The following is a 1,153,433-nucleotide window of genomic DNA, read 5'->3' as shown; positions in this document are numbered from 1 at the left end:
GGCTCTCTGCTCAGCAGGGATACTGCTTCCCCCTCTCTCTCTGCCTGCCTCTCTGCCTACTTGTGATCTCTGTCTGTCAAATAAATAAATAAAATCTTTTAAAAATAAGTTAAAAGAATACATCTTTATCTGCTTTGAAATCAGATGTCATGAAGTGAAAATTAAAACAATACTCTTTGGCACCAGAATTTTCCTTATTCCATTCTGTTATAAGCCCTTTGGTGTCAAAGATGAGAGCTTTAAGCTGGTGTATCATCAGTAACCCAATCAACCACCAAAGATGATTAAGCTTCTTTAACTTTGTTTTTGTATTCTAGTTCTTTGTTTGATTTGGTTTGGTATTCCCCTGGGAGGGAGGGAGAGAAGAGGAGGCTCAGGATAAAAGAAGGATAAGTGAGCAACCGGATAAGGAGCAGCCAAGGGACATTTTTAGAAAGAGGACCTCTGACGTTCAATTTGTTTGCATTGCTGTGCTATAGATACTTCTTCTATTAACCCCTTCACATCTTCTCCCATTCAAAAAAACAAAACCATTCATCTGTTGAAGGGCATGTGAATTGGGGAAAATTGGAGGGGGAGGTGAACCATGAGATACTGTGAACTCTGAGAAATAAACTCAGGGTTTTGGAGGAGAGGGGGATGGGTGTTAGGCGAGCCTGGTGGTGGTTAAGGAGAGCATGTATTGCATGGAGCACTGGGTGTGGTGCATAAATAATGAATCTTGGAACACTGAAAAACTTAAATTAAATTCAAATTAATTAATTAATGACTAATTAATTAATTTGAAAAAACCTTCTTACTTAGGGATGCCTTTGTGTAAGTGCCAAGTAGAATAGAACCTGATCAAGAGAGTTAGTGAGGTATCTAGGTCAATGGTATTGGGAACAGAGACAGCTCTTCTGAAAACAGGCCCCAAAGCAGAAATGATCATAAATACATAAGGACTCTGGGAATTTTCACAAATTTGTGTTCCATGGAGAATGGAAGTCAATTAGCTATGTATAATTAATTTTTGCTGAGCTCAATAGCTCTAATAGTTATGTGTGTGAATTGTTTACAATTTTTTTTAAGATTTATTTATTTATTTATTTGACAGAGAGAGAGAGATCACAAGTAGGCAGAGAGGCAGGCAGAGAAAGAGGAGGAAGCAGGCCCCCTGCTGAGCAGAGAGCCTGATGCGGGACTCGATCCCAGGACCCTGGGATCATGACCTGAGCTAAAGGCAGTGGCTTAACCCACTGAGCCACCCAGGCGCCCTGTTTACAATTTTTTATATACAAGATTATATTATCTGAAATAGAAATAGTTTTATTTCCTTACTTGAAATTTCAATGTCTTTTATTTCTTTCTCTTGCCTAACTGCCCTGGCTAGATCCCACAGTACAATGATGAAGGAGATCCTTATCTTGTTCCTCATCTCAGAAAGCAGTCAGTCTTTCACCATTAAGTATAATATTAGTCTGTCACCATTAAGTATAATATTATAACATATTATAATAATATGTTACCAGGCTGAGGAAATTTCCCTCTGTTCCTGATATGTTGAGTATTTTTATCATGAAAGGGTTTTGGATTGATAAATGCTGTTTCTGCTTCTAATGAGATAAGCTATGGGATTTGTCCTCTATTCTCTTACTATGGTGTACTACTTTGATTTTTCTTTATTGAACTGGCCTTGCTTTTCTGGAATAAATCTCACTCAGCCATGATATACTATCCCTTTTAAATGTGCTGGATATGGTTTGCTAGTAATTTCCTGAAGATTTTTCATCCATATTCAGAAGAGATACTGGTCTGTGGTTTTCTTTTCTTATGTCTTTGTTTTGTTTTGTTATCATACTAATTCTGGCCTCATAAAATGAGAAGTGAGTGAGAAGTGTTCTCTTCTAATTTTCTGAAAGAGTTTCTGAATGACTGATATGAATTCTTCCGAAATGTGTGGTAGAATTTGTCAGTGAACTATCTGGGCTTAGGTTTTTCTTTGTAGCAAGTCTTTTTTTTTTTTTTTTTAACTAATTTAGTCTCTTTACTTTTTGTAAGCCCATTTAGATTTCCATTTTTTTATTTTAGTAGTTCAAGTCTTTCTAGGAATTTTTCTAGTTATCTAATGTGTTGACATAGAAATCACTTATAATCCCTTTTATTTCTCTAAGGTAAGTAATAATGTCCCTGACTTTATTCCTAAATTTGGTAATTTGAGTTTTCATTCCATTTTTCTTGGTCAATTTAGCTAAAGGTTTTTCAATTCTGTTCATGTCTAGACTTAATTTTATACAGAATTCAAGGTGTTGGGATTTCCTGGGTATATTTGGGTTCTACTGGAAACTCATGAAATCCTTATCCTTGAACACTCTCCAGAGTTATACTCTCTTCTATTTCCTCTCCATGGCATTCAGATAGCACTAAAACCGACCCTATAAGACTATTTTACATAAGCTCATCTATACAAGTTTAAATAAACTTGGCTAGAGTTGAAGATAAATATGTGTCAACTGATCTCTTTTAGAAACATTAGACAGAAGGTTGAAAGGAGACATATAGTATCATCAATAAATGTAAGTGAGCAACACAAATCAGCTTTTATTAAAGTCATTTTTCCTCAGTTAACTAACATTAACTATCTCCAAATTGAATGATCCAAATACTAAACTTTCAGAACCTGAAACCTGGAAATTCCCATATTTTCTAGTAGAAAGAGAGGTTGATGCACAGTAGGTCTTATGCAACTGCCTCACCGGTGTGGCCTCCTGAAGTCACACCTATGCAAGGCAGAGGCAGCCCAATTTTAGGGTATAATAAATATGTGACAAGAGCTGGACTTAAGTCCTACCATCCATGGTGACTCAGACAAGGACTAAATAATGATACCAATGGAGCTTCTTTCACAACTACTTGTCCTTAAAATTCACAGCCATGCTCATGCATATGTATACATACACACCCACCTACACACATACACAAACATCTGAAATAATCCCAAAATAGAGAGTGAAAGAAAGAGATGTGAGCAGAATTCAAATATTAATGCACAGCTTCATATGAGGTGAGCCTGAAATGAGGCACAACTAATGACACCAGTTTGGTCCAGAAAATAAGGAGCTTCTACTGCAGCCACTCACATTCTCTGCAGTCTTTCCCTCACATCTGAGCTCATCTTATCCATCAAAGTTGACAATAAGAACACGGAAAAGCAAGATAGTACTATGCATCTACACAGACTAGCTATGACCCTATAAGGAAAGAAGAAAAAATATAGAAGAGCAATGAACACTTTTTTATGCAATGAAGGATTGAAATTTTTTCAGTTAATTGTAGATGAAGCATCTATCAACTTGACTATCAAACAGTAACAAGAAAAGCAAAAAGCTTAAAGAAAATAGTAATAGTGCCTGGATAAGGGCAACATGACCTTGCTAGATGTTACCATCAGCATAGTAGAGGGCTCCTCCTCACTTAGCAGAAATGAATGAGTGAGCAAAGGATAACTGATCAAAAAGATGGGTCTTAACAGAGCTCCATATGCCTGAGTTTCTACAGATTTGTGGAAAAATAATTCAGAGAATTTGTCACTAGAACACACACACTGTGTGTGTGTGTGTGTGTGTTGGCTCTGACATTAAAAACAATAACAAAGAAAGAAGAGAATAAAAACTGAAGCCATTGTCCTGTATTCAATTTTTCTCAGTATAGATGTTAATGGACACACACAATAACTACACAATCTAGCTGGAAATATATGAAGAAGTTAAAATTATCTTCCTGTTATGAGACATGCTAACATTACAAAAATCTCCCAGATACATAACATCTATATTTTCATAGCACTATTTTCCAATGGCTACCATACTGTATGATCACCTTTATTGATATTTTTTTAGAAGAGACAAGTAAAATTAGCCATGGGAGTCTCTAAACTGCTTTTTTATTAGAAGTATACTCCACTGGGAGACAACATGGCAGGGAAGTAGGAGGAGGCGCCATTTCAACCTGTCCCCTAAAGTGAGCTGATTACCTACCAAAGAACTCTGATCACCCATGAAATGAGCCTGAGATTAGAATTATACACTTCTGGATCTCTACGGGGGCAGAAGATGACAGTGGGCAGGTAAAGCAGAGTGGGAACATCGGACTGATATTGGAAGATAAATAAAAGGGGGAGGGAGCCACCAGAAGCGACACCTTGGAAAGTAATACCTCAATACAAGAGTGCCCTGTGACTTGGAACCAGCATTAACTTGGATTCTGGTTGAAAGCACTCAGAGCAAAGGATTGTGGGGGCAAATTGTGAGAATCAGGCGGTTAGGGACAGGGGCTTAAGTCCGCTGACCCAGGACACCCACCACTGGCGCTGAGCCAGAGAGAGAGTGGGAAAGAAGCCAGGTCTTGGTCCCTGAATCGCCAGCCTGCCTGAGAGCATCTAGGTGGTGGCTCCCATGAAGGTAAAGTAGCCTCACCAGCCCGCAGAACCACAGCCTTTTGCACTCTCCACAAGACCAGAGTCTGAGTCATGCCCCACACCCTCCCCTGAGAGAAGTGCATGCAGGCGCCAGCCTGCACTCTCTCGGACCCTGGAGAGTCTAAGCACTCTCAGCCCAGGCCAGCATGAAAATCTCAGTGCACTTATCATTGCTTGGGACCTCTCTGGTGGTCTGGAGCTGCTCAAATAGCTGTGGCTATTATGGTTCCTATGACCCCAGGAGTTCCTATGACCCCAGAGACCCTGACTGGTAACGTACTCTGTCAGGGGTAGAGGGGGAATTTATGTGCTCTGGAGCACCCAGAGGGGAACAGACTGAGGCTTCTCTCTGAGAAGGAGGTCTGGGAGCTGTTTGCTTTCCTTTAAACCTCCAAAAACCATCAAAAGCCACCAAGGGGAGAGAAAACAAGTGAACAAACAAACCTCCAGAGAACAAAAGCCTGAAAAAAACAGTTTCCTCAGAGCCCACCCCCTTGATGGGGGCAGGAGGACTTAACCCTAGCAAGACTCCCTGAAAACCCATGCAGCAGGCCCCTCCCCCAGAAAGCCAACCAAAAAAAAAAAAAAGACAAGAGGACAACCACCACTACTTCATAGATACAACTTTTATTTTTAATTTGTTCCCACTATTCCTGTTCTTTTCATTTTTTATACATAACTTTTTAACCTATTTACCATTACAGTGAGATGTCCAGTACATCAAATTCCATAATAACCTTTTAACCTGAACTTTTTGATACATAATACCTGTGTTTTTCTTTTGCTTTTCTATTTTTTAACTTTAGTTTAGTTTAGTTTATTCTTTTTTTTTAAAATATTCATATAGAGATAAGCTTCAAGGTAATCCCCTTTCCCCAATCAATGCTACCCCCATAGGTAAACCAGTTTTTAATCCCCCTTTATCTTAGGAAAGTTGAATTCTTTAACAAAGATATCAAGATACATCCAGGAAGAATCAAAATAACCTTCCTTACCCACTCTGAGAATTTATAACCACTCTCCCATCTTTCTCTTCTGCCAGTGTTTCTGTGTATTTGTTTTTGTGCTGGTAGTACATAAATGTTATACTTGGGGTTCTTTTTGATGAGGTTCTTTTTTTTTTTTTTTTGCTTTTATTTATTTATTGTCATCTACTTTTGTTGGTCTTTTTGTTTGTCTGTTTTTGTTTGTATACTTCATAAATCTTACCTTAGGGCCCATTTGGGCTGGGTCTTCTCTTTTATTTTATCTTTTTTTTTTTCCTGTCTCTCTCTCTCTTTCTTTTTTTTCTTTTTTCTTTCTTTTGGGTGGGGACCCTTGATTGCTCAGAAGTGTTCCAGGGTGTACTTTGCCTGCACCATTGTCAATACATTCAGCTACACATCTGTTCAGCCATCTCTCACCAAAATGACTAGGAGGAGGAATGCCCAATCAAAGAAAAATTCAGAGATTGGGCCTTCCACATCAGAACTATTGGGTATGGACATAGACAGTGTTTCGGAAAGGTAATTCAGGCTAACAATTATCCAGGCAATATCTAGGTTGGAGAAAGCCATGGATGACAAAATGGAATTGATGAGGGCAGAAGTGAAAGCCACCAGGGATGATGTTCACAATGTTCTCAATGAGTTCCAATCTAATCTAAATTCTCTAAAATCTGGGGTAACTGAGGCAGAAGATAGAATTAGTGATCTTCAGGACAAACAGATAGAGGGAAAGGATCAAGAGGAAGCCTGGAACAAACAGCTTAGAAGCCACAAAAACAGAATTAGGTAAATAAATGACACCATGAAACATTCCAACATCAGAATTATTGGAATCCCTGAAGGGGGGGAGAAAGAAAGAAGACTAGAAGATATAGTTTAACGTATTCTCCATGAAAATTTTCCCAATCTCGCAAATGGAACCAGCGTTCATGTACTAGAGGCAGAAAGGTCTTCCCCCAAGATCATAGAGTCTAGAAAGACCTCAAGACACCTGATAGTGAAAATGATGAATCATAATTGTAGACAGGAGCTCTTGAAACAGCTAGGGCAAAGAAATTCCTTATGTACAGAGGAAAGCCCATCAGAATAGCATCAGACCTGTCCACAGAAACCCAGTAAGCCAGAAAATGCTGGCAAGACATATTCAGACCACTAAATGAGAAAAACATGCAGCCAAGAATATTTTATGGAGCAAGACTGACATTCAAAATGGATGGAGAGATAAGGAGCTTCCAAGACCAGCAAGGTTTAAAACAGTATGCGACCACCAAGCTGACACTGCAGGAAATGTTAAGGGGGTTTCTATAAAAGAGGAAAAATCCCAAGAATATCATCAAACAGAAATATATGGAGACAATCTATAAAAACAAAGACTTCACAGGTAACATGATATCAATAAAAACGTATCTCTCAGTAATCACTCAATGTGAATGGCCTAAATGCACCCATAAAATGAAACAGGGTTGCAGATTGGATAAAATGACAGGATCCATCCATATGTTGTCTACAAGAGACCCATTTGGAACCTAAGGATACATCCAGACTGAAAGTGAAGGGATGGAGAACCATCTTTCATGTCAATGGGCTTAAAAAGAAGGCTGGGGTAGGGATCCTCATATCAGATTAATTAGATTTTAAACTAAAGAGATAGAGATAAAGAGTTAAGAGCTAAAGAGAAATAAAGAGTTAAGAGATAAAGCGCTAAAGAGTTAAACTAAAGAGTTAGAGATAAAAAAAGGATATTACATCTTTCTTAAAGGGACTATCCACCAAGAAGATCTAACAATTGTAAATATTTATGTCCCTAATATGGAAGCAGCCAATTACATAAGAAAACTGTTAATCAAGATAAAGAGTCATATTGATATGAATACATTAATAGTAGGAGATCTTAACATGCTACTCTCGGTGATAGGCAGATCATCCAAGCAGAAAATCAATAAAGAAACAAGAGCATTAAATGACACACTGGACCAGATGGACCTCATAGGTATATACAGAAGACCCCACCCTAAAACAACAGAATACACATTCTTCTCGAGTGCACATGGAAGCTTCTCCAGAATAGACCACATACTAGGTCACAAATCAGGGCTGAACTGATACCAAAAGACTGAGATTATTCTCTGCATATTCTCAGATCACAATGCTTTGAAACTGGAACTCAACCACAAGGAAAAGTTTGGAAGGAATTCAAACACCTGGAAGCTAAAGACCACCCTGCTTAATAATGATTGGATCGGGCGCCTGGGTGGCTCAGTGGGTTAAGCCGCTGCCTTCGGCTCAGGTCATGATCTCAGGGTCCTGGGATCGAGTCCCGCATTGGGCTCTCTGCTCAGTGGGGAGCCTGCTTCCTTCTCTCTCTCTGCCTTCCTCTCTGCCTACTTGTGATCTCTCTCTGTCGAATAAATAAATAAAATCTTTAAAAAAAAAAAAAAAGAATGATTGGATCAACCTGGAAATAAAAGAACTTAGATAGTTCATGGAAACCGATGAGAATGAAGACACATAGGTCCAAAACCTATGGGATACAGCAAAGGCGGTCCTAAGGGGGAAATACATAGCCATACAAGCCTTCCTCAAAAAAAGTGAAAAATCCAGAATTCACCAGCTGTCTCTACACCTTAAGGAACTGGAGAGTCAATAACAAATTAAGCCAACCTCACACACAAGAAAAGAAATAATCAATATTAAAGCACAGATCAGTGAGATAGAAACTAGAGATACAGTAGAATGCATCAATGAAACTAGAGCTGCTTTTTTTTTTTAAAGAATCAATAAGATTGATAAACCATTGGCCAAACTAATCCAAAAGAAAAGAGAGAGGCCCAAATTAATACAATTATGAATTCAAAGGGAGAGATCACAACTAACACCAAGGAAATAGAAACAATCATCAGAAATTGTTATCAACAGTTATGTGCCAATAAGCTAAGCAACCTAGATGAAATGAATGCATGCCTGGAAAACTATAAACTTCCAAAATTGAACCAGGAAGAAACTGACAACCTGAATAGACTGATATCTAGTAATGAGTTTGAAGCAGTGTTCAAAAACCTCCCAAAAGGGGCACCTGGGTGGCTCAGTGGGTTAAGCCGCTGCCTTCGGCTCGGGTCATGATCTCAGGTCATGATCGAGTCCCACATCGGGCTCTCTGCAGAGCAGGGAGCCTGCTTCCCTCTCTCTCTCTCTCTCTGCCTGCCTCTCTGCCTACTTGTGATCTATCTCTGTCAAATGAATAAATAAAATCTTTAAAAAAAAAAAAACTCCCAAAAAACAAGAGCCCTGGACCTGACGGATTCCCTGGAGAATTCTACCTAACTTTCAAAGAATAAATGACACCTATTCTTCTGAAGCTGTTTCAAAAAATTGAAGCAGAAGGAAAACTTCCAGACTCTTTTTATGAAACCAGCATTACCCTGCTCCCCAAACCAGGCAAACTCCATCAAAATGGAGAATTTCAGAGCAATATCACTGATGAATATGGATGCCAAGATTCCAAACACGACCCTAGAAAACAGGATCCAACAGCACATTCAAAATATTATCCACCATGACCAGGTGGGATTCATCCCTGGGTTGCAAGGATGGTTCAACATTCGCAAATCAATCAATGTGATAGAACAAATCAATAAGAGAAGAGAGAAGAACCACATGGTCCTCTCAATTAATGAAGAAAAAGCATTTGACAAAATCCAGCATCCATTCCTTATTAAAACCCTTCAAAGTATAGGAATAGAGGGAACGTTCCTCAACTTCATAAAATCTATCTATGAAAAACCTACAGCAAATATCATCCTCAGTGGGAAAAAGCTAACAGCCTTGCTGTTGAGATCAGGAAAACAACAAGGATGCCCACTCTCACCACAATTGTTCAACATAGTATTAGAAGTCCTAGCAACAGGGGGGAGGAGTCAAGATGGTGGAGAAGTAGCAGGCTGAGACTACTTCAGCTAGCAGGAGATCAGCTAGATAGCTTATCTAAAGATTGCAAACACCTGAAAATCCATCGGCAGATCTAAAAGAAGAAGAACAGCAATTCTGGAAACAGAAAAACAACCACTTTCTGAAAGGTAGGACTGGCGGAGAAGTGAATCCAAAGCGACGGGAAGATAGACCCTGGGGGGAGGGGCCGGCTCCCGGCAAGCGGCAGAGCAACGGAGCACAAAATCAGGACTTTTAAAAGTCTGTTCTGCTGAGGGACATCGCTCCAGAGGCTAAATCAGGGCGAAGCCCACGGGGGCAGCGTGGCCTCAGGTCCCACAGGGTCACAGAAGGATTGGGGGTGTCTGAGTGTCGCAGAGCTTGCAGGAATTAGAATGGGAAAGCCGGCTACAGAGACACAGACGACAGTAAGCTCACAGCTTGGGGTTACCTTGAACCAGCCACAGGCTCGGTGAGCTCGGAGCACTGCCGGAGGTCAGGCAGACGGGACTTACTGGGTGCTGTTCTCTGAGGGCGCACTGAGGAGTGAGGCCCCGGGCTCTCGGCTCCTCCGGGCCAGAGACCAGGAGGCCGCCATTTGTATTCCCGTCCTCTGGAACTCTATGGAAAGCGCTCAGGGAACAAAAGCTCCTGAAAGCAAACCCGAGCGGATTACGCAGCCCGGCCCCTGGTAAGGGCGGTACAATTCCGCCTGGGGCAAAGACGCTTGAGAATCACTACACCAGGCCCCTCCCCCAGAAGATCAACAAGAAATCCAGCCAGGACTAAGTTCACCTACCAAGGAGTGCGGTTTCAATACCAAGGAGAGCAGCAGAATTCCAGAGGAGGAGAAAGCAAAGCACAGAACTCGTGGCTTTTTCCCTGTGATTTTTTATGCTTGCAGTTAATTTAATTTTTTTCTTTTTCATTTTTTTTCTCTCCTTCTGCTAGAATTTTTTTTAACTTTTACCCTTTTCTTTTTTAACGTTTTTTAAATAGTTTATCTAATATACTTTTTATTCTTTTTTATACTTTCCTTTATTCGTTTTCTTTTTTTAATTCTTTCCTTTCTATTTTTTTTTTCTTTCTTTCTTTTTGAACCTCTTTTATCCCAATTCTTCCCCCGCACAATTTGGGATCTCTTCTGATTTGGTTAAAGCATATTTTCCTGGGGTTGTTGCCACGCTTTTAGTATTTTACTTGCTCCTTCATATACTCTTATATGGAAAAAATGACAGGGCGGAAAAATTCACCACAAAAAAAAGAACAAGAGGCAGTACCGAAGGCTAGGGACCTAACCAATACAGACATTGGTAATATGTCAGATCTAGAGTTCAGAATGACAATTCTCAAGGTTCTAGCTGGGCTTGAAAAAGGCATGGAAGATATTAGAGAAACCCTCTCAGGACATATAAACGCCCTTTCTGGAGAAATAAAAGAACTAAAATCTAACCAAGTTGAAATAAAAAAAGCTATTAATGAGGTGCAATCAAAAATAGAGGCTCTCACTGCTAGGATAAATGAGGCAGAAGAAAGAATTAGCGATACAGAACACCAAATGACAGAGAATAAAGAAGCTGAGCAAAGGAGGGACAAACAGTTACTGGACCACGAGGGGAGAATTCGAGAGATAAGTGACACCATAAGATGAAACAACATTAGAATAATTGGGATTCCAGAAGAAGAAGAAAGAGATAGGGGAGCAGAAGGTATACTGGAGAGAATTATTGGGGAGAATTTCCCCAATATGGCAAAGGGAAGGAGCATCAAAATTCAGGAGGTTCAGAGAATGTCCCTCAAAATCAATAAGAATAGGCCCACACACTGTCACCTAATAGTAAAATTTACAAGACTTAGTGACAAAGAGAAAATCATGAAAGCAGCCCAGGAAAAGAAGTCTGTAACATACAATGGTAAAAATATTAGATTGGCAGCTGACTTATCCACAGAGACCTGGCAGGCCAGAAAGAGCTGGCATGATATTTTCAGAGCACTAAAAGAGAAAAACATGCAGCCAAGAATACTATATCCAGCTAGGCTATCATTGAAAATAGAAGGAGAGATTAAAAGCTTCCAGGACAAACAACAACTGAAAGAATTTGCAAACACCAAACCAGCTCTACAGGAAATATTGAAAGGGGTCCTCTAAGCAAAGAGAGAGCCTACAAGTGGTAGATCAGAAAGGAACAGAGACCATATACAGTAACAGTCACCTTACCGGCAATACTAAATTCATATCTAAATTCATATCTCTATGAATGGCACTAAATTCATATCTCTCAATAGTTACCCTGAATGTTAATGGGCTCAATGCACCAATCAAAAGACACAGGGTATCAGAATGGATAAAAAACAAAACCCATCTATATGTTGCCTACAAAAAACTCATTTTAAGCCCGAAGACACCTCCAGATTTAAAGTGAGGGGGTGGAAAAGAATTTACCATGCTAATGGACATCAGAAGAAAGCAGGAGTGGCAATCCTTATATCATATCAATTAGATTTTAAGCCAAAGACTATAATAAGAGATGAGGAAGGACACTATATCATACACAAAGGGTCTGCCCAACAAGAATATCTAACAATTTTAAATATCTATGCCCCCAACGTGGGAGCAGCCAACTATATAAACCAATTAATAACAAAATCAAAGAAACACATCAGCAATAATACAATAATAGTAGGGGACATTAACACTCCCCTCACTGAAACGGACGGATCATCCAAGCAAAAGATCAACAAGGATATAAAGGCCTTAAACGACACACTGGACGAGATGGACATCACAGATATATTCAGAACATTTCATCCCAAAGCAACAGAATACACATTCTTCTCTAGTGCACATGGAACATTCTCCAGAATAGATCACATCCTCGGTCCTATATCAGGACTCAGCCGGTATCAAAAGATTGGGATCATTTCCTGCATATTTTCAGACCACAATGCTCTGAAGCTAGAACTCAACCACAAGAGGAAGTTTGGAAAGAAACGAAATACATGGAAACTAAACAGCATCCTTCTAAAGAATGAATTGGTCAACCGGGAAATTAAAGAAGAATTGAAAAAAATCATGGAAACAAATGATAATGAAAATACAACGGTTCAAAATCTGTGGGACACAACAAAGGCAGTCCTGAGAGGAAAATATATAGCAGTACAAGCCTTTCTCAAGAAACAAGAAAGGTCTCAGGTACACAACCTAATCCTACACCTAAAGGAGCTGGAGAAAGAACAAGAAAGAAACCCTAAGCCCAGCAGGAGAAGAGAAATCATAAAGATCAGAGAAGAAATCAATGAAATAGATACCAAAAAAACCATAGAGCAAATCAACGAAACTAGGAGCTGGTTCCTTGAAAGAATTAATAAAATTGATAAACCCCTGACCACACTTATCAAAAAGAAAAGAGAAAGGACCCAAATAAATAAAATCATGAATGAAAGAGGAGAGATCACAACTAACACCAAAGAAATACAAACTATTATAAAAACATACTATGAGCAACTCTACACCAACAAAGTTGACAATCTGGAAGAAATGGATGCATTCCTAGAAAGATAACTTACCACAACTGAACCAGGAAGAAATAGAAAGCCTGAACAGACCCATAACCAGTAAGGAGATTGAAACAGTCATTAAAAATCTCCAAACAAACAAAAGCCCAGGGCCAGATGGCTTCCTGGGGGAATTCTACCAAACATTTAAAGAAGAACAAATACCTATTCTCCTGAAACTGTTCCAAAAAATAGAAATGGAAGGAAAACTTCCAAACTCATTTTATGAGGCCAGCATCACTTTGTTCCCAAAACCAGACAAGGATCCCATTAAAAAGAGAGCTATAGACCAATATCCTTGAGGAACACAGATGCAAAAATTCTCACCAAAATACTAGCCAATAGGATTCAACAGTACATTAAAAAGATTATTCACCACGACCAAGTGGGATTTATTCCAGGGCTGCAAGGTTGGTTCAACATCCGCAAATCAGTCAATGTGATACAACACATCAATAAAAGAAAGAACAAGAACCATATGATACTCTCAATAGATGCTGAAAAAGCATTTGACAAAGTACAGCATCCCTTCCTGATCAAAAGTCTTCAAAGTATAAGGATAGAGGGCACATATCTCAATATCATCAAAGCCATCTATGAAAAACCCACCGCAAATATCATTCTCAATGGAGAAAAACTGAAAGCTTTTCCGCTAAGGTCAGGAACACGGCAGGGATGTCCATTATCACCACTGCTATTCAACATAGTACTAGAGGTCCTAGCCTCAGCAATCAGACAACAAAAGGAAATTAAAGGCATCCAAATCGGCAAAGAAGAAGTCAAATTATCACTCTTCGCAGATGATATGATACTATATGTGGAAAACCCAAAAGACTCCACTCCAAAACTGCTAGAACTTGTACAGGAATTCAGTAAAGTGTCAGGATATAAAATCAATGCACAGAAATCAGTTGCATTTCTCTACACCAACAACAAGACAGAAGAAAGATAAATTAAGAGTCAATCCCATTTACAATTGCACCCAAAATCATAAGATACCTAGGAATAAACCTAACCAAAGAGGCTAAGAATCTATACTCAGAAAACTATAAAGTACTCATGAAAGAAATTGAGGAAGACACAAAGAAATGGAAAAATGTTCCATGCTCCTGATTGGAAGAATAAATATTGTGAAAATGTCTATGCTACCTAAAGCAATCTACACATTTAATGCAATTCCTATCAAAGTACCGTCCATCTTTTCCAAAGAAATGGAACAAATAATTCTAAAATTTATATGGAACCAGAAAAGACCTCGAATAGCCAAAGGAATATTGAAAAAGAAAGCCAATGTTGGTGGCATCACAATTCCGGACTTCAAGCTCTATTACAAAGCTGTCATCATCAAGACAGCATGGTACAGGCAAAAAAACAGACTCATAAATCAATGGAACAGAATAGAGAGCCCAGAAATAGACCCTCAACTCTATGGTCAACTAATCTTTGACAAAGCAGGAAAGAATGTCCGGTGGAAAAAAGACAGCCTCTTCAATAAATGGTGTTGGAAAAATTGGACAGCCACATGCAGAAAAATGAAATTGGACCACTTCCTTACACCACACACAAAAATAGACAAAATGGATGAAGGACCTCAATGTGCGAAAGGAATCCATCAAAATCCTTGAGGAGAACACAGGCAGCAACCTCTTTGACCTCAGCCGCAGCAACATCTTCCTAGGAACATCGCCAAAGGCAAGGGAAGCAAGGGCAAAAGTGAACTATTGGGATTTCATCAAGATCAAAAGCTTTTGCACAGCAAAGGAAACAGTTAACAAAATCAAAAGACAACTGACAGAATGGGAGAAGATATTTGTAAATGACATATCAGATAAAGGACTAGTGTCCAAAATCTATAAAGAACTTAGCAAACTCAACACCCAAAGAACAAATAATCCAATCAAGAAATGGGCAGAGGACATGAACAGACATTTCTGCAAAGAAGACATCCAAATGGCCAGCAGACACATGAAAAAGTGCTGCATATCACTCAGCATCAGGGAAATACAAATCAAAACCACAATGAGATATCACCTCACACCAGTCAGAATGGCTAAAATCAACAAGTCAGGAAATGACAGATGCTGACGAGGATGCATAGAAAGGGGAACCCTCCTACACTGTTGGTGGGAATGCAAGCTGGTGCAACCACTCTGGAAAACAGCATGGAGGTTCCTCAAAATGCTGAAAATAGAACTGCCCTATGATCCAGCAATTGCACTACTGGGTATTTACCCTAAAGATACAAACGTAGTGATCCGAAGGGCCACGTGCACCCGAATGTTTATAGCAGCAATGTCCACAAAAGCCAAACTATGGAAAGAACCTAGATGTCCATCAACAGATGAATGGATCAAGAAGATGTGGTATATATACATAATGGAATACTATGCAGCCATCAAAAGAAATGAAATCTTGCCATTTGCGACAACGTGGATGGAACTAGAGCGTATCATGCTTAGCGAAATAAGTCAAGCAGAGAAAGACAACTATCATATGATCTCCCTGATATGAGGAAGTGGGGATGCAACATGGGGGCTTAAGTGGGTAGGAGAAGAATCAATGAAACAAGATGGGATTGGGAGGGAGACAAACCATAAGTGACTCTTAATCTCACAAAACATACTGAGGGTTGCTGGGGGGAGGGGGGTTGGGAAAGGGGGGTGGGGTTATGGACATTGGGGGGGTTGTTTTGGTGAGTGCTGTGGGGTGATTCACGGACCTGTACCCCTGGGGATAAAAATATACGTTTATAAAAAATTAAAAATTAAAAAAAATGAAGTCCTAGCAACAGCAGACAACAAAGAGAAATAAAAGGTATCCAAATTGGCAATGAAGAAGTCAAACTCTCTCTCTTCGCAGATGATATGATACTTTATATGGGAAACCCAAAAGACTCCACCCCCAAACTACTAGAACTCACAGCAATTCAGTAATGTGGCAGGATACAAAGTCAATGTACATAAATCAATTGCTTTCTTATACACTAACAATGAAAACACAGAAATGGAAATTAGAGAATCTGTTCCATTTACTATAGCACAAAGAACCATAAGATACCTGGGAATAAACCTAACAAAAGAGGTAAATGATCTATACTCAAGTAACTACAGAACACTCATGAAAGAAATTGAAGAAGACACAAAGAGATGGAAGACCATTCCATGCTCTTGGTAAAATCTCTCTACAGCCTAGAGCAATCTATACTTTTAATGCCATTCAAAATTCCACTGGTATTTTTCAAAGAGCTGGAGAAAATAATCCAAAAATTTGTATGGAATCAGAAGAGACCCCGAATCGCTAAGGAAATGTTGAAAAAGAAAAACAAAACTGGCGTCATCACGTTGCCTGATTTCAAGCTTTACTACAAAGCTGTGATCACCAAGACAGCATGGTACTGGCATAAAAACAGACACATAGACCAGTGGAACAGAGTAGAGAGCCCAGATATGGACCCTAAACTCTATGGTCAAATAATCATCAACAAAGCAGGAAAAAATATACAGTGGAAAAAAGACAGTCTCTTCAATAAATGGTGCTGGGAGAATTGAGCAGCTATATGTAGAAGAATGAAGCTCGACCATTCTCTTACACCATACACAAAGATAAACTCGAAATGGATAAAAGACCTCAATGTGAGACAGGAATCCATCAGAATCCTAGAGGAGAACATAGGCAATAATCTCTTTGATATCAGCCACAGCAACTTCTTTCAAGATATGTCTCCAAAGGCAAAGGAAACAAAAGTCAAAATAAACTTTTGGGACTTCATCAAGATCAAAAGCTTCTGCACAGCAAAGGAAACAGTCAAGAAAACAAAGAAGCAACCCACGGAATGGGAGAAGATATTTGCAAATGACAGTACAGACAAAAGGCTGACATCCAGGATCTATAAAGAACTTCTCAAACTCAACCCACACAAAACAAATAATCATGTCAAAAAATGGGCAGAAGAGGGCGCCTGGGTGGCTCAGTGGGTTGGGCCGCTGCTTTCGGCTCAGGTCATGATCTCAGAGTCCTGGGATCGAGTCCCGCATCGGGCTCTCAGCAGGGAGCCTGCTTCCCTCTCTCTCTCTCTCTCTGCCTGCCTCTCTATCTACTTGTGATTTCTCCCTGTCAAATAAATAAATAAAATCTTTAAAAAAAAATATTAAAAAAAAAATGGGCAGAAGACATGAACAGACACTTCTCCAATTAAGACATACCAGACACATTAAAAAATGTTCATCATCACTAGCCATCAGGGAGATTCAAATTAAAACCACATTGAGATATCACCTTACACCAGTTAGAATGGCCAAAATTAGCAAGACAGGAAACAACATGTGTTGGAGAGGATGTGGAGAAAGGGGAACCCTCTTACACTGTTGGTGGGAATGCATGTTGGTGCAGCCAATTCGGAGAACAGTGTGGAGATTCCTCAAGAAATTAAAAATAGAACTTCCCTATGACGCTGCAATTGCACTCCTGGGTATTTACCCCAAAGATACAGATGTAGTAAAAAGAAGGGCCATCTGTACCCCAATGTTCATATCAGCAATGGCCACAGTCACCAAACTGTGGAAAGAACCAAGATGCCCTTCAACGGACGAATGGATAAGAAAGATGTAGTCCATATACACTATGGAGTATTATGCCTCCATCAGAAAGGATGAATACCCAACTTTTGTAGCAACATGGACTGGACTGGAAGAGATTATGCTGAGTGAAATAAGTCAAGCAGAGAGAGTCAATTATCATATGGTTTCACTTATTTGTGGAGCATAATAAATAACATAGAGGACATGGGGAAATGGAGTGGAGAAGGGAGCTGTGGGAAATTGGAGGGGGAGATGAACCGTGAGAGACTATGGACTCTGAAAAACAATCTGAGGGTTTTGAAGGGGTGGGGGGTGGGAAGTTGGGCCAGTCTGGTGGTGGGTATTGTGGAGGGCACATATTGCATGGAGCACTGGGTGTGGTGCATAAACAATGAATTCTAGTACATTGAAAAGTAATTTAAAAAATAAAAAATTTTTAAAAACAACAACAACAACAAAGTTGTTTAAAAAACAACAACAAAAAAATTATACTTGACCTATTGAGGGGAAAAAAAAAGACCTGAAGTCCCAAATACCTGATTTTAAGAGCATTAGACCAGTGGTTCTCAAATCAATTGATCCCAGTTCCTCATTGCTTCAGGGAAAAAAATGTTCACAAGGAACTAGGGGAAAAGCTCCAAGCTGCTCTACTCCCATCCCGATTCCAGTGCAATCCAAGATACTGTTGTCTCATTTTTTTACTAGGTTTCCCAACTAATGATATATTCAAAAACAATTGGCTGAGATCATGGTCTATCATTACTCTACAATAACAAAATAACAAATTTATAAGTTGTATTATTTCACTGATGGTTCTCTACATGGTATTCTAACACACACAGTATTTTAACACAAAGTCACCAGGAAATCCTTAGTGACTGTGCTCAGTATTCTCCAGCTGTCCCTCCAGATTCCCTCTCAAACTCTCCACCCTACTTCCCACCCTAGGAGGCTGAATGCCTTTATTATGTGGGCATGGACCACCTCAGCAAGGACTTTGTCACCACACATTACATGAGCAGCCCCACTCTAGACATTTTGGTGGGCTCAGCGAGGCTGAACCCTGCCCTAGCAGGGGAGCCAAGGGCACAAAATGTGGCTGCACCCTGAGGTTCTGGATTCTGAGAGGAACGCAGTGCTTTTGAGGTCTCTCTGTCAACTTCTGGCTGGTAACCATTCCCTCTCAATTGCTCCAGCCCTGTCTGCACCTGCCTGGACTTCTACACAAGCTCTGAGCCTTCCCAGACTTGGTAATCAGCATCTCCCTGCCTGCACCTGCTTGGACTACTACACAAGCTCTGAGGCTTCCCAGACTTGGTAATCAGCGTCTTCATTCAGTCCTCTTTGAATTATCCTCATTCAAGTGTGCCTTGGATTCTAACTGATAGGGCAACTTTCATACTTCATATCCAGGTCAAATTTGGCAGTCTCTTAAGCGTTTGCACACACATGACCTGACTTAATCCTCCAAAGAACCTAAGAGATTACAGTCTTGGTTAAAGTGAACAAGTATTGTTAGCCCAACAGACTCTACAGCATAGGATTAGCTGAGCAGGGAGAGGCACATGTGGCAAAGTGAGAAAAAACAGAGCAAAGGCTGAGCTTAAATATGCCTGCCTAAGTCTCTAGGACCTCACACCAACCTGTCCATGGCCAACAACTTAGAAACAGTCTCTGAGACCCTGAAATCGATGACTCTTCTACTTTCCTTAATCTCCCCCTTTGCAGAGGAGTCTATACCTGAAGTTCTTGCAATTCTAGAAAATCAATTGGTAGCTTCAGGTCAGTGGTAGAAGCTTTGAAAATTTTATTTTTTAGATTTTATTTATTTGAGAGAAAGAGAGAGAGCATGAGTGGGAGGGTGGAGACAAAGGGAGAAGGAGAGAGAGAAACAGTCTACCCACTGAGTAGGAGCCCGATGTGGGACTCCATACCAGGACCCTGAGATCATGATCTGAGCTGAAAGCAAACACAACCAACTGAGCCACCCAGAGGACTCGTTTTGAAAAGTTCGTTAAAACAGTTTATTTCTGCTCTGTTTTTCTCTCTTAATGATGCCCGTATTCATATAGGAGTTTTTCCCCATTGTTTTTATCTTTAACATAGCAGTACTATCATTTTTTTTTCCTTTAAGGTAGTTGAAGTTTCTTCCTCAAATTACATTAAAGGTAGGTTCATCTCATAATGTTATTGGAAAGGAGTCATCAACTACTTCTCTTCAATTTGCCCTAACATTTAAGAGGCAGTTTTGTGAGACCATCACCCAAGTTTGCCCATAGCACTCCAATATGAGCTGCATTAGTGACAGGAGCTCTGCTGCATCCTGGCACTCAGAGACTTAAGGCACTCTGAGCCAAAGGATAAGGGAACAATGAGAAGAAAAAAAAAACTGTTGACAATTCCTAAGCCCTCAACTCTGTGTAAACCCTTTCTCATTTTTTTAATTATTTATTTCCATATTTATTGAGTGGATGATAAATAAATGGAGCAAAACATAAAAAATTGGTGGATCTGAGTAAAGTACATAATAAAAGTTCCTTTTTTATTCTTGTCATTTTTCTGGAAGTTTTAATTATATCAAAATTATTACACAAAAATAAATATATCAAATAATCCCACACAAACGTTATTTTAAGACCTTGGGAAACTAGAAAAATGGAATACAAGATCTATCAGTATCTTTGAAGGTCATTCTGAGCCAGCTTAAAGATCTCCAGGCCTTCTTGCTGTATCCAGAAGTGCAAAATAAGTCAAGCAGAGAGTCAACTATCATATGGTTTCACTTACTTGTGAACCATAAGGAATAACATCCTAAGCATGGAGGATATTAGGAGAAGGAAAGGAAAAGTGAATTGGGGGAAATTGGAGGGGGAGATAAACCATGAGAGACTGCAAACTCTGAGAAACAAACTGAGGGTTTTGGAGGGGAGAAGGGTCGGGGATGGGTGAGCGTAGGGGTGGGTATTGAGGTGGGCACTTATCGCATGGAGCACTGGTTGTAATACATAAACAATGAATCTTGGCACACTGAAAAATAAAATTTAAAAAAAACTAATGCAAATTTATACATGATTAAAAAAAGGTTTTTTAAAAAGTGAACAATCGGGGCGCCTGGGTGGCTCAGTGGGTTAAGCCACTGCCTTCGGCTCAGGTCATGATCTCAGGGTCCTGGGATGGAGTCCCGCATCAGGCTCTCTGCTCAGCAGGGGGCCTGCTTCCTCCTCTCTCTCTACCTGCCTCTCTGCCTACTTGTGATCTCTCTCTGTCAAATAAATAAATAAAATCTTAAAAAAATAAATAAATAAAAAATTAAAATAAATAAAAAATTAAAAAGTGAACAATCGTAAAAGGAAATTTGGAAGGAACTCAAATACTTGGAAGCTAAAGAACATCCTACTAAAGAATGAATGGGTCAACCAGGAAATTAGAGATTTTTTTAAATTTATTTTTTATTTATTTTAGCACAACAGTATTCATTATTTTTTCACCACACCCAGTACTCCATGCAACCCATGCCCTCTATAATACCCACCACCTGGTACCCCAACCTCCCACCCTCGGCCACTTCAAACCCCTCAGATTGTTTTTCAGAGTCCATAGTCTCATGGTTTACCTCCCTTCCAATTTCCCCAACTCCCTTCTCCTCTCTAACTCCCCATGTCCTCCATGCTATTTGTTATGCTCCACAAATAAGTGAAACTATAGGATAATTGACTCTCTCTGCTTGACTTATTTCACTCAGCATCATCTCTTCCAGTCCCATCCATGTTGCTACAAAAGTTGGGTATTCATCCTTTCTGATGGAGGCATAATACTCCATAGTGTATATGAACCACATCTTCCTTATGCATTCGTCCATTGAAGGGCATCTTGGTTCTTTGCACAGCTTGGCGACCATGGCCATTGCTGCTATAAACATTGGGGTACAGATGGCCCTTCTTTTCACTACATCTGTATCTTTGGGGTAAATACCCAGGAGTGCAGGGTCATAGGGAAGTTCTATTTTTAATTTCTTGAGGAATCTCCACACTGTTCTCCAAAGAGGTTGCACCAACTTGCATTCCCACCAACGGTGTAAGAGGGTTCCCCTTTTCCACATCTCCTCCGAACACATGTTGTTTCCTGTCTTAATTTTGGCCATTCTAACTGGTGTAAGGTGATATCTCAATGTGGTTTTAATTTGAATCTCCCTGATGGCTAGTGATGATGAACATTTTTTAATGTGTCTGATAGTCATTTGTATATCTTCACTGGAGAAGTGTCTGTTCATATATTCTGCCCATTTTTTGATATGATTGTCTGTTTTGTGTGTGTTGAGTTTGAGGAATTCATTATAGATCCTGGATATCAACCTTTTGTCTGTACTGTCATATGCAAATATCTTCTCCCATTCCGTGGGTTGCCTCTTGGTTTTCTTGACTGTTTTCTTTGCTGTGCAGAAGCTTTTGATCTTGATGAAGTCCCAAAAGTTTATGTTGACTTTTGTTTCCTTTGCCTTTGGAGACATATCTTGAAAGAAGTTGCTGTGGCTGATATCAAAGAGATTATTGCCTATGTTCTCCTCTAGGATTCTGATGGATTCCTGTCTCACATTGAGGTCTTTTATCCATTTCGAGTTTATCTTTGTGTATGGTGTAAGAGAATGGTCGAGCTTCATTCTTCTACATATAGCTGCTCAATTCTCCCAGCACCATTTATTGAAGAGACTGTCTTTTTTCCACTGTATATTTTTTCCTGCTTTGTTGATGATTATTTGACCATAGAGTTTAGGGTCCATATCTGGGCTCTCTACTCTGTTCCACTGGTCTATGTGTCTGTTTTTATGCCAGTACCATGCTGTCTTGGTGATCACAGCTTTGTAGTAAAGCTTGAAATCAGGTAACGTGATACCCCCAGTTTTATTTTTGTTTTTCAACATTTCCTTAGCGATTCAGGGTCTCTTCGGAGATAATACAAATTTTTGGATTATTTGCTCCAGCTCTTTGAAGAATACCGGTGGAACTTTGATCAGAATGGCATTAAAAGTATAGATTGCTCTAGGCAGTATAGACATTTTAACAATGTTTATTCTTCTGATCCAAGAGCATGGAATGGTCTTCCATCTTTTTGTGTCTTCTTCAGTTTCTTTCATAAGTGTTCTGTAGTTCCTCAAGTACACATCCTTTACCTCTTTGGTTAGGTTTATTCCCAGGTATCTTATGGTTCTTGGTGCTATAGTAAATGGAATCAATTCTCTAATTTCCCTTTCTGTATTTTCATTGTTACTGTATGAGAAGGCCACTGATTTCTGTACATTGACTTTGTATCCTGCCACGTTGCTGAATTGCAGTATGAGTTCTAGTAGTTTGAGGGTGGAGTCTTTTGGGTTTCCATAATCATGTCATCTGCGAAGAGAGAGTTTGACTTCTTCATTGTCAATTTGGATACTTTTTATTTCCCTTTGTTGTCTGATTGCTGTTGCTAAAACTTCTAATACTATGTTGAACAAGAGTGGTGAGAGTGGGCATCCTTGTCGTGTTCCTGATCTCAACGGGAAGGATGCAAGCTTTTTCCCATTGAGGATGATATTTGCTGTGGGTCTTATAGATAGATTTGATGAAGTTCAGGAATGTTCCCTCTATCCCTATACTTTGAAGCATTTTAATCAGGAACGGATGCTGGATTTTGTCAAATGCTTTTTCTGCATCGATTGAGAGGACCATGTGGTTCTTCTGTCTTCTCTTATTAATTTGTTCTATCACATTGATTGATTTGCGAATGTTGAGCCATCCTTGTAGACCAGGGATGAATCCCACCTGGTCATGGTGGATAATCTTTTTAATGTGCTGTTGGATCCTATTTGCTAGGATCTTGTTGAGAATCTTAGCATCCATATTCCAACAATTTTAAATATCTATGCCCCCGATATGGGAGCAGCCAACTACATAAGAAAACTGTTAATGAAGATAAAGAATCATATTGATATGAATACATTAATAGTAGGAGATCTTAACACACCTCTCTCAGAAATAGACAGATCATCGAAGCAGAAAATCAATAAAGAAACAAGAGCATTGAATGACACACTGGACCAGATGGACCTCATAGATATATACAGAACATTCCACCCTAAAACAACAGAATACTCATTCTTCTCAAGTGCACATGGAACCTTTTCAAGAATAGACCACATACTGGGTCACAAATCAGGACTCAACCGATAACAAAAGACTGAGATTTTTCCCTGCATATTCTCAGATCACAGTGCTTTGAAACTGGAGCTCAATCACAAGGAAAAGTTCCAAAGGAACTCAAACACCTGGAAGCTAAAGACCACCTTGCTTAAGAATGCTTGGATCAACCAGGAGATCAAAGAAGAACTGAAACAATTCATGGAAACCAATGAGAATGAAGACACTTCGGTCCAAAACATATGGGATACAGCAAAGGGGGAAATACATAGCCATACAGGCCTCCTTCAAAATAACTGGAAAATCCAGAACACAGCAGCTGTCTCTACACCTTAAAGAACAGGAGAATCAACAACAAATCAAACCAACTCTACAAATAAGAAGGGAAATTATCAAGATTAGAGCTGAGATCAATGAGGTAGAAACCAGAGATACAGTAGAACGTATCAATGAAACTAGAAGCTGGTTTTTTTAAAGAATCAATAAGATCGATAAACCATTGGCCACACTAATCCAAAAGACAAGAGAGAAAGCCCAAATTCATAAAATTATGAATGAAAAGGGAGAGATCACAATGAACACCAAGGAAGTAGAAACAATCATTATAAGTTATTATCAACAGTTATATGCCAATAAGCTAAGCAACCTAGATGAAATGGACACATTCCTGGAAAACTATAAACTCCCAAAATTGAACCAGGAAGAAATTGACAACTTAAATAGTGATCCAAAACCTCCCAAAAAACAAGAGCCCAGGACCTGACGGATTCCCTGGGGAATTCTACCAAACTTTCAAAGAAGAAATAACACCTATACTCCTGAAGCTGTTTCAAAAAATTGAAGCAGAAGGAAAACTTCCAGACTCCTTCTATGAAGCCAGCATTACCCTGATCCCCAAGCCAGGCAAAGATCCTACCAAAACGGATAATTTCAGACCAATATCACTGATGAATAGAGAAGATTTTTTTTTTAATTTATGGAAACAAATGAAAATGAAAACACAGCTATTCAAAACCTTTGGGATTCAGCAAAGGCAGCCAGGCCTAAGAGGGAAGTACATAGCAATACAAATATTTCTCAAAAAAATTAGAAAAGTCTCAAATACACAAGTTATACTTACATCTAAAGAAGCTGACCTAAATTTCCTTTTGTGATTGAGTTCAAGTTTGAAAGCATTGTGGTCTGAAAATATGGAGGAAATAAACCCAATATTTTGGTATCAGTTGAGACCTGATTTGTGACTCAGTATGTGATCTAGTCTGGAGACTATTCCATGTGCACTCAAGAAGAATGTGTATTCTGTTGCTTTAGGGTGGAATGTTCTGAATATATCTATGAAATCTATCTGGTCCGGTATGTCACTCAAAGCCCTTGTTTCCTTGTTGATTTTCTGCTTAGATGATCTGTCCATTGCTGTGAGCGGTGCGTTGAAGTCCCCTAGTATTATTATCAATGTGCTTCTTTAATTTGGTTATTAATTGGTTTATATATTTGGCTACTCCCACATTAGGAGCATAAATATTTATAATTATAGATCTTCTTGTTGCATAAGCCTTTCAAGTATGGTACAATGTCCCTCTTCATCCATTACTACAGTCTTTGATTTAACATCAATTTTGTCTAATATTGGGATTGCTACCAGCATTCTTTTGAGGTCCATTAGCCTGATAAATTGTTCTCCACCCCCTCACTTTCAATCTGGAGGTGACTTTAGGTCTAAAATGAGTCCCTTGTAGACAGCATATGGATGGGTCTTGTTTTTTTTTTATCTAATCTGATACCCTGTGTCTTCTGACTGGAGCATTTAGTCTATTTACATTCAGAGTAAGTATTAAAAGATATGAATTTAATGCCAGTGTATTGCCTGTAAGGCCCCAGTTTCTGTAGATTATCTGTTTCTTTTGGGTTTTCTCTTCACTTATGGGATCCCCTTTAATATTTCTTATAGGCTTAGTTTAGTGGTCATATTCTCTTAGTTTCTGCTTTTCCTGGTGCTCTTTAATTCTCCTTCCATTCTGTATGACAGCCTTGCTGGATAAATTATTCTTGGGTGCATGCTTTTCTCATTTACTATTCTGAATATATTATGCCAACCTTTCTGGAATGCCAGGTCTCTGTGGATACTTTTGCTGTCAGTCTAATGTCCCTATCTCTGTAGGTTAAGAATCTCTTGTCTCAAAGAAAGAGAAATCAAGGAGTCAATCCCATTTACAATTGCACCCAAAATGAACATATCTAGAAATAAACCCAACCAAAGAGGCAAAGGATCTGTACTCAGATGACTACAGAATACTCATGAAGGAAATTGAGGAACACAAAGACATGGAAAAACATCTCATGCTTATGGATTTGGAAGAATAAATATTGTTAAAATGTCTATGCTACCCAGAGCATTCTACACATTCAGTGCAAGCCCTATCAAAATATCATGGGCATTTTCCACAGAGCTCGAACAAATAATCTTAAAATCTGTATGGAATTAGAAAGGATCCTGAATAGCCTAAGGAATGTTGAAATAGAAAATGCTGATGGCATCACAATTCCGGACTATAAGTTATATTTCAAGGCTGTCGTCATTGAAAGAGTATGGTACTGGTGCAAAAACAGACACCTAGATCAATGGAACAGAATAGAGAACCCAGAAATGGGCCCACTACTCTATGGTCAATTAATAAATTGGCAAAGCAGGAAAGAATATCTAGTGGAAAAAAGACAGTGTCTTCAACAGACGGTGTTGGAAAAATTAGTCAGACACATGCAGAAAAATGAAACTTGGCCACTTTTTTCCACCATACACAAAAATGGACTCAAATGGATGAAAGACCTAAATGTGAGAGAGGGATCATTGAAATCCTAGAGGAGAATACAGGCAACAACTTCTGTGACCTTGGTCACAGCAAATTTTACTAGACACATCTCCAAAGGCAAGGGAAACAAAGGCAAAAATGAACTATTAGGACTTCATCAAGATAAAAAGCTTTTGCACAGCAAAGGAGACAGTTGACAAAACCAAAAGGGAACCCACAGAATGGAATAAAGTATTTGCAAATGACATATTAGGTAAAGAGCTAGTATCCAGAATCTATAAAGAACTTACCCAAATCAACACCCAAAGAACACAAAATCCAATCAAGAAATGGGCAGAATACATTAATAGACATTTCTCCAAAGAAGACATACAAATGGCCAACATATGAAAAACTGTCCCACATCACTTGACTTCAGGGAAATACAAATCAAAACTACAAGCAAATACAACTTCACACCAGTCACAATGGCCAAAATGAACAAGTCAGGAAATGATATAGATGTTGGTGAAGATGCACAAAAGGGGGAACCCTCCTACACTGTTGGTGGGAATGCAAACTGGTACAGCCATTCTGGAAAACAGTTAAAAAAAAGTTGAAAGTTGAAAATAGAACTACCCCACAACTCAGCAATCGCACTATTATCTTACCCCAAAGATACAAATGTAGTGATCTGAAGGCATACATACACCCCAATGTGTATAGCAGCAATGTTCACAATAGTCAAACTATGGAAAGAGACCAGATGTCCATCAACAGATGAATGGATAAAGAAGATGTAAAAAAAAAAAATGTGGTATATTCATACAATAGACTATTACACAGCCATCAAAAAAAGAAATATTGCCATTTGCAATGACATGGATGGAACTAGAGGGTATTATACTAAGCAAAATAAGTGAATCAGAGAAAGACAATTATATGATTTCACTGATATGTGGAATTTAAGAAGCAAAACAGAGGACCATAGGGGAAGAGGAAAAAATAAAACAAGAAAAAAGCAGAGAGGGAGACAAACCATAATAAATTTTCTTAAATTTAATTTTAGTTTTTCAGTGTTCCAAAATTCATTGTTTATGTGAATAAGAAAAAAACTGAGGGTTTCTCCCTTCCAGGGAGCAGTGTGGAAGGATGGGGTAACTGGGTGATGGGCATTGAGGAGGCCAGGTGATGTAATGAGCACTTAATATTATATACACTGAATAAAATGCATGCCTGTACATCTGAAACAATAATACATTATATGTTAATTCATTGAATATTTTTTAAATGTTTAAAAAAGAATAAACTCAAGTATAAACTATTTTTCTAATTTCTGCAATAAATTGTTTCTCTTAAATTATTACTTTAAAAAATAAAAGTTGGGTGCCTAGGTGGCTTGGATGGTTAAGCATCTAGATTTGGCTCAGGTCATGATCCCACAGTCCTGGGATTGTGTCCTGCATCTGGCTCCCTGCTCCTTAGAGAGTCTGCTTCTCTTTCTGCCTCTGCTTCTCTCTCTCTCTCTGTCTCTCAAGAATAAATAGATACAATATTTTTTCAAGTTTTTCTTGGATGACAAATGGAATTAAATTTGTTGGACATTTAGGTCTTTTCCAAAGAAGATAAAGTGCCAAGTCATTGATTACTGAACATGAGTTTGTGCTTTTGACTTCTTACAGCAAAGAAAATAAGAATATTTAAATCTGTTAGTAAGCATGATTTGTGCTTAACTGATTCATAAATTGGCATCTAAAGAATTCTGTTATAACTATTCACAATTGATTAATAACTGACTAGAGGTTAATAACTAACGGTGCTTCTAAGAGTACAGAATTCTGCTAACTGTAAAACTGATGGAAATAAAGGAAGCAACTCTGTATGTAGGAAAGTAGAAGATATGTAAGAAAGATTTAAGGAATGGGAGTACATTTTGTTGAAAGTAAAAGGAGATAATTTTGTCCTAAATGAGATGGTTGTTTGGGACAAAACCTGAATGCAAAGGAGAGTTGTAGAAGGTTTGTGAGGGGAAATCATTCAGGAACCCAGTGAAAACCTGGCCATGTTTCTTAACTGACTTACTGAGGTGCTAACTCAATACACTCGCCTAGACCCAGCCTCTCTGGCAGGGGCGACTGTTTTAGCTACCCACTTTATTTTCAGTCAGCAGCTGACATTCAGAAAAAATTAAAGAAAGTGTAGGAGGGCCCTCAAACTCCCATTTCTATCTGGTGAAAATGGCATTTAAAGTCTTTAACTCCCAAGAGGAGGCAGCAGAGCTTAAGCACCAAGCCAGACTCCCAACAGAAGGTCCAACTGCAGACCCAAGCCCTGGTAGCAGCCCTGAGGCCAGCAGGTTCTGGGGGTCAACAGAAGGGAGCACCTAACTGCGTCCCTCTGGGGGCCTGTTTCAAGTGTGGAGGCAAGGGACTCTGGGCCCATCAATGCCCCAATCCAAAAGCGCCTACTAGGCCGTGCCCTCAATGCCGCATGATGGGCCACTGGAAATCGGACTGCCCCAGCCTCAGGGGATTCCTGGCACCTCCACGTGGGGGAGACCCTGAGACGGTAAATCCTGACTTCCAACTTCTAGGATTGAAGGATGACTGATGGAGCCCTGACTCAGACATCCCTCTCACCCATGCCGAGCCCAGGGTCATGCTCCAGGTAGCGGGTAAGTCCATTTACTTTCTGTTGGAGACAGGGGCTACCTATTCTGTCCTGCCTTCCTACTTGGGTCCTACTCGTCCCTCCCCAGTTGCAGTTACGGGAACTGATGGTACTTCCTCCACTCCAAAGGCCACCCCGCCCCGTAGGTGCAGCCTGGATGGGTTCCCCTTCTCACACTCCTTCCTCATCATCTCTTCCTGCCCTGTTCCCCTACTAGGCAGGGACATCCTCCACAAACTTCAGGCCACCTCCCTCTTCAGGTCTCTCTCCTTCTCCCTCAACTTCTGCTCACCTCATCCTTCCTCTACTCCCCTCTGACTCGTCCTCTATCCCCAACTGCCCCCCCTCCGTGGACCTGCAGGTATGGGACATTTCCAGATCTATAGGATCTATAGTAGCAACCCACCAGTGAAGACTTAAACCCATCATCGACTGCATGCCTCAGCAGGGTCTCCTTATCCCCATTAACCCTCCAAGCAACTAGATGTCACCGCCCAGGGAGGGCAGCCCTGCCTCAGGGCCCTAGCGGCAGCCACTTCTCTGACAAAGGAGGGCCTCAAACTTACCTTGGGACAGCCCATCATGGTCTTCTCCTCCCATCGACTGATGGACTTAGTCAGCCACAAATCCTTGGCACAGCTCACTCCTTCCCCTCTCCAACTCTACCACCTGCAGTTCATAGAAAACCCCCAGACACTCTCTGTCTCCCCTTGCCTAAATCCCTCCACTCTCTTGCCGACATCTTCATCTCTCCCTACTCCTTCCCATTCCTGCTCTCAACTCCTGGAGGAACTCTCTCCCTCCCATCCAGGACTTTTGGACCAGCTGCTGCCTGACCCCGATCGCACTCTGTTCGTGGATGGGAGCTCCCTCATAGCGCCAGATGGACAACCATACGTGACCTATGTAGTGGTTACGCTGGACGCTGTCATAGAAGTGGTCCCCCTTCCCATTGGGACTACTTCTCAAAGGCATAACTTGTGGCTCTCACCAGGGCCCTTCACTTATCTGAGGGACAATGGGCCACTATTTATACTGACTCCAAATATGCTTTCCTTATTACTCACACTCACACTGTCCTCTGGCAAGAAAGGGGATTTCTCAAGACCAAGGGAACCCCCATAGTCAATGGGCCTCTTATTGCCAAACTCCTTGAGGCTCTCAATTACCCTACTGAGGTGGCTATTGTCCACTGACATGGCCATCATGCCTCCAAGGGCCCCATCTCTTTGGGGAACAACAAGGCTGACTCTATTGCCCGACAGATGGCCTAAACTCCTCTCCAGCTCCTCTCTTCTTTCTCAGCACTCCCCACAGTCCCTCATACACTGATGAGGAGACTCAAGCCCTCAAAACATTAGGTGGCAGGGCTGTGTTTCTTCCCCTTGTTATTGGGGTCTCCTTGGCGTCTTCCCTAGTGGCCCTAGCTCACTCCATAGATGCTACCCGAGATTTATCTGAACAGCTCCAAACAGCCATGGAGGCCTCAGGCGAGTCTTTGGCATCCCTACAACAACAGGTTACCTCAGTGGCCCAGGTAGCCCTACAGAACTGATGAGCCTGGACCTGCTCACCGCAGGTTTATTCCTCAATGAATAATGCTGCTATTATATCAACAAATCCAGTATTGTTGAAACCAATATCAGTGCTCTGGCAAAAATCCACCACTCCCTTCGTGGCCAGCATCACCCTGAAATAAACCCCTCTCAATGGTGGCTCTCTCCCTTACCAACCCGGCTCCTTCCAATCCTAAATCCCCTTATTCTCCTCTGTCTGTTAGCACTAATCTTCCCCTGTGTTCTTCGCTTCATTCAGGATCACATCCATGAGGTTTCCAGGGTCACTGTCGACCAACTCCTGCATCCCCATACCTGCCTACCCACATCCAAAGGACCCTATAATGATGCCCCTTGCAAGCAGAAAGTAGCCAGATCTGAATCGCCGCCCCTATTACACCAGAAAGGTCAGAATGTTGGGTCGGCAGCTCCAGGAGGAGCAATAGAAATGACCTCCGGCCTGCCATCTTCCAGCCTCCCCCCTTGACTTTTCCGCCAAAAGGATGTATGCCCAGGTCATGTCTCCATAGGTAACCTGATACTTATGCAGGAAACAGAAGTATCAGGACACCCCTCCCCATACCCTCTGATCACCAAATACCCTATCATATATGGATATGAGCCCATGCCCTACCTTGGCCCCATAAGACCCCCCCCCCACCCCCGCCAGCTCCCTCCCAGTGCAACTTCCCCCACTCCTCTTCCTGGAGTTGAGGAATCCCGCCTGAGGATACCCACCTCCTCCCAGCGCAAATTTCCTGGCTCCCCTTCTCCTGAGCCCCGAAACTTCACTGGAGAGTGCCTTTAATAAATCTTGCCTTGTGCCTACCTCACCTGCTGTTGTGTTTATTTTGCCTATAAACCCTTACATGGGCGAGGAAGGTTATTTTGATTCTTCCTGGGTTTACCTTGATATCTTTGTTAAAGGACTCAAATTTCCAGAGATAAAAGGAGAGTAAAACTGGTTTATATAGAGAGGTAGTATTGATTAGGGAAAGAGGATTACCTTGAAGCTTATATCTATATGTATACCAAAAAATAGAAAAGAAGAAGAAAAACACAGGTGTATGTATGAAAAAAGTTCAAGTTAAAAGGTTGTTATGGAATATGTTGTATTAAACCTCTAGTTGTAATGGTAAGTAAGTTTAAAAAATTAAAAAGAACAAGAATAGTGAGAATGAATTAAAAATAAAAGTTGTATCTATGAAATACACAGGTTTTAGGGCAATGCCAGTAGCTTAATATATTGTTTTCCCCTGATAAAGGGGTTTTACAGTTTTATGGGGATCCTGTGGTGGTTGTCCTCTCCTTCTTTTGGCTGACTTTCTGGGATAGGGGACTGCCTTGTTGTTTTTCAGTCAGTGTTGTTTGGGTTGAGTCCTCCTGCTCCCTATCAAGGGACTGCACTTTATGGAAACCTGTTTTTCAGGCTTTTGTCCTCTGGAGGTATTTTTTCTTTGGCGGCTTTTTGGAGGTTTAGTGGAAAGCAAACAGCCACCAGACCTCTGCCTCAGAGAGAAGCCTCAGTCTGCCCCACTCTGGTTGGTCCAGAACACACAGACTCCCCCTCTGCAAATCCGCTGAGCCATGTGACCTCCCACAGTCAGTGTACATCCCCAGCCACTGTCTCAAGGGTCACCCAAAGTGCCTGCTTGTTTCTGCACCCCCATGCCACTAAAACAGCAAGTGAGATTGATCCAGGGAGCCTGCTTCCAGTGGCTGCCTTTGCCGGGACTGTTATCTAGGTAGGTCCTTCAAGTCTGGGCAGGAGTGTCCCGACTCTTGGCCAGCCCTAGAGACCTCCAGCTAGTGCCTACATGGAGCACTCTTAGGCACAGGTGGGGAGTGCAGATCAGACCCCATCGCACAGTGAGCACAGAGTGCAAAAGGCTCTGGTTCTAGAGAGCACCCACCAGACTCCCTCATGCAAGGGTGAGAGTACATCCCTGCTGAGCGATGGTGCTGATGAAGTTTTAGAATATAGGTGAGGTTTGGTGAGGTGAGGTCCAGGGCTGATGACCAAGAAAGAATTTTTGAGACATGTTTGGTACAAAATGGTGGTTTACTAAAGCACAGGGACAGGACCCATGGGCAGGAAGAGCTGCTGCCCCAGGTTGTGAGGGTGGGGGAAGTAAGGAAAAGGGAGGTTTCAATAGAATTTTCATATGCTAAAGAGGACCTACAGGATACCGGATATCAGAGGCCATGCCATTGCCAAAGTCGTTTTGCCCTTTTTAGCAAGCTATTAAGATAGTTGGGAGATTCCTAAAGAATGTCACATATGGGGGTGCCTGGGTGGCTCAGTGCCTTCAGCTCAGGTCATGATCCCAGGGTCCTGGGATCAAGCCCCACATCAGGCTCTCTGCTCAGCAGGGAGCCTGCTTCCTTCTCTCTCTCCCTGCCTGCCTCTTTGACTAGTTGCAATCTCTATCAAATAAATAAATAAAATCTTTAAAAAAAAAAAAAAAGAATGTCACCTATGTCCCACCCAGAATTGGGAGGGGGGTTGCAAGGTGTCAGCCTTTTGCTTTGTCCTCAGCCAGCCTCCTGTTCCCTCATCAGTGCAAGCCACACAGCCCTGGGAACTCCGAGACCAGGAACTGGAGGCTCTGCCACCACACTCTCTCTGGCACAGGTGGTCGTAGGTGGTGGCTGACCTGGGTCAGTAGGCTTAGGCCCGTGCTCATGATTCCACCAGTTGCCCTTTAAGATCTTTTGTTTGCTCTTTTTGAGTGCTTTTAACTAGACTCCAAGTTAAGGCTGTCCCTAATCACAGGGCACTTTCATATTGGGGTATTACTTTCCAATGGGTTACTTTTGGTGGTTCCCGCCCCCTTCTGTTCATCCTCTGATATCAGCCCGATCTTTCCCAGTATGTTGTACCTCTTCACTGAGGTCTTCTGCCCCCACAGAGATCCAGAAGTGTGTAATTCTACATCTCAGGCTTGTTTCATGGGTGTTCAGAGTGTTCTGGTAGATAATTAGCTCACTTTAGGGTACCGGTTGAAACAGCGTCTCCTACTCCTCTGCCATCTTGCATCTCCCTCTCAGTTAAAGCATTTTTAATTTCAACCTGATTAGAATTTATTTCTGCACACTAGAGATTCTCTATTGTCTTTGATGCTTTTATCAAGCCCAGCTTGTAACTTTATAATCATTCCTGAATTCCAGCTCCAACATTTTACTTATATCCATATCAATTAGATCTGTGGCAGAGAGTATTACCTTTCATACTTTCTTTTGATTTGAATTCCTCCTTCTAGTCATTTTGCCCTGAGAAGAATGGATGAACAAGAGAGCAAAATCAAAAATATCAGCCATGACCCAAAGGAAATACACACTAGACAAATCCAAAGAGGTCAGAAATCAAAAAAGAAAGGAATAAGAAAAAAGGGGTGAGGAGAGAGAATATAATTTCCCAGGTGATCAAGACAGGATGATCCACTTGGTCCTGGGTGTATTTTGGTCTGTTTGTTAGAAGACACTAAATCCCCAAATTATAAAGAATGCAGAAGTCATATGTATGTGTGTGTATAAAATTAAATACAGTGAAAGGAAGCCAAAAATGAAGAATATATCTATAAAATGTAAAGGTAGAAAAATGAAAGTTAAACAAAGACTTAAAAATAAGGAGTCAATAAAATGTCTCTATGGCCTAGAGCAATCTATACTTTCAATGCCATACCAATCAAAATGAGAAACTAGTTGAAAAGGGGGAAAAAAAGGAAAAAAGTAAAGGAAAATTTTAAACTGAAAGAAAACTGAATCAGGAGGAAGAATTTAGATTTCTATATACTATTTTCCCCTAGTGCTGGAGTTCTGCAGTTCTGTGTGTTTGTAAACTTGGTGTTCACCCTGACTTTCAGCTAATCTTCTAGGGGAGGGGACTGCTGCACTGATTCTCAGGTGTCTTTGCCTGGGGCAGAGCTGCCAGGGGGGTGGAATCAGTGTAAATTTCTTCTGGTTGCTGTATGTGGCTTTTGTTCCCTGGAGGCTTCTTTGGGCCTCTTTAGAGGATTAAAATGGCCACAACCTGATTTCCAGCCCCAGAGCTGAAAGATCAGGGTCCCCTCTCTTCAGTAAACTCTTGGGGATAAGCAGTCTTCACTTCGTGTATCAAACTCTGCATTCTCTTGCGGTGCATGCCAGCACCAATCCTCCCAGGAAAAGACATAGGGTTGCCACTTTTTCTGTCCCTTGTAGGGCCCCCCAACAGATAGCTGTCACTGGACCCAGCTGTGGTTTATCATTTATGGCAAAATGAGCTGAGAGCCTCCTCTTGGGCCTGCTGACCCTAACAGTTTCTGTACCCTAATGCTTGGGAATTCTATCAACTCGGGCACCCTCATTCTTTCTGTGACTCTGGGGATCCTGAGACCCATTGTCCCACCTAGGATTCTTCCCCACTTCACCACCAGAGCACCTTTCAGGCAGGGATGACTCTCACTGGAGCATATTTGAAAAGGTTTGGATTTTGCACCCTGGGGTTATATCACTCTCCCATAGTAGGCTTATGGAGGCTCCCTCCCCAATATATCCCCTCAGATTTTCTCTGCACCTCCCTACCTTGCAAAAAGTGGTCTCTTTTCTTCTTGTAGAATTCCAGCAATTATTTTCTTACATCTCAGGTTGAATTTGTAGGTGTTCAGAGTGATTTGATAGTTACCTAGCTAAATTAAGGAACCAGATGAAATGAGGTCCCCTAGTCTTCCACCACCTTGCCTCCTTCCCTAGAACCTCATTGTGGTTTTTATTTATATTTCCCTGATGAGTGTTGCTGAGCATCTTTTCATGTATCTGTTAACAATCTGAATGACTTCTTTGGAAAAGTATGTATTCATGTCTTTGGCCCACTTCTTAACTGGATTATTTGTTTTTTTGGGTGTTCACTTTGTTAAGTTCTTTATAGATTTTGGAGACTAACCCTTTATCAGATGTCATTTTTTTTTTCTCCCATTCCACAGGCTGCCTTTTAGTTCTGTTGATTGTTTCCTTCACTATTCAGAAGCTTTTTATCTTGATGGAGTCCCAGTAATTCACTTTTGCTTTTGTTTGCCTTACCTCCAGAGATGTGTCTAATAAGACCTTGCTGTAGCTGAGATCAGAGGTTGCTGCCTGTGTTCTCCTCTCATATTTTCATGGTTTCTTGTCTCACATATAGGTCTTTCACCTGTTTTGAATTTATTTTCATGTAGAGAGTAGAAAAGTGGTCTAATTTCATTTTTTCTGCATTTTGCTGTCCAGTTTTCCCAGCACCATTTGTTGAAGAGACTTTTTTTTTCCATTGGATATTCTTTCCTGCCTAGTCAAAGATTGGTTGATTTCATAGAGTTGAGGGTTCATTTCTGGGTTTTCTATTCTGTTCCATTGTTCTATGTGTTTTTGTGCAGTAAAATACTGTCTTGATGACTACCACTTTGAATTATAGCTTAAAGTCCAGAATTGTGATGCCTCCAACTTGGCTTTTCTTTTTCAAGATTGCTTTGGCTATTCAGGCTCTTTTGTGGTTCCACACAAATTTTAGGATTGTTTATTCTAGCTCTGTGAAAAACGCTTGTGGTATTTTGATAAGGTTTGCATTAAATGTGGAGATTGCTTTGGGTAGCATAGACATTTTAACAATGTTGGTCCTTCCTATACATGAGCATGGAATGTTTTTCTATTACTTTGTGTCCACTTCAATTTCTTTCTTCGGTGTTTTATAGTTTTCAGAGTTCATATCTTTTACCTCTTTGGTTAGGCTTTATTCCTAGGTATCTTATTGTTCTTGGTGCAATTGCAAATGAGACTAATTCCTTGATTTCTTTTTCTGCTGCTTCATTATTGGTGTATAGAAATGCAACAGATTTCTGTATGTTGACTTTATATCCTATGACTTTGCTGAATCCATGTATTAGTTAAAGCAAATTTTTGGTGGAGTCTTTTGGGTTTTCTACATAGAACATCAACATCAACAGAGAATATCTATAAATGTGAAAGTTTGACTCTTTTCTTGATGATGTGAATGTCTTTTATTTCTTTTTGTTGTCTGATTGCTGAGGCCAGGACTTCTGTACTATGTTAAATAGTAATGGTGAGGGTGAACATCCTTCTCTTGTTTCTGACCATAAGGAAAGGTTCTCAGTTTTTCCCCATTGAGGATGACATTAGCTGTAGGCCTTTCGTATGTGGCCTTTATGATGTTGAGGTGTGTTTCCTTTATCCCTACTTTGCTGAGGGTTTTTTATCAAGAATGGATGTAGGCAGGACTTGAATCATATTAAATTTGTTGTTTTGTGACCCAAAATATAGCTTAGCTTAATCAATGTTCCATGTGCAAAATGTATCTTCTGTATTGGGTGGAGTATTCTATAAATGTCAATTAGGTCAAGTTGATTGAAAGTATTGTTTGAGACCTTTACATCCTTATTTCCTGTCTTCTTATCCTATCCAATTATTGAGAGAGTTGCTGAAGTTGTTGACTATATTTGTGGATTTTTCTATTTCCCCTTGAATCTATAAGTTCTCTTTAAGATTTTGTTTATTTATGAAAGATAGAGAGAGTAGGGGGAGCAATATATGGAGAGGGACAAGCAGACTCCACACTGAGCCACTGAGCAAGAAGTCCCATGTGAGACTCAATCTCAGGACCCTTAAATCATGACCTGAGCCAAAAGCAAGAGTCAGATGCTTAACTGACTGAGCCACTCAGGCACCCTGAAATTCTATCAGGTTTTGCATCACTTTTGAAATTATTTTATTTGGTAAATAAATGATTAAAGTCATTATGTCCCTATGATGAGTTGATAATTTATCATTATTAAATGACTCTTTATCCTTCATAATATATTCTTTCCTGTGAAATCAATTTTGCCTGATAATATAGCTACTCCAGATTTCTTTTCATTAGAGTTTTCATAGTGTATTTTTTTTTCTTTCTTTTTCTTTTAACCTATTTGGTTCTTTTTATTAAAATTAGAATTCTTATAGTCAGCATATGTTTGGGTCTCATTTTTTTAATATAATCTGATAACTTCTGCCTTTTAATTGAGGTGTGTAGAGCATTTACATTTAATTGATATGGGTGAAATAATTAGTATCATTGAATATAAATCTAAGATCTTACTCTTTGCATTTTTTTTTTTTTGTCCAATTTTTTTCTCTTTCCCCCTTTTCCTCTTTTCTGCCATTTTTTGGATTTGGTAATTTTTTTTATTCCATTTCTTATCTTTTGGCTTATTAGTTGCAACTCTTTGGCATGTTATTTTAGTAGTTGCCTTAAGATATCCAGTATACAGGGGTGCCTGGGTGGCTCAGTGGGTTAAGCCGCTGCCTTCAACTCAGGTCATGATCTCAGGGTCCTGGGATTGAGTCCCGCATCGGGCTCTCTGCTCAGCAGGGAGCCTGCTTCCCTCTCTCTCTGCCTGCCTCTCCATCTACTTGTGATTTCTCTCTGTCAAATAAATAAATAAAATCTTTTAAAAAAAAATAAATAAATAAAAATAAAAAAATTTTAAAAAAGATATCTAGTATACATATTTATCACAATCTACCTTCAAGTGATATTACATCACTTTTCATGTAAGAACATTATAACAGTATAATCTTATTTCTCTCCTCCAAGACTTTGTGCTATTGTCATACATTTTACTTTGACATATATTACTAACCCTACAAGAAGACATCAACATTATTATTGCTTTATACAGACTATCTTTTTAAGATATAAATAAGAAATGTATATGTATATATATAATTTTTAGTGTTCTTCATTCCTTTGTATAGATCCATATTTCTTCTGGTATAATTTTCCATCTGCTTTAACAATTTCCTTTTATAGTTCTAATACTGCAGGTCTTCTGGTGGTTAATTCTTTCAACTTCAATATGTTTGAAAATGTTCTTATATCACCTATGTTTTCCAAAAATATTTTCAGTAGGCAAAGAATTCTAGGTTTGTTTCCCATTCTAGTACTTTGAAGCTGTTCCTCTGCTCTGTTGTAGCTTGCATAACTACAGTACAAGAACTAAGAAATACTCTGTCATCATTACCATCGTTCTTTTATAATGATGCACCTTTTTCCTGCTGATTTTAAGGTATCTGTATCACCGTTTTTAAGCAGCTGATTAGACTTAAGGTTGTTTATTCATGTTTCTTGTGCTTGAAGCTTATTTACATTTTTGAATGTGTGGGTTTATAGTAGTCATCAAATTTGGAAAATATTCAGTCATTATTTCTTCCCACACACCCTGACTCTTGAGAGAGTCCTTTCTTTCCCCTCCAGTCTTTTTCCTCCTTGGTTTCTTTTTGAATGCTTTCTATTGTCTTTAAATTCACTACTCTCTTATTCTGTAATCTGTTATTAACTCTACTTGGTTAGAATTAATTCCTATTAGTTACTAATCCTGTCAATCTTATTTTTCACCTCAGACATTACAGTCTTTATTTCTAAAACTTCAGTTTGGGGCTTTTGTATCTTTCATGTTCAGTCTTTCCTCTACATTCTTAAAAATATCAAATACAGTCATAACTAGTTTAATATTCTTTGCTCATTTTATCATCTGTTTGCTATTTTGGGGTCAGTTTTGATTAATTGATGATTTTTTTTCTCTTCATTATAGGTCTTATTTTTCTACTTTGAGCATTGGGTGACTTTCCAATTTTAGTATATGTGCTGTCGAAGCGAGCACAGCATTGGATGACTTTTGACTAGATGCCAGACAATGTGATTGTTGAGTGGTAGGCATTTTTGTATTCCTATAATTTGTGCTTTGTTACAGGACACAGTTAATTTTTTTTTTAAGATTTTATTTATTTGACAGAGAGAGTGAGCACAAGCAGAAGGAGCAGCAGGTGAGGGAGAAGGAGAAACAGGCTCACTGAGCACGAAGCCTGATGCAGGGCTTGATCCTAGGACTCCCGGATCATAACCTGAGCTTAACAACTGAGCCACCCAGGTGCCCCACAGTTTAATTTCTTAAAAACAATTTGATCCCTTTAGGTCTTGCTTTTAAATTTCCTTGTTAGGACCACCGTAGCATTTAGCCTAGGGTTAATTTACCTTCACTGAGGCAAACCCATCCTGAGTATTCTACCTAGTATCTTGTGAAATATGAAGTATTCAGCTTTGCTTATGGGAACAGTCACTGTTCCAAGTCCCCCGATTGTTTCCTCTAATCCTTTCAAATGGTTCTCTTTCCTTGGCCTCAGGTGCTTTTCTCTCACACACAGGCTGATCTGTACTGAGCGAAATAACAAATGGAAACCCTCTGTAAATCTTTGTTTTGCTCCCTTCTATCCAGTACTCTGATCTGCAAAATTTAGCCACCTCAGGTTCCCCAAGTTCCCAGCTCTGTCTCCTCAAATCAGGGAGACTGCTAGGTTCTATGTGGCTTTCCCCACGCACCCCCTGTATCTTAGGAAACTTTCTCCAGGTGGTTAACTAGGGAATTAGAGGACTCCATTTGTGTCCATTCAGTGCTTCACACTGCCTTATATATTTTGTTGAATTCTTGTTTTTTTGTTTTTGTTTTTTTTAAGGAGGGAGAGTAAATATGGTCCCTTTTTATCCATCTTTTTATAAACAGGAATGTGTATCCTTATGTTTTAGCTGTACATCATGTTAGCTATCATGTACTTAGGTATTTTGTTTCCAATCTGACAGTATTTGTTTTTATTAGAATATCCTACCATTTACATTTAACATAATTACAGATATATTTATATCTGGATCTACCATCTTACCAAGCTCCTGTATTACCTATTCTATATTCATTTCCCCTTCCTTCTCGCCTTCTTTTCGATTATTTAAGGAAGGGAGAATACAAGATGCAGCTGGCAGCTCTCAGATGAGGCACACTCTGGGTAATGAGAATCACCTTAGCTGATATTATGCCCCCTTTCGGAGGCAGTCCACATGAAATGGTTGGTTGATGCAAGAATATAAGGACCTAGTCCCCTCACCTTGTTCCCATGGGATTGGCTGGGGCTTTTGCTGTGACTCTCAGCTCAACATTGTGGTGCAGTGGCCCTGCCAGTTAGGCTATACAACTCAAGAAACTCTATGCTATTAGAAGTATTTGTGGGGGAAAAAATACCCGTGGTATTTGCAACAAGTCTTTACAGGAGAATCACATTATACTGCTGGTTCCAAAGCAAAGCCCCACCTTCTATGGCAGATACTTATGTCTTTTGAAAAACAGCTGTTGGTGTACTACTGGCCCTGAGAGATAGAGTGCCTGATCACAGCCAAACAGATATCCATGCAGCCAAAACCACCTTTGATGTTCTGGCTCTGTCAGACTCACCAACTCAAGAGGCCAGGCAAATCCATCAGCAATCCACTGTAAAACAAAATGGTACAAAGGGATCAGGCATAAGTATGGCCACAGGGAACTTGTGAGCTTCATGTGCAAGTGACCTGAACATCATGTCATCATTGTTGCATCTATGCCTCTTCTTCAGCTCATACCTGTAGCTACATTGGGGCCAAGGGGATATTTTAGACCAGCTTACAAAGGAGAAATAATGACAAGCCTAGTTTCCATGTTGGTCAGTTTTGTAAATGAGTACAAAGCCAAAAAGGGACTGCTGCCACACCACAGTCCTACTTATGGCAGTCCTGAAAAGTAGCAGTGAGTGACATCTTCCTTATGACATCCTTGGGCGCCACATCTCACCATCTACTTTGTGAGGCAGGAGGAAGCCTAAAGTCAGAACACACATGGACTCATAGGAGGTGACAAAATGCTCAGCTGGCTGAGAAAGAGTATGGTGGGAAAACAATTGGGAAGTCAGAGGCATGTGGATGCATGTGTAGAGTGGGTACAAAGTGTGAAGATCACTGGATCAGAGGTTAATGTCCACCAGAGAACAAAAGAGATAGCAAACACCAAACTGGACAGAATGACTTAGCCAATTGGCAACATCTGGCCTCTCCTCACCATCTCAGGGCTGACACAATGACACAATGAAGAGAATATCAATGACGGCAGGGGTGGAGGTAACCAAGACCAGTCTGTCAACTGCTACTGCTGAGTGTCCAACATGCCAATGACAGCCCAACACAACACCATCCTGAGACAATCAACCAGTTTGGGTGAAGTTGAGTCTATTGTACCCTTTCAATCCTGGAGAAGGATGATTTAATCTTGCCTTTAATAGACATATTCTGGGGATGGGTTTGCCTTTCCTGCCACAGAGTCTCATGCTCTGATCCCAGGGGTAGCCTGGAACATGACTGTCAGTACAGGGATATAAAGGCCCACTCCTCTTGCCCCAAATTAGGACAACTCTGAACGGCCATCCCAGGTCCAGAGCACCCTCACTGGAATGGCTGAGGCCTTTGTTGTGGCTGCATCACAGCTCACATCCTCCCTCTGCTAAGACTGCTTTAATCCCTTAGGTATTGGTTCCAACAACAGTTCTCAATAAACTTCCTGCACAAAAGTCTCCATCTGAGTGTACATCCCAGAGAACATGCTTGCAGCAGAGGACAAGGCTAGAGACAAAAAGACCAACCCAAGCCAAAATGTATTGATTGCCCTCTTATTATACACTGTCCATTGCTGATCCAATCCAGGACTAATGGGCACAATCTAGCATTAGGTTCTCAATAACAACACTGTTAATTCTGATTTTTGAGTTTCCAAAAAGGGATCCAGTGTTTGCAGCCTTGACAGTTCACCTAGTACCTGGGCTTCTGAATTAGAAAACTGGGATTTCAAGAGAGAATAAGCAGATTATTATTGAACTGGCAGATACATTAAAATCAAAAAGAGTTGGGGTGCCTGGATGGCTTGGTGGGTTAAAGCCTCTGCCTTCGCCTCAGGCCATGATCTCAGGGTCCTGGGATCGAGCCCCGCATAGGGCTCTCTGCTCTGCAGGGAGCCTGCTTCCCTTCCTCTCTCTCTGCCTGCCTCTCTGCCTACTTGTGATCTCTGTCTGTCAAATGAATAAATCCATAAAAAAAAATGCCTTTAAAAAAAAATCAAAATGAGTCACATTTGTAGCTGAAGTCTGCAATATAATTTGCATTAAATAAATTCATACAATAAAATATACCCTGTGTGGAATTTCTAAAAATAGCTTGAACATGATAGGCAAGTATGAGAATATTGGCCTTCTGATTCAGAAAAATGAACTCTCTAGAGAAGAGCTTAATAAACCAGGTTAAAGCTATAATATAATTTCTGCAGTTAGGTCTTCAGTGAATCCTGAGAAAATTTAAATATTGATCTGTAATACAAAACTACCAATTCTGATTGGTCAAGGAGAAATAGAAATTTAGCTACTATGCCCTCTTCTTCTCTCTTCTCTTGTTTTTAATTCTCTCAGAGGTATTTTTTCCTGCCCCCAAAGTCAGGAATTGCCAAAAATAAAAACAAACCCTTGGAGTCATAGGCCCCTGACACAAGAGGATGACTCTAACATGTCTTCCTTAAATTTCTACAGATACCATATTTATAAACTTCATATTAATCTGTATCTCTATTCACCTCATCAAATGAATGAGGTATCTGGCAGTTAGATTTACTGTAATTTTCTTTTTATCACACTTGATTAAATGATTTTTGTATATTTTTTAAAAATCCTATATATATAAGGACCATAGACAAGTCCTTTATTGAAACATAATTAAGTAATGTGCCAAAAGGGATAAAATAATAATTTGGGGGCCTAGAGAAAATGGTTCAAATTCAATTCTAGAAATACTAGAAGTTCAGTCAGAGAGTAGATAAGAGCCCTAGTGGCATTTAATTTTCTCAATCAATATCTAACAATAACAAACAGCTTTCGTTTCCCTCCAGAACTCTTTAGTACATTTTTTTTTAAAGATTTTTATTTATTTATTTGACAGAGAGAGATCGCAAGTAGACAGAGAGGCAGGCAGAGAGAGAGAGGAAAGGAAGCAGGCTCCCCGCCGAGCAGAGAGCCCGACGCGGGACTCGATCCCAGGACCCCGAGATCATGACCCAAGCCGAAGGCAGTGGCTTAACCCACTGAGCCACCCAGGCGCCCCTCTTTGGTACATTCGTGATGAACAAATCAAGAGATCAGTTATTTTTAAAACTGCCAGGATCAACTGATAAAATACCATCAATAGTTTCTTCAGAACACAGTTGCCACACGCATTAGCAGTTTTTCAGTAAAAGGAGTATTTCAGTAAAAGGGATGAGGCACCTTTTCCCCAATTCCCACAGCTGGGCTGGCTCCATCACCTCAGATCTTCTGCCTGTAAACTCAAAGGAGACAGGAAGCAAGTCATAGTAACCTATGTTGTTTAGAGCCAGGGAGGAAAAGAAAGGGCTTCAGAAGTATCTAGGTTTTACTTATGTGTTTCCAGCATGCTATAAAAAGTAAATCAGAAGAGTCAAAAAGGAAAAACATCTAAATGCTCTGAGGACATGAATTTGGCTTCTAAAATGCAGGACATTTTGTTTTCTTTTGCACATATTTACTTCATCCAATCTAGACTCCCTTGCCTGGATGCAGCACTCAACGCTGCGGCTGCCCTCTTTTCTATTGTTATATAATGACATATAATTGCAATAAAACACATCCACACATTTTTACATCTACAAAGTGCCTGACACTAAACAATTCTGGTCTGGTCTTTGCAAAATTTCAGCTTTTATTTAGCTAAGCCAAAAGAAAAACAAATAAACAAATGTCCTATTTCTCTTAGGAAACTGCCTACTAGTAAAACTCTTCTGGTCAAATATATAAATTTTTGTTCCCAGGGGGTCAAGATAACACAAGTGCCTACTAAATAGCTGAAAAAGCTCTTCTGGAAAGTAATACATGAAAATGGGTTATGTCAACCTCCTTCTCTCTGAGCCTTGCATCAGCCCTGTGCATTTTCCCAAGTGGCTGTCCTGCTGAGCCTGCTTATTCTCAAGTCGGTCTAGTCATTTTCAGCCATTACTTTTGCCAACAGAAGAAACAGAAAGAGGATTTTTGAAGTTATTTATCCTCAGCACTGCCAAGTCATTCTTCACTCAGAGTAATAGTCTTTTTCTTGGAATTGCCCAGGTTGTTAACCATAAATAATGGAATGTTATAAAGCACTACCTTATTAATATTTTCTTTATTTAGCTTGATATTTTAGCTTGCCACTTCCCAATTCCAGAATCCAATCAGCTCCAGGTTAAGCAATAATCTCATACTTTTTCTCTGCATCCTGCCAACCAAAAAGATTAGTTCTTATTTGGGGCTTCTGACTTGGACCAATTGGTGACATGGACTTGAGAAGTGTGTGGAAGATCTCTTATCCCTGACAACTGCCTCAGACTGTGCCAACTTGACTGGCTTATTGCCTAGGAATTGCCAGGATGGACAAAAATGCAGATATGCCCCACTCTGTGACTTAGAATATTCACTCCATTCATATAAAAATTAAAATACACAAAAAAAAGATCATGTCTCTATCAATGCTTAATTTATCTGCAAATCTCCAGCCCATACCAGTCATCAATTGCACTTATATTACAAAAATCCAGGCAAATGCTGTCTTAAAATTATTGGGTTTTGTATTTATATCCTACTGTAATAAATATTTGATTTTTTTCTCCTTCAATCTTTAAAAAAAAAAAATGTAGGGCAATTTTAGGTAGAGAGAATACCCATGTACTCCCTTCTCCCCACTGCACACACTTTCCCTTACTAGCATCTTGCATTAGTGTGGAACATTTGATGAACCAATACTGACACATTAACTAAAGTCTTTAGTTTACATTAGGGTTCACTCTTTGTATTGCATATTCTATGGGTTTTGACAAATAAATAATGCATGTATTCATCATTATATTATCATACTGCCCTAAAAATGTTCTGTGCTCCATCCCCCACTACATTCCTACTACTCCCCAAACTCCTGGCAACCGCTAAATCTTTTTACTGTTAGCTTTTTCCAGATGTCTTATAGTTGGGATCATAAGGTATGTAGGCTTTTCAAACTGACTTCCTTAACAATGTATACTTAAGGTTCCTCCATGTCTTTTTATGGCTTGATATCTCATTTCTTCCACTACTGAAAAAGCATCTATCTCTTCCTCCTCCTCCTCCATCATCATTACCATTGCTGTATGCCAAGCATTATTCTAAGTGCCTTGTACATGTTAACTTAACCCTTTCAAAAACCTTGTTAAGTCCTAGTAATATCCCCATTTTACAGATAAAAGAGGAAATATTTTACAGAGGAAACAGGACAGAGAGCCCAAGCCTGCAAAGCTAATAAACGGTGTGACAGGATTTAAACTCAGGTAGTCTGGTTCTAGGTTCATTCCCATAACCACTATAATATACTGTGTCATGTCATATTTTCCAGAGTCATGTCATACTTTCCAGAGCCTAATCTTTTTTAATTAATAGAGCTATACTGAATATGGGGTGCTCTTTATTATTTCTCAGGAAGAGTAACTCTTCCTGAGATTAGATTCCTGTAGATTAGTTCTTACATCTCTCTTCACTTTTATTTGAGTAACTCTGTAATGAGTGACTCATTACCCACATTCAGTAATATCAGTATGCATAAGTGTAATTTGGTGACAGTAACTAGACTCATCATTTAATCTTCAATTCACATTCAATTCTCCTTTTTTACAGTATTTCTATAATAACTTCGGGTATCTTAGCCAAAATCATATTTTCCAACATCAATTGTAAAAAGTAGGATATCAATTTTACAAGATTATGAAAATTCCAGACTGAGTAACACTGGGCCCACTTACAGTCATGCTGTTGTGAGAGGTCCTTGGTTAAATACTACTTCAATCTCAACATCATGCCCTCCGGGAAACACAGCAACCTGATAAGCAACTCTAGCTGGAAAACTACTCTCGAAATACTGATAGTATTTCTGCATTCTGACTGCAAAACATAATGGAAGAGCAATTGAGCAAGAAAAAGAAATGAAAGACATCCACATTGGAAAAGAGTAAAATTATCTCTATTTGCATATGATTTTATGTAGAGAAAACCCTAAATAATAAATAAGTTCAAGATTGAAGACATAAGACTCTCAACAAAGTGGATATAGAGAGAGTATCTCAACATAATAAAAGCCATACGTGATACACCCACAGCTAACAAGATACTAAATGGTGAAAAGCTGAAAGATTTTGCTCTAAGATTAGGAACAAGACAAAGATGTCCACTTTTACCAGTTTTGTTCAACATATTACTGGAAGTCCTAGCCACAACAATCAGACAACAAAAAGAAATAAAAGGTATTCAGATTAGTAAGGAAAAAATAAAACTGTCACTATCTGCAGATGATATGATACTATGTATAGAAAACTTTAAAAATGCCACCAAAACACTATTAGGACTCATCAATGATTTCGTAAAATTGCAGGATACAAAATTAATATACAGAAATCTGTTGCTTTTCTGTATAATAATAAACTAACAGCAGCGAGGGAAATTCAGAAACAACCCCATTTACAACTGCATTTTAAAAAAAATAGGAATAAATTTGGCCAAGGAGGTAAAAGACTTGTATACTGAAAACTGTAAGACATTCATGAAAGAAACTAAAGACAACATAAATCAATGGAAAGATATTCTATGCTTATAGATAGAAAGAATTATTATTTAAAATGTCCGTATTGATCAAAGCAATCTAGAGATTTAATGTAATCCCTATCAAAATACCAAAGGTATTTTTCACAGAATTAAAACAAATAATCCTAAAATTTGTATAGAACCACAACAGAACAAAACAACAACAACAAAGAAACTCCCAATAACCAAAGCAATCTTGAGAAAAAAAGAACAAAGCTGGTGGCTTCACAGTCCCAGATTTCAAACTATACTACAAAACTATAATAATAATCAAATCAGTATGGTACTGGCCTAGAAACAGATAAACAAAACAGAATAGAAACCTCAGAAATAAACTCATGCTTATATAGTCAATTAATCTACAACAAAGGAGGTAAGCATATGCAATGGAGAAGGGACAGTCTCTTCAATAAACGGTGCTGTGAAAACTGGAGGGCTATATTCAAAAGAATCAAATTGAAATACTTTCTTACATTACACATGAAAATAAATTCAAAATGGATTAAAGACCTAAATATAAGACTCAAAACTATAAAACTCCCTAAAAGAAAACAGGCAGTAAATTCTTGAACACTGGTCTTAGCAACATTTTTTAACTCTCTCTCAGGCAAGGGCAATCAAAGCTAAAACAACTGAGACTATAAAAAGGTTTTTTTGCACAGCAAAGGAAACTATCAAGAAAACAAAAAGGCAACCTACTTAATAGGAAAAGATATTTACAAATGATATATCCAATAATGGTTTACTATTCAAAATATGTAAGTAACTCCTACAACTCAACCCCCAAAACAAATAATTCAATTAAAAATGGGCAAAGGTTCTGAATAGAGATTTTTGCCAAGACATTAGAGGCCAACAGACACATGAAAAGGAGCTCAACATCAGGGAAATAGAAATCAAAACCACAATGAGACATCACTTCACACCTGTTAAAATGGCTATCATTAAGAAAAAAGAAGTGGTAAGAACATGGAAAAAAGGCAACCCTTATGCCCTGTTGGTGAGAAGGTAAATTGGTGCAGCAACCACTATGGAACAGTATGGTGGTTCCTCAAAAAATTAAAAATAAAACAACCTGGGGCACCTGGTTAAGTGTCAGTCGGTTAAGTGTCTGATTCTTGATTTCAGCTCAGGGTCAGTATCTCAAGGTTGTGAGATCAAGGCCTGCATTGGGCTCTGTACAGCATGGAGGCTTGCTTAAGATTCTCTCTTTTCCTCTCTCTCTGTCCCTCCTCCCAAGCTTGCACACTTGCATTCTCTTAGCACACATACACACACACACACACACACACACACAAAGAACAATCCTATGACTCAGTAATCACTCTACTGGGTATTTACTCAAAAATAATAAAAACACTAAATGCAAGCAGATATATGCATGTGTGTCAGCTATATTCAAATTTAAAAAAGATATACGCACATCTATGTTTATTGCAACATTATTTACAATTATCAACATATGGAAGCACCCTAAGTGTCCACTGATAGATGAATAAATTAAAGAAGACATGGCATATATACAATGGAATATTACTCAGACATAAAAAAAAAAAAAAAAGAATGAAATCTTGCTATTCACAAAGATGCACTTTGAGGGTATTAATGCTAAGTGAAATAAGTCATAAAGAAAAAGACAAATACATGATTTCATGTTATGTGCAATCTAAAAAACAAAAAAACAACAGGAACAGACACACAAATACAGAGAACAAACTAGTGGTTGCCAGAAAGTGAAGAGTGGGAGGGCTGGGTGATACATATTAAGAGGATTAAGAGGTACAAAGATCCAGTTACAAATAAATAAGTTCTGTAGATGAAAAGTACAGTACAGGGGATATAGGCAGTAATATTGTAATAACTTTGCATGATAACAGATGGTAACTAAACTTAACTATGGTGAGCATTTTGTTACTATATCATACACCTGTAACTAATATAATACTGTATGTCAACTATACTTAAATTAAAACTAATTGAAATATAATTTTTTAAAAGATTTTATTTATTTACTTGACAGAGATCACAAGTAGGCAGAGAGGCAGGCAGAGAGAGGGGGAAGCAGGCTTCCGTTGAGCAGAGAGCCCAATGCAGGGTTCAATCCCAGGACCCCAAGATCATGAGCCGAAGGTAGAGGCTTTAACCCACTGAGCCACCCAGGTACCCCTATAAATCTACTTTAATGGATTAAAGATTTGAATATATTATTTGATACCACAAAATCCCTAAAAGAAAACATAGGTGGTAATCTGTTCAACATTAGTGTTGGCAATCAGTTTTTGTATTTCACTCCAAAAGGTAAGACAACAAAAGCAAAAATAAACAAAACTACAAAAAAGCTTCTGTACAGCAAAGGAACTCATCAACAAAATGAAAAAGCAACCTATGGAATAGGAGAAAATATTTGCAAACATGTATCTGGTAAGAGGTTAACATCCTAAATACATAAACAACTCATACAATTCAACACCAAAAATAATAATAAAAACATCCAGTTAAAAATGAGCAGAGGATCTGAATAGAAATTTTTCAAAGACATACAGATGGCCAACCGACACATGAAAAGATGCTCAATATCACTTAATCATCAGAAAAATGTAAATCTTTAAAATATTTCAATATAAATGATCCCAGTTTCAAAAATCCAGTACCAAGAATTATATTTAACTGGATAAAAAGATGCATGGGCGCAGAAGCTTTAATCTCAAGAGGCCTCCCTATAAGCACCCCTTCCCACATACACAAAATGCTAAATAAAAATTTCTCTAACTTAAAGTAAAATATCCCCTAATGTGATCCCCTAATATAATTTTAGAGAAACTTTTGGGTTTTATTAATATTCAGAATCACTAAAGACACGCATTGAAGATCTGAAATTACAACAAAGTACTCCAGAATAATCACAACTCAGGCAACATAGAATGTTGATATCCATACTGCTGTCTTTATTCCAAGTGCTTCATTTTCATACCCTACCCCAGAATCACTTCCTTTGTACAATAATAAACATCCTTTGTTCTAAGCACATATCTAACAAATAAGGAAGCAAAGATCAATGTTTGGGAGAGAGGAATTAAACTTCAGTTAATGCTAACTCATTTCATCATATGACTTGATAAGCCTGCTGTGGCTGACAGTGCTGGTCATTACTTGGGAAAACTGTAATTTCTCTTCAGGGACCCTAGAGCAGAGGAAAAAATATTGCAAACACATGATCAATATATAAAAATTAGTTGCAGCAATTAATCTGAAAATGAAATTAAGAGAACAATTCCATTTCAGTAGCATCAAAAATAGCAACATACATAGGTATAAACTTAAAATAAGAAGTGCAAGACTTGTATACTACAAAGAAAGACAACTATGAAACATTGTTGAAAGAAATCAAAGATGATGTAAATAAATAAAGGCATCCCATGTTCATGGGTTGGAAGGTTTAATATTGTTAAAATGGAAATACTTCCCAAAGCAATCTACAGATTCAATACATTCTCTATCAAAATTTCAACTTTCCTTGTTTCCCACAATAATGAACAAGCTGGTGTTAAAAGTCATATGGAACTGCAAAGACTCAAAATAGCCCAATCTTGAAAAGAACAAAATTGGAGGACTCACAATCCTTGATTTCAAAACCTACTGCAAAGTTACAGTAATCAAGACAGTGAGGTATTGGCATTAAGGCTAGACTTACAGATTGATGGAATAGAATTGGAAGTCCAGAAATAAACCCATACATACATGGTAAACTGATTTTTGACAAGGGTTCTAAGACCATTCAACAAATGGTGCCAAGATAACTGGATATCACCATACATAAGAATGAATTTGGATCCCTCCCTCACACTATATTAAAAAACAAACCCAAACCAAACAAAAACCTAAATGTGAAAGCTAAAAATATAAAATTTGTAGAAGAAAACATAGATGTAATTCTTTGTTACTGTATCAGGAACAATAAATGATAAATGACTAGATAGATTGATTGATCAATAGACACAGGTAGAGATAGATTTATTGTTAAGGAACTAGTTCAAGCAACTCTGGGGGCTGGCCAGTCTGAAATGCATAAGGTAGACTGGCAGGCTGGCAATACAGGCAGGACTTGATGCAGAATTTATTCTCCTCCTGGAAACCTTAGTTGTTTTTCTTACAGCCTTCAACTGACTATAAGAGGTCTACTCCCATTAGCGAGGGTGGTCCCCTTTACTTAGCCAATTGTAGATGTTGCCTGTATCTGATCTGTGTCTACATCTATAAAGTATCTTAAGAAGAAGATCCAGATCAGCGACTGATTAAATAACTGGTTACTATAGCTTAGCCAAGTTGACACATAAAACTAACCATCATAATGACCTTGGACTAGGCAATGATTTCTTAGATGCATCAAAGTACAAGCAGCCAAAGGGAAAAAAAAAAAAAGAAAAATTGGACTGCATAAAAATTAAAATTTTTGTGCACCAAAGAGCAGTGTCAAGAGAGTGAAAAGACAATACAAAGAATGGATTGCAAACCGTCTATCTGGTAAGGATCTAGTATCCAAAATAAACAAGAACTCTTACACCTCAACAATAAAACAAAGAACCTAATTCTAACAAGGGGCATTAGACTTGAATAGACATTTCTCTAAAGAAAATTTACACATCTTGTAAAAAAAAAAATGCTCAACATCATTAGTGATTAATAAAAATCACACTGAATTACCACTTTATATCCATTAGGATTGCCTGAACCAAAAACAAATAAGCATTGTCAAGGATGTGGAGAAATTAGAACTCCCCTCACACACTGCTGGTAGGGTTGTAAAATGACATAGCCACTTTAGAAAATATCCAGAAGTTCCTCAAAAGGATTAAAGAGCTACCATGACTTGACAATTCTACTCCTACGTATCTACCCAAGAGAAATGAAAACATTTGTCCATGCAAAAACTTGTACACAAATGTTTATAATACCATGAGAGCCAAAAAATGGAAATAGCTCAAATGTCCATCATTCTGGAAATGTACCAGAATTAGGTAGTGGCGATAGTTACACAATCTTGAGGATACATTTAAAAACACTGAATTATACACTCCTAAATGTCAAATTATATGATATGTAATTTAGATCTCAATTTTAAAAAGAAATAGAGGGACGCCTGGGTGGCTCAGTTGGTTAAGCAGCTGCCTTCGGCTCAGGTCATGATCCCAGCGTCCTAGGATCGAGTCCCACATCGGGCTCCTTGCTCGGCAGGGAGCCAGCTTTTCCCTCTGCCTCTGCCTGCCATTCTGTCTGCCTGTGCTCGCTCTCCTTCCCTCTCTCTGACAAATAAATAAAATCTTTAAAAAAAAAAATAAAAATAAAAAGAAATAGAAATGAAAAGCTCAGGATATGTAGATATGACATCACTCCCAGCTATCCTGCCCTCAGGCCTAGCACTGTCAGAGCTGGAATGGAGTGGGCCTAGTGAAGTAGCAAAAGAACACTAGAGCATTGTGCAACATAGCTTCAACTCCAGGCAGCACCCTCATTGGATACATGAATCAATCATGTTTAGGAGAGAGGACGTGATCAGGTTGTCAGTCAGCACACTCTAATAGCGACCACCATTGGGCAGTGTTCCATACCATGTTAACTCAAGGGTAAACTGGCTTTATCAGTAAGTCCAATTTCCACATGTCCAATGTTGGTCCAACCTCTACATAGTTACTTGGGAGATCCAGGTCAAATGTCTGTATTTTAGGTGGGCCAGTGAAGTGTGTGCCAATACCTGTGTTGGATAAATACATCAATATAACTACACCAACAATACCATTCAATTTGTAATTTATGGCATAAGAAGGCAAACTATCATAAATATCAATTAATGGTCACATTACCATGAAAAGAGCAAGTGGAAAGGGTAGAAGTGGAGCTGGGTTTCAGAAGCAACAGGAACCAGAAACGAATACCACACCATCCTATCTTTCCATCTCTTATGTCTATCTCTGAAGGTCAACCTGTCCTCTGACTGGCTTTACTCTCACAGTGAGAATGGCACATTACCTCCTCTCCCTCATCCCACACACACCTTCCCCCAGAAGGAAAATAAACAGTGTTCACTACTCAGATGAAAGGAAAGAGGTGTACAATCGTTGTCTACCACACTGCCTTTCAAAATTTGTTTCAAGTTATACATAGTTCATTAAAACTTTAATCCAGGCTACAACATAAAAATTTAGAAAGTAAGCTGATGACAAAGTTCTGGAAGTCATCATAGGGTTTTTATTTGCACTTTTACTCTTTGCCTAGAGACAACAATTCAGAAAACTAGTATATCGATAACAACACACAAAATTTTTAGTGATGAAAATATTTTTTAACATGAAAATGGCTCATGATGTCACTACTGCTCCCCATCTTTGCTTCTAGCAAGATGCACCTTCAACATTGCTGACTCTTGACAAGTAGCCGACTTTTCTCTCGTCCAGAGAACACATCTGAACTCAGTGGTAATCATATTTAGAGCCATCATTATTACATGGGTAATGTTTCCCAAAAGAAATGGTCTCAAAATTAGAGAACAGCCATATTCACCCACAGCTGCTACCAGGGAGGCTGCAGATAAAATAGCAATACAACCTTAGAAATGTCTGTAGCGCTTAGAATGTTTTAAGAGTCATCCTACCTAGCCTCACATTATGTGAAGTTCAGAACTAGAAAGGAATTAAAATAAATATCATCCAATAGACAACACTGCAGATAAACTTTAAATCACATAATAAACTACTAAACCAACAAATATCTATTACATAATTATTTGTAACTATTATGTATCAATTTGCCCTGGTCAATTAAAAATGCTTGAGAAGAGTTTAAAAAACAACAACGAACCTTGGAAAACTGAAAAATAAAATTTAAAAAAATTAAAATAAAAAAAAGTTTAAAAAACCCTCAACAGTTCTAGTAGTTAACTGAAGAGACTCCTCTTTTCACTTATTTTCCTCTTCCACTGCAAGCTGCCATTTCTGTGACCTCATGCAGCACAGTTTGCTTCTTACTACCCTGACCTTTTCACTTGATGGTTATGCTAACACCAAAAGGGTGAGCCTGGCCATGCTGGTGGGCAGCACACACTCTATGCTAGTGAGGACTGCATTTACATCATAGTAAGCCACTCTGTTGCTCATTCCAGGAAAATAATGCCTCTACCTGTAAGCTATTCCTTTACATACGTATAGTTTGGGAGAAGTAGTATGAGATGAACATTTTAATTGAGGTAAGATTTGAACTTGGCCATAACAGGATACTTGAAAGAAACCCGTTTTTGCAAAAGTGAATGGCCATGTGTCTGGAACGGGGGTGAGGAGCTTCCCAGGCTTGGTAAAAGAACTAGTATTAACAGGGGATGAAGGTCTGGATTCTGTAAGGCAGCATTCAGAAGTGCCCATCCAGCAACAGAAAGGAGTAGGTTTGCAAATAAATTCAAGACCAGAGCAATGTGGGCATATACCAATGGCGTGTCCACAGAGATCAGAGGTGCAGTGAGGGGATGGGGGGGCTGGAGGCATAGAAACATCATTGTCTGCACAGGAAATGCCAAGGGCAGCAGTCACAGTAAAGCTAATTTATATAGAGCCTAGATAGGAACATTTGGAAAGAGAATTAACCTTCATAATATAGCAATATCAAATTTAGTTATGTGGGGTAGAATCACCCCTACCTCCCTACATACACACAGAAACACATGATTTGACAGTCAGATCTCAAGTATGAGGCTGGTGAAGAACACCCGAGCAATTAACGAGAGCCAGAAATGTGAGCAAGAAGGAAGAATTTGGAAAGACAATCAGCACACACAAGGGCTCCTCAGTGTTAACTTCCGTTGCTCCTCCTCTGTATAGAGTAAGAGAATGAGCTTACTTAACCAAAACATGATTTACTCAATAGTGTCTGATATATGCTAGATACTCTTTCATTACTTTTCCCCAAAATACTGTTTATTAGACCCTTTGGTAGTGAAAGTGTGGTCCACCAACCAGGGGACATCACTGGGAATTTAATAAATACTGACCATACAGCCTATCCCAGATGTACTAAATTAAAATATTCATTTTAACTACCCCCCACTCAAATGCCATTAAAATCTGAGATTATACCATGAAATTAAATCCTTCCAGACTGCAGTCTATATATATATATATATATATATATATATATATATATATTTGCACTATATGCAAATAAAACTATGATTCTGTGTGCCCTGACAGGACCAGCAAGGCTCAACACATGGTAGAGTATTCAATACTGCTTAGAGCACACACTGTAAATGACTGGAAAAAAAAAATCAACGACTTGGCACTTAAGGCATTTCAGAATTTGTCTACTCCAATGTCCTTTTCATGGGTCAGGAAATTACTCCAGAGAATATGTGGACTATCTAAAGTCTAAGTTATTCTTCTATAATAATATAACCCTTTAATAATTCTCAGGTTACCAAATACCAGGATGAGCAAATCAATATATAGGTGTGGTTTATATTCTCTTTAAAAGATATGCTATCAATCATAGTATGTGTAACTGTTCAAGAACCTTAGAAATTCAGTCCCAAGTAGATAGATGTTCCTTATGAATGTCTCCCAAAGGCCAACACTCCATCTCTCTTGGCATTTGTCACTAAACGAATTTCCTATTTGCTCATCTCTAAGCCCCAGTAGATTGTAACCATGAAATGCTGTGTGACACCACCCTGTGATACTCACCAATGTTTATACATGCCTGGTGGACTGCACAAACCTAATACACTTTTGTTGAATTAATGAGTTAATATAACCAGATAAAATCAATTAACCAAAATCAGCCAACTCTTAGGGGTAAGTACAGTATTAAAAGCCAGTCTTTTAACATCTGGCAGGGAATTAGGGGCAAGTATTACTAACTTAATCCACATTTTAACTTTGACTAGGTAAAAACAAACATTTACTGAGGTCTTAACCTATCCAGGAATTATGTTATATATAACTTCAGGAGGGCAAGGATGAGCAAGGAGAAAGCCCTACTCTTGAGATTTCCTTGGAGGCACCACATATTGACATTTACTACAAGCAGACTTTTTTGCGGGCTCAACAACTGAGGTGACTTCGATGTGATTATTCAAGAGTGAAGATTATTAGTGGAAGAGGCAAATTTGAAATGTCACTTTATGTAGGTTGCATATATGAAATTTTCTATTGGAATGTAGTAGGGCCTTCAGCCCAAGTTACACAAGCTTTCTTTTGCACTGTTAGTAAGTTTACCTCTTTCCAATGGAATTCATTGTAAAAACCTGCTGCTGATGCCAAAACAATTGTGCCCATCCAGAAGTGAATCCACCTGGCCCACCATACCCAGGAGCAGGATGGGGGAAGGGATCCTCTGGCCAATGTTGGGGGTGCCAAGCATGACAGGACTAACATCCAGAAGCCCATCTGTTTACCTTCAACCATGACCAGAAATTCAATTCATCCAGAATGCACAAGTAGCTTAATAAAGCTTACTAAACCTCGTAACACTTCTTGAAAAATCAGCCCACACTTTCCACAACAGAGACTTAATGCAAGTGCATATTTTAACATAACGTAAGATTTAATGCTTAGATTAGTAACATTTTTAAATGCTACCACTTACTGATCATTCTGTATCAGACTGTAATTAAAACATGCATATTACTTTACGAAACCCAACTCTGGGTAAACATCGACTTTACAGAAGAAAGTGAAGATTACAGAGGCTAACTGGCCCAAAATCATAGGACATATGCCAAAAGAGTACTCACCCCAGGACTTGCACTAGCTTCCTCTCTACTGCTCTTTTTCATTTATCAATATTACTATCCTGTTCACCTTAGAACCTTATTGCTATCAGGCACTTACTTAGGCTCTATCAGTAAGGAGTGCCCCCTCCTCTGCCATCATGATCATCCATTCAATAACCAAGAGGTGACCATAATTTGTATTTATGTATAAACCCCATATTATCATCTATATTCATGTACTAATAAGTGGCACTTCACAAAGATTTAACACAGGGAGGTCTTGAATACAAGTATCCCAATGTGTTTGGTAAAGAGAACTCAGCAAAGTTTTCATGACATAAAAAGTTACCTCAGGGGCACCTGGGTGGCTCAGTGGGTTAAAGCCTCTGCCTTGGGCTCAGGTCATGATCCCAGGGTCCTGGGATCGATTCCCGCATCGGGCTCTCTGCTCCACGGGGAGCCTGCTTTCTCCTCTCTCTCTGCCTGCCTCTCTGCCTACTTGTGATCTCTGTCAAATAAATAAATAAAATCTTTTAAAAAAAAAAGTTACTTCATTTCTGGTAGTCATGATTCCAACAAATAAATTCTAACATTTCTTTGTAGCCAAATACATTTGTTTTCAAAATCTTAATAATCTTAGGTATCTCAAATAAGAAAACATCCAATTTTTTATTTTTAGTTTCAAAAAAATATACTTTGGAAGTATGTTATTTAAAATTCAAATAATACAATTATTAAGATACATGTATAAATAACTTTACAACCTTATGATGATGATCATGACCACCAGAGTTGGCTGCTTGGACATCAACTCTCAAAGGTTAAAAATCAAAAACATCAACATGAGTCCAAGCAAGACAACAGAGATAGGTTGAGAAAACAATCTACAACGAGAGTGGTAAAGTAGTCAGGAAAGAACAGGATTATAAACATTAATAGAGGTGATTAACAAAGGTCACATGGTAGGAAGGAGTCAGAGGATACCAACTGATTCAAGTTGGTGAAATAATCTCCCAAGAGTATCCTTCAAATTCATGGTCAGTGCTGATGTCAAAGGAAGAAGATGAAAGGGATCAGATCCCGGATGATGGGGAGAAGAAAACTGAACATGCCTAAAGGAGTCACAAGGAAAAATCCACTCAACAGGACAGAAGAGAACTGGTCACAAGAAGAACAGAGGTGACCATGGGCTGATGGAAAGGGAGATTTACGAGAGAATGATGGCACGACAGTTCAAACAAAGAGGGAGGGGAATTTTTAACTGCAGTTTATATTCTAAAACAATGAATATATTCAGCACACATTACCACTGAGCTTGGGGATCATACCATTTAGCTTGAAGACATCGAGTAAAATGCATTATCCTAGAAACTAGTATTACACAATATGTTAACTTACCTGAGTTTAAGTAAATTTTAAAAAGGGGAAAAAATGTTACCCTAAATTAAAATGTGATCAGTACACCAAGTTACCATTCATCACCAATTGTAAATAATTTTTACTCCTATATAGGACCACAATGACAGTAAAGTGGGTATCACTGTTAATTCTTCATAATCAAGGGTTTAAGAAAATTGTGGTCTCTAAAGTGGAACCAAAGACTTGGGAGTTGGGGCACGTGGGTGGCTGTCATTAAGCCTATGCCTTCAGCTCAGGTCATGATCCCAGGATCCTGGCATGAAGACCCACATCGGGCCCCCTGCTCTGCAGAAAGCCTGCTTCTCCCTCTCCCACTCCCCCTGCTTCTGTCCCCTCTCTCTGTGTCTCTTTCTGTCAAATAAATAAATAAAATCTTAAAAAAATAATAAAATAAAAAGACTCAGGAGTTCTTTGCAAGAATGGTCTCTGGTCAATAGAAAAGAACATTAGTGGAATTAATAAAGAATTGTATTTACAACAAACAAAGGTCAGATAACATAAAAACATTTCTGAAGCAGTAGGGCAAAAGGAAAAAGGTAAAAAACTCTGAGATCCAGCAGCACACCATAGTCTAGACATGGCAAAAAAAAAAGGGAGGGGGGAGCCAAATAGAGACAACACTAATATTTATAAGCAGATTAAATAAAACATCCTCAATTCTAAATTATTTTCCATTTTAATTACTCTATAGTTGAATGTACTTTATAATTTTATAAAGGCCCAAGAGCATAAGTTTATACAACATTTACATTAGTACAGTTTTATGCATTAAACGTTTTAACAAAAATAATTCAAAACAATACTGAGTCCACAAGTACGATTTTTCTCCTTAAAGTCCATACATCACTCAAGATTAAGAAATCTAGGCATTTAGATATTTTACTTTTCTTGTATACTCAATTATTTTCTCTTGAGTACTGCAATTATTGAAGAAAAATGTATCACCCACTTTAAATTTGTCTCACCCAATTTAAATTATCTGGATATCAAAAAATTATAGCAATAGAAAGATAATTTATGATAATAAGCTGGACATCTGACAATCATTACTTGGCCAATGTGGCTTGAAAAGGAGTATAACAATATTACATTTCTTTGTCAGTTATCAACTGTGAAGAAAATCTACCTTTTTCCCTGTCAAAGGCTGCTAAACTATAATTCATCCCACCATTATAATAATAATGCATTTACAATTACCATGTTTGTTGACTGGAAAAGGAGTCATCTTCAGACCCCCAAAAATGACATTAATTATCAAAACAAGTTTTACTACATTTTAATATGAAATTATCCTGTTAAAACTCACATTATATTGCAAATTTTCCAGATTACTTTGTTATCTGTTTTCTTTTTAAGCAATTATACTATATGAAGAATATAAAATCAATTGTTAACAGCACTTCTTTATAATCTTTGAACAAAATTTTTTTTCCATTATCCAATTACTGCACCGGACAAACTGAAGTCTTTACTTTCAACTCAGTAACTATTTGCTTCTTTACTGACTACAGGTTTCTCATTACTATTGGATTCTTAGTGCCAACTATTAGTCCTCCTTTGGGGGTAAAATACTAACTCCATTTTTGTGCAATTTCTTGGCTGCAAAAACTTCCAGATAAACATCTGCTCATAACTGAATAAGGACAAGACAAAAGAATTCCCATAAGTCTACACTGAGCAGCCAATGGATCACTGTACAAATCTTACATGGTATTTGGTCAGTTACTCATTTTAGGATGAATGATTCCTGGAACCTTTTAAGTTAAGAAAATGAGATCTATCTGACTTTGTTGATTTCCTAATGAACTTGCCAAAAAAACTCTTAAAGACTACATGGGAAATGAGATGAAGCCAACCCTTAGGAACTTTTTTTTGGTGAGAATATCCAACTAAGGATGTAAACACCATGGCAACCTCCTCATTTCTACTGTTTGTTTTTTGTTTTGTTTTTTTTTTAATCATGTACTCACTCCATGAGTTCCCAAAACTCCCTTATTCCACAAAGTGATGGCTTTGACATCATTTTCTATATCACCAAATACCTTCAAATTTTTCTCTCAGGAAATGCATATGGCATATCTTTTATTTTCAATTTCCCACTATATTTTAAAAGAAAATTTTCAGTGTGAACTATGGTTAAGATTTCCATCCACTCATAATATAACTTCTATAAGGCATAAAAGATACTTTATTTCCATACATTTCCCACTTTTTAGTAAACACAGTAATGGATGGGAATTAACTGCCAATGCTCATATCAATTCTGTAGTACAGTGCATCCATTCCTTTTTATGATGTTCCTATTTTATATACAAAATACACATACCTTCCAAAATTGTGAGAAATGGAATCATTTTGTGAAAATAACAAAAAACAAATCAAGTTGATACTGGAAAATTACACTGATACTTAGCAGAGGGGTAAACCCAGTGCCTTTTAGATCCTTCCCAGCAATAAACAATACTATGATTCTACACATAGGTCTAAAAAAATACTTCTAAAATGAAATCAGGGAAAAAATTCCTTAAACACCTATCAAACCCCATATACTAGACTTTATTATATGTACTTACATTCTTTAAACTGTATGTAAAAACACAGTAATGTGCTCATTAAAAGGGTTAACATAGTTTTGACCAGACTGTAATTCCATGATGCACCTACCAAAACTATCCAAAGCCATACACACCGAATCTATTAAGGATCATGTACTAATATTTTCCAGTTGTATCCTCTAAATTTTCAAAACAATATTAATTTCACATGTATTTATCAATAAAATTACACATAGTGGGAAATATTTAAATCAATGAATTGGCATTAAGTAATCCAGATTAATAAACCAGCTGTAAGTAAAACTAATGTATTCTCCAAGCACTTACTCAAACTGAAGTGTGATAAATTCTTTTAAAAGGATAATTTGAAATTACAAATTTCTTCTACAGCACTACCCTTACAAATGTTAATGTTCCGTAATTCTGAAATTAACACTTAACCCATAAACAAATGCCATCACTTCAAAATATTAGAAAAAAATGTTAAAACCAGCAATTCTGAAAAAGTAACTAAAACCATTAAAGCATAACATTGACCTAATAGGACAAGAATTTCATTTTTGTAATCTTTATTAAATTTACTGATCATCCCCTAGGGTCGCAACTGCTAGTCTTTTAAACAAATTTCAAAGGCAATTTTACAGTTCATTTAATACCATACACTCCTATAACCCTACCCACTTTAGAAAACAAAGGAAAGATTGCTTCAAAATGTGGTCTTAGAAATGTTACTAGAATTAAGAGCAGCTCTATATTAGCTCTTTCTATAATCAACCAGTGTGTTTTAAGATTGCCATGTATATCTTGATTGTTACATGCAAAATGGATTCTGCTTTGGAAACTAATTAGCATGCAGATTTCTGCAGAGATCCACAGTCCCAAAAACAAAACAGAGGAAATAAACACCTCAGCTAACTCAGACAACATATACTTGGGGGGAGAACCCTTCACAATAGTGGATATGGGAAAAGGAAAGAGAATAAGTGATCAAGGTACCCAGATTCTCAGCCTACCAATATAATTTAACATTCAAATGGTTATTAGCTACACTGTATGACAAGACACATTTCCAAAGTGGAAAAGAAGCTGTTAAACTAATTTACACTACCAGTAATGGTTTTACATATGAAGTCACTGTAAATCAAGTTCAACAATTCAAAATTTTTAAGAAGTATGCCAAGATAATAATTCATTTCAAACCACTTTAATAAATTACACATGCACTAATTTGTGGGTATATCATTTCTATGTGTCATCTGAAAGCATTTTAGACATCTCTGATAATTAAAAATAGCCATGTTGAAATTAGTAAGTTTAGACAAACTGTCACTAACTTTCATGTATTATTAACCAAGGAAAAGTAGCTCAGAGCTCTAACTGTGAATGACTTGATAAAAACATGTCAGGGAATCTTTAAGAAATTTGTCCTTGATACCTGACCACCACTCTATTTTCTTCAGGGAATTTGTAAGAAAAAAACATTTTTAACAAAGTAGTATACCCAGTGCTTTGAAATGAAAAACAGTGACTTAAAGCCTTGAGTCATTTTGGTAAAGGGAAAACATAAATGAGCTTTCAATTAAGAATTTCTATTTGTCAAAGTGGAGGTTAAGAGTAATTGGATAAAATTAATCCCAACCAGAAGCATTGGGGGAAGAAATGTCACAGAAAATTATAGAAAAAAGAAGTTTCAAAGAGAATGGAATGTGTATTTGGATAATTTGCAATTTATAATTCTGTAAGAACTTCTAGAATCCAAACATTTTTAAATAGTATTTCTGGCCAACTAAAATTTAAAATATAGTACCTGCAATTCCTCTTTCTCCAAAAATGAAATTAAACTAATTAGGTAATTTGTTCTCTCAAACACTCTGCAAATTCTAATTCACAAGAAGTATACAAAATAGGATAATAAAGGTGTTTATAGATGAATAGCTACAATAATTTCAATTTTTGCTACCTTAGCAAGGTACTATACATATACCACATCAATATAATAGAAATGGCACGGTTTCTGAGGACATGTTCCACATTTTATTTACATTTTAAGACTAACTTTAATCTCAAAATCACATACCCATACACCTATTTCCTTTTTGTTGATTTCACTTAAATGCATGGTTTGTCAAAGACTGTAAACAAATATTTACCATGTCTGTTACATGTAACACACAGGAACGGCTTTTAACAGAAATTCATCGACCTCCCCCACAACACTTTTTATTATAAATACAGGTATCAAAACAATCCTGACATTTTTTTGATACTACTAGTAGTCAGCACCCACACGGCTTCAAAAATTAACACAATTTGTGACAATATTCATTGTACCTGCTACTTTAGACAATTTCAACTGAAGCTCTTTCACTAAGATGGACAAAGCATGCCATTTCTGTTTTTCCTCTTGAAATTTGTTTTTACTTTTCAGAAACACACATGCTTCCACAGCGTCTGATTCTTCTCTCCATGCTTTCATCTTGTAAACCTGAATTCTATTTTGAGTACTCCAGGTTTATGCTTAAATGATAGTGCCTTAACAAGAGAAAAAAAAAATTGTGCTGCGTTTTTCCTCCTGTAACCGGAAAACATAATGGTGTACATATATTAAATATATTCTTACAAATGTCCAGGTCATGTTTACCAGCTGGAATTCTTTTACTTAATGTGTGGGTATTTTGCATTGTGATATTTAATCAAGACATTAACATGAGTAGAAGGTTGTTGATTTAAGACAAGTTTGAGATCCACTAAAATTAATTGTTGTATGTTTGTCCTTCTGGTGGCTGTGGAAGCTTCATATTTTCTTTGGACATCATTAGACGTCTTAGCTCTTGAAGTACAACTTTAATGCTATATGAATTTTGCCATTTTGCTAACACTGGTATGCTCCGTGCATCCACCTAAAATGGGGAGAAAAGAGCAGAATTAACTACAAAGTTTAAAGTACTATGACACCAACTTATTAAACCTACCTTAATGAAAAGAAGTGATTTTAAAATTCATAGCTTGGCTCTACTTTCACAAAAGAGAACATTATGAAACTACAGGTTCATATCATACTTACTGTCGGGGTCGCGCCCCTAAGAAGGCCCGGGCTATGCAGCCCGAGCAGCACGGACAGTCTGAAAAACATCCGCCCTGGCCACACGTGACGTCATGCTCGTCACGTGAACATCTCTGTGATTGGCTGTTATGCCACCACTGCCTACAAGCCCCAGATACCTCCTGTTCACGTGAACACCTCTGTGATTGGCTGTTATGCCCTATATAAGGCAAGGGAACTTCCCCGCAGGGGAAGGAGAAAGAAAGGGAAGAGAAAGATCCACCAGAGAATAAACAAGAGCTTGTGCATTGACCTGTGTGTTGGTGTTGCGTCATCTCTGCAGGCAGGGAGAGCGCGACAACTTAGGAACAATAGTGCTTCTGTAACAGGTTATTTCCTAAAAATGTGTGTCGTGTGTGTGTGCTTTTCTGTATCTTACAATAAACATGTAGTTAATTTTGGACATCAGAAATAAGCAAACATTACATTAAATAACTACATATTTGCCATATATGTAATATATGTAAAATATATAAACATATTTGCCAATTGCTTCTTTTTTTTTTTTTTAAGATTTTTTATTTATTTATTTGACAGAGAGAGACCACAAGTAGGCAGAGAGGCAGGCAGAGAGAGAGGAGGAGGCAGGCTCCCCGCAGAGCAGAGAGCCCGATATGGGGCTCGATCCCAGGACCCTGAGATCATGCCCCGAGCTGAAGGCAGAGGCTTTAACCCACTGAGCCACCTAGGCGCCCTGCCAATTGCTTCTTGATGAAATAAGATCTAAAGGTTCCTCTCTATCTCCAAGGCCCACTACCCAGAACCTGGGCAATTATCTTAAATAGGATTTAGGAAAAAGCTGAGAACCTAATTTCTGATTTTGGATTTTTCTTACCAGTGTTTTCTTTGCACAATACTAAACTAACCTTCCATTGTAAAAGACTGACAGAACGGACTACAGCTCCTTCAAAGCCTTATTCCCATATAACTGACACCACTGGACCTGTCCGGCAGTTCCCAGAAAAATCCCACCCACAGGGTTTTTCTTTTTCTGACCTCAAAATTCACACACTGAGTACCACCTATTCCTCTGCCCACCCACATCCACACCTACCCCAGGCATTTGTCAAAAATAATCAGTGTCAATTGTTTTAACATCTCTGCTACCTGGGGAAACAATACGAACAGGAAGGTGATCAAAATATTTCAGAGGAAAAACTGGGAAATGAGATGTCCATAGGGGCTTTGAAAAGTTCCAACATATCGCTGGGAGTCCTTAAGAGCACATATGTACAGGGCTGTTCACAGGCTTACAAAAGACTTGATAAATACCCATCTGTGGCTGATCTGCAGTAACGCATAAAAAAGATTCCAACCAAGTGGGATTTATCCCAGAACTGCAGGTTTGGCTCAGGATTTTAAAAGCCAGCCAATATAATACACCGTATTAACAGAGAACAAAAACCATAATTATTTCAATTAGCAAAAAAAGGTATCTGATAAAAATCCAACTTTTCATGATAAAAAAAACACTTAAGAAACCAGGAACAGAAGGAACTTCCTCAGCCTGAAAAGGGGGATCTATAAAAACCTACAGCTAACATCATACTTAATCATCACTACTACTCAACATGGTACTAGAGGTTCCAGCCAGGCAATCAGGCAAGAAAATGAAATAATAAGAGGCATCAGACTACCAAGAATGAACAGATCAATCTGTTTGCAGGTGAAATGATCTTGTATATAGAAAATCCTAAGGTATCCATTAAAGAAACTAGCAGAGCTAATAAAGATAAGTTGCAGGATATAGAATTGATTTATAAAAACCATGTCTATATACTTGCAATAAGCACCCTGGAAATAAAATTAAGAAAACAATGCCATTTACAAATGGGAAAGAATAAAATGCACAGATATAAATTTAACAAAAGAAGTATAGGACTGCTATAAAAAAAACTATAAAATACTGTTGAAAACGTAGACCTAAATAAATGGAAAGACTTCCCCTTATACATGGATCAGAAGACCTATACTGCTAGGATGTCAATACTCCCTCAAAGTGGTCTACAAATCTAATAAAGACCCTATCAAAATTTCAACTTCCTGGCACTTTTTATGTTTTTGTAGAAATGAACAAGGTTATCCTAAAATTCATATGAAAACAAGGAACCCAGAATAGCCCAAACATTGTAAAGAAAAAAAAAAAAGGTAACAAATTTTTTCCAATTTTAAAACTTACTACAAAGGTACAGTAATCAAGAAGGATGGTTCTTACATAAGGAATGACACTGGACCAATGGACTACAAATGAGAGCAGAAAAGTAAATCCATGCATATATGGACAACTAATCTACTGACAAAGGTGTCAGAAAAACACACAAAGAATAGTCTCTTTAATAAATGGTATTGGGATAACTAGATATCCACAAGCAAAGGAATGAAGTTGAACCATTAACTCACATCATATATGAAGATTAACTCCAAATGGATCATAGATCTAAATTAAGAGCTTAAGCTATTAAAAAAAAGAAAACTTTAAGAAAACAGGAGTAAATCTTCATGACATGGCATTTGGCAATGTTTTCCTAAGTATCTAATGCCTAACAGGCATACAACAAAAGAAAAAGCAGATAAACTGGCTACATCAAAACTTAAATTTTTCATTGCAAACCATACCCTTAAGAAAGCAGAGGCAACTCAAAGAATGGAAAAAAAAAATACTTGCAAATCATATTATTTGATAACGGGCTCCTGTTCTGTATATAAATAACTCTTACAACTCAATTAATAAAAAGCCAAGAATCTCTCAATATACACCGCTGGAAAGAATGCAAAATGTAATGTTCACTTTGAAAAACAGTCTGACTACACCTCAAGAAGTTAAACATATAGTCAGTCATCATATGACCCAGCAATTCTATTCCTAGGTATATACCCAAGAGAAATGAAAAGATTTACCCATTTAACCTTGTACACAAATTCACAGTAGCAACGTTCATGATAGCCAAAAGAAGAAAAACCCAAACATCTGTCAGGTGATGAATTGATAAATAAAATGTTATATATCCTTATAATGGAATTATTATTATTCAACAATAAAAAGCAATAAAGTACTGATATATGCTACAACACAGATGAACTTTGAAAATATTGTGTTCAGGGGGGCGCCTGGGTGACTCAGTGGGTTAAAGCCTCTGCCTTTGGCTCAGGTCATGATTCCAGGGTCCTGGGATCAAACCCCACATCAGGCTCGCTGCTCAGCGGGAAGCCTGCTTCCTCCTCTCTCTCTCTGCCTGCCTCTCTGCCTACTTGTGATCTCTGTCTGTCAAATAAATAAACAAATCTTTAAAAAAAAAAAAAAAAAGAAAGAAAGAAAGAAAGAAAATATTATGTTCGGTTAAAGGAGCTAGTCACAAAAAAATATTATTCCATTTATATGAAAGTCCAGAATAGGCAAATCTATAAAAACTGAAAGATTAAACGTTGTTTAGGGTATGGGAAGGCAGGACAGAAAGTGACAACTAAACTAATGGACATGGGGTCTCCTCTGAGAGGAACAAAAATGTTCTAAAAACTTAGATTGTGGTAATGCGTCCACAACCCTGTGAATACTAAAAAACACTGAATTATATGCACTGACTGAATTTTATGGTATGCAAATTATATCACAATAAACTGCCTAAAACAGAAAAGAGAATTTTTAAATAATTCTCTTGCAAGTAACTGAAACAATAATATTATAATATTAAGATGTATTTTTTTTTTATTTTTTAAAGATTTTATTTATTTGACAGAGATCACAAGTAGGCAGAGAGGCAGGCAGAGAAAGGGGGAAGCAGGCTTCCCACTGAGCAGAGAGCCCAAGGCAGGGCTCAATCCCAGGACCCCAGGATCATGACCTGAGCCAAAGGCAGAGGTTTTAACCCACTGAGCCACCCAGGCACCCCAATGTTAAGATGTATTTAAAGTGATTACTCTAATGCTTTAACTTACTGAGTAGCAAGCCCCTTAGCCTATTTTAAGTAGACTCCGTTAGCAAACAGGAGTTTACAAGTAAAGAAAATACCAAGCTCTTTCCAAAGCAGAAACCAACACTTACAGCTGTAAAGTTACGTGACGTTAAATAAACAAGAAGACTGCAAATCCTGTAAAATACCAACAGAATACACCAAAAAAAAAAGTGGGGGGCTGGGGGATGAAGAAGAGAGAAGAGGGGGAAAAGAGCATGGGAAAATATTATGTCAGAACAAATCTGCATCTTACCATTCTATAATATACAATAACCTCTAAAACTTGATACCTCGTAACATAAAGAACTACAATTTATGCTTTATAGTGCTAAACGCCCCAAGGAATAATTCTGCCTTACTGTATAAAATAGATACACACCAAAATTACTAAAGCAACACCCATAATTCATCAGGTACTTAAATAACCTCAAAATATATAATATAAAATTATGCCAGCTTATCACCAATGGTCAATGTGAGATTATGGCTATTTATTTCCTAGTTATGAAAGTAATACTTTAAATTCTTAAATTCAAGAGAAAAACTGATGTCCAGTGTATTCACCCTATCTCTACTCTCTACACTCTAATAATTAAAATCCGTATTATTCTGTTTCCAGATTGCCGACATGAAATGTTGGTGAGATGTACGATCACAGGGTACTGTTACACACAGCTAAGAGGACAGACATGGATACAGCCCTATGGAGAGTAAGATGGCAGTATTATATCAAGTTGAAGTCAAGCCCCACACCTCAGCAGACATTCCACTTCTGGGTGTATGTCCTAGAACAGTGCTACTCTAAGCATGTTTCATGGAATGACACTAGGCCTTGAACTAATTTTTTGCTGGTGTACCTCAAGATAAACACTGAAATTGAGAGTAAGTGTTTCAAGAGTTCTATGATAATTTGACAGAGAAATTTTTATTTAAAAAATCCAAGCTTGTATTTTATCTTTTTGAATTTTATTTTCTTAGTATTTTTTATTGTATCTTACAAAAGTACTGATCTATAACATACTGGAACCAACAAACCAAGGAACCAACAACCAAGTCTTGAGAAACACTGCCCTAGAGTAAAAGAATACATGTACAAGAACGTCCACAGTAGCAATCTTTTCAGGGAAAACTGAAAATAGCCTAAATGTCCAGCAGGTGACAGAGTATTAAAAAGAACAATCTAATTTAAATGACTCAACATGAATGAAGCTCAAAAATCACTAACAAAAGTGATACAAAACAGAAGTATACACACACATGCATAGTAAAAACAAAACAATCATGTTCAGAAATGATAAACATGAAATTCAAGATAAGACTACCTCTGAGGAAAGTGGAAGGGGAAACTTGGGAAAGGAACACAGACTTAACTATTTATAATATAGTCTCTCTTAAAAAAAAAAAAAAGAAAGAAAGAAAGAAACGAGCTATTACAGATAAGACCAACAAGCTAAAATCTGACAAGGGAAAATGGAAGATATTGGCTATATCATTTTCTGAAACTTGTCTATATGTTAAAAATATTTCTTTTAAAAAAACTCCAATGGGGTGCCTGGGTGGCTCAGTGGGTTAAGCCGCTATGGCCTTCGACTCAGGTCATGATCCCAGGTCCTGGGATCAAGTCCCACATCGGGCTCTCTGCTCGGCAGGGAGCCTGCTTCTTCCTCTCTCTCTTTCAGCCTGCCTCTCTGCCTACTTGTGATCTCTGTCAAATAAATAAATAAAATCTTTAAAAAATAATAATAATAAATAAATAAATAAATAAATAAATGAATAAAATCGCCAAAAATGAGGATGCCTGGATGGCTTAGTCGGTTAAGCATTTGCCTTCTGCTCAGGTCATAATCCTGGGCTCTTAGGATGGAGTCCCAGCATTGGGCTCCCTTCTTGGCAGAGAGTCTGCTTCTCCTGTCTCTGTCACTCCCTCTTTGTTGTGCACGCCCTCTCTGACTCTCAAATAAATAAATAAATAATCTTTTTAAACAAGGCACCAAAAATGAAAACCAAGAGAAAAGTGGTAATAAATTTATAGTAACTGCTATTATCAGAATAAAAGATTATCAGAGAAAAGATTTTCAGAGTAAAAAAAGGGACAGAATTCAGACTGGAGAATCAGGAAGGACTTGTCTAAGAGAGTGACATTTACACTGAGAAATGAAGCATCTGTAAGTATTCGCCAGAGTGGATATGTCCAGACTGGAAGAAAAGACAGTACAACAATCCTAAGGCAAAATAAAAGGTATGTGAGACAGTGTGTACCCTGTGAGTACCAATAAGCCATAGCAAAAGGCATGCACAATGTGGCTGAAATCATTCATGGGTATTACAGCACAGAAGTGATATGACACAATTTGTATTTTAGAAAGATCCTCTGGCTCCTTGCTCTGAAAAGACTGGAGGAAGTAAGAAAGCAAAATCAGAGATTATTTCAAGACACGAGATGATGGTCAACGTTCATTTAGTGGCAATGTAAACAGAAAAATAAGACTTGACTCAAAGTTACATTTCCAACAAAGACTTACAGGACTTAACAGTAGACAGGAAAGGGAAGAAAAATAGAGAAAGAGACAAAAATGTCAAAAAGTAGATAAGACACCCATGAGATCAGATAAACTCATCAGAGGTGTTCCTGAAATTTAATCCTGAACTTCCTAGTTCCTACAACAATGCAGAGCCCACCATTAATTACTTAATTTACAGTCTATAATATGAAAACAAACCAGCAGTTGAGAAGAACAGCTACTCCTGGTAGAGAAATTTTTCTCTAACAAAAACAGAAATATTTTTGTTAAATTTCTTCCTCATAAAGGTAATACTATGTGTCACAAAAGAATTCCCTAAACAGTATTGTTTCTGTAAATTCAAAATGTTTTATAATCCTACTTCTATAATATCTCTTATCACCAGACATAGAAATAGTTAGGTATGCACATTATAATTTCCAGAATAACTACTGAAAGAACAGAAACAGAATTTAAAAGTTGAGAACCATTTCAAAAGTAGACAAGAAACAAAAACCACACAGGAAATCAGAAACCACAAAATAAGATAACTTATTAAACCAAATATATTAATATGTTGTATATTAAATAAACTAAATGTTCCCAGTAAATTGCAAAGATTGACAGACTGACAGGAAGGACTCTCAGAACCCAGCTTCTAATTGGCATGTACCAGATAGGGAGGTTCAGAAGTGACCCAGGAGGCCCACAGCTGAGATTTCCAATGACCCATCTACCTTCTTCCTATCAGGGTCATGCTTTCATCCAATACACCCAGCAGAGAGACACCAGCCATTCTGGGTCCTAGCTGTGGGCCTGCATATTTGACTGAGGTTAGAAGCTAGACAGCTAGCTCTATGTCCAGGGCTCAACTTGTAGCCAGAGGGAATTACAAATGTGGAGAAGATGAAATATGGAATATACCCTATCGTGCTGAAATAGAATTGAAGGTACTGGTATAAACATGGCTTTTTCGGGGTTTTTTGTTGCTGTTGTTTCATTTATTTGTCAGAGAGAGAGAGAGAGTACATGTGCCTGTAAGCAGTGGGGAGGAGGCAGAGGAAGAGGGAGAAACAGATTCCCCACCACCAAGCAAGAAGTCTGATGTGAGACTCAATCCCAAGACCCTGGGACCTGAGCTGAAGGCAGACGCTTAACTGACTGAACTACCCAAGTGTCCCATAAACTCGGTTTTTAACAGATGATATATTAAGGTACGCATATAGGTAGATAAGAAGAAAAGGAGGAGGAAGGATAGGTAGACACATGTGATACACTGGGTAAAATTTAAAAAAAAAAATGAGTATAAAAGAAAATTTTTAAGATGTTAATTACCATTGGTGAGGAAAAGGAATACAGAGATGGGATGAGGAGGAGTACACAAGAAATTAAGGATGTTGGTAACATTCTATTTCCTAAGATGGATAATGTTCATTTTACTATTATGTTGTTGTTGTTACACTACCTAACATGTATTTTACATGTGAGTATGCCCTCAACATGGTATCTCAAGAGCCTGGATTTAAAAGTCTTAACATGAGGGACACTTAAGTGGCTCAGTAGGTTAAGAGTCTGCCTTCAGCTCAAACCATGATCCCAAGAGTCCTGGGATTGAGTTCCACATGCATGGGGCTTCCTATTCAGGGGGGAATTTGTTTTTCCCTCTCCCTCTGCCCCTGCCCCTGCTTGTGCTCTCTTGCGCTCTGTCAAATAAATAAATAACTTATTTTTTTAAAAAGTCTTAACATGAACCTTAACAACTTACTCATACTGAAATTCAGCCTTCCCTGTGTGAATCTGGTCAAGCATGTCATTTTGATTTGCTTTCAACATACAACAATGTCCAACCTGTTTGTTCTAATACAAACATACCTTCCCTCAAAGAAAAGCCTCCTCTTTAAGAATATTCATCCTTTTAAACTCACCAAATGTACCTTAACCTTAAAGAAAACAACATTCAAAGAGAAATAATGGTCATCTTTTCACCAAATAAGGATTCAACTAAAATATGACTACTAAAGCAATTAATAAAACCCTAAGAAAACTGTTGTCAACATCTATCTAGGCTGGTACATACAAGTTTTTTAAGGATAGGTTGACTTATACAAGAAAAACAACATAAGATTAATTTCTTTTAAACTTCCAGCTAAACAAAGTCCTTTTTAAATTTTAACTTTCTCCTGACTATATATTATTCATTATATAGGAATAAAATGACTATTTTAACTTACCATTCCACTGGAATTATTAATTCCATTCATATTAATTTTGGTTACAAATCTAACTGATGGAGGAGCTTCTGGGTATTTAGGTCCACATTCTACTTTCAGGCTATATATTCTGTTTTCATAATTTGTCTGGAAGGCAAAAAATAATAATAATAATAATAATATTCAATTACTAATTAAAGAAGAAAAGTATAGTATGAATATATCTGACATTACTTTATGATCAAGAATTTACTTTTCCACATTCAAATTTATTTGACTTTTATGGTCAAAAAAATGGAGCAAGCATACTTAAAATCAAGATTTTATAATATCAAAATTATTCTATAAAGTTAAATCAAGAGACAGAAGTTGCTTTTTGTAGCACAAACAATGCCTATAACAAATTAAAATGAAAAAAAAATTCAGACTTTAATTAAAAAAAAGTTTATATTGTACGGGGAGGGACTACTGACTTGTGTCACACATAGATACAGGTTCCCATTTGTCCAGAACAATTCTATCTATTCCCATTGTCCCAGTATTAATTATTAACAACACTTATTCACTCTCAAAAGGGACTGGCTGGACAATAATTTACACGGTTACTCCACTTACAGAGCAATCAGAAACTTCTAGCCAAAGGGAAAACAGCATATTATACCATCTTACTGTAATAAAACATAATTATTTCATGCATTATATTTCTATTACTTCATTAACTTTGAGGTTCATTAAATTCCATTTTCAGAGATACAACAGCAAAATTTATGTCTCTGTATCATTTTAAAATAGTTTCTTAATCAAGAAGTTGAACATCACTATATTATTAAACAACTATTTTAAAGCTACCAAACTAAAATCCTTGCAGATTATTTGGGCTTATTTTCATGCTATAATTAACTCTTTATCCTTATGGCTTTCGCTCACTTGGTTAACTTATTAATGTACAATCAATAATAGTAAAGTAAAAATAAATGAAAGTGACAAATTTAATACCTGTTGGTTCCTGCATAAACCTGGAAAAAAAAATTAAGCTAACCATCTATAGATTTCACTTACCCAAACTGATCCACAGCTTCCTTTCCCTTAAGTAAGAGCTATTCCCAAGTGGAGGTCAGATCTGGGATATTAAACTACTGTAATTTAAAATTTAAAATGTATGCAACAATCTTGTACATATAATTATTAAATATTCTGACACTTTAGAAAGAAACACCTATATAAAAGTCATCCCAGTTTAACAGCACACATCCATTAACAACATGCCCAGTGCTTTGGATATGTATTGAAAGACTAAAATCAGGGAGACCTCAAGGAAATCATCCAGTCTGTGGTTCTCCAATCTGGATATACATTAGCCTCTCTATAAAACTTGCATTAAAAAATAATAGCCCCCAAGAAATTCTACAATGTTAGAAATACTCACTGTATGTGGAAACAACCAGACTCACACTCTGCTGGGAGTAGAGGATGGTATAACCATTTTGGAAACAATCTGGAGATTGTATGGAGAAAGTAGTGTATACATACCCTATGATGTAGCAATTCCATTCCTAAGCATTTTACCCACCCCACCAAAATGGAAACAAACATTGTTCACAAAAGACTTTTAAAAGAATGCTCATAGCAGTTTTATTTCTAATAAGCACAAAGTAGATAAAATCCAAATACCATGAACACAACTGATAAATACTGTATATATCCATAGAGTAAAATACTACACAATAATAAAAAGAAACAATATGGAACAAACAGGTGAATCTCTAAGATACTAAGTCAAAAGAAGCAGACCAGTAAATACAAACTACATGATTCCACTTACACAAAGTTCTATAACCTGCAAATCTGCTCCAAGGTGCAGGAAGTAGTGCCTGGGGTGGAGGTGGGAAGAGGCAGAGGTAATTGAAATGCTCTGTATCTGGAGTATAGGCAACAGGTATATTTTTGGAAATTCATGGTAAGATTTGTGCATTTCATTATATGTAAATTAGACCTCAACTTTTTTTTTTTTTTTTTTAAGTTAAAAAAACTAAGCCTTTTGGTCTAATTCAATGCTTAGAGTAAACATTGTCTTAGCTTTGGACACCATGGGCTAATTTTATAACTTCTAAATTTTAAAAAACAGGCCTATCCTTCTGTTATCTAATAAAATAGTAAAATAAAGTAAAAAAGGAACTAATATTTACTAACTATATACTATAGTCAGACACCTTCCTGTTGTCTAAGTAAGCCATTTAATTCTCCAACTGCTCTAAACATGGCACCTTCTAAAGAGAAAACAACTAAAATGAGCATCAACCCCTGCAGATTTTATTAAAAGGCAACTGAACAAGTGTACAAGCACTCACCCCACCGGGTCCCACATGCCTTAGTGAGAGAGATTAAGTGGAGAGAGGGTGGGTGATGCAGGGCAGAACTCACTGGCTGGCTAGAAAGACGCTGTGCCTTTATGAGGCGCTCCCCTCTTGCCTGTTAGTGAGAAGAGGCTCCAAGATCCCCACCCCCAGAAAGGGAAAAGCCCAATGAACAGAAGTCTAGCATGGCCACCGGCAGCACTGTGTCTACATGACCTTTTCAAGCAAGCCAGATCTCCTTCCCCAAGCAGAGCAACCTTCACTATGCACTGGCACAGCCTGGACACAAGAGCTTCCTGCAGTTTAGTGACACCAGGAAAGACACCTAGTCCAGGGAGTCCTGCTGGTGACCCCAAAAGTGTGAGATCAAGTGGGAGTTGCTCTTCCATATTTGCTTATGTTATGGGACAGCCCACAGAATCACTGAGGAACTCATACACAAGCTCCAAAACATTCCTAACGTTTAAAGTTCTCTGGAGGTAGTGCCTGGAGAAAAACTAAATCTAAATAATTTCAAATTTATATTCTACCAAGTTCAGACTGTCAAATCTTCAAACTATTCATTAAGAATGCTGATAAATTACTTTTTTTTAAACCAAACATGGTAATCATGTTCATAGGCAATAAAATCATGGTTTTCATTACAAATACCAAGTTATAAAATAAATCAAGAACCTTAACCATCAGTACTACATTTCCTTCCTCAAATATCTCACGAAAAAAATCAAAGCAGTAGAAGGAAGTCAGAGTTTGTTAGGTTAGTATTGTGCTCAAATTTTGCAAAGGAATACCAGAAAATATAAGACATACATTAATTCACTCACTAAAGTTAACACTGTTGATTACCTGGATCCATTTTTCTTTTGTAATAATCAAGAGGAAATCTAAACCCTACCCAACAGCAAAACAGTTGAAATGCTCCCATAAGGTAGGCATTAGTATATAAAACCAAAGACTAAAACAAACAAACAAACAAAAAAACCCTTCAAATTAGTGTTCTTTCCAGCAAGTCAAAACATTACACAATACATATTACATATTTCAAAGACTCACTGCCAAGAGTGTAGTAAATGGGACCTTTGAGTAAGGAATGCAATGTACAAAATATTTCCCAGTCTGAAGATTTTCAGTAAAAATAAAACTTTAAAACCTTGAGAAAGGTCTAAGAATAAAACACATTGGGCCTGCTGCCAACAAAAGAAAATATACAAAAATCAGAGACTTTTCTATATACTGTATGAAGAAATTAATACCTATAGCATTTACAAGGCAAGTCAAATGTCAAAAGGGCAAACAGCAGTGTGCACTAAATACAAACCAATTTAGAAACCCTTGGTTACACACACAGCAGATTAGTAACATATTACGTCAAAATATACTGTTTGCTCTTCCCAAATACCCCTCCATTTCCTCACCTTTTCTCCTCTCTATCTGGAATGTTCTCCAGCCCCATCACCACCTTCTGAAATCCTACCAGTCAGTCCTTTAAGGCTCATTCCAAAGGCAACTTCCTCCACTGTTCAGCCTTCCTCAATTATTCCAGCTAGAAGAAACATATTCTGAAGTCCGTAGTGAACTTTCTCTGCCATAGTTAGAATCTGTCATTTGTATTTATTTTTTCTCCTCCACTAAACTGCAAACACCTTGAGGGAAATGACCATATCAATCTTTTCCCCCCAGTCCTCCATAAAATCAAGCATTATATCCTATACACAGAAAGCATCAATAAATGTATACAAATAAATTAAAAGGGAGGAATTATTTCAGTTAGAAGTGATAATTATTTTAATATCAATTTAAAATAAAATTCTTACTCTAAAATGACAGTAAGTAATAAAAAATATATATAATTTATAGCACTGACCCTTGGTGGCCCAATAATCATGCCTGTCCACCTTGTAAGTGTCATATCTTCATCATCTTCAAGGCCCCAGCTAACCGTACCATCGCCTACTCCTTTTTGTCCTTCTTCAAGTTCTTCCAACAAGCGAAAATTACGAGGAACTTTAACTCCTATACAAAAAGAATGTCAATGTAAATGTAAAAAGCCCATAATTAAAACAGCTGCATATATTCAAATTAAACTTTTTCCAAATTAATCTTTAAAACCAAATTCCCTTGAAGCATTCTGCCCCAGAAAATGCTCAATTTAAAAACTAGTCAAAATGAAAACACTAGGGCGCCTGGGTGGCTCAGTGAGTTAGGCCACTGCCTTCGGCTCAGGTCATGGTCTCAGAGTCCTGGGATCGAGTCCCACATCGGGCTCCCTGCTCAGCAGAGAGTCTGCTTCCCTCTCTCTCTCTCTCTGCCTGCCTCTTCATCTACTTGTGATTTCTCTCTGTCAAATAAATAAATAAATAAAATCTTTAAAAAAAAAATGAAAACACTAAAGAGAAAGCACTGTACCAAATATTAACTGTAATACAGATCATGTATATAAATTCCTAATTAATGTTATCCTGATATAAATCAATCCTAAGGAAATCACTATAAAATAAGTATTTTCCCATAACTGAGATTTCTGTCCCAAGCCTAGAACACTGCATCAAATAAATGGGCAAAGACGAGAACGTTCATAAAAGCTCAAATCCATTAACATACACTCTCTAATACTTTTTAAAGAATGGAATTATGTTCCTACTTTAAAAATGGCACTAAAAGTACTATTTTCTTCTAGAACCCTGAAGCAGCACCACCCACATTCCCCAGTCAGTCTCCTTTACTATTCTCGCCCCAAACAATAGGGTCTTACCTCTCCCATGTCAGAATGCCACTTAATCATCACTTGGAGAGTTCCTCCAAATGAGAATAACTCTCCTCATGAATGTAACAGTTTCTTGGGACCCACCCTTCACCTCTGGGCCCAACCCAGCAAATTATTCATGATCCACTAGTCCTTCTCACACCTCCCATTCTTAAGACCTTCTCACCCCTACTCTATTTTTAAAATCTTAACACAGATGTCTTCCCCTCTGCCTAGAATTCCCTAGCATTTCAAGTTTTCTCTTTCATTCTCAGTAAACCTGGTCTTTGCCATCACTGTGAACTCCAATCCCTAGAATCCAACCATGGTTCTTCTAACTGACCACACCTTTCCTAAAATTATTGGCCTGGCCTCTCCAAAGGATAGATCTTGTGGTCTCGCATGTTCTCAACAACATCAAGATTGAAACATCCCCCAGTCCCACCACATAAGTCTTGAAAAAATTAGGTAAATGTCCCCAGAAGCCTCTCTCTCTGGTTCTGGAGATTGCACATATATTCTTGTGTACTCCCTCTCATGGATGCATACACACAAAACGATGAAGCAGAAAAAAGTGACATCTATTTTTTTTTAGAGACATCTCTTCTAAAGCTGTCAATTTGTGTAACCTCTCTCTTGGTAAAACCAAAACATCTTTCACTTATTAATTCATACTAATCCTTCCGGACATACAATGAAAAAGCAATAAATATTATAACTTAAGAGAACACTAGCCATAGAATACTAGCACAGTCCTGTGCCTTATTTAAAAAAAAAAAAAGCTTGAAAATCTTGGGCCACAAAAATATGGAGCTGTCATAAATCACAAGAAACAAGAAGTCATTATTACAACTATTATGATTATCAATAACCACTTGTTTAGCATACACTGTATGCTACTTTAAGCAAAATTAAATCATCCCATTTAATCCTAAAAGCACCCATTTTACCATTGTAGGAACTGGGATATAAAGAAGTTAAATGACCTACCCAAAGTCATACAAGCTATAAGAGACAGATCCTCAATTTCTAGACCAAAGCCACTTTTAACCACCAAGCTGCACAGCAGTATAAACTACACAGGCAGCATATCCTGGCACAGATACAAGAATCAGACTGCCAAAGTCCAGTTCTGCTAACCACTTGATATGTGACCCCAGCCCTATTTTCTCATCTATAAAAGTGAGGTAACAGTAGTTCCTACCCACAGAATCACTGTGAAAACTAAACAAGGCAATCCATCTTAAACTCAATGTTGACTATGATGATCATTTCAGTTATGTTTTTAGAGAGAATTACATAAAACTTTAATTAACCTCCATCGAAGCTATGTGAGAAGAAAAGCTCTTTGTACAACCCTGTGGGGTGGACCCTAGAAATATTATCCTAAGCTGTAAGTTTCTATTCACCTACCATTGCTACTTTCCTGTAACTATAGTCATTATTTCCACAATATATTGCTACTGAGTTTTTAAAATAATCCTAAATGAACCTGATTACCCTTGCCCTTATGAAGTCATTCCCCAAGAATTACTATAAATTTGTATTATAATAAATTGTTACAAATGTTTCCTCCTAGTTATAAACAATTCAATCAAGTGACCTTGATGAGCATCCAAAATAACAAGGCAAACAAAGTAAAATTAATGTTTCTCTTTACATAAGTGCCATAAAAATGCTAAACCTAGTTACTGCTAAACTTTTCACCCTTTCTTTATATAGCTTTCTGGGAAAATAGTTCTAAAACTGATAGCTCTATTACTGACAATACTAACATTTAAAAAGCTGTAACAGCTTAGACTATTTTACTTTTAAAGTGTAAGACAAACAAAAACCAAAAAACACTGAGCCTTATTTTCAAATTCAGGACTAGAGCAATGGCTTTATTTCACCAAACCACCAATGTCTATGAAGGAAAAAACAAAGCCACAAGATGGGCATATTACTCCATGAAAACTGAAATATTAAACAGCTACCTTCTAGATCTCTTGCCATTTAGGAGTCTTTTTCTACAGTTCTACTTGTCTTTTTCCTGTATATCTGTGTGTGTTGTTTTGTTAACAGTTTTAAATATTTTACCTCCTTAGTCTGGGTTCAGTTAATAAATAACCCATAAATCTATCCTTTTCTAGCTGAAACTTTTAAAATGCTGTCAATATTTGGTCCAGGAGAACACCAGAGATCATCCAGTCCAAAACCAAACACTTTAGAGGAAAGAAAATTATCACCAGAAATGTTAGGTGATTATCCTAAAGTCACTTAACTATGTTTTTGTTGACAAACCAAGACCAAAACCCATCTCCAGGCTTCCTCCACTAATCAATCTAGTCTCTCCTTCATCACAATGAACCTGCACTTCTGAGCCATAACACCAAAAACTACACAGACAATGCAAACAACCTAGGAAACATGCTTCCAGCTTTAAATCTGAAGGATATCAAATCCCAAATCATTTGCCTTTAATTCCCATGATACCAAAAATAAAAGCACAAATTTTTACCTTTTTCAAATTACAGCAAAAATAGTGTAAGACCTTGAATAGTAATAAATCTATCAATATGTCCACACAAACATATGAGAAATGGTAACAAAGCACATATACCAGTTTGCAACTAATCATCTAAATTAAGGAAGTTCTAAAGTAACACTAAAAAAAAGATAAGCGATATTATAGTTTTAGAGAGGGCAGTGTGGATTCCAGTTCCAGCAGCTGATGGTAAACAGTCTAAGATATACAAAAGTCCCCAAAATTCAAGGAATAATTATGGTTACTATTTTAATATACTTCTCTTCAGATTATTCTCCATATACAAAATATGGTTTCCATGTTTTTTGCCAAAATGAGAACATGACTCATAGTTCTGTAACTTCCCTTTCCCCCTACTTATGAACATCTTTCTGTGACAGACATTATCAAATGCCATTTTAAAATGCTTGCTTGAGGGGCAGGGGTTGGGAGACTGGACCAGAGTAATGACCACCTACTCAAAAATTAAAGGAGAACACCTGTAGGAATGGAATAAATCTTTTCTGTGTTATGTGCTTTTCAACCATCCTTTAGCTGATCTTCAAGAACACTCAAGTTGGCAATGGGTCCCCTCCCCTGACCCCACTACCCAGAGTACCCAGAGGTTAAGGAAGAGAGTATCTGGGGCATGCGTGTCCCTCCCCTATCACACTACCTAAAGTATCAGTATATGAGGTTAAGGAAGAGAGTAGCTGGGGCATGAGTGCTGTGGGAAGCAACCAGGTTGTTTACCTGTCCCCCTGCAGAGTTCTGACATGTGGGTTGCAACAAGCCTGAGCAGATACACTGTTAAGATAGAATTCATGAAGAGTCCCCACCTGTGCCGTTAGTTCTCTGGTCCTGCCCCATTGTGGGAGTTCTGAGTTCTCCTCAAACCCCAACAAGCTGATCTGATTAAAAATAACATACTTAATGAGCACCTCCTATGAGACAAACATTTGCTAAAAACTTTACAGGAGGAATTACTTCACTAAATCTCACCTTGTAAACTGATATAATATCACCATTTCACTAGATAAGAAAATTAAAGCTTAAATTATTAAGTTGAATCTTAGAAAATGAAAGTGCCGCTATTTAGGCATCTTTTTAACCAACAGAAAGAGTAATCTCATAAAATTCAATCTAATTACATGGAGAGTGACTGAATCAGGGTTGAATCTCTTAGCCATTAATTCTCCAATGAGACCTCATGGAACCCACTAGTCCCAGATGGAACTCTTTTCCCTAGCCACTACTAACTTGTCGAAAGTCCCTGCAAATCTGATGGGGATGAGACACATCTTGATCAACTGTGGAAGAAACTCTGACAAAATACATACAATTCTGAATTCCCTTAAAAGAAATTTTTCTATATGTCACACACTGGGTATACTCAAAACAGTCCTATCCAAGAAAAAGAAACACAGCATTTTATATTTTTCAAATCACTTTTTCATACAGCCATTTATTTGTATATAAAAGAAATCTTTTGGGCTATAATGGACAGCTATATCCACATTTACAAAGACCAAAACATGAAGTAACTTATTTAAGACCATGGTAAACTAACAACTGAGTCAAATCTAATATTCAAATTTCCCAACACGGTTACAACACTCTATCACTATATACTGTATTTCAAAATCCAGAAAATTTTATTCATTTTTACTTTTTTAAGTAAGCTCTATGCCCAATGTGGGGCTTGAACTCATCATCCCAATATCAAGAATCACATGCTCCACCAACTGAGCCATCCAGGCATCCCAAAATTCAAAAATTTTTTTAAAAGTAGGGAGATTATAGGGGTACCTGGGTGGCTCAATGGGTTAAGCCTCTGCCTTCGGCTCAGGTCATGATCTCAGGATCCTGGGATCAAGCCCCACATCAGGCTCTCTGCTCAGCGGGGAGCCTGCTTCCCCCTCTCTCTCTCTGCCTGCCTCTCTGCCTACTTGTGATCTTTCTCTCTGTTAAATATATAAAATCTTAAAAAAAAACAGAAAAAGTAGGGAGATTATAGATCCGAGGGGCAAGATGGCAGAGAAGTAGAAGACCCTATTTCAACTGGTCCCCTAAAGTAAGCTAAGTATCCACCAGAACACTCTGAACACCCATGAAATCAGCCCGAGATATAAGATTATACACTTCTGGATCTCTACGAAGGCAAAAGACATCAGTGGAGAGGGAGCCACCCTAAGAGACCCCCTAGAAAGTAATACACCAATACGAAAGTGCCCTGTGACTGGGGACCAGGATTAACTGGGAGTCTAGTTAAAAGCACTCAAAAAGAGCAAAAGACCTTAAGGGCAACTGGTGGAATCAGGCAATCATGGGCACGGGCCTAACCCACGGTCCCAGGACAGTCACCACAAGAGACCACCCATGCCAGACAGAGTTCAGCAGGGCCCCCCCAGTCCATGGTCCCTGAGCCTGCAACTTTCAGCTGCTTGTACCACCACAGGGGCTGGGCATACATCCACCTGTGCCTGAGAGAACACAGTGCAAACTCCAGTTGGGGTTCTTCTGCCCACAGCCTTCTGCAACCTTTTAGGCAGTGGAGTCTGGGCACACCCAGCATGAGCCTTGACTCCAGACAGTAGTTCCAGCAAAGGCACCCACGGACCAGTATCACTTGCAGTTTTAGTTGCACAGGGGTGCAGAGACAAGCAGGGGCCTTGGGTGACCACTGGAATGGTGGCTGGGGGTGCATAATGCCTGTGGGAGGTTGTGGTTTTCAGTGGAGATTGCAAAGGGAGTCTGTGTGTTCTGGACCACCCAGAGGGCAACAGTCTGAGGCTTCTCTCTGAGGCAGAGGTCTGGGAGCAGACAGATTCTTTGCTCTGACCCTCTGAAAAGACACAAAAAACCCACCAAAGAACAAAAACCCCCAGAAAACAAAAGCCTGAAAATCCAGTTTCCACAGAGCCCAGCCCGTTGAGACTCAACCCAAGCAAGATGATGGAAAACAACACGGGAGCCCCCCCCACCCCAGAAGACAAGCCAAAAGAACAAGAGGACAACCACCACAGGGTCCCCATAAAACTGTAAAACCCCAACATGAGGGAGAAAACAATATATTAAGCTCCCAGTATTTGTTCCCAAACCTGTATATTTCATATATAAAACTTTTTTTTAACTCGTTCTCACGATTCTTGTTTTTTTTTAATTTTTTTAACCTACTTAACATTACAACTAGAGGTTTAATACAATATTTCCATAATAGCTTTTTAACTTGAACTTTTTTTTTTAAGATTTTATTTATTTACTTGACAAACAAACATCCCAAGCAGGCAGAGAGGCAAGCAGAGGAGTGGGGGGAAGCAGGAACCCCACCAAGCAGAAAGCCCAATACGGAGCTCAATCCCAGGACCCTGAAACCATGACCTGAGTGAAGGCAGAGCCTTAACCCACTGAGCAATCCATGTGCCCCTAACTTGAACTTTTTTCATACATATAATTGTATTTCTTTTTGTCTTTTTTTAATATAATACAGATATAAGCTTCAAAATAATCCTTTTTCCTATTCGATGCTACCCATATATATAAATCAGTTTCAATCTCCCTTAATCTCTGGAAAGTTGAGTCCTTTAACAAGGATAACAAGAAACACCCAGGAAAAACAAAATAACCTTCCTCGCCCACATCGAGATTTATAACCACACTCCCATTTTATTCCCCTGTCAGTGTTTCTGTGTATTTGACTCTGTTCTGGGTTATATTAATCTTATTCTTGGAGTTCATTTTGGTTGGGATTTTCTTTTTTTTCTTGTCCTTTACTTTGTCGGTCTTGTTTGTTCTTGTTTATGTACCTTATACATCTTACTTTAGGGGCTCTTTCTGGCTGTGTTTTTTTTTTTCTTCTCTCTCTCTCTCTTTATTACTGGTGGGGACTTCCGATTACTCCAAAACTTTCCAGGGTGTACCCTGCCTCGATTGTGGCTGATATATTCAGCTATACATTCCCTCAACAACTTCTCACCAAAATGACGAGGAGGAGGAACACCCAACAGAGGAAAAAATCAGAGACTGTGCCCTCCCCATTAGAACTATTGGATATGGACATAAACAGTATGTTGGAAAGGGAATTCAAGATAATAATTATCCAGGCAATGGCTAGGTTGGAGAAGACCATTAGTGACAACACAGAATCTCTAAGGGTGGAAGTAAGAGCCAATATGGCAGAAGTTAAAATGCTATCAATGAGATCCAATCTAATCTAAATACTCTAACAGCTGGGTTAACTGAGGCAGAAGACAGAATCAGTGATCTAAAAGACAAGCTGATAGAAAAGAAAGATCAGGAGCCCTGAAACAAACAGCTTAGAAGCCATGAAAACAGAATTAGGGAAATAAATGATGCCATGAAACATTCCAACATCAGAATTATTGGGATCCCTGAGGGAGTGGAGAAAGAAAGAAGAATAGAAGATACAGCTGAATAAATTCTGGATGAAAATTTCCCCAATCTGGGGAATGGAACAAGTTTCGTGACCTAGAAGCAGAAAGGATACCCCGCCAAGATCAATGATCTAGAAAGAAATCCAGACACTTAACTGTGAAATTCACGTATCATAATTTCAGACAGGAGGTCTTAAGGACAGCTAGGGGGAAGAGATCCCTTACATACAGAGGAAGGACCAACAGAATAACGTCAGATCTTCCAAAGAAATCTGACAAGCCAGAAAGGGCTGGCAAGACATTCAGGGCACTAAGTGAGAAGAACATGCAGCCAAGAATACCTTATCCAGCAAGGCTGACATTCAAAATGGATGGAGAGATAAAGAGCTTCCAATAATCGCAAAATTTAAAAAGATATGTGACCACACAGCTGGCACTACAAGAAATGTTAAGGGGTGTTCTATAAAAGAAGAAAGATCCCAAGTGCCATAAAACAGAAATTTACAGAGACAATCATAGAAACAAGGATTACACAGACAACATGATATCAATAAAAACTTATATTTCAATAATTACTCTCAACATGAACGGCCTAAATGCTCCCATAAAACAGCATTGGGTGGCAGACTAGTTAAAATGACAGGACCCGGCCATATGCTGTCTATAACAGACACATTTGGAACCTAAAGATATATCCAGACTGAAAGTGGAGGGATGGAGAACCATCTTTCATGCCAATGGGCCTCAAAAGAAAGCTGCGATAGCAATTCTCATATCAGATAAATTAGATTTTAAGCTTAAGACTGTAGTCAGAGATACAGAAGGATACTATATCATTCTTAAAGTGTCTATCCACCAAGAGTATCTAACAATTGTAAATATTTATGCCCCCAATATGGGAGCAGACAACTATATAAGCCAACCATTAATCAAAATAAAGAGTCATGGGGTGCCTGGGTGGCTCAGTGGGTTAAAGCCTCTGCGCAGGGTTCTGGGATCAAGCCCTGCATCAGGGAGCCTGCTTCTTCCTCTCTCTCTGCCTGCTTCTCTGCCTACTTGTGATCTTTGTCTGTCAAATAAATAAATAAAACCTTATAAACAAAATAGTCATATTGATATGAATACATTAATTGTAGGAGATCTTAACATAGCACTCTCAGTAACATATCATCCAAGCAGAAAGTCAATAAAGAAACAAAAGCACTGAATGACATATTGAACCAGATGAACCTCTTAGATATATAAAGAACATTCTACCCTAAAAAAACAGAATACTCATTCTTCTTGAGCTCACTTTCCCCAGAACAGACCGTATATACTGGGTCACAAAGCAGGAATTAACAGATACCGAAAGACTGAGATTATTCCCTGCATATTCTCAGACCACAATGCTTTGAAACTGAACCACAAGAACTGAATCACAAGAAAAAGTTTGGAAGGAATTCAAACACTTGGAAGCTAAAGACCACCCTGCTCAAGAATGTTTGGATCAACCAGGAAATCAAAGAACAACTTAAAACAATTCATATAAGCCAAGGAGAATGAAGACACATCAGTCCAAAACCTATAGGATACAGCAAAGGTGGTTCTAAGGGGGAAATTCATAGTCATCCAAGGCTCCCTCAAAAAAAACTGAAAAATCCCAAATACATCAGCTCTCTTTAAACCCTAAAGAACTGAGAATCAAAAAACAAATTAAGCCAACCCCACACACAAGAAGGGAAATAATCAAGATCAAAGCAGAGATCAATGAGATAGGACCTAAAGAAACAGCAGAACATATCAAAAAAAACTAGAAGCAGATTCTTTCAAAGAATCAATGAGATCAATAAACCACTGGCCAAGCTAATCCAAAAGAAAAGAGACAGGACCCAAATTACTAAAATTATGAATGAAAAGGGAGCAATCACGATTAACACCAAGGAAATAGAAAAAATCATCAGAAATAACTATCAACAGTTATATGCCAATAAGTTAAGCAATCTAGATGAAATGGATGCATTCCCAGAAATCTATAAACTTCCAAAACTGAATCAGGAAGAAACTGACAACCTGAACAGACCAATTGAAGCAGTGATCAAAAACCCCCCAAAAAAACAAGAGTCAGGACCTGACGGATTCTCTGGAGAATTCTACCTAACATTCAAAAAGGAAATAATACCTACTCTCCTGAAGCTGTTTCAAAAAATAGAGAAGGAAAACTTCCAGACTCTTTCTATGAAGCCAGCATTCCCCTGATCCCGAAACCAGGCAAAGACCCCACATGAAAAAGGAGAATTTCAGACCAATATCCCTGATGAATATGGATGCCAAGATTCTCACCAAGATCCTAGCTAATAGGATCCAAAAGTACATTAAAAAGATTACCCACCGGGTGCCTGGGTGGCTCAGTGGGTTGGGCCGCTGCCTTCGGCTCAGGTCATGATCCCGGGGTCCTGGGATCGAGTCCCGCATTGGGCTCTCTGCTCAGCAGGGAGCCTGCTTCCCTCTCTCTCTCTCTCTGCCTGCCTCTCTGTCTACGTGTAATCTCTGTCTGTCAAATAAACAAATAAAATCTTTAAAAAAAAAAAAAAAGATTACCCACCATGACCAGGTAGTTGTTTTCCCTGAGATGCAAGGGTGGTTCAACATCCACAAATCAATCAACGTGATAGAACAAATCAATAAGAGAACCACATGGTCCTCTCAATGCAGAAAAAGCAGGTGACAAAATACAGCATCCATTCCTGATTAAAACAATTCAAAGTATAAGGACAGAGGGAACATTCCTCAACTTCATAAAATCTATGAAAAACCCACAGAAGTTATCATTTTCAATGACGAAAAACTGACAGCCTTCCCACTGATATCAGGAACATGACAAGGATGCCTACTGTTGTTCAACATAGTACTAGAAGTCCTAGCAACAGCAATCAGAAAACAAAAGAAATAAAAGGTATTCAAATTGGCAAAGAAGAAGTCAAACTCTCTCTCTTCACAGATGACATACTTTATATGAAAAATCCAAAAAACTCCACTCCCAAACTACTAGAACTCACAGAGCAATTCAGTAATGTGGCAGGATACAGCATCAGTATACAGAAATTGGCTGCTTTCTTATACACTAAAAATGAAAATAAAGAAAGGGAAAAGAGAGAATCGATTCCATTTACTATACCTACCTGGGAATAAACTTAACCAAAGAGTTTAAAGGATGTATACTCTAGGAACTACAGAATACTCATGAAAGAAACTGAAGACACAAAAAGATGGAAAAGCATTCCATGCTCATGGATCAAAGAATAAACACTGTTAAAATGCCTTTACTGTGCAGAGCAATCTATACTTTCAATGCCATCCTGATCATAATTTCTATCAGCATTACGCAAAGAGCTGGAACAAACAATCCTAAAATTTTTATGGAACCAGAAGAGACCACAAATTGCTAAGGAAATGCTGAAAAAGAAAAACAAAACTGGAAGCACCACATTGCCTGATTTCAAGCTTTACTACAAAGCTGTGATCACCAAGACAGCATGGTACTGGCACAAAAACAGACATACAGAACAATGGAACCAAGTAGAGAGTCCAAATATGTACCTTCCACTCTATGGTCAAATAATCTTCAACAAAGCAAGAATAAAATATCTAGTGGAAAACAGTCCCTTCAATAAATGGTGCTGGGAAAAGAGGACAGCTGTGTGTAGAAGAATGAAAGTCAACCATTCTCTTACACCATACACCAAGATAAACTTGAAATGGATAAAGACCTCAACGTGATGCAGGAATCTATCAAAATGCTAGAGGAGAAATAGACCGTAACCTCTTCAACCTCAGCCACAGAAACTTCTTCCAAGATATGTCTCCAAAGGCAAAGGAAACAAAAGCAAAAAAGAACTTTTAGGACTTCATCAAGATCAAAAACTTGTGCTCAGTCAAGAAAGCAGTCAACAAAGAAAGAGGCAACCCACAAAATGGGAGAGGATATTCGCAAATGACACTACAAAGGGCTGATACCCAAGATCTATAAAGTACTCCTCAAACTCAACACACAATACAGATAATCGCATCCAAAAATGGGCAGAAGACATGAACAGACACTTCTCCAAAGAAGACATATAAATGACTAAAAGACACAGGAAAAAATGTTCATCACCATTACCCATCAGGGAGATTCAAATCAAAACCACATTGAGATACCACCTTACACCAGTTAGAAGGGCCAAAATTAGCAAGACAGGAAACAACATGTGTTGGAGGGGATGTGGAGAAACCCTCCAACACATGTTGGAGGGAACCCTCTTACACTGTTGGTGGGAATGCAAGTTGGTGCAGCCACTTTGGAGAACAGTGTGGAGATTCCTCAAAAAATTAAAAATAGAGCTTCCCTATGACCCTGCCATTGCACCACTAGATATTTACCCCAAAGATACAGATGTAGTGAAAAGAAGGGTATCTGTACCCCAATGTTTATAGCAGCAATGGTCACGGTTGCCAAACTGAGGAAAGAACCAAGATGCCCTTCAACGGACGAATGGATAAAGAAGATATGGTCCATATATACAATGGAATATTATGCCTCCATAAGAAAGGATGATTACCCAAATTTTGTAGCAACATGGATATGACTGAAGAAGATTATGCTGAGTGAAATAAGTCAAGCAGAGAGCCAACTGTCATATAGTTTCACTTACTTGTGAAGCATAAGGAATAACACAGAGAACATAGGGAGATGGAGAGGAGAAGTGAGTTGGGGGAAATCAGAGGGGGAGATGAACCATGAGAGACTGTAGACTCTGAGAAACAAACTGAGGCTTTTATAGGGGATGGGAGTGGGCGGGTTACATGAGCCTGATGGTGGGTACTAAGGAGGACATGTATAGCATGGAGCACTGGGTCTGGTGCATAAAAAATGAATCTTGGAACACACACAAAAAAGGTAAAATAAAATTTTAATAAAATAAAAAAGCAGGGAGATTACAGAATGTATACAACTTAAAATACGTATTTTCTAAAAATCACTCACTGTTGTAATTTGTCATATAAACAAATACCGTAAAGAATTTCTGTAATTTGGGGCACCTGGGTGGCTCAGTGGGTTAAGCCTCTGCCTTCGGCTCAGGTCATGATCTCAGGGTCTTGAGATCAAGCCCCACATCAGGCTCTCTGCTCAGCAGGGAGCCTGCTTCCCCCTCTCTCTGCTTGCCTCTCTGCCTGCTTGTCATTTCTCTTTCTCAATCAAATATATTAATAAAATATATATTAAAAAAAAGAATTTCTGTAATCTGTCATGTGAAAAAGTACTGTAAAGAAAGCATTAAAATTGAAGTCCAAGAATTTCTGGTTTATGGTGCTTAAAATCATATATTAGTAAAAAGATTTATAAAACTTTTCTGCTAATACTCCGTAATTTTTCAGTAAGACAAATATTTGATTTTAACATTATTATCTTCCTTAATGGAACAAATAACATCACGAAAACATAACGCAGAAGGACACACATAAGGCAGGAAAGGAACAGGTGACCTCTATTTTGTCATCCATTCACTACTGTATTAATTCACACCTACATTCAAAAATCATTTGAGTACTACTAGATTCAATTACTACGTAGACTAGGAAGTTGAGACTAGGAGGACTAAAACCCTGCTTTCAAGAACTTTATAGTCTATGAGAGAAAGACAGAGAAACAACATAATACAATGTGAAAAACTATCTGGGAGCATTTAGAAAGGACAACTTACCCCAAAAGGGGGACAAGGAAAGTCTCCTAAAGGAAGAACTCTCCAGATTCACCATAAAGATGAACAGTGGGTGAAAATACGTAAGATGTCAGCAGAAAAAAACTATAAAACATAAACAAAAAAACATCAAAAACCTGGAAAAAAAAAAAAAAAGCAATGTGCTACATGACAAACTTATTCCAAAGATTAAGTTCTCAAATTACTCTAAAGACTCTTCCAATTTAAGCTGAAATTCTAACAGCCTTGCCCTTGGAACCTGACAAAATAGTTCTAACATTCTTCTAGCAAATCTGAAAGGCAAGACTCTGGAGAAAATTTTTAAAGAAAAAGAAACAGAGGAAATAGTTTTTCCTAGATATTAAGATTTCCTCATCAACCAAAGAATGTGAATGTGACAAAGGTAATCTGAAACTAACGGCGGAGGTGGCCCCCAAACAGATACATGCTAAGAAAGAAAACATCAAATAAAGCCTAAATCCAGCAAGAGAAGACTGAAACAGAAATCAATGATATAGAAATTAAAAAAAAAAAGCAACAGTAAAACAAATTAACAAAACTAAAAGGTATTTCTTTGAAAAAATTAACAAGATTGATAAACCCCAGCCAGACCTACCAAAATGAGAAAGTACCCCTGAAACAAATAATGTATTATATATTAATAATAAAATTTTTAAAAAATAAACAAAAATAAAGAAAACGGACCCAAATCAGTAAAATCATAAATGAAAGAAAGATCACAACCAACACCAAAGAAATAAAATTGTAAAAACATCATGAGCAACTATATGCCAACAAATTAGGTAATATGGAAGAAATGGATACATCCCTAGAAACATATAAACTAACAAAACTGAAACAGGAAGGAAGAGAAAACCTGAACAGACACATAACCAGCAAAGAAATTGAAGCAATAATCCCAAATCTCCCAACAAACCAGAGTCCAGTCCAGATCGCTTCCCAGGGAATTCTACCAAGCATTTAAAGAAGACCTAATACCTATTCTTCCAAAACTGTCCAAATAAATTGAAATGTGAGGAAAACTTACAAACTCATTGTATGAAGTCATCACTACCTTGATCCTAAAACCAGACAAGACCCTCCCCAAAAGGAGAATTACAGACCAATACCCTAATAAACATGGGATGTAAAAATTCTCACCAAGATACTAGTGAATAGGGGGCACCTGGGTGGCTCAGTGTGTTAAACCTCTGCCTTTTGGGCTGCCTGGGTGGCTCAGTGGGTTAAGCCTCTGCCTTCAGCTTAGGTCATGATCTCAGGTCCTGGGATCGAGTCCCATATCGGGCTCTCTGCTAGGAAGGGAGCCTACTTCCTCCTCCCTCTCTCTCGCTTGCTCTCTCTCTCTCTCTTTCTCAAAAAAACAAAAACAAAAACCCTCTGCCTTTGGCTCAGGTCATGATCTTAGGGTCCTAGAACTGAGCCCTGATGGGGTTCTCTGCTCAGCAGGGTACCTGCTTCCTCCTCTCTCTCCCTCTGCCTACTTGTGATCTCTGTAAATAAATAAATAAATAATATCTTTAAAAATTTAAAAAAAAAAAAAGAAGAAGAAGAAGAAGAATCACTTTAAAAAAAAAAGATACTAGTAAATAGGATCCAACAGTATACCAAAAGGATTATTCACCACCACCACCAGAAGCAGGATTTATTCCTGGGCCGCAGGGGTGGTTCAACATCTGCAAATCAATGTGATACACTACATTTTAAGAGAAAAGATAAGAACCATTTAATCCTCTCAATGGATGCAGAAAAAGCTTTTGACAAAATATAGCATCTTTTTTTTTAAGATTTTATTTATCTTTTTGTCAGATAGAGAGATGGCACAAGCAGGGGAAGGGGCAGGCAGAGGGCAAAGCAGGCATCCTGCTGAGCAAGGAGCCTGATGTGGGACTGGATCCGAGGAACCTGGCATCATGATCTGAGCCGAAGGCAACCACTTAACCAGCTGAGCCACCCAGGAGTCGCTACAGCATCCTTTCTTGATACCAAAAAAAAAAAAAACCCAAAAACAAAAAACAAAAAAACACTCCATAATGTAGGAATAGAGGGAACATACCTAAACATCACAAAGGCCATACAAAAGATCCACAGAGACTATCATACTCAATAGGAAAAAACTGAGAGTTTTCCCCCTAAGGTCAGGAATATGACACAGAACATCGACTCTCATCACTGTTATTCAAAACAGTACTAGAAGTCCTAGCCTCAGCAATCAGTCAACAAAAAAAAAATAAAAGGCATCCAAATCAGCAAAAAGGAAGTCAAACTTTCACTCTTCATAGATACTCTACATAAAAAACCCAAAAAACTCCACCAAGAAATTGCTAGACTGAAACAGGAGTTCATCAAAGTCACAGGATATAAAATCAACATAAGAAGTCAGCTGCATTTCTATGCACTAGCAAAGAAGCAGCAGAAAGAGAAATCAACAAATCAATCCTGTTTACAATTGCACTAAGAAGGAACTGATACCTAGGAATAAACCTAACCAGAGAGGTACCCTAAGCACTACACAACACTTACGAAAGAAACTGAGGAAGACAAAAAGAAATCCAAAAACGTTTGTGCTCATGGACTGAAAGAACAAACAATGTTTAAAAAGTCTATTCTACCCAAAGCAATCTACATATTCAATGAAATCTCTAACAAAATACCATCAGCATTTTTCACAGACTGGAACATAATCAATCCTAAAATGTGTACGGAACCAGAAAAGTCATCAAATAGACAAAGAACTGCTGAAAATCAAAGATGAAGGTAAAACAATTCACAGACTTCAAACTGTATTACAAAACTGTAATCATCAAAACAGTATGGAACTCACACACAAAAAAACACAAACACACTGCTCAATGGAACAGAATAAAGAACCCAGAAATGGACACCTTAATTCTATCATCAACTACCCTTGAACAAAGCAGAAATGACTATCCAATGGAAAATGAAAAGTCTCTTTAACAAATGGTGGGAAAACTGGACAGACACATGCAGAAGAATGAGATTTGACCACGTTCTTTCTTTTTTTTTTTTAATTTTTAAAGATTTTATTTTTTATTTCACAGACAGAAATCTCAAGTAGGCAGAGAGGCAGGCACAGAGAGAGGGGGAGGCAGGCTCCCTGCCGAGCAGAGAGAGCCTGATGCGGGGCTCAATCCCAGGACCCTGGGATCATGACCCAAGCCGAAAGCAGAGGCTTTAACCCACTGAGCCACCCAGGCGCCCCTTGACCACTTTCTTAAACCATACACAAAAATAAACTCAAATACGATGAAAAACCTAAATGTGAGACAGGCATCCACCCAAGTCCTAGAAGAGAACAATAGGCAGAAACCTCTGTGACCTTGGCCACAGCAATGTATTGCTAGACACAACTTCAAAGGCAAAAGAAACAAAAGCAAAAATGAACTATCAAGACTTGATGAAGATAAAAATCTTTTGCACAGCAAAGGGAGCAGTTGACAAAACTAAAAGGCATCCTATGGAATGGAAGAAGTATTTGCAAATGCCATCAGATAAAGGGCTAGTATCCAAAATCTATAAAAAACTTATCAAACTCAGCACCCAAAGAACAAATAATCCAATCAAGACATGGACAGAAGACACCAGACATTTCCAAAGAAGACACACAAATGGCCAACATGAAAAGATGTTCAACATCACTCATCATTAGGGAAATACAAACCAAAACCACAATTAACTGTCACCTCACACCTGTCAGAATGGCTAAAATGAACAACTCATGAAACAACAAATGTTGGCAAGGATGCAAAGAAAGTGGAACACTCTTATACTGTTGGTGGGAATGCGAGCTGATGCACCCACTGGAGAACAGCATGGAGGCTCCTCAAAAATTTAAAAATGGAACATCCTTAAGACCCAACAATTTAATTACTAGGTATTCATCTATCTAAAGGATACAAACACAGTGATTCAAAGGGGCACATGCACCCTACTGTGTATAGCAGGAATGCCCACAAAAGCCAAACTATGGAAAGGGCCCAGATATCCATTAACAGATGAACATAAAGAAAATGTGGTGTGTATATACATATTCAATGGGATAATAGCCATCAAAAAGAATGGAATTGTGCAATTTGTAATGACTAAAAGGAACCAGAGGGTATTATGCTAAGTGGAATCAATCAGAGAAAGACAATTAATTATATGATTTCATGTATGGTATTTAAGAAACAAAACAGGAATATCAAGGAAGGGAAGGAAAAATAAAACAAAAATAGTCAAGCAAACCATAAGAGACACTTAACTATAGGGAACAAACTGAGGTTTGCCAGAGTGGAAAAAGAGTGGAGGAATAGGGTTACCAAGTGATGGGCATTAAGGAGGGCACTTGAAGTAATGAGGACTGGATGTTTCATGCAACTGATGAATTTTAAATTCTACCCCTAAAACTAATAATACAGTATATGTTAACTAAATTGAATTTAAGTTAAAAATATTAAATAAATAAATAAAACACATTAGTGGGAAATTTGGCAGAACACGAATAGGCCTATATCTTAGAAGTTCTATATCAATGCTCATTCCCTGATCTTGAAAATTACATTGTTGTAACGTAAGAGGATGCCTGGTTTTCAGTAAACACAAAGCAACGTATTTATGAGTGAAGAGGTCTATGTCTGTCACTTATTTTCAAACAGTTGAGGAAAAAAATTGTGTCTGTGGGAAGAGAAGGGGAAAGAGAGCACATAAAAACATTAAAATATTAACATTTGATGAATCTGGGTGAAGGTACATGGGAATTGTTTGTACTGTTTCTGTAACATATCTGTAAATCTGAAATTAAGCCAAAAGAAAAAACTAGAAAACAATGTACTTTTCAGTTAATGGTGTTAGGATATTTTATCTATATGGAAAAATTAAACCCCTATCTTACAAATAATAAAAATCAATTCTAAGCAAATAAATGCTAATTATGAAGAGCAAAATATTAACTTTAAGAAAACATAAGGTATCTTTATGACCTTGAGATATAAGAAAGGATTTTTTTTTTTAAGATTTTATTTATTTATTTATTTGACAGAGAGCGATGTCACAAGTAGGCAGAGAGGCAGACAGAGAGGTGGGGAAGCAGGCTCCCCTCTAAGCAGAGAGCCCACTACGGCCTCCATCCCAGGACCATGGACCGCGAGATCATGACCTGAGCCGAAGGTGGAGGTTTAACTCATTGAGCCACCCAGGCAACTAAGAAAGGATTTCTTAAAACAAAACAAAGAAAGCAAAACCAAAGGACTGATAAACCTGACCAAAAAAAAAAAAAAAAAAAAAAGACAAGAAAAAAATGTCCAGAGAAAGACTAAAGATGAGCCACAGACTGAAAGACGATTCAAGTAACCGGTAAAATGTTAGCATCTAAAATTCAGAGACAAGAAAAAAAACAATTAAAAATAGAAACTCCACAGAACAGTACTAGATTTGAGGAAGATATAGAGAAGAGCTCATATACTGTTGACATGAGAATAAACTAGTACAACTAAATTGGTGGCCAAACTGGTAATATTTAGAAAGATCAAAGGATAGGACTGAAAAAACTCATTTGAGTGCTCAGAGGAAGACAGGAATAAGAATGCTCACTAAGCAATACCCCTAACAGTAAAAATTTAGAAACAGGGGTGACTGGGTGGCTCTGTGTGTTAAGCCTCTGCCTTCAGCTCAGGTCATGATCCCAGCATCCCGGGATTGAGCCCCACATTGGGCTCTCTGCTCAGCAGGGAGCCTGCTTCCCCCTGTCCCCCCTGCTTACCTCTCTGCCTACTTGTGATTTCTCTGTCAAATAAATAAATAAAATTGCTTAAAAAAAAAAAAAAAAACAGAACAAAACTCAGAAACAACCTAAGACTAAGAAGATACAATCAACAACACAAGACTGTTACAATTAGAATAAAAATATTAGAGCTCCAAGTACCAATCCATGCCAAAATTTTTTAAGCACACTATTTAATGAGTAGTTCCAGTTTTGCCAGTTGAAAAGTTCTGGAGATTGCTGCAAACATGAATATAATTAACCTTACTCAACTGTATAGTTAAGATGATAATTGTTACATTGTATACATTTTGCCACAATTAAAAAGAAACCCCTCAAAAGCCATATATAAACGGATCTTTATACTGTTCCTGAGTACATATATATGGTAGCAAAAGTATAAGTATAAAGACATTTGTGCAATACACTCCAAAATTAGGATAGCAGTAATCTCTGGACAAAGAAGAAGAGGCCTAGGTACTGACAAATTTTTTTTGGAAGGGTACTGACAAATTTTATTTCTTCGATCAACCTGAAGCAATAATAATTTACTAGAATTTGAGAGAGCTGTGAGTGGATATATGTGTATTCACACATTTTTCTGCTGTTTAAAATTTTTCTTTTTAAAAGGAGGAACATCACACACAAAAAAATGAAAAATAAAAAAGAAAATAATAAAGTAGAAAGAGAGAATGGTAGGCAATGTTTGGGGAAGTAGTTGAGAATGAATGAGCAAAGAGCCAGATATGACCTGGAAGGCAGGGTTCAACACATAAAGGACAGGTACACTTGCAAACTCAGACTTTACCTGCAGCAAGAGGTGCAGGCAAGTGCAAGGCTGGGAAATAAGCATGAACACCACAGATAAAAAGAGGAGGAAAGCAGCAACACTGATGATGAAAGACCAAGAAATCTGAAGTGCCTCAACTAGAAAAACTGGGTTCATTTTATTATAATTCTGTAATTTTATTTACTTCCAATTAACCAAAATCAAAAATCAACTACAAGCTAGGAACTATGTGAGGCCAATGGGATCTAGCACTGACAGCCACAGTCCCAGATCTCTTGCAGCTTACAGTTTAACAGCAAGACACAGAAATCAGATTATGAGAAGTTCTTTAAGAAAGAACACCACAAAATTTTCATTAACATTTTGCTCTACCAGGATCTAGCCAAACGACTCTGAGCAAAGAGTGTTTTCTTTTACACTTTGCATTATTTCGGTGTGAAACGTGGAACTAAACTACATCAGTGATGTACAACTTTTTGTCCATCCCAACAAATCTCAGTGAGCAACACGTAAAAGCTTACTACAGGAAGAATTCACCAAACAGGGGAGAAAGAAGAGACAACATGAAGAAGAAATCTTCTTGCCTTTTCTCTGCCCTCATCTCCATTCTCTGGTTCAGAATCCTTGCTGACCCACATTATTTCCAAATTTGGGATTCTTTTTTTTTTTTAAGAGTTTTTTTTGTTTTGTTTACTCATTTGAGAAAGATACAGAGACAAAGCACAAGCAGAGGGAGAAGCAGAGAGAGAAGGAGAAACAGACTCCCTGCTGAGCGGGGAGCCAGACATGGGGCTTGATCCCAGGACCTGGGGATCATGACCTGAGCCGAAGGCAGACACTCAACCACCTGAGCCACCCAGGTGCCCCAAATTTGGGATTCTTAAACTCCATGAAACCAAGCTATCGAGACTAATTTTAAAACAAAACAACCTACCTGTATGATTCCTGAAACACCTTTAAATCAAAGATCAAATGCAGTTTCAGTGTTATGCAATTTATATCATTTTGCTTACTAAAAATTCATGTTTATCTATTAACTTTGCAATCAAAATAGTTGAGAATCACTGTAAAAATTAAAGGTAGCCAGAAATTCTTTGCTATTCGCCCCACTGAGAGGTATAGTCTAATTTTCCTCCCCATTTAACCTTCCTTTAGTTCATCTAGAGCACTGTTTCAGAATATCAGACATGATTCTATCCCAAGTTAAAAAAAAAAAAGCAAAAAAGAATTACTAAACATAAGGTATAAAATTTTCAACTTGATTTCAATACCTTTAAATTTTAAAGCCTCCTAATATCAATAACCAGTTCCTTGAACAAAAAGGAAATGGCCACACACATTTATAACTATATATATATATATATATAAATGTTACCCATTTATTTTATATATATATATATAAAATAAATGGGTAACACATATTTCATAGATGTGAAATACAAATGATAAAACAAGAAAATAAACGAAACAAAAAAATTTTTTTAAAAAGGCAAACTAAAGCCATCCATCAAAAAATAAAATTTAAGGGGCGCCTGGGTGGCTCAGTGGGTTAAAGCCTCTGCCTTCGGCTCAGGTCATGATCTCAGGTCCTGGGATCGAGCCCCGCATCAGGCTCTCTGCTTAGCAGGGAGCCTGCTTCCTCCTCTCTCTCTGCCTGCCTCTCTGCCCGCTTATGATCTCTCTCTCTGTGTCAAATAAATAAATAAAATCTTTTTAAAAAAAATAATAAATAATAAATAAATAAATAAATAAATTTAAAATATGCTAAACACGATGCTGGTGTAACTATGGGAAAAGTATATTTATACATAATTACACACCACTAGAAATCAATTCCACCTTGCTTAAGAGGTAACTTGACAAAATATAGTAATTTTTATTCATATGCTTTGACTTAAAATTCTATATGAAATTTGCCCTCAGAACAAAACATAAAGAGTAGTCTGTAGGCTGCCTCCAAAGCTAGCTATGAACAATTCTTCTCCCTCAGGACAACCCCCACTCCCCAACAAGGGATGGAGGCTATTTCCTCTCCACTTGAATCTGGGATGGCTTAGCCATTTATTTTGATATATGGTATAGTATGTTGGTGCAGTTGTGGGAACAGCATTCTCAGAGGCCAGATGGCTTCTCTTCTTTTTAGCTCTCTTGGTAGTCAACCACCAATTGAGACACTACCAGGATGTAAAGAAGTCACAAAGGCCAGAGAATGGCCAATCCTAACTGAATCAAGATACCTGGGCAAGAGGCGCAGTCCATCATCACGTGATACCAGCAGAACGACCAAATTAATGAGAAATCATGACAAAGAACGAATCAGTTTGAAGCCATTGAGGTTATTTTTGCTTTTTTGTTTTATAAAGATTTTATTTATTTATTTGACAGACAAAGATCACAAGTAGGCAGAGAGGCAGGCAGAGAGAGGCGGAAGCAGGTTCCCTGCTGAGCAGAGAGTCCCATGCGGAGCTCGATCCCAGGACCCTGGGATCATGACCTGAGCCGAAGGCAGAGGCTTTAACCCACTGAGTCACCCAGGCACCCCAAAGCCATTGAGTTTTGCAGTGACTAGGGACACCTGGGTGTCTCAATCAGTTAAGGGGCTGCCTTCAGCTCAGGCCATGATCCCAGGGACCTGGGATTGAGTCCCACATGGGGCTCCTTGCTCAGGGGGGAGCCGGCTTCTCCCTTGCCTGCCCCTCCCCCTGCTTGTGCTTACTTTCTCCCTCCCTATGTCAAATAAATAAATAAAGTCTTAAAAAAAAAAAAAAAAGGCAGTGATTCACTATATAGCCAGAGATAAGTAAAGGTAAGAAAAGCAGGTGAAAATGAAAACTCTGGAGAAAAATGTTTAGCAGTACAAAAACTTAAAGGACAACTGCCATACATTCAGGTAACTATGTCATATATTTAAAACATTAGGGGCACCTGGCTGGCTCAAGAGGTCATGATTTTTGGCTTTGACTCAGGTCATGATCTCCAGGTCCTGAGATCAGGCCCTGCATCAGGCCCCTGCTTGGTGGGGAGTCTGCTTCTCTCTCTCTCTGCCCCTCCTCCCTGTTCATTCTCTCTCTAAAGTAAATAAATAAAATATTTTTTAAAATGTTTTTTAAAAAACATGAAATAATTTTAAAATACGTGAATTAGGGGAGCCTGGGTGGCTCAGTCAGTTAAGCATCTGACTCTTGATTTTGGATCAGGGTCATGATCTCAGGGTCATGACATCCTGCGCTGCATTGGACTCTCCCTTTCCCTTTCCCCACCTCTTTAAAAAAAAAAAATTAAATTAAATTAAATACAAGATTGTATCCAACAGCTAACATCATCCTTAATGGGGGAAAACTGAGCTTTTCCCCTAAGGTCAGGAACAAGGCAAGAATGTCCACTCTCACCACTGTTATTTAACATAGCACTGGAAGTTCCAGCCACAGCAATCAGTCTACAAAAAGAAATACAAGACAATCAGATAAAGAAATTAAGGAAGGTATAGGTAAGGAAGAAGCAAAACTTTCACTATTTGCGGATGACATGATACTCTATATAGAAAACCTGAAAGCAAGTCCACCAAAACACTGCTAGAACTGATAAATTCAGTAAAGTCGCAGGATACAAAAGCAATGTACAGAAATCTGTTGCATCTCTATACACCAGTAATGAAGAAAGAGAAATTAAGAAAACAATCTTATTTCCAACTGTATCCAAAACAGTAAGATGTCTAAGAATAAACCTAACCAAAGACTCATAATCTGAAAACTGATGAAAGAAATTGTAGAAGACACTAAGAAATGGAAAAACATTCCACGCTCATAGACTGGAAGAACAAATACTGTTAATTTGTCTATAACACCCAAAGCAATCTACACATTTAATGCAATCCCTATTAAAATACCAACAACAATTTCCACAGAATTAGAACAAACAACTCTAAAATTTGTATGGAATAATAAAAGATCCCAAATAACCAAAGGAATCTTCAAAGAGAAAAATAAAACTAGAGGTATCACAATTACATGCCTCAAGTTATACTGCAAAGCTGCAGGGATCAAAACAGTATGGTACTGGCACAAAAAGAAACAGATTAATGAAACAGAACGAAAACCCCAGAAAAAAACCTACAACTACATGGTTAATTCATCTTTGACAAAGTGGGAAAGAGTATCCAGTGAGAAATAGTCTCTTCAACAAACGGTACTGGAAAAACTAGACAGTAACACGCAAAAGAAAGAAACTGGACCACTTACTCAGATCCTACAAAAAATTCAAAATGGATTAAAGACCTAAATGTGTAAACTGCAAACATAAAAATGCTAAGAGAACAAAACAGTAACTTCTTTCACATCAGCCATATGAACTTTTTCCTAAATATGTCTCCTGAGGCAAAGGAAATAACAAAAACAAACTGAGACTAAATCAAAGTAAAAAGTTTCTGCATATGAAGGAAACAATCAACAAAACTAAAAGGTAACGTATGGAATGGGAGAAGATATATCCAAATAACATTATCTGATAAAGGATTAGCATCCAAAATATATAAAGAACCCCAAAAAACAAATAATCCAATTAGGCAGAAGGCATGAACACACAGACATACAGATGGCCAACAAAGATGCTCAACATTACTTCCCATCAGGGAAATGCAAATCAGAAGTACAATGAGGTATCACCTTGCACCTGTCAAAATAGCTAAAATCAACAAAAGAAACAACAGGTGTTGATGAGCATGTGGAGGGAAAAAAAAAAAAAAAACCCACTTGCACTCCTGGTGAGAATGAAAACTGGTGCAGCCACTGTAGAAAACAGTATGAAGGTTCCCCCAAAACTGAAAAACAGAACTCCTCTATGATCCAGCAATCACACTCCTGGTTATTTACCCAAATAATACAGAAACACTAATCCAAAGGCATACAAGCACCTCTATATTTACAGTATCTCTATTTATAGTAGCTACAATATGGAAGCATCTAAAGCGTCCCTAGATTGATGAATGGCTAAAGAAAATGGTGTGTGTGTGTGTGTGTGTGTGTGTGAGAGAGAGAGAGAGAAAGAGAAAGAGAGAGATAATAAATATTATTTAGCCATAAAAAAAGGAAGGAAATCTTCCCAGTTGCAATGACATGAATGGTCCTAGAAAGTATAATGCTAAGCAAAGCAAGTCAATCAGAGAGAGACAAATACCATGATTTCACATCTATATGTAACAAGAAACAAACAAGCAAAAGGGAAATAAAAGAAACAGAATTAAGAACTTATAGAGTCTTGGGGCGCCTGGGTGGCTCAGTGGGTTAAGCCGCTGCCTTTGGCTTAGGTCATGATCTCAGGATCCTGGGACCGGGTCCCGCATCGGGCTCTCTGCTCAGCAGGGAGCCTGCTTCCTCCTCTCTCTCTCTCTGCCTGCCTCTCTGCCTACTTGTGATCTCTGTAAAATAAATAAATAAAATCTTAAAAAAAAAAGAACTTATAGAGTCTTGGAGAGAACTGATGATTCCCAAAGGGGAGTGGGTAGGAGGACGGGTTAAATATGTAATGAGGTTTAAGAAGTGCACTTTGATCAGCATCAGGGATGTATGAAGTGTTGAATCACTATACTGTACACATGAAACTAATACAACACTACAAGTTTACTAACTGGAATTAAAATCAATACTTAAAAAATAATAAAGTACATGAATTACACTAACAGTGTATAAATGAAAAAACAAGCCTAATAAAAAACACATACACGGGACGCCTGGGTGGCTCAGTTGGTTAAGCAGCTGCCTTCGGCTCAGGTCATGATCCCAGCGTCTTGGGATCGAGTCCCACATCGGGCTCCTTGCTCCGCAGGGAGCCTGCTTCTCCCTCTGCCTCTGCCTGCCATTCTGTCTGCCTGTGCTTGCTCTCTCTCTCTCTCTCTCTGATAAATAAAATCTTTAAAAAAAAAAAAAAAACACATACACTATGGTTTTATTTATCATAAGCTTTCAAATGTTCATCAATATATACCCAAAGATAACCCACAAATAATGTTTTAAATTCACTAGGTCTTTTTACCTTACATGTTAACAGCAGAATATTTTAGGAAAATAAATGAGTTCATTTTGTGTCACCACTTTACCGCCCTCTATTTTGGGTTATTTGCACTTACTCTCTTCCACACCCCATCAGTGGAATTCCTAACTGAGTAGGTCTATCATCCTATTAACTCTGACCACTCATTCTTCAAAGAAATAAATCTGACTGAATCATTAATCCTCATTCAAAGTTCTTCACTCAGAAAAAACCCCATTCCACAATTTTAACTGAACCTATAATCCCACTAGCTTTTACAAAACCAGCAATTACACTCCCACTATAAATACTATCATCAAAAATGTCAAGAACACAGGATTATTGACATCAAGGAATATGATTTACATTACAAAAACTTTAGAATGGAATTATGTCCATCAGAGAATATGAACTGGTAATACAAACAATGACTTAATATTGAAAGTTAAGTCACAGAAAAACATCAGAATATTCTTTTGCTGAAATGAAGCTTTATCATGTACAGCAATTTTAACTTTTCTCTCTAAAGTAAGCATTTTAAGAAATTATGTAAGATTAAAAATTATTTCAATTTTTTTTAAGTTTTTTTTTTTTACTTTATTTATTTGACAGAGAGAGCGAGAGAGAGAGCATGGGGGAAGAGGAAAGGGAGATGGAGAAGCAGGCCCTCTCCACTGAGCAGGGAGCCCAACATGGGGTTCAATCCCAGTACCTGGGATCATGACCTGAGCTGAAGGCTAAGGCAGACAGACACTCAACCGACTGAGCCACCCAGGCACCCCTAAAATATACTTAAGTTTATAATAATTGCTTAATATTCAATTAAGAAAAGACAATACACATTAATATGCTTGTAGAACCCTATAACTTAAAATCTGGTATATGGGTTGCCTGGTGGCTCTGCTGCTCCCCCTGCTTGTGCTCTGTCAAATAAATAAAATCATAAAATAAATAAATTATAAACAAATAAAATCTGATATGTATTCAGCTCACTGAAATGCTTTGTAATAGACTTCAAATTTTTTTTTCATCTAAATCTAAGACAGCATAAACTATGATGGACTATTTTTTTAAGATTCTATTTATTTGTGAGAGAAAGAGACAAAGCACATGGGCATACACAAGCACACAATCAGTAGAAGCAGCAGGCAGAGGGAGAAGCAGGCTCCTTACCAACCAAGGAGTCCAATGTGTGACTTGATCCCAGGACCCTGGGATCATGACTTGAGCCAAAAAGAGATGCTTACCTGACTGACCCATCCAGGTGTCCCTATGAGGGACTATTATTAAGAAATTAAAAAAAAAAAAAATTAAACACCACCAATTGAACTATACAACATATACCCATTTTAGACATTCAAATGTGTCTTAGAACTAATGAAATATGGGGTGCCTGAGTGGCTCAGTCAGTTGGGTATCTGCCTTCAGCTCAGGTTGTAATCTTGGGGTCCTGGGATCAAGCCCCATGTCAGGCTCCCTCCTCAGCTGGGAGTCTGCTTTTCCCTCTCCCTCTGCCCCTCCACTCTGCTCATGATCTGTTGTGCACAAAAGCACTCTCTCAAATAAAACCTTAAAAAAAAGAACTGTTGAAACATGGTAAATAAAAACATCTGAAAAAAAAAATTCAAATCAAATATTGTTCATCTGAAGGAAAAGCCTCTGGAATACAGGTTTTGTAAAGTATCTCAATTCTGTTTTGGGAGATGCATTATGCACAGAATATTAATTATGCTACTGGATTTCAAGGTTACAACCAAAACCACTCTGCCCCTAGACACTCCCCAAAAATTCTGCAACTATATGAATACAGTTAATCTGCTGTATACTAACTCAGCCAGATAAGGAGAAAATAATGTGTTTATTTAATGAATGCACCTGAACATAAAATTTTTAGTACTATTTTACTTCAGAAAAGTGAACTAAAAAGCAATTTGTGAGTAAAACATTAATTTATAAAGAAGGAAAACTAGATTTCATTTAAACCATTTGTTTTCTAATTATTACACCACTTAAACAGAAAGCACTGTAAGAAAATGATGGCAATACATAATTGGTATATCAGATGCTTACCTTCAATCTTCCTCTCAACACTTACAAACCAGTCCTGTAGAAGGTGCTGCTAATTCTGAATACCAACACAGAATCCTTTCCCCAAGATTTTACACTCAGATGTCAATGATGACAACCACATAAGCAGATAATTCAACATTCAAACACAACGCAGTAAGCTGTTGAAGACTGCTCAGATACACAATAAATATCTCAGTGTGATAGGGAAACAAAGGGAGAATACAGAAGTTGCTATTTTCCAGGAAAGCAGCTAACAATATTTATTCCAGAACTAGAAAAAGACCTGGGGAAGTCCCTTAGAATAAACTAAGAAGTGGAGGAAAGTTAGGTAAGCTGCAATATACTGAGGTTCCTTTCTAGGATGAATTTCTAAGTTAAATTAAAAATGGCATACACTCTGGAAGATATGAGGTCTTCTGACAGAGACCATTTAAATGAATATAACTGCTCTCCTATGAGCCCAATTAGCTTGCAATCAGAAAACCATATTAAGCAAAATAAGGAAATATCCCTCTAAATTGCCACTTACAAGGTAAGCACTTGAGAAAATTAAAACCTTTACAACTTAAGTGTTACTTCTCAGAAAATAACCACTTAAACCAATATAGCTTAGTAAGCCACAACTGATAAATTAGGTTACAGGTGATACTAACATAGATAACAGAGTAAGCCAACTTATGCAGTTTATATTCTTCAAGAATATAAACAATTTGTTTATATTGTTTATACCACAATATTTAACTGAAAAATCTGCATCATAATTACAGTATTACAAATCTCAAACTGCTGAGAGTATTATCTGGCTATTTAGCTTTTTTTTTTTTTTTTTTTTTTTTTTTTTTTTAAAGATTTTATTTATTCATTTGACAGAGAGAGATCACAAGTAGGCAGAAAGGCAGGCAGAGAGAGAGAGAGAGAGGAGGAAGCAGGCTCCCTGCTGAGCAGAGAGCCTGATGCGGGACTCGATCCCAGGACCCTGAGATCATGACCTGAGCCGAAGGCAGCGGCTCAACCCACTGAGCCACCCAGGCGCCCCGGCTATTTAGCTTTTTTAATGGGAAGTTTAAACCTTATACCTAGCAAGAGGAAGCTTGGACTCCTACAGCCCTCTACCATATGATAAAGATATAAAATAATCATAGCCAAATCATCAATTAGAAGTTACATTATGTATCATTTCTCCCCCTTTTGGCTAAAATCAACTGTAGAGTTTACATATGTCAACCTGACATTTTCAAAACAAAGAATCAGCCTGACAATGAAATGCATACCAAAAGCCATACTGTGCATCTTAATAATGTGGAAAGGATAACTGGACTTAATCAAAATTTAAAACTTTGGGTTTTAAAAGATACCATCAAAAAAGTGAAACAGATAACCTACAAAATTGTAGAAAATACTTACAAACTATACATATATAAAGAACTTATATCACTATATAAAGAACTCTTACAACTCAACAAGATAAAGATAGCCTAATTTAAAAATAAGAATCTGAAGAGACATTTCTCCAAAGACAATATGGAAATGACCAATATGCACGTAAAATGCTCAACATCATTAGTCACCAGGGAAATGCAAACCAAAACCACAATGAAGTATCACATTACACATACCAGAATGGCTACAGTCAAAAAGTCAGGCAGTTTATGTGACATGTGGAGAAATCAGGACTCTAAAACTACTGGTGAGAATATAAAATGGTCTCCCATTGGAAAACAGTCTGAAAGTTTCTCAAACAATTAAAAATAGAATTACCGGGGAGGAGCAAGATGATGGAATAAGAGACCTAAATTTCGTGTGGTACCAGGAATTCAGCTAATTACCAAACCATTCTGAACACCTACAAACTCAACAGGAAATCAAAGAAAACAGCAGCAATTCTATGAACAGAAAAGCGACCACTTTCTGGAAAGTAGGACATGTGGAGAAGTGAAACCAAGGTGGTATTTGGGAAGACAGAATGTGGCAGGAGAGGGTCCCTTCATCTCCGGCTACAGGCAAGTGATAGAGAAACCAAGCACAAAATCAGAACTTTTAGAAGTCTGTTCTGCTTAGGGATGTTACTCCTGTGGCTAAGCAGGGGGTGGAACCCTCACTGGGACAGTGTGGCCACAGGACTCTCAGGATCACAGAAAGACTAGGGGTGCCAAAGTGTGGCAGAGCTCCCAGGTATCAGAGCAGGGAAGCCAGCTACAAAGACTGAGTCAAGGAAGGGGCCCTCAGCTAGGGGTTGCCATAAACACTGAACCGCGGCACAGCTGGACCACTACTCCTCAAGAGGGGATCCAACAAGCAGTAGATCAGGGAAACTCCGTTCCTCCCCCAGGGAAGAACAGCACCTGAGCACAAAGAGGAATCTGCTGGGTATGTAAACCCCAAACAGGTCATGTGCCAGAGACAGAAATGCTCAGTCACAGGCCAGGTAAGCAAGGAGTGCAGCTGGAGACCAGGGAGACAAGAGTAATTGACTATTTTTCTGTGAGGGCACACCGAGGGGTGGGGCCCCAAGTTCTCGGCTCTTCTGGGGCTAGAGATTGGGAGTCCACCATGTTCATTCTCAAACACGAAAGCTATACAGAAAGCTTTCAGGAAAAAAAGCTACTGAGAGCAAACCCTAGCAAGGGCAGTGCAATTCCACCTCAGGCAAGGACATTTGAGAATCACTGCAACAGGCCCTTCCCTCAGAAGATCAGCAAGAACAACCAACTAAGACCAAGTTTACTGATCAATGAGAACCACAGAATACCAGGGCTGGGAGAATACAGCACATAGAATTCATAGCTTCTTCCCCATGATTCCTTAGTCTTTCAAAGTTAATTTTTTAAATTTTCTTTATCTTTTTCTATATTTCTTTAGAAATATTCTTCTTTCCAAGCAACATCTTATCAATTACTTTTTTAAAAAAATCTTCAATTTCATTTTACAGTCATATTCTATCCCTTTGTTGTATTTCGCCTTATTTTTTGTATATACATAAGCTTTTCTTTCTTCAAAATTTGGGATGCAGTTACTTCTAACAGACCAAAACATACCCCAAATCTATAGTATGGCTTTGTTTTAGTCTCCAGCATAGTCACATTCTCTCCTTTTTCTGTTTTCTGTTGTTGTCGTCGTTTTTGTTTCTGTTTTTATATTTTTCTTTATTTTCTCAACCAACTTATCTTACTAATTCCCTTTTTAAAATGTTTTTTAGTTTTTGTCTCTACAGCCATATTCCATCTTACTTGCCCTTATTTTTACATATATATGTTTACCTTTCCTTAAAATTTTGGAAAGCAGTTTCATCTAACAGACCAAAATACACCCAAAATCTAGTGTATGGCTATGTTTTATTCATCACTCTGATCATATTCTTTTTTTTCCCCCCTTCCTTTTCCCCCCAGGTTTCAGATCTCTTCTGATTTGTTTAGAGTGTATTTTTCTAAGGTCGTTGTTACCTTTTAGCATTTTGTTCTCTCATTCATGTATTCTTTTCTGGACAAAATGACAAAACGGAAAAACTCACCTCAAAAAAAAAAAAAAAGGAACAAGAGGCAGTATCGACAGCCATGGACCTATAATACACAGTAAGATGTCGGAACTAGAGTTTAGAATGATGATTATAAAGACAGGGACTTGGAACAAAGCATAGAAGATACTAGAGAATAGAAAATACTAGCACAGGAGATACCAGAGAATCCCCTTCTGGAGAAATAGAAGAACTAAAATCTAACAGGTCAAAATCAGGCAAAAGTCAAAATCAGGTGCAATAAAAAAAATGGAGGCTCTAACTGCTAGAATAAATGAGGAAGAAATGAGAATTAGTGATATAAAAGACCAAATGATGGAGAATAAAAAAGCTGACCAAAACAGAGATAAAAAAAACTACTGGATTGTGAGGGAAGACTTTGAGAGATAAGTGATACCAAAAGATAAAACAGTATTAGAATAATTAGAATCCCAGAAGAAAAAGAAAGTGAGGTGCAGAAGGTATACCAGAGCAAATTATAGCAGAGAACTTCCCTGATTTGGGGAAGGAAACAGGCATTAAATCCAGGGGGCACAGAACCCCCCCTCAAAATCAATAAAAATGGGTCAACACCCCATCATCTAATAGTAAAACTTACAAGTCTCAGAGACAAAGAGAAAATCCTGAAAGCAGCACAGGACAAGAGGTCCATAACATACAACTGTAGAAACATTATATTGGCAGCAGACCTATCCAGAGAGACCTGGCAGGCCAGAAAGGGCTGGCATGATGTATACAGAGCTCTAAATGGGAAAAATATGCATCCAAGAATAGTATATCCAGGTAGGCTGTCACTGAAAAAGGAAGGAGAAATAAAAAGCTTCCAGGACAAACAAAAACTTAAAGAATTTGTGAACACCAAACCAGCCATACAGGAAATATTGAAAAAGTCCTCTAAGCAAAGAGAGAGCCTAAAAGTAACACAGACCAGAAAGGAATACAGAAAATATACAGTAATAGTCATCTTACAGGCAATACAATGACACTAAATTCACATCTTTCAACGGTTACCCTGAATGTTAATAGGCTAAATACTCCAATCAAAAGACACAGGGTATTAGATTGGATTTAAAAAGCCAAGACCCATCGATATACTGTCTGCAAGAGACTCATTTTAGACCCATAGACACCTACAAATTTAAAGTAAGGAGGTGGAAAACCATTTACATGCTAATGGACATCAAAAGAAAGCTGGTGTGGCAATCCTTACACCAGACAAATCAGATTTTAAGCCAAAGACAATAATAAGAGATGAAGAAGGAAACTGTATCATACATAAAGGGTCTATCCAAGATCTAACAATTTTAAATAAAAATTTTAAATATCTATGCTGCTAACATGGGAGCAATCAATTATAAGCCAATTAATAACAAAATCAAACACATAGATAATAATACAACAGTAGGAGGGGACTTTAACACCCCTTCACTTAAACGGACAAATCATCCAAGCAAAAGATCAACAAGGAAATAAAGGCTTTAAATGACACACTGGGCAAGATGGACTTCACAGATATATTCAGAACATTCCAACCCAAAGCAACAAACTACATATTCTTCTCTAGTGCACATGGACAGATCATCTAAGCAAAATTACAACAAGGAAATAAAGGCTTTAAATGATACACTGGACCAGATGGAATCACAGATATATTCAGAACATTCCATCCCAAAGCAATAGAATACACACTCTTCTCTAATGCACATGGAACATTTTCCAGAATAGAACATATCCTGGGTCACAAATCAGGTCTCAACCAAGTACCAAAAGACTGGGATCATTCCCTGCATATTTTCAGACCCCAATGCTTTGAAACTAGAACTCAATCACAAGAGGAAAGTTGGAAAGAACTCAAATCCATGGAAGCTAAAGAATGAACGGGTCAACCAGGAAATTAAAGAATTTTTTTAAAAAATCATGGAAAAAAATGAAATAAAAGCACAATAGTTCAAAATCGTTGGGATGCAATGAAGGTGGTCCTGAGAGGAAAGCAGGTAGCAATACCAGCCATTCTCAAGAATGTTCTCAAACACACAACCGAACCCTACACCTAAAGGAGCTGGAGAAAGAACAACAAACAAAACCTAAACCCAGCAGGAAAAGAGAAATTACAATACAGATTAGAACAGAAATCAATGAAATAGTAACCAAAAGAACAGGAGAACAGACCCACAAAACTAGGACCTGGTTCTTTGAAAGAATCAATAAGAATGAAAAAACCCTGACCAGATGTATCAAAAAGGAAAGAGGAAAGACCCAAATAAAATCACAAATGAAAGAGGAGAGATCACAACCAACACCAAAGAAATACAAACGATTATGAGAAGATATTATAAGTAACTATATGCCAGCAAATTAGACAATCTGGAAGAAACGGATGCATTTCTAGAGACATATAAACTACCAAAACTGAAAAAGGAAGAAATAGAAAACCTGAAAAAACCCATAACCAGTAAGGAAATTGAAGGAGTCATCAAAAATCTCCCAACAAGCATGAGCCCAGGGCCATATGGCTTCCTAGGGGAATTCTACCAAAGATTTAAAGAATACTTATTCTCCCAAAATTGTTCCAAAAAAATAGAAATGGAAGGAAAACTTCCAAACTCATTTTATTAAGCCAGCATTACCTTGATCCCAAGACCAGACAAAGACCCCATCAAAAAGGAGAATTGCAGACCAATATGCCTTGATGAACATGGATGCAAAAATTCTCATCAAAATCTAGCCAATAGGATCCAACAGTACATTAAAAGGATTATTCACCACCACCAAATGGGATTTATTCCTGGGCTGCAAGGTTGGTTCAATGTCCACAAATCAATCAATGTTATACAACATGTTAATAAAAGAAAGAACAAGGTGTACCTGGGTGGCTCAGTGGGTTAAAGACTCTGCCTTTAGCTCAGGTCATGATCCCAGGGTCCTGGGAACGAGTCCCACATCAGTCCCACATGGGCCTCTCTGCTTGGCAGTAAGCCTGCTTCCCCCTCTCTCTCTCTCTGCCTGCCTCCCTGCCTACTTATGATCTCTCACTCTGTCAAATAAGTAAATTAAAAAAAAAAAAAAAAAAAAAAGGGACGCCTGTGTGGCTCAGTTGGTTGAGCAGCTGCCTTCGGCTCAGGTCATGATCCCAGCATCCTGGGATCGAGTCCCACATCGGGCTCCTTGCTCAGCGGGGAGCCTGCTTCTCCCTCTGCCTCTGCCTGCCATTCTGTCTGCCTGTGCTCGCTCTCTCCCCCTCTCTCTCTGATAAATAAATAAAATCTTTAAAAAAAAAAAAAAGGAAAGAACAAAAGCCACATGATACTCTCAACAGATGTAGAAAAAGCATTTCAAAAGCGCAGCATCCTTTCTTGATTAAAATTCTTCACAGTGTAGAGCATATCTCAATATGATAATAAGCCATATAAGAAAAACCTACAGCAAATTGTCATTCTCAATGGAGAAAAACAGAGCTTTCCCCTAAGGTCTAGAACACAGCAGGGCTGTCCACTATCATCATGCTATTTAACATAGTACTGGAAGTCCTAGCCTCAGCAATCAGACAACAAAAAGAATCAAAGGGCATCCAAATCACCATAAAAGTCAAACTCATTCTTGGCAGATGATATGATATTTTATGAGGAAACCCAAAGCACTCCACCCGAAAACTGCCAGAACTCATACAGGAACTCAGTAGTGTCAGGATACAAAAAATATCAATGCACAAAAATCAGCTGCATTTCTATACACCAACAACAAGACAGAGAAATTAAGGAGTCAATCCCATTTACAACTGCACCCAAAACCATAAAATACCTAGGAATAAATCTAACCAAAGAGGTGAAGAATCTGTACTCAAAAAACTATGGAATACTCAAATTCAAATACTGAATAAGACAAAGAAATAGAAAAGCATTCATGCTCATAGATTGGAAGAACAAATACTGTGAAAATGTCTGTGCTACCTAGAGCAACCTACATATTTAATGCAATCCCCATTAAAATACCATCAACTCTTTTCAATGAAATGGAACCAAAAAATCCTGAAACTTGTATGGAACCAGTAAAGACCCTGAGTAGCCAGAGGAATGCTGAAAAAGAAAACCAAAATTTGTGGCATCACAATTCTGGACTTCAAGCTCTATTACAAAGCTGTAATCATCAAGAAAATATGGTACACATAGATCAATGGAACAGAACAAACCCTCAACTCCATGGTCAACTGAACTTCAACAAAGCAGGAAAGAACATCTAGTGAAAAGAAAACAATACCTTCAACAAATGCTGTTGAGAAAATTGGATCGTCACATGCAGAAAAATGAAACTGGACCATTTCCTTATACCACACATAAAAACACTCCAAATGAATGAAAGACCTAAATGTGGGACAGTAATCCATCAAAATCCTAGAGGGGAACACAGGCAGCAACATCTTTGATCTGGGCCACAGCAACTTCTTCCTAGAAACACTGCCGAAGGCAAGGGAAGCAAGGGCAAAAATGAACTACTGGGACTTCATCAAGATAAAAAGCTTTTGCACAGCAAAGTAAAGAGTCAGCAAAACCAAAAGAAAACAGACAGAATAGGAGAAGATATCTGCAAATGACCTATCAGATAAAGGGTTAGTATCCAAAATCTCTAAAGAATTTATCCAACTCAACACCCAAAGAATGAAGAATCCAAACAAGAAATGGGCAGAAGGCATAACCAGACACCTCTGCAGAGAAGACATCCAAATGGCCAACACATGAAAAAGTGCCCAACATCACTCGGCATCAGGGAAAACAAATCAAAACCACAGTGAGATACCACTTCACACCTGTGAGAATGGCTAAAATTAACAAGTCAGGAAACAACAGATGTTGGTGAGGATGTGAAGAAAGGGGAACCCTCTTACACTGTTGGTGGGAATGCAAGCTGGTGCAGCCACTCTGGAAAACAGTATGGAGGTTCCTCAAAAAGTTGAAAATAGAGCTACCCTACAACCCAGCAACTGCACTACTGGGTATTCACCCTAAAGATACAAATGTATTGATCTGAAAGGCACGTGCACCTGAATGTTTATAGCAGCAATGCCCACAATAGCCAAACTATAGAAAGAGCCTAGATGTCCATCAACAGATGAATCGACAAAGAAGATGCAGGGTGTGTGTGTGTGTGTATACATACATACATACACACACATATGTATATGTATGTATATATATCCACATCCATGCAAATGGATGTGGATAGAACTAGAGGGTATTATACTAAGTGAAATATATATATATGTGTGTGTGTGTGTATATGTATATATGTATGTGTGTGTATATCTCAACTCATCAGGTTATGCTTCCTAATTCTGATAGAGATGAGTATCTGTAAACGTCCTAGCACTCCCAATAACCTCCCCTCCCATCCCATCCCCAAAATAAGCTCAAGAGAAAAATGCCAGGTATTATAAGAATCATCAAGGAAAACAATTACTGCGTATTTGCCTGCAATACCAAATCCGTGCAGGCATGCGCGCGTGTGCACACACACACACACACACACAAAATGTGTAAATGTTAACAAGATTTAGCTATTAATATCAACTGTCTTAATTTTTTTGTTATTCTTTCAACATAATCATTTACACCTTAGTTTTAATTACTTATAACGCTATTGCACTCATCGAAGTGTCTTGTCTTGATCCTTAATGGCATTTATTTAGGAAATCACAGTTAAGTTTCTACAAAATAAAAGCAAACAAAAAGTTTATAGAATATAGTGTAATAAAGTAGTAGTATCAAAGAACTTGAAAGCAAGAAACTAGCTCTGGACTCAACATCTAGCTAAATAATTTTGTAAAAGTCATTTCATATCTAGATTAACACTGCTTATCTGTAAAATGAACTTGGCCCAGAGTCTAGAAAATCCACAACATCCTTTCCATTAGAACTACTATTTCAAAAAAACATATGTAAAGTAGGCCTTAAGGATTTCTCTCCTGTGGTCTGAAACTGTGCTGAGCTCTAACTCAAACTAAATATAACATGTGCTCTTACAAAAATCAGCGAGACTTTGTAAATAAGAGTTAAGTCACTCACAAACACCACTCCTGAAGTTCCTTCAAATTTTTATTTTTTTATATACTTTATATATTATATATAAAATACATTGTTATATCATATATTTTCATATATATTTATAATTATCAAATATTATTTGAAGGTAATAATGTTACCTCAAAGACTTACTCTTTAATAAAGTCAACTACATTTGAAACATTCTTTTGAACACTGAATTTTATTCCATTTATTCTAGTCTACAAGCCTCATATATCCACTTCGAAGTTTTGTGTCAAGCAGCTCCCTATATAATTGTCAAGTAAATGTCTCCACTAAGGATAATCTTTGCTCTCCATAGTTTCCATTTGCATAACCTTCAGTTAGCATCATTTAAGTAACACACCAGTTCCCCAACAACATGGGTAAAGCTTCAGTTAGCAGTCTCCTGTGGGTGACTGCATTAAGTACAAACTTTGCTGCTAGCTCCCTAGTCCACAAATCACTATGTAAATAATAGAGGAGCATCCTAACCAGAGGCCAATCACTTCACATCTTTCAAAATCTGTTGGTGCACAGACTGCACATCTGTTAGTTACATATAGACAGCAATGCTTATAATAGTGTTGCCTCCCTGTCTGCCAGGGGTAAACTCATGTGACATTCTCATTTTTTTAAAGACTTTATTTACTTGAGAGAGAGACAGTATGAGAAGAGACAGCACAAGTTGCAGGGGGGCACCAGAAGAGAAGCAGAGTCCCCACCAAGCAGGGAACCAGATGCAGGGCTCAATCCTCGGACCCTGAGATCATGACCTGAGCAGAAGACAGACACTTAACCCACTGAGCCACCCAGGCACCCAAACCCATGAGACACTCTATAAAAACGGCCAAAAAAGGAAATTAGCCAACAAAGATCAAAGTACAACAAAGAAATGAAAACTGAAAGAGCAGCAAGAACAAAAACTGGTAACAATGAAGTGAAATGTGAATCAGATGAAAATAGTTGAGAAGAAATACTCGACCATAAAGTGTAGACTGTAGACAGACTGTAGATGAACAGCCATACAAACTTTGTGAATGAGAGCTTATGGATGTATATGAGAGAAGTAATTTAAGAAAAGGATGACAATGTTCCAGAGGAAGTAAAACACTTCACAATCAACAAAGTCACAGATTACTTCCTAACATAAAAAGCACAAAGGATAAAATACTGAAAATGATTCCACCTTAGAAGTAGGACAATTCATCAAAGCACTGAAAAGATGCTTGCCCCACATTATATTAGAAAACAGAAGTACTATTCAAACTACTCCTAACAAGTATTTTTAAAAAAATAAAACACTCTAATTCTTGATGTTTCATGTTTAGAGTACTAAACAAATATTAGCTTTGTAATTTTTTTTTCATTTCCCTATATACTTGTAACCACAGGAAGAGTTTTTAATGTCTGAACAAACATTTTCAAAAGTCACAGAATAATAATTTTTCTTACTTAATAAAATTGTTTTGGGGGCACCTGGGTGGCTTGGTCAGTTAAGCATCTTACTTTGGCTCAGGTCATGATCTCAAGGTATTGGGATCAAGCCTCATCAGGTTCTGTGCTCAGCAGGGAGTCTGTTTGTCCCTCTTCCTCTCCCAAAGCCCCCTGCCAACTCATGCTCTCTCAGTCTCTGTCTCAAAAAACTAAACAAGCAAACAAAATCTTAAAAAGAAAAAAAAAAGTGCTTTGAACAGTTTCAGTTTGAATGGTCATTTTTACCATTCTGTAGGTACTATGCAAAGGGATGTCTGCCTGTATAATAAGGTTGTATCATTTAATCATATTGTCAAGAGCAAGCATGTATCAAGAGTATGCAGGTTCTTAATGGACAAAGAAAAATATCAGGCCAGTTAGTATAAGTCTCAAGAGAAAAATGCACTTACTAGACTACTACAATTCGGTTCCATTGTTTAGTTCCCAGATTGTAGGTTGTAATTTACATATGCAGATCTCTTCTGTTCCAATCCCCAGATTCTGCCCATATGTCTTCATCTTAAAGATGGGGAAAATCATGTTGTCCAACCTTTTCATAGAAAGGATGGGGAAAGCAAGGCTTAAGAGACTCAGTGGCATGCCTATTATGCCTCAGTAATCTATCAGGGGCGAGGAAGGAAATTAAAACAATACTAATCTAGTTCTCGTTCCTGTATAACACAATGCTGCCCACTTCTGAAAAGGGCAATTAAGTTTTATCTTGGTTTTGTTTTTCAACCATATGGCTTACACAGACCCACTATCAAAGAAAAAAAAGACTCCATTTTTTCCTGAACCTCTCATTAAAGATATTTTACAATCATCAGCATTCAGACTACAACAGTGTAACACTACTGTAACTTAAGTGATAAGAAATTTTTAAATGTTTCATATTACAATGTATCCTAGATGGGATCCTGAGACAGAAAATGTACATTAGTTACTCTAATGTACAATCTTCTATGTACTATCTTCACAACTTCCCTGTAAAACTACAATTCTAGGGCACCTGGGGGGCTCAGTGCTTTAAAGCCTCTGCCTTTGGCTCAGGTCATTATCTCTGGGTCCTGGGATTAAGCCCTGCATCTGGGCTCTCTGCTCAGCAGGGAGCTTGCTTTCCCCCCTCTCTCTCTGTTGTGATCTCTCTCTCTCTGTCAAATAAATAAATAAAATCTTTTAAAAAAAAAAAAAACTAGAACTATTCTAAAATTTAAAAAAAAAAATTTAAGATTTTATTTATTTGAGAGAATAAGAGAGAAGAGAGAACATTACAGGAGGGAGGGTCAGAGGGAGAAGCAGACTCCCTGCTGAACAGGGAACCCCATGCAGGACTAGATCCTGGGACTCCAGGATCATGACCTGAGCCAAAGACAGTTGCTTAACCAAATGAGCCACCCAGGTGCCCCCCCAAAAAATTTTTTGGAATATTTTTTTTGCACAAATTTTTTTATCTATGTCTTTTCTTAGTGCTAGGATATAATTAAGTTTTTTAATCAAAGATACTAAATGTACTAATAAATTACTATTCCTTGAAGTAGTTTTTCTTAAGCTATGTCCTATGAAATCCTCTTGAACCCCAGAAGTAACTATGCCTCTTGGAAAAGGGGAACCCAGGCAGTGGGTCTCCACCATAGCCCCATTTCCATTCATAAGAAGAATCTTAACAGTCTGAAACAAAGATTCTGCTAGAATGAAAAGTGTGGAAGTCACTCTTAAGCATAAAAGGAAGTAAGATTCATGATTTGAGGAATATTCACAAATTTGAGGGAAATTCACAAATTCACAGTTCCTCATAACAGAAAGAACATTAGACTGAGAACAAAAAACCCCGAATTATAATCTCGAGTCTATCACTATGTATAATCTTGTATTTCTTTAGGCCTCAGTCTTCTCATCTGCAAAGCAAGAGAACCAATAGTTCCCATTCTAATCAGAATTTTTTCTCCCCAATTTTCTTCTAATAAGAGGAAGGGTAAAAGTATATGACTTAGATAACGCACATTAAAATATACTGCCTTAGAAAAGATCAAAAAGTATTTGTCAGGTGTCTCTTCTTTTTGGCCTACCAAATAACTAATTTTATCCAAGATTATTTTGTCTATGTACATTTCTAAATGATTCTCTTTTTTCAAAGTTTATTTATTTCTTTTTTTTAGTAATCTCTACACCCAAAATGGGACTTGAACCCAAGACTACGAAATCAAGAGTTCCATGCTCAGACTGAGCCAGCCAGGCACCCCCAAACATGTACATTATTACATCCATCTAGCTCATCTCACTTTAAATTTCCAGTTACATCACATTTATTTCACAAATATATACTGACTATTTCCCTTTCATGCCACCAAGAAGCAAATACAAAAATATAGCTAACAGGAAGTTTAATTTAAAAAGCCCAGGGATGCCTGGGTGGCTCAGTGGGTTAAAGCCTCTGCCTTCAGCTCAGGTCATGATCTCAGGGTCTTCGGATCAAGTCCCGCATTGGGCTCTTTGCTCAGCGGGGAGCCTGCTTCCTCCTTTCTCTCTCTCTCTCTGCCTGCCTCTCTGCCTACTTGTGATCTCTGTCAAGTAAATAAATAAAATCTTAAAAAAAAAAAAAAAAGAAAGAAAAGAAAAGCCCAAAGCTGCACTCCTATCCCTCTCAAGTCAATACTGTCAATACTGTAAGGCACATAAAATAAATAGAATAGTGAAATTTACCAGGGCAAGTTTTTAGCAATAGTTTCAAAATGAATTTCAGTGGTTTAAGAAAACCCAAATGCCTAAATTACATCCTTATTAATTATGCTAAGTCTTCAAATTTCATAAATCTAAGAACAGTGAAAATGTAACATTGTGATGAAGTATAAACTAGAAAACATAGGCATTCGATGTATAAGGAAATGTGCCAATAATCAGCAACATCTTTATAATTTATATTATAAAATGTCTAAAAGTGACTTAAAAAAACCTAAAAGTGGTTAACAAAAAATATCTGCCATTAATGTCATCTAATATTTGGTCTTTCCAAAATATCTCCACACTTTCTTATAGGTATAAAGTTAGGGGGAAAAAATCATGTTTAAATAAACAATGCAATCCGCAAAGTGAAAACTATCAAATTAAAATGCACCATTTTATTATTAAATTTTCAAGAACCCATAGGTACTAAACACAATGCTTAAAAAGATATGACCCATTCACAAGCGCACTGGATTTCGAACAGTTTTAACAGTAAAATCTCATTTTTTAAATAATCCTTTACTAGTTCGCTCTGACCTCAAGTATTTTCCCAACGCTAAAACTGTTAAGGATCCCATCACCTATGACATCTGTAAATAAAGATGAGCCTTAAAAGACACATTCATTAAAATGTATGTTGAATGTATTCTGAGGTATTACAAGTTACAGTAACATACAATGCAACCATTCTTTAGCACAATATAGGTTTAAAAATTCGTTCTATTATGCAATGACGGCGTAAAAAACTAAATCACACTGTTCTATAACCTGGTTTCAATAATGACTAAGAAAAATGAAAGAGCAAAAGCGTATGTTTAAGTAGTCAAACTTAACATTTTCATTTTTAACATTTTTTAAAATGGTCATGCTTTGAAAATTTCAGCGTTAATATTTAATTTCAAAGTCTGTGCTCACTGGAAACCAAGCACTGTACACCGTACAAGAGAACAGCTTAACAGCCTATCTAAAACACCACTTCAATTAGCTTTTCCTTGCTCCATGCTTTTAACTTGCACTAGTTTTGTATTTAAATGAATAAAAAGACAACACGAATTCAGTCAGGTAAGAATAGTCATCATTTTTCCTCTATTACAAAGAGCAACAGTCTTCTTCGTGCTCTTCTCCTCCACCCCTTTAAAGGCAAGTCCAAGAGAGCGTAATCCCCACACTACCCAGGATGCCCCTTACCCCGAAACCCTTCCGTGCCTGAGTTTGACACCGCCCACCGTGGGCCTCCTCTCCTCCCTCCCACACCGTCTTCCGCTCCGCAATCGGACCCGCACCAGCCAGACCCAGCTAGTGCGCCCGCGCCGGAGCCACCCCGCCCCCAGCCCGCGGGCGCGCGGACGACGCGCAAGCACAACCCGCCGCCCCCGACGGCCGCCCCGGGCCCTCAGCGCCGGCGCCCTGCTCGCCTGGACCCTCCCCGCTCCCGGGCTTCGCTCCACTGGGAGCCAGGTGTCCGAGAAGGCGCACTCCGGATTCTCCCATAAAGTCAGGACTCGGCCGCCAGAAGCAGGCAGAGGGGCAAAGCCGGGCTGGAGTGGGAATGCAGGCAGCCCAACCCGGGAACAGACCTGTGGAGACCGCCATCTTCTCCTGCAGCCCGACGCAGCCGCCTGCACGCACAGCGACGTCAGCGCCACTTCCGGGAGCGCGCTGCCCCGCCCCTCGTCCTCCGCTTCCCGGAGTGCGTCAAGTGGGCTCCGCCCTTGGAGGCCTTCTTTCAGGTCACTTAGCCCAAGGGTATGCTGGAGCTCAGGACTGTGTGGGTGGCTTTTTAAGATTCCTCTCCTGATTCAAAGTAAAAATTAAAAGAAAAAGTTTATTGGGACATCTTTTGAGTCAGTTATCATAATGTAGAACAAAAAGAGAGAATATTTTTAAAATGCATGTGCAATGGAAGGGAGGGGAATTTAATTTTTTTTTTTTTTTAATTTTTAGAAGAGGCGTATGCAGTATGGCAATCTCGTGTATTATGAACTCGTGCCTGAGGATGTGCTGTAAGGGAGACAGCGCAGGTTTGCACAACCTTAATCTGTTCAACAATACACATAAAGAAATCTCATTAAGAATGTTTTGTAGTGATTAAATATGGAAATATTTTTATATATTGAATTAAGAGAAGTATATTGTTAGAAGTCATAGCAAAATAGGGCATTGACAATTTTATGTTGAAAAATGATTCAGAGAAGTTAGAAAATGCAGAAAACCTCTTTAGAATTAAATGAATTTATTGCATTCATATTTTGCTTTTGAGGTATGCATGATAGTGAAACACTAAAATCTATGTCTAAGTAGGAAAGCTCTTTCAGAAACATCTAATATAAAATTTGTAAGTAATTAGGAAGTATGTTCAAAAAGCAAAGATTTTACATCCTTATTATTCACTATAGCAACACAGTAGAAACATTACCATTAATATTATGGAACTATCATGGCTCTCAATACCATCCTTGCAAATACAATTAGTAATATTTGATACTACCATCCCCATTTTATAAGAAATGAAAATAAACCCCAAAGAGGTTAAATTACTTTGCTAAGAGCGTGAATCTACCAATAGTTGCAACAGAGCTAGTGTTCAGATAAAATTCTGAATCCCAAGTCAATTCTCACTTCATTTCTGGTTGCCCTTACAATGCTGGGCCTGGTAGTAAATGCTGATGCTGCTGTAGTAGTACTCAGAGTCTGAAGTCTTTCATTCGTTCTTTTTTTCTTTCTTTCTTTCTTTCTTTCTTTCTCTCTTTTTTTAAGAGTTATTTGACAGAGAATGAGAGAGCACAAGCAAGGGGAGTGGCAGAGGGAGAGGAAGAAGCAGCGCTGAGCAGGGACCCTGATGTGGGGCTCAATCCCAGGACCCTGATATCATGACCCCAGCAGAAGGCAGCCGTTTAACTGATTAAGCCACCAAGGCACCCCTACCCCATCTCTTAACCTGTGTCTGAAGTTTTGGGAAAAGAAAGGCTCTATTCTTAATTTCTGAATGTGCAGCACCAGTTGCTTTTTCTTTCTCGTCAGTCCCAGCTCTGTCTCATAACATCAAGTGATGCTACTCAGCATTCTTTTAATGTTTGTTTCACTCTCTGTAGTAGGCAAACCTCTAAGATGGCTCCCAGTGATACCCTCTTGGTGTCCATGCCCTTGTTTTTATAATTCCCTTGCCTTTTATGGGGGCTGAGTTTACTAACTAGCTTTCAGTGAATAAAGTAAGACAACAGTGCTGGGATATCACTTTTGAGATTATGTTTTAGAAAGATTAGATTCCATCTATAACACTCTCTCTTGCTCTCTCGCTTCCCCCAAGGATCACCAACTGCCATATGGAGAGCTACCCCAGAGTGAAGCCCAGCTTGCAAGGAACTGATACCCGCTTCTGGCCAACAGCCGTGGAAGTAAGGCCCTCAGTTCAATAGCCATGAAGAACTGAATCCTGTCAACAAGCACTGCTGTTTGAGCTTGAAAGCATATCCTGCCCTAGTTAAGTCTGAAGATGACACTGCAGTTCTGCCCAACACCTAATTGCCATGCTGCTAGGACCCAGCTAAGGCATGCCCAGATTCCTGACCCACAGAAAATAAAATAAATGAGATGATATGTTGGCTGTTTTAAGCCACTAAGTTTGGGGATAATTTGTTATGAAGCAATAAGAAACTAATACATTCTCCCTGCTTACTGTTATTCTTTGTTAACTATTCTTGCAAACATTGTTTGAGTAACCATTATCATACATTTTTTACGAATGTCCACTTATATTTGGATGTTGATGAACTTCTGCTGACATATACCTACCATTGTATTAGGTTAGACTGATGGATAATGGCATTTAATAGATTAAATCCTATCCTCCCCACAACAGAATCAAAATTAACTAGCAAAACATTGACCAAATTCAATTCTACTTTACCAACTGTAGACATTTTCTCAAGAAATGCTTTAATCTTAATGCTGCTAATAAACACATGAGCCTACAAGCAGCTCTCTCCCCCGTCAAGCCTTAAAAGGAGACCACAGATCCTGAACTGACATATAGATTAAAGCCCTGCAGAGAACCCAGTTGACCCATGCCCCGGACTCCTGACTCACAGATGCTGTCAAAACATAAATGGAAGTTGTTTAAGCTACCAAGATGGTGATAATTGCAGACAAGTTCTGTCCACATCTGACTTTTTAACTGGCTAACAAGCCAGTTAACTTGTTGACTCAGGAAATTGTAAAGCCTCAAAAATCAATGCAGTCATAGATTTTATCACAAATGGGAAGCTCAGTACCTGTAATTGAAACACTATTATGTACATATACACTTATAAAACCTCATTATTCATTCTGAGAATATTTCTGTCTTCTCAGAATTTTATTTTATTGGGGCACCTGGGTGGCTCAGTGGGTTAAAGTTTCTGCCTTCGGCTCAGGTCATGGTCTTAGGATCTGAATCTGGGATCGAGCCCCGCATTGGGCTCTCTGCTCAGCAGGGAACCTGCTTCCTCCTCTCTCTCTGCCTGCCTCGCTGCCTACTTGTAATCTCTGTCTATCAAATAAATAAATAAAAACCTTTAAAAATTTTTAAAAGAAAAAGAATTTTATTTTTATTTTCATTTTATATTTTTATTTATTTATTTATTAAGATTTTATTTATTTATTTGAGAGCGAGACAGTGAGAAAGAGCATGAGAGGGGAGAAAGTCAGAGGGAGAAGCAGACTCTCCAAGGAGCAGGGAGCCTGATATGGGACTCCATCCCAGGACCCTGGGATCATGACCTGAGCCAAAGGCAGTCGCTTAACCAACTGAGCCACCCAGGTGCCCTTATTTTTTATTTTTAAAGATTTTATTTATTCATTGGACAGAGAGAGAGCACAAGCAGGCAGAGGCAGATGGAGAAGCAGGCTTCCTGCTGAGCAGGGAACCCAACGTGGGCTCGATCCCAGGACCCCGGGATCATGACCTGAGCTGAAGGCAGATGCTTAACCACCTGAGCCACGCAGGCATGGTCTTCTCAGAATTGTAATGCTGCCTCTTCTGTGTTGCCCTTTTATGTAGCTGGGTGCTTTATTTCCTCTTGTTTGGAACAAATTTCAGTCTTTTAAAGTCTTTACTCCAAAGTTTACCTTTTTCCACTATTGTTATATTTTTCCCTGCTTAAAAGTCTTCCAATATTGAAATGCTGCCCAATAATGGAATCTGATGGTTAATTCCCAGTGCTCATCCTACTTGATCTGCAAGCAGATGGTAGCATAATTGACCATTAAGTTATCTGAGAACAATGTCTTCACTTGACTTCAAACTCACCACACTTTCCTGGTATTTTAAGGGTAACTGGGGTTCATTTTAATCAGATATGGTAAGACACATAGAGAAGTGACTATCATGAAGAAAGAAATTTGTTATACTCACAGTTCCCTAGAAAAAGTAGGCATGAACATCTCTGCTGTGGTCCTGACCTTAGGGGAAAAGTTCTCAGTTTTTCCCCATTTTCAGTCAAGAAATGGGCAGAAGACATGACTAGACATTTCTCCAAAGAAGACATACAAATGGCCAATAGACACATGAAAATATTGGTCCACATCACTTGGCATCAGGAAAACACAAATCAAGATATGACCTCACACTGCTCAGAATGGCTAAAATTAATAACTCAGGAAACAATAGATGTTGCCAAGGATGTGGACAAAAGGAAACCCTCTTACACTATTGGTGGGAATGCAAACTGGTGCAGCCACTCTGGAAAACAGTTTGGAGGTTCCTCAAAAAGTTAAAAAAGTAGAGCTGCCCTACAACCCAGCAATTGCTCTTAGGCATTTATCCAAAAGATACAAACATAGTGATTTAAAAGGGCATATACACCCCACTGCATATAACAGCAATGTCCACAATAGCTGAACTATGTAAAGGGCCCAGAAGTCCATCAACAGATCAATGGATAAAGAAGCTATGGTATATAATGGAATAGTACTCAGTCATCAAATCTCACAATTTGTAACAACCTGGACGGAACTAGAAGTTATCATGCTAAGTGAAATAAGTCAGGGAGGCACCTGGATAGCTCCATCAGTTAAGTATCTGCCTTTGGCTCAGGTCATAATCCAGGATCCTGGGATTGAGCCCTGCATTGGGTTCCCTGCTTGGCAGGGAGCCTGCTTCTGCCCCTTCCCACTGTTCATGTCCTCTCTCTCTCTCTCAAAGACATAAAATCTTTTTTTTAAAAAAAGAAATAAGGAAGTCAGAGAAAGTCAAATACTATATGATTTCACTCCTATGTGGAATTTTTTAAAGATTTTACTCAAAAAAATTTTATTTATTCATTAAATTTCAAAAAAAAAATTATTCATATTCATTTATTCATTAAGTCACACATCAGACTCTCTGCTCAGTGAGGAGTCTGCTTCTCCCGCTCCCTCTGACTTTCCACCTTGCTCTTGCTCTCTCTCTCTCTCAAATAAATAAAATCTTAAAAAAACAAAAAACAAAAAAACAGGGAGACAAACCGTAAGAGACTCTTAACTATAGGAAACAAACAGAAGTTTCTGGAAGAGAGGTGGGGGGGATGAGGTAACTGGGTGATGGACATTAAGGAGGGCTCTTGAAGTAATGAGAACGGGTGTTGTAGGCAACCGATGAAACACTGAATTCTATCCCTGAAACTAATAATATAGTATATGTTAATTAAATTGAACTTAAATAAAAAGTTAAAAAACAGAAGTAGGCATGTTATATCATGTTGGACCATATGGGGAAGCACCAATCAGTCAGGAGACAGAGGGGGTAACAAAGAAATGTTGGCAAGAATCTTTATTGTGGATTCCACAAGAGAGAATGGACAAAACAAGATAAGCAGGCTTAGAACTGATAAATTTAAGTAATTTCACTGGGCTGTGGAACATAGGGAATGTCCTTAGTTTGTTATCTTACTCCGGAGTGTTTAAGGCAGGGAATAGTGACCCAGAATGTGAAAAATCTAATAAAGGAGGTGATGGGGATGTAAACTCTATTGTTTGGCTTGCTTTTGAAAGGCACAATCCCAGGAGAGTTATTTACCATTTTTAGGAATTAAGCAACCTTGAAGAGGGCCATCCCTCAAGGGCCAGGAAGGCCAAAGGATATCAAAGCATGAAAAAACAAAATAAAAAGACATGGTTAATGCTTCTTGTCTTCCTCCTACATCACTGGCTATTCCTTCCAAGGCTCCTTTTCTGATTTCTCTTTTTCTCTTAAGAATCAGAACACTGAGGGCTAGCTATCAGTCCTTGGAAGTTTTTTCTCTCTCCATAGGCACTTAGTGACCACATCTAGACTCATGGTGTCTATACACTTTGCCTCCAAAAATGGTCCTTCATTTCTCCTTCTCTCACATCATGCATTCAATCCATCTGGAAGTTCTGCTGGCCCTATCTTCTAAATATATCTGACAAATAGCTTATTCTTACCATGTTATCCAGAGTGATCATTTTAAAGCACAAATCAAATTAAATTATTCCTCTGCTCAAAAGTCTCCACTGATTCCCAAAATATGTGGAGATTGAATAACACACTTCCAAATAACACAGATCAAAGAAATAATCTCAAGAGAAATTTATATTTTTAAATAAATGAACATGAAAACACAATGTATCAAAATTTCTGGGATACAGTAAAAGCGGTGCTTAGGGAGAAATGTGTAGCATTGAATTCATGTATTAGAAAGGAGGAAAAGAACTAAAGTCAGCCCTCTAAGTTCCCATCTTAGGAAGCTAGAAAAAGAAGAGCAAATTAAATCCAAAGAAAGAGAAGGTGGGGTGCCTGGGTGGCTCAGTGGGTTAAAGCCTCTGCCTTCAGCTCAGGTCATGATCTCAGGGTCCTAGGATCAAGCCCCGCATCAGGCTCTCTGCTCAGCAGGAGCCTGCTCCCCCTCTCTCTCTCTGCCTGCCTCTCTGCCTACTTGTGATCTCTCTCTCTCTGTTAAATAAAATCTTTAAAAAAAAAAAAGAAAAGAAAAGAAAGCAGAAGGAAAGAAACAATAAAAATTAGAGTAGAAACCAATGAAACCGAAAATAAGAAATCAATAGACAAAATCAACAAAACCAAAAACTGTGTTCTTTGAAAAGATCAGTAAAATTAATAAGCCTCTAGACAGACTAATTAATAAAAAAGAGAGAGAGAATGCAAATTACTAAATTGGAAGCGAAAGATGGGACATTACTACAAATCCTATGTACATTAAATGTACAATAAAAAAATATATATGTAGGTGCACGTTGGTGGCTCAGTGGATTAAATCCTCTGCCTTCAGCTCAGGTCATGATCCCAGGGTCCTGGGATCAAGCCCCACATTGGGCTCTCTTCTCAGCAGGGAGCCTGCTTCCCCCTCTCTCTCTGCCTGCCTCTCTGCCTACTTGTGATCTCTGTCTGTCAAATAAATAAATAAAATCTTAAAAAAAAATCCAGAATATATTTATGTATATAAATATACACAAATACATACATACATACATACTATGGGGCGTCTGGGTGGCTCAGTCAGTTAAGCATTTGACTCTTGATTTCAGTTCAGGTCATAATCTCAGAGTCATGAGACTCTGGATGTGGAACCTGCATAAGATTCTTTCTCTTATTTATGTAAGAATGGGATTTTTTTTTGCTTATTTTTTTTAAACAAAAATATTATTTATTTTAACTTTTTTTTAATTAACTTACAATGTATTATTAGCCCCAGGGGTACAGGTCTGTGAATTGCCAGGTTTACACACCTCACAGCACTCACCATAGCACATACCTTCCCCAATGTCCATAACCCCACCACCCCCTCTCCACCCTCCTTCCCCCAGCAACCCTTGGTTTGTTTTGTGAGATTAAGAGTCTCTTATGGTTTGTCTAAACAACAATTTTCTTTCAGATATTTCTAACTACTTTGTAACTGCATTACTTAACCTGGTGATAAAAGCAGTTATTAGAAGTCTACCTTCTCAAAAAAAAAAAAAAATTTCTCTCTCTCTCTCTCTCTCAAAACAAAACAAAATGAAAAACACTATGAGCTACTCTGTGCCACAAATTCAACAACCTAGATAAAATGGACCAATTCCTTGAAAGACACAATCTACCAAAACTCACAGAAGAAGAAATGGTATAAATAGGTCTATATCTGTATTCTAAAACAGAAAGCACCAGGCCCAGATGGGTTCAATAATAAGTTCTATCAAACATTTAAAAAAGGAATTACACCAATTCTCTATAATCTCTTTCAGAAGGAATACTGTTTACTTCATTATGTTCAACGTCACACTAGTAACAAAACCAGACAAAGACATTACAAGAGAACAAAACTATAAACCAATGTCTCTTTAACATGAATGCAAAAATCCTCAACAAAATATTGGCAAATAAAATCCAACTGTATATATGTAAGTGTATATAATTACAGCAACCACGTGGGATTTAGCCCAGGGACCCAAAACTATTTCAACATTCAAAAGTTATTTAATGTAATCAATCACACAAACAGATTAAAAAGAAAAGCATATGATCATACCAATAGATGCAGAAAAAAATATTTAATAAAATTCAACAATTCATGATTAAAACCCCAAGTAAAATAGGAATAGAAAAAAAAAATTCCTTGATCTGATAAAGAATATCTATTTTAAAAAAAGTTGACAACCAACTATAAGATTTTCCACTAAGATCAAGAACAGGATGAAGATCCCTTCTTCATCACTCCTCTTCAACATTTCACCGGAGAAGCAAGAAAGAAACTGTTTGCCAATGACATGATTATCTATGTAGAAAATCTGAAAAAAAATTAACAACAACAAAAAAAAATCTGACACTAGCAAGGTTGCAGGATAAAAGATTAATGTACAGAAGTCAATCACTTTCCTAAATATCTGCAATGGTCAAGTAAATACTGTTTACATAAGCATCCTAAAAATTAAATTCTTAGGTACAAATCTGACAAACTGTGTATAAGATTGATATGAGTAGGGACAACTGGAAGGTGCAGTTGGTTAAGCATCTGCCTTCAGCTCAGGTAAAGATCCCAGGGTCCTGAGTTCAAGTCCCACATCAGGGGAAATTTTTTTTAAAACTTCCAGAATATTAGAATGTAAGTTGTTTTGTTCAAGATTTTGTCCTTAAACTTGTGAGGTCTGTATTAACTCTGGGTAGTTAGTGTTGGAATCTGACACACAGTTGGTGTCAGAATTGGTGTTTGAACACTCATAGACTATGTAAAAAATGTAATAATACTTGGGGCACCTGGGTGGCTCGCTCAGTAAAGTGACTCTTAATTTCATCTCAAGGTCCTGGGATCAAATCCTGCCTTGTGTTCCATGCACAGTGGGGATTCTGCTTGAGAATTTTCTCTCCATCTTCTTGGACCCCTCCTCTCTCACTCTCTCTTAAATAAATAAAAAAATAAATATGGTTTTTTGTTTAAAAAAGGTAACAATACTTTTTATATAGCCACAGCCACTTGTCAAAAGACAAAGCATGTTAGTGTTGCTCATGCCTTGGTGTTTTCAGCTCTATGGTAGATCTTTAGTGATCTTTGATGGAAGTTGGAGTCATCTCCAACAGCATAATAACCATATACGAAGAACACTGCAACATGACATTACTTTGCAATATGATGTTGCAAAGGTAGTACTGTAAGAAAGATCTTTCGGTGTGTCAGAAGTACAAGAAATGGTATTCCAAAATTTCACATAGGTATTTGTCACCATCAATATATCTAGATCCTTGAAGCCTTTTTGTAAGTTTGGCTGCATTTAAAAGTCAACTTATGTATTAATAAAATGACTCAGTAATGGCAAGACTAACTACATCACCAAAGAAAAGCTTAGTGTATATCATATCGTATATCCAGTTAAATTATTTCCTTTGTTTTTGAATGGGTAATACAATCCCAGTGTTCATAAATGAACTATAAGAAACTACAGGAAAAAGTCTTACTTCCATCTATGTACTATCTGCCCCATCAACTCCCCAAATAACTGTTTTTATATAGTCTTCCAGAGTTTTTTTATGCATCCTGGAGAATTAGAATATGGATTTTTACTCTTCCCTGATGTTTTTTATACACAAGAAGGATAACTAAATACACTATTTTAGACCTGGCTTTTTCTTCTTAGCAATATTTCTTAGAGATCTTTCCATATAAGTACATTGAGAGGCTATCTCATTTTTTATAGTATTCCCTTGTATGGATATATATAATTTATTTAATAATTTCCTACTAATGTGTATTTGGGTTGTTTCTATTTTGTAGAATTATAAGCAATACACAATAACCTTATATATAAATCATTTCACATGTCTGAAAGTATTTAGACTGAGAATTATTTTGTGCAAACATTCACAGTGATACATTATATCAAATTAGATATGCAAGTCTTGACAACTACTATTTCCTTCAGATCCCAGAACAAGCAGAAAGTAAAAATTTTAAGGAGGGAGAAAGTGAGATTCTGAGAAGTTAAGGTGTCTTCTCAGATTGTCCAGCAGTGCTAGAGCCCAATCACTACTTCTTGATTCCAATGTCTGAGCTTGCTGGTATGCAAGACTTTTTCCATTTGTCTCCCATTACTCAGAAATCCATCCAGTCAAGCCTGGAAGCCTCATCAAGTCTAGTGATGCAAGGATTAGGTTTTCAGAACCTAATTAGACAAGAAATCTTGGCAATAACTTCATGTTCCAAAGTTTGCATTCTATTCTTTTCTTTATTTTTTTGTTTTGTTTTGTTTCGCACAATTTTAAAAATTTTATTTTTTTAAGTGTTCCAAAATTCATTGTTTACACACCACACCCAGTGCTCCATGCAATACATGCACTCCATTATACCCACCATGAGGCTCACCCAACAACCCACGTACCTCCCCTCCAAATCCCTCAGTTTGTTTCTCAGAGTCCACAGTCTCTCATGGTTTGTCTCCCCCTGCGATTTCCCCCAACTCACTGCTACCAATGTCCTCTGTGTTATTCCTTATGTTCCACAAGTAAGTGAAACCATATGATAATTGACTCTCTCTGTTTGACTTATTTCACTCAGCATAATCTTGTCCAATCACATCCATGTTGTTACAAAATTTAGGTATTCATCTTTCCTGATGGAGGCACAATTCTCCATCGTATACATGGACTGTATCTTCTTTATCCATTCATCCATTGAAGGGTATCTTGGTTCTTTCCACAGTTTGCTGATAGTGGCCATTGCTGCTATGAACATTAGGGTACAGATGGCCCTTCTTTTCACTACATCTGTATCTTTGTGGTAAATACCCAGGAGTGCAATCACAGGGTCATGGGTAGCTCTATTTTTACTTTCTTAAGGAATCTCCACACTGTTTTCCAAAGTGGCTGCACCAACTTGCATTCCCACCAACAGTTTAAGAGGGTTCCCCTTTCCCCACAGCCTCTCCAACACTTGTTGTTTCCTGTCCTGTCAATTTTGGCCATTATAACTGATGTAAGGTATTATCTCAATGTGGTTTTGATTTGAATCTTCCTGATGGCTAATGATGATGAACCTTTTTTCATGTGTCTGTTAGCCATTTGTATGTCTTCATTGGGGAAGTGTCTGTTCACTACTTCTGCCCATTTTTTGAGGTGATTATCTGTTTTTTGAGTGTTGAGTTTGAGGAGTTCTTTATAGATCTTGGATATCAGCCTTTTGTCTGTACTGTCATTTGCGAATATCTTCTCCCATTCTGTCATAGACTCCTTGTTTTGTTGACTGTTTCCTTTGCTGTGCAGAAGCTTTTGATCTTGATGAAGCCCCAAAAGTTCATTTTCACTTTTGTTCCTTTCCCTTTGGAGACATATCTTGAAAGAAGTTGCTGTGGCCAATGTCGAAGAGGTCACTACCTAGGTTCTCCTCTAGGATTTTGATAGATTCCTGCCTCACATTGAGGTCTTTTATCCATTTCAAGTTTATCATTGTATATGGTATAAGGGAAAGGTCGAGTTTCATTCTTCTACACATAGCTCTCCTGTTTTCCCAGCACCATTTATTGAAGGGACTGTTTTTTTCCACTGTATATTTTCTCCTGTTTTGTTGAGGATTATTTGCCCATAGAGTTGAGGATCCATATCTGGGCTCTCTACTCTATTCCACTGGTCTATGTGTCTGTTTTTGTGCCAGTACCATGCTGTCTTGGTGATCACAGCTTTGTAGTAAAGCTTGAACTCAGGGAATGGGATGCCCCCAGCTTTGTTTTTCTTGTTCAACATTTCCTTAGCAATTCGGGTTCTCTTCTGCTTCCATACAAATTTTAGGATTGTTTGTTCCAGCTCCTTGAACAATTGCTGGTGGAATTTTGATTGGGATGGCATTGAAAGTATAGATTGCTCTGCATGGTACAAACATTTTAACAATGTTTATTCTTTGATCCATGAGCATGGAATGCTTTTCCATCTTTTTGTGTCTTCTTCAGTTTCTTTTATGAGTATTCTGTAGTTCCTTGAGTAGATCCTTCACCTCTTTGGTTAGGTTGATTCCCAGGTATCTCATGGTTCTTGGTGCTATAGTAAATGGAATCGATTCTCTAATTTCCCTTTCTGTATTTTCATTGTTAGTGTATAAGAAAGCCACTGATTTCTGTACATTGATTTTGTATCCTGCCACATTACTGAATTGCTGTATGAGTTCTAGAAATTTGGGGGTGGAATCTTTGGGTTTTCCAAATAAAGTATCACGACATCTGCAAAGAGAGAGAGTTTGATTTCTTCTTTGCCAATTTGAATTGTCGGAGGTAGGCCCCTGGCCAGGGCGGCCTCTGCCATTAAAAGATGGCACCTGGCTAGTTGCCAGGTTAGGATTGCCTCGTGAGACTAAGTGGAACGCCCAAAGAGGAAGTAAACAGCATTGGTTGCTAGCGAAGTTGTTCGTTTAAGTGCACAGCCTGATTCACTCCCTCCTGTACTCTGCTCGCTGATTGGTCATGTAAACGTATATAAGTGTGTAGACTTGTGGAAATAAAGAGAGAGAAGATACATCTGAACTGGGGCTTCTTGTCATCCTTGCGGGTCGAGGGCGATATTGAATACCTTTTATTTCTTTTTGTTGTCTGATTGCTGTTGCTAGGACTTCTAGTACTATGTTGAACAACAGTGGTGAGAGAGGACATCCTTGTCGTGTGCCTGATCTCAACGGGAAGGCTGTCAGTTTTTCCTCATTGAGCATGATATTCTATGGTTTTTTTTTTGTAGATAGATTTTATGAAGTTGAGGAATGTTCCCTCTGTCCCTATACTTTGAAGAGTTTTAATCAGGAATGGATGCTGTATCTTGTCAAATGCTTTTTTGCATCAATTGCATCAATTGCATCCTCTCTTATTGATTTGTTCTATCACATTAATTGATTTGAGAATGTTGAACCACCCTTGCAACCCTCTGACAAATCCCACCTGGTCATGGTGGATAATCATTTAGGATCCATAGTGTTGGATCCTATTAGCTACGATCTTGTTGAGAATCTTAGCATCCATATTCATCAGGGATATTGGTCTGAAATTCTCCTTTTTGGTGGGGCCTTTGGCTAGTTTGGGGATCAGGGTAATGCTGGCTTCATAGAAAGAGTCTGGAAGTTTTCCTTCTGTTTTCTATTGTTTGAAACAGCTTCAGGAGAATATGTATTATTCCTTCTTTGAATGTTTGGTAGAATTCTCCAAGGAATATGGCAGGTCCTGGGTTCTTGTTTTTTTTAATCACTGCTTCAATCTCGTTAGTGGACATTGGTCTATTCAGATTTTCAATTGCTTCCTGATTCAGTTTTGGAAGTTTATAGATTTCCAGGAATGCATCCATTTTGTCTAGGTTGCTTAACTTATTGGCATAAAACTGTTGATAATAATTTCTGATGGTTCTTTCTATTTCTTTGGTGTTGTGATTGCTCCCCTTTCATTCATAATTTTATTCATTTGGGTTCTCTCTCTTTTCTTTTGGATTAGTAAGGCCAAAGTTTTATCAATCTTATTGATTCTTTCAAAAAACTAGCTTCTAGTTTCATTGATGTGTTCTACTGTATCTCTAGTTTCTATCTCATTGATCTCTGCTCTAATCTTGATTATTTCCCTTCTTGTGTGTGGGATTGGCTTAATTCGTTGTTGATTCTCCAGTTCTTTAAGGTGTAAAGAGAGCTGGTATATTCTTGATTTTTTAATTTTTCTGAGGAAGGCTTGGATGGCTAAAGATTCCCCCCTTAGGACTGCCTTTGCCATCCCACAGGTTTTGGATAGAACTGCCTTCATTCTCATTGGTTTCCATAAATTTTTTAAGTTGTTCTTTGATTTCCTGGTTGATCCAAACATTCTAATGCAGGGTGGTCTATAGCTTCCGAGTGTTTGAATTCTGTCTAAACTTTTCCTTGTGGTTGGGTTCCAGGTTCAAAGCATTGTGGTCTGAGAATATGCAGGGAATAGTCTCAATCTTTTGGTATTGGTTGAGCCCTGATTTGTGACCCAGTATGTGGTCTGTTATGGAGAAAGTTCCATGTGCGCTTGAGAAGAATGAGTATTCTATTGTTTTAGGGTGGAATGTTTTGTATCTATCTATGAGGTCTACCTGGGCCAATATGTCATTTAGCACTCTTGTTTCTTTATTGATTTTTTTTTTGCTTGGATGATCTATTACTGAGAGTGAAGTGTTAAGATCCCCTACTATTAATTTATTCATATCAATATGACTCTTTGTCTTGACTAACAGTTGTCTTATGAAGTTGGCTGCTCCTGTATTGGGGGCATAAATATTTACAATTGTTAGATCTTTTTGGTGGATAGGCCCTTTAAGAATGATGTAGTGTTCTTCCGTATCTCTGACTACAGTCTTCAGCTTAAAATATAACTTATCTGATATGAGAATTGCTATGCCAGCTTTCTTTTGAGGCCCATTGGCATGAAAGAATGTTCTCCATTAGGACACCTGGGTGACTGAGTTGGTTAAGCATCTGCCTTTAGCTCGGGATCCAGTCCTGCATCAGGCTCCCCCTCTGCTGCTCCACCTGCTTGTGCTCTCTCTCTCTCTGACAAATAAATAAATAAATAAATAAATTTAAAAAGACGGTTCTCCATCCCTTCACTTTCAGTCTGGATGTATCTTTATGTTTGAAAGGGTCTCTTGTACACAACATATGGATGGGTCTGTCATTTAATTTAATCTGCAACTTTGTGCCATTTTATGGGAGCATTTAGGCCATTCACGTTGAGAGTGATTATTGAAAGATATGTTTTTATTGACATCATGTTGCCTGCTAGGTCCTGGTTTCTATAAATTGTCTCTGTAAATTTCTGTTCTATGACACTCTTGGGTTCTTCTCTTATAGAACACCCCTTAATATTTCTTATAGTGCCGGCTTGGTGGTCACATACTCTTTTAAACCTTGTGAGTCTTGGTAGCTCTTTATCTCTCCATGCATTTTGAATGTCAGCTTTGCTGGATAAAGTATTCTTGGCTGCATGCTCATTTCATTGAATGCCCTGAATATGTCTTGCCAGCCATTTCTGGCTTGCCAGGTTTCTGTGGACAGGTCTGAAGTTATTTTGATGGACCTTCCTGTGCATGTAAGGAATCTCTTCCCTCTAGCTGCTCTCAAAAGTTCTCATCTAATATTATGATTCATCAGTCTTAAAAAGTGCCTCAAGGTCTTTCTAGATTCCTTGATCTTGGGGGGGTGTTCCTTCTACCTCTAGGACATGAACGCTGGTTCCATTCCGAAGATTGGGAAATTTTTCATGGTGAATTTGTTCAACTATATCTTCTAGTCTTCTTTCTTTCTCCTCCCCATCAAGGATCCCAATAATTCTGATGTTGGAACATTTCATGCATCATTTATTTCCCTAATTCTGTTTTCATGGTTTCTAAGCTGTTTCTTCCAGGTCTCCTCCTGATCCTTTTTCTCTATCAGTTTTTCCTCTAGATCACTAGTTCTGTCTTCTGCTATGGTTGCCTTAGCTGTTAGAGTATTTAGATTACACTGGATCTCATTGATAGCACTTTAAACTTCTTCCTAGGCAGCTTTCATTTCTGCCCTAATGGATTACTTGTTGTCACTAATGGTTTTCTCCAACCTAGCCATTGTCTGGATAATTGTTATCCAGAATTCCCTTTCTGACATACTGTTTATGTCCATATCCAATAATTCTGATGAAGAGGGCACAGTCTCTGAATTTTTCCTCTGTTGGGTGTTTCTCCTCCTAGTCATTTTGTGAGAGGTGGTTGAGGGGATGTGTAGCTGAATATATCAACCACGATCCAGGCAAGGTGGATCCAGGTTCCACCCTGGAACACTTCTGAGCAACCTGAAGTCACCACCAAAAATAAAGAAAAAAGAAAAAAGGAGAGAAGGAAAGAGAGAGACAGAAAAAAAAAAAGAGGACCCAGCCATAATGAGCCCCAAAGGTCAGATTTATAATGTATACAACCAAAAAAGGACAAACAAAAAGGCCGACAAAAGTAAATGACAAGGAAAAAAAAAAAGAACCAACCAAAATGAACCTGAAGGATAAGATTTATATAATACTAGAACAAAAACAAATACACAGAAACATTGACAGACGAAAAAGATGGGAGGGTGGTTATAAATCCTCGATGTGAACGAGGAAGGTTATTTGATTCTTCCTGGGTTTACCTCGATATCTTTGTTAAAGGACTCAAATTTCAAGAGATAAAGAGAGAGTGAAACTAGTTTATATATAGGGGTAGTATTGATTAGGAAAAGAGGATTACTTGAAGCTTATATCTATATGTATACCAAAAAATAGAAAAAAGGAAGAAAAACACAGGTGTATGTATGAAAAAAGTTCAAGTTAAAAGGTTATTATGGAATATGTTTATAAAACCTCTAGTTGTAATGGTTAAGTAGGTTTAAAAAATTAAAAAGAACAAGAATAGTGAGAATGAATTAAAAATAAAAGTTGGGGGCACCTGGGTGGCTCAGTGGGTTAAAGCCTCTGCCTTCAGCTCAGGTCATGATCCCAGGGTCCTGGAATCAAGCCCCGCATTGGGCTCTCTGCTCAGCGGGGAGCCTGCTTCCCTTCCTTTCTCTCTGCCTGCCTTTCTCTACTTGTGATCTCTGTCTGTCAATAAATACATAAAATCTTTAAAAAATAAATAAGTAAATAAATAATAAAAATAAAAATAAAAGTTGCATCTATGAAATATACAGGTTTTAGGGCAATACCGGGAGCTTCATATATTGTTTTCCCCTGATATTGGAGTTTTACAGTTTTATGGGGACACTGTGGTGGTTGTCCTCTTGTTCTTTTTTTTTTTTTTAAAGATTTTATTTATTTATTTGACAGAGAGAAATCACAAGTAGGCAAAGAGGCAGGCAGAGAGAGAGAGAGGGAAGCAGGCTCCCTGCTGAGCAGAGAGCCCGATGCGGGACTCGATCCCAGGACCCGGGACTCGATCCCAGGACCCTGAGATCATGGCCTGAGCCAAAGGCAGCGGCTTAACCACTGAGCCACCCAGGCGCCCCTGTCCTCTTGTTCTTTTGGCTGGCTTTCTGGGGTAGAGACCTGCCTTGTTGTTTTTCAGTCAGTCTTGCTTTGGCTGAGTCCTCCTGCTCCCTATTAAGGGGCTGGACTCTGTGGAAACCGGTTTTTCAGGCTTTTGTTCTCTGGAGGTTTTTCTTTCTTTGGCAGCTTTTTGTGGCTTTTTGGAGGTTTAGTGGAAAGCAAACTGCCCCCAGACCTCTGCCTCAGACAGTAGCCTCAGTCTGCCCCACTTTGGATGGTTCAGAACCCACAGACTCCCCTTCTACAAACTGCTGAGCCATGTGACCTCCCACAGGCAAAGCACATCCCAATCCACTGTCTCAGGGGTTGCCCGAAGTGCCTGCTTGTCTTTGCACCCCTATGCTACTAAAACTGTGAGTGATACTGGTCCAGGGAGCTTGCTTCCAGTGGCTGCCTTTACGGAGAATGCTGTCTGGGGTCCAGAACTCTGGTTGCCCCCACAAGAGATCAACTGAGTTCCTTTAGGCAGCAACTGGGAGAGTCCAGGCCCTCGACTGATCCTAGAGACCACCAAATAGCACCCACATGGAGTTTGTGGGGACTGGGTCAGACTCCAATCACCCAGTGCGCAAAAGTTCTAGGGACCGCAGACTAGTGCTGTCACCAGACTTGCTCATGTGGGGGCAGAATATGCCCAGCCAAGCCGTGATGCAAGCCGCTCAACCCCAGGGCATTCTTCCATACTCTCTCTGGCATAGGTAGTCGCTGGCCATGGCCATCCTGGGTCCATGGCTTGGGTCCATGGCTTAGGCCCATCACTGTGACCACCCGATTCCACCAGTTGCTTCTTAAGATCCTTGGCTCTTTTTGAGTGCTTTTAACCAGACTCCAAGTTAATGCTGGTCCCCAATCACAGGGCACTTTCATATTGGGGTATTATTTTCTAATGGGTCATTTCTGGTGGCTCCCTGCCCCTTCTGTTTATCCTCTGATATCAGTCTAATTGTTCCCAGCATGCTTCACCTCTCCACTGATGTCTTCTGCCTCCATAGATATCCAGAAGTGTATAATCTTACATCTCAGGCTGATTTCATGGGTGTTCAGAGTGTTCTGGTAGATAATTAGTTCACTTTAAGGGTTGAAACAGGGTCTCCTACTTCTCTGTCATCTTGCCCCTTCTCCATTCTATTCTTTTCAAATGCTCTCTTCCACAAAATTTTATTTCCTCTCTATTCTCAAACATTCTGTTAAGCTGTTTGCCTTGTAGGAAGAACACTGGGGAGCAAGTGTGGAAAAGTAATGTGTTTGGCTATATATTCTTTGGTATTGTTTGAAATTTTAAGCCAGACATTAGCTTGTTCTTTTAAAAAAATAATGTTATTAAAGATTTTATTTATTTATCAGAGAGAGAGAAAGAAAAGAGAGACACCATCCAAGCAGGTGGAGAGACAGGCAGAGGGAGAAGAAGCCTCTCTTTGAGCAAGGAATCCAATGCAGGGCTCAATCCCAGGGCCCTGGGATCATGACCTGACCAAAGGCAGACACTTAACCAACTGAGCCACACAGGTATCCCCTAAAATAATTTTAATTGGCAAATAAAACTGCTTCAAAAATCTTTTTTTTAGGGCGCCTGGGTGGCTCAGTGGGTTAAGCGGCTGCCTTCGGCTCAGATCATGATCTCAGGGTCCTGGGATCGAGTCCCGCATTGGGCTCTCTGCTCAGCAGGGAGCCTGCTTCCTCCTCTCTCTCTCTGCCTGCCTCTCTGCCTACATGCAATCTCTCTCTGTCAAATAAATAAATAAAATCTTTAAAAAAAAATCTTTTTTTTAAATCACCCATGGTCTCTTCCAAACTTCTTTCCACTATTTATCATGTGTATACATGATGCTTGTTTGTTATTCAGTTACGTACAAAAAATCCTTTTTGAATCCTCCATTTTGGCCCCCAAGTTTTTTTATTTCAAAAGTAGCCATATAAAAGGGAAACGTTTTGATGTTAACTTAAAAGGCAAATTACATAACATAATAAAAATTTTTTTAAAAACGCAAATTACAGAGTTTCAGTACATAGTATGAACATAAATGTTTTAGAACATTCAAACATACCTTAAGGAAATGCAGAAATACATTTAAAAGTGGTTTTGTTTTTGTTTTGTGTTTTCTGTTTTCTGTTTGTTTGTTTGTTTTTGAGTAGGGTCCACTCCCAATGTAGGGCTTGAATCACGACCCTGAGATCAGGAGTGGCATGCTCTACTGACCGAGCCAGCCAGGAACCCTCAGATGTTTTTTTCAAGGAGATTATTTTTTATTAGTATAACTTGAGTAATTTTTTATCCCTTTTTCCTTTACCATATCATACAAATTTCATATAGTATAGATATATATTAATTTCCTAGAGCTGCCATAACAAATCACCACAAACTTGGTGGCTTAACAACAGAAATGTTATTCCCCCACCCCCATTCCTGTTCTGGATTCTAGAAGTCCAAAATCAAGGTGCCTGCAAGGTGGATTCCTTTTTAAGGTTCTGAGAGAGAATCTGTTCTATGCTTCTCTCTTAACCTTGTGGTCACTAGAAGTTCTTGGCATACAGAAACATCACTCCAATTTCTGCCTCTGTCATCTAATGGTATTCTCTCTTTGTATCTCTGTGTCCAACTTTCTTCTTACTGATGAGGGAGCAGGAGGCTGGCTGAAAACAAAGCAAAAGCTGGCACCTTACACCCCCTCTCCATCCACTCCCCTTCGGTAATATGTGTAGCATTCCTCAGGCACCCCTGACTGCCATAAATGATAAACAAACAGTTAACTTGCAGAGATCACAATCCTGCAAGACAGGAGTCTCCCTTGGTTTACAAATGTCCTAGAGATCTACTAACAAAGAAGTTACCTTATCATCAATAGCACAATTTCCAGAGACAAATAACTCAGTTCCTCAAGCCCTAATGTCTCTCCTCCCCACCATAAACAAAACTGAAGGAGGCTGAGGTAGAAGGAAATGTAAATATGGCCACAAGGGCACGGCCTCCATAGACCTCCGGTATTCCCCCCCTCACCACCTTGTAAGCCCTTTTTTAGCATATGAAAACTCCTTTGAAACCATCCTTCCCCTCACCTTCCCCCAACGGCAAGGTATATAACCTGCCATCCCTCACAACCCCGTGCAGCAGCTCTTCCTGACCACGGGTCCTGTCCCTGAGCTTTAATAAACCACCATTTTGCACCAAAGATGTTTCAAGAATTTTTTCTTGGTCATCGGCTCTGGACCTCAGTCCACAGAACCTCACCTAGGCTCTAGAACTTCATCATAATAAGAGCATTAATGCTTGATTAAGGACCCATTCTAGCCCAATATAACTGCATATTAGATTACCTCTCCAAAAACTATCCCAAATAAGGTCACATGCACCAATACCAGAGGTTAGAACTTGGACATACCCTTTTAAGGGACACAAACCAACCCACAGTGGCATGTATTCATTATTTTATAACATTTGTGTATTTTTCTTTTATTTTTTTTAAAGATTTTATTTATTTATTTGACAGAGATCACAAGTAGAGAGAGAGGAGAAGGCAGGCTCCCCGCTGAGCAGAGAGCCCGATGCGGGGCTTGATCCCAGAACCCCAGAATCATGACCTGAGCCGAAGGCAGAGGCTTTAACCTACTGAGCCACCCAGGCGCCCCTGTGTATCTTTCTTTTAAAAAAAGGTTTATTTTACTTATTTTGGAGAGAGAGAGCACATGAGCAGGGGAAGGGGCAAAGGGAGAGAGAGAATCTCAAGCCGACTCCCCACTGAGCGTGGAGCCCAACACAGGGTTTGATCCATCTCAGGGCCCTGAGATCATGACCTAAGCTGAGTTGAATGCTTAACTGAATGAGCCACCTAACCATCCTTTCAGACCTTTCTTTTAAGAAGTTAATTTTACAAAGAATAAAAATAAATAAAGTTGTATAAAAAATATATCTGGAAGGATGCATAAAAATATGGTAACATTGCTCAGCAACTAGGGAGGGAGCTGGAAGGAAAAAGTAGGAGAAACAGTTTCCATTGGCATTATTTTATATCCTTAGTGTGTTGCACTATGTACACACATTTCCCTCTTCAAAAATAATGTTTAAATATTTTTAAAAGGTGATCTGAATAAAGAGGAAAAGTAAAATTACCTATAATTCTGCTAGCCAAAGACCACCATGCTATTGATGAAGTCCCAGAACCTAAGTCAGGTTCGGTGGGGTGAGGTTCGGAGCTGATGACTAAAGAAAGAATTCTTAAGACATCTTTGGTGCAAAATGGTGGTTTATTAAAGCACGGGGACAGGACCCATGGGCAGGAAGAGCGGCTGCCCCGGGTTGTTAGGAGTGGTTGGTTATATACACAGGAGTTGGGTAGGTGAGGACAAAGGGGTGTTCAGAAGGGCTATTGGGGCAAAGAATACTATCAGGATATTGAAGGCTTAGTTGCTATCAAGTAAAGACAATTGGAAGTCTGGTGGAATGTTACATTCCTGCTATCAAGCATCCTTGTTAATGAGATTTAGGTTTAGAAGAAATTTAACTTTATTTACTTTTCCTTCTACCTCCACCTCCTTCGGTTTTTTATGGAGGGGAGGGTGACATTAGGCTTGAGAAACTGAGTTCTGTGTCTTTGGAAATTGGGCTATTGATAAGGTAACTTCTTTGTTGTAATCTCAAGGACATTTGCAAACCAAGGGAGACTCCTGTCTTGTAGGATTGTGATCTCAGCAAGTTAACTATTTATCATTTTATGGCAGCCAGGGGTGCCTGAGGAATGCTACACCTATGGAGGGGAGCGGATGAAAGGGGGGGTGCAAGGCGGAGCTTTTGCTTTGTCCTCAGCCAGCCTCCTGCTCCCTCATCACTATCATTTTTAGATTTATCCTTCCTGTATTTTTTTCTGTATGTGCAGTTTCTACAAATAGAAAATCATACTGTACATTTTAGTTTTTAATTTATTTTTTAAAGATTTTATTTATTTATTTGACAGAAAGAAATCACAAGTAGGCAGAGAGGCAGGCAGAGAGAGAGAGAGGGGAAGGGAAGCAGGCCCCCTGCTGAGCAGAGAGCCCGATGCGGGACTCGATCCCAGGACCCTGAGATCATGACCTGAGCCGAAGGCAGTGGCTTAACCCACTGAGCCACCCAGGTGCCCCAGTTTTTAATTTTAAGATGTATAATTTTTATTATGTGAAAATAAGTGTATTTGGGAGATCCTGTTCTTGAAGTGATGGTAGTGAAGAGTGATTACTTATCTTACTCTGTACCAGTGCTCTTACTCTGTACCAGTACTTTTATACCTCATCTCAGATAAATTTTCTGATCTGCCCATGGGCTAGGTGGGTACTGGCAGTGGATATTTTTTCTCCTTCAAGCATCCATCTCCCTTCTGGTCACAGCACCCTGCTTTTCCTTTGGAGAAAACCCTCTGCCCCACTCAGTCTGATTTATAGGCAAGAACAGTGCCCACTCCATCAAGATGTAGGTGGACAAGGGACTGAAACTGGGGCAGCTACATATTCCATCCACCAGCAGTGCATGGGTGCAGAAGGCTCTTCTGCAGAAGGAAGTCTGTCTTTTAGGTTGATGAGCTCTGCAGTAGCCACCCAGCCCCACGCCCAGAGAACCTACCTGAGCAGAAGGAACCACAGAAAGGAGGGCTGAGCAATGGAGACAGAAGTCAGCCACATCAGTAGGCCTCTACACCTGGCCAAAACTGAAATCCATATGCCCATAAACATTCTAGTTAAGCAAATTATATATTTTCTTTTTCTCTTAAGCCAATTGTGCTAGGTTTTTTTCCTTTTCCAACTAACTAATATAGTAGCATCTCTCTATTCAACACATGAAGCAACTGGGACATGGAGGGGTAAAGTAATGTGCCCAAAGTCACACAGCTTTAAGGTAATAGCCAGACTTGAACCTGGGCCTGTCTGCCTGAAGGCCAATGTTTAAAGCAATAGACTATATTACAAAAAAGCATACCTACTAGTGTCTCTGTTAATAAGATACAAATAAGTCTTATTGCTCTCTAAAAAAGCAATTTAAATGGGTATAAATGAGCAGATATTCTGACTTGTTCTGTACAGGTGACCTCATTTAGACACATTGTCCCAGAGCAAATCAATCAATAAGAATACTTCTTCCTCCTGAAAATGCAGTAGTACAAGTACACTTTCTAGATAAATGATCAAAACTAGAACACTACATACTTCATAAAATTAAACAGAAGTTTTACAATATAGAGAGTGTTTCCTAGGTTTTATCAGCACCAAAGAAGGGAAGAATGGAACTTTACTTAATAATGAAATTGAAGGGGCACCTGGGTGGTTCAGTGGGTTAAAGCCTCTGCCTTCGGCTCAGGTCATGATCCCAGGGTCCTGGGATCGAGCCCCACATTGGGCTCTCTGCTCAGCGGGGAGCCTGCTTCCTCCTCTGTCTCTGCCTGCTTCTCTGCCCACTTGTGATCTCTGTCTATCAAATAAATTAAAAAATCTTTAAAAAAATAATGAAATTGAAGTGGTGTTTTGAAGCCCAGTGAAGAAAGAGCAATAATGAGTGGATGAACCCTTTCCTTGAGGTAACTGGAAGTTACTATCAATCATTACTCAGTTTATCATGGAGCTATTCACCATACTCCTCTAACAAAATACAGGGGCTTCCAAGAAAACTTAAAACTAGATGACTGAAAGGAGCAGCAGAAGTCAACACTTCTTATAAAAATAATTTCATGTGCATATGAAAACTGGATGTGATGGGGGAAGGGATGAAGGGCATCAGACTATGTCATCCCAAAGCATGATATTTGGGCAGAAGAATTATTTTGAGTTGAAGGCATTTGGGAATGAACATACACAGAAAGAGTTCTCTGCCCTCTCCTGACCTGCCTGAAAGCAGGATAGAGATTTCACTTTTTGTAGGTGTTTCCCTCCTCTGAACTTGAAAAGGAACTCTTGTCACTGGAGAGAGTCAACCCTGACATAAGTCTGTATAAACAAACATTATTAAAATCACCCCCATTTTCCATTAGTTTCCCCCACATATTTCCTGGCCACCCCACCCCACAATTCACCATCTTTTGTAAGCCAAAACCCTCTTTCCTTAATTAAAAATGGTATATCCTGTGTCTAACCACTTATTTGATGTTGTTGTTGTTGTTGTTATTTTTTTTCCCTATGCCTTCTATGGGCATAAATGTTAAACACATGTGCCATTGCTCTTGTTTATCTGTCTTTTGTTAGATGAATTCATAGTCCCCTGCTCAAAAACTTAAGAGGGAGAGGAAAAGTTTTTCTTCCCTGACAGGGTTTTATTAGAGAATCCTTTCTGATCCTTGTTCACACTGGGAGAGTTCTTTGCTGTTATTTGTCTTCTTTGGACCAATTACCTATTGTCTCACTAATCCTTCTGTAATCAAGTGCAGACAAGGACACAATGGAAGTCAATGCAATAAATTTTTAAATTACCAGGTAAAGAGCTACCCTACAACTCAGCAATTGCACTACTGGGTATTAACCCCAAAGATACAAATGTAGTGATGCAAAGGGGCATGAGCACCCCAATGTTTATAGCAGCAATGTCCACAATAATCAAACAATGGAAAAAGCCTAGATGTCCATCAACAGGTGAATGGATAAAGATGTGATACACATATATATATATATATATATAGAGAGAGAGAGAGAGAGAGATAATGGAATATTACACAACCATCAAAATTGAAATCTTGCCATTTGCAATGATGCTGATGGAACTACAAGCTACTATGCTAAGTGAAGTCAATCAGAGAAAGAATTATCATATGATCTCAGAGAAAGAATTATCATATGATCTCACTGATATAAGGAATTTGAGAAACAAGAGAAAAGATCACAGGGGAAGAGGGGGGAATAAAACAAGATGAAACCAGAGAGAGAGACAAACCATAAGAGACTCTCAATCTCAGGAAACAAACTGAGGGTTATTGGATGGAAGGGATGGGGTGGCTGGGTGATGGATATTGGGGAGTATATGTGTTGTGGTGAGTACTGTGAGTTGTGTAAGACTGATGAATCATATACCTGTACCCCTGAAACAAATAATATAATATATTATATGTTAATAAAAATAATAATAATAAAGGAAAAAATAGCCAGGTAAGTCTCAAAAAAGCAAGAAAAAGAGGAGGGACATATTATTTGTCCATAAAAAGGGATAAAGTACTGATACATACAAGTGGAAAAACCTTGAAAACGTTATGCTAAATGAAAGAAGACTGACACAAAAGGTCATATATTAGATGACTCCATTTATATAAAATATACATAGAGACAGGAATTTATAGGGACAGAAAGCAGATTAGTGGTTTCCAGGTGTTAGAGGTGGGGGGATAGGATGTGGCTGCTTAATGGGCATGAGACTTCTTTTGGGGGCAATAAAAATGTTTTGAAACTGGACTGAGGTAGTGATTGCACAACATTGTGAATGTACTAAATGCTACTAAATTGCTCACTTTAAAGTAGTTAATTCTATCTTATGGGAATTTCACCTCAATGAATTAAAGAAAGGGGGAGCAGTGATTGAAACTAAAAATTACTCACTGGTTCCCTCCAAGAACAGGTCTTTCTGACATTATTTCTGCTTCTCTTTACATAAACCCCTACACTTCCCACTGCTCTGGAAACTGCATCTCTTCCTCTGGGGCTCCAGTCTTTGAGCCCTTGCTTGGTCCTGCCACTCAGGCTTCTGTCAGGTACCAGTGGAGTCACTCTGAACTAGTCTACCCAAGAATGAGGAGGATCAGCGGTGCTTGATTCCAACTCTGTCTTTCCTTTGGAGATAACTGTGTTTGAGATCCTTCAGAGAAAGATGTGTTTAGGCACTCAGAAAGAAAACACCCCTTATCAAAGCAAACTATGGGTTTTTCTGGCACAGCATAATCTAATCTCTTATTAAAAAAGGACATTCATTCTGTTGACATGTCATTGACCAGGCAATTTTCCAAACAGAAATTCTCAAGACACTTTTGTGAAAGAGCATTTACTTCTTTTCCTGGGTCTGATTTAAATCATAAAAGCTACCCTAGCTATAAATGTTTCATTTTAACAGTTAAGTTGATTCTGTTCATGCCAAATGTCTCTGCTAATTGCATGTGGGAAGAGTGAAAAAATGGGACTTTTTTTTTTTTTCCAATTTTACTCTACCATACCCATAATACATGAAGTTACGAAATCCTTTCAATATATATGTGCACCTTCTAACCACCTTGTTATGTGGTTGGAACAAGTATCTATTCCAATTTGACAAATGAGACCACTGAAGTTTGGAGAAATTAAGTGTTCCAGCTGGAACAGGAATCCAAGCCCTCTGACCTCTAATCCATTGGTTTTATGAGGCTTAAAGGCTGAGAAGGAAACGGTATACATTTTTAAGTATAAATGATAATTGCTACCCCCAAATCAAGCACTTCCTCTGTGTCAGGCACATTTACTTAAATATGTACATGTGGTTTTTTCATTTAGTTTTTACAACTATATACATTGACATAATTATTACCACTTTTCTAAATTTAAAACTCAGAGAAATTAAATAATTTGCCCAAGATCACATAGTAGTGGCAAACCAGAGCATAAACATAGGTTATCTGATTCTAAGGCTTAAGTTTTAAACCTCTGCATATGAAGTCTATAAATAGTGGTTTGGTTTAGGTGGAGGAAGAATTTAAAAACTACATCGAACTATTTTTTCCTTTACTTTCTCTGCATATAATTTGTAAGAAGGCTGGAGAGATTGTAACCAACTGCTTCTTTAACATCTGCTTTTGGTTGACTGAAGAAACAATTAAGTCCTAAACTTCCATTTTCCTGTTTTAATTTTTCTAGTTAAAATTGCCTCATTAAGGGACACCTAAGTGGTTTAGTTAGTTAGGTATCTGACTCCTGATTTCAGCTCAGGTCATGATCTCATGGTCATGAGATCAAGCCCCATGCTAGGCTGTGCACTCAGCAGAGAGTCTGCTTGAAGATTTTCTCCCTCTGCCCTCTTCCCCCATACATGCACATGCATGCTGCATCTCTCTTTCTCAAATAAATAAATAAATATTTTTAAAAAGATTGCCTCATTAAAAGGAAAGAATGAATAGAAGAGAAACAGGTGGCGTAAATCTGTGGTGTTACTTTGGCATTGCTTGTATTAGTACAAAATTATAGGAAAGGAAAAACTTTCCTCTCTCTTCTTGGGCTAATTTGTGGCCCTGTAATTGATTAAATGGACAAAATACAGAGGGGAATAAATACAGAGGGAGAAAAAAAAAATATCTAATTAAACAAGACAATGACTAATGGTTTGGTCAATCATGACTGTGCAATGAAACCTCCATAACAATTCAACCCTCCATAAAAATTCACAACAATGTGAATGTATGCATGTGGAGATTGGGAACAGTGGTACCTGGCGAAGGCATGCAAGCTCTGTGCCCTTTCCCCATACCTCACCTTATGTATCTTTTCATCTGGTTGCTGATTTATATCCTTTATTATATCCTTTAATAAGCTGGTGAGATGCCTAAATTATAACCATAACCGCTATTTCTGCTTCTGTACCTTCACTTGCTAACCCAGGAGGAGATGGAAAATTACCAGCAAACTTTCTATAGGCACTCTGTAACCACACAATCCCCGCCCAGAATCTAACCTAGCAGAGTGGCCACTCCCGGACCCACTCCCGGCTCTGGGCCAAGAGATAACAGCGATCTGGCGCCAGAGAAACCCCCACCCAGAATTGGGTGTGACAAAGTGACTGCCCCCGGACCCCCCACCCAGCTTTGGGTACGGGAGATAATAACCATCTGGCACCCCGTGGCTTGACAGGGAGACCCCGGCCAATCCTTAAGGGGCAGGTACCCTAGCAGCGCCAACTAAGCAGTTTGAAGAATGACAGCTCTTTGATCTAACCAATAATCTATTCTCAGCCTTTTCCCTCTCAGTAGCACGCCAGTCATATTATAGAGTTGCTGTTTGATTTTCCCGTGGTATGTAGTGATTTGTTACGATGTGCTATGATGTATGCTAAGTCCCTGCCTCCCCAAAATAGAGTATAAAAAGTGTGTGATCTTGAGCTCAGGACCTCTTAGCGTCACCGGCAATGAGTGTGCGGAGGTCCCGGTTCGAACTCGTAATAAACAACCCTTGCTGTTTGGCTTTGACTCTGGAGTCTGGTGGTCGTCTTTGGGGGGTCTCAGAATTTGGGCACAATACTGATAAACATAATTACTTCCCTAAGTTCTGTGAGTTATTCTAGCAAATTAAAAAAAAAACCTAAGGAGGGGACGCCTGGGTGGCTCAGTTGGTTAAGCAGCTACCCTCCGCTCAGGTCATGATCCCAGCGTTCTGGGATCGAGTCCCACCTCGGGCTCCTTGCTCGGCGACGGGGAGCCTGCTTCTCCCTCTGCCTCTACCTGCCTCTCTGTCTGCCTGTGCTCGCTCTCTCTCCCTCTCTCTGACAAATAAAAAAAGAAAAGAAAAAAAAAACCTAAGGAGGAGGTCATTAGAATTTTCAATCTGTAGCTAGTTGGTCAAAAACACAGGTAACACCTAGGGTTTCAAACTGACCTCTGAAGTTGGGAATGGGGGCAGAATTAAGGACTGAGCCCTTAGTCTGTGGAATCTAATACTATCTCTGGGTCAATAGTGTCAGAACTGAGTTGAATTCTTGAACATCCTACTGGTGTCTAAGACTTGCTTCATGTTTTATGTGTGGGGAAACCATCACCTACATGTTGGAATTGGATCTAGGAACCTTAAAAGAAGGACATTATTTTAAATGAATCAAGCCCATCTTAAATGGATGAATACTTATAACTCCACATATATGAGATACCTAGAATATCAAATTCATAGAGACAGAAAGTAAAATGGTGACTATAGGAAATGACATATAAGAGGGGAGTTATTGATTAAAGGGTACAGAGTTTCAGTTATGTAAGATGAAAAGACTTTCAGAGATGAATGGTGGTGATGGTTGTACAACAATGTGAATGTACTCAATGCCATGAAATGCATACTTAAAAATGGCTAAAATGTGTATTTTATCCGAACTTTTTTTCTGTTGTGTGAAAATTGTCATTGATTTTTTTTCTTTTATTTATTTTCAGCATAACAGTATTCATTGTTTTTGCACCACACCCAGTGCTCCAAGCAATCCGTGCCCTCTCTAATACCCACCACCTGGTTACCCCAACCTCCCAGCCCCCGCCACTTCAAACCCCTCAGTTGTTTTTCAGAGTCCATAGTCTTTCATGATTCACCTCCCCTTCCAATTTCCCTCAACTCCCTTCTCCTCTCTAACTCCCCATGTCCTCCATGCTATTTGTTATACACCAAAATAATATCCCAACTTTTTTAAAATGATGTTATTTATTTATTTGACACACAGAGAGATAGAGAGAGGGAGCACAAGCAGGGGAAGCAGTAGGCAGGCAGGCAGAGGGAGAGGGAGAAGCAGGCTCCCAGCCGAACAAGGAGACCAAGGCGGGGCTTGATATCAGAACCCCAGGGTCATAACCTGAGCTGAAGGCAACCACTTAATGACTGAGCTGCCCAGGTGCCCCTTACCCCAAATTTTTAAAAAGCAAAGCACAGAAGAGTATATAATATGCTATTGTGACAGTTAATTTTATATGCCAACTTGGAAGGTAGGATAAAGCAGATCTGGATAAAGCAGATTGTTCCTATATTGTGGATGGGGCTCATCCAATTAGCCGAAGGTCCAAATAGAAATATAACTGGCCTCACTAACCAGAAGGAAATTCTCCAGAAGGTAGGCTTTAGACTTCATCTGCAGCATAGATTTCCTGTGTTTCCAAGCTGCCAGGCCACAAGGAAGATTTTGAATTTCCCAACCTCTATCATCATATGGCAAATTCCTTATTATATATACATATATGGTGATAAAGAGAGAGAACCCTAACAGAGCTACTATTTATGTCTTAAGAAAAGAAAAATTCAATTGCACCAAAAATAATAAAATATCTAGAAATAAACGTAACCAAGGTTGTGAAAGATCTGTACTGTGAAAACTATAGAACATTTATTAAAGAAATTGAAGAAGACACAAAGAAATGGAAAAATTTTCAATGATCATAAATTGGAAGAACAAATATGTTAAAATATCTATGCTACCCAGAGCAATCTACACATTCAATACCATCGACATTCTTCACAGAGCTTAAACATATAATCTTAAAATTTGTATAGAACCAGAAAAGACCCTGAATTGCCAGAGGAATGTTCAAAAAGAAAACCAAACTGGATGACACTAGATTTCTGGACTTCAAACTATATTACAAAGCTGCAATAATTAAGATAGTATGGTACTGGCACAAAAATAGACACATAGATCAATGGAACAGAATAGAGACCCCAGAAATGGACCCATAACTCTATGGTCAACTAATCTTCAACAAAGCAGGAAAGAACATCTAATGGAACAAAAAACAATACCTTCAACAAATGCTGTTGGGAAAACTAGACAGCCACATGCAGAAGACCACTTTCTTGCTCCATACCACAAAAATAGATTCAAAATGGATGAAAGACCTAAATATGAGATAGGAATCCATCAAAATCCTAGAGGAGAACACCAGGCAGCAACCCCTGTGACCTTGGCCACAGAAAATGATTATTGCTAGACATATCTACAAAAGCAAGGGAAACAAAGGCAAATATGAACTATTTGGATTTCATCAAGATAAAAAGCTTTTGCATAGTAAAGGAAACAGTCAACAAAACCAAAAGACAACTGACAAAATGGGAGAAGATATTTGTAAATGTCTTAGGAGATAAATGGCTAACATCTAAAATCTATAAAGAACTTATCAAACTCAACACCACAAAAAACCAAAAACTCCAGTGAAGAAATGGGCAGAGAACAGGAACAGACATTTCTCCAAGGCAGACATCCAAATGGCCAACAGACACATGAAAAAATGCTCAGCATCAGGGAAATACAAATCAAAACCACAATGAGATATCACCTCACACCAGTCAGAATGGCTAAAATTAATAAATCAGCAAACAACAAATGTTGGTGAGGATGTGGAGAAAAGGAAACTCTCTTATACTGTTGGTAGGAATGTAAGGTGCAGCCACTGGAAAACAGTATAAAGGTTCCTGAAAAAGTTGAAAATAGAGCTACCTACAACCCAGTAGTTTCACTACTAGGTATTTACCCAAAGGACACAAACATAGTGATTTGAAGGGGCACATGCACCCCAATGTTTCTAGCAGCAATATCCACAATAGCCAAACTATGGGAAGAGCGCAGATGGAGCAGAAGGTATTATGCTAAGTGAAATAAGTCAATCAGAAAAAATTAGCATATGATCTCACTCATGTGGAATTTAAGAAACAAAATGGGGCTGTAAGGATAGGGAGGGAAAAATAAAATAAGATGAAATCAGAGAAGGAGACAAACCATAGGAGATTCTTAACAATGGGAAACAAACTGAGGGTTGCTGGAGGGGACGAGGTGGGGAGATGTGGTAACTGGTTGATGGGTATTAAGGAAGGCATGAGATATAATGAGCACTGGGTGTTATATGCAACTGATAAATAACCGAACTCTACATCTGAAATTAATAATACATTACATGTTAATTAATTGAATTCAAATAAAATAAGATAAAAAATAAAATAAAATAAAATAAAATAAATTCAGAATGGAAAAAAGGCCCAAGTGTAACACTGAAAACCATCAAAATCCTAGAAGAGTACACAGGCAGTCACTTCTTTGACATCAGCCATAGCAACATTTCTCTAAATATGTCTCCTAAGAATAAAAAAAAAAAAGCAAAAATAAAGTATTAGAACTACAACAAAATTAAAAGCTCTGCCCAGCAAAGGAAACAATCAACAAAACAAAAAGATAATCTATAAATGCGAGAAGATATTTGCAAATGATATATCCAATGACACATTAGTATCCAAAATATATAAAGAACTGATACAACTCAACAGCCAAAAAACAAATAATCCAATTTAAAAATGGGCAGAAGACATGAACAGACATTTCTCCAAAGAAGACAAACAGATGATCAACAGTCACATGTAAAGATGTCCAACATCACTAATTATCAAGGAAACACAAATTAAAACTACAATGAGATATCTTCACCTGTCAGAATGGCTAAAATAAAAAACAATAAGCAAGTATTGACAAGGATATGGAGAAAAATGAATACTCATGCACTGTTGGTAGGAATGCAAACTGATGAAGTCATTATGGAAAATAGTATAGAGGTTCCTCAAAAAATTAAAGATAGAATTATCATATGAACCAATAATTTCATTACTGGACATTTACCCAAAGAATATGAAAAGCTATATGCACCCCTATGTTTATTGTAGCACTATTTACAATAGCCAGATTATGGAAGCAGCCCAGGTGTCCACTGATGGATGGGTAAAGCTATGTGTGTGTGTGCGTGTGTGTGCGTGTGTGTGTGTGTGTGTGTGTGTATCTCATTATATGATTCTATATGAACGTTACTCAGCCATAAAGAAGAATGAAATCTTGTCATTTCCAACAGCATGGATGGATTCAGACAGTATAATGTTAAATGAAATAAGTCGGTCAGGGAAAGACAAATACCATATGATTTTACTCACTGTGAAATTTAAGGCACAAAACAAATGAAGGATAACTTTACTGAATATAAAAATCTTGATGGATAGGGCTTTTTTTTTTTCTCTGAGCCCTTCAACTATATTGTCTCACATCTTCTAAGGTTTCTGAGGAGAAATTAGCTGATATTCTAATTGAGCATCCTTTTTTTAAATGATTTTTTTAAGATTTTACTTACTTGACAGAGATCACAAGTAGGCAGAGAGGCAGGCAGAGAGAGAGGGAGAAGCAGGCTCCCTGCCGAGCAGAGAGCCCAATGTAGGGCTTGATCCCAGGACCCCAAGATCATGACCTGAGCTGAAGGCAGAGGCTTAATCCACTGAGCCACCCAGGTGCCCCTAACTGAGCATCCTTTTATGTGACAGTTGCTTTCAAGATTTTTTCTCTATGTCTTTTGACAGTTTTTCAAAAACTGTTTATGTATTGGTGTTGTTTTCTTGAAGTTCATCCTATTTGGAGTTCATTAAACTTTTTGGATTTGTATATTCACATTTTTCATCAAATTTGGAAAGTTTTTTGCCCGTTATATTTTCACAGGACGGTAAACTGAAGTGACACATCATTGGTTTTGTAAACACACAACTTCTGGGAAACTGGAGCTGACTTTTCACAGGACAGCAAACCAAATGCCCATTATATTTTAAAATATTTTTTGCTCCCCCTTTTCACTCTCTTCTCCTTCTAGGAGTCTCATAATGTATATGTTTGATAGTGTTTGTATTAGTCAACTTTAGCTGTTATAGAAAAATACCATAGACTGGGTAGCTTAAACAACAGAAATATATCTTCTTAAAGTTTTGGAGACTAGAAGTCCCAGATCAAGGTTCAGCAGAGTCAGTTTCTGGTGAGAGTTCTCTTCCTGGCTTACAGAATGGCACCTTCTTGCTAAGCCCTTGTACTGCCTTTCCTTGGTACATGAACATGGACACAGAAACAGAGCAAGCTCTCAGTTGTCTCTCCTCATAAGATCACTAATCCTATCAGATCATCACCTCACCCTTATGATTTCATTTAACCTTAATTACTTCTGATACCAAATACAGCTACCTTCTGGGTTAGGGCTTCAACATATGAACAGTAGTGACTGTGTATATTGGGGGGGGGGGACTATCCTTGAAAAATGAGAGAGAAGTTGAGACATTTTATTTTTCTTTAAGATTTTATTTACTTGCCAGAGAGAGAAAGAACATGAGAGAGAGCACAAACAGAGAGAGCAGCAGGCAGGGGGAGAAGCAGGCTCCCTGCTGAGCAAGGAGCCCCATGTGGGACTCAATCCTAGGGTCCTGGGATCATGACCTGAGCTGACAGCAGACACTTAACTGACTGAGCCACCAAGGCATCCCAAGACGCTTTCAAATACACAAGAGCTGAGAGACTATTACTACTAGACCTGCCATATAAGAAATGTTAAAGGCAGACACTGTCTGGGTGGTGCAGTCAGTTAAGTATCTGACTTTGGATTTCAGCCCAGGTCATGATCTCAGGGTGATGAGATCTAGTCCATCATCAAGTTCCATGCTGATGTGGAAACTGCTTAAGATTCTCTCCTCCTGGGGCACCTGGGTGGCTCAGTGGGTTAAAGTCTCTGACTTCGGCTCAGGTCATGGTCTCAGGGTCCTGGGATCAAGCCCCACATCGGGTTCCCTGCTCAACAAGGAGCCTGCTTCCTCCTCTCTCCCTCTGCCTGTCTCTCTGCCTACTTGTGATCTCTGTCTTTCAAATAAATAAATAAAAGCTCTAAAAATAAATAAATAAATAAATAAAAGATTGCTTGATTGTTTGACTGATTGATTGATTTAAGAGAGAGAAAGAGAGAAACTGGAAGGGAGGGGCAGTGGGAAAGGGAGAGAAAGAAGTTCCACCAGACTCCCTACTGAGTGAGGAGCCCAATGCAGGGCTTGATCTCATGACCCTGAGATCGACCTGAGCCAAAATCTAATTGAAGTCTTAACCAAATGAGCCACCCAGGCAGCCCAGTCATTTCTACTTTTTTTTTTTTTTTAAGATTTTATTTATTTATTTGACAGAGATCACAAGTAGGTAGAGGAAGGGAGAGAGAGAGGAGGAAGCAGGCTCCCTGCTGAGCAGAGAGCCCAATGTGGGGCTCGATCCCAGGACCCTGGGATCATGACCCGAGCCGAAGGTAGAGGGTTTAACCCACTGAACCACCCAGGCACCCCAGTCATTTCTACTTTTAATTTAAAGTGAGAGATGTATGATTCTTTCTTTCACTGGAACACTTAGAAGTCACTATAGGGTTATTAATTAGCCTAATTTGAATATTTTTGTGCCTCAGGGACTAGGGATGCCTGAGAAGAGGGAGAGAGTAGAGGAACAGCTCTACTTGGTAGAGCAGTCAGAATATACTCTTTTACTGATTAAGTTCACCATCTTATATGGGAGCAGTTCATGGTGCCCCAAAACAATTATAATAATTACATCAAGAGATCATAGATTATGGGGTACTTGGCTGGCTCAGTCAGAAGAGCATGTGATTCTTGATCTGGGCGTCATGATTTTGAGCTCTATGTTGAGCATATAGATTACTATAAAAATCAAATTAAAAAAAAATGATCACTGGGGTGCCTGGGTTTCTCAGTCAGTTGAGCATCTGCCTTTGGCTCAGATCATGATCCCAGAGTCCTGGGATTGAGCCCCAGCATTGTCCTCTCTGCTCAGTGGGGAGTCTGTTTCTCCCTCTCTCTGTGCCTCTCTCCCCAGCTCGTACTCTCTCTCTCAAATAAATAAATAAAATCTTTAAAAAATCACTGATCACAAATTATTCTGAAAGTACAGTAATAATAAAAAAGTTTGAAATATTGCAATAATTACTAGAATGTGACATAGAGTCACATTGAAGTGAGCAAATGTCATTGTAAAAATGATGCTGATAGACTTGTTCAACACAGGGTGATACAAAACTTCAATTTGTAAAAAACACAATATCTGCAAGGCAAAGCACATTAAAGCAAGGTATGCCTATAGATGGTTCTACAGTAATAGTAGAAGCCTTCAATCTTCCACTTTTGATAGTGATCAATAAGGCAGATCAGTAATAAAATAGATTGAACAATACTGTATATGAATCAGACTTAACATAGAACACTCCACTCAGCAACAATATGATGCATATTTTTTGTAAGTTCAAATGGGACAATTTCCAGAATAGACCATTTTTTAGACCCCAAAATAATTAAAGTAATTTAAAAAGACTAGAATCATAAAAAGCATTTTTTCTGATCACAATAAAATGAAATGTGAAATTATTAACAGAAGGAAAAACTGGAAAATTCATAAATGTGTAGAAATTAAACAACACACTCCTAAATAACCGACTTGTCAAAAGAGAAATCATAAGAAAAATTAGAAAACTTCCACTGTAGGGGTGCTTGGGTGCCTCAGTGGGTTAAAACCTCTGCCTTTGGCTCAGGTCTGATCCTGGGTTCCTGGGATCGAGCCCTGCATTGGGCTCTCTGCTCAGCAGGAGGCCTGCTTCCTTCTCTCTCTCTCTGCCTGCCTCTCTGCCTACTTGTGATCTCTGTCAGTCAAATAAATAAATAAAATCCTTAAAAAAAAAAAAAGGAAAAAAGAAAACTTCCTCTGTAAGAAAAATGAAAAAACAAAACAAAACAAAACCAAAAACCATATAGGGGCACCTGGGTGGCTCAGTGGATTAAGCCTCTGCCTTTGGCTTGGGTCATGATCTCAGGATCCTAGGATTGAGCCCTGCATCAGGCTCTCTGCCTGCTTCCTTCTCTCTCTCTGCCTGCCTCTCTGCCTACTTGTGATTTCTCTCTGTCAAATAAATGAATAAAATCTTAAAAAAATATATAAAAACCTATGGGATGCAGTGAAAGTAGTGGAAAGAGGGAAATTTATAGCTGTATACACATACATTAAAAGGAGAAGGAACTCAAATTAATAACCTAACTTTACAGCTTAATGAATGAGGAAAAAAAGCAAACTAAACTCAAAGTGTTTAGAAGCAAATAAATAAATAAATAAATAAAGATTAGAATGGAAAAAGAATAAAACTGAGAATAGAAAAACAGTAAAGAAAATCAATGAAATCAAAAGTTGGTTCTTGAAGAAGGAACAAAATTGCCAAACATTTAGCTAGATTGACTATGAAAAAAGAAGACTCAAAATACTAAGATCAGAAGTGAAAATGGGGATATTACTAATGATCTCACAGAAATAAAAAGGATATGAGAATGCTATGAACAATGGTGCACTAACAAACTGATAAAATGGACAAATTCCTAAAAACACACAATCTACTGAAACTGAACCATGAAAAAATAAAAATGTGAATACTCATATCACTAACAATTATTCAGTAACAAAAAATCTCCTGAGAAATACCATGGGCCAGATTGCTTCATTGTTAAATTCCATCAAACATTTATTTATTTTTATTTTTTACTTTTTAAAGATTTTATTTATTTGTCAGAGAGAGAGAACACAAGCAGGGGGAGCGGCAGACAGAGAGAGAAGCAAACTCCCAGCTGAGTAAGAAACCCAATGTGGGACTCAATCCCAGGACCCTGGGATCATGACCTGGGCTGAAGGCAGACGCTTAACCAGCTGAGCTACCCAAGTGTCCCTACCAAACATTTAAAGAAGAGTTAGTACAAATCATTTTCAAAATCTTCCCAAAAATCGAAGGCAAAGGAATACCTACTAATTCTTTCTATGAGGTCAACATTACCCTGATATCAAATCCACACAAAGATACTACATGAAGGGAAAACTATAGACCAATATTCCTTATGAATATTGATGTAAAAATTCTGAACAAAATAGCAAACTAAAACCAGCAGCATATTAGAAGCATTATACACTATGATTAAGTGAAATTTACTCCAGAAATTCAAAGTTTGTTCAACATAGAAAAATCAGTCAATATAATATACCACATTAATAGAATGAGGGGGAAAAACTCAAACGGTTATCTCAATTCATGCAGAAAAAGCATTTAACAAAACGATGTCCTTTCATGATAAAAACACTCAACAAACTGGGAATTGAATGAAACTTCCTAATGATGATCAAATCTGTACATGAAAAATGCCCAGCTGATATCATTCTCAGTGGTGAAAGCCTGGGAGCTTTTGCTGTAAGATCTGCAACAAGATAAGGATGTTCATTTTGCCATTTCTATTCAATACAGTACTGGACATTTTAGAACAATTAGGCAAGAAAAAAGAAATAAAGATCATCCAAGTTGGAAAGGAGGAAGAAAAATTATCTATGTTCACAGATGACATGATGTAGAAAATCCTAAAGATTCCAAAAAATAAACTTTTGGAATTAGGAAACTAATTCAGCAAGGTAGCAGGATACAAAGTCAATACATGAAAGTCAGTTGCATTTCTATACACTAACAGTGAATAACCTGTAAAGGAAATTAAGAAAACTATTTTATTTACCAACCATATAAAATCACTTAGGAAAAAGTCTTGTATACTGAAAAGCGTAAAACATTGCTGAAAGAAATTAAAGATGTCAAAAAGGTAGAAAGACACCCCATGTTCATGGATTGAAAGACTTAACATTTTTAAGATTAGCATACTACTGAAATTGCTGCAGGTCAGCAGACAGGAGAGTTGCTTGTGATGCAAGGGGAAGTCAGGACAGACAGGGGTCTGTGTTGTCTTCTTGAGGACTGAAGAGAAGCTGATGCTCTTTATCATAGGGCTGTGCTCACACCTGCTCCTGAAGGAGGGGTTTTTCTCTTGCTGACCTGGGAAGGAACACAAAATGCAAACAGAATGGTTGGTTTTTTGTCGCTCTCGCCAGCAAGAACGACACGGAGACACGCGTGGAGGCAAACTTCTTTAATGGCTTCTTTTTATCTTCTTCCCCCTCTGGCGCAGCACAGCACGCAGCTCCCGCCGTCCCGCTCGGGTGCCGCCGCCGCCGCCGCCGCCGCTGGCCGCGCGCCGCCCCTCGGCGCCCGCCGCCATGGTCCGGGCTGCCGCCCCCTCCGGCCCCCGCGGCGCCGCGAGGCCTGGCTCCCGGCGGCCCGCCCCGGCGGGCCCGCCCCTCTACAAGTACATTCAAGCATATATACACCGGCAGCTTAGCCCGCCTAGCCAATCACCGCAGTGCTCATGCACCTCCCGCGTGACTGGACCTAAATGAACAGCCAATCACATTCAGTCCCTTACAGCTCTTATAGTGGGCCTCCTGTACTGGCTCCCGACAGTTTTTTTCCTGCACATTTCTCATCTCTTACAAATCTCTCCTGTTGTCATCCCAACCATGACTATGCAGGAAAAGGAATTCCACAAAACATAGTTCCAGCTTAACCAAGTTTAACAAAACCACCACAGATACAGAATATTTATAACTCAAGAATGAATAAAGAATCTATTTTGTTGACAAATCTTCAAGATTATGTTCTAACTCTTATCAGAAATTTCATATTCTATCTGTTGTGTACTTAAGAAATTCAATGTAGGGCGCCTGGGTGGCTCAGTGGGTTAAGCCGCTGCCTTCGGCTCAGGTCATGATCTCAGGGTCCTGGGATCGAGTCCCGCATCGGGCTCTCTGCTCAGCAGGGAGCCTGCTTCCCTTCCTCTCTCCCTGCTTGCCTCTCTGCCTACTTGTGATCTCTCTCTGTCAAATAAATAAATAAATAAATAAATAAGAAATTCAATGTATACAGATATGGAAACTCATTAAATGGTTTACACTGAACTCCTTTGTTCCCATTCAAATATAATCTTATGCTTGAAGCAATGTTATCAGGATTTATGAAGTATGCTCTAATTTTATTTTTTCAGTATTCCAAAATTCATTGTTTTTGCACCACACCCATGCAATACGTGCCTTTCTTAATACCCATCAATAGGCTCACCTCTCTCCCCACTCACCTCCCCTCCAAAATCCTCAGTCTGTTTCTCATATATTCTAAATTATTTCCAAACTCATAAGTGATTTTGATAGTACTAGTTTATATGCAGATAAATCTATTTATTTTATTTTTTAAAAAGATTTTATTTGACAGAGAGAGAGACAGCAAGAACAGAAACACAAGCAGTGGGAGTGGGAGAGGGAGAAGCAGGCTTCGTGCCAAGCAGGGAGCCCAGTGTGGTGGTCCATCCCAGGACCTTGGGGTCATGACCTGAGTTGAAGTCAGCCGCTCAATTACCAAGCCACCCAGGCACTCCAATCTAATTATTTTAGATATATCTGTACATACAATAAATTCGGTTTCTGTTTTCTTTTTCACCTTGATCTAAAGTAGAATATTTGTTTATTTTTACACATTTATTTATTTGAGAGAGAGAGAGTGAGTGAGAGAGAGAGTGAGCAAGGGGAGGAGTAGAGGAAGAGGAGTAGAGGAAGAGAATCTCAAGCAGACTTCCCACTAACTCTGGAGCCTAGCATAGGGTTCCATCTCACAATCCCGAGATCATGACCTGAGCCTAAATCAAGAGTCAGATGTTTAACTGACTGAGCCCCCAGATGCCCCAGAATATTTGTTTTACACAATATTTATGGAAGTAAATGTGTCCTTTGATGGTTGAAATAGGTGTTCCAATTGGTTTTCCCTGCTGTTACCATTTATAATAAACTCAAAAAATTTTAATGCTGTTGGTTTCAGGCTTGAAATAGAACAGGAAAAAATGTAAAGGACTTTGAAATGGACTAAGAATCATACTGGACATGTATAATGGAAAATTAGATGTTGTCTGAGTTACCTGATCTTGTAGGTTCTCTCCTTCTTTTGTTGTCTTTGAGTTATTTTAGAACTCTATAAGTTGTAGAAAGCTGATAGGAGTACCAATGATTCTTGTCCATAGAAATATAAATTGTGTTCAGTGCACTGGAATTGATTATTCCCTGTGTGTAGTCTCATTTTAATTCATTTTGTAATTAATGCCAGTACGTCTATAATTTTTATTTGAACTAGTTCTAATTTCTTACTGATTTGCTAATTAATTTATGAATTAAAACCTTTAACATATATCCTTTTTATATCTGTCTCAATTTCTCAATCATATTCTTTTTTTTTAAAATCACCTTTTACAAATGACAGAATGGGAGAAGATATTTGCAAACAACATATCAGATAAAGGGCTAGTACCCCAAATCTATAAAGAAGTTATCAAACTCAACACCCAAAAAACAAATAATCCAATCAAGAAATGGGCAGAACTTGCACTCCCGCCAACAGTGTAAGAGGGTTCCCCTTTCTCCACATCCCCTCCAACACATGTTGTTTCCTGTCTTGTTAATTTTGGCCATTCTAACTGGTGTAAGGTGATATCGCAATGTGATTTTAATTTGAATCTCCCTGAGGGCTAGTGATGATGAACATTTTTTCATGTGTCTGGTGTTGGTGAGAATGCAAGTTGGTGCAGCCTCTTTGGAGAAGAGTATGGAGATTCCTCAAGAAATTAAAAATAGAACTTCCCTATGACCCTGCAATTTCACTCCTGGGTATTTACCCCAAAGATAGAGATGTCGTGAAAAGAAGGGCCATCTGTACTGCAATGTTTATAGCAGCAATGGCCACGGTTGCCAAACTATGGAAAGAACCAAGATGCCCTTCAATGGACAAATGGATATGGAAAATATGGTCCATATACACTATGGAGTATTATGCCTCCATCAGAAAGGATGAATACCCAACTTTTGTAGCAACATGGGCGAGACTGGAAGAGATTATGCTGAGTGAAATAAGTCAAGCAGAGAGAGTCAATTATCATTTCACTTAACAAATAGCATGGAGGACATGGGGAGTTAGAGAGGAAAAGGGAGTTGGGGGAAATTGGAAGCGGAGGTGAATCATGAGAGACTTTGGACTCTTAAAAACAATCTGAGGGGTTTGAAGTGGCGGGGGTGGGAGGATGGGGTACCAGGTGGTGGGTATTATAGAGGGCACGGATTGCATGGAGCACTGGGTGTGGTGAAAAAATAATGAATACTGTTATGCTGAAAATAAATAAATTAAAAAAAAAAGAAATGGGCAGAAGACATGAACAGACATTTCTACAAAGAAGACATCCAGATGGCCAACAGACACATGAAAAAGTGCTGCACATCACTTGGCATCTGGGAAATACAAATCAAAAGCACATGAGATACCACCTCACACCAGTCAGAATGGCTAAAATTAACAAGTCAGGAAATGATAGATGCTGGCGAGGATGTGGAGAAAGGGGAACCCTCCTACAATGTTGGTGGAAATGCAAGCTGGTGAAACCACTCTGGAAAACAGCATGGAGGTTCCTCAAAAAGTTGAAAATAGAGCCACCCTATGACCTAGCAATTGCACTACTGGGTATTTACCCTAAAGATACAAAAGTAGGTATCCGAAGGGATACGTGTACCCGAATGTTTATAGCAGCAATATCCACAAGAGCCAAACTATGGAATGATCCTAGATGTCCATCAACAGATGAATGGATAAAGAAGAGGTGGTGTATATATTTATACAATGGAATACTATGCAGCCATCAAAAGAAATGAAATCTTGCCACTTGCCATGATGTGGATGGAACTAGAGGATATGATATCATGCTTAGTCAAATAAGTCAATCAGAGAAAGACAATTATCATATTATCTCCCTGATATGAGGAAGTTGAAAGGCAACATGGGGGGTAGGAAAAGAATAAATGAAACAAGATGGGATCGGGAGGGAGACAAATCATGAGACTCTTAATCTCACAAAACAAACTGAGGGTTGCCGGGGGGAGGAGGGTCAGGAGAGGGTGGTGGGATTATGGACATTGGGGAAGGTATGTGCTATAAAATGTGTAAACCTGGCGATTCACAGACCTTTACCCCTGGGGCTAATAATACATTATATGGTAATAAAAAAAAAAAATCACCTTTTAACAATAGATTTCTTTATATTCCTTATGCTGAATTTCAGTAAGAGCTCATGGAACCATATGTGACTTCTGGTTGTATTTATGTATTTATTCTAATTTTGTTGAGGACTCAGGCCCTGCGTTGGGCCCTGGGAAGAAAATATGAAAACCACAGCAGCAGGTAAGCATAGCACTGCAACATAAAGCAAAGGTCATGGGTACCAGGGTGACTCAATCAGTTAAGCATCTAGCTTTGGCTCAGGTTGTGATTCCAGGTTCTCGAGATTGAGTCCCACATCAGGCTCCTTGCTTAGCTGGGAGTCTGCTTCTCTCTCTCCTCCTACCTCTGCCTCTCCCTTCCCACCCATGCTCTCTCTCAAAAATTAATAAGTAAATAAGATCCTTTAAAAAAATTTTGAGTTCGCTTCGGCAACACATATACTAAAAAAAAATTAAGCAAAGGTCATGATAGAAGGAGGTGCAGGGTGAGTGAGCTCCTAGAGAGGATCCCAAAGGCATCTTGGCCTTGTAGAAGTCTTATAGAAGGGCTAGAGTTGGCTAGAGAAGAGGAGGAAAGGCATTTTGTGCAGAAGCACAGAGTAATGTGGAACATGGAATGTCCGGGGAACTGCCACATGTCCAGAGGTGAGCACAAGGCACTACAGGAAGGCATGTTAGTTCATTTGGTGGCTGTAAGGAAATAAAACAACAGTGATTGTGTGGCTTACACCCAACAGAAATTTATTTGTCACAGTTCTGAAGGCTGAGAAGTCCAGAATCATGGCTCTGGCAGATTTGGTGTCTGGTGAAGGCCCTCCTCAGGGTTGCAGATGGCCAACTGTGTCCTCATGTGGCAGGTCTCTTTTATATGGGCATTTAATCCATTCACGAGGGCTCCATTATCACCTCCCAAATGCCCACCTACCTTGGGTGCTACATTTTTAACACGGGAATTTGAGGAGGTTATAAACACACCAACCACAACAGCTGAAGAACTGGATGAGGACCTCGGGCATCCCAGGCAATTCAGATTTTATTAACAAGTTTGTGGGAATTGTTGAAGGACTGTAAGTGAACAAGTCACATAAACAGAAAGAGGTTTCTGCAGGCCAGGCATGACACCCTTTCCTCAGAGGTGGGGGAAGGAGTGTGCAGCTGATCAGAAAGCCCTGAAGTGCTGCCTTGATGCCTCCTCTCTCTCAGACTGCTAAAGCTGCCACTTCTGCCTTCCAGAGCAGTCTCGCAATTCAGAGACACACAGCTCTGCTTCTAAATGGCAGTACAGTTGGACAAAGTGGGAAAAAATTCTCTTTTGCTCCTTCTTGACATATATTTCATTTTAAGTTTATCTGAGGGCCTTCATATCTAGTTATAACATTATTATGTAGAGGATATAAGATATAAAAATGAAATATTATTTTCTTATGTATTTTTCTGAAGTAGGTTCCATACACAAAGTAGGGCTTGAACTCACAACCCTGAGGTCAAGAGTTGCACCTTCTAGTAAACTGAACCAGCCAGAAACCCCTGAAATATTATTATTTTAATCAAACATACTCATCAACACCATGGATTAGTCTTTCCCAGGTGGTTCAAGTTCTATTTTTTTTTTCTTCGTAAGAGCTACTAATTAAGCAACAGAATAGTTTACCTTGACATTAATCTTTTTCTAAGGGAATCATTAATATGTAGAATCAGTTTGAAAGTTACCTGAAACTCTATGTTCATATCCTATTTCACAAAACTGTCTCTTTGTCCATGAGAACTAGAGTATATACATTAAATAGTTATTTGGGGCGCCTGGGTGGCTCAGTACATGAAAACTCTACAAACTTGAAATCAGATATTGAGAATAAATCACCGAATTGTTTAACATACTTGAAAATTTGCTCTCTTGGCATTTTTTCTATTGACACCTCACTAACTTACAAACTCAAAGTAAAATTCACTTTGATAGTGGTTTGATGTGTAACCCTTTAGAAATTTTTGGCATTTTGACAGCAAACGTCAATGTTAAACTCCAGGCATAAATGATTTTACAGTTTTAGGTTGTGACAAAGCCACTGAGAGAATTAATTTAAGGCACAATTGTTATAAATGTTTGTAGATGTTCACTAAATAAGTAAACATGTATGCAGTATATCTGGTTCTAAAGCTTTTTTCCCTATGATTTTCTTAATTTTTATTTCTTTGTCTGCCTTTATTGTATCCTTCTTTTAATGTCCAAGAGTCTCACAAGAATAGTCATTAAATGTTATTCTTCAGTCAAATATTGCTTTGCTATAATAGTGCCAAAAATTGTGAGGAAGGGGAGCATTTTGTCAATTAAATAGTTATTTGGGGTGCCTGGGTGGCTCAGTACGTTAAAGCCTCTGCCTTCAGCTGAGATTATGATCCCAGGGTCCTGGGATCGAGCCTCGCAGCGGGCTCTCTGCTCAGCAGGGAGCCTTCTTCCCCCGCTCTCTCTGCCTATCTCTCTGCCTTCTTGTGATCTCTGTCTGTCAAATAAATAAGTAAAATCTTTTAAAAAAATAGTTATTTAATTCTCTAGAGATTTTAGCCCTTTTCAAAGTTCCATGATTCAGGGGAAAGACACTTTAAAATACAGACTTTCTGAGCTTAAGTTTGATCATCTTGTCTCTCAAATGTTCAGAATGTCTCTGATTACACAGAAGTAAACCATGATGTTAAGAAAATCTTTTATTGTAACCCTGTTTTAGACAATGACAGATGCTATATGCAATTTTCAAACTGATTTAAAATTTTTCAAATCAACTGTTATTTTACAATTTCCCAACTAAGGAAAGACTGTTTTCCTTTTTTCATTTTTTAAGACTGTGTATTCCAAGTTCACAGTACTGAAAGAAATCAGATGGCACACTTTCCTTTTGAAATACCATCAAAAAGCAGGGAGACCCAGGCTATGAGAAATAATAGGGTATCTGAGTAGGGAGGATGAAACTGAGACTTGAATTTTACGAGCAACAAATTTCTTCTAGTTAGACATTTCAATTTAAAGGCTGATGCTATTTTATTGGGGCAAAGCAGAGGGCCCATCTAGTTTAATTTGCTCTCAGGTGGTAATACAAGTGCTACCTAAGTGCTACTATTTCTTAGCCCTTTTTAGAAATCAGCCTACTTTTGTAATCATTGTGAGGAGATGGCAAAGAAGAAAAAGTGGGGTACAATCAGCCCTTCCACTGCAGTGAGAGGAGAGACAACACTTGAGGCTTGCAGAGATAGGAGGGAAAGTGAGGAGTTAAAATGCAGGAAGAAACTGGGGAGGAGGAAGGGCTCTGAGGATCCAAGAGAAGTGTCATGGAGTGGGTGGGGGAGGGGTGGGCAGCACTGATCTGTACCCAGGGGTTTGCTGAGAATGACTTGCCACAGTGTGCAAGCTCACACTTCAGGATCACGCAGAGGAAAGGGCTCAGAGGGAGGAGCCTGACGTTTTGAAGAGTCTGGTTTCCTTGCTCTCAAGTTATAAATAGTTCTGTTTTATAAAATATCTTTGAATTACACTTATGGATGCAAAATAATTGTATTCATATATATGAATGGGTATACTAGGTAAAAGTATGTACATGTGAGTGTAAATATAGGAATGCGTTTTTTTTAAATTTCATTTATTTATTTATTTTTTAAGATTTTATTTATTTATTTGACAGAGAGAGAAATCACAAGTAGGCAGAGAGGCAGGCAGAGAGAGAAGGGGAAGCAGGCTCGCTGCTGAGCAGAGAGCCCGATGCGGGTCTCAATCCCAGGAGCCTGGGATCATGACCAAAGCTGGAGGCAGAGGCTTTAACCCACTGAGCCACCCAGGCGCCCCTATAGGAATGTTTTTAAATTAAAATCCAAATACACAATATTTTCATGTAACTCTTAGACCCCAGAATATGTGTAGGACTCCCCTTTACCTTTGCAGTTTTTAGTTTTAGGGTAGGGGTTGTTTTGGGTTTTTTTGCCCTTATATTTTTGTAATACTTTTGTAAAAATAAAAATGGATCTGTTAAAGTTCCACAGGTAATAAGAGAGAAATACTATAGTTTAACTTTTTTTCAAAGGGCAAATTTTGTGAGCCTTTAATTAATATGTGGAAATAAATGAAGGCTCCCCATATGAGAAAAGCAAGGACTACTTGTTCAGAGCTCGGTATATACATGGGAGTCAGCCACTGTCACTTTCAACACTTTTTTTTTGTCAGAGACTCAAAGGCAGGCAAAAGAATGGGCAAGTTTTATACTGGAAAAGAGTTTTATACAGGTCCACCTGTACCATGATAGTTGGTGAGGGAAAACTGTAGTGGGGCTGTGATTGGTTAGGAGAGCATATTTGACTTTCTCTTATTGATCCTCAGTTGGAAGGAGAGACAAATATTAGAGAAGTCAGAAATTCTTAAGTCCTGGCCGTTTTGGACTGTTATAGGAGTTATTGTTTAGCTTCCTGGATTGTCAATAGACATAGCAGTCTGACATTCTGAAAGTCTTAGAACACTCTGGCTTCCTGAGCTGTTTATTATAGATCAAGGGTTGCTTTCCTGCAAGGGTTGCCGCAGGTCGTGGGTCAAAGTTCTATTTTTATTTAGAGTTTACTGTTGCCCCTTTGTATATTCAGTATCCCAAATAATATTAAAATATTGGTATATTCTGTTGCATAAATGTACACATTTAAAAATTTTTATTCTGGGGGAGTCTGTGTGTTTCAGTTGGTTGAGTGTTTGCCTTCAGCTTGGGTCATGATCTCAGGGTTCTGGGATCAAGTCCCACATTGGGCTTCCTGCCCAATGGGGAGCCTGCTTCTCTGTCTCCCTCTCCTTCTCTTCCCTGCTCTCATTTTCCCTCTCTCTTTTTCTCTTTCTCTTGCCCTGTCTCTCAAATAAATAAAATCTTTTTTAAAATTAAAAAAAGTTTACTCTGAAAATGCAGGTATCACCATTAGAATATGCCAATATACAAAGCTCAAAGGATTTTTTTTAAATTTCTGCATATATGTGATATCATACAGTATTTTTCTCTGTTTCACTCAACATGATGTCTTTAAGGTCCATCCATGTAGTTGCAAATGGCAGGATATCTTTATTTTTATGGCTAAATAACATTACATTGTATGAATATCAGATATCTTCTTCATCTATACATGTGTTGATAGACACGCAGTTTGTTTCCATGTCTTGGCTATCATAAATTATGCTGCTGTGAACATGGGACCCATGAGATCTCATAAACTGCTGAATTAGCCATGGGGTCCCCAAAGCAGAGAGAAGTTAGATCCAATAGTGTATTAATTAAGAGCGATTAGGAGGGAGGAGTCCAAGATGGTGAAGGAGTAGAAACCCTTAGTTCTGTTTGGTCCCAGGAATTTAACTAGATAGCTATTAAATCATTCTGAATACCTGCAAACTCGACTGGACTATAATAACAGGTGGAGAAGGACACTATATCATAATTAAAGGGTCTCATCAACAAGAAGTTCTAAAAATTGTAAATATTTATGTCCCTAAAATATGAGCAGCTGATTATACAAACCAATTAATAATAAAATTACAGAAACAGGTCGATAATAATACAATAATACTAGGGGACTTTAACATGCCACTCACTGCAGTGGACAGATCACCTAAGCAGAAGATCAATACAGAAACAAGGGCTTTGAATGACACCCTGGACCAGATGGACTTCGCAGATATATTCAGAACATTCCATCCCAAAGCAACAGAATACACATTCTTCTCCAGTGCACATGGAACATTCTCCAGAATAGATCACATCCTGGGTCACAAATCAGGTCCTAACCAGTACCAAAAGATTGGGATCCTTGCCTGCATACTTTCAGAGCACAAAGCTTTGAAACTGGAACTCGGGGCACCTGGATGGCTCAGTGGGTTAAGCCTCTGCCTTCAGCTCAGGTCATGATGTCAGGGTCCTGGAATCAAGGCCTGCATCAGGCTCTCTGCTCAGCAGGGAACCTGCTTCCCCCCAACCCCCACCTGCCTCTCTGCCTACTTATGATATCTCTCTGTCAAATAAATAAATAAAATCTTAAAAAAAAAAAAAAGAAAGAAAGAAACTGGAACTCAATCACATCAGGAAATATGGAAAGAACTCAAATCCATGGATGCTAAAGAGCATCCTACTAAGGAATCAATGGAACCAGGAAATTATTATTATTATTTTTTTAAGATTTGGTGCCCCGGAACCAGGAAATTAAAGAAGAATTTTGAAAAAATTTAAGAGAACAAATGAAAATGAAAATACAACTGTACAAAATTTTTTGGATGCAACAAAGGCACTCCAAAGAAGGAAGTATATAGCAATAAAAGCCTTTCTCAAGAAACAAGAAAGGTCTCAAATATACAAGCTAACCCTACACCTAAAGGAGCTGGAGATAGAACAGCAAATAAAGCCTATCCCAGCAGGCGAAGAGAAATTATAAAGATTAGAACAGAAATCAATGAAATGGAAACCAAAAGAACTGTAGAGCAGATCAACAAAACTAGGAGCTGGTTTTTGAAAGAATTAATAAGATTGATAAGCCCCTGGCCAGACTTACAAAAGATAAAAGAGAAAGAACCCAAATGAATAAAATCATGAAAAAGGAAAGAACAGAATCAACACCGAAGACCTACAAAGAATTGTAAGAACATATTATGAGCAACTATATGCCAAAAAATTGGGCAATCTGGAAGAAATGGATGCATCCTAGAGACGTACAAACTACCAAAACTGAAACAGGAAGAAATAGAAAACCTGAAAAAAACATTACCAGCAAGGAAATTGAAGCAGTAATCAAAAAATCTGCCAACAGACACGAGTCCAGGGCCAGATGGCTTCCCAGGGCAATTCCACCAAACATTTAAAGAAGAACTAATACCTATTCTAAAGCTCTTTCAAAAAAAGAAATGGAAGAGAAACTTCCAAACTTGTTCTATGAGGCTAGCATTACTTTGATCCCAAAACCAGACAAGGACCCCACAAAAAAGGAGAATGACAGACCAATATCCCTGTTGAACATGGATGCCAAAATTCTCACCAAGATCCTAGCCAATAGGATCCAACAGTACATTAAAGGGATTATTCATCAGGACCAAGGATTTAATCTTGGAAGGCAAGGTTGGTTCAGCATTTGCAAATCAATTAACATGATAGAGCACATTAATAAAAGAAAAGACAAAGACCATATGATCCTCTCAATTGATGCATAAAAAGCATTTGACAAAGTACAGCATCCTTTCTTGATTAAAACTCTCCACACTCTGTAGGGATAGAGGGACTATACCTCAGTATCATAAGAGCCATATACAAAAAGCCCACTGTGAGTATCATTCTCAACAGGGAAAACCGAGTGCTTTTCCCCTAAGGTCAGGAAAAGGACAAGGATGTCCACTCTTTCCACTGTTGATCAGCATATTACTAGAAATCCTATAGTACTAGCAAAATTCCATATTACTAGCAATCAGACAACAAAAAGAAATAAAAGTCTCCAAATTGGCAAAGAAGAAATCAAGCTCTCACTTTTTGCTGATGATATGATACTCTATGTGGGAAACCCAAGGACTCCACCCCAAAATTGCTAGAACTCATACAGGAGTTCAGTAAAGTGGCAGGATATAAAATCAATGCACAAAAACCAGTTACATTTCTATACACTAACAATGCGACAGAAGAAAGAGAAACACAGGAATCAATCCCATTCAAAATTGCATAAAAACCACAAGACATCCAGGAATAAACCTAACCAAAGAGGCAAAGGACCTATAGTCTGAAAACTATAGAACACTCATGAAAGAGATTGAGGAAGACACAAAAATGAAAAAAGTTCCATCATCATGGATTGTAAGATGAAATATTATTAAAATGTCTATGCTACCTAGAGCAATCTATACATTCAACCCAAGCCCTATCAAAATGACATCAACTTTTTTCGTAAAGTTGAAGTAAATAATCCCCAAATTTGTATGGAACCACAAAAGACCCCAAATAGCCAACAGAATGTTGAAAAAAGAAAAACAAAGCTGGTGGCACCATGGACTTCAAGCTCTATTGCAAAGCTGTAATCATCAAGACAGTATGGTACTGGCACAAAAACAGACACATAGATCAATGGAACAGAACAGAGAGGCTCCAAATTGACCATAAGCTCTGTCATCAACTAATTTTTGACAAAGCAGGAAAGAACATCTAATGGAAAAAAGTCTCTCCAACACATGGTGTTGGGAAATTTGGAGAGCCACATGCAAAAGAATTAAACTGGACCATTTATTTGCACCATACATAAAAATAGACTCAAAATGGATGAAAGACCTCAATGTGAGACAAGAATCCATCAAAATCCTTGAGGAAAAGACAGGCAGCAACTCTTGTGACCTCAGCCAAAACACCTTCTTGCTAGACATGTCTCCAAAGGCAAGTGAAATAACTATTGGCACTTCATCAAGATAAAAATCTTTTGCAAAGCTAAGGAAGTAATCAACAAAACTAAAAGACAACTGACAGAATGGAAGAAGATATTTGTCTCATCAGATTAAGGGCTAGTATCCAAGATCTATAAAGAACTTATCAAACTCAACATCCAAAGAACAAATAATCAAATTAAGAAATGGGAAGAAAACATGAACAGACATTTCTCCAAAGAAGACATACAAATGACCAATAGACATATGAAAACATACTTCACATCACTCAGCATCAGGGAAATACAAATCAAAACCACAATGAGATACCACCTCTCTCCAGTCAGAATGGCTAAAATTAACAAGTCAGGAAATGACAGATGTTGGCGAGGATATGGAAAATGGGGAACCATCTCACATTGTTGGTGGGAATGCAAGATGTTGTGACCACTCTGGAGGAAAGTATAGAGGTTCCTGAAAAAGTTGAAATAGATCTATCCTACAACCCAACAATTGCACCACTGGTTATTTACCTCAAAGATACAAACGTAGTGATCCAAAGGGGCACCTGGACCCCAGTGTTTATAGCAACAACAGCCATTCTATGGAAAAAGCCCAGATGTCCATCAGCAGATGAATAAATAAAGATGTGGCATATATATGTAATGGAATACCACTCAGCTATCAAAAAAAATGTTATCTTGCCATTTGCAATAACATGGATGGAACTAGAGGGTATTATGCTAAGTGAAATAAGTCACTCAGAGAAAGATCATCATACGATCTCACTCATATAAGGAATTTAAGAAATAAAACAAGATCATAGAGGAAGGGAGGGGAAAAGAAAGTAAGATGAAATCAAGAGAGGGAGACAAACCATAAGAGACTGTTAATCATAGGAAACAAACTGAGGGTTGCTGGAGCGTAATGGGGTAACTGGGTGATGGACATCAAGTTGGGCAGGTGATGTGATGAGCGTTGGGTATTACATATGACTTATGATGAATCACTGAACTCTACCTCTGAAACTAATAATACATTATATGTTAACTAATTTAAATTAAAAAACAAATTTAAAAAATTATGAATGATTAGGAGTTTTAATTTTATTTTAATTAGAATAAGTAATCTTTGAATGATTTTAGGAAATGAGATAATGCCAATTTGTATGGCATTGCCAGTTCATGGCACTGTGATTTGTTTTAGAAAGATCAATTCCAGGGAAACCTGGGTGGTTCAGTTGGCTGTGTTTGCCTTAGGCTCATTCATGATCTCAGGGTCCTGGGATGGAGCCTGGTGTTGGGCTTTCTGCTCAATGGGGGATCTGCTTCTCTCTCTCTCTGTGCTCCCTCAAATAAAATCTCTAAAAAAGTTTAAAAAAATAAAAAGATCAATTCCAGTATTAAAGGGTAAAGGATAATTGGGATCATATGTGCAGCTTATTCACAAAATTTGATGAGAAATAATATTTACATAGTCCAGATTATCTCCCCATAAGATACTTAAATTTAGTAGGGCAAAAAAAAAAAAAAAAAAAAAAAGTATATTACAATGAAGAAACCTGGCAAACACCACCTTACTCAAGGGATTGAGGTTAGTTAACCTGTCAGTAAAGTGTCAGGCTTATTGACTGTCTTGATACGATATACTGATCACAGCATGACTTCAGTTGTTCCTACTGAAATGGATACCCAGAATCTAATCATAGAGACATCAGACAAACCCAAATTGAAGGATATTTTAACAAGAACTGGACTGTACTCTTCCAAAATGTCAAAGTCATGAAGAGAAATAACTCAGGAATGTTCCAGATTGAAGGAGACTAGACATGAAAATGAAATTCAACTTGTGATGCTGCCATAGAAACAGAGATTTTTTTACTTTTACTATGAAAAAAATGAGGCAATTGATGAAATTTCAACATCTGTTTATTAGGTAACACTTCGTTTTTAAAATTATGTTATGAAATTGTTCTGTTGTTAGACAAGGCAATGTCTTTGTCTTTAGGATATACATGGTTTTTAGCAAGTTTTTAGAAGTAAAGGGCATTCCATTTCTCTCAAATGATTAAAAAAACATTTACAGAGAATGACAAAAGCAGATTTAAGAAAGTGTTAACACGAAAGTAATTTGAGTAAAGGATATATGGGAATTATTTTCACTATTCTTATAACTTCTGTGTAACTTTTTTTTTTTTAAAGATTTTATTTATTGGGGCGCCTGGGTGGCTCAGTGGGTTAAGCCGCTGCCTTCGGCTCAGGTCATGATCTCAGAGTCCTAGGATCGAGTCCCGCATCGGGCTCTCTGCTCAGCGGAGAGCCTGCTTCCCTCTCTCTGCCTGCCTCTCCATCTACTTGTGATTTCTCTCTGTCAAATAAATAAATAAAATCTTTAAAAAAAAAAAAGATTTTATTTATTTATTTGACAGAGAGAAGGAACACAGGGGGAGCAGGAGTGGGAGAAGCAGGCTCCCCGCTGAGCAGGGAGGCTGATGTGGGACACAATCCCAGGATCCCGGGATCATGACCTGAGCTGAAGGCACATGTTTAATGACTGAATCACCCAGTGCCCCTCCAACTTTTGATTTTAGGTCAGGTCATGATCTCAGGTTTGTGGGATTGAGACAAACCTGATATAATTTTTATATCCTTACTCACCATTCATATGAGGCAATTCTCTTTACAAAAGGTTAACACACATCTATTGCCACATTGGGCTCCCTGCTCAGCATGGGCTCCCTGCTCAGCGTGGAGTCTGCTTAGGATGTCCTCTTTCCCTTTCCCTCTGCCCCTCCCTATAGTCACACTCTCTCTCTAAAAAAAAAAATCTTAAGAACAAAGTTTAAAAAACTGTAGAGGTATTTCAAGTTACCTTAGATTTAATAACAGCACTCTCTTAAATATGCCCTGACCTGTTTGCTAAGTTATTAAATTCTTGTTTCTTTATCTTTGCTAAATTTTGACTTCCTTGAATGGAATTGATTATATTTATGATGGATATTGGAAGGAGAATAGCACGTATATTTGTGTAAATCAAATAAAGCCATTCTAACTAGCAAGTTTCTTTATCTCTCAGGGTCAAAATCAGAGAAAAAAATTCAAGAATGTATTATACTGTATTTTTTGGAAAAATATATTCATAGGAATTAAGCTCAAACTGTATTGTCCTAGTAAGAAAAAAACCACATTCTCCTTACTCTGTTCATACTAACAGTATTGAGCATTTACTGTACCTGTGTCCTAAGCACTGTATGAAGCCATGAGCCAGGATGTGAGCCTGGCAGTCTGCACCTGTACCCTCTTAAACCACCTGATACAAATAGGGGGATGATCTTCAGACCAAGGTAGTAGCTCTCGACCTTTCTTATCCCATCCTCCTGAGCAGTATGAGATGTTGCAGCTGAATCAAGAGGCACACCTCTCCCGGAGCATCTGTCAGAATTCAGAAGGCAGAGCTCTAATTTAACACGTCCTCTCTTATTCTTCCATTCCACATCCTGAAATTTCACTGATAATTTTTATATCCTTACTCTCCATTCATAGGAGGCAATTCTCTTTACAAAACGTTAACACACATTGCCAGGCACTGCACTGAGGTTATCATCATCCCTGTTTTCAGAGACCTACTGACCACTGGGTAAGTTATAGATGTGAACAAAAATTTACTAAAATGAAGTTAAATTCACTTTGATGGAACCACCCAGCAACAGGATAGTCTCATTATTTTTGTTCAACTAAAATCCCCTATACATACACTTCATTTGCATTGTATAAAAATCCCATGTTCATATTGAATTAAAAGGTTTAGAAAAAAATTATTAATGTATGAACTTTAGGGAGAAAAATCTTAGGTCAACAACTATTTGAGTCTACATTATTTCCCAAGCAATTTCAGGTACTATCAGTACATATTCAAGTTCAAACACGGCTTCCAATAGCCTGGCCATTACTACAGATTGGGTAAGAGAAAGAACCTGTCTTTATTTTCTATATAAATTTTAACAACTCTACATAAGTGTATAATCAGCACTCGAATTTTATGAACCTTGATTTCCAGCTATCTAGTACCTAATGGCAGCAATGGTGTTTATTAATTAGTTTATATTTGTACAAGGAACCAATTTTTCTGTGACCTTATTCAGTATGTGATTTAGGGAAAAAGTCAAGAGAGCTCATTCTCAGTGTAGGAAGGTTTCTAATTACTTTCAGGTAACTTTGCCTCACAAAACCCTACACATTTAATTTTTATAATGAAATGTGTGCTATTTACAGCTTGTCAGTGGCAAGTTCAAGTATAGCCTAAGATCCAGTTATTTCTGAGTAACTCAAGAGATGTAAGTAAAACTTACTTCTAGTCTGAATAACATGTGGTCATAAGAACACAGCTCAACAGATTCAAACTTCTCTCCTCAGTAGAACACTTATGAAGAATGTATCATGTAATAGGCACCAAGGAAACATCTCTATGTGGTTTTGGAAATGTAAGCAATGTGTCCAAAAGCAATGAACAGTTAAAAACCCACGTTATAGCCAGAACATGGCATAAAGTTAAATTTTTAGTCAGAAGACTTCTTTTATTTTTGAAGTTTATTTTTGAAGTTTTTTTTTGTTTGTTTTTGTTTTTTTTTTAGATTTATTTATTTGACAGAGAGCACAAGTAGGCAGAGGCAGGCAGAGAGGGGGAAGCAGGTTCCCTCCTGAGCAGAGAGCCTGATGTGGTGCTCGATCCCAGGATCCTGAGATCATGACCTGAGCCAAAGGCAGAGGCTTTAACCCACTGAGCCACCCAGGCGCCCCTGGAAGACTTATTATTTTTTTTTTTTTAAAGATTTTATTTATTTATTTGACAGACAGAGATCAGAAATAGGCAGAGAGGCAGAGAGAGAGAGGAGGAAGCAGGCACCCTAAGGAGCAGAGAGCCAGATGCCGGGCTCGATCCCAGGACCCTGGGATCATGACCTGAGCCGAAGGCAGAGGCTTTTAACCCACTGAACCACCCAGGCGCCCCTGGAAGGCTTCTTTTAATTCCACTTTCATCTCTTACTTTGGGTCTTCAGGCAAAAGATGAGACTTCTTGCTTCCTTCATCTATAAAAGGGAAAGACTGAACCTACAGAGTGGCTGACAATTACATATAAAATGGTGTCCAACACAGTGAGTTCACTGAGTAAAGTTCACTAGTAAAGTCACTTGATAAGCAGTTGGCCTGGATCCTTTGGTGAAATCCCAACCAATTACTGCCTCCTTCAAAATACAAGGCATTTTGCAAACCTGCCAAGAACAGCATAGTTAAGAATGATGACTGACAAAAAAAAAAGGGTCTGATGAAAATTTGGCTCTAAGGGCACCTGGATGGCTCAGTGAGTTAAGTGTCCAACTCTTGGTTTCAGCTCAGATCATGATCTTGGGGTCATGGGATTGAGCCCTGTAATAGGTTCTGTGTTGAGTGTGGAGTCTGCTTGAGATTCTTTGCCTCTCCCTCTACCCTTCCCTCTTGATCACATATGCTCTAAAATAAGATCTTAAAAAAAAAAAAAACCTCTAAATATAATTCCAATGTTAACATTTTAATGCTATTTAACCTTAGTTCTATCATTTCCTATGGATACTGGATTATTGAATGTTGATCCTAAATTATTAAAAAAAAAAGGGCTAGCATACAATTACCCTCAATGTTTCAGGGATTATTTATTATAATCCTAGTTCTGTATAAAATTCTAGCCTATGGTGGTTTTATAAGAATAAAACCTGCTATGGGGCACCTGGGTGGCTCAGTTGGTTAAATGTCCACCTTTGGCTCAGGTCATAATCACATGGTCCTGGGACTGGATCAGTCCTGCATTGGGCTCCTTGCTCAGCAGGAAGCTTACTTCTCCCTCTGCCTGCCACTCCCCCTGCCTTGCTTTCTCTGATAAATAAATAACATCTTAAACAGAACAAAACAGAACAAAAAAGGATAATGCCTGCTAGGATAAAAGTAAATTGGAACCTATATTATAGTGAATTTCTTTTGTGCATTCTAAAGTACTTATTACCATCATGAATTTCCATGAGTATAACATTTATTAAAGTTATTTTTCTTAATGAAAAATAAAACCAGATAACCAAGTATTACTTAATCAATCATTTATTTAGGAAAAAGTTTACATATTAGGATAAAGTAGAAGTTAACCTAAACCTTAATCATTTACAACCACCCATTTTTTTCATCTTATGGGAGCCATGAGAATAAGCCTCTAGAAGGAATTACACTTGAGAGTTTTAAGAGGGAGAAAGCTCTGGTCCTTCATTACCTCATACTGAATGATATGCCCTGGCTAAGTTTTATCTCATATTACAAAAACTTCAAGCATATGGATGATTGCCTTTAGAAAGTTCAGCACAAAACCATGACCCGTGACTCAGACTGCCATCTCCAAAAAAGACTGACATCCTAACATATACATACATACATATATATGGAAATACACATTAAAAACCCTGGTGCTAAAATAATGGCACTTAAAAAAAATAACCTCAACTGTAAATTGGCACAGTATTTTCACTAAGGATGTTAAATAAGTGAAAACACCCACTTCACTGAACCCAGGTTAGAAGATTTTTATGGAGCCAAATAATGACTTTAAGAATCTATTTCCACAGATAGCAACAGTGGCAGCTCATTGGCCTCTATGCTGCACACATAGGCACACAAGTACAACACCTTAGAGCTTCAGAGCAAGCGGACAGTTTTGCCAGTTACTGTTAAGAAGTCATCATCAGCCAAGGCACGCAGGGCTTCTTCAAACATATCTTTGGTAATAGCCTTTGGGGAAGAGATGAAAACAATTATTTTACACATTAAGTACTCCCTTACCTGTTAGATACGCTGATTTCAATGTAAAGAGCTACCAGTCTCTTTCCTTTTTGGTAGCTGTATACACGTCTTAGGTTCTAACCAGGAGGGTAACCATTTCATGCAGAGGGCCTGAAGACAAATAGATAGGCTTGCTATCTACCCTTATGGTCTGTAGAAATATTCAACTCTGCCCCTGTAGTGCTAATCCAGCTGTAGAAAATATGCAAATGAAAGCAGGCAAATGGCTGACTTGGACCCTGGAGTTCTTTTCACTGGGTAACCCAACTTTATTTACAAAAGGGAACCTGATCATTTCATCATTACCTTGTGATGCATGGCTAATATGCAGGGTTAACACTATTTATCATGGGAAAAAACTGCAAACATCCTAAATGTTCAGCAATCGGTTTAGTAAATGATGGGATAGGCACTCAAAGGGATCTTACCCAATCATTATAAATAATGTTATTCAGCCTATTCACAACACAGATGATGTTGACAGCATATTTTAAATTAAAAAACAAAGAAAAAGCAAGTTATAAAACAGTGTAACTCTAACTATGTTCATATTTCAGAAAGACCACATGTGTACATATACACAAAAACTATTAATAGAACAAAATTTTGTGGTTATTTCTTGATGATGAATTTGTGGGGGACTTTACCTTTTTTTAATCCAGACCTATATTTAATACTTAAATGAAAGAAAAAGATTTTAAAAAACCTCAAAAATGGCGATTCACAGACATGTACCCCTGGGGATAAAAATACATTGTATGTTTATAAAAAAATTTAAAAAACCCCCACAAAAACCTTAATAGAAGTACTAAGGTAAAAAAGAAAATTTCTATTAAGCAAAAAACTCTTATAAACACTTACTATGTCAGACTGTCCCCGGATATCTTCAAAGAGTTGCTGATATTTTAGAGCTGGTGTTTTGCCCTTAGATAAAATAAGTTTTTTCAATGCTTCAGCTAACTCTTCTTTCCGTTTACGAGAGGTGGCACTCATTCCTGATTTAAATGAAAAAAAGAAAGAAAGAAATTAATGAAAATATTTCTGCTACAGGGAAGTGAAGTATTTCAAATTTCCATTAATATTTCTTTAGTAGTGTTGCCACGAAAAAGATTAGGGGACAGTGGCTGAATGCTAAAATATATTCAAAATTTTGAGTTCTGAATTCTGTTTCCAATTTTCTATAAGCCAGTAACTGCTAGTTTCCACTGAAACACAGTCCATGTAATCTATATAGCAAGCAGTCAGTGCTCATTAAGAAATGAATTATTTAAAGTGGACTAACAGAGGTACCTAGACAGCAGAAAAGCTCTGTGAAATTAGATACAACACTGTATGTGCATGCATGTGTCTAAGCATATTTTTCTCAGCTTTTAACAGGATTCTCAAAGAGGCCCTGATCTGAAAAAGGTTAAAAAGTCCGTCATTTCAAATAACTTAATTGTTAGCTCAACTATGAAATACAAATTACTTACATGTTGTGTGTGTGTGCATATGTGCGTGCATGCGTGTGTGTGTGTGTGTATAAATTTCATGTGCTCTTATGTTCAATGCAAACAGACCTGTAGTTAGAATAGATATGTCCACAATGCCAGTCCGGGGGTCAGTGGCAGACTGCTTTAGAGCTTCCCGATGGAGGCGTTTTGCTTCTTCAACATCAACTCCTTCAACTTTACTTGAGAATCGTACTTTAGCGTGGGCTTCTGCTAATCGAATTAATGATTCCAGCTGTCGAGGGTACGCAGAAACCATTCCTCGGCTGCTACCAATCTTCCTCATATCTACATAAGCCTAGTGTAGGCAGGAAAAAAAACAAAAACAAAAACAAAAACTAAAACCAAAACTCCTTGTAACAATACTTTAGTTTTGTGGCTGAACTTTGAACAGTTAGGATTCTGTTAAATAAACTAACGGCGGCCAGGTGCAGTACTGAGGGGAATCAGAAGTCAGATCTAGCCCTGGGCCTTAAAGCTCATCATGAAGGTGGTATCTGATGTGGCTATGAAGAGTGAAGAATCGGGGTGGGCTAGGAGGTGTGTGAGGCTGGCATTCAGGGGACATGGTGTGTTGGGGTAAAGGGCAGGTCACAATTACAGCAGAGGACCAATCAGGGTGCCTGTCTGAAAAAGGTGCTCAGGCACCAACTCTGGTTTACACCTATGCTGAGGGTTTATTTAATGACTGAGGCATGCAAAGATTACTGAAATAATGTTACAAATCTGAGTTGTAGTAAACTCACATATATAACATCACTTTTAATTTAGTTTTATTTTGTTCCAAGATTCATTGTTTATGCACCACACCCAATGCGCTCTATGCAATACATGCCTTCTTTAATACCCACACCAGGCTCACCCAACCCCCTCCCACCACCCCTCCAAAATCTTCAGTTTGTTACTCAGAGTCCACAGTCTCTCATGGTTTGTCTCCTCCTCTGACATCCCCCAACTCACTTCTCTCCAACTCCCAATGTCCTCCGTGAACATCATTTTTTGTTGAGCAACCCTCAAGTATATGATACAAATGGAAAATTATACATCACCTATAACTTTCTTTGAGTATTTTCAGGGGCTTAGTTAGGATATAAAGCCCACTAAGCACCAGGAACCTTTTTAATATAGTGTTTGAATAACTGAATGTGTGATTATGCACTGCTGTCCAAGGGAAAGGCTACAGAAAAGTGAACATCAGGTACTCAAAATTCCTTTTACTTTTTAGAAACAAGCAAATGGAAGCTCAGAGAAATTACATGACTTCTTCAGAGTTACAAAGTTACTAAGTAGCATAACTTCTACTTCGACTCATGTATTCTGAGCTTAAACTTATTGTGTTTACAAACATTTAATTATAAAAAGCTTGTACGACATATATAAAAGAATCTTTTCCCTTTTCTACCTTTAGAAAAGTCAATTTTGCAACATAGGAGAAAAAAGTAGTTATACAAAATAATACGTCATTAACAAAACTACTTTTTAATGGAGATAGTCAGCTAGTGACATTAACGTTATTGGCTACAGGCTCAATAAAAACATTTCTCAGGATTTAAACATGGACATGTGTTACCTCAATGAGAGCCTGGCTGGCTTCTTGGCTCAGACGAGGCATGACCATGCTGTGGGCGTAAGCAATGTAGTCCTTTAGCACTGCCATGTCCATGAACTCCTCTTCCACTTGCTCCTCACTCTGGTAGTATAAAGCGACAAGGTGGTGGGCCAGACGCCTATCATAGGCTTCGTCCTGAGGATCCAGCATGAGGAATATCAAATCAAACCTGAAAAAATATTGTAAAAACATTGTTTTCCTGCTTGGGACACCAATATACCCACATATGTAACTTAAAAATTGCTCCTGTGGCTCCTGGGTGGCTCAGGTGGTTAAGCCTCTGACTCTTGGTTTCGGCGCAGGTCATGATCTCATGGGTCCTGAGATTGAGCACTGCATCAGGTCCGTGCTCAGTGGGAAGCCAGCTGGAGATTCTCCCTCTCTCTCTCTGCTACCCCCTTGCCCCCCTCCCCCGTACACTCTCTCTCAAAATAAATAAATCTTAAAAAAAAAATTTGCTTCTGAGCCACCTAGGCATGATCAGTGAATGTATGTGTAGTCAGAGCTGCCAAGGAAGAATTAAGAGTCTGCTCTCCAGGGGTGCCTGGCTGGCTCAGTCATCAGGCATCTGCCTTTGACTTAGGTCATGATCCTCGGGTCCTGGGATCGAGCCCCCCATCAGTCTCCCTGTTCTGCGGGAAGCCTGCTTTTCCTTCTCCCGCTCCCCTTGCTCGTGTTCCCTCTTTGTGGTCTCTCTTAAAAAAAAAAAATGATAATTTTGAAGATTGTAAGATTTAAAGGAAAAAGCATTCAACTGTTTTGGGAAAAAAAACAAAAAACAGAACAGAACTCTGGAACAAAGTTGAATAATTAAAATCTAAAATCTGGGGCGCCTGGGTGGCTCAGTGGGTTAAAGCCTCTGCCTTCAGCTCAGGTCAGATCCCAGGGCCCTGGGATGGAGCCCCACATTGGGCTCTCTGCTCAGCAGGGAGCCTGCTTCCCTTCCTCTCTCTCTGCCTGCCTCTCTGCCTACTTATGATCTCTGCCTGTTAAATAAATAAATAGAATCTTAAAAAAAATACATAAAATCTAAAATCCATTTATGAAATACTATAAATAACTACTATAATAAGGTAAAATACTATTTATAAAATACTATTACAACCCATTAATGAAATCAGTATTTGTAGCAGTGGCATTGAGAAAAACTGGATTATAATTCTACTTTAACAAATTTAATTTTTCAGAACCTTATCTGTCATGTGAAGCTTTTCTCTGTACTTGATGATATTCTTTAGCGACTTTAAGGCAGAGATGAGCAGCAAGTGATGGGCTTCTGAAAAGGATGTCAAGGTGAAATGTCCTAACAGCTTCAAAGAATGAATAAATGTTAAGGTGCTACCTGATAGCTGAGTAGAGAAACACAGTCCTTGCCATGAAAACCTGACCACCCCTATTAGAAAATTTTGCTTTAGAGTGAAGAGCTTATGATGCTAGTAGTGGTTGAATTTTATTATTTCCCTTTATCTCACCCTGAAAATTCTACAAATGAGCAAAGTAAGCATCTTCTTTATGTTCTCATACCTTGATAATAAAGTGTGAGGTAGCTGGATATTTTCAATGGTCGTTTTTTTAGGATTCCATTGAGACTCAATAGGATTTGCTGCTGCCAGGATAGAGGTGCGAGCATTGAGCTGACAAATAATCCCAGCCTACCAGAGAAAACAGTGCAGTTAGAAACTTCACCCTGATGCTGGCAGGAACCACGTGAGCTATCTTCACCTGGAGTGCACTTTGCCGTACATCCACCGTCACCAAGAGTCACACACATCACCTTGTGTGTGTGATGATACCAACAGATTTATCTGGGACAATGCCATCCTCAGATTCATGCCAACAATCATATTCTAGACAAATGTATGCTGTAACTACATTCTTCTCAGAAACTAAACCCCTGCATAACATTTAGGACAAACTCAAGTTCTAGGAATACCACATATTAGTGGGTTACTATAGCAAAAAAGATGAAAGAGGAAATACTCAAAGATATTTAGCTGAAACCTAATAGGAAAAGTAGTCATGAGTTTCCCAAAGTTAGAACCAAGGTGAATATGGGTGCTAGATTTCTAAGTGTACCCATGTTGACACATGGAGAACGGGCCTCTCACCTTTGCAATTGAAAGAGTCTGCTGTTCCATGACTTCATGAAGTACTGATCTTGTACTTTCATTCATCTTGTCAAATTCATCAATACAGCAGATACCATTGTCACTCAGAACAAGGGCACCAGTCTGCAAGACAAGCTGCCTCGTCTCAGGGTCTTTCATCACGTATGCAGTGAGGCCTACTGCACTGGAGCCTTTCCCAGATGTGTACTGGCCCCTGGGGACTAGATTGTACACATACTGCAGCAGCTGGGACTTGCTGGTCCCAGGATCACCACACAACAGGATGTTGATCTCAGCACGAAATTTGCCTCTTCCTGTGTGACTAAAATCCTTTCTTGTTCCACCAAAGAGCTGAAGCAAGATTCCCTAAACAAAAATGTTTAAACATTCACTGACTACAGAGCAATTGATCTAGTTTAAATGTTAGAGGTATTTTCTTATCCTGTGAATAAAAAATTATAATTAAATTAAGGCAATGTATAAAGAGGAAAGTGCTTTAAATGAACTAACCAATTTATATAGACTCACATACCAGTGTGCCAGAATGGTGGCTATGTAAATCTCTATTCTGATCCCATCTAGCTTTTGTTATTCTTTAGAAACATTTAATTTCAATGTAGATATGAGGAAATGGACAATGACCAATTCTTTTCAACCAATAACCAAGTCAGATGGTAAGCACCTTGCTCTGTGGAACACCCAACAGTTCTTATTCTTTAGGGATGGGGTGGGGGTGGTAGTGATAGAAGGGGCACATATTCGTGCCTTTTGATCTCAAAGAACTATAAATCCTGATCAAAGTTAAAAGTCCACTGTTACCTTCTTTATATCTTCATGTTCATAAATACTCGGAGCCAAGGCTGAAGCAAGTCTCTCATAAATGTCTGGCTTTCTAGAAAGTTCCTTGAGCAATTCCACCCGTTTCTCTGAAAAAAGTTTCTGCTCTGCTTCTTCATCAAAGCCATGCAGGCGTTTTGCATCAGTTTTCCGATAGTGAATGACATCAATGTGGGTTTTGTAGACAGACTTCACATTACTTACTCTTGAATTGACTCGGATAGGAACAGCTCGATAGATACCTGAGGGCACAATCAAGAGATATGCTTTTACCTTCCCCTAAATGGCACATAAACTAGCAGACAGCAGGCAGCACCTAAGAGACCTGAGGGCTGGCAGTGGAGGTGAGTTTTGAGCATACTGCCTTCATGACCTTCCTAGAGTCAAGGATTCGCCTATACTGCAAAGCTCCCTGGTGAAAATGGCAAGGCAAGTTGGAAAAAACACAGGTTTTATTTATTTATTTGTTTGTTTATCAGAGAGAGAGAGGGAGAGAGACCGAGCACAGGCAGACAGAATGGCAGGCAGAGGCAGAGGGAGAAGCAGGCTCCCCGCCGAGCAAGGAGCCCGATATGGGACTCGATCCCAGGACGCTGGGATCATGACCTGAGCCGAAGGCAGCCGTTTAACCAACTGAGCCACCCAGGTGTCCCAAAACACAGGTTTTTTAAAAAAGCAGACCTAAAAACGTGTTCATCTATAACCATCCATTAGCTCTATGATCTTGGGCACCTGAGTACAACCATACTGCATATAATCACTCTGAGATTTAAATGAAATTACTTTGCTTTCAGCATAATGCTGGCTTACAGCTGTGTTCAATAAACAGTATTTTGAAACAGTTTTTTCATTTCTTTTAAGCTGAATGTACAGAATCTGCTTAGTAATTATTTGACTAGAACAAAGTACTAAAATCCTGTACCAAAAATTTGGAAAGGAAATACTAAAAAGCTCTTTTAAAAACTACTCAAATAAGTAAATAAAATCTTTAAAAAGATTACTCAAAAGTTATTTCACAGACTAGACTGTCTATAGAGTCAGAGGTAAAGATACAGTAAAAGAAATATTACTACATGTTATTAATAACAAGAAGTGTTTCTAGGTGAATGGGCATGCCCTAGCACACTTCCTAAAGAATATAATTTAAGAACATTAGAAGAAATAAATGAGTAATCAGCCCTCAACCATACCAACTCATTTGTTTTTCAAAAAGAAGTTTCCCAAACTGACATCTGTGATGTTTATCTTTTTTTGACTTTCAATCCAGAAGGCTTGGACTCTGGGATAATCCAATTTCTTGCAGCTTTCTGAGGAGCAACTATCTGCTCTATCACAGGCTTCTTAGCAACACATCATAGATCACCAATCCTTTTATTTAATAGGTCAATGTAATTCTTTTTTAAAACATTAAAAACCAGTTCATATGTAGCATTCTGAGAGTACACAACCTCCTTTATGGTAAGCTGAATTAGGGACAGATAACTGTTTAAAGTGTCTACTTATTTTTACTGGTGCTTGCAATGATTCTTCATCACAGAACAACTTCAATATTTATTTTACATCTATATGGTGCTTTCCACAGCTCCCCTCCCCAAACACATTCATCTGTATAATCACATTAATTCTACTTGGCAGTTGAGGATATTAAAATAGATTAAATACTTTATCAAAGGTTTCAGACCAATATAGGGTGGCAGAACAAGGATTGCACAACTTTCACTAATGACACATTCTTTCATATTGTTAATGAACTACAAGTGCTTTTATAACTTAAGGTTGTTATAGGCAACCGTTGGGCTACACCTACTGTGGAGACACAGGATGAGAAGTCTTAACTCACAGAACACAACTAATGGGTTACATTAAGAGCTGCAGCCACTCCCTGGATTCAGTCCCCACCTTGACCTCAGTGAACTCTGCCTGCTATTCACAGCACCTTTGAGAAACCAGGTGCTTATCCTACTCTGAAGCATCAAGAGAAAGACTGGCATATTCACGTGGTAGAGTAGAATAAGCACTTTCTTGGCCAGGAGAGAAGGAGAAACCTTGCGTCACAGATTACCACATAACCTCAGCTACAGTGATCTGAAAGTCTCTGAATCTCTACTTCCTATAAAAATACCACAATGTGAGGCACCTGGATGGCTCAGTCAGTTAAGTGTCTGCCTTCGGAACAGGTCACGATCCCAGCATCCTGGGATCAAGCTCAACATCCGGCTCCTTGCTCAGTGGGAAGCCTGTTTCTCCCTCTCCCACTCCCTCTGCCTATGTTCCCTCTCTGGCTGTATCTCTGTCAAACAAATAAATAAAATCTTAAAAAAAAAACCCACAAACCACAACGTAACTCTGCAAGGTACTCTGACCCATTTCCTCTCTATAATAAGTAAATGTTAACCCTAGCTGTACATTTGGGAAGTGGCAAATTATTTAAAATTCCAGGTTGGTGAGTGCTGCTTCCTGAAGCTGCTGGTAGAACTCCAATCTTACCAATACTAGCCTTGTCTGAGCTGTTTTCTCCAGATACCAGTGCTATCAGGTCAAAATACACTTATAGCTCTGGAACACTGAAACAGTAAAGAGCAAGCAACAGCAGACAACACATTGAAAGGTTCCACCCTGCTAAGTAAAAAGTGAATAAAGCATTATAGGCAGGACCGGGCTTCAGGCCAATGAATTCATGACCAAGCGAAAGGACTGACTAAAAAGCATAAAAAAACCCCAAACAAATAAAAAAAACCCCAAGGCATACTTATCTCATTAATATAATCTACATTCTAACCTGTAACATTCACTCTGTCTCCAGGCTGAACCTTGTCAACAAGATCATTGTGAGCAAAAAGGATGACAGTGTGAGGCGTCTGCCCTGCAGGCATATCTTCAGGAGACTCTTGGAGTTTGATCTGAAAGAACAGAGGAAACAGATAACTCAGGAAATGACAAGCACAATTTAGACAAAACTGCCCATCTTTGTACCACTTACAGATAACTATTTTTGATGTTACCACATTTCTACTTTATAAAAAGATTTCACTTATTTATTTTAGAGAGAGCGCACATGTGCATGTGTGTACACCCAAATGGGGGAGGTCTGAAGGAGAGGGAGAGAAAGCAGACTCCCAGCTGAGCACATAGGAGCACCTGACACCCTGAGCCAAGATCAAGAGTCTCACACTCAAGCGACTGAGCCCTACCACATTTATTTTTAAAACACCATTCTCGGGGCATCTGGATGGTTCAAATGGTTTTAGTATCTGCCTTTGGCTCAGGTCATGATCCAGGGCCCTGGGAAGAGCCCCACATCAGGATCCCTGCTCGGTGGGGAGCCTGCTTCTCCTTCTGTCTCCCCTCAGTTGTGTTCATGTTCTCTCTGAAATAAATAAAATCGTAAAAAAATACCATTCTTTGTTTTTATCTCCAGATAGCCAACATTTTTTTTTAAACCTTTAATGTGACATAAACATACATTTGTAAGGATTATTGTTTACATACAAATTCCCCTATTTGGGAGACAGCCGTAATTTGTGAGACTGTTTTTCACCATTTCAAGGATGTAGTGAACATTTCTTTGCATACACGTTTGTCTAAATTTCTAATTATGTTTTTAGCAATTACTTCTCATAGATTTCCAAGGTGGAGAAGTACACACTTTTCAGATTCCTGGTTAAGTACTTTGGTGCATCTCTCCTATTCACTGTGTGCATCTCATAAACACTTGGCCTGGTTACTCACACAGCAGTATTGGCTGAGCACTTGGCCTGGTTCTAGGTGCTGGGGACTCCACAGTGAATGAAGTCTTCCCTTGGAGTGGAGTGAGGACAAATAATGCACAAACATACAAGTGAGCATATAACATTTGGCAGTGACACACGTAATAAAAGGAAAAAAGAGTAAGGAGCATGAGCAGTGGGGGTGGAGGAGATGCTTTTCACAAGGCAAGGTTAGGGAAGGCTTTTCTCAGATCAAGCAACCTCTAGGCAAAGATTTAAGGATATTAGGGAGGAAGCCGTGTGTTCTGTAGGTTAAGAACAACAAGTGTCAATGGTCCTGAGGCAAACCTGTGCTTGGTTGAGAAGCTTGGTTGTTTCATAAGGAAATGGTTGAGACACTGACAGTGAGGTCTGTGGGTATGAAGGTGTGTTGTGGTGTTATCGGGTCATGGAGTTTGGAAACTACTCTAGGATAGTTTTATTTCAAGCCAGTTTGGGAGTCTCTGAAGCATCCTAAGAAAGAATATTACACTAAAAACGACCTGGGAGCACGCTTCCATATTTGTATCATAGGTCTCAGCACCATGCTGGCATGAGTTGAGGTACATTTGCTCCAATTATTGGTAGCAATATTAGATGAAAATTTCTATCTATAATTAATTTTCAATTCTTTGGTTAGTAAAAACATTCAACACTTCTTCACATTTGCTAGTATTTTTCTTATTGACTCCCCATAAAGGAAATTAGCTTTGTAGTATTTTGACCATATTCTATTTAAATTTTAGAAAGTTGTTTTAACATTACAGCAAAATTCAAAAAACTTAACAGTCCTTGTCCCTGTGCCTACTTTAACACCATTACAATCACAGCAAATAAACAATTTTTACTTTTCCCACTTATTCCTATGTTGTTTTGATAACTTCATCTTAATATTTTCATTATTAAAGGGGTGACTGGGTGGCTCAGTCAGTTAAGCATCTGACTCTTGGTTTTGGCTTTTGTCATGATCCCACAGTTGTAAGACTGAGCCCTGTGTGGGGCTCTGCACTCAGTGTGGAGTTGCTTCATTCTTTTTCCCTCTCCCTCCCCCTGTTCTCCATCCTATGGGCACACTCCCTCTCTCTCTCTAGAATAAAATCTTAAAAAAAAAAAAAAAATCATTAAAGACACAAAAACCAAACTTGCTTTACAATAAAATTTGAGAAAGACTTCAGAAAAATTGTCAACTCATTCTGTATCAATGGGAACAGCTGAAAAATGACAAAATTTAACTAATGTTTACTGATATAATTTTCAAAATATTTTATTTTTAAGTATTCTCCACACCTAACGTGGGGTTCAAACTTACAACTCTGAGATCAAGAGTCGCCTGCTGTACCAACTGAGCCAGCCAGGCACCCCAATTTTTACTGATCTTAGATGTTTCATATACTTTTATCTGACATACTAAATTTTTTAAAATAAGCTTAAGTATTTCCTATAGAAACATCTCAAATTAAATTTTTTAAAAAGATTTTAGGGCACCTGGGTGTCTCAGTTGTTTAAGCATCTGCCTTCGGCTCAGGTCATGAGCCCAGGGTCCTGGGATGGAATCACATGAGGCTTCTCTTTCTCTTTCTCCCTCTGCCCTCCCCTCTGCTCATGTGTACTCTCTCTCTCTCAAATGAATAAAACCTTAAAAAAAAAAAAGGGAACATTTATTTTGGGGTGGGGGGAAAGCAGGAGGGAAGTAAGGGATAGAGGTAGTGGGAGAAAAAAAGCCTAAAGACTCCACACTGAACACAGAGCTGGATGTGGGGCTTGATCCCTCAACCTTGCTGAAAGCAGATGCTTACAAACTGTGCCATCCAGATACCCCTCAAATTAAGTTTATTAAGTCAAAAAGTGGAATAGTGAGGAAAAAAATAGTGAAAGAATGTGTTTTCTTATTTAAACTTTAAAAAAAAAAAGGTATTTATTTATTTGACAGACATAGATCACAAGTAAGCAGAGAGACAGGCAGAGACATGCAGAGACAGGGGGGGAAGCAGGCTCCCTATTGAGCAGAGAACCTGATATGGGGCTCGATTCCAGGACCCTGAGATCATGACCTGAGCCAAAGGCAGAGGCTTTAACCCACTGAGCCGCCAAGGCACCCCAGAATGTGTTTTTCTTATTAGAAAGTATTTTAGGCCATGAGAACGTGGTATATAATCATGACCTGGTGCTCACTGGCAATAAAAAAGGAAAAGCCCCATCCCAAACCTGAAGCCCTAAGCACCAATATGCCAATGGGGATGCCTCCCAAGGCACCCAAGAAGGCACATACCATCTGTTTGTCAGAGAACACAGAGCGGTTGTGGATCAGTGCCATGCTGTGAGTGGTGTGGCAGCGCTCACAAACAGAGGGCTCAGCAATGCGGCCACGGTCAATCTCTACCCGGGCTGTGTGGGCACACACTTGGCACTGGAAGAAGGCCTCTTGCATCTCTGGAATCAGCTGGGATGTCCTGATTACCATGCCACTGATGGCAATGAGCTGGTCGATGTCTGTAAGGAGTTGGGGAGAGAGGTCAGCTTATCCATCAGCCACTGCCTGCAGCCCAGAAAGTAGTGGTCTCTTCCTTGAGCTATATTCCTGCCAGGGCAGGTCTAGGTGTGCCGTTGAGCCCAGGAGAATCTTACTGGGGATGGCTGTGGTCACAGGGAGGTGCTATGGTCAGGGAATGCATGTTTCATTGGGTATCCTCAGGTCTGGCCTGGGATGCCCTTCCTGTGTTGTCTTCCTTCTTCTCAACTCTGCTGGCCCTCTGGCCTTCTGCCCGAAGGCCCACTGTCCAATAGGCATCCACCATCTTTCTGCTTATCTACCTCCTGTTCCCCTCCACCTTCTGGGTTTGCATTAGAAGCTTTACACTTCTGCCTCCTTTGCCGCATGGCCTTCTTCCTCACACACTGTATTATGCTGAAGTCCTGATGCTCAGTGTATGTGAAATGCATTGGCTCCAGAGCCAGATGATCTGGACAGAGTACCTGTGTGACCCTGGGGACACCTTAGCCTCTCTGTGCCCTTCTACACAAGACAGTAATGGCATCTGCCTTACATTTGTTAAAGATTAAGAGCCTGCATACATCAAGCCTTATAAGAACAGTACTTAGCAGAAATAAGCACTATACAACTTAGACAATCATTACTATTTATATAAGAAAGACTTGGTACAGAATATTTTTCACTTTTGCACCTGGTTCCTCTACAGTTTGGACCATCCCTGACAAGAAAACTTTTACCCAATTCATTCCCACTGTTAGTTCCAAACGAGTTACACTGTTATTCATAGTCAACAAAACATGGTCTGTAGTTAGCCACAACTGGCCTTGCAGATTGCCACAGCCTTTCAGTACTTATTGCTGCCTCACAAGTTCTTTCCCACTTGGTCTTGTCCTCCCTTCTACTTACTTAAAAATCTTCCTTCCCTCCCTCCCCACCAATCCTTATTCTACTTTAAAAAGTAACCTTTGTGGGTGCCCGGGTGGCTCATAGGGTTAAAGCCTCTGCCTTCTGCTCAGGTCATGATCCCAGGGGCGAGCTCTCTGCTCAGAGTGGGGAGCCTGCTCCCTCCCTTCTCTCTCTGCCTGCCGTGGTCTGCCTACTTGTGATCTTTGTCAAATAAATAAATAAAATCTTAAAAAAATAAAAAATAAAAAGTAACATCTATAGTAAGTTACAGAAATCAATACAAAAACTTTTGTTGGGGCACCTGGGTGGCTCAGTGGGTTAGAGCCTCTGCCTTCAGCTCAGGTCATGATCCTAGGGTCCTGGGATCGAGCCCCGCATCAGGCTCTCTGCTCAACAGGGAGCCTGCTTCCTCCTCTCTCTCTACCTGTCTCTCTGCCTACTTGTGATCGCTGTCAAATAAATAAATAAAATCTTAAAAAAAAAAAAGTTTAAAACTTTTGAAATTAGTTGGGTATTTGGCAATCCCTCTTCATCTGAAATTATGATAATCTCCAGTCTTAGCCTTCATGTACCAATGCTCTGCCCCTGAAAAATGAACTGCAGCACTCTCAGTTTCCTACATCCTTCAGTGTCTCCACTGAATACCCTATCACAAAGTAGGGTAAGGAACCAATTTCATAAGAACATATGTATCCTTTAATCAACAGTGAACTCCAACATTTGTTCCTTTGTTAGCTGTTGTATTTTCTTATACTGACATTTGTGTCCTTTGCGCATTCACCTATAGGACTGTTTATAAATTCTCAGCAGTTTTTATATCTTAATCTTCATACATGGCAAATACCATGTTTGTCTTATATTTTCACTCCTATGGCCACTGTCCAGCTTAGGACCCTGCTGCTCCATACTAGAGCTACTATTAAAAAGTCTCTGAACTGAACTTTAACACACCTTATACCTGGCACACTACACTCACCATGAGATCCTCAAGAGTGGTAAAATCTTTCTCACTTTCTTCTGAAAAAGTATCAATTGCTCCCTACTGACTTTGGAATAAAAATCTGTATTAAATTGGAATTCAAAGCTCTTCAGGACCGACTTTCCAGTCCTAACACAAACACTACCTCTCTTACTTCTGGCCTCAGCCAGCACTTACTATCTGCATATAGCTCTGCTTTGCTTCTGCCTACAGAAGCCCAGAGTGAATTCCCTCGTGTCTGCTTTCCAAATCCTTACTGTAACTAAAATTTCTCTTTCACCATGAACTCGTCCCCCCTCCTTGGGCTAAGACATCCCTTGCACTGCTCTATTGGCCTATGTTTTTTTTTTTTTTATTTACTTTTCCAGCTAGATTTTTTTTTTTTTACAAGACTTATTTAATCATTTGAGGGGAGGAGGAATCCTCAAGTAGACTCCCTGCTGAGTGCGGACTTGAGATCATGACTTAAGCCACAATCAAGAGTTGGATGCTCAACCCATGGAGCCATCCAGGTACCCCACAAACCAGATTCCTATAAGCTCCAAAGCAGGGATCATATTTTGTATTTGTTTTCTGCAGTGATTTTGAAAATATGCCTACTTAGTAACTGAAAAACTATTACATTTGGGCAAGTTCACCTTAAGATAAAGAACTGTCAAGAGTTATAACATATATATTTTTTAAAAGATTTTATTTATTTATTTGATGGAGATCACAAGTAGGCTGAGAAGCAGGCAGAGAGAGAGGAAGGGAAGCAGGCTCCCTGCTGAGCAGAGAGCCTGATGCATCCCAGGATCCTGAGATCACAACCTAAGCTGAAGGCAGAGGATTTAATCCCCTGAGCCACCCAGGTGCCCTGAGAGTTACAACATCTTTTATGTAATTTCAGTTAAGTTAAAAGAAGGCAGGGTTGGTTCAAAGGCATATAGGGTAAATCAATCTGCCATATATTTAGTCAATTTATAATCTATTACCACCACTATCACATATACAATTCTTTTAAAATTCCTTGATGAAATAAGATTTTATTTTTATGTATTTTCCTGCTATTAAAAAATATTACCTTCTGGATTCAGGTTTCTCATATTCTTCGTCTTTAATGCATTGAATGGTCTTACTTGAATCTGATGTTCCAAAATTGAATCAGGGTAACGGTCAAAGAAGATTTCATTGACAGCCATGTCAAAGGTTGGGATAACTTCCTATAAAAATGAATTTAAAGAAGCCAAGCTGTGTTTATATTGCCACCTTAGAATTAAATACCAGAAATAAGGGATTTCATATTAGTGAAGTATAAAAAGAAATACATCTGGCATAAATCTTAAGTATCACTTGTATATAATCACAAACATATTGTTTAAAGACTTTAGGTACATTGAGACTGAGCTCTCTCACCCCTGCATATTTTCATAATGGTTAGGTGTGATCATATATATGAATACTTCACAATGTACTGACATATCTTGGGCTTTTAATTAGTAATGAAAAGCTTTTGATCTCATACTTTTATGTTAGTGAACTTGACCAAGGTGATACAGCTAAAGATCAAGATACAAAACCAAGTCTGCTTGCCTCCAAAGCCTACAACTAGAATAAATATAGCTGATACTTCAATAATAAAATTTGACCTAAAGCTTAAAAGAAAAAGGTTATAGGGCGCCTGGGTGGCTTAGCTGGTTAAGCGCCCCGACTCTTGATTTTGGCTCAGGGCATAATCTTGGGGTTGTGAGATCGAGCTCTGTGTCAGGTTCTGCACTGGGTCTGGAGCTTGCTAAAGATTCTTTCTCCCTCTTCCTCTACCCCTCCCACCCCCCCAAAAACAAACAAACAAACAAAAAACAATTAAAAAAGAAAAGGATTACAACAAGGTTAACATAATCAGCTATGGATGGCACAAAGTGTAATGTGCTTATTTATAAAATATTTTTGCTTAAGGGATGCCTGAGTGGCACCGTTGAGTGTCTGACTCTGCATTTCAGCTCAGGTCATGATCTCGGATCATGAGAACCAGCCCCAACTGGGGCCCTGCACTGAGCCTGGAGTCTGCTTCAGACTATCTATCCCTCTCCCTCTGCCAACCACCCCCTGCCACCTCCTATGTGTGTGTACTTTCTCTAAAATAAATAACTCTTAAAAAATTTTTTTTTCACTTAAGATAGTTTACTTCATCCAACCGAAGTAGCTATCAATTTTAAGATTCATCATTACTTTAAATACTATTAAGAAAGAACCTGCCAATTAGACTATGGCCTGTGACTATTTTGGAAATATGAAAGTATGAGAAAATGTTCATCTTAAAGGAGAAGAGTATGATTTTCTTAAGTTTTTGTGCTCTGGAGGCATTTTCTTTCTGTTACCCAGGAAATTCTGCTATTCAAAAACCCTCTAGGTGTTCTGGATGTTTACTATAATTCGGTAAGGTCAAAATCAAAATCTTACCTGTGGGTAGCAGATGAGCTGTCTGTATAGATTTTTGTCAAATGATTTTATGTGTTCGCAGTTTACATTTAAAAATGGCTCCCCGATGACATTAATCTAGAAGAGAAAACAAACAAGTTATGTTCTGCTAATTGTCTTAAAATGCATTAATTTGATTTTATAAGACCATTTGATTACCTCCCCAAGTCGTTGCATGTACAGAGGTTCAGTAATATCTATGCCAATATTTTCTTCTTCTTTAGCCAGAGGGTCAATAAAACGTTGAAGGAATCTCTTGATGTTGAGAGAAAAAGAGTAAGTCTGATGCATTTAGGAATAACTACTCAAATGCAAAAAATCATGAGAATGTTCCTATTTGGAGACAGATATAAATGGTATTTTTTTCTTTTTAAAAAAATCAACAATTCTAAGCCACCTAAAAACCTACCCAAGTGCTATAGCTACTTAGATACTGTTTATAAATCTTTCTCCCAGCATTTTCAGAACCCTAAAGTATTAACATACAGCTTACCTGAAAATTTTCTTTGCATGTTGACACATTTACGTCTGTTCCCCAAATCACAAGTTTTTGTCCCAGAGACTGCTCACTTGCCACTATATCTTCTGTTGCTGGCTATACAGAAAAATATGATAGAACGAGTTAATGGGGAATTACCCATTTTATGTTCCCCAAATGCTGCTAACAGAAGACCTACTGTATACTCACCACATCAGACTGCAAATCCACCTGCAGGCCCTTCCGTGCAGACCCCAGGTCAGGCCTCTGCCTCACAGGTGTGCCTCTAGCACCACTCCTTGGGGTTCCCTCCACCCGAGAGCTGGGAGTGCCATATGTCAGTGGTGAACTAACATCAAAGTCCACGGGAATTGCTATAAAAACAAAATATGAAAATCTACAATAAAATTCTGATAGCCTATCAAATCCTAAACTACAGCATGTTGACTTAAGTCATCTAAGAACAAGAGCAAATATTCCTTGAAACCTGTGGCAGTTAAGTTAACCTGCGGCAATTAAGTTAAGAGGGCTATTAAAGCTTCTAGTAAAAACCCACCAAATTTTTTCTTCTCTGTTCACTAAGTCTTAACATGTATCTATCTCCGTATTGGTGGTGAGCATACTAGCTCGTGTAGGGTTACATCAACTACCCATTAACAAACCAGCAAATATGAGCAGCTAAAGCATCCCTATATCAACCACAGTAGAACTTAGATCCTGCCAAAATCATACCTGAGGAATGTATCTGAGCAGGGCTGGAAAATAACGTATCCTGCGCGGCAGGGCTCTGCAGGTCAGCTCCAGGTGAGGTCGGCATGGGCTGTAACTCTCCTGTAGAGGTAGAATCTTCGCCCCTACGTCTCTGATATGGTGACGACCTGGCATCTTCACTTCGAGCTTGTGACATACAAAACAGAAAAGACGGCCATCAACTCTCCTGTTTGGTCTTCTGGGAATTCCATCAAGTCTCTTGGGAACAAATACAAACCAAACAAAACGGAGACAGATAGGCACGGACACTTTTAAAGATTAGAAAACAGGTTGGAAAAGGAGGAAACGAGGGCCTAGCACTTACTGCCTCTCCCTCTCTTTCTCACACACACACACAAATACACACATACACACACACACACACACACACACACACACAAGAATAGGCAAAGCCGTCCGCATATCTTATTCCACCTGGGCCTTAAAGACTGCTCTCAGAGCTAGAAACCAGGCTCGGCCAGGTTTCTCTGTGGTGGCGGGAAAAAGCCAGAAGAGGGGATGGAGGATAATGAGGCGGGCTTGACTCACGGGAAGGGACTTACGCGTCTGCGCAGGTGTGACCCGCCCGCGCCGACTGCCGCGGCGGCTCGGGGTAGACGACGGGGACGACATGGTGCTGGTGGAACCTGCGCGAGAAAAGGGCAGGTTCCACCCGCCTCCGCCCCCAGCTTCCCCCATCCCACTGCACAGATACCCTCGCTGGGGTCCTCATCCCGCCACCCCGGCCCGCACGCTCCTACCCGGGAAATCCGCTCCGCGCCGACGCCCGCAAGGAACCCGGACGCACCCGGTGGATAGCTCTCCTCTACACAGCAAGAGTGGAGCAAGGTTTCGCGCCAGCTGCCCGTCGTCAACGCCCTCGGCGGTGCCCCACCAATCACAGCAGCGCTCTGGCATGGCTCCGCCTCCGGGAGGCGCCACTGCGAGCCAACAGGGGGTACTGAAAGGCCTCCTCCAGCGCCCCACGGAAAGCAGACTCTAGCCTTGCTCGGTGCCCCCCTCCGTTTAGGTGGTCTGGCCCCCTGCTAGACCTCGTTTTCGCGGGAAACCTGGGGAGGACGGTCGGATTAAGTTCACAGACAGGGTGACTACGCAGTGTTGTTGGCTAAGGAGAAAATTCTTTATCCCTTAAGCATCTTCATTGCTAAAGACATTACACATGCACTTCTCACTCTTTATTAAGGAACAACTATGTAGATTTTGACGCAAGCCTCTAGATTGTCTTTTTTGTTTTCTGTCTCCGGTATTTAGTCAACTCTAATTCATCAACCACCCTCCCCATCTATTTCCGGAGGTTAAACTGCTAGATTCCTGTTTCTAAGCTTCCATGTATGCATGCCCAGTGTATTGTATGTATGTAACACACTCATTGTCCTGCCACTATCTTAACTGACATCTAAAGGGCTTTTCCTACATTGAAGACCCCTCCTTTCAGGGCCTCCCCGAAGTTTCCCGCCACTGCGAGCACCGCCCCTGCCCTGAGAACCCCGCCCCCTGAGAACCCGCGAGCCCCGCCTCCGAGCCCCACGGCATTTCGGGACCCGGACGGGGTGTGCTCACGCGCAGTGCTGGGTTTGGCCGTCATGGCTGACTCCGCGTCAGACGTGCGGGGCTCCCTACTGCAGCTACAGGGGTCTTTGTCTGTCGGGGACCGCTGCAGTGCGGCGACGGCCAGTTATCAGCTGATCCGGGGCCTGGGACAGGAGTGCGTGCTGAGCTCCGGCCCCGCGGTGCTGGGTGGGTACTGTCCCCGACGCGCTTGGAGGGTACCAATGCGCGTGCGCGTTTGGGGTTTCCGTGTTATGCTGGGGCCTAAGAGCCTAGGGTTTTCTCCTAGCGGGTTTATCGAACAGTGTTTTGAAAAAGAACAGTCGTTTGATTCTGGATTGTCGGAATTTCCGTGGTTGTGTATAAAAAGTGGTTTGTCATGCTACATGTTTTCTTAGCAGAGTAAAGATGCTTTAAAAGTAATGTTGGCGAAAAATTTGGCAATTTGGCAATCATTGCTATGCAAAGGAGGCAGAGGGAAAAGGAAAGTATTTTCTTTCACCTTTTTAGAAAGCGCCTAAATCCTCCAGTACCTTTTCCCGATTCTTAAACGTTTGCTGTTCCTACTTCTGAGAAGCATTGCAGAAATGTAACTTACAGCCCTGCAGTTCTTTTAACTTTTTTTAAGCAGTCCCTGAATGAGAATCTTTCGCTACTTTGTAGTAAAAGTGCCTCTTTTCAGCACTTTTAAAATATATCATTGCATGAAAACTTCTAGTGCTGTCTAGTATCTATATATATTGTCAAGGATATATTACTAATGGGGAAATAAATTAAAAAAAAACTAACATGTAAATGCCTTCTGGTCTCAAGGTTGTTTTGTTTTGTTTTTAGAGAGGGTGAGGGGCAGAGAAAGAGAATATCTCAAGTAGATTCCCTGCTGAGCTTGGAGCCCCAGTTCTGGTTCCATCTCACAGACCATAAAATCATGACCTCAGACAAAATTGAGTCCCATGCTTAACCGAGTGAGCGACCGAAGCGCCATTAGTCTCAGAGTTTCTAAGTTAGAATTCCTTTTTTGTTCCTTTAGTTAACTCGTTTATAAAGTAGCTCCAAGTTTATTCTGAATGTTTAGTATATGTTTTCCTAGGTGGAAGATTATAGAGGAATGTATTAGTTTTCTATTGCTGCAGTAACAAATACCACAAAGCGTAGTAGTTTAAAACAACATAGATTTAATAATCTTGCAATTCTGTAGTGAGAAGCCCAACAGGGGTCTCACCAAACTACAACCAAGGCTTCTGGCAGGTCACTTCACTTTCTAAAGGATCTCATGTAGAATCCATTTCCTTTTTCATTCAGGTTGGCAGAATTCTGTTCTTTGCAAATTATAGGACTAAAGTCCCTTTTCCTTCCTGATGTTCCCTGCCTGTAGGAGCCACCCACATTTCTTGAGTCATGACCCCTGTCTTCAAAGCCAGCAGCTATGAGTCTAGTAACTCCTATGCTTGAAATCTCTCTTCTCTCCTGTTCTCTTTACATTTTTCTTACTCTCTCCTCCACTGGTAAGGGCCCATGTGATTATATTGGACCCATGTATAATCCAGGATAATCCCCCCTTTTTCTTTCTTTCTTTTTTTTTTTTTTTTAAGATTTTATTTATTTATTTGCCAGACAGAGATCACAAGGAGGCAGAGAGGCAGGCGGAGAGAGAGGAGGAAGCAGGCTCCCCGCTGAGCAGAGAGCCCAATGCGGATGCAGGGCTCCATCCTAGGATCCTGGGATCATGACCTGAGCTGAAGGCAGAAGCTTTAAACCACTGAGCCACCCAGGCACCCCTGTCCCCCCCCCGCCTTTTTCTTAATCAACTGATTAGTAACCTTAATTCCATTTGCAGCCTTAATGTCCTTTTTCCATGTAAAGTTAGTGTATTTACAGGTATGATATTGGGATTTGGGCTCAGGTATCTTTGGGGCCATTATTCTGCCTGCGTCATCCCAGTGGAATATCATCTATAGTTTCCTGTTTTCCTTGTTTAAATGCAGAAGCCTTAAGTTAGTGTTTTATTGCTTAAAAGGCTGAATTGAGAAACATGCAGCCCATTTAGGGTGGGTTTATGGAGTGCTTCTTAGTAGCTCTCTAACTTTTTTTTTTTTTTTTGTCCAGCATTACAGACTTCCTTAATTTTTTCCAAAGATTTTGGTTTGCTTGTGTTTGTTCAGAAGTCACTTAGCATTGATGAAGTAAGTTGAAGATTTCGTTTTCCTTTTCTTGTACACTCCTTTATGTTGGAGTGACTCTTCTTGCCCATATTTACTGTGTTTATTTCTTTTGTTACAGTTTCGTGATTGTAGAGAAGAAGTCTTAAAATTTTTATGTATTTTCTTAGAAAAAATTGGCCAGAAGATCACACCTTATTCTCTAGAAATTAAGGTAAGGAGAAAAAAACGTATCTCATTATATACCGACATTGATTTTAACTTATGCTGTAACTTAAACTTGGGTTTATATTTTATTTCTCCTTTCTCATCAAGGAGTTTTATTTATTTGTGCTTGATTGTGGGCTAATAATGAAGTAGGTTGTTCTTTTCAGATTTAATAAAGTAAGGCCCTTGTCAAAAGCTACTTTGATAACTTTTTGCACATAGGATAAATAATGTCTTTTGTAAAAAGTCATAATAACTTGGGTTTTTTGAATTGTGGGGAAGTTTCAAAATACTAATAAACAATGTTAAAGAATTCTGCAGAATAAGATTCTTATTTCATGTCCTTCCTATGTGCCCTTTGGCAGCAGTTGGAAGTTTGCCTTTCTTGTGCCTCCTGTTCTCTTTCCATTTGTCTTCCCCAGGTGTCCTCATAATTTACTGTGGAACTAGTAATAATAATTTAAGTAGTTCTTTCTCAGACTTGTTTTGCTTTCAACAAGTGGCATAAATTAAGTTGTTTTTATTGGCCCCAAATTACTTGTAGTTCTTGGATACTAAGATTTGATGAAGAAGTATATATTCACTCTGGGGTAATTTATAAGAAGTTATTTTATTGATTACAATTAGCCTTAATGTATGATGTAATAATCATCCATCTTTTTTTAATAGATTTTAATTTTATCTTCTATTGATTTCTAGCCTTTCTGGTTTGGAATCCTAACACAGTTGAACGTTGAGCAACAGGGGGTTAGAGGCATTGACCTGCTGCATGCAGTTGAAAATCCATGTATTTGACTTGTGACTGCCCAGAAAGTTAACTGTCCGTAGCCTACTACTGACTGGAAGCTTTACTGATAAACATAAATAGTTGATTAGCATATGTCTTGTCTGTTCTGTGCATTATGGATTTTATTTTTATAGTTGGGTCAGCTAGAGAAGAAAATGTTATTCAGGAAATCATAGGAGAAAATATATTTACAGTACCTTACTGTATCGAAAAAAATCTGGGTATACGTGGATATAAGTAGACTTGTACAGTTCCAGCCTGTGCTGTTTAAGAGTCAACTATATTTTTAAAAATTGCTTCAACAGTAGGAGTAACCAGCATTTGTAGAGCGCTTCATATTTTACAAAGTTTTTTCATGATACAGTTTCTTTCTTAATTTTACTAAACCTCTTTGAGGTAGGTATTTTTAATCTTGCTAAGCTTAAAAATAAGACTTAGAGTGTATATGGACCACATCTTCCTTATCCATTCGTCCGTTGAAGGGCATCTTGGTTCTTTCCACAGTTTGGCGACCGTGGCCATTGCTGCTATAGACATAGGGGTACAGAGGGCCCTTCTTTTCACTACATCTGTATCTTTGGGGTAAATACCCAGTAGTGCAATTGCAGGGTCATAGGGAAGCTCTATTTTTTTTTTTTTAAAGATTTTATTTATTTACTTGAGAGAGAGACAGTGAGAGAGAGCATGAACGAGGAGAAGGTCAGAGAGAGAAGCAGACTCCCCATGGAGCTGGGAGTCCGATGCGGGACTCGATCCCCTGAGCCGAAGGCAGTCATCCAACCAACTGAGCCACCCAGGCATCCCGGGAAGCTCTATTTTTAATTTCTTGAGGAATCGCCACACTATTCTCCAAAGTGGCTGCACCAACTTGTATTCCCACCAACAGTGTAAGAGGGTTCCCCTTTCTCCACATCCCCTCCAACACATGTTGTTTCCTGTCTTGTTAATTTTGGCCATTCTAACTGGTGTAATGTGATATCTCAATGTGGTTTTAATTTGAATCTCCCTGATGACTAGTGATGATGAACATTTTTTCATGTGTGTGATAGCCATTTGTATGTCTTCACGGGAGAAGTGTCTGTTCATATCTTCTGCCCATTTTTTTTTTTAAAAGATATTTTATTTATTTATTTGATAGGCAGAGATTACAAGTAGGCAGAGAGGCAGGCAGAGAGAGAGGAGGAAGCAGGCTCTCCGCTGAGCAGAGAGCCCGATGTGGGGCTCGATCCCAGGAGCCTGGGATCATGACCCGAGCCGAAGGCAGAGGCCTTAACCCACTGAGCCACCCAGGCGCCCCAATTCTGCCCATTTTTTGATATGATCTCTTTTTGTGTGTTGAGTTTGAGAAGTTCTTTATAGATCCTGGATATCAACCTTTTGTCTGTACTGTCATTTGCAAATATCTTCTCCCATTCCGTGGGTCGCCTCTTTGTTTTCTTGACTATTTCCTTTGCTGTGCAGAAGCTTTTGATTTTGATGAAGTCCCAAAAGTTTATTTTCGCTTTTGTTTCCTTTGCCTTTGGAGACCTATCTTGAAAGAAGTTGCTGTGGCTGATATCAAAAAGATTACTGCCTATGTTCTCCTCTAGGATTCTGATGGATTCCTGTCTTTTATCCATTTTGAGTTTATCTTTGTGTACGGTGTAAGAGAATGGTCGAGTTTCATTCTTCTACATATAGCTGTCCAGTTTTCCCATTTATTGAAGACTGTCTTTTTTCCACTGTATATTTTTTCCTGTTTTGTCGAAGATTATTTGACCGTAGAGTTGAGGATCCATATCTGGGCTCTCTACTCTGTTCCACTGGTCTGTGTGTCTGTTTTTATGCCAGTACCATGCTATGTTCTCCTCTAGGATTCTGATGGATTCCTGTCTTTTATCCATTTTGAGTTTATCTTTGTGTACGGTGTAAGAGAATGGTCGAGTTTCATTCCTCTAAATATAGCTGTCCAGTTTTCCCAGCACCATTTATTGAAGAGACTGTCTTTTTTCCACTGTATATTTTTTCCTGTTTTGTCGAAGATTATTTGACCATAGAGTTGAGGGTCCATATCTGGGCTCTCTACTCTGTTCCACTGGTCTGTGTGTCTGTTTTTATGCCAGTACCATGCTGTCTTGGCGATCACAGCTTTGTAGTAAAGCTTGAAATCAGGTAACATGATGCCTCCAGTTTTATTTTTGTTTTTCAACATTTCCTTAGCGATTCGGGGTCTCTTCTGGTTCCATACAAATTTCTGGATTATTTGCTCCATGTATTTGAAAAATACCGGTGGAATTTTGATCGGAATGACATTAAAAGTATAGGTTGCTCTAGGCAGTATAGACATTTTAACAATGTTTATTCTTCTGATCCAAGAGCATGGAATGGTCTTCCATCTCTTTGTGTCTTCTTCAGTTTCTTTCATGAGTGTTCTGTAGTTCCTCGAGTACATGTCCTTTACCTCTTTGGTTAGGTTTATTCCCAAGTATCTTACAGTTCTTGGTGCTATAGTAAATGGAATTGATTCTCTAATTTCCCTTTCTGTGTTTTCATTGTTAGTGTATAAGAAGGCCACTGATTTCTGTACATTGACTTTGTATCCTGCCACGTTACTGAGTTGCTGTATGAGTTCTAGTAGTTTGGGGGTGGAGTCTTTTGGGTTTTCCATATAAAGAATCATGTCATCTGTGAAGAGAGAGAGTTTGACTTCTTCACTGCCAATTTGGATACCTTTTATTTCTCTTTGTTGTCTGATTGCTGTTGCTAGGACTTCTAATACTATATTGAACAAGAGTGGTGAGAGTGGGCGTCCTTGTCGTGTTCCTTATCTCAACGGGAAGGCTGCAAACCTTTTCCCATTGAGGATGATATTTGCTGTGGGTCTTTCATAGATAGATTTTTGTGAAGGTGAGGAATGTTCCCTCTATCCCTATACTTTGAAGCGTTTTAATCAGGAATGGATGCTGGATTTTGTCAAATGCTTTTTCTGCATCGATTGAGAGGAGGGGACTGGAAGAGATTATGCTGAGTGAAATAAGTCAAGCAGAGAGAGCCAATTATCATATGGTTTCACTTATTTGTGGAGCATAACAAATAGCATGGAGGACAAGGGGATTTAGAGAGGAGAAGGGAGTTGGGGGAAATTGGAAGGGGAGGTGAACCATGAGAGACTATGGACTCTGAAAAATAATCTGAGGGTTTTGAAGGTGCGGGGGGTAGGAGATTGGGGGAACCTGGTAGTGGGTATTAGAGAGGGCATGAATTGCATGGAACACTGTGTGTGGTGCAAAAATAATGAATACCGTTATGCTGCAAATAAATAAATAAACAAACAAACAAATAAATAAATAAAAAAAGACAGAAGTTAAGAAACTTCACCCAAAACTTGGAGCCAAGTGGCCTCTTTCTAGACTGAGCTATTCTGTGGAGTCCCAACCATTCTTCTTTGAATTGCTTTAGTTACCTTTTTAAATTTTTTCATGCTTGCTTTCTTGATATATGGCAACAAGTGCTATGGAAAGTATGCAAGGAGGCATAACTGTTTTGTTTTTAATCCTGCTCGGTGTCTCTTTACTTTGTGTTTTGTGATTATTATTGATATTATTATCGTAACATACTACATAAATATCTTCAGTAATTTTTAATCTGTGTTTATATACTCTAATATTATATTTTTCTTTTTAAATTTTTAAAAAATTTTAATTTATTTTTTAAATTTCTTTTCAGTGTTCCAGAATTCAGTGTTTATGCACCACACCCAGTGTTCCATGCAATATGTGCCTTTCATAATACCGACTATCAGGCTCACCCAGCCTCCTACCCCACCCCCCAAAACCCTCAGATTGTTTTTCAGAGTCTACAGTCTTAATATTATACTTTTAACAGCTGAATACTAAATTGTAGTAGGTTATATATAGGTATTGCTCCTCTCAGAGATGGATTTTTAGCTCTTGTGAAGAACTAAGATGTTACTGATGATTTTGGTATCTCTCCTTTTAAAACCTAGAATACTTGTACCATTGTTTACACAAAGGATAAAGCTGCTAAATGTAAAATCCCAGCCCTAGATCTTCTTATTAAGGTAATTTTATTATTTCTACGTACATGTATTTCTAATTAAGCATATAACTTAAAAAGCAGAAAATTAAGAGTTTTAAGTTATGTTTTGAGTGAGAGATGTTGGGAGGCTAAGCTTTAGTCACTCTGATATACAGACAAGATTTTCTGATCATCACCTGTTAATACCATGGTCTTTTGCTCTCAGTCTATTCTGGGTAGCAGAGGAAGGATTTTGAGTTGTGAGGGGAATTAAGAGGAACAATCATTACCCTGACTCTTAAAAACTAAGGCTTCTAAGAGTTGCCAAGATCCACATCATTGTGGCTTTGAGTTCTTTCGTAAACCATTCCATGAAAATGGGCCTGTCTGTATGTTGTGTTTAAGTGCTTCTTGGGTGTTCACGCTCACCTGTTTTATCTTTCAGATGCATCTCTTTTATTGCATCTTTATTTTAGAATTCATTTAGGTTTGTTATTCCTTAAGTGCCTCGGAGAGAATGGTTCTAGTCATATTATTGGTTTCTTGGGAAGGTAAACTTAAGTCTACAGCCACTTTCCTTTGGTATCACCTGTCTTCTACTACCTGCCTCAGCCTCCACCTCCCAAATAATCAGGCTAGATAGGAGTGACAAGAGGCCAAGGAAATCTCTTAGAGACACATGATTCTGGAGCTTTGTTGTATAGAAACAGTGCAGAAGAGGAAGCCTTGTCATTCTTTTCTTGTTTAGACAATGCTAGTTTGTATTATTTTAGTTACTTCGGATTTTAAGAAGTTCTAGACTCATGGATGAATTTAGAATTGGAGAGTTATTTAGCAAATTCTATGGAGAACTCGCATCGAAAACAAAAGTACAGGATACAGGTGAGATGCATTCAAATGTTATTTTTAAATATTTTAACAAATTGACTTTCAAAAATTAGTGTAAAACTTAATGTTTTTCTCTACTAAAGCATTTATATGTTTTACAGATGAATCCTTTTTGCTGAAAACAAACCCAAATGGAAATAGATAAAAACATGTGAATACTTCTGCAAGTTTAATCTTTATGAAATGATTTATTTTATTTTATTTTAAGTAGGCTTCACACCCAGTGTGAATCCATGACCCTGAGATTAAGAGTTGCTGGCTTTACTGACTGAGCCAGCCAGGTGCCCCATGAATTGATTTCTTTAAGTAGAAAGCTCACAAAAGAAAAGAAAAGAAAACTCACAACACATATCAAATGTTACTTAGTTTATGATAGTAGATTGGCATAAAATTTATCAGGAAAGATTCTGGTATATAAAACTAGATATTTTCTATGTCTTACTATGAAATTCCTTTTGAACTAAATATTCTCTAATTTTGTTCATACGTTTTTGTTTATTTAAATGTAATTTTTGGTCTTATCTAAAATTTATTTTTCAGTTTTGGAAAAAATATATGAGCTTCTGGGAGTATTAGGTGAAGTTCATCCTAGTGAAATGATAAATAATTCAGAAAAACTGTTCCGGGCTTTTCTGGGTGAACTTAAGATCCAGGTATGGCAAATTGTATGCTCCTGTGCTCCCAAAGATTTGCTTGTGTTTTTTGCCTTTAACGAGAGCTTCTTTAAAACTCTCTCTCTCTCTCTCTCTCTTTTTTTTTTTTTAAAGATGACATCAGCAATAAGAGAGCCCAAACTGCCTGTTCTGGCAGGGTGTCTGAAGGGCTTATCTTCACTCATGTGTAACTTCACCAAATCCATGGAAGAAGGTATTGTTTGACTTCAGTTGATTTTCTTCTTAGTTCAAAAACTGTAATTCTAGGGACGCCTGCCTGGGTGGCTTAGTGGGTTAAAGCCTCTGCTTTCGGCTCAAGTCGTGGTCCTAGAGTCCTAGCATGACCGGGAATTGACATTGGTAAATCTACCAACCTTATCCACATTTCACTAGTTTTATGTGCACACCTTTGCCTATATTTCATTCAATGCAGTTTTATCATGTACAGATTTGTGTATGAATGACCATAGTCAAGATACTGAACAGACCATCACCATAAGCCCTCCAGCTATCCTTTAATAGCCGCAGCCACCTTTCTTCCCCACCCATCCACCCCAGATCACTTCTTTTTTTTTTTTTTTTTTTTTTTTTTTTAAAGATTTTATTTATTTATTTGACAGAGAGAAATCACAAGTAGACGGAGAGGCAGGTAGAGAGAGAGGAAGGGAACTTCTTTTTGACTTGTGAGTGTGCTGCTAGAAAGTGCAAATATCTGTTGGAGTTCCTGCTTTTGTATTTTGAGGGATATACCCAGAAGTGGAGTCATTGGGTTATATGCTAATTCTGTGTTTAAATTTTTGCCATGTTGTTTTCCAGAGCAGCTAACAACAATTTTATATTCTCACCAACAATGTGTAAGGATTCCAGTTACTCCATATTCTTGCCAGTACTTGATATTTTCTTGTTTTTGATAATAGCCATCATAATGGGTGTGAAGTCGTATATCATTGTGGTTTTCATTTCATTTTCCTTATGACTAGTGATGTTGAGTGGCTTTTCATGTGCTTATTGGCTATTTACATATTTTCTTTGGAGAAATGTAATTTAAGTTCTTTGCCCAATTTTTTAATGGGATCATTTGACTTTGTTTTGAATTGTAGGAGTTCTTTAGGTATTCAGATATCAATTCCTTACCAAATAAATGATGTGTGTTTTCTCTCATTTTATAGGTTGCCTTTATGTCCTTTGATGTGTAAAGGTTTTTTATTTTGATGAAGTCTATTTATCTATTTTTTCTTTTGTTGCCTGTGTTTTTGTCATGTCCATGAAATCATTGCCAAATCACTTTTGAATTGTTTATGTGCCTATGTAAAAACTTACTTGGGGTGTATATTTGAGTTTGTTCTATTTCTCAAGGTCTCTATTCTGTTCCATTGGTCTATGTATATATCCCTCTGCCAACAGCACACTATCTTTTTGACTATAATTAAACAATAAGCATTAATATCGAGTAAAGCCCTCCCATTTTATTCTTTTTCAAAAGAACTGCCTTTTTTTTTTTTTTTAAGATTTTATTCATTTATTTGTCAGAAAGAGAGCACGCACAAGCAGGGGGAGCGGCAGGCAGAAGGAGAAGCAGACTCCTAAGTAAGGAGCCTGATGTGGAACTCAGTCCCAGGACTCTGGGATCATGTCCTTAGCCAAAGGCAGACACTTCACTGACTGAACCACCCAGGTGTCCCCAAAAGAACTGCTGTTGAAATAATTTATTTACTTATTTTTAAAAAATATTTATTTATTTGGTAGAGAGAGCAAGAGAGAGGGAGCACATCCGGTGGGGGCAGGGGGGAAAGGAGAGGCAGAGGGAGAAGTGGACCACCCCTTGAGCAGGGAGCCTGACTGGGGCTCAATCCCAGGACCCCAGGATCATGACCTGAGCCAAAGGCAGAGGCTTTACTGACTGAGCCACCTAGGTGCCCCATGAAATCATTCAAGTGCTGTCGTTTTCCATGTATATTTTAGAATAAGTTTGTATCTACAAAACACTTTCCTTGAATTTTGATAGTCCGTGCATTACACCTGTATATTAATCAGGAGAGAACCGACATCTTTGCTATGCTAAATTATCCAATCCATAAACACAGTTTATCTCCATTTATTTAGGTTTATTTAGGTTGATTTATTTGTTCTTTGATTTCTTCCATCAACATTTTGTAATTCTTAGGATACAGATTCTTGTCTATGAATTTTAAAGTTTGTTTAATATGCTTTTCTTTATAGTTATAATGTTTCCTTGTAATATCTCAAAATTAAAGTTTTAGAGGATAGTCGAGCTAGGATGGCATTGTATGCATTATGAAATTCATTTCTTTTTAAAAAGCAATGAAAGCTTTTAACCCTAAAATATTCTTTAAATGGCGAAAAATTCTCTATTTGCTATTTCTTACCATTTCTATGCAAGTAATTACCAAGTTTTTCTACTTCCTGTGTGTTTGCTTTAGTTAAATTGAAACTTATGAAATACCAATATCCAGTATTTTTATATTCCAACATCCATGGATTTTTTTTTTTTTTTAAAGATTTTATATATTTATTTGACAGAGATCACAAGTAGGCAGGGAGGCAGGCAGAGAGAGAGAGGTAGGCTCCCGCCGAGCAGAGAGCCTGATGCAAGGCCGGTCCCAGGACTCTGGGATCATGACCTGAGCTGAAGGCAGAGTCTACAACCCACTGAGCCACCCAGGTGCCCATCCAATGATTTTTGACCTACAAACACAGCAATTGCATGTTTCAACCTAATATTTTTACTCATCCCTCTGTTGCTTACCAAGGATGTTATAGTAGCTCTATGTGATTTCTCATCTCTTGCTTTCTCTCTCATCTGTCCCGTATTCTGTTACCAGCTTCCCATTTCTTCAGGTTCTTGCTCACAGAACACCCATTTGAAACTTTAATGATTTCTCTGAGATCACTTTCTCTGGCTTCTGTGTTCTGTTACAGCACTTCCTACGATGTATTTTTAATTTAGCAGGTTTTATGTTTATTTCTGTCACTTGCACCTGCTGGCAGGTGATGTTGTTGATTTGTCTTTGTATTTCCGTTTGGTATTAATTGATACTCAGTGAACATGTATAGCCTAAGAAAAATACCTGCACTTTTTGCTCATTTACCCTTGTTAAAGACTATTCTAGAATAGTTGCAAGGCAAATTCCAGTAATAGCTCTCTAAGATGGGTAATAATATCTATGTTTCTAGATTAGGAAACTAGAACTAAGACATTACTTGCCCAAAGTCACAAAACTGATGTGGTAGCAGAGTAATGGCTCCTAGTGATGTCCTCATTCTAATCCCCTGAAGCTTGTGGAAAAGGAACACAGCTCTGCTGACACCCCCGCCTTTTTTTTTAACATATAGTGTATTATTTGTTTCAGGGGTACGGATCCATGATTCATCAGTCTTACACAATTCACAGCACTCACCATAGCACATATCCTCCCCAATGTCCCATCACCCAGCCTATCCCTCCCACTGCTCTCCACTCCAGCAACCCTTAGGTTGCTGAGATTAACAGTGTCTTATGGTTTGTCTCCCTCTCTGATTTCATCCCATTTCATTTTTTCCCCTTCTTCCCCTATGATCCTTTCTGAAATTCCACGTATCGGTGAGATCATATGATAATTGACACCCTGATTTTACCTCAGTGAGACCCATTTCAGATTTCTCATCTCCAGAACTTGATAGTAACAAATTTTTTCTTTTAAGCCACCCACTTTGTGATAGTTACAACAGCAGTAGTAAATTATATAACCAAAAATTGGTAAAACTTTTTGATAGTTTTTCTGTCATCCCATAATCCTGTGACATTGAGCACTAAAAACTAATACTAATGTTTTCATTCATACAGTATGTGTTTCTTAGGTGCCCTCTATCTAAAGAATGATGAATTAGGTGTTAGATTCATTGATCAGAATCGTCAGATTCCTACCGTCATGAACTCAGTTTAGTAGAGGAAACACAATAAATAGATGAACAAGGTATTACAGATTTCAGGGTTCAGTGATGCAAACAGGTTGGGTACATTGAAAGGAATATCAGAGTGTGGAGAGGTAGAGGATGTATGTAGCCTCCTAGTTCTTTGTGAGGAGGCAACAAGAACCTAAGAAGGCCTGCAGGATGGCAAGGAGACAGCTGGGAAAGAGCTCAGAAGAGCATGCTAGTTAAAGGGACCATTAAGTACCCAAGGCCTCAAACCTAGCCAGCACACAGTGGTCAGAAGGGTTCAAGAGAACTGGCGTGTCTAGAGCACAGTGGCACACAGAGTGCCTAGGGAGAGATTGCGCAGGATATGGGGTCAGTGTGTGAGGGGATTCCAAGCTGGAATTTTATTCCAGAAACTGTATTTTTTCTCTAATGAATAGGTTTGGGCTAGTTGATGTTCTGCAGAGGTCTACCTGACTGCTATTGGATGTAAGATTTGTTTTGGTATAGGATTGAGAAACTTTGCTCTTGAGTGTGGTCCAGTGGTATTTAAGTTGGGTGGGGCAGGTTTCAGGCAAAACCTGGCTTTTGTTTTGGACATGTTTAGCCATAGATTCTGTAGAATATCTCAGCTTAGATGTTAGGGGTACAGTTGTATATGTGAGACTGGGTCTTGCAGGAGAAATTAGACTTTAAGATACAAGTTTGGAAGTTTTCAGCATAGAGGTAATATGTGAAACTGTGAGTGTGAGCAAGTTTAGCTGGGGAGCAGGTGCAGAGAGATGGGCAAGGATGTAATGTGCTTTGCTCTGGGTAGAGTCTCAGTGCAAAGCCACCAGAGTGGCCCCAACTGTAGTGTAGGTCCGCGAAGGTTCATTTGAGTGTTAGAAGATAAGCTGGACAGAGCAGATTAAGGGTTTAGTAGGGCAAAGACAAGGTGGAATGGAAGGGAGGAAGTAGAGGCTATCTTAGAAAACCCTTTAGAGAAATCTTAACAGAGGAGACCAAAGACATGTATAGCTGAAGGGAGACAAGGTGATAAGAGAGGGTTTTTAGAAGTAAATACCAGAATCTGTACACTTACGTTCCTAGCAATATTATCTATAATAGTTAGAAGGGAGTAATAACCTAAGTGTCCATCAGCAGTTGAATGGATAAACAAGTTAGTATATCATTCAGCAGAATATTACTCAGCCTTAAAAAAGGAAGGAAACACTGTCCTATGCTACAACATGTGGATTAGAGGACATTATGCTACGTGTGGCAAGGTATAAATACTGAATGAGGTACCAGGAACAGGGAAGTTTATAGGTTCAGAAAGTAGAATCAAGGTTGCCAGGGGCTAGGGGTCAGGGGAATTAATGTTTAATGGGTACAGCCTTTCTGTAGGAAATGATAAAAATATTTTGGGTAGAGAGAATGGTGGTGAGTACACAACAATGTATATGTATTTAACCCCACCGAACTGTACACTTATACATGGTTAACATGGTAAATACTGTTATATATTTTACCACAATAAAAAAGTAAATACAAGAGCATGCTCCTCGAGATGGTCAACTAGAAAGCAGAGATGGACATAGCAGACAGTGGGAGGCAGGGCCTGGCAAAGGTCACGGAGGCAGTGTCCATTCCCACTACTGAGAGCTCAGGCCCTTGCATTCCTGCACCTCACTGTGTTCACCTGAGTCCACCCATTCTAAACCAGCTGTGTGCTGGCAAGTACCTCATGCAAGTACCTAGATACACCTGTATCTACATGGTCACTTTCTATTAGTATTAGAATGACCTTTTTAAAAAATTTGTTCCATCTTTTTAGGCCCAGCTCAATGCTGCCGTTGTCTTTAAAGCCTGTCTGAATACTAATACCCAAAAGAAATCTCTTCTTATATTAGATACAAGGAGTTTTAAGTTATCTCTTTTATGGCATTATTCTACAGACATGCTGACCTCTGACCCCTTTTCCCTCTATCTTCTTTCCCAGTTGGGCTCAGTTTTTAAATATATCAGTCCTTTAGATTAAAGTAAACAATTCTTGAGCCTCTGCTGTTTGCAAGTCACTGTTAACAAGGGTAGAGAAGTTAGTGATGAGTAAAGCTTTTAATTTCTGGACAGCTGCAGTGAATACTGGTGGGAGACAGTTAAATAATTGTGATGTCTGTAGGTCAGGATAAGAGTCTTGGGATATACTTGGATAGTGGTTTTATCTTTAGGTGACAAGTTCACTAAGGTCAAAGATCATATTTTATTCATGTTTGTAATTTGGTATACTATGTGCTAAATAAAAGCCTGGCAGCGTAAGGATAATGATCATGTGCTTGGCCTTATATAATCCTCCATACAATTCTCAAAGAGGCTATATAGTGTCTCTTTTTGTAAATAAGAAAATTGAAGCCCTGAGAGATTACCTAATAGAACTTGTAAGTGATGAGGTGGAATTGAAACTCATGTCCTTGTTACACATTCTCTTCTTACTTAACTATGGTAATAACTGCAGCAGTCATAGCTTGCAACTCATCAGCTGAAATGAATGATAGAAGATGTGATTCCTGCATTTGAGCTGTATGAAATAAAGCTGTTTGTTGTAAAGCATTTGTGAGGTTTGTCAGATGATACTGTTGGGATTTGTAGTGAAGGCTTCTTTTTGTTTTTTTTCCAGATCCCCAGACTTCAAGGGAGATTTTTTATTTTGCATTAAAGGCAATTCGTCCCCAGGTGGGATTAATATTACTCTAATTCTTTCATTGCTGAGACTTGAAATTGTTGAACATTGATGGTAATTTTTTTTTTTAAATAGATTGATCTGAAGAGATATGCGGTACCCTTAGGTAAGATTGTATATTTAACAAGATGGAATATTTCAGATTTTTAAATTAATGTCTTGAGTAAACTTTTGCTTAAACTGTGAGTGAGCCTATGCATGATATTGTCTCTGATGTTTCATGTACAGTTACTTACAGGGAGGCTCTTGGAGACTTTGTTTTTAGAGTGCAAACTGGTTAGATGGTCACACTTAGAATACATGATTTTAAAAAAATTACTTTAGAGCATCTTTTATGGGATCCAGAGTGTTTGATGCTGACTTTATCTAAATAAACCCTGATCCTACTCTTGAACTTTGTTTTGGGGGACATTGGCCTATCGATTTAATTATTAATAATCGTGCCTCAGATAAACCTCATTGGCTACGATACTACCACTGTGCAAAGCTTGGCCTATTGATTCAAATGAAGATTGGTGGTGTTAGAACTCTGATCAAGATCCCTAAGTTATTATAGTATAATGATAGTGGATCTTCCTGAACAGTTTTAGTTTTTATATATACTTAAAGCTTTCTTAGTTTTTTATTTTGCTTTCTGTTGTTCTATTTTAAATATCATGGTTTTTGCAATTTCAGCTGGCTTATGCTTATTTACCCTGCATGCATCTCAGTTTAGCACCTGCCTTCTGGACAACTACGTTTCTTTATTTGAAGTATTGTCAAAATGGTGTAGCCATACAAATGTAGAATTGAAAAAAGCTGCACATTCAGCTCTGGAATCTTTTCTGAAACAGGTATTCAACTTCGATTTAAAAGTTTTTTTTCCATGCAAAAAATTAAATTTCAGTTTTGTGCCTGCACATTTGAAAAATGAATAGAGGTTGATCTATTAGCTTCTGTATTATTTAAATTATAAAAGGCTTGATTATTAATCAGCCACATGGGTGGCATCAGGACTGAAAGAAAGGTAGGAAGATACCAGATCTGATCATAGACACAGAGCCAAGCCTGAGGGAGTCTAACGGGCATGAAATATGGCAATGATGAGGTAGAAGGAAGGAAGACTGGGGAGTCAGGGATTTTGGAGCCAGGTGCAGCCACGTGGAGGTGAGGAAACATCTCCTGAGAGGTGAGGGCCCGCTGTCATATTAAGATGTTTGTGTTCCACCTTACTTCAAGAAAAAGAAGAATCCATTTGCCCTTGTGTATTTTCCATCTAGTTAGGATGTGATTGTAGAATTAAGAATGCTAGAAGGAATGTACTTGTGGGTCTGAGCATTCAAAGGTATCTAGAAATACCTGCTGTTTAGGCCAGGTGTTACGGAGTTAGGCTGGTTGAGTTGTTTCTGTTGGAAAACTCTTAAAGATTCACCAAAAGTTTGTGGTAGTTAAATGGAGTTAAATTTACAAACTATTCCATGAAGACTATCTGAACTGTAGCACAGACAGTATCCCGTTGCAGGGGTATACACAGAATGTTTATAGACATTTGGGTTGTTTCCATCTTGGGGCTATTTTAATTAAAATAGTTAAGAACATTGTGATGGAGTGTGTGTGTGGACATATGCTTTTACTTCTCTTGGGTAAAAGCCTAGAAGTGTAATTACTGGGTCATATGATAGATATATATTAAACTATAAGAAGAAACTGCTGAACTCTTTTCAAGCTTGTTGCACCAGTTTAATTCCCACTAGCATTGCATGGGGGTTTCTCTCAGCCCATATCTTCATCAACACAAGGTATTGTTGGTCTTTTTAATTTTATCTCTCTCATGGGTATATGATGTTACCTTACTGTGGTTATAATTTGAATTTCCATGGTGACTGTTGATAATGATCTCTTTTCCTGTATTTAGTAGCCTTATATTTTGTGAGGTATTCATTCAGATACTTTGCTTATTTTAAAATTAGGTTGTATGTCTTTTTATAAATGAGTTGTGAGGGTTCTTTACATCATTGGGATACAAGTCTTTTTCTAAAAATATTGCAAATAATTTCTCTTCTATGGCATCTTTGAAAAATCAGATATTTTCTTAGCAGGATCTTTGAAAGAGCAGATGTTTTAAAGTTTAAGTCCAGTTTACCAGTTTTCCAACCTGTTTTCTTTTCCATGTCCTAAGAAATTTTTGCCTATCTTATGGTTATAGAGATTTTCTTCTAGTTTTCTTCAAGAAGTCTTAGAGTTAACAGTTTTATAGTCTGTAGTCCATTTTGAATTGGTTTTTGTGTACAGTATAAAGTAAGGGTTGGAAGTTGATTTTTCCCTCCTAATTTTAGCTGTGAGCATCATTTGTCGAAGAGACTCTTCTTTCCCCAGGGACTTACCTCTGTATCTTTTTCAAAAAAGCAATTGATAGGTTTATTTGGTGGGACTCTCTATTTTGTTCCATTCATCTGTCCTTACATCAGTACCTCACTGTCTTGGGTATTCTAGCTTTATGTTAAGTGTTGAAATTAAGTGGTGGGTGTCTTCCAGCTTCTTTCTTTTCCAATATTATTTTGACTATTGTATGTAAATTTAAAAAAATTTTTTCTGAGGGAAAGAAATTTTTCATAGATTTCTATAAAGTTCTTATAAACATTATAGGATAGCAGCATAGAATTCAAAAAAATGCGGAAGGGTACAAAGAAGACTTAAAATCTTCTGAAATCCTACCATTAAGGAAAAAAAAAAGACTCACCATTTTTGTAGCATTGCTCCTAGACCGCCCCCTCTCTTTCTCTGTTCCTTACTCTCCTTTTTCTCTCCCACCTTACCTCCTTTCATTTCATTTCTTCTCAAGGAACATTCATGATTTCCGTGACTTTATGATTTTTCCATTGTGTTGGATATGTTTTCCTGATAGTGCATTGAGAGCTGCACGATTAATTTGTAATGGCAGTATAACTGATAAAATTATATTTAAGTCATATTTGTCCTCTGCTGTTGGATAATTCTTTCCAACTTTTTGCTACTATATGCAGAGAACAATTTGATAATGTATAAAAAGAATGTTTGCTGAAAATATAATAATCAAAATTAGAAACAATTTATCAATTATAAACATTATAGTATATTCATAAAGTGAAAAACTATTCTTTGATTAAGTAAGTTGGTGGTGTTTCCTAACATCTTGAGGAACATGTTCCTGATACACTTGTGAAGAAGGAGATTTTGAGGCAGTATGTATGATACCCCATTCTTCTAAAATAAATGGGGTTTCATGCAGGCTTAGGGTGTGTATATTGGGAGGTTGACTGTGAAAGGTAGATACCTTTTTTCTGCCTTTGATAATTATCTAGATTCTTTCCTTACTTGTCTTTGTGGACAGTCTTTATGCTGAAATTAGGAATGATTTTTTGAACGTTTATATTAGTTCTTAAATTTAGGTTATTGTCACAGTATGGTAGATGGAGATCAACTTGCTTCTCAGAGTACTTTTTTCCCTTGCCTCACTTCATTCAAGCTTTACAATTTGTAGCTTACTTTTTTGAAAGATGAGATGCTTGTGTTTCTTTCTGATTGTAAGTCCTGAGCTCTGTTTTGTATGTTGCTCTACTGAGACATTGAGTCTTTTAATTCTAAACTCGCTAGCCACTGGGACTACACAACTCTAAGTATGCTTTCTGTTGTTCATCGGGGAGCCTAAATTCAAAACCTGGTTTTTGTGCCTGTCTTCCTGCATTGGAATGGTCTCTTTCAGTGCCTTTCTCTAGGAAAAATACATCACATGTAATAAGGAGAGTGTCTTTTCTCAACTTGATGCAGACTAAGTAAATTGAAATGTAATTCTTTATCAATAAAAGTGATTGTATAGAATTATGACAACGCATTGATAATATCTAATTAAATAATTCTAGCCTTTTTACATTTTAATAGATTCCTTTGTTTTGCTATTAAATATTTCTAAAAAGTAAATATTATGCAATTGCAGATTTCTTTTATGGTGGCAAAAGATGCGGAAATGCATAAGAGTAAGCTACAGTACTTTATGGAGCAATTCTATGGAATCATCAGGAACATGGATTCAAACAGCAAAGATTTATCCATTGCAATTCGTGGATATGGACTTTTTGCAGGAGTATGGCTCATTGATTTATTCTTTTTAGTTTCATTTTGAGTGTTTAAAGGAATATAATTTATTACATTTTTGAATAGCATCTCACACTTGTGACAATATTGTTGTTACTTGCTTTATTGTTAACTTGTTTATTCAATCCCAGCTATGTACTAGGATTCTGTATACATATTATCTCAAATTTTCATAACTCACCTATAGGCTTTTAGGACTATTGTTCCAGTTTACAAATGAGGAAACTGAGACAGAGAGAAATTAGGTAACTGTCAAAGGACACTCAGTTAATAATTGACAGAGCCAAGATATAAATTCAAGCCTGAAGACTTGAAACACCATGTTTTTTCTACTGTGCTATGCTATCCTTTATTTATGAAGTAAAATTATAGTTAGTTGGTATCACTCAGTGTTTTAGAAAGATGTTCTTATGACAGAAGTGTATTTAAGAATATCGATGGGGTGCCTGGGTGGCTCAGTCAGTTGAGTGTCTGACCCTTGATTTCCGCTTAGGTCATGATCTCAGCGTTGTGAGATGGAACCCCATGTTAGGCTCTGTGTGTGGAACCTGCCCAAGCTTCTCTTTCTCCCTCTCCCCCCTTCTCTGTCACTCCTCATCCTCTCTAAAAAACCAAAATAAGCATAAAAAAGAATATTGATAGTAACTATAGTTCTTTCCCTCTTAGTGGATCACTGCGACTTCTACCTTACAGAATAAATTACTTGCTACCTCTCTACAAGAGCTACCTGTCAGTGTCTACTCCCTTTTTCCAGGGAGGAGAGTCCCTGTTCCCAGCTTTCTACTCTCACTACTGATTCCATTTCTGATCATTTCTTCATTTGCTTCCAAATAATCCTTCCTCCTCTTGCTCTTTTTAATCTTCATCTTCATTTGTCTCTGTTGGCTCCTTTGATTATATATAGGGCAAAAGAACCAGTATGTGAGAAGGCTCAAAGGTAAAAGAGAACATGGAATTTTCAACTTTATACACTGTAGTCTCAACAACTTCAGCTAGTTCACTGTAGTTAGAGTATGTTCACAGTGTAGCTGGAGCATGATAGACAAAAAGGGAGAGGACTCTAAAAAGATTAACTAGTCAAATCCTCAGGGAAGCTAGATGAGATTAAAGGTCCAAAGAAGCCTTTGAAAAATCTGAAGCTGGTAATAGCATTATCAGATTTGTGAGTTACAAAGATTGCTTTGGATGTAGTGTGTAGCATAGTGTAGTAGCATATTCTAGCTTTGAGTTCTCAGGTTCCCCCTCTAGGTGACCAGCCTCATGGAGCATAGACTGCATCTCATTTGTCTTTGATAGCTACCATTTAAGCAATATCTAGAATAGTCGTCCATCAATATATTTTTTTGTATATAAATGCATATTTAGAATATAATTACAGATTATTTTTAAAAGCATTTTTATGAAATGTATTTTATAACTTTCATCTCCATTAAAAAGCTTAATTATTCAGCTTATAATCACATGACTTAACATGACACCTTGAATGCCATTATTTTGACGTTGATAACATTGATAAAGACCTTTGTTTACCTTTCTGAAAGCCTTGCAAGGTTGTAAATGCAAAAGATGTTGACTTCATGTACGTAGAGCTCATTCAGCGCTGCAAGCAGCTGTTCCTCACCCAGATAGACACTGTTGATGACCACGTTTACCACATGCCAAGTTTCCTCCAGTCTATTGCAAGTGTCTTGCTTTACCTTGATACAGTAAGTGAAATAACTCATTAAACCAAGCACGGTTTTAACTATTTAATCTCAGTTCTTTAGATTATTTCATGGAGTCGTATGAATTGTATGTATTTGGTACAGGCACCACTGTGATCAATGTGACATTTTTAATTAGTACTTTGTGTTAATAGAACTATTGTCAGGAAACTTGACTTCTTGTTATTCAAAGCAGGAAAAGTTATTTGTTAATCTGTTTTATCTTTAAGAGATTAAGATTACTGCTTGGGATAGAATTTCACCTTAAGTATCATTCAGACAGCTTTACTCTAATTTTTTTAGGCAGTCACAGTAAGTGTTCAGCTTATTTGTAGATCAGATTTAAGCCAGGTTTTTTATTTATCTAATATTTGTCCACTTGAGTTGTAATTACTTTGGATATTTGTGTTATTCATATATTTTTTATTCCCTCCTCTAACTTGTAGTTTGCTCTCCATTTCTGATAGGTTCCTGAGGTGTATACTCCAGTTCTGGAACATCTCATGGTGGTACAGATAGACAGTTTCCCACAGTATAGTCCAAAAATGCAGTCAGTGTGTTGTAAAGCCATAGTGAAAGTCTTCCTAGCCTTAGGGGGAAAAGGACCAGTTCTTTGGAATTGCATCAGTACCGTGGGTAAGTTTGCAACTCACCCTTGTTTTTATGATGATGAAAGAAATACTTAATATGTTGTTTGATATAGATACCTTTCATATCTTTTGATGGCTCTTGGAAAACTCATGTTTTGGTGGATCAAAACCTCCTTTTTCCATCTGTTTTTTTCTTCCTTTTGCTTCTGAATCTTAATAGTCCAAAATTTTAAACTAAAGATAATAACAAACTTAAAGGAAAAAAAAAATTAAGAGGTATAGTTACATTCAGTGAAATAATGGTTTACTTTTTGTTGTTTCCTTTATTTTTGTTTTCATTTTCTTTTTTCAGTGCATCAGGGTTTAATCAGAATATGTTCTAAGCCAGTGATCCTTCAAAAGGTAAACTCTGAATCTAATGTTTTGGTATTTAGTCTTTTGTCACTGGAAGTTAGAAGTGATACTGGGGTTTTTAGTCCATGAATATACAAAAATGTTCTTTTAGTTATTAGCCATCCCTCACATTTTGAGAAATGTAGAACATAATGCCAGGTAAATAAACTTCTCTTAAGTTGTGGAACATCCTTAAATGTAACTTTATTATTATTTATACATTTTTATAAGAAGGGAATGTTTTCTGTCTTGAAACTCTGAGGCAAAATGCTTAGGTGTGTCATGGAAGGCATATCTTAGTTTACTTGAAGTTATAGGAACTAGGATGAGGTGGAAGATTGACCTGAGCAGGAAAGTGAGATAAATGACTCATAACACATTCCTTGGGTATTGCTGTGAAATATTTGTTCTTGCATCACTATTTTAGTCCCTATTAGAAAAAATATGATTTCTTCTTCAGCTTGCTAATTATCCTTTCATGCTATACTATCTTCCTCAAATTACAGTCTCCTACTAGTGGGGTTTTAGCTTAGAAGACTCTGAATATCTGAACTTTCTGGCAGCTGTGCTTGTTTTGTGAATCCACTAGTAAATATTGCCATGTTGTCTTCCTGCCTAGGGTGTTGAGTCTGAATCTGAAGACTGTCGTGCATCAGGGGAAGTTAGAACTGGCAAGTGGAAAATGCCCACATATAAAGACTATTTGGATCTTTTTAGAAGTCTCCTGAGTTGTGATCAGATGATGGTAAAAGTGACTATTTTAAAGTAGCTCTAATTAGTCTCTCTAGTTTTACTCTTAAACCTTTTTTTTTTTTTTAAGATTTTACTTATTTATTTGACAGACAGAGATCAAAAGTAGGCAGAGAGGCAGGCAGAGAGAGAGAGAGAGAGAGAGAGAGGAGGAAGCAGGCTCCCTGCTGAGCAGAGAGCCGGATGTGGGACTCGATCCCAGGACCCTTGGGATCATGACCTGAGCTGAAGGCAGAGGCTTTAACCCACTGAGCCACCCAGGCATCCACTCTTAAACCTTTCTTATTTTAGAATTAAATTTTACTAACTTTTCCATTGTTTTTTAAAAAGTAATTTGAGTAATAAAAAACTAAAATGGTATAAGTTAAGAGCAAAACCATAGAACTCATGTAAACCTAGTAATTGCCTTAGCTGAGTCCTCATTTCATCCGTGAGTAACCAGTGTAGTATGTTTGATGCTAAGTTATTCTTCCTAAGAGATCCAGCCTCTTAGGTAACAAAAGTATAACAGTATTGTCACCATGGAAGAACTACTCTCTTTTTATATATTAAAGATGAAGATTAAAAAGAGCTAAATCTCACTGATTCAGTAGCTGTGAGGAAGATTGGTGCACAGTTATTTACATTATTTGTGATTAGAATAATGCCTCCTGCTTAATGCTTCTGGTAGATGTTTCTCTGATGTCAACTTTAAGTCTGGTTCTGCCTAGGAAAAACAATTTTTGTCCATAAATGATTTCTATCCTGTGAAAAATCTTAGAAGTTTTTAGTTGTTTTCGTATTGAGGTAAAATAGTATAGTAGTGTTAATAATTTTACCTACTATATTTCTTATGTGTGACATCAGATATTCTTATATTTTGAGGCCAACTTCCATAGAAATTTGACTGAGTAAAGGCAGATTAATTGGCCTATATTTTTGAAATAGAATACTTTCACTTTTATAGAAGTGATAAATTATACATTTAAAATCCATTCTGGGTATAGGTGTATATTTATTCACGTGCATGTATGTTTACATGTGTATATATCTGTGCATGCATGCAAATTTATGTGTGTATATATATATAAATGTATATGCATATGTATTTCTACAAACATAAGTACATAATATATGTGTGTGTATAGTATATAACTGTGTTTGTACACACACACACACACACACACACACACATTAAGTGAGATAAACGTTTTGACAAGGTTTGACCTAAATCTCATTTGCTACCCTCTACTTAGTAAGTATCTGTTACATGCCTGGGTAGGTCATATCTGACTGAAATGATTTTGTCCTAATTTAGCAAAGTGTCTACATTTTGTAGCTTGAAAACTTCCAGGTGAATCTTCTGTAGTTACTAAATATGCATATACACATATGCATTGTAATGCTTATACTGATACTTTTTTGCATAAAATTTTGAAGTCTATTATTTTTCTTTAAAGGATTCTCTTTTAGCGGATGAAGCATTTTTCTTTGTGAATTCCTCCCTTCAAAATCTGAATCGTTTGCTATACGATGAATTTGTCAAATCAGTTTTGAAGATTATTGAGAAATTGGATCTTACACTAGAGAAACAGAATGCTGGGGGACACGAGGTTAGAAGTTTTTGTTAATAATAATTTTGCATCATTTTTATACCAGCTTCTCTTTGTATGAAAGCATCCAGGGGAAAATGCCACATTTGTAGAGTAGTGGCATTCATGTGTGTCATTGATACTTTGCTATTTGAATAGCAAAGTGTGTAGAAAATTTTATCCCTAGATTTGGTCAAAAAGTAATTCATATGTTTAATATTTTAAAACCACTTATTTTTTAAAAAGTTATTTACTAGACTTGTTACTCATTTCTTAGCAATGGTAAAGAGTCAGATCTTTATGTAAAGGTGACTTTTTGCAGTAGGATAGGGAAACCTAGGATTCCTCTTGTTTATAGCTAAGGAAACTCCAAAGCCTGGGTGCAGAGTAGTAAATGTATTCTTGAGATAGAATATAGGCAATAGGCAGGAAAGGAAGAGTACATCTTCTTTTTTTTTCTGTACCCAGATTTCTTGGCATGGATGGAAGGTAAGTCATGGTCTAAGGCTGCCAGCTAGAAGCTGCTCTGCTCTTATCTGAGGACAAGTTTTAGTAAAACACTGTGGTAATGACAGTAGTGTTGAAGGGCTTGAGTTCTAGTGGAAAACGTCTAATTTGCTTTTTAGCTCCGTAATTTTTTTTCTTAGATTAGATTATGCTTGTTAGTACGTGTGTACTTCCACTGCAATACTGTGAAGTTAGACAAGAGATCATGGGGTGGATATGCAGAGGATAAATAAAGGAAGCAGTAAAAGGCCGTTTTTCACATTGAATGTATTGCATTTGTTTTGTTCTATTTTTTTATGCTGGTTAATGGGAACACCAGTGTGTCTTATATTGCTTTTTATGCTTTGTGTATGTCTAAAATAATTTCATTGAAAAACTTGCTGAAAGGGGCTTCTTGGAACTGTGTCAGCCAACAAACCTGCTTCTTAGAACACACGTCTTTGTCACTTTCTTTGTCTTCAGTGGCTTTTCTTGCACTTCTTTCTCTTCTTCTTTTCTGCTCTCTTCTGTTTTCTGACCTTTTTACATCATCTCCAGCATGTCAGTGATCACTTCTGTGAGCATTTCCCAAGTAAGCCTATACTCCTCCTTACCTTCCTTTATAGCTTCCAGTTTGGATTTCTCTCTTTCTTTCTTTTTTAAGATTTGTTTGTTTATTTGAGAAAGAGAAAATGGACGTGTACATGCAAGTTGGAAGGGGCTGAGGGAGAGAATCTCTAAGCAGACTCAGCTGAGCACAGAACCCAACCCAGGACTTGGTCCAGGACCCTGAGATCATGACCTGAGCTGAAATCAAGAGTCAGCTGTTTAACAGACTGAGCCACCCAGGTGCTCCCCAGTCTGTATTTCTCACTGCTTGTTTAACATATCCACCTGAGTTTCATAACACAAGTGCAGTATGTGCATAGTAACTTACTGATACTTAACACTGTCAGTTTTTTCTGTTTCTCAGCTTGAAACCTCCAAGTCATTCCTGATACTTTCTGTGTTCTAAATTTTTACCTCTGTCAAAGCATCAGTGCTTCAAGAAGTTATAGCCACCCCCTTTATATTTTTGTATTTGTACCATTCTTCTATCATTTCACTTTGTTACTTCCTATGTGTCCTTTTCTTTAATGTTTTCCGCAAGCTCTGTCAGCTTTCTTAAATTTTATTTGTTGTCATTTTAATTGAGGACCCATCTATACCTTTCTCACTTTGATACAATGTTTGTTTGGGTAAATCTCCTTTTAAGGATGAAAATGAAGCTACTGGTGTTTGGGTGATCCCGACCTCAGATCCAGCGGCTAACTTCCATCCTGCTAAACCCAAAGATTTTTCAGCTTTCATTAACCTGGTGGAATTTTGCAGGTATTTTTAAAAATTTTAATTATTTAAGGGTGGGAATCACCCTTCTGGCTACAGGATAGGAAAACCACTTATGTAGATGTATGAAATGAAATACTAAAAGAATTAAACTCTAACTTTGCTTATATGAACCATTAAAATATATTTAAACATTCCAGCTTAGAGTTACCATTGTTTTTCTCTTTGCAAGATGCTAAGGTAGGGGAAAAAAAGGAATATGAAAATGTTTATGTAATGGAATCATACACCTTTTTGATTATATCCCTTATAATTTTGAAGCTGAATAAAAATATATGACAAAAATTCTACATTAAGCTTTTAATTTGTTTTTACAGAGAGATTCTTCCTGAGAAACATGTAGAATTTTTTGAGCCATGGATACATTCATTTGCATATGAATTAATTTTGCAGTCTACACGGTTGCCTCTCATCAGTGGTTTTTACAAATTGCTCTCTGTTGCTATGAGAAATGCCAAGAAAATAAAATATTTTAAGGTAAGTGGTTTTTTTTTGGGAACATTGAATATTCTTGTGTTTTTTTAGGTTGCATGAGTGTGTATAAAGGCATTATAAAAGATTATAGTGTATTGCAGTTTTAAAAATCTCTATTTTACATACTTTTAAAAACTGATAGCATGAGTGGCAATTGAATGTCACTGTTAAAAAAGTTAATTAATAGCATTTTCTGTTCTGATTTACAAGCACCTGGCTAATAAGGTTAGATTAATAGCGGTTCTCAAAGTGTGGTTGTAGGACCAGTATCAGCATTACTTGGGAAATCTGTGCCTTTTCCAAATTTACCTAATCAGAAACTCTGGGGGCAAGGCTGAGCAATCTGTGCTAACAAACCACCCAGGTCCTCTGGTGACTAGTGACATTTGAGGATAGCTAAATTCGTATACCTGAGACCATAGTCAATTATGAGGGGTCCAGCTGGTTAGTTAGAAGATGAATAGTTCTCTTGGGTCATAGGTGTATGTGTTGGAAGACAGGGAAGGGGTAATAGATTAAGCTAGGCCTCTGGCTTTTGACCAGCTATTCATTTTCCATTTTATGCCTTGTTTCTCTCTGACCTCTGCCTTAAGTGTTATTGGGAACAATTTTTTTCCCTGTCAGCAGAAGACCTTTGCAAAGTGAAAATGAATTCACCCCTTAGAAGTAAGACTGGGAACTGCTAGATTAGGACATACAAATCCATAATTATTGTTCACTTTACTGATTTACTGCTTTATTCAATAGGGAGTTGGTCTGAAGAGTCAGACACAGTCTCCTGAGGATCCAGAAAAATATTCTTGCTTTGCTTTACTTGCAAAATTTGGTAAAGAGGTAACTTTTAAATGATATATGCAGTATTATCATGTGCTATTTAAAAAGGGAAGTATATTGATAAAAAAAATCTTAGTGATCATAAATTGTCTAATTACTTAAAAATTGGTTTGCTTAATCCAGATTGGGATTAAGAGATTAAGAAACACTAATAGAGGAAATCACTGTGTTTCAAAAGTCCCTGAGTTTTCATGATACAGCTTGAGTGATGTCAACTTGAAACTAATGGATTCTTTAGCTCTCTTATAATAAGAACTAAGTACTTCAACAAATGAACTTTTCCTGGAGATCACCTCAATTTGTAAACTAGGCTGTGTCATATAAAAGCTGCATGATCACTTTTTGTATTGGAGAATAGGGTAAATATTTTTTAATGATTTTTCAAATTATAGGCTCCAGGTACATAGAACTTTATTACTCTTCTTTCTTATTAAGGTATCGATTAAAATGAAGCAATACAAAGATGAACTTTTGGCCTCCTGTTTGACCTTTATTCTGTCCCTGCCACATGACATCATTGAACTTGATATTAGAGCCTACGTTCCTGCATTACAGGTAGATGCGTTGTCTTCAGCAAATCCATTTTCTTCACATAATGTTATGTTTTCCAGAAAACATAGTATTAAGGTCTTGCCACTGCAGTCATGGTTGGTGCTTACCCATAAAACACCTCTGGTTCTGCCACTTAGTAGCTTTGGGGTTTAGGATACTTGGCTTGGCCTCTAAAAGCTTCCCTTATAGGTGGACATGAGGATTAAACCTGTGTATTAAAAGTCTGCAGTATAACACCAACTACATAGACTGGTGGTGCTTGTTTTCCCAAGCATGACCTGGAATGCACCTACTCACCTCCAGCATTATCTGTCAGTAGAAGCGTTTATTCATTAGAAACCAAAACTAATTGGTGTTTTTTTCTATAAATGTTAAATTCTCTGCATTTCAGTTTTTTACCTTGTTTGTATTAATATATAGATGGCTTTTAAACTGGGCCTGAGCTATACCCCATTGGCAGAAGTAGCCCTGAATGCCCTAGAAGAATGGTCACTTTACATCTGCAAACATGTAATTCAGCCCCATTATACAGACATTTTACCCAGCCTTGATGGATATCTGAAAACTTCAGCCTTATCAGGTAAGGTTTAGAAGAATTGTGATGTGTATCTTAAATAAAATGGTAATGTAATAATTTTAATAGGACTATTTGTATTTTTGTAACTTCTGAAATTTGAACATATCTAAAATATGTTTGATTGATATTTTTGTTATCTTCCCAATAGCCAATATAATTGGGACATAAATAACACTGGAACATATAATTGAGGTATTAAACCTGTTTTTCATTTTACTCACTTACATCCTACCAAGATTTATAAAATCTTCAAGGGCAAGAACTCTATCTCTAGTATCTTGAACTCCTAATAAATCCTAATACACTGCCTTGCAATAAATAAATAAATTGTTAAATGGGAATTAAAACTATAAAAATTCAATACTAATTTTACATTTTGTTGAGTTTTACTGGTTTTCCAAATATAATTGATGAATCACTAATGTTAGCCAGTTTTGAAGAATTATCATAGTAGAAATAGGTTTGGGAAAAGATTAAAAAGAATCTTTTAATTTTACCCATTCTCTGTTTTTCCCTGTCTTCTAATTATCTAGAATACACATTTATGAATAGATAAATCCTTTCCTTAAAACAATCACAGTATCTTATTAATTTAAAGGAACAAAGAAAAATACTAATTAGAGTTTAGGAGGACAGATTTACTTGAACCAGAATGAAGATGGACATTGTTATTAGATGGAGCAAAAAGAAAGATTCAGATAGGAGAAAGACACTGAAATATTGCTAAGAATTTAAATATTACTGCCATGAAAAATTAAGTGAATTAAGTGAAAAATTAGGTTAATTTGTAAAACTATGTAAATCTTTGTTTTTTTTTTCAAAGATTTTGTTTATTTATTTGACAGACAGCGATCACAAGTAGGCAGAGAGGCAGGCAGAGAGAGAGGGGGGAAGCAAGCTCCCCGCTGAGCAGAGAGCCCAAGGACCCTGGGACCATGACTTGAGCCAAAGGCAGAGGCTTTAACCCACTGAGCCACCCAGGCACCCCTATGTAAATCATTTTTTTTGTTCAGCTTAAGTTTTGGTTTGGAAACATTGGGTGGAAGTTCTGTGACACATTTTATTCATTGAGTCTGGCTTTTATGACACCCTTAATGCATATTCAGAGTTTAAGAAAAGTCACAGTTTTGAGAGATTTTCTGTAAATGCTAGAAATAACAAGTATTATTTAGAGACAAATATATATATAAGCTAATTAATGTTTATAGCTTACTTAGGCTTTTAAAATTAACATTATGTAAGGATTGCTGCTATTTGAGTAAATCACTAAAAAAAACATGAACTTAGTTTATTTTTTTGGAAGATTTTATTTATTTATTTGACAGAGAGAGAGAGAGACAGCAAGAGAGGGGATATAAGCATGGGTAGTGAGAGAGGGAGAAGCAGGCCTCCCACCAAGCAGGGATCCTGATGCACGGCTAGATCCTAGGACCCCAGGATCACAACCCAAGCTGAAGGCAGACACCTAACGACTAAGCCACCCAGGTGCCCCTACCTACATGGACTTAATTTTTAAAAAATGATTCTGTCTAGTAACAAATGGTACTTTTTGCTTTCGGGAATTTAGTTCTGTCAGTTAGCTCATTGAAAAAATTTATGTTTCTTTTGGGGTCCTTGGGTGACTCAGTCAGTTAGATATCTGACCTCAGCTCAGGTCATGATCTCAAGGTCCTAGAATCAAGCTCTGTGTCAGGCTTCCTGCTCAGCAGGGAGTCTGCTTCTGCTTCTTCCTCTCTTGTCTGCCTCTCCCCGGACTCATGCTCTGTCTCTCGAATAAATAAATAAATAAAATCTTTAAGAGAAAAGGTAAAGATTTATGTTTCCTTTAAATTAATAAGGGACGATACTGTGATTCCTTTAAGCAAATGATTTACTCATAATATGTGTATTCTAGATTATTAGAAGATGGGAAAAACAGAGAGTGGGTAAAATCAAATAAAAGAAAATCCATAATCTTAAAGACAACTACTCTTTTTTTTTTTTTAAGATTTTATTTATTTGAAAGAGAGAATAAGAGGGGAGAATGTCAGAGGGAGAAGCAGACTCCATGGAGCTGGGAACCCAATGTGGGACTCAATCCCAGGACTCCAGAATCATGACCTGAGCTGAAGGCAGTTGGTTAACTAACTGAGCCATTCAGGTGGCCCCACAACTACTCTTTTTAGTAATGTTTTATTTGAAATGATCAAAGTTTCAGGATAGTTGCATTAATAGTGAAAGGAACTCCTGTATACTCTTTACACAGATTCCACAAGTAAGATTTTGTTCCTTGTGCTTTATTGTTACATGTACTCTCCTTGTATTACAAGATAACACATGCGTGTGTATTTATACATGACTTTTATTTTTCCTGAACCCCTTATGATCTCGGGAACCATGGATATTTATGCCTAAATGTTGCAATGTGTATTTCTTTCTCTCTTTCTTTTTTTTTTTTTTTTTTTTTTTAGATTTCATTTATTTTAGAGAGACAGGGCTTGAACAGGGGGAGGAGCAGAAAGAGAGGGACAAGCAGACTGTGCGCTGTGTGTGGAGCCTGATGTAGGGCTCAACCCTGTGACCCTGAGATCACGACCCAAGCTGAAACCAGGAGTCAGTCACTTAACTGACTGAGCCACTCAGGTGCCCCACAATATGTATTTCTTAAGAATGAGGACATTATTTTACATAACCTTGGTATCATTATCAAAATCAAGAAAAATAACATGGGTACATTATTCTTTTCTAATCTATAGTCCATATGTAGATTTCTTAGTTGTCCCATTAATTTCTTTTATAGCTGTATTTTTCCTGGTCCAGATTTCAGTCTGGGATCATGTTTCATTTAATAGTCATAGTGCCTTAGCTTCGTTGAATGTGGGTATCTCTTCACCCTTTCTTAGCTCTCATAATGTTGACATTTTTTGAAGATTATAGGCCATGTATTTTCAGTGTAGGCTTGTCTGATGTCTCATAATAGGATTCAGTTGTGCTGTTTTGATGAAACACCCAGAACGGATGCTGTGGACTCCTCACAGCATCATGATAGTAATTGGTGCCATTACCAGTCATGTTCATTTTGACCTTTTGCTTAGTGAGTTTTTGCTTCATATTTTCCTGACTATAAATTGACTGCTTTCACTTGGTGGGAGTTAAACTCTTCCTCTTCTCTTCCTAAAGTGATTCAGTCCTAAGACCTTCTGGTGGTGCAGAGGAAGTTAGGTGTTAGCATTGCAGTAGTGCTCCCCAGGAACATGAGGACAGCCCTGAGGGGCAGCCTGGCATGGGTGTTAGAGCTGGAGCAGGGTGGGGGGCACCCACATGTTGGGACAGCCTTATAAGGCATGGGGGTTAAAGCAGGATGGGGAATGTGACATATGGGGGATTGATCAAATAAATAGATTAAGGTTAATGGAAACTGGGTTTCCCTTTGTTAGAGAGGGGAGTTACAAATAGAGAAAACTAAAGTGAACCCTGTGGTATTGGATAGGAAGTGGACGTATCTGTGAGATACATCCAGTGGATGTATCTGTGAGAATGAGTCATTCTCCTTCCTTCCCTCTCCCTCTCTTTTTCTCTCTTTCTTTGTCTTTTTCTCACATGAACACACATACATACATATATGGTTAAGTAAAGGTAGAAATAGAGATGAAAGTGTGTGTGTGTGTGTAAGTGTGTAAAATACATGCATATATTTCCGATCAGTCCACTTAAAGGACCTGCCTTGGAGTAGTGATACCTTAATAGTAATGAGCAAACCTATTGCCCAGACTGTAGCTTCTAAATGTCACCGTACAATAAAAGAAACTAGTACTCTTTGGAGAGATGATTGGCTCCAGCTTGGGACCAGGAATATACAAGATAGACCTAGAATATTGTATTTTCTGAGACATCAGGAAATTAAGAAAGTGTTCAAAGAATGATGGAGAAAAGTTGCAGGCCAAACTAGGGATAATTTGAGTCAGCAAAAGAAGATAATCATAGGGAAGGATCAAGACAGTAGAAGAATTCTGAGTGTACTTCCTCCCACGGACATACCAAGCTACAATCACATATAGAGCACCTCTCTCTGAGAATGACCTGGGACTAACAAAACAGGTCTTTTATAGCTAAAGGTAAAGAAAAAGTCACATTGAGACAGGAAGGGCAGACATGAAGACTGGCCAAGACACTTATCCCCAGTGCAAAGACCCACAAACAGGAGGGCGGTTCTCCCCGAGGAGCAAAGGGTTCAAGGCCTATATTGGGCACCTCTTTCCTGGGAACATGTACCAGGAAGATGAACCCCATGATACATGGTTTTCAAAACCACTGAGACAATTCTGGAAGAGTTGAAAGGCTATGGAAAACCAAGACTGCACTCTTAAAGGGCCTATATATAGACTCACTCACTCTGAGACTGAGCACAGAGGAAGCAGTTTGAAAAACACCTAGGCCATATGTGAAGGAGAGTAACTAGCTGATTTTAGAGTGTGTGCTGGAGGGGCAGGGCTATGTAGGAACTTTCTCTGGGAATGGAAGTGTTGATGGATGCCAGCTCTTACAACTCTGTCTTGCTGGCACCATTCACCCTGTCCTGATGTTCCTTTGTGAACCAGCCCTATGCAACCTGCCCACTTTGGAAGGCACCCCTCCAAAATGGCTCCCACCCCACTGTACTGGCAGATGACTTTGGCCCAGACCAGTGCTGCTCAACCCCAAGAGGCTCCAACCCCATCACATCCTGTAGGCAGCCTCAGCCAGGACTGCTTCCCCACCATCAACTCCCGCCTTGCAGGGGCAGCCCCACCACCAGTGTGCCCAGAACAGTCATAGCCAGCCCTCACAGACAGCAGATTGGATGATATAAAAGAATGGATCAGTGTAGACAGGGTGGTGGCAAGACAGGTAGGTGGAAATTACTACAGGGTGGTAAGGACAGGGTGTTGGAAATTACTCAAATGAAACAGGAAAAGAAAAATGAATTTTTAAAAATAAGAATAAGGGTTCTTTGGGGCAACATCAAGCATACTAACAGGAGTCCAGAAGAAATAGACAATGGGACAGAAATTTTACTTGAGTAAGTAATGGCTGAAAACTTTCCTAACCTTCGGGAGGAAACAGACATCCAGGTCCAAGAAACACAGAGAGATCCAAACAAGCGGAACCCAAAGAAGTCCATAGCAAGCCACATAATTAAAAAGGCAAAAAACAAATAACAATACAATCCTAAAAGCAGCAAGAGAAAAGCAACTAATTATATAGAAAGAAACCCCAGTTTATGAACTGATTATTCAGCTAAAACTTTGCAGGCCAGAAGAGAGGAGCATGATTTTTTTTAAATAATGAAAAGAAAAAACAAAAAACAACTACAATCAAGAATATTCTTCCCAGTGAGGTTATCATCCAGAATTAAAGGAGAAAGAGGTTTCTCAGACAAAAACCGAAGCAGAGTTTATCACTATAAAACAGGCCTTACAAGAAACATTAAAGGGACTTCTTTAAGTTGAAAAGCAAGGGTATTAATTAGTAACAAGAAAATATGTAAAAGTACAAATCTCACTAGTAAAGGTAAATACATAGTGAAAGTAGTGGATTAATCACTTGTAAAGCTAATATGAAGGTTAGAAAACAAAAGTAGTAAAAACAAAAAAACATTAGGGGTAGTAAAAATGTGCTACTTTTAGAATTTGTTATATCAGTGACCATCTTTTTTTTTTTTTAAGATTTTATTTATTTGAGAGGTAGAGACAGAGCATGAGTAGGGGTGGGGGCAGAGGAAAAGGTAGAAGCAGAGTTCCCACTGACCTGGGAACCTGATGTGGGATTCAGTCCAAGGACCCTGAGATGATGGCATGAGCCAGAGGCAGACGCTTAATCGACTGAGCTACCTAGGCTCCCCTAATGATGTCAGTTTAAAGTGGACTGCTGTATACAAAGGATGTTAGGAACCTCATGGTAACCACAATTCAAAAACCTATAATAGGTACACAAATAATAAAGAGAAAGGAACCCAAATGCAACAGTAAAGTCATCATATCACAAGGGAGGAAAATAAGAGGAAGGGATGAGAACTATAACACCAGAGAACAATGAACAAAATGGCAATAAGTACATACCTATCAATAATTACTTTAAGTGTAAATGTACTAATGCTCCAGTCAAAAGACAGAGAGTGAATGAAGTAAAAAAACCAAACTAAATAAGTCCCATCAATGTGCTGCTTGTAATGACTCACTTCAGACCAAAAGACAAAAAGACATACAGACTGAAAGTGAAGGGATGGAAAGATCCTCTATGCAACTGGAAATGAAGAGAAAAGAAAAGCCAGGGTAGTAGTACTTCTGTTGGACAAAATAGACCTTTCTTTTTTTTTTTTAAGATTTTTATTTATTTATTTGACAGCTCACAAGTAGGCAGAGAGGCAGGCAGAAAGAGGAGGAAGCAGGCTCCCCGCTGAGCAGAGAGACCGATGCAGGGCTCAATCCTCAGACCATGACCTGAGCTGAAGGCAGAGGCCTTAACCCACTGAGCCACCAAGGCGCCCCTAAAAGCTTTTCCTTTAAGATCAGCAACGAGATAAGAATGTGAATGTCAGCTTGCATCACTTTAATTCAGTGTGTCCTCGCCATGGTAATCAGACCAAAAAAATAAAAGGCATCTAGACTGGTAAGAAAGAAGTAAAACATGTAAAACTAATGATTTGCAGGGGACATTATACTATATATAGAAAACCCTGAAGACACCACTAAAAAACTTACCTATTAATTCGGAAATTTGCGGGATACAGAATTAATATACAGAAATCTTTTGCACTTCTGTATAATAACTGTCAGAGGAATTAGGAAAATTCTATTAACAATTGCATCAAAAAGAATAAAATAACCTAGGAATAACCAAGGAGGTGAAAGACCTGTACTCTGAAACTATAATATTATAATGTTAAAGGAAGAAATTGAAGATGGTACAAATAAATGGAAATATAAATTCTGCTCATGGTTTGGAAGAATTAATATTGTTAAAATGTCTGTACTATTCAAATCAATTTACAGATTCAGTGCAGTCTCTATCAAAATACCACTAGCATTTTTCACAGAATAGAACAAATAATCCCAAAATTTGTATGAACCACAGAAGACCTTACATAGCCAAAGACATCTTGAGAAAGAAGTATAAAGCTGGAGATATCACACTCCCAGATTTCAAATGATACTACAAAGCTTAGTAATCAAAAAGTATTTTACTGGCACAAACACATACATAGATCAGTGGAATAGAATGGAGAGCCCAGAAATAAACCCACTTGTGTGGTCGATTAATCTACACTAGGAAGGTAAGAATATGCAATGGGGAAAGGACAGTCTCTTCAACAAATGGTGCTGAGAAAACTAGAGAGTTGCATGTGAAAGAATGAGACCGGAACATAGACAAAAATAATCTCAAAATGGATTAGAGACCTAAAATAAGAGCTGAATTCATAAAATGCCTAAAATGTAGGAAGTAAACTGTTGGACGTTAAGCTGTATTATCTTCTGTCTCCTCAAGCAAGGACAACAAAAGCAAACATAAGCCCAACCCTAAAACAGCAGTTCTGTCTTCTCAAACTAATACTAAGCACTGCTAACATCTTAGATGTTACACCTGTTAGCATGAGGAAAAGTCAGTAGGTCCTTAAAATTGGCTTTCACTTTTAATGTAACTATTGCTGGTTCCAACTCACATAAGCAAAGATCTGTGGGAGTCCTACTAAGTTCCAATTGTGAAAAGCAGTCCACACACCAAAAAGCTTCAGTTTGTGAGAAAATTACTCTCCTAACTTGAGAACCAAACCACACCCAAAATTCTATTTCTTTTTCTCCCCCCTAATATTTTATTTATTTATTTAGACAGACAGACAGACAGACAACCAGCCAGAGAGGGAATATACAAGCAGGGGCAGTGAGAGAGGGAGAAACATGCTTCCTGCTGAGCAGGGAGCCCCACATGGGGCTCTACCCCAGGACGCTGGGATCATGACCTGAGCGGAAGGCAGATGTTTAACAACTGAACCATCCAGGTGCCCCCCAAAATTGTATTTCTGCAGTATTGCTGCTACTGTAGCTTTAACAGCTCATTGAATGTAAATTATTATAAATTTTTTACCAAGAAAACTTGTAGTGAATAATAGAGAATTGTTTATTGTTTTCCATACTCAGACTTTCTCGGGACTCTCAGAGCTTGCGAGCACATGAAACCATTTTCTGCAGCCACATCCATCCTTCTACAACTCCAGGTGGCAACATACACACATTCATTAACATGATCCCAAGGTCCTGCCGAGTTATATTCTTTTTCTTTTTCTTTTTCTTTCTTTCTTTCTTTTTTTTTTTTCTCTTTTTGGGGCTCTGCTATCACAGGGCTTTTTAAAATTAACATATATTATTTGCTTCAGGAATACAGGTCTGTGAATCATCAGCCTTACACAATTCACAGCACTCACCATAGCACATACCCTCCCCAATGTCCATACCAAAGTCACCCTATCCCTCCCTCACCCATCCAGCAACCCTCAGTTTATTGCCTGATATTGAGAGTCTCTTATGGTTTGTGTCCCTCCCTGGTCCCATCTTGTTTCATTTATTTTCCTTCCCTACCGCCCGAAATCCCCTGCTCTGCCTCTCAAATTCCCATAATCAGAAAGATCATATGATGGTTATCTTTTCTGATTGACTAATTTCACTTATCCTAATACCCTCCAGTTCCATCCATGTGGTCGTAAATGGTAGGTATTCAGTCTTTCTGATGACTGAGTAATATTTCATTTATGTATGAACCATATCTTTATCCATTCATCCATTGAAGGACATCTTGATTCCTTCCACACTTTGGCTATTATGGAAATCACTGCTGTGAGCATTGGGGTGCAGGTACCCTTTCTTTTCACTGCATAAGTATCTTTGGGGGTAATTACCCAGTAGTGCAATTGCTGGGTCATAGGATAGCTCTATTTTTAACCTCAGGAACTTCCATACTGTTTTCCAGAGTGGTTGTACCAGCTTGCAGTCCCACCAACAGTGTAAGAGGGTTCTGCTTTCTCCACATCCTCACCTACATTTGTTGTTCCCTGTCTTAATTTGTCATTCTAACTGGTCTAAGGTGGTGTCTCATTATGGTTTTGATTTGTATTTCCCTGATGCTGAGTGATGGGGAGCATTTTTTCATGTGTCTGTTGGCCATTAGTATGTCTTCTTTAGAGAAGTGTCTGTTCATGTCTTCTGCCCATTTCTTGACTGGATTATGTGGGGGTTTTTTGGTGTTGGGTTTTACAAGTTCTTTATAGACCTTGATTACCATCCCTTTATCTATTATGTAATTTGCAAATATCTTCTTCCATTTCGTAGGTTGCCTTTTCATTTTGTTGACTGTTTCCTTTGCCATGGAGAAGTTCTTTATCCTAATCAAGTCCAGATAATTTATTTTTGCTTTTGTTTCCCTTGGCTTTAGAGACATGTCTTGCAAGAAGTTTCTGTGGTGAGGTCAAAGAGGTTACTGCCTTTGTTCTCCTCTAGGATTTTGGTAGATTTCTGTCTCACATTTAGGTCTTTCAGCCATTTTGGGTTTATTTTTGTGTATGGTGTAAGAGAATGGTCCGGTTTCATTCTTCTGCGTGTGACTGTCCAATTTTCCCAGCAGCATTTACTGAAGAGACTTTCCTTTGTATATTCTTTCCTGCTTTGTTGAAGACTAGTGGACCATAGAGTTGAGGGACCATTTCTGGGTTCTCTGTTCTGTTCCATTGAACTGTGTGCCTGTTTTTGTGCCAGTACCATGCTGTCTTGATGATCTCAGCTTTGTAATTTAGCTGGAAGGCAGTCATTGTTATGGCCCCCAGCTTTGGTTTTCTTTTTCAAGAATCCCCTGGTGATTCGAGATATTTTCTAGTTGCATACAAATTTTAGGATTATATGTTCCAGCTCTGTGAAAATGTTCTTGGTATTTTGACAGGGGTTGCATTGAGCGTGTAGATTGCCCTGGTGGCAGACATTGAACAGTGTTTATTCTTCCAGTCCATGATCATGGAATGTTTTTCCGTCTCTTTGTGTCTTCCTCAATTTCTTTCATAGGTGTTCTGTAGTTTCTAAAGTACAGATTCTTTACCTTTTTGGTTAGGTTTATTCCTAGGTATCTTACGGTTTTTGATGCTGTTGTAAATTGAATTGATTCCTTAATTTCTCTTTCTTCAGTCAGGTTGTTAGTATATAGAAATGCAACTGATTTCTGTGCATTGATTTTTGTATCCTGCCATGTTGCTGGATTGCTGTATGAGTTCAAGCAATTTTGGAGTGAAATCTTTTGGTTTTTCCACATAAAGTTTCATGTTGCTAGTGAAGAGAGAGACACTGACTTCTTTGCCAATTTGGATGCCTTTTATTTCTTGTTGTTGGATTGCTGAGGTTAGGACTTCTAGTACTATGTTGAATAGCAGTGTTGAGAGTAGACATCCCTGCCATGTTCTGACCTTAAAGGAAAAGCTCTGAGTTTTTCCCCATTGAGAGTGATATTTACTCTGGACTTTGCATGGATGGCTTTTATGATATGGAGGTGTGTTCCTTTATCCGTATACTTCGAAGAGTTTTAATCAGGGAAGAATGCTCTATTTTGCTGAATGCTTTCTCTGCATCTTTTGAAGATTATATGGTCCTTGTCTTTTCTTTTATTAATGTGTTCTGTCATGTTGATTAATTTGTAAATGTTGAACCACTCTTGCATCCCAGGAATAAATCCCAGCTGGTCGTGATGAATAATCTTTTCAAGGTACCATTGGTACCTGTTGGCTAGGATCTTGGTGAGTATTTTGGCATCCATGTTCATCAGAGATATTGGTCTGTAATTCTCCTTTTTGATGAGGTCTTTGGTGCACGCTTTGGCAGCACATATACTAAAATTTGATGGGGTTTTTGTCTGGTTTTGGGATCAGGGTAATGCTGGAATCACAGAATGAGTTTGGAAGTTTCCTTCCATTACTTTTTTTGAAACAGCTTCAGAAGAGTACTTACTAGGTGGTCTTTAAATGTTTGAGAAAATTCCCCTGGGAAGCCATCTGGCACTGGACTTTGATTTGTTGGGAGGTTTTTGATTACTGTTTCAATTTCCTTACTGGCATTGGTCTGTTCAGATTGTCTATTTCTTCCTGTTACAGTCTTAGTAGTTTGTAAGTTTCCAGGAATGGATTCATTTTTTCCAGATTGCTGAATTGGTTTGCATATAGTTGCTGGTAATTTCTAACAGTTGCCTATGTTTCCTTGGTATTAGTTGACCTCTCCCCTTTCATTCATGATTTTATTAATTTGGTTCCTTTCTTTTGGGTAGTCTGGCCAGAATTAATCTTATTAATTCTTTCAAAGAACCAGCTTCTACATTCATTGATCAGTTTTACTATTCTTATGGTTTCTGTTTCATTGATTTCTGCTCTAATATTTATTATTTTTCTTTCCCTGCTTGGTGTAGGCTTTAATTGCTGTTCTTTTTCCAGGTCCTTTAAGTATAGGGTTAGCTTGTGTTTGGGAGATTTTTATAATTTTTGTAAGAAGCTTGGATGGCCATGTATTTCTGTCTTAGGACCATCTTTGCTGTATCCCATAGGTTTTAAACCAGTGTGTTTTCATTATTATTAGTTTCAGTGAATTATCTGAGTTCTTGTTTAATTTCCTGGTTTACCCATTCATTCTTTCAGCAGGGTGCTCTTTAACCTCCAAGTGTTTTGAGTTCCTTCTAAATTTCTTCTTGTGATTGATGTCCAGTTTCAAAGTATTGTGGTCTGAAAATATGTGTGGAATAATCTCAGTCTTTTGGTATTGGTTTAGTCCTGATTTGTGACCCAGTATGTGATCTATTCTGGAGAAAGTTCCATGGGCACTGAAGAAGAAGAGCATTCTGTTGATTTAGGATGGAATGTTCTATATGAATCTGAGAAGTCCATCTGGTCCAAAGTGTCATTCAAAGCCCTTGTTTCTTCGTTGTTCTTCTGTATAGATGATCTGTCCATTGAGTGAGTGGGGTATTGAAGTCCCCTATTCTTACTGTATTATTATCAATGTGTATGTTTATTTTGGTTATTAATTGGTTTATATAATTGGCTGCTCCCACACTGGGGGCATAGGTATTTATAATTGTTAGATCTTCTTGTTGGATAGGCCCTTTAAGTATGACTTAGTGTCCCTCTATATTTTTGGTTAAAAATCTAGTTTATTTAATACAAGGATTGCTATACCAGCTGTCTTTTGAAGTCCAGTAGTATGGCAAATGTTTCTCCAACCCCTCACTTTCAGTCTGGAGGTGACTTTAGGTCCCTTGTAGACAGCATATGGATGGTTCTTACTTTTTTATACAATCTGATACCCTGTGTCTTTTGTTTGGAGCATTTAGCCCATTTACATTCAGAATAACTATTGAAAGATATGAATTTAGTGACCTTGTGTTGCCTGCCTATTACAGAAAAAGTCCCTGTTTCTGTAGACTGTCTCTGTTACTTTCTGGTCTGTGTTACTCTTGGGCTCTCTCTTTGCTTACAGAATCCCCCTTAATAGTTCTTGTAGGCCTGCCTTGGTGGTCACACGTTCTCTCAGTTTCTGTCTGTCCTGGAAACTCTCTATCTCTCTTTCAGTTCTGAATGACAGCCTTGCTGGATAAAGTATTCTTGCCTGCATGTTCTTCTCATTTAGTACTCTGAATATATCTTTCCAGCCCCTTCTGACTTGCCAGGTTTCTGTGGATAAGTCTGATGTCACTCTAATGTTCCTCCCTCTAAACATAAGGAACCTCCTCTTCCTAGCTGTTCTCAGGGTAGCTTTTTTTTCCTCTGTGATTTGGAAGCTTAACTATTATATTTCGGGGTGTTGATCTGTTTTTATTGATTTGGGGAGTGGTCCTCTCTGCTTCTTGTACGTGAATGCTTGTTTCTTTTCCAGTTTTGGGACGTTCTCAGCCATGACTTGCTCAAATGTTCCTTCTAGCCCTCTCTTTCTCAGTGCCCTCTTGGTACCAATAATTCTGACATTGGTTTGTTTCAAGGCATCATTAAATTCTCAAAGGCCTTCTTTATGGGCTATTAATTGTCTTTCTCTCTTTTCCTCACCTTTCTTCCTTTGCATCAATCTGTGCTCTAGATCACTTATTCTCTCCTCTGATTCATTGACCCTAGCAATTAGAGCATCCAACTTAGACTCCATCTCATTCATAGCATTTTTAAGTTCAGCCTAATTAGATCTCATTTCCACCCTTAGAGATTCTGTATTGTTATTTATGTTTTTTTTTCAATCCTAGCTGTTAACTTTATTATTGCTATACTGAATTCCATCTCTGACATCTTACTTCTATTCATATTGATTAGCTCTGTGGCAGAGAGCAGTCTCTGGTTCTTTCCTTGTTGTGAATTCCTCCTTCTAGTCATTCTGTCCAGGATGAGTGAGTAAATGAATAGAGTCCAAAATATCAACCATGACCCAAGCAAAATGCACCCTAAGAAAAAAATCCAAAATTGTATGCCACGGCAGAAAAGAGAACAAAACCAAAATGAATCTAAATGATAAAAAAGGGTGGGGAAGGGCACCTGCATGGCTCAGATGGTTAAGCATCTGCCCTTGACTCAGGTTATGATCCCAGAGTCCTGGGATCCAGTCCCTCAGTTAGGAGCCTGAGTCTCCTTCTGCTTCGTTCTCTCTCTGTCTCTGTCTCTCATGAATAAATAAATAAAATTGCAAAATTAAAAAAAAATGGGGAAGAGAAACTCTAATCTCATAGGGTGGACAAAGCAGGTGCTTCACTTGTTCCTAATTGAAATTTGGTCTGTGGTTTCAAAGGCACTACATACATCCCAAAATTGCAAAGAAAGCAAAACTATATATATATACACATATAGATATATGTGTGTATACACACACACACACACACACACGTAAAATTGAATAGAGTAAAAGAAGGACTAGAATGAAGCATATATATATGTAGATGTGGCAAAATAAAAGTTAAAAAGTAACTTAAAAGTCTAAGTTAGCAAAATAAGAATTTAGTTGAAATAGCAAAATGCTTAAAAAAAAAAAAAGAAAGATAATTTTGACTGAAGGACAAACAAGTCGTGAAGAAACACCTGGAGCTCAATTTACTATTTTCTACTGGCACTAGAGTTTTACAGTCTTGTGGGATCCATAAGCTTGTCATTCACCTGTACTTCCAGTCTGTCTTCTTGGGGGAGGAGCCTGCTGCGCTCATTCTCAGGTTTCTTTGCCTGGCAGTGTTGGCCCATCCCTTATCAGGAGGATGGGCTCAATGTAAGCTGGTTGTCTTTGTGGCTTCTGTTCCCTGGCAGTTTTCCATGCCTCTTGAGAGGGCCAGAACAAAAATGGCCATACCTGGATCTCCAGCCCAGAGTCGCAAGATCGCAGTCCTCCCTCTTCAATAAACCCCCTAGGTCAAATCATTTCCACTTAAGTGGGCACCAAAGTCTGTAGACTCCCATAGTTCACCCCCACTGCAACTCTCCCAGGGAGCATTCCAAGGACCTGAGAGCCTCTGGGCTTCGTTTCTTTGCAACTGTGAGTGGTTGTGGGCTCGTGCGTACGCCCTGCTCTGCTGCTCTCAAGTCACTGTTGGGTGCCGCCTTATTGTCCTATCCAGGGCCACTGTTACCCTCCGAGCTATTGCCTAGTCATGGGCGCAGTCGTTTCATCCCTCTCGGGAATCATAAATGGCCTGCATTTTTTTTAGTCCCTTTCAGGTTCTCAGTCAAAGAGTTATCTCCCTGCTGGCCTTGCTTGCATTTTATGGCAACCAGAGATGAGAGTCTCTCCTGGGCTTGCTGACCATAACCAATTTCCCAGCTCAACTTCTTGGACTATCGGTTAAGGCATGCTGGTTCTTTCGGTGTCTTCTGGGATCCTGAGACTACAGTGACCCACCCAGAATTCTGTCCTTTTCATTCCCTGAGCCCCTTTTAGAAAGGGATGTCTCTCACTGGAGCAGATTTCTAAGGGTTCCAGTTTTGCACCCCAGTGTTGTATCATTTTCTAGTAGTCAGCTTATAGAGTCTCCCTCCCCCCTTCTGTTTATCTTCCAATATTTCCCTGCGGAATCCCTGTGGATTCACAACTCCGCACCTTAACCTAGCAAAAAGCAGTTGTTTTTCTGCTTGTAGAGTTCCAGATACATATATTTCCTTATATCTTAGGCTGAATTCGTGGGTGTTCAGAATGGGTTGATATATATCCAGCTAAATTTGGGGGACCAGATGAAATAAGGTCCTCTACTCTCCCGCCATCTTAAGAATACCCATTTTAAATTTAAACCAAAATTATTAAACTTGTCTCATTTATCAAAGTTGTGCCTTAATCATGTAATGTCATTAACTAAATATTTCTGAATTAGTTTTCCTAGGTTTTTTTCTTTTTTTAAGTATGGACATTTAAAACATTATGGTGAATGCTGAAAACATTATGGTGAATGCTGAAAATATTTACAGGAACATTCATTTTACATTTTACCTGTATAAGGCACAACAGGGCTCTTTGAAGAGACTTTATAATCTAATCTATTAATACCTTCCAAATACAGGAGAATATTATGCATTAGGGAGAAGTAAAGGCCTTTGTCAGTTCAGGCATATATTTACACCAGCAGATACAGAGCATATTGCTTCAGTTCTGCAATTTGAATCATAGCTCAAGAGGCACAAGAGTGAGACAAAACACTGACCAGTTCAGATATCAAAGAGCTGTTTTTCCCAGGGTATGAAATTCTAAACTAATTTGAGCTCAAAGAAAAAAAAGGAAAAAAAATTGAAACAAAGAAAAATCCAGATCCTCTCTTCATCTCTATCCCATCAGTGAGTAGATCTCTAATATCTACACACAAAAGGTCAAGTGGTAAGTGGACAAATTCTTAGTTATGTTATTGGGCATAAGCAAACTGAAAGCACAGCATTAGAGAGAGGAGAATGAGACAAACAGAAAGCAGGAGTAAGCTTCTATTATCATTTGGGATTCATTCTTGGAGCCAAGAAGAGACATGCTGGGATTAAACCATCCACGAGGTGTCTTCCAGCAAAGCAGCTTTACCTGGCTGTCATCCAATCTGCTGGGCATCTCCAGAACTAATGAAAAATATCTTTATAGCTTTAAAATTGTAACTCTGCACTGATATAATGTACACATGTGTCCAAGATTTTATTTAACTCAATAGTAATAAAGGAACTAGTAAAATGTTAAACTGGCTTCTATAACCTGAATCTAAATAATGAGAAAACATTAGATAAATCCAAATAGAGGTACAATATACAACATTCCTGGCATATAATTTTTTAAGTGTTCAAATCATGAAATTCAAGGGAAGACCGAAGAACTCTTTCAGTTTAAAGGATACTAATAAGACAGGGCAACTAAATATGACATGTGGCTCTGAACTAAAGACATTATTAGGATCAATGCCGGAACATGGGTGGAGCTGAGGATTGTGGGTTACGTCCCAAGACAAGTATTCAGATTTAGATAGTTGGGGCGTGGCTGTCACGCAGGAGAATGTCATTACAGGACTAAAATATTGAGGGGTGATGGGATATCAGGTTGGTTATTTACTCTTAAGTGGTTCAGGAAAGAAATTTTGTACCGTACTTTAAAATTTTTTTAAGTTTATTATTGCTCCTCATTGGCCCTTATTGAATTTCCACCATAATAGTTTTATTGTCCCCTGATTATCCTTCCTAGTATTTGTTAATGCTATGATGGTGGCAAAATAGTGATTTTTCAACTCTATCATTCCTGTATACTGGCATGCTACTGTAAGAAGTAACTTTTCTCACCTATTTTTATTAGTAGGGACTTGTGGATTCTTATTTTTCCAGTGAATCTAATCTTTTATTATTATTATTAATTTTGAAGCTCAGATTGTTCCAGATTTGGCTTCCATACAAAGAATGGGGGCTGGCTGCTTTTGTTTAAGCAGCTCCTTACTTCTAGAACCACAAAATGATTCAGGCTCCCCATATAAATACAGGTCTGCCCAATCTCTGGAGTTAGTCACTTCTCCAAGGAACCATGTTTCTTTTAGTAGACAAAGATATTTAAACCAGGACAACCACTATAATTTTTTTCTGTTGTAGAAACAATATTTTAACCATAATTAAAATTAGGATTTTAATGCATCTATTTAGCAGTATTCTGTATTCTCCATAGTATTCATCAAAAAAATGAGTGAATGCTGTTTACAACTAATTTTGTTTACTATTGATAGATGAGACCAAGAACAACTGGGAAGTATCAGCACTTTCTCGGGCTGCCCAGAAAGGATTTAATAAAGTTATAATAAAGCATCTGAAAAAGACAAAGAACATTTCATCAGTAAGAAATCCCTTGTATTTTCATTACCTTAATGCAGAGAATAGATTCTAATTCTTATGAAAAGTAAAAATGTTCATTTAAAATGTTAATTCTTATATGTAAATTATAGTATAGAAATAATTTCAGTATATTTTTAGCCATAAGAATAAGAAATACTCATTCATTGGTTTATTGTCTTGATCTTGTTTTCATATTTTCTTCACCTTCAGATGTGGTAATAAAAAGTAATGTGGATAATAAAAAGTAATATGCTTGATATTATGGATATATAAGAGTGATTCATTTACATATTAGATCTTAAATATATCATTTTATCCAGTTTAATTCATGTCAGCTTTTGTGGTTTTTTTGTGATGATTTCTTGAGATCAGGTTTTTTTGAGATGTGGCATATAATAGGAAAAAACGAATAAAGAGAGAAAACAGTATAGAGAAAATAAGTATTTTAGGTATGAAATGAAAATGAAAATTTGAAAAACTTTTAATGTCTTGACTGATAATGCAAGCTCTAGGGTAAATTCTTTCCACTGCATAATCTTTGATAGCTTTTGATTGAGAGACTGCATGGAACTGGGAATAGCTGTATAAAATATTTAAATTATTTTAACACATATAAATAAGGCAAGATAAAATTACGTGAGCATATCTCAAGTTTTGCAAATTAAATTTCTTTACAGATACACAATCCCTTATTCTGTAGGAGAGTGGTTCTTGAAGTGAGGACCTCAGTGGGTTCCAGGGTACAAGGCCAAAACTATTTTTACTCAGTGACATTTGCACTGTGGTGTAATGGATAGGTAACACTGTCGGTTCCTTAGCACTTCATTAAATCTTGACCCTTGAACTCATGCCTTTTTAATGTTCTGTGATGAAACAGGAAGTATGCATAAAGCAGTCAATGGAATAGTGCAGTGTGACAGTTGTCTTTAGGGAAAAGTACTTTTTTTTTTTTTTTTAAAGATTTTATTTATTTATTTGTCAGAGTGAGCACAGGCAGACAGAGTGGCAGGCAGAGGCAGATGGAGAAGCAGGCTCCCGCTGGGCAAGGAGCCAGATGTGGGACTCGATCCCAAGACACTGGGATCATGACCTGAGCTGAAGGCAGTGGCTTAACCAACTGAGCCACCCAGGGGTCCCAGGGAAAAGCGACTTTTTTGGTGCTTTGAGCTGTGAGCTCAAGTAGTCACTTACTTCATGAACACAGTTTTTACTTGAAAGAACAACTAACAAGACAAACTATGGCTATTCAGTATTTGGCAGAGATTTTTATCTAAAATAAATAGAGTGAGCCTGTCACTTCAGCGAAAACATTTGAGATTGTTTCCAATGATAAAATTCAAGCTTTTTAAACAAAAATTAAATTTTGGAAAACTTGAAACCATCACCATGAGCTTGACAGCTTCTCAGTACTTAAGATTTTTCTGAAGAGATTGGTGATATTAACAAATGTGATTTCTATTTTGCATATGTACTGAAATGTGTCAGCATTTGGAAGATTTGCATCACTGGAATAAACCAGTATTTTCAGATGACTCATATATTATGTTACCAAATCATGCATGGGTAAAAAAAATCTACTCAAAGTGTAACAAAGACCAGTGGATCTTAATGTAATAGACTATAAAAAAAATTCATTGTTAAGGTTTCAGACCTTACCACTCGTTAGTTTTAGAATAACCCCAGTTATTTAAGAAGACTATTAAAATATTCTCCCTCTCCCCTCTTCCATGTTTGGCCCTAACATCACCATATTTGTTTTCTAGTGAGCCAGACAGAAAAGAGATAGGCACAAATGTGAAACAGTGTCACTTTCCTGGGTTTTTTTGTTTTTTTTTAAAGATTTTATTTATTTATCAGAGAGAGAGGGGGGGGAGAGTGCGAGCACAGACAGAATGGCAGGCAGAGGCAGAGGGAGAAGCAGGCTCCCCGCCGAGCAAGGAGCCTGATGTGGGACTCGATTCCAGGACGCCGGGATCATGACCTGAGCCGAAGGCAGCTGCTTAACCAACTGAGCCACCCAGGCGTCCCTTTCCTGGGGGTTTTTAAATTTTATTTGAAAAATATAGGTACTTGTCCTAAAAATATGTCCTTTGTTAACAGTGTAATGGGTTTCATATTTTTAAATATAATAATAATAAACAATGTCAAGGTTTTAATCTCTAATATGACAAATACTAATAAATATGACCCCCTACAAATGAAAGTTCTTTGGGGATCCTCAGTATTTCTTAAGAGTGTAAACGGTCCTGCTGAAACTTTGAAACTGCTGGCTTTGTACATAGATATCTGACTGCAAAATAGGAAAATATGTGCTTCTTTCCATGAATTTGCAATAATATTAACAGTAGTATGTAGGATATAATGGGCCATTGAGAGACATTAATAACAGTGTCGTAAAATAGTTTATTTTTTCCTCTCATAATTCCCTTAATTTTTATCTCTGTTATCATCACATATATATCATTGTTCAAATTTGCAGAATGAAACACGATCCTTAGAAGAAATAAGGATTAGAGTAGTACAAATGCTTGGCTTTCTAGGAGGACAAATAAACAAAAATCTCCTAACAGGTAAACTTTGCTTTAAAATAAATTTGCCTCTGTTTGGGTATATTCTGGTATTTGCTCTTATATGTGATTTATATGTTTATATTTATATTTATATTTATATATTTTCAAATAAGATTACAAAGAATAGTATTCTGCCTAATGGAATGCTTTGACTATACCCATGCAGTCTGGATAATTCCCTACTAGTTGGGAAAATGTTCTAGCCTGATTTGTTAATAAGCACATTTTCTATTTTGAAACAGTATCTAAGTTGACACTTTTTAAAAGATTTTATTTATTTATTTGACAGACAGAGATCACAAGTAGGTAGAGAGGCAGGCAGAGAGAGAGAGGAGGAAGCAGGCTCCCCGCTGAGCAGAGAGCCCGATGTGGGGCTTAATTCTAGGACCCTAAGATCATGACCTGAGCTGAAGGCAGAGGCTTAACCCACTGAGCCACCCAGGCACCCCTAAGTTGACACTTCTTAAAAAATATTAGATGTGTCGGGAATTCAAAGTTCATCTTTTTTAAATATGATATTGTTATAGTATTTGGATATTTTTAGTGTTTTTGATTGGAATCAACATTTTAGATTAGTAAAAAATCATCTGTATTTTTAGTTTTTAAATTTCATATTAGATATACTCGTGACTTTTGGCTATTTAGGAAGTTAGAACCTATATAGGGAAAATATGTTTTCCAAAGGGGAGATTTTTAGTAAAAATACTGTTTATTTATCATGTTTCCACATAACACCTAAAATAATTCTTACTGAAAATGGAAATCAAGCATTCTAGACTGTTAAACGTGTTTAAAAATAATTTTACTTTAAATTGAAGTTAGAAATAGTTTGTCAGTGATTTCTAATGTTGTACTTACATGCCTGAGGTAAAAGGAAAAATAAATGACATACTTAAAACACTCTGCTTTTACTAATGAATTGTAGAGCAATTGGTATTAGAAAGATTTTGAATGAAAACATGCTCTTCCTGATTTTCTTTTTTTAACAGTTGCATCCTCAGATGAAATGATGAAGAAATGTGTGACATGGGACAGAGAAAAAAGACTCAGTTTTGCAGTACCATTTATAGAAATGAAGCCTGTCATTTATCTGGATGTGTTCTTGCCTCGGGTCACAGAACTAGCTCTTTCAGCTAGTAACAGACAAACTAAAGTACTTTTATTTTTCATTACATGTGATTTAGAATCTATGCTTATTAAGACCTGAATCTGTTAGGAAATAGATAATTTATTTTAGCAATCCAATATCATTAATTTTATATTTTCAATAATATGGTAATTAAATAATAATTCAGTTATTAGAAGTAGCAGTCACTGATAAAAAGGAAATATCTAATAGATAATAATGTGGCAAAACATTAATATATCATAAGACTGTTCATAATAGAAAATACAGTACAAAGGGCATTTAAAAGTGATTTCCAATCTGTGCATCATTATTTCCTTAACCTGGGAGAAACAAATAGTCACAAGTTTTTATGAAATTCATTTGTAAATTTCCAAGGTGCTTTAAAAATATATTTACTCAAAGTGATGGTTGAAAATGTGTTAACAAATGAGGCAAAGTTCTGTAGTTATGGCTGCAATGAAATATATTTCATTAAATGTACTACTATCAATTTGTCTAAATCTTTTAAGTTTCAATTTTTACCTCTTGGATACAGACTAAAGTGCACAGAGTGTTAATTTTACATAAGAAGTGCTACTTCCAGTTGATTAATATTTATATAAATTTATATAATTTGTATCTGTGAAAACTGAAAGTTTTTCTTTTTTAAAAGGCTAAATTGAGTAACATTTCAAAATATTCTTCCCTTGTAAACTTGGAAACTTAAACTCTGTTAAACTCCTGGCTTATTTTAGGTTGCGGCTTGTGAGCTTCTACACAGCATGGTTATGTTTATGTTGGGAAAAGCCACTCAGATGCCTGAAGGTGGTCAGGGTTTCCCACCCATGTACCAGCTCTACAAGCGAACTTTTCCTGTGCTACTTCGACTTGCATGTGATGTAGATCAGGTAAGTGAAAGATTTTGCTTCTGACACAGTTGCAAAACTTAAAAAAAAAAGTTGGGTCTAGTTCAGTGATCATCAGAGCTTGCTACAGGTTGGAATACTGTGGGGATCTTAAATACTGCTGCTTGGCTGGTACCCCTTCTGACTGATTTAATTCCTCAGGGATTTGACCTAGGGTTTGGGACTTTTAAAAGTTCTCCTGGCAATTTTTAATGTGCCACAGTTTGGGAATGAATCACTGATCTAGTTCACAGTTACTGATAGGATAGGCATCTTAAGCTGAATTGGCAGTCTCCCCTGATAGAAGGACTTGCAGGCTCAGGAAGTAAAGAAGAGATAAGTAACCATGTACAAGATTGGAAATGTTGACAAATGGGCTATTCCTGATGAATTTGTGGCAAATTCTTCATTGCTTCAATGAAGCAGAAAAAAGTAGAATTCTCAGTTTATTTGATGTAGCTAGGTTATCTCTGCTATTAGGGTGCACACACAAAAAAAGAAACACATAAAAGGAAATGAAAAATTCATTTGAAAATAGAGATGGAAAATAAAATCCAGCAAAATACTAAGATGTGCTGTGATTAAATAGGATTTTTATTTAAAACTGGAAATTTACCACAGAATAAGATTTCAGAAGCAGTGATTCTCTCCATAGAAGCCTAAGAGGTATTTGTCCTATTTAACTAGGTATAGTTTAATGTTATCTTTAATATGTTAGAGAATGTCTCCTGAATGCTAGAGCCAAATCATCATCAGGCATGAAACACTAATGCTGCCTTGTGCCTGGGCCAGGACAGAAGCCCAAGGTGAAAAGTGAGTTGGCCTATTGAGGGGCTCCTCCAGTAACTAACCAGAGCAGTTACAGTATGGAGTGGTTGCTTAGTATTACTTTGTGTGTACTGAGTTAATTATTTTTTTAAAAGATTTTATTTGTTTGTTTGACAGAGAAAAAGAGACCACAAGTAGGCAGAGAGGCATGCAGAGGGTTGGGGAAGCAGGCTCCCTGCTGAGCAGAGAGCCCGATACAGGGCTCAATCCCAGGACCCTGGGACCATGACCTGAGCCAAAGGTAGAGGCTTAACCCACTGAGACACCCAGGCACCCCTATTTAATTAATTATTTGGAGTGGTTAGTATTTGGACCTCTCACAGGGCTGTGAGTTCCCTGCAGACAAGGACAATAGAAAGGAAGGAAAAGAGATTATTATTTTAAGTATAATTTTTTAATTAAACCTGGAAAGCCCAAAACTACCAACCACTAAACTTGGGAAATTAAGAAAGAAGAAATCTGATGAATTACAAAATTTTCATATATGAGTATTCTCATAAATACAAGAATACGTACGTAAATATTTTTTTCTTTCTTTTAGAGAGTGGGGAGGGATAGAAGGAGAGGAAAAGAGAGAATCTTAAGCAGGGTCCATCCCCTGCAAGGAGCCTGATGCTGGGCTTCAGTAATAACACTGAGACCAGGACCAGAGCCTAATTCAAGAGTCAGACACTCAACTAACCAAGCCACCCAGGCATCCCAGCATTCTCCTATATCTTTAATATTAGTATTGACCAATTGGAAAATATGTCTACAGCATCTCATTCATAGCAGCATCAAATACATATACAAAATGTCTATAGATAAATTTCAATATACCAGGCAGTGTATATTTTATGAATATAAAATGAGCATGCTTTGTACTTGAGATAGAAGAATCAATATTGAAAAAAATGTCAGCTTTTCCCTAATCATTCAGTAAGTTTGGTATCATTCCAGCAGAAAGCCCAGAACTAATTCATTTTAACCCAAAAAGTAATCTGAAAGAATAATTGCTTGAGCCTAACCAAGAAACTTTGAAAAGATAGAGTACTAAAGGAAGCCTTTCCTTAGCAGATGTTAAAATGAAGCCATGTTAATTATAACAGGTTGAACTAGGTACAGATAGATCAGTAGGATGATCTCAGAGCTGCCAAGTGGTACCATGTGTATACATAAAAATTGTATATATGGTAGAAGAGGCTTTCTTTTATTTTCTTTTTTTTTTAAGATTTTTGTTTATTTATTTTGACAGAGAAAGATCACAAATAGGCAGGCGGGGGGTGGGGGAAGCAGGCCCTGCTGAGCAGAGAGTGGGCTCAATCCTAGAACCCTGAGATATGACCTGAGCCCAAGGCAGAGGCTTAACCCTCTGAACCAACCACACACCCCTGGAAGAGGCTTTCTAAGTTAGAAATGGATCATTTAGTAAATCATACTAGGCCAGTTGGCCAACATGAGAAATTAGAGAAGGAAAAACAAACTATAACTATATTACAGAAAAATGTAATGAGTTAGAGTATGTCTGTCTGTGTGTATCTTTGAATTGGAATGGTCTTTTTCATTGATACAATATTTTACTTAACATACAAACACATGAAGCCAAGTGAATCTCCATCTCCTCACCCCTTTCCCAGTCTTATTCCCCTGGAAAAGCCACTTTCTCCTCTGCTGAAAGGTTGGTGAATGCCAGATCTTTGTAAAAATGTGTTTTTCGAAATGTGCATATGTTTTATTTATTAAAAGGATCATAGCATTCAAAAATTTTTACGTACAAAATGTGATTTCTGCTACTTAGATGGATTTTGTTATCATTACATAATAGACATCCTTCCATGTCTTTCCTAAAGTCTGCCTAGAAAGGGAGATTTTCCTCCAAAATATAGAAGGCAGACATTTAGAAGGAGACATACCAGTGTCTTGACAGTTTTGATTTTATAAGTATTTAAAATACTAAATGGCACAAAACCTACAATTTTTATATATACAATTTTATATATTATATATATGTATATATAATATATAAAATGTAGGGAAATTTTTTGTAACATTCCACTGAAGATAAAAAGAACTTTTTATTTATTTATTTGTTTGTTTGTTTGTTTATTTAACAGAGATCGCAAGTAGGCAGAGAGAGAGAAAGGGAAGCAGGCTTCCTGCTGAGCAAAGAGCCCGATGCTGGGCTTCATCCCAGGACCCTGGGATCACGACCTGAGCTGAAGGCAGAGACTTAATCCACTGAGCCATCCAGGCACCCCAATAAAAGAACGTTTAACAGGCAAGTGGATAAAGAAAACAAATAGTTGGGGTGCCTTGGTGGTTCAGTGGGTTAAAGCCTCTGCCTTCGGCTCAGGTCATGGTCCCAGGGTCCTGGGATCAAGCCCCACATCGGGCTCTCTGCTCTGCAGGGAACCTGCCTCCTCCTCTCTCTCTCTCTCTCTCTCTGCCTACCTGTGATCTCTATCAAACAAATAAATAAAAAAATCTAAAAATAAAAAAAAGCAAATAGTTTATAAATGAAGAGATATATATGGCCAATGAAAGATATTTTTAAATATTTAATCTTTTTAGTAAACAAGGAAATTCAGATGAAAATGATATTATTTACACTTTATTGTTAAATATTTTATCTTATTTTATTACAGTTTTTTAAAAGATTTTATATATTTACTTGACAGAGAGAGAGCACAAGCAGGGGGAGCAGCAGAGGGAGAGGGAGAAGCAGCCTCTCCGCTGACCAGGGAGCCTGATGTGGGGCTGGATCCCAGGACCCTGGGATCATGACCTAAGGCGAAGGCAGATGCTTAACTGGCTGAGCCACATGGGCACACCTGTTGTCAACAATTTTTAAAAAATTGATAGTGTTTAGTGTTGCCAAGCATGTAGGGAAAGGACCTTGGGAGTTGTGTTGGTGGGAATATGAATGGGCACAGGCTCTTTGTGAGCAGGACAAAAGGCTGGGTCACCTGCAGCTCTGGTCCAGTACTTTCATTTCCAGAGATGTGCTCAGAGCAGTGTATGTGACTTTTCAGTAATTTATCCCTGATAGTCAAAAATTCCTTTTTTTTTTTTACTTTTATTTTATTTTTTCAGTGATCCAAGATTCATTGTTTATGTACCACACCCAGTACTCCATGCAATACATGCCCTCCTTAATACCCACCACCAAGCTCACTCATCCCCCTACTCACCTCCCCTCCCCTCTAAAACCCTGAATTTGTTTCTCAGAGTCCACAGTCTCTCATGTTTCCTCTCCCTCTCCGATTTCCCCTAATTCACTATCCTTTCCTTCTCCTAATGACCTCCATGTTATTCCTTATGTTCAACAAGTAAGTGAAATCGTATGATAATTGACTTCCTCTCCTTGACTTCTTTCACCTAGCATTATACTCTGGTTTCTCTTCAGATCGCATTAATCTTTCACCTTTTACCTGCATTCCTAATAATAGGATTGGGGCAACTGGATCATGGTATATCTATATATGAGATATACCAGGCAGTTAATAAAATATTGATACAGCTTATGTATTTATATGAAAATATTCAAAAGTAGGAGGAAAAGTGTTTACGAAAATGTGTATTTATTTTTACACATGCGTATATGTATATTTAAATGTGTGTAAATAAAACATTTTGAAAGTTACAGTGATTTTGAATGTTCACAATGGTTACCTTTGGGATGTAGGACTGCAGATGGATAGTTTTTTACATTTTCTATAATTTCTGTAAGGTGTGTATATATATATGTATACATTTGTGTGTATGCTTGTGTGTTATATGTATATAATTTACGTACAGTGGATAAGAGAGTATAATTCTTTTGGGAAAAAAAAGTGATGCTTTAAGACCAGGTTAGACTTCCACACTGAAAGGTAAGAATTTTTACTTTGATTAATCTTAAGGTTAGAAAGATACACTCTTTTCAGGGAAAATATCCAAGGGCAAGAGGACTGTGTTGTTTAGTCTGAGTCATTTTACATGGTTTTGACATGATGTACATACCAAAGTGCTTCATTCTTGAGCTCGGTATCAGTGGGGAGATAAAACTCCCCTGGATTTCTTGGTGTTACTATAGGAGCCTTAGCCTTGTGAGACACAGAAATGTTTAAGATACAAAGTTTGCCTTCATTTCTGTCATAAACATTTTACCTTTCATATAAAATGAGGAATAGATGTATAATCAATTTTTTTAGGTAATTGCTGTGATCCAAAAGGATAAGACTTCTTTTATCTCCCCATGAGATCGCATGGTCACACCAGACTAGGCCAGTAGGTTGAGTTCCCAAGGTTCCAGGAATATAAGTACTATCTCCCTGGGTATTTCCTTTCATAGGAGAGGAGTCCAGGCCTGGCAGACATCTAGAATTGTAAAAGCCAGAGACCCACAAGGCTTTCTGCTCCTGGTGAAACTTTATTTACATTCTAGAAGGTTGGAGTGAGAACCCAAGATCTTTTCCATCCTAGCTCCAAGTAGTAAAGATTTTACTCCCCCCCCCCCTTTTTTTTTTGGCAGCATGAGAGAGTTGTCTTTGTTCTGTGTCTCTTCTTCTGTGATATGGGTTTTAAAGTTTGTGTACATGGGGTGTTGATCTGGCTTTGGTTTTGTCATCAAATGGGTGTGAATCATGCTATAGGGAACCACATGGTCATTATATGCCTTTATCTTTTTTATTTTTTGAGAGAGGGAGAGAGAACAGGGTAGGGGGAATGGCGCAGAAGGAGAGTGAGAGAGAGAATCTCAAGCAGGCTTCATGCTAGGCATGACTCAGGGCTCAGTCTCGCGAACCTGAGATCATGACCTCAGCTGATACCAAGAGTCAGATGCTTAATGGATTGAGCCACCCAGGCACCCTGGTCACTGTTTGCTTTTTAGCTGAATAATGATAATGTCTCTGATCCTGAATACCTCATATGCATGTTTAGTATCAAATTAATGAAACAAATAATTTTAAAAAAAACAATATCTGCTTCCATGTTAGAAGAACAATAAGTTTTCAATATGTGTATTTTTCTCTGCTGGACTCTTAGGAGGAAGAGCTAGAAAGAACATGTTCATCATTGAATTTTAACTAGGAAAGGAAACTAATGAAACCATTGTAGTATTATCACTTAATTTTTCCTGTTATTTAAACAGAACTCTTTCCAATATTAGGTTACTTTAACATAAAGAAAATAAACTCTAATGGTATTGTTCTTCAGGTGACAAGGCAACTATACGAGCCCCTAGTTATGCAGCTGATTCACTGGTTCACAAGCAATAAGAAATTTGAAAGTCAGGATACTGTCGCCTTACTAGAAACGATATTGGTGAGTAATGGTTGATTCTTTTCTTATTATTCGCATCAGCTAGTTATGTTTGATTTATATTTAGAACTTTAAAAAGCATTACCTGTCAAGATATCTTTTGTTTTAGAGAATTTGTGAAATGACATTTTAACTGACAGGATGCCATAGTTATTTATTGAAGTGCTGCTTTTAAATATCTGCAAGCAGTGTGCACATTTTTTTAAAAAATTTATTTATTTGAGAGAGGGAGAGCACAAATGGGGGAAGGGGCAGAGGAGAGAATCCTCAAGCAGACTCCTTGCTGAGTGCAAAGCCTGACATGGGGCTCAATCCCAGGACCCATGAGATCATGACCTGAGCCAAAACCAAGAGTTAGATGCTCAGCCAACTAAGCCACCCAGGTGCCCCTGCACAGTTTTGTTGTCGTTATTGTTATTTTGTCCTCTTTTTTGGGAAAGTGGTTATAAATTGACAAAATTTATCTACATGAAGGCTGTGTGTGTGTGTGTGTGTGTGTGTAGAGTAGGAGTGAATAAGAATGTGCTTGGACTTTGCTTCAGTTACAGTATCCTCTTTAAAAAAAATAACCCATAGTAGAGTAATTAAGAGTAAAAAGAATTTTTTGAGCTTATTCAATTTTCTCTTGCATTCAGATTTGACAACTAAAGAGCCCTAGAAAGAGTATCTATGTCTGAACTAGAGGGTATTGTGCTGAGCAAAATATGTCAATCAGAGGAAGACAATTATCATATGATCTCTCTGATAATGAGGAATTTGAGAGGCCAGGTGGAGGCGTTCTGGGGGGAAGGGAGGGAGAAATGAAACAAGGTGGGTGGGACTAGGGAGGGAGACAAGCCAGAAGAGACTCTTAGTCTCAGGAAACATACTGAGGATTGCTGGATAGGGGGCTGGAATAGGGTGGCTGGATTACAGACATTGGGGAGGGTTTGTGCTACGGTGAGTGCTGTGAATTGTGTAAGACTGAGGATTCACAGACCGGGGCAAATAATACATTATATGTTTAAAAAAAAAAAAGTATTCATTTCTGTAGAACTACCCTGGGACTATAGAGTTAGAATCCTGAGACTGTAGATGTAGAATCATTAAGATTTGATCACTCATTCATTGAGGACAGAAGCAGGGAAGTCACCTAAAGCCTTAGTGTCTTTTGACACTGATTTTATTGTAATTGTCTGAGTTTTTGCAAATGAGTTTACGTTTGATTCCTTTAAATGTCATCTTTGATTTTACCTGTTTTTTTCCTGTAATTTGGTTTTGTCATATATTGACTTTGAAATCAGAAGCTCCAGTTAAATGCATAGCAACTTTGTCCAAAAAGACATCTTTTAATTCCATGTTATTGTAAACTGATTCCAATTTGAATGTGTGTGTCACTTTCTGTGAACTCTGAGAGGAGCCAGAGGAAATAGGAAATTTGACACTGGGCATCTGTACAGAGGAAATAAAGGCAGAAGGTGTTTGGTGTGTTTGTGAGGATTTCACCTGTTGTGTTTTGCTTGCATGGGAGCTTATTGAGAGGCGGGCTGGGGAGACATGCCAGGCAGAGCAGCAGAACATTGCATGTAGGACAACTACAATGCTGCAGGTTGTCCAAGACAGTCCTAATTATACTGGTTGTGTGTGTAATGATAATAGCACACTTTTCACTCTCAGAGTTACACTAGTTGGATGCCATGTTGTGGGCAGTGGGAGTTACTGAACATTTTAAATTAGGATGGTGACATGGTATCTATGGTTTAATTCCCTGCAGTGTTTACCAATAAGTCCTGCCTGTAATACATTTAATTAAATTTAACTTATGGTTTATTTGCCTTCAGATGGATTTATTCTAATGTTTCTATTTTAGCTGTTTTTGTTCCCTCTTGATCCTTGGAGGGAGCTTAAGGAAGGGTTTCAGAAAGAAATCAGATAAGATCATGATAATGTAAAGTGAGATAGCTGAGGAAAGGAACGGTAAAGGAGGAAATAGGAAGTTGGTATAGTGCTGGAGTGAAAGCATGTCTGTTACGTTTCTCAGTAGGAATTGCTAATCCCCTAATGTCAGCACATGCATTATTTACCATTGTTCTGAGAAGCAATAAATATTACCTCTTTACATTTCTACAGTTAATTGCTTCTTGAATTCTAATTAGCACTATAATCAAAGATTTTGCATGTAGTGAATAACTGGGGATGTTAGGTAGAAGAACTCCCTTATTTCAGTGTTCAGTATAGTTTTTCAAGTTAAAACTTTCCTATACAGATCTAAGAGGGAATTATGCCTAGAAAGAAAAAAAAGACATTCAAATTTCCTTGTTTGAATGTTTTTTTCAGGTATTTAAAGATGGCGCCTTTAGGAGACAGCTTTTATAGAAACTGATATTTTCAGAACCACATTTCCATATGATTTTACTTTATATAGCATTACAGTTTTCTTGGAACCTAGAAGGATCTTTTTTCTTTAACTTCAACTGAGCATCCCAAATTCTCTTATGAGGTAAAATCATCAACAGAAACTTTTAGGAGGGGCGCCTGTGTGGCTCAGTGGGTTAAGCCTCTGCTTTTGGCTCAGGTCATGATCTCAGGGTCCTGGGATCAAGCCCTGCATCAGACTCTCTGCTCAGCAGGGAGCCTGTTTCCCCCTCCCCCTCTGCCGGCCTCTTACCTGCTTGTGATCTCTAGCTCTCTCTGTCAAATAGATAAATAAAATCTTAAAAAAAAAAAAGAAAGAAAGAAAGAAACTTTTAGGATGTAGCCATTGCATTTCTTCAGGGAAAGGAGAGACTATTTTGTTGCTACATAATTAAAATATTCTCTCTTTTTTGCATGGGTTTTTCAGTTTCTTATTTTTTTGTTTTGTTTTGTTTTAAAGATATTTATTTATTTATGTGTTTATTTATTTGACAGAGAGGGAGAGAGGGAGCAAGCACAAATAGGAGGAGTGGCAGGCAGGGGAGAAGCAAGCTCCCCACTGAGCAAGGAACCCAATGTGGGGCTTGATTCCAGGACCCTGGGATCATAACCCAAGCTGAAAGCAGCTGCTCAACCTACTGAGCCACCTAGGTGCCCTGTTTCCTAGTTTTCTTTTTTTCTTTTTTTTTTTTAGTTTTTTCATTATGTCAAAAGGGCATAGTTATTAGAGTTTAGATTCTAAACAATCTGATTGGTTTTACTAGTACTTTTTTTTTATTGAATAATGCTCTAAATTAATTTTCACAATATGCTATAGTTATACTCAGAGAAGACCAGGGTACTCAGTTGTCATCTTATGTTTCATTTTAGGATGGAATTGTAGACCCTGTTGACAGTACTTTAAGAGATTTTTGTGGTCGGTGTATTCGCGAATTCCTCAAGTGGTCCATTAAGCAGACAACACCACAGCAGCAGGAAAAAAGTCCAGTAAATACCAAATCGCTTTTCAAACGACTGTACAGCTTTGCACTTCACCCCAATGCTTTCAAGAGGCTAGGGGCATCACTTGCCTTTAATAATATCTATAGAGATTTCAGGTAAGTAAGCCATATGACAGGAAAGAATATAAAATAAGTTATTGAAATTTTTAGTAGTAATTGTGAAAAGTGACTGCTCTTTATGTATCTGTATTCCTATATCAGGTATATAATTAACTATTATGTGTCAGATGCTGTTCTGGGGATTAAAAAATGAGTTAACATGCAGTTCACATTCAGGAAGCTCAGAAACTACTGAGAAATGCATACAAACTAATACCATAGCAGTCTTAAAAATGCAACAGAAGACATAATTTTGGATTACAGAGGAGGTGGATCTAATCCATCTTGAGTAGGTTAAAGAAATCTTCCTGTAGCATTTATTCTTAGATGAAGCTTAAAAGATTAATCAGCCAAAGTATTTCAGATCAAAGGGTTAAGGTACTAATAAAAAATAGGATGTTATATAAGGAGATGAAGACATTTTTCTTGACTGTGGAGTTGGAAGTTTGGAAGGGAGCATAGTGAGACTGGACAGGAGCCTTTGTAGAGGTTACTTCTAGTGATAACAAGTCCCTGGAGTTTTGGGAGAAGAAAGCTGCATGCTTAAATTTCCTCCTAAAATCCATCTGCCTATAGCTGTATGGAGAATAGATCTGAGTGATAGAAGACAGGTTGAGGAAATCAGTGAAGGAGCTGTTTCAGAAGTAAAAAAAAAAAAATCATTAGTCCCTAACCTAAGGTTGTAGTAGTGTTCATTCATTTATTGTTACTTATTAAGAATACTATGTGATAGGCTCTGTGCCAAATCCTGGTGATAAAAAGATATAGCCATTCATGAAGGTTGCATATTTAAAAAGATAATAATTAATTACATAGGTAATTGTAAAACTTATTACTGAAATCAGTTTTTTTAAGTATTAGTAGATGATTACAAGTAATTTTATAATGAAGAACCTGACTTTGTTTGGTCCAGATAGTTTTTCTCTGGAAATGGCTGTTACGATAAAGTTGAGGAAAGCAATTATAAAAATAAGATAGGTGATAGAGAAAAAGAGAGAGGTGATGGATGGATGGATAGGAAACTGTGTATTTGTGTGTGTATACATGTGCACATTTATGTGAAAGTTGACTAGAGTTTGAAACTAGTATGTTTTTTTAAGCTTTTTAAACTGTGAAACAATGTACAGAGGAGTGTTTAAAACATATGTATGAATCTGTCATTATTTCAGATGACACAGTATTATATGTACAAAACCCTAGAGACTTCACCAAAAAACTATTAGAACTAGTTCAATAAAGTTGTAGGACACAAAATCAATATAAACAAATCTATTGTATTTCTATACTTCTAACCAATTATCAGGACATTAAATTAAAAAAACAATCCCATTTATAATTGCATCAAAAAGAAAAAAATACCTAGGAATAAATTTAACCAGGGAGGTGAAAAATCCATACATTAAAAACCACAAGACATTGTTGAAAGCAACTGAAGAAGACACAAATCAGTGGAAAGATATACCATGCTCATGGATTGGAAGGATTTATATTGTTAAAATGCCAATCCTCCCCAAAGCCATGAACACATTCAGTGCAATTCCTATCAAAATTTTAATGACATTTTTCACAGAAACCAAACAATCCTAAAATTTGTGAAACTAAAAATACATCAAAAAGCCAAAGCAATCTTGAGAATGAAGAACAAAGTTGGAGTCATCATGCTCCCCAGTTTTAAACTATACTACGAATGCTGTAGTAATCAAAACAGCATGGTATTGGCATAAAACAGGTCAGTGGAACAAAATAGAGAGCCTAGAAATAAACCTCTGCAAACATGGCCAATTAATTTTTGACCCTGGGGCCAAGAATAAACAGTAGGAAAAGGACAATCTCTTTACTACCTGTTGATGTTAGAAAAACTGGACAGCCACATGCAAAAGAATGAAACTAGACTAGTATCTTGTACCATACACAAATTAACTCAAAATGAATTAAAGATTTGAATATAAGACCCGAAACTATAAAATTCCTGGAAGAAAACATAGGTGGTAAGGTGTTTGACATCAGTTTTGGCAATGATGTTTTGGTTCTAACTCCAAAAGCAAAGGCAGCAAAAGCAAAAATAAGTTATCTGGGACTGTGTCAACTAAAGGCTCCTGCATGGCATAGGAAACCATCAATAAAATGAAAAGGTGACAAAAGATGATCAGTATCACTAGTCATCAGGGAAATGCAAATCAAAACCACAGTGAGATATAACCTCATGCCTGTTAGAATGGCTACTATGAAAAAGATAAGAAATATTGAATGTTGGCAGGGATGTAGAAAAAGGGGAATCCTTGTGTACTGCTGATAGGAATGTACTGCTGATAAATTGCCACAGCTAGTATGGAAAATATGGAGGTTTCTCACTAATTTAAAATAAAAGTACCATATGATCAAGCAATTCCACTTTTAGGTATTTATCCAAAAGAAGTGAAACATTCAGAAAGATACATGTACCCCTATGATTATTGCAGCATTATTTAAAATCGCCAAGATATGGAAAGTGTACATCAGTGGATGAATGGATAAAGGAAATGTGGTATATGTATACAATGCAGTATTACTCAGCCATAAAAAAAAGAATGAAATCATGCCATTATGAAAAAAATAGATGGACCTTGACGGCATTGTGTTAGGTAAAATAAGTCAAAGAAAGACAAATACCTATGGTCTTATTTGTGAAATCTTAAAAAAATAAATAAATAAAAAGGTAAATTCATAGATAGAATAGATTGGTGGTTGCCAGAGGCTGGGAAGAGGGATAGGCAAAATGGGTCAAAAGGTACAAATTTCCAGTTATGAAATAAATAATTGTAGGGTTGTACAGACATGCCTCATTTTATTGTGCTTTTTTTTTTTAAGATTGGGTTGGGGGCAGAGGGAGAAGCAGACTTCCCACTGAGCAAGGAGCCTGATGTGGGACTTGATCGAAGGCCTCGATCCCAGGATTCTGGGATCATGACTTGAGCTGAAGGCAGATGCTTAACTGACTGAGCCACCCAGGCGCCCCTTAATTGTGCCTGTCTTTATTGCTCTTCACCGATACTGCATTTTTTACTTACTGACTTTGAGTAGGTCTGTTGGCACTACTTTTGAAACATTTACTCACTTTGTATCTCTAAGTCATGTTTTGATAATTCTTACATTATTTCAAACTTTTTCATTATTCCTGTATCTGGCATAGTGATCTCTGATGGTGATCTTTTTTTTTTTAAGATTTTATTTATTTGACAGAGAGACACAGTGAGAGAGGGATCACAAGCAGCAGGAGTGGGAGAGGGAGAGGTAGGCTTCCTGCTGAGTAGGGAGCCCAATGCATGGCTCAGTTCCAGAACCCTGGAATCATGACCTGAGCCGAAGGTAGATGCTTAACAGCTGAGCCACCCAGGACCCCCTCTGATGCTGATCTTTGATGTTAACTATTGTAATTGTTTTGGGGTGCCATGATCCGCTCCCATATAAGACAGTGAACTTAATTGATAAATGTTGTTTGTGTTTGAGTGTCCACCGACTGGCTCTTCACCTGTCTCCCTCTCCTCCGGCTCCTGAGACACACCAATGTTGAAATTAGGCCAACTAATAACCCTACAATGGCCTCTAAGTGTTACAGTGAAAGGAAGAGTTACACATCTCTCAGTTTAAATCAAAAGCTAGAAATGATTAAGTTAGTGCAGAAGGCATATCAAAGGCCAAGATAGGACAAAAGCTAGGCCTCTTAAGTAAGACAAGTAGTGAATGCCAAGGAGAAGTTCTTGAAGGAAATTAAATCTGACACTCCAGTGAACACATGGATGAAAAGGAAGTGAGACAGACTCATTGCTGATATGAAGAAAATTGTAGTGGTCTGGATAAAAGATCAGACCACCCATAAAACTCCCTTAAGCCAAAGCCTAATCCAGAGCAAGGCCCTAACTCTCTTCCCCTTTAGGCAGTGAGAGAGGTAAGGAAGGTGCAGAAGAAAGTCCCAGGCTAGCAGAGGATCCATGAGGTTTAAGGAAAGAAACCGTCTTCATAACATTAAAGTACAAGATAAAGCAGCAAGTGCTGATGTAGAAGCTGTAACAAGTTATCTAGAAGATCTAGCTAAGATAATTAATGAAGGTGCCTACACTAAGCAACAGATTTTCAGTGTAGGTGACACAGCCTTCTACTGGAAGAATAATCCATCTAGTGCTTTCATAGCTAGAGAGAAGTCAGTGCCTTGCTTCAGAGATTCAAAGGACAGTCTGACTCTCCTGTTAGAGGCTAATGTAGCTGGTGACTAAGTTAGAGCCAGTGCTGATTTACCATTCTGAAAATCCTACAGCCCTTCAGAATTGTGCTGAATTTACTCTGCCTGTACTCTAAATGGAACAGCAAAGCCTGGATGATAGCACATCTGTTTACAACCTAGTTTATTGAATATTTTAAGCCCACTGTTGAGAACTACTGCTTAGAAACCAAGATTCCTTTCAAAATATTACTGCTTGGTGACAATGCATCTGGTCACCCAAAAGCTCTGATGGAGAGATTCCATAAGATGATTTGTTTTCATGCCTCCTAACACAATATCCATTCTGCAGTTAATGGGTCAAAGAGTAATTTTGACTTTCGGGTCTCCTTATTTAAGTCATACATTTCATAAGGCTATAAATAGAGAGTGATTCCTCTGATGAATCTAGGCAAAGTAAATTGAAAACCTGGAAAGGATTCACCATTCTAAACACCATTAAGAAAGTTCATGATTCATGGGAGGAGGTCAAAACATCAACATTTACAGCGGTTTGGAAGAAGTTGATTCTAACCTCATGGATGACTTTTGAGGGGTTTCAGACTTCGGTGGAGGGAGTAACTGTAGATGTGGTGAAAAGAGCAAGAGAGCCAGAATCAGAAGTGAAGCCTGAAGGCGTGACTGAATTAATGCAATCTCATGACAAAACTTCAGTGGATGAGTTGCTTCTTGTAGATGAGCAAAGAAAGTGGTTTCTTGAGATGGAGTCTACTTATGGTGAAGATTCTGTGATGTTGAAACGACAATAAAGGATTTAGAATACTGTATAAACTTAGTTGGTAAAATAGTGGTGGGGTTTGAGAGGATTGATTTCAGTTTTGAAAGAGATTCTGTTGTGGGTGAAATGCTACCAAATAGCATCACATGCTATGGAGAAATAGGATCTGAAAGGAAGAGTTGATCTATGCAGCAAACTTCTCCGTTGTCTTATTTGAAGAAATTGTCACAGCCACCCAGCCTTGAGAAGCCACCAACCTAATCATTCAATACCAGCCAGCAATATCAAAGCAAAACGCTCTACCAGCAAAATGATTATGACTTGCTGCAAGCTCAGAAGATGGTTAGTATTTTTTAGCAGTGAAGTATTTTTAATTAAGGTATATACATTTTGTAGACATAATACTGTTGTGCACTTAATATACAGTGTAATGTAAACATAACTTTTATATGCCCTGGGGAACCAAAAAATTCACTTCACTCCCCTTGTTGAGGTAATTGCTTTATTTTGGTCACCTGGAACCAAACTTGATATATCTCTGAGGTGTGCCTATAAGGTACACATGTACCTATAAGGTACGCCTATAAGTATGGTGACCATAGTTAATAATACTCTATTACGTATTTAAAAGTTGCTAGGACAGTTGATTTTAAATGTTCATATCACAAGGAAAAAAATTTTGTAACTGTATTGTACTCAACGTTAATTAGACTTACTGTGGTGATCAGATTATAATGTATACAAATACAGAGTTGTTATGTGTACTCCTGGAATTAATATAATATATGTCAAGTATGCCTCAGGTTTAAAAAAAAAAAACACTGTGCAGTTTATTTAATAGTAAAAAAAGTTTTCGTATACTCACTACCTATGTTAAATAATGGAGTATTTTCAGTATTTCAGACCTTCCTCTTCTCTGAACTAATCATTTTTCCTTTATGTTACTTATTCCTTTGTTTGTCTTTTTTGTTTCCCTTTGTATGTTTATACCTTAAGTGACATACTTTGGATTTTGGAAAGCAGTAAATGTCAGTGTTTTCATGGTTAGGTGGAGTTTCCTGAGAGGATACTGAGACTGGTATCAGCTTCCATGAAAGCTTACAGGAGCCCATTCCAAAGAATTAGAGTGACAAGGTTCATGTTAATTTGGGGAAACAGAGGACTCCAGAATGGTGTGAAATAGACCACACTGACATCTGGGAGAAATATTGTCTAAGAGTGTGGACTGCCCGTTAACTTCTGAATCTCAGTTCCCATTGGTCCACCTCCATGTGTCAGGAGCATGTCAAAGCAAAATTCTCTTGTGGTATAAATGAGCACTGTCAGCTGATCCAGGTTGAACATGGACAGGAGAAGAACTTTAAGTACCTGATCATAGTAGGCCAGGTTAAGAGAGGAATTTGGGACATCTTCTGTATAAGTTGAAAAATCCATACTGTGGTGTTTTGGCAGAGACCACTGTTAACAAGCCTCTTTCTTGGGTGCTTACTCAACCTGTCATGTCTGGGTCTCCTTGCCTCTCCTCTTGGTTGTCCCCTGTACTTCTTCCCTGTGTTTGATAATTTGTTTCCTTTTCGTCTCGTGTCTTCCTTTTTGGATACTGTTGATTTATTGGATCAACAATAAATCTTTTGGGATTTTGGGAAAAGGGGCAGGAGAGATCAATTTTTTGAGATCTTGCATGTTAAATAATATAAAACAAGATTTGTTGTTTCCTTTCTGCATGCTAACGAACTGTTTTGTACACCTTGGAAGAACAGTTCTAGGGCATCATTTTGTTATGTCATTTCTCTACTTAACCTTCTTTAGTTGGTGTTAATAACGTAAGCTAAAAACCGTTATACTCAGCCTGGCCTTTCAAGACCCCTTTCCCCAACTTTTGCAGTCTCATCACAAACTGCTCTTCTAAATGAACCTTTTCTTCTAGCTTTGCCAGTTTGCTCTCTGTCTCCTGTGTTTTTTTTTAATCTTGCCTCCATGTCTTTGTCTCTACCACACATTTATCAGTAATGTCCTTTATTTTTAGTGTCAGATCATGTGACACTAGGGGAGAGGTGGAGCTTGTGGAACTCTGACAGGCCCTGCCCCTCCTAGGATTCAAACTTAAAAAAAGAAACTAGGACCGTGTTTAATTAATGAATTAATTGATTGATTAGGACAAACTAATTCTTGTTCTATGTGCTCTCCGTCCTGAGCACGTCACTCCAGTTCTGTTTGTTCCAGGAATGCGCTCCTTCCCAGTGGGGCATGCAGTGACCCAGCACTTCATCACACAAGTAGAACTTCCAAATTGTACTTTTCTGTGATCTCCTCTGAGACTTAGTGCCTCGTCCTGTCATTTTATACTTAATCATTTAGTGTCCAGTGTTACTAAAGAGCAGATTTTTGAGGGAAAGGTCTGCCCTCTGCCCTTCACCCATCCATGGTCCACAGACACTGTTAATTGAATTATTTACTTTCATTTGCCTGAGGTGCTTGTAAAAGGCTTCATGTTTACTATTGATGACTTTTGGATAACGTGAGAGCACTTGAAATTCTTTTATTTTGAAAGAATGTGGATGTGGTATGAGACCTTCTTTTCTATTAATTTTAATGAGGTGTGTAGAAGTGTGATTAGAACAGTGGTTCTGAGGTTATGTGCTGTGAGTAGTTCTACAGATGGAAGGGTCCTTGTGTGCAGAGAAAAAGCCAGTGTTGCCTCTTTTATTTTATGTAGTTTTTGGTCTGCTCTTGAGGAAATTTTCTTCTTCACAGAAGTATTTTAGGTTGTTTTATGTTTCAAAACATTTGAGCCATTTTTTTAAAAACAAATTTATGTATTCTTTGATAACATTACTTTTTTCCCTTATCACTCCTGCTTTCTAGGTGAGGTTCAGTATTCTTTATTTTACAGGGAAGAAGAGTCTCTGGTAGAACAGTTTGTGTTTGAAGCTTTGGTTACATATCTGGAAAGTCTGGCCTTAGCACATGCAGATGAGAAATCTTTAGGTAGGTCTTATCTGAGCTATTTGTTTGCACACCAATTCTGTTTGTCTGACAAATCTCTAAGAGCTTTTCTACTCAGAGGTTAAGCCTCAAATAGGTCTCTCATAAAGTAGCGTTTTTTCTCCCATCTCCCATTTAGCGTGGTAAGTGTGAAGGGGAGATATTCCCCACTGGTGCCTCTTTAATGCCCACCTCCTCTGAAGGCCCACAGATTTTCCAGGGTGTGCCCTTGGTGGCCACTGAGCTTGACCCCTGGCTTGTCAGAGATCCTGTCCAGGACAGGTGGGACATTTTTATTGTGCAGCTCCAATGAAACCAGCCAGTTTCATCGATGATGTGAAATGTGAGAATGTACAATTGTACCATGTAAAGAAAGCTGGGTGCAGTAACCACTGAGATGTGCCAATGTCTCACTGATGCGAGCTTGAAACGTGGAAAATAGATCTCATTACAAGATTGTGATAAAGCTGTTTCGACCATAATTAAGAAATAATACAAAATAATAAGTCAGAAATAGACTTAAAGTAGCCAAGAGAGTAATAAATTGTTGTCTTTACAGTTACATTCTGTCCAGCAGGTATTATGAACATCCTGGAATTTCTGGGCTGAAAGTCTTCTTAGACATCTTACCCAGAGAATATAAGTGACTGATCTAGGTCACATAGTTATGCGTAGCAGAACTGTTTTCACTTATCTAGAATCTATTTTGTTTATTTTTTCAAAAGACAAGTTGAGCTTTATTATCCTTCATGGTAGCCTACAATGGGTAAAAATGCTTAAAATTTAGCTCTTGTCATCAAAGAGTTTAAAATTGCTTTATCTTGACAGCTTATATAGATGAATTTTTTCAACAAGTGAAACTTAACTCCTAAAAGTCACTGCCACATATTCAAAGCATAGAAAGAGCTTATTCTTGGTTACAGAACTCAAGTTCTCTAAGGCTCCTTTCCTAAATAACCCGGGATGTCTGTGGATGGTTTTACTAATTTACTTTGGTTCTTCTACAATAGCTGTATTATAAGCTATAATATGGCTTAACTTACATAAGAAGAAGGGGAGGTCAGGGAACTTATGCCCCTTTACTATAGCCTTAAATTAAGATAAATAGGATGGGCCTGGTCTGTGAGTTTCGTGATGCCTGTAGAATCTCTTCCACCTCAAATCCCTTATGTGAGGCTGTACTTTGGCTAGCTGGGGGCTGGTGGAGCAGTTTCTCATTAGGTGCAGTATTGCTGTGAGTGTGTTTGTGCATGTGCACTCTACTATCCTGCAATCTTAAATGTAGGTTTTGTTTTTGTTTTGGGACAATGTACATTATTTATAAAATTTGTATTCTGAGAGATGAAACAATATTAACTCTATTGTAAAATTACCTTTTTAGTTAAAAAACTAGGTCAATAAACTTATAATGCCATTTTATTAATAGTAATCAGCTATATGTCTCCTTTTGGAAATATATTTTTATACTTGAGAACAGGTACGCTTCAACAATGTTGTGATGCCATTGATCACCTAAGGCGTATCATTGAAAAGAAGCATGTATCTTTAAACAAAGTAAAAAAGCGACGTAGGCCACGGTAGGTGATATTGCTTGCTTTTTTTTCCTTCCCCAACAAAACTAATTCTCAGTAGTAAAAGAGAATTTGAAAGGAATGTGTGGCAGCATAAAAAATTAATTTTCTAAACAAGGAAAGCATGGAAATAGGGCTTTTCTAGGACACAAAAAAACTTTGTATTTGAAAATGCTTAGTTTAAGGTATAAATTTATAACAGACATTTATTTTATCTGCACTAATTTTGAATATGAATTTGATGTGGAATTATTTGACTAGAGAATGCATGAACTATTATGGAGTAAATTTGAAATATAAAAACTGAAATATTGAAATAGTAGCATTTTGACAGTCATGGGATTACAGAATTATGAAATGAAGCTACCCAAAGCCAAGGCTGGCTTACTAACCAGTGGTTTCCAGTCTTCACTGTTAATTCCATTCTAGCAAGGTCTCATTCTCCAAAAGGATGGGGTGTGCCATGCATCAACCCTTCCAGATCTGTGCAGGATGTCTGGGGAATCTGGTTGCTGCTACTACTCTGCAGAAGCATTGGCACATATAAATTGGATATTAATATAATATTTTTTCTGGTTTTTTTTTTTCCAAATTGCTTCCTTCAGATCCTGTTGTTAACTTTTGACCTCTCTAGATCACTAGTTCTCAAACTGAAACATGCATCTGAATTACCTGGAGGTCTTGTTAAAACACAGGTTCCTGGTTTCTGCCCCCAGAATCTTCCTAGTAGGTCTGGGGTGGGGCCAAGAATTTGCACTTTTTGCCAAGTTTACAGATAATATTGATGGAGCTGGATCAGGGACCACAGTTTGAGAAACATTGCTTTAGATTTCAAATCCCCCTCTGTTTTATGGTACATTGAAAAGGAAACATGAAAATATTGGTACTGTTGATTTAAGAAATGTTTTTTAACTTTTCCCTCAAGATAAAAAAAAAAATGAAGGTAAGCAGCATTTAGGACCTACTAGTGATGATAATATACTAAAAGTAAATTGAATGCCTTTTGATGAAGTTTCTACATGTATTAGTTTGACAAATTTGAATTTATGGTTTCTAGATTCTTGGGTCAGCCAAATGCTAAATGTTGGGCATTTATTAAATACAGTATGTTATCTCTATTTAGAGGATTTCCACCTGCAGCATCATTGTGTTTACTGGATGTGGTCCAATGGCTGTTAGCCCACTGTGGGAGGCCCCAAACAGAATGTCGACATAAATCTATAGAACTCTTTTATAAATTTGTTCCTTTATTGCCAGGTATTGTGATCTTTATGTCCTATAAATTATGGGTTTTGCTTTTACTAGTAGTAAAAGAGATGTGTATTTATTTAAAGTGTAACTTTATTGAGATGAATGTAACAAATAATATGTTCCTAATAAAAAAATAAGATGTTCAATAATCATTATAGATCAGTTGTATGACAAAGGATAAACTATGGGGTGTACATTTCTCGAAGATTTATAGAAGGCAAGAATAAAATTCTATTTTGATGTCAAACAATACAGAGGAAGCAAATTTAGGATTTTTCAGTTTTTTTTTTTTTTGTTTTACTACCTTTTTGCTTTTTTATCTCATTTAAAGGAAATGAAGAAGGGTTGGATAACCAGTGCAGTTGTTAACATGATATTCAGTAAATAGTTAGTAAAATAATGCAGTTGTTTTATTTCACCATGTGATTAATAAGAAATCGCTAAACTGCTAAATCTGAATAATTTCAGATTTTTGTGATATTAAGGGAAATCAATGAACCTATGCTCTTTAGTAACTATTGCACTAAGCAATTACACTATTCTTATTCTTATTCATTACACTATTCTTATAGACTTGAAATAATTACTGAAAATTTTAGTATAGGAATAAATGTTCTATATTCTCCACTAAGTCCAGACCAAGATTTGGTAGTGTAGGTGTGGGGAAACTTGCCTCAGGACAGACTGAGGCCCTGTCTTCCCCCTGTGGAATGCACGTTGCAAGAGTCCGGAACCAAGATGGTGCTATGGTGTCTGGATAAGAAAGGTTATGGTACACTACAGAACATGAGGAAGAGCCATTTCTTTTTAGAAAATAGGGTGGAGTACCACTTTGGGGCTTTTTTCTCATAGAAGAAGAGGTAATAATTATTTGGTATAGTTCTAAAACTTAGAAGATTCTATATTGTGTTATGTTATGGAATGTGTTATGATGTTATATGCTATAGATTTATATAGCATATATTGCAATTGTATTAGAAATATTTATCTATATTTGTCTACTATGATTTTATATATATATTGGTATTGTATATTTGGATTTTTAATGTAGAGTATTATGTAAAAAACACCACTAGTATTTTATATTTGCTTATTGCTTTTAGTTAATAAAGTTAGTCTTACACGTTGTCATTCTTACAACATGCTTATAAAGTCCATGAAGGTTGGATAGGGTGGAAGCATGCGGCATGTTTTCCTTATTGTTAAATGAAACTGGCCCAGATATTATATGGGTGGAACTACTAGTTGGCAGACGTTACCTCCCTCCCAGTTGGATCTCTGACTCTCCTGCAGCACATGCAATTTCTAGTGATGTCAGGTTGACTGACCCAGACATTTCTATTGTTCTTCTCAGTTGCCTACAGTAGAGACCTCGAATATTTTCAATGAGATAAGTAGAGCTCTGCTTCTCAGAATTTCTGTTACACAAAGGATGCCAAGTAGTAGGTGCACCTAGCCCTGCTGCCAAAATATACTTTGTATAAAAGGAATGAACATTTCTTCACTATGCTCCTCTCTGCCCTCCAATGTTGCATCCACCTTTCTCTCTGCTATCTTTTCCGCCAGTGGTTTCTTTTTTTTTTTTCCTAGGATTTTTATTTTAATTCCAGTTAGTTAACATAGAGTGTCATATTAGTTTCAGGTATCCAATATAGTAATGCAATACTTCTGTATATTATCTTTTGGTCATCATGTCAAGTACACTCCTAATCCCCACCACCAGTTTAACTGATCCTTCCAACCCCACTCCTGTCTGGTAACCATCAGTTTGTTCTTCATAGTTAAGAGTCTGTTCCTTAGTTTGCCTCTTTTTGCCCCCATATGTTTGTTTGTTTTGTTGTTTAAGATTTTATTTATTTGAGAGAGAGCATAAGCAGGGTAGAGGTAGAGGGAGAAGCAGACCCCACTGAGCAGGGAGCCCAACGGACTCAATCCTAGGACCCAAGGATCTTGATCTGAGCTAAAGGCAAACATTTAAACGGATGGAGCTACCTAGGCTCCTCTGTTTTTTTGTTTGTTTCTTAAATTCCACCTATAAGTGAAATTATATGGTGTTTGTCTTTTTCTGACTTACTTGCCTAGCATAATACTCTCTAGCTCTATCTATGTAATTGTAAATGGCAAGATTTCACTCTTTTTTATGTCTGAGTAATATTTATACCATATCTTCCTTATCCACCCATCAGTTGATGGACACGTGAGCTGCTTCTATGTCTTGGTTGTAAACAGTGCTGCCCTCAGTGGTTTGTGTTTGTGTGTTATTTATTTTTTCTTTAAGAAGGGGTGGGAGCGGTGGAGGAAGAGAGAATTTTCAATAGGTTTTACACCCAGTGTGGAACCCAACACAGGGAGTCTTTCGATCCCACAACCCTGAGATGACCTGTGCCAAAATCAAGAGTCAGACATTTATCCTACTGAGCCACAAAGGGGCCCACCCACGGTGGTTTTTAAGGGACAATGTTATGTGTCTCTTTAGATCAGAAGTCCTGTGTCCTGTATGCACACTGTTGTTGGGGGTGCTAGGCAACACCCAGATCAGTGGACCATAATGACAGGTACAGACATTTCCCTAGGACATGTGTCAAGGGCTTCGGACTGCTGAGACTCATGTTGGACAGAAAGCCATGGTGACAGCAGCCATCGTTCAGAGGAGGAGAGTGAGAAGGAGGCAGGGATTTGGGACAGTTCCCTGCAATCCAGATGTGATTTCCCAGGTCTGTTTCTTGGTCCCCATGTTCCCTTTTATCATCTTCTTTCTCTACACCTGTCTCTCTGTCCTTTTTTCTCTTCTAGGACTCAGCTAACATTCACGATAGAACTTAAATAATATTTTTATTCTTTATTTTCTTTTTCAATATTTAGTGAAAATAATGGATGTTTAATAGTGCTCTCTAAAGCAAACTGGAAAAGATGATATTAAATCTTTCACTTATATAGTGCTGATAGGTGTATTTTAACACAGTAGGAAAACTATTTCTTCTTTTTACTACATCAGAAATACATTAGTGTTTTGCATTCTTCTCTAACTGCTTTAGAATCAGGATGATTTGACTTTTTGAGAGTCCCTGAGTTCAGAGCATACAAAATACAATTCAGTGTTTCTCCTTTAGAAAATGATTAATACCTAAGGGAAAAATATCTTTTAAAAAGCAGATTATCCCTTATTCAGAAATGGTGCTGCTCTGGTAGGTACTTTATATGGGACTCTTATGGAAACTATATGTGACATACTGTGATATTACCAGTCTTGTTCTGGTCTGATTATGTTTGTTAACATATCAGACTTTTAATTCTTGTTTTTTTTTTTTTTACTATTGGGGGATGCTATTTCTAAGACTAGATTAATTTTAATTATGTGAAAGTTATTTATATGTGTTTTAATCTTGTTTCTTTTTTAAGGCAACACATCCCCTTCTTTATGGCTGAAGGATATTCTCAAGAACAAAGATACTTCCTTTCTCATAAACATATTTGAGGGGGGAGGAGGAGATTGTGATCGGCTGTCAGGCATTCTTGCTCAGCCTACTCTCTTCCATCTGCAAGGGCCGTTCAGCCTGAGAGCTGTGTTGCAGTGGATGGACATGCTTCTGGCGGCTTTGGAATGCTACAACACATTCATTGAAGAGAAAACCCTTGAGGCATCTGAGGTCCTAGGTAGGTAAAACCTACACATTACTGTGGTCCAGTTCCACCTGGAGTCATTCTGGGCAGTCATTTGCCCAGTCATTCTGGGCAAAAGAGCAGTGTTTGACTAGACTGGCACCACTGTCTCAGAATCACAGAAACAAAGGTGATAGCAAGGAGAATTAATTTAGTCCTTGCATTCTTGAAGCTCATAGTGAGGGCAGGGTTCTGGTATATATGACAGCACTGAGGCCACAGAAACCAGCCGAAAGTCTATACTTTTGTACCCTGTTTACAGGTTCTTTTTTTTTTTTTTAAGATTTTATTTATTTATCAGAGAGAGAGGAGGGGAGAGAGCGAGCACAGGCAGACAGAATGGCAGGCAGAGGCAGAGGGAGAAGCAGTGTTTACAGGTTCTTGATGACCCTTTTATCAAATAACCTTTTGAGGTTTTCATTTGCATATAACACATTAAAAGAGTTCTTCCTGAGTGCCTGGCTGGCCCAGTTTGATAGAGCATGCAACTCTTTTTTTTTTTTTTTAGAGAGAGAGTGTGCAAGCAGCGTGGGGAAGGGTAGAAAAACAGAGAGGAAAGGAGAGAGAGAGAAAGGCAGAGAGGCAGAGGGAGAGAAAGAATCTTAAGTAGGCTCCACACTCAATGTGGAGCTGGATGCAGGGCTTGATCTCATGACCCTGAGATCATGACCTGAGCCAAATGAAATCAAGGGTCAGAGCTTAACCAACTGTCACCCAGGCATCCGGAGCATATAATTCTTGATCTCAGGGTTGTAATTTCAAACCCCACATTGGGCACAGAGATTACTTTAAAAAAAAAAAAAAAAAAAATCTTAAAAAAAAAGTTTTTGGGGCAGTTAGGTGGTGCAGTAAGTTAACAGCTGACTCTTGGTCTTATCTTGGGTCTGATCTTAGGGTTATGAGATTGAGCCCCATGTTGGGTTCCATGCTCCATGCTGCATCTGCTTCACATTCTCTGCCCCTCCTGCTCATGCTCTCTCTCTCTCTCCCTCTCTCAAATAAACAAATAGATCCTTTAAAAAAAGTTTATGAAATAAATGAATTCTTCCTGACATGAGGATCTGTTCTGTGATTTTAGTCCATGGTTTTTGAGTAGTATGTCTCTATTTTTCTGTTCCTTAATGTTTTTACTGTAGTATGATGACAGTGTTGCTTATAGAGGATAGAATGCAGGGTGGGGTATTTTGTGTGCTCCTTAATCCATGCTTAGAAGAAGGAGATGGCAGACTTCATCCTTCTAGTGACTTAAATGGGACCTCGGAAGTTGGATATGACTCCTGGAAAGTGTGTCTCTCCTAGAAGAGTATCTGGAGCAGACCATAGCTGAGAGACAAGTTGCTCTAGGCTTCCGAGGTTGTCTAAGCAGGCTGTTTTAGTCTTCAAGGGTTTCACCTAAATCCTGTCTCATGGGCTGGATATTCAACTTCCCTGTTAGATATGTTCTATCATTTAGATGGTTTTCAATGTAGTCAGAGAATCCATTCTGGTGGCTGACTAAAGAAACTACCAGTCTCTAATTCTATCAGAGTGAAGTCTGTATTTCAGGAATTTGGGAGAAAGAACCAGGCTATCTTGTTGTCCTTCTAGCTTGAAGAAGTTGGAGCCAGACATAGTGGGGAGTGTATAATGTATGTGCGTACACACATTCTGGGGTTCAGGAAAACAGATTTTATGCTTTCAAGATCTGACTCTCTGGCATGGGATTCTGCATGATTCTAGTTTGGGATTTTAAAGGATAGGTCAGATAAGTTCTGAAACTTAACAGCAGAGTGCTGTTCGTTCACTTGCAAACCGTACCTTAAATTTGTCGTTTTATGAGATCTCATATATCATTTTTGAAAATTTCAACAAGAAAAAAGCATAGGAAATATGTAAAACCGTCTCCCCTAATTGCATTACCTAGTGAAAAACACTAAGTGTAGCATATACTTTTCTTAACTTTTTCTGTGCATGTAATATTTTAATTTTTATTTTATAATAGTGCAGTTATTGCATGCTTTACTGTAATTTGCTTTTTAAAAAGAAACTTAACTTTTAAACAGAAACTTAACATATTGGATGTCTTTTTATGTCAGTAAATGTACCTTAAGCTAATTTAAATGGTCACATATTACTAAATTAAGCAAAGATGTCACAATTAAGCAGTCTTCAACCTTTTCATTAACCTTGTGAGGAGTGGGGGACATTAAAAACAATGTACTTTCTATTCCTCATTGCTCTCAGTTATAATTTCTGGTATATCATAAATGTGGGCATTTTAACATAAAACTGTTAGCATTACTTTAAAAATGTATGAAGGGGAGAGTCAAGGTGGTGGAGAATTAGCAGGCTGAAACGACATCAGGTAGCAGGAGATCAGCAGATAGCTTATCAAACCATTGTGAACACCTACAAATCCAACAGGAGATCAAAGAGAAGAAGAGTAGCAATTCTAGAAACAGAAAATCGACCACTTTCTGAAAGGTAGGGCCTGTGGAGAAGTGAATCCAAAGTGACAGGAAGATAGACTGCGGTGGGGAAGGGCCAGCTCCCGGCAAGCAGCAGAGCAACGGAGCACAGAATCAGAACTTTTAAAAGTCTGCACCACTGAGGGACATCGCTTCAGAGACTATTCCGGGGTGAAACCCACCCGGGGACAGCGTGGTCTCAGTCCTGCAGGGTCACAGAAGGATTGGAGGTATCTGAGTGTTGCAGAGCTCACAGGTATTAAAGGAGGGAAGCTAGCTACAAAGATAGAGCCGAGAAGTGAGCTCTCAACTCGGGGTTACCTTAAATTGTGATCTGTGGCAGAGGCCACTGCTCTGTGAGATCGGGAGACACCCCTGGAAGAGCGCAGGGATCTGTGGGGTTTGGAGACTCAGGTGGGGCTGTGTGCCAGAGACAGAGACACTTGGTCACAGGCTGGATGAGCTTGTAGCGCAGCTGGAGGCCAGGGAGACAGGAGTGATGGAAGGCTTTACTCTGAGGGCGCACTGAGGTAGGGCCCCAAGCTCTCAGCTCCTCTGGGCTGGAGACCAGGAGGCCGCCATTTTCATTCCCATCCTCCGGAACTCTACAGAAAGCGCTCAGGGAACAAAAGCTCCCGAAAGCCAACCAGAGTGGATTACGTAGCCTGGCCCCTAGTAAGGGCGGTACAATTCTGCCTCAGGCAAAGGCACTTGAGAATCACTACTAGTCCTTCCCCAAGAGGATCCACAAGAAATCCAGCCACAACCAAGTTCACTTACCAAGGAGAATAGCGGTATTCCAGAGGAGGAGAAAGCAAAGCATGGAAATCATGGCTTTCGCCCCATGATTCTTTAGTCTTGCAAAGTTAATTAATTTTTTGTAATTTTATTTTTTTCTTCTATTTTTTTAACTTTTACCCTCTCAACATTTTTTAACTAGTTTATCTTAACAATACCTTCAGAAAAATCTTTTTTAAAGCTTTGTTATACTCATATTTTATCCTTCATTGTATCTAACTTTTTTTTTTTTTTGAGATTTTATTTATTTATTTGACAGAGATCACAGAGAGCCAGGCAGAGAGAGAGGAGGAAGCGGGCTCCCTGCTATGCAGAGAGCCCAAGGCGGGGCTTGATCCCAGAACCCTGGGATCACAACCTGAGCTGCAGGCAGAGGCTTTAACCCACTGAGCCACACAGGCGCCCCAGTATCTAACTTTATTTTTTGTATACATATAGTGTTTTTTCTTCTAAAAAAATTTGGGATACAACTTCTTCTAATAGAACAATAGCACAGGGCTTTGTTCTAATCTCCAGCCTGAGCAAATTCTCTCCACTTTCTTTTTGTTTATTCTCCCAACCAACTTATCAACACCTTTTTTATTTTTATTTTTTTTAAAGATTTTATTTATTTATTTGACAGACAGAGATCACAAGTAGGTAGAGAGGCAGGCAGAGAGAGAGAGAGGAAGAAGTAGGCTCCCTGCTGAGCAGAGAGCCCGATGTGGGACTCGATCCCAGGACCCTGAGATCATGACCTGAGCTGAAGGCAGAGGCTTAACCCACTGAGCCACCCAGGCGCCCTATCAACACCTTTTTTAGAAATTTTTTTCTTAATTTTTATCTTTGTAGTCATATTCCATCCCTTCGTCGTGTTTACTCTTATATATGTTTTTCATTCTTTGAATTCTGGAGAGGTTGTTTCTTATAAGAGACCAAAATACTCCCAAAATTAAGTGGGTGGACCTGTTCTATTCACCAGTTGAATACATATATTTTTTTCTTTTTTATATTTTTTCTTTATTTTTTTTTAATTTTTAAATATTTTTTCTGAACTTCTTTTTACCCCTTTTCTTTCCCCGATGATTTGGGGTCTCTTCTGATTTGGTTAAAGTACATTTTACTGGGGTCTTTGGCACCCTTTTAGTATTTTATTCGCTCCTTCATATATTCTTATCAGGATAAAATGATAAAGCAGAAAAACTCACCACACACAAAAAAGATCAAGAGGCACTACTGAAGACCAGGGACCTAATCAGTACGGATATTGGTAATATAGATATATAGATAAAGATCTGTAGTTCAGAATGATAATTCTCAAGGTGCTAGCGGGACTCGAAAAAGGCATGGAAGATAGTAGAGAAATGCTGTCTGGAGAAATAAAAGAACTAAAATCTAACCAAGTTGAAATCAAAAAAGCTATTAATGAAGTACAATAAAAAAATGGAGGCTCTTACTGCTAGGATAAATGAGGCAGAAGAAAGAATTAGCGATATAGAAGACCAAGTGACAGAGAATAAAGAAGCTGAGCAAAAGAGAGACAAACAACTACTGGACCACAAGGGGAGAATTTGAGAGATAAGTGATACCATAAGATGAAACAACATTAGAATAATTGGGATTCCAGAAGAAGAAGAAAGAGAGAGAGGAGCAGAAGGTATATTGGAGAGAATTTCCCCAATATGGCAAAGGGAACAAGCATCAAAATCCAGGAGGCACAGAGAACCCCCTCAAAATCAATAATAGGTCCACACCCAATCATCTAATAGTAAAACTTACAAGTCTTAGTGACAAAGAGAAAATCCTAAAAGCAGCCTGGGACAAGAAGTCTGTAACATACAATGGTAAAAATATTAGATTGGCAACAGACCTATCTACAGAGCCTGGCAGGCCAGAAAGAACTGGCATGATATATTCAGCGTACTAAATGAGAAAAACATGCAGCCAAGAATACTATATCCAGCTAGGCTATCATTGAAAATAGAAGGAGAGATAAAAAGCTTCCAGGACAAACAAAAACTAAGAGAATTTGTAAACACCAAACCAGCTCTACAGGAACCATTGAAAGGGGTCCTCTAAGCAAAGAGAGACCCTAAAAGTAGTAGATCAGAAAGGAACAGAGTCAATATATAGTAACAGTCACCTTACAGGCAATACAATGGCACTTAATTCATATCTCTCAATAGTTACCCTGAATGTAAATGGGCTAAGTGCCCCAATCAAAAGACAGAGGGTATCAGAATGGATAAAAAACCAAAACCCATCAATATGCTGTCTACAAGAAACTCATTTTAGACCCAAAGACACCTCCAGATTCAAAGTGAGAGGGTGGAAAACAATTTACCATGCTAATAGACGTCAAAAGAAAGCCGGGGTTGTAGTCCTTATATCACGTCAATTAGATTTTAAGCCAAAGACTATAATAAGAGATGAGGTGGACACTGTATCATGCTCAAAGGGTCAGTCCAACAAGAAGATCTAACAATTGTAGATATCTATGCCCCTAACATGGAAGCAGCCAGCTACATAAACCACTTAGTAACAAAATCAAAGAAACATATCAATAACAATACAATAATAGTAGGGGACTTTAACACTCCCCTCGCTAAAATGGACAGATCATTCAAGCAAAAGATCAGCAAGGAAATAAAGGCCTTAAATGATACACTGGACCAGATGGACATCACAGATATATTCAGAACATTCCATCCCAAAGCAACAGAATACACATTCTTCTCTAGTGCACATGGAACATTCTCCGGAATAGATCATATTCTGGGTCCTAAATCAGGTCTCAACCAGTATCAAAAGATTGGGATCATTCTCTGCATATTTTCAGACCACAGTGCTCTGAAGCTAGAACTCAATCACAAGAGGAAATTTGGAAAAAATCCAAATACATGGAGACTAAACAGCATCCTTCTAAAGAATGAATGGGTTAACCAGAAAATTAAAACGAATTGAAAAAATCATATAAAAACAATTGAAAATGAAAACATAACAGATCAAAATCTGTGGGACACAGCAAAGGCAGTCCTAAGAGGAAAATATGTAGCAGTATAAGCCTTTCTCAAGAAACAAGAAAGGTCTCAAATACACAGCCCAACACTACACTTAATGGAGCAGGAGAAAGAACAACAAAGAAAGCCTAAACCCTGCAGGAGAAGAGAAATAATAAAGATCAGAGCAGAAATCAATGAAATAGAAACAAACAAACAAAAAAACCCCAATAGAACAAATCAACGAAACTAGGAGCTGGTTCTTTGAAAGAATTAATAAGATTGATAAACCCCTGGCCACACTTATCAAAAAGAGAAAGGACCCAAATAAATAAAATCATGAAAGAACACGGAGAGATCACAACCAACACCAAAGAAATACAAATAATTATAAGAACATATTATGAGCAACTATATGCCAGCAAATTTGACAATCTGGAAGAAATAGATGCATTCCTAGAGAACTATAAACTACCACAACTGAACCAGGAAGAAATAGAACACCGGAACAGACCCATAACCAGTAAGGAAATTAAAGCTGTCATCAAAAATCTCCCCCAAAACAAGAGCCCAGGGCCAGGCAGCTTCCCAGGGGAATTCTACCAAACATTTAAAGAAGAATTAATTCCTATTCTACTGAAACTATTCCAAAAAATAGAAATGGAAGGAAAACTTCCAAACTCATTTCATGAGGCAAGCATTACCTTGATCCCAAAACCAGACAAGGATCCCAACAAAAAAGAGAATTACAGACCTATATTCTCAATAAACATAATGCAAACATTCTCACCAAAATACTAGCCAATAGGATTCAACAGTACATTTAAAGGATTATTCACCATGGCCACATGGGATTTATTCCAGGTTCAACATCCGCAAATCAATTCATGTAATACAATACATTAATAAAAGAAAGAACAAGAACCATATGATACTCACAGTAGATGCTGAAAAAGCATTTGACAAAGTACAGCATTCTTTCCCAATCAAGACTCTTCAAAGTGTAGGGATAGAGGGCAAATACCTAAATATCATCAAAGCCGTCAATGAAAAACCCACAGCAAATATCATTCTCAATGGAGAAAAACTGAGAGCTTTTCTGCTAAGGTCAGGAACACGGCAGGGATGTCCATTATCACCACTGCTATTCAACACAGTACTAGAAGTCCTAGCCTCAGCAATCAGACAATAAAAAGAAATTAAAGACATCCAAATTGTCAGAGAAGTCAAACTCTCACTCTTTGCAGATGATATGATACTATATGTGGAAAACCCAAAAGACTCCAGTACAAATCTGCTAGAACTTGTACAGGAATTCAGAAAAGTCTCAGGACATAAAATCAGTGCACAGAAATCAGTGGCATTTCTTTACACCAACAACAAGACAGAAGAAAGAGAAATTAAGGAGTCAATCCCATTTACAGTTGCACCCCAAACCATAATATACCTAGGAATAAACCTAACGAAAGAGGCAAAGAATCTATACTCAGAAAATTTAAAGTACTTATGAAAATTTAAAATTGAGGAAGACACAAAGAAATGGAAAAATGTCCCATGCTCATGGATTGAATGAGCAAACATTGTGAAAATGTCTAGGCTACCTAAAGCAATCTACACATTTAATGCAATCCCTATCAAAATCCCATCTGTTTTTTTCAAAGATATGGAACAAATCGTCCTAAAATTTGTGTGGAACCAGGAAAGACCTCGAATAGCCAGAGGAATGTTGAAAAAGAAAGCCAAAGTTGATGGCGTCACAATTCCAGACTTCAAGCTCTATTACAAAGCTGTCATCATCAAGACAGTATGGCAATTGCACAAAAATGGACACATAGATCAATGGAAAAGAACAGAAAGCCCAGAAAAAGACCCTCAACTCTATGGTCAACTAATCTTCGACAAAGCAGGAAAGAATGTCCGATGGAAAAAAGACAGTCTCTTCAACAAATGGTGTTGGGAAAATTGGACAGCCACATGCAGAAGAATGAAACTGGACCATTTCCTGACACCACGCATGAAAACAGACTCAAAATGGATGAAGGACCTCAATGTGAGAAAGGAATCCATCCAAATCCTTGAGGAGAACACAGGCAGCAACTTCTTTGACCTCAACCACAGCCACTTCCTCTTAGGAACATTGCCAAAGGCAAGGGAAGCAAGGGCAAAAATGAACTATTGGGACTTCATCAAGATCAAAAGCTTTTGCACAGCAAAGGAAACAGTAAACGAAACCAAAAGACAACTGATAGAATGGGAGAAGATATTTGCAAACGACATATCAGATAAAGGGCTAGTATCCAAGATCTATAAAGGACTTACCAAACTCAACACCCAAAGAACAAATAATCCAATCAGAAATGGGCAGAAGACATGAAAAAACATTTCTGCAAAGAAGACATCCGGATGGCCAACAGACACATGAAAACGTGCTCCACATCGCTCGGCATCAGGGAAATACAAATCAAAAACACAATGAGAGACTACCTCACACCAGGCAGAATGGCTAAAATGAACAAGTTAGGAAACAATAGATGCTGGCAAGGGTGTGGAGAAAGGGGAACCCCCCTACATGTTGGTGGGAATGCAAGCTGGTGCAGCCACTCAGGAAAACAGCATGGAGGTTCCTCAAATGAAAATAGAGCTACGCTACAACCCAGTAGTTGCACTACTGGGTATTTACCCTAAAGATATAAATGTAGTGATCCGAAGGGGCATGTGCATCCGAATGTTTATAGCAGCAATGTCTACAATAGCCAAACTATGGAAAGAACCTAGATGTCCACCAACAGATGAATGGATAAAGAAGAAGTGGTGTGTGTGTGTGTGTGTGTGTGTGTGTGTGTGTGTGTATACACACACACTATGGAATACTATGCAGCCATCAAAAGAAATGAAATCTTGCCATTTGTGACGATGTGGGTCGAACTAGAGGGTATTATGCTTAGTGAAATTAGTCAATCAGAAAGACAACTATCAAATGATCTCCCTGATATAAGGAAGTAGAGATGCAATGTGGGGGGCTTGGGAGGTAGGAAAAGAATAAATGAAACAAGATGGGATCGGGAGAGAGACAAACCATAAGACTCTTAATCTCACAAAACAAAGGTAGGGTTCCTGGGGGTGGGGGGTGGAGGGAGAGAGTGGTGGGGTCTTGGACATCGGGTAGGGTATGTGATATGGTGAGAGAAGTAAAGTGTGTAACCCTGGCGATTCACAGACCTGTACTCCTGGGGCTAATATAATAATACATTATATGTTAATTTAAAATATATTTATATTTAATGGAGCCTAAATACTGTAGAGGTTTGTTTTTTGTATTTTTTTTTTAAATTTTGTTTTGTTTTGTTTTTTACTGTAGAGGTTTTTTATTTAACATCATCAGGTTTAACAGTTTCTTTAACAGTTTCTGGAAATTTTGCAAGTTCCTGAATTATTCTCACCATTCCATACCCCTGACATTTTCTTATCCTAAGTATTTTGTTTTTATGCTTATCTTTTTACTCATAATTCTATGTCTTTGTAACAAAATGGTCTATATGTCACAGGTTTCTTCTGTGTTGTATTATTATTGCATTTGTTATTAGGGCACTTTATGTTTGTTACCACTATAAGATAAACATAATAAAAATTTTGTTGAATAATTATTACACATAAAATTTAAAATTATAGGGTTAGAATTCTATTTTTGTTTTGTATAGATGTTACTAAAAAATAACTTGTTCACATAAACAAGTGTCATATTTGAATAATGCTAAAATGCTCCTTGTTTTTCCACATTTAGCATATCTGTAATTGGAATGTGTCTTATAGCCTCTGCTCTGCTGAATTCAAGGGTATTTGGTGTTTGAAAATGAAATTCTTAATATTTTTTTTATCATTTCTTTGACTATATAGTGATCTGTCATCAACATTATTTTTAATGATATGTCAAGTTGGCATTTTGATGAACTTAAATTTTATGGAAACAGAATTAGAAACCCTCAGATTTATAAAAGAATTTCTTTTGGGGGGCGCCTGTGTGGCTCAGTGCATTGAGTCTCTTGCCTTTGGCTCGGGTCGTGGTCTCAGGGTCCTGGGATCGAGCCCCACATCTGGCTCTTTGCTCAGTGGGGAGCCTGCTTCCCCCTCTCTCGCCTGCCTCTCTGCCTGCTTGTGATTTCTCTCTCTCAGTCAAATAAATTAATAAAATATGTATTTTTAAAAAAAGAATTTCTTTTTGTTTTTGAAAAAAAGATTTTTTTAAAAGATTTTTATTTATTTGAGGGAGAGAGCATGAGCTGGAGGAGGAGCAGAGGGAGAGGGAGAAGCAGATTCCTTGCTGTGCAGGGAGCCTGTTGTAGGGCTTGATCCCAGGACTCTGAGAACATGACCTAAGCTGAAGGCAGACGTTTAACCGACTGAACTACCAAGCACCTCTATAAAAGCATTTCTTAGTCATTACCTTTACTCTTTCAACATGTATACCACTTCCTAAGATTGTCCCTTTGTTTGGGAGGTCTTTACCCTCTGGTACACAACTGCGGTAAGACTGAGGAAAGAAGTTTGCTTTGTCTCTCTTTCATAAGCAAGACAGGTAATCATGAGAGAAGTAGGGATGGGGGCACGGGAGAACCAGCACCTTCATGTTTTTAGACATGTGAGTTTTATGAAAAAGTCCTTTTGGGAGTTAATGCAGTTGTTTCCATAAAAAGACCACTGCCAAAATTTTTCTTTGGCCTCTTTGAAGGACATTTCTGTTGTTTCTGTTTCTTCATTATTAAAAAAAATGCTAAAGTGAACATCCATATAAACAACATCTTTGTAATTCTGCCATTATTTCATTCAGATAAAATTTCAGTGCTGGATCAAAGTATATGAGCTTTTTTAACATTTGATAGAAATTGGTATGCATACTTTTTAAACCTTTTCTGTTTGAATTTTTACTAAAAGTATATTATGCCTATACTGAAGGAATTTTACATTTATCATAGTGGAGTTAGAAGGAAGCATATGTTAATAATTCAGTATAATTTTTTTTAGGTACTGAAACACAGTCTTCACTTTGGAAAGCAATGGCTTTCTTTTTAGAAAACATTGCTATGCATGATATTACGGCAGCAGAAAAGTGCTTTGGCACTGGGACAACAGGTCACAGACCTAGCCCACAAGAGGAGGAAAGATATAATTATAGCAAATGCACAATTGTGGTACGGATTATGGAATTTACCACAGTGCTGCTCAGCACCTCCCCAGAAGGCTGGAAGGTAGGTCACTCCTGGTGCTCTGTTAGTTTGGAATCAGTATTTGGCACTGGAAAAATATTTTCCAACACCTATTAAAAGTGGTTTTGGCTTTCTTAGAAATTTCCATTGCTGTAGGAGTTCTCTGTTCTTGAAAGTAATAAAATTTTTCATATATTTTCAAATTCTTATTGTGTGAATTAAATGCAAAATAGTTTTTCTAAATGTTTTATTGTATATCACATTTTATGATACAATTGATCAAACATTTGCCTTAGGAAACATGCATTACTTGTAAATGTATCTGTCAGGCTTATTATATAAACAAAGTCTAGTCAGTCTTTCCATTTAATACATACTAAGTATCTACTGTGTGCCAGGCCCTATCTGCAGATACAACATCTCTCTAAACCAGGGGCCACAAAACCATGGTCCACAGGCCAAATCCCACCTGCTGCCTGCTTTTGTAAAGTTTTCATTGGAACTCATCCAACCCCATTTGTCCATGTATTGTCTGTGGCTGCTTTCACATTATAATGGCAATTAGTTTAGCAGTTGCAGCAGAGACCATAGGACCCAAAAAGCCTAAAATATTTATTTTCTAACCCTTTACAGAGGAAGTTTCCAACCCCAGCCCTAGCCAGGCAAAAATTCCCGGCTTCATGGACCTTACACTACTGAAAATCTAAGTGCTGACTAATAGATGTTCGTTTGTTCTTTCTTTCTTTCTTTTTTTTTTTTCTCCAAATCATCTTTTACAGCTCCTTGAGAAGGATTTATGTAATAACAAAAACTTTATGAAACTATTGGTGAAAACCCTATGTGAGCCCTCGAGCATAGGTTTCAATATTGGTGATGTCCTAGTTATGAATCATCTTCCCGATGTTTGTGTGAAGCTAATAAAAGCACTAAAGAAGTCCCCATACAAAGACACCCTGGAGATGCACCTTAAGGAAAAAATAACAGCACGGAGGTGGGCATTCAGATCATGCTTGGGATCAGTATTGTGTTGGGATTTAAGATTATAACATACTCTGGCAGTTGTATGTGTTTCTGCTATAGCCTCATTTCCTAAAGGATCTCATCATTTGTTTGAAAATCCTCTATTTAACACATGCTTTCCCTGTACCTGAAGGTAAGCAAGCCTCAGATGTGGCTTAGCCCCATGTTTATTTCCATGGCTGGATAAGTTCATGGGCCCCATGTTCATTGTTAACCCATGTTTGCTTTCCAAGGTCATTTAATGAATTTAAGTGTCAATTAGTCAATGAACACATTTATAACAGAACATGCATAATTTTTCATTGTATCCTGCTAGTTTAGTGAGATCAACACTCATCTTGTTTATTTTTGTTTTTTTTTCCCATGGCAGCATTGAGGAGCTCTGTGCTGTTGACCTATATGGCCCTGATGCTTATGTGGACAGGGCCAAGCTGGTGTCTGTTGTGTCAGCTTGTAAACAACTTCACAGAGCTGGTTTTTTGCATGTTGTATTACCATCTCAGGTAACCACAGCCAATTTGTTTTTCACTTTTCCCTTAGCTTTATTAAGCTAATTAGTCTATATATATACATATATATGTATATATGTATATGTTTTAAACATCCTGTATGTATGAAATGTGCTGAAATGGGTATTAAAGAATTACTTGTGCTAGACATGTGTTAACTTAGAATATAAATATAAAAATTTATAAATATAAAATGAAGGACATTTATATTTCCAACAGTCTTTTGAAGAACTTTAGGGATGAACTGGTATTGTGCCTCTGTGGCTAAGCAATATAAATGAAAAAATATAGCATAGAAAGCAAAGTTGAGTGAACATTTTCCTGACAATTAGAATGTAATCAGTGTTAATGAACATGGATTTTTTTTTTTTTTAATTCATGAAAGGTAAAATTTTGTGTTTCTATAAAATATCTTACTGCTGGATGTTTCATTGTTCACTTTATTTTAGTCCGCAGATCAGCATCATTCTGTTGGCACAAAACTTCTTTCCCTGGTTTATAAAAGCATTGCACCTGGAGATGAGCGAGAGTATTTTCCTTCACTAGACCCCAGTTGTAAGCGATTAGCCAATGGACTTCTGGAGTTGGCCTTTGCTTTTGGAGGACTGGTAGGAGCAGCAGCTACATGCTATGCTATTCTAATGATGTAAATATATAGCTCACTTGCAGTGTGCTTCTAAAAATAAGAATTTAGCTGGAAGTCTAAATTTAGTAATTTGGGTAAGTCCTTGATCTGACTTCCTTTCTAAAAGATTTGCTTTAATAAAAGAAATAGGACAGTATTCTTAAGTTGGGGTTTTGTCTAGCGTACTTTGTTTCCAAAAAGACTTTATAAGGCAGAGAACATTTTGCAAATATAAAGTTAAACTGTGTTGACACAGTGGCTTCCTCTTCCCATGTCTTTTGTGATCCTCAGAAGGCTGATTTGGGAGCACTCCTGGAGGATAATTTCAGAGGCACCGCAAAAAGATACCTTCATGGATTATTGACTGTCCAGAGCTGGCCTCAAATAGTCTCTGCTATAGCTGAGATCTGTTAGCCAGTCCTTTGTGTTCATTCCTTCCACCTGTCTTCTGCTGCAGCAGAAAGCTCTTCTTTGCACATTTGTTCACTTAATGTAAACAAATTACATATTTAAATGGCTTAAAAATGCCCTTACTACCTTCTCCCCTCAAAGCAACTATAATAAGATTTTCTGGAAATTTGGGAGAAACATGAGTCAAGAAAGATTTCTTTCCTAAAATGACACCTAGAAAATGCAAGTTCATTGAAATGTATACAATTCAAACCTGAACCCAGGCCTTCAAGTACCAGGTTCTCTTAGACATTACTGTGTGATTTTTCACTTCCAAAGTTAGCAGCTTCCCAGTAATCTTTCTATAACAGGTAAAATATGTACATATGTCATTGTACCTTTCCTTGCTTTTTTAGTGTGAACACCTTGTGAATCTTCTCCTGGACACAGCAATGTTATCTATGCCAGCCTCAGGAGTGTCCCAGAGAAACATGGTCAGCTTTTCTCATGGAGAGTATTTTTATAGCTTGTTCTCAGAGGCAATCAACACTGAATTATTGAAAAATCTAGATTTTGTTGTATTGGAGCTCATGAAATCATCTGTGGATAATCCCAAAATGGTAATGAAATTTTTATTTTTTATTTTTACTTTTTTTACTTAAAGTAAGAACTACGATCAAACTCCATTCATTGGGCCAGAGATCCTTGTATTAGCAAAAGACTTGCCCCCCATCTAGCACACTATCTACGCTTGTGAGTTCATTGTGAAATTTTTACTTAAGTGAAGTATATTTTCTTATATAATGACTATAAAAAGATTGCCATATTCTTCAGAAATGTCTGAACAAAACAATCTCTTTTCCCGGAAGGTTTAATGCTCTTGCCAATGTTTCAAAACAAAATCAAAGGAAAGAAAACCCAACTTTTAATGAATGTTTAATAATGTTATTAACATTGAAACATGGATTATTTTTTTTTAATCTCTCACTCCCCCAGAATCTCTAGGCCAAATATTAGAAGGCACAGGTATGTGGTATAAATTTCTGTGAAGAAGTGGTGTTGGGGCTCAGAAACTTGTCGTGAGGCCTGAGCCCACCTTTGTTTTGCACCAGCCGCCAGCTGGTTTTGTGCACTCCGTGTGCTTTCTGTAGTCGTGGTCCTTTCACAGGTTAGTACAGAGAGTCATTATTTCCTGCGTGCTATAGCCCACTTTGCCCCCTCACATTGAACCTTGGAGTATTTAATTTATAGTTGAGTTTGGTTTGCTAAACTGATAAAATTTTGGAATTTAACTGAATCTGTAGACAGGAGCTGGGAACTATTAGGAATGACCATTTTAAGGGAGAATGTATAATTTCTTTCTGCGTTAAGCTTTTATTCCAAACAGTGCTTGTTGTAGGGGAGTATCTTGTGGCAGGTTGTACTAGGAATTTGTATTTAAAGTTAGAAATGAACTTTTAGTAGATCCATGACACCAAGGGAATAGGACAGTATGATTTCTGAAGCTGTTCAGACTTCTGATTAAGGTAATGGATAAAAGTCATACATATTTACCTCTGCTTTCTCCTTAGTTCCCTCTAAAGTGACAGAAATGGGTCTTTTTGTTTTGTTTTTAAAATACAATGTCAAAACGACGCATTAAAGGAGGAAAGACAAGAGTGAAAATAAGATGGACAGCATTTTGAAAGCTAGAAACCAAAAAGAGAAGTTGTAACAGACTTCAGAGTCCAAGAAAACTGCAGTGTAACATAGTGGTGGGGTGATGGGCAACTGATTTGTGCTGCAGAACCCAGCCTTTCTGGGATTTGGTGATGGAGTCCTGGGCCTCTAGAATACTGGGCGCAGGATGCAAAGCAGAGGCTGAAAAGGGGAGGACTGTGTGAATGTTAGATGTCCCCTGCCAGGTCTCCTGGCCTTGCCTTGTCGTCGAGGGACTGTTCCTACTGCACTTTAGGACACTGTGGGCAGCCAAGTGTCTGGAAGGGATAAGTATCTCTGCACTGGGGCACTCTAGGCAGAGTTAAGTGTAGGATACATTTTTTTTTTTAATTGAAAGACCTGTAGTCAATATTAAACTCATGTTCTGTATATAACACCAGTATTTCTTTGAGCAATGACATAAAGTTTGAAATACTTTATATCAGATAAAAAAATCTTAGTATTCCACAAATGGGAAATGTTTTGTACTTTGAGCTCTCGAGTTTAATATCAGTTCTCCCACTCTTCTGACCTTAGTCTCTCACTAGTGTTTTTGAGCAGCAAAGATGTTTCTTGTGTGAGCTGTATTTTTTTATTTTGCACATTTTTCTGTTGGGGTGAAACTTCTTACTAATTTTTAAGAGTTTTTTTATATTAAGGATAGTAGACATTTGTCATGTATGCAGAAAGTACTTTATCCTATTGGCTATTTGTTTTTCAGTCTCACTTGGAGTATTTATTCAATACATAAGTATTTATTATAATTAAATTTATTAATCTTCTTTTCTATCATTCCTCTCGTTCATGTTGTACTTAGAATGGCCTTCTCCACGCCAGTATTATCTTTAAAATCTGCCCATCTTTTCTTCTGTTACTTTTTTTCTTTTTTTAAGATTTTATTTATTTATTTGAGAGGGAGACAGTGAGAGAGAGCATGAGCGAGGAGAAGGTCAGAGAGAGAAGCAGATTCCCCATGGAGCTGGGAGCCCCATGCGGGACTCGGTCCTGGGACTCCAGGATCCTGAACTGAGCTGACGGCAGTCGTCCAACCAACTGAGCCACCCAGGCGTCCCTCTTCTGTTACTTTTATAGGTTCTTTTTTTAACAAACATAAATAATGCAAAAAGCACACTTCCATATTCTTGAAAGTAAAATTTAGAATCGTTTTGTCAGGTTCATCACGATCCTTTCCACAATATAGTAAGGATTTTAAGTGATAATACACCATGTATAGAGTAAATTTAAACCAAAGTGACCTTTTAAAAACATACGCCTATTTTTTCTAAGCTACGTATCTCCATTTATTCAAACCTTTATTCATAATCTCAAATCTTTTTTGTCATACTGTTATGTAGAATGCTATCATTTTATTCATCTAGTTACTGCACATTTATTTTTTTTTTCCCAGCACCATTTATTTTATTTTATTTTATTTTTAAATTTTTTATTTTTTATAAACATATATTTTTATCCCCAGGGGTACAGGTCTGTGAATCACCAGGTTTACACACTTCACAGCACTCACCAAAGCACATACCCTCCCCAATATCCATAATCCCACCCCCCTTCTCCCAAACCCCCTCCCCCCAGCAACCCTCAGTTTGTTTTGTGAGATTAAGAGTCACTTATGGTTTGTCTCCCTCCCAATCCCATCTTGTTTCATTTATTCTTCTCCTACCCACTTAAGCCCCCATGTTGCATCACCACTTCCTCATATCAGGGAGATCATATGATAGTTGTCTTTCTCTGCTTGACTTATTTCGCTAAGCATGATACGCTCTAGTTTCATCCATGTTGTCGCAAATGGCAAGATTTCATTTCTTTTGATGGCTGCATAGTATTCCATTGTGTATATATATCACATCTTCTTGATCCATTCATCTGTTGATGGACATCTAGGTTCTTTCCATAGTTTGGCTATTGTGGACATTGCTGCTATAAACATTCGGGTGCACGTGGCCCTTCGGATCACTACGTTTGTATCTTTAGGGTAAATACCCAGTAGTGCAATTTCTGGGTCATAGGACAGTTCTATTTTCAACATTTTGAGGAACCTCCATGCAGTTTTCCAGAGTGGCTGCACCAGCTTGCATTCCCACCAACAGTGTAGGAGGGTTCCCCTTTCTCCGCATCCTCGCCAGCATCTGTCATTTCCTGACTTGTTGATTTTAGCCATTCTGACTGGTGTGAGGTGATATCTCATTGTGGTTTTGATTTGTATTTCCCTGATGCGGAGTGATATGGAGCACTTTTTCATGTGTCTGTTGGCCATCTGGATGTCTTCTTTGCAGAAATGTCTGTTCATGTCCTCTGCCCATTTCTTGATTGGATTATTTGTTCTTTGGGTGTTGAGTTTGCTAAGTTCTTATAGATTCTGGACGCTAGCCCGTTATCTGATATGTCGTTTGCAAATATCTTCTCCCATTCTGTCAGTTGTCTTTTGATTTTGTTAACTGTTTCCTTTGCTGTGCAAAAGCTTTTGATCTTGATGAAATCCCAATAGTTCATTTTTGCCCTTGTTTCCCTTGCTTTTGGCTTTGTTCCTAAGAAGATGTTGCTGCGGCTGAGGTCGAAGAGGTTGCTGCCTGTGTTCTCCTCAAGGATTTTGATGGATTCCTTTCGCACATTGAGGTCCTTCATCCATTTTGAGTCTATTTTTGTGTGTGGTGTAAGGAAATGGTCCAATTTCATTTTTCTGCATGTGGCTGTCCAATTTTCCCAGCACCATTTATTGAAAAGGCTGTCTTTTTGCCATTGGACATTCTTTCCTGCTTATTCGAAGATTAGTTGACTGTAGAGTTGAGGGTCTATTTCTGGGCTCTCTATTCTGTTCCACTGATCTATGTGTCTGTTTTTGTGCCAGTACCATGCTGTCTTGATGATGACAGCTTTGTAATAGAGCTTGAAGTCTGGAATTCTGATGCTACCAACGTTGGCTTTCTTTTTCAATATCCCTTTGGCTATTCGAGGTCTTTTCTGGTTCCATATAAATTTTAGAATTATTTGTTCCATTTAGTTGAAAAAGATGGATGGTACTTTGATAGGAATTGCATTAAATGTGTAGATTGCTTTAGGTAGCATAGACATTTTCACAATATTTATTCTTCCAATCCAGGAGCATGGAACATTTTTCCATTTCTTTGTGTCTTCCTCAATTTCTTTCATGAGTACTTTATAGTTTTCTGAGTATAGATTCTGTGCCTCTTTGGTTAGGTTTATTCCTAGGTATCTTATGGTTTTTGGTGCAATTGTAAATGGGATTGACTCCTTAATTTCTCTTTCTTCTGCCTTGCTGTTGGTGTAGAGAAATGCAACTGATTTCTGAGCATTGATTTTATAACCTGACACTTTACTGAATTCCTGTATAAGTTCTAGCAGTTTTGGAGTGGAGTCTTTTGGGTTTTCCACATATAGTATCATATCATCTGCGAAGAGTGATAATTTGACTTCTTCTTTGCCGATTTGGATGCCTTTAATTTCCTTTTGTTGTCTGATTGCTGAGGCTAGGACCTCTAGTACTATGTTGAATAGCAGTGGTGATAACGGACATCCCTGCCGTGTTCCTGACTTTAGCGGAAAAGCTTTCAGTTTTTCTCCATTGAGAATGATATTTGCGGTGGGTTTTTCATAGATGGCTTTGATGATATTGAGGTATGTGCCCTCTATCCCTACACTTTGAAGAGTTTTGATCAGGAAGGGATGCTGTACTTTGTCAAATGCTTTTTCAGCATCAATGAGAGTATCATATGGTTCTTGTTCTTTCTTTTATTGATGTGTTGTATCACATTGACTGATTTGCGGATGTTGAACCAACCTTGGAGCCCTGGAATAAATCCCACTTGGTCGTGGTGAATAATCCTTTTAATGTACTGTTGAATCCTATTGGCTAGTATTTTGTTGAGAATTTTCGCATCTGTGTTCATCAAGGATATTGGTCTATAGCTCTCTTTTTTGATGGGATCCTTGTCTGGCTTTGGGATCAAGGTGATGCTGGCCTCATAAAATGAGTTTGGAAGTTTTCCTTCCATTTCAATTTTTTGGAACAGTTTCAGGAGAATAGGAGTTAGTTCTTCTTTAAATGTTTGGTAGAATTCCCCCGGGAAGCCGCCCAGCCCTGGGCTTTTGTTTGTTTGGAGATTTTTAATGACTGTTTCAATCCCCTTACTGGTTATGGGTCTGTTCAGGCTTTCTATTTCTTCCTGGTTCAGTTGTGGTAGTTTATATGTTTCTAGGAATGCATCCATTTCTTCCAGATTGTCAAATTTATTGGCATAGAGTTGCTCATAGTATGTTCTTATAATAGTTTGTATTTCTTGGGTGTTAGTTGTGATCTCTCCTCTTTCATTCATGATTTTATTTATTTGGGTCCTTTCTCTTTTCTTTTTGATAAGTCGGGCCAGGGGTTTATCAATTTTATTAATTCTTTCAAAGAACCAGCTCCTAGTTTCGTTGATTTGTTCTATTGTCTTTTTCGTTCCTATTTCATTGATTTCTGCTCTGATCTTTATGATTTCTCTTCTCCTGCTGGGCTTAGGGTTTCTTTCTTGTTCTTTCTCTAGTTCCTTTAGGTGTAGGGTTAGGTTGTGTACCTGAGACCTTTCTTGTTCCTTGAGAAAGTCTTGAACCGCTTTATATTTTCCTCTCAGGACTGCCTTTGTTGTATCCCACAGATTTTGAACCATTGTATTTTCATTATCATTTGTTTCCATGATTTTTTTCAATTCTTCTTTAATTTCCCGGTTGACCCATTCATTCCTTAGAAGGATGCTGTTTAGTCTCCATGTATTTGGGTTCTTTTCAAACTTCCTTTTGTGGTTGAGTTCTAGCTTCAGAGCATTGTGGTCTGAATATATGCAGGGAATGATCCCAGTCTTTTGATACTGGTTGAGTCCTGATTTAGGACCAAGGATGTGATCTATTCTGGAGAATGTTCCATGTGTACTAGAGAAGAATGTGTATTCTGTTGCTTTGGGATGAAATGTTCTGAATATATCTGTGATGTCCATCTGGTCCAGTGTGTCGTTTAAGGCCTTTATTTCCTTGCTGATCTTTTGCTTGGATGATCTGTCCATTTCAGCGAGGGGAGTGTTAAAGTCCCCCACTATTATTGTATAATTGTATATGTGTTTCTTTGATTTTGTTATTAATTGGTTTATATAGTTGGCTGCTCCCACGTTAGGGGCATAGATATTTAAAATTGTTAGATCTTCTTGTTGGACAGACCCTTTGAGTATGATATAGTGTCCTTCCTCATCTCTTATTATAGTCTTTGGCTTAAAATCTAATTGATATGATATAAGGATTGCCACTCCTGCTTTCTTCTGATGTCCATTAGCATGGTAAATTCATTTCCACCCCCTCCCTTTAAATCTGGAGGTGTCTTCGGGCTTAAAATGAGTTTCTTGGAGGCAACATATAGATGGGTTTTGTTTTTTTATCCATTCTGATACCCTGTGTCTTTTGACAGGGGCATTTAGCCCATTAACATTCAGGGTAACTATATGAATTTAGTGCCATTGTATTGCCTGTAAGGTGACTGTTACTGTATATGGTCTCTGTTCCTTTCTGATCTACCACTTGTAGGCTCTCTCTTTGCTTAGAGGACCCCTTTCAATATTTCCTGTAGAGCTGGTTTGGTGTTTGCAAATTCTTTCAGTTTTTGTTTGTCCTGGAAGCTTTTAATCTCTCCTTCTATTTTCAATGATAGCCTAGCTGGATATAGTATTCTTGGCTGCATGTTTTTCTCTTTTAGTGCTCTGAAAATATCATGCCAGCTGTTTCTGGCCTGCCAGGTCTCTGTGGATAAGTCAGCTGCCAATCTAATATTTTTACCATTGTATGTTACAGACTTCTTTTCCCGGGCTGCTTTCAGGATTTTCTCTTTGTCACTGAGACTTGTAAATTTTACTATTAGGTGACGGGGTGTGGGCCTATTCTTAATGATTTTGAGGGGCGTTCTCTGAACCTCCTGAATTTTGATGCTTGTTCCCTTTTCCATATTGGGGAAATTCTCCCCAATAATTCTCTCCAGTATATGTTCTGCTCCCCTCTCTCTTTCTTCTTCTTATGGAATCCCAATTATTCTAATGTTGTTTTGTCTTATGGTGTCACTTATCTCTCAAATCCTCCCTTCGTGGTCCAGTAGCTGTTTGTCCCTCTTTTGCTCAGTTTCTTTATTCTCTGTCATTTGGTCTTCTATAGCACTAATTCTTTCTTCTGCCTCATTTATCCTAGCAGTGAGAGCCTCCGTTTTTGATTGCACCTCATTAATAGCTTTTTTGATTTCAACTTGGTTAGATTTTAGTTCTTTTATTTCTCCAGAAAGGGCTTTTATATCTCTCGAGAGGGTTTCTCTAATATCTTCCATGCCTTTTTCGAGCCCGGCTAGAACCTTGAGAATTGTCATTCTAAACTCTAGATCTGACATATTACCAATGTCTGTATTAATTAGGTCCCTAGCCTTTGTAATGCCTCTTGTTCTTTTTTTTGCGTTGAATTTTTCCTTCTTGTCATTTTGTCCAGATAAGAGTATATGAAGGAGCAAGTAAAATACTAAAAGGGTGGCAACAACCCCAGGAAAATATGCTTTAACCAAATTAGAAGAGATCCCAAATCGTGAGGGGGCAGAAAGGGGATAAAAAGAGGTTCAAAAAGAAGAAAGAAAAAAAAAAGAAAAGAATTTTAAAAAAAAGAAAAATAAGAAAAATATAAAAAAGAAAAATATATATTTTAGATAAACTGGTTAAAAAAACATTAAAAAAGAAAAAGGTAAAAGTTAAAAAAAATATTTTACCAGAAGGCGAGAAAAAAAACAAAAAATGAAAAAGAAAAAAATTAAATTAACTGCAAGACTAAAAAAAATCACAGGGAAAAAGCCATGAGTTCCATGCTTTGCTTTTTCCTCCTCTGGAATTCTCCTGCTCTCCTTGGTATTGAAACCTCACTCCTTGGTAGGTGAACTTGGTCTTGGCTGGATTTCTTGTTGATCTTCTGGGGGAGGGGCCTGTTGTAGTGATTCTCAAGTGTCTTTGCCCCAGGCGGAATTGCACCGCCCTTAGCAGGGGCCAGGGTGAGTAATTCGCTCGGATTTGCTTTCAGGAGCTTTTGTTCCCTGAGCCCTTTCCGTAGAGTTCCAGAGGACGGGAATACAAATGGCGGCCTCCTGGTCTCCGGCCCGGAGGAGCCGAGAGCCCAGGACCCCACTCCTCAGTGCACCCTCAGAGAACAGCGCCCAGTTACTCCTGTCTGCCTGACCTCCGGCCGCGCTCCGAGCTCACCGAGCCTGCGACCGGTTCAAGGTAACACCGAGCTGCGAGCTCACTGTCGGCTCTGTCTTTGTAGCCGGCTTTCCCGTTCCAATACCTGCAAGCTCTGCGACACTCAGACACCCCCGATCCTTCTGTGACCCTGCAGGACCTGAGGCCACGCTGACCCTCCGTGGGCTTCGCCCCAGTTTAGCCTCTGGAGCGATGTCCCTCAGCGGAACAGACTTTTAAAAGTCCCGATTTTGTGCGCCGTTGCTCCGCCGCTTGCCGGGAGCTGGCCCCTCCCCCCGGGGTCTATCTTCCTGTCGCTTTGGATTCACGTCTCCGCCGCTCCTACCTTTCAGAAAGTGGTTGTTTTTCTGTTTCCAGAATTGCTGTTCTTCTTCTCTTCAATCTGCCGATGGATTTTCAGGTATTTGTAATGTTTAGATAAGCTATCTAGCTGATCTCCGGCTAGCTGAAGTAGTCTCAGCCTGCTACTTCTCCGCCATCTTGACTCCTCCTAGTTATTGCACATTTCTTCAGAACATTTCTAGATACGGATGCTATTGAGTTGTACATGTAAATGGAATACTTTCCCCTTTATATTTTCTTTTTCTTTCTTTCTTTTTCTTTTTTTAAAAAGATTTTATCTATTTATTTATTTGACAGAGATCACAAGTAGGCAGAGAGGCAGGCAGAGGCAGGGGGGAAAGCAGGCTTCCCGCCAAGCAGAGAACCGGATGCGAGGCTCCATCCCAGGACCCCAGGATCATGACCTGAGCAAAGGCACAGGCTTTAAACCACTGAGCCACCCAGGCGCCCCTATTTTCTTTCTTTTCTTTTTTTTTTTTTTTTTAAGTTTTATTTGAGAGAGAGAGAAAACAAGTGGGAAGAGCCAAAAGGGGTTGGAGAAAGAGAGAAAGACTGGCTCAGCATGGCTGAGCATGGAGCTTGACACAGGGCTCAGTCTCATGAACCTGAGATCATGACCTGAGATGAAATCAAGAGTCAGACACTTAAATGACCGAGCCACCCAGGCTCCCCCACTTTATATTTTCTTTACAAGGATGTGGTATATCAGAAAACTACTGATTTTGTTTATTTTATAACCATTCAGATGAATGAGTATTCTTCTTTTTCTTTTTTCCACGTTTATGGAGATATAATTGGCATACAACATTTTATAAGGTTTAGGTGTACAACATGCTGATTTGATTTAATCAAATTTGATAATCATGCAGAATGATTCCTGTGGTGAGTTTAGTGTTCATCACCTTGTACAGATAAAATTTTTTCCACGCAATGAGAACTTTTAAGCACGTCAACACTTTTCAGATATATGATACATAACTTTAGTCACTGTGCTATATATTATATCTCCAGAACTTAATTATCTTACAACAGGAGTTTGTACCTTTGACCACTGTTATTCATATTGCCCAACTTCCCAACTCCTGCCTCTAGCAACCACCAGTCTGTTCTCTATGAGTTTGGTTTTTTAGAGTCTGTGTATAAATGATACCCAGTATTTATCTTTCTCTGTAGGACCCATTTCACTTAGCATAATGTTGTCAGGATCAAATCTGTGTTGTGACAATTGGCAGAATATTCTTTATAATGGCTAAATAATATTTCATTGTATTTGTATATAACCACATCTTCTTTATTCATTCATCTGTTGATGGACACTTAGATTGTTTCCATGTCTTTGACTATTATACGTAATGTTGCAATGAACATGGGGGTGCAGATATATTTTTTAGATAGTGATCTCCTTCTCTTCATATTAAAACCCTGAAATGGAATTGCCAAACCATATAGTACTTCTGATTTTAATTTTTGGGAGGACTGCCGCACTGTATTTCATAGTGGTTGCAACAGCTTGCATTCCCATCAACAGTGCATAAGAGTTCCCTTTTCTTCACATCCTTTGTCTTTTGGGTGCTGGTTGTTCTTACAGGTATGAGAGAATATCTCACTATGGTTTTGATCTGCATTTTCTTGGTGATTAGTGATGTCGAACACCTTTTCATTTACCTTGTGACTGTCTTCTTTGGAAAAATGTCTATTTAGTTCTACTGCCCATTTTTAAATTAGATAGTTTGATTTTTTTTTTTTTTGCTATTGAGTTGTATGAGTCCTTCATATATTTTGAATATTAACCCCTTATCACATACGTGATTTATAGATATTTTCTGCCATTTTATAGCTTGCCTTTTCATTTTTTGGTGATTTCTTTTTTTTTTTTTTAATTTAATTTCTTTTCAGTGAAACAGAGTTCATTGTTTATGCACCACACGCAGTGCTCCATGCAATACATGCCCTCCATAATACCCACCACCTGGCTCAGCCAACCTCCCACCCCTCGCCCCTTCAAAACCCTCAGATTATTTTTCAGAGTCCATAGTCTCTCAGGGTTCATCTCCCCCTCCAGTTTTCCCCAACTCCCTTCTCTTCTCCATTTCCCCAAGTCCTCCATGTTATTTCTTATGCTCCACAAATAAGTGAAACCATATGATAATAGACTCTCTCTGCTTGACTAGTTTCACTCAGCATAATCTCTTTCAGTCCCATCCATGTTGCTACAAAAGTTGGGTATTCATCCTTTCTGATGGAGGCATAATACTCCATAGTGTATATGGATCACAGCTTCCTTATCCATTCGTCTGTTGAAGGGCATCTTGGTTCTTTCCACAGTTTGGTGGCTGTGGCCATTGATTTCTTTTGCTGTACAGAAGCTTTTTAGTTTGATGCAGTTCTCCTTATCTATTACTACTGTTGCCTTTGCTTTTGGTGTAAAATCAAAAAAAAAAAATCATTGCTAAGGCCAATGGTCAAGTAGCTTATCCTTAAGGAATTTTATGGCTTCAGGTTTTAAGTTCAAGCCTTTAATAGATTTTGAGTTGATTTCCATGTATGGTTTGAAATAGGTGTTAAGTTTCATTCTTTAGCATGTAGCTATACAGTTTTCCCAATACCATTTATTGAAGAGACTATCTTTTCTCCATTGTATATTCTTGCCTTCTTTTTCTTCATCATTGTGTATTCTTGGCTCTTTGCATGTGTTTATTTCTGTATTCTCCATTCTGTTCCACTGATCTATGTGTCTGTTTTTATCCCAGTACTGCATTGTTTTGATTACCTTGACATAATATAGCATGAAATCAGGAAGCATAATGCCTCCAGCTTTGTTGTTCTCTCCAAGACTGCTTTGGTTATTCAGGGTCTTTTGTGGTTCCATACAAATTTTAGGATTGCTTATTCTGTTTCAGTGAAAAATGCCATTGGAATTTTGATAGGGATTGTATTGAATCTGTAGACTGCTTTGGATAATACTAACATGTTAGCAATATTAATAATTCTATTCCTTGAGCTCAGAATACCCTTCCATTTATTTGTATCCTCAATTTTTTTCATCAGCATCTTCTAGTTTTCATCATTAGAGGTTTATAATCTCCTTCGTTAAATTTATTCCTAGGTGTTTTATTCTTTTTGGTGCAATTATAAATGGGATTATTTTCTTAATTTCACTTTCTGATAGTTGGTTATTAGTATATAGAAATGCAGTGGATTTTTATGAATTGATTTTGTGTCCCGCAGCTTTATTGAATTTATTGGTTAGTTTTAATAGTTTTTTTTTGGTGGTCTTCAGGGTTTCCTATATTTAATATTGTGCCTTCTGCAGATGGACAGTGTTACTTCTTCCCTTCTGTTTTTTATGCTTTTTTTTTCTTCTCTGATTGCTATGACTAGGATTTCCCGTACAATGGTGAATAAAAGTGCTAAGACTAGACATCCTTTTCTTGTTCCTGATTGTAAGGAAAAAGCTCTCCGTTTCTCACTATCAAGTATGATGTCAGCTGTGCTTTTGTCATATGTGGCTTTTATTATGTTGAAGTATGTTGCCTATGCACCCAATTTGTTAAGTTTTTATCATGAGTGATTGTTGAATTTTATCAGATATTTTTTCTGCATCTATTAAGATGACCCTATGATTTTTATCATTTATTTTGTTAATGTGGTATATCATGCTAATTGATTTGCAGATGTTGAACCATCCTGGCATCCCTACAAAAAACCCCACTTGATCATGGTATATGATCCTTTTAGCATATTGTTGAATTTGATTTGCTGATATTTGTTGAGGAGTTTTGCATCTATGTTCATCAGGGATATTTTCCTGTAATTTTCTTTTCTTGTAGTTTCTTTGTCTGGTTTTGGTATCAGGGAAATGCTGGCCTCATGGAATGAGTATGGAAGTATCCACTTGTCTTCTAGTTTTTTTAGAAGAATTTGAGTATTGGTCTTAGTTCTTCCTTAAATGTTTGGTAGGATTCACCAGTGAAGCCATCGGGTCCTGGACTTCTGTTTGTTGAGAGGTTTTTGATTACTGGTTCAACCTCCTTACTATTAATTAGTCTGTTCAGATTATTTCTTTGAGATTCAATCCTGGTAAGTTGCATGTTTCTAGGAATTTATCCGTTTTGTCCTAGGTTGTCCAATTTTTGATGAATAATTGTTCATAATGGTCTTTATGATCCTCTGTTTATCTTTGGTGTGGGAATACCTTTTTGAAACAAGGAAGTTAAGTGAAAACCTCCCTGAATTCTGAACTTTGAGGCTCTTAGCTCTCTTCCCACAGTTTGGCTCCCAGAATATGGTCGGTTAGGTATATACCCTCAGGCAGGATATAGGAATATTTTGACAAGTCTAAAAGAAAATAAAGATTAAGTGTCATCATTGCCCCACCAACCTAAACTGATGCATATTGCCAGTGAGCCTTGGCCACTGCATGGTACTTATAGTCAGTTTCTTGGTATGTGCCAATAGCCAGGGAGCACCAGGCATCAAGAAATGGATTCTAAAAGGGTTAGGCAGGTAAAAAGCCATTTGACACAGAGACTATTCAATTAGATGGAAATGTAAAGAGAAAAGATCCTCAGAGAGATGAGAGAAAACAGCTTGTTGGCAAAATAAGAATTGCTACTGAAAAGAACACTAAAAGAAAGGAACATTTGGGAATTAAGCATAAGCATCAGAAATTGAAAATGAAATGGTTTTGGAAGATAAAATTTAGGAGCTCTCACAGAGAATAAAGTAAAAAGGCAAAACAGAAAGTAGTAGAGAAAACATGATGAAACTTGGGATCCATTGATAGGTTCCATCACCAGGACCTCTTTCCCAGGGGAAAGACAGACCTCAAAACAATGTCCCAGAAATGAAGGCCTGGAGCTTCCAGATGGAAAAGAGACACTGAATATCCAGCACAGTGTATGAAAGCAGCCTCACGTGGAACAGATTTCTTGAAAATTCATAACACAGGGGCTTCACCATAAGAAAAGATTCTAAAAAGTTTCTGCAAGAGACAGCGTGATTACATTTAAGGATCAAGAAATCAGATGCCATTTGTCTTTGGAACTGTAGAGTGGACACTAGAAGACTATACACCAAATTCCTTCACATTTCAGCAAAGAAGATTCCAACCGGGAGTTCTGAATCTGGCCAGACTATCAGTCATGGGTGAGAGATGAAGGCAGGTGTTTCAGTTGTGCCAGATCTAAAGGAATCTTATCTCCTGTGCACTCTCATCAGTCAGCCAAGAAAGAGGAAGATGTTGGATCTGGGAAGTTGGCTCAAACAGAGAGAAGGGGACCAGTCTCCTGGAGGGTGCTGAAGTGACACCCAGAGGGCAGAGATCAAAGACATTCTAGAGTGGGAGCTATGTTGCCACTGAAGTGGAGCTGATAGATTTCCTGATGGGTTTAGATGTCTTAAGGTGATTTCATTAATTAAATAAGGAGTGTGTGATGGCAAATAATGATAAGCACATTGAAAACAACAAAGAAAGCAGGCAAGTTAATATTTCAGGGAGATCAGAATGTTGTGTAAAATGATTGCATTGTCATAATGATAAGAATATTGAATATTAATCTAACCAAAATTAGGATGTCAACTATTGGAAAGGTGGTGGAACAGGAAATATGTGTGTTCAAGCATGTGTGTATGCTTCTGTGCATATGTTACAGAGGAGAGTTAATTCTTTCTCTCATCGAGAATGCTCCCAACTAAGAAAGAAGCAATAGGATGAACATGATTTCATAGAGGAGACCACACCTTGTGCTTTTGTGGGAAAATTTACGTAATAAGTTGTTCTTCTCAAATTTGAGGAGTTATGAAATAAATAGCTATTACAGAAATAGCATCTTTATTTTCCAAGAATAACTTTGATCTGAAAGTAGATTTTGTTACTGTATCTACCAGTCTTACTATTGAGAATTTTTCTTCAAGTACCACACACTTATTTATTTCAGGTGAGCACCGTTTTGAATGGTATGTTAGATCAGAGCTTTAGGGATCGAGCCAGCCAGAAATACCAAGGACAGAAACTTGCAAGTACAATTTTGCACAACTGGAAGAAGTGGGACTCCTGGTGGGCCAAAGATTCTACTCCTGAAAGTAAAACAGCAGTGCTGACCTTACTGGCCAAAATTTTGCAGGTATCTTGGGAAACCTTAAAAAAGAAGTTGTTTTAGACTCTGTAAGTTTTATCTTTAAAAATATGATGGAGATTTCTTAAGAAGTTCATTGGTTTGATAAGTAAAAAATATTTTCAGTGGACATTTCCTGTGATTATCTTACATTTTATACTTTTCCCATTATTATCAATTATACTCATTATCCCTTCCCGTACTTTACCTTGTTAGTGTCTTTACATGCATTGTCTTACCAGATAGACTTAAAATATTTCAGAACAAGAATTGTTAAAATACTGTTGAAGCCGAGGAACAAATTTGTAGATTATTTCTGAAATTAAAAAACTTGGAAAATTTGTTAATGGAAATTAAAGGGTTAATATAGAAATGTATCATGTTTTATTTCACCTCCTTTAGATTGATTCATCTGTATCCTTTAATACAAATCACAGTGCATTCCCTGAAGTCTTTACAACATATTCTAGTCTACTTGCTGATTCAAAGTTGGGTTTACATTTAAAGGTAAGTGATGCACAAGATTTTTTTTTCATATTACATTCTCCATTATTTTCCCATTTTATAATTTTACATGTTTGTGATGTTTTGTTTTTTATTATGGAAAATTTCAAATATATTCAAAAGTAGAGAAAAACTCCTGTGTACCTGTCACTCAGCCTCAATAGCCATCTATCTGTGGGCATGTCTTTTTCAACTATGCAGCCACTCCTACCCTTTAAGGAGACCTCTGGCATCATGTTATTTGATCTATGCATTCTTTTTTGTCTCTCCAAATGATAAATATAATCACAATGAGTTTCCCATACTTAGAAGAATTAATATTTGTTTTTTCACATGTGTAGTTCAAATTGGCTTTTTTGAGAATTGATGTATTAGTGAATGACAGAATTTAAACCAATACTCCATCATTTTTCTATTAATAAACATCTTGTTAATTTTTAATATCTTGGTAACTTCTAGAGTCAAGAACTTAATATTATAATTTTAAAGTCCTATAATAGTTAGATTTTATGCTCTAATAAAATGTGGCCTTAATGAAAGATGTCTTTTTAGTAGACCATAAGGATATTTCTTTGGAATTTTCTGTTTTGTGGTTAATCACATTTCTCATTCCTCTGTATGAGGGAGCCAGGGAACTTTTTGCCATGCAAGGGAGATAGGAAATATCTCCTAGTTCTTTTAGCTCGTTATAAAGTTATGAATTAGTTCTGTGAGAAATATTTATAAATTATCCCATAGTTTATTCAGTATGCTCTTTCCACACCAAACTTATCCAGTGTATCTCTATTAGAGTCTATATTTGTAGAAGAAATCACACAGCATCATCATACAGTGTCTTATTTAATTACACATGTATAGCCCTGAGTTGGCCCACTGGCCTCTAGAGTAGAAGCCAAGATAGAGTATTGTGTTCAGATTGGTTTTCAGTGTAATCTAGAAGGTATTCTAAAGTCATTCATTGAGTTTACACATTGCTTTATTTGAAAAGCTTTAAGAAAGCAGTAATTTTATTTATTCTGTAGGATACGTAAGCCCTGACTAGTACAATTTCATATGTCTGCATTGCTCCCACAGGGTCAGGCTGTAATTCTTCTTCCATTCTTCACCAGTCTTACTGGAGACAGTCTTGAGGACCTTAAGCATGTTCTTGAAAATCTTATTGTTTCTAATTTCCCTATGAAGTCTGAAGAATTTCCCCCGGGAACTCTGCGGTACAATAATTATGTAGACTGCATGAAAAAGGTTAGTTTTTAGTGTACCAAGTGAAATTAAAAGATTGTTTTTCTGTTACATTTCTTGATGAAAAGAAGTAAGTGAAATATACAGATTCAGAGATATATTGTGACTTTAAGAATTCAGTTCAATTCATTTTGAAAGCTGGGTAGCTGTGGAGGTAGATGCGTATCTAAATCCTTTGGAATTCATTTGCTCCCATTTTAAATTAAAATCTTTTATACAGAAAAATCTTGTAAAATATTCTATGAATAATATATAAATTTTGAAAATTAATGCCAAAAAGAGCTAAGAAATAGAATAAAGTAGTGGTTATTTGAGAAATACCTAGTGATTATCACCTATATTATTTAATATACAGACGAAGGTATCTAAAATATCAGTGGCTTAAACAAGGTGATAGATTGTTTCTTCTCTACAATACTAGATTGTTATTATTTATAACAACTACATACAGGTTTTCCCTGCTATCCAAAAAGTGGAACATTTCTGTGAGAACATTTAAAGCCAAAATGGCATAAAGCAAAGAAGCAATTACCATTAATTTGTACAGGAATTTTTTGAGCATTCCCAGACCCAAAAAATGTCTTCTCTTAGGCCCTTTTGATACCAAAGGACACATCTTGCTAACAGGTGCACAGGATGATTGAGATAAAACAAGATGTTCACAGACAACAGTTCAAAGCTATGACACCTTGATGCTGAGATCTGCGTGTAGTTTCAGGGGAAAGAGCTTGGTGGTTCCACTCTCAGTGCTCAGGGTACATGCTCCCTCTAGCTTGCCAGTCACCTTTCTTGAATGGTGCATTCCTGCAATCAGCAGGTCATTGATGGGGTGACATCATCATGCAGGTGCCATCTAAGTATCCTGTTCCTAAGCAGTCTGTTACCTGATGGTTATAGCATCCACAAAGATTCTACGTAGATCTTCGGTACTTTCTCTTAATGTAAATGTGCTAAAGTAAACATAAGTACAGTCACTGAACATTTGAAGGAAGCTTCCAATCTAAAAATAAGTAAATCAACATGAAAAAGGAACTCAGAGGTAACTGAGTCAATGAAGGGAGATGGGAGATGAGAATATTAAAGAAACTGTAACAGTAGCTTCAGAGATGAGAGGACGTATTGTGTCCATGAAGTAGAACAAATAACTTCTTTTGGAAATTAAATATATAAAAGCAAAATTTTTAAAAAATTCACAAAACAGAAGGTAAAATTGAGGATATTTTCTAGAAGGTAGAACAGACAGACAGTGAGATGGAAAATGGGAGAGTAGAGAACTTTAGATGAACAGCCTAGAACAGCGGCTGTGCAATGAAGATGGTGTGGAAAAGACGTGTCCAAAATAAAAAAGCCCCTAGAGTACCTGGAATGGTGAGGACAAAGACCTCAGTGAAAGTGCATCGTCATGGAATTACAGAACCTGGAATCAGATCTTTCAGAAGATCCTGACTGCTGTAAGAAGGCAAAACATTTGCAAAACCTTAAAAGAATCAAAACTCAAGAATCAAAAAATCAAAAGAATCAAAAAATCAAAAATTTAGCAAACATTATTATATGCCAGGCATTCATTGTAGCTGCAGAGATTGCAAAAGTGTTAGCATTTGTTACTTCTCTGTGAAAAATAGTTTTAATTTTCTATTTTGTTATTAGTACTTTTAAGAACAAAACAAAGATAAAGACCCATGAAAATTTTTTTTTTTTTTGTAGTTTCTAGATGCATTGGAATTATCTCAAAGTCCTGTATTGTTGCAGTTGATGACAGAAATTCTTTGTCGGGAACAGCAACATGTTATGGAAGAATTATTTCAATCTACTTTCAAAGAGATTGCCAGAAAGTAAGTCATTCTATTCTAGTCTGGGACCCGAGACACCGTATACTTTTTATTTCTGTGGGAAATTATCTTCTCTTTTCCAAAAAGTTCAGTGCCAAATGTCGTCAATTCTCACGACTCAATTTTATTTTGTTTTTCTTAATGGAGAAAACTTGTGAAAGTTTCAAACATACTCAAAGCTAGGGTAAGACTGAAACTGAACATCCAGGTCTAACATGCATGAGGATTTTCCAGCCTCATCAACTCGGTTTTAGCTTCATTTCTTTTGAGCTGTAGTTACTGTAATAAAGCAGATCCCTGATGCCATGTCATTTTACCGCTAATTACTTCTTTTTATTTGTTAATTTTAGTTCATTAGCATGCAATGCAGTAATGATTTCTGCAGTAGAATTCAGTGATTCATGACTTACATACAACACCCAGTGCTCATCACAAGTACCCTCTTTAATAACCATCACCCATCAAGCCCATCCCCCACATTCTCCATCAACCCTCAGTTTGCTCTCTATTGTTTTTTTTTTTTTTTTAAGATTTTATTTATTTATTTATTTGTTAGAGAGAGGGAGCGAGCACAAGCAGGCAGAGGCAGAGAGATAAGCAGGCTGATCTGAGCAAGGAGCTCAGTGTGAGACTCGATTCCAGAACCCTTGATCATGACCTGGGCCAAAGGCAGCAGCTTAACTGACTGAGCCATCCAGTCATCCCTGTTTGCTCTCTGTTGTCTCTTATGATGTGTTTCCCTCTCTCTTTTTTTTCTTTTTTGTCTTCCCATATGTGATCTGTCTTGGGGGGTGTAGGGGGAAGAGGGAAGGTGTGGGAGAGGGGCACAGGCAGACATGAGGAGAATCTTAAATAGGTCCCGTGTCCAGTACAGAGCCCCACACAGGCTCAGTCTCACAACCCAGAGATCATGATCTGAGCCGAAATCAGGAGTTGGATGCTTAACTGGCTGAGCCACCCAGGCACCCTGGTTCATCTGCTTTCTTTCTTAAATTCCATGTATTAGTGAGTTCATATGGTATTTGTCTTTCTTTGACTGACTTATTTCACTTAGCATAATACACTCTCACTCCATCCACATCATTGCAAATGACAAGATTTCTTTTTTCTTTAAATGGCCAATTAATATTCCATTGTATATATATATACCCCATCTTCTTTATCTATTCGTCTGTTGATGGACATTTGGGCTCTCTCCATAGTTTGACTGTTGTTGTTAATGCTGCTATAAGCATCAGCATGTATGTACTTCTTTGAATCTATATTTTTTATTCTTTGATTAAATACCTAGTAGTGCAGTTGCTGGATTGTAGGGTAGTTATATTTTTCACTTTTTGGAGGAACCTTGATACTGTATTCCAGAATGGCTGTACCAGGTTGCATTTCGACAAATAGTGCTGGAGGGTTCCCCTTTCTTCATATCCTCACCTGTGCCTGCTCTTTCTTGTGTTGTTAATTTTAACCGTTCTGACAGGTGTGAGGTGGTATCTCATCATGGTTTTGATTTGTGTTTCCCTGATGCTCACCTCTAAGTACTGCTGTATGTATATCTAAAAATACAGTGTTTTTCTTTGGTTATTATAGTACCAGTATCAGTGGAGCAAAATTATCAGTAATTTCATTTTCAGATGTCTGAAGCATTTGTAATTGTAAGTGCTTCAGACTGTTGGAGTCTTTTAATTCTGGCCCAAATGAGGTTCTTAAATGGCATTTCACTATTGTATCTCTTAAGTCTGTCTTCATCTAGAACAGTCCCCCATCCCCTAACTATTCTTTTGTTGTTAAAGAAACCTGAACACTTGGCCTGCATAATGTGTTACATCCTCAGTTTACCTGATTTTTTTTCCTGTTCTTTTTGTTTAACTTGCTCCTCCAGCCCCAGTTTCCTGTAAGTGGAAAGTTAAGCCTAAAAGTTTAGTTAGATTCAGGTTTAAGTAATCTTTGGCAAGATTACTTAGTAGTGGTCTTTATATTTCATGTTCATGGCATTTCGGAGTACATAATGTCTAGTAATCTAATTTTCATGTTTAGCCATGTATGACACAGCCTTTTGCTAATGTTCTAGCATCCACTTATCATTGTTGCCGCAAGTCATTGATTTTATCAGGAGTTGCCAATGGTCATTTAAAAAATCCCTTTTTTAGGGGCACCTGGGTGGCTCAGTCGGTTAAGTGTCTGCCTTTGGGTCATGATCTTGGGGTCCTGGGATCAAGCCCTGCATCAGTTCCCTGCTCAGCAGGGAGTCTGCCTCTCTCACTCCCTCTGCCCCTCCCCCAACTCATGTCCTCGCTCTCTGTCTCTGTCTCTCTCAAATAAATAAAATCTTTAAAAAAGTATTTTTGAGGGGCACCTGGGTGGCTCAGTGGGTTAAGCCACTGCCTTCGGCTTGGGTCGTGATCTCAGGGTCCTGGGATCGAGTCCCACATCAGGCTCTCTGCTCAGCAGGGAGCCTGCTTCCCTCCCCTCTCTCTGCCTGACTCTCTGACTACTTGTGATCTCTGTCTGTCAAATAAATAAATAAAAAATCTTTAAAAAAAAAAAAAAGTATTTTTGAAAATTAAAAATTCTTTTATATCTTTGACATTTAAGAGCTAGAATTCTATTGTAATGAACTTGCCTTTATCACTCAAGCTGTTCAGTTACCCAAATATAGTTTTAGTATTTTAGGACATTACAGTGGAAAAAAGGGAACAAATTTTATTATTAATTTATTATTATTTTTTTAATTTTAAAAGATTTATTTTTTTATTTTTAAAGATTTTAAAAATTTATTTATTAGAGAGAAAGAAGGAGAACATGAGTGGGGGGAAGAGCAGAGGGAGAGGGAAAGAGAGAGAGAGAATCTTGAGCAAACTTGATGCTGAGCCTGGAGCCCAGCATAGCACTCAGTCTCACAACCTTGAGATCATAACCTGAGCTGAAATCAAGAGTTGGACATTAGCTGACTGAGACACCAGGTATTATTAATTTATTAATTACTAACTTTTATTATTTTTTAATTTTTAAAGTAAGGGCTTAATGTCATGGATACTTAATGTGACCACTGAGTTTTATATTGATATGTAAATATCCATGTTAATTTATCTTACCTAACATATCATAAAATTCACCTATTTTAAGCATGATATTTAATAATTTTTCATAACTTTACCAAATAGTACAATCATCACCATAGAGTAATTTCATCCTCTCAGTAAGATCCTATGTTAACTACCATTCCCATTCCCAGCCCCAGGCAATCACCAATCTACTTTCAGTCTTTATAAATTTGCTTTTTCTGAACATGTCATATAAATGGAATCATACAACATGGGATCTCTTAGGTCTGCCTTCTTTTTTCAGCAAGGTTTGGAGGTTCATTCATGATAGCATGAATCAGCAGTACATTTTTATTGACATCTTTAAAAAATCATAATTAACCAACAACTATAGAACGTCCTACACAACAGGGCAATACACATTCTCTTTGAGCACATATAGAAGCCATAAAACAAGTCTTAAATTTAAATTTAAAATGATTGAAATCTTACAAAGTATATTCTCCAACCACAATGAAGTTAAATTAGGAATCAATAACAGAAGAAAACTTGAGGAATTCAAAAACATTTCTAAATAACCAACTACTTAATATATTTCTAAGTAGCCCTTAGGTCAGAGAAGAAATTAAAAGGGAAATCATGTAGCATTTTGATCGGAATAAAGTATATCCAAATGTATGAGATGCAGCTAAAGCAGTGCTTACTTAGGAATATGTATCTTTTAATACCTATATGAGGAAAAAAAGGGAATATCCTCAATCAATAAATATAAGCCTGTGCCTTAAAACCAAGAAGAAGAAAACTAAACTGAAAGCACACAGGAGGAAGGGAATAATAAAGATTGGAGTGAAAAGTAATGAAATCGAAATTAGAAAAATGGTGGAGAAAAATCAATGAAACCAAAACTGGTTCTTTGAAAAGGCAGACAAAATTGATAGACTGTTAGCTGGACAAACTAGGACGAAAAGAAGGTACAGTTCATGAAAATTAGGAATAAAAGAGGGAACATTACTTCTGACCTCTCAGAAATTAAAAAGATAATGGGAAAATATTAGAATGACATCATGTCAACAAATTCAGCAACTTAACTAAAGTGGACAGATTCCTAAAAAGTCACAAATTACCAAAACTGACTCAAGAAGAAATAGAAAATCTGAGTATATGGGGTTTTTTTGTTTGTTTGTTTTTTTAATTTTTTTAAAAAAAATTATTTGACAGAGAAAGCGAGAGAGGGAACACAAGCAGAGGGAGCAGGAGAGGGAGAAGCAGGCTTCCGCTGAGCAGGGAGCCAAATGCAGGGCTTGATCTCAGGGCGCTGGGATCATGACCCGACCCAAAGGCAGACGCTTAACAACTGAGCCACCCAGGTGCCCTGAGTATACCTTTAATAAGTAAATAAATAGAAATGTTCATTTAAAAATCTTCTTACATGGGAAAGCCCATATCCAGATAGCTTCCCTGGCAAATTTTCATCAACTATTTAAAGAAGAAATAAGGGAGACACTTCATGAAGTGGAAAATAGGGGAGAAGGAAATGAATACTTCCCAACTTCTCCTTTGACGCTAGTCTCATACAGATAACAAAGCCAGACAGAAACATTGCAAGAAACCTATAGACCAATATCCTTCAAGAATATAGAAATTTTTTTTTAATATTTTATTTATTTGTCATAGAGAGCATGTGCACATAAGCAGGCAGAGTGGCAGACAAAAACAGAGAGAGAAGTAGGCTCCCCACTGAGCAAGGGTCCCAATGTGGGACTTGATCCCAGGACCCTGGGATCATGACCTGAGCCGAAGGCAGCCATTTAACCGACTGAGCCACCCAGGTGTTCCAAAATTTTTCAAAAGTATGTTAAAACACCAAATGCAGCAACTTATATATATTCTACACTATAACCAATTGGGATTTGCCCTAGGAATGCAAAATTAGTTGAGCATCTAAGAATCAAATAATATTATATACTATATTAAAAGACTAAAGGATGAAACCACATTATCATTTCAGTAGGTACAGATAAATTTTCGACAAGATCCAATATCCATGATAAAAAGGACAAAAGGTCATCCATGAAAAACCAACAGCCAACAAAATATTTAATAGTAGAAGACTGAGTGCTTTCCTCCTAAGTTTGGGAACAAGGCAAGAGCATCTGCCCTTTTCAATTCAGTGTGATACTGGAGGTTCTAACCAGTGCAGTCAGGCAAGAGAAAGAAATAAAAGGCAACCAAATTGGGAAAAAAGGAGCAAACTCTTTTTCTTTTCCTTCTCTCTCTCTCTTTTTTTTTTTTTTTTTTTGATAGCATATGTACATGTGGTTGGAGTGGTATGGTATAGAGGAAGAGGGAGAGAAGCCCAAGTAGACTCCAAGCTGTGTGCAGACCCTGAGTTGGGGCTCAATCCCATGATCCTGAGACCATTACCTAGCCGAATCAAGAATTAGAAGTTCAACTGACTGAGCCATCCAGGTGCCCCCAAACTGTCTTTATTCACACATAGCATGAGATAGAAAATCCTAACGATCTGCAGAAAGCTATTAGAACTAATAAACAATTTTATAAAATTTGTAGGCTCTAGGATCAATGTTAAAAAATCAATTGTTTTTCTATTTATGAGCAGAAAACATTCAAAACTATAATTAGGAATTACACTCATAATAGCACCAAAAAGAACAAAGTACTTAAGAATAAATTTAACAAAAGAAGTGTAAGACTTGTACACTAAAGATTACAGTAACCCATTGCTGAACAATATAAAAAAATTAAAGATTTAAATAAATGGAGAGACATTCTATGTTCATGACTTTGAAGATTCAATATTGTTAACATGGCCTTAAGTTGATATGTAAATTTAATACAGTCCCTCTCAAAATTCCAGCAGGACTTTTTTGTATGTGTGCAGTTTAAAATTGTGGTCATTTTAATTGTAACTTACCTAGAATATACTCTAGGATAAACAGTGAAAGTTTATGTTCTGAAATCACTTGGTAAAATGTTTTTCAATATGTGGTTATTAAGCCAATTAGTTAGGTATGCTTATTTTAGTTAATATTCAGATTTTAGAAATTTTTTTATGTTTTTAAAATATTTACATGATTTGGAAGCCATAATTGTGTAATGAGCTGCATTTGAGAGTCTTGCTTTTGTCCATGTCCCCTCTCTTACTCCTCTTCACCCCCTTTTTTTCCACATCATATCTTCTACAGATCACTCCCTGTCAATACATAAAGATCTTCCTCAATCATTTTTTATTTAAAATAACTGGGTAATTATTTGTTGTACAGAATTAGCATAGTATTTTGAAGCAGACCCATGCTGATAGACTTTTGGGTTCAATCTTTTGTTAAAAATAATAACACAGTGAATAGCCAAATGTATATGTCTTTTTTTTTTTTTTTTTTTTGGCCAGTGTATCTTTAGAGTGGATTCCTGAACATAATTTAAAGGTAAATGCATGTTTTATTTTGCCAGCTTTCACAGCATCCCTTCTTTGGGGGCTATAATTATTTGCATTTTCCGGCATATGGGTGTGTATTTCATCACAGTCTTGCCAATAGAGTATATTGTCAAACATTTGGATTTTTTCCAATTTTATAGGTGAGAGAGAATTTCTCAGTGTTGCTATAATTTATATTTCTCTCATTATGAATGAAATAGAGCATATATTCATCTATTTCAAGCTCACTTGCATTCATGTTCAATAAACTATCTGCTGGACTTTTTTTTTTTTTAAGGTTTTATTTATTTATTTATTTATTTGTCAGATCGGGGTAGAGCAAAGCAGGGGAGAAGTAGGCCCCACACTGAGCAGGGAATCATGACCTGAGCTGAAGGCAGATACTTAACCAAGTGAGCCACCCAGGTGTCTCTGCTGACCCATTTTTGTAATCAGATTTGAATTTTTTTCTTTTCTTCCTCCTTTTAGCTTACTCTAGAAGAGTTTTAGGTCTATGCATCTCTGCTGTGCTCATTATCAGGAAGCTCCTCAAAAGGATTTAAATCTAAGATAGTGCCCAAATAAATATTACAGAAGCCCATGTAGCATCTAGTAGTGTCCTGAGCCTGATTGAATTACTTCTAAATCAAACATTTGCCCTGGTTCGTGTTTGAATACTCTGTATCAGGATTTTAATGATCATTTAGTCTTAACCTCGTATTTTTGTAGGTGAGGAAACTAATTCTGTATTCTTGGTTTATAGACAAAAGTCTTACAGAGATTGTTCAAATATCTTATATTCCAGATGAGAATATAAAGGGCCAGATGAATATATCTCTGTATAGGAAATGGGGATTGCAATTTATTACTAAAAAGAGACTAGCATTTTTCTTTTTCCTTTTTTTAAGCTACAGTTTGTTAATTACCATAAAATACATCATTAGTTTTTGATGCATTGTTCCAAGATTCATTGTTTATGTGCAACACCCAGTGCTCCATGCAATACGTACCTTCCTTAATACCCACTGGAATTTTTAAATTATACCTCCTGAGTTTCAAATTCTGAAACTGTGATTGTCTTCAGGCCTGAGACTCTCCCAAAGCCTTACAGATGTTTTCTTAAAAAAAATCAGATTTGAAAGTAAATGAAAACAGTTCCTCTTAATGCCTAAGTTTGGCATGAAGATTTCTGGGGATGAGTACAATAATATGGTTCATGTACAAATGCTGCTTGTATTTCATGGTTTTTATATATAATACTTTTTTTTTCATTATTTATTTATTTTTTATAAACATATAATATATTTTTATCCCGGGGTACAGGTCTGTGAATTGCCAGGTTTACATACCTCACAGAACTCACCATAGCACATACCTTCCCCAATGTCCATAACCCCATCCCCCTTCTCCCAACCCCCACTCCCCCAGAAACCTTCAGTTTGTTTTGTGAGATTAAGAGTCTTTGATGGCTTGTCTCCCTCCCAATCCCATCTTGTTTCATTGATTCTTCTCCTATCCCCTTAATCCCCCACGTTGCATTTATATTTTAGATTTAAAGTCATTGGTGGTTGTTTTGTTATGTGGGTAGACACTTGTAAAATATTAGTTCAAAGCAGGGATGTTCATATAATTTTCTTTCTTTCTTAGGAGTTCATGTGTCACACAATTAGCCCTTTTGGAAAGGGTATACAGAATGTTCAAGAGGGATGACCTGCTTTCAAATGTTACTCGCCAAGCATTTGTAGATCGCTCTCTCCTCACCCTGTTGTGGCATTGTAGCCTGAATGCTTTGAGAGAATTCTTTAGCAAAATTGTGGTGGATGCCATTGATGTGTTGAGGTCGAGATTTACAAAGGTATAGTACATCTATTATTAAGTTTAATATTAGTAAGAATTGACAGATCTTCTTGAACAGTGTCCTTAAAAATTACAGTGTGTTCACTCAGAGGATCTTTATTGCTCAACGAGCATTACCTCAACAGTTTGATAACAATCTGTAGTTACAAGGGATCTGCATTAGTTTCCTCTGTAATAAACTACCACCAGTGTAGCTTAGAGCATCAGAAATTTATTCTCTCATAGTTCTGCAGGCCAGAAATTAGTATCCTTGGGTTTAAATCAAGGTGTTGTGAGGCTCCAAAGGCTCTAGGGGCAAATCCATTCTTTGCCTCTTCCAGCTTTTGGTGGCTACCAGCATTCCTTAGCTTGTGGCCTGATCACACTTCTTTTTGCTTCTGTGGTCACATTGCCTTGTGTCTAATCACTTTTATAAATATATAATTGCATTTAGGACCCATTTGGGTAATCCACCCATCTCAGGATCGTTTACTTGATTTTATCTGTAGAATCCTATTTATCATATGAGGTAACAGTCATGGTTCTTGTGATTAGAATGTGGGTATTTGTAAGGAGATATTATTCATTTGAATATAGTCTGCCTGCACCGAATGTTCCCACTTGCCAAATACATTTATCCCATCTCAACATCCCCCAAAGTCTAAATGTATTACCTTACCTCATCAACTTTTAAGTCCAAAGTTGTATCTGCATATCATCAACTCTGAATCCTAACTTTCATCATTTAAATTGTAATGAATCAGATGTGGATGTGATCCATCTTGGGGCAAAGTTCTTTCCATCTGTGGAAACATGAAACTAGAAAACAAGTAATTTGTTTCCAGAAGACAGTGGTTTGACAGGTGGGGTGACTGTTATATTCATTCCTGTTCCAAAAAGGAGAAAGTGAAGTAAGAAAGAGGTTAGTGTTCCATAACACTTTCAAGGTCCAGGGAGGCAAATTCTGTTAGGTTTTGAGACCCAGGAATAATGCTTTGTGGCTTTATGTTCTCCCCTCTGGATCAAAGCCTTCATTCTTGTAGTCATTCTGCTTTTTTCTTGAAGAGTAGTATATATTGGCAGCTGAGTAGTTTTATCAGTCTGTTTCTTACCTGTAGAATTCAAAGAGTACAAGAGCCCTTTTTTTCCCCCCTCATTTCTTTTTGTCTTTATCCCATTCAATCCAAGCTGGTGGTATTTCTTCTGATATGATGTTTTCAAAAAAAAGATAGCTCTCCTTTGTGTGTCTTGGAGGTTTTCTCTATTAGACAAGAGAGTCCTCCACTAATCTTTGGTGGATAATTGCGTCTCTGTTCCTGGTTCTGCTGAAATGGTTGAGGGCATCCATGAATCCCATGCTTAATTTCTTCAGCACTAGCTCAAGATTGTCCAGCCGTACACCCTTGTTCTTCTCTCCAGACCCACTTTTCTAACAGTGAATCCGCTCTAATATTAGCATCTTTTACCATCTGGGTAAACTGAGAATTTCTCAAATCATCACGTTCTTTTTCCTTAGCAGTTCTTAATTCCATTTATCTCTTACACCTCACACTGTATTATAAGCAGCAAAGAAGAAAGCAGGCAAACACCTTCAACAAATTTACTTGGAAATTTTCTCAGCTAAATGTATAAATGCATGGCTTACAATTTCTGCTGTGTTTGTAACTATAGAACATTATTCAGCTAAGTTTTCTGCCACTGTATAACAAGGATCCTCTTTACTCCAGTTTCCAAAAATGTGTTATTTATTTCCTTTTGAGACCTCACCAGAAACTACTTTAATATCCAGTTTCTACCAAAAATGTATCTATGATTGAGAAGTTCTGTAAGACAGTTTTAGCTTTTTCTGCTGTGCTTTTCATTTCCTTCTGAGCCCTCACCAGCAATGCCTTCAGTGTTGGTATTTCTCCAGCAATCTCTCCTGGCAGTTGGCTTTTTCTGTCATGCATGGCAAATTTCTTTTAGCCTCTACCTATCATCCATTTGTTAGAGCAGATCAACTCTTGATACCAGAATGTGTATTAGTTTCCTTAATCTTAAGTAACAAATTATCATAAGCTTGGTGACTTAGAACAACAGAAATTTATTCTTTCCCAGTTTTGGAGCCCAGAAGTCCAAAATTAGTTTCTCTGAGCTGAATTTATGGTGTTGTTATGGCAGTGCTTACCCCAGTGGCCCTGAGTCCACTGCTTACCACCCTCCAGCTTCTGATGGCTACTGGCATTCTCAGTATGTGACTGCATCATTCTGGCCTCTAATTCTGTCATCACATTGCCTTTTCCCTCTCTATTTCCTTTTACAAGATTACATGTGGTTTTATTTACAGCCCACAGGAACAATCTAGAATTATCTCCCTATCTCAAGATCCTTAATCACATTTGCAAAGTCCTTTTTTTGAGAGAATTCTTTAGCAAAATTATGGTGGATGCCATTGATGTGTTGAAGTCTAGATTTACAAAGGTAAATGAGATTGCATTCACAGGTTCTAGGGATTAGGATGTGTATATCTTTAGAAAATACTGTAAATAGTTGAAAATTTTGTTGTTGTTGTTGTTGTTGTTGTTGTTTCAGTCTTCCAAGATTCCAAAATTTTGTTTTTTTAATGCATTGAAGTTTCACCTGCTATTTTCTTATCTTTGATAAGATTTTGTGCAAAAGCCCTATACTCATGTCCTGAGTTTACTATTTGGACATTGTGCAATACTTCCTGCCACACTTAATATAACACATAAATATTTGAACCTATGTTCCTGACTTTGGGTGGTCTCCTATTGAAGTGATTCAATATTTGTGTTAAAATTAGTATCTATGTAAAGAGCATTGAGTATTAAATATATTTAATTGAATATTTAATAAATTCAATAAACTATTTTTCATGTTTTATAGGACCAAAAATAATCATCTTTTACCTTTCCTTAGCTAAATGAATCTATCTTTGATACTCAAATCACTAAGAAGATGGGCTATTATAAAATGCTAGAAGTCATGTATTCTCGTCTTTCAAAAGATGATGTTCACTCAAAAGAATCTAAAATTAACCAAGTTTTCTACGGCTCATGTGTTACAGAAGGAAATGAACTTACAAAGACACTTATTAAGTAAGATTTTAGTTAACTTTGTTATTTGATTTATATTTGATTCATTGTATTTGATTCATTTTTTGATGCATATATTTTTATGCTTGTATATAATGTGAATAAGTGGTTAAGTTTGTTTAAAAATGGGTTTTTAGGGCGCCTGGGTGGCTCAGTGGGTTAAGCTGCTGCCTTCAGCTCAGGTCATGATCTCAGAGTCCTGGGATCGAGTCCCGCATCGGGCTCTCTGCTGAGCAGAGAGCCTGCTTCCCTCTCTCTCTCTCTGCCTGCCTCTCCATCTACTTGTGATTTCTCTCTGTCAAATAAATAAATAAAATCTTTAAAAAAAAAATAAAATAAAATAAAAAAAAAATAAAAATGGGTTTTTAGGGGCACCTGGGTGGCTCAGTGCGTTGAAGCCTCTGCCTTTGGCTCAGGTCATGATCCCAGGGTCCTGGGATCGAGCCCTGCATTGGGCTCTCTGCTAGGCGGGGAGCCTGCTTCCTCCTCTCTCTCTGCCTGCTTCTCTGCCTACTTGTGATCTCTGTCTCTCGAATAAAGAAATAAAATCTTTATTTAAAACTATGGGTTTTTATAGTTCTTGTTTTTTTATAGTTCTTGCTTTTTTTCTAATACAAACTACTAACATAGACTTTAATGTAGCAGGTTATTGGGTAGCATGTTTTAACCTAAACTCATCTTTTGTAAGGAGTGAAACTTTTTTCTGTCTTACTGGTTTTTTTTCCCACCATTTTACCCTCCTTAATAGCTTGATACATTTTTAATGGTATAATTTACAATATGAAGGTATTTTATTTTTCCTGACTGCAATTTGAAATGAAAGGAACGGCAGTATGTTCAAACAGGTATTCTATAAAATACAAAGTAATCAAATACATTTTCTCTAAAACTGGCCTTCTAATGAAGTTCCCTCTCAGTGAATATTGAACACAGACATTGCCATGTCTCATTTTGCGTATCCCAAACAAGCTTATCCTTACTTTCCTCTTACCCTAATTCTTACTTTATCTCTTCTGGGAATGACATCACCATCCATTCATTTGCACTAATGAGAGTCCTGTTTTACTTTTCTTCTTCATCTCTCAAGTCTCCTTACACACCCTGTCAGTCACCGAATCTGGTGGGTTTTATCTCCTCAGCCTTCCCAACCCTGGGACCCTTCTTTCATCCTCCTTCCTTCATTCAATGTAGTGGCTGGTGTTCTTTGGTGAACCACTGAAGTGAATCTCCTTCATAGTTATTCTCCCGCTCCTGGGCTTGTCGCTCTCAGTTTTTCCATACTGCTGCCAGTATGATAGTACCTCTGCAGTATGAGCCTGATAGTTTCATTCTCCTACCTAAAACACTTCAAAAGAACATGTTCAGTATCAGGGACCAGCAAAATTTTTCTTTAAAGGGCCTGCCTGCTAGTAACTGTTTTCAGCTTTGCAGTCTGTATGGTCTCTTGCAACTACAACACTGTCCTGGGAAAGCAGACATAAACAATATGTAAATGAATGGGCATGGCTATGTTCTGACAGAACTGTTTTCAAAAGTAGTTGGTCACCTGGGCACTGTTTGGAGACCCCATCCTGCAGAATGAAGTCTGAGCTCCTTAGCATGGCAGGCAAGTTCTAGGAACGCACCCTCTCCCCCTTTTGCTCATTGCCAGCCACCCACCTTATCTTCCAAACACACTTAATGTAAGTGACACTCCTCTCTGTTCATAATCCTCATATATGTTTTCCCTTTGACTAACTTAGAATTCAAAATACAGTTCCAGTATTTTCTCTGAAAACCTATGTTAGCTCCTTCACCTGGGTTACTGTCCATCCTCCTTGCTTCCACCTCTTATTGTGCTGGTTGCTGTTGCTATGCTTACCACAGTGTGGTGAGATCCCTGGACACTGCCTTTGCCTTGTGATGGGCATAGGTTCAATGACTTGCTTGTCTTTCTAGTACCTGGTACTATACTATACACAAACATGGTACTATACTATTCAGAAAAGGCTGAACTGAATTGAGATACTATTGTCTGGCATTTGGGGGCTTGAGCAATGATTTCCCTGTTATATGAATTAATTTTTAACCTGGATCTACTCTGCAGATTGTGCTATGATGCATTTACAGAGAACATGGCGGGTGAGAATCAGTTGCTGGAGAGGAGAAGACTTTACCACTGTGCTGCGTACAACTGTGCCATTTCTGTTATCTGCTGTGTCTTCACTGAATTAAAATTTTACCAAGGTTTTCTCTTTAGTGAAAAACCTGAAAAGGTAGACTTCTGAAATTTTCACTGTTGCTGTAGGATTTCATGTTAGATTATATAAATTAAAATTATATAATAATTTGCACATTCTTATAATATTAAAGATGTAGTTCTTGAAGTTCTGAGTGTGTGGGTGTGTATATAAGTAGCATCAGCAGTAAGGCTCTCCACTATTCAGATATGTTTATATGACTCTTTGGATTTACAGAACTTGCTTATTTTGGAAAATCTGATTGACCTGAAGCGCTGCTATACATTTCCTATAGAAGTTGAGGTGAGTGAAAATTTTTAATGGTGTTCCTGAGTTTAAAAAGCTTACCAATTACTTACAGAAAAAAATATATATATATGTTGAACATGTTAATCTCAATATCTAAGTTTGCTTTGAACTATAAAATCTGGCAGTTTAATGTAGTTTAACCTGAGGTCCAATCTCAGGCAATTGTAAAAAAAAAAGGTCATAACTTGATTTTTCCTTTTCTTAACTAGTAAAAGATAGAAAATGGCAATAAAAGGAGCTGTTATGACATATCCCAGAAGTTGTTTGCTTAGTAAATTCCTCTGGTCAGTGAAATCGAGACCCCTCCAGATACAGAATTATGATGCTGTGGCCCTGCTTGGGTGATTTGGCAGGATAACGGGGTGCTGTGATTAGAAATGATGGGAATAATTGGAAAACTTGCTGTGGTAAATGTGACAAGCTTGATTTTAGTCAAGCTAAGTTTGACATGCCAGCCTCAGAGATTGGTGGGAGTTTGTAGGTAGAAGTGCCAGAGCTTGTACACCATGGTCTAGGTCAGGAGCTGTCACTCATGTTAGTATGCATGGCTGCTGACCTCACTATGTCTGAGTGGTTCATGAGTTCATGTAAATGATTGCTTCCTGCCTTTTGCCCTTTGGGAACAAGACTAGGAACTTTTTTCAAGGTATATGTTCAAAGAGCAACAGCAAAAATATGCGCTCACTTGCTGTATGTTACTTCTGAACTTTACAATAGCACTGTAAGGTCTATGATATACCATAACTGTATATGTGAGGAAACTGAGGCTTATAGATCAAGTACAGACTATTGGTAATCTGGGCATGTGGCTGTCAGAGCTTAGCCCGCACTGGGTCCCAGAGCACAGAGGGGAGGCAGATGCCTCAGTGAGGTTCTCTGTGGGAAAAGCATTTCTTAAGGGTACTCACCTGTCTTTGTTTATGAATATTTTTTGGTGATTTGAAATTTGATAAAAGTCTTGTTTAAAGATTAATTTATTTTTTGCCAAATTGCTACTAAAATTGAAAGTGTGTGATCATGATTCTAAAAAGTTTTAAGTTGTGTGTTTGTTTTGCCTAATAGGTTCCTATGGAAAGAAAGAAAAAATACATTGATATTAGGAAAGAAGCCAGGGAAGCCACAAATGGGGATTCAGGTAGGATGTTTTCAAAATGATGAGAAAGTTTCTAATTTGTTATGTAACAAGTGGCATTTGTTATGTAAATAAAAATATTTTAAATATCCAAAAACATTGAAATTGAGTTTGAAAAGGTTTTAAGTTACAAATAGAATTGTATTTTTTTTTTAAGATTTTATTTATTTATTTTGAGAGAGAGACAGTGAGAGAGAACATGAACGAGGAGAAGGTCAGAGAGAGAAGCAGACTCCCCATGGAGCTGGGAGCCCGATGCGGGACTCGATCCCGGGACTCCAGGATCATGACCTGAGCCGAAGGCAGTCGTCCAACCAACTGAGCCACCCAGGCGCCCCTAGAATTGTATTTTTTAAAAAATTCAATTAGCTAAAATTTAACTACATAGAAAGATCTCAGAATGACCAAAGAAGGCTGAGAAATCGTATGCTTTTTTAAAAAGTACAAGATCAGTTCATAGTCATTCATTGGCATATGGATTATGTTTGTATTTTATTTAAATATATTCAGAAACCTATGTTAAAATGTAAGTCCCTTCCTGCCACTCCTGTGCTCCAAACCTCGCATCAGCTCCCACATCCCTGAGGATAGAGCTACCTAAGGCCCTTGATCTGCGGACTGCCTCCCTGCCACTCTCCTTGCTTACTCTGCTCTAGCAGCACTGTTCCCCTGCCTATGCTTATAGGCATCAGGCTCACTTTGGCCACAGTGCATTTGCTGGTGATGTTTCCTGAGTCTAGAATAATCTTAGTCCCAGATACCAGTGTTTTGTTTAATACTAACCTTTGAAGGAAGTTCTCCCTGGCTTTGCTATTTAAAATAAACACGCTCTTGGTCTACATGCTCCTTGTTTTAGTATTTTGCTTAATTTTTCTTCATAGCTTTTTTTCCCTTAAGGATAAAATTTGAACAGTTTTATAAATTTCTTATATATGTGGATTATTTGTTTTTTAGTAGTTTTTTAGTAGTATCTTATGTGCAAGGTGTATCCCATCAAAATTTTAAATGCAAGGAGATTCTATTACTGTCTGTGTAATATATTTTCTGTCTGTGACAGTAGAGGATAATTGCTCAATAATGACAAAATTAAAGGTCTTTCCCCATTTTTTTTTTTTTGGTTTATTAATCTGGATAATCTGTGAGAATCATAGGATAGATAAAAGCCTTAGTAACAATGCCTTTTAATTTTAGTATCATTTGAGCTTACAGAAATACATTTTTTTAACAGTTTGAATAAATGTATTTTTTCCTTTATATTTCAGGAGGTCCTCATTATCTATCTTCCTTGTCATATTTGGCAGACAGCAGCCTGAGTGAGGAAATGAGTCAATTTGATTTCTCAACTGGAGTTCAAAGCTATTCATACAGTTCCCAAGACCCTAAATCTACCCCTGGTCATTTTCTGAGACGGGTGATCACATTTTGAATATTAAAAAATACGTTGGCGTTTGTAAAGAAAGGGGAGCTTCATTGTTAGGGGAAGCCAGTTCTCTGTGGGTAGTCTGGCAATAGCCTTTGGAGAATTTTCCAGGATCTAAGGCCCAGCCTTCCATCCTGTAAGCAATTGGATTTCATCAGTAGGATGAAAGGAGGAAAGAAGGCTCTCTCCCAAGGGCTGATTCACATTAGCCAGTCTCTGTGAAATTAGTGTTTCAAATCAGAACTGCATTTAAGAGTCTCCAGTGAGAAAGGTAACTCTCAGTTACCTCAGTTATCTTAGAGACTCAGGGGCCATACTGATGTGACTGTTGCATTGTCCTCTGAAGAAAATGAGGAAGTTCCTCAAATATTTGATGTTACAAACTGAGATAATTGAATGAATCTGTGTTCTCAAATGATAGCTTAACCCCACGAACTGAGATAGGAAACATCTACATAGACGCATATCTCTGCATTTTCAGAGGCACACACGTGTGTAAAACCATGAGCTCCACAGATATATCTGATTCCCTTCCAGGTTTCATTCAAGTTTTTCCCTTTCTGGTTCCTTTGACATGCACTGAGTCACCTCTTCTTTCCCTCAACCCCTCTGCTATCCTCTAAACACTGAGTGGGGCTTGATCTGTGCTGGGAAAGAATCCAGATAAATTGTTCCACTCTGTGTGTGTACAGTTTACTATACATGTTTGTAAAACTTCAGTTCATTATTACACTTAAAAAAATGATTACCTTTGCTATAATTTCTAAGAATTTTAGGATCAACAATGGTTTAAAAGTTTTATTCTTTTACAGATTAAAATTTTAAGGCAAATTAAGGATTTTACAAAGTTTTTCAGAGAAAAACTCATTTTTAGTTTACTAAGAAAAAAATAGGTAAAAATTTATCTTATAGTTGTGTTTCAGTAGCTCCACTTTCTGCATAATGTGGCAACTAAGAATCATGGAAACTGTTGTTCTCAAGGTGTTCAGAGTTCTGGGGCCTCCCAAGACACAAACATTTGGAAAAGATCTTAGTGTCTGTACAAAGCAGCATGTGTCCACATGGATGCTATGAACTATGTATGACCCCAGAGGGAGTGAGCATGTATATAGAGATCAGAGGGAAAATATGTATCTAGAATGTAAGGAAGACATAAGGTCCTAGGTTTGTTTTTTGTTTTTTGTTTTTTTAAGTTGTTTAATAAGAAAACTCAACAGATGTATTTGATATTATTATCAATTTGTCATTGTTACCTAAGGGTGTGTTTTATGATATTGCCTCAAAAGTCAGAATATCATATACACTAAAATTTTAGCAATGTACTCTGCATCATTAGATTCTTCCCTTTTCCTAGGAGCGTAAAGACCCCCTGGTCCAAGATGCTGTCCTAGAGTTAGAGATGGATGAACTCAATCAGCATGAATGTATGGCAACCATGACAACCCTGATTAAGCACATGCACAGAAATCAGATACTACTTAAAGAAGAGGTTTGTTTCTGCTAATCTTGAATTTAATACTGTTTATTGGTATCGTAGAACAAACAATATCTAATGCCAAATTCTATATCTAATAAACATTTTTTTGTTTCTCATGTCATCTCATATTATCAAAATGTGAAGTTTCTTCTGCTTTTTAAGGTAATCTTGATGTATCATTTCAGGGGTCAGTGCCAAGAAATCTTCCTCCATGGATGAAATTTCTTCACGACAAACTAGGAAATCCATCGATATCATTAAATATCCGTCTCTTCTTAGCCAAGCTTGTTATTAATACGGAAGAAGTGAGTAATTTATTATTTACTTAAAAATTCTTTGCAATTAGTAGGATGCTGGAGGAATAAACATATATTTTTATCCCCAGGGGTACAGGTCTGTGAATCACCAGGTTTACACACTTCACAGCACTCACCAAAGCACATACCCTCCCCAATGTCCATAATCCCACACCCCTTCTCCCAACCCCTCTCCCCCCAGCAACCCTCAGTTTGTTTTGTGAGATTAAAAGTCACTTATGGTTTGTCTCCCTCCCAGTCCCATCTTGTTTCATTTATTCTTCTCCTACCCCCTTAACCCCCCATGTTGCATCTCCACTTCCTCATATCAGGGAGATCATATAATAGTTGTCTTTCTCTCATTGACTTATTTCGCTAAGCATGATACCCTCTAGTTCCATCCATGTTGTCACAGATGGCAAGATTTCATTTCTTTAGATGGCAAGATTTCATTTCTTTAGATGGCTGCATGGTATTCCATTGTGTATATATACCACATCTTCTTGATCCCTTCATCTGTTGATGGACATCTAGGTTCTTTCCATAGTTTGGCTATTGTAGACATTGCTGCTATAAACATTCAGGTGCATGTGCCCCTTTGGATCACTACGGTTGTATCTTTAGGGTAAATACCCAGTAGTGCAATTGCTGGGTCATAAGGTAGCTCTATTTTCAACTTTTTGAGGAATCTCCATTCTGTTTTCCAGAGTGGTTCCCACCAACAATGTAGGAGGGATCCCCTCTCTCGGAATCCTCGCCAGCATCTGTCATTTCCTGACTTGTTCATTTTAGCCATTCTGACTGGTGTGAGGTGGTCTCTCATTGTGGTTTTGATTTTTATTTCCCTGATGCCGAGTGATATGGAACACTTTTTCATGTGTCTGTTGGCCATCTGGATGTCTTCTTTGCAGAAATGTCTGTTCATGTCTTCTGCCCATTTCTTGATTGGATTATTTGTTCTTTGGGTGTTGAGTTTGCTAAGTTCTTTATAGATTTTGGACGCTAGCCCGTTATCTGATATGTCGTTTGCAAATATCTTCTCCCATTCTGTCAGTTGTCTTTTGGTTTTGTTAACTGTTTCCTTTGCTGTGCAAAAGCTTTTGATCTTGATAAAATCCCAATAGTTCATTTTTGCCCTCGCTTCCCTTACCTTTGGCGTTGTTCCTAGGAAGACGTGGCTGCGGCTGAGGTCGAAGAGGTTGCTGCCTGTGTTCTCCTCAAGGATTTGGATGGATTCCTTTCTCACATTGAGGTCCTTCATCCACTTTGAGTCTATTTTCTTGTGTGGTGTAAGGAAACGGTCCAATTTCATTTTTCTGCATGTGGCTGTCCAATTTTCCCAAGACCATTTATTGAAGAGGCTGTCTTTTATCCATTGGACATTCTGTCCTGCTTTGTTGAAGCTTAGTTGACCATAGACTTGAGGGTCTTCTGGGCTCTCTATTCTGTTCCATTGATCTATGTGTCTGTTTTTGTGCCAGTACCATGCTGTCTTGATGATGACAGCTTTGAAATAGAACTTGAAGTCTGGAATTGTGATGCCACCAACTTTTGCTTTCTTTTTCAATATTCCTTTGGCTATTCGAGGTCTTTTCTAGTTCCCTATAAATTATAGGATTATTTGTTCCATTTCATTGCAGAAAATGGATGGTACTTTGATTGGAATTGCATTAAATGTATAGATTGCTTTAGGTAGCATAGACATTTTCACAATATTTATTCTTCCAATCCAGGAGCATGGAACATTTTTCCATTTCTTCGTGTCTTCCTCAGTTTCTTTCATGAGTACTTTATAGTTTTCTGAGTATAGATTCTGTGCCTCTTTGGTTAGGTTTATTCCTAGGTATCTTATAGTTTTGGGTGCAATTGTAAATGGGATTGACTCCTTGATTTGTTTCTTTTGTCTTGTTGTTGGTGTAGAGAAATGCAACTGATTTCTGTGCATTGATTTTATATCCTGACACTTTACTGAATTCCTGTACAAGTTCTAGCAGTTTTGGAGTGGAGTCTTTTGGGTTTTCCACATATAGTATCATATCATCTGCGAAGAGTGATAGTTTGACTTCTTCTTTGCCGATTTGGATGCCCTTAATTTCCTTTTGTTGTCTTGATTGCTGAGGCTAGGACTTCTAGTACGATGTTGAATAGCAGTGGTGATAATGGACATCCCTGCCGTGTTCCTGACCTTAGCGGAAAAGCTTTCAGTTTTTCTCCATTGAGAATGATATTTGCAGTGGGTTTTTCATAGATGGCTTTGATGATATTGAGGTATGTGCTCTCTATCCCTGCACTTTGAAGAGTTTTAATCAGGAAGGGATGCTGTACTTTGTCAAATGCATTTTCCACATCTATTGGGATTATCATATGGTTCTTGTTCTTTCTTTTATTAATGTGCTGTATCACATTAATTGATTTGCGGATGTTGAACCAACCTTGGAGCCCTGGAATAAAGCCCACTTGGTTGTGGTGCATAATCCTTTTAATATACTGTTGAATCCTATTGGCTAATATTTTGGTGAGAATTTTCGCATCTGTGTTCATCAAAGATATTGGTCTGTAGTTCTCTTTTTTGGTGGGATCCTTGTCTGGTTTTGGACAAGGATCCCACCAAAAAAGAGAACTACAGACCAATAACCTTGATGAACACCTTGATGCTGGCCTCATAAAATGAGTTTGGAAGTTTTCCTTCCATTTCTATTTTTTGGAACAGATTCAGGAGAATAGGAATTAGTTCCTCTTTAAATGTTTGGTAGAATTCCCCCGGGAAGCCATCTGGCCCAGGGCTTTTGTTTGTTTGGAAATTTTTGATGACTGTTTCAATCTCCTTACTGGTTATGGGTCTGTTCAGGCTTTCTATTTCTTCCTGGTTCAGTTGTGGTAGTTTATATGTCTCTAGGAATGCATCCATTTCTTCCAGATTGTCAAATTTGTTGGTGTAGAGTTGCTCATAGTATGTTCTCATAATTATCTGTATGTCTTTGGTGTTAGTTGTGATCTCTACCCTTTCATTTATGATTTTATTTATTTGGGTCCTTTCTCTTTTATTTTTGATAATTCTGGCCAGGGGTTTATCAATATTATTAATTCTTTCAAAGAACCAGCTCCTATTTTCATTGATTTCTATTGTTTTTTGGTTTCTATTTTATTGATTTCTGCTCTGATCTAAATGATTTCTCCTGCTGGGTTTAGGGTTTCTTTGGTGTTCTTTCTCCAGCTTCTTTAGGTGTAGGGTTAGGTTGTGTACTTGAGACCTTTCTTGTTTCTTGAGAAAGGATTGAACCGCTTTATATTTTCCTCTCAGGACTGCCTTTGTTGTGTCCCACAGATTTTGAAGTGTTTTGTTTTCATTATCATTTGTTTCCATGAATTTTTTCAATTCTTCTTGAATTTCCTGGTTGACCCATTCATTCTTTAGGAGGATGCTGTTTAGTCTCCATGTATTTGGGTTCTTTCCACATTTCCTCTTGTGATTGCCTTCTAGCTTCAGAGCATTGTGGTCTGAAAATATTCAGGGAATGATCCCAATCTTTTGATACCGGTTGAGGCCTGATTTAGGACCAAGGATGTGATCTATTCTGGAGAATGTTCCATGTGCACTAGAGAAGAATGTGTATTCTGCTGCTTTGGGATGAAATGTTCTGAATATATCTGTGATGTCCATCTCGTCCAGTGTGTCATTTAAGGCCTTTATTTCCTTGTTGATCTTTTGCTTGAATGATCTGTCCATTTCAGTGAGGGGAGTGTTAAAGTCCCCTACTATTATTGTATTATTGTTGATGTGTTTCTTTGATTTTGTTATTAATTGGTTTATATAGTTAGCTGCTCCCACGTTAGGGGCATAGATATTTAAAATTGTTAGATCTTCTTGTTGGACAGACCCTTTGAGTATGATATAGTGTCCTTCCTCATCTCTTATTATAGTCTTTGGCTTAAAATCTAATTGATCTGATGTAAGAATTGCCACTCCTGCTTTTTTCTGATGTCCATTAGCATGGTAAATTCATTTCCACCCCCTCACTTTAAATCTGGAACTGTCTTCGGGTTTAAAATGAGTTTCTTGTAGGCAACATATAGATGGGTTTTGTTTTTTTATCCATTCTGATACCCTGTGTCTTTTGATTGGGGCATTTAGCCCATTAACATTCAAGGTAACTATTGAAAAGTATGAATTTAGTGCCATTGTTTTGCCTGTAAAGTGACTGTTACTGTATTTTGTCTCTGTTCCTTTCTGATCTACTTTAGGCTCTCTCTTTGCTTAGAGGACCCCTTTCAATATTTTCTGTAGAGCTGGTTTGGTGTTTGCAAATTCTTTCAGTTGTTGTTTGTCCTGGAAGCTTTTAATCTCTCCTTCTATTTTCAATGATAGCCTAGCTGGATATAGTATTCTTGGCTGCATGTTTTTCTCGTTTAGTGCTCTGAAAATATCATGCCAGCTCTTTCTGGCCTGCCAGGTCTCTGTGGATAAGTCTGCTGCCAATCTATTATTTTTGCCATTGTATGTTATACACTTCTTTTTCCAAGCTGCTTTCAGGATTTTCTCTTTGTCACTAAGATTTGTAAGTTTTACTATTAGATGACAGGGTGTGGGTCAATTCTTACTGATTTTGAGGGGGGTTCTCTGCACCTCCTGGATTTTGATGCCTATTCCCTTTGCCATATTGGGGAAATTCTCCAATAATTCTCTCCAATATACCTTCTGCTCCCCTCTCTCTTCTTCTGGAATTCCAATTATTCTAAAGTTGTTTCATCTTATGGTGTCACTTATCTCTCGAATTCTCCCCTCGTGGTCCAGTAGCTGTTTATCCCTCTTTTGCTCAGCTTCTTTATTCTCTGTCATTTGGTCTTCTATATCACTAATTCTTTCTTATACCTCATTTTCCCTAGCAGTGAGAGCCTCCATTTTTTATTGCACCTCATTAATAGCTTTTTTGATTTCAACTTGGTTAGATTTTAGTTCTTTTATTTCTCCAGAAAGAGTTTTTATATCTCCCAAGAGGGTTTCCCTAATATCTTCCATGCCTTTTTCGAGCCTGGCTAGAACCTTGAGAATCGTTGTTCCATACTCTAGATCTAACATATTAACAATGTCTGTATTGATTAGGTCCCTCGCCTTAGGTACTGCCTCTTGTTCTTTTTTTTGAGGTGAATTTTTCTGCCTTGTCATTTTGTCTAGATAAGAGTATACGAAGGAGAAAATAAAATACTAAAAGGGTGGCAACAACCCCAGGGAAATATGCTTTAACCAAATCAGAAGAGATCCCAAATGGTGAGCGGGGAGAAAGGGGGTAAAAAGAGGTTCAGAAAGAAGAAAAAAAAAAATGAAAAGAATTTAAAAAAGAAAACGAATAAAGAAAAAATATTTAAAAGAAATAAATAAATATATTAGGTAAACTAGTCAAAAAAGTGAAAAAAGAAAAGGGTAAAAAAATTTAGCAGAAGAAGAGGAAAAAAAATTGAAAAACAAGAAAAAATTAAACTGCCAGACTAAAGAATCATGGGGAGAATGCCAAGAGTTCCATTCTTTGCCTTCTCTTCCTCTCGAATTCCGTGCTCTCCCTGGTATTGAAACTGCACTCTTTGGTAGTTGAACTTGGTCCTGACTGGATTTCTTGTTTATCTCTGGGGGAGGGGCCTGTTGTAGTGATTCGCAAGTGTCTTTGCCCCAGGAGGAATTGCACCGCCCTTACCAGGGGCCGGGCTCAGTAATCCTCTTGGTTTTGCTTTTGGGAGCTTTTGTCCCCTGAGCGCTTTCTGTAGAGTTCCAGAGGATGGGAATGAAAATGGCGGCCTCCCGATCTCCGGTCTGGAGGAGCCAAGAGCCCAGGGCCCGACTTAGTGCGCCCTCAGAGAATAGTGCCCAATTACTCCTGTCCGCCTGGCCTCCGGCGGCACTCCTAGCTCACCGAGGCTGTGACCGGTTCAAGGTAACCCCGAGCTGAGAGTTCACTCCTCGGCTCTGTCTCTGTAGCCAGCTTCCCTGTTCTAATACCTGTAAGCTCTGCGACGCTCAGACTCCCCCAGTCCTTCTGTGACCCTGCGGGACCTGAGGCCACGCTGACCTTGCATTGGCCTCACCCCGGTTAGCCTCTGGAGCGATGTCTCTCAGAGGAACAGACTTTTAAAAGTCTTGATTTTGTGCTCCGTTGCTCCGCCGCTTGCCGGGAGCTGGCCCCTCGCCCCGCGGTCTATCTTCCCCTCGCTTTGGATTCACTTCTCTGCCAGTCCTACCTTTCAGAAAGTGGTTGATTTTCTGTTTCTAGAATTGCTGTTCTTCTTCTTTTCGATCTGCCATTGGATTTGTATGTGTTGCAATCTTTAGATAAGCTATCTAGCTGATCTCCTGCTAGCTGAAGTAGTCTCAGCCTGCTACTTCTCTGCCATCTTGACTCCTCAACCTCTTTATATTTTTATTCATTAGTCTTTTGGTGTTCCTTTTTGTTGTTTTCTTATTTTTCCAAACCTTTTCTTACTCTTTTAAATTTAAATTTAAATTTTTTTCTACATATATTCTTTATATATATATTATTTTCTTTAATTGTATTTCATTTTATAATTAAAATATTATCTTTCTTTCTTCCTTCCTTCCTTTCTTTCTATTTCTTTTGGATCAAGTTTCTTTTAACAAGACGAAAACACAGCCAGGATCTACTTTTATGTTTTGTTTAGTTTGTTTTTTGTATTTTCTGTTGTCTTTATTACTGTTGTTTTTCCTCCTTCTTTTTTTTTTTTTTTTTTTTTTTTTTTTTTTCTGGACAAAATAAGACAGAGAAATTCACCACCAAAGAAAGAACAGAAGGTAGTACTCACTGCCAGGAATTTAATCAATATGGATATAACCAAAATGTCTGAACTATAATTTAAAACAATGATTTAAAGATACTAGCTGGGCTTGAAGTAAGTATTAAAGACACTATATAATCTTTTATTATAGAGATAAAAGAACTTAAATCTAGTCAGGTCAAAATTAAAAATGCTGTAACCAAGATGCATTTCCAAATGGAGGCTAAAAAGCAAAGATGGTTAAAGCAGAAGAGTGAATCAGTGATACAGAATATAAAACGATAGAAGGTAAGGAAACTGAAAAGAGGGAATGAAACCTTTTGATAAAGAAGGTAGTCTGAGGAAGCTCAGTGATTCCATAAAGCAAAATAATACCCGTTTTATAGGAGTCCCAGAAGATGAGTGGGAAAAGGGGGCAGAAGATATTTTTTTTTAATTTTTTATTTTTTTATAAACATATATTTTTATCCCCAGGGGTACAGGTCTGTGAATCACCAGGTTTACACACTTCACAGCACTCACCAAAGCACATACCCTCCCCAATGTCCATAATCCCACTCCCTACCCCTAAACCCCCTACCCCCAGCAACCCTCAGTTTGTTTTGTGAGATTAAGAGTCACTTATGGTTTGTCTCCCTCCCAATTCCATCTTGTTTCATTGATTCTTGGGCAGAAGATATTTTTGAATGACTTACACCTGAGGACTTTCCTACTCTGGAGTAGGAAATAGGCCTTCTAGCACAGAGAACTCCCCCTTAAAATTAACAAAAATAGGTCAACATCCTAACATATTATACTGACATTTACAAATTACAAAGAGAAAGAGAAAATTGGGCATCTGGGTGCCTCAGTCTGTTAAGTGTCTACCTTCGACTCAGATTATGATCCCAGGGTCCTGGGCTTGGGCCCTGAGCAGGGAGTCTGCTTCTCCATCTCCCTCTGCCTCTCCCTCCACTGGTTCTTGCTACTGCTCATTTGCTTGCTCTGTCTTTCTCAAATAAATAAATAAAACCTTAAGGTTTAAGGACCAGCTTGGGACAAGAGGTCCTTAACCTACAAGTGTGGAGGTATAAGGCTGGTAACAGACCAGCCCACAGAAACCCGGTAGGCCAAGAAGCACTGCCATGATATATTCAGTGTGCTAAATGTGAAAAATATGCAGCATGCTAGATGAAAAATAAAAATGGGAAAAATGAAATACACTCATAGTTAGGAAAGACCTAACTATGAGTCAGTTATCCATCAAAATGCTGGAGGAAAACACAGACAGCAGCTGCTTTGGCCTTGACCGCAGCACCATGGACAGCCATATGCAGTCAAGAATACTTTATCCTGCAACCCTATCATTCAGAATAGAAGGAGAGATAAAGACCTTCCATGACAAACAGAAACTAAAGGAATTTGTGAACACTATACCAGCTCTGAAAGAAATATTAAAGGGGATTCTTTGAGTGAAGAGACAGCCCAGAAGTGACAAATATCAGAAAGGAACAGAGTCAGTGTATAGGAATGTGACTTTATGGTAATACAGTGGCTCTGAATTCATATCTTTCAAGAATTATTCTGAATGTAAATGGACTAAATGCTCTAATTAAAAGACATAGGTTATCAGAATGGATAAGAAAAACAAGACCCATTGATATGCTGTCTACTGGAGACTCATTTTTAGATCCAAAGACACCCATAGATTGAAAGTGAGGGGGTAAAGCACCATTTATCATGCCAGTAGACATCAAAAAGAAACTGAAGTAGCCATCCTTATATCAGGCAAACTAGATTTTAAACCAAAGATTAATAGGAAATAAAGAATACTATCTCATAATAAAAGGGTCTTTCCAACAGGAAGATCTAACAATTATAAATATTTATGCCCCTAACTTGGAAGTAGCCAATATATAAAACAATAACAAAATTAAGGAAACTCTGTAATAGTACAATAATAGTGGGAGACTGATAACAATGAACAGATTATCTAAGCAGAAGACCAACAAGGAAACAAAGGCTTTGAATGACATACTGGACCAGGTGGACATAACATATATCCAGAGCATTTCATTCTAAAGAAACAGAATACACATTCTTCTTGAGTGTACATGGAACATTCTCCATAATAGGTTACACACTATCACAAATCAGGTCTCAACTGCTACAAAAAGATTTGAGATAATAACATGCATATTTTTAGGCCACAATTCCATAAAACTTGCAGTGAACCACAAGAAAAACATCAGAAGGACCACAAATACAGAGAGGTTAAAGAACATCTTACTAAAGAATGAATGGGCCAACTAGGAAATCAAAGAAGACTGTAAAAACATACAAGGAAGAAAAATGAAAATGGAACACAACAGTTAACTTCTGGGATGCTGCCAAGGCGGTCCTAAAAAAGAAATATGTAGCAATACAGGTGTTCCTCATGAAACAAGAAAGGTCGCAAATGCACAACCTAAACTTACACCTAAAGAAACTGGGAAAATTACAGCAAATAAAGCCTAGATCCAGCAGAAGAGGAGAAATAATAAAGATTAGAGCAGAAATCAATGATCTAGAAAAACAAAAAACACCAGTAGAACAGATGAATGAAACTAGGAGCTGATTGAAAGAATTAATTAGACCAATAAAACCCTAGCCAGAGCTTACCAAAAAGAAGAGAGAAGACTCAAATCAGTAAAATCATGAATGAAAGGGGAGAGATCATGATCAACACCAGTGAGATGCCTAGGAGTAAGCCTAACCAAAGAGATAAAGAATCTGTACTCTAAAAACTACAGAACACTCACAAAACAAATTGAGGCAGACACAAAGAAATGGGACAACATTCCATGTTCATGGATAGGAAGAACAAATGTTTTTAAAATGTCAGTGCTATCCAGAGCAATCTATACATTCAGTACAATCTCTACTAAAATACATTCTTGCATTTTTCACAGAGCTGGAACAATCCTAAATTTTGTATGGAACCACAGAACACCCCCACAGGCCAAAGGAATGTTGAAAAGTAAAGCTGGAGGCATCACAATTCCAAACTTCAAGCTGTATTACAGAGCTGTAACCATCAAGACATTATGGTACAGGCACAAAAAAAAAAACAGACCCATATATCAGTTAAACAGAACAGAGAACCTAGAAATGGACACTCAACCCTATGGTCAGCTACTCTTTGACAAAGTAGGAAAGAGTACTTGAAGAAAAAAGGATTGTCTCAGCAATGGTTTGGGAAAATTGAGCAGCCACATGCAGAAGAATTAAACTGGACCAATTTCTTATACCATTCACAAAAATAAAGTCAAATGGATGAAAGACCTAACTATGTGTCAATTATCCATCAAAATGCTGGAGGAAAACACAGGCAGCAACCTCTTTGGCCTTGGCCACAGCACCTTTTTGCTAAACACATCTCCAAAGGCCAGGGAAACAAAAACAAAAATCAACTATTGGGACTTCAAGATAAAAAGCTTTGTACAGCAAAGTAAACAGTCAGCAATGAAAGGCACTTACCAAATGCGAGAAGATATTCACAGAAAATAGATAAAGGGCTAATACCCAAAATCTGTAAAGAACTTTCAATCTAAACACCCCCAAAACAAAATGTCCAATCAAGGAATGAGCAGAAGACATGAACAGACATTTCTCCAAAGAACATGTACAAATGGCCAACAGATACGTGAAAAAAAAAATGCAACAACAGATGTTACCTAGGATGCCTAGCAAGAACCCTCTTACACTGTCGATGAGAATGCAAACTGGTGTAGACAGTTTTCTCAAAAAGTTAAAAATAGAACTACCCTATGACTGAGGAATTGCACTAGTAGGTATTTATCTAAAGGACACAAGTAACATAGTATATACTACCTAAATTGAGTTTAAATAAGATATTTTAAAACAGTTATTTGCAATTATGTGTATCTACTGAAAAGAAAATCCATAATAAAGAAACAGAGCATGACTTTTTTTCTCTAATAAATAAGCCAACCATATTTATTTGTTCAACATCATTCTATCATTTTTAAACTGAAAATTAAAATTTATTGAAATAGAAATGATCTTTATATAAATTACATGTATTTGTAAGTTTCTTTTTTTAATCTTTTTTTAATTTAAATTCAATTAGCCAAGGTATACTACATCATTACTTTTTGATTTAATGTTCAGTGATTCATTAGTTGAATATAATAACACCCAGTGCTTATCATATCACGTGCCTTCTTTAATTCCCATCACCCAGTTACCGCATCCCCACACCTACCTCTCTTTCCACAAACCTCAGTTTGTTTCCCAGAGTCAGGAGTCTCTCATTGTTTGTCTCCCTCTCTGATATCTTCCTGTTAAGTTTTCCCTCTCTTCTACTATTGTCCTCTGCACTCTTACTTTTGTTCCACATATGAGTGAAACAATATGATAATTGTGTTTCTCTGATTCACTTATTTCACTTAGCATAATCCCCTCTGGTTCCATCCATGTCAATGCAAATGGTGGGTATTCATCCTTTCTCATGGTTGAGTAATATTTCATTGTATATATGAACCACATCTTCTTTATCCATTCATCTGTTGAAGGACATCTCAGCTCTTTCCACAGTTTGTCTGTTGTGGACAATGATGCTATGAACATTGGGGTGCATATGCCCCTTATTTTCATTACATTTGATTCTTTGGAGTAAATACCCAGTAATGCAATTGCTGGGGCATAAGGCAGCTCTATTTTTAAAATCTTGAGGAATCTTTCATACTTTTTTTCCATAGTGGCTGTACCAGCTTGCATTCCCATGGACAATGTAACAGGGTTCCCCTTTATCCACATCGTCACCAACATTTGTTGTCTCCTATCTTGTTAATCTTAGCTATTCTGACTCGTATAAGGTGGCATCTAATTGTGATTTTGATTTGTATTTTCCTGATGCTGAGTGATGTGGAACATTTTTTCATGTGTCTGTTTATATGTGGCCATATGGCCATTTGTATGTCTTCTTTGGAGAAGTGTCTGTTTATGTCTTCTGCCCCTTTTTTTGACTGGGTTGTTTTTGGGGCATTGAGTTTGATAAGTTCTTTAAAGATCTCGGATACCAGCCCTTTAAGTGTAATGTCATTTGCGAATACCTTCTCCCATTCCATAGATTGCCTTTTAGTTTTGTTGATTGTTTCCTTTGCTGTGTAAAAGCTTTTTATCTTGTTGAAGTCCCCACAGTACATTTTTGCATTTGTTTCCCTTGATTTTAGAGATGTTTCTTGCTAAAAGTTGCTTTGTTCAAGGTCGGAGAACTTGCTGCCTGTGTTCTCCTTTAGAATTTTGATGGATTCCGGTTCCACATTTAGATCTTTCACCCATTTTGAGTTTATCTTTGTGTATAGTATAAGAAAATGGTCCAGTTTCATTCTTCTGCATTTGGCTGTCCAATTTTGTCAGTACCATTTATTGAAGAGACTGACCTTTTCCATTGAGTATTCTTTTCCGCTTTGTTGAAGACTAGTTGACAACAGTATTGAGGATCCATTTCTGGGCTCTGTGTTCTGTTCCATTGATCTGTGTGTGTTTTTATGCCAGTACCATGCTGTCTTAATGATCACAGTTTTATAATATAGCTCAAAGTCCAGAATTTTGATGCATCTAACTTTGATTTTCAACATTTTCCTGGAGATTTGGGGTCCTTCTAGTTCCATATAAATTTTTGGATTGTTTGTCCCAGCTCTGTGAAAAATGCCAATGGTATTTTGATAGGGATTGCATTGAATGTGTAGATTGTTCTGGGTAGCAGATCTTTTAACAGTGTTTATTCTTCCAATCCATGAGCATGGAATGTTTTTCCATCTCTTTGTGTCTTGCTCTGTTTCTTTCATAAGTGCTTTGTAGTCTCTAGAATATAGATCTTTCACCTCGTTTGTTAGTTTATTCCTTTGAGTATCTAATGATTTTTGGTACAATTGTGATTAGGATCAGTTCTTTAATTTCTCTTTCTTCATTCACATTTGTTAATGTGTAGAAATGCAACTGATTGCTGTGCATTGATTTTTGTATCCTGCCATGTTGCTGAATTGCTGTACAGGTTCTGGCAGTTTGGGGGTATTAGGTTTGGGGTAGAGTCTGTTGGATTTTCCACATAAATTGTCATGTCACGGGTGAAGAGAGAGAGTCTTTCTTCTTTGCCAGTTTGAATGCCTTTTATTTCTTTTTGTTGTCTGACTGCTGAGGCTAGGACTTCCAGTATTATGTTGAAAGATAGTAGTGAGTGGGCATCCCTGCCACGTTCCTAACCTTAAGGGAAAAGTTCTCAGTTTTTCCCCATTGAGAATGATTTTCGCTGTGGGCTTTTCACAGATGGCTTTTATGATATGGAGGTATGTTCCCTCTATCTGTATACTTTGAACAGTTTTAATCAGGAAAGGATGCTCTGTTTTGTTGAATGCTTTCTCTGTATCAATTGAGAGGATTATATGGTCCTTGTCTTTTTTTTCATTAATGTGCTCTATCATGTTGATTGATTTGCAAATGTTGAACCACCCTTACATCCCCGGAATAAATCCCAGCTGGTTGTGATGAATAATCCTTTTAAGGTACTATTGGATCCTACTGGCTAGGATCCCGGTGAGTATTTTGGCATCCATGTTCATCAGGGATATTGGTCTGTAATTCTTCTTTTTGATGGGGTCTTTGTCTGGTTTTGGGATCAGGGTAATGCTGGCTTCAAAGAATGAGTTTGGAAGTTTTCCTTCCATTTTGTTTTTTGAAATGGCTTTGGAAGAATACATATTAGGTGGTCTTTAAATGTTTGAGAAAATTCCCCTGGGAAGCCATCTGGCACTGGACTTTTGTTTGTTGGGAGGTTTTTGATTACTGCTTCAATTTCCTTTCTGTTCAGTCTGGTCTGTTCATTGTCTGTTTCTTCCTGTTTCAGTCTTAGTAGTTTTTAAGTTTCTGGAAATGCATCCATTTCTTCCAGATTGCTGAATTGGTTTGCATATAGTTGCTGGTAGTAATTTATAACAATTGTCTGTGTTTCCTTGGTATTAGTCACTCTCTCCCCTTTGACTCATGATTTTACTAATTGGGGTCCCTATTCCGTCTTTTGGGTAAAGTCTGGCCAGAGGTGTACCAATCTTATTAATTCATTCAGAGAACCAGCTTCTTGTTTTGTTGATCTGTTCTGCTTTTTTTTTGGATTTCTGTTTCATTGATTTTTTGCTCTAATATTTAATATTTCTCTTGCCCTGCTTGGTGTAGGCTTTAGTTGCTGTTCTTTCTCCAGGTCTTTAAATGTAGGGTTAGCTTGTGTTTTGGGGATTCAATTTTTGAGAGTGGCTTGGATGGCTTTGTACTTCTCTCTTAGGACCACCTTTGCTGTATCCCATAGGTTTTCAAACCAATGTGTTTTCATTATCATTAGTTTCAATTAATTATCTGAGTACCTCTTTAATTTCCTGGGTGACCCATTCATTCTTTTAGCAGGATGCTCTTTAACTTTCAAGTGTTTGTGTTCCTTCTAAATTTCTTCTTGTGATTGAGGTCCAGTTTCAAAACATTATGCATGGAATAATCTCAGTTTTTTGGTATCAGCTGGGATCTTATTTGTGACCCAGCATGTGATCTATTCTGGAGGAAGTTCTTTGTGTATTCGAGAAGAATTAGTATTCTGTCGTTTTAGGATGGAATGTTCTGTATCTATCTGTGAAGTCCATCCGGTCCAGGGTGTCATTCAAAGCTCTCCTTTCTTTTTTGATCATCTGCTTAGATAATCTCTCCACTGCTGTGAGTGGAGTATCAAAGTCCCCTACTAGTAATGTATTATTATCAATGTGTGTGTTTACTTTGGTTATTAATTGGTTTATATAATTGTCTGCTTACACATTGGGGATTTAGATATTTGCAATTGTTAGATCTTCTTGTTGGATAGGTCCTTTAAATATGAAACAATGTCCCTCCAAATCTCATACTGCATTCTTTGGTTTAAAATCTAATTTGCTTGATATGAGGAGTGCTACCCCAGCTCTCCTTTGAGGTACATTAGCATGGTAAATAGTTCTCCATCTCTTCACTTTTAATCTGAAGGTATCTTTAGGTTCAAAATGAGTCTCTTGTAGAAAGCATGTGGATGGCCCTGCTTTTTTATTCAATCTGATACTCTATGTCTTTTTACTGGAGAATTTAGCCCATGTACATTTAGAGTAATTGTTGAAAAATATGAATTTACTGACATTGTATTGCCTATAAATCCCCTGTTTCTGTAGATTGTCTCTATTACTTTCTGGTCTATGTTACTCTTGGGTGCTCTCTTTGCTTACAGAATCCCCCTTAATAGTTCTTGGGGTCAGTTCTTAGTTTCTGTTTGTCCTGGAAACTCCCTATCTCTCTTTCAGTTGTGAATGGTAGCTTTGCTGGATAAAGTATTCTTGGCTGCATGTTCTTCTCATTAGTACCCTGAAAATATCTTGCCAGCCCTTTCTGACTTGCCAGGTTTCTGTGGATAGGTCTGATGTTATTCTCATGTTCCTCTCTCCATATATAAAAAAATCTCTGCCTCCTGCTGCTTTCAGGAATGCTTCTTTTTTTCTGATTTGCAAGCTTTGCTATTGTATTTTGGGGGTATTGATCTATTTTTATTGCTTTTGGAAGGGGTCCTTTCTGCCTCTTGCATGTGAATGTTTGTTTCCTTCCCCAGTTTAGGGAAGTTCTCAGGCATGATTTACTCAAATATATCTTCAAGCCTCTTCTCATTCTCCATTTCCCCTCCCACCCTGGATCCCAGTGATCTGATACTGGTTCTTTTCAGTGTATTAGTAAATTCTTTAAGTCTCTCTTCATGTGTAATGAGTTATTTTCCTCTCTTTTCTTTAATTTCCTTTCAGCCTGTCTTCTATATCACTTATTCTCACTTCTGCCTCATTGACCCAAGCTGTTAAGAGTATCCAGTTTCGACTACATCTTATTCATAGCATTTTTAAGTTCAGCCTGATTGATCTCATTTCCACCCTTAGAGATTCTATATTGTCACTTATACTTCTTTCAAGCCTAGCTGTTAATTTTATAACTGCTATCCTGAATTCTGTCTCTGACGTCTTACTTATATCCATATTGATTAGCTCTGTTGCAGTGAATACTGCCTCTTATTCTTTTTTTGGTGAGTTCTTCCTTCTGATCATTTGCCCATAAAATCATGGATGGACAAATCAAAAGAATCCAAAATATCAACCACAACCCAAGCCAGATGCACCCTGGAGCTCAATATACAATTATCCCCTGGCATTGGAATTTTACAGTCTGTGGGATATGTAGGATTGTTGTCTACCTGTTCTTCTAGTCCGTCTTCTGGAGGAGAGTCCTGATACTCTGTTTCTCAGTTATCCCTGCCTCGGCAGAGTTGTCCTTCTCCCTGTCAGGGGGATGGGGTCAGTGCAACTGGTCTTCTGTGTGGCTTTTTTCCCCTGGAGGCTTTCCACATCTCTTCAGAGGATCAGAGCAAAAATGGCTATGCCCAAACCTCTGGCACAGAGCAGAAAGATTGCAGTCTTGTCTTCCTTTATAAACCTTATGGAACAAACAGTCTCCACTTCTGTATGCGCCCAAAACTGTAGCCTCGCATGGTACACACCCACTGCAATTCTCTCAGAGGTAGTTCCAGGGGCCTAGGAGTGCTACTTCTCTTTGTGACTCTAAAACCGCAAGCAGCCAGGGGTTTGCACATGCACTTGAAGCTTCTGGATCATGTCTTGGTGCTGCCCTAATATCCTGTCTGGGCCACTACTGTCCTGTGAGCTTTTGTCCAGTTATAGGCACAGGCTCCAGTCCTTTTCAGGCTGCTCAGGACAAGAGCAATTACCAACTGGTCCAGCTCACAGTTGATGGCAACCTAAACTGAGAGTCCCCTACTGGGTTCACTGACCATAACCTGCTTCCTTGCTCCACTGCTTCGGCACTCTACCAGTTCAGATCCCTGCTTTCACTCTGTGACTCCTCAGATCCTGAGGCAACAATGCCTCACCTAGAATTCTGCCTTTTCATTTCCGGAGCCCCTTTTAGAGAGGGATGTCATTGCCTAGAGCAGATTTCTGAGGGTTCCGATTTTGCACTCTGGTGTTCTATCACTTTCCAGGAACCAACTTATGGAGCCTCCCTCCCCTTTCTGTTTTTTTTCTAATCTCTTCCCACAGATTGATGACTCTGCACTTCCTACCTTGCAAAAAGCATTTACTTTTCTGCTTGTGAAGATCCAGATATATATTCTTATATCTCAGGCAGATTTTGTGGGTGTTCAAAATGGTTTGATAGATACCTAGCTAAATTCAGGGGACCAGCACTCCTTTGCCATCTTGCCTCCTTCGTATGTTAGCAAGTTTCTTAATGGCTTTCATTCAAATTGGTTTTAGTAGCCTCCCCCCCAAAAAAGTTGAAAATATTCCTGATAATGGTATTTAAAAAATAGTTAACTCTTTTAGATAGATGCTAAGTTTATTACTTAGTTTATGTATAGCACCACATCAGAGTAGAGTCTCTTCCATCAGTGGCCATTAAGGTAGATTTTTCAGAGAGCCCTTGAGTGATGTGTAAAATGCAGTTGGAATTTATATTCTGTGTAGAAGGAACACTGTGGGTAGAGACGGCCTCTGAGAGAGCCAGCCATGTCTGTACTGATTGCACAGACCATGGGTACATGGCCTAGAGAAGGATCAGTGGCATGGCCGCATATCCTAGGGCAGGTGAGCTAGGCCACATCATCAGGATCCATATAGAACGTGTGGCTCATTTTTTGAGCAGTAGGGAGCCACTGATGGGTGCTAAGTAGAATGACATGATCCAGTTTATAGAAAGTCCTCAAGGCAGCATGGCAAATATGGGACTGCAGCAGGGCCTGTGTTCCTCAGGGTCACACTTGATTTCTAGCTCCTAGGGCTGCTGTACCAAGAGTACCACAAACTGGGCAGCTCAAATAACTGAAAGTTACTGTCTCGTGATTCTGCAAGCCAGAAGTTTGATTTCAAGATATTGGTGGGGATAATTCCTTTTGAGGACTCTGAGAGAGAATCTGTTCCAGGCCTCTCTCCCAGGTTACGGTTGCCACAGGCATTTTTCAGCACATGGGTAGTATTTTTCTTTTTTTTTTTTTTAAGATTTTATTTATTTATTCAACATTGAGAGGGGGAACACAAACGGGCAGAGGGAGAAGAAGAAGCAGGCTCCCCGCTGAGCAGGGAGCCCGATGTGGGGCTCAATCTTATTTTATTTGTCTTTCCATCTTATTTTATTTGCCTTTCCTTTACTCTATGTTCTTCTGTTTTGTTTCTTAAATTTCACATGTAAGTGAGATCATATGGTATTTGTCTTTCTCTGAATGACATGTTTGCTTAGGATAATATCCTCTAGTTCCATAGTTCCATTTATGCCATTGCAAATGCAAGATTTCATTATTTTTGATGGTTGAATAATATTCCATTGTATGTATATATACACACACCCCACATTTTCTTCACCCATTTATCTAGAGAGTCCATTGTCTTATAGAAAGAAAGATTAGAACTTGTGTTAACATTTATTATTAAAATTAAAATTTTATTTTCCTTATTAATTTTTTTAAGTTTTTATTTAACTTCCATTAGATTAAATACAGTGTATTGGGAGTTTCAGGTACAGAATTTAGTGGTTCAGTGCTTATATAGAACATCCAGTGCTCATCACAAGTATACTTAATTCCCATCAGCTATTTAACCCGTCCCTCTACCCACCACCCCTCTGGTAACCATCAGTTTGCTCTCTGTGGTTAAGGATGTGTTTCTTGGTTTTCCTCCCTTTTTTCCCCCTACTATATTCATTTGTTTTATGTCTTAAATCACGTATATGATTTCATTTCTGTATGGATAAATCATATGATGTTTGTCTTTCTCTGTCTTAGCATAATACTCTCAAGCTCTATCCATGCCATTGCAAATGGCAAGTTTTCATTCTTTTCTGTATCTAAGTAATATTGCTTTGTGTGTATGTATTTATACATACACATATACTCGTACATATATGTATGTACACACACACACACACACACACACCACAACTTCTTTATCCATTCATCAGTTGATGGGCACGTGGGATGTTTCCATAATTTGACTGTTGTTGATAATGCTGCTATAAACATTGGGATGCAGGTATCCCTTCAAATCTGTATTTTTGTGTCCTTTGGGTAAATACCTAGTAGTGCAATTGCTGGATTGTAAGGTCATTTTATTTTCTACTTTTTGAGGAACCTCCATACTGTTCTCCAAGGTGGCTGCACCAGTTTGCATTCTCACCAACACTGTCAGAGGGTTGTTTCCCCTTTCTCTGGATCCTTGCCAACATCTGTTGTTTCCTAAGTTGTTAATTTTAACATTTCTGACAGGTATGAGTTGGTATCTCATTGTGGTTTTGATTTGTATATCCCTGATGATGAGTGATGTTGAGCATCTTTTCTTGTGTCTGTTCACCATCTGGATGTCCTCTTTGGAAAAGTGTCTATTCGTGTCTTCTGCACATTGTTTTTAAAGATTTTATTTATTTATTTGACAGAGATCACAAGTAGGCAAAGAGGCAGGCAGGCGAAGCAGGCTCCCCACTGAGCAGAGAGCCCGATGCGAGGCTGAATCCCAGGACCCTGGGATCATGACCTGAGCTGAAGGCAGAGGCTTTAACCCACTGAGCCACCCAGGGGCCCCACTTCAGCACATTTTTAAATTGGATTATTTCGGGGGTGTTTTTATAAGTTCTTTTTATATTTTGGATACCAGCTCTTTATTAGATGTGCCATTTGCAAATATCTTCTCCCATCCCATAGGTTGCCTTTTAGTTTCTGGATTGTTTGCCACTATGCAGAAGCTTCTTACCTTGACAGAGCCCCAGTAGTTCATTTTTGCTTTTACTTCCCTGCCTCAGGAGACATTCCTAGTAAGAACTTGCTTTGGTCAATGTAATGGATATTAATTGTCTGTGTTCTCCTCTAGGATTTTAGGTTTCCTGTCTCATTTAGGTCTTCCATCCATTTCAAATTTATTTATTTATTTATTTATTTATTTGCTTTAAAGATTTTATTTATTTATTTGTCAGAAAGAGAGAGAGAGAAAGCACATAAGCAGGCAGAGAGGCAGGCAGAGGTGGAGAGAGAGGCAGGCTCCCCGCTGAGCAAGGAGCCCAATGCAGGACTCGATTCCAGGTCCCCGGGACCATGACCCAAGCCGAAGGCAGCGGCCCAACCCACTGAGCCACACAGGTGTCCCTCAAATTTATTTTTGTGTATGGTGTAAGAATGTCTGATTTTCCCAACATTATCTGTTGAACAGACGTTCTTTCTCCCACTGAATATTATTGCCTGCTTTGTCAAAGATTAGTTGACTATGGACTTGATAGTCCCTTTCTGGGTTTTCTATTCTGTTCCATTGATATATGTGTCTGTTTTTATGCCTGTACCTAACTGTCTTGATGACTGCAGCTTTGTCATGTAGATTGAACTCTGGAATTATATAGCCTCCAGCTTTGCTTTTCTTTTTCAACATTCCTTTGACTATTTGGGATCAATTCCATAGAAATTTTAGGATTGTTTATTGTAGTTCTGTGAATATTGCTGGTGGTATTTGGATAGGGATTGCATTGAATGTATAGATTTCTCTGGGTAGAATTGAAATTTTTAAAATATTTGTTCTTCGTATCTGTGAGCATGGAATGTTTTTCCATTTCTTTGTGTCATCTTCAATTTCTTTTGTAAGTGTTTTGTAGTTTTCAGAATAGAGATCCTTGGGATGCCTGGGTGGCTCAGTCAGTTAAGCGGCTTCCTTCAGCTGAGGTCATGATCCCAGTATCCTGGGATTGAGTCCCACATCGGGCTCCTTGCTTGGCAGGGGAGCCTGCTTCTCCCTCTGCCTCTGCCTGCCTCTCTGCCTGCCTGCGCACGTGCTCTCTCTCTCTCTCTGACAAATAAAAATAAAACCCTTTAAAAAATTGTATTTAAAAAAAAAAAAACAGAACAGAAATCCTTTACCTTTTTGGTTAGGGTTATTTCTAGATATCTTAAGGTTTTTGACGCAATTGTAAATGGATCAATTCCTTGATTTCTCTCTCTGCTGCTTCATTATTGGTATATAGAAATGCAACAGATTTCTGTATGTTGATTTTGTATTCTGTGGCTTTGTTGAATTTGTGTATCAGTTATAGCAAATTTTTGGTGGAGTCTTTCAGGTTTTCTATAAAGTATTGTGTAATCTGCAAATAATGAAAGTTTGACTTCTTCCTTGCTAGTGTGGATCACTTTTATTCATTTTTGTTGTCTGATTGCTGTGGCTAGGACTTCCAGTAGAGTATTAAATAACAGTGGTAAGAGTGGACATCCCTGTCTTGTTCCCAACCATAGATGAAAAGTTCTGTTTTCCCCACTGAGGATGATCTTAGTTGTGGGTTTTTCATAGATTTCCTTTATGATGTTGAGGTATGTATCTTCTAAACCTACTTTGTTAAGGGTTTTTATCATGAAGGGATGTTGTACTTTACAAATGCTTTTTCTGCACGTATTGAAAGGATTTTCTTTTATTATTGTGGTATGTCACATTGATTGACTTGAGAATATTGAACCACCCTGCAGTCCAGAAATATATCCCACTTGATCATGGTGAATGATTCTTATAAAGTGCTATTGAATTCATCTTTCTGGTATTTGACTGAGAATTTTAACATCCATGTTCATTAGGTATTTGGCCTGTAGTGCTCTTTTTAAAGGGTCTTTGGTTTTGGTTAAAATTTCAACTTTAATTTATTGGTTATACAGATCTTCCTTAACTTATGATGAGGTTATATCCCAATAAACCCATCATAAGTTGAAACTATTGTAAGTTGAAAATGCATGTAGTACACTTATTTGCCAAATATCATAGCTTAACTTCACCTACCTTAAAAGTGCTTAGAGCACTTATGTCAGCCTATAGTTGGGCAAAATCATACACAAAGCCTATTTTATAATGAAGTGCTGAATATCTCAGGTAATTTAATGAATGCCGTACTGAAAGTGAAAACCAGAACAGATGTATGAGTGTAGTTTAGTTTTAAGTATGTCATTTGTTCACCCTTGTGATAGCATAGCTGACTGGGAGCTGCGGGTGCTGCTTGCCCCTGTGCAGCTTCTTGGAAATATCATCCCATACATTACAAGCTCAGGAAAAGATTCAAATTCAAAATACAGTTTCTACTGAAAGCTTGCTTTCACAGCATCATAAAGTCCAAAAATCCTAAGGTGAACTATCATAACGCAGGAACTGTCTGCAATTTAATAATAAAGTTTGTATTTGTAAATTATAAATAACGCATAGATGTACATGAAGAGCATTCGGACTTTTTTTGTTTATGGGGTTCTTAAACAAAAAAAGATTTGAGAGCACACAGATTTAAGTTGTGAGAGAATCCCTGAGGAAGCATATTTAGTAAAAAAACAAAGCAGCAAAGATTAAGAAGATAGGTAGCTTGAATTATGGTTTAGTCTGTTCTTTTGCATCAAAGTAACTTTCTCTTGAAATTTCTAAAATAAACTAAATGGAATTTAGTGTATAGATACATTTTATTTAGATTTCAAAGATCTTGGGCAAATGAAGTCTGTAACACAGTGACTTCTATAAGAAGAAATGAAAAAAAAATTAGCTACATGCACCTAATTTTTGTGTTCTTATTTTCCATATATCCTATGCATTTGCATAAAATAACAGTAGAATTCTCTGGAGCTGCATATTATTCAGATGGAACAAGATAGATATAGAATACTTTCATTTTGATTTCTAAGAGGGTAGGGATATCATGTTTTCAACAAAGAAAAGATCAGTAATCCATTTCCCTATAATTGTGGTTTCAGGGTCCCAGGAGAAGAGAATTCAACAGAGAATCTGATCTGATTGAGCAGATTCTGCTGGAATTTCATCTGTTACAGATTTAGGTCAAGTCATAATAAATTTAGCTGTTGGAGGATATATTCTTTTTTATTTTAAGATTTTTATTTATTTTAGGCAGAGATACAGAGATGGAGCATGAGCGGGGACTGGGGGGAAGGGAGAGGGAGAAAGAGAATCTTAAGCATACTTCATGCTGAGCACAGAGCCTGACATAGGGCTCTAACCCAGGACCCTGAGATCATGACCTGAACTGAAATTAAGAGTCCTATGCTTGGGGCACCTTGGTGGCTCAGTGGATTAAGCCTCTGCCTTCAGCTCAGGTTATAATCTCGGGATCCTGAGATCAAGCCCCACATCAGGCTCTCTGCTCAGCAGGGAGCCTGCTTCCCCCCCCATCTCTCTGCCTGCCTCTCTGCCTGCTTGTGGTCTCTCTCTCTCTCTGTCAAATAAATAAATAAAATCTTAAAAAAAAAAAAAAAAGAGTCCTAAGCTTAACTAAGCCATCTAGGTACCCCTGGAAGATATTTTGGTTATTCAAACAATTTTTTGATATTTTTGATATCAAATTTTGATATTGATATCAGATACCAAATATTGATATTTGACTTTTAAATTCTCTTATAGGTCTTTCGCCCTTATGCAAAGTACTGGCTAAGTCCCTTGCTGCAGCTGGTGGTTTCTGAAAATAATGGAGGCAGAGGAATTCACTATATGGTGGTTGAGATTGTGGTTACTGTTCTTTCGTGGACAGGATTAGCTACTCCTGTGGTAAGAATGGCTATATCTTTTATGTAGTACTATCAGTCTCTTGTCGATATCATAAATGGAATATGTGACAAATAATATAAACTTCTCTTAATGATAAAAGTTATTTTTAGCATTAATTGTCATATTGTTGTGGTGCTGCTCTACTAAATAGCTTCATTGTGCTTTAGTTCTGTTTTCTTTTGTGTCTACTTTTAATAATTCCTCTGACTTTGCTTTTATTTTTAAGCTATCAAATGTTTGTTTTGTTTGTTGCTTTTCTCAGAGCTTGGAAACTAGATAACTGATTTATTAAAAAATAAGTGTGAAATAAATATCAATAAGCCCTGAATATGGGGTCCTGAAAAATTCTGCTAAAACTAACATCCCTGGATTTTTTGGCATTTGTTTTGCCACCTTACTTTCTTCCCTAGTATTATCTCTGGCCCAGTAATGGTTGAGATTGCCCCAAAAAAATGGGTACCGGGTGAATGATGCTGTGTCATACTGAAGCACTCTTGTGACTTCCCCCAGTACAGATTCTTGTGTGCTAGAGCTTTGCCCATCACTTAAAAACTTTAGTACAAAAGGTTTCATGTAGTAGTATCCTGGGAACATTCCTTAGTAAACATAATATATGGATATAGAGTTTTTTACATGTGTCTATATCTGATTGTGCCTGTCTTAGTTCACAGTAAACCAAATTTAGATTTCTTAGCTTTATGTTTTGGGGGCTTGTTTTTTTTTTTTAAGATTTTATTTATTTATTTGACAGAGAGATCACAAGTAGGCAGAGAGGCAGGCAGTGAGAGAGGGGGAAGCAGGCTCCCTGCTGAGCAGAGAGCCCGCCGATGTGGGGCTCGATCACAGGACCCTGGGATCATGACCTGAGCTGAAGGCAGAGAGGCTTTAACCCACTGAGCCACCCAGGCACCCGATTTCTTAGCTTTAATGTGATAAAATAATCTGTACTCTGCTAATAACATGAAAAAATTGTTAGATTGTATATAGTTTAACTTAGGAGCCACTGGGAAAGATTGAGTTAAATGTCAGGTGCTTGTCTGAGCTTGAAAGAGCTGAACCGCTAGGTGTCACAATAGCTGCATAAAGCAATAGTGAGTCAAAGTGAAAATCAAGTGAAACCTTTGATCATTTATTGTGGTAGTACAAGCAAGTCAGGAAGTGTTGACTCCCCCTGTCTGTTTCCCCCATGGAACATTGCAACATGCATCTGATCAAGGTCAGGTGGATTAGTACAGATCTGAGTGTCATCTTACTGTTGAGGGGGCCCTGAATTAAAGGCTCAGAAGGTTTATGGGATCCTGGAGTTGAGAAGAAGGTGAGAGGGAAGGGATGGGAGTAGAAAAGCACTGGAGACTGAATCAGAGAGGGGAAAAATGTTTTCAGAGTTGCCCTTCCTCCCTATAAGAAGGTCTCAGTAGAAACCCCTAAAGAAGATTAAAAGGCTAAGGAATGAAGGTGCCTAGGCTAGGAATGCATAGATATGACACAGCATCACCACTCTGGAGGGTATGGGTCCTGGATGGCTAGGGGTCTAACTGTAGCTACCCTTGGAGACTGCAGAGCACTGGCTGTGTTCCTGTGTTCCATGAGGGCAGGTTGCCCATGAGGCCTGCCAGGTAAAGCCTTTTATACTGCCTGTGGTTGGAACTGAAAAATCACTCACAGGTTTTTCATTAGAAGCCAGAAGCCTCAGTAGACTGGTGGATTTCTTTTATAAATGGACTTTTGGATTAAAAAAATGCTTTTCCCAGCGTTCCATGCTCATGGATTGGAAAAACAAACATTGTTAAAATGTCTATACTACCCAAAGCAGTCTCCACATTTAATGCAATCCCTATTGCATTAAGCAGTGCACAGTCCTAAAATTTGTATGGAACCACAAAAGACCCTGAATAGCCAAAGTAGTTCTGAAAAAGAAAAACAAAACTGGAGGCATCACAGTCCTGGACTTTAAGCTCTTTTACAAATCTTTAATCATCAAAATCTAAATGCATGATATGCATTTAGATCAATGCAATAGAATAAAGAACTCCAAAATGGATCCACAGCTATACAGTCAACTAATCTTCGATAAAGCAGGAAAGAATATACAATAGAAAAAAGGACGGGTGCCTGGGTGGCTCAGTGGGCTAAGCCTCTGCCTTTGGCTCAGGTCATGATCTCAGCGTCCTGGGATCGAGCCCTGCTTTGGGCTCTCTGCTCAGCAGGGAGCCTGCTTCCGCCTTTCTCTCTCTGCCTGCCTCTCTGCCTACTTATAATCCCTCTCTCACTGTCAAATAAATAAATAAAATCTTTAAAAAAAAAAAAAAAGGGCAGTACGCCTGGGTGGTTCAGTTGGTTGGACAACTGCCTTTGGCTCAGTTGGAGTCCCAGGATCGAGTCCCGCATCAGTCTCCCAGCTCCATGGGGAGTCTGCTTTTCCCTCAGACCTTCTCCTCGCTCATGCTCTCTCTCACTGTCTCTCTCTCAAATAAATAAATAAAATCTTTAAAAAAAAAAAAGGCAATCTCTTCAACAAATGGTGTTGGGAAAAGTGGACAGCTACGTGCAGAAGAATGAAACTGGACCACATTCTAACACCATACACAAAAATAAATTAAAAAATGGATGAAGGACCTTAATGTGAGACAGGAAACCATCAAAATCCTAGAGGAAAACATAGACAGCAACCTCTTTCACCTCACCTATAGCAGCCTCTTACTAGATACATCACCACAGGCAAGGGAAGGAAAGCAAGAATGAATTATTGGGAACTCATTAAGATAAAAAGCTCTGCACAGTGGAAGGAAATGATCAACAAAATTAAAAGGCAGCGTGTGGAATCGGGAGAAGATCTTTCTAAACAGCGTATCTATTAAAAGACTAATAGCCAAAATCTACAAAACTCAATGCCAAAAAAACAAATAACCCAGTTAAGAAATGGGCATATAAGACATGAATAAACACTTTTCCAAAGAAGACATCCAGATGGCCAACAGACACATGAAAAGATGCTCAACATCACTCATCATCAGGGAAATACAAATCAAAACCACAATGAGATACCACTGCACACCAGTCAGAGTGGCTAAAATTAACAACTCAGGAAAAAACAGATGTTGCAAGGATGTGGAGAAAAGGGAACCAACCCTCTTACAGTGTTGATGGGAACGCAAACTAGTGCAGCCACCCTGAGAACAGTATGGAGTTTCCTCAAAAAGTTGAAAATAGAACTACCCTACAATCCAGCAATTGCAGTATTAGGTATTTACCCAAAGGATACAAAAATACAGATTTGAAGGGATACGTGCACTCTGATGTTCATAGCAGCATTATCAGTAGTATCCAAACTATGGAGAAAGCCCAAATGTTCATCAGCTGATGAATGGATTAAGATACATACATATCAAAAAGAATAAAAACTTGCCATTCACAACAATGTGGATGGAGCTAGAGTGTATTATGCTAAATGAAATAAGTTAGTCAGAGATAGATAAATACCAAGAATTCACATGTGGAATTTAAAAAACAAAACCGATTAACATATGCAAAGGGGGAAGAGAAAGAAGGAGAGAGGGAAGCAAGCCATAAGAGACTCTAATTAAGGAGGAGAAACTGAAGGTTGGCGGAGAGAGGTAGATGGAGTATGGGCTAGATGGGTGATGGGTATTAAGGTGGGCACTTTTATAATGAGCACTGGATGTTTTCTTAAGTGATTAATCACTAAATTCTACTCAAGAAACCAATATTGCACTGTATGTTCACTGCCTGAAATTTAAATGGAAAAAAAAATGCTTTTGCTAAGTGAAGTCAGTCAGAGAAAGACAATTATCAGATGGTTTCATTCATACGTGGAACATAACGAATAGTGAGGAGGACCACAGGGGAAGGGAAGGAAAACTGAATGGGAAGAAATCAGAGAGGGAGACAAACCATGAAGAGGACTCTGGACTTCAGAAAACAAACTGAATGTTACAGAAGGGAGGAGGGTGAGGAAATGGGGTAGCAGGGTGTTGAGTATTAAGGAGGGCGTGTGTGGTGATGAGCAGTGGATGTTATACACAGCTAATGAATTGTTGAACACTACATCAAAAACCAATGATGTATCATATGTTAGCTAATTGAACATAATAAAAAATAATTAAAAAGATTTTTTTAAAGTGCTTTTCTAGAATGGAATGCTATATATTAATATAGTTTCTCTATCTTTTTAGGGTGTCCCTAAAGATGAAGTGTTGGCAAATCGATTGCTTCATTTCCTAATGGAACATGTTTTTCATCAAAAAAGAGCTGTGTTTAGACATAACCTTGAAATTATAAAAACCCTTGTTGAATGCTGGAAGGATTGTTTATCTGTCCCTTACAGGTATATATTTACTAGATATTACAATATCATTTATACATCTTTAAAATATAGCTAGTGAAATTTAATTACTTGAAATGATAGAAAAAGAAAAATAATTTGAAATCCCATCATTTGTAAGAATGTAATATTGCTACTAATAAGATTACAACCTCTGAAGTTTACTAGAAGCATCTCTGTGCAGAAAGATTCCTCCAGGTGGGCCCTGCTCCATCTCCCAGCTCACCTCTGGCTTTTCTAGCACACTGGGCATGTGGGATACCCTCTGCCTTTCACTCTCCCAGCCCAGGGATAGACTGTAAGACTTTTCTTTGATTCCTTTTAGCACAGCCTGAGGCAAGCTAAAACTTTTAAGGTTTCAGTATCAACTAAGGGAGAATTGGGGCAAATAATTAGATCATAAGAAATAGAGACCTATCTGTGATACACAGCTAGAATAACCTGAATGCATACAAAGAGGGTATTAGCAAGAAGGGTGTTAGATGTGGGGAAAGACAAAGTATTTCTTACCATGAAAATTACGCATAGAAAATTTCAAATCTTTTTGCTGCTTATTTACTATATGATAACCTATACATATTCTTTATGCTTATGTTTCAGGTTAATATTTGAGAAGTTTTCCAATAAAGATCCCAATTCTAAAGACAATTCAGTAGGAATTCAATTATTAGGCATTGTAATAGCCAATAATTTGCCTCCATATGACCCAAAATGTGGCATAGAGAGCATAAAGTGAGTATCGAGGAGTTTTGGCTTTGCTTCTTTTTCATGTTAAAGTGTAGATGAATTGGACTGACAGACTGGAGTGTGGTCTAATTTTGATAAACGTAAGGACCTAGACCCATGTTAAAAATATTTCTACTGAGGGGCACTTGGGTGGCTCAGTGGGTTAAAGCCTCTGCCTTCCGCTCAGGTCATGATCCCGGCGTCCTGGGATCGAGTTCTGCGTCGGGCTCTCTGCTCAGCAGGGGGCCTGCTTCTCTCTCTCTTTCTGTCTCTCTCTGTCTGCCTCTCTGCCTACTTGTGATCTCTGTCAAATAAAAAAATAAAATCTTTAAAAAATAATAATAAAAAAAAAAAAATAAAGCCTCTGCCTTCAGCTCGGGTCATGATCCAGAGTCCTGGGATCGAGCCCCGCATCGGGCTCTCTGCTCAGCAGGGAGTCTGCTTGTCCCTTTCTCTCTGCCTGCCTCTCTGTGTACTTGTGATCTCTGTCAAATAAATAAATAAAATCTTTAAAAAAAAATATTTCTACTGAAATTTAAGTAGTTGGGGTTAGAGGTCATTTGGGAGAAATTGTGAATGGGACTATGAAAGGGAGAAGAGTGAATGGGGAAAGTTAAGTTTTTCAAAATTAGTGTAATTTTTTTCAAAGTGTGTTGTAGCAAATAGGAAATGTTAGGTATTTTCTTTCTTATTTTCCATACTCCTATTTTTAGCATTTGCCCTGAAAGCAACACAAACTCTGTGGGACCATTTGACTGGATCATGACCTGAAAGGGATGCCTGGATGTTGTGCTGCCCTGTCTCTGTGCTGCCTGTTGCTGTACTTCTGCTGTAGCTGCAGTCTCTACTCCCTCTCTTAGAGCTTTGATCCCCCCAGATGACAACCGAACTGGAGGATAACATGATGTGGCCTCTGGAGTTCTGGGGGCACGGCACTGGTGCTCACTCTCCTCACTTTATTGTCCTCTTCTCATAGCAGATGGATTTCAAGAGTGTCAGTAAATCATGATATTGGATAGTAGCTTTCTTTTTACTACATTTTTTATAGCATCCAGCATTGTGTTTTGCTTTGACTGCAGCAGGTCCTCTGTGATTGAACTGCGGACTTTAATGTGCCTTCCAGGTCATGATGTCAGAGCCTTAAGTATATCTTCATGTATGTTTTCACACAAATAATTTCAATCATGTTTTAATGTGGTATGAGGACCAAAGTTACTATATTTTTATGTCAACCGAATGTATTATGATGCATATTTATTTTCTGTATTTGTAACAGATACTTTCAAGCTTTGGTCAATAATATGTCCTTTGTAAAATATAAAGAGGTGTATGCGGCAGCAGCAGAAGTTCTAGGACTTATTCTTCAATATATTACCAAGAAAGAAAATGTGAGTATGTTACACAATTTTAAATAAATACTTCTTTTCCAGTTTTCCAGTAACACTTGTTAATTACATCCTCTATAATAAACCAAAGTGGACATCCATTAATATTTTACTCTTTCCTACTGTATACGGTGCGCAGGGTTTTTTTTTTTTTTTTTTCAGATTTTATTTATTTATTTGTCAGAGAGAGCATGCACAATCAGTGAACAGCAGACAGAGGGAGAAGCAGGTAAGCAAGGAGCTGGCTGCAGGACTCGGTTCCAGGATCCTGGGATGAGGATATGAGCCCAAGGCAGACATTTAAATGACTGAGCGAACCACACATCCCCAGCACTTAGTATTTTTTTAAAGAGGACATAGGATTTTTTTTAAACACTTGGAAACTTGGTAAACATTTAAAGATTGGTAGCTTTTTATTTTGAAAGTCAGAATATGAGTACTTAACCAGCTTTCATTCCTCTGAAGGTAGTGTCAGAATTTCCTTTTGGAGAAAATTACTCTGTTAGATACTTGCCATGGTTAGTTAGGGCTAAGTTAACTAGTAAAACCCCTTACTTCCATTTTGGGACATAATATGGCTGTCCGACAGGACAGGGTACCTCAGGGAGCTTTCTCAGTCTTGTGTGCCCTGCCCACTTACAGGATTGTGAGAATAACCTAATTGATTCTTTTAGCGCAATATACATTCAGAGTACTGTAGTTCTCAAAAGAATGTGATTATTATAAATGTATGTAAAGTTCATGGGTCAGTGCATGGAAATTGCATGTTCTAACTTAACTTGAAAACAGCATAGTGGAATCATGCTTACTGCTACATCCCATGATGCTTACTGTCTTCCCATGGTTAGTAAGTGAGTTGCTGTGTGTTTTGAAGCCTCCAAAACCACTGTTACTCATTGTGATAAGCTGCTCTTGCCAGGTCTCATTGCAGTGTGTCCAGGATGACACAGTTGATCATTCCTCCTGATTCCCTTTGTCTCTGATCTGGGACACACTTTTAGCTCTCTTCCTACTTCCCTGGCAGTTTCCTCTCTCTTCCTTAGCTCCATATTTCCTGCCACCTCTCTAGCTCTGATATTGGTCCTCTTTTCCTCCCTGCTTCCCTGTCAACCATCCAGCCTGTGTTTTTGAAAACTGCCTATATGTTCATGATTCTTAACTTTGTACCTCCAGTTCCTATCCTCTCCTGAAGGAAAAGATGGAGAGTGGAAAGTGGGCTACTTTCACTCTCTGGCTGGATGAGGAGAGGTTTAGGGAAGTCGGAGGTCCTGAGGGCACCCAGGGTAACCCAACACAGTGTATTGCACCCCTGCCCATTTTGCTAGTCAGGCATTTATTTTGTTTAGAAGAAAATTAAGGGAAATAGACCCGTTTAGGGAGATCAGTCTTCACTTATAATTTATTTTAGGGATTACCAGCTATTTTTGTAAAATAAAATTTTAAAATTCAGAACAACCTTATTATTATTACATGATTCTAATATATAGAATCTATAGAATCTATAGTTTCTAATATATACAGTATAAGTTTACATAATATGCTAAGTTTTCAGTTTAGATGGAGCAAATTATAGCAGATCCCAGGTTTAATCTCTCTTCAATTAAAATCCAAGTTAGAATGATAAACACTTTTGTTGTACATGGTTCTTTTCTGAATATAAAATGGTACTGATTGAGTGTAGAAATTAGAAAACCAGTGAAATATTAAGAAGTCAGTGGTAGTCACTCATATTCTAACTACTGAATTGCTTTTGGCACTTGAGGTGTAGTCTCTAATCATCAGTATGTGTGAGCATGCACTTGACTTCTCTTGTTCTCCCATATTGTATTCTTTTATAATTCTGGTTATGCACATTGGGTACTTACTAGCTGGCTCTGGGCTTATGGGGCGCAGCCAGGAACAGGGCAGGCCAAACCCCTCCCTGTCTCAGGAAGCTAGCATTTGGTGAGGGGAGACCGACAATACACAATCAAATCTATCATGGTAGATAGTAGTATGTGATGAAGAAAGAACAGGATATAGGGAGATTGATAGTGATGGAGTTGGTTGTTTAGATAAAGTTGCATGAAAATTATGGTTTATGTGAATATTTGACCAGAGATGTGAACACTGGTATCATAAAGTCTGCTTACACGGGATTTAGTCACTGATTTCAGTTCAGCTTCTCAAATGACTTGTTAGCAGTATTTCAGGTGTCAGAAGGAAGCACTAATCTTTATCAACCTACCGTCTGACAGGTGCTAGACACCTCCAGTGGTAGCAGCACAAAGCAGGCGTGTCTATGGCCTAGCTCACCCAAACTTGTAGCCCCAGAACCTCTTGTACCCAGTGGTTATGCAAACCTGTGCATGCTCTTGGCACTATACCCTGTGAACACCTTTACCTTGTAGGTGATAGCATTGAACACCTTCCTTGGGTTCACTTAACTATTCAAATCCGTAACCAACATAAGTTTCCACCTTTGTGAATTTGAAAAAAACTTAATTTTTCAGGTATTGAAGGAGTTGGTGTATGAACTGATCATAAAGCAGTTGAAGCAACATCAGAATACGATGGAGGACAAATTTATTGTGTGCTTGAACAAAGCCGTGAAGAACTTTCCTCCTCTTGCCGATAGGTAAGATGTCAGTTGTGGTGAATGTCCTATTGCAGGAGAGGATCTGCAACTGTCCTGTCACTCATTGGCCATGTCCACTGGTTAGGTTTATGAACACCGTGTTCTTCCTGCTGCCAAAGTTTCACGGCGTAATGAAGACCCTCTGTCTGGAGGTGGTGTTGTGTCGTGCGGAGGAAATAACAGATCTCTATTTACAGTTGAAGAGCAAGGATTTCATTCAAGTCATGAAACACAGGTAAGTGTGAGGCTAGCCCTATATTCTCAGAGGCAGATGGCTCATAAATTTTTGATTTGTTCAGCTATCTCCTTCAACTCAGAAAGAACTCGTAGGCTTTCATTAAATATGTATTTGTTAAATTTTAATCAGAATAAAAGGTTGTGGCGCCTGACCCTCCTGCCTCTGCTAGCCTGGCACTTTGGGGAAGCCACATCTCAAGCATTTTCTAAGGCTCTTCTCAGATTTAAAATGCATGGTTTTGAATTCTGTACCCATTTTGCCAACTAGGAGGCTTTCATTATTTGTTAAAATTGTTCATTTATTTTCACATTATACTATTAAAATGAATATTAAAAGATGCTTTTGATCACTTACAATATTTCTGTTTCTCTGTACTCTCTTCTAGTCTTGTCTGTATACATATTTTTTTACATAGGGATAAATTATTGATAAATGCCAATAACAAAGAGTATATGTTGTTGTGTTGTAGTATCCTTCATTAGAAACTTACTCAGTGCCTGCTGTGTATAAAGCATTAAACTGGGTGCTCTAAGGAAGAAAAGATACATAAAACAGGTGTGCACCTTATCTGGGGCCCAGACTAACCTTAACTTGCTTCTGACCTGCCAGGTGGCCTAGCACTTGAAATCATTTTTTCAAAATGTGAAATCCTTTTTATTCAGTTTATTTTATTTGACATTTTGGGTTTTTTTTTAAATGAACTTTTATTTTGGAATAACTATATTTATAGAGTATTTGAAAAATAATACACAAAGTTCCCACATAACTCTTCATCCAGTTTTTCCATGTCACATAATCATCGTACATTTGTCAAAACTAAGGAATTAACTTCTGTACATTAATGTTAACTAAATTAGACTTTATTTGACTTTTACCAGTTTTCCCACTAATGTTCCTTTTTCTGTTCTAGGATCCAATCCAGGATATGGATTAATGAATTAATTTAGTTATTTTTAATACTCTAGCTCATGGTAATTTTTTTAGATATAATTTTTATGTTCCCATTGTAATAAATTTTGAAATACAGAACAGCACAAAGAAAAATGTTACCTGTCATATCTGAAAGTATAATTTTTTAAATTAGTGTGTTTTAAAAAAAAAAAACTCTCTTGTTACAGAGATGATGAAAGACAGAAAGTGTGTTTGGACATAATTTATACAATGATGGCAAAATTGAAACCTGTAGAACTCCGAGAACTTCTGAATCCTGTTGTAGAATTCATTTCTCATCCTTCTCCAGTATGCAGGGAACAAATGTATAACATTCTAATGTGGGTTCATGACAATTACCGGTAAGGTTTACATTAATTTTTTTTTTTTGGACGGGATGTCTGTGGAGGGTCAGAGAAAAAGGGAGAGCAAGAGTCTTTTTTTTTTTTTTAAGATTTTATTTATTTATTTGACAGAGAGATCACAAGCAGGCAGAGAGGCAGGCAGAGAGAGAGGAGGAAGCAGGCTCCCTTCCTAGCAGAGAGCCCGACTCGGGGCTCGATCCCAGGACCCCGAGATCACGACCTGAGCCGAAGGCAGCGGCTTAACCCACTGAGCCACCCAGGCGCCCCGGGAGAGCAAGAGTCTTAAGCAGATGCCACACCTAGCATGGAGCCCGACATGGGGTTCACTGTCACGATCCTGAGATCATGACCTGAGCCAAAATCAAGAGTTTGACACTTTACTGATTGAGCTACCCAGGCATCCCACTACATTAACATTTTATATTACTAATTCTTAAGGGGGCATTTGGGTGCTTATAGCAATCTGAAACAGATTATAATAATAAAATATTTTTAAACATATAATTAAAATAATTAAAACAAGTTTATTTTAGTATATTGACATGTATCCTTTTTTTTTTAACTCCTTTTATGTACCTGTGGGAATTCAGAGTGTGCAATTACTGGTTGAGTCAATAGTGTAATTTGTTTTTATAGTTATCCCTCTAAAATTTGACAGAATTAAGGAAGTGAACTCTGGGATGCCTTTATCCTACAGGAGTTCCATCACCCCACTTCTTGTAGGGTGTGAGCCTGTCCTAGGACCTCTTAGCATTCACAGGGAGCCTCTGCAGCCCTGCTCCCATTACCCACCCCCTCTGCCCTGTGTACCTGAGTCCTATCACATTGCAGGTAGGGTGGTGACAGGCACTTGGATAGGCTTGCAGAGGCCCTAAAGGAGGGTGTCAGGGTACATACACATGAAGGTAAGTTCTGCTGTGATTTGGGAAGTTAAAGTACCACAGGAAAGGCCAGTTTTGTTTTGTTTAAGATTTTATTTATTTATTTGAGAGAGAGAGAGCATGAGAAGGGGAAGGGTCAGAGGGAGAAGTAGACCCCTGCTGAGCAGGGAGCCAGATGCAAGACTCAATCCCAGGACTCCAGGATCATGACCTGAGTCAAAGGCAGTTGCTTCACCAGCTGAGCCACCCAGGTGCCCAGAAAGGCCAGATTATTTAACTTTCATTCTGGATGGTGTTATTGGGATTGAACAAAAGTGATGGAAGACAATGTTAATGTTTTGTCATTTTTTTTTTTTCTCAGAGATCCAGAAAGTCAAGCAGATGATGAGTCTCGGGAAGTATTTAAGTTGGCAAAAGATGTATTGATTCAAGGGCTGATCGATGAGAATGCTGGGCTTCAGTATGTGCTCCTCCTGGAATACTTGGGCCAGGACAAATAAATTTAGGGATATTTCTTTCTAGATTGACACTGAGTATTTTTCAGCAGTTTTAGAATTATGTTTATAATATTAGCATTTTCTTTGCTTTCTCCATTCATAGTGTTCAGTAAAAAGGTATTTTAATATTAAGACTTAAAAATCCTGACAAGTTATTTTAAATATAAATAAAACTCTTTAAAAAGTGGTATGAATAAATCTTTCTCTGCTCATGCAGTGAATCAGTGTCTTAAAATGAAAAGATCTATAATGATGATTATGTTTCTCATTTAACTCAAATAGTTGAAATCACACTATACATATTAATATTAAGTGAAATGTTTGAAACTTTAGAAATAGGAGAAAACTATAATATTAATTATATAGGGAAATAAAACATGATTACTATTTTCGGTCGGGTTTGGCCAGCAAAGCCTGATATGGTGAATGAAAGGATTATTCCCAACACCTTAGTAGGAGAAAGGAGGGCCAGATGCTCTAGTGGTGAAAGGCCTTGAGCCAAGCTTTGTCTCTTCTTTTATTGTGAGTTTAATTAATACACCATGTGCAAGGCAAGGAGCCTGTGAAGTACGTGACCACTACAGGTGCCTGTATTTTTAAACCCCACTCCCTGGATGAGACCCATGAGCGGAAGTAAGAATCTGCCTGCATTCAGCCAAGAAACTTCAGACGAGACCCAGCATCTAGGCACTCCTCTTTTGCTTTTCAATTAGGCTCATCCAGGGAGGTTTATACAAGTCAGGTTTTATCCATCCAAACACTATGAATCCCCACAGTTTTCCTCTAAAATGCCTACCCTATTAGTTTTATGAGTGTTTTATCAAGTATTAATTATATAAGAAGGGGTATAAGCTTTTTGTATGGTTCTATATTTCAATTTTCCATTCTAAATTTTATTTGGATTTCAAAAGCATTCATAAATTGTAAAACCCAACCTGTTTTTGTTTTTTTTTTAAGTAAGGGGAAGGGCAGAGGAAGAGAGAGAGAATGACACTATGTGGAGGCCAGTGTGGGCTTTGATCTCATAACCCCGAGATCATAACCTGCAATCAAGAGTCAGACTCTTCATCAACTGAGTCACCCAGGTGCCCTAAGACTAACCTGGTTTTTAAGTAGTTCAAGTTGTGAATAGTTTATGGCAATAATTTTTGGAGTGAATTGTTTTAGCAAGGCAGTGAAGGAATACATATAATTTCTTAAGGTGTTTTCTCAATTTCCAGATAGTTAATATTATATACTCATAATTGAAGATTCCCCAGGCAGTAGAGATGAGAAAAAAATCATCCAGTTTTGGGGCACCTGGGTGGCTCAGTGGGTTAATTCTCTGCCTTCGGTGCAGGTCATGGTCTCAGGGTCCTGGAATCGAGCCCCACATCGGGCTCTGCTCAGCAGAGGCCTGCTTCTGCTTCTCCCTCCCGCCACCCCCCCACCAGCCTCTCTGCCTGCCTTTGATCTCTCTCTGTGTCAAATAAATAAATAAAATCTTAAAAGAAAAAAAGATCCTTAAAAAAAAAATCTTCCAGTTTTTCACCTCACCTCTTGTTAAATATGCTAAGGTTTTGGAATATTCCCTTCCTTCAATGCATATTATTGCTCATAACTCAGATTAAACTCCTTATACAATTTTGAATGTGGTTTTCCTCTATGTTAAGTTTTATAGTGATGACAGACTGCCTTCTCCACATGACACAATGTGTAGGACTTTCTTTCTTATTTGCCAATATCTGAGAAATATGCTTCTTTCCTCTCTGCTTTTCAGATTAATTATTCGAAATTTCTGGAGCCATGAGACTAGATTACCTTCAAATATCTTGGACCGACTGTTGGCACTAAATTCCTTATATTCTCCAAAGATAGAAATGCACTTTTTAAGTTTAGCAACAGATTTTCTGCTTGAAATGACCAGCATGAGCCCAGATTATCCAAACCCTGTGTTTGAGCATCCTCTGTCAGAATGCGAATTTCAGGTGAAGTACTTATCTCTGTAATAATAAATTTTATAAGCTTTTCCTGTCTTTTTGTCAACATTTGCTAAGAGTTAACCTGGCTTTTATTGAGATATTAATGATGTATGACATTAGTTTCAGGTATACAACATAATGATTTGATATTTGTTTGTATTGTGAGATGATTACCACAGTAAGCCTAGTTAACATCCATCACCACATAGTGACAAATATTTTTTCCTTGTGATGAGAATTTTTAACATCTATTCTCTTAGCAACTTTCAAATATATAATACAGTATTATTAACTGTAGTTACCATGCTATGCATTTTACCTCCATGACTTACTTATTTTTTAACTGGAAGTTTATACCTTTTGACCCCTTCACCCATGTTCCCTCCTCCTGCCACCCCTCCTCCCTGTCCTCTGTCTCTGGCAGTCACCAGTTTGTTCTCTGTATCTTTTTCAGTTCAATTTGTTTTGTTTTGGTGTTGTTAGATTCCACATGTAAGTGAGATCATGTGGTATTTGCCTTTCTCTGTCTAACATATTTCACTTAACATAATGCCCTCAAGGTCCATCCATGTTATCAAAGATGGCAAATTTCCTTCTTTTTTATGATTCAATAATATTCCATTGCATATGTGTGTACACACACACACATCACATCTTCTTTATCCATTCTTCCATTGATAGACACTGAAGTCGCTTCCATTTCTTGGTTATTATGAAAATTGCCGCAGTAAACATAGAGGTGCATATTTCTTTTTGAGTTAGTGTTTTGTTTCTTTTGGATAAATACCCAGAATTAAAATAGCTAGATCATATTTTATTTCTAATTTTAATATTTTGAGGACCTCTGTACTGTTTTCCTTAGTGTTTGCATCAATTTATATTCTCACCAATAGTGCTTGAGGGTTTCCTCTTCTCCACATCCTTGCCAACAGTTGTCATTTCTTGTCTTTTTGATGAGAGCCACCTGACACATGTGAGGTGATGTCTCATTGTGATTTCGTTTTGTGTTTCTCTGATGATTAGTTGTACTGGGCTTCTTATTTTACTTGGATTACACGTTCCTTTCTGAAACACATTTGTTTTAGCCTCATATGCTCACACTCTCTTGACATGCTCACACTTGTTCCCCTTTCAGCCTCCACTTAGATTTTCCTTTCTCCATAATGCCATCCTCCTCCCCATCCATTTGGTAGACACTGAGTTTGCCTCTTCTCCTGGCAGCCTTAACAACCTGTGATGATTTACATTTTTACACATGTGCTCACTTCATATCTGCTAGCCTGGCTAGCTTAGCCTGACTGTTTTGCTTGCGCTTCTCCTTAGTGTTGAGCACATAGTGGGACTTTGGAAGGAGCTGAGCCCTTCAGCTTGTTAGTGTTGTGGTGCCACCACTAGGTGTGGCATTAAGCCATTTAATGCAGAATGTGAAGGAGGAGAAATACAGTTTTTCCTCCCCCAATACTAATCACTATTTCTAGATGACAAATATTTAGTTAAAATGTTTAAATTTGGAAAGTTTCTTCAGCTGTTTTCCATAGAGATACATGAAATTATGTATTTACTGATAGTAGCAATGAATTTTAATAAAAATATTTCAGTGTTGCTAAAGAAGGACCATTATTTCATTTGGAACTCTCTTACATGTAGGAATATACCATTGATTCTGACTGGCGTTTCCGAAGTACTATTTTCACTCCAATGTTTATTGAGACTCAGGCCTCCCAAAGTGCTCTGCAGGCCCGGACCCAGGAGGGATCCCTCCCATTTCAAGGGGTGATGGCTAGGCAGATACGGGCCACCCAACAACAGTATGACTTCACACCTACACAAACTGCAGGTAACTATCACACCTGAACACCTGCCTGCTCTGCACAAGGCAATATGATCTGTGGAAGTGGCTTCCACTACAAGAACATTGACTGTAAGAGAAGTGAAACAATAATAGAAAAAAGTGGTAAGAACCACAGAAAAGATAGGTCAGTCAAAGGAGAAAAGCATTGGGATTCCAAGAGTCATCAAATTCTTTGAGTTGGAACAGGGAAGGTAGGGGAAGGATGTTGGGGACCTGGTGTTTAAAGGATATGGAGTTTCTGTTTAAGATGATTGAATATGCTCTGGAGATGAATTGTGGTGATGATTACCCAACAGTGTGACACCATAGTTCTGTACACTTTACATGATTAAAATAGTTAATTTGGTGTTCTCTAAATTTTAACACAGTAAAAAACAAAAATAAAAAAGGACTGTTCTTGACTAGAAAAAAACAAAAGTAACAGTACATGTATGTTTTGGTTTGGTTTCACATTTTAAACCCCTTATCTCAAAAGCCAAGTTCTGAAGAGCTAAATCAAAATCATTTACTGCGTTTATAGTTTATTAAACTTCTCTTTCCTGAATTGTTCAGAGAAGTACAAGTTATAGAGTAAAATACCTAAATTATTTCATATAAACATTTCAGATGTTTTTCCTTTATGTAAATTTTTTCATGTTTCATTGTTTCTAGAAGTAGAAATGATTTGAATAATTACCATGAATATTTTATGACATTATATTAGAAGTCATGAATCTGGAATGAATGAATGAATGAATCTGGAGATACCTGGTGTCATTACTATAATGATCACAGTGGCTTGAAGGAGCAGATGTGGTGTTCCCTGCTTCACAAATGAGGACACAGGCTCAAACACCTGAGCTGCCTCTGATCACTCACTAGTAACCTAGCAGTAAACTGCCTATTGTCTTTCTGCTGTGATGTGGCTGTCTCCCTGGAGGAGTTGTCCCCAGTGACAATGGCAGGGGATTACGTGGAGGCCCCAGGTGCCACAGAATAATGCATCACTTGTCACACACAGTGTGTCTGGCAGTTGGCAGTGCTCCACCAGGTGCAGTGGTGGGGTGGGGTGGTCTTGGCAGGGTTGGGCAGTGTTAAGCATGCTGTGACATGCTCTGGTCGTGCCTGTTTGTAGATGGCAGAAGCTCCTTTAATTGGCTGACTGGGAGCAGTATTGACCCACTGATGGATTATACAGTCTCCTCATCATTGGATTCCTCATCTTCCTCCTTGCTGTTTGCCCACAAGAGGAGTGAAAAGTTCCAGAGAGCACCCTTGAAGTCAGTGGGACCTGATTTTGGGAAAAAAAGGCTGGGCCTTCCAGGAGATGAGGTGGATAACAAAACAAAAGGTAAAGTAAGCTTGCTGAAATGTACTTAAAATACGTTAATGCAGAGACTTAGATAAAGAAAAGTGCATTTCTGACTGCATTCACATTTCCATGTAACCTTATAAGTCCATTAAAATTTTTTTTAATTTTTTATTTTTTTATTAACATATAATGTATTATTAGCCCCAGGGGTGCAGGTCTGTGAATCGTCAGATGTACACACTTCACAGCACTCACCATAGCACACACCTTCCCCAATGTCCATAACCCAACCACCCTCTGTCCCCACCCCCCAGCAACCCTCCCTTTGTTTTGTGAGATTAAGAATCTCTTATGGTTTGTCTCCCTTCTGATCCCATCTTGTTTCCTTTTTTTCTTCCCTACCCCCCAAGCCCCTCACCTTGCTTCTCACATCAGGGAGATCCATATGATAATTGTCTTTCTCTGATTGACTTATTTCGCTAAGCATAATATCCTCTAGTTCCATCCACGTCGTCGCAAATGGCAAGATTTCATTTCTTTTGATAAGCCCATTAAAATTTAATTTGGATGCTCCAGGATGGCTCAGCATATAACTCTTATTCTTGGGGTCATGTGTTTGAGCCCCATGTTGGGGGTAGCACTTACTTAAAAATATAAAATTTAATTCAATAAATATTCAGTACTTACCATGTTGAAAGCCTAGTTTCAGGTGTTCCAGAAAAGCATTGATTAAATTGGACTCATTCCATTCATTTAGTAACTTTCTGAGCATCAGGGCTTGGTAAAGGCAATAGGTCGGTGATCTTGAAGGTGAAGCAGAATTAGTAAGTCTCAGAGAGAGAAAATGAGAGAGTGCCAGGAAGGACGTGGGGAAAAGGCCAACTTTGGGACTAGCCTCTGGAGGCTAGGGGTGTGGGAAGGGGGAGGGTAAACAAAGAATGAGGCAGGGAATATGGAGTGGATTTGGGAAGTGGAGGGGACCCAGATCAGCTTAAGATTGTTTAAGGACTTCACAGACCTATACCCCTGGGGCAAATAATATATTATATGTTAATAAAAATAATTAATTTTAAAAAGAGATTGTTTAAGGACTGGTAGGCCTTGTAACGGTCTAGCCTATGGGACACACCCACAGGGAGTAAAGAGCAGACAGCTGGGGATGTGAGCCTGGTACTTTAGGAGGCAACCAGGACTTTCTGCAGTGTTCCCTGGATGACCTACTGGGGGATCTGCATGGAGCAGCATCTGAGCCTGAGGAGGCCCTGGTGGCAAAGGCAACAGGCACCTCTGATCCCACCACATATCCAGTGTCCTGGTGGGGAAGATGAGGGGAGATGTGTCACGGAAGCTGCAGGGAAGTGCAGGCAGAGCTCAAAGACCATTGCTGGCTGAAAGGGTGTAACTCAGCTTTTTATGAGAATGGCAACTCTGGAAGTGAGTGAAAGCCCAGAGGAAGAAAATGGAGAAAGTAAAGGTCCTAACAGAACCTTGGAGAAATGCCAACCATTTGAATTTAGATATAAAGAAATAAAATTAAGAGCAAGAATAAATTTCTTTTACTCATTTGTTTTTTATTAAGTTTTTTAATTCCAGTATAGTTAATGTACAGTGTTATATGAGTTTCAGATGTACAATAATATAGTGATTCAGCAGTTTTATACATCATTACTCAATGCTCATCATGATAAGTGTACCCTTAATGTGCTTCACCTACCTCACTCATCCCCCAACCCAACTCCCCTCAGATATAATTTATTTTATTTTATTTTTAAGTAATCTCTATACCCAATGTGGGGCTCAAACTCACAACCCTGAGATCAGGAGTTGCACACTGTGCTGACTGAACCAGCCAGGTGCCCCTGATATGCTTTATTTTAAATGAGTAAGGGTAAATTCCTTTAGGAACTAAACACATACATGAAATACTTTCCTCATTTCCAACCACTCTTTTTCACATTTATGTCACAAATCTGTGGCCATACATAATTCTGTGAATTTTATGTAGATGACGTAAACTAGCTTTCTTTTGCTCACCATTCTAGGTTTCTGCTCTGTCTGTTCTGCCCCCTGCTTGGTTGCCTCCCACCAGTCTTTCTTTTATATCCTCTTCCTCTGCTGTTTCTCTGCCAGACTGTCATCTGGCCAAAGTGCATGGTTCTCTGTCCTTCTGTAACTGACAATGAAAACTCTGAAGTTAAAATGCAGTCCCAGAATGACTGTTACTTTCCCATGGCTCATTAAGTGTCTTGCTGACCTCAAACCCATGGCACATAATTCTCCCACAGGATTATTGTTGAGATGGGCATTTGGGGCAGCCTGCAGTCCAGTTAATGCATGATGATTGCCCATGACCCACTCTACTGAAAGGGGAGGAGGCTCAGAAAACAAAGGGGCATGGCTGAGGATCGCAGCATAGTACACAACTCAAACTGTTGGACAGTTTTTCCCAGTTGAGCAGTCTTCATTGACTTTGTATAGAAATTAAGGAGGATAAGAGGTAAAACCCAACTTTTAAACCCTTTTCCTTAAAAGTTTTATATATGAATTTGAAAAAACTCATAGAACTGAGGCAAAATGAATACTGTTAGCTATCCATTTTAATTTGGTTAATATATTTGAATCTCCCCTTGTAGATATAAAATATTTCCCACACTGTCTGTCTTCTTTGTGGGTTATGTATTTTCTTGCCTAAAGAGGAATATTGGGAAGTTCATAATTTATGGTGAATTAATCCTTACTGTGATATTATCATTGGCATTTAAAAATGAAATTGTAACCTAATTAAAATATCACTTTTCAACTATTTTAATTCTTCATTACAGTTTCCTATAGTCATTTGTTATTAGGGTAATACATGCAAGTAGTTTGAAGAGTCAAATACTTTGCCAAAGCTTTCTAGAAGAAATAGTAACCCTCCATATCCATTCCCCAGATTCCAGACGCAACCACTGACACCCTTCTTTTTTTTTTTTTTTTTTTTAATTTTTTATTTTTTATAAACATATATTTTTATCCCCAGGGGTACAGGTCTGTGAATCACCAGGTTTACACACTTCACAGCACTCACCAAATCACATACCCTCCCCAATGTCCATAATCCCACCCCCTTCTCCCAAACCCCCTCCCCCCGGCAACCCTCAGTTTGTTTTGTGAGATTAAGAGTCACTTATGGTTTGTCTCCCTCCCAATCCCATCTTGTTTCATTTATTCTTCTACCCACTTAAGCCTCCATGTTGCATCACCACTTCCTCATATCAGGGAGATCATATGATAGTTGTCTTTCTCGGCTTGACTTATTTCGCTAAGCATGATACGCTCTAGTTCCATCCATGTTGTTGCAAATGGCAAGATTTCATTTCTTTTGATGGCTGCATAGTATTCCATTGTGTATATATACCACATCTTCTTGATCCATTCATCTGTTGATGGACATCTAGGTTCTTTCCATAGTTTGGCTATTGTGGACATTGCTGCTATAAACATTCGGGTGCATGTGTCCCTTTGGATCACTACATTTGTATCTTTAGGGTAAATACCCAATAGTGCAATTGCTGGGTCATAGGGCAGTTCTATTTTCAACATTTTGAGGAACCTCCATGCTGTTTTCCAGAGTGGCTGCACCAGCTTGCATTCCCACCAACAGTGTAGGAGGGTTCCCCTTTCTCCGCATCCTCGCCAGCATCTGTCATTTCCTGACTTGTTGATTTTAGCCATTCTGACTGGTGTGAGGTGATATCTCATTGTGGTTTTGATTTGTATTTCCCTGATGCCGAGTGTTATGGAGCACTTTTTCATGTGTCTGTTCGCCATCTGGATGTCTTCTTTGCAGAAATGTCTGTTCATGTCTTCTGCCCATTTCTTGATTGGATTATTTGTTCTTTGGGTGTTGAGTTTGCTAAGTTCTTTATAGATTCTGGACACTAGTCCTTTATCTGATATGTCGTTTGCAAATATCTTCTCCCATTCTGTCAGTTGTCTTTTGATTTTGTTAACTGTTTCCTTTGCTGTGCAAAAGCTTTTGATCTTGATGAAATCCCAGTAGTTCATTTTTGCCCTTGCTTCCCTTGCCTTTTGCGTTGTTCCTAGGAAGATGTTGCAGCGGCAGAGGTCGGAGAGGTTGCTGCCCGTGTTCTCCTCAAGGATTTTGATGGATTCCTTTCGTACATTGAGGTCCTTCATCCATTTTGAGTCTATTTTTGTGTGTGGTGTAAGGAAATGGTCCAATTTCATTTTTCTGCATGTGGCTGTCCAATTTTCCCAGCACCATTTATTGAAAAGGCTGTCTTTTTTCCATTGGACATTCTTTCCTGCTTTGTCGAAGATTAGTTGACCATAGATTTGAGGGTCTATTTCTGGGCTCTCTATTCTGTTCCATTGATCTATGTGTCTGTTTTTGTGCCAGTACCATGCTGTCTTGATGATGACAGCTTTGTAATAGAGCTTGAAGTCCGGAATTGTGATGCCACCAACGTTGGCTTTCTTTTTCAATATCCCTTTGGCTATTCAAGGTCTTTTCTGGTTCCATATAAATTTTAGAATTATTTGTTCCATTTCTTTGAAAAAGATGGATGGTACTTTGATAGGAATTGCATTAAATGTGTAGATTGCTTTAGGTAGCATAGACATTTTCACAATATTTATTCTTCCAATCCAGGAGCATGGAACATTTTTCCATTTCTTTGTGTCTTCCTCAATTTCTTTCATGAGTACTTTATAGTTTTCTGAGTATAGATTCTGTGTCTCTTTGGTTAGGTTTATTCCTAGGTATCTTATGGTTTTGGATGCAATTGTAAATGGGATTGACTCCTTAATATCTCTTTCTTCTGTCTTGCTGTTGGTGTAGAGAAATGCAACTGATTTCTGTGCATTGATTTTATATCCTGACACTTTACTGAATTCCTGTATAAGTTCTAGCAGTTTTGGAATGGAGTCTTTTGGGTTTTCCACATATAGTATCATATCATCTGCGAAGAGTGATAATTTGACTTCTTCTTTGCCGATTTGGATGCCTTTAATTTCCTTTTGTTGTCTGATTGCTGAGGCTAGGACCTCTAGTACGATGTTGAGTAGCAGTGGTGATAATGGACATCCCTGCCGTGTTCCTGACCTTAGCGGAAAAGCTTTCAGTTTTTCTCCATTGAGAATGATATTTGCGGTGGGTTTTTCATAGATGGCTTTGATGATATTGAGGTATGTGCCCTCTATCCCTACACTTTGAAGAGTTTTGATCAGGAAGGGATGTTGTACTTTGTCAAATGCTTTTTCAGCATCTATTGAGAGTATCATATGGTTCTTGTTCTTTCTTTTATTGATGTGTTGTATCACATTGACTGATTTGCGGATGTTGAACCAACCTTGCAGCCCTGGAATAAATCCCACTTGGTCGTGGTGAATAATCTTTTTAATGTACTGTTGAATCCTATTGGCCAGTATTTTGTTGAGTATTTTCGCATCTGTGTTCATCAAGGATATCGGTCTATAGCTCTCTTTTTTGGTGGGATCCTTGTCTGGTTTTGGGATCAAGGTGATGCTGGCCTCATAAAATGAGTTTGGAAGTTTTCCTTCCATTTCTATTTTTTGGAACAGTTTCAGGAGAATAGGAATTAGTTCTTCTTTAAATGTTTGGTAGAATTCCCCTGGGAAGCCATCCGGCCCTGGGCTTTTGTTTGTTTGGAGATTTTTAATGACTGTTTCAATCTCCTTACTGGTTATGGGTCTGTTCAGGCTTTCTATTTCTTCCTGGTTCAGTTGTGGTAGTTTATATGTTTCTAGGAATGCATCCATTTCTTCCAGATTGTCAAATTTATTGCCGTAGAGTTGCTCATAGTATGTTCTTATAATAGTTTGTATTTCTTTGGTGTTAGTTGTGATCTCTCCTCTTTCATTCATGATTTTATTTATTTGGGTCCTTTCTCTTTTCTTTTTGATAAGTCGGGCCAGGGGTTTATCAATTTTATTAATTCTTTCAAAGAACCAGCTCCTAGTTTCGTTGATTTGTTCTATTGTTTTTTTGGTTTCTATTTCATTGATTTCTGCTCTGATCTTTATGATTTCTCTTCTCCTGCTGGGCTTAGGGTTTCTTTCTTGTTCTTTCTCCAGCTCCTTTAGGTGTAGGGTTAGGTTGAGTACCTGAGACCTTTCTTGTTTCTTGAGAAAGGCTTGTACCGCTATATATTTTCCTCTCAGGACTGCCTTTGTTGTGTCCCACAGATTTTGAACCGTTGTATTTTCATTATCATTTGTTTCCATGATTTTTTTCAATTCTTCTTTAATTTCCCGGTTGACCCATTCATTCTTTAGAAGGATACTGTTTAGTCCCCATGTATTTGGGTTCTTTCCAAACTTCCTTTTGTGTTTGAGTTCTAGCTTTAGAGCATTGTGGTCTGAAAATATGCAGGGAATGATCCCAATCTTTTGATACCGGTTGAGTCCTGATTTAGGACCGAGGATGTGATCTATTCTGGAGAATGTTCCATGTGCACTAGAGAAGAATGTGTATTCTGTTGCTTTGGGATGAAATATTCTGAATATATCTGTGATGTCCATCTGGTCCAGTGTGTCATTTAAGGCCTTTATGTCCTTGCTGATCTTTTGCTTGGATGACCTGTCCATTTCAGTGAGGGGAGTGTTAAAGTCCCCTACTATTATTGTATTATTGTTGATGTGTTTCTTTGATTTTGTTATTAATTGGTTTATATAGTTGGCTGCTCCCACATTGGGGGCATAGATATTTAAAATTGTTAAATCTTCTTGTTGGACAGACCCTTTGAGTATGATATAGTGTCCTTCCTCATCTCTTATTATAGTCTTTGGCTTAAAATCTAATTGATCTGATATAAGGATTGCCACTCCTGCTTTCTTCTGATGTCCATTAGCATGGTAAATTCTTTTCCACCCCCTCACTTTAAATCTGGAGGTGTCTTCATGCTTAAAATGTGTTTCTTGGAGGCAACATATAGATGGGTTTTGTTTTTTTATCCATTCTGATACCCTGTGTCTTTTGACAGGGGCATTTAGCCCATTCACATTCAGGGTAACTATTGAGAGATATGAATTTAGTGCCATTGTATTGCCTGTACGGTGACTGTTACTGTATATGGTCTCTGTTCCTTTCTGATCTACCACTTGTAGGCTCTCTCTTTGCTTAGAGGACCCCTTTCAATATTTCCTGTAGAGCTGGTTTGGTATTTGCAAATTCTTTCAGTTGTTGTTTGTCCTGGAAGCTTTTAATCTCTTCTTCTATTTTCAATGATAGCCTAGCTGGATATAGTATTCTTGGCTGCATGTTTTTCTCGTTTAGTGCTCTGAAAATATCATGCCAGCTCTTTCTGGCCTGCCAGGTTTCTGTGGATAAGTCAGCTGCCAATCTAATATTTTTACCATTGTATGTTACAGACTTCTTTTCCCGGGCTGCTTTCAGGATTTTCTCTTTGTCATTGAGACTTGTAAATTTTACTATTAGGTGACGGGGTGTGGGCCTATTCTTATTGATTTTGAGGGGCATTCTCTGAACCTCCTGAATTTTGATGCTCCTTCCCTTTGCCATATTGGGGAAATTCTCCCCAGTAATTCTCTCCAGTATACCTTCTGCTCCCCTCTCACTTTCTTCTTCTTCTGGAATCCCAATTATTCTAATGTTGTTTCGTCTTATGGTGTCACTTATCTCTCGAATTCTCCCCTCGTGGTCCAGTATCTGTTTGTCCCTCTTTTGCTCAGCTTCTTTCTTCTCTGTCATTTGGTCTTCTATATCACTAATTCTTTCTTCTGCCTCATTTATCCTAGCAGTTAGAGCCTCCATTTTTGATTGCACCTCATTAATAGCTTTTTTGATTTCACCTTGGTTAGATTTTAGTTCTTTTATTTCTCCAGAAAGGGCTTTTATATCTCTCGAGAGGGTTTCTCTAATATCTTCCATGCCTTTTTCGAGCCCGGCTAGAACCTTGAGAATTGTCATTCTGAACTCTAGATCTGACATATTACCGATGTCTGTATTGATTAGGTCCCTAGCCTTCGGTACTGCCTCTTGTTCTTTTTTTTGTGTTGAATTTTTACGTCTTGTCATTTTGTCCAGATAAGAGTAAATGAAGGGGCAAGTAAAATACTAAAAGGGTGGCAACAACCCCAGGAAAATATGCTTTAACCAAATTAGAAGAGATCCAAAATCGTGAGTGGGGAGAAAGGGGATAAAAAGAGGTTCAAAAAGGAAGAAAGAAAAAAAAAAAACAAAAAGAAAAAAAAAAGAAAGAAAAGAATTTTTAAAAAAAGAAAACACCTAAGAAAAATGTAAAAAAATATATATATATTAGATAAACTAGTAAAAAATCGTTAAAAAAGAAAAAGGTAACAGTTAAAAAAAAATTTTACCCGAAGGCGAGAAAAAAAAAAAATGAAAAAGAAAAAATTAAATTAACTGCAAGACTAAAAAAAATCACAGGAAAAAAGCCATGAGTTCCGTGCTTGGCTTTCTCCTCCTCTGGAATTCTGCTGCTCTCCTTGGTATTGAAACCGCACTCCTTGGTACGTGAACTTGGTCTCGGCTGGATTTCTTGTTGATCTTCTGGGGGAGGGGCCTGTTGTAGCGATTCTCAAGTGTCTTTGCCCCAGGCGGAATTACACCGCCCTTACCCGGGGCCGGGGTGAGTAATCTGCTTGGGTTTGCTTTCAGGAGCTTTTGTTCCCTGAGCGCTTTCCGTAGAGTTCCAGAGGACGGGAATACAAATGGCGGCCTCCTGGTCTCCGGCCCGGAGGAGCCGAGAGCCCAGGGCCCCACTCCTCAGTGCGCCCTCAGAGAACAGCGCCCAGTTACTCCCGTCTGCCTGACCTCCGGCCGCGCTCCGAGCTCACCGAGCCTGCGACTGGTTCAAGGTAACACGGAGCTGCGAGCTTACTGTCAGCTCTGTCTCTGTAGCCGGCTTTCCCGTTCCAATACCCGCAAGCTCTGTGACACTCAGACACCCCCGATCCTTCTGTGACCCTGCGGGACCTGAGGCCACGCTGACCCCGCGTGGGCTTCGCCCCGGTTTAGCCTCTGGAGCGATATCCCTCAGCGGAACAGACTTTTAAAAGTCCTGATTTTGTGCGCGGTTGCTCCGCCGCTTGCCGGGAGCCGGCCCCTCCCCCCGGGGTCTATCTTCCCGTCGCTTTGGATTCACTTCTCCGCCGGTCCTACCTTTCAGAAAGTGGTTGTTTTTCTGTTTCCAGAATTGCTGTTCTTCTTCTCTTCGATCTGCCGATGGATTTTCAGGTGTTTGCAATCCTTAGATAAGCTATCTAGCTGATCTCCGGCTAGCTGAAGCAGTCTCAGCTTGCTACTTCTCCGCCATCTTGACTCCTCCCCCACTTATACCCTTCTGTACCTCCAGTATTGCTACACTACCTTTTTTTTTCTTTCAATATTTGTTATTCTCTTTTGCTTGCGTTATGGACATTGAGGATCTGGCTCCTTCTTGTCCCTCACACACACTCGCAATGAATTCTTCCTGTGTAGTTTCCTCTTATTTTGACTGCATAAATATTATATCTGTTCAAAGTATAGTGCTACTATGATTATTTTGTATTTCTTGTATAATAATTTTTTCTGGGCATTAATAATTATTTTGGTTTAGATTTCTGCATATTATTACTTGATTTCCTTTGAGCTGTACCATTGTCTTTTACTGTGTCCCAGTACATAAATGTTTTATCTTAAATGAAATCTCTCCTGGAGCTTTTGAGCCACGCTGTTCCAGGCTACTGCTCTTGGGGTGTCTGCTCAGCTGTGGTTCAGAGACCACCTCTTCGTCCTGAGGGTCTTTTCACCTCTCTTGGATCTGATTCTTCTTTGGCTTGTTCCATCTTTCTGATGAAGCACTTCTTCATGTAGCTTCCTGAGAAAGGGAGTCAGAAGCCCTAAGCTGTTTTTGATGCTTTGATGGCAGTCACACCTGCTGGGTATTTTAGCTATAGAATTTTGAGTGTGAACTCATCAGGGTTCCCTAGTACCCAAGGTTGGGTTGGGAAACCTACTGGCATTCATTTTATTGACTCTTTGTTAAGAATTGGTTCTTTGTTAAGAATTGGCAGAACATCTTAGGATCCTTTCTTTTAAATAAATTTTAGGAAATTTCACAAAAAGGTCCTTTGAAGCATGCAGGTCTGTTAGTCCATTTTTCTGGGCATAGGAGGGCCCTTTCAGACTGCTAATGCATTTTCCAGTTTTGCAGTATTTTTTCTTGGATGATTTTGTTGATGATTTCCTTGTATCAGTTTTCTTTTTGGAATACAGACTTTATCAGCTCTTATAATTTTCTTGTTTTTCATCCTTTTTCCTTTGTATTCTGGGAAATCACTTTAACCTATCTTCTAACCTTTACTTTTAAGTTATATTTTTGGTTTCTATGAACTTTTTATGTTCTCTGAATGCCCTTCCAGTGTTTGATCCACTGTTGGAATTTCTGCTTTTGTCTTTTTAATAAATGATAATATTTTGAAAATTTTTTCCCCTGGAAGGACTGCTTTCAACAGTTGCTCTTTCCTTATTTTTTTCATTTCTGTCTTTCATGTTTGAAGCTTTCCTCAAAATGTCTGGTGACTTGGCTTTTCACTTATATTCCCAGATGAGTAAAAGGCATTTGGAATAACTACAGGCTGGCAGGCCAGGGTACCAGTACTCTAGAGGCCAAGCACGACCAGGCAGCTCCAGGTTCCAAAAGCCCTTGTGATCACTCATGGTGTAGTTGCTGTGCTTGCAGCCATGTCAGCCCTGTGCACCCATGGGCCCTATGTCCTCTCCCAGGCTCGGCACCTGCAGCACTAGGGACAGTGCTTCCTAACCACATCTCCTGCTGCAGCCTCACTTTCCTCCCTTCCCATGGACATGCCTGCTGCTGCCAGGTCCTGCCCCTTCAAGGTCTTGTCAGCCGTCCTTGTTTGTTTCTGTTCTCTGTATGGTGGCCCTGGGGTTGGGCTGGGTTGGTTACAGCTTTCTGTTCTCTAGTTTCCAAAACTGGTTAGTGGTCTTCTGTCCTGTTCTCTGTTCTTCACAGACTCATGTCATTGCAACAAAACAGAACAGCTAGATGGAAGTAAGGAAATAATTATACTTTCTATTTCAGGCAATTCTAGAAAGGAGGTGAAGTCAACTGCAAATGTCAAATTGACCATCTGTAACAAACCTTTATATTCTTCAGGTATAGACAATCGGACAGAAATATTAAGATTATGCAGGCGATTTATAAAGGACCAAGAAAAGCTCAGTTTGATTTATGCCAGAAAAGGTATTGCTGAACAAAAACGAGAGAAGGTTTGTATCTATTTTGAGAATTTGAGTGGTCAGAAATATTTTTTTTATATCAACGGATATATACTAAGGAAATAAGATTCTTGTCAGATATTTATTGCATGACAAAATTACAAAACCAGCAGTATATGAGTTAAAGTTACTTATGAACCAAAGATAATTCCTCTGACTAATGTAGATGTAAAATACAGTGGTGACTCACTAATGAGGTCATGGGAATCTTGGAATGGGGCATGTGTGTGTAGTCCCTTGAATCTGAGGTTTGTTGTGGCTCATGGGCACTACCAGGACCTCATCCCTGCCCCTTATCTCAGACTCTCACTGCAGCTTGGCTTTGTTCTTCTCTGTGTACAGCTTGGCTTTCTCCATGTGGTAGAGACACAGCCTCCAATAATTCCTGAATTATCTTACAACTTTAGCTGCTGGGAAGGATTAGCCATAATCTTGCCCCACTTTGGGTCTGGGGCCACTGTGGAACCACATTACAACCAGCTGTTCTCTGGGGTACCTGGATGAAGAGGGAATGGTGAGCCCAGAGGAAAGGATGAGCAGGCCAGATGGATGGTCCTGGGTTATCTGCCAAAAGCAGTGACCTAGTACGGCATGAATTAAACATTTCTCAAAATGTGGAAATAATGGAAGAATTTGTTCAGCAACAGCTTCGGTATTACTTAAAAACCAGTAATTATGACAAAATTTTCAAGAAAGACAAGACTGTATGTTAAAAAAAAAACAACTGAGTTTATTTTAATTCAGTTTAAATCTTCAGTCACTTAATTAACTTGCAAATCTGAGTATGAAGAAATTGAATGGTTCCACTATATCTTCTGTGGAAAGAAAATGGACATTTCATCTCTCTTATCTGTGTAAGAACAGCTATTCTCCTGAAGGCAAGGGTCCAAAATCAGTGCCTCAAAGTCCTCCCATGCTTCTTCTCACTGGCCCCACCACACATGGAGAGCGTTCTTCTTTGCCCACTCAGAAGTAGCCATGAGCTACTAATTAAGCCTGAAACCTAACTAGGTGTGCCTGAAGGAAATAAAAAGCAGAATATGAACAGAAGGAAAAGATAAAACCAGGATTGCTGGATAGAAATCAGAGTGGGATAGTTTGGTTTGATACAAATAAAGTCCTTTAATAAATGTAGAATGGCCTGCTGTGTGAGGCCATACATTCCCTCTGACACAGGTGTTCTCATCTGAAGCGGCTGACCTCTCAGTAAGAATGGCATCAGAAGTCCATGCGCTTTATTTATTGGGAGCATTGTGCTCAGTGGCAGGCACTGCGCTCAATGCTAATGGTATAGAGGTGAATATGATATAAACATTCATGGAGCTACAACCCAGTGTGTACAACAGAACCAAAAAAATGAATGAGTTAAGATTATAGTGTGCAGTTGGAGATTAACCAAGTTATGCCCATGTGGGGAAGACTGTTAAAGTGAGAAAGCAAGCTTCTTTGAAAATGATATCTGAGGTGGGAACCAAATGATGAGAGAAAAACTGTGAAAAGACACTCTAGGCAGAGATGAACAGGTCCCACAGCCCTGTGTGGTGGAGAGTCGGGGTGACTCAAAAGCATGTGCAAGGCCAGCGTGGTGAGCAGGGTCAGGAAGAGCTGGGCTGTGGTGATATCACTGGGCCTGTTAGCCAAGGGTTTTTTAAGAGGAATTAAGGGGAAGAAATGAAATATGGCTTTAAAAAATTCTAATTCAAGTTCTCTGAGTTTACAAATATTCACATTATTTTGTGATAAATGTTTAATCATACTGCTCATTTGATAGTAATTTTTATTTTGGATTTATTGTCTACCATAGACTGGTAAAGTGTAGGGACCAAACCATTTTGGGTAAAATTTATCATCAAATTCACCTTTATGTTAAAGATAAGTACTGACTGATCGTTTCATAGTTCATGTACTACAATTTTTTTCAATAGGAATTCTAATCTTCTTTCTTGGTTCTAATGATTATAGGAGATAAAGAGTGAGTTAAAAATGAAGCACGATGCCCAAGTCATTTTATACAGGAGTTACCGTCAAGGAGACCTTCCTGACATTCAGATTAAATACAGTAGCCTGATCACCCCCTTGCAAGCTGTGGCTCAGGTTGGTCCTTGAATGCTTTATTTTTCTATTGACTGATAAAAACTATTTATCAGTTCCGGGGGCTACCGTATGCTACACTGAGGTGTTGTGGCATACCACTGTGTGTGTGTGTGGCATAATGCTAGATGCTGAAATATGCTATATATTGTGTGAATTTTCCAAAACTTATATTGCTTATAATAATGTTATATCTGCATAGTCTTTGTTACTCTTTTTTAAGCTTTTTATTTAATCTAAATAAATATAGATTAACAGGAATTTGCAAAAATAGTACATAGTCCCATATACTCTTTATCTGGCGTTCCCCACTGGTAGTATCTTATTTAACCATTTATGTTGATCTAGAAATTGACATTGGAACAACAGTGTTACCTGGACTGGACATAACCATTTTTTCCCTCATGTGTGTGTGTGTGTGTGTGAGAGAGAGAGATTGATTCTGTGCAATTGTAGCATATGTACTGATTTATGTAACTACTATCACAGAAGAGCCCTTGAGTGTTATAGAGTGCTTTCACATTTCTTTCATTAGATTCTCCCAGTAATTTCGTGACATAAAGGCAGTTTTTTAGACACATTACAGATGAAGAACTGAAGGTTAGCAAAGAATGGATAATTTGGTTCAAACTTTGTATTCTTGCTGGGTGTGAAACTAAGACAACCCCCCCTTTGTTTTGATTCCTGGCCTAGTGTTTTTCTTCACCCCCATTATTTCCCAGTTTTTCTAGTGCTTTGCACATAATATTCACATCACTGCCTCAGAAATGATGCTGCCGCCTACTCTCCTAGGCATGGTTTGCATCTTCCCATGTTGGATAGGTATGTGGTGTGTACTAATGATAGCAGGTTACAAGCCTGATACTGCTGAGACCCATGTCCCAAGTCAGATCATCTCTTTGGTGCTTGGAAAATATTGAGATGGTGAATATTGTTTTGAAAAAACGTGACTACATTTTTTTCTGTTCTTTGAAAAGGAATATGTGTCCTTATATTTCTCAAATTCCAAATACTTTATTCAACAAGTGCTATATATGGAGCAGTTCCATCTGGATGCCAGGGACTGCTCTAAGCACTGAGGTGCAGCTGTGAACAGAACAGACAAGGCCTTCTCTGCTGTCCAGGGGCTCCTCTTCAACATGAGTGTTGCACGCTAGAGAACTGAAGAGGAGCCTGTAAACTAGTCATTACAGCACATGTCCAGTGACAACATTCTGTTGCTCTGAAAACATTCTTTAGCTTAAGCACCATTGTATCATAATAGAAGAAGCATTTGGAACTCCCTGGGAAGTGAGGGAATTTGTGCATAAGACTCAAGATTTGGGTTCTAGATATGGGAACCTGTCTGCTGCAAGTTAAGTGAAAAAAGTTATTGAACAGATACCGTATGAGAGAGTGTGTGTTGTAGTAAAAGAACAACCCATGGCAGTGACTATCTTCATGTAGTATAATTGGGTTATTTTCTTTTTTGCTAATTTATATTTTCTGAAATTTTTTATAGCAACCATATAACTTTTATAAAGCAAATAAATTACAAAATAAAGAACAAATCAAGAACTTTTTATTCAGACACAGTTTTTACCAAGCAAAATAGTGTTCAGATCTTATTAATTCATGCATTCATGCCTTCCTTTAAAATATACAGACACTGCATGCTAGGGACTGTTCTTAGTACTGGTGTCACAGGCACCAGTTCTTGTAGTCATGGAGTGTGAGGGTTAAAACCATGAAAGATCAGGTAGCATTCTGTTAGAGTTGAATACACCAAACATTAAAAGCACAAAAATGGTTACTGATGGTTTTAACAGTTTAAATGGTCGTATTGATGGGACTTTGAAATTTTAAATTGGCATTTTATTTAAGCTTATCAGCTATCTTTAGCTTTATGATGATACTAATGTAAAGATAGTACTTAAAAATCTCATTTAATCTTTCTTGAAGATCTTATCAATTACTGCAGTGGTCACTTGATGTGCTTTAACTTGGCTAATCCTTACCACAGCCCTGAGATGTGTTCTGTTATCCCTGCTTTAAAGATGAAATATCTGAAGGTCCAGACTCACCCATGAGTTAAACTCTGTGGCTACATATGTGATTAAGCCAGCTTACATTATTTCTGGGTCCAAAATCCATGATACCACAAGTATATTTGGTTAAATTTCAAACACTAGCCATGTCAATGCCTGTTAAAACTTTCTAAACAGAATTGAGATGTAAATTAGATATGTTTGCAGAAATTTGTGTTTTCAAATAAAGCTCTGATAGTATTAGTGAATTGTAGCATTTTTACTTCAGATCCTAACTTGTCTTTGTTTTGGGTATTTTACAGAGAGACCCAATAATTGCAAAAGAGCTCTTTGGCAGCTTGTTTTCTGGAATTATAAAAGAGATGGATAAATACAAGACCAAGTCTGAGAAAAACAACATTACTCAAAAGTTGCTACAGGACTTTAATCATTTTCTTAACAGCACTTTCTCTTTCTTTCCACCTTTTGTCTCTTGTATCCAGGTAAGAGTCTATACATACTTCATAAATATGCATTATCTACTTTCCCATCAAAAGACTGTGTCATAATAACTTAATTTGTTTCACAAACTGAAGCACAAGGTGTTTGAGTATATATACTCTGTATGGTTGGTTACCTCTTCCCAGAAGGGTTGTTGTGATTTGATTGTATTTTTTTTTTAAACAAGCATATAGGAATGTCTGACCCTTGGTTTCAGCTCAGGTCATGATCTCAGGGTCCTAGGATCAAGCCCCACTCAGTGGGGAGTCTGCTTGAGAATTCCGTCTCCCCCTCCCCTAACTTGTACCTGCTCTCTTTTTCTCTCTCTCTCTCTAAAATAAATGGATGAGTCTTTATTAAAAAAACAATAACAACAAAAACAAGAAACCCAAAAACCCCAAATTTATATTTGACTGAATAATTAGAAATCAGCCTTGGTATAAAAATGTTCTGATTTTGGGTGCCTGGGTGGCTGAGTGGGTTAAAGCCTCTGCCTTTGACTCAGGTCATGATCCCAGGGTCCTGAGATCGAGCCCTGCATCTGGCTCTCTGCTCAGCAGGGAGCCTTCTTCCCCCTCTCTCTGCCTGCTTCTCTGTCTACTTGTGATCTCTTTTTCTCTGTCAAATAAATAAATAAAATCTTTTTTAAAAAATGTTCTGATCAATAAGTCAATCCCTTCAGTAATTTGGTTAAGTCCTGCATGTTGTTAGTTGTTTTTGCTTATATACTGTTTCACCAGATTATTTCCTGCCTCCTGATTGCCTTCAACAGATTTTGATTCAGCATATTCCTGACTTTGTAAGTGGTGGGGATGGTGAGTGATGCAAAGAGGCACAAATCTCTACTTTCCTGGAATTACAATGGACAACAAACAATAAACAGAAGAATATAGAAGATAGCATGAAGTAGTCTTAAGTGTCACAGAACTTGAGTAGTACAGAAACACCAGTGTAATGTAGAGTAGTAATGAAGCAGGGAGAGAGACATCCTCTTGAACAGAGTGATACCACAGGGTGGTACCATGATAGATATTTAGATGGAGTGGTCAGAGAAGGCCTTCTAAGGCAGTACAGTTTGAGCATATATAGACATAGTTTCAGTTACTACTTAAAACGTGCTTTCTGGAAGGTTACATTTTCATGTAAGAAAGGTTTCCTTTGCCATTTAAAACATGGATCATTACAAAGGCCCTAGTAAACTGTTTCAGTTCATTTTAATATTTTTAAATTTTTTTATTTAAATTAGATTTAATTAACATATAGGGTATTGTTAATTTCAGAGGTAGGATTTAGTGATTCATCAGTTGCATATAACACCCATGCTCATCCCATCAAGTGCTCTCCTTAATGCCTATCAACCGGTTACCCCATCCATCCCACCCACCTCTCCTCCAGCAACCCTCAGTTTATTTCCTATAGAAATAGGTTTGTTTTCCTCTTTGTTTTCATGTTATTTTTATTTTTCCTTCCCTTTCCCATGTTCTTCTGTTTTTATATTTATTAAATTCCACATATGAGTGAAATCATATATGACCTTATTTTGCTAAAGTTCCATCCATGTCATTGCAAATGGTAAGATTTCATTCTTTTTGATGCCTGAGTACTATTCCATTGTATATCCATTCATCTGTCTATAGACATCTGGCTCCTTCAATATTCTGGCTATTGTGGACATTGCTGCTATAAACATTGAGATGTAGGTGCCCCTTCAAATCACTGTTTGTATCCTTTGGATAGTGCTATTAATTGCTGGGTTATAGTGTGGCTCTATTTCTAAATTCTCAAGAAACCTCCCTGCTGTTTTCCAGAGTGACTGTGCCAGTTTGCATTCTAACCAATAGTGTAAGAGGGTTCCTATTCCTCAGCATCCTCACCAACATCTGTGTTTCCTGAGTTGTTCATTTTGGCCACTCTGACAGGTGTGATGTTGAATCACATTGTAGTTTTGATTTTTATTTCCCTGATGCCAAGTGACATGCATTTTCTCATGGGTCTGTTGGCCATTTGTATGTCTTCTTTGGAAAAGTGTCTGTTCATGTCTTCTGCCCATTTCTTCACTGGAGTTTTTGGTTTTTTGGGTGTTGAGTTTGGTTAAGTTTTTTTTTTTTTTTTTAAAGATTTTATTTATTAATTTGACAGAGAGAAATCACAAGTAGATGGAGAGGCAGCCAGAGAGAGAGAGAGGGAAGCAGGCTCTCTGCTGAGCAGAGAGCCCGATGCGGGACTCGATCCCAGAACTCTGAGATCATGACCTGAGCCGAAGGCAGCGGCTTAACCCACTGAGCCACCCAGGCGCCCTCAGTTAAGTTTTTTATAGGTTTTGGATACTGACCCTTTATCTGATAAGACATTTCCATATATCTTCTTCCATTCTGTAGCTTACCTTAGTTTTGTTGACTGTATCCTTCACTGTGTTAAAGTTTTCTATCTTGATGAAGTCCCAGTATGTCATTTTTGCTTTTGTTTCGCTTGCCTTTGAAGACATGTCTAGTAAGAAGTTGCTGCAGCTGAGGTCAAAAAGTTACTGCTTGTGTTCTCCTCTAGGATTTTCATGGATTCTTGTCTCACATTTAGGTCTTTCATCCATTTGAGTCTACTCTTGTGTATAGTGTAAGAAAGTGGTCCAGTTTCATCCTTCTGCATGTTGCTGTCCAATTCTCCCAACACCATTTGTTGAAGGCATTATCATTTTTCCATTGAATAGTCTTTCCTGCTTTGTTGAAGATTAGTTCACCATAGAGTTGAGATTCCATTTCTGGGTTCTCTATTTTATTCCATTGGTCTATGTGTCTTGTTTTTATACCAGTACCATACTGTCTTGATGATGACAATTTTGTACTGTAGCTTGAAATCTGGAATTGTGATGCCTCCAGCTTTGCTTTTCTTTTTCAACATTGCCTTGGCTATTCAGGATTAAATTTTAGGATTGTTTGTTCCAGTTCTGTGAAAAAAGTTGATGATATTTTGATAGGGATTGCATTAATGTGTAGATTGCTTTGGGTAGCGTAGATATTTTAACAATGTTTGTTCTTCCTATTCATGAACATGGAGCATTTTTCCATATCTTTGTGTCTTCATCAATTTCGTTCATGAGTATTCTATAGTTTTCAGAATACAGATCCTTTGCCTCTTTGGTTAGGTTTATTCCTAGGTATCTTATGGTTTTTGGTACAATTGTAAATGGGATTGATTCCCTGATTTCTATTTCTTTTTCATCCTTGTTAGTGTCTAGAAATGCAACTGGCTTCTGGGCATTGATTTAATATCCTGGGACTTTGCTGAATTTCTGTATCAGTTATAGCATTTTTTTTGGTAGAATCGTCTGGGTTTTCTACAGAGTATCATGTCATCTGCAAAGACTGAAAGTTTGACTTCTTCTTTGCTGATTTGATGCTCTTTATTTCTTTTTGTTGTCTGATTGCTGTAGCCAGGACTTCAGTACTATGTTGAACAATTGTAGTGAGAGCGGACATCCCTGTCGTGTTCCTGACCTTAAGGAAAAGCTCTCAGTTTTTTCCCCACTGAGGATGATATTTACTGTGGATCTTTTGTATATTATGTATATGTATGTATATGTATATCTTTTATGATATTAAGATATGTTTCCTCTCTAGCTACATGGCAGAGAGTTTTTATGAAGAAAGGATGCTGTATTTTGTTAAATGCTTTCTCTGCATCAATTGAAGGATCATATGGTTTTTGTCCCTTTTTTTGTTGATGAAGTATATCACCTTAATTGATTTGTGGATGTTGAACCACCCCTGCAGCTCAGGAATAAATCCCACTTGGTTGTGGTGAATAATCCTTTTGATGTATTGTAGGATCCTATTAGCTAGTATCAGGGAGAATTTTTGCATCCATGTTCATCAGGGATATTGTTCTGTAATTCTCCTTTTCAGTGGGGTCTTTGTCTGGTTTTGGGATCAAGGTAATGCTGGCCTCATATAATGAGTTTGGAAGTTTTTCTTCCATTTTGTTTTTTGGAACAACTTCAGAAAAGGTGTTAATTTCTTAAATGTTTGGTAGAATTCCACTGGGAGGCCATCTGGCCCTGGACTCCTGTTGTTGGGAAGTTTGGGATTACTGATTCAATTTCTTTGCTGGTTATGGGTCTGTTCAGGTTTTCTATGTCTTCCTATTTCAGTTTTAGGAGTTTATATGTTTCTAGGAATGCATCCATTTCTTCCAGATTGCCTAATTTCTTGGTATATAATTCCTCGTGATATTCTCTTATAATTGCTTGTATTTATTCAGTGTTGTGATCTCTTATCTTTCATTCATGATTTTATTGATTTGGGTCCTTTCTCTATTCTTTTTGATAAGTTGGGCTAGGGGTTTTTCAATCTTACTAATTCGTTCAAAGAACTAGCTCCTAGTTTTGTTGATCTGTTCTGTTTTTTGTTTTTTTTGTTTTCTTAATTTCTATATCATGCATTTCTGCTCTAATTTGTATTATTTCTCTTCTGCTGGATCTAGGTTTTATTTGTTGTTCTTTACCCAGCTCCTTTAGGTGTAAGGTTAGGATATATATTTGAGACCTTTCTTGCTTCTTGATACTTCCCTCCTAGGAAGGCCTTTGCTGCATCTAAAGATTCTGAACTGTTATATTTTTATTTTCATATGCTTCCATATATTTTTAAAAATTCTATTTGGGGCACCTGGGTGGCTCAGTGGGTTAAGCCTCTGCCTTCGGTTCAGGTCATGATCTCAGGGTCCTGGGATCGAGCCCCACATCAGGCTCTCTGCTTGGTGGGGAGCCTGAGATAGAGGCTCTCTATCTGTCTGCCTCTCTGCCTACTTCTGCCTACTTCTGATTTCTCTGTCTGTCAAATAAATAAATAAATAATCTTTTAAAAAATAATAATAAAATAAAATAAAAATTCTTCTTTAATTTCCTGGTTCACCCATTCATTCTTTAGATGGATGCTGGTTAACCTCCATGTACTTTTTTGTTCAATCTTGGTTTTTTTTGTACTGGTTGGAACCTGATTTGTGACCAAGTATGTCATCTATTCTGGAGGGGATATTCCATGTGCACTCAAGAAGAATATGTATTCTGTTGCTTTAGAATGAGATGCTCTGAATGTGTCTGTGAAGTCCATCTGGTCCAGTGTGTCACTCAAAGCCTTTGTTTCCTGTTTATCTTCTGTTTGACGATCTGTCCATTGGTTTGAGTGAGGTGTTAAAGCTCCCTACTGTTATTGTATTATTATCAATGAGTTTCTTTAATTTTGTTATTAATTGGTTTATATATTTGGATGCTTCCAAGTCAGGGGTAGAAATATCTACAATTATTAGACCTTCTTGTTGAATAGATTCTTTTTATTATGAAGTTGTGTCCTTGTTTACCTCTTTGGTTTAGAAACTAGTTTGTCTCCTATAAGGATGGCTACTCCAGCTTTCTTTTCATGTCTGTTAAGATGATAAATGGTTCCCGTCCCCTCACCTGTCACTCTCAATCTGGAGGTGTTTGGGGATCTAAAATGAGTCTCAGCATATTGATGGATTTTGTTTTGTTATCTAATCTGATACTCTGTGTCTTTTAATTGGAGTATTTAGTCCATTTACATTCAGAATAATTCTTGAAGGAGATGACTTTAGTGCCATATATTACTTGTAAAGTCAGCGTTTGTATAAATTGTCTCTGTTTCGAGGTGCCTGGGTGGCTCAGTGGGTTAAAGCCTCTGCCTTCAGCTCAGGTCATGATCCCAGGGTCCTGGGATCGAGCCCCGCATCAGGCTCTCTGCTCAGCAGGGAGCCTGCTTCTCCCTCTCTCTCTGCCTGCCTCTCTGCCTGCTTGTGATCTCTGTTTAATAAAAGAATAAGATCTTTAAAAAAAATTGTCTCTGTTCCTTTCTGATCTTTTTTTATTTTTGAGCTCTCTCTTCCCTCAAAGGATCCCCTTTAATATTTCTTGCAGGGCTGTTTTAGTATTCATAAATTCTTTCAGTTTTTGTTTGATCTGGAAACTCTATCTCTCCTTCTATTCTGAATGACAGCCTTGCAGGATAAAATACTCTTGGCTGCATTTTTTTTTCCCATTTAGCATGTTAATTATGTCATGGCAGTCCTTTCTGGCCTGCCAGCTCTCTGTGGACAGGTCTGTTGCCGGCCTTATGTATCTACCCTTATCAGTTAAGGACCTTTTGTCCTGAGATGCTTTCAGGATTTTCTCTTTATCAGTGAAGTTTGTAAGCTTTACTATCTTATGTTGGAGTGTTGACCTATTTTTATTGATTTTGTGGGGGATTTTCAGTGCCTCCTGGACTTGAATGCTTTTTCTTCCCCAGATTAGGGAAGGTCTGTTCTATAATTTGTTCAAAGAAACCTTCTTCTTCCCCTCTCTCTTTACCTTCTGGACCTCTATTACTCAAATATATTTTGCTTTATGGTATCACTGATTTTTTGAAGTCTCCCTTGGTAATCCAGTAGTAGTTTTTGTCTCTTTTTCTCAGCTTCCCTTCTGCTTTGTTTATCCTAGCCTCCATGTTTGACTGCATCTCAGTATAGCATTTTTAATTTTGGCCTGATTAGATCTTAGTTCTTTTATTTCTACAGTAAGGGAGTCTGTAGTGGCTTCTCTGCGTTTTTCAAGCCCAGCGTGTATCTTTATAATTGTTTTGATTTCTAGTTCCAATATGTTACTTGTATCCATATCGATTAAATGCCTACCAGAGAATAGTACCGCCTGTTCTTTCTTTTGCACTCATTTTCTCCATCTAGTCATTGTTTTCAGAAAAGTAAGGAGGAAAGAATAAAACAAAACAGCAGAAACAGTAGTAATAACCACCACAACAAAAACCTCAGGAAGTTGCTTCTGATATATGCTGTGTACATTCTGCTATTGTGTTTTGGCTGCTCTTTCCCACTGGTACTTCCTCTGTAGCATTCCTTCTTGCTTGCAATGGAGTGTTTTGACCCTTAAGTACGTATGGTTTGATTTGTCTGTCAAGTTAAGTTTGTAAAGGAAAAAAAAGAGAAGAAAAAAAAGACAAAACAAAAACAAAGCCTGACCTAAAACAAGAGAAAGGAAAACAGAACAAAAATGGATACAAACAGACAAACTGTAAGCATGATTCTAGAAAGTAAGAAACAAGGAAGGAAAGAAGAGTAGGGAAAGAAGAAAAGAGAGAAAAAAGTAGCCAGGCTCAAAAAATAAGAGAAGGAAACAATCAAACCAACAACTGAACAAAAGATTATCAGCCTGATACAAAAAAAAGGAAGAAAAAGGAAAAAAAAGAGAGAGAGAAAGGGGGAAAAAATAGATGATTAAAGGATGAAGAATAAAAAATAAGAAACAGAAAAATGAAAAAAGCATTAGAAATTAAGAAAAGGGGAATCATGAACAGACATGAACAGACATTTCTGCAAAGAAGACATCCAGATGGCGAACAGACACATGAAAAAGTGCTCCATATCACTCGGCATCAGGGAAATACAAATCAAAACCACAATGAGATATCACCTCACACCAGTCAGAATGGCTAAAATCAACAAGTCAGGAAATGACAGATGCTGGCGAGGATGCGGAGAAAGGGGAACCCTCCTACACTGTTGGTGGGAATGCAAGCTGGTGCAGCCACTCTGGAAAACAGCATGGAGGTTCCTCAAAATGTTGAAAATAGAACTGCCCTATGACCCAGCAATTGCACTATTGGGTATTTACCCTAAAGATACAAATGTAGTGATCCAAAGGGACACATGCACCCGAATGTTTATAGCAGCAATGTCCACAATAGCCAAACTATGGAAAGAACCTAGATGTCCATCAACAGATGAATGGATCAAGAAGATGTGGTATATATACACAATGGAATACTATGCAGCCATCAAAAGAAATGAAATCTTGCCATTTGCAACAACATGGATGGAACTAGAGCGTATCATGCTTAGCGAAATAAGTCAAGCAGAGAAAGACAACTATCATATGATCTCCCTGATATGAGGAAGTGGTGATGCAACATGGAGGCTTAAGTGGGTAGAAGAATAAATGAAACAAGATGGGATTGGGAGGGAGACAAACCATAAGTGACTCTTAATCTCACAAAACAAACTGAGGGTTGCCGGGGGGAGGGGGTTTGGGAGAAGGGGGTGGGATTATGGACATTGGGGAGGGTATGTGATTTGGTGAGTGCTGTGAAGTGTGTAAACCTGGTGATTCACAGACCTGTACCCCTGGGGATAAAAATATATGTTTATAAAAAATAAAAAATTTAAAAAAAAAAAAGAAAAGGGGAATCAAAAACAAAAAAGAAACAAGCTTTGTCCTGTTTCCACTGGAATGTGATGTTCTGGTACTTTCTTTAATCAGTGGACTTGGTAGATTGTGGACTTGTGTTTGTCTTCTTTGGAGAGGTTTGCTGGACTGGTTCACAAGGTGACTTGCTTTTATAAAAATGCCCCTGCTAGGTGCTGGGGTGCAAGATGTAGTGTAGGAGACTCCAGAGTCCACTGGAGGTGTTGTGTTTCTCTTTGAAGTCCTTCTGTGCTGGTGGTGGGAGGGAAGTAGGAGGGATGGTGGAGGATGTGGAAAATGGTATCACCCAGCCCTCCTTTCTCCGGGGAGTGGAACTCCCAGCCACTGTTCAGGAGCCCTCTGAGAAGAGCAAACAGTCTCCTGTGTCCTGTGGTTTCATCAGTTCCCTGCCCTAACCTGTCTGTGCCTAGACTATTGGCACACCCAGAGCCACAGATCTGTATTTTATCTCTGGCTGGTGGTTGATATTCAAAACTCCCAAGTTTTAAAGGGCATAATAAGGTGTAGGCCCACTCCCAAACCAAGAGGAGAGGCTTGGGTTGTGTCAAGCCCCATACTATCCGGAAAAACCATAGCTCAGTACATGTGCAGAGCCTACAATTTATTGTAATGCTCAGTGAAAAGCTGGAACCAGGTTATTGGCAGTATACACTCAACTCTGTCCCCTACTCCCCTCTGTTCCAGAAAAGCCTTTGCAGAGACTTGAATCTATTGTGGCAGATAGCAAAAACTATGACCAGGCTAATTGCATGTGCTCCAGTCTCTGCTTTCTGCTTAGTTCAGCCACAGAAAAGCAGCCACTCAGCGCACACAGGTTTAAGTCTGTTGTGGCTCACAGCAAAATGTTACTAAGAGGCTTTCTGCCCTCTGTACACACCTGTGACTCTGCTGATGAGCACCAATCAATGTTTCCAGCTGGCCTTTGGTCCTTTGAGAGGCAAAATATGCTCTTCCAAATGATCTCTGGAATGGGTGTGATCTCACCCTATTCAACCTAAGGGATCTCCTCACTTTGGCTTATTGTGTGGTTCTTACCCACTGGGCTCTTTCCCACAGTCTTCTTCTTCCTGGCTTGGCTCTGAGAAACAGATTCTGTCCCCTTCAGGGCCTTGTGGCTTTCCTCTCCACCAGTTCAGGGCTCTGAACTTTATATCTGCCCCCCTACTCTTGCTCCAACTGTGCAGATTGTTTCCTTAATCCTCTGATTGTCCCAAAACACTTAAATATTGATCAAGCTGTATTTGAAGGACATGGCAAGTTCAGGATCCCCCTACTACTCTACCATCTTAACTCCATCCCCCAAAGCCCATTTTTGTAATTTTGTAACTAGTAACCTCCCTGGAGTAATTTAAAGTATATATTCTTTAATATTATTTATCAGTAGCTTTGGTTTGCAAACTAATTGGGTAATAATTCCCTACTATGAAATACTAGGTTTTCCTGTTTTATTCTTTCCTATGTAGCATGAAGCTATTAATACAGTTTCTTTTTATATATTCTATTTTTATTGGTTTAAATATAAGTAGAGTTCCTTCATTGTTTTTTTCTTGGCTACACTAAAGATAAAATTTGAGAAATTGTATTGAATTAGCCAGTATTTCAAAGTAAGTTTCTCTTTACATTGTATTCCTAAGTAATTTTTTAAATTCTGAATTCCTAGCTTTGTCCCCAAATTTATTTTAAAAAGCTAGTTTTTTCCATTGCTGTTTAAGAGTCATTAACTATCATTAAGTAAATACATGATTTTTACTCATTCTAGAGCTTGTATTCGGCATTGCCTACGGAAAAAGCAGTATGCATGCAAGTCAGTGCCTGCAGTTGGCAGCATTTGCTATTATGATTTTCTGTTTGTGGTTCATACCTGAAAGTATGATTGTTTTCCTCTTTTTATGCCATCTTAGTACATTTACATGGCATTCACATGAGTTCTTATTCTAGCAAGCACTCTGTTGAGATGCCATTGCCTAGCCATGACATCCCAGAATGAGTTTCTTGTCTGCTGTATATCCTGTATTTGTCAGAGTATCCTAACTATATACATTAAACTGGAAGAAAAACCCATTTGGCCGTTTTTCCATGACACAGTCAGTGACTAGCAAACGGATAATTGATTTGGTGTCCTACATATATGCTATTCACTGCTTGTTTGATCTTTATAAAAATTTTGATTTTCCATATGGTTTCACTTATTTGTGGAGCATAACAAATAACATGGAGGACATGGGGAAATGGAGAGGAGAAGGGAGTTGAGGGAAATTGGAAGGGGGAGGTGAACCATGAGAGACTGTGGACTCTGAAAAACAACCTGAGGGGTTTGAAGGGCCAGAGGGTAGGAGGTTGGGGGAGCCAGGTGGTGGGTATTAAGGAGGGCACATATTGCATGGAGCACTGGGAATGGTGCAAAAACAATGAATACTGTTACGCTGAAAAGAAATTAAAAAAAAAATTTTTTTTAATTTTCTTTTACAGAGCACTTATTGATATTGTATGTGTGAATCTCTATTTAAGAACTATGGAATATATGAAATGAAGAAATGTTTCTTGCCTTCACCTAATACAGTGAGATAAGGGTCCAAACAAAGAATACTGTTATTCCAGTAGATTGTCATCATTTTGAAAATTAGGCTTCATTACTTTATTCTGTTTTGGAATTTATAAAAAGTGAAATCAGCTGAAGATTTTTTGCTTAGCACATCATTTTTATAGAGTAAAATGATACTGTCAACAAGATTATATAGAATAGTCGATCCTGAAAATAGACTTACAGAACTCATTCAAATTATAAGAATACATTTACATATAAAGGAATGATACACCAGTAATAGTTGTTTACTTATTTAAAACTTTCACAAAAGACTTCTGTTGGCAAGTGGGAATAAATCTTACGCTATATGCCATCAGGGACAGCACTGTTGATTACAATGTCTGGAACACAGAGGGCATTTGGTAAATACAGAATGAGTTGATTCCTTGAAAATTAAAAGTATACTTATTTTAAAGATTTTATTTGTTTATTTGAGAGGAAGCAAGTGAGCATGTGTGCACATGTGTGACCTTGCATTAGCAGGGAGAGGGAAAGGGAGATGGAGAATCTCTTAAGCAGACTCTGCTGAGCATGGATTCTGATGTGGGACTTGATCTCATAACCCTGAGATCATGACCTGAGTTGAAACCAACAGTCAGATGCTCAACTGACTGAGCCACCCAAGAGCCCCCCAAATATATGTATTTTAAAATAGTCTTATATAATTCGATAGAGAGGTTATATAATCTCTCTAAATTAGAATGATGTTATCTCAAAATCTGACACTTTAGCTGAGACACTTTGCTGTGTTATTGACTGAAACAGAATTTTACCACTAGTTCCTTCTAATAGTGACGTTTTTGTTTGCTAGCTTGAAGAATCTATATTCTTTCACGTCCCCTGATGTAGAACTTAAGTTGGCTTGATCAGACATAGCAAGTGGCCCGTGTATGGCACAGCTGCAAGGAAAGTGTGTTTGTGGCTTAGCGGGGACTATCTTTTCCACATATCTGCATGTATGTGCATGCACAGACATATACACAAGAACTATGTGCACACATTCAGGTTTGTTTTAATGAAAATACTATCATCCTTTTTATAATATTCTGATTTGTAGCATATTTTTATTGGTGTATATAGGATGCTCAAATTGAGAGTTACAAAATAAAGGTCATATAAAAATCCCTGAAATCCTCTAATTCAATATTATTGTGAATAAGTTAGCCCCTGGTTGAAAGGAGATGAGAAAAACGATGTTAAATAGTATAACAGAGATAATTATACCTATTCCTTGGTAATTGGGTATGAAAGCTGTGTGTTTCAGCTGTTTTTCTCACCAGTTCAGGCTAAATATTCCTGGGAACTACAATTGTTGTTTGGATATATAATTTATATATACAAAATTTTTTATGTTTTGCTATTGGTTTTCTTGCTTTAAATTAACCTCTGAATTGGAAGTGTAAAAATAAAAGATCATTTCCTCCTTTAAGCAAGCTGAATGTTAAGGAAATTTTGTTAATAGAATTACACAGAGAAATTTTTATTTATGTCAAAATGTTCTTTTATATTTAGTAACATGACTTACTTGTGAAGATACAGTCAAAGTACCACAGGCAAAATAGCTGCATATGTTTGTGGTTTCACAGGAAATCAGTTGCCAACACACAGACTTGCTGAGCCTCGACCCAGCTTCTGTCAGTGCTGGCTGCCTGGCCAGTCTACAGCAGTCTGTGGGTGTCCGCCTTCTCGAGGAGGCCCTGCTCCACCCGATGCCTCAAGAACCACCTGCCAAGAGGTTTCGGGGGAGGACTCACCTCTCTCCTGATGTCGTCAGATGGATGGAACTTGCTAAGTAAGCTCTGTGATCCAGACTGTTGGGAGAACAGTGAATTTGACTGAAGTAATAAGGAAAAACTTCTCATGCTCATGAAAAATGAGCAAATAAAGTTGATTGTAACACTTCTGTGAAGTTTTTTTGAAAAACTTCTCTGGCAAAGTACCATTCCTTAAGTCAAGAGTAGTTGTCCCAACAAGGAATGTCTTTCCTCAGGAAAGAGAACATCAATGAAACTTGTTCTTTCAGTATACAGTCTTTTTGGACTGAGGGTGTTATTTATCAAGTTTAGTTTCCTGTAAAGTGTGGCCATAACTTAGAGTTTTATATGTTTTTACTGCTTCACTAAACTGAATAGAGGATAATCCATTATTTTTAGCAGGACTCAAACTTTTAGAAACAATTTAATCCAATTACTTTGTTTATTTGGAAAAAAAACAAATTCCGTTTTGTCATCATGCCCTTTTGCATTATGTCTGATCTTTTTCCTTACTTGTGGTTTTATCATAAGAAAGCCAGTGCCTAATTCTGAGAAGGATGTTAGATTGAAATTAAATTTGAACTTCTGTTTTATAGTGCTGATTTTTAGATCTTCAGGTTCTAGGAAAAAGAGTAAAGGTAAGGGTGGGGAATCCTTGTACTATTTACTGTTTTATAGTCATTTTTATCTTTCTCTCTTGAATACTGTGTGTTAGTAAGACATTGTGTCATGTGCTAAGAAGAATTAGACATGTCTCCCCAGCTCACAAAACTAGCAACCAGTAGGAAATGTATGTACTTACATGCATAACTAATCATACCTCAAATGGAAAGCGTTGCGGTCTCTTGAGAGGCAGGTAAATACCAGGGCAGTTCAGAGGGTACATCTTGGCTAATACTGATTCTACTTAGTAACCATTTTTATTCCGTTGTTTCACACGTGCAAGTGAACAGTCACTAGCACTTTGTATATTTAATATTTTCAGGGAATGAGAAACTCATCTAATGTGTATTTATTGGGTAAATGTAATACACAACTTTTAAGATCCTAAACTTTAAACATTTGCTTCTTACTTTATTTAAATACTTCCTCATACTTTTGGGGCTCTTTGGCGGCTCATTCAGTTGAACATCCAACTCTTGGTTTTTGCTCAGGCCATGATCTCAGTGTCATGAGACAGAGCTCTGCTTCGGGCTCCACACTCAGTGGGGACTCTGCTTGGGATTCTTTCTCTCCCTCTACCCCTCCCCGTGCTTGAGCTCTCTCTACTCTCTTTCCCTCTAAAATAAATAAATCTGCAAAAGAAATACTTCCTCATACTTTTGTATATATAATATTTTGCATTCCTTTCAAACAGAGTACTAAGAACATAATTTTGCCTGTTCATGACATGTCACGGTCATCATTTTGACTATGTTAAAGTGTGTATTATCCTGGGAACATGGGGACAGTGCAAGGTGGATATGAGACTGATCTCTTTTCTGAGTTACTGGAAAATGTTTGTAGTTTCACCTCCTTTTAGGCTCTTAGACTGTAAGCTGTTAAGATACCTCCCCATCTCCTCACTTCTGCCTCTGGTTTGTTACCCATAACCCTCTACAAACAGAGGAAAGAGAAGGCCATATCTACTAGATTTTTATCTAAATTTGGAATCCTGGGGCTCCTGAGTAGCTCAGTCAGCTAAGCATCTGCCTTCAGCTCAGGTCATGATCCCAGGGTCCTGGGATCTCAGGCTCCCTGCTCAGCTTTGGAATCTGTTTCTCCCTCTTCCTCTACACCTCCTGCCTCCTCTTGCTTTCCCTCTCTCTCACTTTCTCTCCAATAAATAAAATCTTTAAATAAATAAATAAATAAGTGAATGAATAAATAAATTTGGAACACTTGGGCTCTGACAGAGTCCTTAAGGCTTTTTATTTATTTATTTGTTTGTTTGTTTTTTATTTATTTATTTTTTGATGTAAGAAGTACATGAGATTTCATACTGAGAAAGGACCAAACTGCAGGAAAGCCAAAGAGGAAGCTGTCCTCGCTTGGCTGGCCAGGTGATTGTAGCTTCGGGAAGAGATGACATTTGTGTTGAGACCTAAAAGATGGGGGGAAAATTCCAGGGAAAGAGAACAAGCTTATTAACACTTACTTGAGAATATCTTGGTGGGGAAGCTTCGTTGATGGGGTGAAGAAGATTTTTGTTAATGTGAAGCAAGGAATGAGTGCTCTAGCAAATAGGCTGTAAGAAAATTACTTGTCAGTAGAATCGAGATGACCCATAGCATGTGGATTAAAACATGGTCTTATTAGGATCAGGATTAATTTTTACTCACTCTGGATTCTTGACTATGTTCCAAATTTTAGGTATAGACAGGATTTCAAATTAGTCACCCAGTGATATGTGTGATGTTACTGTAATGGATTAACACAGAATGGTCTTATTATGGTGAGGCAATTTATCCATTGTAAATTTTAGGATATTTTCATAATTCACTCTAAAGGTACTTTAGAATAATCTTTGTGTCCTGTATGACTAAAGTAGTAAAACCTGATGGTAACTAAACAATGTCTAAGATTTTATATTTTTATAAAACAAAAATAACATATATCCTTTTTGGCTAACATAATGTGGTCGCTTAATTTAGTATCATTTCATTAGAACAAACACTTAAAAAATATTGGCATATTCATTGATTTGGACTTTCTGTTTGTTTCTTTAGACTATATAGGTCAATTGGAGAATATGATGTCCTCCGCAGTATTTTTAGCAGTGAGATAGGAACAAAGCAAGTCACTCAGAGTGCTATATTAGCAGAAGCAAGAAGTGATTATTCTGAAGCTGTTAAACAGTATAATGAGGTAAAATTTATCTCTAGCAAATATGTCAGTTGCTTAAACACTTTTGTTATCTGAATGGAAAAACTGCTAGCTTTAGAATTCAGAGTTTCATAATGTTTCAACTTTATTCCTTAGTTTTTACAGAAAGGTTAATGGCAGGAAATAGTTTCATAATAACCAAATGTGAAATAATTATTGCTTTATCTCTTATTCTCTTTAACATCACTGAATAGAAGAGAGAGCATTTCCTATCAAATATTATAAAACTATGAGATGCTATTTCAATATGTGTTGTTATTACATAATTCTATTTGGGTAGATCATTTTCCTTCAGTAAATAAAAACCTTATGAAGAGGTAGGTAAGAATTGGTTTTGAGAAGATGACTGTAAGTTCAATCTTGTACATTTTGCGTTTGGAGTTGCCAATGGCTATCCAGTTATAGATGCCTAGCAAGTAGTTGAAATTCAGAGTCTGTGATCTAGGAGATGGTTGAATGAGCAATACAGAATAAAGTCATCTACAATTTTCAGTAAATGTCTTATTTTCTAATTTTCAATCTAAGAATTCTTTAAGTGGTAAATAAACCACAGTATTGATTTAAATAAAATTTTAGGTCATTCAGAGTCTTTAGTTAACTGGCTTCTTTCATAAGTTTCTCAGAGAGATAGTTTCCTCTTGGTTTTTATGTTTATTTGTTCCCATAAGGTTTGTTTTGGTTTATTCCATTCAGTATTACTGTTTTCCCTTTTCTCTCCCTTTGCCATAAATCTGAAAATGATTGTCCTTAACATGAATGTTAACACTACCTATAATACAGATGCTTTCATTTACATTCTTACCAACTTTGTAAAATAAATTTATGAACTTTTCTTCATGAGGCTCTCAATAAACAAGAGTGGGTGGATGGTGAGCCTACGGAACCTGAGAAGGATTTTTGGGAGCTTGCATCCCTCGACTGTTATAACCAGCTTGCTGAGTGGAAATCATTGGCATACTGTTCTATAGTCAGCATTGATAATGAAAGCCCTCCAGATCTAAATAAAATGTGGAGTGAACCATTTTATCAGGTGGGTAGAATTTTTTTTTTATTTATTTATACATTTAGAGATTCATTTATTCATTTTAGCACAAGCAGAAGAGACAGAGGGAGAAAGAGAGAGAATCTCAAGCAGACTCTACAGTGCCTGGAGCCCAACTCAGGACTTGATCACATGACCCTGAGACCATGACCTGAGCTAAAACCAAGAGTCAGATGCTTAACTGACTGCACCACTCAGGTACCCCCGATAGAATTTTTTTTCAGGTCACTGAGATAAATATTTTAGATGGTAAGCTGTTTTCTAATTAAGTTGCTTAAAACTTTAAAAAAACAAAGTAGTAGTTGTAAAGTATTAGGATATTTGTATAGCCTGACGCCCCGCATGAACTCCATAATATTGTTAAATCTCTTATTACTTTTGACTAACCCTTTCCAAATAAATGGGATCCATTTAAAAATAAATACTAACGTCCGTGCATTACTCCATGGAAGAATATTTCATGGTGTCTCTGCCCTGAGTCACAGGCTACGTATGGGGTAGCCCTCACCCCTGAAGTGGGACAGTTTCCCTCTCATGGGATCACCCAGACTCTTGGAGGGAAGCAGCTCACCTGGTCCCCATAATACAGCTGACTTGCCTGTGCTTGTAGATTACTCACTTGTATGTAACACCCAATGATCTTTCAGCTAAAAGTGGCTCCCATTTTCTATAAAACATGTTCCCGTGTATTTTGTGGTTACAAAATGAATAATTTTAAGTGAATGTGTTTTAAAAATTATAGTTTTAGGTTTGAAGCATCACATTAGCTCTAAGTTTTGACCTGAAAAGTTATACCAAAGTATGTTATAAAATAATTAAGCATACTCATATTGGCTTTCTAAAGTTACAAGTAGAGTCTTCTGCTCCTTAGGAGACCTATCTACCTTACATGATCCGCAGCAAGCTGAAGTTACTGCTTCATGGGGAGGCTGACCAGTCCCTGCTGACGTTTATTGATGAAGCTGTGAACAAAGAGCTTCAGAAGGCTCTTATAGAGCTGCACTATAGTCAAGAATTGAGCCTTCTTTACATCTTACAAGATGATGTTGACAGAGCCAAATATTATATTGAAAATTGCATTCAGAATTTTATGCAGGTAATGCAGTTGCACCAGTCTGAAACGTACCCTTTCTTTGATACTTTTAATCGTCAGTAAACTCATGAATTAAAAAAAAAAAAAAAAATCAAGTGGAAATTTTCTTTTACTATTTGATTCCACCCATTTCCTTCTTTTCTGTTCTTCCAGTTTCTTCTACACTCTGTCCTTTGTCTTAATGCATTTTTAGTCTCTTTTTTTTTTTCTGTTTTAAAAAGTTTGATTTTTTTCATTTTTCCTTACGTTTTTATCTTTCTGACACTGTTAAAGAACACTTGAGGGGTAGACTTTTCATCTAGATTGGCTGAATGGAAGTTGGTTGCTTTATGACGAACATGAATTTTCCCTGTTCATTTTTTACCATTTTGCCTTCTTTCCTGTTTGCTTTTATAAGAATGTTCTGATGTTTGTTCTTAAAGTCAGTGTCTTTATAGAGCCTATTAACATTTATTATTGGCTTATATTGATCATAGAGGCATAACCATTCATTGTCTTTATTTTGTATTTTGTTTATTTTTTAAGTAGGCTTCATGCCCAGTTTGGAGCCAGTGTGGGGCTTGAACTCAGGGAGATCAAGATCTGAGTCAAGATCAAGAGTTGGTTACTCAACCAGCTGAGCCACCCAGGCACCCCAAATTTTGAATTTGTTTAGTACATTCATGGGGTAGTTTATCAAAGAAGGAATTGGCTTCTGCGATTGCCAGTTTTATACTATAGGACATTGTGATTTTTAAGAACTGGTGATGAATAGAGGCAACAATGCCTAATTGTGTTGATTTTATTGACTTCTTTGAAACAAAATGTAATTAAAACCTAAATTATTTTTAAAAACTTAAACCATTTGTGAATTGCTTCTGTGAGCTAACTATTAACTATTCTGAGACACATTCTGTAATTGATGCAGGGTAGTTGGTATATTTTATATTATAGAGAACTGTATTAAAGTTTAAAGTAGTAAATTTATTTATAAGCAATGTTAAATATCTTTTTTCTAGAATTACTCAAGTATTGATGTCCTCTTACACAGAAGTAGACTCACCAAATTGCAATCTGTACAAACTATAATAGAAATTCAGGAGTTCATCAGTTTTATAAGCAAACAAGGTAATTTTTTTAATCTACCATTTTTTTCTTTTATAATTATAGAAACATTTTGGTATGATTTTACTTAGTGGAAGTACATGTTTCTTAACATATGGGTAAGAAAATACCTTGAGTTCATTCTACAAATACATATTTTGACATCACTGAAGTAAATGTTTAAAATAGTCAAGCACTATTCTAGATACTGAAGATGCAAAGCCAAATAAAATGTATTGCCTAGCTTGACAAAGCTTTCAAAAGAGTGGGGTAATCCCTACACAATGTGATTCCTACTGAGGCAGAGGAAAGTCCCATATCAAATATGGTAACAGAATCTGCCCTGGACTGAAGGGTGCGGGAGGCTCCTGGAGGAAGGGCATGAGTTGAGTGTGTAAAAGGCAGGGGGGCTCACAGAAAGTCTGTCTTACAGAAAGCCTGCAGTGTCCCAGATAGGCTGAAAGTTCAGTGACTGGGTGCCACATGCCCTGGCCTGAGGGGAGATAAAACTGCTGGCAGCAGTGTGCAGACCCTAAAGGTCTTTCTGCTGCCAGCAAGTGGATTTTATCCTGGCACCTATGGGAGGCCACCCAGAGTCAAAGGGAAAGAGTACATCTTTGCATCAGATATACATCTTAGTTATAAGTTGGAATTTCAGCTTGTATGTTGAATAACTAAAAAATAAAAATGAAAGGCACTATCAGTACAATAAAAATTGGTATTCATATATATCTACAACTGATCATACTCTAAATTTGGAGAATTCTTTTCCAAGTACATATTGTTAATGACATAATTAATGATTATTCATTAAGTGTTTTCTACTTTCTGGGACTTAATCTCTTTTTCTATATTACATAGTTTTTATGACAGCCTTAGAAGATTTATGTTTTTTTCTTCTCATTTTATAGAAACAGGTTAAATAACTTGCCTAATGTAATATGTAGAAAGATACTGATCTTGAACCCAGCACTGTCGATTTAAGCTTGTGTTCTTAACCACTGCTTTCCCACCAACAGAAAGAAAAACTAAAGCTTTAAAAACATTAGTAATGTGAAATTTAAATTTTCTGAGAGTTATCATGAATCTCTTAAGGCCAGATTGCTTTGTTTATTAATTATTATTAATCGTGTAACCTTGTGCACATACCAGGGTTTGGGGCAGTATTCTGTCATTCAACACAGTGATGTCTCCAGCTTAAGTGGTGAATTCTCACATAAATGGCATAAACCAAAACTATAAGTAGTCCTGTGCTGATTCAGATCAGATTTTGCTAACAAGCAAATTGGCTGCAACCCTATGAAAACTTTTCAGGTTTCAGTGCTTTTTAGATTTTGGAATTGTGGATGAAGGACTGTGAACCTATGCTAAATTTGAAAAACTGTATATGTTCATCTTTCCATTCTTACTCTATGTCCTTAAGAAATTGAGTTTTGATTGTGAATATGTATTAAGTTTACTGTGGTAACTTTTCATTCCTGTTGTGAAAGACAAAACAAAAATTTTTAATTTGGTCAAGAAATTTGAATTACCTTTCTATTCACTAGTGGAAGCCCTACTTTTTAAATTGGTCTTGTCATTGAGCTGTGGGTATAGTCATCTTCTATTATTTTTAGGTAATTTATCATCTCAAGCTCCCCTTAAGAGACTTCTAAATACCTGGATAAACAGATACCCAGATACTAAAATGGACCCAATGAACATCTGGGATGACATTATCACAAATCGGTAAGGAGTGATCCTTTTCATCTGAATGTGGATTTTTTTCTGAAATTGCCAGAAAGGTTTTTCTCCAAAACTGGCTTAGGAAAATGGGGGCTTTGAGTCTAGTGTAGATAGCTGACATCTTGCTGATTTTTCATATAAGTTCTTCGTTCTTAGAATACTCTCCATGTCAGCAGTGTGTCCTTTGTCCTACTTGTTCCCTGTGAGGGGACTGCAACCCACTAACACTGAATTTGTCATGTGCTGGGAAGTTTGTTATGAACATTCTTCTGGCAGTCAGAGAAGGCAGGGGAGCAGTGGGGGCAGTGGTCCATCTGCTTCTGTCTCAGGGCTGAATGTTAGCTACTGAAATGGCAGCAAAGAAAACACTGCTTAGAGATTTTTTTATTATTCTATTATTATAAGTTGGGTTTTTGACACTCCTGCCTCCCACCTCCTGACTCTGTTACATAACTGTATGTATCACTTTACCAGGCCTGAGATGATTTTCATATGCTCAGTTTTTCTTTGCCCTGTGACAACCCTGGATAATTTATGAGGCAGATACTAACCATATATTTCAGAGACAAGGCACCAAAATCATAGAGGTTGTGAACTATTTTATGCAAATATACACAGTAAGTCAGACTCGGGGATTGTGATCCTATGTGTAATGTTCTTGCCATTATATTCCTTTTTTTAAAGAGATTTGTTTATTTATGTGTATATTAGAAAAAAAGCACAATTTGGAGGAGCAAACGGAGAGGGAGAAAGAGAATCTGAAGCAGACTCAAACAGAGCTCAGAGCCCAATGTAGGGCTTAATCTGATGACCCTGAGATCACAACCTGAACTGAAACCAAGAGTCTGATACCTAACTGACTTACCACCCAGGCACCCCTTGCCATTATAGCCCATTTCCTCTGCTGCTACAGTGTTTTTTGTGGGGTTATTTGGTTCGTTTGGTTTTTTTTTAACTTTTTATTTTTTGTAACTTTTTTTTTTTACTATTTATTTTGAGAGAAGTTCTTCTCTATAGAAAAGTTGTAAGAAAAGTAGAACTCACCTCTCTTTTACTCACATTCACTGTTTTTAAACATTTTTAAATGATGCCACATTAGCTTTTTTTCTCCCCACACATATGTGATTATGTTTTGAACCATTTGAATTTAAGTTGCATATATATGTCTCTTTATCTCTTCATCAGTGTACATTTTCTAAGGAAAAGAGTATTCTCTTATATAACCTCAGTACAATAATAACTTCACTGTTTTCATTTTTAATCTACAGCCCCAATTTCAGTTTTGTCAATAGTACCATTAATGTTCTTCAAAGCATTTTACCCCTCCTGAGACAGAATCCAGTCCAGAATCTCATACTTTATTTAATCAAAATGTCTTTCTGACCTCTTAATCTGGAACATTTCCTCAGCCATCTTTCATGACATTAACACTTTAGAAGAATGTTCATCAATTTGGGTTTGTCTGTATCTTCTTACAGTTATATTCAGGTGATACATCCCTAGTTATAATATTACTTAACTAAAGTATTATTCTCAGGGTATCACATCTGGAAGCACAGAGTGTCCATATGCTTTTTACTGGAGATAATTTTTATTGCCTGGTTAAAATACTATCTGGTTTCTTCCATGGAAAGATGGTCAACATCACTCATCATCAGGGAAGTACAAATCAAAACTATAATAAGATATCTCCCTATACCTGTCAGAATGGCTAAAGTCAAAGTACAAGAAGTAATAGGTGTTGGCAAGGATATGGAGAAAGGGGAACCCTCTTGCATTGTTGGTGGAAATGCAAACTGGTGCAGCCACTGTGGAAAACAGTAAGAAGGCTCCTCAAAAAATTAAAAATAGAAGTACTATGTAGTCCAGCAATTGCACTAATAGATATTTACTCAAAGGACACAAAATACTAACTTACATGTACCCAATGTTTATAGCAGCATTATCTACAATATCCAAAGTATGGAAACAGCCCAAGTGTCCATCCACTGACAAATGGATGAAGAAGATATAGTGTGTGTGTGTGTGTGTGTGTGTATACATATATATATATATATATATATATATATATATATATGTATATATATATATCAATGGAATATTACTCAGCCATAAAAAACAAACAACAAAATCTTGACATTTGCAATAACATGGATAGAGCTAGGGGGTATTATACTAAGCAAAATAAGTCATTCAGAGAAAGACAAATACCATATTTATTTCACTTGCATGTGAAATTTAAAAAACAAATAAGTGAAGGGAAATAGAAGCAAACCAAGAAACAAACTCAGCTATAGAGAATAAGATGGTGGTTGCCAGAGGTAGGGGAAGTGTTAAATAGGTGATGGGCATGAAGGAGTATACTTGTGATGAGCACTGAGTATTATATGTAAGTGTTGAATCACTGTATTATACACGTCTAATGTAACACTGTATGTTAACCAACCAAAATTAAAATTAAAACTTAAATACATACATACAAGGGAAAATAAAAAAGCAGGACTCAGAAACAATATTATCTAGTCTCTCCAGTGTATGATGCTTGGGATTTTTTGTTGTTTTAATGCCTAGATTTTTTTCCTGTGCAACTAATAAACAGTGTAAGAGATGCTTTAAAACATGCATATATCCTGCTTCTCCTAAAACTTAGCCCTTTTTATTTTGTATCTGTGAACGACTTTTAGCCAAAACCAGGCTCGACAATGATAGTTGCAAGGTGATGATTTTCTAATTCTACCAGTGATGGATTCCAGTTTTATTTAATGGAATATAATCCATAACTGTTCTTATTTATATCATGTTCAAATTGTCTCAGATTTGGCCAGCAGGAGCCCCTTCAAACTGATATCACAGGCACATCTTGCAAAATTATTCCATATTTTTTCTAGAGCTGTTATAGTTTTAGTTCTTACATTTAGGTCTGTGATCCAAAGATAATATTTGTTCTTGGTATGAAGTGGGTAGATGGTATGATGCTCATATGGCTATCTAGTTCTCTCGTCCCATTGTTCAAAAGTCTTTTCATAATTGAATTGCCTCAGCACCTTTTTTGAAAATCAGTGACCATCTGTGTGTGGGTCTGTTTTTGAATGTTCTATTCTATTACTTGTTTATATATACATTTTTTTCATATGTCATGTTGTCTTCATTACTGTTGTTTTATGTCTTGAATCATATAGGGTGAGTACTCCAGCTTTGTTTTTCTTTATGAAAATTCCTTTGTCTGTTTTAGTTTATTTATATTTATATATACATTTTAGAAACTGCTTGTGAGTTTCTACCAAAACAAAAGCACTGACAGTTTGGATTTTGTTGACTCGAGTTTGGGAATTGCCATCTTAACTATATAATATAGAGTTCTCTAATTCATGAATATATGTCTTTCTAATTAGCTTTATTTAGGTTTCTTTAAAAAAATATTTTTTATTTTATGTGTATTCTTAATCCCCTTAATCTATTCACCCATGCTCCACCCACCTCCACTCTGGCAACCACCAGTATGTTCTCTGTATTTACGAGTCTCTTTTTTCTCATTGTTTGTTCATTTGTTTTGTTTCTTAAATTCTACATTTGAAGGAAATCATATGGTATTTGTCTTTCTCTGACTTAACTCACTTAGCATTATACTCTCTAGGTGCATCCATTTTGTTGGAAATGGCAAGATTCCATTCTTTTTTATGACTGAGTAATATTCCATTATATACATACCACATCTTCTGTATCCATTCATCTATCAGTGGACACTTAGATTGCTTCCATACCTTGGCTATTATTGTAAATAATGCTGCAATAAACATAGGGTTGCAGATATCTTTTCAAATTAGCATTTTCATTTTCTTCAGATACCCAGCAGTAATTTTTTGAGGAGCGCCCCCCCCATACTGTTTTCCATAGTGGCTGCATCAATTTACATTCCTACCAACAGTGCACATGGGTTTCTTTTTCTCCATATCCTCCAACACTTGTTATTTCTTGCATTTTTTATTTTGGTCAGTGTGACAGGTATAAGGTAGTACCCCATTTCGGTTTTGACTTGCATTTCCCTAAAGATGAGCAACGTTGATCATCTTTTCATGTGTCTGTTGGCCATCTATATATCTTCTTTGGAAAAATGTCTATTCAGGTCCTCTGACCAGATTATTTGCTTTTTTTAGTGTTGAGTTGTATAAGTTCTTTAATATTTTAGATATTAGCTCCTTATCAGATATATCATTTGCAAACATATTCTTCTATTCGGTAGGTTGCCTTTCTGTTTTGTCAGTGGTTCCCTTCACTATACAGAAGTTTTTTATTTTGGCATAGTCCCAATAATTTATTTTTGGTTTTGTTGCCCTTGCCAGAGGAGACATCTGGAAAATTGTTTCTGTGGCTAATGTTGAAGATATTACTACCTATGTTTTCTTCTAGGAGTTTTATGGTTTTAGGTCTCATAGTTAGGTCCTTAATCCATTTTCAGTTTGTTTTTGTGTGTGTTATAAGAAAGTGATGTGGTTTCACTCTTCTGCATATAGCTGACCAGTTTTCCCAGTATCTTTTGTTGAAGAGACTATTTTTTCCCCATTGTATATTCTTGCCTCCTTTCTCATAGGTTAATTGACCATATAATATGGGTGGGTTTATTTCTGGACTTTATGTTCTGTTCCATTGATTTGTGTGCTTTTGTGCCAGTACAATACTGCTTTGATTACTATAGCTTTGTAGTATATCTTGAAATCTTGGATTCTTATACCTCCAGCTTTATCTTCTTTCTCAAGATTTTTCGGCTATTTGGGAATCTTTCAAGGTTCCATACACATTTTAGTTTTATTTGTTCTAGTTCTGTGAAAAATGTTTTTGGTATTTAGATAGGGATTGCATTAAATCTATAGATTGCCTTGGGTAGTATGGACATTTTAGCAATACTGGTTCTTCTAATCCATGAGCATGGAATATCTTTCCATTAGTTTGTGTCCTATTCATTTTTTTTAATCAAGGTTTTATAGTTTTAGAGTATAGATCTTTCACCTCCTTGGTTAAGTTTATTCCTAGATATTTTATTCCTTACAGTGTATTTATTTGTAAATAGGATTATTTTAATTTCTCCTTCTACTATTTCATTTTTAGTGTATAGAAATGCAATAGGTTTCTGTATATTAATTTTGTATCCTGTAGTTTTACTGAATTCATTTAATAATGCTAATAGGTTTTTTTTGCTGGCATCGTTATGGTTTTCTATATATAGTTTCATGTCATCTGCAAATGTAAAAGTTTTACTTCTTTAATTTCAGTGACCCTTTTTTTTCCAATAAGGATTCTTAGATTTCTTTTGTTAGATTTGTTCCTAGGTATTTTGTGTTTATCAACAGAGTTCCAGTTATTTGCTGTTCATATTTTCTGAGTTTTGTTTTATCATGCATGGGTGTTAAATTTGATCAAATGCTTTTTTCTACATCTCTTTAATTGACCATGTGCTTTTTCTCCATGGTTTATGTTTGTTAGGTCTATAGTCTATAGTTTTGTCTATACTGTTGTGCACAAACAACATCTCTGTCTGGATGACCTATCCATTTTGAAAGTGAGATATTAAAGTCTCCAACAATTATTGTATAGTTCTCTAATTTTCCTTTTAGTATTTCTTTTATATATTTACATGCTCCAGTGTTAGGTACATAGATATTTACAATGTTTACAATTGTTATATATTCTTGATGGATTGACCACCTTATCATTATATAATGACCTTCTTTGCATTTTTTTACCATTGTTAGCTTAAGATCTGTTAGTCTGATTTAGTAAAGCTACCCCATATTTATTTATTTGGTTACCATTTGTTTGAAATATCTCTTTCAATGCCTTCACTCTTGATCAGTGTTGTTTTTAAAGCTAAAGTGAGTCCCTTGTATGCAGCATATTGTTAGATTTTGTTTTTTTATTCATTCAGCCATTCTTTGTCTTTTGATTGAGAATTTAATCCATGTACATTTAAAGTACTTATTGATAGGTAAGGGCTTACTTTTGCCACTTTGTTATCTACAGTTTTGTAGATCTGTAGTTCCTTGCTTTTTATCTTGCTGTCTTTTGTGATTTGATGACTGTTTGTATGGATATACTCTGACTCCTTTATCATAATCTTTCATAATTACTAAGGCCTTTCCTTGTTGTTTACCATGAGGCTTAAATAAAATATGATATCCTATTATAAGCTAATAACACCTTAACTGTGATAGCATTTTTAAACTTTTACACTTTTACTTCCTCATGCTCCTCACATATTAGGTTGTTGATACTATAATTTACATATTTTTATATTGTGCATCTAATAACAGATTATTGTAGTTATGATTTTTATTTTTTTAAGATTTTATTTATTTATTGGACAGACAGAGATCACAAGTAGGCAGAGAGTCAGACAGAGAGAAAGGGAGGAAGCAGGCTCCCTGCTGAGCAGAGATTCCCAATGCTGGCTGGATCCCAGGACCCTGGGATCATGACCTGAGCCGAAGGCAGAGGCTTTAACCCACTGACCCACCCAGGCACCCCTGTAGTTATCGTTTTTAATACATTGTTGTAGTTATGGTTTTTAATACATTGTTTTAAAATTTAAACTAGCACTATAAGTGTATTACCACCATTACCATGTTAGAGAATCTGACTTTGGCTCGACATTTACCATTACCAGTGAGATTTGTATAAGTTCATATGTTCTTATGATAATAATTAACAGTGGTTTATTTCTACTTGGAGAACTCCCTTTAGAATTTCTTATAAGCCAAGTCTAGTGGTGAATAAACTCACTTAACTTTTGATTGTTCAGGAAAGTCTTTATTTCTCCTTCAATTTTGAAGGACAAGTTTGCCAGGAATAGTATTCTTGGTTGACAGATTTTTTTTTCTTTTAATATTTTGAATAGATCATTCCATTGTCTTCTGGCCTGAAAAGTTTCTTTTGAGAACTCCACCTACAGTCTTATGAAGGTTTCCTTGTGTGTGATGTGTGTTACTTTTCTTTTGTTACTTTCAGAGAGTCTTGTCTTTGACCTTTGACAATTCAATTATGTGTCTTGGTGTAGCCTGTTCAGGTTCAGTCTATATCCGGTCCCTTGGGCCTCATGGATCTGGAAATCCATTTCTCTGCACAGGTTTATGAGAAGTTTTCAGCCATTTTTGTTTTAAATGTACTTCATGTCCCTTTCTCTTCTCCTAGCATTCCAATAATGGGCTTATTATTTCATTTTGCTACCCTATAAGTCCATAGACTCTTCACTCTTCACTTTTTTTTTTTTTTTTTTTTTTGCTTCTCTGGATGATTTCACTGATTCTTCTGCATGATCAGGTCTGCTTTTGAAGGTTTCTAGTGGATTTGTCAATTCAGTCTTAGTATCCTTTGCCTCTAGGATTATAGTTTTTTGGGTTTTGTTTTGTTTTGTTTTGTTTTATAGTTTTCTATTTGTTGTTGTTGAACTTATCATTTCGTTCATACATTGTTTTCCTAATTTCGTTTAGTTGTCTATTTCTTTCTTCTTGTAGTTCACTAAACTTCTTTAAAATTATAATTCTGAATTCTTTTTCTGACCGTTCATAGATCTCCATATATTTAGAATCATTTATTATAGCTTTATTATTTTCCTTTGGTGGTATCATGTTTACCTGATCTTTCATGATCCTGGTTTGTTTTGTTTTGTTTTGTTAAGATTTTATTTATTTATTTATTTATCAGAGAGAGCAAGCAAGCGAGCACAGGCAGGCAGAGTGGCAGGCAGAGGCAGAGAGAGAGCAGGCTCCCCACTAAGCAAGGAGCCCAATGTGGGACTCGATCCCAGCACTCTGGGATCATGAACCTGAGCTGAACGCAGTGGCTTAACCGACTAGGCCTCCCAGGCATCCCATGATCCTGATTTCTTTCACCTTTTGATTTTTTTTTTATTAATTTTTTATTTTTTATAAACATATATTTTTATCCCCAGGGGTACAGGTGTGTGAATCACCAGGTTTACACACTTCACAGCACTCACCAAAGCACATACCCTCCCCAATGTCCATAATCCCACCCCCTTCTCCCAAATCCCCTTCCCCCACCAACCCTCAGATTGTTTTGTGAGATTAAGAGTCACTTATGGTTAGTCTCCATCCCAATCCCATCTTGTTTCATTTATTCTTCTCCTACCCACTTAAGCCTCCATGTTGCATCACCACTTCCTCATATCAGGAAGATCATATGATAGTTGTCTTTCTCTGGTTGACTTATTTCGCTAAGCATGATACGCATTTATAGCAGCAATGATCCTGATTTCTTACATTAGTGTTTGTACATTTGAGTATGTTGTCTCGTCCTCCAGATTTTACAGATTTGCTTTGACAGAAAGAGTCCTTCACCAGTCAGCTCAGCTTGGGGATCTGGATGTGTCAGCTGGTAGCATCCTTGAGCCAAGTGGGGATTATGTTAGGATATATTTTAGGTTAAGGCTACTGCCCAAGTTCTGAGGTTGGGATGGAGTGGTTGCCAGTGGCCGCAAACAACTGAAAAAAACTGCTGACTTTTTTCCCTGCTGAAGTGCAGCTCTAGGATGGTCTCTGCAGTTTCCACTATTCTCTGGTCAGTCTTCTGGACGGTCAGGACTAGGTACTGTACTCAGCAGTGGGCAGGGCTCTGAATTAGCTTCCCCTCACCCTGAGGTGGGACAGCAAATTGGCCCCAAGGCCAGTAGAGCCTTGTTTTGGGGCCCAAATTAGGCAGGTATGAACACGGCATTTTCCTGCCAGAGAGGACTACATTTTGCTCTGCAGAGACGGAGAAGTACTGGCTCTTCTCTTTGATCAAGTTCTACTCTAAGTGGAGCTATGGGGTGGGCTACACAGCTTCCTATGTACTCTGGTTTGATTCCGTGGGCAGGCAAGCTGAAGGTTCTCTTCAGCAGTGGGTTTAAACAGGTGAATTTCCCTACCTGTGCAGGACCATTACACAGTCCCCAAGATGGGCAAGTTTCTTATTTGAGAACCATATTAAGCAGAACTATGTACTAAGTTCTGTGGCCTAATGAGCCTGACTCTTTGGGTGGATAGGGCTACCCATCAGGTGCTCTGCTCAAGTGCTACTGTAATCACAGTTGCAGGATGGACTATGCAGATTCCTGGGAGCTCTGGTTAGGTTTCCTGGTCAGCTATGGTTAGGCTGGAGGCTATATTCAGCAGCACTGCTGCTATAAATTTGCTTCCTTTTTGCTTGGGAGTACAGAACAGGCCCTTAGGGCTTGCAAGGCTCTTTGTTTAAGAGACCAAATGAGTCAGAATGGTGCTTCAAGCTCTCTGGTCAGATGGGGTCACCATATTGCCTCAACAGGACTGCTGATCTGGCTTTCCATTCAAGTGCCAATTTAGTAGGAGTTGCACAGTTGGTTTCAGAGACCCCCAGGAACTCTGGTTAAGTTTTTTGATTGGCAGGGTTGGAGGCTGTATTCAGCAGTAAGTGGGGCTACTAATTAGCTTCCCTGCCTGGGCGGGGACACACAACAAATACCAAAGGAGGCAAGGCTCTTTTTTGGGAAGCAAATTAGGCAGAACTGTGCGGCAGTTGGGGCCACTGGCTTGGCTCGATAAACAGGAAGGACTTTCTGCTTGTGTGGCCTTTCTGTGCAAGTACTGCTGGGTTAAGCAGCTTCCCAGGTGCTCCAGTCAAGTTTCATGGTCAGGTAGGACAGGACCAAGAGTGACACTCAGAAATAGGTGGAGCTATGAATTAGCTTTCCTCCGTAGGCAGAGTGCCTCGTTCGGGGTCTAACAAACCTGCACCCTGCCGACTTTCCTAGTCAGACTGGGCCACTGTGTTGGTTCTGACGATAAGCCAAACCACTGGTTAGAATTTCTACTTGGGCACTGCTATGAGTAGGAACTCAGTCTGCCAAGATCTGGGTGTTGGTTGCTATAAGCCCGACCCCCCCCCATACCACCCTTCTGTCACAGTCTAATCCCCAATCATTAAGCCCTGCTGCAGGTTTCTTTGTTATCTCTATGAGATGAGACAGACCCAAGTGGGCTTCCTGATTTGCAAACCCCAACGCTAGGGTAACTAGAGGTCCATCTTGGGCTCTTTTTTTCCTACTGGAAAAACTTCAGACTTGGGGCCCTCTTGTTGTGGTACTGTTCCATCCTGTGATGGGACCCTGTAGTCATACAGTAGCTGTTCCTTTTTCTCTTCTTATGTGATCCATCTGAGTCTCTGTGGTGTTTCAGGCTTACCCTTTGTTCTAAGATTTTCTCAATGGTGTCTTGTCTGTGAATAGTAGTTAGTTGGTTTCATTTTGTTTGTTTGTTTTTGTTTTGTAAGGGAGACTGAAGTCAAGAATGAACTATGTCACCATCTTGATGATGTCACTCCTTCTTATAGTTTATTACATTGACTGATTTTTGAATATGAAACAAATGTTGCATTTGGAGGGTAAACCTTGTATGGTACAATGATCCTTTTTATATATTCTTAGATTTGCTAACATTTTATTAAGAATTTTAGTGTCTAAATTCAAGTGGGATATTGGTTTGTAATTTTCTTTTTTATAATGTTTTTGTCAGGTTTTGGTATTAGATCTATAAAATAAGTTGGACATGTTCCCTTCTTTTTTTCCTTGAAAAAAGGTTATGTAAGATCCTTCTTATTTCTTAAGTGAATATTGGTTAGAATTCACCAGTGAGATTTTATATGGGCCTGTAGTTTTCCTTTTGGGAAGATTTTGGATAATGCATATAATTTCTTTGGTAGATATAGGGCTATTAAAATGTTCTATTTCTTTTTATGTCAATTTTATTAAATTGTATTTTTCAGTATATTTTTCTGTTTCATTTAAGTTGTCAAATTATTCACATAAAATTGCTCACATTATTCTTTTTTTTTTATTACTGGCAGTATCTGTAGTGGGAATCCCTTTTTTACTCCTGATATTGGTGACTTGTGTTCTCTGTTATTTCTTGATCCTTCTCACTAGAGGTTTGTCAATTCTGTTGATCTTCTTAAAGGACCAGCTTTTGACTTTGTTAATTTTCCTTGATAACTGTGTTCTGAAATTTAATTGATTTCTGGTCTCATCTTTAGTATTTTCTTCTTTCAGCTTACTTTTGACTGACTTTACTCTTCTTTTTTTAGTTTTTTGAGGTGGAAACTTTGATGTTTGATTTTATACTTTTTCCCCTAATAAAAACATTTAAAGCTACATGCACCCCTCTAAGCTCTACTTTGGCTACATACTGCAAATTTTGATATGTAGTATTTACATTATCATTTAGTTTAAAATATTTTTTAATTCTTTGGCGCTCTTGGGTGTCTCAGTTGGTTGACTGTCTGACTCTTGGTTTTGGCTTAGATCATGATCTCAGGGTCATGGGATCAAGCCCCATGTCAGGCCTGCTCTCAGTGGAGAGTCTGCTTGAGATTCTTTCCCCTCCCTCTTCCCACCTCCCAGCATGCACATGTGCTCTCTCTAAAATAAATAAATAAATAAAATATCTTCTAATTTTCATATGATTTCATTTTTGACCTTGAAATAGTTATAAGTGCTTTGTTTAATTTCCAAATAGGTGAGGTTTTTTTTGTCTCTCTTATTATTGATTTCTAAATTAATTCCACAATGGCCACAAAACACATTGTGTATAGTTTTAGCTTTTTAAAATTTGTTAAAACTTGTTTTACAGTTTAGCATATGGTCTATTCTAGTAAATATACTGTATGTACTTAAATCCTGTATATTATGTAGTTCTTAAATGTAATGCTTATAAATTTCAATTAGATCAAGGTGGTTGATGGGGTTTTTCAGAACTCTATGTCTTTATTGATTTTTTTTTTTTTTTTTTTTTTTTTTTTTTTTTTTGTCTATTCCATCAGCTGCCTACATTTGTAAGGATTTCAAAATCTCTTACTTTGATTGTGGAATTGTCTATTTTTCTCTTTAATTCTATTTTTACTTACTGTATTTTGAACTTTGTTACTAGGCATATACATGTCAATAATTCCTAGGTCTTCCTGATTAAATGTCCTTTTTATCGTTATATGTCAAAATAATGTATGATAGCATATAGTGAAAACACTAATAGATAATATTATATTTTTGCTTTAAACAGTCATACATATTTGAAAGAACTTAAGAGATCATGACCTGATCTAAAATCAAGTGTCATATTCTCAACTGAGTACGAAATGCTCAGAAATGAGCAAAAATTTAATAATTGTAGAATTTCTGTCTGTAAATGCCATCCAGTAGCTTCCCATATATAAAAGATTTATTTCATAAGTCTCTGCCATTAATTTTCATTTTTCATCATTTTGTGTAGATGTTTCTTTCTCAGCAAAATAGAGGAGAAACTTACTCTTCCTCCAGGTGATCATAGTATGTCCATGGATGATGATAAAGATTCTAGTGATAGGATGGAAGTGCAGGAGCAGGGAGAAGAAGTCTGTTCCCTGATTAAGAATTGTATGTTCTCCATGAAAATGAAGATGATAGAAAGTGCAAGAAAGCAGGTGAGTACTTATATTTGTTTTCCTCTATTGTAACATAGAATTTTCTTAAATTAGCTGTTTTTTAACACCTCTTTTTGGGAAAGAACCCAAATACATGGAGACTAAACAGCTTCCTTCTAAAGAATGAATGGGTCAACCAGGAAATTAAAGAAGATTTGAAAAAAATTCATGGAAACAAATGATAATGAAAACACAACGGTTCAAAATCTATGGGACACAGCAAAGGCAGTCCTGAGAGGAAAATATGTAGCAGTACAAGCCTTTCTCAAGAAACAAGAAAGGTCTCAAATACACAACCTAACCCTACACCTAAAGGAGCTGGAGAAAGAACACCAAAGAAAGCCTTACCCAGCAGGAGAAGAGAAATAATAAAGATCAGAGCAGAGATGAATGAAATAAAAACCCAAAAAACAATAGAACAAATCAATGAAACTAGGAGCTGGTTCTTTGAAAGAATTAATAAGATGGATAAACCCTGGGCCAGATTTATCCAAAAGAAAAGAGAAAGGACCCAAATAAATAAAATCATGAATGAAAGAGGAGAGATCACAACAAACACCAAAGAAATACAGACAATTATAAGAACATACTATGAGCAACTCTACACAAACAAATTTGACAATCTGGAAGAAATGGATGCATTCCTAGAGACATATAAACTACCACAACTGAACCAGGAAGAAATATAAAACCAGAACAGACCTGTTACCAGTAAGGAGATTGAAATAGTCATCAAAAATCTCCAAACAAACAAAAGCCCAGAGCCAGGTGGCTTCCCAGGGGAATTCTACCAAACATTTAAAGAAAACTAATTCCTATTCTTCTGAAACTGTTCCAAAAAATAGAAATGGAAGGAAAACTTCCAAACTCATTTTATGAGGCCAGCATGACCTGGATCCCAAAACCAGACAAGGATCCCATAAAAAAAAGAGAGCTATAGACCAATATCCTTGATGAACACAGATACGAAAATTCTCACCAAAATACTAGCCAATAGGATTCAACAGTACATTAAAAGGATTATGCACCACAACCAAGTGGGATTTATTCCAGGGCTGCAAGGTTGGTTCAACATCTGCAAATCAATCAATGGGATACAACACATTAATAAAAGAAAGAACGAGGGCGCCTGGGTGGCTCAGTGGGTTAAGCCGCTGCCTTCGGCTCAGGTCATGATCCCAGGGTCCTGGGATCGAGTCCCGCATCGGGCTCTCTGCCCATCAGGGAGCCTGCTTCCTCCTCTCTCTCTCTGCCTACTTGTAATCTCTATCAAATAAATAAATAAAATCTTTAAAAAAAAAAAAAAAAAAAAGAAAGAAAGAAAGAACGAGAACCATATGATACTCTCAATGGAGAAAAACTGAAAGCTTTTCCGCTAAGGTCAGGAACATGGCAGGGATGTCCATTATCACCACTGCTACTCAACATAGTACTAGAGGTCCTAACCTCAGCAATCAGACAACAAAAGGAAATTAAGGGCATCCAAATCGGCAAAGAAGAAGTTAAATTATCACTCTTCGCAGATGATATGATACTATATGTGGAAAACCCAAAAGACTCCACTCCAAAACTGCTAGAACTTGTACAGGAATTCAGTAAAGTGTCAGGATGTAAAATCAATGCACAGAAATCAGTTGCATTTCTCTACACCAACAACAAGACAGAAGAAAGAGAAATTAAGGAGTCAGTCCCATTTACAATTGCACCCAAAACCATAATATACCTAGGAATAAACCTAACCAAAGAGGCACAGAATCTATACTCAGAAAACTATAAAGTACTCATGAAAGAAATTGAGGAAGACACAAAGAAATGGAAAAATGTTCCATGCTCCTGGATTGGAAGAATAAATATTGTGAAAATGTCTATGCTACCTAAAGCAATCTACACATTTAATGCAATTCCTATCAAAGTACCATCCATCTTTTTCAAAGAAATGGAACAAATAGTTCTAAAATTTATATGGAACCAGAAAAGATCTCGAATAGCCAAAGGGATATTGAAAAAGAAAGCCAAAGTTGGTGGCATCACAATTCCGGACTTCAAGCTCTATTACAAAGCTGTCATTATCAAGACAGCATGGTACTGGCACAAAAACAGACACATAGATCAATGGAACAGAATAGAGAGCCCAGAAATAGACCCTCAACTCTATGGTCAACTAATCTTCGACAAAGTAGGAAAGAATGTCCAATGGACAAAAGACAGCCTCTTCAATAAATGGTGTTGGGTAAATTGGACAGCCACATGCAGAAAAATGAAATTGGACCATTCCTTACACCACACACGAAAATAGACTCAAAATGGATGAAGGACCTCAATGTGAGAAAGGAATCCATCCAAATCCTTGAGGAGAGCACAGGCAGCAACCTCTTCAACCTCAGCCGCAGCAACGTCTTCCTAGGAACATCGCCAAAGGCAAGGGAAGCAAGGGCAAAAATGAACTATTGGGATTTCATCAAGATCAAAAGTTTTTGCACAGCAAAAGAAACAGTTAACAAAACCAAAAGACAACTGACAGAAAGGGAGAAGATATTTGCAAATGACATATTAGATAAAGGGCTAGTGTCCAAAATCTATAAAGAACTTAGCAAACTCAACACCAAAAGAACAAAAATCCAATCAAGAAATGGGCAGAGGACATGAACAGACATTTCTGCAAAGAAGACATCCAGATGGCCAACAGACACATGAAAAAGTGCTCCACATCCCTCAGCATCAGGGAAATACAAATCAAAACCACAATGAGAGACCACCTCACACCAGTCAGAATGGCTAAAATGAACAAGTCAGGAAATGACAGATGCTGGCGAGGATGCCGAGAGAGGGGAACCCTCCTACACTGTTGGTGGGAATGCAAGCTGGTGCAACCACTCTGGAAAACAGCATGAAGATTCCTCAAAATGTTGAAAATAGAACTACCCTACGACCCAGCAATTGCACTACTGGGTATTTACCCTAAAGATACAAACGTAGTGATCCGAAGGGGCACATGCACCCAAATGTTTATAGCAGCAATGTCTGCAATATCCAAACTATGGAAGGAACCTAGATGAATGGATCAAGAAGATGTAGTATATATATACAATGGAATACTATGCAGCCATCAAAAGAAATGAAATCTTTGCACTTGGGATGACATGGATGGAACTAGAGGGTATCATGCTTAGTGAAATAAGTCAATTGGAGAAAGACAACTATCATATGATCTCTCTGATATGAGGAAGTGGAGATGCACGTGGGGATTTAGAGGGGTAGGAGAAGAATAAATGAAACGATGGGATTGGGAGGGAGACAAACCATAAGTGACTCTTAATCTCCCAAAACAAACTGAGGGGTGCTGGGAAAGGGGGAAAGGAGGGGGGTGGGGTTATGGACATTGGGGAGGGTATGTGCTATGGTGAGTGCTGTGAAGTGTGTAAACCTGGTGATTCACAGACCTGTACCCCTTGGGATAAAAATACATTATATGTTTATAAAAAAAATATAAAATAAAGACTCAGGAATAACCCTGGGTATTTGGTTTCCTTAGTAGACTGTCAGGTGAACTTGAACGCCACTTAATGGCTTTTCTTCTTTGTGTAGGAAGCCCTGGGATAGAGGTGACCAGATAAATAAACAGTTGTTGTTGTTGTTGTTGTTTTTTAAATTTTATTTATTTATTTGAGAGAGAGCACAAGAACGGGGGAGGCAGAGGCAGAGGGAAAAGCAGACTCTCCACTGAGCAGGGAACCCAATGTAGGACTCAATCCCAGGACTCTGGGATTATGACCTGAGCCAAAGACAAAAGCTTAATCTACTGAGCCACCCAGGTGCCCCGGATTAACAGTTTTAAACACTGTTCTGATTGTAGTGAGAGAAAGGATTGGAGGAAGGGCAAAGGGTTGTCCAGCCTCTGTATTACTCCAGGTAATTGATGAGGGCAGCCAATCAAGGTTAGAGTCTGAGAAGTGAAGATCAGTGGACAAGTTCAAGAAAAAGGAAGCATGGATGAGAGACACTGTGACTGGTTCTGTTCAGGAAGAGGAAGTAGGATCCCCAGGCTTCTCTGCCTGTATAGCTGAGTGTATGGGAATGCAGGAAGAATGGCAGTTTGTGGGGTGCATTTAGTTGAAGACATATTGCATGTGTGAGGCCTTTAAGACAAGCAAATTTCTATTTGCTAATTTATGCATAAGAAATCTAAAGTTCTGGAGAAAAAGACTATGCTTGCAATAGAGGTCTGAAGGTGATTGGCACATGGACTATCACTGAAGCCACAGGAGTGGATAAGGTGACCAGGACCAGTCGCCAAAACATACCTACAGTTTTGGGAGGAACAAAGGGAAATTTGTCCAAAAAGGAGCTGAAACTAGATGGTGACGTTAGAGGATGACCAGGAGGCTGAGCCCAGAGGGAGGGCCAGAAATCATCAGTGCCTGTTACCCAGGAGAGCAAAGGCATGCAGAAACTAAAGTGCCCTTGCATTGAGAGAAGGCTTGTGCTGACTTCAGTGAGAACTATTTCACTGGGGCAGAAGTCAGATCAGAGTGGGTAGAAGAACAGATAAGGATGGATATGCAGGGGCAGTGAGCACAGCCTGCTTCTAAGGAAGCCATGGTGAGGAGAAGCAGGTGGGTTTAGGAAGAGTTTGGATTTTTAGGAAAGAGGAGACCGGAGATTTTAAAGCTTAATGGTAGGGAGAGAAAGGACATACAGAGAGGGATCATTAGTAAGATAGGATTTCTTGTGGAGTTGAAAGGGAAAGGATTCAAGCAAAGGTGAATGGAAGAACTCTGTTCTCTCTGGGCAGTAGGCCCTCTGCAGAGGCTGAGCTGAAGAGATCTGAGAATAGTGGGGGAGTGGTGGGTTATTCTGGACTGTGGTGGAGGGCCTGGTGAGCCATGGAAGAACTGTCAGTGTGGTCTCTGGTGAGTCTGTGAGTATAGGAGCAGAAACGCCATGCACTTCGATGTACCCAGGAGTATGGTTTTTCCAGGTGGGTGTAATACAAGGACAAAGGCTGGTGACCTGAGAGTATTGCAAAGAGAGTGGTGGGAAAAGCTGGCTGGCTTAATTGCACACGGAAGGAAGTGGAAGCAGGAAGAAGGCAGGTAAAGTTACCAGAGGCTTTAAGGTTATAAAGCAAACATAGCAAGAATTTGGTGGGTAGAGTAGGTTTGTGGTCAAAATGGTGTGACTTGAGTTTAGGAATTTGGTGGTGAGGAAGTTCTGAGTAGTGATGAAGATTACAGTATAGCTAAGAAGCTGCACCCAACATTGTCAGGGGCAGTGTTGGGAAGCTACTATTCCGGCTCTTCTGATTACTGTCTAGCAAGAGAGTAAGAGCTGCACTTCAACCCAACAGCATAAGATGAGTGAAGAAAAGAGAGGTCACCATGCTAGGAGAGCCCCAAGAAGAAGAGACCTTCTGCCTGGTAGGAAGGCTTGCTGGAGAAGGAGGCATTCAGATGGGGCTTTATGGAAATGGTAGGGTTTGCACTTTGAGAAGAGAAAAAGGTGCTATAGATACAAGATATATTCCAGCAAAATCATGGAGGTGAGAAGCTGGGAATTGCAGTCTGCTTTTGACATGCTGGCTCAGTTGGAAGCTGTATGGAAGATTGTCTGCTGAGGGAAAAAGCCTAGAGACTGAAGTCTCAAACTAGGAAAGTTGTGGTAGGAATGCAAACAATGTGAAAGATGCTCTAGAAGTGAGGTAAGAAGTCCAGAGATAGGAAGTATTATGGAGAATATGCAGCTGAGGAAGGCTCAGATTTTTAGCCTACATAGTTGAAAGGATAGTGAAGAACAAGACATGGGTTTGATGAAAACGTCTTTTGAAATTTGGTAAAGAAGAATTAAAAGACATCCATATAACAACCAAACAAATAAAAAATAGATAAGTTATACATCAAAATTTAGAAATTCCTGTTCCTCCAAGAACACACTCAAAAAAGTGATCGGACAACCCATACACATGTGAGAAAATAATTGGGAAATCATGTATCTGATAAAGGTCTACTATCCAGAACACATGAAGAACTCTTTATAACTGAACAACAAAAACTCAATCCAACTTTAAAAATGGGCTAAGGGGCGCCTGGGTGACCCAGTGGTTTAAGCCTCTGCCTTCCGCTCAGGTCATAGTCTCAGGGTCCTGGGATCAAGCCCCACATTGGGCTCTCTGCTCAGCAGGGAGTCTGCTTCCCCCTCTCTCTGCCTGCCTCTCTGCCTACTCGTGATTTCCGTCAAATAAATAAATAATCTTAAAAAAAAAAATGGGCTAAGAATCCTAAATAGACATTTCTCCAAAGCAGATATACAGATGGTTAACAAGCACATGAAAAGATGTTCAGCATTATTAATTATTAGGAAAATGCAAATTGAAACCACACAAGATACCACTTCACACCCACTGTAATCAAAGAGACTGCTCAGACAAATATTGGTGAAGATGTGGAGAAATTGGAACCCTCATACACTGATGATGGGAATGTAAAATGGTACAGATGCTGTGGAGAACAAGTCTGACATTTCCTCAAAAAGTTAAACATAGAGTTACCATGTGATCCACCATTTCAACTCGTAGGTATATGGGAGAAGTGGAAGTGTATGTCCACACAGAAATTTGTGCATAGATATTTACAGCAATATTATTCAAAATAGCTAAAAGGTGGAGGCAACCCCCAAAGCTATCAATAGATGAATGGATAAATAAAATGTGCTCTATCCATGCAACAGAATATTATTCAGCCGTGTGAAGGAATAAAGTGTGAATACACACTGTAACTTGGGCAAACCTAGAAAAGACTATGCTAAGTGAAAGAAGACAGATAAAATCACCACGTTTCTGATTTCATTGATAGGAGATGTCCAGAATCGGCAAATCCATAGAGATAGAAAGTAGTTTAGTGTTTGCCATGGCTGGAGGGAATGGGGAGCAAATTGTTTCTTTTTGAATTGATTAGATGTTCTGGAACTAGATAGTAGTGATGGTTGCCCAACTTTGTAAATTTACTAAAAGACAGAACTGTATACACTTGAAATGTGAATGCTTTCCCAATGAAAAATAAAAGACATGTGTCTCTCTCTGTCAAATAAATAAATAAAATCTTTTTTAAAAATACATTTACACAATTTAAACTGAGGAGATGGATTTACTGCTTTCAGGTGAGTTGTGTCATGCAAAAAGGGAAGAAGGCCAGTTAAAAATTTCTGTCAAATGTTTTATTTTTATTTCTAAGTGATCACCTGTGTATTATCTTACCACTTTCTTTCTTCTAAAGCACAATTTCTCACTTGCCATGAAACTACTGAAGGAGCTTCATAGAGAGTCAAAAGCAAGAGATGACTGGCAGATGCAGTGGGTGCAGAGCTACTGCCGGCTCAGCCATAGCCGGAGCCAGGGCCAGACCTGCCCTGAGCAGATTCTCACAGCGCTGAAAACAGTCTCCTTATTGGGTACTGGACTATTATTTTCTATAGAAATAAGTTCAGTGGCACTATTTTATATTATGTCTCTGTGTCTTTTAAAACTTATTTTGATGCTTTATCTGACATTTGGGAATTAATTTTTGTAATAATTTTATTAAATATTTGGAGCCAAGGACTTTGCATCCTATTAATGCTATGGAATGTGGTTCTTGGAGATTTTCTTTATTGATCAAATAAAATTGAAATTAAAAATTTTTCTGTAATATTTATGCAAATTATGGGTCTCATAGTTTAATTATTTTGAAAACCTTGTTTACTTAGAAGAATTGCCTTTTAAAAAATTGAATATGAAACATCTTTTTCCTCCTCAGCTTTTCTTTTCTTTTTTTTTTTAACATAGCTTTCAAAACTGAGGGGAGAAAAAGAATTCACTATGTGAGTTTTGGGTTCACTCCACCTGTTTTGCTGCCCTCTGTCCCGGGGTATATAGCAGCAATATTATTGACCATGCTGACAACCAAATTTCCAAGTTGGACTCTTCAGTAAGACAGGGAATTATATCAGACTATTAGTCTCAGTAAAAATGCAAATAGGAGAAGCATGCTCTCCATATTTATCAGGAGCAGAAAATCATCATTATGTTTGCTTAAATATTTTTAGGGGTTTTGGGTGGGAGGAATGGAGGAGAGGAGAAGGAGTTGGCTGATACTAAGATAATATTAGTACTCCTAATATTAGGGGCGCCTGGGTGGCTCAGTGGGTTAAAGCCTCTGTTTCAGGTCATGATCCCAAGGTTCTGGGATCAAGACCCGCATAGGGCTCTCTGCTCAGCAGGGAGCCTGCTTCCTCCTCTCTCTCTGCCTGCCTCTCTGCCTACTTGTGATCTCTGTCAAATAAATAAAATCTTTAAAAAAAAAAATACTAATCCTACAGTTTTAGTAGTCATCATATGGCTGTAGTTTTTAACTGTCTTGTGAAATAATAGGGCCAGTAGTTTTGAACATGTATCTGAGGGTAATCTGGCAGAGAATTTTCACAGATGGATGAGCAGGGTAGAATGGTTGATTGGACTTGCGGGGTGACAGCCCCTTCTCTTTGTACCCTTCTTGTACCCTCTGCAAGCTGCAGGCTTGACCAGGGCTTCCTTCCCCAAAGCCATAGTAAGACATTAGAACTAGACCTTTACGTGCAGCAGCATTTGTTGCTTTATCAGCTATAAATCACAGTAGCAATTTAAAAATCTAATCTGGTTTTTAATGTATATGCACAATTGCATTAAAAAGAGACATTTTCTTTCCTTTATAATGGATTTAGGTACTTTGACAAAATGCAGAATGATGGTACTTGAATAAAAGTTAATTCAGTGTTTTAATTGCCTTAGCCTCTATAGACTTTGCTGTAGTCACTGCTAACAAAGAACATTTTTTCATTCATATGAGTTCAAGAAATTCCCTAACCACTGTATGAAGCCAGTTTCTTATAGTTAGAAGATTTATTTTAAATTTTTAATAGAAAACAACTTCTGTACACTATGAGTATCCTTTTTTTTTAAATTTATGACACCCATTTATTTCTGAGAAAATCATCTGTGTTTATGTGTATGTTTTTAATCCAACAGGTGAGAGCACATCAAGTTACATAAGCAAAAATGTTCTTGCTTTCCATGATCAGAATATTCTTTTGGGTACAACATACAGAATCATAGCTGAGGCTCTCATCAGGGAGCCAAACTGCCTCGCTGAAATCGAGGAAAGCAAGGCTAGAAGAATTTTGGATCTTTCTGGATCCAGTACAGAGAATGCAGGAAAGGTAATGAATACTGGAAGAGTAAACTTTTTATGTTTGTGTGTTGTACGTCTCCAGTGTGCAGCCTTCTGACTACACAAAAGAAATAATGAGAAATGATGATTGCTTTGTGTTTTGAGAATGTATTTGACAGTTATACAGCCAAGTTTCTTATGTGGAAAACTGACATATTCAATTATTTCCTGTTTATTTGAATGATACAGATTGTTTCAGTATTAGAAGTGAAAAATTTGTGTTGGATTGATGTGGACAGTTCTTCCAAGAATTTTGCTAATGGATTTCACCACCAGTTGCCATCCAGACGTCCCATTATTTTGTGGAGCAAATCAGCCTTTTCCACTTTTTTATGTAGTGTCTGCTTTGCCTAGCTTTTCTCAAATGATTTTGTATTTTCCTCTCCTCATCTCCCTGTGCCTACTTCACTTTAGTTGTTAGCCTTGCCTTCTTCCTCCTCAGTGTTACTACCCAACATCTGAGCAGGGTGGTGAGGATAAAGTGCCAACTTCCATCTCTTCTTCAGTTTCTGACAGGCTACATGATCCCCCATTGATCTTTGGTGCCAATTCTGCATGACTAGTGGACCTTCTGGGTTTTAAAAGTACTGAGGATTATACTGAAATGACTCACTGTTTCACAATCAGGGCAGACAGACTCCCTTTTCCATTTAACCAGCTTTCTGTGTTATCTCATGGCTCACAAATCACAAGTATTCTTTCTTTGTCATCACAAGTCGAAAGTAGAGTTCTTCCAGAAAACTTAAGCTGCACTCACAGGTTCACAATTGAGACATCTGTGAATTCCAGGTGATCACAGGTCTGCACCAAAGAGCATTCCATCACCTTTCTGAGGCCGTGCGGATAGCTGAGGAGGAGTCCCAGCCTTCCCTCATGGGCCAGGGTCCTGTAGCCAGCCTGACAGATGCTTACATGACGCTGGTGGATTTCTGTGACCAGCAGCTCCGCAAGGAGGAGGAGAGTGCATCAGGTGGGTCACAAAAGGAAAAATCATTTAGTTTGTAACATTGTGTTAGCCAAAACCTTAAGACTGTAGTATCTGTAGATACTTTGTTTCCTGTTTGCTTAAGTATCTGTAGATACTTTGTTTCCTGTTTGCTTGTTTTTATTTTTTTTTTAAAGATTATATTTGAGAGAGAGAAGGGGGCATGGGCACGTGAGTGGATGGAGGTGCAGAAGGGGAGGGAGAGAGGGAATCTCAAACAGACTTCCAAGTTGAGCTTGGAGCCAGACTTGGGCTCTATCCCATGACCCTGAGATTATGACCTGAGACAAAATCAAGAGTCAGATGCTCATCTGACTGAACCACTCAGGAGCCTCTGCATCTTAGGTTTTTGTCTGTCTGTTTGTTTGTTTAAGATTTTATTTATTTATTTGTTTGTTTGTTTGTTTGTTTGACAGACGGAGATCACAAGTAGACAGAAAGGCAGGCAGAGAGGGGTAGCGGGAAGCAGGCTCCTTGCTGAGCAGACAGCCCGATGTGGGGCTCGATTCTGGGATCCTGAGATCATGACCTGAGCCAAAGACAGCTTTAACCCACTGAGCCACCTAGACACCCTTGTATCTTGGGTTTTTAAATGACAGTTATTCTGAGAAAAGTCTTGTCTTTTTAAGAAGCAACAGCATCTTCAAGCAACATGACCTGCATATAAACAGTCACACTATCTTTCCATTTGCTTATAGTTTCTACATTTTACTTGTAGCTTTGGTAATATTGGCTATGTGGCCTGCCTCTTGCTCTTGAAAAAAATTCAGTAACCAGCAGCTGTTCAATGTTCCCTCTGGCCCAAGAAGGCAGCGGTGCTACATACAGAATGCATATTCCAGTGAAGAATTCAGCTTCAAGATGGAAGCTTTTACATATGGCCCCAAACTGCATCTGGTGTTTGTTGATCTAAAGTACTTGTTAAAAGAGAACAGTGACATATTACAAAATAGAAGCCCAAAGGGAAATGTAGTCATTTGCTAAATTTATAGTTTATGTATGTGTAAGTGGGTATACTGACCGTTTTTTTCCTTCTCTCCTGTCCTTTGTAGTTACTGAGTCTCTAGAACTACAGACGTATCCAGCCGTTGTGGTAGACAAAATGTTGAAAGCTTTAAAATTGCATTCCAGTGAAGCCAGGCTGAAGTTTCCTAGACTACTGCAGATTATAGAACTATATCCAGAGGAGACCCTGAGCCTAATGACAAAAGAGGTTAGTGTCTATATTCTAATGAAGAGAACTTTACAGAGCTTAAAGACATGTTTCTGTTTATATTTAAACACATTAGTATGTGCAATGCATATATTACAGGTTTTCCTAACCAGCATTGCATTTTACTATATTCTGAGACTGTAGGTAATTTAAAGCTGTATAAAAGGGTGTTTACATTTACCCATTTTCTTCTGTGGGTGTTGATAAGAACACTGTGTCTGCCTCAGGAAGAGGAGGAGATATGTTTGGAACAAGGCGGGAATTTTCTATAGCACAATTTGCTGTCCAGAATGACTAAGCTGTAGTCTGGAACATCTGTTGGTGCCTTATGCTCAGTTTATTATTTATCTCAGGGAGAGGGAGTATGTTTCAGCTGGCATCCCACCCCCGGTGACTACAGTGCCTGCTGGCAGCACCATGTTCATGAGGATCCTGAGGCCTTCAAGTGTGCAGTGAGCAGCTAGGGGGTGCAGGCACAACCCCACAGTGTTCTGCTCACCACTTGTGGGTCCCGCACAGGCCTCTCCCAAAACGAAGCTGCATCATCCTACTATCTTTCTGTCATTTGAGCCATCTGAAAGACTCCTTAATGACTTCTGTAGATGTTTAACTGTACAATAGGGCCAGGCTTTGAGTTGTTACACAACAGTTCAAAAGGGTAACATAGCACTCTGTTGGCTTTATGTAATAAATTTTTAAACAGTGCTGGTTTCTGAGCTGTGGAGACTGAGTGCCTGGCAGGGCTTTACTACACACTCCGACCCTCTTGTGGATTTAGAAGGATGGGATTTTCTCAGTAGGTCCTAAAAAAGAGATTAAAGTAACTTCAGAAATGTAGTAGATACATGTGTGTATGTTTTTCTTAAAGATTAGTGAAGAAATCATTAAATTATAATTTTAGTTTTCCCAAAATAATATTTATATATGATGAAGATAGCATTTCGAATTTGTGAGGAAATAAATGGAATGTACATTCAATGTTGTTATGGCACCAGGGAGTCATTTGAGATGGGGAACTAACCTTTATTGATCACTCCCTTTGAGCTATGTGGACCGATGCTTTTTATCCCCACATTTTTTGCTCTTTACTCATTTAATAGATGAAAGTAGGAAGCTTGCCATGTTCACTCCTCATACCAACATTCCAAGTGGATCAGATTTTATCTTAAAATTAACACATTAAAAAGCTCTAACTCTTTTTTCTGTAAAAAGACAAAATCCAGAAACTATAAAGGAAAAGAATCAGCACTTCCTTGCAGGGGAAAAAAACAAAAAACAACAATATATATGAAGCTTAAAAAAAAAAAACTGCCAGAAAAAATATTTGCAACATGTATTAGAGACAAAGAGCTGGTGTCTCCCTCTAAAAAAAAAAAAAATAGACCAGTAGAAAGTGGTCAGAGGAAATGCATGCATGGTTTAATATCTAAGGAGAATAAAGCTAGACCATTTACCCTCACTAATAAAGAAACATGAAAATTAAAATTAGATCTTTTTCACCTCTCAGATTGACAATAAATTTTTAAAATTGTCTTTTGTGTTAGATTTTGTAAAGTAGTCAACTGTGAATATACTTTTTTAAAATTGAATATATAGTTGACATAACAATACCATAAGTTTCAGGCATGCAGTATAATGATTGAGCAATTCTGTCCATTACTTAGGGCTCATCATGACAAGTGTAGTAACCATCTGTCATTATACAGTATTATTACAGTATTGGTGGCTGTATTACCTATGGTATACTTTATATCCCCGTGACTTATTTATTTTATAACTGGAAGTTTGTACTTCTTAATCCCCATCAACTATTTTGCTTATCCTGGCTCATCCGTCTCCTCTGGAAACCACTAGTTTATTGTCTGTATTAATGAGTCTGTTTCTGTTTCTTGTTTGTTCATTGGTTTTTTATGCCACATAAGTATATTTGTCTTTCTTTGTCTGACTTATTTCACTTAGCATAATACCTACTGGGTCCATCCATGTATTCACACATGGCAAGATTTCATTCTCTACATAAACCACATTTTCATCATCCATTCATCTATTCATGGACACTTGGGGTGCTTTTATATATTAGCTATTGTAAATAATGCTGCAATAAACATGAGGGTGCAAATATCTTTTTGAGTTTATGTTTTTGTTTTCTTTGAGTAAATACCTAGAAGTAGAATGACTGAATTGTATGGTGTTTCTATTTTTAACTTTCTGAGCAATCTCCATACTGTTTTCTACAGTGGCTGCATCAATTTACATTACCACCAAAAGTACACAAGGGTTCCCTTTTCTCCACAACCTCACCAACACTTGTTTTTTGTTTTTGGATACCAGCTATTCTGGTAGGCGTGATATTTCATGGGGTTTTGATTTGCATTTCCCTGATGATGAGTGATAACGAGCATCTTTTCATGTGTCTGTCGGCCATCTGTATGTTTCTTTGGAAAAATGTTTACTCAGGTCTTATGCCTATTTTTAATCAGATTTTTTTTGTATTGAATTATATGAGTTTCCATTATGCTTGTAAGAATGAAAATTTGAAAAATCCTTTCAGAGGGAAATCTAGCAATTTTTTTTTTTTAACAGTTGTTAGTGTTCACACAGTAATTATACTTCTAGAAATTTATCCTGTGGGCACACATAGCACAAATACAAAGAGATAAACATGTAGAAATGTTCATTGTAGCATTATCTATAATAGCAAAACTTGGAAAATACCCTAAAAATTCATTATACAGCAGTAATTAAATAAAATGGAATGCTATCCAGCTGTTAAAAAGAATGAGGTACATCTATCCATTCACCTAAGAAAAACCAGCAACAGTATATCTAGTCTGATTCCATTCTTGCAAAGAACGGATATTTGTGTACATACATACAAAACATCTAGAAGAATGGAATGGTGCTTCAGTGGAATAAGAACTAAGAAGGCTGAGGGAGAGAAGATGTTTTATTTTAGACTTACTTCTGTATGCTTCTGATTATAGATATATTTTATATTGGGCACACAATACTTTCACAATAAAACAGTGCTAAAAGTTGTATTCATTATTAAGTTACAGTTCTCTGTGTTTTAGATTTCTTCCATTCCTTGCTGGCAGTTCATTGGCTGGATCAGCCATATGGTGGCCTTACTGGACAAAGAGGAAGCTGTTGCTGTCCAGCAAACTGTGGAAGAGATTGCTAATAACTATCCACAGGCAATTGCCTACCCCTTTATAATAAGTAGTGAAAGCTATTCCTTCAAAGATACTTCTACTGGCCATAAGAATAAGGAGTTTGTGGCAAGGTGGGTTGATCAAATACTATAGGTTTTAAAGTGTATGATAAAAGCAAACACATGGGGGCTCAGTCAGTGGAGCACATGACTCCTGGTCTTGGGGTCCTGAGGTCAAGCCCCATGTTGGGCATAGAGTTAACTTAAGAAAAAGATAAATAAAACACATAGAAGCTTGTGTTTGTCTTCAAATTAATTAGAGCTGTCATTAAAAAATAAAAAATCTTAGACATCTCTTTGTTGAATATATCTACCCCAGGTATGTTATTTATCACAGAACTTTTTCCTTTTTTTTTTTTTTTTTAAGATTTTATTTATTTGAGAGAGAGAAAGTATGAGTCAGGGGAGGGTCAGAGGGAGAAGCAGACTCCCCGCTGAGCTGGGAGCCTAATATGGGACTCAGTCCAGTCACTGCTTAAGCTGAAGGCAGATGCTTAACCCACTGAGCCACCTGGTGCCCCCCTTCTTTTTTTTTTTTTTTTCCTTTTTAAAGTTAACTTTATGCCCAGTGTGGGGCTCCAGCTTGTAACCTAGAGATCAAGAGTTGCATGCTCTACTGACTGAGCCAGACATGTGCCCCTGAATTTCTTTCCTTTTATAAAATACTTTTCATCTTAGAATGTTATTCATGAAAATTCTGTCCTTATAATAGTAAGAGTTGACAGTAATCACTTGATTGAGGCAGACAGATAAGATGCTTTTTGAAATCAGTTCCTGAAATTGTTCTTTAATTCAAAATACCTGGGAAGCCCCTCTTACTAAGTAGGCTGCCTGATTTGATTTGTAAGTGCAGATATAACTAGCAATGACAAACTAGTTTTGCAAGAATACTTGGTAAATACATGGTGTTTCGGGCATTCTCTGTTTGTTTCTTTGTTTGTCATGAGCTCATTTATCTTACTAGAGTGTTTCTGGGAAGGTAAGAATAAGACACCACTTTTGTCATGGTTTTTGGATGGGTTGGCTGCTGTAAGTCCATCTGCCACCGATGGTGCCCGGCCCACCCCTGGGTCTCTCAACATAGTCAACTGCAACATGATTAATTTTTTATTATTTTTTTATTTTTTTAAGAAAAAAGAAGGGCATCTGAGTGGCTCAGTTGGTTGAGCGTCCAACTCTTGATCTCAGCTCAGGTCATGATCTGAGGGTCGTGGGATCGAGACCCCAGAGTCAGGCTCCTTGCTCAGTTGGGAATCTGCTGGAGATTCTCTCTTTCCCTCTGCCCCTCTTCCACTTTATGCATGTGTTCTTTCTCCCAAATAAATAAATCTTAAAACAAAAAAAGAGAAAGGATTGAAAGCATGCTGAGAAAGTGGCCTTTTCTTTCATAACATAATTTCAGAAACCGTATGTATCAAATTGTGTACATTAAAATGTCAACAACATTTGCAAAGAGATTTGCTTTCCCTTTATCTGAGAAGCTCAACTCTTGATAGACTGTATGCTTTGTACTTCATCTAATATTGAACAAAATTTTAAAATTGTTCTTTCCCTAGACTATTAGTTGGTAATAATATAATTTTATATATGAATATAAATAATTATATGTAAATAAACTGTGGGCCTTGGTAATTGTTTTATAGGATTAAAATTAAGTTGGATCAAGGAGGAGTGATTCAAGATTTTATTAGTGCCCTAGAACAGCTCTCTAATCCTGAAATGCTCTTTAAGGTAATGTAATAGCTTCTAGTTCATAAAACATAGATTTTGGATAAAACCTCCTTGCAGTCAACTTGGTTGTTCTTTTTTTTTTTTTCTTCCCAGGATTGGGTTGATGATATGAAAGTCGAACTGGCAAAAACCCCTGTTAATAAAAAAAACATTGAAAAGATGTATGAAAGAATGTATGCAGCCTTGGGAAACCCAAGGGCTCCAGGCCTTGGGGCTTTCAGAAAGCGGTTTATTCAGGTATGGATTGGTGGCAGCCTGACTTTATAATAATGTAATCATTGTGAAGATCAATATTTATATTTGATGGTTTGTTAATAATCCTGGTTTTAAAATGTCTATTAAAGTTGTAAACTTATCTTCAGATCTAATGCTTTTGGTGAGATAGTGATGCACATATTTAGGTCAGATAGTGGCAGGTGGGGCAATAGATAAAACCATGGGGCTTTTATTGCATTCTGTTCTTCATGCTCAGATTTTTAGATTTGAAGGTTACATGTGGTTCAATATATTTGTTAACTTTTTAATTTAAATTTTATTAGTTAACATATAGTGCAGTATTGGTTTCTGGGGTAGAATTCAGTGGTTTGCTTACATACAACACCAAGTGCCCTCCTTTATGCTGTAGTTTAATGTTTTTCATTCTCCTAATTATTTGAATGTTGGATTAAGAAAGCACTTGTAGGGGCACCTGGGTGGCTCAGTGGGTTAAAGCCTCTGCCTTCGGCTCAGGTCATGATCCCAGGGTCCTGGGATCGAGCCCCGCATCGGGCTGTCTGCTCCGCGGAGAGCCTGCTTCCTTCTCTCTCTCTCTCTCTGCCTGCCTCTCTGCCTACTTGTGATCTCTGTCTGTCAAATAAATAAAATCTTTAAAAAAAAAGAAAGAAAGAAAGAAAGAATGCACTTGTAGAGGCGCTGGGTGGCTCAGTGGTTAAAGCCTCTGCCTTCGGCTCAGGTCATGATCCCAGAGTCCTGAGATCCAGCCCCACATCGGGCTCTCTGCTCAGCAGGGAGCCTGCCTCCCCCTCTCTCTCTCTGCCTGCCTCTGCCTACTTGTGATCTCTGTCAAATAAATAAATAAAATCTTAAAAAAAAAAAAAAGACAAAGAAAAAGAAAATACTTGTATTGTGTACAAGTTGATGACCGTTTTGAGCCCTTCCCTCTGTCCAAGGCATACTCCTAGATGCTACAGGACATACAAAGAGAAGACGGACCCAGTTCCTGTATTCAGAGGGATGTCTGACAAACGCAGTATGTAAAAATTGTGGCTTGAGAACAAATATGATACATGAAATCTGTTTCTAAAGTTGTTCTAGAGTTGAAAGGAAGAGAACATGCCTCAGTTTGGAGGGAATCAGGAAACCCCTTGGAGCCAGTGGAGATAAAAATGAACCTTGAGATGTCCAGATTTCACAGCACCGTGCATTGTGCTTGTTGCTCCCTTTAAGTGGGTTTACCTTCTCTCTTTCCATCTGGAGAACTCACCCTTAGAGACTTGGCTTATGCATTGTTTCTACTGCAGAGCCTTCCCTGAACCTCCTTCCCCAATAAGAACTAGGTACTCTTTCTCTGTTGTGTAACATACCTTATATACAACTCTATTAGCATTAATCCCTGATTTTTCTAATTTTTATTAAATTAACTTTGTTTAGTAAACTTCAAGAAATATAAGAGCATAAAGAGAAATCCTGGTATTCATATTGCCAGAGTTCTCAAGTTTCACAGTCTCCAGTACAAAGGAGGATCTTTGTCTCTTCTGGGTTTTTTTGTAAATAACTATTTTATTAAGATATAATTCATATACCCTATAATCTATCTATTTGAAGTATACAATGCTATAGTTTTTATTATATTTACAGTTATGTAAGTATTACACATAAGTTTTAGAACATTATCCTTTTTTAAAAGGTTTTTTGTTAAGATTTTATTTATTTATTTATTTGAGAGGGAGAGAGAGAGAGTGAGAGCACTAGACAGAGAGTGAGCACAAGCGATGGGCAGGGGCAGGCAGAGGGAGGAGAAGCAGGCTCCCTACTGAGCAGAGAGCCCAGTGCAGGGCTTGATCCTAGGACCCCAGGATCATGACCTGAGCCAAAGGGAGATGTTTAACCAACTGAGGCACCCAGATGTCCCATTTTTGAGATTTTATTTATTTATTTGAGAGAGAGTGAGAGCAAGCATGAGCTGGGGATGCGGGGCTGAGGGCAGAGAGAGAAGTAGAATCCCTGCTGAGCAGGGAGCCTGATGTGGGGCTTGATCCCAGAACCCTGAGATCGTGACCTGAGCTGAAATCATCTGCTTAACCAATTGAGCCACCTGGGCACCTAGAACATTTTTATCACCCCTAAAAGCACATACCTGTTAGCAGTTACTCTCAATCCCCCACCTCCTGTCATGCTAAGCAACCACTAAAGTACTTTCTGTTTCTGTAGATTTGCCTCTTCTGGACATTCCTTTTAATTGCTGTATATTATTCTACTATAAGAACATGCCACATTTTGTTTATCCTTTTGTTAGTGGATGGACATTTGGAGTGTTTCCATGTCTTAGCTGTTATGAATGCTGCTGCTGTGACTATGTGTGTATAGGTTCTTCTGGGGAGACCCTTAGGAGTGTAAAATGATATTTCTCTTTAGCTCTTCCTTTCATTTATGAATTAATTAGACTTTTGGACAGGGATTTTGTCTTGCTCATGTTTTCTCTCCATTTCCTAGAATGCTGCCTGATGTGAAACTAGCATCTTGAATTAGATGAATAATTGGTATAGTTTTGATAAGGAGAGTTAGATTTTGGTGGGTACTTTAGGTACATTCCTACTTAGGGTAGTTTTAATGTAGTATGAATGTGGGAACATGCAGGACTATCTGTTGCCTAAATGTGATCAGTGATATATCCTAAAAGTAAAGATAAAACCATAACTCTCTGTACTTCATGTTATGACATAATATTGGGCTATACATCATATCAAATCTATCTCACACTATTGAATATACAAGAGCCTCAGAAGGAAATATACATACTGTAAATATCCTTAAAATCAGTGTACTAGCATTCATAAATTTTATAAAATTGTAGAACACTAGATTTGAAAACATCTTTGTGTTTGTTTTTTCTTAAACCAGTGGTCTACATGTGTTTTCTGTAAAGGTCCAGATTTTCAGTTTTCAGGCCATACCAGTCTCATGTTATGAGTACTCAAATCTGTCATCCTAGTGCAAAAGCAGCCCTAGACAGTATGTAAATGAACAGGCATGGTTGGCAGGATTCCAGTAAAATTTTATTTATTAAAAACAGGCAGTGGGCTTTGACTTGCAGGCCATATTTTGCCATACCTTGTTCTAAACAAAGAAACTAGTTCTGAAAAACAAGAGACTTGCCCTGTATCAAATGGAGAGAACAGCAGAATGGCAACTGGTAGCAAGTCCCCTAGCATAGTGAAACCAGTCCATCGCCTGTGAAAAAGCTTCATTTCAGCAGTACTGTTCTTGTGCAGCCTTCCTCTATTTGCCCTCCTCTCAAGATGCTCTGACCCCGGCCCCAGACAGAGGGCAGGGTATGTCATCCTAGTTTGCTCTCTCTCTCCTCAGCTGGTGTGAGAATATCTGCAGTGGCCCTGTTCATCAGTCCATGTCGAATATTACTGTGCGGCCCTCAGTGAAAACTGCATGTTATCCCTTCGAATTCATGGCCATTTCTTTTCCTGCATGCTGGGTACCATAATGCTCTACCCTAGAAATCTCTTAGGATAGACCACAGTTCTTCCCAGCTGCTGCAGAGCACAGCTGCATCCAACTCTAACGGAGGGAGGGTATCAGAGTGGCCCTATCATCCCTGCCAGGCACAATACTTGTTTGTTTTTGTTTTTTAAAATTTTTATTTATTTATTTGATAGAGAGAGAACAAAAGTAGGCAGAGAGAGAGGGAGAAGCAGGCTCTCTGCTGAGCAGAGAGCCCGATGCAGGGCTCAATCCCAGGATCCTGGGATCATGACCTGAGCCAAAGGTAGTCTCTTAACCCATTGAGCAACCCAGGTGCCCACAATGCTTGTTTTGAGGTTAATTCGAGTACCTTGGAAAATAAATCTAGAACTCTCTGCTTCATACCAAATCAATGCATAATTTGCATTTAATTAATTAATTAAAATAATAATCTACCCAAACAGAATTGCCTCAGATTTCACTTCAGAGAGGGCATTATGCCATTCACATATGTTGTTGGTGCTGATTATGTTTAGGAAATAGCTAATCTTTTCATGTATTTTAAGAACTGGAGATTGCTTCTATACTTTCAGTCCATCTACAGATTAAAGAATAAATTTGTTTTAGGGACTCCTGGGTGGCTCAGTTGGTTAAGCAGCTGCCTTCGGCTCAGGTCATGATCCCAGCGTCCTGGGGTAGAGTCCCGCATCGGGATCCTTGCTCCGCAGGGAGCCTGCTTCTCCCTCTGACTCTGCCTTCCACTCTGTCTGCCTGTGCTCGCTCTCGCTCTCTCTCTGACAAATAAATAAATAAAATCTTAAAAAAAAAAAAAAGAATAAATTTGTTTTATATATGTCAATTGTCCTATAATGGATTATCGTAAAGTAGGAGATATATTTCATTTAACCAGATTTATGTTTTAAATTTGGTAAAAAAAAAAAATTGTAAAATGAAAGATAATTGGGTAAATCTTTGGGGACTATTAAGTCACTATTAGTGATTCTCTTTAAGTTTTGTTTTTTGGGTTTTTTTTTGTTTTGATACCAGGATTATAATTTAAATAAATACTTGAGTAGAGACTAGTACAGATATTTGTTATGTTCAAAGATAAAGGATGTCTAATAATTACTTTTAGAAATATAAATTATCTATGAAAATGCAGATTTGAAGGGGTACGTGTACCCCAATGTTTATAGCAGCATTATCGATATAGCCAAACTATGGAGAGAACCCAAATGTGCATCAACTGATGAATGGATAAAGAAGATATAGTATATATATATTTTTTTTTCATTCAATGGAATATTACTCAGCCATCAAAAAATGAAATCATGGGGCGCCTGGGTGGCTCAGTGGGTTAAAGCCTCTGCCTTTTGCTCAGGTCATGATCCCGGGGTCCTGGGATTGAGCCCTGCATTGGGCTCTCTGCTGAGCAGGGAGTCTGCTTCCTCCTCTCTCCTCTCTTTGCCTGCTTTTCTGCCTACTTGTGATCTCTGTCAAATAAATAAATAAAATCTTTTTTTTAAAAAATGAAATCTTGCCATTTTCAGTGACATGGATGGAGCTAGAGTGTATTATACTAAGTGAGTTAAGTCAGTCAGAGAAAGACAAATACCATTTGATCTCACTCATGTGTGAAATTTAAAAAAGAAAACAGATGAACATATGGGTAGGGGAAAAAGAAAAAGAAGAGAGAGAAGCCACAAGGAGACTCTTAAAGATAGAGAACAAACTGAGGGTTGATGGAGGGTTGTGGGTGGGGGATGGGCTAGATGGGAGATGGATATTAAGGAGGGCACTTGTGATGAGCACTGGGTGTTGTATGTATGTGAGGAATCACTGAATTCTACTCCTGAAACTAATATTGCTCTGTATGTTTACTAACCAAAATTTAAATTGAAAAAAAAATTATAATAAAAGAAATGTAAATTATCTAAATAATGTTTACACTGGCTTGTGATCCAAAATAATGGCTTGAAAGACCTTTATTTTTTTTTTAAGATTTTATTTATTTGTTTGACAGAGAGAGATCACAAGTAGATGGAGAGGCAGGCAGAGAGAGAGCGGGGTGAGGGGGGAGCAGGCACCCTGCTGAGCAGAGAGCCCGATGTGGGACTCGATCCCAGGACCCTGAGCCGAAGGCAGCGGCTTTAACCCACTGAGCCACCCAGGCGCCCAAAAGACCTTTATTAAGGAATGTAGCATTTTTATATTTTGCTCTTTAGCTCTGATGAAGAATCACAGGCTTTTCATTTTTATTGAATTACTCCCTTTACTTAGTGCCTCATTCCTAATTACTCCTGCTGTCATAATAATGTAGATCAGTAACTAGACAATGGACACCAAGAGGTTAAAGGGTTTTTAAGCCCTTATTAGAACTTATGATTAGAATTTTTGATAGGTCATTACTAACTGTATTCTTTATGTCTTTTTAGAGGAACACAAAAAACATTCAAGGAAGGCAAAAGTATAAATCTAGAGCCTTCTTGAATTATAAAACTAAACACTAATGTTTAATGTAAATTATTATTGATTTCAGGATTTTGGGAAAGAATTTGATAAACACTTTGGGAAAGGAGGTTCTAAGTTACCTGGAATGAAACTCCGCGACTTTACTGACATTACTGACTCACTGTTTTATAAAATGGGCAGAGACTCAAAGCCACCTGGGAATCTGAAAGAATGCTCACCCTGGATGAGTGACTTCAAAATAGAATTTTTGAGAAGTGAGCTGGAGATTCCTGGTGAGTTTACCCTTGGGGTGACAAATTGGACTTTAAGGAGAATAGTGGCATAGCAAGGATTCTTGATTTCTAAAACTAGGAATATTAGGTTCTTGACAGTTACCTTTTTTTTTAAAGAATTTGAAATTTCACCATACCTTTTTGTCATTAGGAGAATCTATAATTACTGTGAATTAGTACACTGAACAAAATGTTAGACTGTAGTTTTCTTATTTTCCTGATTATACAAGTATTCAGATTTCCATTTAATAATAATGTAACTGTAATTTCCTCTGAATATACTCATGCTTTGCTCCTAAATAACTTTTCTTCAAGAAATGTAATACAGGTGTAAGTGCAGATCACTTCCTTGGATGTATAGGTTGGTCCCGTTTAAAATGACAAGATACTTGCAACGACATGGATGGAACTAAAGGGTATTATGCTTAGCGAAATAAGTCAATCGGAGAAAGACAACTATCATATGATCTCCCTGATATGAGGAAGTGGTGATGCAACATGGGGGGGTAGGAAAAGAATACATGAAATAAGATGGGATCAGGAGGGAGACAAACCATAAGAGACTTTTAATATCACAAAACAAACTGAGGAGGGCTGGGTGGGGGGGTAGGGTGAAGGTGGTGGGGTTATGGACATCGGGTAGGGTATGTGCTTTGGTGAGTACTGTGAAGTGTGTAAACCTGGTGATTCACAGACCTGTACCCCTGGGGCTAATAATACATTATATGTTTATTAAAAAATAAAAAAATATTTAAAAAAACAAAATGACAAGATAATGATAAATGACTTATACCTTCAGGACAAATAATGGTGACACTGAGGATAGAGACACACAGCAAGTTGGTCTGATGTGACTTTTCAAAGACAATCTTTACACATTCCATGTTCTTCACCCTGGAATATGCCAAAGAAATGTTTTTTTATGGTTATTCATATTCTCATCTAGTGGATATAAAAACAAATTGGAGACTTTCTTATTATTAACAGCTCTAGAACCTGTCAAGAATCTATGCATTGCATAAAGAAAAGCTGAAAATGTAAGCCTCTTCATATGTAGCTTGATTCTCCTTAAAATAAAGTGTTCTAGCTTAATGCATTATTTTTCCTGTTTGTAATTTGTCTACTCCATTAGAATCGGAAGCTAACTTCCATTAGTCAAATTGAGAAATAATAGTATTATTTAAAAAAAAAACAAAACTCGGGGCGCCTGGGTGGCTCAGTGGGTTGGGCTGCTGCCTTCGGCTCAGGTTGTGATCTCAGGGTCCTGGGATCGAGCCCCGCGTAGGGCTCTCTGCTCCGCAGGGAGCCTGCTTCCCTCTCTCTTTCTCTCTCTCTCTCTGCCTGCCTCTCTGCCTACTTGTGATCTCTGTCTGTCAAATAAATAAATAAAATCTTAAAAAAAAAAAAAAAAACCAAAACTCAAATTTGGAGGGACACTTGGGTGGCTCAGTTGGTTAAGCATCTAACTCTTGCTTTTGGCTCAGGTCATGATCTCAAGGGTGTGAGATCGAACCACCGACAGGTGACGACTTAGCAGGGATTCTGCTTGAGATTCTCTCTGCCCTTCCCCACCAACCCACACCCCCAACACATGTACTCCTTCTCTCTCTCTTTAAAATAAATAAATCTTTTTTTAAAAGTCAAGTTTTTTAAAAATGAAAACTTTAAGTAAAAAATTTTATCATATAACTTTTTTTTAAAATTATTATTAGATCAATAGGTATATGTTAAAAATACAGGGTTCTGTAACAAGCTATATCTAAGTAAGGCTTCTGTGGTTTGTCTTAGGTCAATATGATGGCAAAGGAAAGCCAATGCCAGAATACCATGCACGAATCTCTGGGTTTGATGAGCGGGTAGGTGCCAGTGTTTGTGACTGTTGCCAGTGTTTAACAAGTATTGGTGAGTAACTGTTGGATGAAGGAAGAGGAAATAATCATAAATAGCTTGAAGGCCTGTTTCTCTTCATTGTACTATATTCTGTCCTGAAAGTATTTACATAGGAGCAAAATTTCTCATCAGTCACACCTGATTTCTGTAAAGATTGTGAGTGTGAGTTCTTCAGATATAAGATGGACATATTTGTCTTTACTAAAGAAAAGACAGTTACCCATCGTGATCTCAAATGCACAGCGTATTCTGATCCTATTACATACTGAATCTCTTAATATAATGCTTCAGTGTTTCAGTGTACAAACTCAGAGTAAACTTTGTGTGTGTATCTATCTTAAAACATATGTAGAATTAAATTAAGTGATTTTAGGAAGTTTGTATGTTGCTCATTACTAAGGATATCCACATTTATAAGCAATCATTTATAATAAGGGACATGCAGTTTCTAGAGGCACAGCAGTAGGCATAAATAGGTAACAAATACTTTGCTGGCACTAGGTTCGCTATTATTTTTCTGTCACTTCACTCGGTCCTCAAAGAGAGGTATCTCTTTGAGGAATGTGTGCCAACCAGCCTTACTTTCCTCTCTTGATAATGATATGATCAGCTGTTTGGTCAGATTCTTACACTGCATCTAAAATATTTTAATTTTTAAAGGTAAAAGTCATGGCCTCTATCAGAAAGCCAAAGCGCATCATCATCCGAGGCCACGATGAGAAAGAATACCCTTTCCTTGTCAAGGGGGGTGAAGACCTACGGCAGGACCAGCGGATTGAACAACTCTTTGAAGTCATGAATGTCCTCCTTTCTCAGGATGCTGCCTGTAGCCAGAGAAACATGCAGTTGAAGACCTACCATGTCATACCCATGACCTCCAGGTAGGACCAATGTACACAGTCATTCTAGAACAGACTTATATGAATGGAAATTCTAACACTGAGCCAAATCCTTGTTTAAGGTTACAGAGGTGGGATTGGAGGTCACTTGACAATTTGGTATTTAAGCTTTCACAAAGACTGGGCTAAACAGAACTAATAAACACTTACAAATCTATGATTTTCAGATTTATTGTGGAGAAGGTAAATGAACTGACATGAAGAAATCTGTTCTGCTTTGATTCTACAGAACTTTTTTCTAGTGAGGAAAAACAGTTTGGGTTTGTTTTCATAAACTATTTCTTCTCTTTTTCAGATTAGGACTAATTGAATGGATTGAAAATACTTTCACCTTGAAGGACTTTCTTTTGAGTAACATGTCACGAGAGGAGAAAGCAGCTTATATAAGGTGATGTGGAGCCTAAATACTCCTTCATCTCTGTGCAGACACATCCTGCAACCTGGTTATTCCCCAGTCCTACTCTCCCTGAGTAATGTTAAGTTTATATTAAGTTTCCTCTACCTCGTGTTTCTAGTGACATTTCTGGTCCCCTCCTAATTTGGGGCTCTGAGCCACACCCTGGCTAGTTGTTTTCTCCACTTCTGGCTGGATTTATAAACTAAATGAAGTAGAGGGTTCCAAACAGTAGCTGCATAAATTTTACCACAATGAAAAAAAAAGTATTAGCTTTGCAACAACACAAAAAAAAAACCTTGAAGGAAACAAATAGTAAGATTAGCAGCTAACATTTGATTAAACATTTTCTGCATGCTAGGCAACATTCTCAGCTCTTAATCTGTATGAAGTCATTTCTTTCTTACAAAACCTACAAGTTATTTTAACACCTCTGTACAGATGAGGAAGTTAAGGCCCAGAGAGGTTATGTAACTTGTCCTAGGCTGCCCAGCATATAGAAATGGGATAGCTAGGATTATTAGTGATTAATTCTAGATCATGATATTGGTGCTTTTTATTTTTCTTCATCCTTTTATATTTTCCAAGTTTTCAACAATGAACATATATTTTTAATCAGAAAGGGGTTTTTTGTTTTTTGTTTCTGTGAAGAAAAATAAGGACAACATTGAAAGACATTTTGAAGAGGAGTTGACAAATCTTGATGTGTAACTATTAGATGAAGGAAGAGGAAATGGAAATAGCTTCAAGGCCTATTTCTCTTCATTGTACTCTCTTCTGTCCTGAAAGTACTTACATGGGAGCAAAATTCTCACCAGTCAAAAATGATTTCTGTAAAATAAAGCATTTTCTTATCAAACTCATGCTCCTGCTAAATAAGGCTGAGTTTATGAATTTTTAATATGAGTCCTTTGCGTACAGTTGTTTCTGCATTCCCTGGAAGATAGGGAAACTGACGGACAGTACTTTCAGGAGTCAGGAAGTCCAGATCTCACGCCAGTGCTAACTTATAGTGGTTCTGACTTACAGAAGGAATCTTGAAAAAATGACTTGCCTTTCCCTTGTTCCCATGCCTCCATTTCTAAGATGAGATAGTTTAAAATACATAAGTTAAACATAGGTATCAATGGAGTTTAAAGAGCTTTTCAAATACAGAAGTTTATAAATTACTTCCCACTACGTTTTTAAAGCAAGGCACTTCCAGCCCCATTAGTAAAATCATTGCTACTTTTTTCTTAATTTGTGTGTTGCAGTTTTCCAACCTAAATATTTTCATCCCAAATGAAACTTGAAGAGAATTTAGACTGAAATGGAAAGCTGTATTGTGGAATTAACTTAGTAGCAATTCAGAAAAGATTCACTCTAAGTGATTGAACTACTAACACATAAAATAGTTCTATCTTTAGATTTCTTTTTAGGAAAACTTGTTAAGGCTTTTGACAAACCCCAAAGTAGCCAAACTACAAACTACAAACACATTTCCAGCAGCCCAGTATGGCTTTTGCTTGTGAAGTATTACTAAAAGCTTTCTAAATTCAATTCAAAGCCATTGTCATTTAAGAAAATATCTTACTGTATTTAGTATGGATTTTGTATGTATCTGCATAATTGAAGTGGTGAAGAAAAAAGTGTGGCAATCCAAATAGACTTCACCCATCTTCAACACATAATTTGTGGTCTTTTAGTTTATAGTGGTAGTATCATCTATCACTTCTTGCTTATTCTAAGTAAGTTGTTATGGTTCTTTTCCACTACCTGATTTTTAGAACCATAGGCCTTGATCCTAAACACTTAGGTTTAGTTCATCTTGCTCCTCTCTGTATGAAGTGGAAATTGATTGTATCTGATCATTTTGTGCCTGAATTTTTACATAGAAAGTAGCCTTGGTTTCTTTAGGAGTAACTAAGAATGAATAATGATATGTTGAGATTCTATATCCAGAGTAGCATGGGTTCAGTGTTAATATTGAATATGATTAAAAGTCATAGTTCTTTCCCTGGTTCTTCATTATTTTTCAAGAATTCTTGATCTTTGCCACTGAAATCACTATAATGCTAAATATCTTCCTACGGCTGATTCCCTTTTTCCTGATTGTCAGTGATCCCAAAGCACCACCATGTGAATATAGAGACTGGCTGGCAAAGATGTCTGGGAAATACAATGCTGGTGCTTACATGGCAATGTTTAAGTAAGTTTTGTTTTGATTTTCCATTTTACTAACTAGTTATTTCTTCTCAAAGTTGCATGTTACTTTTGTTTCTTAGGAAGTTTTGCCTTGGGCGCCTGGGTGGCTCAGTCAGTTAGGCATCTTCCTTCGGCTCAGGTCATGATCTCAGGGTCCTGGGATCAAGCCCCACATTAGGCTCCCTTCTCAGCAGGAAGTCTGCTTTTCCCTCTCCCTTTACCCCTCCTGCCCTGCTCGTGTTCTCTCTCTCTCTCTCTCTCATGCTCTCTTTCTCTCTCAAATAAATAAATAAAATCTTTAAAAAAAAAAAAAGTTTGCCTCAGATCATCAAAATCTAGTTATTTGATACTTGAGCTTCAATATAAATAATTTTAAATTTTAAATCTTAAGTCATAGAAATTTGTTCTAATTAGACATTTTCTATTAAATCATAGGGCAGCTAGTCGTTCTGAAACAGTCACATCTTTTAGAAGGAGAGAAAGTAAAGTGCCAGCTGATCTCTTAAAGTAAGTATCCTTCTGACTGTACAAACCAGTTGATGGTGTAACAGAGACTACAGAGGTCTTGTCTCCACCCCCCAGGCGGGCCTTTCTGAAGATGAGCACAGGCCCTGAGGCCTTCCTGGCACTTCGCTCCCACTTTGCCAGTTCTCATGCTCTTATGTGTATTAGCCACTGGATTCTGGGCATTGGAGACAGACATCTGAACAATTTCATGATAAGCATGGAGACAGGTGGAATGATCGGAATCGACTTTGGACATGCATTTGGATCAGCTACTCAGGTATGCTAATCTTGCCTTTGCTGTTCTTGGCTGATTTAGAACCATAGTCATAGGACCTTCTGGATGGTTTTTTTTTTTTTTTAAAGATTTTATTTATTTATTTGACAGAGAGAAATTACAAGTACACTGAGAGGCAGGCAGAGAGAGAGAGAGAAGGAAGCAGGCTCCCCGCTGAGCAGAGAGCCCGATGCGGGACTCGATCCCAGGACCCTGAGATCATGACCTGAGCCAAAGGCAGTGGCTTAACCCACTGAGCCACGCAGGCGCCCCTTCTGGATGGTTTTTAAGGAAGAAATGACATATCAATTAGCTTGGTTTGTCATGGTCATAAAATTTGACATTCTTGCAGAATAAGGGATAATCTCAACTTTGTTTTGACCTTGTTCAAACAGGTTACAGAAGGTTAGGTGATGAATTATATAATCAAAGCCAAGAATAACATGTGTTCCTATAAAAAGGGAAGACTGTAAGAAGGTTTTATGAAGCCCCTTAATGTAAATGTCTTCCACAAGATGTGATACAATACAGATCTTTCGTCTGACATTAAATAGTGAATGTTTTCAGTTGTACTTACAAATGTCTGCAGGCTGTATGGTCCTATACAGATAGGTTTGTGCATTGCAAAGATGATTGTGTCGATTACTCTTGGGCACTGTGGATTCACATCTGTGTAGCTAATTCCAAGAAAAGAAGAGTTCATATTTTCACTAACTGTGAATACTAACTAACTTTGGAAGGATGTTTTCTGCCTTTTCTTTTGTGATTTCTAGTTCATACGTTCCCCTTCTTGTACATATTTTTTTCTCTCTAGTTTCTGCCAGTCCCTGAATTGATGCCTTTTCGTCTGACACGCCAATTTATCAATCTGATGTTACCAATGAAAGAAGGAGGTGTTATGTCCAGTGTCATGGTGCATGCACTGAGAGCCTTCCGCTCACACTCTGACCTGCTTATTAACACCATGGACGTGTTCGTAAAGGAACCTTCCTTCGACTGGAAAGTAGGCTTGTTTATATGCACTTTTCATTTTTATTACATTTGCCAGGGATTGATCTGGCATCTCTTATTATATGAAGGAAATACATCAAATTGTATTTATTAAAATATTTAATTCTTTCATGTAGTATTTCTTAAAATTAACATTTGGGGCCAGTTGACCTGAAAACTGTAAGAAACATGTAAGGAACATAATCTTCATTTGGAGAAAACTGTTGTTTCAAATGAATATATTTCTAACAAAGAGTTAATATAGACCTATCGGTGATAGGTCTGATTTCTGAGAAAACTTTTAGCTTAAAATCTGTTCCATGTGAGGGTCCTTGATTTGACACATAGTGCTTTATTAAATGTTGAGGTTCTTCATAATACATCCCCAAAAGAATGAAGGTTAGTGATGGCATCCTTGACACTGTGTGATACCTAACTGCCGTCCCTCACTGTCATTGACACTGTTATGTGCAGTACTATTAGAATGTGTATAAAAAGCTATATATAAAGCTCTCTCCAGTTAAAGATATTTATTTTTTTTAAAGATTTTATTTATTTATTGGACAGAGAGAGAGATCACAAGCAGGCATAGAGGCAGGCAGAGAGAGGAGGAAGCAGGCTCCCCGCTGAGCAGAGAGCCGGATGTGGGGCTCGATCCCAGGACCCTGGGATCATGACCTGAGCTGAAGGCAGAGGCTTAACCCACTGAGCCACCCAGGCGCCGCAAGATATTTATTTTAAAATCATTGCTTGTTCAGTCTGTTTGGATGTGTTCATATAAACTGTTATAATAAGCAGAGAACATCATGTTCTTTTCTTTTAGAACTTTGAACAGAAAATGCTAAAAAAAGGAGGATCGTGGATTCAAGAAATAAATGTAACTGAAAAAAATTGGTATCCCCGGCAAAAAATACATTATGCTAAGAGAAAGTTAGCAGGTGCCAACCCAGCAGTTATTACCTGGTAAGATGGTTATTTTTTTTTTCTTAAAGATTTTATTTATTTATCAGAAAGAGAGAGGGGAGAGATCGAGCACAGGCAGACAGAATGGCAGGCAGAGGCAGAGGGAGAAGCAGGCTCCCCGCCGAGCAAGGAGCCTGATGTGGGACTCGATCCCAGGACGCTGGGATCATGACCTGAGCCGAAGGCAGCTGCTTAACCAACTGAGCCACCCAGGCATCCCAAGATGGTTATTTTTGAAGAAAAAAAAAAAGACACCAACATGCTACTATTTACTGAAGAATTACCAATGTATAAAGTCCTGAATACTTTCCATTTAGCCTGTGATGTTAGCATTATTAGCCTCATTTTTCAAATGAAAAAAAGCATGGCTTCTCTAAGGCTGGGCAGTGTCCATCTCTCGGAATGCTGTGTATTTGGCCTCTGCCTTTTTGGCACAGTCTTCAGGTCAGTACCTGGAATAACCTGTACCAATGTCAGAAACAGCAGGAGCTTTTTTTTTTTTTTTTTTTTTTTTTTGATTTTACTTATTTATTTATTTATTTGAGAAAGAGAGAGAGAGAGAGTGAGCATGAGCCAGGGCAGGGGTGGGAGGCAAGAGGCAAAGGAAGAGGGAAAAGCAAACTCCCCACTGAGCAGGGAGCCTGATGTGGGACTCAATCCCTGAGCCAAAGGCAGAAGCTTAACCAACTGAGCCACTTAGGCACCCCCAGCAGGAGCATTTTTTAGACAATTACAATAATATTTTTGTATATTAGAGGAGATTTAGGTTCTAAATTTGCTTCTGTCCTTTTTAAGACAAAATGTGCTCTTGGTGGGCATAGAACACAGGTGTGGAGAACATGGGCTAACCCGACACTGGGTTAGCCTTTAAGTTAGCTTCAGAAATGTTTCTTGTTGAGGTCTAAAGCAAATTTATAGAAATGTTTCACAAGAGGGGGAAAAAGTTGGACTTTACAATAGTAAATGGCAATCTATGGTCAGTTAGGGTATGAATTTTTTTTCAATAAATGGTTCCGGCAAAGGAATGAAAGTGGATCCTTATTTCACACCATACATAAAAATTAATGCAGAATGAATCAAAGACCTAAATGTAAGAGCTAAAACTATAAAATACTCAAAGAAGCACAGAAGTAGATCTTCATGACCTGTATTTGGCATCTGTCATTTTTAGGTATAACACCAAAAAGCACAAGCAAGAAAAGAAGAAATAGGTAAATTCATCAAAACTTAAAAGCTTTGTGTTTGGGGCGCCTGGGTGGCTCAGTTGTTAAGCGTCCGCCTTCGGCTCAGGTCATGATATCAGGGTCCTGGGATCAAGCCCTGCAATGGGCTCCCTGCTCAGCAGGAAGCCTGCTTCTCCCTCTCCCACTCCCTGTGCTTGTGTTTCCTATCTCACCATGTCTCTCTCTGTCAAATAAGTAAATAAAATCTTGGGTGCCTGGGTGGCTCAGTGGGTTAAGCCGCTGCCTTCGGCTCAGGTCATAATCTCAGGGTCCTGGGATTGAGTCCCGCATCGGGCTCTCTGCTTAGCGGGAAGCCTGCTTCCCTCTCTCTCTCTCTCTGCCTGCCTCTCCATCTACTTGTGATTTCTCTCTATCAAATAAATAAATAAAAATAAATAAGTAAATAAAATCTAAAAAAAAAAAGTTCTGTGCCTCACAGGATACCATTAAGAAAGTAAAAAGGTAGCTCCACAAAATGGGAGAAAATATTTGAAAGTCATAGCTGATAAGGGACTTGTATTGAGAATACATTTTTTTTAAATCTCTTAAAACTCAATAAAAAGACAACCCAATTTAAAAATGACCAAAGGATTTGAAAAGACATTTCTCTAAAGAAGGTGTATAAATGACCAAGTAGCATATGGAAAGATGCTTAAAATTATTAATATCAGAGAAATACAAAGAGAGGTACCACTTCACACCCACTAGAATGGCTATAATTAAAAAATGGAATATTGGGCTCCCTGGGTGGCACATTCGGTTGAACATTTGATTCTTATATTCTCTCTCTCTCTTTTTTAAATTATTTATTTATTTGACAGAGCGAGATCACAAGTAAGAGGGGGGACGGGGGGGTGGGAAAGCAGGCTCCCTGCTGAGTAGAGAGCTGGACGCAGACTTGATGTTGACTCTTCTGTTCTATAAGTGATGAGAGGGAATATTTGAATAGGATAGCTAGGAATGCAGGCAACAAGGGAAAAATAATGAATGGTTCATGTTTTTGTATTTTTTAATCTTTTTTACAGTGATGAGCTGTTCCTGGGCCATGAGAAGGCACTTGCCTTTGGAGATTATGTGGCTGTAGCACGAGGAAGCAAAGATCACAACATTCGTGCCCAACACCCAGAGAGTGGGCTGTCAGAAGAGGCTCAAGTCAAGTGCTTGATTGACCAGGCTACAGACCCCAACATCCTTGGTAGAACTTGGCAAGGATGGGAGCCCTGGATGTGAAGAATGCGGGAGTCAGCAGATAAAAAGCATGAGAGTATTTGAAGAATCTCCTAAACTTGGGACACCTGGGTGGCTCAAATGGTTAAGCATCTGCCTTTAGCTCAGGTCGTGATCCCAGGTCCTAGGATCGAGCCCCACATTGGGCTCCCAGCTCAAGAGGGAGCCTGCTTCCCCCTCTGCTTCTTCCTCTCTCCACTGCTCATGCTCTCTCTCTCACTCTCTCTCAAATGAATAAATAAAATCTTAAAAAAAAAAAAATCTCCTAAACTTTCATCTACAGCAATTAATGTGCTGATTTTCCTGAAGCACTGAACAGAAGAAATCTATTTTAGTGTTGTGGTCTTGTAGCTGGAGTTTAATCTAGATCATGATGAATAAGTGAATATTGGTATGAATGAAAGATTAGATTATAAACAAAGATTTGGTTAGGATTATAATGGGCTTAAAGTGGGGAAAAAATATATATCTAGGCCCAGACAAGAATTAAACCAAGAATATGGCATATTACAAGTACTATGACTTAGATAAACCAACTACTTAATAAATGGTGTATGGGGGCACCTGGGTGGCTCAGTGGGTTAAGCTGCTGCCTTTGGCTCAGATCATGATCTCAGGGTCCTGGGATCGAGTCCCGCATCGGGCTCTCTGCTCAGCGGGGAGCCTGCTTCCTCCTCTCTCTCTCTGCCTGCCTCTCTGCCTACTTGTGATCTCTCTCTGTCTGTCAAATAAATAAATAAAAATCTTTAAAAAAAAAAATGGTGTATGAACATTCCATGCAGTATTCTCATTAGTAACTTGACATATTGGAAATAATACCCAGAAGACCTTATCACTAAGATTTTATGAGAGTAAAGCCAATAGCATAAGTGATAAAATGTTACCTTGTATTAGTACAGGAATAATAATGAATGGCTCATAATATTTAGAAATGATTGCTTTTGAGATTTTAAGATATTTGTCTATGCTATCTTTTTTTTTTTTTTTTTTTGTCTATGCTATCTTTTACTTTATTCTCTTCTGTTTTAGAAGATAGATTTAGATAAATTTGTTCTCTAGGGCACCTGGGTGGCTCAGTGGGTTAAGCCGCTGCCTTCGGCTCAGGTCATGATCTCAGGGTCCTGGGATCGAGTCCCGCATCGGGCTCTCTGCTCAGCAGGGAGCCCGCTTCCCTCTCTCTCTCTCTGCCTGCCTCTCCATCTACTTGTGATTTCTCTCTGTCAAATAAATAAATAAAATCTTTAAAAAAAAAAAAATTTGTTCTCTAGAAGAGAAAGTATTTAGGAGAGATAAAAGAGCTTGGTCTTAGCACTCATTTTTGCTCTCATATCCACAATAGGAAAATAGATAAAAGTGCATAGCATCCCAGACTCAGAATTTCTAACTTCAAGAATTGCAAGTATGATGATAGGGATAGCACACAGCATTTCAAGTCTAGGAAAAAACAAACAAAACCTTTGGAAATGAATTTCTTACTTGGAGAGAAAATATGCATTCTAAAACAATAAGATCAAATTATGAAATACAAAAATGGCTTCCTTTCCTTCATAGAATCTCTACCCCTCATCTAATCCTGCACACACCTGAACTGATTTCAGGCTGGCTCTCAGCTTTTTGTTATTGTTTCTTTAAACATTTATAGTTGGAGACTCTTGTATGCTTTTGAAAAATAATAATCTTAGGAATATGAAACATTTAGATTTTTTCCTAAAGTAGAGTATAGCTCTTACACAGTTTAAGGAACAAAATGTTTACCTTATAAAATATTTCATTATACTACTTGACAAAGTCATTCTGATAAATACAGGTTGAATCCATTATGATTAAAAATAAAACATTATATTCTCAACAAATGGTATTATATTAAACCAAATAAATTACATCTCAAAAATAAGCAATCGTGTATATGAAAATCCAGTATACACATAATCTAGTAAATATTCTTTGCTAAACACATAACCAAAAAAAACTACCTTGATGTTGATTATAGTATTTCTTTTAAACAGCTAACTATTTTTGCTTGTGTCTTGATAATGTGGGATGTATTCCCATATGTTATGGGAAACCCTGTTTTTTAAGGACTATTTTTTATGTCAGTAAGTTCATTGTTACAAGATGACTGTGTATAGGAGTCCATTTTCAAAGCTGTCTGCTTGAAATTGTATCCAAACCTATGAGACTACAGTAAAAACTTACTGTATACAGTTTTCAGAGACATTTGCACAGCTGCTCAGGATGGTAAATGACCTCATTACACATGAAGGACTACATGTCCAAGACTTATCTTGTCTCCAAACTTCAACCCTGTGATTCTTGGCTGAATAAAGAAAACTCGTTTGGAAAACAGGAAATAAAAGAAGACACCTGTGCTGATTATAAAGAAATATGAATAGTATCAGAAAGATTCTTGGGATTTTCTATTTGTAGGATCAGGTTATCTGATAATAGTTTAACCTCCCTAATTTGAGTGCTTTTATTTCTTTTTTCTTGTCTAATTGCTCTGGCTAGAAGATACAGTACAATGTTGAGTAATGATGGTAAAAGTGAGCATCCTTCTTTTGTTTATACCTCATCTTTAGGGAGATATTTTCATTTTTCACCATTGTGTGTCATGTTAGCTGTGGGACATTTACACAAATGTCCTTTTATATGTTGATAAAGTTCCCTTCTGTTTTTATGAGATTTTTATCATTATAAGTTCCCTTCTGTTTTTATGAGATTTTTATCATTATAAGTGTTGTAAAATGCTTATTTTGCATTAAATGAGATGAACTTCTGGTTTTTCTTCATTTATGAATGTGAATTATAATGATTGATATTTAGATGTTGAACCATCCAGCATTGCTGGGATAAATCCTGCTTGGCCATGGTGAATAATCCTTTTATTATGCTGTTGGATTCTGTTTGCCAGTATTTTGTTGAGAATTTAATTTTTATTTTTTAAATTTCATTTCAGTGTTCCAGAATTCATTGTTTGTGCACCACACCCAGTGCTCCATGCAATACATGCCCTCCATAATACCCACTGCCAGGCTCACCCAACCTCCCACACTCCACCCCTCCAAATCCCTCTCCATCTCCCCATGTCCTCTATGTTATTCCTTATGCTCCACAAATAAGAAAAAACATATGATAATTGACTCTCTCTGCTTGACTTATTTCATTCAGCATAATCTCTTCCAGTCCCATCCATGTTGATACAAAAGTTGGGTATTCATCCTTTCTGATGGAGGCATAATACTCCATAGTATATATGGACCACATCTTCCTTATCCATTCGTCCATTGAAGGGCATCTTGGTTCTTTCCACAGTTTGGTGACTGTGGCCATTGCTGCTATGAGCACTGATAATTTTTGAATCAGAGTTTATGAAGGATATTGGTCTCTAGTTTTCTTGTGGAACCTCTAGATTTGGTATCAGGATAATTTTTCAAATGAGTTAGAAAGTTTTCATTTCTCTGTTAAATTTTAGAAAAGCTTGAGAAGGATTGGTGTTAACTCTTTTTTTTTTTTTAAGATTTTATTTTATTTATTTGTCAGAGAGAGAAGCAAGAGCAAGCACAGGCAGACAAAGTGGCAGGCAGAGGCAGAGGGAGAAGCAGGCTCCCTGCCAAGCAAGGAGCCCGATGTGGGACTCGATCCCAGGACGCTGGGATCATGACCTCAGCTGAAGGCAGCCGCTTAACCAACTGAGCCACCCAGGCGTCCCTAACCCTTTTTTTTTTTTTAAGACTTTAACATTTAGGGCGCCTGGGTGGCTCAGTGGGTTAAGCCTCTGCCTCTGTCATGATCTCAGGATCCTGGGATTGAGTCCCCCCACATCAGGCTCTCTGCTCGGCAGGGAACCTGCTTCCTCCTCTCTCTCTCTGCCTGCCTCTCTGCCTACTTGTGATCTCTGTCAAATAAATAAATAATATCTTTAAAAAAATAAAAGACTTTAACATTCATTTTAGAGAGAGTGTGTGTGTACAGGTGGCAGGAGGGGCAGTGGAGAGAGAATCCCAAGCAGACTGGTGCTAAGCATGGAGCCCAGTGCGGTGCTCGATCTCACAATCTTGAGAGTGACCTGAATTGAAATCAAGAGTTGGATGCTTAACCGACTGAGCCACCCAAGCACCCCATGAATGGTGTTAACTCTTAACTATTTTATAAAATTCATCACTCAAGTCATCTAGGTGTTGGTCAGCTCTTTGTTGGGAGATATTTTTTTGCATTTATTTTTGTCTCTTTTTTTTAAGTTGAAGTATAATTAACATGTAGTGTTATAGTAGTTTCAGGTATACAGTCTAGTGATTACACAATTTTTTTTTAATTCATTTGAGAGAGAATGAGAGAGCAGAATCCTGGGGAGAGGCAGAAGGAGAGAGAAAGGAAGAAGCAGACTCCCTGCTGAGCAGGAAACCCGATATGGGTTAAATTAAGTTAAGTGACAGAAACATAACTAAGATATTCATTTAAAATATTCTCACAAAGGAAAGCCCAGATCCAGGTAGTGTCCCTGGTGAATTTTCATCAAATATTTAAAGAAAAAATAAGACTGACACTTCATCCTAGCCTCAGCAATCAGACAACAAAAAGAAATTAAAGGCATCCAAATCAGCAAAGAACTCAAACTATCACTCTTTGCAGATGATATTATACTTTATGTAGAAAACCCAAAAGACTCCACTCCAAATCTGCTAGAACTTGTCCAGGAATTCAGTAAAGTGTCAGGATATAAAATCAATGCACAGGGGTGCCTGGGTGGCTCAGTGGGTTAAAGCCTCTGCCTTCGGCTCAGGTCATGATCCCAGGGTCCTGGGATCGAGCCCCACATCGGGCTCTCTGCTCAGCAAGGAGCCTGCTTCCTCCTATCTCTCTGTCTGCCTCTCTGCCTACTTGTGATCTCTGTCAAATAAATAAACAAAATCTTTTAAAAAAATTATCAATGCACAGAAGTCAGTTGCATTTCAATACACCAACCACAAGACAGAGGAAAGAGAAATTAAGGAGTCAATCTCATTTACAATTGCACCCAAAACCATAAGATACCTAGGAATAAACCTAACCAAAGAAACAAAGAATCTGTACTCAGAAAACTATAAATACTCACGAAAGAAATTGAGGAAGACACAAAAAAAATAGAAAAATGTTCCATGCTCATGGATTGGAAGAAAAAATGTTGTGAACATGTCTATGCTACCTAAAGCAATCTACATGTTTAATGCAATCCCTATCAAAATACCATCCACTTTTTTCAAAGAAATTGAACAAATAATCCTAAAATTTATATCGTACCAGAAAAGACCTCGAATGCCAGAGAAATGTTGAAAAAGAAAGCCAAAGTTGGTGGCATCACAATTTTGGACTTCAAACTCTTGTAAGCTGTCATCATCAAGACAATATGGCACTGACACAAATACAGACACATAGATCAATGGAACAGAATAGAAAGCCCAGAAATAGACCCTCAACTCTATGGTCAACTAAGCTTCAACAATGCAGGAAAGAATGTCCAATGGAAAGAAGACAGCCTCTTCAACAAATGGTGTTGGAAAAATTGGATAGCCACATGCAGAAGAATGAAACTGGACCATTTCCTTATACCACACACAAGAACAGACTCAAAATGGATGAAGGACTTCAATGTGAGAAAGGAATCCATCAAAATCCTTGAGGAGAACACAGGCAGCAACCTCTTCGACCTCAGCTGCAGCAACATCTTCCTAGGAACATCGCCAAAGGCAAGGGAAGCACGGGCAAAAATGAACTATTGGGACTTCATCAAGATCAAAAACTTTTGCACAGCAAAGGAAACAGTAAACAAAACAAAAAGACAACTGATAGAATGGGAGAAGATTTTTGCAAATGACAGATCAGATAAAGGGATAGTATCCAAGATCTATAAAGAACTTATCAAACTCAACACCAAAAGAACAAATAATCCAATCAAGAAATGGGCAGAGGACATGAACAGACATCTGCAAAGAAGACATCCGGATGGCCAATAGACACATGAAAAAGTGCTGCACATCCCTCGGCATCAGGGAAATACAAATCAAAACCATGAGATACCACCTCACACCACTCAGAATGGCTAAAATTAACAAGTCAGGGAATGACAGTTGCTGGCAAGGATGCAGAGAAAGGGGAACCCTCCTACACTGTTGGTGGGAATGCAAGCTGGTGCAACCACTCTGAAAAACAGTATGGAGGTTCCTCAAAAAGTTGAAAATAGAGCTACCCTATGACCCACCAATTGTACTACTGGGTATTTAGCCCCAAATAGAAATGTAGTGATCCGAAGGGGCACGTGCACCCAAATGTTTATAGCAACAATGTCCCCGATAGCCAAACTATGGAATGAACCTAGGTGTCTTATCAACGGATGAATGGATAAAGAAGATGTGGTGTATATATATACAATGGAATACTATGCGGCCATCAAAAGAAATGAAATCTTGCCATTTGCGACAACATGGATGGAACTAGAGGGTATTATGCTTAGCGAAATAAGTCAATCAGAGAAAGACAATTATCATATGATCTCCCTGATCTGAGGAAGTTGAGAGGCAATGTGTGGGGTCTGGGGGGCAAGGAAAGGAATAAAAGAAACAAGATGGGATCAGGAGGGAGACAAACCATAAGATACTCTTAATCTCACAAAACAAAGGGAGAGTTGCTGGGGGGAGGGAGGAAGGGAGAGGGTGGCTGGGTTGTGGACATTGGGGAAGGTATGTGCTATGATGAGTGCTGTGGTGATTCACAAATCTGTACCCCTGGGGCTAATAATACATTATATGTTATTTTAAAATTTAAAAAAAATTTTTTTTTAAGATTTTATTTATTTATTTGTCAGAGAGAGCGAGAGCGAGAGCGAGCACAGGCAGACAGAGTGGAAGGCAGAGTCAGAGGGAGAAGCAGGCTCCCTGGGGAGCAAGGAGTCCGATGTGGGACTCCATCCCAGGACGCTGGGATCATGACCTGAGCCAAAGGCAGCTGCTTAACCAACTGAGCCACCCAGGCGTCCCTAAAAATTTTTTAAAAAGACTGACATTTCATAAACATTTCAGAAAATAGAGGAGAAGGGAATTAATACTTCCCAACTTATTCTTTGAGACTAGTCTCATACAGATAACAAAGCCAGACTGAAGCTGTGCAAGAGACTATAGACCAATATCCTTCAAGAATATAGACACAAATTTTTTTCCTTTTTTTTTTTTTTTAAGATTTTATGTATTTGTTAGAGAACACAGCAGGCGAGTGGCAGGCAGAGGCAGAGAAAGAAGAAGACTCCCCACTGAGCAGGGAGTCTGACAGGCTCCATCCCAGGACCCTGGGATCATGACCTGAGCTGAAGGCAGCCACTTAACCAACTGAGACACCCCCACACTCCTCCTCTGCCCACTTTTAAGTGGATTATTTGGGCTTATTGGTGCTGAGTTATATATATATATATATATATTGGTTATTAACCCCTTATTGGATATATCATTTGTAAATATCTATGCCCGTTCAATAGGTTGTCTTTTTATTTTGTTGTTTCCTTTGCTGTGCAAAGCTTTTTATTTTGATGTAGTCCCAATAACTTTATCTTTGCTTCTGTTTCCTTGCTTCAGGAGACATTTAGAAAAAATGTTTCTGTGGCCAGTGTCAAAGAGATTACTGACTGTTCTTCTGGGAGTTTTATGGTTTCAGGTCCCTGCTGGGAGGTTTCTGATGCTAATTCAGTCTTACTAGATATCAGTCTGTTTAGGCTTTCTTTTTTATTATTATTCTGTTATGTTAGTCACCATACAGTACATCATTAGTTTTTGATGTAGTGTTCCATGATTCATTATTCATATATAACACCCACTGCTCATTATAACACATGCCCTCCTTAATACCAATCACTGGGCTACAGATATAGTGAAAAGAAGGGGCACATGCGCCCCAATGTTCATAGCAGCAATGCCCACAATAGCCAAACTGTTTAGCCCTTCTATTTCTTCTTGACTCAATTTTGGTAATTTAATATTTCTAGGAATTTATCTTTTTTAATTAGGTTATTTAACATGTTAGTATTTTTATTTCTGTAAGGTTGATAATATTTCTGTTGTCTTCTTTATTATTATTATTTTTTTTTTTGGTCTAAAAGAAAACGTGCATTTTGTTGACATCTTCAACAAACTTTTGGTTTGTTGATTCTCTGTTATTTTTCTATACTCTATTTTATTTATCCGTGCTTTAACCTTTGTTATTTCATTAATTTTCTAGCCTTAGGTTTAGTTTGCTCTTTTTTCTTTAGTTCCTTAAGGTGTGGACTTGGGTTATTCATTTGCCATCTTTATTTTTTTTAAGATTTTATTTATTTATTTCTGAGAGAGAGTGAGAGAGGGAGCTCACAAGCAGGTGCAGTGGCAGACAGAGGGAGAAGCAGCCTCCCCACTAAGCAAGAAGCCTGATGTGGAACTTGATCCCATGACCCTGGGATCATAACCTGAACTGAAAGCAAACTTAATGGTTGAGTCACCCAGTGTTATGTGTGACTATTGTTTTGCTGCATTATGTTTTGGCATATTGTGTTTTTGTTTTCATTTGTATCAAAGTATTTTCTGAATTTCTTTTGTGATTTCATATTTGACTCCATTGTTTTAAGAGTGTGTTAATTTCCAAATATTTGGAATTTTCCACTTTTCCTTCTGAAGAAGGAATTGATTTCAAGTTTCATTGCATTTTAGTCAGAAAATACTTTGCAAGATTTCAATCTATTCAATTTACTGAGATTTGTTTGGTGCCTAATTTGTGGTCTATCCTGGAGAATGCTCCAGGTCCATTTAGAGGAATGTATGTTCTGCTTTTATTGGGTGGAGTGTTCTATATGTCTGTAGGTCTAGTTGGTTTATAGTGCTGTTCAAGCCCTCTGTTTCCTAACTGTTCTTTTGTCTAGATGTTCTGTCTCTCCATTATTGAAACTGGGGTCTTGATGTCTCCCAACTGTTATTACAGGTCTAGTTCTCTCTTCACCTCTGTCAATGTTTGCTTCATACATGGGGGAGGGTGACTGCTCTTTGGAAAGTGTTTCTTAATAATTGTTAGATCTTTTTGATGGATTGATCTTTTTTACTGATAATATACTGCGTTTTTTTTTTAAGGATTTTTTTTTTAGTAACATATAATGTATTATTTGTTTCAGAGGTACAGGTCTGTGATTCATCAGTCTTACACAATTCACAGTATTCACCATAGCCCATCCCCTCCCCAATGTCCATCACCCAGTCACCCCATCCCTCCTACCCCCCTCCACTCCAACCACCCTCAATTTGTTTCCTGAGATTAAGAGTCTCTTATGTTTTCTCTCCCTCTCTGGTTTTATCCTGTTTCGTTTTTTCCCCTCTCTTTCCTCCATGATCCTCTGCCTTATTTCTCAAATTCGACATATCAGCAAGATTATATGATAACTTTCTCTGATTTACTTATTTTGCTTCACATAATACCCTCTAGTTCCATCCACACTGTTGCAAATAGCAAGATTTCAGCTTCTGATGACTGCATAGTCTTCCATTATGTATATAATATCCACATATTCTTTACCCATTCATCCACTGATGGATATCTAGGATCTTTCCATAGTTTGGCTATTGTGGACATTGCTGCTATAAACACTGAGGTGCACATGCCCCTTCAGATCACTACATTTCTATTTTGGGGCTAAATACTCAGTAGTGCAATTGCTAGGTCATTGATTAGCTTTTTTCCCTGCTTTTTGAGGAATCTCCATACTGTTTTCCAGAGTGGCTGAACCAGCTTGCATTCCCAACAGTGTAGGAGGGCTCCCCTTTCTCCGCATCCTCGCCAGCATCTGTCATTTCCTGACTTGTTAATTTTAGCCTTTCTGACTGATGTGAGATAGTATCTCATTGTGGTTTTGATTTGTATTTCTCTAATGCTGAGTGCTGTTGAGCATATTTTCATGTGTTATTGGCCATCTGGATGTCTTCTTTGCAGAAATGTCTGTTCATGTCCTCTGCCCATTTCTTGATTGGATTATTAGCTCTTTGGATGTTGAGTTTGATAAGTTCTTTATCTGATATGTCATTTGCAAATATCTTCTCATTCTGTAGGTGGTATTTTGGTTTTATTAACTGTTTCCTTTGCTGTGCAAAAACTTTTTATCTTCATGAAGTCCTAATAGTTCATTTTTGCCCTTGCTTCCCTTCTCTTTGTCAGTGTTTCTAGGAAGAAGTTGCTATGCTGAGGTCAAAGAGGTTGCTGCCTGCATTCTCCTCAAGGATTTTGATGGATTGCTTTCTCACATTGAGGTCTTTCATTTATTTGGAGTCTATTTTTGTATGTGGTGTAAGGAAATGGTCCAGTTTCGTTATTCTGCATGTGGCTGTCCAATTTTCCCAACACTGTTTGTTGAAGAGACTCTCTTTTTCCTATTGACATTCTTCCCTGCTTTGTCAAAGATTAGTTAACCACAGCATTGAGGGTCCACTTCCGGGCTCTCTATTCTGTTCCATTGATCTATGTGTCTGTTTTTGTGTCAGTACTATACTGTCTTGATGATTTGCAATAGAGCTCAAAGTCCAGAATTGTGTTGCCACCAGCATTGCTTTTCTTTTTCAACATTTCTCTGGCATTCGAGGTCTTTTCTGGTTCCATATAAATTTTGGGATTATTTGTTCCATTTCTTTGAAAAACAGATGGGATTTTGATAGGGATTGCATTAAATGTATAGATTGCTCTAGGTAGCATAGACATTTTAACAATATTTGTACTTCAAATCCAGGAGCATGGAACATTCTTCCATTTCTTTGTGTTTTCCTCAATTTCTTTCATGAGTACTTTATAGTTTTCTGAGTATAGATTCTTTGCCTCTTTGGTTAGGCTTATTCCTAGGTATCTTATAGTTTTGGGTGCAATTGTAAATGGGATTGACTCCTTAATTTCTCTTTCTTCTGTCTTGTTGTTGGTGTAAAGAAATGCAACTGATTTCTGTGCATTGATTTTATATCCTGCCACTTTACTGAATTCCTGTGTGAGTTCTAGCAGTTTTGGAGTGGAGTCTTTTGGTTTTCCACATAAAGTGTCACATCATCTGCAAAGAATGAGAATGTGACTTCTTTGCCAATTCCAATCCCTTTTATTTCTTTTGCTGTCTTATCACTGAGGCTGGGCCTCCCAGTTATAATGTAGAACAATAGTGGTGAGAGTAGGCATCCTGACCTTAGAGGCATAGCTTTCAGTTTTTCCCCATTGAGGATAATATTTGCTGTGGGTCTTTTGTATGTGGCTTATGATATGTATGTATGTTCCATCTGTCCCCATACTGTGGGGTGTTTTAATCAAGAAAGGATGCTGTAGGGACACACCTGGGTGGCTCAGTGGGTTAAGTGGCTGCTTTTGGCTCAGGTCATGATCCCAGCATCCTGGGATTGAGTCCCACATTGGACTCCCTGCTCGGTCGGGAGTCTGCTTCTCCCTGTCCCTCTGCCTCCCACTCTGCCTACGTGTGTGTGTGTGTGTGTGTGTGTGTGTATCAAATAAATAATTATAATCTTAGGGAAAATGCTATATTTTTATATGTATTTTTAAAGATTTTATTTATTTATTTAACAGAGAAAGACAACAAGAGAGGGGATATAAGCAGGGGGAGTGGGAGAGGGGCCTGATATGGGGCTCGATCCCAGGACCCTTGAGATCATGACCCAAGCCAAAGGCAGATGCCCAACAAATGAGCCACACAGGCACCCAAGATACTGTACTTTGTCAAATGCTTTTTCTGCATCAATTGAGAGGATCATATGGTTCTTGTCCTTTCTTTTATTAATGTGGTATATCACATTGATTTATGGATGTTGAACCACCCCTGCAGCCCATGAATAAATTCCACTTAGTCATGGTGAATAATCCTTTTAATGTACTGTTGATCCTATTGGCTAGTATAAGGTGAGAAATTTGACATCCATGTTCATTAGGGATATTGGCCTCTAATTCTTTTCAGTTGTGTCTTTGTCTGGTTTGGGGATCAAGTTAATGCTGGCCTCATCAAATGAGTTTGGAAGTCTTCCATTTCTATTTTTTGAAACAGTTTCAGAAGAATAGGTGTTAATTCTTCTCTAAATGTTTGGTAGATGGGGCACTGAGGTGGCTCAGTTGGTTAAGTGTCTGCCTTCAGCTCAGGTCATGATATTTGGGTCCTGGGATCAAGTCTTGTGTTGGGCTTCCTGCTCAGTGGGGAGTCTGCTTCTCCCTCTACTTCTGCTCCTCCCTCACCCTGCTCATATTCCTCTAGTTTCATTGATTCATTCTGTTTGTGTGTGTGTGTGTGTTTTAATTTTATATATCATTGATTTCTGCTCGAATCTTTATTATGGATTTAGGTTTTATTTACTGTTCCTTTTCCAGCTCCTTTAGGTGTAAGATTAGGTTGTGTATGTAAGGCTTTTCTTTTTTCTTGAGGTAGGCCTGTGTTGCTATATACTTCCATCTTAGGACCAACTTTGCTTCATCCCAAAATTTCTGAACTGTTGTGTCTTCATATTCATTTGTTTCCATGTATCTTTTAGTCTTTAATTTCCTCATTGACCCATCCATTCTTTTACCTCCATGAATTTGTGTTTCTTCCAAATTTTCTCTTGTAATTGCATTTTAGTTTTAAAACATTGTGGCCTGAAAATATGCATGGGTGATCTCTGGGTTTTTTTGGTAGTTGGTAAGACTTGATTTGTGGCCCACTATGTGATGTATTCTGGAGAATGTTCCATGTACACTCGAGAAGAGTGTACATTCTGCTGTTTTAGGATGAAATGCTCTGAATATATCTCTTAAGTCTATCTGGCCCAGTATGTCATTCAAAGCATGTGTTTCCTTGTTGATCTTCTGCTTAGATGATCTGTCCATTGCCAGGAGTGTGGTGTTAAAGTCCCATGCCCCTACTATTATTATATTATTGTCAATGAATTTCTTTAATTTTGTTATAGATTTGTTTATATATTTAGCTGCTCCCAAGTTAGGAGCATAAATTTTTACAGTTGTTAGATATTCTTGTTGGATAGAGCCTTTTATTATTATACAGTTTCCATCTTCAGTTCTTATTACAGTCTTTGGTTTAAAATCTAGTTTGTCCAGTATATGGCTACTTTAGCTTTCTTTTGATGTCCATTAGCATGATAAATAGTTCTCTGCCTCCTCACTTTCAATTTGGAGGTGTCTTTGGGTCTAAAATGAGTCTCTTGTAGAACACATATTAATAGGTTTTTGGGTTTTTTCCAGTCTGATACCCTATGCCTTTTGATTGGAACATTTAGATCATTTACATTCAGAGTATTTATTGAAAAAGATACAAATTTAGTGCCATTGTATTTCCTGTAAAGTAATTTCTGTAGATTGTCTCTGCTGCTTTCTAGTCTTGTTACTTTTTGGCTCTACCTCCACTCAAAGGATCCCCTTTAGTATTTCTTGTAGGGCTGGTATAGTGGTCACAAACTCCTTTATTTTTTGTTTGTCCTGAACCTCTTTATCTCTCCTTCTATTTTGAATGACAGTGTTGCAGGATAAAGTATTCTTGGCTGCATATTTTTCCCATTTACCATGTTGATTATGTCATGGCAGTCCTTTCTGGCCTGCCAGCTGTGGACAGGTCCACTGCAAGCCTTATGCATCTACCCTAGGATAAGGGCCTCTTGTCATAAGCTGCTTTCAGGATTTTCTCCTTATCTCTGAAATTTGCAATCTATTATGTCAGGGTATTAACCTATTTTTGTTGATTTTGAGGGGGTTCTCTGCGCCTCCTTGGACCTGAATGCCTCTGTCATTCCCCAGATTAGGGAAGTTCTCAACTATTATTTGTTCAAAAAAATCTTCTTTTGATTATGCTGAGTGAAATAAGTCAAGCAGAGAGTCAATTATCATACGGTTTTACTTATTTGTGGAGCATAACAAATAGCACGGAAGACAAGGGGAGTTAGAGAGGAGAAGGGAGTTGAGGGAAATTGGAAGGGGAGGTGAACCATGAGAGACTATAAACTCTGAAAAACAATCTGAGGGTTTTGAAGGGGCGAGGGGTGGGAGGTTGGGGGAACCAGGTGGTGGGTATTGGAGAGGGCCACTGGGTGTGGTGCAAAAACAATGAATACTGTTATGCTGAAAATAAATTAAAAAAAAAAAAACCAAAAACCTTCTTCTCCTCTCTCTCTTCATCTTCTGGGACTCCTACTATTCGGGTTATATTTTGCTTTATGGAATTACTGATTTTTCGAAGTCTCCCTTAGTCATCTAGTCATTGTTTTTCTCTTTTCAGGTTCTTTATTTTCCATCATTTTGTCTTCTATATCATTGACTCTCTCTTCCGCCTCATTTGTCCTTGTTTCTAAAAGCTTCCATGTTTGCCTGCCTGTCCATAACAGCTTTCTAAATTTTGGCCTGATTAAATATTTGTTTTTTTATTTATATAGTAAGGGAATCTCTAGTGTCTTCTATGCTTTTTCAAGCCCAGCTAATATCTTTGTAATCATTGTTTTAAATTCTAGTTCTACATCTTACTTATATCCCTATTTGTTAAATCTCTGGTAGTATGTATGAATTCCTGTTCTTTCTTTTGAGATGATTTTCTCCTCCTACTCTTTGTGTTCAGAAAATAAAGGAGGAAAGGGGAAAAAAGCTATAATAACCACAATAATAGAAACCTCAGGAAGTTGCTTCTGGTATATGCTGTGTACACTCTGCTATTGTGTTTTAGCTGCTCTTTCCCACTGGTCTTTCCTCTAAAGAGTTCCTCTTTGCTTGTAGTGGTGACTGTTTTGACGTTTAAATAGGTGTGCTTTGATTTGTTTGTCATGTTAAGTCCATGTAGGAAAAAGGAAAAGAAAAGAAGAAAGAATAAAAATGAAAACATAGCCTGATCCAAGATAAGAGAAAAGAAAATGGAACAAAAATGCATATGAACAAATCATAAGAATGATTCAAAAAAATAAGAAACAAGAGGGTAAATAAGAAAAGAGAAAAAAAAATTATGCCTGATCCAAAAAAATAAGGAAGCAAATGAACCAAAAATAAATGAAAGATGGTATGCCTGATACAAATTAGAATACATATGTATTTATAAAGAATAAAGAAGAAGAAATAGAAAAAAAATTTAAACATATAAAAAGATTAAGAAAGGGGCACCTGGCTGGCTCAGTGGGTTAAAGCCTCTGCCTTCAGCTCAGGTCATGATCCCAGGGTCCTGGGATCAAACCCTGCATAGGGCTCTCTGCTCAGCAAGGAGCCTGCTTCCCTTCCTCTCTCTCACTTGCCTCTGCCTACTTGTGATCTCTCTCTGTCAAATAAATAAATAAAATCTTTAAAAAAAATTAAAAAGAGACTAAGAAAAGAGTGGGGAGGGGAAGAAAGCCTGGTGCTATCCACACCAGAAGCTGACATTTTGGAGCCTTCTTTAATCAGTAGACTTGGCACACGTGGGGGAACTGTGCTGGTCTTCTGAGGAGAGGACTGCTGGGTTGGCTCACAAGCTCACTTGTCCATTATAGGATGCGCCTTCTCAGGCTGAGGTGCCAGATGTAGGGTAGGGGACTCCAGAGCCCACTGGAGGCTCTCTGTTTCTCTCTGAAGTCGGACTGTGCTGGTGGGAGGGAAGAGGGAGTGGTGGTGGAGGAGGTAGAAAATGTTGTCACCCTATCCTCTTGTTCCTGGGGAGTAGAACTCCCCACCAGTGCTGTTCAGGAGCCCTCTTAGAAAAGAAAACAATCTCCTGTGCCCCGGACTTTCTTCAGTTCACTGCCTTTAACCTGTATGTGTCCAGGCTATCAGCACATCTGAAGCTACAGATGTACTATATTTGATCTCCGGCCAGTAACTGCGATTCAAAACTCCAAGTTTTAAAGGGCCTGGAAAGGTTTAAGCCCACTCCTGTCCCCTGGAGGAAAGGCCTGAGGCATGTCCAGCACCATCCCATCCCCAAAAAGTTATCTCACCATGCATATGAAGAGGCTTGAGTTTATTGTAATGCTCAGCAAAAAGCTGGAACCAGGGGGTGCCTGGGTGGCTCAGTGGGTTAAAGCCTCCACCTTCAGCTCAGGTCATGATCCCAGGGTCCTGGGATCAAGCCCTGCATCTGGCTCTCTGCTCAGTAGGGAGCCTGCTTCCTCCTCTCTCTCTGCCTGCCTCTCTACCTACTTGTGATCTCTATCTGTCAATAAATAAATAAAATCTTAAAAAAAAGGGGGGGGGGGAAAGAATAAAGAATCATTCTTATTAAAAAAAAAAAAAAAAGTTGGAACCAGGTTGTCAGTTGTGTGCACTGAATTAACTGTCCTCTATTCCCTTCTGTCCCAGAAAAGCCATCTCAGATGCTTGAATCTATCACTGCAGACAGCAAAAAGCAGCGGTTATCTGCAATGTGTTCCTGTCTCCGCTTTCTGCTGAGTTCAGCTGTAGAAAAGCAGCCACTCAGCATGCACACAGAGGTTTAAGCCTGTTGTGGCTCACAGCAAAACGTTATTAAGAGGTTTTCTAACCTCTGTGCATATCTGAAACCCAGCAAATGAGCACTGCTCAATGTTTCCAGCTGGCCTTTGGTCCTTTGAGAACCAAAATATTCTCTTTAAAATGTCCTCTGGGAAGGGGAACGACCTCTCCTTGTGCAACCCAGGGCATCTCCTTACTGCAGCTTATCGTGCAGCCCCTACCCCTATCATGCTCTCCGTCTTCCTGACTTTGCTCCATGAAATGGATTCCACCCCCTTCAAAGCCTTGTGGCTTTTCACACCCCCAATTCAGTGCTCTGAATGTTGCATCTTCCATGTTCTCTCCCTCCAAATGTGAAAATTATTTTCTTAATCCTCAGATCATCTTATGTGAAAAAATGCTCAACATCACTCGGCATCAGGGAAATACAAATCAAAACCACAATCAGAAACCACCTCACACCAGTCAGAATGGCTAAAATGAACAACTCAGGAAATAGCAGATACTGGCGATGCAAAGAAAAGGGAACCCTCCTACACTGTTGGTGGGAAAGTAAAGTGGTACAGCCACTCTGGAAAACAGTATGGAGGTTCCTCAAAAAGCTGAAAATAAAGCTACTCTATGACCCAGCAATTTCACTACTGGGTATTTACCCAAAAGATACAAAAAAGACACAAAAAGTGATCTGAAGGGGCATGTGCACCCCAATGTTTATGGTAGCAATGTCCACAATAGTCAGACTATGGAAAGAGCCCAGATGTCACCGACAGATGGATAAAAAAGATGTGGGGTGTGTGTGTGTGTATATATGTACACACACACACAATGGAATATTAGCCATAAAAAATAATGAAACCTTGCCATTTGCAACAACATGGATGGAGCTAGATAGTATTAGGCTAAGCAAGTAAGTCAATCAGAGAAAAATAATTATCATATGATCTCACTGATATGTGTAATTTAAGAAACAAAACAGAGGATCATAGGGGAGGAGAGGAAAAAACAAAACAAGACAAAACCAGAGAGAAAAACAAACCATAAGAGACTCTTAATCATGGAAACAAACTGAGGGTTGCTGGAGGGGAGGAGGGTGGAAGGATGGGGTAACTGGATGATGGTCATTAAGGAGGTCATGTGATGTAATGGGCATTGGATGTTATATAAGACCAATTAATCACTGACCCATACCTCTGAAACCAATAATATATGTTAGTTGAATTTAAGTTTTTAAAAAATTGAAAAAAAAATCCTCTTATCATCTTCCTAGTTGTTCAAAATAGTTGAAAGTTGATATGGCTATACTTGAAGAATGAGGCAAGTTCAGGGTCGCCCTAGTCTGCCATTTAATTCCCGAGAGTATTTCTGTACATTTTTAAGGTTGTTTTCTTAGGGTTTCTTTGGTTACCCTGGGGATTACTATTAATATTTTAATTTTATAACAACCAAGTTTTAATTAATACCAAGTAATATACAAAAACAGCATTAAGCAAAAACTACTACATTATTTTAATTTTTTAAAAAGATTTTATTTTTGAGAGAAAGCTCATGAGCACAAGGTGGGGGGAGGGGCAGATGGAGAAGCAGACTCCCTGCTGAGCAGGGAGCCCAATGCAGGACTTGATCCCAGGACCCAGGAATCATGACCTAAACTGAAGGCAGACGCTTAACCAACTGAAGCACTCTGAAAACTACTTTCAAATTATGTTCCCACCCCTTTATTTTGTAAATCACGAATGGCATCTTTATACATTTTGTGCCTGTTAACACAAATTTATAATTATTGTTTTATGCATTTACATTTTACTTATTCAACTTTTTGCAATATACAATTTTTTAAAAAGTGATATATAACTGATACAGAACGTTTTCTAAGTTTTAGCAGGTAGCACATACAGATTTGAGACATTTCTATTGCAATGTGATCTCCACTGTAACATTGTCCAATACCTCTTGTCACATTACAAATTATCATTTCTTCTTGTTGTAGGAACAACTAAGATCTACTCTCTTATTGAGTTTAATGTTTATAATACAGTTTTGTTGTGTGTAATCCCTGCATTGTGCATTAGATCATTATGACTTATTTATGTACTAGTTATAAGTATTTACTCTTATTTATTTATTTATTTATTTTTATAAACATATATTTTTATCCCCAGGGGTACAGGTCTGTGAATCACCAGGTTTACACACTTCACAGCACTCACCAAAGCACATACCCTCCCCAATGTCCATAATCCCACCCCCTTCTCCCAACCCCCCTCCCCCCAGCAACCCTCAGTTTGTTTTGTGAGATTAAGAGTCACTTATGGTTTGTCTCCCTCCCAATCCCATCTTGTTTCATTTATTCTTCTCCTACCCACTTAAGCCCCCATGTTGCATCACCACTTCCTCATATCAGGGAGATCATATGATAGTTGTCTTTCTCTGCTTGACTTATTTCGCTAAGCATGATACGCTCTAGTTCCATCCATGTTGTCGCAAATGGCAAGATTTCATTTCTTTTGATGGCTGCATAGTATTCCATTGTGTATATATACCACATCTTCTTGATCCATTCATCTGTTGATGGACATCTAGGTTCTTTCCATAGTTTGGCTATTGTGGACATTGCTGCTATAAACATTCGGGTGCACGTGGCCCTTTGGATCACTACGTTTGTATCTTTAGGGTAAATACCCAGTAGTGCAATTGCTGGGTCATAGGGCAGTTCTATTTTCAACATTTTGAGGAACCTCCATGCTGTTTTCCAGAGTGGCTGCACCAGCTTGCATTCCCACCAACAGTGTAGGAGGGTTCCCCTTTCTCCGCATCCTCGCCAGCATCTGTCATTTCCTGACTTGTTGATTTTAGCCATTCTGATTGGTGTGAGGTGATATCTCATTGCCAGAGGGCTTCCCGGGGGAATTCTACCAAACATTTAAAGAAGAACTAATTCCTATTCTCCTGAAACTGTTCCAAAAAATAGAAATGGAAGGAAAACTTCCAAACTCATTTTATGAGGCCAGCATCACCTTGATCCCAAAACCAGACAAGGATCCCATCAAAAAAGAGAGCTATAGACCAATAACCTTGATGAACACAGATGCGAAAATTCTCACCAAAATACTAGCCAATAGGATTCAACAGTACATTAAAAGGATTATTCACCACGACTAAGTGGCATTTATTCCAGGGCTGCAAGGTTGGTTCAACATCCGCAAATTAATCAATGTGATGCAACAAATCAATAAAAAAAAGAACAAGAACCATATGATACTCTCAGTAGATGCTGAAAAAGCATTTGACAAAGTACAGCATCCCTTCCTGATCAAAACTCTTCAAAGTGTAGGGATAGAGGGCACATACCTCAATATCATCAAAGCCATCTATGAAAAACCCACCGCAAATATCATTCTCAATGGAGAAAAACTGAAAGCTTTTCCGCTAAGGTCAGGAACACTGCAGGGATGTCCATTATCACCACTGCTATTCAACATAGTACTAGCGGTCCTAGCCTCAGCAATCAGACAATAAAAGGAAATTAAAGGCATCCAAATCGGCAAAGAAGAAGTCAAATTATCACTCTTCGCAGATGATATGATACTATATGTGGAAAACCCAAAAGACTCCACTCCAAAAACTGCTAGAACTTGTACAGGAATTCAGTAAAGTGTCAGGATATAAAATCAATGCACAGCAATCAGTTGCATTTCTCTACACCAACAACAAGACAGAAGAAAGAGAAAGTAAGGAGTCAATCCCATTTACAATTGCACCCAAAACCATAAGATACCTAGGAATAAACCTAACCAAAGAGACACAGAATCTATACTCAGAAAACTATAAAAGTACTCATGAAAGAAATTGAGGAAGACACAAAGAAATGGAAGAATGTTCCATGCTCCTGGATTGGAAGAATAAATATTGTGAAAATGTCTATGCTACCTAAAGCAATCTACACATTTAATGCAATTCCTATCAAAGTACCATCCATCTTTTTCAAAGAAATGGAACAAATAATTCTAAAATTTATATGGAACCAGAAAAAGACCTCGAATAGCCAAAGGAATATTGAAAAAGAAAGCCAAAGTTGGTGGCATCACAATTCCAGACGTCAAGCTCTATTACAAAGCTGTCATCATCAAGACAGCATGGTACTGGCACAAAAACAGACACATAGATCAATGGAAAACAGAATAGAGAGCCCAGAAATAGACCCTCAACTCTATGGTCAACTAAGCTTTGACAAAGCAGGAAAGAATGACCAATGGAAAAAAGACAGCCTCTTCAATAAATGGTGCTGGGAAAATTGGACAGCCACATGCAGAAAAATGAAATTGGACCATTTCCTTACACCACACACGAAAATAGACTCAAAATTGATGAAGGACCTCAATGTGAGAAAGGAATCCATCAAAATCCTTGAGGAGAACACAGGCAGCAACCTCTTCGACCTCAGCCGCAGCAACATCTTCCTAGGAACAATGCCAAAGGCAAGGGAAGCAAGGGCAAAAATGAACTATTGGGATTTCATCAAGATCAAAAGCTTTTGCACAGCAAAGGAAACAGTTAACAAAATCAAAAGACAACTAACAGAATGGGAGAAGATATTTGCAAACGACATATCAGATAAAGGACTAGTGTCCAGGGGCGCCTGGGTGGCTCAGTGGGTTAAGCCACTGCCTTCGGCTCAGGCCATGATCTCAGGGTCCTGGGATGGAGTCCCGCATCAGGCTCTCTGCTCAGCAGGAAGCCTGCTTCCTCCTCCTCTCTCTCTCTGCCTGTCTCTCTGCCTACTTGTGATCTCTCTCTTTCAAATAAATAAATAAAATCTTAAAAAAAAAAAAAAGGACTAGTGTCTAGAATCTATAAAGAACTTAGCAAACACAACACCCAAAGAACAAATAATCCAATCCAGAAATGGGCAGAGGACATGAACAGACATTTCTGCAAAGAAGACATCCAGATGGCCAACAGACACATGTTAAAGTGCTCCATATCACTCGGCATCAGGGAAATACAAATCAAAACCACAATGAGATATCACCTCACACCAGTCAGAATGGCTAAAATCAACAAGTCAGGAAATGACAGATGCTGGCGAGGATGCGGAGAAAGGGGAACCCTCCTACACTGTTGGTGGGAATGCAAGCTGGTGCAGCCACTCTGGAAAACAGCATGGAGGTTCCTCAAAATGTTGAAAATAGAACTGCCCTATGACCCAGCAATTGCACTACTGGGTATTTACCCTAAAGATACAAACGTAGTGATCCAAAGGGCCACGTGCACCCGAATGTTTATAGCAGCAATGTCCACAATAGCCAAACTATGGAAAGAACCTAGATGTCCATCAACAGATGAATGGATCAAGAAGATGTGGTATATATACACAATGGAATACTATGCAGCCATCAAAAGAAATGAAATCTTGCCATTTGCGACAACATGGATGGAACTAGAGCATATCATGCTTAGCGAAATAAGTCAAGCAGAGAAAGACAACTATCATATGATCTCCCTGATATGAGGAAGTGGTGATGCAACATGGGGGCTTAAGTGGGTAGAAGAAGAATCAATGAAACAAGATGGGATTGGGAGGGAGACAAACCATAAGTGACTCTTAATCTCACAAAACAAACTGAGGGTTGCTGGGGGGAGGGGGGTTGGGAGAAGGGGGTGGGATTATGGACATTGGGGAGGGTATGTGCTTTGGTGAGTGCTGTGAAGTGTGTAAACCTGGTGATTCACAGACCTGTACCCCTGGGGATAAAAATATATGTTAATTAAAAAATAAAAAATTAAAAAAAAAAGCTTTGCACAGCAAAGGAAACAGTTAACAAAATCAAAAGACAACTGACAGAATGGCAGAAGATATTTGCAAACGACATATCAGATAAAGGACTAGTGTCCAAAATCTATAAAGAACTTAGAAAACTCAACACCCAAAGAACACATAATCCAATCAAGAAATGGGCAGAGGACATGAACAGAAATTTCTGCAAAGAAGACATCCAGATGGCCAATAGACACATGAAAAAGTGCTCCATATCACTCGGCATCAGGGAAATAAGTATTTACTCTTAAACAACATCTCTTTTACTCCCTCAACCCCCTGTACCTGGTTACCACAATTCTATTCTCTGTTTTGTATGTGTGTACTCATTGCTTTTTAGATTGTGTAAGAGATATCACAGAGTATTTGTCTGTGTCTGGCTTATCTCACTTAGCATAATGGCCTTTAAGTCCATCCGTGTTGTTGCAAATGGCCAAATTTCCTTTTACCTCATGGCTGTATAGTGCTCCATTGTACATATAGAGTACATCTTCTTTTATCCACCCATATGTTAAAGAACACTTAGGATGCTTCTATATCTTGGCTATCATGAATAATGCTGCAATAATCATGACAATGTTTATATCTCTTTGATAACCTGTTTTCGTTTTCTTTGGATATATACACAGAAGTGGAATTGTTGCATCATATGGTATTTCCATTTCTTTCTCAGAAAGATGCATACTGTTCTCCAGAATGGGTGAACCAGTTTACAATCCTACCAACAGTACACAAGTGTTCCCTTTTTCCCCACATCCTTGCCAACACTTGTATCTCTTGTCTTCTTAATGATAGCCATTTTGACAGGTGTAAGGTGATGCCTCATTTGGTTGTGATTTGCATTTATCTGATGATTACTGATGTTGAGTACCTGTGGCCATTTAGATGTCCTCTTCAAAAAAAATATCAATTTGGTTTCTCTACCCAGTTTTTATCAGATTTTTAAATTGTTATTAAGTTGTATGACTTCTTTTAAGAATTTTGGATATTAAACTTTTTATCTGATTCATGGTTTGCAAAAAATTATCTCCAATTCCAGAGGTTGCCTTTTCATTTTGCTGATTGTTTTTGTTTTGTTTTGTTTTGTTTTGTTGTTGTTGTTGTTGTTGTTGTTTGCAGTACAAGGGCTTTTCCGTTTGATTCATAAATAGAGAGTGATTGCGATTTCCACTTCTGGAAATTTTCTTTCGATGTTTGTCCTTTTCATGTCATGTGCAAAATATCATTGTCAAGACTAATGTTGATGAGTTTCTCTGTTTTCTTCTAGGAGTTTTACAGTTTCAGATCTTTATGTTTGAGTCTCTGTTCCATTACAAGTTATTATTATATGAATAGTGTAAGATGGGGGTCCAATTTCACTTTTTTTTTTTTGCATGAGTTTATTTCATTTCCCAACACTATATGTTGAGGAGATGACCCTTTGTCCATTGGATGTTCTTGGCTTACTTATAAATATTGGCCATATGTGCAGAGATTTAATTTTAGAGTCTCTTTTCTGTTCCAATGTGTCTATTTCTATGCCAATAACATACTGTTTTAATTACTGTAGCTTACTAGTATAGTTTAAATCAGGAAGTGTGATACTTCTGGGTTTTTTTCTCCTCATGATTGCTGTGGATATTTGGCATCTTTTCTTCTATACAAATTTGCCATATAGAATACCACTGGAATTTTCTTTTAGTAGTGATCTTATGGGGGGCACCTGTGTAGCTCAGCTGGTTAACTGTCTGACTCTGGGTTTTGGCTCAAGTCATGACTCATGGTTGTGGGATTGAGCTCTGTGTTGGGCTCTATGCACAGTGAGGAGTCTGCTTCAGATTCTTTTCTTCTCATTCGCTCTCTCTCAAATAAGAAAATAAAACCTTTAATAATGATCATATGGTATGTATGAAGTTGGATATATTAACTTTCTCATTGTCATTATTTCTTTAAAAATCTATACAGAATTTAAATTTTTTTAATGGTATTCTTAATTGAAATATAGTTAACATACAATATTACATGAGATTCAGGTGTACAACGTAATGATTTGAGAACTCTGTACATGTGCTTATGCTCACAAGTGTAGCAACAAAATCATCATTGATTGTATTCCCTATGCTATGCCTTTTTTGCCATGACTTATTCATTCCATAACTGGAAGACTGCATCTCCCATTTCCCTTCACCTACTTTGCCCATCCCTCTACCCTCTTCTCCTCTCGCAATCACTCTCTATTTATGAATCTGTTTATGATTTTCATTTTTTGCTTATTTGTTCACTGTTTTATTTTTTTAGTTTCCACATATAAGTGAAAGTGTATGGTATTTGTCTTTCTCTAACTCATTTCACTCATGGATAAACCATGTTGTTACATGTGTCAAAGTCTCATTCTTTTTTATGGCAGAGTAATATCTGTGTGTGTGTGTGTCTGTGTGTGTGTACCATATATTTTTTATCCATTTATCAGTCAGTGGACACTTGGGTTACTTCCACATCTTGGTTATTGAAAATAATGCTACCACAAACCTAAAGGTGCATATATCTTTTTGAATTAATATTTTTGTTTTCTTTGAATAAATACCGACTAGTGGAATTACTGGATCATGTGGTAGCTTTATTTTTAATTTCTGTGGAATCTCCATACTGTTTTTTACAGTGGCTACATCAGTTTACATTCCTGTCAACAATGCATAAGGGTTCCTTTTTCTTCATATCCTCACCAACACTTATTTCTTGTCTTTTTAATTCTAGCTGTTCGGACAGGTATAAGGTGATATCTCATTTGCATTTCTCTGATAATTAGTAATGTTGAGCATCTTTTCATGTGTGTGTTGGCTATATATCTTCTGTGAAAAAGTGTCTACTCAGGCCTTTTGCCAATTTTTAATCAGATTGTATGGGTTTTTTTTTTTTTTTAAGATTTTATTTATTTATTTATTTGACAGAGAGAAATCACAAGTAGATAGAGAGGCCGGCAGAGAGAGACAGAGGGAAGCAGGCTCCCCGCTGAGCAGAGAGCCTGATGCGGGACTCGATCCCAGCACCCTGAGATCATGACCTGTTCCAAAGGCAGCGGCTTTTTTTTTTTTTTAAAAGATTTTATTTATTTATTTGACAGAGAGAGATCACAGTACATAGAGAGGCAGGCAGAGAGAGAGAGAGAGGGAAGCAGGCTCCCTGCCGAGCAGAGAGCCCGATGCGGGACTCGATCCCAGAACCCTGAGATCATGACCTGAGCCGAAGGCAGCGGTTTAAACCACTGAGCCACCCAGGCGCCCCTGTATGGGGTTTTTGTGTTGAGTTTTATACTTCTTCATATATTCTGGATAGTAATCCCTTATTGGATATATCATTTGTAAATATCTTCTCCCATTCAGTGTGTTGACTTTTTGTTTTGTTGATGATTTCCTTTACTGTGCTAAAGCTTTTATTTTAATGTAGTCCTAGTAGTTTAGGTTTTCTTTTGTTTCCTGCCCTTGGGATACACATCTAGAAAAATGTTTCTATGTTGATTGTCACAGAAATAACTGCCTATGTTTTCTTCTATGGATTTTATGGCTTCAGCTCTCACACTTAAATCTTTAATTCATTTTGAGTTTATTTTGTATATGGTGTAAGAAAGTAGTCCAGTATCATTCTTTTGCATGTGGCTATCCAGTTTTTCCAACACCATTTGTTGAAGAGACTGTGTTTCCATCATTACATATGCATTCCTCCTTTGTCATAGATTAATTGACCATAAGAACATGACTTTATTTCTGGACTCTCTACTCTGTTCCATTAATCAATGTATCTGTTTCTGTGGCAATATCATATGCCACCAGGATTTTGATGGGCATTGCACTGAAAGTATAGATGACTTTGAGTAGCAATGAAATTTTAACATTAAGTTTTTCAATCCATGAGATGTCCCTCCAATTGTGTCTTCTTTTTTAAAAAATATTTTATTTAAAAATAATTAATAAAATTCAATGTAGATAATTTCTACTGTATTATTAGTTTCAGGGGTTTTAGATTTTAATGATTCATCAGTTGTATATAACACCCAGAGCTCATCACATCAAAAGCCCTCCTTAATGTCCATCACCCAGTCACTCTATTCCTCTACAGACATCCCCTCCAAAATCCCCAGTTTGTTTTCCATAGTTAAGAGTCTTGGGATGCCTGGGTGGTTCACTTGGTTGAGTGTCTGTGTGTGGCTCAGGTCATGATCCTGGGGTCCTGAGATCGAGTCCCACATCAGTCTTCTTGATCAATGGAGAGCCTGCTTCTCCTTCTGTCTACTTCTCCCTCTGCCTGCCACTCCCCCTGCTAGTGTCCACTCTCTTTCTCTCTCTGACAAATAAACAAAATCTTAAAAAAAAAAGGAGAGTTTCTTACAGATTGTCTCCCTCTCTGATTTTGTCTTATTTTATTTTTCATTCCCTTCCCCTATGTTTCTCTGTTTTGTTTCTTAAATTCCATTCATGAGTGAAATCATATAGTATTTGTCTTTTTCTGACTGACTTATTTCACTTAGCATAATACCCTAGGTTCCTACTATGTCACTGTAAATGCCAAGATTCCATTCTTTGTGATGGCTGAGTAATATTCCATTATATATATATAAACCATTTCTTCATCCACTGATCTTTCAATGGACATCTGAGCTTTTTCCATAGTTTGGCTATTGTGGACATTTCTGCTATAAACACTGGGGTGCATGTGCCACTTCAAATTACTATGTTTGTATCTTTTGGATAAATACTTACTCTTGAAATTTCTGGGTTGTAGGATAGATCTATTTTTAACTTTTTGAGGAACTTCTATGCTGTTTCCAGGGAGGATTAACCAGTTTGTATTCCCACCAAAAGTGTAAGAGGGTTCCCCTTTAATGCATCCTCACCATCAACTGTTATTTCCTGAGTTGCTTATTTTTTTTTAATTTTTTAAAATTTAGATTCAATTAGCCAACATATTCATCAGTTGCATATAACACCCATGCATATCACATCACATGCCCTCTTTAATGCCCTTCACCCAGTTACCTCATTCCTCCACCTACCTCTCCTTCAGCAACCCTCAGTTTGTTTCCTATAGTAGAGTCTCTCATGTTTTTTTCCCCTCTCTGATGACTTCCCATTCAGTTTTCCCTTTTTTCTGCTATGATCCTCTGTGTTGTTTCTTATACTCCACATAGGAGTGAAACCATATGTCCTTCTCTGATCAACTTATTTCACTCAGCATAATACCCTCCAGTTCCTTCCATGTCAATGTAAATAGTAAGTATTCATCCTTTCTTATGACTAATATTCCATTGAATATATATACCACATCTTCTTTATCCATTCATCTCTTGATGGATATTATGATCTTTCCACAGTTTGACTATTGTGAACATTGTTGCTATAAATATTCGGGTGTTGATGCCCCTTCAGATCAATATATTTGTATCTTTGAGGTAAATACCTAGTAGTGCAATTTCTGTATTGTAGGGTAGCACTATTTTTAACTTCTTAAAGAACCTCCATACTGTTTTCCAGAGTGGCTGCACCAGCTTGCATTCCCACCAACAGTGTAAGAGGGTTTCCCTTTCTCTGCATCCTTGCCAACATTTGTTGTTTCCTGTCTTATTAATTTTAACCATCCTGACTGTTGTGAGGTGGTATCTCACTGTAGTTTTTATTTGTCTTCCCTTGATGCCAAGTGGTATGCAGCATTTTTTCATGTGTCTGTTGGCCATTTGGATATCTTCTTTGTAGAAATGTCTGTTCAGGTCCTCAGGTCCTCCACCCATTTCTTCTCTGGATTTTTGGTGTTTTTTTGGGGGGGGGGGTTCAGTTTGATGAGTTCTTTATAGATTCTGGATACTACTTTTAATTTTGTTTACAGTTTCCTTTGTTGTGCAAAAGCTTTTTATGCTGATGAAGTTTCAGTTGTTCATTTTTGCTTTTATTTCCCTTGCCTTTGAAGATGTATCTAGCAAGAAGTTTGGCAGCTGAGGTCAAAGAGGTTGCTGCTTGTCTTCTACTCTAGGATTTTGATGGAGTCCTGTCCTACATTTAGGTCTGTCACCCATCTTTCAGTTTATTTTTCTGTATAGTGTAAGAAAGTGGTCAAGTTATATTCTTCTGAATGTGGCTGTCCAATTTTCCCAAAATCATTTGTTAAAGAGATTGTCTTTGTTTTTATTTATTTATTTTCAGCATAACAGTATTCATTGTTTTTGCACCACACCCAGTGCTCCATGCAATCCGTGCTCTCCTTAATACCCACCACCTGGTTCCCCCAACCTCCCACCCCCCACCACTTCAAAACCCTCAGATTGTTTTTCAGAGTCCATAGTCTCTCATGGTTCACCTCCCCTTCCAATTTCCCTCAACTCCCTTCTCCTAACTCCCATGTCCTCCATGCTATTTGTTATGCCCCACAAATAAGTGAAACCATATGATAATTGACTCAGTCTGCTTGACTTATTTCACTCAGCACAATTTCTTCCAGTCCCGTCCACGTTGCTACAAAAGTTGGGTATTCATCCTTTCTGATGGAGGCATAATACTCCATAGTGTATATGGACCATATTTTCCTTATCCATTTGTCCAAAGATGGGCATCTTGGTTCTTTCCACAGTTTGGCAACTGTGGCCATTGCTGTTATAAACATTGGGGTACAGATGGCCCTTCTTTTCACTACATCTGTATCTTTGGGGTAAATACCCAGTAGTGAAATTGCAGGGTCATAGGGAAGCTCTATTTTTAATTTCTTGAGGAATCTCCACACTCTTCTCCAAAGAGGCTGCACCAACTCGCATTCCCCCCAACAGTGTAAGAGGGTTCCCCTTTCTCCACATCCCCTCCAACACATGTTGTTTCCTGTCTTGCTAAATTTGGCCATTCTAACTGGTGTAAGGTGATATCTCAATGTGGTTTTAATTTGAATCTCCCTGATGGCTAGTGATGAACATTTTTTCATGTGTCTGATAGCCATTTGTATGTCTTCATTGGAGAAGTGTCTGTTCATATCTTGTCTTTTTTTCCATTGGATATTCTTTGCTACTTTGTCAAAGAGTAGTTGGCCAATGAGCTTCCATTTCTGTTCCATTGATCTATGTGTCTGTTTTTGTGCCAGTAGTGTCTTGATGATTATAGCTTTGTAATATGCCTTTAAGTCCAGATTTGTGATGCCCCCTGTTTTGTTTTCTTTTTCAACATTTCTTTGGCTGCTTGCGGTCTTTTCTGGTTCCATAAAAATTATAGGATGGTTGGTTCTAGCTCTATGAAAAATGCTGATGGCATTTTGCTAGGGATTGCATTTAATATGTAGATTGCTTTTGGGAGTATAGACATTTTTTTAAATTTTTTATTTTTTATAAACATATATTTTTATCCCCAGGAGTACAGGTCTGTGAATCACCAGGCTTACACACTTCACAGCACTCACCAAAGCACATACCCTCCCCAATGTATAGACATTTTAACAATATTTGTTCTTCCAATCCCTTAGCATGGAATGTTTTTCCATTTCTTTCTATCTTCCTCAATTTCATTTATAAGTGTTCTATAGTTTTCAGAGTACAGATTCTTTACCTCTTTGTTTAGGTTTATTCCTAAGCATCTTCTGGTTTCTGGTGCAATTGTAAATGGGACCAATTCTTCAATTTCTCTTTCTTTTGCTTCATTGTTAGTATATAGAAATGCAACTGACTTCTGTATGTTGGTTTTATATCCTGCAAATTTCCTGAATTCCTGTATCAGTTCTAGGAAATATTTGGTGGAGTCTTTTGTTCTTTTCTATAGAGAGTATCATGTTACCTGCAAAGAATGACTTCTTCTTTGCTGATTTGGATGCCTTTTATCTCTTTTTGTTGGCTGATTGCTGAAGCTATTTCTTCTAGTACTTTGTAGAATGACGGTGGTGAGAGTGAACTTTCCTGTTGTGTCACTGACTTTAGAGGAATAGCTTTCAGTTTTTCCCCATTGAGGATGGTATTTGCTGTGGTCTTTTTTATTTGGCTTTTATGATATTGAGGTACGTTCCCTCTATTCCTACAATGTGGGGAGTTTTAATCAAGAGAGGATGCTGTATTTTGTCAATTTTTTTAAATCTATTGAGAGGGTTATATGGTTCTTGGCTTTTCTTTTATTAGTGTAGTGTATCACAATGATTGATTTGTGGATGTTGAACCACCCCTGCCACCATGCCCAATTGATCATGATGAACAATTCCTTTAATGTACTGTTGCATCCAGTTAGCTAGTATCTTATTTTTAAAAGATTTTATCCATTTATTTGACAGACAGAGATCACAAGTAGGCAGAGAGGCAGGCAGAGAGAGGGGAGGAAGGAGGCCCCTGCTGAGCAGAGAGCCCAACATGGGGCTAGATCCCAGGACTCTGGGATCACAACCTGAGCCGAAGGCAGAGGCTTTAACCTGCTGAGCCACCCAGGTGCCCCTCCAATTAGCTAGTATCTTGCTGAGAATTTTTGCCTCCATCATCAGGGATATTGGTCTGTAATTTTCCCTTTTAGTGGTGTTTTTGGTTTTGGGTCAAGGTAATGCGTGCCTCATAGAATGAGTTGGAAGTTTCCCTTCTATTTTCTATTGTTTGTTTAGTTGTTTGTTTTTGGAATAGTTTCAGAAGAACAGGTATCAATTCTTCTCTAAATATTTGGTAGAATTCCCTGGCAAGCCATCCTGTCTTGGACTCCTGTTTGCTGGGAGATTTTTTTTATTACTGATTCAATTTCTTTGCTTGTTATGGTGTGTTCCAGTTTTCTATTCCTTCCTGGTTCAGTGTTGGTAGTTTATACATCTTTAGGAAACTCCATTTTGTCCAGATTGCCTAATTTGTTGGCATACAATTGCTCATAATATTATCTTATAATTATTTGCATTCTTTGGTGTTGTTTGTGAACTCTCCTCTTCCATTCATGATTTTGTTGATTTGGGTTCTTTCTCTTTTCTTTTTGATACATCTGCCTAGGGTTTTTCCAATCTTATTATTTCTTTCAAGGAACTAGCTCCTGCTTCCTTGATTTTTTCTATCTTTCCTTTTTAAATTTTATAGATCATTGATTTCTGCTTCAATATTTATTATGGATTTAGGTTTTATTTACTGTTCCTTTTCCATCTCCTTTAGGTGTAAGATTAGGTTGTGAGGTTTTTTCTTATTTCTTGAGGAAGGCATGTATTGATACATACTTCCCTTTTAGGATCACTTTTGCTGTATCCCAAGGGTTTAAATTATTGTGTTCTCATTTTCATTTGTTCCCATGTATTTTTTAAATTCTTTTATTTCCTGATTGTCCCATTCATTTTTAAATAAGATGCTCTTTAACGTGCATTTATGTTCCTTCCAAATTTATTCTTGCTGTTCACTTCAAGTTTTATAGTATTGTGGTCTGAAAATATGCATGGTATGATCTCAGTCCTTTTGTACCAGTTGAGACCTGATTTGTCACCCATTATGTGATCTACTCTGGAGAATGTTCTTTTTTTTTTTTTTTAAAGATTTTATTTATTTATTTGACAGAGAGAGATCACAAGTAGGCAGAGAGGCAGGCAGAGAGAGAGAGAGGAGGAAGCAGGCTCTCTGAGCAGGGAGCCTGATGCGCGACTCGATCCCAGGACCCTGAGATCATGACCCGAGCTGAAGGCAGCGGCTTAACCCACTGAGCCACCCAGGTGCCCTACTCTGTAGAATGTTCTATATGCACTGGAGAATAATGTGCATTCTGCTGTTTTAGGATGAAATGCTCTTATGTCCATCTGGTCCATTATATCATTCAAAGCCCTTGTTGCCTTATTGATCTATTGCTTAGATAATCTGTCCATTTCTGTTAGTGGTGTGTTAAAGTCTCTGACTATTTTTGCATTATCATTCTGTTTCCTTAACTTGTTATTAATTGGTTTATATATTTAGCTGCTCCCAAGCTAGGGGCATAAATATTTACAATTATTAGATATTCTTGTTTTATAGGCTCTTTTATCATCATATAGTGTCCATCTTCATCCCTTATTACAGGCTTTGGTTTAAAATCTAGTTTGTCTGGTATAAGGATGGCTACTCCAGCTTTCTTTTGACAGCCATTAGCATGATAAATGGTTCTCCACCCCTCCCTTTCAATCTGGAGTTGTCTTTGGGTCTAAAATGAGTCTATTATAAGCAGTATACTGATGGGCCTTTTTTTTTTTTTTAAATCCATTCTGATACTCTGTGTGTTTTGATTGGAGAAAGAACTTAGTCCATATACATTCAGAGTAATTCTTGAAAGATATGACATTAATGCCATTATATTATCTGTTGTCATTGCTCCTGTAGGCCGTCTCTGTTTCTTTCTGGTCTTTATTACTTTTAGGCTCTCTCTTTGCTTGGTTTCTTGCAGGGAAGTTTAGTGCTCAAAAATTCTTTTAGTTTTTGTTTGTCCTAGAAACTCTTTATCTCTGCTTCTATTCTGGATGACAACTTTGCTGGATTCCTGGCTATATATTTTTCCCATTTAGCTTGTTGAATATATTATGCCAGGTCTCTTTGGACATGTTTGCTGCCAGCCTTGTGTGTCTACACTTGTAGGTTAAGGACCTCTTGTCCTGAGCTGTTGCAGGATTTTCTGTTTAACTTTGAAAATTTGCAAGTATCAGTATAATATGAGGAGGTGTTGACCTTTTTTGCTGATTTTGAGGGGGTTCTTTGTGCCTCCTGGATGTGACTGCCTATTTTTTTCTCCAGTTTAGAGAAGTTCTGAGCTATAACTTGTTCAAATAAATCTGCCCCTTCTTCTGCTCCTCATCTTCTGGGACTCCTAGAATATGGATATTAGTTTGCTTTATGGAATTGCTGAATTCCCTTAGTCTACCTTTGTGATCTAGGTTTCTTTCCCTCTTCTTCTTTATCTGGTAGAGAGAGAGCGAGAGAGAGCACAAAGCAGCGGGAGTGGCAGACAAGGGAGCAACAGGCTCCCTGCTGAGCTAAGAGACCAAAGTGGGACTTGATCCCAGGATCCTAGAATCATGACCTGAGCTGAAGGCAGACTCTTAACTGACTGAGCCACCCAGGCATCCCTCTTTCCCTTTTCTTTTCAGCATCCTTATTTCCCATCATTTTATCTTCTGTATCACTTATTCTCTCTTCTGCTTTGTTTACCCTTGTTTATATGGCCTCTACTTGGGAATACATCTCTGTATTATCATCTGTAATTTCAACCTGACTAGATTTATTTCTTTCATATCTATAGTAAGGGATTCTCTAGTGTCTTATATGCTTTTTTCTAAGCCTAGATAGTATCTTTATGATTGTTGTTTTAGATTCTAATTTAGACATCTTAGTTATATCTGCATTGATTAAATCTCTAGTAGTGTGTATTATTTTCTGTTCTTTGTTTTGGGGTGAATTTCTCATCACTTTTTCTAGAAAATAAAAGAAGAAAAAAAGAAAACAGTAACAGCAATAACAGAAAACAACAAGAACAAACAATAGATCCTGAGTGTGTTTGGTCTTCTTGTGAAAATAAACTAGATTCCAAAATAGGGAAGAAAAACATATTAATAAAATATAATGAAAGGAAACAAAAAAATAAAAAATATGTATAATTAAAATATATAAAATATATAAAAAATAAAATAGAAAAAATTAAAAAAATATGTAGAAAGTATATATAAAATTAAAAGTAAATGGATATAAGAAACAATTGAAAAATAAGATAATAACTGAAAAAGTAATGTAAAAGACTAAAGAATAAAAATAGAAAGAATGGTATATATTGTTTTCCCTAAGAGGTGAAGTTTTGTAACCCTCTGTGATCAGTAAACTTGGTGAGTACAAGTTGTTTTTGCTGGTCTTCTGTGGGTGGAGCCTGTTGCCCTGATTCTCAGGTGCACTTCCCCTTCTGGAAAAGTACATCCCTTCCAATTTGGATGCCTTTGTTTTGTTTTGTTTTGTTTTACCTTGCTTGATTGCTCTAGCTAGAACTTCCAGTACTATGTTGAATACATGGATAGAGTGGATACCCTTGTCTTGTTCCCAGTCTTAGAGGAAAAGCATTGTATTTTTTCCCATTGAATATTGATTTGTTGCATATAGACTTTGTTGTGTTGAAGCATTTTCCTTCTATACCCAATGTGTTGAGTGTTTTATTATAAAATGTTGTGTGTGTTTTTTCAAATGCTTTATCTCCATCTATTGAGATAATAGTATGATGTTTATCTTTCATTCTCATTCTATTAATGTGGTATATTGCATTTATTCATTTGCATATGTTGGACCATTCCCAAATCCCAGGCATAAATCCTGCATGGTCGTTTTAATGATTCTTTTTTGTTGTTGTTCAGTATAATTGTTTTAATGAGTTTTTCTGCTCAGTTTGCCAATATTTTGCTGATTTTTTTTTTTTTTAAATCTCTGTTCTTTAGGGATGTTGGCCTGTTGTTTTATTGTAGTGTCCTTATCTGACTTTTGGTAACAAGTTATTACTGGCTTCACAGAATGAGTTTGGAACTGTTCCCTCCTCTTTAATTTTGTGGAAGGATTTGAAAATGATTGATGTTAATTCTTTAAATGTTTGGTTCAATTCACTAGTGAAAGCCATCTGATCCTGACGTTTTCCATGTTGGGACATTTTTTATGATGGATTCAATCTCCATACTCATTATTGTGTCTGTTCAGACCTTCTATTTTTTTCCTGTTTCAGTATTGGGAGGTTGTATGATTCTAGAAATTTAATCCATTTCTTCTAGATTATCAAGTTTGTTGGCATATACTTGCTCATAGTAGTCTCTTATGATCCTATGTGTTTCTTTGGTGTCTATTGGAATTTCTCCTGTTATATTTCTGATTTCATTTATTTGAGTCTTCTCTTTTTTCTTGGTTCCACTAAAGGTTTGTTGATTTTGCTTGTCTTTTTGAAAAAGCAGTTCTTATTTTTGTTGATCTTTTCTAATATTTTCTCTGGCTTCTATTTCATTTATTTCCACTGTAATATTCATTATTTCTGCTACTATTAATTCTGTCAGTTTTAGGCTGAATTTGTTCTTTTTCTGATCCTTTAAGGTGTATATTTAGATTGTTTATTTTCAGTCTTTAATATTTCTCTCTCTATATATAATCTCAAAACCACTTTTTTAGCATCCCATAAATTATAGTATGTATAATAAGTTATAGTATGTTGTGTTTCTATTTTCATTTGTTTTGAGATATTCTTTGGTTTCCCTTTTGATTTATTCTTTGTTCCATTGGTTTTTCAGCAGCATGTTGTTTAGTTTTCATATAGTTGTGGATTTTCCAGCTTTCCTCATGTTGTTGATTTCTTGTTTCATGTCATTGTGGTTAGGAAAGTTAGTGGTATGATTTTAATCTTAAGTTTTCATAGACTTGTTTTATGTTCTATTACATGATCTATTTTTGACTATTCTGTGTGCACATGAGGAGAATTTGTATTCTACTGTTTTTGGATGGAATGTTCTATAGATGTCTCTTAGGTCCATTTCATCTAATGTTTGGTTTAAGTGCATGTTTCTTTGTTGATTTTTCTTCTGGATAACCTCTCCATTGTTGAAAGTGATGTATTGAAGTCCCCTATGATTACTTGTTTATTTTCCCCTTTATTTCTGTTAGTTTTTGCTTAATATATTCAAGTGCTCCCATGTTGGATGTATATATATATGTTATTTCCCTTTAATAGTGTGTTATGTACTTTGATATGTTTTCGTGTCACTGGTAAGTGTCTTTATTTTGGCTTGAAGAACTCTTTTCAACCTTTCTTGCAAAGCAGGTCATGGTGAACTCCCTTAGCTTTGTTTTTCTGGGAAAGCCATTATTTCCCTGCATACCTGAGGATAATTTGCAAATGAAGTATTCTTGGCTGGCAATTTTTAATGTTTCCACACCTTGAGAATGTTATTTCACTCTTGCTGGCCTGTAGGATTCTGCTGATGGCCTAATGGGGATATTGTTGTAGATTACATTTCCCCCGCTCTGGCTGCCTTTAAGATTATTTCTGTATCATAAAAGAAACAAGATGGGATTGGGAGGGAGACAAACCATATGAGACACTTAATGTCACAAAACAAACTGAGGGTTGCCAGGGGGAGACCTGGGGGTAGGGAGAGGGTGGTTGGGTTATGGACATTAGGGTGGGTATATGCTATGGTGATTGCTGTGAAGTGTGTAAACCTGGCGATTCATGGACCTGTACCCCTGGGGCTAATAATACATTATATGTTAATAAAAAATAGTTAAAAGAAAGATTATTTCTATACCATTGATTTTTGACAGTTTCATTATAATGTATTTTGCATTTGGATAACAAGATGGCATATTCACTTTGTGGAGCTGTATGTTCAACTCTATTCAGATTTTGGAAGTTCTCAGTTATTATTTCTTTAAATAAACCCTCTGCCCCTTTATCCTCACTTCTCCTTCTGGCATCCAATTTTTCTGATATTTATCTTTAAAAAAAAGATTTTATTTATTTATTTGACAGCCATAGATCACAAGTAGGCAGACAGGCAGGCAGAGAGAGAGAGAGGAGGAAGCAGGCTCCCCTCGGAGCAAGAGACCAATGGGGGGCTTGATCCCAGGACTCTGGGATCATGATCTGGGCTGAAGGCAGAGGCTTTAACCCACTGAGCCACCCAGTCTCCCCTGATATTTATCTTTTCTTTTTTTAATTTTATTTATTTATCAGAGAGAGAGGGAGAGAGAGCGAGCACAGGCAGACAGAATGGCAGGCAGCGGCAGAGGGAGAAGCAGGCTCCATGCTGAGCAAGGAGCCCGATGTGGGACTTGATCCCAGGATGCTGGGATCATGACCTGAGCCGAAGGCAGCTGCTTAACCAACTGAGCCACCCAGGTGTCCTGATATTTATCTTTTTGATGGAATCATATAGTTTATGTAGTCTTTCTTTAGTCTTTTAAACCTGTTCTTTCATTTCTTCTGTGTTATTTCAAAATTCCTATCCTCCAAAGTCACTTAATCTTTCTTCCATCTAGTCTGCTCTGTAACAGAGGCTCTCTATTGCCTTCATCTCATTCACTGAATTCTTCAGCTCCAAAATTTGTGTCTGGTTCTTTTTTTTTTTTAAGATTTTATTAAATATAATGTATTATTTCTCTGATTGACTTATTTTGCTTAGCATAATACCCTCTAGTTCCATCCATGTCATTGCAAATGGCAAGATTTCATTTCTTTTGATGGCTGCATAGTATTCCATTATATGTATATGCTACATCTTCTTTTTTTTTAATTTAATTTTAAATTTAATTTAAGTCCCAGAGGACCAAGGTAGAACCCACCCATAGGCTTATTCAGAGCTGCTTTTTTTTTTTTTAAAGATTTATTTATTTGACAGATCACAAGTAGGCAGAGAGGCAGGCAGAGAGAGAGGAGGAAGCAGGATCCCCGCTGAGCAGAGAGCCCAATGTGGGGCTCGATCCCAGGACCTGAGATCATGACCTGAGCCAAAGCCAGAGGCTTTAACCCACTGAGCCACCCAGGTGCCCCTATGCTACATCTTCTTTATCCATTCATCTGTTGATGGACATCTAGGTTCATTCCATAGTTTGGCTATTTTGGACATTGTTGCTATAAACATTTGGGTTCATGTGCCCTTTTGGATCACTACATTTGTATCTCTATGGTAAATACCCAGTGGGTGATTGCTGGGTCATAGGTAGCTCTATTTTCAACTTTTTGAGGAACCTCCATACTGTTTTCCCAAGTGGCTGCACCGGTTCACATTCCCACCAACAATTTAAGAAGGCTTCCTTTTCTTTGAATCCTTGTTGTGGCCAAATTTTCAAGCTTTTATGTCTTCTCTGGTTCTTACCATTCACCAAGCTGGCTATTGGAAACCTCTTCTTTTTTCCAGAAGGTGGCATTATAGCTCTGTATAGTTTCTTCCTTGCTCATATACAGTGGCCTGCTTTCTGAGCATGCTCAGCTGTCTACCAGAGCTTATTCTCAAGTCATACTGGGGTGTGTGTGCAAGGAGCAAGCAGGAGAGTAGGGGAAAGTGTGGGCTTAGCATTTGGCATGTTGAGGGTACCCTTATATCTTGCAGGGACATTTCCAGGGGTGGTACTCCCAGAGGTTCATGGGTAGACTTACTTCTAAGTAGAGTCCCTTTAATGACCTTGAAATTAATCTTCCTCTTTCCCATTATCCTCCCTCCTCTGAGTGGTAGAGCTTCCACCTTAGCACTCTGCTTGCTGTTGAAGACAAATGGGTTTCTGCAGCTCTGTCCTGTCTGCCTGAGGTAACCAGGCATTTACTTACTACCTTCCATTTCTCCCATAGGAGAGGTTGCCTCCATCAGACAAATCAGCTATATTCAGTGTTTCCTTAGGGGAGGGACAGTGTTGGGAAATTTCTCTTAGTGCTTCCACTTCAACCAAATTCACCCCCCCACACACCCCAACCCCAGTAATGTGCTGGAGTTTCCCATTGGGAAGGCTGGTCTTCTAAAATTTTGTCTCATATGCGAGGGCCTGCCTAGGTCAGCACTCACCTAATTTTCCCTGCCAGTGATGAGAAGGGTCCAGGGTGTTTTGCTGGCTTAGCTGGTTCTGCAGCCTGTTTGGAGATTTGTCTGGTTCTTACTGGCTGCACTGCTGAGTGAGACACTTCCTTTAGATAAGTAACAAAGGACTCCCAAAGGTGATTTTGTTTATATATGAATATCTAATTTATTGATTAAAAAGGGAGATAAAAAAGGAATGTCAGGGGGCACCTGGGTGGCTCAGTGGGTTAAGCCGCTGCCTTCGGCTCAGGTCATGATCTCAGGGTCCTGGGATCGAGTCCCACATCAGGCTCTCTGCTCAGCAGGGAGCCTGCTTCCTCCTCTCTCTCTCTCTGCCTGCCTCTCTGCCTACTTGTGATCTCTCTCTCTGTCAAATAAATAAATAAAAATCTTTAAAAAAAAAAAAAAAGGATTGTCAGGGCACCTGGGTGACTCAGTGGGTTAGGCCTCTGCCTTCGGCTCAGGTCATAATCTCAGGGTCCTGGAATCAAGTCCCACATCAGACTCTCTGCTTGGCGGGGAGCCTGCTTCCTCCTCTCTCTCTCTCTACCTACTTGTGATCTCTGTCTGTCAAATAAATAAATAAAATCTTAAAAAAAAAAAAAAAGGAATGTCACACTTCCATGTTGCTGATGTCACTCCTATGCAACTTGTCTTTTAAACCAAATAATAAAACAAGAGTTTACAAACCAAAAATAAAATTACACTGGCTTTTACCTGTCTAAAATAACTCTGGATTTTACATTTATCATTCTTCATTTCTTTATATACCTTTGAGTTACTGTCTAGTGTCCTTTCATTTCAGCCAGAAGTACTCCCTTTAAGATTTTTTTGTAAGGGTAGGTCTGCTAGTGAAATACTCCCTTAGTTTTTATTTGGGACTGTCTTAGTTTCTCCTTCATCTGTGCTAGATACACTCTTTTTGGCATATATTTCTTTTATTATGATGTCCCTGGCTTCCATGGTTTCTGAGGTGAAATTGACTATGAATTTTTGGGAATCTCTTGCTTGTCATGAGTCATTTTATTCTTGTTGCTCTCACGATTCTCTTTGTGTTTGGCTTTCCGCAATTTGAATACTATCTTTATAGATATGGATCTTTTTTGAGTTTATTCTACTTGGGATTTGTTTGGCTTCTTTGTTGTGTAGAATCATGCCTTTCATAAAATTTGGAAAGTTGCTGGACTTTATTTCTTCAGATAATCTTTCCACCCCTTTCTCTCACTCTTCTTTTGGGGCTCCCATTGTGCTTTTGCTGGTGTTCTTGACCCAACATCCCTTAGGTTCTGTTCACTTTTCTTCATTCTCTTATTTTTATGCTTCCCTTATTAGACCATTTCAATTGTCTTATATTCAAGTTTGCTGAGTCTTTTCTTCTGCTTGTTCACTTCTATGGTTGTAACCCTCAAATGAAATTTTCACTTAATTGCAGCTTCAGAATTTGGTTCCTTTTGATAATTTCCTGAATCTCTTGATAGTCTCTATTTGGTGGTACATCATTCTCCTGGTTTACTTTAGGTCTTTGCCCATGTTTTCCTTTAGTTCTTTGAATGTATTTAATACAGTTGGTTTATTATTGTGATTATGATTGAAATGTAGTTGACATATAGTATTAAGGTGTATAATAGCTATTTGATATTTATATACATTACGAAATGATCACCATAAATCTAGCTAACATCACATATTCCCCTTACCTCCTCTTTTGGCAACCATCTTTTTGTTTTCTCCATTTATGAGTTTGTTTCTGTTTTGTTTTGCTTGTACATTTGTTTTATTTTTAAGATTCCACATAAAAGTGAAATCATGTGGTATTTGTCTTTCTCCATCTCACTTATTTCAGTTAGCATAATGACCTTAAAGTCCATCCATGTCTTCACAAATGGCAAGATTTCTTTCTCCTTTATGAGTAATATTCCATTGTGTGTGTGTGTATGTGTGTGCATAAACATTTTCTTTATCCATTTGTCTGTCTATGGACACTTAAGTTGCTTTCATATCTTGGTTATTATATATAATGCTGCAGTGAACATAGGGGTTCATGAATCTTTCCAAATTAGTATTTTTGTTATATTTGGATATGTACTCACAAGTGGGATTGCTGTTCTATTTTTAATTTTTTTGAGGAAGCTCCATACTGTTTACCATAGTAATTGCACCAATTTTGCCTTCCCACTATCAGTACACAAGGGTTCCCTTTTCCCCATATCCTTGCCAACACTTTTATTTTTTGTCTTTTTGATTCTAGCCATCCTGCCAGATGTGAGGTGATATCTCACTGTAGTTTTGATTCGCATTTCTCTGATGATGAGTCATGTTGAGCATCTTTTATGTGTATGTTGGTCGTCTGTATGTTTTCTTTGGAAAAGTGTCTATTCAGGTTTTCTGTCAATCTTTTTATCAGACTGTTTCCTTGGTGTTAATTTGTGTGAGCTCTTTATATATTTTGGATATTAACCACTTATTATTGATATATCAATATACATATTGATATATATATATATATATATATTATTTGCATATTCCTCCATTTAGTAGCCTCCCTTTTTTTTCCAATTTAAGTAAGCTCTATGCCAAATGTGGGTTTTAAATTCATTACCCCTGGAGCAAGTTCCACCAACTGAGCCACTCAGGTGCCCCTTAGTAACTCTTTTAAATTTTAATATTTATTTATTTTAAAGATTTTTTATTACTTTAGAGATAGAGAGCATGCGTGGAGGGGGAGAGGCAGAGGGAGAGAATCCCAAGCCTACTTTTGCCACTAATCATGGAGCCCAATGCAGGACTCAATCTCACCACCCTGAGATCACAGCCTGAGCTGAAATCAAGAGTTGGATGCTTAACCAACTGAGTCACCCAGGTGCCCCTCAGCTCTTTTTTTTTTTTTTAACATTTTATTTATTTATTTGACAGAGATCACAAGTAGGCAGAGAGGCAGGCAGAGAGAAGGAGAGGGAAACAGGTTCCCTGCTGAGCAGAGAGCCTAATGTGGGGCTCCATCCCAGAACCCTGGGATCATGACCTGAGCTGAAGGGAGAGAGGCCTTAACCCACTGAGCCACCCAGGTGCCCCCCTCAGCTCTTTTTTAAATTAAGTTTTTATTTTGATTCCAGTAAGCGCATGGTTTTATATTAGTTTCAGGTATACAATATAGTGGTTCAACAATTCCATACATAACTCAGTGATCACCATGACAAGTGCACTCCTTAATCTCCATCACCTATTTCACCCACCTCCCCTCTGGTGACCATCACTTTGTTTTCTATAGTTGAGAGTCTGTTTCTGGTTTGTCTTCTCTCTCTCTCCCTCTCTTTTTACTTTGCTTATTTCTTTTGACCTTAAATTCTACATATGGGTGAGATCATATGGTATTTGTCTTTCTCTGACTTAGTTCTCTTAGCATTAGCTAAGCTCCATCTCTCGCTCCATCTATGGCCTTGCAAATGGCAAGAATTTCATTCCTTTTTATAGCTTAAAATATTCCAGTGTGTGTGTGTGTGTATGTGTGTTTGCATATCTTTATCCATTCATCATTTGATGGACACTTGAGCTACTTCCATAATTTGGATATTATAAATAATGGGGCTACAAACATAAGGATGCATGTATCCATTCAAATTAGTGTTTTTGTGTTTTGGATCACAGGGTAGTTCTATTTTCAACTATTTGAGGAACCTCCATACTGTTCTCCACAGTGGCTGTATCCGTTTGTATTCCTACCAAAAGTGCATGAGTGTTTTTTCCTCCACATCCTCACCAATACTTGTTTCTTGGATTTTTGATTTTAGCAATTCCACAGGTAGGAGATGATATCTCACTGTAATTTTGATTTGTATTTCCCTTATCTATATTTTAGATACTAACCCTTTATTGGATATGTCATTTGCAAATATCTTCTCCCATCCCTTGGCTGCCTTTTAGTTGTTGATTGTTTCCCTTGCTCTGCAGAAGCTTTTTATTTGGTGCAGTTCCAGTAGTTTATTTTTCTTTTATATCTCTTACCTCAGGAGACATATCTAGAAAAAATGTTGCTACACCAATGTCAGAGAAGTTATTGCTTGTGTTCTCTTCTAGGATTATGGTTTCAGGTCTCATATTAAAGTCTGTAATGCATTTTGAATTTATTTGGGGGTAAGTCATAAGAAAGTGGTCCAGTTTCATTTTTATGCATGTAGCTGCCCAGTTTTCCCAACATCATTCTTTGAAGATATTTTTTCCCATTGGATATTCTTTCATGCTTTGCCAAAGATTAACTGACCATATAACTTTGGTTTATTTCTGAGTATTCTGTTCTGTTCCATTGATCTGTGTCTATTTTTTTGCCCATATGATATTGTTTTCATTACTATAGGTTTGTAGTATAACTTGAAGTCTGGAATTGTGATACCTCCAGTTTTGCTTTACTCTTTCAAGATTGCATTGGTTATTTGGGATCTTTTGTGGTTCCATATAGATTTTTAGAGTTGTTAGTTACAGTTCTATGAAAAATGCTGGTGGTCTTTTGATAGGGATTGTATTAAATCTGTAGATTTCTTTGGGTAGTATAGCCATATTAACAATATTTGTTCTTCTAATACATGAGCATGGAATGTCTTTTCCTTTCTTTTTGTCATCTTCAATTTCTTTCATCAGTGTTTTATAGTGTTCAGAGTAGAGGTCTTTTATTTATTTTGACTAGGTTTATTCCTAGGTATCTTATTCTTTTCAGTGCAATTGCAAATGGGATTGTTTTAGTTCTTTTTCTGCTGTTCCATTATTAGTGTATAGAAATGCAACATATTTCTGTACATTGACTTTGTATCATGCAACTTTACTGAATTAATTCCTCAGTCCTAGCACTTTTTTGGTGGAGTCTTTCAGGTTTTCTATATAGTATCATATTACCTGTGAACAGTGCAAGTTTGACTTGTTAACAATGTCTTTTATTTGTTTTTGTTGTCTGATTGCTGAGGCTAGGACTTCCAGTATTATGTTGAATAAAAGTGATAAGAGTGGAAACAGTATGGATGTTCCTCAAAAAGTTAAAAATAGAGCTACCCTGTGACCCTGCAATTCCACTACTAGGTATTTATCCAAAGGATACAAATATAGTGATTTGAAGGGGCACATGTGCCCCACTGTTTACAGCAGCCATGTTCACAGTAGCCAAACTATGGAAAGAGGCCAGATGTCCATCATCAGATGAGTGGATAAAGAAGATGGGATATATATAATGGAATAGTACTCAGCCATCAAAAAGAATGAAATCTTGCCATTTGCAATGAAGTGGTTAGAACTAGAGTGTAGTATGCTAAGTGAAAAAAGTCAAAGAAAGACAAATACCATTTGATTTCATTCATATATGGAATTTAAGAAATAAAACTGATGTACATAGGAGAAGAAAAGAAAAAATAAAATAATATAAAATCAGAGAGGGTGGTAAACCGTTATGGACTGTTAAAGACTGTTATAGACTCTTAACTATAGGGAACATGTGGATAGGCTGGGAGGGAGGTGGGCGGGGGAGGGGTAACTGGGTGATGGGCATTAAGGAGGGCACTTGATGGAATGAGCACTGTGTGTTGTATGCATCTGATGAATCACTAAATTCTACCCCTTAAACTAATAATACACTATACATTAATTAACTTGAATTTAAATAAAACAAAACAAATGGTAAGAGTGGACATCCTTGTCTTATTCCTGACCTAAGGGGGAAAACTTTCAGTTTCTCACCATTGAGTATGATGTTCACTGCAGGTTTTATTAAACCTTTATTATTGAGGTATGTTCCTTCTAAACCTACTCTGTTGAAGGTTTTTTTTTTTTTTTTTTTTTTTTTTTAAAGATTTTTTTTTTTTTTTTTTTTTTTTTTATTTATTTGTCATAGAGAGAGAAGCGAGAGCAAGCACAGGCAGAGGCAGAGGGAGAAGCAGGCTCCCTGCCAAGCAAGGAGCCCGATGTGGGACTCGATCCCAGGACGCTGGGATCATGACCTGAGCCGAAGGCAGCTGCTCAACCAACTGAGCCACCCAGGCGTCCCTGTTGAAGGTTTTTATAATGAGTGGATGTTGTACTTTGTTAAATGCTTTTTCTTTATCTATTCAAATGATCATATGGTATTTATCCTTTCTCTTTCTCTTATTGATTTGGGGTATCATGTTGATTGATTTACAAATATAGCCTTTGTTTTAATAGTTACCTTAAATACCTGAAGGAGATATATATATATATATATATATATATATATATATATATATATATATATCTTTCCTCACCATACACTTTAGTTTTTGTAGATAGGTTTTTTGCAGATTGGATGCTTAGCTAGGCTTTTATTAATTCTGCCTTAGGTTTCACACCCTGAATGAATAGAGCATGAAGTACAGCCAGAACTGAAAGACTGGCGTACTGTGTGGCCCTTTCTGAGTACGCAACACATCCAGAGCATGCACATGGACTTCTTGATTTCCTGGCAAATTCAGGAGCTTTTAAAAGCTCTTTCTCCACATTTATCTCCTTTTCCAAAGTCTTCCTTCCCCAGGTTTTTGTTCTTTCTATTGCTTGCCTTAGCTTTTGCTCTTATGTGCTTTTGGCAAATGCCCAAATGCCACCCATTGCTCTGCTCCCTTGGGGAGTTACTGTACAGATCCAAACATACATCCTCAGTGCATTGTGAATAGAGTCTGTATCACTCCCTCTGATGCTAGCAACCTGCACCAGGAATTCATACTGCTGTCTTCAGGACCAACAGCAATCTGGAGAAAGGGAGACAGTAAGCAGGAAATTTTAAATGCCACAACACTCTCCTATTGCAGCGAACCAGCTTCTTTATTCATTATGCTTTCCTCTAGTTGTAAGTTTTTGGCCAGATTTTAGACTTCTATGAAAGTTGACCCTGACAGTTTTGCCAGTTGTTATTGTGAAGGGACAGAGCCCTGATGTTCCCTAGTCCACTATTTTTAGTGACTTTGCTCCTCTTATTTTCTTAAAATTGCTAATCTGTACTCATATAAAGAAGTCAGTCTCCTTTAGACATTGATTTTAATAATACATCTCTCTAATATATATGTAAACAGGAAAATATAAGCCAGGTATATTGCTTAAGATATTTCTACACTTCATATTCATTGCTTGTCTGCTCTGAACCACTTTTAAGTTCAGTCTTTCATGTTTGGACTTTCTACACAACACTACTCTCTGCTCCCCCTAGAGAGTTTATGATTTAGAACTTCTTAAAGGGCACTCTCCACTGTCATCCCCAGGACTTCACTCCCAGCCTCTGACACCCACATACAAGCAATGACAAACATCGTAACTGACACACTGGTAACTGTCATATGAATCCCAATTTCAACAAAATATGAAGAAATATACACCTAATAATTGGCAATACGTGGAATGTCTTTTTCTTAGAAACCAGATGAGGAAATTATTGATTTGGCTAACACGGGACACAGAAAGCAACAGAAAGACATTTTGGGAGGGCTAGAGAGTTGGTGGAAGGATCTGACCAGTCAAGCAGTAGAAAAGCCCTGTCAGCAGAACCATCAGCATCACACACACGGGACCAGGCAGGTCTGTAGGATATTCAGAGTTGAGTCATGTGTCAGTTGCTTATGGTAGGAAATGGATTTAAAGAAGTGGGCAGTGGAGGGTTCATAGTTGGAAAGTGAAACACTAATGTCTTGGCCAAGGACTTTTCAGAAGATTCTGAAAAACAGAGTAATGTGACGACATCTTCCTTCTCAAAGATCTCTTGGAGGTCATGTGAAAATGGTTTGCAGGAGGAAGATTGTGAGGTCTGTGGCTCTGTGGATGAGCAAGTGTGACAGAAGTGCTACCAAGGGGGTAGCTGAGGAGCTGGGCTGTGGCAGGAAGGAGGGAGACAGTACAAGCTGACTGAGGGATAAGTCCACTTGACATGTTGGGAAGGCAAACCACTTCTCCTTTGTGTTTTTACTATAGGGAATGTGAGAAAATATATGGCAGATTGGACAAATGACCCATAAAATCAAATACCTGTTCACAGCTCTGGCTACTGCTTAGTCCGGGGGCTTAGTCTCACAAATGACAGAGGCTGAAGTGAACACAGAAATGTTTACCTATCGCAGTAGGTTTTTATTAAAATACATAGGATTTAATAGTATCAAGTGACCCCAACACATAGGGACCTTGAGTTTTTACTATATTGGCCCTTGTCTTGCCTTTTCAAAATTAATACATTTGGAGTAAGATTTACCCAAGAAAGTCTATATTTGTATCTTCACTATTGTCTAACATAACACACACACACACACACACACACACACACACACCCACATAAAAATATACCAGGAAGTTAAAATTAGCCCTAAGGTAGGTTAACAAAGTATGTAATGTGATAGTTGAGAGTAATAAACTGAAGAGGGCGCTAAAGTCAGCAAAGTCTCTTTCCTCTCAAAACTTCATTTTTACACTTTAGATACCACTGTTCACAAAACATTTGCACTGTTTCAGATTTTAATTGGGAGGAGACCTGTTTTTGTTTCACATCTTGTGCCATATGAAGGGTCGAAAAACGATCCCTTATTAGAACGGAGTTATGGTCACTGTGTTATGAATGCAGAGGAGGAAACCCAAGTAACTTTCTAACCCTGACAATGCTCAAAAATACTAGAACATACTGAATTTTTTTAAAAAAAGATCTTATTTATTTATTTGACAGAAAGAGATCACAAGTAGGCAGAGAGGCAGGCAGAGACAGAGAGGAAAGCAGGCTCCCTGCTGAGCAGAGAGCTCAATGTGGGGCTTGATCCCAGGACCCCAAGATCATGACCTGAGTGGAAGGCAGAAGCTTATGAGCCATCCAGATGCCCCTGAAAATTTTAAGCATTTTCAGCTTCCTGGGTTTCTAAAAGACTGATGTGTTTAGAAAGCCCATCTCACCTGTACTCAGCATAGGAGTGTCCTTATAAACATGGGGAATCCAAAGGTTCCAACCTTTTACAGAAATGCTTTCTTACTTGATGCCTTCCTTTCAGCAGTTCTGCTAAGAATACCAAAGACTCAGGAGGTTCAAGTAATTATTTGAAACAGACCCCTAACAATGAGAAATGATGAAGAACAGCTCAGTATTTATCTTGAATAAATTTATAGTAGACTAGGAAAGGGCAGAAAGTGGAGATTTCAAGAAAGGACTATGAACAACTACCATCAAAAAACCCGGAAACTTCTATTATATTTTAAAAAGTAATTTGTCCTAAAATGTCACAACAAATCCATACTTTGCTGGTCTATGATCTCTCCCTGTAACTCCCTCTGGAAAAAGGAAGAAAATATTGAAGAAATCGAAAAGTGGTTATTTAATTAGTGCATAATACATTTTTATCTTTAAAGATTTTATTTATTTATTTGACAGGCAGAGATCACAAGTAGGCAGAGAGAGAGGAAGCAGGCTCCCTGCTGAGCAGAGATCTCAATGTGAGGCTGGATCCTAGGACCCTGAGATCATGACCTGAGCCCAAGGCAGAGGCTTTAACCCACTGAGCCACCCAGGCGCCCCTAATTAGTGCATAATACATTTTAAAAAGTTGGCCTAACATCTCAAGCTCAATCTTAATCTACTAATCACACCGAATTATTTTTATGAGAATATGGTTCCTCTGTATATTTATTTTACATCCTCTAATTGATTGCAGAGGGCTTCAGTAGTGTTTCTATGGGTTTTTAAATAAATAAGAACAGAGAAATTTGTCTGGGTATGCATGAGCCCACACTACATGTGTCACTCGGTTTTACCCTTCGTAGGAAATTAATCAATAGTGTAACATCAACACCGTGTGTCCTCTCCAAGTAATTATAAAGCAGTAAGTTTGTTGTTGTAGGAAACCTATTAAATATCCATAGTACATCATTAGAAATTACCTCTGGAATTTGCAGAAACTGGAGCAATTTGTGTAGCATAGGTTTTTGGACACAATGTCTGATATGTGAGAAGCCGAAGGCAAGCATAAATGTGAGACAGAGGCCATGTTTGAATAGGGACAGTGATTTAATAAATGGAGTTGACCAGAAATGACCAAATTTCAGGAAACTTAACTAACAAAATCAATCCATACTGTGTTTTCATGTGTTTTACGGTATGAAGAGCTAGCAATTTAATAATCTATCAGAGCTGCAAGTACAAATTTTCTCCTGAAGACCCAGCTGCTTTAGATTCAAAAGGTCTTCTCTGGAATACTGAGGCAAGAAAGAGCCCGGAAGTAAAAAACAAAAACAAAAACAAACTGGAGCAGAAAACACCGCCACGAGATGGCACTGCTTTAGAAGATCTAGAAGGGACGTCAGCGCGCAGGGAGCACGGGGCCTCCGGGCCTTGCGTTTGCGCTGCTCTGCGTGGTTCCAGCCGGCCCTCGGGCCTGGCTGGATCAGCGCGCGCTGGAGGCTGCTGTATTTAGGGCGGCCGGAGGCTCAGACAAGCGTCGTGACTCCTCTCCCATTTGCTGCGTTCCGCAGTCCCGGACTGGAAGTTCCAGCTGCGACGCCGAGCCTTGACCTCCAGTGCCTTTGACCCCTGAGAAGGGCCAAATTGGGCCCCGAATTCTCGGAAAAGTGCGAAGCAGGCCCCTCCCATTGCGCCGTCCAAGCCGCCCCAGATGTGGACCAGGGTCTCCGGGACCGGAGCCGTGGCTGGAGAACGTCCCCAGGCTCTATCTTCAGCACCAGAGACGCCCTCCCCCAGCTTGAGCTCCCCCTGAGGATGGGAACCGGCCCGGGACAAGCCGCGGCCAAATCCCGGTTTTGATTTCACTGCCGGGTGCGAGAGCGAAAAGGTTCCAAACCCAACAAACAGGAAGAAGAGAAAAAGCCGGAGTGCGGGCAGAGGGAGGGTCATTCCCAGCAGAGGCGCAGGGGCTGGGCCGGAGCTGGGGCGGGGAAGAAGCAGCGCCCCTTCCCCTCTAGCGCGGGCCTGGGGTGAGGAGGGAAGGAGCAGCGGGGAGTACTGCAGCGGGGCGGGAGCGGGGGGTTTCGGCGGTGGCTCCGGGGCCTGGCGGGGCGGGGGCTCGCCGGACGCGGCCGCCCGCAGCCCCCCTCCCCACGGCCCGGGGCGCCCCAGCGGTTCTGTAGTCGGGGCGGGGCGTGCGCGTCAGCTCGGCTAGAAAAGGCGGCGGGGCCCTGCCCAGAGAGGTGACAACCGCGCTCAGAGTAGGAGCCCAGCTCGACGCCGCCATGAGCGCCGCGCTCTTTAGCCTGGACGGCCCGGCACGCGGCGCGCCGTGGCCCGCGGAGCCCGCACCCTTTTATGAGCCGGGCCGGGCGGGCAAGCCGGGCCGCGGCAGCGAGTCGGGGACTCTGTCCGAGCCAGGCGCCGTTGCCCTTGCCATGTACGACGACGAGAGTGCTATCGACTTCAGCGCCTACATTGACTCCATGGCTGCCGTGCCCACTCTGGAGCTGTGCCACGACGAGCTCTTCGCCGACCTCTTCAACAGCAACCACAAGACGGGCGCGGCAGGCGCCGGTGCGGGCGCCCTGGAGCTGCTGCCCGGCGGCCTTGCGCGTACCCACGGCACAGCCGCCCCGCGTCCGCTCAAGCGCGAGCCAGACTGGGGAGACGGCGACGCGCCCGGCTCGTTGCTGCCGGCGCAGGTGGCCGCTTGCGCGCAGACCGTGGTGAGCCTGGCGGCCGCCGCACAACCCACACCACCCACGTCGCCCGAGCCACCGCGCTGCAGCCCCGGGCCGAGCCCTGCACCTGGCCCGGCACGGGAGAAGAGTGCGGGGAAAAGGGGCCCGGACCGCGGTAGCCCGGAGTACAGGCAGCGGCGCGAGCGCAACAACATCGCGGTGCGCAAGAGCCGCGACAAGGCCAAGCGGCGCAACCAGGAGATGCAGCAGAAGCTGGTGGAGCTGTCGGCCGAAAACGAGAAGCTGCACCAGCGCGTGGAGCAGCTCACGCGGGACCTGGCCGGCCTTCGGCAGTTTTTCAAGCAGCTGCCCAGCTCCCCCTTCCTGCCGGCCGCCGGGGCCGCCGACGGCCGGTAACGCGCGCCCCGGGGGCGGGAGAGACTCACCAACGACCGATACCTCAGACCCGACCAGCCAGGGTGCGGAGCGCGCCCCACCGGGACGCAGCGAGAGCCGCTTGGCGCCGGCTGCATTTCCTTTGGGACGCGCGAGCGAAGGAACCTACAGCCTGGACTTAACCACCACCGAACTTCGAGAGAAGCTATGTGTTTATTTCCCTTAAATTATTTTTATAATGATAGCTTTTCTACATCTACTCTTATTGATGCAGCTAAGGTACATTTGTAAGAAAAACGACTTCTCAAACCATTTGTTATTGTAGATAAGAGGAAAAGACTGAGCATGCTCACCTTTTTATATTAATTTTTACAGTATTTGTAAGAATAAAGAAGCATTTAAAACCACTCCTGATTCCTGTATTTACAGTGACTCCTGAATGCTGGTAGCCCCAGGACCTCGCTGGGGAAAGGCACATTCCAGTGCCAGGTATGCAGCAAGGCAGCGGGAGGCCGCGGGACCCAGGTGTGTGTCCATGAGGGGAACCAAGTTCCTTAGAAGAGGAGGGTCTGTTTTGCTTTTGAAAGGAGCCACAGTCTACCTCCAAATGTTAATATTTGCCCAGGATCTTGTTCATGCTAGCAGCTTTTTGTGGAAGGTGCTCCCAAAGAAGTAGCCGGATTTGGGGAGGGGGCTGGCTTGTCGACTGACCCTGCAACTGATTTAGGGGCTCTATGAAGAGCTAAAGGGCTCCCTAATTTTAGTTGGCTGCTTCAAGGGGTGAGGGGGTAGTGGAAGGGCTCCGGTTATCCGATAGTCATGTCTGACTCATCTTTGGCTTTCATGGAACTTTGCTTTCACTTTTACTCAGCCTTCTGTACTGCTTCAAACACATTCTCACATTCTCAAAGTGTATGTAAATACAATAGTCCTGTAGGAGATGCAAAGGATAGTCAGAAATCTTGTCATGGTAATGTTTCAAAGTTTAATCAGAACAAATAGAGCCGTTTGCCTTTCTCCCAATTAAAGTGGGTACTAGGCACCCTTTCTTGCTCTAGGTTAGGTCTATATTATGTAATTAACTGTGGCCTGTCATCATATTGTAAGGGAGGAAACAAAATACTGTCTAAAGATAATCTATTCATCATTTTATATTAATTTAAATCTCTGCCAACAAAGCAAACATAACCAATCACTCCTCTTCAGTCTGTAATCTTGGCTCTCTGTACACAGTACCCAGCAAGATTAAATAGGTCTATCTAGCATGAGTTATCTATACCTCTGTGCAGTACAGCCTTAATCCCACCAGGTAATTTACATATACTTTATGGGTAACAGTTTTACCTCTGGCACAGTTCCCCAAAATTAAATACCAAGATTATTAAACCTTCCCAAAATTATTAAACGGCAAAATGTTTAAGTTGGATATGTACTGTGTAGTAGAACAGTTGTATTACAATTTAGGACAAATACTTCAACTCTGCAGGGTGTTCTTTGGGACACCTTAAATAACTACAAGAAAAACGTGTTGAATCACGGTAAAATTTAAACACTTAAGAATTACAAGTGAACACAATTTTTTTCTTGCCTTTTTACTATTAATTGCTTAAGATGAAATACAAAATGAAGACCTCAGGCTTATTTAAGTTTTAATAACATGTTACTGAATTTGCAAAAAGGTAAAAATATTTTAACTAGAAAAAAATATTTTGTTTAGTTTACAAAATAATCACACTAACATTTGCCCCAGGAAAATCAAGATCAGACAATACAGTCGCTCTACCCATAGTTAACAAGTAACTACCCCAAGCGGGCAACTGCATTGCAAAGTTCACAGATCCTACGGCAACCAGCAGTGTTCTGCAGAGCCTCTTCCTGTACTCAGGAGCTCAATTTCCTCCAATCCAACGCAGATAGCTGGGTGGGTGGTTATGGACAGGACAAAACAATTCAACAACCCCACCTCCTTTCCGAGGACACTCTTCACTTCATAACTCTGCAGTGATAGAAGGCACACTGGTTAAAGCAAATAGAGCCAGCCCTGAACGTTCTGTTCCCAACAACACGGAACACACAGGGCAGAGCAGAGAAGGTCCTTTGCTCAGTCTGTGACCTTCCACTTTATAACATGGGTAAGGAAGAAAAAAAAAATTAAGGGCTTGATAAAAACTCTATTACGGCAAATGAAGGAACTCCTTTTTTCTGCTGTTTGTTGGTGGACGCAAAGACAAGCATATCCGAGCTAAGCTGTCCTATGAGAGGAGCTGGGGACAAACGTACAAAGGGATATGCCCTGTTCTCTAGCAGGAAGGCTGGGGGCTGGGCATGCATCATGGTTGCAGCTGTCTCCCACTTCCTTTGGGACACTTCCCCAATCTAGCAACACTTCTGGTCAAAGGATTTCCTGGTACTTTGCCCCAAACCTCTCTCAATAGGATCCCATCCCATTGCTTCTACAGTAACACTGAGCCAAAAATGTGTTGTAAAAAGCTTTTTCTTCACATTGTTTGATGAGTATCTTACGGTGATTGGTTAATCTTAGGCAGGTTTCATCTCTAGATGAGAACTCAGGGCAATGGACATCAGGGGCACAAGATGACTAGGCTAGGAAGGTATGGCAAGGCTTTGTTGGTCTCAAACCTCAACATTTTCTTCCTGGGGTGGGGCAAGGGGCTGAAAATAAGAAGCAGCTCAAAAGCGTTGGGATAAATCAGATCTGTGGCTTTACCAGAGACAGAAGAAGCCCTAGAGGGTAATGCATTTTTTCAGAGGTTTCTTTGCTACCACTTGCAGAATACTATCTGGGTTACCTCACTCCTCTGTACAAGACACTTTTTTAAATAAAGATTTTATTTTTATTTATTTGTCAGCAAGAGAGAAACCACAAGCAGGGGGAGGGGGAGAGGGAGAAATAGGCTCTCGATGCAGGGCTTGATCCCAGGACCCTGGGCATGACCTGAGCCTAAGGCAGCTGCTTAACAACTAAGCCACCCAGGAACCCCTATGTGCAAGACACTTACACATCTCTACAGTATCTTGGTTCAGTATGTTTTAGCTCACCCATTCCATCATTAATGTGTCTTGGCAAGGGAGACGGAGGCTGGAGGCTCCAACAACATGGCCAAAGTTGGCACATCTCTGTGTCCTTGGTGCCTTCCCATCAAAGGTGGGCACTTCACTGCTGTCACTCTGGATCCTGGGCTGGCCTCAGTGACTACTGCTTATGATGAGTATGGTGGAAGGGACATTGAGTGACATCCTCAGCTTGGTCAGGAAGGTGCCCAGACTCTGCCTGCCTCTCTCAGAATCCAGACACATGTCCTGAGGGAATCCAGACTATGTGGTATCTGGCCAGAGCCCGAGAAGGTCCTAGGCAACAGGAGTATGACAGCCAGCCAGGGACTGAGGGTGTTCTGTGACTCTAATCCAGCCTTTGGGGTACCAGCTGATGTCCTGTTGGGCAGAGATGAGTTGTCCTGGCAGAACCTTATCCAAATTGCAGGTCTGTGTGCAGAGTAAGTGTAGAGGCCACTAAGCTTTGAGATAGTTTGTTCTGAAGCAATACACAGGAGGATCAATCTGGGATGTGGGCACTGCTCTAATGCCAAACCACTGTATTTTAAGTCAGACACGGTGTGAAACACTTAGTGTATTCACTTATAGAGTTTGGACTTCTTTAGTGAAAATTAGAGTAAGGTCAACAGAGTGGTTTAATGGAGGGAAGGGGGAGTAAGAGTTGTCATCAGGACAGGTGAAGAGAAAGAACTAAAGTCTCTGCCTGGACAACCATGGCTGAAGCCTTCCTCCGCTTCGCTTATCTGTGACACTGATGTCAGGTTCATGGGCCACTGCCTTGATCATTCATCAAGGGCTTGCTGTGAACCCATGAGGGGCCTGACCCTGAAAAGATGGCAGAAAACCAGCCACAGGGGTGCTGGTGCAGAAGGTACACACAAGGCTGTGCATAGTGAGGGGCTGTCCAGGTTTGGGAGGATTGAGGTAGGCCAGCTGGATACTCATTTACTGTCTCTTCCCACTTTAGCTAGCCTTGCACATTTGTGTATGGGGAAGTAGAAGGCCCAGGCACTTCTACACTCATTTAGGGTAAAAGTACAGATTCTAACTTGAAAAAAGTCAGCAACAGATCATTTCTTTTTACAATGTCAGGTTTCACAGCTAAAGTTTATAATAACTATATCATAGCCAATATTAACTATATCATTTATAAGTAGACATCAATATATTTGGGGGGAGTTAATATGGAGAGGTTAAAAAAAAATCACACCAGCAAATGCAAACACACTGTTCATATGAATGTAATGAATGTGTAAAATGTATCTCTATTTTTATAAAAGGCACCCTCTATTTTCCTTTAACTTTTCTTTTTCCTGAAAGTAAGGAAACAAACTCCAAATTTCCTATCACTGTAATGTGAGCTTGAGAACTGACATGTACAACGGCAGCGGACTCCATTGTTTTCACATCTGTAAGTTGAACCCATTAAAGTTAAGGCATAAAACTTAACACTCATGTGTCCTAACCAGAAACAGCACATCTGTTCTAGGGAGTAGAGTTCTCATGGAAAGCCTAATGTGATTCTTTGGATTTTGGCAAATATGCATTCTCACCCAGAAAACTGACAGAATCCAGACTGGAAAACTCATGCTTTTGTCAACACAGAGGTCCTTCTTGTACCCATCTCCTATCAGCTTCTTGCAGGTCAGATATAAAGTCCTGATCATCCACTCTGAGTAAAACTGGAGGAGGGGAGATGAACTTCTGTCCCTCCAGGTTTGCAATTTACTCTACTTTGCATGGTGTCAGCTCTGATAACAGGGCACCCAGAAAGGTAACACTAGAGGCTGTTGCCACCCTGTGCCCCTCACCTGTGCCCCTCACCCAGTGCACACATGCACACACAGGCACATAATCAGGCAACACATGTACACATGAGCACAGACAAGTGTATACACACAAGTACACCCATGGGCAAACCCAGCTACACCGATACACACACACACACACAAAAGTACGGTTGTACACATGACCTCTTGAGCTCTTTAGAAGTAGGGCTTTGCCTACAGGCATACTGGAGTTAAGAAGTGTAATATATAAAATGTATAAGTCAGCTTCAGTCAGAAGGAAATCAAATGAAGAGGCAGGATTTCTGCCAGGGCCTCCTCCTGGTCTCTGGGTCTCTTATAGGGAGGTAGGGTAATCAAGGGCAGTCCATGGCTGGAGGCTTCCTAGAAGAAGCACCAGGAAACCTGTGAGAAACCAGTGGGAGATCAGGCCCGAATCTGGTAGGGCCCAGCCAAGGCCACATGAGGAACTGCACCTCTGTGGTTGTGTGAGACTAAAGGGAGCTATGTGCCATCCCAAGTGCTGTTGGTTCTTCTTTGTTTAAGTTGTGGGTTTTGATTCATTTGCTGTGTTCTCCTTAAGCAGGAGTCTTCCCCACACTTTCCTCCAACCTTTTCCATGGAAATATCTTGCCTCATAACGTAGATCTACCATCTTTAGGACCTGTTTAAAGCTCCCTCTAATTCATCAGCCTTACCCAGCATCACACCCTTCTTTCCTCATCCTCCCCCACCTCAAAGACCGAGAGATGAGGTGACAAGGGGTCAGCCAACAGGTACTACTGTCTTGTCACACATTAAACATATAAACTTCAGGAACAATAGAAACAAACACACAAGGATTCCGGTTACCCTCCCCCCATTCTATTACGTAGTCACTTGTGGGGATAACAATGTACCCAACAGAGACAGTAACTGTGAACCCTGCACTCTTATTTCTTCAGTGGTAAAATGTGGATTCTGCACCATTGAGACGTTGCAGAGATTAAATAAGACAACGTGTGAGAAAAGTGGTAAGCATAGTTCTTAGTCCATTATAGTTATTTACTTACATTTTACTTTAAACATTCAGGGAATAACTAGTTCATAAACCCTCCTACGGCCTAGTCTATGCATCAATCCCTACCTGCGAAGCAGCCCTTTAGATAAAGGTTTGGTGCTGAGCTGGAAGTGTCACAGAGTTGCTTTAGGGAACGCCCAGGCTGGTGGGCTTTATCCCAGGGTGGGAGCCAGATATGCTTTTTAGAGCTCCACAGGCAGTTTCACCTGAAATCAGGGTTGGAAACCATTGTCAGACCAGTGATCCTCAATGATCTTATTCATGGGTTTATCCATGTTCCAATTTAGTCCAAACTCTGAGAGCCGTGGTTTTGAGGAAGGAGTACAAATTGCTGTTCTGCCTCCTCAAGCTGCCAGCACCTCCTAAGGGGCAGGGGCTTGCTGCCACTGGAGAGAGAAGACCCTCAGAGCTCCAGAGGATGGATAAATTCAGCCTGTGTTCAGACTGCAATCAGAGCTGGAATTTGGCCATGGGACCCCATCAGAAAGTTCTATAGATGATCACCCAGCTTTTCACCACAACCTTCCAGCTCGCCCAAGTTTGCTATTTGCAGGTGAACCCTAACACTGGCCCTGGATAACTTTTGTGACCTGGGGGCTGTGCCCTGGCATCACTCCAGTAGTCAGTGTTCAGTGCACTTCTCTGGGGTTCAGAGATTCCTCAAGCCACTTGTGGTGCTTTTAAATGGCTTGGACAAGACAGAGGTGGCATCTCAAGGACAGACCTCTCTTATTCATGAGGGCCAAATTTCACAAGGAAGAAACTGTCTCTAGACCATAAATTATATATATTTAGGTGGTGGTTTTCCTGGAGGAGCATACCACTTTATTCAGCCTCACACCATAGTAACTCTCAGGGAAGGCAAAACAGTTCTGAGAAATAATGGTCAAGTTTCCAGTTACTCATTCTGGAATACCCAGCAATTAAAAAACACAAAATGTGTGTCTCAGATATTTCTGTTCTATTAACATGAATCATGGCAGTAGGACTTGAAATGTTGCCGGTCTATCATCAAAGCCAGTGGGGTCATATTCATATATCTTCTGCAAGTTTGGTCAGGAAATCATTCAATTCCAAAAAGAAAAGGATCTCATAAACCGACACAAGTATTTGTCAGGGAATGACAGCAGTAAGACTTACCCGTGTCTTGGTACAGTCTGAACACTTAGCATGCACACAATGATACTGTGAGTACATGTTGTAAGTTGTAAGTGGAAGTACACAGGACAGGGATCTTCATCTGGAGAGGAGATCCACTGACTCAGGGCTTAAGAACACAGGGTTGCACACCTGGGCTGCATGTCCCTGGACTTACCCCATCCTCACAGACGGCAAATCTCAGGAGTGAAGAAATACTGGTCTGGGACAGCTGCAATAAAAGTGGGGCGGGCTGATTAATTAACTCCCAGGGCTGAGGCAGGTGCTCATGTTCAATCTAATCATGTTCAATTAGGTGTTAATGTTCAACCTCCATCTCTTTAGCAGCTTCCACCTCAGAGCCTTATGTTAAACCTGACTGTAAGTTATGGATGTGGAAAGACTGCTTTCCTGAGGGGCTGTCCTTTCCATCCCCTCCCCAGGGAAGAAACAATAGATGCTGCCCTCTTGGCTAATGCAGCAGAGCGGCTCCATGAGGTGGAGTAGGAAGCACATGACCTCTTACACCGCTCCTACCTTGACCTTCACTGTGCACTGGGGTCGAGAGGGACAGTCCAGGAACACCTGCAGGTGCCTTCTGAGAAGAGGGGAGGTGACCACCCGGGAGCAGTCCCCACAGGAAAAGGTGTCTCTGTTGTTTGGAAACAAACAGGGAAGATAAGACTTGAAAAGGCACAAATCAGAAGAATCTAGCAGTAGACAGACATTTTTTTTCTAAACACGAGTGTTTGCTAATATAGAAAAGGGGGATTTACTCTCAGAAACCAAGTTCCTGAAATAGGCCAGAAGAAACTCAGCCTGTTCTGAGGGATCAGTGTCAGCTTCTGGCTGATGGCTGCATGGGCAACTGATGGCCCAGGGGATGGAAAGGACACTCAGGCAGGAAGCCTCATTCAAACTAGGCATAGAGGATGACAGTAAACATCCCATGAAGTGAAGTGGAGGCCCTCTGCTCAGCAAGCGGAAGTCAGGGCTTCCCACCTGCCTGAACAGGAAAACCTACTTCTAATCACCAGTAGTTATCCTCCTTCTTGCTACCAAGTAAAGCTGTAGTACACACTCTCCTTGTCTCTAAAAGAATCCAGTGATGACTTGTGTATACATAAGACCACCAACCCATGAGGCATCAAGAAAATACTTGCCCCTTAGTTAATAAGTAGGAAAGTAATGAGCATGCCCCTGTCTGACAGGTAACAAAGTCACCTTGGGAGGCTATGCAGTAACTCTGGTTGGGGAAGGAATATCTGTTTATGTAGCTGTTCACTGGTCCCTAGAAAAGTCTGCACCCCTACAAAAGAGAAGCTGTATAGTTACCAAGTTTGTCTCATTTTTTCAGGTTTGCCCTGTGTTTTTATTTTTTCTCCTGATAATAAAAGAGCTGAGTACCAAACCTGGCTCTACTTTCCTTTAAGATAGGAGGAACTGAAAGGACCAGCAAAAACCTCTGTTATAAAGAAGTAAACACACCTAATGCTATGGCCTCAGAGCTGCAGTGCAGGAACTTGATTTCCCTTAGTAGGGGAAGGTGGCCTGAAGCAGGGTGGCAGTGGAGCCCCTAGGACTGGCTGCAGCTGCCCTGGGGTCTTTCAGGCCAGCTCCCGCACCCTTACCTGTCTCCTGGGCTCTGTTCCAATCTCTCGTTGCCACACATGTCACAAGTGGGCCAGGAGAAAGCAGTGCTCTCATCCACACCAATTACAGTGCCTAGGCCCAAGAGAAAGCAAAAGCTGGAGTTCCAGTGGCTGTGTCTTCCCTCCCAAATTCTCTTTGTCCCTCAAGACACAGATGGTAACATGAGATTCCTTAGACCCTTTTTTCTCAATTATGAGTTTATATAAATGGTCCCAAGCTTTTTATAATTTTCATGTACTGCACAAACAAAACTACAACAGTAAAAAGTAAGTTTTAAAACTTGTCCACATTACTACCCAAACAAGTATTTCTACTCTGCCTCATCTTTTTTAGTCTTTTTTTCCAGATGCATACATACTGAAATCATTATAAGCAAACCATCAGGGCACTGTCTCATTATACTTTGTAGGTTGCTGTAGAGCTGTCATAAGGACTGTCTTATCGATATTCCATTTAGGTGATGTGTCAGGGTTCCTTCCATATTGTACATACAGGTCTGAGGCAGTGGACAACTTTCCACAGAAGGCCTTTCCTGTACTAAGGTCCCTTCCTTAAGATAGATTTCTGGCAGCAGAACCACTCTGTCAAGAATATGAATATTGGAGATAGAAACACCCTTTTTAGGAGGTGTTTCCCACAAGGATTTCCTGATTCACACTTTCACCATTCATTTACAGAGTGCTAGCTTCTCTGAGCTGCATGCTAGCATCACCTTGCTATTTGCCTCCTTAATAGGTATAATGGAATTCCTTATCATAGTTTCTACTTCTTTGATAAGGAAAGAGAAATATTCTTATTGCTTTGTTCATATCTCCTCATATGTGATTTCTCTGGTTTCCTTCTTTTTTAATCCAATATTTGTGATTTATTTATTTAACAAACAAATATGCATACAATGCTACTTAGTGTGGGATATATATTTAGCACAAAATATGTAACAATGAATGCTACAGTCCCTACTCTTGTCAACGCCATTGTCTGGTTGAGATGACCAAATAATGAGAAAAACATCACGAATATGGGAGAAAATATTCACAGAAAACACATCTGATAAGGGACTGTTATCCAAAATATACAACGAACTCTTAAAACTCAACAATACAAACAACCCAATTAAAAGATGGGCCTAAGACCTTCACAGATATTTACAGATGGCAAATAAGCATATGAAAGATGTCAAACATCATGTGATAAGGGAAATGCAAATTAAAACACGGAGAACACACACACACACACACACACACACACACACTGCAATTAAAAATGGGCAGAGGAACTGAATAGACATTTTTCCAAAGAAAGCATTTGGATAGCCAAAAGACATATGAAAAGATGCTCAACAATACTCATCATCAAGAAAATACAAATCACATTCACAGTGAGATATCACCTCACCTGTTAGCATGGCTAAAATAATAAAGACAAGAAATAACAAGTGTTAGTAAGGATGTGGAAAAAAGGAACCCTAGTGCACTGCTGGTAGGCAGACAAACTGGGGCATCCACTCTGGATAAGAATATTGAGGTTCCTCAGAAAATTAAAAATAAAAATAATTGAAACTCATGTAACACTAGAAGTCAACTATACCTAATTAGTAAAAAAAACAAAAACAAACAAAACAAAAAACACCCAAACACTCCATACCTATTAGAATGGCCAAAATCCAGAACACTGACAACACCAAATTATGGTAAGAATGTGGAGCAACAGGAACATTCATTCCTAGTTGGTGGTAATGCAAAATGGTGTAGTTATTTTGTCAGTTTCTTATAAAACTAAACATAGTCATACCATATGATCCAGCAATTGTATTTGGTGGTATTTACCCAAAGGAGCTGAAAACTTATGTCCAAACAAACACTGGAATAAAGATGTTTATAGCAGCTTTATTCTTAATTCCATAACTTGGAAGCAACCAAGCTGTCCTTTAGTGGGTGAATGGATAAATAAGCTGTGGTACCTCCAGACAATGGAATATTACTCAGCACTAAAAAGAAATGAGCTATCAAACTATTAAAAGACATAATGATGCTCATTGCTTAATGCTCATTGCTTAGTCAAAGAAGCCAGTTTGAAAAAGCTATATACTGCATGATTCAAACTTTACAACATTCTGAAAAAAACAAAACTACACAGACAGAAAAAACCTCAAAACTAAACAGATAGTTAAAAGATCAGTGGTTGCCAGGTATTAAGGGGGAGGTAGGGATGAATAGGTAGAGCAGAGGACTTTTAGGTTAGTGAAACCATTCTGTATGATACCATAGTAATGGATACATGTCACACATGTCTAAACCCATAAAATGTAAAACACCAAGAGTGAACCCCAATGTAAACTCTGGACTTTGGGTGATTATGATGTGACAATGTAGGAGATACATATATATCTCTCTACACATATACATATATATGTATATATACATATATATATATATATATATATATACACACACATACTACTACACACACACACACACACACACACACACACACACACGTGTATATATATATATAATCAACTGTAACAAATGTACCACCCTGGTGGGGGATATTGATAGTGGGAAACTCAGTACATGTGTAGGGTATGGGGAAACTCTGTACCTTTGCTATAAACTCAAAACTTCTCTAAAAATAGTCTGTTAAAAAATACCATGAAATAAATGCTACATTGAGAAATGGAAAAGGCTCCTGGAGATAGAGAAGAGAGGCCCTCTACAAGGTAAGGGAAGGCTTCCCAAAAGAAGATACATGAGGTGGGGCTGCAGGTGAGGTGGAGGGCACAGGCTGACCCTGTATCCTGAAGCAGGGCTGGAGGCCAAAGGGGCATGATGGAAAGGCAGGTGACATGGCTGTGAGGTTGGGAGACCCAAGTCACCAGGGTCTTAACTGGGGATTTTAGACTTAGAAGCCAGTGAGGAATTTTAAACAGGAAATTGAGATGGTCTACTTTCTTGAAATGTGAAGCATTGTAGATATCTAGATACGCTGGCAAATCCCAGACCATTCCTGTTGAAAAGTGGTGAAATAAGACAACTGAAAAGGAGTTAAGATGTGACCTAAGTTTCCAGAAAAATAGAAGACTCATCCCTCCCACTCCTGAAGCAAAGAATTTCATTCACCACTAGAACAAGCATTAGAAGAAAATTTATCTGTAGAGGATAAAACAATTGTTACAACTAAGTAGACTTGATTTACTAAAATGCATTCATGCAATACCCACTTGAAAGACTATTTAAAAATGAAAATAATAGATCTTGATTTTGAAAAGACTGTCCCAGCTAATTTCATTATCCTTGCAAATCTAATCAAGATTGAGTCAAAGGGATGAAAAGTAAAGTCAATAATGGCTTATAATACAGCCGGAAAGGAGTGTTGACCAATTCACAACGGGCAGAGGCATTATGTAGGGCCAAGCAAGATGAGTCGCTTCTATTCCATGGGTGTCTGTGCCCAGCACTACTTAGCGTCTGCTACATGAACTAGTAAAAAGAAGACTGCTACCAACTTAACTTCTTTTTTATCCTAGGATATCTTTGAGTGTTAACTGCATTTACATTTAGATGGGATTAAGCAATTTCCTTCCAGCAGGGAACAAGACACACTGAAGAAATTTATTTTATTTGGAGTCTACACACCACTGGAAGTGCCTTCTGGTAACTCTAAATAAATTCCAAGGGATGACTGGAAGTGTACTATTCATTTACATGAACATCAGAAGTAAAAAAAAAATTATTAAAGTTTGAAGGTTTTAACACCATACTCATCATTTGGCTGCAATCTGCTATTAAAAGCTTTTACTTTCCTTATCTTATTTATAGAAATCTCTTGTAATTAGGCTTGGGAAAGGTATATCACATATTTATTAAAACATCTTTTTAAAAAGGTTCCTTCAAAGGCTTCTTCCTGGGAAGTGCAGTGGCTCCTTTCTAGTAGGGCACATAGCAGCTACGTGCTCTGTTATTTTCTTCAGTGACTTTTAACTCTCCACCACACCCTCCTCTCCAACCTTTTTTTCTGAAGTTGGGGGTCAGAAGTGTTTCCTGCTAGTTAGAGGCCAAAGCCTGGTTTGAAGACAGGACTTGGCCATGCCTCCCCAGGGAGACAGATTACAAACGTGTGCTTGCTGAGTTCATGCCCACAGTGGTGAACAAGACCACTGCCCACTAGCAAGGGTATATAAAGTGGTGAGCAATGCAAATAGATAAAAATCAATGCTGCAAAATTTTGTCATCCTAAACAAATAAACTAGGAAGAAGTCCTTGCATAGTCTGGATGCTTATGTTCGGGAAATGTAATGAGAAGGCCTGGGAACCCAAGGGAAACACTGAGCACCATTCCCTCACAGAGGCTCCATTTCCTAAAAGCACTCATGCAGATGGACAAATGTTATTTCTCACTGGGTGACTGGCTCACAGGGCTGTACTATGAGTCTGTTCAAGCCCTGCTTAGAGAAAACGCTCAATGATCTGCAAGGTTCAAAACCCTGTTGGAGACCCCGATGTCCAGCTGATTTAGCTGCTGCAAGAGAGCTATCTAACTTCCAGAGTCGACTTCTTACAGATGATGAAAGATCCTGCTTGCGGCTACCTCTGGACAAGCCATCACTGGACTTTCTGGAACAGGGATGGGCAGAGTAGGGCAAGGCTGAGTTGCTGCAAAGGGGGTGTCTACTATTGTTACTTCACAAAGTAGTGAGGATTCTAGCCTTGCATGGCTTTGATGGGAGTTGAATCTGGGTGAGCCCACAGCTGGCTGGAGAGCAGGGCAGGAAGCCTCTGTGCCTCTCTGTCAGTGTGATCTGGTCAGCGCTCCAGCCTCTGCACTGACTGGGGTGTTCCTGCATGGGAGGCTGGGCCAATCTTTGCTATTTTGCAGCTGGGGTTTTGTTTTCTCTTAATCTTTAGTTAACTGGTTCTTATCAGAAGATCTGGCAGTACTGTGATAGCAGTGTTTACACATCCACCTGACCCACCCAGAGGCCTGCAGTACAGCTTCAGAGAGAGACTCACAGGGAACTCCAGACTGAAATGGTAATGTGTGAAAAAAAAATAATACAGGACAGAAACTGGACCTACATAAACTAATGGAAGAGGATTAGAAAAGGAATACATGAAGGTGAAAGAAAATCCTTTACATCTGTTACTCTAAATTAATCTAAAATATAATAGTTTGTTTAAATAATAATAACAACAATGTATTCAGTGACTATACCTTACGGAGAAGTGAAGTGAATATCAGCAATGTTCTAAGGAATGGGAGGGAGGAACTGAGAATATCCTTACATGATACCTGTACTACCCCTGAAGCAGGATAGTGTTATTTGAAAGTGGACTTGATTCATTTTAAGTGTATCTAGGGCAACCACTAAAGAATGTTTAAAAAAAAAAAAGTATTAATATGCTGGGAGAGAGGAGAAAATAGAATCATAAAAGGCTCAACTGAAATGAGAAAAGGCAGAAAGAGGGCAGATAAATGAGCAGGGGCGCCTGGGTGGCTCAGTGGGTTAAAGCCTCTGCCTTAGGCTCAGGTGTGATCCCAGGGTGCTGGGATCCAGTCCCGCATCCGGCTCTCTGCTCAGCAGGGAGCCTGCTTCCTCCTCTCTCTCTGCCTGCCTCTCTGCCTACTTGTGATCTCTATCTGTTAAATAAATAAAATCTTAAAAAAAAAACAATAAAAATGAGCAATGAATAGAAAATAATTATAAATACTAATCCAATTATGTATGAGTACTGATTTTAAATGTGAATGGTTCAAAAACACAAAAGAGACTATCAGAGTGGGCAGAAAAACAAGAGCTAACTCTATGTTGTCTACAAGAAACCCATTTCAACTCTAAAGACATATAAAGATTAAGAGTAAAGTTATAGAAAAAGATATAATCTGCTAATACCAATAAGAGATTAAAAATTATGTTAATTTCAAGCAGAGCAGACTTTAGATTAAAGAAAATTATCCGAGATAAAGAAGGGCATTAAATAATGATAAGGGAGTCAATATACCAAGAAGATACAACAATCCTTAATGTGTATGTGCATGTAACAACAGACTGTGAAAATATGTGAAGCAGGGCGCCTGGGTGGCTCAGTGGGTTAAGCCGCTGCCTTTGGCTCAGGTCATGATCTCAGGGTCCTGGGATCGAGTTCCGCATCAGGCTCTCTGCTCAGCAGGGAGCTTGCTTCCTCCTCTCTCTCTCTGCCTGCCTCTCTGCCTACTTGTGTTCTCTCTCTGTCGAATAAATAAATAAAATCTTAAAAAAAAAAAAGAAAATATGTGAAGCAAAATGATAGAACTTCAAGGAGAGATAAATAAACCTACCATTATATTTTATTTATTATTCTTTGAGACATCAACACCCTTCTATAAATGACTGACAGATTTAAAGGCAGAAAATCATAGTTGAACGGAACAGCACCATCAATCAGTTGACTCTAACTGACATTTATAGAATATGCCATCCAATGACAGCAGAATAAACATTTTTCTTAAGCTCATGTGGAACATCCATCAAGACAGAACACAAAGTGGGGGCATAAAACACATTTAAATTTATAGAAATCATACTAAGTATGCTCTTAGACCATAATGAAATTAAACAGAAGTCAATAATAGAAAGATAGCTGAAAAACTCCCAAATAATTGGAGATTAATATACTTCTAAGTAACACAAGGGTCAAAGAATAAATCTCAAGACAAATTTTAAAATATTTTGAAATAAATGAAAATAAAAACATCCAAACTGCTAAAGCAGTGCTTAGAGAGGAATTTAAAGCACTGTATGCGGGGCTCCTGGGTGGCTCAGTGGGTTAATGCCTCTGCCTTCGGCTTGGGTCATGATCCCAGGGTCCTGGGATCAAGCTCCACATCGGGCTCTCTGCTCAGTGGGGAGCCTGCTTCCCTTCCTCTCTCTCTGTCTACTTGTGATCTCTGTCTGTCAAATAAATAAATAAAATCTTTAAAAAAAAAAAAAGCACTGTATGCATACACTAGAAGATATCTAAGATCAATAATCTCAGTATTCATCTTAGGTAAAAAAGAAAAAGATAATTTAACAATCTATAAAATGGTTATAATTTTATATGTTGTTAATCCCACCTATACATTATTATTTTTTTAAAATATGAAGTTCTTCAGAAACTAGAAAAACCAGGTCTTCTCTTTCCCCACAAGAATCTACATGTTTTCCTCTTTTTGCATCTCTGTGGCATTCACTGGCTATGGATAATGTGTTAGGTTTCAAACCTTCCCTTAGAAGCCAGATCTTCAGGTACATATTTTCTCATAACATGGTGCTATAGGTGGTGGTTATTCTTATGGTCTTATAATAATAGAGTCCCATACAGCTTTTTTTTTTTTTTTATAAGATTTGTTTATTTGAGAGAAGAGAGAGCAGAGGGAGTGTATCTTAAGCAGACTCCATGCTCAGCACTGAGCCTGAAGCAGGGCTCCATCCTATGACCCATGAGATCACAACCTGAGCCAAAACCAAGAGTCAGATGATCAACCAGCTGAGCCACCCAGTTGCCCCAGGGTCCCATGCAGCTTAACCAGTGTGGGTGAGTGGCAGTCCCTCTCAAATGTGGGGCAGCGAATACTGCTGGGAGGCTATTCTCACACCCTTCTCTCTCAGCACCTGACCAATCCTGGGCTCTGAGAGAGGTGAGGGCGGGATGAGAACAGGTGGCAGCCAGTGAAGAGAATGAAGGTAGAAGGGAGGCACAATTTAGTTCAAAATATTTTAATATTTTATGTGGAGACGTGCAAGCAGTAGCAGGAGGTGGGCGGAGTGACCAGGACAGGTGCACAGTGCATCTGCTGCAGGCCATGCATTGGCACAGTGCACTGTCCTCACAGCCTATGTCCAGAGGCCCCGCAAAGCCAACTCTTGGAAACCCCCATAGTCCACTTAGCCTCTGCAGACTCTCAGCCCTTCTTTCCCTCCACGCTTCCAAATAGCCTATAAGCAACTAATCTGGCTTTGTGCCACAGTCTATCTATGGTGTTGACAGAATTGCTTCACTTAATACAACAAATTGATCATACAACCTCCTTAGCATGGCTGGGAATAGTATGTAGAACAAGACCTCCCGGCCTCCTCTGTAGGTTTTACATATGGCCTTCATTTGTCTGGAAGACTGTCACCACTCTGACAAATCCTAACTATCCCAAGCTGCCTCACTGGCTCTTGCCCTCAGCCAGCCTTCCTGGTCTGTAGCAGTGGAAGAAGCACTGAGATATCATCCTTCTCCATTAGTCTGTGAGTGCTCCAAAGCCCCAAAGCCTCATGTGCATTATCTTATTTGATTCTCAACAATGCTTTAGGGTGGATTCTATTAGACCTGTGTTACAGATGAGAAAATGGAAGACCCAAATGACAGGTGGCTTGTTAGAGTCTGCTTTCTTCAGAACCACAAGGCTATACTGCTCTCATTTCTCAAATCATATTTGAGAAATCACATTTGAGATTTCTCAAGAAATGAAGAAGTGAAGAATGAAGAAGAAATGAAGAAATGAAGAAATAGCCTTTCTTCAAATCACAGTCTTAGTCATGTTTTGGTACTAACACTAAAAGAAGATGCACAGAAAAGAAAATCCAAATTGCCTCAACACAATGAATGAGTGTCCAATCTCACAAGCAGGCAGGGGAATGTGAATTAAGCCAACAACAATGGGATCAGAGTTTTGCTGTTCATAAAAATTATAAAAAGATTCAGGAATCTAGTAGTGGGCAAGCCTGGGGAAGTAGGCCTCTTAGAAATTACTTTTGAAAATGTGAATTTTTGTATGCTTTTTGGAAATTAACTTAATATCTTTTAATATTAAGGATATACCAATAGTGTGGCCACTTCGGAAAACACTTACACATTTCTTCAAAAAGGCTAAGCACAGGGTTTCCCATATGATCCAGCAATTCTACTCCTAGATACATATGCAAAATTTGAAAAAGGTTGTTCAAACAAAAACTTGTTCATAAATATCCATAGCAGCACCATTTACAATAGCCAAAAAGTGGAAACAACCCAATGTCCATTAACTGATGAACGGATAAAGCAAGATGTGGTATATCCATACAATGAAATATTCAACCATAAAAAGAAATGAAGTGCTGATATCTGGTACATCATGGATAACTTTGAAAACATTATGCCAAGTGAAAGAAGTCAATCCTGAAGGACTATATAATGTGTGGTTCCATATATGTGAAATATCCAGAACAAGCAAATTCTATTATAAAGACAGAAAGTAGGTTAGTGCTTTCCTCAGACCAGGGTAAGGCTGGGGTGGGAGAGCATAATGGGGAGTGATTGACAATGGGCGCGAGGCTTATTTTTGGGATGATGACAATGTTTCTTTTTAAATACTTTTTTAAAAAAATTAATTTTAGTTTTTCAGTGTTCCAAGACTCATTGTTTATGCACCATACCCAGTGCTCCATGTAATATGTGCCCGCCTTAATACCCACCACGAGACTTACCCAACTCCCACCCCTCTCCCCTCCCTTCCTTCCTTTCTTTTCTTTTTTTTTTTTTTTAATGATCTCTATACCCAATGTGCTGTCAAACTCACAACGTGAGATCAAGAGTTATATGTTCTAGGGGCGCCTGGGTGGCTCAGTGGGTTAAAGCCTCTGCCTTCTGCTCAGGTCATGATCCCAGGGTCCTGGGATCGAGCCCCGCATTGGGCTCTCTGCTTGGCAGGGAGCCTGCTTCCTCCTCTCTGCCTGCCTCTCTGCCTACTTGTGATCTCTGTCTGTCAAATAAATAATTAAAATCTTAAAAAAAAAAAAAGAGTTTCTTTAGGGTAAATACCCAATAGTGCAATTGCTGGGTCATAGGGCAGTTCTATTTTCAACATTTTGAGGAACCTCCATGCTGTTTTCCAGAGTGGCTGCACCAGCTTGCATTCCCACCAACAGTGTAGGAGGGTTCCCCTTTCTCCGCATCCTCGCCAGCATCTGTCATTTCCTGACTTGTTGATTTTAGCCATTCTGACTGGTGTGAGGTGATATCTCATTGTGGTTTTGATTTGTATTTCCCTGATGCCGAGTGATATGGAGCACTTTAACATGTGTCTGTTGGCCATCTGGATGTCTTCTTTGCAGAAATGTCTGTTCATGTCCTCTGCCCATTTCTGGATTGGATTATTTGTTCTTTGGGTGTTGTGTTTGCTAAGTTCTTTATAGATTCTAGACACTAGTCCTTTTTTTTTTTTTTAAGATTTTATTTATTTATTTGAAAGAGAGAGATCACAAGTAGGCAGAGAGACAGGCAGAGAGAGAGAGGAGGAGGAAGCAGGCTTCCTGCTGAGCAGAGAGCCTGATGCGGGACTCCATCCCAGGACCCTGAGATCATGGCCTGAGCCGAAGGCAGTGGCTTAACCCACTGAGCCACCCAGGCGCCCCTGGACACTAGTCCTTTATCTGATATGTCGTTTGCAAATATCTTCTCCCATTCTGTTAGTTGTCTTTTGATTTTGTTAACTGTTTCCTTTGCTGTGCAAAAGCTTTTGATCTTGATGAAATCCCAATAGTTCATTTTTGCCCTTGCTTCCCTTGCCTTTGGCATTGTTCCTAGGAAGATGTTGCTGCGGCTGAGGTCGAAGAGGTTGCTGCCTGTGTTCTCCTCAAGGATTTTGATGGATTCCTTTCTCACATTGAGGTCCTTCATCAATTTTGAGTCTATTTTCGTGTGTGGTGTAAGGAAATGGTCCAATTTCATTTTTCTGCATGTGGCTGTCCAATTTTCCCAGCACCATTTATTGAAGAGGCTGTCTTTTTTCCATTGGTCATTCTTTCCTGCTTTGTCAAAGCTTAGTTGACCATAGAGTTGAGGGTCTATTTCTGGGCTCTCTATTCTGTTCCATTGATCTATGTGTCTGTTTTTGTGCCAGTACCATGCTGTCTTGATGATGACAGCTTTGTAATAGAGCTTGACGTCTGGAATTGTGATGCCACCAACTTTGGCTTTCTTTTTCAATATTCCTTTGGCTATTCGAGGTCTTTTCTGGTTCCATATAAATTTTAGAATTATTTGTTCCATTTCTTTGAAAAAGATGGATGGTACTTTGATAGGAATTGCATTAAATGTGTAGATTGCTTTAGGTAGCATAGACATTTTCACAATATTTATTCTTCCAATCCAGGAGCATGGAACATTCTTCCATTTCTTTGTGTCTTCCTCAATTTCTTTCATGAGTACTTTATAGTTTTCTGAGTATAGATTCTGTGTCTCTTTGGTTAGGTTTATTCCTAGGTATCTTATGGTTTTGGGTGCAATTGTAAATGGGATTGACTCCTTACTTTCTCTTTCTTCTGTCTTGTTGTTGGTGTAGAGAAATGCAACTGATTGCTGTGCATTGATTTTATATCCTGACACTTTACTGAATTCCTGTACAAGTTCTAGCAGTTTTGGAGTGGAGTCTTTTGGGTTTTCCACATATAGTATCATATCATCTGCGAAGAGTGATAATTTGACTTCTTCTTTGCCGATTTGGATGCCTTTAATTTCCTTTTATTGTCTGATTGCTGAGGCTAGGACCGCTAGTACTATGTTGAATAGCAGTGGTGATAATGGACATCCCTGCAGTGTTCCTGACCTTAGCGGAAAAGCTTTCAGTTTTTCTCCATTGAGAATGATATTTGCGGTGGGTTTTTCATAGATGGCTTTGATGATATTGAGGTATGTGCCCTCTATCCCTACACTTTGAAGAGTTTTGATCAGGAAGGGATGCTGTACTTTGTCAAATGCTTTTTCAGCATCTACTGAGAGTATCATATGGTTCTTGTTCTTTTTTTTATTGATTTGTTGCATCACATTGATTAATTTGCGGATGTTGAACCAACCTTGCAGCCCTGGAATAAATGCCACTTAGTCGTGGTGAATAATCCTTTTAATGTACTGTTGAATCCTATTGGCTAGTATTTTGGTGAGAATTTTCGCATCTGTGTTCATCAAGGTTATTGGTCTATAGCTCTCTTTTTGATGGGATCCTTGTCTGGTTTTGGGATCAAGGTGATGCTGGCCTCATAAAATGAGTTTGGAAGTTTTCCTTCCATTTCTATTTTTTGGAACAGTTTCAGGAGAATAGGAATTAGTTCTTCTTTAAATGTTTGGTAGAATTCCCCCGGGAAGCCCTCTGGCAATGAGATATCACCTCACACCAATCAGAATGGCTAAAATCAACAAGTCAGGAAATGACAGATGCTGGCGAGGATGCGGAGAAAGGGGAACCCTCCTACACTGTTGGTGGGAATGCAAGCTGGTGCAGCCACTCTGGAAAACAGCATGGAGGTTCCTCAAAATGTTGAAAATAGAACTGCCCTATGACCCAGCAATTGCACTACTGGGTATTTACCCTAAAGATACAAACGTAGTGATCCAAAGGGCCACGTGCACCCGAATGTTTATAGCAGCAATGTCCACAATAGCCAAACTATGGAAAGAACCTAGATGTCCATCAACAGATGAATGGATCAAGAAGATGTGGTATATATACACAAATGGAATACTATGCAGCCATCAAAAGAAATGAAATCTTGCCATTTGCGACAACATGGATGGAACTAGAGCGTATCATGCTTAGCGAAATAAGTCAAGCAGAGAAAGACAACTATCATATGATCTCCCTGATATGAGGAAGTGGTGATGCAACATGGAGGCTTAAGTGGGTAGAAGAATAAATGAAACAAGATGGGATTGGGAGGGAGACAAACCATAAGTGACTCTTAATCTCACAACAAACTGAGGGTTGCCGGGGGGAGGGGGTTTGGGAGAAGGGGGTGGGATTATGGACATTGGGGAGGGTATGTGATTTGGTGAGTGCTGTGAAGTGTGTAAACCTGGTGATTCACAGACCTGTACCCCTGGGGATAAAAATATATGTTTATAAAAAATAAAAAATTAAAAAAAAAAAAAAAAAAAAAAAAAAAAAAAAAGAGTTATATGTTCTACCGACTGAGCTAGCCAGGTGCCCTGACAATGTTTTAAATTAGATTGGGGTGATGGCTGCACAACTCTGGGAATATTCTAAAACAGTTTAAATGACTGAATTGTAGGTACTTAAGTCATATCTCATAAAAGTTGGTTAAAAAAATATATGAACCCTGAGACCCTGAAATCTTTTTGCATAGACATCAGTAGAGATTGATTTGAAAGATGTTTATTTCAGCCTTGTTTATAACTGCAAAAACAGAGGAACATCTTCGATATCCATCAGCAGAGAGACAGTTTATTCATAGGAGGGAATATTATGCAACTATTACTATCCTGAGCTACATCTTTATCTATCCACCTAATGGACATCCCTCCTAAAGTACTAAGATAAGTAAGGAAAGCACGTGACAGGATAATGGGCTTACAAAGTATTGTAAAGTCACACAGGTTCCTCCAAAGGGGGCAAATGCATGTGTTCCTGTGTTAACAGGGTGCAGCATGGCAGGAAACCCGTTTTTCTTTCCCTTTGTTAATCTTTCACTAGTTCCATTGGACATGCACTACTTTTATCACTAAAAACATGTGAAAGCTAAAAAAGAGTATTAATGCTGTGTTCAGCACCAGACTCATATATCCAACCAGCTACTGAAACATCTCAGATGTACCAAAAACACCTAAACTCTCCAAGACAGAGCTAAGATTGTTCTCTCAAAGCTGGCCTCTTCCACCATGTCCTACTCCAGTAAACAGCTCTACCATTGCCTTGTTCCCTAAGCCAGAATCTCAGAATTCTCACCCTCTATCTATGCCTTGCTCCCTCTGTACTGAATTCACTACTCAATGGGTCAGTTTTTCCCAAATAAACCCACTTCCAGATTTACTTTGCCTCCTCCCTTGTTTCACAGCTTGGGACTGGTGCTTGCCTTCCCACTGAATACTACCCAAGGCCCTGGCCTCTGAAGAGACAAAACCTGGAATACCTGTCTCTCTGTCGATGACAGAGTACACTCCTGCCAGGGCCACCCACTTGGGCAGTGGTTGGCCCTTTAGTCTAATCTCCAGTCCTTCCATCCACCCAACTCTGCCAGGTCTGCAGCCTTTATGTCCTATTCTTTTCCAGTCAGATAGTCTTCCTGCTCAATTACCTAACTGATTACTTCCTATCCTATAGATCTCAGCACAAAGCTCCTGTCCTTGGGGAGACTACAGTGAGCTCCCTGACAGGGTGAGGTCTCAGCAATCAGCACCTGGAGCACTCAGCACATTGCAGTTCGATGCTTGATTGAGTGCACAGCTCGCTGAGGTCTTTCTATACACATTAGAAGTCTAAGAGGCAAGAATCTCTGATTTTGTTCCAATCCAAAGGTTGGAACATATCAGACATAAAATCTTGTTGAATAAATGAAATTAAAATGAAGTATGATGTTTAAAAATATATAAATACCATTTCCTCCAGGATTGACTACCCACCTTGAACGCTGCAAATGGAGTTGACCTGAGTAACAGAAACCAGATCATTGAGCTTCACAGGGCCAGTCAGTTCACAGGAGTGAGCTCCGGAGTCCACACCCAAACGGGGCTTTTGAAGCAAGAGGACACTTCGTTCGACACAAACAATCTGACCTGCCAACAGAGACCCTTCAGATTATTGAAGCACTGAAGAAAAAAGTGAGTTATCCTGCCAGTGAAGACAGGGTCCTTTGCCAACCCTCCATAGGCAGAGGGCACAGTTTTGGGGCCCATCCATTGTATCCAATGACATATGCACTGGACAGAAGGGAAATGCTAAAGCCACCAGTGTGCTAAGCAGGCCAAGCACACAAAACTAGATTCAAACTCATTTTAGGATAGTGAATACTGTGGTACACAAATTATACTTCAACAAAACAAAATAAAAATATATAGTTTGGGCAGGATTCTACTTTGATCCCTGGGGAAAAAAAAGAGCTAACTGATCTGTGTATATTTATAATATTCCAGCTTTTTGTTTGTTTTAAAAAGTGATATTCCAGGCAATGGCTTCAAGTGACTTCACCTGTAAGTGTGCCACCAAGAGACAATCCGTGAGCCACCAATGGCATCTTTCACAGGGAGTGTCAGCCCTGTAGGGGTTCTGATTCTCTCCAGGTGGCCCATGACAGGAGCCAGTGAAAGCTGAAGGCTGGTACCATAGGCCTCTTTCACTCCATATACCATGTCCAAGGTTAGCTTCATGAAGGAGCCAGCAGTTCCAGAGAAAGGCAAAGCTACGATGCCATTTTATGGCATCTATCAATCACCACTGGGTCAAACTATGAAGAAGAAAGCATACCCTGGGCTCGGACAGTGTCCCTGAAGAGAAAGCTATGAGAGACAGCTTCGGTGAGTGCTTCCAGAACTTCCTGGCTCAACACACATGAGGGGGCCACACAGACTGGTATGGTTTTGGGGAGGCCAGAGTTATTCTCATCCTGCATCTGGAGGGTGGCATCAGTCACCATCAGCCAAATCTCCCTTTGCTGTGGAGGAAGCAAACTGTTTAGCTACAATTCAAAGACATAGTCAAGTCTATTAACTTTACTAGCTATTCTTATATCCAAAGCTTTAATAAAGCAATTATGTTAGATGATTATTACTAACAATTTTAGTTATCATTTCAACAAATATTTTCAAATATACAATAGACTCTGCGTATCTTGGTCACTAGCCCCCATTGACATGCCTGTGCTCTGAGAGCCTAAACCCTGTACCTGTTTAGAGGGCTCCTTTAGGGGCACCTGGGTGGGTCAGTCATTAAGTGTCTGCCTTCAGCTGAGGAAATGATCCCCGCAAGCCCAGCATCGGCTCCCTGCTCAGCAGAAGGCCTGCTTTGTCTTTTTCCACTCCCCCTGCTTGTGTTCCCTCTCTAGCCACCTCCCTGGCAATTAAATAAATAAAACCTTAAAAAAAAATAAATAATAGCTCCTTTACTAGGATACAATCTGGCCTTTCCTGGCACTACTGTACTTGTCCATGAATTACTCACGGGGACTGTTCTTTTCTCCAGATCACTCTTTCCCATACCTAGAATGTTAATTACCACATTGTTTGATATTTAGTCCATACATGTTCTTCTTTCCTATTAGATCTAAGTTTCCTAAGGATCAGTAATATGAACTGAATGTTTATATCTCACCCACCCCCCACCAAATCCCAATTCATATGCTGAAGTCCTAACCTCCAATGTGATAATGGTAGGTGGGACCTTAGGCAGGTAATAAGGTCATAAGGGTGGAGCCCTCGTGATGGGATTTGTGTCCTTATAAGACAATAATTTCCTCATTCTCCTCTCCACATGGTAAGGATACAAGGAAATATCCTGTTTTAAACCAAGGGAGCCCTCACCTCCATTGTTGGCACTTTGACCTCAGACTTCAGTACTCCAGACTTGGGAGAAGTAAACTGTTGCAGTTTAAGCCACACAGTGCATGGAATTTTGCCACAGCAGCCCAAACTGACTGAGGCAGGAATACTTGTTACTTGTCTCAGACTTTCTATACACTCTGATGTAAAGCAGGTATAAATATTTGTTGTATCTCCAACAAATTTACTTTTTTTTTTTTAAAAGATTTTATTTATTTATTTGACATAGAGAGATCACAAGTAGGCAGAGAGGCAGGCAGAGGGGGTGGGGAGCAGGCTCCCTGCTGAGCAGAGAGCCCGATGCGGGGCTCGATCCCAGAACCCTGAGATCATGACCTGAGCCGAAGGCAGAGGCTTAACCCACCGAGCCATCCAGGCGCCCCACAAATTTACTTTTTAAAAATTTTTTTTCCTTTTTATTTAAATATAATTATGTTAACATACTGTATTACTAGTTTCAGGGGTGCAATTTAGTTTTTTATCAGTTGCATATAAGACACAGTGCTCATTAAATCAAGTGCCCTCCGTAATGCCCATCACCCAGTTACCCTATCCACCCATCCACCAACAATACTCAGTTTATTTCTTACCGTTAGTCTCTGATGGTTTGATCTTACTTTATTTTCCTTCCCTTATGTTCATCTGTTTTGTTTTTTAAATTCCACATATGAGTGAAATCATATGATATTTATCTTACTCTGACTTATTTCGCTTAGCATAATACTCTCTAGTTCTATCCACATCATTGTGAATGGCAAGAGTTCATTCTTTTTTTTTTTTTATTTTTTTATTATTTTTTTAATTTTTTTTTTTTTTTTAATTTATTTGATAGACAGACAGACAGAGTAGGCAGAGAGGCAGGCAGAGAGGGAGGGGGAGGCAGGCTCCTTGCTGAGCAGAGAGCCCGATGCGGGGCTCGATCCCAGGACTCTGGGATCATGACCTGGGCCGAAGGCAGAGGCCTAACCCACTGAGCCACCCAGGTGCCCCTATTTTTTTAATTTTTTATAAACATATATTTTTATCCCCAGGGGTACAGGTCTGTGAATCACCAGGTTTACACACTTCACAGCAAGGAGTTCATTCTTTTTAATGGGTATGTAATATTCCATCATATATTATACCCCACATCTTCTTTATCCAATTCCTCTGTCAATGGACACTGCTCTTCCTACAGTTTGGCTATTGTGAACATTGCTCCTTCTGATCATCGTGCTTTTATCCTCTGGATAACTGTAATTGCTGGGTCATAGGATAATTCTGTTTTTAACTTTTAAGGAACCTATGTACTGTTTTCCAGAGGGCTGTACCAGCTTGCATTTCCAATAGTGTAAGAGGGTTCCCCTCTCTCAGCATCCTCGCCAACATCTATTGTTTCCTGAGTTGTTAATTTTATCCATTCTGACTGGTGTGAGGTGGTATCTCACTGTGGTTTTGGTTTGTATTTCCCTAATGATGAGTAATGTCAAGCATTTTTTCATGTGTCTATTGGCCACTGTATGTCTTCTTCGTAGAGATATCTGTTCATATCTTCTGCCCATTTCTTGACTGGATTATGTGGGGTTTTTTGGGTGTGGAGTTTGATAAGTTCTCTATAGATTTTGGATACTAGCCCTTTATCTGATAAGACATTTGCAAATATCTCCTCCCATTTCATAGGTTGACTTTTAGTTTTGTTAACTGTTTCCCCTGCTATGGAAAAGCTTTTTATCCTGATGAAGTCCCAATAGTTCATTTTTGCTTTTGTTTCCCTAGCCTTTGGAGTTATGTCTAGCAAGAATTGCTGTGGCTGAGGTCAAGAGGTTGCTGCCTGTGTCTCCTCAAGGATTTTGATGGATTCCTGTCCTACATTTAGGTCTTTTGTCCATTTTTATTCTTCTGCATGTGACTGTCCAATTTTCCCAATACCATTTGTTAAGGGACTGTCTTTTTTTCCATTGGATATTCTTTCTTGCTTTGTTGGAGATTAGTTGACCATAGAGTTGAGGTTCCATTTCTGGGTTCTCTATTCTGTTCCATTGATTTATGTGTCTATTTTTATACCAGTACCACATTATCTTGATGATATCAGCTTGATTACAGCTTTGTAATACAGCTTGAAATCCAGAATTGTGATGCCTCCAGCTTTGGTTTGACGTCTTCTTTGCTGCTTTGGATGTGTTTTCTTTCCTTTTGTTGTCTAATTGCTGAGGCTATGACTTCCTGTACTATGTAGAACAACCATACTGAGAGTGAACATCTCTGTCATGTTCCTGACCTTAAGGGAAAAACTCTCAGTTTTTCCCCATTGAGGATGATATTCACTGTGTTTTGTTTTTTTTTTTTTTTTTTGGTATTTGGCTTGTATGATATGGAGGTATATTCCCTTTACCCCTACCCTGTGGGAAGTTTTAATCAAGAAAGGATGCTGCACTTTGTCATTTTTTTTTTAATCAATTGAGAGAATCATATGGTTCTTGTCTTTTCTTTTATTAATGTGGTGTATCACACTGATTGATTTTAAGATGTTGAACCACCTCTGTAGTCCAGGAATAAATCCCACTTGACCATGGTGAATAATCCTTTTAATGTACTATAGGATCCTATTGGCTACTATCTTAGTGAGAATTTTTGCGTCCATGTTCATCAGGGATATTGGTCTGTAATTCTCCTTTTAGTGGGGTCTTTGGTTTTGGGATCAAGGTAATGCTGGCCTCATAGAATGAGTTTGGAAGCTTCCCTTCCATTTCTATTTTTTGGAACAGTTTCAGAAGAATAGGTTTAATTCTTTTTTAAGTGTTTGGTAGAATACCTCTGGGAAACCATCTGGCTCTGGACTCTTGTTTGTTGGGTAATTTTTGATTACGGATTCCATTTCTTTGCTGGTTACGGGTCTGCTCAGGTTTTCCATTTCTTTCTATTTCAGTTGGGGTAGTTTATATGTCTCTAGGAATGCATCCATTTCTTTCAGATTGTTGAATTTATTGGCGTAGAGTTGCTCATAGTATGTTCTTATAATTGTTTGTATTTCTTTGGTGTTGGTTGTGATCTCTCCTCTTTCATGGCTTTATTGATTTGGGTCTTTTTTCATTTTGGTAAGTCTGGCTAGGGGTTTATTGATCTTATTCTTTCAAGGAACTAGCTCCTACTTTTGTTGATCTGTTCTACTGTTTCTTTCTTTTTTTTTTTTTTAATTTCTATATCATTGATTTCTGCTCTAATCTATATTCTGGATTTAGCTTTTATTTGCTCTACTTTTCCCAGCTCCTTTAGGTGTAAGTTTAGGTTGTATATTTGAGATTTTTGTTTGCTGAGGAAGGCGTGTATTGCTATATACTTCCCTCTTAGGACCAACTTTGCTGCATCCCAAAGGTTTTGAAGTGTTGTGTTTTCATTCTCATTTGTTTCCATGTATATTTAAGTTCTCCTTTAATTTCCTGGTTGACACAGTCATTCTTTAGTAGAATGTTCTTTAGCCTCCATATATTTGTGGGCCTTCCAAATTTTTTCCTGTGGTTGACTTCAAGTTTTATAGCATTGTGGTCTGAAAATGTGCATGGTATGATCTCAATCTTTTTGTACCTGCAGAGACCTGATTTGTGACCCAGGTTGTGATCTATTCTGGAGAATGTTCCATGAGTACTTGAGAAGATTCTGCTGCTTTAAGATGAAATTCTCCGAGTAAATCTGTGAACTCCAACTGGCCCAGTGTGTCATTTAAATCTCTTGTTTTGTTTTTGATCTTCTGCTTTGATGATGTGTCCATAGGTCTGAGTGGGGTGTTAAGTCCCCTACTATTATTGTAGTATTATCAATGAGTTTCTTTCTTTCTTTTTAAAGATTTTATTCATTTATTAATGAGAGAGAGAGGAAAAAAAAAAAACCACAAGTGTAGGGAGGAGCATAGGGAGAGAGAGAGAGAGAAGCTGACTTCCTGCTGAGCAAGAAGCCTGACATGGGGATTGATCCCAGACCCAGAGATCATGACCTGAGCTGAAGGCAGATGCTTAACCCACTGAGCCACCCAGGCACCCCCATTCTGATATCCTTTGTCTTTTGATTGGAGCATTTAGTCCATTTATATTCAGAGTAATTCAACTATTCAAAATAGTTGGATGTTGTGTTCCAAGGACAAGGAAAGCTCAGTGTCTCCCCTACTACCCTGCCATCTTAACTCCAGTAATGATCTTTCTCTTTTAGTCTTTTTTTTTATTATTATAATTTTCTTATATCTACAAAAGTTGTAGTGCCTTCTCAAGTTAATTATAATGGCATTTTTCCCTTTCCCCTTGCTCAAGGTTTAGGATTCAGTATATCCAAATGGGAACTATGCTTTGCCTGGGAAGACCCTTATGGTCAGCAGGGTTGGACCATGAGAACCTGGCTGGCCCAAAACTCAGTTAGTGCTACTGTTGTGGATGGCATAATCAGGCTGAGGATTCCATTTGGTTGACTGACAGGACTGGGCAAGGAAAGTGACTTGGATGGTGAGGAACTGTGGCTTGGGGTGTAGGAGGTAGCTCACATGGTTAGGAGGTTGATCACAGATTGGAAATTAGATTAAATTATATTGAGGAAAATGAGAACCAGGTTTTCTCACTGTTGGATAAGAGAGTTATAAATATGGAAATAGAGAAACCTAAAGTCAGTTCTGTGGTAATGATCTACAATTGGAGATACGGGTATAAACTCATGATTTCAGATATAGATGAATAGATGGAAAGAAATAGGTATGGATTTATGGGCATATGTGCATGAGTTTACACATATATACTTCTTTGCACTGTCCATTGGGAGGGCCAAGAGACAATAACCTCTCAATAGCAGTAAGCCCATCTAGTACCCAGACCTTTGCTTTTAAAAGTCATTCTCGGGGCGCCTGGGTGGCTCAGTGGGTTAAGCCGCTGCCTTCGGCTCAGGTCATGATCTCAGAGTCCTGGGATCGAGCCCCGCATCGGGCTCTCTGCTCAGCAGGGGCGCCTGCTTCCTCCTCTCTCTCTGCCTGCCTCTCTACCTGCTTGTGATCTCTGTCTGTCAAATAAATAAATAAAATCTTAAAAAAAAAAAAAAGTCATTCTCCATTAAAATCAACCATGCCTCCTTCGAGAGATGGCTGTTTCCAGAATAGAGAAAGCACAGATGAGTCTGAAACATCTCACTGTGTCAGAAAGTAAGGACACACTTAAAGAATGATAGGAACACAACCAAAGACCTCACGAACCAGCTTGAATCTGGCAAACCCAAACAACAAACTAAACAACGGTGAGATTCTAATCCACTGAACAAAACTGAATCCACTAGTCCATACTGATATAAATGGTGATACATAAATAAATCAGGAAATAAGCTCATAAGTATAGCTGAATGCCAACTACTCAATGTAAAAGGTACGATTTGACATTCTTGACATTCAGGCAAGATCACTCAATGTATCTTCCTATAAAATACTTGTTACAGAGTTATTAATTTATTTATAAGTATAAGATACTTATTAGTTAACTTTAGAGTGGAGAAATCTAGAAAACACCTTTTTTTCCCTTCAAGTTTTTATTTAAATTCCAGTTAGTTAACATATAGTGTAACACTAGCTTCAGGTGGAGAATTTAGTGATTCTTCACTTACATACAGCACCCGGTGTTCATCATAAGTGCCCTCCTTGATACCCATCACCCATTTAGCCCATCCCCACCCACCTCCTCTCCAGTAACTCTCAGTTCTTGTTTATAGTTAAGAGTCTGTTTTCTAAGCAGCTCTTCCTGCCCATGGGTCCTGTCCCCGTGCTTTAATTAAAAAAAAAAAGTCTGTTTTCTAGTTTGCTTTTCTCTTTATTTTTTTTCCCTTTTGTTTGTTTGGTTTCTTAAATTCCACATGAGTTAAATCATATGGTATTTTTCATCTCTGACTTGATTTATTCCACTTAGCACAATACCCTCTAGCTCTTCCATATACATTGTTGGAATGGCAAGATAGCATACTTTTTGATGGCTGAGTAATATTCCAGTCTATAAGTAGACCACATCTTCTTTATCTTTTCATCAGTTGATGGACACTTGGGCCCTTTCCATAATTTGGCTATTTATGATAGCTGCTATAAATATTAGGGTGAATATGCCCCTTAAATCTGTATTTTTGTATCCTTTGGATAAATACCTAGTAGTTTATTTGTTGAATCATAGAGTACTTCTATTTTCAACTTTCTGAGGGAACTCCAGTACTGTTTTCCAGAGTGGCAGCACCTGTTTGCATTCCCATCAACAGTGCAAGAGGGTTCTCCTTTCTCTGCATCCTTGCCAACACCCGTTGTTTCCTATGTTGTTAATTTTAGCCATTCTGACAGGTATCTCATTATAGTTTTGATTTGTATTTCCTTAATGATTAGTGATGTTGAGCATCTTAGAAAACACCATCTTAATCAACTGATAACATATCATAGCACTGGGGCAAATCAACTGTGTACCTCCTGATACGAAGACAGTATTTTTATGTGGTATTCCTGAAAATGATGCGTACCTTGAATCTATTCATGAGATAACATCAGGTCAATCTAAATGGAGAGAAATTCTATTAAGTACTGATCTCTATTCTTAAAAACTGTCAAGGTCATAAAGATATGCAAGGATGCAGAAATATTCCATTTGAAGAAGAAAGAGACATGACAACTAAATATAGTACATGATACTGTGTTGGACTGTGGAGTTATAAATGATTTTGGGGAACAACTAGCAAAATCAAATTTGAAAAAATGGCAGATATCTTAGGGCAAAGATTTCTACAAGATTATCTGCAGCTGGGAGTTTTTCTGACAGTCTTCAAATATTTCAGATACTTTTTGTAAATCCCCTGGATTTGGCTTACTATCTCTTTTTCAATCTCCTGATGAGCCAAAATGGTCTAATTTCCTTTGAAATTAACTATAAATTATCTTTACCATTGGGGTGTCATCCGTAAAAATACACAAATAACCAATTAATTCAAAGCAGTGCTACAATCTAATTGCTAAAATTTTATTAAAAATAGATCTGTTCCACACAAAAATGCCCAATTAATTTCGACAAAGTTGCAAAAGCAATTCAACAGAGGAAGGACAGCTTATCAACAAATAATGCTGGAACAACTGGACATCTTTAGGCAAAAAAAGGGAACCCTGACCTAAACTAATACTTTATTAAAGAAATCAACTCAAAATACACCATGGACTCAAATGTAAAATTATAAACCTTCTAGAAAAGAACATAAAAGATAAACTTTGGGACCTAAAACTAGGCAAAATGGCTTGGCTTGGCTTAGACTTTATGACAAAAGCATGATCTGTAAGGGAAAGTTAATAAATTTGACTGCATAAAAATGAAAAACTCGGCTCTGGAAAAACCACTGTTGGAAGGATAAAAAGACAAATTATAGACCCTGAGAAATATTTGCAAATTATATATCTGACAAAGGCTTTGTATACAAAATATATAAAGAACTTCCAAATTCAGCAATAAAAAAGAAATAATACAAACGGAAAATGGGCAAAGGACACATATAGACCTTTCACCAAAGAAATTATTCAGATGGGAAATAAACATCTGAAAGGATTTCCAACATCATTAGTTCCCTGGATGAATCTCGATGACGATGACCACCACCACCACCATCACCACTACCACCACCAACAAAGTAGCTGTTATAGGTCAAATTGTGTCCCTCCAAAAAGATCAATTGAAGTCCTACTTCTAGTACTTCAGAATGTAACCTAATTTAGAAATAAGGTCTTTACAAATTTAATAAAGTCAAGATGAAATCATGACAACAGTCTCTCTTCAAATCTGACTAAAGTCCTTATAAAAAAGGAAATCTGGACACTAACAGGTGCAGAGGGAAGACAACAAGAAGACACATAGGGTGAAGATGGTCATGTGCCTAGGGTGATATGTATATAAAGCCAAGGAAGGCCAAGGATTGTTGGCAGGCACTAGAAGCTGGAAGAGGCAAGGAAGGATATTCCCCAGAGCTGACATAGCATGGCCCTTTGACACCTTGATTTCAGACCTCTAGCCCCCACAAGTGTGAAATGATAAATTTTTGCTGTTTCAAGCAATCTGGTTTTTGGTACTTTGTGCAGCTGGCCTAGGAAACAACACTGATATATATTGCATAGTTTCATTTGTGTAATGATCATGAAATAATGTAATTATAATGATGAAACCAGATTAGTACTGATGTCAGTTTCTTGGTTTGGGTGTTGTATTGGGTGCTGTATGGTGGCTATTGAGGGTAAGGGGTGTTAGTACAGGAGAGGGTGTACACTATATATTTCTTTGAAGTCTATTATGAATTTATAATTACTATGAATCTAAAAATTTAGAATAATTTTATTCAAAATAAAAGTTAGGGGGGTGCCTGGCTGGCCTAGTTAGTAGAGCAGGTAACTCTCGATCTTGGGATTGTAAGTTTGAGCCCCAGGCTGGGTGTAGAGATTAATTAAAAATTTTAAAAAGAGAATGGTCGAGTTTCATTCTTCTACATATAGCTGTCCAATTTTCCCAGCACCATTTATTGAAGAGACTGTCTTTTTTCCACTGTATATTTTTTTCCTGCTTTGTCAAATATTATTTGACCATAGAGTTGAAGGTCCATATCTGGGCTCTCTACTCTGTTCCACTGGTCTATGTGTCTGTTTTTATGCCAGTACCATGCTGTCTTGGTGAGACAGGAATCCATCAGAATCCTAGAGGAAAATATGCAGTAACCTCTTTGATATCAGCCACAGCAACTTCTTTTAAGATATGTCTCCAAAGGCAAAGGAAACAAAAGTGAAAATGAACTTTTGGGACTTCATCAAAATCAAAAGCTTCTGCACAGCAAAGGAAACAGTCAAGAAACAAAGAGGCAACCCATGGAATGGGAGAAGATATTCGCCAATGACAATACAGAAAAAAGGTTGATATCCAGGACCTATAAAGAACTTCTCAAACTCAACACACACAAAACAGATAATCATATCAAAAAATGGACAGAAGATATGAATAGACACTTCTCCAATGAAGACATACAAATGGCTATCAGACACATGAAAAAATGTTCATCATCACTAGCCATCAGGGAGATTCAAATTAAAACCACATTGAGATAACACCTTACATCAGTTAGAATGGACAAAATTAGCAAGACAGGAAACATCGTGTGTTGGAGAGATGTGGAGAAAGGGGAACCCTCTTAATCTGTTGGTGGGAATGCAAGTTGGCGTAGCCACTTTGGACAACAGTGTGGAGATTCCTCAAGAAATTAAAAATACAGCTTCCTTATGACCCTGCAATTGCACTACTGGGTATTTACCCCAAAGATACAGATGTATTGAAAAGAAGGGCCCTCTGTACCCCAATGTTTATAGCAGCAATGGCCACGGTCACCAAACTGTGGAAAGAACCAAGATGCCCTTCAACGGACGAATGGATAAGGAAGATGTGGTCCATATACACCATGGAGTATTATGCCTCCATCAGAAAGGACAAATACCCAACTTTTGTAGCAACATAGACAGGACTGGAAGAGATGATGCTGAGTGAAATAAGTCAAGCAGAGAGAGTCAATTATCATATGGTTTCACTTATTTGTGGAGCATAACAAATAACATGGAGGACATAGGGAGATGGAGAGGAGAAGGGATTTGAGGGAAATTGGAAGGGGAGGTGAACCATGAGAGACAATGGACTCTGAAAAACAACCTGAGGGTTTTGAAGGGCCAGGGGGTGGGAGGTTGGGGGAGCCAGGTGGTGGGTATTATGGAGAGCACAGATTGCATGGAGCACTGGGTGTGGTGCAAAAAACAATGAATTCTGTTACACTGAAAAGAAATTTAAAATAAAATTAAAAATTAAAAATTAAAAAAATAAGGAAATGTATCTAAACAGCTATGCTTGGTACAGAGTTATTTCATTTAGCTCACTGAATGGTGGCTGTTGTCATAACTGTTCATCAGTTATAGTGCCTGTGGAGAGATGTGGCAAGCAGAATATTTAGTAATATTAATAAATGGCAATTTGTTTCCTTTCACTGAAAAAAAATCTTAAAAAAAAAGTTAAATACAAAAAATATGTCTTTCACTTGCATGACTTAACCATTTGTATAATGAAAATACAACTGAATCTTCTTTGATAATTCAAGGTCTTGCAGTGACTCACTGTGCCATTCTTAAAGTCAATGTTGTCACTGTAGAATGTATACACTGTAGAATGTATACTTGAACACACAGTGCCCCTGGGACTTAGCTTATTTCAATTTCTCCCTGAGGAAGTTGGTTTCTGGTGATTCTCTGTTCCACAAACAAAATACAGAAGGTAGAAGATTTTAGTGCATTGAGGAATCTGTTCCATTGTGTTCCAAGCACCTACACATCCTAAGTACCACCAATTCTTTAGTACATACACCCACTGAAACCCATACTTGCTGGCAGGCTGCACCTAGGCTAATGGAAGCATATTTCTTGGCAGAGAACTTGGGGCAGGAGGTTATCAGTGTTTTCAACCAGTCCCAATGCAGGGTTCCTTCAACCAGTGAGGCAGATGATCTGCAGTTTTTTTTTCTCTGTCCTAGGGCGCCCATCCACTGGGGCTATTGTCGAGACTAGAAATGGTATATCTGACACCTGTTTTTTATTTTCCATGTCTGCTATCAGCTGGGGCTTTGAGCAACTGAGGCTCTGTGGACAGGAACATGGGGTATATTGCCTCTGAGGACAGTTATCTGCAGAGTAAATGGCAGCTGCAGAGCCTGATTACAGCCCTACAACCTGGAATGTGTGTTAGAATAACAGGAATATGGCAGATGCCAAGCATGTCTTAACAAACTGAGCGTTCTGCAGATGGTGGGTGGGGGAGTTCGCAGTCAGCCTTCACTTCACTTCAGGGTTGGAAGGTAAGAGACACATCAGGTGCCTGGACCTCATCATCACTGTGGGCCTGTCCCTGACCCAAATTCTTGGATGGCTCACAGGAAGCACTGTGACTAACTAACGTTAATCACTCTTATTCCTTAGGAGAGGTACAAATTCACTAAAAGGTGAACAGAGAAAAGGAAAATGAGGTTTGAACAATGGGATGTTTTGTATACTGCAGGTGAGATTTGCATGGAGTTAAGGTTAACCAGAGGTTTCTTTCTGGAAGAACTTATACCATATGTTCAGCTTGCCAAAAACATCCCTTTCTCTTGTCTACTTCTTGCTGATTTTGAGTGGGAAGGCAGCCAACAGGCAGCTCCTCTAGGCTGCAGCTCCCCAGCACTGCTGAGACCTCCCCGGGGTTACAGGGCTTCCTTTCCCTATTGATGGCTCAGAGCTGTTGGACAGTTCTAACAGGGGCTAAGCTCAACCCCAAGACTCCTTCTTCCACCTCCTTTCTTTCCTTTCTATAATCTGTGTGCCAGAAAAGAACTCACAGTGTTGGGCTGAGAACCTTTCACATGAGCTATGCCTAAGTTTTTCATACATAGTACTTACCACAGTGGCTGGCAGGCTGCACCTGCACAAGGAATGGATTAATTGCCTCAGCATGGATCACACATAAATGGATTTTTAAAATGCTTTTCTATCTTAGCACTCCATTAATTTCTATGAGAGGTTATCCTTTAATAAATTTTATAACACCTTATCAGAGAGAGAAAGGAAGAGGGATTGATTACCTGTGGTCTCTGATAAATCACTCTGGCATAGAAACTGCAACGGGTACTAAGATCACTAGTCTGGAAAGGCATTGGAAATGATTAGAACATCACAAAAAGCATAAAAATACAGTAAGAATAAGTAAAGACCCTGTTAGAAACACAGATGTTACCTGGAGAATTTCTTTTAAGAAGCGGGGAACTGGAGGCTGGTAAAGTTTAGAAATGGGGTCTTCTTCAATTATATCAATTTGCCCCACATTTGGATGAGCAGTAAGGATGTAACAGAAGCTAGGAGGAGGCATGTGATTTTTTACCTGTTTAAATTTAAGGCAACGATAGAACATAAATATGCTAGTAAAAGATTTAAATATACTATTAAAATCTACTCTTTAATATATAGACATTTATTCACAGATGCATTCTTTTTATCTGAAAGGTTGTATAAGAAATAGATTATGTTGTTTATATCTATGACCAAGCATTAGAACTTTATGAATTAACTTCTTGAATTTACTATGGATTCAAGACTTCATTTAAAAATTTCATTCTTCAGAGTATTCTTTTTTTTTTTTTTAAGATTTTATTTATTTATTTGACAGAGAGAGAAGTCACAAGTGGGGAAAGCAGGCTCCCTGCTGAGCAGAGAGCCAGATGAGGGCTCCATCCCAGGACCCTGAGATCATGACCTGAGCCGAAGGCAGAGGCTTAACCCACTGAGTCATCCAGGCACCCCCAGAAAATATTTAGAAACTTTTTCTTCTTAAATAATCTAGAATTTGGCATTTTTGACAACTATTTTCTTGGTCTAGCACTATACAAAAGTCATAGTTCCAGCAGTCTGCTAGGAAGTCAGCTACCACATAAACAAGATGGCTCCCTGTTTTTAGCTTTGGGAGCTGGGGCCCAAAGTAGCTGCTGCTCAGTCTGCCGGATAAAACTCAGGATGGAGAAGAAGGGACAAATTTTGATCAGTTTTGCTACATGTGAGCAACTACCATCGACAATTTGATGCTGCAGAAAAATGGAAATCCCTGGCTCACCTGGTGGTTGAAAGAATATCCATGGACTTTATTTATTAGGTTATGAGTTTGTGCTCTATCTGGTAATTGAGGCTTGGTTCTAATAGTGATTGGGAGGTGATGGGGAAAACATCCTGTGTCTTAATTAGGATGAGGCTAAGACCCTAATTGTTGCAATGGTATGTAATGGCTGTGGTTTAAAAACAGCAGTAAATTAACCTCAAGAATGGGGAGTATGGCACAAGTAGAGAAAGCAGCCAGAGTTTGGACTATAGAGTGAGGTGAGCAAGTCTGAATCTCTGTCCTCCTGACTCACAGTCACTAGACCTATCCTTTTCAGGGATGTGGACTAGGGGTAGGGCCTGGCTCAGCAACTGGCATAGAGCAGGCAGTGACCAGGGAAAGCTCTTTAGATGCTGGCTTACCTCTTCACAGGCTTGGCCATGACCAGGTGCTTTCAGGGGCATCACTGGAGGCCACAGGGTATCGATCAAATTGAAAAGCCCTGCTGTCCTGGAAAAAGAAAAGATGTTGTCGATAGTATTCACTTAAGCGCTTCTTTATGACCTGGTCCTATGCAGTTTTGCTTAACAGACACCATCCCTAATGCCAGGGAGATACCATTCAGCATCCCTGTTGATTCAGATGGGGAAGAGAGGGTCACACAGATGAACAGGTCTTTGAAACTGCACAAGAACAGAAAGGATATTGTTCATTAAATTATGATATATCTCCCAATGAAGTATTATACAGCCATTGAAATGGTTACATAGAAAATATTTAAAGACATGGAAAAATGGTTCTGATACTTTGTTAAGTGAAAAGCCAGCAACAAATTACAATGTTTTTATGTATATTTCTATACATGTACCTCCATGTAATAAGCCAAAGGAAAAGAAGACTGAAAGATACAAAAATGATTTTAGTGGGTTTCTGAGCAGAGCTCAGAAGTGATAGTTACTTTCCTCATTAGGCTTTTATGTGTTTCCTATCTTTTTCCAAAACAGGTATGTGTTACTCAGATAAAAAGAAAGTTATCTATTTATCAAATTATCTAAAATAAAGAATACAGCCAGACAAAAAAGGACATATATTTTTATTACACTCATGAAATTCCTAGAGGAGTCAAATTCACAGAGACAGAAAGTACAATGGCGGTTGCTAGGGACTGAGGGATGGGAAATGGACAGTTAGTGTTGAATGGTTTGGAGTTTTAGTTTGGGAAGATGGAAACTTTCTAGAGATGGATGAGGGTGATGGATGTACAATAGTGTGAATGCACTCAATGCCTCTAAAAATGGTTAAGGTGGAAAATTTTATATTATGTCCATTTTACCACAATAAAAAAATCCCGTTTTAGTTGCTATGAGTGTGTATCATTCATGCATAAGTCACAACGGCTTCTTAGATTTTGCTCTAAGTTTCAACAATGTTAGTATATAATATGTTAGTTACTTTTTAAAAAGCTTGTGTCCCTAATAACTAACGTGACATATTACTTCTTCAGTGTTTAATAGCAAGTACTGTTTTAGGGGCTATGGATCTAGCAGTTAACGCACCTGAGCAACTCAGAACCTGCAAATCATGTACTCGAGCAAGACTCAAGCACTTTCCCACCTCCTTTTCATTTCTTACACCAATTACAACAGAAAAAGCCCACACAGAGTGTGGCCTGTGATAGACACCCAGCTCAATATCATTGCTGTGAATTTTCAGGTTCTGGGTCAAAATCAAGCACAAAAAATAAGCAAAGGCAGGAAATCACATGCCAAAAAAGGAATGCCAAGTGAAAATTCATTCTCTCTCTCGGTTATTTCTGAGAAGTAGGCTGCTGCCGCTACTTGTATGAGTGATGGACAGGGCTGTGAGTGACCAGGGCTGACTAAGGTCAGGAAAGGCTGTCAGAGAAGGCTCAGAGGAGAGGTGCCCTTCCCCAAGACTAAGGAACTGGGTGGGCCCACTGTGCCTCTGGGTGAGGCAGAGGAAGAGGGAGAGGGGCAACAGGACATGGACTGTCCACTTGCTCCCTGTCTGCCATGTGCCCAGGACTTCCTGTTCCAGGTTTGGCTGCTTTCTTTTCACTGAGCATGCCTCCTGGCTCCTGTTTCTCTGCCATCCCCACACTGTTTGATGTGAGCTCCCCAGGGGATGGGCATGGATTTATCCCAGTTATTTATTTCTACTGCTGCAGAGAAGAGCCCAGTTCATACGAAGTGGTCAAAAAGACTTGGTGAATGAATCACTGATACCCACAAGCACCTACATACTTCATTGCAGAAATCAGACCTAGCACCTTTGATATGCTCATTTCCTATTTATAAGTCTGAGAAATGCAATGTTCGGTGATAGACTAATTTTCTTTTATTTTTTTTAATTTTTTATTTATTTTCAGCATAACAGTATTCATTATTTTAGCACCACACCCAGTGCTCCATGCAATCCGTGCCCTCCATAATACCCACCACCTAGTACCCCAACCTCAGAGTCCATAGTCTCTCATGGTTCACCTCCCCTTCCAATTTCCCCCAACTCCCTTCTCCTCTCTAACTCCTCTTGTCCTCCATGCTATTTTTTATGCTCCACAAATAAGTGAAACCATTTAATTGACTCTCTCTGCTTGACTTATTTCACTCAGCATCATCTCTTCCAGTCCTGTCTATGTTGCTACAAAAGTTGGGTATTTGTCCTTTCTGATGGAGGCATAATATTCCATGGTGTATATGGACCACATCTTCCTTATCCATTCGTCCGTTGAAGGGCATCTTGGTTCTTTCCACAGTTTGGTGACCGTGGCCATTGCTGCTATAAACATTGGGGTACAGAGGGCCCTTCTTTTCACTACATCTGTATCTTTGGAGTAAATACCCAGTAATGAAATTGCAGGGTCATAAGGAAGCTGTATTTTTAATTTCTTGAGGAATCTCCACACTGTTCTCCAAAGAGGCTGTACCAACTTGCATTCCCACCAACAGTGGGAGAGGGTTCCCCTTTCTCCACATCCCCTCCAACACATGTTGTTTCCTGTCTTGCTAAATTTGGCCATTCTAACTGGTGTAAGGTGTTATCTCAATGTGGCTTTAATTTGAATCTCCCTGATGGGTAGTGATGATGAACATTTTTTCATGTGTCTGATAGCCATTTGTATGTCTTCATTGGAGAAGTGTGTATTCAAATATTCTGCCCATTTTTGATATGATTGTCTGTTTTGAGTTTGAGGAGTTCTTTATAGGTCCTGGATATCAACCTTTTTTCTGTACTGTCATTTGCAAATATCTTCTCCCATTCCGTGGGTTGCCTCTTTGTTTTCTTGACTGTTTCTTTTGCTGTGCAGAAGCTTTTGATTTTGATGAAGTCCTTTGCCTTTGGAGACATATCTTGAAAGAAGTTGGTGTGGCTGATATAGAAGAGGTTACTGCCTATGTTCTCCACTAGGATTCTGATGGATTCCTGTCTCACGTTGAGGTCTTTTATCCATTTCGAGTTTATCTTTCTGTACAGTGTAAGAGAATGGTCGAGTTTCATTCTTCTACATATAGCTGCCCAGTTTTCCCAGCACCATTTATTGAAGAGACTGTCTTTTTTCCACTGTATATTTTTTCCCGTTTTGTCAAAGATTATTTGCCCATAGAGTTGAGGGTCCATATCTGGGCTCTCTACTCTGTTCCACTGGTTTATGTGTGTTTTTATGCCTATACCATGCTGTCTTGGTGATCACAGCTTTGTAGTAAAGCTTGAAATCAGGTAACATGATGCCCCCCATTTTATTTTTGTTTTTCAACATTTCCTTAGTGATTCGGGGTTTCTTCTGATTCCATACAAATTTTTGGATTATTTGCTCCAGCTCTTTGAAGAATACCGGTGGAAATTTGATCGGAATGGCATTAAAAGTATAGATTGTTCTGGGCGGTATAGACATTTTAACAATGTTTATTCTTCCGATCCAGGAGGAGATCTTAACACGCCTCTCTCAGAAATAGACAGATCATCGAAGCAGAAAATCAATAAAGAAACAAGAGCAGTGAATGACACATCGGACCAGATGGACCTCATAGATATATACAGAACATTCCACCCTAAAACAACAGAATACTCATTCTTCTCAAGTGCACATGGAACCTTCTCCAGGATAGACCACATACTGGGTCACAAATCAGGACTCAACCGATACCAAAAGACAGATTATTCCCTGCATATTCTCAGATCACAATTTTTTGAAACTGGAGCTCAATCACAAGGAAAAGTTCTGAAGGAACTCAAACACCTGGAAGCTAAAGACCACCATGCTTAAGAATGCTTGGATCAACCAGGAGATCAAAGAAGAACTGAAACAATTCATGGAAACCAATGAGAATGAAGACACTTCAGTCCAAAACCTATGGGATACAGCAAAGGTGGTCCTAAGGGGGAAATACATAGCCATCCAAGCCTCTCTCAAAAAGACTGAAAAATCCAGAATACAGCAGCTGTCTCTACACCTTAAAGAACTGGAGAATCAACAACAAATCAAACCAACTCCACACATAAGAAGGGAAATAATCAAGATTAGAGCTGAGATCAATGAGGTAGAAACCAGAGATACAGTAGAACGTATTAATGAAACTAGAAGCTGGTTTTTTTAAAAGAATCAATAAGATTGATAAACTATTGGCCACACTAATCCAAAAGAGAGAAAGCCCAAACTCATAAAATTATGAATGAAAAGGGAGAGATCACAACTAATACCAAGGAAGTAGAAACAATCATCAGAAGTTATTATCAACAGTTATATGCCAATAAGCTAAGCAACCTAGATGAAATGGGTGCACTCCTGGAAAACTATAAACTCCCAAAATTGAACCAGGAAGAAACTGACAACCTGAATAGACCGAAATCTAGTAACAAGATTGAAGCAGTGATCAAAAACCTCCCAAAAAACAAGAGCCCAGGACCTGATGGATTCCCTGGGGAATTCTACCAAACTTTCAAAGAAGAAATAACACCTATTCTCCTGAAGCTGTTTCAAAAAATTGAAGCAGAAGGAAAACTTCCAGACTCTTTCTATGAAGCCAGCATTACCCTGATCTCCAAAGCAGGCAAAGACCCTACCAAAAAGGATAATTTCAGACCAATATCACTGATGAATATGGATGCTAAGATTCTCAACAAGATCCTAGCAAACAGGATCCAAGAGCTCATTCAAAAGATTATCCACCGGGGCACCTGGGTGGCTCAGTGGGTTGAGCCTTTGCCTTTGGCTCGGGTCATGGTCTCAGGGTTCTGGGATCGAGCCCCACATCGAGCCCCACATTGGGCTCTCTGCTCAGATGGGAGTCTGCTTCCACCCCCTCTCTCTGCCTGCCTCTCTGCTCACTTGTGAATTCTCTCACTCTCTGTCAAATAAATTAATTAATTAAAAAAAAAAAAAGATTATCCATCATGACCAGATGGGATTCATCCCTGGGCTACAAGGATGGTTCAACATTCGCAAATCAATCAATGTGATAGAACAAATTAATAAGCGAAGAGAGAAGAACCACATGGTCCTCTCAATTGATGCAGAAAAAGCATTTGACAAAATCCAGCATCCGTTCCTTATTAAAACGCTTCAAAGTTATAGGGATAGAGGGAACATTCCTGAACTTCATCAAATCTATCTATGAAAGACCCACAGCAAATATCATCCTCAATGGGAAAAAGCTTGCAGCCTTCCCACTGAGATCAGGAACACGATAAGGATGCCCACTCTCACCACTCTTGTTCAACATAGTATTAGAAGTCCTAGCAACAGCAATCGGACAACAAAGGGAAATAAAAGGTATCCAAATTGGCAATGAAGAAGTCAAACTCTCTCTCTTCGCAGATGACATGATTCTTTATATGGAAAACCCAAAAGACTCCATCCCCAAACTACTAGAACTCATACAGCAATTCAGCAACATGGCAGGATACAAAGTCAATGTACAGAAACCAGTGGCTTTCTTATACACTAACAATGAAAATACAGAAAGGGAAATTAGGGAATCAATTCCATTTACTATAGCAGCAAGAACCATAAGATACCTGGGAATAAACCTAACCAAAGAGGTAAAGGATCTGTATTAGAGGAACTACAGAAAACTCATGAAAGAAATTGAAGAAGACACAAAAAGATGGAAGACCTCTCCAGACTAATTTTTTAAACCAATAAATAACCCGTTTCTCACCTTAGACCTAACTAAATTTCTAAGACAATGCTAGGACTTTACTCAAGCCCGTTGTTTAAGAGGGTATGGGTGTAGCATGGGCCTTGGAGTCAGACTTGGGTCTCACTCTAGCTCTGCCTGTTATGTATTGTGACAACCTAGATGAAATGGGTGCACTCCTGGAAAACTATAAACTTCCACCTAAAGAAGCTGCATGCATATACAGCATCTATGTGGGTTTCTATGCTCAGAATAAGTAAGTACTCGATACATGCTTCTGTTGTTTGGAGTCCCATAAACTCCATGATGACAGGGTTCTGTGGTCAGTTAGGGTTGCCCTGTGCAGCATATCTGTGGCTTAGGAGGACACACTGGAATGGCAGATTCTGGAAAACTTTGTGTAAAAGACACATGTAAAATCTGGACCAACGGAAGGTTTTTTGATTTATATCCATGAAATCCTTTTTGGCGTAATCACTATTAATAATATCCCAAGAAATCAGTGTTCCCTCGTAATTTTCTTTGAGAAGTGCTGTACTATGAACATAGCCTTAGAAAAGCTCTATTTGAATTCAATGATGCTAATTTAGAGGATGCTATTGGCTAATTTTAAAAGTTTGGACTGGTTACAAGTTTATATTTTATTTATTTATTTATTTATTTTTAAAGATTTTATTTATTTATTTGACAGAGAGAGATCACAAGTAGGCAGAGAGGCAGGCAGGGAGAGGAGGAAGCAGACTCACTGCTGAGCAGAGAGCCCGATGCGGGACTCGATCCCAGGACCCTGAGATCATGACCTGAGCTGAAGGCAGCGGCTTAACCCACTGAGCCACCCAGGCGCCCACAAGTTTATATTTTAATGTAGACTCTTAGGAATAGGACCCCTATGCATTAAATAAAAAGCATTGTCTTATAATAAATCAGCTTCTCTCCTGTTTTGGAAAATACATATGATTCAGATGGCTGCTGCTGCTCTGTGAACTAGAACTTTCCTCTCGGGCAGCACACACATTCCTCTAAATGAGTCTAGCCTCTAACTGGGACAGACTTTGTGCTGAAGCTGACTTTTGGCACAGTTAGAGTGTATTGTTTTTCCCCAGGTCAGTTCATTCCTTACTACTCATTTTTGCATAAGCTTTCACTTTGTTGCATAGGAAACTCATTCTTTCTAAAAAGCCATAGCTTTAAAATGTTTAAAACAACAAACAAGCTGCCTCACAGGGCAGAGGCCACCAAAAGTTTCTATTTTAATTTTTTAAAAAGTTTACAAAATAAACTTTTAATCAAAATAGAGGGAGAAAAAGGACATATAAAGTCATTATATTTATAAATATCATTTAAAAATCTGAAAACATCATTTTGCCAGAATAAACTTCTTAGGATATATCCTAATTTATAGATTGCATAAAGTGATTCTGCAGAAAAATTTGGGTCACATCTCAGAAAATTAGGCAGCTTCTATATTTTTATTTATAGTAACAGATGTACCTTTTAAATGGGAAGACATCAAGATACATGCACATATTAAAATTATAATTACCAAACTGCACACTTAAAATACATTTTATGCATTTTGTTATGCCTATTTTACCAGAGTAAAAAATTGTATTTGCCACAAAAAATGAGTAGTATTTAGATTGGGGTCTCTGGGGACTGTTGAAAGGGGTATACTCCCTTCTGTGTGAGATGTGATGCAATATGAACACCTCGAATTCTTTACCATAGTAACATAGAAGGTGGTATAAACCCCATTTTAAAAATTGAAATATGTTGCAAATGAAAAAATTCATACTTTTCAAGTATACAGTGCACTGATTTTTAGTGTATTCATAGAGTTGTGCAACTTTCACCACTACTTTCAGAATGTTTTATCATGCCAATATTACACTCCCTGCTGTGCCCATCTGCAGTCACTCTTGCTACTGTTTTTTATGAACTAGTTGTTTTTATGAACACTGTAAATAAATGGAATAATATAATATGTGGTCTTAATATCTGCTTCTTTCACTGAGCATGATTTTTTAAAGGTTAGACCATGTTATTGCATGTGTCAGTACTATATTCTTTTTTTTTGGTTGAGTAATATTCCATGGTATGGATATTATCATTCATCAGTTTGTGGACATTTGGGTTATTTCCACCTCTCAGCTGTCATGAAAACTGCCTCTACGAACATCCATGTACAAGTTTCTGTGTGAACATACATTTTCAGTTCTCTTGGGTAGATAACCTAGGAGTGATTTGCTGGGTTATACAGTTATTCTGTGTTTAACTTTTTGAGAAACTGCCAAACTGCTGTATGCAGTGCTGTGCCATTTTACATTCCCAACAATGTATGGGGTTATAAATCCAATTTTGCTTGCAAGTTAAATACATATATTTTTTAAAATATGGAAACATGAGGGGTGCCTGGGTGGCTCAGTGGGTTAAGCCTCTGCGTTCAGCTCAGGTCATGATCTCAGAGTTCTGGGATCAAGCCCCACATCGGGCTCTCTGCTCGGCAGGGAGCCTGCTTCTCCCCCTCTCTCTGCCTGTCTCTCTGCCTACTTGTGATCCCTCTCTCTCTCTGTCAAATAAATAGATAAAATATTTTTAAAAAATTGGAAACATGAAACTTTATATCTGGAAGGATTTATAAAAGAACTCTTAGTACTTTTTTTTCCCTATATTCACTTTTATGCCTTTTGGACACTCTAAAATTTTAACAAGAACATATAATACTTTTACTACCCATTTTGAAAACCAAAAAGTTAGGGGTCTGTTAGAACAATGGTAACCACTGGGGAGAAGCATCTTAGAGTGAGAAGAGGATCCTTTTTAGTCACACACAGGTTTGGTCTAAGCCTAGCTGTGACCTCCCTCCATGGGAGCCCCACATGGGGCTGTGGACATGTTTCCAGGATGGTTGTGGGGACTAGAGAGAATGTAATTTTTGTGCCTGAGTGTGGCATAAATGGCAACTGCTATTGCTATTATTGGTATCTTTTCGTACTTTCAAATAAACTCCCAAAAAAGTAATATTATGTAATTCACAGTTATTTAGCTATTACTGCTTTTTAAACTATTTAATCAATAAATCACTTGACTTTTTAAAAACTTAATTTGAACTAACTATAGATTCACAGAAACTTGTAAAGATAGTAGAGAGATCCTATGTAGCCATCACTTTCTTATAGTCTAGTTGTATAAAGTACTAGTATAGAATAAGCTAGTGATAAAACTACTCAAAATGCAAAGTATACTCTTTTCAAAGACACTCCTGTGACCAACAGCATAAGCAGGATGTGGGCTCAGAGATTTCCTTTAAATGGTTTTCAACTCAGGGCACCTGGGTGGCTCAGTCAGTTAAGTGTCTGCCGTTGGCTCAGGTCTTGATCCCAGGTTCCTGGGATCCAACCCCCCAGTGACTGCCTGCTCAGTGGGGGAAATTTGCTTCTCCCTCTCCCTCAGCTCTTGTTCTCTTTTTCTTGCTCTCTCTCTCAAATAAATAAACAAAATCTTTTAAAAAATGTTTTTCAACTCTTCCTTTCTTTCTAATAAGAGTTACAGGGGTAGCAGACCGACTTGAGGGCATCTCCAGAAAAAGCCTCATTAATTTGGCATAAGAATCTGAAATGGTATCAACACTCAGATGCCTCTCCTGGTGTTAAAAATACTCAAGGTGCCCCATCCTAGGACAAGAATATGGTACACGGAACTGAATAAGCTATGCATGCTCAGAAAACACCAAATGGGCATATTATCACTTAAAGAACTTTGGGCTGAGAACAGCAGCTTCCCTGCCATTTGAAACAATGCTGTTTATATATTTTTACATGAATTTTGTAAATTCTTGGTGTAACAAATGATCGACTTCCTCTGGTCTTATTATATTCAGTCTTATTTATCTTGACTAGTAGATAATTAATGTCATTTGGAAAACCAACTACTCAAGTAAGGGAAACTAAGACATTCAGAGTCTCCAGCCCACTGGAAGAAGGTAGAGGTGGCAAGTTTCTCCCTCTGCATACTAGATTAACTGATACTACCTGCTTGCTTGACCTGTTTTCTGAGTTATTTTCGGGGTTGTGTTCCTCATCTGATATTGTATTATCTAACTACTCCTCCCAAGTCTTCACTGGGTAATCTAACACTGTCTGAATCATTTTCTTTTGGGTGTGGACAGAGTGGAATTTGCTCCAGGAGATTTGAGCCACAATGGTGCTGTCAACTATAATAGGAAGGGAAGATGTAAGGAAGCAACCTTTCCACTGAGTTAGTTCATACTCAGATCTTTTTAAAAATTTTTTTTTAAAGTCAAGCAGCATGTATCTGGGGTATAAAATGTTCCTAAAATTGGCCATGTAGTTGGTAATTTCTCCATACTTACCATGACAGTAGTACTTAGAACTCTGCAACCCAGATTATCTGAAAAATGGAAAACTCTGGAGTTACGTTTCTCAAAGTGGGACTTTGTGAGCCCTGGAGGTCCCTGACACCTTTTTTGGTGGCCTACAAGGCCAGAACTATTTTCTAGGACTTTATTTTCCTTTTTCATGAGTACACTGTAGAGATTTCCAGAGGCCACAGGATGCATGACACTATAACAGTTTGAATGCACAACAGAAAAGATACTCCACTATCTTCTATTCAGCCAGACATTAAAGAGATCAGCAAAACATAAAACAATACTACTCTTCTCATTAAAGTGGTTTTGTTTTAGAAAATATTTTTCATAAAAATACTATTTATGTTATTATTTAATGGGTTTATTATTGGGATTTTTAGGTGAGCTAATAAATATATATTTTTTCAGTTTTAATTTCAAATATGCTAAGTATTTTTTATAGACTCTTTTTTAAAAGACCTTATTTTTTTGGAGAGAAAGCCTGTCAGCACAACGTGGGAAGGGGCAGAGGGAGAAGCAGACTCCCCGGTGAGCAGGAGTCCATCGTGGGGCTCCATCCCAGGACCCTGAGATCATGACCTGAGCCAAAGGCAGATGCTTAACTCATTGAGGCACTAGGTACCCCTCAAATACAGTAAGTATTAATCAATGTAACCCACATTTAAAAAACTCTCCTTGGGTTCTCCTTAATTTTGAAGAGTATAAAGGGCTTCTACAACCAAGAAGTTAGAACTGTTCTTTAAGCCTTAATGTTGCTTAAGACTGACTCCACCATGTTCCCTTCATATCTGTCTGTCAGCCTCTATGCACTGGATGATGGCCACCTGCTATTAAAAGACATACGCTGTGCATCTTCTTTCACCCAGCACTGGCTCTACATGCCTGAACGCCTACTCATCAGAAGACAACAAGCTAAAGAAAAAAAAAAAAAGAAGATAACAGGCTTCAAACATTTCTGTTAAGTTCTATGTTTAGATATAATCACAGTGCAATCTAAGAAATAATATCTTCCTTATTCCTGAATCATTACTAATAGTGTTCAACTTAGACAGGAATATTATTTTCAGTTGTAAAGATAACTTTCTACTCTTTGTAAAATTAGGTCAATGCATCTGGTTACTTGTAAATAATATATTAATTCTCATCACTTTATACTTTCTTGTGACACAACACTCAAAAAGAATATAGTAGTTCTAGAAGCAGGCCAATTGGCAGTGTTGAGAAAAACCCATGGGGATCCTAAGAAAAATGTCTCCTGGGGATGAAAACAGTTGGGGGGTGCACACTTGCTCATCCAAGAGAAGAGGCCCACCTCTAGGAATTTCCTGCACTCCCACTGTGAATGCCTTTGTCAGTATCTAAGATAACAGCAGAGGTGCCTCATATGTAGGTGTTCAAAACCACTCCAGGAATCCTGTAAAGGCAACAAATCCTCTTTTCTATTAAGGTATTCCCTCTTGAAAATCCACATATAAGCATAATAATTACAACTACTGAATAATTACTTGGTAATTTTATTATGGGCCAAGTACTCTTTTTGGCATTTTACTTATATTAAGTTTCATTACAACCCTGCACTTTAAATGATTTGCTCAAGGTTACCCTTTCTAGTAATACATGGTAGTTTAGACTTAGGTAAAAAGAAAGTATATCTTCAGAGGCCTTATAGCCAGCATGTGCCCTCCACTGCCCACAGCCAGGTGCCTGTGATCTTGCAGGGCTGGCTCCCTTTCTTCCAGTGTTGCTACCTCCTACAGAGGGTCCATGCCACACCCATACCATGCCATGGGAGAGCACAGAAGTTCTCAGGTCCACAAAAACAGTTTGGCCCTGACCCAAGAAGCAAGAGGGTGAAGCCAACTCCATATCAAACCACTCCATCAGGATCTGGTGACATTTTAAAACTTTCTCATGACTGGTATCATCTGAGTCAAAGTTATCTTAACATAGGTATCACAACACCTCTGCAGATCCTGGCAGTCAGAATGGTAATAGGAGAGCCCCAAGAGAGCTATGTTGGAGAGCAGCTGGGCATACTCTCATGGGCAGAGCCCTTTGGCCTGTTCTGGAAAGGTTGTACTGGAGAGATTGGGAGGAAGGATGTGTGCACACATGCTTGGGGACACAGGTCTCATTACCAAGGCACTTCTCTAGTAGGCGTGAATGAGAGTCTCGAGAGAAAAAAAGTGAAACTAAAGAATCAACGAAGCATAGAAAGAAATTTTTTGAAGTAGCTAGGTGAGGGGCACCTGGGTGGCTCCGTTGGTTAAGCATCTGGCTCTGGCTCAGGTCATGATCTCAGTGTCCTGGGATCAAGTCCCGCATGTGCTCCCTGCTGAGCCTGCTAAGACTCCCAGCTTCTCCCTCTCCTGCTCCTCCCGCTTGTGCTCTCTCCCTCTGTCTTCCCTTTGAGAATTTTTCATAAGCCTTGACTTTCCTTTTTAGAAACCTATGGTTTCTAATTTTCTTCTGTCTAATCACACTTGTTTGTTTAATTAATCTAGTATCAGACTCTGCTAGTCATAAATACAGTTTTAACATAATTTAAGAAGAAAAAAGACTGTCTTCCAGAAGGCAGCTTATGTCCCTTTATGTCATATTCGTTATACTCAAAAGAGAACTTTTACGAATTAAATAAGATTTTGTCACGAAATTGAAATATATTTCCTTCAAAAAGGGTTTGGTCTACTAAAGAAAACACTACTAGATGGCCCAGGAGTTCCTTAACAAATTGATAGGAGCCATAGAAACCTTGAGATCCTAATAAGATTAGATAGCCAGTGATTTAAAATGTATCATTACGCTGGTGAGAAGGTAACCTGGGGCAGTCACTTCGGAAAACAGTTTGGCAGCAACCCAGCAATCCTGATCCTGTGACTCTACCCTAGGGAACTGAGCACTTATGTCCATGCAAAAATTGTATATGCGTGTTCACAGCAGTTATTATTACTCATGATAGTCAGCAAGTGGCAACAATCCACTTTGTGAATATAAAAACTACTAAATTGTATACTTTTAGAAGGGTAAGTTTTATGGTGTGTAAACAGAATCTCAATAAAGCTGATATTTGAAAAGTATAATTAACTTAAGACAAGGATTTCCAGCAAGGAGACCTCCAACCCTGATCTGAAATAGGTCCACTGTTGCACTCTCTTCAGTTCTGCTCAATGATTTTGCTATATACATCATCTTTCTTCCCTTTCCTAGAAGCTCTCACCTAAACGAATACCAAAGCTTCTGGAAAACCAAAGGTTGGGGGACTTCTGTAACTGAACAGCGATGTTGTCATCTTTACTGGAAAGCTTACACAGGACACAATAAACAGTATGAGGTCTGGGAGAAAAGAGGAGAGAGAGCCTGGGGAAAAGTAGACAATCCTTATTACCCTTCTTTTATAATGCCTGCTCTTCCTTTTTCTAAATCAAGACAGGCAGGATGTGGGGCACTAGCTCTGTGTTCCCCTTCTGGGTGTGCCCATACTCCAGGTGAGCCAGGTATGGGGCTGACTCATGGGAGTAAGTCCATAGCCCTGCACAGGCCTGCAGACAGAGGCTGTATGTGTGCTGATGCCCAGTGCTTATGGAAGCTAAGGAGAACATGAATACTATGTTTTTATATTCACAAAGTGTGCGAACATCATTACTGTCTCATTTCAGAACATTTTTATCACCCCCCCACCAAAACCCATACTCATTAGTATTTGCTTCCTATTCTCTCCAGACCCTGACAAACACTAATCTGCTTTCTGTCTCTGGATTTGCATATACTGAACACCTCATATAACTGGAGCCATATAGTCTGTGGTCTTTTATGCCTGTTTTTTTGCACTTAACATAATGTTTTCGAGGTTCCTTCATGTTGTGTCGTGTAGCAGTACTTCATTCCTTTTTATGGCTGCCTGATACTCCATTATATGGACATACCAGATTTATTTATGTATTCATCAGTTGATAGATGTATGAATACTATGAAAAGACATCATTTTCATCTGAGTATACATAAACATCTATGTAAAGACATGGACAGCTTTTGGAATAGGTTGTTCTGACTGATGGCTGAATTTCAAGGAGTGATTTTAGATTTAAACCTTCTTTGGTAATGAGGAAGATACTGAAAACAACAGAATGCATACTATAAAACAGCTTTTCAGTAATACTGCTGGGATGGTTGTATTCACTGTGAATGCACCGCTAGCTGGGCCTGAACCTTAGCAGCTGTACACAGGTACTCATGCAGCCCTCTAGCCATTCCCCTGCAGGGACATACCTTTCCCAAGGTTGAGTAGCCACCAAGGGTATCAAATCAGGCATTTTGACCAGAGAGACATTTCCCTACCAAGAATATCCCACAAATACTTTATAGATGTAGGGAATAACATTTTCCAAGGCTAGTGAACAGAATTTCAAGAAGGTACTTTTCAAACTGTAGATAGCTGGAGAAACTGGAAAAAAAAATGAGCTTTTTGCACAATTCCTTTCAATGACTGCTATAACTATGTAAGATAAATTTCTAACTCTGGAATGCCTCATATTGCTTATATTAAAAAATGTTCTTTTTGGTGTGCCTGGGTGGCTCAGTGGGTGAAAGCCTCTGCCTTTGGCTCAGGTCATGATCCCAGGGTCCTGGGATCAAGCCTCACATCAGGCTTTCTGCTCAGCAGGGAGCCTGCTTCTCCCTCTCTCTCTGCTTACTTGTGATCACTGTCTGTCAAATAAATAAATAAAATTTTATTTCTAAAAAAGGTCTTTCTAATGCCAACTCGTTCTTCAAGATTCGAGATATAAAAATATTAACTAGCACAATTTTGTGCAGAACAAGTTCTTTGCGAGTTTCTGTTCTACCTTAGCAGGAAATCTCTCTCTCTCTCTCTCTCTCACACACACACACACACACAAACACACACACACACACACACACACACACACACACACACTCCTTGGGAAATAGGGAATTCCTGCAACATGTTGCTATCTGCAAGTCTGCAAAGTTCTAGGTCTTTCTCATGTCCAGGTGGTATTTATTATTTCAAAAGTGTCACATGTTTTATTCACTCACCAGTGTGGAGGCAGGAACACCCACGTTTCCAGAGAAAATCTGTCAGCCCGTATTTTTTGATACATGTTTTTTTTACCAAACATTACCAAGTAGCCTCCCTTCATATACTCTAAGACTGAAATAATTTACAATGGGGGTGTCAAATAATGAAGAAGAAAACAATAAAACACTTTTTACGAAGTGAGTGGGTTCCAATCTAATTAATAAATCAATCTGCACTACTGCGTGGACAGCTTCAGGAGAAAAACTATGGAAACACAGGGGCACAGGACCTTTTCCCCAACTACTGGGGCAGGAAGCAATGTCAGCCACCACCCCACCTACCCCCCCCAATCTCACGTTCTGAAACTGGCATTTCTAAGCATACGTCATAGAGAGGGAGCCTGCAGCAGGGAGGCGCGCATGCCTTACCTCCACCCCTGGTCCCCCTCCAATCACAGACAGTAACTGAGGGAAGGTGGTAGTTTATTTTGTGATCCAGCACTTGGTGTGGGCCACACTACCCTGTACCCCTTAGCGCAACCCAAGCACAAGCAAATTAGATTAGGCTTCAGGACCCATAAAAGAAGAAGAGTTTGCTGTGGAGCCATTTAAAAGTATGTTTAAGGTCAAATATTTACTCTTGATGATCTCAGAAATGGATAACATAATATCTGCTTTAAGGGGTTATTTGAAGACTATGGTATCTGGCATACAATAAATAGTAGCCCTTGTTATTATAAACACCCTTTTGACTTTTACATTTGACCATTTCCCTGGATGCCTGTGTTAATCTCATTACCTGTAAACACATTTCTTGGACCTGGGGGAGGGAGACCCAGACTCCCACGGTGCTGGGTGTGGTCCCAGGAAAGCTAAGGGTCATTTCAAAGAGGCTTATGATGTTCCACGAAGCCTGCCTGTAGGGTTATGAAAACAAGTCTAGTTACATACTCTTGGCCCAAGCAATTCCACTTTGGGAATTGTTCTCCCAAATCAAAGTACCCATTCATGACCTCAGGGTATTAAAGGATTTCTTAAACAAGTGAACTGAAAGCAGTTACCATAAAGAAAAAGATTGACAACTTTGATAAATTAAGTATTTCAGCTAATAAAAAAAGAACAAAAAGACATACCACCTATATAATACATAAACCATATAGAACCACTGAAGGACTCATGTTCAGAATATATAAAGCTCAATACTCCAAAAGAACAAGCAACAGACTTGAAAAGACCAAAGAGGAAATACAAATGTCCAATAAACACAGCAAAACTTTCTCAGCCTCAGTAAGTAATCAAGGAACTGCAATTTAAACAAAAATGAGATTGTACTATAATTCCATCAAGCTGAAAAAGAACAAAGTTTGGAGAAAATAAGGAGAGGACATCTAAAAACACCAAATAATGGAAAGAAAGTAGAGCAGCAAGAACAGTTTACAGTGCTAACAGTCCAGGAGACTGGAACTCCTGCTTTTGGAAACCTGTTTAGCATTACCTACTGAGGGTGAACAAGCCCCCTCCTCCCCACCATGACAGGCACACACTTGTACACTAGGGACCACAAATCACTGGGTTTATGCCACTGTCCGTAATGTCCAGAAATGCCTAGAATGATTATATGAAGGAATAGCCTATGGTAAGTGCACAAATCTAGAATGAAAATGAACAAAGCAGAGTCACCTACAATAAATGCATGTATCTTACTAAGTTCATTGGCATAAGAAAGTATCAACAACACACAGGTGCTCAGAGTGAGGGCCCCCAATCTGAGTTTCTCAGGGCTGTGTATGGTTGGGGACTGTTGCATCTCTTTGGCAAGTGAAAGAAGCAAAACTTAAGAATACACACATATGGGGGCACCTGGGTGGCTCAGTGGGTTAAGCCTCTGCCTTCAGTTCAGGTCATGGTCTCAGGGTCCTGGGATCAAGCCCCGCATCAGGCTCTCTGCTCAGCGGGGAGCCTGCTTTCCCCTCTCTCTCTCTGCCCGCCTCTCTGCCTACTTGTGATCTCTATCAAATAAATAAATAAAATCTTAAAAAAAAAAAGAATATACACATATGGTAGCATCTCTATAAAGGTAAAAACCAGGCAAAGCTAACTACGTTTTTAAGAATGTATGTAAAATGTTAAAACTATAAAGAAAAACACAGAAGAAGTCTGAGGACGGAGATGACCTCCAGCGGAGGGACAGGAGATGTCACCAGGAAGGACACAGGTGGGTTCTGGACACTGATCATGTTTTGTTTCTTGAATTCTGTAGTGGCTTCATGAGTGTGCTTTATAATTATTCTACACTCTATAATTATGCATTTTTCATAGTTTGTTATATTTCACAGTAAACAAGTTTAACTTAAAAGATCAACAGATTATGCTGAGTGAAATAAGTCAAGCAGAGAGAGTCAATTATCATATGGTTTCACTTATTTGTGGAGCATAACAAAAAGCATAAAGGACATGGGGAGTTAGAGAGAAGGGGGTTGGGGTAAATTGGAAGGGGAGGTGAATCATGAGAGACTATGGACTCTGAAAAACAATCTGAGGGGTTTGAAGTGGCGGGGGGTAGTGGGAGGTTGGGGTACCAGGTGGTGGGTATTAGAGAGGACATGGATTGCATGGAGCACTGGGTGTGGTGAAAAAATAATGATATTGTTATGCTGAAAATAAATAAATAAAAAAAATCAATAAATAAAATAGACATGTATATTCACACACAAGGATGTTTGTTGCAGTTTGAAGTGGAAAAACTTGAAACAACCGGAATGTCTGACAGGAATCCTTATGATATTATTAAGTGAAAAAAAGCAAACCCTCTCTCTTTGTTTAAAGATGTGTTTACATTCATGAAGAGAGGTATGAAAGATCACACTCACTGAATGAATACCAAGTAGAAAGAGAGATCATTAACTTTCCTTTAGTCTTTCTATTAATTATTCGAACAGCAACAACCATGGTTATATTATTATCTTATTTGCAGATAATACTGAAAGTTCTAATGTGAGGTTTTTACAAATGTGTGATCCATGCACGTTCAGTGGCCTTCATGATGATCCACATCACTGTTGGCAATTCTAGTTAGGAAGCAAATTGCCATTTTTAAAATGGTAATGAAAATTACCCTTCTTGGTATTTGTATTTAATAAGTATCTAAGTAACTGAAAAAAGAAACTCTCTAACTAAACCTGAAGAACTCAGTGTATTTATTTATTTACTATGGATCTGATAGTATTCTTGGTTACTCAAGATAATTCTAGTGTAGATAGCTTATTGTTATTGTTTAACAAAAACAATGGAAAACACCAAGAATCTAAATTAATACCAACACCACTGACAAAAAGTAATCGAATTTCTTATTTAAGGGCCAGGGACTATAATCATAAAGTGAGTGGGAAAGTTAGAGAAATGAATTCCCCTAAAACTGGGAGTAATTAAATGTCAGCTGCAATATCGAAGATGCAGGCTTTGGAATTTGATGGACCTGGCTTGAGGCCCAGTTCACATATGTGGAGCCAAATTATTTAATTTCAGTGAGCTTCAGGATCTTCATTCAAAACAGAATAACATCACCTAATTTGCCAGCTAGCTGGATGGTTAAATGAAAGATAGACCTTAGTGACACTGAAACTTTTTCTTTCTGTGCCCGATATTAACAGACAGATGTTTCTTTGGCAAATTCATAAAGATTTAAGAGTATTCTATCTAAAATTAAAAGTATAAGATTCTCAAAAAAAAAAAAAAGTATAAGATTCTCCAACCTGAAAGGCCAGCTAATGATGGCATATTTAAAATAAGTATTTGATTTTATATTTGAGATTAACAAAAGAACACACTCCCATTCAGCTTCTGAATTACATTGTTAACTGTGCCCTCATAATAACTATTGCCACAGGCTATTAACCTGAGAGAGGGAGGAAAAACTATATTCATATGTAAAATGTTTATAGGAGCAATTCATCCTCAATAATTACTTTGAAACTATGCTGCTAGAGCCCTAAGGAGTCAGGCAGAGACACTGTAGTTGTCTCCACTCATCCACCTTCCAGGAATAAACAGAATAGCTCCACATAGATTTGTCGTCACATTTCAATTGTACTTTAGATTTCTATTTTTTAAAAAAGTTCAAAAGTTTTAAAACTACTAGCCTACTGGTAGATAATTATGCTTTTTATGAGGAAAAGGACAGCAGGGGGAAGAAAGAGGAATGTTGAGACTTTCAAGAGAAGGAATGAACGAAAAAGAAAAAAAACCAATAAACCCTGTTCATTTACTGAATTCTAGAGTTAGCATGCTGCAAGGCAAATTAACTAGATAAACTGCTAACCTGGAGGGACAGGTACTGGTTGTTTGTGTGTTTTTTTTTATCAGCGGATCTTCCTTCTGGTTTCTTTGATCCTTGTTTTAACTAAATCTCTCTGTACTTTTAAATCTACTGGTTTTATGATCTATTCTTTCCCATTATGATTGGGCAGTTGATAAGGTCTGGCAATTTCCAACTGGATTTCTATTCTTTTTGGAAAAAAGGGGAACCCTTCCAATTTCTAATTATCATTCTTCTAATTGCTGTCTTTCTCTTTCCATTTTGTTTATAAAAAACAAGACAACAAAGTCTTAGATCAATTCAGGCCGGATTTCTACTTCTCAGTTAATTAGAAATGAAAAAATAAAGTAGGAGGAAGAAGGAAAGAACCACTGTTTATATGGTGTTTCAGACTATACGAAACACTTTTATGTATTATCTCATTACATTATCCTAACAGTCTTGGGAAGTAAATGCTATTTATTCTGATTGATAACTAAGAATGGGATTAGTTTCAATCAATCAGCACACATAAGAGCTAATATATAAATCAGATATCTTGATTCTGAGACCAGTACCCTTTATCAACACTGAATCCCCGTCGCCTCTGCTCAATGTCCAGCAAAGTTCTTGGAAGCGTGAGTTTTGTTTTTTAACCAGCAGGTCCCCTTGCAGAGGCCTGGCAGATACAGTTAAGGTAATTACAAATTAACTTGGTTCTATTTTGTCTCTTGGTTATGGGAGAGTATGTAGTGAAGTCAGGGAGGAAGATCAAAGATAGTTTTGACATTAATACTAAAAAATTGTTTCCTATGGCCAAGAAATATTTGTGACTATTTTGGTTCTGACTTTATCATTTGTCAGGTTTTTACTGAAAACTATATTAACTGCTACAAAGGACATAGGGAAAAATAACACGTGGCTTCTGAATGGTAGTTGGTTTTGGTCAAAAGGTAATGAGAAAATAAATTTATGGCTGGGAGAATGCTCTCCTATGGATGTCTGCCTGGAAACCTGATGAACCTGTAAGTCACACCATGAAGGCCTTCTTGTTGAAGCTTTCCAACTGACTCAGGCAAATGAGGGGGATATCCACCCACTCCAGCAAAAACCTTATGATACTGTCATTGTTTCCAAACAGCCTCTCTACTAGAATGTGAACTCTCTGAAAACTGAAACTAGGACATCATCCATCTGTCCACAGTAAGGTGATGTGTTAATGAATAAGGGAAGAAAAAGAAACATGTAAAAGTCTATAGTCAAAATAGAATTTCTTTATCTAATGGACTACAATGCAAATTTGTTTTTACTGAATAGTTTTTCTAAGTACTATTAGGGCAGTAGTCTTGACAATGGTTAGTGTTTGACGTGTGACGTTCGAAGAGAATCTCTTAGGTGGTTTGTGGTTGTCATTCAAACTTCCTGTGATCAATCTGGTGGGTGTGCCAAGCCTTACTGCAATCTCTTGGTTTTTTTCTCTTTGTATGCTTTCATCAATGTCTTGATTTTCCCTATCACTGATAATAAAAACAAATTAGAGGAGCTACAAAATAGCTTTCTTACCTTAAGGATCTTTCATTGAAAGATAAAGGTGATGAATGATTTAGTGGGGTGCCCATTTTCATAAATCTTTGTCTTAATTTCCCCAAAATAACAGTTAAGGTTAAATAACTGGCATTTCCTTTCTGAGTCCCTATTCCCTAGTTATCCCTTTTTGATATATGTGAAATTATGTCCAGAGGTTCCATTTAGAAACTATTTTTCTCCACCTGGATTTATGAAACATTTGTAGCTGTTTTCATAATTCCATGTAAGCACATTTTAGGCAACTGGTTCATTCTTCTTTTTTCCTTTTTAAAAAATTGAGGTAAAATTCATACAGCATAAAATTAATCATTTTAAAGTACACGATTCAGGGAGCATTTAGTATATTCACAATGTGGAATAACAATCACCTCTATCTAGTTCCCAAACATTTTAAACATTCCCCAAAGCAGGCCCCATACCCATGAGCAGTTGCTCCCATTCTTTCCTACACCCAATTCCTGGCAGCCACCAGTCTGCTTTCTGTCTTCAAGAAAAACAGGCATTTCATATAAATGGAATCATATAATACGTGACCTTTAGTGTCTGGGTTCTCTCTCCTAGCATAATGTTTTCAAGGTTCATTCATATTGTAGCATGTGTCAGCATTTCACTCTTTCAACTCAGTTTATTTTTGTCTTACTAAAAACCTTTTCTGTTTGCCACTTTATTTACTCTCTGGAATACATGCCTTCCTTTACTTCTGATTATATTTCTTTTATTTTTCAGACTGGTGTTATTCATAATTTTTTTAAAAATTTGGGTATAGTCAACACAATGTTACATTAGTTTCAGGTGTAGAACACAGTGATTCAATTTCTCTATACATTATGGGCTATACTCAGCCCATATGTAGCCACCATCTATCACCATATAAAGCTATTGCAATGTCACTGACTATATTTCCTATGCTGTACCTTCCATCCCCGTGACATATTCATTCCATAACTGGAAGCCTGTACCTCCACTCCCCTTCTCTGATTTTACTTATCTCCCCACCCCCTTTCTCTCTCGCAACCATCAGTTCTTTGTATTTTATAGGACTGATTCTCCTGTTTATTCATTTGTTTTGTTTTTTAGATTCCACATATGAGTGAAATCATATGGTATTTGTCTTGCTCTGATCTATTTCACTTAGCGTAATAGGTTCAACTATGTTGTTGCAAATGGAAAGATTCCATCCTTTAAACAACCTTGAGAAAGAACAAAGCTGGAGGTATCACAGTCCCAGATTTTAAGATACACTACAAAGCTATAATAGTCAAAATAGTATGGTACTGGCACAAAAATAAATATGTGGATTAATAAGAAAGCCTGGAAATAAGCCCTGCTTATACGGTCAATTAATCTGTGACAAAGAAGGCAAGAATATACAATGGGGAAAAGACAGTCTCTTCGATGGATGGTACTGGAAAACTGGAGAGCTACATGAAAAAGAATGAAACTGGATCACTTTCTTATATCATACACAAAAATAATCTCAAAATGGATTGAAGACCTAAACATGAGACCTGAAACTATAAAAAGCCTAGATGAAAAACAGGCAGTAATTTCTTTGACAATGGCCAGAACAACATTTTTCTAGATGTCTCCTGAGGCAAGGGAAACAAAAACAAAAACACTATTGGGACTACCTCAGAATAGAAAGCGTTGGCACAGTGAAAGAAACTACCTATTGAATGGGAGAAGATATTTGCAAATGACATATCCAATAAGGGGCTAATATCCAAAATATATAAAGAACTTATACAACTCAATACCAAAAAAAACCCAAACATTCCAATTAAAAAATGGACAGAAGACCTAAATAGACATTTTTCAAAAAAACACATACAGATGGCTAACAGACATGTGAAAAGATGCTCAATGTCATAAGTCATCAGGGAAATGCAAATCAAAACTACAATGAGAAATCACCTTTTATCTGTCAGCATGGCTAAAATGAAGAAGATAAGAAATAACATGTGTTGGTAAGGATGTGGAGATAAAGGAACCCTTGTGCACTGTTGGTGGGATATAAATTAGTGTAGCCACTGTGGAAAACAATATGGAGATTCCTCACAAAATTAAAAATGTATCAATAATTCCACTACTGGGTATTTACTTAAAGGAATTATGAACAGTATTTAAAAAAATATTTTATTTTTATTGTTTATTGCAGCATTATTTACAATAGCCAAGATATCTAAGCAACCCAGGTGTCCACTGATAGATGAATAGATAAGGAAGATGTGGTTTATATATACACATACAATGGAATATTACATAGGCTTGTGATTATACTTCTGTGTTTGCACAGAGGCAGTATTTTGGAGCTGGTATCCAATACCTTTGTTTTTTTCTGGCAAAGTTCTAACCTCAATCAGATTTTACAGGAGAGCTTTGGAGAACAAACTATAGATTAGATTTTGTCCAAACCTGAACAGGAATTGGGCTTTCATAAGTCACTCATTGACTAATGGCCACCTCAACTAAACTAAGGGGGACTCAAATTCTCAGATACTTCCAGCTGTGTCACAAGCAGACAAACAGTATCTATGGTGAGGGCAGTCTTTTGAAGACAGACAGATGTGGGCCCACAGAGGCAAAAGTACAAAGAAGCTGGGGATGGGGGTGGGTACAAAAGAAATGACATAAGGGCTTTAAAGGGGATCTGGTCCAATATCAGTAGTTGTTTGCTACAGAAATTATCTATTAATTCTGATTAAGTGATTCTCAATCATTAAACAAATGATTCATTTAGTGATTCTGAAACATTTTCATTTTTAAAGAATTAGTCTTTGGGGCGCCTGGGTGGCTCAGTGGGTTAAGCCGCTGCCTTCGGCTCAGGTCATAATCTCAGGGTCCTGGGATCGAGTCCCACATCGGGCTCTCTGCTCAGCAGGGAGCCTGCTTCCCTCTCTCTCTCTGCCTGCCTCTCTACCTACCTGTGATCTCTCTCTGTCAAATAAATAAATAAAATCTTAAAAAAAAAAAAGAATTAGTCTTTAAATAATTATTTTAAAGAATTATTCTTTAGAGTTGTTCAAAGGGAAAAAGTATCTTTGTCTACAAAGTTAAAAATAAAAGCATCCCTGAAAGGGAAAGTAATAACCTCAAACCTAAAGAGGCCTGAAGGTTATTTGGTCTAGTCATTTCATTTCCAGATGCATCAGAGGCCAGAGTTACTGGTATTGGTAGCACAGACAGGAATACAGTCTAGGTCTCCTGATTTCAAGTTAAGGCTCTTTCCACTCTGCAGAATGTGCATTTGGGTGCGCTCAAATGAGAGAACACCACAGCAACAAAATAAGGGGGTGCGGGCAGCACAGATATATAAGAAATTTTCTATAATGTCAGGAAAGAAATACATCAGAACCAACAACAATACATACACAATATTAACTAAGAAAGGTTGAAGAAGAAGGGGGGGTTACAATCTTGAAAAGATTTGCTTTACTGTTTTATTCTTGTTTATGCTTCCCTGTACAATTGTTAAATAGAGAACAAAAATAATCCCACTTTAAAGGACAACAGAAAGATTTAATTTTGAATTAAAATACTCATGTCAAGAAACAATGGCAGAGAGAAAGCAATAAAATCTATAGGGAAAACACAAAACATACTTCTAAACTGATTAAGGACTTAAATTAATACCATGATGCTTGTCTGGGGGAGCTTCCTTTTGCTTCTTTGAGCATTATAGGTTTTAAGACTTCGTACATTCTCTTTTACTGACATTTTATTCACCTTCCAGAAACTTAAGTGAATGCCAGGAACAATTTTATTTTTCAAAATCATGAAATTATTATTAAGAACATCCCTTAAAAGGAGGGTTTCCAACCACAGCAATTAATAAGAGTTTCTGGACCTCAAACCCCAAGGGAACTATGTGACTGTTTAAAAGGGTGGCCTTTTTGAAGAAGGAAAATCAAAGGAAGGAAATTACTATGCAAGTTTCTTACCCAAGGAGAGCTCTCACTACCACATATTTCCTGTTAAAGGAGCATCTGAAATGGTTCCTCAATAATAACCCTAACCCAACCCAGTCAATTTGCATTGAATAATTTCTAATGATTCCCTTCAATTGCACTTCTGTGCACTCTGGGTCACACCCAGCTGAAGCAAAGGCAAAGGTCTACACAGGATACTGAACTCCATAGTGTCATATCACACTGGAGCTTGACTATAGCCCACTGTGTGACCCTGGGCCAATCATCCTTACCTCTAAGATGGAGGTGAGAACAGAGTCTTCTCCCAATGCATGGAAAACTTTTTTCTGTGAAATATTAAGTAATGGACATTCACACTCTTCCCGTACTTGATAAAGTGTTTTCACAGCACAACCCCATGCATGTCTCCTTAAATGTTGTGAGGAAACCAAAGGTCTATGTCCAGAGGTTGAAAGAGACTGTGGCCTTCATCTGCACTGGATACAAGGCTTGGGACCAAACGGTTTCCATTCTTCCTGATAAAATTGAGCTCTAATCATTACCATTTATTATGTATAAAAATATACATTCAAATCCTGTGGAAGAAAATTCTAAGATAAACCCAAGGAAACAACTACTGTCCATTTCAAAAATATTTATTATTTATTATAATATTATCTGAGTGTGTCAGATGCTAGGAAATAAAATGGTGAATAAGAAACAGCACCTACCCTCACAGAGCCTAACAATGGGCAGACCAGTCTGAAATACTGGCCACCAGGTGTTCTAATCAATGTCAACTTTTATTGATTGTCTACACCATGCAAAGGAATGTGACGATGACCAAGACAAGGTCTGATGTCTTGGTGTGACTCAGAGTCAGGCACATGGTGCAGGCCAGCTTGGGAAAGCCATTCCAAGATTCCCCATGAAAGCCTTGATGTTTGTACCTTATTACTAAAAAAATGGACCCATTCAAAATTATGTCTATGATGGCATTCTTATTTACATTAAAGTATACCTTTCTATACAGGTCAGCAGGAATACCAAGAGTCCTGGGCATGGGCATTGAAGTGAGTAGCACTATGACCACTGGGTGCCCAGGAGGAGGGGAGGGGGTGACCCAGCAGGAACTGCTGCAGGGAGATAAAAGAAGCAGTACTGGGCATAGGTGTCAGGATTCTTATTGGAGAAGCATCTTAAGACTGGCCTGTGAGAGAAAGGTTAGGCTCAAATAAGGCCCAGGAGAAAAAGCAAAGTGTTCTAGGTCTAGGGCATGGTAGGACTAAAGGGCACAAGTGCAGCAGGCTGGGGACTAGCATTGGGGCTTGTAAAGGACTTTTGAATCCTGACTACGAGGTTAGTGTCTGAACAGAATGACTAACCTTGGCTTCTAGTATAAAAATTATCAGTACTTAATCTGTTACCTTTAAAACAAAAGTTGTTAAACAATAACTATTAATTGGATCGTTCTCTGAAATGCACCACCCCACACACAAAGTGCCCACCCCTCACTCTATCTGGAAAGCTGACCAGACAGCGGCTGCTCTCCTTATCTTTAGTCTGGCTCAAAAAGAAGATAATGGAGACAGTCTTCCCTCCCTTCCTCATTCTAGTCCTTAGCCCCAGGCTTTTCCTATTCTCTTCAGGGTTCCTAAAACTTGACCTGTTCTCCAACCACCCCATCCCTGCAAGGTGGCTACTTATCAGTCCACAGCCTTCTGTATTAGGCACTTGACAGTCAGTGCCGGCTTAGGTCACCCCTGGCTTTCCTGCTGGTCCATGATCTCTTGGAGGGAAGTCTATTTTTATACTTCTGGTGGAGCTGTCTGTAGGTAGCAGAAATTAAGATTAGTTCCTAACTGGTTCTTTGTTCTCCTCTCAATTGCTACAGAAGTTTCCAAATCTGTAGCCCTGCCCCAGCCTCTCCTTCTATAATAAATCCATTATAGGTACAACAGCAGGATAATCTTAACTCCATTTTTGTTTTTATTATCTCTTCTTTTCTTCTCTCAAAATCTCACAGTGGCCCTAATTTTCTCTTAGACTGATATGGAATCCCTAAGAATAGTTAGTCTTTATCTTGTTGACTCTATACCTCAGTATATTCTGGTTTAGGATAAATCCCAAAAATCTAGCACAGAGTTCAGTACTACAGCCACTAGTCAGGGGTATAGCACCAAGAAGCACTAAATCCTTATAGAATGAACTATAGAAGCACTAAATCATTATAAAATAAATAAGTGAATTATCTTTTCAATAAACCCTCTCATTTCCTCTTCTGCATACATCTCTCCTGATCCTAGGTGTATGTCTTCACAGATAACATCTTACCAATCTGAAGACATTTTTTCCTTCTGACAGGTCAGGACGTTTATAGCATTTGTTCTCACTAACTTCTTTTATGAAATCTGAGATCAGCCTGTTAGGATCTAGTCACTTAAAACATTCATGTCAACTTCTTCCTTGTCATTCTGGTACTCAGGTAGAGCCTCCTGTACATAGTGAGTACTGACTAAATACTCTTCAATAAAACCTTTTCTTAAAGGGCGAGTCAACAGGTCTTGCTGTTGCCCCTCAGAACAATGTGTTACTTAAACTGTAACCCCTGGAGGATTTTACTAGTTACCAAGCACATTTAGATATGGCCTTAAGAAATACATAAACTGACAACAGGTCTTTGGGGAGAAGGACGATAAAGGACCGTGAAGCTGGGCAGCTGGGGATGCCCAGCTCGCTCAGGGCAGAACGCCGCCCCTTCACAGAAGCCAGGCAGCTGGGGATACCCAGCCGGCCCAGGGCGGAACACCACCTGCTTCAGGGAAGCTGAGCACCCAGGAACGCCCAGTCAGCTCAGGGTGGAACGAAAAAACCGAAAAAACCGCCTGCTTCCCTTATCCGTTGTCGCTCCTTTCTCATCCCAGAAGTGCCCATTGTTAGTTAGGTGAGTCCTTTGAATGTGCTTGTTTAACTATAAACTTTATCCTCCTCCTTGCTTGTCTGCAAGATGGGATTAACGTTTGACCTTCATCAATCCTTCTGTTGGCTATTGTTTTCTATCTAATAAAAGTGAGACTGTGGAGTTGCCGGTGGCAGCAGTCCTTTTCCACTGTTGTCCCCTGCTCCCAGTCTTTTGCAGCTGACTTGTTTGTGCCTAATTCTTCTCTCCTGCCGACTGGAAGCGGCAAGTGGCGCCTGAACAGACCAGACCCGATCTGATCAGAAATAAAACAGGAGAAGAAGCCCCAACGTGAGTTGCCGTGCCTTTTTCCTTCTGGTGAGTTGTGGGCAATTATCGCAGGGTATGGGTAATCTAGAGAGCACAAACGATTATCGCCCTTAGTGTGTTTATTGTGTGTTTATTGAGAAGGCTCCTGGCGGGAGGAGCAAAAGTCAGCGAGGGTCAACTTATGGAGCTTTTAAAGGTAATTAACGAACATTGCTCCTGGTTCCCTATATTAGGGACTTTAGATTTACAAACATGGGAAAAAGTAGGTCACGAGTTAAAACTTTCTTATACGAAAGGAAAGCAAATTCCAGTCACTATATGGCCTACTTGGACCCTCATTCGCTCTGTTTTGGAGCCTTTACAAAGCGATAATGAATGTTCAGGAGAAAACTAAAAAAAGAGGAACCTGAACATGCCATCCAGGAGGAGAAAGAAACTATTAAGGCCACCAGAAAGGAATATAGAAAGGAGGAAACTCCTCCTCCTCCAGTAACAGAACAAAAGGTGCCCATGTCACAGTTGCCGTCAGCTCCGCTGTTCTATAAGAAGGCACCATTTAATGAAAAAAATGAAAAGTACATGTTATTGGCTGTACAGAAAGGCCTCCTTGAAGCACAGCGAGCGGGAGACCTAGATGCTTTGCATTTTAACTTCCCGGTTATTATTACAGAACATGTTGCTCCAGGACATGATCCTAACAATCCTAATGGTGTCTATGAGGCAAGCATGAGCAATTTCCCTTCAAATTGTTGAAGGAACTAAACAGGCAGTACAAAACTATGGAGCTAATTCTCCATTTACAACGGGAATTATTCAAGGCATCGCAGAAGGCAATCGACTTATTCTGACGGATTGGTCATTGCTAGCAAGAACAGTTCTATCTCCCAAGTGAGTTCTTGCAATTCAAAACATGGTGGCAATATCAAGCAGAAATAGCAGCTGCCCATAATAGAGCTCATAACATTCCTATTTTCATGGAACAGCTCATGGGTCTTGGACCATGGGCCCGGGTTCAAGACCAGGGACTTGATGAGTGATCAAGCTGTTGAGCACCTCTGGCGTTGCTGTTTGAGAGCATGGGAGAGAATAGAATCTCAGGAGATAAGTGCTCTTCTTTTCAAAAGGTGGTACAGGGTCCAAGAGAGCCCTATACTGATTTTATTGCAAGATTACAACAGGCTGTCAGAAGACAGATAAATAATACTGAGGCTGTGGATACCATTATGCAATTGTTGGCTTATGAGAATGCTAATTCTGATTTTAAGAAGTTGCTAGCATCCTTTAAGACAAGGGAACATTGACAGATTATATTAAGCTATGTCAAGGAGTAGGAACAGAGACCTATAAGGCTGATTTGTTAGCTCAAGCAATGGCTGCTCTGACCACAAAAAAATTTAAAGGACAGTGTTTCAACTGTGGGCAAGCAGGGCACAAATATTAATCTTACTTTTGGATATCAAAATAGACCAATATGTATCAGCAATCATTCCAGTTGCCTTGTCCCTGGTAATCAGAGAAGGTTGGTGGACCTTCCTACTAACAATTATTTGGCTAAAGCTCAATTACATTTATTGTCCATTAAAGGATTCCAAGCCTACAAATATTGGGGTCCTAGCTATAATGCAGCACCCCCTATTCCCAAATGCAAACCAACACAAATGTGGTCTGATGAGGGAATTCGCCCTTTATGGAAGGATTGTAGAGCAGCTCACCCCAGTATTGTTATTAATGATTCCTATGGAATTGTATGGGACTGGTCCCCTAAGGGGATGGCAGTCACAAATTGCACTGGGGAACCTTGCTCCCCTCATCGAAAGTTAAAATGGCAAGTTTTTGATGATCCCATTTTACTGCAAACCTTAAGCTTCTGGAGATGCCCCTCTGGTGTGGCTTGGGCAAGGACTTTCTATGCCATCTCCTTTTGTTGATTATCATAAAAGACAAAAGAATTTATGGAAGGTTACTACTGCTTTAAGTCACGTAAGAGTTTGGAATGGCTCTTACATTCATCAGTCTAATAATTAATGCATTTTCTTTTTTCCTTATGGATGAAGAATGGGTAAGAGCTTGTGTTAGAGATCTCTATGTTTTTGTTATTGGCAAAATGACTTTTATTTATAGTAATAGAGAAATAGACTGTCTAAACTGTAAGATGTTCACCTGTGTAGATAAGAATGTTTATAAAGACATTTCTATCATTCTTACTGCTAGAAGAAGAATAGGCATTTGGCTACTGGTGAAACACCACCGTGTTTGGGAAAGTTCTCCAGATGTACATAAACTTTTATCAGTATTGAAGAACTAGGTTCAACAGAACAAAGATTTGTTGGGTTACTTATAACAGCTATTCTAGGAATTATAGCCATTACTGCTACAGCTACCACTGCAGGAATGACCTTGCATCAAACTGTACAAACTACACAATTTGTACAGAAGTGGCACGAGAATCCTAGCAAGGCCTGGAATCAGCAAACGTTCATAGATCAAAAACTAGATGAATGTGTCTCTGATTTAGAAACAGCCATGATATATATAGGAAATGATCTTCAGAATATAAAGCTTAGACTTCATATTTTATGTGATTGGAATGTTTCTTCTTTCTGTGTTACTCCCCATGCCTATAATGAATCAGAAGTATCTAGGAGCAAAATTCGCCCACATATTATATTACTAACCATTACGGTGATAATCTAACCTTAGATATTAAACAACTTCAAGATACGATTCTACATTCATCACTACAATCAGTTCCAGGAGTGAGTTTTAATCAAAGAATTAACGATATTCTGTCTGATTTAAACCCTTCTACTTGGATTACACAAACTGGTCACCGTGTTATAAGTGGATTGATGATTCTTTTTTTTTTTTTTTTTTGTTAAGATTTTATTTATTTGTCAGAGCGAGTGAGAGCGAGCACAGGCAGACAGAGTGGAAGGCAGAGTCAGACGGAGAAGCAGGCTCTCTGCGGAGCAAGGAGCCCGATGTGGGACTCGATCCCAGGACGCTGGGATCATGACCTCAGCTGAAGGCAGCTGCTTAACCAACTGAGCCACCCAGGCGTCCCGGATTGATGATTCTTAATGCTATAATCTTTTTATGATTAGTCCTCAGAAGCACGTGAAAATCCCTCCAACGACTGAAAAATAAAGAAGCTGCAAAATCAACTTTTCTACTACTTCACAAACAAAAGGGGGTAGATGCTGCTGCTCCTCGGAACAATTTGTTACTTGAACTGTAACCCCTGGAGGATTTTACTAGTTACCAAGCACATTTAGATATGGCCTTAAGAAATACATAAACTGACAACAGGTCTTTGGGGAGAAGGACGATAAAGGACCGTGAAGCTGGGCAGCTGGGGATACCCAGCTCGCTCAGGGCAGAACGCCGCCCCTTCACAGAAGCTGGGCAGCTGGGGATACCCGGCCTGCCCAGGGTGGAACACCACCTGCTTCAGGGAAGCCGAGCACCCAGGAGCACCCAGGAACGAGCACCCAGGAGCACCCAGGAACGCCCGGTCAGCTCAGGGTGGAACGAAAAAACCGCCTGCTTCCCTTATCCGTTGTCACTCCTTTCTCATCCCAGAAGTGCCCATTGTTAGGTGAGTCCTTTGAATGTGCTTGTTTAACTATAAACTTTATCCTCCTCCTTGCTTGTCTGCAAGACGGGATTAACGTTTGACCTTCATCAATCCTTCGGTTGGCTATTGTTTTCTATCTAATAAAAGTGAGACTGTGGAGTTGCTGGTGGCAGCAGTCCTTTTCCACTGTTGTCCCCTGCTCCCAATCTTTTGCAGCTGACTTGTTTGTGCCTAATTCTTCTCTCGACGCTGACTGGAAGTGGCAGGTCTAAATCAAATAGTACCTACAAATTAGTCATTTTAGACACAGATCAGTGGGTTTTAACAAGTTGGGACATAAATACAAGCAGGATTCTGAACTGAAAGAATTTCCCCTCCCCCACAAAAAATTTGGCTAGCTATATTTCCATTTCTGTAGGGTTAACACATATTTTAGGAACCCTGAGAAATCCTTCAGTATTGCCCTATCATATAAAAATAAAAATGTGAAATAATAAAGGATAAAGTGCATACATAGAATTACGACATCAAAGTCATGTGACTTTTCCGCTCGTTTGACCCACTAAATTGCTGCACAGGTCACATGGGAAGACAAAGGTCAGGGGACATGTCTTAGGAAGAGAGAGTCACTGGACAAATAATAGCAGGGAGTGCTCTAGAGAAGAAAGCATGGGCAGAGCTCCACATTCTGTTTAATGAGCATGCCTCAGCAGTGGTGGTTTTTTTTTTTTTTTTAAACGGTCTTTTTTTTCTTTAAATCCAGGCTATTTTTCTGAGTCTTTTTGCTTTAAGCAGTCAATTTGGACATCCAACTCCAAAAATATATCAGAGAAATAGAAAAGATATGATTGTTTTTCTGCAAGGCTTCCCAAATGAGGCAGGTGGACAGAGCAGCCCATACACCAGTCCAACAGCATGCCTGACTCAATAGCTCTGAGGTCATCGGTCCACTTCATAGACCTTGTAGGGAGTAGTAATTTTCCATCATGAGAAGCGTGGATCAGATGAAATCTGGTAGCCAAGATCTAAAAGACTTCATGACTTAGCCCAAACACAACTATTTTCCAACGGGCAAAAAATTACTTTCTGTATTAGATACTAGAAGTATATAGTTATAATTAATCATTTTAGCTTGAATTTTTGGAAGTAAACATTTTGTTAAGGTTTATGAGAAGTATATTTTGTTAGAGTTTATGGGAGTTGCCATGAAACAATAATTTGGGGGAAAATAAGAGACAATTTGTTTTTACTGGGCCATGGATGGATGACTGACAATGGATGATATCACTAATAGGCAATTATAACATCCAGCATTCCTAAATGATTTAATAATTTGTTTTGAAGAGATATAGTTTCCAAAGGAACAAAGAGACAATCTAAACATTTATTTGGATAGCTGTGTGCCAAAATAAAATTTATATATAAGTAAAGAAATTAATCCCAACCTAAAAAAAAAATCAAGTATTTAGTCACAACCCTAAAAATGGTATGGATTCCAGAAAGTTTGTTTGTAAATATTTGCAATACTCAGTACATTTCCTGTGGAAAAAACATTTCCTGTGGGGAATGTTGTGGATACTAGTAGGGCTCCCCTTGTAACCCACAAAAAAAATGGATTAAATCATAGGAACACATAAGCATAATGGTAAAAGAACATCAACTTTACAGAGCCAAAGACTTGGGATTGCAGTGGCTCTGTCATTTACCAGTAGAACTGCCAGTAGAAGTTATGTGCTACAGTCTCTAGCAAGAAGTAAGCCTCCCAGAGCAGCTGCTGTCTAGCCCAGAGCACACCAGGAAAGCAGGCAGCTAGAGAAGCTCTGCTGCCCCTTAGGAAGGATTTCCTGTGATGGAGAGCCCACTTACATTCTGTTGTGTTCAGGTGAGAGGCTTATGTGTAGAATTCATGTCAAGGAAGATTACTTCCCAATGGCCCTGATAGAATTAATGCTTTCAGGTCAAGATGTTGGGGCAGTGAAACCATTTGCTGTTAACTACATAGTCTTTTCAGATGCTTGTAATTCTTTAAAAAAAAAAAAATTTTTTTTTTAAAGATTTTATTTATTTATTTGACAGAGAAAGAGGGAGAGATCACAAGCAGGGAGAGTGGCAAAGGGAGAGGGAGAAGCAGCTCCCCGCTGAGCAGGGAGCTTAATGAGGGGCTCTGAGCCGAGAGCAGTTGCTTAACCAACAGAGCCACCCAGGCGCACCCAGATGCTTGTAATTCTAAAACTTAGGACTAAAATGAGGTTCAACCTTAATAAAGATAAGTTTCATGTGAAACTTAAGCTTTTCACACATGCAGATATGCTTTCTAAATATCTGGGTAAATCTCCACCCCCAATATATAAGGCAATTAATTGTATTATAATACAGTCATCCTTTTATAAACAAAAGGAACATTTATCATAAGACAAATCTGCATGGATCAATAAAATGTTCTTATATCTACCTACCCAGGGCTTATAGGGGATCTTTCTATGAAATACATGTTTTTCAGGAAAATAAGCTCTTGGGCAGAGCCATCACTCACCTGCATAGTACCATATGAAAGCCCGATGAGACATGGAGTTGTGGTCTCTGGAAATGCTGACTGCCTATATAGGTCAGTCAGGACAATACTCTAAATGCTCACAGTTCAGAATGACCATGCTTGGAAACGTTCATTATGCAAACCACTGGAGGATGCTATCAATAACTGCTTCAAAATTAGAACATCAGATATTCATAATGGGTTTTTTTCTCTCTCAGATACTAGTATAAGTGCAGATGTTACTATAATCAAGTAAAAAATTAACACCAAGAGAGTTAAAATAACACACTATTCAAGGAAGGAGAGATTACAGTAAGATAGAGAAAATCTCAAATATACTGTTTACACTAATTCTCTATATTACTGGATAGTTTGATTAAAAGTGTTTCTTCTGGGCGCCTGGGTGGCTCAGTTGGTTGAGCGACTGCCTTAGGCTCAAGTCATGATCCAGGATCGAGTCCTGCATCGGGCTCCCAGCTCCTTGGGGGGTCGGCTTCTCCCTCTGACCTTCTCCTCTCTCATGCTCTCTCTCACTCATTCTCTCTCAAATAAATAATAAAACCTCACTCTTTAAAAAAAAAATAAAAATGTTTCTTCTTTCCCTAATTTATAGATTTAGGATGATTATTGGAGATGTAATAGCCATAGTTTGAACGAGATCTACACACAATTCTACCTTGCCTATCCAAAACCACATTTTAAGGTGGAGTGCCATGAAACTTGACAGAGAACAAAACTTTCCTACTATGGAAAGCAAAAAGATGTGACAACTTAAGAATTTTGTTGAAAGCTTATAAAATGTCTTTACACTAAGTTATATTGTCATTTATATAAACTGACTCATGCAAAACTATCTTATTTTTTAACTGGAAAACATACAGAAAAAAAAATCTTAGAATTAAAACACACATACATAACATTTTTTATCATATTAATTTTTCATAAAATTTGGAATCACTAAACCTAATTTTTTAATAAAATTAGGAATCTTGTTTTGTTATCAGTTGTAATTTTTTCCCTAGAAGTACTTTATAGACTTGACTTAGCTCTGGCCTAGTTTTACAGGCAAACTCTAGGATCCTAGTTTATTGTCTTTAAAATAAGAGGTAAGAGGAGCTTGGGTGGCTCAGTGGATTAAGCATATGACTCTTGATTTTGGCTGAGGTCATGATGTCAGGGTTGTAAGATTGAGCCCCACCTCTTGCTCCATGCTCAGCAGGGAATCTGCTGGAGATTCTCTCTCTTTGCCTTACCTCCCCCCACTTAATGCTCTCCCCCCCCCCCCAAATGAAAAAGTAAATCTTTTTTTTTTTTTTTAAGATTTTATTTTTATTTGGCAGACAGAGATTTCAAGTAGGTGGAGAGGCAGGCAGAGAGAGAGAGAGAGAAGAGGAAGCAGACTTCCCTACTGAGCAGAGAGCCCGATGCGGGGGTTAAGCCCAAGACCCTGGGATCATGACCTAAGCTGAAGGTAGAGGCTTTAACCCACTGAGCCACCCAGGTGCCCCTAAAAAAGTAAATCTTAAAAAAAGAGAGAGAGATAGAGATAAAACACTAATAAAAGAACCAGCCACTGCAGCAAACTAGATGCTATTACAGAGTGGTCTCACCTTCCTCTGGTGGCCTTCTGTAGAACCTTCATTCCCATCAGGCTGCAGGACTTTCCTTCCAACTGTTGGTCCTTCAAGATGGTGACCTCAGAGTGCACTTCACTAAACATTCCATAGGCATCTTGCACGAGAAGGCAGCCTCTACAAAAAAGTATTAACATATTTTTAGAAGACAGTTTTTGAGTCATTACAGAGGGCAGGATTTCCTTCTCCCTCACTAGAAATCCATCGTAATCATCTTCCTGAATGGGTAAATCAGAGTAAAGGAAGTTGAACTCAAATATGCACTTTTAGATTTGTACTTACAGGTGTTTGGATCACTATCCACAAGATAACAGAAGGAAATGGAACTCTCTTTTAGCATAAAACGAAAGCCTAAGCCAAATGTGGTTTAAAACCACACAAAGAAGATCATCCTTTTAAATAAAATATATTACCACTGCCCAAAAGATTATCCTCTCTCCCCATTTTTATCCTGTTATAACAGGAAACATTTCTATTTCATATGGATGCTCAATACTGATAAAAGCTTCAGTGGAACACTATGAGAACAATAATAAGGGGCTTTCTCTGAGAAGGTACATATTTACAGACATGCATACCCCACAGGATAAAAACCAGCTTCCCTGCTGGCAGCAACACAGACATGACAGATATCCAGTGACATGATAGCATTCCCCCAACCTTTAAGTTCAAAGGGTAGTACATATTAAAACCTATTTAAGACTGAATTTCCAATCCTCTCATTTCATAATTCAGGTAAATGAAGTCTTATTTATTATGAAATGACACATTCTCAGAAAATATTTACTGAAACCTGTAGTAACTAACACCACTAAATAGACTGTGAGGAACAAAACCATTTTATTTTATTATTATTATTATTATTATTATTAATTTATTTTTATTTAATTTCGGCATAACAGTATTCATTATTTTTTCACCACACCCAGTGCTCCATGCAATCCGTGCCCTCTATAATACCCACTATTTTAAAGATAAGGGTGTAGGGGGCGCCTGGGTGGCTCACTGGGTTAGACTCTGCCTTCAGCTGGGGTGATGATCTCAAAGTCCTGGGATCGAGCTCCACATCAGGCTCTCTGCTCTGTGGGGAGCCTGCTTGCCCCCTTCTCTCTCTCTGCCTGCCTCTCTGCCTACTTGTGATCTCTGCCTATCAATAAATAAAAATCTAAAAAAAAAGATAAGGGTGTATAGTAAAGTACATGCTGGGAAAGAAGAAATAACAAATGATGAACAAAGGAATGCTAAATCAGAAGCAATGAACTTTCTTTTCTTTTCTTTTTCTTTTTTTTTTAAAAGATTTTAGGGCGCCTGGGTGGCTCAGTGGGTTAAGCCGCTGCCTTCAGCTCAGGTCATGATCTCAGAGTCCTGGGATCGAGTCCCGCATCGGGCTCTCTGCTCAGCAGAGAGCCTGCTTCCCTCTCTCTCTCTCTCTGCCTGCCTCTCCATCTACTTGTGATTTCTCTCTGTCAAATAAATAAATAAAATCTTAAAAAAAAAAAAAGATTTTATTTACTTATTTGTCAGAGAGTGCATGCACAGCAGGGGGAGCGGTAGGCAGAGGGAGAAGCAGACTCTCTGCTGAGTGAAGAGCCTGATGTGGTACTCTGTTCAAGGACCCTGAGAGATCATGACCTGAGCAGAAGGCAGATGCTTAACTGACTGAGCCACCTAGGTGTCCAGGAAACAACGAACTTTAAATAATGCTTAGAACTGGACTTCCTAATTAATTCTCCCAAGTTCATAGGGCCCTCCCTGATTTACAACAGAGGCAAAGGTAAACCTTGTCTGAAGGAAATCACCTTTAATTTAATCATTAGTTGTCATGGAGTAAAATCAAATAAACATGTGCCTGAATAAAAATCTCTAGTACAGGGGACCCTGGGTGGCTTAGTTGGTTAAGTGTATGCTTTCAACTCAGGTCGTGATACCAAGGTCCTGGGATTGCGCCCCATGTTGGACTCCCTACTCACAGGAAGTCTGCTTGTCCCTCTCCCACTGTCTCTCCTCACTGGTCATGTTCTCTCTCTCTCAAATAATTAAATAAAATCTTCAAAAAAAAAAATCACTAGTATAAGAAAACAATTTACTATGTAGGAAGAGTAAAAAACAAAACAAAACAAAACAAAACAATAGACCTCCCTAGGATTTGACATATTAGAATTAAAAGATATGAAATATGGAATAATTATTTTAAAAAGGTAAAATCACAAAGATATAAATATAAAACAAAAAGATATACAACATTACTTGGGAGATTTGAAGAATGAAATAGAACTTTCAAAAAGGAAACACTACATTTTTTGAAATAAAGAAGTTATTAAATAGGTGTAAACAAATGGTTACATGCACCTGAAGAGTGTGTATCTGTGAACTGGGTTATAAATTTGAATAAATTACCTAGAATGCATGTTGAGAGCTGAGATAAAAAACATGAGAGGAAAGAGAAGTACAGAGGATAGAATGAGAAAGTGTAACATTTGTCTAATAGGAATTTCAGAAGAACAAAATAGAGGAAGGAGAAGCAACAATTCTCACATTTAGGAACTGCAAATTTTCTCCCCAAATGATGAAAGAAATGAATCCAAATATACAGGAATAGAAACAAGTACCAAGCAGGACGACTAAAAGGAAAGCCTTCCTAAGACACATACTGTAATAAAACTAGAGAATGTCAAACACAATGAGAAGATTCTAAAAGTAAGAATGGTGAAAAGACCATCTGTAGAATAAAAATTTGATTTACATCAGCCTCCTAAAAAGAAATGAATGAAGCCAGACAATAGAGAAATATTTTCAGAATTCTGGAAGCCATTTCAAAACTATGTACCAGCAAAACAATATTTCATGAATGATGGTAAAATATAGGCATTTTTTAGATAAAGAAACATGATGCACATTTTCCACCTACAGAGCCTGAAATATTTACTACTTATTAATGCATAATTTCTAAATTATGCATTTTAGGAAGAAGGAAAATATACTGGGAAAAAGGTCTAAGATAAAAGGACTACTGAACATCAATATAAACAAATCAAAACAGACACAGGATAAAATAACACCACCACCAATAATATCAATTAATGAAGGGGTTGCTGAAAAACTGGAAATGGAGAGCAAGTAGGTCAATGGGGGTGATGAAGTTCAAATGGTCCCAAGTGCTTATATCACTTAGAGTTGGATGAAGATTTAAAACTAGACTTCACTGAGTATTTACATCTGGTAAAATTTCAAGGATAACCACCGAAAGAATAGAAATAGGGTGTATAACTTCCAAATAACTAGATGTAGAAAAAAAAAATGGAATGAGAAATATGGACAAAAACAAAAAACTCCAAGAAAAAGCACAAGAAAGGGGCAGAGAGATGTAAGGTAATAAGTTTGATGGTAGACACAAATCTATGTACATTTGAAATGGAATAAAAATGATTTTTTTTTAAAAAAGATTTTTAAAAAATTTATTTGACAGAGAGAGATCACAAGTAGGCAGAGAGGCAGGCAGAGGAGAGAGAGAGGAGGAAGCAGGCTCCCTGCTGAGGAGAGCCCGATGCGGAACTCGATCCCAGGACCCTGAGATCATGACCTGAGCCAAAGGCAGCGGCTTAACCCACTGAGCCACCCAGGCGCCCGGAATAAAAATGATTTAAACTTGACAATTAATAGGCAGAGTTTGTCATGTTCAGTTTGAAGGAAGAAAAAGAAAAAAATGATGTTGACAGGAAACTTTCTAAAACAAAGGTTCAAAGGGCGAAAAAAATGTTTTGGGCAAATATTAATCAAAAGAAGGCTGAGAAGTGGTTTTGAGACTATAGTAAATAGATTCTAGGAGAGAAAGGATTATTAAGGGTAAAGAGGTCACTAATATTGATTTTTTAAAAGCTTAATTTATCAGAAAGATATATAATTCTAAAACTGTATGCTCTCAGCCTTGAAATACATGAAGTATAAACTGACAAAACTACAGACAGAAGAGAACAAATCCAACATTATTGTGGGGGATTTCAACCCATCCCTGCCAAGTTGTTAAGTCAATCTAACGAAAAAATTAGTAAGGATTTGAAAAACTTGCACATACCTAATAAGTTTGATTTGTTGGCTAGGCAATTAGAAAAACTGCCCACAATTAGAGAATGTGCATTCTCTAGTACACATAGGACATTTATAAAATCTGACCAGACACTGGGCCTTAAGGCAGGACTGAATGAATTTCAAAGAATCAGTATTGTATGGGACACACTGTATATCTACAACATAATTAAATGAGAAACCTAACAAAAAATGTATACTTTGGAAAATCCTCCATTTAAAAATTTAAAAAATTTTACAACATCCTTTTCAACTCATGGGTCAAATATGAAATCATAGCAGAAGAGAGACAGAATTTTGAACTAGTTGATAAAAATACCACATGCCAAAATTTATGGATTACAATGATACCTTAGGGAACTTGTAGTCTTGAATATAATAAAACATGATCACTTTTTCTTTTTTATATAGATCTTTAAATTAGTTTTTTATGTACTTATCATAAATTCTACACCTCAGCCAATTACTAAAATATTCCTTCAGGGTGCTGAACCTCACATGCACTGTGCCTTGAAGAGGCTCTCCTGGAGCCTTTGCTTCACTCAGTCTGGACTGGTTAGCACAGTAGTCATCCTAGGATATCTTATCAGAAAATCTGAGGGATTTACTTTGCTGCTTTAGTATGTTGGATCTCCTATTTTTCATATCCTATATATTCCTTTCTTAATTGACTTCAAGTTAGTATATCTTCTAGCTCCCTAAACAGGGGGAATTAAAAGCTAAAATCTTTGAACCCATTCATGAAATTGTCAATAATCTACCCTCAAAGTTTATGGGCAGTTTGGCTGGGTATAGATTTCTAGATTGGAAATAATTTTTCTATTCCAAATCCAATACTGTTTTTTGTCTTCCTCCTTTCTCTCCAGGAGCTGAGCTTTGTTCTAGTTCCCAGGGCACTGACATTGCATGGTGATATTCCTTGGTACAGATCTGTTTCTATGCACTGGGTGAGTAATATCCTTAGTGGGTCCTTTCACAGTGGAATCATGTCTACTCTGTCATTTAATTGATACTTCCTCTCCTTCTTTTTTTCTCTTCTTTCATTCTGGTTATTGGACATACTAGACCAGTTCTTTAAGTTTACTAACTTTTCTCTCCTATTTTCCACTAATTCTGTCAGTTCCCTCAGCTTTGTCTTCCAATGCTTCTAATTAGGTTTTTCATATTATCTACTTTTCATATGTTAAACTTCTAAGAGTTCTTTTTTAAGCTCTGAAAGATGTTTTCTTTCCCCTTAGTGTCCAATTTTGTTTTATGGTTGCAGTATCTGTAACTTCATTTAAGAAGTTTTCTTCAGGCCCCTGCTATCTGTTCCCATTTAAGAACAGAGCTCTAACAAGCTTCCTGGACTCTCCCAATGGGTAGGAGGAAGAATCCATCAACCATGAACAACACATGGGTAAATAGGCTGGGCCACTTTATGGCTGGGGAATCTCAGATGTTAGTATCTTTACATCTCTTGATAAGGAAATTGCTCAGGAAAGACTATGTTTCTTGGCATTCCACTGTATGTCAGGGTAAGGGAGGAATGACCACTCAACAGTGTGGAGTAGTGAATAGGACATGATCAATTCCTAGACAGACTTGCAACTAATCATCTCCCCTCCCCTTTCCTCCCTCCTTCCCTCTCGCCCTCCCCTCTTCCTTTCTTTCCTTCCTTCCTTCCTTTTCTCTTTTTCTTTTCCTTTTTTACTAGAGAAAGAGAATCTTAAACTGGGTGTGGAGTCTGAGACTGGGCTTAATATCACCACTGTGAGATCATGACCTGAGCCAAAATCAAGAGTTGGTCACTTAACCAATTGAGCTACCCAGATGCCCCTGTTTTTTTCTTTTTTTTTTTCTTTGTCCTTTTCATCTGTTACCATAGGTAGTAGGAAAACTGGACATGCAAAAAAGAAAAAAAAATCCTTAATTGTTATCTCAAATTATACATAAAATTTAACTTGAAATAGATCATAGACCCAATCAGAAAACTAAAACTTGAGGAGAAAAATTATTGCAACCTTGGGGTAAGTAAAAAATTAATTATTTTGAAATTATCAAAATTAAAACTTTTGCTCTTCAAAAGATGCCATTAAGAAAATGAATAGGCGGGGCGCCTGGGTGGCTCAGTGGGTTAAAGCCTCTGAGCTTTAACCCACTGAGTCATGATCCCAGAGTCCTGGGATCGAGCCCCACATCAGACTCTCTGCTCGGCAGGAAGCCTGCTTCCACCTCTCTCTCTGCCTACCTCTGCCTACTTGTGATCTCTCTCTCTCTCTGTCAAATAAATAAATAAAATATAAAAAAAAAAAAAGAAAAAAAAAGAAAACGAATAGGCAAAGCACAAACTAGGAGAACATATTTACTAAATATACATGTGACAAAGGACTTGTATTTAGATTACACAAAGAACTATAGAACTTATAATTGATAATAATAAAAATAATGATATCCTATATAAGAATAAAAAGACAAATAATCCTATCAAAAATATGGATTAAAGATATAAAACATCACAAATTCCATTTCTATTAATTTCTTGACTAGTTAAATCCATAGAGTCAGAACACAGAATGATGGTTGCTAGGGGTTAGGTGGGGCAGAAATAAGGAGCAACTGTTTCTATATATGGGATTTCCTTTTGGACGAAAATATTTTGGAACTAGAAGGAAGTAGTAATTACATAAGACCATAAGTTTTATATTATGTGAATCTCATTTCATTGTAAAACAAAATGGATGAAAGATATGAATAAACATTTCATCAAAGAAGATGCACATGTGGCCAATAAACACATAAAAAGATGCACAACACCGTTAGTCATAAGGGAAATGCAAGTTAAAATCACAATGAAAAACCACTACACATATACTGGAAAGGGTGAAATAAAGAAGGCTGATGGTATCAAGTTTTGTTCAGGATATGGAAGAAATGAAACTATCAGATTTTAGGTGGAAATGTGCATGTTATAGCCACTTTAGAAAAAACTTTGGCAATTTCTAATAAAGTTAGACATATACTTATCATATGGCTAGTCATTCTACTCCAGGATTTTTCCAAAAGAAGTAAAATCATATGTCCACACAAAAACTTACAGATGTCTATAGCAGCTTTATTAAACAATAGCCCAGGGCACATGGGTGGCTCATTTGGTTAAGCCTCTGCCTTCAGGTCAGGTTATGATCCCAGGGTCCTGGAATTGAGTCCTTCATTGGGCTCCCTGCAGCAGGCAGTCTGCTCCTCCCTTCTCCAGTCTGCCTGCCACTCCCCCAGCTTGTTCTTTCTTTATCAAATAAATAAACAAAATCTAAAAAAAAAAACAATAGCCCCAAACTGGAAACAAGACAAATGTTCAGTAATAGCTGAATAGATAAGTAAATTGTGATATACACTTACAGTGGAATACTACTCAGCAGTGAAAAGGAACAAACTCTGACATACAGATAACTTTTGAAAACATAGTGCTGATGCTGAGTAGAAAAAAAAAATGAAAAGTATATAAAAGGCAAAGTAAATCCACAGTAATAGCAAGCAGCTCTGTAGTTGCCTGCAATGGGAGTCAGGAGAGAGTGACAGCAGAGCGCATAGGAAATTTTGGGGGGCTATAGAAATAATCTATGTCTTCACTGTGGTGGGTATTAGGTAGTAAATACATTTGTTAAAACCTGCTGCTTAAATGGGTGCATTTTATTGTATGTATGTAAACTATTGCATGTAAATTATGTAAAAAAAACCCATAAAAGCATAGAAATATAAAAAAAAAAAAGCTTGTAAAAAGACCTTCAAAAAGTTGTTTAAAGAAAAAAGGGTGGGGTACCTGGGTGACTTAGTCAGTTGGGACTCCCACTCTTGATTTTTGGCTCAGGTCATGGTCTCAGGGTCCCAGGATTGAGACCCACGTAGGGCTCTGCACTTAGTGTGTAAGTCTGCTTGAGACTCTCTCTCCCTCTCCTTCTGCTCCTTCCCTGCTTTCTCTCCAAAATAAACAATTTTTTAAAAAAATAATAAAGATAAAAGGGTATAGGAGATAACTTGAAGAAGATTCTACTCAATAATTATCCAGAAGATTCTGGATAATTATGGAGAAAAGATAGGAAAACTTATTAGTACCTCTGGCTCCAACTCAGTGTGCTAAAAACTGGCAAACAATGGGAAAGAATCAAATGCTTAAAAATCCATTAGAAAAATATTATGCTTTGCAAAGAGGCATTTCCTCTTGTCATTATACATGAACTTTGAAAGGAAAACTGATATCATCTAAGCATGTTTTATTGCACATCTTCAAAAAATACTGAAAACCACTTGCTTTTAGAGATAGTTGCTCTCAGAGTATGAAATTATGAATATATTTGGATATTTAAAAAAAGGAAAATGCATTACTGATGTTTCATGAAACAAAACTTAAAATCCTTTCATGAAATCTTCTCCATTAGAAGGAGCCACATACAAACTACTAATTCCACCCTAAAAACATGAGGGTTAAAACTGCTCCCATGTTCTCTATCTGAGCTACAGGAGGCTCTCAATAAATACTCCTTCCATGTTTGAGAGAATGAATGGGGCTCTGTTGTGAACACACAGCAAACTCGCATAATATCTAATTGCACAGTGTTCACAGAAATAGTCATTCATGTATTCACTCACTAATGCATTCATTTGAAGCTCACTTGGGCTTATACTTTGTAGGATATGTAAAGAGGGAAAGTTTCAAATTAAAATATAATTGAGAAATAAAGCATTGAGCAACATTAACACCTAACCCTAATATAATGCATTATGGCTAATTATAGCATTCTCATATTATCTGTTTAACCCTTCAACTGAGGAAACTAGGCATTATTGTTAGGTGAGTAAAGCGAGGCTCAGAATGTTTAAAAAACCAACCCAAGATAGTAAGGAGGGAACAGAATCAGGTCTAAAGGTAAAGCAGTTGATTTGTTATTTTTGTGCTATCATATCGCATTACAGTAATCAGTTATATGAATGTAGAAGAAGACTGATTAATTTTGCAGAGTGGAGCTGGAGAAAGCATCCCAGAGCAACTAGCAGTCCAGTCTGCAAGGCAAGCACCATGAAGGCAACAAGGAATAAACTCATGACAAACTGCATGATGACCATAAAGTCCAGAATATCTAAATCTAATCTTTATTGAGGGCAATGATTTTCCCCAGTGCTAGGTCAAACTATTTAAAACATACATAAATTGTAACTAGTGTACAATGAGGCTACTTATATAGAAGAACTTTATCCACTCTGTAACTTTCAAAAGATAAATTTATTTATTTATAGAGAGACAGGAGGGGAGGGACAGAAGAAAAGGGAGAGAGAGAATCTTACGCAGGCTCCATACCAGCACCAAGCCCAACGCAGGGCTCGATCTCACAACCCTGAGATCATGACCTGAGCTGAAATCAAGAGTTGGACACTTAACTGACTTGATTTCCAGGTAACCCAAAAGATACTTTTAATGTTTGACAAGAATCATATTAGAATATTAAGGTCAGAATGTAAGAAATTTATGCTAAATTATCATTTTAAAGGCTGCTAATGTAATATAATGAAAAGGAAATACTCTTAAATTAAATCACTTGAACACAATTTTATTAACTGTTCTATACTGTACGACTTTAGTCCGAACCCCAAGTGGGAAAGAATGAAAGATTACTCTTTCCTAATATTGTTCTATTTAAATCAGTATGCCATGTGACAGCAAGATGAAAGTATACATTTTTCTGTTGAATTTATAATGTCTTTTTTGGTCCACAGACCATTTCATATCATAACTTCTTGGAGGGAAGTACTTTAATGTTTTTTCCTCAAAGGCCTATTTATCCCCTAGTTACTCCATCACCTGACTTGCCTCTCTGCTCCATGTCTAATTAGGAAGCTGAGGCAGAAGCTTGGGGAATCAAGGCTTCATTTCCTAAGGAGACAGACTCAGGCTTCCTGTAAGTGTGATCTTGTACCAGCTCAATTAATGCCTGCTTGACTATACTGATGCATCCAGTGCTGTTTTTTGTAAGCATTATTGTTTGTTAATATATACAAAAGTCAAGATGACTCTAAAGATCTCCATGGATCTCCTTTATAAAACTAGAGGGAATTTTTGATAGCCTGTGTTGAAAATGGAGAAATGAGGAATTAACTAGTACCTTTTCTTTAAATCTGTTATGATATTTGCCTTTATCTTAAATAACCAAGGAATGGTGCTCTTTTTTATTCTTTTGCCCTAGAGAAGAGATATTAATACTGTCTTTCTCCCTCTTTTGTTCATGCCTGGCCACACACATTCTCCCACATTGTTCTGCTCACACAGCTGAAGCTCAGTAGCTCAACAGCTCGGGCCTGAGATGGAGTCACTGTCCTCATTGGTTCAAATGAACTGGAACTGTGCCATTCAATAGACAGTCCAAACCAGAGTCAGCTCATAAGCAGCACACAAAGAATTCTACCATCTTGTTGCTGCTTCCTGCTCAGCAAATACTACCTCCTACAGTCAGTGCTAGTGTGACAGGTCTGAACAGAAAAGGGTCCCCTGATAAACTTGTTTTTCCTGAATTGCCAGAGATGTTCCCCATAAATAACATCATATTCAAATGGTTGAATAGGAAGGTTTCTCAGGGAGGAAAGACATATCATGTTAGTAACTCTGGGATCCTAAAAAAGTTACTTACTGTATGAACTTGAATTTACTCGAGTATCTTAACATGGGAATAAAGGAAACTGAGAGGGCTGTTGTGAGCATTCAAGCAATGATATAGGATTCAGCACAGTGAGTGGCACAAATCTTTCCTTTGCAGGGTCTTTAGGCCAATTTTATAATATATTTTCTCCATTGGGGTGCTTGGGTGGCTCAGTGGGTTAAAGCCTCTGACTTCAGCTCAGGTCATGATCCCAGGGTCCTGGGATGGAATCCCGCATCAGGCTCTCTGCTCAGTGGGGAGCCTGCTTCCTCCTCTCTCTCAGCCTGCCCCTCTGCCTACTTGTGATCTCTGTCAAATAAATACATAAAATATTTTAAAATAATAATAATAATAATAATAAGGATTGGGAAGGCTGTAGCAAAGTTGTCATTATGCATAAATGAAATGATTTTGTAAAACTGCACAAAAATAATACAAATAATTTTAATAAGATTGATGGATTACAAAAGTTCAATATATTAAAGTCAACTGTTATTTCTACTCACCAGCTACAAAGCAACAAACAAACAAAAAACTATTTAAAATATCAAAGTCATAAATGAGCTAGACATAAATCTAACAAAAGATGTTCAGAACTATATGGAGAAAATATTTTTTTTATTTTTTATTTTTTTTAAGATTTTATTTATTTATTTGAAAGAGAGAGAGAGATCACAAATAGGCAGAGAGGCAGGCAGAGTGAGGGGGGGAAGCAGGCTATGGAGGGGGAGTGAAGGGGGGAAGCAGTACTATAGGGCCTTCAGCACAATGCTGAAAAGAAACCAATGACACTGAGCATTCTTAGCCTGATTTTGAATAAAATTTCTTCAGTGTTTTACAATTAAGAATGATGCTTGCTGTAAGATTTTTTGGTTGATATCCCTCATTAAGTTAAACATTCTCAGTCTGCTAAAAATTTTTTTTAATAATGAATGAGTGCTGAACCTTATCAAATGCATTTTCTGCATCAATTGAAATGACTGTTTTTATCTCTGCAAAAGTTGTAAATGACAATTTCAGCTTTTTAAGTTATTTTTAAAAAGATTTAATTTATTTGAGAGAGAGAGAGAGCATAAACACGGAGGAGGGACAGAGGGAGAGGGAGAAGCAGAGTCCCCACTGAGCAGGGTGCCTGACATGGGGCTGGATCCCAGGATTCTACTATTATGACCTGAGCCGAAGGGTGAGTGACTGAGTCACCCAGCCACCTCTACAGTTTTTTAAGTTAGGCAAGTTTCCTGAGATAAAGCCAAGATTCTATTTGCTACATTTTGTTTAGAAGTTTTCCATGTGATAATGACCTTTATTTTGCCAATTAGATTTGATTTTATTTCTCATAGCAAGCTTATTTACAGTAGCTTTATACAATCAGTTGACACAGATTCTTTTTTTCTTTGAAAACTTTGTATAAGATTTGGGGCGCCTGGGTGGCTCAGTGGGTTAAGCCTCTGCCTTCAGTTCAGGTCATGATCTCAGGGTCCTGGGATTGAGCCCCGCATGGGGGGGTGTCTCTGCTCAGCGGGGAGCCTGCTTCCCCTTCTCTCTCTGCCTGCCTCTCTGCCTACTTGTGGTCTCTGTCAAATAAATGAGTAAAATCTTAAAAAAAAAAAAAAAAGAAAAATTTGTATAAGATTTGAATGACCTGCTTTTCGAAAGTTTGAAATAATTTAGTGATAAAATGAATTGGATCTAGTGCTTTTCCTGGGAAGATTTTTAACTATCAACTCAATTTCTCTAATGATACTTGGGCTATTCGGGCTTTCTATTTTTTGACTGAGACATTTTGTTAAGATATATTTTCCTAGTGATTGCCCATTTGGTCTATATTTTTACATTAACTAAGATTTGTATATACATGTATATTTTTATTAAGTTTTTATTTTAATTCCAGTATAGTTAACATAGAGTGTTATATTAGGTTCAGGTGTATAATTAGTGACTCAACAATTCTTCTTTTTTTTTTTTTTAAGATTTTATTTATTTATTTGACAGAGAGAAATCACAAGTAGTCGGAGAGGCAGGCAGAGAGAGAGAGGGAAGCAGGCTCCCTGCTGAGCAGAGAGCCCGATGCGGGCCTTGATCCCAGGACCCTGAGATCATGATCTGAGCTGAAGGCAGCGGCTTAACCCACTGAGCCACCCAGGCTCAATTCTTACAACACCGGTGCTCATGACAAATATACTCCCTAATCCCCACCATTTATTTAACCCATCTCCTCATCCACCTCCCCTCTGGTAGCCATCAGTTCTCTATAGTCTGTTACTTGGTTTCTCTCTTTTTTTTCCTTTGCTTATTTGTTTTGTTTCTTAAATTCCACATATGAGTGAAATAATATGGTATTTGTCTTTCTCCGCCTTATTTCACTTAGCATAACATTCTCTAGTTGCATCCGTGTTGTTGCAAATGACAAGGGTTCATTCTTTTATAGTGCTGAATAATATTCCATTGCGTGTGCATGTATGTGCACGTGTGTGTGTCTGGATGTCCCTGTTCATTTGTCTATTGGTGGACACTAGAGCTGTTACCATAATTTTGGTATTATAAATAATGCTGCAAAAAAACATAGGGGTGCATAAACAATGAATTTTGAAACACTGAAAAGATATAAAATAAAATGGAAATAAAAAGAAAATAAAATGTGAAGTGGGTATAATTTTAAAAAACAAACAATCAAAAAACATAGGAGTGCATGTATCCCTTTGAATTAGGGTTTTTGTATTTTTTGGGTAAATACCCAGTAGTGTGATTACTGGATTATAGGGTAGTTCTACTTTTAACTTTTTAATGAAACTCCCTACTGTTTTCCACAGTGGCTGTTACCAGTTTGCATTCCCACCAACAGTGCATGACAGTTCCTTTTTTCCCACATCCTTGCCAGTACTTGTTTCTGGGGTTTTTTATTTTAGCCATTCTGACAGGGTGTGAAGTGGTATCTCACAATAGTTTTGATTTGCATTTTCCAGATGATCAGTGATGTTGAGCATCTTTTCACATGTCTATTGGCCATCTCTTTGTCTTTGGAGAAGTTTCTGTTCATGTCTTCTCCCATTTTTAAACTGGATTATTTGGCTTTTAGGTCTTGAGTCTTTATATATTTTGGATATTAACCCTTTATTGGATATATCATTTAGAAATACCTTCTCCCATTCAGTAGGTTGCCTTTTAGTTTTGTTGGTGTTTCCTTCACTGTGCAGAAGCTTTTTATTTTGGTGTGGTCCCAATAGTTTATTTTTGCTTTTATTTTCCTTGCCTCAGGAGACATATCTAGAAAAATGTTGCTTTAGCTGATGTCAGAAAAATTATTGCCTCTGCTGTCTTCTAGGATATTTTTTGGTTTCAGGTTTCACATATAGGTCTTTCCCCCATTTTGAATTTATTTTTGTGTATAGTGTAAGAAAGTGGTCTAGTTTAATTCTTTTGCATGTAGCTGTCCAGATCCTCAACACCATTTGTTGAAGACTGTCTTTTTTCCCACTGTATATTCTTCACTCCTTTGTCAAAGATTAATTGACCATATAATTGTGGGTTTTATTTCTGGGTTTTCTACTTTGTTCCATTTATCTATGTGTCTATTTTTGTGGCAGTACTATTATTTAATTATATCTTCTTTTTTTCTTTATGACTTTTACCATAGAATTACTTAACATTCCAAAGGACCAACTCTGAGCTTTGCTTATTTACTGTTCCTTTATGCCATTAATTTCTACTGTTTATAATCTCATTCTATTTTCTTTGTATTTATTCTATTTTTTAACAATTTCTTATATTAGAAGATTAGCTCATTTATTTTGAGCCTTCCTTCTTTCTAAAGTGAGCTGTTTAGACTACAAAATTTCTAATAAATATCAAATTAATGATATCACATAAATTTTGATATTTAGCATTTTATTATTTACCAGTTCTAGGAATTTAAAATTTCCATTATTGTTCCTTTTTTAATCCATAAGTTATTTGGCAGTATTTAAAAAATTTTCCTATAAGGATTTAAAATAAGGATTTAAAATACGTATTTTTTAAATTAACTAATTTAATTGTACTAAGTCAGAGAATGTGTTTTCCAACAATGATACTTTTAAATTTATAGAAAATATGGCTTCGTTGGTAAGTAGAGGGTTTTGTACATAATGTATAAGTCATGTTATTTAAAAGAATGCTTTTTAAATATTGTCTTTACTTTTTTGTCTGCTTCCTTGATTATTTATTGCAGTATTTATCCCACAAATCAAAAGATTAAAATAACAATTTTTTCACAGTGTAAGTGGGTTAGAAATTCATCATCTTGATAGCATTTAGTGCCAGGCCCTCTTACTCTCAAAAGGCCACTAAGAGCCAGGCTGGCTATTACTATTCTTGCTTAGCACAAAATAGACAGACGATCAGAAGGATTTGGTATCTTGCCCAAGGCTGTACAGCATTAAATAAGACAATTCAAAAAATAAAATGAATATGTAGGGGTGCCTGGGTGGCTCAGTTGGTTAAAGATTTGACTCTTGATTTTGGCTCAGGTCATGATCTCAGGGTCCTGGTATCAAGCTCCCTGCTCAGAGGGGAGTCTGCTTGTTTCCCTCTCCCTCCACCCCTCCCTCTGCTCTCACATACATGCACATGCTCTCCCTGTCTCTCTCTCTCTCAAATAAATACATCTTTTAAAAAAAATCGAACTTTAAAAAAATCAATGAAATAAAATGAATACATAAACATATTTGATATATCTCTTTAAATGCACAAAAATGGGAAATTATCAACATAATTTCCAGAGCTAAGCTCTATCTTACTTCAAGTTCAGGTGAAACTGATCTATATATTGCTGTAGTTTGCAATAAATCTCCAATAAATAAGAAGCATGTGGCCTAAGAGAACTCGCTGTGCTGATGGAATGTTCTATACCAAGTGTAGTCAAATGTGGTAGCCACTAGCCACATGGGGCTATTGAGTGCTTCAAATGTGGCTAATGTAAGGAAATGAATTTTAGATTTTATTTAATTTTAATTAGTTTAAATGTAAAAAACCACCCGTGGCTACTGGCGACCCTATAGGACAGCACCGTCTAAAGGCATAAGAATAAGAGAAACCCAAACTCTAAATAGTTAACTGGTTGAAACCTTTCAAAGAGCAGTAAATACAAAGTGACAGCATAACTGAACAAGAAGTAACAGTCTATATAAAAATATTTCCAAATTATGTTTTATCAAACACTAAAATTCAAAGATGTTAATAGGTATTCCTTGAAAATCATCATTATCATCAAGATGTTTCTAGCAATATTTTTTCTAAAATATACTTTACCATATCTATGGAGAAAAATATATCAAAATCACATATCATTATTACTGTGTTGAATTCTCCTGGCAAATATATCTTATACCCTAGGACACCAGGAAATCCATGACCTGATGAACATGCGGTTTTAGGTCTGCTCATTGTGCATAAGACTGCTTATGCACATGGTACCCAGAAGAATTTACCATCTACCTTAAGACAACTAAACATTTCCACATATATGTATGACATCATTTAGTATGTTGTGGCTATAAGACATTTATATAGTAAAAAATTATTTTTTTAAAGATTTTATTTATTTATTTGACAGACAGAGATCACAAGTAGGCAGAGAGGCAGGCAGAGAGAGGGGGGGGGAAGCAGCCCCCCATCAGGCTCTCTGTTGAGCAGAGAGCCTGATGGGGGGCTCGATCCCAGGACCCTGAGATCATGACTTGAGATGAAGGCAGAGGCTTAAACTACTGAGCAACCAAGGTGCCCCTACAAACTTAGTTCTAATGACTCTGTGAATGAAAAAAAATTATTTAAAAGTCAGGGTTCTGTGGATTATAATTAGGTCTGGATCAAACGAGTAAAAAGCTAGACTACTTCAAAAGGAACAACTGGAGCCTTTGGTTTTATCAAAAATGAGGGGATGAGTTGTCTAACATAAAACAATTAATGTCCAATCCTCTTGACTTAACCTCAGGATTTAAAGCCCAAAAAGAAAGTGTAATGCAAGTTATTTGTTTCTATTGAAATTTTTAATATTGTCCCATTGCCTCAGGCCTCCATTATGTCTAATGAGAGGTCTGTTCTTATTTCACTGGGTTCTCTTATTATATAAGGAGTCATTTTCACTTCTTGCTTTCGAGGTTTTCTCTTTATCTTTGGTTTTCAACGTTTTGATGATGTTTTATCTGGGTATGAATTCCTTAGGTTTATTCTACTTAAAGTTCTTGAACTTCTCAGATGAGTAAAGTTCACCGGTCAAATTTGAAATGTTCCAATCACTATTTCTTCTGCATTTTTTTCCTTCTGATATTTTTTCTGCCCTCCTCACAACTCCCTTGACTTTCTGGCACACCCATTACATGTATATTGGTGCACTTAATGTTGTCCCACATTTCTATGAGGTTCTGTTTCATCTTCTTCATTCTTTTGTTTTCCTCCTTAGGATATTTGCAATTTGGGAGATTTCTATAATAATACAGAAATGATTTATTTTGGTGTGCCCTAATCCTACATAAAGATAGAGTTATTTGAAAGTCTTCACAAATACTTTTAATCTCTAAGATACTCTGTGGTAGTAAATTTGAGATAAAGTTTTAACATTCTATTGAAATTACCATATGCTTTTACTGAAGAATTTTAAATCTGATGAAAGTCTTCAAAATATGTAATGCTTCAGAGGAGTCAAGATGGTGGAGAAGTAGCAGGCTGAAACTACTTCAGGTAGCAGGAGATCAGCTAGATAGCTCATCTAAAGATTGCAAACACCTCTAAATCCAAGGGGAGATTGAAGAGAAGGAGAACAGCAATTCTAGAAACAGAAAATCAACCACTTCCTGAAAGACAGGACTGGCATAGAAGTGAATCCAAAGTGATGGGAAGATAGACCCTGGGGGGAGAGGCCGGCTCCCGGCAAGCGGCGGAGCAATGGAGCACAAAATCAGGACTTTTAAAAGTCTGTTCCGCTGAGGGACATCGCTCCAGAGTCTAAACCGGGGTGAAGCCATGCGGGGTCAGCGTGGCCTCAGGTCCCGCAGGGTCACAGAAGGATCGGGGGTGTCTGAGCGTAGCAGAGCTTGAAGGTATTAGAACGGGGAAGCCGGCTAAAGAGACAGAGCCGAAGAGTGAGCTCTCAGCTCGGGGTTACCTTGAACCGGTTGCAGCCTGGGTGAGCTCAGAGCATGGCCAGAGGCCAGGGAGACAGGAGCAAATGGGTGCTGTTCTCTGAGGGTGCACTGAGGAGTGGGGCCCTGAGCTCTCGGCTCCTCCGGGCTAGAGACCGGGAGGGCGCCATTTCCATTCCCATCCTCCGGAACTCTACGGAAAGGGCTCAGGGACAAAAGCTCCCGAAAGCGAACCCGAGCGGATTACACAGCCAGGACCCTGGTAAGGGCGGTGCAATTCCACCTGGGGCAAAGATACTTGAGAATCACTATAACAGGCCCCTCCCCCAGAAGATCAACAAGAAATCCAGCCAGGATCAAGTATACCTACCAAGGAGTGCAGTTTCAAAACCAAGGAGAGCACGGAATTCCAAAGGAGGAGAAAGCAAAGCATGGAACTCATGGCTATCTCTCCATGATTCTTTAGTTTTGCAGTAAATTTAATTTTTTCTCTTTTACAATTTTTTTTTTGTTCTTCTGCTAAATTTTTTAAACTTTTACCCTTTACTTTTTTTAATGTTTTTTTACTAGTTTATCTAATATATATATATTTATATATATTTTCTTATTTTATATTTTTTCCTTATTCGTTTTCTTTTTTTAATTCTCTTTTATTGGTTTCTATTATTTATTTCTGAACCTCTCTCTTTTTTTTAAAGATTTTATTTATTTATTTGACAGACAGAGATCACAAGTAGGCAGAGAGGCAGGCAGAGAGAGAGAGAGAGAGAGGGAAGCAGGCTTCCTGCGGAGCAGGGAGCCTGATGCGGGGCTCGATCCCAGGACCCTGAGATCATGACCCAAGCCGAAGGCAGCAGCCCAAACCACTGAGCCACCCAGGCGCCCCTTTCTGAACATCTTTTTATCCCCTTTCTCCCCCCTCACGATTTGGGATCTCGTCTGATTTGGTTAAAGCATATTTTCCTGGGGTTGTTGCCACCCTTTTAGTATTTAATTTGCTCCTTCATATACTCTTATCTGGACAAAATGACAAGGCGGAAAAATTCACCACAAAAAAAAAAGAACAAGAGGCAGTACTGAAGGCTAGGGACCTAATCAATACAGACATTGGTAATATGTCAGATCTAGAGTTCAGAATGACAATTCTCAAGGTTCTAGCCGGGCTCAAAAAAGGCATGGAAGATATTAGAGAAACCCTCTCGGGAGATATAAAAGCCCTTCCTGGAGAAATAAAAGAACTAAAATCTAACGAAGTTGAAATAAAAAAAGCTATTAATGAGGTGCAATAAAAAATGGAGCTCTCACTGCTAGGGTAAATGAGGCAGAAGAAAGAATTAGAGATATAGAAGACCAAATGACAGAGAATAAAGAAGCTGAGCAAAAGAGGGACAAACAGCTACTGGACCACGAGGGGAGAATTCGAGAGATAAGTGACACCATAAGACGAAACAGCATTAGAATAATTGGGACTTCAGAAGAAGAAGAAAGAGAGAGAGGGGGAGCAGAAGGTATATTGGAGAGAATTATTGGAGAGAATTTCCCCAATATGGCAAAGGGAACAAGCATCAAAATCCAGGAGGTGCAGAGAACCCTCCTCAAAAATCAATAAGAATAGGTCCACACCCCGTCACCTAATAGTAAAATTTACAAGTCTTAGTGACAAAGAGAAAATCTTGAAAGCAGCCCGGGAAAAGAAGTCTGTAACATACAATGGTAAAAATATTAGATTGGCAGCAGACTTATCCACAGAGACCTGGCAGGCCAGAGACAGCTGGCATGATATATTCAGAGCACTAAACGAGAAAAACATGCAGCCAAGAATACTATATCCAGCTAGGCTATCATTGAAAATCGAAGGAGAGATTAAAAGCTTCCAGGACAAACAAAAACTGAAAGAATTTGCAAACACCAAACCAGCTCTACAGGAAATATTGAAAGGGATCCTCTAAGCAAAGAGAGAGCCTACAAGTGGTAGATCAGAAAGGAACAAAGACAATATACAGTAACAGTCACCTTACAGGCAATACAATGGCACTAAATTCATATCTCTCAATAGTTACCCTGAATGTTAATGGGCTCAATGCCCCAATCAAAAGACACAGGGTATCAGAATGGATAAAAAAACAAAAAACCCATCAATATGTTGCCTACAAGAAACTCATTCTAAGCCCAAAGACACCTCCAGATTTAAAGTGAGGGGGTGGAAAAGAATTTACCATGCTAATGGACATCACAAGAAAGCCTGAGTGGCAATCCTTATATCAGATCAATTAGATTTTAAGCCAAAGACTATAATAAGAGATGAGGTAGGACACTATATCATACTCAAAGGGTCTGTCCAACAAGAAGATCTAACAATTTTAAATATCTATGCCCCCAACGTGGGAGCAGCCAACTATATAAACCAATTAATAACAAAATCAAAGAAACACATCAACAATAATACAATAATAGTAGGTGACTTTAACACTCCCCCCTCACTGAAATGGACAGATCATCCAAGCAGAAGATCAACAAGGAAATAAAGGCCTTAAATGACACACTGGACCAGATGGACATCACAGATATATTCAGAACATTTCATCCCAAAGCAACAGAATACACATTCTTCTCTAGTGCACATGGAACATTCTCCAGAATAGATCACATCCTTGGTCCTAAATCAGGCTTCAACCGATATCAAAAGATTGGGATCATTCCCTGCATATTTTCAGACCACAATGCTCTGAGGCTAGAACTCAACCACAAGAGGAAGTTTGGAAAGAACCCAAATACATGGAGACTAAACAGCATCCTCCTAAAGAATGAATGGGTCAACCAGGAAATTAAAGAAGAATTGAAAAATTCATGGAAACAAATGATAATGAAAACACAACGGTTCAAAATCTGTGGGACACAACAAAGGCAGTCCTGAGAGGAAAATATATAGCGGTACAAGCCTTTCTCAAGAAACAAGAAAGGTCTCAGGTACACAACCTAACCCTACACCTAAGGGGGCTGGAGGAAGAACAAGAAAGAAACCCTAAACCCAGCAGGAGAAGAGAAATCATAAAGATCAGAGCAGAAATCAATGAAATAGAAACCAAAAAGTAAAAATAATAGAACAAATCAATGAAATTAGGAGGTGGTTCTTTGAAAGAATAAACCCCTGGCCAGACTTATCAAAAAGAAAAGAGAAAGGACCCAAAGAAATAAAAATCATGAATGAAAGAGGAGAGATCACAACTAACACCAAAGAAATACAAACAATTATAAGAACATACTATGAGCAACTCTACGCCAACAAATTTAACAATCTGGAAGAAATGGATGCATTCCTAGAGACATATAAACTACCACAACTGAAACAGGAAGAAATAGAAAACCTGAACAAACCCATAACCAGTAAGGAGATTGAAACAGTCATCAAAAATCTCCAAACAAACAAAAGCCCAGGGCCAGATGGCTTCCCGGGGGGAATTCTACCAAACATTCATTTATTTTTTTTTTTTAAAGATTTTATTTATTTATCAGAGAGAGAGGGAGAGAGCGAGCACAGGCAGACAGAATGGCAGACAGAGGCAGAGGGAGAAGCAGGCTCCCTGCTGAGCAAGGAGCCCGATGTGGGACTCGATCCCAGGACGCTGGGATCATGACCTGAGCCGAAGGCAGCTGAGCCACCCAGGCGTTCCTCTACCAAACATTTAAAGAGGAACTAATTCCTATTCTCCTGAAACTGTTCCAAAAAATAGAAATGGAAGGAAAACTTCCAAACTCATTTTATGAGGCCAGCATCACCTTGATCCCAAAACCAGACAAGGATCCCATGAAAAAAAAAAAAAAAAAAAAAGAACTACAGATCAATATCCTTGATGAACACAGATGCGAAAATTCTCACCAAAATACTAGCCAACAGGATTCAACAGTACATTAAAAGGATTATTCACCATGACCAAGTGGGATTTATTCCAGGGCTGCAAGGTTGGTTCAACATCCACAAATCAATCAATGTGATACAACACATTAATAAAAGAAAGAACAAGAACCATATGATACTCTCAATAGATGCTGAAAAGGCATTTGACAAAGTACAGCATCTCTTCCTGATCAAAGCTCTTCAATGTGTAGGGAGAGAGGGCACATACCTCAATATCATCAAAGCCATCTATGAAAAACCCACTGCAAATATCGTTCTCAATGGAGAAAAACTGAAAGCTTTTCCACTAAGGTCAGGAACATGGCAGGGATGTCCATTATCATCACTGCTATTCAACATCGTACTAGAAATCCTAGCCTCAGCAATCAGACAACAAAAGGAAATTAAAGGCATCCAAATCGGCGAAGAAGTCAAACTATCACTCTTCACAGATGATATGATAGTATATGTGGAAAACCCCCCAAAAAAAGACTCCACTCCAAAACTGCTAGAACTTATACAGGAATTCAGTAAAGTGTCAGGATGTAAAATCAATGCACAGAAATCAGCTGCATTTCTCTACACCAACAACAAGACAGAAGAAAGAGAAATCAAGGAGTCAATTCCATTTACAGTTGAACCCAAAACTATCAGATACCTAGGAATAAGCCTAACCAAAGAGGCACAGAATCTATACTCAGAAAACTATAAAGTACTCATGAAAGAAATTGAGGAAGACACAAAGAAATGGAAAAATGTTCCATGCTCCTGGATTGGAAAAATAAATATTGTGAAAATGTCTATGCTACCTAAAGCAATCTACACATTTAGTGCAATTCCTATCAAAATACCATAAATTTTTTTCAAAGAAATGGAGCAAATAATCCTAAAATTTATATGGAACCAGAAAAGACCTCGAATAGCCAAAGGGATTTTGAAAAAGAAAGCCAAAGTTGGTGGCATCACAATTCCGGACTTAAAGCTCTATTACAAAGCTGTCATCATCAAGACAGCATGGTATTGGCACAAAAACAGACACATAGATCAATGGAACAGAATAGAGAGCCCAGAAATAGACCCTCAACTCTATGATCAACTAATCTTCAACAAAGGAGGTATGAATGTCCAATGGAAAAAAGACAGTCTCTTCAATAAATGGTGTTGGGAAAACTGGATGGCCACATGCAGAAAAATGAAATTGGACCATTTCCTTACACCACACATGAAGATAGACTCAAAATGGATGAAGGACCTCAATGTGCGAAAGGAATCTATCAAAATCCTTGGGGAGAACACAGGCAGCAACCTCTTCGACCTCAGCTGCATTGACATCTTTAGGAACATCGCCAAAGGCAAGGGAAGCAAGGGCAAAAACGACCTATTGGGGGATTTTATCAAGATAAAAGGCTTTTGCACAGCAACAGAAACCCTTAACAAAACCAAAAGACAACTGACAAAATGGGAGAAGATATCTGCAAATGGCATATCAGATAAAGGGCTAGTGTCCAACATCTATAAACAACTTATCAAACTCGCACCCAAAGAACAAATAATCCAATCAAGAAATGGGCAGAAGACATGAACAGACATTTCTGCAAAGAAGACATCCAGATGGCAAACAGACACATGAAAAAGTGCTCCACATCCCTCGGCATCAGGGAAATACAAATCAAAACCACAAGGAGATGGGGCGCCTGGGTGGCTCAGTGGGTTAAGCTGCTGCCTTCAGCTCAGGTCATGATCTCAGGGTCCTGGGATCGAGTCCCGCAACGGGCTCTCTGCTCGGCGGGGATCCTGCTTTCCTCTCTCTCTCTCTGCCTGCCTCTCCATCTACTCGTGATTTCTCTCTGTCAAATAAATAAATAAAATCTTAAAAAAAAAAAAAAAACCACAAGGAGAGACCACCTCACACCAGTCAGAATGGCTAAAATGAATAAGTCAGGAAATGACAGATGCTGGCGAGGATGCAGAGAAAGGGGAACCCTACTACACTGTTGGTGGGAATGCAAGCTGGTGCAACCACTCTGGAAAACAGCATGGAGCTTCCTCAAAAAGTTGAAAATAGAGCTACCTTACGACCCAGCAATTGCACTACTGGGTATTTACCCTAAAGATACAAACATAGTGATCCGAGGGTCACGTGCACCTGAATGTTTATAGCAGCAATGTCTACAATCGCCAAACTTTGGAAAGAACCTAGATGTCCATCAACAGATGAATGTATAAAGAAGATGTGGTATATATACAGAATGGAATACTATGCAGCCACCAAAAGAAATAAAATCTTGCCATTTGCGAAAACCTGGATGGAACTAGAGGGTACCATGCTTAGCGAAATAAGTCAATCAGAGAAAGACAACTATCATATGATCTCCCTGATATGAGCAAGTGGAGATGCAACATGAGGGGTTAAGTGGGTAGGAGAAGAATAAATGAAACAAGATGGGATTGGGAGGGAGACAAACCATAAGTGACTCTTAATCTCACAAAAAAACCGGAGGGTTCCTGGGGGGAGAGGGGTTGGGAGAAGGGGTGTGGGGTTATGGACATTGTGGAGGGTATGTTCTATGGTGAGTGCTGTGACGTGTGTAAAGTTGGTGATTCACAGACATGTACACCTGGGGATAAAATATATATGTTTATAAAAAAATAAAAAAAATTAAAATAAATATGTAATGCTTCACAAATTTGCGTGTCATCCTTGTGCAGGGGCTATACTAATTTCTGTACCATTCCAATTTTAGTATAAGTGATACCAAAGTAAGCACTCATTATTATTATTATTATTATTATTATTAATTTTTAATTATTTTAATTTAATTATTTTAAATTTTTAATTTTCTCTCCTTCAGATTGTGCAAGCTCAATTACTCTGGATTCATGTTCTCTCTGAAGCCTACTGTTGAGCCTAGCTAGTGAATTTTTCATTTTAATTATACTTTCTAACTCCAGAATTCCCATTTGGTTTTCTTTTATTATGTTTTTTCATTATTCTCCATTTGATTAGACACTGTCATCATACCACCCTTTAATTCCTGAAACACGGTTTCCTTGAATTCTCTGAACATATTCATAATGGCTGCTTTGGAATTTTTGCCTGCTAAGTCCAATATCTGGGCCCCTTCATGTGCCTGCCCCTTTTTTCCTGCTGTATAGGTCTAGAGGGTACCATGCTTATCGAAATAAGTCAATCAGAGAAAGACAACTATCATATCATCTCCCTGATATGAGCAAGTGGAGATGCACCATGAGGGGTTAAGTGGGTAGGAGAAGAATAAATGAAACAAGATGGGATTGGGAGGGAGACAAACCATAAGTGACTCTTTTTTTTTTTTTTTTAAAGATTTTATTTATTTATTTGTCAGAGAGAAAGCGAGCAAGATCAAGCACAGGCAGACAGAGTGGAAGGCAGAGTCAGAGGGAGAAGCAGGCTCCCTGCGGAGCAAGGAGCCTGATGTGGGACTCGATCCCAGGACGCTGGGATCATGACCTGAGCCAAAGGCAGCTGCTCAACCAACTGAGCCACCCAGGCGTCCCCATAAGTGACTCTTAATCTCACAAAAAAACCTGTTTCTTCACCAATCTTGTAATTTTTGGTTGACAACTGAGCACATTTGATACTACACTGTGGCAACTCTAGATATGGATTCCTCCTCTTCTCCAGGGGTTGATCCTATTGTTATTTCTATGGCAGTTTATTCAGTTGTCTACTGACTTGTCCAAACTACTTTCTCCTGCAGGCTTCAGTATCTGATGCCATCCAACCCCCTTTTTCGTTTTTTTTTTAAATCTTTTCACATGCCCTTAGGTCAGCACAAGCCACTTTTCGGTGAAAGGTTATGCTTAAAACCCTCTGGAAGTTAGATTTTTACTCTAAGTGGGTGCAGACAACTACGCCCTTCTTGACTCTGAAAGTTTTACTGTGATACTAGGAGGATTCTTCTTGGCTGTGTCTTTCCCTTGATGCTCTCTGTTAAACTTCTGATTGCTTGGCCATTTCCTTGTTGATACAGTATCACAGAGCTTCAGGCAATCTTGGAATTGCTCTTCACCAAGATCCCTATTATTTTCAACAATGCCCTTAGGCATGGAATTGTACTCTGTTCCAAATAAAGTCAGCTCTCTCCCACAGTGCCTTAGAGCCTTCTTCATTATAACCTGTCTTCCTCCAGGCAGAACCTCTGAGTCACTCATAGTACTGGGAGTTGAAGACAATATCCTCTTCTCCTGGAGTTACACCTCTGCTCTAGAGTGGGTGCTGGGGCTGGTGGTGGTGGCATTGGTCTGGGAATGCCTCTCTGATGTGGTGCTTCTAGCCTATGGATAAATTGGGGTAGGACAACTGGACTAGTATTCTTGGCCAACCACACTTGGGGTAGAGCTACAACATGGGCTAGGAGATCTTCTACAGTGAAACTGTACTGGGGTGAGAGGGGACATCTTCTTGGCTGTAGTCCTGGAGTAAGTGCCCCACAATAGTCTTCATAAGACAAATTGTGTTGGGGGTGGGTAGGTTATGGCTCAGGAGCCACAGACTCCTTGTTCTTCCTGAAATTTAGTGGATTGTTTTGATTCTATTGACGGAATGTTTCTCCATTTTCTGTACGCCTTAAGGAAAATTTCCTAAAGCTTTAAATTATTAGTATTTTTAAGCTTTTTCCAGATAAAATGTTTATTAGGGAGAGAGTCCACTGTGACTTCACCCTGCTATTCCAGAAGCCAGTCTTCCATTTTTATCTTCAATGTGCTTCCATTAGAAATAATGATCCTCTGGATATTTAGCCTGTGCTGTGTAAGAAAACATAATGGCTATTTAGCCATTGCTTATAAGTTTTTAGAGTATTTGGACACTTTTCATTCCTAAGTGTGAGTTGTCCTTTTATTTCCTAAAAGACATCTTGATTTGCTTGAACACAATAAAGGAGTCAAGTACAAAATTACCAAGTCAGACAAAAGAAGTACAGTAGATGCAGTGGGGCACAGAACTCTACAGAGCCATGATATAAACATTGTAAGAGTCTTAGTAACAATGGCAATTATGGGTTTTTCACTGTACACTAAAAGAGAGGCCTGACTTTTTGCTGAGCAAGGAGCCTGATGTGGGGCTTGAGCCCAGGACCCTGGGATCATGACCTAAGTTGAAGGCAGATGCCTAACCAACTGAGCCATCCAGATACCCCTAAGATGAGTCTTGAAGAAGGAAAGCCAATCATGCAAAAGCTTGAGAGAAAAGGACTTAAAACAGAGAATATAGCATATACAAAATCCTGTGATGGGAAAGAGCGTTTCCATGTTTAGGAAATTGAATGAAGGCTAGAAAATAAGAGAGAGGGATGGAGAAAGAAAGAAAAAGAGAGAAAGAGAGAGAGAAAGAAAGAGAGATTAGGAAAGTAATAATATGATAAAGACTGATATTTGGCGATTTCAATGCATTATTCTCTTTTTCAATGCATTATTATTAATTTAAAATCAAGTTTTACATTTATAATAAAAATTAAAATGTTGATAAGCATTTTTAAAAAAAGGAGAAAATGGGATGGGAGGAAAGTACTGGGTTGGGGAAGGAAAGAGAGGCATCATTCTGGTGGAGTCACATGGCTGGGCATGGCTGGCACAGTGATGCCTGATAGTGGCTGAGGTAAAGGCCATATGATGATGGCCATGGGGAGGCTAAGCTGAAAGAACAGCAGAGGTTGTAAATAACTGCCATGTGTGTCTGCCTGCACACCTACCTCCTGCCATCAATGAGTCAACAATGGGGTGACACTAAAAGGTGTTAGATAAAATTTGTTTTCAGAAATACAACGCTTAGGACAGGGTGGAGTATGGTTTGAACAGAAACTTATAGAGAAGGTACAAGTTCATTCCTCTAATCAATGACAAATTCCTGATAGGAAATAATGAAGTTGCAAAGTGGTATTGCTCCCAGGACCCTGAGACCATGACCTGAGCCAAAGGCAGAGGCCCAACTGACTGAGCCACCCAGGTGCCCCTATAGAGTGTTAACAGATTTTTAAACTAGTTAACAAATATTAAACATTAGGAGATTTTATACAAAACTCCAATTTACTGTTGTCTGGCAGCACAGGGTCAACACTCGTGGATGAGGCACTAACTTGTGAGTGGCGCCTGCTCCCACCCTTGATTCCCAACCCTCACACAACTACTGTTGTCTCTTGGCCTCTTTGGCCTCTGTCAGCATGTCAGCACACATTAGGAAAACATTTCAAGGAGGAGACAGAACAAGGTAGTGATGATAGGTAAGGCTCAGGGAAGAGTCTATACTTGCCTAAGCTCTCTTAAGGAGGTTAAGAGGAAGTGGAGAATAAAGGCAGCCTCAGGGACAGGCAGACCAGATGTGGGTTAGAGAAGTTACAGAATCCAAAGGCTGGTCAAATGACTTGAGCCATTTAGCAGGCAAGGATGGAGCTAATTAACACAAAACATGGAAACCCAAATTGGTTAGTAGAGGATGCTACTCAAAGCAGGGTGGCAGTGAAGTGGAGGGGCTGGAGTTCCAGCCTTGTCACTACCACTGAGACATATTTTCTGGTTGTTCTCTAGAGGCCTTTTCAGTTATTTCAGTCTAAGATGGAATATAACAGCATCTGAGGTCTCTGAGCAGACACTGTAACAGCATGTGGCCATGCTCAGCAGGACAACTAGTAGATACCAGCACTGTCCTTAGTAAGCTCTGAAATACTGTGAACTTAGCTGCTAGCCAAGTCACATGGAGATTAGGAGATCTGACATTTTATTTTATTATTTTTTAAAAGATTTTATTTATTTATTTGAGAGAGAGAGAAAAACAAGTAGATCTGTGCTGAGCATGGACCCTTACCAGGGCTTGATCTCACGACTCTGAGATAATGACCTAAGCTGAAACCAAAAGTCCACCAATTGAGCCACTCAGGTGCCCCAGGAGATCTGACATTTTAAAGTTATGTGATGGATCAGTGTTAATAAAATTGAGTTTCTACTTTGGGAAGCAGTTGAGTATACCCTTTTGCTTTCTTGCTCTAGAATACCCACTGGATAAGGCAGATGTGTACATTCAGCAATACCAAATCTGTGCTGCCAGTGATGTGCAAGCTAGGCCTCAGGCCACAGGTGACCTTTCACACTCACCCTGGCACTGAGCACTGTTGGTAGATACCCTACGCCTAGTGTGAGAGGGACACTGCAATTTTTAGAAGTGATTAACTTCAAACAGCAAAGAGAAAATGTCTTCTCTTTGCAGTTTGGAAGTAGGATGTTAGTGGTTTGAATAAGAACTGTATTCGTTCAGTGAGACAATTTGACATTGAAAATTCTTGGCATAAAGATCTGGCAAATGAATGCCACTTATTTAAAATCAATGTTTCACCCATGTCTAAAATGTAGGCCCTCATCCATGTAAGATCCCTCCTCTAATTTTCATGATTTTAAGAATGTGATTTTCATGATTTTAAACATTTTAAGCATGTGGTGCAGGGGAGTAGCTGGTCTACAGAAGAGGGGCTGTTTTAAGCTCTGCTGTTTTACATATTATTTAAAAAAATTTTTTATTGTGTTATGTTTGTCACCATAAAATACATCATTAGTTTTTGATGCATTGTTTCAAGATTCATTATTTACGTACAACACCCAGTGCTCCATGCAATATGTGCCCTCCTTAATACTCACCACTAAGCTGACCCCTTTCCCCACCCCCCTCTGTTTTACATATTATTAATATATTTATTTGAGAGAGAGAGAGAGAGCGAGAAAGAGAGAGAGCGCACAAACCAGGGGAGAGGCAAAGCAGAGGAAGAGGGAAAACAGACTCTCCGCCGAGCAAGGAGCCTGATGTGGGACTGGGATCATGACCTGAGCTGAAGGTAGATGCTTAACCCACTGAACCACCCAGGACCCTTGAGCTCTGCTGTTGATGGATGTGACTATGCACCTGGCTATGCACCTGTATAATCCAGATTAATTTAAATCTGTTTCATACCTACTAAAATCTTGCACTTCATCTGTGCTCAAAATCTTGGTTTCCTTCACCCACTGGGCAAATTTACTATTACAAATGCAGTTAATGGATAAGATTATTCTCTAATCAGGTGGCCACGCTCCTAAGTCTATAAGCAGATATGTGCACCTTGGTGAAGGGGCTTGGAGAAAAATGCTTGATAATAGTGCAAAGATACACTATTCCACACAGAAATGGAATTGCCATACATGAAACCAACTTTGTGATGCTGTCCTTGTCATCCAGCTACTGCAGTTCTGTTTGTAAAATAAAGCTCTACTCTGGGTGAAGCCACAAACAATCATGAAAATACCCACAGTCTTCAGCTTGCCCCTGCCCCTAGCCAGCCACACCCCACCCCTCCCAGCCCAGAAAATAAGATAGCAGTCAAAAAGTAGTTCAAGAATCTCCTGTTTAGCCACCAGGAGTCATTTGGCAGGACTTTTGATTCTATGTGTTTCTGAGCCATGAGGGTGAGGCTGGGACCACGTTGGAAGATCTGACTAAAACTGGTGCCAAATGAAACTACATTCCACAGTACATTCCCACCAGCATAAAATAAAACAGATAAGAAGCTCACTGTTCAATCACATTCACATCATGTTGGAAGTATAAAAGTCCATTATGGAGTTAATATTTGTCTTTAAGAATTTTTTTTCCTTCTCTTACCAGCTTAAGGACAGATCATGCTAATTAAAGAATACTTTAAAAGAATTCTAAAAATCCATGTATTGTTAATTTGCAAAAGCAAGAAGAAAGCACAAGGAATAAGTTAAACAAAACTGTGAATCTGTAAAGGGAATTTCAGTGAGACTCTAATTCCTCTTTGAAGTTTCAAATGTTCCTCCCCAACTTTTGGAAAAATATTCATATTTCCCCTTCCTTTCACTCACTGGCTCAGTTTCACAGAAACACAAGAGAAACAGGCTTGTGTGCGTGTGTCTATGCATGTACACAGAGAGAGGAGATTACGTGAACATGTGGGATGTTTACCCGGGTTATGGGAGCAGTTCTTAGCAGTCCACCAAGAATTCCCGGAATTAGAGTCAGTCTGGCTGCTTTCTTCTAGGTCAGTGTCAACTTAAGCAGCCTCTAAAGATCAACAAGGTTCTCTCTCTCATATTATAATTTCTTACTAAGCCTCCATTTTAAGGAAGGAATGGAAGAAATTGGAGGACAAAGTGAGAGGGGAAAAGCAAGAAAAAGAAAAAAGGGGAGGGAGAAGGGGGAGAAGAAAAGAGAGTTTGGATATGAACAGTGGGGGAGGAAGAATCACAGAAAAGAGGGAGGGAAGAATAAAAGCAGGAGGGAAGGACAGCAGAGGGCTGAGTGGGTGGAGGGCCTTTCCCCAGCTCCACCAACCCACTCGGCAGACGGGAAACCAGATACAGCAGGACATTGTGTTCTTCTCCTGAAAAACAACCAGACTGTGCTCCTAAAGTAAACAGTTAATCCTGTTGTTTATCTTTGTAACATGAGGAGATGTTAACAGGATGATTTCTACTTCACAGAAATGTGTTTTTTTTATTCATTAAAAAATCATATTTTCTCTTTGGTATAAGTATGACATACAAACTTTCTAGTATCAGTGAACAGGAAGGAATAACAATCTTTCTTTGCTAAAAGTGACTGAACTAAAGGCAAAAAACCTGAGAAAAACCTTTTCTTCACTCAGGCATCCTATTTAATTTTGGAAAATCCTGCATTACTGAATCAAACCAAGTCAAACCAAAACAAAATCTGTTGTAAGTTTGGCCCACTCCAAACTTTGATTTTGGGTATTGCTTGTGGAGATAAAACTATTACTGGGCCAAGACAAGAGTAAGAAGAATACATTTTATATGTTAATAGAAGTTTGCCCACAGAACAATTTTTCAAAGCTATATAGTTATTCTTATACATTTTTATTAGTTGCAATTTTTATGGAGGTAATTGTGGAATCACAGGCAATTTTAAGAGATGCTATAGAGCTTGTATGTACACTTTGTTCAGTTTCCCCCAGTAGTGTACTCTTCTACTAGCAAATAATGGTATAACATCACAATTGACATTGACACAATGACATTGACACAATCCATCAGTTTTTTTTAGATTTCACAAATTTTAGTTGTTACTGTGCATGTATTCATGAATGTATTCAGCGCTATAAAGTTTTACTGCCTGTGTAGGATCCCATATCCAGCACCATGGTCAAGAATGTTAACAGTTCCCTCTCCCTTAGGCTGTCTTTTATAACCTGCTTCCCACCATCTCTGCACCCATCCCAACATCTAGATGTTATTAATCTGTCCTTCATTTCTAAAATTCTGCCATTTCAAAATGTTATAAAAAACAGAATCATCTAGTATATAATCTTTGGGATTGGATTTTTTTTCCCCTCAGCACAGTTCCCTGGTGATTAACGTAAGCTATTATGCTTTTTATTTTTATAGCAGCTTTGAGACATAATTTATATGCCATAAAATTTACCCCATTGATAAAAGCAATAAGTGGCAAAATACACATAATATTTGTTATTTTAACCTATTTAAGGAGCAATTCAGTAGCATTCACTATATTCACAATGTTCTACAACCAACAACACTATCTTATTCCAGAATATTTTCATCACCCCAGAAGGAAATCTCAGTCTACTAAAGCAACCTTCTCATCTTCCCCTCCCACAAGTACCTGAAGACAACTAATCTACTTTCTGTCTCTACGGATTTGCCTATTTTGGATACTTCACATGAATGGAATCATGCAATATGTGGCCTTTTGTGTCTGTCTTCTTTCACTTAGCATAACGATTTCAAGTTTCATTCACATTGTACATCATTCATTTTTGTTGATGAATATTCCATTTTGGGCTTATTTCCACTGTTCTGCATTTATGAAATAATGGTGCTAGGAACATCTATGTAGGAGTTACATGGATATATGTTTTCGATTCTAACTGCCTATATACGTAGGAGTGGAATTGTTAGGTCATATAGTAACCCTATGTTTAACATTTTTTTTTTTAAAGGCTTAAAATGTGGGGTGCCGGGTGGCTCAGTGGGTTAAAGCCTCTGCCTTCGGCTCAGGTCATGATCCAGGGTCCTGGGACTGCGCCCTGCATCGGGCTCTCTGCTCAGCGGGGAGTCTGCTTCCTCCCCCCTCTCTCTCTGCCTGCCTCTCTGACTACTTGTGATCTCTGTCTGTCAAATAAATAGATAAAAATCTTAAAAAAAAAAAAAAAGGCCTAAAATGTATTTTACTAAGTTGATGCTACATTACTGATTCATTTCTCAGAAAAACTCCAAAGACATCAGGAACAAATAAAACACGATATACCAATAAAAAATGCACACCATAAGTACCTAAGATAGACTAGGTTAAGAGCTACTGTCTGACCTTCAGCATACAGTAACCCTGTTCCTAAGATTGTACTAGGCCTATCAAGAGAAGTTGTGAACAACAACATCATGGACAAAAAAGGGCCAATCCTGTGTTGTCCTTATCCAAGAAAAAGGTGGAGGTATCTTAATACAAGATTTTAAAAAAACTATATCAAAATGAAAATCCTTAAGAGAAAATGTCTTCCTTAAGGCATGATGGGGTAATATATGTGATAGAACTATAGGTATGTTGTCTGTGACCTCTGTGGACAGTTGCCTGAATTCCCATCTGTGAGTGAATGGAGCAATGGGACTAAGTTCATTGGGGGATGTTCTTGTGGTGTATGTGGCAGTGTCTCTAGTGTTGTGAGGTATAGGAATGAAAAAGCAAGGAGAAGAGGATGGACATAAAATGGAATGATCAAAATTAATGGGGGCTCTAACTGGATTCATTTTGTCATGGTTCCACCCTGCACCCAGGCCCTCAATAATCACATGACACTTCAGGAAAACACCCTACACAGAATCCATTAGTTAAATAATATACAACACAGAACTGATTGGTTAAATATAGCTCCTCCCTTGCACTCTATATTTGACTTTTGAGGAAATGCCTAACTGTTTTACAAGGTGGCTGCACCATTTTACATTTCCACTAGCTGAGTATGAGGGTTCCAATTTTTCCACATACTCACTGATACTTATTACTGTCTGCTGTGTTTATTATAGCCATACCAGTGGGTGTGAAGTAGTATACCACTGTGGGATTTGGTTTGCATTTCCCTAATGACTAATGATATTGGCCATCATGTACTTCTTGGACATCTGTATATCTTCTTTGGACAAATGTCTATTCATATCCTTTGACCATTTTTTATTTGGGTTATCTTTTTATGTTGAGTTATATTAGTTCTTCATATATTCTGGATACAAGTCTCCTGTCAGATACGGGATTTGCAAAAAATTTCTCCCACTCCCTGGGTTGTCTTTTTATTTTCTTGGTGATGGCCTTTGAAACAGAACTTTTTAATTTTGACAAAATCCCATTTATATATTTTTCTTTTGTTTTATATGCTTTTGGTGTCATAGGTAAGAAACCACTGCTTAATATATAAGGTTATGAAGCTATAGTCCTATGTTTTCTGAGAGCTATAAAGTTTTTTGTTCTTATTTTTAGGTCAATAATCCATTTTGAGTTTACTCTTGCATATGGTGTGAGGCAAGGGTCAACTTAATTCTTTGGCATGTGGGAAGTGAAGGGGAGTAGGGGAATGGGATGGAAGGGAAGGGAAGTAAAAAAAAAGGTTCAACCCTGCAGAACAGAGGATTTAGAATTTTAGAGTCTATCATTGGCAAAGAGTTGTACAAATGCATCTATACTCTCTAAGGTACATAGACTAAAATTGCTGCTGTATTTATTTAGGTCCAGTCAATACAGAGCAGAAGTCACTGGCCAGTATCTTCTTTCATCTAGTTCCATTACTTTACCATCATTATGCAGAGGACTCCCAAAGCTCTACCTTCTGATCCAAAATTGTTATTCCTCCTATGCATTACCTCTTTGTGTAATGTGGCCCCTACCATTCTCAGCTACTGTTTCAAAACCTGAGAGCACTTTTTCTTTTTTTCACATCTAGTTGTTATAGCCTATCTATTTACCTTCATATCTATCTTTTTAATATCATTCTTCCTTCTCATTCCTGTTATCATTTTCTTATTTTGCTTGTGACCTTTTTTGCTCAACAGGCTTCCTAACCTCATTCTTCCTTTTTCCCTAACCCCTTCTAAAGGGACAAAATTAATCATGTCACTCGACTAATCACAGACCTTCAAAGGTATCCTAATGACTTCTACATGTCTCAACACAGGTCTGTGAGTCGAAGAAGATCAAATTCCTACAACCATTTCCCCACCTGAGTCTTGGCTCCCATTAGCTCCTCTCAACTAATCTGATATTGTCACTTCCACTTGTCTAAGTATGTTCATTTTCAAAATCAAACTCAAATTCCGTATCTTTCATGAAGGTACCTCTCATTCCAATAGTGATAACAGTTCTTCCTTTTTCTTTGTAATCAATGTGGTTCTTTTGCCTTGACTTTTTTTCTTTTTATATATCTATGTTTTTATTTATTTGACAGAGATCACAAGTTTTTTTCCCTTACTTTAGTTATCACATTCTACTCTGTATTATAAACACTTGCATACATCTTTTTTCTCTACTTTTTGTTTGGAAGTTTCTTTATTTTCCCCTTTTTCATTAAGTTTTTTTTTTCTTAAGGATTTTATTTATTTATTTGACAGAGAGAAATCACAAGTAGATGGAGAGGCAGGCAGAGAGAGAGAGAGAGGGAAGCAGGCTCCCTGCTGAGCAGAGAGCCCAATGCGGGACTCGATCCCAGGATCCTGAGATCATGACCTGAGCCGAAGGCAGCGGCTTAACCCACTGAGCCACCCAGGCACCCTTTCATTAAGCTTTTAATTTTAATTCCAGTATAGTTAAAATACAATGTCATATTAGTTTCAGGTGTACAATATAGTGATTCAGCAATTCTATATATTACTCAGTTCTCATCATGATAAGTGTACTCTTAATCTCCATCACCTATTTTACCCAACTACCACCCCCAATTTCCCTCCTGGTAACTATCAGTTTGTTCTCTATAGTTAAGAGTCTGTGTCTTGGTTTCTCCCTTTTTTTCTTTCCTTTGCTCATTTGTTTTCTTTCTTAAATTCCATATGAGGAAAATCATATGGTATTTGTCTTTCTCTGCCTTATTTTGCTTAGCATAGTACTCTCAAACTCCATCCATGTCATTGCAAATGGCAGGATTTCCTTCTTTAAAAAAAAATATTTTATTTATTTATTTGACAGAGAGAGAGGGAGCGAGAGCAAGAGCGAGCTAGCACAGGCAGGGGGGCAGCAGGCAGAGGGAGAGGGAGAAGCAGGTTCCCTTCTGAGCAAGGAGCCTGATGCAGGGCTCGGTATCAGGACCCTGAGATTATGACCTGGGCTGAAGACAGATGCCTAACCAACTGAGCCATCCAAGTGCCCTGAGATTTCATTCTTTTTTATGGGTGAATGATATTCTAATATCTGTATCTGTATCTATCTATCTATCTATCTATCTATCTATGCCTTCTTTATCTACTCATTAATTGATGGACACTTAGTCTGTTTTCATAATTTCTCTATTGAAATAATGCTGCTAAAAACCACAGTGGGGCATGTATCCCTTTGAATTAGTGTTTTTGTATTTTTGTCTACCCAGTAGTGTGATTGATTGCTGGGTCATAGGGTAGTTCTATTTTTAACTTTTTTTTTTTTTTAAGATTTTATTTATTTCTTTGACAGAGAGAGAAATCACAAGTAGACAGAGAGGCAGGCAGAGAGGGAGAGGGGAAAGAAGGCTCCTTGGTGAGCAGAGAGCCCTATGTGGGGCTCAATCCCAGGACCCTGATCATGACCTGAGCCGAAGGAAGAGGCTTAACCCACTGAGCCACCCAGGTGCCCCTATTTTTAACTTTTTGAGGAAGCTTCATGCTGTTTTCTACAGTGGTCAAACCAGTTTGCATTCCCACCAACAGTGCATAAGTGCTGTTTTCCCCCACATCCTCTCCAATGCTCTTTATTTCTTGGGTTTTTGATTTTAGCCATTCCAGCAGGTATAAGATGCTATCTCATTATAGTTTTAATTTGCATTCCCTGATAGAGAAATTAAATTAAATTTCAAATGATATGATATAGAAGAAATGATATAGAAATAAAATTAAAATTGCATTTTAATTTGTATTTCCCTGATGATATAGAAATAGATCCACAATAATATGGTCAATTAATCTTGACAAAGGAGTAAAGACTGTACAGTGGGAAAAAGATAGTCTGTTTGACAAATGGTATTGGGGAATCTAGAGAGCTACGTGCAAAAGAATTAAAGTGGACCACTTTCTTATACCATCCATAAAAATCAACCCCAAGTAGATTAAAGATCAAAATGTGAGACCTGAAACCAAAAAAAATCCTAGAAGAGAGCACAGACAGTAATTTCTCTGACATTAGCCATAGTGACATTTTTCTAGATATGTCTGCTGAAGCAAGGGAAATAAAAGCAAAAATAAACTACTGGGACTACATCAAAATAAAAAGCTTCTGCAGAGTGAAGGAAACAATCAACAAAACTAAATAAAAGGCAACCTACTGAATGGGAGAAATATTTGCAAATGATATATCCAATAAAGGGTTAGTACCCAAATACATAAAGAACTAATACAACTCAACAGCCCAAATGCAAATAATCCAATTAAAAAAATGGACAGAGAACATGAACATACATTTCTTCCAAGAAGACAAACAGATGGCTGATAGACATGAAAAGATGCCTAGAAGTTTCTCGAGGGCAGGGATTGTATTTCTTATTCCCTATGTACCTAATATAACTCTTAGCTCACAGCTTTAAACATTACAGATGATACACATATGCTTGGTATACCAAGTTGAATTAATCAACAGGTATTTTCTTAGTTTTTTGGGGATAGAAGGTATAAGATGCAGTTCATACCCTCAGGAACAGTAACATGTACTTAAAATGATTCCTACAGGTAATTCATAAGGTGAGACTTCTACATTCTTCTAAAGTATAGGTATGGGAAGGGAAGTATTAGTACTCCCGTGAAGTATTAAGAACAAAATAAATGCGATTCGGGGTCTCTTCTGATTCCATACAAATTTTAGGATTATTTGCTCCAGCTCTTTGAAAAATACTGGTGGAATTTTGATCGGAATGGCATTAAAAGTATAGATTGCTCTAGGCAGTATAGACATCTTAACAATGTTTATTCTTCCGATCCAAGAGCATGGAATGGTCTTCCATCGTTTTGGGTCTTCTTCAATTTCTTTCATGAGTGTTCTGTAGTTCCTCGAGTACAGATCCTTTACCTCTTTGGTTAGGTTTATTCCCAGGTATCTTATGGTTCTTGGTGCTATAATAAATGGAACTGATTCTCTAATTTCCCTTTCTGTATTTTCATTGTTAGTGTATAAGAAAGCCACTGATTTCTGTACATTGACTTTGTATCCTGCCATGTTGCTGAATTGCTGTATGAGTTCTAGTAGTTTGGGGGTGGAGTCTTTGGGGTTTTCCATATAAAGAATCATGTCATCTGTGAAGAGAGAGTTTGACTTCTTCATTGTCAATTTGGATACCTTTTATTTCCCTTTGTTGTCTGATTGCTGTTGCTAGGACTTCTAATACTATGTTGCACAAGAGTGGTGAGAGTGGGCATCCTTGTCGTGTTCCTGATCTCAACGGGAAGGCTGCAAGCTTTTTCCCATTGAGGATGATATTTGCTGTGGGTCTTTCATAGATAGATTTGATGAAGTTCAGGAATGTTCCCTCTATCCCTATAACTTTGAAGCGTTTTAATAAGGAACGGATGCTGGATTTTGTCAAATGCTTTTTCTGCATCAATTGAGAGGACCATGTGGTTCTTCTCTCTTCGCTTATTAATTTGTTCTATCACATTGATTGATTTGCAAATGTTGAACCATCCTTGTAGCCCAGAAATGAATCCCACCTGGTTATGGTGGATAATCTTTTTAAGTGCTAAGGAAATGTTGAAAAACAAAAATAAAACTGGGGGCATCACGTTACCCAATTTCAAGCTTTACTACAAAGCTGTGATCACTAAGACAGCATGGTACTGGCATAAAAACAGACACATAGACCAGAGGAACAGAGTAGAAAGCCCATATATGGACCCTCAACTCTATGGGCAAATAATCTTCGACAAAACAGGAAAAAATATGCACTGGAAAAAAGACAGTCTCTTCAATAAATGGTGCTGGGAAAACTGGACAGGTATATGTAGAAGAATGAAACTCAACCATTTTCTTATACCGTACACAAAGATAAACTCAAAATGGATAAAGACCTCAACATGAGACAGAAATCCATCAGAATCCTAGAGGAGAATATAGGCAGTAACCTCTTCGATATCAGCCACAGCAACTTCTTTCAAGATATGTCTCCAAAGGGAGGGAGGAGTAAAGATGGCGGAAAAGTAGCAGGCTGAGACTACTTCAGCTAGAAGGAGATCACCTAGATAGCCTATCTAAAGATTGCAAACACCTACAAATCCATTTGTAGATTGAAGAGAAGAAAAACAGCATATTCTAGAAACAGAAAAACAACCACTTTCTGAAAGGTAGGAATGGCGGAGAAGTAAATCCAAAGCGACGGGAAGATAGACCCTGGGGGGAGGAGCCAGCTCCCGGCAAGCGGCGGAGCAACGGAGCACAAAATCAGGACTTTTAAAAGTCTGCTCCGCTGAGGGACATTGCTCCAGAGGCTAAACCGGGGAGAAGCCCTCGCGGGGTCAGCATGGCCTCATGTCCCGCAGGGTCACAGAAGGATCGAGGCTGTCTGAGTGTCGCAGAGCTTGAAGGTATTAGAACGGGGAAGCCGACTACAGAGACAGAGCCGACAGTAAGCTCACAGCTCCGGGGTACCTTGAACCGGTCACAGGTTCGGTGAGCTCAGGGTGTGGCCAGAGGTCAGGCAGACGGGAGTTACTGGGCGCTATTCTCTGAGGGTGCACTGACGAGTGGGGCACTGGGCTCTCGGCTCCTCCGGGCCAGAGACCAGGAGGCCGCCATTTGTATTCCTGTCCTCCGGAACTCTACAGAAAGCGCTCAGGGAACAAAAGCTCCTGAAAGCAAACCCAAGTGGATTACTCAGCCCAGCCCCTGGTAAGGGAGGTGCAATTCCGCCTGGGGTAAAGACACTTGAGAATCACTACAACAGGCCCCACCCCCAGAAGATCAACAAGAAATCCAGCCAAGACCAAGTTCACCTACCAAGGAGTGCAGTTTCAATACCAAGGAGAGCAGCAGAATGCCAGAGGAGGAGAAAGCAAAGCACGGAACTCATGGCTTTCTCCCTATGATTCTTTAGTCTTGCAGTTAATTTAATTTTTTTCCTTTTTCATTTTTTTTCGCTTCTTCTGCTAAAATTTTTTTAACTTTTACCCTTTGCTACTTTAACTAGTTTATCTAATATATATATATATATATATATATATATATATATATTTCATTTTTATACTTTTCTTTATTCATTTTCTTTTTTAAATTCTTTTCTTTCTTTATTTTTTTTTCTTTTTTTCTTTCTGAACCTCTTTTTATCCCCTTTCTCCCCCCTCACGATTTGGGATCTCGTCTGATTTGGTTAAAGCATATTTTCCTGGGGTTGTTGCCACCCTTTTAGTATTTAATTTGCTCCTTCATATACTCTTATCTGGACAAAATGACAAGGCGGAAAAATTCACCACAAAAAAAAAGAACAAGAGGCAGTACTGAAGGCTAGGGACCTAATCAATACAGACATTGGTAATATGTCAGATCTAGAGTTCAGAATGACAATTCTCAAGGTTCTAGCCGGGCTCAAAAAAGGCATGGAAGATATTAGAGAAACCCTCTCGGGAGATATAAAAGCCCTTCCTGGAGAAATAAAAGAACTAAAATCTAACGAAGTTGAAATAAAAAAAGCTATTAATGAGGTGCAATAAAAAATGGAGCTCTCACTGCTAGGGTAAATGAGGCAGAAGAAAGAATTAGAGATATAGAAGACCAAATGACAGAGAATAAAGAAGCTGAGCAAAAGAGGGACAAACAGCTACTGGACCACGAGGGGAGAATTCGAGAGATAAGTGACACCATAAGACGAAACAGCATTAGAATAATTGGGACTTCAGAAGAAGAAGAAAGAGAGAGGGGAGCAGAAGGTATATTGGAGAGAATTATTGGAGAGAATTTCCCCAATATGGCAAAGGGAACAAGCATCAAAATCCAGGAGGTGCAGAGAACCCTCCTCAAAAATCAATAAGAATAGGTCCACACCCCGTCACCTAATAGTAAAATTTACAAGTCTTAGTGACAAAGAGAAAATCTTGAAAGCAGCCCGGGAAAAGAAGTCTGTAACATACAATGGTAAAAATATTAGATTGGCAGCAGACTTATCCACAGAGACCTGGCAGGCCAGAGACAGCTGGCATGATATATTCAGAGCACTAAACGAGAAAAACATGCAGCCAAGAATACTATATCCAGCTAGGCTATCATTGAAAATCGAAGGAGAGATTAAAAGCTTCCAGGACAAACAAAAACTGAAAGAATTTGCAAACACCAAACCAGCTCTACAGGAAATATTGAAAGGGATCCTCTAAGCAAAGAGAGAGCCTACAAGTGGTAGATCAGAAAGGAACAAAGACAATATACAGTAACAGTCACCTTACAGGCAATACAATGGCACTAAATTCATATCTCTCAATAGTTACCCTGAATGTTAATGGGCTCAATGCCCCAATCAAAAGACACAGGGTATCAGAATGGATAAAAAAACAAAACCCATCAATATGTTGCCTACAAGAAACTCATTCTAAGCCCAAAGACACCTCCAGATTTAAAGTGAGGGGGTGGAAAAGAATTTACCATGCTAATGGACATCACAAGAAAGCCCGAGTGGCAATCCTTATATCAGATCAATTAGATTTTAAGCCAAAGACTATAATAAGAGATGAGGTAGGACACTATATCATACTCAAAGGGTCTGTCCAACAAGAAGATCTAACAATTTTAAATATCTATGCCCCCAACGTGGGAGCAGCCAACTATATAAACCAATTAATAACAAAATCAAAGAAACACATCAACAATAATACAATAATAGTAGGTGACTTTAACACTCCCCTCACTGAAATGGACAGATCATCCAAGCAGAAGATCAACAAGGAAATAAAGGCCTTAAATGACACACTGGACCAGATGGACATCACAGATATATTCAGAACATTTCATCCCAAAGCAACAGAATACACATTCTTCTCTAGTGCACATGGAACATTCTCCAGAATAGATCACATCCTTGGTCCTAAATCAGGCTTCAACCGATATCAAAAGATTGGGATCATTCCCTGCATATTTTCAGACCACAATGCTCTGAGGCTAGAACTCAACCACAAGAGGAAGTTTGGAAAGAACCCAAATACATGGAGACTAAACAGCATCCTCCTAAAGAATGAATGGGTCAACCAGGAAATTAAAGAAGAATTGAAAAATTCATGGAAACAAATGATAATGAAAACACAACGGTTCAAAATCTGTGGGACACAACAAAGGCAGTCCTGAGAGGAAAATATATAGCGGTACAAGCCTTTCTCAAGAAACAAGAAAGGTCTCAGGTACACAACCTAACCCTACACCTAAGGGGGCTGGAGGAAGAACAAGAAAGAAACCCTAAACCCAGCAGGAGAAGAGAAATCATAAAGATCAGAGCAGAAATCAATGAAATAGAAACCAAAAAGTAAAAATAATAGAACAAATCAATGAAATTAGGAGGTGGTTCTTTGAAAGAATAAACCCCTGGCCAGACTTATCAAAAAGAAAAGAGAAAGGACCCAAAGAAATAAAAATCATGAATGAAAGAGGAGAGATCACAACTAACACCAAAGAAATACAAACAATTATAAGAACATACTATGAGCAACTCTACGCCAACAAATTTAACAATCTGGAAGAAATGGATGCATTCCTAGAGACATATAAACTACCACAACTGAAACAGGAAGAAATAGAAAACCTGAACAAACCCATAACCAGTAAGGAGATTGAAACAGTCATCAAAAATCTCCAAACAAACAAAAGCCCAGGGCCAGATGGCTTCCCGGGGGAATTCTACCAAACATTTAAAGAGGAACTAATTCCTATTCTCCTGACTGTTCCAAAAAATAGAAATGGAAGGAAAACTTCCAAACTCATTTTATGGGGCCAGCATCACCTTGATCCCTAAACCAGACAAGGATCCTATCAAAAAAAAAACAAAAAAAAAAACAAAAAAAAAACTACAGACCAATATCTTTGATGAACACAGATGCGAAAATTCTCACCAAAATACTAGCCAACAGGATTCAACAGTACATTAAAAGGATTATTCACCACGACCAAGTGGGATTTATTCCAGGGCTGCAAGGTTGGTTCTACATCCGCAAATCAATCAATGTGATACAACACATTAATAAAAGAAAGAACAAGAACCATATGATACTCTCAATAGATGCTGAAAAAGCATTTGACAAAGTACAGCATCTCTTCCTGATCAAAACTCTTCAAAGTGCAGGGATAGAGGACACATACCTCAATATTATCAAAGTCATCTATGAAAAACCCACCGCAAATATCATTCTCAATGGAGAAAAACTGAAAGCTTTTCCGCTAAGGTCAGGAACATGGCAGGAATGTCCATTATCACCACTGCAATTCAACATAGTACTAGAAGTCCTAGCCTCAGCAATCAGACAACAAAAGGAAATTAAAGGCATCCAAATTGGCAAAGAAGAAGTCAAACTATCACTCTTTGCAGATGATATGATACTATATGTGGAAAACTCAAAAGACTCCACTCCAAAACTGCTAGAACTTATACAGGAATTCAGTAAAGTTCCAGGATATAAAATCAATGCACAGAAAACAGTTTCATTTACAAATCAAAACCACAATGAGATATCACCTCATACCAGTCAGAATGGCTAAAATTAACAAGTTAGGAAATGACAGATGCTGGCAAGGATGCGGAGAAAGGGGAACCCTCCTACACTGTTGGTGGGGATGCAAGCTGGTGCAACCACTGTGGAAAACAGAATGGAGGTTCCTCAAAATGTTGAAAATAGAACTGCCCTATGACCCAGCAATTGCACTACTGGGTATTTACCCTAAAGATACAGATGCAGTGATCTTTTAAAGGGGCATGTGCACCCGATTGTTTATAGCAGCACTGTCCATAATAGCCAAACTATGAAAAGAACCTAGATATCCATCAACAGATGAATGGATAAAGAAGATGTGGTATATATACACAATGGAATACTATGCAGCCATCAAAAGAAATGAAACCTTGGCATCTGCGACAATGTGGTTGGAACTAGAGCGTATCATGCTTAGCGAAATAAGTCAAGCGGAGAAAGACAATTATCATATGATCTCCCTGATATGAGGAAGTGGTGATGCAACATGGCGGCTTAAGGGGGTAGGAGAAGAATAAATGAAACAAGATGGGATTGGGAGGGAGACAAACCATAAGTGACTCCTAATCTCACAAAAAAAACTGAGGGTTGCTGGGGGGAGGGAGTTTGGGAGAAGGGGGGTGGGGTTATGGAATTGGGGAGGGTATGTGTTATGGTGAGTGCTGTGAAGTGTGTAAACCTGGAGATTCACAGACCCATACCCCTGGGGATAAAAATATATTATATGTTCATGAAAAATAAAAAATTAAAAAAAAAAGATATGTCTCCAAAGGCAAAGGAAACAAAAGCAAAAATGAACTTTTGGGACTTCATCAAAATCAAAAGCTTCTGCACAGCAAAGGAAACAGTCAACAAAATAAAGAGGCAACCCACGGAATGGGAGAAGATATTTGCAAATGACAGTATAGACAAAAGGTTGATATCCAGGATCTATAATGAACTTCTCCAACTCAACACCCACAAAAAAGACAATCATTAAAAAAATGGGCAGAAGATATGGACACTTCTCCAATGAAGACATACAAATGGCTATCAGACACATGAAAAAATGTTCATCATCACTAGCCATCAGGGAGATTCAAATTAAAACCACATTGAGATATCACCTTACATCAGTTAGAATGGCCAAAATTAGCAAGACAGGAAACAACATGTATTGGAGGGGATGTGGAGAAAGGGGAACCCTCTTCTACTGTTGGTGGGAATGCAAGTTGGTGTAGCCACTTTGGTGAACAGTGTGGAGATTCCTCAAGAAATTAAAAATACAGCTTCCCTATGACCGTGCAATTGTACTACTGGGTATTTACCCCAATGATACAGATGTAGTGAAAAGGGCCATCTGCACCCCAATGTTTATAGCAGCAATGGCCACAGTCGCCAAACTGTGGAAAGAACCAAGATGCCCTTCAACGGACAATGGATAAGGAAGATGTGGTCCATATACATTATGGAGTATTATGCCTCCATCAGAAAGGACGAATACCCAACTTTTGTAGCAACATGGACGGGACTGGAAGAGATGATGCTGAGTGAAATAAGTCAAGCAGAGAGAGTCAATTATCATATGGTTTCACTTATTTGTGGAGCATAACAAATAGCATGGAGGACAAGTGGAGTTAGAGAGGAGAAGGGAGTTGAGGGAAATTGGAAGGGGAGGTGAACCATGAGAGACTATGGACTCTGAAAAACAATCTGAGGGTTCTGAAGGAGAAGGGGGTGGGAGTTTGGGGGAACCAGGTGGTGGGCATTGGAGTGGGCATGGATTGCATGGAGCACTGGGTGTGGTGAAAAAATAATTAATACTGTTACACTGAATAGAAATAAAAAATTAAAAAAAAAAAAAAAGGAAATTCCGGAAAGGAGGGAAGAAGCAATATTGGCTAAGAAAGTTTATTATCCAAAATGTGCCAAATTAACTCAAACCGCCCTGGGCAGATTGTGGTTCTATTTTCTCTCAACTTACTCCCCAACTCCCTCTCGAATGAGGGATCATTTGGTATTCATACTTTTTCGTGTCTACTCAGAAATGAAATCTGAAGAGACAAATGTCTATGACTGAGAATAGAGTGATGAACAAGGCACCCCGCAAGGGTCATAGTTTCAATAGTGCCATAGGTAAGTTATACTATACCAATGAGTTCTCTGGATCACCAAGTAGTATGTTAGCAAAAGCAAGAGTCATCACATTCTCAACCAGGGTTCTGTAAGGGGACTGAACCCTAAAACTCCGAGGATCCACTGCATTTAATGAATAAGAATCCTCCAATAACTGGTACGTCTAAAATGGTACCATTTACGTGCACTCTTAGGAGAAATGAGAATAAGCTTCAGGGTTCTACATTTCCAATGTGGGAGCCTGTTTAGAGTAAATGAACCTGAGAGTAAACAGCACTACTGTATTAGGCCTATTGAAACAACAGGGAACAGTATTTAATCATTCTTGGATGATACGATTCTGAATCAGGGCTCCACACTCTAGGCTGACTAACTGGTCTAGAAACCAGTCCTACCTAATGCAATGGTTTATAAGTCATCTATATTTGTGAAGTACAGGTACATATTCTACCTACTCTGACTCTACCAAATAAAACACATATTACCTAGGCAAAAGGCAAACATATAAGGCTTACTGGTTTTTTTTCTGAAATATCAATGGTGATTTTCTAAATTCTTCTGCAAACCTAAGAATACCTGTTCTAGAAACAATTTCACTGTGAAAAATATTAAATTGCTTTACGCTATTTCATACTAAAGTAATTTGAATTTCAAAGACTAAACCATATTCCGTTTACTGTATTGAGAACAGACAAGGGGTCATTTTTAGAAGACATCTCTGTTTCTCAGAGAGAAGGAAGTTTCTCATGTATGAATTTCTTCCATTTCCAGCCCGCCTCTCTCAGTACATAGGACTGCATGCCATACCAGCTGACATTCCATTGAGCTTCTTACACACCCTCAACTTCCAACTAACCTGGGCACCTAGGATACTCACTGCCTACAGGTCTTTGTTTTGCAATGACTATTTGTTATCCTACATCTACCTGTTCAGTCTCCAAACACCAGCGTTTGCATGTAGACCAGCAAACTAACATACTTTGAAAGCTTAGAGCAGTCTCCTCTCAGTTCATAGCCTGCTTTGCTCTCTTTCCTGCCAACCTTCTAGAAAATATGCATTTCACTTATTTCCGTTTATTCACTTCTTATTTGCTTTTGTGATAATTTAGAGGTTTTTGGAAACAATCTCAAATTTATTAAAAGTTCCAAAATACAGTACAAAGCATGTTTTTCCCCCCGAATCATTTGGGAATAAGTTTGCTCAAACAAGGACTTTCTCTTACATAACTGCCATACAACCATCAAGGGGAGGAAACAAACATCTACTTCTCAGACACCACTCATGCTTTGCCCATTGTTTCTAGTCATGTCCTTTGTAGCAAAAGGAGATAATTCAGAATCATTTATTGCATTGAGTAGTCATGTCTCTTTAATTCTCTACAATCTGGGTTTCTCAATCTTTCTTTGACTTTCATGACCTTAACATTTTTGAAGGATACAGGCTAGTAATTTTGTAGTGCACAAACCTTCAGTTTGGGTTTGTCTGATATTTTGTCATGATGAGATCCAGCCTATGTATCACTGGTAAGAATAACACAAAATTGATGCTATGTTCTTTTATATAATTGGCACACTATATTTCAATTTGTCCCATTACTAATGATGTTCACTTACTACTTGATTAAGGTGATGTCTGCCAGGCTTTTCAGCTATTTCCTTCTGAAATTAAAAAAAAAATTGTGTGGGAGATACTTTCAAACTATGTAAATATCCTATTCCTTATCAAATTTTTAATTCATTCATTTTTACATATGAGTATAGACTCATGGATTCTTATACCAGGGGCTACAATCCATAAGTATTATTGATTTTGATGTTTAAATCCTTCCAGATTTTGTTAGTGGCAACCCCTTGCAAGCTAGATCCTGTATCCTTTTGATGTCTCCATCATTCTCTGAGAATGTTCTTACTTTCTGACATAATGAAATGTTCAAAGCTCATCTTATATTTTCTCTCATCCATACCTGGAATCAGTGATTTCACCAAGAAGCCCTGGTTTCTTTCAGGTATTTAAAAGTTAATATCTGGGGGTGTCTGGGTGGCTCAGTGGGTTGGACCTCTGCCTTCGGCTGGGGTCATGATCTCAGGGTCCTGGGATTTAGCCCTGTATCAAGCTCTCTGCTCAGCAGGGAGCCTGCTTCCTCTTCCCCCTCTGTCTGCCTCTCTGCCTACTTGTGATCTCTCTGTCAAATAAATAAATAAAATCTTAAAAAAAAAATGTGTACACATACAAACTCACACCCAGTAATACACATTTACTTTTGTCTATTCACCCATTCATCTATTTTGAAAATTATGAGTTGACATCACCACAGGGTTCATTTCAGTTTTCTCTTTTTCTACATGTTATTAACTCACAAGTACCTCAAACTCAGCATGTCTAAAACCAAACATAATTTTCCTAGTTTTCTCCAAATTTGTTCACCCTCCTTATTTTCTCATCTCATATAATAATACCATTTATTTTGTTGCCCAAACCTTAGAATCCTTCTAGATCTTTCTTTTCTTCCACCTTCCACATCCAATCATTCATAGCATCCTGACTTTTTCACTTCTTAGCTATTTCCAGATGTGCACCTTCTATTTATCCATTAGTTTGCCTTAATAGTAAGTTAGACTTCTTGCCTTTCACACAGGCATTTACAGTTACCTCTTCTGTTCAGGAACTCCCAGTGTATGACATGTATCACATGTAGAGAAAAATCTGAAGACTTTACTACAGAAAACCAGAGCAAAGTTCTAGATCTTCTCATGACCAGAACCCTGACCCTATTCCTTCTATTTTCATTTACAATGTATGAAAAGCCACACTGCCTCCCTGATGCTTTTTTAAAAAAGCCAAGCAGCCCTTTGCATTTACCCTCTCTACCTGGGACACTCTTCTTCCAGACACCTGCATGGTTTGCTCTCTCATCTCCTTTGGAATTTTTCTTGAATATTATCTTCTCAGTGAGGCTTTCTTTGATCCTTAGGTAAAAAGAGTAACCATCAACATTCACTATTCCCTTATCCAACTTGATTTAAAGCCCTAATCACTATTATTTTCTTATATTGCATCTCTTTATCTGCTGCCACTCTTCGCCAGTAGGAACTTACATTAGTAAGTTCCATTAATTCCATTAGCAGGCAGAGCGGCAGGCAGAGGGAGAGGAAGAAAAAGGCTCCCCCCAGCCCTCAGCAGAGAACATGACATGGGGCTGGATCCCCAGGATCATGACCTGAGCCAAAGGCAGATGCTTAACTGACTGAGTCATCCAGGTATCCCACCACAGAGATTTGAGGGTTTTTTTCTCTTTTCTTTTGGTCTTTCTTATTGTTGTATCCCTAATTCCCAGAACAAAGTGTGAAACATAGTAAATATTTAGCAAATGAACATTTCCTCATGGTGTTTCGTTACATTATATAGTAGATTAATATTCTATCATGTAGCATGTCATAATAATTCTCCTTATACTGGATATTTAGGTTGTTTCTTTTTCCCCCCTTTAATAAGGCACTGCTACCATGAAGAACAGTGTGTGTGTGTGAATTTTTTTTTTTTGTTTTTCATCAATTAAATTTCTTAGGGATTTCTGGGTCAAAGAGTATATCTTTATTGTTATATATTATATACTGTTCTCAAAATAGCTGTAATGCTTAAAAATTCCGATAGCAATACCTGTGTATAAGGAGTCCTATAATTTTTCTAAATAATTTATACAGTTTAAAATTTTAAAGTATTACAGAAATATATGACACAAAGTTTCCCTCAAATTCTTGTCTTCCATTCTCCTAGTTCCCATATGCTTACACACATATTCACTGTAATTTGTATTTTACATATCCTTCTGCAGTTTCTCTCTTTCTTTCCCTATCGCCCTCTCTCCTTCTATCTTCCCACCCCAGGAATACTCTCCAAGGAATATAGCACATTTCAAATCTGCTCCTTGCTTTTGTACATAACCTATGTCATAAACTGTTTCTTTCTTTCCTTTTTTTTTTTTTTTAGGGAGGGGGAAGAGTCAGACAGAGAGAGAGAGAATCCCAAGCTGGTTCCATGTCTAGCACAGAGCCCAAGAGGGGCTCAGTCCCACAACTCTGAGATTATAACCTGAGCCAAAATTAAGAGTAGGATACTTAACTGACGGAGCCACCCAGGCCCACCAATGTCATAAATTTTTTCTATATCAGTTCATAGAAAGCTTCCTCATTCTTCTTTTTGCAACTGCCACAGATAGCTGTATGACATTCACTTATATGGATGCACTGTAATTTAATTTTAATCCTCTCATGCTGACCATTTAGACTGTTTCCATGCTTACTATTCCAAACAATGAGGCAAAGAATAATCCAGTACTTCATATGTATGTAAGTGTACCTGTAGGATAAATTCCAAGAGGTGCAAGTGCTAGGTCAAAGAGTTAATACACTTAAAATTTACCCCCTGCACACATATGCAGCCCCCCATACTTATATATACATACTAACAAAGCCCTCTCTATGAGGGTAGTAACAATTTATTTTCCCTCCACCAGTGTGAAAGGACGCTCGTTTCCCCTTCGCTTCACCAAACAAATGCTACTAAAGTTTTGGATTTCTTCAAATTTGATAATAGTGCTTTTAAAATTTGCATTTCTATATTATGGAACATTGACAAGCTTTCTATATGGTTTTTTTAATCTATGAACTGTGTGTTCATATCCTTTGGATTATTGACTTTTTCTCTATTTCTGTCGGCACTTTGCATATTAGAGAGATGGGCTTTGTAATATGGATTACAAATATGAATTCCCAGTTTGCCATACTTTTGACTTACTGTACAGATTTAATAGAATTTATTAATATTTTCTTTTGAAGCTTTTGGATATTAACTCAGAGAAAAAACTTTCACTTCAAGATAATTCTCCCATGATTTCCTCTAGAATTGTTTTAGCTTTTATGTTTAAATCTTTGATCCATTTGGAATTTATCCTGGTGTGGGATAAGGGATACAGATCCAATTTTTTCTTTTTTTCCAGATGGCTCCTATGTTGTCCTTACACCATTTACTGAAATAGTGAACTTTTTCCCACTTTTCTGAAATATATGTATTATTTATAAAAGTTCTATGCATATCTGAGACTGTCTTTTTCTGTTCCACTGGTTTATTTATCTATTACATTAAGGGAGAAAAACCCTTTAATTTTTAAAAGTAGCTTCCATTAAATGAACAAAGGGAATTAAAAGAGAGATAAACCAAAAAACAGACTCTTAACTACAGAGAACAAACTGATGGTTGGTTACCAGAGAGGAGGTAGGGTGGCAAAAATAGATGGAGGGGATTAAGAATACACATCTTGATGATCAGTGTGTAAGACATGAAATGGTGAAATCATGATACTATACACCTGAAACAAACGAGTATGTTAACTATAGTGGAATAAGAAATTAAGAATAAGAATAAGAAATTAAGAAATTAAGAAAATAAATAAGAAAAATAAGAAATTAAGAAAATAAGAAATTAAGAAAAAATTAAAAAGTAAGAAATTAAGAAATAAAAAAATTAAATTAAGAATAAGAATTTAAGAAATTAAGAAATAGAATAAATTAAGAAAAAAAATTAGAAAAGAAGTGGCTTTCATTAATTTCTGCTTCTAATAGCTACATATTATTTATCTCACAGTGTTTTTATGAAAAATAAAGGAAGTAACTCTTGTCTGGGCCCAGTGTCTGACTCTTATGTCCTAATCTCTCTCCCACTGCAAGTTTATATCAAATTTGATTTTTCCAGCTTAGTGTTTAATGGGACTTCTATCTCAACAAAGCCATACTAGAGCTCTAGGCTCCCATTTCTTTTTTTTTTTTTTTTAAAGATTTTATTTATTTATCAGAGAGGGGGGGGGGCAGAGAGCAAGCACAGGCAGACAGAATGGCAGGCAGGGGCAGAGGGAGAAGCAGGCTCCCTGCCGAGCAAGGAGCCCGATGTGGGACTCGATCCCAGGATGCTGGGATCATGACCTGAGCCGAAGGCAGCTGCTTAACCAACTGAGCCACCCAGGTGTCCCTAGGCTCCCATTTCTAAACCTCCCAAGTCCCCACTACCTTAGTAACTGACAACCATCAAACCAATAACCTCAGAGTCATCCTCCCTTCTGCCTCTATTACCCCCTACCCAATCATCAGCAAGTAGCATGTTCTCCCTCTTTAAAAAGATCCCAACCTTTCAGCTTTTTAACATTTGTCCTAGCACTCTGGTCTAGCCATCAGTCTCACCGATATGGACTGCTGACATAGCCTCCTCATTTGTTTCCTATACTCTTATGCCTCCACATTCCATTTCATCTAGAGCAGCCAAAGTAATCATTTCAAAGTATGCATCACATCCATCCCATCTTTAAAACATTAAAGGCTCCCCATTATACTTGGCATGAAGTTGCCTGCCTCCCCTCTGCGCTCATCTTCTGCAATGGCCCCTAGGTTCACTAAGCCCCAGCCCCACTAGTTCCTTGAATGTACCAACTTCATCCTTTTCTCTGTAATAGTTGATCTCTTTGACTGGAAAGTGTATCTCTCAGGGCTTTTTACCACTGGCTCTACCTCTTCATTCAGGTCCTACCTCAAATGGCTCCCTTCGAGGCTTTCCCTCACTAGGCATTCCAAATGACCTTGTTACTCCCACCCAGGTTATTCCATATCACATTATTTCCCTTAATGACAACAATACCTTTTGAGCACCTAGCTAAAGAGAGAGAATTGACTTCAGCCTCCATTCAGATTTATGCTGTACTTGGTTGGGTTCTACCTCACCCTCCTGGTGCCAGCTGAGTAGGTTAAGGGGATGGCTAGGGAGGCAAACAATGGAGGGTGCAATCCTCAGGGAACTTCCTCATTGGTAACTCCTCCAGTAGTGTCTTAGCCATGTGGCTAGGTTTGGTGTGAGCGGGAGTCATTGTTAAGGACCAGCCACCAGCACTCTGCCCTTGGTCCAGCCAAGACAGATGAGGGTGGAGCCCACAGGTTTCAGAAATGAGAATACCACACCCTAAGCCTCTGTTGACACTGTGCTCAGAGTTTAAATAGTGCAATTAAAAAGCATCTACATGTCACTAACTATGATGAATGACCTAAAAAAGTTTATATACTTGAATAAAACAGCTCATGGAAAAAAACCCAACCTTTAATAAACTGATAGGATGTGTTGGGTATTGCTTCCAAGGTCACAGTAGTATATAGCTGAATTAATATTTCATTTCGGCCAGAAAGAAGTCTTTCCATTTTGAATAACACTTTTCAAAGTTTTTTCATGGCAAATGTTTTTCTGTATATAATATATAGGAAATATTTCATTAACTATCGAATTGCAGCTTTCTGTAAATTAGAAGATCACAGTTATAAAAGTATGGAGAAGAACACTATAGGATGCAGGACTGAAAATAAAGAGTATTTTATCTACTAATCATCTGAATATTAGTATTTTCCATCACAAATAAGTAGATATGGGCTAAATTTGGCTTAAAATACCTTCCATTAAAAAAAATTCCATAGTTTGTATATCTAAAATCCACATTTTAAGGCTTTTGTAAACCTTAGCAGCAGATACTGGCTGAGAAAACCAATATGATAGCAAGGGCTGTCACTGCAGTAAACCAAAGTAGAATAAATAAGAGTATTCTAGATTCAGTCAGTACACAAGATTCAATATGCAGAACCTTCACATATGAATGAAATCCATTCCAAGACCTTGATAATTACCCACATTTACTAAGATTGAGAATATCTGTAAACATTTTTGCCTTTTACCAAATCACATTTTTAAGACATTTTGTTTTTATTTTTTATTTTACTATTATAATGTTCAGGAAATCAAGATATAAAATGGCTTTTGGGCTCTCTTTTTTAGTATCAGAATACCCTAGATTCTTTTTTAAAAAATTAACATATAATGTATTATTTGCCCCAGGGGTACAGGCCTGTGAATCATTAGGCTTACACACTTCACAGCACTCACCATGGCACATCCAAATCACATTTTTGTTGAATTTTCTGTGAACAGACTCACATAATTCAAAACTGCCTTTTTCAACCTTCACTGAAGTTTTCTCTCTTATTGATGGCCTTTTTTAAAATAAGAAAAACATGAACACTTTATAAGAGTTACTGTTTATCAGAGGTCTCAGAGAAAATGACACAGTAGTGGTACGGGCTCACTCTCTTGGCTGCATGTAGCAAGCCTAAGGCAATTTCTTAGTTTGACAGTCACCGCCATTCACTATGTGTCTGGCATGGACTGTAAGGCCATTCTCAGCCAAGGCTATGAATGCTACTCCTTGCATGCCAGCGACACTCTAATATGTGCACAGATACCACTTAGCCTAGAACACCACACCAAGCCTGTCACTGCTACATAGATCTGCCATTGCTTCTAGGCCCCAGCAGTCTGTGGCTAGATCTCCCAAAAGTGCTGCTTTCCTTTCCTCTGCCCAATATTTCCTCTGGCAAATATTCCAGTTTACTTCACCACTGAACAAGAAGCCATTCTGGGAATCTGTTAACTTCTAACCTAGCTTTTTCTCTGTGTTGGGTTGGGTAAAGCTGAGATAGTCAGCAAGGGTTCTGTGTTGAGTGGTGGCCGAGTCCCTGGACTCCATTTGGTCCATCCTCTCTTGAGGGTTTGTACTTACCTCCTTAGAGGCCAAATAAGGTAAAGCAGCTCTTAACCACATGCATCCATTTGTGCTTGCTTTATTATCACCACTTTTTACCTAAAAGTTTCGAGAACTCTTAAGGCCTTAGTACTATTATGCTTAAGCACTTACTGTTTAATAAACTCGGCATCACTGAGCACTTATTTGTAACAGTCATACTCATTAAAAATGTCTCATCTTGCGGCACCTGGGTGGTTCAGTCAGTTAAGCATCTCACTGTTGATTTCGGCTCAGGTCATGATCTCAGAGACATGGGATGAGCCTCACATCTACCTCCGTGCTTAGCAGGGAGTCTGCTTCTCTCCCCACCAAACCCCTTGCCTCTAAAATAAATAAATAATTTTTTTAAAAAGGGTCTCATCTAAAGAAGGAACTCAAGTAAATCTTTTGAATTGAATCTTGCTTCAGAGAGAAAGCAGAAAATGAACCTAAGACAAACATTATGGAAACAAAAAAATACTCAAATAACCTAAGCGTTGCAGAGAGAAAAAGTCAGGATTGATTAATTTATCTCATTTCTTAATTGATAGAATATCTATTTGCACTAAGATTTGCTTACTTCAAAAAACTAAAAATGACCTGAGCTAAAGGCAGATGCTTAACCAACAGAGCCACCCAGGCGCCCCTATAGTTTTAATACTTATTATCAATAGTTTATCCATTAATTTTGGAATCTTGAATTCTTTCTTTTTAAGATTTATTTATTTATTTATTTATTGCAGAGAGCTTGTGAGAGAGTGAGAGAGCAAGAGAGCACACATGAACAGGAAGGGCAGAGGCAGAGAGAGAGTGAAAGAATCTTAAGCAGACTCTGCTCTAAGTGCAGAGCTCCATACTGTGCTCAATCTCATGACCTTGAGATCACAACCTGAGAGGAAACCAAGAGTTGGATGCTCAACCAATTTGCCACCCAGGCTCCTCAGGACTTTGAATTAAGTTACATGATAGAAATATATCTTTTGCACATTCTGTATTCCAAAGCTACTGGCATTCTAAAATGAAATTTTAGGATTGTAGGCCTTTACTATTTTTCTCTACTTCCTTCCTACATTTTTACTTCTTTTCTCCTAGTGAATTGTTTCTAACTTTTTTTGGTGGCTATGAATGATTCCAATTACCCTCCATGAGCCTCCATAAATTCCAGAGACTGGGAAGCAAACTCTATAATTCTGGGGTTCTCTTGTGGCTGAAATCCCTGATGTGCTTAGGACTTGTCAATCAAAGTCAGAAGTGATACTAAGGTAGAGCATCTGATTTTTGCTACTTCTCCTATCAAGCATAACAGTGACAAAGATCTCAGGGTTTCGTGAATTGCTGAAGGGTTAAAAGGCAAAAATGAGGCTTTTAGTATGTTGGTTCATTCAGCTTGCAGTCCACAAAGTGTGGCTCTTGAGTGGGAAGTAGTAAAGGCAGCTTTCTGATCATGCAGCGCCCTATTGTTAGCTCTGACTGGAGTTGGTAGAGACCTGAAGCACCAGACCTCTGACTGGAAAATGGAGAGCAGCTCCCATGGTAGCCTGACTCTTCAGTGCTGCTCTGATAGCCTTTCTTAAAAGCTTAGCACAGAGTCTGTTTCATTAGTTCTCCCAACGATTCCATAAGCATTCTGAATCCTTTAATAAATCTCCTTCTGCTTAAGTTGGATACAGTAGACTTCTTTCTCAATGAGCCTGACTGATTTCCTTTGATATGCAGATTCTAATCAGAAGTGGAACTGTGGGGTAAGAGAACTGTATATACTCTTCTCTGGGCAAATCAACAAGAACTAAAAAGGCAAAAACAAAATGAGAAACAAAATAAAATTGGTGTTTGCTTTTGTAGAAATACTGTATCTTTTTGAGGCAGGTTTGAAATCAGAAATGAACCATTTCATTTACCTAGCCTAGAAGTTCCTTGAGAGCAGAGACCTAATTAAATTTCTGGACCTGGGCCTCTTACTATATAATTGTTGTGAGGACTTCTACAAGAAAACCTTATATGTGTCAACAACTATAGAATTTCTTTCTTTCTTTCTTTCTTTTTTTTTTTTTAATTTTATTCATTTGACAGACAGAGATCACAAGTAGATGGAGAGGCAGGCAGAGAGAGAGGAGGAAGCAGACTCCCTGCTGAGCAGAGAGCCCGATGCGGGGCTTGATCCCAGGACCTGGGATCACAACATGAGGCGAAGGCAGAGGCTTAACCTACTGAGCCACCCAGGTGCCCCAACAACTATAGAATTTCTACATGGGAATTCATCCTGAGAAAAAAATGCTGAAATGAGTGATATAGCTAAAAATAGTACATTCAGATTATTTTATACTTCTATCTATTGCTTAGCGCAATTTTCATTAGATAATCACAATTAAAATACTCCTCAGCTAAGGATCCCAAGGTTCTGATGCTAAAAATGCTCTTACTGTTTGACAGCCAAGAGTTAAAATATTTAGTTCCTACCTGGCCAAATGTTATATATTTTTCTATTAAAGATTTATTTATTTGAGAGAGAGAGAGAGAGAGAGCATGAGCAGGAGGGGCAAAGGTAGAGGGAGAGAGAATCCTAAGCAGACTCTGCTAAGCACAGAGCCTAACGAGGGGGCTCAAACTCATGACCCTCTGAGATTAGGACCTGAGCTGAAACCAAGAGTAGGATGCTCAACTGACTGTGCCACCCAGGTGGCCCTGGCCAAACAATATTTTAAGAAGAATTTAAGATAATGCTGGCACGTAAAGAAGCCCAGCAGAGGAGTTTAAGGAGGAGAGAGGCCCATCCAGGGATTTGGAATGGCACAGAGTCACTGAGGTTCACAGACGTAAGTTCTTATATAAGCTCCTTCAGAAATGCTTCATGATGACAGTAAATCATAGGAGTGTCATTAATGGCTGCAGTGATACTGAAAACTATCTGAGAAACAAGAAAGAAATAGTAAATGGGTACAGTAATTGTAAAAAGCTCTATCTATAGCATAATTCTGAGAGAAGATCTTTTCCCTGGGCTACAGACAATCCGTACCAGTGGAAAGAGTTACATATCAAACATTCCAAAACAGAGCATTTTTACTTCTAAAACCTCTAACTGGCCATGATTACTGAAGTTAGTATCACTTCTATAATGTTTTAAAGTGAAAGTATATTTAAGTCATTCTTTAACAAAATGAATCCAAGCTCCTTGGAGAAATGGTTGATTCTTGGATTGGGTGAAGAAATGTATAAAATGAGCCTGGAGTATCCTGTAGTGCCAGAAAAAAAAAAGTGCTCAAAACAAAATAAACCTGAAAACCCACAGGATGGGAGTATGGCTAAGAGACAAGGGAATGGACTGAAAGAGCTTCATTGGCAAAAGCTGGAAGTTTGAGCAACAAAATAAATACAATGGTATTGAATTATAAAAGGTATAAAATATAAAATGTATAAAGTATAAAATATATAGTATATTTACAAGTCCAAACTGATATAAATAATTAAGTAAATTAGTGGGGGAGAAGAATTCCAAATAATTATTCCACTATCATGGAGGGGGATCAGAATTTACTCCTCCTTAAGTGTGGGCTATACATAGTGACTTCCTACCAAAGACTTCAGGATGGAAAGGGGGCAAAAGCATAACTTTACAGTGGAGAAACCTGACACGAACTACCTCAGCTAAATGATTAAGGCCAGTATCAGCAATGATAAGTCATGTTAAGATGTATATATCTTTGATATGATGTGATGAAAACATACTTTACCTCTGTGATCTTCTTCCTAAGAACCTATAGCCTCCAGTCTTATCACAAGTAATAAATCAGCCCATTAAGGGGATTATACAAAATACTTGATCAGTGCTACTCAAAACTGTCAAAGTTATCAAAAAATAAGGGAAGTCTAAGAAACTGTCACAGCCAAGAGAGCCTAACGAGACATGATTACTAAATGTAATGTACTATTCTGGATGGGATTCTGAAACAGAATAAAAATAACATATAAAAAATCTAAAAAAATGTGAAAAAAGTCAGTACTTCAGTTAATTAAAAAAAAAATCACATTGACATGCTTTTGAAAAGCAGTATAGTTCTGAGTCAGACACTATAATAGCCTATGTAGATAATGATAAATATCTACAGAGTCTAGGATCCCCTACCCTAAAGCTGAGGCTTCTCGTAGAGATATGGTGGTCAGTACACTGGGAAGGGCTAATTCTACCCTATTCCAGTTTTATTGAGATATAACTGATATATAACGCTGTATTACTTTAAAGGGTACAACATAAACTTTTCTTGACTAGCATGACTATTTTATTATTTTGTCAGTAATACCTGTTAGCAAATTGCTCCAATTTCAGATTTAATCTTATTTCTTAGTATAGCATACACCAATTCCTTAGAAAGTGTTTCCGAGTAAATTTCTCTACACATAGGGAAATAGTTCCCTTTGTGGGTATGTTCTCTTGCCCAAGGCTACACAAAAAGCCAATAAGTATGTCTGTTGGATTTTTACCCTTTGGGAAGTAGGTGAGCATGTTGACTTCCTATTACCTCCCAGAGGTCAGAGACAGCTTAGCCCAAAGAGCTTCTTCCTAGGGTAATCTGTTTTTATAAGTGATGCTTGGTTATAGTTCTTTCACAGTTCTTTCAACTGATAACAGAACAAACCTCAGGGTCCCACTCTCAATTGAAGTGTTACCTGATGATATATTTGCTTTCTGGGTCAAGTGTTTAAGTGTTCTAGTAGGAAATAGAAGAGATTCATCAGAAACTTTAGTTATCCCCATGGATGACAGAAATTTTCCTTTAACTGTTTAATACTCCACTATTCCATTTCTGTGGGGCTGATATACTGCAAAGAAAACAAAAAATAAAAAAACAAAAACAAACAAACAAACAAAAACCAGAAGAAGTAGTGATGTTCTGTAAAAGGTAAGTCAGTGAGCATTGATAGGCTAGGTGGTACCTGGACAGGTCCTGGGCCTGGTGAGGGCAGTTCTCTTTTCTGTCAAACCTGGGGCAGGCATTCAGGCTATCATCAAGCTGGAGCATGATGCTCAAGGAGAAATAGTGACTTTAATGAACATTTTTGCTTATTTCAGGGTATATAAAGAATGCAGGTTTTCTTTTGGAGGGACACAGTGAGTAAGAATATGAAGTCTTCTCTCTCACTTTTGTATTTGAAAAAATTCTTTTTTCCTTGCTTTTAAAAGCTGCATCTGGGATCTAGATGACGATCTAGACTAGACTTGAGGTTATTTTTAACAAGTTCACTATCCTTTTTTCAAGTCATACTACTGTCATATACCCTGAATGAATATGCGTCACACAAATTAAGTGATAGTAATGATGAATGCAATTAGCAAAAAGTTCTCTCTCTCTCTCTCTTCAACCACACTAGTGAATGTCTGCCCTGCACTAGGCCCTGGTTCCTATGCTAGGAATGCAAACCTCAATGAAACAAATTTCTTATACTTACAAAGTTTGCAGTCCTATGGGATCTACAGAAAGATAAACTCAGATTTTATTTTAAAGTAACTCATGAGATATGCCCAAAGTGGGGAAAAATAAGAAATACCCAAATCCAAAACTTTTAGTTTAAAATTCAATGCATAGACACCAATCAGAATGGCTAAATAAAACATACTGAAAAAAAAAATACTGAAAACACCAAAAACTATTGGAGATGCAGAGAAACTGAGTCACTCATAGACTGCTGGTGGGAAAGTAAACTGGTACTGCCACTCTGGAAACAATTTGGCAGTTTCTTATTAAATTAAACATGTAACTATCCCATGACTCAGCAATTACACTTTTGGGCTTTTATATCAGAGAAATGAAAATTCAGGTTCACATAGAAACCTGTACATGAATGGTCATAGTGGCTTTATTCACGCAAGTCAAAAACTGGAATCAGCCTAGCTGTCCTCCAACAGGGAAATGTTAAATCAAACTGTGGTAGATCTATACCATGGAGTACTACTTGGCAAACAACAAAAACGAAACAAATCATTGATGCTGGCAGCAACTTAGAATTTCGCTGAGTGAAAAAAAGACAATCCCAAAAGATTATGTGCTGTTTATTCATAGAGCATTTATATAATATTCCTGAAAAGAGAAAATTAGAGAAATGGAAGACAGTTCTGAGGTTACTAGGGCCTAGAGTGGGGAGGGGAAGGATGAGCAAAGTACACTGTGGGGGGAGGAAGGTAGGCAGGAGGGAAGTAGATGTGGTTATGAAAGAACAGGAGGGAGCATTGTATATGTCTAAGATGATCAGTGTCTTGATTGTGGTGACCCATACATGAATGTATATGTGTAATAAAACTGCATAAAACTAAATACACAAAAACATACAAGAACAAGTTAAATGGAAAATCCAAACAAGATAGGTAGACTACATCAATGTTAATATACTGGTTGTGATATTGTATTATAGTTTCACAGAATGTTAACTGGGGGGGAACTGGGTAATGCATGGGGTCTCTCCTATATTACTTCTTACAACTGCATGCAACTCTACAATTATCTCAATAAAAATTCCAATTTGAAAAAGACAAAACAAAAATAACATAATGTTAAAAACACATTAATGAATACATTTATAGCATTCACTACGAAAATATGCCTGTGGGCTCTGTGTCAGACAACAATTAAAATTACTAATGGTTCCATCATAGAAACATCTACCACCTAGACACAAGAAATAGTGAGATTCAAAATGAGCATCTGTCCAATTAAAATCTATTTATCACAACTCTGATTTGGTAATAAAGCAAGTTTAAGCGTCTGTAACACTAATGGAGACTTAGAACCTGAAGACGCTTATTCACAAAGGACATGACGGAATCTTCCCAATCATGTTCCTCCATGGTACTAGGTGAGTTACTTTCATTCACTGCTCAGGAAGATGTGTCCACATGTCTGAGGTAGAATGCAGACACATGGACTCATGCCAAGGGCTACACATTCTCTCTTCCAGATTTGATCCAAGTGGTAACACTTTACTCTTAAAATATATGCATAATGATTCTACACAGTGATATCTGACTAGAAGTGATTTTTCTTCCCTCTTTTTAATTTTCTTCTTCACTTCAGGTTTGACATCTACTTTTCCACATCTTTATACCTGACTTGATTTTTAAATTATCATTTTCATGTCTAAACTTAAAAAGGAAAAACAACAATTTTTCTACATCTCATGCACCACAGGCAGCATGGCATGAAGGCCTAACAACAGCAGAAGAACACTTCTATTCATGGCTCTACTGGTTCTGTTATCATTCCTTTCCTTATAGAAAAAGCATCTTAATCCTTTCATTGCTACTCACAGAGCTAGAAAAAGCAAGAGGTCATATTGAAATGTTCAGTAACATTTACTTTTTCTTCATCTAACAGTCTAAACAAATTTCTGATTGAAAAGATGATTTTTTTCTTTAAAAATATGTCTACAGGATGCCTGACAGGCTCATGGGTGTGGAGTCTACTTAAAACAAACAAACAAATAAATGTTTTAGACATCAAAAAATAGTGTTATTAATATTAATTTTCTAAACATCTGATTACGGACAAGTGGAGCTAAGAGTAATTGCTCATCTTCAAATAAAAATATGACTAGCATTTTTTCTATTATCTGTACCAGTGCAGGTTTCCATTCCAGTGAATAAGAATAACCATTTTTATGATATGACCAGTGGTTCTAAATTACTACTATTCTAGTGAGCCACAGAATGTGAAACAAGTTAGCTGCTTCATTTATAAAATCAAGCTACTCTGTGCCTTTATTTGCTTTAAAGGCTCAGAATCACATGGACCTGGTTTTGAGTTTTAGTTTAGCTGGAGATGAGTCTTCAGTCTCCTGCCCTTTCAGCAGACACATCTAAGCATCTGAACACTCACACCCACCTCTCTGAGGAGCTGGCCTTTTCCATTATTGCTGCGCAGAGTGTCACCAGCAGGTATTATGTGGATATTTTACATGCTTTCTTTCATTACTATCTCAAAAAACAAAGAAAAACACAAGCACTTGGGATATCACTAGTTCCCAACGAAACTCTTCTACTCCCCACTGATCCACAGTCAAACTGAAATGTTGCATAGAGTAAAGACGATTGAGGTTTGCTCACATTCTTTGGACCGAGAACATAATGTTTCATGATCTCAAAAGAAGTATTATAAAAAGGACTAGAAGAGGGGCACCTGACTGCCTCATTTGGTAGAGCATGGGACTCTCGATCTTGGGGTCATAAGTCTGAGCCTCATATTAGGTGCAGAGATTAAATAAATAAAAGGAAGTAAATAATAAATAAGACTAGAAGATAACATACAAAATGATTATACAGGGGATGGAATTAGAACAATTTTTCTATTTATGCAAATTGTGAAACTTTCCATAGGTGTCACTATATTGCGTTTATCAATTAAAGTTACACCAAAAATATTAATGGACCAGGCTGTCACTGCACGGTCACATTACTTCATAAGAGGGGCTGTGAGCACAAATAGTGAAAGAGTGCAATGTTGAGCAATGTTGCTTGTATTTTTGAGTTTTGCCAAGGCTAGCCCATGCCTGGGTACCATGTGTTAACTCTCAAATTTCAGACCAGGCAACACTTTACCATTTGTTTGAAAAAAATGGGACTTTAGTTCCATTTGGTATTTCACTATTAGTATAGTCAACCACAGAGCAGAATATGTCAAAATTGAATCAAAATGTAAATATCTGTTATGATACATAACGAAAAAAGTTGTGAAAAAACATTTCCTAACCCCCTGCCATTTTTCTAAAAATAGTCCATTCCAAAGGGTTTAACTCAAAATATGTTCCATTTGGGTGTTGGGGAGGGGGATGTGTGTGTGCAGAATTCTCTTTTACATCTGTAACTCCTGCAAAAATATCTGGCAGTACATTCAGTTCTGTGTCTTAAAACCTCACAGGGCCAATTTAAAAATAATATTATAAATGTTCATGGTTATCATCACTTAACTAATCTAAAGCAATAAAACTGTTGGACTTTCAGTTTCTCAGATCATCCTGAGCTAACGGCTGAATTCTGGCCTCTGGTCTCATTAGAAAGACATAGTTTGTTACAGAGTAAATTTCATATAAAACAAGAAGCTGTGTTTCACTGCCTTTCAGAAAATAAACTACAACTATCATTGATAACTGTATTCTGTTTCTCTGAATTTTTGGTGAATTGTGAACTCTGAAAAGTCAAGTAAGAGTTATTCATCAACTCTCCCGTTCTTTTATATATGTTTTGAGCAAATAAAATCTAAACCCATTTTCCAGATACAAATATCCTCTTTTCACCATTTGCCTGATACATTCATTGTGATGATTCATGATTCCAATACTCTTCTTTGCTACGATTTATTTAAACAAATGCAGACATATATGTGTGGTTTTAAAACTCATTAACTAATACACTAAATATGCAATATCAGGGGGCACCTGGGTGGTTCAGTGGATTAAGCCGCTGCCATCGGCTCAGCTCATGATCTCAGGGTCCTGGGATAGAGCCCACATCGGGCTTTCTGCTCAGCGGGGAACCTGCTTCCCCCCACCTTCTCTGCCTTACTCTCAGCCTACTTGTGATCTCTCTCTCTGTCAAATAAATAAATAAAATATTTAAATATGCAATATTAGGAGGTAAGACCCAAGTGGTTATAAACAAATGACATTTTAATTTTCAGAGCTGTTCGTAAATTGATCCTAATACAGGATTTCCTTAAAATCTATTGTTACAATGAAGTTGAAATCCTTAAATTGAAGACTGATCTTTATTCTCCCAGTATTATAAGGCCATTGGGCAATTCAGGTCTGGAGGCTGCCCAGGGAAAAACAGAAACTTGGGGCTCACATTCGTCTCTATCAGTCAGTGCCTACATGAGTTTCAGAAGTTTGAGAGTGCTCAGAAATTTGGGTGCCCTCACTGAGGTGTGCCTCAGTCTCTTCACAGTTCCCTCCCTTCCTATGGAGTTCCTCTTTCTTTCTCCTGGCTCTCACTCCCTGATGATACCCTGGGTTGGCCCCATTTTTGCTCTAATAGTCTACAGTCCTCCCTTTAAGGCCTCTAATAATTATTTAGTTAATTATTTTTTATTAATGCTCAATTAACATATAGTGTATTACTAGTTTCAGACGTAGAATTTACTTATCCACCAGTTGCATACACTACCCAGTGCTTATTCCATTCAAGTGCCCTCCTTAATGCCTACCACCCAACCCTATCCCCTCATCCCCCTTGTTTCCAGCAACCCTCAGTTTGCTTCCTAGAGTTAAGAGTCTCTTATGGTGTGTCTCCCACTCTGTTTTTGTCTTATTTTTCCTTCCCCTAAATTCATACATTTTGTTTCTTAAATTCCACATATGAGTGAAATCATACAATATTTGTCTTTCTCTGACTTTTTGAGGAAGCTCCATACTGTTTTCCAGAGTGGTATACCAGATTGCATTCCCAACCAACAGTTTTAGAGTGTTTACCTTTTCCCACATCCTTGCCAATATCTATTGTTTCCTAAGTTGTTAATATTAGCTATGAGGTGGTATCTCATTGTGGTTTTGATTTGTAGTTCCCTGATTAAGGTCTCCAATTTAGTATGACTGTGGCACTGTGTCTTCCAGTGGTTGTAGCCATTTTACATTTTTTGAGTCAACAGTGCTAATAAATGGACTTGATCTACACCCCTCAAAATTAAGAACCAGTCAAGCTGCATTAGCCACACAGGTTCACCCAAAGAGCAGGGGGTTACAGGTCAAGTGACATTTGCTGAGTAAGAAGTTAGTAATCTCTTCTCTAGAACATTTAGCACATATGCATCTCTCGAAGTTGGATATGTGAGCCTAGATGTGTGGGTAACTAAGAGAAGTTACGTGTTCTCAAGTTCTACTGGTCTGGAAAAGGTCAGCTGTACAACATATCAGAAGGAAGTTTCAAATTGCCCTTGGACCAACGTAAGTACATCTGTCATATGTACAATCAATGCTATTTCAAAGCAATCTAAAGCTCCCAAAGCACTTTACACACCTCTTCAACACTATAAAACAATGTGCAAAATATATTATTCTCTCTTCTTAATAGTGAGAAAACTAACGCTCAGAAGCAATAACTAAGTTGCCAAGTATCTTAAGACCATGTGGAGTACCAGAGCTGACACTGGAATTTAGAGACTTTCATTACGTATGCTGGATTCTTTCCTACTGCCCTTTACTGCTTTTCTCAGGATGTACATTAAACATTGCTTTCATCTATATTTTTATACTATTTACACTTACTTATCATGTGCTATTTCCCCTGGCATTCATTCTCTCACTTGTAAACCATACATACATCCTGATATAAAGGTTGTTATTTTTACCTTACTGTGGGGTTCACAAATTTGATATACTATGTGTATCATTTTGTAATTCAACATATTTGAGGACAAAGTATGCAGAGAGCCCCCAACATTTCTAATGTCACATTATTTTACCCCATGGGACAATAGCTATTTTATATGAAAATTAATACATTAAGTCCGTAATTTTACACATTCTTTTCTGTATGTAGTTAAAAAATGCGTAAGACAGGGGTACCTGGGTGGCTCAGTTGGTAATGCGTCTGCCTTCAGCTCAGGTCATGATCTCAGGGTCCCGGAATCAGGTCTTGCGTCAGGTTGCCGGCTCACCGAGGAGCCTGCTTGTCCTCTCCCCCCTGCTCATGCTCTCTCTTGCTGTCTCTCTCTCTCTCAACTAAATAAATAAAAATACATATACCTGTACCTTCAAGTGTAATTTTGGTGTGTAGGGTGGGAAGTTGAAACTGTAGTAAACATGGGGCGCCTGGGTGGCTCAGTGGGTTGGAGCCTCTGCCTTCCGCTCAGGTCATGATCCCAGGTTGTGGGATCGAGCCCCACATCGGGTTCTCTGCTCAGCCGGAGGCCTGCTTCCTCCTCTCTCTCTGCCTGCCTCTCTGCCTATTTATGATCTTTGCCTGTCAAATAAACAAATAAAATCTTAAAAAAAAAAAAAAGAAAAGAAAAGAAACTGTAGTAAACAGTGGGTGAAAATTCTCTTATCCTTCAAATGACATAAAAAAATTTACCTTTTTGTATGGGTTATGGGTTGGCAAACTATGGCTTATTGGACAAATCTTGCCTGTCACCTGTCTTTGTAAATAAAATTTTATTGGCACTCAGCCATGCCCATCTTTTTACATATTAGTGTCTATGGCTGCTTTCACACTACAATAGCTAAGTTTAATGGAAACTGTGGTGTGGCCTACAGAGCCTAAAATACCATGTTTGCCAACTCCTAGTCTATATAAATGGGAAAAAAAATAAGACTTATTGTGCAGCAGGCAATTCAATTTGTTACCTTATTTAATTCCCTAAACTATCCTGTGAGGTAGTTGGTAGTTGAGTACCTATTGCTGTACTAATGTAAGTAATTACTAAATCTCTAATACTGTCATACTCTGTTCTGGAAAAAAAGAAAGTAGAAGGGGGAAAAAGGAAGAATCAAGGACAAGTTTTTCTTAGGTTACCTACAAAGGCTGGGGTCCTATGAGGGATGGCTATATCTCTCCAAACAGCTGCTCTATTAAAGAAAGAATCTTAGCTCTTATATTTTCTTGACTTAATCATTTAGCACTTTTCAAAGGCCTAAGCTCACTTTTGCAAATAAAATAAGTTGAAAAGCAGGATATATTTTCTAACTTCTGATAAGATTGATACAGGAAGTAGCTATATCAGAATACTGGCTAAATAGGTTTCTACTTTAATCTCCAAACAAGCTACACAAGAATCCAATAAACCGTTTGTTCAAAATGCTTTCCATTTCCCATTTCCATTTCTCTAGATAGAAATGAATATATAATTAGTCAACATAATGTAATATAAATAACATATATTCATTTCCATCTCTTTTATTTCTTCATTGCTATATTTAACTTGTTAGGAATCATTTGATAGAAATAGACATATTTTCATTTCTATCTAGCTATTAATGATTTCTTAAAAAGTTAAATTTTGCCCTCAGTCAGAGTTCAACTCGTGAAAATCTACAGCAATATGAACAGCTCTGTTTAACTTACCCAGAAATGGTTGGGTAAATTATTCTCTACCTACTATAATGATGATTCCTTGCTGTGGCTAGAAAAAAACCAACTTTCTCCACCCAATTTTTAAGATATTGATGGGAGAACATCCTAGCTCTTTTTAAAAGCATAATCCAAGGAAGCATAATCTGTGAAAGCTGGCTAGTTTAATACAGAAAGCTATCTATATTTTTGAGTTCCTTATTTGTTTTCAAGGATGGACCTCAGGGAGTTCCTGTATTTTAACAGGAGCCATTCTAAATCATATCCCATGACAAAATGAGTGAGTTCATGTAAACACAGTCAGTGGTATCATGAGTAACAAAATCTGTTTCCATCAGAAGCCCTTTATCCTGCGTAAGAGACCTGTACACTAATAGGCAGCCAGGCTAACATTAACCAGCTACAGCTGGTTCAATGCTATAAAAAGAACTAATGAAAACACAAATGCTAACTCTCTATTCCACTTCAGCCAGTATGTCAAGCCTGCACAAAGACAACTGTTTCCAAATACTCTCTGTGAATGAACTGGCGGGGCCTGGTTTTCTGCAGTTGTTTACCGAACAGTGTGTGCAAGGACTCACTGAGCACTGAGTTGGGGGAGGGCAGGAATCGCATGATCTATTAGTGCACAAAGCCAACTTTCCGGAAGATCTTGGATCTAGTTCTGTAACACACAGGGAGCAGAGAAAATTTTCATAAAGCAGAACTAACGTACATTGAGCAATGTCTTAAATACACACGCATACACACACAAATACACACTTTGATTATTTAGGGTTTTGTTATGAAAATGTATCATTAAATCTCAGATAAACTGGTGGCTTATCAGATATTCTAAATGCTTATGTAAATGTAAATAATTTCTTATTAGGTGTTACTTTCCAAGAGGAAACAATCTGGTGAAGAAATTATCACTATTTTAATTCCTTATACAACCTAAAAGATCTAGACTTTTAGTTAGTACTAGAAGGGAGGGTGATTTTCTCCCAACTTGTCATCTCACGAATGGATCATGTGGGGTTTAGAGGATCCTTAGCCTGCCTGCCTCAGAGCCCACTGCTTGGTGGCACGAAGAACCTGGATATCCTGGCACCCAAAACTGTTTCTCAACTCCATCTTGTGCTAGACGTGGCTAAATGAACATAGCCAGGAAAAATGAACAGAGTGCCTGGCTTACTTCATAATATCATGGGTTTTGACCTAACCCAGCCTTTTAATGTATGAGGTTACTTGCAACATCAACTGAAAATTTAGGAAGTTTCCTTGGCATTTTTTCATGTTCTTGAATAGGCTGAAAGTGTTATTCAGTAAACTATTCCGCTGGATAAAAGGGTTTTTGCCTTGGATATGCAGGGCTGATGTTTGGTGCCAGAGACATTAATCTGCAGTGCAGATGCTAATTCATATGTCATCACTGCCTCTTCTCAGGACTCCAGTCCTGCACTTCCATCTGCCGGTGTGACATCCCACCAGGGTGTTCTGTCATCACCATCATTTCTACATTTGCTGAGGAACGCACATGCAAATTAATGTCAGATACCAAACCACAGATCCAGGAAACTCAGAGAACACCAAGCAGGATAAAGGCCAAAAATAACCCCCAAACCCGACACCTTGCCATATTATTTTCAAATTATAGCAGATGAAAGATAAAGAAAAAAATCCTTAAAAGAGCTAGAGGGAAAACAATACCTTACCAAAAGATGAACAAAGCTAAGAATTATATCTAACTCCATCCTCACACACTGCTCAAGCAAGAAGAGAGTTAAGTGAAATATTTAAAGTGCTGAGAGGAAAAAAAAAAACCCCACCAACTTAGAATTTTGCACTTTGTGAAATTATCCTTCACAAATGAAGGAGAAATTATCGGGCTCTCTGCTCAGCAGGGAGCCTGCTTCCTCCTCTCTCTCTCTCTGCCTGCCTCTGCCTCTCTGCCTACTTGTGATCTCCCTCTGTCAAATAAATAAATAAAATCTTTTAAAAAAAAAAAAAAAGGCGCCTGGGTGGCTTAGTGGGTTAAGCCGCTGCCTTCGGCTCAGGTCATGATCTCAGGGTCCTGGGATCGAGTCCCGCATCGGGCGCTCTGCTCAGCAGGGAGCCTGCTTCCTCCTCTCTCTCTCTCTGCCTGCCTCTCTGCCTACTTGTGATCTCTCTCTGTCAAATAAATAAATAAAATCTTTAAAAAAAATGAAGGAGAAATTAAAAACTTTCTCAGACAAATGAAAATTGGAGTAACTTGTAGCCAGGAGACATACCTTGCAAGAAATGATAAAACAAATTCTTCACAACAAAGGAAAATAACATGGGTGAGAAACTCGGGAAGAAAGGAAGAGTAATGAGGAAAGACAAGTGAAGTTAAAGTAAGAACTTTTATCTTAATTCTTAATTAATCAATAAGTAACAGGTCAAAATAATTATACGAGGAATGTATTCTATTATGTATGTTTATGTATATACCTTACATGTATTATGTGTGTGTGTATACCTATATATGCTTATATATAAGCGAAATGAATGACAGCAAAGGATGGGAACAAGAAAGTAGAATTATTTGTTATTATAAGAAACTCATACTACCTATGAAGTGGTCAGATTTATTTGATAGTAGATTTGCATAAGTTGTAAATGTATATTGCATATTCTAGGGCAACCACTAAAAACAATTAAAAAAAAAGTATAACTGACATGCTAAGAAAGAAGAAAAAAGGAATCATATAAAATGCTCACTTAAAACTACAAAGGGGGTTAGGGATAGGGTGGTTGGGTTATGGATATTGAGGACGGTATGGATTATGGTGAAATGTGAAATGTGTAAGCTTGATGATTCATAGACCTGTACCCCTGGGGCAAATAATACATTATATGTCAATAAAAATAATTTAAAAATTTAAAAAAAAACTACAAAGGGGATAAAAGAGTGGAGGACAAAAAGAAAAAATAACAAAAACAAATAGAAAAAAACAATGAATATAGTAGATATTAATCTAACTATCACTAGAATGTCAGTGGTCTAAATGTACCATTAAAAGGGATTGTCCGAGTGGATTAAAAAAATGACCCAATTATATCTTGTTTACAAAAAACTGACTTTAAATATAAAGACACATGTAAATTAAATATAAGGAGAAAAATATACCATGTAAACATAATAGCATGGTTATGGTATTATGATATCATAAATTTTAAAATACCATGCTAACATTAATAAAGACAAAGCAGGAGGGGCTATTTTAAATTAACTAAAAAATTTTAATTCTAGTATAGTTAACATACAGTATTATAGTAGGGAGTTATTTTGATTTGAGAGCAGACTTCAAAGGTAAGTAAGAGATAAAGGGATAAAGAGGGACATTATATAATGATAAAGGTATCACTTCTACAAGTAGACTTTAACAATTCTTCATTTATATGTCTAATGAGAAAGCATTAAACTACATGAGACAAAAACAGAACTGAAAGGAAAAACAGATGAATCCACTATCATAGCTGGAGACTTCAACATCCCCTTTCTCACAAATGGATATATCCAACAAGTAGAAAAGCAGCAAGGACATAGTTGAACTCAACTACACTATCAATTAACTGGATATACCTAGAATTTATAGACTACCTCATCCAACAGTGGCAAACTACACATTCTTTCAAGCTCACATGGAACATTCACCAAGACAGACCACAGTCAGGGCCATAAAACAAAATATAAGAAATTTAAAGAATAGGAACTATACAGTGTTTGCTCTTAGTGCAATTAAAGTAGAATTCAATAACAAAGAGAAAACTTGAAAATCCCAAAACACATGTAGATTAAAGAACAAACTTCTAAAGAACACATGGGTCAGGGTGCCTGGGTGGCTCAGTGGGTTAAAGCCTCGGCTTTTGGCTCAGGTCATGATCCCAGGGTCCTGGGATCAAGCCCCACATAGGGCTCTCTGCTCAGCATGGAGCCTACTTCCCCCTCTCTCTGCCTGCCTCTCTGCCTACTCTGATCTCTGTCTGTCAAATAAATAAATAAAATCTTAAAAAAACAAACAGGGTTGCTGGGGGGAGGGGGTTTGGGAGAAGGGGGTGGGATTATGGACATTGGGGAGGGTATGTGCTTTGATGAGTGCTGTGAAGTGTGTAAACCTGGTGATTCACAGACCTGTACCGCTGGGGATAAAAATATATGTTTATAAAAAAAAAAAAAAAGAACACATGGGTCATAGAAGAAATTCCAAGAGAAATAAAAAAATATTTTTAAGTAATGAAAATGGAAACACAACTCACCAAAATGTGTGGGATGATGTCAAAACAGTACCTAGAGGGCAATTTATACTACCAAATGCATTTCTTAGAAAAAAAGAATAACAAAATCAATAATGTAAGTTTCTAGCTTAACAGATTATAAAAAGAGCACACTAAATCTAAAGGAAGCAAAAGGAAAAAAAATAAATTGAGAGCAAAAATCAGTGAAATTAAAAGTAAGAAGTCAGTAGAGAAAATCAATGAAAAGAAAAGCTGATCTTACAAAAGATCAATACAATCTATAAGTCTTTAGCTGGGCTAACTAAGAAAAAAAGAGAGAGGACACAAATTACTAAAATCACAAGTGAGAGAGGGCACATCACTACAACTTCTTTCAAGACATGTCTCCAAAGGGCAAAGGAAACAAAATAGAAAATGAACTTTTGGGACTTCATCAAGATAAAAAGCTTCTACACAGCAAGGGAAAGAGCAATAAAACAAAGAGGCAACCCACAGAATGGGAGAAGATATTAACAAATGACACTATGGACACAGGGCTGATATCCAAGATCTGTCAAGAACTCCTCAAACTCAACATTCAAAAAACAGATAATCACGTCAAAAAATGGGCAGAAGACACGAACAGACACTTCTTTAAAGAAAAAACACAAATGACAGACACAGGAAAAAATGTTCATCATCATTAGTCATCAGGGAGATTCAAATAAAAACCACACTGAGATACCACCTTAAACCAGTTAGAATGGCCAAAATTAACAAGATAGTAAACAACAATGTGTATAAAGGGGAACCCTCTTACACTGTTGGTAGGAATGCAAGTTGGTGCAGCTACTTTGGAAAACAGTGTGGAGATTCCTTAAGAAATTAAAATAGTAGGAATAAACCTAACCAAAGAGACACAGAATCTATACTCGGAAAACTATAAGGTATTCATGAAAGAAATTGAGGAAGACACAAAGAAATGGAAAAATGTACCATGCTTCTGGATTGGAAGAATAAATATTGTGAAAATGTCTATGCTACCTAAAGCAATCTACACATTTAATGCAATTCCTATCAAAGTACCATCCATCTTTTTCAAAGAAATGGAACAAATAATCCTAAAATTTATATGGAACGAGAAAAGACCTCGAATAGCCAAAGGGATATTGAAAAAGAAAGCCAACGTTGGTGGCATCACAATTCCGGACTTCAAGCTCTATTACAAAGCTGTCATCATCAAGACAGCATGGTACTGGCACAAAAACAGACACAGATCAATGGGACAGAATAGAAAGCCCAGAAATAGACCCTCAACTCTATGGTCAACTAATCTTCAACAAAGCAGGAAAGATGTCCAATGGAAAAAAGACAGCTCTCCAATAAATGGTGTTGGTAAAATTGGACAGCCACATGCAGAAAAATGAAATTGGACCATTTCCTTACACCACACACGAAAATAGACTCAAAATGGATGAAGGACCTCAATGTGTGAAAGGAATCCATCCGAATCCTTGAGAAGAACACAGGCAGCAACCTCTTCGACCTCAGCCGCAGCAACATCTTCCTAGGAACATCGCCAAAGGCAAGGGAAGCAAGGGCAAAAAAGAACTATTGGGATTTCAACAAGATCAAAAGCTTTTGCACAGCAAAGGAAACAGTTAACAAAATCAAAAGACAACTGACAGAATGGGAGAAGATATTTGCAAACGACATATCAGATAAAGGACTAGTGTCCAGAATCTATAAAGAACTTAGCAAACTCAACACCCAAAGAACAAATAATCCAATCAAGAAATGGGCAGAGGACATGAACAGACATTTCTGCAAAGAAGATATCCAGATGGCCAACAGACACATGAAAAAGTGCTCCATATCACTCGGCATCAGGGAAATACAAATCAAAACCACAATGAGATACCACCTCACACCAGTCAGAATGGCTAAAATCAACAAGTCAGGAAATGACTGATGCTGGCGAGGATGCGGAGAAAGGGGAACCCTCCTACAATGTTGGTGGGAATGCAAGCTGGTGCAACCTCTCTGGAAAACAACATGGAGGTTCCTCAAAATGTTGAAAATAGAACTACCCTATGACCCAGCAATAGCACTACTGGATATTTACCCTAAAGATACAAACGTAGTGATCCAAAGGGGCACGTGCACCCGACTGTTTATAGCAGCAATGTCCACAATAGCCAAACTGTGGAAAGAACCTAGATGTCCATCAACAGATGAATGGATAAATAAGATATGGTATATATACACAATGGAATACTGTGCAGCCATCAAAAGAAATGAAATCTTGCCATTTGCGACAACGTGGATGGAACTAGAGCATATCATGCTTAGCGAAATAAGTCAATTAGAGAAAGACAACTATTATATGATCTCCCTGATATGAGGAAGTGGAGATGCAACATGGGGGCTTAAGGGGGTAGGAGAAGAATAAATGAAACAAGATGGGATTGGGAGGGAGACAAACCATAAGTAACTTTTAATCTCACAAAACAAACTGAGGGTTGCTGTGGGGAGAGGGATTGGGAGAAGGGGTGTGGGATTATGGACATTGGGGAGGGTATGTGCTTTGGTGAGTGCTGTGAAGTGTGTAAACCTGGCGATTCACAGACCTGTACCCCTGGGGATAAAAATATATGTTTATAAAAAATTAAAAATTAAAAAAAAAAGAAATTAGAAATAGAGCTACCCTGTGACCCTGCAATTGCGCTCCTGGGTATTTACCCCAAAGATACAGATATAGTGAACAGAAGAGCCATCTGTACCCCAATGTTTATAGCAACAATGGCCACGGTCGCAAAACTCTGGAAAGAACCAAGATGCCCTTCAATGGACGAATGGATAAGGAAGATGTGGTCCATATACACTATGGAGTTTTATGCCTCCATCAGAAAGGACGAATACCCAACTTTTATAGCAACATGGATGGGACTGGAAGAGATTATGCTGAGTGAAATAAGTCAAGCAGAGAGAGTCAATTATCATATGGCTTCACTTATTTGTGGAGCATAACAAATAGCATGGAGGACATGGGGAGATAGAGAGGAGAAGGAAGTTGGGGGAAATTAGAAGGGGAGGTGAACCATGAGAGACTATGGACTCTGAAAAACAATCTGAGGGGTTTGAAGGGGCGGGGGGGGGTGGTGGGAGCTTGGGGTACAAGGTGGTGGGTATTATAGAGGGCATGGATTGCATGGAGCGCTGGGTGTGGGGCAAAAATAATGAATACTGTTATGCTGAAAAAAACAAAAAACAAAAAACAAAACCCACACTGAGATGCCACCTTAAACCAGTTAGATTGGCCAAAATTAACAAGACAGTAAACAACAAGTGTGGATAAAGGGGAACCATCTTACACTGTTGGTGGGAATGCAAGTTGGTGTAGCTACTTTGGAAAACAGTACGGAGATGCCTTAAGAAATTAAAAATAGAGATACTATGACCCTGCAATTGCGCTCCTGGGTATTTACCCCAAAGATACAGATATAGTGAAAAGAAGGGACATATGTACTGCAATGTTCATAGCAGCAATGGCCACAATTGCCAAACTTGGCAAAAGCCAAGATGCCCTTCAACTGATGAATGGATAAAGAACACATGGTCCATATATACCATGCAGTTTTATGCCTCATCAAAAAGGATGAATATCGAACTTTTGTATCAACGTGGATGGGCCTGGAGAAGATTATGCTGAGTGAAGTAAGTCAAGCAGAGAGTCAATTATCTTATGGTTTCACTTACCTATGGAGCATAAGGAATAACATGGAGGACATTAGGAGAAGGAAAGGAAAAATGAATTGGGGGAAATCGGAAGGGGAGACAGAGCATGAGAGACTATGGACTCTGAGAAACAAACTAAGGGTTTTGGATGGGAGTGGATGGGGATAGGTGAGCCTGGTGGTGGGTATTAAGGAGGACATGTTTTGCATGGAGCACTGGGTGTGGTGCAAAAACAAAAACAAAAACAGAAACAGAAACAGAAACAGAAACAAAAAAAAGAGAAGAAAAAAAAAAGCCAATCTGAAAAGGCTACAGACCGTATGATTCTGATTATATGACATCATGGAAAAGGCAAAACTATGGAGATAGTACAAAGATTGGTGGGTGACAGGGGTGGCACAGGGGAGATAAAAAGGCAGAGCACAGAGGTCTTTCAGAGCAGCGAAAATACTCTGTATGATACTATAATAATGCATATTTGTCATTATATTTCCTCTAAACACATAGAATGTACAATACCAATTATAAACCCTAATGTAACATATGAACTTTGGTTGATTATAATGTGTTAATGGAGGTTCATTCCTGGTTAAAAAAAAGAAAAAAGTACTGTGCTGGCTAGTGATGCTGATAGAAGGTATATGGACAGTTTTGCTATAAACCTAAAACTGCTCCAAAAAATAAAGTTTTAAAAAATAAAGTTTTTAAAGAGAAAGTGGGGAGGAAACGCATAATTGTTAGATGATAGCATCAGGATTAAAACACTGAATTGGTTCATGGGCTGAATCTGCCAAAACAAAATTTAAGAGTACTGTACTTAGCTCCAAAAATAAATCAACTCCAAAAGCAGGGACAGAGAAGCTCATCAGCAATTTCAAAGCCTTTAATATAGGAGAACAATTAGGATTATAAAGAGGTCCACATATCATGTGTGTAATAGGCTGTCATGCATAAAAGTAAACAGATTCTACATGACCCCAAGAGGAAGCATTAGTTCCAAGGGTTAGAAGACCCAAGAAAAGAGATTTAGGCTCAAGATAGGAGAGAAATTTCTTAGCATGAGAACTGTACAAGAATGGGATATGGCAGAATACTGTGTCTGCCACCAGAGCAGTCCAATTCTGATGCAGCTGAGAATCAACTATCAAATGAGTAACTTACAAGTGGTATCTAAGGGCCAATCTAACTCTAAGATTCTGTGATTCTGTAACATTTTTATTAAAAGACATTTAAACTAAAACCACAAATTAATCAAACCAAAGCTGAATAATCCTACTACCTGGAAAGAAATATTCGGAGGTTCATTGTGTAAAATTGTATCTTGGAGCATGTGAAGTTAACTCCGTGATGAAGAATAACTCAAAGTGAGGTTCAACTATTAACAAATTCAAAGCTAACAATCAGTTCTGTTTTAGATAATTTATTATAAAAGTTTTTAAAAAAATAAGTAACATATTCAAACTCTTTTCTTCTCAACCACCTGGTTATCCTGCCATGGGACAAATAAAGTTACCAGCGTTTGTGTATCTTTCCAGATATATCTTATGAATATAAAAAGCATTTAAGCCCATATTGCCCCCCAACCTTTATTTTAACCAAATGGTAGTATATTTTATATATTGTTTTGGACTTTGTTCATTTGTTTTAATAGTACATCCTTGAAGATCATTTCCTATTAATATACAAAGAGCTTTCACATTCTTTATTTTAACTGACAGCATAATATTCTATTTTGACATGTATATGGCTTATAATTCAAATGATTCAACGTCTGAATAAATTCAGTTTAGTTTTCTTTCAAGACTGAATAAAAAAAGGCTAAAATGTTCTGAACTAATTGGAAGATAGAAAAAGCCTTACAGTGATAGATATAAATTTCTTGTAAAATATAAAGAAATGGAAGATATTTCATTAATTTAAAAAAACCCAATTGGACAAATCAACTAGAAATGATACACTGGAGGGATTCTGATTCAAATACAAACCACAATTATAGAAGCCTATTAACTCTGCAGTGATCTTTTGCCTTCAGGTATCACCCAGCACTAAACTTTTACAGCTTAGTTGGTCACTAAAGGTACACTGTGGTCTAAAGGAAATTTTTAGAACATCATAAACTCTGAGGATGTCAAAGTTCATGACAACACAACTGTAGCTGTCCTGAAGACCCATGGTGTATTTCTGGCATACTGACATACTAAGAAGTATCCTAGCACCAAGAGTGTACACAGTTGTTTTAACAGGAACATGACATTCATTCTAACTTATTATTTCCCATCCCCCAAATGGCATTAAGTAATCTAAGGTTGGTGTGTTATCTAGGGCAAGGCTTTATGAAATTGGTGTTAAAACATAAATTAATTTTTAAAAAAAGTAACTTCACAGTACAGAAAACAAACAAATCCTAACTCAGTTAGTAATCAAGGTCAACCACAACACAGATATGTTGTTGATATCATGTTGATAGTAGTATGTACAGTTTCATATGATATAATGAAAATGACACTTTACCTCCATGATCTTCTACCCTGAAACCCATACCAATGTAAATATCAGAAAAACACAAAATATGTGGATAGTAATCCTCAAAACTGTCAAGGTCCTTAAAAACAAAGTGTATCTATAAAATCGACAATCTAAACTAGGCTAAGGAGACATAACAATAATATGTAATGTGGTATCCTGAATGGAATCCTGGAACAGAAAAAGGACATTAGGGAAAAATCTGAAGAAATCTGAATATAATACTTCAGTTAATATAATATTGATATAGTATAGTAATATTCTGTATATAATAAAGCATAATAAAGCAATATTAATATAGTATGGTAATAATATAATACCAGTATCAGTTTAATAACTATGAGACTGTATCATACTAATAAAAGATGTTAAAAAAAAAAGATGTTAACAATAGGGAAACTGGGTATGGGCTATCTGGGAACTCTCTATTATCTTTGTGAATCTAAAACCACTCTAAAGTAAGTTTACCAAACTAATTAAATAAAAAAGTGAAGACGTGTTTATAAATTCCCATTACAGAGAATACTACTCCAAAGAAGGATCAAGGAGAATGGAACTAGTTCCATAACCTGATGACTCAAAACAATTATTTTATTAATTTGGTTATATTACACTCTCTACTAAGAATCATAAATGTAAGTATATTCTCTGATTTCTAACCATATAATGCATAATACCCAAAGAAGGTGGATTGGCTATGCAGAGAAAACATTTGACAATATCCAACACACTTTCAAAATGAAAACATACAAGAAAATAGAACAAGGGAACATCCTCAATCTGATACAGGGCACTTTTGAAAACCAAAAACCAAAAACCAAACCAAACCAAACAAAAAACCCTAAAAACCAAACTATAGTTAACATTATACTCAATGGTGAAAGACTGAAAGTTTTTCCTCCTTAAGGTCAGAAACAAGACAAAGATGGCAGCTTTTACTACTTCCATTCAGTGTTGGACTAGAAATTCTCCCCAGAGGGGCGCCTGGGTGGTTCAGTGGGTTAAGCTGCTGCCTTCGGCTCAGGTCATGATCTCATGGTCCTGGGATCGAGTCCCGCATCGGGCTCTCTGCTCAGCAGGGAGCCTGCTTCCTCCTCTCTCTCTGCCTGCCTTTCTGCCTACTTGTGATCTCTCTCTGTCAAATAAATAAATAAAAAATCTTAAAAAAAAAAAAAAAGAAATTCTCCCCAGATATCCCACTCAGAGGAATTAGTTAAGAAAAGGAAATAAATGGCCAATAAGTTGGAAAGAAACTATCTAAAATAGTTAAATTAAAATAGTTAACTAAAAATATCTCTTTACACCTGATAGGACACTTGGTAGGACAGTTGTTATTAAAACAAAAAAAGAAAGAAAGAAAATAACAAGTGTGGACAAGGATGTGAAGAAACTGGAACCCTCATAAGAGAATGGTGGGAAAATAAAATGGTGGATCTGCTGTGGAAAATATTCTGGTGGTTTCTCAAAAAGTTAAACAGAAAATTACCATATGACCCAGCAATTCTACTCTTATGGTTATACCCAAGAGAAATGAAAACATGTCTACAGAAAAACTTCAAGACGGATGTTCATAGCATCATCATTCATAATGGCTACAAAGTAAAAACAACCCAGATATCCATTAGCTGATAAAAAGGTAAGTAAAATTTGATGTTTCTATATGATGAAATTTTATTCAGCCATAAAAAGGCATGAAGTACTGGTACATGCTACCACACGAATGAACCCTGAAATCAGTATGCTGATTAAAGACACCAGACACAAAAAACCATATTGTATGATTCCATTTAAGTGAAATATCCAGAAAGGTAAATTCATAGAGAGAGAAAGCAGATTAGTGGTTGTCAGGTTGAGAGAGGTTTATAACGGAGAGATTGCTTAAAGGATACAGGGTTTCCTTTAGCAACATGATAATTTTTCCTTTAGCAACATGATAAGTTTTCCAAAAGTCTGCTTAAGTGGTAAAACATCCAGGAGAGTTTTATTTTTTTTCAATTTTTTAAAAAAGATTTTAATTATTTATTTGACAATAAGAGAAAGAGCACAAGCAGGGAGGGTAGCAGGCAGAGGGAGAAGGAGAGGCAGGCAGCTCCCCACTGAGCAGGCAGTCTGATGTGAGGCTCAATCTCGGGACCCTGGGATCATGACCTGACCTGAAGGCAGACACTTAACGAACTGAGCCACCCAGGTGCCCCAGTTTTGATATTTATTTCATTCTTCTTCTTACCCCCAAACATACGGTCTGCTTCTTTTTTGTCTCCCCTACAACCTCCGGAGCTTGTAACACCTGCACTCAGATTCCCACCAGAGAGAGGAAGGATTGTCATCACTTAAGGCAAATGAAATGGCAGGGCAGGACACATAGCTCACACAGCAGCTGTGAGATTTAGAGCTACTAAAGACCTGTAAAACCTCTCCCTATCATCTTCCCCTGGATGACTCAGTCTTCCTTTGTTTAATCCAAATCATGAGTTCCTTCCTTTTCAAGTAATTAGGTTTGGTTTAATGTTAAAAGTGAGTTTTTCATCCTTTCATCTTTTACCTATGACTGCTTAATTTTTTCTTGATATCTCCTAATTCTGCATTAATTGTAACAAATGTTTTCAAACTCTTAAATCATTACCAACTGATTCTTTTCTTTTTTTTTTTCTAAGTCCTCAGTCAAGAGCTGCTCTTGTTCCTCCTTTGCTACCTCTCTAGGTGCCCCTCCTTTTTCCTCTTCTACTCCCCTCCTTTCTTACACTAAATGAACCCACTGTAGAGGCATCTAGTCCAAGTATCTCATTTTCTGTAAGATTGGTGTGAAATAGACTTTACCTTTTTTCTAAAGCAGAGTATTCTTGGCATTTCTTACTGCACTAGCCTCTTTATCATTTTCTTGAGAGAAACAACACTATAGTACATGTCCATGGACCAATTTGTCCTGAGAAAGAAGGAGAATACATAGCCTCCATAGCTGTACTTTTCCTCATCTACATATACTTGTTAGGTGCCCATGACATTCATGATCTCGTACCAGAATAACATGATTCACAGTCCTTAACCCCAGAGGGTTAAATGGGACAAGTGAAATTTAAAAAAAAAATATGTATGTATGGCCTTATTTTGAAAGCACTGACAAATACCAGTGCAATGTATAATACTTGGCCATTATGATCATTATATGATCAAGTACCTGTCTAGATACCTGTATCTGTCACTCTCTTTTTGTCTCTGTGCAAATAAATGTGAAGGTTCAGAACATTTATGATATCACTGCTAGGCAAACTGGTCCAGAAAAGACAAGGGTACCTTTTCATATATTACAATGTCTTTTTCTTGTGAAGAAGGACACTCTTCCAAAGAATTGTTTTGGAGGTTGCTTCAGTGTTCTATGGAGCATGGGGTTGATTTGGCTCTAGCTAATTAGAACTGTAGAGGCAAGAAATGACCACAAGGATGAGCTTACCAAGACTGCCAGATGGCTGCCCCAAGTGCTCTGGGTCTAGCAGCAGCTGGAAATAGGGCAGGAACAGGTCACTTGACAGAGCCAAACAGGGAGGAAAGGGACAACAAGGTGTAGCAGGCTAGCTAGAGCTGGAGTCAAGATGGATATTACACTTGTTCTCACCCTGTCTGTGCTTTTGATTAAGGGTTATGTGGTGCTGTGTGCTTGCATTTAGCTGTCATTATAGATTCTGCCTGTGTGTGTGTTCTGTCTTTCATAGCTCTTCTCCATTCTGTCATATCAGAAAAATACATTCCAGGGATACCTGGGTGGTTCAGTGGGTTAAAGCCTCTGCCTTCAGCTCAGGTCATGATCTCAGGGTCCTGGGATTGAGCCCTGAGTCAGGCTCTTGCTCAGCAGGGAGCTTGCTTCCCCCTCTCTCCCTGGCCTGCTGTTCTGCCTACTTGTGATTTCTCTCTCTCTCTGTGTCAAATAAATAAATAAAACCTTAAAAAAAAAAAACATTCCAGAAAGGCAGTCTAGCTCATAGAAAAGTTCTAGCACAGCCATAGTAATGCTCCAGATTGCAGCTGCAGGCACAGAGGGGTTGGGGTACAGACCAGTAGAGGTCTCCATCCTCTCTTAGCAACAAAAGTTTCCAGGGAAAGGAGGTCAGGATCAGGCAGGTAATTCTGCCTTTTATATTGGGCCACTCTGAAATCACTCTCAATTTTGATGGATAACAGGAGTTGGAAGATCACCAAGACCAGGTTAAGATGCAAACTTAGAACTATGGATGCACACACTACGTCTGGTTATGAATCTGGAAAATTATTCTTGCTATGTTCATTCTTTATGAAAATATTACTTTCACGATTGTCTATACTCACAGCACATGGCTGTTGTCGTTCCTTTTGATCTCTTCCTTCAAATGTATCAACAATTTTAATATATAAAAAAAAGAACATGGGAACTTCCATTTCAATTTCATATTATTAATGAGCTCATTAAGGATACATATTCAAGTTATGTCAGTCATAAATGTAAAGGATGGATCAAATGACATGGGTTGGTATCATAAAATATTTTTTTAGGGGGAGAAGGGAAGGAGAGGGAGAGAGAATCTTAAGCAAATTCTATGCCCAGCATGAAGCTCGATGGGGGGGCTCATGATCTCATGACCTTGAGATCATGACCTGAGCTGAAATCAAGAGTTGGATGTTTAATGGACTGAGACACCCAGACACCTGGGAATATTTAAGAACATAAACATACTGTTTTTAAATAATCTACAATTCTAATTCTACTCTGAAACATTTAAAATTTCAGTCTGCTAACTGAAACCTGACCCTAGATCAATAAAATAATAAAAGCTTAAAAAAAAGATAAAGGGTAGAAAAATGGGTCCATTTCTTGCCATCTATAATGGGAGAAATGATACACAGAGACATAATATAGTGCCAACAGTCACAAATATGAAAAAAAGAGGTATAAAAGAAATATATTCAGCAACTTATATAGTAGGAAGCGTATATGCAGAAAAAGCATTAATGAATACTACCACTACTACTTCACGTAATCCTTACCAGCAAGGACTTTACAATATTACAGTAAAGACTAACATATCTCTAACTATAATACAAAAACTATAATATTATAACACAAATAGTGTTAAGAATGTTTACTTGGTATCAGGCATTTTGTAAATGTTATGTCATTTAATCTTCAGGCTTGAAAGTAACAGTACTAACTTTATGGGGTTGTTATGAAAATAACAACCTACCTACCTACCTATGACCAAAAAAAATATAGCTAAGTCGTTTTTCATTCTACCATCTGAAGAAGAGGCCAACTGCATAGGGGAAATTAGGAGAGATTTCATGAGGCAAGTGGTATAAGATTGGGTAGTGAAGGATGCATAGGACTTCAAGAGTGAATAGAAGATGATGAGCTACCATGGCTGCACTAAAGCATCACACAACAATTTCTTTTTCCCCGCCTTAAGATACTTAAAGAATTGCCAGGACAATTAAGTAAGAAAAATAAATAAAACCTATCTGGATTGCACTGAAGAAGTAAAACTATCTTTATTTAAAGATTACATAATTTCACATATGGAAAATCCTAATGAATCCACTGAAAAACTATTAGACTTAATAAACAAGTTCTACAAGACTTCAGCAGATAGGTCCATATATAAAAGTCACTTGCATACCTATACATTAGCAATAAATAAGCTAAAATAATATTAAGAAAATAATTTCATTTGCAACAGCGTAAAAGAAAACTTCGGTATAAATTTAACTAAAGAAGTGTTAAGACTTGTACTGAAAGCCATAAAACACTGTTGAAAGAAATTAAAGAACTAATAAAATGAAAAGACATCCCATGTTGGGTCTAAAGACTAAATATTGCTAACATGGCCATTCTTTTCAAAGTGATCTACAGATTCAACATAGTCTCTATCAAAAATACAATTATTTTATTCCAAAATTGACAAACTGATTCTGAAACTAAAATGTCAACTCAAGAGGCTAAGAATTTCCAACACAATCTTAAAAAAAAGTTAGAGGGCTTACACTCTGATTTCCAAATGTACTATAAAGTTTTAGTAATTAAGATCATTATCGTACTTGCATAAAGATAGATATAAAGGTCAATGGAAGAAACTGAGAGTCCAGAAATAAACACGTATATCTGTGGTCAATTGATTTTTGACAAGGGTACCAAGAAAGTTTCAAAGAGAAAGAACAGTCTTTTTTTTTAGTAAATGGTGTTGGACAACTGGATACGCAGATATAAAAGGATAAACCCTTGCCTCACACCACACACAAAAATTAACTCAGATCCATCATGGACTTAAATAGAAGACTATAAACTGTAAAACTCTTAGGAAAAAATGTAGGAGTAAACTTTCATAATCTTGGATTAGGCAACTATTTCTAGATGTGACACTAAAACACCAAAGCATGAGAGAATAAAATAAAAGATAAATTGGACATCACTAAGGTTATTAACTTTTGTGTTTCAGAGGACACTGTCAAAAAAGTGGAACAAATACTCCACAGAATGGGAGAATACATTTACAAATCATATATATGATAAAAGACTTGTAACCAGAATAAAGAACTCTTACAATTCAACAAAAAAGGGACAGATAACCCATTTATGAAAACAAGCAAAGGATCTGAAGATGCATTCTCCAAAGAAGTATAAAAATGGTCAAAAAGCACATGAAAACATGCTCAACATCATTAATCCTTAGAGAACCACAAGTCAAAGCAACAAGGATATACCGCTTCACATCCAGTTGGATGGCTATAATAAAAAAGATAATCACAAGTCTTGGTAAGGATGTGGAGAGACTGGTGCCCCCATACACTTCTGGTGGGAATGTAAAATGGTAGTTTCTTTGGAAAACAGTTTAACTCTTCATAGAATTAAACAGTTACCATATGACCCAGCAACTCTACTCCTAAACATATATTCAAAAGAAATGAAAACATACATTCACAGAAAGAACTTGTACACAGATGTTCATAGAAGTACTATTCATATTAGCTAAAAGCAGAAACAACCTAGATGTTCATCACATGATAAATAAACTGAATATGGCATACCCATACAATGGAATGAAATACTGATACATGTCACAACATGGATAAATGGGTAAGCCTTGAAAATATTGTGCTAAGTGAAAGAGGACAGTCATAAGACCATACATTGTATGGAACTAGAGGCTATTATTCTAAACAAAATTCTAAACAAAAACAACAACAACAAAAAAAACAGAGAAAGACAATTATCATATGATCTCACTGATATGAGGAAATTGAGGAAGAAGACAGAGGATCAATCATAGGGGAAGGGAGGGAAAAATGAAACAAGACAAAACCAGAAAGGGAGACAAACCATAGGAGGCTCTTAATCTCAGGAAACAAACTTAGGGTTCCACGAAGGGAGGAGGGTGGGAAGGATGGGGTGGCTGGGTAATGGACATTGGGGAGGGCATGTGCTATGGTGAGTGCTGTGGATTGTGTCAAGACTGATGAATCACAGACCTGTACCCCTGAAACAAATAATACATTATATGTTAATAAAAAAAAGACCATACATTGTATAGTTTACTTACATGTGTCTAAAACAGGTAAATCCATAGCTACAGAAAATTAGTGGTTGCCACAGGCTAAGGGAACGAGGGGTAAACAGTCAATGGGTCTGGGGTTTCTTTTTGAGGTCAGAAAAGTTTTCTAATATTAGACTATGGTTATAATTGCAAAACTCTGTAAATACAGGACTGCAAAGAAAACATGGCAAAACCCTGGGATATCATACAGACCACCAAGAATTGTCTTAGAAAGGAAGTAAGCAAAAGTTAAGAGCTGGGAAGCTGAGACTGAAGTGTTTATTTAAGACTTATGAATACAGAGCTAATGATTAAAAGAGGATTAAAATTTACTGAGTGAGCACAAGCAAGGAAAACCTAAAAGAATGGGTTATAGTTCATAACAGGAAACAAAAGGTGTTGGCGAGGATGCGGAAAGGGGAACCCTCCTATACTGTTGGTAGGAATGCAAGCTGGGGCAGCCACTGTAGAAAACAGCATGGAGTTTCCTCAAAAAGCTGAAAATAGAGCTACCCTACGATCCAGCAATCACACTATTGGGTATTTACCCTAAAGATACAAATGTAGTGATCCAAAGGGGCATGTGCACTTGAATGTTCCTAGCAGCAATGTCCACAATAGCCAAACTATGGAAAGAGCCTAGATATCCATCAACAGATGAATGGATAAAGAAGATGTGTGTGTGTGTGTGTGTGTGTGTGTGTGTGTGTATTTCCCAATGGAATACCATGCAGCCAACAAAAAACACGGAATCTTGCCATTTGCAGGGATGTGGATGGAACTAGAGGGTATCATGCTAAGTGAGATAAGCCAATCAGAGAAAGACAATTATAGAATCTCACTGACATGAGGATTTTGAGAGGCAGGGCGTGGGTTTGGAGGGGGAAGGGAAAAATGAAACAAGATGGGATGGGGTGGGGGTGGCTGGTGGAGAGGAACCACAGGAGATTCTTAATCTCAGGAAACAAACTGAAGGCTGCTGGTGGGTGGGAGAGGAGGGACATAGTGGCTGGGTTATGGACATTGGGGAGGGTATGTGCTATGGTGAGTGCTGTGAATTGTGTAAGACTGATGATTCACAGACCTGTATCCTTGAAACAAATAATACATTATATGTTAATAAAAAATTAATTAAAAAGTAAAAAATTAAAATTAAAATAAAAAAGAAAGTATGGAGTATTATGCCTCCATCAGAAAGGACGAATACCGAACTTTTGTAGCAACATGGACAGGACTGGAAGAGATTATGCTGAGTGAAATAAGTCAAGCAGAGAGAGTCAATTATCATATGGTTTCACTTATTTGTGGAGCATAACAAATAGCATGGAGGACATGAGGAGAAAGAGAGGAGAAGGGAGTTGGGGTAAATTGGAAGGGGAGGTGAACCATGAGAGACTATAATGGACTCTGAAAAACAATCTGAGGGGTTTGAAGTGGCGGGGGGGTGGGAGGTTGGGGTACCAGGTGGTGGGTATTATAGAGGGCACGGATTGCATGGAGCACTGGGTGTGGTGAAAAAATAATGATACTGTTATGCTGAAAATAAATAAATAAAACAAAAGAAAGTATGTACATCTCTAAAAGATAAAATTAAATTATTTGTCCTTAAGTTAAATATCTGAAGGAGAAAGGGAGCAGATGTTTCAGAAAGGGAGAAAGAAAGTCAATGTTTAATGACACCCAGCATGGATGGAGAGTAAGGTAACTTGGTCCAGAGTCTGCTCTACCATGAGGTAGGGAGTCACTAGGAAATTCATTTACTTTTTTTTTGGCCTCAGTTTCCTCTATTACAAATTTTCTCCAAGAGCAGTGCTCCCTTTCTGCCAAAAAACCAAACCAAAACAAAAAACCCCTAAACAAACAAACAAACAAACAAACAAAAAAACCTCATTGTTTTATTAGTCATGCATTTATTTAACATTCATTCAATACATAGTGAATCTAGATAAAGGTGGGTTTGGGCTCTGGACAGTCTGCCTAAATTAGTGCTTTTGGAGTACCTTCAGAGTTGGTTTTTTGTTACTTTTTTTTAGTGATTTATAAAACTTAGGTTTGTATTGGTTATTCTGACCTATAACACCTATAGAAACTTTGTAGAAGTGTTTAGTAGCTTGAGTTAAAAGAAGTTATCCAGAAGAATAAGGGACAGGAGACTCTTACATGTTGTATTTCTGAACTCTAAAGTGTATACATATGTGTGTATACATACAACACATAAAATCTAAAGTATATATATATGTATATATATATTTTAAAGATTTTATTTATTTGACAGAGAGAGAGAAAGATTACAAGTAGACAGAAAGGCAGGTTTGGGGTGGGGACAGGTTCCTCGCTGAGCAGAGAGCCCAGTGTGGGGCTCAATCCCAGAACCTTGAGATCATGACCTGAGCCGAAGGCTGAGACTTAACCCAATGAGCTACCCAGTCGCCCTTGTATGTGTGTATTTAAAAGATTTATTTATTTTAGAGAGAGTGTGAGCACATGAAAGTGGGGGGAGGGGCAGAGGGAGAGAATCTTTAAGCAGACCCCTGCCAATGAGCATGAAGTTGGATGGAGGGCTCTATTCCACAGTCCATGAGATCACATCCTGAGCCGTAACCAAGAGTTGGCCGCTCAACAAACTGAGCTACTCAGACACCCCTGAAATCTAAAGTATATTTAGATGATGTTTCACAGCTTAGAGGAAATGAGCCTTTTGACTGAACTTATGTGACCTTGTTCAGGACTGGCTGGCTCCAAATGAATTTCCTTTTATTTCAAAGTTGGCAACAATCTGGCTGTCTGGCATCAGAAGATGAGCTCTTACTGATCTTAGAAAAGAGAGACTACTATAGCACTGGGAACAAATTGATATAGACACCTATGGTTGAGGTACTAAGTACATGTAGATATAAGACACACCACAGGGCTCCATAAGGTGTCATCTGGCCTCATTTGGGCAGAAAAGAGAGAATTATTATAATATAACTGCAAAATATCTACCATATGACACTTTATTTCTTTTTCTCTAAGCCTTAATTTCTTGGGATATGGTAATTTCTGGAACATTATGGAAAACACATAGTGATCAACATTGTCTTTGAGTTCACTGATAGAAAGATCTCTGGGGCATAGCAGGTTATGGCAAGAGAGCAGACCTGGAGCTGCCCTCAGTGTAAGGGATCATTATGCCATTACCCCTGTCTGTTGCAGTCATGCCTCTGGATGAGAATGACTCCCATGTGCTGCACAGGAGTTCACCAAAGTTATAGGTAGAAACTCTAAGTAGAAAAGAATCTTCCAAACTATAAAGTTAAGTCTTTTAGCCATGTTTTCTCTTAGGTACATGCTGCATGTGTATAAATAAAAGTCTACATTTGAAAACATGTTTCTAAATGATCCTCCAAAGCAGATATTTAATGTTTTTTATAATATACATTAGCAAAGAATTAGTACAGGGTTAAGGATAATTTCACTTCTACATTAATTTTGTTTGTAAACTGGAATTTGATTATTATAGCATTATGAATCTAGAAAATATTAATAATCAGTTTTACAATAATACCTTTTTGTACCTAAAAAATATCTTAGAAGCCTTGTTCTCACACCCAAGCTCAAATGCTATGATTATCTGTCCAAAGATTCATTTTCTTACACAATCCAATCAATTCTCCCCATGGCTGGGTACTTTCACTACTCCTGCTGCCCAGGATGACCTGACAGTACCTCCCCGGGCCACTGCTCCCCAGTCAGACTTAAGCAGTCACAGGTTGGTCCTAACTCAATTTTATCCTCTTTCTTTCAGCTCCATACTCTCTACAACCCTGACATGTTTGGGATTCTATATCTCATGATGTTATTCTTTTTGTCCACCTATATAACTGTCAGCAAGTAAGAAGGCTCAATTTCCTCATCTGTTAAATGTGACTAGTATCATCTAGCCTCAACATTGTATAATTTCATGTGTGCTACAGGAACACAGCACACATAATGCATATTTAACTACATCGGAATAACAATGCTATTTTTTTATTTTTGAGGTTTATGCCCATCCTTTTTCAATCCACAATTTAGCACAGTCTCATTTGATATGTCCTAGCATATGTTCTAAGGTAAAAATCCAAAACATTCATAATGCTAGCCATTGGCAGCAATTCACCAGAACTTAGCTTCCAGTTCTTCTTTTTGCTTAACAAGTAAAACAAGTACCACCAAAGGAACTAGAGGGACAGGATTCAAGGTGTCCATTCCTTGTGATTACTCATAAGGAAGCAACCTCACTGTCAATTTCACTTTGCCTTCTCATCATTGTGACTCAGTCCTTGCTATCCCGTCTCCTCTGAGTGTCTGGTCTGTGTGCTGGTCTGGAGAAGCTTTAGATCATCATTGCTTAGGTTACTCAGTAGTTCCTTCTCCAAAGCCTAATGCTGGATACATTCCATGAAAAATGTAAAACAAAACAAAACCTATGTCTGATCTATAACTGGCTCAGATAATTCTATTTAGGTTTACCACAGATTTAAGTTAAAGACTATGAGACTGGTCTACGCCTACAAGCTAAAAACTGTACAACTGATAGAATCATCTCAGACATACACATATTCCAAACAAAATAAAATTAAAAATTTTCCTATAAATCCAAAAGAAATATTCTCTAATTCTACACCTAAAGGAGATTTTTTGGAATTCAAGACTTTCAAATAAAACGCCACCTACCCAAAGAAGATTCATAATTAACACAGAAATGTTTCTTGTCGCTTATTCTGAATGGTATCAGAATGCTCTATAAGAATAAGATATTGTTATAATTACTGTTTCTTAAATATGTGTTTTATTTTAAGAGCAGATATAAAAAAAGAGTAGATATAAAAAAAGTTGATGAATTGGCATCTATACTTTTTTTTTTTTAAGATTTTTATTTTTTATTAATTTGACAGAGAGAGATCACAAGTAGGCAGAGAGGCAGAGAGAGAGAGGAGGAAGCAGGCTCCCCGCCGAGCAGAGAGCCGGATGCGGGACTCGATCCCAGGACCCTGAGATCATGACCTGAGCCGAAGGCAGCGGCTTAACCCACTGAGCCACCCAGGTGCCCTGGCATCTATACTTTTAATTTCTGTTATAAGTCCATCTCATTGCTTTGAGGGCAGTTTAACTTAGAAATAAATATAACTTCAGGGGCTCCTGGGTGGCTGAGCGGGTTAAAGCCTCTGCCTTCGGCCCAGGTCATGATCCCAGGACCCTGGGATCGAGCCCTGCATCGGGCTCTCTGCTCAGTGCAGAGCCTGCTTCTCTCTCTCTCTCTCTGCCTGCCTCTCTGCCTACTTGTGTTCTCTGTCAAATAAATAAATAAAATATTAAAAAAAAAAGAAATAAATATAACTTCAAAAGGCTATGCCAAGGCTATTACATAAATAAACTCTTCAGTCAATGACATGACTACCGCTATTTGAAAAAATACAGGAAGGGCCTAAATACAAGTAAAAGAAGGTATCATTCTCATATTTAGTATGAGCAAAGTACTTTGAATTTGGTTTGGCTTATGTAGCTGTGCTGTCCACCAAGGTAGCTACTAGTCACACGGGGCCACTTAAAATAGTTAAATTTTAATTTAAAAGTTAATTAAAATTAAATAAAACTTGAAATTTAGTTCCTCAGTCCTATTAGCCATTTCTGAGTTCCCAGTAACCATAGGTGGTCAGTGACTACCTCACTGAATAGTACAAATACATAACATTTATATCATTGCAGAAAGTTCTATTAGGTAATGCTGACACAGGTTAGAAAAGCACTCTTTGAAAGCCACAGATTCACTAACTGCCATTTATTTATTTAGATTTTTGTTTTTTAAAGATTTTATTTATTCATTTGTCATAGAGAGAGAAGCGAGAGCAAGTACAGGGAGACAGAGTGGCAGGCAGAGGCAGAGGGAGAAGCAGGTTCCCCGCCAAGCAAAGGAGCCTGATGTGGGACTTGATCCCAGGACGCCGGGATCATGACCTGAGCCGAAGGCAGCTGCTTAACCAAATGAGCCACCCAGGCGTCCCTTATTTCGATTTTTAAGGCATATAAACCTTGACAGATATTGCAGTGGTCTTTTTAGGTACAGTTAACCACATGTCCTGGCTTTTATGGAAGAATACCAGTATTTCTTGTCTATATTACTTTCAATAACATGAACCATTAAAGGTAAAAGTAAACACAAAAAATTAAATTTTTAGTAGAACTTTTTATATTAAATAAACAGACTCTTTTGTCAAACCACATGGCTCAAATTTTGATGCAAGAAAAAAACAACAACAAAAAGAAAACTCAAGTATATGGTGAATGCAGCCAAGAGTCTCTTTCTCCAGTAAGAGTCTCTACTTTCTCTAAGTGACTCTAGTACCCATGCCTGTATCTCAATTACTCACCTAACTCTGGGTGGGTCTGAGTCAGGTGGAGCAGCTGAGCCACCTCCCTGCTGATATCTGTAGGGAAGACAGTAAACTCTCTGTACCACCACTCGGACCCCAACTCCTGGCCATGGGGCAGCTCCCTGGCTTTCCACTGCATCCAGAAGAGAATCCCTCAGGTGAGCTTCGGCTGGGAAGCACTGTTTTGCTTCTTCATGTCCATGGGTACAGTCTGTCCTTATGGTAGTGAGACCACTATATATAACCTGGCCAAGACATGCAGAGGGAGCAATTTCAGTTTAACTCATAACAGCATGGTACATTCTAAATCATGACTTTCTGAGGCAATCTTCTGATGTAACTGCAGAATACCAAAGGAATGATGAAGATAAAACATTGTGTGGGCCTCTGTGTCTGCCAGGTAACTAATACTATTGAGGAGGGCAGGGTGAACAAGATAACATGGGAACAGCAAAGAGTGTTTCCAATCAATAGAAGCACAGATCTTCTTGGGTCTTTGAAAACATGTAAAATCTCAACAGGACAAACTAAAAAACAAAAGAATGACAAGGGTTTCAAAATTAAGTCACTATTAAGTTCTTGGTGTGTGCAGTCTACTAGGCTAGACACTTCACAGCTCATGTAGCCTCCTAATAACCCTTTACAATAATATTAAATTCACAATAACACTTCTAGAGCACATTCCAGGCAGTTTTATGTACTATACTTGCATAGCGAACATATTTAATTTCATAACTACCCAAGTGGGTAGATTATATCATTATTACCATTTTAAAGATAAAAATATTGAAACACAGAAAAATTATGAGTCTTGCCCAGTGTTACTCAACAATAAATGACTGAGGCAGAATTTGAACCAGGATATCTGGTTCCAAAGCCTATATTCATAACCATGATGTTACACAATGGCTTCGTTGTCACTGTTGTCAGATAAAAATGTTATCTCAAGAATTTAATATTAATAGCTATTTACAACTAAACATTAAAGCAGGGATGCACTTAGAGTCATAAATTAAATTAATTAGAGAGCCCCCTTTTCCCTATTATCCCCTTCAGATACTTCTTTTGATTATTTAAGGGAGAGTAGGCTTGTTGACATATTTACAAACAAGATGAAAGTTTGCTACTTTTCTCTTTTTCCTTTAAGATTTTTATTTACTTGTGAGAGAAAGAGAGAGAGAGCACAAGCAGGGGGAGTGGCAGCCAGAGGGAGAAGCAGGCTCCATGCTGAGCAAGGAGCTGGATGTACCTGTGCTGAAGCAGATGCTTAACTGACTGAGCCACCCAGGAACTCCTACTTTTCTTTTTCTTATATCCCCTCATACTATCTGTCAGCATTCTTAGCATTCAAACCAATCATTCTGTGCTGATTCAGCTAACTGGGTGAACCTGAGATGGTACACCTGGAGTCACAGACACTTAAAACCTGGAACGGTCCCTGGAGTGCCCTTCATGCCTTCTATAAGTGAAATTTAGGGGGTTCCCTAAATTTATCTTGACAAATGATCATGACCCAGGGCCAACAAAATTTCAAAAAACAATCTACAGCATATAATTTCAAGTTTGTGCAGCTCTATTTATCCCAAGGATATAGATAATATAAAAAAGAAAAATATAACTTCTTAATTTAATAAATAAAAAGCTTAAGCAAAATTCTTAGACAATTACAGAATGAGAATAAGAAAGAGGAAAAACCATATATTTTGATAGACAAGGATAAAGATTAAAAAAACACAATTAGATAGATGAAATACTGTGAAAAGAAGGTTACTAAATACTAAACCACTACATACTTTTTTCAGGCATAACAGTAATAACAAGATGTTCTAGCATATATATTTACTGAGTATTTGAAGAGGAACCAAAGGTAAACATCTCTGCTTTCAAATCCAGTATTATTACAAAGCATAAAACATCGAAAACAAATGAAATTTTACCTGGCTTTCAGGTGATATATTTGTTAGATTCCTAAATCTAAACCTCTCAGCCAAAGTGATACTTCTTCTTGGAAGGGCTGTGTCCCAACAGTGCACTTCATGTATTATTTTTGAATCTTCTTTGGCAACAACTTTCTGACAAAAGTAAGTATTCAGAATAACAGGGCAACTTCCACTTGGGGCAATAAGCATTTGCCTGGAAAACAGAAAGAAATGTAACAGCTTACAGTTACAGTTTATTTACAATGTTGGGTTTCCTTCATGTTCTTGCTAAATCAGGAATATAAAGGGCAATGATTCACCTGCTATGGATAGATAAAACAAAGTCAGACCACAGATGAACAAATGGATAGAGAAAATGTGGTACATATATACATTGGAATATTATTCAGCCATAAAAAGAATGAGATCTTGTCATTTATAACATGAATAGACTTAGTATTATATTAAGTGAAATAACTCAAACAAAGATAGGCAAATATCATATGAGCTCACTTATATGTGGAATCTAAAAAACAACAGAAACAAACAAAAACAGAAACAGTCTCATAAATATAGAAAACAAACTGGTAGCTGCCAGAGGGGCTGGGATTGGAGTTGGGGGGGGGATGGGCAAAATGGGTGAAGGGGATTCAGAGGTACAGACTTGCAGTTATAAGATGAATACGTCATGGGGATGAGAAGTACCACATAGGGGACAGAGTCAATAACATTGTAAAATTTTGTATGATGACAGATGGTAACCTATCGTGGTAAGCATTTATAATGCACAGAACTACCAAAGCACTATTCTTGCACACCTGGAACTAATGGGATATTGTATGTCAGCTATACTTCAATAAAACAAACAAACAGAAGTGGCACCCACCCTCACATGCTCAGGAGTAAATGTCAATTTAATTGACAATGTAAATGTCAATGTTAATTTTACTTTTCCAGTGCAAGTCTGTGTCAGGAGAGGTGGAATAGAAGAAGGCCATGTCACTGCTTGGGCTTGAGTTCCCTCAGGTCTCCTATTCTGGTTGACGATGGCCTTGGAGAAATGCAGGGAGTGAGCAAAGACTATCAACAGGCTCAAGAATTGCCCAGACATTAAAATAAATGTTATTTACAAATGAAACCTTCAGACACTTTGACACCTCTAATCTTTCAAACACATGACAGCAAGACCCAAAGAACCTTCTACCTTCACTGTCAAATAGAACACAGTCACAGAAATGCTTCATATTTAATTCAAAAAGGAATGTGGGGACATAACAGACAAAATTCTCCTGGTTCTTTTTAGACATCTGATTTGACATCTTCAGCACTCATTCCTCAAAGGAGGTAGTGTTACTTAACATTAAGGAAAATTTAGGACTTCTTATTCTGGGAAGGTGGGAGTAGACATATTTTCCCTAATTTATCCTATTAAGCACAACTAAAATGCCTAACATTACATATCAACTAAACATAAGACATTGAAAAGTGGAAAGAAGAAGGCACACCAGCCCTAGAGACCTTGAGACTTAAGAAACAATAGTGGTGAGTTCCTGGGTTTTCTGTTTGCCTCTTATATCCCAGACTTCAAACTGAAGAAGATGGCAACCTGATACAGCGATGGGTATAGATAAAAAAGCCTCTACAGGAGGGTATGTGCTATGGTGAGTGCTGTGAAGTGTGTAAACCTGGCAATTCACAGACCTGTACCCCTGGGGCTAATAATACATTATATGTTTATTAAAAAATTATATTAAAAAAAGCCTCTACATCTTTATGTATCTTCCTCAATTTCTTTCATGAGTATTCTGTAGTTCCTCGAGTACAGAGACTTTACCTCTTTGCTTAGGTTTATTCCCAGGTGTCTTATGCTTCTTGGTGCTATAGTAAATGAATTGATTCTCTAATTTCCCTTTCTATATTTTCACTGTTAGTGTATAAGAAAACAACTGATTTCTGTACAATGAATTTTGTATCCTGCCACATCACTGAATTGCTGTATGAGTTCTAGTAGTTTGGGGGTGAAGCCATTTGGGTTTTCCATATAAAGTATCAGGTCACTTGTGAAAAGAGAGAGTTTGACTCTCTTTGCCAATTTGAATATATTTGATTTCTTTTTGTTGTCTGATTGCTGTTGCTAGGACTTCTAGTACTATGTTGAACAACAGTGGTGAGAGTGGGCATCCTTGTCCTATGCCTGATCTCAAATGGAAGGCTGTCAGCTTTTCCCCACTGAGAATGAAATTCTCTGTGGGTTTTCATAGATAGCTTTTATGAAGTTGAGGAATGTTTCCTCTATCCCTATACTTTGAATCATTTTAATCAGGGCACTACAGACAAAGGGCTGATATCCAAAATCTATAAAGAACTCCTCAAACTCAACATACACAAGACAATAATCACATCAAAAAATGGGCAGAAGACATGAACAGACACTTCTCCAAAGACAAATCGCTAACAGACACATGAAAAAAATGTTCATCATCATTAGCAATCAGGGAGATTCAAATCAAAACCACATTGAGATACCACCTCACACCAGTTAGAATGGCTAAAATTAATAAGACAGTAAACAATGTGTTGGAGAGGATGTGGAGAAAGGGGAACCCTCTTACACTGTTGGTGGGAATGCAAGTTGGTGCAGCTACTCTGGAAAACAGTGTGGAGATGCCTTAAGAAATTAAAAATGGAGCTACTCTATGACCCTGCATTTGCACTCCTGGGTATTTACCCCAAAGATACAGATGTAGGGAAAAGAAGGGCCATCTGTACTCCAATGTTCATAGCAGCAATAGTCACTGTCATCAAACTGTGGAAAGAACCAAGATGCCCTTCAACAGACAAATGGATAAAGAAGATATGGTCTATATATACAATGTAGTATTATGCCTACATCAGAAAGGATGAATACCCAACTTTTTAATTAACATGGATGGGACTGGAAGTGATTATGCTGAGTGAAATAAGTCAATCAATTATCATATGGTTTCACTTACTTGTAGAGCATAAGAAGTAACATGGAGGACATTGGGAGATGGAGAGGAGAAGTAAGTTGGGGGAAATCGGAGGGGGAGAGAAACCATGAGAGACTGTGGACTCTGAGAAACAAACTGAGGGTTTTGGAAGGGAGAGGGGTGGAGGGATAGGTGAGTCTGGTGGTGGGTTTTTAAGGATGGCATGTATTGCATGGAGCACTAGGTATGGTGCATAAACAATGAATTTTGGAACACCAAAAAGAAATAAAATAAAATTACATTAAAAAAAGATAAGGAAGAAAAATAAGTTCCATTATAAACCACTGGAAAAATAAAATCCTCTACAAAAGCTTACTTTCTTGAACTAAGGGACAGCCTAATAAAATATAAAACTTTTAGAAAATGAGTGCTCTACTCTAGGCAAACATCACAGAAAACCTGTGACCTGCTATCATACACTCCAGAAGAGGGTGAGTGTGGAGCTCTGGTCAGGCTGTAATAAAAAGTCTCAATAGCCTACGTAGGGTAGTGTGAGAGAAGGCAGGATAGGGTGTTGGTACTTCCATCCCTGTAGGCTTATAATGAGCCTTCTCTGATCAACCCCCAACTCCCAACACACGCATACCATGTCAGTGGAGATCGCCTGGGGGCCTGGACTTCCACCCTTCCCCCCCCATCAGTAACCAGTATGCCTGGCTACCCTCTATCCTTACAACATCCTCCAGTCCTCTCAGTGGAAACCATGTGGGAAGCAGCACCCCTGACCCTCCCAGCAAGGATGATGTCAGTGGAAGCCTAGCAGTAAGCTAGAACTCACATCTACCTAGCTGTAACAAGGAATCCTTCCCCTCTCAGTATTAAGAGAGGCCAAGTGGGGAATTTGGACTTCTTCCTCCACCTGGCAGTAACAAGCTCCCCCAGGTCTTTCCATATCTCCTTTCAGAACAGAGCTCACTAAACAGATTTAAATAAGACCCAGAGTTTCATAATACCTCAAATGTACAGGTTACCATCTGAAGTCACTTCTTTTTTTCTTTTTTTGAAGATTTTATTTATTTATTTGATAGATAGAGATCACAAGTAGGCAGAGAGGCAGAAGAGGAGGAAGCAGGCTCCCTGCTGAGCAGAGAGCCTGATGCGGGGCTCAATCCCACAAACCTGGGATCATGACTTGAGCTGAAGGCAGAGGCTTTAACCCACTGAGCCACCCAGGCGCCCCTGAAGTCACTTCTTATATTAAGAACCAGAAAAAAACCTCAAATGAAAACAGATAATTAATAGATGACAATGCTGAAATGACAGAGGCATTAGAATTATTTGACAAAGATTCTAAAGCAGCCATCATTAGCATGCTTCAATAAGCAATTATGAATAAATATATAAGACAAATAAAAAGAAAGTCTCAGCAAAGAAATAGATTTTTTTTAGAATGGAGATTTTGAATCAAGAAGTAAAATGAAAATAAAAACTCCATGGATGGGCTCAACAGCAGAACAGAGGAAACAAACAAACAAACAAAAATCAGTGAACCTAAGGATAAAAACAGAAATTAAACAATATGAACAACAAAGATAAAATAGACTTCAACCAATCTGAACAGAACTTCAAGATCTGTGGGAAGGAAGAAATAAACATGGATATATACAGTCAAATACAATAGGCTTTTCTACCCCTGTTAGGTTTTCAAAATTGTATTTAGAGTTGCAGCAACAATTTTAACACTATGATCTAGTTCTAAATGCATAAAAAAAATTTAAGAAAATCATAGTTGCAAACAGTAAAGGGAGAGGAGGTAAGGTTTATACACGTCATAAAAACTGACAAAATGCTGACCCAGCCGACTGTGATAAAATTTAATCTTTATAGCAATCAATAAAATAGCTATAAAAAGATACATACACAAAAAATTATAATTAAAAAAATTCTAAAAAATGTTCAAGTAACCTACACGAAGTTAGGAAAAAGACAACAGATATGAAAACAGAAAGAGAACAAAAAGAAGACAAAACCAAAAAGGTAGACCTAAGTCCTAAAATACCAATAATTATATTAAATGTAAATGGTCTAAATAAACCAAGTATAAAACAAAGATTAGCAGAGTGGATTAAAAAAACATGATCCATCTATATTCTGTCTATGAGAAATTCACTTCAAATATAAAGAAATAGGTGAAATGGGTGCGGTGCATAAACAATGAATCTTGGAACACTGAAAAAATAGATTAAAGAGTAAAAAAAAAAAAGGGAAAAAAAAAGATATAGGTGAAATGAAAGTAAAAAGATGGGGGAAATACATATAAACACTAATAAAAACATACTAGGGGAGGGATATCATATGAAGTAGGCTTTTGAGCAAAGAAAATTATCAGAGACCAGGGAGATATTACCTAATGATTTTTATCAAATGCGCAATGAAGAATCAACACCAATTTCATACAATCATTTTCAGAAAATAGAAGAGGAGGTAATATTGCCCAATTAAACTTATAAAGCTAGTATTACCCAAGGCGGGACCAAGATGGTGGAGGAGTAGGAGACTAAAATGACATCAGGTCCCAGGAGTTCAGCAAGATAGTTATCAAACCATTCTGAACACCTGCAAACTCAACAGGAGATAGAAGAGAAGAAGAGCAGCAATTCTAGGAACAGAAAATCGACCACTTTCTGAAAGGTAGGATGTGCAGAGAAGTGAATCCAAAGTGACAGGAAGATAGACCGCTGTGGGAGGGGCTGGCTCCTGGCAAGTGGTGGAGCAGCAGAGCACAGAATCAGAACTTTTAGAAGTCTTTTCCTCTGAGGGACATTGCTCCAGAGGCTAAGTGGGGGGTGGAGCCCTTGCTGAGACAGTGTGGCCTCAGGTTCTGCAGGGTCACAGAAAGATCAGGGGTGTCAGAGCTCCCAGGTATCGGAGCAGGGCAGTGGACTACAGAGTTGGAGCACAGGAGTTAGTTTTCAGATTGGGGTTACCTTAAATGGTGATGCAAGGCATAGCTGAACCACTGCTATCTGAGCAGGGACCCCACAAATGGCAGATCCAGAGAGACCCCCTCTTTCCTCCTCCAGGAGGACTGGTGCAGGAATGTGCAGCAGTAATCTGCTGGGTTTGGAGACTCCAAATGGAGCTGTGTGCCAGAGATAGAAACGCTTGATCAGAGGCCAGGTGGGCACAGAGTGCAGCTGGAGACCAGAGAGACAGGAGTGAATGACCGCTTTTCCCCGAGGACTGGGGCCCCGAACTCTTGGCTCCTCCAAGCTGAAGACTGGGAGGTCGATATTTTCATTACTGTCCTCCAGAGCTGTACGGAAAGTGTTAAAGGAAGAAAACTACCGAGAGTGAATGCAAGGAGATTATTTAGCCCGGGCCCTGGCAAGGGCAGTGCAATTCCGCCTCAGGCAAAGACATTTGATACTACAACACGTCCCTGCCCCAGAAGATGAGCAAGAACATCCAGTCAAGACCAAGTTCCCTGATCAGGAGAACAGTAGAACTCCAGAGCTAGGGGAAAGCAATGCATAGAATTCATGGCTTTTCTCCCATGATCCTTTAGTCTTGCAAAGTCAAATTTTCATTTTATTTTTTCTTATTCTATTTTTTTAGTTTTTCCTCTTTCCTTTTTAAACGTTTCTGGTTTATCTTAACAATACTCTTTTCTTAAAAAATTCCTTTAAATCTTCATTGTTATACTCATTTTATTCCTTAATTGTATTTAACCATATTTTTTGTATACATATAGGTTTTTTTCTTTACAATTTTAGGATAAAATTTCTTCTACTAGATCAAATATGCCCTAAATCTAGCAAGTGGCTTAATTCTAGTCTCCAGTCAGAACACATACTCTCCTCTTTTTTTCTTTTCTTTTTCCAACCAACTTATCAATTCCTTTTTTAGAATTTAAAAAAATTTTTCATCCTTACAGTCATACTCCATCTCTTCACTGTGTTTACCCCTACCCTTATGTGTGTGTGTGTGTGTGTGTGTGTGTATGTTTTTCTTTCTTTAAAATTTTGGGAGGTAGTTTCTTCTATGAGACGAGAATACACCCAAAATCATGTGGGTGGCTCTGTTCTATTCACCAGTCTAATATCTATCTATCTATATATTTAACTTTTCAGTTTTATTTATTTCTTTCCCCTTTCTTCTCCCCCGGTTTTGGGATTCTTCTGATTTGATTAATGTACATTTTTCGGGGTCTTTGCCACAGTTTTATTATTTTATTCTCTTGTTCATATATTCTTTTTTTTTTTTAAGATTTTATTTATTTATTTGACAGAGAGAAATCACAAGTAGATGGAGAGTCAGGCAGAGAGAGAGAGAGGGAAGCAGGCTCTCTGCTGAGCAGAGAGCCCGATGCAGGACTCGATCCCAGGACTCTGAGATCATGACCTGAGCCGAAGGCAGCGGCCTAACCCACTGAGCCACCCAGGCGCCCTTGTTCATATATTCTTATCTGGATAAAATGACAAGAAGGGAAACACTCACCACACACACACACCAAAAAAAAAAAAAAAAAAAAAAAGAACAAGAGGCAGTACCAATGGCTAGGGACCTATCAATACAGATATTAGTAATATGTCAGAAGTAGAGTTCTGAATATGATTCTCAAGGTGCTATCTGAGCTCGAAAAAGGCATGGAAGATATTAAGGAAACACTTTCTGCAGAAATAAAATCCCTTTCTGGAGAAATAAACTCAAATCTAACCAAGATGAAATAAAAAAGCTATTATGAGGTGCAATCAATATGGAGGCTCTTATTGCTAGGATCAATGAGGTAGAAGAGGTAATTGTGATATAGAAAACCGAATGATGGAGAATAAAGAAGCTGAGCAAAAGAGAGACAAAAAACTACTGGACCATGAGCGGAGAACTCAAGAGAAAAGTGATACTGTAAGATGAAACAATATTAGAATAATTGGGATTCCAGAAAAAGAAGAAAGAGAGAGAGGGGCAGAAGGTATACTGGAGTAAAAGCGGAGATCGTTCTTAATTAGGGGAAGGAAACAAACATCAAATCCAGGAGGCACAGAGAACCCTGCTCAAAATCAATAAAAATAGGTCCACACACCACCATCAAATAGTAAAATTTACAAGTCTTAGTGACAAAGAGAAAATCCTGAAAGCAGCTTGGGACAAGAAGTCTGTAACATACAAAGGTAGAAATATTAGATTGGAAGCAGACTTATCCACAGAGACCTGGCAGGACAGGAAGAACTGGCATGATATATTCAGAGCACTAAATGAGAAAAACATGCAGTCAAGAATACTATATCCAGCTTGACTATTATTGAAAATAGAAGGAGAGATTAAAAAGCTTCCAGGACAAACAAAAATTAAAAGAATCTGCAAACACCAAACCTCCAGCCCTACAGGAAATACTGAAAGGGGTCCTCTAAGCAACGAGAGAGCCTAAAAGTAGTAGACCAGAAAGGAACAGAGACACTATACAATAACAGTCACCTTACAGTCAATAAAATGGCACTAAATTCGTATCTTCCAATAGTTACCCTGAATATAAATGGACTAATGCCCCAATCAAAAGACACAGGATATCAGAATGGATAAAAAAAAAAACAACAACAAAAAAACAAGATGCATCAATATGCTGTCTACAAGAAACTCACTTTAGACCCAAAGACACCTCAAGATTTAAAGTGAGGGGGTTGAAAATAATTTACCATGCTAATGGACATAAAAAAAAAAAAAAAGCTGGGGTGGCAATCCTTATATCAGATCAATTATATTTTAAGTCAAAGACTATAATAAGAGAAACTATATCATACTTAAAGGATCTGTCCAACAAGAAGACCTACCAATTTTAAATATCTATGCTCCTAAAATGGGAACAGCCAACTATATAAACCAATTCATAACAAAATCAAAGAAACACATCAACAATAATACAATAATTGTAGGGGACTTTAACACCCCCTCACTGAAATAAACAGATCATCCAAACAAATGATCAACAAGGCCTTAAATGAAACACTGGACCATATGAATATTACAGATATACACAGAACATCCAAAAGCAAAAGAATACACATTCTTCTCTAGTGCATGTGGAACATTCTCCAGAACAGATCACATCCTGGGTCACAAATCAGGTCTCAACCAGTATCAAAAGACTGGGAGCATTTCCTGCATATTTTCAGACCACAATGCTCTGAAGCTAGAACATAATCACAAGAGGAAATTTGGAAAGAACTAAAATCCATGGAGGCTAAAGAGCATCCTACTAAAGAATGAATGGATCAACCAGGAAATTAAAGAAGAATTAAAAAAATTCGTGGAAACAAATGAAAATGAAACCACAAATATTCAAAATATTTGGGACACCACAAAGGCAGTTCTATGAGGAAAGTATATAGTAACACAAGCCTTTCTCAAGAAATAAGAGAGGTCGCAAGTACACAAGCTAACCCCACACCTGAAGGAACTGGAGAAAGAACAGCAAAGAAAGCCTAAACCCAGCTGCAGAAGAGAAATAATACAGATCAGAGCAGAAATCAATGCAATAGAAACCAAAACAACAGAATCAATGAAACTAGAAGCTGGCTCTTTGAAAGAATTAATAAGATGGATAAACCCCTGGCCAGACTTATCAAAAAATAAAAAGGACCCAAATAAATAAAATCATGAAAGAAAGAGGAGAGATGACAACCAACACTATAGAAATACAAACAATTATAAGAACATAGTAGGAGCAAGTATACACCAGCAAATTTGACAATGTGGAAGAAATGGATGCATTCCTAGAGTATAAACTACCAAAACTGAACCAGGAGAAAACAGTAAACCTGAACAGACCCATAACCAGTAAGGATATTTAAGCAGTCATCAAAAATCTCCCAAAAATTGGGCGCCTGGGTGGCTCAGTGGGTTAAGCCGCTGCCTTCCGCTCGGGTCGTGGTCTCAGGATCCTGGGATCGAGTCCCGCATTGGGATCTCTGCTCAGCGGGGAGCCTGTTTCCCTCTCTCTCTCTCTGCCTGCCTCTCTGTCTACTGTGAACTCTCTCTGTCAAATAAATAAATAAAATCTTAAAAAAAAAAAATCTCCCAAAAAACGGGAGCCCAGGGCCAGGTGGCTTCCAGGGGAATTCTACCAAGCATTTAAAGAAGAATTAATTCCTATTCTCCTGAAACTGTTCCAAAAAACAGAAATGGAAGGAAAACTTCCAAAATCATTCTATGAGGCCAGCATTACCCTTGATCCCAAAACCAGACAAAGACCCCATCAAAATACAGACCAATATCCTTGATGAACACAGATACAAAAATTCTCACCAAAATACTAGCCAATAGGATCCAACAGTATATTAAAAGGATTATTCACCACGACCAAGTGGGATTTATTCCTGGGCTGCAAGGTTGGTTCAACATCCACAAATCAATCAATGTGATACAATACATTAATAAAAGAAAGAACAAGAACCATATGATACTCTCAATAGGTGCTAAAAAAGCATTTAACAAAGTACAGCATCTTTCTAGATCAAAACTCTTCACAGTGTAGGCATAGAGGGTACATACCTCAATATCATCAAAGGCATCTATGAAAAACCCACAGCGAATATCATTCTCAATGGGGAAAAACCAAAAGCTTTTCTGCTAAGTTGAGGAACACAGCAGAGATGTCCACAATCTCCACTATTATTCAACATAATACTAAAGTCCCAGCCTCGGCAATCAGACAACAAAAAGAAATAAAAGGCATCCAAATCGGCAAAGAAGAAGTCAAACTCTCACTCTTTGCAGATGACATGACACTTTATGTGAAAAACCCAAAAGACTCCACTCCAAAACTACTAGAACTCATACAGGAATTCAGTAAAGTGTCAGGATATAAAATCAATGCACAGAAATCAGTTCATTTCTATATACCAACAACAAAACAGAAGAAAGAGAAATTAAGGATTCAATCCCATTTACAATTGCACTCAAAACTGTGAGATACCTAGGAATAAAACTAACCAAAGAGGCAAAGAATCTGTATTCAAAAAACTATAATGTACTCATGAAAGAAATTGAGGAAGACACGAAGAAATGGAAAAACGTTCAATGCTCATGGATTGGAAAAAAAATACTGTAAAAATGTCTATGCTACCTAAAGCAATGGAATTCCTATCAAAATACCCTATCAGGATGTTCTATTTCAAAGAAATGGAACAAATAATCCTAAAATTTATATGGAACCAGAAAATACCCTGAACAGCCAGAGGAATGTTGAAAAAGAAAGCCAAAGTTGGCAGCATTACAATTCCAGACTTCAGGCTCTATTACAAAGCTGTTATCATCAAGACAGTATGGTACTGGCACAAAAACAGATATACAGATCAGTGGAACAGAACAGAGAGCCCAGAAATAGACCCTTAGCTTTATGGTCAACTAATCTTTGACAAAGCAGGAAACAATGTCCATTAGAAAAACGACAGTCTCTGCACAAATGGTGCTGGGAAAATTGGACAGCCACATGCAGAAGAATAAAACTGGACCATCTCCTTATACCACACACAAAAATAGACTCAAAATGGATGAAAGACCTCAATGTGACACAGGAATCCATTAAAATCCCTGAGGAGAACACAGACAACAATGTCTTTGACCTCAGCCGCAGCAACTTCTTCCTAGAAACATTGCCAAAGGCAAGGGAAGCAAGGGCAAAAATGAACTATTGGGACTGCAACAAGATAAAAAACTTTTGCACGGCAAAGGACACAGTCAACAAAACCAAAAGACAACTGACAGAATGGGAGAAGATATCACAAATGACATATCAGATAAAGGGTAGTATCCAAAATCTGTAAAGAACTTATCAAACTCAACAGTCAACTCAATTTATCAAACTCAACAAATAATCCAATCAAGAAATGGGCAGAGGACATGAACAGACATTTCTGCAAAGAAGACATCCAGGGGGCCAAGAGACACATGAAAAAGTGCTCAACGTCACTCAGCAACAGGGAAGTACAAATCAAAACCTCAACATGATACCACCTCACACCAGTCAAAATGGCTAAAATTAACCGATCAGGAAATGACAGGTCAGTTGGCAAGGATACGGAGAAAGGGGAACCCTCCTACATTGTTGTTGGGAATGCAAGCTGGTGCAGCCACTCTGGAAAATAGTATCGAGGTTCCTCAAAAAGTTGAAAATAAAGCTACCCTACAACCCAGCAATCACACTACTGGGTATTTAACCTAAAGATTCAAATGTGGTGATGCGAAGGGGCACTTGCACCCAGATGTTTATAGCAGCAATGTCCACAATAGCCAAAGTATGGATAGAATCTAGATGCCTATCAACAGATGAATTAGATAAAGAAGATGCAGTGTATATATGCACATGTGTGCCTGTACACGTGTGAATAATAGTCATCCATAAAAGAGGAAATCCTGCCATTTGTGAAAACATGGTTATGGACAACCCTAGAGGACATTATGCTAAGTGAAAAAAATGAGACACAGAATGTTAAATACTTTATAATCTAGTTTATACGTGGAATCTAAAAATATTGAACTGCTAGAAGCAAGAGTGGAATTGTGGTTAACAGGGGCTATGGGATGGGAAAAAAGAGAGCTATTAGTTAAAAGACACAAATTTTCAGTTATTAGGTGAAGGAGTTCTAGAGGTCTAATGTACAGCATGGTGACTATAGTTAATAATATTTTATATAGTTGAACTTTGCCATGAAGTAGATCTTGTTTTCACCACACACACAAGAAAAGGTAAGTAATGTGGTGAAAGATACATTAATTAGTTTGATTATGGTAGTTATTTCACAATGTATATCAATATATATTGAATCATCATCTTATAAACCTTAAATATATATATGTCCATATACCCTAACAAAGTTGGAAAAAAAATTTATATGGAAAGGTAAAGGAACTAGAATATCTAAAATAATTTTGAAAAAGAATAGAGTGGGACTAATCACTCTATCTGATTTCAAAACATAATGTATAGTTGCAATAATCAATACTATATGGATTTGGTGGAGGAATAGACAATAAAGGAGGAATAGATCAATAAAGCAGAATAGAGAACTTAAAAGTAGACTCCACAGATACGTCCAACTGATTTTTCACAAAAGTACCAAGGCAATACAATAAAGGAAGTAGACTTTGGATATTCATAATCAGAAAAGCATGAGCTTCAAATGAAATCTCAAACTTTATATGAAATTTAACTCAAAATTGATAATGAAGATAAACTATAAAGACAAAACTTTTAGAAAAAAAATACTGGAGAGAATCTTCAATACTTAGGCTAGGAAAAGAGTACTTAGATTTGAGACAAAAAAAAAAAATTACCCTAAAAAGAAAAAAAAGATTGACAACTGGACTTCATCAAAACTAAAAACTTTTGCTTTGAGAAAGACCTTGCTAAAAAAAGAACAAAAAGAAGTGGGGGATGGGGAAACTGGATGATGGACGTTAAGGAGGGCACATGAGCACTGGGTATTATATATGACTGACAAATCACTGACTTCCTCCTCTGAAACAAACAATACATTGTATGTTAATTAATTGAATTATAAAAAACAAGTTTTTTTTTTTTAAAGATTTTATTTATTTATTTGACAGAGAGAGAGATCACAAGTCGGCGGAGAGTCAGGCAGAGAGAGAGAGAGAGAGAAGCAGGCTCCCGCTGAGCAAAGAGCCCGATGCGGGGCTCGATCCCATGACAACGAGATCATGACCTGAGCCGAAAGCAGCGGCTTAATCCACTGACCCACCCAGGCGCCCCTAAAAAACAAGTTTTTAAAAAGAGGACAAAAAGAACTTAGAGAGGAAGATACTGTTGCAAATCACATATCTAAGAAAGGGCAATGACCTAGAATATATAAAGAAATCTGAAAAGTGAGTATGAAGAAATGAACAATTAAAAAATGGACAACTGTCATGAACAGACAACTCACCAAACAGATATACAAATGGCAAATCAGTACATCAAAAGATGTTCAATGTCATTAGTCTTTAAGAAAACACACATTAAAACCAGAGAGGTATATAATACCTTTATACTATCAAAACGGTTAAAACAAAAGATAGTGATATCACCATAGCAGATGAAGATCTAGAAAAACTGGACTGCTCAAACATTGCTGGTGGGAATGTAAAGGTATATACCTACTCAGAAAAATTTTGGCTATTTTGGAAAAACACTAAATATGCAATTACCATACAATCCACTGCACTCCTGGGCGTTTATGTTTAAACAAAAACCTATGTAGGAATGTTCATAATAGTTGTATTCATAATAGTCTCCAATTGGAAATTTAAATGTAACCATTGGGTGTGAATGGTTAAGCAAACTGTTAAATCCACATCAAAGAACACTATTCAGCAATAAAAAGGAAGAAACTAGTGATACACAGGATGACATGGATAAATCTCCAGGGAATTATGCTGAGTGAAAAACAAATAATCCCTAAAGAGATACAGAACATATTAGTGGTTGTCAGGGTTTAAAGCTCTAGTATATTTCCATATAATCAATCCAAATACAAATTTGCAATAGTGAGGTTTTAAGCCTATAGGCTATATGTATGGTAACCAGAAGTAAGAAACAAATTATGAGAGATGGAGACAGATCTAGACACACACACACACACACACACACACACACACACGAGGAAGGGAGGGACAGAGAGATACAGAGTCAGCAAGAAGAGGCTATAATAAAAGGGGAGGGTTGGGGCACAGTGTCTAGTACTGTCTGGGTAAAAATGTAAATATGTTCCACACAACAAGATGGATGAAAGATACCATAAACTTCCACCCTTTTCTTTCAACTTAATTCAAAAAACTAAGATAAAGTAATATTATTTAAACAACTAAGTGAAGAAGCAAGCTCTAGTAAAATTTTTATATTTAGAATCTTTCAGTTTACAGATAAACATTACCAATATTAGAATTATGTTCTGCCCAATTCAGTCTTGTTTAAGGCCACTAAGCTTAAACTGAATTAAAAATAGCAAACCAGGGTGGCTCAGTTGGTTGAAACTCTGACTCTTGGTTTCAGTTCAGGTCATGATTCAGGGTCATGAGAGTGAGCCCTTTGTCAGGTTCCATGCTCTACACAGAGTGCTGGAGATTCTTTCTCCCTCCCTTTATGTTCCTCCCCTGCTCACATGCATGTACTCTCTGTCTGTCAAATAAGTAAATAAATAAAATCTTTAAAAAAAATGGCAACCCATTCCAATGAAGTAAAAGTTTAATTTAGCCTTCCTTCTATGCTACTAACATTCCCTACAATTTTCAAAATTATTTTAATGAGTTTAACCTTCTATTTATTCTACTTAGCTCAGGTCCAAAAAAAGATATCTTCCTTACTTAACATAATCACTTTTCCAAGAGAAAGTTAATTCATTGATTTCAAAAGCATTAGATGTTCTTTGTCTCCTGGGTAGGACCACATGTCTAATTATGAGCAATTTATCTGCAGAAGTGGCATAATTTACAAACACATATACAAACCCAAAAGGGGCTCGTTTTTTTGGATCTCTTGTTGACAAAGTGAATAGACTCATGATAGATGCAGGATTATTGCATCAAAATGAATAAAAAAACCTTAATATATTTGGCCTGTCCTCAATGCAACTACATCAGATAACTGTATAAATATAACCATGATCTCAAGCATCTTATTCTTGGTGTTTTTGTTCATCTTCCTTCATTTTCTTCTTATTTATGAACAGACCTAAAGAACTTCTTAAAATGTTTCAAATACTTTGCTAATCTCTATTATAAAGCTTACATTTTTATTAGCTAATAAAAATGAAGTTTAACACTCCATATTTTAACATTTGCCTATTAGAAACATAAGTCTTTTTTTTTTTTTTTAAGGATTTTATTTATTTATTTGAAAGACAGAGATCACAAGGAGGCAGAGAGGCAGGCAGAAAGAGAAGGGAAGCAGGCTCCCCGCTGAGCAGAAAGCCTGACGTGGGGCTCGATTCCAGGACCCTGGGATCATGACCTGAGCTCTTTTAATTTCAAATGGGAAAAAAATGAAGTTAGTTAATAGGCAATTAACAAAAATAAACCTTAAAATAATGCCTTTGGAAAAAGGGATGTCCTTAATTAAATGTGTATCATTTTGCAATATCACAGCATTTCTGTTTACTTACCCAGCCCTCCACTTTGGTAGCAAAGTTAGGGTTAACCCAAATTCAGAAACTTCCAGATTCCCAAAGATTGCAGAGTTCATAATAAATAGTGTCCTCTCAAACAGGCAGATTTTTTAAAGTCTTAAAAACTTTTTAAAATTATTAGAAAAGTTATCTTGTAACTATTAATCTGGGCCTCTTTGATAATTAAACAAGTCACTACAAATTTAACAAAAAAAGTTTTAACTCTATTTTGAAATGTGGCTGAGTAATTACATATGTTCAAAAAAAAATATATATATATACACACACACATATATCAGTGTTGCTAGCTTTGCTTAAAAGAAGGGGAAACCCAAGGTAAAAATAATGGTTATTTGGCCTAGCAGTAGGGCTCTGAGAGAGTAAGAACTCAGGCCATGCTTTGGAGCATCTGGCCAGCTCATCCACCCCTCCATCTTCTGCAGAAAAGAAGGGGAACCTTTAATCTAATGATGACACAAATGTTTATTTAATTATACATACAACAAAAATATCTAATATACACATTTAGTAAAATTCTTCCTGATTCAAGCTAATCAAACTCAATTAGTCTAGAATAAAAATGATTTGTAAGAATGTTTGTTTCATTACTTTAAATCACAAATTAAAATTATACTCCTTAGAAAAGAGAAAGTTTTGGCAAGCCTTCTAAATAGATATAACTAATTTTTTAAAAATTAAGGTATAATTGACATATCATGTTATATTGTTTCAGGTATATATAATGAGTAATATTTGTATATATTGCAAAATGATCACCTAACTAAACAATAAGTTTAGTTAACATCCATCATCATATATAGTTACAATCATTTTTTTCTTGTGATGAGAACTTTTAAGTTCAACTCTCTTAGCAACTTTCAAATATACAATATAGTATTATTAAGTATAGTCACCATGATGTACATTACATCCCCAGGACTTACTTGTTTTATAACTGGAAGTCTGTGCAATTTGAACCCCTTCACTCCTGTTTCCTGCCCCCATTCCCTGCCTCTGAAAACCACCAATATCTTCTCTGTATCTGTGGGCAGGTATGACTAGTTTTTGACTAGCATATCACTTGTTTCTGTACAAATAATACTGAGATTTGAAAAATAATTGGTTCTCTAAGGTAAACACACTTGAAATCTTGTTCAAATATCTCATGTACTCACAAGTACCATTTATCTTCAAAGGTAATGACATGGGTAAACATAATCTGAATTAGGGAATTTGAATGAAGTTTAAAATGATTTAGCATAATATGGGAAGTATGAAATTTCAGTCACAGCTCTAACTTTTTACACTCAGAGAATTTGGGAAATTAATTCAAATAATGATACAACTAATAACAAGATTTGGAAGCCTAGTAGATACTGAAAGTCCTTAAACCCATATCTAGATGCATTTGATTTATTTCACTCTTTTTACTGAACACCTATGATATGCTGGGCACTAGGAATCCAGTCAGAGACAAGAAGGCTGAGTGGATGGTTTTACTGCGAAGGAAAAGGGTATTCCTTTTCACAAGGGAGGACCCTCTGTGATTAATCCCACTGTAGTTAGGGAAGTCTTCCAAGGCGAGGGAGCCAGGTGAGGGGTATCATGGGTCAAGGAGGGTGAAAGCACAAAGAAGAGATGCATGGAGGCCTCCAGAGACTGCCCGTTGGCAATGACCATAATTTAGTTTCTACGTGATGAACAAGTATGTCACACTACCGTATCACTGAATCTCTTAAAGATAAATCCACATGTTCAATTTCCTTTACTACTAGGAAAAGGAAGTTAGAGTTTTTCAGCATCCACATCCATGGTTCCACCATTATTTTTCTAGGTAGCATGACCTCTCAATTCCATTTTATACGGCAATCCAATATTTATTTATTTATTTATCTATCTATCTATCTATCTATCTTGTCAGGGAGAGAGAGAGAGGTAATTAGAGGGAGAAGCAGGCTTCCTGCTGAGCAGGAAGTCCGATGCGGGACTTGATCCCAGGACTCTGGGATTGTGACCTGAGCTGAAGGCAGACATTTAACAGACTGAACCAACTAGGCATCCCACTGCAATCCAATAATCCTATAGATTATTGCAATCTATAGGATTGCAACTATTGCAATCCAATAATACCTATAGACCTTACAATGATCTCTTGATGTATCTTATCACTACAAATGTTAATATGATGACCAAAAAAGAAAGTTTACAGAGCATGTATGGATTAAGATTAATATTACAGCATATTTAACTAGTATTTCTCAAGATCAAAATGAAAATAAAAGCAAACCTAAGGTGTTAAACGTCACTTGACAAATCATACATACAACTAACAACACCAGTGAACATTACCATGACACTGAAGAATATGCATTTACTTTCTAATAAACTTTCAGAGCATCCTTGAGATGGCACCAGGATGGGCTAAAATATGGGAGAGTTATTCACACAAATGAAATTCACAAAAAACTAGAAAGTAACAGTCTTCTTCAAAGGAGTCCAAGTAATAAGGTTTCCTGGTAGAAATCTTTTTGTTTGTTTTTGTTTTTAATAGAGAATATGTTTGGGGCACCTGAGTGGCTCAGTAGGTTGAGTCTGCCTTGGCTCAGGGTCCTGGGATTGAGTCCTACATTGGGTTCCTTGCTCAGTGAGGAGACTGTTTCTTCCTATACCTGCCATTCCCCCGCTTGTGCTATCAAGTGCTCTCTGACAAATAAATAAAATCTTAAAAAAAAAAATAGAGAATACTGTATGTTTAATAAAGATGACAATTTGTCAAAATGTTTTCTGAAAGAAGAAACGAATGCTCAAACACATTTTACATTAAGAACCATTTACATTTCTCCTCACCTGAGAATGTTATATATAGAACTCAAGTAAACAGGAAACAATAGACTTAAAGAAAAAAAAGTCATTGAGATCAGAGAAGGAAAACCAAGTGATATCTTTTCATTTTCTATCATTTCAAAGGTTGACAGTTCTATCACTATCAACAGTGACAAAGTGTGAAATACCCTGTATACAACTTGTATTCAGGAAGTCCAAGGTTTTTGAGCAAAGTTCTTTTATTTTCCCACTAGTTAACGTGTTTTCAAGTTTTTTGTGTCTAGCAACTGATTAAATCAAGACTATATTTTGCATTAAATATGTTGACAAGGGTGATTGTGTTGACACATAACCCCTTAAAAAGCAAACTATCCATTCTGAAACATAAAATAAGGTTAATTTGCTTGTTTACTATCCAGGAAGAATTCACGCAAATCTGTGGTGGTAGCAAAGAGGATTAATGGGTTAATAGAATTAAGGCAGTGACCCAAAGGAAACAAAGACAAGCAGAATTTTCTTTTCCCTTCTTCCTTCTTTCCTTTCCTCTTCTAAGGGCTAGCTAGCTAAAGAAGATTGGAGTAGGAACTGTAGTTTCCTGAAGAACATAATCTAGGTTTAATTTTTCTTTTCACTGAAGACATGCTTGGGAGAAACCAACCAATTTTGTTTACAGTTTAGTTTCATCTGTAAGCCTTACCTACTCCAGGCCAAAATGTGGCTAGTGTATACACCAGGAGAGGCTGGGCCATTTGAGTGTGGAGTTGAGAGGGCTTAGGATCCATGTAGGGCCATACATCATGGAAGCAACAAAGTGCAGTAAAACATTCTTTGTGCTACAATAGAATGAACATGGATTTTTATGGGGAGGCAGAGGATAGACTTCTTCATATTAATGAAGTCTCTTCTAAAATGTCTCTGTGAGAGGTCTTGATGGGTTGGTTCAACAATAACAAAAACAAAAAATGTTTGAATGAATGCCAGTCCTTCTAGCTTCTTTGGAAAAGTTGTTATTTTCTCTGTGCACTGAGAATGCTTTTTACACGGATGTGTTTTTGTCTGTTGCTACAAAGAAATCCTCAGCTACTAAAATATAATAGCTGTTTCATTTTTATCTTTGATTTTTGAGCAACAAACAGTACTTGACATCAGCAAGGAACACAACAGATGTTTCCTAAACTGATGAATAAAAATTTATTCCTATTTACCAGATACATTATAAAGAAGTGTGTGACTTTTAAATGGCTCAATCAGATACAAGTAGGAATCTGGGAATGGTACAGATTTAAAATGAGGGCTTGGGAAAATGAAAGTTCTAAGGAGGGGAGCATTCAGGCACATGAATGTCTCCTGCATATCACACAATAATTTGAGACGCCAGAGAGAAGATAGGAGTTTTGGATCTAAGATGTCTTAGATTTAAATCCTGGTGTTGCTATTTATTAGCTGTGTGACTGTGCACAAATTCCATCTACGACTCTGTTTCTATAAAATGGGAGTATTAACAGTAGCTAGAGGTACTCCACAGATCTCTTGTGAGAATGAAATTAATGAACTGATGTGTTCTCCATTCAGCTTTACACCTGGCAAGGGCTCAGGGTGTGAGGCTGTCAGCACTGCTGTTGCCACTGTGAGTTTTATCTTCAGTCATTTCACATTAGTCACTGTCTACTGTGTGGCAAAGCCTAGGGTTATTCAGTGTTATTTCCAAGGTCCATTTTCTTTCCAAGATTAACTAGAATTACAGGTTGGTAGAAGTAAATATTACTTTTCTGTTACCTACTCAATATGCTAATTTGCCTAACACTTTCTCTGCTACTGATACTTACTGTTAAATATTCTGCTAGGTCTTACTGCACTGGCCTACACTCTTAGTACACAGTCCTTTCAGTCTTCACTCCATAGAATAAATATGACTAACTCAATCTTCAGAGAAGGCTAAATAACAATCACTTCTATACCACTGGTCCATTCCAGGGCTGAAATATAAAGAATCTGGCTTTAAAGCTAGTCTCTTCTTTTTCCAAGATACCAGGCTACGTTCCTGGAACAAGAATGAGACTCACCTCTTGTACACTGGCAAGAAAGCTCCTGCCATTATTCCTGGAGGAACCAAAGCATGAGAAGAGGAAGTGATACAAATTTACAGGAGTTGGTTAGCTACCCTACAGGATTAGATCAGGCTAACAAGAATGCATGAAATTGGGGCGCCTGGGTGGCTCAGTGGGTTGAGCCACTGCCTTCGGCTCGGGTCATGATCTCAGAGTCCTGGGATCAAGCCCCGCATTGGGCTCTCTGCTCAGCGGGGGGCCTGCTTCCTCCTCTCTCTGCCTGCCTCTCTGCCTGCTTGTGATCTCTGTCAAATAAATAAATAAAATCTTAAAAAAAAAAAAAGAATGCATGAAATTTAGGTGGGAATATAGGAGATTATGCTTCTAGTTCCTATCAAGTGCTGGGCAGTTTGACAAGCTGCAAAGGAGGGACTTTAAATTTAAATTTAACTTAAATTAAATTTAAATTTAATTGCACAAAGGTCGCTGGTGATAACAGATCATTTAGAGTCAACTTCTACACCTGTGCCTATAAGGGAGCCATAAGCATTTGTAGCTAATCGAATTTAAATTAAATGAAATAAATTTTAAGATGCAATTCCATAATTTGCATGAGCCACATTTCTAGTATTCCATGTGGCTATGCTTATCATAGTGGACAACACACTTCCATCACTGCAGAAAGTTCCATGGAGCTATCTAAAAATTCTGATTTTCAGGATAAACAATACCACATTCTACTCATCAGTAAATGCTTTTTGATCATTAATTGATTAGATTTGAAAGAGGCTACTATGTCCAGTGACTAACTTCACAAACTTTACGACCACCCATGTCCCCTACTGTGGACACTTACGCCAGCACATGGGCACTAAATCTAAGTTGGTGACAAGACAATGTTAATGATTTTTGTTATGAATTTTTAAAAATAGCAAAATTTCCTGCCCATCTTCTCAGTCATTTAAAGAGTGAACGGGCATTCTTTCCCCCCTACCAACATCAAATTTACTTGAAGAAAAATTTAAAGGGGTGCCTGGGTGGCCCAATCAGTTAAGCATCTGCCTTTGGGTCAGGTCATGATCCCAGGGTCCTGGGATTGAGCCCAGCACTGGGCTCCCTGCTCAGCAGACAGCCCGTTTTCCCCTCTCCCTCTGTGGCTTTGCTGGCTGTGCTCTCTCTCTCTCTCCGTGTGTGTGTGTGTGTGAAATAAATAAAAATACTTTTTAAAAAAGGAAAGTTTAAAAACAGATGTCCTAGTAAACCTCTATAAACTGAAAAATTAAGCCAACTTCAGAAATAAGAGGTTTCAGGCTTATACTTTATTTTCAACTTTTTTACTGTGTTCAAATGTCTTTCTTTCACATTCATATCCAAATTAGACTAAGAAATTGATAAGACCACTGCAGAACACTGACATTTATAATTGTGTGTACTATTTTTAAATTCCCAGAATACACTTTGTCTAATTCCCCTTTTATCCAAATAAACATAACATTGTGGAGCAGTTTATTTCTGTTTGAAAGTTAATAGTATAGTAAATAACATTAAGATGAATTTCACAGAAGGGTATAAAATATGAGAATAAACTTCCTTTGTAAACCAGAAGTCTAGCTCTCTTCACAAATATGTCATTGATCTGATCATTTCCTTTTCAAGGCACAGGGCCACTGGAATGGCAATTTAAAGAAAGAAACACCATGTTTCCGCCAGTGGTTGTAAATTTTCTTTTCAAGGCACAGATCCCACACTTTTATTTGGTAATGAAAGTTCTGCCAGAACTTGACAGGAAATACAAGGAGAACAAAACAGGAAGAAAAACCTGGTTTGAAGTCACACTGACTTGGGTTTAAATTCTAGCTCTGCCACTTATTGCCTATTTTGTCTTAATCAAATTACATCAATTTCCAGACCTTTTTCATATGTAAAAAGGGGATCATACATACCTAATGATGTTACTGTGAGAGTAGGTATGTATATACAAGCCACACGTGCAGATGACTTACGTATAATGCCTGGCACACAGACTAGCTGTTCTTTAAAATAGGAGCTAATATTACTACATACTGGCTATTTCTAAAATCTCTAGAGATTAACGTAATTTTTACAATGAAAGATAGGATATCTTAGAAAAATTGAGTTTTCTCTGGGTTGTTGTAGCAAATCCACTTCTATATACAACTGGATAATTAAAGGTCTTAGAAATGTCCATATAGTTTTACTCAACAAAGTCACTGTAAAGAATCTACACTAATGAAATAATCAGAGATGTGAAGAAGATTTATATATAAAAATATTAATTATACTCATTTAATATAGATATAGCAAAGAATCTAAATTTCTAACAAAAAGTATTTAAGAAATCATGAAAAAGCTATATGAATGACAGCATTAAAATCCCAATTCAAAAAATACATTTAATAAAATTGTGGGTTATACCATTGCTGTTATTCCGTTTAATTAGAAAAACAGACTTAGGCCTATAACAACTATGTGATCCCAAAATGGTCGGACTGGATCTTACTAAGATAATGTTCTTAGAAAGACAAAGTGCTAGAATGATCTGCACCAAAAAATTAAGCAATTTGTCCCTAGATTAAAGGATTATATACAGGTAATGTTTTACGTTCTTTGTATTATTGTGTCTTTTTTCCTTCCACAGTAAAAGTGTATTTTTTAATATGTATAAATAAACATTTAAATAAATATTTTCTTTAATAATAAATTGCCTCAAATCATTGGGTAAATTATGTAACAATCACTTCCTATTTGAGTAACTCTCAAATATGACCAAACTGACTCACCTACCTATGATTCAACATTTTCTTTTCCCCAGTGTCACAATTTTATAGCCCACACCCCTCTCATTTTAGATTTGTGCTATGACAGTACCATCTCGCTACAGAGTTGGGTTTGTGACTCTAACAATCAAAAGGCTGATTATCACCTTTCAGCTACTTTGCTGCATTAAAACATGTTCCACTATTTTTTTTGTGTCTTTTTTAGTTTCTTTCATGAGTGTTCTGTAGCTCCTTGAGTACAGATACTTTACCTCTTTGGTTAAGTTTATTCCCAGGTATCTTATGGTTCTTGGTGCTATAGTAAATGGAATCGATTCTCTAATTTCCCTTTCTATATTTTCATTGCTAGTGTATTAAAAAACTGATTTCTATACATTGATTTTGTATCCTGCCACATTACTGAATTGCTGTATGAGTTCTAGTAGTTTGAGGGTAAAGTCTTTTGGGTTTTCCATATAAAGTATCATGTCATCCGTGAAGAGAGAGAGTTTGACTTCTTCTTTGCCAATTTGAATACCTCTTATTTCTTTTTGTTGTGTGATTACTGTTGCTGGGAGTTCTAGTACTATGTTGAACAACAGTGGCGAGAGTGGGCATCCTTGTGGTGTTCCTGATCTCAGTGGGAAGGCTGTCAGTTTTCCCCACTGAGAATGATATTCTCTGTGGGTTTTTCACAGATAGAGTTTATGAAGTTGAGGAATGTTCCCTCTATCCCTATACTTTGACGAGTTTTAATCAGGAACACATGCTGTATAATAAAATAAAGATCTCACTCTATGCAGCGGAAGAAAGAGATAAAAATTATTCAGTAAATCTCTGGGCCCACAGCTCAACTGCCACAGAGAAAATTACAATTTGACACTTTTCTTCACTTGATCGAGTTAACGAAGCCTCCTGTGCATCTCATCCGTAGTATCAATAAGTCAACAGTATACACATTTTTGGAAACATCTAATACACCACTCCACATTTTTTCTAGGTGTAAAGTGTTTATTCAGAGCAGCAGGGTGGCACAGCACACAGAATATGAGTCTAGAGATTTGGGTTCAAGCATCAGTTTTGTCCTATGCAAGCAAAATGATCTGGATTGTATCACCTAAACCAACAGAATCCATTTTGTCTTGTATGTGGGTATAGCAACATTTTTATTAGAGCATTTTAAGGAATAATGGATATGAAACTATTTGATACATTAAAATGTTTTATATAAAATATTGTTCTTCAAAGACCTTGGATTTATAAAAATTATTCTAGAAAATTTTCAAAATAGTATCTTTCTCATAACAAACCATTTACAACTATCATTTCAATACAATTTAATGTTATTTAAACAAAACAATGATACTTGTTAAGCTACTGAAATTGAGAAATCTTGGAGCGCCTCTTGGCTCTGTTGGTTAAGCATCTGCCTTTGGCTCAGGTCATGAGTTTAGGGTCCTGGGATCGAGGCATCTCCCACCCTTTCTTCCTCTGTGTGTCCTATCTCTTTCTCTAATAAATAAATAAAATCTTTTTAAAAAAATTGAGAAATCTTTGGTGTACCATTTTTAATCAGAAATATAGACATTTCTAAAAATACAGGTAACAAAGCCTATTTCAACTCTAGGATGTCAATAACCACAAACCTCAACTGTGGGAACCATTTTCAAAGAACACGGAAACTTAGAAATAAAAAGATGAAGTGCCAATACCCAAGACAAGCAAAGGGTCAGAGGTGGTGACTCAGTTATTACTTATGCTAATTTTTACTAGAGCTCTCAGAAGAAGAAACTGGTTCAGGATAGGCTGAAGATTTACTGATTTTAAATGAGTAAACACAGTAGACTATTGGTTTATTTGGTTTGTTGTCTAGTTTTTAAATTCTAATTGAGAAGAAACACTGGTTATAAAACTACTTTATCAATAAACATCATAGTAACTATTCACTTGAATAATTTAATAATTTGTAAATAGATTCAGATCATTAAAGATGAATAAAGGCAACAAGGTGACAACATATTTTAAAAGGTACAAAAAAGAATTCTAATAATGGTCACCATAAATAATGCAGGTCAGCTCGACAGAAGCAGATAAAGTTCATATATAAAAATGTTTTAATGGTTAAATCTTTTGATTTCAACAATAAAACCTGAGATGGCACAAAATACAAGGAACAGACTATAGTATTTGAATAGTGTACTGAGAAAAGAAAGGGGTAAAAGTAAGTGAAATGGATTGAAAATTGCTTTTCTAAAAATCCACAAAATGTTCCAAACTGAAATTTCAGTTGAAAATTTATTAAATTTAGAACAAAAGGATTCATGCTAAATGGCAATTAAAAAGAATTTAGGAAGACAATGATCACAGAAGAGCTGAAATTGACACTACTAAAATAAAAGAATCAGTAAAATAAGACCAAGAAATATTGTCCTCAAAAATACAAAGCCTAGGTTTAATTATTACCACAAATAGGCAAATACTAAGCTTAGTCTAACTTCAAATGGAAAAAACCTTAGTTAAACTAGACAAATGTGCAACTCCGGTTGAAGAGCACTGCTTTAAATTATACAAGCAATAAAAACACTCTGGGATCAAAACTTTATTTTACAGAGGAAGCATACTTCTCTTGAGTGGCACTGCTTATTTTCACAAAGAAATTAGAGCAAATAAGGACAGCAGAAACCTCACAATGTCACATAGCAACCAGAGCACAGCAAAACCATAGCAGGGTGTGTTATATGCTAATATCAAAATAACACCGCAAGGTGAGCTACAAACCACCCATGAGAGAGACATTACACTAACCAGAGTCGGAAACATATATACAGTTTTTCATCCTTAGAAAGTAAGACTGTCCTCTGCAAAAGAAAACTTTCTCTGAGATGCTAGAACTATCTGAATGCTGTAAGTCCTGGTAAGGATTAATCAGGGGGAGGGATGAAACCACCTAAGCTTAGTTTCTCCTCTGTCTTGTTCCCATTACCTTGTACTAGACTTGGCCGCTCTCACACGTCCTCCTGAGAGCTGCCTGGCTCTGGCCTCAGATTGTAATGTAGCCCCCACAAATGTGGGTGTAGAACAGGGGCATGTTTAAGCAGCCACCACTTTCATGACAGACTCAACACATCCTGACACTCCCAGGTTATCACAGAGGATTCCTAAGCATGCCCTTTCTGAAGAAGTGTGGAGCCACAGAGAAATCAGTGTGCCATTACACTGTCAACTCTCCATTCCTGAAGGTTAGTCATATCACCTTGAAAACATAAACTTAGCTACAACCACCCACTCTGCATCCACCCACACTTCCTTGTCTCCCCAGATTTGACATTGCCCGGCACTATGCTGAACCCTACAGGGGACAATCAGGACAAGCAGCAACTGGACTCGGCTCTCAAAAGTTCATTGTGAAGAAGTTTCCCTTCATAATTTAGATACCTTTTTTTAAATAGAACTTCAAGTCATTTTATACTATAGGCTAATCTGTGTCAAACTTACTATCTAAATCTTAAAGCGAATGACTTTTTCTTTTAAGGTTTTATTTATTTGTATGTCAAAGAGAGGGAGAACAAGTAGGAGGAGCAGCAGGCTGAGGGAGAGGCAGACTCCCAGCTGAGCAAGGAGCCAGATGTGGGACTCCATCCCAGGACCCTGGGATCATGACCTGAGCTGAAGGTAGACACTTAACAGAGTAAGCCACCCACGCGTCCTTGTGAATGACTTTCTGCTTAACAAATACAAAATGGTCTTGTTTTGTTAATATAAAGATAAAGCACATAAAGATTTGTTTTCATCAGTGATGGAGTCATTTTCTTCTATTCATAGGGTATTGGTCATTTAATGCTCATTTCTTTCTGTACTCTATTTAGTGGGCTTCCTTGGGGGCAGGTAATGGCAAAGCTCTAGCTCCATCAGAGACAATGTCACAAAGTCAATGTGTGTGAGAGTGTAAGATAGAAACAGACCTATCTGAATAGAAGCCTTTTCTATATTCCATTTTTGTCTTTAAACATTTCTCATTTGCAAAGCAGATCTCCAAAGAAAATAATGTAAGAATTGAACTAGTGTTTATATCTGCTTTCACAAGTTTATTATTGATAATACTTACTAATTTAATTCTTGGCACCCTAAAACTTATATATACATAAAGATATATGTATGTTAAGGTTGTAAACTATCACTCTGAGGAGCTATAGTATTTATACCTTAGTAAATATTTACAACAGTAAAGATTATGTAGGTTATCTTTGTCAAAATAAACCAAATAGGGGCGCCTGGGTGGCTCAGTGGGTTAAAGCCTCTGCCTTTGGCTCAGGTCATGGTCCCAGGGTCCGGGGATCGAGCCCTGCATCGGGCTCTCTGCTCAGCAGGGAGCCTGCTTCCTCCTCTCTCTCTGCCTGCCTCTCTGCCTGCTTGTGCTCTCTGTCTGTCAAATAAATAAATAAAATCTTAAAAAAAGAACCCAAATAGATTATTGATATTATATTCTAAATAGTCCATAGCATCCTCTCAGGAAAACCAAATAATATCCAGGTATTTTATAATATTTCAAAGTTTAAACTATTTCTTTTCTCTTTTTTTTTTTTTTTTAAAGATTTTATTTATTTGACAGAGAGTGAGAGAGCACAAGCAGGGGGAGCAGCAGAAGGAGAGGGAGAAGCAGGCCCTGAGCAGGGAGCCTGATGCGGAACTTGATTCCAGCACCCTGGGATCATGACCTGAGCTGAAGGGAGACGCTTAACCATCTGAGCCATCTAAGTGCCCCTAGACTATTTCAATTAAATTGTCCCCCAGGGCATTTACCAAGCACTGATTATATACAAGAAATTACTCAGTATACCAACAGACACAAATAACAAAAGGATTAGCTTGATAAAGAGTTTAGTCTATTAGGAGAGGGAAAGCATAATAATGTATACTGTTATTATGTTTATCATCATGTTTAATAATTTTATTTACTATTACAATGATTTGTATTTTATACATCAATTAAATGAGCACTTTATAAATTAATTCTCCTTAAATGACCTCATATGATTCTTATAATTATCCTGGGAAGAAAGTTGGCTATACAGAATTCATTTTAGAGGTAAAGACTGCATGATTTGCATAGCAGATCAGCAAAAAGGCCAAGACTAACACCAGGGCTTCAGTCTCCTAAGTTGGTAGTGATGGTACTATAGTATGATTGAGCTTATAAAGACAAATAAAGGGGGCCCAACTGTAGCTAACAATTCATGCTTCCCATATGCCCAACACCTTCCAGCTCATTAAGTCCTGTGCACTTCATAGAAGATCCTTTGATGCAAAAAGAAGTGCAGTAATTCCCTAAAAGTACACAGCTAATAAGCGGTGGACCAAGATTTAAATAGAGGCAGCCTGATTTGAAAACCCATGACCTTATCATCACTCTTTTAAAAAATGATTTATTTATTTATGTTAGAAAGAGTGTGCACATGTGTCTGAGTCAGGGGGAGACGGAGAGAGAATCCTCAAGCAGACTCTCCATTGAGTGCAGAGTCTGAGGTGGGTTTATCCCAGGACATCGAGATCATGACCTGAGCCAAAATCAAGAGTCAGCTGCCCAACCCATTAACCAACTTGGGTGCCTCCTTAATCTTTACTCTTATTGGCATTTATATGTCTTCTTTGTAGAAACATCTGTTTATACTCTTTGCCTTAATAAATGGATTGTCTTTTTTATTATTGAGTTGTAAGCACGCTTTATATACTCCATACACAGGTCACTTATCAGCTATAATTTGCAAATACTGCCTCCCATCTGTAGGTTCACTTTCTTTTTTCTTCTAGCTTTACTGAGGTATAAATGACAAATAACAATTGCGTATATTTGAAGTGTACAATCTGATGTTCTTATATACGAACACACTGTGAAATGATTACCACAGTCAAACTAATTAGCATATTCATCACCGTGCATAATTACCTTTCTTTTTTTTGGTGATGAGAACACTCAAGATTTACTCATTTAAAATATACAATATAGTATTATTAATTGTAGTCACCATGTTGTGGATCAGGTCTCCATAACTTATTCTTCTTACAGTTCAAAGTTTGACTCCTTTGACTAACACCTACCCTGACACCTACCCTGACCCCTAGGCTCCTGGTAACCATTCTTCTACTCTGTTTTTCATGAGTTTGACATTTTTAGATTCTACATGTAAGTGAGATCATACAGTACTTATCTTTGTGTGTGTCAACCTTATTTCACTTAGCATAATGTACTTTTCACTTTGATAGTATCTTTTGAATCATAAAATTTCTTAATTTAGATGATTGGCAATTTATCTTTCTTTCTTTTGTTGTTTATACTTTTAGTGACATATCTAAGAATCTATTACCAAATCCAAATTATGAAGATATAGTTCTATCTTTTCTCTTAAGATTTTAATATTTTGGCTCTTACATTTAGGTCTTTGATTTATATTGAGTTACTTCTTTATGTGGTGTCAGGTGAGCATCCAACTTCATTATTTTGCATGTGGGTATCCTGCAGTACATTTGTTGAAAAGACTATTCTTTCTCCATTCTTTCTCCTTAGCACCCTTGACAAAAATCAACTGACCATAGGTACATGGGTTTATTTTTGGGTTTTCTAATCTATTCCACTGGTCTATGTTTATCCTTATGACAGTAACAAACTTTCTTTATTACTACAGCTTTGTATTAAGTTTTAAAATTGGGAAGCATGAGTCTTCCAACTTTGTTCATCTTTTTTCAAGATTGTTTTGGGTATTCTGGGTCCTGTGAGTATACATATGAATTTCAGGATTGGCTGATTTCTATAAAAAGCCAGCTGAGATTCTGATATGTATTGTATCAAATCTATCAGTTTGGTGAGTATTGCCATCTTAACAATATTAGTTTCTCTCAATAATGTTTTGTAGTTTTCAGAGCAAAAATACTGTACTTTTGTTAAATTTATTCCTAAAAAAATTATTTTTTATGCTATTATAAACAGAACTGCTTCTTAATTTCATTTTCAGATTGTTCACTGCAAGTGTACAAAAGTGTAACTGATTTTATTTTTTTTAAATTTTTTAAAAATATTTTATTTATTTATTTGTCAGAGAGAGAGCGAGCGAGAGCGAGCATAGGCAGACAGAGTGGAAGGCAGAGTCAGAAGGAGAAGCAGGCTCCCTGCGGAGCAAGGAGCCCGATGTGGGACTCGATCCCAGGATGCTGGGATCATGACCTGAGCCGAAGGCAGCTGCTTAACCAACTGAGCCACCCAGGCGTCCCATAAACTGATTTTAATAGATTGATTTTTTTCTGCAAACTTGCTGAACTTACTTATTACTTCTAATGGTCTCTTAGTGAGTTCTTTAGTGTTTTCCACATTTAAGATCATGTCATCTATAAAAAGTGATAGCTTTATTTCTTCCTTTCCAATCCGGATACCTTTTATTTCCTCTTAATGCCTGATTGCCCTAGGTAGAAATTCCAGTAAACTGTTCAGTAGATGTGGTAAAAGCAGATTTCCTATTCTTATTCCCGATTTTAAAGGGAAACCATTCAATCTTTCATTATTAAATATAATATTAGCTGGGTATTCTAGTTTATTTAATGTTTTGTAAAAAGGTGTTGGATTTTGTCAAATACTTTTTCTGCATCTCTTGAGATAATCATGCTACCATTATTCTCAAATTGCCTCTACTGGAAATACACATCATTCCTGGTGGGAAGTGATTAGTTAAGAAAGATACAAATAACCTTGTATATAAATTGAAGAAGAGCTTATTTTCAGCTGAAGAGACCAGGACAAGGTTAGAACTAAATTTTAAAAATAGTTTAAGATTTGTTATTTTCCAAAGTAACAGTTATCTGTGACATTAATATCAATAGATACTTAAAAAAATAGCTTTATTTAGCTATAACTCACATATACAATTCACCCGAGGTATAAAGTTCAGGAGTTTTTAGGATAAAACATTATTAATTTTAAAATTGTGAATAATATGTATAACATAATACTTGCCATGTTAAACATTTCAGGTGTAAAATTCACTGGCATTAATCATATTTACAAGATTGTGCAACTATCACTACTATTTCCAAAATTTTTCATCACCCTAAACAGAAACTCTATGTCCAATAAACAATAATTCCCCATTTCCCTTAGTCCTAATCCATGTTAACTTCTTTTATCTGAGTCTATGAATTTGCTTATTCCAGGTATGTTATATACAAGGAATCAAACAATATGTGTCCTTTTGTTTCTGACTTATTTCATTTCACATAAGGTTTTCAAGGTTCACATCCATTTTGTAGCATATATTTGAACTTTCATCCCCCCCCTTTTTAAAGATTATTTATTTTTGAGAGAAGGGACAGAGAGAGCATGAACAAGCATGCAGGGAGATGGGCAGAGGGAGAGAGAAACCCAAACAGACTCCATATCAAGTGTGGAGCCTGACATGGGGCTCAACCCCATTACCCCAAGACTATGACCTGAAGCGAAACCAAGTGTTGGATGCCCAGCTGACTGTACAACCGAAGCATCCAAACTTCATTCCTTTTCATGGCTGAATAATATTCCATGGTGGATACATATTACTCTATTCATCTGTTGATGGACTCTTAGTTTTTCCATCTTTTGGCTATGGTGAATAATGATGCTATGAACATTGGTATGTGAATCTGTTTGATTCCCTGCTTTCCATTCCTTTGCACATACACCTAGGAGAGGAACTGCTGAATCACATGGTAATTCTCTGATTAGCTTTTGAAGAAATTGTCAAAATGTTCTGCATAGCAGCTGCACCATTTTACAATCCCACCAACACTTCACAAAGGTTTCAATTTCTCAACATCCTCAACATTTGTTATTTTCCATTTCTTCCATAATAACCATCCTGAAGTGTATAAGGTAGTATCTCATTGTGGTTTTGATCTGGAATTTTCCTAATGACTAATGATGTTGACTATCTTTCCATATGCTTAACTGTCATTTGTATATCTTGTATATATGGAGAAATGCCTATTCAAATCCTTTGCCCATTTTGAATTCGTTTTGTTGTTGTGGTTGTTAAGTTGTAGGAGTCCTTCATATATTCCAGAGATTAATCCCTTAGCAGATAAATGATTAGCTATTTTTTTCTTCCATCCTGTGGATTGTCTTTTCATTCTTGCAGGAATATTCCTTTGATACACAATAATTTTAATTTTGATGGAGTCTAATTCATTTATTTTTTTCTTTGTTGCTTTGCTTTTTTACATGCCCAATCTGATTATGTCTATCTTTTAATAGTTGATTTCATCCATTTACATTTAATGTGATTCTGATAAAGAAGGATTCATTTCTAGCATTTATGTATTTTTCCCTTATGATGTATCTATTTTTTATTCTCCCAATTCCTCCATTATTGCTTTTAAATAGTTTTTTTTTTTAATAGTATACCATTTTAATTCTCTTTTTTTCCTTCTCTGGAAAAAGAAATCAATAAGGAAATATTGGCTGTAATCCACACATTAGGCCAGATGGACATAATGGAAATATATACAGAGTATTCCATCCAAAAGCATTAGCATACACATTCTTCTCTAACATACATGGAACTTTCACCTGATAGATCTTATGTTAGGCCACAAAAAAGTCTTAGTATATTTATGAAGACTGAAACCACATCAAGCATCTTTTCTGAGCACAATGATATGAAGTTAGAAATTAATTACAAGAAGAAAATTAAAAAATCAAGTATGTGGAGATTAGACAATATGCTATCACAGAAATACAAATGGTTGTAAGATACTATTAAAAATAATTATATGTCGGGTGGTATCTCATTGTGATTATGATTTGTGTTTCCCTGATGATGACTGATGTTGAGCATTTTTCATGTGTCTGTTGGCCATATGTATGACTTCTTTGGAGAAATATCTGTTCATGTCTTCTACCCTTTTCCTGAATATATATTTTTTGAGGGGATGCTGAGTGTGATAAGGTCTTTATAGATTTTGGATCTAATCCCTTTATCTGGTAAGACATTTGCAAATATCTTCTCTCATTCTGTAGGTTGCCTTTTAGTTGTGTTGACTGTTTAAATAAAAAATTTAAAAAAAAAGAAAAAAATAATTACCTGTCAACAAATTGGACAATTTATAAGAAACGGATAATTTCCTAGATACATGCAACCTACAAAGACTGAACCATAAGGGACTAAGTTAATCAGAACAAACCAATTAATAGTATGTAGACTGAATCAGTAATCAAAACCCTCCCAACAAACAAAAGTCCAGGACCAGACAGCTTTACTGGAGAATTTTACCAAACATTCAAAGACAAATTAATACCAATTGTTCTCAAACTCTTCCAAAAATCAGAAGAGGAAGAAACACTTCAAATTTTTTTTAGTAAGGCTAACATTACCTTGATACCACAACCAGACAAAGATGCCACAAGAAAAGAACTTTCAGCCCATTACTCTGATGAACATAAATGCAAAACTCGTCAACAAACTATCAGCAAACTTTATGTAACAATACATTAAAAGGATCATACACCATGATGAAATGAGATTTATTCTAGGGATGCAAAGATGGTTCAATGCTTACAAATCAATTAATATGACAAACAACATTACCAGAATGAAGGATAAAAATCCCAATTATCTCAATAGATGCAGAAAAGGCATTTGACAAAGTTCAACATGAATTTATGATAAAAACTCTCAACAAACTATGAATGTGCCTTAACATAATAAAGGTCATCTATGACAAGCCCACAGCTAACATCATACTGAACAGTAAAAAGCTGAACACTTTTCCTCTAGGGTCAGGGACAAGACAAGGATGTCCATGCTTGCCTTTCATTCAATGTAGCATTGGAAATCCTAGCCAGAATAATTAGATAAGATAAAGAAATAAAAGTCATCTGACTGGAAAGAAAAAGTACCTGTTTATAGGTAACATGATAATATTCATAGGAAACACTAAAGACACCACCAAAAAAGCTGTTAGAACTAAGAAATGAGGAGTGCCTAAGTGGCTCAGTCAGTTAAGCATCTCCCTTCACCTTACGTCATGATCTCAGGGTTCTGGGATGAGCCTCATGTAGGGCTTCCTGCTTAGCAGGGAGTCTGCTTTTCCCTTTCCCTATGCTGCTCCCCCTGCATGTGCGTGCACTCCCTCTCTCTTTCTCTCTCATTAATAAGTTAAAAAAAAAAAAAGAATTAAGAAATGAATTCAGTTAAGTTGCCAAAGTCAACATTCAAAAATCAATTACTTTCTATACATTAACCACAGTCAGAGAAATTAAGAAAACAATCTCATTTATAATTGCATCAAAAAGAATAAAATACCTAGGAAAAAATTTCACCAAGGAGGTGAAAGATTTCTACCCTGTAAACTGGAAGACACTAATGGAAGAAACTGAGAAGACACAAGTAAATGAAAAGATACCCCACACTCATACTCATAGATTGGTAGAATTAATACTGTTAAAATGGCCATACTACTCAAAGCAATTCAGTTTAATTCTTACCAAAATTTCAATGACATTTTTCACAGAAATAGAAAAATCCTAAAATATGAATAAAACCACAAAAGATGCCAAATAGCTAAAGCAATCTTGAGAAAGAAGAGCAAAGCTGGAGGCTGCATGCTCCCTGATTTTGAACGGTATTACAATGTCAGAGTTATCAAAACAGTATGGTATTGGCATAAAAACAGACAGATCAATGGAACAGATAGAGAGCCCTCCTCCCCAAACTCCCTTCACAAATATGGTCATTTAACTTGTGGCAAAGAAGCCAAGAATATACAATGAGGAAAGAAAACTCTGTTTAATAAATGGTGCTGGGAAAACTGCACAGCCACATGAAAAAGAATGAAATAGGACCACTATCTTATACTACCTACAAAATCAATTAAAATAATTAAAGACTTAAACATAAGGCTGAAACCATAAGTTTCCTACAAGAAAACATAAGTGGTAAGTATGTTGACATTGGTCTTGGTGATGATTTTTTGGATTTGATATCAAAAGCAAAGGCAACAAAAGCAAAAATATACAAATGGGACTACCTCAAACTAAAAAGCTTCTGCACAGCAAAGGAAACCAATAAGAAAGTCAAAAGGCAACCTACAGAATGTGAAAAAATATCTGTAAAATCATATATCCAATAAAGGGTTAAAATGCAAATACACAAATAACTCATGTAACTTGACAGCAAACTAATACTCCAAAAAAAAATGGGCAGAGGATTTGAACTGACATTTTTTCAAAGAAGACATACAGATGGTCAACAAGTATATGAAAAGATTTCAATATCAGCAGTCATGAGGGAAATGCAAATAAAAATCACAATGAGATTATAACCTCATACCTGTTAGAATAGCTAGTATCAAAAGACAACAACAAATAACAAGTATTGGCAAGGATGTGGAGAAAAGGGAACTCTCACACACTGTTTTAGTGGAAATGTAAATTCGTCAAGCCACTACAGAAAACAGTATGGAGGTTTCTCAAAAAATTTAAAAAAGAAATATCATACTACCCAGCATTTGTACTTGTGGTTATTTATCTGAAGAAAACAAAAACACTGCCTTGAAAAGATGGATGTAGCATTATTTATATTAGCCAAGATATGGAAACAACTTAAGTGACCAATGATAGGTCGTACATAAATGAAATGAATAAAACCCGGTATGTACAGTATTTTATTTATTCAATATTAAGCATATTATACATACACATACAATGAAATATTATTGGGTAATAAAGAAAAAATATTGCTGTTTGTGACCAAATGGATGGAACTTGAAGGCATTATACTAAGTGAAATAAGTCAAAGAAAGACAAATACCATATGATTTCATTTATATATGGAATCTTAAAAAAAGAAAAATTGAGCTCACAGATACAGAGAACAGACTGAAAAGTGTCAAAGGTGGCAGTGAAGGGAGAGTGAAATGGGTGACTGCGGCCAAAGGTACAAACTTCCAATTATAAAAAAAAAAAAGCAACATAGAGGTATTATGTATAACATGGTATTATGTATAACTGTATTACATATTTGAAGGTTCTCATTATTAGAAAAATAAATTGTAACTATGTGATAGATGTTAACTCGACTTACTGTGGTGATCATTGCACCATATACACAAATATCAAATCATTATGTTGTGTATCTGAAACTAATACAGTGTTATACATCAATTATATCACAATATAAAACTTCAACAGAAATAAAATTTTTATTTTATTTACAATTTAAATATTTAAATAGTAATATTTTAAAATGTTTTAAAAGACTAGAATGACACAACAAAGTTCTTTATTTTCACTTTTAAAAAGTAAATAAACAGTATTTCCTTAGACATACTTGAGGAACTTGGTGTAAACATTACTCTGTATTCTAACTTGAAGTAATTTTGTTTTACTGCCCAAAGTATGCAAGTCACCCCAAGAGCAAAATAGATTTGGACATTCAATTTCTTTTACATAAAGGTAATAAACCTAAAATAAATCTGTACCCCATTTTACTTAATATTCCAACTATTAAGAAAAAATGCTAAATAAATAAATAGCTTAAGTTGAACATGGAAATATTTAGAAATTAATTTGAGAAATGATCAAATAATATATTCATTATATGTGTGAAACTATTTTAAGAAGTCTTTGTATTTAAGAAAAGCACATGTACACAATGAATTATGAAAATCTACTTAACTACTAAATTCTATAGCAAGTAAATATTTGAATGTGATTTTTTTTTCTTCAGATTTTATTTATATATTTGAGAGAAAGAGAGCATGTCTGCAAGACAGAGAGGGAAAGAGAGAGCACAAGCAGGGGGAGGGAAAGAGAGAGCACAAGCAGGGGAGGATCAGAGGAGGAAGCAAACTTCCTGCTGAACAAGGAGTCCAATGCAGGCTTAATCCTACGCATCATGACCTGAACTGAAGGCAGACACTTAACCTACTGAGCCACCCAGGTGCCCCTTAAATGTGATTTCTTAAAAGGATTAAATGGTCCTTAAGTCTTAGAAGAATTAGATTTAAGTTCCTGTTCACACTTTGAGGATTTTTCTACACCAAAAGATAGCAACCTTAGACTTAACAGGAAAGTAATCAGGTAGCTGGAAGAATAGTCAGAGATCATGTTAAATAGCTATTTCCTCTCTCTTACTTCCAACCAGAGCAACTAAAAATTTTTCAAAGACAGTAATTGCCCAAAAGTGCAATTCCTATTGAAATGCCTAGATTAATTTAGAGACAGTGAGCTTTTTTAGGAATGTTATTAGAAAACTGATAGCATTAAAGATAAAGATTTGGGTCTTCTCAGATCCCAAATCTTATTTTCTCATATGGCTACCGCCTAGACTACCCCCAGCATGTGACTGTCCTGATTTATTGTGTACAGAAAGGAGCCCAAAGGTCATATAGAGACCCAAAGCAGAATAACAAGTGATGTGTTCTAGTAGAATGAGAAAGACTTGAGCTTAAGAAGGCCTGTGTGATCTGGACCCCCCTCTTCCTGGGCTTTTGTGAGAATTTAATGTGAGAATTTATAATAACATGTATAAAAGAACAAAACACATAGTGGTCCTTGAGGAGGATGACTTATTTCTTTCCTTCACTGATGAAAATGACATACCAGTACTGTTTCTAATTAGCTCAATAATTCTAAGTATCAGGAAGCACATTTGCTAAAAACAAAAACAAAAACAAAAACCAATAACAAAATAAAAAAAAAACCAACAAAAAACCTGTGACAAATCCAGAGAGTGTTGAGAAATTCTCTCTAGACTGCAGTTAGAAACTTTCCTGATAAAATGTATAAAGACTAGATCTGAAGTGCATTCAGACAGGATGGTCAGAGCATAGCTAGAGGGATGGTTTAAAAGAGGTGGAAGATTGTTCTGGGTAGCACAGACATTTTAACAATATTTATTCTTCCAATCCATGAGCATGGAATGTTTCTCCATTTTTCTATGTCTCCTTCCACTTCCTTCTTAAGTGTTCTATAGTTTTCAGAGTACAGATCTTTTGCCTCTTTGGTTAGGTTTATTCCTAGGTATCTTACAGTTTTTGGTTCAATGTAATCCCTATGAAAATACCATCAAATTTTTCAAAAAAATAGAACAAATAATCCTAAATTTTTTATGGAACAAGAGAAGACCCCGAATAGCCAGAGGAAAGCTGAAAAAGAAAAGCAAAGCTGGTGGCATCACAATTCGAGACTTCAAGCTGTATTACAAAGCTGTAATCATCAAGACAGTATGGTACTGGCACAGAAACAGACATACAGATCAATGGAACAGAACAGAGAGCCCAGAAATGGACCCTCAACTCTATGGTCAACTAGTATTCAACAAAGCAGGAAAGAATGTCCAATGGATGGGATGGGCAGGAGGTGGGCAGACACTGGGGAAAGATAAGAGGAGGAACTGTCACACAGACAGGGTGAGGAACTCGCCAGATAGAGATGGGGTTGAGGGGCATACAGGAGAGACAGGGATGAGGCAGTGAAGGAGCAGGGGTGAGGAAGGAATGATCACTGCAACCAGGATGCAAGGTGGAAAAAGCCAACAGATCTAAAAATTAGTGGTCAGGAATTTACTATGGAGTAACTGATCTCAGAAGCAAAGTGCAACTGAAGATCAACTGCCATAGGCTGGGAACAGAATGTAAAATCTGCCCATGGAAAGAGAGGCTGTTTCTTAATTTTTCAAGTTCAAAGGGAAGGAGAGTTATGAGGCACAGCTTGAGGCAATATGGCTCACAGTTAGGTGGACAGAGGGAAGGGATCAAGGTAAGTGATGGAGTAAGGCACTGAGGAGGTTTGAGGATTAAATGTCAGGGTGCTAGAGTAATTCTGCCTGGCTGCATGTGGAAGCTCCAAAATAAATATAATATTTGAAAATACTTGAAACACTGATATGCTGCCATGCCAACACTTCATAGACCCTGGTACTATAACCAGGGTGCATACCAGGAGTTTGATTCAAATGTATATCATGTTCAAGCCATTATTAAATTCATAGCAAAGATCTTATGAAGCACCTGTTCCATGCCAGGCATTCTGCATGATTTATCTCTGTGAACCATTATGCCCATCATACAGAAGAGATACTGTTAGTATCACAAATTTAAAGTTGAGGAAACTGAGGTAGAGTAGAGACAGATTAATTTCCCAAGATTACAAAACCAGGACAGAGAAGCTGGGCTTGAACTTACTCTGCGTGCAGCAATCCAACCCTATACCTAGAAAGGACACTTCCAGGCACAATAGAATTGACTCAGTTTCATTTTACAGTGGAGTCCAAAAGGACTGTTTGAAGTGAAATGCTCACTTCTTTGGAGAAAAACACATACAGGTACTAACTCTTAAAGTGGTAAAGTGTGGGAATCACTGTGGATGTAAGAATGGATAGAGGACCCCAAGATAAATATAAAGGGAGAAGAGGAAAGCAGTGAAAAAAAAAATAACTCTTTTCTGATTATGAAAGTCATGCAATAGCCATTATAGATAAATTGGGAAAATCAGAAAAGTAGAAAGAAGGGAAAAAAAATCATTAATAAGTCATCAGCCATAATGAACATATTGGTGTAATGCTATAACTTTGGTGTAATATATAAAAGCAATTACATTGGGCTTCTTGGACTTTTGTCCCTGAGCAAACAAAAAGATGTGTGGCAAATTGCCTAAGTAGTCTGAACTTCTGCGTGAATACTGGAAGGCTTCTCAGAGAACCGAGAATCCCAACTGCTAGATGTTAGAGGACAGCTGCATGTTGGAGGAGAGGAAAGACCATACTTAGTTGTCTGGCACCTAAAGACCGAAGAAGAGAACCTAAGTGGCTAACTTGAGGACCTCTAGAAAAGATGCTACACTCAAAGAATCTGTACAATCAGTAGGAAGAAGTCTTCTCCTGGACCCACCAGTACTATATGTGAAAAGACATATCTGGAAAGAACAGTCAAAACTGCAAGAACGTTCCACAAGGTAAAAGGACAACAATTTCTATCAGGAGAGTTGGATAAATGTCAAGTTTATAAATGTCACTGACACTTGCATTTTATAGTTTCAGGAGGAGTTAATACCAGAGAATACTATGAAATGTCTAGTTCAACCAAAAAAATGACCACCTTTGAAAAGATCACCTGAAATTTTAATCAGGTATGGGCTATCAAGATAACATAAGCAAGGAAATTTTACCACTTTAATCTGTGTCTATTTTCCCTAAAGGGAATAAGCATTTTGCTTTTATTTTACTTAATTTATTAATTTTCTTAAAAAAGATTTTACCCATTTATTTGAGATAGAGGGAGAGTAAAAGAGAGTACAAGCAGGGAGAGCAGCAGGCAGAGGGAGAAGCAGACTTCCCGCTGAGTGGGGAGCCCGATTCAGGGTTTGATCCCAGGACTCTGGGATCATGACCTGAGCCAAAGGCAGATGCTCAACAACTGAACCACTCTGGCACCCTGCCTTTTGCTTTTAAATAGATACAACATTGCATTAAATGTTATTCTTATCAGAAGGTGGTCATTCACAGGTTACATACAAGTAAAATCAACAATCAAAGCTTCTGTTTGTGTTTGGTAAAGTTAACCTGATCTGAAAGAGAAAGCTTGAATTTGGGTCACAGAAGAAACAACATGCTACCACATGGAGTCTTTCCTACCAAGACTTCTTTCACTGTTTATTTCAGTTAATTTCGTCACAAGGAGAGTAAGAGCTTGTGAATATGGCATCACATGCTGCTGCCCCTCATCCTCATCTGTATACTCATTCCAGTAAGCAAAGAGGATGCGTCTGTGACAACCTTAACTGCGTCTTGTGCCTGCTCAACTACCACTGCTAAAAACTAACCCCCCCACCCCAGTTGTCAGTACCATCATGTACAATTGTTTTTTTATGCTGTCATGGACATTTTATAGATGAGAAAAGAGAGGCATAAATGACCAGGTGACTGGGCTATGCAAAGCATCAGTTTCCAGTGGAATGCATGTGTGTAAGTTAAGTGAGAAAACCACACCTATGCAGGATGCAATTGCTTTTTAAAACTACAACCTGCAGTTTCAGCCACATGGCACACTAGAATATATGTACAAATAATTACATGAAACAAATTTGTTCAGTACTGAATTGCTATTATTCCAAAAGCTATGTAACTTAAAAATGTCCACTATTTATAAGTGATTATTTTCACCTCTTTACACCTAAAGTTTATCTTCCTTTTGTGATAAATGGCTAATTATTTGAAGGAACATTCCATGATAAAGCAGTGACAAACCAGAGAAATAAGTAATAACAAACAGTCTTCAAAGACAAAAACAAACCATGTCACCAGCAACCACAAAGGACATTAAAGTGTACGAATAAGGATAAGTGTCAGATACTGCTCAAGATATACCAATGCATATTTCGCTGGATTGTTACAATGTTAATGTGGAATTCATACTCTTCCTCATATTTTAAAAGCAGCAAAATTTGTTACTTATCCAGAACTGAGTTTTGTAAAGACAATAATCATCCACAGGATCTGAGTGTAACCCTAACTTGCCCACTATTTACTGGTATCTTACTGGAATAAAGACATTGCAGGACTTTTCCTCTTTGGGAGAAAAATAATTTGTGTTCAGCTGAAGCTATGTAAAAACTCAAGACACACTATTTACATCTGTATGCTATAAAAATTTGTATCAAAGTTAAAAAAAAAGCTATATCCGTTTTAAGAATATTAGAGCCGCACACAGCACAGTACTTTTCTGCAACAGAAGCATAACATTATAAAACTGGTTCCTTAGTTAATTATAGAACTGACAAGTTTGGTACATATATAAGGAGATCATAGGTGTCTTTGGTAATACACCACAGATTAATCAGCTTCAAACTGAGATGAACCTATGTAAAATGTTGACCAATAGCATAAATTAAGAACTTAAAAGATAGTCATATAGTGGAGCATTAAGGCTATCTAGGAAGAGTTAAGCCAATACTGGTTTCTGCTCTCCCATTATTTGCAATTTGATATAGTAGACAATGAGGAATATATACATTGAATACTGTTTTTGACTTGCATCCAGTTTAGGAAATAACCCAACATGTGTACAGATAGCACAAAAGACATTATCTTTTGCTCTCTACCATTCATAATCTCTCTACAACTGCCCTTTTTGTTACCAGTTCAGTTCAGAGTGGCTGGCCTGTTCTAAGAAGGCATAAAGGCTTACATTTGTTCAGGTGTTCAGGGATGTTTTCCCCACTTATTAAGACATGTCTGCCCCCAAATACCTAGAGTTCTCTTCTTTTCCCCATCCCTCTCATTCTCTCCATTTAGGGGGACATATGTCCATAGTATCTGAACTGGATTAAAAATTCTTTTTCTCAGAGAAACAATGTTATAAATGTGGTTAAGGAGAGACAAAGTTTTTGTTATCTGTAAAATGTTAGAATATATTAGTGTGAAACAGACTTTTGGGAGCTAACCTGGGAATGGAACCATAATTTCTATTGCTGTTCTTTGGGCAAATGCAGTCTGAGTTCTAAGACAAGTTTTGGGAAGCAACCCATTCATATTTTATGGGGGTGTAAACTGGGGTCAGAAAGTAAAAAGTATACAAGGTAGAGACATACAAACACTCTACTTTAAACTTACTGATTCTATTCCTACCACCATAATTACTTGTGACAATTTTTAGTCCTAAATATTTACCTACAGGTTTAAATTATACATTTGTTTGTATGTATGCACAGAATTTCATTCTCCCAAATAATGTGAAGGCCAGATATGTTACTATAATACACATGTGTATCAGAAAACAAATAGCAGGAATTTTTCAGCCCAAATATCTAGGCATCAGATGACAGTTCTGGCTTGGGAGGTATGGCTCACCCTGCAGATAGATGAGATCATATACATTATATCCCCTGGAGAATAAGGCCAGTGAGTAGGCGGAGTGGGTGGAGGCAAGCTGGGAATCAGCGTGGGACAATCCTACGGGCAAGCTAAACCAGTGATTCAGAGAAACAGCTCCCTTCCATGTCCTCCAAGAGCCCATCTGAGGTCAACCTGTCTTCAGATCACAGTTATGGCTCTACACTTGAGGTCACTAGGCTTGAGGGTTAGTTTTCTTTAGCCCTGCAGAGATAGAAAATTGTCCCTGACCAACAATAGATAATGTAAAAGGAGTGTGTATGGTCTTCAAGAGCTTTAGGAAATGGGCACCTATGTTACATAAAAACTCATTAACATGCCAGAGCCATGTCTACTTGTCTAAGAATTTTGCTTCTATTATTTTATTCAGTTCTCATAACAACCTTGTCAGGAAGATAGGGTACTGTTTAGATTCTTACTTAATAGATGAGAATTATTCATAATTGCTTTGTTGTTAGTAACAGTGTGATGTTCTTCTCATGCTACAGTGATTTTTACCAAATGTAGTAAAAACTTACATACATTGAATGCCTTGAATACCCAATCCCTCAAGAGAGGAGACAAACTAGAGGCGCCTGGGTGGATCAGTCTGTTGAGCATCCGACTCCTGATTTTGGCTCAGGTCATGATCTCAGGTTTATAAGACTAAGCCCCTCACTGGGGCTCTGCAATCAGCCAAGGTCTGCTTCTCTCCCTCTCCCCCTGTGCCTGTTCAAATAAATAAATAAATCTAAAAAAAAAAAAACAACAAATTACCAATATCAGAAATGAAATAAGGCATATCCCTGCAGACTCTGCAGACGACATAAAAAAGATAAGGGAACACTACAAACAACTCTACACACATAAATTTGACACATTAGATGAAATGAACCAATTCCTTGAAAAAATATAAACTACCACAACTCATACATTATGAAATAACCCCTATCATTCATATATCTGATGTTTTTCAGATTTATCTCCTTCTTTGCATTCACTAGCACTCTTAACAGGTATCTATAAGATGACAAATGGCTTGTCTTTAGCAGTCTTGATCATTCAAAAACAGCGGGTAAGACAGTACTGCTTACAGAAATTTTCTTTCTAAATTGTTTCAATTTCTTGCTGAGATTTTCTAGATCTTCATTTGATAAAGGTCTCTGGAATTGGGTGCTTGGTTTCTTTCAGTAAAGTTCAGATGTAGGTATGTGATGTGTGTGCATTTGTACATATATGTGCATAAACGTGTTTTCTAATAATTTTAATTACTGTGAAAATGAGATAAAACTGTTTTAAAACCTTTATTTGAAATGTACAACACTGCCATACACCTAATTCTGAATGTTACTAATACTAACATAAAGAAAAATTATGAAGTATAGTATTTAAAAAAATTCTACTCACTACAGAGAGAGAGAGGATGAACAGGGAGGAAGGGCAGGGAAAGAGGGAGAAGTAGACTCCCCACTGAGCAGGGAGCCTGATGCGGGACTCAATCCCAGAACACTGGGATCATGACCTGAGCTGAAGGCAGACACTGAGCCACCCAGGTGCCCCTCATTACTATACTTTAAGTTATACCAAAAACATGTCCTTCTACCATAAGAAGATATGCACACTCTTGTGGTGATGAGTAAAAGCACCTGAGTGGGCTGAAACCAACTGGTCTACTTACTAGCAGTGTCCATTTGAGCAAGTTTCATAACCTGTGAAAAGGGGTGGCAGCAGTTTCTAATTGTAGGTTTAGATCAAATGAAATCACCCATGCAAAGAATTCAGTACAAAGACAGATTTATAGTATGTTCTTTTAAGAGTGTTACACTGTTATTTTTCACTGTAAGCAAAATCTGAAAAATGTCCATTATCTATTAATTCACCTCATAACTATTTCATCATACTTACTATTTCCCAGACACAAAGTTTCATAAAGCAGTCTTGTCTTAAAGCAGAGTGGAGTTAGAGAAAGTTCCCAAAAGGAGGTGATGCCAGACATCAGTCTTGAAATAAAATTAGAATGGTAGGGTGGGTACTGGAGCAGAAGAGTGCTGGGGACTCGTTGAATAGAAGGTCAAAATACTTTTTTTTTTAAAAGATTTTGTTTATTTATTTTAGAGACAGAATGAGTGAGCAGGGGGAGGGAGAGAAGGAGAGGGACAAGCAGACTCCACACTGAGTGTGGAGCCTGACTTGACCCTAAGATCATGACTTGAGTTGGAATCAAGTTGATGCTTAACCAACTAAGACACCCAGTGCCCCAAGAAGGTCAAAATACTTTATTATATTGTTTGAATACATTTCCTGGTAATACAAGCTTTCAAAAATCATTTTATACTATTTATTAAATTTATTTTTAAAAATTAAAATAAATTAAAATAAAAAATGAGAAATCTAGAGAACTAGAACTAGAACTCTTGTTTCATTAGAAAATTATGGTCATAAGTGAGCATTTATGACCTTTTCATGATATTATTTATAAAAGTGTTTAAGACTCACCTATTTCACCCATCCCCCTCTGGCAATCACCAGCTTGTTTTCTGTATTTCAGTTTTTTGTTTGTTTCCTTCTTTGTTCATTTGTTTTATTTCTTAAATTCCATATATGAGTGAAATTGAAGAGTATTTATTTTTCTCTGACTTATTTTGCTTAGTGTTACACTCCCGGGTATATTCATTGCAACAATGCAAATGGCAATATTAATTCTTTTTTATGTTGAGTAACATTCCATCATATATATACCACATCTTCTTTATCCATTTATCAATTGATGGACACTCTCCCTCTTAGTTCCTGCCCACTTTTTCTCTCTCGCCTATACAATTTTTTACTTCTTCCCCTCTTTTAAAAAAAGATTTTGTTTATTTATTTGACACACACACAGAGACACACACACAGACACACACACACAGAGCATGCACAAGCAGGGGGAGCAGGAGGCAGAGGGAGAGAGAGAAGCAGGGAGCCCGATGTGGGGCTAGATCCCAGGACTCTGGGATTAAGCCGAAGGCAGATGCTTAACCAACTGAGCAACGCAGGTGCCCCATCCTTCTTCTTTCAAAAGCTGGATTAAGTTACAGAGAAATTTGGTCCAGTGTACTAGTAGGCATGGGTTGGGTTCCTCCCCACTCTGGAAGGAGAAGCAGCTACTAATAGGCAGTCCACCTGGGTTTCAGGTCTGAGAATACACAATCAAGACACAAATAGACACCCTTCCTTAGGAAAAAAGGATTCTCAAGGAGGAAAGCAAAGGACCTTAGATTGTTATATAGCAAACTCCATTTCTCAGGACTGCTGGATAGAAATCTCCAAAGAGGTTCCATGCATCCTCACTACATCTGACTCTTAAGACTTTCACGTATCAGTTTTTTAAAAACCAAGGAATTCAGCTAAAACATGGCTCTTGCATTTCATAATTACTAGATATAAAGATGAATATACAGTTGAGGTAATACTTTATTGTACATAAACTTCTTCAACTGATTTACAAGTTTAACAGTCTAATGACCAGACTTTCCTTTTGTGGAGGGGAAGAGGAAGTACGTGTGGTGGAAGAAATGTCCATGGTTCCCAAAGTTCAAGAAAAGAAAAAGGCCTTCTTTACTATGATTTCCACTAGCCATCACTCCATTTATTAGGTTTCTTCTTAGCCAATTTTCTTGAAGGAATAATTGTTTGCCTCTACCTTCAGTAGTACAGTTTCCCCTGGGGCAGTCCATTAAAACAACTCCAGTCCAGTCACTGATGACTCCATGGTAGCTAACTAAAGAGGCGCTTTCTTATCTTTTTTCCCCTTGACACTGGATAACTATCATCCCTTCTAGTCCCTGCTACTCCCTCACCAATGGCTCATTGCTGAGGATCCTTCCTTTATTTTCTTTCTCTGCACATTTCTCTTGCTTGGACCCTGCAAAGCCTCACTTCACATGATGGCCAACCCCATATGCTCTTCAGCTCCATACCTACCTGCTGATCTGCAACTTGGGCCTGAACCTTTTGTTTACTCTGTTCTATTGAACAACTGACTGGATCATATGAATTTTAAATGAACCATCAAAAATGGAACTGGAAGTCTTCTCTGGCTTCAGTATTACCTGTTTCAGTTAACACCCCCATCAGCATGCAATTACCTAAGTCAGAATCTGGAATCTGTCTTAGACTCCTTACCCTTCCTCAACCAATCAATCCTTCAGGAGTAGTTTCAACTTTAATCACCCTTTTAAGGCTTCTTTCATAACAGCCTTCTAAGGGGCCACTCTGCCTACCTCGAGCTTATCCCTCACACTGCTGCCAACCTGTCCACTGTACACACAAACCTTTGCTCCTCTCACTCCATCACTGTTCCATGCTCCCTCCCATCAAAGGGTAATAGAGGATGCTGCTGAAATATTACTCAGGTATTTAAGTTATAGCAAGTTTACAAGAATAGACTCATCTATTTGTCCTTGCAATTCTACCAGTTTTTGCCTCACATGTTTTGACCGGCACATATACATTGAGGGCTGTTGCATCGTCTTGGGGAAGTGGCCTACTTATCATTATGTAATGCTCCTCTTTACTCCTTATAATTTTACTTGCTGTGAAGTCTGCTTTGTCTGAAATTAACACAGCTACTCCAGCTTTCTTTTGATTGATAATAACATGGTATAGCTTTTTACATCTCTTTACTTTTTTTAAAAATAAGGTATAATTTACATATTATATTTGTTTCAGGTGTACAACATAATGATTTGATATTTGCATGTATTAAAAAAATGATCACAATAAGTCTAGTTAACAGCTGTCATCATACATAGTTGCAAAAAAAGGGTTTTTTTCTTGTGACGAGGACTTTTAAGATCTATTCTGTTAGCAATTTTCAAGTACACAATATATACTTAATATATACGCAATATACTTAATATATTAAGTATATTCACCATGCTATAGGGTTCATCCTCCTGACTTAATTACTTACAACAGGAAGTTTGAAACTTGGATGTCCTTCACCTATTTTGTTCACCCCTCTAACTACCTTCCCCAGTGGGCAACCACCAATCTGTTCTCTGTGTCTATGGGCTTGGCCTTTTTTTTCTTTTTAAAGAGTCCACATTTAAGTGAGATCATACAATATTCATCCTTTTCTGTCTGACTTATTTCACTTAGCATAAGGCCTTTAAGTCCCACCCATATGACGAATGGTAGGATTTCATGTTTTGGTGGTTGGATAGTATTCCATTATACACTTCTTTTTATCTGTCCATCCATCCACTGATGGACACTTAGGTTGTTTCCTTATCTTGGCTATTTTAATAATGTTGCAGTGAACACAGTGGTGCACACATCTTCTTGTATTAGTGTTTTTGTTTCCTTCAGACAAATACTTAGAAGTGGAATTGCTGGTTCATATGGTATTCCTATTTTTAATTTTTTGAGGAACCTCCAAACTGTTTCCTATAGCAGCTGCAACAATTTATACTTCCACCAACAGTGCCATTCCTTTACTACTATTTTATACTTAGAGTGAGTTTCTTATAGAAAATTTGGTTGAATTTTCCACTCTGTCAGTCACTGTCTTTTAATTGGTGAATCAGACCACTGATGCTTAAAGTGATCATTGATATAGTAGGATTAATATCTACTATATTTGTTATTATTCTCTATTTATTACTCTTGTTCTTTGTTCTTATTATAGTCTTTTTTTTTTAAGATTTTTTTAAAAAAGATTTTATTTGTCAGAGAGAGAGAGGGAAAGAGAGCGAGCTCAGGCAGACAGAATGGCAGGCAGAGACAGAGGGAGAAGCAGGCTCCCTGCCAAGCAAGGAGCCCAATGTGGGACTTGATCCCAGGATGCTGGGATCATGACCTGAGCCGAAGGCAACTGCCTAACCAACTGAGCCACCCAGGCGTCCCTGTTCCTATTATAGTCTTAACCACTTTCTGCCTTCTGTGGTTTTGAATGAGTATTTTAATTTTCTCTTCTCTTAACATATCAATTATACTTCCTTCTAAAATTTTTAAGTGGTGACCCTTGAGTTTCCAATATATATTCCCAACCAGTACAGTTCACTTTCAAAGAACACTGTATCACTTTATGGGTAGTGCATATACTTTATAATAAAGCATTCCCAATTCCTCCCATCCCTTATAATATTGCTGTCATTCATTTCACTTATACATAAGCTACAATCACTGACTATATTGTTGGTATTATTTGGAAAAAATGATTATTTGGATGAATTAGGAATAAGAGATATATTTCATTTTACCTTTATTTATTCCTTCTCTAATGCTCTTCCTTTCTTTATGTAGACCTTAATTTCAGATCTTTCCTTCCTTTTTTTTTTTTTAAGATTTTATTTCTTTATTGGACACAGAGAGACACAGTGAGAGAGGGAACACAAGCAGGGGGAGTGGGAGAGAGAGAACGAGGTTTGCTGCCTAGCAGGGAGCATGAAGCAGGGCTCAATCCCAGGACCCTGGGATCATTACCTGAGCCAAAGGCAAATGCTTAACGACCGAGCCACCCAAGCGCCCCATGACCTTTCCTTATTTCTAAAGAATTTCTTCTAATGTTTCTTAGAAGGCAGTCTATGTTGACAAATTCAGTAAGATTTTGTTTGTCTGAGTTCGGGCTTCTTTTTTACTTTTAAGAATACTTTTCTTGGGCGCCTGGGTGGCTCAGTGGGTTAAGCCGCTGCCTTTGGCTCGGGTCATGATCTCAGGGTCCTGGGATCGAGTCCCGCATCGGGCTCTCTGCTTGGCAGGGAGCCTGCTTCCCTCTCTCTCTCTCTCTCTGCCTGCCTCTCCATCTACTTGTGATTTCTCTCTGTCAAATAAATAAATAAATAAATCTTTAAAAAAAAAAAAGAATACTTTTCTTTTTCATTTTATTTTATTTTATTTTATTTCCTTTTGGTGTTCCAGAATTCATTATTTATGAAGAATACTTTTGCTATGTAAGGATTCTAGACTGATGGCTTTTTTTCCTGCTAATACTTTAAATATTTCATTACACCCTCTTCTTGCTTCCATGGTTTCTGAGTAGAGTGGGATGAAATTCTTATCCTTGCTTCTCTATAGGTAAAGAGTTTTCCCCCCTCTGTCTTCTTCCAAGATTTTTTTTTTTTTTGGTCTTTGATTTTCTGTGTTTGAATAGGATATGTTTAGGTACAGATTTTGTTTTGTTTTTCCTGTTTGATGTTCTCTGAACTTCTTGGCTCTGTAGTCTGTTGGCTATCACTAATTTTGGAAAATTCTCAGTCATTACACACTGCTTCATATATTTCTTTCAATCCTTTCTAATATTCCCACTATGTGTGTATCATATCTTTTGGAATTGATCCATGGTTCTTAGACATTATGCTCCCCCTTTTCCATCCTTTTGTTTTGTTTTTGCATTTCAATTTTAGAAATTTCTACTAACATTTCTACCAGCTCGCTGATTCTTTCCTTGGCCATGTCTAGTCTAATGATAAGCCCATTAAAGGGATTCCTCATTTCTGTGCGTGAGTCTTTTATTTCTAGCATCTCTTTTTCATTCTAGAAGAGAAAAAGGTTTGGGGATGCCTGGGTGGTTCAGTCAGTTGAGCGTCTGCCTTCAGCTCAGGTCATGTCCCACATTGGGCTCCTTGCTCAGTGGGGAGCCTGCTTCTCTCTCTGCCTGTCATTCCCCCTGCTTGTGCTCTCTCTCTCTGACAAATAAATAAAGACTCTTAAAAAAAAAGGGGTTTCTATCTCTCTGTTTACATTACTGTTCTGTTTTTGCCTATTGTCCACTTTTCCCTTTAGAGCCCCTCACATATTAATCATAGTTGTTTTAAATTCCTAATCTGATGACTTCTTTCTTTTTTTAAAGAGAATGTATGTGTATAAGAGAGGGGAGGAAGGGCATAAGGAAAGGAGGCTCAGTCTCCAGGCCCTGAAATCATGACCTGAGGGGAAATCAAGAGTCTGACACTTAACGAACTGACCTACCCAGGCGCCCCTCCTTGTCTGATGAATTTCAACATCTCTGGTTCTAATGCTTGCTGTTTCTTTCAAACTGTAATTTTTTGCCTTTTAGAGTGCTTTACAATCTTTTATGGAAAACCAGACATCAAAGGATCTAAGGAATATATGACCATTGCATGGGGTTTTGTGTTTATGCTATCTTTATTGTTTGCTGTAGCTATAGTTGTCAAAAGGGAAAATTTTCTCTGGTGTTTGTTGTTCCTATTGTATTTTCATTTCCACAAAGACTTATTAAATAAGGTCTGAGTTACATGATTTGTTCAGACTTAATTCTGTGTTAGTAGGGCTCTGTCTGGATTATGAACCTTCCAGGTACTTCTCAGTTTTCCCCGCTTAGGTGAAGTAAGAAAACTAGAGAGACCTGGAGTTGAGTATTTCCTTTCCCCCAGGTCAGATGGGCTTTGATAAATCTCCAGTAGGTTAGATCCTGTTTAAATAGTTTCTCTTGAGGGCAGGCCTGTTAAGAAGAACAGAATGCTCTGGCACATTTCAAGATGGCTACAGTTACCTTCCCTCCATTGGAAGCATGAAGGGATATTTCTCTGATCTTCACTGTGAGAACTTGGTTGGGCTTCTGGAAGTAGAGCTCACAAAAGTGTGCTTCTCTCCCTACCCCCACTCCCTCAAGGCTGAGGCCCCTGAAGTTTTTAACTCTTAACCTAATCCACAGAGTCTCTAGCAATTTGTCAATTACACTTAAAAGTTTTTCTACCCTGATACTAGTTCCATCAATGTGCTTCCTCCTGGGCTTCCACTCTGAGAAGGTGTGTCTCTGCATCTGCTTATCTGTCTTTCTAGTTTTGGGGGTGATAGTGTGCCCTATGACATTGTTATAACACCTGACAAAACATGGCAGGATGTGTATTAGAAATGATTATTTCCAAATATACATTATATGTTAATAAAAATAATTAAAAAAAAAAGAAAGGATTATTTCTTCACTAAATGTGAAGCTATCCAGAAGAATACAATGGCACCAGCCTAAGTGCCCTTAGAAATAATATATTTGGGGGTGGTGGTGTGCCCTATGACTCTGCTAGACCAAAAGAGTTGTTGATTGTTTGTTTAGCTTTTTTGTGTGTGAAAATAGGTATGATAATTTCCAAGTTCTTTATATGTCAGACAAGAAACTGGAAGTCAGACTCCTGTTTTTGATTGCTTCATTTTGGCCTTTTTAAACACTATTTTGTTAGCATTCCTGTACTCTATGCTTGGCTTCAGGAATCCTGTCAACCATTTCTTCACTTCTGTACTTGGGGTTCTTCTGAACACCAGGCAGCTGAATGTTCCACTTCCATAAAACATCCAGGCAGGAACCTGGTTTTTTTCTTTTTGTTCACATTCTGCTGCTATATGACAGTTAGCTGGCTCTTATCCAAAAGAAGAAAGAAGGTTCCCTGTGACTGGAAATCTGTGCCTTAAATATTTTCTCTTAGTACCTAGCAAGCAGTAGCAAAGTAGCAGACTTTTTGTTAATAATGAACTCAAAATTTAGTGATATTTATCCCATTATATTCAAATTTCTTCCAATTAAATAAAACTAAATCTAAAGAAAAGCTAACCTGGCTCTCGTTCAGTGGGGCAGACCAGAATTAAATAACAAAATCAGGATAGCAAGAAACACATACGCTGCAATGTCACCAGGGCAGGATGGTGTCACTTACTCTCAGGCATCATTTCCACACTCCTTATTTTAGCAGGAATGTGGTAGCTTTAGAAAAGCTACCAAATAGATCAGTCTTCATTTCTGCCCTTTCTCCAAATTAAGAGGTTGGCTCTCAGTTTAACTCAGGAGAATGACTCTAAATATATTATTCCTAAGGGCACTTAGGCTGGCTGGTGTCACTGTATCCCGGACAGCCTCACATTTAGTAAAGAAATAATCCTTTCTATACCCATTCTGCCAAGTTTTGTCAGGTGTTATGATGGAGGTACCTGGAGTGACAATGAGTACACTTACTCCAGGGAGAAGGGATGAACTCCACAGATCTTACCTACAAATCCAGAGGGCAGCCTACATGACCTGAGGTTCTCTCTAGGACAACTCAGTGGGCACACTCAGGTTGGACTAGCCAGCAGTGCCACCAGCCTGTCTTGTGATTTCTCCTTATACAAGTTCCTTCTTTATACAGAAAACTTTGAAAAGAGGGAAAACATAAAATCTCCTACTTTTTCACTCGTACTTGTTAGCAGAGTAGAAACAGAAAGACCGGTTTTTGTGTTGTTTTATTTTGTTTTAGGCTTTTTCTTATTCTGGTAAATGGAATATCAGAATTCTCCACAGAATCATGTGACACAAGGGAGCATACAGCTGCCCTCTGGCACAGTATGTAAATGAACTCAGTCACCCTTTGGGTTTTCCCCTCTTCTTTCCCCGCTTTTTATGGAGGACACAGAATCATAGGGAGTAACTAGCTGAAGTTTGCTCTGTACTTTAATGCAGGCAGGAAGCCAAACTCCAAATACAATGACTGGATTCAGTTTTACAAGCAAACACTGGAACTGAATTCATCCTAGTCCGGGAAGAATGCCTCGGATCAGAACTAGCAGGAAATCCAATTCAAAACAGGGTGTGTCATCTTTAATTCACAGCATGGCCTTTACACCTTTAATGAAGTCCTTTTTAAGTAAAAGCTTGCTTCTGTTAAAGGTCCACACAAAAGTCTAAATTTTACTCAAATGATATCAGAAATGCTATGCAGTAATGTCTGCATTCTCACAATTTGCACACTTGGTAGAGAGTGGGTTAACTCTGCTTTCTCCTTTGAATACTGATTGTTAAAGTCTTAGAAGATATTAGTAATTACTTAACTCTCCCAACTCCCTTCCAATCTCTGACCCCTCTCTTATATCATATACTAACAACTTCCCTCTTCTTCTCTGGGTCATCTGAATAACTGAATATGAAATCTTTGAGATCCCGAGAGAATGAGGACAGTCACATACTTTGTCCCAAACAACCCCTTAAATATGCCAGGAGTTTACATGCCTGTCTCTTGTGCTTCTAGCTGGAGGGGACCGCACTCTGAGAAGGAACAAATGGAAAAGCCTAGAGTCTGCAGTTCCAGTAGGGGAGTGTCAAGAGAGGTCAGGATCTCATGCCAAGCTGCCCATGGTGGGCCCTTACCAACACTGTTGATTATAGGAGCCCCCAGAGACTGTTGTCAGGCACGTGAAACAGTGAGCTAAATGGCACTTACAAACATTCTCATTTGGATATATGAGAGGAGTGAACAGAAGAAGTATGAAATAAAGACTTCACAAACTTAAAGCTTTTGTTGAGAAATAAGAAGCTGTGGGGTGGTGGTGGGGAGGATATTTCTCATCCCTACCATGGCATTATTTTATGCAAACTTAACATTTTATGTAGTTTATACCATCAGGCGTAGAGTTGCCAGATTTACCAAATAAAATACAGGACAGTCAGCTAAATGTGAATTTCAGATAAATGATGAGTAACTTTTTAGTGTAAATATGCCCGCTATCTTAACTGAAATTCACATTTACTTGGGTATCCTCTATTTTATTTGGTAACCCTATTCAGGTGTCAATTCTAACACCTGTCAATTCTAATGATCCCTAAAATAACCTGTATTTCAAAATGCAAATAAAAAAATCAGTGCTAAGGTTCCAGGATTGTGAATCAAACCAATGCCAGCCAAATTGTGCCTGACACTTCATGACACTCAGTTCAGCCATTACTATTTTCTCATGCAGATGTGGACAAAGATGCCATCTCTTCACTCAACAACAGGAAAACAGAGGGGCCCACAGTTCTGTAAAAAGACTTTGCAATAACTCTTAAATACTAAAATTTTAACACCAGAGAAACCAGGTTATGTAATGCTGTATATACCACACTTCTGTTTTCCTGAGGAAGTTAGCACTTCTTATTGAGAAGACTGTGGCTTGCTCGTGCTGTTATTAATATTAAAAGAAAACACGTTCTTTTGTATACTGAAATAAGGCAGTATGTAATAAAGAGAAAAGAGTGGCAAACTGGATGTAATGTGCTTTATATCAGGGATCAAATGTAATCCGTATCACCAACCAACATAAGGCAGATTTGCAATGAAGTCAAAAAGACTGAACAGCCCCCTGGAACTGCAGCCTATATTGCTCTGGACTCCAGATAATTTGTTTAAGTTAGTGGCTATACTGAGGAATTTCTCAGCAGCTCAAGTGTTAAAGTCACAACCTTTAAACTTCTGTATTCAGTTGGTCTTTTCCCCTAAAACACAAACTTCCATGAATAATGGGAATGTTTTTTGTTCTACTATATTAGGTTCTCAGTCTACACTGGTTCTGTATTTGGCCACAGAACAGACATTCTGGGCCACAGTCCTACGAAAGACCACCTCTGTGTGATGCCTCAATCTTACTGATTTGGTCTGAGTCAAACAGAACAAAACAGGTTTTCAATAAAATACTAAGAAGCTTCACAGGAAGGAATTTAGGTGAAAATTTACCAAAGTAGTACCAAGGTTCAAATAAAAAAAAAAACTTCCTTTAAAAAAACCCCCTAATTCTGGGGCACCTGGGTGGCTCAGTGGGTTAAGCCTCTGCTTTAGGCTCAGGTCGTGATCTCAGGTCCTGGGATGGAGCCTCACATTGGGCTTTCTGCTCAGTGGGGAGCCTGCTTCCTCCACTCTCTCTGCCTGCTGCTCTGCCTACTTGTGATCTCATGCTCTCTGTCAAATAAATAAGTAAAATCTTCTGAAAAAACAAAAAACCAAAAAAACCCCTAATTCTTAGTGTTAAATGTTGCTTTTAAAACAATGTAAAAACATCATTATTGTACATGTCACAGATAATATATATTTAAGAGTTTTGTCAGAAATAGTAATAATACTAGGGGCATCTGGCTGACTCAGTTAGTTGGTAGAGCATGCAGGTAATTTGTGATACTGGGGTCTTGAGTTAAAGCCCACCAGGAGCAGAGCTTACTTTAAAAAAAAAAGAAAAGAAAAAGAAGTAGTAATACTACCAGGAAGAAAAAAAAAATCCATCAGAAAACAAGGACATCCAGTAAATAAAACACTTTTTAGGATTAAAAAATAAAGAAAAAGAAAAAAAAAAGACAAGCCACGTTTTAAATATTCAACACTTTCCACTTTTGTCTTTTTGAAAGACCAAAGCAATAGAATATTATGCAGACAATACAGTGATATTTTGTGATTTTTGATATGAACACATTTGTACCCAATCCAACCTCTGCAAATGGGGAGGGAGAAAGGTTGGGCAGGGGAGGGAGGACTGGTCAGCCTAAGGTCATTCTGTCAGCCAAGAACAGCAGAACTTCCTCTTTCCTTCTGAGCTCACAGACCCTAGCATTTCCAAACTGGCTCTGACCAAATCTTCAGCAGCTTTTCCGGCTGCTGACAACCAAATGGGCAAAATAAATGAATTTTAAAAGTTATTTTCTTGGGGTGCCTGGGTGGCTCAGTGGGTTGAGCCACTGCCTTCGGCTCGGGTCATGATCTCAGGGTCCTGGGATCGAGTCCCGCATTGGGCTCTCTGCTCAGCGGGGAGCCTGCTTCCTCCTCTCTCTCTCTGTCTGCCTCTCCATCTACTTGTGATTTCTCTCTGTCAAATAAATAAAATCTTTTAAAAAAAAAGTTATTTTCTTCACATATTTGGGAAAAGAGACCATGTAAAAAGAAACACATGTGGGTAAATACACGGAACATATTATTAAGGATGCTGCAGAAACCAGAAAGAAAAAGCATACGTTTAATCTAAAACAATGAAGCAGGGTGGGGACAGGATGATCCTTTTAGTGCTAAAATTCTTTTTCTCCTGCTCATACATTTCTAAGAACTAGGAACATCTTTCATTAACACTGCCCTATCTTGCTGATTAGATTAGGTTTCCATCTATAAAAACTAACTGAAATCCTTCCAAATATGAAATGGATTTCTCCTCTATCAGAACTGCAAAAATGTTTAGGTATTTTCTTCCAGTATCTTCCTTGCAGGTTCTGCATTTTCTTCATTTACAGCCATGCACATTCCATAATACCCAGGACAGAAATTCCTGGTTTTAATTACTTGTTCTTAAGAAGAAACAAAAGGAAATATATGTGATATGTGAAACAGAGTTATCACCAGTTTATTAGTCAAAGGACTTCAATCAAATCTCTACAGTAAAACTTAGTGAGGTTATCCTCAAGTTTTACTTGGTGCCATCCCCCCCTAAAAACAAGTCAGGCTTTTGAAGCCTAAATGGATTCTATCTAAGTCACTTCTAATGTGACACCCCACTTTTAGGAGCCTCTCCACTGGCAGATGATTTGGTTCTAACATTCACTCTCAAAATGCTATACATGCATTATCCTCTAAAGAAGTAAAGTCTTTAGGGATGCCTGCGTGGCTCAGTGGGTTAAAGCCTCTGCCTTCAGCTCAGGGCATGATCCCAGGGTCCTGGTATTGAGCCCCACATTGAGCTCTCTGCTCAGCGGGGAGCCTGCTTCCCTTCCTCTCTCTCTGCCTACTTGTCATCTCTGTTGGTCAAATAAATAAATAAAATCTTCCAAAAAAAAAAAAAAAAAAAAAGAAGAAGAAGAAGAAGCAAAGCCTTTTTACCCTTCTTCAGAGGAAGGCCATATCCATGTTTATATGGAAACTATATTGCACTGCAAGACAAGGTAATGCTGTTCTCTCAAAAAGAAGATTCTGCAGTCATGTCCCTGGAAAATTTTTTGATCTTATCCAGTTTGTTTACATTTTCTCAAGGTCATTGACATTTTCTCCTGTCATTAACAGACCACAGGAGACTTAAGAAAACTTGATTAGTTACCTGTGTGCTAACCGCCAATGCAAGCTTAAGACAAAAGTGGGGTTCTTTTCTGAAGCCAGTTAACCAGAATACCTCTCTGGAGTCTGATATGCCCAGTGTCACATAGTTGTGTGACCCCAACTAGTGATACCACATCTAGTAAATTATTTAATCTCTGACTTCAGTTTCCCCATCTGCAAATTTAAGAAGATAATGCCTCCCTTACACTGTGTTAGGGATTAATGATAGAATAACCCACACAAAGTATTAAATATGACTAGCTTGTTTTTTAAGGAACTCATTAAGAATTTTCATGCCAACTGTAGCACACCATCCTGGGCTGTGCAGGATTAGGCAAAGAGAGGTAGGAATCAGCTCAGAGATCAAGAGGGGAAAAGTCAGAGTACAAAGATTCTTAAGGTTAAATTTTAAAATGAACAAACAAAATACTCTGCAGCCAGACTTCTTGGTACTTGCCTGATACAAGTCTAAAATTCAACCATTCAAGTTTTGTTCAGTTCAAATCAAACAAATACTCAAAATGTGTAGCAATTTCAGTAGGAAGTAAAAGATCAAAGGAATAGGTCCCTGCCACCCCTGGGCTCACTCACACATGTTAAACTGACCATTAGCAAACTACTGTGTAATCAAAGAGCTAGATGATCACTAGAGTGTTTATAAAACATGTCTACCCATGTTGTTAGAGGCATATCACTCTAAAATTCCTTTTCAGAATTTCGTAGGAAAACTGAGAAAGAAAACTAAGTCAAGTAACAGATACACCATATTCAAAATCCATGCAATGAGACTGTATTATCTGCAGTAAAGTTGAGGTTATACTTTGGTAGCTAACTCTCCTTCCCCCAGGATTCAAAATGAATTTGTGCTATACTTGAGGGTACAGGAGTTTAATACAATTGCAAGGGGTAAAATTAAAAAATCTTTCAGAATTTGTGCTTATGAACTAGCTTTAGTTGTCTGTGAAACTGATCATGTACTTTGGCTATGAATTTTCTACGATCTTGTCCCCCCAGTCAAGCTTATTTATTTGCTTATCAAAAAGATTTATTGGGCACCTGGGTGGCTCAGTGGGTTAAAGCCTCTGCCTTTGGCCCAGGTCATGATCTCAGGGTCCTGGGATTCAGCCCCGCATCGGGCTCTCTGCTCAGCAGGGAGCCTGCTTCCTCCTCTCTCTAACTGCCTCTTGGCCTACTTGTGATCTCTCTCTTTCTCTGTGTCAAATAAATAAATAAAATCTTTTTTAAGAATTTATTTATTTATTTTATAGAAAAAGAGAGTGCAAGAAGGAGCACATGCATCAGGGTAGAGGGAGAGAATCCCCAACCTGAAAGAGAGCACATGGGCCAAACAGAGGGAGAGAATCCCCAAGCAGACTCTCCACTGAACGCAGAACACGACACAGGGCTCCATCTGTGATATTATGACTCCAGCTGAGATCAGGAGTCAGATACTCACACCACTAAGCCACCAGGTGCCCCTAAAGGATATTTATTTTTAAATTATTCATACACTGATGAAGCAAGGCACTAATTTTGGGCAAGGTTTATAGACTATCAACACAATGAAACAGAATACAGAGCAAAGAAATGAATCTTACGATATAAAGGAATATAGTATGTGATAAAAAAAACACTTAAAATCATGCAGGTAAGGATTATTCAGAAAGTGATGCTGACAAAACTATTTGGAAAAAAATATGAAAATTGATTCCGACCTCATTTTATACACAAAAATACAATGTAGATGTATTCAAGTTAATTACAAATAATAAGAACATAAAGTTACTACTAGATAAATAAGCATTTTGATGATTTCATGGTTTCAAGATATCCTTACTGTGCAGTAGTAATTTCACAACCTTTTCTTTTCCAGTTACTTAATGTCTACATATTATAGCCTCAGATTAAAAGCTCAGTTTTTCCAAGAAAACTAAAAATCAGTGGAAGTGAAGATAATCATTTTAGATACTGAATGAATCTAACACAAATATAGCAAAAGACTACAATGTAGCAAAATCAGCTAATTAGAGAAGAACCCACTCTCTTTCCCTCACAAAGCAGGGGCTTTGTGGGACCTGTGGTCACAGATGTCCACATCACATCAAGAAACCAGTCTTTGTGGGCAAGGGGAGTACTAGAATTAGAGAAAGCTTGATGAGGAACTCTTTGCATCTTTGCTCCACGCTCCCACTTTGTAAGTAACAGAAAGTAATTGTTTACTAGGGGTATTTCAGAATTTTAAAGTATATAACGTTCTCAACATCACTATTCACGAGGGAAATGCAAAATCAAAACCATGGTGACCTGCTACTCCACATCATTAGAATGACTATTAAAAAAAAGTAAAGAAAAATAACAAGTGTTGGTGAGGATGCTGAGAAAATGGAACCCTTGTGCACTGCCAAGGGTAGACTTCAGAAATGAAGAGCATCATGGCTTCTTGAAAAGCAGTCACACGCCAGAAACTTGGTGTGCTGTTTTTAAGTTGTATGCATGCATATAAGGACATAATTTGCAATATATATTTGTATTTATTAAATTTTCCTTTAAAGCAGTCTTGAATATCTTTGTAATACATATATTTATATTTCCCCCAGCTCCTTCATTAGATTGTTTTCTTAGCACTGCCTACTCAAATTACTTTCAATCATCAACTTTGACAGCTTTGGAATGATATCAAAAGAAAAAGATCCCACAGAATTTAGCATAGATTTGAATATCCTTTTCCTTTATGCCTCACTGTACTTTTAGATTTTATCACAGCAACTGTAAAGGAATACTACACATATTTATGGACACATAATCCCCCTCTGGTCTGCCAGCACCCCTCCCCCTCAAACAGAGAACAAGGAACACATCATCTTCAAGTCCTCAGTACCTAGTCTGTCCTGACACAGAGCAAGTTACTGAGTATTTGTGCAATGGATGGGTGAACACATCTGGCATATATTAAGTTTATGAGACCAGGCATCACTATAGAAGGTGAATTTTAGTTATGGAAAGTCCCTCTTTTCCCTATCTAACAGTCATTTCCAAATCAAATTTATGAAAAAGAAATTTCAACGGATAATTTCAGATTTGGAGAATTAAACAAATATAAAATATCCAGAACAAAGCCAGGCACATCTAAGGCAACAAATCCTAGTTTTTCTCTTAAATCCTGCCAAATAATATTTTTACTTTTCAGTTAATTTTTGCTATTAGATTCAGGGTCTTCTAATCAGACTTTTATAAAAATATATGGTATACTCAAAATATATGCAATACTATAAGCCTTCTTCTGGACCAATCTCTTAGCTGCAAGCACCACTGCGATTGACATATGATAGACCCTGAAGTTAGTCACCATCCCAGCTTGTTGTGCCACAGGGTTCACCAGTGGGGCAAGAGGCAGAAGAGAACAACAGTAGGTGAATATGGCAAAATAAACTGTTTTTCAAATTCTAATAACAGACTGTAGAAAAACACATATTTAGACACACACCTAACCCTAGAACTTTTAGTCATTTTAAAAGCTATTAGAGTGGCTCTTGTCCCAAGCAACAGTCTCTCTTCCATCCCCACGCCTATGTCTAAAAATAAAATAGTACATTACAGAGGCATATTTTGCTTGCTTCGGCCAAGAGCTCAGAAAACCCCCTCAAGCCCTACTGTAGCTGGATCAGTCCATTGTATACTATGAATCAGCACTTCTCCACAATTCTGGAAATTCCTCACCAGCACCATGACTTACAACAGGAAGCCAACTTTCCATTTCAAGGTATAACAGGAAGTATTCAAACACATTTCACCTAAACTGAGGAACTGTTGTTAATATAACTGCTGTTGCAAATAAAAATAGTTAAAAATCTACAGAAGCAGAAATCTGCTTCTTAAATCCATTTAAGAAATACTTCTTTTAACTGAAAGTACACAGACACAAATTTTGATTTGCTAAACCAGTAAAATGAATTTAAACAAAGGTACTTCAGTGGCCAGAAGACAGGAAAATACAAATTAGGTTTAAAATTTAACTCAATTACTTTCCAATTTTCTGTTGCACACATTATTGCAGAGTTGCACGACTCTGGCAAAACCCATGTTTATTATATTAAGAGTCTGACAAGTTTTGTTTTGAATATCTGGCTTGAGCAGTAATGTGATATACAGAAATAATAATTAGAAATGTAAATATTTAGAGAAAAAACATCTACTGCAAATACTTTAACAGATATACCTCTTTCCTCAATTAATGGCTTGAAGTTATTTGATCAGCATGAAATACATTAACAGATTCCAGAGATTTTATGTCTCAGAAGTGACTTTTTAGAAAATTAACTGACCCTCAAACAGCTTGCACATGAAATTCATGCACAAGGGTGACTTTTCCCTTTGCCCTATGAAAACTGTTTTCGTAGTTAAAATGTCAGCTACAAGAAGTTGTTTTTCCATAATTCTTAAAGAGAGTTTAAAAATTTAAGTTCAGTAAAAAGCCAAACAGCTCAGCTATTACAGTCATTAATAAATGTATTTAACATTCGTGCAGCATCAGAACGCAAGACATCTGGTTCTAATTTCAATCTTGGCTCAGAATAAAAGTGCCTCCCCCATGATAGTCTGATTATAAACTGTTCTTTTCCTCTTCTCTTTTTCCGCTTTGGAAGCTGTTGTCCTTCATTCTTGCTGGAAGCCACCTGATCACTGCCAGGAAGAGGAATGCAAAACATTCCCAGGAGCAGCTGTGACGTTAGCACCACATTCCACCTCTCCTTGGTCAGGGCTGTCGGGAAACTCCAGCCTCCAGCAAAATCCCTCAAATGAGATAACAGCTGAGGCCTGCACTAAATCATACTAAAAACTCCCATGTTCTGCTTTAAAGATGGATAGTTAAAGAGAACAAGAATGACAGACACAAAGGGAGGATGGGAGGGAAAGCGAACAGAGCTGGCTTTATAAGGCACATTAACTGTTAACTTCAAAACTATTTATTTGTTTCTAAGGGGGAAAACAAGGAAAAAATGATTTAACAACAATGGCAGCAGACCAATCACCTTAGGATTAGTGTGTAGGCAGGGTAAGATTGAATAGGCTGGGCTTCAACCTGCAATTAACCCCAGCAACTGGTTTCCAAAGCCTCTTACATAAGAGACAAGTTTTACTGAAGGATGCTTTAGACATGTTAAGAAAGTAGTAGATGCATTTTTTCTAAAGAGAAATATTCTAAGAAAGAAACTTACAGGTTTAAACATTAAAGAAAATGCTACATAAACATAATCCTCTTACATACAATATTCATTTGTAACTTTCTAAATTTTGTCAACAAGAATATTTTAACAGTTAACAAATATATTACACATGATATTCTGTATTGTATTTTGCACATACTATATCATATATTATTCCATGCTATATTATGATCTTCTTTACTTTATGAAATTCTAAAACTATTCTAAAACTAAAAAATACTTCTTGGGGAGGAGAGGGAACATATTACAAAAAAATACTTTACACACATAATTTTCTGTTGTTGCTGTTAAATGATGTCCTTGGAATAAATTTGCAGGCATGGATAACTAAATTATGAAATTTCTTATGGCATTAGCTACATGCTGCAATACTGATTTCCAAAGGAACTATACTTAATTACAAGACAATTGTAAGCTTCCTGTATCCCTTGTACTTTAACTTGGTCAGCACTTGTATGAATATGCACAAATAATTGCATATGTAGTTGACATATAATAACTTGCCAAAGATACTTTACTCTGTATTTTTCTGATTAATAATTAGACTGAAGAGTCCTTCATGAGTTAAGTTCTGGGAAATTTCTATGGTAAGAATTTTTAGGAAAAAAATAGTACAACTGTAGGTATTATCAAAAACATATTTTACCAATACATCAAAATGCTAAATAAAGAAACACTGAATTTGGGATCTGAATAAACCAGCTAGGTATAGGCACAAGTTATTCAAGTATAGATGAAAAGATAGTCTTATTATGTCTCTTTTATGGAACAGATAATGTAGTAGGATGACATGCTAAAAGGTTAGAATTAAATTGGTGTGGCAAACATATGAGTCTTGATCTGGTAGACATAATAGTCTCTTCCCTACATAGCAAAGGAAAAGCCCAGAAAACAACAAAAGAATTTCTAGGCTGGGCCTGCAGTAATATTTGAAGAATTTGTTATTATTTTTATAGTCACAAAATGGGAAGTCTTCCTAGAGACTATAGGGAAATGCTTATAAACACTCTTAAGTATTTATTGCAACCAACAACTTAGGCACTGTTTGTATTAGTGTCTTTTTTTTTTTTCAATGTAGTTTTCAATAATGTTCTGGTTTGCCTTTAGAAATTATAATTGGAATATTACAATGTGCTAATCACAGATGGGAATATTTAATCCAGGTTGCTTTGATAAAGAAACTGCTGACCCCAATTATTCAGGATGGACTGCATACCAATGTCTGCATTTGTTGCTCATTAGGGGAATGATGCAAAAGAAGTGTTAGACCAGTTAGCCAACAATATGTTTCCCTTTGGCATGTCACTGTAACAGGGAGGGAGGGAAGAAGGGTGAGATCCTCCCTCCAGCATTGATGAAAAAAACATAACATCTGTCCTCATGGTTTCAGCACTGAAAGTCACAGTTCATTCTTGATATTTTGATAGTATCTACACATTGACATTACAGTCGATTTGAAAAAGAAAACAGAACCCACCTTGTTTATTCATTCACTCTCCTTTGGGTACATCTCAATCATTTGGCTATACAAATGTATGCCTCTTTCAGCAAGGAAGCACTGTATGTAATTAGGACAATTCACTGTGTTAACATAATGAACAGGCTCTCCAAATGAAGACTTTGCCTTACATAATTTCAATGTTAGCCTGTCTTTTGGAATAATGCCTGAAAACCAGGTGTCCAATCACCAGATTTTAAGAAAAGATATTCCAAGGTCCCAAGAATGCTCTATTTACATACAATGTCTATTTCTACCAAACCTTTACACTTGCAGAATAACTGACCCTGGCATCCTTTATCAAAAGGTGAAGCATTTAAAAGCTGTAATGAAACTAAATGAAAGACTGTAAAAAGCTTTTATAACAGAATATATATTCTTTATAAACGCACACAGATGTTCTACAGAACATACCACATGGTCAGTGAAATTAAAAAGACTGAAATTATACAAAATATCTTCTTTGACTACAAGGGAATAAAATTAGAAATAAATAGTACAAGGAAACTTGGGAAATTCACAAATACATGGAAATTAAACAATGCACTCCTAAATAACTAACATGTCAGTGAAAAATCAAAATATTACAACTTATTTTGGAAGGAATAAAGTGGAAAATACAACACAGCAAAATTTATGAGATGTAGGTAAAGCAGTGTTCAGAGGAATATTTATATTGATGTTATTGATGCCTATATTAAAAAAGAAGAAAGACATAAATCAACGTTGGCTTCCATATTAAAAGTACAAAAGAGAAAAGTAAACCTAAGCAAGCAGAAAAAAATAAAGATTAGGCAGAAATAAGTGAAACAGAGATTAGGAAAACAAGAAACAAAATCAATAAGCCAAAAGATGGTTTCTTGAAAAGATCAACAAAGTTCACAAACCATTAGCTAGACTAAATGAGGAAAAATAAGAGAAGATTTAATTGGCAAAAATCAGTAGTCAAAGAAGAGAAGGAAGCACTACTAACCTTATAGAAATCAAAGGGATTATATGGTATACTTTAATGTAATAATATGAGACCCCAACAAATTGGATAAGTGAAATAAAATGCGTAAGTTCCTTTCTAGACAAAAATTACCATAACAGGTAGAAACAGAACATCTTAATAGACCTATAACAAAGAAGAGATCAAATTAGTAATTTTAAAACTTCCCCAAATCAAAAGCCCAGGCTCATATGTCTTCACTGGTAAATTCTATATTTTTATTTCAAAAGTTTTTAGAGATTTTATTTATTTATTTGAGTGAGAGAGAGAGAGAAAGAGAGAGAGCGACTGTGTGAGCACAAACGGGGAACCAGCAAAAGGAAAGGAGAAAGCAGGGGCTCCACTGAGCAGGGAGTCCAGTGCAGGCCTTGATTCCAGGACCCTGGGTTCATGACCTGAGCCAACGGCAGATGTTTAATGGACTGAGCCACCCAGGCAACCTCTACCACATTTTTGAAGAAGAATTAACATCAACCCTTCAGATTGCCAAGAAATATCACAGAAGGGACTAATTCCCAACTCATTGTACAAAGCCTGGAAACACCCGTCACCTCAATGTGACCCTACAGAAATTCAGACTCAGCCATTTTATCAGAGTACAAAGCATTTTTCTAAACATAACATTTAACCCTCTATTTCACCTCAAATTTTTATTTTTCCTTGCATGAACTAAGGTTAGAAATTTAAAGTCTACGGGCACCTGGATAGGTTCAGTTGTTTAAGTATCCCACTGTGATTTCAGCACAAGTCATGAAGAATGGGGTGCCGGGTGGCTCAGTCAGTTAAGTCACTGCCTTTGGCCTGGGAAATGATCCCAGGGTCCTGCATTGAGCCCCACAGGGCCCCTTGCTCGGCAGGGAGCCTGCTTCTCTCTCCCCCCTGCCTGCTTGTGCGCTTGTGTGCACCCTCTCACTCTCTGAATAATAAATAAATAAATAAAATCTTAAAAAGAAAAAAAAAAAGAATGGACACATAAATTGACAAAAAATAAATGACCCTCATTTGTGGTCAACTGATTTTCATCAAAGGTGCCAAAAATAATCTTTTCAACTAATGGTGGGGAATAACTGGATACCCACAAGCAAAAGAATAAGTGCAGACTTCTTTCTTTAACCATCTACTAAAGTTATCGAAAAAGGGATCACAGATCCAAATATATGAGATAAACTATAAATCTTTTAAAAGAAAACATAGGGGTATATCTTCATAACTTTGGGCAATGGCTTCTTAGATCTAACACCAAAAGTACAAGTGACAAAAGAAAATAGATAAATCGGATGTCAGTGAAATTAAGACTGTTTATGCTAAAGGACACCGCCAATAAAGCAAAAAGACAACCCACAGAAGGGACAAAATATTTGCAGAACATAAACATAATGAAACTTAAATCCAGAATATATATAGAGAACTCTTAGAACTCAATAATTAAAAGATAAATAATCGAACTAAAATATAGGCAAGGGAATAAAAACAGACACATAGACCAGTGGAACAGAGAAGAGGGCCAGATATGGATCCTCAATGTATGGGCAAATAATCTTCGACAAAGCAGGAAAAAATACACAGTGGAAAAAGTCTCTTCAATAAATGGTGCTGGGAAAACTGGATAGCTATATTTAGAAGAATGAAACTTGACCATTCTCTTACACCGTACACAAGGATAAACTCGAACTGGATAAAACCTCAACGGGAGACAGGAATCCATCAGAATCCTAGAGGAGAACATAGGCAATAACCTCTTTGATATCAGCCACAGCAACTTCTTTCAAGATATGTCTCCAAAGGTAAAGGAAACAAAAGTGAAAATGAACTTTTGGGACTTCATCAAGATAAAAAGCTTCTGCACAGCAAAGGAAACAATCAAGAAAACAAAGAGGCAACCCACGGAATGGGAGAAGATATTCGCCAATGACAATACAGAAAAAAGGTTGATATCCAGGATCTATAAAGAACTCCTCAAGCTCAACACACACAAAACAGACAAGCATATCAAAAAATGGGCAGAAGATATGAACAGAGACTTCTCCAATGAAGACATACAAATGGCTATCAGACACATGAAAAAATGTTCATCATCACTAGCTCTCAGGGAGATTCAAATTAAAACCACATTGAGATATCACCTTACACCAGTTAGAATGGCCAAAATTAGCAAGACAGGAAACAACGTGTGTTGGAGAGGATGTGGTGGAAATGCAAGTTGGTGCAGCCACTTTGGAGAATAGTGTGGTGATTCCTCAAGAAATTAAAAATACAGCTTTCCTATGACCCTGCAATTGCACTACTGGGTATTTACCCCAAAGATACAGATGTAGTGAAAAGAAGAGCCCAGTGTTTATAGCAGCAATGGCCATGGTCAAACTGTGGACAGAACCAAGATGCCCTTCAACGGACGAATGGATAAGGAAGATGTGGTCCATATACACTATGGAGTATTATGCTTCCATCAGAAAGGATGACTACCCGACTTTTGTAGCAACATGGACGGGACTGGAAGAGATTATGCTGAGTGAAATAAGTCAAGCAGAGAGAGTCAATTATCATATGGTTTCACTTATTTGTGGAGCATAACAAATAGCATGGAGGACTCGGGGGTATAGCTCAGTGGTAGAGCCTCTGACTGCAAATAACATGGAGGACATAGGGAGATGGAGAGGAGAAGGGAGTTGAGGGAAATTGGAAGGGGAGGTGAACCATGAGAGACTATGGACTCTGAAAAACAATCTGAGGGTTTTGAAGGGGTTGAGGGGTGGGAGGTTGGGGGAACCAGGTGGTGGGTATTAAGGAGGGCACGTATTGCATGGAGCACTGGGTGTGGTGCAAAAACAATGAATTCTGTTACGCTGAAAAGAAATAAAAATAAAAATAAATAAAATAAAATAAAATAAAATATAGGCAAGGGATATGAATAGGCATTTCTCCAAAGAAGATATACAAATGGCAAAGAACCACATGGAAAAGAGAAACTGGTACACTCATTCATTGCTGGTAAAGTAAAATATAAAATGTAAAATGGTGCAGCCACTTCGGAAAATGGTCTGGCAGATCCTCATCATGTTAAATACAGAGTCAGCATATGACCCAGAAATTCTACGTCTAGGCATATGCCAACAAGAAATGAAACTGAAAATTGATGTCCACATAAAAATGTGCACATGAATATTCATTAGCATTATTCATAACACTCAAAAAAGGAAACAGCCCAAATATCCATCAACAGATGAATGGATAATAAAATGTGTTATGTCCAAATAATGAAATACTATTTGGCCACAGAAAGGGATGGCGTATTGATAGGTGCTACAGTAAGGATGAACCTTGCTACTATGCTATATGAAAGAAGCCATTTACAAAGGACCATATACAGAACGATTTCATTTATATGAAAATTTCATAGGCAAATCCAAAGGGACAGGACATAGATGACTGCTTATCTAGTGCTAGGGGCTTGGGGTCAATGAAAAGTGAATGTCAATGGTAAGTGCTAGGATAATGAAAATGTTCTAAATTGATTGTGGTGATAAGTATACAACTCTGAATAAATTAAAAAAAAACTACTGCCATTTTAAAATGAATTGTATGGTATGCTAATTATATCCTAATTTTTAAAAGCAGCTCTCATACAACTCTGTATGGATTATGCCTTGTTTTACTGAAATGATTTTAGATGATGCCTATACCATCTAAGAGGACAGGGAAAGAAAGTGAGGTGAGAATCCGAATATGACAAGTTCCAACTGATCAGGATATAAGAAAATCCTCATTTGGTGAAAGTCAGTTCAATTTCTTGACGTGTGTAAATCTGCATTTATAAGAATGCTTGTAGGTACCAGCAGCTCTAAAATGCATGGTGCTTGGTAGCAGTATTGTTACCATGCTATTTGATTTGATCAGATCTTTGCTCTAAGCAATACACATATAAAATAGCAAGATAAAATTCCAAGAAGTAACTTAAAAAATATTGTCAACTGAAATACAACTAGGTTACAATAATCCTAAAGATTCATTTGAAGGGCTCTTTTCTCAACATGGAGAAAGTTACAGGAACTACCATACCAATAGCTGTATGCAGTCTCCCCCTCACTAGAGTGAAAACATAAATCATGGCCAGATCACATGAGTGAACACTAAAAGATGCAAAATTAAAAGATATAAAAGACGCAAAATTTTTCATTAAAAGATACAACATTTTTCGAAGGTAGACTAAAAATACGAAAAGCATTTCACTACAATCTTAGAACTAGCAGGGTAAGCAAATTCCTTGTCAAGCAAAATTCTAAGAAATCCATGGATTTGGCAAGTCCTGTATGGCTGTGTTAAGGGAGGAGGGTCTCAATCTCATATCCTAACAGCCACTGTAAGGTCCCATACACAGTGGCATGCCACTTAATAGAAACCCTCGTGCTTTATAGCTCAGCAGGTTTACACTCTCATTTGATCCTCATAAAAGCCCTCTGGAGGGGTGCCTGGGTGGCTCAGTGGGTTGAAGCCTCTGCCTTCGGCTCAGGTCATGATCCCAGGGTCCTAGGATCGAGCCCTGCATCAGGCTCTCTGCTCAGCGGGGTGCCTGCTTCCTTCTCTCTCTCTCTCTGCCTGCCTCTCTGCCTACTTGTGATCTCTGTCAAATAAATTAATAAAATCTTAAAAAAAAAAAAAGCCCTCTGGAATCCAGTATTCTAAGCCCTTCAGTCTTGAATAATCAAATTAGATAGTCAATTGTGATCTGTAAATTCAGTCAACATAAAGCAGGGCAGTATAAAGAAATCTTTTATAGCTTTGTTATGATTAAAAAATATTTCTTTACACTAACATTTAAGTATCTATTCACTGACACACTACATTTAAAAAAATGCTACATCTCATAAAATGTGGATTTCCTTCACAAGTTAACAAAATTAATTGTGGGGGGGGGCACCTGGGTGGCTCAGTCAGTTAAGAGCTTAACTCTTAATTTTGAAAAGTGAATGTCAATGGTAAGTGCTAGGATAATGAAAATGTTCTAAATTGATTGTGGTGATAAGTATACAACTCTGAATAAATTTAAAAAAAACTACTGCCATTTTAAAATGAATTATATCCTAATTTTTAAAAGCAGCTCTCATACAACTCTGTATGGATTATGCCTTGTTTTACTGAAATGATTTTAGATGTAACCTCAGGGTTGTGAGATTGAGCCCCGCATTAGGCTTCATGCTCAGAGCTCTCTCTCAGCCTTTCCCCCTTACATGTGCTTTCTCTGAGTAAATAAAATCTTAAAAATAAAGTAAAATAAGGTAAAATGAGATAAATTGGGAAATTGTTCTTCAGGTCAATCAGTCTCATTTATTCTCCTGGATAGATCCTGTTTAAAACTTCCTATATTTGGAAGAAGAGTTTTCACTACATCGTAAGTCTTTAAAAATGTAACTTGAAAATATAAGTATTTTCCTTAGCATGTATTAAATTAAAAAATAAGTATTTACATAGAATATAACTCTAACAGGGAATTTTAACTAGGCCAAAAACTCTTCACCAATAGTCCAAACGTCAAACAAAATATTTTATAATTCTATAAATCTAATCTAGGTTAGATTCTATTAAGCCTCTGGGAAACATCACCTTAAAAATATGGATATATATAAGTTTGTAGGTTTTTGTAAGTTTGTAAATTTGTCCAAATCTATAGGACGCACAACACCAAGAGTGAATCTTAAAGTAAACTATGGCCTCTGAGTGATAAGGATACATCAATGTAGGTTATCAATTGTAATAAAGGGAGTACTCTGATTAGTGATGCTGATAATGACAGAAAATATGTATGTGTGGGAGCAGAAGGTATATAGTAAATCTCTGCAACTTAGGCTGAATTTTGCTGTGAACCTACTAGAGATGCTCTAAAAAAATAAAGTCTATTTTTTAAAAAAAATGGAGTTCTCACTAAAAGGGCAGAATTTAAAAGACACCTTTAAAAAGTAAATTCAAATTCTTACTAAAAAACCTTTAAAAAAAAAAGGAAAACAGTAAAGTAGTATTTAATAATTTATCATTCCTTTCCTTTTCTCATAAGAGCCCTTTGGAGAGTTTTTCACCAAAAAACGGAAGTCCAGAGGTGTATCAAAAAGTGTTATGTTGGGATGCCTGGGTGGCTCAGTTGGTTAAGCAGCTGCCTTGGGCTCAGGTCATGATCCCGGCGTCCTGGGATCGAGTCCCACATCGGGCTCCTTGCTCCGCGGGGAGCCTGCTTCTCCCTCTGACTCTGCCTGCCACTCTGTCTGCCTGTGCTCACTCTCGCTCTCTCTCTCTGACTAAATAAATAAAATCTTAAAAAAAAAAAAAAAAAGTGTTATGTCCAGGGTACCTGGGTGGCTCAGCCAGTTAAGTGCCTGCCTTCAGCTCAGGTCATGATCCCATTGTCCTGAGATCCAGCCCTGGGTCAGGCTCCCTTCTCAGCAAGGTATCTGCTTCTCCCTTTCCCTCAGCTTTTCCCCACTCTCCCTCCCCCCTAGGCTTGTGCTCGCTCTCCCTCTCACTTGCTCCCTCTCTCTCAAATAAATAAAAATCTTAAAAGAAAAAAAAGAGTCATGTCAAAAGTCAGAGCCATCTGAGTTTGTTAAAATAATAATACTAAAATAGTAATATATACATATATGTAAATAAATAACTGATGAAAATAGCAAACAGTATCTCAAAATGAACCACGACACCTAAGCAGTTGGTATAAAAGCTCTAACACGTGCCCAGAATCTCATTCTCCTGATTCACCTGGTGCTACAGGTGGCAAAATGGCAGAGAAGAACCCAACCACTGAGACATTCATGGAGGGCCTCATGAGGGTCATGTTTCTAGTGCAGGGATAAGGAAGACATGCTGTGTGTGGCCCTCCCCCAATGATGAACTGTAAAGCAGGAGGAAAACAGCCAGGCAGTGAGAGAAAACTAGAGCCGGCTTAAAGAATTTGGAATAAATCATTCTCAAAGTTGAAAGTGCTAATATATAAGAATTACCTAAAAGCTGACTGCAAGACATGTATGTATATCACACTCATGACAATTTTTCATTTTTTATTTGGTTCCAAAATGAAGTTTTAAAGAATGGTTCTGTTATTTACTCCTCCTTTACTGCTTTTTGGAGGAAATATTAAGCTCTTTTAAAGGGATGTTCTATTTAATAACAAATGAAGCTTTGTATTAATTAAAAAAAAAGACTTTTGTTTTTAGCTCCAAGTACTAAACATCTAGCTACCTAAGGACCAAAATCTTACCATAATAATATAAAGACCAAAATCTTAAAAATTTACCAATGCCTCGATAAAGTATTTTTAAGGAGTCATCACTAAACGGACCATTTTAAAATCCAATGATACATACAAAAAACAAAAACAAAAAAACCCAAAAACCAGAATCTCCTCACCATCTAAGCATAGTGAGTGGACCTCCTGCCATGCTTTGACCAGGCAGGGTGTGGGACTGCTGATCTCTAGGAGGCTCCAGTTCTGCCTCCAGGACTAGTACAAGTTTTTAGCTTTTATTTCATAGTACTGCTGAAAAATAAACAGGCTGAAAAATGTTGGGAAAATAAGGGCAAGTCCTAAAATTACTACTAAGAATTGGACTATTAACATTTTCTTATTTGATTTTGAAGTGTAAAAATAAAGTACAATACTTAAAAGAATAATCTATTTTTGGAGTCCCATAGCAGAATTTTCTTTCTTAAATGTTTTCCAGGAAATACATTTTTAAAATGTCTTTAAATTATATCTTAAAATAGCTAATTGTGCTATTCGTGGCATTAATTCTGATTTTTGTTGTTGTTGCTGGTTTAAAGGTAATGAACAACTTTCAATCATATGGAACAAGTGAGTCTTTCTACAATATCATTCCAAATTATAGCAAATTGTATAATTGAAAATCTGTTCTCTGTATGTTACTGTGCCATATCCATAGTTCCTGTTCTTAAGGAGCTAGCAATCTGCAAAGTAGGAAGACAGGAGAAACCCAAGTAGCAACTCTTACATTAAGAGAATATGACAGATGTTTTATGAGACACTACTTTTATTTTATTTTATTATTTTATTTTTTAAAGATTTTATTCACTTACTTGACAGACAGAGATCACAAGTAGGCAGAGATGCAGGCAGAGAGAGAGGAAGGGAAGCAGGCTCCCTGCTGAGCAAAGAGCCTGATGTGGGGCTCGATCCCAGGACACTGAGATCATGACCTGAGCCAAAGGCAGAGGCTTTAACTCACTGAGCCACCCAGGCGCCCCAAGACACTACTTTTAAAAAGCAAACAAATAAGCAAACAAATAAACAAAGGACAGTAAAGTTTCAAACACTGGAGAGAGCCCATCCAGCTGGAAAGAATCAGGACAGACTTCATGAGGAAATGCAATTTGAGAGGTCTTAAATGAAGAGTTTAAGACATTCCAGACAGAGTGGTGGTGGTGAGGGGAATACCAGGAATATTGAGTTGGTTCATTAACTAGGCCACAGAATAAGTAACAGAGCAACAGAAATACACTGGGAAAAGTTCAATGAGGGCATCATACCTTGTCCACTAAGAAGCACTGCCTGTAGTTCTGTGTTGTTACAAGGAACTAAGTAAGGATTGTGAGCAGATGAGCAGCATGGCCAAAACTATGTTTCCAAGATTTGTATCAATGCTGTGGGAACACCAATAGTAAGATACAAAATTGTCTGAAAAAACAAAAACAAAAACAAAAAAGGACCCAGAAGTGGATAGGTAACCAGCTGGAAGTCACAAACAATGGCTCAGACAAGGAGTAAAAATGTAGCAGTGAAAATGGAAAAGAAAGAGAACTAAAGAGCTATTCTGGAGGGACAGTCTATGAAGGCTTACACACTTATTTGTCACTTATAATTTGGTATGTCTTGTTAACCAGATTCCTCCAATCACCAGGAGTAAGGAGTAAATGCAAAAGCCAGATGCTGACCTGTTTCTAAGAGATGAAAGAGCTGACAGATTTTCAAAACTAACCCCTATATAAAGGTTTTCCTTGCAAGATATTTGGTTTTATAGGTTGGGGAAGAATAAAATGAGGTATGTGGGCAGCACAGGCCACTCTGACCACATCATGTCCCATGTCTTTACATGTGGCATGGGGAAGGAGGAACTCTGATGCACAGAGGTTTAGTTATCCAGACTTCATATATCAGGTTAGGGAGTAAGGGTTCCTGGAGAACTACACTTGGAATTACCTAGGTGTTAAATCACACTGGATAAAGGTGGAGACCCTGCTACCTCCTACACTTCCTGGCCTTCTGTGGCCTGATTTCCTTCTATCACTTTGCAGGTGGTTGTGTGCTAAAAGACCTTCATATGGAATTATTAAAAAAACAAAAAACAAAAGGCTCAGTAATGTTCTATCTGAAATCTCAGGATGCCTATATCCCATACCCTTTTGGGAACACTAAGATAAACAGCAGAGAACTACTCTGAGTAGTTGCCCCTGGGCCTCCATATTTATATTTAAGTCTCATTCTTTGCTCTTTGAAACTAGGTTTTGTGGCTTCCTAGGAGACTCTCTTTTTTAGTTTGGAATATTTTCAGATTTACAGAAAATATGCAAGAACACTTATGCTATTGATCTAGATTTGTATATAATGAATTCATCTATTTGCTTTGTCACCTTTTCCAAACACATATGCATATGCATATTGTTGTGGTTGTTGGTTGGTTACTCTTACCATTTTGCTGAATCACAGAAAGTGATTTCATGGTCATCTTGGTCATTCAGTTAAAAAAAAATTTTTTTTAAAGCAGTTTTAGGTCATGGGAAAATTGAGGGAAAACTATAGGTTTTCTACATATGCCCCGCCCCTACACATGCATAGCTTTCCCCCATTATCAGCATTTCCCCAACAGAGTGGTACATTTATTATAATTGATGAACCCATATCAACACATCATAATTGCCCAAAGTCCATAGCTTACAATATAGTTCACTCATGGTGCTATGTATTCTCTGGGTTTAGAAGAATGTATAATGAGTGATATGTATCAATCATTATAGTATTATACAGATTATTTTCACTGCCCACAAATTCTGTGCTTCTCTTAGTTATCCTTTCTCTCCCTTCCACAACCTTTGGCAACCAAAGACCTTTTTACTATCTCCCTAAGTTTTGTCTTCTCCAGAATACCATATAGCTAAAATCATACATTATGTGGTCTTTTCAGATTGGCTACTTTCATTTAGTCATATGCATTTAAGGTTCATTCATGTCTTTTTAAGGCCTGATAGCTCACTTTCCTTCTGTGTTTCCTTCTGTGTTGAGTAATATTCTATTTTCTAGATGTATGGTGTACTTTATTCACCTATGAAGGACATCTTGGTTGTTTTTAAGTTTTGGCAATTATGAGTAAAGCTGCTATATACATCTATGGGCAGGTTATTTATGTGGATATAAGTTTTCGATTACTTTGGGTAATACTAAGGAGCACAACTGCTGGACTGCATGGTAAGAGTGTTTTTCTTTTTTAAATTAATTAATTAATTAATTATATTTATTTATTTGAGAGAGAGAGAGAAAGAGGGAGCATAGAAAGAAAGGGATAGGGAGAAGCAGACTCCCTGCAGAGTAGAGAGCCCAGGAACCTGAGATCATGACCTAAGCCAAAGGCAGATGCTGAGCTGACTGAGTACCCTTAATTTTTATTTATTTTTAAAAAGATTATATTTATTTATTTGAGAGAGAGAAAGACAAGAGGTACAAGTTGGGGGAAGGTCAGAGGGGATGGAGAGGAGACAAGCAGACTCCATGTTGAGTGAGGAACCTGACACAGGGCTCAATCTCATAGCCCTGAGATCATGTCCTGGCTGAAATCTAGAGCCAGATGATCAACCAACTGAGGCACCTAAGTGCCCCAAGTATTTTATTTAATTGATTAATTAATTAATTAATTGATTGATTTTTAAATTTTATTTATTTATTTGACAGACAGAGATCACAGGCAGGCAGAGAGAGAGGAAGGGAAGCAGGCTCCCTGCTGATCAGAGAGCCCGCCCGATGGGAGACTCGATCCCAGGACCCTGGGATCATGACCTGAGCCGAAGGCAGAGGCTTTAACCCACTGAACCACCCAGGTGCCCAAGTATTTTTATTTTTGTAAGAAATTACCAAAGCATCCACAGCAGCTGTACCATTCTGCATTCCCACCAGCAATGAATGTGAGTTCTTATTGCTTCATAGCCTTTCCTGTTAGTGTTCTAGATTTTGGCCATTCCAACAGGTGTGCAGTGTTGTCCCACTGTGGTTTTAATTTGTGTTTTCCTGATGACATATGATGTAGATTGCCATCTGTGTATTTTCTCTGATGAGGGGTCTGGTTAAAGTCTTTGGCCCATGTTTTAATTGGGTTTTCTTATTGTTGAATTTAAGAGTTCTTTGTATATTTTGCTTTTTGGGATTTTTAAATATAAGTTTTGTTGGTTACCATACAGTGCAATATTGGTTTCTAGAGTAGAATTCAGAGATTCATCACTTACATACAACACCCAGTGCTCATAACAATAAGTACCCTTTTTAATACCCATCACCATCTCTAATCTCCCCCAACCACCTTCTCCCATCAATTCTCAGTTTGTCCCTTATCATTAAGAGTCACTTATGATTTGTTTCCCTCTCTCCTTTTTTGCTTTCCCCCTTCCTTTATGTTCATCTGTTTTCTTTCCTAAATTTCACATGAGCGAGATCATATGGTATTTGTCTTTCTCTGAATGGCCTATTTCACTCAGCATAATACACTCTAGCTCTATCCATGTTGATGGAAATGGCAAGATTTCATTCCTTTTGATGATTGCATAATATTCCACTGATGTAAATATCATACCATCTTTATCCATTCATCAAGTTGATGGACATTTGGGCTCTCTCAGTTTGGCTATTGTTGATAATGCTGTCATAAACATTGGGGTGCATGTACCACTTTGAATCTGTATTTTTGTATTATTGGTGTAAATACCATAGTAGTGCAAATGCTAGATCACAGGGTAGTTCTATTTTTAACTTTTTGAGGAAACTCTAAACTGTTCTCCAGATATATGCCTTATACTTTTCACAAAAATTAACTTGAAATGGTCATAAACTTAAATGTAAATGTAAAACCATAAAACTCCAAGGAGATAATACAGGAGAACACTTAAGTGGTCTTGAGTATGGCAATGACTTTTTAGATAGAACATTAAAGGCATGATCCATGAAAGAAATAATTGACAAATTGGACTTCATTAAAAATAAAAACTTCTGTTCTGTGTAAAACAATACCAAGAGAAGAAGAAGACAAGCCACACACTGGGAGAAATTATTTGTAAAATACACATCTGATAAAGGACTATTACCCAAAATATACAATGAACTCCTTACTATCTATTCTATTATCTCTACCATGTTCTGCCCTGGGGGAAGGTCAATGCTGGTGATGTATTTGGCATGATGGGGGCACTACACACAGGACTATGAGTTTCATCTACCACATCTAGGAGCAGTTGGCCCCACTCTGCGTTAGCAGGTCCACCTTGTTGAGCCTTACCAACAAATTCACAGAAGCTCCAAAGAGGAATAAAAGCGAATGACTTGCCCAGATTGAGTGTTTTGGGAGACTGACTCATTTGGCCTCCAAGTGTTAATATGTATAAAGAACCTATAAGACAAGCAAGCTCTCAACTAATGTTCCTATAGTATGTTCCCCCTGTCCATGGGGGATACAATACATTTCAGGACCCTAGAATATGTCTGAAACTAGGTATTTCCAAACTATATATGCTATGTTTTTCCTTATACATCCATACCTATGATAAAGTTCAACTTACAAATTAGGCACAGTAAGAGATTAATAATAATAACCAATAATAAAGCAGAAAAATTACAGCAGTATACTGTTATAAAGCTTGTATGAATGTAGTCTCTTTCTCTCAAAACGTTATTATACTGTGTTCAACCTTCTTGTGATGCTGTAAGATGATAAAATGCCTCCATGATGAGAAGTGAAGAAGGTATTGTGATATAGTGTTAGGATGCTATTCCTTGTTGACATTAAGTCAGGAAGTAGATCATCTGCTTCTTGATGGGGGCTTTCTGTGAGCAACTGAAACCACAGAAAGTAAAACCAGGGTAAAAGCTGGATGGACTACTGTTAGTATCATTGCTACTGTTGTTTCTATTTGGTTCCTGACATTGGTGAAAAGAATAGCAGAACTTCAATGTCCAATCGACACCTTTATTTAGTGACTTCTTTGGTCAGTCTAGCTTCCCTTGTGGTGAACTCGTACATACCCATATACAGAAATTCATTCTTGAAAACCAGTTTAAATTATTCTTGAAGTGAAAATCACTGAAATAGTTTACTAACTTTACAAAGAAGTGCCAATATTTTTAGTGGGAAGCTCTACATGTTGATTTATGAGAGTCAACTTTGGGAATCAAAATTTGAGTTTTCTCTAGATAAGACTCCAAAACTCTACTCCATCTCCAGCCCAACACTCTCCTAAACATGTGTCTAGGAATGCAAATAAGCTACTTCATTGATCAGAAGGAGATCAAGAGTTTTAGATCATAATTATAACATTCCCCAAAGGGGCCTTCCAGCAATAATTACTGATTTTCTTTTCTTTTTTTTTTTTTTTAAAGCAGGCTCCACTGCAGTATGGAGCCCAGTGTGGGGCTTGAATTCATGACCCTGAGATCAAGATCTGAGCTGAGATGAAGAGTTGGACGCTTAACTGACTGAGCCACCCAGGTGCCCCAGCAATTACTGGTTTTATTTGGGATCATAAACCATTGTGAAAATGGGATATAAAGAGGTCTTTTCCTTATTAAAAGTAACATACACATACATCTCATATATTTGTTCTAGAGACAAAATAGTGGTACTGTTCATCAATTTCCTTGTCTTGTCTTTGGGATTCAGCTTCTCACTCAGACATAATCTGTGTGACCACCTATCCTAAATGGTCTATACATTCCTCTAGGCTGACTGTTTTGGGGATGGCAGTTACCCCTATAGATCAGCACTTGGTACTGGTAGTACTCTGTACCACACAGAATATTGTTCAGGGCTTATTAGAATCAAGAAAAGCAGTAAGCCTGACTGTCTGGAGTATGGACTAACTTCACAACTTATCTCTCATGCTGCCATTTCCTATTAACTCTGTTGAATGGTAGTAAGTAAAAAGGATAAAGTTAATATAAGCTAGCTGATGTAAACTATAAAGATTTTAAGAGATTTTATTTTTAAATAATCTCTCCACCCAACGTGAGGCTCGAATTTACAACCCAGAGGTCAAGACTCACATGCTCTACTGACTGAGCCAGCCAGACACCCCACACCATAAGGACTTTTAACAGATTAAAAAAAAAAAAAAAAAAGGCAAAAAAAAAAAAAAGTGGGGGGAGCTTACTTAAAAGAAATAAATGAACAAAGATCTAAGGATATAATAAAATCTGTTCAAAAATAAGACAAGCCTAAGAATATAATAAGAACATACAAAAATGTAACAGAGATATAAAAAATAAAAAAAGTTGTATGGCTTCCTGAATAGAAACTGATAAGATGTTTCAGTCTGAGGCAGCTAAAGAACAGGAAAGCTGGACTTGCTAATAAGACTCTGGGCAATGCCCCACTGCAGAGGGGCTCTGAGGTTCATATTCTTGGCAAAACAGCCCTAGAATAACCAGTTATCACCTTCACACACACATTATCATAAGCCAGGTACTTGACATTTGTTTTCAAATCTATTTAGTTGTTTTCTCCCTTTCATGTTTTCAAGATTCATTAAAATCTACTATCTACCTTCTAAAAAAAGAGAAAAAAAAACAGAGACGACATCCAACCTTATATTCTGGGTATTATTTATTATCTAATAAACTATCAACCAAATTGAAGTTTAATACGGGTAGAAATGACGTGGTAAGATCTGCAGGATTGAGGAAGAAAAGGAATAGTAAAACATGAAAAAAAATGGCTTCTCATGAAGACTGAGCTGGGAAAAGAGGCAAACAAATCTAGAATGGGAAAGTCAAAGGAATCAAGGGGCTGAGTCTTTCTTGGAATCTTACTAACTTGTCTTCATGGTTTGGAATCAGCTCTTAAATGTATATCTGGGGTCACTGTTGCAATGGAGCCCAAAGTGAAATTCTCTTATGACACCACTCACTTATAGTTCATTATTCCATTATTGCCTCCCTCACCAGACAGTTAGGTAGGCACCTATGTATCCTATAGAGAACAGCTGTCCCATGAATATTTGCTTACCCTTCACATGTAAATGAAAAGCAAAGGCACCAGCAGAACATGGTATCCTCTAGAATGAATGAGAAATTTAAGCTTGAGGAGACTAAGACTCTTAAAGGGTAAAATGAAAGATGGCTGTAATGTCAATCAAAGGGTGACCTGGGTCTTAGAAGAATAAATGTAAAAATGAAAATTTCAAAGGATAGAAGTAAACACTGGATGGAGCTGCAAATTTCAGGTGCCACAGAAACATGGAGGAAGATCAGCAACAGGAGAAGAAAAATACATACTTTAGATAAAAATTTACCTTTTATGTTACATAACTATAAAGTATTCACATTAAAGGTTATAAATGTTATAACATAAAGAATCACCTCAAAAATATTTATCTACTCTGAGGAGAGTAATGTATGACCAATGTTGGTTTTGGATTACATTAAAAGTGTCATCCATTTGCAATTACTGTTCAAAGGAAGGCAGATCACTGCAATACCTAAAATGTAATTAATACACTAATACATTAAGAATGAAGGATAGTTTGATGTACTCCTACTTGTTGTTTTTTGCTTTTGCTGTGTACCAAAAAAATCATTGTTAAGAACAAACTGAGAAGTATTTACCCTATGTTTCCTTCTAGGAGTTTTATATCAGGTCTTCAATATATATTGAGTTCACTTTTTAAAAAAGATTTTATTTATTTATTTGACAGAGACAGAGAGATCACAAGTAGGCAGAGAGGCAGGCAGTGGGGGAGGTGGAAGCAGGCCCCCCGCTGAGCAGAGAGCCTGATGCGGAGCTTGATCCCAGGACCCTGAGATCATGACCTGAGCTGAAGGCAGAGACTTAAACCACTGAACCACCCAGCCACCCCTACTGAGTTCATTTTTGTGAGTAGCATATGATAGTGGTCTAATTACACTTTCCTGCCTGTGTTAATCCAGTTTCCCTAATATTTGTTGAAGAGACTTGCCAAACTTAAAAGCTTCTGCACAATTATAGAAACAATCAACAAAATAAAAAGGCAACCTATAGAATGGGAGAAAATTGAAGAGAGGGAAGATGGCAGAGGAGTAGGGGACCCTATTTCAACCAGTCCCCTGAATTTAGGTGGATATATACCAAACCATTCTGAACACCCACATTATCAGTCTGAGATGTAAAAATATCTATCTGGATCTCGACAAGCAGAAAATCTCCAGTAGCTGCAAGGTATGAAGGATGGAGTCAAGATTCTGCAGGCAGATATTGGAAGATAAACATAAGGGGGAGGGAGCCACTGCAAGCTGGCACTGGGAAGGTGATATAACACCAGAACAGCAAAGTGTCCCACACTGGGGACCAGGCACAGACTTGCAGACTGTAGCGGTGGGGAAAGTACTTTAGTGTAGCCTCAGATAGGATCCAGGAGCTGTGGATTCACTAGAGAACCAGGGGCAACTCACGGTTTTAGAAACACAAAGGGCAGGGACACGCCCTGGTCCTAGGATCAACCTCTGGGAGAGCTGCTGTGGGGTGCACCTCTGAGGGATGTGACTTTTAGCAGCACAGAAAAAAGGAGACTGTGTGTCCTGGAGAACTCAGTGAAGAACAGACTACAATTTGACTGCTCTGGGTCAGAGGTTTGGGTGCAGTCATTTCTGCTCTGACTTTCGGAGGAAATGGAAGAGACAAGGAAAGCAGCCAGAGAATGAAAGCTCAAAAACCGGTTTCCACTGAGTGTCCACCTCCAATAGGGGGCAGAGCAACCCTGCCTAAGCAGTGAGGGTTGCATGAGTAACAGCACATCAGGTCCTGCTCCCAGAAGACAGGCTGGAAGAACAAGAGGACAACAAACCTAGGGTCACTATAAAATGGATTCATCTTGCTTGGGTAGTGGTTAATACTTTGGATTCTGTACATTCCCTCAACCACTTCTCAATAGAATGACTAAGAGGAAGAACCCCCAAAAAGAAAAGAATCAGAGACTAGGGCCTCTGCCACAGACCTAACAGACAAGGATAAGCAAGATGTTAGAGATAGACTTCAGAGTAGCAAATATGAAGTGGATATCTAGGTTTGAGAAAAATATTAGTGACAATATAGAATCTCTAAGGGCAGAAATGAGATCTAATCAGGCCGAACTTAAAAATGCTAGAATGAGATGCAGTCTAAACCGGATACCCTGACAGCCAGGGTAAATGAGGCAGAAGAGCAAATAAGTGAGCTAGATGATAAGATGATAGAAAAGAAGGAACAGGAGGAGGACTGGAATAAACACCTAAAAGCCTAAGAGATCAGACTGAGAGAGATTAATGATGCCATAGAATGTTTCAGTGTCAGAATTACTGGGATCCCTGAGGGGGGGGGGGATGGAGAAAGAGAGGAAATTAGAAGATATAGTTGAGCAAATTGTAGCTGAGAACTTCCCTAATATGGGGAAGGAAAAAAGCATTCCTGTTCAAGAGGCAAAGAGAACTCTCAAGATCAATGAGACCGATGCCACCACATATAATAGTAAAACTTGCAAATTTTAGAACCAAGGAAGCAAACCTGAAAGCAGCTAGGGGGAAGAGATTTCTTACCTACAGAGGGAGCAACAAGAGAATAACGTTAGACCTGTCCATACAGACCTGGCAAGCCAGAAAGGGATGGCAAGACATATTAAGGTACTAAATGAGAAGAACATGCAGCCAAGTATACTTTATCCAGCAAGGCTGTCATTCAGAATGGATGGAAAGACAAGGAGGTTCCAGGACCAGCAGAAACTGAAAGAATATGTGACCACCAAGCTAGTCCTGCAAGAAATATTAAGGGGGATTCTATAAAAGAAGAAAGACCCCAAGAGGAATACAGAACAGAAATTTATAGAGATAATCTATAGAAACAGGGACGTCACAGGCAACATGATAGCACTAAAATTGTATCTTTCAATAGTTACTCTCAAAGTGAACAGCCTAAATGCTCCCATGAAATAGTAGAGGGTTGCGGACTGGATAAAAAGATATGACCCATCAATACGCAATCTACAAGAAACTCATTCTGAACCTAAAGATACAACCAGACTGAAAGTGAGGGGATGGAGAACCATTTGTCATGCTAATAGGCCTCAAAAGAAAGCTGAGGTAGCAATTCTCATATCAGACATATTAGATTTTAAGCTAAAGACTTAGCTTAAAGTAAGCTTTAAGCTACTTTAAAGGGACACTGTATCATACTTAAATGGTCTATCCAAAAAGAAGACCTAATAATTGTAAATATCTATGCCCCCAACATGGGAGCAGCCAACTACATAAGCCAATTGTTAACCAAAATTAAGAGTCATATTGATAAAAATACTAATAGGAGACCTCAATAGTCCACTCTCAGAAATAAACAGATCATCTAAACAGAAGAAACAAGAGCTTTGAATGACACACTGGACCAGATGGACCTCATAGACCTAAAACAACAGAATACTCATTCTTCTCGAGTGCACATGGAACCTTCTCCAGAATAGACTACATACTGAGTCACAAATCAGGTCTATAACAAAAGACTGAAATTACTCCCTGCATATTTTCATACCACAATGCTTTGAAACTGGAACTTAATCACAAAAAAATATTTGGAAGGAATTCAAACACTTGGAAGCTAAAGACCATCCTGCTAAAGAATGTTTGGGTCAACCAGGAAATTGAAGAAAAACTTAAACAATTCACAGAAACCAATGAGAACAAAAACACATTGGTCCAAAACCTATAGGAAACTGCAAAGGCAGTTCTAAGGGTGAAATATATAGCCATCCAAGCCTCATTCAAAAAAGAAAAATCCCCAGTGCACAAGCTAACCTTACACCTAAAGAAACTGGAGATGAACAGCAAATAAAACCTAAACAAAGCAGAAGAGAAACAAAGTTAGAGCAGAGATCAATGACATAGAAACCAGAAAAACAGTAGAGCCGATCAACAAAACTCGAAGTTGGTTCTCTAAAGAATTAATAAGATCAATAAATCTCTGGCCAGATTTAACCAAAAGAAAACAGAAAGGACCCAAAAATAAAATTATGAATGACAGGGGAGAGACCATGACTAACACCAAGGAAATAGAAACAATTACTAGAAATTATTATCAGCAACTATATTAGAATAAATTAAGCAACCTGGAGGAAATGGATGCCTTCCTAGAAACTTATAAACTACCAAGACTTAAAGAGGAGGAAACTGACAATCTGAATAGACCAATAACCAGTAACGAAATTGAAGCAGTAATCAGAAACTTTCCAAAAAAGAGTCCAGGTCCACACTGATTCTCAGGAGAATTCTACAAAACATTTAAAGAAGGAATAATACCTATTCTTCTTTCAAATAATCGAAGATTATTTGACCATAGAGCTGAGACTCAATTTCTGGGTTCTCTATTCTGTTCCATTGATTTGTGTGTGTGTTTTTGTACCAATACCATACTGTCTTGGTGATCACAGCTTTATAATATAGCATGAAATCAGGCAAAGTGATACCCCTAACTTTGTTTTTCATTTTCAACATTTCCTTGGTGATTCTGGGTCTTTTCTGGTTCCAAAAAATATGCAGATTATTTGTTCCAATACTTTGAAAAATGCCAATTGTATTTTAATAGGGATGGCCTTGAAAGTGTAGATTGCGCTGGGCAGCACAGACATTTTAACAAATGTTCATTATTCTTATCCATCAGCATGGAATATTTTTGCATTTTTTTGTGTCTTCTTCAATTTCTTTCAGGAGTGTTCTGTCGTCTGTAGTGTACATCCTTTACCTCTTTAGTTATTCCTTGGTGTCTTATGGTTTTTGGTGCTATTGTAAATTGAATTGTTTCCCTAATTTCTCTTTTTTACAATTACACTGTTAGTGTATTGGAAAGTCACTGATTTTTGTGCATTGATTTTGTATCCTGCCATATTCCTGAATTGCTCTATTAGTTCTAGTAATTTAGAGGCAGAGTCTTTTGGGTTTTCCTCATAAAGTTATCGTGTCATCTGCAAAGAGAGAGAATTTGACTTCTTATTGCCAATTTGAATACCTTTTATTTCTTTTGTTGTGTGATTGCTGAGGCTAGGACTTCTAGTACTATGTTGAACAAGAGTGGTGAGAACGGGCATCCTTGTCATGTTCCTTTTGTGCTCCTGACCTTGTCGTGCTCCCATTGAGAATTATATTTGCTGTGAGCTTTTCACAGATGGTTTTTGTGAAATTGAGGACTGGTCCCTCTATCCCATTGCTCTGAAGACTTTTAATCAGGAAAGATGCTGTATTTTGTTGTTTGCTTTTTCTGTATCAATTGAGAGGATCATATAGCTCTTCTCTTTTCTTTTAGTAATGTGCTCTTTCATACTGGTTGATTTGCAAATGTTGAACCACTCCTGCATCCCAGGAATAAATCCCACCTGTCCATGATGGATAATCCTTTAATAAACTGTTGGATCCTATTGACTAGATCTTGTTGAGTTTTCTGGCATCAGTGATCATCAGGGATATTGGTCTGAGTTTCTCCTTTTTGATGGGGTCTTTGCCTGGTTTGGGGATCAAGGTAATGCTGGTCTCATAGAACAAGTTGGGAAATTTTCCTTCTGTTTCTATTTTTTTGAAACAGCTTCAGAAGAATAGGTGAGGATGCAGTTAAAGGGGATTCCCCTTACACTGTTGGTGGGAATGCAACCTGGTACAGCCACTTTGGAAAACAGTATGGAGGTTCCTCAAAAAGTTAAAAGTAAAGCTACAGTATGACCCAGCAATTGTACTATTTGGTATTTACCCCAAAGATATAGAGTGAAAAGAAAGGGAACATGCACCCCAATGTTCATAGCAGCAATATCCACAATAGCCAAACTGTGGAAAGAGCTGAGGTGCCTTTCAATGGATGAATGGGTAAGGAATATGTGGTTCATATAAACAATGAAATATTATTTAGCCATCAGAAAGGATGAATACCCATTTGCATCAACAGGATGGAACTGGAGGGGATTATGCTAAGTGAAATAAGTCAATCAGAGAAAGACATATTCCACTCATGTGGAACATAAGGAATAGCATGGAGCATATTAGGGGAAGGAAGGGAAAACTGAAGAGGGGAAATCAGAGAGGGAGATGAACCATGAGAGACTATGGACTCCAGGAAACAATCTGAGGTTTTCAGAGGGGAGTGTGGGGGAGGGGGATGGGGTAGCCCAGTAATGGGTATTATGGAGGGCACATGTTCCAATCAATAGACACAGGGTGTCAGAATTGACAACAATAATAATAATAATAATAAGACACATCTCTATGCTGCCTACAACAGACTCATTTTAGACCTAGAGACATCTGCAGATTGAAAGTGAGGAAATGAAAAACCATTTATCATGTTAATGGGCATCACAAGAAATCCAGAGTAGCCATACTTACTCACACAAATGAGATATTAAACCAAAGACTGTAACAAGAGATAAAGGAAGGCACTATATAATTTAAAGCAGTCTACCTATCAAGGAAATCTAATAATTGTAAATATTTATGCCTCAAACTTGGGACCACCCAAATATATAAAACAACTAACAGCAAACATAAAGGAACTCACTGAAAATAATACAATAAGAGTAGGGGATTTAATTTTAACACCACACTTACAGCAATAAAGAGATCATCTAAGCAGAAAATCAACAAGGAAACAATGACTTTGAATAACACACCGGACCAGATGGACTTAAATATATTTAGAACATTTCATCCTAAAGCAGAAGACACATTCTTTGGAGTGCACATGGAACATTCTCCAGAATAAATCACAGACAGGGTTCACAAATCAGGCCTCAACAAGTACAAAAAGACTAGTATAACACCATAACATTTTCAGAAGACAACACTATGAAACTTGAAGAAAAAAACTGGAGAAACCACAAAACCCTGGAGGTTAAAGGATATCCTACTAAATAATTAATAGGTAAACCAGGAAATCAAAGAAGAAATATAAAAATACCTGGAAACAAATGCAAATGAAATGATGATGGTTCAAAAACCTCTGGGATACAGCAAAAGCAATCACAAAAGGAACATACATAACAAAACAGGCCTACCTCAAGAAGCAAGAAAAATCTCAAGGAAACAACCTAACCTTATACCTAAAGGAGCTAGAAAAAGAACAAAGGAAGCCTAAAGTCAGCAGAAGGGAAATAATAAAGATTAGAGGAGGAAATAAATGACAATGAAACAAAAAACCCTAGAGAATAGATCAAGTAAAGTAGGATCTGGTTCTTTGAAACAATTAGTAAAAGTGACAACCTCCTAGCCAGACTTATCAAAAAGAAAAGAGAAAGGACTCACATAAATAAAATTACAAGTGAGAGAGGAGAAATAAGAACAAACAGCAAAAAAATATAAATATGAGATTATAAAAAATTATATGCCAAGAAATTGGGCAATCTGGAAGAAATGGAAAAGTTCCTAACCACATATAAACTACCAAAACTGAAAGAGGAAGTAGTAGAAAAGCTCAACAGACCCATAAGCAGCAAAGAAGTTGAATCAGTAACCAAAAATCTCCTAAAAAACAAAAGTTCAGAGCCAGACAGCTTTCCAGGAAAAATCTACCAAATATTTAAAGAGGGGTCAATACCTATTCTTCCCAAACTGTTCCAAAAAATAGAAATGGAAGGAAAACTGGTTCCAAACTCTTTTTATGAGGCCAGCATTACCTGGATTCCACAACCAAAGACCCCACTAAAATAGAGAATGACAGACAAATATTCCCGATGAACATGGATATAAAAATTCTCACCAAGATACTAGCAAATGGTATCCTACTGTACATTAAAAGAATCACTCACAACAATCAAGTGGGATTTATTGCTGGAATGCAGGTGTGGTTCAACAATTCATAAAGCAATCAATGTGATATATCACATTAATAAAAGGTCAAGAGAACATATGATTTTTTTAATAGATGCAGAAAAAGCATCTGACAATGTACAGCATCCATTCTTGATAAAAGACCTCGACAAAGTAGGGATGGAGGGAACATATCTCAACATCATGAAGGCCATATATAAAAGACCCAAAGCTAGTATCACCCTCAATGGGGAAAAACCGTTTTTCCTCCATGGTCAGAAATAAGATAGGAACGTCCACTCTCACCACTGTTTTTTTAACATAGTACTGAAAGTCTTAGCCTCAGCAATCATACAACAAAAAGAAATAAAAGCATGCAACTTGGCAAAAAACGAGATCAAACTTACACTTTTCACAGATAACAATGCTACTCTACATAGAAAACCCAAAAGTCTCCATGAAAAATTGCTAAATGATACTGCAATTCCCCCAAAATCACAGGATATAAAAACACTGCACAGAAGGCTGTTGCACTTCTATACACTAAGAAGTAGGCAGAAGCAAGAAATGAAGGAATCAATGCCATTTACAACTGCGCCAAAAACCATAAGATACCTAGGAATAAAACTAAACTAAGAGGTATAGGACCTGTACTCTAAAAACTATAAAACACTTATGAAAGACATTGAGGAAGACACAAAGAAACAGAAAAACATTCCATGCCCATAGATTGGAAGAACAAATATTGTTAAAATGTCTGTACTACCCACAGCAATCTATGCATTCAATGCAATCCTTATCAAAATGCCATCAGTGTTTTTCACAGAGTTAGAACAAAGAATCCTAAAATGTGTATGGAACCACAAAAGACCCTGAATAACCAAAGCAATCTTGAAAAGGGAAAGCAAAGCTGGAGGCATCACAACTCTGGACTTTAAGCTGTATTACAAAGACTACAAAGATGTAGTCATCAAGACACTACGGTACTGGCAAAAAACCAGACACATAGATCAAAGAAACAGAACAGAGAATCCAGTCAACTAATCTTCAACAAAGTGGGAAAGAACATCCAATGGAAAAAAGACAGTCCCTTCCACAGATGTGTTGAGAAAATTGGACAGCCTCATGCAGAAGAATGACACTGGACCATTTTCTTAGGCCATATACAAAACGAAAGTCAATATGGATGAAAGATCTAAATGTGAGACAGGAGTCCATCAGCAGCAACCTCTTCAACCTCAGCAGAGCAAGTTCTTCCTAAACACATCGCCAAAGGCAAGGAAAGCAAGGGCAAAAATGGAACTATTGGGACTTCATTAAGATAAAAAGTTTTGCACAGCAAAGGAAACAGTCAATTAAACAAAAAGGCAACATATGGAGTGGGAGAAGATATTTGTAAATGTCTTATCAGATAAAGGGCTAGTAACCAAAATCTATAAAGAACTTATCAAACTCAACACCCAAGAAACAAAAAGTCCAGTCAAGAAATGGACAGAACAGGGGCGCCTGGACAGCTCGGTGGGTTAAAGCCTCTGCCTTCAACTCGGGTCATGATTCCAGGGTCCTAGGATCGAGCCCTACGTTGGGCTCACTGCTTAGCAGGGAGCCTGCTTCCTCCTCTCTCTCTGCCTGCCTCTCTGCCTCCTTCCTTGTAATCTCCGTCAAATAAATAAATAAAATCTTAAAAAAAAAAAAAAGAAAGAAATAGAAGGAACAGATATTTCTCCAATGACATACAAGTGACCAACAGACACGTGAAAAAATGCTCCATGTCACTTGGTGTCAGGGAAATACAAATCAAAAGTACAATGAGATATCACCTCACACTGGTGAGAATGGCTAATATGAATAACCCAGGAAAGAACAGATACGGGTGACAATGTGGAGAAAGTGGAACCCACTTAAACTGTTGGTGGGAATGCAAAGTGGTGCAGCCACTCTGGAAAACAGTATGGACTTCCTCAAAAAGTTAAGAATAGAGCTACCCACCGCCCAACAAAACTGCACTACTCGGTATATCCAAAGGATAACATAGTAATTCTAAGAGGCATATACACCCCAATGTTCATAGCAGCAGTACCCAAAAGAACCAAACTATGGGAAAAGCCCAGATGTCCATCAACAGATGAATGGATAAAGAGATGTATATATCACCACAAAATATTATTAAGCCATCAAAAAGGATGATATTTTACCTTTCACAATGATGTGGATTTAAGTAGAGGGTATTATGCTAAAATGAAATAAGTCAGTCAGAGAAAGACAAATACTGTATGATTTCACTCATAACTGGAAATTAAGAAACAAAACAGACAAACATAGTGGAAGGGAAGAAAAAAAAAGATAAGATGAAAATTGAGAGGGAGGCAAACCATAAGAGATGCTGAACTCTATGAAACAAAGTGAGGGCTGCTAGAGTGGAGCTGGGTAGGGGGAACAGATAAGTGGGTGATGGAAATTAAGAAGGGCACTTGATATAATGAGCGCTGGGTTTAAGGTGCAATTGATGAATCACTAAATTCTATCTCTCTCTCTCTCTTTCTCTCTCTCTCACACACACACACACACACACAACTTGATAGCTCATGCAGACAGAAAATCAGTAACAACAATTTGGATTTAAATGATATATTACAGGGGTGCCTGCTGGTTCAGTTGGCAGCACCTGCAACTCCTGATCTCAGGTTTGTGAGTCCAACCACATATTTAGCACGGAAACTACTTAAATAGATAAATAAAATTTGAGAAAAATGACATATTAGACTAAATGGATCTGAGTCATATATAGACCATTCTGTCCAATGGCAGTAGAATACATATTCTTCTCAAGCCCACATGAAACATTCACCAGGACAGATTATACGTTAGGCCACAAAACAAGTCTTAACTAGTTTAGTAAGAATTTAATTTCTGGGGGCGCTTGGGTGGCTCAGTGGATTAAGCCTCTGCCTGTGGCTCAGGTCATGATCTCAGGGTCCTGTGATCAAGTCCCGCATTGGGCTCTCTGCTCGGCAGGGAGCCTGCTTCCTCCTCTCTCTCTCTGCCTGCCTCTGACTACTTGTGATCTCTCTCTGTCAAATAAATAAATAAAATCTTAAAAAAAAAAAAGAATTTAATTTCTGACCATAAGGTTATACTAAAAATCAATTAGAGGAAGATACCTGGAATAATAAACAAACATGTGGATATTACGTATACCATGTTACTGAATAACGTTTAAGACAATATTGAAATATAATAATGAAAATGAAAATAAAAAACACCAAAATTTAAGGAATGCAGCAAAGCAGTTCTAAAAGGGAAGTTCATAATGATAAATGCCTATACATAAGGAATAAAACTCAACCTAACTTTACAACTCAAGGAATTAGGAAAGAAGAACAAATTAAGGCTAAAATTAGTAGCAGGAAGTTATATAAGAGAGGTCATAGCAGACATAAATGAAATAGAGACTGAAAATACAGTGGGAAAGATCAATGAAATTAAGAACTGTTTTTTTGAAAAACTGTAGCTGGATTTAGTGAGAGAAAAAAAGGAGAGGAATTAAATAAATAAAATCAAAGTAATAAAATCAAAGATGTTACAACAGATTCCATGCCTACACGATTCATCATAAGAGACTACTATGGACAATTATATGCCAAAAGATTGGACAACATAAAAGAAATGGATGCTTTAGAAGTATATAACCTGCCAAGACTGAATCACGAAGAAATAGAAAATCAAATAGGTGAATTATGACTAAGGTGATTAAATCAGTAATTGAAAATGTCTCCATAAACAGAAGTCCAAGTCCAGATCACTTCACTGGTGAATTTTACCACACATTTAAAGAAGAATCAATACCAATCCTTTTCAAACCCTTCCAAAAAATGTAAGTCGGGGGAATACTTCCAAACTCATTATATGTACCCAGTATTACCCTGATACTAAAATAAGACAAGGTTACAAGAAAAGAAAATTATTGGCTAATATTACTGATGATCATAGATATGCAAATCCTCAATAAATACTGACAAACCCAATTCAGTAATTCATTAAAAGGATCATATTCCATGATCAAGTTGGACTGATTTGAAGGACGTAAAGATGGTTCAGTACCAACAAATCAATCCACATGCTGCACCACATTAACAAAAGAAGGTTAAAAATCATATGATCATCCTAACAGATACAGAAAATGCATTGGATAAAATTCAGTATTTATTCATGACAAAAAAATCTCAACAAACTGGATATATATCCGATTTATTATATATATATTATAATATATATAATATATAATACAACATGTATATATAACATAATATATATGTACATATATTATATATGTATACATACGTACATATATTATATATAAATAAATATATAAAATACATATAAATATATATAGTATAATAAATATATTATTTATAAATAAAAGATACCCAAATCCAAAAAGAAAAAAGTAAAACTGTCTCAATCTGTAGATTACATGATTTTATATATAGAAAACAGAAAAGACTATGCCCAAATCCTGTTAGAATGAACAAACAAATGCAGTAAAGTTGCAGGATAAAATCATTATACAAAATCAGTTCAGGGGCGCCTGGGTTGCTCAGTGAGTTAAAGCCTCTGCCTTTGGCTCAGGTCATGATCCCAGGGTCCTGGGATCAAGCCCCACATCGGGCTCTCTGCTCTTTAGGGAGCCTGCTTCCCCCTCTCTCTCTGCCTGCCTTTCTGCCTAATTGTTATCTCTGCCTATCAAATAAATAAATAAATAAATAAATAAATCTTTAAAAAAAATCACTTAAGTGTTATACATTAAGAATGATCATTCCAAAAGAAAACTGAAGAAAACAATCCCATTTAAAACTGTGTCAACGGGACGCCTGGGTGGCTCAGTTGGTTAAGCGGCTGCCTTCGGCTCAGGTCATGATCCCAGTGTCCTGGGATCGAGTCCCACATCGGGCTCCTTGCTTGGCAGGGAGCCTGCTTCTCCCTCTGCCTCTGCCTGCCACTCTGTCTGCCTGTGCTTGCTCTCGCTTCTCTATGACAAATAAATAAAATAAAAAATCTTAAAAAAAAATAAATAAAAATAAAATAAAACTGTGTCAACAAGTCAGGAAATGACAGTGCTGGCGAGGATGCGGAGAAAGGGGAACCCTCTTACACTGTTGATGGGAATGCAAGCTGGTGCAACCACTCTGGAAAACAGCATGGAGGTTCCTCAAAAAGTTGAAAATAGAGCTACCCTACAACCCAGCAATTGCACTACTGGGTATTTACCCTAAAGATACAAAAGTAGGTATCCAAAGGGGCACGTGCACCTGAATGTTTATAGCAGCAATGTCCACAATAGCCAAACTACGGAAAGAACCTAGATGTCCATCAACAGAAGAATGGATAAAGAAGATGTGGTATATATATACAACGGAATACTATGTAGCCATCAAAAAAAATGAAATCTTGCCATTTGTGATGATGTGGATGGAACTTGAGGGTATTATGTTTAGCGAAATAAGTTAATTGGAGAAAGACAACTATCATATGAACTCCCTGATATGAGGAAGTGGAGATGCAACGAGGGGGGGATGAGGGGGTAGGAAAAGAATAAGTGAATCAAGATGGGATTGGGAGGGAGACAAACCATAAGAGACTCTCAATCTCATAGAACAAACTGAGGGTTGCCAGAGGAAGGGGGGTCGGGAGAGGGTGGTGGGTTTATAGACATTGGAGAGGGTATGTGCTATGGTGAGTGCTGTGAAGTGTATAAAGCTGGCAATTCTCAGATCTGTACCCCTGGGGCTAATAATGTATTATATGATTATTAAAATTTAAAAAATATTAAAAAAACCATTTTAGAGTCCAATAATTTTATTGTAAAATTGAAAAATTATAGTGAAACCAACATTACACTGTACGTTAACTAACTAGAATTTAAATAAAAACTTGAAAAAAAATAAAACTGTGTCAAGAAGAATAAAATACCTAGGAAGAAATTTAACCAAGGAGGTGAAAACTCTCTACACTCAAAATTGTAAGACATTAAATGAAACTGAGGAAGATACAAGTGAATGCAAAGATATCCCATGCTCATGGAGTATAATAATTAATATTTTTGAAATGTCTATTGTACCCAAAGCAATCCACAGATGCAATATAATCCCTATCAAAATTTTAATGACATTTTTCACAGAAATAGAAAAAAACCCTAAAATTTGTATGAAACCTCAAAGACTTCAAATAGCCTACGAAATGTGGAGCAGAACAAAGCCCAAGGCATCACACTCTCTGATTTCAAACTAAATTAAAATAATAGTAGAGAAAGAATGGTGTTAGCATAAAAACAAACAGATCTACAGAACAGAATACAAAGCTGAGAAGTAAAAATATATATATGTGTGTATATTACACACATATATATGGTGAAATAATTGATGATAAGTCATGCATATATAATGGATAAAGGACAGTTTCTTCAATAAATTTTCCAATTGGAAAATTGGACAGTCACATGCAAAAGAAAAAAATTGGACCTCTTCTTACACCACTCAAAAATTAATTCAAAATGGGTTAAAGATTTGAACATAAGATCTCACACCTGGAAGAAACTCTAAACTCAAGAAAACACAGGCAGTAAACTCCTTTGCATTGGTCTTCGGTATGAGTTTTTGGATTTGACATCAAAACCTAAGGCAATAAAAGTAAAGATGAACGAGTGAGACTACAGACTAAAAGTCCCCTGCAGAGCAACAGAAACCATTAACAAAATGAAAAAGAAGCTACAGAATGGAAGAAAATATTTGCAAATTTCCAGATCACATATATGATAAGGAAGCGGTTAATATCCAAATATCACAAAAAAAGGAATTTAAAAATGGGCACAGGAAGTAAAGAGACATTTTTTGAGTGAAAATGTTCAAATGGACAAGAAGTACAAAAAAAGGTGCTCAACATCAATTAATCATCAGGGCAATACAAATCAAAACCATGATGAGTATCACCTCACATCTCTGAGAAGGATTATCATGAAAAAGACAAGAAATAGCCAGTGTTGCTGGGGATCTAAAGAAAAGGGAATCCCTGTGCTCTGTTGGTAGGAATGTAAGTTGTTGTAGCCACTGGAAATAGTATGGAGGTTTCTTAAAAAAAAATTTAAAAACAGAAAACCATATGACACACCAAGACCACTTCTGGGAATATACATGAAAACATGATCATCCGATGTTCATTGAAGCATTATTTGTAATAGCCAATATGTGGAAACAACCTAAGTCTCAGCAGTTGGCTGAATGGATAAAGATAATGTGATACATGTATCCAATATACATGATATTATTTTGCAATGAGAAGAAACTTTTGCTATTTGTGACAAAATAGATGGACCTTATAGCCATTATGCTAAGTCAAATAAACAAGAGAAAGACAAAGACTACATGGGATCATATATATGTGGAATCTAACAACAGTAAAAAGTAAACCTCATAGAAAATGGTTGCCAGGGATTTGGGGGTGAAGGACATAGAAAAAGGTTGTTAAAATTGTCAAATTATTCATCTTAAGTTTTGAAAATCTAATTTAAAACATGGTCACTATAGCCATTAATATTGTATTCAGAAACTGAAATTTGCTGAGGGAGTAGAACTTAAATATTCTTACCAAAAAGGTATTAAATCAATTTTTTATTCTCAGGAAGCAAGATGGAAAAGCTTTCCCCTCCTCTTCTTTTTTATTTTTTATTTTTTATTTTTTATTTTACTTATTCATTGGACAGACAGAGATCACAAGTAGGCAGAGAAGCAGGCAGAGAGAGAAGGAAGCAGGCTCCCCGCTGAGCAGAGAGCCTGATGCGGGACTCGATCCCAGGACCCTGGGATCATGACCCGAGCCGAAGGCAGAGGCCCAACCCACTGAGCCACCCAGGCGCCCCATCCCCTCCTCTTCTGATAAGTGGAATTCATTCTGGTTAGCAAGAGTGTCAGAGTTACTGTGTTTTAAAAAGTATGTTTGTGGTTATTTTAATGCATTCATTTATGAATGCATTTGAAGGTACTCATGGTGTTATATTATTCACATAATCTGGAGTTCAGAAATAGACTAGAACAACAAGAAAGGAAGGAAGGAAGAGATGGAAGGAAGGAGGGACGAAGAGAAGAGAAGAGAAAAGAAGAGAAAAGAAGGGAGGGAAATCTCTTCAGCAAAACTGAACATTAAAGGAAATCTTCAGATGTTCTGAGGAGAAAATATTTTAAACCAAGAATTGTATACCCAGCCAGAATATTCAAATGGGAGGGCTATGATATTAAAGTACTTGTAGTCACAAAAGGACTCAGAATGGGCCTTCTTTAGAGTTCAGATTTATTCATGGATGATTTAGAGAAAATGAATATTCAGCCCATGGAAGGGAAAACAAAATAAAACAAAACACCAAGCTAAATCATGGTAAGCAAAGAGCCCAGTAAAATTTACTGATAAGTAGAAATATACATTGAATAAACCTTAAAAAGTCTAAAACTAAATTTTTAAGTGATTACAGCACAAAAGTAATAAGAGAGAATGGGGAAATAATAGCGTGCTAAGATTTTGCCTTTTGGTAAGAAAAGGTATGATCCTGAAATTGCCCTACTGGATATTAACCCCAAAGATACAGATGTAGTGAAAAGTAGGGCCATCTGTACCCCAATGTTCATAGCAGCAATGGCCACGGTCACCAAACTACAGAAAGAGCCAAGATGCCTTTCAACAGACAAATGGATAAAGAGGATATGGTCCATATATACGATGGAATATTATGCCTCCCAACTTTTATATCAACATGGACGGGACTGGAGGAGATTATGCTAAGTGAAATATGTCAAGCAGAGAGAGTCAATTATCAAATGGTTTCACTTACTTGTGGAACACAAGTAATAACATGGTAGACATTATGAGAAGAAAGGAAAAGTGGATTGGGGGAAATCGGAGGGGGACATGAAGCATAAGAGACTGTGGATTCTGAGAACATACTGAGGGTTTTAGAAGGGAGGGAGCTGGGAAGATAGGTGAGCATGGTGGTGGGTATTAAGGAGGGCACGTATTGCATGGAGTACCAGGTGTGGTGCATAAACAATGAATCTTGGAACCCTGAAAAAGTAAAATTAAATTAAAAAAAAAAGAAAACATAAATAAATTAATTAATTTTAGAAATTTATAGGAGTGCCTAGGTAGCTTAGTCAGTTAAGCGTCCAGCTCTTGATTTCAGCTCAAGTCATGATCTCAGGGTCATGAGATGGAGCCCCACATGGGACTCCATGCTGAGCTTGAGATTCAGAGATTCAGAGATTTTCTTTCTGCCCCTCCTCCCACTTATGTGTGCACATGCTCTTTCTCTCTCTAAAACAAATTAAGAAATATTTCTAAAAAGGAAGTTTATAGATTAATATATGTTTATTTTTATTAGGTAATCTCTACATCCAATGTGGGGCTCAAACTCTTGACTATGGGATCAAGAGTCTCGGGCTCCATCGACTGAGGCAGCCAGATACCTCAGATTAACACATGTTTAAAAGGGCATGCTAAAACTGTAAGAATAACCACTTAAGCAACCAAAAAGTAGATGAAATAACTTCTAAAGCTATAAGAGGAAAAAAATAGGGGATGAAAAAACTCAATCTATCAAATAAAAGGAAGAAATAATATCTTAAACTTACAACAACCTACTTTGAATAATGCCATCTCAGTTTTAATATTACACAAAATACTCTGCTCTTAGATACCTGTCTCCTGCCCTTTATGTTGTTATCATCACAGCTTACATCATTATACAACAAAGCCCATTAACAAAGATTTATAATTAGTGGTGCAAGGATTTGCCTGTTATATGAAAAAAGAGAGAATTTATAAGTAATACTAAAATTACACACACACACACACTCACTCACACACACACACACACACACGTAAACTGGTAGCAATCTCCTGGAATTTAGGAAAAATTCCTGTGAAGGCCATACCTGTGAAGCAACACTAACTTTTTTTTTTTTTTTAAAGATTTATTTATTTATTTATTTCACAGAGAGAGAGATCACAAGTAGGCAGAGAGGCAGGAAGAGAGGCAGGCAGAGAGCGAGGAGGAAGCAGGCTCCCTGCTGGGCAGAGAGCCCGATGTGGGACTCGATCCCAAGACCCTGAGATCATGACCTGAGCTGAGGGCAGCGGCTTAACCCACTGAGCCAGCCAGGCGCCCGCAACACTAACTTTTTAATGCGTAACTCACAGTTCCAGCAGCTCTAACACAGCTATCATACACTGACATGATACCTCTAAGTACACTCAAACATACGGACTGACAGCAGTACGGTCTCCTGGGTGGCTCAGTGGGCTGGGCCTCTGCCTTTGGCTCAGGTCATGATCTTGGGGTCCTAGGATCGAGCCCTGTGTAGGGCTCTCTGTTCGGCGGGGAGCCTGCTTCCCCCTCTCTCTCTGCCTGCTGCTCTGCCTACTTGTGATCTCTCTGTGTCAAATAAACAAATAAAATCTTAAAAAAAAAAAAAGCAGTAGTTTTACTGAGTTTTTTCTAAGGGCCACTCTTAAAACTATACATCCTCTTGTAATTTTTCAAGTTAAAGTGTTTGTGTTACAATGGCAAACCTTAAGCTGATCCTGTCTGGTACCAATAGGTTATTGAGTACTAGGAACAATTTCTGGAAGAGAAACTTCAAAGAGGTAATCTTAAAAACTTATATTTCCACTTAGTAATATGTAATTTTAAAAGTTAAAAATAGGATAAAATGAAACCAGTAACTAAGAAAATAGATCTTTTTGTTTTCTACTTAGAATATTGTATTTGTTTAGATAGAGCAGTCCCTAATCATCTATCTCTTATCTTTTGGGGGTCATTTCATGTGTCTTCTTGGCTCTAGTATCAATATGCTTATTATTTCCTTTCTTCTCTACGTTCAACACTGAACATAAAGCCAGCATTATATTCTCCAAGAGATACAAATGATAAGAAACATGTAGCCTTTTAAATAATATTTACTTCACAGTAAAGAATTACACTTGAATGCTCAGATACATAAGAGGTTAACAATTCTCTAAAAATTATCAAAGAATGATATTCTCCTTAAAATTTTATTATAATAGAATTTATTTCTTAAATTAGTACATAATTTTAAAGATCATTGCATAATGCTTATTTTTTCATTTTTCAAATTTTAATTCAATTAGTCAACATATAGTATATTAGTTTCTGATGTAGTTTTCAATGATTCATCAGATGCATATAACACCCAGTGCTCATCACATCTTGTGCTCCATAAATTATTTTAAATTATGAAACACTAGTCTAACAAATACAAGTCTATTCCTCAATAATTGGTGTGATTCTTACACAAAAGGTAGAAATGAAATTAAAAGCAAAAGCACGTGAGATAACAGGACAGAATGCACTATTCATCATGAGTACATTCTAATAAGAGTATGTTTCTGGAAAACATGGCAGGCTACCAGAAGGATGGTGAACTAAGTTTGGATGCTTCTGCTGGGCCACTAGTCTACCTTTCTTAATTGGTTTCCCTAAACTAGGGGAAAAGGGTAAAGGTAACAATAGCTCAGCTACATTTGTCTCCAAGGTAGCATTTCAAGACAACACTGCTGCTTTCAAATAATCCAGTTAAAACCTTCCTTTCCCAACACATTCTCCTATTTCTCACTGTCACTTCCTGAATATTTAAAGAGAATCTATGCAACATTTACTTTCAGAACATAAAGTTTCTTCCTCAGAGATCTAAAGTAACTTAGCAAGTATTAAAGAATTTGTTTTCTATAAAAAAGTTTCTTTATTGTACTACTGGTAAAAACAGTAAGAGATACAACTCAAGCAGATATGAGAGCCAGAAATTTTGAATTTTAATTATGATTCAGCCACAGAACTACTCAGCTGGTTTTACCAAACAATACTTAAACTGTATAAACTCTGCATTCTCATCTGTAAAGTAAAAGTGTAATGGTGAGCTCTCTGGGCTCTGAAAGTGACAAATTCCAATGACATCTCATAAAAGAGAATAAGTAACAAATTAATTCTCTGTTGGACTGGATTCTCATTTCCTAAATTAAAACAATTATTTCTAAGATCCTTAGGATCCTAAAGAGAGGGAAGGGCAGAGGGAGACAGAATCTTAACCAGGCTCCACACCCAGCTTGGAGCCTGAATCAGGGCTCAAGATCAGGAAAGGGAGATCATGACCTGAGGTGAAATCAAGAGTCAGACACTTATTGACTGAGCCACCCAGGCACCCCCAAATAGGCATTTATATTTTCTATTGCCAGGGGACTGAGGTAAACTTTGGAAAGGGAATATGGATTCAGAACTCTGTTTTTAAATTACTGACTTATCTGAAGACCAAATATGCAAAATGGTGACCTGACCTATTCATAGATCTCCCAAAGGCAAAGAGTGACCTTCAATCCCATCAGAAAGAGGCCCAATGTTGAGAACCAACACCAAGAATGTGACATTGTGATCGGGGTTGGAATAATCTTTTAGGCATTGTCACTCCTACTATTCTACTCTTTGGATTATTCTTAGAAGACTGCATCCTTAAAATATCCAGGGATGGGATTTTTTATGGAGCAAACTTACCGAATAAGCTCATAATTTATAGATATTCATATTCAAAATACTACTTTTAAATCTTTTCAAAAGGTCCATGGATGCTTTGAGGTTTTTTTCTCCTTCTAGTCAATTTTCATTTTTTTTTTAAATGAATCTATTCTTTTATTCATATGCACACACATCTAAGTAAGGGGAAAAGCTTAATATTTTCAGGTTTGGGGGCTGCTGAAGGTCTTTATCCCTGTCCCCAGAGGGTAGCTTCTGTGCCTGGATGCAGTTCTCCAGAAGTGGCTGGATTCAGAGGATGGGAATGACCTCCCACCTGCTCTACAGGAGTGGGCATCTTTGCAAATGCACCTGAGCCACTTTTGCAAATTGCAAGTACTTGTATTAAAAAAGAAGATCCTGTGCTGATGAATCCAGCCCTTTTTACAGGTGCCTGGTGGGTGGAGTGGGTGCAACCTGGCACTAATCCTGGTTCTTCTTTAGAACTACAACCTGGGACCCCAAGCAGGACAGAAACTCAGTATCCTCCTCTGCAAATGAGTTCGTCTTGTGTTTCAGAAGTTTAGTTGGCACTAAATAGAGTTGTGTGACACCAGTACAAAGCCAGGTCCACTGCAGATGCTTAATAAATAAGAGCGAGAGCTCTGCATAGGTGGAAGCTTTACAATAGTCACACATGAAACCAGGTCAAGAGGCCAGCTTGTGGAGGTCTCCAGAAAAGTAGGCAGATAACATTTGGCTTGTGAAGACTGTATTAGGCTTAATACATAATTGTTTCTTCGACAAATGAGTAGGAGGTAAACCTCTCTTACTAAGGGCCAGCTGTGGTATTGGCTCATATAAATTCCACATAAATTATCTCTGTTAATTCTGTCCACAAACTTGTGGGATCTTCTGATCAGTTTTGTTCACCTAATAAGGAATGCTGAAGTGACATTTTATATTGTCCCCATTCCAGGCTATGAGAATACATCTCATGTAAAATCAGTTGGAAGACCAGTGATCATGTCTGCCTGTACATATTTTTTCTTGTGTGCTTGGCAATAAGTTAGAAGAAAAGTTTAGACTACCTGTCTTTGCTACTATACTGTATACTATTGCTATATACTATATACTGTCCTATAAGGCTGTGGAAAGAGGATGAAGGCTTCCCAAGCATTTTTATCCTAGCTGGGTTTGAAGATCTAGTAAACTATGTGCTTTTATAGCTGCAAATACTAGCATATATATCCCTACCCCCATTTCTGCTTCCTCAAAAATGAGCTATTTTCCAAATTCAAGATTTTCTGAGAAACATAGGGAACCTATGGTCATACATGTCTTGCGAAGCCAATTTTCACTTATGCCACAGATAACAGCCTTGCATTCAAGAAGCTCACACTGAAGGAGGAAAGAGAGAGGTGTAAACTGTGGGTGATTTTCTCTTGAATGTGCTATAATGGAGGCCATGTAGAAGGAACCATAATGAGCAACCAGGTTTGCCTTGAGTTGGGAGGAAAATGGCAAGGAAGGTACAAAGAAAAGGAGCAGGAAAAGTATATGTTTTGACATACTGGGGGAAGTATGTGAAAAAACACGCCAGGCAGAAAGAACAGTGCCCACAAAGAAGGGGAAATACAGAGTAGCCCCTCAGTGACCACCATAAGCCATTATCATTTTGACAAGACCAAAGACCACATCTATTCTAACCTTTGTCTTACCTTTGAGATTATTATGTTGAAATTAATAAAATGAACAATTAAGAAAAGCTTTCTTATTCCAGCTGAGACCTATATGGGTATATAGCATGTTATCTTCTACAACATGAATATACAGAAGGTGAAGAACATTATTGTTTCCAAGATGTTTTAAGGAAGAAGATCTATATTAAATTGTAAAATACATTTTTGTTCATATATATTATTTAACCTGATGGCTCCCAATGTGTTTGTGTATCTGAAAGAATTAGTGTGCTAACTGGAATGTTCTTAAAAAGGGACACACGCTGAGAGAGCAATGCAGTGACACTTCTCCGCACAGGAGCTCACAGGTGCCTTGGGGGCAGGGAACTCAGGGACCATGCTCACTAACACCCACCTTGGAAAACCATGGCCACCATGGCCAGAAAGCAGAAACTTTTTTAAAAGTGAAACTTTCTGTTTACTTTTCCAATTTTTCTGTTGAGATAAAGAGAACTCATGGGACAACTGGGAAGCTATATTAGATATGAAACATTCCGCTCATTCAATAACATTTATATTTAACTGTAAGTTTATTGCTTTTACTGTAATGTTCTTAACAGGGTTTCAAAGCTGGATCAAAACTGGCTGTGTCTCTGGCCAGTAGTGGCTCATGTTGCTGCATTAAAGTCACTTATGTTGAGATCATGATGTTGAGCCTCCCTGAAGTAAATAAACCTTGCTTTACACAGAAAAAAGTATCCCCTGACCTTAATGCATCACATATTTTCAGAAACAAGTCAATAGTATATTACATCTCTAGGACTTCACTTAATTTGCCTCATGTATGTTTTTAGTAAGCAGTACTGTACTTGATCCTTTAATATTTGCAATACTCTGAAAAATTACTTCACCATTCCCTCTAGAATTTTCATCTAAGCTTTACGTGATTTTCACAGTCAATCACTGCATGGAAGTTGAATCCTCCAAACCACAGTTACACAGTTGACACTTGAATAACAGGTTTGAAATGCATGGGTCCACTTATACGTGGATTTTAAAATAAATATGTTTTAAAACTTTTGGAGATTTGTGACAATTTGAAACAACTTCCAGACAAACCAAAGATATTTAGGACAAAATCCAAAGATATTTAGGAAATATCTAAAAACTTAAAAAAAAGTTAGGTATGTCATAAATGCATAAAATATATGTAAATATTAGCCTATTTTGCCATTTACTACCATAAAATATACACAAATACATTATAAAAAGTTAACATTTATCAAAACTTATCACACACACACACACATAGAGATTTCAACTGATAGTTGAAAGAAATGTAAACAAATAAAAAGATGCAGTATTAAATTATATTATTTGATAGCTGAAAGCAAAAGGAAACTGAAGGACCTAGAGCTGGAATTTAATGCTAGCAAAGAATAATTTGATAATTTTAGAAAGAGGTTTGGTTAAAAAATGTGAAGATAACAGGAGAAGGAGCTTCTGCTGACCAAGATATCTACCTGTGCAGCTTTTTAATGCAGACGGAAGTGTCCTAACCAAGGCGGATAAAAAGAAAAATAAAAAAAACTGCAAAGGATATTTATTAGTAATGAAGGGAACCAGGATTTAAGACAGGAAGGGAATGGTTAACTCTACTGTTGTGCAAATGCAGTCAGGTTTATAATCAGGACTACTCTATCTATAAAGCTGCTAACTCTAATAAAGGGAAAAGAGAAATACCAGCTGCCTGTGTTTTGGTTATTTAAGAAGGCCTCGACAAAGAGAACCCTTTTCCTTGATTGATTCTACTGATGCTGAAGACATGAAGTATCTTTCCAGTAACTGACTGCCTTTTAAGTTCTTTTGATATTAGAAAATGGCCCTGGCCTTGTAGAACCCCAAGAGTTCAACAAGAGTGAAGAGGCTGAAATAGTCTACTTGTCCACAAGCACAACATCTCTAATTCAGCCTCTAGACCACAATGTATGACATTGTTAAGTCTCATTACACATGGTACTTACTCTATGGAAATGACTGTCAACACCATGGCAGAGAACCCCAAGAGAGAACATCAAAAAAGCCTGGAAGGATTACACCAGTGAAGATACCAACAATGTCAGAGAAAAAAACCATGAAAGCCATCAAGATCCAAAGAACACATTCCTGCTGGAGAAAACTACATTCAAATATTGTGTATGACTTCACAGAATTTAGGTCATAGCCAATAAAGGAAATCATGGAAGAGATTGTGGATACAGCAAAAAAGGTGGGGGTATGTGAAAGGTTTCAAGAAACTGATCTTAGAGAAATTAAAGCACTAAAAGATACTACAGCAGAGAAATAAACAGAAGACTCGATGGAGAGGAGTGCTTTCAAACCAGCTCGGGACAATGAGTAAGAAGACATAGAAGAAGGAGTGCCTGAAAACAAATTGGCATTAGATAGTCTGGCAGAAGGATTCTGATTATTCAAGATTGCTTTTAGGGGTGCCTGGGTGGCTCAGTTGGTTAAACATCTGCCTACAGCTCAGGTCATGATCCCAGGGTTCTGGGATCACGCCACGCATCAGGCTCCCTGCTCAGCTGGGAATCTGCTTCTGCCTCTCCATCTGCCTCTTCCCCAGCTCATGCTCTCTCCCTCTCAAATAAATAAAAAGTCTTAAGGAAAAACAAAAAACAAAAAACAAAAAAACAGACACCAAAACTGCTTTTGCAACATGGATCCTTTTATGATAAGAGGCACTGAAACTAAAGCAAGAGGGGGACTGGTATCATATAGAAATAGGACTGGTATCATATATTCATTTTTAGAGAAATGAAAAAGCAAAAAATTAAGATGGATATTAACACTTATTCCCATAAAGTTACAATGCCTGCCTCTCCTTCCCCTCCTTTCTAACCCTTCCACATCCTTTGTCTCTGAAGCATTTCAGAGAGCAAGAATAAACCCTCCTCTATTTCTTCTTCCTCAGCCTACTCAATGTGAAGAGAATAAAGATGAAGATTTTATGATGATCCACTTCAAGTTAATGAGTAACAAATAATTATCATGCCATATGGTTAATAAACTTACTGTGGTGTATGTGTGCAAGTATCTTTGCATGAAATCCTAATAACTGTATGAGACAATTTTGTGTCAGCATCATCATTGCCTAAGTATTCATTGTATAGAACATCATGTACAAGACTCACATGGAAGTGGAAGCCTGTCCTTACATAGGAATAAGGACAGTGATATTTAATGTAAAATTAGTAAACTTGTTAGTTTCACACTGCTTTATAACTTCTTCCAAAGAATTATACTGCTGTACAATATGCCTCTTTCTCTTATAACTGGGGACTGCGTATCAGCCTATCACCAGATGTAAATTTTTTTAATGTTAATAATGTTTCCAATACTGTATTATGAATATGACTGTGACATGGTACACCATAAAAATTTTGTAAGGATTCATTCATTATTGTATAGCTTAAGCTATGTGAAGCAATTGTATTCATTACCATTACAATAGGCCACCATAACACAATCATATTATTGCTTTTTTATTATCAATATGTGAATCATTAAACCTATAAAATAAAGTGAATTTTTCATTTTTGATGTTTAGTGTTAGTAAAACATATAACATCTACAATGTTTTGTATCATATAAGACAATATTGATGTAGGCTCTAACAGATGATCCATCTTGTAAACATGACAAACTTATTATATCAATAAATATAGGACAGTACTATAAATGTATTTTTTCTTCCATTTGATTTTTTTTCTTTTCTTTTTTTTAAGATTTTATTTATTTATTTATTTATTTGAGAGAGAGACAGAGCATGAACGGGAGGAGTAGGCAGAGGGAGAGGGAAAAGCAGTCTCCCCACTGAGCCAGAAGGCTGATAAGGGACTCAATCCCAGGACCCTGAGATCATGACCTAAAATGAAGGCAGATGTTCAACCAACTAAGAAACCCAGGTGCCTCCCTTACGATTGTCTTACTAACATTTTCTTTTCCCTAGCTTACTTTATTATAAGAATAGACAGTATATAGGGTGCCTGGGTGGCTCAGTTGGTTGGTTAAGTGACTGCCTTTGGTTCAGGTCATGATCCTCGAGTCCCAGGACTGAGTCCCATGAGCAGGGAGTCTGCTTCTCCCTCTGACCCTCCATATTCTCATGCTCCCTCTCTGTCTTTAAAGTAAATAAAATCTTAAAAAATATATATATACAGTATATAATATGCAAATTTCCAACTGTGTGGGGGTTGACAACCTTAACCCTTCATTGATCAAGAGTCAATTACGTTTCTATAGTGTCACAGAGAAACGTAAGTAGAAACAATTGGGTTCATAAATCTGAGCTCTCTGTTCTGTTCTATTGGCCCATGTGTCCATTTTTGTGCCAATACCATGCTGTTTTGGTGACCACAACTTTGTACTATAGCTTGAAGTAAGGCAATATGATGTCCCCCAGATTTGTTTTTCATTGTCAACATTTCCTTGGAGATTCTGGGTCTCTTCTGGTTCCGTACAAATTATAGAATTGTTTATTCCAGCGCTTTGAAAAATGCTGGTGTAGTTTTGATTGGGATGGCATTGAAAGTATAGATTGGTCTAGGCAGTGTAGACATTTTACAATGTTTATTCTTCTGATCCATGAGCATGGAATGTTTTTCCATCTTTTTGTGTCCTCTTTGATTTTTTTCTGGAGTGTTCTGTAGTTGCTAGAGTATAGATCATTTACCTCTCTGGTTAGGTTTATTCCAAGGTACCTTATGGTTTTTGGTGCTATTGTAAATGGGATTGATTCCCTAATTTCTATCAGTTTGTCTTCTAAATCACTAATTTGTTCTTCTGCCTCATTTACCCAGCTGTTAGAGTATCTAGATTAGATTGGGTCTCATTGATAACATTTTTAAATTCTGCCAGATCAGCTCTCACTTCTGCCCTTAGAGAATCTGCATTGCCATTAATGGTTTTCTCCAACCTAGCTACTGTTTGCATAACTGTTACCTGAAGTCTATTTCCAACGTCTTGCTTATATCCATATCTGTTAGTTGTGTGGCAGAGGTCACAGTCTCTGAATTTTTTCTGTGTTGGAGGTCCCTCCTTTTAGTCATTCTGTTGAGGGGTAGTTGAGGGAATGTAGAGTGCAAAGTATTAACCACAACCCAAGCAAGATGCACCTGTTTTACAGAGACCTTATGGCTGTAGGCCTCTTGTTCTTCCAGGAAGGCCTCTTGTCTTCTGGGGGAGGGGTCTGCCGCCCTGTTACTCAGGCAACCCTGTTTGGGCAGAATTGTCCTGCTCCCCTAAGGGGGTGATGGGCTCAATGAAAACTGGTTTTGGGGGGCTTTTGTTCTCTGGTGACTTTCCGTGTCTCTTCCAAGAGTCAGAGCAGAGGTGACTGTATTCAAACTTCTGTCTCAGAACAGAGATCCCAGTCAGTTTTACAATGAGGTCTCCAGGCCACACGCTCTTCATTTTTGTCTGTGCAGCTTAAAACCTCAGTGTCCTGGGTTGTGCGTCCCACAACAGTACTACTAGCCCTCCCTTCCAGGTCCAGGCACATCTCTGCCCTTTGTGCTTCTAAAACTGCCAACTGCCCCCAGTTGGCAGCTCCAGATTTCAGTCTGGGGGTACTGCCCTAAAGTCCTCTTCCCACCAGTACTGGTTTGCAAGTCTGTGCCCAGTCCCCAGCAAGGGAGGCTTTTGTGCTCTGTCAGTGCAGGATCCTGGATGCTCCCTCCTCCTCCTCCCACTCATCTTCTGATACCTGCCCGCAGAATCATGGCTCCCTGCTTAATATCTCAAAAACAACTGCCGGAGATAATCTGTTTGTAGAGATCTGGATATATGTTCTCACATCTCACGCTGATTTCATGGGTGTTCAAAATGGTCTGGTAGATACCAGCTCAACTGAGGTACCTGGTTGAAATAGGGGTGCCTACTCCTCAGTCATATTTCCCCGCCTGCCAATATACCCATTCTTTTTTTTTTTTATTTTTTTCTTAATATTAGTATCAAACTGAGTTTTACTAAATATTCTATTTAAATTGGATTTATATATTTTTAGATACAGTGTGCCTCTACATCTACATGTGTACTGCAGAGATATGAATTTTGGTAAAATAACCAATTTATGAACTAAAACAAACACCAGAGAATAACTAGCTCTTTTAACTGCTCCCTTCTTTTTTCTGTACATGTTTTTATTTTAACATATGTTTTTATTTTATGAATGTTGCCATTTTGACCATTTTTAGGTGGGCAATTTGGTGGCATTAAATGTATGCATAATGGTGTATAATCATCACAACTATCTATTTCAAGAACTTTATCACTAGCCCAAACAGAAACTCTATACTTATTAAAGAGTAACTTTCCAGTCACCTCACTTCTTAGTAATTTCTATTCTACTATCTATCTCCATGAATTTGCCTATTCTAGTTAACTCATATAAGTGGAATCAAGTAATATTTGATTTTTTGTATATGGCTTCTTTCATTAATCATATTTTCAAAATTCACCCAAGGTGCAGCATATTTTAGAATTTCACTTTTAAAGGATGAATAATATTTAGTTATATGTATATACAATATTTTGTTTATCTATTCATCTGATGCTATGTTGTTAGCACCAGGGGGTTGTTTTCTTCTTTTGGCTATTGTCAATAATGCTGTTACAAATACTGGTGAACAAGTATCTATTTGAGTCCCAGATTTCAATTCTCTTGGATATAGACTCAGGAGTGAAATTGCTGATATATGGTAATTTTGTTTAACTTTTTAAGGAAGAGTCAAACAATTTTCTACAGCAGCTGTGCCTTTTAAAATTCCCAATAGCAGTGCAAAAGAGGTCCAATTTTTTCACATCCTTATCAATATTTGTTATTTCCCATGGTCTCTGATCATAGCCATCCTGATAGCTATGAAGTGGTATCTTACTGTGGTTGTTTTTTATTGTTTGTTTTAATTTTATTTATTTATTTGACACAGAGAGACACAGCGGGAGAGGGGACACAAGCAGGGGGAGTAGGAGAAGGAGAAGCAGACTCCCCGCTGAGCAGAGAGCCTATTTGGCTCAATCCCAGGACCCCGAGATTATGACCTGAGCTGAAGGCAGACGCCCAAAGACTGAGCCACACAGACGCCCCTTCCTGTGGTTTTGATTTGCATATTCCTAGAGACTAATGATGCTGACCACATTTTCATGTGTTTATTAGTTTTATGTATATCTTGGGAAAAATATCTATTTATGTCCCTTGCCCATTTTAAAATTGGGTTGTTGTAGAGTTCCGTATTAATTGTGCCTATTAATCTCTTAACAGATACATGATTTGCAAATATTTTCTCACGTTCTATCTGATGTTTTTTCACTTTCTTGATACTGTCCTTTGATGCACAAATGTTCTTAAAGTGACAAAGTTCAATTTATCTATTTTTAAAAATTTCCTATCCTTTTGGTGTCATATTCAAGAAATCACTGCCAAATCCAATGTTATGAAGATTTTCTCGTGTATTTTCATCTAACTGTTTTATAGTTTTAACTCTTAAGTTTAGGTCTTTGATTGTTAGTTAATTTTTGCATGGCCCAACTTCCTTCTTTTGCATATGGCTATCCAGTTTCCTATCACCATTTGTTGAAAAGTCTTTTCTTCCCCATGGACTTAGTGCCCTTGTCAAATAATTTCAGCACATATAAAGGTTTATTTTGGGTGTCTCTATTCTATTCCAGGGTTCCATATCTCTGTCCTAATGACAAAATCACACAGATATAAATATTGTAGCTTTGTATTAAGTTTTGAAATGAGGAAGTTTGAGTCCTCCAATTTTGTTTTCCTTTTTGGAAGATTAATTTGGCTATTTAGGATTCTTTGATACTCCATATGAATCTCATGATGGGTTTTCTCCAACCAGAAAAAAAAAAATGCTATTGGAATTTTGATAGAGATTGCTCTGATTCTGTAGATTTCTTTGGGGACTATTGTCATTTAACAATATTAAAGCTTCTTACAATTCATGTGAACATGAAATATTTTCCATTTATTCACGTCTTTTTTACTTTCTTCCAGTAAAGTTTTATAGTAGACTTGTAGCAGTATTATTTCTATGTGTAGGAGTTTTACATATCCTTGCTTAAATTTATTTTCAAGTATTTTATTCTTCCTGATGCCAGTGTAAATGGAATTATTTCTTAATTTCCATTTTCCTATCATTCATTGCTAGTGTACAGAAATACAACTGCCTTTTATATGTTGATTGGTACCCTGAAACTTCATTACCTCAAACTGTGTGTGTGATCTTTGGGGTTTTCTATATATAAGATCATGCCATCTGTAAGCAGAGATAATTTTTATTTTTCCTTTTCAATCTGAATGCCTTTACTTTCTTTCTCTTGCTTAACTGGCCCATCTAGGATTTCCACCACTAGGTTGAAAAGAAGTGTTAAAAGGTGGTCATACTTGTCATGTTTCTGATCTTACAGGAAAAGCTTACAGTCTGTCACCATTAAATGTGATATTAGGCTGTGGAAATTTTATGAATGTCCTTATATCAGGTTAAGGAAGTTCTTGCCCCTGGTTTCTAGATTGTTTATAGTAATAAAAGAGTGTTGGTTTTTCTTTTTTCGAACGATATTTCTGCATCAATTCAGATGATCATATGGTCTTCTCTTACATTCCATTAATGTGGTGTATTACATCAATTTTCATATGGTAAATAATCCTTAAATTCTGGTAATAAATCACACTTGGACATGGTATATAATCATTCTTTTCATATATGAATTCACTTGCTAACATTTTTTGAGGATTTTCGCATCACTATTCACGAGGGATATTGATCCCTAGTTTTGTTTTGTTTTTATATTATTTTTCTGAAGCTTTAGTAACAGAAAAATACTGTCCTCATGGAATGAGTTAGTAACTGTACCTAACTCTTCCAATTTTTAGGAAGAGTTTGAGAATGACTGGCATTCTTTTAAATCTTTTAAAAAGATTCATTTAAATTTTCTTTAAATGTTATGGATAATTCACTGGTCACATATTTTTCTTTGTTGGAAGACTTTTGATTACTGATTAATCTCCTTACTGGTTGTAGGTCTGTTCAGATTTTCTATTTCTTTACAAGTCAGTTTTGATGGGTTTGTGTGTTTCTGGGAAATTGTCAATTTCATTTAGGTTATGCAATTTACTGGTGTTCAACTATTGATACTCTTTTCATAGTCCTTTTCATTTCTGTAAAATCAACAGTTATGTATTCCTCTTCATTTCTGACTCTAATCATTTGTGTCTTCTCTTTTTTTTTTTTAATTTTTTATAATTTTAAAAAAGTCTTTATTTATTTGAAATAGAGAGAGAGGAGGAGCAGGAGAAGGGGGAGTGGCAAAAGGAGAGGGAAGAGCAGGCTCCCTGCTGAGCAAGGAGCCCAATGCAGGGCTTGATCCTGGACCCTCTGATCATCACCTGAGCCCAAGGCAGATGCTTTACCCACTGAGGCACCCATGTGCCCCTTGTATTTGTTTCTGAGGCAATCTAGCTGAATGTCAATGATTTTGATGTTTTCAAAGAGACAACACTTAAACAGATTTTTTCTACTTTCCTTCTGTTCTCTATTTTTAAAAATCTCCATTCTAATTTTATTATGTCTACCTTTCTGCTGGCCTTAGATTTAGTGTGCTCTTCCTTCTTTTAGTACCTCAAGCTGTACAGACAACTTTCTTCTTAATTTTAAGTTGTATGTTTACATTTACAAATTACTAATGGCAGTGTTTTTGCATTGTAAATTTAAGTGTGTTTTGTTTTCATTTTCATTTGTCTGAAGGTATTTTCTAATTTCTCTGGTGATATTTTTTTTTTTAAGATTTTATTTATTTATTTGACAGAGAGATCACAAGTAGGCAGAGAGAGAGAGGAGGAAGCAGGCTCCCCACTGAGCAGAGAGTCTGAAGCGGGGCTCAATCCCAGGACCTGGGATCATGACCAGCCGAAGGCAGAGGCTTTAACTCACTGAGCCATCCAGGTGCCCCTCTCTGGTGATGTCTTCTTCAACCTATTGACTATTTAAGACTGTATTGTTAATTTCCACATGTTTATTAATTTTCAGGTTCTCTTCTGTTTATAATTTCTAGTTTTATTTCACTGTGAACATAAAAGACACTTTTTAATTTTAGTTTTTTTTTTTTTTAATTTAAGATCTGTATATTTGTTTCCTAGGGCAACTATAACAAAATACCACAGACTGGGTAGCCTGAAAAACAGAAAATTATGTTCTCATAGCTCTGGATGCTCTAAGTCCAAGATCAAACTGTCTGCAGGTCTGGTTTCTCCTAAGGCCTCTCTCCTTGGTTTGAAGATGGTCACCTTTTCACTGAGTCCTCACATGACACTTCCTCTTTGCACATGCATCCCTTCTATGTCCTTATAACAGCACACCTATCATAGCGGAATAGCGTCCAACCACATGAATTCATTTAACCTTATTATTAACTCCTAAAGTCTCTGTCTCTATTGTCAAATTGTGACTTGCACAGGAGTGGTTAGAAATTTAACATGAGGGGCACCTAGGTGGCTCAGATGGTTAAGCATCTGCCTTTGGCTCAGGTCATGATCTCAAGTCCTGGGATAGAGCCCCATGTCTGGCTCCTTGCTCAGTGGGGAGCCCGTTTCTCCTGTTCCCTCTATTCCTCCCTCCCATTGGTGCTCTCTCTCTGTTTCATATATAAATAAAATCTTTCTTTTTTTAATAAAGAAATTTACCATGAATTTTGGGGGAATACAATTCATCCCATAACAACTTGTTCTGTGGCTTAACATATGGTCTAGGTGTAGGTCTATGGTCTATGTTTTATGTGCACTTAAGAAGAATGTACATTCTGGGGATGCCTGGGTAGCTCAGTCATTAAGCATCTGTCTTTGGTTCAGGTCATGATTCCAGGGTCCTGGGATTAAGTCCCATGTCAGGCTCTCTGCTCAGCAGGGAGTCTGCTTCTCCCTCTCCCACTCCCTTTCCCTCTGCCTGATATTCTCCTGCTCATGCTCTCTCTCTCTCTCTCTCTGTCAAATAAATAAAGAAATGAAGAATGTACATTCTGCGGTTTTGGTGTGGTGTTCTCTATATGTTTATTAAGTCTAACTGGTTTATTGTGTTGTTCCATTCTTCTGTTCTGTCCATTAATGAAAGTGAGATATTGAAATATTGAAAGTCTGTTTCTCCCTTCATTTCTTTGATTTTTGCTTCGTATATTTTTGGGGCTACATGGTTTGTTATGTATATGTTTATTTATTTGAGGCGGGTAGGAAGGAGCAGAGGGAGAGGGAGAGAGAATCTCAAACTCCCACTGAGCATGGAGCCTGACTCAGGGCTCAATCTCAGGACCCTGAGATCATGACTTCCACCGAAATCAAGAGTCGGTTGCTTAAGTGACTGAGTCACCTAGAAGCCCCAGGTACATAGAATTGTTATATATTATTGTTTGAACCTTTTATCAATATATAATATCTGTTCTTCTTCCAACCTTTTAAAATTTAAAGCCTACTTTACCTAATAATAATATATCCATACTTGTTCTCTTTAGTTATTATCTGTATGCAATTATACTCTTTTATTCTTTTTCTTTCAATCACTTTCTGACCTTATATTTAAATTAAATATCTTATAGATATAGATGAACATTTTTTTCTCTTTTTGAAATCCAACTTGCCAATCTCTCTCTTTTTTAAATTATGTTCAGTTAGCCATTATAGAGCACATCAATACTTTTTGATGTAGTGTTCAATGATTCATTAGTTGTGTATAACACCCAGTGCTCATCACAACACGTGCTCTCCTTAATACCCATCACTCTGTTACCCCATTCCCAATCTCTCCTTTTTAATAGTTTTGTTCCATCTATTTACATTTAATGTGATTACTGATAAGAAAGGATTTATTTCTGTCATTTATCTATTTTTGTAATTACTGTTAGCAGTTTATTTTTTCTGTATGCCTTGTTATTTTTGTTTTTCAGTTTCAATATTTTTATAGTAAAATATTAACAATTACATATTAATGTTAATAATTATGTATTTAATATTCCATTGATTTTGGGGGGTATACATTTTAATTTCTTTTGTCTATATTTTTTAGTTATTCTCTTAACATTTACCAAGCAAATTACAACTAACATCTTAAACTTAAAATAATCTACTTTGGAAAAGACCAACTAAGTTTCAATAGTACACAAATACTTTGTACCTGCCATACATCTCCTTCCGTCCCTCCCTTATATTGTATTGTCACAGATTATATCTTTATACACTGTATTCCCATTAATGTATATTTATGATTATTGCTGCATGCACTTTCATGTTAAATGATATAGCAAATATTACAAACAATACCGACAGTACACTAATACTGGTTTTTATATTTACTTCTGTAGTTACCTTTACCAGTCTTTTTCTATTTAGGTTCAAGTTGCCAAACATTTCACCTGAAGGACTGTCTTTAGAATTTCTTGTATGGGCGCCTGAGTGGCTCAGTGGGTTAAGCCTCTGCTTCAGCTCAGGTCATGATCCCAGGGTGCTAGGATCAGGCCCCACATCGGGCGCTCTGCTTACGGGGAGCCCGCTTCCTCCTCTCTCTCTGCCTGGCTCTCGCCTACTCTTTCTCTGTCCAATAAATAAATAAAATCTTAAAAAAAAAAAAAAAGAATTTCTTGTAGGACAGGTCTACTAGTAATAAACACACCTGGCTTCTGTTTATTTGTAAACATCTTAATTTCTCTTCCATTCTTGAAAGATCATTTTGTAAGACATATAATTCTTGGTTGTTGTTTTTTTTTTTTTTAATCTCCCAGGATTTTTTGGTAAGATTTTATTTATTTATTTATTAGAGAGAGAGAGAGGGGGGCATGAAGGAGCAGGGGGAGCAGCAGAGGGAGAGGGAGAAGCAGGCTCTCTGCTGAGTAAGGAGCCCGACATAAGGCTTGATCCCAGGATCCTATGATCGTGGACCTGAGCCAAAGGCAGATGATTGACTTAACCACCCCAGTGTCCTCTTCCAGGATTTTAAATATGTCATCCAACTTCTTTCTGACCCCATTTTTTAAATTAGAAATTATCTAAATATTTTTGAGAATCCCTTGTGCATGAAAAGTTCATTTTCTTTTGTGTCTCTTCCTTGGATTTTTAAAAAAAATTTATTTTTTATTTATTTTCAGCATAACAGTATTCGTAATTTTTTCACCATACCCAGTGCTCCATGCAATCCGTGCCCTCTATAATACCCACCACCTGGGACCCCAACCTCCCACCCACCCACCAATTTGAACCCCTCAGATTGTTTTTTAGAGTCCATAGTCTCTCATGGTTCACCTCTTCTTCCAATTTCCCCCAACTCCCTTCTCCTCTCTAACTCCCCATGTCCTCCATGCTATTTGTTATGCTCCACAAATAAGTGAAACCATATGATAACTGACTCTCTCTGCTTGATTTATTTCACTCAGCATAATCTCTTCCAGTCCCGTCCATGTTGCTACAAGAGTCGGGTAGTCATCCTTTCTGATGGAAGCATAATACTCCATAGTGTATATGGACCACATCTTCCTTATCCATTCGTCCGTTGAAGGGCATCTTGGTTCTTTCCACAGTTTGGCGACCGTGGCCATTGCTGCTATAAACATTGGGATACAGATGGCCCTTCCTTTCACTACATCTGTATCTTTGAGGTAAATACCCAGTAGTGCAATGGCAGGGTCATAGGGAAGTTCTATTTTTAATTTCTTGAGGAATCTCCACACTGTTCTCCAAAGTCGCTGCACCAACTTGCATTTCCACCAATAGTCTAAGAGGGTTCCCCTTTCTCCACATCCCCTCCAACACATGTTGTTTCGTGTCTTGTTAATTTTGGCCATTCTAAGTGGTGTAAGGTGGTATCTCAATGTGGTTTTAATTTGAATCTCCCTGATGGCTAGTGATGATGAACATTTTTTCATGTGTCTGATAGCCATTTGTATGTCTTCACTGGAGAAGTCTCTGTTCATATCTTCTGCCCATTTTTTGATATGCTTGTCTTTTTTATGTGTGTTGAGTTTGAGGAGTTCATTATAGATCCTGGATATCAACCTTTTGTCTGTACTGTCATTTGCAAATATCTTCTCCCATTCCATGGGTTGCCTCTTTGTTTTCTTGACAGTTTCCTTTGCTGTGGAGAAGCTTTTGATTTTGATGAAATCCCAAAAGTTTATTTTAGCTTTTGTTTCCTTTGCCTTTGGAGACATATCTTGAAAGAAGTTGCTGTGGCTGATATCGAAGAGATTACTGCCTATGTTCTCCTCTAGGATTCTGATGGATTCCTGTCTCACGTTGAGGTCTTTTATCCATTTTGAGTTTATCTTTGTGTACGGTGTAAGAGAATGGTTGAGTTTCATTCTTCTACATATAGCTGTCCAGTTTTCCCAGCACCATTTATTGAAGAGACTTTGTCTTTTTTCCAATGTATATTTTTTCCTGCTTTGTCGAAGATTATTTGCCCATAGAGTTGAGGGTCCATATCTGGGCTCTCTACTCTGTTCCACTGGTCTATGTGTCTGTTTTTATGCCAGTACCATGCTGTCTTGGTGATCACAGCTTTGTAGTAAAGCTTGAAATCAGGTAGCGTGATGCCCCCAGTTTTATTTTTGTTTTTCAACATTTCCTTAGAGATTCGGGGTCTCTTCTGATTCCATACAAATTTTTGGATTATTTGCTCCAGCTCTTTGAAGAATACTGGTGGAATTTTGATCGGAATGGCATTAAAAGTATAGATTGCTCTAGGCGGTATTGACATTTTAACAAAGTAATCCCCTTTCCTCAATCAATACTACCCCTATAGGTAAACCAATTTTTAATCCCGCTTTATCTTAGGAAAGTTGAGTCCTTTAACAAAGATATCAAGATATATCCAGGAAGAATCAAAACCACCTTCCTCACCCACACTGAGAATTTATAACCACTCTCCCATCTTTTTCTTCTACCACTGTTTCTGTGTTTTTGTGTTTGTCCTGATAGTATATAAATCTTATACTTGGGGTTCTTTTTGATGAGGTTCTTCCTTTATTTGCATATATATATATATATATGTATTTTTTCTCGTGTCATATACTTTTATCAGTCTTTTTGTTTGTCTGTTTTTGTTGATATACTTCATAAATCGTACATTGGGGCCCATTTGGGCTGAACCTTCTCTTTCATCTTCCTTTTCTTTCCTGTCTCTCTCTCTCTCTCTCTCTTTCGTCTCTCATTTGGGTGGGGAATCCTGATTGCTCAGAAGTGTTCCAGGGTGCACCTTGACTGCACCATGGTCGATACATCCAGCTACATCTGTTCAGTCATCTCTCACCAAAATGCCTAGGAGGAGGAATGCCCAACAGAAGAAAAACACAGAGGATGGACCTTCTGGAACAGAGCTAACGGCTATCAACATAGACAATGTGTCGGAAAGAGAATTCAGGCTAACAATTATCCAGGCAATAGCTAGGCTGGAGAAAGCCATGGATGACCTAACGGAATTGATTAGGGCCGAACTGAAAGCGACCAGACAGAATGTTCACAATGTGAGGGCTGAGCTGAAAGCTACCAGGGCTGAGGTTCACAATACTCTCAATGAGTTCCAATCTAATCTAAATTCTCTCAAAGCCAGGGTAACTGAGACAGAAGATATAATTAGTGATCTGGAGGACAAACAGATAGAGAGAAAGGAACAGGAGGAAGCCTGGAACAAAGGGCTTAGAAACCATGAAAACAGAATCAGAGAAATAAATGAGGCCATGAAACATTCCAATGTCAGAATTATTGGAATCCCTGAAGGGGAGGAAAAAGAAAGAAGTCTAGAAGATATAGTGGAACAAGATCTTCATGAAAATTTTCCCAATCTTGTGAATGGAACCAGCATTCATGTACTAGAGGCCGAAAGGTCTCCACAAGATTACACATTCCAAAAAAATACCAAGGCACCTGATAGTCAAATTGAGGAATCATAATTGTAGGTATAATCTCTTGAAAGCCGCTAGGACAAAGAGGCTCCTTACTTCCAGAAGAAAGCCCATCAGAATAACATCAGAACCGTCCAAAGAGACCTGGCAAGCCAGAAAGGGCTGGCAAGACATATTCAGGGCATTAAATGAGAAGAACTTGCAGCCAAGAATACTTTATCCAGCAACACTGACATTCAAAATGGATGGAGAGATAAAAAGTTTCCAAGACCAGCAAGGCTTAAAAGACTATGCAACCACCAAGCCAACACTGCAGGAAATATTAAGGGGGGTTCTATAAAAGATGAAAAATCCTAAGAATAGCATTGAACAGAAATATAGAGACAATCTACAGAAAGAAAGACTTCAAAGGTAACACGATGTCAATAAACACGTATCTATCAATAATCACTCTCAATATGAATGTTCTAAATGCACCCATAAAACGGCACAGGGTTGCAGACTGGATAAAACGACATCCATATGTTGTCTACAAGAGACCCATTTTGAACCTAAAGATACACCCAGACTGAAAGTGAAGGGACGGAGAAGCATCTTTCATGCCAATGGGCCTCAAAAGAAGGCTGGGGCAGCGATTCTCATATCAGATAAATTAGATTTTAAACTAAAGACTGTAGTCAGAGATACAAAAGGACACTACATCATTCTTAAAGGGACTATCCACCAAGATGATCTAACAATTGTAAATATCTATGCCCCCAATACGGGAGCAGCCAACTACATAGAAAATTGTTAATCAAGATAAAGAATCATATTGGGGCACCTGGGTGGCTCAGTGGGTTAGGCCACTGCCTTCGGCTTAGGTCATGATCTCAGGGTCCTGGGATCGAGTCCCGCATCGGGCTCTCTGCTCGGCGGGGAGCCTGCTTCCCTCTCTCTCTCTGCCTGCCTCTCCATCTACCTGTGATTTCTCTCTGTCAAATAAATAAATAAATAAATCTTTAAAAAAAAAAGATAAAGAATCATACTGATATGAATACATTAATAATAGGAGATCTTAATACGCCTCTCTCAGAAATAGATCATCAAAGCAGAAAATCAATAAAGAAACAAGAGTACTGAATGACACACTTGACCAGATGGACCTCATAGATATATACAGAACATTCCACCCTAAAACAACAGAATACTCATTCTTCTCAAGTGCAGATGGAACCTTCTCCAGAATAGACCATATACGGGGTCACAAATCAGGACTCAACCGATACCAAAAGACTGAGATTATTCCCTGCATATTCTCAGATCACAATGGTTTGAAACTGGAGCTCAATCATAAGGAAAAGTTCCAAAGGAACTCAAACACCTGAAAGCTAAAGACCACCATGCTTAAGAATGCTTGGATCAACCAGGATATCAAAGAAGAACTGAAACAATTCATGGAAACCAATGAGAATGAAGACACTTCGGTGCAAAACCTATGGGATACAGCAAAGGCGGTCCTAAGAGGGAAATACATAGCCATCCAAGCCTCTCTCAAAAAAACTGAAAAATTCAGAACACAGCAGCAGTCTCTACACCTTAAAGAACTGGAGAATCAAAAACAAATCAAACAACTCTACACATAAGAAGGGAAATGATAATCAAGATTAGAGCTGAGGGAGGAGTCAAGATGGCGGAGAAGTAGCAAGCTGAGACTGCTTCAGCTAGCCGGAGATCAGCTAGATAGCTTATCTAAAGATTGCAAACACCTGAAAATCCATCGGCAGATCCAAGAGAAGAAGAACAGCAATTCTGGAAACAGAAAAACAACCACTTTCTGAAAGGTAGGACCCGCGGAGAAGTGAATCCAAAGCGACGGGAAGATAGACCCCGGGGGGAGGGGCCGGCTCCCGGCAAGCGGCGGAGCAACCGCGCACAAAATCAGGACTTTTAAAAGTCTGTTCCGCTGAGGGACATCGCTCCAGACGCTAAACCGGGGCAAAGCCCAGCGGGGTCAGCGTGGCCCCAGGTCCCGCAGGGTCACAGAAGGATCGGGGGTGTCTGAGTGTCGCAGAGCTTGCGGGTATTGGAACGGGAAAGCCGGCTACAGAGACAGAGCTGACAGTAAGCTCACAGCTCGGTGTTACCTTGAACCGGTCGCAGGCTCGGTGAGCACGGAGCGTGGCCGGAGGTCAGGCAGACGGGAGTAACTGGGCGCTGTCCTCTGAGGGCACACTGAGGAGTGGGGCCCTGGGCTCTCGGCTCCTCCGGGCCGGAGACCAGGAGGCCGCCATTTGTATTCCCGTCCTCTGGAACTCTACGGAAAGAGCTCAGGCAACAAACGCTCCTGAAAGCAAACCCGAGCAGATTACTCACCCCGGCCCCGGGTAAGGGCGGTGTAATTCCGCCTGGGGCAAAGACACTTGAGAATCACTACACCAGGCCCCTCCCACAGAAGATCAATAAGAAATCCAGCCGAGACCAAGTTCACCTACCAAGGAGTGCGGTTTCAATACCAAGGAGAGCAGCAGAATTCCAGAGGAGGAGAAAAGCAAGCACGGAACTCATGGCTTTTTTCCTGTGATTTTTTTTAGTCTTGCAATTAATTTCATTTTTTCTTTTTCATTTTTTTTTTTCTCGCCTTCGGGTAAATTTTTTTTTAACTGTTACCTTTTTCTTTTTTAACGATTTTTTACTAGTTTATCTAATATATATATTTTTTCTTTTTTACATTTTTCTTAGGTGTCTTCTTTTTTAAAAATTCTTTTCTTTTCTTTTCTTTTTTTTTTCTTTTTTCTTTTTTTTTTCTTTCTTCCTTTTTGAACCTCTTTTTATCCCCTTTCTCCGCACTCACGATTTTGGATCTCTTCTAATTTGGTTAAAGCATATTTTCCTGGGGTTGTTGCCACCCTTTTAGTATTTTACTTGCCCCTTCATTTACTCTTATCTGGACAAAATGACAAGACGTAAAAATTCAACACAAAAAAAAGAACAAGAGGCAGTACCGAAGGCTAGGGACCTAATCAATACAGACATCGGTAATATGACAGATCTAGAGTTCAGAATGACAATTCTCAAGGTTCTAGCCGGGCTCGAAAAAGGCATGGAGGATATTAGAGAAACCCTCTCGAGAGATATAAAAGCCCTTTCTGGAGAAATAAAAGAACTAAAATCTAACCAAGTTGAAATCAAAAAAGCTATTAATGAGGTGCAATCAAAAATGGAGGCTCTCACTGCTAGGATAAATGAGGCAGAAGAAAGAATTAGTGATATAGAAGACCAAATGACAGAGAATAAAGAAGCTGAGCAAAAGAGGGACAAACAGCTACTGGACCACGAGGGGAGAATTCGAGAGATAAGTGACACCATAAGATGAAACAACATTAGAATAATTGGGATTCCAGAACAAGAAGAAAGAGAGAGGGGAGCAGAAGGTATACTGGAGAGAATTATTGGGGAGAATTTCCCCAATATGGCAAAGGGAATGAGCATCAAAATTCAGGAGGTTCAGAGAACGCCCCTCAAAATCAATAAGAATAGGACCACACCCCGTCACCTAATAGTAAAATTTACAAGTCTCAGTGACAAAGAGAAAATCCTGAAAGCAGCCCAGGAAAAGAAGTCTGTAACATACAATGGTAAAAATATTAGATTGGCAGCTGACTTATCCACAGAGACCTGGCAGGCCAGAAAGAGCTGGCATGATATTTTCAGAGCACTAAATGAGAAAAACATGCAGCCCAGAATACTATATCCAGCTAGGCTATCATTGAAAATAGAAGGAGAGATTAAAAGCTTCCAGGACAAACAACAACTGAAAGAATTTGCAAATACCAAACCAGCTCTACAGGAAATATTGAAAGGGGTCCTCTAAGCAAAGAGAGAGCCTACAAGTGGTAGATCAGAAAGGAACAGAGACCATATACAGTAACAGTCACCTTACAGGCAATACAATGGCACTAAATTCATATCTCTCAATAGTTACCCTGAATGTGAATGGGTTAAATGCCCCTGTCAAAAGACACAGGGTATCAGAATGGATAAAAAAACAAAACCCATCTATATGTTGCCTCCAAGAAACTCATTTTAAGCCCGAAGACACCTCCAGATTTAAAGTGAGGGGGTGGAAAAGAATTTACCATGCTAATGGACATCAGAAGAAAGCAGGAGTGGCAATCCTTATATCAGATCAATTAGATTTTAAGCCAAAGACTATAATAAGAGATGAGGAAGGACACTATATCATACTCAAAGGGTCTGTCAAACAAGAAGATTTAACAATTTTAAATATCTATGCCCCCAACGTGGGAGCAGCCAACTATATAAACCAATTAATAACAAAATCAAAGAAACACATCAACAATAATACAATAGTAGGGGACTTTAACACTCCCCTCACTGAAATGGACAGGTCATCCAAGCAAAAGATCAGCAAGGAAATAAAGGCCTTAAATGACACACTGGACCAGATGGACATCACAGATATATTCAGAATATTTCATCCCAAAGCAACAGAATACACATTCTTCTCTAGTGCACATGGAACATTCTCCAGAATAGATCACATCCTCGGTCCTAAATGAGGACTCAACCGGTATCAAAAGATTGGGATCATTCCCTGCATATTTTCAGACCACAATGCTCTAAAGCTAGAACTCAACCACAAAAGGAAGTTTGGAAAGAACCCAAATACATGGAGACTAAACAGTATCCTTCTAAAGAATGAATGGGTCAACCAGGAAATTAAAGAAGAATTGAAAAAAATCATGGAAACAAATGATAATGAAAATACAACGGTTCAAAATCTGTGGGACACAACAAAGGCAGTCCTGAGAGGAAAATATATAGTGGTACAAGCCTTTCTCAAGAAACAAGAAAGGTCTCAGGTACACAACCTAACCCTACACCTAAAGGAGCTGGAGAAAGAACAAGAAAGAAACCCTAAGCCCAGCAGGAGAAGAGAAATCATAAAGATCAGAGCAGAAATCAATGAAATAGAAACCAAAAAAATATTAGAACAAATCAACGAAACAAGGAGCTGGTTCTTTGAAAGAATTAATAAAATTGATAAACCCCTGGCCCGACTTATCAAAAAGAAAAGAGAAAGGACCCAAATAAATAAAATCATGAATGAAAGAGGAGAGATCACAACTAACACCAAAGAAATACAAACTATTATAAGAACATACTATGAGCAACTCTATGCCAATAAATTTGACAATCTGGAAGAAATGGATGCATTCCTAGAAACATATAAACTACCACTACTGAACCAGGAAGAAATAGAAAGCCTGAACAGACCCATAACCAGTAAGGAGATTGAAACAGTCATTAAAAATCTCCAAACAAACAAAAGCCCAGGGCCAGATGTCTTCCCGGGGGAATTCTACCAAACATTTAAAGAAGAACTAATTCCTATTCTCCTGAAACTGTTCCAAAAAATAGAAATGGAAGGAAAACTTCCAAACTCATTTTATGAGGCCAGCATCACCTTGATCCCAAAACCAGACAAGGATCCCACCAAAAAAGAGAGCTATAGACCGATATCCTTGATGAACACAGATGCGAAAATACTCAACAAAATACTAGCCAATAGGATTCAACAGTACATTAAAAAGATTATTCACCACGACCAAGTGGGATTTATTCCAGGGCTGCAAGGTTGGTTCAACATCCGCAAATCAGTCAATGTGATACAACACATCAATAAAAGAAAGAACAAGAACCATATGATACTCTCAATAGATGCTGAAAAAAGCATTTGACAAAGTACAGCATCCCTTCCTGATCAAAACTCTTCAAAGTGTAGGGATAGAGGGCACATACCTCAATATCATCAAAGCCATCTATGAAAAACCCACCGCAAATATCATTCTCAATGGAGAAAAAGTGAAAGCTTTTCCGCTACGGTCAGGAACATGGCAGGGATGTCCATTATCACCACTGCTATTCAACATAGTACTAGAGGTCCTAGCCTCAGCAATCAGACAACAAAAGGAAATTAAAGGCATCCAAATCGGCAAAGAAGAAGTCAAATTATCACTCTTCGCAGATGATATGATACTATATGTGGAAAACCCAAAAGACTCCACTCCAAAACTGCTAGAACTTATACAGGAATTCAGTAAAGTGTCAGGATATAAAATCAATGCACAGAAATCAGTTGCATTTCTCTACACCAACAGCAAGACAGAAGAAAGAGATATTAAGGAGTCAATCCCATTTACAATTGCATCCAAAAGCATAAGATACCTAGGAATAAACCTAACCAAAGAGACACAGAATCTATACTCAGAAAACTATAAAGTACTCATGAAAGAAATTGAGGAAGACACAAAGAAATGGAAAAATGTTCCATGCTCCTGGATTGGAAGAATAAATATTGTGAAAATGTCTATGCTACCTAAAGCAATCTACACATTTAATGCAATTCCTATCAAAGTACCATCCATCTTTTTCAAAGAAATGGAACAAATAATGCTAAAATTTATATGGAACCAGAAAAGACCTCGAATAGCCAAAGGGATATTGAAAAAGAAAGCCAACGTTGGTGGCATCACAATTCCGGACTTCAAGCTCTATTACAAAGCTGTCATCATCAAGACAGCATGGTACTGGCACAAAAACAGACACATAGATCAATGGAACAGAATAGAGAGCCCAGAAATAGACCCTCAACTCTATGGTCAACTAATCTTCGACAAAGCAGGAAAGAATGTCCAATGGAAAAAAGACAGCCTTTTCAATAAATGGTGCTGGGAAAATTGGACAGCCACATGTAGAAAAATGAAATTGGACCATTCCCTTACACCACACACAAAAATAGACTCAAAATGGATGAAGGACCTCAATGTGCGAAAGGAATCCATCAAAATCCTGGAGGAGAACACGGGCAGCAACCTCTTCGACCTCTGCCGCAGCAACATCTTCCTAGGAACAACGCAAAAGGCAAGGGAAGCAAGGGAAAAAATGAACTACTGGGATTTCATCAAGATCAAAAGCTTTTGCACAGCAAAGGAAACAGTTAACAAAATCAAAAGACAACTGACAGAATGGGAGAAGATATTTGCAAACGACATATCAGATAAAGGACTAGTGTCCAGAATCTATAAAGAACTTAGCAAACTCAACACCCAAAGAAGAAATAATCCAATCAAGAAATGGGCAGAGGACATGAACAGACATTTCTGCAAAGAAGATATCCAGATGGCGAACAGACACATGAAAAAGTGCTCCATATCACTCGGCATCAGGGAAATACAAATCAAAACCACAATGAGATATCACCTCACACCAGTCAGAATGGCTAAAATCAACAAGTCAGGAAATGACAGATGCTGGCGAGGATGCGGAGAAAGGGGGGAACCCTCTTACACTGTTGGTGGGAATGCAAGCTGGTGCAGCCACTCTGGAAAACAGCATGGAGGTTCCTCAAAATGTTGAAAATAGAACTGCCCTATGACCCAGCAATTGCACTACTGGGTATTTACCCTAAAGATACAAACGTAGTGATCCAAAGGGCCACGTGCACCCGAATGTTTATAGCAGCAATGTCCACAATAGCCAAACTATGGAAAGAACCTAGATGTCCATCAACAGATGAATGGATCAAGAAGATGTGGTATATATACACAATGGAATACTATGCAGCCATCAAAAGAAATGAAATCTTGCCATTTGCGACAACATGGATGGAACTAGAGCATATCATGCTTAGGGAAATAAGTCAAGCAGAGAAAGACAACTATCATATGATCTCCCTGATATGAGGAAGTGGTGATGCAACATGGGGGCTTAAGTGGGTAGAAGAAGAATCAATGAAACAAGATGGGATTGGGAGGGAGACAAACCATAAGTGACTCTTAATCTCACAAAACAAACTGAGGGTTGCTGGGGGGAGGGGTGTTAGGAGAAGGGGGTGGGATTATGGACATTGGGGAGGGTATGTGCTTTGGTGAGTGCTGTGAAGTGTGTAAACCTGGTGATTCACAGACCTGTACCCCTGGGGATAAAAATATATGTTTGTAAAAAAAAAAAAAAAAAAAAAAAGATTAGAGCTGAGATCAAGGAGTTAGAAACCAGAGATACAGTAGAATGTATCAATGAAACTAGAAGCTGGTTTTTTGAAAAACTCTTCCTTGGATTTTAACAATTTCACTGTAATATGTTTTGGTATGGATCTCTCTCAGTTTATTGTTCTTGGAGATTGTTTAGTTTCTTAGATACTTATATTTACGCCTTACCTCATATTTGAAAGGTTTTTGGCCATTATTTCTTCAAATACTTTTTCTCATTTTCCTTTTTCTCTTTTCCTTCTGGTACTCCTATAATACATTTGTTCTATATTTGATGGCATCCTTCAAGTCCCTTGGGTGCTATTTATTTCTCTTTATTCTTATTTCTTTTTACTCCTCAGACTATATAAGTTCAATTGTCCTATCTTCAAGTTCACTGATCCTAAGTTTCACTTGTTCAAATATGCTGTTTGAACTAGAGAGTTCAAAACCCTCTAGTGAGTTTTAAAATTTAAATTATTGTATTTTTCAGCTCCAGAATTTTGCTTTTTTAAAAGAAATTTTTATTTATTTATCGAGAGAGAGAAGGAGAGAACGAGCACAGGCAGGCAGAGAAGCCGCAGAGGCGGAGGGAGAAGCAGGCTCCCAGCCGAGCAAGGAGCCCGATGTGGGACTCAATCCCAGGATGCTGGGATCCTGACCCGAGCTGAAGGCAGCTGCTTAACCAACTGAGCCACCCAGGCGTCCCGAATTTTGCTTTTTTTAAAAAAAAATTTCTTTCTATATCTCTTTTGAAATTTTCATTTTGTTCATATACTATTTTCCTTATTTCCTTTAGTTTTCTATCTACGGTTTCCTTTAATTCATTATACATATTTAAGACAGTTGATTTGACATCTTTGACTAATAATTCAAATGTCAGGGCTTCCTCAGTGATGGTTTCTGCCAAATTATTATTTTTTCCCATTAATGGGATATTCTTTCCTGTTTCTTTGTGCATTTTGTAATTTTTGTTGAGAAGTGGATATTTGAGTATTATTTTGTGGTAACTCTGTAAATTTAATTGTCCCATTCTTCAGGGATAGCTGAAAATTACTTCTTGTGGGCTGGATTCATCTGTTTGACTTTTCAGTACCATATTTTCAAGGCGTGTGTTCCTTGTCATATGTGGTATCTGTTATTTCTGTTTCATTATCTCTGTGGTCACCTAGTGATCTGATAAAGATTTCCTTAAATTTTTGGCTCCCAAAAGGGGACGAGGCAAATATTGTCTCTTTAAGTCTCTTGGAAACCCCTTCAGCATATGGGGGTTGAAAAAATGTCCACTGTCCTCTGTGCCAGTTCCTCAGTGATCAAAAGCAGCTTTCAGCAATCAATACAGAATCCTGATATATTGCCCACCCTGGCTCCACCATTCTGCACCAGGATTGTAAGGCTGAGGATGTGGGATGGTAGCTACTACCACTTGAAAGGCTGAAATTCCTCCAAATTTACTCTTTATCAAAGTCTCCCCTGGAGCTAAAAATGTTCAGCTTCATTCAGTTCCTACCAGTGCAGTAGTTTTTTAGATGGAAGTATTTCCTACTCCACCATTTTTTGAGACATCACCACTCTTCCTTCTTCTCTCTCTCTCTCTTTTTTTCTAAAGATTTTTTAAATTTATTTTTTTGTCAGAGAGAGAGAGAGAGAGATAGATAAGTAGGCAGAGAGGCAGGCAGAGAGAAGGGGGAAGCAGGCTCCCTGCTGAGCAGAGAACCCGATGTGGGGCTTGATCCCAGCACCCTGGGATCATGACCTGAGCAAAAGGCAGAAGCTTTAACTCACTGAGCCACCCAGGTGTCCCAGTCTTCTTCTCTTGATCCATTTTCTTAGATTAGGAAAACTGTGGTCATTTGTTGCTCATGTTTTGCTTATATGTTCTCCTCTGTTTTGTCTTTCCTCTATTATAAAACATAACGCACATCTGCATATTAGACTCCAAGCAGTCTGACAGTATATTAACCAGTCCATAGTTAAGTAGCCTTTCCCAAAGTCATTTGAGTACAGAACCTTTTGGTTGTATTCCTATGAAGATCCCATGGGGAAGTGTTCTGTAGCTGATGTCTGCTTTTATTCTTTTCTCATGAAAGCATAAAGGATTGATTTTGTTCTCTCCTCCCCTCTAGTTTTTTAGATTTTCTAGATTACTATCATGGTATTCATTTTTTCCTTTTCTCAATGCATTAGTTTTCTATTTATTTCCTCTCAAGACATCCTGTAATTTTGATGGGAAAAAACTGCCCTTTTGGCTGTCACAACAAAAAGTTAGTACGACCCAGGAAACAAGCCTTCCATCTTTAACATGGCTTTACTCCTAGCAATAAGTGTCAGCAACATCTTCATTTCAAAGAATCCCAGGTGGCAAATATAAAGGAGAAACAAAAGCAGCTCTGAAGGGGCACCTGGGTGGCTCAGTGGGTTAGCCGCTGCCTTCGGCTCGGGTCATGATCTCAGGGTCCTGGGATCGAGTCCCATGTCGGGCTCTCTGCTCAGCAGGGAGCCTGCTTCTCTCTCTCTCTGCCTGCCTCTCTGTCTACTTGTGATCTCTCTGTCACATAAATAAATAAATAAATAAATAAATAAATAAATAAATCTTAAAAAAAAAAAAAAAAGCAGCTCTGAATAAGCCTATGGGTGGGTTCTACCTTGGTCCTCTGGGACTTACCAAACATGGGTTACACCGAAAACCCAAATCAGCTGACAAGAGTTTCTCTTTTGGCATCACAATCTCTTATGTTTACTCAGGGTTCTGATTATTGCTGGTGTCAAGAAGGTACTATTGATTGTGCCCCTCAAATTAACCCAAGTCTCCCCATTTTGCTGCATGGTCTCATAACTCACTTGTTTCCTCAAACCAAAAATTTAGGAGTCTTTGTTTCTTGACTTTCATTCACATAGCACATCAAACCTATCAGCAAATCATGTTGCCTCTGACTCCAAAATATATCCCAAATCTGCTGTTTACCATCCTAACCAAGTCATCAACTTCCTTACACTTGAGCTACTTCCAAAGCCTCCAAGATGCCTTCATTCTAGCCTCCTACAGTCAGTCTCCACAAACTTCAAAGTGTAAACCAGACATCTCTTTTTTCCTGGACAGCAGAGAGGATTCAATACCAGCTCTTTATAACATTGTACACAGGTTCTCCAGCCTCTTTTGCTGCCACCCCTGCTTCAGAATTTCTACTTCATCTATCTAACACTATTTGTATACACTCTACCTCTACTTGTGTACATTCTAAAGTCCTTTACAACTTGTTTATATTACCCTTACTCTTCCACCACACTGTGAGTTCCTTAAGGACAAAGATGATTTGTCATTTTGGTTTCTTTTGTTTTTGTTTTTTACTTATTTTAGAGAAAGAGGAAGCCCATGAGTGGGGGTAGGGGCATAGGGAGAAGCAGACTCCTCACTGAGCAGGGAGCTCATGCAGGACTCTATCTCAGGACCCTGGGATTCTGACCTAAGCCAAAGGCAGACAATTAACTGACTGAGCAACCCAGGTGCCCTGATTTGTCATTTTGAATACTGTATCCCCATTATCTAGCACAAGGCCTATTACAGTATATGTAAACATTCAATAAATGCTTCTTAATGAATGTACAAATCAATGATACATTGATATATCCTGTTATTCAAATAGGGAGCATAAGAAGATGACAATGTCTTGATGATTATTTAATACTCAACACTGATCATATAGTTATTGAATATCTACTATGTCTAGCATTATTACAGTCATTGGAAATACAGCAGGAAAAAAGACTGACTTAAAAGTTTTAGCTAATGTACACTTGATCTTAGCCAAAAGCGAAAGTTTTAGCTAATGTAATATGACAGAGACAGGAAAGGAAGCTTAAGTATTAGGGAGAAAACAACAAAAATTATTCTCATAAGTGATATAACTAAAAATGGAAATGTTTTATTACATCAACTAGCATACAGATAGATAAGAAAGTCTGTAGGACCCCAACAAATATGAATACAAGTTGAGACAACCAATTCTCCAAAAAGAATCTGTCATTAGTAAATAAATATAGGAAAAAGTATTCACTTTGACCAGTAGTAGCAGGTACTCTACTATGAGGTTTATAGATAACTGTATTAAGGTATTAGAGCAGTAACAATAACAAAATGCATACCTTTAACTGACTAAAGCAGTTTCTAAAATCTACTTCGAAAAACAATCTGAAATATGTACTAAATTATATACATGTGTATGCCTATTAAAGAGCTATTTATGTTTGAAAAAATGGATATATATTACATGCTGATGATACAAAAAAGAATAAAGAAATAATATCATAATGTGTAGTGATTAAAAATGTTGAGTGTAGGGGTGCCTGGGTGGCCCAGTCAGTTAAGTCCGCCTTTGGCTCAGGTCATGATCCCAGGGTCCTCGGATTGAGCCCCATCCCAGGCTCCCTCCCCAGTGGGGACCCTGCTTCTCCCTCTTCCTTTGCCTCTCTCCTCCATTCATACTGTCTCTCTCTCTCTCTCAAATAAACAAAAATCTTAAAAAAAAAAGTTGAATGTGTATTGATGTGACTGCTGAGAAACTGGTGGCAGTGGGAACATTTATAACTTTGACAGGTTACTATGGTAACAATATACTGAAAAGCTCAAACCCCATCATATTCTCTAAGCAAGAATTCTTTTTTTTAAAGTAGACTCCATGCCCAACATGGGACTTGAACTCATGAGCCTAAGATCAAGTCACGTGCTCTATCAACTGAGCCAGCCAGTGACCCTCTAAGCAAGAATTTTTACTTTTAGAAATAGCCTAATATCATTAGATGGGGTATAAGCACTTTCACTCAGTACTGTTTCAAACACCTCAAAATGGGAAGCAACCTTAAAAACTCAACATAAGAGACTGCTTGAATTATGATAGTGAAATACTAAGTAGCCATTTAAAAGATGATGATACAGACAGATATTCATGGTAACGGGGAAAGTCAGACTTCACTCCTTCCTCAGATTAGGATGCATATTGTAAGGGGGAAAATTATCTACCATACAGTGTACTAACAAATATTTTTGAATGAAGGAGTGAACGAGGGGGTAAGGTAGGAAGTGTCCTGGCTGTCCCCTGATACACCATCACATACTTGTCTTTTTCTGGTGCTCATCCTGGCTTTAGATTTGGTATTGGGTCATATTCAATTAGCCAGATGAGTTCTACCTCCTTTCTACAATTAGCATCACAGAAAAGTTCTTTCTTCACATAAAAAGTTGCTAAAATGTTTCTGTGGAATCATATTTAAAGCTTTCAGTTTCCTTTAGTAGGAAACTCTGTTTATTCATCAATTGATAAATGTTAAAACTACACGATGGGGACATGAGATTCATCACACTATTATATTTTTATGTTTGAAATTTTATACATTCAAGACCATTTTATATAAGTTGCTTAGTGTTATATAATTCTATGACTGTTTCATAATACGATTAATCCTAGGCAAGGCATTTTACTTCTACATTCACTCCCAGATTTACTGGGATAAAATAACATTACATCTTAAAGGAATTCAATCAGAATTTATTAGGTAATATATAAAGAGGGCTCTAAGCTCCTTTGGATAAGTAGCCATTTTACAACAAAACCCACATTTATTACTAAAGGACAAATGGAAGTGTCTGAAGTCTACTGATTGTTTTTTTATTAATTTTTTAATTAATTTTTTATTTTTTATAAACATAAATTTTTATCCCCAGGGGTACAGGTCTGTGAATCACCAGGTTTTTTTTTTTTAAGATTTTATTTATTTATTTGACAGAGATCACAAGGAGGTAGAGAGGCAGACAGAGAGAGAGAGAGAGAGGAGGAAGCAGGCTCCCTGCTGAGCTGAGGGCCCAATGTGGGGCTCGATCCCAGGACCCTGGGACCATGCCCTGAGCTGAAGGCAGAGGCTTAACCCACTGAGCCACCCAGGTGCCCCTACTGCTTGCTTTTTTTTTTTTTAAATTTTTAATTTTTTATAAACATATATTTTTATCCCCAGGGGTAAAAGTGTTTCCATGTTGAAATCCAGTTTGAATGAACACAAAAGACTTTTAGCACGAAAAGAGCAGACAGCCTACAAAGTTAAAAAAAAAAAAGTTAAGGTGTAAACTTGTCAAGTTTCCATTAAAAAGAAAAAAGACTAGTCATTTTTATTATTTTGGCTTTTAACTATGAGGGGTTTTTTTGTTTGTTTGTTTCCTGGTCTTTTTTTTTTTTTTTTTGAGAGAGAAAGTGAGAGTGTGCAAGCAGGGAGGGACGGAGGCAGAGGGAGAGAGTATCCTAAGCAGGTGCAGCACCTAGTGCAGAGCCCTATAAAGGGCTTGAGCCCATGACCCCATGATCTGAGGTGAAATCAAGAGCTGGATGTTTAACTTACTGAGTCACCCAGGCACCCCCAACTATGAGCTGTTTTTTTTTTTCTTTTTTAAGATTTTATTTTTATTTATTTATTTGTCAGAGAATGAGTGAGAGCGAGCACAGGCTGACAGAGTGGAAGGCAGAGTCAGACGGAGAAGCAGGCTCCCTGCGGAGCAAGAAGCCAGATGTGGGACTCGATCCCAGGACGCTGGGATCATGACCTGAGCCGAAGGCAGCTGCTTAACCAACTGAGCCACCCAGGCGTCCCTATGAGCTGTTTTTAAGTGACATCTAGACTAACTTCAGTTAACATTTGGCTAACAAAAAATAAATTATTAATTAAAATACAGAAACTTCCAAATTACTAAGACAGATAGCCTAAATCACCTATAACAGGATACTGATAAACTCATCTTTCAAAATACTTCCCATCCATCTCTCTTCCTAAAGTACCTAAAAAAATACTATTATGCTTTCTTTTAATTAAAAAAGTATCTTTTTGAGAATAATCTATATGTATATATAATAAGACATAATATAAGACTTAATACAATTTAAGAAGCTATTTAGAGGGACGCCTGGGTGACTCAGTTGGTTAAGCAGCTGCCTTCGGCTCAGGCCATGATCCCAGTGTCCTGGGATCGAGTCCCACATCGGGCTCCTTGCTCGGCAGGGAGCCTGCTTCTCCCTCTGCCTCTGTCTGCCATTCTGTCTGCCTGTGCTCGCTCTCTCTCCCTCTCTCTCTCTGATAAATAAATAAAATCTTAAAAAAAAAAAAAGAAGCTATTTAGAAAGTTGTCAAGTTCTCTGAAAAACATGGGAACAGAGAAATCAGGTGAATGACCAAATTCACAAACTTGAAAATATCTAGCAGAAAAGCACTAATTTTTATGTTAGTGTTATGAACTGAACTGTGTCCCTTCCAAATTCATATGTTGAAGGCCTAACCTCTAGTGCCTCAGAATGTGACTATATGGAGACAGGGCCTTTAAAAAGGTAATCAAGTTAAAATGAGACCCCTTAGGAAGGGATCCATTATAACTAGTGTCCATATAATAAGAGGACACTTGGGTACACAAGCGGCATGGGCCTACACAGAAGAAAAACTACTTGAGGACAGAGCAAGAGTGCTGCTATCTTCAGACCAGAGAGAGAAGTCTCAGTGGAAACCAACCACTGGCACCCTAATATTGGATTTCCAACCTCCAAAACTGTGAGAAAATAAACTTCTGTTGTTTAAACCATCCAGTTTGTGGTATTTTTGAGGAGCCCTAGAAACCAGTAACAATAATGTGTCAAATTTGTCTTCTGGGTTATAAGAAGGTGGCCAACCAAGGAGAAGTGGTAATGTTCCACTTACCCAAATGACCCTGACTGCTGTCTGATGACCTGCTGTCATCAGTGCCCTGAGTGCTATCTGATGACCTGCTCTCTGCAAAATAACACTGTGATATAGATATTTTTCTAGGAAAGGAAATAAACATTTCTATGACTATGTTAAATTACCACCCATTCCAGCGATGTGCAGAAACTGAATTCCACTCCATATTAATGGCTATTTAGGATGGTTTTAGATTTTAAGGTTTTAAGCAAAACATTCATAACAATATCTTTTGTACATATTTGAGTATTTTTACAGGATTTATCCCAGTAGCAGAAGTTCTCTATCAAGTGTATTCGCATTAACATTTGTGACATATTGCCAAAGATACAAATTACACCTCCCACCAACATTTGAGAATGATTGGTATTTTAAAATTTTTGCCAAAGTATCTTGTGATCTATATATTTTATACTTCTACAAATGAATTTTCATGTGTTTGCATTTATTAAAACATTTTTACATATTCATTTCCTTCTTTTGAGATGGTCATTTTGAGAAAGGTCCCAATGACTCCAGAGAAATTTACATCGATTTCTGATATTTTCCCTTTTGTGGATTTACTAAAATTCTTAGAGAACATTAATATCTGGTACCATTTGGCTTGGATAACATAAACATTCTAAGCTGTCTTCCTAGAGAGTAAAATTCATTTTCTATTGGATGGCATAATACATAAAACCAGTGGGCAAATACAGGATTTCATTTGACTCCTATTTTGTAACGTGTATTCCATTTATAGAGCAAAAAGTCTCAATTTGAAAACCGTAAGAGAGACGTAAGAGAGAAAAAGTACCAAATCAAGTTCAGAATTAACAGTCTCTGCATATAGAACCACACATGAAATCCCATATAATTCCACACAGAAAATTTCCCCTAGAAGAATGACAGAAGCAGGGTGCCTGGGTAGCTCAGTTAGTTGAGTGTCTGTCTTTGGCTCAGATCACTATCTCAAGGTCCTGGGATGAAGCCCCTCAGTGGCAGCAGGCTCCCCACTCAGTGGGGAGTCTGCCTCTCCCTCTCTATCTGACTCAGACCCCACTTACTCTCTCAGTCTCTCAAATAAATAAAATCTTAAAAAAAAAAAAAAAAAAAAGAATGACAGATGCAACTACCAAGGCAGCTGCCTTAGTAAGAAGCAGATCTAAAAATATCCCAAAGTCAAATCGTAATAACTCATCCACATATAAGGTCTAAGGGGCCAGCAGTATTTGCAGTTTTTTTGCAAATACAAATTTCTGCAAATTTTTAATCTTGATCTAATTTTACTTCTCATGAGCTCAAGAAAGTGTCCCACATTCAATACCTCTAAAGCATCTTTCCTAAGGAATATTCACATTTAGACTCTAATTTTTTTTACTCCAAAAATGCATTATTTAATAATTTTTTTTTAAGGTGGGGGTAAGGGGCAGAGGGAAAAGGAGAGAATCTTAAGCAGGTTCTGAGATCATGACTTGAGCTGAAATCAAGAGTGAGATGCTTAACCAACTGAGCCTCTCAAGTGCCCCAGAATGTGTTTTAAAATGTATAGGTGTGCACAAAAATACTAGAAGTTGAGGGAGTAGATTAAAAACAAAGAATACCAAATTGCACTTGCCACCATACATGAACTTAGACTCTACTGAACGCAAGACCTTAATTACACAAAGGAGCAAAACTAGGGTGAGAAAGGAAAAGATGCTTTAATGAGGACAGATTTCTGAAGGAAGACAGATTCCAGGTAACCAAGTGAAATCCTGGTGTTTTGATACACGCTGTGATTACCTCCATCAGTATAGGGAAGGGAGGCGTATCTTACCAGAACCTGACTCAGGCACTGCTTTTTAGTCCTATTCTATGAATTCATTAACTTAACATGATGCCAAAAAATGGTTTTAGGACTCCTAAGTAATCATTTGTGGGTGGGGGGGAGATGCATTTCCTACTTTATTACATAAATATAAACTCCAGGAGTCAAAGATTTAAATGTAAAAATTTTTTTCCCAACACAATTTGTTGAAGAGACTGTCTTTCTATTGGATATTCTTTCCTGTTTTGTCTAAGTATTTATCTAAAGGATATAATAATAGTGATTCAAAGAGGCACATGCATCCACTGTTAACAGCAGCAATGACACAACAGCCAAAATATGGAAAGAGTCCAGATGTCCACTGACATATATATATATATATATACACCCCCACACTATATGCACACACACACACAAAGTCACACTGAAATATTACTCAGCTATCAAAAAGAATGAAATCTTACCATTTGCAATGACCTGGATGAAACTAGAGGGTATTATGCAAAGTGAAATAAGTCAGTCAAAGAAAGACAAATACCATATAATTTCACTTATATGTGGAATTTAAGAAACAAAACTGATGAACATAGGGGAAGGGAAAGAAAAATAAAATATGATAAAAACAGAGAGGGAGACAAACTGTAAGAGACTCTTTTTTTTTTTAAGATTTTATTTATTCATTTGAGACAGATACAAAGAGGGAGCACATAAGCAGGGGGATAGGCAGAGGGAGAGGGAGAGGAAGAAGCAGGCTCCCTGCTGAGCCAGAAGCCCAATGGGGAGCTCAATCCCAAGACCCTGGGATCATGACTTGAGCCAAAGGCAGATGTTTAACCATCCAGCCATCTAGGTGCCCCTGGAAGAGATTCTTAACTGAGGATTGCTGGAGGGGAGGTAGGTGGCGGGAACAGATAATTGGGTGATGGGCATTAAGTATGGCACTTGATGTAATGAGCACTGGGTGTTATGCAACTGATGAATCATTAAATTTTACCCTGAAATTAATAATACACTATATGTTAACTAACATGAATTTAAATAAATGAATATATAAATGTAAAAAATTTTAAGTAACTAATCCATAAAAGTATTAGAATAAAACAAAATCTCACAGCAAGAAAGATCTTAACTTCTTTACTACTTTGATATAAAATGCAGAAACTACAGAAGATAGGTAATTCAGGGATACCTAGGCGGCTCAGTCGTTAAGCATCTGCCTTCAGCTCAGGTCTTCATCCCGGGGTCCTGGGATCGAGCCCTGCATTGGGCTCCCTGCTCAGTGGGAAGCCTTCTTCTCCCTTTCCCACACCCCCTGCTTATATTCTCTCTCTCACTGTCTCTGTCTCTGTCAAATAAATAAATAAAATCTTAAAAAAAAAAAGGTAATTTGGTCATGGAAAAATAGACTACCCTGCTTTTCAAAAACAAACAAAAAAACCCCTGTTCCATAAAACAGTTAAAAGACTAATGACAAACCAGGAGAAAATTCACTGAAATGTAAATGATTGACAAGGAGCTATTCTTATCATTTCTACAAGATAAAGATCAATACTAAAATAAAGATCTTGGTATTATGTAATACCAAGTAGTAAAAGATCTTAGTTGATACTAAGATAAAGATCAATAATCCAAGAAAACACAGGTCAAAGTCATCAACAGGCATTTCACAGAAAATAAAATATACATGGTTCTTAAATACAGGGAATGAAGCCTAAGCCCATATTACAGCAAAAGAAATGCAAATTAAAATTATAAACTTCATTTTCCAGTTTTTAAATTGGTGAAGAACAGTACAGTAGGTTAGTAAAAGGAAAATAGGCACTTTATGTATACCGCTAGTAGAAATGTAAAATGGTTTGATAATGTCTGCTAACATCAAAGAGGTATATATCCTCTCATCCAGCAAGAATATTTAAAGAAACACATGTAGAAAATGATGTAGTCCTGTTTGTAGCAACCAAAGAGGAGGTGCAACCTACATGTCCATTCAAAGGGTCTGATTGAATAACAATGGTATCTTTAAATTAGAAGTCAGTGCAAAAAGAATGTAGCAACTATTAATATACTACCCTGTTGTTACTGAATGATCTCCAAGATGCATTTTTAAAATGAAAAAGCATGACACAGAAGTATTGTTGGACATATTTTTGTAAAAAAGAATAACAGCAGGAAATACATAAGTAAGTTTATATTATATATGCATCTCTCTCTATATATAGTTGTGAGTGTGTGACACACACCCCATCTCTGAATGGTATGTAAGAAACTAGTATGAATGGCTGGGTGAGAATTGAGTGGCTGGGGAAAACAAATACGGGAAGAAGACTCATGGTTCACTGTATATCCTTTGATACCTTTTGTAATCTGTATTATATGTTTTAGATACCTACTAGAAAAACCAATTAAATACTTTTAAATGGAAGGGGAAAATCTATGCTAAAAGTATGGAGAATTAGAGGCATTATCCTGCTATAGGGACCTACATAACAATTCTGAGTTTAACTTTATCCACTTATTTAAGGAAAAGATAAATCAATGTGATATACCATATCAACAAGAGAAAGGATAAAAAAATGATCATTTCAGTAGATAAAGAAAAAGCATTTGACAAAGTACAACATCCATTCATGATAAAAACCCTCAACAAAGTAGGGTTTAGAGGGAACATATCTCAACATAATAAAGTCCAACTATGAAAAACCAAAAATTAACATCCTACTTAATGGTGAAAAACTGAAAGCTTTTCCCCTAAGATTAAGAACAAGAGAAAGATGTCCTCTCACCACTTTTATTCAACATAGTCCTAGCCATGGTAATCAGACAATAAAAAGAAATAAAAGGCATCCAAATTGGTAAGGAAGAAGTAAAATATTCACCACTTGCCGATGGCATGTTACTACATTTGGAAAACCCTAAGTTAGGACTCCATCAAAAAACTGCTAAAACTGATAAACTCAGTAAGTTTGCAAGATACAAAATCAATATACAGAAATCTGTTGCATTTTTATACATTAATAATAAAGTTGCAGAAAGAGTAGTTAATGAAACAATTTGATGTACAATTGCACCAAAAAGAATAAAATAGCTTGGAATAAATGTCATCAAAGAGGTGAAAGACTTGTATTCTGAAAACTATGTAACACTGATGAAAGAAACTGAACACGACGCAAAGAAACTGAAAAAGATTCCATCCTCATGGACTGGGAGAACAAATAATGCTAAAATGTCAATGCTACCCAAAGCAATCCACAGATTTAAGGCAAACCCTATCAAAATACCAACAGCATTTTTCACAGAAATAGAATAAAATTTATGTGGAACCACAAAAGACCTTGAATAGCCAAAGCAATCTTGAAAAAAAAAAAACCAAAACTAGAAATATCACAATCCCAGATATATTGGGATATCAAGATAACAAGTATATCAAGATATACTTGTATCAAATATATACTTATATCAAGTATATCAAGATAGCAACTCTCTGCTCAGCAGGGAGCCTGCTTTCCCTCCTCTCTCTCTGCCTGCCTCTCTGCCTGTTTGTGATCTCTGTCTGTCAAATAAATAAATAAAATCTTAAAAAAAAAAAAGACATCAAGTATATCAAGATATACTTCAAAACGATAGTAGATCAAAAAAGTATGGTACTGGCACAAAAGTACAAACATAGATCAATGAAACAGAGTAAAGAGCCTGGAAATAAACCCATGATTATATGGTTAATTAATCTATGACAAAGAAAATAGGAATATGCAGTCTCTTCAATAAATGGTGTTGGGAAAACTAAGCAGCAACATGCAAAAGAATGAAACTGGACCACTTTCTCACACCATACATAAAAATAAACTCAAAATGGATTAAAAAACTAAGCATGAGACTGTGTGTGTGTGTGTGTGTGTAAAATATATATGTATATTATCCAGCTGTAAAAAATAATGAAATTATATATGGGATTTAAAAGGAAACAAATAAAGTAAAAAGACAAAAAAACGGATTCTTTTTTTTTTTTTAAAGATTTTATTTATTTAATTGTCAGAGAGAGAGAGAGCGAGAGGGAGCACAAGCAGACAGAGTGGAAAGCAGAGTCAGAGGGAGAAGCAGGCTCCCCGCGGAGCAAGGAGCCCGATGTGGGACTCGATCCCAGGACGCTGGGATAATGACCTGAGCCGAAGGCAGCTGCTTAACCAACTGAGCCACCCAGGCGTCCCAAAAACCGGACACTTAAATGTAGAGAACAAACTGGTGATTACCAGAGGGGAGGCTGGTGCAGTAACGGCTGAAATAAGTGAAGAGGATTAAGAGTACTCTTATTGCCAATAAATTTGACAATCTGGAAGAAATGGATGCATTCCTAGAAACATATAAACTACCACTACTGAACCAGGAAGAAATAGAGAGCCTGAACAGACCCATAACCAGTAAGGAGATTGAAACAGTCATTAAAAATCTCCAAACAAACAAAAGCCCAGGGCCAGATGTCTTCCCGGGGGAATTCTACCAAACATTTAAAGAAGAACTAATTCCTATTCTCCTGAAACTGTTCCAAAAAATAGAAATGGAAGGAAAACTTCCAAACTCATTTTATGAGGCCAGCATCACCTTGATCCCAAAACCAGACAAGGATCCCACCAAAAAAGAGAGCGATAGACCAATATCCTTGATGAACACAGATGCGAAAATACTCAACAAAATACTAGCTAATAGGATTCAACAGTACATTAAAAAGATTATTCACCACGACCAAGTGCGATTTATTCCAGGGCTGCAAGGTTGGTTCAACATCCGCAAATCAGTCAATGTGATACAACACATCAATAAAAGAAAGAACAAGAACCATATGATACTCTCAATAGATGCTGAAAAAGCATTTGACAAAGTACAGCATCCCTTCCTGATCAAAACTCTTCAAAGTGTAGGGATAGAGGGCACATACCTCAATATCATCAAAGCCATCTATGAAAAACCCACCGCAAATATCATTCTCAATGGAGAAAAAGTGAAAGCTTTTCCGCTACGGTCAGGAACATGGCAGGGATGTCCATTATCACCACTGCTATTCAACATAGTACTAGAGGTCCTAGCCTCAGCAATCAGACAACAAAAGGAAATTAAAGGCATCCAAATCGGCAAAGAAGAAGTCAAATTATCACTCTTCGCAGATGATATGATACTATATGTGGAAAACCCAAAAGACTCCACTCCAAAACTGCTAGAACTTATACAGGAATTCAGTAAAGTGTCAGGATATAAAATCAATGCACAGAAATCAGTTGCATTTCTCTACACCAACAGCAAGACAGAAGAAAGAGATATTAAGGAGTCAATCCCATTTACAATTGCATCCAAAACCATAAGATACCTAGGAATAAACCTAACCAAAGAGACACAGAATCTATACTCAGAAAACTATAAAGTACTCATGAAAGAAATTGAGGAAGACACAAAGAAATGGAAAAATGTTCCATGCTCCTGGATTGGAAGAATAAATATTGTGAAAATGTCTATGCTACCTAAAGCAATCTACACATTTAATGCAATTCCTATCAAAGTACCATCCATCTTTTTCAAAGAAATGGAACAAATAATGCTAAAATTTATATGGAACCAGAAAAGACCTCGAATAGCCAAAGGGATATTGAAAAAGAAAGCCAACGTTGGTGGCATCACAATTCCGGACTTCAGGCTCTATTACAAAGCTGTCATCATCAAGACAGCATGGTACTGGCACAAAAACAGACCCATAGATCAATGGAACAGAATAGAGAGCCCAGAAATAGACTCTCAAATCTTTGATCAACTAATCTTTGACAAAGCAGGAAAGAATGTCAATGGAAAAAAGACAGCCTCTTCAATAAATGGTGCTGGGAAAATTGGACAGCCACATGCAGAAAAATGAAATTGGACCATTCCCTTACACCACACACAAAAATAGACTCAAAATGGATGAAGGACCTTAATGTACGAAAGGAATCCATCAAAATCCTTGAGGAGAACACGGGCAGCAACCTCTTCGACCTCTGCCGCAGCAACATCTTCCTAGGAACAACGCAAAAGGCAAGGGAAGCAAGGGAAAAAATGAACTACTGGGATTTCATCAAGATCAAAAGCTTTTGCACAGCAAAGGAAACAGTTAACAAAATCAAAAGACAACTGACAGAATGGGAGAAGATATTTGCAAACGACATATCAGATAAAGGACTAGTGTCCAGAATCTATAAAGAACTTAGCAAACTCAACACCCAAAGAACAAATAATCCAATCAAGAAATGGGCAGAGGACATGAACAGACATTTCTGCAAAGAAGATATCCAGATGGCCAACAGACACATGAAAAAGTGCTCCATATCACTCGGCATCAGGGAAATACAAATCAAAACCACAATGAGATATCACCTCACACCAGTCAGAATGGCTAAAAATCAACAAGTCAGGAAATGACAGATGCTGGCGAGGATGCGGAGAAAGGGGAACCCTCCTACACTGTTGGTGGGAATGCAAGCTGGTGCAGCCACTCTGGAAAACAGCATGGAGGTTCCTCAAAATGTTGAAAATAGAACTGCCCTATGACCCAGCAATTGCACTATTGGGTATTTACCCTAAAGATACAAATGTAGTGATCCAAAGGGGCACATGCACCCGAATGTTTATAGCAGCAATGTCCACAATAGCCAAACTATGGAAAGAACCTAGATGTCCATCAACAGATGAATGGATCAATAAGATGTGGTATATATACACAATGGAATACTATGCAGCCATCAAAAGAAATGAAATCTTGCCATTTGCGACAACGTGGATGGAACTAGAGCGTATCATGCTTAGCGAAATAAGTCAAGCAGAGAAAGACAACTATCATATGATCTCCCTGATATGAGGAAGTGGTGATACAACATGGAGGCTTAAGTGGGTAGAAGAAGAATAAATGAAACAAAATGGGATTGGGAGGGAGACAAACCATAAGTGACTCTTAATCTCACAAAACAAACTGAGAGTTGCCGGGGGCAGGGGGTTTGGGAGAAGGGGGTGGGATTATGGACATTGGGGAGGGTATGTGATTTGGTGAGTGCTGTGAAGTGTGTAAATTGGTGATTCACAGACCTGTACTCCTGGGGATAAAAATATATGTTTATCAAAAATAAAAAATTAAAAAAAAAAAAAAAGAAAGAAATAGTAATATTTTCTTTTTGTAGTAAAAAAATAATACCCTATAGGGAAGAAAGCAAATAGGTATATATGCTTTTCATCCTTCCCACAGTGATTAGTAAAGAAATATTAAATTACTGTATATTATCATATTGTCACAGAATGCCTCTTACTAAAATTATATTTCAAAGAAAGACAAAAACAAAAACAGCCAGATTTATAAGATACCACTTTGACAGAAATCTTGATATGGTTTTTTCTTCCTCACCCCTCTGCCCTCAAATTATCAAAAATTTCCTGCCAAAAGTTCAAACAAGCATTCAAATACAGTTCAGCACTTCTGTTACATAAAATCTATGTCAAATATTGGCTTCCTTATCCTGGCATTTCTCCATTATAAGGTGACAAAAATGTTCATCATAAATATATCTTTTAAGACAAACTCACAGTTAGTGACTGCTGGAATCAGTTCTTTGCACTCACCAGGGAGGGTAGATATGGACGATGTCTTCGGGATGTCCCTTGAGGTGGTGAGCAGTCTCCTTTGTGAACAGAACCTTCAGGCCAGTCCTGGGGACCTCACCTTGAGAAGGGCTGTTGGCCTGCAGCCCTGCTAAATGCTCACACATAGCCACTTGGATGGTGCATTCCTCATGCAGCTCTAGAATTTTCACAATTAATACACCAGATTTTCTACCTAGAAGGTGTGTGGGGGGGAGCAAAATAGAGTAAAATAGACATATGGTCAACTGTGAATAAAATATCATGAAAAAAAGAACATTAAGATCGCTTTATTCACCTCAAGAAAATGGTTTGTAAACTTTGCAATGTATAGACTCTAACATACTGTGACACCTTTTTAATCAAAATAACATACATGTTGCATTTTAAGCAACATACAAAATAGTTTTCCATCATAAAGAAACAGTCTTGCAAACACAGAAGACTCAGACCCATCATTTCACAGAGCATGTTTTTACACCAAAATTTTAACTCTTTTGATAACCACAACAAAGGAAGTAACATCATTTATTGGTCCTTCTCCTTTCTTATATGCTCCCACTACCTCATTAACTGCTTTGATTCTCCACTTTGGAAATGATACAAATGGTGCAAATGTTCTAATGATCACAAAGATTAAAGGTAAGGATTTCTGAGGAATGCTGAATGTTAGGGCTCAATATTTATATAGATGGAATTTAATCTGAATTTAAGTACTGGCTGATTAATTAAGTTCAGGCAAGACAGATAGCATTTCAACACGATTTTTCATGTGTAAAATGGGGATCATCCACCTGCCTCAAAGAACATTTTTAAGAATTAAATGAGAGAACTAAAGTTGACGGTGTGTATAACCTAAAACCCATATATGTCCCAGAAACTGTCACAACACCAGGAGACTTAAATAAGGATACATACCTCAGTACTGTTTAACCCTAAGAGCAGAAAACTGGAGCTAGCACAAATCAGTAGGAGGAAAGGTAAGCCATGCTGTGTGCATAGAACAGAACACATGTAGAGCAACAGTGGACCAGGTCTATATGTATCAGTATGGACAGATCTCAAAAACAAGAGGGGATGAACAAGATATGTAGAGTATGATATCTATAATGTTATTTTCTTAAGCACAGAAAACAATAAAATACTGTTGCAGATATATATGTAACATAAGTATATAATATGACTAGCAGGATACATAGAAAAACATACTTAAGGAGAAAGAGAGGAGCATGACTCAGGATTTCACACTTATTTGTCATATTGTTTCTATTATAAAAATATGTGGATCAAACAAAGACAAAAGATTAAAATGTTATTAATTCTAGGTGGTAAGTATACTTATGTTTTTCTATTACTTTTTTAATTTAAAAAAATAAATGAAATAAAATAACAAAAGCTAAGTGTCTAGCATAGTATCCTGCTAATAATAATAGACACTGATAGTTTTCTTTACCCCTTTAACCAACTTTTTAATAGCTAATAACAAAAATTAATATTTAAATAGCACCAATGTTTTCATTATATAATTTCATTTCATTTCCATTTCTTTCTCCCCTTCTTCATTTTCCCCTCACTCTTAACTTTCCATTCCTTCCTTTCTCTAAGTGCCAATAGCATGTGTTCACATATTAAGCAAGGCCACACCGAGCACTATCTTAAACTACTGTTTCCTGAGGTATGTACCTATCTTGCTACTATTTCTTTTCTTTTCTTTTTTTTTTTTTTTATGTGCCATCTTTTTTTTTTTTTTTTTTTAAATTTTTTATTTTTTATAAACATATATTTTTATCCCCAGGGGTACTATTTCTTAAGGTAAGGAAGGAAACAGAATGGGGGAAGGATATGAACAAGCACAATGTCAGGCTGGCAGTACTAGTCACTATGGGGGAGGTAAGTAGAGGAATGAAAACAAGTATTATAGAAAGGCACTAACTAGGAAGTAATCATTGAGTCCCCTCTGCCGCAATAGTTGTTACTTTAAAAAGGAGTCAGGATAACATAAAGGTCACTCTGGTACATACACACCATTTTTCTCATGTAGGGCAGCCAGAGCAACGGGAGGATAATTAGGATCTTTAGCAGCAAAGGGAAATGCCCTAGGTTTCAGGGCTATGTTAACTATAGGAGAATTTGTGGACATATTTTATGAATTTTTAAAACTTGAACCTACAGTCAGGGTCTATCCCTAAAACTATGCCGTAGGCATGGAATCTCTCCCATCAACCAGTGACAGCAGCTGCTGTTCAGAGTTCCAGGGTCCATGAAATCAGGTGGTATGGCAAAGCACACTCTCTTGGGTCTGTGTGGCTGAGTATCTGCCTTGGCAGCCTCTACCCATACTCAGTAGAGTCTGCCTGAGTTGCATAAGTTCTCTCCTTGGGTACTAATTATTGTCTTGTGCAGCTCTGACTAAAAGTGAAATAGGTTTCAGTAGTCTGTCCAACCTTACAGTTTCCATAGAACTTTGACAGATTGTATAAAGGCAAGATATTGCAGAAACACGTAGAAATACCTATATATCTAAGATGAATCACATTGCTACTAACTATACTCTCTCTGAAGATTTTTATGATAAATCCTGCCAATATTCCTAAAACTATGGTTTCTGCTGAAGATACATAGCCCTAAATAACTTACAAAATAAACATGCTTCATGGTATTATCTATCACTACAGCCCAGGTGCTTCAGCACAGAGTAAACATAATTTTTTTTTGAAGATTTTATTTATTTATTTGAAAGAGAGAGAGAGAGAGAGAGCATGAGCAGTGGGGACACAGAGGGAGAGGGAGAAGCAGACTCCTGCCAAAGAAGGAGTTCCATGTAGGGCTCAACCCCAGGACCCTGAGACCATGACCTGAGCCCAAGGCAGATGCTTAACCAACTGAGCCACCCAGACATCCCTAGGACAAATATACTTAATGGTACTACCATCACAGCCCTGGTATACTGTGGCATCGAATAAGCACACTGTATGGTATTTTAATAAGCACACTCTGTGGTATTACTATCACCACAGCCATGATGCATTGCAGTATAGGAAAACATGCTTTATGGTAGTATCACTAGAACCTTGGTATACTGCAGTATAGAATAAACACCCCATATGGTATTGATTATCACCCTTGTATACTGCCACATGGAATAAACACACTGTATGGTACCAACTATCACTAAAGTCCTGGTGCACTGAAGCATGTCTGGTGACTTAAGTAGGATTGGTAAACCAGAATGCTGAGCAGTGCCATCTAGGCTCTACCACAGGACTAGAACACCACAATGTTCTCTACAAAGCACTATAAAGTCTCTCATAGAGAACATCCTTCCAAAACAGCCTTGGGAGAAACCAGTGGCCTGCCTTCCCTAAAGAAATTAAGGCAGTGTAATTCCCACTTTCTGTGAGGGATAAACAAGTAAAAAGCAACCTAAGACAACTGTACATTTGAAGCAAGCTTTCAATCTGGGCATAAGAAATACTGCTTTTACAAATGAAGATTAATTAAATGGGTGGTATGAAAAGGAATTTCTGTGCCAGCAAGACATTTTGCATAAATGCTGTAAGACTCAGTCAAAATATCACTTTGACCAGGTGATTACTGAATTCCAGCCAGAAGCAACTATTCCTTCCCTTCTGAAATCCTCAAATACCTTAACTATGCTTATCTTTTTTTAAACAGTGTCCTCATTTTTAAATGGGGATGGTATTAGCCATTCTCAAGAACACTGCAAATATCAGGAGATATAATAAAGAAAGCTCATAGTGCAAGGCATGGTCTATCACACATGTAATAGTAGCAGCCATTGTCACCATGGTCACTGTCAATGTTAACTTTTCAAGGCATTTTTAAATCTATTATCATACTTGACCTACAATAACCCTATGAAATAGATAAGGAAAATATTAATCTCCCATTTTGACAGATAAGAAAACTAAAAAAATCACTTGCTCACATGACTTTCTTAAGATCAGAGAGAATTACTGGCAGGTCTAATCCTAGAAGTTGAGTGTCCTTATAAGTCATGAACCAAAATGTCTCTCAGGTAAATGCTGGTCAAAAACAGGAACTTGTAACTGATGCTTTTTTCCTACTCTATTATGTTAAAACATAAGACTTGTTTAAAATGTAAAGAAAGCATATCCAGTTGAGAAATGGAGGATCTCGTTATGGCTGGACATGGTCAGAGTGTTAACACTAATCATTGCACTGTAAAAGAAAAGGATACTTTTTTTTTCTTTAAGATTTTATTTATTTATCAGAGAGAGGGGAGGAGAGAGTAAGCACAGGCAGACAGAATGGCAGGCAGAGGCAGAAGGAGAAGCAGGCTCCCCGCCGAGCAAGGAGCCCGATGTGGGACTCGATCCCAGGACGCTGGGATCATGACCTGAGCCGAAGGCAGCTGCTTAACCAACTGAGCCACCCAGGTGTCCCAAGAAAAGGATACTTTTGTCACAGTACTAAATATTGAAGAGTTAAGTGTCACTACGATTAAATGTATAAATAGTAATATATAACACCAAAGACTTTAAATGATTAAGAAAGAGGAATAAAAGGATTCATATAGAAAGTATACCGCGGGATATAGTAAGTTCTATCCATATATATATAAATAGCAGATAAAACAGTTCTTAGTTAAAAATGGAAAATATTAACTTAAAGGCTAACACTTGCCAAATGAATGTGTGAATGATTTATCAGCTAACTGCTCTTAAAAAAATCTGGTCTTAAATGGCTAAGAGGCCACAAGGAATCAAGTAAATGATTTAAGAACAAAATGTATCTGAGACTCCTGGGTTAAATGACTTTTTTGAAATATATAGGTATTTACTTGAAATATATGGAGCCTGGGCCCATTTACATACAAAGTCAACTTCTAAGTAGGTTATATTAATGAATTAATATGTATTATAATGATAACTTTCATGAACATTTATATAAGAAATACTATACAACAAATTAATGAAAATTATACAAGAAAGTACCAAGTGGAACTAATTAGTATGTGGGGATATAGAGATGTTGAGATATTGAAATGATCCTCCTTTAGAGGACAGAAACATCTCTAAGTTTTTCTAAGAGAAATACTTTTCATAATATATTTGTCGTACTCTAAGTTACTATTTAATTAACCAAACATTGGCTACATAGTAATATGGAATTTTGCCTTTTATTATTACTCTCTATCTTCATAGATATCCCATTCAACTAATCTATACAGTGTCTTGCATTAGAGTAAATGGCCTACTGTTTTCTGAAACTGGTGCTTTTTCTCTTCTTCATGCAAATCATCAAAAGTGCCCACCACTCCTTTTTTCCCCTCAGTTCTCACCCATCATTACTTGCACACACAGAATGACAGACAGACACATATGTACATACACATACACACACAGAAGTTGGGATGACAGCACAGCAAGCCTTGGGGATGGACATCTGGGGATTTTAAAGTCTATCAGTTTCCAGTCAAGTAGAACTTCTGTCCTGAACAGATACTTGACATGGCTACTACCAGCTATGATTATTGAAATTCTTCTTGTTGTACTAACTCTGGATTACCATGGTATAATCAGTTCACATTTTACTCTTTTTAAAGATATTTTATAGCTTCCCCCCCAATCCCCAATATGATACACACCTTTAGAACCAAAGTGGTTTTATACGGCTGCTTCTGCTAGTTACTTGTGAAATTTTAAATACCTTTAAATAACTCTATGTCCTAATCTATTACTTTCTGGTATATGTGTGTGTATATATATGTATATATATATATATATATATAGAGAGAGAGAGAGAGAGAGAGAGGGAGAGTGCGCGCACGTGCACCAAAGACTTAAATGATTAAGAAACAGGAATCAAAGGATTCATACAGAAAGTATGCCACAGGATCTAGTAATTTCTATCCATATATATGAATAGTAGATAGAACAGTTGTTAGTAAAAATGGAAATCCCAGCCTTATAAAATGAAGGAGGGCTAGAGTCCTAGGAATACATATGAATGAGAATATCCCTATCCTCAATTTCAAATGATTGGTTATAGTCGTTTTATGCTCAGTTAGGCCCTCTAAATGCCAAAAGAAACAGGATGGTATTCTGGTGGCTTCAATATCATCACCAGAAGTCTCAGCTTTCCCCAAAAGTTCATTTCACCCCTTCAGAGAAGAGTCCATTCCTCTGGGGCGCCTGGGTGGCTCGGTGGGTTAAGGCCTCTGCCTTTGGCTCGGGTCATGATCCCAGGGTCCTGGGATCGAGCCCCTCATTGGGCTCTTAGCTCGGCAGAGAGCCTGCTTACCTCTCTTTGCCTTCCTCTCTGCCTACTTGTGATCTCTGTCTGTCCAATAAATAAATAAAATCTTTTTTTTAAAAAAAGAGTCCATTCCTCTTCTCTTCTGGCTAGGACTAAATATAGTCTGCCTAAATCTGGGTGGCAGGGCATAGGAGATCAGATGACAAAAGCCAACCAGAGAGAGAAGCCAAGGTCTTATACCATTGGGTAGACTTGTGTTATTTCCTCTGAGTGTGTTGGGAAATCAATGAGGAAGGCGCATAACCTGCTTTGCTGAGAACAGACTGAGGGTAGAAAGGAAGAAATGGAGAGACCAGTTAGGAGGCTACTGTGGTGGAAAAAAAAAAAAAAAAGACAGAGAGAGAGAGACAGAGAGACTATTGTGGCAACCTTGAAGAGATGACAGTAGCTTGCATCTGGGAGGTGAGGCGTGGGGACAGTGGTGGTAAGAAGTGCCTGGAAGCTAGATATATTTTGAACATAGAGCCAACAGAACTTGTTGATGGACTGCAAGTGGGAAATATAAGAGTCAAGAATGACTCCAATGTTTTGGCCTAAGAAAGGAGAAGTATAATTAATGTTTACTGAGACAGGGAAGATTTCTAGATGACCAGCTTTCTTTGTGTGTTTTTGTGTTGGGAGAGGGGGTGGCCTTGAGAGGGAAGAATACTGGTAATGAAGATATCAGTTTTGGATATATTAAGATTGAGATGCCTCTCAGTTAATACAATAGGCTGACCTTTTCATTCTAGTATCTGGCCATTCTAATCTATGGTACATAAGGCCCACTACAGTGTTCTTTTAAGTATAAATTTATAATAGCCACCCTTGTGCTTGAACCCTTCAATGGTTATCTACTGGATAAAATCCAAACTAATTTCCAGTGTAAAGAAAGTTCTTTGTTACTTATTATTTCTAGCTCCTCTAATCTCAAATTCCCCAGCTCTACTCAGTATTTTTAATTCTTTCTATAGGAAGGTGAAAACTAGACCACACTTTTTAGAAAGAATTCCATTACCATCTCCCTGGTGAACTCCCTGAACACAACGTTCTTTTTCCCCCAGCTGAGTTTATTACTCTTGTTTATGTCATCACTGCACCTCTTATTAACCAACATTTTTGCACATAAAATGAATAGTTTTGTCTACTAAACCATGAACTCAGTGCTGTTTCTTGATCAGTACCAATAAATATGTATAAACTAAATGAACCCTAATACAAATTGATGTAAAGAACTTGGGGAATATTTTACTAGCCTGAATTTCACTGCTAACCAAGATGATTCTAACTTACTTCCCCTTCCCTAAGCTGAACATGATATGCATCCAGAGAATGCAAATTAACTGTGATTCAAGTGATACTCCAAGAAGAAAAATAAACAACACATTTCAAAATAAAATCCAAATGATGTTTTACCTATTCACTGTTTGTATCTTACCTGTCTTCATCAACATGCACTGAAATCTGAATTGTATTTGTACATAATCATATTATCTTTTCTTTTGAGAAGTTACAATTATGCTTAATTTTACAAAAAATTCCCAAACACCTAGCAATATTATGCTCCTGTGAGTATTCAATGTGTGAGACTCTTATTAATTGCAATATTGATTATTGTTTGTTAAATCAAAACGAGTTTCTCAGTAAATTTTATAAGCTGCCATTGGATTGATTTCATAATTTCATGATAAAACTTAGAAAGCTCCAAGGAAGACATCGAGATTATAAAACCTAAAAACTATATTCTGAAGAAATTCACATTTTTATCCTATAATCAGCACAATTACTTCTGTTTAAAATTTATGTTTTCCCATAAAATTTTAAGTTATCTGGCAATGATGAACAGACACATTTGTTAACCACAAGTGCTTACTGAGCTATAAACAACTTGGTTTTCACTTCTTGATTCCACATTTTTTTTGCCTTTTCACCCAGTTTAAAATATTCTTCACCAAAGCCACAGTAATCCTAAGCATGAATCAGAAACCTGAAACCCAACTCTTAAAACAAAAAAACAAAAAAATAAAAAACTAGACAATACTGACCAGGAACTAGAATGTTCATCACGGTCTGTAGTGATGAGAACTATCAGAATTTAACAAAGCATATCAGCCACCTGGGATTACAGTGACCAGGAATGTCACTGTGACTTGTCCTGCAAAGGCAGCCCGTACTGTTTAGGAAGAGTGTAAAGAGGCAATAGAAGGTCCAATTATTTTAAAAATCCAAGTAAGAAAAAAAGTATGCAAAGGTTCCAGGAAGATAGTAGATTCCTAAGTGAAGTTTATACAAAACTGGACAAGAAGGGATACTCTGGTTTGAATGTTTGTGTCTCCCCAAAATTCATATGTTGAAGTCCTAACTCTCAGAGTGGCTGTATTTCGAGACAAGACTACCAAGAAAGGAATTTTTTTTTATTATTATGTTATGTTAGTCACCATACACTGTATTAGTTTTTGGTGTAGTGTTCCATTGATTCACTGTTTGCATATAACATCCAGTGCTCCATGCAATACATGCCCTCCTTAATATCTATCACCCAGCTAACCCATGCCCCTACCTCTCTCCCCTCTAAAACCTTCAGTTTGTTTCTCAAAGTCCACAGTCTTTCATGGTTCATCTCCCCCTCCGACTTCTCCTCCTTCATTTTTCCCTTCCTTCTCCTAATGTTCTCCATGGTATTCCTTATGTTCCACAAATAAGTGAAACCATATGATAATTATCTTTATCTGCTATTTCACTTAGCGTAAACTCCTCCAGTTCCATCCATGTAGATTTAAAAGTTGGGTGTTCATCCTTTCTGATGGCTGAGTAATATTCCATTGTATATATGGACCATATCTTCTTTATCCATTTGTCTGTTGAAGGGCATCTTGCCTCTTTCCACTGTTTGGCTATTGTGGACAATGCTGCTATGAACACAGGGGTGCATATGGCCCTCCATGAAAGTAAAGTTGAATGATGCCATAGGGTGGGGCTCAGATCCAATAGGATTAGTGTTCTAAGAAGAGACATCAGAAAGTTCCATCTCTCACTACCAAGCAAACAGAGAAAAGGCCACAAGAGCACATAGCCAGATACCTGCTGCCTACAAACAAGGAAAAGCAAAGCTTTCACTAGAAACTGACCATGGTGGAACATGGTGGCTTTGTTTAAGCCACAAAGTCTATGTATTTTGTTATGGGAGCTCAAGCTAGGTACTGATGTAACAAATAACTAAAAAAGTGGAAGTAGCTTTACAGCTGCGTAATGGGTAGAGGCTGGAGGAGTTCTGAGGTACATTCTAGAAATATGTATGTTAAGGGTAATTCTGGTGAGGTATCAAACAGAAATGAGCAAGAGACTATTAGAAACAGGAGGAAAGTAGATTACTATGAACTGAATGTTTGTATACCATCAAAATTCTTATGTTGAGGCCCTAATCCCTACTTGCAGTGATTAGAGATGACAGTTTCAAAAATAATGAAGTCATGAGAATGGAGCTTGTATGAATTACGTCCCCTTTACAATGAGGGACATAAGAGAGATACCTCTTTTTGCCATGTGAGGATACAGCAGGGTGGCCATCTACAAACCACAAAGTTGGCTTTCACCAGGAACCAAATCTACTGGCACCTTGAACTTGGACTTCCCAGAATCTAGAACTGTGAGAATTAAATACCTGTTGTTTAAGTCATTCAGTCTATGGTATTTTGTTATAGCAGCCCAAACTGATTAAGACAACAGTTTTTGTTATAAAGTGGTAAAAAACTCAGCTGAATTGTGTTCTGGTGTTTTATTTTATTTTGTTTTAAGATTTTTTTAAATTTAATCGTCAGAGAGAGTGAGAGAGCACAAGCAGGCAGAGCAGCAGGCAGAGAGAGAGGGAGAAGCAGGTTCCCTGCTGAGCAAGGAGCCAATGCTGGGCTTGATACCAGGACCCCAGGATCATGACCTGAGCTGAAGGCATACACTTGACCGACTGAGCAAGCCAGGCACCCCTTTCTAGTGTTTTATAAAAGACAGAACTTGTGAGCCATGAAAATGGATATTCAGCAGAGATTTCTAACTAAAATGTAAAATGTATAGGCTGCATCCTCCTGACTTCTTAAGAGTAAAATTAGAGAGGAGAGAGATGAACTGAAGAAGGAATTGTTAAGCAAAAAAGGAAGTAGCACTTAAGACTTGGAAAATTCTCAGCCTGTCCATATTGCAAAAAAAGAGAAAGCATCCTAAAAGAGAACACCAAAGGTATGGCTAGACTATTACTTGATAAAGAGATTGAGGATGAATGAGCAAAAACACTCTCATTTGAACTGAATGAGACATAAAGGGAATAATGACTCCAAAGGTGCTGAAGAGATCATTAGGGCTGCCACTCACCACAGGCCCAGGGGACAGGGCTGATTATTTATCCTGGTTTCCAAAGTATGGGTCTACCTTTCTGGTTTAGGTGGGCCAAAATGCCCTCTCCTTGCCTTAGTGGTGAGGTCTTTGCAGAAAGCTCTAAGGGTGCAAGGCCCCACAGAGCCATGGGGATAATCCTGACATTCCCGTAGACCTAAAAGGCAGAGCACTGAACTAAAGGGAATTTTCCCTGAGCCGTAAAATCTAATGGAATTTTCCTTGGTAGTTTTTGGACTTGAGACTTGTCACCCCTTTCTTCCTTCCCATCTTCCTCTAGGAATGGAAATGTCTGTCCTATATCTGTCCCAGCATTGTATTTGGAAGCATATTAACTTGTCTGCTTTCATAGGCTCATAGCTGTTGAGGAATTATGCCACTGGATGAATTGTACCTAGAATCCCACCCACCTCTGATTTAGATGATATTTAGATGAAACTTTGGACATTAGACTTCAGAGTTAATAATGGAATGAATTAAGACACTCAGGGCTGTTGGGATGAAATGAATGTATTTTGCAAGTGAGAAGGGCATGCATTTTGGGAGGCCTCGGGCAAAATGATTTGGATTGAATGTTTGTGTCTCCCTAAATTTGTATGTGAAGCCATAACCCTAACTTCCATATTTAAAGATGGCAATATTTAAAGATGATGCTTCTGAGGAAAAGAATTAAGTTTAAATGAGGTCATAATGAGGGGGTGCAGATGCATTATGATTAGTGTCCTTATAAGAAGATGCACCAGCAGTCTGTCTTTCCTCTTATGCACAAAGAGGTCATGTGAACACACAGCTAGATACACCTGCCTATATGCCAGGAAGAAAACTCTCACTGGGACTGCAACATGGTGGCTGACACCCTGATTTCAGAATTCCAGCCTCTAAAACTGTGAGAAATAAATGTCTATCATTTAAGAACCCTGGTCTGGAGCATTTTGTTATGGCACCCAGAGCTGACTGAGACAGGGGCCATTACAGGTTAACCTTTCAAAGAGTGAAATATATAGGACCACTGAATGTGCATATTGCCCCTTCCACTCTGAATACTAAAAAATCAAGGTTCTCTTTATAAAAAAAAAATCCTCATTTAAAACACCTTATTTTGTGGGCGCCTGGGTGGCTCAGTGGGTTGGGCCGCTGCCTTCAGCTCGGGTCGTGATCTCAGGGTCCTGGGATCGAGTCCTGCATTGGGCTCTCTGCTCGGCTGAGAGCCTGCTTCCCTTCCTCTCTCTCTGCCTACTTGTGATCTCTCTCTGTCAAATAAATAAATAAAATCTTAAAAAAAAAAAAAAACACCTTATTTTGTAACACTGTGGGTAATATTTTTGCCCCATAAAATAGGTTTTAAGTGGTATCCAAAAATCACACTGAAAACTTTTAAAAGGTCTTAAGGCTAAAGAGAAGGTATAGAAATAGATATCTAAATATCTCTTCTTTAAATGTAACATCAACTGAAAAATAAATGTGCTGAGAAAAATTTCAGGAATCACTAAATAGCAAATTACTAATTGTGGGTGATCAGAAGAATCCTCCAGGGTTTAGAGGCTCACACCTACCATCCTCTAAACAATAATGATGAAGGCCAGAACTGCGTGTGCATTTGTATAGAACAGCACACCCTCTGTATGTGGAAACACTATAAATCCGTGTAGCAAAAAAGAGCTGAAATTCACTTATTGATGCACTAACAGAATTCAGAGTGCCACTACTGCCATGTTATTTTTGATACTTATTCCGTGTCAACCCTCAACCTTCTCCCCTTCTGTAACAATCATTAGTAAAGGATATTCTAATGAACAACTTCTAAATCATTAGTTAATCCACTTTATATTAAGTCAAAATCTACAGTTAACCAGAGCAGTACATCTTACTAATGAGTATAATCAATGCACAACTACTAAACAAAAGTAGGTATTTTAGTCTTGGGTGCTGTCTCTTTTCAACAATATTATAACAAACACAAACAGGGGAAAGGAGAGGAAATAAGAAGGGAAATTAGTTTAAGGATTAAAATGGTATGATGTCAAGAAAGTGCCTCTCTCAAAAGGCATGCAGTGAGAGACTAGAGAGTTCTAGTCATGGAAGAAGTGCAAGGGATGTAAAACATGTACAGGGACTCCTTAGTGAAAAATACTCAGAGTTCCTTTACATGGAAACACCATACAAGACAAGGTAAAACAGAAAGATAGAATTTTAAAAGTAGAAAGAACTTAAGGCCTAACAAATTCAACTCTTTATCAGTAAAAGAAAGTGAGCCAAAGATCCCATGACCCACATAGGCTTTTATCTTTGGCAAAGCTGGGACCAAAACCATCTCCCTTCTAGGACCATGTTTGCATTCAGATGTCATGTAATGTTATTAAATTCACCACTGACATCTATTTATTTCATAAATCCTTTCTGAGTTACCAGGCACTGAGTTACCAGGCACTGACTGGAAGTGCTAAGTAAACCCTATGTATTTTTGCAGCACTCTGCTGTTATGATTTACTTATACTTTGTATAATTACAGTTTAACAAGTTACTGGAAGTAAAATTAGAGACAAAGAGAGAAAAGCATATTAAGCCCAGTAGCCAAACATATCATGAAGAATATAGCTGACCCACAAAAAAAGTATTTAGTGTTGTGCACATGTGTTGGGTAGCACAGAAAAGGGGCAGTGGGAAATGAGAATACATCAGGTAGGTTGGGAAGGTGACCAAGAATGCCACACAAGACAGCTTAAAGGTGGTGAACACCTATTCCAAGGACAAGAAGTAGTCAAAAGAAGTATTTTAAAGCAGAAGTGTGAAATGATCAGATTTGCCTTTTAGGATGATGACTCTGATAGGCTGAAAATGAGGAAAGGTCAGTGGGAGGGAGACCAGACAGAAACTGACACAATCATCCAGGCATGAGGGAATCTGAGCCTTAACTAGTAGCAGATGGGATAAATGAAGAGATCTGACGTAAGAGACAATTCTTAGGCTGAATCACCAGAATCTATGGGTGAGATGGATTGAAAAAAATGTACAAGAAAGTCTAATTGAAAACTGCTCAATTAATAGACAAAGGAAGGTTAAGTGCTGGGGCGTACTGGGTCTGTGGAACCTGCAGGATTCTTAGGTGCTTGGTGGGGTTGGAGCTGGGTCAAGAAAGGCAGCACGACACATAATTACTTAATCCCCGGCAGTCCTTGGGGAGGCAGCATGGAGATCCTCGATTACCCATCAAGGGCACATAGGACAGGAAGAGGGCCAGGACAGAAGTTTGAGAAACATCTGCTGAAGCTGCACACAAGAGGAGCCAGCAAAGAACCAAGAAGGAAAATGAAATTGGGAAGAGGCAAACCAGGAGGGAGCACTGTCCTTAAACCAAGGGTGACCAGCGATGTGAGTGCTGCAAAAAGGTAGCAATTAATGGAAATGAAGCATCACACTGGGAGGAAAAGGGTGTGAAAGTGGGCCTCCTGGCCACTCTTTCAAATCACTATCACACTACAAGAACACAGCTTCCAATTTTCTACAACTTTCCAAGGCATTTTACTAATCCAATAGTTTATTTATTCTGTTTGCAGGCTGAAAAGGTTCCTATTTGATAAGAGAAAAATTTATAACTGCATCTGTTCAGAAAGAAAGGTAGGACTAAGTGATAAGCAGGAGCCTATTCTTAGATCATCTTCTTTTAGTAAGATTCACACGAGCTACCAAATCAGTGCTACCTGTCACTCTTCCTTGACAATCTCTACTGAAAGATGAGGAAAAGACAAATTGGGGCTTGTACTTTCAATAGCCTTCTCCAGGCAACAGAATCCCAAGTAGAAAACTATAACCCCTTTGAAAATAAAAATAAGCTGAAGAAATTTGGAAAACTAGATTGGTAGGAAAGGTTAAGATGACACACACAAGATTTCACAGCATGGACAAATGCCAGTGTGATACTGAACTAGGCTTGAGGGAAAAAAGACAGTTGATTCAAGAAAGCCAAAACCCAACAAAACAAACAAACAAAAAAACCTTACCCTGCCAATATCAATATTCCCCTAATGGTTGAAATCAGGGTTTTTAAGATGTAGATAATATTCACCATTGACAAAGTCCCAATAGAACACTGTGAATGTATTTTTATTTATTGAACCACATATGGAATTCAACAAGAAAATGTTTTACCTACTACATATTCATTCAGAATAAGCTAACTGTGCCGTCTTACTTTTGGGCCATTTACAACAGAAAACAGAAAAAAAGATTCTTTTAAACCTCAGGCCTATGAGAAAACAATCTTAAAACTGTAAACTACTATTTTTCTTCTCATACAAAAAGAAATAGAGACAGCACAGATTAAGTAAATCTATAGGGAAACTGAAAGCATCATTGAATTCTGTTATGTCATCAAATCACATTTTCTACATAGAAAAATTCAGAAGAGGGGCGCCTGGGTGGCTCAGTGAGTTAAGGCCTCTGCCTTCAGCATGGGTCATGATCCCAGGGTCCTGGGATCTAGCCCCCCGCATAGGGCTCTCCGCTGTGCAGGGGGCCTGCTTCTTCCCCTCTCTCTTTCTGCTTGCTTCTCTGCCTACTTGTGATTTCTCTCTCTGTCAAATAAATAAAATATTTAAAAAAAAAAAAAGAAAAAAGAAAAATTCAGAAGAAATAATTTATTTCTAAGAAATGAAGGTAAAAATAGATGTGCAGAAGCAGCTAAGGTGTGACAGATACATTAGCCAGAGAGCGGAGTTTGGTAGTAAGCATTCCTTCCTCTATTTCTCAGATCCCATCATTAATTTTTTCTTTCTTTCTTTCAGATTTTTATTTATTTGACAGACAGAGATTACAAGTAGGCAGAGGAGACAGGCAGAGAGAAAGGAGGAAGCAAGCTCCCCATCGAGCAGAGAGCCTGATGTGGGGCTCAATCCCAGGACCCTGGGACCATGACCTGAGCCGAAGGCAGAGGCTTTAACCCACTGAGCCACCCAGGCGCCCCCGCCAACATTAATTTTTAATAAAGTTATGAAATAACATTATGAAAGTCAAATATAAAGTCTTTACTCCTCTGTTACCTTGCGCTTAAAATGATCATTGGAAATTATAGTTATTAGGACATAAAATCATAGCTCTAACAGTGGTCAAACTAATACCACAGTTTGTTTTTTGACTTTACTACCTCAGCCTAGAGTATTCATGTGAATTCTTCCTGCAGATAATGGTAAAGAAGGATATTAAATACCATGACTACAGTAAAATGAGGGTAGGGGTAGAAAAGAGAAAAAATAAAGCTTAGAAATGTAATTGACTTTCTGGTTTTAATGGCTAGAGGGAAGCTGGAGATAATCCAGAGATAGCTCCCTTGACCCTAAAGGAAAGGGGAAGTTAAGAAAAGGAACTACAGCAAAACCCCTCTGGCCAAAGTGCAGTTGACCCGCACTGACTAGGTCATAGCAGTGTCCCTTCAATTGAAACCAGGGTGGTAAATAAGGTAGATCAGGGAGTAAAAGAAAAAAAAAAATCAAATGGCTTTTTAAAGACTCTGGACTATAAAAATGACAAACCTTCAATCCATGTCATTCTCACTCTGTAAATCTAAATAAACATACATTGTTTTATAAATGTGTCCTATTATGCACCAAATCCCCTATGTCCCTACTGAAACAAAATATTTAAAAGGCATAAAATATTGCTTCAAATCAGACAAATTAAATGAAGAGCTCACCATAGCTCTCTTTCCTAACTTTAAAAACACAGTTGTACGAGACTTAGATGAAATCATATGTATTTACTAACAATTATTTTTCAACTAAATAAAGGGTTCTTAATTTGCCAATCAGCTTTCTTTGGTAGAAATAATCAACCTAGTATATTCTACCCTAAATTATTCTTTAATTATGAGAAAATATTACAGCAAAGAAATTAGGTAAGCTTTTTAGACACATATCTACACAGGATTCTTGACTGTTCTTCCTACTCATACCACTGTTTCTGTATAGAAAATGTTGGTCCTGACATTCCTTCTTCCTCTCTTGACCATTCAAGTGGTGATTCTGAAAAATGACCCCATTTTCAGGGGCTCCCCAGCCCCAGACGGGTCCCTTGAAAGCAATGAGAAGAGGCACGGGCCATATTTCTGGGTGCCTATTCCCAAAAGGGCCAGTGGGACCCTACTTTGCATGTCCTGCAGCCACTACTCCTCAGCTCAGCCAGAAGTACTATGGGTGCAGTGGGTGGTCCCAGGGCCAGTGTTCTTCCAGTCTCAGCCTTTCTATGCATCAGAAGCACAGAAACGCCTCTATAAGCTTTGTGCAGGTAACAAGGAGAGCAAGAGGAGGAATGCCTAATGGGAACTTGTAGTGTCAGAGATAACAAAACCAAGCCTCTGAGCTTGTTCACAGCTGATCATGCTCAAGGACAACCAACACCTTATACTCTGAATTTTGAAAACCCGTCTCACTGAAAAAACTAGATTCCTTATTGAGTTATTCACCTCCTGATACAATGGCACACATTTTTGTAGTTCATAAGTAAAATCCAGGGTGCTACTTGCTACTTCACATTTTCCTCCCTTCTTCCTTAATTATAAAAGTAATATATTTGGTTTTGATAAATTTCTTCTTTTATAAAAGAAATCCAGTCCCAACACCTTTTGCTTTATTTTTAGTTTTTTAGATTTTATTTATTTGAGAGAGAGAGAGAGAAAGAGAGCAGCACAAGTAGGGGCAGCAGCAGAGGGAGAGGGAGAAGCAGTCTAGGGAGGGAGCCTGACACAGGGCTTGATCCCAGGACCCTGAGATCATGATCTGAGCCAAAGCCAGACGTTTCCAGGCATGCTCTGAAGAGTTTTAATCAGCTAAACTGTCATTGAAAATAGGAGAGATAAAAAGTTTCCAGGACAAACAAAAACTAAAAGAATTTGCAAACACCAAAACAGTCCTACAGGAAATATTGAAAGAGGTCCTCTAAGCAAAGAAAGGGCCTAAAAGTAACATAGACTAGAAAGGAACAGAGAGAATATACAGTAACAGTCACCTTACAGGCAATACAATGGCACTAAATTCATATCTTCCAATAGTTACCCTGAATGTAAATGGGCTAAATGCCCCAAACAAAAGACAAAGGGTATCATATTGGATAAAAAAACAAGAACCATAGATATGGTGTCTGCAAGAGACTCATTTTAGACCCCAAGACACCTCCAGTTTTAAAATGAGGGGGTGGAAAACAATATATCATGATAATGGACATCAAAAGAAAGCTGGGGTGGCAATCCTTATATCAACAAATTAGATTTTAAGCCAAAGACTATACCAAGAGATGAGGAAAGACACTATATCATACTTAAAGGGTCTGTCCAACAAGAAGATCTACCAATTTTAAATATCTATGCCCCTAATATGGGAGCAGCCAATTATATGAGCCACTAATAACAAAATCAAAGAAACACATCAACAATAATACAGTAATAGTAGGGGACTTTTAACTTTCCCCTCCCTGAAATGGACAGATAATCTACAGAAAAGATCAACAAGGAAATAAAGGCTTTAAATGTTACACTGGACTACATGAACATCACAGATCTAGTCAGAACATTCCATCCAAAAGCAACAGAATACACATTCTTCTCTAGTGCAATGGAACATTCTCCATATATATATAATATACATAGCAGAATATACATAGCAGTATAGTAGCGGATCACATCCTGGGTCACAAATCAGGTCTCAATCGGTACCAAAAGATTGGGTGCATTCCCTGCATATTTTCAAACCACAATGCTTTGAAACTAGAATTCAACCACAAGAGGAAAGTTGGAAAGAACTCATACCCACGGAGGCTAAAGAGCATCCTACTGAAGAATGAATGGGTCAACCAGGCAATTAAAGAAGAATTTAAAAAATTCATGGAAACAAATGAAAATGAAGACAAAACTGTTCAAAATCCTTGGGACACCACAAACGCGGTTCTATGAGGAAAGTATATAGTAATACAAGCCTTTCTCAAGAAACAAGGGTTCAAGTACACAACCTAACCCTACACCTAAGCGAGCTGGAGAAAGAACAGCAACGTAAGCCTTAAACCCAGCAGGAGAAGAGAAATAATAAAGATGAGAGCAGAAATCAGTGAAATAGAAACCAAAAGAACAGGAGAACAAATCAATGAAACTAGGAGCTGGTTCATTGAAAGAATTAATAAGATGGATAAACCCCTGGCCAGACTTATCGAAAAGGAAAGAGAAAGCACCCAAATTAATAAAACCATGAGTGAAAGAGGAGAGATCACAACCAACACCAAAGAAATACAAACAATTATAAGAACACAGTATGAGCAACCATACGCCAGCAAATTTGACAATCTGGAAGAAATGGATGCATTCCTAGAGACAAATAAACTACCAAAACTGAACCAGGAAGAAACAGAAAACCTGAACAGACCCATAACCAGTAAGGAGATCAAAGCAATCATCAAAAGTCTCTGAACAAACAAGAGCCCAGGCCAGATGGCTTCCCAGGGGAATTCTACCAAAACATTTAAAGAATTAATACCTATTCTCCTGAAACTGTTCCAAAAACAAGAAATGAAAGGAAAATGGAAGTATAATGTCTATGTTACCTAAAGCAATATACACATTTACACACCCTGCTCAACAGGGAATCTGCTTCTCTCTCTCCCTCTGCCTCTCTCTCTGACTTGTTCTCTTTCTCTCCAATAAATAAAACCTTTTTAAAAAAATCAAAAATAGAAATACCATAAGATCCACCAATTCTACTTCTGGGTATTGATTCAAAGAAAGTGAAAACACTAACTTGAAAAGATATCTGCATGTCCATGTTCATAGCAGAATTATTTACAACAGCAAAGATATGGAAACTACCTAATTGTCCATCAGTAGATGAATGGATGAAGAAAATGTGGTATATGTGTATGTATATATATACATGCATACACACACACACTGGAATGACTTTATATATATAGTAAAAATGGAATACTAATGGAATACTATTCAGTTATAAAAAGGAAATATCTTGTCATTTGTGACAGCACAGATGGACCCTGAGGGCATTATGCTAAGTGAAATAAGTCAAAGAAAGAAAAATATTATATGACCTCACTAATATGTGGAATCCAAAAAAAATAAAAGCAAAAAAACAAAAAATACCCAAATTTACAGAGGAAGAGATCAGATTTGTGGTTACCAGAGTTGGAGGGGAGCAAACATATGCATGCGGACACATGAGTGTGCATGCACACGTGTGTGTGTGTGTGTGTGTGTGTGTGTGTGTGAGGGGAGCAGGATGAAGATTATCAAAAGGTATAAACTTCTAGTTATAAGATATATAAGTACTAGGGATGTAACCTACAGAAATGACTAATGCTAAAACAGTAAATCCTAATAGTTTTCATCATAAGAAAAAAATGTTGTTTTTTTTCCTTTATTTTTATACCTATATAAGATGATAGATATCAACTGAATTTATTGTGAAATTGTTTTATGATATTTGTATTACAAATATTTATGATGTATACCTTACATTTATATATTGCTTTTCTCAATGAAACTGGGGAAAAAATAGAAATGGGAAAAAACTGGGCTCTTCTAAATCTCAAACAAAATACAACTTTTCTGGCAAAAATTAATAAAGACCAAAACCTCTAATGTTCCATAATTAGTTAGTCATCTTCCTTTGATGACTAGAACACAGACAGAGGCTGTTAAGTACCCACTATAAATCTGAAGTTCTCTTCCACGGCCTGTCTAGTATACTGCCCACCCTCACCCCTTCACAAATCTTTTACTATGACAACCTTTACCTATATTCTTTCTCTGCTTATCATCTAACCACTAAAATAGAAATTCTGTTAAGTGCAGTGACCAGATCTTGCTTACTCATAGTATACAGTGTTTGGTATACTGTACTCCCTCAATAAACACTTGTTGAATTAATAAATAAACAATTATCTGTCTAGCTTCTTATCCGTGACCCTCTCCTGCAACCATCCATCTCTCAGAGATTCTAAGCACCAGTAAAGCAGGAGTATGGGAAAAGAAAATGTATTCATATAACTAAAACCAAAACAGAAATATAGGTTCAGGGGTGCCTGGGTGGCTTATTCGTCAGTCAAGTAACTGCGCTGGACTCAGGTTATGATCCCAGGGTCCTGGGATAGAGCCCTGCATCAGGCTCTCTATTGCACAGGGAGCCTATTTCTCCCTCTCCCTCTGCCTGATGCTCCCCAGTTTGTGCTTTCTCTCTCTGTCAAATAATAAAATCTTTAGAAAAAAAAAAAAAAGGAAACGAAGAAATACAGGCACAAAAATTTTTCCTCTGCATAAATGATGCACAAGACAATTTTATAGAAAAAGACACTAAATATTACTTAGTTATCTTCTACAATACAACTTAAAGGAAAATCAATGTTTTCAATTAGCTAATTGAAGTGATCTTAAACAACCAAAAAAGCTCCCCAAAACAAAAAAAAACCACCCCACATTGCTTGGTTAACAATAGGCAGTGAAAAACAGAATTTAAAAGGGTAGTGACCCTGTCTCCCATCCCCAAACCAGCGTTCTTCATTTAACAAACAATTTCTGATTCTATGGACACGATAGAACATTCTGGGTACTTTTATGATCTGGAAGGCATAGTGCAGCTTTGAACGGTTCTAGAGATGACTGGTAACATGAAGAAGTGTGTAGGCACTGCCTCACTAAGTGCCTGGCAGGAAGGAGTATTCAGTGGGAGTCATCACTTCTATTTTCTGTATCAATCTGAACTCCAGTCTCACCTATTTGCATTATCTCTAAAAACTTTCAAGTCTGGTATCCAGAAATCCAAAAAGAAATAACAAATGGCAGAGTTCCCCCTAAATTCAGACACTGTTCTCTGGAGGAGAAAAGAACAACAAATAAAAACAAAAATCCCATGGGTGCCTGGGTGGTTCAGTGGGTTAAGCAACTGCTGTCCATTCAGGTCATGATCCTAGAGTCTCGAGATCAAGTCCCACACTGGGCTCCCTGCTAACAGGAGTCCGCTTCTTCCTCTAACCCTCCCCTCTCTCATCCCCTCTCAAATAAATAAAAAACAAAAACCCCATAAAAAAAAAACAACAACACAAAAAAACCTTTGAAGGGGACATGTGTAATAAAATGTGGCACCTAGAAAAACAATAAGGCAGTGAAGATAATTTTGTAAAAATCATGGTGGGAAAATTAAGGAAATAATTATTCTTAATGCAAAGAAACTAGGAAATTAAAAATATAAGAGAAATGAAAAAATAAGAACTCCTGAAATTTGAACATATTTACTTTAAGCAGATATACTAATAGTGAACAGTTATCTAATAGATTCTGACAATTGAATAACTGTGAATTTTAAGGAGACTCAGTACCACGTCTAGGTGACTAACATGGGCATTCTACCAATAACTGGGGAGAGGTCCAAAGAGGCTGGCTAGTGTTCTAAGTGGAAAGCAAGGTTTCCCTGGTGGCAGTATCAAGATCCTGCCAAGAGCAGCAGGGGAGAAAGGGTTACAGGAGTTACAATATTTTGTGGCAAAATTTCAGCTGACCATGACCTAGTGGCAAAAGGCAAGAAAATATAAAAATGGTAATATAAAAACTATTAAATACTAATGCCAATATGAATAACTAAGTTCATTCTTTGCTCTTGTAATACTAACCTAAGCTCAAGACAACTTATATATTATGTTTGAAACACATACACATGCATAGAAAACCTACATGATTTTTACTTCTCAGGCATACTGAAGGGTGTTCCAAAGTGAGAACTCACACACACATGCTTAGTGACTACTCTCAACATATCTGATAGCCACAAGGTGAGGAAAAAGAAAATTCAGAGAGAATTCTGCTTTGGACACCAGTAAATGTTACTGCACTTCACTAATTTTACTTGTTTCTTCCCTCCCTCCCACCATAATCTTTCTCAAATTCAGAGTGAACTTTTCAGAACAAAAATCTCCTAGTGAAAAATAATTTATCTGAAGAACATTTGTTTGTTTGTTTTACTTACCTTTTTCCTCCCACTCTTCCTAAGTAATAATAGGTTTTGTCCATTTAAGAATATCCTTAACTATTTCTAGTTTTAAAAACTTAGATAACATAACATGAAAATATTTGTCATGCTCTTACTAAACACAGGCTGAACAAGGCCTGTTCATGTCATGCCATAGGTATATATTTCAGCACCTCCCTGGATCTGTCTTCCAACAATCTACCTAGAAGGAGATGGTCTATGATCACAGGCCACTGACAGCCTGATGCAAATCTGGCTCTGCTACCTACTGGCCAGAGACACAGGGCTGTGCCTGTCTACATTCTCTTCATCTTTATTTTTTTATTCTTATTTATTTATTTTTAAAGATTTTATTTATTTGACAGGGAGAGATACAGTGAGAGAGGGAATAGAAGCAGGGGGAGTGGGAGAGGGAGAAGCAGGCTTTTGGCAGAGCAGGGAACCTGAAGTGAGGCTTTGATTCCATGACCCTGGGATCATGACCTGAACCGAAGGCACCCTCTTAACAGCTAAGCCACCCAGCATCCCTCTTCATCTATAAATAGTATTATAAGACCTAACTGGAAGGTTATAATGAGGATTAAATGTGCTAGCAAACACATGAAATGCTTTGGATATCACATAATAAAAATGGGCCATCACAAAGCAGTGTTAGAAAACTGTTTCCTTTCAAAGAGAAGAAAAATAGAAAGGTTCCGGAAGAGAAATCTAGGAAATATTTTTCTTCTGCCTCTATAATCATCTATTCTTTCTTCCACAGCCACATTTCAAAATGCATATTTCTAAGGCATCACTTTGGAAGGTGGGCCAGGGATGAGGATGGCAAAATAAATAGAGGGGAGTAAAGAAGTTCAAACATCCAGTTATAAAACAGTAAGTCATGGAAATGAAAAGTACAGCACAAGGAATATAGTTAGTTAGTAGTTAACAATACAATGTAGTAACACTATATGGTGACAGACTGCAACTATACTTATGGTGAACACTGACTAATGTATAGAACTGTCAAATCATTATGTTGTACACCTGAAAGTGATATAACATATGTTAATTACACTTTAGTAAATGTTAAGAAAATGCTATCATGGCCTCCAGGCCCTGAGTAGTCAGGCCTCTGGCCCTATCTTCTCTGCCTGTCAACTCACACACCCGTCTACACTAGTATTCATATGTAGCACATACACTTCTCTCTGTTCTTTAACCAACCTCAGTCCCTCCTTAATGACCACAAAAACAACAAAAATCAAACCAGCCAAGGAAACAGTGCACATTAAATAATTTACTGAAGTTTGAAGAACCCTGAGATATGTCTTTTATACTGAAATGTACTCAAAGATACAAACACGGAAACAAAACTGATTATTAAATGGTGTAAGTGGGAGTTAAAAAGCAGCCCAAAAAAGTAAGCTATACATGAGGGAAGAAAAGAAAAAATAAAATCCCCAAAGCAAAGGTGTTAAAGAAATTTTTATGTTGTGTTAGAATTATTTACTGAAATATTTGATATTAACATGTAATGTCTTATAAAACTAGACATGCAGTTACTAGAACAACTGGTAATTACTCCCCTGATAATTTATATCAGAAAAAGAAAAACCTATTTTCACTCAAAAACTTGTACACTAATGTTCATAGCACCTTTACTTGTTATAGCACAAATTTGGAAATGATCAAAATGTCCTTCAGCATGTGCATAGTTAAACAAACTGGTACATCCATATCATGGATTACTATTCACCAATAAAAGGAAGTTAACTACTGATATATATACAAACTTGGATAAATCGTTTTTTTTTTTTAAGATTTTATTTATTTATTTGACAGATGGAGATCACAGAGAAGCAGGCAGAGAGAGAGGAAGCAGGCTCCCTGCTGAGCAGAGAGCCCGATGCGGGGCTCGATCCCAGGACCCTGGGATCATGACCTGAGCCAAAGGCAGAGGCTTTTACCCACTGAGCCACCCAGGCACCCCGAAAAACTTGGATAAATCTTGAGGGAATTACGCTGAGTGAAAAAAGTCAATCCCGAAAAGTTATACACCATGTTACTCCATTTACATAACATTTTGAGATGACAGAACTACAAAACTGGTGAGCAGATTAGTGGTGCAAGCTGTTAGAGAGGAGGGTAGGAAAGAGGTGGCTGTGGCTGTAAAAGGGTAACACGAGGTGATGGACTGATGTGTATCCAGCCTGGTGGTGGGCACCTGAACCTATACATGATAAAAATTACACTGAAAACAATAAAATAAAAAATTTAAAAAATTACACAAACAAAACACACACACAAACTCACATTTATAGGTAAAATTGGTAGAATTTGAATAAATTCAGTGAATTCTATCCTGGATTCATATCCTGGTTGTGCTACCATAGTATAGTTAAAAAAGAGATGTCATCATTGGGGGACAGCAGGTGAAGGGCACAGAAAATCATTCTGTATTGTTTCTGACAACTGCATGAGTTACATGTCAATCTACAGGTATCTCAAAATAAAATGTTTTCGAAAAAGGCAGAGAGATGTGTTGGAGACATTCACTCAAACATTTCCAATCAATAAGGAAGTTCACAACCCTTTTCACTATGGATTAATTAGATAATACTTTTTAAAGGGGAACATAAAGGCCTCAAGTAAGTAATTACAATCTACACATTGATTTTGTAAACCTTTACTTCTCATGTCTGAAGGAAATAAAGATAGACCAAGTGAGATATGTTTTACTTAATATCTAACCAAAACCCAAGATGTGGTTCATAAAATTACCACTAATTCCTAGATTTTGAAGTAAACTCATTAGAAGAAGGGAAAGTCAAGCCCAATATATCTACCAGTTCAGTCAAAATTAACCCAAGATAAATGAAACAAGATGGGATTGGGAGGGAGACAAACCATAAGTGACTCTTAATCTCACAAAACAAACTGAGGGTTGCTGGGGGGAGGGGGATTGGGAGAGGGGGGTGGTGTTATGGACATTGGGGAGGGTATGTGCTTTGGTGAGTGCTGTGAAGTGTGTAAACCTGGCGATTCACAGACCTGTACCCCTGGGGATAAAAATATATGTATATAAAAAAAAATTAACCTAAGATGATGAGGCACCTGGATGGCTCAGTCACTCAGCATCTGCCTTGGCTCAGGTCATGATCTCAGGTCATGATCAAGCCATGCATCCGGTTTCTTGCTCAGCAGGAAGCCTGCTTCTCCTTCTCCCACTCCCCTTGCTTGTGTTCACTGTCTCACTGTTAGAGATCTCTCTGTCAAATAAATAAATAAAATCTTAAAAAAAAAAAATTAACCTAAGATGAACAATCCACTTCCGTGTGTAAGAAAGAAATGGAACTCTTGACTTTAATACCTTATAAATCCAAAGGTACATCCAAACCCTGCAGAAGAGGAGGAAAAGCTGATTTTAGTTGCTTCTGAACTATTAGATCTGGTATGAAAATTGACCTCAGAATAATGTAGTGTTTCTTTATTTTCACCATCTATTGACTGTTGACTTTGTCCTTCAGCTGTATGGCTTCCATGAAGTAATTAGCTTCCATGAAGCCAATTTATTGTTAGCACAAGCTCAATAGTTGAGGTACTACTATTACACTCACTTATGATAAGGAAATTTAGAGGCTCAGAGAGTTTAGATTAACAATATAGATATTTTAATAACTCCACCATTGAATCTCAGCTATTACTAAATTTTCACTTTTGGAATTGGGGTAGAAGGAGCTACCTCTACTTAATATTTATACATTTTTCTTTTTATTTATTTTTTTAATTTACTCAGTATGTAGAAATAAGTAGAAATAAGAAAATAAAAATTTGTAAAGTGAAAGAAAAAATTTCTGCTACGCCACAAAGTAAACAAAACAGTGAAATCTTCTTCCTAATACATGTTTACAGTAGTAAGTTATATTAAAAGGAATGAGAAAAATAGGATGATGTATTATAAGACACCAAGAAGAAGATCTAATCGACCTGAAAAATAAGAAATTCACCTAGAAGAAAGAAAAAATAAAATCCAAATCTAAAAAATGTTCAGACTTGTAAAAGAAAAATCTATTGAAGGGGTGCCTGGCTGACTCAGTTGGTAGAGCACATGACTCTAGATCTCAGGGTTAGTTTGAGCCTCAGGTTGCACATGGAACGTAGTTAAAAAACAAAAGAAAGTAAAATCTATTGGAGATAAGCACATTCCTATACCAAAGTAATGGAGTCATTGTTGACTCTGTCGTTTTGTTTTATTTTGCTTTTGTTTTTTCTTTATGGCATAATTTATATACCCTCTATCCCCAAATTGTAAGGAAATTATAAGGGACATTCCAGATAAGCTATCTGGTGCTTATGAGCCAAATAAAAGGTCATATTTCTCCCCTTCATTTCAGGCACACGGTCACACTTATTTGATTTGGTATTTTTCTTATTCCAACTTCCAGAAAACTCTCTCCACTCTGTGCTTAACAATTTGGTCAATTCACTGTAATAAAACTGGACAACAATGTAGAATGACTTCTAGTATATATTAACATGAATAATTAAGAAGTCAATCTGCCACCTCCCTTTCCAAATCACAAGATTTTAGGGTATCCTATACAAGATTCATTATTTATAACCTTCAAATTTATGTCCTAAGCTCCTTAAAACAGCACTGTCCCAAGAATGTGATATGGACCTACACACTGAAAAACTTCTTTTTCCCCAAACAACATCACATGGTATCAGTATTTCTAATTCTGCTTGTTCCTTAATCACTTGCTTTCTTAAATCCTTTCTCTAGCCCAAAAGATCATCTAATGAAGGCCTACACAGATTAATGAATAAGAACATGGACTACAGAGATAACCTCAAACCTGGACTTACTCATCTATACCATATATTCATTTGATCCTCAGCTTTTTTTCTTTTAATTTAATTTATTTATTTGCGAGAGAGATGGGGGGCGAGCAGGGGGAACAGTGAAGGGAGAGAGAGAAGCAGTCTCTCTACTGATCTGGGAGCCTGATGTGGGGATAGATCCCAGGACCCTGGGATCCTGATCTAAGAAGGCAGATGCTTAACCAACTGAACCACCCAGGTGCCCCAACCTACAGCTTTTTCAGCTGGAAACTAACAAAAGCAAATTGAATCTTAGAGCATTATTTTGCATACTAAATGCTTCAATACGTAGTACACCCTCAGCATTATACCCTGCCATACAGTAAACCTCCAAACATGATACGACAATGAGAAGGAAAATGTTGAAGGAGAAAAGAAAACAGAAGCTATTTTTCTCCAATTATTTCTTAGGAATTTATGGTTCAAATAAAGTTTGTCCAAGTCTTCCTCTCCAATAATAAACAGCAACTTACAATATTACAAGCCTATAAAGACGATAAAATTCAGGACAGATACCATACTGGAGACACAGAGTCCAATCTAGGGTATTTGTTTATTCCTCAATGTACTATCAAGAACAAATTGGTAGAGGAGTGAAAAAATTATTTTTATGAGGCAGAATGTGATCACATTCCCACAGAAAGAGCATGACATAGGCAGTCAGGTCGTTAGGGTTCTAGCCCTGTTTCTTCCTTTAATTTCAATAATCAAAGCAAGTCACTTCCCTCTTCTAGGTCACATACTCTCTCCATCCCTCAAAGAGGAGTTGATACTATAAGATCTTTAAGAACCTTCAAGAATTAACATTCTACTTTTTTGTGAGGGAAAGGAAAAAAGGGTGTGTCATGAACACTAATGTAGCATAGAGATGGTACTCCCAATGTTCGACCTTTTAAGTGTGCAGTGGCCAGACTTACAAGGAAAAGCTAGCTATCCTATTTACTCTCTTTGCCATCCTCTTCTTGTCCTCCATTCTTCCCATACTGTATTTTACCATCTTGTGGCTCATTACCCCATCTCAAACTCTCAATACAAAGCTGGTTTATATCATTAAGAAATAAAAGTTGCTTCATTGAAATCTAGTAATTTAAATATAAAATCCACTCAAAAAGAAATCCAAACTTACTATTCTCTTATATGATTACTTCAAAGGAAGGGAGGAAAAAGCAGAACAAGGACAAAGAGTTAGTTTGAGAACTTAGGTGGCAATGCCCTATTCTAGTTCAAGCAAAATAAAAGAAATTTTTAATGCATAGAACCCCTAACTAATTCAAAATGACACAAAGTTAAACAGAACTAGTTAGAGGTGGAGGTGAATAGACTATAGGAGAAAGTGATCACTCCAACTCAAGGACATTTATATTTGAGAGGTTAAGTATGTATAATGTAGTATTTATGAATAGGAGAACATGAAAGAGCACTAAAAGGAGATAGCATAATATATTATTAAACCACAAATGGTACATGTTAATTTTTATTAAATATGTCTTAAAAGAAAAAGATCACAAGTTAATCATGGGGCTAGTATAGTGCTATTTATTATATTCTACCTCAACACTAATTAGTTCAAGGAGGGATACACGTCTCAGCAGATCAGTGAAAACCACTTCAGAATTTCTGGTAAAATATTGGAAAAGAAATCGTTCTTTATATTGGACTTGAAGTGTGAGCTACCACATGGAAAAGACCTGACAACATTTTGAAACCAATATGCCCGAAGCATGAAATCTTCTCCCTGTGGCTTTCACATATAAACACTATTAAATTCTTTTTTGTGCTTATTCCAGAGTATTACTGACTTCCCTGAGTAATACAACTTGTCGACCTTTATATATGCTTGACTTTCTGACTAATCAAATGAGTTGTAAAGATGATTTTTAAATATAATCCTTGTTTTAAAAAAATGGCAAGATACAGAGTAATAAATGTAACAACAGGCTGATCTCTGGCACCATGTAACAAAAAATATATTCTTGGGTCATATGTATCAGGTCATCCTGATACTTATTATAATACTCTAATACAAGAATATGAAAGAGAAAAGAGGGTTGCTAAAAGGTAGCTAGAAATGATTTTTATTTTGTTTTAAGATTTATTTATTTGTTTGAGAGAGAGAGAGCACAAGTGAGTAGAATAGGGTCAGAAAGAGAAAATATCCAAGCAGACTACTGCTGAGCATGGAGTCTAATGTGGTACTGGATCTCACCACCCTTGAGATCAGGACTTAGGCCAAAACCAAGAGTCAGGCACTTGACCAACTAAGCCATTTTATTTTTATTTATTAAAAATGTTTTATTAAAATTCTGCACAGCAAAGGAAACAGTCAAAAAAACAAAGGGGCAACCCACGGAATGGGAGAAGATATTTGCAAATGACAGTACAGACAAAAGGTTGATATCCCGGATCTATAATGAACTCCTCAAACTTAACACACACAAGACAGGCAATCATATAAAAAAATGGGCAGAAGATATGAACAGACACTTCTCCAATGAAGACATACAAATGGCTATCAGACACATGAAAAAATATTCATCATCACTAGCCCTCAGGGAGATTCAAATTAAAACCACATTGAGATATCACCTTACACCAGTTAGAATGGCCAAAATTAGCAAGACAGGAAACAACATGTGTTGGAGGGGATGTGGAGAAAGGGAAACCCTCTTACACTGTTGGTGGGAATGGAGGTTGGTGCAGCCTCTTTGGAGAACAGTGTGGAGATTCCTCAAGAAATTAAAAATACAGCTTCCCTATGACCCTGCAATTGCACTACTGGGTATTTACCCCAAAGATACGATGTAGTGAAAAGAAGAGCCATCTGTACCCCAATGTTTATAGCAGCAATGGCCACGGTCGCCAAACTGTGGAAAGAACCGAGATGCCCTTCAACGGATGAATGGATAAGGAAGATGTGGTCCATATACACTATGGAGTATTATGCTTCCATCAGAAAGGATGAATACCCAACTTTTGTAGCAACATGGATGGGACTAGAAGAGATTATGCTGAGTGAAATAAGTCAAGCAGAGAGAGTCAATTATCATATGGTTTCACCTATTTGTGGAGCATAACAAATAGCATGGAGGACATGTGGAGTTAGAGAGGAGAAGGGAGTTGGGGTAAATTGGAAGGGGAGGTGAATCATGAGAGAATATGGACTCTGAAAAACAATCTGAGGGGTTTGAAATGGCGGGGGGGGTTGGGAGGTTGGGGTACCAGGTGGTAGGTATTATAGAGGGCACAGATTGCATGGAGCACTAGGTGTGGTGAAAAAATAATGAATACTGTTATGCTGAAAATAAATAAATTTAATTAAAAAAATTTTATTAAAAATTTAAAATGTTTTATTAAAAATAAGATAGGCACACCTATTTTATTTTTATGATTTTAAAATTTTAAGTAATCTCTATACCCAACATGGGCTCAAACTCACAACCCTGAGATCAAGAGTCAGAGCCAGGTACCAGGTGGGAAGTATTTTAAAGATAATAAATGAGATCAGAATTACAAAAGTCTTCCAGAGAAATGCTCAAGAGTTGACAACATACTGGTTGAGTATTCGATCTAGTACTCTTGTTCTAATTTGCATGCTAACATTTGCCAGAATAACCTTTGAGCCCATTAAAATACACATGCCAAGGTTCCCCATGGAGAGAAAACTATTAATAGATTTGGAATAGATGACCATGCCCACCCACCTCTGCCCCACCTCCTGATGGAGAGACCAATCAGAACGAAACCACGAAAAAGAACACAGTCTCACCAGAAAGGAAGGTTTTCTAGGTATATGAAATATTTTTAATATCAAACAATTTGTTAGGAAATAAGGGTTTGTAGTCACTTGTTGGTAGTAGCAACTTTCAAAGTGTATCTTGCAACTCATTAGAAGAGACCCACACCAATTTAGTGAGACTACGATTATGGTAAAAATAAAAGAGAATGAAGAGTATATTATACCTACTAAGGTTAGTATTGTTTATAAAATGTTTGTTTCAGGGTGTGTGTGTGTGTGTGTGTGTGCAAGCGCATGTAAGTCATGTGTGAACTGGGAGAAAATATAAGATGTATTTCTTACTAGGGGTTGTGGTCACAAAAGTCTAAAAGCTACTGGCTTTCAGATATAGCAAAAGACACAAAAAAGAAAGACATAATACAGAACCCTCCAAGTCAGATCAATAATAAGTCTTCTATTGAACTGTGAGAAATTCTATACGGAGGGATCAGTAGACCCTATAAAAATGGACTCATCTTTCAGAACAATACCTAAGACCTAAAGGACACCTGGAGAAAAAGAAAACATCATGAAAATAATAATGACCAAATTTACATATCTTAATGAAAAATACTTTTAATTGGCACATTCTTTACCCACAGTCTCAGATGTCAGTGCAGACCTTACCTGAAAGGGTCTTTTGGTAAGAAACACATTGATGTCTCCACAAAGAAATGGCAGATCTCTCCCGATTCTGCAGGCCATTTAGTCTTTCTGCTAGCCCGCCGCTGTTTAATGAATAATAGTATATTAAGTTAGTTAAAAGAGAAGTTTCAGAATAGTTGGAACATTTATATTTCATACTCTCCCACCAGAGACAAATAGATAAAACAGCAATTCTAACCTATCTGGCATTACATGGTCTTCTTAGTGGCCCACACCTCCAAGATCAGTAATCTTTCTTAAGATTTCTTAGAAGCTCAGTTTCTTGATTTTTACAAATACAAGCTACTCTCAGATCAGTGTGACTTCCTTTCTATTCTTTCCTAGTTTATTAATCTCATAAGCATATACTGATCACTTCTTGTTCTACCTAGCAAAGTACTAGATGCCAGGAATGTAAAGAAGGCAATGAGCCAAGCTTTGGGGGAGCCTCACAATCTGCTCATCTCACAATCTGACAAAACATATAAATTAAAGTGTGGTCAGAATTGTAGTCAAGAATAAAACTTCCAAAAAAAAAAAAGAATAAAACCAGTAAACTGCTGATAGGCAGAATATTAAATAAGAAAACTTGGGTATGGGCTTATTATTTGGACTACAGAGACAACACAGTATTAATCACAAGCACACAGCAAGGATACCAACATTATAAAAATAAAAAAAATATTAAAAACTTCCATGTATGGCAGGAAGAGAATTCATAAAATGAATATGCTTCACAAAAACCCTTAACCATCAGTGAATAATATGTATATCATACTATTACATATTATTACATTAATATATCAATTATATTATTATACTAATATTTATATACCATACTATATACATTATATATTATAATTATACACTGTTACATAATCATTACATTGTTATATATTATATGATATAATAAATGTAATGTAGTAAGTATATTTTATATTAACTCAATACAAGGCTTTTTATTAACATAATTAAATCATATATAATATGAATATTCATTGATATATATTATAAACATATAAACAAATATATGCAAACATTTGGATTCAGTAAACTATCTAGGGTCATAGAAGTCAGCAGCTTCAAACACATCTGTGCTCTCAAGAGAAGTCAGGATCAGTTGTTAACCACCATTATGACCACATGCTACATATTTTTATCAGTATATTATCTCATACAATCATGTACCCAGATCATTTCAAACACAGATAATGTACTGAAGATAGACAGGTAAAAGAGATCATTTTATAGATATAATTAGATCATTTTATTCTAATAATATACCTTTATTAAGAAAGAACAAATATCAATAGATACCAAATAGATGATTAAAAATCAGAGCTTAGAGAGAGGTTAAGGATATTCTACAATAGCTAGCTAGACGAAATAAATTGTTGAAACCAGAAAAGACATCATAATGCCCAGTATTTAAACCTTCAAGAAATAGTAGTCATTGGTGTTACTGATTTTATTATGATTTTTAGTTTGCAACCTATGCTCTTTCCACTGAAATGACTGAAAGATCTTATTTTTTTAAATTTTTTATTTCTATTCAGCATAACAGTATTCATTGTTTTTACACCACACCCAGTGCTCCATGCAATTCCTGCCCTCTCCAAAACCCACCACCTGGTTCCCCCAACCTCCCACCCCCCACCCCCCACTCCTTCAAAACCCTCAGATTGTTTTTCAGAGTCCATAGTCTCTCATGGTTCACCTCCCCTTCCAATTTCCCTCAACTCCCTTCTCCTCTCTAACTCCCCTGTCCTCCATGCTATTTGTTATGCTCCACAAATAGGTGAAACCATATGATAATTGACTCTCTCTGCTTGACTTATTTCACTCAGCATCATCTCTTCCAGGCCCATCCATGTTGCTATAAAAGTTGGGTATTCATCCTTTCTGATGGAAACATAATACTCCATAGGGTATATGGACCACATCTTCCTTATCCATTCATCCGTTGAAGGGCATCTCGGTTCTTTCCACAGTTTGGCGACCGTGGCCATTGCTACTAATAACACTGGGGTACAGATGGCCCTTCTTTTCACTACATCTGTATCTTTGGGGTAAATACCCAGTAGTGCAATTGCAGGGTCATAGGGAAGCTGTATTTTTAATTTCTTGAGGAATCTCCACACTGTTCTCCAAAGAGGCTGCACCAACCTCCATTCCCACCAACAGTGTAAGAGGGTTTCCCTTTCTCCACATCCCCTCCAACACATGTTGTTTCCTGTCTTGCTAATTTTGGCCATTCTAAGTGGTATAAAGTGGTATCTCAATGTGGTTTTAATTTGAATCTCCCTGATGGCTAATGATGATAAACATTTCTTCATGTATCTGACAGCCATTTTTTTTTTTTTTTTTCTTAAAGATTTTATTTATTTGAGAGAGAGAGAGAGTGTGAGCATGAAAGGGGCAAGGGGCAGAGGGAGAAGCCGGCTCCCTGAAGAGCAGAGGGCCTGATGTGGGACTTGATCCTGGGACTCCAGGATCATGACCTGAGCCGAAGGCAGTTGCTTAACCAACTGAGCCACCCAGGTGCCCTCTGATAGCCATTTGTATGTCTTCATTGGAGAAGTGTCTGTTCATATCTTCTGCCCATTTTTTTATATGATTGTCTGTTTTGCGTGTGTTGAGTTTGAGGAGTTCTTTATAGATCTTGGATATCAACCTTTTGTCTGTACTGTCATTTGCAAGTATCTTTTCCCATTCCATGCGTTGCCTCTTTGTTTTGTTGACTGTTTCCTTTGCTGTGCAGAAGCTTTTGATTTTGATGAAGTCCCAAAAGTTCATTTTCACTTTTGTTTCCTTTGCCTTTGGAGACATATCTTGAAAGAAGTTGCTGTGGCTGATGTCAAAGAGGTTGAAGCAGTGATCAAAAACCTCCCAAAAAACAAGAGCCCAGGACCTGATGGATTCCTGGGGGTATTCTACCAAACTTTCAAAGAAGAAATAATACCTATTCTCCTGAAGCTGTTTCAAAAAATTGAAGCAGAAGGAAAATTTCCAGACTCTTTCTATGAAGCCAGCATTACGCTGATCCCCAAACCAGGCAAAGACCCTACCAAAAAGGAGAATTTCAGACCAATATCACTGATGAATATGGATGCTAAGATTCTCAACAAGATCCTAGCACACAGGATCCAACAGCACATTAAAAAGATTATCCACCATGACCAGGTGGGATTCATTCCTGGGCTACAAGGATGGTTCAACATTCGCAAATCAATCAATGTGATAGAACAAATTAATATGAGAAGAGAGAAGAACCACATAGTCCTCTCAATTGATGCTGAAAAAGCATTTGACAAAATCCAGCATCCGTTCCTGATTAAAACGCTTCAAAGTATAGGGATAGAGGGAACATTCCTGAACTTCATCAAATCTATCTATGAAAGACCCACAGCAAATATCATCCTCAATGGGAAAAAGCTTGCAGCCTTTCCATTGAGATCAGGAACATGACAAGGATGCCCATTCTCACCACTCTTGTTCAACATAGTATTAGAAGTCCTAGCAACGGCAGCCAGACAACAAAGAGAAATAAAAGGTATCCAAATTGGCAATGAAGAAGTCAAACTCTCTCTCTTCGCAGATGACATGATTCTTTATATGGAAAACCCAAAAGACTCCACCCCAAACTACTAGAACTCATACAACAATTCAGCAACATGGCAGGATACAAAGTCAATGTACAGAAATCAGTGGCTTTCTTATACACTAACAATGAAAATACAGAAAGATCTTATTTTTATGCAAATTATACATATTATCATACTACCTACTTTGTTTTTCTACAGACACTTGTTTTCCTATGGCATAGTATTTCTGAATGTGTAGTGTAGAAGTATATATACATATGTTTAAAATTCTCATAATCAAAAATTCTCAAGAAGCTCTGCTATATATATATATGTGTATATATATATATATACTTAATATATGCATAGCTCTGCTTCATATTATTCTGTTTACTGAAAGTAACTCATTTATACTCATTCTCTAAACAACACTATAAAAGTAAGTACTACTGTCACCCTCATTTTACATATGATAAACTGAGACACTGAGAAATTAAACACCTATGCAAGGTGAGACATGTGATAAATGGCACACCTGGATGCACACCCAGACTTTCTGGCTCCAGAATTCATAAGCTTAGCCTCAATGAAGTATCTACTGCCTCTTAGACAGTACTACTTAAAAAGGCACTCATAATAGACACAAGAAAAAAAGCAAACCACTGTATTCTTTGTACAATGATCTAGACAGTTTCTTGTCAAATGTTGGTTTTCAATCCTGTGACTGTCAAGAAGAAAAAAAGAGAGATAAAATGCAATCTGAAAGTAGAAGACGGTTAAGGTCACATCCCAAGTAAATTGTACAATCTCACAAGGAAACAGTAGGAATTATAAGATGAAAAGTAAAAAGATAAAGTAAAAATAAATGCAGAACAGTTCTCAGCAAGTGGGAATGTCTAGAGCCGTAAGATAGAATCAGCATTTGAGCTTGCTTTTAGTCATTAGGAGCTTTACTGGTACTTCACAGATTATTTCTGTTCCAATCTCCCCAAAGAAATTCTCATCAGACGCAACAAAACTTAAGAGTGGAAACACCATGACTTCTATTCAACAATCATAATCCTAGTAAAAACCTATACCACATTATTTTTTTTTAAAGATTTTATTTATTAATTTGAGAGAGAGAGAGAAGAGAGAGCACAAGCAGGGAGAAGGAGAAGCTGACTCGAAACTGAACAGGGACACTGACCTGGGGCTCCATCTCAGGACACTGGGATCATGACCTGAGCCAAAGGCAAGAGCTTAACTGACCGAATCACCCAGTGCCCCCTGTACCACATAATTTAAGTGGGGGAAGGAGCGGGGAAAGTCATGCAGGCAGTTTAAGAAGGTTCTGTTTGTATACATGCAAATTAACTTTTTTTTAAAAGTTCCACTGAAGTATAATTAACATATTTACTAAGATACTTAAAGTGTACATTGTGGAGATTTTATATACATTGTAAAAGGATTCTTCCCATGTAGTTAATTAACAAATTCATTACCACACATACTTAACTTCTCTGTGTATGATGAAAACATTAAAACTCTACTCTCTTAGCATATTTTAATTGTGCAACAGTGTTAACATTAGTCACTATGTTTTACTTTATTTTGTTTTTACATTTTGCCAGATGTTTTTTTATTCTTCAATCTACAAACTATTATAGTTTATCAAAGCTCAAAGGTAGTAGCTATTACTATATTTTACTTTAAATCCTCACAACTTACTCATCTTATACCTGGTACCCTTTTACCACATTCTCCATATATACACTTCTAAGTGATACCAGTACTTACTCTTCTCTGTCTAGTTTACTTTGCGAAACGCCCTGAAGGTCCATCTATGTTGTCACAAACGGCAGGACTCCCAGCTTTCTCATGACTATATAATATTTGTGAGTGTGCGCGTGTATGTGTGTGTGTGTGTATGTACATCACATCTTCCTATCCATTTATCCACTGGCTGAGATTAGATTGTTTCCACATATTAACTAATTTTGAATAATGCTATGATAAATATGGGAATACAAATATTTCTTTGATATCCTGTTTTCATTTCTTATGGATTTATTGTTGAACAGTGAATTGCTGAATCATAAGATAGTTCTTTTTTTTTTTTTTTTTAAAGAAACCTCCATACTGTTTTTCATAGTGGCTGTACCAATTTACATTCCTACCAATAGTGCACATAGTTTCACTTTTCTTCACATCCCCACCAGCACTTGTTACCACATCTTTTTCCCCTAAGGATTTATTAATTTATTTTAGAGAGAGTGTATACATGCACACGAGTGGTGGGTGGGACAGAGGGAGAGAAGCAGACTCCCCATGGCACAAAGCCCAAGACAGGGCTTGATCTTATGACCCTGAGGATCATGACCTGAGCCCAAACCAGAGAGTCAGATGTTCAACAAACTGAGACACCCAGGCACCCATAACTCTTGTCTTTTTGATTATATTCATTCTAACAGGCATGACTGATAACTCATTGAGCTTTGTCTTACATTACCCTAATGAGAGTGATTTAGAGCACCTTTTTCACGTACCTGTTGGCCATTTGTATATCTTCTTTGGATAAGTATCTATTCAATTCCTCTGCCTATTTTTAACTGGATTGTTTTTTTTTGCTGAGTTGTAGACGTTCATTATGTATTTTGAATATCAATCTTTTAATAGATATATAACTTGCAAATATTTTCTACTTTTCCGAAGAATGCCTTTATCATGTGTTAGTGGTTTTCTTTTTTGGTGCACAAGCTTTTCAGTCTGACGTAGTCCCACGTCTTTATTTTTGCTTTGGTTGCCTTTGCTTTTGGCATCAAATCCAAAAATTCATTGCCAAGATCTATGTCATGGAACATACCCACCATGTCTTCATCTAAGAGTTTAATGGTTTTGGGTCTTAAATTCAAATCTTTAGTATATTTAGCACTAAAGTTCAGTATAATTTTTGTGTATTGTAGAAGATCATAGACTAGTTTCATTCTTTTGCATGTGGTTGTCCAATTCTCCCCACACCCATTTATTGAAAAGACTGTCCTTTCCCCATTGTATATTCTTGGCTCCTTTGCCACAAAGAAATTGACCATATATGCATGGGTTTATTTCCAGACTCTCCATTATTTTCCACTGAAATATATGTATGTTATTATACCAGTACCATACTGTTTTGATTGCTGCTGCTTTGTAATATAGCTTGAAATCAGGAAGTGTGATGCCTCCAGCTTTGTTCTTTCTCCTGATTGTTTTGGCTCTTTAAAGTCTTTTGTGGCTCCATGCAAATTTTAAGATTGTTCTACTCCTGTGAAAAATAAAATTGGAATTTTGATAGGGGTTGACCAAATCTGTCAATCTGTTAATACTGCTTTGGGCAGTATTAACATACTAACAACATTAATTCTTCCAATCTAGGAGCACATTTATTTTTGTCTTCCTTGATTTCTTTCACCAATGTCTTATACTTTTCAGTGTACAGTACGTTCACCTCCTGGGTGAAATTTCTTCCTAAGTATATATTTTTTAAGATTTTGTTTATTTGAGAGAGTGCGTGAGCATGGGGAGGGGCAGGAGGAGAAGGGAAAGGAGAAGCCAGCTCCCTGCTGTGAGATAAGCCTGATTTGAGGCTGGATCCCAGGACCTTGAGACCATGACCTGAGCTGACATCAGATGCTTAACCAACTAGGCCACGCAGGTGCCCCTCTCCCTAGGTATTTTAATATTTTGATGCAATTATAAATGTGATTATTTTCTTAATTTCTCTTTTGGATAATGTATATTTTTGTATGTTGATTTTGTATCCTGCAACTTCACTGAATTCACTTACTAGTTCTAATAGTTTATTGCTGGAGTCTTTAGGGTTTTCTATACATAATATCATTTAATCTGTGAATAGAGACAGTTTTATTTTTTCCTCTGCAATTTAAATGCCTTTTATTTCTTTTTCTTGCCTAATTGCTTTGGCTAGGACTTATTTAGTAATCTGTTGAATAAAAGTGACAAGACAGGGCATCAGGGTCTTGTTCCTATCTTAGGAGTATCATGCCACTTGTAGGCTTATTATATGTGCCTTTTTATATTGAGGTACTTTCTCTCTATACTCAAATCACTGTCATTTTTCTTATGAACTGATGCTGATGTTTATCAAAAGCATTTTATGTATCTATTGAGATACATGATTTTTCTACTTCATTTTCTTAATGTGGTTTATATATCACGTTGATTGATTTGTGTAAGTTGAACCATCCTTCATCCTTGGAATCAATCCCAATCGATAATGGTGTATGAACCTTTTTTCAATTTGTTTTACTAAAACTTAATTGGGAACTTTTTTTTTTTTTTTTTTGTGGTGAACACAATTTTATGCTTTATTGGTGACATTGAGGATGGGACCAGCATTTCCAAAGGATATTTAAAAAAAATCTTTAGGGTAAAATGCACTCATTTTGACAAGGCAACTCTATTTCTAGGTGTTTCACATTAAGATACAATCCAGCATTTATACAAATATGTACACCTGGGGAATTTTATTAAATGGTATTTATAGTAGCAAAAAAACTTGACATGAGACATGTCTGTCAGCAAAGTGCTAGGGCACTTGGGAGAGTTACATTGTACAGTGGTACCCACAGGCTTCAGGCTGCTTTAGTAGCTCTGTGTGGGTTCATGACCATGCTTTATCAAGTTCAAAATTCAAGTGAAAAAACAGTGTGTCTTATCTGATCTCATTTGGGTGACTATAAATATCATATACAAAATGTAAATATGTATCTTGATGGTGTTTTGCATTATATATACCTTCATTGTTAGCTGTTCATAATACATTGCCTTTATAATCAGAAAAGTAAAAACAAAACATGCCATTTTGGGGGAGAGGGAGGAAATGAAGAATACCTCCCTACCACCAGCCTCCCAGACTTAATATAGTATAGAGAGCAGAGAAATGAATATCTTGGAGTAGGGAGGCATGCTCGCTGTAAACCAGGAGGCCAGATAGCTAACCAGACATTTCATTAGTGACAGATCAGGACCAGTCATTTGAAGCCCAAGTCATCACTTTTGGAAGATTTCCTCTCACATTTAACTGTGTTTGGATAATGACCCTGTGTAGGTTCAACCCATTCATTTATTTAGAGGTCCTTTTTCAAACTGGTTTATCTTGGAGTGTTCAACAGGAAGTCACATAACTTAAAGTGAGACATCCTTTGCTAAGCTTTACCAAGGCTTTTATGACTAACATGAGCATTTAGTAACACCTATTTTAGATTTTCCAGTCTAGAATTACTGCTATAACATAAAAATCTTGAGCCTTGAACACACTCTGTTTATTGATAAAATAAATCTCCATTTATATTTTCATTCATTAACTCTCCAAATATTCTTTTTGGAACTTCGTATTTTTTTTAATTTTTTATTTTTTATAAACATATATTTTTATCCCCAGGGGTACAGGTCTGTGAATCACCAGGTTTACACACTTCACAGCACTCACCAAAGCACATACCCTCCCCAATGTCCATAATCCCACCCCCTTCCTGCCACAATGTTTTTGATGTCACAAGTTGTATCTTTTTATCTTGTTTAGCCATTAACAAATTTTTGTATAGATTTTTGAATACTTTTGTCTTTTAATCTTCACAGTATGTGATTTACCCAACACCATCACATCATTAAAATATTCTGACATTAACTATATATTTACATTTACCAATGAGATTATACTTTCATGTTTTCCAGTTAATCATTAGTGTCCTTTTGTTTTAGCTTGAACAAGTCTCTTTAACAATTCTTGCAAGGCTAAACTAGTGTTGATGAACTCCCTTAGCTTTTGCAGATGTGTAAAACTCAATTTCTCTTTCAGTTCAGAAGGACAACTTTGGTGGGTAGTGTATTTCTGGTTGTCAGGTTTTGTTTTCTTTTAGCACACCAAATATATCATGCCACTCCCTGCCTGCTTGCCAAGTTTCTGTTAAAAATCCACTGCTGAAAATCCATGGAGGTTACTGTATACAAAACAAGATGATTTTTTCTTGCTGCTTTAAAAATTCTCTTCTTGGGATGCCTGGGTGGCTCAGTTGGTTAAGCGTCTGTCTGCCTTTGGCTCAGGTCATAATCCCAGGCTCCTGGAATCAAGCCCCACATTGAGCTCCTTGCTCAGCAGGGAGCCTGCTTTTCCCTCTGCCTGTCATTCCCCCTGCCTGTACTTTCTATCTCTCTCTAATAAACAAATAAAATCTTTAAAAAAATTATCTTCTTTAACTTTTCATGATTTCATCATGTTTCTTGGTGTGGGTCTCTTGAATTCATCTTATTTATAACTCTGTGGACTTCTTGGATCTAGATGCCCATTTCTTTCCCCAGATTAGGTAAGTTTTCAGCCATTATTTCTTCAATAATCTTTCTACTCCTTTCTGTCTCTCTTCTGGAAAACTATAATGCAAAAATTCACCCACTTGATGGCATCCTTTAAATCCCTTATGGTATCTCCAGTTTTTTCCAATTTTTTCTTTGTTCTTGTGTTTGGATGAATTCCACTGCTTATTCTTTGAATTTACTGATCTTTTCTTCCAGCCAATCTAGTTTTTTGAATTTTTCTGTTGTTACTGTATTCTTTTCAGGTCTGTGGTTTTTGTTTGGTATATTCTTTTATTTTCTTTCTCCTAAAATTCTCACTTTGTTCATGCATTATTCTCCTGACCATGGTAAACATCTTTATGACTCTTATTTTGAACACTTTGTCAAACAAATGACTTATCTCCATTTATTAAGGTCTGCATCTTGAGCTTTTCCTTGTTCTTTTTTTTGGAACGTATTCCTGTTTCTTCATTATCCTTGACTCTCTGTTTTGGTTTCTATGCATTAGTAAAACAGCCATCTCTTCCAGTCTTTATAAAGTGGTCTTGTGTAGGAGATGAACCTTACTGTTCAGCCTGCCCTGAGCTCTTAGTTGTCTCCCAAATCTTTGCAGAAGTCAAAGCAGCATTCTTTGTTCTTAGTAGCTCCCAGTAGTTATGGGTGTCAATAACCGGTCGGTGTGCCAAAGGGCAGGATCTCAGTCAGCACCTAGATATAGGCTGACAGAAAGCTGAACCCTTAGCAGCTTTTAAAGTATGCAAGCATACTTCTTTCAGGAAAAGACTGGGAGCTGGCATTTTTCTCTGCTCCCTCTGCTCTGAGTCCTCAGGAGATAGCCAGCTAAGACCTGCTTCCTTGTTTGCTACAGATCTGTGGGATCCATAAATCACAAGTCACCCTACCCATCAGAGCCAGGAGATCAAGAGATGTACCCTCTGGGAGACACTGAAGACCTACAGTGTGCACAGAGATGTTATCTGATGACCTCCCTGATCTCTGGGGAGGATGGCAGTCAGAATCTAGGTATGTGATAAATTAGAAGCCTGATTCTCACTTAGCAGCAGCTTTTAAAGTACACAAATAAGCAGGTTTCAGGAAAAGACTGGAAGATGGGTGTTAAATACTCTTTTTGTGTTGAGCTCTGGAAGGAAAACCACATCAAGTCCAAGCCAGTTTAAGAACTATTTCTTTGTTTGCTATAGTCTTGTGGGTCTTGTGGATACAAGCCCTGTTTCAGAGCTAGGTGTTTTGGGGGCTCATCTCTCCAGTGAAAGTCTTAAAAGTTGGGACGCTAGTTGTTGGGGTCAAACTCTGCTCCTCATAGAAAACTAGGGAGTTATGAGTTCCCTAACTATTGTATGCCACCATGCCAGGGGTAGGATTTGTGGATAGAGTGTATATTATCCTTCCCTACCCTTTTCAATGTGGGTACTTTCTAATTCATCCAATGTATAGCAGTCACTCAATTTCTGGAATTTTTTTCAAGAGGAACTGCTTCAAGTGGAGGTACAGATTTGGTGTCTTCATGGGAAAAGTGAGTTCAAGAGGCTCTTACATTGCCATTTTAGATCAGAGCCTTAAAACTGACTCTTTCCAATATAGTGAGCAAAGTTATTTAGAGATAAAATTCAAAACACCAATGAAGAAAAAAAATTCACTAAGCAAGTTAAGATATTCTAATTATTGTTTATATAAAAATATTGATTGGTAACCTATCTGTAAAGATTCCTGGCATCAATTCAACAGGGCTAAGCATTTCTACAAAAACAATATTAAGTGAAAAAGAATAAAGATTCAAAAATATTCCAACATTTCCAGAAATAAAGCTCTTTGAAATATTTTTCATAACCTATATAAGTAAAGAAAAAACAACTTAAATAAATATAGTAAAATATTTTCAAGTTTTGCTTTCTGTTAGATATAATAGACATTGTGAAAAATAACCTGATGATAAGAATGGAGAAATATGGCTTTACTATTAAAAACCTACTTAAATGTAGGACCAATTTTGCATTGACTTTTATTAGTTATAACTTAAACAGAATGAAGCCATGAATCAAAAAGATAAAAATTTAAAAAACAACAACAAAAAGTAAGCCCAAAGAGATTGAGTAATATTTCTATATGGGGCGATGCCAGGGTAAAAGGACAATGTTTTCCAACCTTGAAATGCCTACAGCTACTTAACTTGATCCTTACTAGTGAGCCATTATCAGGTTAAAAACAAACAAACAAAAGCAACAAATTCTTCTAATCACTAGTTTATTCATTCTAGTTAAGGAAAATCTATTACTTAGACTCATTTTTTTTTTTTGTCTTTGTTTTTCCTTAGCAGCAGTTTATTTCTCAGGTACTCTGTTGTCCTTCTGTGACAAAAGTTGGTGATTTTTTATTGTGAAGATTACCAGGACATCAGTATGCTCAGCATTTTCTCAAGAGTTCACTTCAACAAACCAAATATTTAATGCAAAACTTTCCTTGATCATTATTAGACAGCTAGCTAAGAGATTTTCCTCTCTTAATGCATGATGCTCTAAATGCTTTCATTACAAAGAAGCCTATGAATCAAAATACATTATCTTTTTCCCTCCTTCAGAAGGAGGTCAGCAAACTGCCATCATGGGGAATCTTTTTTTTTCCCTAGTCAGTTTAGCAAAGTTGGTTCCTATTGTCAACAGTCTTCTAGTTTGAATGCCTGAGATAGACAATCACATCAAATTAATTTTTAATATTTAAACACATTAACTTTAAAGGAATGATCATAAAACAGACATCCCTTATTTAGTTATAATTTAGAAACCACAAGAAAACAATCATTTGCATATTGCTGGAGTTGCTAAGATCATCAACAAAAACTTTATGTCCTCAACTTCTTTGAATGTTACCTTCATCTTACTCCTCCCCCTGAGGATTTCCTGGCAGTGACCTTAAACTGCAGCTGCCCTCCCTTCTCTCCTTTCCACCCAAAAGACATAGAGGGCCAAGAAAAGAAAGCCATGAAGGCTTCCAGCTCCCTTATACTCCAGCTGTGAAGCATAGAAGAGGGGGAAAACAGTCCATCCCTACCCAGAGGCAGGCACATTCAGGGCTGTACCACACATCCTTTGTAGGCTTGGGCTTAAGGCTACCATTCTTGGTGATTTCAATGGCTACCAGGCTTCTAATACCTTAGAACCTCCCCAATCCATGAAGTCCTCTTCTACCTCACTTTAGCCATTCATCTGCCCCACTCATTCTCTAAGTCTTGAAGTTACAAACTGTTTTCTTCCACTAATTCAATTCTGAACACCCATCATTCTTACCTGTCTAATTTATTACCTCTCGTATCAGCACTTTAAATGTGTTTGACCAACCTCTTCCCAATCTAGAATAGGCTGGTGCTACCCCCTCCCATCTCTTTGTACTCCACACCTTGCCTATTCTTATTTCTGACCTTACCTGGCCTAGATTTCGTGGTTCTGTATTACAATCACTACATGGAACTTTTATTGACTACATTCTTTGTACTCACTGGATAGTCTCAAGCTCTGCCTGTTCCACATTTGCAGCCCCACAATTCAATTCATATTGATAGGTTGATCTCAAACTCAAAATGACAACTCCCAATAGAACTGTATCTTGCCAGATAATCCTAATGCACATCCCTTGTCCACTGACTCCTCCACTATAGGACTATGTCATCTACTCTCTATCCTCATTCCTCCAATGCCATCATCTTGACATTACTCTCAGCTAATGAAGATATTTTCCATTTCACTGACAAAATGAAGTGATCAGAAAGATCTCACTGCCATATACAGCTATCTGCAACCTCCACCTGAGGAGACTCTGTCCTCCCATCTGTTCACAGATGAGTGTCTATGCGCCTGACCCTGCATACCCCTCCATTTGCACACTCCTGTCACTAAATCAGACCAATAGTTATCTTCTCTCCCCTACTGAGGACTTTTTTCCCTATTGATAGGAAAACATCAATATACAACATGTGCTATAATACCCACCCATACAAAAATGAAACAAAACAAAACAAAACAAAAACCACACCTCAATCTCCACATTCCTTCTAGTTAACAACCAGTTCTCCACACCTCTTAAAGCGAAACTCCATGAAAGAATTTTCTATTCATGCTGTCCTCAGCTTCCCTTTTTCCACTCTCTCTTAAACCCACAATAGTCTGGCTTAGCCAACCATACCACCAAGAAAGCCCTATATATATTCCTTGCCCTCCACAGTGCAACCCAGCAACATCCATCACAGTTGGTTGCCCTTTTTCCTTTTCAAAGGCACATCTTCACCTAACTTCCAGGACACCGCACTCTCTTAGATTTAATTTTTCTCATAGCAGCCTCTTTCTCTGGGCTCCAACCACTGCAAAGCGCCTAAGGCTCAGGCCTCACAGACAGATATTCCTTTCAATCTGCATTTGATCTCCAGCAAACTGACCCTGCTGGTGCTTTAAAACCATCTAGACATGGGAGCCTACATCTACCACCAGCACAGTCACTGAGGTTCAGACCCATATCTTATTCAGATATATAAGGTACAAATGAACATGGTCAAAAGCCTCATGATTTCTTTCATCAATGTCTTCTAATTTTCAGTATAGAGCTCTTTCATCTCTTTGATTAAATTTATCCCTAACTATTTTATTATTTTTGATGCTATTATAAATGAAATTTAACTTATTTTTCTGTTAATCTGTTGTTAGGGTACATACATATCTCCTACTGAATTTTGTATGTTCATTTCACATTCCGCAACTTTAATGAATTCATTGATTAGATCTAACAGTTTTTCAGTGGAGTCTTTAGGATTTTCTATGTATAGAATCATGATGAAAAAACTGCAGACAAGACAAATATATGGAAAGATAGCCAATGTTCATGGATGAGAAGAATTAATTTGTTAAAATATCCACAACTACCCAAAGACATCTATAGATTCAATGCAATCCCTATCAAGAGTCCAATGGCATTTTCACTGAAACAGAAAAAGCAATCTTAAAATGTATATGAAACCACAAAAACCCCAAATAGACAAAGCAATCCTGAGAAACTACAACGAAGTGGAAAATATCACACATACTGATTTCAAGCTATATGATAAAGCTGTAGCAATCAAAACAGTATGGTATTGGCATAAAAACAGACATATAGACAAATGGAACAGAATACAAAGCCCAAAATATACCCATACAGAGTCAAATAAAATTTGCTAAGGCTGCCAAGAATACAAGTAGAGAAAAGAGAGTCTCTTCAATAAATGGTGCTGGGAAAATTGGATATTTACACGTAAAAAAATGAAACTAGACTCCTATTCTTATATGACTCATAAAAATTAATTCAAAGTAGATTAAAAACTTAATCCATAAAACCACAAAACTAGAAGAAAATATAGGGAAAAAACTCCTTGATGTGGGTCTTGGCAATAATTTTTTGTATGACACTTAAACCACAGGAATAAAATGAACAAGAGGGACTACAATCAAACTAAAAAGCTTCTGCATGGCAAAAGAAATAATCAACAAAATGAAAAGGCAGCCTACAGAATAAGAGAAAATATTTCCAAATCACATACTTGATAAGGAGTTAATATACAAAATACATAAAGTTATATACAAAATACAACAGAATAGCAAAAAAAAAACCCTCAATTTTAAAATGGGCAAAGAACCTAAATAGACATTTTTTTCTTTTTTTTTTTTTAAAGATTTTATTTATGTATTTGACACAGAGAGAGAGAGAGATCACAAGTAGGCAGAGAGGCAGGCAGAGAGAGAGGGGGAAGCAGGCTCCCCACCGAGCAGAGAGCCTGATGTGGGGCTCAATCCCAGGACCCAGGGATCATGACCTGAGCCAAAGGCAGAGGATCAACCCACTGAGCCACACAGGTGCCCCTAGACATTTTTCTTAAGAAGATATTTAAATGACCAACAAGTACAAGAAAAGGTATTCAACATCACTAATCATTAGGAATATGCATATCAAAACCACAATGAGACATCACCTCACATTTGTCGGAATGATTATTCCAAAAAGGCAAGAGATAACAAATTCTTGTTAATTTGAAAAAGAAAGTCTTGGGCACTGTTGGTAGAAATTTAAGTTGGTGTAGCCTCTACGGAAAACAGTATAGTGGTTCCTCAAAAAATTAAAAAGGAACTGCTATATGATCCAGCAATTCTTCTGCTGGGTATATACCTGAAGGAAATGAATCACTATTTTGAAGAGGTATCTGTACCCGCATGTTGACTGCAGCATTATTTACAATAGCTAAAAAATGGAAACAACCTGGCAATCCATTGACTCCCAGAATATAGATGAATGGATATAGAAAATGTGGTACACTCACACACACACACTGACCGGATTATTCAGCCACAAAAAGAAGGAACTCCTGTCTTTTGTAGAAACATTCTGGACCTTGAGGGCATTATGCTAAGTGGAATAAGTAAGACAGATAAGTATACATACATACTGTATGATCTCACTTACATGTGGAATCTAAAAACAACACAAAACAAAAACGAAAACAAAAAAACCCACCACAAACTCATAGAAAACAAGATCAGATTTATGGTGACTACAAGGGGCGGTGGGGGGCAGAAGTAAAGGAAGGTGGTCAAAGAGTACAAACTTACAGTTATGAAATAAGTAAGTATTGGACATATAATGTACAACATGAGGACTTTGGTTAACTCTGCCGTATATTATATTTGAAAGCTGCTGAGAGAGTAGATCCTAAAAGTAAAAGATCTTATCATAAGGAAACAGATTTTTTTTTCTTTTCTTTCCTTCTTTTTTTGTTTTTTTTTTTGGTGTCTATAGGAGTTGATGATGTTAACTAAACTTACAGTGGTCACCATTTCACAATATATGTAAGTCAAGTCATTAGGCTTAAACAGTGCTATATATCATTTATATTTTCATAAGACTAAAAGAAAAAAGAGCACAGTAAGTGTAAAAGGACATTATTACTACTAAAATCACAGATACACCTTCTACTTTTAAAAAGTAATGGGGTGGGTGGGTGACAAAATATGACCAACTGACAGAACTGACCACACAAAATAGAAAGCTTCATACATTCTTGCCAAACACCTGTATACATATAAAAGAATTCAATGCCAAATAGTAAAGATAGTGGGGGGAAAAAACCCAATTTTTGTTTGAAAGTATAGAAGCAAATCAATAATAAAAACTCAGACCCCAGTTTACAATAAAGGTAAAGGCTAACAATTCCCTCCCTCAAAAAAAAAAAAAAAAAAAAAAAGGCCTCATGATTTTCTCACCAAGAAGAACCAAACCAACCAACCAAACAAACAAACATAAAGAAAAACCAGATAAAACAAAACCATCTGATCCCCTGCACCACCCTCTTGCCTCATCTTAGGCACTGTCAGCTCCATGAAATCCCCTTCCCCACACCTCTTAGCCAGTCTTGATTCCTCTTTTTCTGATTTCTTTCCATAAAGTTCATCTTCTTTTGATATTACTTCTACTTTACTTCTTGGGTCCTCAAAACACACTCCCCTACAGAGTCAATGCTTTAGTTGCTATGTCTCCAGGATAAGCAACAGTGCTCAGCACATAGTAGGCCATCACTAGGGTTCGGGACATGGCTTTCTGTGATTACGTGGCATCAACTTCAGCAAGGGCATTCAAATCCCTTTAACTGTCTTCCTTTCCCGCTCTTTCCAGAGACTAATACAGACCACCACTGTCCTTTTTTGACACTTTAAATTTCTCTACTTTGGGCATAAGGCCTTCTAAGTTATTTTATTTTATATATATATATAGATATATATGGAATAGACATGAAGTAACCCACCAAGCTACATCCAGTCCACTAGACTCCGTGGCATCCTAATGCTTGTCCCTCCACTCCCACACTTAAGACAGGCCTCTTCTTTCCTGATCCACCACCCCACTTCCTTCCCTGGACACTGACAGAGCAATTATCCCTAACCAGTCTGTCTCCACTGGGTTTTCCTTGTTATTTTCTAAATAGGACTCATCTTGCCTCTGATGACTCTTTTGGACCCAAGATCCCTTTCAAGCCACTAGCAGCTAATCTCTACATCTGACTTCTCGCCTAAAATCTCAGTCCTAGCAGAAGAACCTCAGCACTGTCTCCACTCTTTGTCTTGGATACTCCTTGAACCATGGGTCTCTTGGCTTCTGCCCCTGCTAGCTCACTAACATTGCCATTGAGTTTTTAGTATGCACTGTACCTGCCCACTCTTGACATAAACATTTCCTAAACAGATCCAAATCTGTGTTTTTTACTGCCACATTTACTCTTTCTACTGAAGCTCCTTTTTCCTTCAAACTCTCCACTAAGTTTCCTTTTGTGGCACTGGTTCCCACAAGTTCTCACTTTCTTTTTTTTTTTTTTTTTAAAAGATTTATTTATTTATTTATTTGACAGAGATAGATCACAAGTAGACAGAGAGGCAGGCAGAGAGAGAGGAAGGGAAGCAGGCTCCCCGCCAAGCAGAGAGCCCGATGTGGGACTCGATCCCAGGACCCTGAGATCATGACCTGAGCCGAAGGCAGCGGCTTAACCCACTGAGCCACCCAGGCGCCCCAAGTTCTCACTTTCATTGAAATTTTTTCATTGTTTTGCTCTAATTTAAAACACAAATTAACCATATATTACACAGAATTGGGACACAGCTCTTAGAAGGCATACTCCTATCCCCTTCACATGTTCTGTGTGACCCCCCCACCATAGCCTGGCCCTTGTGGTTATTCATATACATAAAGCCAGTTTCCTATCTTTGCTATCTTTGCTGTGTCTTTGCTCTCTCATCCATCTTTGCATTTGCAAGTGTTCACTTGGACAATCTCTGTAATCATATTTGTAAAAATAATTGAATTTATTTATTTCTATTTCTCTCTTTATAATATAACTTATTCAAAAACAGGAATCATCTTAATACTTGTCTTAATTGTCTAAGTATCTGGAATACTGATGCTCAATAAAATCTGATAAACCCAAATAACCAATCCCATTAAGGAAATAGTCATGTCAGCTGTTATGACTGAAACAGTGAATGCATGACTTGTATAAACAGTTCCCTAAAATCATTTCCAGAAATGAGAAATTCTATAATTGCTTATTGAAGTTCCAATTCTATTCTGTCAATTTTCTTCTCCAAGTAAACAAGTTTAAGTATTTTTAAATTAACATTTTAGGTATTTGGATTTAAAAGAAAGATATCAACTTTTAAAAAAACAGTATTTAAAAAAAAAAAAAAAGGTGTAATTTAACCTCAAAAGCTTCTTCTTGTTTGCTGATGTTTCTGGAGTCCTCGGAAACATCTGTTTCTGGGGTGTGTACAAAGTGGTTTCTGCAGATTTCACCTTCTGCTTTATAGGTCTCGCCGGTATCTGTCTATCAACAGATTCAAAATCCATGTGGGATTTGAGAGAAGATTCTGAATCAATGGAGTCATCCTCCTTTTCACTATCTGATGAATATTCCAAAATTTCTGTAGAACTCTGAAAAATATTAAAAGAAATGCAATTAAATCAGGAGAATTCTTTATTCAAGTCCATATTTACATGTCCTTTTATTCCATTATCTTCTGGTTATATTCACTGAAATAACTTTGTAAATAGTTACTTATAGGTTAAACTGTTATTCTGTATTTACTATCAATAGGTCCTATTTAAGAATATGAGTCACTTGGGGTGGCTGGGTGGCTCAGTGGGTTAAAGCCTCTGCCTTCGGCTCAGATCATGATCCCAGGGTCCTGGGATCAAGCCCCGCATCGGGGCTCTCTGCTCAGCAGGGGGCTTGCTTCGCCCCCCCCCTGCCTGCCTCTCTGTCTACTTGTGATCTCTGCCAAATAAATAAATAAAATCTTAAAAAAAAAAAAAGGAGTCACAGCCTCTTTTTCCTAACATTTCCTAAAATGTTTCTTACTTTCTTCTACTTAATTTCTAATTCAAAAAATTTTTTTTTGAAAAATGGATTATAAAATTGGACATAATATCACATAAGGAATCCTAGACAGATGAATCAAAACTTCTTCTGTTGATGTCTCCTTTCTTTACTTAAGGCACACGCTAAAATACTTAAGCATCGTAGGTATTTTATTTTCCCATTACTTCGTTTTGCAGATCAGTTCCATTTTGTTCTAGTATCACCAAAAATTTATCCTTCAACATTCTAAAAATTTCTAGTGTATTAGTAAGCTCTCCTCATTTAATACCTTTATAAAATAATGAATTTATTAAATGAAATAAATAATTTAATAATAAATTTCTTAATAAATTTACTGATTTATTAATGTAGTAATTTAATTACTAAATTATTTATTATTTATTAATAATTTAATAATAGATTATTAAATGAAAACAGTACACTTAGTTGAAACGGATCTTTGTTGAGTAGGCATGGGGTCTCCCATGAGGAGCCCTCTCTATTTTGATGGGTCAACATGGACTGTGTCCCTGACACTGTAGCAGACACTTGGTTAAAGAGAATGAAGAGGATATAAGTGTATGAGGGTCATTGTTGGTGGGTGTGAACTGGTGTGTGAGTGTGCAGGGTAGCACTAGAGTTTTCATCATTTGCTAATCTAAATATAAAACAAGAAGTTTACTATATTTGGCCTTTTCTGAGGATTTTATAGTTAAGCCTTTTTTAAGAGCTTAAAAAAGGACATCCCTCATTCCTTACCTCCAAAAACTGCCTGGGTAGTCACCTGTTACTAGGCACATTTGAAATAAGAAAACATAAATGAAAAAAGTTCTCAAACAAATAGCTTAGTTCCATTATACTTTTCACAATCTCATTTGCATGCTTAAATTACTGCAGGTAGCTGATAACCCACTAATAAGCACTAGACTCACATGTTTTCCCCACAGCACAAATTCTGAATAAATATTAACAACAGGCCACAAAAACAAACAAACAAACAAAAAACCACAAAGCAGTTTAGACTAAAAATTAACTTGCTTGAAACTAAAAATCTGTATACATTACTTGAGAACTCCAAACTCAATTCATCTTTTTGTTACAAAAAGTCTTTTCTTTTAGTATCTTAAAGTTTTACACTTCATTCCAGAGCAGGGCTTCTTAACCTCAGTACAACTGCCATTTGGGCTGGATAATGTGGTAGGAAGTCTCTTGTACACTGTAGGGTTGTTTAGGAGCATACCTAGCTCCTACCAACTAGATGATAACAGCACGGTCTCACCAATCATAACTATCAAAAATGGCTTGAGACATTGCTAATGTCCCCTGGCAGACAAAATCACCCCTAAGTATGAACCGTTATCCTGGAAAAATGTCAGCAAATAGTCAACCACATTTGGCCTGTGCTGGAAACTCACATCCAGAAGTGAAGAGAACACAGGACTTCATAGGGATGGAGAGGTCAGAACGAAATGCATTAGTTCCCCCTTCTCTTGAGGGGATACATTCCAAGACCCTCAGTAAATGCCTGAAACTACATAGTACTACATCCTATACAGACTACGTTTTTTCATATACATACATACCAGAAATAAAACTTAACGTATAAATTAGGCACAATAAGAGATTAAAAATAACTAGTAATAATATAGAATTATAATAAAATTTATGTGAATGTGGTCTTTCTCTCAAAGTCTTATAGTACTGTACTATAAGTATATCACAAAAAGAAGTACCCTTCTTCTTTCTCTCAAACACTTACAGTACTGTACTGCAAGTACATCACAAGAAGAAGTACCCTTCTTCTTGGGATGATAAAATGCCTACTTGATGAGGTGAAGTGAGGTAAATGATACAGGCACGAGTCATAGTGTTAGGCTACTAACGACCTTCTGATGATAAGTCAGAAGGAGGATCATTAGCTGCCAGACTGTGGTTGATCCCAGGTAACAAACCATAGAAAGTGAAACCACAGATAAGGCAGATTACTATAGTTATAAAACAATGTGGTAGAAGGATTGTAACTGAAGTATTGCTTAGGCTCTACCGGGAACATGTAAGAAGAACAAAGAAATCCGGGTCGGGCACTGGAAGAAGGGAAGAACTGCCACCTAAAGCTGAATGCTAAGTGTAAGTTAATTAGACAGAAAGAAGAGCAAGTACATCCCAGGGAAAAGGAACAGGAAAACACGAATATGAGGCCAGAGAGAACAGAGCACATGCAGGAAAATCTACAAGCAGCAGCCAAGAGAGGTTGTATGAGGACCCTGAAAACAATAGCAGGGCATTTGGCTTTATTCAGAGTCAGTGGGGGAATCACTGGCAATTTCCATAAGGGCTAATAAAATCAGATGTTAATAGAGAATGATCATCCAAAATTCTGAACAGCAAAATTCTGAACATTCTGAACAGCAGACTCTAATATGGGAGAGAGAAGGTACCAAAGACTACTAGTAGGAAAGCAGCTGCCTAGAAGTTCTTCATAATCAAAGCAGAACACAAAGAGGATGTGAGTGGGAGTAAGAATAGGAGAGGTACACTTGAAAGAAAATAAGGGAAGAGATGTAACCACACTTGAAGATTCTCACACATGAGAAAGCAGAGTGAAGACAGATTCAAAGAAGACCCTAAGCCTCTGTTTGGGTAACCAGAAAAGTGTGCTCACCTAGAAAGGGAATTCAGAAAATAATCAGTTAGAGCGATAGTTGCTGATATACATTTGGTTTTCATATGTTAATGTTCTGATGCCTATAGAATAGCTGAGGTAAAAGTGGCCAATAGGTAGTGGCTTTAAAGGTCTGGAGTTTTAATAAAGTGATATGGGATAGAGATATAAATTCAGGAATCATCAAGACAGAAACTGTGCATTAAAGTATGTGAGTTTGAAAAGACCATTCTTCTAAATTCTGTAGAAGTGAGAAGAGAAGGTCCAGGCTAGAACCGTGGGAATACCATCAACATTTAAGCTGTATTCAGGTGAGAGGAGACAGAAAAGGGTTTGGGATTTGAGGAAAAAAAAGATTGCACAGCTATAAGAAAACTATGAGACCTTACAAATAGTGTGCTATGAAGAATAAATGATGCAAAATGGTCCAGCCACTTTGGAAGACAGTTGGCAGTTTCTTACTAAACTAAATATACTCTTACAATATAATCCAGCAATCGTTCTCCTTGGTATTTACCCAAAGGAGTTGAAAACTTATATCCACACAAACACCTGCACACAGTTGTTTAGATCAATTACTCATAACTGCCAAAACGTGGAAGCAACCAAGTTGTCTTTCAGTAAATGAATGAGTAAACTGTGGTACATTCACACAACTGAACAGTATTCAGCACTGTAGAGAAGTGAGCTATTAATACATGAAAAGACATAGAAGAACCTTAAATGCATATGACTAAGTGAAAGAAGCCAAATGAAAAAGGTTACATACTGTATGATTCCAACTATATTACATTAAAAAAAAAAAAAAAACCAGTGGAGACAACAAACAGATCAGTGATTGCCAGCAGTTATGAGGCAAAGATGAAGAGGCAGAGTATTCTTGGATAGTGAAAATACTCTGTATGATATAATGATGAATATATGTCATTATGCATTTGTTCAAGCCCACAGAATGGACAAAACCAAAGATTTAACATACCGAGATTTAACATACACTATGGACTTTGGATGACTATGACACGCCAATGCAGGTTCATAAATTTTAACAAATGTGCAATTCTGGTAAGAGATGTTGATAATGGGGGAGGCTATAGATGCGACAGGGCAAGAGGTATACGGCAAGTCCCTAGGCCTTCCTCTCAATTACTGTAAACATAAAACTGCTCTAAAAACGTAAGTCAAAAAAAAAAAAAAACAAAAATAGGAATAAATGGAAGGGAAGGTGAAAAGAGGTGACTTAATTCTTTCAGGAAGCTTGGAAATGCTTATTTTAATTTCTTTCAAAAATAGAAAAGACAGCATAAAAAGACACATCTGCCCAGCTATGCACATGTATGACAAAGCTGAAGTTAAAATCATGACAATGAAAGTGTACTCCAGACTCCAGTGTATCTTCCAACCACAACCATGAACTTTAAATGAACTTCCTCAAGGAAGAATTCAATAGCATTAAGATTGGTAAGATTCAACAGAAATTTAGGTAGTACTTTGGAATTTCATGGCACCATGACAATCAGTCTTAGGCAGTTTTGGTTTAGGCAGTCACAACTTTAATGAGATCTAGCTAATATATAAGAGTATATTGAATGCCTACTACCCTCACATGCTCCCCAAGCTGCTATAGCTAATACAAGGAAATTTTCAAGTCTATCCTTGCTCTCATGTACTTATAATCAATTTAATAACTGAAACAAATAAAAACCAGACTAAAAATACAAAGTAATATTTGAATAATTTCAGACACATTTGGAATACAGCAGATATAGGAATGGAACTCTTCTTGAGCTGAAAATTCCTGAAGAATGTGTAGAAAGTCTTACATGGACACAGAAAGGAACTAAAGCTCACCAGACACCACCTGTTTTAGCCCAAGCCTGACAGTAAGGAACACAAATTAATTCTTTCAGAAAGGATGGGATGTGCATATGTACACACAAGTGTGTGTGGGTGTGTGCATCCAGCTACATTGGAAAACAGTGTGGAGGTTCCACAAAAGGTTAAAATTAGAGCTACCCTATGACCTAGCAATTGCACTACTGGGTATTTACCCTAACGATACAGATGTAGTGAAATGAAGGGCCATATGCACCCCAATGTTCATAGCAGCAATGTCCACAACAGCCAAACTGTGGAAGGAGCCAAGATGCCCTTCAACAGACAAACGGATAAAGAAGATGTGGTCCACACATATAATGGAATATTACTCAGCCATCAGAAAGGATGAACACCCAACTTTTACATCAACATGGATGAAACTGGATTATCCTAAGTGAAATAAGTCAAACAGAGAAAGACAATGATCATATGGTTTCACTCATTTGCAGAACATAAAGAATAGCATGGAGGACATTAGGAAAAGAAAGGGAAAAATGAAGTGGGGGAGATCAGAGCGGGAGAAGAACCATGAAAGACTATGGACTCTGGGATACAAACTGAGGGCTTTGTAGGGGAGGTGGGTAGGAGGACAGGTGAACATGGTGATGGGTATTGAGGAGGACACAGAGTGCATGGAGCACTGGGTGTTATACACAAAAAATGAATCATGGAACACTACATCAAAAGTAATGATTTACTGTATGGTGACTAACATAACATAATAAAAATTTTTAAAAAATTAAAAGAAACGGTGAAATTAATTGTGACAATATATCAAAGGATTACTATTTCTTGTCTAATCACTCACCAAAATCACCTTTAGAAGTTCCCTCACTGTAACTCAAAATTCTTCTTGGCTTTACTCATTACCCAGTTCCAAAACCACTGCCACATTTTAAGGTTTTGGTTATAGCAAAATCCCACTTCTTGGTACCAATTTCTGTTTAAGTTCGCTTAGTATGCCATAAAAAAATAACACAGACTAAGTGGCTTAAAAAATAGACTTTGAGATCTGTGAAGATTGAGAAGTCCAAGATCAAGGTGCCAGTCACCTAGCTTGCTGATGGCCACTTTCCTGCTGTGTCCTCAAAGGGCAGAGAGAAAGAGTGATCTCCCTCACGTCTTTCTCTCTTTTGAGATTTTATTTATTTGGGAAGGAGAGAGCACATGAGTGAGGGAGTAAGAGAGAGCATGAGCAGGGGGAGGGGCAGAGGGAGAAGCAGACTCTCCACTGAGCAGGGAGCCTGACACCAGGCTTGATCCTACGATGCTAGGACCCTGACCTGAGCCAAAAGCAGACTGAATGAACTACCTAGGTACCCCTCTTCATGTCTCTTCTTATAAAGGCAGTAATTTCATCATGAAGGACCCACCCTCATGACCTAGTCACCCCAAAGGCTCCATCATCAAATACTATCCCAGTGAGAGGGTTTTAATATACGAATTTTGGGGAAGGGAACAAAATTCAGAACAACGCAATCTTCTTACATATTTTTAAAGTTTTTTTTTTTTTTTAAATTCCAATTAGTTAACAAGCACTGTCATATTATTTTCAGGTATACCATAGAGTAATTCAAAAATTCCATATATTACCTGATGCTCATCACAACCGCACTCCTTATCCCCATCACCTATTTCACCCACCTCCACCATCCTCCTCTCTGGTAACCATCAGTTTGTTCTCTATAGTGAAGAGTCTTGGTCTCTCTCTCTTTTTTGTTTTCCCTTTACCTCTGTTATGTTTCTTTCATTCCATATATGAGTGAAATTATATTGTATTTATCTTCCTCTCTCTGACTTATTTTGCTTAGCATTATACTCTGTACTTCCACTAATATTATTTTTTATAGCTGAATTAACATTCCATTGTATACATTTACATCCATTGCATACATTTACATTGTCTGTATTTACATGGTTAAATCTTTATCCATTTACCAGTCATTTTAGGTATTGAGTTATATAAGTTCTTTATATATTTTGGATACTAACTCTTTATCAAATATGTCATTTGCAAGTATCTTCTCCTATTCCACAGGTTATCTTTCAGTTTCATTGTTTCGTTTGCTACGTAAAAGCTTTTTATTTTGATTAAGTCCCAAAAGTTATTTATTCCTTTGTTTCCCTGGCCTCAGAAGACATATCTAGAAAAAAGTTACTACTTGTGTTCTCTTCTAGGATTTATATGGCTTCAGGTCTCATATCACAGTCTTTAATCCAATTTGAATTTATTGTATGGTGTAAGAAGTGGTCTAGTTTCATTTTTCTACATGTAGCTGTTCAATTTTACCAACACTGTTTGTTAGAGACTGCCTTTTTCCCATTGGATATTCTTTCCTGTTTGGTCAAAGATTAATTGACCAAATAGTTAAGAGTTCATTTCTGGATTCTCTATTTTGTTCCACCAATCTGCTGTGTCGATGTTTGTGCCAGTACCATACTGTTTTGAATATTACATGTTTGTAATAGAACTTGAAATCCAAAATTGTGAGGTCTACAGGTTTGCTTTTCTTTTTCAAGATTGCTTTGGCTATTTGTTCTTCCAATCCAGGGGTACAAAAGTTTTTCCATTTCTTTTGTGTCATCTTCAATTTCTTTTATCAGTATTTCATAGTTTTCAGAATACAGGACAGGTCTTTCATCTCTTTGATTAGTTTTATTCCTAGGTATTTTATTATTTTTGGTGCAATTGTAAAAATGGGATAGTTTTCTTAATTTGTTTCAATACTGGTATAAAGAAATGCAACAGATTTCTGTGCATTGGTTTTTATCCTCCAACTTTACTTAATTTGTGTATCAGTTCTAGCAGTTTTTTGGTGGAGTCTTTTGGGATTTCTACATAGAATATCAAGTCATTTGCAAATAGTGTAAGTTTGATTTCCTCCTTGCCAATTTGGATGCCTTTTATTTCTTTTTGTTGTCTGACTGCTGTGGCTAGGACTTCTGGTACTATGTTGAATAAGAGTGGTGAGAGAGGACATCCTTGTCTTATTCCTGACCTTAGCGGAAAAGCTCTCAGTTTTCCCCCATTAAGGATGATGTTAGCTGTGGGCTTTTCATATATAGCTATTATTATGTTGAGGTATGGTTCTATATTGCTGCGGGCTTTTATTATGAATGGATGTTGTACTTTGTCAAATGCTTTTTCTACATCTATTGAAATGATCATATGTTTCTTATCCTTTCTTATTCATGTGGTGTATCCTGTTGATTGATTAATGAATATTGAATATGTCCCACTTGATTGAGGTGAATGATTTTTTAATGTATTGGATCCTCTTTGCTTTTATTTTATTGAGAATTTTTGCATCTCTGTTAATCAGAGATAATGACCTGTATGTCTCATTTGTAGTGGTGTCTTTATCTGTAGCATTATCTTTGGTATGAAGGTAATGCTGGCCATAGGATGAATTTGGAAGTTTTCCTTTCACTACTTTTTTTAATAGTTTGAGAAGAAGAGGCATTAACTCTTCTTTAAATATGTGGTAGAAGTGGCCTGTGAAGCCTTCTGATAATGGACTTATGTTTGTTTAGAGTTTTTTGATTACTGATTCAATTTCTTTGCTGGTTATTGGTCTGTTGAAGTTTTCCATTTCTTTTTTACTTAGTTTTGGGAGTTTATATGTCTATTTCTAGGAACTTATCTATCTTTTCTATATTGTCCAATTTGGTGACATATAATTTTTCATAACATTCTCATAATTATTTGTATTTTTGTGGTGTTGGTTGTTACTTTTCCTCTCTCATTTGTTACTTTATTATTTTGGGTCCTTTCTCTTTTCCTTTTAGTTTGGTAAGTCTGGCTAGATAGAGGCTTATCAATTTTACTGATTTTTTCAAAGAACCAGTTCCTAGTTTCATTGGTCTGTTCTATTGTTTCTTCAGTTTCTGTATCATTTATTTTTGCTCTGAACATTATTATTATTTCTTTCCTTCTGCTAGTTTTAGGGTTTTTTTGTTGCTCTTTTTCTAGCTCCTTTATGTATAAGGTTAGGTTATTTATTTAAGATTTTTCTTGCTTCATGAGGTAAGCCTATATTGCTACAAGCTTCCCTCTTAGAACCATTTTTGCTGCAGCCTAAAGGTTCTGGACTATTGTGTTTTGATTTGCTTTTTGAAGAATTTATTTATTTGAGGGGGGGAGGGGCAGAGGGAGAAGGAAAGAATCTCAAGCAGATTCTGCACTGAGTGAGGAGACAGAAGAAGGGCTTGATCCCATGACTCTGAGATTAAGACTTCAGCTGAAACCAAGAGTCAGTTGCTCAACCTACTGTGCCAACCAGATACACCAGGACCATTGTCATTTCATTCTCATTTGTTTCTACGTATTTTTCTATTTCTTTTTATTTCCTGGTTGACCCATCCATGGTTTAGTAGCATTATTATTTATCCTCCATCTATTTATGGTCTTTCTACATTTTTTCTTGAGGTTGATTTCTAGCTTCATAACATTGTGATCAGAAAAGATGCATGGTTTACTTTGATCTTTTTGAATTTGCTGAGACTTGTTTTGTGGCCTAGCACATGATCTAGTCTGGAGAATGTTCTATACACACTTGAAAAATTCTACTCTTTTAGGATGGAATGTTTTGAATATATCTTTTTAATCCATCTGGCCCAATGTGTCATTCAAAGTCACTGTTTCCTTGCTGATTTTCTGTTTAGATGATCTATCTATGGATTACAGTGGGTGTTAAAGTCCCCTACTATTATTCTATTATTATTGGTTAATTCCTTCATTTGATTATTAACTGTCTTATATATTTGGGTGCTATGTTGGGGTGTATAAATATTTATAATTATTAGATCTTGTTGTTGGATTGTTCCCTTTATTATTATATAGTGTCTTTCTCTGTCTCTTGTTACAGTCTGTTTTAAAGTCAGACTGGGTGGATCAGCTGATTAAGCATCTGCCTTCAGCTCAGGTCATGATCCCAGGATCCTGGGATCAAGTCCCACATCAGGCTCCTTGCTTAGTGGGGAGCCTGCTTCTCCCTCTGCCTACAGTTCGTCCTACTTATTCTTACTACATAAAACTGAAATCCCTTCTAGTACCTTAAGAAAATTTTTTCAACCAAAGAGATTTTTAATCATTATCTCTGGTAGACTGCTTAGTGTTACACAGTGACCCAGTGTACTTGGGCAACATTTTTGTTCCTTGAAAATTTTTATTCTTTACCAAATCACCATTATACAAAATATATTACTTTACTTCAAAACTGAATCTCAAGTACCAAAATAAAGCTTTATTTTTTTCTTTTGAAACATTGATATTTTCCAATATTTTCTCTTGTTTCCTTTAGAAAGTGAACCAAGTGGTGCCCTCTTAAAATTTTCATATAAAGTTACTTCTTCCAGGAATACAGCCTTACAGTATTACAGAAATAATACTGACAAGTAAATCTGAGTCTTTTGTAGCAAAAAATTTACTGCAGTGATCAAATTCACAGAGCCAAAGAGTGACTATGTAACTACAATCATTATTTGCCAATGTTTGAAACATAATAGACTTATTAGTATTGTGATTCCTTTCCTTCCCTCTGACCTAATAACTTCAGAATTAGGAGACACCTGAATTAGTGATTAAATATCACAAATGCCAAGATTGAAACATGAGCAAGGATTAGTTCCTGTGAAATCAGTCACTGAAAGACAATGACAACAATGTAAACTGTAATTGAAGCCACCTGCAACTTATCAAAATCATAAAGTGTTCAAAATTTTCTCAGTTTCCAAAAGTGAGCAATACTGCTATAATAGACCACTGTCACAATTATTTCTGATTTCTCTTTTCAGAGAACTATCCATGGAGGAGATAGCCTTCAACATCTAAGCAGCCACAGGTGTGGCCTCATCCATGCCTAAGCAGCCATGTGTCTACTGTGATTTGCCTCAGGTAGACAAAAGTTGGACCAATCAGATTTTCAACTGAGAGATACAGAGTCTGGGAAGTAGAAGCCAAGACACACTAATGGTTAATCTCTAAATGAAAGATCCATGATTTCCTATCTATCACTTTTTTCTTAAAAAAAAAAAATTTAAAGTAACTATCACAAATTTTAAATTTAAAAATTAATTAGCATAATGCTTCATGCAATTCATCTGATACCCCTGAAGCTAATGTAATCCTACCTACAAATTTATCCATGGAATGTTCAGGAAAGATTCTTTTTAGTGATCTACTTGAATAATTATAGTGTTACTCCTGAACTGAAGGGTCCCAATTCCTGTATATCAAATCTAAATCTAAATCCATGTATGAAAGTCTACATGAGTAGGGTCCTCTTAGATAAAAACTGTGTCTACTAACAAAGTCAAAAAATAGAGTCCATTTACAAGAATAAGGAGTGCTTCCATGGTAAAGTTGTCTCTATGACAAATGAAGCAAATTAGTCAGATCAAATACTGCTCTTTAAGATTTAGAAATTTAAAGCTTTTAACTCTGAAATATATTGAAAGGTCACACTAAGAGCAATAGTAGAATACTAGTAATAAATCACCACTTATTTTTAAATGACATCTTTGTAGCTACTTACTAATTCAGCTGGTAAAACAAAGAAAAGGAAAACAGAACCTAAACTAAAATCACTCTTTTAGATAACCAATTGTATAAGACAGAAAACAGCTTACTTGACTCGTATTTCATGCAAGAGTCTCAAGCCCTTGTTTTCAGCCCAGGTGAGAAAGTATCCATCAGGGGAAGGGAGGCAGGTTGGTGGTGGGGGTCAGTGAAGATACCTTGTGTGCCTGATGATAAGGAGGCAGGTGCTGGCTGCACCCTGACTTGCAGGGCCAGGCATGTTCCCCATGCCACATTCTGCAGTGCACTGGTTTCTGCTCTCAGGTACTTCCCATGCAATTACTGACCAGGCCCAGACCTGCCCTTGAAAGATCTTATGAGATCACCAAGAGTTGGGCTATGCTAAGTTCACCATGTTTATTTTGGGTTCAGCCTCCCTTTCTTAAACTCACACTATAAATGAGAATAGTAGTGGCATTTTAAGGAAAGAATCAAAGGATTTTAAGGCTATGCCTGCTTAGAAGCTTTTAAATCTAATAATAACCAGTAAATGTTTTTAGGAAGGTAGAAAGTAAGGGCAACAACAAAAATGCCACAGAAGATAAGCTATGGCAACTGTGGCAGATAAAATGACCAAAACCAAGACAGCTCTTAAAAATTAAAGGGAATGAAAGAGTACTGGTGACTGATTAAACCAACAAATTTACTTAGCAAATGCCTTTATTTCCACTCCCAATATTAAAATGATACTCACTCATTTAACAAATTAATTGAGTACCTACTATATATCAGGAATCATTCTGGGTACAATGATTGTAGGGGGGGAGGCACCAAAATTCATACCCCAGTGGTCTTTAAATTCCAATGGAATCACATACACACCCCTTAATTAACAAGGGCTGTTTTCTGGCTAGTAATCAAAAACTGCACAGTTGTGTAGAACAGCAAAACCACCAAAACGGAAAGATAATATACATCAGACTCCCAGCTGCTCACATAATTTTATTTTCTATCAGGATTAAAAATCAATATACACAACACAATTCTAGATAATAGAGACTTAAACTATTGATAGGAAATATGCTTTCACTATTTACTTGGTATGCTTGTGACTGAAACTTTATTGATGGAAACTGGAGCCAGCTAGTGAGAAAAAACAAAAGCAATAGATTTTCTCACACACTGAAGGAAAAAAAAATCTCTTCTGAGGTAAACGGGTTTAACAAGCTACTCCCATGGTCACACCTTTGTAAACCACTTGGCTTGGCCCCTTCAAATGTGTTCCCAACCTCAAATACCAGCACAATGAGAATGACAGAATTCAAGTCCTATAGACACAGGCTCACAAAAGCACCATTCCACCTGATCTTAAGTTCCAAAGAGCCTGCTCTGAGGAACCCAAAGAGAAAAGGAGAAACAGAAGGACAGGGCATATCTTAAGAGAAAAGGAGAGAGAGAGAAATTACAATGCTCTAGAAGGAACCTACAGGGTCAGTCACAGTCCACCAAGCAGAGCTGAGTGTGGAGAAGGTCAGAACATATGCCCAAGGACAAACATCCACAGCAAACAAGTGGTGACCTGCCCAGAACCAGGTTCACATGACCTGGCTATAGAGAGTAAAGAGGACAAAAAAGAAAATCATACCCTTGTCCAAGGAAAACAGTATGTAACTGTAGAATATGGATACAGTCTGTGTATCCAGCTATTTTCTCTGTTTCAAAACATGTTCAGAGAAGGACACAGACCTGAGTTGTTCTATATTCTTGCCATCTGGTACACTCAGGTACAAGGAGCACACCTTATCCCTGGTCTGCTGGAGGGTCCTCTAACTCAAACCTACACTCAAAACAGGGGCCTCAAAACTAATAGAGAAGCCCAAATGAGAGCATGTTCTAAAAATTAATCTGTTCACTTTTTGCAAATGGAACCAGAGGCAGGACACAGTCTGTTTCTGGTTATGAGCTAGGCCTTTTCCCCCTCCCAACAACAAGGATTGAAATCTTATACAATGGTGGACTGGGGAGGGAAGAAAATTGAAGAAAATCAGAAAAGTCTAGAGAAGGTAGAAAGAGCTTCAACAAAAATAAGCCAAGTAAGTGCCCCAAGAAAACAAAGGCAATAAAGAAAAGCAAAAACAGTACAGGTCAAGTATGTAGTCTTATACAGTGGATCTGGGATGTGCCTCTCCAAACATAAGTTCCATAAGATGTTAATAGGTATTAAGAGAAAATGATCTCTACAAATTCAGTATGAATAAACCAGGTTGAATAAAATTGAGTTGTAAAATTTCTCAGCAGCTTTTATGTATTTTTCTATTTAAATTCAAATAGTCAACCTATAGTACATTAGTTTCAGATATAGAGTTCAATAATTTATCAGTTGCATATAACATCCAGTGCTCATCACTCAGAAGCTTTTAATATGCCCATGTACCTTGTGAGCTCTAAAGGGGGGCTGTAATATGTAGCGTTTCCTAAACATATTTGACTACAATTTGCCCAGTTTTAAACTGAGCATCTCATGGAACTGAAAATTGTAAAAACTTTTTATACTTTAATCATTTTAATGGAAATAACTCAAAAGTTAAGTTTTCCCAATTTATTCTACTTCTATCTTCTTAAATACCATATGCTCAATATAGTTTAATATTTTCTTGACAACTCACAATTATTCTTGCAGATAACCATTATTTTAGACTGTGAGGTAATGCACTTTTGCTTATGCCAGATGGGTTTCCTTCCCTCCATCTACAAAACTGCTGGCTGGCCTCAATCCTACCCAGGTCCAAGTCTGCAGCCTCTCAGACTGATTATCAAAGTCATAGGTTGCTTGTTTGCCTGGAGTTCAGATGCCAGGAAACAGCAAAGCTTCATGCTATACATCAGGTCTAAAAGATTAATAAAATACAGATTTTGCTCTTTAGAGATTTGTATCTCTTTTCAAAACTGAGTTGAGGCACTAACAGCCCAAAACACTCACTGTAAGAGTATGTGGGTGGCTCAGTTGGTTAAGCATCTGACTCTTGATTTGACTCAGGTTGTGATCTCAGGGTTGTGTGATCCAGACCTCCATCAGGCTTGGCTCAGCAGGCAGTCTACTTGAGATTCTCTCTCCCTCCCTATGGGTCTCTACTCCCACCTGTAGACACACACACACACACACACACACACACACACACACGTGTGCTCTCAAATAAATAAATCTTAAAAAACAAAAAAACAAAACAAAAAAACCTCACTGCAAAGCAAATCTACTATCAGTTATTTCAGAAGCCCAGGGCCTCCATCTACATCCAAGGTTAGCTGAAAAGGCCCTAATCAGATTTCAGGTAGATGGCTCTAACCACATCTTATACATATAGGAAGATGCTTCCTCAATGTAACCAAACCTGATCAAAATAATCCTCACAAGATAACTTCAAGGTGAAAGGATGCAAACTACATAAACTGAAACAGAGGAAGATTAAATGATTTATATGTAGTTGTCCAGAGTCACACAAGTTAAAATAATCTCAGGAATCCCCACTGTCCACATAGTATCCTACATACAACATACCAGGCTCTGTCTAGAAAATGCCAGATGAAAGAACAGGGGGAAAATTTTATACACACACACACACACACACCCATATATATACTTAACTTCAGCACCTAAAATATGCAGAGAGGCATAATGAATTATCTCTAAAGAAGAAATTTGTCCTGTATATTTTTCCATAACTATGAGGTTCAATAAAGGCAATACATCAAGTACTTTAATATTAAGAAATTTGAAAGGTGTTATGTTTCATAATGCTTATTTCATCATTATTTCAAAAACCAAGAGATAATACTTAATACACCATTGGGAATTTTATTGGCCACAATGAGCTAAAACGATATTATGGAGATAGGTCATCTCTGCAAATGATTCCTCTTTGACATTCATGCAAGAATATGAACTATGAAAAAAATGCCAGACTGTTTCAGTCTCTATAAAAACTAGAAAGCGCAAAGGTAGTCCTAACTGTGAGTTCAAACAAAACAATGTTTATTTTGGTGACATTTTAAAGGCTCATGATACTACAAAGTTCTTCTGGACTTGATTTATGAAGTTATGCAGGCAATTTCTTACTTGAAAATAAGATAATATTGACTAAAATAACCAAGTCACTACAAAAAATTTGAAACATAATTACAACTAGCATTATATTATATATATAAAACTATATATATAACTAGCAGAACATTTACAACTAGCAAACATTTTGTGTTTGTTGCTGAATACTTGTCTTTCTGACCACTTATTATGGGATATTCATGAAAATGTAAACTCAGTAGGCTGAGTTAGTACAACCATGTGTATTCTCAGAAGGGCCTGTTTTCCTGACTGGCCACAGACTGGCACTTAGGAATTGATCTCTTAGAGTATTCTGACAGAATTGTTTTGCACACTCAGTACCTTGGACATACTGTACTATTCTGTCTAGATAGTCTGTGCAAACAATGTAATTTGTGGTGAACATCTGCTTTCTTTCTGAGAGACTGGAGCTTCACTATAGTCATTCATACAAGCACAGTTATCCACATGATTGAACTCCAATAGAAACTAAGTGAGCTTCCCTGGTAGACAACACTTAGCATATATTGCTGCAATTAATTGCTAGAGAAATTAAGTGTATACTGCACAACTCCTCTGGAAGAGGACTCTTAGAAACTCATGCCTGGTTTCATTTGTGTTGCTTCTGGTGAACCTTTTCCCTTTGTTGACTTTGCTTTGTGCCCTTGCTATAATAAATCATAGCCTAAGTATAATGACTTCCAGTCCCATGATTCCTTCCAGCAAACCACTAACCCTGAGGATTGTCTGAAGGATCCCAGACATATAGTTTATAAGATTTTCTTATTTTTAACACATCTTCCATCATTTGAATAGAGTCAGAAATAAAAGCTAATCTAATCCTGGCAATCAGGGATGGCTGGATATATCTCTTTTCATAATGTGTATTCAAGACAGAGAAATACATTCCCCATTCATGGAAGCCATTCAAGGTTAGATGAATATGGTTTTAAAGCAAATCACCATCTACACAGAGGTTGGCAAAATTTTCTGTAAAGAACCATACACTAATTATTTTAGGCTTCTGAGTCTTTTACAAATACTTAACTCTGAAATTATAGTATGAAAGCAACCACAGACAACACATAAATGAGTAAGAGTGACTGAATTCCAGTAAAAACTTGCAAAGACAGGTAAGGGACCTGATCTGGCCTGCAAGCTATAGTTTGTCAACCCCACTGCAGAAAAAGTGAGTTTCAATAAAAATGACTTTTCTCAATTTCTCTTCAAGGTAAGGAAAACTACAGATTAAAAAAATAGTAAAACAAACAAAACTAAGGAAAATACTAAGTTTTCTTCTCTCATTACTCAATGAATAAACATAAATTGTCTAAATTTAAAGTATAAATAAATTATAAAGTTCAACTTAGTATTTACTGATACCACTGTGACCTCAGTACAACATTAGTTATGAAGAGAAAACCCAAGAATAAGACTGCTTAGGAGTGCCATTCTGTTGGGTGACCAACTCTTGATTTTAGCTCAGGTCATGATCTCAGGGTCGTGGGATCAAGCCCAGTGTTGGGCTCCATGCTCATCAGGAAGTCTGCTTGGGATTCTCTCCTTCACTCTCCCTGATTGTGTGTACCACTTTCTTTCTCTAAAGTAAATAAGAAAAGAAAGAAAAGAAACAAATGAAAGAAAAGGAAGAAAGAACAAACTGCACACTGGCACTTGGATACCCCTAGGCTGGTTGACATTCCCGTACACTGGTTTTCTATTATTTCATAACAAATTAGTACGAACTCAGTGGCTTAAAATAATATCTATTTATTAGTTCTATTCTGTTCCTCAAAGTTTATCCAGACAAGCATCAGTGCAGGCAGGGCATGCTGGGTTCTTTACTCAAGGTCTCCCAAGGTTAAAATCAAGGTGCTAGTGGCTGCTTTCTCACTTGGAGCTCAGGATCCTTTTCCAACTTCACATGGTTGTGACAAGACTCAGTTCCTTGCAGTTCTCAGAATGAGGTCCCTGTTTTCTTATGGGGAGTCAGCTGGGGGCTACTTTCATCCCACACTACTTTCCATATAATCCTTTTTGACTGACTTTCTCCACATCTGCCCCTAGTCCTATTTTTGAAATTTCCCAGAGCGACAAGAAGAAAAAGATAGCTCAGTGGAAATCACCACAACATCTAGGATGAGCAAAACAAATTAACCTGAGCACATGACATGTCAAGAACAGCTCAACTTTAACTAAAAGAAAAAAAAAAAAGATAATGTGATTATCATGGTTGACAAGAGCACTTCACAAGCAAGCCTCAGGGGTAAGCACTTTCCACAACTTATTTTTCCTAGGCCTGTGCCCCTGAACATTTATTAGTATCTGAAAGTCATTATCTTTCACACTTCCTCATAATTTGGAATTTCAAAAAATGCAACTTTTGCCAGAAAACATTTCTACATAATCAAATATTAAGGTGGGTTCTGTAGAAATTTTAAACAATGGTAACTTGGGCCTACTACTAAAATCCTCCCTGTTTTGCAAATGCTATAAAATGACTGACTTATTTTGGATCCCTTGAAAAGCAATGAAATGATCTGTCTAGTGCAAATATTCAGAAAGCCTACATTATGAAAAGCATGGACTTTTTCCTAAACAAACAACCATTCAACTAGACTACTGCCAAATTTTAAACCTGGAAATCTCAAATGCTTTGAATGCGTTTCCACTTCAAACTACCAAAATCAGACCAATTACTAAAGTATGCCAACTCATATATCCACTTTTCTCTTCTAATGAAACTTACATTAGATTAGAAATGTTTAAAGGACTCTAAGTAAGTGTTACATAATGACAGTCTTCATGTCTTTTGAAATAGAAATTGTCAATTTAGGGGATTTGTCTATGGAATTTTTTAAAAACTTTGTTTTTAAATTAAGACTTTCAATTAAAAGAAGGTTGTAATCTTCATCATTTATCTTTAAAACTAGTAGCACTGTTTGCAATACTTTTTTTTTTTAAGATTTTTTATTTATTTGACAGAGAGAGACAGTGAGAGAGGTAATACAAGCAGAGGGAGTAGAGGAAGGAGAAGCAGGCATCCCACCGAGCAGGGACTCTGATGTGGGACTTGATCCCAGGACTCTGGGATCATGACGTGAGCCAAAGGCAGATGCTTAATGGCTGAGGCACCTAGGCACCCTGAAACACTACTTTTCTGATGACTGGAGATTTTCAGTTAAATTTTTAATACCATTTCAAGAATATGTTCAACAGCAGTAATCTGAATAGTTTACTGTTTTCCCCCATTTTCCACAATTATGTCACTAGCTTAATAATTAAGGAATACTGTCGGGAGCCAGTACAGGAGGCCCACTATAAGAGCTGTAAGGGACTGAATATGATTGGCTGTTCATTTAGTTCCACTCACACGGGAGGTGCATGAGCACTGCGGTGATTGGCTAGGCGGGCTAAGCTGCTGGTGTATATATGCTTGAATGTACTTGTAGAGGGGCGGGCCCACCGGGAGCCAGGCCGCGCCCTGCCGGCTGGAGGGGGCCGCAGCCCGGACCATGGCGGCGGCGGCGCCGGAGCGGGGCGGCGGGAGCTGCGTGCTGTGCTGCTCCAGAGGGGGAAGAAGATAAAAAGAAGCCATTAAAGAAGTTTGCCTCCACGCGTGTCTCCGTGTCATTCTTGCTGGCGAGAGCGACAATTGGTGCCGAAACCCGGGAACTCATGCAGAAGAGACGCACGGAGTTAGGCAACAATCAGGTAAAGAGTGCACCTATTTCTGTCTAGTGACAGGGAAAGTTCCTCAAGTCGAGGACGAGCGTAGAAAGCTTTCCGGGATGGGAAACGAGATGGCTGCAAAGTTCCTAGGATAAGGACGAGAGTAAAGCTTTCCGGGATGGGAAACGAGATGGCCACATATAAAATGCTGGGGCCGCTTTCTGATATCCTTAAGGCAATTGGTACTCCTTTAAAAAATAAAACAGCTCGTTTGTTTTTGAGAGAAGTGGGACAAACGGCTCCCTGGTTTTTGGAAAGGAGCAGAGGAGGGAAATCGCCCAAAAGCCAAAAGGTGAGCAAGATGCAAAAAAGGAGGAAAAGCTAAAGAAGGCTATGGCGCAGCTCAAAATGCAGGGGGAAGTTATGGCACAGCTGAAATTAAAAGCGAAAGAAGGAGCTATGGCGCAGTTACAAACCAAGACGGAAGTGGTAGATAACTTAGATCCTATGCCCACACGCGCCCAGCCCCAACAGCGCCACCTTACGAGGGGCCTCCTCCGTATAAACCTTGCTGCACCAAGGCCTGCTATTGTGCGAGCTGCACCGCACGAGTGGCTGCCATAGTAGCCTCTCAGGAGTTTGGGTGGGAACAGGATTCTCATTCAGTCCTAAAATCCCCACTTACTCTAACTCCACTTTTTGGCTATAATTATACCTACCAAGACCTGGCGCAAGGCACGTCAGCTCACCTTCTAGATAGGTGGCTGCTCTGCAACGCTGCACAGGCATGTACAGGCTTGGAAAGCCTTCACTTTATTAATGGGTCTACATGGCGTAACTGTATGTACAACTATCACGTAGGCTCTCAATTTGAAACAAATGTTACTTGCAACTGCACCTCAGCTAAGCACGTAAGTTACTCACCAATGCCCATCTGTGTTAGAGCTCCCTTTCTCTTCATAGTTTTTAATGCTTCTACTATTAACAAGTCATCTAGTCTCTCTTGTGAGTCCCAGAATTGTCTGCTATCAGAATGTTGGAACGCCACGGTGGGAGGCAATAGTCAAGATACCAACATACATCCCTATGCCGGTGCAAGTGAACTCCGATAACTTGCCTATGTTGCTATGGCATAAAAGAGATTTTGGGATAGCAGCGGCCATCATTGCGGCTATTGCAGCATCTGCCGCCGCTGCTACTGCTGCTGCAGTAGCGTTGACAACGTCAGTACAGACAGCAGCTGCGTTCAACAACGTCACAGGAATGGTCGCTGAAGCATTGGCTATGCAAGAACAAATTAACGGACATTTGCATGCTGGGATCCTTATTGTAAATCAAAGGGTTGATCTTGTACAGGAACAACTTGATATCCTAGAGTCAATTGTGTCGATAGGATGCATACATAATATGGCCGGACTTTGTATCACCCCTATAGCTCATAACAACTTATCCTTAGCAGCTAACCTCTCTAGACAGTTAGGAAATATGCTTAATGGTACCTGGAACCGTCAATTTCAAAATTTAACTAGGCAATTACGAGCTCAAATTATATCCATAAATTCTACCAAAGTAACTATTGCACCTGTTAGTGAGTGGAAAAAAATGTTACAGCAATCTGTTTCATTCCTCAAACAGTGGGCCGGACTTGGTGCCATGGCTGTTCTCTTAATCACAGCTAACATACTAATGTTACGTTGGGTGTGTGGCCGTGTCCGTCGCAATCAACGACAATAACACCTCATGGTTCAAGCCATGATGGCTCTTGAGGCTGGTATCTCCCCCCAGATATGGCTAAGTATGCTAGATCGGTAGTCAAAGACGGGTAAGACTGATCCCACACCACAGCAACCTAAGACAGGGGCTCTTCGACCAGGGAGAGTACCCGATGACAGGTAAGCATGTGTGCTGAGGATTGGCAACCTAAGACAGGCATGATCTCAGCCATTATAAATAAATAAAAAAGGGGGAGATGTCGGGAGCCAGTACAGGAGGCCCACTATAAGAGCTGTAAGGGACTGAATATGATTGGCTGTTCATTTAGGTCCACTCACGCAGGAGGTGCATGAGCACTGCATTCTGATTGGTTAACACTGCCTGAATAAAAACCCATGCGCCCGGGGTTAGAGGGAGGAAGAAAAAAGCGATTAATAAAAAAGGTTCGCCGCTACGTGAGTCTCCGAGTCGTTCTTGCTGGCGAGAGCGACAGAATACACTCTTTTTTTTTTTTTTAAAGATTTTATTTATTTATTTATTTGACAGACAAAGATCACAAATAGGCAGAGAGGCAGGCAGAGAGAGAGAGAGAGGAGGAAGCAGGCTCCTCGCAGAGCAGAGAGCCTGATGTGGGGCTCAATCCCAGGACCCTGGGATCATGACCTGAGCCGAAGGCAGAGGCTTTAACCCACTGAGCCACCCAGGAACCCCTATTCTTAAAGACTTTGTTCTAATTCTAACCCTTGTACCTCTTCCTTTTCATTTCCTTTGTGCCTAGCATAGTACCTAGGTATTTTAGACATTGTGTTAATTCCTTCAAGTTACGTATCATTTGGAAAAGTGTTATTCCTGGCACAAAATGGCTCACTTTTGATACTAATTCAATTAAGAGAAAATTTTATTTCACTGTCATGTCTGTAAAAAGAAATGTTCTAGGCAATATGGATAATACAAAAATGAATAAGACATCTTCATATTGATGAAGTAAAAAATGAACCGGCACTTTAGTCAGAGACCTGGTTATAAATTCTAACTTCAGTATCTCCTAGTGGTATAACCTGGACAAGTTTTTAACCATTCTGAGCTTCAATATCTCAAATTATAAAAGAGGAACAATAATATCTACTTCACAAAGTCATCATCAGGATTAAAAGAATACAAAGCACTGTAAAGTATTTAAGAACAGGTATAGTATCTTGGTCTTACTTATCCCTAATGTCCAGCACTGGCTATGCAAACTATAAGACTTTTTATCCTTACTCATCAAGCAAACTTTAAATTACATGTATATTATATACCAGGCATTGCTCTGGGCTGGGGACAAACAATAAATGACAGTTACCTTACTCGTCAGACACTTACAATGTTGAAGAAGGAACAGAAAAGCAAACATGTCAGTGACATAAAGAGCGACAAGTATTATGGTAAATGTGGGGGCATAGGAGGATTCACAGGGAGCAAGGGCTCAAGTTTATGGGCAAGAAAGGCTGATGGAAAAGTCTTCCCAGAAGAGATGACTTGAAAATGAGTATATCTTTCAAAGGTGAGACAGAGGTTGGGAAGAAGAGGGAACTCTAAGCAAAGACAACAGGAAGAGCAGAAATATGGAGGAATAAAGCCTGCCAAGTTTGGAGAGCTGTGATGTAATTACTATGGCAGAGCCAGAGGACAAATGATTTAAGGATAAATGATAAAAGGTACTGCCATACCACAGAAAGTTCCAGGCAGAGGACTTCTAACCACCTGGTAGAATTTAGCCATCTATATATGAGTGAGCCTTTCTTCTTCTTCTTATTATTATTATTTTTGAAACAACCTGTTATGTACCAGAGGCTCCATTCTCAAGATCTCTTTTGATCCTTACTATAGCCCCAAGATAGGTGGTATTACACTCACTTTATAGAGAAGACCCAACAGGTTAAGTAATTTGCTTCCAGGTACAGAGTAATAACAACAGGGACTCCAACCTGGCCTGTCTGAACCCATGCTGGCCATGCTCTTAAGTCTAATGCTCTGTCAAAGTTTTCAAATGTTTTCAAACTGCTTTTGACTAAAATATACACTTCAGGCAAGACATACATGTCTACAATTGAAACAGTTTCATGAAGCAGCATATATACATCAATGGTTTTCATTCTCTTCTCTTAAAAAAAAAAATCTGATTGTAGTCGTAAGGAAGAACAAGTGATCAGTAGTGTCAATGCTCCTGATAAGCCATGTAGGATAAGGACGAAGAGTTTGCCTTTGGACTAGGAACCTAGTGTAGTTCCTTGGTAGCCTTGGAGAATAGCACCATTGGGAAAGGAATAAAGCTAGAGGAGAGATAGAGGAATGACATTAGAGAGACATTAGAGATAGCAAACTTAGAGATGAATCTCAAGGAATTTTACTTTTCGTGGGGGCTGAGGGGCACGAGACAGAACCTGTAGGAAAAGCACAGTCAAGAAAGGTGTGAGGTTTGTTTTGTTTTGTTAAATATGGGAAAAGAACTCTCCCTGTCTTTTGCAAGCATAAATAAAAAGCAAATAGCTTGACATCCAAGGCCCTCCTCATCTTAATTGTCTAATCTCATTTCCTACTGCTCTTCCATTAAAAAACAAAACAAAACAAAAAAACACTTAACTCAGCTGCACCAAATTACTGAAGTTTCCCAGAATGTTCTGCTTTGCCCTGCCCTTCCCTGTCATTCTCTTCACTTCCCTTCCCTGCCCTTTCCTTCCCTCAGCTTCCCCCTCCCCTCTTCTCACCTCTCTTCTCTTTACTTCATATTATTCCTTTTTCCTAGAATATTCTTCCTCCTTCTTGCCTACCTGTCAACTCCTACTCAATGTTGAAGATTTTGAGCATCCTTTATCTATGAAGCCTTTTTGTCCACCCCTGACATTCTATGTGAATTTTACCAAAAGCATCCACAAATCTACCATCTAGATCCTACCTTTACTATTTTCCTATACTTCCTATAGCATGTATACTATATAGAGTCTTTCCTAACCCATAGAGGACTTTTTTTTTTTTAATAACTGCATGTTGTACCCATTTCTATATACTAAAAATATTTATATACATATCTGTCCTTTCCTTGAGATTATAAACTTCATGAAACCCTAACTAGGTTTCTCTATGCATGCCTCCAAGAATATGGATTGACACAGAGAAATTTACTCTAGGAGAGAATGTGAAGTAAATTAATTTTGGCCACATTATTTACTGAAAACTTCTCTTTATTCTAATCCCTGAATAATAATTGCAGAAAAAAAATTTTTTTCATAATATACATCTCCCTTACGTGTTGAGAGCCTTATGGGCAACTGTTCCATTTGAATATCAACAAAGGAGAAATAAACTTTGTGTGACTTCTGCAGTTGACAGAGAAGAAAAGTAAAGGGGTTCCTTCTGCTTTGGGAGGAAAGCAATTTTCTTTCTACATTAGGTATCATATACTCAAAAAGACCCTCCAAGAGACCATAACCAAACTTCTAAGAGAAAGTTCATTTGAGAGGCTAACCACTTCTGTTCTGACCCATTGTTTTATCTAGGAAAGCATCTTCTCATAATCATGAAATCAGGCAGAAAAGATAAGATAAACAATACACAAGAGACTGCAGAAAACAGAGAGAATAGAAGATAAAATAAATGAAGGTTTCTTTCCATTCTGTTAAAGAAAAAGACTCATAAAATTGGGACAGTGGGGAAACAACAAAACATCTTAAAAAATAAAAACAAATAGACAAATCAAAAAAGTCACTGTTGGATATCAATGAATTTAATATGCTCATAAGGGGAAAACAGCACTAGAAATAGGATCCTTTTTAAGACTATTGTAAAAAAAAAATATTTTTTCTTTCCACATGTACTTTGTTTCCCAGATGACTAGCCTCTTAAATATATCCTTAGAAAAGAAGTTCTTTCTACAAAGTGCCTTCTTCATAACTGCCATTCAGAATATCAACTGCCTACCATGACACAGCATCCAAGAAACATGAGGCTTTTATTGGAGACAGTCAACTTGTGATTTCCTGCTAGACTTTCTCAATTCATAGGATGATGAAATGGCCTAGTGTTGCAATGCATTTATGGGTTTAGGTAAAAACACAGGACATCAAGAAAGAAGTGGCAAAAGAGAACAGCACCCAGCAGGAAGTTGTTCCTACAAATGAAACTGCAGTTTCTAAGATGAAGAGGAAGTCAAGACGGAAAATTAAGTGTCTTAAGAACTTGAGAAAATATTGAAGAAACTACTTGTGGTCTCAAATATAGTTAAAACATTAAGTGGTATATTCATGTGATCATTAATTGTAAATCTGAAGCTTTGCCAATATTCATGCCTACATTAACTGTCTTTCCTGTAGCTCTCCTCTCTTCCTTACAGAAAACTCTTCTGGAAAAACACCTGATGTTATCAACTAAAAGAGACAGAAGAAGAATATACACTCATCTGCTTCCACACACCGTAAGAATCTTGGTCATGTTTCTCTTTGTTTTATGATGTCCTGCAATGTCCTCTTCACATACAAGCCCATCCCACAATAAGCTTCCAGTCATATAACAAATGGCTAACTTCTCCTAACATTTTTTTTAATCTTTATGGTATATTACATTTTTATTAGTTTTTTTCTGTTGAATCTGAACATTGCAGTTGAACATTTCAGTAATATATTTTTAAAAAATTTTTTTTAAATTTTTTATAAACATATATTTTTATCCCCAGGGGTACAGGTCTGTGAATCACCAGGTTTACACACTTCACAGCACTCACCAAAGACTTCTCCTAACATTTATTTCCACTTGCTCACAAAATGTATACTAGTCCACAGGAAACATACTACCAGTCAGTTTTTTGGTGTTATACAGAATTGCCCAAGTTATCATTTTTACTGTAATACAAATTTCATATAATAAGGCCTAAAGAAACCCTGGTAGGAGTTGTTTCTACACCTATCATCTGTATACATTAGAAATTCAATAGCAACTTCATACCCTGCCTACTTATCTCTCTTTAAAAAAAAATTTTTATCATGACCAGAATTCTTTTCCTGATGCTTCTAAATTAAACACAGAACAGATCTTCTCTATCATTAAACAGGAAACAGTATTACAACATGTTTTTAGTTAATAGTAAGCTTTATAACAATGCTTCTAAATTATGCACACATCTTTTCTATCATTAAACAGGAAACAGTATTACAGACGTGGTTTTGGTTAATAGTAGGCTTTATAAAAAGTTACTAGTGGTATTAAAAAGAAACTATTAACAATTTTTCATAGAAGACCACGTGACTTTTTTCCTGTGTGTGAAAGTAAATGCGAAGTATATCCACCATGCCACTTTCCCTCTTTACATGACAACCACACCACAATCACCTCTGCAAGACATTATGAGGCACTGAGGATCTGTTGTTTATTCGAATCACTCAAATCTTATTTTAGTATTCAGTATTCCACCCAACAATCTGCATTCAGGACTGGAACTCTCCCTAGCAAAATCATCTTTTTGACTTTTCAACTCCTTCTGACTCTGTAATAACCGCTGATGCCCATCATCTTACAGTTTCTAGTTTGGCTTTTGAATCACTGTGTTCTTAATGATCCCCATCTTCCTTTCTTCGCTCTTTTTCTTCAGCTGTCCTTTTTTCTCCAACCAGTATTTCGTAATTCTTTCCTGATCTTTGTTCATTTAATAAATGCTTACTGAATACCAAATACTCTGCTAGATGACGCTGTATAATGACTGAGACTCATGCTGGTTATAGACAGGGAATAACAATGTAGTACACTAAGTGCTATGAAAGAAGGACTAGATGCCATAAGGGCACAAAGCCAGACCCAGGGTGGGGGTCAAAGAAGAGGTCTGGGTAGCGCAGATGAACCTGTGAATATGTTAGGACACACCTGGCAGAAATTTCTGTCAGCTATTAAGCTTCCTTATATTCCTATATTCTCTGTCTTAAATATGTGGGTTTATAGAATGATGTATAGCAACTGTCTTCAACCGCTGTTCACAAACTTTGTATTAGGTTTCTACTGCCGTGTAAACAAGTTACCACAAACTCAGTGGCTTATAGCTACACTCATTACGTCATCTTCTGTAGGCTAGAAGTCTTGCACATTCTGAGTCTTCAGCTCAGGGTATCACCAAGTTGAAATAAAGGTGCTGGCTGGGCTTAGTTCTCCTTTGGAGGCTCTGGAGAAAAACCTAATTCCAAGTTCACTCTTCTTGACAGAATTCAGCTCCAGGTGGATTTATGATTAACTTCCTTGTGGGTTGTCAGCCAGGGTCCACAATGAGCTTCTGGATGCGACCACATTCCTTGTCTTATGGCCTCTTCCAACTTTAAAGTAACAGTAGTACATAAACCCCTCTCCTGCTTCCAGCTTCTGACTTTTCTGAAAGTCAGTCTGTTTCTGACCTCTAGATCCAGATTTAAATGGCTCATGGGATCAGGTGAGACTCACTGAAGATCAATTCTATTCTTAAAGTCCAATGTGCCACACAACAAAACCTCTTCATGGGAGTAAACTTCATCTTACAGTCTCAGGAATTATGCAAAGTACAACAGAGACTAGGGATGCTGGGGGCCATTTTAGAATTCTACCTACCACAGTTTATAAAGAAAACACAAAAACTTGGCATCAAAACACTTGGCATCAGGCAAGAATTATATGGCACTGATTAAAAATAGTGTACTTGGATTCTCTCTATATAAGGGCTTTATTTTTCAAACCTGACAGTGAAATAATAAGAAAAAAATTGTAGACAACTCTCAAAATCTCTTTCTCCAGCCCTGTTACACTTAATCCATTCATCTTTAAAATGTCTAAGAGACATTTATATTTGAATATCTCAATGTCTCATGTAAAACTGAACAAATAATCTTCTTCAGAGTTACCCCTTCAGCCCTCCAGGATCTCAGCCTTAGCATAATTATTTATCTTTTACTCTATGTTCTCTTTGACATCAAACTACACTGAAACGAATTTACCAATAAACAACAATTCACTATCCTTTTAGTTCTCAAGAACACTTTGTGTCTAGAACAGGATCATTAGAAACACTGGTCTCCTAACCTGACCTCCCTGCTGCTTTCTTCTCTCTCTTTCCATGTACACATGGGCCCATCTTAACTAAAATGTCTACCAATAAAGTTCCCAACCCAGGAATCACAGCAGCCCTTCATTCCAGTACTCAAGGCCAATACCCAGCCATTCCCTGGGCCCACACTCCTACTGGACAGCACATGCCTACCTCTTGGCCACCTCCCTTTCTCATCCTAGCCATAGGCCTCTGTTCAGGGCTCTTTCAGCAAGACACACCTCAGCCTTGAGGGGTCAACTCCACAAAGCCTATTCTCACCTAAAATCTGCCTCAAGCTCTCTGCATCTGTGACACCCTGGTTCTCTTTGTCTCACTCTTCACCTACCACTGTTTAACAGGGTCACTTACCATCCTCACTATATCAAGAACTGTGTGCGTGTGTGTGTATGTAAAGTACATATATAGCTGACTCATGTTTGAACTGTGTGAGTTCACTTATAAGTGGATTATTTTTTTTTAATTTCTTATAAACATATATTTTTATCCCCAGGGGTACAGGTCTGTGAATCACCAGGTTTACACACTTCACAGCACTCACCAAAGCACATACCCTCCCCAATGTCCATAATCCCACCCCTTCTCCCAACCTCCCTCCCCCCAGCAACCCTCAGTTTGTTTTGTGAGATTAAGAGTCACTTATGGTTTGTCTCCCTCCCAATCCCATCTTGTTTCATTGATTCTTCTTCTACCCACTTAAGCCCCCATGTTGCATCACCACTTCCTCATATCAGGGAGATCATATGATAGTTGTCTTTCTCTGCTTGACTTATTTCGCTAAGCATGATACGCTCTAGTTCCATCCATGTTGTCACAAATGGCAAGATTTCATTTCTTTTGATGGCTGCATAGTATTCCGTTGTGTATATATACCACATCTTCTTGATCCATTCATCTGTTGATGGACATCTAGGTTCTTTCCATAGTTTGGCTATTGTGGACATTGCTGCTATAAACATTCGGGTGCACGTGGCCCTTTGGATCACTACGTTTGTATCTTTAGGGTAAATACCCAGTAGTGCAATTGCTGGGTCATAGGGCAGTTCTATTTTCAACATTTTGAGGAACCTCCAATGCTGTTTTCCAGAGTGGCTGCACCAGCTTGCATTCCCACCTACAGTGTAGGAGGGTTCCCCTTTCTCCGCATCCTTGCCAGCATCTGTCATTTCCTGACTTGTTGATTTTAGCCATTCTGACTGGTGTGAGGTGATATCTCATTGTGGTTTTGATTTGTATTTCCCTGATGCCCAGTGATATGGAGCACTTTTTCATGTGTCTGTTGGCCATCTGGATGTCTTCTTTGCAGAAATGTCTGTTCATGTCCTCTGCCTATTTCTTGATTGGATTATTTGTTCTTTGGGTGTTGAGTTTGCTAAGTTCTTTATAGATTTTGGACACTAGTCCTTTATGTGATATGTCATTTGCAAATATCTTCTCCCATTCTGTCAGTTGTCTTTTGATTTTATTAACTGTTTCCTTTGCTGTGCAAAAGCTTTAAGTGGATTTTTTTGATACAGTAAGTACTGTAAATATATTCTCTTCCTCATTATTTTAATAATATTTTTTCTCTAGCTTACTTAATTTATAAGAATACAGTATTCCATACCTATAACATACAGAATATGTGTTAACTGACGGCTTATCAGTGAGGCTTCTAGTCAATAGTAGGTTATTAGTAGTTAAACTCTAACAAGTCAAAAGTTACACTCAGATTTTCATTTGCATGGGGGTTCAGGGGGATCAGCATCTTTAACCCCTGTACTGTTCAAGGGTCAACTGTATATTCTGTTTCATATATTTCAGTTTCTTATGCAGCACACACAAGAAGGTAAATAGTTCTTTTCTCCCACAATCCAACCTACATCTCCATTCCTAACTTTTCATCTGTTTTAATAAAACTTCTCTCTCCTTCCTTAGAAGAACAGTCTTTAGAATAGAGGTAAATAAAGTAGGCCATCTGCTCTGGTTTCTCTACAGGAATGGGTTAGTAGTATAAATAACAGTCCAGAGTTGTATACAGTCAATTTATTTAAGGTTTAAATTAAATAATATTTAAGATTCTTAAAATGGGAGTAAACAAATTCTAGGAAAACAGATTCTAGGAAAATAAACCACTTCTAGACATTAAGAACACAGAGCACAGGAACCTTCAAAGTCAGAAGAGGAACAGAACTCGGAAAACATGCATTTCGCATGCAGAATGGCATGTGCATAAGAGCAATTCTGTATCATAAGAAAAGATGGGAACAATCTGAAAGTCCACACACAGAGGAATAGCTAAATGGATGAGGTCATCGCTACATGCTGGAATGCTGCCCCATGTTGGCAAAAAGAAGACTTCCTGGGTCATCATGAAAAGACTTGGGCACACTAAACGTATACTTCAATTTGCAGAGGTATGAGACAAGCATGCTGCCATTTGTGTAAAAGGGCTGGGTAACAGATCTTCATATACATCCATTTTGCCTATTGGGAGAAGGAAACTGGGTGAATGTGGACAGGAGTTAGGAGTACCATCCTTTCCTATGGCATATGAACCTTATAAACCTGATACCTAAGCTGGGGCAGAGTCACTTCTGCAAATGTGGGAACAGGGCAAACTCATGTACAGTTTGTAATAAAGCTCTATGGCCCAGAAGAAGCTTATTAAGTCCAGAAATATGCATATATGTATTTATCTGACCCAGATTCTCTGGCAGAAGAAAACAAGCTAATAAATAATATGCCCCAAACATTTGTGGACTCCTTCTTTAGCTACAGGTGCCACACTGTACACAGCACATATACAAGCCAAAAGAACAAGCCACAGACCTGCTGTGAGGGGAGAGGAGGAGGAGTGAGAAGGTTCTGCCTAGGTGGCGTCTACACAGAGGAGGATATCTATCACTGTAAAGACTGTCCAGGCCTGCCATGTGCAACTGCACAGACTTTGAGCACATTATGCTAAGGGAGAGAAAATCAGAGAAAGAAAATGCTGTCTGATTATCACTTATATTTGCAATCTAAAAAAGTCAAACTCATAAAAATGGAGAACAAAATGGGGGCTCCCAGGAGAAGGGAGGTGAGGGGGACAGGATGGATGTTGTCTAAGGGTACAAACTTAAAACGAGTAGCAAATAAGTCCTAGAAATTGAAATGTGCAGTACAGTGAATACAGACAATATGGTATTATAATCACCAAACATGCTAAAAAATTAGAAGTCATCCTAACCACTAAGAAGAAAAGAAAATTATGTAACGTGATAGAGATGTTAACTATTGCTACAGTGGCAATCATATTACATATGCAAATGTACCAAAGTAACAAGAATACCTTAAATTCACACCCTGTTATATGTTAAATATATTTCAATTTTAAAAATTAAAATACATTAGAAATAAAAAGTATCTATCTGCTACCTGCTCATGTGTATGAAGGGACATTTGGAAACTCACTTAAGGCTCTGAAGAATTTACAGATCCAAGACAAGCTCTGACGACAAACTCAGAGGGAAGAAACTTACTTATTAAAGATGAAGCTGCTCTTTAACAAACATTTTTGGATTATGAGGCCTGTTTTTCCAGAAATGCCACTGAAAAGACTTCCAGGAAATCACACAGTATTTTAGAAATTCAAATCATAGCCTGTAAGATTTGTTATAACTGAAAGAAATCAAAGGAAGATTGGATATTTTACAAATGAGCATTCTCTTTGTGAACTGAAGAGAAAGTGGGGCCTGCCAACTGGTAATTAAACAACTGAGCAGATCTAACCAACTAGTAGATTGGCCTCTCATCTAAGAATAGGTTCTACACCTTATATGTAAGGAAAACAAAACTTAATTTGAAGCTGTAACATCAAAAACACTGCTTGGAAGGTGTTAACTCTCGCTCTCTCTCTCTCTACACACACACACACACACACACACACACACATCAAATCATTATGTTATATACTGAAAGTGATATAATACTATATGTCAATTAGACCTCAATTTAAAAAAGAGAAAAACCAAAGCACTGCTTAGAACAATAGCTAGGGTTGTTCTGATAGCTTTCAGCCCAGATTAGGCCAATGAAGGTAATGGCTCTTCAAGTGAACTTCAACTGAGAGCTGCTAAAAGTTTCAAGCTCCAGAGTTTGGGTCAAGGAAGTAAGAGGCACCTACAGGAACACTCAGCTCAGAGTATATCACTGGCTTGATAGCCAAGAGGGTAGAAGTCATCCAAGAGTTTGGAAGAGGTGAGGGTCAGTTTTAAGTCTACAGTATTAAAGTGACCATTTACTGTTCTAGGCAAAATATGTAATATACTCTCATCATAAACCAAATGTTTTATTTCATAAGTAACTTTAGAACAATACTTTTATAGGAGCAATGACTGAGCACCAAGAGCTTATTCTCCCTTCTCCATGTGTGCCTTTGAAACAGTAAGCCAAGTGTATTTAGAATACCAATTACTACATTCGAATGAATGCAACAGACTCTATATAGACACATCAGCCACCTTCCTTTATGTCCCCAAAATAGCTTGCAGAACTCTGCTGGAAGAGAGTGATTTTACTTTATCCATTAAGTGAGAGATGGATAGAGAAAGGCAGGGAAGGAGCCTGAGAGAGTACAGAAAATCACCTAGATTTTGATAGCAGGTTACCATATTCTCCTGACCAAATGTGAGCTCTGTGGCCCCCACAAGAATTGCAGAACAGAGTGTATTTCTACTATTCTGTCAAACAAAATCAGAAAATGAGCGTTTTTTTAAAAGTACTGCCATGGTAACATGAGTAACTACCTACTAAGCTTCCAAACATTAGCAAGGAAACTAGACATCCAATAAGTGTCCTTCCTGAGATCACTGCCAGAGGCTAGGGCAGCAGACAAGGGAAAAAGAGAAACCAAAAAAGCAAAGAGTTTGAAATAGTTTTCTACCTAAATAAATAAACAAAAAACCCTGCAATTTTTATGCCTTTTAATTCCTTCAGAGATACTTTATTGCCACATAAATTAGCCTATGGGACTCCCCTGGAGCTTACTGAGATATGACCCCCAATAAACTCAATGCTTTGTTAGCTCACTAGATAATGGAAGAGACATACGAGCTGACCAGTTGAAGGTGAGACAGGATTTGTTAAGTACAGATTTGATCTGTAATAGGGTGATCCCATGCTGGCTTCAGCAGCACATATACTAAAATATAATGGGGGTGATTCCAGCCAGAAAAAAAGAACATGGGTAAAGATGGGTGGAAAGGACCCGAATTCTCCCTGAATAATGTTTTATTTTTCAGGCTGAGTAAATTTATGGGTGTTTGTTCTTTTTTCTGTTTACATTTTTTGTGTACCTACTTCATTTCATTAAAAAGAAAATAGGAAATACAATGTACATTCTACAGATAGAAGAAATCTAATATGGTTAAACATGTAAACATGTGGACAAAAAGCAATGGGAGAAAATGTTTAAGACATGGCTAGGCCCACACACCAGTACCAGGTGAGACAAGCTCTAAGTAGCCTTACAGACCACAGGGCACGGAGGAAGGAAGACCCATTGGTCCAACTCTCACAGTAATACTGTAATAGCATTTAAAATGGGAGCATTTGATCCCACTGTACATCATGATCACTGCTGGTCTTTAAAAATAATACAAGTGGAATAATATCATGCAAGAGAGGAAGGCCAATTAACTTCACAGCTTTTCAGGCATATCACCACGTCTGTTTTCTGAGGCAGCAAGGCAGGCCTATACTATGCCACATCAAAGGAGTAAGCCCATACATGTACACTTGTCCAGGTATATACACACACACACACACACACACACCCCACATACTGTACCCCTAGCACTCCATTTCCACATCTGTTAGGCTTTAGTACCCATGCTTACACTTCTACACTGGCCACGAATATGTTTTCCTGGGGTTACTTTGGTTACTCCAAGAACTAAATTTCAGATTGTCAAAAAGATGTGAAATACATAAAGCCTGTGGGCTAGACAACTGCACTAAAGGGCAGTCCAGGAGCAAATGCTATGTCCCTGATGACTGAGGGTTGCTGACATTCATCACTATGGGCCTGCTTTCTCACATGATGTTAAGCCAAATAAGTAAAATTTGGCCTCAGGCTATTATTCCTCTCCTTGACTCCTAGCCCGCACTCATGGGCCCCGAGTTCCTGATCTTCTCCTACACCATGCTAGCTCCAAGTCCACTCTCCTACAGACATGCCTAAGCACGGCTTTCCATCTAACAGCAACTCTCAAATCACAGAATCAAAAGCAGAGCTTATTAGAATAAGAGTGGCTGGGCCTCTCTAGGTCTTAACTGGGAGGCCCGTGGTAACCCCAAGAAATTATATTTCTAGTAAGTTCCTAGGTTTTGCTGCTATTGCTGGTTGGAGAACCACTGCTCTACGGAGTACTAACATCTGAATATTTGGTTTTGATTTTCATTCTTATCCACCTAACAGACTTATCCAGTCCAAGCTTATAACCTCTCCTGGGACAGTGAACTCCCTAACTAAGCACCGGGGGTTACAGTCCCCACTCAGGCCCTTCCTGGGAGCCACTATGTCACAAATCCACAAACCAGGATCAATGGACATTCATCTTGCCTTCTCCTTACTAGTGGTCAGATGGTTGGTAGGCATAATGAAAGGCATGGAAAGCATGATTTATTATCTTTTTTCAGATATACAACTTGTGATTTGATAAATTCATATATCATGCTATGTTTACCACAAGTATAGCTACCATCTGTCCCATTACGTTGCTATTATAGTATCAATGACTGTTTTTTTATGCTCTGCTTTTTATTCCGGTGACTTACTCATTGCATTACAAGTGGCCTGTATCTTTCCCCTTCATCTGTTTTTGTCCAATCCCTACCCTCTCCCCTCCAGCAACCATCAGTTTGTTCTCTGTATTTATAGTTCTGGTTCTGCTTGTTTATTCTTCTACTTAGATTCCATTTACCAATGCAATCATATGGTATTGGTCTTTCTCAGTCTGAATTATTTCACTTAGCATAACACCTTCTAGACTCATGCATGTTGTCTCAAATGGCACAATCTCATCCTTTTTTATAGCTGTGCAATATTCCATAGTACATACATACCACATTTCCTTATCTATTTTCCACAATGGCTGTACCATGAGCTGAATTTTTAATAAAATGACTTGTTGCCATGACAAACTCATACAGTGCTTTACCATTTACAAAGCACTTTCATCCCCATGTTGCCCCACCTGAACTTGACAACAAGCTCTAATAGTTGATATTACTCTTCCCTTTCAGGGATGATCAAACTGAAGTAAGAGAGATTATGAACCTACACAAGGCTACACAAGCTCATACTTTAGATACCTCCTTTTAGGCAACTGTGGTCATTTAATCCATTTATCAGTTGCATTTTGCTTTTTTAGTGTCATCCGTATCACTCATCACTTATTTTCACACTTGTGGTTTCCATTTCAACTAGTTACATACATGTAGAAATTGGGAATTTTACATACAAATCTGGATTGATAGCTTCTCTTGAAATTGAGAGATCTGGCAAAGCTGGAAGCACATCCTTGCAAAGCAATAGCTGGCTGGAACTTGTCCATCATCCTTATGCTCAGCCAGGGAGGCCATTCCAGTCCAGGAGGACTGTACCACACCCCTGGTTCCACAGGCATTCATAGGCCTCCTGCCCTGGAATTTGTTCTTACATAGTTAAAATGAATCAGTAATGAACAAGGTGAGCAGAACAAATTTCTCGAGGCTCAGAGAATTAAAGTTTGAGAGTGATATGTTTGGCTGCCTAGGGACTACCAAGAAATAACTAGCCACACAGCAATGAAATGGAAAGCCTGATTCTTATTGCCTGTCTTCTGAGAAAGCCAGTCTTTCCATTTCTGTAAAACAGTGATAAACCATCCTACCCTCTTTCACACAGTTTTACATATATGCATATGTATAGACATACAATACAGTATGGAAGCCAATCCTGACCACACAGTTATGGCTTGTTGTTACTGAGGATCCATTCTTTTTTGGAGCAGGAAGGGTAACTCAGAGGGTAAGACTAATGGACCATTCCAAAATGAGAACTACCATTCATGACATAGTTTTGAGGCACAGAAAAAAAACCACACAACACATAAAAACTACATTTTCTTCAGTAATGAGAATTCTAAATTTCCCTAAATTATAGGATACTCACAAATGCTATAGGGTATAATGTTGAGTGATCAAAATCTTAAGTTTATCTGAAGTGGCAAGTAAATTTTCTAGGAAAAGGGGAAAAGAATTAAAACAAATTCAGACCCCACCTTCAACCCTGCAAAAAAGACATGAGAGACATAAAATCACTATCCTGTATTCATCAACTCTCTTTTCATTTTGCCCTTATAAGTATAGCCCAAAAGAAAGGCAGGTTCAAGCTCCTTTACAAAGTGCTCTGGCACACTAAACTGGTACCTGGTACTCCCAAACAGACGTCACTTATAGTGCTTCTCAAAAAAGAGAAGCTGTTGAAGTTTGGAACTAACAGTGTCCAAACATAACAACAACAGATGTGACATAAATTCTTTATCTAATGTGTTATAATGACTAATATATCACAGAACGATACTAGAATTTATAAAAGTAAAAGGGGTCTGACACCTCTGTGGCTAATTCTCATCACCATTTCTATATGAAATTCCAGTCACACTGGAATTAGTATCTTAAAATGAAACTAAATTATACAAAAATGTTAACCCAACTTACCTCCAGCTACAGAGACTATGGAAGGTTTATTGATTATGAGTTAATAATGCAGAAAAAAATCTCTAATTTACATGTGTGTATCCTACATTATAGTTTCTAAATATAAATACCTGTGGGGAGGACAAAACCCATAAAAAAAGAAAGGAACACAAAAGCTTCAAAATGTTCTCACTGAAGTAGTATAAGGGTCAGACAATACTCTTTTTTTTTTTTTTTAAGACTCTATCTATTTATTTGACCGACAGAAATCACAAGTAGGCAGAGAGGCAGGCTGAGGGGTTGGGGGCAGGGGGAGCAGGCACCTGCTGAGCAGGCTTGATCCCAGGACCCTGGGATCATGACCTGAGCTGAAGGCACAGGCTTTAACTCACTGAGCCACCCAGGTGCCCCATTACTTTGTATTTTAATGCTTTCAATCTAAAGCTGTCATTTTTTATATATAGTTATTTGGGAAAAAGTGAGATAATCTCTCAATATTCTTTTTTTTTCTTAATTAAAAAAATGGGGTCTCCTGAAAGCCAAATTTATTTGTTAACAGATTTGATAAATAAGGGTGGCAACTCTGCACCTGTTTAGAGAACAAAGATTATCAGAATAATATACATGCAAGTTATATGTATTTTAGTGACTAGTCACAAAGCTGCTAAACCACAGAAAAGTATATTTATATTTATCATTTCCTGACCTTTATGGAGCTTTATGCAGCTTTAAAACTCTACATCCTCAACGCATATGTAAGCTATCTTTTCTTTCTCCTTATTTCCTCCCCATATCCTTCCCCCACTTATTTCCCCAGAACTCCAAATTCCAGACTACGAATTTCCTTCTTACAAGTGAAAAACAAAATAAAAGCACATATACATAGAAATGAGTTTGAGCTCCACCATGCATTGCTTTCTAGAAGTTCACCTCAATAAATCAAAAGAACCAGAAACTGTATGGTGAATAAAATAAATGCTATCTTGATAATAGAGAAAGAATGTAATCCAAAACCACAGTGAGATGGTGGGGTAAAAATAAAAGAAATCTGGCTTATGCAAAGAGTCTCCTTCTCTTAGCCTTCCTAAATGCTAAGATATCTATCAGATATTTGCTCAGATTGATATTTGTTCAAACAGATGTTCAGATATCTATCTGAACAAATGACCAAAGTGGAGGGTAGTTGAAAAAATTACCAGATATACACTGAGTAGAGCAGAGCACTGTCCCCCAACACAGGCAAGAAATGCACAGCAAATTCTGACAGGTAGTGAGGGAGTGGGTGTTAGGACATGGAACCATGATGGAATGATTTTCCCTCTCTCGGATCCAAATACCAAAGTATGCCAAGGCCCAGAAATTTGGATGGAGGCCTCCAAGTAAAAGATGAATAAGAAGCAAGCTACTATAGATAATTTAATGTGTTCTCTTATAAGTTTGTTTGATAAATTCATAGTTTCCCCTACTCTTTAATCTCCTACTTATTTAAGAATCAAAACCTAACTCTCAGACCCTTTCTGTGAAACCAGCATTACCATGATCCCTAAACCAGGCAAAGACCCCATCAAAAAGGAGAATTTCAGACTAATATCCCTGGTGAATATGGATGCCAAGATTCTCAACAAGATCCTAGCTAACAGGATCCAACAGTACATTAAAAAGATTATTCACCATGACCAGGTGGGATTTATCCCAGGTATGCAAGGATGTTTCAGCATTCGCAAATCAATCAATGTGATAGAAGAAATCAATAAGAGAATAGAGGAGAACCACAAGGTTCTCTCAATTGATGCAGAAAAACATCTGACAAAACACAGCATCCGCTCCTGATTAAAAAGCTTCAAAGTACAGGGATAGAGGGAACATTCGTCAACTTCATAAAATCTATGAAAAACCCAGAGTGAATATCATTCGCAATGGGGAAAACTGACAGCTTTCCCTTTGAGATCAGGAACATGGCAAGGATGCCCACTCTCACCACTCTTGTTCAATATAGTACTAGAAGACCTAGCAAATTGGCAAAGAAGTAGTCAAACTCTCTCTCTTCGCATATGACATGATACTTTATAAGGAAAACTCAAAAGACTCCACCCTCAAACTACTAGAACTCATACACCAACTCAGTAATGTGGCAGGATACAAAATCAATGTACAGAAATCAGGTGCTTTTTTATACACTGAGAATATAAAAAGGGAAATTAGAAAATCAATTCCATTTACTATATCACCAAGAACCATAAGATACCTGGGAATAAAACCAAAGAGGTAAAGGATCTGTACTCGAGGAACTACGGAACACTCATGAAAGAAACTGAAGACAAAAAAGATGGAAAAGCATTCCAGGCTCAGGGATCAGAAGAATAAACATTGTTAAAATGTCTATACTGCCTAGAGCAATTTATACTTTCAATGTCATCCTGATCAAAATTCCACTGGTATTTTTCAAAGTGCTAGAACAAACAATCCTAAAATTTGTATGGAACCAGAAGAGACCCCAAATTGCTAAGGAAATGTTGAAAAAGAAAAAGAAAACTGGGGTATCGCATTGCCTAATTTCAAGTTTTACTGCAAAGATGTGATCACCAAGACAGCATGGTACTGGCACAGAAACAGACTCATAGACCAGTGGAGCAGAGTAGAGAGCCCAGATATGGAACTGCAACTCCATGGTCAAATAATATTCGACAAAGCAAGAAAAAATATACAGTGGAAAAAAGACAGTCTCTTCAATAAATGGGAAAATTGGACAGCTATGTACAGAAGAATGAAACTCAACTGTTCTCTTATACCATACACAAAGATAAACTCAAAATGGATAAAAGACCTCAACTTGAGGCAGGAATCTATCAAAATCCTAGAGGAGAACATAAGCAGTGACCTATTCGACATCGGCCACAGCACCTTCTTTCAAGACATATCTCCAAAGGCAAAGGAAACAAAAGCAAAAATGAACTTTTGGGACTTCATCAAAATCAAAATCTTCTGCAGAGCAATGGAAAGAGTCAACAAAACAAAGAAGCAACCCATGGAATGGGAGAAGATATTCACAAATGACACTACAAAAGGCTGATATCCAAGATCTATAAAGAACTACTCAAACTCAACACTCAGAAAAAGATAATCATGGCAAAAAATGGGCAGAAGACATGAACAGACACTTCTCTAAAGAAGACACAGAAATGGTTAACAGATACATGAAGTAATGTTCATCATCATTAGCCATCAGGGAGACTCAAATCAAAACCACATTGAGATGCCACCTTACACTATTTAGAATGGCCAAAATTAACAACAGAGCAAACAACAAGTGCTGGAGAGGATGTCGAGAAAGGGGAACCCTCTTAAACAAAAGGGGAACCCTCTTACACTATTGGTAGGAATGCAAGTTGGTGCAGCCACTTTGGAAAACAGTGTGGAGATTCCCTAAGAAATTAAAAATAGAACTACCCTATGACCCTGTAATTGCACTACTGGGTATTTACCCCAAAGATACAGACGTAATGAAAATAAGGCCATCTGTACCCCAACATTCATAGCAGCAATGGCCACAGTCGCCAAACTGTGGAAAGAGCCAAGATGCCCTTCAACAGATGAATGGATAAAGAAGATATGATCCATATATACAATGGAGTATTATGCCTCCATCAGTAACGATGAATACCCACGTTTTTTATCAACATAAACAGGACTGGAGGAGATTATGCAGAGTGAAATAAGTCAAGCAGAGAGAGTCAATCATCATATGGTTTCCCTTACTTGTGGAGCATAAGGAATAACACGGAGGATATTGGGAGAAGGAGAGGAGAAGGGAGTTGGGGGAAATCGGGGGGGGGGGGCAAACCAGGAGAGACTGTGGACTCTGAGAAACAAACTGAGGGTTTGGGGGGTAAATCGGGGGCGGGGTGGGACTGGTGGTGGGTATTAAGTAGGGCAGGTATTGCATAGAGCACTGGGTGTGATGCATAAACAATTAATCTTGGAACACTGAAAAAGTAAAATAAAGTTGAAAAAACAAAAGGAATCAAAACCTGTTACATGGGCATTCAACTTAAATGGACTAGTGGAACACAAGAGATTCTTTTAAGACCCTATTCAAAGATTCCATTGGTTGTCCTCGTCTGCCCCTTACCAGCAAAGTAATGCTGGGCAAGTTTTTAACTTGAGATACAGCTATGTTATTCAAGATGCAAAATAAAGACAGTAATATTCATCTCAACAGGTGATTATGGTAAGTGAATGAGAAAATATACGTAAAACAGATTCTGTGGCCCCCTACATATTAAGTAGTCACCCACAAAATAGTAGCTGTCATTACTATACAAGATTTAAAAACTAAAGTTCTGCATCTAAAATCTCCTGGGGCTTTATACACATACTGGTCTTACTTTGGGTTTAAGAAGGAACTCCTCCCTGCCACTGCCAATGACAAATGCGTGGTTTGTCCAATAATGCTTTTCATTAAAATTTCTTCTGGAAATTTAAGTTATATAGATAAAACCACATATTCAACTCATGGGATGCATTAACTTTGTTAATGAGCCAGTCTACTTAAAATTTAATTATCCCATAAAATCCTGGTAATAGGTTTTCAAATGACTGAGCCATATGATCACTCATGCTTATTACATTAACTATTTTTCCAAATTACAGAATCTTTCTCCAGTTAATTTTTTCTCATAGTTGAAAATCCTGATTATATCAGGATACATATTTTAAGTATTCTCAATTATGTATTGATGGACACTTAGAAGAAGCTCTTACTAAATGTAAATTATGCTCCCAACGACAGCAACCCTAATTGCTTAACTTTGTCTTGTCACCCTCATTACAGGCATACAACGTGGTTTTAAAAGTAGAGAAATTTAAGGAAATAAATATAGAATAAAAAATCTAATATCACCAATTCCATTTTCATGAGATTTGAATATTAAGTTATATTTAGTTATGTTTTTACCGTAGGTATAAGTATTTAATGCAAGAGTATATTAGTCTTACCTATGTGTAAATGAGGGAACAAACATATCTTGCTTTAAAACTAGCTCACTAGACAATCAGAAGATAATTTTTTTTTCCTATTCATTACAGCATTTAGCCAAGGTGATTAATTTGTGTTAATACTGTTAGAGGGATTTCTTTTGTAAGATTTTATTTAATTATTTGAAAAAGAGAGCACAAGCAGAGGGTGGAGTCACAATTTTTTTAGGATTTATTTATTTATTTATTTATTTGACAGACAGAGATCACAAGTAGGCAGAGAGGCAGGCAGAGAGAGAGGAAGGGAAGCAGGCTCCCTGCTGAGCAGAGAGCCCGATGCGGGGCTCGATCCCAGGACCCTGGGATCATGACCTGAGCCGAAGGCAGAGCCTTCAACCCACTGAGCCACCCAGGTGCCCCTGGAGTCACAATTTTTAAAGAAACCACTGCTACTACCCCTCTTTATGCCTTGCCTCTCCTTTACTCATTCATTCATGATGATCCCAGACCTCAAGAAACTTGCAGTCTAGCTGGGAAGAAAGGTAGGTAAAGCAATAATCACTGTAAGCTATGACAAAGGGCACTGTGGAAGTAGGAAGAGCCCTACTGTGATGTAATACCCAATCCTGAGTTTCGACTAATAACTACAATGCGTCTCATGAGGACAGAGAGGAAGGAATATATTCCTTCCAGTGTTTACCATTCTAAGGTTTTCTAAGAAATTCATGCATATATTTCTAAGAAATTCATTAATGCTAGGGGCACCCAGGTGGCACAGTCAGTTAAGTGTCTGACTCTCAGGTTTCAACTCAGGTCGCGATCTCAGGGTCCTGGGATTGAGCCCTATGTTGGACTCCACACTCAGTGTGAATTCTGCTTGAGATTCTTTCTCTTGCTTTTTCTCTAAAATAAATAAATAAAATCTTTAAACAAATATTTACTGCTGTTCAGAGGTACCTGAAAGTACAACAAATGAAAAAAAGAAAGAAAGAAAGAAAGAAAGAAAGAACAACAAATTATTATTATTATTTTTAAAGATTTTATTTATTTATTTGACAGAGAGAGAGATCACAAGTAGGCAGAGGCAGGCAGAGAGAGACAGAGGGAAGCAGGCTCCCTGCTGAGCAGAGAGCCTGATGTGGGCCTCGATCCCAAGACCCTGAGATCATGACCTGAGCCGAAGGCAGTGGTTTAACCCACTGAGCCACCCAGGCACCCACAACAAATGATTATTTTTGCCAAAGAAGATTTGATGTGGAAAAAAGTTTCTTCGACTCAAGCTTCACTGGAAGCCCAGTCAAGGTAACCCATCCAAAAAAAGTGCTAAAGAAATGTTTACATTATAGCTTTTTGGTAACATATTTGGTTTTAAATACTATGTATCTATAGGAGAATATATTTATGCTTTATTTGTTTTATATATTTTTATAATATGAGAGTACTAATGAATAAGAAAGACAATGATCACTCACAAAACAGAAACATTATCAGACATTAGCCAAGAAATCACATATTTCAACAGACACTAGGGCAAATCTTTAAAACCTTCAACAGAGGCACCTGGATGTTTCAGTCGGTTGAGTATCTGCCTTCAGCTCAGGTCATGATCCTGGGGTCCGGAGATCAAGCCCTGCATCAGATTCCCTGCTCTGTGGGGGCCTGGCTACTCCCTCACTCTGCCTCTCTCCACCCTCTGCTTGTGCTCTCTCTTTCAAATAATTAAAATCTTACAAAAGAAATCCCTTTAACAGTATTAACACAAACTGATCACCTTGGCTAAATGCTGTAAGGAATAGGAAAAATAAGTTATCTTCTCATGGTCTAGTGAGCTAGCTTTATGACAAGATATGTTTGCTCCCTCATTTACACATATGTAAATTAAATATTTTAAGAAGAAATGTGATTAAATATGTATAATTTTCAGGCAAACCTGCTCTAATCCTTAGCTTCCTATGTACTTACTGCATTCTGAATACAACAGTCAGTACATTTTTGTGACTAGAAAACAAAGATAGTAAATGAGAAAAATGAGAAAGAACCATTCCTTCCAAAAAATGAAGGAATAAACAAAATATATCTTGATGATATATATCCATTATCAAATACGTATTTTTCCTGCTTCTAATTCATCTTGTCTAATTTTTTATTAATATTTTTTATTTTTTTATAAACATATAATGTATTATTAGCCCCAGGGGTACAGGTCTGTGAATTGCCAGGTTTACACACTTCACAGCACTCACCATAGCACATACCTTCCCCAGTGTCCATAACCCCACCACCCTCTCCCAAGCCCCCTCCCCCCAGTAACCCTGTTTGTTTTGTGAGATTAAGAGTCTCTTATCCCTCCCGATCCCATCTTATTTCATTTATTCTTTTCCTACCCCCCAAAACCCCCACGTTGCATCTCTACTTCCTCATATCAGGGAGATCATTTGATAGTTGTCTTTCTCCAATTGACTTATTTCGCAAAGCATAATACCCTCTAGTTCCATCCACGTCATCGCAAATGGCAAGATTTCATTTCTTTTGATGGCATAGTATTGCATTTTGATGGCATAGTATTCCATTGAATATATATACCACATCTTCTTTATCCATTCATCTGTTGATGGACATTTAGGTTCTTTCCATAGTTGGACTATTGGGGACATTGCTGCTATAAACATTCAGGTGAATGTAACCCTTTGGATTACTACATTTGTATCTTCAGGGTAAATACCCAGTAGTGCAATTGCTGGGTCGTAAGGTAGCTCTATTTTCAACTTTTTGAGGAACCTCCACGCTGTTTTCCAGAGTGGTTGCACCAGCTTGTATTCCCACCAACAGTGTAGGAGGGTTCCCCTTTCTCCACATCCTCGCCAGCATCTGTCATTTCCTAATTTTTAATTCACATATGTTACTGAGAAAAGCACTTTCTGAGTATGTGTTTTCTTCAATGGTTTAACAGAATACCTAAAATGACACAGAAGAGTCCTTATAGTACATACTATATAGTTGTCTAGTATGGTTAGGTGAGTTGTGATATTTCACCAGTTCAGGCATGATCAATCAATAAAAAACAAGATGGTGATATCAGTATCAAGCATTGTTTGCATATGAAGTCTTAAAACAAAAAAACATATCCTTGAAAAATAATCTTGTTTTAAAACAATCCTTTAGACCCACCAAACATGCAAAGACAAGAGGAACATTCCTCACTCAGTTCACAACCTATACGGAAACTTATCTGAATGAACTTGACCCTGGTTGGCTACAAGCCAACAATCTTCGTAACTGAATGACTTAACAGAACGCTGTGTTCCTGACAGACACCAAAAAAGGTGTTGAAATCCATGCAAAAAGAATCTCAGCTTACATTTTAAATTAATTTTAAAATATAATGCTAAAGATACTTAAATATGATAAGGAATTTTCAGTGTTTGATACATATTTCAGGTAATTTTATTATCCTCACTCCATTTGGGTAACTTTCAATGCTTCCCTGAACAATCACTGGAACCCTCCCCCAAGCACAATGAACCTACACTCTGGCCCTCCTCCTGTACCTCCTCCTCTAACAATGTACCTGGAAAATTCCAAAGCACCCTGAGCTGTCATATTAGGGAGGGACAGCAAGTAAAGCCAGAAACAATGTATTGACTCACTTCCGCAAAAAGCTCTGGAGAAAGATGTGGGCCACAGTTCAGTTCTCTCACGCGATGCAGTTACAACAGCTAAGAAGGAGTAAAGTTATGTCATTCATAAACAGGTTATGTTAACTCATCTGCAAAAGTAAGATGCAAATAAGAAGGCAAGTAAAACACAATTTGGCAGGGAGTCTATATAATTTCTTTCAGGAAAAAACTCTAGTCTTTTCCTTTAGTTTTCGCCATCTTCTTTTCTCCTGCTCCAAAATCCAGGGCTCCAAAAATGCCATCCAGTGTAACATTAAGATTGTCTGTTCTCACCATTAGCTGAAAGCAGTCCACACTCACCTCAAACGTTGGGGGAAAATCTACATAAGTCCTAGTGTGTTCAGAGTGAGTAAGACTAAAACTACAAAACATTCAGCAGTCTACACTGGCAGAAATAACAAAACGACAATATTTGGGTTTTTTTTTTTTTTTAACCCTTAAACCATTTAGTTTTTTAGCCTTACTGCTTTATTAATTTTACAGACCTCAGGCCTCTGTGATTTACAAATATTTGGAGGGAAAATATTTTAAAGTCATACAATTATATCCCATTTCTCATTCTTTTTTTTTTAAGTATTTTTAATCACTCCTCAAGTATAACAACACATACATTAGTTACATGTTATTTTAAAGTGTTAGTTACAGATTTATGATATTACTCTATTTCATAAAAATATTTCCAGGAATTTCTAAGGATATGCATTAGTATATATTATTTTTAAAGTTGCAGATTACTCTGGGCTCAAAGAGTGAAAACTTGTTACAAATGATATTTTCCTTTAATGTGCAACGCTCAATTCTTTGAAAGATTTTCACATACTATTTAGGGTAATATCTTTATCATTGGAATTTAGTGTTTTTAAAGATGATTATTTTGAAAGAGAATACAATTATTCAAATGTACAAATATCAGTAAGGCTATTTTTAAAAATAATTACAAAACAGTTTGCACAAACCTCACCGTTTCATATTTGTGGAAATAACTGTTTCTCTATCACAGTGGGTTTTTTGTGGGTTTTTTTTTGTTTTAATTTTTTTTAATGTTTTATTTTTTATAAACATATATTTTTATCCCCAGGGGTACAGGTCTGTGAATCACCAGGTTTACACACTTCACAGCACTCACCAAAGCACATACCCTCCCCAATGTCCATGATCCCACCCCTTCTCCCAAAACCCCTCCCCCCAGCAACCCTCAGTTTGTTTTGTGAGATTAAGAGTCACTTATGGTTTGTCTCCCTCCCAATCCCATCTTGTTTCATTAATTCTTCTCCTACCCACTTAAGCCCCCATGTTGCATCACCACTTCCTCATATCAGGGAGATCATATGATAGTTGTCTTTCTCTGCTTGACTTATTTCGCTAAGCATGATACGCTCTAGTTCCATCCATGTTGTCACAAATGGCAAGACTTCATTTCTTTTGATGGCTGCATAGTATTCCATTGTGTATATATACCACATCTTCTTGATCCATTCATCTGTTGATGGACATCTAGGTTCTTTCCATAGTTTGGCTATTGTGGACATTGCTGCTATAAACATTCGGGTGCACGTGGCCCTTTGGATCACTACGTTTGTATCTTTAGGGTAAATACCCAGTAGTGCAATTGCTGGGTCATAGGGCAGTTCTATTTTCAACATTTTGAGGAACCTCCATGCTGTTTTCCAGAGTGGCTGCACCAGCTTGCATTCCCACCTACAGTGTAGGAGGGTTCCCCTTTCTCCGCATCCTTGCCAGCATCTGTCATTTCCTGACTTGTTGATTTTAGCCATTCTGACTGGTGTGAGGTGATATCTCATTGTGGTTTTGATTTGTATTTCCCTGATGCCCAGTGATATGGAGCACTTTTTCATGTGTCTGTTGGCCATCTGGATGTCTTCTTTGCAGAAATGTCTGTTCATGTCCTCTGCCCATTTCTTGATTGGATTATTTGTTCTTTGGGTGTTGAGTTTGCTAAGTTCTTTATAGATTCTGGACACTAGTCCTTTATGTGATATGTCATTTGCAAATATCTTCCATTCTGTCAGTTGTCTTTTGATTTTATTAACTGTTTCCTTTGCTGTGCAAAAGCTTTTGATCTTGATGAAACCATTTCTCATTCTTTTTAACATTAATTGATAGACCTTGCAATTACTACTGTTGTAAACTAAAAGATGATTTTCCATTTCCCTCATTCCTTAGAATTCTTCTCTAAGGAAAAGTTTTTCTTTCTGTATTATTTATTTATTCAACTGTGTATCTATATCAGTATGACCTTATGTATATTTATTTGGGAGTGTATAATCCAATATTATCATTCTTAACATTATTGCTCCAATTGTTCCAGCTTTGTCCACATAGCATACTTTCAGATTAAATGTGTCCTTCAGATTTTCCCCTTCCAACATTTTCTGAACACTTCCTTATTTTCTGACAATACAAGATATTCCAGGCACATCTATATTTTCTCTGTTCTGGCCACAGAGTCAGCCATTTTACCAAGGAGCCCTGCTTCCATTCACTGGAGTGTGGTATTAGAAATCAAGATATAGGAAGTAGGTGCGCCTGTTGCTGACTGCTTCTAGGCCCCCTCAGTGGACAGAAATAGGAAAGTAAACACATTTATTTCTACGTTACATTACGTGTGTGTGTCTCTGTGTGTGTTTGTGTTTTAATACACCTGAGTTCACACTGATACACTGAACGCCAATACAGCACCACAGAGTTCATTTTAGTATTTGCCATTGTTTATTGGCAACCTAATTCTCCCTAGGTCTCAATTTCTACAAGAGAAATATATTTACTTACTTCTTCAACAGTAGTATACATGCAAAGTATTTTCAAAATTGCTAAGTCATACAGCTAGGAGAAACAAACTTATCAACAACAATAAAGTATTTGTATATTGTTTTGGGTTTTTTTTTTTTCTTTAGCCTTACAGAATTTAATCCAAGATTGCTTTCCCAAATTACTTAGGTCGGCTTCCCTCTCCTCAAACCTTTTAGTGAAGTTATATCATCTTACCATAGTCTGTATCCATCCTGAGTTCCCCCTGACAAACCCCTGGTTTATTTAAATGAGTAAGATTCACTCTTTGGGATGTACAGTTCTGTAGATTTTGACAAATGCATAGAGTTTGTGTCCACTGTCACAGCACATGAAGGACAATTCCCACACGCTAAAAACTAGTGTTGCCCCACTGCAGTCAGTCCCTTAAAGACCACTGATCTGTTTTCTATCATGACAGAACTGTAACATTCTTGGTTCTGGCTTCTTTCCCTTAGCTAAATGCATTTAAGATTCATCCACATTGTTGCGTGGATCAATAGTTGGTTTCTTGATTTTACTCAGACTGCTCTGTTGTGTGATGCATCCAGTACCTAGAATTAAGACTGTTGGGTCATGGGGCACCTGGGTGGCTCAGTAGGTTAAGCCTTTGCCTTCGACTCAGGTCATGATCTCAGGGTCCTGGGATCAAGCCCCACATGGGCTCTCTGCTCAGCAGGGAGTCTGCTCCCCGCCCCCACTCTCTCTCTATGCCTGCCTCTCTACTTGTGATCTCTGTCAAATAAATAAATAAAATCTTGAAAAGAAAAAAAAAAGACTGTTGGGTCATATGGTAAATACATCCTTAACAAGTATGTGGGTATGAGTCTATTTATTTGAAATGTGTGACATATAACATCATTAAATTGAAGATATACATGTTAATTTGATAAATTTATATATTGTAATATAACACATTGTAGCAATACTACCTCTATTAAATCACATAATTATAATTTTTTTGTGGTGGGAATTATTAAGATCTAGTCACTTATCAAGCTGATGATTTATACTACAATATGGTTTTCCATATTCACTGAACTGTGCATTAGATCTCTAGTACTTACTTGTTAGCCAGTTACAAGTTTGTACCTTTACACAGCATCTCTCCTATTCCTCCACACTCTAGATCCTGGTAACTCCCATTTCACTGTTTTTACGAGTTTGGTTTGTTTTAGTACTATTATGCAGTATTTGCATTTTCTGTTTAATCTCAGCACAATGTCCTCAAGATCACTCCATGTTGTCACAAATGGCAGCATGTCCTTATTTCTTGTGGCTGAATAATATTCCATTGCATATATACCACATCTTTATCCATTCATCTGTTCATAGGTCACTTAGGCTGTTTCCCCATCTTGGCTATTGTGAATAATACTGCAATAAACATTGGAGTGGAAATCTCTCTGATAATTCTGTTTTCATTTCCTTTTAATATATACCTAGAGGTGGAAATGATGGCTCACAAGGTAGATTATTTTTCTTTTGGAGAAACCTCCACACTGTTTTCCACAGCGGATAAAATAATTTACATTCCCATCAACAGTGTACAGGGGTTCTCTTTTGTCCACATCCTCGCCAACATTTGTTATCTCTCATATTTTTGATAATAGCCATACTAACAGGTGTGAGGCAATATCTCATTGTGCTATATGATTTGCATTTTCCTGATTATTAGTATTCTTAGGCATCTTTCATACATTTGTTGGCCATTTGAATGTCTTCTTTGTTTGGAAAATGTTTAGTTCCTCTGCTCATTTCTTCAATCTTATTATTTTTGTTGTTGTTATTATTGAGTTGTATGAGTTCTTGTTATGTTTTGGATATTGACCCTTATCTGGTATCTGATTCTATATACATTCTATAGGTTCCCTTTTCATTTTGTTTATTATTTCCTTTGCTGTGCTAAAGCTTTTAAGTTTAAAAAAAATTATTATTTTTTTTAATTTCTTTTCAGTGTCCCAGAATTCATTGTTAAAGCTTTTAAGTGTGATGTGGTTCCACTTACATATTTTTGTTCTTGTTGTGATACAACTTTTTGTTTCTTGTTATTTGTGATATAGCTTTTGATGATAGATCCAAAAAGTCATCACTAGCCAATGTTGAGGAGCTTCTTCCCTGTATTTTCTTCAAGAAATTTTATGGCATCAGGTCTTATATGTGAATTTTTTATCCATTTCAGGTTAAGTTTTGTAAGAAGACAGAGATCCAATTTCCTTTTTCTGAATGTGATTTTCCAATTTTCCCCAATTTGTAAAGGAAATTATCCTTTCTCCATTACGTGATCTTGGCTCCCTTAGGGAATATTAGTTGACTATATATTCCAGAGTTTAATTATAGTCTCTCCATTCTGTTCCACTGGTATGTGTCTATTTTTGTGCTAATACTATTGTGTTTCAATTATAATAGGTTTGCAGTATAGTCAGAAATCAGTAAGTGTGATGCTTCTGGTTTGTTCTTCTCTCAGGATTGCTTTGACTATTCACGGTTTTTTGTTCCATACAAATTTTAGGGGTTTTTTTGTTTTGTTTTCTGTGAAGAATGCCATTGGAATTTTGATAGAAATTTTCTTTGTTTCATCTATAGGTGGTCTTGGGTAATACGGACATTTTTGCAATATTAATTTTTCCAATCTATGAACATGAGACATCTTTCTGTTTTTGTCTTTTTAAAATTTCTTTCAACAGTTTTCATTGTATGTATCTTTCATTTCCTTGGTACAATTATTTACATATATTTTACGGGTTTTGGTGTTACTGTGAATGGGGTAGTTTTCTTTATTCCTTTTGCAAATACTTCATTATTAGTGCATGGAAATGAAACAGATTTCTGTATAATGATTTTATATTCTGCAAGATCATTAAATTCATTGACTTGCTCCAACATGTTTTTGGTTGAGTCTTTCGGATTTTCGATATACAAAACTCATGTCATCTGAAAATAATGACAAATTTACTTCTTCCTTTACAAATGTGGATACGTTTTATTTCTTTGAATTGCCTAATTGCTCTAGCTAGGGCTTCCAGTATTGCACTGAGTAATAGTGGTAAAGAGTTGTCTTCTTTCAGGGCACCTGGGTCATTCAGTCAGTTGGATATCCAACTCTTGGTTTCAGCTCAGGTCATGATCTCAGAGTCAAGACCTCAAGCCCCATGTCAGGCTCTCCACTCAGTGGGGAATCTGCGTGAGATTCTCTCCCTCTCCACTTTCCCTCCCCATTTTTTTTTCTCTCTCCCGCATTAATAGATAAAATATTTTAAAAAAATAAAAAAAGAGTTGTCTTCATCCTAATGTTAGAGCTTTTCACTGGTCAGTATACTGTTACCTGTGGGTTTATGGCCTCTATTATGTTGAGGTATCTTTCCTTTATACATACTGTGTTTAGTTTTTATTATAAATGGATGTTGAATTTTATGAAATGCTTTTTCTGCATCTACTGAGAGAATAATCTGATTTTTATCTTTCATTTCATTAATGATTTATTGATTTGCATATGTTGATCCATCCTTCCATCCTAAGGATAAATCTTTTAATGGTTTTTTAATTTGGCTTGCTTTATTTTGTTGAGGGTTTTTGTATCTATGTTCATCAGCAACATTGGTCTATAACTTGTTTACATTGTCCGTATCAAGGTAATGCTGGCCTCACAGAATAAGTCTAGAATTATCACCTCTCTTCAATTTTTGGAAGAGTTTTAAGAGGTTTGACATTAATTCTTTTAAATGTATAATAGAATTTTCCAGTAAAGCTATCCAGCTCTGAGGTTTTCTGTGTTGTGAGGGTTTTTATAATGGATGTAATTTCTTTGTTATTGGTCTGTTCAGATCTTTCTTCCTAATTTAGTCTTGGGAGGTTTGTTGGAATGTATCAATTTCTTCATGTTATCTAATTTCTGTCATAGAGTCATTTTTAGTACTTTCTTAGGATCTTATGTTGCTCTCATTGCAACACTTAGGAGTACATATAAGAAGTTAACCACATAGTTGGGAGAGGTGTGGGTTTAGCACTTGGGGTCCTGGGGGTGCCTATTTGCCTGGTGGGTAGAATGCTTCATAAAAGCTTGTTTCCTCTTATAACTCATCAGTCAGGCCGCCATACGCTTCTGTAATTGTAATGTTCCCCTTTTCACTTCTAATTTTATTTACAAGCATACTTTATGTTATTGCACTCCACTTTACTGTACTTACAAACACTGCATTTTCTTACAAATTGGAGGTCTCTGGCAACCCTGCATCAAGACTGGCACCATCAGGGCGCCTGGCTGGCTCAGTCAGTTGAGTGTCTGCCTTTGACTCAGGTCATGATCCCAGGGTCTGGGATTGAGTCCCGCATCAAGCTCCCTGCTCACTGGGGAGTCTGCTTCTCCCTCACCGACTGCCGCTCTGACTACCTGTACTGTCTATCTCTCTGTCAAATAAATAAATAAAATTTTTGAGGGGAAAAATATTGGCACCACTTTTCCAACAGCATTTGTTCACATTATGTTTGTGTTGCACTCAAACTTTTTTATTATTATATATGCTATGGTGATTTGTGATTGCTGATTATAACCCACTGAAAGCTCAGATAATGGTGAACATCTTTTAGCCATAAAGCATTTTTTAAAAACTTTAAAAAGATTTTATTTATTTATTTGTTCAGAGAGAGAGAGAGAGAGAGAGAGCAAAAGCAGGCAGAGGCAGAGAGAGAAGCAGGTTCCCTGCTGAGCAAAGAGCCCGATGTGGGACTCCATCCTAGGACTCCAGGGTCATGACCCAAGATGAAGGCAGCCACCCAACTGACTGAGCCACCCAGGTGTCCCACAATAAAGCATTTTTAAATGAATGTAAGTACAATTATTTTAGACATCATGCTATTGCACACTTAATACAATACACACTTAATACACTACAGTATACTAAAGTATACTTAATACACTACAGTATACATAAAGTTTATACATCTTGGGAAACCAAAAAATTCATTTGACTCACTTTATGGTGGTATTTGTTTTTTTGCAGAGGTCTAGAACCAAAGTTGTAAAACCTCTGAGGTATGAATGTATTTCAGTTGTCTCCTTTTCTTAGTTACTCTAACTTAAGCTTTGTCAAATTCTTTTCACAGTACCAGCTCTTAGTTTCATTTGATCCTTTCTCTTATTTTTCTGGCCTCTATATCATTTATTCCTGCTATTTCTGTTTATTATTTCCTTCCTTCTGCTAACCTTGGCTAAACTTGTTCTTTTTTTTTTCAGGTATGATGCTAGATCGGTTATTTAAGATCCTTCTAATTTTTAACAGATGCACGTTGCTATAAACTTTCCTCTCAGAACTGCTTCTATGGCATCCTACAGGTACTGGTGGTTGTGTTTCCATTTTCATTTATTTTGAGATAATTTTTTTAATTTCTTCTTTGATTCATTGGTTGTTTAGAAGTGTGTTTATAGATTTTCCAAGTTTCCTCTTGTTGTCAATTTTTAGCTTCTTACCATTGTGGGCAGAAAATAACGTTTGTATGATTTGTCTTCTTAAATTTCCAAAGACTTGTTTTATGTTCTATCATTATGATCTTAGAGAATGTTCCATGTGTACTTGTGAGAATGAGCATTTTATTGCTATTGGAGGAATTGTTCTAATATGTCTGTTAAGTCCATTTGGTCTGAAATAAGTTTCAGTTTCAATGTTTTCTTACTGATTTTCAGTTTGGATGATGTACTCATTGTTAAAAGTGAGGTACTGAAGCCCCATACTATTATTGTATTGCTATGCATTTCAACCTTCCAATCTATTAGTATTTGCTTAATAATATTTAGGTGCTCTGATGTTGGGAACGGTATATAATTGTTACACTTCAATGTACTGAACCTTTATCATGACAAAAGGTCCTTCTTTGTCTCATTTTCATTTTGGCTTTAAGTATATTTTGTCTGATAGAAATCTGCTACTCCGCTTTCTTTTCATTTCCAATTCCATAGAGTATCTTCTTCTATCCTTCACTTTGAGGTTATGTTTATCTTCAGAGTTAAAAAGAGTCTCTTACAGGCAGCAAATACCTGGGACCTTTTTTTAACCCATCCAGCCACACTGTTCCATTTGGTGAATTCGATCCATTTATTTGTCGAATGATTACTTACATGCAAAGACTTATTACTGCCTCTAAGTGTTTCCTTTCTGGTTGCGTTTAATCTCCATTGGTTCTTTTTCCTTATGTTTCTGTATAACTTCGCAAATTGGTGGTATTCCATGGTGGTATACTCTGTCCACTGCCTTTTTTTATGTTTTGTGAATCTGCTCTAGATTTTTGCTTTGTGGTTACCCTGAGGTTTACAAAGAACATCTAAAAAACAAAAGTCCAATTTATGCTGAAAGCAACTTATCTTCACTTGGTCATAAAATCTTCCCTTTTACTCTCCCCTTTCACATTTTTGATGTCACAATTTATCTCTTTTTCTACTGTGCATTTGTTAACAAGTTACAGTTAACCACAGTTATTTTTAAGACTCTTTGCCTTTAATCTTATACTACAGTTAAATTGTTAATACCCTATCCTATTACAGTATTGGATTTTCTAATCTGACTGTATTTTTTATCTTTACTAATATGTTGTATATTTTCCTGTGTTTTCATGTTGTTGAGTAGTATTTTTTTATTCCATTTGATGAGCTCCTTTTAGCTTTTAGGTAAGGCAGACTAGTGGTGATGAACTCCCTCAGCTTTTGTTCATCTGAGATAACTTTATTGGATGGAGTATTGCTGGCTGTGAATTTTTATCTTTTAGCACTTTGAATGTCAGTCCACTCGCTCTTGTCCTAGAGGGTTTCTGCTGACATATCCACTGATAACCTAAAGGGATTCCTTTGTAGATTACACACTTTTTCCCCTTCTCCTACCTTTAGTATGCTTTCTCTTTGATTTTTAGTAGTTTCATTATGATATGTCTAATGAAGGTCTTTTGGCATCAAGATAACAGGGTAATAATCTATTAGCTTCTTGAATTTAGATATTCAAGTCTTCCCCCAGGCTTGCAAAGTTTTCAGCTATTATTTCTTTAATTAAATGTCTGCCCCCTTCTTCTCCTCTCTTTCTGGAATCCTAATTATTTTGATGTTTGCTCTTTTGATTAAGTCCCATAAAAATCACATAAGTATTTTTCATTCATTTTTTTTCTTTCCTCTTTTTTTTTCTTCCTACCTGGTTCTTACCAAATTCCTACTCTTTAACTCACTTGTTTGCTTTTCCATTTATTCTACGCTACTACAGATACTTGCTATTGTATTTTTCACCTCATTCACTGAGTTATTAACTCCAGGACTGCTACTGGTTCTTCTTTATGGTTTCCATCTCTTTCTAAACAAGTTCATTTTTTTCATGTATCTTTTTCCTAATGTCATTGAACTGCCTTCCTGAGTTTTCTTGTAGCATGTTGAATTTCATTAGCACAGCTATTTTTAATTCTAAGCTTGATCACAGTATTTTGCGTGTTTAGGCTCAGTTGTTAGAAAATGATTTATAACTACTGGTGATGGCGTATTTCCTTTTTTGGTTGTTTTTTTGTTAGTTTTTAGTTCTTTATATTTTTGTGTTGCTGCTTTCACACTCAAATTTTTTCGTTGGCTATTACTGTGGTAAGCCAACAGTTGTGGTGATTATGTTGTGATTGTGGTACTGTTCCTTGGTGTTGTTGCTTCCCTGGAGTTTCCTAGGTTTATCACAGCTAGATCAAGTCCACTCTTCTAGCTCCCTCTTGTGGCAGAATTCTTAACCACTCTGTTTCCTCTTAAAACTCATCAAGCTGACTCTGCAGGAAATCTCATTTTTCAGAAGACAGCACTATCTATCTATCTACCTATCTATCTATATAAAAATTTGTGGTTGCTCCCTACCCATTGATCCTGGATGATTTTTCTGATACCTGCTCTCACTGCAACACTTGGGAGTTCATATAGGAGTTAGCTACATAGTTGGGGGAGGTTTGGGTTTAGCACTTGGAGCCCTGGGGGTGCCTGTGTGAATGGTGGGGAGACCCTCAAGTGGAATACTTCATAAAAGCTTGTGGGCAGAATCCTCAATGAAGAAGTGAAGCAGAAAATAAGAACTGCATTCCTTTAATGCTCTTTGATATTCTTACCTGCCTCATTCCCTTTCTCCTCTCTTCCCCACATCATGGAGGTCCTGCCTCAAAATCAGGATGCCTCTATAGAGAAATGGGTTTATCTCGTTGCAACATACACAACTAGGCTAGCTGGGTATTCACTTAGCATTTTGTACCTCCTCTACAGAAGTCTCCACTGACAGCTTGCTTCATACAGTGTCACTTTGAGGGGAGAGAAGACTCTGGCAGAGTACATCCCTCTCCTCTATATGCACACCTATTTCTATACTGCTCTCAAGCTGTGCTGGAATGTCTTAAGCAAAAAAAAAAAAAAAAATAATAATAATAATAATAATAAAAAAACTTCTACAAATTCTTTCCTGCCTCTGGGTACCTGCTCAGGTACATGCTCTCCGGGGTTTTCTCCCTGACCAGGCAAGTCAAAGTGGATCAGGTTCACTGACTCCCTTGAATCCATAGCCCTTACCAAGATCTTGTTTATTTTCAGATGCACAGGCAGACCAGAAACCACTCAGGTCCCTGGGCATGGGTGCTAAAGGCACTTTTGTTTGTGAATGGATGTCTAATTAGTTGTAAAAGTCAAGAAAAAGGAGGAATGGCTCATATGACCATGGTGCTGATATCATTCATCATATCCTTAACTTTATAAGAAACTGCCACACTGTTTTCCAAAGTAGATGTATTATTTTATATTCCCAGAAGAAATGTGTGAGCACTCCAGTTAATCCTCATTCTCATTAGCACTAGTTGTTGTCAAGTTGTTTGTTTTTTGTTGGGTTTTCAGTCATTCTAACAGCTGTGCTGTAACAGGTATATTTTATACATGGGAGACCACACATATGAATCTTAATTCCTATCTTCTCGTAGAGAATCAGAAGTTTAGATATTAGTTCATTTGTTCTTGTAAGGAAACAGCTGGTTAGAACTACTGCTAACTTTACATAAATATATTTTCTCCATTCTATCACAGCCCCTACCACTCCCAATTATTTATGTCAGTCTGCTTCAGACATTCACATTATCTACTTGATCTGCATAACTATCTGAGTTTGAGACCCACATATAATCCTTGGTAGGAGCCTAGTGTGCTATGCCCAGCCAAACCCCAAAAACTTAAACCCACATCCTCAGGTTCTTTCACAATATTTGCCCAAACAACCTTTATTATTTCATCTTGAAACATCTTCTCCACCCTAAATTCTTATATTCCAGTTAGCAAAGATATTTAAATATGCCTCTATATCCCTAACTCCTTACCACATTTCCTACGTTATGAAATATTCAGTCTTCAAAACCCAACTGTTTCCTCTCTGAACTCATCTAGTTTCTTCATATTGCTGTTAATTCCTGTGACCTTAAAAAAAGAACCAGTTTATAAGAAAGTTTTTTCTCAAGTGTTATACTACTGCCTTCAAATTTAAACATTCACTTAAACTACCAATTCTCAATCACAGTATGTAGTATGTAGTCAACAGCAGGGAAGAAATGCAAGATATGGCCATTAATAATACAGTTCAAAGGTTTACATTTGCTCCCTTATTTAAGAAATTAGAGTGGAATCACAGCACACATTATCCCTCACATTCCTATAGGCTTTCTTTCCTTATTTTATTTTTTTTTCCAAAGATTTTATTTAGGGGCGCCTGGGTTGCTCAGTCAATTAAGTGTCTGCCTTCAGCTTGGGTCATGATTCTGGGGTCTTGGGATTGAGCCCCGCGTCTGGCTCCCTGCTTCTCCCTCTCCCTCTGCCTGCTGGTGCCTTCTCTCTCCCTCTGTCAAACAAATAAATTAAAAAAAAAAAAAGATTTTATTTATTTGACAGAAAGAAAGCGTGAGCACAAGCACAGGGAGTGGCAGTCAGAGGGAGAGGGAAAAGCAGGATCCCCGCTGAGCAAGGAGCCTGATGCAGGCCTCGATCCCAGGACCCTGGGATCAAGACCCAAGCCAAAGGCAGACACTTAACTTACTGAGCCACCCAGACAACCCAGACACCCCTCTGATAGACTTTCCTGACTAACACAGTCAGGCATAAATTACTAGCTAGTACCAGGAATATACATAGCTTTGACAGTATGACATAAATTGTATTAAATGTCATCCTTCATATATATCAAATTTAAAAAGAAGTTTAGAACCTCCAATCTTAGTCATCATACTGTGAACCATTCCTACAAGTAATCCATTTCCATTTAGATTTTCTTCTTGGGACTCTGTAAATTCTCCTTGTTATAATTTATTTAATCTCTCTTTTACATATTTCATTCTTTAAGATGCAGATGATAGTAACAGCAAAGTTCCTGGATTATTATGAAAAAATAAACCATATACACAAATGACCTAGTAGAGTGCTGCTAAAAACAGGCTAAGTATATAATAAATGTAGAGAAGCATTTTCATCTTCCCTCCACTTCATCAATTCATTGATTCAGTCAACATTTGGTGAGTATCTAGCTGCATGCCAACCTCTGTGCTAGGTACGGAATGACAAATCAAAGGTCAGAATAATAGAGAAACAAAGGCCAGACTAACGAAGGGAAGGAATTTATGGTCTCTTCCTGAATACAAGAAAAATCTGACTCAGACACCTGGAGCCAAAAATACTGGTGATAATATCACTTTTATTTTCTTATTTACTTCTTAGTATTAAACCCTAATCAAATCTTTATATTGGAAAAACGTTTTGGGGGGGGGGGACCTACATAGCAAAAGTACTATATCGTCAAATTTATATGAAGCAATTTTAAAAAGTAAAGAAAACAATGATCAAACTTAACAAAAAACAAAACAAGGTTACAACCTTTAAAACATTTCCTAGGAGAAGTATTAACATGGAAAACAAAGCAGCTACTTAATTAGACATATCAAATTACTGGCACAATAATGTTAGTATAGCTAGATAATGATCCTACATTGCATATGTCTTATCAATTTCCAATCCACTGGACCCATAGATGAAACCAATAAATATATTCTTTACAACTTACCTATGCATTCTGAAAAGTCTGTTCGTAAGTATGACCCCTGATTTTATACTACTGTTTTTTATAAACATGCAGGGTTCAAGCTCACAAGTACCATGTTCGGTATAGTATCCCCTCATGATAGAAATGAAAGGCAGGCAAGAGACATATCTGCCCTAAAGGTAAGATAATACTGCAAAATTAGTGGTCATAAGAAAGGCAATAATAAGAAGAATTTACAATATATACCCCCCCCAAAAAAAAGTCTTTAAAAAATATAAAATCAGGATTTATTTCAAAGGACAATAGAGGATAAATTAGAAACCTGAGTAAGTATGCTCCCATTATGACTAGGTAACATATGGTAGAAACTCTACAGAGGAAAGCTGTGAGGCCAAAGAAAAAGCCATGAGTTGGCTTTCTATCTGTTTCCATCAATGGACCTCTTCTCTATCCACATAATTCCTCCATTTATCAATCAGTGGTCCTTTTTATTTCCCTAATATTCAGTTCATTCTACATGAAAATAATCATATAGAGAAGTTCAGATAAGATGGCAAATAGGGAGGCCGAGCTTTACCCATCCCAAAAATATACTGAGATAACAACTACATATAATCAACTAAGTCTGAAAATGATGTAAATGATCTAAATGACCTCTCCTACAGTTGATCATACAGAAGAAGTCATAATTAAAAGGGTAGAAGGGGCAGGGACAAGGATGGGAACCAAACCCTCTGGGGAGACTATCACAAATGGGAGGGCCATGACAAGCACAGAGAAGCAAGATGATCAAATCCCCATACCAGGTACTCCAGGCATTAGAGACCTGCACTAGAAAGACAAGTCCTCATAATATCTGACTTTGAAAAGCACTGGGGCTTAACTTTGGGAGCTTTTAAAATCAGTGGGACTTAACTTCAAGTACTTTAAAAATCATCAGGCTTAACTATAGGAAAGTCAAAAGGTGATCAGAGATTGAGTCCCCAATCTTAATAAGCTAGCATAATTAGTAACTTGGCCCAAGACCCAGCACAGAAATAGCTGTTTGAAAATAACCAGGGGTATATGTGTAAGAGACTTGTTATTAATTTCAGAACATGAGCTGGAGAGGCAGGGGTTTTCAGTGATAGAAAGGAAAGGCAGGCAAAGGAGTGACGGTGGGTGCCATTTCTCTTACCCTCCCCCAGCCTACATAGTGGACACGTGCAGGAGCCAACATGTACACTCTCATCTATCTTGCAGATCTACTCCATCCAACATGCTGAATACAGCAGGCTTTCTCCAAAGTGGCTTCTACCCACCATATATACACCATAAGCAGTTAAGACCAATGCAACTCCAAAGGGACTCTTGCCCTGGGGAGAAGGAAAATAACCCCATACACCAACGTGTCTGCAGTTCTACCAGCCAAGCATCTTAGCTAGCTGCACAGGGATTCAGCCCTGCTGTTTGGTACAACCATAACTGTGGCAGAGAGGCTGTATACAGACACTTAATCTACTGCTGGTCCTGCCCAGCATTAAGACAGTAGTAGCTACAGCAAAAAGGCTTCTCAACAGCACAGGAATCAAACCCTGCAGTACATATACAGCAAGAAAAGTAGGTCATTGCAGCTGCCTGGGCTGAAGGCAAATGCAACTCAGCCAGAACAGTAGGATATAAACAGACCACACAGGTAACACTTCTGAAATGCCTAGTACTGGTAATCAGAGGGAATTGCACTACAGAGCACCAGAGGACTTCTACACAAGGCCACTACGTTCCAGACCAGGATATGTAGCTGACCTCAATAATAACTGAAATAAACACAAAGAGACAAAATGAAAACACAGAGGACTGTCCCCCAAATGAAAGAATAAGACAAAAATCACAACAAAAAGAGCTAAATTAAATGGAAATAAGCAATACGCCTGATAAAGAATTTAAAGTAATGGTCATAAAGATACAGGAACTGAGAAAAGAGAGGATGAAGTCAGTGAGAATGTCAACTGAGATCAAAAATATAAAAAAGAACTAGTCAGACATGAAGAATTTAAAAACTAAAACAAAAAAATACACTAGAGAGAATCAACAGCAGATTAGAAGAGTTGTAGAAGACCAGATCAGCAATCTGGAAGAAAGGATAATGGAAAGCAACAAAACTAAAGAGCAAAAATAAAATATAACAGAAACAAGAAAAAGTTAAGAGAACTCAGAGACATCATCAAACATCCCATTTGCACTACAGGGATCCAAGGAGAAGAAAGAAAAGAAGGCACAATGCGTCTTTGAAGAAATAATAGCTGGAAACTGCCCTGATCTGGGGGTGGAGGGAGATATCCAGGGTCAAGAATCATAGAAAGCCACTAACAAGATTAACCCAAGGAGGTCCACACTAAGACACATACTAATTAAAATGACAATAAGTAATGATAAAGAATTTTAAAAGCAGCAAGAAAAAAGAAAACAGTTACATAAATGCAAAATCTCGTAAGGCTATAAAATGATTTTCAACAGAAACTTTGCAGGCCACAAGAGAGTGGTATGATATATTCAGTGTTGAAAGGAAAAACCCTGCATCTAAGAACACTTTCCTTAACACCAACTTTAACATTTAGAATAGGAGAGATAGAATCTCCTAAACAAACCAAAGTTATAGAAGTGCATCACAACTAAACCAGTCTTACAGGAAATGCTAAAGGAAATTCTGAGTGGAATGAAAAGACCTTCATTGGGGATGCCTGCGTGCATCAGTTGGTAAAGTGTCTGCCTTCAGCTCAGGTCAGGATCCCAGGGTCATGAGATCAAATCCCGCATCGGGCTCCTTGTTAGTCAGGAGCCTCCGTCTCTCTCTGTCACTTCCACTGCTTGTGTTCTCTCTCTCTCTCTGACAAATAATAAATAAAATCTTTTTTAAAAGGCCCTCATTAGAAGAAAGTTATAAAAGACAGAAATTTCACAGATAAAAGCAAACACAGTAAAAGTAGTCACTTATAAGGTCACTTATAAAGCCAGTATGGAGGGCAAAACAGAAAAGTTGTCAAATAAATTATATTTACAAAAATTAAATACTTAGAACAAAAAGATGTAAAATATAATAATACATATGTAAAATGTGAAGGAGGAAGTAAAACTTCAGTGCTTTTAGAGTAAGTGGCCAACATCTTAATATACACTAAAGGAAGCCATCAAACCTCAAAATAAAAGAACAAAGAACTACAAAAACAACCCCAAAACAATCAGCAAAATGGCAGTAAGTGCATACCTATGAATAATTAGTTTGAATGTTAATGGACAAGATGTTCCAATCAAAAGACACAGGGTGACTGAATGGATACAAATATAAGATCCCTGTATGTATTGACTTCGAGACTCACTTCAGACCTAAAGACACATACAGACTAAAAACAAAGGAATGGAAAAACATACACCATGCAAATGGAAACAGCAAAAAAAAAAAAAAAAAAAAAAAAAAAAAAAAAAAAAAAAAAAGAAAGAAAGAAAGACTGGCAGAAATATTGATACCAGACAAAACAGACTTTAAGACAAAGACCATAACAAGAGACAAAGAAGGACACCATATTAACGACAAGGGGATCAATCCAACAAGAGGATATAACAATTGTAAAAACCTATGCACCCAATGTAGGAACACCAAAATACATAAAAAAAAGATTAACAAAGGGATATATTTATAGTAATATAAAAATAGTAGGGGATTTTAACACCCCACTTACATCAATAAATACATCATCAGATAGAAAATTTATTGATTTGGCTTTGAACATTAGACCAGATAGACCTAATAGGTACATACAGAATACTCCATCCAGCAGAAAATACATTCTTTTTTTTTTTTTTATTCTTACTTATTTATTTGACAGAGAGACAGAGATCACAAGTAGGCAGAAAGGCAGGCAGAGAGAAGGGGGAAGCAGGCTCCCTGCTGAGCAGAGAGCCTGATGTGGGACTCAATCCCAGGACCCTGAGATCATGACCTGAATCAAAGGCAGAGGCTTAACCCACTGAGCAACCCTGCCCCAGAAAATACATTCTTTTCAATTGTATAATGGAATATTCTCTAGAATAGATCACATGTTAGGTCACAAAACAAGTCAATAAATTCAAGGAGATCAAAATTACATCAAATATCTTTTCTAACTGCAATGGTATAAAACTAGAAATCAATTACAAGAAAAATCTGGAAACAACACATATATGCATAGAGATTAAACAATTTGCACTAAACAATTTACAGGTCAGCTAAGAAATTAGAAGAAATTTTTTAAAAAGATAAATAGAGACAAATGAAAATGAAAATGCAATGGTCCAAATCTTTAGAACATAAAAGCATTTCTAACAGGGAGGTTTATGGTGATATAGGCCTACCTCAAGAAATAAGAAAAATCACAATAACCTAACCTTCCCCTAAAGGAGATAGAAAAAGAAAAAACAAGACCAAACTCTCGAAGGAAAGAAATAATAAAAATTAGAACAGAAATAAATGAAATAGAGACTAAAAAGAACAATGAAAAAGCAAGAGCTGCTTCTATGGAAAGAAAAACAAAATTAATAAACCTTTGGTCAGATTCATTAAATAAATAAAATCAGAAATAAAGAGGAGAATTAACAACCAATAACACAGAAATACAAAGGATTATAAGAGAATATTATAAAAATTTATATGCTAAAAAATAGGACAAACTGGAAAAAAATATGGATAAATTCATAAAAACATACAACCTTCCCAAACTGAATCAGGAATAGAAAATTTAAATGGATCAATTACTAGTAAAATTGAATTAGTAAACAAACAAACAAACAACAATAATAAAAACTGCCAACAAAGTCCAGGATCAGATGGCTTCATAGGTGAATTCTACCAAACAAAAGGAGGGGAAAAAATTTCTAGATTCATTCTAAAAGGCAGTATTACCATGATACCAAAACTAAACAAAGACACTACAAAACTAGAAAACTATAGGCTGTTATCTCTGAAAAACACAGATGTAAAGATCCTCAACAAAATATAAGCAAAGTAAATTCAACAATACATTAAAAAAAAAACCATTCACCATGATCAACTGAGATTTGATACATTAATAAAAGAAAGGATAATAAACATATGATCATCAATAGTAGATAAAGCATTTGACAAAATACAATGCCCATTCATGATAAAAACTCTCCAAAAAAGTGGGTTAAGAGGGAACATACTACAACACAAAAAATAAAATAAAAATAAAAAATAAAATGGTAACAGCTAACATCATAGTCGATGGTAAAAACTGAAAGCTTTTCCTCTAAGTTCAAGAACAAAATAAGGATGCTGACTTGCCACTTTTTATTCAACACAGTACGGTAAGTAGTTGTAGCAATGAGAAGGAAAAAAAATGCAACCAAACTGATTAAAAAAGAAGTAAAATAACTGTTACTTACAAAAGACATAATACTACATACAGAATATCATAGACACTACTAAAACCTGAGAACGGATAAAATAATTCAGTAATGTTGCAGAATACAAAATTGATATACAGAAGTCTGTTGTAGTTCTATACGTTAAGTGCAAAGTTAAAAAAGAGATATTAAGAAAACAATACCATTTATAATTTCATCAAAAGAATAAAATGCCTAGGAACAAATTTAACCAAGGAGGTGGAAGACCTATCTTCTTAAAACCCTATGACGCTGATGAAAGAAACTGAAGATTATACAAACAAATGAAAAGGTGTACCATGTTCCAGAACAGCAAGAAATATGTTAAAATGCCCGTACTATGCAAACCTATCAACAGATTCAATCCAATCCCTATCAAATTAGCAACAGTATTTTTCACATTATGACAAGTAATTCTAAAATTTGTATGGAAATACAAAAGACCCCAAATAGCCAAAGCAATCAAAGGAACAATTGCTTAAATGACTGGCCTGACTATATATCAGCCAAATGAAAGTCTCAATCTTCTCTGTCCTTGCTGTTTCTAACCCTAACCTGAAGCTATTTAGAGGCCTACTTCATCAGCATAAAGACATCCTATCCCTCAGGACATTCCACAGGTGTGTAAAGCTCTGTAGTACAAACTGGGGACAAAGACTAGATGTATTCTTTCTTATACCACAGACACACCTGAAATTAAATCCCACCTCTTCTACCTACCAGCTAAAATTCTTGGATAATTTAAGGTCTGCCACTTTCAGGTCTGCCACTTACATCTCTGTAAAAGAAGAACAATACTAGATGCAATGTGCAACTATAGAGAAAATTAACTAAAATTAGCAAGAAGATGCCAGACACAGAAGGATGAGCATAAGTTTTATATCAGTCTTGTACTCAATTCGGATCATAGTACTAATTAGCTATGTAATCTTGAGCTATTCTTTTTATTTCCTAACTCAAAGTTGCTTGCTTGCTTCTTTTTTTTCTTTCCCAAAGTTGCTTTCATCAGAAAAATTCTAACATGTCTACCTCACATTCTGGGGAAAAACAGGACTACTCCAAGCTGTTATAAGAAAACATCATCCATTATTATACTCACAGCAATGGACAGATTATCTAAGCAGATCAACAAGGAAACAAGGGCTCTGAATGACACACTGTCCCAGATGGACTTCACAGATATATACAAAGCATTTCATCCTAAAGCAACAGAATACCCATTTTTCTAGAGTCCACAGGGATCATTCTCCAGAAGAGATCACATACTGGGTTATAAATCAGGTCTCAACCAATACCAAAAGACTGGAGTTATTCCCTGCATATTTTCAGACTGCAATGCCTCCAATCACTAAAGGAAATTTGGAAGGAACACAAACAGTTAGAGGTTAAAGAGCATCCTACCAAAGAATGAATGAGTCACCCTGGAAATTAAAGAAAATTTTACAAAATTCATGGGAACTAGTGAAAATGAAAATACAACAGGTCAAAACCATTAGAATACAGCAAAGGCAGTCCTAGGAAGGAAGTACATAGCAATGCAAGTCTCAAAAAATTAGAAAAGTCTCAAATACATGAGCTAAACCTACACCTAAAGGAGCTAAAGAAAGAACAGCAAATAAAGCCTAAATCAAGCAGGAAAAGAGAAAAAACAAAGATTAGAGTGGAGATCAATGAAAACAGAAATTGGTTCACTGAAAGAATTAATAGGATTGATAAACCCCTAGCCAGATTTATCAAAAAGAAAATAGAAATTAATTTCTCTTATAAAGAGACCGAAATTAATAAAATCATGAATGAAAGGGAGAGATCATGATCAATACCAAAAAATACAAACAATTTTAAGAACATATCATGCCAGTAAACTAGGGAATCTGGAAGAAGTGGATGCATTCCTGGAAATTTATAAACTACCAAAACTGGAAAGGAAGGAATACAAAACCTGAACAGACCCATAAGCAGCAAGAAATTGAAACAAATAATTTAAAATATCCCCAAAAAACAAGACTTAAGGGCCAGATAGTTTCCCAGGGAAAATATTTAGAGAAGAATTAACGCCTATTCTTCTGAAGATGTTTCAAAAAATAGAAAGGGAAGAAAAACTTCCAAACTCTTTCTATGAGGCCAGCATTACCTTGATCCCAAAACCAGACAAAGACCCCATTATAAAGGAGAATTACAGAACCTGATGAATAAGGATGCAAAAATTCTCATCAAGATACTGGGCCAATAGGATCCAACAGTACATCAAAAGGACTATTCACCACGACCAAGTGGGACTTATTCCTGCACTGCAAGTGTGTTTCAACATTTGCAAATCAACCAATGTGATACATCACATTAATAAAAGAAAGGACAAGAACCATATGATCCTCTCAACTGATGTAGAAAAAGATTTGACAAAATACAGCATCCGTTCTTGATTAAAATTCTTCACAGTGTAGGGATAGAAGAAACATATCTAAGTATCATAAAAGCAAAATATGAAAAACCCACAGCAAATATCATCTTCAATGGGGAAAAACTGAGAGCAAAAAGCTTTCTAGGGCAGGAGCACAACAGGGATGCCCACTCTCACCACTGTTGTTCAACATAGTACTAGAAGTCCAAGTCTCATCAATCAGAAAACAAAAAGAAATAAAAGGCATCCAAATTGGCAATGTAGAAGTCAAACTCTCACTTTTTACAGATGACATGATAATTTATGTGGAAAACCCAAAAGACTCCACCCCAAAATACTACAGTTCATACAGGAATTCAGCAACATGACAGGATATAAAATCAATGAAGAGAAATCAGTTTCACTAACAAGAAGACTGAAGAAAGAGAAATTAAGGAATCAATTCCATTTACAATTGCACCAACAAACCATAACATAATAGGGAACCCAGAAATAGACTTTCAACAATATGGTAAACACAAAGCAGGGAAGAATATTGAATGGAAAAAAGGACAGTCTCTTCAATAAATGGTGCTGGGAAAATTAGATAGCCACATGCAAAAGAATGAAACAATCTTTTTCTTACACCACACAGAAAGATAAACTCAAAATGCACTAAAAATCTCAATTTGAGAAAGGAATCCATCAGAATCCTAGAGAAGAACACAGGCAGCAACCTCATTGACCTCAGCCACACCAATTTCTTTCTAGACATGTCTCCAAAGGCAAGGGAAACAACAGGACAAATGAATTATTGGGACTTCACCAAGATAAAAAGCTTCTGCACAGCAATGGAAGCAGTCAACAAAACTAAAAGGCAACTTACAGCATGGGAGAAGATATCTGCAAATGACATTACAGATAAAGGGCTAGTCATCAAGATATATAATGAACTTATCAAATTCAACAACCAAAAAAAAAAAAAAAAAATCCAGTCAAGAATCAGACAGAAGACATGACTAGACATTTCTCCAAAGAAGACATACAAATGGCCAAGAGACACATGAAAAAATGCTCCGCACCACTTGCCCTCAGGAAAAGACAAATCAATACCACAATGAGATACCACCTTATACCAGTCAGAATGGCTAAAATTAACAAGACAGGAAACAACAGATGTTGGCGAGGTTGTGTTGGTGGGAATGCAAGCTGGTACAGCCACTCTGGAAAATGGTATGGAGGTTCCTAAGTTAAAAATAGAGCTACCTTATGACCCAGCAATTGCAGTACTGGGTATTTACCCAAAAGATACAGATGCAATGATCCAAAGAGGCACTTGCACCACATATGTTCAAAGCAGCAATATCCACAAGAGCCAAACTGTGGAAAGAGCTGAGATGCCCATCAAGAGATGAAAAGATAAAAAAGACAGGGTATATATATACCGTGGAATATTACTTAGCTATCAGAAAGGATGTATACTTACCATTTACATCTACATGGATAGAATTGGAGGGGATTATTATGCTCAGCGAAATGAGTCAGTCAGAGAAAGACAATTATCATATGGTTTCACTTGTATGTGGAATATAAGAAACAGGGCAGAAGACCACTGGAGAAGGAGGGAGAACTAAATGCAAAGTCATCACAGAGGGAGACAAACCATGAGAGACTCTTTTTTTTTTTTTTTTTTTAAAGATTTTGTTTATTTATTTTTTTTATTTGACATACAGAGATCACAAGTAGGCAGAGAGAGGCAGGCAGAGAGAGAAAGGGAGAAACAGGCTCCCCACTGAGCAGAGAGCCAGATGGAGGGCTCAATCTCAGGACCCTGAGATCACGACCAGAGCCGCCAAAAGCAGACTTAACCCACTGATCCACCCAGGCGCCCCCATCAAAGAATCTTAACTATAGGAAATAAACTAAGGAGGGGAGGTGGGTGGAGGGATGGGGTGATGGGCAATAAGAAGGGCATGTGATGTGATGAGCACTTGGTGTTTTATGTAACTAGTAAATGAACACTAAAAAAATAAAGCAAACTCGAACTTAAATTCACATCACAGAAAATCCAAGTATGTTAAAGCATTTTAAATATTTTCAACTCCAAGTATCCTAAAAAAGATTAACAAAATAGAACATTTATCTCAATAATAATTACCTTAACTATGAAGAAAATTATGAAAGATTCTCCCATAGTAAAACTGTAACTTTTTGTGTGCCACTGTGTAAACTTTTATAAAGCATTTATAGTTCTAAAGTATTTACAGAAATGTCTGTAATAATTTTCCATATTATATATCCCCAAAGGGACATATAAAACATAATGAGAAACAAAAAGCAAACAAAAATTTCAAATTCACTAATATTTTTAAAATACTTATCAAAACAACTATTGTTCCATTTTATGCCATTAAATGAAAAAAAGAAAGAAAATTACTTTCAATGCCATTTCCAACCTACAGGCATAGGTCTGATCTCTGGTGCCCTCTGTTGTTACCCACATACTTGCAGGGATTTCCTTTACTGAGGGTATTGAAAGGACACTGAAAGATTTAATAAAATTGGGAGTGGCATACATTAGTGGGTCTCTCTATTTTAAAAGTCATATTATTCTATACAAAATATAAAAGTATACAGCAATCTCTTGCTAACTATATAAAATCCTCCTCCGGCTACAAAATTTCAGTATGAGTAATAGACTTTGTAAGACTCAGTTAACCAAAGTAGCCCAAATTAAAGGATCTCACCTTCGGGCAAATATACAACACATTTTTTCTCAAAAATGTTCATTTGGTTAGTATCTATTTACTTTCACTTGATTCCAAAGGTCCCTTCCCTAGAATTCCTTTCTAGCCATTTTCAATCCTATGAATTGCTTTCTTTGCTCATCTTTTCTACATCTCTCATTTGACTATAGATTCCCCCAAAATATTCTGTGAATAATTTATTTTGAAATAACAATACTCATTGGTACAGTCAAAATGCCAAATAAGATATGCGGCACACATAGATGGATAACAAGATAAGAAACATACAAACAAACAAGGAAAGGTTACAGAAAAATATTTCTGATGTGCTTGATATCTTAAGGCATAAGGTCATTCATAGCCCTGTCTCCATTCTCACTGTTTCTACTCTAAGGAAATAACTAACCAGAAAAGAGATAAGTGCAAGTCTATATATCTATCTGTATGCAAATATCTTAATAAGAGTGAAAAATGGATCATTCAATCCAATAAATATTAATTAACAAATATTTATTAAGTACCTATACATAGGGCTGGGAATAAAGTGAATAAAAAAAGACAAATTCCCCACTTTTATACGGTAAGTGAAAAAAGATCATATATAAGTTATATATAAAAATAATTTCTTAGGTATATCTGGGTGGTTCAGTCATTTAAGGATCTACTTTTGGTTCATGTCATGATCTCAGGGCCCTGGATGGAGTCCCACATTGGGCTCCCTGCTCAGTGGGAAGTCTGTTTCTCCCTCTCCCGCTGCCCCTCCCCCTGTTTGTGTGCACTCTCTCTCTCACCCTCAAAAATGTATTTTTTAAAAATTAAAAATTAAAAAAAGGATGGTTTATTAATGTATAACTATGTTTAGAAGAAGCCAAAAACTGAACTTCTTTGAGAGACTTGGTCATATCTTCCCTTCAGAACTTCTAGTCATGTAAGACAATGTCCCAAATGTATGCATGCATTCATTGATCAAGCCCCATGATCTCTTTTGTGTTAGAAACTGTTTAACCAGTTGGAAGGTAAAGAATGAAGGGACAACACAAAATTATAACAGCCACTAAAATGGTAAACATGAAGAAAAACTGGGGAAAAAACCCCCAAAATTATACCATGGCTAGATTATAATTATGCCATGATACATCTAGTCATGGATAAAAATTAAAGCAATAGTAAAAGAATGTAAACAATTAAATTACACTTGAGAGGTATTGCACTTAAAATTTTTTGTTTTGTCTTAAATAAAAACAGTGGGCTATTTATTTCATCTCCCTAAATAGATCCTAAAAATGGTAAAGAATATCTTTATTTTTAGGTTAAGTAAATATCCATTTTCATAGGCCTTAGTAGTGGATCTATGAATCTTCAGATGAATGAGAAAAATGTGGACATTATTAAGAAAAATAAAGGTTAACTTCATAAAAAGTATTATGAATAATTGCCATCTTCAAATATTTGTTTTCTTTGGCTACAATCATAGAAATGTGGTAGGTAAATTAGTTCTCAATAGGGGCACCTGGGTGGCTCAGTGGGTTAAAGCCTCTGCCTTCGGGCTCAGGTCATGATCTCAGGGTCCTGGGATCAAGCCCCACATCAGGCTCTCTGCTCAGCGGTGAGCCTGCTTCCTCCTCTCTGCCTGCTTCTCTGCCTACTTGTGATCTCTCTCTGTCAAATAAATAAATAAAATCTTTAAAAAAAAAAATTAGTTCTCAATAGAAACATGGTTGTTTATTTCTCAATAAGAGCATGACCAGTTCTTCATAGAATCATGGTAAATTAGTTCTCAATACGAACATGGTAAATTAGACATAAATAATATTATCAAAACAGATCTCAAATATATTTGGTTTCTTTTTATATAAAAAGGTGAATGATACTGTGTCAAATATTAATTATGAGTGGTGAATCACCTACAGAATATTTAAAGTAGAAATCAACAAATATTACATATGAAATTATTTTAGCATGCGTTAAATCTGTAAGTCCTTACCTATTGAAGGTTGAAATTATTAATGTCCTATCATAGTTTCTTTTTTCTACAACCCAGGACCCCTCACAGACACTTATACTGAGACAACGTTCACAGATCTAGTCAAAAAAATTTTTACTTCGTCATACTGAACAAATCACCCCTGAAATTTCACTTTTCAAAGTAAATAATATCTTAATGCAAAGTAGAACAATTCAAGCTCAACTGATTTTACTAGTTCTGTCCTTTATAAACATTCCCTATTCTCAGTTGGCTACAATTTAGGCTAAAAGGATGCCAATGCTAACATCCCACCAACAAGTTGGATCATATCTACTAATATAACTGAGCAGGGCCACCCCTAGGGTACCTGGAGACCATGAGAAAATAATTTTTGTGAAGTATCTGTCTGAATAAATAATGTGATTTTACAAAATTCATGGGCCCATGGGAGCAATAGTAATACATCAATGAAGCTTTAAAATACTGGGTAGAAATACTTATTGTTTATTATCTAATAATACCCATGGATATTCATTATGGTATCTGAACAATGTATCTGTGTTCTTCATTATCATATGTGCTATTCCTAGCTAATTTTTTAACTCCCACCCAAGAAAAAGATAAAAATACTGTTGTTACTCAGGGTGCTATGGTTCTTAGGACATGTTGGTATTAAAACAACATAGGGCAGGAGGGTGTAAGGGGGAAGGGGAAGGGAGGAGTGAGAGGGGAAGGAAGGAGGAGAAGGAAAAGAGGGGGGGAGAGGGAGAGGAGGAGGGGGGGAGGGGGAGAAACGGGGATGAGGGAGGAGAAGATGGTGGAGGAGTAGGGGGGGCCGTTTAAACTGGTTCCCTGAATTTAGATGGATATCTATCAAACCATTTTGAACACACACAAAATCAACTTGGGATGTAAGAATATAAATCTGAATTTCTACAAGCAGAAAAGCACTGCCTGTGGACAGGCAGGAAGGGTGGAGTCATGAATCTATGGAGAGATATGCGAAGATAAACAGAAGGAGCAGGGAGCCACCATAACCTGGTGCCCGGAAAGTGATACAACACCAGGGTGCAAAATCTGAGTCCTTGGAAATCTGGTCTGGTGAGAGACATCCCACTCTGAAAGGGGCTCTGGAAATGAAAAGGCAGAATTCCAGGTAGGGGGTTGAGGTCTCAGGATACAGGAGATCAAAGAACAAAGATATTCCTTAAAGGTAGAAGGCCTGAGCTTAGAGCCAGGAAGCAGGTTTTGGTCATCAAAAGCCGGAAGGGTTTTGCAACTAGGATCGCCATAATCTGCAAATTTGGTGGGTCTATGGCTGCTCTTGTCCTTAAACAGCTTAAAAAAATCTGGAAACAGTGCCCCTTGAAGAGGCAGAGCAGCAGTGGCTGGGAAGGGCCAGATTCCGCAGCCAGGCGTATGCACCTAAGATCAAAACCACTTGTGGTTTTAAAAGCACAAAGGGCAAAATAAAATAAAATAAAATAAAATCACGAAGGGCAGAGATAATTCCAAGCCCTGAAAACACTTTTGAGAGTAGCTGTGAGCACGCACCACAGGAAGCAGTAGTTTTCAGCAGCACAAGCAGAAGTGGAAACTCTCTGTCCTCCAGGGTTTATTAAAGAGGGCAAATTGCGAATTTTCTGCTCTGGACCAGAGGTTTGGCTGTGGCCATTTTGCTCTGATCCCCTGAAGTTGCACAAAAAAACTCCAGACAGCAAAAGCCAAAAAGAAGTCTGGTTTCCACTAAGCCCATCCCCCTGCACTGGGGAGGCTGTAGCATTCAGCAGCACAAGTGGAAGTGGAAGTAGAAGACAAGAGAAACAAAAGCAAAAATGAACTTTAGGGGCTTCTCCAAGATAAAAAGCTTTTGCACAGCAAAAGAAACATCAACAAAAAATTCCCACAGAATGGGAGAAGATACTTTCAAATGACATTACTGATAAATGGATTGTATCCAAGATCTATAAAGAACTTCTCAAACTTAACACCCAAGAAACAAATAATCGGAAGACACGAACAGACACTTCTTCAAAGAGATAGAAATAGCTAACAGACACATGAAAAAAATGTTTAACATCATTAGCCATAAGGGAAATACAAATGAAAACCACAATGAGATACTACCTTACACCAGTCAGAACGGCCAAAATTAAGGCCAAAATTAAGACACTAAACAACAAATGTTGGTGAGGCTGTGGAGAAGGAAGAACCCTCTTGCACTGTTGGTGGGAATGCAAGCTGGTCCAGTCACTGGGTTAAACTGTATGGAAGTCCCTCGATGTTAAAAATAGATCTATCCTATGACTCAGCCATTGCAGTATTAGGTATTTACCCCAAAGATACAGATATAGTGAAAAGAAGGGGCACTTGCACCCTAATGTTCACAGCAGCAATGTCCACAATAGCCAGACTGTGGAAGGAACCGAGATGCCCTTCAACAGACAAATGCACAAAGAAGCTGTGGTACATATACACATGGAATATTACTCAACTATCAGAAAGGATGAATATCCACCATTTGCATCAACATAAATGGAACTGGAGGGGATTATGCTAAGTGAAATAAGCCAAGCAAAGAAAGATAATTACCATATGGTTTCACTCATAGTGGAACATAAGAAATAGAGCAGAGGGCCACAGGGAAGAGAGGAAAAACTGAATGGGAAGATATCAGAGAGGGGGACAAACCATGACAGACTCTGGACTCCAAGAAACAAACTGAGGGTTACAGAAGTTATTGGGTGATGGGTACTAAGAAGAGCATATGTTGGGATGAGCACTGGGTGTTACAAGCAACTAATGAATTGCTGAACACTACAACAAAAACTTACAATGTACTATATGCTGGTTAACTGAACATAATGAAAAATTTAAAAATAATAATAATAAATTCCAGTTAGGATTCACCAGTGAAAATAAAAAATAAAAATACATCTGATTAGTTCCTTAATACCATCCACTAATGTTGGTTATGTAATTACTAATGTCACAATCTCTTTCATTATAATGCCTGTGAATGTTAATTTCCATTGTCTGAAAGTCTGTTAGGTTTTTGTTGGTTTGAAAATCTCAAGTCTTAACCAAAATATGCAGGAATGTATGAATGATAACTTGCTTTCTGGACATATTGAATTTGCTGTTGGGATTTCATAGCACAGAAGTAGAACATATCTTCTAATCTTGTCTACTCTTCATACCATGATCATCACTAGATCATTACGAGAATGTGGCCTCTCTCAATGGGGAATGCCAAGTCTACCCCCTACAGACCACCATGAGGAGGAGGCCATGGGTCTACTCACCCATGGGAGGGGTGTGGGGCAAAGAGGACAGAAATGGAAAGGCTCATTCTAAAATACATAAAGAATATAAGAATCCCAGAATAGCCAACACAATCTTGGGGAAAAAAATGAATTTGAGAACTTTTAACTTCCCAATTTCAAAACCTACTATTGAACTACGGAATTGGCATAAAGATGCACATACTTATAGATCAACAGATTAGAATACAGACCTAGAAATAAAACCTATACATCTATTGTCACCTAATTTCTGTCAAGTGTGCCATGATCTTTAAATGGGTAAAGAAAAGTCTTTTAAACATATGGTTTCGGGGCAACTGTAAATCCGCATGTGAAAAAATAAATTTGGACATACCTAACACCACCTGAAAAACAAGTCAAAATGGACAATACATCTATAAATAAGAGCTAAACTACAAAAACCCTTAGACGAAAATAAAGATAAATTATGCATGATCGTGATTACACAGTGGTTTCTTACATATGACACAAAATAAACACAAGCAACCAAAGAAAAATAGGTAAAATAAACTGTTTAAAAATAAAAATGTTTGTGCAACAAAATATGATACCAGAAAGTGAAAAGACAACTTGTATATGGGAGAAAATATTTCCAAATCATATATCTGATAAAACTTATTTATAAGCACAATATATTCAGAACTTGTACAATTCAACAATAAAGCCAAATAAGCCAAGTGAAAAGTGGGTAAAATATCTGAACAGACATTTCTCCAAAGACATACAAGTGCTCAATAAGTCCATGTAAAGCAATAAGCTAAATATCATTAGTCATTAGAGAAGTGAAAATCAAAACTGAATAAGATACCACATACTCACAATGAAGGCTGATGATTTATTTTTTAAAAGATTTTATATATTTATTTGAGAGAAAGAGACAGCGAGAGAGAGCACAAGAAGGTGAGAGGGGCAGAGGGAGAGGAAGAAGCAGGATCCCCGATACAGGACTCAATCCCAGGACCTTGGGATCATGATCTGGGCTGAAGGCAGATGCTTAACTAACTGAGCAATCTAGATGTCCCTAAGAAGACTGTTAGAAAACAAAAAACAAAAAAGAAAACCTTGGAAAATGGGCAATGGCTGCTTTATCAAGGATGTGGAGAAATCAGAACACTCATAAATTTTGAGTTGGAAAGTAACATTGTCCAGCCACTATAGAAAACAGTCTGAAGGTTCCTCAAAATGTTAAATATGCAGTAACCATTTGAACAAGAAATTCCAGTTCTATGTATATACATAATAGAACATAAAATGGATGCTCATAGAAAATCTGGTACCTGAATTACAAGAATCAGTATTCCTAACAGTCAAAAAGTAGAAAAAATCCAAATGTGGATCAACAGAGAAATAGAAAAAAAATTTTAAGAAGTGGTATATCTATACAACAATGTATTTACTTAGCCACAAGAACAGTTAAGTACTAATACCTGCTATAACAAGGATAACCCTTTAAATTATGCTTAGTTAATGAATCCAGACACGAAAGACCACATATTTTATAACTCCATGTACATGAAAAGTTTAGAGTAGACAAATCTACAGAGACTAAATATAGATTAGAGAGTTCCAGGAAAAAGGAAAGGGTATAATGAGTATGGGGTTTCTTTCTTAGCTGATAAAAATGTTCTAGAATTAGAAAGTAGTGACAGTTGTACAACCTTACTTTATAAATATAACTAAACATCTCTGAATTGCACATTTTAAAAGGGAAAACTGTCATTTGAATTCTATTTCAACATTTTAAATGTAAAGATATATATAGAACACTTTTAAGTGTATTAACATACCTGTAATGGGAGTACAGAGAGAGAAAGGAGATAAAGGAGTTATCTTTAAAGGAGGGTGGGGTACACTCCAAGAAGAAATGGTTATAAATTTACCAGATTTAGTAATCTGGTATGTAAGGAAGATCCAGAAACTCTAACAGAATAAATACAAAGGGATCCACATCAAGATACATCATACTAAAAATGCTGAAAGAGAAAGAAAAAAAAATCCTAAATGCAATATAAGAATAATCACAATCATATGCAAGCAAACACTCATAAAATTAACATCTGATTTTTCATAAGAAACAATGGAGACTAGAAGAATGGTGACACTAAAAGTCCTAAATTTAAAAACAAACAAACAAAAAACCAAAAACTGTCAACCAAGATTTCCATATACAGTTATCTATCAAAAATGAAAGTGAAATAAAATATTATCAGATAAACAAAAATTATCAATGGTAGCAGACCTACCTTACAAAATATATTAATAGAAGACATTAAGCCTGAAAGCAAGTGACCTCAGAATCCACACAAATCCACACGAAAAAAAATACTGTCAATGAAATTACCCAATTTTTAAAAAATATAATGTGTATTCTTTCTCTTAGCTGATTTGAAAACCAACTGCACCAGACAGAATGTATATAATTATACTGCTGGGCCTATAACATATAAAAATGTAATGTATCTGTCAATAATGTAAAGGAAGTAGGTGCAAACAAAGCTGTACTGAACCAAGGAAATGTTTACCAGATGATAACGTGATTCCACAGAAGCCAGTGAAGAGAACAAGAAATGAAAAAGATCATATACCACTTTATAAATACATACTTGCCCTCCTTTCTTCTCTCCACTTCTATAAAAGACATAAAGCTATATTAATTTATAATTGTACCAGTGTATTAATGTGTTTGTAACATATACAGATATAATACATATAATAATAATAGCACAAAGATGGGTGAGAGGGAATAGAGCTATATATGAGACATATTTCTAACTCACTGGAATAAAATTATTATATATCTGAGGAATATATACAGCTATACTAAAAAGTATATGGTAAACAGCAATCTTTGAGAATCTAAAAATATTTAGAGAAAAAAATCATTAAAGGAATTATATGTTACAAAAGGAAAACATCACTTTCATGCAAAAGAAATCAGAAGGAAAAAAAAAAAAAAACTGAGTGGGGGGAAAATGGTATATGGGATTCCAGGGAAGACAGAAGAGTAGGAGGGCCCTAGGCTAACCCTGGTCCACAAATACAACTAGGGACTACTCATTCCCCTGTAAAGAACCCAGAAAATGACCCAAAGACTGACAGAATAGACTCTCAACTAAATATAGAGAAAAGGTTACACTGAAGAGGGTAAGAAGGGCAGAGACACTGTGGGAAGCTAAAGGGACTTGTAGGATGTGGAAAGGAAAAAGAAAAAGACCCTCATGTCAGAGTGCCCACAAAGGGAAGAGAAGTCCCCATACCATTTGGATTTGAAAATCAGAGGTGCCAAATTTCATGAGTTCTTACAACCAACAGGATTTAAAACCTGGAAGATTAAAAGATTAGCTGACTTGGCTCTGGGAGAACTGGGAGGGCAAGGAGAAACTGATTTGCTGCCCTTAAAAAGACAGCACCACAAACAGCCTATAGAGACACAGCATAGAGGCAGCAGCTGGAAAGGTGACTCAGGCATATGTGACTAAGAGTTACTTACTATGGTCATCTCAGAACCCAACCCAAAAGGGCCTGAAATTGCTGGGTAATTCCTCCTGCAACAAAGGAACTGGCAAGTGCCATTTCCCTCCCCAACCCAGCAGTGTAAAAAAGATGGCCACCTACAGGACTTAACTACATAACTTAGCACTGCTGCCCTATGTGCTGTTCGCCTCCCACCACAAAGTCTTCTATTAATCCACCCCTCTGACAGCCTGCCACATTCTGGGCATGGCAGGGCTGCTCCCACAAAGGAACAGCAGTGCACAAAGCTTCCTAGTACTGTCACCCAAACCAACCCAAACCAACCCCAACTACTTCCACCAATAACCACCCCCCACAGGCGCTGTGCTTCCTTTGTTCAACCCTCCTCAATATGCACTTGGCCAGAGCCCATACAGAGTGCTGCCCTCGGACTGCAGTCTGCAAACACCGGCTACAGTGGCCATCAACATTCCAAAGTGACTCCTGCCTCAGAGAGAAGGAAAGATAAACACATACCAATCAGTCCAAGCCTCCAGCAGTGGGCTGGAGGCACACAACTGGTCTGAGTGCAGGTTCTACATACCAATGAAACTTTCTCAGGGGACAACAGAGGGAAAGCACTCTGCAGTTTGGTGGTACTGCAACTCTGGGAAATGTCTACTCTGACTCAACTCAAACCCAAAGCATCCCCAAACTGGCTCACTAACACAACAGGGAACAAATACTGCCCACAATAGGCAAAGAGAGCTTTTGCAGGCAACTGGACTGAAAGAAAAAAACAGATCAGCCACAACAGCAAGGCACAAGCATCACACGTGAAACTTACCTGAAGTGCCAAGCTGTGGTAAACAAAGGACACAACATGGAAGGGCACTACAGGACCACTTTCCAGTATAGGAGATGTAGCTATCTTTCCTAACAGACATAGGTAATATGCCTGAAGAGAATTTAAAGTAAAGATCATAAAGATTCTCCCTGGACTTCAGAAAAGAGTGGAGCACGTCAGTGAGACCTTTAACAATGAGATAAAAAAGAATCAGAGATGAAGAATGCAACAAGAACTGTAAATGAAATTGAAAATATACTAGATGCAATAAACAGTAGACTAGAGAAGGCAGAAGAATTTATCAACGACCTGGAATAGAGAATAATGGAAAGTAATCAAGCTAAGCATGTGAGAGGAAAAAAAAAATTACTCAAAATAAGAATAGACTCAGCAACACTATCAAGCCCAATAACATTTGCGTTATAGTGATTGCAGAAGAGAAGGAAAAGGGGACAGAAATTTGAAGAAATAATAGCTGAAAATTTCCCAAAAGTGGAATTATAAATTCAAAATCCTGAACAGAAAAAAAATCTGCACCCAAGAATACTCTATCTATCAAGGCTATAATTCAGAATAGATGGAAAGATAAAGTTTCCCAAACAAAAATTAAAGGAATTCATGACCACTAAGCCACCCCTACAAAAAAAATATTAAAGAGGATGCCTTGAGTGGAAAGGAAAGACCACAAGCAGGAGTAAGTAAAGTAGGAAGCACAAAAGCAGTAAAAACATCTGTAAAAATCTATTAAAGCACTCACAAAATAAAAGGATATAAAGTATGACACAATGTGGGCAAGAAGAGTAAAGAATGGGTTCAAACTTAACCAACTATCCACTTAATATAAACTGCTATATGCAGAAGATGTTATACACAAACCAAATTGTAACCACAAATCAAAAACAAGATATATGCAAAATATAAAAAGAAAGGAATCCAAATATATCACTAAAGAAAGCCAACTAATTGTGACAGAAGAAAACACAAAACAAACACTATAAAAACCACCATAAAACAAGTAACAAAATGGCAATAAACACATACCTATCAATAATTACTTTGACTTTGAATGGACTAAACCCTCCAATCAAAAGACATGGAGTGATGATATAGATAAAGAAACAAGACTCATCTATATGCTGCCTACAAGCAACTCATTTCAGACCTAAACACACATGTAGACTGTAAGTGAAGGGGCGAAGTTTAGATAGCAGTTTAGTAGGAGGGACCCTGAATTTGCTTCATCCTTCAGATACAACTAGATCAACATTCAGCTAAATTTTGAACAACTAGGAAGGCAACCAGTGGATAAGGAAACAATCTGCACAGCTGAAGACAGAGAAGCATTAGAAGGGAGGTTCGGAGCCCTAAACTAGGGGAGAGGAAAGCCATGAGGCTAGGAAGGGAAGTGAACCAGTTTTGCTGAGCAAAGTCAGAAAGAGGGAGAAAGTGGGAGAGGGCAGAGAAGGTTGCAACTGCATAATAAGCCACAGAAGGAGATCCTTCTAGGTCTCACAGTGAGAGATTGTTCCTGGAGGGCATTTGTAAGAGCTTCTATTGCCTCTCCAAGGACAAAAGGCCAGCCACAGAGCCACTGATCAGTGATCAACAGCAGGGTCAGAGATGGGGCAAAGGGCAGAAAACCCCTTAACCTGTGAGCTACAACGGGCTTAAACTCCGGTGTACTCTTTGAGCAAGGAGAGCAGAGACTAGAGTACATTGCAGATAACCTGGCTGCCCCCTTTATATTGTCTACCACAATAGAGTCAAGTCTCTGTGACAGCTTTCCTGGGACATAAGGGAGTAGGGGACTTAGCTGAGTGCAAATAGCCAAAAACCTGGTTCCAGCTTTTCCAGAGCATTACAATAAACTTTAAGCTCTGCACATTTCTGGACAGGACGGTGCTGGGCACACCCTGAGCCTCTTCTCTAGGGGAGAGGAGTGAAGACATACCTTAGCAGGCCCTTTAAAACTTGGAATACTGAATCACAGCCACCAGCCAGAGATAAAATACAGGGGATCTGTAGCTCTGGGTAAGTCAGGGATCCAGGCAGACAGTTTAGGGCAGGGAACTGATGAAAGCCCAGGACACAGGAGATGTTTGCTTTCTTAAGAGGGCCTCCTGAACAGTGGCAGCCAGGAGTTCCGTCCCCCAAGGACAAGAAGGCAGGGTGACCAACATTCTACCTCTTCTACCACCTCTCATTTCTCCCGCCCACCAGCACAATTGGGACTTCAGAGAGAAACAGTGGCTCCAGTGGAGTCTGGAGTCCCCTACACTAAATACTGCCCACCTAGGACTGGCAGAAGCATCTTTCAAAGGGCAAATAGACGGGAGTCAGTGCAGCAGGACTCTCCCACAGAAGACCAAAAAGCCCCCATATCCACAGTCTACTGATCAAAGAAAGCTCCAAAATATCAGCTATTAGTAGAAATAGAACCAGGCTTTTTTTCCCCCCTTTTCTTAGTTTTCTTGAATTTTTAAATATTTTTTATTTTTCCATTTCTTATTTTTTAATCTTTAGCCTTTATTTTGTATATGCGTGTATGTGTGTATATTTCTACTTTTTTCTTTTTTTTTAATAGGCTTATAATTTTCTGTGCATTTTTTTCATTCATTTCCTTTTCTTATTTTCTGGATCAGAATTCTGATTTTTTCTCTCTTTTCTTTCCCTTTTCTTTTTTCCTTCCTTCCATATTTTAGAATCAGGCTTATGCTTTATTATTTGCATGTTTGTTCTGTTTCCTATTCTCTTGTCTTCGATGAGGGTTTTTCCTTTTTATTTTTATCTTCTTTAATTTCCTTCTTTCCTTTACAGGTTCAACTTGTAAAAACAAGTCAAAACGCACCTACTTAGAGGTCCAAATACTCCCAATTACAAGCAAGAAGGAACACTGTTAAGGAGAAGTGGGAAAAAGTATCCAAAACACAACACTGGATATACACAGCAGCCTCTCTCAAGAAATAAGAAAAGTCTCAGATACAAACCTTACACATGAAGGTGCTTAAAAAATAAAAGCAAAACAAACAAACAACAACAACAAAAATACCCAGCAAATAAAGCTTAAACCAAGCAGTAGAAGAGAAATACTAAAGACTAGAGCAGAAATCAATGATACAGATATCAAAAAAACAGTAAAACAGATCAACAAAACTAGGAGATACTACTTTGAAAGAATTAATAAAATTGATAAGCCCAGCCAGACCTAAAAGTAAGAAAAGAGTAAGGACCCAAGGGTACCTGGGTCCTTACTTTCCCTTTGCCCTCAGGGAAAGACAAATCAAAACCACAATGAGATATCACGTTATACCAGTCAGAAGGCTAAAATTAACAAATAAGGAAACAACAGATGTTGACAAGTATGCTGGAACCCTCCTACACTGCTGGTGGGAATGTAAACAGGTACAGTCACTCTGGAAAACAGTATGGAGGTTCCTCAAAAAGTTGAAAATACAGCTACCCTATGACCCAGCAATTGCATCACTGGGTACTTACCCCAAAGATACAAATGTAGTGAAACAAAGGGGCACCTGCAACTTCATGTTTATATCAGCAACGTCCATAATATCCAAACAATGGAAAGAACCCAGATGTCCATCAACAGATGAATGGATAAATAAGTTGCGATACACACACACACACACACACACACACACACACACTGGAATATTACTCAGCCATCAAAAAATGAAATCTTGTCATTTGCAATGGCGTGGATGGAACTACAGGGTATTATGCTAAGCACAATAAGTCAGTCAAAGAAAGACAATTATCATATGATTTCACTCATATGGAGAATTTAAGAAAAACAGGATCATAGGGGAAGGAAGGGAAAAACAAAATAAGATGAAATCAGAGACAGAAACAAACGGTAAGAAACTCGACTATAGGAAACAAACTGAGGGTTACTGGAGGGGAAGAGGAGGTAAGGCATTGGGGTAACTGGGTGATGAGCATTAAGGAGGGCACTGGATGTAAAGAGCACTGGGTGCAACTGATGAACCATGAAACTCTACCTCTGAAACTAATAATATACAATATGTTAATTAATTGAATTTAAATGATATAAACAGAAGATATAAGAACTGTATCTAATATATAATGTATTACATATAATCATTAAATATTATATACTAATACATGATATATAATATAGCTTATAATATATATTTTTATATAATTTAATCATGTATACTATATATAATAATTATATTATATTATTACATTATTATGTTATATATATTATATTATTGTGTGTGTGTGTGTGTGTGTATACTCCCAATATCTGAGCACCAAAACACATTAAGGAAATACTAATACGACTTTAAGGGAGAAACAGACAATACAGTAAGTAGGGGACTTCAATTCCCCACTATTCGCAGTGAATATGTTGTCCAGACAGAAAATCAAGGACACATAGGAATTGAACCATATTTTAGAATAAATGGACTTAACAGACACATATGGAAAATTCCACACAGCAGAACACACATTCTTCTCAAGTGCCCATGGAGCATTCTCCAGGATACATCATATAATAAGCCACAAAACTAGTATTACCAAATTTAAGAACACTGAAATCATACAAGCTATCTCCTCTGACCACATGGCACAAAATTAGAAATCTATATGAAGAAAGGGAGTTTATCTCCAAATATATGGAAACTAAACAGCACATTTCTAAACAACCCATGATTTAAAGAACTCAAAAAGGAAATAAAACATTATCTTGAAACAAATGAAAACAAAAATATAATGTATCAAATTGGGGGGAATAAGCAAAAGCAGTTCTGCAAGGAAAGTTTATAGCAATAAAACCATATGTTAAAAGATGAGATCTCAAACAATCTAACTATATATCTTAAGGAACTAAAAAAAAGAGCAACTAATTAAGCCCAAAGTTAGGAGAAGGAAACAATAAAAATTAGAGCAGAAATAAATAAAATAGGGACCAGAAAAACAACAGAAAGGATGAATCCATGAAACTTGAACCTGGTTTGTTGAAAAGATAAAAAACAAAAACAAAAACAATAACCTGACAAACCTTTAACTACACTAAGAAAAAAGACTCAAATAAATAAAATTAGAAATGGAAGAGGAGATATTAAAATTAGTATTACAGCAATATATAATTATAAGAGACTGCTATAATTACATCCCAACAAATTACATAACCTAGAAATGGGTACATTTCTAGAAACACACAAGAGTGTACCAAGAATGAATTAGAAAGAAATATAAAAATCTGAACAGAGCAGTAACAAGTCATGAGACTGATTCAGTTATCAAAAAATTCTAACACAGGAAATTCCAGGGCCAGACAGCTTTACTAATGAATTCTACTGAATATTTAAAGAAGAATTAACACCAATTCTCCTCAAACTCTTCCAAAATATGGAGGAAGAGGAAACACTTCTGAACTCACTTTACAAAGCCAGTATTACCTTGATACCAATACGAGATAGACATCACAATATTAACTACAGATAATATCCCTGATGAATATACATGAAAAAAATTATCAAAATGTATTAGCAAACCAAATATAAGAACAAATTAAAAGGATCATACACCATGACCAACAGGATTTATCCCTGGGATACAAGGATAGTTCAATTCTATTCACAACTGAATACAGAGTCCAGAATTAAGTCCTGGCATATACAATCAACCAATAATCAAACAGAGACAAGAACACCTAGTGATGAACAAATGGTGCCTCTGTAACAAATGGTGCCTGGAAAACTGGATAACTACAGGCAGCGCAATGAAACTGGACCTCCTTATCTCATAGCATAAACAAAAATTCAAGACTTAAGACTTGTAAAACGTGATTCCACAAAAGTCCTACAAGAAAACATACGGGAGATGTTCATCAATACTTATCTTGGCCATCATTTTTGGATGATGCCAAAAGCACAAACAACAAAAATAAAAATCAACAAATGAGACTACACCAAAATCAAAGCTTCTTCACAGTAAAAGAAATAAGTAAAAAAAAATGAGATGGGAGCCTAAAGAATGAGAGAAAATATTTGCAAACTATATATTGGATAAGAAATTAATATATAAAATACATAACAATTTAATAAGAAAGACACAAACAATCCAATTAAAACATGGGCAAAAAAATTAAACATTTTTCCAAAAGGGGCATCAAAATGACCACCAGGCACATGAATAAATGTTTAACATCACTAAGCATTAGGGAAATGCAAATAAAATCTACAATAAGATATCACCTCATGCTTGTGAAGGGACAAGTACTAGGGAGGCTGTTATGGAAAAGGAACACTTATACACTGTTAGTAGGAATCTAAATAAGTCCAATGAGTGCAGAATACAATATGGAAGTTTTTCAAAAAATTAAAACTACATCTACCATACAATCCAGCAATTCCACTTCTAGATATATACTGTAAGAAAATATAAATGGGATTTTGTTGAGATATATGCACACCCATGTTTATCACACATTATTCATAATAGTCAAGATGGGGAAACAACCCAAATAGCCATCAATGGGTGAAAGAATTAAAAAAAAAAATGTGGCATATATATATATATATATATATATATATATATATATATACACACACACACACACACACTGGAATACTACTCAGTCATGAGAATGGGGAATCTCCTACCATTTGTGACAAAATGGATGGACACTATGCTACATACATGACATAATGAGTACTTTATGCTAGGTGGATAAGTTGACAGAGACAAATACTATATGATCTCACAACGTGGTATCTGTAAAAAATCAAACTTGGAAAAACAATGGAGGATAAAATAGTGGTTATCACAGGATTTACACTGTTTAAGGGTAGAAAGTTAAACATTAGTAAAATAAGCTATATAGATGTGATATACAATATAATGAATATAAAAAATAGTACTGTACTACAATGGTGCAATATGATAAATACTTCTTCAAATGGCAATCAAATTATAATATATAAATGTATCAAAGTAATATGCTGTATACCTTAAATTTACGAAGTGTAACATGTCAAATTTATCAAATAAAAAGTAGACAGGAGTCACAATCTTTTTAAACAAATAAACAAAACCCACAAGGCTTCTGGTAATATTAGGTATTTTAAAAAAGAAAGTGCTAAGACAAATTACTGAATGGAAGAAAATATTTGCCAATTATATATTTGACAAGGGTCTACCCACTAGAATATATTTAAAAAAAAAAATCCAAACTCTCACAACTCAGTAAGAAAAAAACCACCCAATTAAAAAAAATAATCAATAAAGGACTTAAACAGCCATTTCTTCAAAGAAGATATACATATGACAAGGAGAAAAGGAAAACATGGTCATCATAATCAGTCATTAGGGAAATAAATACCCAAACCACAATAATATGCTACCTTATTCCCATTAGGATTGTTACAATAGAGGTTACTTTTTAAAGAAAAATAAATGATGGTGAGGAAGTAGAGAAATTGCTGGTGAGAATCTAGAATAATGCAATCACTATGCAAAACAGGTGAGTGGTTTCTCAGTGAGTTAAATATAGAATTGCTGTATGAACCAGTAATCCCACTCCTTGGTATAGATGAAGAGAATTTAAAACAGGTACTCAAACTGGTATTTGTACACCAATGTTCTTTTTTTTTTTAACAAATTTTATTTATTTATATGACAGACACAGATCACAAGTAGGCAGAGAGGCAGGCGGTGGGGGTGGGGGGAGGAGGAAGCAGGCTCCCCGCTGAGCAGAGAGCCCCTTGTGAGGCTCGATCCCAGGACCCCAAGAACATGACCTGAGCTGAAGACAGAGGCTTAACCCACTGAGCCACCCAGATGCCCCTGTACACCAATATTCTTAGTAGCACAATTCACAATAGACAATGAGTGGAAAAACCCAAATATCCATCAACAGATGAACTGATAAATAATTCTGGTAAAAACATACAACAAAATATTATTCAGCCATAAAAGGAATGAAGTACTGATATATGCTTCCATGTGGATGAACCTCAAACATTATTCTAAGCAAGAAATCAAACACAAAAGGTAACAAATTATATGATTCCATTTATATAAAATATTCAGAACAGGTAAATTCACTGAGACAGAGAGAATACTGGTATAGCTGAGGTATGTTGGAGGGATGGATTTTGGAATGGATGTTTAATGGAGTGGATGCTTAATGGTATGGTGTTTCCTTTCTGGGTGATGAAAACTTCTGAAATGAAGCAGAAGTGTTGGCTGCACATGTTACAATGTACTAAGCACTGAAATTACTTTAGGAAGTTAATTTTATATTATGTGAATTTTACCTCAATAAAAATTTTTTTTTAGTAAATTGAGAGATTTGGGGCACCTGGGTGGCTCAGTCAGTTAAGCATCTGCCCTTTGCTCAGGTCACAATCCCAGAGTCCTGAGATAGCGCCCTGCATTGGGATCTCTGCTCAATGAGGAGTCTGCATCTCCCTTTTACTCTGCCTGCTGCTCTGCCTACTTGTGCGCTCACTCTCTCTCAAATAAATAAATATAAATCTTAAAGATACATAAATAAACAAAATAAATATATAGATCTGATAACCAACTGCATGTAGCTTAGAAGTGTATGTGGCAAGGATAATAGATACTAAAGAGTCTTTGAACAATCAAGTGGGCAGACACCCCAATAAATGAGACAAGAATCACAGCAATTAAAGTGTATCTGTTTAACTATATGTTAAAACATATGGTCCAATAAAATAAGAAAAAAGAAATGGATAATTATTCTTCCATAACTGACTGCTACTTATGGCGAGTGCCCTGTGCCATCTTCTTAGGGAGATAAACAACTTTAATAATTAAAGTACTTTTCTAATATATTTTGTATATTTATTTATCATTTTGGCATATTAAGCAATTAACATATTTTTACTTGAGACAAAAAATATAATTCTCCCTTTTACCCCAGTGTATTATTTTAGTTATTTTTTAAAGAAAATCAGTAGCAACTGGAGTGCTAACAACTAAAAGTGGAAGAAAACAAAATAATGGTTTTCACCATTTACAGAGATTAAGTGCCTTGTATGAGACATGAGAGGGCTTTCTAAATAAAGGGGCACACATAGGTTTTCTTGAAAAGGACTTCAAAAAGTAAAATAATAATTTCAAAGTCAGAAGGTTTTAGTGCTAATAAGCCTTCCTTTATCTCAACAGTAATTGCCTCTACTCATTCTACCCTGAATTCTTTGACTCTAACTTCTTGTCAGTTCCTGCCTACTCTCTCCTCAGTGATCAGTTTCTCCAGCTCCCTGTTGAAGGGCTAGTTTAAAACTACAATCACAGCATCAGAGCCCTGCGATCTCCTCTTTTAAACTGCCATAACAGACAACCCTTTCTAGCCCTGCCAGACGGCAATACTGCAAAAGCTAGAATTTTTAGGAAAATTAAATCCATAGTGTGACACTTCTTAGGATAAAACAGTCACCTAAGTTGGTGAACCTAGAACCAATTCTAAAATTTGTATTTAAATGCTGTACCAATGGAAAAGGGTACATTCAATCAAATGGAAAGGAAACACTTGTACTTTATGTATAAAAGAAATTGAATGGGTATAGCCTTGATTCTCTTGTATAACAATACAGAAATGGTCAGAAGAAGAGAGATAGTAAAGTTGTATAACCATCATTTTATTATCAATTTTAGTTCTACAAGAAGTCTTTTTTCTTCTTGGATAACCTCTGAAATAGCTGAGAGCCATGGAAAGTTCAACAACCTAGATGTCTCACAGGTATCTAAGGAAAAACAGAAAAGAGGAGACACTGTTTCCACTTCAGCATATCAGGGAACCCGGACTGGCAGAGTCTTCCGTTCTTTCAGAAAGAGCACAAATCCCACACGCCTCTGTCACAACTGTTATGACAGCATCCAGGGAAGAAAAATAGGGGAAGATTTTTCTTTCTGGAGCTCTACAGAAGATGTCTTTTTGGCTTTGGAACTCAAAAAGTTTATCAGCAGCCTGTTTTAGGTAAATCCTTCCCAAAATATTTATAATCTGAAAAACATTTTCATTATAGTGTTTTTAAAATTGCTTATATTTGAAAAAGGAAAAATAAACTACTGAAATAAATTCATGAGAAACAAATCTTTGTCATTCCATTCCAATTTCTCCTTCCAGTTTCTCTTATGGGCTCATTTCTTCATATTCTCTAAGAATTTTTACAACTATCCAATACTATTTTTTTCTTCTTGCCCCAGAAATGTGGATTCAGAGTGAAGAGAAAATGAAATTTCCTTGTGTTGCTTTAATTTTAATATAGTACCTCTAACTGCTCTCCAAATCAGCATCCAATGCTGGTTCTCTCCCAAACTCTCCAAGTGACATCAATCAACTACTGTACATTTTCAATGAAATATTCTATCAGAAAACTCATATTCTTAAGAAAAATCAGATCTCTGTTTATCATAACTGTGAGATATCACTTTACACCTGTCAGAATGGCTAAAATCAACAATACAAGAAACAACAGGTGTTGGCAAGGATGCAGAAAAGAACCTTTTTGCACTGTTGGGAATGCAAACTGGTGCAGCCACTCTGGAAAACAGTACGGAGGTTCCTCAAAAAGCTACCCTCCAACCCAGCAATTGCACTACTGGGTATCTACCCCAAAGATACAAATGTGGTGATCCAAAAGGACACCTGCACCCCATGTTTATAGCAGCAATATCCACAACAGCCATACTATGGAAAAAAACACAGACGACCATTAACAGATGAATGGATATGAAGATGTGGTACAAATATATATATATACAGTGGAACACTACTCAGCCACCAAGAAAATAAAAAATAAAAAAAAGAAATCTCGCCATTTGCAACAATGTGGATGGAACTACAGGGAATTATGCTAAGTGAAATAAGTCAGAGAAAGACAATTATATTTCACCTATATGCAGAATTTAAGAAACAAAACAAACAAGCAATGGGAAAAAGAGAGAGAGAGGGAATCCAAGAAACAGACTCTTAATTCAGAGAACAAACTGAAAGGAGATGGCTGGGGTGACGGGTTAAATTGGTGATGGGAAGTATGAAGTGCACTTGATGTGATGAGCACCGGGTGTTATATATAAATGCTGAATCATTATATCATATATCTAAAACTAATATTACAAAGTATGTTAATTAAAATTTAAATAAAACAAAAAATAATAATTTAAAAATTTTTCCTTATAATACGATTATAGGCTGAAATGTTCCCCCCAAATTCACACATTAAAGTCCAATATGCTCACAGACTACGCATACAGCATTATGTATGAAATATCTCTTATAATATTTCTCCAACTAATCAAAATGTCCTTTTCTCGTTTTAGGGGTTCTCTATAAAATCTGGATACAAGTCCTTGACAGATAAATGTTTTGCTGTTATTTTCTCCCTTAATGGAGGTAATTTTTTATTGTGATTAATTTTAATTTACAGTATTTACAGTAATTTTAATATTTGTTGCTTTTTGTAGCCTACCAAAGAAAGCTTAGCCTATTTTCTACATTTTCTTCTAGAAACTTTCTAGCTTTTACCTTTTGATCCATGATCCACTTTTACCTTTAGATCTATGATCCATCTTGAGTTTTGTGTATGTGAGATAGAGTCAAGGTGATTTTTTATCTATATGAGTATCTAATCATTCCAGCACTGTTTGTTTACAAACCTTTGTTTCCCCCACTGGATTGTTTTCTTTGTCAAAAATAATTTCTCAGGGCGCCTGGGTGGCTCAGTGAGTTAAGCCTCTGCCCTTGGCTCAGGTCATGGTCTCAGGGTCCTGGGATCGAGCCCCACATCAGGCTCTCTGCTCAGCAGGGAGCCTACTTCCCCCACTCTCTCTGCCTGCCTCTCTGCCTACTTGTTATCTCTCTCTCTGTTAAATAAATAAATAAAATCTTTTAAAAAATAACATTAAAAAATAATAATTTCTCAACTCTTATTTTGTTCCATCTACCTGTATATCTTTATCTACTATCACAATCTTGATTGCTGTAGCATTAGAGTAAAACAGGTAGTATAAGTTAGTGAAGTAATTCTTCAACACTGCTCTATAAAACCTAGGTCCTTCATATTTCCATATGAATTTCTTAATCAGCATGTCAATTTCTACCTAAAGAGAAAAGGCCTGCGAAGATACCGACTTATCCACATCAAGGTGAGTGGGAGAGCCAGTGACACAGTCCTGCCATAAACCTGAGGTGCAGTAAACCTCAAATGGAAGGGAACTAACAAACCAAGAGCCTCTCCTTGTAGAGCCAAAGGTTCGTATCCCACCTCAGGTACCCCACCTTTTCAGATCTGCACCTAAGAGATTATACTCAAAACATGTGGCTTTGAAAGCCAATTGGCCTTAAATCCACAAGACCCATAGAGCTATACCAAACTGAGAAACATCTCTTAAAAAGCAGTCATGCTCAAACTCACTCATCCTATAGCCCAGCCCAGAAAGAGCTGTTTGAAAAGCACCCAGACTCTACATCAAAGAAATACATGTGCTAATCTTAGAGTGTCAACTGAGAGGCCCCAGCCTGTTCGGATACTCTCAGGGGAAGGAGGTGCTGCTGGGTGCCATTAAGTTCTCCCTCTAACTTACTAAAGCTATTAGGTACCCCCTGACCATTTTGTTGTTGTTGTTGTTGTTTATTCGTTTTTTAAACATTAGACTTTTTTGTTCATGGTGGATATCATCTTTATCCTCCAACCGGTACAAATCACTTTTGTGCTCTCCCACTGTGTTGCTAATCAGCAGGCACCATTTTTTTTTTCCTTAAAGGGTAGGTACCATCTTTGCGTGCTCACTCGGCCATATTCCGCAGCACTACTCTCTCGAAGGAGAGATTTTACACATATCTGGTGCCCCAGTTTTTGCAATTACAGCCTGATAGCCTGGCTCTGGTGGCCAAGGAAGCCGGTTTTCTTGGATTCCAAAGTACTCTACAATTGGACACAGTTCTTGGCAGAATACCACACCCAGAGCTCTGCACACATAGCGGAGTGAAACACACCCCTAATCTTTCTGAGAAAGTGGCCTATTTGCTTGTCCAAGAAATTTGCCTTGAGCGGTAATTTCTGGTCTAGCACACATCTAGGTGCCTACAGACATACTTTCAGGAAAACAGAGGCCATTGGGTATAATCTTTGCATTCTGCCTTGCTCTAGCGTACTAATATCTCTCAGAAAGAAGCTTTATACCCTTGTCTGGCACCTTGATTTTTACAGCTGCTACCAGGGACCATGTCTACATCACGTGGCTCTAGTGGCCAGCGGGGCTTATGCTCACAGATCTCTTAAGACTGTCACCAATGGTGAAAGAGTTCTTAAACAGCTACCACTCTCAGGGCACAGCAAGAGGCAAAAGACCCAGAAGCTCACTCCATCTGTGAAAGAGGCCTACAAGCACAGCATCATAGCTACAGCCTCAGTAACAGGCTGCTAATTAAACATACATCGAAGGGCCAATTGTAAAGCTGACCAGAGCTCTCAGAAGTTGGGTGCTATGTTCATGTTCATCCTCAGCTGCAATCCAGAGCACCAGTCTCTTGGAAGGGAGTTCCTGCATGTACTTAGTATCCCACTTTCTACATCTTGTATCCTGGTGTTTGTGGTTGCCACACAGGGGACTTGGCTCTGGTCAGGCTCTGGCTCTGGCCAGGGGGACCTGTATTCCTGGCTTCCAAAGGACTTTAACAATTGGAGGGACAGTTCTTGGTAGGGTGCCACCCCCAGGGCACTGAACAAACAACAGACTAAAACACATTCTTCCCCCTCCTCTGCCCTGTCCCAACCCCCCACCCCATCTCTCTTTTGAAAGAGATTCATTTGTTTCTCCTGGTGCTTCAGACTGATGAATAGGCTTCAGGTTCGGCACACATCTTAGAGGCTATGAAGGTACTCACACAGAACAAAGGTAGAGGGACGCCATCATTGTGCCCTTCCTCTCCCTCATTATAGTTTGTCAGTATGTCCCAGAAAGCAGCTTATACACTAGTCTGGAGTACTGATTTTTGAAACTGCTGGTCAGAGCACAACTTCAGATCTGCTTTGGTAGCCAGCAAGCCTTAAGCTTATGGTCCCACAAAAGTGTGTGTGTATATGTGTGTGTGTGTGTGTGTATGTGTGCATTTTAAAAGCTGCTGTCTAAAGATCTGGCTTCCAATCTGCTGGGTTTAGGTGTTAGCTAAGATATTCCCCTCTGGGACACTGATACATGCCCCTTGGGCACACCCTCAATGACTAGAGCTATTAAAAATAAATTAGGCTGCTTGGAAAATCATAAAGGACCAAGAGACAACCAAGAACTAGGGAGAGTTTGAATGTCAAGGTTCATTTCCTATAAGAAACATTCCTCCAAGACTGGGAGAGGTGACAGCTTCATTTAATACATAGAAACAAACACAAAGAGTCAAGCAAAATGAAGAAACAGGAATGTGTTCCAAATTAAAAAAAAAATAAAACTCCCCCACCAAAAAAAAACCCTGAATGAAACAGAGATATACATAATTTACCTGACGAAAAATTCAAAGTAATGATCATAAAGATGCTTTCCAAATTCAGAAGAATAGTTTAAAAAAAAGAGAAAATATAAGAAAGCACTAAATGGAAGTCATAGAGCTGAAGAAAGCAATAATTGAACCAAAAAAATACACTAAAGGGGTTCAAAAGCAGACTGGATGAAGCAGAATTATCAATGAACTCAAAACAGGGCACTGGAGATCACACAATCAGAGCAGCAAAAAAAAAAAAAGAATGGAAAACAAAAAACAAAAAAAAAAAACCACACACAAAAAACCAAAGGTAGCCTAAGGGACTAACTGGAAACATCAAACAGACTTAATATCCATACTATGTCTGTTACAGAAGATGGAGAGAGAAAGGGGTAGAAAATTTATCTGAGGAAATGAATGAAATGGCTGGAAATTTCCCTAAGGCAGAGAAGGAAACAGACATCCTATTCCAGAAAGTTCCAATTAAGATGAACCCGGAGACTCACAGGAAGACACTTCCTAATTAAAATGTCAAAAGTTAAAGACAAGGAGAGAATCTCAAAAGCAGCAATTAAAAACTATAACAAGTATTAAAAACAAAAAAAAAAGGCTACAGAAGATTTTCAGCAGAAGCTTTTCAGGCAGAAAGGAGTGGCACAATGTATTCAAAGTGCTGAAAGGAAGTAAAACTTTCATCCAAAATACACCCAGCAAAATCATCATTCAGAATTGAAGGAAAAATAGAGTTTTCTGGACAAAGAAAACCTACAAGTTCATCTAAAACAGCATTACAAGAAATGTTAAAGGGACTTTTGTAGGCTGAAAATAAAAATTGCAAATTCATAATAAGAAAACATAGGAAACCAAACTTGGAATTATCTGTATTAGTGGTTTTCAGACAGATCAGACAGTGATAAAAGCTGTGTCAGCAGAGAACAAGATCCAGATCACTAGGAACCTCCACCAGTGCAGCTTCCCTGTGAAATAAAGGGGAAAAACCCATACCCGAAACAGGGTCACCATATCGTAGGAGTGGTATTCCCTCTGTTTCCCCTGCACCAAGAACAGCTGAGCCATCACCCAAGTAGCCATAAGAATGAGGACCATTTCAATGTGCATGACATGGTCTTGGTGGCTTCATGGCTATGGCGCTTGGTATGCATGCACGTGTGCTCAACCCTCCACTGCTCCTCTCGGGAGAGGTCTGACATATCAACCTCATCCAGCTCCCATTCTCTAACAGTACCTTCTCCAACCTCCACTTCTACCACTGCCATCTTCAGCAATAGTACAGAAACCCCAAGGTTGGTTTATAAGTAAATAGTTCTTGCTTATCTATAAAATAAGCTATGCCACTGGCATTGTTGGCTACATGGCTGTCATGTTAACCCTTTCTGGTCTCTGTTATTAAGATCAAACCAGAAGATGCCAAAGACTTTGTTATTTCTCTTGCCTTCTATGGCCTCTGCTATGTTGTTCTTGAACAAGACTTTGTAGAAATGTGTGCAGACTACATGGCATCTACCATGGGGTTCTACAATGTCAGGCATGCCTACCAAACATCTCTCAGACAGTGTGTGTGCCATGTTTGGGCAGCAGATCTTTGTGGATGTCAGTGAAGAGGGCATCATCAAGAATATACACAGCATATATAAGCTGTCTTGCCATCACGTATTCCATGAGTTCTGCATCCTCGGCTGGTGCACTGCAGGAAGGAAACAGATGTGTCCCTACTGCAAACAGAAGATGAACCTCAAGAGAATGCTCAGCAATCCCTGGGAGAGGCCTCACTCATATAGAGGCAACTGCTAGACTGGCTTCGGTATTTGGCAGTCGGACATCATTGGCCTGGTGCAAAGCATCAACTATATCCTAAACCTGGAATAGACAGGAAGAACCCACTATGGACCTCAGGGCACTCTCCTCCCTGTTTTCCAAGATGTCCTGGGTAGGAAAGACTCAAAGGGACACCTGAACAACTCAGGATCCCTCCAGCTCTGTCCAGGCTGGGGAGGGAGATGTTGGAGAGCCAGCCAGTGGGGATGCAGCAGTGGGGGCATTTTAAAAGAAAACTATTTTGATAAATATTTAAAAAATATATATGAAAGTACGAATCTCATTATAAAGGTAAACACAGTACAAATGGCAGATTAGTCACTTATAAAGCTACCATAAAAGTTGAAAAACTAGTAAAAATAAGTATAACTACAATAATTAGTTAAGGGATACACAAGCTAAAAGTATGTAAAATGTGATGTCAAAACCATAAAACATGGGGTGAGGGGAGTAAAAATGAGTTCAGAATGTGTTCAACTTATCAACTTAAAATACAGTTATAAATAAAGGTTGTTATACTAAACCTCACGGGAACCACCAAGCAAAAATCTATGGTAGATTCCCAAAAGATGGTGAGAAGGAGAGATTCTTTTCCAAGAAAAGAAATGGCAGATGATGTTGGTGTTATGGGAGGGCCCAGGAGCTCTGGAATGGGAGGCCATGGTGGCTTCCATGGAGGCTTTAGTAACAGCATCTAGGTCAGGGCCAAGGCCACAGATTTCAAAGAGGCAAGGCCAAGGAGTGGATCCCCATCACCATGCTGTGCCACCTGGTCACAGTCATGAAGATCAAGTCCCTGGAAGAGATCTATCTCTTCTCCCTGCCTATCAAGGAATCTGAGATCATTGACTACTTCCTAGGGACATCCCTCTTAAAGGATGAGGTTTTGGAGATTATGCTTATGCAAAAGCAGACGCATGCTTATCAGCAGGCCAGGTTCAAGGCATTTGCTGACATCAGTCTGAATGTTAAATACTCCAACGAGGTAGCCACTGCCATCGTGGGGCCATCAACCTAGCCAAGCCTTTTTTTCTTTTTAAGAATTTTTATTTACTTATTTGACAGAGAGAGAGCACAAGCAGGCAGACTAGTAGTTAGAGGGAAAGGGAAAAGCAGGCTCCCTGCTGAGCGAGGAGCCAGATATGGGGCTCAATCCCAGAACCCTGGGAACATGACCTGAGCCAAAACCAGTCATTTAACCAACTGAGCCACCCAGGCATCCCGTGGTCAAGCTTTCCATTATCTCCATTTGGCAAGGCTACTGGAGGAACAAGTAACCCCCAAACTGTCCCATGCAAGGTGACTGGCCCCTGTAGCTTTGGGCTGGTATGCCTCATCCCTGCTCCCAGAGGCTCTGGTATTGTCTCAGCCAGTACCCAAGAAGCTACTGATGATGGCCAGTATTGATGACTGCTAAGCCTCAGCAAGGGACTGCACTGCCATCCCAGGCAACTTCACCATGGCTACTTTTGATGCCATTTCCAATATCTATAGGTATCTTACCCTGATCTCTGGAAAGAGACTGTCTGTGTTCACCAAGTGTCCCTATCAGGAATTCACTAACCATATTGTGAAGACCCACAACAGGAATCTCCATGCAGAGGACCTAGGCTCCAGCTATGGCCACCACATAGATTTTATACAAGAAAAGTTAAGTGAATTAAGGCCTATTAAAAAAAGGTGGGGGGAAGATTGTGAGAAAGGAATCTAAGCACATCACTAACAAAATGTTCAAACCACGAAGGAAGCAACCAAGAGAAGAAACAGAAAGGAACTACAAAACAGCCAGAAAACAATTAAGATGACAATAAGTACATAACCATCATTATCACTTTAAGTATAAATGGACTAAATTCTACAGTCAAATGACAAGTGGCTAAGTGGGTTTTGAAGAAAAAAAAAAAAAGACCTTTATATATTGCTTACAAAAGACTCATTCTAGATTTCAGATTTAAGGACACACACTGACTAAAAGTGAAGGAATGAAAAAGATATCCTACATAAATGTAAACAAAAAGTAAGCTGGACAGACAACAGACTTTAAAGCAAAGACTATAATTAAAAACAAACAAATAAGGCATTACATAATGAGGAAGGGCTCAATCCACAAAGAGATATAAAATTTATAAGTATTTATGCACCCAAACTAGGAACACATAAATATGTAAAGCAAACATTAACAGACCTAAAGAACAAAACACAACAATACAACAACAGATAGTAATTTTCATATCCTACTTTCATAACAGATAGATCATCCAGACAGAACATCAATAAGGAAACATCAGACTTACACAACATGTTTTGTAGATGAATTGAACAGCATTCCATCCAAAAGCAGAATACATATTATTTTCAAGTGCACATGGAACACTCTTCAGAACAGACCATATGTTAGTCCACAAAATAAGTACTGCTAAATTTAAGAAGACTGAAATCATATCAACTGTAGTTTCCAAATATAATAAGATGAAACTAAAACTCAATTACAAGAAGAAAACTGGAAAATTCACAAATATATGAAGATTAAACAACATGCTACTGAAAAACCAAGGGATCAATGAAATCAATGACAAATAAAAAGGTACCTTGAGACAAATGAAAATGGAAATACAATGAATCAAAATTTATGAGATACAGCAAAAGCATTTTAAAGAGAGTTCAGGAGATAAATGCTTACTTCAAGAAAGGAGAAAAATCTTAAATAAACATCATAACATTACACTAAAAAAGAAGAACAAGTGAAGTCCAGAGTTAGTAGAAAAAGGAAATAACAGAGTAGAAATAAATCAAAGAGACCAGAAAGATAATAAATAAGATCAATGAAACTAAGAGTTGCCTCTGTGAAAAGATACATAAAACTGGCAAACTTTTACCAGGGATCACAAAAAAAGAAAAAAGAGAAAGAGAGAGAGAGAGAACTGAAAATCAGAAATTACAACTAAATACAAAGAATCACAAAATACTATTATAAGCCACAAATTTTTAAAAAATGTAAGAAATGAATAAATTCCTAGAAATTCAGTCTTCTGAGACTGAATCATAAAGAAAAAAAAATTTTAACAGAAAAATTACTAAAAAAGATTGAATCAGGGGCACCTGGGTGGCTCAGTGGGTTAAAGCCTCTGCCTTAGGCTCGGGTCATGGTCCTGGGGTCCTGGGATAGAGCCCGGCAAGAGCCTGCTTCCTCCTCTCTCTCTGCCTGCCTCTCCACATACTTGTGATCTCTGCCTGTCAAATAAATAAATAAAATCTTAAAAAAAAAAAAAAAAAAGATTGAATCAGTAATCAAAAATTTCCCAATAAACAAAAAACTGCAAGACCACATGGCTTCACCAGTAAATTCTACCAAACACTTAAAGAAAATTAATGGCAATCTTTCTCAAACTCTTTCAAAAAATAAAAGTGATGGGTATACTTTTGAACTCATTTTATGCAATCAGCACTACCCGGATTCTAGCACCACACAAGGACACCATAAGAAAGGCAGACATGATGAACACAGATGCAAAAATTCTCAAGAAAATATTAGCAAACCAGATTCAACAACACATTAAAAGGCTCAAACATGACACGATCAAGTGGGTATTATTCCAGGGATGCAAGGTGGTTTAACATCTGCAAATCAATCAATATGATACAGCACATAAACAAAATAAAACATAAAAATCATATGATCATCTCAAAAGATGTAGAAAGTGCATGACACAATTCAACATCCATTTATAATAAAAGCATTCAACAAAGCAGATAAAGATGGACTGTAACTTAACATAATAAAGGCCATATATAACAAAACTCTGCTAATATCATACTCAATAGTGAAAAGTTGCAGGCTTTTTGTCTAAGATCAGCAACAAGACAAGGATACCCCACTAACACCATTTTATTCAACATAGTATGGAAGTCGTACCAGAAAAATTAGGCATAGAAAAGAAACATTAGGCATCCAAATTAGAAAGGAGAAGTCAAACTGTTAATATTTGCAGATGACATGATATTATATATAGAAAACCCTAAAGACTCCACCAAAAAAACTACAGAATAAATTCCATAAAGTTGCAGAACACAGAATATACAGCAGTTTGTATTTCTATACACTAACAACAAAGTAGTAAAAAGATAAATTAAGAAAACAATAATATTTACAATTACATAACAAGAATAAAATACCAATAGGGGAGAAAGCAAGATGGCAGAGGACTAAGAGACTGAAATATCATCAGATCTCGGAGTTAAGCTAGATAGTTATCAAACCATTCTAAACACCTACAAACTCAACAGGAGATAGAAGACAAGAATACGAGGAATTCTAGGAACAGAAAATCAACAATTTTCCGGAAGGTAGGAGATGCAAAGTGAATCCGAAGTGATGGGAAGATAGACCGCGGGGGAAGGGGCCGGCTTCCGCCAAGTGAGACAGCAGTTGAGCACAAAATTGGATCTTTTAGAAGTCTGCTCCACTGAGGGACGTCGCTCCAGAGGGGGCCTTCACGGGGACAGTGTGGCCTCAGGACCTACAGGATCAGAGAAGGACCGGGGTGCCTGAGTGTGGCAGAGCTCCCAGGTATCAGAAGAGGGAAGCCGGCTACAGAGATAGAGTCAAGGAATGTGCTCTGAGCTGGGGATTACCTTAAACCGAGACCCAAGTCACAGTCGGGCCGCTGCTCTTCAAGCGGTGACCCCACAAGTGGCAGACCAGAGACTCCCTCCTTCCTCCTCCAGGAGGACTTGTGCAGGAACGTGTGGCAGAAATCTACTGGGTTTGGAAACTCAAAATGAAGCTGTATGTCAGAGACAGAAACGCTTAGTCACAGGCCAGGTGAGCACAGAGCACAGATGGAGTCGGGGAGACAGGAGTTATTGACTGCTTTTATCTGAGGGTACACTGAGGACTGGGGACCCGAGCTCTTGGCTCCTCCAGGCCAAAGATTCGGAGGCTGACATTTTCAATCCTTTCCTCCAGAGCTCTACGAAAAGTATTCAGGGAACAAAACTACTGAGAGTGAACATGAGGAGATTACTTAGCCCGGGCCCTGGCAAGAACAGTGCAATTCCACCTCAGGCAAAGACATATGATACTCCCTACAACAGGCCCCTGCCGCAGAAGATCAGCAAACACATCCAGCCAAGACCAACCTCCCCGATCAAGGAGAACAGCACAACTCCAGAGCTAAAGGAAAGTAATGCACAGAATCCATTGCTTTTTCCCCATAATCCCTTAGTCTTCCAAGTCAAATTTAAAAAAAAATTTTTTTCTTATTCTATTTCTTAAACTCTTCCTCTTTCTTCTTTTAACGTTTCTTAACTACTTTATCTTAAAAATAATTTTCTAAAAAGAATCCTTTTAAAACTTAGTTGTTAGTCATATTTTATCCCTTCGTTGTATTTAAACTTATTTTTTGTATATATATAGAATTTTCTCTTTAAAATTTTAGTAATACAATTTCTTCTAATAGATCAAAATATAACCTATATCTACTACACGGCTTCATTCTAGTCTCCGGCCTAAACACATTCTTCTCTCTCTCTCTTTTTTTTTTCCAATTCTTTTCCTGTTCCAACCAATTAAAAGGAATTGTCCTTTCTTGGGAGTATTTTTTTGAATTTTCATCTTTGCAGTCATATTCCATCCCTTCATCATGTTTGCTGTAATTTTTGTATATATATGTAAGTTTATCTTTCTTAAAAATTTAGGGAGGTAATTTGTTATAAGAGACCAGAATATACCCAAAATCAACTGGGTGGCTCTGTTCTATTCATCAGTCTACTATATCTATATATGTTTCTTAGTTTTTTTTTTAATTTTTTACTTTTATTTCTTTCTCCCCCCCCCCCCCCGTTTTGGTTGGCATACGTTTTTGTTGGGTCTTTGCCACACTTTTAGTATTTTACTCCCTCGTTCATATATTCTTAACTGGATAAAACGACAAGGCGGGAAAAATTCACCACAAAATAAAAAAAACAACAGGCAGTAACCATGTCTAGGAACCTAATGAATACAGACATTGGTAATATGCCAGAAGTAGAGGCCCGAATGATGATTCTCAAGGTGCTACCTGGGCTTTAAAAAGGCATGGAAGATATTAGAGAAACACTTTCTGGAGAAATAAAATCCCTTTCTGGAGAAATAAAGAACTAAAATCTAAGCTGAGAAAAAAAAAAAAAAGAGCTATTAATGAGGTGCAATCAAAATGGAGGCTCTTACTGCTAAGATAAATGAAGCAGGATAGAATTCTTGATATAGAAGAGACCAAATGAGGGAGAATAAAGAAGCTGAGAAAAGAGATAAAAAACTACAGGACTGGGGGAGGAAAATCTCAGAGATAAGAGATACTATAAGACAAAAAAATATTAGAATAATTGGAATCACAAAAGAAGAAGAAAGAGAGAGAGGAGCAGAAGGTATACGGGAGCAAATTATAGCAGAAAATTTCCATAACTGGGTAAAGAAACAAGCATCAAAATTCAGGAGGCACAGAGGACCCTACTCAAAATCGATAAAAATAGGTCAATGGCCCATCATCAAATAGTAAAACATACAAGTGACGAAGAGAAAATCCTGAAAGCAGCTTGGGACAAGAAGTATGTAACATATAATGGCAGAAATAATAAATTGGCAGCAGACTTATCCACAGAGACTTGGAAGGCCAGGAAGAACTGCCATGATATATTATGAGAACTAAATGAGAAAAATATGAAGCCAAGAATACTATATCCACCCTAGCTGTCATTGAAAACAGATGGAGAGATAAAGTTTCCAGGACAAACAAAAACTAAAATAATTTGCAAACATCAAACCAGCTCCACAGGAAGCATTCAACTCTAAGCAAAGAGAGGGCCTAACAGTGACATAGACTATAGTGAAAGGAACAGAGGCAATATACAGTAACAGTCACCTTACAAGCAATACAATGGCACTAAATTCATACCTTTCAATAGTTACCCTGAATGGAAATGGCCTAAATGCCCCAATCAAAAGACACAGGGTATCACAATGGATAAAAAAACAAGACCCATCAATATGATGTCTATAAGAAATTCATTTTAGACCCAAAGACACCTCCAGATTTAAAGTGAGGGGGTGGTAAACAATGTACCATGCGAATAGACATCAAAAGAAAGCTGGGGTGGCTATCCTTACAACAGATAAATTAGATATTAAGCCAAAGAGTATAATAAGAGATGAGGAAGGAAACTATATCGTACTTAAAGGGTCTAACAAGAAGATCTACCAATTTTAAATATCTATGCCCCTAACATGGGAGCAGCCAATTATATAAACCAATTAATAACAAAATTAAAGAAACACATCAACAATGATAAAATAATAGTAGGGGACTTTAAGACGCCCCCCCTTTCTGAAATGGACAGATCATCTAAGCAAAGATCAACAAGGAAATAAAGGCTTTAAATGACACAGTGGACCAGATGGACATCACAGATATATTTAGAACATTCCATCCTAAAGCAACAGAATACACGTTCTTCTCTAGTGCACTTGGAACATTCTCCAGAATAGATCACATCCTGGGTCACAAATCAGGTCTCAATCGGTACCAAAAGACTGGGAACATTCCCTGCATATTTTCAGACCACAAAGGTCTGAAGCAAGAACTCAATCACAAGAGGAAAGTTGGGAAGAACTCAAATCCATGGAGGCTAAAGAGCATCCTACTAGTGAATGAATGGGTCAACCAGGAAATTAAAGAAGAATTTAAAAAATTCACGGAAACAAATCAAAATGAAAACACAAATGTTCAAAATCTTTGGAACACCACAAAGGCGGTTCTATGAGGAAAGTATATAGTAATACAAGCCTTTCTCAAGAAACAAGGGCTCGAGTACACAAGCTAACCCTACACCTAAATGAGCTGGAGAAAGAACAGCAAAGAAAGTCTTAAACCCAGCAGGAGAAGAGAAATAATAAAGATGAGAGCAGAAATCAGTGAAATAGAAACCAAAAGAACCGGAGAACAAACCAACGAAACTAGGAGCTGGTTCTTTGAAAGAATCAATAAGATGGATAAAACCCTGGCCAGACTTATCAAAAAGGAAAGAGAAAGGACCCAAATTAATAAAATCATGAGTGAAAGAGGAGAGATCACAACCAACACCAAAGAAACACAAACAATTATAAGAACACAGTATGAGCAACTATACGCCAGCAAATTTGACAATCTGGAAGAAATGGATGCATTCCCAGAGACAAATAAACTACCAAAACTGAACCAGGAAGAAACAGAAAACCTGAACAGACCCATAACCAGTAAGGAGAGTGAAGCACTCATCAAAAGTCTCCCAACAAATAAGAGCCCAGGGCCAGATGGCTTCCCAGGGGAATTCTACCAAACATTTAAAGAAGAATTGATACCTATTCTCCTGAAACTATTCAAAAAATAGAAATGGAAGGAAAACTTCACAACTCATCTGATGAGAACCAGCATTACTTTGGTCCCAAAAAACAGACAAAAAGGAGAATCACAGAACAAAATCCTTAATGAACACGGATGCAAAAACTCTCAGCAAAATACTAGCCATTGGATCCAACAGTACATTAACAGGATTATTCACCATGACCAAGTGGGATTTATTCCACGGCTGCAAGGTTGATTCAAGATCCACAAATCAATCAATGCAATGCAATACCTTAACAAAAGAGAGAACAAGAACCATATGATACTCTCAGTAGATGCTTAAAAAAAGCTTTTGACAAAGTACAGCATCCTTTCTTGATCAAAACTCTTCACAGTGTAGGCATAGAGGGTACACAGCTCAATATCATCAAAGGCATCTATGAAAAACCCACAGCAAGTATCATTCTCAACAGGGAAAACTGAGAGCTTTTCTGCTAAGGTCAGGAACAGGGTAGGGATGTTCACTATCTCCACTGCTATTCAACATAGTACTAGAAGTCCTAGCCTTGGTAATTGGACAACAAAAAGAAATAAAAGGCATCTGAATTGGCAAAAAACAAGTCAGACTCTCACTCTTTGCAGATGATATGATACTTTATGTGGAAAACCCAGAAGAATCCACTCCAAAACTGCCAGAACTCATACAGGAATTCAGTGAAGTGTCAGGATATAAAATCAATGCACAGAAATCAGTTGCATTTCTATATACCAACAGCAAGACAGAAGAAAGAGAAATTAAGGATTTTATCCCATTTACAATTGCACCCAAAACCATAAGATACCTAGGAATAAACCTAACCAAAGAGGCAAAGAATCTGTACTCAGAGAGCTATAACGTACTCATGAAAGAAACTGAGGAAGATGCAAAAGAATGGAAAAACGTTCCATGCCGTTGGACCGGAAGAACAAATAATGTGAAAATGTCTATGCTACCTAAAGCAATCTATACATTTAACGTAATCCCTATCAAAATAACCATCAACTCTTTTCTAAGAAATGGAACAAATAATCCCAAAATTTATATGGAACCAGAAAAGACCCCGAATAGCCAGAGGAATGTTGAAAAAGAAAACCAAAGCTGGCTGCATCACAATTCCAGACTTCAAGCTCTATTACAAAGCTGTAATCATCAAGGTAGTAGGTACTGGCCCAAAAACAGACACACAGATCAATGGAACAGACAGAATAGAGAGCCCAGAAATGGACCCTCAACCCTATGGTCAACTCATCTTTGACAAAGCAGGAAAGAATGTCTAATGGTAAAAGACAGTCTCTTTAACAAACGGTGTTGGGAAAACTGGACAGCCACATGCAGAAGAATGAAACTGGACCACTTCCTTACACCACACACAAAAACAGACTCAAAATGGATAAAAGACCTCAAATGTGAGACAGAAATCCACCAATCCTTGAGAAGAACACAGGCAGCAACCTCCTCGACCTCAGCCACAACAACTTCTTCCTGGAAACTTCGCCAAAGGCAAGGGAAGCAAGGGCAAAAATGAACTATTGGGACTTGATCAAGTTCAAAAGCTTTTGCACAGCAAAACAAACAATCAATAAAACCAAAACAACTGACAGAATGGGAAAAGATATTCACACATGACATATCAGATAAAGGGCTAGTATCTAAAGTCTATCAAGAACTTATCAAACTCAACACACAAGGAACAAATAACCCAATCTAGAAATGGGTAGAAGGGCTCCTGTGTGGCTCAATTGGTTGAGCAACTGTCTTCAGGTCAGGTCTTGATCCCAGAGTCCCAGCATTGAGTCCCGCATTGGGCTTCCAGTTCCACAGGGAATCTGTTTCTCCCTCTGACCTTCTCCCCTGTCGTGCTCTCTCTTACTGTCTCTCTCTCAAATAAATAAATAAAATCTTGAAAACGAAAGAAAGAAAGAAAGAGAGAGAGAGAAAAAGAAAGAAAGAAGTGGGTGGAAGACATGAAGAGACATTTCGGCAAAGACGACATCCAGATGGCCAACAGACACATGAAAAAGTGCTCAACATCACTCATCATCAGGGAAATATAAGTCAAAACCACAGTGAGATACCACCACACACCAGACAGAATGGTTAAAATTAACAAGGCAGGAAACGACAGAAGTTGATGAGGATGCGGAGAAAGGGGAACCCTCCTCCCCTGTTAGTGGGAATGCAAGCTTGTGCAGCTACTCTGGAAAGCATTCAAAAAGTTGAAAATAGAGCTACCCTATGACCCAACAATCGCACTATGGGGTATTTACCCTAAAGATACAAACGCAGGGATCCGAAGGGGCACGTGCACTCGAATGTTTACTGCAGCAATGTCCGTAATAGTCAAACCATGGAAAGATCCCTGATGTCCATCAACTGATGAATGGATAATGAAGATGTGGTATACACACACACACACACACACACACACACACTGGAATATTATGCACCCATCAAGAGAAACAAACCTTGCCATTTGCAATGACATTGATAAATCTAGAAGGTATTATGCTGAGTGAAATTAGTCGACCAGAGAAAGACAATTTTATGATCTCTCTGATGTGAGGAATTTGAGAGGCAGGGTAGTGGGTCAATGGAAATAAGGAGGGAGGGAGAAAATGAAACAAGATGTAATAGGGAGGGAGACAAACCATAAGAGACTCTAATCTCTCAAAACCAATTGAGGGTTGCCAGGGGTGTGGGGAGGTAGGGATATGGTGGCTGGGTTATGAACATTGGGGAGGATATGTGCTATGGTGAGTGCTATGAAATGTGTAAGCCTGATGATTCACATACCTATACCACTGGGGAAAATAATACATTATATATTAATAATGAAAAAAATGAGAAAATACCAATGAATAAATTTAACCAAGGAGATAAAAAGCTATGCAACGAAAACCATAAGAAACTGATTAAAGTAATCAACAATGATATATAAATAGAAAGATGCTCTATTCTTATGGATTGAAAAATTAATATTCTTAAAATGTTAATAGTACCCAAAGCAATCTAAAGATTCAGTACAAACCCTCAAATTTACAATGTCACTTTTGACAGAAATAGAACAAAACATTCCTAAAACTTGTATGGAAGCACTAAAAAGCCCAAAAACCAAAACAATCTTGACAAAGAACAAAGCTGGAGGTATACTATCCCAGACTTTATACTATATTATATTACAAAACTATACTAATCAAAACTGGCTTATGGGGCGCCTGGGTGGCTCATTGGGTTAATTAACCCTCTGTCTTCAGCTCAGGTTGTGATCCCAGGGTCCTAGGATCGAGCCCTGCATCAGGCTCTCTGCTTGGCAGGGAGCCTGCTTCTCCCTCTCTCTCTCTGCCTGCCTCTCTGCCTACTTGTGATCTCTGCCTGTCAAATAAATAAATAAAATCTTTATTAAAAAAAAAAAAAACCTGGCTTAAAAACAGGCACATGGATCAACAGACCAGAACAGAGAACCCAGAATTAAATTCACCTATATGTGGTCATTAACATCTAAAAAGTAAAGACTATAGAATGGGGAACGAACAGACATTCCCTCAATAAATGATGTGGGGTAAACTGGACAGCCACATGCAAAAGAATGAAACTAGGATATGCTCTTACACTATACATAAAAACCAACTCAAAATGGATTAAAACCTTGAATGTGAGGCCTGAAACCATACAACTAGAAAACATAGATGGTACACTCCTCAATACTGGTTGTGGCCTCTGGGTTTTTGGATCTGACTGCAAAAGCAAAGGCAACCAAAGCAAAAATAAATGAGTATAACTATACCATGCTAAACATTTTTGGCACAGGAAAGGAAATCATCCATAAAATGAAAAGGCAACCTATGGAATGGGACAATATATTTGCAAAGCCTATATCTGATAAGGGTTAATATCCAAAACATAAAAAGAACTCATACAACTCACTAGTAGAAAAACAAACTAAGAAACAGAGAACCTCAATAGACAGTTTAGTCTAAAGAAAACATACAGATGGCCAAGAGACACATGTCAAGATGCTCAACATAGTCACAGAAATACAAATCAAAACTGTAAGATATCACCTCATACCTGTTAGAATGCCCCTCATCAAAAGACAAATAATAATAAGCATTAGAATATATAAAAAAGGGAACCCTTGTGTACTGTTGGTGAAAATGTAAACTGCTATTGGTGCTATAGCAAAGAGTACAGAACTCCCTCAAAAAATTAAAAACAGAACCACCATATGGTTCAGCAATTCTACTTCTGGGTATTTATCTGAAAAAAACAAAAACACTAACTGGAAAAAATATATGCCACCTCCTCATTTACTGCAGCATTATTTTCAACAGACAAGATATTGAAGTGATCTGTCCATCCATAGGTGGATGGATAAAGATGTCGTACATATATACAATAGAATAGTTTTCATCATCAAAAAAGGAAATCCTGTTATTTGTGACAACATGGATGGACCGTGAGGCAATTAGGTTAAGTGAAATAAAGAAAGAGAAAGTAAAACACTGTGGGATCTCACGTACATGTGGAATTTTAAAAAACAACATAACCAAGGTTCACAGATACAAGGAATAGACTGGTGGTTGCCAGTTGTGGGGGCCAGGGCTGGGGCAAAGGAGTGAAGGCATAAATTTTCAGGTATAAAATAATTAAGTTATGGGGGTGTAATGTATAACATGTTGAACACAGTTAATAATACTGTACTGCATATTTGAAACTTGCTAAGAAAGTCAATCTTGGAAGTACTTATCACAAGAAAAAAAATTTTTATAACTGTATGGTGACAAATGTTAATTAGACATTGCTGTGATCACTTCACAATATATGTAAATATGGAATCACTCTGTTGTATACCTGAAACTTACATAATGAAATATGTCAATTATACCATAATAAAAAAAAAAAGTTTCAAAGCGGTATCAAGCAGTATTCCTATAACTTGAAGTAAGAGAAAAATCATTATTACAAATATGGAGTTGGTCTTTCACAATTAATGCAAGCTTAGATTGACTTAAAGTAATACAGTGAAGACTAATAGGCACTTTTAAAAATGCCCAAGGAAGCCCAGAGGGTACAATCAGTTAAGTGGCAGACTTGGTCTCAGCTCAGGTCGTGATCTCAGGGTCATGATATTGAATCCCACATCTGGCTCTGCACTCAGCATGGAATCGCTTAAGTTACCCTCTTCCTTTCCCTCTTTTCCTCCTCTGCTCTCTCTCTTACTCTCAAACAAATAAATAAGTAAATAATACCTGTCGGGGGGAAATGATTTTGATCACATTAAAACTGTAGATTGGCTAGGAAAAACTACATTAATTCCAAATACTTGGATTTTTCTGCATATCTTATTATTAACAATCCCTACATTAAATTAAACCATAGTTAGAAATTACAGTCCTGGTTTTCTACCTGGAGCCCTAGGCCTCTCCTTTCTAATTTGCTTTTGCCCTCACTGCCTCCAGCTGCCTGCCCTCTTGCAGACTCTCTTCTGGGAGGAGAGCCTCGGAACCATTCTGCTGCTTCCGGGTGCCACGGCCAGGAAATAGCGGACTGTCGATTCATCTACAGAGGGACCTGTGCCAGAAACTTGGAAAGCTTCAAGAATCGGGTGAGTTTGGAGGAGTCAAGATGGCGGAGAAGTAGCAAGCTGAGACTGCTTCAGCTAGCCGGAGATCAGCTAGATAGCTTATCTAAAGATTGCAAACACCTGAAAATCCATCGGCAGATCAAAGAGAAGAAGAACAGCAATTCTGGAAACAGAAAAACAACCACTTTCTGAAAGGTAGGACCGGCGGAGAAGTGAATCCAAAGCGACGGGAAGATAGACCCCGGGGGGAGGGGCCGGCTCCCGGCAAGCGGCGGAGCAACCGCGCACAAAATCAGGACGTTTAAAAGTCTGTTCCACTGAGGGACATCGCTCCAGAGGCTAAACCGGGGCGAAGCCCACGCGGAGTCAGCGTGGCCTCAGGTCCCGCAGGGTCACAGAAGGATCGGGGGTGTCTGAGTGTCGCAGAGCTTGCGGGTATTGGAACGGGAAAGCCGGCTACAGAGACAGAGCCGACAGTAAGCTCGCAGCTCCGTGTTACCTTGAACCGGTCGCAGGCTCGGTGAGCTCGGAGCGCGGCCGGAGGTCAGGCAGACAGGAGTAACTGGGCGCTGTTCTCTGAGGGCGCACGGAGGAGTGGGGCCCTGGGCTCTCGGCTCCTCCGGGCCGGAGACCAGGAGGCCGCCATTTGTATTCCCGTCCTCTGGAACTCTACGGAAAGCACTCAGGGAACAAAAGCTCCTGAAAGCAAACCCGAGCAGATTACTCACCCCGGCCCCGGGTAAGGGCGGTGTAATTCCGCCTGGGGCAAAGACACTTGAGAATCACTACAACAGGCCACTCCCCCAGAAGATCAACAAGAAATCCAGCCGAGACCAAGTTCACATACCAAGGAGTGCGGTTTCAATACCAAGGAGAGCAGCAGAATTCCAGAGGAGGAGAAAGCCAAGCACGGAACTCATGGCTTTTTTCCTGTGATTTTTTTTAGTCTTGCAGTTAATTTAATTTTTTCTTTTTCATTTTTTTTTTCTTGCCTTCGGGTAAAAATTTTTTTTTAACTGTTACCTTTTTCTTTTTTAACGATTTTTTACTAGTTTATCTAATATATATATATATATTTTTTTACATTTTTCTTAGGTGTTTTCTTTTTTTAAAAATTCTTTTCTTTTCTTTTTTTTTTCTATTTGTTTTTTTTTTCTTTCTTCCTTTTTGAACCTCTTTTTATCCCCTTTCTCCCCACTCGCGATTTTGGATCTCTTCTAATTTGGTTAAAGCATATTTTCCTGGGGTTGTTGCCACCCTTTTAGTATTTTACTTGCCCCTTCATTTACTCTTATCTGGACAAAATGACAAGATGTAAAAATTCAACACAAAAAAAAGAACAAGAGGCAGTACCGAAGGCTAGGGACCTAATCAATACAGACATCGGTAATATGTCAGATCTAGAGTTCAGAATGACAATTCTCAAGGTTCTAGCCAGGCTCGAAAAAGGCATGGAAGATATTAGAGAAACCCTCTCGAGAGATATAAAAGCCCTTTCTGGAGAAATAAAAGAACTAAAATCTAACCAAGGTGAAATCAAAAAAGCTATTAATGAGGTGCAATAAAAAATGGAGGCTCTAACTGCTAGGATAAATGAGGCAGAAGAATTAGTGATATAGAAGACCAAATGACAGAGAATAAAGAAGCTGAGCAAAAGAGGGACAAACAGCTACTGGACCACGAGGGGAGAATTCGAGAGATAAGTGACACCATAAGACGAAACAACATTAGAATAATTGGGATTCCAGAAGAAGAAGAAAGAGAGAGGGGAGCAGAAGGTATACTGGAGAGAATTATTGGGGAGAATTTCCCCAATATTGCAAAGGGAACGAGCATCAAAATTCAGGAGGTTCAGAGAATGCCCCTCAAAATCAATAAGAATAGGCCCACACCCCGTCACCTAATAGTAAAATTTACAAGTCTCAATGACAAAGAGAAAATCCTGAAAGCAGCCCGGGAAAAAGAAGTCTGTAACATACAATGGTAAAAATATTAGATTGGCAGCTGACTTATCCACAGAGACCTGGCAGGCCAGAAAGAGCTGGCATGATATTTTCAGAGCACTAAACGAGAAAAACATGCAGCCAAGAATACTATATCCAGCTAGGCTATCATTGAAAATAGAAGGAGAGATTAAAAGCTTCCAGGACAAACAACAACTGAAAGAATTTGCAAATACCAAACCAGCTCTACAGGAAATATTGAAAGGGGTCCTCTAAGCAAAGAGAGAGCCTACAAGTGGTAGATCAGAAAGGAACAGAGACCATATACAGTAACAGTCACCTTACAGGCAATACAATGGCACTAAATTCATATCTCTCAATAGTTACCCTGAATGTGAATGGGCTAAATGCCCCTGTCAAAAGACACAGGGTATCAGAATGGATAAAAAAACAAAACCCATCTATATGTTGCCTCCAAGAAACACATTTTAAGCCCGAAGACACCTCCAGATTTAAAGTGAGGGGGTGGAAAAGAATTTACCATGCTAATGGACATCAGAAGAAAGCAGGAGTGGCAATCCTTATATCAGATCAATTAGATTTTAAGCCAAAGACTATAATAAGAGATGAGGAAGGACACTATATCATACTCAAAGGGTCTGTCCAACAAGAAGATTTAACAATTTTAAATATCTATGCCCCCAACGTGGGAGCAGCCAACTATATAAACCAATTAATAACAAAATCAAAGAAACACATCAACAATAATACAATAATAGTAGGGGACTTTAACACTCCGCTCACTGAAATGGACAGGTCATCCAAGCAAAAGATCAGCAAGGAAATAAAGGCCTTAAATGACACACTGGACCAGATGGACATCACAGATATATTCAGAATATTTCATCCCAAAGCAACAGAATACACATTCTTCTCTAGTGCACATGGAACATTCTCCAGAATAGATCACATCCTCGGTCCTAAATCAGGACTCAACCGGTATCAAAAGATTGGGATCATTCCCTGCATATTTTCAGACCACAATGTTCTAAAGCTAGAACTCAACCACAAGAGGAAGTTTGGAAAGAACCCAAATACATGGAGACTAAAGAGTATCCTTCTAAAGAATGAATGGGTCAACCGGGAAATTAAAGAAGAATTGAAAAAAATCATGGAAACAAATGATAATGAAAATACAACGGTTCAAAATCTGTGGGACACAACAAAGGCAGTCCTGAGAGGAAAATATATAGCGGTACAAGCCTTTCTCAAGAAACAAGAAAGGTCTCAGGTACACAACCTAACCCTACACCTAAAGGAGCTGGAGAAAGAACAAGAAAGAAACCCTAAGCCCAGCAGGAGAAGAGAAATCAAAAAGATCAGAGCAGAAATCAATGAAATAGAAACCAATAAAACAATAGAACAAATCAACGAAACTAGGAGCTGGTTCTTTGAAAGAATTAATAAAATTGATAAACCCCTGGCCCGACTTATCAAAAAGAAAAGAGAAAGGACCCAAATAAATAAAATCATGAATAAAAGAGGAGAGATCACAACTAACACCAAAGAAATACAAACTATTATAAGAACATACTATGAGCAACTCTACGGCAATAAATTTGACAATCTGGAAGAAATGGATGCATTCCTAGAAACATATAAACTACCACAACTGAACCAGGAAGAAATAGAAAGCCTGAACAGACCCATAACCAGTAAGGAGATTGAAACAGTCATTAAAAATCTCCAAACAAACAAAAGCCCAGGGCCAGACGGCTTCCCGGGGGAATTCTACCAAACATTTAAAGAAGAACTAATTCCTATTCTCCTGAAACTGTTCCAAAAAATAGAAATGGAAGGAAAACTTCCAAACTCATTTTATGAGGCCAGCATCACCTTGATCCCAAAACCAGACAAGGATCCCACCAAAAAAGAGAGCTATAGACCGATATCCTTGATGAACACAGATGCGAAAATACTCAACAAAATACTAGCCAATAGGATTCAACAGTACATTAAAAAGATTATTCACCACGACCAAGTGGGATTTATTCCAGGGCTGCAAGGTTGGTTCAACATCCGCAAATCAGTCAATGTGATACAACACATCAATAAAAGAAAGAACAAGAACCATATGATACTCTCAATAGATGCTGAAAAAGCATTTGACAAAGTACAACATCCCTTCCTGATCAAAACTCTTCAAAGTGTAGGGATAGAGGGCACATACCTCAATATCATCAAAGCCATCTATGAAAAACCCACCGCAAATATCATTCTCAATGGAGAAAAACTGAAAGCTTTTCCGCTAAGGTCAGGAACACGGCAGGGATGTCCATTATCACCACTGCTATTCAACATCGTACTAGAGGTCCTAGCCTCAGCAATCAGACAACAAAAGGAAATTAAAGGCATCCAAATCGGCAAAGAAGAAGTCAAATTATCACTCTTCGCAGATGATATGATACTATATGTGGAAAACCCAAAAGACTCCACTCCAAAACTGCTAGAACTTATACAGGAATTCAGTAAAGTGTCAGGATATAAAATCAATGCACAGAAATCAGTTGCATTTCTCCACACCAACAGCAAGACAGAAGAAAGAGATATTAAGGAGTCAATCCCATTTACAATTGCATCCAAAACCATAAGATACCTAGGAATAAACCTAACCAAAGAGACACAGAATCTATACTCAGAAAACTATAAAGTACTCATGAAAGAAATTGAGGAAGACACAAAGAAATGGAAAAATGTTCCATGCTCCTGGATTGGAAGAATAAATATTGTGAAAATGTCTATGCTACCTAAAGCAATCTACACATTTAATGCAATTCCTATCAAAGTACCATCCATCTTTTTCAAAGAAATGGAACAAATCATTCTAAAATTTATATGGAACCAGAAAAGACCTCGAATAGCCAAAGGGATATTGAAAAAGAAAGCCAAAGTGGGTGGCATCACAATTCCGGACTTCAAGCTCTATTACAAAGCTGTCATCATCAAGACAGCATGGTACTGGCACAAAAACAGACACATAGATCAATGGAACAGAATAGAGAGCCCAGAAATAGACCCTCAAATCTATGGTCAACTAATCTTCGACAAAGCAGGAAAGAATGTCCAATGGAAAAAAGACAGCCTTTTCAATAAATGGTGCTGGGAAAATTGGACAGCCACATGCAGAAAAATGAAATTGGACCATTCCCTTACACCACACACAAAAATAGACTCAAAATGGATGAAGGACCTTAATGTACAAAAGGAATCCATCAAAATCCTTGAGGAGAACACGGGCAGCAACCTCTTCGACCTCTGCCGCAGCAACATCTTCCTAGGAACAACGCAAAAGGCAAGGGAAGCAAGGGAAAAAATGAACTACTGGGATTTCATCAAGATCAAAAGCTTTTGCACAGAAAAGGAAACAGTTAACAAAATCAAAAGACAACTGACAGACTGGGAGAAGATATTTGCAAACGACATATCAGATAAAGGACTAGTGTCCAGAATCTATAAAGAACTTAGCAAACTCAACACCCAAAGAACAAATAATCCAATCAAGAAATGGGCAGAGGACATGAACAGACATTTCTGCAAAGAAGACATCCAGATGGCGAACAGACACATGAAAAAGTGCTCCATATCACTCGGCATCAGGGAAATACAAATCAAAACCACAATGAGATATCACCTCACACCAGTCAGAATGGCTAAAATCAACAAGTCAGGAAATGACAGATGTTGGCGAGGATGCGGAGAAAGGGGAACCCTCCTACACTGTTGGTGGGAATGCAAGCTGGTGCAGCCACTCTGGAAAACAGCATGGAGGTTCCTCAAAATGTTGAAAATAGAACTGCCCTATGACCCAGCAATTGCACTATTGGGTATTTACCCTAAAGATACAAATGTAGTGATCCAAAGGGACACATGCACCCGAATGTTTATAGCAGCAATGTCCACAATAGCCAAACTATGGAAAGAACCTAGATGTCCATCAACAGATGAATGGATCAAGAAGATGTGGTATATATACACAATGGAATACTATGCAGCCATCAAAAGAAATGAAATCTTGCCATTTGCAACAACATGGATGGAACTAGAGCGTATCATGCTTAGCGAAATTAGTCAAGCAGAGAAAGACAACTATCATATGATCTCCCTGATATGAGGAAGTGGTGATGCAACATGGAGGCTTAAGTGGGTAGAAGAAGAATAAATGAAACAAGATGGGATTGGGAGGGAGACAAACCATAAGTGACTCTTAATCTCACAAAACAAACTGAGGGTTGCCGGGGGGAGGTGGTTTGGGAGAAGGGGGTGGGATTATGGACATTGGGGAGGGCATTTGATTTGGTGAGTGCTGTGAAGTGTGTAAACCTGGTGATTCACAGACCTGTACCCCTGGGGATAAAAATATATGTTTATAAAAAATAAAAAATTAAAAAAAAAAAAAAGAAATTACAGTCCTTAAAATTTCAAACTTTAGAAACTTTTTGAGAAGTTTTATGGCCCAATATATGATTTATCTTGGTATGTATATTATGCATTTAGATGGAATGTACATTCTATTGTAGTCTAGTTACATGTGATATTCTACAAATGTCAAGGTGACGGATAGTGGTTTTTCAGATCCTTTATGTTCAAAGTGATTTTTTTAGGTCTATATTTTCTATAATTTATAGACAGCATGCTGTTAAGATTTCTAGCCATGATTACAGATCTTAAGCACTTACAAATTTGTGACTGATATGTTGAAATGTTGTTCTTCATCTCCAATAACATGTTTGAAATCATTTCACCTAATATTAATAATACTAATTACTAATATTACTCCAACTTTCTTATATATTATTTGCATGCTACATCGTTTCCCATGCATTTATTTTCAATCTATCTATGTCATTAGATTTTTCTTAAAGATTTTATGTACTTTTTTAAGAGAGAGAGAAAGAAGTGAGGGAAGAAGCAGAGGAAGAGTGGGTTGACCCTAAAGACCAATGCAGAGCTAGATCCCATTACCCAGAGAATACATTTAAAGGAGAAATCAAGAGTTGGGCACTCAACTGGCTAAGCCAACCAGGCATCCCTATGTTATTACATCTAAAATGCATCTCTGGAATAGTTAAGATGGCAGAGAAGTAGCAGGCTGAGATGACATCAGGTAGCAGGAGATCAGCAGATAGCTTATCAAACCATTGTGAACACCTACAAATCCAAGAGGAGACCTAAGAGAAGAAGAGCAACAATTCTAGAAACAGAAAATCGACTACTTTCTGAAAGGAAGGACCAGCGGCAAGTGAATCCAAAGTGACGGGAAGACAGACTGCGGGGAGAGGAGCCGGCTCCCGGCAACCAGCAGAACAACAGAGCACAAAATCAGGACTTTTTTTTTTTTCCTAATTATTTGACAGACAGATCTTAAATAGGCAGAAAGGCAGGCAGAGAGAAAGAGAGACGAGGAAGCAGGCTCCCCAATGAGCAGAGAGCCCGATACGGGGCTCGATCCCAGGACCCTAGGATCATGACCCAAGCCAAAGGGAGAGGCTTTAACCCACCAAGCCACCCAGGTGTCCCCAAAACCAGGACTTTTAAAAGTCTGCTCCACTGAGGGACATCGCTCCACAGGCTAAACCTGTGAAGTCCACAAAGGGTCAGCGTGGCCCCAGGTCCCGCGGATTCACAGAAGGATCAGGGGTGTATGAGTGTCCCAAAGCTCGCAGGTATTAGAGTGGGGAAGCCGGCTACAGAGAGCAGAGGAGTGAGCTCTCAACTCGGGGTTACCTTGAACCATAATCCATGGCACAGGCTCTCCTGGGTGGGGTCCCCAGAAGATCTGGGGAGACACCCCCTGGAAGAGCTCAGAGATCTGCGGGATTCAGAGACTCCAGGCAGAGCTCTGCGCCAGAGAAAGAGACACTTGGTCACAGCCTGGGTGAGCTTGGAGCAGGGCCGGAGGCCAGGGAGATGGGAATGATTGAGCACTTTTCTCTGAGGGTGCACTGAAGAATGGGGCCCCAAGCTCTAGGCTCCACCAGGCTGGAGACTGGGAGGCCAACACTTTCATTCCCGTATTAGGGAAATTCTCTACTATAATTCTCTCCTCTGCTCCCTTCTCTTTCTTCTTCTTCTGGGAAGAAGGCTAGGGACCTAATCAATACAGACAATGGAACTCTACAGAAAGCATTCAGGGGGCAAAAGCTCCAGAAAGCGAACCTGATCGGATTGCTTAGCCTGGCCCCTGAAAAGGGTGGTGCAATTCCGCCTTGGGCAAAGACACTTGAGAATCACTACAAAAGGCCCCTCCCCCAGAAGATCAACAAGAAATCCAGCCAAGACAAGATCACTTACCAAGGAGAACAGCGGAATTCCAGAGGAGGAGAAAGCAAAGCGTGAAATTCATGACTTTTCTCTCCATGATTCTTTAGTCTTGCAGTTAATTTTTTAAAATTTTTTTCTTCTTCTAATTTTTTTAACTATTACCCTTTCCTCTTTTAATTTTTTAACTAGTTTACTTAACAATACCTTCCATTAAAAAAAATAATCTTTTTGAAACTTCATTCTTATAGTCATATTTTATCCTTTATTGTATCTAATTTTATTTTTTGTATATACATAGGGGTTTTTATTCTAAAAAATCTGGGGTACAACTTCCTCTAATAAATCAAAATATACCCTAAATCTAGCTCCGGGCTTGTTCTAGTCTCCAGCCCGAGCAAATTCTCTCCACTTTCGTTTTCTTTATTCTCCCAACCAACCTACTTTATCAACTCCTTTTTTAGAAATTTAAAAAATATATGTATTTTTTCATCTGTTTAGGCATATTCCATCCGTTCATTGTGTTTACCCTTATATATGTTTTCCATTTTTTAAAATTTTGGGAGGTGGTTTCTTCTAAGAGACCAAAATACTCCCAAAATTAAGGGGGCGACCCTGTTCTAGTCACCAGTCTAATATATATATATATGTATTTTTTTCTTTTTTATATTTTTTCCTTATTTGTTTTCTGTTTAAAATTTTTTTTCTTTTTATGAATTTCTTTTTATCCCCTTTCTTCCTCCCATGATTTGGGGTCTCTTCTGATTTGCTTAAAGCACATTTTGCTGGGGTCTTTGCCACCCTTTTAATATTTTATTTGCTCCTTCATATATTCTTATCAGGACAAAATGACAAGGCAGAAAAACTCATCACAAAAAGAACAAGAGGCAGTACCAAAGGCTAGGGACCTAATCAATACGGACATTGGTAATACTGCAGACCTAGAGTTCAGAATGACGATTCTCAAGGTTCTAGCCAGGCTCGAAAAAGGCATGGAAGATATTAGAGAAACCCTATCCGGAGAGATTAAAGCCCTTTCTGGAGAAATAAAAGAAATAAAATCTAACCAAGTTGAAATTAAAAAAGCTATTAATGAGGTGCAATAAAAAATGGAGGCTCTTACTGCTAGGATAAATGAGGCAGAAGAAAGAATTAGTGATATAGAACACCAAATGACAGAGAATAAAGAAGCTGAGCAAAAGAGAGACAAAAAAAAAAAAAAATACTGGACCAGGAGGGGACAACGATAAGTAACAGCATAAGACAAAACAACATTAGAATAATTGGGATTTCAGAAGAAGAAGAAAGAGAGAAGGGAGAAGGTATATTGGAGAGAATTGTAGTAGAGAATTTCCCTAATATCGCAAAGGGAACAAGCATCAAAATCGAGGACGTGCAGAGAAACACCCCTCAAAATCAGTAAGAATAGGTCCACACCCTGTCACCTAATAGTAAAATATACAAGTCTTAGCAACAAAGAGAAAATCCTGAAAGGAACCCGGGAAAAGAAGTCATAAGACACAAGAGTAAAAATATTAGATTGGCAGCGGACTTATCCACAGAGAACTGGCAGAACAGAAAGAACTGGCATGATATATTCAGAAGACTCAATGAGAAACACATACTGCCAAGAAACTATATCCAGCTAGACTGTCATTGAAAATAGAAGGAGAGATAAAAAGCTTCCAGGACAAACAAAAACAGAAAAATTTGCAAACACCAAACCAGCTCTACAGGAAATATTGAAAGGGGCTCTCTAAGCAAAGAGAGAGCATAAAAGTAGTAGATCAGAAAGGAACAGAGAAAATACACAGTAAGTCACCTTACAGGCAATACAATGGCACTAAATTCATATCTCTCAGTAGTTATCCTGAATGTTAATGGAATCAATGCTCCAATCAAAAGACACAGGATATCAGAATGGATTAAAAAAACAAAACCCATCAATATGTTGCTACAAGCAACTCATTTTAGACCTGAAGACACCTCCAGATTTAAAGTGAGGGGGTGGAAAACAATTTACCATGCTAATGGACATCAGAAGCAAGCAGGGGTGGTAATCCTTATATCAGATCAATTAGATTTTAAGCCAAAGACTATAATAAGAGATGAGGAAGGACACTACAACAAACTCAAAGGGGTTCTTCAACAAGAAGATCTAACAATTTTAAATATCTATGCCCCTAACATGGGAGCAGCCAACTATAAACCAATTAATAACAAAATCAAAGACACATTGACGATAATATAGTAATAGTAGGGGACTTTAACACTCCCCTCATTGAAATGGACAGATCATCCAAGCAAAAGATCAACAAGAAAATAAAGGCCTTAAATGACACACAGGACCAGATGGACATCACAGATATATTTAGAACATTCCATCCTAAAGCAACAGAATACACATGCTTCTCTAATGCACATGGAACATTCTCCAGAATAGATCACATCCTGGGTCACAAATCAAGTCTCAACCGGAATCAAAAGACTGGGATCATTCCCTGCATATTTTCAGACCACAATGCTCTGAAGCTAGAACTCAATCACAAGAGGAAATCTGGAAAGAACCTAAATACATGGAGACTAAACAGCATCCTTCTAAAGAATGAATGGGTCAACCAGAAAATTCAAGAAGAATTGAAAAAATTCTTGAAAACAAATGATAATGAAAACACAACCGTTCAAAATCTGTGAGACACAGCAAAGGCAGTCCTAAGAGGAAAATATATAGTGATACAAGCCTTTCACAAGAAACAAGAAAGATCTCAAATACACAACCTAATAATACACCTACAGGAGCTGGAAAAAGAACAACAAAGAAAGCCTAAACCCAGCAGGAGAAGAGAAATCATAAAGATCAGAGCAGAAATAAATGAAATAGAAACCAAGAGAACAACAGAACAAATCAACAAAAGTAGGAGTTGGTTCTTTGAAAGAATCAGTAAGACTGATAATCCCCTGGTCAGACTTATCAAAAAGAAAAGAAAAAGGACCCAAATAAATAAAATCATGAATGAAAGAGGAGAGATCACAACCAAAACCAAAGAAATACAAACAATTATAAGAACATAGTATGAGCAACTCTACGCCAACAAATTTGACAATCTGGAAGAAATGGATGCATTCCTAGAGACATAAAAACTACCACAACTGAACCAGGCAGAAATAGAACACCTGAATAGACACATAACCAGAAAGGAGATTGAAACAGTCATCAAAAATCTCCCCCAAAAAAAGAGCCCAGGGCCAGATGGCTTCCCAGGGGAATTCTACCAAACATTTAAAGAAGAATTAATTCCTATTCTCCTGAAATTGTTCCAAAAAATAAAAATGGAAGGGAAACTTCCAAACTCATTTGATGAGGCCAGCATCACCTTGATCCCAAAACCAGGCAAGGATCCCATTAAGACAGAGAATTATAGACCAATATCCTTGATGAACACAGATGCAAAAATTCTCACCAAAATACTGGCCAATAGGATCCAACAGTACATTAAAAGGATTATTCACCACGACCAGTGCGATTTATTCCACAGCTGTAAGGTTGGTTCAACATCGGCAAATCAATCAATGTGACACAACACATTAATAAAAGAAAGAAAAAGAACCATATGATACTCTCAATAGATGCTGAAAAAGCATTTGACAAAGTACAGGATCCATTCCTGATCAAAACTCTTCAAAGTGTAGGGACAGAGGGCACATACCTAAATATCATCAAAGCCTTCAATGAAAAACCCACCGCAAATACCATTCTCAATGGAGAAAAACTGAGAGCTCTTCTGCTAAGGTCAGGAACACAGCAGGGATATCCATTATCGCCACTGTTATTCAACATAGTACTAGAAGTCCTAGCCTCGGTAATCAGACAACAAAAGGAAATTAAAGGCATCCAAATTGGCAAAGAACTCAAACTATCACTCTTTGCAGATGATATGATACTACATGTGGAAAACCCAAAAGACTCCACTCCAAAACTGCTAGAACTTGTACAGGAATTCAGTAAAGTGTCAGGATCTAAAAGCAATGGACAGAAATCAGTTGCATTTCTTTACACCAAAAATAAGACAGAAGAAAGAGAAATTAAAGAGTCAATCACATTTACAATTGCACTCAAAAACATAAGACACCTAGGAATAAATGTAACCAAAGAGGCAAAGAATCTATACTAAAAAAACTATGAAGTATTCATGAAAGAAATTGAGGAAGACACAAAGAAATGAAAAAATGTACCATGCTCCAGGATCGGAAGAACAAATATTGTGAAAATGTCTACGTTACCTAAAGCAATCTACACATTTAATGCAATCCCTATCAAAATCCCTCCCATATTTTTTCAAAGAAATGGAACAAATAATCCTAAAATTTATATGGAACCAGAAAAGACCTCAAATAGCCAGAGGAATATTGAAAAAGAAAGCCAAGGTTGGTGGCATCACAATTCTGGACTTCAAGGTCTATTACAAAGCTGTCATCATCAAGACACTATGGTACTGGCACAAAAACAGACACACAGATCAATGAAACAGAATAGAAAGCCCAGAAATAGACCCTGAACTTTATGGTCAATTAATCTTCGACAAAGTAGGAAAGAATGTCCAATGGAAAAAGGACACCTGCTTCAACGAATGGTGTTGGGAAAATTGGAGCGCCACACGTAGAAAAATGAAATTGGACCATTTCCTTACACCACACACAAAAATAGACTCAAAATGGATGAAGGACCTCAATGTGCGAAAGGAATCCATCAGAATCCTTGAGGAAAACACAGGCAGCAAACTCTTCGACCTCAGCCGCAGCAACTTCTTGCTAGGAATATCGCCAAAGGCAAGGCAAGCAAGGGCAAAAATGAACTATTGGGATTTCTTCAAGATCAAAAGCTTTTGCACAGCAAAGGAAACAGTTAACAGAACCAAAAGACAACTGACAGTATGGGAGAAGATATTTGCAAATGACATATCAGATAAAGGGCTAGTGTGCAAAATCTATAAAGAACTTAGCAAACTCAATAGCTTAGCAAACTCAATAGCCAAAGAACAAATAATCCAATCAAGAAATGGGCAGAGGACATGAACAGACATTTCTGCAAAGAAGACATCCAGATGGCCAACAGAGACATGAAAAATGCTCCACATCACATGGCACCAGGGAAATACAAATCAAAACCACAATGAGATACCACCTCACACCAGTCAGAATGGCTAAAATAAACAAGTCAGGAAATGACAGATACTGGCGAGAATGAGGAGGAAGGGGAACCCTCCTACACTGTTGGTGGGAATGCAAGCTGGTGCAACCACTCTGGAAAACAGCGTGGAGGTTCCTCAAAAAGTTGAAAACAGAGCTACCTTATGACCCAGCAATTTGCACTACTGGGTATTTACCCTAAAGATACAAATGTAGTGATCCAAAGGGTTACATTCACCTGAATGTTTATAGCAGCAATGTCCACAATAGCCAAACTATGGAAAGAACCTAAATGTCCATCAACAGAGGAATGGATAAAGAAGATGTGGTGTATATATACAATGGAATACTATGCAGCCATCAAAAGTAATGAAATCTTGCCATTTGTGGTGACATAGATGGAACTAGAGGGTATTATGCTTAGTGAAATATGTCAACTGGAGAAAGACAACTATCATATGATCTTCCTGATATAAGGAGTAGAGATGCAGTGTGGGGGGTTTAGGGGGTAGGAAAACAATAAAAGAAACAAGATGGGATCGGGAGGGAGAGAAACCATAAGAGACTCTTAATCTCACAAAACAAACTGAGGGTTGCTGGGGGGAGGGAGAGTCAGGAGAGGGGGGTGGGGTTATGGACATTAGGGAAGGTATATGCTATGGTGAGTGCTGTGAAGTGTGTAAACCTGGCGATTCACAGACCTTTACCCCTGGGGCTAATAATACATTATATGTTTTTTTAAAAAAAATTAAAAATTTTAAAAAATGCACCTCTGGTAGACAGAAGATAGGAAGGTCTTGCATTTTACCAATGTATCAAGCTCTACCTTTTCAGTAAAATACTTTACCTATTTTCACTTAATGTAACTGTTAATAAGTTAATCTAGGTTTATAATTTTACTATTTGTTTTCTTTTTTTTAAAGATTTTACTTATTTGTGACAGAGAAGAAGAGAAAGAGTACACACAAGTTGGGGGGTGAGGGGCAGAGGGACAAGGAGTAGCAGACTCCCCACTGAGCAGGGAGTTCGATGTGGGGCTCCAACCCAGGACCCTGTGATCATGACCTGAACCCAATGGAAGATCCTTAACCCACTGAGCCACCCAGGTGCCCCTAAGTCTTTTTTTCATCTCATCTGTTTATATTTATCTGTTATATCTTTGTACCTCCTTTTATATTCTCTAAATACACTTTAAACTCTACGTTCATTTTCCTATTGATTTTTAGCTATACTTATTAATATTTTATTTTTCATTTTTAGTGTTTGTTGTAGGAATCATAACATACACCTTTAAATTTTTTTCACAGTGGACTTAGAGCTACTATTCTACCACTTCCATAAAATAAGAACTAAGTAAGGCACATAATTCTATCTAGCCCAATCCTTTATTCTACAACTGTCTTATTATATCAACATGTGCCATAAATACCATGTTACAGTGTTAGTGTTGTAATTTTTGCTTTATATTATAAGGTTTAACTTATAGGAGGTAAGGAGATTTTTTTATTTATTCACATATTTACCAATTGCCATGTCCTCTATTCCATCCTAAAGATGTGAATTTTCATCTGGTATTATTTCCCTTTGGCCTGAAGAACTTCCTTTACCATTCTTGTTACGTATTTCTGCTGCAATGAAATCTTTTAATTCTTGTTTATCTGGAAAGGTTTTTATTTTGCCTTCATTCATAAACAGTATCTTCACTGACAGAATTCTTGTGTTAATTTTCCAGCAATGTAAAGGTGTTCTAGAGCCTGCTAGTCAGCACTGTTTCTGATAAGTAGTCAGCTATGAGTTATTGTTATTATTAGTTCTCAGGGTGCTTTCAAGATTCTGTCTTTGTCATTTCAACTGCCTGTCTATGATATGCATAAGTGTGATTTTCTTGTATTTATTTTGTTCAGAGATCACTGAGCTTCTTGAATATGTACATTCAAGTTGGTGCCTTTCACCAATTTGGGGTAATTTTCAACCATTATTTTTCCAAACATTTTTGCTCCCATTTCTCCTCTCCTATACTTATAGAATTCCATTACTTATACTTATAGAATTCCTATACTTATAGAATTCCATTAAAATGTGTTGCTGGGGGGCACCTGGGTGGCTCAGTGGGCTAAAGCCTCTGCCTTCGGCTCAGTTCATGACCCCAGGGTCCTGGGATTGAGCCCCGCATCGGGCTATCTGCTCAGCGGGGAGACTGCTTCCTCCTCTCTCTCTGCCTGCTTCTCTGCCTACTTGTGATCTCTGTCCGTCATATAAATAAATAAAATCTTTAAAAATAAATAAATAAATAAATAATAAAATAAAATAAAATAAAATGTGTTGCTGCATCTTTTGATACTGTCTTACCATGTCACTGAGGCTAACTTCATTTTCTAAAATCTTTTTTCACTTTTCAGGTTAAATAACTTCTGCTGGATCCTTTGATACCATCCTACCAAGTCACTTAGTTTAACTTCATTTTCAAAAATTCTTTTTCACTTTTCAAATTAAATAATTTCTACTCAACTATCAAGTTCATTGACTTATTTCCCAATCTTCTATAATCCCATGGAATTTTTTTATTTCATATATTATATATTTAATCACAAAATTTTCATGTTTCTATATTTGTGTCTACATTCATTATGTGCATATTTTCCTTTATGTCCCTAAACAGGTGCAACAGCTGCTGATTCTAGTATGTGAGTCGTATCAGGGCTCATCTCAGTTAACTGCTTTTTCACTTTAAGTATAAGTCATACTTTTCTGCCCGGGATAACAAGGTGACAGTGAGAGGAGGAACATTTATACTAAGAGAAACTGACAAAGGTCCTGAACTGGTAACTCATTAGCTAAAGTTTAGACAATTAAAAAGGGAGATGTTGGAAAATTTAGGATGTAAATTCTGAAACAGATGCTATAAATCATATGGGCACATACTTTCATAGAGAATAAAAACCAAAATATGATTATGAGATCATGAACACATAGATCATGTATCTATCATATACAGATCATATATACAGGCATTACCTTGTTTATTGTACTTCACCTGAGCTTCACAGTACATTTTTGCAAGTTGAAGGTCTGTGTCAAGCCTACATCAAATAAGCCTATCAGTGCCATTTTTCCAACAGCATTTGCTCGTTTTGTGTCTCTAGGTCACATTTTGGTAATTTTTAAAATTTAAAATATTGCAAACATTTTCATTATGATGATATTTGTTACAGAGATCTGTGATCAGTAATTATCAGATGCTGAAAGCTCAGATGATGGTTAGCACTTTTGAGCAATAAAGTATTTTTTAATTAGTACTAGGTTGTTTTGTTAGACATAATGGTATTGCACACTAAGAGACGATAGTATAATGTAAACTCAACTTTTACATGCCCTAGGAAACCAAAAAATTCACTTGACTCACTTTATTACAGTATTTACTGGGGTGATCTGTAATGGAACCTACAGTATCTCCAAGGTAGGCCTTGTATAAACGTAAATTATAATATAAACAAAAAATATACATTCATCAATATAACCTCTACCATTCCTCCTTTTTTTACTACAAGAACACATTAGAATATGGATTTCTTCTGAAGTGCAACGTACAATGAAATCTTTAAAATATAATTTAAAAAATTATTAAAAACTCTAGACTCCCTTTACAAGCATTAAATTTTGTCAGTTTCTATATAAACATAATTATATTTGGGAGCCAGCTGCTAAAATGTGTTTTTGATCACCATAATTATTTCAAGTCTACATATGATTAATGCAATGAACAGTACTTAGACATCAACAATTAGTACATATTTAGTCACATCATTTTATTCCAATTCACTATTAAAACTCATTAGAAATATAATTAAAAGTATTACTTTCAAATGTCTATATAAATTTAAACAAATGAGTAAAATAAACAAAGATAAGATTATAAATATGCTCAGTTTTAGAAATATTTTCAAAGATCACTCTGCAAAAGATGATATATTCCCATGTAAGAATACAAAATTTTATCCTTACTTTATTGAAACTTTTCCGTATTTCATCTATGAGATACTAAATCATTTGTTCTACCACTACTGTTAAGTATACAAAGGAAACATCTATTTCATAACAATGAATAGGTATTTCAAATCTGAAAACCTCATTTCTCTTAAAAACTTCATGAACTACTTTGAGATCTTTGTGTCAGCCAGCTTATGCTGCACACCTTCAACAAACACCTGAACCTTATTCAGTTCAACTGATATTTATTATGCCTGTTAACTGGCATAGGAGTCACTCCATAAAATACGTGAAAATTACATCACAAAGCTCACCTAAATCAAACATCCTTCACACTTCCTGAAAAATGTAGGGTAGGAAGAGAAACCTCTGCTGTGTCTCTGCTGCCCTCTACAGGATTTGTTCTTTGAAGACACAGAAATTGTGAAAACCCAGACAGACATACCAACCAATACAGAAATTAACATCAGTAATCAACTGTATTTGTCAAATGTGCTAAAAGATGACATTATAAAGAGAACTTATTGCTATTCTCTTTATTTCTATCATGCTTTTTCTCCAAGTAGTTGAACATATAGTTAAACTGTTAAGTAATTAAGTAAGTAATTAAGAGAATTTGGGATCAGATTCTTTAAGTTAGAATCTGATTCTGCCGTTTATTATCTGTATTTCTAGTCTCTCATCTATAAAATGGAGTTATTAATGACATCTAGCTGACATGATCAGCACTTCAGTAAAGTGCCTGACATATAGTAAAAACACAGGGTTATCATGTTATCAATTGCTATTACTATTATTGACACTGTAACAAAATGGCCAGGACCACAGCTCAGAAACCAGAGCTCCTGAGTTAGAATCCTGGCTCAGTCACATACTACTTTATGACCAAAGAAAAATTACTTAATCTCTATATGCCTTAGAACCCTCTGAAAATTAGGGATGGTAACAACAGTTCCCATTTCACAAGAGTGAGTATGAGGTTTAACTAAGCTAATGTACATAGTACAGCACTTAGAAGAATGTCCCACAAGGAAGAATTCATAATGTTAGCATTATGTTCCCTTTACTTAAGCGCTACCAGAATTCTGCTCCAGAGAACTGCTGAAATTATGCTCACAGGCCAGATTTTTCCTAAATCAACAACTTCACTCATGTCAGCCTGAGCAAGTAATTCAAAACAGACCTAAATAATAATTAATGTTTCCCACTGAGTGAAAGCAGGGTTCTCCCACAGAGTAAGTATTCACACACCATATATGTTCTATTTCTACATTCATGAATGAGAGACAAATAGTGTATTGTTCATAAAACAGTAATAATTATTCAACAGTAAAAAGATAAGGGACAGTTTGTTTCTGGAGAACTAAGTAATACAAAATTCCTAATTACAATATAAATCTTCCCCTCTTCCATTTCATCCAATGTACATGGCTCATTTAAACACTATAAAACACTGCTGACACCCTACTCATATCTCCTGCCCTATCTTCAGTGACACCGGCTCTATCTTCAGTTTCCAGCAATTCCATTTCTTTGCCTCAGGGATTTCTCTGGCTGCCATAAGCCATTTTCCCCACTTGTGCAGTAGTCTATACGAATGAGGAAATATTCCATCACCCAAATTCCACCAAGGGCCATCCCATAACCAAGGAATGAAGGGATCTACATAAGTAACTCAGCAGTCTTGCCCCTTTCCTATCCCCTGATGGGATAATCCTGAGGCTCCCAGAGTTTTACAGCAGTGCTAAGTTACAGATCCCCACAATAATGAATGATCCCTGATTGACTGCTATTCCATCCCAGGCTCACTTGCTCACCACTACTAGGTTTTCTCAGGGTATGCTTCTATGCAAATTCAAAGACAAATATTCACAAAAACTGTGAATATAAGACAAGTCCACAAAAACCATCACATATTTTACTTTTCTCAACCAACCTGAAATGCTGAATAAACAAAAGAGAAAAGTTAAGGTATTGTGTAAGTATGAGGAAGGAGGTGCTAGTGTAACTGCAAATGTTGGGCAGAGCATGCAAGTATGAGTTAATCTCCTGAGGGCAGATGCCAAGACAACATCAGCTATAGAAGAGATTCACTGAAGGAAGCACCTGCAAAGGATAAAAGGGAGAAAGTAGAGTCAAGGAGAGATTTAGGACCACAGTGTAGGTCTGAAAACTATAAGAGGACAAGAAGTAAAAAATAAAGAGAACTGAGTAAAAGATGCAGCCCATGGGTAACACGGCCCTAGTACAAACAAAATGAAGGATCCTGAAGGATGGCAGTTGGGGCTGTCAATCAACTGTTCCTTGCAGCTGAAGATCTGAGTGCACATTACCACAGCTGCACTGCAGAGAATGATGATCCAAAGTGATATTATTGCAGCAACTTGAAAAATGTGTCTAGAGAAAAATTTCCTCTCCTCCAAGATTGTTGGTTATTAATATGTACTACTCTTTTGCATGATTATATACTTCATATAATGCAGTATCAAACTGTACAGATTCTTTGGTAAACTGGCTTACTTCCTCAATATTATTCATGATGATAATATAGCACTTTACTTTATACAAGCCAATTTGCCTGTGTTCATAGAAAATTAGCTTTCAGAAGTTTTTTCTCTTCTAAACAAGGCTATAATGAATAGTCACATATATATATATATTCCTTTAGCCATGTGTGAAAATTCCTCTGAACAGTGGCTTTCAAATATTTTTACTTAAGAACAGTAAAAAATACGTTACATATTGTAATTCAAACACACATATACCAATAAATGTAACTGAATAAAAAATTGCAGGAAAATACAAACTCATACATTCCAATGTAGTCTGTTTTATTCCACTGTATTGTATATACGATATTTCATTTTTAATTTATACTTCCCATACTACTAGTGAGACTGAGCATCTTTTCACATGCTTAGTGGCCATTCAGGTTTCCCTTTCCTATTCATGACCTGAATTTCATTTGGGCTATGTCTTTTCCTTACTGGTTTGTTCAAGTTCTCGATATATTCTGGATATTACTACAGAATGTCCTTTTCTAGAAAACATTTTTTAATGCAAGCAATAAATTTACTTGGTTCAAAATTCAAAATAGCATACAAGTTATTTAGTAAAAACAGCTTCCTACCACTCTAGAGATATTCCATATAAACACATATTCTTCCATTTTTTCCCTTTTTTTTTAATTTAAATTTTGTTAGTTAACATACAGTGCAATATTGGTTTCTGGAGAATTCAGTAATTCAATACTTACATATAATACCCAGTGCTCATCACACAACTGCCCACTTTAATACCCATCACCCATCTAGCTGATGATCTCACCTTCCTCTAGCAACCCTCAGTTTGTTCTCTATAATTAAGTCACTTATGACTTTTTTGCTTTTCCCCCCTCCCACACGTTCATGTTTTCTTTCTTAAATTCCACATATCAGTGAGATCATATGGTATTTGTCTTTCTCTGACTTATTTAACTTAGCATAAGTAATCCATTCTGGTATCCTGTGTCTTTTGATTGGGGCGTTTAGTCCATATACATTCAAAGTGATTACTGAAAGATATGAATGCAGCACTGTTGTGTTACCTGTAGAGCTGGTGATTCTGGTGATGTTCTCTGGTCCTTTCTGGTCTTTGTTCTTTTTGGTATTTTTTCCCCCCGCTCATAGAGTCCCCTTAGTATTTCTTGCAGGGCTGGTTTAGTGGTCACAATCTCCTTTATTTTTTGTTTGTCTAGGAAACTCTATCTCTCTTTCTATTCAGATGACAACCTTGCTGGATAAATAATTCCAACCCATTACATTAAATATTGGAATACTGAAATAATAATCCCAACTCATCCCATTGACTAATTCCAACGTACCACTTTGAATAATTCCAGCTCATCTCAGTGAATATTTCCTTCAACTCCCTTATGGCCCACAAGGTTTCAGCAGACAGATCTGTTGCAAACCCGATCTGTCTTCCCTCATAAGATAAGGACTTTTCTTTATTTTGTTGCTTTCAGGAATCTTTCCCTGTCTATTTTGTGAATTTGACTATGATATGCCTTGGTGATGGTTGCCTCTTTTTGAATTTAATGAGATTTCTCTGCTTTTTGGATTTTAATGTCTGTGTCTTTCTCCAGGTTTGGGATGTTTCCACCTATAATTTGTTTGAATAAATTGTCCCTTTTTTCTCCCTACATCTTCTGGGACTCCTAGGATACAAACGTTATAAGAGTTTAGTAAGTTGCTGAATTCCCTATGTCTACCTTTGTGATCCATTACCTGTTTTCTTCTTTTTTTCAGCTTCCTTATTTTCCAACTTTTTATCTTCTATATCACTGATTCAGTCCAATGATTCACCTGTCCTCATTTTTAGGGCCTCCACTTGGAACTGCATCTTGATTTCAGCATTTTTAATTTCAGCTTGACTAGATTTTAGGTCTTTTATCTCAGCAGTACAGGATTCTCTAGTGTCTTCTATGCTTTTTTCAAGCCCAGCTAGTACCCTTATAATCATTGTTTTAAATTCTAGTTAGCTATATTGATTAAATAAATCCCTGGCTGTGAGTACTACCTGCCATTCTTCTGGAATAAATTTCCCTATCTCATCATTTTGTCCAGAAAAGAAAGGAAGACAGGAGCTGGGTGGCTCATTCAGTTAGGCCTCTGTCTTCACCTCAGGTCGTGATCTCGGTGTCCCGGGAGAAGCTCAGCAGGGACTCTGCTTCTCCCTCTCCCTCTGTCCCTCCCCCAACTTGTGCTTGCTCTCTCAAATAAATGAATAAATAAATCTTAAAAAAAAATAAAGAATCTAGATCCCAAAGTAAGAAAAAAATATAAAAATAAAAAATGCTAATGAAAGTAAACAAAAAATAAAAATATAAAATATACATATAAAAATGTAAACAACTTTTTAAAAAGAATTGCAAAAAATAAGAAAATAAATGAAAAAGAAGGAAATAAAGAATAAAAGTCCAAAGGACGCTAGATACTATTTTTCCTCAGTGCTGAAGCTTTCAGAACTCTATGATCAGTAAACTCAGTGCAAGCAAACTGTTTGTACTGGCTTTCTTGGGAAGGGGTCTGTTGTGCTGATTCTCAGGACTTGCCCTCAGTGGTGGGGGAAGATGGGGAGCAGCAGCCAGGGAGTCAGGGCTTGGTGTTAAGCAGCTCCAGAATCCACCAGGTGGCCCTGTTTTTCTCCCTGAAGACTTTCAGTGCTGATGGGTATGTGGGATGAATATGGTGGCACCCCACTCTCTAGCCCAAGAGCTAAAAACTCACATCCCTCACTCTTCAAGGAACCCTCACAGAAGAGCAGTCAATCACTCTTGTCTCCCTAGTTGCCATCAGAACCCTGTGTTCACCTTGTCTGTGTCCAAGCTTTTTTACCTCAGGCATGCATCTGAGTTTCAAAACTCCAAATTTTAGGGACTTCTGTGGCACAGACCTGTGTTGATTCCTAGGGGAGGGTCTTTACACAATTTTGCAGGACCCCCTGCACCCCCCCCGCTTCTTGACAGGCTGCATGATCCAGTAATGAAAGAGATTCAGGTGGCAAAAGAGGAAAATTATTAAGCAAGACCAAAACCAAAAAAAGGATGAGCTTGCATTAAAAAGAAAAGACCCTATGGCTTAGGCTGAATACCTATTTTCCTTCTTGAAATCTGAAATTCCAGTACATGCAAGGCAGAGAGAGTGTCTACTTTACCAGCCCCCAACAGAAAGTCTGGGCATTGAGTCACCAATGAGCTCCCCTGGCAGGCAAAATTTTACAGACATTATCAAAAACTCACTGCTAGAGCAATTAAGCATACCTTGTGTGACTCCACTGGAATAAAACTTGTGAAAGATTGCTGATTTTGCTTTGTATTGTTTCACTATAATAAATCATAGCCCTGAGTTTGACTGTACACTAAATGCTGAGAGTCGTCGTAGTGAATTACCAAACTTCAACATGGACTTGGAGCAGATTCACCACATGCTCAAAGAGTTTGATCAACTCCAAGCAGAAAACCACCTGTAGGCATATCACAATCACATTGCTTAAAAGAAGTGATAAAAAAGAAGTATTAAAAAATCAAGAATGAGAGGGGACCCTGGGTGGTTCACACAGTTGAACAACTGACTCTTGATTTCAGCTCAGGTCAACATGTAAGGGTCCCAGGATTGAGCTCTCTGCTCAACACAAAGTCTGCTTGAAATTCTCTCTCTCTCTCTCTCCCTCTCCCCACACCTCCCTCAAATAAATACATCTTAAAAAGAAAAAATCAAGAATGAGAATAGCTTCAGGGTTCTTCATAGCAACTCTGGAACTAAAAGACAATGAAATAATGCCTTCAAAATTCTGAAGAAAAATAATTTCCAAACTAAAATTCTATTTAAATTGCCATCCACTTATCAAAGTGTGATAAACTCATCTTCTGACATGCCATTTATCTTCCATAAATCCTCTCATTGAAAGCTACTAGAAGATGTCCTCAATCATACTGAGAGTGAAAACCAAGAAAAAGGAAGACATGGAATGCAGGATAAAGTTGCTCTACATTAGAAAGAGGTGAAGGGAATTACCAGGAAGATGGTGAAGAGAGATGTAAGGGTAGCTAAATTCACAAAGCAGAGAGGATGAGTTCAACTTAGAGCAGCTAGGAGGTTGTGGGAATGAGCTCTCCAAAAAGACAAAACAGCTGGACTGCCTACTTTGCCTGAAAACCTTTACAGGAGAGCTAAACAATGGCAAAAAAAAGTAGTTTTATTAACAATAAATAAAGTTAGGTAAACAAAAACCCAAAATAATTAACTCCAAGGAAAATGAAAAGTTGTGAAGGAAAAATAATTAATATTTACCTTGGTTATGAATATTATACAATGCTAAATCCTAATCTAACCAAATCTTGATACATGTGTCCTGAGAGAATAGAGGAATGGAAAAAGTTTCATATGTTAGCAGGTGCAGGGAGTGGGTGAGGAGGAGTGAGTTACCCATGTTACCCATGTTTATAAGCACATTACAAGCATGTTATTTAGAGACAAGGAGGTAAATAATGAAAGAATCACTAAGAGTCAAAAGTGACTGCCCTGGAAAAAGGAGTTAAAAATGAAACACCAAAAGACTATGATTAACAAATGTCCTAACCAGAATTTTGAGAGAAATGGTACTTACCTTTGCAAGCTCAGAGGGCCTCTCTTCACTAGTCGAAGAATGATTGCTTGAACAAGAACCACAGTCTGATATTTCCACAACATTCTCACCATCTTCAGATTCATTACACTCACTAGTATCTTCCCTGTCACTGTCAATCTCCCAGTCAATAAATTGTAGTTCATCTAAAAAATACAATTTTAAATAATTGTATATATGCTTAATGTTTCTTAATCTATTTCTTTATTCTCAGTAGTTAAAAACATCCATATTGCTGAGTAAATTTTAAAATGTATATTAAAAGACTGTGAAAAATACACTCCTTCTCTTATCTCTCATCTCAGGTAACTACTTTTATTAGCTATTTTTGTATCTTCCTAGGGTTTTTCCAGCATGTTCAAGGAAATAAAATACAATTTTTTTCCTTCTTTCTGATACACTTTAATTTTTTTTTTTTTAACTTAACAGAGGTTTTCCATATCAGTAACAGGGTATCCTCATTCTTTTCTGCAACATAGTATTCCACTGCATAGCTGACCCCCAGTTTATTTAATCAGTGTCCTTTAAAAAAAAAAAAAAAAGATTTTTATTTATTTATTTGACAGAGAGGCAGTGGGGGAGGGAATATGAGCAGGGGGAGTGGGAGAGGGAGAAGTAGGCTTCCTGCCCAGCAGGAAGCCCAACATGGGGCTCAATCCCAGGACCTGAGCCAAAGACAGAGATGCTCAACAACTCAGCCACCCAGGGGCCCCTTTAATCAGTCTCTTGTTTTTTGGTTTTGTTTTGTTTTTTAAAAAGATTTTATTTATTTATTTGACAGAGAGAGATCACAAGTAGGCAGAGACGCAGGCAGAGAGAGAGGAGGAAGCAGGCTCCCTGCTGAGCAGAGAGCCTGATGTGGGGCTTGATCCCAGGACCCTGAGATCATGACCTGAGCTGAAGGCAGAGGCTTAATCCACTGAGCCACCCAGGTGTCCCATAATCAGTCTCTTGTTAACAGACTTCTTAAAGAATTTAACCTAAAACTTTTTTTTATAGATTTTGCATCAAGTTTTAAAAAAACAAGGAAATTTAGTTTTTAGTTTACTTTTATAAGCATTGTTATCTAGGTGCTACTTTTGCAAAATTTAATTTGGAAGTTAAATTATTTTCATATTTCAAATAACCAAATTTAATCTATTTTTAAAGAAATAAAAGTAGCTATTAGGGGTAAATTAATCTCTGAGATATCTCTGAGGCATGTAAGGTAAACCTTTCCTACAGTACGAAGCCCAAATATTCCTTCACAGCTACTTCAGCAACTCAGAGGGCTAGTAAGATATCTTGACCCTATTTTAGAGGTATACTAGCAACAATCTTATTTCCAGATAGAAGTAATATTAAAAATAAAATAACTTACTAGCTTTAACACCTGAAAGGGAATTCAAAATTTAAAAAAAAAAAAAGAAAAGAAAAGAAAAACTTAAGCTAAAGGTAAAAGTATGGAATAAAGCAAACAAAAATGTAAGTCTTCTTTTTTCTGATACCGTTGTTCCAGAAGATAAAAGTCCACTAGAGTGATTATAAAAGACTGGAGGTCAGACTAGTCTGGGAGAAGCAGACACATAACAGCAGTAAAATAACTGCAGCAACCACTCTTACCATTAGAGAATGGCAGGGAAATACCATATGTAACAACACATTTACTCATGGAAGCCAGGCAATGGAACACATAAATTCTCCAGGTTGCTGAAGCATCACAGCAGAAAGCCAAGGGAAAGGCAGAGCTCTGAGGAATGCAAGTGCCCCCAGAGCTATTGTACTTTTGTAGCATTTGTCCATTTGTTCCTCATTCATTCAGTAAAAGCAGTGCTACAGAGAGCCTACTACATCATCCTAGACATTTAAAATACCAAAACAAACACAGGAGATAATACAGAACACTGTTCCTACCCTGGAGAAGCCCATCGATGAATAACATTTATACTGCAGCTTCTGAGTGCTATTTAATGATATACCACAACCCAAACTAATAAGACCTTTCATTCTTCACAATAATTTTATGAAGCAGGCAAGACAACTACTGAGTCTCCAAAAAGTTAAGCTTTTTCAAAGTTACAAAAAAACACAAATGCAGGGGGAATATATTTTTTTTTAAAGAAGAAAAGATTTTGACAATTTTAATTCAGGGCTCTTCCCTCTCCATCACAATTTTGGGCCTTAAGGCCCAGAGACTCTAATCCAATATAAGTAGAAGGAGGTCTAGGTATATTGTGTTTAAAACTCACCTGGTAGATGGAGAGGAGAGAGGAGTTTGGGGAAATTGGACAGGGAGACGAATCATGAAAGACAATGGACTCTGAAAACAATCTGAAGGTTTTGGAGGGGCAGGGGATGGGAGGTTGGGTGAACCTGGTGATGGGTATTATGGAGGGAACATATTGAATGGAGCACTGGGCGTGGTGCATAAACAATGAATTCTGGAAAACTGAAAAGAAAATTAAAAAAAATTAAAATAAAAAAACCAAAAACCAAAACCCACCTGGTAATTCTGATAAGAAGCCAAGTCTCCTAAGCACCAAAACAGTGTTAAAGCACACAGCACTGTGTTAGACATCCCTAACTATAAATATTAACTGGCACACTTGTTAACTATGTGACTCTGGGTAAGCGATTTGACTTCTCTGAGTCCCAAAATCCTTCTGTAAAATGAGGGTACTCAGCTCACAAGATATAGTAGATACAGTAGATAAAAGATATAGTAGATAAAAAAGAAAATAACATACATTATATCCAGCCAAGTGTCTGAGGTAAAACAAGAAACTGATAAACAGTAATTAAAGGTAAAAAGCAGTGAGGGGAGGAGGAGATGGAAAAGGAACAGAGAAGAGAAAGATAAGCCAGCAGTTACACACATGATTAGATACACTTAAGGGGATCATGTACTTGCTACCTAATAGTCAACTTGCTTAAGAAAAGTCAACAATTTGTTAACACATTTCAAAGTAATTAGCTCAAAGCACCTTTCCATTCTTAGAATTTTGAAAACTACTATGTCTTTTCATAGAGAAAGAAATAGACAATTTTTAATAGCAATTTTAATGAGATGAGATAGCATACTCAACTCATTTAATGAGATAGCATACTATCCACCAACAAAAAAACATAGTTTTTAATAACAAAATGTTCTTAGATGTATAAAGACCAAGAGTTACCAAACAACGAATTTCATTTCATATGACTGAATTAATAAAATAAGCCCTGTGAGCTTATGTATAACTTTAAAATACCACCTCACCTGTTTATTACTAGAATGTGAACTGGTAGTTACCAAGATGGCATACAAAGTGGCCAAAGGTATATAATCCTTTTCCACAGGGTTTGTCTGTATAAACATAACCTTAACCAAGGTTATGTTTATAATATGAAGGTTATTTTGAAAGCATTAAGACTTCTAAATACTCTAGATGAGCTATACACCCTAAAAACTATAAAAAGACATGATTTTCCTAATTCTAAGTCTACAGTTCTCAACTCAGGATGATTCTGCCTTCTGCGGACATCTCACAACAACTGGAGACATTTTTAGCTTTGACAGCTGAAGCTGGGGAGGGATGCCTGGGTGGCTCAGCCAGTTAAACATCTGCCTTCGGCTCAGGTCATGATCCCTGAGTCCTGGGATTGAGTCCTACCTACATCAGTTGGGAGCCTTCTCCTCCTGCCTGCCACTCCCCTTACTTGTGTGTACGCACACACACTTTCTCTCTCTCTAACAAATAAATGAATAAAATTTTAAATAACAACAAGGGGCTGGCAGAGCTGTCACTAGTGAATGGAGGCCAGAGATGCTGCTAAACACCCTATGCTGCACAGGAAAGCCCCCTCTCCCACACAAAGAGTTTTCTGGCCCCAAATGGCATTAGTGAGAAGTTTGGGAAACCTTGTTTTAAACTGTCAAAAACAGGGGCCAAAATGGCAGAGAAGCAGGGGACCCTATTTCAACCAGTCCCCTGAATTAAGCTGGATATCTACCAGACCACTCTGAACACCCATGAAATCAGCCTGAGAAGTAAGAAGATCTATCAGGATCTATACCAACAGAATATCTCCAGTGGCTGGTTTTGAAGTATGAAGCAGGGAGCCATAATTCTGTGGGCAGATACTGGATGATAAACAGAAAGGGGAGAGAGCTACCAAAAGCAATGTCGCTGGGAAGGTGAGATAACACAGGAGCCCAAAAGTGTCCCATGCTGGGGACAGGGCACAGATTCACAGACTGGTAGCCTCGGGGAAAGGCCTTTAGGGCAGCCCCCCAGACTGAAACCTGGAGCTCTGGAGGCAGACATGTGAACTGGAGGCAGCTGGTGGTTTTAGAAGCACAAAGGGCACAGACGTGCCTGGACCTGGAAGTGAGCGCTAGGAGTGCTGCTGTGGGGTGCACAACCCAGGATTCTGGGGTTTTCAGCAGCAAAGACAAAGACAGAGACAGTGTGGCCTGTAGGGCTTTCTGGAGACCAGACTGTGATCTCTCTGTTCTGAGAGAGAAGTCTGGATACAGTCACTTCTGCTCTGACAGAAAACAAAAGCCCCCCTCCCCCAAAACCAGTTTTCACTACGCCCATATCCCCCACAGGGTTGCCTGAGTAACAGTGCAGCAGGACCTTCCCGCAGAACACAGGCTGAAAGAACAAGAGGCTAACAACCTTAAGGTCCCTATAAAACAGGTGAATCCTGCTTAGGTTGTGGTCAATACTTTGAACTCTGTACATTCCCTCAACCACCCCTGACCAGAATGACTAGGAGGAGGAATCCCAGACACAGGAAAAATTCAGAGACTGTGACCTCTGCAACAGAATTAAAGGATATGGATATAAGCAAGACATCAGAAATAGACTTCAGGGTAACAACTATGCAGGTGATAGCTAAGCTGGAGAAAAACACTAATGACACCAGATTGTCTAAGAGCAGAAGTGAGAGCTGATCTGGCAGAATTTTAAAATGCCATCAATGAGATCCAATCTAAACTAGATATTTTTTTTTTAAGATTTTATTTATTTATTTGACAGAGAGAAATCACAAGTAGGCAGAGAGGCAGGCAGAGAGAGAGGAGGAAGCAGGCTCCCTGCTGAGCAGAGAGCCAGATGCGGGACTCGATCCCAGGACCCTGAGATCATGACCTGAGCGGAAGGCAGCGGCTTAACCACTGAGCCACCCAGGCGCCCATAAACTAGATATTCTAACAACTGGGGTAAATGAGGCAGAAGAACAAATTAGTGATTTAGAAGACAAACTAATGGAAAAGAAGGATCAGGAAGAGGCCTGGAAAAACAACTTAGAATCCATGAAAACAGAATTAGAGGAAAAAATGACACCATGAAATGTTCCAATGTCAGAATGTCAGAATTATTGGGATCCCTGAGGGGACTGGAGAGAGTGAGAGGACTAGAAGATATATTTGAGCAAATCATACCTGCAGTCCCTAATCTAGGGACTGAAACAATTGTTCATGTCCTAGAGGCAGAGAGAACACCCCCCAAGATCAAGGAGGGCAGACAGACCCCCAGGCATGTGATATTGAAACTCGTGAACCTTAAACCAGGTAAAATATCTTAAGGTCGGCTAGAGGGAAGAGATTCCTTACGTACAGAGGGAGGATCATCAAAATAACGTCAGACCTGTCCACAGAAATCTGGCAAGCCAGAAAGAGATGGCAAGATATATTCAGGATACTAAATGAGAAGAACATGCAGCCAAGAATACTCTACCCAGCAAGGCTGTCATTTAGTTGGACAGAGATGGATGGATAGATGGATGGAGAGAGAAAGAGCTTCTAAGACCAGCAAAAGCAAAAACTGAAGGAACATGTGACCACTAACCTGGCCCTGAAAGAAATGCTAAGGGGAGTCCTACAAGAGAAGAAAGACCCCAAGAGTGATGTAGAACAAAAATTACAGAGACAATCTATAGAAACAAGAACCTTGTTTAATAAAAGCGTATAAAAACAATAAAAAGCAATAAAAACGTATCTTTCAATAATCACTCTCAAAGTGAATAGCCTAAATGCTCCCATAAAATGGCACAGGGTTGTAGATTGGATAAAAAGACAGGAACCATCCATACGCTGACTACAAGAGACTCATTTTGAACCTAAAGATACATCCAGACTGAAAGTGAAGGGATGGAAAAGCTCTCTTTCATGCTAATGGACTGCAAAAGAAAGCTGGGGTAGCTAGCAATGCTTGTATCTGACAAATTAGATTTTCAGCTAAAGACTGCAGTCAGAGATACAGAAGGATACTATATCATTCTTAAAGGGTCTATCCAACAAGATCTAACAATTCCAAATATCTATGCCTCCAACATGGGAGCAGCCAACTACATAAGCCAACTGTTAATCAAAATAAAGAGACATACTGATACACTATGTTAATTGTAGGGGATCTTAATAGTCCACTCTTAGCAACAGGCAGATTATCTAAGCAGAATATCAACAAACAAACAAGAGATCTGATAGACCTCAAAGAAATATATAGAACATTCCACCCTAAAACAATGAAATACTCATTCTTCTCGAGCACACATGTAATTTTCTCCAAAATACACCACATACTGGGTCACAAATCAGAGCTCAACCGATACCAAAAGATTGAGATTATTTCCTCCATATTTTCAGACCACAGTGCTTTGAAACTGGAATTCAATCACAAGAAAAAATCTACAAGAAATTCAAACACTTGGAAGCTAAGGACCATCCTGCTCAAGAACGTTTAGGTCAACCAGGAAGTCAAAGAACTTAAACAATTCATGGAAACCAATGAGAACGAAAACACATTGGTCCAAAACTTACAGGATATGGCAAAGGCGTTCCTAACAGGGAAATACATGGCCATCCAAGCCTCACTCAAAAAAATAGAAAAATCCCGAACGCTAACTCTCTTTATACCTTAAAGAACTGGAGAATCACCAACAAATTAAGCCTAACCCACTCACAAGAAGGGAAATAATTAAGAAGAGAGCAGAGATCAATGAATTAGAAACCAGAGATATAACAGAACACATCAACAAAACCATAAGCCAGTTCTCTGAAAGAATTAATAAGATTGACAAAGCACTGGCCAAACTAATCCAAAAGAAAAGAGAAAGGACCCAAAGTAATAAAATGATGAATGAAATGGGGGAGATCATGATTAACTCCCAGGAAATAGAAACAATCATCAGAAATTATTATCAACAGCTATATGCCAATAAATTAAGCAACCTAGAAGCAATGGATGCATTCCTATAAACCTATAAACTTCCAAGACTGAAACAGGAAGAAATTGGCAACCTTTACAGACAATCTTGTTACTAGTTATTTAACTAGTAACAAGATTGAAGCAGTAATCAAAACCTCCCAAAAAACAAGAATCCAGGACCTGATGGATTCCCTGGGGAATTTTACTAAACATTCAAAAAAGAAATAATACCTACTCTCCTGAATCTGTTTCAAAAAATAGAAACAGAAGGAAAACTTGCAGACCCTTTCTATGAGGCCAGCATTACCTTGATCCCCAAACCAACCAAAGACCCCATCAAAAAGGAGAATTTCAGACCAATACCCCTGATGAATATGGTACTAAGATTCTCAACAAGATCCTAGCTAATACGATCCAGCAATATATTAAAAAGAATATCCACCTGGGAATGAATGAATCAAAGAATGACCAGGTGGGATTTATACCTGGGAATGCAAGGGTGGTTCAACATTGACAAAATAATCAATGTGATAGAAAAAAATAGTAAGAGAAAAGAACCACATGGTTCTCTCAATTGATGCAGAAAAAGCATCTGACAAGATACAGCACCCTTTCTGGACTAAAACTCCTCAAATTAGAGGGATAGAGGGAACATTTCTCAGTTTCATAAAATCCATCTATGAAAAACACACAGCAAAAATCATTCTCAATGGGGAAAAGCTAACAGCCTTAAGATTAGGAACATGACAAGGATGTTCACTCTCAGCACTATTGTTCAACATAGTACTTGAAGTCCTAATGATAGCAATCAAACACCAAAAAGAAATAAAAGTTACTCAAACTGGCAAAGAAATCAAACTCTCTCTCTTTACAGATGACATGATACTTTATGTGGAAAACTGGAAGACTCCACCCCCAAAGTATTAAACTCATATAGCAGTTCAGTAATGTGACAGAATACAAAATCAATGCACAGAAATCAGTGGCTTTCTTATACACTAATAATGAAACTGTAGAAAGAGAAATATAGAGAATCAATTCCATTTACAATAGCACCAAAAACCATAGGATACCTTGGAAACCCTAACCAAAAAAGTTAAGGATCTATACTCTAGAACTACAGAACACTCATGAAGAAATTGAAGAAGACACAAAAAGATGGAAAAATATTCCATGCTCATGGATCAGAAAAATAAACATTGCTAAAATGTGTATGTTGCCCAAAGCAATCTATACTTTCAAGCCATCTCAATCAAAATACCACCAGCATTCTTCAAAGTGCTAGAACAAACAATCCAAAAGTTTGTATGGAAACAGAAAAGACCCCAAATCACCAAGGAAATGTTGAAAAAGAGAAATAAAGCTGAGGACATCGCATTGCCTGATTTCAAGTCAGCATGGTACTGGCACAAAAACTGATACATAGACCAATGGAACAGAGTAGAGAGCCCAGATATGGACCCTCAATCCTATGGTCAAATAATCTTCCACAAAGCAGGAAAAAATATCCAATGGAAAAAAGACAGTCTCTGGTGCTGGGGAAATTGGAAGAATGAAATTCGACCATTTTCTTATACCATACACAAAGATAAACTCTAAATGGATGAAAGACCTCAATGTGGGATAGGAATCCATCAATATCCTAGAGGCGAACATCGTAACCTTTTCAACATCTGTCACAGCAACTTCTTTCAAGACACATCTCCAAAGGCAAAGGAAACAAAAGCAAAAATGAACAGATGGGACTTCATCAAGATCAAAAGCTTCTGCACAGTGAAGGAAACAGTCAACAAAACAAAGAGGCGACCCATGAAATGGAAGATATTTGCAAATGACACTACAGAGAAAGGGTTGATATCCAAGATCTATGAAGAACTTCTCAAACTCAACACCCAAAAACAAATAATCAAGTCAAAAAATGGGCAGAAGACGTGAATAGACACTTCTCCAATGAAGACATACAAATAGCTAATAGAAACATGAAAAAATACTCATCATCATTAACCATGTTGAGATACCACCTTCTAACAGTTCGAATGGCAAAAATCGACAAGGCAAGAAACAACAAATGCTGGAGAGGATCTGGAAAAAGGGGATCCCTCTTACACTACTGGTGAGAATGCAAGTTGGCGCAGATACTTTGGAAAACAGTGTGGAGGTTCCTCAAAAAAAAAAAAAAATTGACCCAGCAATTGTACTACTGGGGTTTACCCCAAAGATACAGATATAGCGAAAAGAAGGGGCACATGCACCCCAATGTTCATAGCAGCAACATCCACAATAGCCAAACTGTGGAAAAAGCCAAGATGCCCTTCAACAGACGAATGGATAAAGATGTGGGCCATATATAAAATGGAATATAACTCAGCTATCAGAAATTATGAATATCCAAATTTTGCATCAACATGGATTGGACTGGAGGAGATTATGCTGAGTATAATAAGTGAAGCAGAGAAAGTCAATTATCATATGGTTTCCCTTACTTGTGAAACATAAGGAATAGCACGGAGGACATTAAGAGAAGGAAGGGAAAAATGAAGGGGAGGGAATTAGAGGGGGAGACGAACCATGAGAGACTATGGACTTCAAGAAACAAACTGAGGGTTCTAGAAGGGAGGAGGTCAGGGAGATGTGTTGGCCCGGTGATGGGTATTAAGGAGGGTACGTATTGCATGGAGCACTGGGTGTTATATGTAAACAGTGAATCCTGGAACACTACATCAAAAACTAATGACATATGGTAAGGTGACTAACATAACACAATAAAAATTTAATAAAAAAATAAAATACACTGTCAAAAACACAATACAATACAAAATGTCATCAAAACAGAAATGTGTATTATATTTCTACGACAGATTTACTATCATAGTATTTACTGAAACCTCATCAGCAATGGGCAATACAGGTATAACATTATACAGTAGAGAACCTAGGTGGAATCCCAACCAATTCTACTGTTCAAACTTAAGTTGTTAGATATGAAAATAATACTTGTAATAGTTAGCTCTTAGAGTTGTGTGAAAATATTAAATGAGAAAATGTTTTATAAAGGGCTGAGCATAAAGGAAATGACACAGTATGGTCCTCACTAATACTGTTAGAAAAGGAATGAACTCTCTCTGCCTGCCTGTCTACTGTGAACTCTCTGTCAAATAAATAAATAAAATCTTTAAAAAAAAAAAAAAGAAAAGAAAAGGAATGAAGTTTTTTTCAATATTGAGCCCAATATAAAACAGAAAGAGGATTTCTTATCAAATTATCAATTTACCTTCACTGGCCCCATCTTCTGGACATGAAATTTTCCTGTTCCTGGTACAAAACCTGTCTATTCCAGAACCATGTCCATTATATCTCTGTGACTTAAAAACTGTTTTATCCTCATCAGACAGATCACTTTCACTGGAACGCCATGTTATATCTTTTAGCTCACCGGTACTCTTAGATGCAGCATTTTCTGTTAAAGAAAAAGAAAATGTATAAACACATTTAACTGATATAGTTATTTGCCAGAATGAAATTTTATACATGTTACTCTGTCAAAGTCACAAATAACAAAATTTTGATGATAGTGAAAGCCATGTCTTATATCAGATCAGCCTGTGTAAAGTTCTATGTGAAACCTAAGATTCTCTGAATTAAAACCAAATTTACAAAGAAAAAAGAATTAAGTTTAAAAAAACAAACAAATAAGGAAAATGACTATAGCACAAATGAAAAGTCAAAAAAAAAACCCCTTTAATTATACAACTATAACTTTCTAGAATATTTGATGGAACCAAAAGAACAAGACAAAACACAAAACAAACCATATAACCAGTATTTATGTACAAGAGAAATGCTTCTGTGTGCCTCCTGTATCATATTAGGAGTCCTAGCAGTCACAATGTGTTTAAAAACACTTAATAAACTCTTTTAACTAAATTTATCATTTTGAGGTAATAGTAGATCCACACAGAGTTGTAGGGGGGCAAAAAAAAAAAAAAGAAAAACAAGAGAGCCCTTGTATGCTTTATCCAGTTCCTTCAATGGTAACAATCTGCAAAACTATAGTGTAACATCACAACTAGAATATTGATTCTGATACCTGCAAGACACAAAACAATTCCATCACAATGAGAATACCTTGCATTACTTTTATAAAGCCACATCTTAGTCACCCTCCTTACCCAATTCTCAATGTCTAGCAACAAATTAGCTTTGCATTTTTGTAATTTTGTCATTTCAAGACTGATATATAAATGGAATCATACTATGTGACAATTCAGGATTGGCTTCTTTTACTCAGCATAATTCCTTTGACATTCATCCAAGTTGTTCTATGTATCAACACTTTCCACTACTAAGTATTATTACATGACATGTATACACCATAGTTTACCCATTCACCCACTAAAGGGTATCTGTGTTGTTTCTAGTTTGGGGCTACTATGAATAAAGCTGCTATGAACATTATATACAGGGTTTTATGTGAAAGTAATTTTCATTCTCTGGGATAAATGTCAAAGGGCAATTAACAGGTTGTGTGGTAACTGCATATTTAGTCTTACAAACTGCCAAACTTCTCCAGAGTGGCCGTACCATTTTACAATCCTATCAGTAACATAACATATCCCATATCACTGACAGCATTTCGGTGTTATCACCATTTTTTACTTTGTCATTCTAATAGGAAACCTAGAAAGAATGGAGCTACTCCATCTTGATGTAATAGGAAGTTGAGAGGAAACTTTACTAACAGTGATCAGAACAGGAATATACACCTAAAAAAAAAATAAATTTTACAATTATTTATTATGCTAAAACTTAAAAAAATACCTTAGACATATTTCAATGAGATTAAGAGGTTAGATATTATAATTCAAGTTCTATAGTAGAGGAAATAGGCTTAGAAGTTAAATGGTTTCATTCAATACATATTTACATAACAACTGATAAAGTAAGTCTTAAGGAAACAGAAAGATAAGAAAACTTCTCTCTCAAGGAATGAAGTTAAATGGTTTCATTCAATACATATTTACATAACAACTGATAAAGTAAGCCTTAAGGAAACAGAAAGATAAGAAAACTTCTCAAGGAGTGCATGGTCTAAAACACAAATCATAAAAAGAAAAATTAACTATTAAATTCGAGGTATGTCACATATAACAGTGGCACAAAAAAAGCAAGTGCTCCAATATGTGTTCATCAGGAAAATAGATTCACTGACAAAATGATGTCTGAAAAAACAGCACTTACAAAGGCACAAAAGCATTAAATAATTATAAACATTTACTAAACACTTACTTGTGCCACGAATATCCAGAATTACTAAACTTGTCTATCTTCAAAACATAAAATTAAAAATAAACGAAACTTCATCCATATTGATTTAAATAGCTAATAAAAACTAAGCTGTGTATTTACTTACAAAAGATATTATCATATCAGTCCCTTTTATTATTATGCATCTGGAAGAGTAAACTGAAAAGGAAAGAGTGGAATATGACAGAAGGAGAGAATGTTTGTATCCCTTAAAATTCACAGTTCTGGGGCACCTGGGTGGCTCAATTGTTAAGCATCTCCCTTTGTCTCAGGTCATGATCCCAGAGTCTGGTCAGGTAGGGCTCCTAGCTCAGCAGGAAGACTGCTTCTTCCTCTCCCACTCCCCTGCTTGTATTCCCTCTCTTGCTGTCTCTCTCTGTCAAATAAATAAAAAAAAGTTTAGGAAAAAAAATTCACAGTGTTTTGAAACTTAGTCCCCAGTGTGTGGGATTAAGAGGTAGGGACTCTGGAGGTGATTAGGTCATGAGGGTGGAGCCCTCATGGGATTAGTGCTCTATATAAGAAGCCCCCAGAGAGATTCCTGGCCCCTTCCTCCATATGAGTCGACAGCAAGATGGTAGAGTCCTGAGCCTGGAAGTGAGTCTTCACCACACACTGAATATTCTGGTATTATTATACGTATATTATATTCTGAATATTCTGGACCAATTTCTGCCATTTATAGGCTACATAGTCTATGGTATTAGTGGTCTATTACTGGTCTATTGGTCTATTAGTGTGATCAGACTAAGATGGGAAGGAAGGAAAGTTATCACTACTTTCAGATTATATAATGAATTCATGGAATTCATAATCCATGAATTACAAAAACTTTACATAATTTTTGCAGATAAAACCACTACCAGGAATTTAATATAAACTCATTTTATTTGTTGAAGGGTACCCTTGAAATCAAGACCCAGTTCAGTGAAATTTTAGGAAGGATATCAGCTAGACTATGAGAATAGCTACAACAGGTAAACATTTATGAGCTCCATTTGCAAGCCAGGCATTGTGCTAGCATGTGGTATTACAGGCTGAACTGTGTTACCCCAAAGGTCATTCACATGTTAATGTTCTAACACTCCAGTATCCCAGAATGTGATTATTTGGAGATAGGGTCTTTACAGAGGTGATCAAGTTATTCCAATAGGACAGGTGTCCTTATAGGAAAGGAAAATCTGGACACATGCAAGGAGTGAAGACACACATGGAAAGTGAAGACACACAAAGAATGAAGAATCACATAGAAACACAACCATTACAAGACAAGGCAAGAACCCTAGAACAGATCCTAGAATGAACTAATCCTGCTAATACCATCATTTTGGATTCAAGTAGCCTCTAGGACTGTAAGATAGTAAGTTTCTGTTATTCACACAACCCAGTTTGCATACTTTATTACTGGTATTTTATCATGGCAGCCCTGGCAAACTACTATACCTATCTCCTATTGAGAGCAATAGAGCTCTTCCTACAGAAGAGCAACAAAGAAAGCTCTGCCCTTTGGAAACAAATGGTACAAAGAGGAGAAAAGCAATTCAACAAATATAACAACAACAACAGCAAAAATTAGTGACTCCTCTCGAGGAGCAAGCATTTCTGACCTCAAAAATAAAAATTTTAAGAAAAAAATCTGTATGGCATTTAAGGGAAAAAAATCTTTTTAAGGCAAAAAAAACCTTTCACTTTGGTAAAAAATATATATTTTTTTATTATTATGTTATATTATCATATAAATATATATATTTAAGTTCTACTTTTCTAAGAAAATCATCTATAAAGGTTCCAGGCGCTTATTTTCAAGTGTATAATCTTTTGTCTTCCTTTTCCCACTCCTTCCCATTGCCTGTTTCCTGCTTATTCAGGTTACAGTGCCTTACATTTGTGGAAAGAGAGACACAGAGACATATCTCCCCCTTTGGGCACATTCTGCAAAATATGTTTCCCCACTTCTCCTTCCCAGCTCTCACAAAAATACTAACTACTTCCCAGCCTATAACTTCTGTTAATATTATGTCTGAAACTAATACCTTAGAAGCTACAATTGGGGGGCATCTGGGTGGCTCAGTGGGTTCAGCCTCTGCTTTCAGCTCAGGTCATGACCTCAGGGTCCTAGGATTGAGCCCCTCATTGGGTTCTCTGTCTCCCCGCTCTCTGCCTGCCTCTCTGCCTACTTGTTCTCTCCCTTTGTCAGATAAATAAATAAAATCGTTTGAAACAAACATACCCCAAAATGCTACTATTGGGGCATCTGGGTGGCTCAGTCAGTTGAGTGTCCAACTCTTGGTTCCAGCTTAGGTCATGATCTTAGAGTCATGAGATCAAGGCCCATGTACACCTCCACAAGGGGAATAGACCCTGCTCACAATTCTCTCTCTCCCTCTGCCCCCCGCTCTCCTGCACTAAAAAGGAAATTTTTTTTTAAAAGGTACTATTTAAAAAATGAGCCAGTTCTAGGAAATATCTTGAGACCCTCATTCCTATCAATTTGTTTACCAGTTTTTGTTAAATTTTTAACAATATTTTCTTGCCTCAACAGGCAGTTATGTTGTAAATACAGTAATTATACATTGATGCAAGCTCTTTCAGCCTTTCAAAATATACTAATCGTTCTATGAAGTACAAAGAACAGGAGGGTGGGTCTAATATATATTGGCACAGGGAAACTATCGCAAAAGATCTTTCTGTAATTAAACACAAGTTCAGAGCTTATTTTATACTTCCTTTTTTCCTCAAGTTGGATATGGCTATACTTGCTTAAAATAACCAAAAAAATAACAGCCACATCTGTAAAAGAAAATCTTTTCTTCATATACTATGACAATTTAGAAATCAGAATTAAAGTGATCTTTGAAAAGCACATCATTTGGCACTAATGAGAAGAAAAGTTAAATTCTACAGCTCCATCAGAAGATAACTGAATTAGAGGAGCAAGATGGCAAAGCAGTAAGAGAATGAAATATCATCAGGTCGCAGAAGTTCAGCTAGATGGTTATCAAACCATTCTGAACACCTACAAACTCAATAGGAGATAGAAGAGAAGAAGAGCAACAATTCTAGGAACAGAAAATTGACTACTTTCCAAAGGTAGGACTTGCAAAATGAATCTGAAGCACTGGGAAGATAGACCATGGCAGGGATAGCCAGATTCCGGCAAGTGAGAGAGCAGCAGAGCACAAAATTGGATCTTTTAGAAGTCTGCTCCACTGAAAGATGTTGCTCCAGAGGCAAAGCAGGGGATGGAGCCCTCGCCGGGACAGTGTGGTGTCAGGACCCACAGGGACACAAAAAGACCAGGGGCATATGAGGGTGACAGAGCTCACAGATATGGGATCATAGGTATAGGATCGGGGAAGTCAGCTGTAAAGATGGAGCTGAAAAGTGGGCTTTCACCTCAGGATTACCTTAAACCATGATCCAAGGCACAGTTGGGGCACTACTCTTCGAGCAGGGACCCCACAAGTAACAGATCCAGAGATGCCCCCTCGTCCTCATTTGGGAGGAGCAATGCGGGAGTGCACTGCAGGAACCTGTTGGGTTTGGAAACCCCAAAACAGGACCATGAGCCAGGGACAGAAATGCTCAGACACAGACTGGGTAAGCATGGAGTGCGGCCAGAAACCAGGGAGATGGGATAGATTGACTGCTTTTCTCTGAGGGTGCATTGAAGAGTGGGGCCCTGAGCTTTCGGCTCTTATAGGCTGGAGATTTGGAGGCCACCATCCTTATTCCCATCCTCTAAAGTGGTACAGAATGCGTTTGGAGAACAAAAGCTACCAAGAACGAACCCAAGCAGACTACTTAGCCTGACCCCTGGCAATGGGGGAGCAATTCCACCTCAGGCAAAGACATTTGAGAATCACTGAAGCAGACACCTGCCCCACAAGATCAGCAAAAACATCCAGCCAAGACCAAGTTCTCTCTGGAACTACAGAGGTAGGGGAAAGCAACACATAGACTTCATGGCTTTTTCCCTATGATCCTTTTGACGGTAAATTTTTTAAATTTTATTTTTTTGTTATTCTATTTTCTTTTTAATATACTACTGATTTAGTCTATTTCTTTTCTATTAACTTTCCTCCATCCAATGTTAACATTTTTAACTATTTTATCAATACCTTTTTAAATTTTTTAAATTTGTATTGTTATTGTCATATTGTATCCCCTCATTGTAGTTAACCTTAAGTTTTTGTATACATATATCTTTTTTATTTTTTTTAAATATTGGGATACAATTTCTTCCAACAATCAAAATATACCATAAATCTAGTGCATGGCTTTGCTCTTGTATCTATCTAGCCTGATCATATTCCTTCCTCTTTTTTTTCTTTTTTCAACCAACTTCTTATCAATTCCTTTGAGAATCTTTTTAAATTATCAACTTTATAGTCATATAACTTCCCTTCATTGAGTTTACCCTTTTTTGGTATATATATATATATATGTTTTTCTTTCATCAAAATGATGGATGGTAGGCTCTTCTACAGACCAAAATATAAGTGGGTGGTCCTGTTCTAGTCACCAGTCTAAAATATATATATATATCAGATATAATATTTCTTTATTTATTTATTACCCCCTTCTGCCCGCCCTGGTTTGGGTCTCTTCTAATTTGGTTGATATATTTTTCTGGGGTCATTGCTACCCTTTTTAGTATTTTGTTTTCTCATTCACCTATTCTTATCTGGATGAAATGACAAGGCTGAAAAACTCATCCCAAATTAAAAAAAAAAAAAAAAAAAAAAAAAAAAAAAAACAAGAGGCAGCCCCAACGGCTAGGGACCTAATCAATAAACACATTAGCATTATGTCAGAACTAGAGTTCAGAATGACGATAATGCAAGCTGGACTCGAAAAAAGCATAGAATATTTAGAGAATCCCCTTCTGGAGAAATAAAATCCCTTTCTGGAGAAATAAAACAACTTAAATCTAAACAAGTTGAAATAAAAAATGCTACTGATGAGGTGCAATAAAAAATGTAGGCTCTTACCGCTAGGATGAATGAGGAATAAGAGAATTAGTGATATAGAAGACCAAATGACCGAGAATAAGGAAACTGAGCAAGAGAGACAAACAACTACTGGACTACAAGGGGAGAATTCGAAAGATAAGAGATACCATAGGACAAAATGATATGAAAATAATTGGGATCCTAGAAGAAGAAGAAACAAAGAGCAGGGCAGAAGGTATATTAGAGCAAAATATAGCAGAATTCCCTAATCTGGGGAAGGGAACAAACATCAAAATTCAGAAGACACAGAGAACCCAACTCAAAATCAATAAAAACAGGTCAACACCCTATCATCTAAAAGTAAGACTCACAAGTCTTAGCAACAAAGACAAAATACTGAAAGCAGCTTGGGTCAAGAGGTCTGTATTATACAACAGTAGAAATATTAGACTGGCAGCAAACCTATCCAGAGAGACTTGGCAGGCCAGAAGGATTGGCATGATATATGAGAACTAAATGAGAAAAATATACAGCCAAGAATACTATATCCACCAGACGGACACTGAAAACAGATGGAGAGATAAAGTTTCCAGGACAAACAAAAACTAAAATAATTTGAAACATCAAACCAGCTCCACAGGAAGCATTCAACTCTAAGCAAAGAGAGGGCCTAACAGTGACATAGACTATAGTGAAAGGAACAGAGGCAATATACAGTAACAGTCACCTTACAAGCAATACAATGGCACTAAATTCATACCTTTCAATAGTTACCCTGAATGGAAATGGCCTAAATGCCCCAATCAAAAGACACAGGGTATCACAATGGATAAAAAAACAAGACCCATCAATATGCTGTCTATAAGAAATTCATTTTAGACCCAAAGACACCTCCGGATTTAAAGTGAGGGGGTGGTAAACAATGTACCATGCTAATAGACATCAAAAGAAAGCTGGGGTGGCTATCCTTACAACAGATAAATTAGATATTAAGCCAAAGAGTATAATAAGAGATGAGGAAGGAAACTATATCGTACTTAAAGGGTCTAACAAGAAGATCTACCAATTTTAAATATCTATGCCCCTAACATGGGAGCAGCCAATTATATAAACCAATTAATAACAAAATTAAAGAAACACATCAACAATGATAAAATAATAGTAGGGGACTTTAAGACGCCCCCCCCCTTTCTGAAATGGACAGATCATCTAAGCAAAGATCAACAAGGAAATAAAGGCTTTAAATGACACAGTGGACCAGATGGACATCACAGATATATTTAGAACATTCCATCCTAAAGCAACAGAATACACGTTCTTCTCTAGTGCACTTGGAACATTCTCCAGAATAGATCACATCCTGGGTCACAAATCAGGTCTCAATCGGTACCAAAAGACTGGGAACATTCCCTGCATATTTTCAGACCACAAAGGTCTGAAGCAAGAACTCAATCACAAGAGGAAAGTTGGGAAGAACTCAAATCCATGGAGGCTAAAGAGCATCCTACTAGTGAATGAATGGGTCAACCAGGAAATTAAAGAAGAATTTAAAAAATTCACGGAAACAAATCAAAATGAAAACACAAATGTTCAAAATCTTTGGAACACCACAAAGGCGGTTCTATGAGGAAAGTATATAGTAATACAAGCCTTTCTCAAGAAACAAGGGCTCGAGTACACAAGCTAACCCTACACCTAAATGAGCTGGAGAAAGAACAGCAAAGAAAGTCTTAAACCCAGCAGGAGAAGAGAAATAATAAAGATGAGAGCAGAAATCAGTGAAATAGAAACCAAAAGAACCGGAGAACAAACCAACGAAACTAGGAGCTGGTTCTTTGAAAGAATCAATAAGATGGATAAAACCCTGGCCAGACTTATCAAAAAGGAAAGAGAAAGGACCCAAATTAATAAAATCATGAGTGAAAGAGGAGAGATCACAACCAACACCAAAGAAACACAAACAATTATAAGAACACAGTATGAGCAACTATACGCCAGCAAATTTGACAATCTGGAAGAAATGGATGCATTCCCAGAGACAAATAAACTACCAAAACTGAACCAGGAAGAAACAGAAAACCTGAACAGACCCATAACCAGTAAGGAGAGTGAAGCACTCATCAAAAGTCTCCCAACAAATAAGAGCCCAGGGCCAGATGGCTTCCCAGGGGAATTCTACCAAACATTTAAAGAAGAATTGATACCTATTCTCCTGAAACTATTCAAAAAATAGAAATGGAAGGAAAACTTCACAACTCATCTGATGAGAACCAGCATTACTTTGGTCCCAAAAAAACAGACAAAAAGGAGAATCACAGAACAAAATCCTTAATGAACACGGATGCAAAAAACTCTCAGCAAAATACTAGCCATTGGATCCAACAGTACATTAACAGGATTATTCACCATGACCAAGTGGGATTTATTCCACGGCTGCAAGGTTGATTCAAGATCCACAAATCAATCAATGCAATGCAATACCTTAACAAAAGAGAGAACAAGAACCATATGATACTCTCAGTAGATGCTTAAAAAAAGCTTTTGACAAAGTACAGCATCCTTTCTTGATCAAAACTCTTCACAGTGTAGGCATAGAGGGTACACAGCTCAATATCATCAAAGGCATCTATGAAAAACCCACAGCAAGTATCATTCTCAACAGGGACTGAGAGCTTTTCTGCTAAGGTCAGGAACAGGGTAGGGATGTTCACTATCTCCACTGCTATTCAACATAGTACTAGAAGTCCTAGCCTTGGTAATTGGACAACAAAAAGAAATAAAAGGCATCTGAATTGGCAAAAAACAAGTCAGACTCTCACTCTTTGCAGATGATATGATACTTTATGTGGAAAACCCAGAAGAATCCACTCCAAAACTGCCAGAACTCATACAGGAATTCAGTGAAGTGTCAGGATATAAAATCAATGCACAGAAATCAGTTGCATTTCTATATACCAACAGCAAGACAGAAGAAAGAGAAATTAAGGATTTTATCCCATTTACAATTGCACCCAAAACCATAAGATACCTAGGAATAAACCTAACCAAAGAGGCAAAGAATCTGTACTCAGAGAGCTATAACGTACTCATGAAAGAAACTGAGGAAGATGCAAAAAGAATGGAAAACGTTCCATGCCGTTGGACCGGAAGAACAAATAATGTGAAAATGTCTATGCTACCTAAAGCAATCTATACATTTAACGTAATCCCTATCAAAATAACCATCAACTCTTTTCTAAGAAATGGAACAAATAATCCCAAAATTTATATGGAACCAGAAAAGACCCCGAATAGCCAGAGGAATGTTGAAAAAGAAAACCAAAGCTGGCTGCATCACAATTCCAGACTTCAAGCTCTATTACAAAGCTGTAATCATCAAGGTAGTAGGTACTGGCCCAAAAACAGACACACAGATCAATGGAACAGACAGAATAGAGAGCCCAGAAATGGACCCTCAACCCTATGGTCAACTCATCTTTGACAAAGCAGGAAAGAATGTCTAATGGTAAAAGACAGTCTCTTTAACAAACGGTGTTGGGAAAACTGGACAGCCACATGCAGAAGAATGAAACTGGACCACTTCCTTACACCACACACAAAAACAGACTCAAAATGGATAAAAGACCTCAAATGTGAGACAGAAATCCACCAATCCTTGAGAAGAACACAGGCAGCAACCTCCTCGACCTCAGCCACAACAACTTCTTCCTGGAAACTTCGCCAAAGGCAAGGGAAGCAAGGGCAAAAATGAACTATTGGGACTTGATCAAGTTCAAAAGCTTTTGCACAGCAAAACAAACAATCAATAAAACCAAAACAACTGACAGAATGGGAAAAGATATTCACACATGACATATCAGATAAAGGGCTAGTATCTAAAGTCTATCAAGAACTTATCAAACTCAACACACAAGGAACAAATAACCCAATCTAGAAATGGGTAGAAGGGCTCCTGTGTGGCTCAATTGGTTGAGCAACTGTCTTCAGGTCAGGTCTTGATCCCAGAGTCCCAGCATTGAGTCCCGCATTGGGCTTCCAGTTCCACAGGGAATCTGTTTCTCCCTCTGACCTTCTCCCCTGTCGTGCTCTCTCTTACTGTCTCTCTCTCAAATAAATAAATAAAATCTTGAAAACGAAAGAAAGAAAGAAAGAGAGAGAGAGAGAGAGAGAGAAAGAAAGAAAGAAGTGGGTGGAAGACATGAAGAGACATTTCGGCAAAGACGACATCCAGATAGATGGCCAACAGACACATGAAAAAGTGCTCAACATCACTCATCATCAGGGAAATATAAGTCAAAACCACAGTGAGATACCACCACACACCAGACAGAATGGTTAAAATTAACAAGGCAGGGAACGACAGATGTTGATGAGGATGCGGAGAAAGGGGAACCCTCCTCCCCTGTTAGTGGGAATGCAAGCTTGTGCAGCTACTCTGGAAAGCATTCAAAAAGTTGAAAATAGAGCTACCCTATGACCCAGCATCGCACTATGAGGTATTTATCCTAAAGATACAAATGCAGGGATCCTAAGGGGCACGTGCACTCGAATGTTTACTGCAGCAATGTCCGTAATAGTCAAACCATGGAAAGATCCTAGATGTCCATCAACAGATGAATGGATAAAGATGTGGTATGTACGTGTACACACACACACACACACACACACACACACAGGAATACTACGCAGCCATCAAAAGAAATGAAATCTTGCCATTTGCAATGGCATGGATGGAACTAGAGGGTATTATGCTAAGCAAAGTAAGTCAATGAGTGAAAGACAATTATCATATGATCTTTCTGATATGAGGAATTTAAGAGGCAAGGTGGGGGATTGGTGGGAGTAGGGAGGGAAAAATGAAACAAGATGGGATCAGGAGCGAGACAAACCATAAGAGACTCTTAATCTCTCAAAACCAATTGAGGGTTGCCAGGGGTGTGGGGAGATAGGGATATGGTGGTTGGGTTATGGACATTGGGGAGGGTATGTGCTATGGTGAGTATTGTGAAATGTGTATGTCTGATGAGTCACAGTCCTGTACCCCTGTGGCAAATAATACATTATATGTTAATTTTTTAAAAAGATTATGGAATTACAAAGGACATGTACCAGTTTTTTACACAGTGTTTTATGAATTTATGAATTGGCGAAATCTTATTTTCATTTTTTTTTTTCATAAAAAGAACCCCCTAAATATTAGTGAAATAACTGTATTGCTCTTATTCACAGAAAGTTTGCTCAGTATGCATAATTTTTAGCAGGCTTTCACACAGCTCTTTTTGCCATCTTTTTGACATGGCAATTACTGCCATCAATTAAACAACTACTAAGTGCAAGCCTTTGAAATAGACATTTTCTTACTTTTTTTGGTTTACAATAACCTAATAAGTTCGACATTCTTTTATGCATTTCCCAGATGGAGAAACAGAGGCTTAGTGTGTTTACCTTCTTTCCCAAGATTACACAGTCAGGACCCCAGGGAGCCAAAAGAGATCTCTTAAGGTCTCAAGCATGGACTTTCCCTGCCTACCCACTAAGTGTGGCAGCAGAACCAGCAGTCCCCCTAGTATTTCTTCCTTACTAATAGAAACCTAATTTTATTTAAGAAGCAATATAGATATTTAAAAATCTTTAATTTCACTGAAGTCCCTTTTGTAGAGTGGCCCTATATAACAGGTTCTGGCCAATGGTAGAGGTCCTGGGGAGGGAATCCCTTCCCAAAAGAAAAGTACACTTGGAGAAAATCCTCACAACTTACAGCCCTCCTGAGAACGAGGCCCAGAGAACTTAGCTTCCACCTCGTGACCACAAGAATAAACTCCACACTAAGGCTGCAGAACTCAAAACAGGTCTGACTCCCTAAACTTCTTGTTGCAGGAGATAAATTTAACCCTATTTCTTCAAACACTCTGAAAGTTTCCTACTATCTATATCTGAAAGCTTTCCCTAACTGATTCACCAAGTAAGAATTTCACTGCCTGAAATATGATAATCCTTTTATCATAGTTCAGAACCATATTTCCCAAATTAGAATTTTTTAAAATCCTGGGAGCCTAAGCTAACCTACTGAGCTCTGCTCATAAGAATAAGCCAGGAAGGATATGTAAAAAATTTTATTATCTATGGGAGGCAAGGAAAAAATGGGGTAGATGGTGACAAAGATCAGAGATTTCTCAAAAATTACCTTTTTACATTTTGATGTTTTTAAACCATAAATATACAGTCTATCCAAACTATGGAAATAAATCAAAGAAGGATATATATTAGCCTTATGCCTTTTCTGTCAAGAAACCAACAAAATATTACCTTTCTTGGGTCTAGGGGGTAATTTGAGGTTCTTTTCTGTAATGATCTTCTTTTCAGCTGCTAATGACTGTAGGAAGATGACAATAATAAAATAATGATGATAATGTAGTAATTTATGTGACAAGGGATAAAACCAAAAATATTTTTTTAAATACTCCAAGCCTTAAACAATACCCTCCTTAAAATATGCCTCTTTTATTGATATTAACCAATAAGTATTCCCAAAGCACATATTCCTCATACATATATGTATTTTTATATTTTATCAGAATCTAAACAAAGAACTAACCATTAAGAGTTTATAATAGTATTCCATTTTGTACATATCTGTAAGCATTTCAAAATCAGCATACATACAAAAACTAACCAGAGTATCTTGTTGGCAACAGATCCTGAGTATACAAGCATTTCATAAATATACTTCTCATCAAGAGTAGGATGCCCAAAGATTTCATTACAAAGAAGTACAAAGGCTGGGTCTGGCATGAAGATGTGATTACTAACCTGCCAAAATTACTAAAGGAATTCAAAACTGTAAGGGAACAACTGGGTGGGTGAGGGGGTTATGTGTCTGTCTTTTCAGCTCAGGTCATGATCCTAAGGTCCTGGGATCCAGTCCCACACTGGGCTCTTTGCTCATCAGGGACCCTGGTTCTCCCTCTACCTGTCGTCACTTCCCCCTGATTGTTTGAGCTCTCTCTCTCTCTCTCTCTCTGGTTTAACAAAAACAAAAACAAGAAGACGGGACCAATTACTGTGTCCTGAAATAAGGAAAGGAATTCCAAAGAAATATAATTACAGTGGCATAAATACTCAGGAATCTAAGTATCCATGGGCATTCAAGACCTTTACTTTACCAGAGTCCCAGAAGTGTCCTGAAATCCTTCTCCACATCTGAGCCATGCTTCAGAGAGGGAAGCAGCTGCTCCCACTGTCCTGAGACCTGTTCTTCGGAACTTTAGTGGACTCCCTCTTGGAAAGGATAAATATTCTGTATCCCAATTTCTTTTTCTCTGTGGAGATGGTTTTTAAAGAAAAACAAAATAAAACAAACAAACAAAAAAAATCAAACCAACTTCATTAAAAATACATTAGTAATTAACACTATGGGAACCCAGGAATGGCAATGGTGAAGGCATAGCTTTTGAATGTCTCTGAATCCCCATGTAAAAAAAAAGTAACAAGAAAGCATACAAACTGCACAGAGAACAAATTCAAAAATACAAAGAGGTAAGGACAAATATATTCAACCCTCCAAAGGTCCTGCATATGATTCTATCTGAAAGCAAAGCTGAGAGAAGTGAAGGAACAAAGGAGGATCTTAGTACATACACATGTGGTGTTCATATGAAGTAGGCAATCTGAGGATGAAATGGTACCTGAAACAGGTCCCAAGGACATCCAAAGGAGTAGGAGCAGTTTAAGACACTTAGCACTTGTCAGCCAGGACTACCTTCTTGGACCAGATGTCACACTGCAGAGAAATTGCTGGCAGTGAAATCTGCTCAGCAGCACAGGGATAGTAAAGATAAAGAAAAGAAAAGGTTCAGATGGAGCGTAGGAAGGGAACTGAACCAGAAGATATTTAAATAAACAAGTGGCAATATTTTTGCAAACTACAAGAAAAGAACAGAAATTATAAAAGCTCTTTTGAATTCTGCCTTCTTCTAAAAATTCACAGATACTATAACATAAAAATAGACAATAGACAGGGATCAAGGTTAAATCCAATACAAATCCAATACAAAGTTATAATTAGAAAAAACAGAATGGAGCAGAATAACATACCAACACACAAAGAAAGCACACTAAAGACATGCTGAGAGAACAGAAAAAGTGTAACCTACTATTTCAATATAAGACAACACATTTAGATTATAAAAAGTCAGAAATGAAGTAACAAAACTTAAGCAGTAGAATAAAGTTAAAAAATCACCTGAGGAAAGAGCCCAAATGTCCACAGATGAATGGAAAAAGAAGATGTGGTATATAAACATATATATACAATGTACATACAATGGAATGAATACACACATACACACACACACACACACACACACACACAATGGAATGTTACTCAGCCATCAAAAAGAATGAAATCTTGCCATTTACAACAACATGGATAGAGCCAGAGTAATTGTTATGCTAAGTGAAATAAGCCACTCAGAGAAAGACAAATACCATATGATTTCACTCATGTGGAATTAAAAAAAAAAAAAAAAAAAAAAGATGAACATAGTGGGAGGAGAAAAAGAGAGATGCAAACCATAAAACAGACTCTTCACTAAAGAGAACAAACTGAGGGTTTCTAGAGAGGAGGTAGGTGGGGGGAAGGGTTAAATGGGTGATGGAGATTAAGGACACTTGTGATGAACACTCGGTATTGTACATAAGTGACAAATCACTAAATTCTACTCCTGAAAATATTACACTGAATGTTAACTAGCTGGAATTTAAATAAAACTTGAAACAAAAAATAAAATATTCTATCAACATGAAAAAAAAATCAGCTCAGGAAAAAAAGACTAAACTAGAAGGAATCCAAGAGCACATAGTTATCACAGATAATATCTTAAGAAAGTAATAAGGAGGAAAATTTAAAGTGCATTTTAAAGTATTCAAGAGAAACAGAGTGATCAATCAAGTCTCTCTTGTGATCCAACATACAGATAGTAGCAATTCCTGAAGAAGAAGAAAACCAAGATAATGGGACAGAAAAAATATCAAAAACTTCAATTCCAGAGAAACTTTCCTGAAATCTTAAAAAAAAAGAAAAAAAAAGAAAGAAAGAAAGAAAAAGAAAAAAGGAAACTACATATTGAAGCATACCACATACCTGGTAATATCAGCCCAGAAGCAAACAAAACCAAGATATATCCTAGAAAACAGGCTTTTAAACAAACACTTTGAACATCTAGGAAAAGGAATAAATGATTTACAAGTGAATAAAAATTACCTTATCATAGAATGTTGATAGCAACTTTACATGAGAAAAAAACAGAAGAGTGTGTTAAGATACTCAAGGGAAGAAAATGAGTGAAGTTTTATCTAGCAACAGTGCTAACACTGATTTATTTCCCTAAATGTTTTTGTGTGAGTTTTCCTTTTTTTATTTTTATTTTTTTACAAATGTCTACAACAGAATGTACTCATTTTATAAGATTTTAAATTTGCATTTTATTTAAGGAAAATCTTTTAAATTTGCAACACAAATCAAATTAAGGTTAACTACTATGAGTTGATCATCTAATAACACAAAAAAACCCTAATCAATACCATTGTGGTTAAAAAAAAAAAAAGAATTAAGATTACAACATACCATTAAAATTTCTGTACCGAGGAAGAGGGAACAAATTCATAAAAACAAATTCAGCCATAACATTGATGGCATTTTAATATGTAAGACCCCTATGGATATTCCTCTTTATGTAGAAACTCGTCTGGTGGGGCAGAATTACAAAAGGAAGAAGCATCTATCCTCAAGATAGAGGGTATTTACCCTCCACTAGTGGCAGTTTCCCCTGGCAGCTCTGAAGAAACTCGCTTCATTAACTAGAACAGAAAATAAAGAGGAAGATAACATTTGGTCTCTTGAGCCATTTTGTTTGTCCTTAACTCCAGAATACTTTTGAATGCATTAAATCAGCCCACGTCAGGTATGTAAAGAAATGGGTGACATGGGGGATGGAATAGGGAAGTACAAGATGATTGACCCTGAAATATCTTGAACCAGAGAGTAAGAAAGCACTCAAAGAATGAGAACATGTCATAAGGACACATGAGCATAGGTGAATGGCCTCTCACTGGCCAACTGTGGAACATTCCTGCATCAAATAAATAATGACAGTAAAGGATTATAACCTATTGAATAAAAAAAAGAAATATGGGTCTACACTGATATAAACAGTGGATTGGAAAACCATTAATGAAAGCTGAACCTATTAGGTGACAGTTTAATGATACAGGGGATATTTACATGCCCATTAAGCATCGTCCCACAAATTACTTACTAATTTCAAAGGGAGAAACAGTAACTTTAAAGTTGGGAAACCTGCAGATACCACCTTAATCAAGTAATCAGCATCAAGTGCCTCTTGATAGGAGGCTCTGAGAAGAACACAAGATTCCCGTGGTATTCCTACCAGAAAGGCATAACCTAAATCTAAACTGGGGAAAATATCAGACAAGACCAAAATAACTGGACTGTACACCTCAACAATGACAAGGTCAAGAAATACAAAGAAAGTCTAAAGAACTAATTCAGATTAACAGAAGATTAAAGAGGCATGGAAAGGAAAGGAAATGTACGATCCTGGATGGGATCTTGGACCAGAGAAAAAATGTCATTATTAGGTAACTGATAAAATCTGAATATGAACTGTTGACTAGATAATAATATTGTATCAGTTTTTAATTTTCTATTTTTGTAATTATACTATGCTTATGTAAGAGAATATCCTCAGTCTACAAAATAAATATTTAGGGGTAGAGGTATAGAAAAAAATTGATACACACATGCATAGAGAGAGAAAGAGGAAGTGGGGGGGGATGAGGAAAAGACAGAGAGAGAGGCAAAAAATAATAAACTAGTGAAATGGAGTTAAGGGTTGTATTAGTTCCCTAGGGTTGCTGTAACAAATGACCACAAACTCAGTGCCTTAAAACAACAAAATTATAAACAAACAAACAAAAAAACCACAAAATTATTCTCATAATTCTGGAGCCAAGAAGCCCAAAATGAAGGTGTTAGAAATGAAGTCTGCAAGGAAGAATCTTTCCTGGCCTTTTCCTCCCAGCAATCCTTGCCTTCCTTGGATTGTGGCTTCATCATTCCCGTCTCTGCCTCTGTCATTTCGTGGCCACCTTGCCTACATATCTCTCTGTGTTATCTCCTCTCCTCACAAGTCATTGGATTTAGGGCCCAACCCTAATGCCATATAGGCATTATTGTTAATTCATCTTAACTAACTACATGTGCCAAGGTCTTATCTCCAAATAAAGCTACATTCTGGAGTTCCAGGTCAACAGGCGTTTACAGAGAACACTATTTAACCTATTCACAGTTCCACCATAAGAAACTTCATTACACTATTATTACAACTTTTCTGTAAGTTTGAAATTCTGTCAAAATAAAAGTTACCCAAAAAAGAGAGAAAAAACGCAAAATACAACTATATAAGCCCAGGATGATTCCAGCAAAAAGAAGAGAAATATAGTCAATTCTCATTTTTGTAGTAGTTATCATTCGATAAAGTCGCCACAATGAATTAGCAAATACTGAACCACTATTCCTAAGGGAAATACAGGGTTGATTCCTGTCAGTATACAACCTTATTTTATGTGTGCTTCTGCTTAAAAGCACCTTATTTAATATTTATAGTTTATTCTTTAACATTGAACTCAGAGCCAACAGCACTGTAACTCATACCTGAACAAAGCTGATCTAACACAAATTTTCTCTATAAGGTGCATCACAGCTGTTCTGCACTTAGGGACAACTAGATAGCACTTCAGTACTACAGTCAGGGGCACCTTTACACAGTGAAATCACACAAAGCACAAAACTGTGAAAAACAGGGCATTAAGTAGACCAAGAAAGGACACACCGGTTTACAGTATAAGAGCTAAAATAAGCAGGCAGAACAGACCCTTGTTCGACATCAGCTGATTACTTAAACGTCAAGTGACTCAAATTTTTTTCTGCTCTACACATGCCCACAAATTACTCTGAAAGCACCACCAGGATTGATTTGGGGATTACAAATAAATTTGGGCAAAGAGGAGAATTTGTAAACACAGAAACTGAATGGTGAAGCTCGACTATACTTTGAGCAGAACTTTAAAAGGAAGCAATTGAAGTGGTTAAAACATAAAAGGTATTTCATTGATCCATTGCATTACCATCCAGCCCCTCAGAGACCACTTTTTCTTATCACTGCTCTGCGCCATTTTTCATTTCTTTAGGTACACCATGATTATGAATTTTATTTATTCATTTTGAAAATTTACTCCCTGAAAAAGGAAATGCATGCTACCATACAACTTTGGGCTGCTGCTCCCCCTGGAAAGTTTCTCAACAGTATTTGTTTGGGGTATCATTTAATAAATTCGGGGAATAAATTAGATGTCTAACTGAATGCCAAGGGGAGTTTTCTTGAGTATCTAAATAAACCCCAATGGCTCAAGCCATATACTTGAAGAATATAAATGTTTTGCACCTAGGAATTTACCTACATTAAGAAGAGATACGGACTCAGGGACCCTCAAGTCTGAGGAACTTGACTGTTCCTCAGATTTAAAGTTTCAATCAAGCTGGTGAGGAAGCACTATGATGCTCAGAGCTCATTCTATCAAATATTTGTCCATTTGTTTCTTCAGAGGTCTTTCCTTCCCTCAGATAATAGAACATTTCTCAGGCCTGTCACTCACTGCTTTGGTTACATTTGACTGGTCCTTTGCTTCTCCAGATTTTTGCTTTGCTTCTTCAGATTCTTTAGGGACTGGAACCCTCTAATCAATATAAATGACAGAAATATGATGTTCTTTTCTTCAGTCAACATTTATTGAGTGCCCAGGGCATGCAGACACTCTGCTAGGCTTCAGGGATACAAGATGAGCAAGAAAGACCCTGCTCTCCAGTGGCTCAGGCTGTGGTGAGAGAAACTCTCCCATAAATCTGATAACATGAAAGCCTGAGCCCAAGTTTAGATTCTGGTTAGCATGGACTTCCACCTTACTTTTCAGCCTTCCCCTCCACTCCCCCATGTTCTCCTTCACATTCAACAGACCCTGCACATTTCTACCACCATAACTGTATAAACGGCACTCTTTGCTGGAAATCACCTCTCCACTCCCTTCAGTATCTCCTACTCTGCTACAGATCAATGCTCTTCTATTCCCTGAAATATCCCCCCAATACCTCCATACATACCTCTTTGTGTGAAACCATCATGTCTCCAGTATATTCTATTCCTTCTGTTAGAACAATAGCAGAAGGAGACATATCCCTAATCATCTCATCACCTCAGTGCACAATGCTCCCCCCACAGAGGTGCTCATTAAAATGATTACTGAATGAATATGTAAATTACTTATCATACTAATCATCATTGGTTCACAGATGCTAATGATATCTAAAGTAAATCAGACAGTAGGCATAAGTTTAAGGGGAAATTCAGTATACTACATTTCAACTTTATCCATCAAATGTAACACAGCTCCCTTTACATGTATATATCTCTGTCCAGTGTTTACTCAGCCACAGAGAAGGCACTTACAATGGCAGTTTCATTGGCCTTCTCACCCAGCCATCTTTTTTTTTTTTTTTTAATTTTATAGTGACAAAACACACCCCCATTACCACAGTTTTAGGCATCCCACCTGGCCACAGTCAGTCACAAGACATCAGCCTCGGGCCACAGTGACTGACTGATTCATGGATGCCACAGGACACAAGCTGAATCAGTCAGAGGGCCTCTCCAGGACTTTTTCTAATTGAAGCTACTGGAAAGATTCTCTTCTTCGCAACTTGGTCAAGGATGTGACCCCAAAGCAGTCAGCAGCCTTGTCCTATACCATATGAAGAAACCTGAGAAAGTGAGCAGAGGTACAAGCTGTGCTCCAGGTTATAGGCTAGATTATTTGAGCAACCCAGGTGCCCAGCTGCTGTGAGCTGCAAGTCTACCCATCACTCTTTTGTAACTTTGTCCAGTTTAAGCTAGACTTCAACTCACTAGCTAATGAGTTGAACTATAGCACTCAGTTTATGTTTCTCGCAAACTGAAGTGATTCACTGAGCATTCTGAAGGTATACAGCTAAAAAAGTTTTCCCCCTTCAATGACCATAGGTTCTAAGAATATGCATTAGAGTGGAGGAAAAAGGAGGCTGAGACTGGGCTGACAGACTCAAAAACAAATTAATGAGGGAATGTTTCCTGGTGAAAGCTGGTTTTGACTCACATGAAGGAAAAAATGTACTTTGGTGATAGCTATCAACAGGTCCTAGATTTTCCACGGTAGTCCTAGTTCCAAATATCCTGATTTATTACCCTCCCAGAGCACAGAAACATCAAGGCAATTTCACAAGCAGCACATAAGTCTTTATAGACCACAGGTTTAGGCTGTGCTGTCAGAATGCTGTCAATGCGCTGTGCTACTTGTTGGTCACATTAACACTGGGTCAGATTATTTATCTTCTCAAGACACAGTTTCTGCATCTGTAAAATGGAGATAACATATTAACCTCAAGACTATTATGAAGACAATTGCTACTAATAACAATCGTAGGTCATAATAGTACGAGTACAATTACAGAAGGTAGAATAGGTAATTAATATTCACAAGTTAAAATGGGAATGTGCTTTTTATAAGGATCCTTTTTATAAGGATGCTTTATTTTCACATGCTGTGATTCACAAAAACACTGCTTTAATCCAATTACTTACTTCAATATCTCAAACCATAAAAGAAAAAGAAGCTTCCTGATTAGAACTCTGTGGTCTCTCAAAGTTTAAGATAAAGGAATTAAATGAAAAACTCAGTGGAATAGGCCAGTCTATTTCTACAGTCAACATCACTATTCCATAAGCTACAGCCCTGCGACTAATACACTTGCCTTATTTTTCTCCTAGGCTGGTCAGGCAATTGCAGGTCTTCAATACCAATTAAGAAAGCCCCACTCTCCTGATATGAAGATATAAGTGAATAAGAAAAGTATTAGAACAAGATGAGGGAAAAAAAGTCTATAAGTAAAATGAATGTTCACAAGGCACAGTGAAATTTTTGAAAACTGACTGTAAGGTTCATAATAACTTTATCCATACATTGTTTCCTGCCAGCCTGTCTTTTCAATATCTTCAGTCTGACCAGATGGGCCCCTCAAAACCTCACTCAAGGATTACTTTCTTCAGGAATCTTCAGGAACCTTATAGCCCTCAGTGATCCTCCTTGAAATTATTCCTTTGGGAATTAGTTACATACTACTTCCTATCGAACTTTTATTGTCAACACTCAAAATGTTATTTTCATGTGTTATGTTGGGTTAATATCTTCTATCTACCTAAAACCAGGACTTCATTTATAATTTATGTTCTATATGTGACGAGTTCTAAAAGAACTAGCTTCTACAACGAGCTGGTTTATCCATTATTTGCAGAATATATACTTGCAATGCATGCTAAATAAGTCTAGAGGTTACCTCAATCATTGCTCCATTTAAGGATGTCCATGTCTGTACTAAAACCTTGATTATCTTTTCCATTCTTAGACGACTTTCAGGAAAGAACCCATAACCATTCCAATGGTTTTAAAATGTTCAGTCAAAAAAGCCTTGAATCAGGTACCAGTTTAAATTCATTTCTTATTTTGTCATCAGAGAAAATAAAGCAAAGACCTAGTTGCCGTATTTTGTATAGCCTTCATATATTTTCAAATTAAAGATTACTATGGCCTAAATTGTAAATGCCAGAAATATGCCACTTATGCTTGGACTCACGGTAAAATAATTACCTGCTTTTGGTATTTTAAAACACCCAAACTAATTAAACAACCCAGACTAATTTACCATTGGTATTCTAAAAAACTTTGAATCTAGAACTCTAACATCTGGCAATCTGGCACTCTTGTTTTCATTTGCCTGATGTGGAACTTCTTAATGTTAACAATATTGGAAATACGGTGATGTGTTTTATTTTCAACATTTGAAAAGAAATGCAATGCAGACTTATTTTCCATTCACACTGTATACCAGATCAGAACACCATTTGTCTGAAACTTTTTTTTTTTTCTGAAATGAAAAATTCCTATGCTAGAAACACCAATTTCCCATGCCAGGCTGCCTACATCATCCTCTCCCTTCCCAATCCCTTACACACTTGATATGACTCTTTATCCAAGGATTTTTTTTAAAGATTTTGTTTATTTATTTGAGGCAGGGAGGGGCATAGCGAGAAGGAGAAGGAGAAGCAAACTCTCCTGCTGAGCAGGGAGCCTGACGTGGGGTTCAATCCCAGGACAGGATTATGAACAGAGTCAAAGGCAGATGTTTAATGGACTAACCCACCCAGGCACCCTTAATCCAAGGGTTTAAAAGACAAAAATAATGACAACTGCTAATGTATGACAGTCTGGGTCCAGTTTTATTTTATTAACCATTCCCCAATCAAAAGCAGGATTCCCTGCCTCCTCACTGTTAGCAAGTTGAGGCACAGCAACCTATACACTTAGACTTTGATAGGCTTGAGCTTATACAAAGATAGGATATCATCAAAATCCCTGGAAAGGCTCTCAATTCAAGTCTCTGTTCCTCATTCCCTCAAAGTCCACTAGCAGAATCTCTGCCATATGGTTTATACTAACCTTTTTACTTTTTAAAACAGGAAGTCTGAATAAAATAAAACAGACTTTAACTTAAGAACAATCACTTAAAAAGGTGCTAGCCAGTCTCTCAACTAAGTCTCTTACCTAATTTAAAGTACCTCACACATAATTCTGTAATCACACACTACTAAAGGAAAAGCTCCAATGAAGACAGGCACAATTATTTAGTTAGCCTGAATGTTTATATCCCCCCAATAATTTATATGTTGAAACCTAACCCCTACTGTGGTAATGTTTGAAGATAAGGACTTTGGGAGGTGATTTAGTGATGAGAATGGAGGCCTCATGAATGGGATTAATACGCTTAATAAACAGGACCCAGAGAGATCCCTTCTTCTGTTTATTCCACTATGTGTGGCTGCCTATGAACTCGGAAACAGGCCTTCACCAGACACAATGTGCCATTGCCTTCATCCTGAACTTCCCAGGCTCCAGAACTGAAATAAATGTGTTGTTTATAGACACTCAGCCTATGGTATTTTTTACAGGCAGCCTTAATAGACTAAGACAATTTAGTAGGTACCAGACACTAATAGCAAATGTCATATGTATTACCTCATAAAGATTCTAGATGATAAAGTAGACTGAAATGAATAGTACCAATCCTTTGCTATAGATAAAACTAAGTGTTGAAGAGATTATCTAAAATCATACATCTATAAATGACAAAGCCAGGATAAAAATCTAGGCTAGTCTTGGGGTGCCTGGGTAGCTCAGTTGGTTAAGCAACTGCCTTCAGCTCAGGTCACGATCCCAGAGTCCCAGGATAGAGTTCCGCATCGAGCTCCCAGCTCCATGGGGAGTCTGCTTCTCCCTCTGACCTTCTCGCCTCTCAGGCTCTTTCTCACTGTCTCTCTCTCAAATAAATCTTAAAAAAAAAAAAAAAAAAATCTAGGCTAGTCTAAGCCGAAGGACCATAGTCTTAATAGGGCCACATCTTTCTGCAAATGAGAAAAAGATCCTCCTACTCAAGTCACTATACTTCCAACTACTAGAAAACTATCATAATATATTTTGTTAGGAAAGATATTATTTATTACCATCTGCTGGAAGAATAACATAATAAATTACACATTTTTCAGGACGTAATTATGAATGGGGTCGATAAGGGCACTGCAGGTCTCAACCTGCACAACTAAATACAGCTGTTCTGGTGGTTAAAAGCAAATGGAATTTCAAATATTTTTATTATTATTGAAAACTAAATTCAACAAACTGGAATTTATAATAGTTTAAGCACAGAAGACACAGAGATCATGAACCCTGTCCTCAAGAAATATAAGTATGATCAATGGATATGTTGAGTATAAGGCAGTATCAAGGATAGAAAGATTAATTCTAAAAATCCTTTAACTTCTCTCATTCAAGCCTTAAGCGTTAGGACAGGAATCAAATATTTCAAAATGGGGACACTGAATGTCCATTAGTGAGACACATTTGTGAATTGAAAAAGAGGATTTCTGTTTGTTAAAATGTGGGCTCTCAAAGTGTGAAAAGAAAGACAACCACGAGTAACAGACTTCTTAGGAAACAACTGAGAAGGCAAATGTATAATAAAGAATTTGACCTTACTCAAAATGAGGTCTGGCCTTTGTTGTTCGCTTCTGGGAAATAATCCCTAAAACCCTGAAATATCATGGCTGATAGGGTATCTTTCTTTGCCTGATGACCTCAGTTACACTGGACTAACAGTGTGATTTAGGGTGGGGGCTAGCCATATCCTATAGTGTTAGCATGGGGACTCGTGACACCAAAAAGACAATGTGAATTATAATGGGGGCTCTGGGTCACACATGGAAGGAGCAAAAATGAAAGATGGAGATCAGCTATGTGGGCACCATGCCCACAAAACGGTGTCTTAGTCTATTCAGGCTGCTCTAACAAAATACCATAAACTACATGCCTTATAAACAACAAAATACTTATTTCTCATAATTCTGGAGGACAGAAGGTCCAAGATCAAGGCAGCAACAGATTCAGTGTCAGGTGCTGGTGATATCTAATGAAGGCTCACTTCATAATTGATACTATCTTCTGACTACAACCTTAGAAGGCAGAAGGGATTGGGGATGTCTCTCAAATTTCTTTGATAAATGCACTAATGACATTCATGAGAGCTCCATCCTCATAACCTAAACACTTCCAAAAGGTATCATGTCCAAACACTAACATATTGGGGATGAGGTTTCACCAATAAATGGGGTGGGACACAAATAATCACTCAACATCAAAGCCCCCAATAGAAACACCAAGGCTCAGGTGAGCTTCCTTGATATTGACACTGTACATACCAGAAAATTAACCATTCTGACTCCAGAGAAAACAGAAAAGTTCCAATGTCTGAGACCTTTACTGGATTCTGCACTACGTGCTTCTTTCCTTGACTTATTTTAATCTCCATCCTTTCCTTATAATAAACTGTAACCATGGATATAATAGCTCCCAGCAAGTTCTGTGAGTCTTTTTATAGTGAATTATTAAGCTTGAGGTTGGCTTTGAGGACTGTGGGAGACTGAAGTTGGTGTCAGAGATGAAAGTGATCTTACATGGAGTAATACCTCTAGCTGGGCTACTGGCTAAAACTCTTAACTCCTCACAAGAGAGACAGTGAACTTGGTAAGAGGAGGTGTACATCACAGTTCAAAACAGAAGCCACAAATGAGACTATTATAAAGAAGAGGTGAAGAATGACTAATTAGATAAAACAAAGTTTGGATTTAAGAATAATTTTGGGGGGATGCCTGAGTGGCTCAGTCGGTTAAGCGTCTGCCTTCAGCTCACGTCACAATTCCAGGTTTCTGGGATAGAGCCCTGAGTCAATCTGCTTGCTCAGTGGGGAGCCTGCTTCTCCCTCTACCTGCAGCTCCCCCAGCTTGTGCACGCTCACTTCCTCTCTCCCTCTCTCTCTGACAAATACATAAATAAAACCTTAAATTAAAAAAAAGAGGAAGAATTTTCACTTTTAAATATTAGGAAGTAACATAGAATATACATCCAAACCTGAGGAGCTATGTTTGAAGAAACAGCCAGAGTATAAAAGGGGAATGTTAAGAATTCTAACAAAACGGCAAAAGAAATCAGAGTTGCACTGGAAAAATAAATTGTACCCTCCAGGTACCAAAAAAATAGGGAACAGAAAACAAAAATATATTAGAATTTTAATATGTACATGTGAGCATATACATATAAACACAACATATAAACCTGAAGTAGGTTCTGGCACTCTGACCATTTAGTGGACTATAACAGTATTAATACTATTAAAGAAACAAAACAAGTGAAATACTAAGGTGACTTGTGGTCACTGTCTTCAGAAATCCTTGAGAGATAATGGCAAAAGTGGCCATAAAGCAAATTAAGTCCCTGGTACCCTATCACAAAAAGAAATAATAGAATTGAAAGAGCCCAGTATAAACAAAGAGAAGTGAAAGTTTGAGACAAAGGTCTTATCTAGTGTATACTGGAGCAAATTACTTAACACCTGAACAAGTGATTGGCTGTTATACTAGACATCTTTTTAAGGACCTCTTCCACCATAGATTTTATAATTCTAAGAATAATGGCTGGTAAATAGCTATTAAAATGTCCAAGGAATGAAATATTTGAATCTCCATATCCTCACATGTAAAATGCAGGCATTTAACAGCATGACCTCAAACATTCCATCAAGCACTAAAATCCCATAATTCAAGTGACTTTGACCTCAAAAAGAGAAACAGTTTCCCAACAAACAAAAACTAATGGAGTTCATGATCACTAAATCACCCTTACAAGAAATATTAAAGAGGAACTCTCTTCAAAGTGACAAAGACAAGAAAGGATCAGAAAAAATCTCCAGAAACAATATAACTAATAACACAATACTACATACATATCTATCAATAATTACCCTGAATGCAAATGAACTGAATCAATCAAAAGACACAGGGTAACAGAATGGATTTAAAAAAAAAAAAAAAGACCTATCGGGCACCTACGTGGTTCAGAGGGTTAAGCCTCTGCCTTTGGCTCAGGTCATGATCTCAGGGTCCTGGGACCGAGCCCCACATCGGGCTCTCTGCTTGACAGGGAGCCTGCTTCCTTCTCTCTCTCTCTGCCTACCTCTCTGCCTACTTGCGATCTCTCTCTGTCAAATAAATAAATAAAATCTTAAAAAAAAAAAATGACCTATCAATATGCTGCCAACAAAAGACCAATTTTAGTCCTAAAGGCATGTGAGATTGAACAAAAGGGGATGGAGAAACTTTTATCATGCAAATGAATGTCGAAAGAATACCAGAGCAGCAATACTTATATCAGACAAACCAGACTTTAAAATACTGTAACAGGTGTGCTTTCGCCTCTTCTTGCACTCTCATGATAATGACAGGTGCCATCTGCTGACGTGGATGCAAAATTATGGCTACTAGCACAGGGAATGTCTCCCTGCCTGCCCCACTTCCTTTTGCCACCAGTACTCGAGCTCCCCAGCATGTCCATGGTGCCACACAATCGCTCATAAAGCAGTTGACCCTGGCGGGGATGGAGTGGGGAATGTCAACCAGTTCAGCAAGAAGTATATCCAACAGACCAAGCCCCTCACTATGGAGTGCACCATTAACCTGTACTCTTACAAACTATACTTGGGTACAAAAGAGAGCCTCTATGAGGACAACTCTGTTGCAGCCAGATTTCAGCACATGAGGGAGGAATCTGATAAAATTGGAATGAGAAGGACTGTAGAAGGGGTTCTGATTGTACATGAGCATCAGCTACTGCATGGGTTACTGGTACAGCTGTGGACAACTTTCTTCAAATTACCTGGTGGTTAATCCAGAAGATGAAGCTGAAGGTCTGAAACACTTAATGAAGAGAAACTGGGTCATCAAGATGGAGTCCTACAAGACTGGGTCATTGATGACTGCATTGGTAACTGCTAGAGACAAAATTCTTAACCTCCTTGGTATCCATATATTCCTGCACATGTTACAAAATGTAAACAACATAATAAGTTGTTTTCAGTTCAACATCAAAGAGAAAGCCTTGTTTGCAGTTCCTAAAAATTATTCGCTTGTAGATGCACCATTTGAACTGTATAACAATGCACTAGGATATGAACCCATCACTTCTATTCTTCCTCAGTTTCTAGGCAGGTTCAATTTTATACACAAGATTCTTGCACAGTGAAGAAGTGAAAGAAGCCACTTCTGTGAGCACAGCTATGCACGGTGTAGAATAAACAAGGTAGAAAATTGTTTTGTTTGTTTTTCTTTTTCACAATCACTAAGTTTCTATCTACGTTCTTTTGTTTCAATAGTAAAGTTATCATGAAGAATTGGATAGTGGTGTAAATAAATCTGATAATTAATTTACATTAGATTCTATTCATACTTCTTTGTAAAACATTAAATACGAACTTCTTCCTGTTTGTATTTATTTTCTGGGTTGTTCAGGGAGAGAGATTGTTCCCCTTCCTGGAGAGCGTTTGGAGGAGCACATATGCCCTCTCCAGTGACAAAGGGACAGCTAGTGAGCCACTGAGTAGAACCCCGAATGGGGTCAGAGGGGCATGCAGATGGCAGAAAAACGTTTAACTTTATGGTGGGAGCCACAAAATACTTACTCTGTGTGCCCGATGATCAGCAGCTTTTCTAGGATTGAAAGTGCAGAGCCCAGAGATTTTAACCCACTGAGCCACCCAGGTGCCCCGAGCCCAGAGATTTTAATGATCGCAGGTAACCTGGTGGCCACATTTTGCTATCTGCCACACTAGATTCAAGCATCTGCGATGGCTTCCCTGGGACAAAGAAGAGTAGTGGACTGAGTGGAGTGCAGATGAGTGATAACTTGGCTCCGGATTCTCATTGGGCATCACAATAAACTCCAGTCTCTGGAGGTATACTGTGCAATGGCTCTTAGGGGACTGGATGGTGCTGGACAAGGCTCCCAACCATGGGGAATGGGAGTGGGCACACATAATACCTGGCCCTTTAAAACTTGGAATTTTGAATCCCAGCCACTGGCCAGAGGTAGAAAACAGGAGATCTGTGGCTCTGGGCATGCCAAGAACCTGGACACAAATAGGTTAGGGCAGGGAACTGATGAGGGCCTGGGTCACAGGAGATTGCTCAAGAGGGCCTCCCGAGCAGTGGTTGCCAGGAGTTCTGCTCCACAGGGACAGAAGGGTGATGTGACACCATATTCTACTTCTTCCAACACCCCTCCCTCATCTCACCCACCAGCACAGAGCACAGATTATAGAGAGAAACAGAACTCCTCCAGTGAAGGTTTGAGTCCCCTACACTAACCTCCCACCCCAAGTGATAGGAGCGTCCTTTTTTTTTTTTTAATTAATATACAATGTATTATTAGTCCAAGGAGTACAGGTCTGTGAATCATCAGATTTACACACTTCACAGCACTCACCATAGCACATACAATGTCCATAACCCGACCACCCTCTCCCTACCCTCCTCCCCCACAGCAACCCTCAGTTTGTTTTGACAGGAGCAACTTTATGATGGCAAGTCAGCTTGTGAACCAGCAAAGCAGACCTCTCCCTCAGAAAACCAACACAAATCCCTACATTTATAAAGAAAGCTTTGAAACATCAGTTTCCAGATTAACTTCACAAACAAATCAAAAGCACAGCTACTTAAAGAACAAACACTCCCGACTACAAGCAAGGAGGAATTCTACAGAGGAAGGACCAGTGGGAAAGAGCAGAAAAAACACAACAGCACAGAATACACAGCATACAGCAGAATACATCCTAAAGATATTGTTGTGATTCTTGATATTATTATTGCTGTTTTTGCTCTTCTTTCTTTTTCTTTCTTTTTTCTTTCTCCTCCATTACTCCTTTCTTTTCTGGACTAAGCGACTAGAAAGAGAAATTCACAGCATAAGAAAAAACTAGAGGTAGTATGCTCTGCACAGATTGATTCAATATGGATAAAAGTAAGATGTTAAAACTAGAATTCAAAACAACGATCATAAAGATAATACCTGGGTTTGAAAAAAACATAAAGGCACTAGAGAATCCCTTATTGCACAAATACAAGAACTAAAATCTAATCAAACAGAAATTAAAAATGCTATTACTGAGGTAGCAAAAAATGGAGGCTCTAACTGCTGGGGTTATCAAAGCAGAAGAGAGAGTGATATAGAAGACAAAACGATGAAATGTAAGGAAGCTGAGAAAAAGAGCAAAGTAACTACTGGATCATGAGGGGAAACCTTGAGAAATCAATCATACCATAAATTATAATAATATTTAAATAATGGGGTCCCATAAAATGAGGAAAGAGGATGGGGCAGAAATTTATTTGAACGAATTAGAGTTGATAAATTCCCTAATCCAGAGAAGGAAACATGCATTCATGTCCAGGAGGCACAAAGAACACCCCTCAAAATCAAAAATACCTCAACACACTAACATATCATAGTGAAACTTACAAATTTCAGAGATACAGAGAAAATCCTAAAAGCAACTAGAGTGAAGAGGTCCTTACCCTCCAAGATTAGACACATAAGGCTGATAGGGGATCTGTCCACAACGACATGGCAAACCAGAAAGGACTGGCATGATATATTCAGGGTACTAAATAAGAAAAATATGCAGCCACAAATACTTTATCCAGCAAGGATGTCATTCAAAATAGAAAGATAAAAAGCACCCAGTACAATCAGAAGCTAAAAGAATATGTGATCATTAACTCAGCCCTGCAAGAAATATTAAAGGGGATCCAACTGAGCAAAAAGGAATCCCAAAAGGTAACAAAGACCAGGAAGGAACAGAGACAATCTACAGAACCAGGGACTTAACAAGTAATAAAATGGCATTACAGTCATATCTTCTAATAATTACTCTGACTGTAAATAGACTGAATGCTCCAATGAAAAGACACAGGGTATCAGAATGGGAAAAAACACAAGACCAATCAATAGCTATCTACAAGAGACTCATTTTAGACCCTAAGACACCAGGATTGAAAGTAAGGGGGTAGAGAACCATTTATCATGCTAATGGACATCAAAAGAAAGCTGCAGTAGCAATTCTTATATCAGACAAACTAGATTTTAAACCAAAGAATGTAAAAAGAGATGAAGGACACTATATCATGAAAAAACAGTCTATCCAACAAGAAAATCTAACAACTATAAATATTTCTTGCCCTAACTTGGGATCAGTCAATTATATAAACCAATTAATAACAAAATTAAAAAACACACTGACAATAATACAAAAAGAGTTGGGAACTTTAACAGCCCACTCACAGCAAGGCACAGATCATCTAAGCACAAGATCAACAAGGAAACAAGGGCTTTGCAGGACACACATGGCCAGATGGACTTCACAAATATATTCAAAGCATTTCACCCTAAAGCAACAGAGTACACATTCTTCTCAAGTGCACACAGAACATTCTCCATAATAGATCACTTACTAGGTCACAAATCAGGTCTCAACTGGTAACAAAAGACTGGGATTATTCCCTGCATGTTCTTAGACCACAATGTTTTAAAACCTGAAGTCAATGACAACAGAAAATTTGGAAGGAACACAAATACTTGGAGCTCAAAGAGCATCCTACTAAAGAATGAACGGGTCAAAGAGGAAATTAAAGAATTTTTTAAAAATTTCAAGGAAACAAATGAAAATGAAAACACAACAGTTCAGATCCTTAGGGATGCAGCAAATGCAGTCCTAAGGGGGAAATACATACCAACACAGGTTTTTCCCAAGATATAAAGAAAAGTCTCAAATATAATACACAACCTAACCTTACACATAAACAAGCTGTAAAAGAACAGCAACTAAAGCTTAAACCCAGTAGGGGAAGTGAAATAATAAAGATTAGAGCAAAAATCAGTGAAATAGGAACCAAAAGAACAGTAGAACAGAACAGCAAAACTAGGAGCTAGTACACTGAAAGAATTAATAAGATGGAAAATACCCTAGCCAGATGTATTAAAAATAAAAGAAAAAGGACCCAAAGAGATGAATGAAAGAGGAGCTGTAACAACCAGCACAAAAGAAATACAAACAATTTTAAGAACATACTATAAGCAGCTATATGCCAACAAATTAGGCAATCTGGAAGAAATGGATGCATTCCTAGAAACATATAAACTACCAAAACTGAACCAGGAAGAAATACAAAATCTGAACGGATCCATAAGCAGCAAGGAAATTTAAACAGTAATCAAAAAACTCCCAGCAAACAGAGGAGTCCAGGACCAGATGACTTCTCAGGGGATTTTTACTAAACATTTAAAGAAGAATTACTACCTATTCTTCAGCGGTTTCAAAAAAAAAAGAAAAAGAAGGAAAGAAAGGAAGGGGGAAAAAAAAAAAGGAAAACTTCCAAACTCAATCTCTTGAGACCAGCATTACCTGGATCCCAAAATCAAAGACCACACCAAAAAGGAGAATTACAGACCAATATCCCTAATGAACAAGAATGCCAAAATTCTCACCAATATACTAGCCAATATGATCCAACAGTCCATTAAAAGGATTACTGGGGTGCTTGGGTGGCTCAGTCAGTTAAACGTCTGCTATTGGCTCAGGACATAATCTCAGGGTCCTGGGATGGAGTCCCACATTGGGCTCTTTGCTTCTCCCTCTCATTTGCCCTCTATGCATGCGTGTGTGCGCTCTCTCTCTCTCAGGTTAATTTAAAAAAGCCTTTAAAAAAAAGGATTATTTACCGTGACCAAGTGGGATTTATACTAAGCTCCAAGTGGGATTCAACATTTGCAAATCAATCAATCAACGTGATACATCACATTAATAAATAAAAGGATAAGAACTATATGATCCTCTCAATTGATGCAGAAAAAGCATCTGATAAAATATAGCTATCCACAGTGCAGGGATAGAAGGAACATATTTCAATATCATAAGAGCCATTTATAAAAAACCTACAGCAAATATCATTCTCAATGGGGAAGAACTGAGAACATCTCCTCTAAGGTCAGGAACATGAATGAGAGGGATGTCCACTTTCACCACTGTTGCTCAACATAGTACTAGAAGCCCTAGCCTCAGCAATCAGACAACAAAAAGAAATAAAAGGCATCCAAACTGGCAAAGAAGTCAAACTCTCACTCTTCACAGATGACATAATACTTTAGTGGAAAACTCAAAAGACTCCACCTAAAAATTGCTAGAACCCATACAGGAATTCAGCAAAGTGGTTGGATAGAAAATCAATGCACAGAAATCACTTGCATTTCTATACACTAGCAAGGAGACAAAAGAAAGAGAAATTAAGGAATCAATCCCATTTATAATTGCACCAAAAACCGGGGCACCTGGGTGGCTCAGCGGTTAAAGCCTCTGCCTTCAGCCCAGGTCATGATCCCAGAGTCCTGGGATCAAGCCCCGCATCGGGCTCTCTGCTCAGTGCAGAGTCTGCTTCTCTCTCTCTCTCTCTCTCTCTCTCTGCCTGCCTCTCTGCCTACTTGTGTTCTCTGTCAAATAAATAAATAAAATCTTTAAAAAAAAAAAATAATTGCACCAAAAACCATAAGATACTTAGGAATAAACTTAACCAAAGAGGCAAAGGATCTATACTCCAGAAACTAATGAACACTTATGAGAAAAATTGAAGAAGACAAAAGAAAGAGAAAAACATTCCATGCTCATGGATTGGAAGAACAAATATTGTTAAAATGTCTTTACTACCAAATCCAATCTACACATTCAATGCAATACCTATCAAAATACCATCAATTTTATTCGTGGTGCTGGAACAACCTAAAATTTGTACAACAAGAAGACACCCCAGATAGCCAGAGGAGTGTTCAAAAAGAAAACCAAAGCTGAGAGTATCACAATGCCAGACTTGATGATTACAAAGCTGTAATCATCAAGACAGTATGGTACTGGCACAAAAACAGACCCAAAGATAAAACAGACAACACAGAAATGAATCCTCAACTCTGTGATCAACTAACTTTTAACAAAGCAGGAAAGAATATCCAATGGAAAAAAAGACAGTCTCTTTAACAAATGGTGTTAGGAAACTGGAGAGCAACATGCAGAAGAATGAAAACGAACCATTTTCTAATAGCACTCCCCCCAAAAGTAAATTCAAAATGGATGAATGACCAATGACCACTAACCATGCAAGACAAAATCCTAGGGAAGAATACAGGCAGCAACCTCTTTGTCTTTAGCCACAGCAACTTGCTGGACATACCTCCAAAGGCAAAGGAAACAAAAGCAAAAATGAACAATTTGGATTTCATCAGGATAAAAAGCTTTTCCACAGCAAAGAAAACAGTCAACAAAACTGAAAGGCAATCTGGGATGCCTAGGTGGCTCTGTTGTTAAAAGTCTCCCTTCAGCTCGGGTCATGATCCCAAAGTCCTGGAATTGAGTCCCACATCAGGCTCCTTTGCAGGGAGGCTGCTTCTCCCTCTGCCTGCCCCTCCCCCTGCCTGTGTGCTCATGTGCGCTCACTTGCTCTCTCTCAAAAATAAATAATAGAATCTTAACCCCCCCCCAAAAAAAAACAAAACTAAAAGAACTAAAAGGCAACCTATGGAATGGGAGAAGGTATTTGCAAATGCCTTATCAGATAAAGAGTTAGTATCCAAGATCTATAAAGAACTTATGAAACTCTACACCCAAAAAAACAAACAATCCAGTCAGGAAATGGGCAGAAAACATGAACAGACATTTCTCTAAAGAAGACAACCTAATGGCCAACAGACACATGAAAAAGTACTCCATGTCACTCAGCAACAGGGAACTACAAATCAAGACCACAAGATTCCACCTCACATCAGCCAAAATGGCTAAAATTAACAAGTCAGGAAACAGCAAATGTTGGTGAGGATACAGAGAAAGGGGAACCCTCATACAATAATGGTGGGAATGCAAGCTGGTACAGCCATTCTGGAAAAGAGCATGGAGGTTCCTCAAAAAGTTAAAATTAGAGCTACCCTAGGACCCAGTAATTGCACTACTGGGTATCTACCCAAAGGATGCAAATGTAATGATCTGAAGGGGCACCTGCACCCCAATGTTTGTAGCAGCAATGTTCATAATAGCCAAAGTATGGAAAAAAACTAAATGTCCATTGACAGATGAATTGATAAAGAAGATGTGGGGTGTGTATGGGGGGGTGTGTGATGGAACGTTATTCAGCCATGAAAAGGAATGAAATCTTACCATTTACATCAACGTGGATGGAACTAGAGAGTATTATGCTAAGTGAAATAAGTCAGAGAAAGACAATTATATGATTTCACTCATATGGAATGTAAGAAACAAAACAGAATACCATAGTGTAAGGGAGGAAAAAAATAAATTAAGGCAAAATCAGGAGACAGCCCATAAAAGATGCTTACTTAGAGGAAACAAACTGAAGGTTGCTAGAAGGAAGGTAGGTTGGGCAATGGGGTCACTAGGTGATGGGCAAAAGAAGGGCTCATGACGTAATAAGCACTGGGTTATATGCACCTGATTATAACTGAGCTCTACTTCTGAAACTAAGGATACACTATATATTCATTATTGAATTTAAATTTTAAAAAAAGATTAATTGATAAAATACAGTAGTAGTAACAGACTGTAACACACCATTCACACCAATGGACAGATGTTTTGAACAGAGAAATCAACGAAGAAACAATGGCTTTGAATGACACTCTGGACCAGATGGACTTAACATATACTTGGAACATTCCAACCTGAAATAGCAGAATACATAATCTTTTCAAGTGCCCAGGGAACATTCTCCAAAACAGTTCACATATTAGGTCACAGAAGAGGTCTCAAGAATATGAAAAAACTGAACTCATACCATGCATCTTTCTGACCACAACATGACAAAACTAGAAATCAACCAAAAGAAAAAATTTGGAAAGACCACAAACACATAGAGGTTGAAGAATATACTACTGAACAATGGATGGGTCAAACAGGAAATCAGAAAAGAAATAAAATACATGAAAACAAATGAAAATGAAAACACTACAGTCCAAAACCTTTGGGATGAGGTTAAGATGGACCTCACTGGTATAGTATATTGTAGTATATAGTATATAGTAATTGGTATAGTATATCAATAGAGGCATATCACAGGAAGCAAGAAAATTTTCAAATACACTAACTAACCCTATACCTAGTGGAGCTCAGAAAGGAACAACACAGCCTTAAGCCAGTAGAAGGAAAGTAATAATGAAGAGTAGAGCATAAATAAATGGTATAGAAACAAAAACAATAACAACATAACAGAACAAATCAATGAAAAACAGGAGCACATCCTTTGGAAAACAGCAATGAAATTGATAAACTCCTCACAATACTTATTAAAAATAAAAGAGAAAGGATCCAAATAAATCACAAGTGAAAGAGAAGAATTAACAACCAACAGCACATATATGCAAACAATTAGAAGAAAAACTGTATGCCCACAAATTGGACAACTTGGAAGAAATAGATATATTCCCAGAAACATATGAACTACCAAAACTAAAAGAGGAAGAAATAGAAAACATAGACAGATAACCAGGAAACAAATAGGGTCAATAATCGAAAATTCCCCAAAAAGCAAAAGTACACAGCCAGACTGCTTCAGAGGAAAACTCCACCAAACATTTAAAGAAGAGTTAATACCTATTCTTCTCAAACTACTCAAAAAAAAAAAAAAAAAGAAGGAAAAACTTCCAAATTCATTCTATGAGGTCAGCATTAACCTGATACCAGAACAAGATAAAGACACCATTAAAAAAGAGAACCACAGCCCAATATCTTTAATGAACATAGATACAAAAAATTTAAACAAATTACTAGCAAACCTAATCCAACAATGTATTAAAAACAAAACAAAAATCCACAATCACCACTATCAAAAGGAATTTATTCCCAGATTGCAAATGTGGGTCAATATTTAAAAATCAATTAATGTGATAAACACATTAATAAAAGGAAGGACAAGAACCATATGTTCATTTCAACAGATGCTGAAAAGACATTTGTCAAAGTATACATCCATACATGACAAAAACCCTCAACAACGTAGGTTTAGAGGGAACATAAGTCAACATGAGAAAGCCACCTATGAAAAACCCATAGTGGACACCGTCTCCCACAGGGAAAAACAGAAATTTTCCCCTAAGGTCAGGAACAAGGACAAAGATATCCACTCTCACCACTCTTATTCAATATTGTACTGGAAGTCATAGCCACAGCAATCAGATGACAAAAAGAAATAAAAGGCATCTAAATTGGGAAGAAAGAACTCAAACTTTCACTATTTGCAGATGACATGATACTCTATATAGAAAATCCAAAAGACTCCACCAAAAAAATTGCTAGAACTGATTTACAAATTCAGTAAAGTCAAAGGATACAAAATCAACATACAGGAATCTGTTGCATTTCTATACACCAGTAAAGAAGCAGAAGAAATGGAAATTAAGGAATCAATTCCATTTACAATTGTACCAAAACCAGAATCTTACCAAGAAACAAATCTAATCAAAAAGGTAAAAAACCTGTACTCTGAAAACTATAAAACACTGATGAAAGAAATTGAAGATAACAAATTAAAGATAACATAATGAAATGGAAAAGCATTCCATGCTCATAGATAGTAAGTACAAATGTTATTAAAATGTCCATATTGGGACGCCTGGGTGGCTCAGTTGGTTAGGCAGCTGCCTTCGGCTCAGGTCATGATCCCAGCGTCCTGGGATCGAGTCCCACATCGGGCTCCTTGGGAACCTGCTTCTCCCTCTGCCTCTGCCTGCCATTCTGTCTGCCTGTGCTTGCTCTCTCCCCCCCCCTCTCTGATAAATAAATAAAATCTTAAAAAAAAAAAAAGTTTAAAATGTCCATATTACCCAGTTCAATGTAATCCCTATCAAAATACAAACAGCATTTATACAGAGCTAGAACAACAATTCCAAAACTTGAATGAAACCACAAAAGACCCTAAATAGCCAAAGCAATCTTGAAAAAGAAAAAGCAAACCTGGAGCCATCACAATTCCGGCTTCAAGTTATACTACAAAGCTGTAGTAATCCAAACAGTATGCTACGGGCAGAAAAACAGACACACAGAGCAACAGAATTAAAACCCCTCAGCTATTGATCTTTAACAAAGCAGGAAAGAATAGTCAATGGGGAAAAGACAGTCTCTTTACAAATGGTGTTGGGAAAACTGAACACCCAACATGCAAAAGAATGAAACTGGACCACTTCCTACATCATACACAAAAATAAACTCAAAATGGAGTTTATTTAAAGTCCTAGAAGAAAATATAGGCTATAACCTCTTTGACATAGGCAACAGCAATTTTTCTCCTAGATACATCTCCTAAGGCAAGAGAAACAAAAGAAAAAGCTTCTGCACAAAAAACAATCAACAAAACTAAAAGGCAACCTACAGAATGGAAGAAAATATTTGTAACTGATATATCTGATGAAGGGTTAGTATCTAAAACATGTAAGTACTTCTAAAACAACATGCAAAACACAAATAATCCAGTTAAGAAATGCACAGAAGACATGAATACATTTTTTTGGAAGAAGACAGAGAGACGGGTAACAGACACACGATAATATGCTCAACATCTCTTATCATCAGGGAAATGCAAATGAAAGCTACAATAAGAGATCACCTAACACCTGTCAGTATGGCTACAATCAACAACACAAACAAAAGGCATTTGGTAAGGATGCAGAGAAAGGAGAACCCTCTTAAACGGTTGCTGGGAATGCAAACTGGCATAGCCCATCTGAAAAACTGTATGGAGGTTCTTCAGAAAGTTAAAATTGTGCTAATCTACAATCCAGCAATTGCACTACTGGATATCTACCCCAAAGATAAAAATGTAGTGATCCAAAGGGGTACCTTCACCCCAATGCTTATAGCAGCATATCAACAATAGTCAAACTGTGAAAAGAGCCCAAATATTCATTGACTGATGAATGATAAAGATGGGTATACACACACAAACACACACACACATACACACACAAATACAATGGAATATTGGTATCTTAAAAAAAAAAACCTCACCATTTGCAACAATACGGTTGGAGCTAGAAGAATATTATGCAAATCAAAGTAGGGGTAAGTCAGAGATAGGCAAATACTGTATTATTTCATTCACTTGTGAAATTTAAGAAACAAATGAGTAAAGAGGCAAAAGCTGGGAGGGAAGGGTAAACAAAGAAAAAGACTCCTAACTTTAAAGAACTTGAGGCACGTGCAAGATGGCAGAGGAGTAGGAGATCTAAAATTTTGTCTGATTCCAGGAATTAAGCTAGTTATCAAACCATTCTGATCATCTACAAACTCAATAGGAGATCTAAGAGAAGAACAGCAGCAATTCTATGAACAGAAAATTGACCACATTCTGGAAGATAGGATGTGCAGAGAAGTGAAACTGAGGCAATAAATATATGAGAAGATAGACCTGGGCGGGGGTGGGGGTGGGGACTGGCTATCAGCAAGTGAGAAAGCAGTGGAGCACAAAATTAGAACTTTTAGAGGTCTGCTCCACAGAGGGACCTCACTCCAGTGGCTAAGCGGTGGGTGGAATCCTCACTGGGACAGCAGTGTGGTCAGAGAAAGACTGCGGGTGCCTGAGCATGGCAGAGCTCCCAAGTATCAGAGCATCATAGCGGGGAAGCTGGCTGCAAAATTGGAGCCAAGGAGGGGGTTCTCAGCCCCGAGTTAAGGTTTGCAATAAACCATGATCCAAGGCAAAGTCCCTCTTAGAGGAGGGACCCCACAAGTGGCAGATCCAAGGAGACCACAAGGAGGTGCAACACAGGAGCACGCTGCAGGAATATGCTAGGTTTAGAGACTACAATCGGGGCCATGTGCCAGAGATAGAAATACCAGGGCACAGGCTGGGTGAGTTTGGAGTGCAACCAGGACCAGGGAGACAGGAGTGACTGACTGCTTAACTCTGAAGGCTCAATGAAATTGCAGGGCCCTGAGTTCTCAGCTCCTCTGGGGCTGGAGATTGGGAGGTTGCCATTTTCATTCTCACCCTCCAAAGCAGTACAAAACTCTTGCAAGGAACAAAAGCTACTGAGAACAAACCTGAGAAGATTAAATAGCCTAGCCTCTGGCAAGTGGTTAATTCCGCCACAAAGGCATTTGAGAATCACTGCAACAGGCCCCTCCCCAGAAGATCAGCAAGAACAGCCAGCCAAGAACATGTTTACTTATCAATGAGAACTGCAAAACACCAGTGCTAGGGGAATAGAGCACATAGAATTCACGGCTTCCTCCCCATGATTCCTTAGCCTTTCAAAATTAAATTTTGAAAATTTTTATTATTTTTTCTACTTTTTGAAAATTTTTATATTTTTTCTATTTTTTAAAAAATTTTCCTCATTCTTATATTAACCACTTTATCAATACCCTCTTTAAAATCTTTTGACTTACATTGTTGGAATCATACTCTATCCCTTCATTGTATTTTTTTTTCAGGTTTAACTATGTCATTTTTATTAACATACACAGTGTAATTTTGGTTGTTTGTTGAACAAATTATTATCTAGATAATTTCGCATGATATTGAGAAGGTAAATAAGAGAGATAAAGATGAAAATAACCTTTTTTAAAATTTTTTCCATTTATTTTCAGAATAACAGTATTCATTCTTTTTTAACCACACCCAGTGCTCTATGCAATTGGTGCCCTCTCCAATACCCACCACCTGGTTCCCCCAACCTCTCACCCGCTGCCCCTTCAAAACCCTTAGATTGGTTTTCAGAGTCCATAGTCTCTCATGGTTCACCTCCCCTTCCAATTTCCTTCAACTCCCTTCTCCTCTCTAACTCCTCTTGTCCTCCATGCTATTTGTTATGCTCCACGAATAAGTGAAACTATATGATAACTGACTCTCCCTGCTTGACTTATTTCACTCAGCATAATCTCTTCCAGTCCGGTCCATGTTGCTACAAAAGTTGCGTATTCATCCTTTCTGATGGAGGCATAATACTCCATAGTGTATATGGACCACATTTTCCTTATCCATTCATCCGTTGAAGGGCATCTTGGTTCTTTCCACAGTTTGGCGACCGTAGCCATTGCTGCTATAAACATTGGGGTAGAGATGGCCCTTCTTTTCACTACATCTGTATCTTTGGGGTAAATACCCAGGAGTGCAATTGCAAGGTCATAGGGAAGCTCTATTTTTAATTTCTTGAGGAATCTCCACACTGTTCTCCAAAGTGGCTGCACCAACTTGCATTCCCAGCAACAGTGGAAGAGGGTTCCCCTTTCTCCACATCCCCTCCAACACATGTTGTTTCCTGTCTTGCTAATTTTGGCCATTCTAACTGGTGTAAGGTGATATTGCAATGTGGCTTTAATTTGAATCTCCCTGATGGCTAGTGATGATGAACATTTTTTCATGTGTCTGATAGCCATTTGTATGTCTTGATTGGAGAAGTGTCTGTTCATATCTTCTGCCATTTTTTTTTATATGATTGTCTCTTTTGTGTGTGTTGAGTTTGAGGAGTTCATTATAGATTCTGGATATCAACCTTTTGTCTGTACTGTCATTTGCAAATATCTTCTCTCATTCCGTTGGTTGCCTCTTTGTTTTGCTGACTGTTTCCTTTGCTGTGCAGAAGCTTTTGATTTTGATGAAGTCCCAAAATTTCATTTTGCTTTTGTTTACTTTGCCTTTGAAGACATATCTTGAAAGAAGTTGCTGTGGCTTTGGGTATTGAAGAGGCTACTGCCTATATTCTCATCTAGAATTCGGATGGATCCCTGTCACATGTTGAGGTCTTTTACCCATTTTGAGTTTATCTTTGTGTATGGTGTAAGAGAATGGTTGAGTTTCATTCTTCTACATATAGCTGTCCAGTTTTCCCGGCACCATTTATTGAAGAGACTGTCTTTTTTCCACTGTATATTTTTTCCTGTTTTGTTGAAGATTATTTGACCACAGAGTTGACGGTCCATATCTGGGCTCTCTACTCTGTTCCACTGGTCTATGTGTCTGTTTTTATGCCAGTACCATGCTGTCTTGGTGATCACAGCTTTGAAGGAAAGCTTGAAATCAGGTAACATGATGCCCTCGATTTTATTTTTATTTTTCAACATTTCCTTAGTGTGCTCTAGGCAGTATAGACATTTTAACAATGTTTATTCTTCCAATCCAAGAGCATAGAATGGTCTTCCATCTTTTTGTGTCTTCTTCAATTTCTTTCATGAGTGTTCTGTAGTTCCTCGAGTACAGATCCTTTACCTCTTTGGTTAGGTTTATTCCCAGATATCTTATGGTTCTTGGTGCTATAGTAAATGGAATCGATTCTCTACTTTCCCTTTCTGTCCAGTCCATGAGTAGCCTCTTAGTTTTGCTGTGTACTTTGCTGTGCAAAGCCTTTTATATTGATGAAGTCCCAAAAGTTCATTTTTGCTTCTGTTTCCCTTGTCTTTAGCAATATGTCTTGAAAGAAGTTGCTGTAACCGATGTCAAAGAGGTTACTGCCTGTGTTCTCCTCTAGGATTCTGATACATTCCCGCCTCACACTGAGCTCTTTCATTCATTTTTGCATTTATCTTTGTTTATAATGTCCATAATAGCCAAACTGTGGAAGGAATCAAGATGTCCTTTAGTGGGTGAATGGATAAAGAAGATGTGGTTCATATACGCAATGAAATATTGCTCAACCATCAGAAAGGATGAGTATCTACCACTTGCACTGGCACAGATGGAACTAAGTGAAGTAAGTTAAACAGAGAAAGATAAATATATGGCTTCACTCATATGTGGAACATAAGGAATAGTGTGGAGGACCATAGGGGAAGGGAGGGAAAACTAAATGGGAAGAAATCACAGAGGGAGACAAACCATGAGAGACTCTGGACTCCAGAAAATAAACTGAGGGTTGGGAGGGGAAGAGGTGGGTCAATGAGGTAACTGGGTGATGGGTATTAAGGAGGACATGTGTTGTGATGACCAGTGAGCGTCATATGCAACTAATGAATTGCTGAACATTACATAAGAAATTAACAATGTACTGTATGTTGGCTAACTGAATGTGTTCTCTATTCTGTTCCATTTATCTATGTGTCTGTTATGTGTCAATACCATACTGTCTTGATAATCACAGCATTGTATATAACTTGAAGTCAGGCATTGTGATTCTCCCAGGTTTAGTTTTCTTTCTCAACATTCCCCTGGTAATTTGGGGTCTTTTCTGGTTCCATATAAATTTTAGGATTGTTTTTCCCAGTTCAGTGAGAAATGTCAATGGTATTTGGAAAGGGATTGCTTCAAAGGTGTATATTTCCCTGGGCAGCATAGACATTTTAACGATGTCTATTCTTCCAATCCATGAGCATGGAATGTTCTCTTTACTTCTTCCTCAGTTTCTTTCTTAAGTGTTACATAGTTTCTACAGTATAAATCGTTCACCTCTTTGGTAAGGTTTATTCATCACCAAATGCATCTTATGATTTTTGGTACTATTATAAATGGAATAAATTCCCTAATTCTTTTTTCATTTACATTATTAGTATATAGAAATGCAACTGATTTCTGTGCATTGATTTTTTTTACACTGTCACCTTGATGATTTGCTGTATGAGTTCTAGTAATCTGGGGGTGGAGTCTTTCGGGATTCTACATAAAGTATCATGTCATCTGGAAGGAGAAGGAATTTGACTTAATGCCGATTTGAATGCCTTTTGTTTCTTTCTGTTGTCTGACTGATGATGATTGTCTGATGTATAATACCATGTGGAACAACAGTGGTGACAGTGGGCATCCCTATCATATTCCTGACTTTAAGGGAAAAGATCTCAGTTTCTCCCCACTGAGAATGATATTTACTTTAGGCTTTTCATAGATGGCTTTTATGATGTCAAGGTACGTTCCCTCTACCCCTATATTTTGAAGAGTTTTAATTAGGAAAAGATGCTCTTCTGTCAAATGCTTTCTCCACATCAACTGAGAAGACCATAGGGTTCTTGTCTCCTCTTTTGTTAATGTGCTTTAACACACTGATTAATTTGCAAATGTTGAAGCACCCTTGTATCCCAGGAATAAATCCCACCCTTGAAGCACCCTTGTATCCCAGGAATAAATCCCATCCATCCTTTTAATGTACTGTTGGACCCTATTGGCTAGGATCTTGGTGAATATCTTGGCATCCATGTTCATCAGGGATATTGGTCCATTATTCTCCTTTCTGATGGGGGCTTTGTCTGGTTTTGGGATCAGGGTAATGCTGGCCTCATAGAACGAGTTTGGAAGTTTTCCTTCTATTTCTATTTTTTGAAACTACTTCAGTAAAATAGGTATTATTTCTTCTATAATGTTTGGTAGTATTCCCCTGTGAAGCCCGAGAGGCCCTGGACTCTCATTTTTTGGCAGGTTTTTGATTACCACTTCAATTTCCTTACTGGATTTTAGTCTACACAGATTATCTATTTCTTCCTGTTTCAGTCTTGGTAGTCTGTAAGTTTCCAGGAATGTGTCCATTTCTTCTAGATTGTTTAATTTGTTGGCATATAGTTGGCATATAATAATTTCTAATAATTGTTTCCATTTCCTTGGTATTAGTCATGACCTCTCCCCTTTCATTCATGATTTTATTAATTTGGGTCCTTTCCTTTTTCTTTTGGACAAGTCTGGTCAGTGGTTTATCAATCTTATTCTTTCAAAGAAACAGCTTCTAATTTTTTTATCTATTCTACTGTTTTTCTGGTTTCTATTTCATTGATTTCTGCCCTAACCTTTATTATTTCTCTTCCCCTGCTTGGTTTAGCTTGCTGCTTTGCTCTTCTTTCTCTGGGTCCTTTAGATGTAAGTAAGGTGTGTATTTGGGATTTTTCTACTTTTTTGAGAGAGGCTATGTATCGCCCTCTTAGGACCACCTCTGCAGTATCCCATAGGTTTTGGACCAATGTTTTCATTCTCTGTAGAGTCCATGAGTTGTTCAAATTTATCTTTAATTTCCTATTTGACCCAATCACGCCTTAGCAGGATATTCTTTAAATTCCAAGTCTTTGATTTCCTTCCAAATTTCTTCTTGTGGTTGGGTTCCAGTTTCAGAGCACTCTGATCAGAAAATATGCCAGGATAATCTCAATCTTTTGGTATCAGCTGAATCCTGATTTGTGACCAAGTATGTGGTCTATTCCAGAGAAAGTTCCATGTCAGAATAAGTACTGTTGTTTTAAGATGGAATGTTCTGTATGTATCTACAAAGTCCATCTGGTCCAATGTTTCATTCAAAGCTTGTTTCTTCATTGATCTTCTGCTTAGATAATCTGTCTATTGTTTTTGAGTGGAACATTCCCACTATTAATGTATTACTATGTTTTTTTTTTTAATTTTGGGTATTATGTGGTTTAAATAATTTACTGCTCCCATACAGGGGGCATAGATATTTACATTTGTTAGATCTTCTTGTTGCATAGACCTTTTAAATATGATACAGTGTCCCTCTGCATCTCTTACAACAGTCTTGGGATTAAAATCTAATTTGTCTGATATGAGAATTGTTACCTCAGCTTTCTTTTGAGGTCTGTTGGTATGGCAAATTGTTCTCCATCCCCTTGCTTTCGACTTGGAGTTGTCTTTATGTTCAAAATTAGTCTCTTGTAGACAGCATACAGATAGGTCCTGCTTTTTTATCTAATCTGAAAACCTGTGTCTTTTCACAGGAGTGTTCAGCCCATTTACATTCAGGGCAACTATTAAAAGATATGAATTTAGTGCCATTGTATTGCCTGTAAGATCCTGTTTCTGTAGATTTTCTGTTTCTCTCTGGTCTCCGTGACTCTTGGGGTCTCTCTTCACTTACAGAATCCCCCTTAATATTTCTCATAGGGCTGGCTTGGTGGTCACATATTAGTTTCTGCCTACCCTGAAAGTTCTTAATCTCTCCATCCAAATTGAATGACAGCCTTGCTGGATGAAGTATTCCTGGCTGCATGTTCTTTTCATTTTGTACCCTGAATATGTCTTGCCAGCCCTTCTGGCTTGCCAGGTTTCTGTGGACAGATCTGATGTTATTCTGATGTTCCTTCCTCCATATATAAGAAACCTCCTGGCTACTCTCAGGATAGTTTCTGTGGCTGTAAAATTTGCAAGCTTCACTATTATATGTCAGGGTGTTAATCCATTTTTATTGATTTTGGGAGGGTTCCGCTGTCTCATGGACTGGAATGCTTGTTTCCTTCCCCAGATTAGGGCAGTTCTCAGCTACAACTTGCTCAAATATACTTTCTAGCCCTGTCTCTCTCTGTACCCCCCGGGGAACCCAATAATTCTGACATCGGAACTTTTCATGGCAACATTAATCTCTCCAATTCTTTTTCATGTGCTATTAACAGGCTATCTATGTTTCCCTCAACCTTTTTCCTTTCCATCCACTTATCTTCTAGATCACTGATTCTCCCTTATGCCTCGTTTACCCTGGATATCAGTTTAGACTGTAGCTCATTCATAGTATTTTTTTAGTTTGGCCTGATTAGATCTCATTTCTGCTCTTATAGATTCTATATTGTCACTAATGCTTTTTCAAGCTTAGCTAATGACTTTACGATTGCTATCCTGAAGTCTATTTCTGACATCTTGCTTATATCCATATCCATTAGTCCTGTGGCAGGAGACACTGTCTCTGTTTCTTCTCTTTGTTGAGAGTTCCTCCTCCTAGTCATTCTGTCTAGGTATGGTTGACTGAATGAACAGAGTCCAAAATATCAACCATGACCCAAGCAAGATGAATCCTAGCAAAATCTGGAGTGGTCAGAAGCCAACACCAAAAAACAAAGCCAAAAAGCTATACAAGAAAAAAATTTTTACATTTTTAAAAAGGGGGGTAGGGGAAAAGGGACTATAATCTCTCAGTGTGGACAAACTAGGGTGTCCCAATTGTTCCTGGGTTTATTTTGATCTGTGTGTGAGAGGACAGATCCGAAATTACAAGGAAAGTAAAACTTACATAAAGGTAAAATTGAATAGGGGGGAAAAAATGGACTAAAAGTATGTATCCATTAAAAATGTAGGTGATCTCAGGGTCCTGGGATCAAGACCCATGTCGGGCTCTCTGCTTGGTGGGGAGCCTGCTTCCCCCTCTCTCTGCCTGCCTTCCTGCCTACTTGTGATTTCTCTGTCAAATAAATAAAATCTTAAAAAAAAATGTAAGTGTGAATAAATACAAGTTAAAAAATAACTGAAATACAATTTGAGATAATAAACATCTAGTTGAAATGAGGAAAGGGTTTAAACAAATAAAACAGAAAAGGCATAAGAAAAAGTAAAAAAAAAAAAAGGAAATGGAGAATTTTATCTGAAAATTTAAGAAGTCGTGAGGCCACACTTAGAGCTCAATACACTATTTTCCCCTGGTGTTAGGATTTTACAGTCTATGGGATCCACAGAATTGCTGTCCACCTGTTCTTCCACCTGTCTTTGGAGGAGGGGGCCTACCACATTGTTTCTCAAGTAATCCTGCCTAGGCAGAGTTGCCCTGCCTGTGATGGGGGTGGGCTCAGTTGAAACTGGTTCCTTTGTGTATCGTTTGTTCCCTGGAAGCTTTCCACATTCTCTTTCGATGATCAGAGCAAAAATGTCTCCACCCAAACATCTGGCTCAGAGCAGAAAAATTGCAGTCTGCTCTCTTTAATAAACCCTCCAGGACAACAATCTCCACTTCTGTATACACCACCCAAAACTGCAGCCCCACATGGTGCACACCCACAGCAAGTCTCTTAGAGGTAGTCCCAGGGGCCCAAGAGTGCCAATGTCCTTTGGGATTCTAAAACTGTGAGTGGCCAAGGGCTTGCAGGTACACCTGAAGCTCCTGGATCATGTCTGGGTGCCACTCTAATGTCCTTTCTGGGCCACTACCGCCCTGCGAGTTTTTGCCCAGTCGTAGGTACAAGTTCCAGAATTTTTCAGGCTGCTCAGAAAAAGAGCCGTTAGCAAATAGTCTGGCTTGCAGTTTATGGCTATCCAAGCTGAAAGTACCCCCCTGGGCTCAATGACCATAACATGCTTCCCAGCTCCACTGCCTGGGCAGTCTTCTGGTTCAGACACCCTCTTACACACTGTGGCTCCTCATATCCCAAGAACACAATGCCTTACTTAGAATTCTGCCTTTTCATTTCCAGATGCCCCTCTCAAGAGAGGATATCTCTCACTAGCGCAGATTTCTAAGGGTTCCAATTTTGCACTCTGGTGTTTTATCACTTCCCAGAAGTCAGCTTACGGAAGCTCCTTCCCCCTTCTGTTTTGTTACCTCCCTGCAGATTCATAACTCTGTATGTTCTACCTTGCAAAAAGCAATCGCTTTTTTGCTTGCATAGATCCAGATATATAGTCTTATATCTCACACGGATTTCATGGGTGTTTGATAGATATGCAGCTAAATTTAAGGGACCAGTTGAAACGGAGTCCCCTACTCCTCCACCATTTTGCCTCCCTCTTTTAGATAACTTTTCTTATAAACTAAAATGCTCAGTTATTGAACCAGATGATTCATAATTACCAGAACTCAAGTAAAGCCTTAATATTACATCTCTTCTCCTTCATAACCATTGTTAAACTACTCGTTTTGCAAATTATCTCTATTCCTTTCAACCAGCCCCATCCTGTTGGGCTTCCATGATCTCAAAGTTTCAGTAATCTTTTTGCCAGTTCCAACTCTATTCCTCTCCTTTTACTTGAACCTGCAGCTCATGTCTCTCCCTTGACATGACTTCTCAGTATGTCTCCTCAATATTTGATTATTTATAGGACTTTCCATGTAGATATAGAGATATTACTTAGGGCAAAGAGAATAAAATACTATGGCTATATTTTGCCAACTAGAAAATAGTCCTACTAAAACACAACAATTTTCAACTTCTGTTCATTCTTCCCCATTATGCTCAAAAACAAATGGAAAATTATAAATAGCTCAGGAGGAAACATGTCTCTAGGCATTTGACTATGCTATTGTAATATCCTGGGGTACTTTTCCTCTTTTTCTACAGATGACTCCTTTTCTCATCCTTCAGTTCTCCAAAAAGTTGCCACTTATCCTCGAGACTGTTATCTCTATCATATGCTCCCCTAAGTGACACATAATCCACTTGAGTATAATTACTTACTATACTATCTTCTTTAAGCACTACACTTGTGCTGTTCAAGTCAGTAGCTGCTAGTCATATATATGTGGCTACTGAGCACTTGAAATACGGCTGGTATAACCGAGGAATTTTACTTATTTTTAACTAATTTTAACTTAAAAATCAAGGAAGGATGAAGTATTTTTCCATAAAACACAAATTAACTGTTTTGGTAGGACCAGATTTCACTTTAATCATTTCATTCAGTAAGATATTATTATAATGTTAAATTGAGAATATATTTTTTACTTTAATGTTGCTAGTATAAAACCTAAAATTACAAAGGTGGCATTCAACTTTACCTACATAGGACAGGTACTAAATAAATAAGTAACTACTTATCTTCATTTTACAGATAAGCAACCTACGATCCATTCAACTTAGGCAAGTTTTCCAAAAACATACAACCATAGTAGTAGAACTCTTTAAGAAAACCTGTCTCGGGGCGCCTGGGTGGCTCAGTGGGTTAAAGCCTCTGCCTTTGGCTCAGATCATGATCCCGGGGTCCTGGGATCGAGCCCCACATTGCACTCTCTGCTCAGCAGGGAGCCTGTTTCCCTTCCTCTCTCTCTGACTGCCTCTCTGCCTACTTGTGTTCTTTGTCTGTCAAAAAAATAAATAAAATCTTAAAAAACAAAAAAAAAAAAAGAAAGAAAGAAAGAAAGAAAGAAAACCTAAGTCTCTCACTCCTAAGTATATACAACACTGCCCCTAAATTTACATCAACTGAGGAAAAGTTAAGTGTTGGTAAATACTGAGTCAAATTACCCCTTTATTTATTTTATTATTATTATTAATACTTTCTTTAATATTGAAAATGGCTGAGATCTCATCAGAAGAAAAAAAAATTATAGCGATGTATGGTGACCAAAGGTAACTAGGCTATTATAATCATTTTGCAGTGAATATAAATAGCTAACCATGTTGTACACCTGAAAATAATATAATATTCTATGCTAACTATAACTTAATAATTATTTTTCATTCTTTAAAAGCTAAGATACTTTGAAGTCAGTACACTGAACACAGTCTGTAAAGCTAGCCAAAAGTAATCAATATCAAGTTTATGGGTGGACCAGTTTTACTTCAGGAATTACAAACTCCCAGTTAAATTCCTGGTTTGGAAGAGAGACATGAGAAAGGAAAAAATAATAGATACTGTTTACTGAGCACTTATTTAATCATAAAATACACCACTTAATCCTCCCCAGATCCAGTCGAAGTCAAAATTCTAGTTTCGAGAAAGCAGAAGCTTCAGGAGTTCAAGAAATTTGCCTATGTTCACACAACTACTAAACAGTAGAGCCAGGATTCACATATTGGCTGATATTACTCCACAATCTAAACACTAACCATTAAGTCAACATTTCTTAAAATGCAATCTAACATCTGATAAGGGGTTAACATCCAGAATATATAAAGAACTCCTACAACTCAACAACAAAAAGACCAACAACTCAATTTTAAGAAGGGCAAAGGACTTGAAGAGACATTTCTCCAAAGAGGTATACATGGCAAATAAGTACATGAAAAGGTGCTCAACATTACTAATCATTAAAGAAATGCAAATCAAAACCACAATGAGATACCGCTCTATACTCATTAGAATGGCTGCTATCAAAAATACAAAATAACAAGTAGTGGCAAGAATATGGAAAAACTGCAAGCTGTGCATTGCTGGTAGAAATGCAAAATAATGCAACTATTCTGAGAAAAAAGTACAGTGGTTCCTCCAAACATTAAACATCAAATTCTATATGATCCAGCAATTCTGCTTCTAGGTATATACTCCAAAGAAGTGAAGTCAGTGACTCCAACATATATATGTATACCAACATTCATACCACCATATTCACAATAACCAAAAGGTATAAACCACCCAAATGTCCATCAAAGGATGAATGGACAAACAAAATGTGGTATTTACATATAATGGAATGTTATTCAACTTTAACAAAGGAAAAAATTCTGACACATGCTACAACATGGATGTACCTTGGAGACATTATGCTAAGTGAAATCAGCCAGACACAAAAGGACTCAGGAGAAAGCAAGAATTTGAGCTGTTGTTTAATTGGCAGAGTTTTGGTTTGGGATGATTAAATAGTTCTGAAGATGGATGCCAGTGACAGTTGATGAATGTACTTAATGTAAGTGAATTGTACACTTAAAAATGGTTAAAATGGGAAAATACATGTTATGTATATTTTACAATTTTTACAAAAATGCCATGTAAGGACCATGCATAACAGAATCACCAGGCATACTTTTACATATACCTAGATCCTCAAATCCTAAATCAAAATTTTTAGAAAGGAGAGGCTCAAGAATCTACATTTTAACAAACTTCTCGGGTGATTCTTATACTATTATATGGACTAGAACAACTTCTATGTATAACAAACATAAAGTATTCTCAGACTCAAATACAAAACCACAAACTTCTCTGTGCATGTTTTCTAATTTTTTATCAGAGTAAATAAAGAATAAACTGTTAGGTAAAAAAGTAAAAATATTATACAGAGTGTTGAGTTTTAAAAGTCTGAGAAAGAAGCTTCTAATACCTTCCATTTCAATGCCTTGAGGTTATAAGAAGGAAATTCTATTTTTTTTTAAAGATTTTATTTATTTGTTAGAGAGAGAGAATACAAGTAGGCAGAGAGACAGGCAAAGAGACAGGAGGAAACAGCCTCCCGCTGAGCAGAGAGCCCGATGCAGGGCTCCATCCCAGGACCCTAGGATCATGACCTGAGCCGAAGGCATAGACTTAACCCACTGAACCACCCAGGAACCCCAAGAAGGAAGGAAGGAAGAAAAGGATTGGGGCACCTGGGTGGCTCAGTGGGTTAAAGCCTCTACCCTGCCTGTGATCTCTATCAAATAAATAAAATAAAACCTTTTTTTAAAAATAAAGAATAAAAAACAAAAAGAAGAAGAAAAGGATCTCTGTCATGAGACATTGCATTCAGTATTTTAATCTCTCCTACCATGCCTTGTTCCATCACTTAATGGATCATTACAAACTAGAAAATTAAGTGCCAGGCACCATGCTGCAAAACAGACATAACTATTTTGAGTATTTCGATTACACTTATTTGTCATAGTCCTACCCTTAAAATAGGCATTGTTTTATTGTGCTGCTTTTCTTTTTTTTGCTTAATAGAAACTTTCTATTACTCTATAGAGGTTCTACTCTTTATAAGAATGGAAATCAAAACCTCTAAGTGCATGAAAAGCCAATGGAAATCTTATTTATAAATAAAAATACTTGTTATGCTTCTCATTTTATCTGAATGGAATATTCAGATTGATTTTCAAAAAACATGTCCACGCAATGCTAATGACATTAATTTTTTTTTAAAAATAGCACATCAATTTTGTAACAGATAGAAGCATCCTTAAAAAGCAGGAAATACATCAAAATGCTTATATTATCTGTAGACTTATAAATGATATTTCCTACTGTGTTCTTTAGAGAAACTCTACAATGATGTGTATTATTTTTATTATCAGAAAAGATAATTTTTAAAAACTTTTAAACTACACCTATTAAAATTCTACTTCCAAAGGAATGTGAGTAAGTGCTCCCCTGTTGGCTACACAAAGAATTCCCAAAAGATAAGGGTAGTAGTTAGAAACTAATGAACATTTCAAATTAAATTGTGTCAAAAGGCAGTAACACTCAGATTATGAACTTCAGAGTAAGCTGACACTAACTGACAGGATATCAGAAAACAACCTAACTACTCATTTCCTATTCTTTCTTCCCTAAATTCCTCTAGTTACTCACCCAGTTTCTTCATACCCTTAAACCCTTTTCTCCCTACAGAGTAACCCATTATCTATTCTGATTACCCATGTAATGAAGCAGAGTTTTATGTATTAAGAGCCTGAATTAAGTTTTAAGTTGGTTTTCCCAAATATATATATGGCCTTCAGTATCCCAAGCTCCAAGCCATCCCTACTTATATTTTAATATAGTTGAGTCATTTAAAACAAAATGATTATTTAAAGACAGCAGAACAATGCCTAAAAAATTCTGAGCAACACTGATTTTCAATCTAGACCTCTATACTCAGTCAAATCATTAATCAACTCTGGGAATAAAATAAAACATTTTTCAGATATGGAAGAACTCAACTTACTTCTAATATACCCTTTATTAGGAAGATACTGGAGGATCTATCACAGTAAAAGGAGGAATGAAGTCATATTACCTGACTAGTGACAGACATAAAGCTTTTAAAAATGCATATAGGTAAAAGAAGAATACAAAGAAAAATATACAATATTATTGTACACGAAAAAGTTGCACAAGAAGGAAACATAGTACACTACTTGATTCTTCAATGGGACACATTTCTGTGACTGTAGTATTAACATTTCCTTCTGATTTAAAGGGAAGTTATAATATAAATACAAAGAATAAGAGAGGGCATCTGGGTGGCTTAGTTAAGCATCCGACTCTGGATTTCAGCTAGGTCATTATCTCAGGATCGTGAGATAAAGCCCTGCCTCAGGCTCCACACTAACCATGGAGCCTGCTCAAGATTCTCTCTTTCTCACTCTCTCTCTCCTCCTCCCTTTGCCCCTCTCCCCTCCCACTCACACTCATGTACACTCTCTAAAAAAAAAAGAAAGAAAGAAAGAAAGAAAGAAAGAAAGAAAGAAGAACTAGAGATGTGGAATGATGCCCCTGCAATAGAATGAAATCTTCATCTACCTAGTAATCAGCTGATAAATAATATAGACACTTTTTTAAATAAAAGAAAATAAATGTCAAAAGAAATAGCTAAAAGACTTAAAAAGTGATTGCCAAACTTCTGCTAGACAAGATGGTATAGACACATTTCTCCATACCTCTCCCCACTTATAACAACTATAATCCCTGGAAATAACATAAGTGACTTGTGAAAATTCTGGAAATAATTGTAGAAGATGGTAAGAAAGCAATAAGCTGATTTGGAATCCCCAGACTGAAAAATAATGAAGTAACAGGGTGTCTTACCAATAGAAGAAAGTGATGCACACCCAGTGTTTCATCACCTCCATACTAGCTCACTCTTCCTCTTAATCAAAAGGGAGCCTCAGGACATGAACACACATTTCCACAAAGAAGACATCCAGATGGCAAACAGACACATGAAAAAATGCTCCACTTCACTCAGCATCAGGGAAATACAAATCAAAACCACAGTAAGATACCACCTAACATCAGTCAGAATGGCTAAAATTAACAAGTCAAGAAATGACAGATGCTGGCGAGGATGTGGAGAAAGGGGAACCCTCCTACACTGTTGGTGGGAATGCAAGCTGGTGCAACCACTCTGGAAAACAGTATGGAAGTTCCTCAAAAAGTTGAAAATAGAGCTACCTTACGACCCAGCAATTGCACTAATGGGCATTTACCATTAAGATACAAATGCAGTTATCTGAAGGGTTATGTTCACCTGAATGTTTATAGCAGCAATGCCCACAATAGCCAAACTGTGGAAAGAATCTAGATGTCCATCAACAGATGAATGGATAAAGAAGATGTGGTATATATACACAATGGAATACTATGTAGCCATCAAAAGAAATGAGATCTGGGCGCCTGGGTGGCTCAGTGGGTTAAGCCGCTGCCTTCGGCTCAGGTCGTGATCTCAGGGTCCTGGAATCGAGTCCCGCATCGGGCTCTCTGCTCAGCAGGGAGCCTGCTTCCCTCTCTCTCTCTCTGCCTGCCTCTCCGACTACTTGTGATTTCTCTCTGTCAAATAAATAAATAAAATCTTAAAAAAAAAACAACAACAACAACAACAGAAATGAGATCTTGCCATTTGCGATGACATGGATGGAACTAGAGGGTATTATGCTTAGCGAAATAAGTAAATCGGAGAAACTATCATATGATCTCCCTGATATGAGGAAGTGGAGATGTAATGTGGGGGGCTTGGGGGCTAGGGAAAGAAAAAATGAAAGAAGATGGGATTGGGAGGGAGACAAACCATAAAAGACTCAATCTCAAAACACAGACTGAGGGTTGCTTGGGGGAGGGGGGATGGGAGAGAGTGATGGGGATATGGACATTGGGGAGGATATGTGCTATGATGAGTGCTGTGAAATGTGTAAACCTGGCGATTCACAGACCTATACCCCTGAGGATAAAAATACATTCCATGTTTATTCAAAAAAATTAATTAAAAAAAAAAAAACAAAAAAAAAAAACGGGAGCCTCGGAGCGCCTGGGTGGCTCAGTGGGTTAAGCCTCTGCCTTCAGCTCCAGTCATGATCCCAGGGTCTTGGGATCAAGCCCCGAATCAGGCTCTCTGCTCAGCGGGGAGCCTGCATCCTCCTCTCTCTCTGCCTGCCTCTCTGCCTACTTGTGATCTCTGTCTGTCAAATAAATAAATAAAATTTTAATTTAAAAAAAAAAAAGGCGGTGGGGCCTCTTCTACATCAAGCAAGTCCAGCACCACCACACAGGAATGGGAAGCCCTATAAATAGGGAGAAGGGAAGCTGGGCCTGAAACACTCCTCCCCAAAAGAGAGATATCCAGGCAGTCAGGTAGCACAAGCATAGGGATCTCACCAAAAGAAGCAGCCCAGTCTGGGAGGCCTCTTGGTCCCCATGGCCCTCTCCTCAACTCAAAAACAATGAGAGTAACCAGGGGACACCTGCAAAAAAGACCTACTCACAACATGCAATGCAGCCAGAAGTGTCTTTGACCACAGTGGACCCAGATCTCCTTCCCTACAAGAACCTGCTGGACAAAAAAGACAGAAGGGAGATGGAGATATAGAAGTACCAATAAGGGAGATCTCTACACAACAAAGAATCACTATCTCTCAGAGGTTTGGGGGACCACAACATAACAAATACCCAGCAAAGGAAGCTATTGGTCCCTGTGTGCCTAAGACTCTGTTTCCCCACCAACAGAAACCTAAGAGCTCAGCCTAGGGAACTTCCATCTATTCCCTCAGGTATTGGCACAAGAATTGCCAAACGGATCAAAACAAAATCACAAAGTTCTAAAAATTAAAGTATCCTCAGAACCACAGATCACAAAAATAAGCCAGGATCTATGTGCTAAATATTAGTAGGGTAACCACCTGCTAAAATGAAAGTTAAATAGTAACCAGTATTTCCTAAAATAGATAAAATGTCCTGAATACAACTGGAAATCAGTTTTTATACTAAGAACTAATTCTATCAAAAGAAAATGAGGAAAGACAACAAAATGGTGCTGATAATTAAGTGAATCTGAATCTGGAATTATCTGCTAAGGATCGTTGAAAGTGGCAACTGATTTCAACACTCAATTGCAAATTCTCTCAAAACAATGAAACAACAAGCGGTCCCCCAAGAGAGGAATAATAAAAAAGGACCAAATAGAAATTATGCAACTAAAAGAAAAAGCACATACAGTTTGAAAGAAAGAAAAAAACTACAGAGACATGATAAATCTACATAGGAAATCCCAAGAAAGCCGCAAGAAATGCAGAGTATTACTAATAGTACTAGTAAGTGAATTAAGCAAAGTCAAGACTGTCAACCTTAAAAGTAAAACAGGTAGTTTTGTTCCACCAGCAAAATGGATTTATCTGAGAATAGCAGAGGAATTACAGCTCAAGATACGCAAGCTATGGCAATCCATAGGCAAGTCTGGAGACCAAAGGGGAAGAACTTCATAAAGAAAAAGAAGTTGGAAGGAGTGGCTTTGAATGAATGTCTAATAGAGGAAAGTGAGAGTTCATGGTGGTGACAGTTTCTCATTGGCTGAGCTTGTCCTACACAAAGGGAAATTCTTCCTCCTGTGGAGTAGTAAAGTAGGCTTCTTCCAACTGGGAATGCAAGGTACTTCTCTTACACTGGGGTCTGCAATTGATGAGTGGTACGACATGAGAGCTCCCATTTCTGACCTCCCATCTCCATTCTAAATGAGGTTTCCTTTATTCAAGTTTCACATTTCCCCCTTTTGATTAGAATCCTTCTCTGAAAGCATTACTGCTCAAGTCAGGTTTTCCATACTTCATGGTTTTGTTCCTTGATGCTAGGAAGGACCTTTCCTGATTGTTGTGTTGCATGTCAGAGGGAAGATGCACAGCAGCTGGAAACCATTTAAGGACACAGTGGAGTAACAAGGAAGGTTAGAGGGGAGAATTCTCAGCATCTCTTATCTAAGACCTATATTCTTACCAAGGTCATACACATTAGAGATAACCTCAAAGCATCTGGGTTCTACTTGTGTTCTCTCTGTCAAATAAATAAAATCTTAAAAAAAAAAATAGCTAAACAAAGCAGAATCACAAGTAATATGGCAAATCCAGTTTGTATGATGGTTCTAAACTAGAAGCCCAAACCTGAAGGTAACCAGCTAAACAGGTCAAAAGATGAGAACCATTAGACAAAACTTGATTTAACTAATAGGCTTATTCTCTGATCTTCTATCTCTCCAGAGGCATTCATCCATGTGCAGCAGGTAGTATTTGCTATTGCACAAACACTTCCTTGTTTAGCAAGTAGTAATCAAGGGCTATGCAATTGTTCATGACTACTTTAGCCAATGAGCTAAAGTGATCACAGTTGGGCTATTACTGTTCTGGCTGTGGAATGAATCAGCTAGCTCGTCTAAAGTTAAGGACTTATTTTTGATCAAGCCCTTACTGGAACTTACTGCAACCCAGAGAAAAACGGCTCTCCCTATGGAGGCAAACCCATGGTCATGTGCATGTATTGGAAGTTCCTTTTTAAGACAGCCATAGAGGTTTAACAGGGCAAACCACTAGGAAGCTTCTGATTTATTATGGATATTGAAAGGAACAGTGAAGCATCCCAATAAACAATGACCTCCAGTTCCCCAGCTATCTGAACATTCATATGCCCATGGGTACTGCTGTCCACTATAGACAAAAAATGGAAACAAGGTACAGTGCAGAGGACTACTACTAAAGTCTGTTTATTGACCAGTCTATTTGCTGGAATTTCCTGATTAACCCTTTCAAGCGAGTTATCTGAGGAATTTGGGTGACAATTATGTGAGGTTCCATCCCACTATTAAAAGGGTCTTTTCTAAAATCCTTGCAATGAGCACGTAGCCCATTTTTCTCTCCCTTGAGTACATGGGAACAGATTATAACAAATTGGTTACAAGTAAGACCAAGGGATCTCCAAAATCATTAACAGATGAGGGTTTCTGATGACAGTCCAGGTCCTGTTAGCCGATGGCCTAGGAGATACAAATGATAGTGCTATCTTTCCAGGCCAATGCCAGAATAAAGGGATAAAAAAGAAGAAGAAGAAAGGTTTCATGTTTAAAGTAGGAAATCTGGATCTAACGTCTTAGAAGGAAGCTCTACTCTGATGTTTGATTATCATCTTCCTCCTTAAAGTCTCCAGCATTGCACAGGATCCATGACAGGTGGAAACTTCTTCAGCTGTGAAACATGTAGTTAAGGCTCAAGTCCCTGAAATATAGCTGCCATCTCAGTAATGAGAAAGATTTAGTATTGTCTGTTCCAAAGAGATTCAAGGGCAGTCTTAGTTGTTAGTGGGTCTTAATCAGAAGGCTGTGAGAAAAACCACAAATGTTGGTTTTGAGAATCATAGTCAGATACTTCAGGAAACTAGAAGAATTCAGGAACCAGTCCAGTTTACAAGTATTTAACAAAACCTCAAAGTCAATCAACAAGATTAAAATCTAATACAAAGGTGGAAACATAATTTTTGTCCTGGAAATTCTTAGTTCAACTTTAAGATCTTAATCGGAAACCTATACTTGTTGAAGGGGTGCAGGATGAGATGCCCCAAAATATGCCACTTTAGCATAAAGACTGTTTTGAGTTAAAAGTATTAAATCCCCAACAGAACAGGGTAAAGCACTCTGCCTCATCCATAACTGCCTAAATTTACATTGGGAAGGAGAGACTGCAAAGAAAAAGCCATGAGAAAAAAAAAAAAAAAAAAAAAAAAAAAAAAAGACCCCTTTACCTAAGGAACTCATCTGCATAATAGGGCAACCCTGTTTTTCCAAACATCTTCCACTTTCTTGTTAATGGATTCCTCCCTTTTGTGTCCTCAGATTCTACCTCATTTAAGCGTCATGTTGCCTATCTTTGAAATTTCAAAGATATTGTGGTGTGGATTCCCCATTCCTACCCCTACTAAATGTTACTTTCTCCCATTAATCTGTCTTATGTCAATTTGATTCTAAATCCAGCCAGAAGAACCACAGGGCAGAGGGAGGTCTTCCTCCCCAACATTGTCCAAAGTCCTTTTCATGAATCTCCTTGAAGACGAGGCACTTTTGCAGAATACTTTTATAAAAGCATCAGAATAAAACAATAACTGTCTGTAAAAAGTCTTAAAGATGCTCATTATTAAGGACCTAATGAGATATTAGTATAACAGAATTGACAAATTTGGTTATTTATGTAACATGTGACATTTTAAAATAATGAGAACTATGACTTTTATAAGTCATTACACCAATATCAGATTTCCAAGAATCGCACACAATTTCTGGAACATTTACAACATATATATCTATGATATATACCACATACAATATATATAAGAATAAATACAAAATAAGGCTCAGTAATACTTTTTTAACAATGCTTCCTGATGTGGAAATATTAGGATTTGGAGCAGTTAGGAAAGAATTCTTGAGACATCTTTGTGCCAAAAGGTGGTTAAATTAAAACACGGGAACAGGACCCATGGGCAGAAAAAGTTGCACTGGGGTGGTCACAGATGACCAATTATATACTTTCAAATTGGGAGGGGGTTAGGGATGAAGTAGGTCTCTAAAGAATTGTTAAAAGCAATGTTTCCAGAACCTTGAGGGGGCTAGCTATTGTTAGGAAAAAGTCATTTATTACTATCTAATAAAACCTTGGCCATGAGAACCTTTAGATGTTTATCAGTGGGCCACATGGTTGGAGGATGACTGTCAACATATACATGTGGTAGGGGGAAGGGGGGAATAAAGGAAGTTTCCAAAGTAAATTTTATATTTCAAAGTAGACTTATAGTATCAGGGCGGGGGGTGGGGGGGCAGAGGAATAATGTTAAGCTAAGATTGGCTTTTGCCCTTAGCAAAGTTTCAACAACCAGGCAGCAGAGTTCCATGAGAAAGGTCACACTACCTGTTTCAAGGACTTGTCAATGGGTTGTAGGCAGTAGGAAATTTAATTTTTTCTTTTGCCTTTGTTTCCCATTATCACTTCCCATATAATGTAACAAATCAGATAAGCCCGACTAGTTTAACATCTTTAAATAATGAGAAAGAACAAAATCTTTGGATTTGTTCCAGGAACACTCTGGAATAATCTGAAGTTAGCTTGGATTAAAGACTTCATTTAGAATTTGATTTTGAGGGGTACTTGGTTGACTTAGTCATCAGAGCATGCAACTCTTGATCTTGGGGTTGTGAGATGGAACCACATATTGGATGTAGAGATTACTTAAAAAATGTAGAGATTATTAAAAAATAAAATCTTTAAAAAAAAGAATTTGAAACCTAACCAAAGAGGCACAGAATCTATACTCAGAAAACTATAAAGTACTCATGAAAGAAATTGAGGAAGACACAAAGAAATGGAAAAATGTTCCATGCTCCTGGATTGGAAGAATAAATATTGTGAAAATGTCTATGCTGCCTAAAGCAATCTACACATTTAATGCAATTCCTATCAAAGTACCATCCATCTTTTTCAAAGAAATGGAACAAATCATTCTAAAATTTATATGGAACCAGAAAAGACCTCGAATAGCCAAAGGGATATTGAAAAAGAAAGACAAAGTTGGTGGCATCACAATTCCGGACTTCAAGCTCCATTACAAAGCTGTCATCATCAAGACAGCATGGTACTGGCACAAAAACAGACACATAGATCAATGGAACAGAATAGAGAGCCCAGAAATAGACCCTCAACTCTATGGTCAACTAATCTTCGACAAAGCAGGAAAGAATGTCCAATGGAAAAAAGCCTCTTCAATAAATGGTGCTGGGAAAATTGGACAGCCACATGTAGAAAAATGAAATTGGACCATTTCCTTACACCACACACGAAAATAGACTCAAAATGGATGAAGGACCTCAATGTGCGAAAAGAATCCATCCAAATCCTTGAGGAGAACACAGGCAGCAACCTCTTCGACCTCAGCCGCAGCAACATCTTCCTAGGAACATCGCCAAAGGCAAGGGAAGCAAGGGCAAAAATGAACTATTGGGATTTTATCAAGATCAAAAGCTTTTGCACAGCAAAGGAAACAGTTACCAAAACCAAAAGACAACTGACAGAATGGGAGAAGATATTTGCAAACGACATATCAGATAAAGGACTAGTGTCCAGAATCTATAAAGAACTTAGCAAACTCAACACCCAAAGAACAAATAATCCAATCAAGAAATGGGCAGAGGACATGAACAGACATTTCTGCAAAGAAGACATCCAGATGGCCAACAGACACATGAAAAAGTGCTCCATATCACTGGGCATCAGGGAAATACAAATCAACACCACAACGAGATATCACCTCACACCAGTCAGATTGGCTAAAATCAACATGTCAGGAAATGACAGATGCTGGCAAGGATGCGGAGAAAGGGGAACCCTCCTACACTGTTGGTGGGAATGCAAGCTGGTGCAGCCACTCTGGAAAACAGCATGGAGGTTCCTCAAAATGTTGAAAATAGAACTGCCCTATGACCCAGCAATTGCACTACTGGGTATTTACCCTAAAGATACAAACGTAGTGATCCAAAGGGGCACGTGCCCCCGAATGTTTATAGCATCAATGTCCACAATCGCCAAACTATGGAAAGAACCTAGATGTCCATCAACAGATGAATGGATCAAGAAGATGTGGTATATATACACAATGGAATACTATGCAGCCATCAAAAGAAATGAAATCTTGCCATTTGGGACAATATGGATGGAACTAGAGTGTATCATGCTTAGCGAAGTAAGTCAAGTGGAGAAAGACAACTATCATATGATCTCCCTGATATGAGGAAGTGGTGATGCAACATGGGGGCTTAAGTGGGTAGTAGAAGAATCAATGAAACAAGATGGGATTGGGAGGAAGACAAACCATAAGTGACTCTTAATCTTACAAAACAAAGTGAGGATTGCTGGGGGGGAGGGGGGTTGGGAGAAGGGGCGTGGGGTTTTGGACATTGGGGAGGGTATGTGCTTTGGTGAGTGCTGTGAAGTGTGTAAACCTGGCGATTCACAGACCTGTACCCCTGGGGATAAAAATACATGTTTATAAAAAAATAAAAATTTTAAAAAAAAATTAGTAAGTTAAAAAAATAGCCAAATTATGGAAACAGCCCAAATGTCCATCAACTGATGAATGAATAAAGATGATATGGTATACATAAAAAAAAAAAAAAGAATTTGATTTTGGAAATGTGTTAAAAAATATCAAAGATTTTAAATCATTTGGTCAAATAGGATCATTGGTCACTGTGATACAACATTTAGTTATCTATTTATCAAAATGTCAAAGATTTCACAAATACAGAAGGTTACACCGTTCTGAGGAAAACACAGTTCAGAGCATTCCACTCTTCAAGTATCTGTAGACCAAGTTGAAGTAACCAAAGATCTGATAAAGACAGCAAAAGAAATTTATTTGATAAAAAGGTAATTTAAAAGGTAAAGAAAAGGGGTACCTTGGTTAAGCACCCAACTCTCAGTTTAGCTCAGATCATGATTTCAGGGGCATGGGATCAAGCCCCATATCAGGCTCTGTGCTCAGGGCAGAGTCTACTTGAGATTCTCTCTCTCTCCTTCTACCCCTCCCACTCAGTCTCTCTCTCTAAAATAAATAAATAAATCTTTTAAAAAATAAATAAATAAAAGGGGTGCCTGGGTGGCTCAGCCAATTAAGCATCTGCCTTCCTTCCCCTCAGATCATGATCCCGGAGTCCTGGGATCAAGCCCGGTATCAGGCTCCCTGCTCAGTAGGGAGTCTGTTTCTCCCTTTGCTCCTCATCCCACTCAAGCTCTCTCTCTGTCTCTCTCTCAAATAAATAAAATCTTTAAATAAACAAATATTTTTTAAAAGATAAAGAAGAAACTTTGTTTACAATTTCTTAAAAGAACAATAGTTCAGGAAAACCGTCCTTTTAACAAGGAAAGTAACGTATTCTAATTTTGTACAAACTTACTTTTGACATTAAAACTAATGTAATTAAATTCATTCCAATCTTTCCAGTCCTGATCATACATAAAATGCCTTTCCTAAGATTCTTTCCCCACATTTTGCAACTTCCTTTTTCTTCAACAAAACACATACTTTCTTTGCATATAAGGATGTTTCCTTTACTACTTCCAGTAGTTTTAATTACATAAATTTGAATTCTTAGCCCTTAGAAATCTTAATTTTTAGTGAAAACTAATAAGTAAACAATTGTAAACTGTTATACCAGCATTCTTTAGATTAGCAAATTTATAAATACATTTCATAACTTCTCAAAGCATTTGCCTTTTGAACTTTCCAATATAGCACCTATACATCCAAATATCTTTATATTTCTTTGTAAGGAGAAACCAAAAATAAACTTTTTCAGTAATTAAAGTTTAGTATTTATCCTGACTTGGAAATAACATAGTATTTAATGACCATCCACCATTAAATTAGCAAAACTTAGTTTTCTGTTACTAAGTAGAAATTATTTAATTAGAAATTATTTAAGTAGACATAAATATGCTGAAAAGTTCATTGATAAACTTTTATTTTACTTACAACTATTTAACTCACTTGTTCTTAATAATTATGTTCAGATCAGTCTCAAAATTTTACAAAACACTAAATAGCTAACCATCACCTTATCTTTTTTGCTGAAAATTCTGCAACAGGTATCATTTGACATTTAGTAAACCTATATAGAATAGAAGTACTATATTAAATACTGAAAACTAAAAAAAAAAACAAAAACAAACAAACATACAAAAAAAACAAAAACCTGTTTTAATTAAACCAACAAGCTTAAACTAACTTTAATACCAAGTTTTCTTCCCAGATCAAGTGAACATGAAATTTATTTGGATTTTCTATTATATCTCTGAGAATTTATGTAAGCACTTCATTTTCTTTAAGCCAATTATTTGGGAATACAAAGGAACTATAATTCAGGATATGCAAGCTATGGCAAACTATGCTCACAGGAGGGGAATGTGACATTGTAGAAAAAAAGAGGAAGTTAGAAGAATATGCTTTGAATAAAAGTCTATTGGAGAAAAGCAAGAGTTCAGAGTGCTGCTAGTTTCTAACTGGCTAACTTTAGTTAATCTCTTATTGCCTGAGCTTGTGGCTGGACAAGCAAAAATTCTTCCTATCTTCTGTGGAGTAGTAAAATAGAGTTCTTCCTGTTGGAAATGCAGGATGTCTTTTTCTCTTGAGGTACACAACTGACAGTGAGTGGTGGGCTGTAAACGCTCCCCTTTCTGGCCTCCCAACTTCATTGTAAATGAAATGTCCTTGACTCAGTTGAACAAAATATTGCATCAATGCATAAAAATCAATCTAATTTTAAATACTGACAACAAACATGTAAGAAATAAAATTTTTAACACAAACTTAAAATCAAGTGAAAGGAAGTGAAATATTTTGGTATAAACTTAAAAAAATGTATACAACACCTACATGGCAAAAAATTCAAAATACCCATGAAAAAACCCAAAGTCCCTAGTAAATGGAGAGATAAACACAGATTGGAAGACCCACATAATCAAGATGTCTATCTGACCTTAGTCTATAGTTTTAATTCATTTACTATCAAAATTCCAACAAGGCTTTTGTGGACATTCACAAATTTAACTTTTTAAAAATTTAGAGGGAGAATCCAGTAATCACACTATTGGGTATTTACCTCAAATATACAAAAACACTAATAATTCAAAGGAATGCATGCACCCCTGCATTTACTGCAGCATTATGCATAATAGCCAAGATATGGGAGCAGCCCAAGGGTCCATCAACTGATGACTAGATAAAAAAAAGAGATATGGGGTGTTTGTGTGTATAACAGACACACACACACACACACACAGGAATATTACCTATAATAAAAGAATAAAACCTTGCCATTTGCAATGATGTGGATGGACCGACATAAGATTATGCTAAGCAAAATAAGTCAGAGAAACATAAGTACCATTATTTCACTCATATGTGAAATTCAAGATACAAACGGACAAAGGAAAAAGAGAAATAAAACAAGAATCAGACTCTCAACTATAAAGAAAAAATTGATGGTTACTAGAGGGGAGGTGGGACGGGGGATGTTAGGTGATGGGGCTTAAAGAATACACTTACCAGGATGAGCACTGAGTAAGGTACAGAATTGTTGAATCACTATTATTGTACACCAGAAACTAATATAACAGTATATGTTTGCCAGAATTAGGAAAGAAAAAATACCACCTTAACAAAAAAATAAAGTGGAAAGTTACTCTATCCAATGTTAAAAACTATTATAATGGCTACATTAATCAGAACAGTGATTTTGGCAAAGAAACAGAAACACGGATAAGTGGAACATTTTAAAAACCAGAAACAGACACTAACATATGTTTTCAATTGGTTTTTGACAAAAAAATTAAAAATAATTCAATGAAGGAAGAACTAGACTGTCAATATATAGTACTGCACAACTAAATATCCATAAGCAAATAAATAAATAAATAAATAAAGATAGAAAGGATTTCAATCTAACATATTATACAAAAGTTAACTGAAAATACGTGATAAACTTGAATGGTAAGAGTCATCCCCTAAACAGGACACTTTATATGGCAGAAGTACCTTTCTTCCTATTACATAAACACACAGAGTCAAGCAAAATAAGGAAACAGAGGAATATGTTCCAAATGAAAAAACAAGGTAAAGCCTTACGAAAAAACCTTAATAAAGCATAAAAAACTAATTTGCCTAATAAGGAGTTTTAAGTAATGGTCATAAAGAAGCTCATCAAATTAGGAAGAATAGATTAAGCACAAAGAAAACCTCAAAAAAATAGATTAAACAAGGGTAAGCAAAGTACCCACTTAAAGTCACAGAGCTGAAGAATAACTGAAAACTACACTAGCAGGTTTCAACAGACTAGATGAAGCAGAAGGATTAGTGCCCTGGAAAACAGGGCATTGGAACACACCCAATCACAGAAGCAGGAAAAAAAAAAAAAAAAAGAATGAAAAAGGTGAAGATAGCTTACCTTTAAGACAACATCAAGTGGTATAACATTTGCATTATAGGGTCCCAGAAGGAGTAGAAAGAGTCAAAAAATTTATCTGAAGAAATAATGGCTGAACACATCCCCAGTTTGTGTAAAGAAAGACATCCAGATCCAGGAAAACCAGAGAACTCAAAAAAGAAGAAGGACCAAAAGAACAGCAACAATACACACTATAAACAAAATGTGAAAAGCTAAAGACAATGAGAAAATCTTAAAAGCCGCAAGAAAAAAGCAGCTTATGTACAAAGGAAACGCCCATAAGACTATCAGCACATTTTTCAGCCAGGAAAGAAAAGAGTGGCACAGTATATTCAAAGAACCTGGCAAGGTTATCATTCAGAACTGTAGGAGAGGGGAAGAGTTTTCCAGGAAAAAAAAAATTGAAGGAGTTAATCACCATGAAACCAGCAACAGAAGAAATATTAACAAACTTCTTCAAGCTGAAAAAAGGAACTAATTAGTCACAAGAAAACATATAAATATAAATCCCACTGGGAAAGGTAAATATGTAATAAAGGTAATGGACTGATCACTTATAAAACTAGTGTGAAGGTAAAAAAAAGTAGTAATAAGACCACCAAAACAGGTAAGACAAAAAAAAAAACCTAAAAATATGTAAAATATGGCATAAAAAAAATTAAACTGGGGGGTTGGAGAGTGTAAGGAGTAAAAATGTAGTTTTAAAATGCATTTAAACTCGGGCTGCTACCAACTGTAAATAGATTATTATATTGTAAGGACCTATGTAGCCAGAGCACGTCCATCCTGTTAAACAATAATTTTGTTGTTTAAAACTTAAACTGTCCCTGCCCTCTTTCCCTCAGGGGACTTACTTAACAAAGTAAGTAACAAAGCAGTCCCAGGTAACAAAGTCCAAATACAAGGGTGGGCCAGGCCAGGTAGAGACATCCAATCAGTGGGGGGCGCATACTGTCTCCCTAGTTACCAAGGAGTATGGGCCCCACCCTTTGGGCACCTTTTGGGTGCCAATTCTGACCAAGGTGATAGGCTGGTTCAAATATCTACTAGTGCAAATTGTAATTCAATTGGTCACTTACGTGTGACCTAACATGACTGTGCCGCTTTCTCTGTGTGTTACAATTTCATTGGCCACCTGTGCACAGCCAGGCCCAACCACATGGCCTTTGCCCTTAAAAGCTAGTCTGTGAAGCAGAGAGAGGTGACCCTCTCTGTAAGAGACACGGCCTGGAATGTTCGGTCTGATTCTTGATGCTTGGCACGGAATAAAGCTTTGCTTGACCTTTGCTTTATATCAGTCTCGCTCCTTTAATCATGGACCCATTACTGGGGGACCTAACAATATGTGTAGGCTGTTACATGTGAACCACATGGTAACCACAAAACAAAAACCTACAGTAGATAATGAGAAAGAAAACTCAGCATAATACTAAGCAAAGTGATCAAACCACAGGGGAAGAGAGGAAGAAAAAAGGAACAGAGAGGAACTACAAAACAGCCAGAAAACAATCCAACAAAATGGACATAAATATATAACTATCAATTACTTTAAATGCAAGGGGACTAAATTCTCTAATCAAGGCACAAAATGGCTGAACTGATTGGTTGGGGGTGGGTGGGACTATCTATACTACTACAAAAGACTCACCAGAGATGTGAGGATGTACACAGACTGAAAGTGAATGGATAGAAAAAGATGTTCCATGTACTGGAAACCAAAAGAAAGCTGGGCTGGCTATAGTTTTATGAAACAAAACAGACTCTAAAAGAATGTCATAAAAGACAGAAAAAGGGGTATTACATATGATAAAGGTGTCAGTCAAACAAGACGATGTAACATTTGTAAATACTTACGTACCCAACAAAAGACCATCCAATTATAAAAGCAACTATTAATAAATCTAAGGAGAAATTGCAAGCAATAGAATAATAGTAGGGGACTTTCATACTCCCTTTAAGTTAATAGATGGATCACCCAGACAGAAAATGAACAGGAAACATCAGCTCTAAATGATACATTAGACCAGACAGACTTAATGGATAAATACAGAACACTCCAGCCAAAAGCAAAAGAGTACACATTCTTCTCCAGTGTATTTGGAACATTCTCTAGGACAGATCATATGTCAGAACACAAAACAAGGTTCAGTAAATTTAGAAAGATTAAAATGTCAAGCATCTTTTTTAACCATATTGTATGACCCTCTCACAGAAAACAGAAAGCAATTACAAGGCAACTGGAAAACTCACAAATATATAGAGCTTAAGTGGGCCACTGAACAACCAATGGGTAAATGTAGTGAGTACGAACCTTTAATAAATAAAGTGTAATAAATAAATGAATAAATAAATAATATGTAGTAAGTGCAAACCCCTACTAAATGAAAAACAGGAACAAAATACAAACTAACCACATAGCAAATAAGCCTAGACCATATGCGTGTAGTGATAACAAACTAACCACATAGCAAATACCACATAGCAAATAAGCCTAGACCATATGCTTGTAGTGATAAGATTAGCACGGAGTAACAAGTTGTAAATGTAAACATGTTTACAACGTGTGTATGTTTTTGGTGTGTAAGCATAAGAAAAATAAGTGATGTAATATGTTTATGAAGGAGACTTAGCACAGTATATAAAGAGGCATCGGGTTGGACTGAGGTGAAGCGAGTTCCCTGTTGGGAGAACATCATCGCCGGTGCTACCGAAGCCCCAACAGTTTCGTTGCCAACCACTCGCTGGTTCTCAGTCTCAACTTCTGCGGTGACCTCTCTGTCTAGATTGTGAGGCGACGTCTCCTTCTCCGTGACAACGTCAGCGGACCGTGACCGGGCCACGATAGTGGTGCAGACCTCGTCCCAATAAAGATCAAGTGAGTTACATCATATCCATCTCTCTATCTCTTCTTTACACGTTGCGACCTCCTGACGGGATGCAGGGGTTTTGCTCGTGACAGTAAATGAAGAAATCATATGTGATATCAGAAATAACTTGAGACAAATGAAAATGGAAATACTACATACCAAAGGCAGGATGCAGCAAAAGCAGTTCTAAAAGGGAAGTTGACAGTGATAAATGCCTACTTGAAGAAACAAGAATAGAGGATATATATGATCCACATACACATACATACATAACATAGAACAATGGTCATAAAAAGAAAGAAATCTCACCAAGCATGATAATATGAATAGATCCTAATGATTTTATATTAAATGAAATCAGTGAGACAAAGATCAAAAAAAAAAAAAAAAAAACTAACAAACTGTATGATCTCACTTATATGTAAAATCTTTAAAGACAAATGACCAAAACAAAACAAAACACTCATAGAGAGTAGAATGGTGGTGACCAGTAGGGAGTGTTGGGTCCCCAATGTTGGGTCCACCAATAATGGGTTCGGGATTAAAGGAGCGAGACGGATTACAAAGCGAAGGTTACGCAAAGCTTTATTTCAAGCCAAGCATCCAGAATCAAACTGATGGGTCAGGGCCACGCCTCTTACAGAGAGCACCCAACCCCTCCCTGCCTCACAGACTAACTTTTATAGAGGAAAGGCCATGAGGTTGAGCCTGGCCACACACAGGTGGCCAATGAAATTGCAAAACACAGAGAAAGTTGCACAGTCATGCGAGGTCACATATGGGTGGCCAACTGAACTACAATTCACCCCATAGTAGCTATTTGAATTAGCCTATCACCTTAGTCAGAATGGGCGCCCAAAAGGCACCCCAAGGGCGGGGCCCATACTCCTTGGTAGCTAGGAGACAGTATGCGCCGCCACTGATTGAATGTCTCCACCTAACCTGACCCACCCTTATATTTGGGCTTTGTTATCTGGGACTGGTTTCCCTGGACTTGCTTTTAAGTTCCCTGGGAGTGGGGGTCAATTTAAGTTTTACTGCATAAATAACAAAATGGCAGTTCGACTGGGGTGGGGCCCCTCTGGCTGCATAGGCCCTTACAGGAGGAGGGTTGAGAATGGTTGAAACAGCTATAAACTTCCAGTTATAAAATAAGTGATGGAAATGTAATGTACAGCCTGGTGACCAGAGATCACAACCCAAGCCCCTTGCTTGTGCTGTCTCTCGCTCTCTCTCAAATAAATAAATAAAATCATTAAAAATAAAAAAACAAGGCAATTATGTCTAAAATACATTATCATTATGAAAATTCCTCACCAGATCAAGAATATAAAGACATAGCAATCATTTAACAAGGAAAAAAAAAAAACCATAAAACATTACAATCAAATAGAAGTTCAAGAGTTGAATAATACAAAAACTAAAATGAAGCAGCATTAGAAAAAAAAATTTGAGCTAGCAGAAGAAATAATCAGCAAACTTTAAGACTGGATAAAACACAAAGGAGGGGGAAATGGCAGAGAGTAGGGTGACCCTAGGCCTGCCTCCTCAGTTAAACACAGCTAAAGATGGGATCACTCTGAATACCCACAAAATCAATCAGAAGTATCAAAGAACAAAGCTCTACATCTACAAACCAGAAGTGACCCATGGAAGGTAGGAACTACAGACACTGTGGGAGAAAAGAGCAGTAGATGTTCCCCAGGGGAGAGCCCTGACTGAAGAGGGAATAGCAAAGACAGAGAGAAAGAATGGGGAGGGGGGCAAGAAAGAGGGGAAAAAAGTGAAAACAAGCACAGGGAGCTGCACAAGAAAACTACTGCTCAAAACCACTAATGGGGGGGGGGGTAGGTAGTTACATTACCACCACTTTTCTGCAGACAGTGGAGCATAGATTCAGAGGACTGAGACATAGCCAGGTTCGTGCTTGGGGAATTGACTGGTGCCCCGATGGCGGAGCAGAATTGAGACCCACCAGCACTCAGCCTAAGGATCCTCAGGGTCACACAGGGAAAAGTAGCTTCCCTGTTCAGAAGTGCATTTGGGAGAGGTGACAAGGCCTCTCCATGCAAAGGACTCTGTAGGGGCACTATCAAACTGTCCCACCCACCAAAACAGGAACAGCAAAGATGCTGGCTGAGGGATACAAACTTGCTGCACCAGCTGTGTGTTCTGATTTTCCATAAACTCTGAACCTTCGCTTCCTGCTGCTGCCTTCTGCAACAAGCCAGCAGGGCCACAGCTTGAGAGCTTGAGTTCATTTGGGAGAGTAAGTGTTAAGACCTCCCCAGAGGCAAAGGACAATGAGGGCTCCATCTAATGGTACAGGAACAAAGTAGCTGGCTGAGGGTAACAAACCCCCACAGCTCTGGCTGGTGTGTGTTGCAATTCACCACAAACATTGAACCACTACTCCTTGGAACTACAAGCCAGCACTGGCCACAATGCAGGGAAACCCTTCCCCAAAGGATCTGGGCAAGTCCACACCTCAGGGGCCTCTGAAATGTGGAGTTTTGAAAAAGAGATATGCCTAAGATAAAACACAGGAGTGTTGCCCCTTTTGGCAGGCAGACAGCTCTGACACAAGCAGGGTAAGGCAGGTAACCAACTGAAACCAGGGACACAGCAAGGGTCTTTCCAGATCTATGCGGGCTCACTAAAGAAGGGTGATGTGCATTTCCCAATCCAGACATAAGAAGACAAGGTAAAGTCATTTTCTTCTGTCACCCACCAGCTTGATCCACTTCAGTAAGCTAAGGAGTGCCAAGTGGAAAACAGAGCCCTATATACCAAGCTCAGTCCCCTTCCCTCTCACCCTTCATGCACATCTCCACTGGAACAATCCCACCTGAGAAACAGAGCAGCAGGTCCATCCCCTAGAAGACCAGCACAAACCCACATAGTGGGATGATTATACAGTGCTACAAAACAGTCAACTCTAGGGGAAACAGGATCTAGCAACCTCTGGGGTTCTTTTTACTTTTTGTCGGTTTCTTTTTGTTTTTGTCTTTTTTTGTTGTTGTTGTTGGTCTTTTTTTTTCATGTTTTGTTTTTTAGATATAGAAACAGCATTTTTTATTTTTTTATTATATTTTATATTTTCTAATCTTTAACTTTTCTCTTTTCTTTCTACCTTTTTTCTAAAAACATTTTCATAACAAACAAAAACACACCTAGGAACTAGCTTCCTATATGTATTTTAACTTATATTCCCTTTAACTTTTTTTCACTTTTTCATGTTTATTTATTTTTTGCTCTAATTTCTTTCTTCTTAATGGCACCTTCCCACCTTAATGGCAAGACAGAGGAATTCATCCCAAAAGAAAGAACAGGAAGAAATGACAGCAAGAGATTTAATCCATGCACGTATAAATAAAGTGTTTCAACTAAAATTTAAAACAACAACTATAAGGATATTAGCTGTGCTTGAAAAATCCATTGAAGACATTAGAGAATCTGTTATGGGAAATAAAAGAACTAAATTTAATTAGGTTAAAATTAAAACCGCTCTTATTGAAATACAATAAAAAAAAAAAAAAGGAGGATGTGGGGTGCCTTGGTGGCTCAGTTGGTTAAAAGTCTGCCTTCAGCTCAGGTCATGATCCTGGGGTCCTAGGATCAAATCCCACACTGGGCTTCCTGTTCAGCAGGGCACCTGCTTCTCCCTCTCCCTCTGTCTGCGGCTCCCCCTTCTTATGCTGCCAAATAAATAAATAAAATCTCTTAAAACAAAAATGGAAGCTCTTTGGGTGCTTGGGTGACTTAGTAAGTTAAGCCTCTGCCGTTGGCTCAATCATGATCCCTGCATCCTGGGACCAAACCCAGTGACAAGTTCCCCGCCCAACCTGGACTACTCCTCCCTCTCTGCCTCTCCACCCCACTCAGGCACTTGCACTCTCTCTCTCTCTCTCTCACTTGCTCTCTCTCAAATAAATTTTTTAAAATCTTTTTAAAAAATAAAGGAATATGTGACAACCAAACCAACCCTGCGAAACTTTGAGTCAAGAGAAAGCCCAAAAGTAACGAAGACCAAGAAGGAACAGAGACAATCTATAGATAGCAACAGTGACTTTACAGGTAATACAACGGAATTACATTCATATCTTCCAATAATTACTCTGAATATAAATGGACTAAATGCCCAATCAAAAGATATAAGATAATCAGGGATGCCTGGGTGACTCAGTTGGTTGAGCAGCTGCCTTCTGCTCAGGTCATGATCCCAGCGTGCTGAGATCGAGTCCCACATCAGGCTCCTTGCTCGGTGGGGAGCCTGCTTCTCCCTCTGCCTCTGCCTGCCATTCTGTCTGCCTGTGCTCGCTCGCTCCCCCCACTCTCTCTCTGATAAATAAATAAAATCTTAAAAGAAAAAAAAGATATAAGGTATCAGAATGTATATTAAAAAAAAATAATAATAAAACCTGGGGCACCTGGGTGGCTCAGTGGGTTAAACCTCTGCCTTTGGCTCAGGTCATGATCTCAGGGTCCTGGGATCAAGCCCCACATCGGGCTCTTTGCTCAACAGGGGGCCTACTTCCCCCACCCCCTCTGCCTGCCTCTCTACCTACTTGTGATCTCTCTATCTCTGTCAAATAAATAAAATCTTTTAAAAAATAAAAAATTAATAAATAGATAAAAGACACACTGATATGCTGCATAATTATAAGAGACTCATTTTGGGCCTAACAACAGCTCCAGATTGAAAGTGAGAGAGTGGACAAAAATTTACCATGCTAATGGACATCAAAAGAAAGCTGGATTAGCCATACATGTATCAGACAAACTAGATTTTAACCCAAAGACTGTAATGGCACATGAAGAAGAACACTACATTATACCAAAAGGGTCTATTCCAATATTTATGTCCTGGGATGCCTGGGTGACTCAGCCGGTTAAGCGTCTGCCTTTGGCTCAGGTCATGATCCCAGGCTCCTGGGATCGAGTCCCACATCAGGCTCCTTGCTAAGCAGGGAGCCTGCTTCTCCCTCTGCCTATGGCTCCCTGCTATGTGCTCTCTATATGACAAATAAATAAATTAATATCTTCTTTTAAAAAGAGTAAATATTTATGCCCCTAACTTGGGGGAAGCCAAGTATATAAATCAGCTAATAACAAAATTAAAGAAATTCATTGATTATGATACAATAAATAGTAGAGAACTTGAATACCCCATTCACAGCAATGGACAGATTTTCTAAGCAGATCAACAAGGAAACAAGGACTCTGAATGACACAATGGACCAGATGGACTTCACAGATATATTCAGTGTATTTCATCCTAAAGCAGCAGAATACACATTCTTCTCAAATGCACATGGGACATTCTCCAGATCATAAACTGAATCACAAATCAGCACTCAACTGGTACAAAAAAGACTGAGATCATACCATGCATATTTTCAAACCACAAAGCTCTGAAACTGAAAAGTCAACCACAAGAAGAAATTTGGAAGGACCACAAATAGATGGAGGTTTAAAATCATCCTACTAAAGAACTGAATGGGTCAACCAGGAAATTAAAGAAGAATTTTTAAAATACACAGAAGTAAATGGAAATGAAAACACAACAGTTCTAACCCTTTGGGATGCACGAGAGGCGGTTCTAAAAGGGAAGTAAATATCAATACAGGTCTTTTTCAAGTAACGAGAAAAGTCTCAAATATACAATCTAACCTTATACCTAAAGGAGCTGGAAAATGAAAAGCAAATAAAGCCTAATTCCAGCAGAAGATAAAAACAGATTGGAGCAAAAATCAATGATACATAAACCAAAAAAAAAACAAGAAAGAAGGAAAAAGAAAGAAAAGAAAAAAAAAAGAAAGAAAAGGTAGAACAGATCAGCAAAATTAGGAACTGGTTCTATGAAACAATTGTCTAGCTAGAGGTGTATCAAAGACAAAAGAGAAAGGACCCAAATAAATAAAAGAGGAGAATCAAACCGAGCACCACACACATACAATTGTAAGACAATATTATGAGCAATTAAAGCCAAAAAATTAGGCAATCTGGAAGAAATGGATGCATTCCTAGACAAATGAAAACCAAAAGTGAAAGAGGAAGAAACAAAACCTAAACAGAACCATAACAGCAAAACTGAAGCAGTAATCAAAATCTCTCAACAAACAAGTGTCCAGGACTGAATGGCTTAGCAGGGGAATTCTACCAAACATTCAAAGAGAATTAATGCCTATTCTTCTGAAGCTGTCCCAAGAAATAGAAATGGAAGGAAAACTTCCAAACTCATTCTCTGAGACCAGCATTACCTTGATCCCAAAACCAGGCAAAGTCCCCATCAAAAAGGAGAATTTACAAACCAACATGGATGCAAAAATTCTCAGCAAGACACTAGCTACTATACTATGTTCCTTAAAACATTATATTAAAGGAGTAAAAGGATTATTCACTACAACCAAGTGGAATTTATACTGGGCTACAGGGGTGGTTCAACATTAGCAAATCAACCATTGTGATACATCACATTAACAAAAGAAAGGACAAGACTCATACTCCTCTCAATTGATGCAAAAAAAAAAAAAAAGGACAAAATACAACATCCATTCTTTTTTTTTTTCTTTTTTTGACTCTTGATAGTGAAAGATTACTTTTTGTTTCTTGGGTTTTTTTTTTTAATTTTTTATTTTTTATAAACATATATTTTTATCCCCAGGGGTACAGGTCTGTGAATCGCCAGGATTACACACTTCACAGCACTCACCAAAGCACATACCCTCCCCAATGTCCAACACCCCACGCCCCTTCTCCCAACCCCCCTCCCCCCCAGCAATCCTCACTTTGTTTTGTGAGATTAAGAGTCACTTATGGTTTGTCTCCCTCCCAATCCCATCTTATTTCCCTTGACTCTTCTCCTATCTACATAAGCCCCCATGTTGCATCACCACTTCCTCATATCAGGGAGATCATATGATAGTTGTCTTTCTCTGCTTGACTTATTTCGCTAAGCATGATACACTCTAGTTCCATCCATATTGTCGCAAATGGCAAGATTTCATTTCTTTTGATGGCTGCATAGTATTCCATTGTGTATATATACCACATCTTCTTGATCCATTCATCTGTTGATGGACATCTAGGTTCTTTCCATAGTTTGGCGATTGTGGACATTGATGCTATAAACATTCGGGGGCACGTGCCCCTTTGGATCACTACGTTTGTATCTTTAGGGTAAATACCCAGTAGTGCAATTGCTGGGTCATAGGGCAGTTCTATTTTCAACATTTTGAGGAACCTCCATGCTGTTTTCCAGAGTGGCTGCACCAGCTTGCATTCCCACCAACAGTGTAGGAGGGTTCCCCTTTCTCCGCATCCTTGCCAGCATCTGTTATTTCCTGACATGTTGATTTTAGCCAATCTGACTGGTGTGAGGTGATATCTAGTTGTGGTGTTGATTTGTATTTCCCTGATGCCCAGTGATATGGAGCACTTTTTCATGTGTCTGTTGGCCATCTGGATGTCTTCTTTGCAGAAATGTCTGTTCATGTCCTCTGCCCATTTCTTGATTGGATTATTTGTTCTTTGGGTGTTGAGTTTGCTAAGTTCTTTATAGATTTTGGACACTAGCCCTTTATCTGATATGTCGTTTTCAAATATCTTCTCCCACTCTGTCAGTTGTCTTTTGGTTTTGTTAACTGTTTCCTTTGCTGTACAAAAACTTTTGATCTTGATAAAATCCCAATAGTTCATTTTTGCCCTTGCTTCCCTTGCCTTTAGCGATGTTCCTAGGAAGATGCTGCTGCGGCTGAGGTCGAAGAGGTTGCTGCCTGTGTTCTCCTCAAGGATTTGGATGGATTCCTTTCACACATTGAGGTCCTTCATCCATTTTGAGTCTATTTTCGTGTGTGGTGTAAGGAAATGGTCCAATTTCATTTTTCTGCATGTGGCTGTCCAATTTTAACAACACCATTTATTGAAGAGGCTGTCTTTTTTCCATTGGACATTCTTTCCTACTTTGTCGAAGATTAGTTGACCATAGAGTTGAGGGTCTATTTCTGGGCTCTCTATTCTGTTCCATTGATCTATGTGTCTGTTTTTGTGCCAGTACCATGCTGTCTTGATGATGACAGCTTTGTAATAGAGCTTGAAGTCCGGAATTGTGATGCCACCAACTTTGTCTTTCTTTTTCAATATCCCTTTGGCTATTCGAGGGAGGTCTTTTCTAGTTCCATATAAATTTTAAAAATTATTTGTTCTATTTCTTTGATAAAGATGGATGGTACTTTGATAGGAATTGCATTAAATGTGTAGATTGCTTTAGGTAGCATAGACATTTTCACAATATTTATTCTTCCAATCCAGGAGCATGGAACATTTTTCCATTTCTTGTGTCTTCCTCAAATTCTTTCATGAGTATTTTATAGTTTTCTGAGTATAGATTCTGTGCCTCTTTGGTTAGGTTTCTTCCTAGGTATCTTATGGTTTGGGGTGCAATTGTAAATGGGATTGAATCCTTAATTTCTCTTTCTTCTGTTTTGATGTTGGTGTAGAGAAATGCAACTGATTTCTCTGCATTGATTTTATATCCTGACACTTGACTGAATTCCTGTACAAGTTCTAGCAGTTTTGGAGTGGAGTCTTTTGGGTTTTCCCCATATAGTATCATATCATCTGCGAAGAGTGATAATTTGACTTCTTCTCTGCCGATTTGGATGCCTTTAATTTCCTTTTGTTGTCTGATTGCTGAGGCTAGGACTTCTAGTACTAGGTTGAATAGCAGTGGTGATAATGGACATCCCTGCCACGTTCCTGACCGTAGCGGAAAAGCTTTCAGTTTTTCGCCATTGAGAATAATATTTGCGGTGGGTTTTTCATAGATGGCTTTGATGATATTGAGGTATGTGCCCTCTATCCCTACACTTTGAAGAGTTTTGATCAGGAAGGGATGCTGTACTTTGTCAAATGCCTTTTCAGCATCGATTGAGAGTATCATATGGTTCTTGTTCTTTCTTTTATTGATGTGTTGTATCACATTGACTGATTTGCGGATGTTGAACCAACCTTGCAGCCCTGGAATAAATCCCACTTGGTCGTGGTGAATAATCCTTTTAATGTACTGTTGAATCCTATTGGCTAGTATTTTGTTGAGTATTTTCGCATCTGTGTTCATCAAGGATATCGGTCTATAGCTCTCTTTTTTGGTGGGATCCTTGTCTGGTTTTGGGATCAAGGTGATGCTGGCCTCATAAAATGAGTTTGGAAGTTTTCCTTCCATTTCTATTTTTTGGAACAGTTTCAGGAGAATAGGAATTAGTTCTTCTTTAAATGTTTGGTAGAATTCCCCCGGGAAGCCGTCTGGCCCTGGGCTTTTGTTTGTTTGGAGATTTTTAATGACTGTTTCAATCTCCTTACTGGTTATGGGTCTGTTCAGGCTTTCTATTTCTTCCTGGTTCAGTTGTGGTAGTTTATATGTTTCTAGGAATGCATCCATTTCTTCCAGATTGTCAAATTTATTGGCATAGAGTTGCTCATAGTATGTTCTTATAATAGTTTGTATTTCTTTGGTGTTAGTTGTGATCTCTCCTCTTTCATTCATGATTTTATTTATTTGGGTCCTTTCTCTTTTCTTTTTGATAAGTCTGGCCAGGGTTTATCAATTTTATTAATTCTTTCAAAGAACCAGCTCCTAGTTTCGTTGATTTGCTCTATGGTTTTTTTGGTTTCTATTTCATTGATTTCTGCTCTGATCTTTATGATTTCTCTTCTCCTGCTGGGCTTAGGGTTTCTTTCTTGTTCTTTCTCCAGCTCCTTTAGGTGTAGGGTTAGGTTATGTACCTGAGACCTTTCTTGTTTCTTGAGAAAGGCTTGTACCGCTATATATTTTCCTCTCAGGATTGCCTTTGTTGTGTCCCACAGATTTTGAACCGTTGTATTTTCATTATCATTTGTTTCCATGATTTTTTTCAATTCTTCTTTAATTTCCCGGTTGACCCATTCATTCTTTAGAAGGATGCTGTTTAGTCTCCATGTATTTGGGTTCTTTCCAAACTTCCTCTTGTGGTTGAGTTCTAGCTTCGGAGCACTGTGGTCTTAAAATATGCAGGGAATGATCTCATCTTTTGATACCGGTTGAGTCCTGATTTAGGACCGAGGATGTGATCTATTCTGGAGAATGTTCCATGTGCACTAGAGAAGAATGTGTATTCTGTTGCTTTGGGATGAAATGTTCTGAATATATCTGTGATGTCCATCTGGTCCAGTGTGTCGTTTAAGGCCTTTATTTCCTTGTTGATCTTTTGCTTGGATGATCTATCCATTTCAGTGAGGGGAGTGTTAAAGTCCCCTACTATTATTGTATTATTGTTGATGTGTTTCTTTGATTTTGTTATTAATTGGTTTATATAGTTGGCTGCTCCCACGTTGGGGGCATAAATATTTAAAATTGTTAAATCTTCTTGTTGGACAGACCCTTTGAGTATGATATAGTGTCCTTCCTCATCTCTTATTATAGTCTTTGGCTTAAAATCTAATTGATCTGATATAAGGATTGCCACTCCTGCTTTCTTCTGATGTCCATTAGCATGGTAAATTCTTTTCCACTCCCTCACTTTAAATCTGGAGGTTCTTCAGGCTTAAAATGAGTTTCTTGGAGGCAACATATAGATGGATTTTGTTTTTTTATCCATTCTCTTTGCTTAGAGGACCCCTTTCAATATTTCCTGTAGAGCTGGTTTGGTGTTTGCAAATTCTTTCAGTTTTTGTTTGTCTTGGAAGCTTTTAATCTCTCCTTCCATTTTCTTTTTTTTTTTTTTTAAGATTTTATTTATTTGACAGACAGAGATCACAAGTAGGCAGAGAGGCAGGCAGAGAGTGAGAGAGAGGAGGAAGCAGGCTCCCCGCGGAGCAGAGAGCCCGATGCGGGGCTCGATCCCAGGACCCTGGGATCATGACCTGAGCCGAAGGCAGAGGCTTTAACCCACTGAGCCACCCTGGCGCCCCTCTCCTTCCATTTTCAATGATAGCCTAGCTGGATATAGTATTCTTGGCTGCATGTTTTTCTCGTTTAGTGCTCTGAAAATATCATGCCAGCTCTTTCTGGCCTGCCAGGTCTCTGTGGATAAGTCAGCTGCCAATCTAATATTTTTACCATTGTATGTTAGAGACTTCTTTTCCCGGGCTGCTTTCAGGACCTTCTCTTCATCACTAAGACTTGAAAATTTTACTATTAGGTGACGGGGTGTGGGCCTATTGTTATTGATTTTGAGGGGCATTCTCTGAACCTCCTGAATTTTGATGCTCGTTCCCTTTGCCATATTGGGTAAATTCTCCCCAATAATTCTCTCCAGTATACCTTCTGCTCCCCTCTCTCTTTCTTCTTCTTCTGGAATCCCAATTATTCTAATGTTGTTTCGTCTTATGATGTCACTTATCTCTCAAATTCTCCCCTCGTGGTCCAGTAGCTGTTTGTCCCTCTTTTGCTCAGCTTCTTTATTCTCTGTCATTTGGTCTTCTATATTACTAGTTCTTTCTTCTGCCTCATTTATCCTAGCAGTGAGAGCCTCCATTTTTGATTGCACCTCATTAATAGCTTTTTTTGATTTCAACTTGGTTAGATTTTAATTCTTTTATTTCTCCAGAAAGGGCTTTTATATCTCCCGAGAGGGTTTCTCTAATATCTTCCATGCCTTTTTCGAGCCCGGCTAGAACCTTGAGAATTGTCATTCTGAACTCTAGATCTGACATAGTACCAATGTCTGTATTGATAGGTCCCTAGCCTTTGGTACTGCCTCTTGTTCTTTTTTTTGTGGTGAATTTTTCTGCCTTGTCATTTTGTCCAGATAAGAGTACATGAAGGAGCAAGTAAAATACTAAAAGGGTGGCAACAACCCAAGGAAAATATGCTTTAACCAAATCAGAAGAGATCCCAAATCGTGATGGAGGAGAAAGGGGATAAAAAGAGGTTCAAAAAGAAAGAAAAAGAAAAGAAAAGAAAAGAATTTTTAAAAAAAGAAAACGAATAAAGAAAAATATAAAAAAGAAAAAATATATATATTAGATAAACTAGTAAAAAAACTTTAAAAAAAGAAAAGGGTAAAAGTTAAAAAAAATTTTAGCAGAAGAAGAGAAAAACAATGAAAAAGAAAAAAAATTAAATTAACTGCAAGACTTAAAAAATCACAGGGAGAAAGCCATGAGTTCTGTGCTTTGCTTTCTCCTCCTCTGGAATTCTGCTGCTCTCCTTGGTATTGAAACCACACTCCTTGTTAGGTGAACTTGGTCTTGGCTGGATTTCTTGTTGATCTTCTAGGGGAGGGGCCTGGTGTAGTGATTCTCAAGTATCTTTGCCCCAGGCGGAAAAGTACCGCCCTTACCATGGGCTGAGTATTCCGCTCTAGGTTTGCTTACAGGAGCTTTTGTTCCCTGAGCGCTTTCCGTAGACTTCCGGGGGACAAGAATACAAATGGCGGCCTCCTGGTCTCCAGCCCGGAGGAGCCGAGAGCCCTTGGCCCCACTCCTCAGTGTGCCCTCAGAGAACAGCGCCCAGTTACTCCCATCTGCCTGACCTCCAGCCGCGCTCTGAGCTCACAGGGCCTGCGGCTGGTTCAAGGTGAGCCCGAGCTGCGAGCTTACTGTCGGCTCTGTCTCTGTAGCTGGCTTTCCCGTTCCAATACCCGCAAGCTCTGTGACACTCAGACTCCCCGGATCCTTCTGTGACCCTGCGGGACCTGAGGCCACGCTGACCCCGCGTGGGCTTCGTCCCGGTTTAGCCTCTGGAGCGATGTCCCTCAGCGGAACAGACTTTTAAAAGTCCCGATTTTGTGCTCCATTGCTCCGCCGCTTGCCGGGAGCCGGCCCCCCTGGGGTCTATCTTCCCGTCGCTTTGGATTCACTTCTCCGCCAGTCCTACCTTTCAGAAAGTGGTTGTTTTTCTGTTTCCAGAATTGCTGTTCTTCTTCTCTTCGATCTGCCGATGGATTTGTAGGTGTTTGCAATCTTTAGATAAGTTATCTAGCTGATCTCCTGCTAGCTGAAGTAGTCTCAGCCTGCTACTTCTCCGCCACCTTGACTCCTCCACAGCATCCTTTCTTGATTGAAGCTCTCCACAGTGTAGGGAAAGAGGGGACATGTCTCAATATGATAAAAAGTCATCTATGAAAAACCCACAGAAAACATCATCCTCAATGGTAAAAACCTGAGAGGTTTTCCCCTTGAATCAGGAATAACAGAACAGGGATGTCCACTCTCACCACTGTTTTCCAACATAGTACTGAAGTCCTAGACTCAGCAAACAGACAACAAAAAGAAAAGGCATCTGAATTGGCAAAGAAGTCGTCAAACTCTCACTCTTTGCAGACAACATGATACTATATTTAGAAAATCCAAAGACTCCACCCAAACATCTCTAGAACTTATAAAGAAATCAGCAAAGTCAAGGATATAAAAGCAACTCACAGAAGTCTATTCCATTTCTATACACTAACAATGAAGCAGCAGAAAGAGAAATCAAGGAATTGATCCCATTTACAATTGCACCCAAAACCATAAGACACCTAGGAAAAACCTAACTAAAGAGATTTCTGTACTCTAGCAACTACAGAACACTAATGAAAGAAATGGAGGAAGATACAGAGATGGAAAAACATTCCGTGCTCCTAGACTGGAAGAACAAATATTGTTAAAATGTCTATGCTTCTCAAACCAATCTACATATTCAATGTAATCCCTATCAAAATACCATCAACTTTTTTCACAATGCTAGAACAGATAACCCTAAAATTTGTATGGAACCACAAAATACCCCAAATAGCCATAGGAATATTGAAAAAGAAAGCCAAAGCTGGTGGTGTCATAATCCTGGACTTCAAGCTATAGTACAAAGATGTACTCATCAAGGCAGTATGGTACTAGCACAAAAACAGACATATAGATCAATGGAACAGAACAGAAAACACAGAAATGAACCCTCGCCTCTATGGTCAACTAATCTTTGACAAAGCAGAAAAGAATATCCTATGGAAAAAAAGAGTCTTTTCAACAAATGGTGTTGGGAAAACTGGAGAGCAACACGCAGAAGAATGAAACTGGACCACTTTTCTTACACCATACAAAAATAAATTTGAAATGGATGAAATACCTCAGGGCACCTGGGTGGCTCAGTTGGTTGGGTGACCACCTTCAGCTCGGGTCATGATTCCGGAGTCCCGGGATCAAGTCCTGCATTGGGCTCCCTTCTCAGCGGGGAGTCTGCTTCTCCCTCTGACCTTCTCCCATCTCGTGCTCTCTCTCTCTCACTCTCTCTCAAATAAATAAATCAAATTAAATTAAAAAAAAAAAAGAAATGGATGAAAGACCTAAATGTGAGAGAGAAATCCACCAAAACCATGAAGGAAATCACATTCAGCAATCTCTTTGTCTTTAGCCACAGCAACTTCTTGCAAGACGTCTCCAAAGGTAAGAGAAACAAAAGCAAAAATGAACTACGGGGATTTCATCAGGATAAAAGCTTTTCCATAGCAAAGGAAATGGTCAAAAGCACAGGCAACCTATGGCATGGGAGAAGATATTTACAAATGATATATCAGATGAAGGCCTAGTGCCCTAGAACTTGGTCACCTGGTGGCTCAAGTGGTTAAACATCTGCCTTTGGCTCAGGTCATGAACCCAGAGTCCTGGGATCAAGTCCTGCATCAGCTCCCTGCTCAGCAGGGAGATTGCTTCTCCTTCTCCCCCTACCTTTCCCTCCTGCTCATGCTCGCTCTCTCTCGCTCTCTGTCATATAAATAAATAAAATCTTAAAAAAAGAACTTTTCAAACTCAACACCCCAAAAAACAAAAAGTCCAGTCAAGAAATCATCAAAAGATATGAACAGACCTTTCTCCAAAGAAGATGGCAACAGCCACATGAGAAAATGCTCAACAACACTCAGCATCAGGGAAATACAACTCAAAACCAAAATAAGATTCCACCTCATACCAGTCTGAATGGCTAAAATTAACAAGAAAGGAAACAACAAATGTTGGTAAGGATGCAGAAAAAGGGGAACCCTCTTACGCTGTTGGTGGGAATGCAAAGTTGAAAATAGAGTTACCCTATGATCCAGCAAAAGCACTACTCTAGGTATTTATCCAAAGTGCATAAACATAGTGATTTGAAGGAGCACATGCACCTCAATGTTTATAGCTGCAAGATCCACAATAGTCAAACCATGGAAAGAGCCCAGATGTCCATCAACAGATGAATGAATAAAGAAGATGTGGAGTAATAAATATACAATAAAATATTACTCAGCCATCAAAACTATATAAATATATGTAAATATATATACATATGTGTGTGATAGAATATTACTCTTATGTGGAATTTAAGAAATAAAACTGATGAACATACGGGAAGGGAAGAAAAAATAAGATAAAAACAGAGTAGAACACAAATCACAAAAGACTCAATGATAGGAAACAGTTATCAGAGGAGAGATTGGATGAGGGGAAGGGATAATTGGGTGATGGGCATTAAAGAGGGCACTTGACGGAATGAGCACTGGGTGTTACATGCATCTGATGAATCGTATCAGTTGTGACTCTACCCCTGAAACTAATAATACAGTATCTGTTAACTAAACTGAATTTAAATATAAAAATTTTTTAAAAGTTGAAAAACAAAATTTAAGGAATCCCTCAAAAAGGATTATGAAATTTTAATTTTAAAAATTTTGATGAAGTGCTTCCCCTTCCAACTTCATATATGTGGAAGATATGACTGGTTTAGTATTTAATAACTTCACTGACACACTAATAACTAAAGAAATAGGTCTAACTTAGCTCCCATTATGAAATAGCATAACTTATACATCACTTAATTCATTTTTTTTTCTTTTCTTTCTTTTTTTTTTTTTTTTTTTTTTTGCTTGTTTCTACATCTGTGTTATAGGTGAGACTTGATTCTTTTTGCATGGGATTTTAGATTAAAGAGGAAATGATAACTTATAACATTTTTATATTTGAAAGATAAATGAGTAAAAAGATTCAATTTATATGGAGCTTAAAATAGTTACCTACTTTCTCCCTTCTCAGACCAATCTTTTAGAATGGAATATTACTTATAGTTAAAGGATTAACTTAAAATATAATTGTCTTTAACACACTTGATCTGAAAGTATAGTTCTCACTAAATTTCCTCCTATTTTTATAGGTAAAACATTAGTGGAACATAGCAGTGGATAAGTTTTTCCATTTTATTTTTTATTCACCCTGGCTGGTAATGAGTAGGTTTTTGGGGTTTGTTTGTTTCTTTTTGCCTTATACTTGGTGAGAAGTCAAAAGAGAAACTCAAGACATGACAGATTACCTTCTTAGCAGTTTAATCTCTTTCATCCCAGCTCTTACTTCCTGCCCCATCCTTCTTTCCTTACTGCCCAGATTAATTAGGCAGCCAATTTTATTCTTTTTAGGTTTTTTTTTTTTTTTTAAATAATCTCTACACCCAGTGTGGGGCTCAAGCTCATGACCCCAAGATCAAGAGATGCATGCTCTTTCAACTAAGCCAGCCAGTAGCCCCAATAGCCTATTATTTTAGTGTTTAAGTAAAGTCACACATTTCTACTTTGAGAACATCATTAAAAAACAAACAAACAAACATCAAAATCACTCTCCACTTCAGAGTGTGCTTTGCTTCTCTGTGGGGTTATACCTTAGGGATCTTTTTCTCCTTTAAATTACTGATAAAAATGATCTTGCTTTATGTGTTATATGTCCTGAAAGCATATTATTTTGTTAAATACATATTAGAAAAAATATAAAATAATAAGAAAGGCAAGGAGGTAGACTGATTTTTATAAATCTGCATGGATTCATTTTAGATCTATAGATGAGGTTTTTCGACTTTGTTTAGTTAAGGTGTGTGTATTTATTTAACCTTTCTAATTAACATTTTTTAAAAAATTCTATATTTTTGAAATAAGGGAAAGAGTCACTGACTTTGAAACTAACATTTTCCTTTTTTAAATGTCAGTTTTTGCTTTGGTTTTATAATCAAAGATAATTTCATAGATTAAACAGTCTAGATGCATTGTTCTTAAAAAGGGACACTTTAAGTCCTATATTCACCCTGAATATTTAAACTGTCTCATGATATAGGTTTTTGGTTTGTGTTTGATACAAATGAATTTGTTGACTAAACATTAGCTTAATAAAAATTTATAAACCTCAGAAAAATAAGAGTTCAGCAACTCTTATTTGCAAAATACAACCTCAATATAAAAAATCAATGGTATTTATACATATAAACAATGACCAATACATAAATGCATTTTTTAAAAATTGTGCTAATAGGGGCACCTGGGTGGCTCAGTGGGTTAAAGCCTCTGCCTTCGGCTTAGGTCATGATCTCAGGGTCCTGGGATCAAGCCCCACATCGGGCTCTCTGCTCAGCAGGGAGCCTGCTTCCCCTTCTCTCTCTGCCTGCCTCTCTGCCTACTTGTGATCTCCCTCTGGGTCAAATAAATGAATAAAATCTTTAAAAATAAATAAATAAATAAAACCTAAAAAAAAAAATTTGCACTAATAGTACAAAAAGGAATAAAATACTTAAGGAATACATGTAACCAAGAAGGGGCAAGACTTTCACAGTGAAAACTACAAAATACAGTTGAAAGAAATTAAAGATCTAAATAAAACAGAAAGACAGCCCATGTTCATGGACTGGAAAAGGGAAACTTAATCTTTTTTGAGAGAGAGAGTGAGAGTGCAGGGAGAGGGGAAGAGAGAGAGAGAGAGAGACAGAGAGAGAATCTTAACCAAGCTCCACTCCTAGCATGGAGCCTGACCATGGTCTCAATCTCATGACCCTGAGATCATGACCTGAGCCAAAATCAAGTCAGACACAACCAACTGATCCACCCAGGTACCCTGGAAAACTGATATTAAGATGACAATACTCTCCTATTTACAGACTTAATCCAATAAAAACCCCAGATGGCTGTTTGCAGAAGTTGACAAGCTAATGTTATTATTCACATGGAAAGTCAAGGAACCCAGAACAATTTTAATACTCTTGAAACTTTAAAAAAAGTAAGGACTTCACAAGCTACAATAATTAAGAAAGTATGGTACTGGCATAAAGATAGCACATACATCAATGGAAGATAATTCATAGTCAAGAAATAAACTCTTACATTTATGGTCAACTGAATTTTTTTAAAAAGCCAATAAAATAGAGTGGAAAAAGAATAATCTTTCAACTAATGGTGCTGGGACAACACCACACACACAAAAATTAACTCAAAGTTAACCACAATTTTAAATAAAAAAGCTAAAACTATAAAACTCTTAGAAATAAATCTTCATGGAGCACCTGGGTGATTCAGTTGGTTAAGCATCTGCCTTTGGCTCAGGTCATGATCCTGGAGTCCCAGGATGGAGTCCCATATCAGGCTCCTTGCTCAGCAGGGAGCCTACTTCTCCCTCTGCCTGTTGCTCCCCCTGCTTCTGCTGGTCAAGTGCTCACTCTCTATCTCATGAATAAAATCTTTAAAAAAAAAATACAATCTTAAATAAAACTAAACATCCACAGGGTGCCTGTGTGGCTCAATAGGTTAAAGCCTCTCTCTTCAGCTCAGGTCATGATCCCAGGGTCCTAGGATTGAGCCTAAGGTGCTGGGATCGAGCCATCTCTCTCTCTGCCTACTTGTGATCTGTCAAATAAATAAATAAAATCTTTTAAAAAACAAACAAACAAACACTTAAACATCCAAATACCATATGACCCAGCAATTACATTCCTGGGCATTTATCTTAGAAAAAAGAAAACCTATGTTCAAATAAAAATCTGTACACAACTGTTCATAGCAGCTTTATTCATAATAGCCCAAACTGGAAACAGCCTGGAGGTCCTTCAACAAGTAAAATGTTGAGCCAACCTGTAGTAAATTCATTTCATGGAATATTACTGAGCAATAAAATGAAAAAACTGATACACAACAACTTGGATTAATCTCCAGAGAATTAGGCTGAGTGAAAAAAAGGAGAGAGAGAGAGAGAATGAATCCAGAAGATTACAAACCACAAAATTCCATCTCTATAACATTTCTGAAACAATGCAATGCTTAAAATGGTGAACAGATTAGTGACTACCAGGTGTTAGTGGTGAGAGTTACTGGAAGGGAGTGGGTATGATTATTAAAGGGATCCCTGTGCTAATGGAACTGTGCAGTATCTCTAGTAATGGTGAATACATGGCCCTATACATGTGTAAAAATGTATAGAACTGAACACGGACAGGTATAGGGAAATTTGTTCAATATAATTGGATTGTATTAATGTCAATATATCTGTAGTGATGTTGTTTTACAGTTTTGCACATGTTGCTATTGGAGTAAACTGGGTGAAGGATACAGGAGATCTCTATTATTCTTTACAACTGTATGTAATTCTACAGCTATCTCAATTTTAAAAAGTAATTGCTTCTCAGGGACAGAATTACATACAGGAAAGAATAGGGTACGGATTGCTGGTTTTCAGGAGAAACTTTATTGTTCTATTTTACCTTATTTGTAGGCATATATTATTGATTAAAAAGAAAGAACACCTTCTCCCTTAAATGAGGTATATATGTGAAGTATTTAACAATAAATGTTAGCTCTCTTTCCCTTCTATTTAAGGATGATGTAGACTAAGATGTCAATACTAAGTAGTCTAATTCTGAATACAGCCACCAGTAAATCATCCTATGAGATTATCAAGGGCTAAAATTGGAATCTTAAGGTATTCCTACAAAAATAACTACAAGACAATCTCTCACCATCACTGAAGAACTTTAAAACTAAGACTCCTAGTCCTTCTTCAGCAAGTTGAAAGAAGTAATTCCAGGGAAATCTAGAGGCAAAGTAATAGAGGATGTACAATAGGTTTGTTCTTAGATAGAAATCCTTTCATTATCATGGCGTTTTCTTATTAACTGCTCTCACTACTGCAAATATTGAGGGCTTGTGTGTTCAGTATATCATTTCAAGCATTCTCATCATTTAATCATCATACTGATGCTGAAAGATAGGTATTATTTCCATTTTCAAGACAAAAGAGCTACAACCTAGAAATGTAATCAGAGAGTTAGTAAGCAACATGTCATTATTTCCCCCCATGTATGTTCAATTACAGAAATAAGGATTCTAGCCACTAACTCTGCATTATCTCATCTTAACAAAAGTGCCTAACAATTACTATAATGTGCACCTTCTACACAAAGAAGGTACCACTGGCTGAGTTTCTGACTGGTACTTGGGATTCTCTGAGTATCTGGGAATTCACTAGGACATTTTTAAGTCTCAAGCCCATTCATTTTATCAGTCACTAGCTTGCTCCCAATCATGATGTCTCCTCTACCATTCTCCACTCTATGGCCAACAACTACAGTATTGCTTTTCAAGCATTAAGGCTCCTTCCTTTCTACCAATTCACTTTACCAATCACCAATCCACAGGGCTACTGTAAAAAGACTCCAGAATGAGAACCTCCTTCCTATTTGCTTATTACATGTTCCTGGGCAATGCTGGTAAACACTCTTAATCATTCCCTAGTCCTCTACTTACACACACATACAAACACATACATACACCAATTCCATACCCACACTTCTCTTTAGATCTCTCCATGTCACTATCGTAATTCATGTCATCACATCTTCCCCAAGGTTAAAATCTGCTATATACCCCTTCCCTATGGTCTCAAAAGAAAAATGTTCCCAAAATGTTCCAAAAATGTTCTCCAAAACTAAGCCCCTCTGTAACAGAATCCAATCTTTCTAGCAAAGGGTCCTTATTTTCTACATTGGCTCCACCCCTCCTGCTTCAAAAAAGCAAAATGTTTCCCTTTCCTGAGAAACACTTTTCACCTGAAATGTAGCCCTATGCACTCATCAGTTCAAACTGACATATACATTATATTTAATACCTACCATCATACCCTTGCCATTATGCAAGAAGCACCAGAAATAAAGGAAGTTTTTTGATGAGAACCCAAAAAATTAAGCAAGGAGGGTGTCATCAGGAAGATATAATTTGCCTTTCCTCCCTTTGAGAATCTTGCCAAGATAGTTTTCTCCTTCAATGGGGAAAGAGTGGAGAGAACAGGGAGAGCTATAAGTCAGCCTGAGGAGGCAAAAGGGACTGTGAGTAAAGGGGAAGACCAGGAAATCCCAAAAGGTAAGTAACTGGGACAGAAAGAGAGTATTTGTGGTCATTCCTGGCTTTTAGCAAGGAAAGGGAACACAAAGCACAAAGGAAAAAAGAACGAGGTAACGAGCGAAGGGGCCTAAGGCAGGAGGGAGCAAAAAACTAAAATACTCCCTAGCCTTTGAGAAACTGCCTGCTCCAATCTCTCCCTGAGACTGAAGTTTCACATATCTGTACATCCTAACATCAAGTAAGAACCAACTAATTCTCCTCAACCTCTCTGTTTTTCAGAAGTTCAACTTCTGAGACACCACTAATTCTCCCCTCTTCATCTTTGAATTCCTGGTGCCTATCTCATCTCCCTTTTATAATGTATCAGTTCAGTCCTCTCCCAACACCATTACCAATTCTACCACTTTAGTCCATGACCATATCAACTGTCATCTTAAGATTTCAGAAAGATCTCTGTGGCTTGTCCAAAATCACAGAATTAGTTATTTGCAGACCTGAGGCTGGTACCCAAGTCTTCTACATTATTTCCCTATGTTTCTTCAGAGCTAGATACTTGCAAATATTCTGAACTAGTAGCCCTTCCATTCATTCATCAGATATTTATTAAGTACTTAATATGTATAAGCATTACATATGGGAACTGGGGTGAAGGCATAATTAAAAATGCCACATCATTAGGAGAGGTACAAATAAACCTAATATAAGACCTGAAGCTCTGATACAGACAAAGTTACAAAGGAATACAGAATAAAGTTTACTTACAACTGGGATGATCGGAAAAAGGTGAGATTTGAAATGGACCTTGACAAATGACCAAAGTTCCAATAAGCAGAAATGAAAGAAATGGTATTACTCCAATCCAAGAACATGAGCAAATACCAAGAAGCAAGAAAATACAGTGAAAACAATCATTTATTTTACCTAAATGATAAATAATGAACAAAGCTGTAAAGTTAAGGAATAAGGTATGGCCACACTGTGGAAGCTGTGAATAACAGGCTATGAGAGCCTTAACAAAAGCAAGGTCTTTGTAACCTTGGGCATATTACTTAACTTCTCTGCTATGCCTCCATTTTCTTGTCCATAGAATAAGACTAATAGAACCTGTTTAATAGGATTGTTGAATTAAATGAGTTAATACGTATAAGGCTTTTAGCACAGATTAAGTCCAAAGTAAATGATTATATAGTCAATAAGAAGTAAAACGATGCGTAAGCAAAGGAATAAGAATATAATTAAAGTGGTGTCTCTAAGGGAAAATCATCTCAGAAGATGGAACAGGAACATGCTACATGGCTGGTACCACAAAAACACTCCAAGCATGGACCTGACCTAGGGTGGAAGAGATAATATGTCACTTCTGACACTGTTATAAAAGACACCAGGGCCTCTTCCTTAGTCCATCCCTCTCTTTCTCTTCAGAAAGTCAGTTGCCATGTTGTAAGAACAGCCCTATGGAAGAGGCAAGGAACTGACACTTGCCAACAAACACATGGGTGAATTTGGAAGTGGATCCTACAGCCTTATTGACCCTTTATTTGACAGCAACTTGTAGAAGACCCTGAGCTGGAACCAGCCTGGTGAGCAATTCCCAGATTTCTGACCTTCAGAAACTATATGAAAACATAAGCATTTGTTTTAAGCTGCTTCAGTTTTGAGACAATTCACTAAACAGGAATAGATCACTAATACAATTATTGAAAAGCAAAACTCATAAATTCTTGCAAACTTATAGAATAAAGAGGGCAGAACTGAGTCTCAATTCAAAAACTAAGATTTCTAAGTTATATTTAACACCTGAAATTAAATTTTTGGTTGCCGGGGCGCCTGGGTGGCTCAGTGGGTTAAAGTCCCTGCCTTCGGCTCAGGTCATGATCCCAGGGTCCTGGGATCAAGCCCCGCATCGGACTGTCTGCTCCGCGGAGAGCCTGCTTCCTCCTCTCTCTCTCTCTCTCTCTCTGCCTGCCTCTCTGCCTACTTGTGATCTCTGTCTGGAAATAAATAAATAAAATCTTTAAAAAAATTTTTTTTTTGGTTGCCAAGGCATCCATTCCAGAAGATGTCCATCTTGAATAAACATAGCACCAGTTACATGACAATTACTAGCAAATCAGCATGATAAGGAATTAAGCCATCCCTCCTCATAAAGGTCCCTCTGTCAAAAAAACCCTTGATAACCTATATAACTGACCATCTGAGTGACCCAGCTTCTTTCTTCTGGTACCCTAATTCCCACTCTTGGGCTTTAAATTAGCCAATAAAGAATGAAGCTCCAAAAACCCTATATACATCACTCTCAGAATATAATAAAGGCAGACCCCAGGTTCTCTTGTCTCCTTCTCCCTCAGACTCCCTCAGCCTTGCAGCATGGCCCTTGGGTGTGCAATATACCTTCCAAGACCTGAGTAATAAATCTCATTCTTCAAAGTTCCTTGATGGGTTTTTGTTGAAGTACATCCTGCAATCATAATAACCATAGGGTCTGCTCAGCCACAACAGTGGCTCTGGTTGGAGGAAATGGATTGCTACAAGTAATCTGGCAGCCAGGCAAGGTGCCTCAGGCACTCCTAGCCAAGCATCACTATGAATAGGCTGAGACCAACACAACCCAGAAGAAACAGTGAGGGCTTAGTGGACTAAGAATATGCAATTGATGACCTCATAATACACAGAGTTTAAACTGAGCTCAAGGAAAAGTCAGCTATATAGCAGAGACAACTAACATAAATCTATAAGATTGCAGAGAACAAATCTGTAAAGTGAGAAAAAGCACAAGATCAAAAAAAAGGACATGACAGAGAAAGAGTAAAGAGAAGTAAATACGGGGTGCCTAGGTGGCGGCTCAGTTGAGCATCCAACTCTTGATTCTGGCTCAGGTCATGATCTCAGGGTTATGAGATTGAGCCCAAAGTCCAGCTCTCCTCTCAGTGGGGAGTCTGCTTAAGATTCTTTCCCTCTCCTCCTGCCCCTGACCCCACCTCATGCACTCATAATCTCCTCTCTATGTAAAAACAAATCTTTAAAGAGAAGTAAATGAGCAGATGCAAGACAGAGAGAGAATGAGGAGAGGAACAGTCTGGGATACTTGCCCCCCACCCCAAGAAGAATTAAAAGAAAGTGATAAATGTGTGAAATGCTACAGTGACCATGAGTTAACAAGTTCATGTAATTCCTTGATTTCTTTTCACATTTGAATATTTCTGGAATTGGAATGTGTCTTACAATCAATAGGTATGTCTGACATAGGTTTCTTTTCTTCCTTTATGATCAGTTACAATATTCACAGTGTCTGACAATCAATTATATTCCAGAAGCAAAGAAACATAATGATAAGGAAGTTGAACCAGTATATATGGACTATTTTTTTCAAGGAGTTTCTTTTCTTTCTTTTTCTTTCTTTCTTTCTTTCTTTCTTTCTTTCTTGTTTTCTTTAAAGGAGGAGGAGTCAAAAAGAAGGCACTTAGAGACATCTGGGTGGCTTAGTCAGTTAAGCCCAGCTGTTGATTTTTCACTCAGGCAATAATCTCACGGTCATGAGATCAAGCCCCTAACACCCCTCCCCCTGCGCACACACACACCATGGGCTCTGCGCTAGGCATGGAGCCCCCTTAAAACACTCTCTCTCCCCTCCCTCTGGTCCTCCCCACTACTGGAATGCTCTCTCTTGGAGGAAAAAAAAAAGGAAGCACAGTGTTTGCTTTTCAAAATTTTGTTTTAGTATGATGAGATAAGCATGTTTCTGAGCAAGGAACTTAGAAACAGCTTACAAAGGTAATGGCTTGAATGCCAAGACAAACACAATTCAGAGGAGGAAAAGATGTACTCACAAATACAGTTACAATCATCTAAATATCATTAATGTAGTATTTCCAGACACTGTGGTGTAAGTTGGTTCACGCAGTTTGGCCACGGTTAGCTTCGGACTCGGACTCCTCTCCTACTGACCCAGGAATAGAAGAATCAGAAACACTTTAGCATAGAAAGGAGAAGCGTGGCAACAGAGATATCTTGGTGGGGGGGAGGGGGGGTGGCACATCCATTCCAATATCCACCGCTGTCTTCAAGTGTTACACGACAGTCAAAAACAGACAATGCCAAACTCTAGCGAGGGTAAATATATCTCACACGCTAGTTCCAGATTCAACTCCAGCTCACTCACTTCCGTCACCTCTCCCCCTTCCCAGGGAAGTGGCTCTCCCCTCCGCGGACGCAGTGGTTATTCTTCAGGCCCTTCCATCCCACTGGGAAGCCGCCCTCGACCGCCCGCGGACGACTCAGTCCGCACACCTGGGCAAGAAACAGACCTCAGAAGAGGCAAACCGCAACGCTTGTTCTATCTGTTCACCGCAAACCTGCCGCAGCCTAGCGAAAGATCACCGTCTACACAGCGCCCACCTCTCATCCCTACCAGCCTGAGGCCAGCCACGCACTCCTAGCGCCCCGTCTGCCCGGCCCATGGGGAAGAGAGGGAAGCGGAGACAGGCTGGCGCGGGGTGGGGGGAGGGCTCCAGAGTGACAGGAATAACAGCCGGCCTGGTCTCACGCAGGTTCCCAACCCGTAACTTCCTTACCTTCCGTCCACTACAGATACCGCTGCGGGGCATCTCTCCGCACACCGCGGGCGCCCACGCGCTGAGGATCCCCCAGACTCGCGCCTCTCCGTCCAGGGACCGGAAGGCTGCCAGCTTCCCAGCGCTCAGGGCGCACCGTATAGCGCTCAGCAATTGGCTGGCGCTGGGACAGGGGACGGGATTTCGCCGGCGCCCTCCCCTCCCGGCGCCGTGCGCCACGCGTGCGTTGTGATTGGAGGACGTTCGGATATGGGGCGGGACTTTTCAGCCTCTTGACTCCACAGACTTCATAAGGGTTGTGATCACTGTGGTTAGTGTTCACCACCTGAGTATGGAAAGGGGTGCTCCGCTGCTCATGGCACTTATCCCCGAGGCTCGGGATTTTGCGGAGTGAGCGCTGGACGGGCTGCATTGCTGCCCATGGAGTTACTGGTTGGAGAGATGCTGGGCGGGTTTTTGGCAGCGGGGGTTGGGAGGGGGCAGGAGTTTTTCAAAAAAAGTTCTTAGGCAGTCTGTTTTGTCAAGCAACAACTGACCTTAAAAACTCGAGGGGCCTCCGGATGTGTCTAGAGATCAAAATGGAGTCTCTCATGTCCAGCAGGGGCCTGTGTCAAGTAATGACACAGTAGTTAAAGTTACTACAACCGGGAGTTATCGCTAGGATCCGTGGTCAGCGGACACCAAGAACTGATAATGAGCAGAACCAAAGGAAGTCTCCTGGGGCCCAAGACCTATTAAATCCCTTTTAAAAGGGGAGGATTTTGGCAGCAAACTGTCAGATTCGATTCTTCAGACCTGACCCCTCTATATCTGACCACTTCAAGAAGGCAACTGCCGCCCAAGGCTGTGCAGGATTCATCTCCACACAGAACCAAGATCCTTCACTGCTTGAACATAATAAGCAGTAAGTGCTGAGAACTGACCAGACCATACAGAGGCCCTATCTCAACTATGTGCCCTAGACTAATTTAGCATTTAGTTCATTGACTTCCTACACCTTTTTATTATCTTGTTTGTTGTATGGTTTGTCTTATGCTCTCCTCTGTGTGCTGTGTAAGAAGCCAAGTGTAATCAATCACATGGTGAGATACTGAGTTTGGAATCCTGAACCTGCTTTATAATTGTGATTTAACTTTGTTTTATGATTGAATAAAGCTGACATTGTGGAAACACATATCTCGGGTGTGTGCATTCATAGCATGCTGATGACAGTGGCTGTCAGTTAAGCCTCCAACTCCTGATTTCAGCTCAGGTCTTGATCTCAGGATGGTGAGTTCAAGCCCAAGGCTCCCAGTGTGGAGCCTACTTAAAAAACAAACAACAAAGAAAACTTTGAAGTAGGATACAAATTCAATAATACTTAACGAGTGGTTCTAGCTGCTGAAACCAAAAGAAAGGAGTGTTCTTCCCCCGTCTGCTGAAATGGGAGTAGGTTTTGTATCCAGGGCAGAAATTCTCAAATTTAAGGCACATTAAAATCCCCAAGAAGATTTGCTGTAATAGGGATGACTAATTTTGGATTCTGTATGTGTAAGGTGGTGCCAGAGAACTTGTATTTCTGAGAAGTTCCCAGATGATACTTGATGGGGAGAACAAAGATAACAGAAACAGAAAAAAGTTAAACTTCCTTCCAACTTAAAGCCCATTGACAAGTACTTGAGAGACAGGCAGAAGCATAGCTGCTTTGATGTTAATACTTTGCTAGTGGTGAAAGACAACCTTAGTTTAACATTAGCCTGACCACCAGGATCCTGTAAGTCACCTTTAACTCAAAAATTCCTTTGGAAACTTCCTTTATCACTATCCACCCCCACCAAGATATATGTTAGCAATCATCCTCCAAGCATATCACTCACTGATACATATCTAAAGGGTCTCATGACTAAGGACAATATAGTAAATGACCTTATACTGAACAGTATAGTTAATGACCTTTTCCTAACAACAGCTAGCCTCTCTAGGTCTTCGGAATCCTTGCTTCCAAATTTCTGAAAGACTTAAACTATCCCTAACTCCCTCCAAACTTGAAAGTATATAATCAGCCACATCTCACAACCCCAGTACAACTCTTTCTGCCAACAAGTCCTGTTCCTGTGCTTTAATAAAACCATTTTTTTCCCACCAAAGACATCTCAAGAATTCTTTCTTGACTGTTTGCTGCCAAGCCCTAACATTTTTCACATCAATATTATTGATGCTGGTCCTATAACGCACTTTGGAATTAGAGGCAACCACCATTTCTTAGATCCCACAAGTGTCTCAGCACTTAGAGAAGTAAATATAAAAACACAAGTAGAAGAGGAGTAGGACTAAATAGAAGCTGAATTAGATGACGAAGTTTAACTAGGTAGGAATATTCTATAATAAAAGTGCCTGTTGTAGAAAAAACTAAATGATGATTTAAGCAAGTTGAGGAAGGGTCAACCTGGGGAAGAGAAAAGGATTCTTAATAGTACCCTCAAAAGTACAGTGGAAGTAGGGTTTGGTCTTCTGCTTCAATTTATCCATTTTCCCTCTACATTTACCATTATTGCCTCAATTAGGCCTTATGACACAGTTTGACCATCTTATTGCGTCTCTGCTTTGGCTCTCAATTTTATATCTACAATCAGACCTCTCCATGCTGCTCAGCTATAGCACTATTACACTACCTGTCTGTCATTGCCACCTGAATGTCTGAGAAACTCTTCAACCTAAATGTTTCTCCTCCCTAAATAAGATAATTCTCCATCTCAGTAGTGGCACTGACGTCTACCCAGTAGCTCATACTGAAACCTGGGATTTTCATGAATGTTTTTGTCCCTCTTATCAAAATCCGGCCTGTCCCACCTCCCATTTATAAATTTCTCACTTATTTACTCATTCTCCACTGGCACTACCATATCTCAGGCCACTAATTTCTTATATCCAAACTATTAGGTAGCTTCTAACCAGTATCCACTAATCTACTCTTGCCCCATCTACCATATACATATTATCCATTCTCCACAAATACATTCCAGTGATGTCTATGCTGTCCATATTAGTCTTCCTTTCAATTGCCAAATGTACCCTGCTGCCTCTGGGTCTATGGATTTGCTACTCCATTTGCCTGAAAGGCTCTGGGCTCCTTCTATCATGTCACTTCATATACAGCTATTGAAAATTGTTGACCCTAGGAGATAGGCACATAGAGGTTTAATATATTATTCCTTCTACTTTTCAAACCTTTGAAAATAATTTTTTAAAATTTTAAGCTGAGATTTTTAAAAACCAAAATGAAAAAAAACCTCAGAAATTGATCTTAGTTTCTCTGAACTCCCAAAGCTGAGCTTCCCTATGCATTTCTATGCACCCTTTGAAGCTGTTATAATAATCATAATCTAAACAATCATAATTATCATCTGGTTCCACCTCTGCACTATAAGGTCATACCATTTCTGTCTTCTTGACTTTTATACACCCAGCACTCAGCACAATGTCTTCCATGTACAAAGCACTCAAATATTTGCTTGAATGAATGAATAAACTAATAATTATTAAATAATTATTTATAATAATTTGCTCAAGGTATCACAGCTACAAAGTGTTTAGGATTAGAAGTCAGGTGTGACACCAAGGTCCATGTTTTCTCCATTCTACCATTCATAATTAGTATAATTATTAGGAATTTTCAATTGAACATAGAGGCTCAGGAAAAGTGAATTATCCATAAGATAAGCTATGCAGGATGCATTTTTGAATATTGCCCAATCTTGTCAACAAATATTCAATGCCACAACAAGTGGGAAGGGGCTCCTGGGTGGCTCAGTGGGTTAAAGCCTCTGCCTTTGGCTCACATTTTCTTCCCAGGGTCCTGGGATCGAGCCCCACATCAGGCTCTCTGCTCTACAGGGAGCCTGCTTCCTCCTCTCTCTCTCTGACTGCTTCTGCCTACTTGTGATCTCTATCAAATAAATAAATAAAATCTTCAAAAAATTTGTTTAAAAAAAAGAAAAGCAAGAGGGAAAATTTTCTTCCAGCTCTTCTCATTAAACTTTGGCCTAGTTCTTGTTTTGCAGGTATCTGGGGTTTTTTATGTGTGGTTTTTCACTCTACTTATAAGGATCCTAAGTATTCCATGAAAGGGCAATTGGAGTCTGTGATGGGGGCAACAGTCACAAGAGATCTCTACTATACCACCAGAGCAGCTCTTCTTCCCTCTGTTTTAAAAATAGGGTGGACTTCATATAAAGAAAAATATACACAAGGGAGAAATGTTTGAATTCTGCTAGTCTGGTCTATATCCTTCTCTAGCCTAATACTTAAGAATGCAGCAGACTGCAACTGAAGTCAAGATTTGAATGTGAAAAAAAAATGAAACTGTAAAGATATCAGAATGAATCATAATCAAAATTCATTTGTAATCTTGGGGGAGTGTTTCTAACTACGACTCAAAATTCACTATTCATGATAGAAAAGATATATTTCTCATAATAAAAAAAGATTGATAAATCCAAATGTATAAAAGCCTTATTTTATGCATGGTAAAAACTACAACAAGCAAAGTAAAAGTCAAATAACACAATAGGAAGAATATCTGATACTCCTCTCATATAAAAAGAATACTTCCCTAGAATATATAAATTGCTCTTGAAATCAGAAAAAGAATGACAAAAAAACCAACATGGGCAAAAAATATAAAGTGTTATAAAAAAGGACACAAATACCCTTTATATATATGAAAAATATGACACTTCAATCGTGAGAAATACAAAGTAATACTGCACACCAGAAATAGTGACTGAAATCTAAATATTTGGTTAAACACATTAGGGTAAAGGCATTCTCATAAACTGCTAATGGAAGTACAAAATCATAACACCCTTATCAAGGGGACTTTGGCAATGTTTTCCAAAATTACGAGTGCATTTTTCCTCTAAGCTAGTAATCACACTTCTAGGAATTATTTCTACAGTTATACATTAACACATATAAAATTCAATTAACAACCATATAGTCCATCATTAGTTTTTGATGTAGTATTCATTAGTTGCATATAACACCCCGTGCTCATCAGATCATGTGCCCTCCTTAATGCCCATCACCCAGTTACTCCATCCGCCTGCTCCCCTCCCTTCCTCTACCCTCAGTTTGTTTCCCCGAGTCAAGAGTCTCACATGGTTTATCTCCCTCTCTGATTTCTTCCCATTCATTTTTCCTTCCCTCCCCCTACAGCCCTCTGTGGTATTCCTTATATTTCACATATGAGTGGAACAGTATGACAATTTTTTTCTCTGATTTATTTCACTTAGTGTAATCCTCTCCAGTCCCATCCGTGTGGATGCAAATGGTAGGTATTCATCCTTTCTGATGATTGCTTAATATTCCATTATATATATGAACCACATCTTTATCCATTCATCTGTTGCCTCCAACATCTCAGCTCATTCCACAGTTTGGCTATTGTGGACATCGCTGCTATGAACATTTGGGTGCAGGTCCCCCTTCTTTTCACTACATCTGTATCTTTGGGGTAAATATCCAGTAGTACAATTGCTGGGCTGTAGGGTAGTTCTACTTTTAACTTCTTGAGGAACCTCCATACTGGAAAAAAAAAAACAAACTTATTTTATATGGAGTTTTATTCTGTATAGAGGGGAGGAACCAGGTGATTGTCATGAAGGAAATAAGACTTCTGCAGATCTACCTCTTAATATTGTTCTGATTTGGGGGGGTTCCTGGGTGGTTCAGTCATTAAGTGTCTGCCTTCAGTTCAATTCATGGTCTCAGGGTCCTGGGATCGAGCTCCACATCTCCCTCCTCCATTCCCCCTGCTTGTATTCCCTCTCTCGCTGTATCTCTCTCTGTCAAATAAATATATAAAATATTTATATATATATATATATGTGTGTGTGTGTGTGTGTGTATATAATATATATCATAATATATATAGTTTTGATTTTTGAACTGAACATATAATATAAAATATATAAAATAGACTGAAAAATTAAGAAAAATGTATAGTATGTCCTGCAGTAATGACAGTTCATAACTGTAAATATAGTGAAAACTACTAGATAATGTATTTTAAAGGGTGAATTTTAGGGTATTTGCATTATATCTTAATAAAACAGTTATTTAAGAAAATTGGTCAGGGACTGATAGCATCAGCAGCATCTGGGGAATTTTTAGAAATGCAAATTCTTGGGCCCCATCCTAGACTGACTAAATCAGAATTTTTATGGGTGAGAGCTGGCAATCTGTTCTGACATGCCCTCCAAGTGATTCTGAAGCATGTTCCACTTTGAGAACAATAAATAGATGGAATTGCTAAGGGTAACAGGTTCTTGCACAGCAGTAATCTGAAGGCATCTCACTAAGAAATCCACACACTCAGGGTAGGAAGAGAAATTGTCTTCAATATTCTTTTTTTAATCATAAAAACCAACAATGTGAACAATCATAATAATATTAATGTATGTATGCAGGCTCTGTATTTATTCTTCTACATGAAAATAAGAGTCTAACCTGCGACATTAGCGCATAACCAGGTACATAGTAAGTTCTCAAAAGCTGTTAGTTATCACTATTATTTACTTAAGATTTCTTTGTTAATATTCTTATTTATTATTACAATTTTGTGGTTTACTATTCACTTCATATCATCTTTTTTAGAGTGTCTTTTTACAGTTTCATTGAGACATAAGTGACATACAGAACTGTATAAGCTTAAAGTGTACAGCATACTAATTTGACTTATATATATTCTAAAATGATTACCACAGCAATTTTAGTTAATATAAATAATCTCATATAGATATTTAAAAAAAAAGAAAAAGGAAAAATTGTGGGTTTTTTTCCTTGTGGTGAGAACTCTTAGGATCTACCATCTTAAAAACTTTCAAGGGAGGGGACCTGGGTGTCTTATTCAGTTGAGCACTGGACTCTTGATTTTTGCTGGGGTTGTAATTTTTAGGTACGGGGGTCCAGCTCTTCATCAGGCTATATACTTGGCTCTGAGTCTGCTTCTCCCTTTCCCTCTGATCCTCCCCCACTCACGCACATGCATACAATCTCTCTCTCAACTAAATAACTAAAATCTTTAAAAAAAAACTTTCAAGGGGTGTCTGCGTGGCTTAGTTGGTTAAGCATCTGACTCTTGCTTTTGGTTCAGGTCACGATCTCCTGGGTTGTGGGAGTAAGCCCCACATCAAGTTCCAGGCTCAGAGGGGAGTCTGCTTGATGATTCTCTCCCTTTGCCCCTCCCCCTCCCTCTCCCTCCCTCTCTCTCTGTCTCTCATACATAGATAAATCTTAAAAAAAAAAACCCTCCAAATTATACATTTCTAGTATTTGCTTATCTCATAAATTGAATTTGTATCTTTTTTTCAATCCTAAAAATATTTTTTTCATTTTAATTCAATTAATTAACATACAATGTATTATTGGTTTCAGAGGTAGAGGTTAGTGATTCATCAGTCTTATATAATACCCAGTGTTCATTACCTCACATGTCTTCCCTAATATCTTTCACCCAGTTACCCTATCACCACACACCCCTCCTCTGCAGCAACACTCAGTTTGTTTCTTATGATTGAGTCTCTTACAGTTTGTCTCCCTCTCTGGTTTCATCTTGTATTATTTTTCCTCTCTGTGACCCTGTGTTTTGTTTCCTAAGTTCCACATATGAGTGAAATCATATGATCTCACTAGTTCCATCCATGTCATTGCAAATGGCAAGATTTCATTTTTTTTTTTTTGATGGTGGAACTACATATATATCATACCATCTGTATCCACTAATCTGTCAATGGACATCTGGATTCTTTCCATAGTTAGGTTATTGTGGACATTACTGCTATAAACTACAGGGTGTAGGTATCCCTTCAGATCCCTAACTTTATATCTTTGGGGTAAATTCTTAGTAGTAAAATTGCTGGGTCATAGGGTAGCTCTATCTTCAACTCTTTGAGGAACCTCCATACTGTTTTCCAGAATGGATGTAGAAGCTTGCATTCCCACCAACAATGTAAGAGGGGTCCCCTTTCTCCCCATCCCTGCCAACATCTGTCATTTCTGACATATTAATTTTAGCCATTCTGACTGGTGTGAGGTGGTATCTCATTGTGGTTTTGATTTTTATTTTCATGATGCCAAGTGATGTTGAGCATTTTTTCATGTGTCTGTCGGCCATCTGTATGTCTTTTTTGGAGAAATGTCTGTTAATGTCTTCTGCCCCTTTCTTTTTTTTTTAATATTTGATTTATTTATTTGAGATAGAGAGAGAGCATGAGAGGGGAGTGGTTAGAGGGAGAAGCAGACTCCCCACTGAGCAGGGAGCCTGATGTGGGACTCCATCTGGGGACTCCAGGATCATACCTGAGCTGAAGGCAGTTGCTTAACTGACTAAGCCACCCAGGCGCCCCTCTTTTGCCCATTTCTTAACGTTCTTTAATTGTTCTTTAAGAGTTAGTTTCATACCTAATAATAAATAATAAATAAATAACAAAGAGTTAAGATTAATTGTTCTTTGAGAGTTAGTTTCATACACTCTTTATAGTTCTTGGAAAATAGCCCTTTCTCTGACATGTCATTTGCAAATATCTTCTCCCATTCTGTTGGTTGTTTTTTGGTTTTATCAATTGTTTCCTTTCCTGTGTAAAAGTTTTTTTATTTTGATGAAGTCCCAATTGTTCATTTTTGCTTTTGTTTCCCTTGCCTTTGGAGATGAGACTAGCAAGAAGTTGCTGTGGACAAGGTTGAAGAGGTTGCTGCCTCTATACTCCTCTAGGGTTTTGATGGATTCCTGTCTCACATTTAGGTCATTCATCCATTTTGATTTTATTTGTGTATGGTGTAAGGAAGTGGCCCAGTTTCATTCTTCTGCCTGTGGTTGTCCAATTTTTCCAGCATCATAATTGAAGAGATGGTCTTTTTTCCACTGGATATTCTTTCCTGCTTTGCCAAAGATTGACTATATAGTTGAGGGTCCATTTCTGAGTTCTTTATTCTGTTCCATTGACCTATGTGTCTGTTTTTGTGCCAATACTATGCTGTCTTAATGATTATACCTTTGTAATAGAGCTTGAAGTCCAGCATTGTGATGCCACCAGCTTTGGCTTTCTTTTTCAATATTCTTTTGGCTATTTAGGGTCTCTTGTGATTCCATAAAAATTTTAGGATTATTTGTCACAGCTCTGTGGGAAAAGCTGATGGTATTTTGATAGGGATTGCATTGAATGTATAGATTACTCTAGGCAGCATAACCATTTAAAAGTTATTTGTTCTTCCAATCCATGAGTATGAAATATTTTCCATTTCTTTGTGTCCTCTTCAATTACTTTCATGAGTGTTCTATAGTTCTATAGTTTTCTGAGTACATATCCTTTGCAGTATACTGTCTTGGTGATTACAGCTTTGTAACAGAGCTTGAAGTCTGGAATTTTGATGCTACCAACATTGATTTTCTTTTTCAACATTCCTCTGGCCATTCAAGGTCTTTTCTGATTTCTCTGCATTGATTTTATATCCTGCCATGTTGCTGAATTCCTGTATGAACTGTAGCATTTTGAGGTGGAGTCTTTTGGGTTTTCCACATACGATATCATGTCATCTGCAAAGAATGAGAGTTTAACTTCTTTGACTATTCAGATTCCTTTTATTTCGTTTTGTTGTCCGATTGCTAAGGCTAGGACTTCTAGTACTATGTTGAACAACAGTGGTGAGGGTGGACGTCCCTGCCATATTTTTGACCCTATTAGAGGAAATGCTCTCAGTTTTTCCCCACTGAGAATGATATTCACTGTGAGCTTTTCCTACATGGCTTTTTATGGTATTGAGGTATGCTCCCTCTATCCCTACATTCTGAAGAGGTTTTTTTTTTTTTAAGATTTTATTTATTTATGTGACAGAGAGAGATCACAAGTAGGCAGAGAGGCAGGCAGAGAGAGAGAGGGAAGCAGGCTCCCTGCTGAGCAGAGAGCCCAACATGGGGCTCAATCCCAGGACCTTGAGATCATACCTGAGCTGAAAACAGAGGCTTAACCCACTGAGCCACCCAGGCACCTCTGAAGAGTTTTAATCAAGAAAAGGTGCTATGCTTTGTCAAATGCCTTTTCTGCATCTATTGAGGGGATCATATGGTTCTTTACTTTCTTTAATGAGGTAGTGCATTACATTGATTGATTGCGGATGTTGAACCACCCTAGCAACTCAGGAATAAATCCCACTTGGTCATGATGAATAATCCTTTTAATGTCCTGTTGGATCTATTGGTTAGTATTTTGGTGATAATTTTGGCATCCATGTTCAACAGGTATTTTGGTCTGTAATTCTCCCTTTTGGTAGGGTCTTTGTCTGGTTTGGGGATCAAGGTATTGCTGGCCTCATAGAAAGAGTTTGGAAGTTTTCCTTCCATTTCAAGTTTTTCTTCCATTTCTATTTTTTGAAGCAGCTTCAGAAGAATAGGCATTAATTCTATTTTAAATGTTTGGCAGAATTCCCCTGGGAAGCCATCTAGCCCTGAGCTAGATGTTGTTGGGAGATTTTTGATTACTCCTTCAATTTCCTTGCTGGTTATGGGTCTGTTCAGGTTTTCTCTTTCTTCCTGTTTCACTTTTTATAGTTTATATGTCTCTAGGAGTGCATCCGTTTCTTCCAGATTGCCTAATTTGTTGGCATATAATTACTCATAATATGTTCTTATAATTATTTGTACTTCTTTGATGTTGTGATTGATCTCTTTTCTTTCATTCATGATTTTTTTTAACATAAATGGGTTCTTTCTCTTTTCTTTTTGATAGATCTGACCAGGGGTATATCAGTCTTACTCTTTTTTTTTTTTCAAAAGAATGATCTCTTATTTTCGTTGACCTGTTCTACTGTTCTTTTGGTTTCTATTTCATTGACTTCTACTGTAATCTTAATTATTTCTCTTCTCCTACTGGGTTTAGGCTTCATTTGCTGTTCTTTCTCTGGCTTCTTTAGGTGTAAGTTTGATTGTATATTTGAGACCTTTCTTGTTTCTTGAGAAAGGCTTGTATTGCTCTATCCTTTGCTCTAGGACCACATTTGCTGCATCCCAAAGGTTTTGAACAGTTGTATTTTCATTTTCATTTGTTTCCATGAATTTTTTAAATTCTTTAATTTCAAGATTGCCTCATTCATTCTTTAGTAGGATTCTCTTTAGCCTCCATGGATTTGAAGTCTTTCCAATTTTCCTCTTGTAATTGAGTTCCAGTTTCAAAGCATTGTGGTCTGAAAATATGTAGGAAATAATCTTATTCTTTTAGTACTTGATCTGATTTGTGACCCAGTATGTGATCTATTCTGTAGAATGTTCCATGTGCACTCAGGAAGAATATTATTCTGTTGCCTTAGGATAGAATGTTCTGAACATACCTGTGAAGTCCATCTGGTCCATTGTGCCATTCAAAGCTCTTTTTTCCTTGTTGATCTTCTGCTTAGACATTCTGCCCATTGTAGTGAGTATGGTGTTAAAATCCCCTAGTGATATCGTATTATTATTGAGGTGTTTCTTTTTATTTTATTATTAATAGGCTTATATAGTTGGCTGTCCCCTTGTTAGGGGCATAAATATTTACAATTGTTAAATTTTCTTGTTGGTTAGACCGTTTAATTATGATATAGTGTCCTTCCTCATTTCTTACTACAGCTTTTGTTTGAAAATCTAATTTGTCTGATAAAGGATTGCAACCTACCTTTCCTTTGTTGTCCATTAGCATGATAAATAGTTTTCCTCCCGTCCTTTAAATCTGGAGGTGTCTTTGGGTCTAAAATTTATATCTTACTGACAGCATATTGATGGATCTTGTTGTTGTTTTTTTTTAATCGAATCTGTTGCACTGCATCTTTTGATTGGGGCATTTAGCCCATTTGCATTCAGAGTAACAATTGAAAGATGACTTTAGTGCCTTGTATTACATGTAAAGTGATGGTTATTTTATATTGCCTCAAGTCTTTTCTGGTCTATGTTACTCTGGGACTCTGTCTTTGTTTAGAGGATCCCTTGTGATATTTCTTGTAGGGTTGGTTTGGTGATCACAAATTCTTTAATTTCTGTTTGTCCTGGAAGCTTTTTATTTCTCTTTCTATTTTGAATGACATCCTAGCTGGATAAAGTATTCTTGGTTGCATATTTTTCTAATTTAGCACCCTGAGTATATCATGCCAGTTCTTTCTGGCCTGCCCAGTCTCTGTGGATAGGTCTGATGCCAGTCTAATGCTTCTACCCTTGTGGGCTGCCAACCTCATGTCCTGAGCTGCTTTCAGGATTTTCCCTTTGTCTCTGATATTTCTTAAGTTTCACTTTTATATTTTGGGGTATTGACTTATTTTTATTGATACTGATGGTTGTTCTCTGTACCTCCTGGATCTTGATGCCTGTCTCCTTCCCCAAATTAGGGAAGATCTCTGCTATAATTTTTTTATGTGTATTGTCAATATTTTTAATTTTGGAAAACATTTATTTTTCATAAAGACTTAATGTATAATGGGTTTACTTTTATTTTAAAGTGTTTGAATTTGGGGCACCTGGGTGCCTCAGTCATCATGCATCTGCCTTCAGCTCAGGCCACGATCCCAGGGTCCTGGAATCGAGCCCCACATGGGCCTCCCTGCTAAGTGAGAAGCCTGCCTCTCCCCCCTCCCCTGTTTGTGTTCCCTTTCTCTGCTATAATTTGCTCTAATACACCTTCTGCCCCTCTCTGCCTCCTCTTTCCTCTTCTACTGGGATCCCAATATTCTAATATTGTTTCACTCTAAGGTATCACTTATCTCTCAAATTCTCCCCCATAGTCCAGTAGTTGTTCATCTCTCTTTTTATCAGCTGCTTTGTTCTCCATCATTTGGTCTTCTATATCACTAATTCTCTCTTCTGCCTCATTCATCCTAGTAGTTAGAGCCTCCATTTTTTAATTGTATCTCATTAATAGCCTTTTAAAATTTCAATTTCATTGAATCTTAGTTCTCTTATTTCTCCAGAGAGGAATTCTCTAGTGTCTTCTATGCTTTCTTGCAATCCCAGCTTTATAATCATTATTCTGAATTCAAGTTCCAACACCTGACATATGCCCACACTGATTAGGTCCCTGACAGTAAGTACTGACTCTTGTTCTCTTTTTTTGAGGTGAGTTTTTCTGACTTGCCATTCTGTCCAGAGAAGAATAAATGAAGGAATGAACAAAATACTAAAATGGCAAGGGAAATGTACACTAAACAAATCAGAAAAGACCAAAAACTACAGAAAAGAAACAGAGAGAAAGAAAGAGAGAGAGAGAATGTAATCAGACAAGTGAGCAGAATAGAACAATACACTGGATTCTGTGTGTGTTTTGGACTGCCTTTTTTTTTTTTTTTTTTTAGAAAACTCGATTGCAAAATTGTGAAGAAAGAAAAATATGTAAAAATAAAGTTAAATATAATGAAAGGATAGAATGTAAGTTTAAAAGTGTAGATTTAAAGACAAGAAAGAACGAAAGAGGAGAGAACACCACAAACAGCAAAAAAGGAAGGGATATAGACAGGTGAACAGAACAGAGCAATACATTATCTCCTGAGTGTATTTTGGTCAGTTTGTTAGAAGAAACTACAACTCAAAATTGTAAAAGAAAGAAAACCTTATATATGCAAAAATGAAGTTAAATGCATTGAAAGCATGGAATATAACTGTAATGATGGAAATTTGCACCCCAGTGTCCATAGCAGCAATATCCACAGTAGCCAAACTGTGGAATGAGCTGAGATGTCCTCCAACAGATGAATGGATAAAGTAGATGTGGTTTATATATGCTATGGAATATTATTTAGCCATCAGAAAGGATGAATACCTACCATTTGCATCCACATGGATCGAACTGGAGGGGATTATTCTAGTGAAACAAGTCAATCAGAGAATGGTAATTATCAAATGGTTTCACTCATATGTGGAATATAAGGAGTTGTGCAGAGGACTATAGCAGAAGGGAGGGAAAACTGAATGGGAAGAAATCAGAGAGGGAGACAAATCATGACTGGACTCCAGGAAACAAACTGAGGGTTGCAGAGGAGAGGAATGTGGGAGAATGGGACACCAGGTGATGGGTACTAGGGAGGGCACATGACGTGTGCAGCACTGGATGTTATATACGACTAAGGAATCATTGAACATTATAATCCAAACTAATGATGTACAATACCTTGGATAATTGAATTTAAATTAAAAAAACAAAAACCAAAAAAAAAAGGAAGAAGACAAAGAAAAAAACAATGATGAAAAATGGAATATGATCAGACAGGTGAATAGAACAAAGTCATTCACTAGATTTTGGATGTACTTTGATCTGTTAGAAGAAACTGCAACCCAAAATTGTAAAGAAAGAAAAACTTACATGTGTACACAAAAATAAGCTCAAACACAAGGAAGAGATAGAGTGTAACTATAAAAATGAAAATTTAAAAAGAATTTTAAAAGGAGTTGATAGGGGTGCCTGGGTGGCTCAATGGGTTAAAGCCTCTGCCTTCAGCTCAGGTCATGATCTCAGGATCCTGGGATCGAGCCCCATATCGGGCTCTCTGCTCAGCTTCCTCATCTCTTTCTGCCTGCCTCTCTGCCTACTTGTGATCTCTGGGTGTCAAATAAATAAATAAAATCTTAAAAAAAAAAAGAGTTGATAAAATAAAAGGAAAGAGGTCTATTTTCTTTTCTTTTCTTTCTTTCTTTCTTTTCCTGAAGTCTTGTGAGGCTAATACAGGCTAATATCCTTTATGATTTGAAAGTCCCGGAGAGCCCCCAGGAACCCTGGATCTGCTCTCACCAGTCCTGTCTTGGGGCCTTTCACTTTTTCTTCCCCCTACCAACTCCGGTTTCTCTCACCTCTGGATGATAAAGGGTAAGAATCCACTGGGCCCATTGATCCTGAATCGATGCTCCCTTCTTAATGCTTGAAAGCAGGATGCTTAAACACCAGGTATTTCAGTGTCAGACACTTTGTGTCTTCCTGAAGGTTATGTCTGAGTCTAATTATGAAAGTGAATTCTGCCCCATCGTAACATGTGTATCCCCTACTGACATAAGGAGTGCCAGGAAGTCTCTACTAGGAGGGGTCAGTTACCAAGGGCCAGGGTGTTTGGCCACAGATCCATCAGGTTTTGACCCTAGGTGTCCATAGAGGGGCCCAAGATAAGAGATTTGGATGAGATATCTCAAGATTTGGACTGAGATCTGAGACTGGTTGAAATCTCATGAGATTTGGATGAGATCTCTCGAGATTTGGACTGAGATCTCCTGAGATTGGTTGAAATCTCAAGAGATTTGGACTGATATCTCAGAAGATTTTCCCCAAGATCATGTGATGTCTGGCAAAAGAAAGAGGGATCTTTTCTTTTTTCTTTTTCTTAGTGGTTGTGCCATTAATACAGACAGCCTTAATGTTTTCAATGCCTGGGAAAGCCTTTGTGCTCACTTGTCTTGCTTGTGGGGCACATTCTCTCTTCCTTCTCCTCCTGCTCTCTTCATTCTGTCATTCGGGTGAAGTGTGAATAAGTGTTCATCAGGCCCACTCATTCCAAATTCAATGCTCCCTTATTACCCCCACTTCTGTCCAGAATGTGGCAATACTGGGGATTTAGGTGTGAGACAGCTTGTTTCGTCCTTCACGTCCACTTCTGGCATGTGCAATTGCTACCTACCTAAGGAGCACAAAGCAGGCTCTGCTGGGGAGTATCTGGTCCATCTAAGGGGCTGAGAGCTTTGGCCAGAAACCTCACTAGATTTTACCCTAGACCTTGATGGTTGGCCTGAGGTCTCACAGGGCTTGAATGACATCTCAGGAGATTTGGACTGAGATCACGTGAGATTTGCCCCCACATCACATGAGATCTGGCAAAGCCAGGAGCAGTCTTCTTCCTGCAATTGGAAAATCTCACACAGTCTGTGAGGTAGAAAGGTTGAATGCTTAGGATAGTGGCCAGGGAATCTTCCTGTGTGTTCAGATGAGCCAGCTCTCAGGCTTCCTGACTTTTCCTGTAACTAAAACCCTCCGGTGTCTCTCCCTTCTTACATAATAAATAATAAAGTAATATAATAACAAAATATATAACAAAATAAATAATAAAGTAAGGTTCCTTGAATCCATTCATCTCTATTTCAGTGATCTCTTTGAATCCCAACGTCAGAATGCAAACTGTGGGCTTTGTGGAATGCCAGGTGTTACCAGTTTCACCAGACAGGAATGTCCATGGGCCTGTGATTATGCTGCCCAGGAAGCTTCTACCATTCTTTATGTTGTCATTTGGTTTTGTTGACCATTTCCTTTCCTGTGCAAAGTTTTTTTTTTTTTTAAGATTTTATTTATTTATTTGACACCCAGAGATCACAAGTAGGCAGAGAGGCAGGCAGAGAGAGGTGGGGAAGCAGGCTCCCCAGAGAGCAGAGAGCCTGATACGGGGCTCAATCCCAGGGCCCTGAGATCATGACCTGAGCTGAAGGCAGAGGCTTAACCCACTGAGCCACCCAGGCATCCCTGTGCAGAAGCTTTATATCTTGATGAAGTCCCAATTATTCACTTTGGGTATTGTTTCCCTTGCCTTTGGAAACACGTCTAGCAAGACTTTGTCAAACAGATTGCTGCCAGTGTTCTCCCTTAGAATTATGAAACAATGCTCAGCAACGCTTGGTATCAGGGAAATACAAATTAAAACCACAATGAGATGCCACCCCTTCATTCCCACCCCTTTTGAATGAAGTTCATTCAAACCCTCTGACTTTCCTGATGTCAACATTGTTCTGAAGCCAAATTACAAGGGGCCCTGTGGCACAACCTCTCAGAGTCACAGGGACTCAGTCAATCAGAATAGTTCAATATTCTCAATCAGAATAGCTAAAATTAACAACTGTGGAAACAACTGATCTTGGCGAGGAGGTGGAGAAAGGGGAGCCATCTTACACTGTTGGTGGGAATGCACACTGGGGCAGCCCTGTGGAAAACTGTATAGAGGTTCCTCAAGACATTACAAGTAGAGCTACCCTATGATCCATTGATTGCATGCCTTAGTGTTTATCCAAAGGATACTGATTTGAAAGGGCACATGCACCTCAAAGTTTATGACAACAATATCCACAATACCCAAAACAATTCTCTGTTCTCAATTTTGTAGATTTTTGGCCCTCCTTGTACCATTTCCATCCCCTTGCTGATTTTTCCATTTAAGGTTGGTCTACATATGGGGCCTGGAGGATTTTACACACATAGCCAGCACCCAAGTTGGGTACTGATGTTGGTTGTGAGTTCCCACATCAGTCCTGTGCTATGTGAGAGCATCCATGTCTGATAGGAGGAAAGGTGACCATCCTCTCCTTGGGCTTGAGATGGCCCCTTTCTGAAGAAAATAACTGTGATGAATATGTTGCATGCTGAAGGATCTGCTGAGCTCAGACAGTGCCCTTTCAAGGCATATTGCACCATGGCCTGCATCCATAAGCTTGAGCATGCTTAAGTTGGAGTCCCAACTTACCATACCCATATCATTGCAGCCTCTACCCATTCATGGGAAGGGCAATTAAAAGAAGCTAACACCAGATATCCCTCTCTTTCTGAAGGAAGAATGCAGAGTTCTTGCTGACAGGACTCCTGGGTGTAAGCAATGGAGATTTCCCTTCACCCAGGCCCACAGTTGTTTCCTATCCCTGGGAATCAGAATTGGGTTGCTAGGAGATGGTCTTAGTCACTTCCATCAAAACATTATGTTTAATAATCACATTTGGGCTACCGTATATCCATTTCTATTCTCTTGTTCTTTGTTGGTCTAGGTTCACCCTGTGGGCCATTCAGATTCAGTATCTCAGAGCAATATCTTTCTCTTTAAACTGGGATGTCTAGAAGATTCCTTGTGACTGTGGGAAAATGTGGCACACAGGGAACCCTTGAAATTTATTTTCAGAACTATATTCACACGAAGAGACCTAAGGCATTTGAAGTTTCCAAACAGTGAATGTGTGTGAATGTGTGTGTAGGCTTAGCCAGAGAATTTTAGATGGTGCTGGCCTCATTTATTGGGTAGGGGGGAAAAACTAGACATCTCATTACAGATTTAGTCCATTCCTATTTTAAATGTAGATTATTGGCCCTTCTTACATACATTCCTGCAATCTTGGTGATTTTCTATCTAGCTATCGGTTCGCATTCCAGCTAGAAGGTGATTTACTCACAGCCAGCGCCTAGGGATTACTGGTGAGTTCCCCGTCTTGTCCTGAGTGAAGTGAGAAGTTTAGTTTCCGGTATGCAAATAAAAAACAGTTGGTCCTGTTGTCCCTGAGCCTGTGTGGCTGCCTTGGAAAAATGTGTGGATGGGTAGTCAGGGCTCCTCTCTCCCCAACTTATTGAGAAGACTACATTCCAGAGGACCTAGTTTGAAAACAGAGCAAAGGAATGGAAATGGGGGTGCCCGGGTGGCTCAGTCATTAAATGTTTGCCTTCAGCTCAGGTCAGGATCCCACGGTCCTGGGATCGAGCCCCACATTGGGCCCCCTGTGCAGCCGGAAGCTTGCTTCTCCCTCTCCTACTCCCCCTGCTTGTGTTCTCTCTCTCTTTCTCTCTGTGTGTGTGTGTGTGTGTGTGTTAAATAAATAAATAAATAAATAAATGGAATGGAAATGGACCCAGAGGGAATGAGGACTTTCTTAGTGTTGTGAATAAAATAATGTTGAGAATAAAGTGTCTAGCAAAACCTTCTCGTAAGCTGGCAGACTCAGAACTAAGAAAGGCCTGTTGGCTTGGGCAATGGGTTACCTCCATTGGCTACATCTGGGGGCCAAGTAAGCAAGAGGCCTTCAATCTTCCTTCTGGATTTGGATTTCTCTTGTCTTTCCTATCATGGGGGAAAAAAAACCCCACAAGTGATTTAGGGTTAGCAGATTGTTTCTCCAGTTGATGATGTATTTAGAAATGGTCACTGGAGCAGTATTCCTTGAAAGAGCTCTTTCCACTGACCGGGTCCTGGAGCAAGTGCACATGTATGATCTGTCTGCTCTTCAGAATGAAGATATCTCTGTCACCCAGAGGAGAGAGAGAAGCTGGCTACCAATCAAGGTATTTATAATAGCAGGACAAGAAACAAGCACTCAGAGACAGGAGGGGAATCCTTACTCTTGGCTGTCAGACACTTATTGCTCTCACATAGCAGAGGATCCAAGTGGGAACTTGCCACCAGCACTGGGCACTGATTGTGTGATGCCCCTCTTACCCCTAAATGTGAACCAACCTAGTTAGAAAAAGAACGGGAGGATGGGAATGGCTTCAAGGAAAACCAAAGTTTCACATTTTAAATGGAAATGAAAGTTATCTGGGATTGAGATGTCTGACTTCATTTGCCCTTGCCCCTGAAAAAAGGCATGCTCCATCTCAAAATCCCTAGCCACGCTTACACACAATCTTTTAAGTTCATTCAAACCCTCTGACTTTCCTCATGTCAACATTGTTCTGAAGCCAAATTACAAGGGGCCCTGTGGCACAACCTCTCAGAGTCACAGGGACTCAGTCATGTCTCCAGTTTCAATCTGAAAATACTTCTCTGAGAATGCTGGCTCCTCTTAATGACCTTCAGAAAGAGCACAGGGATATATATATGTGTGCAGGAGGCAAGGTTCTTTATTGCTCCAAGAAGGAAAAAGTTCTACATTTCAAATGAGAATGAAATAAATTTGGGATGGATATGTTGAAATTAATTTCTCCTTACCCCAGAAATGACACCAGCTCCCTTCCAAACTCTCTGGCCCAACCTACACACATTCTCTGGTGGGCACCCTCAAATGCCCTAGGTTTCATGATGTCCACAGAATTCTGAAACTCGACGTCAGGGAGCCCTGTGGCCCAAGGTATCCCACGGTACCAAGGACTCTTCCAGACTCCCTAAATTAAAGCAGAAAATATGGTTCTGAGACACTTCTTCAGAATGGCCCCCTAGATTGAATCAGTTTTGGAAAAAAAAAAAATAAAGAGCAAATGAATGAAAATGGGCACATGGAAAGCCAAAGTGCTTCATGGAGACAACAATGGGATAATATGAATGAAGTGGCTAGCGCAATGTCCTAACCATATGGCCATTTTAGGAATAAGAAACTCTGGTGCTTTTGCATAAAGGAAAATATCCATTGGCTACATCTGGGAACTGAGTAAACAAGGGGACTTCATTCCTGTTTTCTTAAGAGTCAGAGAGAGAGAGAGAGAGAGAGAGAGAGAGAGAGAGAGTACCCTGGGTGGGAGAGAGGTAGAGGAGGAGAGAGAATCTCAGGCAGCCCCATACCCAGCACAGAGCCTATGTGGGGCTGGATCCTACAACCCTGAAATCATGACCTGAGCCAAAATCAAAGGGTGAGGTGCTTAACCACCTGAGTCACTCAGGTGCCACAAGATGCCTTCATTCTTCCTTCATAAAGAGAGGGAACACTTCTGGCATTGGAGGTTTTCCTGCACCTCCATCAGTGCAGAGGCAGCAGTGACTCAGAGTACCAGGCTGCAACTCTTACCTGAGGATCAAAAGTTTGGAACTGCTGCTTGGAGCTTTATTCCTTGAAAAAGCTATTTCTGCACTGAACAGGTCCTGGAGCATAGTAGGCCATGCACAATCCATCTGTTCTTCAGAATGAAGTCATCTCAATCAGCCAAGAGAGTGTGGCAAGCTAGATCCTCATCTCTGTGCTTCCTCAACTGGCCAAGAATGACGTGCTCAGGGATAGAAAGGCAAATTTCCCTTCCCAATATTAGACACTGATTGTTCTATTTTAGCACAGGTCCAGGGTGGAAACTCATCACCAATCCCTGAGTGCTGTGTGAGCCGAAATACCACACCTCATGAAGATGACCCGAGACCTTGTTAGAGAAACAGTAAGGACATGGGAGTAACTACAAAGAGTGTCAACATTCGACATGTCAAGTGGGAATGGAATGCATCTTGCAGGATGATATCTAACTTGGCTTCTACTTGTACCAAAAATGAGGCCAATTCCCTCCTAAAACTTCTGCCAGAGCCTACATACAAACATTCTCTGCTGGGCCTCTTCAAATTTCCTAGTCATCCTGATGTCAATGCACTTCTAAAGGCAAATTACCAGCGGTGTTTTGAGCTAACCTATCCCGTGGTGACAAGTATTCCTTCACAGCGTTCAATTTCAAGCACAAGATATAGCTCTGAGGGCGCCTGGGTGGTTCAGTGGGTTAAAGCCTCTGCCTTCAGCTCAGGTCATGATCCCAGGGTCCTGGGATCGAGCCCCACATCGGACTCTCTGCTCAGCAGGGAACCTGCTTCCTCCTTTCTCTCTGCCTGCTTCTCTGCCTACTTGGGATCTCTGTCTGTCAAATAAATAAATAAATAATCTTAAAAAAAAAAAAAAGTATAGCTCTGAGATGGTAGGCCAGCCCCCCAGGGAGAACATAATTTGAACACAACAACAAGAGTAAAGGAATGGAAATAGATGCACAGAAGGCCAAAGTTCTTCATTAGGGCTGATCATGTTAAGCATGAAGTGACTTGCACAATCCCCTAACAAGTTGGCAGTTTGGGGAATGAGAATCACCTGAAGACTTGTGATAAGGGAAACGTTCATTTGTTACCCCAGGAAAGCTTTAGCCAGAGGCCTACAATCTTCCTCCATGATGGGAAGGAATGTTTCTGGTGGAGGCTGCTATTCCTGCTTTCAAAAGGTTGCAGCACAGTGATTCAGTGGCAGCAGTTTTGTTCTTCCACCTGATGACCAAGTATTTGAAACTGTTTCTTGGTGCAGTATTCCTTGGAAAATTTCTTTCTGCACTGACAAGCTCTAGAGACATGCTGCCCATGTAGGAATAGTCTGTTCTTCAAAGTGAAGGCATCTCAATCAACCAGTGGATGAAGGCAAGCTGGTTACCCATCACTGCACTTCCCTAACTATCAGTAACTGCTCTTGCTTAGCCCAGGACCAGACAGGGGACTTGCCATCACTTCCTGGGCACTGGCAGTGTAAGTGACAGCACCACGATCCCTGATGGTGACCCAATACCTGGTTAGAAAAATAGCAAGAAAATGGGAATATTGGCAATGAGAGCCAAAGTTCTACATTTCAAATGGGAGTAAAATGAATCTGGGAATGTGATGTCTAACCTTGTTTTCCTTTACCATAAAAATGAAGGCATCTCCCCAGCTCAAATCTTCTGGCCATGCCTATACAAAATATTCACTGTTGGCTATGGTGAGTGCTGTGAAGTGTGTAAGCCCGATGATCCCTAGCCCTGTACCCCTGGAGCTAACAATATATTATATGTTAACAAAAAATAAAAACCAAAATATAAAAAATAAAAAAATATTCACTGTTGGGTACCTTTAAATGCCTGATCCTGCCATGGTCAAAATAGCTCAGAAGCCATAGTAAGAGGGGCCCTATGACCCAAACTGTCCCACGGTCTCAAGGACTTGGCCAGACTCCCAGCTGCATGCAGATGGTATCACTCTGAGACAATGGACCTGGATGGCCCCAGGGAGAACCTAGATTGAGAAAACATCCAAAGGATAGAAATGAAATACTTGGGAAGCCAAGTATGGAACTGGGCCTTCAATCAATATTCATTGAATATGCTCTTTCTGCCCTCACCAGGACCTGAACAATATTCTACATGCCCGCACCTTCTGGCCCTCAGAACAGAGGCATCTCAGTGAGTCAAATGAAGCCAGAATTCGTTAGAGATGAGAATGAGAAAATGTTGAAAATGAAGTGACTAGCACAACTTCCTAGCAAGCTGACAGTCTCAAGACCAAGAAAAAGTGGCAGGCTTGTGCAGAGGGAAACTTCCATTGACCACATTTCCCTGTTAGAAAAAGCCTGCATTCTTCCTTCAGAAAGAGAAGGAAAGCTTCTGGCCTTTGCTTCCCCCCTTTCCAACCACGGGATCCAGGCAGTGTTAGTTCAGTTCTTTCAAATGGTTTCTCAGGCTAAGGCTCAAGTGTTTGGAAACAGGCTTTGGGGCAGTATCTGAAAGAGCTCTTTCTGACCAGGTCGTGGAGCATGCTGTGCATGTGCAAACCATCTGTTCTTCAGAATGCCCACCCTGGGCAGCCAGGGGTGGCAGGCAAGCTGGCTACCCACACCTGGGCTTATTTCAGCTGGCCAAAAAGCCAGTGCTCTGGGACAGGAAGGCCATCTTTTCTGGAGATATCAGATGCTGATTGCCCTTGCTTAGCATAGGAACAGAGTAGAAATGGTCTATCAATTTCTGCATGCTGTCTGCATGAGTTATAGCTCCATCATCCCTAAATATGAATAAAGGTAAAGTTAGAAATACAGCCAGAGAATGGGAATAGCAATCTGAAGGGCCATGTCCTACTTTTCAAATGGACTTAATCTGGAAAGCAAATGTCTCAATTCATTTTCTTTTTTCACAGAAATGAGGCCACCTTACTCCCAAATCCTGTGGCCCAAACTATGCACAATCATTCTCTGCTGGGCACCTTCAAATGTCCCAGATCTCCTGATGTCCACATCCTTCTGACACTAAATTTTGAGGGACTCACTTGCCCTACCTATCCTACAGTCCCAAGGATTCAGCAGGACTCCTCAGTTTCAAGCAGAGGATATTGCTCTAAGGCCCTGTCATCTATGGATGTTGAAAATGATGTTACTAGCCCAATATCCCACATGCTGCCCATTTCAGGAATAAGAAACACCAGTGCTCTTTGGCTAAAAGAAACCCCCATTAGCTACACCTGAAAAGTCTGTCAGCAAGAGGCCCACATTGTTCATTCACAAAAAGAGAGAATGCTTTCAGTCTTGGCTCTTTTTCCTGCAATTCCCATCAGTAGATTGAGGCAGCAGTGGCTCAGTGGTAGCAGGGGGGTGCTTGCAACTGATGCTCAAGTGTTTGGAACTGGGGTTTGGGGCAGTATTGTTTGAAAGGACTCTTTCTGTATTGAGCAGTTTTCGGTGCATGCTTCACATGCATGAACCTCCTGCTTTTCAAAATGTAAGCATCTAGGTCAGTTAAAGGTGGTAGGGACAGTAGCTGCTAGTCAGCACCGTTTACCTCTACTGGCTGAATAGCAAGTGTTCAGGGACCACACAGCCAGTTTTGTTGTTTTTGTTTTGTTTTGTTTTGTTTTCCAGTGTGGGGGATGTATCAGATACTGATTCACTTGCATAGCAGAGGACTAGAGTGTGAACTCACCAGCAATCCCTGAAGGCTGGCTATGTGAGTCAGAGTCTCATTGCCATGAAATATAAACCAAGAACTTGTTAGGAACATAGCAAGATGGTGGGAATGGGCACAGGAAGACCAAAGTTATACATCTGGAACAGGAATGGGATACATCTGGGAATGAGATGTCTAAATTTGTTTGTATTGTCCCCAAAACAAGGCCAGCACCTTCCTAAAACCTCTTGCCCAGACTACATATAAACATGCTATGCTGGGTGTCTTCACATGCCCTAGGCCTCTCACCATCCAGATAGTTCTAGAACCAATCTTTGAGGGGCCCAGTGGCCATAGCTAGCCCACATTCCCAAGGACTCTGCCAAACTCCCTAATTTGAATTAGGTGAAATTGTCCTGAGGCACTGGCTCATAATTGCTGAAAAGGTGAGTCTACTTGTGAAAAAAGAGCAAAGGGATGGAAAGGGCTACAGAATATGCCACAGTTCTTCATGACACGTGAAAATGGGATAATGTTCAGAATGGAGCTACTAGCACAATCTCCTAACAAGCTGGCTTTCTCAGGAATAAGAAACACCTATGGGCTCAGGCAAATGAAACCTCCACTGGCTACACCAGAGAGTTAGTCAGAAATAGAGGGAAAACTTCTGGCCTTGGATATTTCTCCTGCCCTCCAAGTCAGGCAGTAGAGATGGCAGTAGTTCAGAGGAATCAAGTGAGTCCTCTCTGCTGATGCTCATGTGTTTGGAACTGGGCCTTCAGTCAATATTCATTGAATGTGCTCTTTCTGCCCTCACCAGGACCTGAACAATACTCTACATGCCCACACCTTCTGGTCCACAGAACAGAGGCATCTCAGTGAGCCAAAGAATTGAGCAAGTGTACCATCCATTATAGTACTTACTCCATCCAGTGAAGCAGCAAGCAATTGGAAGGAAGCGCACCAATTTCCTTGGTGATATCAGATACTGATGTGTGGAATATGTAGTGTATGTGTTTTATAGGGTGTTGTGTGTGGTTTATATGATGTGGGTAGGTGTGTGTGGTATATGTATCGTATGTGTTATGTATTTATGTGTTATTTGTGATGTCCATGTGGTAAATGGGTCAATTATGTAGTATGAATCTGTTGTGTGTGTGTGTGTGATACAAGTGGTTTTGATGTGGGATGTATGTGGGGTCTTTTGTTGTGTATTTTTTGCATGGTATGTGGTGTGTGGGTTGTATAGATGATGTGTGTTGTAGGTGTGATATATCTGCAATCACGGTGTTGTGTATGTTGGGTGTCCTTTTGGGGTGTGTGTATTATGAGTGCTATGTGTGTTGTTCATGTGTTTTCATGGTGCATATATGAGCATGGTATATTTGTGGTACTTCTCTGTGTTTTACCTACATGTGTTGGTGTTATTTGTGTGGTATGAATATTATGGGTAATGTGTGTTCAGTTTCTGGGGTTTCTTTCTGGTCTATGTGCTTGGCATTTGTGTGGTGTGTATTTAGTAATTGTGGTGTGCATGTCTGTAGGTATTGTGTGTGTTTGTCAGTGTGTGTGGGTTACATATGTATTTTATATGTGAGGTGTATGTGTGATGTATTTATGTGGTAGAGGAGTGGTGAATGTGTCATCTATGAGGTATGATTCTGGTGTCTGTGTTTTGTGTGAGTTTCTGTAGGATATGGGCTCTGTGTGCCTTCTGTGTGTGCCTATGTAACATCTATGCTCTGTGTAGGTGATGTATATGTGTTAAATATATTGGGTTTTTTTGGTGTGACAGTGTTGAATATGAGGTATATGAAGTGTGTGTGTGTGTGTGTGTGTGTGTGGTGTGTCTTCTGTGTATGGTATTTGGCTGGTGTGTGTATAGTAGGTGTGTGGCATGCATTGTGCGTGTTGCATGGTGTTTATGTGTAGTGAATTTGGTGTGTGTTCTGTATGCCTGTTATAGGTGTGTGTTGTGTGAGAGGTTTGTGTGTGGCACATGCATTTTGTATGTTGTGTATGTGCACTGTGTGTCATTATTGTGTGGTATATGTGTTTATGAGTGTGTGGCATAGGTGTGGTTTTGTGTGGTATATGTGTATTCTGTGTGTCTTATGTGTGAAGTATGAATGCAGTATATATGTATGTGTTCTGCGCATGAGTGATATGTGTATGGTATATGTCTCATTTGGGTGTGTTATATGTGTGGTGTGTAGGTGTTTGGTGTACATGTTCTGTGTGTGTGATATATTGGTGCTGTGTCTGCTGTCTTTGTGTTGTGCATCATATGTATGTATAGTTAGTGCTGCTTGCATGTGATGGAAATGTGTTAGTGTCTGCTGTGTTTGTGGAGTCTGTGGGATGTAGGTGGTATATGCAGGTGTGAGAGTGGCATGTGTATGGTGATTGTATAGCTAATCATCAGTGCATTGCCAACAGTACCTTCAGCAACAACTGTACAAGGATAGGAGGGCCATCATTTTGGGAGGACATCAGACACCAGTTATGCTTGTTCAGCACATTAACAAAGTGAGAACTCATCAAAATCTTCAGATGATGGCTGTGTGAGAGCTCCATTACCCTTGGATGTGAGCAAAGACCTAGTTAGAAATATGGAAGATGAAGGGAATGCCTACTAAGAAGATCCATATTGTACATTTCACACAGGAATTGGGGGGGGGCTGAAAAGAAGAGAACTAATTTTGTTTCCCCTTGCCCCAGGAATGAGGTCACATCCCACCCAAACTCTATAGTTTGGCCTACACATAAACATTTTCTGCCAAAGTTTCCTTATGCCTAGATTGTTCTGAAACCAAATTTTGAGGGGCCCTGTGGCACAATGTATTCCACAGTCCTAAGAATTCTGCATGTGTCCCCACTTTAAAGCAGAGGATATTGTTCTGAGACACTGGCTCAGAATGGTCCCTTGGGTTAATCTAGTTTCAGATAAAAAGAAAAGGGTATGGGCACCTGATTGTCTCAGTGAATTAAGAATCCGAGCTTTGGTTACAGCTGAGGTCACAATCTCATGAGTTGTGAGATGGAGACCCATATCTGGCTCTGTGCTCAGCGGGGAGTCTACTTGAAGATTCTCTCATTCTTCCCCTCCCTCAACTCATGTGCACACTCTATCCCTCTTTTGCTAATAAATAAATAAGCCCTAAAAAAGATTAAAAGAGTGAAAATGGATACACAGAAGGTTAAAATTCATTATGAGCGATGAGAATAGCCTAATGTGGTGAGTGGAGTTGCACCATCTCCTGGCAAGCGGGCCACCTCCAAAATAGCTAAATTGTTTACAATACGGGAACACAGTTGGCAAGAGACCTACATTTTCCCCTCAGAAAGAGAGGGAAAGCTTCTGGACTTGGCTGTTTTCCCTACCCGCCTCCCTGGTGGCTAGAGAAAGCAGGGGTTCAACAATACCATGTGGGTGCTTGCCACTGATGCTCAAGTGTTTAGAATGGGACCTTGGCGCAGTATGCCTTGAAAGGGCATTTTCTCCACTCACCAGGTCCTGGAGCATACTGCACATGCACAGCTCATCTACTCTTCATAATAAAGGCATCTGGATCAGCAAGAGGGGGGAAGCACACTGGTTATTGAGCACTATATTTACATGAGCTGGCCAAGCAAGTACTCAGGAACACAAATGCCAGCGTTCTTTTGGGATATCAGACACTAATCACTCTCCCTTACCACTGGATCCAAGTGCGAACTTGACACCAACCCTTGGGTGCTGGCTGTATGGGAGCCTTATCACTCCTGGATGGGAATGAGGCCTACTTAGAAATGATGCAACAATATGGAAATGGCTACAAAAAGAGTTAAGTTCTACATTTCAAAGAGGAATGGGAAATTTGGGGGAGGTGTCTTCATGTCCATTTGTCCCAGAGATGAGGCCAGATCTTTTCCCCAAAGGAATGCCACCGCCTCCATTCCAACATTCTCTGCTAGGCAATGTCAAATGCCCTAGGCCTCATGATGTCAGGATAGTGCTGAAGCCAAATTTTAAGTAGGCCCGTGGTCCCAAACTCACAAAAACATGACCAGACCCCCAAGTTTCTTCTGGGTTATTTAGATTTTTATTTAAGTTCTAATTAGTTAACATTTAGTATAACATTTGTTTCAGGAGTAGAATTTAGTGATTCTTCACCTACCTATAACACCCCATATTCATACTACCAAGTGCCTACCAATCACCCATTTAGACCATCTCCCACCTAGCTCCCTCCATCTACCCTGTTTGTTCTCTGTTATTGAGTGTCTCATGGTTTGCTTCCCTCTCCCTTTCTTTTTCCCCTTCCCACGTGTTCATCTGCTTTGTTTCTTAAATTCTGCATCAGAAAGAAGTCGTATGTTTTTTGTTTCTTTGACTGACTTATTTCATTAACACAACACTCTAGCTCCATATGTCACAACTATATATACACATCTATATATGTCACAACTCCTTTATCCATTCCCCAACAGATGGACAGTTGAGTGCATTCCATGGTTTGGCTATTTTTGATAAGCCTGCTATAAACATCAGGGTGCATGTGCCCCTTTGAGTATATAGTTTTGTATACGTTGTGTAAGTATCTAGAGGTGCAATTGCTGAGTCGTAGGATAGTTCCATTTTTAACTGTTTGAGAAATTTCAACAATGTTTTCCAGTGTGGTTGAACCAGTTTGCATTTCCACCATTCCCAGTGTAAGTGGGTTCCCCTTTTTCCACGTTCTTGTCAAGACCTCTTGTTTCCTGTGTTGTTAATTTTAGCCATTCTGATGGGAGAGAGGTGATATCCGCTTGTACTTTGGATTTGTATTTCCCTGATGATGAGTGATGTTGAGCATCTTTCCATGGGTCTGTTGATAATTTGGATGTCTTCTTTGGAAAGAAGTCTATTCATGATTTTTTTTTTTTTACCTACTTTATAGACTGGATTATTTGGTTTTTTTTTTAGTGCTCTTAATGTATTTTGGACGTTAGCCTTCACTAGATAATTCATTTGCAAATATCTTCTTCTATCTAACAGGTTGCCTTTTAATTGTTCTGTTTGTTTCCTTCAAAGTGCAGAAGGTTTCCATTTTGATGAAGTTCCAATAGTTTTTTGCTCTGTTGCCCTTACCTTGGGAGACATACCTAGAAACAATTTCCTACAGCCAATATCAAAGAGGTTACCGCCTATGTTCTCTACTAGGATTTTATTTTATTTTTTTTTTTAGTTTTAGGGGTAGAATTTAGTGATTCATTAGTTGCATATAACAGCCAGCACTCCTTAATGCCCATCACCCAATTACCCCATCCCCCTGCTCCCACCAACCTCCCTTCCAGCAAACTATCACTATGTTTCCTAGAGTTCTCTTATGGTTTGCCTCCCACTCTGTTTTCATCTCATTTTATTTTTTATTCCCTTCCCCTATGTTCATCTGTTTGTTTCTTAAATTACACATATGAGTGATATCATATGGTATTTGTCTTTCTCTGATTGACTTACTTCACTTAGTATAATATTCTCTAGTTCCTTCCATATCATTGCAATTGGCAAGATGTCATTCTTTTTCATGACCGAGTACTATTTCAGTGTGTGCGTGTGTAATATTTGCTAAGCACTGTACATATTCTTTGGCATTTTATTTTCATCATAATCATTGAGGTGCTATTATTGTCCATAAAAGGTAGGAAACCTGAAGGGAAACATTAAAATAACTTTTTGGCTAGACTAAAAATAGAAAAAATTAGAAAAACAAAACAAAACAATAAGAGCAAGTTTGTTTTCAGTTTTGGAACAGTAAGAGAAACACCTTTATCCTGCATTTTTCCATTTAGTCCTCCTTTATGTGACGTAACTTTGCTTTTAGAGCCCCTCTTCATTCCACTAAACCATTTCTGGTTGATGGCTGGGCTCCTCCAACGTCTCCCTGAAATGGTTATGGATGTCAGGTGTCAGTACACTCTGGAGGCAAGAACAATCTATCTGTCCTTTGGAATTGGTAGCTACTTTCCCCTCTCACTGAAGTTGGCATGATGTCAAATAATGGGAATGCATAATTTCCCTTTAATTGGGGTGTCTGAAGTCTCACTGACTATAATTAATTGGGCCGAACTGTGCTGAACTTTCTGGTTTCTAATGAGGTGGCTAGATTATTTATAAGACTGTCTTACTTCAGCATCTCTGTTGAGGTTTGAATTAATGGCAATATGACAAAGAGGATTTATTTTTGTAAGGAAAGAAACTTGGAGAAGACTGGTCCATCAATGAGCAAAACCAGGTAAATTTCATTTCCATTCAAAGCAGTGTTGACTTAGAAGTTAGGTCTGTGACGTTTTCAAGGTGGACTGTCAGGTGCTTTAGGCATACATCTTCCAGTATTTGTATCTCTGTAGTAAGCTGGAGGAAGATAAAATGGGGTCAGATGGGCCAGATCCCCTTCAGTTAGGGAGTCCTCCACAGTTTTCCCTCTGGCTTAGAGACTGGGTCGAAAATATCTTTATTCTGTTATTTCTAATTTTCTGTTTTAAAGTTATATGACTCAGTTTTTCCTACTCATAAATTGATCATTATAAGAATAGCCTGAAAGAATTAGTACAAGTTTGAAGTCATGGTTTCTAGCAATTCTGATTCAGCAGGCTTGGAAGCTACTTATTAAATTCAGGTGTTTCATCAGTTTGGGGACTCCCTGATATCATGGATGTCCCTTACAGATCTTTAGAGTGATGATTTCATATGTATTAGGACTTCTAGTCTTCACAATCAACTTGTGAAGAAAGCATTACTTTTTCCTGGTTTGCAGAAGAAGAAACCAAGGCACAGAGAGAGTTTATAACTGGACCATGGTCCCCTTGTTATATGTACTGGAGCCAGGTAGAGTCCCTCTCTTACCCCAAGCCTCCTTCTCACATTTTCCAATTCGCTCTTATTCTTCCTTTGCCTATACCTCACTTTGCCCCAAACCTCCTGGATTAAATTTTTATATTTAAAAAATATCTTCAGAACAGGTTAATAGTATCATATTCTGGCAACTGTCTATTAATGTGAGACACAGTGCTTAATAAAATACAGAGCATGGGCATTTGCAAAGACATATTGCTTTATTATGATTGTTATTTATTATTATTTATAACAATCAATATATCATAAAACCCATAAAATTTTTGTGTTAGTTCAGTGGTTTTCTTAGTCTATTCAAAAGTTGTGAAACTGTCACCCCATATCTAAATCTTCTATATCCAAATCTACCTATATCTTCACTACCCCAAAAAAGAAGCCAATATTGTACCCATAGTGAATAACAGCACTTTTGCTGGAGGCTCAGTGTTTGTTGCTCTGGAAGGCTTTTCCCAGGCAGCAAGATGTCATTTTAATACTATTTGAACTGTAAATTTTCACTACCTTTTTGTCACTAAATTATGCTTTTTGGTGTTCATTCTATTCTATTGCTTTGGGATTCTTATTCTTTACATGTTCGGTATTTGTTGCATATTCCCTGTTATTTGTTACATTCTTTTAGGCTTTAGCATCTCTCTCTTTTTTAATTCTAACAGTTCTTTATTGGGGTAGAATTTACATAGAGCAAAATGCACAAAAATCAAGCATATAGCTCAATGAATTTAACATATGTATGTATTGTGTAATCACCTTCTAGATCAAGATGTAAAACATCTTCCTCCACCCCCCAAAGTTCTGTTTTGTTACTTGCCAGTCAGTATCCATCTTCAAACATAAACACATTCTGAATTCTCACCATAGACTAATTTTGCTTATTCTTACACTTCCTATATGCAGAATGATGCAGTATGTTTTCTTTTGTTCCATGTTTTTTTTTTTCCCCACTGGATAGCTGACTTTGAGAGTCAATCCTAAATTAGCTACATGTCAGTCATTTGGTCTTTATGCTGCCAAGAAATATTGTTTTGTGATTATAGCACAATTTGATTATCCAATTTTCTGGTGGACAGTTATATTTTTGAAATATTATGCATAAAATAACTATGAAGAACCATGTATAATTTTTTGCTCTGCACCCAGTGTGGAGCCTGAAATAGGGCTTGAACTCATGTCCCTGAGATCAAGACCTGAGCTGAGATTTTAGAGTACTTCAATAAATGGAATGAATCACCTAGGTGGCTCTATGAATTGGTTTTTTGTGGAGGCATCCTCTTGTTTCTCCTAGGTATATAAACCTAGCAATAAAAAGAATAGAAACTGGCACAGACTTTTGCAAAGTAGTTGCATCATTTTACATTTCCTGCCAAATATAGGCCAATTTCAGTTTCTCTACATTCCCACATACCTGGTATGCTCAGTTTGGTTTTCAAATATTATTAGTAATTTGGATACATCCTTTTATGAAATGCCTTTTCAAGCCTTCTCTTCATTAATAAACTAGGTTTTTATAATTTTCTATGTGATTTGTGTAAGTTCTTTATATATTGTGGTTAGGATTGTTGTTAGCTACGGGTATTGTAAGTAATTATTCCTGGACAATGGATTATCTTTTCACTTTTTTAATAATAATTTATGATAAGCTGAAGATTTAATATTTTATAAAATCCAGTTTAATCAATTTTTTTTATCTATGGTGAGTGCCTTAGTGTTATGTCTAGGAAATTTTTGCCTATGCCTTGATCATGAAAATATTTCTACTTTTCTTTCAAAACTTTATAATTTTAGCTTCACAACTCCAATTAACATCAATGTATGGTGTGAAGTAGGTTTTAATATTAACTTATTTTTATATAGATATTCATTCATTCCAGTTATTTTTAAAGAAAGTCTTTCATTCTAATGATGTGTACTTGTGACTTTATTTAAAAAATCAAATAACCGAAGAGCATCTGGTTGGCTCAATTGGTGGAACATGTGACTTGATTTCAGAGTTGTGGGTTTGAGCCCCATGTTGTATGTAAAGATTACTTAAAAACAAAATAATTGAAAAATTGGGGTGCCTGGGTGGCTCAGTTGGTTAAACATCTGCCTTCAGCTCAGGTCATGATCCCAGAGTCCTGGAATTGAGCCCTGCATAGACTCCCTGCTGCTGAGCAGGGAGTCTGTTTCTCCCTCTGCCCCTCACCACATTCATGTCCTCTCTCACTTTTTCTGTCTCTCCCTCAAATAAATAAAATCTTATAAAAAATAATTGAAAAAATAAAATTAAAATTAAAAACTTATATGTGTGCATGAGGAAACTTCTCACTCTACTCTCTCATATTGATATATTTTACATTACATTTACTTACACTATAATGTATTGCCTCATTTACTGTAACTGTAAGATCAGTTTTGAAATATAGTAAATTTCTACAATTCTCTGGGCTATTCTAGGTACCTTGATTTCCATATACATTTTAGAATTACCTTGTAAATTTCCCACTAAAATGGCCTAATCCAGCATGAATCAGAATAATGCTGGTTTGATATTCCAACAACACTGACTCTTCTTATCTATGAATGTGATATATATATATTTTATTTATCTAGCATTCCTTTGATTTGCCTCAGCAATAATTTTCAGGGGTCTTCATCATATGTATATTTATGGATTTAATGATTATGGATATGAATCTCTATTGTGTTTACTGAATTTCATTTCCACACTTTAAAACATTTAAAAAAATTTTAATAAACATAAAATGTATTTTTAGCCCCAGGGGTACAGGTCTGTGAATTGCCAGGTTTACACACTTCACAGCACTCACCATAGCACATACCCTCCCCAATGTCCATAACCCCACCACCCTCTCCCGACCTCCCCTAGCAACACTCAGTTTGTTTTGTGAGATTAAGAGTCTCTGATGGTTTGTCTCTCTCCCGATCCCATCTTATTTCATTTATCCTTTTCCTACCCCCAACCCCCCAACGTTGTATCTCCACTTCCTCATATCAGGGAGATCATATGATAGTTGTCTTTCTCCGATTGATTTATTTCGCTAAGCATAATATCCTCTAGTTCCATCCATGTTGTTGCAAATGGCAAGATTTCATTTCTTTTGAAGGCAGCATAATATATATATATTATATATGTATATAATATATATCACATCTTCTTTATTCATTCATCTGTTGATGGACATCTAGGTTCTTTCCATAGTTTGGCTATTGTGGACTTTGCTGCTATAAACATTCGGGTGCATGTGCCCCTTCGGATCACCACGGTTGTATCTTTAGGGCAAATACCCAGGAGTGCAATTGCTGTGTCATAGGGGAGCTCTATTTTCAACTTTTTGAGGAACCTCCATGCAACCATACATTTCCATTTTATTAAAATTTAATTTTCAGGGGCACCTGAGTGGCTCAGTGGGTTAAAACCTCTGCCGTCAGCTCAGGTCATGATCCCAGGGTCCTGGGATTGATTCCAGCATCAGGCTCTCTGCTCGGCAGGGAGCCTGCTTCCTCCTCTCTCTGCCTGCCTCTCTGCCTACTTGTGATCTCTGTCTGTCAAATAAATAAATAAAATCTTTAAAAAAAGAAAAGAAAATTTAATTTTCTAAATGTTCACTGCTGCTATGGAGAAATACAGTAGATTACATGAATGCTACTGAGGTATAATTTATGTACAGTAACCTGCATTACTTTAAAGTGTACAATTAGGACTATACTTTGAGGAGGGCATGTGTTATGATGAGCACAGGGTGTTATAGTTAACTAATGAATCATTGAGCACTACATCAAAAACTAATTATGTACTATACAGTGGCTAACTGAACATAATAAAAAATAATGAAATAAATCCAATAGGTATTATGTTAAAAAGAGACTGTGTTCGGGGATCATTTCTACAGTTTGTTGCTAGAGAAGTTTTTCTGAACATATAGAGTACCTGAAACCATGAGCAGGAAGAGGAGTGCTCTCTCCTGAGCCTGAAGCTGGATTTAGGTGTTCTTTCCAAACAGCCAGTTATGGGTGCCTGGGTGGCTCAGTTGGTTAAACAACTGCCTTTGGCTCAGGTCATGATACTGGAGTCCCAAGATCAAGTCCCACATCAGAGTCCCTGCTCAGCAGAGAGTCTGCTTCTCCCACTCACCTCTCTCCTCTCGTGCTCTCTCTCTCTCTCAATTAAAATCTTTAAACAAACAAACCAAATACAAGAACCAAACAGCCAATTGCCACTGATGACTGTTCTTTGGTGGAGTAAGAGGGCGAGAACACATTCTAAGTGTTTTCTCAAAAAAATAAAAATTAAAAAAGATAAACTGTACAGTCAAATGCATTTTCATAGATGTGCATACAAATGAAGCTAGTGCAGCCTCAGGATTCTTAATCTATCCCTATCACTACATGGATCACCAGTTCAGGCTTTTTTGTTGCTAAGTAAATTGATATATTCTGTCTGCACATTACCTATTAATGGATATCTCTGTAGTTTCCAGGGTTTAACCACTGTGAATAAAGTTATGGTGAAATTCATGAGCAGATTGTTGTGTGGACAAATTGTAGAAATACTTAAGAAAGGAATGTGGACAACCGTTCACATGATTGGCAAATGTTTAACTGTGGTTTAGCTTTTCTGAGAGAGTGGACCATCTTTCATTTCCAGAAGTGTAAGAAATTATCAGTTACCTTAAATCCTCACCACATATGTTTTCAGTGTCTGTAATATTAGCCACAGAGCTAGATGTGTAATGCTAACTCATTGTAGTATTAATTGATGCTCCTAAATGATTGAGTGTGCTGTGGAAAACTGACCTTTGTGCTTCACAGCCTAAATATAAGACAAAGATAGAGTTTGGAATAATGAGTAAAAATAGCTTTATTGTTTTCCCAGGCAAAGGAAGCTATAGCTGGCTAAGGCCTTCAAAAATGGTAAGGCTACTATGACTGGAAGAAGGGTTGGGGAGACAGCTATAAGGAAATACACAATCTAGTATATTGTGCCAAGAATTATGTATGTGCTACCAACCTTCAAGCACAATGCATAGGCTAGAAGTGGCCCACATTCCATCTCTGTTCCTGTCAGATGATCTAGCATAGGTTAGGTGAGCCAAATCCATGCTCCCTCTGAGCTAGGTCTCAGGTGGCAACAACCATGGCTGCATGTGGCTTGCTTTCCTACCCCATTCCTGAGGAACTCTGCAGCATCGGTGAGGTGAGTAAAATGCAGGACCCCTTCAGAGCTCTGCTTTTCCAGCACAGTCCTTTCCACAGCCAGTCTCTCATGGCTAGGTTTTGTGGTCCGGCCAGCAGCTAGAAGCATACATCCAACTGTGAGTGTGGAGCCTGGTCCTGAGGCCTGAATTGAGGGCAAGATTCAGGGTAAAGCTCAAGATGAGGCTTTGGTCCTGAGACAGGCCCACCTTGTGGACGAGGGGCAGTGTGGCTTCTGAGACAAGCTAGTAGCTGCTCCCTTGTGGTTGCCTGAGGCTCGGCTTCCTTTTGCTTTTTTGGAGGATTGGCTGGCACTGGTCATGGGTCCCAAATCCCGTCCTTCCTCACACTGTCGATTGGAGTGGCGGGAGGGCCGGTGCCATGGCAAGCAAGCCTCAGGGTGAGACTTGGGAAGACGGGAGGCATGGATCAGACGGCTGTACACAGAAGGGCCCTGAGGTGAGAGTCGAGGGCTACCATTAGTGTGAGCATCTGAATTCTAGTTTGGCCGCAGCAAATTGCTCCTTGACTTCCTGCTGTGTAATGACTTCCCTAGGCTCGTGGACAGCCACAGCATCCACCAGGGTTGCAAGTGCCAAGCTTTCCTTCTTTGATCTAGCCTCTTTTGCAGGGCCTTCCCCAGGTATCCAAAATCCAGGGTCGCCTCACAAATAGGGTTCAGCTTTGGGGATGGCCACAGCTGGGGCTCCCCTTGGGGCCCTAGTGCTGTCATTGTTAGGGGCCAACTGCATGGAAGTGTACAATCTTTTGGTGAAGGATGAAAGGAGTGCCCTAGGGAAAGTGAAACTCTGGTGTTGGCTTTGGCCTCAGACGGAGATTCCCAGTGTGGCATAGTTTCAGGTGTGGGGCTGTTGTCCAGCTGTACAAGGTGGTTGCAAGAGGCACACTTTCCTTCTCTGGGCCTGAGACTGATAAGTAAGCGTAGCTTAGGTGAGCCAAATCTATGCTCCCTCAGAGCTGGGTCATAGGCAGCAGCAGCCCTGGCTGCAGGTGGCTGGTTTCCCTGCCGTGTTCCTGGGGGACAACCTTCCTCCCTGAGGTGAGTCAAATGCCGTACCCTCTGGGGGCACACTCCCTACCACAGCTGCTCTGGGATTCGTCTCATCCCCTGGAGCAGGAAGCATGGGTCCACTGTGAGTGTGGACGCACTCTGAGAGCAGAGCCCTGAAGGGAGGGAGAGCTGGAGGGTGAAGTGCTTGGCTGGGGTGTGGCCTCAAGGACAAGCTCACCCTGCCCTCGTGGGGCAGAGTGGCATCAGCACCATTCTTTGAGCTCCACCCTGGTGGTTCCTGGAGGAATGAATTCCTTCTTGCTTTCTGGGAGGATGGGTCCTGTGCGGGCTTGGGTCCCAAATCCCATTGTTTCTCATGCTGAGGACTCCAGTCGAGGGAGGGCCGGTGCCATAGCAAGGGGTAGGGTGAGAATCAGGGAGATGGGAAGCATGGGTCAGAAGGCTGCTCGCAAAAAGGCCCCGAGACCTCAGATGAGGGCTGCCTTCAGGCTCAGCATCTTTCTTCCCATTTGGCCTTAAGGAGATGCTCCCTGTATTCCTTTCAGAGGGAGGCTTCACTAGAATCATGGACACAGGCATCACCCAGGAGGGATGGATGTCAGGCCCAGTTTCCTTCTTTAGCCTGGCCCTATACACCTGCTGTTGATCCTGTGTCCCAAATCTATTGTCGCCTCAGGAACAATCGGCTTTGAGGATTGTCGGTGCCACATCTGGGGGAGAGTTGAAGTTGGAGCCCTGAGAGCCTGAGGGCACAATTACATGGAAGTGCAGGATCCAACCTGCAGCTGAGGGGCATGCTGGCATAGGGGCAAGCCTCAGGCTTCAAGCTGGGCTTGGGGGCTGCACACCATTGGGTCTGCTTTTCTGGTTTTGGTTTGGCTACCTGAGGTACAGCAGCTGCTGAGGCTACCTGAGGTACGGTGTCCTCCTGGGTTCCAGCCTGAGCGTAGCTACTTAGTGTAGCATCAGTTGGGTAAGACAAATCCAGGGCTCCCTCGGGGCTAGGCTGTGGGCACAGTCCTTTCCAAGCCAGGGCGATGGAAGGGTGGCGTCCCATGGCACTGTGGAGACCATCCCCAAGGCCGGAGTGGAGGGTGAGCTTGAGGGTGGGTTAAGGTGTGGTTAAGGTGTGGTCCCAGGTTCCCTCAGGCCTCGTGGTGGCCCAAGGGGCAGGGTTTTGGCCAGCATCACTCTCTGAACCCCATCCTGGCTGTGGCACACGGCATGGGTTGTTTTAGCCTTCTTCGACAGTTGTGCTGTGTCTCCCTTGTGTTCCAAAGCCCATCATTCTTCAGGCTTGCATATAAGGCCTGGGGAGGGAAAGGGCCCTGCCCCAAGGTATGGTGAGAATCCTGGCGACAATTAGCAGCTCATCCCTGGCAGCGGGGAGATGTGCCTCGAGGTGTGAGTGGGGGCCTAGCAGGAGTGTGACCATCTGCGTTCCAGTGTGGCCTCGGGGAGAGAGATGCTCCTTGTGTTCGTGAAGTTTATAGAGCACCTTCCCTGGAATCATGGTCAGCAGCAATCGCTGCCAGGGTTTGCTAGTCACACGGTTTCCTTCAGTACTCTTGCCTGTTTAGCATGGCCTCTCCCAGGGATCCATCATCCCTTATCACCTCACAACTCTGGATGGCCTTTGGCCAGGGCCCCAGCCCAGTCTTGAGTTTGCGTCATGGCCCCGCAGTTGTTCAGGACCACCTGCATGGCGGTGCAGAGTTCTCTCGGGAGGGCTGCATGGAGGGTGTCCAGGGTCCGGTGTGGACCGGGGAGGGGGGGAACTCCGCTGTGGCGGAGTTCCAGGTGAGGTGCTTGGAGCCTGCTGTCTAACTATTGCGGCTGTTGGAAGTGGCCCTCTTTCCTTCTCTGTTCCTGGGGGATGACCCCACCTGGGTTTTGCTGAGCCAAATCAATGCTCCCTCAGGGCGTGGTCTCAGGCAGCAACAGCCATGGCTGCGTGTGGCTCCCTCTCCTGCTGTGTTCTGGAGGAATTGCGAGGCATCGGTGATGGGAGTCAAACACAAAACCCCCTCAGGGTACTGCATGCCATGTGCCCTCAGGGCTCTCTTTTTCTGGCATGTTCCTTTCCACCGCCAGTCTCTCATAGCTAGGTTTTGCGGTCCATCTCACAGTTGGAAGTGTGTGTCCTCTGTGTGTGTGGAGACCGGCCCAAGGACTGAAGTGAAGCTGAGCTTCCGGGTGCTGCGCAAAATGAGGCTTTTGTTTCAAGAGGAGCCCACACTGTGTTCGAGGGACAGGGTGGCTTCTGGGTCATGCTCGCAGCTCCTCAGTTGACATTGCATGTGTTCAGGCTTTCTTTTGTTTTCTTGAAGGATTTGTTCTGCACCAGTCATGGTTCCCAAAACCCATCCTTAGTCTCATGTTTAAGAAACCTCCTTGGGTGTTCCTAGCACCAGAGTGTCCTTCTTCATGCCTGCATAGTGTGACATTGTCCAAAATACCTTTTTACCTCACTACTATGGTTATGGACATGTCCACCTCCATACACCCAAAGCATTTGCGTGCTGCTGGTCCTTAAGACACCAGAGGAGAAGCACCTAGCATCAAAGAGTCATTAGGGTGAGGCTCATACTTTAGCAGCAGGTTTCGTGGGGAGGGATGGCTCCTACTGTGGCTAAATTTCAGGTTAGTGCTTGGAACCCTCTGGTCCTGCAGCACATAAGGGGTACAGGCCCAGTTGTTTCCTTCCATGGTCCTTAAGGACGAGTGAAGCGTGGGTTCAGGAGTCATTTCCTGGTGCCCTTAAAAAAGGGTTCTGCCACAGTCAGATCCACAGTCCAGGCTATGTTTTGAATTAGGGTCTGGAAATTGTTAGGAGACTCCACAAATGGGGCATGGACACCTGCCCTGCAGCCTGAGTAGAGGGTGAGCCTTAGTGTGTAACTCAGGATTAGGGTGGTGGTGGTGGGGTCCCCATTGTAGGGTCATCTTGGGATCATCGTTCAGGTTTGCGCTGGAAACATGCCAACGGCTTCGCTCTGGCACTCGCCCGTGGCTGCCTCGCTTCTGTACTCCTGGAGAACTCATTCCACAGCAGGCCCGTATTACAAATCCCTTCAATCCTCAGACTCAGTGTTCAGGTCCTTGAAGGGCCAGAGCCAAGCTAATGGTTAAGAGTGAGAACCCGGGAGGTAGAAGGCACCTCACTTATCGCCCTCGGTGCACAAGGACGACAAGACGCCCCAGTTCAGATGCATCTTCTCTCTCTTTATTTCCGCAAGTCTACACACTTATATACGCTTACATGACCAACCAGCGAGCAGGGTACAGGAGGGAGTAAATCAGGCTGTGCACCTAAACGAACAACTTTGCTAGCAACCAATGCTGTTTACTTCCTCTTTGGGCATTCCGCTTAGTCTCACGAGGCAATCCTAACCTGGCAACTAGCCAGGCGCCATCTTTTAATGGCGGAGGCCGCCCTGGCCAGGGGCCTGCCTCCAACATCTCCCCCTTTTTTCTTTTATGGCAGGGATCGTGCCTGTGTTAGGTTGTCAGTGGCGGGGAATATCCTTACCTGTCATCAGACGGCAGATATCAATGATCTGTGTCCTGTCTTAGGTTGGTATATTTCCCCCACCAATCTTACCCGTCGGTGACTACCGATCCAGCATACTTAGCCACACTTGGGGGGATGTTCCAGCCTTGATTGCTAACAAGGCCTGCACCATGGCTTGCTGTTGCCTATGTTGCTGTCGCCTCCAAATTTGCAGTTTCCTTACTAGCAGAATCAAGCCCACTACAAGGATTATCATCAGACCAATTACGCTAGCCCATTGTTTCGTAAAGGTTAACACATCTTGCAATGTTTTGATTATCTCTGGGAGAGTTGCAAGCTCAACTCTGGTGTTATTTATCCTTGTTATGCCTAGTAGCTAGTAGCAGGTGCTGAGTATAGTTTTGGAATTCTGCGGACTAATTCCCCCGCAAGTATTGGGAGAGCTGTCGGGAGACATTCTGTAAGTCACTCATATTAGTATAGGCTATGGGAGTTACACAAATTGCTGGGAAGGGTACTATACATCCCAGTCCCAATAGGGCCCCCATATGTCCACTTGTTCTTGAACCAAATCCACTCTCTGGTTGCTATCAGGATTCCTGCTTGCAGATGTGCATTGATCTGAGTCTGTGTTTGAAGGGCAGCCGCCGTTCCTTCTGCAAGGGTGTTCACAGCTTCCGCAGTGGGTATAGTTGCAGCAAGCGAGACTGCTGCTGCCGTGGCAGCTGCTGTAGATATAGCCAATGCTGTCACAATGGTGGCTGTGATACCAAAATCTCTCTTCTTTCTGGATAGCGCCACCGGTAAATTGTCCTCTGGAATGGAAACTGGGATAGGAACATGGGTAGGGATACGCATAATCACAGCCAGCTTGAAGGCCGTGACATTCCAGCACTGGGAAAGATAGCAATTCTTAGTGCAATTCAATGTATCATTCAGCTCGCTAGCATTTGTTATGAGGGAAAGGAACGGTGGCGAGACCCATATGGGAGTGGGCTGATAAGTAATATTATTGGGACAAGACACATTAACTGTTGTCTCAAAGGTACTAGAGTCATTTTGTTTATAAGAACAGTTGAGGAATTTGCCACCATTTAACATGGACACTGCTGAGATATCAGTACATGCTCCTAGCAGGTTACAGACCTGCCATGCACCAAAGGGAGAGGAGGGAATATGAGAGAAGAGTTAGTCACTGGTAAAGGATATAGCCATGCTTTAACCACTGCTCATAGCTCTCTGGCTTGAGTCTGCCGCAGGAGGTGTAGCATCCCCAGAGTTATCATCAGCATCTTCAGCATCATGACTGGTGTTTGGAGGCAAGGCTGCACGCACCAGCCGCTCTGGGATCCAAATTGGAGCCTCCTTTTCCTGTGGAAAAACACATACAGACCCCCTACTCCATACTAACACTGGATCTGGTCCATTCCACTTTCCTGTGAGGATGTCCTTCCAAAGTACTAAAGGCTTAGGGGAAGCAGCAGCATCACTTGCACGTCTGTCTGCAGCTGATTTACCCGTTTTGTCCAACGTTAAAAAATTCAAAATAAAGAGAATGGTGTTGAGCTTATCTTTAGGGGACCTGAAGGTGTCCCCTATTCCCCCTTTTTGTTTATAAAGAGCATTTTTTATTGTAAGATGCGCACGCTCCACAACACCCTGTCCTTGTGGGTTATAGGGTATTCCATGTATCAAGTGAATGTCAAGTTGTTGTAGGAAGGCTTTAAAGGGTTGTGAGGTGTAGGCTGGACCATTATCTGTCTTTAATTGGCGTGGCTTTCCCCATGCCGCAAAAGCCTGTAGGCAATGGGTGATAACATCTCTGGATTCCCCCCCCCCCCGTATGCACTGAGGTGAAAATTATTCCAGAGCAGGTATCTACAGAGACATGAACATATCTTAACTTTCCAAATTCTGAAACATATGTGACATCCATATGCCATATATGATTAGGTAACAAACCCTTAGGATTAACTCCCAAGGACGGTGCAGGTAGTAAGATCACACAATTTCTGCAGGAGACTACTATGTCCCATGCCTGTGCTTTTGTTCTGTTAAATTTGAGGCAAAGAGTTAAAGCATTCACATGGAACAGCTTATGATAATGTCTTGCCTGTTGCACTGGGTCCTCAATGGCAAAGACAAATTCTCCTCTGGTTAAGGAGTCTGCTAACGGATTACCTTTTGTCAGGGGGCCTGGTAAGGTTGTATGAGCTCCTGTGTGGCCAATATAAAATGGAGCCTTCCTGTCCCAAACTAATGTTTGGATTTCTTGTAATGCCTCAGAGATAGTAGACCTGGCATTAATAGAACCCACATTTTCAATGATAGAGACAGCTTGCACCACATATCTACTATCTGATAAAAGGTTGAAGGGTTCTTGATGAAACATTTGAAATGCTTTTATCACTGTGAGCAGCTTGGTTTCTTGGGGAGAGGGGCTTTGAAATAGGAAGGTCCAACTCTCTTCTTTGGTAACTATAGCTCCTACAGGTGTCCTGGCTTCTTGCAGTAATAGCAAACTCCAGGAGTACCCCTATGTTTATATTGTTGAGCTCCCTGTAATCCTTGTAAACCTTGAGTGATAGCTGCAGCCATAACCTGCCCTTGAATAACACTGTTGTTGATATCCCTGCAAACTTTAATATATGTACTCAAGTCTTTGCTTTTCCAAGGTCTGATGGCTTCTTTACACCATTTATTAGCCTGATCATAAGCCAGCTGTTTTATCAATGGCATGGCTGTCTCTACCTCCCAAATATTCGACCAGCTGTTTGCATCAGCCTCGCTACAAAATCAGCATATGCTTCATTTGGTCCTTGTATTACCTTAGACAGCTGACCCTGTAAATCCCCACTGCTTTGAATTGTCTTCCATGCTTTAGTGGCCGCCGCGGCTATTTGCAGATACACCGCAGGGTTGTATTGTATTTGGGCCTGCTTTCCCATGTACGGTCCTATTCCCATTAACATTTCTAGGTCCCACTGAGGATTTCCAGCCGCTGCATTATGGCGGGCAGTGTCCTGTGAGTATTCTTGCCAGGCTGTTTTCCATACTAGATATTGCCCTCCTGACAAGGTTGCGCGGGCTAGGTTACCTCAGTCTTCAGGGACTAAGTTCATTCCCTCTATGGTCTCCAACAAAGATACCGTAAAGGCTGCCTGAGGGCCATACTGCATGACTGCTTCCTTTAATTGCTTAACTAGTTTAAAATCAAGAGGCTGATAATACCGCTCGTTGTTTTGGTCCTCTAAAACCGGAAAGGCAGAGGCCAGGTCATGATCTCTCCAGCTTGAAACCCTGCCACTACCACATGTGGTGCAGCAGCTACAAGCTCCTTGGCACACCATAGGATTATATGGCGGAGGGGCACTAGGCGTCGCTGGAGTCGACAGTTTCAACTGTTCAAACTTGGAGTGCATTTTATGGTCTAACTCCTCCCCTGACATTTCTTCTTCCTCTTCACTAGAACTACCCCCCCTCTGAGGCACGAGAACACCGCTCCTCTTTCACTTCCTCCAATGCCTCTGCTCCCTCTTGTAGAGCTGGTTTAGGCCCCACCAGGCATCCCCGGACTAAGGTCCATATTGCCAGGGTCCCGGGTGGCAAAGGTGTTTTATTGTCCTGTTTCTTCAAATCCTCCCCTAAGTGGTCCCATTGAGGTATGTTTAGCAAGCCTTCATCTAGGAACCATGGAGCCGCCTTTTCCACTGTATTCAAAAAGGCCCGAGCAGTTTTTGCTTTTAGTGGAGTTCCATTGGCTTTCAGCAGGTCTTCTAAAGACCCTTCCAACTGCACTTTAGATACTTCAGATCCCATTATGAACACACAGACAACAGACGCGGACGTTAAAGACTCGCTGCTAAATTCCAGCTCTAAGGCCCCCACGCTTCTTATTGCGGACTTGTACAAGTTAATCCCGGCTCTAAGGCCACCCCGCTTCTTATTGCAGACTTGCTAAATCCTGGCTCTAAGGCCACCCCGCTTCTTATTGCGGACTTGTACAAGATTCCCACCACTTTGATCGTGGTCCCTTCCCCGCTTACCTGCGGTTTCGATAAGAAAATCCCGGCTCTATGGCCGCCCCGCTTTTTGTTGCGGTCTTGTACAAGTTTCCCACCACCTTTGTCGTGGTTTCACCCTGCATACCTGCGGACTTCTCCCTTGCAAGGTTTTTCTATTTTTACTCCCCGCTTTACCGTGGAATTCCCACTTTTGAACGTGGCTAATGTCCCCGCTTACCTGCGGACCTTCACTCCCCGCTTTCCTGCGGATTACCTTGCAAGATTCCTTTATTTAGTTCCCTGGTGCCGGCACCATTTATCACCCTCGGTGCACAAGGACGACAAGATGCCCCAGTTCAGATTTATTTCCGCAAGTCTACACACTTATATACACTTACATGACCAATCAGTGAGCAGGGTACAGGAAGGAGCGAATCAGGCTGTGCACCTAAACGAACAACTTCGCTAGCAACCAATGATGTTTACTTCCTCTTTGGGCGTTCTGCTTAGTCTCACGAGGCAATCCTAACCTGGCAACTAGCCAGGCGCCATCTTTTAATGGCGGAGGCTGCCCTGGCCAGGGGCCTGCCTCCGACACTCACTGACAACAGAGCCAAGAAGGGCCCTAAGGTTTGCTTGAGAGAAACCAGTAGGATGAGCGAGTTCCTTACAAGTTGGACTCAGGGAGATGCTCCTATGCTGAAGCATAGGCTTTTCACTACATTGTGGTCAGCAGCAATGTCTTTGGGCATTCCGAGCCCCTTGCTACAGAACCTTGTTCTTGCCTGATTCACTCCAGTGCTCCTCACTGATTTGTCCGGCAATGGTCAGGGGTGTCAGCTCCACTGCACCCTCAGAGCAGGGGTTGGGGCCCAATCAGTTCCACCACCAGGGATACCATCAGGGTTGTGGTCGGGGATATGATAGGAGTTGATCCCATGCCAGCGCGGGGCCGTGCTCTGAGGCCAGAGATAACAGTGAGCTCTCTTGGAGTTTCTCAGATGTTAAGAGTGGGGTCCTTTTCCTTCTGGTTCCCTGCAGGCCACTGAGCATCTTTCTGTCTTCAGGAAAGTAGAGGTCATTGTGAGAGAAGGTCTCCCTTCAGGCTCCTCTCTTGGAGGGAAGTGTATGGCGTTTTCATGTGGGACTTCCTTGCGGACGTCTTGTAGCCACCGTGGGTACTGAGTGATTTCTCACAGGTAAGGAAGCAGAGGGCATTTTCCGTCAGTGTTCTCGCTTCCCATTGGAAAATGGACCTCCACCTTCCAGGAACAAGAAACCATCTGTACAGACTGCTTCCTCGAACAGAAGTACATGGGCCTTTTGCCTTACACTGCTACACCTCCTACTCCAAACGCTTCTCCCTTCGGGGATGACGAAGCTGTTTTTTGGGGCACCCTTTTCCCACAGTGGTTTCTGGGGGTTCAGTGTTGGACACAACTCCTAGGCTTCTGTGCCTACTTAGAAAACGCTGCAGCGGCTGTCTGTCTCAAACAGTATGTAAGTACAGGCTTGCTCAGGGTAGAGCAGAAGGCCCTTACCCAAGTAGGCTCAGCGTCATGAAGACATGGAAAGCCTTCGACGGAGGCCCTGTTCTAACCAGGGAAGGTCTCCGCCACCATTGCTTCACAGAGCATAGTTTGTATCACGCTCCTTCTGCCTTCCCCCTCTGTTCTGCAACATGAAGGGCTGGTGGGCAAGATGGAGACGGTTCCTCCACAGGTTTGTCTCTCCTGTTTCAGCATAAACCACTTAACCATGTGTCCAAACATACACACAGCTGAGTGGGGCACTCGCTGCAGCATATGGACCCCACCCTCCTGGCTTTCACAAACCCCCGGTCATGATACAATGGTCTGAAAAGACATTTCAAAGTGGGCACTGTCTGTCCCATGCCATTTCTTCATTCTTCACTTCGGTTTACTTTGAGCCTCCACAGAGCTCTGAACAGGATTCTAGCTTCCAGAAGCCAGGGGTCAACCGGGAGTCACACTGCACCCATACTGGTTTCTCGGAGTGGAGCGCGTAGCACTCTTGCCACCCCCAATCCCCCACCTCCCCAAGGTTTGAGGAAAAGCTAGCATCAGGGAGGCCATGTTACTGGAAAACCAGTATCTCTGCACTGTGTCGTCTTTCTCCAGTTTAAGCACCAGGTGCTTTCCTCCTCTGCCCCCTTGTAGTCTGGAAAAGGGTCCTTTCTTCTTGAAACAAGATGTCTGCTGGAAGCTGCCTTCCAGATCCACACATGCCTCTGAGGGATATGCAAGGCGCCTTCTTCCTTCTTTCTCACTCGCTGTGCAAATGCTTCTGTCTTCAGGCAGCAAGACATTGGTGGAAGGGCTGGTTCTTGGGAGTTGGTGGTGACGTTGTTTCTCAGACTAAAAGAAAGGGCCCTTTCCTTATGCGGTCCCACCCAGTTTGTGATAGGATTCTCTCCTAAGGAGAGAGAAGGTAACCGTGGGGAAGATTAGTCTCCCCATAGCATTGCTGCAGGGACATGCATCTGAGGCACTCTCTTTATGCCTTTGTCTCTCTAAGAAACATGGAGCACAGGTGCGCATAAAGGATGGTTCCTGCACTGCGTTGTCATTCAGGGGCAGGACTATGGCACAGACCTTGGGTTCCCCTCACACCCACATGCTGAGTAGGGTACTCTCGGCACTACCCAGAACTTGTCCTTGCTTCCACAATCCCCCAATGGGCTGCTGTCGCCTGGGAAAGTGTTAGAAGCCAAGGGCTTTCTGGCCAGGGTCCATTCTTCCCACAGCACTTGTTTTCCATTTCCCTGCAGCATCCACACACATCTTCCAGCACTTGTATCTTCCAGAAGCCAGCTGCCAGCCTTTAGCTGCACAGTACCCAGATGTGTTTCTCAGAGTTGAGCCCTTAGCACACTTGGCCTTGGTCCTGAAGAGGCTTCCACTTCTGGGGAGGAGATGTGAATAAAAACTGGTACCTTGGCAGTGCTCCTTCTTTCCCGTGGGGAAGCCCCTTAGGTAGGCCCTTCCCTCAGGTTGCCCCAAGGTCTGTGGGAAACATTCCTCTCTTCCCAGATGAAGCTGTCTGCCAAAGCTGAGCTCCCTGCACACGCCTTTCTCTGAGCGAAGTGCAGGGCCTCTTCCCCATGAGTCCTCACACAGGCTGGGGAAGGCTTCTGTCTTCAGGCTGCAAGAGGCTGGTGGAAGGGCTGCTTCTCAGGCAGTTTCAGGGACATGACCCCTTCCTTTGGCTGCCAAACACATCTTGGAAAACACTTCTCTCCAGAGGAAAGAGAAATCAGCCCTGTGGAGGGAGGGTCTCCCCCAGTGTTGCTTCACAGAGTGGAGTCTGTGGCACCCTCCTTATTCCTTCCCCATCTGCTCTGCAACATGCAGGGCTGGTGGGCGAGATGGAGGGGGTTCTTCCACAGGGCTGTCTCTGAGACTTTGGCATATGCCACTTAACCTCCATGTCCACACACACACACACACACACACACTCACATGCACACAGCTGAGTGGGGTACTTGCTGCAGCATACGGACCCCACCCACCTTGCTTTCATGAATCCATGGTAGTGATACAATGGTCTCAAAAGATATTTCAAAGCAGGGTGCTATCTGTCCTGTGCCATTTCTGTTCTGTGTCATTCTCACTGCTACTATCCTCCCAAGACAGGAATGAATCCCACGTGGTCATGGTGGATAATCTTTTTAATGTGCTATTGGATCCCATTTGCTAGGATCTCATTGAAAATCTTAGCGTCCATATTTATCAGGGATATTGGTCTGAAATTCTCCTTTTTGGTGGGGTCTTTGCCTGATTTGGGGATCTGGGTAATGCTGGCTTTATAAAAAGAGTTCAGAAGTTTGCCTTCTGCTTCAAATTTTTGAAACAGCTTCAAGAGAATAGATGTTATTTCTTCTTTGAAAGTTTGGTAGAATTCCCCAGGGAATCTGTCAGGTCCTGGGCTCTTGTTTTTTTGGGAAGTTTTTGATCACTGCTTCAATCTCGTTATTAGTTATCGGTCTTTTCAGGTTGTCAATTTCATTCTGGTTCAATTTTGGAAGTTTATAGTTTTCCAGGAATGCATCCATTTCATCTAGGTTGCTTAACTTATTGGCATATAACTGTTGATAATAATTTCTGATGATTGTTTCTATTTCCTTGGTGTTAGTTGTGATCTCTACATTTTCATTCATAATTTTACTAATTTGGGCTTTCTCTCTTTCCCTTTGGATTAGTTTGGCCAATGGTTTATCGATCTTATTGATTTTTTTTTTTTTAAAAGCAGCTCTAGGTTCATTGATGCATTCTACTGTATCTCTACTTTCTCTCTCATTGATCTCTGCTTTAATCTTTATTTCCCTTCCTGTGTGTGGAGTTGGATTAATTTGTTGTTGATTCTCCAGTTCTTTAAGTTGTAGAGGCAGTTGGTGTATTTTGGATTTTTCAATTTTTCTGAGGGAGGCTTGGATGGCTATGTATTTCCCCCTTAGGACCGCCTTTGCTGTATCCCATAGGTTTTGGACAGAAATGTCTTCATTCTCATTGGTTTCCATGAACTATGAAGAATTATTAAGCAAGGTGATCTTTAGCTTTCAGGTGTTTCAATTCCTTCCAAACTTTTCCTTGTGGTTGAGCTCTAGTTTCAAAGCACTGTGATCTGAGAATATGCAGGGAATAATCTCAATCTTTTGGTATTAGTTGAGCCTTGATTTGTAACCCAGTATGTGGTCTATTCTGGGGAAGGTTCCATGTGCACTTGAGAATTAGTATTCTCTTGGTTTAGGATGGAATGTTCTATATATATATCTATGGTGTCCATCTGGTCCATTGTGTCATTCAATGCTCTTGTTTATTGATTTTCTGCTTGAATAATCTGTCTATTACTGAGAGTGGCATGTTAAGATCTACTACTATTAATGTATTTATATGAATATGGCTCTTTATCTTGATTAACAGTTTTCTTATGTAATTGGCTGCTCCCATATTGGGGGCATAAGTATTTACAACTGTTAGATCTTCTTGGTGGATAGTCTCTTTAAGAATGATATAGTGTCCTTCTGTATCTCTGACTCCAGCCTTTAGTTTAAAATCCAGTTTATCTGATATTAGAATCACTACCCTAGCCTTCTTTTGAGGCTCATTGGCATGAAAGATGCTTTTCCATCCCTACACTTTCAGTTTGGATGTATCCTTAGGTTCAAAATGGGTCTCTTGTAGACAACTTATGGATGGGTCCTGTCATTTTATCCAATCTGTAACAATTTGCCATTTTATGGGTGCATTTAGGCACATTGATTTAGGCACATTAATCACATTGAGAGTGATTATTGAGAGATACATTTTTATTGACATTGTGTTACCAGTGAAGTCTTTGTTTCTAGCGATTGTCTCCATATATTTCTGTTCAATGCTATTCTTAGGATTTTTCCTCTTTTATAGAACCCCCCCCTTAATATTTCCTGCAGTGTCTGCTTGGTGGTCGCACAGTCTTTTAAGCCTTGCTGGTCTTGGAAACTCTTTGTCTCTCCATCCATTTTGAATGTCAGTCTTGCTGGATAAAGTATTCTTGGCTGCATGTTCTTCTCATTTAGTGCCCTGAATATGTCTTGCCAGCCCTTTCTGGCTTGCCAGGTTTCTGTGGACAGGTCTGTTGTTATTCTTATGGGTTTTACTCTGTACATAAGGAATTTCTTCCCCCTAGCTGCTTTCAAGAGCTCCTGACTACAATTATGATTCATCATTTTTATGATCAGTTGTCGTGAGATCTTTCTAGAGTCTATGATCCCCCGGGGGGGGGGGGAGACCATTCTGCCTCTAGTACATGAATGCTGGGTTCATTTGCCAATTTGGGGAAATTTTCATGGGGAATTTGTTTAACTATATCTTCTAGTCTTCTTTCTTTCTTTCTCCTCTCCCACAGGGATTCCAATAATTTTGATTTGGAACATTTCATGGCATCATTTATTTCCTTAATTCTGTTTTCATAGCTCTAAGCTGTTTGTTCTAGGCTTCCTCCTGATTCTTTTTCTCTCTTTGTCCTCTGGTTACCTACTTCTATCTTCTGCCTCAGTTACCCTAGCTTTTAGAGAATTTAGATAGATTAGAACTCATTGAGAACATTGTTAACTTCATCCCTGGTGGCTTTCACTTCTGCACTAACCAATTCATTTCACCATCAAAGGCTTTCTCCAACCTAGCTATTGCCTGGATAATTGTTAGCCTGAATTCCCTTTCCAACATACTGTCTATATCCATATCCAGTAGGTCTGACGGAGAGGGCCCAGTCTCTGAATTTTTATTCTGTTGGGCATTCCTCCTAGTCATTTTGGTGAGAAATGGCTGAATGGATGTGTAGCTGAATGTATCAACTATGGTGCAGGGAAGATGCACCCTGAAACGCTTCTAAGCAATCAAGATTCCCCACCAAAAAGAAAGAAAAAATTAAAAGAGAGAGAGAGAGAGAAGAAAAAATGAAAGATATAATAAAAAGGAAGGCCCAGCCCAAATGGGCCCTAGGGTAAGATTTATAAAGTATACAAACAAAAACACTGACAAAAGTAGATGACAAGAGGCAATAAATAAATAAGTAAATGAAAGAACCTTGTCAAAAAGAAACTCAGCTATAAGATTTATATACTACCAGGACAAGAACAAATACACAGAAACACTGACAGAAGAAAAAGATGGGAGAGTGGTTATAAATTCTCAGTGTGGGCGAAGAAGTTATGTTGCTTCTTCCTGGATGTATCTTGATATCTTTGTTAAAGGACTCAACTTTCCTGAGATAAAGGGGGATTAAAACTGGTTTATCTATAGGGGTAGCATTGATGGGGAAAGGGGATTACCTTGAATCTTATCTCTATATGAATATTAAAAAAGAAAAAATAAAATAAAATAAATTAAAAAGTACAAAAGCAAAAGAAAAACATGTCTATGTATCAGAAAGTTCTGATTAAAAAATTATTATGGAATTTGATGTACTGAATTGTTGGGCTGGCAGAAAGGGCTACTTAAGATGGCGAAAGTTCCCACCACAAGACCTAAGCTCGGACAGGAGAACAAAGGCCCAAGCAGGAATCTGAGACCCTCCCGCTCCGGGTTCCCATGGACCAATGGGACCCTGACGAGCAGGAATCTGAGACCCCTGCCCTGGGCTCCAGTGGACCAATGGGACCCCGACGAGCAGGCGAAATATCCAAATAAGGGAAACTTGCCAAAAGACTCCTGAGCTCTCCCCTCGAGACCCCTTAAAAGCCCCCTCCTCCCTGCCTTTGGTGCGACTTCCGCCACTCTGCTTTCCAGAGTCGCGGAACCTCACCCGAGAGTGCCCACCTCCTCCCGGCGCAACTTTCCTGGCTCCCCTTCTCCTGAGCCCTGAAACTTTGCCGGAGAGCGTTTTTAATAAATCTTGCCTTGCACCCACTTTGCCTGGTGTTGTGTTTATCTTGCCAGAAAAAACTTTACATGAATATCTTACTGTAATGGTAAATAGGTTAAAAAGTTACATATTTAAAGAAAACGAGAAGAACCAGAATAGTGGGAATGATTTAAACATAAAAGTTGTATCTATGAAGTAGTGGTTGTTGTTCTCTTGTCTTTTTTTTTTTTTTTTTTTGGGCTGGCTTTCTAGGGTAGGGGCCTGCCATGTGGTTTTCAGGGACTGTTACTAGAGTTAAGTCCTCCTGCCCCCATCAAGGGGCTGGGATCTGAGGAAACCGGTTTTTCAGGCTTTTGTTCCCTGCAGGATTTTTATTCCTTTGTTTGTTTTCTCTTCCCTTGGCAGCTTTTGGCAGGTTTTGGAGGTTTAGAGGAAAGCAAGCTACACCC

General features: G+C 38.1%; 5 protein-coding genes, 1 non-coding gene and 5 pseudogenes across 18 annotated transcripts; 6 read left to right on the top strand and 5 right to left on the bottom strand.

Annotated features, from left to right (window-relative positions):
• Positions 1-61,505: 61,505 nt before the first annotated feature.
• UBE2V2 (ubiquitin conjugating enzyme E2 V2) lies at positions 61,506-120,510 on the bottom strand. Of its 3 annotated transcripts, none has more exons than XM_004780190.3 (4): positions 120,436-120,510; positions 76,936-77,084; positions 72,739-72,864; positions 61,506-63,853 (listed from the first exon to the last, which is right to left on the bottom strand). In XM_004780190.3, the coding sequence occupies exons 1-4, from the start codon at positions 120,449-120,451 to the stop codon at positions 63,707-63,709; spliced, it is 438 nt and encodes a 145-aa protein (XP_004780247.1). In that variant the 5' UTR covers positions 120,452-120,510; the 3' UTR covers positions 61,506-63,706. The 3 variants fall into 3 exon arrangements, with proteins under 3 accessions (XP_004780247.1, XP_012905250.1, XP_044937976.1); XM_013049796.2 differs by lacking the exon at positions 120,436-120,510 and adding an exon at positions 116,548-116,571; XM_045082041.1 differs by lacking the exon at positions 120,436-120,510 and adding an exon at positions 81,160-81,216.
• Positions 120,511-177,286: 56,776 nt separating this feature from the next.
• On the bottom strand, positions 177,287-196,782 carry MCM4 (minichromosome maintenance complex component 4). Of its 2 annotated transcripts, none has more exons than XM_004780193.3 (17): positions 196,691-196,782; positions 196,446-196,529; positions 195,865-196,029; positions 195,343-195,506; positions 195,148-195,249; positions 194,814-194,909; positions 194,637-194,732; positions 193,261-193,399; positions 190,091-190,311; positions 186,855-186,975; positions 184,058-184,317; positions 183,239-183,604; positions 182,655-182,782; positions 181,092-181,299; positions 179,591-179,819; positions 178,893-179,026; positions 177,287-177,980 (listed from the first exon to the last, which is right to left on the bottom strand). In XM_004780193.3, the coding sequence occupies exons 2-17, from the start codon at positions 196,513-196,515 to the stop codon at positions 177,888-177,890; spliced, it is 2,592 nt and encodes an 863-aa protein (XP_004780250.1). In that variant the 5' UTR covers positions 196,516-196,529; positions 196,691-196,782; the 3' UTR covers positions 177,287-177,887. The 2 variants fall into 2 exon arrangements, with proteins under 2 accessions (XP_004780250.1, XP_004780249.2); XM_004780192.3 differs by having other exon boundaries at positions 196,644-196,767.
• Positions 196,783-197,425: 643 nt separating this feature from the next.
• PRKDC (protein kinase, DNA-activated, catalytic subunit) lies at positions 197,426-446,713 on the top strand. Of its 7 annotated transcripts, XM_045081746.1 has the most exons (87): positions 197,426-197,640; positions 199,558-199,634; positions 199,732-199,824; positions 204,590-204,664; positions 205,395-205,503; positions 206,050-206,162; positions 206,277-206,376; positions 212,740-212,795; positions 212,878-212,908; positions 213,478-213,635; positions 216,755-216,901; positions 218,454-218,618; positions 219,083-219,251; positions 219,558-219,607; positions 220,218-220,343; positions 221,788-221,940; positions 223,661-223,776; positions 224,109-224,268; positions 225,013-225,099; positions 225,535-225,654; positions 226,072-226,231; positions 243,446-243,552; positions 246,031-246,121; positions 247,111-247,274; positions 247,985-248,137; positions 254,141-254,248; positions 257,510-257,736; positions 262,932-263,054; positions 265,606-265,700; positions 267,175-267,274; positions 268,392-268,525; positions 271,919-272,173; positions 283,422-283,645; positions 284,383-284,594; positions 284,994-285,126; positions 285,582-285,740; positions 286,564-286,767; positions 301,404-301,589; positions 301,983-302,087; positions 303,159-303,326; positions 305,028-305,155; positions 313,274-313,481; positions 316,382-316,560; positions 318,644-318,812; positions 319,014-319,079; positions 320,148-320,220; positions 321,480-321,628; positions 322,992-323,126; positions 323,300-323,419; positions 346,687-346,830; positions 351,024-351,175; positions 351,773-351,904; positions 353,175-353,286; positions 355,776-355,900; positions 355,986-356,135; positions 357,257-357,430; positions 358,676-358,774; positions 360,571-360,778; positions 362,420-362,609; positions 363,739-363,954; positions 375,084-375,196; positions 377,168-377,299; positions 379,626-379,805; positions 392,231-392,436; positions 395,107-395,245; positions 396,105-396,293; positions 397,177-397,401; positions 398,397-398,505; positions 400,098-400,209; positions 412,497-412,686; positions 419,955-420,129; positions 421,721-421,911; positions 422,712-422,892; positions 423,960-424,120; positions 427,195-427,406; positions 428,978-429,065; positions 429,159-429,302; positions 435,301-435,505; positions 437,294-437,361; positions 438,056-438,276; positions 438,590-438,682; positions 440,787-440,876; positions 441,308-441,379; positions 441,455-441,656; positions 442,468-442,656; positions 443,467-443,606; positions 445,855-446,713. In XM_045081746.1, exons 1-87 carry the CDS (start codon positions 197,487-197,489, stop codon positions 446,057-446,059), a joined length of 12,528 nt encoding a protein of 4,175 aa, XP_044937681.1. In that variant the 5' UTR covers positions 197,426-197,486; the 3' UTR covers positions 446,060-446,713. The 7 variants fall into 7 exon arrangements, 6 of the variants coding, with proteins under 6 accessions (XP_044937681.1, XP_044937746.1, XP_044937720.1 ...); XM_045081811.1 differs by lacking the exon at positions 355,986-356,135; XM_045081785.1 differs by lacking the exon at positions 262,932-263,054 and having other exon boundaries at positions 445,855-446,712.
• LOC123394490 lies at positions 213,087-213,291 on the bottom strand (annotated as a pseudogene).
• A 49,069-nt stretch (positions 446,714-495,782) lies between the features above and the next one.
• On the top strand, positions 495,783-497,173 carry CEBPD (CCAAT enhancer binding protein delta). The gene has a single exon (XM_004780198.2). The coding sequence runs from the start codon at positions 495,972-495,974 to the stop codon at positions 496,785-496,787; it is 816 nt and encodes a 271-aa protein (XP_004780255.2). The 5' UTR covers positions 495,783-495,971; the 3' UTR covers positions 496,788-497,173.
• A 564-nt stretch (positions 497,174-497,737) lies between these two features.
• Positions 497,738-1,101,087, bottom strand: SPIDR (scaffold protein involved in DNA repair). Of its 4 annotated transcripts, none has more exons than XM_045081470.1 (21): positions 1,100,889-1,101,087; positions 1,019,477-1,019,632; positions 1,018,620-1,018,686; positions 1,005,326-1,005,511; positions 994,862-995,025; positions 860,326-860,555; positions 841,114-841,214; positions 809,158-809,371; positions 664,631-664,826; positions 662,691-662,938; positions 570,753-570,893; positions 534,852-534,939; positions 533,578-533,721; positions 533,426-533,485; positions 520,719-520,905; positions 519,878-520,033; positions 506,874-506,885; positions 505,457-505,550; positions 504,363-504,477; positions 504,004-504,057; positions 497,738-498,762 (listed from the first exon to the last, which is right to left on the bottom strand). In XM_045081470.1, exons 1-21 carry the CDS (start codon positions 1,100,919-1,100,921, stop codon positions 498,607-498,609), a joined length of 2,802 nt encoding a protein of 933 aa, XP_044937405.1. In that variant the 5' UTR covers positions 1,100,922-1,101,087; the 3' UTR covers positions 497,738-498,606. The 4 variants fall into 4 exon arrangements, with proteins under 4 accessions (XP_044937405.1, XP_044937438.1, XP_044937482.1 ...); XM_045081503.1 differs by having other exon boundaries at positions 519,878-520,030; XM_045081547.1 differs by lacking the exon at positions 506,874-506,885.
• LOC123394502 lies at positions 595,199-595,302 on the bottom strand. The gene has a single exon (XR_006609287.1). It is a non-coding gene; the product is annotated as a U6 spliceosomal RNA (small nuclear RNA).
• Positions 955,583-956,347, top strand: LOC123394092 (annotated as a pseudogene).
• LOC106004580 lies at positions 957,030-957,930 on the top strand (annotated as a pseudogene).
• LOC123394087 lies at positions 1,033,468-1,034,162 on the top strand (annotated as a pseudogene).
• A 34,644-nt stretch (positions 1,101,088-1,135,731) lies between the features above and the next one.
• LOC123394457 lies at positions 1,135,732-1,135,899 on the top strand (annotated as a pseudogene).
• Positions 1,135,900-1,153,433: the final 17,534 nt, after the last annotated feature.

The sequence above is a fragment of the Mustela putorius genome, unplaced genomic scaffold (genome assembly GCF_011764305.1).
Source record: "Mustela putorius furo isolate JIRA1106 unplaced genomic scaffold, ASM1176430v1.1 tig00000056_pilon_pilon_pilon, whole genome shotgun sequence".
In the NCBI taxonomy this organism is placed as follows: Eukaryota; Metazoa; Chordata; class Mammalia; order Carnivora; family Mustelidae; genus Mustela; species Mustela putorius.
Note: the sequence above shows the minus strand (reverse complement) of the source record. Positions and strands in the feature narration are given on the sequence as shown.

Coding starts and splice junctions, on each gene's coding strand:
- UBE2V2 (XM_045082041.1), bottom strand. CDS start 81,190: ATGGGGCAGGACCAGAGAACTAACGGCACAG. Junction 77,085..81,159: donor CCAGAGAACTAACGGCACAG/GTGGGGACTCTT, acceptor CTTTTTGTATAG/GAGTTAAAGTTCCTCGTAAT. Junction 72,865..76,935: donor TGATTATTGGGCCACCAAGG/GTCAGTGCTATA, acceptor TTTGCCTTCCAG/ACAAATTATGAAAACAGAAT.
- MCM4 (XM_004780193.3), bottom strand. CDS start 196,515: ATGTCGTCCCCGTCGTCTACCCCGAGCCGCCGCGGCAGTCGGCGCGGG. Junction 184,318..186,854: donor AGACAGAGTGAATGTTACAG/GTTAGAATGTAG, acceptor TTGTGCCCTCAG/GTATCTATCGAGCTGTTCCT. Junction 181,300..182,654: donor CCTCACACTTTATTATCAAG/GTATGAGAACAT, acceptor ATATTTTTTCAG/GTTTGATTTGATATTCCTCA.
- PRKDC (XM_045081746.1), top strand. CDS start 197,487: ATGGCTGACTCCGCGTCAGACGTGCGGGGCTCCCTACTGCAGCTACAG. Junction 360,779..362,419: donor TGTCAGAATGCGAATTTCAG/GTGAAGTACTTA, acceptor TCTTACATGTAG/GAATATACCATTGATTCTGA. Junction 375,197..377,167: donor CTGAACAAAAACGAGAGAAG/GTTTGTATCTAT, acceptor TAATGATTATAG/GAGATAAAGAGTGAGTTAAA.
- CEBPD (XM_004780198.2), top strand. CDS start 495,972: ATGAGCGCCGCGCTCTTTAGCCTGGACGGCCCGGCACGCGGCGCGCCG.
- SPIDR (XM_045081470.1), bottom strand. CDS start 1,100,921: ATGCCCCGCAGCGGTATCTGTAGTGGACGGAAG. Junction 841,215..860,325: donor AACAAGAAGAAGCTTTTGAG/GTTAAATTACAC, acceptor TTCATTAAACAG/CGGCGGGCTAGCAGAAAGAC. Junction 504,058..504,362: donor AGTGCACAGTGAAGGTCAAG/GTAGGAGCGGTG, acceptor CTTTTATTGCAG/CTGTCCCAGACCAGTATTTC.